Source organism: Nipponia nippon, unplaced genomic scaffold (genome assembly GCF_047370975.1).
Source record: "Nipponia nippon isolate SJK-2023a ecotype South Korea unplaced genomic scaffold, ASM4737097v1 scaffold_1, whole genome shotgun sequence".
Taxonomy (NCBI): Eukaryota; Metazoa; Chordata; class Aves; order Pelecaniformes; family Threskiornithidae; genus Nipponia; species Nipponia nippon.
This window is the reverse complement of record NW_028262290.1, coordinates 158,459,980-159,613,412: the sequence shown is the minus strand read 5'-3', so window position 1 is coordinate 159,613,412 and position 1,153,433 is coordinate 158,459,980. Positions and strand designations below refer to the sequence as shown.

Genomic DNA, 1,153,433 nt, shown 5'->3' with positions numbered 1-1,153,433 from the left:
TTGAGTTTTCCTGTGTGGTTCTGGAGCTCAGCATGTGCTGTAGTGTGTATTGCAGGGAAATAAGCCTGTGCAATATCAATACCCCTGTGTCCAGAGAGTCCATGGTAGGTGCAAGGTTCTCTCTACCTCTAAGAATCTGCAAGAAGCAGATAGATGAAGCAAGAAGTCATCAGATGTTTAAATTTGTAAAGAAAATAGGCATTTGACAAGAAAGGCTTTTGGATGCTCACCATAAAAGTGGGAAACAGTTGCTCTGGAGGATAACTTGCTACCTCTGCCAGCCATTGCTTCATAGCTCATGTGAAGAAGGAGTCTGCCTGGCCTGAGGCCCATCTGTGGATATTTATCCTGAGGTTCATCCCAGCAGCCCATATTCAAGGCCTTGTTAAGAATGTTTTTTCCACTGGGGGGAGAGCTGATGACTTGAGCAGATATTTCTGCCCCGTTCATTTACAAGAAACGTTCAAAAACAAGTCCTGCTGCCCTAAAGTTTATAGAAGTATGCAACAGTGGAGGGTTTTACTACTAGCAGTTTCTTATTCTGCAGCAGCCCATCCGCAATATGGTCTCTTTCTTCACTCAAGCTTATAGGAAAAATATTTGGCTTATTTCCAGTAAATCTGAAGGCTCTTAAGTAGCAAGGGATTAGGTTTATGTGGGGATTTATGTGTCATCACAAAATGAGGGGAGGAGGAGAATTTGTCTTGTGCATACCTAAGTCCTACAGTGAGAATATTTTTCTGTGAGAGCAGAAATACAAAAATCAATGCTCCATTCGAAATCTGGCAGAAGGGATATTTCATCAGGTCCTCCCCTATGCAGGGGAGAACCCTACCTACTAAGCTGTCAGAACTGAAGGGTCACCTGGAATGCACCAAACCTGCCACAACATCTCTCTTCTGACATGTGCAACTGTAGTCCACTCAAACACCCTTTCTCATGTTTCTACAATGAATATTCTTGTTGGTCTTCCTGCTCCTTGCTCAGGCCTTCAGGAAGAACAGTGCTGTGCATGGTGGCTTCTGCAGTTTTGAACTTCAGGGCTCCATGCATGAACAATGTAATACCAGGGTCAGAGGTACTGAAAGTCTGGATCTCAGTGAGAATTATGAATGGCCTTCACATTAGAAACACTCATATTTACCACCAACCATACCTTGTGTATTGGTATTGATGTTGAGAGCTTTCGGGGATGTAGAAAGCATTATTTTTTTTTTTGGGGGGGGGGCGGGGGTGGTGGAACCAAGACAAAAAAAACCCCATAACATTCAAAAACCCCCAACAACATCTTCTTGACAATGGATATATTGCATTGCTAGGATTTACTTATAGCACCTCCAGCCAAGACTAACCAGATAAGCTGCTGCTTGATATGACCTTACACTGTCACAGCCCAAGAAGATCTGCCTGCAGACCATTCATGGGCAAAAGCATCCTTGCATGCTCCTGCTTGCCTCTGAAGGCACAAGAACAGCCTCAGGTGAAGCTGAGGCTTCCTGAGCGGTGACCTAGAAGACAGGAAAATCTGGACGTGTTCACTGTGGAGCTAACAGGGCCATAGCATCCTCACAGCTGCTGCATGCTATGTGTTGTGCAATGGGAAGGGGCAACACAGGCCCACTCCACCTCCAAGGGAGTGTCTACAGCCTAAAGGACACCCTGGTCAAAGGCACTTTGAAATTCCTGTGTAGGCTGCCACATAGCCAAAGTCCATGTACAATCAAACATAGATTCCCAAAGATATGGAGAAGGATGCATGACTGTCTGGAGGGCACTTCCATATGTGGACTGGCTCAGCTTGCCAGGAGCAAACTGGTGTGGGAAAAGTGGCAGGAGGCCTGCAGAGAGGGCAGAAGGCACAGCTCTGGTTATGGCTTTGTGTGCTTGTTGTGTGAGACAAAGCATTTGCCAAATTCCCCCATATTTTTTATATTTCCAAATATTTAAGATAATGTATGCTTTTCTTCTCATTTTCTTTATTATAGCTTCTGTTGTTTAGATGAAATTAATCTTCCGTTGGCCTCTCTAGCACTATTCTTGCAGTACATTTGTACATTGGCAGGAACAGCTTGCATGAAAGGAGGTTAAATAGCTTTTCTTTGTTTATGAACATACTACTGACATAAATATTTTAATATCATTAAGTGCTGCTCCTCTTCATGAGAGTGCTAAATATCATGCAAAACTGAAATAAATGTTATATCAGGGAACTCTAGGGAACAGTAAGAGAAATAGTCTTTAAAAAAGGAGCAGAACAGAAATTTATGTTTTTACTTAATTCTGTTTCCCAGGAAATTATCCAGTTTTATAGTATAAAAAAAGTGATCTTGCCCAAAGGGGAGATAATTTTTACTAAATGTTGTATAACCTTAAATCAGGATTTACTGTTTCTTGAACAAAGTAGAACAGATGTTAGAACAGCATAAAAGAAAACAAAGCATCTTTGACAGTCCCCTGAAGTTAAGCAAATGGCAAGCAATTGTTAAATGGAAGGTAGGAAATGGGATGTAATTCTCAAGTAGGGTTTCTTCAGGGGAAGAAAAAAAAAAAACCCAATAATTTCAAGAGGTTTGGGAAGGGCAAAAGCTACAATCCAAAGAGCTATAGTTGTCTTAATCAGAAGCGTTTGCTATGCAAGGCAAATAATAAAGTAGACAGAGATGCAGGCAGTGATATCATCTTGTCCTTGCATGTCAGAGCCGGTGCCTTCTTCTGTAACTTTAGGGAGCACATAGCCATTTCAGGTGAGGTTTCTTTGAATGCATGAAACTTTGGAGTCTCCCTGTGATCCCTTTATAGTCAGTAGAAGTTCAGTACTCAGTAGTAAAGACTGGATCACTGTCATAGAGTAAGTATCTATAGCGAGCCAGAGAGATTGTGTTCTTAAGGTCCTTTCACAGGAAGGAAAGGGATTTTGGGCTGACCACTCAGCTGCAGCAAGTTCCAGTGGGCCCAGCCATGCCACAGCAGGGATGGAAAGTTTTTGGGCCATGCTGTTCACTGCGTGCCATCTCCCATACTTTGCTGTTGAGCTTTAGCAGCCAAGCATGAGCACCGCTCGAGAGAGTGGCAACTGCATGAAGGTGTGCGGGCAGGGCACAAGGATGTCTCCATGCCCTCCTCACCCCGCAAAGCCACCCAGGCCCTTTGTTTGAAGAAGTATTGCATCTATCAGTAGGAGCACACAAGATTAATAGAAGGCATCTAAATTTAATGAAGGGTGTACTGCAAACAAAGTAGGAGGCATATTAATTTAATGATAGTTAAGGAGCTAATAGAGAATCACAAAACTTCTGGGAATAGACAGCGATGAGGATTAAAGTTGTGAATTATTAAATTCTTGCCATCAGATGAGAGAGACAGTGCAACTGATCCTCTCCACTGCTTCTTCCCTGCTATGTGTGACTTACATCCACCTTAGATTACAGAATCTGCCATAAAAATTAAACTGCGTTACTAAGAACATTTCAAGGGCAAAGACAAAACATTGAAGGATGGTCCCACCTCTGCAGATGCTGGTGCTCTGCAAACAGTGAGAATTCACCCAGCAGTTCAGATTTGCACCCCAGGGATTTCTGCTGCAGGTTGGTGACAGTCTCGCTGTTCCTTCAGTCCCTGCGTCTCCTTTGCAGGAGTGTCCCTTCTGATACACTCCTGCAAAGACAAAAAGTCTGTGTAAATGAGCATAGCTCCATCAGTCAGAGATGCACTCTGTTGTAGCCATTCCATGTGAGATATTCCCAGATCCTTGCCAATCCTCTGGCTGTATGTCCCCAGTTGTCTCCCATTAAAATTACCCCTCCTCAAGTACCTGGATGCTGCTCCCCTCTTCTTGCCAGGCAGATGGAATGCTTTTGCCCAGCTTTGCCATGAGAGGGGATCTGAGTGCTGTTGAACAGATTCATCCCCTGTCTTAGCTGCATGCACCTAGAGGTACCAGAGAGCGAGCACCTGGACCCCTCTCTTCCCTGCATCCCGGCTATCTGCTTTGTTTGCAGAAGGAGAGTTGAATCAATGAATGACATAAGACCCTTTTATTTTCACCTGAATTTTCAGCTGTCAATACAGCCTGATGTAGCCTGAAAGAACAGCTTGAACTGCTACTGCCCAGCCTGGCACTGAAATGCCCAGGCAGATGCTGCAACCCAACGCTCGCTTATGAGGCGTGATTTTTGAGCTTGCATGAGTTTGACTCTCTGCTGCCTCCCGTGCAATATCATCTCCTTCATGTTGCTGTTACCAGAGTCCAGGGTTTGCTCTTGCAGCAGATTTCAGGCTGATAACAGCCCATTGACAAATGGTGCTAGGTCATACAGAGCTTGTTTATGTTCTGCTTTGCTCAGCTCTGCTATCAACAACCAGTTGGTTCTGGTTTCATTATTATCAGGCTGCTACAGAGACCTTAGTGTGAGGTGCAATGTAAATTAAAAACAAAGAGGTGTACTCAATAATTCATTGCCTTTCTCACTTCTAATTTGGCATTAGGAGAATATCACTTTCTAATACAATATTTGGTGCCTGGCCAAATACTAAATTTAGATAGTCGTTGTCCCCTGTTTACCATACGTGGGCAAAGATAAATATTGCTCATTGAGTCACTGTTATTACCTTAGAAATAGTTCAGCTGCCCTAAAAACTTACTCCTTAATTGAAATGGGCAAAAGGTGTGTCAAGTACAGAAAGCAGAACAGCTAGCAGAGGCGATGCCATGCCCTTTCCTTGTATACAACTTGATTAATTCTTATTGTTTACTGCTTGGAGGGGTACGTTGCACATCACTTCTAAGTAAATATCGTAGGGCATGACTTCATTTTTAATACTGGAGGCTATGACACTGCATTTATTATCACATTCTTAGCTATTGTAATTTGTTTTTCCTGACAGGCACAGATCCCAGCGCAGTTTATCTCACAAGGGCATTGATAATGGGGAAGCGGTTTCTCCAGAATAGGAACTCTTTGTGGGAAGATTAACAAAAAAGCTTCTCCTTACCACTGTTCCCTTCCCTCACCAGCTCCGCTAAGCAAATAGCAGGGGCTGACCACAGCTTGCGCACAAGAACTTGTGCGTCTGCAAAGTTGTAGGGAAGTGTGGGGGCAATGAGCGCCTATAATTACGGGTATAATGTAACCAGTGCATGAGGGTTTTATAGGAGATACAGGAAGATTTGTATGTGATGTTGCATTCTGAATATACTCATGCACAAACCTATAGAGAGAGATGTCCACAGCCAATGCTTTGTGACTAACGATGCAACATTTAAATAACAAGTAAATTGGAGACTGGCCCAAGAAGTCAACACAGTCATGACTGTGGTTTATGGTGAGCAGCCACTATCCATCTTGCTGAATCACATCAGTTCATCTATATCTGGTACTCCTGCATCCTTATGCACAGTGCCAACTCCTCTTCCACTCGGTGCACTGCTCAGAAAGGGCTCCTGTACCCCATTGCCAGTGCTGTGTTTTGGTTGTCTCCTTGGTTTTGCTTCAACGTTTTTGCCTGCTTCTCGTTCCCACATTAGCTGCCAGACACACGTTCCTCCAGCAAACAACACACAGCTTTCCCCGACACCCATATTCACAAGATTTACCTCCTGACTGCCTGGTCACAGCTGGGGACTCCTGGCTTCCTCGCACATCAGCTGTCCTACATGTAGGCTGTGTCCTAATTGATCTGGAGGGAGGATGGTCACCTACCCATTGGCTTTGCTGAATTTTCTCCAGTTTCCTGTTTTTTTTGGCTTCTTTTTTTTTTTTTTCTTCTCCTTTTTTTCTTGTCTTCGGCATAAGGGTTATCTTTGCTCTGTGTTTTTGCAGAGCAACCCACAAGGGAGGTTTGTTTCCATGGGTGCCCTGGGTGCTCCTGCATGCGGGTGAGCCACGAGTGGTCCTTCCTGGTGCCAGAGTAGGTGTCAAAGCCGCAAGCTAACGTAAATGCACAGCTCGGGCTGCGGCTGTATCCCTGCCATTTCTTTTCTTAGCTGCAAATGTGCAGAAACAATGCTACGAAGATGATGTAGCGTTAAGGTGCGGGCTCAGCTTTGCAATGGTTTGTACTACTAAGAGCTTTTCAGAAGCTGGAAAGTGAATTTTGTTTGCAAACCACACCTGCCTCTCGCTCTCTCGTTCAGCTGGCAGGCGCAGGGAAAATGCAGGCCACTTGTTTGCTTCCTAATTTCTATGAGAGAGCATGGTGACATCTGTTCTGCTTGACATTGTCTGTGCTGTGCGCAGGATGCTGAAGCACACATTTTATGACTGCTGCCTCTTTGGGAACTCCAAGAAAATTAGATATTTGTCTCATGAGGCTCTTCCAGGGGAGAAAAATATTTAAATAACTGCACAAGGCTGGAGCGATGCCATTCTTTTCCCTTAATGTGAGCAAGCAGATTGGTTTGCTTTTGGCCCTCCACCTCTGCTGCGTGTATTTTTTGTCTCGTACCCAGGCTGGTGGTTATTTCTGACAAAGAGGGAACAGGCTGATTTCCACAGTGCTTTGGGCAGCGTTTACACCAGTTTGTATGTACCAGTTTTAACACTGAATGAAAGCAGTGCATGGCGATACTTAGGCTTATAGGAGCATCACGGAGCACTGAGAATGGCTTCTTCAGCATACGCTCGTGCTACTACATATATGCCTGTTAATTATTGGCCTGAATGAATTAAATTTGACAATAACCATCTATGTCTGCATTAGGAAAGACAACTCAGAGGAGCTGATGCTGAGCCCCCTTATAGCTACATACTATGATGGATTTTATTTCAGACCAAATGTAACCTGGTGCTCTGGAGTGAGAATTTCTACCTTACGCGTGGCTTGAAGCTGTCCAAAGGACCAGCCCTTGGTTTGGATCCCTATACCCCATTTGGGAGTGGGATTTGGAGTGCGTTTGGTGAACACCTGGGGGAGAGCTTCTGCTGAAATCTTCTCAGAGGAAAGTTATTTCTCCTGTGCCAGCACTGTGCTGCAGACTAAACCAATGCATTGGAAGTCAGGACCATTTGAGGATTCACTTAAAACTCATTGCTGCTTTGAACCAAAAAGCACCTAATGCAGACACAACCATCATGTATTAGACGTGACTGGGAGTTTTTTCACATGTGCTGGTTTTGGCTGGGATAGAGTTAATTTTCTTCACAGTAGCTAGTATGGGGTTATGTTTTGGATTTGTGCTGAAAGCAGTGTTGGTAACACAGGGATGGTTTATTTCCTGCCAAGCGGTGCTCACACAGAGTCGAGGCCTTTTCTGCCTCTCACCCCACCCCACCAGCGAGGAGGCTGGGGGTGCACAAGGAGCTGGGAGGGGACACGGCTGGGACAGCTGACCCCAACTGCCCACAGGGCTATCCCACACCATGTGGCGTCATGCTCAGCGTATAGAACTGGGGGAAGAAGGAAAGAAGGGGGGGACGTTTGGAGTGATGGCGTTTGTCTTCCCAAGTAATGATTACGCGTGATGGAGCCCTGCTTTCCTGGGGATGGCTGAACACCTGCCTGCCGATTGGGAAGGAGTGAATGAATGCCTTGTTTTGCTTTGCTTGCGTGCATGGCTTTTGCTTTACCTATTAAACTGTCTTTATCTTAACCCGTGGGTTTTCTCACTTTTACCCTTCCAGTTTCCTCCCCCATCCCACCGGGGGGAGCGAGCGAGCGGCTGTGTGGGGCTTAGTTGCTGGCTGGGGTTAAACCACAACAGCTCTGTCCACATTAACTAGAACAAATCTTCCTGCTCCCACCCTCTTTGTGTTTTGGCTGCAAATGGGAAAAAAATCCAGTAAAAAATGCTGCTGCGATGGCACAGAGGAACTGGACTGGAGATGTGTTGTAATCCCTTTCTTTATGGCTGGGCTAAGTGAGCCACCGTCTTGAGTTGAGGCGCCTTGAAGCTGTATGAGGTTCGTCAGCTGCAGCCCATGATGGGATGGGCAGCCCAGCCTGGGGTCTGGCCCAAGTGCCAGGACAGAAACAGCAGCAGCAAAGCCCCCACGAGAGACTGCTGAACCCCACTAGAACCTGTAGTTTGGGGGAGATTTTGTGTTCTTTCTCTCTCTCTGTTTTTTCCCATTTAATTCACATTGGTTTGAGCTTTTCATTTTAAGTTTGAAATTATCCTAAAGAGAACACTTTGAATGAGCACAATTTTCCAGTAAAGACCGTTATTAAACATTTTTGATCGGCCCTGTTGATTGTTGAATTCTTAAAGATTGCCTCTTGGCATGGTAATTCAGACTTTAGAAAGGAAATTTCTTATGAAAGGACTCAGTGGTTGGTTATAAAAAAATGCAAACAGATGTGGTTAGCAATAAAATCACACCATGATGCCTTTTAATTTCATATTAATACATAATTGAGTAATAAAGTAGTAGCCTAATGTTTTGCATACTGCAGTTTTACATACCCATAATTTAGCCCGTAAAGTTACCTGGCTTTCTTAATTCCATCAGAGTATAAAATTGGAATTGCATTATTGGAATGAAATTCTATTTCTGCTACACTTTTTGTCTGAGTTTGCCAGGCAGTACTGAGAACCTTCAGGACAATTTACTAGAAGCTAAAAGTGCTGTTTATCTTTCAGCATAAGACCCATATTAGACAAAATGACATCTTCCAGTAATGTGGATAATATACAAAAGCTGAGCTGTATTAAAAAAAAAGGAGGTTTATTTATAATTAAGAGTAGGATAATCACTAAGCTTATAAAGCTTGCATCCCGAGTTGATACTGAGATGTTTATGCTGCAGATATTCTGTTTTTTTTAGGAATCTGTAATCTTTCGAAAAACATACAAAGCCCTGGAAGCTCTCTCAGAGAATTACTCACCAACCTATTTTGAATGCAACTGAAACAGGTTTCATTTATAGCGATTTTTTGGCAAAGCTTCTCTGTCACCTGTAGATTCAGTTCCCTCTGGCTCACCCTTATGTCTAAACGTTTCTTATAGAACAGTCTTTCTGGCTTTAATGATATAAAATAAATATATAATTGTGCTTATTCCTATAAGTCGCAACCATTTTTACGTGACAGAAACAATCATGTGATTTGTTTGCAAGTGGTGTTAACACAGTGACTGCTGCTGCTTCAAGTGCTCTGCTTTTGGCTTTGGCAAGAAAATTAAATTAAATCCACAAAATGGAGACCATCAGATAATTTAGAGGCTCTTTCATTATCTGTTAGCTGGGTTTTTTACAGATGCCTTAGCTAGGTGCACGGTTTCTAAACTGTAGAAGATTTTACCCATTTTCAATAGCACATTAAGAAAAAAATAGAGCAAGTGTTACATGGATAATTAATTTGTGGAGCTACCAAACCATAAAAGTTGCATTTAGAAGCAGAGGTAGATTTGATTTTAACAGGAGCTGGTGTTATCTGAAATGCCTTGCTGAAAAATGAGGTTTTCTTTTGAAAATGCTCATTCAGCAAAGCCATGTCGCCACAGGCAATGGCTTCGGGAAGCACCTTGGGCTCTGCGTGCAGCACTGGAGGATGGAGCCTGGTCTGGTGTGTGCTCTGAAACACAGCCTGCCACCTTTTGGGACTAGCTGGCTTTTTGCCACCAGATCACATCTATGGGGAAAAGGTCAGAGCTAGGACAGAAACATGGAAAAGTGCAGAAAAAGGCCTTATTTTAGACAATTTTCTAGGAAAATAACATTTCCCTTGGTATGTTGTGTGGTTTTTATCTCAAATGTATATTTCTATTGCCTTCAAATGTACTGTCGGTCATCACAAGCCTCAATTTATTGGTGAAAATGCTACATGTTATCACTTTTCATACACTTTCTTTTCATAAACCAACTCATAAAAATCCATACCTGCTCCACCCACAATTTTAATAGAAGTTCAGACTTAGCAGAATCCATATTCAGCAAGCTGCTGCATCTGTCCAAATCCATTTATAGAGAAAAATATTTTTTCTGTTGCTGCATTAGAGATATGAAAGGATGTAATAAATTCCATGTTTTAAATAAAGTTGAGAAAACCAATGTCGAAGGTTCTGGAAGTTTGTACTCACTGTTCCAAGTCACTAGGTACAAGGTAGTTACAGCACAAAAAGTTCAGATCCAGCCTTTTATTAAGGTTTGGCCCATCAGTGGTTGGGATAACCTTAAAAGTCAACATTTTTTTTCCCCAAGAAAATAACTGATTCAGGGTAAGATTATCTTACTTGCTGTGAAATTGGGTATCCAAGAGCCACCATATAACACTGAATGAAATTATTTTCCATATTTTCTTTTTTGATCTGAGATGTTTTTAGATAAGTTACACTTCTGACTAAAAAATTTGTTCTGTTTTTTTTTTTTTTTTTTGTTGCTATATCTTTCTCTTCGGTTACTCTGTTATGTCATAAACTTGAGTACATCCCAGATAAGACTATTGTACTTCTAAGACAGCACCTTGAAATTTTTAGCATGCAATTTTAGCACATAATTAGTATTCAGTCACCAGAAGTGTCTTTCCATTATCTTCATCTTTGCCGTTGTGAAGAGAAGGTAACTCTCACCTTTTCTCTAAAGAAAGTGATAATTATTGGAAAATATTTAAGATCCTTCCAATATACATGTAATTATCTGTGTGGGTGTGCCTCAACATTTTGTTGTGCTGAAGGCTAACAGATTTCCTATAATTTTGAAATTCCCTTGGCAGATGACAAATGACTAAAAACTTACGTTACATAAACTTCCAGATCAAAGGATGACTTTCTGATTGCGCTCTGCTGCGTTACACGATACGAGAGTGAAGCACCTGGCTGGAAGCAAATATTTATTCTTGTTTTCCTTTGAATAGTAGACGTATTAAAATTAAAATTAGCAGCTCCAAATGAGGTTGCATTTTCAAAGTCCCAGCCATTTATTTGATTGCAGTAACCTTTTTACATCTGCTAGTATTCTAAATTAAGTTTCACTGCTGCCTGGCAGATAATCAGACGATGGATTGTTTCCCTTTGAAGCACAAACTAACAAAGAGTTTTTGGAGACATTTTTCTATATACATGATTACAAGTATTAGTGGCTACAGAGAAAAATAAAAAAGCTATCTTCAACCATTTAATGTATTTTTTTTTTTCAATTGGAAAAGGTGTGTGTGTGTGTGTATATATATATATGTATAAGGTATACGGAGGAAAAGCTGATATATTTTTGGCCATGATACTGAGATGCATCCTGTTATCGCTGAGTTTTGTTTTCCAAGATTCACTCTTACCTTTGCAGTTACTCTTGAGGTGTCCATATGAGTGATTGTAGGTAATATTAAAGGACCCTTCTGTCCCTTCTGTAACTTTGATTTTCTGTCTCCTCCCAGGTTCTTGGCATCAAAGTGTTTAAAAATTTTTGTTCTTAAAAGCTATAGAAAATTATCATGATCTGCTGCATTTGCATGCTGCCTTCTGATGGTCCACTGTGAGCAACTGAGAAGCTCTGCCTGCATAAACTGCAATAAGCCTTAAGGGAATTATTGCTTTCCTCAGTGATCCATGGAGAATCATATCTTCATTTATTTAAGAAAATGTAAAGCTTTTCCTTCTTCAGGGCTTATGTCTTGTCTTGCTGATGGGATGTTAACATTTCCATCACTGTAGTGGTCATATGCTTTTTAATGCTGTAACACAACCGACTGTAAATACATAAATAATCCACTGATTTGAGTTTAGCTCAAGTTCACTTAAGTCTGCTTGCACTCCCTCTCTGTTGGGTTATAGCTTCCCAGACACTGTCTAAGTATGATCAGTACTCACCATGGACAGTTCGTCCGTGGTTGAAATAATTTTTTGAAAGTAAAAGAGCATGTGCATATGGAAATCTTTACGCACTAATCTTTTTTCTGGCCAGGCTGAGACTATTCTAAGAAATTGTTTCACAGTTGATTTTTTTTTTTTTCATTCTCTTATAAATTAATGAATTACCTGTACTATTACCTGTACTATTCTACAGAATATAGCCTTTGGAAATCAGGATTTGTTTCAGAACAAGATGTTGTGTTTACAAGAAACATTAATCTTGTGTGTTTGCTGCTCTAGCTTGGAGCAACATAGATAGAGGGGAGAAGTGGGTGAGTGTAGGTGTCTGCTTTAGACTGAGATGGATAACTCTGTTGGTTGACTTTTTTTACCTGATCACTGCTGGCTATAATGGGAGCTTAGATTCATGTAGACACATTAATTTAGATGCCTGCTTCTTGAGCTGAATCCCACATGCAGAGATAGTAAAGGCTCAGTTCAACTGCTCACAGACATCTACCACCATTTGGTATGTCCTCAGGTATCCTGCTGAGCTACCAGTGCATTGCATGATATGCCTGGAGCTGGTATTTACTTTTCATTCATTGACCTGAAATCCAGAAAATGGCTGTTATTGCTGGAAAGAGTAAGCAGAGAAAAGTCAACATCACAACACTGTGTCTGCAAAACAGTATTAGAGAAATGTTTTTGAATTTCTGCTTTACAGATGCTGGAAGAGACTGCAAAACCCGAGACTGAGCATACAAGAAGAATCCTTATGCTCACATGTATCCCCAAATAATCCCATTTGTTGGCTATGGGTCTGTACTACTAGTAGAGAGAGCGTGGTTGAAACAATGAGCGGTTTTAACAAGACATTAGCCGAATGGGATATTTCTAATCATTAGAGCTTTGTGAAGAAGCAGAAAGTCATAGAATTAATGTAGTGTTCATCATTTACAAGGAGATATCAATTAAAAAAATCTGAGAAATGAAACGGGATTAAACACTAACATGTATTTCAAGAACACGGGTGCATGTTACAAAATCCAATCTATAGTCTCATCAGCAAGTCAAGCCTTACCACGTTCTCGCTAGAAAAATGGGGGTAGAAAAGGTTACAAAGATGTGGTGTGCAAGTTGTCTATAGTACTTGTGAGTCCCTCTGATTCCAGTTAACTTAGGGCACTGAAAGGAAGGAGAACTTCTGCAGTTGTCTCCGGAGGGCTTCTGCTCCAGTGGTTTTCTGCATGCACTGTTCATGTCCGGTAATGGGTACAGAACAGTCAATCAGAGCTGAAGGAACAGGCAGTCTTGGGCTCTCTGCCTTGTTTTCAGCAATGGTAATCACTGCCTGGTGTATAAAAAGTTGGAAAAGACTTGGACGTGGTTTATTGACATTAATGGATTAGCATTCTCCTTTGAAATCATTGCATGGAAAACACTGTTTTTTCCTGCTTGACTTTTCAGGAGACCGTGGTAAGTGGGACCTTATTATAGATTTTGCTGGTAAGACAAAGCTGATAAAGTAAAAACTTTTTGCAAAGTCAATGTCAGTGAATGCCTTTACGAACCCTCCTGTGCCAAAAGGAATGAACTGACCATAATCACCCTATTCCTGCATGTGTGATGTGCAGACCATTAACAAGCAATCGGGACAGGCTTCTGACAGTGGAAACATGGTGGTGCGCATGACAACTATGCTGTTGATGCCAATGGAGCTAGTTTGGGTAGGTCATAGCAGCCAGACACAAAGCTGCCTAGGAGACTATGAAATGCATCTGTCTCCGTTTTTGACGAAGCAGGGAATGCAGGTGCATTAGTAATGTACTTGAGTGTGCAGTGATGCACAAGTATTACCAATCAAAAGGCTGAAGAGGAAAAGAGGGTATTAGATCATTTCAACTAAGATAAGAAGGAGGAAGAGAATTACCATAGTGTTTGAAGTATATATCAAGTGTCTTACAAGTGCCTTACCATATGTCTGATGTTCTTTTATCAGAAGAAAATATTGGGTTATTTATGTCACTTTTAAAAAGGAATATATTTTTAGTTCCTTGTATGTATTTTTTTCAGTAATAAATAGCAAGATTTAAGTACAAAACTAAATTTATTGCAAGATTAAAGATAATCACAGTTCAGATTACCATACTGCTTCTGAGCTATCCTTCAGGGAAAGATATCATACCTAAACCATGTCTGTGTCCATAGATATCTTCAAAGAGCATTCTCAGTGTTTGCCTTAACATGTAAGTGCTAACAACTATCTTTTCTGAAGTTGGTTCATTGATGACTGCCAGAGATTTTTTTGTTGCGTGACATTTGCTTACTGAATGCAGGAGTACTTACTGGGAGTAATTTTCAGAAGTCTTAAAATAAGGGTTTAGCTTCCTGTTTGTAGCTTGACAATTCAATGTAGAATTGTCTGATTCTAAAAACTGGACAATTTTGTATAAAAAGAGCTTTCCCCTCTTTTCTTCCCATCACCTTCTGTTGGAGTATGGGGTAGGTAGCCCCCTCTTCTACGCTCCAGCCTCTGACCTAGCTGTACTCATTGCTAGCTTGGCCAGCAAACACTGGGTTGTCATGCTGCACATGTGGTACATGGACAATTCTCTCTTAGGAGCTGACCAGAAGCTACATTGCTATAAGTAAGTGAATAACTTCTTAACATGTTTATCGGACATATGTCAATTGTTCGGTGACCTCTGACTTCTGTTTTCAGAGGACTACTGGGACCATTTTAAAAAGGCAGATTGTAAATGTGTTTGAAATACCATGAAGTCATTTATCTGACTTTTTTTTTTTTTTTTTTTAACGTTGTTGGACTTAAGGGCAAACTCCCAGACTTTGAAGGTCTATTTCTGTCTCACTGAATTTAGTGGGTGTTTTGTTATTGATTCCCACAGAGGGAAGGCTGAATTGTGCAGCATGCAGCTTTGGTTCTGTTGCTTCATTTTCACAGTACTGGCGGAGGGATGATGTGGATAAGAGCAGAGTGGGTGGTTTGAAAGTGCCAATTAAGACATTGATCTTAGTTTTAGGTCAAAAGCAACTGTGCCCCAGGTACCTAATGAGAAATCCTTATATGAGGCCAAGCACTTAGGCCAGAGTTTAACAGGCCATCCTCACTGAGGAAAATACACTGCCCTGCGTGAGTCCCATGGAGTTCAATGGGACTAAAGAAAATAATTGATGTTTCTGTAGAGTGGGATCCTCTTTGTAGCATTTTTTCACCCTGCCCAATGTATTTGGTGGCTACTAAAAGATCATTTTTTTAGCATATGGTGCTAGCAGGTACAACAAACTTTCTTCTCCTTGCAGTTGTTTTGACAGCAGCTTTTTCCCAGCATACTTCAGATGTGTGTGGGGAATCCCTCTTTAATTCGGTAAGAGTAAATAGCTGCAGAGCTATTTTAATCATTTTAAGATGAGTTGTTATTAGGGCTTTCTTCCAGTCTCCTTAGGATTCCTGTTCAGTTTTCTTATCACTGAGAGGACATTGGTCTTTTGCCTTTAGACGGAGAACAGAAAGTTTAGGACAGAAATAATTTAGTGGTTTGGTTTTGTTTGTTTGTTTAATTTTTAGTTTTTTTTTTTTAACCTTAAATGTTGTTGTAGTGGATATTTTCCATGACACTGATAATAACAAAGAAAGATCATCCATAGATCATAGAATATTATGATGTAATAGATAATGAATTAAATGCAACTGCATTTTCTTTTATTCTGAGTCAAGTTTCAATTAAATGTGACATTCAGATCAATGAGGTGATTTTTATATCAAATATCCTATTACCCTCTAATGGAGCAATAAATACTACGTAGGTGTTCCTAGATAGTAACTCTCCTTGTAAGATGGTCTATCTGACTGTAGAATGCTTTAGCTCTTAGTTCATAATAGCATTTAATATGCTTGTGTGTTAACACAATATTTTAAGATGATTTGCTGCACCCTTAGGGAAAAGAAAATGACAGATGCAGATCTCTACATGAACTTGATTATCACTCCTACTTTACTTAGTCTCTAAGTTTTTTTTCCAAAAAGGTAACAAAATCAGTATGGAGTTAGACTTGCTAAATGAACAGCAGAACAAGATGTAAATTAAGTGGCTCACAATAATGAAAAATAGACAGCAGAATTAGGGTATAAACCACAATGTATTTAAACAAGAAAACAATGCCACATCTTCATACCTCCACCCCTTGGTTCTCTTTATGTACACAAGAGCAGAAGGCATTACATTCAAAGTGGAAATACTAAATGTGCAAGATTTGAGTGTGCATTAGGTGTCCTGTCTACACAGGGGTGGACTAGGGCCTTAGAAAAAATTGGAGAACAGTGGGAGCTCCATTAGCACCATCCAATTTGCTGCAGAGCGACAGCTGGGGATACAGGGCTCTCAAGGAAAGATGATCTCCAAGGAAAGGAAGCCAGTCACTTTCTGGGCACTCACAAGGCTGAGAAGATCAGTAAGATTGTAGCCTACAACAGGACCATCCCTGCAAGAGGTACCCTGAAGGCAAAGCATTTTTCTTCAGGACTGGTGTGGCTAGGTGGCTAGAACAAGTCTTGAGAAGGACTTCCGACAAGATAAAGAAAATTCAACGCACCAAATAGTAACAATGGATTATCCTTTAACTTGTGTCTCTTCAAATATTACTGGGTCCAGTTCTTAGGTGGTGTGAATTATCATGCATTCCTTTTTCCTTGGGGGAGTGGGGTTTTTTTTGGTTGTATTATGTTTTTAACTTCCAAATTCCAGACAATGGCAATCTACTCTGGGGAGAGCACAGCAGTATCATTAGCCTAATAGACACGCAGTGCTATGGGAAAAGAATTGTCTGTGTAACTGTGGGGTTACACAGGCTCCGTATACCAGGGACTTAGTGGAACCAGGGACACACCATTCAGCATAAACCTCTCCTGTGAGTCACTTCTGAGGTCTTTTAACTCATAGAGTTATGGGCAACGCTTAGTTGGTCATGTATTTTCTATTGAGGCAAACCATTTGTTGAAGTAAAAGTGAGAAAGCTGTACTTGCTTGGGTCTGATCCTATTAAAAATCTTCTGAATGTTACAGTTATCCATTGCCTGCAAACTTCAAAGTCAGGCTGACTTCAAAGACAGAGTGGATGTGAAGAAGTATCTGACCCAGCTTCACAAAGAAAATAAATGTGACTGGCTTGTACCGTGATCTCCTTTCCCTGAGGTTCCTCCTGCAGTTCCTCCAGGGATGACTCTGCTGCACAAAAATGTGTCAGGTGGTAAACTCTGAAGGTAAGATTAGTGACAGAGGTCAGAAGTCACATCATGCTGAGTGCAGTCTGGGAAGTCCATTCAGCAGCAGCAGGAATCCCCCTACCTTGGAAGCAACTGAAGCTTGAGCTTAGAGAGCACTCATGTTTTAACAACTTGTAAGGCACAGGTCTGCAGATGCATTGTCTTAAAATTATTTCCCTCTACTCATCTGTTTTGAGTACAGTGGAGGAACACGTTTTAGACAGAATTCATGATCACTACAGCGTTTTCAATAGGCAAATATGGTAAATAATATATAACAGCAGTGGTGTCTCAACTCTGCTGCATGTGCTGCTGCTAAGCGGGGTGTGCCACAGTGTTTCACTTTCTGTATAGTCCGATATTTTTAGATTTTTGATCACATTTTCTCCTTCTTAAGTGTCCAGTTTGTTTTTCTATTGAATAGAATAGGAAAGCAAGAAGGTTTTCTATGGGTTTGGATTCTCAGCTTCCGTTAGTTTTACTTTGGGGTTTTTGGATACAACACCAACAAAAACAAAGGTTGAGCAATCCAAGCCTGATCTTGACGTCTGGGTTTAGCCTAGTGTTAACCTAGTCCTCATTTCTTGAACGAGAAGGATGGAACCAGGCTCTTGTCAATCCAGTTAGGTATGAAGGGTTTTATCTGTGAGCATTGTATCATGACAACTGGTTTAGTCAACTAAAAAGAACGTATGGGAAACCATATACAGGCATGCACAAGACTGCTTCCCTGAATGTATGTATCCTCTGCTGTTGCTTGTTACATTATATTAAGCAAATGGCCAGCGTCACATCTCCTGCCCAAACTTTGCTGAGTAATTTAATATGCTCAGACCTTTGCTTCCATTATGTATTGAATGTGGCTAGCCTGATCTTAAACTCTTGTCACATTTTGGTTAATGAGTGTATTAAACTCTGATCTTGTGATGCAGCAAGAAGGAATAATAGGACGAACAAGTGAATTTCTGTCAAAATATGTGAAGCATAGCTTAAGAAGTCTTGTATCTGACTCTGAAGCCTTAAAGGTTTAAAGAAATAGGTGCATATCTTTTGTTTATAATCAGCGGGCAAAGTCCCAATTCCAGTTACGCATGTGTGGATCTAAATAACTTCTTTTAAAAAAATAAATCAAGGGCTTGGCTTCTCTGAAGTGATCCCAAGTTTACCAGAGTGAAGTAAAGAACAGCATCTCACCTAATGAAGGTGTCTAAAGGACCAAAGTAAACAGTCAGTGGGACTCTGCTTAAGTAAATGAAAGAAGTTTGACTGAAAAGCTAACTATGCACCAAGACATATAGTTATAGAAGATGAGTTAATATTATTCACCTTTCCTTGCTTTATTTCAGTTTACTTATGGCCAGTGAAGCAGGGGAAATCAAATGTTTTTTGAGAAAATAGAAATGTTCCTGCTGAAGCTTTTGATTCTATGGAAACTGTTATTTTCCACTAGAACCAACATTTTGACTGACTCTGGTCATTCCTCTGGCTGGCAGTTTATACTGCAGCTCTGTATATTTGCTTTTGGTGTGAGCCTGGTGTATAATGTTGTGGTCTTGTTTCCTCACTGAGTAGCTGTGAGTGTGTCAACACTGACTCTAATCCACTGTGCTAAATCAACGGCCATCTTAATCCCCTTTGTACTCAAGTTGTGGCCAATGTATGCTGAAATGAAGAAATCAATAGATAACTGACATCTTGGAGGACATGAAAAATGAGATGCGAGACGTGGAAAAGCACTACAAGATATACATAAATATGATGGTGAAAATATCCTTAGGCAAAATAGCTTCACCTAATTTGCTACATTTTTTCCTAGAGAACGAGTGTTTGTTGCCTTGTTGCTAGATCAAGCAGAATTTTCTGATAGTTATGCATCATTTCTTATACTTAAAGCAATATCGCTCACGTTACTGTCTTTGCTGGTCTGTCTTGCCTCCTTTTCTCAATTTGATGTGTTTTAGTAGTTCTTTATCATCTGCCTGCTATTCAGAGACTGCGCATTGTTCTGAGCCTGCCAACATCTCCTCCTACCTCACAACTTTCTCTTTTTATCTTTCTCTTGCTTCTGGCATCATTCTTCCTTTCATGCAGCATTCCACACTTTTCAAATCGTTATCTTGTGTGCTAATTGTGATCCTTATCCTTCCTTAAATCTAATTTATTTTCTAAGGCTCTAATAAAAATCCCCTAGGCTCTAACAAAACTTTTTGAAACTGTCCGGTGCTTCTTGCATTGACATCAGCAACCTCTGGATGAATCTAGGCTACTTTTCCTTAATATCTTAATTCATTAAACTGCAAGACCTGGCTGGTGAATACCCTTCTTGTGTTCTAGCCTGCAAACACTAAATATTAATAAAGTTGGCTTATGAGTGAGCGAGTAAGAGTTAACTCACTAGTTTTGAGCCTGCGAGCATTGAGAAGAGTTGCAGAAGTGAGATCTGGGCAGGTTTAAAAATACAACAGTTTGCTCTGTGACCAAGGGAACTGAAATCTTGGTTTCCTATGGCTTTATACTGTGCAGTTGGATTATCCTCCATCAAATTAAGTGCAGGCTCTGACTGAAACTTTTCCTGAATTTGTAACAGCATTTATAACAGTCTGCACTCAGGGGAATTCTCCAATGTCTAACTCTATAATTAAACTCATGCTGAACTAATTTAATTTTCTCTCCTCCACATTGGAACTTCTTTTCACAAAACTTTTAGGGACTAAATGCATTTAAGACTTCAGTTCCTCTCTTCAAATTTTCACTGAAACTGGCTGAGTGGTTCAGATGTTAAGAGGACGCACAAAGGCAGTGTGATTGCCCAACCCCTTTTTGTCTCCAACCAACCTTAGAAAAATGATTGGAGCAGGACTCATGATCCAAATCTTTTGAAAACTGATGGCAGTTTCCTAGTTATAGGAATGGATGGAGGATTGTCTACAAAATTCTCTGCTTGTCTTTCAGTGTAAAGCGTCAGTAACACTCCACTCTCTGAATCACAAATATACTGTCAGTATTCGTCATCCATGGGCATGCATTAAAAACCATCTTTGCGTGTCAGAAGATGTAGAGAACAAGGTTTATTCTTGTTTTACATATAATTTGTTAAGACAGTTTTATTCTAAGCAAACAATGGGAAATAGAACTTTGTAGCAATATTAAAACATCTACTCTTTTCACAGAGACTTATTTTTGAAGTGTGTTCCTATAGAATTGGGAAGCACAGACAATTTAGTGTATAAATGATGGAAATAGCAAGAATGTAATTTGCTTTTTGGAAATTATTCAAGAGAGAAATCCAGACTTAAGCACCCGGAGGGCAATTGTGTGCTTGTCTTTTGAAAGAGATTCTGCCTATGTGGGTAGCGTACGCATCTGGCATTTATAGTTATTGGACAGCTCTGAGGGGCATGCTCACTTTGATTTATGTACTTGTTCTGAACAGGGGAATTGCAAAAGGGGTTTGGCAGTGTTTGTGTACTGGTAGAGAGTGGGAAGGAGTGTGTAGGTATTGTGTGTAGGCAGAAAATAAAATACTGATGTCTATCTTTCCAAGAATGCTGTTCATGAAAACAGAAGGGACTGGCTCCTCCCTCAGTTTTTCACTCTCTGATGAACCTAGGTGGTGGCACAGAGTTAAATTTGCCCCCATTCACTGTGCTGCCTTGCTGTGTGTTGGACTTGAATGTTTTGGAAGCAGGTATCATCTTCCTGCATTGAAATCCCAGCTGATGGCTAATGCCTATCTGCCTTGTAGAAATGCCAAGTGAAAAAACAAAGATGAGTGCAAAACCAAAGAAGACATGGTTCTTGATGTGAGGAACCACTTGGAAACCAATTCCTGTAGTGCTTTCTGAACACAGCATTATTTTCCTCTGCAGAAACACAGAGGGAGGGAGTGCCTGTAAAAGTATACTGGGATTTAGTCAAACCTGTGTTGCATTAAGTCTCCCTGAATAAATATTATTTTTCCAAAACATGTATTTTAGGAAGTTTTTTTAATTGCAGGGGATGGACAGTGCCTTCTAGTCATTTGTAAGCATCCTGTAATGATTCATTATTCTCTTCTAAAAATCTGGTTTTATTTCTTGCTGGAATTAGTTTCACTTCAGACTTTGGACCATGTTATGCCTTTATCTTCTAACATAAAGATCCTGTTAAGTCAGAAAAATCTCTTTCTTTGAGTAGGTTTTTATAGACTAATTCATCACTTAAGCCAAATTGAGCGTTTTTAAATCTCATGGTGCAAAGCTGATTTTACAGACCTTGAATTATTTTTCTTTATCCTTTGTGAACCCTTTCCTGACCTCCGCACTCTGAGAATGATGATGACAAAAGTATAATGGGCTGATCTCCAGATATGATGTCTCCATGGTCCTGTGAACAGGCAATCCTATATTTCCATGGGATATTTCTATTTACGGATTTAACAGTTCCACAGCTATCCCAGACAGAGTATTGTTAAGACTTTACCTGAGTTATAGAGAGGAGATGTATATTTATTCATTTTGGCTTAATAATTTAATGCTTTGCCTCTTGAGCTTCTCTAGTACTTTAAGATAAACTGTAGCATTTTTCTGTTCACCCTCTCTTCTTCAACTTGCCAGTTTATCTGAAAATTTCACAGAAAATACTTTTTGAAGTAAGAAGCACAGGCTTAGGGATAGAAAAGTCTCCCAAAAGGTCTTGCTTTCCACTCTTCACTGCATTGCAGCCAAGTCCTAAGAGAGTAGGGCTGGTGAAATAAATAATGCAATCACAGATGATTCAGAGAAAGCTAGTAGGTAACTAATCTGTGTTCTTCATGCCTTCATTGTGTGTTCCTTATTCTGGTATTATCAGGCAGCAGAGTAAAAGCATTTTTTCCACCCACCAAATATATGATTAAGCCATGGAACTTGTTGCAACAGAAAACTCTGAAAACCAAGTGGGATAGGACAATTTCACACAGAGTTGCTCCACTCTTGGCTATTAAACACAATGATCCAGCTGCAACCCTCAATTCAGAAAATTGCTAGTCATCTTCTTACTAGGAGTATATGTCATGTCTTCTTGTGAAGGAGATTTCTGCAGAATTGTCAAAGCCAGCTCAGTGGGCATCAATACCCTGAAGGTAAGTTTCTACAGCATGTGATTCCTGCCACTGTCAGCTTGTATCACCACTGCTAATGAGAGAGAGAGGTACCCCTGCCAAAAGGTGGTGTAAGCTTCAGAGCTTCAGGAATGAAAGGATTTAAAATGAAATCAAATGAGAAAAATGGGTTTGTAATGACTGCAAGACATTGGTTTCTCTGTGTTGCTTGAGAATCAACAAGTGATATTGATCTGTGATCTCTGCTCTGTAGCAAGCAGTGTCTCTGTTGCTTCAGCCTTTCATAGAATCATAGAATGTCCTGAGTTGGAAGGGACCCACAAGGATCATCGAGTCCAACTTCAGTCCCTGCACAGGACAACCCCAAAATTCACACCATATGTCTGAGGGCGTTGTCCAAATGCTTCTTGAATATTGTCAGGCTTGGTGCTGTGACTGCCTCCCAGGGGAGCCTGTTCCAGTGGTCCACCACCCTCTGGGTGAAGAACCTTTTTCCTAATGTCCAACCTAAACCTCCCCTGGCATATCTTCCTGCCGTTCCCTCGGGTCCTATCATTGGGCATCAGGGAGAAGAGATCAGCACCTGCCCCTCCTCTTTCCCATGTGAGGAAGCTGTAGACCGTGATGAGGTCTCCCCTCACAGTCTCCTCTTCTCCAGGCTGAACAGACCAAGTTACTTCAGCCACTCCTCATACTGCTTCCCCTGTTTGCTGGGATATACCATGGTGAAACAAGCTTCTCCAGAGAGAAGTAACCTGAGGTTTACTTCAGGGTTTGGGCCTATTAGTCTTCCCATTTTTAGAAGGACTCCAGCACAACACACTCCAAGAAAGTATTTCAGTAATAGGAACAGAGTTCAGGGAGCTATCAAGTTCCTTCCTCTCTCTGGGCAATAAGCAGATGTCTTTCTCATTATGGAGCTTTGTTGTTGGCACATTAATCTGAAACCAGGAAGAAAAGACCAACCAGTATTAAGGTTGATATGGGATTTGCTGATGTTTCGTGAAGGCAGCTAGATTGCTGCAGTACAGCTGGGAAATAGGAATATTAAAGTCTACTCTAAACTCTATTTTACAGTAATGATTCATAAAATATTAGTTCTTTGCTTTAAGAGACTGTGGCTGTATAGTGACTATGCATTTCTGGAGAAAGTATCTCTAAGTAGGGTACTAAAACTAACCCGTCACATTGAGAGGAAATGAGTGAAAGAGATTATTTTTTTAAGCCCAAATGTGATTTTTCTGGCCAAAGATTTTTGAGTAAAAATTGAAGATAAATCTTAAGGAAAGAAAAAAATAGACTGTAAATGTAGTAACTTGCTAGAGCACTTTATGAACCCTCAGTACAAACAGTATTTCTTGTGATAGCTTTGAAGGTGGAATTTGGGTCATATTTCATGTGCTGATGCGTACAATAGTAGCTGTAGTATGTGACAAACATCAGATTTTTCTTGAGAAAGCCTACATCCCATCAGTACAAAGACCTACCACCTAGAACTAATATTGTACTTTGTTAATCTTGTTCACTATAAGTCTGCAAGTGTTTTGTTGAGGGGAAACAAAGAACAGCAAAAAGCTGGATTATAATCTCTTTCATTTTAATTGAGTTCTTTGTTGCACTCATCAGACTCCAAGTTAAAGTGGGCTCTAGAAATGCTGTTTGCAATGAAACCATGTCAACGAGCCAGGTCTTTAATTCGTGAAAGTAATGACGCTCCGCAGTGCAGCTCCACAGAAGTCAGCAGAATTGCTTCAGATAACCCCAGCGGAGGGTCTGCTCCATCTGTTCAGTGGCAGGACAACTTAATGCAGGGTTGATATAATTCTTCCTAGGTTCAGTTTACTGTACAGTTGTTAAGGGTGACCTCATCCTGTTCAGCTCTAGATGTCTGTAATCTAGTCATTTGCAGCTGAACCTAGCCAGCCTGCGCTCCTTTTAGTCAATAGGTCAGGTGAATTGGACCCTACAAGTGTCTGTTCCAGGGAGCTAGAAGAAATATGAAGTAGGGATCTAACCTTTGCAAAAGGAGGCCGAATACAGATATGTTAAGTCTTTTGTAGGTGGATATGAGCTTGCTTTGCTCTTGATTTGCATCTGAAAGCAAGGTACCTATATTAATGTGAACGTACCCTGCATTTGAGCAGGATATACGCCAGGTTTGAGCAAGTTATACACCTGGGCTGTACACCAGGTACCCATAGTTACTTGGATTTGAGTTTGGAGCAAGAGAAGAGCAAGCATATCTGCCAGTGCAGTGCCTCTGTGGCTGCATCCTAGCTATCGCCAATCCTATCCTGTGTAAGGACCCGGCATTATTTACATGCGCTATTACAGCAAGCTGGGTGAGCAGCCGAGCCAGCACTACCCAGAGTCCCCCTGAGCTGTGTGAATCCACGGCTAAGTAGTATGGGATATGAGAAAAGCTGTTGCAAAAGTGCCTTCTGGCTATTTTCACTCTGCAGACCTCTCTTGTGTTTCACAGGTACCATCATGCACATCTCTCTTGAAGCAGGTATCCAAATGGGGGAAGATGCTCAATGCAGAGTGCATAGCCCCCTGGACTAATCTGCTGATAAGGAGACAGTACACAGCTAGATATCATGGAAGTACACTTATTTACCCTGCATGTTTTCCTCTCCCTTGTTTTGCTGCTATGATACTCCAGTTTAAGGAGGCTGCCTATGTCTTCTGTTGCCATAGAGCTTGCACCAGCCAGGCAGTGAAAATGGAGTTGGGTCAGAATAATAATTTTTGGCCTCTTGTGATTATTTCAGCCTAATGAAAGCTAAAGAAGCCTGAAATTTGTTGTAAATGTGAGGGGAATATGAAGGAAGCCTGCCAGCCATCTTTGCACATTTCTGTGTCATTTGTGCTGTTTTCTTTTTCTGCACCTTGTAATCCAGCTCACAGTAGCTGCCCAGTGAACAAGCTCAAATACAGCTTAGAGCTTTCAAGCAAGGGAAGGAATACCAAGACTGACCTTGAGCTGAAACAAGGACCACGGTGCTGTGCGCCTTGCAATATTGTGGTCACGCACAACATCAGTGTCCTTAAATTTGAGTTTACCCTCAGAAGAAGACCCTAGACAGCAGTTATTGCAGGAAGCTTTGAAGGGAATGGTCAGGGTGGAAAATACTCTCCCAGACAGTGATTTCTGCATGGTTCTCCCATGACACCTTCTCTGTTTTTGCCAGCACAGCTCAGGAAAGGTGTGAGGGAGAAGAAGCAGCTGCCTCATGGGGACCTGCGTGTCCCTGCCAGGGCTGTGAGCTGGGACAGTGGTTCCACGGCTGGAGGAGCAACATGAGGATTGTAGCTGGTCCTGCCTGTGCCCTGAGCCACTTCTAGTCCTGAAATCAGAAGCGCAGTGCAGTGGTGCAGCTAACACAGCCTGTCTCCTCCTGTCAGCTTCCACCCAATACAGACTGTTTTTCTGGAGTTAGTTACTTGGAGAAAAAAAAATTCGCCTAAAAAAAAAATCCTTAAATCTGTGTCCAGAAATAGAAATTATATTAGTGCACAGGTTAGTCTGCCTCAGGAACTGGGCAATAATCTAAATCAATCCAACATACAGCAGCAAAGTCTGTAACGAAAACAAAAAATGAATAGATTGGTTTTTTCTCCAAGATATCTCCAAGATACTGATAACATTTAACCTTCTCTCCTCTTCTGTAAATATCTGTCCCTTGAGAACCCAGACAGTGTTTTAAATCCAACTGTTCAGTCCAGCAGAGCTCCAGAGACATCTTGCTGTTCTAAAATGGTGACTGTGAAACAGGATGGCAATATGTCTTCTTATAAAAATTCCCTCTGATACCATTTGGGAGTCAATTTAGTATGCCAGAAGTGTCTTGGAGCAGGATAGAGGCTGTCCTATTTTTCATTCTCCTCTGTGATATTGTCTATGTGGGAGGCAGCTGTTGGAAGGCCTGCAGGAACTTGAGAATTTGACTGAAAGCCATGAAGTTGCACAAATATATTCAAAGCTTTGTACAGTTTCCATTGGAATCTGGGCTGCAAGTTTATGATGAAAAGAGAAAACTTTGCCTATTATCTTTTTTGATATGAATGTTTTGATGTGAATGTTTTGGAACATCTAATTTGAGATATTAAGATATATCTGGAATGAGGAAGACACATACATTCCAGGAATCAACCCCCATGCAAGAAATAAATTACAAAAAAGAATTCTCTGCAACAGCTATCCATACATCTGTTTGCATCTAGGGCTGCTGTTCGTTGCCATTCAGAAGCACTTTCAAACTGTTTTGCACTATCTTGTTAATTAAGATGATGTTTTCATTAGTTTCAGTTCACATATTATTTTAATCTAGATTTTTGAAGAAAGGGATTTTAGCAGATAATGGAACGTGGGCAGCACGGTGGAGGCTACAGGGAGCTCATTACCCTTTTCTCAATTCATTGTAGTTTCATCAGTCATTAATTCCACTTTAAGCTTCCCTGTTGTTAGAATGTACATTGCGAGTCACTTTATTTTTCATATTCAACAATGTGCCACTTTCCATACATAATACAAAGGTAGAATACAATTATTGGCAGCATTAGAATACTTCAAAAGCTTTAAAGATGTGGAAGAAGGCTCCCTGAGGAGGGTGCGTTTGAGACAGCAACACAAATAACCTTGTAAGGCTGAAGAAAAAGGCAGAGGAGAAAAGGGATGATGTTGAACTTGTTCTTTCTTACAGCACAAAGTCATGAAGTGAGTTAGGTTGGAAGAGGCCTCTTTGGTTCAAGTCCCTGCTTAAAGCAGGGCTAACTTCAGTGTTAGGTCAGGTTGCTCAGGGCCTTTTCCAATTGGGTTGGGAATATCTCCAAGGATAGAGATTCCCAGCCTCTGAGGACACTGATTCCAGGCTTTGACTAGCCTCATGGTGATAAGGTTTTACTTATATCTAACAGGGATTTTGCTTGTGGCAACTAGCACCAATTGCTGTTCACTTCTGAGAAAAGTTTTGGTGTGTCTTCTCTCTATAATCTCCCCATTAGGTAGTTAAAGGCAGTAATAAGATCCTCCCTTAGATCCTCTCTCTTTTCCAGGTTGAACCAACCCAGCTTTTTCAGCTTCTGGTGGTACTTTATGTGCTCCAGGCCCTGGAGCGTTATGGTGACCATCTGCTGTACTCACTCTGGTATGCCTGTGTCCCTCTTGTATATGGGAGCCCCAAGTGAGATGCAGTACTCCATATGCTGTCTTACAAGTGCCAAATAGACAGGAAAAAATCACTTCCCTTGACTTGCTGTCTGTGTTTTTGCTCAACATTTGGTTCCTTTTATTTGCTGCAGGGGGGCACTGCTTACTTGTGCTCAACTTGTCCACCAGGACCCATGGGTCATTAGCTGTGGAGCTGCTTTCTAGCTGGTTGGCCTCTCGCCTGTGCCACCGTGCAGGTTGTTCCTTCCCATGTACAGAGCTTTGCATTTGCTGAACTCTGGGAAATTTCTGGCATCTCATTTCTCCAGTCTGGTAAGTCATCCCAAATGGTAGCCCAGTGCATATTGACAACTTCTCTCCTGTTTGGTATCATCTGCAAAATTGCTGATCGGAGTCCATAGTTTTGCCCAGGTAGTTAATATAAATGTTAAACACTATTTGCCCGAGTATCAGCCCTTAAGTAATATTATGAGCAACTATCCCTCCGTTGTACTTTTAACCTCTTACTACTCCTGCCTGTGTCTAACAACTTGGACAGTCATCCACTCACCTTTTGGATAACCCATTTGGTCCATATCTCACCAACGCAGCTGTAAGGATATCATGGGATACCCTGCCAAAATCTTTGTTAAATCAACATCCACTGCTCTCTTCTTGTCCTCTTATTGTACAATGCAGTCAGGTTTGTCAGGTATGATTTGCTCCTGGTAAATCTGTGCTGGCTGATCCCAAACATGCATGTAATTGGAACTTGCTTCAAGCAGGATATGCTCCATAGCCTTCCCAGGACTGGGGTGAGGCTGGCCTGTCATTTCCCAAGCTCTTCTTTCTTGCTGTCCTTGAAGATGTCCTTGAAGATGATGTTTGCCTTTTTCAAGTTATCAGAAGCCTCCCCAGTCACCATGAGCTTTCAGAGATTTAGAGAGCATATTCTTAATGACATTAGCCAACACCCTTGGATGCATCCTGCCTGGTCTCATATACTTTGGTACAGGCTTATGTAGTCCCTAACTTGATGGTCTTCTACCATGAGTAGTACTTCACTGCCCCTGACTCTGCCCTAAGCACAGGGACATGGGAGGACTGAGAAAAGACTTTTCTAGTAAGGACTAAGGCAATGAAAGCACCAAATACCTCAGACATTTCCATGTGGAGAATTAATGTCAACACCCACATAAATTTACACATATGTGCCCACTCCACCCCTCCCTGATGCACACACGAGAACCAAAGGGCACACACAGGCAACGCTTTGTGCCCTGACATCCCTGTCTCCTTGTAACCCTGCAAATGGACTATACGCATACTGAGGCCCTCACCTAGGACCTGGAAGCAAGCTGTGCAAAATGGATTAAGCTGATAACAGATTTACTGCTGGGCTATGTTTTATTAATAGATCTACTATCCTCTTTTGGTTGCTTATGAGGTGTCACAGCTTGGTCAGATCCAGAAGAGAAGGATCCCCCTAGAAAAGTGAAGTGATGGCTGGTTGTAAGTCAGCCTTCAAGCAGATGTATGCAGAGAAAGGCAGGACAGACAACTACCAACTATCAGAAAAGCTGAAGTATAATCCTGGCACAGTCCTATAACTCACAGAGCATATTAGGCACTGAAATTCTTATTCCTCATTTTCTTGACAAATGATGCAACAAGAGCAGAAAATGGCTAATATGAATCTTGTCTCAAGACTATGATTGCAGCAGTAATAAGAAATGATGTAAACTTAACTCATTCTTGTTACAGAGTACTAAAGGGAGTGATTTGGACTACAGGAGCAGTGTGCAGCCAGTGCAGAATTTTACTATGAACTAGCTCTTTAATCACCCTTCTTCATATTTTTTGCATGCTGTTTAGCAAGCTCAGTTCTTATATAATAATCAAAGTGACAGAAAACAAATGCTTCTTGGTTGTACCTTTTGACCATCAAAGAAAATATCATTTAAAGAAAGGACATTTTGTAAAGATATAAGGCCATGAAACACTTGTTCACAGGCAACATGTTCTGGCCAGCCCAGTGCTGGTTTGCTTTATTTAAACACAGAATCTTGCAGAATACACAATATATGATATAGAAATCGCAGGAAAAGGAGGCTTCTGTTCCTAGAGAACTCTCTTTGCAGCTCTGACTTTTGATCCCTTTCTATATTTTCTAAGTAAAATGTTACTAAACTAGTAAGCTCTAATGAATCCAATAACTGACATAGCCCTTTAGTTTGCTTTCATGCAGCTTTAATGTGTCTCAGTGTCTTAGGAGGGAGCACAGTCTTTCTAAGCCATGGTTTTGCAGTCCTCTGAGGTGACAGGCTGCTGAGCTGTCAATACAGGGATTATCTTGGGCATTATTTTTGACCCAGGTGCCTGCCCCTTTCACCTGCTTCTGTCAAATTCTGAGGATTCTCAAAAGCCCGATTCCCTTGAAGGTCTTGCCTTCATCTCTCATTAGTGACTGTGATTGAAATGATTCTTTCTGGAACATGATAGCTTGGCTTAGCACTGTTCATTTTGCCAAATTCTTGCTTTTTTTTTTTTTTTTAACTATGGAAACACTTTTCTTCTTTTTTTTTTTTTTTTTTTAAATGCTTTGTTTTCAACACCTCTGTTCTTTTGGTATGCTAGTGTTTCTTTAATGCCTCTATTTATCTGTGGCCAAATGAGAGTTATCTTGCTTTATTGGGATTTTCTGATTCTAGTATTCATTCTGATATTTTCCATTCCATCACTGTAGGATTTGGTTTGTTGAGCCCTGAAAAACATCTCAGACAACAGTGTTAGTATTTTGATAGTGGAAATATGCACATAGACTGATTCTCTTCTATTTGCAATGTTTCTTCTTGAGTGATTTATTTCTGGTTCATCTTGCGGACTTGCAGATTCAATGCAAAGCTTTTCATCATGTTTGCATGCAGGTTTACTGCTTGTTTCAGATCATTAGCTGCTCTTGAAAGTGTTTGTGCCATTACTAATGGCACCCAAGCTGAACCTCAGTTGTGATGAAGTACTTCCATATTTGCAAAATCCTCTTTGGTGATATCAGTTAGAATTTCTCTTTTGGGTCTTGTAGCTAGTGCTCATTGATTAGTTTCTGCTTTGAAACTGCAACTCCAGAGGAAACTTGGAAATGTTATTCATAGATCCTTGCTTAGGTCAATATGGCAAATGTACCATCTATTTCAGTTTGTGTACACATCTTCAAGTAGCTCTCAAACCTGTGGGTGTGTAAGAGGGTAATAAACAACCTGCTCTATGCTTCTGCAGCAGTACTGCTCCTGACCCTCCCTGCGGCTACTGTGAAGAGAGTTTGATATCTTTCAACACGTCAAAAGTTGGTGTTTGCTGCTGATGCCAAAAGGTTCTTCTTTTGTTGGGCTCTTCTTGTGCTGTAGCATCAATGTCTGTTTGCTAATCTAGCATGGGTTCTATGAGCTTTGCAGAGAGCTTACATTTGCCCCTCTGATTTTTAAGTAATTTTATCTTCCAGTCTTGGCACATGCAATATTACTTGAAAATGAGATTCATGGGACAAGGTTTTTTGTACCTGAGAATAACACGGCTCTTGCTTGAAAGTAAGGTTTGGTCTTCTATGCCTCAAGACCCTTTGCTTCAGTCATTCCTAATGTTTGCTGCAGCTCAAACCCCTATGCCATCAGCATGCCCTTTCACATTTCTCAGATGCACAACATCTGGCTTGTTGTCCGGTTAAATTTCTTTGGAGACAAACATGTTCCTACAGAATGCTTAAGTTCCGCTTTACAATGGTGAGGTGGGCACAGATGCAAGGGCTTCTGCTCTCTGCATAGATTTAGCATCCTGCTTTCCCAGTTTCCTCTATCTCATGGCACAGAAGATGCAAAAGTGTCATTTTGGATTCTTTGGTGTATCCCATGGCCTTGTCATGAGGAAAGGAGAATGCTCAGGTCCTTCTCTTATTAATCTTGATGCTTCTGCATCGTTTTGACCAGTGGTATGTCAAAATTGAAAACTGTGCAGTCCAAGTTAATAGCCCAGAATCCTTCCAAGGTGAAGAAAATGGTGCCTACTGCAATAGAAGTTTTTGTGCAAGGGAAATGTGCTAGAGGGCTACCTCCCTCTGATGGAGTTGTGTAGGTACACCTAGGCTATCTATATATGACACTTGTCATATACATACTTGTATAGAAAACATACTTGTTTTCTAAAACTCCTATATGAGGAAGATTCAGCAGCTTCTCTAGGTGGTATGGAAAAGGTTTTGTTAATTTTAATATAACATTGCCTTCTTCCTTGCTTCACTGGTAACCAAGGAGAAATCAGATCTGTTGATTTGGCTCTTCTCTAAATGATGTTTCCTGCTTTTGTGTAGCAGGGGCCACAGACTCCACATCTTTTCTGAACTGCTGTGATTTTACTGATATACTGTGTTTAGTCACATTTGTATTCTGGGCTCTGTACAGGATACTCTTTTGGTGAAACTTAGCAGTTCCCAACGTGTTTAATTTGGTTGCTTTCTTTAGCTATGTATACTTGTCCCTCTGTGTCCATCTTGTATGTTTTATGTGTGTTATTGGAATACTATTTAATTAACAAGATCTCTTAAGAACAGTGCTTAAAAATTCCTTTCTGTGTTTAAAACATACATCTCACTGACTTTTCGGTGCACTGGAACATAAGAGTTGCACAACACCACAGCCTTTTTTCCCCACTGTCTGTGCAGTTGCCTGAACAGGGACATTTCCTGTAGTCGTGCTGGTTGCTGTGCTACTGGCATTGCTTCCTGCTTTCCACCCTTTGCAAAATACATCAAATACATCTTTGTTGTATTTGCTTCCCAATTTTGCTTACAGATGCTTATCGATATATCTTCTTGGCCTTTCTCTAGGATTCTGTGTAACTGTTTCATTTGCTGCTTGATATATGCATATCTGTATATATTTTGACTTCAGTAGTGTCAAATCCATCCCAATAGAGCTCACAGACTTGTTTTTTAATAGTTATAACCTGTCTGGTTTTTAATAAGAAAGTCTTTTATGACCCCATCTTCAGAGGAAAGGGTCCTTAAATTTGCCTGTTGATTTCGCCTCCTCCTGATTGCATTTTTTTAATAAGTAATGCAGAGTGCTCTAGACTTGCTATGGATCTGTAAATGCATTTCTGGCTTTGCTGTGTTTTTATATTCATTTTCACAGAATACATTGCAGTCATAGGATTAAGAAAAAGTAAATGAGACTTTCTTCAAACAATGTTCACAAGCCCCAAGCCTCATGGTGGACTTATGCCACCATGCTATCTGCTGGAAGGGCCATACGTCAGGGCACAAGCAATCCAGCAGGTTTCTAGAAGGCACTGATGACAGCTTCTTGACACAGGTGATTGAGAAGCTGATGTGTGGGGAGACACTCTGTTGAACCTCATGTTTACAAGCAGGGAGATAGTGCTGGGGGATGTGAAGTATGGCAGAAACCTTGATGACACTGGCTATGTGATGGATTGTGAAAGGAGGGAACAAGGCAAAAAGGAGGATCACAGCCCCAGACTTCAGTAAAACAGACTTTGGCCTCTTCAGGGACCAGGGCCTTGTCCTGTTCAGTTTGAAAATCTCCAAAGCTGGAGATTCTCTGAGCATCACTCTCCCTGTGAATGTCTTTTCCCCTCTTCCATTGTCCTATCTTCTGTCCTTTTATGGTCCAGCTGCTGGATCATCCTGTCTCTCTTCAGCACCTAAGCACTTTTACTGAACTGTTGAAGTCAATTAATCTTCTGTGGTCAGCCGTGTTCAGGCACAGCTTTCAATTTCAGTGATGTGTTCAGGTTTCCTGTTTTGTGGGGCTTTTATTATCTCCAGTGAACATTTCAATACTGCAGGTCAAAGTGGTCATAAGGCTGCTGGAGAGAAGCAAGCATGAGAGAAACAAGGGCACAGCTGGTGTTATTGTCAGCCCATTCAGTCTGGGATCAGTGTACAGGGTGTGCCAATATGCATCTTGAGAGTAAATGCATGGCTACATACCAGGAGGCATTTGTTTTCCTCACCCAAGAATGATCTACGTGGTGATGAGCAAAAATGGAGACCAGTGAAGATCTTTGACTTGGAATTAATCAGTCCCAGAAGTAGCATAAACAATGATGAATTAGACGGACATAAAAACCAGGATGGATTTTTCTTCATAAAGTCAGAGGACTGGACAGCAATCATTGTAATGCAAGAAGGATGAAGAATAAGCAGGAGATGAAAGTCTTAATGCAGGTTGTTAGTCACCCACATATCTGTTGGGTAACTAACTGTTGCAAAGAAAATGTATTTCAGAGACAGTCTGTTTAGCAAGTTCTTTGAACATGCTTCTGATGTACTTTGGTAAAGATTATTAATATAACTAAAGTAGGGTGAACTTTGATTAGATACTGACCAATAGGAAGCAACAGTTTGTTTAAGAATGTCTAGGCAAAGGCCAGGCTAGGTGAGAATGATCATCAAATGACATACTTATGATTCATAGGACTTGAAGGAAGAAAAGTAGCAAAACAGTAGCAATGGATTTCAAGCAGGAAGACTTCAACACTCTGAAAATTGGTAACTGTTGCCTGGGAGGCAAGCCTGATGGAATAGGGAATTTAAGAAGGCTGGCAGCTCCTTAAAGAAGAATATTAATAAAGCTCTCTCCTTGTGGAGGAGAGATAAGAAGTCAGTAAGAGATCAACTTGGCTAAATTATGAGCTTTTCATTGACTTCAAACACAGGAGGAAAAGATACAGAAAGTAGAAACTAGGTGAGGCTACCAAGAAGGAGAATAAAGGCATTGCATGAGCTCTCAGTGACCTAATCAAAAAGGTCAAGACAAGTGAGGTGAAACAGCAAGGTGCATTAGTTATGAGAAGTTCAAACATTGGCACTTAATAGACAGAAGATTTGGGGAAGCCTAAAGCGATGAATGCTTTATTCTGTATTGATCTTCACTTGCAATCAGGTGGATAGCACTATTAATACCAGTGCCTAAAGGAGTGAGATGTCAGCCTAGAGCAGGAGAGGAACACAGCAGAGGGAGTTTTCAAAGTGATCATGCAAAGATTTTGTCAAAACAATTTTAGCAGCCCTTAGCATTTTTTTCTGAGAGTGCTTAGAGACAGGTAAGATACCCAGTGGGTGTAGAAAGTGTATGGATGCTAGAGAAGTACTGTCTAGAGGAAATGACTGTAGACTGATTAGTACTCTGAGAACACCGTAGCACACAAGCATTTCTTGTCAAAATGAAGGATATTGCCAGTGATGTTCTTCAAGGGCCTCCTCTGAGTTTGGCTCTGCCCAGTGTTTTTGTTAGTGACCTGTACAATGGAGAGGATACTGAGATGAGAATCTGTATCAGTACACTGCGATACAGATCATAATTAAAAATGATCTTGACAGAATGGATGAGAATATTATTTAATAGGGAATGACTACATGTTTATGTAGGAATAATCAAGTATGTGAATGTAGGACGAGCAGATCTATCTATCTGCACATTCAGAGATGGGTGAAGAGGATGGGTTATGGAGGCCTGCAAACTAGACACAAGTGAATGATGGTAAGCTTTTGCAAAACAGTTAGTGTCACAGGGAGAGTGTGAACAGGAGCACAGTCTGCAATGTAATGTAATTAATTCTTCCACGTAGCGAAAGGATGGCCTTAGACAGAGAATTTTGCCATATTCTGTGCTGCCCTTCAAGAAAGAGATGACCTATTTCTAGCTGAGAACAGCTAGAAATATGACCTACAAGGAAATATTGAAAGAATTGAGCTTGTTCAAGATAAAGAAAGAATGCTGAAGAGAGCATAGCCTCTTCCTTATTTAATTTTCTTATTATTTTTTCCCTCTTCCCCCCCCCCCCCCCTTTTCCCTATTTAAAGGAAAAAGAGAATATCTTCTGTAAATGCATTTTGAAAACAGAAAAAGGAAAGGACTTGACCTGCAGCAAGGAATATTCAAGTTGAGCTGTGGAGACTCTATCATTAGAGCTGGTTTGACAAATACTTACCAGGAATGCCAATAGGGATCCTGCCTTAGGCAGGGAGATGGGTGGATCAGTTAATGCCCTCTTGGATTTCTTCCAGCCTAATTTTCTACAGTGTGAGTGAATGAGATTTTTATTTGCATGACTATTTGGAGGCAGTGACCCTTCTTCTTACTAATGCCATACCAGCTTGTGAACAGAACGACATGAGGATGAATAGGAATAATGCTGACAATAATCACTTGTTGTTGCCCTATCTTTAATTTCGGACACCTAGTCACTGAAAAGAGGAATAATATCACACGGCATAGCTGACTGCTCACATTATACAGACAACTAGTGAAATTCATATACAAGCCGTTGACTGAAAACTGTTTAACTTTGGAGAATACTTATGGGTAAATACTACATTCTCACTTCACAATTGACGAGTGAGCAGAAAAATAAAAATCTTTGTGATCATTTGTTCGTAATACAGATAAATCTGTTCACAGTATGAAATGAAATCAGTTTTACCAGCTTCTGAGAATTTTTTTCTGTGTTCAGAACTGATTAAATCTGAAAAAGCATCTTTAACAGGCAAAACATAATTGCTGAAGATGGAAGTTGGCCAGTGAGTTAGGATTAACTTGCCTATCATCTGTCATCTACCAGTTGTAGAGGGAGCATAGATGGCTCTTGTTAGACTCTGAGATGCATTATGTTAAGACAGAGTTTGGTGCATTCAATGGCACTAAAACTGTCTGTGAGGCAATATGTTTCAGCCTTGTGTACTCTCAGTTCTCTAAACTATTTGTAGATAGAATTTCCTAGAAATAAATGCTGCTGTGGGTTGTTTAATACATACGATCTCAAAGCCCCCAAAGACTGTTTGGCAACCAAAAAACTTCTTAGTAAACAAGGACAAGAGAGAGACTTTTCTTCCTAATAAATCTGTTCTCATAAGTAGTGAATACTTCTGATATCTGGGACAATTTTTTCAGGACAAAGAGCATCACATTTCGGTGTTTGATATGATTACACTTATGTCATTTGTTCCTGTGTACAGAAAATAGCTGTATTCTGTTGAGGAAGCTAGTTTGAGTACAATCAGAATGTGTAATCAAATTTTTTTTTGTTTGAGTATTTGTTACTATTTGTGGGAAGTTATGCATAATGCAACATGTGAGAATACCTTGAACACTGCTGCTAAAGAAAATCCATTTTTTGAAAATCTCAGGATTTAATGAATGCAGGAATGTGTTATTCCTTGCAGTCATTATTTTGAAGATTATCCCAAGTTATTAGATTTGATTAAAGGATTTTACGCTTGGCTTGCTTGAGAGCTGAGGATTAAGCAATAAGGAGCTTTCTCCTATGCTGTATCTTTGAGCTTATCATTTCAGTACTACGGGGCTCTGATTACTTACCCATTTTTGTAAAACATACAGATTTTGTTAATTTACAGCTTTTTAGATCAGTCAGAGCTATTAAGCCTGCTAGGTGATATCCTGGCTGACAAGTCCTATTACATGCTAGGTTTGCTTCTGTCGGCTTGACCAATGTATGTCCTTTGTCAGTACAGAGCACTCAGCTCATGTGGCATCTACAGGGACTTCAGTGACAGTGGGGATTGAACTTGCCTCCCTGTTAGCAAATACACAGAAAGTTCTGGAATCGGAAGCTTTTTTGTTTAGCTAATATGAAGGACTTGATGTTCTTCAGCTTCACCCAGAGATAAGGACAGATGCTAGGATGGTTCAGGGGATGCTTGTCTACCTTACTATAGAACTACTCCTGATCTGCCTTTGCACAAGACCAGGCTTCATCTGGTGCTTTCTTCTAAAGAGTGTTTGGAGGCAAAGGTGAGGAATCCAGACAGTCACTTCACTGTTGCAGTGGTTTCCAGGCAAGAGAACAAATGCATTTCCACTATACGGAGGCTGGGGACAGGGGCTATAAGTGCATGTCTGTATGTCCCCTTTCTGAGGCAGTACAGCAGCGGTCAGAAGCGCATGAACAGGGTCAGAAGATCACAGTGAATTACCCTCCTGAGGAGGAAAAAAACATCCTGCACACAGTCCTGCCTCTCATGTACCAGCAGTTAGGGCTGTAAGAGGTCTTCTCCAGGCCAATGGATATGCCGGGCTGTTGTGATACCTTTGTTCTCATCCACAGCAGTCTGCGTACTGGGGGTGTTCAGGTGGGAATGCTGTCACTCACACCCTTCCCAGCTAAAGCTGCAGTGGTTTCAGCCGATGCTCTGCTGAAGGCGTCTCTGCAGCCCAGTCTTCCCAGATACTCTGTTAAAGATCAGGTCAAAATCAAGGATGTGGGTTTGTGTTTTGTGTTGATCTTCAATGCCACTGGATGCATTTCATGTAAATATGGTCTTTGCCCATGGGAAATGACTTCCCTTGTCCCTAGACAACTGCCTCAAGGTTAGAGCTTGTGTTTCCTGGACACTTTCTTGCAGTGGATCTTCAGCTTATTTCCAGTGTGGTTTGAAGGACGTTGGAGCTTAAAGCAAAACAAAACCTTTGTTTCTTTAACCTAACCTTCCACAGACAGATTGCCAACAGAAGTAGCCCAGAAAATTGCCCAGGCTGCTTTTTGATATTTCAAGACTCTGCATAGTTATAGATTCCTTGGGATGTTCTTTTAAGTATGTGGGTTGGGGGTCACTTTAGTGTTAAACTTAATTGTACAGAAGCCAATAAATACAGTTGCTGAGCTTTCACAATTGCTAATGCACTTAATTGTTACTGTCCCATCTGACTTGATGTTCCCACTTTGGTCTTTGATTTTTTTTTCCAGCTTTGACCTCTTTTCTATATCAAAGAGCTGAAAAACAGACACCATTCTTTTACTTTTTATTCCCTAAGGTTAGTTCATAAGTTATTCAGCCTATTAATTGTGTGCTGCATCATGCTTGGCTTATCTTTCTTTAAACAATTCATTTGCAGAGTTGCAGTGCAATCTTGTTGCTAGAGTTCTGGTGCTAGTTCTCATTTAAAAGGACTTAAACCTAGATGCAGCAGAAAATAGTGCCTGTAGTTAATAACCCATGGGAGTGCAGGGAAAGCTCTGGACTGCACAGCTAGAGTCAACTTCTAATATGTAAGGTGGTCCAGGTGGCAGAGGGGGTGTAGGAGTAAGTTATAGCAATGCCAGAGGAGAGGTGTGAAAGGGGGCCAAGACATTTCTGATGCTGTTCATCATGTATCTCCCTTTGCTTTTCTTACTTGCTGTTCCTTGCCAGGACTCTCCTTCTTCTTCACATACTACACTTGGTAGAGGCATTTTGATAGGTTAGATGGTACCAGGGTGCATGTTTCAACATGAGCAAAATGTTCTGCTCAGCTGCTATCCGCTCAGTTGTCCCTTTGTAAGTTTGGGAGGGACGGACTTGGGTAACCTGAGGGAATGGTGAACAAATTACAGTGACTAATAATTCAGAAACCCTTCCTGGCTGAAACACATCACATTTGTTTTTGTTGTGGTATTGTTTTAATCAACCAATTAAACTTACTAAAATATGAACCATATTCACAGATTAAATGCCTTTCACCTAAAATAACTTTAGATAGAACCATTTTATTAGTGTTCTTAGACCTCCAATGAAGAGTAATGATGGTAAATCATTAATATATATTCTGTCATTTTAAAAATTAAATCTGTGCCATGATGTGTTTTACTGTTTTATAGCTATTATAGGAAGCCCCTTGGGATGTTCTCATAAAAGGTGCCCCATAAATTTTATACAGCCTTGTACTGCATTATATTTTATTGCAATATTCCAGCTTTTCAAAAAACCTCCAAGGCATCATTTTTTTTTTTCTGAAGGCCTCCATGGGAGAAAGACATCAAAATTTGTGTTGGCAATTTCTAGTGAAAACACCTACCGTTTGCAATTGTCATCTCTGTTCTCAGTGACATATTGCCTTCTGTCATTTTCAATGGAAAAAGCTTTGGTGAAAAAGATACGAAGGGAGACAAAGCTGCAAGAATAAGGGGGATCTCTTTTTGTATGTATTTCTTCTGTCTCTGATTACACATCAGTTGGTTTCTCTCTGCTTGTTTTACCCTCCCGCTGAGTTTTAGCATGCTTTCCTGCAGTTTAGCTACTTTCTATAAAGACAAACAATGCCACAATCTACAGGGGAGGACAGAGGCAGATGCTGGGTGTGGTTCACACGCTCCCAACCCCAAATGATTGCCCCTGGGGGTAGGCAAGGCGACCGTGGGGCAGCATTCAAGCTTGGGGACATTGCCCCATAACCCCTCTTCGTAGGAACAAGCAGAGAGATGCTGATTTTGTCAAGACTCTGAAGGCTTGTAGACCTTATAGAGGAGAGCAAGAAAGGTCTCATGGATGCTAGGCTGCAATTTAGTGCATGAGCTTAATTCCCATATCTGCCACAATGGACTATCTGTATATTGGCGTAATATTGGAAGAGGGCAGGTTTTTAAGGTTATTTTGGAGGCCTAAAGATGCAGATCCTCTGTGTGCTTTCAGTATGGGGATGCTGCAACATTATGGGGTGCTTAAATGACGAAAAATGGAGTTGGGTGTGTGGAGGAGTCTCTGGGACAGATGTCATCTCACTCTGCGTGTGCAGCACCCAAGGCAGCGGTGCCTAAAGGGAAGGGAGTCCTTCAGGAAAGCAATACTGCCTGCATCTGCGATTCTTGGGTTCCAGAAACAGCAGCTGCTCTGGTTGCAAACTCCTATGAGGAGGGATTGCAGAAACCTGGTGGCTCAAAATAGACTTTTGCAGACACTGGGGAATACAGAGGAACTTCCTCTACACTGTGCATACTCTTCAGCATCACATTAGTTGTTTCTTGATGTGGTAATGAGTTTGCCACTACCACTCTGCTTAAGGATTGAAATTAGTCTTTGCTTGAATGACTTTGGGGCATGCAGGAAGGAGATGTTTTCCAGGTCTTTCAATTTCTTCAAGAGCCATCAATGATTTTCCTTAAAGCCTTACTTGCAATGATTCTCAGTTATCAATTAAAATGCTCCCCTAGTTTCCAAGTTAAGATCAGAAAACATTACAAATCACAATTCTTAAAGCAAAAGATACTTTCAGAAGCGTCTCATGAGTTTTCAAGCTCCTGATGTTTCTGAGCACTTGTCAGTCTCTTCAGTTATTTTTGGCAGAACCAGTGATGTGCCAGCTAACTCTCCCCATCGACAGATCTCAGGCAGTACAGGACATATCAGAGTTGCTGCCTCTGATCGAATAGCTTGAGAAGTAATATCTCTTAAGTTGTGCTTTTGAACGGTGCATGTATCTTCTACCCCCTTTGACACCTGCTTCCGCTATGATCTAATTCAAAGAGTGAACTAAAATCGGAAAAAGAAAGAGGACTTCGAGACACGCTCACTTCTTGTAATTTTGCCTCCTGAATTTTTCCCTTGTGATCTGGTTTTGCTGTTGTATTAGGTGTGCCACTGGTCCTAATGCCTCTGTAAGGCCATTTACAGTCTCACTATTTGCTGTACTCGATTCTGTTCATCATTCTTTTCCATCCTTGTCAGCAATTTTAATCACAGTGATGAAACCAGATTAAAACTATTTAAATATGCTAATATGGTGACAGGCAATTGAATGGCTCCTTATAAATGATTCAAAATCAGACATAGCTTCCTGTGCCTAGTGCAGCTGCACCTTATTAGCTTTGATATTTCTGCTTGTCAAATACATTATATTGCCACTTACTTTCTTTGTGGTCTGACTTACTCTTTTGATTGCTCTTGGTTTATTTCATATTCTTCCCAAATTGCATTCCTGCGTTTCTCTCATCACAAAGCTGGCTTTGTAAAACTGCACCACAAATTGCACCTAATTGCATTTCTTATGCATCATAACCTACCAGAAAAAGAGATGATCGGCCATGAACAGTTAAACAATCATTGAAGGGCTTAAAAGGTGTCATGGTTTAACCCCAGTTGACAACTAAACACCACACAGCTGCTTGCTCACCCTCTCTCCTGGCAGGGGGACGGGGGAGAGAATTGGAAAAAAAAGTGAAACCTGTGGGTTGAGATAAAGACAGTTTAATAGGACAGCAGAGGAAGAGAAAATATTAATATTAATATTATTAATAATAATAATAATAAAGGATAATAATGCTAAAAGAATATACAAAACAAGTGATGCACACTGCCATTGCTCACCACCCACTGACTGATGCCCAGCCCGTCCCGAAGCAGCAATCGCTGCCCCCCGGCCAGCTCCCCCCAGCTTTACATGCTGAGCATGATGCCATACGGTATGGCATAGCCCTTTGGCCAGTCTGGGTCAGCTGTCCTGGCTGTGCCCCCTCCCAGCTTCTTGTGCACCACGCCGAGCATGGGAAGCTGAAAAGTCCTTGCCTAGCGTAAGCACTCCTTAGCAACAACTAAAACAGCAGTGTGTTATCAACATTTATTTTCATCCTAAATCCAAACCACAGCACTGTACCAGCTACTAAGAAGAAAATTAACTCTGTCCCAGCTGATACCAGGACAAAAGGCTAAATCAGGAATTTTTGGCATCCATTTTGCAACTAGCAAGACTGGAGGTTTAAATTCAAACTTTAGAAACCACTGACTACCAAGACATAGGAATACAATGGTAGTACAGAGTTGCCAGATCTCCTGGTGAGGGGTTTCAGCGCTACGACAAGATAGTTACAGGGCTTATTTTATTGCTAAGCTTAATTTGGTCAGCTAGAAGTATGACTTCATTTCATGCTCCTGACTAACCTAATTATGGTAGCAAAACATTGTGCATTAGCAGTCTCCAGTGTAACCCTAAATGAAAAAGACAGCCCAGATCCCAACAGAGAACCTGTCCTGTTTTATAATTTTGGCAGAGTTAGAGGGAGTTGGAATAGAAAAGCAGTGTGTCTGTTTTGTGATTGCAGAAGTGCTTGTCCTACATGGAGTTACATGGGGGACGCGGAGTTTGCCAGAGGACGGGGCCTCTAGACAGCTTTCCTCAAGAAGATGTTATTTCCTTCCGTGTTTACCAACCAAGCTAGTAAAGCAACTGTTTGGAAATTCATGACAGAAAAATTGAAAACACTGTATTCTTTTGGGTCTAAATTGCAACGTTTAGAGAAAACTAATTTGTGAAATCCTGGAAGGAAAGTTTTTCAAGATATTAACATTTCAGAAAAAGTAGGAAAGACTAATTTTATGTTTTTTTTTTTTTTTTGTGACATCTTTGTGACCCTTGGTGTACTGTGCTGTGCTATTGCAAACCTATATGTAGGGGTGGGAGATGTATATACAAATGCTTATTTTCAAGGCACTTTAAGTCCATGCATGTTGTAGTCAGCAGTGGTTAGATCTCAGCTGCAGTGTTATATACACATATTGGTAAGACATTTAAAGAAAATACTGAGCTATTGTAGAGACCCTGGAGGATGAATTCCAGAAGAAGAGGCCTAGAAAATATGACCTAAGTCTTCAATTTGCTGAAAATAGAGAGCATGAATTTTGCAGTGCTCTTGGAGCTGGAGAAGAAGGAGTTAGCCTAACCCACAAAAAGGGAGATTCAAATAAAAAATACATTCAGGTTAGGAAAAAGTCTTCTTGGAGAAGCTTGAGAGTTGTGTAGGAGATGTGCAATATCCATCACTGGAGGTCTCTGAGAAACACTCAGCTGAGCATTCTTGAGATGGTTAAAGTGCAGCAGATCTTCAGCTTGGACATAGCCTATATGTCTTCCAGAGTCCCTTGTTTTCTAACTACTGTATCAAATGTGGTAATAATGAAGTGTAAAACAACAAAAAAATTACAATGAGTTATAATTTTAAATAAAAAACTATCATCAACAACAACAAGAAGATATCTGGAAGGCCAGAAAATCTTCTTCCAAATGAATTCCTGATTCTAGACTCTGGATAAATGAATGGTAGATGAATTCCATCAGAAATGTGGGAAGCATTGGAGAGAATAACATGCATGTCATTCTTTTCTGAGCAGGATGTCATTTGCATGCTTTGCATCAAAACTAATATTATAAAACTGCAATGGTTTGCACCTCCTGAAAATCTTAAGTCTGTCTTCACTCAAGCAAAAAGTCTCTTACTGTCATGTACACCCAATGCAGTCTCCTTGAAAGTGAACTGGGACAGAATGGGTGACCTTCAGCAGAAGAAGGAGGTCATGTGTCAAAGAAACCTTGGGATGCCTTGTCTGGTTACATCACCATTGCATCTACTGAGAGAGTTTTTTAAGAGGTAACCAAAATTCAGCTCTTACATGGATTTACAGTCCAACACAATGAATCATATTTGCTATCCAAGCATGAGAATAATCCTAATGCCATTCCTACTACTCATAAAATCAGGAGCTTGCTTAATATAGGAGCAGGCATCAAAGCTGGGCAAATAATTTTAGTAATTTTCTGCCCTGGTATGCATAAATATAGCAAATGAATCTACATGTGCAAGAATGCAAGATTTGCCTCTGAGTTTAAAAAGCTAATGGAAATAAATCAGTGTACATAAAACCAAGAGACAAATGTAAGTAGTGCCTCTTAGTGCACTCTTCTCCAAACAAGAAACCTCTGGCAAAAACTACACCTGCAAGCAACTGGGTAATGCAAAGTGTCACTTCCAGCCTTCGCTAATGGAGCTCTCAGTAGACAAAATGATGATCTCCTAGCCATAGGTTTTATTGAATATGTTAAATAGTTCAAGACACAGGAAGACAAGCTGAGCTGAATTTGCTACTCAGCTTTGCCAAGGGATCAGCAAAAGGGATTTAAATGAGATGGCAGGAAGCTTTTGCCCTGCACCCTCTCACCTTCCCCAGCCAGTGTTTGTCCATATATAAGCTGTGATTGAGAGGGACAGACATGAAGATAATTACACATTGTTTTAAACATAGCTTTGAATCAATACAAAATTAGCGTTGGGCGCTGAAGTGCTTTTATTTCTTGTTTTGAATTATTATTGTCTCACTGAGTTGGACCAGTCAGGAGATGTTTGTTCTTTTTGTTACGTAGATTTATTCTGCAGTATTCTGTGATGAGAGCAGCAGGAAAGCTGCATTTCAAAATCTGCCAGAAATCTTAATGTAAATGGAGTTAAAAATCATCATCCCTTTTGTCATCTTTTCACTGAAAAAAACCTCCTGAAATTCGGAGCTTCAGCTTTGAATTTTCTACTTTATTTTCACCTATTTATATTCCAACCTGTAGCCTCAACAACACAAAATAGTGATATTTTATTTGTTTCCTGTTCTTTCCCTTTTGTATGTCCTAAAGATTCAATGCAAGGGCCCAGCTATGAAATGTGGCACTGGTTTAAATTCAGTTCACTGAAAGATATAATTCGGTTCTGGTCTGTACAAGATCTGCTTTCCTGAGGTTTTGTTTCATAGAATGTACTGTTGGAGGACACTCTTCCATCTCTATGAATGAGCAGCACTAGGCACAAGTCTCAGTCTTGACTCCAGTCTTCAGGATTTTTTTAGTAAAAATAAATAATAATTAAAAATTAGTAAGAACATAGTTACAAAGCTATTACAGAGCATCCACAATCAAGTACTTTCCCTGGCATCATTGTTAATAGTGTTCAGCTAATCCTTTGGAAGAGTTTTTACTGCTTATACTCAATTCAATTTATTTCCCATTTTCACTTCTATTTATCTGTATTTATGATAATGAAAGCTTGATCCACCATTCATCATTCCTGGTCTTAGTATGATCCATTTTTGAACATGTTAATCTGATTATACTAGCTATGTATCTCAGGGAATTAGCATGGCAAAGTGTGAGCAGCAGGACACTGTCTGGCTTTTCTTTTGGGTGGTAATTTTTTTCAGGTGGTATTTCTATGTTTTTAATGAAAACAAATGAAATGATAATGCTGAAGGGGAATGTAGGAGAAGCGAGGATTAAGCACAAGGTTGAAATTAATAACAGCCAGGCAGAATAGTTGTGTGAGAGCTTATCAGCATTGCTCCCTCACTGGATGTAGGAAGGAGCCTGGGTGCTGTAACTGTTCCGGTGGGGATGACTCCCCAGTGCTCTGGCGATTAATTTTTACTGGCGTTGTATAAAACCATAGAACTAGGCGAAACTTTAGAAAAGAAGATATGAGTAATGCTGTCAAAAGTGACAAGCGACAGAAGAGACCAGACCTGTTTTTGATGTTACATAGACAATCCGAAGCCAATGGCTTGTTGACTTTCAAGAATAGTAAGACCTCAAGGGTGGTGGTTGTTGGCCAAGGTAGTTGTATTGATGCCTGCCAAAATGCAGGCAACTTATATTGGGGAAGAGAAGTTTCTGCTGCCACAGCTATTCCTTTCCTTTCAGCAGCACAGTGGCAAAATTACATGTCTAACACAACCACACTGCACAGCTTTTGTCAGCACAGCTGTTGGTCACAAATCACAGCTTACCCAGCAGCTGGGTGAAATAAGTGTTGTAGCAGCAGCTGGTGACAAAGATCTCTGCTACAGGCCTTGTCCCTCCAAAAAAACTTTCCTGCTTTAGCAATTCTGGCAATACAAGCAACCCAGACCTTGCTTTGCTTATGCCAGTGTAGATGCTATTAAAAGTTAATGTTAGTTAATTATAGAGCTATTTCATTATAAAGCTGCTCCACTAGGCTGTTTTGGGAACTAGTTTACAAAGCCTGAGCAGAGACAAGGTTGAGGCAGTTCTTCCTTCGGACATAGTTGGGTCAGTTCCCACCAGAACTTTTTAAACCTTGTCAAAATCTTTCTTTGCAGTTCTGTCTTAATAGTGACATGCTATAGATGCACCAAGCTATAGATGTTTATGAGAACAATATTGTGCAATACAAGACCAATACAGGCTATTCGTTACCCAGATAATACTGACAAGGTGAGAATAATTAGTTGTTACTATTCAAAAAACACGTGGATGTGGTGCTTAGGGACATGGTTTAGAGGTGGACCAGGCAGTTAGGTTAACAGGTTGGACGCAATGATCTCAGAGGTCCTTTCGAACCTTAACGATTCTATGACTCTGTGATTCTATTCCTGCTGCACAGCCATATCCCGGTCAGCTCAAATTGCCAATTTTCTCTGTGATGCAATAAGTTCCAGATGTGACAAACTGTTTCCATAAGATCAGATTTTTTTATTCATGTTTGCACTTATTGCAGAGTTCTTGTGCATTTGCGTGCCCATGCAGCAGATGTCAGGGGGCATTTTGCTGACAATCCCCAAACTGCCAGAGCAAGGTGTGTGGCAAATCTCCCTTGTGTAAACACATGTGCACACACACAGGTCTACTACCACCAGCTTTCCATCAGGTAAGATGCATTAAAGGCATTATCGGATAAGGCTTTAAGATTCTCTTTGCCTCATGTCTTTTATGGTATTGAGGCTTTAAACTCACTAACAATTTTTCATGATCATCATCCCCAAGTCTACCCTAAAACCCTTGCCCTGCAACACATGGACTTGGAAAACATACAAATTACCTGGATGACAGTGATAACCTATCTCAAGGTCAGCTAACATGTTCCTAGCCTGCATAAAATGTGAGGGTAGAATGATTTATCTTCACTTCCCCCTCCACGGATCAGGTTATCTTGAATTGCACCATATTTGTCGCGGGCTGTGAGTTGCCTCTTCAGAGCTGGGAAGTGTGGGACCGTGTCCGTGTGTTCAAATTCTCCTGTTAAAATCAGAACCAAGATCAGTTCAGACATGGAAAAGGTGGAAATCTAGGTAAGCTCCATGTAAAGAAGACAAAGGAGGGAGAAAAGAAAGAGGGAGTAAGTTAGCAGGCATATCTGCGAGGGAAAGAAGCTACTCTGAACAGCAAGGCAGGGGATCTGCTTTGACAGGGTCAGTGCAGAGAAGCTGCAGACATTAAGTAGAAATCTGGGGAGGATGCAAGTTGGGTGGAGCCTAGGGGTGTGAAAGAAACAGCAGGAAGAGAGATCAAATTGTAGGCAGATTTATGTAGGAACTTTAAAGAAAAAGGTAGGAGATCTGGACTTGATCTGTTAGAAAAGAATATCTGGATTCAGTTAGACAAACAGGAGAAAGGAGATTTATGGACCTTTCTGGGCAATGTTTAAGACTGTGGCTTGTATGTCACTCCAGCCAGTCCTATTTCCCCTGACCATCATATACTGAAATATGGACCTGCTAGGAAGGAAATGGAGAGAGGCCAGAGCACAGAGGAGGTGGCAGACAGCTGGGGTAAGGCTGATGTAAGTGTGGATAATGGAAAAGGCAATAATAGAGATGCTGAGATTCCTGAGCTAGCTAATCAACATCTTTTTTGTAAAGCTAAAAGCTCTTAAAGAACAGTCTCCATTTGATGGGCAAGAGGAGGGAATCCTGCAAACTGATTGTCTTTCTAAAAGAGGACTAAAAGCTCATACAAAGTCAGAATTATGTCCCAGCTCTTCTGCCATGAGCTATTCAACTTACAGTGAAACATGAAAGTGCCATTTTTGGCCAGATTGGATTAGTAAAACAACTGCAGCTATTAGCAAAACTTAAGGCACTGTGAGATACAGTTATTCTATGGAAAATGTGCTGCAATATAAAAGGTAGGTTCACTTGCCATGCTTGATACCTAATGACTTTAAAACTGCTTTTGTTAGAACAGTGCGGGGGGCTTATGAATAGGAACAAAAATGCTTTTGTGTATAGATTAACTGTGAAGTGACTTAGGGATCATAAAGAAAACAGTATTCTCTTGGTAGGAAGTTCTTTCTGTCCTTCTGTGTTGGCTTCTTCCTCTATTGTCATGTTGTCATAAATAAGATGGAAAACATATAGGTGAATGGGCAACTTGCATTCCAGCTCTGTCACATTTCATTTTTCAGTGGCGATGTCCCACGTGGGACATGACAGAGGACACAGGTACCTCAACCCAAATTTTCAGTGTCATTTTGTTCCAATGAAAAAAAAGTTTTCCAAAAGGACATCATTACAATCTCACATTATTTCCATAAAAAGGGAAAAAAGCATTTTCATCCATGTATTAGAGATGTGTACCCATCTCTGCCTCTGAATTTGCCGCAGCAGATGGCTTGTTGGGGTAGGGCAGGAAAAGCTGCCTTGGGCAGGTAGGGAGGCTGGGTCTGCCTTGGAAAGCTACGTGGGGAGTCGCAGCAACAGCTTGTAGGGAAATGTCGTGATTATCATGTCTGGCCCAGGGACTGTCCAGTAGTTCCTCTACTGCAAATAACATTTCCATTCCAGGTTTCAAGTCCTGGCCTACTGACTCCTTTGATTATTAAAGTAGTGGGGTTTTTATCCTGCATTTACATTTCACAGCTATGCCACTGTTCCCCATAAGCAGACTTCACAGCATGGACAATGTAAAAAGTTTGATTAGTTTTTCTTTTGTTTCTGCTGCGTTTTTTGTCAGATCCTCTTCCTGAATGGCTGTAATGTGCAGCTGGGAACACTGTAGTGGGATATTAATTGAATAGTAAAGACTGTTTCCACTGGATTAAAAAAGTAATAGAAACAATAGACTCACGTTCTGCCTAAAAATAAAATTCACTGTAAATGTTAAATTTTAATGGATAGTTTCTGTGATGCTTGGGGGGAAAGAGTCAGCAAAGCTCACAACATACCTGAAGCCCATTGCATTTGCTCATCCTGCTTACAATGCAATACGATTGCTATGAAAAAACAGGTTAACTAACCAGCGCAAAGGAAGCATGGAAGTATCCAATCTTGTAAGTGAACAGAAATCTCAACATCTCAAATTAAATGAACCGGAGATGATAGGCATCTTCTAGACTATGGGTATACGGAAATATTAGCAGTTGCCAGTGCTTAATGGTATTGCAGCATCCCAGTCTGTGTCAATATATCAAAATGAATTCCGAGATCAATACTTACTTGTTTTGCATACTTGCAAGGCTGAATGATTAATTTAGCAGACAAATATAACAGAATGACAATTCCCTACTGGAGACCGTTAGAGGAGCAGCATGATTCCCTTTTCAGCAGAGTAGGAGGCCCATGTGTTTTGTTATGTCTGGTTTCCAGATAGGGCTGCTTAGGTTCCTGCTTGATCGGTCGAACAAGAGGTGATGCATGAGGGACTGACAGTGCTCGCAGGTGAGGGACTGTGCAAGCTCTCCCTTCTGCTATTTTCACTGAAATTATGCTTCATTCTGCATTATGGATCTCATTCTACTTTCAGAAATCCTTTTTCTCTGAGGCACGAGGCTGACACAGCCACTCTTTATGAACCAAATTACAACCACATCAGAATCCCTGAACTAAGTAATTTCAGCTGTGCCCACTGAACTCCTCACAACCAGCCTTGTGTCTGCTGTTGAGCTCGTGTATACAACACACCTTCAAGTGCTTAGCTCACCTTGGTTCTCAGAGCTGGCTGCCTTGACTTTCAGTAGCTTGCAGTAGGTGACAAGGTTGAGTATTCCCGCAGAAACCCCTTTACAGTCCTTTTCCCTTCTCAGTCTTTTACATGGGCCTTTGCTCTCCCATAACATCACCTTCTTGGAGACGCTGTCTGTGCCAAGCTGTCAGATGTTGCTATCGTTCCTTCTGCACCACCTCTTCCCCTGGGCTGTTTCTCAGCATCTCTGCTGTCAAACTCAGATGCCCTGGACCTTGTTATGGACTTTTAAGGACAGGCTGAATGCTATCACGTGGAAGCTGTTTGACACTGAGGTACATAATGAAATGATGATGGGGAAGTTGTGTTTGTTGTTGCTTTCATCCCCTGCTCAGGGTGACTGTAACCCCTAGTAAAATGTACTGCTCGGTATTCTAAGTACTTAAGCGGCATTCAGTTTCCAAGAGGAGAAATGAAAGTGGTGGTATTTGAGCCACTTGTTATGATAAGTTCTGCACTCTGCATAGAAATGAGGACGCAGCAGTGTGCATGTATATGCATTACCTCTGGAGTCTGGGTGGAGGATGTCAACTTGCGCTTTGGCAGAAACGTGTTCAAATCCCAGCCTTGCCTAGCTGATAACAGTGCTTTCCTGTCCTTGTCATCCTGAATCTGGTAGAATGAGAGCTGAGTTTATCTCTTCAGGCATCCAGCTCCACTAATAACTGTGTTTTCCACTCCCAGCCTCTGGTGTGAGTTGCAGGAAACTGCAGAACCCTTGCCAAATTTTCTTTCTGATCAGTTCTGTACAGAGGAGATATTACAAACAGTTCATTTCCCAGACATGTGGAGTAGTGGAACCAGTACTTTCTAATTAAAGATGGAATTGCCACTTAGGTAGCCAGACAGACATTAAGCCACCTTCTGAGAAGAAGGAAATGGCTCCATGTCAGAAAACAGGCATAAATCAGCTGGAAATATAAGCTTGAAGTGGTTTGGTGGGTTGATAATGTGAAGAACAGCTCTTAGAGCTTTTCTAAATAGCCTGTATTTAGTTAAGAAATAACATGAAATACTGAAGGGATATGCTTTAGACAAATGCTAATTATTCAGCTTGATGCAGGATTATCTTCAGTAAATGCAAGAAAATCTGTGGCCAGGTGATACAGGAGATAAGAGCTGATGTTATAATTGATCTCTTCTGATGTTACAATCCACAAATACTGCAGGGACAGGGAGAAGAATCTGATATGAAATTTGCTTTGGGAGACAGCTGAACCCCTGAATGTCAAAACTTAAGGAAAATAATCAAGAGTTTAATTCAAAATGGGAAAAACATTTGCATTTAAAACATTGGTCATTTTCACGCTTCTCTCTCTCCAGTTAGTTGCCGTAACTTTGTTGAAAGATTTAGAAATACAAAATACTTACAACAGGTCACATCTCTCTCATTTTGTTAGTAAAAGATTATTTCTTCAAGAAATGCCACTGTTGTGAGCCGCTGCCCTAGGGCTCTGCTCCATGGATAAGTCCCAGTGAAATCAGAATATGTCAGTGGAGGAAGGTAGGAACAGGAATATCGATGGAATTGGTCCCAAATACCTGAGGATTAAAATAGATTTCTAATTGGAGGGATTATATCACTCATGACCATAATTCCTTCACTGTTATCCATGGTGGGTAGCGCCTCCTGCATGTGTCTTCCCAGTGAAAGCAAAGGTGGTGTGGATTTTTTTTTGTGTGTGTAGGCTTCATTTAGTGCAGTGTGGAGGACATCAGTGTCTAAGGGTTGAAACAGCTCACAGGCTCTCCTGTGAGTCATCTGAGACAGAAAAGAGTTGCTCTGTCTTTTTTCAGTGCTCACTGGCAGAAAATACCTTCTTGCAAGTTGTCTAGAACCATTAGCATTTCAATTGTATTAGTATACTTCCTTCATGCATGTAATCACAACCTTCGTCACCACTGCTCCTCTTAGACTTAGCGAAAGGAAATAATTATCAAAGGGGGAAAGGAGACCTCAAGGTCAGGTTTCTGTCTGAGTGCTTCATATTTCAGACACCAGCAGTGACACAAGCCCTGGGACCTCCCCATGAGCCTCACCTGCCTAAAAATAGGTGTCTCAGTGGTGGAGAGCAGCATGTCCACACGTGTCCTCCATATAAGTAGAGGAAGTTCAGACATCTGCCTTGACCTTGTCACTTCCAGATGGTTCCTTTGGGGTGGAATGAACCCTTCTTTTACGGATTAAAAGGAATTTTCTCTACTCTCCAAAAAAATGTGGCTTTCAAAGGATTGGCGAGTTGGTTGCCAATGGAACCTCTCTATGCCCAACAGAAGTCAGTCAGACTAGAACTTGCAGTTTTATGTATTTATGTATTTAAAAAGAAATTTACAGGTAAGTAAAACAGTATGACACTGGGCTTGATTTTCCTGCTTGGGGCTTTGCCCAGTTTTTTAAGTCTGTGGAAAGTGGGAGCAAACTTTGTTATTCTAAAACACGCTCAGCTCTCGCCTTTCAATGTGTAAAAAAATGACATACAGAGCAAAGGAAAATTCAGTCCCTTAAACCTGTTGTATGGATATGAAGTAGTCTCAGTTCCATGTATGACTGCAGCTCGTTAGCTCTGCTGCACAAAAGGGCATGATTGCCTGTTTTTCTGATACCATTAAAACCTCCTCCTTTTTCCGTAGTACTTCAAGCTGCACCTTCCCCGGATTGTTGCCTGTCACCTGCTGTGCCTATTGGCTTGTAGTAAATATTTTTCTCTTTATACATCAAGCAGAGGGGAGAGAATTTTCAGGAGAAGCAAATGCCAAATGGAATTTTTGGTAGATTTTGTGGACTTTTCCAAGCCAACATCTTTCTCCTTTCCCTTCACCTGAGAATCGCTGAAAGTTGCCTTGAAGATCTAGTGTTGTTTATGCTTACCCATGTGGAATAGCAGGGGTCAAAACTTCACTGGTTTTACTATCATCGTGCTCTGAGAGATGTGCTGTGAGGATAGGGACTCAACATAACATTTCTTTTCCTGTCATCTCTGATGATGCTGATGCACAAACGAGGTTCTAGCTGTTTACTTGCATGTTAATTTTAAGCTTAATTAGTAACACAAGGGGTGTGGGGAATTAGTGTTTGACAAATGGAAAAAGACATGTTTGGTAGGAAAATGAAGCAGCATTTGTTTTTAAACTCCTAAGAGGCTGTTGCAAACTATGAAGAGAAAAGGAGAACAGAGTTGAACTACAGGAAAAGTACTTGAGAGTGTGTCCTTTCAAGTACTCCTTCCTCTAATTTAAAAGGATAATGACTGCAAATGTAGAGAATGCAGCATAGAGAGAATGACTGTGTCTTTGTCCCAAGGCTTTCTTGTCTTCTTCTCTTGGTGCTCTTCAGACATACAAGACTGCTGCAAGTTAAATGGATTTCATAAAATTCATGTTTAACTTCTACTTAAGAGATCTGTAGCTCTACTAGGCTGAATCTGCCCGTCCTACTTTTATTTTGCTTTCTCTTATACCGACCTATTTGTTCCCTTTTGTTAGCTACGTTCAACCCAAAGCTAGTCTTTGGCAATTAAGAAAAGTGCATTTCTACTGAAAGATGTGCTTGGTCTCCCTGTGGCCAGCAGATAAGTCAAGAGCTACAGGGAGGCACTAGTTCAGGATCCAGCCTTTCCTTTCACACGGCTGACAGCCATTCCACCCCACTACCCTGTACATATCGAGGGTGTAGAAATGGATCAGAGGAGCCTGAGAGCTGGGCTAGGAAACCCTGGGCTGGGATTTAAGTCAAGAATTAACAGAAAAGGGCATCCCATATAATTTTATCCACTGGCCCCTCTGGCCTCTCTATGATTCCTGTAACTCATTAACGGCTTTATTCCAGCCTTGTGTTGGTTAAACAGTCAACAGAAGAGATTGTTTCCTCATCCCTATCTCTCCACTGGTGGGGCACAGGGAGGATGGCTTTAAGGATCCCTGCCAATCTGCTTTACCCCTAATCTTTCCCCTTCCCAACTGAAAAGCAGCCTTTGTGAAGAATCTCACCTGCCGTTACTTCTGAACTCTTTCTTAGACTGCAAAATGGCACCAAAGGTCATGCAAAAACTGATGGAGAGTCAAAACCTGGTCTGAGGGGTAAGATGTGTGTATGCACACTAAGCAACTCCATCAGTTGTTCAGAGGACAGGATTTAACACTGGCTCATGTCATACTGTTGTTCCCAGTGTGTTTAGAGGCAATATCTCACCCCTTCCTGCTGTACATGCCACTCTCTCACCTGGAAACAGAGCAGCAAGATCAAAGCGTGTGAAGCGGCTACATTGCACTTGCAAGGTACTTTAAAGTTTTGCACCTCTGTTCTTGGGAAGACTGCAAGCTGTCAGTTGTACAACCTCAGCAAAACATGATGGCTTTGCTCCACAGCTTGCTTTTGATTTCTAGAGACTCTGGAGGGCAAGCACTTGATTTAGAGTTTGAGGAAAAGATTGCAAAAGTTCAGTAGGAGCAGGTGAAGGGTGGGAATTACTGTGCAGCTCATGCATGAAAGCTAAGAGGTCACAGTTCCTGCAGCATTTAAGCTTTGAATGATTATCTCTTCAGAACAGTACTTTGCACAAGAAGCTTGTCTCAGGTCCTCTCAGCAGCTGGAGATCCTTCTGGTTTTGTTTTGTTTAAAATGTCATTCAGCAACTCTGATGAGCAAGGGCATGTGGAGAGGGCACACTCAGTCACCCATGCTGAAGTTCATGAGAAGCAGCTCAGTGCTTCTCATCACCAGAAAGGGCTCCTTCCACCTCTGCCCTCCAACAGCACTCTCTTGGTGCTTTTGTGCTGTGGTGGGAGCACCATGCAGAGTTGATCTATGAGGCCTGTTCTGCTTCATATTGCCTGGTTTACTCCTGGGTGTTCCCCTCACCTGTGCTGACTCTGCAGGGAGCAGGAAGTAAAACAGCACCGTCTGGTTTTGCTGGTCCCTGGGAGACCTCTCACAGAGACATCGGGGACCTCTTCCATTTGCCCTGCTCTACAGGTCTCATTGAAACTACAATGGCCAATTATTGTTAACATTATAAGCATTGATGTTCTGCCTGTTTCTTCCTGCATGTACAAAGAGTTGAAGAGTAAATAGTGTGTCTCTGCCAGGTATCTATTTCTGTATCAATCTGCAGTCCAGGTTTGAAGTCATGTGGGCTGTAAGTCCTCTTGATGTGGTTTGGGTTTTGGTTTTGGTTGGTTGGTTGTTTTGGTTCCTGCTCCCCACTCTGCCCTTAGAAAAATACAACTCTGGTACTTGGCATTGGGGTCTCTTCTGTTCCTTGCTACCTTGGTGAGCACTTAGAGACATTTCAGCGTGGCTGATAGTGAATTGAATTTACCCTGGGGTTTCTGAGCAGAGCAGCTCACCCTGCATAGATCTATCTTCATTGCCCTGGATAAGATAGTCTATACAATTTTAATTCTGCTGCTTTACGCCTCCCCTGAGAAACCATTTGCTTTTCCCTGAAATATTGGGGGGTGCAATGGAAATTGGATTGGTTCCCAAATGCCATAAGTCTTTTTCTTGTTTTTGGGAGGGACTTTCAATATCATTGACTAAACTAGAAGCAGAGTTAAATACATATTATACACCTACAAGCAATCTACCTCTAATGTTTACACTATGTTAGCTGTCTTTATTTCTCTTTTTTTAAAACGTGTTACAACTTTTCTTAGAGTTTCAAGCTGCTAGTTCATTCTGTAGTTATTTATGGATAAGTGTAGTATATGGCATGTGTGGGGAAACGGTAACCTTCGGCAGCCCTCTGCTGAGTTGCTTAAAAGGAAAAAACCCATTCCAAGTTTTAAATTTACCAGCTTTAATAAAAGTAAAAGCATAGAGATATTTCTGCTTCCTCCTTCAGACTGAGTTGAAGCCAAATATTTTCCGTCTTCCACCAGGGACTAAGTGAAGGATGCTCAGAGCTTCCTCAGCAAGGTTTCCTGAAATCGCAGGGGAGGCTCTCCTTCTCAGGAATTCAAAAGGCATCAGCACAAGCCCTGGTTCTCAAACCAGCACTCATTAATACTTTTCTCTCTTTATGAAGTCAGCTTTCTCTAGATTGAAGGGGCACTTTTCTACATCTAAGAGGAATGTAAGGATACGTGTTCTGGTTACATTCTCTATGCATAGGTTATCTGATGTTGTTGCAAAAGTTTTCTGGACTATTGTTGCAATATTTTTATTGCAGTCTTTTATTTTTCCATTTCTTAACATTATTAATTGACCTTGCAATTTTAATGAAATGTTAGGATGAAAATTATAACCCTATTTTCTTCTCCTGCAAAGAGAATGGTGGTTGGTTTTTTCTGTTTTTGTTTTATTGATTTATTCTTTTTTAAACCTTAGGATATAACTTCTTTTTTGCTGGAAAAGTTTTGGGTCACAATCATCTTTTGAGTCCATGGCTATCATAACTGAGTTGAACCTGACAACTTTTTGTCAGTCTTCTGCAGCTGGATAATAATTCTATTGAGGTTCATGTAACAATTCAATCCCACTTCACCTGCTTTTGCCAGTCACTCATGCTGAAGTAAATCTTATTAATAAGACATAATTCTACAGACCTGTGCTGACTTTGATCCTGTTCTTCTTTAAGGATAACTCCCACTCTTTTCCCTGTGATATGTTTCCTGTTCTTTGTGCTCCTCTCTTAAGCTGTGCATTAAGATTTTTGTTCTGTTCCATCTATTTTAATTTGGAGAATGAGAAAAGATGATTCAACTTGATCCAGGTGGAGAAAGACAAAGTTTTTCAAATCCAGAGGACATGTCTGTACAGCTTGTTACTGAAACCCATCCTTATTAATGATATTCTACTATCTGGGAGCCCATTTAGGGACTAAGTTACTCCCCATATTTTATAACATATGTGGAAACAACTATTAGTTTCCCTGCTGGTGAATGCAGTGCTATTTTCAATTTTGTGCATTCATGCCTTTTCTTCAGCATCTTTCTGAGTTATTTATGGAATAGGATTTCTACCTACTTTAGAAAAAGAAAAGTGATATTTTCTTCTTCTTTCTTTCACAGATGGCTTCCTCCCTTGGTGAAAACCTAGCTGTTTGTACTACTTCTCTTCATGCAGGAACTTGCCTCCTTACTCCAGTTCTTATTTTAAGGGAGATTTGCTGGTTCTGTGTTGACTAACCCAATAGTTCAGGTGCCTCTTGTTAGGCTGGTTGGCTGCATTCCCATCTCCATATGTGATGGTATAGCATTGCTTATGAAGATGATAGATGAATACCCTGGCTCTGTGGTATCTGAACAAAAATAATAATACGTGGAAGGGAGGATTCACAAATTAAATTAAATTAATGAAATAACTTCTAGAATAATGATGTTTCCTGGTCTGCATTCTGTGTAATATTTCCCTAATAGAGAAGATATTACCGTTATGTATCTCCCTGTTATCCCCAGATATCCCTCCTTTTCTTCTTCCCACTGGGGTACTGTGTGTCTTATTCCTGTGCGGCTCCACAGAGGAAGTCTGCATGGACCAGGAGCAAGAGCAGTGGACGATTCAGACTACATGAGGTTTTGCCTAGTAGAAGGTTGTGAGGCTCCCTGTGATGAGTGGGCTGGATTTCTCTGACTCTCTGGAGAGCCAGTGTGTGTTTATATATGTGTGGGGGTGTGTGAGAAAGGGCTGTCAATAGAGCAGGATACCAAAGCCTTCTGTTAGTGTATGTTCTTTTGGGAGGGAATAACCGAAACAGCAGAGCATTGGAGCTGGAATTTTAATTTTGGCAGTGTAGGAAATGGTCAGAAAGAATCATCAGTTTAATGCTAAACACTCCATAGACCAATGTTAGAGCAGGCTGGTCTTTCTGATTACACCTTCCCCTGAGCCATTACAACAGACCCACTGTCTTCTGACAGTACTTCTGGACCTACACAGTCCTTCGTATAAGCTCAGCAAAGCTGCTTTATCCTTTGATATCTTGCCTTCCCTGGGGCAAAGTTAATTTGCATTCACTTTTGCTTTCCTGTACTGCTGTCTTGCCTTACCATGGAGGAGCCCTGGTACTTTTCCAGTGTCTCTTATCTAGGTGTGTTGAGGAGACCTAAACAACACATCTTCTTCTTAAATCTTCTGCTGTCACTGGTAGTACTCCAGAGGTAGACATAAATCAGGCCTAATGACTTTTCTTTCTCTGTTGTAATACACCTGGCTCCATTAACTTCAGAGCATGAGGCCCCATCTTTCAAAAAGCATCACTAGTTTGATGTGTTCAGGGCCTGATGTGAAGAGCCTAGTGGTGAGGGAGGAGGAGAGCCACATCCCACCCAACCTTCACACACTGTTTCTTCCCTGAAAATGCTTGTGTTTACTGATGTTGATCATGAGTGCAGGGCAACTCCAAACAAGGAGCTCAGCATAAGCTGGAAAACAGCAGTTTTAAATGGGAAACAATTTCCAGCACTCAGCAGCAGCTGTAACAGATAACTGAAGGAGGCACCGCTCCCTTCCCAGGCCATTAGCATCAAGGGCTAACAGCATGTGGTGAGAGCCACAATGCAAACAAAAGAGTCAAACTGTCCCTCCCATGGACTCGGCTCCTACCTCCCTAGAGGCACAACTAGCCTCAAGCCCCACTTTGCCTTCCAGTCTCCCAATGTGGATGAGGGCTTTTTCCTGCTTCTCCCCATTTTATAGGCAGGACCAGTCCCAAAAAGCTTGGGAGATGCACGTAAGCCTCCTGGTTCAAAAGTTGCTACTGATTTTGCTGGGCTGTTGCCCTTTGCTTGTCTTTGTCCAGACATTGGGTTTGATTTCTTTTTAGGAGGTGCTGAGGAAGCAAACATTAAAAAATGAAAAATGTATAAATAAGTGTCTTGATCTGTAGTGATAGGAAGAAATAACTTAGCACAGTACTTCTTTCCCCTCCTGTCCCACCTCTTTTATCAGAGGAGATCATTATAAGACAGTTCAGAGTCTGGCCCATGCTTTGCAAAATATAGATTGTCTTTCCCTGCAGCGGTGCTGTGAACTGGGTTTTTGGGAGGAATCTCTTGGATTCCCCTGGGATCTCCCATTTTAATCTTCCCACTCTTCAGGTCTTATTAACACTACCTCTAAGCTTAGGGAAGGACTGAAAGGCCATACGAGTCACCTTCTCACAGACTCTGAAGTCTTCGGACAGACCTTAGAAAACATATTCATCCCCCTCAGATAAAAGCCTGTTTGTATTTCTATGCTTTCTTTCATGACTTGTCTGGTATTGAGAAGCAAATAAATATTTTTACCTGTTTGAGGACTTTTAACAAGCACTTACTGGTGAACACATCTATGAATAATAGCAGTAGGGCACTTGTCTCTGTGCCTCCTTCACTGTATTTCTGTACCTGAGCTATAGCAGCTGGAATGAGTAGTGAAAGAGCACAGATGGAGCAGCTTGATTAGGGCATACTGGAAGCATGGCTGTCCCTAGCGCAGCATGGAGCACTTGTGTGATGGGGTTGATGTTATGTGGTGTTGTGCAAGGGCTAAGAAGTGTCTGATAATACCCGGACTGCCTCTTGTGAACTAAAATGCTTCCAGTTCATCAGCCCTGGAAGCAGCGTCTCCAAGTCTGTCCAAACTCACCGATGACAGAATCATGTCATTACAGGAGACTACCAGAAGCACGTCTCCAGCAATACTGAGTGCTGAGACCACTTATGTCAGCAAAATGGCAGCAGTTTCACAATGTGAATTATTTCCTAACTCAAAAAATTTAATAATAAAATTAGTGGGTAAAAATAATAGCTTAAAAAAGTGAATCTCATAAAAGTAAATTGAGTTCAGTAAAGTCAAATGAGATATGATGGTCTTTTATTTTTTGGCTACCCAAAATCTTGTTAATTTTAGGTCCTGGTCACTGAAGTGTTTTACATAATGAGATCACTAAAAATAATTAGGTATGTGTTGCTGATGTAAAGGAAATTCCAGCAGCAATTGTATATAAACTGATAAAGAATTGCCGCTGGTGGAGTTCTTGGAAATTGGAGTTGGAAAGAGGATAATTATTGTAGAAATCTTGTTGACATTAGTCAGTGGTTACATAAAACTGTCCTGGTCTGTTAAAGGCAAACCTGTTTCCTCAGAAATAAGGCAATATTTTCCTAACAAGGATATTGCTTGGCATTGCTGATGGCGTTCATCTAAGAAGAACCACATTCCCTTCATAGAAGGAGAAATATAATGACTGTGTCTGTACACATGGAGCTATAATTTGGATAGGACTGTTTCAGATGAGAAGACAAAAGGCACCTAAATAATCAAAGCTGGGCTCATGGTTTTGGGTAAATTCTTATCTTTTCCTGCAATTATCAATTATTACGGAAGGTGCATCTCACTTCCCACTCATTTCCATCTACAAGATCACAAGGGGCTGGTGGCTTGCAATTACCACTGAGGATTTGGGGAACTGGGGGCAAAGGAGGTACTTGGGGATACAAGTGTCATTACAGAAGCCTGTGGGGCCATGACCTGTCTCTGGTACCAGCCATCAACTCCTGCAGGATTTGGAGGCCGAGCCAGAGCTATGAGCGGCCCTAGGGCATGGCCCTGAATAGTCCAAGGGCCAGCTCTCCATGGTGCCCAGCCTGGGAGCAGCCATGGGGACAAGTCCAAAAAACCCCGGAAGAAGTCAGACTGGATTTTCCCTGCTACTTGTTTTCAGAACAGCCGTCCCAGAGTGTGATTTGACAATAGCCTGCTTTTTTTGGAGCCAAGGGCGACCTGGACTCCTGGGTCAGTGCTCCTTCTGCGCAGAGGCTGGTATCTGTCAGGTGAGCATCTCCATTTCTCCCCATGCTGAGATGCCAGGAAAGCTGCAGGCTTGGGGCTGTCCTGCCAAGATGCACAATGAACTGAGAGGTTTTCCTTGGATTTTGGTGACATTTTTAAAGGTATAGTGGTTCTGGTGGGCAATAACAACTCTGTGAAGGAGGTATTTCATTTTGATGCTTTTCTGCCAGAGGAAATGAAGGTTGGAGAACACTTGCACAAAATCCTGCACTCAAAGGCAAGGTTCACGATGAAAACATGGAGAATCTGTGGGGGCAGGAATATCCTTATTGCAAACGCTGCCTGCTTGCAAGCGAATTCCTTCTCTTTGCATCTCTGCTGTAGGATGCCACTAACCCCTGATCTTGGTGTGACTCAGTTCTCAGCCCTCAGAGGTGGACAAAGTGCTTTGAATCCTACTGTCTGTCTGCACAACAACTGTTTTCTTTTGCTGTCGGCTTTCATACAGACTGATAACATCTTGTTGTTTTGGAAGCGGGAGTGCTCTATACCTTTGGAGGCTTAGGTTCAACTCTTGGCAGATAATTGAGTCTGAGTGTCATTGAACTCAGCTTCTTAAAATGATTCAGTCTGATTCAGCGCTCTTCCATGAATCAAAACTATTCTTTTGTTTGCTTCGCCTTTCCCCTAAAAGCTTGCGTGCCTTTAAAAGCAAACTCCAGGTAAAAGGCTATTGTTAGAGTGCCAAAATGTTGTGTTCAGCGTGGGTGTTAAAAAGACACTGCAAGCAATTATGCTAGCGCTAATAAGGGTAATTGGAATTGATAGGCTTAGAAGGAGCATAGTGGTTTTAAAAGCCTAAAAGCTACTGGGTTTTGCAAAGAGAGAGATCATCCTCTACAGGGAATGATTTCATTTATTATATGGATGTGAGCTCCCACCCTGGTGTCCTGGTTTTGGCTGGGATAAAGTTAATTTTCTTCCTAGTAGCTGGTATAGTGCCGTGTTTTGGATTTAGGATGAGAATAATGTTGATAACACACTGCTGTTTTAGTTGTTGCTGAGCAGTGCTTACACTAAGCCAAGGACTTTTCAGCTTCTCATACTGCCCTGCCAGTGAGGAGGCTGGAGGTGCACAAGAAGCTGGGAGGGGACACAGCCAGGAGAGCTGACCCAAACTGGCCAAAGGGATATCCCATAGCATATGACATCATGCTGAACAAAAAACTGAGGAGGTTGGCTGGGGGCGTGCGGTTGCTGCTTGGGAACTGGCTGGGCATTGGTCAGCAGGTGGTGAGCAAGTGCATTGTGAATCACTTGTTTTGTCTATTCTTTTATCATTATTATTTTTTTCTCTTCCTTTTCTGTCCCCTTAAGTTGTCTTTATCTCAACCCATGAGTTTTACCCTTTTTCCGATTCTCTCCCTCATCCCACTGGGTTGGGAGTGAGCAAACGGCCGTGTGGTGTTTAGCTGTCTGCCAGGTTAAACCACGACACCTGACAATAAGTACTGAGAACAACTCGGTTAGGAATGTTTTGACTTTTAGAATAATTGGCCTAGTAATTTCAGTCACAGAAGAGATTTGACTTCTTAAATCCTGGTCTTCAGATAAGCTTTGTGTGAGTCCCACCATTTGAGAGTCATTGGAACAATTTCTATGAAGAGACTGTTTATGCTGAACTCATAATGAAAAGAGAAGCATGAACCAAAATCCTGATTTCAGTAATTGTAAAACTGCTGTTTGCTTAAATGGGAGAAATTGCTTCTGTGACTTATGTTGGGAGAAGGGTGATGTGGTTTACAGTCCCTGTAAAAAGTGATTTCTTGTGTAAAATTAATCCAAACTGTCAAAAATGCCCTCCTAAGAAACAGGGAAAAGGCTGTTGGAAACTGGTCAAAACTTAAGTGCGTAACCGAGGCATAAAATGTTACTCTATGTATCTGAGAAGACAAGAATAGAATAGCAGAAATAACTGTGTTGGGAGCACTCTAAGTCCTGGTAAATGTGAGATAATGAGGCTTAAGCTTCTTCCACTGAGATGAAAATAACTTGTATTACACTGTACTTGCTGTGGGCAGCAGTGTCTCTGGATGGTTATCAAGGCTCAGCTAGCCCATGGTAGCCTTTCCTCAGTAACCTGACTGTACATCTGAACCTAAAGAGAAAAAAAGAAAAATAAAGAAAAGGCTCTGAACACTTCATAAAGTACCAGGGCTAGTGGGACTGGGGTTTTACTTTATCATTATCTGGAAGATCAAAGCTGCTGGCTGTCTAGTTTGTCTTCCTCTCTCATACCATGGCATGCAGCCCATTTACCCCATAAGTATGTAACAGATGATCAAAAGCTTTTGTGCTTTTTCTGACTATAACAGCTAGTCTAATAAAAATAAAGTCATCTTGCCGTATGCACATTGCTTCCCTTGTATCCTTAAAAGGCTGCAGCATTATCGCTGCCATATCCTTAACACATAAAAATATGTGAAAGGAAACAGGTGAAAAATGGAGAATTAACCCTGTATCATTCCTTCCAGACTGAGGATAACACTGTATCATTCCTGCCCACCCAGTTAGGGCAGTCATCTAATGATATGCTATCTATTTTAGTGTTAAGAGTACTCAGGTTTAATTGATAAAATATTGCCTTTTTGAGATCTCTTCCTTGGCCCTGATCTGATTCACTGAAGTCTTGAAGCTTCTCTGTTGACTTGATCAAGCTCCAGTTGAAAACCATTCAGCAGGTGGTAGAGCCTGCTCAGAACCATCTGCAGTTCAGGTAGGAGATGCTCATGTCTGTAAATATTGACTTTCTCCTTCGTACCTTGCTGTGACTGGCATTTGTTGCTCTCTGTTGGCTCTTTAAAGCCCAATTACTAATATCAGGGGAGCTCAACATAATCCTGACTCCTTTTGTATTACTGAGCCAGTGACTCCTTTTGTAATATTGAGCCAGTTAACCTCTGATCTATTAATATTAAACCATAAAATTCAATAAGTAAGGGCAAGGCTTTAAATAATTGAGCACAGGCTAGCAGGGTAATTAGATATTATGAACTGGGGGTGAAGATGATCTAATAATCTGGAGAGAAATGCAAATCCATAGAGAAAATATCTCTAGAGAATTACTCCTTTTTCATTTAGGGGCTGCTAGGCAGACAATGTGTAATATGTATGCCTGCAAACTAGTCTGTCAATACTGTGTAGGTTCAGGGGGAAAATATATATAATGCTGACATGACCAATATGGAATATGTGCCAGAGTCCAAATCATTCGGATGAATGTTTCTTCATTAGCTTAGGAAACGTTGTAATTCAAATATATGAACACTCCTAAGCATCGTCATGATTTATTCATGGCTATTTCTAGCTGCTGTGGAAGTAAACCATGCTGTACTACAAACCTCTTAGCTTCCTGTTGATAACAAAACCAAATCCAGTGGTAATTAACTCCTTATCAAGTTGTTAGTCTTGGTGCCCCAAAAGATTTTTCTCGGGCAGCGCTGCAGGGAAAAGGTCCAGACCCTAAATGTTCCTTTATTTCTGATGGGGTTAAAATACTTATTCAGATCTTACAGGATCATTGCAGCTGGAGACCCCAAAATTTAGGGCAGGGACATAAGGTCCCTTGGTGGTCACCAGAGAGCTCCTGTTGACGCAACTGCATTTGAAATCAAGCTTTTGATTTCATGAAAGCCACTGGTGCTTGGATCTGAACATTTTCAAGGAAATCTTGAGAAGTTTAGTAAGTAAATGTTTCTTGCTATTCCCTCCTGATGTTTGCTTCCAAGAGTTGAGTCAGTTCGCATGTGCTGTTGAAATTGCCTACAATTATCCATCAGTTCACAACAATTGCTCAAACTGTGATAGAGAACAATATTTCAGTGTGATTAAGTCAAGACAGAGTCTTACTGGGCTAATGCATTTTGAACTCAATGGGACTGCTTATGTGGTTAGAATTAAGTGCCCATATCAGCTCCAAAATTAGTAGACAACGTCTCGATTTCACTATCAGTTTATTCACCCTCTTTTTAAGGGCCTATAATGAGATATGCAAATTGTACATCTCAAAAAATGTGGCTTTTAAGGGCACCCTCAAGTAGCTTTGAATCTCTGTCGGCACATTATCTTAAAAAAATGGATTGGAAAAAAGGGGTATTTACTGCTCCTGAAAAGAACAATGCATCTTCCTGGGTGCCCACTGTTCCTAAAGAGGAGAGAAAACCCTCTAGACAGTTGAATTATTGACATCTATAGCTGGACCAGTCATCCCATGCTCCTACCTTACTGTCTGAACTGAGATGCACTGAATTTCTCTGTGATTCAGTCTACTTTGTGTGTTTGAGTTCCTATGTGAACTCATTCCCATAGCCAGCTGTATCCAGGGAAGATATGCTTGAACTGTTTGCAATGAGAAGCAAAGGAGAATTCAGGTTTATATCCTTTCCTGCTCTCCTTCAAACCTCTTTCTATCCAGGGTCCCACATAAAAAATGGGGAACTCATTTCAGCAGGGAAAAGACAGATGGAAGTGCCAATATAGAAGCTATTCTTGTCCACATAGACCATTTGGACAACTGTTCATATTTAATGTGTATTTGTAGTGACCTCAATAAAAATCCTGAGGCCCCTTGGTAGAACACAAGGCAGAATCTCTTTTCTTAAATTAATTCTATTCAGGGCTTCCTCTGGAGTCCCAAGTAAAATCAGAATAGTGTCAATGTCCCTGGAAAGCATGAAGGGACAGCTTTGGAAGTAAACTCAGCATCTCAGCTCAGCTTTGGCATTTATTCATTATGTGGTAATTCCCAGTGAGGCTCTTAAAATGTTCTGCTGGAAATATACACGAATGGAAATTCTCCAAAAGAGGCAACATAGATGCTGTTTATAGATAAAAATTAGGTTATCAGGAAATTAAATTATTTTAGTAAAATTTTGGCTGAAAATCTTTAAGGTCTCTTGGGCTGAGATAAAAATTATTGCACTGAATTATTTCTATCAGTAATTTCTGATGACTTCAGTGGTCTGTAGAATTATGCCCTCTGTGTCAACAACATTGTTATACAGATCCAAACAAAAACACATTCTTCACCTTGAAGAACAGCCATAAATTCTATAAAAAGAGAAACAGCACAAAGCGTAACAGAAATTTTGCTCTTTAATCCACTTTTATATCTACGCTACAAGCCTTGCTGAAAGACCCTTCATACCAATCAGTCTATGCCCACTTTTCACAGCTTAAACAGAAAAATGAATAAGTGATTCAGCTTTTATATCATCTCCAAATACAAAGCTCATCTGCTTGTTTGTGAATCCTTTCTTTGCTCTCTCTTAATTACATCCATGTGTATTAGCAACCACTATGTCTCTAATAATGTGGCAAAACTTGCAAAGGATGAATGCCAGGAGTGGAAATACTGCAGTGTGAGTCTAATTGTGCTGATCATAGAATCATAGAGTGGTTTGGATTGGAAGGGACTTTAAAGATCATCTAGTTCCAAGCCCTCTGCCATGGGCAGGGACACCTTCCACTACACCAGGTTGCTCAAAGCCCCATCCAACCAGGCCTTGAACACTTCCAGGGATGGGGCATTCACAGCTTCTCTGGGCAACCTGATCCAGTGCCTCACCACCCTCATAGTGAAGAATTTCTTCCTTAGATCTAATCTAAATCTACCCTCTTTCAGTTTAAAGCCATTACCCCTTGCCCTATCACTACAGGCCCTTGTAAAAAGTCCCTCTCCAGCTTTCTTGTAGGCCCCCTTCAGGTACTGAAAGGCTGCAGTAAGGTCTCCCCGGAGCCTTCTCTTCTCCAGGCTGAACAACCCCAACTCTCTCAGCCTGTCTTCATAGGAGAGGTGCTCCAGCCCTCTGATCATCTTCGTGGCCCTCCTCTGGACTTGCTCCAACAGGTCCATGGCCTTCTTATGTTGTGTACCCCAGAGCTAGAGGCAGTACTCCAGGTGGGGTCTCACAAGAGCAGAGTAGAGGGAGAAAATAATTTCCCTCGATCTGCTGGTCACACTTCTTGTGATGCAGCCCAGGATACGTTTGGCTTTCTGGGCTGCAAGCGCATATTGCCGGGTCATGTTGAGCTTCTCATCAACCAACACCCCCAAGTACTTCTCCTCAGGGCTGCTCTCAATCCATTCCCCTCCCAGCCTGTATTTGTGCTTGGGATTGCCCTGACCCATGTGCAGGACCTTGCACTTGTCCTTGTTGAACTTCATGAGGTTCGCATGGGCCCACCTCTCCAGCCTGTCAAGGTCCCTCTGCATGGCATCCGTACCCTCCAGTGTGTCAACCACACCACACAGCTTGGTGTTGTTGGCAAACTTGCTGAGGGTGCACTTAATCCCACTGTCCATGTTGCTGACAAAGTTGTTAAACATTGCTGGTCCCAGTACTGATCCCTGAGGAATGCACTTGTCACTGCTCTCCACTTGGACATTGAGCCATTGACTGCAACTCTTTGAGTGTGACCATCCAGCCAATTCCTTGTCCACCTTGTGGTCCATTCATCAAATCCATGTCTCTCCAATTTAGAGACAAGGATGTTGGGCGGGACAGTGTCAAATGCTTTGCACAAGTCCAGGTAGATGACGTCAGTTGCTCTTCCCTTATCCACCAATGCTGTAACTCCGTCGTAGAAGGCTGCCAAATCTGCCAGGCATGATTTGCCCTTAGTGAAGCCATGTTGGCTGTCACCAGTCACCTCCTTATTTTCCATGTGCCTTAGCATAGTTTCCAGGAGGATCTGCTCCATGATCTTGCCGGGCACAGAGGTGAGACTGACTGGCCTGTAGTTCCCCGGATCTTCCTTTTCTCCCTTTTTAAAAATGGGAGTTATATTTCCCCTTTTCCAGTCAGTGGGCACTTCACCAGACTGCCACGACTTTTCAAATATGATGGAGAGCAGCTTAGCAACATCATCCGCCAGTTCCCTCAGGACTCGCGGATGCATCTCATCAGGTCCCATGGACTTGTGCACCTTCAGGTTCCTTAGATGGTCTTGAACCTGATCTTTTCCTGCAGTGGGCTATTCTTCATTCTCCCAGTCCCTGCCTTTGCCTTCTGCAACTTGGGCAGTGTGGCTTGAGCACTTGCCAGTGAAGACTGAGGCAAAAAATTTGAGTACCTCAACATTCTCCATATCCCAGGTAACCAGGTCTCCTGTTTCCTTCTGGAGAGGGCCCACATTTCCCCTAGTCTTCCTTTTATCACCGACATGCCTACAGAAGCTTTTCTTGTTGCCCTTGATGTCCCTGGCCAGATTTAATTCTATCAGGGCTTTAGCTTTCCTAACCTGATCCCTGGCTGCTAGGACAATTTCTTTGTATTCCTCCCAGGCTACCTGTCCTTAACTAACACTGTGTTCTTTTTTGTTATGTGGGGGTGGGATTTTGTTTTTGCAATGTGCTGTGGAAGTGACATCTCTCAGGGATGAAGGGATTGCTTCTTGTAACCCTAGCCAAAAGAAGAATTAGGAGTAAACAAGAGGGTTTTTCCTTTTTTCTTTTTTTTTTTTTAAATCTTTCTAAGGTTGATTTTCTGTGAAGTAAGAAAACTTGCACTTGTAATAAGTGCTTAATGTTATATTTAAGCAGTAACGCACGTCAGGCATTGCATTTTGGGGTGATAATAGTGCATCTCAGGTGACTATTTATTTATTTATTCATTCCCAATTTCTACATGCACATTAACAGAGCACCTTTTCCTGGATCTAGACACCCTACCAGATACTTAAAAATTCAACTAAATTAAGACAAGAAAGAGCACTAGCAAGCTAGGAGAAGCCTTTTTGGGCACTAAAATATTTATCTGCAAAAACCAGATTTGTCCTTCCCACGTTTTATTCAGATCTTCTCAACGCTTATGTGCAAACACACACCCTGGATCTCTGAAGCCCTGTAAACACCATCCCCAATGGGATTTTCATGTGCCCTCAAGAGCAACAGACCTGGGGTACTTTGGAAGCAAAGCGAATGAGGATTACAAGCTGCAGCATTCTCAGAGAGCATATTCCAGTAGTAGCTTCCTTTCTTATGTTCAAAGCAGGGCTCAGCACTTCTGTTGGTCTTATCTGTGGGAACGTAGGAAGAGAGTGCGCCTTGGCTTAGAAAGAAGCTGTGAAGAGAAAATACACAGATCCAGAGATGTAGAAGGGCTGCCAAACGCTGAAACAAAATATTTCAAATTACCAAGAATTATAAAACTTGTACCCAGGCATTTTAAAAAAAACTTGGCCAAAAAGTCCCACTCTGATCTGTCACAAATCTTGGAAAACTGGAAAAATCCTGGCTTCCTGAGCAGGCGTAAAATGTTCGGGATTTATTAGTAGTTTTAGCTTTTCAAAGGAGCTCTTTCAAATCAATTCTTACCCCTCAGTGTGTAAGGAAAAGGAGAAATAAACTGATAACATAAGGTTTTTCAGAAAAATGTTACTTGCAATCTGCCTTTAAAACACTAGCATGAAAACCTGCCTCCCTATCTCATCACTCATTCTTCCTAGGCTGACCAAATTCTCTTGATCTTCCTAAAATCCAGATTTATGTGTAGGTTTCTACTTTGCTTTTATTCGTGTTAGTTTCTAGTGAGAGACTTCATAATCTTCTACTAAAGAAAAATACAGGGTTTATGTCTGACAGATTTTTAGATGATCAGGAGTGGAATTTGTCAGCTTCACTGTATATTTCACAGCTTTCTTAAAAAACATTTAAGTGCAGTTCACTTTTTTGTATTCTTTTTTTCAGACAAAATCAAGTGTCCATATATAGGATTCACTATCCTTTCCCAAATGTATTTTGCAAAGCTATTAAGTATCATGGTTTTTGACAGTGCTTTTGTGTCACCTGTCAGTTAATTCCATTAAACTTCGTGCTTATTTTTTGTCTTATTGTAGACTCTGTAAACATTCATAAAGTATTAAGGTAATCTAAATATAGTGCTGTGTGTGGTAGGAAAATTATAGAAAAACATTGAAGCTGCCATTTCTTGTAACTACCAAGCCAGCTTTTACACTTGGAAGAAATTATGTATCCCATAATGATCTTTGTATAGTCTGAAAACTGCCCTGATTTGTCACATCAGTGTCGATGGAACTGACCCAGTGTCTCTGGGTCCCAGGATTCCAAGGCCATTTAAAAAACTCTTACTTGATGTTACAGTGTCTTAATCTTGTCTTTTTGTTGGTGGGTATAAGTGGATTAATACAAGCAACCTTCTGAAATAAAATCTGAGCTCATGTCTTGATCATGTTCTTGCTGACATTGGTCAGGTTAGGTGGTTCTCTGGATGGGGAGGCAGGATTGTGTTCCCTGGCATGATGCTGGGGTGAATGGTACCCCTTTTTCTTGGAAGTTGATGGTTATTTTCTCTGACTGGTGCTGAAAACAAATAATCCTCCTTGAACAAGGATGACCTGCAATGTTTCACTTGGGAATGGCAGAGGGACTCCTGCTTCGGTGTGTCCTGGTGTGTTCATTCCTACTCATAGGGCAGAGAGGACGGAAGGGTTTTGCTTCCGCTGCTACATGGAGCCGCCTCTGGTGTGAACTAGGTTTGCTGTAAACTGACTCCAGAGATATGCATTTTGGGGAGCGGAGGAGTTCTTAAGGATCAGCCCTTTTATTAGGTGCCCCTTGGGACACTGTGGCTCATAGCGCTGAACGGCGCAAGTGGTACCGAGGGAGCTGTAAAACAGAGAAAGAAGAATCAAACTCTTCTATTTCAATTAAGATAATGGTTAGTAGAAAAGGGGCTGTAGCTGCTAAGTATTGTTATTGCCCTAAATGATCTGCAGAGACTTTGAAAACTCATTTTCCCTTATTACAGAAGACACAGCTATGAAACTCTTTCTCCAAAATAGATGCACATCTTGGGCCATAGCAATGCTACTCACCATTCCAGATCCATGCTGTGGAACATCCAGCTAATTGATTCAGTAGTGCAAAGAGAAAAGGGAATAAGACAGTGAAAAGTAACGTATAGAATTAGTACAGAATGGGGTTTATAAGGTTCCTTTCATAGCCACAGTAACCACATGTCCCATTTGTAGAGAACTAAATACAAGGTGATAACGAGATTCTTCTGTACCTTAGAAGTTAACTATGAATTGAAAAATGTGAGCAGTGTGGCAGATGTTCAGCTGTTGAAGCAGTGTGCAGGTTTAGCAAGTCAGGCAGGAGCTACACAGTTCTATCCTAAAATACACTAAGCTACCCTAAAAGAAATCCTACATGGCTAGCTATAGCCAAAATGCCTTGACTTCTGAAAAAAAACATTTGCTAAAGCTCAGCTAATAGTAACAGAAAGTCAGTATCTAGAGACAGTCCAGAGCCCCTAATCCGTCAAGTAACATCTAGGAATTCAGCATGACAAAACTTGGCTTCTTACTCAAGACGCTTAGTGGCCCTTTTCAGACCTGTTCAATGTGATTTACCTTAGTTGTTGGTGATGCAAAGCTGAGACTGCAAAGAGCAGATGAACTGGATACTGTTTCATTTTAGGCATCATTAATAATCTAGATTAAGAAATTACAGTCATTTACAGCTGTGCAAAGCTGCACCAAGGATAATAAGGGTTTCTTCACCTTGCAGAACCTATATGATGAGAACTGATTTTTTTCAGAAGTCCAGAATCTTTTATTTACAATGTCAGTCTGACTTTTCAGACCTGGTGACTGAAAAGCCCTGTCGCTTCAGGGTGACATTTTACCTGTGCTTTTGGCTGTATATAGCACATGTTAGTGTCATCACATATTCTCATATGAAAGGAGACAAATATGTCCAATGTACCCATGACAATTACAGTTATGTTAATGAGAATACCAGCTAGACATACCCATGGTTGTAAATGTAGGAGATTGATCTGGAAATAATAATAATAAAGCAATAAAAATACATTCCATCATTCTGATTGTAGTACTACTTCTGAAAAACATGTGGTACTTTAAGCAGGGGCCCCTTCATTAAGAAGAAACCTTTAGATTCTCATCCTCCTTGTAGCCACATGTAGAAATGCAGATCCTTAGACCGTGACTCAAAGCAGACTTCTTATTACTGATCTCATCCATTTCCAGCTACAAAATCCAAAGGGAACTCGAGGAATTGAATGAATCGTTGTCCAAAACAGATGGACCGATGGTCAGTTTAAATTTCATATGGGTTGTCTCTCCAGCAGTCATTCAGTAGAGCATAGCAGCTTGACTTATCCCCCAGAAGATGGAAAACAACCTGTCAGGAGGACAAAAATGCAATCCATTCAAACAGCGATCTGTGCTGATAATACTGGTTGAAACTTGACATGATTGAACTGAATGATGCTTGAATAAATGCCCAGTACCTACCAATAGCTCAAAATAGGAGGCAAATTGAAGGGCACATCTCATGTTTGGAGTTTGGTGTGGAAAGAGGCTGAAATTGAGCTTATTATTCACAAAGCTTACCTGAACTACCCAGACCTCCAAGCCCAGGCTGTAAAAGAGATGAAAGTAGTCCTGTAAATTCTTTGGTGCTCTCTGATTAGTGCTGGGTCACAGAAGACAGGACAATTTAACTCCCTTTTCTTTGTACCGTTTGGATGGGACCTGGCGTATTAAAGGCAAGAGAAGAGTCACAACCTTGCTTAGGCCACAGCCAGCCAGGTTTCAAAGTCGCTGCAGGAATAAATACAGCTTTAAAGCTCCAGCACAGTGCATCAGCTGAACTGTGAGCACTGCCTATGTGCGTGCTCTGTGCCTGTGACAAACATATTGCAGTTTAGCTTCATCTTGTTTCACTGCAGGATAAGCTGAATTAAACTACTCTGTAGCTGATAGAGTGGCTAAGCTGGTGTGCTGTATCACTGTGGTCATGCAATCACCTTAACTGAAGGCAGACAAATTACCATTTTCTTTTGACCTGGGAGTGCATTTTTGAAGCTGTCCCACTTGCTGTCCTTGGGCTCACGTTGCAGAAAGCTCTTTGAACATATGAACTGAACTGCTTGACAGTAGAAAATATTCCAGAAGACGAGCTTCAGGAGTGCATCTAATGTGCTCCAGCTGCTAATAGATGGGATCAGACCATGGGAATCAATTTAGAGCTCTTCTGAAATGAAACCAGTAACACATACATAGTGCATGTTAGGTCCATAGTGCTGTTTTTCTCTGCATATCTACTACTATTGGGCCACGTTACTCACTACTGTAACCACTGCCATTATTTCCTTCGGTTTGTATTCTGAAGCCCATCAGATCCTAGAAATCTTCTTTAGGTGTCAAAATTGGCTGTGAGCTCCAGGTAACCTTCCTGCAAAAGAAATTAAATCTGGGTATTGCTCTTATCGCTGCAGTGTTTAAAGAGGTCTCAGCTGCAAGCAGAGCAGGAGCATGACAAGTACTGTGCAAACCCAGAAGACAAGACAGGTCTTATCCTCATCACTTAGTTGGACAGCCCAAGAGTATTGCCAGCCCCAGTGGTTTAAAGGTTATGAATCAAGTTCATATAAGTTTATACTGCTGCTTTAATTTATTTCTTTACTTTTCTAAGTAAAAAAGTAGTTTAGCTTTAGTTTAAGTTTAGCTTAGTTTAGCTCCGGGTAAGCAAACCATTGCTGTTTGTGTTCTCAAATTTTGTTTGTTTTTTTTTTTTTTTTAAGACAGGGGAAGGGAAACTATGTTTTGGTAAATGAAAGAAATGGCAAGAAAAATCAGAGGTGGTGGCACTCAAATAAAGCACAAGATAAAAACACTGTTGTTATGCCATTAATGCTAGAATAAAGTTGGCATGCCTTTGGTCTATGAGTATTAATTTCCTCTAAAAATTCCTTGTTACATTAAAGCCTTGAAGGAAGATTCCTCCTCTCATAAACATGAACAATCTCAAAATTCTTGAGTAACTTGATCACTCTTCAAAGCCTGACTTTCCAAATACTGTGAAATCTCTATGTAGGGGCAAACTTCACTGATCAGAAATCTTTAAAGATGAGATCTACTAAGACAAAGTATTTGAAGACAGACTTTCCGATGGGCTTTGAAGTCATAGGAAGCAGAAATTCCTAACTGCAAGGGAATTTCCCTCTAATCAGACTCTTATCAGATCATTCAGCTGAACTTTTAGTATTACTAAAGCTATTGTGCAAGAAATAAACGTGCATCCTGGTTCTCACAGGGAGCCTCATACAGCGCAAACACAAATTATTACACTATTATGTCTTTGCAAGAATTCTTACAACTCTTTTCCTGGCTCCACACTGGATTTTCATTTAGACTGTCTGTTATAATTTGCTTCCATGCCTGTTGAAGTTCGCTTTGGAGAGTTGGAGAAAAGTGGTTGGGTTTATGTGTTTCTTTTGATCATGTTATGCTGTTGCCTAGAAAAAAAATTACACTTTAGAGAGCATAGCAAAGACAGCCAAAACCATTGGCAAATAGTTTGATATCTTTACCTTTCCTCTAAATATATCACTGTTGTTTTTGACTTCAGCTTGTGGACATACAAACATTTGAGGCATGGCTATTATTTATCTCTGTGTTCTCATAAGGAAAGAATTTATATCAGTATGGATTAAAGCTCTTCAGAGCTGCCTCCCAGATGTGCTTCTGTGCCTTTAATGTAAAAAAACAAAACAAAACAACACAAAAACAAACCACAAAACCTAGCAAAGTTAATTGCTTACAGTATTTCAAAATTGAGTCTGAAACAAATGAGGTGCATGGAGTCCTTGATGTGAATGGTGCTCTCTGTTGTCACTTGCAAGGCAGACCAATTTTTTTTTTATCTTATATGGCAGGACTCCAGCCATAACTGTCTGGCAGAAGAAAACTGTCTCTGAACATACAGCCGAATGCTGTAGATATAGTTCTCTGGGAAACATAGTGGGTGATAAAGGTTTTTAGAGAGTAATAAAAGTAATACCTAGCTCTTGTGTAAAGTTTCCATTTCCAGATAGCTCTGCAAATCTGAGCTAAACCACCATTTCCCTGGGAGTGAGATAACAGCCATTACCCCCATTTACAGATAGGGTAGGTATAAAACCATCATTATGTTTGAAATTACTAGTTTTAGTATTTGTGAAAAACTTACTTATGCAAAAATATAGATGTGTCTGAGGCCTGATGCTGGTCCTGCTCAGATCAATGTAATTTCAAAATTTCATTTTAATGGATCTCAAGGGCTGTGCCCTCTTTTGCAATGGGAAACCACTCATGACTTTATTACCAAACAATTGAAGTTAGATTCGTTGTTGGAGGTGTACAAACATTTGTACACCTATATGTTTGCTCAGCTGAGCTAGGTTTACTCAAGCCTAGCTTTGATGAGCAAATACTATTTGTAAATGGTGTGGCTGTTCCTTAAAATATCCCTGTCTAAGCACTGTGGTAGCTGTTCATGTCTGAATACATGATTTGTGATAAAACTAAAAATTTATGTGTTTTCAATCCAAGTTTTCAATGTTTCAATGTTTTCAAGCTTTTAGTGAAAACTAAAAAAGGAAAGTTTTCAGTTGTAAAGCAGAACAGTCCAACCAAAATTTGCCAAAAAACCTGCCAGCTCCTCAGGCAGTTAGTTAGTTTTTTTCTGTTTTCCTTTCACTGTAACGCCACCACTCTCTTCTGCAAGACAGATTTTCTTATACTCCCCAACCTACTGTTTTCAGAATACTTCTGAGCCAGGGACTTCATACAGGCCACCTTCACTCATATGATGGGACAAACTTCACATTAAATCTAAAGGGCCTAGAGCATCTCATCTCAACTTGAGTTGGGCAGGTGATCTTCAGAAAAATGGTCAATATTTTGGAAAATTATGGTTTGTCAAAACCAAAAACATTTGCTAGAAAAATCTCTATCTCACAGAAGGATTTTTCTGCCAGTTGTATATAAAGAGAAACCTACTTACTGTAGAATAGCCAGCAGATATTCTAAACTGAAATGACCAAAATCTGCTGAAGAAGAAAATTTTCATTTTTCAGTGAAACCAGTGGTGGTTAAAAGTGAGACCCACATAGCTGAAATTGCAGTGTCCCATTCAAGGCCAGTGGCCATGAAGAATTTTGGCATGGTGAACTCCAGACTGGATTGTGCACAATGTGTGCTTTATTTTGAGTGTATGTATCTTATAGCATAAAGATGGATAGGCCTGATATTTTTTCACTAATGGTGACCGTAGATGTTCTTTTCATTCATATAAGTGTCTAATCCTTTAATGATTATAACTAAGTGGTTTGTTAGGTGAGCCAGGATTCCCCAGCTCTTTTGATTTATTAGTTATTTAAAGTAAAATAATTAGCCTCTTCTCTATTGAGCAAAATGCCTTTTTGGTATTCAAGGGAATGCAAATGAATCAAAGTATTAAACACACTATCTCAGCAGCTCCTCAGATGCAATTATGGCCTCCAAGAACTTGTAATACTTGCACCTTTTAATAGGAAATCCAATTCAGCATCTGATAGTGATATGTAGACCATACATGAAAGCAAGTATTCAGGAATGAACATATGATCTGTGATATATACTGGATATACTTAATTTTTTTCTTGTTATAAGAAACCATGCAGAAATCACTCTCTACCTGTATGCATACACATTTAAAGCTGTTCTAGTTGCATAATAAGTATCTCAAAAAGTTAGGAAGTGCCCATGTAAAAGAATCGTGCTCAACCATTTTTTGGTCACTTTGGGCATATGCTGTCATGGTATTAACTTTAGTAACTTGTAAGCATAGTTCATATTTTAATTTCCACAGGATTTCTGTTTCTGTGTTTCAAGACCCATACCTTTATGTGCTATTAGTTCTCACCTGGTTGCAGAAAGAGCAATGAGAGGCAAAGTTTTGCTCAACTCCTGCAATCTCAGTACAAGCAGTGTATTCAGAAATTCAGAAATTAAAGTAGACGCACACACATGGTTGCACACCTGCATGTGTTGTAATCTCAAACCACATCCAACCTCGAAATTTCCTTAATCATCTGAGTGGGAGTGAGGTAAAGGAATTTTGCACTTAGTGACTAAAAGGGGAGGCTGTGGGAAATGTGTGCCATAGATAGATATCCTAGGCTGACACCTGAATTTCCTTTAGGAGTATTTAGTAAAGAAGCAGAAGTGCGTCATGAGATAGCGGTAAGTATACAAGGCCAAGTGCAGTCCTGTATGACTGGTTTCTGAGGCACAGAAATATTTCCATTTCAGGTGTGATTGTTAGTCAGCAGAATGTATGGTGAATGCTTATAATGACATGTATTTTACAGCCTGCTCCTGATTTCTTCCTAATCAATTGCATGAGCTCTGCAATAATGGGTGCAGGTGTGTTCTTATATGGTAAAATAAAAGTAGCAGCTCCATACTCTTCATTTCACTAAAAGCAGGTACGTTTTCTGTGCAGCTCATTAGTCACGGAGTGAGTGAGAAATAGGAACGTGATGTGCAGCCCCATCTGATGGCAATATTTTGCTGTGGGTGCACTGGGCATGCTGGAGGCTGGCCGAGCAGGTATCCGGGTGGCAGATGTGCAAAGAGCAACCTCAGGTTGGAAATCATAGAAATCATAGAATGGTTTGGATTGGAAGGGACTTTAAAGATCATCTAGTTCCAAGCCCTCTGCCATGGGCAGGGACACCTTCCACTACACCAGGTTGCTCAAAGCCCCATCCAACCAGGCCTTGAACACTTCCAGGGATGGGGCATTCACAGCTTCTCTGGGCAACCTGATCCAGTGCCTCACCACCCTCATAGTGAAGAATTTCTTCCTTAGATCTAATCTAAATCTACCCTCTTTCAGTTTAAAGCCATTACCCCTTGCCCTATCACTACAGGCCCTTGTAAAAAGTCCCTCTCCAGCTTTCTTGTAGGCCCCCTTCAGGTACTGAAAGGCTGCAGTAAGGTCTCCCCAGAGCCTTCTCTTCTCCAGGCTGAACAACCCCAACTCTCTCAGCCTGTCTTCATAGGAGAGGTGCTCCAGCCCTCTGATCATCTTCGTGGCCCTCCTCTGGACTTGCTCCAACAGGTCCATGGCCTTCTTATGTTGTGTACCCCAGAGCTAGAGGCAGTACTCCAGGTGGGGTCTCACAAAAGCAGAACAGAGGGAATAAATAAGCGCACATTGCCAGGTCATGTTGAGCTTCTCATCAACCAACACCCCCAAGTCCTTCTCCTCAGGGCTGCTCTCAATTCATTCTCCTCCCAGCCTGTATTTGTGCTTGGGATTGCCCTGACCCATGTGCAGGACCTTGCACTTGTCCTTGTTGAACTTCATGAGGTTCGCATGGGCCCACCTCTCCAGCCTGTCAAGGTCCCTCTGGGTTGCAATGAGCTAACCCCAGCAGAGTCCCATGAGAAGAGACCCGTGAAGTGGCCTGTAAGTTACAAACCTGCTGCTGTCAGCTGATGGTACTATAGGTGTGCTGCTCCTGGTGCTATCTACAACATGCCAGCACACTGCAGAGGTTCAAGACTGGGTGGTTTTTGGGTTATGGACCTTATATTCCTCTTGAGTAACAAGTCACTGAAGCCAACTTTGCATGGGAATTAAGAGGGAAAGAGGGCTTTAAGTAGAACAAGCCCATGTGAAGGGGAAAATCTGGCAGTTGGAACAGGGCATCAAGTGGAAGGAGGTCTGGATGGTACTGTACAGGTAGCTGAAAAACGGACTGGGATGGTAGCAATGTCAACATGAAGAATGTAATGAGGCACTCATAAAAGAAGGAGAAATAAGAATGCACACGTTATCTACCCTGAAATACTCTGAGATTTATGAATAGCAGACTGAGAAAGCTGCCTCCTCACACAACCCAAAGTACTTGACAGACCCACTCTTCTTCAATTGGTGCAGAAACAGTGTGCATTAGAAAGCCCTAATCCAGTTTGGATTCAGCTTGAACCTCCCGTTAAAAAAGTCCTCTTGTTTCCAAGTCTGTGTCCTACTATAACCCAACAACATTCTTCTCACTAGGATCAGCAATTGAATCATGCAGCTGAAAGCCTGTGACACCCACCAGAGACAGAGATGTGACACTGAGACACTTCATAAAATCATAGAATCATAGAATCATAAAACGCTTTGGGATGGAAGGGACCTTTAAAGGTCATCTAGTCCATCCCCCCTGCAATTGGCAGGGACATCTACAACTAGATCAGGTTGCTCAGAGCCCCATCCAGCCTGGCCGTGAATGTTTCCAAGGACGGGGCATCTACCACCTCTCTGGGCAACCTGTTCCAGTATTCCACTACCCTCATTGTAAAAAATTTCTTCCTTATATCCAGTCTGAATCTACCCTCTTTTAGTTTAAAACCATTACCCCTTGTCTTATCGCTACTGGCCCTGCTAAAGTCTGTCCCGATCTTTCTTATAAGCCCTCTTTAAGTATTGAAAGGCTGCAATAAGGTCACCACGCAGCCTTCTCTTCTCCAGGCTGAACAACCCCAGCTCTTTCAGCCTTTCTTCATAAGAGAGGTGCTCCATCCCTCTGATTATTTTTGTGGCCTCCTCTGGACCCTCTCCAACAGGTCCATGTCCATGTACTGAGCACCCCAGAGCTGGAGGCAGTGCTCCAGGTGGGGTCTCATCAGAGCAGAGTAGAGGGCCAGAATCCCCTCCCTTGACCTGCTGGCCATGCTTTTGATGCAGCCCAGGATACGGCTGGCCTTCTGGGCTGCGAGAGCACGTTGCCAGCTCATGTCCAGCTTTTCGTCTATCAGCACCCCGAAGTTCTTCTTGGCAGGGCTGCACACAATCCCTTCATCCCCCAGCCTGTACTGATACCGGGGATTACCCCGACCCAAGTGTAGGACCCTGCACTTGTCCTTGTTGAACCTCATGAGGTTCACACAGGCCCACCTCTCCAGCCTGTCCAGGTCCCTCTGGGTGGCATCCCATCCCTCAGGCATATCGACTGCACCACTCAGCTTTGTGCCATCTGCAAACTTGCTGAGGGTGCACTCGATCCCGCTGTCTATGTCATTGATGAAGATATCGAACAGCACTGGCCCCAGAACGGACCCCTGAGAGACACCACTTGTCACTGTGCTCCATCTGGACATCGAGCCATTGACCACCACCTGGTCATTGCAACCATCCAGCCAATTCCTTATCCACCGAACAGTCCACCCATCAAATCCATATCCTTCTAATTTAGAGAGGAGGATATTGTGGGGGACCGTGTCAAAGGCCTTGCAGAAGTCCAGATAGATGACATCCGTAGCTCTTCCCTAGTCCACTGATGTAGTTACTCCATTATAGAAGGCCACTAGGTTGGTCAGGCAGGACTTGCCCTGCGTGAAGCCATGCTGACTGTCCTGAATCACCTCCCTGTCCTCCATGTGCCTTAGCACAGATTCCAGGAGGATCTGTTCCATGATCTTCCCAGGCACAGAGGTGAGGCTGACAGGTCGGTAGTTCCCAGGATCCTCCTGTTTACCCTTTTTAAAAATGGCTGCAATATTTTCCTTTTTCCAGTCCCCAGGGGCTTCACCTGACTGCCATGACTTTTCAAGTATCATGGTGAGTGGCTTAGCAACTACATCAGCCAATTCCCTCAGGACTCTGGGATGCACGTGCAGGCTATTTCCCTTGTCCTGTAAAAATTTGCATAGAGCAAGAGTAGCTGGATGCTAATGACATGAATGACGCCCTTAACTAGTATGTGCAACAAAAGAGGTGAGTTTTTGCTGTTAGTTCCAGCTATGTGAACCCAAGGAAAATTGCCCTGGATTTCCAGCATGACTCACAAGAGCAGAACTTGATCTACTCTTTGGTTTTGTTCTCACTTGCATTTGTCTTTGTCCTATCTGCTTTCCTCCATGCTCCAGACCCACTTTCATCTTTTAGAACATCTTGAGACATTTCACAAATGTAGGTTAATTAGCAGTCTCAGACCAGCCTTTAGGAATAGGCCAGAAGCCTTTGTTTAAGGCACAAAGGCTAGAGTGGTTTGCCCTGCTTTCTTTGGATCTGAAGGATGATGGCTGTCTGCTGGACAAAATAGGTATGTGCTTATTAAAACTGACACCAGGAATGATTTTTTTTTCTCTGGTGCAGGATGAAGTTTAGCTACCATATTCCTAGAAACCTCTAATGATGACTGTCCACATCCCTCCCTGCTGTCTGTTCCAGCTCTTAAATATCTGTACAGTAAGAGAGTTTTCCCAGTGTCTAAATGTCCATTTATGTAGCTTAAGCCTCTTAGTTCTCCTAGCTATAGCAGACAGGAAGAACAGTTTATTTCTGTCTTTTTTTGTATATATCTTTTATGTTGTTGATGTTTGTTGTCTCGGTCTCCTCTTTCCAAACTGAACTGACCCCATGCTTTAAGTCTTTCCTATAGGTCATATTTTCTAGCTCTTGCTGCTGTTCTCTATTCTCTCTGATCCATGCAATCCTTGAACTGTGGTGCTCAAAGCAGAACATAGTGCTTTCTTAGGGATTTGCTCAGCTTTGAGTTGCAAAAAAGGACTTCTGTTTGTATTTCAAGAGTTATTTTGTGTTTTTTTTTTTTTTTTTTTTTCTATTTTTACAGCAGTTTGACATTTACTTATGTTTATTTTGTGATCCTCTAGAAACTCCAAAACCCTTTTGTAGAAGAGCTGCATAACTGGTTGCTTCCCAGCTTTTATGCAGTTGATTATTCTGTGGAGTTTGCACTTGTGCTCTGCATTATGTTCCTTACAGGCCGCTTTTCCAAGGGGATAGTTTTATCAGTTCTTCACAGTGAAAGGCATAACGTACTAGCCTGAGTTTATAGATTTGTTAACCATATTCACTGCACTTCTGGCTCGTTTAGTGTCCAGGAAGAGTGCACTTGTATCTGCAAGAAATTTGGAAAAATGCATATAATTTTGCTTTAACTTGAGCATCTTTTATCCCATTCATGTGTAATATATGTACACACTATTAAATACTGACATGGAACCATTTTAGAACAGAGCAAAGTTCAGATCCAAAAGGATAAGGAAGAATGTAGATCATTGTAGCACTTTTTCTAGTGGAGTTTTATTGAAATTCATAGAAACATTCAGAATTTGGTGTCCTGGTACTTTCTGAGGCTGAAGTGGTGGACTGCTCTAGATCAGAGCTGAGTTACAGCAGGGCTCTTTTCATATGTCAGGTTATATAGGAGATTTAGGAACTTCCTGCTGTCTCTTCTTTGCATGAGCCTGAGGATGGTAACTACCGGTAATTAGTAACTAATTGAAATTAATACATGACTAATATAGGGAAATAATTTAGGTCCTCCTTATGTTCTTCTATAGTGAACAGCACTTGCACTTTCAGATTGCTATTATCACAGCGTGAGCTTTGATAGAATAAGAGAACTGGGGGTGTAGATCAATTTGCAATCAAAAATAATATTCAGTCTGGAGGAAACCAATTCAGTGATTGAAGTATCCTAAACTTTTTAATCGAAATGCAGTATTGTTCACTCAATGAATACGCCAAGTGTTGATGCTGTATAAGCCAGTGTCACAGCTGTCATTCTTTGCAACTTCCAGTAGGACAAGAATCCTGCAAGTGAAGTCGGTCTTCTGCAATCTGCATGTCTGTGTCTGTCTGAATTTTCATTTGATTGTGTCCTCTTGGTTGGATGTAGTCTTGCGCTATCATGTACTGCAGCTCCCCTGAGCTAGTAGTTTCAGCAGCTCATAGGGTGCTCTGTGCTGTCTGCTGGCTAGAGGTAGCATCAAATCAAATTACTACAGCTCTCTCTCAGGTGCCAATTAAAAATGATCCTAAAATGTGTTGTTGTACATAGCCTGAGAAACCTGACAGCTGTGTTATCATAGGAAGATTAGCCTTCTCCCATAATCACTGAGAAATCCCAGGTAACACAGTATTTGTGAACAATGACTATAAATAATATATGCATTTTTACACATATCTTTTAAAATATACAAACTATTTAGGAGCTGGCATTACATCTCTAAAATCCCTGTGAACTCTTCTTCACTTCTTCCCATATCAGTAACATAAATCTTACCTAGGGGAACTATTTGCAAACTCAAGCAGGGGATTTCAAGCCTATGTGAGCACCTCCTGCCCACCTCGCAGTGGATCAATCAATACCACAGCAGCACGATAATGCTCTGCATCAAAAATTCTGCAGAAGCCTTATCAAGACCTACCAGGGAATGAAGTCATAAAGGGTTATTTTGAGTGCAAAGGCTGGCCACACATTTTGAGAGTGAGGTTGTTAATCTCAGCACTGTCAAAAAGTGTGGTACCTGTGGAAGAAATAAAAAACAATATCAGCTTGCTTTTGTTTTTATATATATGGCTGGGGAATGCAGTATTTCCTTTTCTTAATCCTGCTTCTGCCTTCCTCAACAGATTTCCCACCATCATGGTGCAATAGGTCAAGTTAATAACTGATAGTGCCACTTGGTTTGACTAAAAGAAGGCATATGGGCTTGTTTCCCTTTCTGTGCACTTCTGCATGGCTGTCCAGTCATGGTATTCATATTTTATAGATTACCCTGCAGGACTTGGTTCCTAAGGCAGAAGAAGAAAAACATTGTTATGGAATATTCAAACCAGTTCTGCACATTTTGAAGCTGACTCTTCAGCATCTTGTTGCAACGCAGACACTTTGCCCTTGAAAACTAAGTATAAAGTGCACACTACAAATGCAAATAGTTTTAAAAGCATGCACGGCAACATGCTATCTAGCACTGTGACTCTAAAGTTTTAAGAGGGAGGAAGCAAAATTGTATTCTAACCTACAAAGCATTGCTTTTGCTTGCTCTTGCTTCTGTTGGGGAAGATATTGTCATAATCACTTCCAACGGCATTCTTATTAGTCTCTTATAGTATTTACGTTAATCAGGGCCAAACAGCTGACTTAACATGATTCATGTAGAAATCAAGAACATGCTGTGTCTCTTATCACAGCATCAGTGTGATGGGTAATTAAAAGCTAATCAAGCGGTCTCCCAGCGGTTCTGGGCCATAGCTTACCACTGTAGCCAGCATGATGGATTAAGGCAGTAATTCTGCCTGATAAGATAGACTCCATGCTATTTTTCCTCATTTTAATTCAAATGGTAGAATTACATCCTTTTGGTAAGATAGATGATGCCATTTCAGAGTATTGTATGTTTGTGGATAGATTTAGGAGGGGAGGACATGATAATACGGTACAGGGAAAAAGAGAGAGAGGTTGTTGATAGAGCAATAAAATACAGACAGCACAGCAAGGTGGGCAAAATAGCAATGTTAGAGCTCAACCCCTTTTGAACAAGAGCTGCAGTTTGGTACAGTTCAGCCTGTGCATTCTCATGAATGCTCTGAGAGTGCATGTTGATTTTTTTTTCTGACAGAAGGGTTCCAATACACCTTCTTTTCCCTCCCTCCGAATTTCCTACTTCCTATTTCCTACTTATCTCCTTGGAGAGAATCTCACCCACTTGGAAGGCAAAAGGCCAAAGCTCAGAAACTACAGGCTAGCTAGTGTAAATCATCATAGTACCTCTGGAGAGTTTGTTACCTGTGAATCTGCTCTGTGATGTGTCCATGAATGGTGAAACTGTCTGGATTGATGAGGATGCACATGCAAGTTTGCACTGATTATTGTCTTGACTCAGTATTAACTTGCATTTATAGTTCTAGCAAGAGCTGCCAACTCCAGCTGTTAGGTACCTTGGACCATTCTCTAGTAACACAAATGGAAACACAGGCTGTTACATTCGAGTGTGCTGGTTTTGGCTGGGGTAGAGTTAATTTTCTTCATAGTAGCTACTTTGGGGCTATGTTTTGGATTTGTGTTGAAAACAGTGTTGATAATACAGGGATGTTTTCATTATTGCTGAGCAGTGCTTACACAGAGGCAAGGCCTTTTCTGCTTCTCACCCCACCCCACCAGCGAGGAGGCTGGGGGTGCACAAGAAATTGGGAGAGGACACATCTGGGACAGCTGATCCCAACTGACCAAAGGGCTACCCCACACCATATGGCATCATGCTCAGCATATAAAGCTGGGGAAGAAGAAGGAAGGGGGGGCGTTTGTCTTCCCAAGTAACGATTATGCGTGATGGAGCCCTGCTTTTCTGGAGATGGCTGAACACCTGCCTGCCGATGGGAAGGAGTGAATGAATGCCTTGTTTTGCTTTGCTTGTGCGCATGGCTTTTGCTTTACCTATTAAACTGTCTTTATCTCAACCCACGAGTTTTTTCACTTTTACTCTTCTGATTCTCTCCCCCATCCCACTGGGGGATGTGCTGCTGTATGGGACAGACTGGAACTCCAGTGTGAACTTGAGTTGAAAGGACTGTGACCTGTGGATGAGTCCACCTGGGAGCAGGACACCCCAAAGCACCTGTGGCCATGGATAAGTCCACACCAGAGCAGGTGCATCTCGAAGGATCTGTGGCTGTGGTTATGTGTGTGCTGCAGCAGGTATACCTCTGAAGGGATTGTGGCCCAAGGATAAGTCCACACTGGAGAAGGTACACCTCGAAGCATCTGTGGCTGTGGATAAGTCCATGTTGCAGCAGGTATACCTTGAAACATCTGTGGCTGTGCATGAGGTCACACTGGAGCACCTCAAAGTGTGTGGCCATGGGTAAGCCCACGACAGAGCAGGTACACCCTTGGAGGGATTGCAGCCATGGGTAAGACCATGTTGGAGCAGGTTTACTTCTGAAGGGACTGTGGCTGTGGGTAAGGCCGTGCTGGAGCAGGTGTATCTCTGAAGGCATTGTGGCCCATGGATAAGACCACTCTGGAACAGGCACACCTTGAAGCGACTGTGGCTGTAGATAAGTCTATGCCCCGGCAGGTAGACCTCTGGAGAGACTGTGGCTCATAGATAAGGATCCACTTTGAGCTGGTACACCCCTAAGGCACTGCAGTCTGTGGATAAGTTAAGGTAAAAAACACACAGTGTAGACTAATCACAGGAAAAGTGAATTATTAAGAATCCAAGCCTCTTGAAGGCCTTAGTGAAGTTGTGTAAGATGTATCATCCTACACCTACTAACATTAAAAAGATACTATGTTAAATTAAAATGCATAATACAAGTTGTTATTTAAAGCTAAATGCATACTTCAGAGATGCTGATTTCCACCAAGACCAGGATGAGTTAGGCTGAACAATGATAGGCGCGCTTTCTTGCTTCATCATGACTTCCCAAAGTTGTTAATGGCAATCTATCTCTGGCAAGAACTTGCCTTTACTCTCTGTCCTCAAAGCAGTGTCATTGGACTGCTTGCATCAGTGAAGGAAAACCCACTCTCTTCTCAGCAAACTGACTTGCCCAGACTCAGTATAAATGATGCACAGCACTGACAAGTTCAGCATGGTATCAGTGCTTGTTTTCTGTAAATGGTATGGCCTTGTATTTGATTCTATGACATTCATCATTAGTGATAATTAGGTGTGTGCCGCATCCTATAGCTTGTAACTTTTCTATACCCAGCATTTTCTCTTCATTCTCCTTCACTGCTTAATTTTCCAGAGTTTTTCCTAGAGCATGTTACACTAGAAATGCATGGTTATACTCAAGCTCTTACTTCTACTTGATGAAGTGTATGAAGCACATGGGTAGCTTAGATTAGACCTGAAAATGATCAACTGTTAAGAAACTCCTAGATTTTACTACTTGCAATTAATGTAATTAATACCTTACTGTTTAGAAACACTTTGAACAGCACTCTTGGAGGGATGGTGTCCTAGCTGTAAACCACCAAGTATAAATAACAGGTTACATTTTTGTTGGCCAATGTTATCTCTTTGTTCCTTATGCACTTCTCCTACTAAAGTGAGATGCAGACTACCAACACATATCTATCTTTATAACCAATAACGTCAGTAGTGGATTTGAATTGAGAGAACCGCTAGACTCCTTGAAAGTGCAAATGCAGCACAAAAACTTAACATTGCTGTAAGTCAGAGCAGAGGTCCATCTTGCTCAGTACAGCACAAAAACTTAACATTGCTGTAGGTCAGAGCAGAGGTCCATCTTGCTCAGTACTGTCTCTAAGAGTGGGCAATAGTAGATGCAATATAAGATCAAGCAATGTGGAGTGATATTTTCCACCATATTCTTCCAGCCTCTCATGATATGTGGATCAGTAAATTCCTTTACCAGAAGTGGTAGATCTTTGCATTTAACATCCCTTTCTCCATTGTATTTGCCTGATTGTTTTCAAATGTATTTGTACTAACATTTCGTATAACAATGATTTCCACAAATGCCAGAGGCTAGACAGCTCCAGATAGCGTTGGATGCTGACCTCTGAGCCACGCTTTACACTGGGACGCAGGGCTCTCTTGTATGGAGGGATGTAATCTAGGAGTCAGGACACTGACTATGTTAGATTTTAGTTTTATAGTGAGGGAGTTTGGGATAGGCATTGTCCTCCTCCACAGCAGGGCAACAGCTCTTCTCCAGTGCTGTGACAGCTCTGGGCAGCCTTGCATGGTGGCCTCCAAGGGATCAACTGGTGTCATGTTCCTCCAGGCATTCACCTGTGTGAAGAAAGAGGCTTTTATGGTGGACCTCTATGTTACTCCAAAAAACCGTGCACGCGTTTTTCAAATAATTTATTTTCATCTGATTCAGTGTTGTACTGATTCTGCAATATAGCTGATTTTCTGCCCTTCCATAGCAATGACTCGTCTCTTAACGGGCAGTAATAAAACTTGACTTATAGACAATTTTTTTTCCCAAATAGCAATTATATTTTAATGTGGGAGGAAATATTCTCATGGAAAACATTTCTCAAAAGGAGAAGGAAAAAAAAATAAATAAAGAAGGAGAGAAGAAGGAGTGGAAAGAAAATGGGACTTACTCTGCTTATTGTGCTCCCTGTGACCTGACAATAATTTATATGCAGTATTAAGTAGAAGAAAAGTTGCCATAAAGTTGCATATTGTCTCCCTCTTGAGGGAATAATAATTGTAAAATTGCAAAACCCAGATCCAGTTTACTGTTATAAATGGATTGTATATATGAATAGCTTTTGGAGGTAAGTGGTGAAACTGTTGCTTATGAAGGTGTTTATTTTATATTGCTTTTGCGTGCAGGGCAATCATTCTCCACTTGTTTGTGATTTTTATTAAATATGATGCCCACTCATATTTTATGGGAAATGTTTATGCAAAGTAATCTATTTGATTGAGCAACTCGATATTTACCTAATGAATATATATTGCATCTGATTAATCTTCTTATATTTTACTGTTCCAAGCATTTAAAAAAAGAATATAACCAGAGTGGGCAGCTTCATGTTCTGCAATAAACTGCAAATGAATAGAGGCTTTTAGCAAAGGTGTTTGAACTTACAGCTCATGGCTGGCTTGCAATGTTTTGCTTTCAGACAAACTGAGTTTTTTCAACGAATTCTTTTTTTTTTTCTTCTTCTTCTTCTGAACTAAACTGAACTGAAATGCCTGACATGCAGTTTATATGATTTAAGAATTTGAACTGTGTAATTGGATGGGGTCTGCAATTTGTTTCCATCCTGTGGTTGTGTTTGTCTCTTCTTGTTTCATCAGGTACTGCAGAGGAAAAAGCTAGTTTGCCCTCTTCATAGTGAAACAGAAAACACTGAAAATGTTTACAAGTTTGGGCACCTCTTGCAAAGCCCTTTCATTGTGTAATACGTTCCTATAAATTAAAATGTCCTGGAAGTTGGTTTTTCTGTCTGTTATTGGTATCAGGGAGAAGGGTGGACTTCCTTTAATACACACTGGGATTCTCTCTTAATCACTATATCCCCAGAGGGGGAAGTTTCAGAAGCTCTGCAGACAAATAGCCACAGAGTGATGTGACACTTTTTATGTGATCCTTTTGTCTTGGAATCAAAGTTGTGTAATGGAGCTCTTGGTCTGTTGGTTCCCCTCGTATAGCTTTTGATGCTGTTGGTCATTTTCTCTCAAAACTGATGGAGAATGAAAGATCTTAATGACATCTTTTAAGCTTAAGTAAATAAAGGACAAGAACACCAAAGAAGGAACTCAGTGAGACCAACTGAGAGAGGCATTTATAAGCCCATATATCCTGAGGGGTAAGAGCCACCTAGCCAGCCTCCACCAGCCATGTCACGTATGACCCAAATAGGTCTACTGGAAGAACTGGTTGAGGTGGGTGGGAAGGAAGGGAGAAAACCTGGCTTGTAGGATGTAGGACACAAATCTGCAAGAAAACAGTCTTTTTTAACTTTATCATTCATGGAACAGCCTGTTTATTTTGGGACTGGGTTGAGTTTCTGATACAGTTAAAGGCATGCTGTGAACCTCTACTGACAAGCAGGACACTTTTTGCTCCATGCAAGACAATAGCTTTGAAGAATCAAGTCTGTGGCAAAGTCAGAGTGATGAGGAAGCTGGGATGCTGATTAAGACATGGATATTATCCCAGTAAGTAGGAAAACAAGGGAAATAATCAATTTTCCTATAGACTGGCAATTTAAAAAGTAGTATATCCCATGTTTTTCACACCTCCTGTAGTTTTCATACAAATGTACAGCAGTTTGGTTTAGTGGCTTGCTTTTTTTTTTTTTTCCCCCCAAAAGTGGGTAAGAATAGTGTTATTAAAAATACAAGAACAAGCTTCCTGGGCTAGACAAAAAGCATGTAGTCTCTAATCCTGTCTCTGTTAGTAATCAGTGATTCACATGGATGAGGATTAAGAGGTCATGTATGAAGCTGTCTTTATCTGGTATATCCTACCAGCTCCTGGCAAACAGCGGTTCAAAGAATTTCTGAGCCAGCATTAATATGCAATGATATATTCTCTATCAGTGAATTTAAGCTCTTTTATGAACCAGATTTTGCTTTTGTCTCTACAGTTTCCTGTGGCAATGAGTTCCACAATTTAATTATGAAGTGTATGAAAAAGTAATTTCCATTGGTTTGGTTTTTTTTAAAACCTTCCTTCTGATCATGTTCTTTCAGACCGCCTTTTTCTTGGGCATCATGAATAATTATTTGCAGTTTTTCTTGCCTGCACAGTTCCTAGCTATACAGACTTCTCCTACCCTTTTCTTCCCTCTCTCTAATTCCTACAGCCTATAATTTTGTATTTGTGGTTATGTTTCTTTTTTTTTTCCCCAAATGCATTACTTTGTATTCATCAGTATTGAAATTCAACTGCAATCTTATCACCCTGTCACTCAGCATTGTGAGATCCTTTTGTGAGTCTTTGAAATCAGTACAGAATTGACTATTCTGAATAATTTTGTGTTATTTATTCCCTTTTCCAGACCATTTATGAATATGCTGAGCTGAACAAACTCTGGGACAGATCCTTGAGGGACTTCCTTGGCAACTTTCCTTCACTCTGAAGTTCTCTGTTATTCCTTTTGTTTCTTGCATTTTAAGTTTGTATTAATCTGTAAGGAGATTTGTTTGGTCAGTGTGTCCATGCCTGTGGTTGCACAATGTCGCTTCCCATCCATATTCACATGCTCCTGCTCCAGCTGAATTTTTTTCATAGAGACCAATTCCCTGCAGATTATAATGGAGTGAACTGGGAGCAAGGCTAGTGGAGTTAGGAGCAGCTCAGCAAGCCTAGAAATCCCACTGATACAGGAGGCTGTGATGCCTTTCCCTTTCCGTCATCACCATCAGAAGAGAAGAACAACTACAGCTACCACAATAAATGCAGCCTGTGCTCAGTGCAGCAGCAAGACAAGGGAAGGGGAGAGCAGCAGACCTGGCTGGTCGTTAATTGAACCTGACAAGTGTTTACACAAGGAACCAGACTGACAGTGGCCTAAAAGCACTGATTTATAAGGCTATTGATTAGCAGTGACCCAGTCAGGAAGAGCAATGGCAAACTGCTGCTTGAGCATTGCCCATAAGAGCAAAGTTCAGTGCAAACAGCCCACGCGTGTGTATTTATAGAAGCAGCCGTACGCTCATTACCCTCCCAGACTTCTATTAACATATCCATGTATTACAACACCTATGCATTCACCAGACCAAACCCATACTCTGTTATCCTTCATATTGATTAGGTTTTTACACACATATTGAGACAGATGTACTAGATGTACTGGTTTTTAGATGATACATATTTATAAAGTCAGACAACTAAGTATGCACCGGTGGTCACAGTTTATCTTTTGCTGCCTTGCTTTCCTAGGACTACAGCACAGCTCTCTTCAAGATTACTTCCCTTTTTATTGGTATCTCATCTTCCACACTGAAGCTGCTTCAGTTTCTAAAGTCCTTCACATTATAAATACATCTTAGCAGTCCCTGATGTAACGCATCATATGTATGCATCTCACGCTCCCAGTATGAAATATTCACTTGGTCTACTCAGCTTGCTGTATATGGAATATTTTAATATTGTACAAATCAACTTTTTTCAGGCAAATATTTTTTCATCACCTTAATATTGAAGGATTTTTTTTTCAGATGTATAAATAAATTCAGTGTTTTAAAATCCTCATTTATGCTAATGTTTTTGAACATGAGATGCAAATACAATGCAAAACAAGAGGTTCAGCATTTGCCCTTTACCTGATAGCACAGAGAAATACCCTATTTCAAGTTCAGCTTTCATTTTTTAACCTGAGTTTGCCTCTCTAGATTGAGTAGGTAATGGGTTGAGGATTAGCAATTTGTCAGAATTAAAAAGATTTCAGGATTTTCCTACCACCAAATTAAAATCTGAAATTTTGCAAACCTATAATCTAGAAAAAAACAAATCCCAATCTCAAAAACCTTTCAAATACAAAACCATTAAATTTTTTTCAATCAAGCTGTTTAATTTTTATTTTCATCTTTTAAATATATATACACACATAAATGTGAATATCAATTAATTAGAATTTCCAAACTTGAGGATGCTTTTAAAAAAATAGTTTTCATAATGCTGAAGTCAGGTATTTTTGAAAATTTGGAAGCAGTGGTATAAAAATACTCTGATTAGAAAAGTCAGAGAAGCCGACTGCCTCAAATGCCTTCTGTTCTGATGACCTTCCATCTCCTGAGAGGACAGAAGCCTTTAAACATAAAATTCCCAACCATTTCTACTGACATGCTCTGTGTCTGAAGCTCTGCAATTCTCTTTCTCCATCTGTGCTGTATCTATCTATTTACACACAAAATGATGAGAAATATCATGGATGCAGAACCCAAATGCTTTGGAGCCCTAGGGAGCCTTCTCAGTAATATCACCTCTCCTCATTTACACAGCTCATTCATCACGGTTGGTATTCATATTTATTATTTTCCTTCCTCCCTTTGCACAGCTTGGCAATACTCAACAGCCCCAGGGCTGGTGGCTGGATAAGCTGGAGCAGCCAAGGGGAACACCAAGAGGTGTCATTCACTTCTGCACATCCAGGCTTCCCCTGACCATCCAACAGGCAAGGACTTCTCCCAGCTTCCCATCACTAGGTGAAGGACTCTTTTCTGCTTCTCAGGTGAATCAGATCTGAATTCAGAGTCCTGATTTCCGCATGCCATTTTGTTTCTAAGTCTCTCTGGGAGAGATCTAGCTGTTGGAAGGTGGCTGTTGAGAGATGGTGCTCTGAAATCACAGGATCTTCCTTTCAGAAGCAGCATTGTGGATACCAAAGTCAGCCAGAGCTGGCGGCTAACACAGCAGGGTGATACTCCATGCAGTGTGGACAAGCTTTGCTGCCTGGGCAGCTTTTCGAGGCACCATCAACATCTGGGACTGAAAGCAACTCAGATGTCACCACACTGTCCCTCCAGGTTGGATGCATTGCCATGAATCATTGCTTGAAGCGCTCAGAGGGACCTCCTGGTTCGGTTCGTTATGGCACCAGGGAACTTTTGGGATGGCTGCTGTAAAGTGCAAAATGAACTATGTCCTTTAGTAAAGAGTTGAGAGTGCAAAGTAGGGTGGTCATCAGCAAAGAGAGGGCACAGTGCCATGAGTGCCATCTAGCAAAACAAGCCAAAGTTTAGGTCTGTCTGTTAAACAAATAAATAAATAAATTAGAGCTTTTTACTATCAAAGCTCTCATTTGTACAGCAACTGTTCTAACCATTAGTATGAAGTTTGCCTCGGATGTTACAGAAAGAAAGCATTTAAAAGACAGGGCTGTGCAAATGGGCTTGAGAAGCAATGTTATTTGTATTTATAAAGGCTCGTATTATAGCAATACTCATAGCAATACTTTCATTGGACTGGTCAGAGAGTCCCTGAAGCAAACCCACTGCACTCTCTGCCCCCTCCGTTTTGGTCTGTTGCCACAGCTCTCACAGCTCCAGACAACAACATCCTATTAGCTGGGGTGGTCCCCTACCGTGACCTAGGTAAGACTGACTTGCGAGTGGTTCCTGGGTCCACATCACTAACTCTCTTCTCCTGGAGTACTAAATGAGTTTTCTGGGAGGCAGGCAAGAGCCAGAGTTGCTCACCCATGAGCACAAGGACCCTTTCTAACTGTCTTTCACTCTTCTGGTTCTACAAGAATCTTTGTAGGAAGTTGTGGGCTCTGCAACTCTGTAAATTGTCCTGGTAAGAAATCAATAAAGACTAAAGTCTAATGAATTAGGTTGCCACAACTGATTTCACTAGAGGCCCCAAATCAGCCAGGTGCTTGTGTTTACCTTTAAGCATCTGATCAGTCTTACGTCTAGTCAGCTCTCCACTGTCTTATCTCCAGGCATGCAAGCAGTTCAGGTAAAGATGTCTTGATGGAATAAATTTGTGTTCATAAGTCATGACAAATGAAATATGTGCTTTGTGCTTTCCTGAACATAGACCTAACCAAAAAAAATGCCAATTACTGGTTTGTTTTTGCTTTGAAAGTCCTTTGTATAATAATGTCCCCTATTAACTTTAAGTATGACTAAAATTCACTGGGCCACATGAACAGAAACATAACTAGAAGAATTTCTAATGCACATTAGCTTTAATGCTGAGGAAAGTTCAGAGACAGTAGTCTAGATCTTCAATTATCTGTTCTGAATGCTGGTTTGAACACTTGTTATGAACAAGGCCTGGATTGCACCTTTCTACCCCTCTGCTACCCCTACAGCATGATAGGCTGGCGTGATGGACAGCCATAACTTTTGGTCTTGGAGGCTATCTTACACTTAACATTCTTTCAACCTTTAGTAATCTATGGGAATTACTAATTATATTTCTTATCAGTGCCCTCAGAGAGCCTCGGTTTCTTTAGCTGGGAAAGGGTGTTGGAGAGAGGCAGGATTTAAATGAAGAACGAGAACCGAGCTGGAATACAGAAGCTATCCCAGTTTGCAAAGTACATTCAGCTGTGACTGTTGGTTTGCATATGTCATTCTTGGTTTGCAGATAAATAGCAGCACAAATGGATTCACTTGTAAATTTGTCCCATGATGATTCTATGTAGCAGAAAAGAACATGGCTCTCCAGGGCTTGTCTGCTTCAGTTCAAGGGGTAGCAAGTTCATCTGTAAAGCTTGCTGATGTGCTCAATGTTTGCAGAAGTGAGACCAGAAGAAAGAGTGAGAAATCACATGAATTCTTTTTTTCTACCAATTTTGTGCAATTGTGAGCTAGTCCCTCCAGCAGGTTGACAGCATATGTCAGTGTTGGGCGGGGATAAAGGAGCATGGTTCTGTTAGGGAGCTGATTTTCTTTAGAGCATCTGCACTTGAGAAGTAACACAATCCCCACCACTGTTTAATTGCTGGGGTTCATCCCCCAGAGCACAGAGGGCAGCCACTGCATGGCTAAGGGGAGCCCAAGCAACCCAATATTTGTTAAAAAAATACAGACCCAGCTCTCCTGGCCTGAGTGATGCACACTTCTGTCTGCAGGAACATTTAGTCGACTCCCCTGAAAATTAGCTGTTTGTAATGGAAATGCTGATATCTTATCTCCAGTGACAATAATGGAGGAACCATGAAATATGCCCAGGGAGCCCCTTTATTGGTTTTAAAGTGAAAACAGAGGCACATTCACAACTGTAATCTGCTCAGGACAGAAATTTGCTCCTTGTTATCTGTGGGTCCAAATTAAATGTGTTTTTAATTGCCTATTCAACGCACCTAGCAATTAAGGCAAAATGATATCTCTTCTTTTGAAAAATGTTTGAGCTTTACAATTAGAAGTAATTGTCCTCGTTAATTGAAAGTGCAGCTTTATTTTCTGTTGATTGTATTTTTTTTTTATTAAAGGATTCTAAAGGCTTTTGAAATCCCATTAAAGGGCAAATACTATCATGTGCTTCCACTGCAGTCACAAAGGACAAAGTAGGGGGTCAGCTCAGCACTTGCGGGGCTCTTTAAGCTCTGTGAGTATTCAGCATAAAGTTAGTGATGTTTAAATACACTAAGCGGTGTCAGAGTGTAACTTTCACACTGGACATCTTTTTCTCACAGCAATCAGTAGCACTCAGATTCTCGCCTCTTGGGACAATGGCCATCGCTACATTATGTATATGTGCTTTTCCAAGGAAAATATTGCCAAGCCCTTGTGTGCTGCTGTTTGATGAAGGAAGATTAAATATAACTGCACTGCATGCAGAAGAAGACACTTGGGGAACACCAAGAATGTTGAAAGGCCCAGAATATTGGTCACAGGGTCAGGATCAGGGAACCAGCCAAAACAGAGCGCACTCCACACAGGAACTGCAGCTGGTGCTTCACATCAAGGTTGCAGGAGATTGGTATGATCAAGCTGTTTTTCAAATCATCATCTCATTCAGTGTACAAGGGAGAGTTCCTATCTGCTGCTCTCTTGTCACATGCTGGGAATGATCGAACTGACAGAAGACAGGAAAAACGCTGAGCTCAGTTGAAAATGTTTGACAAAATACATTTTGGAAATAGAAACACCAGGGCATTCCTTGTATGCCCTGAATATCTCACTCCATATACAATGTTATCTATAATATCAGCTGCATCATGGTTTTGATAACAGCATCACTCCTACAGTGGAGGAATTGGGACATCTTCAACATCTGGGCTACTCTACCTGTCAGTGGGTGCCAGAATTAAACCTCAGTGCGTGAAATCAAGCCTCACTGCTGTGCACAGATCCTGCACAAGACCCTCACAGTCCCTCTTCACCCTTCAGCTGAGAGCTGGAGCGTGCAGAGCTGCACTGACTTACACGCAAAATCGTCTTTCATCTTTTCTTGTCCATGCTTTTGCAAATGGAAGCCAATGGACACAGCCAGGCTTTTCTTCTGAAAACTCTCTGCCTTATTCTTCACGTTACCTTTAAATTACTAGATGCTGTGTTTCACAGAGCAGCTCCAAAGAAAGACACAAGGCAACCGCTTCATTTAACACTGCTTGACAAAGTGATCTCTCATGACCTCTCAGCAGCAACCTTCTCACTCATTTGAAGTACAATGTAATTGCTGGATGTCTGACTCACCTCGCTGTCTTTCAAATGCAATTCTATGCCTACATTTTTAGGCATGACTTTAAAATACACTGCTAAATTCTATCTGCTCATATTTCTATATTACTCTGGTGTTCTGGCTGGGATGTCTGTCAATCAAATGGATGCTTAACCTTTTCTTCTGAGGGGAGAAAATAACGTGGGATAATACTCATCGGTCTGTGAGAAATGAGTACTTGAAAACTGCATGCATCTATGTACTTGTTTGAGTGTAATTGGATTTAAGGGGACAATGTTTGGGTTGCTTCTCACCAGAGCTGGCAAACAGCTCAACCATTTGATTTGTGAGTATTTCAGTAGTGGTAGTCAGGGGCCAGTTCAGCTTTTGAGTGCTTTGATGCCCTCTGACAAGGAACTGTGTATTCCCAGCAATATAATGAAGGATCCAGATCCACTAGTAACAGGAAAGATGGAACTATGATTGTACTTCATATTAAAGCACAAGAATATTGTTTGTGCTGTATTCATGTCCAGGGGGTCTCACCAAAATCATCGTCCTACTGAAGCTAACAGGGAGTGAGCAGCATCCCCAGAAGATAATTCATTCTGTCTTAACAGCAGTGTCTGAGCAAGGGGCATGTATTACTCTCAAGGGGTGCCTCTCTTTCCGTTAATTATAGTGGAAGGCTAGACAACTAGCCAAGTCAAATAGTTAGTATTAGCCGAAATTAATTCCCATCATGCTCTCTATATAATCACAGTGTGATTAATGTGTTGGAAAATACCCCATGCAGAAAACCACATTTATTCTGCAAAGGAAATTCATGATGATTCTTCTGACGTACCTTAAGATGGGCTGAACAGCTCTGTCAAGATGCCCCTCTCCTCACCAGCTGTTCAAGGAGCCCAAGAGTGGACTTTCAGATAGCCAGAGTAGTAAGAGCAACCTCAGTCCAGCCGAGGAAGTCATATTTGGCCACCTATTCCTTAGTTGCAGTCTTTATGTATAGTATATTTTTCAAGTTTCAGTGAATATATTTAAAAGCTTAAATATATTAAAGGAACACAATAATATAATATAATGCAATTTAAAAACACATGAATAATATTCCCTTAAAGTTCTTCCAGGGCATTCCAGCTCATGCTACCACTTCTCATTAAAAATAGGTGTCTTTAAAATCCATAGTTACTTCTCATTCCTGTTGGGGAAACTGTGGCCTTAATTTAGATCTTAGGGACAGATTCTTGGCTCCTGTAAATGGGTATCTGATCCTCTGTCTTCAAATGCCAGAAGTTATGTCTTAATCTGGAGATTAAAATGCTTTTCAACCCTGAGGATATGTAGTATAATGCACAGGGCACTCAGGACAAGTCTTTTCTTCTCATTGCTGCTGGTCTGCTGAGGCTAGTTGTATGCTGCAGTTTTCCATCTCAGATTTCCTCCAGGTAAAATATATTTATCAAAGGGTTTGCCCCACAGGGTCCCAAGTGCCTTGTGGAACCACAGAAAGTAGACCCAGCTTCAGTGTTGTCTCATAAGCACTGAGGGTATTGAGTCCCTTCCAGAAGGAAGCCTTTAAAGAGTAGGGCTTGCCTCCTTCCACATGTCATTTTTGATCTTATTTTCCCCAGCCTTCCCTCCTGCTGTAAATGAGACTTGATGCCTAACACCAGAAACCAGCTTTGCAAGAAAGTGATTACTCAAGGTGTTGTTTGCATTAAAAATTGTTAAAGTAAGATGAGAATTCAGGGTGAAGCAATCTTGCTACCTGCTAAGGTTTGAATGGTACCTCAGATGAATTTATAGTAGCTCACTCCTATGTTCTATAATTTATATGGATTTTTAATTCTCCTTCAAGAAACATACTGCCTACAGTGATGTGCATTTTTTGCCTTATTTGTTTCTCCTGCCATTCCCAAGCTGGTAAGTGGGGAGAAGGCATTTTGAGGCATAGAGTAGCAATTACCATGTCTATATGTAATTTAGTCACAAGCAGTAGGATATGTCTGGCTCAATGTAGACACTGCAATGCAGATAAGACAGTTGACTGAAGCTGCCCAGGGTAATGGTGTCAATATAGTACAGGGTAAGATTTGTGTCCTCCTAAAGCAGATATTTAAAGTAAATCAGATACATCACGTCTTTTTCTCTCCATCTACTAAGAAGGGAACTAAAAGAGAGTGGTTCACCTTTACAGTGTCTATGCTTCCAATTTTAGGGCAGCATGACGGAGCTGGAGAAATAAACCGTGACAAAACACCGGTAACCTACATTAGTAGGTTACAAATTTAGGGGTGATTTCTCACCAGAGGGCAGTTTTCTCATAGGACTGAGGGTGGCTGCAGTGGGTTTCATTGTGGAAGGGTGAAAAAAGGAGGTAAACCATTTTTACAGATTGGGATGGAAACATCGCTGTTCTTGGGCCTTTCCCAGAAGGGTTGTGAAGACTAGCCGGGTAGGTCCATTTCTTTTTAAACTATTTGTTAGGCAAATTTTCTTCTTGCCTACATTCTTGCTCATTCCCATTTTCTTTTACATGTTGAACTTCTTCCACACCTCTGACATTTCCTTTCTCTGTGTTTCTTTTCCTTGTGCTACACATCTGTTATTCTGCCTCTTCCTATTTATTTCCTCTTTCTACTTTCTAAAATCACTTAAAATCCTCCCTCTGCCCCCTTTCTTCTCTGTCAGCAACCCTTAGGCTTTCCATCTATTGATTTGTTATCCTGCATTTTGTCTTGTATTATTTTATTGTCTTAAGAGTGAAGCTTAGCTGTGCAGGGAACTTGTCACTCCTGCACTGACAAAGCACAGGACATTTTAAGTGGTGTGGACACATTTTGCAATAATAATCATCTATATTTTTTTATTTGCATGGCAAAATAATAACTGGAGGCAAGTTAGAGGTGTAAATCTTGCAAATTGCGGAGGTTTCTAATTATGTGACTGCAGTAATGACTTAATAATGTCAATGGCAGTTCTATTCTTTTTGTGTGTGATGTGAGAAAAGAAGTAGCAGAGACGTGTTACAGATTTTGCCTTTTACCTTACTCCACCCTTACCAGCAGAAATACCACCACCAATTCAACACGTACTTATTTTTATCACAGATTTCTGAGGTCAGAACTGTGCAGCATTTTACAAAGCATAAGTAGCTTTGTTATAGTATCATATGGCAGAATATCAATAAAAAAAGGGTGGAAGCAAGAATTTTTTTTACATACTCCCCACGTAGTAAAATTAAGCTCTAAAGATTTTAAAGTCGTCTTTTCTTTTATTACAGTTGCACATTGACCAGCAATGGACGGACCCCATACTGTCCAGAGTAGAGGGAAATCTCACTGAGTCCTTTACAGCAGGTTGACCATGTGGTGTGTAAATGGTGACACACCATCGTTACTGAGATTTTTCAACTATATATCTCAGGAATAAATCCTTATGAAAAGCAGACTCTTAAGCATTCAACTTCTGCTAACATCAGGTCCAAATTAAGTTCCTGAGGGCACTCTTGAACGCAAAAGACATCAGATTATAAGAATGTGTTTTTTTTATTGCCACTTGATTTCCTAAACAAATCACTGAGATATTTATGTTAACAAGCTGTTTCAGCACCCCAGCATAAAAAATACTGCTTACATATATGAATGAGTGACGCACGTGTGTGCCCACACTGGCATGGGTACATACAGCCCTACACATACATCGGAGGAGAGAGAGGGAGAGGATTTTTTTGCACCATTACTTTCAAAGATATTTTAGAGCAAATTCAGGGAGAAGTTAAGCTTTGTCTGCCACATTAAGTCAGTGTGTATTAAAGGAGCAATAAAGATGCAAAGACATCAATGAGCACAACAGCCGGTGCAGTCAGAACCGACAGGCTGAGGTCTCTGGAATACATGATTTCTTCCCTTTCCCTTTAAAGTTTTTTTTCAAAAGTAGCAGCGAGCATAATTTACTGTCCTAGCAAGATATAAATTGTTTTCTGAGAAAAACACTGGGCTTTTGCCTTCATATTTCATGCAGCTGTGATTATAGAAAAAGAGGTTTTAGGAAACTGGCCTCCTCTGATTGCGTCCTTGTTATAAATACATTCATTTCCATTTCTTTGTTTTGTTACAACTGCAGAGACATTTTGTGGTTTTTATTTTATTTCAATTAATGTTTATTTTTCAATCAAAACAAATATGTCGTAAGAAAGGTATTCCTTTTAAACAAGGTTCCTTACCCAAGTTTTAGGTATCTTTTAATCATTTGTTTTCTCTCTCAGCAATGAATCTTCCCCCAATGCTCTCAGATGAAGATTGGCTGTCTTTATGGGGAGATAAGGAATCATCACTGCTGGTTGTTTTTAAACAAAAGACAAGGTGGACAAGCTTGTGTCAGGAATGGCAAAGACCCTTCTGTTTCTGCATCTAAGGGTCCCTCCCAGTCTTGTTTTCCATGATTCCATGGTAAAATATCACTTCATCAAAGAAATTACTGGAGTAGTGTTCTGGGAGTGAGAGGAAATGAGGAATGATATACCAGAGAGGCGCTCTGCTCTGTCACACTGTGTGTAAACTATGACATTCTGAATGTTAAAAAAGCCTACAGGGCTGACCCCTGACAACCTGGTTCAAGAGAGAGAGTCTGTGTTCAGAAAAAGGTCTGTGTAAGGACAACCTACTGATCATGCTCCACAGTGTCTTCCATGTGAACTGAGTCCAACCTCATTGTGCTCTTGTTGTAATACACTGCAATGTCTAAGTACAAATATCAGATCCATAAAGACCCCAAAGCCTACCAGAAATATGCAAGAATTCAGGATTTCTCCCTGGTGGAGCAGACTGGAGTGATAACACCTTCACACCTGCCAGTCAAACACCTGACAAACACAATCCTCCCTGCTGGCACATCTATAACAGTGAAAACTCAAGTTATCTAAGTCATGTAGTTATTAAAAAAACAAAAGGTTTGGAGCAGTGCCCATCCTACCCATCTGCTAACCTCACAGCTTTACTGGTCCTCTATCCTGAGGAACCGCTCCTCAGAAGCAGAGCTGGCAGTCGGCATCATAGCAGGACTCATGGCTGGGATGTATGTGTGTCTGCAATATACAGCAAGACAGTGAGTGCCACCGGAGCTTTAAGCTGAGCTATGTTTTCAGATATGGCCAGGTAAGGCTGTATGAAGTCTTTGAGGGCTGTATGTACCTGTCTGAATGTAAAATTATGCCTTTGCTGTGTTCTGCATGGAGCCAAGACTGAAAGTGATGTGTGTGGCAAGATGTACAGAGTTCAGCACTTGAAACACGTGTTTTCAGGTCACAGAGCAAAGATTGCAACTGAAGGCCTGGACTTATTGGATAAATTACTTCTCCTCTGGTCTGTAAAACTATTATAAGAGCCGTTACTAGAAGAGATGCAATGCTGTAAAAAAAACCCAGCCACTCTTACATCTCTGAGTCAGCCGGCATGTTCAGTTTTGCAATTCTCTTCATCTACAGCTGCTTCTTCGGCATGGCTAAAACCCTGCTCAAACCCCTTTTTTGTAACTAATAGGTCTGATATTGCTATCTACCTATATTCTCCATAATTATCGATACTTTTTGTTAGGATATGGTGTGTAATTTACACTTTGTTGCTAATTCTGAAGTTTAAATGAAGACTTATCTTCTACTTAATTAATAACATTTTCATAACGCTGCCCTTGAATGGGTAACTTAGAGCTGAAAACCCATATAGCTCTGTCTGTTTTACTAATGCATTGGGTATTTAGTGACAGTACAGATTCAAGAAACTTTTCTTTTGAGGCAGCCAATGGGGAAATCAAAGACATACTTTTTATTATCCCTAAACAGTGGTAAATCTTGGAGCCTGGAAATCAATTCCTGCTAAAAGAAATATCTATGGCATGGAATCTAGATATTTTCTTAACCTGAGTTCTTAATAAAGTTTATATAATGCATTCATTGTGTAGGGAGATGTTCAGAAAATGCAAATCAAAGTCTCACTCCAGACAACCACAAAACCATTCACAATTCACTCTGCCTGGACAAATTAAATCATAAAATACACTCCCTGCTTGCAAGAGCTTCCTCAGAGGCAAGACATCACCACAATAACAATATGGCCTTTCTTCAACACTCTTGCATCCAGAGAAGTTATAAATACAGATGTAACAGAGTAAGTTACTCATGTCTCTCAGTAAAAACAGAAGGCGGCTGCATCCGTGCTAGGTAGGCAGGCAAATAATTAACCATTGCTTGACAGTTTATGAAAATTAGAACAAACTGAACTTGGGGTTTTTGAGATATTCTTAGCTACTTCTGGATCTATTCATTTGAGAAATAACTCTCTTTCAGCTCTTTAATGGGAAAAGACAAGTCCTTTGGTGGGAATGCTCCACCTTCTCAAGAGTTTTGTTTGGGTTTTCCTACCTAATGAATGGCAGGGAGGAAGGCTGTGTTGAGAAAGGCATGAAGAAAATGATGTTCTGCTTAATTATGGTACTTAAAGAATTTGTTCTTTTTTTAAGCTGGAAATCTGATTCATCACAAAGACAAAGAAAATGTAATTAGAGGGTGTAAGCTTCTGGCATCGTATTTTGTACAGTACACAGCCACACCATGGGGAAATGTTGTAAGGAAGGTCCGTTTGTGTTCCACTTACTGCCTTTTCCTCCTTGGAAAGATTCTTTGATGATAAATGTGTTTAAAAATCCATTACGCTGGTACATTGAGTTGTTTTCAGTTGGAAAGGGGGAAAAAAGCAGCATAAACAATTTTACATTTCAAATGCAATTCATGCTGAAACATTCTGCTGTGGCATAATTTAAACTGTAGACAGATTTGAGCAAATAATGCAGAACTGCTTTGTTTTAAAATATTGGTATAGATAAAAAATTTATTATTCAAGGGAGCTCTTTGGACTAGTTCTGAAATAGAAAATAATGTATGCAGATGGTCTTATATACATATGTAAGTGAGAAATTTGAAGAAGCAGTAGCACACAGGAACCAGCTGTGATCTCATCAGATGCTCTACAGGGATGCTGTCTAGCTTGTAAAGTTTATTTTTCCTTCCTCCTCTTCCAATTCCAAAGGCCTTGGTAAATATTTTCCATCTTTTATCCTCTTCTTTATCCACCTTATTTAATCTTCCCTTGCCTCTTCCTTCTTAGACACCCTTGATAAGAATATGATCACTGGTCAGCTTGCTTATACTTTTATTTCTCCTGTTTAGTGTCACTGCTTTTGAGCTTTTAATCTGCAATTTGTCTTCAGTGGCCACAAGGAAGATATCTTCTCTGGTCCCTACTCTGACCACCTCTATGCCTTGTTAGAATGTTTTTTAGACTGATTGGAAGGTATTCAGGACAGAGGCTGCTCTAAGGCCTGTGCAACACGCTCGTGCTATTGCTTGATCTGGAGGGAGCCAGTGTACAGGTTTCCCTTGTAACACAGTGGACATCATTGCTTCTTACACAAAACCTCTTCCTGCAGCCTCTCCATGAAGTCCTATCATCAAGAAGTTAAAGAATCTTGAGCATCTTGTGTTTGTTCCCAGAGAACAGTCCTGTCCATCAAACAGGTGGAGCAGGTGGATGTTCTCCATTTTCAGAAAGCAATGGTGCCCTACAAAGTTGCGGGGATCACTCTGATTGCTGTAGCACACCTCATAAGTGGAAACTCAACAGCAGTGACATTGTATTTCTACCCTAGGAGCAGCTGGATCTGTTGCACCTTGTTATTTTTAAAGCAGGGATCACCAGCATTTTATTTTGCAGCACAAACTCTTCAAGAGGAAAGCAACAAAGTGCAGTTAGTGCCCACATATAGTAAATCTTCAGCTCATAGCTCATGGAAAATGTGCACTAGTTGTTGATGAGGACTGCATTGTGGTAGATGCTGTATGGTCAGAAAACAAAGAGACAGTGTGTCTGCAGGAGTCTGCAGTGCTATCCTCCTGCTTGAGGGCAACATGCTGCCCGAGAGGCTTTCTGGCATCGCTTCCTGCTGGTGGAAATGGCAGCATCGGGGTTCAGAACTGGCAGAGAGACTGAAGCATGGTGGTGACCGCAGCCTGCTGCTTCCTCCATATGGCTGCTCCTGAGCCAGCAACACCTGAGCCCCCTTACCTAACACCCCTCACCAAGCACATTTCCCTTTCATTCCCAGCACATACACAGTATTGAGAAAGGAGCTGGGATTTATCTTCTCCATCACAAGCATCAGGATCAGTGCTAGCAAACTGTCAGGGCTTATGCATGCTGGTGGCTCCCTGTAGAGAAGAGCCGGGGGTTGCAGGGGGTCCCCGAGCCAGCAGGGCAGATCGGGGGGCAGCTTGGGGCAACCTCAACCCCAGACACCTCCATGGAGACAGGCTGAAGTCACTTTCCAATTCTTCAACAAAAAAACCACTGCATTTTTGCACTCAGTCTTGCTCTGGGAAAGATGGAAGGCATCTACCACAATGATGGCAGGTATTTTTTCAACCTTCTTCATGTCTGGCAGCTGTAGATAGGCAAAGTTATCTCAAGCTCTGCAGCCTTTCTCTGTCTGTGGCCAGCATATTGATCTGGTCATAAGCAAATCAGCAGGAGGACAACCTTCAGCAAGTGCCATCGCTGCCCCCTGGGCAAAAATCATACTCACCTCCTAAGGGAAGTATCAGATGTTGCCCTCTGTGGTGGTCTGAGTTTTAACTTTGTCATCTCCTGTCAATAAATGACAGCGAAAACTTTCTGATCGCTTGAGATGCTCAGGACTAAATGAATCCTCTTGCCATTACAATCAGTTTTGAAGCCAAAAATATAAGGCCAGTGCTTTAGCCAGAGAAGGTATAGAGCGCGCTCTAGGAGTGATTCACATTTATAGCCATGTACTGATGTGGGATGAGGCTTAATTTATTCTGGGCTGGTGAAGATGAGGGGTTAAGATTGTCAAATGTAACTGAGAGACAGCTGTTGCAAGGGACTGCAAACCTTATAGGCAAGGAGGACTCCCTGTCTCCAAAGTCAATATTGCCATATTTGTAGATGACTGAGAATCTTGTGATAGCCTTTCTTTTGATGTTTAAGAGATGATGTGGACTAAAGTACAAGAGAAAAAAAATCAGTAGGCAACACGACAGAAGGCAGAGAGTATATTTAATTTCTGCCCTTGAGAGAATTGGTGATGGGAGGGACATTTCAAACTAAAGACTGAAAAGGGTGTTAAATTATTTCATCTCCCTGACGTGTTTTGCTGTACATCTTTCTTCCACCCTTTCAGCCAAAGAAACTGTATGTCAGGTGACATTTTATATAAAAAGAGATCTCAGTAAATAACCAGATAAGGTTGAGGGATGTCTTTAATATTAGCGAGGTACATAAGTACCTTTAATAGGCATGGCACTAGCTGTAAAAGTGACTGTTCTTTATGAACACCTCAAATTGGCATATTCTATAAGATCCTTTTGATGTGTAGATATAATCTGTCTTTGAGCAGTAATCATGCAGCTCACACAATGGTATTAGCATGTAGACCATGCAGTTCAACTCTGTAAATGCATTCTGCTGCAGCAGATGGAGTAGCAGCTTGTTTTTGAAATTGAGCTAAAATATAAGAAACTAGAAGCAATTTTTTTTTGAGGGGGGTACTGACTGTAATTTTGGAAGTTCTCAAGATAGCAAGATCAAGCACCTGGATGGTCTTTAGCTAAAACTTTTATCATCATGAGATAAAAATGTTGATTCATTCTTCGCAATATCAGCGTTTAGATTTTCAAAAACAACCAGTTATTTCTGGTGTCCCAGTTTCTAGTTTTCTAGTTTTTTTCCACTATACAGAGACTTATTTTTGCAAAGAGACACTTCAGAAATCAAGCCTCTTCAATGAGATTTAAATTGGACATGCAAAATCCCTAGTTATTTCTGAATAATTCAGGCCCAGATAATTCTAATGTAAATATCCATCATTTATCTATATCAGAATCAGTTAATATCAGAGAAACAGTTTAAACTGACATCAATTCATTAATATTTCATGTGTATGTGAAAGGAAGGAATAAACTATTCATCATGCCCCTGTTGAAAAGGACAGAAAGTGATGGGATTAAACCCAATGGTTTAGCTTAAATATGAAGATTAGCTTTCTAGTAGTAAGACAGTTAGCACTTGAATAGTTTATTGGGGAGGTTGGGCAATCTCTGTTGTTTGAGGTTTTTGTGAAAAGCTTAGATACCTGCCAAGAATAATCTGTTAGACCTGGTCCAGCTTTGCCAAAGAAGATTGTCTAGGTGAGCTCACAAGGTCTTTTTCAGCCTCATTTTCTACCATTCTATAGATGTATATATCATGCTATATGATGTGTATCTTCTGAACATCAGCTATATGATTTAATAAGCGTAACTGATTCTATTCCCACATATACGCATATACAGGGCTCACAGACCAACATATACTGATAGTTTACAGACATGGCCTGCTGGATAAGTATTTTCATATTTGGATTTCTGATTTTTGACACTGTGGAATGAAAAGCTAATCAGGCTAATAATAGTGAAGGCCCCTGTGTTTGCCAGGTTGGCAAGAGCAGAGCAGATGCAGAGGTTTTGCTAAAGAACCCATTCTTCAGCTCCAAGAAAAGTCTGCAACGGGACCACAAGGTGGCAGATGAGCTGCAAAGATTACAGATTAATAGCTGCAAAATAAAAAATAGATTGCAAATCACAAGTTAAAAAAAAAAAAAAAGCATTAAGGATAGAGTCATTACTGTGCTTCTGGGTGCTTTCCTAAAAAACCAGCAGTGTTTCCTATCACATAATAAAGTAAATCAAATACCCTCATCCCCAGCGCAACAGGTTTGGGTTCTAATTGTACTCAATGGTAACTAAATAAGCCGCGGCCAGTTTTTGGGTAGGCTCCTTGTCTTGGGCATTATTCCAAAAAATTTACTGTGTTTGGCGTTTCATCAATGTTCAGTCTGAATCTGTTCAAGCATGAATTAATTTTTGTCTGATGCTTTGGAACTGCAGTGAAGAAAAACAAGTTTCCTTGAGACTGGAGTGTAGCGTATGTATTGCGTGTTTGTGCTGGAGCCCACACCTGCTTGTTTAAATGCCTTTATGTATCTGATGCTTGTAGCAGAATAGAGAGGAGTGATAAAAAATTGGCAGCACATATTTTCTGCAGTTCAGAACCAATGATCAGAAACAGTGAGCAGGGGATCCCAGTCCTGGTCTGAGTGGTTCATCCAATGTCTGGTAGACCCATTCTCTTTCTGGTGGCTCAACATTATATTTTTCCTGAACTACAGAAAGTCTGTTCTGCATGACTTACAACCAAGCTCAAACAAATCTTCCTTAACTGCTATTGTTTTCCTTTTGGGATGGACTAAATTATAGGTACTGTCTGAACCACTCCCCACCTCAACAAACATGAAGCAGAGAGGAAACATCCCAAGCAAGCTTTAATTCATTTCATTCTTTCTCAGACTACACAAGCTAAGCCCCATCCTGCACCTTCAACACATTTAAGGGAAATTAATAAGCTTCTGGGATATTTCTTGCTGCTTTAAACTATTGCTTCAATTTTCAGGTGCTATAAAATCCCAAGGCCTTCACAGAGAGAGTCGTTGTTAGCATGTGCGTGGGTGGTGTCCTCTGTCACTGGCCATCCTGGGGATGAGACCAGGAGGCTCCTGCATGCCACAGTGTGTGTATTGCCAAGAGGATGCTCAGATGCTGAATGTTCAAAAGAGGCTGTTTTAGCCCACCCACAGGGATTCAGCATCTTGGAGCTGCCACGGGGGCGAATGTCCAGCACAGCTCTGGGCGTTTTGCCTGAGCGCTAGTCCGTGGCCAGATCAGATCAAACCAGCCTCTGATAGACATGGGAGATCGATGTACCTGAGAGCCTGTGGAGCAGGCAACACTTCAGCTATCCTGGCCCCTTGGCACCATCGGGTTGACCATCTCCCCTCTTTACTTTGCAAGTCCTGTTTTACTTGGTTGATTTAAAGAAGGCTGAGTTCTCCTTTGGATTTTTCTTTGAGGCTGATCTGATCCTGTTCTTGTAAGAGCTTTTTGAAGCACAGAGTAGCTTTCAGACAGTGGCAGCCCCTCGCTAGCAGTAATAAACCTAATCTGAACAAAGACATGTTGCTTGTTAATGGAAACATTAATAACGGTTCCATTGCTTTTGTAGTTTTAAATAATTTTACTGAATAATTAAACTCTAATTTATTCTTTTTGTTTTGAAAGAAGTCCTCTCACTCTTCAGCTTGTTTTTGTTATGTGGTTGTTGATTTTCCTGTGTTTGATCTTATGGTTGCTATAAGAAGGATATATACTGAAGTACTTTTAAAATGTAATAGATAAACAATTTTGCTGCCTGTGGTCTTATGAAAGGCTTTGCAATTATATGAGCGAATGTTTTGTCATAAATAATTCAGTCAGTATTAATTAAAAATTCTTGTTTAGTAATCACTGGGTTCCATATCTTCTGTTTATTAGTTTTCCTTTTATCACAGTAGTCTCTCATAAGTTATTGCCATTAAAGGAACTTTTCAAGTGTATTCCAGAGTGATCCAGTGACAGTCAGAGTAAGTGGCTGAAAAAAGATTTCTGTCAATGTTTTTTTTAAAGGTTCATCCTGTTTCTGTTACTTTTCTTACCTCATTGTCCTAAGAACAAGAATAGCCATATATTCAGAGTGAAAGAGAAATGTTCACAGTGCTTCTTGCTCTATGGTTGGTAATGGTGGTCAATCATAATAAATCAACAATATTTAATGATTAAATTAATCAGAATTCAGCAAAATCAAGAATACTTTTACACTTTCTCTGTTTCAAAGGGTAAGTATCAATTAGTAGCTTATACCTATCTACAAATTCAGCTTATTATAGTCAGAGAAGGAAGGAAAAAAGATGTTATGAGATACAGATTTCTGGAATATCTAAGCTAACACCAAGAATGGTAAGCTCCTAGTCTTGTGGTGATGTGAGCATCCGTAGCTTTGACTGGCTTTGGGGGACTCAAGGGTATTCAGTACATCTCAGGTGTGGGCATAAGTTCTGGAAGCATTAACAGAAGAATCTAATGGCTCCTTGCTGGGGCTGGCACAGCAGAGACTGGAAGTGCTGATCTTCTCTAAGCTGCAGTACTTACACTAATGAGATAATTTAATTCAGGTAGTATTTGTTCACTCTTCTCCTTTGCAGTTCCTGATTTATCTTGGTTAGTTATTTCTGTCCCTAAACAGTGGTTCCAACAAAGCCTCATCACTGCAAAGAATGTGTTTTTCATAGTTATCACAAACCTTATAAAAATCAAGTGCTCTTTTTTAATCAACTCTTTTGATATTACTCTTCAAAAATGAACCCACTAGGATTTGCCATTCAGTGAATTGTTTTCTTAGGGGAGAATGACATATATTATAAGCTTTATTGACCACATCACTTGGAGTATTGAAAAGTTTAAGCAGCTGGCAAATGGCAGTTAAGAATTTACGAGGAGTGCACAGCTTGTTAAGCCTTCTGGACATTTTCAGTCTCTTGAATTGTGTTTCAAATTTTGTCTGACATCCTGAATGAAGTCAGTGTTCTTTTGAAAAGCTCAAATAGCAAGACCCTGTGCACAGGAATTACTTGCATAGATGTCTACATCTGACCTCATCATCCTTGCCTTCTTTTACAGACACCAGAGTCAAAACATGGAACTCGTAGGGTGTTATTCTTCTCATCCTAAAATAATTTAGATGAATCACATCCTTGAAGTGTCTAATTCTTCCTGCTGACCATAAAGAGACACTGAAGTGATTAGTTTGGCAGCTGATATCCTTTCTGTGGATGTTTAAAGTAAGATGAAATCCCACCCACATAGACTCTGTGCGACAAGAGAGGAAGACTTTGTATAATATGGCATCAGGAGAACTTAAATGGTGTAAAGCTAGATTCATTGTATGAGTCAGTAATGCTATTGTCGAGGTTTGTGGAATAGCTAAATCAACCTCATGATTACAGTATCAGACTTTTTGCATATTTCTAGTTACAATACTGTGATTAGCTATAATATTATGCCATAGTTACAATACTAATATTATGACTACGAGTTATTATGCTATGATGTATTTCCTAGGTCAGGAAAAGGAGGAGAAGCTATCTTTAGAAGACTGAACTGAAAACATTACTGACTTAAAAGTCTATATTCTTTCTTTATGGATCAGGTTTAAACGTAGTATTTATAATTTAAAATGGGCATTTATGAATTTTTCCTCAGAGTCCTATCTGGGGGATCTCAGGTATTTCATATACTTGTTAAAAATTGCTAATGTGATACCCCACTTGAGAACTGAAGTGGAGAAGCTCTGGCCTGATAACAGCTGTGGCTGAACATTATCTCCACTTTATAACCTACTGGATGTTAGTTACGCACTGGAGTAAGTGGATATAGTACTTTGAAGGGAAGGGTTTTTTTGCCATTATAAGCCTGCAGTGCACATAAAGACCTGCCTTGCTAATGGGCAATCAAATGAAGGGGAGACAATACCAGAAGATGAGGATGATCATGGTTCTTGGCAATTTTGGTAGAAGACATCTTGAAAATTAGGTTATTGCTAAATCTAGGTAAAACACCTGCATTCCTACACCTACCTACATAGAAATGTAAGCATGAATGCAGGAATCTGTGAAAGGAATGCCATATTATAGCCTTGGAAACTGTTACAAATGAAACTTCAAAGGTGGCAAGGTGAAGGAGATGATGGTTTGGGAATATATTCCCACTGATCCTGGCAACCTGTGTATGTCAGAATCCATCATTAGAGAGCATTTCTTGTCTCAACCTCCCATTTATCTCTCCTGTAAGCAACCTGCAAGAGAATACTCATGGTATATTGTAGCAGATGAAAGATTGCCCAAGTTGATTAGCTGGAGTTAGCCTTCTCTATATAGTTTTTATCAGAGTCCTGAAATTAATTTTATGTCCTCTGGTATTGTTATTTCTGGTTCTTCCAATGACAAGAAATACAACAGATGGAACTTTCACAGATATACGGTATGTATACTTTTCCTTTGCTTTCTTCTCTGTGGATAGTTCCTTTTTGCAGTCAATAATGTTTCATCCAAGTATGAGCTGGAAAAGCTCTACACAAAGACTCTATGAGTCATTGTTGCACAACACTAATGAAGCATTATCGGTTTTTTCTGTATTATCGTTGCAGCCTTTGATCAAAACCTCCTCAGACTAGTTCTTATTATACAGGAAATATAGGCAAGTAATTACAATATTCTTCACTCCAGTGTGGCTGGCCACTCTTCAAAATGCAGTGATACCACTTGCCACTGACTTCTACAACACGACTCTTCCTCTGGGACCATTGCTGGACAAAAACGCCGGGACACAGATTTAGACCCTTTGTCTGCAAGTATTCTAAGGAATTAAATCTGTTTGAGGCTGGCACAATGTTCAAGTGGCACGGAACAGCCCATGTCCATATTGCCAAGTTTTCTCACCCTCCAAAGCAATCTATTGGGAATGGCCAACTGTGCCCAGGAACCGTGTGAGGTTCTGGGAGACTTTGGTCAAATCTGCCCTTGGAAGCACTCTGACAGTGTACCAGGATGGACAACATTTCAAAGTCTGGGAATATTGCCTGGCATTTTTAGTTTAGTAGTAGAGATACAATTTTTGCAATAAGCAGAGTTACATATATTTTGATATCACAAATGCCGGTACTCAAAAGGCTACCTCTACCAACAAAGCTTAAAGAGTTATGTGCCAGTTACATATGCTGCCAGTAAAAAACTAGGTTTTATAGTCTCTAAGGCTGGGGATTAGAGGAAGAATACATCATTCAAGAATTCAGGAACTAAATCGCTCTATTACATATTATTTCTTTTAGACAAATGCCTCTAAAAGCCAAAGAGTTCACATCGTTCCTCAGCTGCCTCCATACACAGATAGGGCAGCATCCTTTCAGACATTGTGGCTATCGGTGGGAATTGAATCCATGACCTTCAATACCAAAAGAGTAAGATCTGAGCCAAAAAAGTAGGCCTTTTATCTGTAAAAAACCAGTGGTCTATTACAGACACTGGGGCTCACTATTAGATGAAGACATGATTATACACTAAGCCAGTGTATTATTACACTTTCATTTCCTCTGCTGAAAGGTCTATTATCCTCTCTGTGAGCATGATCTAATGTCTGTTGAAGTCAGTGTGAGCTTTTCATTGAGCTTAATCGGCTCTCAATCATGATCTAAATGTGTAAGCCTGTTCGTACCAGCTAGAATTAAACAGAGTATAAGAAGCACAAAGAGGTGATCTTTAAATATCTATATCTATATCCATATCCATATCTATATATATCTTCCTCTATAAATACATCTATCTTTCATGCAAACACTGTTTTGGACATAACAGAATAGCTATCTGAAGGTGGTAACACAATGTGTAAAGGAAACCAGTCTAAATTTAATCAAGGGGTTGTAAAGGGCAATGTGAGTAAAACTGATAGAAAGATAAAGGAGATTTGTGGGTGAAAAGAAAAGAGTAGATGGGAGTTCTCAAGAGTAACCTTTACAAAGAAGGGAAACTGAGACACAGTTTCATGGTGGGTGATTTTCCTTTTGTGGCTCTGAATAACTTGGCTATCCTAGTTCTGATAAACACATTCTCTTACAGCTTTTTTTTTATAATCAGCATATATTTGTTTGAGGTTTATTTTCTACTTTTTCTTTCTCTGTTACTACAGTGAATATATGTTTTTTTCTCCCTCTGAGTATTTTTCTCAGATATTTTGGCCACTGATTTCAATACAGTTCTAAACAGAGTCCTCTGTTGTAGGTAAGACATCTAAGCTCACCCTTTAATCAATGGAGAGAGATATCAGCTCCACATAAAAATGTATATGACACACCCTAGTTAGGATGAGATGAAACACTTTTTTGGAAGATGTCCATCAGCTTGCAGAAGGCTCATGGGCCACTTATGCCTGTGAGAGGTCACACGCTGGTTCTCTGCCTCTATACCTGTGAGATCCCAGGTCTTTCCTGTTCTAGCCTCTAAATACCTAATTCATATGTAATTGAACATTTCTTACCTATGAGCCTACCTGAGCAGCTCCATCAGTGGGCTGGTTCATGTTTACCTCTTTACCATTCACTGAGTTTCACCATCAATGCCTTTGACCTGTACAACAGTGAGTGTGACACCTGTCATTAAAGGCTGGTTCTCTGAGAGTAGAGTGGGTCTAATCCAAAAATCCATAGGCAATGAATCATCACTCTGAGGCTATGCAAATAATATGGAAATTTTTCCCATCTTTCTAATCCTGGACCACGTGAAACAGACCCCGAAGTCTGAATATTTAATCATTTGAAATTGTTGCCAGAGGACAATGCTCTTATAAGGACAAGATTGGGGCTTTCAGACAGTTTTATATGACAGGAAAAGGGCTCTCAGCCATTTTCAAGTACTTGACCTGAATCTGTTAGGTCTACTTATAGTACTGTGTATAAAAATGGCCACATGGGTCAAACCAAAGGTTTGTCTAGCACTTTGTCCTGTGGCTGACACTCGATAGGCACTGATAGTCAGGAAACACTTAGGAGATCAACATAAATTGTACATAGAGCTGTCCTGCTGTATGTACCCCTTAGCTTCTGTTAGTCAACAGCTTAGGAAATTTCTGAGCCGTAGGTTTCATAAGTACTGTTATGTTTAACAGCCAGTCTCAGTCCTCCCCTCTGGTGTTCTAGTTGAATTTTCAAGCAGAGTAGGTGATTTTCTAATGTATTTCTTTCTTGACAACTCCAGCTCGTTTGCATATATTCTCATGGCAATTCATTGATGAGCAACTAAGTTAGACTCTAAAAGGAACTGTACATGCTACCTTTCTGCTTACACCTTGGATTTCCCCACTTTCAGCCAGTGGTATAACTGCACAATTACAAATCTTTATTGTGACAGCCAAAACTTCCATTCCCACCAGTGAAAATTACCCCTGTTGGAAAGCAGGTGAAGATATTATCCTGCAAATTGTGGTTGTTTGCCATAAAGAGTCCATCCAAATGGAATGTAGTCATGCAGCTACAGCAGTAGATGGATCAGTTTAAATCTATAGCATAGACAAGTATAGACTATAAATCAGTAAACATTCCCAGCAGACTAGCTATTTCAGCCACAATTATTTATTGTAGTGGACATTAGCATACATTTGATGTGTATATAAAAGGTGACAGAATATACCAACTGAGAGAGCATTACATGGCATACGGCTGTGGGTTGCATACTGCTGGGATCAAATTCTCCTTTGCATCAAACGCATAGAAATACTGACACAACTAAAATCTTCCATACTTTGTCACTGCCAATAGAGAAATCACATGGCCAGTATTATGCTGTCTGGAAACAAAGGAAAACGATCATAAATCAGCCACTCACCTTTTAAATAAAAAAATATGTCTTAGTAATAATGCAGTCCTGACAACTTGGAGCTTGCTGAAGGGCTCACAGAGACTTGCATCCAAAACCCTCTGCAGAGAGTAGAAATAACTTTCAAGGATTTGGGGCCAGATTTTCTGAATTTCCCTATCTTTCCCTACATCTTCCAGTCAGCTGGCATCAACATAAATTGCTGTGCATACTGCAGGAAATGAGAATGCTTTTCATACTGTGTTATTGGTCTGTAAATCATATTTTTATCAACTGAACCTGGAAACTCAAAACAGAGGCCAAATCATGTGTTATGTAGCAAGAACACAGATGGAGAATGGGAAACACTGTGGTTTGCACCTACTCTACTTTCTCCTACCAGAGTAAAGGAGTGGTCATGGCACAAATCCAGAAACCATCTCCCTGAGTGTCCCCATGTTTCCAGAGGCCCTGCCGGAAGACACATGTCTGAGGATGTGGCTCCATGCTGCAACTTCCCTCTTTCCCACCCTTCTCCTATCACATCAGGACTCAATGTGGGTCCTTCTTCATCACTAGGCCTGAAGAAGCAGAGGTGCAGAAGGTAGCGAGAGGACACTGGAAGACACATTGTCTGGAGGTCCAGCCCATGTTTGCATGGCACAAATTGTGTGCCATTTTGGCCCTAACTGTGTGCCATTTTGGCACCCTGAGCTACAGGATGTGCCTATTCTTCTCTGTAGCATCTTCTGCTTGCCCCATATGCAGCTAGAATAGCTTGAATTGTGACATGGCTAACACCAAATCTGTGGATGATCATTGCTTTTTTGAGAATAGCATTAAGTTTTGGCTGTGGAGAACCAGCCTATTAATTAAACTTTCTCCAGTAACAACGTGGCATCCCTAGGGAGCTGGTTTAGACAGAAAATGAGGATAAAAAGGAAGGAAATATAATTTAGGGTAACAGTAATTTTTTTGACTGTACCATTTTGGTGCACTTAGCAGGGGTGGGCAGGCTGTCTGATCAAATTCACATTTGACCTAATGACTTCAGTCTGCCTTAATATCAGTGGAGACAAGTAGGCACTGCTAAGGCATGACTCATCTCCTGAAGTGCTTATTTCTTTCCATTGATCATATAGGTCAGATATAAGTGCTCACATTACAGATATATAAAGATGGGGGGTGTGAAGCCTCCTGTAAAGACATTACACTCAGTGCAGAAAAGCACTTTCTACCTGTCCATCCACCAAGTATAAAAGAAGCCAATCAATTACATCATTAAGTCTTTTGGTCAGGCAATATCTTCCTGACATGCTGGTGCAGGTACAAGTCTTCAAATAGCAGTAAAGGCTCTCAGTAATATCAAAAGAGAAATAATAATAATTTATTATCTTATTCTCTTTGGGCTGATATCTGATTTCTGGTGAGATGCGGATGCTCAGCATTTTACAGCATGGAAACGCAACCTCTACACTGAGATCTGTCACAGAATCTATGAAATACAACTGACATTAAAAGAAAGTTAAAATAAAGAAGGGTAATTTGGTAACCTCTTAACTATTCTGGGTGAAATTAGTTTTTATCAGTTTAGAGGATTATGTTTCCACATAAACTTTTATTGGCTACAACATCTTTATTACTTGAATCAAATAGGGTCTGGTTTTCTGGATCTTCTTTTGGTCTTGCAGAGATACTTAATTTTATTAGATTGTTTGATCTTGTCTAAGTGCAGCTGTTAATCAGACCCTTTTTACATCCTCCTTTCTTCCTCTGTCTTTTCTGGAAAATTATTTCTGTCATTAGGACCAAACTGCTAGTCTTAGTAGAACTCATCTTGCCCATTGTTATCATAGGAAAACTTTACATACTTTCCAGAAACCTAAATGCTTTCCATAGGACTTGCATCTCTCAGGTAGCTGAAGGAAGGTCTTGGTGGTTTTGGGCAGCCTTGTTATACTTGCCTCTGTGCATTGTTTTAGATTCACTGGTCATTAGCCCCATGCATAATTTTTACAGGATTACTGAGGCTTTAGACCTTGCAGCTTTAATTACATATCTAAAATATCAGGCTATCATGATTTTTTTGTACATTACACTTAAACATAGATGAGTGCTGTCAACAAGGACAATTGTGAGATAACTTCCATTTTGTGTTTCTGTTCATAAACAGATTTTTTTTCTGAGTTTAACCTAGTATCAATCTTTCTGAATGTCAAAGATTTTCTAAATGGTTTTTCTGTCTTTGTTTATGCAAACCCAAAAATAACCTGCTGCAAAAAAAGCAGATATTTATTCTTTATAAATAAAAAGTTAGTTTGTTGTTTTCCAGGTTGCTGGAAAACACAGTATAGAAATATATTACCAACTTATGCAGAAAATCAAGAAACATCAAAACACAGTATAGAAATATATTACCAACTCATGCAGAAAATCAAGATTCATCCTCCATGAATCAACAAGGAGGATGAAAAGAAAACTGATGTTGGACTGTTCTGTTCTTTCAGCATCTATAATTAGACATTACAAAAATCTTAATTTATTTTTACACCACCAAGAGTATAACAAAGCTAAAAATAGAGTTAAATTAGCCACTGTGTATCTCTATAATACACTATGTACATGTATAGTTTCTAAGAAAACAGCAATGTTCAACATCTACAAAAACATTGAAAGGTACAGCTGAGAGTCTGCTGTCCTGACCTGGATTAGATTTAAAGGAGATAATGAGGTGATACGAGGGATGCTTCAAAATTGTTCATTTCCTATTTATTGTAGCCCTCTAAGTACCCCCAAAAGGCGTTGTTAGTGGATAGGCAGTCAGTTCACATCATCATCAGGTTATAATTTTGTCCTTTGCACCAATGAACCCCATAAGTGATTGCAACTATGTAAAGGGTTCATGAGCTGCTGGAGTTTGTGGGTTTTTTTGTTGTTTGGGTTGTGGGTTTTTTTGTTTGTTTGACTCATATGATGTAATTTCAGCAGACAGGATAGAAATAGCCAGACTTTCTAGCTTGCCCCTCAAATGAATCAATACTTTTCCCTACCACCTCTGTGTTGGCCTACGTATGGTACTGAAATTCCCGTTATATATTTGGGCATTTTCATGCACTATTCGTGGAGGATTGTGTTAAGCCAAGTGGCATGGATGGAGTAGTGCACTTCAAAAAGGTCAAAACTACAAATGTCATATTACAGACGACACTTTAACCACTTTTGTGATAACATGAGCAGAATAACCGAGACAGTGGAGAAACAATAACCTCAGGAAATCAACTCCCCTTTCCAGGTCCATCCTGTAATTGTTCCATGCCGGAGAGGAGCACAACCTCAGTGCAGTGTATCACTCCCACATGGCGCGAGGTAAAGAGACACACTCTGCACAGCTCAGTGCACGTTAACCCAGATGAAGCGCTGGGCTCACAAAACAACACTAATCCTCTTAATTTGGTCCATTCAGAGCTGTGCACACTTGGGTCCATTTTGTGTCTGGGGCAGCAATTTTTCCCTGATTTCAGTTGTTTGCAGCATGTTGATTTGTAGGATGGAAGAAGTGATGCTCAGCTGCAATGACCCAGCAGTGTGTGCTCTGTCAGCATACTGGCAAATAAATCAATGCATACTGTCCCTCCCTTTCAGGATATCTCTGAATGCTGATCATCAGCCCGTAGGCTCTTGCGGCCCCTGTATCATATGGTTTGTGCACATAATATGCTCTTTGCAGCCAAGAATTAGTTCTAAAATGGGGAATTACTGCACCAGCTCAGTGGCATTACTTCTTCTGTAGCTATATTTTTCTTGTCCTTACCAGTTCGTTCCCCTCCAGAAGCTTAACAGGCTGAGTAGGTCTTTGAGTTTGAAAGTCTCAGTTGTGCAAAATGCAGTTTAACAAACTGTGAAACTCCCAACAGTACAGAAACAATATTAACAGTAGATGATGATTAGAGCTATTGGAGCCCAGTTGTTAATTGGATTGTTACAAATGAAACACATGGACCATTAAAAGGACATCAAACATGGTGGCTTGCAGTAGGGACAGCAGGCTTTGGCAAAGAGAAATCGTTCATTAAGGCCTATGATGACTATAAGTAGAGGTCATTAACACCAAATTTTGCTCTAATGGGGTGCTCTTTGGTGCCTGGCTAATTTTCCTTCTCATCTTCTTGTGCTTCTTTAATAGGCTTTTTCTTTTTCTGTGTTTTCTTTGGATTTGTCATTGTCAGCTGTAAGCACTCCTGCCCTGACAGTCTTCTGACAGGTTTTCTGTTTGCCTGTTTGTTTGTGCAGCCATTTCTTAACTAAGTCTCTGACATACACCACGAGACACATCAGTCCTTTTTAGCCTGGTGGGAACGCTCCAGTGCACATGAGAGCCCCCTACTACTCTTTATTATCCTGCTTGTTTCTCCTTTCTGTTCCACTACATCAGTCCTAGGCTATCTGCAAAGCCACAATGCCAGACCTAGAAATACCTGTTATTCTGCACCAAAAAGGTTTATTTTCTCATTTACCCTGCCCTGATCAGAAGCAATTCCACCAAAATACCAGCATAAGCAAAATCAAGAGCAAGTCCTCAGTGAAGCGATCCTCCACATGTGCCAAGGAGGCATGTTAGTGCTCTAGGACAAAGATGGTCCTGGGGAAACATTTCAGCTTGCATTTCTTAGGTGTTTTTGACTAATTTCAGGATGGACCTTTATTTTTCTAGTATTTAATTCCTGGAGGAGTTCTGCACTAAGCAGCATTTAGCACTAGGCCACTAGTGGCAGCATCTGAGCTGAGCACTGGGTGCACCCCACAGTGTGCCCTCAGGTCCTGCCTCCCTCTTTCCTACATCACTGCTCTAGCTCCAGCGCTGGGGCTCATCTGCAGCTCCTTGTGGAGGCTTTATTCCCTCAAAAAGAGGTACATGTTGCAAACTCAGGCCTTGTCCCAAGACCCTACACTCAGTTTGGGACATAGCTATGATAGGCACTCCCAGAGTTTGCCTGCTTTTTCCAAAGTGTACCGACCATGTACAGACAGCAACAGCCGGTGACTACACTACCTCTTCTTTAGACCAACTCATATAGCCTTGCCTGGCCATGCAGCTCAGTGCAACGCTAGATTTAGCACATTCTATTATTCAGAGCCTCCTGGTACACAGTTTTACTGCTGCTGAGAGAGTACATGGATGGGTCCAAGTCCCCCAGACCCCAAGCTCAAAGATACAGTTTCTCTTTGTGTATATTTGGCCAGTTGTTTATACATTATGTAGCAATGGGAAAATCACCCCAACAGTTCACATCAAGCATCTGTTTTGCTTAGTTTTATTGCTTAATTACTTTATCCATACTCCTAGCACACAAACTAGCTCCAGTCTTTAGCAACACCAAGTATTCAATTCACGCCATGTGTCTTTAAATGCTGTATTTGAACATTTTCCCAGTCTACTCATCCTCCTCCATACAAATAACACGGGTCTTGTGCAGACCTTCATTAGTCCTCTGATGGACGACAGGCGGCCTGCTCATTAGTCCTGTATTTAATTGGTTATCAGTCACACTCTCAAGCCTTCTATCCCTTGGGTTTCACAGCTACTTTTATTGAACTTCACCTTCTTTCAGGCCTTTCCAGCATTTCTTTAGCTCTTGCTTGGGTAGAGGAAGCCTCAAAAGATTTCAAAGGGCATGGTGCTAGTCAAGAAAAGAGTGAAGAGAGGAGGGATGCTCTATTCCAGCTTTGTCCCAAATAGGTGAGGGACTTCTGGGGCTCATGGCAATCTCCTTTTAGCTTGATTCACCCTTCTTTGGTAGCTTATGTTGTATTTTTATATCCAGTGGGATCTGCCTGTATGCAGCCCTGCCTGTATGCAGTCATGTGCAAACCCAGTGTAGGTAGTTTTGTGAATTGACCAAATGCTTATGTGCTTGTGCAATCCATGGGAAGCAAAATGACCAGGTACTGCTCTGGGGGAAGGGGCTGTCAGTTTGGCATGTAGCTTTGCTTGAAAAATTAGACTGAATAAGTTCACACAGATACTCTGTCAATCAGCTGCTGCAGCTGTGTAGTTTTGAGGAGTTTGAGAGTCATCGGTGTCCTTCAGAGACAAGCCTACAGCAGACACGTGCTGTAATAACAGCATCCATCTCCACACAGACCTTGATTCTGCCACTGATATTGTGAGCAGAAGTCTCTTCCTATGAGGAAACCCTCTGACATAGCAATTGCCCAGGCTGGGCAGGGCCAGCTGCAGACAGGTGACAGTATTTGTAACATGGTGGCTGGTGTTTTATATGGATAAAAATTACTTTAATAACAGTCTTACTTTCAGTAAAGACTAAATGATGCTTCCCTCTTGTTAGGAAGATTAATACATCATATGTCTTCTAGACACTGTATCTCAAGCTGTCTGGCTTGAATTTTGGGTAATGGAAATGATATTTTTTCCTCCTTCCTGCTTACAATATTCTTCAGTTGTTGAAGAAATAGCTTTTCACAGGAGAGATCAAACCTTGCAATGCTTCAATCTTTGTAAACTCAGAAATCTGATGTTTATAATTACTTCCAATTATTTCTTATAGCAGGCCTTTCTAACTGTAAGAAGTAATTGATGTCATTGTGTTTGCTCCTTGTTAGGCAAATGATATCCTGTAAAATGTCTTGAGCAAAACTAATTGCTTCATCTTTTATTGATCTGTTTGATTCATGCAATTGATTTACCTTTTATTGCTGATTGGCTGATGATATTCACTATACAAGTTGATAGTTAAATCCTTTTCTTGTGCAACATATAACAAAAGAAATCACCTACCAAAATCTTTTTCTCTGCAATAGGTGTTTAGCTGATATGGAAAGGAGATCTGGCACAATGAATAAAAAGCAAAGGTAATTTTTGCAATGGAGAGACATAATTCCTGAGAATTGAATCTGCTTTCTCTGGTCATGGGTAGACTATTCCCTATGGAAAATACCCTTATCCCTAAAATATCCTTCTCTTGTAAATTTAAGTAATCATCAAGTTCACTAAACCAGTTATGGAGAATGAATGATGGACAATGAATGCAGAATGATACAGGATATGAAGCTTTTCACTTGTCTGTGAAATTACCTTGTTTAATGCCAGTTCTTGAGGATATTCAAATTCATAGCTGGTTGCAAATTACATTATTCTTGAAAGACACTACTGGAAGGTGAAGCCCTTTGACTGCTCTATTGCCCTTAGTCAGTCTTTTCCAAGCCATCTGGGTGAAGTAAATGGGGTGAGGACCGAGTCCATTACCCAGGGTGCGTAAAGGCAGCTTTTGTTTGACCTAAATATGGCATCTGCCAGAGTGTGATGCTATCAGTCTGCTACCTACTATAGGCCTATACAGACATGCCTTGGTGTCTTTCAGCCAGTATGCCACTGAGCTGTAGGAATTACCTCTATGAGCCATGGTCCTTACCCATGAATTGCCTTCTAAATGATCTGTGAACTGTGGCAAAGAGTGAGTTTACCTATGCTGTGTGTCTACCTGTGAAATTTCTGTATGTGAAATCTGTATGTGAAATTTCAAAATCGATCCTTACCCCCACTGAAAGGTGTCAAGGGATCTACCAACCTGGTGAATCAAGGCAGAGCTGCTTTAAGAAGCTGGAGGACCACTAGCTCTTTCCTTTTCTTCTCTAATCTTCAGGATCATCTTTTAAATGAAGAAGATATCAAATGTGTACAGATATGTACAAAGTTTTTCTAAAAGTAAAAGCTTTAAAAAAAAAAAAAGCAAAGCCTGGATTATCATTGTGCAATATGGATTCAGTTGTGAAATGTGCTTGGATCCACTGTCCTGCGCCAGTCCTGTACTGGGGGACAGAAAGGGTTTGGAGACCGTTGGCTTGTGAGCATTTTAACTCACTGCTCATGAGTAGCAGATCTGGATAAGATGTTGACAATTTCTACCACCTCTAAACAAGAACAAATGGTGTTTGTGCTCAGTACTCAAACTGTTAGTAGTTTTCCCATCCATACAGCATTACAGGGAGCTAAGTGCCAAAGTATTAGCTCCCATTTACATGTGATTTTAAGAGAGCTTTGGAAATCAAGAGGGGGTAATGCTGCCCATAAAGACATAGCTTGAGAATTAAGATCCCAAACCAACCTGCTCATACTCAATTTAATAGTAATTTCTGCTTTCTTTTTTGCATGAGCAGGAGCAAGACATGAGAAAGCTGTTCCCGCTGAAGTTACTGAAGGTAGGAAATGCTGAGATAATCAGAATTGGGCCCTTTGATTATTTTCTGCTGCTCTGGTCTAACCTTCTGACCTGCTGTTTCTTTTTGTCAGAAAATGCAGAACAATATTAATTTGTCTTACATAAACCACATGTTCTTAATAAACAGACTCCCGCACCTAGATCATCACTCCTTTGCATATCCTGTTCTCTAATTGCCAGCCACACTGACCTTCAAGCACTTTGTGCAAAATGCTGAAGAATGACCAAGAGCAACATTTTAATAACTTCACTAGCACGTTAAAATACGGGAAAAGAGCTACTTTATTGCGTGGAGCAGCTGGTACTCATTCCAATAGGATTTACCAAAAAACTTTTTTGCTTCTGGCTTTAGGATGAGTCATAATTGATCCCAAGAGGATAGCTCAACTAATCTCTGAACAAAACATAATTATGATAAGTATTTTGGAAAATTTAATTATTCTGCCCCTGGGAACACTACAGCCTTTAGAAGAAATCAGCTTCTTACCAGATTTATTTGGACTAGTGATTTGTAAAGGGACAAATAATGTTTAACTCCCATCATAAAACAACTTCAATTTTACTCTCATTAAAAAAAAATAATCAAGGGACATATTCTTTACTTCAAATGACATTGGTATGTGGGCCAAGACCCAGACCCTCAAACGCACACAATTGTCCAGATAGGAATTAGACATCTAATACTCATTGATTTTGATGGAATTATTTACTGAACTACCTTTGTGGATCTGAGACTAAATCCTAGTGGGGACCTGGGCTTTCAAGAGACACTTGCAAGCACCAGCGGGCATATGTGATGCTGTGTAAATGCTGATGTTACACAGCAGTGACTGAGATACTGAGAGAGCGGCTCTGACATGGTTGTCTGTGACTGATAAACGTGGGAGGCTAGTGGTTTGGGCAGCAGAAGCAGAAAGCAGAGCAATGTCAATGCAGTCAGACAGAGAAGGGTAATGGTTTCACACAAGGGAAGCAAAGACCATACCTTAACTTTTTTAAGTATTAGAAGAAACTGGCCATAATTTACTATTGCTCAAGCATATTCACAAACATCCTCTGAATGGCATCTATATTTTGTGGGTTCAGACATCCTCTAGAGCATCTGACAAAAATATATTGAGGCAAAGATCAGAGCTAGAGAGGTTACATATTACAGTAATAGCAAATCTTGCTCAGTCAGGTAACATTTGGATTTTGGTTTCCAGAACTACTGCTGGAGGTGTGATCCCACAAAAAAGAATTCTTCCAGTGAATGGCGACTGGAACAATATATTCCTGGTTTGTTTAAAGAGGGAGCTCTCAGTGGTAAATCTGGTTTCTCTTCCTAGGCTCCAGGAGAGACAGCGTAGAAATATTTTCAGGAAAAAATATGTTTACAAGGTACAAGAAAAACCTTTAAAATGAAAAAAAAAAACCAACGAAACCACAAAACAAAACAACAACAAGAAGAAATCAAAGATATTTTCTACTGGCTTCCAATGAGCATTCAGTCTTTCTGTCTGTGGTAAAATAGTCAAAAAGATTGAAAGAATCTATCTTGGTGTTCCATGAAAATAATGACTCCTTTAGTTAAACAGTGTAAATATATTTTTGTTAGTAGGAAAAAATATATTATAACTCTAGACTATTTTCTCAGTTCCCTGAGATAGCCTTAATAGGGGACCCTGAATCTAAACAGGTGCTCACACATATCAAATTCATTTTCACTACATACCTGACATAGTAATGCTTAAGAATGGAAACAAGTCAGTGGGCATAAGTTCATCTGGTCTGCTGTGAAGTGTGAATTTAAATGTTGTATCACTAATTTCCATCATACAAAAACTCAGGGGCTTATATCAAGCGATAATGTTGACACCAAAAACGCTGTGGAGTCGGACTCTGATCCATATATAGCACTGTTACTATAGAGTGGTGTGCGTGAACCATCAGCTGTCACCTGTTGATGTTCTGATGTACAGAGTGCTGAAAGGAGGGATGTATCTCTGCTGTATGATAATGTCAGACCCAGTTAGGAGCTGCAGATGGTGGAAGGGACAATTTGGAGCCAGGTGTGGGAATCTAGCTGCTCTCTCTCATGGGCAGAAATTGCACTGGTGCTGCTAGAGATAAACTTTGTAATCACCTGGGGGATGGAGAAGGAAACACCTTTCAGAGTAACAGGCAGCACTTCTGAATCCATAAAAGAAGGAGGCAAGCCTCATGGATTCAGTTACTTGGCCCCAGGTTTGGGGAAAGCAGCAACTGTCTGCAGGTGAAAGGCACTGCAATATCTATAAGCTGTGGTGCCAGCCTTCCCACCGCCTGCTTAATATAGAGCAGGAGTCCCAAGGGGGTTTGCACTGTGAATGCCACTGCTCAGAGCATTTTAAAGATAGTTAGCTAGTAAGATGTGTATGTATAATCGCGTATGCGTGATTTTTCTTTGGTATGACTATGCTTTACTGGGAGGTCTATAGCTTCAAGAGGTTCCCACAAGCACTGCTTGCTGTGTTGTGGACAATATTCACATTATTAGCACTCTGCAGGGCTGGAGAAAGTGGATTGCAAAATAGAAATGTATGGGTTGGTGTTTCACAGATCTCTCAGTGAATTTGTTTGTCTTGCAAGTCAAAGTTATTAATTTCTGCCAAATATTAAGTCCAAATTCAGACTCAAATCTGGAAGTCAAGCTGGAGACCCCTTCCTATTTGTCATCACTGGTAATAGGAGTTCTTTGGGTCAAGCTGCCTTGTGCAGATGCATTAGCTTTCAGCTGGACTGTAGGATTTCTGTAGCTGGGCTCAGTGCCTAATTTGCAGACAATGGAGTTATACAATTGAAAATGTAGTGTACATATGTGTCTGTGACTTCTGCTTCTGATCTGCAAGATGATCTTTATTGGTGAGCCACCTTTTTCCCTTACATTTTTTTCTTCTTCATTGTTTATGAGGATTTCAAACAGCTTTCTTTCTTTCTCCATCTTTTCTGGGGCTTTTTATTGACACTAATGTGTGGCTGTTGTTTAAATGAATAATTGAGTGGATTCAGGGCTAAATATTGATTAGTTGTTAAGGAGTCTGGATTCCAAGTGGGTGGCTATACAAAGGGCTGGCACGTGTGAGAAGGGAAATGCCAGGAAGGAAAAGATCATATTTATTGGCTGATTTTTTCATAAATTACTACCCAGCTTTAAAAAATAACGCTGTAAGCTTTTCAGCTCGAGATCTGATCCTGCTGTAAAAAGAGAATATAATTTTCCCCATTATGCTGCTACAAAGAAAGAATTATGTGACATGCCCATGTCTACTTGCAGAGAGGCAAAGAGAATCCAGCCACCACATCCAGATGTTCTTGTCACACCATCATGTTGCCTGATTATACTTGAAGACTGGTTGGTGTTTGAAATCCAGATCCATTTCCCAAATTATACATTCCTCACCAGTAAGACTCCAGTTCCCCCAAATGCTCAAACTGTGAAGGATTCCTAATATACATCTATATATGGAGGCTTCGAGTCTTTGAATTTATAGTGCAGCTATGTGGTCCTAATGGCAAATCCTTAGATGAAACAAACAGTCTGTGTGCTATTGAAATCAGGCAAGTCACAGTGGTTTAGAATAGAATTGGAGATGATAGCTGCGTGGCAAGGGCAGTTACAATACTGAAAATAGTGGAGTTGGTTTAGATTTACTATGGCAAAGGATCAGAATTTGGTTTCCTCTTTTTATACCTTAGATATGTGTCAGTTCATGTGTTTGTTAGGTCTCCGTGTAGGTGGAGATTGGCCAGGAAGAGCTAGGTTTAATAAACAGGTAAAACCAATTATATCAGTAAGCAGGATAAAAAACCCCCAACTCTTCTGCTTGCTGACCCATATAAAAAAAACCATTTCTCTTTTATAACAAAACCAAGGAAGTGATTTTCATTCTGGAGAAAACTGCAGAAAAGACAAGAAAAGTGCTTCATCTAAGGATTTTTCTCCAAGGTGGATGCACCTCGCATCCCAGTGACGACAGAGAGCTGGTGTTCTGTGCAGTCCCTGTGCTCCGGAGGAGGATGGGGTGTATTAGTCCTGAGTTACAAATGAATGAGCTGTGTCCACCTGCTACATTCAGATCAGGGTGATCAGTCTGTCCATCAGACTCAGCAATTGGTGCTGCTGCCCATCGTTATGATACGTTAGCACTCGCCATTGAAAATTCACGGGCAATAGCAATTTCTGACTCTGTTTCATTATTTCCCTATCAGGCTGCCAAACATGTGCACATGCAAAAGATGTGGCTAAGAGACTTAGAGAGAATTAAAGGAGCCCCTGAACGTGTGAAATTACTAGTAAATCTCTGATGTAGTTGTCTGGTTTGGTGTATCTGATGTGCAAGCCTGGACATACTGTTTCTGGTCACATCAATTTATCAAAGCAAGAGATGTGGGGTCACTATCAGAAGCTCTAAATGTTTCTGTGCCTGTATGTGGAAAGTCAAAACAAGGAGGGGATTCTGGTTTTGGCTCTTTTTGTAACATATTTTTGTTGAAAGTGGTGATCTGAGGCAAGCATGAATTTTAAGGGGAAAGGTAAAATTGCAGAAACCAGTGCTTTAGAGATTTCTGCTTCTCAGCATTGAGTAATACATTTCCACAAGGCAGAGCATTGGCTTCTAAGAGAGGGAACAAAGAGGGCCATGAGGATTAATTTTTCTCCCAGACAACAGTGTTTGCTGCTTTGTGGGCAGGTTTGTAACCCTGCTCAACAGCAGTCTTTATTACTTACTTGGCTACTCCATGACTAGTATCGCTGCCTTCCTTGCTGTACATCGGCTTTTCGTGCTGTGAAAGATCTGCACTGCTGGGGTGATAAAGAGCCAGCAGGCTGGAGGAGACACAGCTTCAAGGAGGATGACCACAAGGAGATGTTCGGTCCTTTCAACAGCCAAACAAAAGACTTTTGTGTTTGTACTTTCAGATGGTGACCCCATGTCTTGTGGTTTGATAAATCAATATCTCCAGAAACAATCTGGCCAGGGCTGGATATCAAACTTGCCTAAACAGTAAACTACTTCAGAGCTCTGCTGCATAGCGGGGGTGAGTGGAGAGGTCATTTATCTACATCTATACGTTCAAGCAGGGCTGCCCTGCAGCGCTGCTGAAGCTCTTAGCACAAATAAACTCTCTACTACCCAGCAGAGAGCTAAAAAACTGGAGTGAAGCTTGCCTGGTTTTAAAGGAAGCAGAATTAGACTAGCACTAAGTGCTTCCTAAAACTTTAGCTTTCATTGAGCCTTTTTGACAATTCAGATCCGTTCTTTGATGTGCTACCTGCAGAAATGCTTATATCTAGCATTAGTCTGAAGAAACAGCAGTTTTACTCTCATGAATTAAAGAAACACCAAAATGCAGGCTTGGACCTTTGCAAACAGCCAGAGCAAAATGCCATAAGAGTGCAAGAACATAAGAGCAGCCATACCAGTTGAGATAAAAAGTCCATTAGTCCCAGCCGTGCATCCCGTTGCTGCTTATCAAGCCTCTGTGCTCAGTTCCTGCAAAACCCTGGAGGGGCTGGCTCTGAAAAACCTGTGTCATGGCTGTATCAACACCACTGGGTTTGTGGTGTTCAGCCAGTTGTGTTGTGTTTTCCAGCCCTTTGCTGCCATACGGACAGCAGCCACCACTGCTGGTGCAATGGCTACAAGAGCAGCAGTGTCTGGACTGACTACCCAACCAATGCTTAAATATGAGGGGAGTCAAATCTGAAAGAAATCACGCTGAATCTAAGATCGCTGTTTGTTTTCCTTATTATAGCTTCTATTAACTTGCCTAGTGCAGCTACCACGTTTTCAGGCTGTGAGTGATCCAGGTCCCTCTGCTGCCCTTTTGTTTTCCACCTTCTACATCCTTCAGTTACCAATGTTGCCATTGGTAATTCAGCTATTTCCTTTCTGGGCTCTGTTAGGAGGAGTGGATTCCCTGATCAGTTGCTGGTGTTCACTTTGCCTATTTGTACCATCACCTCTTCTGTGATTATTTCAGTCTCAGACATTCCTACAGGCTACCAAAGGGTACACAAGACTCTTCCCAGTTTCTTCTACAGCAAACACCAGTACAAAGAATTTATTAGCTGCCTGGCAATGGCCTTGTCTTCCCTGAGTGATCCTTGTCTACTGGGATCATCAGTTGGCCCTACAGACTCTCTGGGCAGGTCTTTTGCTCCTGGTGTATTGGAAGAAGAAATTACTATTTGTTTTAATCTTTTAGTTGATTGCTTCTCAAACTGTTTTTTCATTTGCCTGATTTTATTTTGTGTTTACTAAGAAGAATTTATGATACTTCACTATTATTTTTATTATTATTATTATTTGGTTTGGGTACAGTTTCAGTCTCTTGAATGATGCCTTCTTAATTCTAATAACCCCTTTTTCTTTGCTGTGTCGTCACACTGGTTTCCTTTTTTCCCTTTTCAAGATTTTCTTAATGGGTGGTATTCACTGGTGCTGTGCTTCCAGTTTCACAACCTTCAGTAGTCTCCATGCTGCCTAAAAGATTTTAATTCCCTTAGCTGCCTGTTTTAACTTTTTAACAAGCTTCCTCATTTTTACTGAAGCCATCTATTGAAGCTTATCTCTACTGTACTGGATTTTTGTTGCTCTTGTAAGGATATTGAATCTAAGTGCATTTTAGTCACTGTTAAAACCTAGGACTTCCACTGTGCAAGTTTGAATCAGATCCAGTGCATTGCTCAGTATCAAGTCAAGGGTTGCTTTCATCTCACCATCTGCTCTAATGAACAATTGCAGATAACTGAAATCCGTGATACATTAGAAATATAATTCCTGTTTCACTGAGGTCATTGCAATCACCATTTTATAAGATCCACTCAGGGAAGCTGCAGCATATGAAGTGCTCTCATGCTCCTGAGATTGTCCAGTTACAGCCAACCTTCATCAGTGGGGTGGGGAATAACTTGAGGAATGGGAGCTATTCTTGAATTTTGGAGCATCTCAGTTCATCAGCACCCAGTACTTGGTCTTTGCTGGGAGTGATAACACTGCTCCCTAATTCACCCGCATTGGGCTATTTGCCAGTCTCATACAGACATCCTGTACCTGCAGAGTGGCTACAAAGGAGGAGAGGAGGAGATCTTAACAGTGACACAGAAGGAAAATCCCCTCCAACTGCAAGCCAACCACAGCCTTTGGGCGTGGGTTTGTGCCATATGGCACCGCACAGCTCTGAAAAACAAACCTGACAGAACAGGCTTTGTGCAGACAACCTAACTGTTGTTTCTTGCTGTTATTTCACACTTCTTAGGTACAGCTCCGGGAAATCTTCAGCATATGCCAGCATAACCCAAATATGTATTCTATTTTGTCTTCTTTTTGCTGGGGTCAGTAGTATTAGGAAGAAGCTTTAGAGTGAGGAACTAACTGATATAAAATTTGCCTTATTCTGCACTGAGATAAGCTGATATTTTAATTTCATTTACAAATGTCTATCCCTATTCTGCATGCATTGATATCTACGATAAGTTTTCAAGTGTTTTTAGGAGGAGCAGGATTATGGGACAAGGCTGGAGTATTTTTCGCAAGAGAGAAAATCATATTTCTGAATCATGAATGCAGGGAGTGAATCATCACAGACAGTGGCTCTTACCCTGAGCTATTAAACACTGCTATGAAACTGGCTCCAGATACAGATGAGGTGAAAGGAGACTGATGCCTGCTGAACCTCTGGCATTTTTATTCTTGCACTGTGAATATCCTTAGATGAGATGAAAACTTATCAAGGACTAAAGACATGGCTATGCTATCCTGGCAAAACCCATAGCAAGAGGAAGGTATGCAGGTAAGAGACGCTAACTGAGGGAAAACTTTATTCTTCTCCTGAAAAATATTACTTTTTGTTTGAAAACAAAGAAAAAAAATCCAAGCCCCAAGAGCAACAACAAAAATGATGCATCACAAGTATTTACCTCTCCCTCTTACTATGATTTGGCAAAGATAAGTCCCATCATTGAGTTGTACTCATGCTGGTTTTGGATACAGTTTGGCAATGGTGTCACACTACTGGCAAGAACTCAAGTGAACAGAAACCCATAAAGATAGCTAATGACACATTATAATCTCTGAATGTGTTTGTCTAGTGGCTTGTGCATTCTTAATTATTTATCCTGCTGACCAGCTCTCAACACTGACAGCCCCTGTTGTAGGCTTGGCCACTCAATGGAGCTTAAAGGAGTGCAGACATCTGTGAAACACAAGTAAAACCCACGTTGGAATTCCCACTGTATTTTCCTGGGCTGTCAGATGACAAATATTCAATCAGTCGTAGATCAATAAAGCACATATTCCACCTGCCAAGGTCTTTATTTGGAAACAAAGCCTTGAGAAGTAAGACCATTGCAATGCAACTCTTGTTAAGAAAGCATAGGACCGGGACAACATGGCTGTGGTTGGCAGTCTTATTTGCAGCCTCTTGTAATTTCATTAGGATTTGATTGTTGCTCCTAGACAATTTTATGAGGCTTTTTGTTGCCATAGATTGTTAGAGAAGATGACACTGTTCTGTCAGGTCTTACAACAAGTGCTCTTATGAACTCTGGATGCTATGTACACTATTGGGAGCTTTTCCCTTTTATGGTGAATTGCAAAGCTGAAATGGGAAAAACAAGTTTGTACCCTTTATTGCTTCTTTATGATGCATAAAGGCAGTCTCAGTGCCTATTCTGCCACTGGCGTTTCAACACAAATATCGAGCCCTGAATACCTGGTTTTGCTCACAAGCTCTGAGGAGAATAGATTCAACGGAACAGAAATATCACAACAGACATAAGCAGAACCTGCTTTTTATTCCTCATTCAGCCCCTGAACTGCTGTGTGACTCCCAAACTCTACTCTACTTTCTCTGTGTTAGGGCCTACCTCTTTGCAAAGGTTGATTTCACCTAACTTTAGGTGTCACCCTTTTAAATCAAGGGAGAGAAATAGCTGTGTTTAGGGAGTGGCTCATCTGACCTCTCTCAGATGTCATCTTTAGCTTGAGAAGAATCACACCATTGATCCAGACATTCTTCACCTTGTCATAAAGAAGATGCCCAGAACAGGTCAGATGAATCACTTAAAGTTTTGGAAGAAAAATCACTGAGAAGAGAACTTGGTGCCTCCTTAGTCTTATTTGCACATAAACACTTCAACTGCGCAACAGAGAGAGTCACCAAGGCCTCAGAGGCCTTCATCTGTTTCCTGCGATCACATACTGAGCAGCAATATCTGAGTCCCAGGGCATAGTTCTGCTTTATTTATGAGTCTAGCTATTTTAAGGAAGAAAAACATCAGAGCTTCTTCTGAAGAAATCCTCCAGCTTTTCATCCAAGAGTAAGAAGCTGCTTGTAGGCAAAGAAAAAATCAGCTTGGGAGATGGGGTATGATGGTACCTTCCAACTATATTTAAGCATAAGAAAAGCAATTCCAGGTGTCGTGCAGATGGAGCTGGCTGACAGCACAAGGCATGGTGAACTTGAGCCCTCACCTGAGAAGAGATAGTGAAAAAACTAGAAATAGATGGTGGTTCTCACATTCAACTTGTGGTTCAGTCTGTTTTGATTTCTACCCAATAAACCCCAGGCTAAAAAGATAAAAGCAAACTTGCTTATTCTTCGTAGATAACAGGAAAAAAAAAACACATTTCTGATTAAAGGACTTGAAGGCACATAGTGACAGGCAAGTGAAAGATTAACCTAACACTTGATCAAACACTTCTAATACGTTAGAAAACTTATTCCTGCTGAACACTGGTGCCAATATGCCCTTGGGACACATAACGAGGACCAGACTTGAATATAAATGTGTGCTGAAAAAGTTGTACTCTGAACAGGAGAAACCTGTGCATCGCGATCGCCTCTCACGCAGATCAGAGCAGCTGCTGGTGGCAATCTGTTGTAGATAACATTAATATACCCCCATACCACACTGTTATCCATACCTACATCTCCACCTGTATTTTGTAGTCCCATACTTCTGACACAGAGATAGGGAAGAACAGGGGAGTGAATGGAAGGTTGTATGTCTTCTTTGTCAGGTATCAAGTAGGTGTCCAGGGTGTAGTGGCCAGTTAGGCTCCCGGTGGGTATCTTCTAAAGAGAATTGATTCCACCCACAGATATATCGTGTCTGAATATGAAGGAAGCCTTGAAACTTGTTTAAATTAGACAGGTAGAATGGGATCAATCTGAGTACTTGAGTTCTTCCTTCCAGAGATAGGAATCATTTTATCTTACTTTATCTCCTTTTTCAGTCAATTAAGAGAAAGAAGCAATTTAGAGGATGATGTATGGAATTACTTAGACAACTGCTTTAGGGTGAGATAAATCATAATGCAGATTTCCTTGACTGGGCATGAAGACAAAGGTTGAGTGATGTCTAAGCGAACGTGAGCCAGTCCTTACTGAATCTTTTCTGCCCCAACTCTTCTTTTCTTCCTGCTCTGAATGCATTTCTTCTTGCCATTTCAAGGGCAGTAGTTAATGCAGTACTGAGCGATGTCAGTCTAGCAACACAAGCAGCAAACCCAGCAGTTCTAGGGCATCACCTTCTAATAAAAAATTGGCAGGCAAGTCTGAGGAAAGATACCTATCATACTGCATTTTGGAGGCAGCACTGGAGCATAGTTTTCTTGGAAAAATAAAATAAATGTATTTCAGATTTTAGCTTTGGGTTGAAAAGTCAACATATGTAACTACCTGCAACCTGTGGCTTCAGTTTGCTATGTTCACCTCTGGAAAATTATTGCTCATCCAACCGTGAATATCTGACAGAAAGCCAGACACCCCCGAGGGCACCTCAGGAACAGGCAGTTTCAGTGGATACTGGTATCATCAGCATACACACACCAAACAGAAGTGTGCTGGTGAGACCTATTCCCAAATGACGGCATGTAAATCAGAAATGACATACTAGGCCAAAAGATTGCATCTCTGGAGGTTGTTGTGGTGTAGTTAAATGGACAGAAGGTGAAAGTGAATGACCTTCAGATGCAAGGAAATTGAGGGAGGTATCTGGGTTTAACGAGGTGACTCCTGAGACAGAAAGGCAGGACTCAAAAGGGCCTGTGGGGATTCGGATGGCAGGTAGCACTAACAGGCACCACGGAGATGGGATCAATGTGGTTGGAACAAAATTATACTGGTTTTCATGGCCGGTGCATGAGAAGGGTGTGTCTGGACAGGGGCGAAGCGAATGTCCTGCACCCTGACGAGACAGCAAACAGGTCAAGTGGAAGACGAGAGGGCTAAAAACCCACTTGCAGCATGAACCCTGACAGACTGCAGCAACTGAAAATGGACCTGGGAGAAGGGTGTGGACTACAGGCACTCCGATCCAGAGGCACCTGTGCCTGCCCCAGCAAGGACCACTTTTGTGCTTGCACAAAAAAAGAAAAGCACAACTAGGAGGTGACTGAGTCTCAGGCTGACCCAGCTATCTAGGTGGAGTACCCCATGGGGAATGATGGTTTTCACTTGGTTCAGTGGGGCACTTCCCTTTCTTCACGTGGACAAGGGGCTAGCTAAAGGCTTGTTCCAGCAGGGAAAAGTCTGGAAAAGCCAGAGTATAAACCCAAGACTTGATTTCCCATACTGATAACATATTAGTAAGTATTAGTTGACCCAGACCAGTGAGTGTGTGGGCAGTGCCAGAGGCTGCCAGGCTTTAAGGACAAGCCGCTGTGCTTTTCGGGTGAATAACAGAGTTTAGGTAGACTTAAGCCAGTTAGAGTCAGAGGACATTTTATTTACTAGTACATGCATAGATCAGATGTAGGAGAAAGGAATACAGGGGAATTGTTAATGAGGCTAACTCTGCTGTTGGCATGGTCTGCAAATACCAACAAAACATTTTTCTCTTCCAAATGTTTTAATTTAGCAAAATTCAGATGTTTCCATGGAGATCACGGATTTTGCTGAAGCTCCAGTAAAACAGTGATCACCAAATACTTTTCTGAACCTTCTTGGGAACTTTGTGCCTTGCCACAGGCATGCACCTTCCAGGGGTGTGATTTTGTGACACAACCAGCCTGCTAAAATGAGTGGTGCCGCTTTACCATTTCCCCAGCCCTGGCTGGCTGTTTCCGTCCTCTTCCTTGCATTGCTGCTGCTGTTCATCCTGCAAGGAACTGTTTCTTCTTCCACTTGCTTTCACTGTCATTTAAATATTACTTTTGTTTTTTGCAAGTGCATCATCAGTCCTCTCTTGCAAATGGCCTCTCTGTGGCAGTGTTAGACATGTTGTAAAGACCATCCTAAATTCTTGCTCAGTCACATCTGTTTTTATTTTTGTTATTATGCTTCCAATTTCACTCAGCAGAGGAGTGGTGCTGGAGATAAAGCTTGTAAGAGGCAGTGATTAGCTTTGGCATCTATATGCCAGGCAACAGCAAGAGCAGGACCATGCTGTGAGCAAAGGTGAGATGGTGGTGACAGTGGGGCTGGCATGGGATGTGGATGGAGGGTCTGGAAACTTCTTGTACCTCTTTCTCAAACTTTGCTGATTTCAAAGAAATCCGATCCAAGATTACAGGTGGCATCATGTGGGAGCAGACCTTCAGCGCAGGCAGCCAGACACCTAAGAGGGGAATGGGAGAAGAGGCTGCAGAGGAAGATTTCACAGAAAGATGGTTGCAGGCTGCTCAGGGGAGTTAGAGCCCATTGGTGCACTCAGAGCACGACTCTCCCTGTGTCTCTCACAGACTTTCTATTTAAGCTCTTTTGGGTCATATTTACAAGAAAGATCTAAATGCATCAGGAATCTAACTTACAGTCAGAAAGGTGACCAAAGGCTCGTTAGGTCAAAGTTTTGAAATTTTGTTCTTAGTACTTCTGTGACCCTGTTTCTTCTCTGGAGAACAGGGGCAGTTTTGTTTCCTTACTCCACGGAGGTCTTGGTAGGTGCCTATATCAGGATTAATATGGGAAGCTACATAATTAACAGTTTCCAGTATGACACAACTTGCTTGCAGGAGGGTGTTTTGCAAGCAAAAAGGACATGTCTGTATATTTTAAAGTAGAGTTATGTTTTATAGCATTCTGCATGATGTCTCCCCAAGGCCAGTGCTGATGTGTTGTATCTGCTAGAATCACTTGAACAGAACTGCTTCTGTTGCTCAAGAGAGGGGGGAATTTGCATTGTTTTGTACTTTAGTCAGAGTGAGGATACCACTGTGAAGGTTTAGAGAGTCTCTTTGGGGGAAATGGATGGGGACCTCAGCTATCACTATGTTCCAGCTACAAATCTGATAGCTACTTCTGCTTGAGGAACAGCTTTGAAGGAGTCCATGTATCTGTTTCTTGTCCTTTTCTGCATTGAACTCTTTCATAGTGAAATGATGTGCAAGGTCCTATAAATGGGATTTATTTTAAGCCCGTTGCAGCAGAAAAAGTGACTAATGCTTCCCCATGATGTCTGTACATGTGAGGCAGATATGGGGCTTCCCATGCATCATCCAGACCTATTCTTTTGCTATCGATGAGTCCAAAGTGGTATTAATACCATTTGAGGCACGTGCAGTGATTAATTTACTCCAAAAACAGACCCTGTCTTGCCACTGGGAGGGTATCTGAGAACAGATTGCAGTTTCCTACAGGATTTGCTCTTCAGTCTTAATAAATCTGAGCTTGGTTTTGGGCCCTGTTTTCTGAAATCTGAACTCACTCAGTCATTTGAGAGCATTTCTGTTTCTGCAGCTGAAGCTCTGATTTCTGCATCTGGTGGCTGTTGGAGAGCCAGAGGATGAGGCACTGCCCAGTGATCCCTGCAGGACGCAACTTTCCTCCCCATGCCTAGACAACAATTCTTGCTGCCATGTCCCAGTGTAGACACCATGTCCCATCCCAGTGGAGCCAACGAACTGAGCTTCCCGTCGCTTGCTAGTGCTGTCAACAGCATGTTAGACACCTGATGCTTCTCCAGTCTCCGTCACAGCAGAGGTCCAGGGAAACACAACTGATGCCCTGGTTTTGTCACTCTCTGCCATATCTGAGCAAACTGATCCGTAGTGAAGAAACAGACAAAATCACTTGCATGTGAGGTGAATATCAAAGATTGCTGTGTGCTGGAAAGCTCCACCGAAGGACATGAGCCTGAAGAAGAACAAAGTAGCAGGGCTGCCTTCATACAACCTCACCACATACACTGTAGCCCTTTGTGTCCACAATGAGTTGTGTTCAGCAACTAAAACCAGATATCAAATTCATGTGAATCCAGTAGGCTAAGCTATAAAATTGCTAATATGATATGGAGGTGTTACTCTGATGTAATAGGCCATTTAGAAAAAAATGGATATAGATTTTCTGTCTTTTACCTGATCCATTTCCTTTCTCACAAAGCAATGGCTAAGAAGGAAAGTGCTGCGCTCTTGTTTCATAACTGTTCCTCTGATGCTTATGGTGATGCTTTAATGGAGATGCTTTGAATCATTTGCTTTAAATTGCTGTTACCTATTATTTTCCTATCCGCTTTCCATTATAGTTAAGCAAAGCACCCGTTTAGTAATTCTTACCCAAGGCCACGAGCAAACAATAGCAAGATATTTAGTGTTACTAAGAAGCCTCAAGAACTTAGTGTGTGTGTCCATAAACTGTACAAATATTTCCGTGAACCAAATGAGTTTGCACACATGGCTGGAATTTGTGCTCAGAGTTATAGTGGTTAGTTGTGCAGGATTCTTGGCATCTGTGCTCCAGAAGGAGGCAATTTCAGTAGTTTATTAGAAAATGCTGCATTGTGAAAGGTGTGAGCACTTTTTGAATGCAAAGGATTGAGTGTATGTTGCATATCCTTCTTCAGCACCTTGTCTGCAAGGAGGTTGGGCTCACAGCAACCACAAGCAAAAAAGAATCCCTCGAGGAAGCAGTAAAACTCCTGGATTTGGCCCTGGCGGTCCTTAATACCAGTGTCAGAGCAGATAAGTGATGGGGCTGCTTCCAGAGTTGTTTGCAATTTCCTATTATTATGATTTTCTGTCAAATAATGGTGGGTTTACCCAAATAGAAAAAAAAAAAAAATTCAACAGGAATATATCAGCTTCAACAACATTTTGTTCAAAGCAAATAAAATGCTCTAAGCCACTCTGTCTCTCTCTATCACACATGATCACCCCCTGCAAACCTAAGGAAAGAGTTTGAAGGCAGCAAAACATTCTGCTTTTGACATTTTCTGAATGCATCATTTTTCACTGCGAACTCATCTCATACTTTAGAATTTCCTAAACCTTTGAGAGTTATATTAAAAAAAACACAAACAAAAGCAAATGACAACAAAGCAAAACAACACATACTTCACCGAAACCTTTAAATAAAATTATTTTTCCCATTTTGTCTTACAGGCAACAAGTCCATTGAGTTGATTTGTTCTCCTCTGGGTGCTGAGGAATGCAGAAAGTTTGGGATTTGGAGGAAGAAAGTGCTCTGTTGGAGATACCACATGCAATCCATTACTCTTCAGCCTCTGGTAGAGGCGCCTTTAATTATTTAATTCTTCAGACATGCTATCGTGGGTATATACATAGCATATCGGCACTTATCTGCACCTTACAACCAAGGGGTGTCAGAAATGGGAGCCTGGGGAATAGTGGGAAGCTACATCATAGTATATTGTATAGCATATTACACAAAGCAAGCGACAGGTTCACTGTCTTTCGGCCACTCTGAGGGCAAAATCTATCAGCGGAGTGCTGCGGAAATGAATAGGCTACATCCCCTGACAAAGTGGCTGGTTTATCTGTATGTATCTCTTCACTTACATTAAATTAGGTGCAAAATGCAGGCCTCTTGCCAAATTTAGAAAAGAATTAGCTGGATACAAGCAAATGCAATTAGAACAAGGCCAAGAGAATTAATGATTTGTCAAGTCTGTGTTTGGTAAATAACAAAGCAAAAATTAAGAGACTGTCAAAAAGATTTGCTTCAAAAGGTAAGTAAGAAGGTTTTATTATAAAGTGTAAATCAAACCCTTTATGTTTTGCTAATTTGTACTGTCATGCTTAGTATTTATTATGTATCCTGTGGTTCTCCCACTACCTTACCGTTAATTCAGTGAGACAAACTTAGTAGGTGACACATTCAGTAGTAATGTAATTAAAACCCCATAAATCATATTGTCCCAGTGTTTAGCAGTGTTTGGCTTTCAGTCCTTTTTGAAAACTTGTTCCTGAAGCATTAGGACATGATTTAGTGGAGATGAGGGATTAATCTTTCTTTACTATTCTTGTTTTTACAAGACTGTTTCATAAAACAAAACAAAAAAAGTTGTTTGAGTCACATTATAGTGCTAACACAAAAAAAAACACAAAAGAAATTATTCTTAGAGTAATTATTGCTGAAACTCCAGTGCCTGGTCCCACGCTGTTTACCATATAGTAAGAAAACTGTGCCAGAGTCGTGTGATACAAATTTCTAGTCCCCTTAGCTATACGCAGTGGGGATCACAACGTACTTGCTCCCTAACCACTCCTAAAGGGTATAAGGGGTTCATCAGTCTGATCCTTCAGCAATCCCTGAATTACACCGCCTGGATTTCAGAGAGTCTTCAGACTGCTTCATTTCAGCCAAGATTTCCCCCAGAATTGGGAAATGTGCCTTTCTCATGAGCAGGCTATAGATTGCTCCATGTATCAAACTGGGCACAGATTTGTCCCATGTCAAGAAAGGCTCTTCCCCTGGAAGAGTCTGGTACCAGTGGCAGCTCTGGACTCCCCTGGGCATCCCTGCTCTTGGGGCCTGTGACGGAGGGTGTGCTGGGATGGCTGGTACTCAGTTGCTTGCTCTGAAGGGGCCCTCTCCCTTCACTGCCTTTGAACTAAGCCCAGTCTCTCTGGAGGAGTCTTGTAGATACTACAGTAATGCTGTTCATCTTGCAGCACAAGCATGTGCTCTCCTTGCAACTTCTAAGGTAACTCTAAAGTTAAAAGATTGTAAAAGCACAGAGGTGGATAATTGACAGCCAAGAATTTTAAAGGAACTGGCCAAGGTATTCTGATTCATTAAAACTGATGGTTAGCAAGGCCACGAAACTGCCAATGTTTTTAAAGGATAAATAGAATGACGGGTAATTACAGTTCTTTCAGCGTGACATTGATCCCAGAGAAGATAATGGAACATTCAATCTGGGATTTGACTGATAAAGGATTAAAAGACAGTAATGTAATTAATGCTAATCTACCTAGGATTATTGGAAATAGATCTTGTCAAACTAAAGTGGATAACTTTACTTGATGGTTTTACAAACTGTGTTGATGAGGGGAATAATACCAGTTTGATGGACTTAGGCTTTGCTAAAATATTTGCCTTAGTCCCACACAGAAAAATAGAAAATCAACAAGGATGCATTAAATTGATTAAAAGCTGCTAATGGGAAGAACTCAAACATTCCTGTAAATTGGGGATCGTTACTGGGCAGGTGAACTGCTAGTTAAGACTGCTATTTAACACTTCTGTCAATGCTTTGAAAGAAAGCATAAAATCCTTTCTGATAAGTATGGTGATGACAGTAATATTGGGGGAGTGATAAATAATGAGAGAAGGGGTGATGGACATGTAGTGGTCTGAATCGATTGGTAAACTGAGCTTGGCCAAGCAATGTGCCTTTTACAACAGCAAATATAAAGTCATAAATCGAACAAAGAACAAAGGCATTGATGCTGGACAGAGGCTGCACTTAAGAAGCTGATTCCCTGGAAAGTCTGGTCACAGTGGATAAAACTGACTCAACATGGCCTCCTGACTTGGGATCTCACCAGATGAGCTGAGAGGTTCCTTAGATTATCAAACAGGGGACTATCCAATTGGCTTCATGGGGTTTCAATATCCCACATCCAACTGCTGTGGCCTGTTTTTTTTTTTTTTTTTATTGTATGTCTATACACAACTAAAGCCTTTATTTTGCAAGATACATAGGGCAATGCTAAGTCCTTTCTTCCATTAAGCATATGCTTAAAGAGTTTGCTGAGTTGGGGACCTTCACCACAACATACTCTTCCATTATTTTGTGGTTGCTTTTTTTCTTCTTGGTTTCATAAACTCATTTGGATGCAGTGGTTTTCTGTGGTTTAATTTACTTTCTCTGTGTTATTATTGTCTCCAAACTGTGTATATTTACAAAAGGAATTAAATGAGTACTATTTATTTTACAGCCTGTAATGGCCCTTTTGGAGGGAAGCCATTATGTAGATACTTATAACATACATCTTTTCCTATTAGAGAGCTCTTATGACATAAATACAGCAAAACAAATATCGGGCTCAGCCCTGCGAACAGTTTCTCGCAAAACAGGCTTTATTTCCAAGAACAGCTCTGTAAAAACACTGAAGTGTTCATTCAGCTTAATAGAGGCTAGGAGTGTCTCCTGATTTTATTACATTAAAGCAGATGTTTGGTTGTAGACATCTGGGTAAAAGTGTAATTAAAAAATGAATGTGCTTGTGTGTGAGCAAGTGCATGTGCAAAAATCTCAACGCATTTCAGTAGGGCTGTTTCAGTTTCAGCTCAGTAAGAAAACTTAAGGTGATTTTAAAACCTTCTTGTGCTGCAGAATCAGTACAGAAAACCTAAGCAGAAAACTGAATCTGGACCAATGTATTGAACTTTATATTAAAACGGTGAAAAAGTATTTCTGTTAATGGAGGAGAGGAGAGGAGAGGAGAGGAGAGGAGAGGAGAGGAGAGGAGAGGAGAGGAGAGGAGAGGAGAGGAGAGGAGAGGAGAGGAGAGGAGAGGAGAGGAGAGGAGAGGAGAGAGGGGAGAGGGGAGAGGGGAGAGGGGAGAGGAGAGGAGAGGAGAGGAGAGGAGAGGAGAGGAGAGGAGAGGAGAGGAGAGGAGAGGAGAGGAGAGGAGAGGAGAGGAGAAGAGAAGAGAAGAGAAGAGAAGAGAAGAGAAGAGAAGAGAAGAGAAGAGAAGAGAAGAGAAGAGAAGAGAAGAGAAGAGAAGAGAAGAGAAGAGAAGAGAAGAGAAGAGAAGAGAAGAGAAGAGAAGAGAAGAGAAGAGAAGAGATTGTGGATACAAGAATATCCACAATACAAGATACAAGAATACAAGAATATTGTGGAAGATGGTGTTGAAAGGCTTACTAAAGTTGAGGTAAATGACATCCTTTGCTCTCCTCTTGTCCGCAAATCCATTAGTTTTATCATAGAAGGCAATTGAGTGTATCAGGCATGAATTACTCAGATCCATGTAACTGTTTCCAATCACCTTCTTCTCCTCCATGTACTGTGAAATGGCTCCATAATTTTCCCAGGGACTGGAATGATGCTGATTGGCTTGTTCTTTTGTTTGTTTTTGAGGATGGGTTCAACATTTGCCTTTCTCCAGTCGTTGGTGACCTCCTATGATCTCTGTGACCTTTCAATGATTGTAGAAAGCGGACTCTGTTATGAAGTTGGCCAATTCTTTTTGCACATTCAGACGCAGCCCATCTGGTCCCATGGACTTGTATGTGTTGAGTTTATAAAATCTGGGGTCTGTGGCATAGAATCATAGAATCATAGAATGTCCTGAGTTGGAAGGGACCCACAAGGGTCATCAAGTCCGACTCCTGTCCCTGCATAGGACAACCCCAAAAATCACACCATATGTCTGAGGGTGTTGTCCAAATGCTCCTTAAATATTGTCAGGCTTGGCGCCATGACCACCCCCGTGGGGAGCCTGTTCCAGTGCTCCACCGTCCTCTGGGTGAAGAACCTTTTCCTAATGTCCAACCTAAACTTCCCCTGGCATATCTTCCTGCCGTTCCCTCGGGCACGGTGGCTTCCTGGACTCCTTTGCCCTTCAGAACTACCTCCCAAGGGACTCTGTGAACCAGTGTCCCAAACAGGCTAAACTCTCCCCTACGAAAGTCCAAGGTAGCAGTTCTACTGACCCCCCTCCTTACTTCTCCAAGAATTGAAAAGTCTATCACTGTGATTATATGTCTTCTGGAAGCACCTACACCCTCTCAGGGTTAAGCCAGCATCCCAGAGTGTCAGATGCTGTACAAATGCAGAGCAAAAAGTAGTCCCTGCCTTGAAAGCGCAAGGCAGTCCCTACCCCTGGCTTGTTGGCAGCAGGTTGTTTGGGAGAACTTTGCATGTTCCTTGCAGCCACAGGAACCAGTTTAGCAGAGGGAAAGTATGAAGTTGCCTGCAGTGGGTGCCTTGCTCCACTGCCTGTGTCAGGGGCAGTGATGACTGCTTTTTCAAATTTTAGCTGGGGGAAGTATTAACCCCCTTTATCAAAAATACATATGTCTGCTTCAGCCTGGATGAAATGATGTTATTTTAAAAATGAGTGTACTAGGGAAGTTTTGTGGAGTGAGTATCATATCTTCTGCCTACAGTCAGTTTTGAAAATAATTGGTATAGGCTTAAATGCAATTGGTCTACCACAGATGAAGCCAAAGGGTCTTATATTAAACATAAAAATTGTCTGGATGTATTGACCTTAATGGGGCAACAATGATTTATCCCAGCTGAGAATCTGGCTCTGCATGATTATTTATTTCCTTTGTTTTCCTTCTCTTCCTTACTGCTCCTATACTTTGCCTCTCTCATTCCTCCCTGCTCTTTTTGCACACAGACACATATATACATCTAGACTTGTTTCTCATTCATGGATTTTTCATTTTGCTATCAAGCTTAAGGCTGATTTCTGAACAGAGCCAGGAGTGCTTCAGGTTTTAAGCTCAAGAAAGTTTTGCACTCTTTATGCTACTCAAACCCAACAATTTGTATGGGATAAAGGCAGGCTGTGACTAGCCAGGCTCAAAGACTGTTTCTTGACAGCATTTTAATGCCAGAAATCTTGGTTGTTTTATTCTGGTCATTGCTGCTCTATGGACACAGGAAAATGGTTTTATTCTTTTTGTATGTCCTGGAAAAATCAACTCAATTTTCTTGGAAAGCCTCTCTTGCCAGAATGTGTCCCTCTGATGCAAAGCCTGATATGTTGATATTATGCCTAACTCATAGCTGGGTACCAAAGACCTTGAATAATTTACTTCAGAAGTGAGATGAAACAGATTTATCACCTACTGAACTGATACTTCATGGAGAGCAAACATCTTTGTTTTTTTTAATGATACCCCCCTGGTCTGATCCTGAAAATAGAGCAACTTAGGACTTTTCTTGTCATAGTCACATTGATCAGCTGAGGCACTGGAGCCATCCATAGGACCACTAAGCTTAAGGGTGATAAGTTGGTGAATCTTATAACTTTTTCTGGCCATATCACCTTCCTGTTCCAATCTTGGTGACTTTTTATATTATATATCAGAGCTTTTGGACTCTGCACAGCTTCTTATTTTATCCCAAGCTCCAATGCAAGCATTAAACTTTGCCCAGGTTGCTGCCTATTCTGCTCAAGAAGGCAAAAGCACGTACAAAATTAACTTATGGAAAGTAGGAAATGTGATGTTGTTTCCAAAATGATTTCTTTGTAATGGAAAGTCCCAGAAAGGGATGAAAATGAGAATAGTGGTAATATAAGTATTACAAAGCATTTTGCCTGAATTCTTGCAAATACAAGAAGTTACAGTTAAATGAGCCCCTTTATATTTCCTCCCTCTTGCATGTGTTGGAGTGGCTCTTGCTTCCTCTTGCCAATGTCTTCAGGAGCTCCCCATTTGTTTTGATTTAGCTGTGCAGATCTTTGAGGTTCAATGCAATGAGTAGGTACCAAGAGCATTTTTCTGCTTCTGCCTTAGTTTGAAATTCACTCTGGCAAACACCAACTCTGATAGTTGGTGGAAAGGGAACAGATGAAAGAGTCCAATTCCTTCAGTCCTTGGACGCTAGCTTGGTTCACCCAGGAAAGCCAGCCTGTGCTGGCCCCATGTGACAAAACCAAGCACTTGGCACAGGGGCATGAGGAGCAGAGGCAGATCAAGGCAGGTAGTGCCTCGTACAGTTTAGTTTTGTGGCATTTCCCATTCTAATTCCTAGTTTTATTTGCTGGTAAGTTTGCCAAACTTTAACTGTTCTAAGTCAGTTCTCCAAGCAAGATGCCACCTCAGGTTGATGTCTTTTTCCTTTTTTTTTTTCTTTTCTAATTTCAACTAAAAATATTCAGAGAATGAATCTAGGGATAAAAATGTCATGTTAGCTGTTAAACTTCTTTGCAGTCATGCTATTGAGAAGCTGTAGCCTCCTATGTTTTGAGCCAAAGACTGAAGTCTGCAGCTAGAAGGGCTGTATTTCAGATCTGTGCTTTTGCCCTTCCTCTGAAAAATCTGCCAACACCAATCTAATGTAATAATCTTTGAAAAACTGCAATTTGTACATATTTCTCATCAGATACAGAGATCCAAGGCCAGCAGCAGCAGAAAGAGTAGGGTGGAACAGGGACCACAGTGGGCTGTAGGAGACCAAAGATGGGTCTGGAATAAGAAAGGTCTAGTGATGGGACACCTGAGATGATACTTCATGGGAAACAGCAGAAGACAGTACCATAACCATTGCAGTGCACTTGTCAGCTTGTAACCCAGCTTTCAGAGACTCAATAATCTCTGGTTGATAGCAAACAATTGTCAAATCTAGTACCAAAGTGTGAACCTTAACTGCATTTGATGCTGCTTCTGTATAGGTTGAGGACTGCTGATGTGGGTAATGCCTCTGTCTCATCTGACAAGGTCCCTATGGGGTGAGGATTTCAGGTGAGATTTTACCTGAGATCTAAATACTTTGTCCTTTGCAAGCAGAAAGGAAAAAAGGAACACAAGTTAGCCAGGAAACCAATGATTTCAGAGAGCACAGCTAGGGGAAAATGTTGCTTCAAATTGAAAGAGCGGAAAAAGTTCCATAGAAGAAGGCAATAGAAAAATTCTAGTGACCAAAACATTTAGTCAGTAAAAGGGAAGAGCCTTACTGTCACAGTGGCTAGAAGGCCAGAAGTCCTTGTTGAGAGATAGACAATAATATTTTAGTTGCTGTTCTCTGTTACAAGGCTAGTAAGTATTTGCTGATGAGTTGGCAGAGGTGTAAAGTTCCCATGTTATGCATTGGATCCAAAATATCCCTAAAGGTTTCTTTTAACGATGCCTTTAATTCAAGACTTCTTTGCTTCATGCCCTTCCAGAATGTGGAGAGCAGGCAGATTCAAACCTTGTAAAACCAGGAAATTTGTAGGCAAGCTGTCATCTTGGATTACAGGGATCAGAGCATCTAAAGGACACAGCCTTAAGGGTTTTGCCTTCCTCCACCTGCATAATGTAGAATTCCCTATGTTTGTAGCCATTGCTGGGCTTCATCTTTCTGCGAACAGCACTGACACCTCCAGCTTATAACAAAGGCTACTTTCATGGCCAACTGACAGCCAGACTTGGATCTGGGTAGTGAAGAAAATGAGAAATTTAACAACTTAACTGGGGAACTGGTGGCTTTGCTGTCTCCTGCAGCCTTCAAATCAAGACTGGATGTCTTTCTGGAAGACAGGCTTTAGCCAGACAGTAATTACTGGACATAGTACAAGAGTAACCAGATGGAATGGGATGACTTCTGTTCTTCTGGAGTATCGGGTGGTCCCTGCTGACCTTAAATTCTATGAATCTCTAACAAGCAGGCATAAAGAGACACTCAGGCAATGTGCTGTTGTCAGCCTGCTGCCAGTGTGGAGTGTTTGTGGAGAACAGAAACTCTTCTTGCTCTACTAGACCTAAATTTCACTGTGGCTTTGGCAAAGAGCAGTTCAGCTCTGCTCCATCATGCTTGTCTGGTCAACTCAGTGTCTTCAGTGACGCCTGAAGTGGGACTCCACAGGTACCAGTGTTGTCAGTGTGCTGATAACTGGAGCAGGGCAAAATCAGCATCACATTATAAGCTTTGCATTTTCTTGTTTCAGTTATTTACCTTGAATATTCCAGAAGAGCCCAAGGTATAAACAGGTAGTCTTTCTTCAGCACTTTCTGGAGCTGTAGTAAACAATACTAGTTACATAGCAAGACATTTTAAAGGGGTTAAATTTAACTACTATCAATATTTTTGTGGCTGCAGTAGTAAGAGTTTTGTCCATACTGAAGTTCATGGAAATCTTGAGTTACTGACTTCAGTGGGATTTGGATAAGACCTGATGACCTTCCGCTTCAATTCTTACAGTTAATAATGATGTTTCATTTTCAATAGTGGGGACAGAAGGAAGCCACGAGGAAGGTGTTTACTTCTAAATGATTTGCTTTAAATGATTTCCACCCTACAGGGTACCAGGCCATGCAGCCTTCTTAGAAAAATGTCTTAACACTGCAATTAAATGGGAGCAAGTTTTTTCCCTGTACAATACTCATCAGTCTCATCAATCTAAAGGAAAGAAATGCTCTAAAGTAAACTTATATGGGTCCATGGATTGATCAATGGATTAGTAAATATAAGAGGGTTTAGCATCTCTCACAAACATTTCATTCTGGTAGCTGTTGATCACTTGTCTAGGAAAGGGTTGCAAGACTCCCAAATCCATCTCCTGCATATATCTCACTCTGATCTGAACAGTGGAGGAAAGGGTCTCCAGGATGCGGGGATTAGGCTGTGGACGTAACAGGCAAGCAGAAGGAATGGCCAAATCTAAGGAGAAGGTTTGGCATGAACTTTGTTAAATTATCACCCTTTTTTTTTTTTGTATGTGAAGTCCAAGACCAGGGTATGGTTGCTCTATTGTGCTTTATAGGTTAAAAGATACCTGGCATTTATAAATGCCTGACAGAAATTTGATAGTTACTGTTTATGTTCAAGGTCATGGGCCTGGGAAATTGGAGCCACTCACAGCCAGAACCATGCCCTCTACTGAGGTACATTGGAAAGCTTTCAAAGAGAGGGTGGACTGCCTTTCATATCTTCTGGAGAAATACCTGATCTCTGACCAATTGCAAGGAATGTTTTTGTTGGTTTGTTTTTGTTTTCTTTAATGCATGCATTGCAAATTATTACAGCCTTCAGACTTTTAGGGAAAAAACCCCATTAAGAGGTAACCATTCCACATTTGTAGGATGGCTCGCTGACAGCATTTGCTCTAATTGATCCATTCAGGAGAGTTATGGTGGTAGTGTGAATATAATCGACCCACAGCAGATTATTATTTCTGTCACAGAGCTTCTCTGCAGATGTGATAGAAAGTAACTTTGGCAGGGGCTTACGGGCTTTGGAGAATCTCATCAGCCTTGAGCAGTACACATACTTGTATGCTACTGAGATAAACATGAAATACAACATTCATAAATACCAGACCCTTGGGCTCAGAACACCTAATGAATGTGGAATGTGTTTCTTATATTTAAGTAGATGTGAGGGAATGCTACATACTAACTGAAAATAGAGTACTACTAATGAAAAATCCTTTGTAAAAATGTGTATTTATGTTTATCCTTATTAATACATTGCAATCACATCTCTTCATGTTAACTTAGGAAAATTATTGACTCAAATACAAGTTATGTGATCAATCATAAGTCTTTGACTGACAGCTTGCTAGAAACATTTGCATTTTATACCTGTATCATGACAGGTCTGGCAAATTGTATCTTACTAGCCCATTAATATTCAGCAAAATACCAATAATGTCCTTGTTGGAAGAGATTTATGTATTTTTGCCATCTATCATATAGAAACCAAAACCAAAATTAAGTGAGGTTACCATGAAAACACTGTACCTATAAAGAACAAACTGTAACTGAAATGTACTGAGGAGATTAATTAAGGAATATCTTTGTGTTGGACTTAATAGTTTAACCAAGTCTTTTCTGAAATCATGGCATGCATGTAATCCTACATTTATGGTGGTGGCACTACTAATAGATTTTTATAGAAGCTGTCATTTGGCAACAGCTTCCCAAATACTGAATATATTCTCTTCCTACCCACCATCAGTACATTGCCAGGAGTTTTTTTGTATTTAAATTAAAAATGAAAATACAGCATGTGCAAAATCTGAAGTAAGCCAGTATATAAATCATTTAAACTGCAATGTATACCACTCTAGAAAGTCATTTAGAGTGCATTTCTGAAAAGAAAATTGTTTTAAAAAATGACACATTCTTATCCATAGATTTGTGGCTTCCTATGTTTATTTCAAGAAGATTGCCTGGTTTTGGTGACAAATACACTTTATTACTGTTGTAGCCAAGACAACTGCACAGCAAAGAGGCAATGAACTGTGCATTTGATTCTTTGCATGTGTTATCATCAGAGTCTCTTTCCTGTGCTGTGTCTATGCAAGGCCATTGAAAACAATGACATTGAAAAAAATGCTTCTGAGAACAGTTAAGGCTGCAAAACTTTTGTTTTTGCTGCAAAATTAATTTAAGATTCCCAGCTCTTAGCTCAAGCCTTGCACACACAAAATAATCTATGAGATTGAATGAGATGGTGCTTTTAAGTATACAAAGTAGACTAGCCTTTGTAGGTCACACAAACCAGAATCTAAGTTCATGCAACTCATTAGGTTTTGCAAGGCAATCGTTCTGTTTCCATACAAATCCTACAAGTCTGCCAATGTCTTGCTGAAATCATATCTCCCTTTCTGTTCCACCTGACCAGAGAGACAGGTAAGTTTTCCCTCAAAAGGAGGCATAGAAAGACACAGTTCACCGCAGCACCAAGAGTTTGGCATTGTGGGTCTGGGACCAAAGGCTCTCTCTGTATCATCAGATGACTTCAGGATCAGTCCCTGGCTCCCTGATAATCCACACCGTAGTGCTCATTCAGGCTAAACACCAGCACATCCTGGCTGGCCGTCCTGGCAGGGTGACGGGATCTGAGTGGTACGCAAGCCCTGATATGTTGTATGGATGTTAAAGCATTGAGAAGGTTGGATCTATATTAAACCTGGTCACCTCCTCGGCACCCCATCAGGGTCTGCACCTTCCCATGTTAACCTGTGTCCTCTGTGCACTTTTCATCACAGACCCCTTCTTGTTGACGTTTTGCTGGCAACTCCTTTCAGAAACACCACAGACTGTGAGTACTAAAGTCACGGAAGCTCATGTCTTCATGGAGCAGCATGGACACACCTGAAATTTTGCCATTGGCAAAACTCTTAGGTGCCAAGCTCTGATGTGGGATGTGATCTATGACATATCTCAGGAGAAAAGGGTGAGGAAAGGCAGGGAAGGGAAAAGGGATGGGAAGTAGGATGAAAGCAAGCCACAAAATTTTAAGCATGCATACATGTATGGCTGGAAGTGAGAGACCGGAAGCTTTTGTGTTTGTGTATGAGATAAATATGATACTCCACAGCCAGGCCTCCTGGCTCACTCCTCCTCAGTCCTTCGAGGCTCCAGGTGATTGACCAAATCCATCCTGGGCCATGTGTGTGACAGGCATTTTGTGATGAAGATATTTTGCTATGAGAAATGAACTCTCAGCAAGAGTACAGGGTGTGATGAAGACCCTGGTTAGTTCCAGTCTTGCCCAGAGACAGCCCTGCCCCTTTTGATCTGTGAAGGCTACCCAGGCTGAGATCTTCAGGGCACCTTCATCTCAAAGCATCCTAGGAGAGCGGACGGGTACCTCCTTGACTGGCACCCCTGCACACAAACAGCTGACTCACTATGTTCAGAATGAGTAGGGATGCAGCCTGGAAAGACTAGCAGATATGTTGGGATGTTGGTCTTGGAGCCACCATAACCTCCAGCATTATTTTTGGAGGGCTCAGTTTCTCTTGGATTTGACTCTCCAGCCAGACTGATATTTAAATGTATCTGGACTCCAGAATGTTGTACTGGCTCATGGGAGAACTGTTTTATCTCTGTTGCGTTTGAGGCTCCAAGGTGGAAAGCCTTCATTTAAGTCTGCAGAATGGTTTGTGGCCGCATCAGCTACACACTGTTTTCTGCTTTTCTTTTGTCTCCTTCAGGAGAGTGTTTGAGACTGGAGTAGCCCCATGTGAAAATGACTCAGTTCCTGAGTCCATTTCATTTTGAAACCACTGAGAAGCAATAAACACAGTATCCCACATTGTCATTAATACAAAACCACTTTTTAGAGCAGAAGTTGACATTACCAGGTGCCAACTGATGGCTTTTATGAGCCACTGACAAGTACTATTTGTGGAGAAAATTCAGCATATTAACCGCGTGTAGGGAGCAAGAAACAAGGTTGTCTTGTTTCTATCAGATTATTTAGCATAAAAACATCACTTTTGCTTCTCAAATGTTGACTTATTCCTCTTGCTGCTGCTTTACTTGAACAGATTAAGCCAAATTTGTGTAGGGTGCAATTTTGACTTGAATTAAGATAAAATCCACCTTTAATCAAGTACCTCATGCTCTGTAGCTTCTCAGCCATTCCTTATCTCTTATTCGAGCACATTACCTACCTCTTTATCATTTTAATTTTGCATCAACAATTGCCAAGATCGGTTGTTACTGTCCTCCCTGACCAGCAGATATTTTATCAGAAATGATTTAGGATGGCCAGACTATTAAAAAAAAAAAAGCAAACCTTAATAAATGGAACATTTCCAATTTTGATGTACAGTGTTCAAACTCTATGAGCCCCAACATGTACTTTAAGAGCCTGTTTTGTTCTTGACTGGTTTTCAGTGCATTCAGAACAGGCTCTGAAAATGGGAGGCCATCATATAGATAGTGAGCTACTGACAGTCTGGGCTGGAGAGACACAGAAAAATCTATGCGGTTTGATTTTCAGTCTATGGTCCGTGGTCCCCTGGAGGGAGGATGAGGGCAGGGGGCTAAGAGGGTCTGTGCTTACTTCTTAGGGATCCTAAAAGAGTAATTAGGAAAAAAAAATACTCAGGCTAACTTCACTATCCAGGGGCTCCTGCCTCTGTGGGAAATGTCTGAAGGTCTGCAAGTCAGAAAAAAAAAAAAGAAGAGCTGAAAACCACTAAAATACAGCAACATTGGAACAGCACAATATTTCCAGACTTTGCTATGAATTTGCTTGCTTCCAGGGGATGCTGAGTGACTAATGTGTAACAAATAATTTATTTGACCTGTTTGTTTGGTTTTTTTCTTCTTCTTCTTTTATTCTGTCTGTATATTGATCACAGTTTTCAACTGTGCTTCTGAGCTTGTTTGTAAAATGAGGGCCCTAAGGCTCACCTATCACAGAGGGGTCTTATGAGCATGTCTGGGCAAACTCCGCAGAGTCTGATGGTGCAGCCCAATACTGCAGGCTCTTTGAAAGTGCAGTGAACTTCAATGTTGAAGAGGCCAGGTGGAGTTTGCCTCATAGAGCTATGCAAACAGCCTCACTTTAGGTCTGAAAAGGCTTTTGAGAAGGTTACACTGGGCTCTGTGAATGTAGATCCAGCTTGTATAGATTCAAGGCTCTATGCAAATATTTAGAGCAGCCCTAGTTGCTAGGCTTTGTTCATTCATTCTGTAAAGTCCTCTTGAAGGACTAAAGGTGCTACCAGAGTGCATGGTGAATTATTAATTCATAATAAATGTACCTGATTTTAAGTATATTCTGCACATAAACAGGCCACATCAGCCATAAAAAAAGAAAAAAAAAAGAAAGAATGGTACTTTGAACAATGGCACATGCATAAGGACTGTATGTTATTGTCAAGTCATGTAGAAAACATTCCAAGGCTTTCTTCTGTGTCTCGTATAAGTAGGAGTCCTGGGCTAATAGTAGTCTGCCAGTCCATGGGGTAACAATTATCATGGCCCACAAATCACCTGCATGACTTATTGACAGCTTGAGCATATGCTTATTTGAATAAGCAGAGCTCTTCTTGATGGGAAACCCATGGCAGGAGGTCTAAGCTCTGGATCCTACAGTGGGTTAAGGAGGACATTCCCAGAGGTCTTTGTTCTGTGAGAGTTCATCACTGGGTTGAGCTTGAATGTCTCAAGTTTAACTTCTCTTGACAATCACTCAACTTTGCTCTTAAACAATCTGAAGCAATTTGCCCACAATTCCTGACTGCTGGTGAGCCAGCTCTAGTCAATATGTCTGTCTCTTTGAGGAAAAATGTTGCAGTTTGTTCTCCGTGGAAGAAGTCCTGATACTATTTTCACTGGGGGGAAAAAAAAAAAGTCTTGCATAAAGTAACATGATTTATCTGGCAGAGATATGATGAGGATGTTATTTTTAATGATAGCTCAGCTAAAATAAAATGTGCAATGACTCTAGGAGGTTATCATTTGAGAATGAGAATCTCATGAAGACAGAAAAAGGGCAGCATGAAAAATTGATCATAGGGATACCTATCTTACACAGAAGACATTTTTCAAAGGGGAACACCTTTCATGCTTTCAAAGGGAGCCCTACCACTTGAAAAGGCATTTATCAGAGACAGGCAACAAGAGTACTGTGAAACTTGCAGCCTGAAACTGAAAGCTACAGAGACCCGTTCCTGGTTTTGTTGCAAACTTGAAAATTTGGATACATTCACTGAAAGCTCTGGGTAAATTTGTACTGGTCTTTGAGTGAATCTGGGCAGGTTTACGAGTGTCACTGAAGCCTAGGTAGTTGCAGTAAGAGAACATTTTTGTCTTCCGTATCTTGAAACCTCCTCCTCAATATACAAATCTTCAAAGAAGTCTTCACCTTAGCCCTGATATTTGGAAAGAGTCTATGTGAGGTACCAGAAGTACTGCCTTTTCTCTTTCATGGAATGCTAGGAAGTAACAAAGCGGCCTAATTATTGTGTGAAAGCTATGCCCATTAAAATCAGTAGAAGCAGAAAGCACTTAAGAACCTCAGAAAAACAGGCCACATACCTACATGTTATTTATATATTTAAAAGCCTACTTTTAGTTTGATGCAATAAAAAAAAGCTAAGATGAAACATGGACTGTACCTCAGTCTGTAGCTTGATACACAAGTCTGTGTGTCTTGAGTGCGGTCCTGTTCTACCAACTCAAGTTGGCCAAGCCTTTTGGTTCAAGCTCGAATTTTTAATCTTTAAAACCCAGTTAGATTTTCCTCTCTGAGCATGTTAGCAGTTGTGCCGGTCTGGGCCATAAGACTTCACAGATTTTGTAGCACTGCTGCTAGATCTGCTGTTAGTTCTCCTGGAGATGCTCCCAGACACAGGACATAGCTGTGTCGTATTTTAAAGGCTGTTATCAATAAATTGCTTGAGCTTGCTGTGAACACAGTTTGCTTCTCACACTTGTACACTGTATTTCTATTTTCTGTGTGCCTTTGGTTTGGACTGGTATAACAACATTTGCTGATTCTGGTGAGTTTTTGTGTCAGACTGAAGGTGCTGGAACTTGGGTGTATTTCATGAATATCTGAGACTCTTTTGCATCACAGATAGATCAACACTATCTCAGCAAAAACTCCAGGGATTCATATCTCTATGCAGAGGACAAGCACTTTCCTGAGCCAAGCTCATGTTCTGACAGCCAATGGAATTAATGTTTTTGCTTTGCACACCACTGGCAGAGTAACTGATGCAGTATACAACAGTGACCTGTAACTTGTCTATTCATCAAAACTTGAACTGAACAGTCTCATAGTGTTTTCTGTATGACTGAATAAATGGCTTGATCCAAAAGCCACTGAAATCAGTGGCAAGATTGTGTTAACTTTGCCAGGATTTAGGCTGAACCCACAGAGATCAGGGATTTCTGGAGGACAGATATTTTTGTACGGCGTTTTGAAATGTGTCATTTTAGAGAGATAACCTACATAGAATGTGTGCTGAAGGTTTAACAGTACAAATGATCGCCACTCATTAGGGCCGTCACATAGAGATTCATAAACTTCTATATGGCTTGCTAAGCAGAACAAGATACTTCCTAGTCTCTAGACTCTTAAAGTCTCTTCTAGAAGTAGATGATGTTCTTCTTGTAGTTCACACATGACTTCACAATCCAGGGATCCATGTTCAGCCCACGGCACTTGTGGCCCACAGATGGATTTACTGTTAAAGATCATAGTTTACTTACTATCATACAGAGATGAAACTTTACCCATAATGTATGATTTTATGGAATAAGTAAAACAGGCCAATTGTTGGGCAGCTCCTAACACTTGTACTGGATAGTTAAAAATTGTGTGAAGCTAATGATATCCCATTCAGCCCATGGCAGTCTGCATCCTGCTGTGAATAGAAATGGTTTTCAGTAGTGCCTGTGCCTCATGCTCATTGCCGTGTCAGGAAGCGAATGCATACGGACTCTTATTCGTTGGCAACCAACAATGTGGTTTTGACATAAATTGCAGTTTTGACATGGATCTCCTTTTGTATAGCACTCTGAAGTCAATGAACATTTACATAAGGCCAAATTCACTCCAAGGACAGGGCTGAACTGAATTTAGCACAGGTACAGAGAAAACAGGAGCAAAGATATACCACTCCTATTCCTTTTTTATGGTGTGAAGTCTGTAGACCAATTCAGATCTTCATACAAGCTACAGCATCTTCTTCAGAGTCTTTGAAATCCCAGAATTTGTCATAGGAAAAGTTGGTGTCTTCTCTCTTCGGGGTTCCATCCCATTATTAGAGTTGCTTAGAGGGAAAAACAGCCCTCATGGGTAAAAATTAGGGGGGAAAAAAGCCCTCATTGGTAATGAGTGGCCAAGTGTGACTGCTCCCCTAGCCAGAAGCAACACCCCAGAAGTGGGACTGGACTGCTGAGAACCAGAGTCAGGAAAATCATTGAAGTTTCTTGACAAACAACCAGACAGATGGTCAAGGACCTGGGGTAAGGTGACAGGAAACCAGGACCCCAAAGGTAGGCAGCAGGCAGAGCTTGGCTGGCAGTCAACCTATGATCTGTTGGAGCATCTTCAAAACTAATACATCCCTGCAGAACTTTTCCATTCCAACAAATCAATAAAGGTCAAATAGCAAAGTATCTATTAATACATATAGCATCGATCTCTGTCTGATCAGGCATCAGTTTTCTTCTCACAGTTCAACTATGTCTCAGAGTAAGGTCAATTTTTGATTGCAGACTAGTACTAGACTCATATCCTTCCTGGAGCACAGCTTCAGACTGATGGAAAGTCGTTTTATTTCATAGATTCTCAAAGGATTATATTTTTATTCCACCATTGTTTAACTATTTATTCTTCCAACCTCCATTAGTGCATTTGATATCATATTCAAGTTTATGTGCTTCATTCTAATCTGTAGCGACTTCTTCCTCATGTGTATGACTTGCAGCAAGACTGATGTTTTAGTGTTTTAAATTGTAGGGAAAGGTAAAGAAAAGCATAGAGAGAAGAAGACAGAAGCATCTGACTCACCTCAGCAGCCTTTAATACAAATCTGAGACAATTCTGGTTCATTTTTGAAAGTAAGTTACCCCCTTGGAATTGCAGAACAACAATGCCATTAAACAAGAATTATCTCTCTAGGCTTCTACCAGATGTAACTCCCTGTAATACTAAACTGGAGAAAGGGAGGACCAGTCTTAATCCCCTCTAACAAATATTAGAGAAGAAAAATATTTTGCACTTTAAAATGGTTGGTTTCCAGCTGTGAACTGAACAGAGATGTATAAGGTTAGTTAAGCAGCATTTTTATTTTACAAATGAGGAGACTATGTGTTCATTTCCCCAGGCTGAAAACCAAGATGCTTTCTTCTCCCTTTTTGTCCTTTGGAGAAAAGCTGCCCATGGATGTTGTAGGAAACTTGTTGCCTGAGAGGGGAAAGCACGAGTGAGGAGAAAGAACTGTTTCAACCAAAGGTCAGAGCTGGAACAACACAAGATTACTATAAATTTTCCATGAATAAATTTAGACTGGATTGCTCCAATCAACAAAACTACCTTTCAGTTAATTTAATAAGGGCAAAGCAACTTGTCAACTCTTGAAGCAGAGCTCAGTAAGCTTGCAAGATAAACTACGTAATGTGGCAACAGCAGCGGGAGCTCTGCAGCAGTACCTGCACTTGGCAGCAACTGCAGAGGTCCCCCCGGGAAGGACCTTCTGCCTGGCAGAGGACAGCCTGCAGCATGATGTGACTACTGATGGGCAAACTGCTTTCCCTGGCCGCACATGCAGCCCCAAGCTGTTGCTGCTGCCACCACCACCATGAAAGGTGGTGTGGAGGCCTGACTTGTCTGCAAGTGTCACTCATTTTCTTTTTCTGCATTCAGTTCAGTTGCAAACAGACCTGGGGCCATTTGAGATGTCCAAGGGTCTCCCACCCAACCAGTGTTACTGCAAGAGGCAAGTCTTCTATAGATCCTGTGTCTTGCCTGCAAGACTCATGTCCCAGATACCAAAGGGTATTTTGCATGGCAAGTACACCTATCTTTAGGAAACTAATTATGGCCCCACACAGAGGTTTGTCTGAGTAAATCTAGATATCTACAATGCAGACATCTGGATGGGCTAATCAATATGTGCATTGATTACACCATGACTAAATCAATTCAGATTTAGTCAGTATAAGTCACTGGGATCTATGGTGCAATTCTGCTTATGCTGAAGCAGACATCTAAAATAAGTCATATGACTCCCACCCCAGAAGTGCCAATTTCTTTCTATTGAGTATAAAAGGAGCCCAACGTGAGATGGTCTGATGTAACCCTCCATTTTTCAGATGTCAAAAATTAAGTGAGTTCAATCTCTTTCTTGTTGTACTGGTCATGTGTGAACCCTGATGAAGCTCCCCAAATCCAAGAGTTTCTGGGTGGAAGAAGGAGAGGTACAGTTTTAATAAGTTATGAACCAAAGTTCTGTCCGAGTGACAGGGTCAGCTCTGCCATCCACAATGATGGTAGGCAGCTCAGTGACTCACAGTGCCTAGCTTAGCTCAGGCCAACCAACCTAGTCTGACTGCCAAAACAGCTACTGAAGCTGCCCACTTCAACAACTATGGGTCAGGTGGCATTGTTCAGCTTAGAAATAAGAGTAAAAAAATTGATTTACTAAACTGCACAGCTGCATTATCCTGTCTCTTATTAACATTTGTGGTATTTGCAGTACTTAAAGACTATGCCTTTTTTTCTCCTTAGACCATCAGTGCTTGGTTGCAGTCCAGAGCAGAACAGCTCTGTAGATAGTGCTGTTGCATGTTTTCCCCAATATGTCTGAAGACAGAATTAACTGATATAAGCAATTATAAGACTACAGTATTCATAATCGACCTCCTTTGGAGTGACTGTAGAATATAAATGGGTATGATGCCACTAAACTGCTCTCCGATTATCCTTTAAAATCACAAACACTCTTGCAGGTAACACTTGGGATGTTACATAGGAACATAAATACAAAATTCATTGATAGCATATTGATTTTATACAGTGACTCAAAGCATTTATCTTATCTCTACTTATTACTTATCTTAACTCCAAGGATGACAGCAGAATCAGATTCTCACTAATAGAAAACATTTTTCAGGTTTCTCTGAAGAGAGATACAAATTGTTCGGTAATAGTATTTTGTATAATCACCTGTTTAAATAATTACCAGCATCATCCTCCTGCTGATGTTCTATAATAAACCTAATGATTTCTGAAAACACTGTATAACCTTCTCTAACTGGCCCAGACATGTCAAGGTTTTCTGGTCTAGCAGTCAGCAAGTGAAGAAATCGTGCTTAGCATGCGTAAGCCTTTTTCCTCCAGTGTCAAAGCCAAATGTTTTGCCAAACAGCTTGCTCATGTGTAGTGTTTTCTGCACATATCCAGCTGATACTGCCCTGCATCACAGAGCATTTGGGTTGCTTTTTTGATCAAGAAGAGAGAAAATAATTTTTTCTTTGGGAATAGGCTGGTGATTAATCTTTTAAGTTTTCATTTTGAATTTTTTTTTCAGATACAGTAACTATGGTTACTTGATGTCATTGTTTGAATTTATGATATTTATATAGTCTTTTCCTGTAGGGGTAGTGGGAAATGAACTCCTCAATAGGGTTGAAAGTGTGCTTAAATAAACAGCAATATAAAATGCAAAGCATGTTGTGATTTTATTTTGCTGTTCCTTTCAAAATGAAAGAAAATTTGGAGAATATGTTTCAGTGAAAAACTTACTTTGCTTTAATTATGGTAACATTTAACCCTAATGGAAGCCTGTAAGTTTTCTACAATGACACATTGAATGCTTATGGTAGACAAGGATGGTGGCATGCGAAAATGTTCATAGATGCGTGGCGTTCTTTTGCTGATTCACAAGTATGTGGACCAGGTGGGTACCTTCAGTGCCCCATAGATGCCCAATGTAGAAGAGTCAAATATTTGCCCTTGAAAGAGTGAGACCATCCATCAGAAGGTGAGAAGTCCTCAGTGAAAAAAAATCTGGAAACAGTCAGTCTTAGTCTAGAATGAGCATTGAGATTTGTTTCATGTTTCAAGCAACCCAAAAGAAACCTCCCAGAAAAGGAGGACACTGGTAATGACTTGAGGAGTTTCCAGCCCCCTGAGGACAGGCAGCTTGCTCCCACTCCTGCTCTGGATCACACCTCCTCCAGCTATACAATGCCACCTGCCAAGCTATACAATGGATCAAACAACAGATCTAGGTGAAAAATATCCCCTCTTTTAAATTTTTTTTTGTAATTTTTAGCCTGACTCAGAAGGCCCCATCAGCATTTGTGACACCAGCATTGAGAAAGTGGTGTTTTATAGGAGGGTAATAGAAACCAGCACTGCAGTACCATCACTTGTGGCTTCAATAGCATCAAACCATGGCTCCAGTCTTGACACCTCGTGATGGCAGTGGCACATCCCTTTCTGGCTCTGCTTGCTTGGTGGTTCACTTTACTGGTACTTGCCCTTGAAATTGAACAAAGATGAAATGTTTTAATTATCCTTCTCAGTTTAGTGGAAGTGAGGTCATTATTTAACTGTTTAATATTTTCTGTGTCAGCATCATTATTTTTTCCACTAACGTCCTTATCTTCTGTTGTGCTTTCAAATTCCTGAGAGGATCACAGGTCCTCTATAGGATGAAACTTTAAATATATTGATGTTAAAACCTGCAGGTACAGATGAGCCAGGATTAACACTTAAATCTTAAGGGCTTCCAATGTCAAAGACAACACGGGAGTTGTGCAAGGAACCAATCTGAAAATTTCCACGAAGACTGCCTGTCGGCAAACACTGATTTTCACTTATTCCAGGCATTTAATTTAAAATTCTTGTTCTCAGAAATTAACTCTTTAAAAAAGTCACACACTACTTCAGTTTCTGGGAGGATTTTTTACACCACGGAGTGCAATTATCATTCCCACCTATTGTGAAACAAAGTGCTTAATGCTAAAAGCAGCAGGGATGCTGGGTGTTCAGGCCTCCCTTTTAAAAGCACATTGGTCTGTGTGCACTGGAGTTAATGCAGTCTGTTTTCCTCTAGGTTATATCTTGTGGTTGGCTGTCTAGCGTCTAATGAAGTGTGTGTTCATGTTGCATCTTTTAGTACTTTACAAGCTTTTGTTGGCAGCCAATTTTCATGAAATATCTCTGAGACTTCTCTTGTGTTGAATTTGGTTTTATTATAGCAGGACTGTCACACATTCTCTCTCTCTTGCACACACAGAGATACAGAAAGTAACTGCTTAAATTCTACATCCTTAGAAAAAGAGTTTAAGAACTCTCAGCTGCAAATACTTAAGCTAATTCTGAATTTGCCTACTGGGCTTCCTTGTGTGCAAATCACTGTTGCAATGGCCAACTTCTGTATTCACTGGTTGTTGCACAAGTTCACACCTCAACCTTCCAGGGATATTATTGCAGAAGAAAGTTGCCTTGGAATTGTTTGCATCAGAAAAGTGTGAAGGCTGTGAATGCTATTGAAAAGAACTTACTGGTTTGGAGGGTTTTCTTTTGTCAAATGAATGCTAGGGGGTAACACTTTGTAGTTTGTAACTTAGCCTAGTGATTGCAGTGAAATTACAGCTCATGGCAGAAACAGATGATGGTTGCATCTGCAACACAGAGTCAGAACATTTGAGTGAGGTTTTAATGAGGCAGAATATTGTTACCCAGCCCTAGATCCAATAGCTTGTCATCTAGTTGTGAGCAGAGTAATTACCAGTGATAAGAATTCATTAAAAAGGTAACTTGCTTTTAAAATGAACTGCTGTCTGAAGCTCAGCCTTTGGGCTATCAAACCTCTGTGTGGGACGCAGGGGAAGGCAATTGGAGGATTGGGATGGAGCAAAACGTTTTATAATGTCACCCTCCATTCTCTAAAAAAGCACATTGGACAGAAGTAAGAGGAATACCCAGTTGTAAGAACTGCAATGGGACTTATCACTTCCAGCCTTTTTAACTATAGAAAATATGAAGAGCTCAATAATATCTGGCTCCACAGATGTGCACAGACTAAATAGCAGGGACAAAGGCAGCAAATTGGAACTGAAATGAATCAGAGAGGAAAAGCATTTAGAGTAACAATGACTCTTGGAGCTTCAGAGGTGAAGAGGCTTTTGGGGAGATAGGAAGAAAAAGGAAATCCTTTGTACCTTTTAGGGACGATGACTTCACAACTTTTTTTGCCCTTCGGCTGAGTGAAGGAGTGATTTGGCTGACTGGCAGAATAGATGGACCTTTAGAAGTTTCCTGGCCTCTATGCACTTAGGAGAAAGATTGACATCACTTTTTGCTCTCTCACTGACCTGCTTGGTGACAGACTCATAGCTAAATGCCTTGAGATTAAGTTAGGGCCAAGAATGCTTTTTCTGAGGTTGGGCATGCATCTTCCTTTGTTGCTGGATGGGGCTGATTGGAGGGAGGGGATTGTCATTTGGGGAGAGGGCAGGTTCCCCTCCCTACAGCAGCCTGGGCAAGCAGCAAGTGGGTAATGTTGGAGTATGCTCATGTTCTCACAGTGTGGCTGATTACTGCATTTAGACCATTCGATTTGTAAAGTATTTCCACGTACTCATGAAAACAGCCAAGGGGGTGTGATTTCACTAGTGGTTTGAAGGCTGGGAGATGTGTAACCAGCTCTCCCCACTCCAGTATGGATACAAGTAGGTGCAAAGCCAATTATTTGTCTTGCTGATCTTCAATGTCTAGTTTAGTGCTCTAGGACAACTGCCTTCATTGTGTCCAGGCCTCAGTGCATTGAAGAGGACATTACCCTGCGAGTCTCCCAGCTCAGGTTTTGGGCATGCTTTCCCTGACCTTAATCAACTGAGAACCCTGCTTGGTTCAGAGACCACTAAAAATTATCTGCTGTGGGCTTTTTCTTCCTGTTCTGATCATTCTTTCCCTTTGGAAATCTCATCTAATGACACATTTTTCCTCTGACTGCCAGTATGTCAGTGAAAAGCATGGAGGCTAAATTGAGGAGATGAAGGAGGGAAAGCTTAGGGGCTTTTAGGGACTTTTATCAAAAACTATCAAATTTCTCAAGCCTACATTCACAATAGAAGTGGGGAAAGACTAAAAAACGTAATAGCGTTATTATATAGTATCTATTTTATGTATTGACATAATTTTACTTTATTAGCAGGTTAAGTGTACTGCTTTTTAGTAATTCTCTAGGACACAATCCTCTTCTGAGCTCACCACAGTTATGTTGTTTCCTTGTCTCTACATCTAGGAAGACTTCTGATGTCCCTCATTTAGGGAGAAAGGTGATGGTGCACCCCTGCACTCTCTGGGAGCTTTCCTGCACCCTTCCTCTTGGGGCTGCAAAGTTTCTTCTGCCATCTGTCTGTTTGTCACTTTTACAGCCCTTTTTGTACTCTTCCAGGGCACGGGCTGTGAACCGGAGATCCCCAAGAACAAGGATGGCAGAATGTCACTTGCACTTCCTTGCGTGCCAGGTCTGGGAGAGGTGGCCAAACCAGCCCACCTGAGATTGCTCAATGCGTTTTGGTTCCGTTACTGCAGCAAGCATTTTGCAGTTAAGGTTGAGCAGTAAAGCTGAAATCCTACTCCTTCTCTCCCTTTATTCTTGTGGCACTGCAAAGCACATTTTAAAGTATATTTTTGTGCTCTGCGTTAAGAATACAAGCACTGACCAGGGGCAAATGGTCCCTGTAGCTCTCTTAATGTTAAATGAGGCTTTTCATAAATCATGACTGAATTTTCTGTGTTACATTATGCCAGAAATTCTTATCTTAGTGCTCAGTGAAATTAAACTAGCAAACAAGGATTGATATTTAAGTTGCATATCTACCTAAGAATATATTACAAACTCCATTAAAAAGTTGAAGATAATTTAAACACATTAATATATATTAATGCCATTAAGTAGAAATACAGTATATTTTTAATGCTGAACAATGTTTATCTGGCAGCTTAATTAAATATTTCGAACAAACAGAAACAGTTGAGATCTAATTTTCAAATGCTACTCGGTCATATTTGGAGAAGGGTAAATATACCTGCATCTGTCTACCTTCCCAAACAAAAAGGTTGCTAGCTACAGGGGATGACTATAAGATTTATATGTCTCTCTTTGTTTTTCATTACCTAAAACAAATAAAATTCATGCTGCAGCTATAATGATGGAAGTAATAAGGGAAATGGTAATCAAGCAGAATTTAGCACTCTGAAATTGTCTAGAAAGGAATTACTTCAAATGAATGTTTAAACTGCGTAATAATTTTAGTGGGAGATTGGAAAACAAGGACTCATCAGATGCTGCAGATAGACAGATGGAGAGCTAAGGGTTATCCTTTTCCATGAGTTAAGCCCTTGCTGATGAAAATGGTCCTCCCACTGGTTGCTGTGACTTGCATGCCTCATTCTACAAGACTTAATCCCTATTTAAATCTTTACAGTAGAGGCTTTACCATGTTCTTGCCACTTTGGGACTGATCATCTGCACAAACTTTTCCTATCATTTTGAAGACTGGGTTTACAAGAATTGGTGTAACTATGCTACGCCGTGTAGCTTTTGTCCCCTGTCCCACTCAGTGTGTAGACCCTGGTGCCTCTGCCAAGGGAAGACAGCACACAGATGAATGCTGGGAGTATTTACAGTTTTTATTTGCTTAGCCCAGTTGAAAACATCTCCTAGGGGCAAGGCTGGAGGGTATCTGTGTGGTTGAATGAGCCACAACCATTTGATTGAAGGGGAGAAAGCAGTTCCTTGATTCTCTTTTGCTTGTTACAGTCATTTGAGCACTCATCAGTCAGTATGGGTGTACTTTATACCCATTCAGAGTGGTGAAAATCACAGCAGGAGGTACTGGAGGATCCCAGCTTGGGGCCCTTTAGTGTCTTCAAACTACAAACAGGGCAGGAGTGTGTCACTGTCTCAGTAAACCTTCTTGGGTCACTCCGGCTTGTGCCAGTCTGGTGCAAGCAAGCCTTAGCACTGAGGTGTGAGATGAATAGAGATGTTCCACAAAACTTGGGTCTCTCTGTCCCCTCTGCTGTAACTCCTACTGTAGGAATTCATTTTACTGAAAGACAGCAATGAAACCTCAGAAGAAAGAGTTATTACTAGTGGCAGCCAGCAAAACCGGATCCAATACTGTGGGCCTGGTGCTGTTCTCTGCTGGTTCAAGTTGATGCATGGTTGAAGCTTTGCGCCTCTCCTTTCTTTGTGTTGCCCTTTTCTGAGAGCACAGAAGAGCTTTCCCTGATGGAAAATTCCTCAGGAAAACACAGATTATTTTGGCTGCCCTTTCCTCATGGTAACTACAAACATGGATAAGGGAAAGATGGTAACTGTCAATATCCAGTTCCTGCCACATCCACATGGATCCACAAGACACAATGTGCAGCAGCAGTAGGGCTGCTCTTATTTATGGACTATTCTGAGGGGGCACCTGTTGTCATCTGAGACATCTTTGCTCATCTAAGCCATCCACATGAGGCTGGCAGATATTTTGTAAGGCGTAAGAAGGATCTCATTGTTCCAGATGACAGCCTCCACATATGAACAGGCTCTAATAAAGCATATGATAATATTTTTTCTTGAGTGCTGGCCCCAAAAGGGAAGTTCATCCATATGCTGGAGTCTGCAGACTGTGACAATGCACCTGCTCCCGTGGCAGCATCCCTGGCCATGCAGTGGTGGTGTGTCTCTCTGTTTCAAAGCAGTAGATTACTGTTTGATGAAGTTCAGTGGCCTTATAAAGAAATGTTTCTACTAGGTGAAGTCTCTCTGGCCCTCTCTTATTTTTGTACTCACCAGATTTCCCTGTGGGTGAGTTTTTCCTCCCCTTGTTCAGAGGCTTGACAAAAATCATTAAAATTGCCACAAAGCTGTCTATGAGCAATTCCCGTGTATGAAAGAAAACAGATAAGAAGGTGTTGGAAGAAATGTTTAGTTTTGAAATACTTTTTTCATTCTGCTGATCTCCTTGTCCTCTTCAATCACATGAAATAGAACCAAGCATTTCACTAATAAGACATTTGTGTAAAATTACTTTTTTCTGGCTCTTGTTTTATATTACATGAATCTATCAATTTTCCCTGCATAAACAAACAAGATTAATAATTCCTGGATATCTGAGAATATATCTACCTCATGTCATCAAGCTTATTCCAATGATTAAAAGGAATAATAAGAACAGTATTTCATATTGAATAAAATGCCTTTTATTTGAGTATTAACACACTGTGGTCCTTACTTACCAACACCCTAAGCAACTAAAGTCTCATGAGGTAGATTAGCTTTGAGGGCTAATCAGAAACCCAACAGAAGCACATTTGAAGGGGCACATATTTCAGGAGCTGGCTGAAGGATGGATGTTAAGAGGTAGTTTAGAATGCAAACTGCTCAGAGCAGAAAATAGTTTGTTGTCACCAGAAGTGAGTGTGAATCTATTTTCCTGTCTCATGACAAATGTTGAAGCTTCAAGGGGTTCTTTGTGTCAAACGGATGCGCATTGGAGACCTATCAAAATATTTGTGTTTACTTATTTATTTTTCCTGAGAAATGAGGAAAGGAGGTTGAGGAACAGAGGCAACTTGGAAGAGCAAATAGCTTGGTAGTTGAGTCCCTCCCCTGCATGACCTGTGGATGCTCTGCTTGTTAGGAGGGAAGGGGCTCTTTCAACATCCCCTCCATGTCCAATAACCACTCTGAGTAAGCAACCATGCATGAGCATATATTGGAATAGAGTGGTTTGTGCCTCCTTTCTCTACTCAGCTACTGATTGGAGATTTTGGTTTCTCATCCTCTCCCACAAAAATGACCTGGTCTTGAGGGCAAAAAACTTCAAAAAAAAGAGCAAAAGCTCTTGTTCATCCATCATTTCTTAACAAGGACTATCTTACTGAACATTTTCCAATCAATTAGCTCTGCTTTTTTCTGTGTTCAGCTCAGCACCTAACTTTTCTGCTCTGTGCCAGAAGTGATGGCACTGCTGTGATATGGAGGATAAAAGTACTACTCTGCTTCTTGTGACACAATGAGGAGAGATTGAGGCATGAGTGGCAGCCCTTTGTAAGCTTGAGATGAGTCTTGAGCACTCACTTGGTGTTTCAAGAGAACAACAGCACAGGGAGGCAGAGGACAGACCCTTCAAGTCTTCCAGAGCCGGACTCAGTGAGCTTAGCCTATATCAGCACCATTCCTACTTATGTGAAATACTCAGCTACGCAAACAAGAGTAACAGGGCAAAAGGACAACCACCCTGTCAGCATCAGGAGGAAAGGGAAATGAGGTAGAGTCCCCTCTCCCCTCCCCACCCCGTCCCCTGGCTCCACAGCTTGTAGGTTTGAGTCTCTATCCAGAGGGCAATCCTTCTTGGTGGCAAAGCATCCTTCTGAGTCAGATCAGCTATGAGAGAAGGTAAAAACAAGTTGATACATGGTTGAGCACTGAAATGCACTGAAGAGGACCACAGTGACCATTTGGGAAGTGTACCATTAAATGAGCAAATTTCTACTGTTGCATGAGCATTCAGTGGGGGTCCACCTAGTTTGGGACCATCACCCCAGCCAGGCAGGCACAGAAACATGGTGATGCTTGTCTATTTCCACTTCTCTTTCTCCTTCCATCCCACCCTCCAAGTCCAGTGTTTTAATGCTTCTGGAAACCCGAACTGAAGAAATCACCAGTGGGTGCTGCTGACCTGGTAGATATCAGCAGTGTTCCAGTGGCACTCTACAGCCCACTCTGATACATTCAGAGCTCAAAACATCTTTGTCCTCTGTCATATTCCTACTGGACTTGGCCTAGGTCACAAAGTTTATGCCTCTTTCTCTCTTTTCTTTTTAATTATTTTCTCTGTCTCTTTTGGCCTATGAATATGGGAAAGATTTTATGCTGGGTTCATCTTCAGTTCAGTCTTCATCAATAAATACTATACAAGTCAAAAATTTACCAAAGAAAACTTATTCTGTCAGCACAAACATTCACTCAAGTCAGACCCACTTGGACAGGTGGTTGAGGGGAGCATTACGTGACTGACTTCAGAAAGGTTGCTCCAGCAAGTGTCACGGCTGCTTGAATTTAAAATGTCAGAGACTTGCTCCAGTTATAGCTCCTGCTGGGCACCAAAGCCTGTTGAAAACCCTAAAAGACAGCTGGAAAGGGAATATTGTAGCAAATGTCAGTGTGTTTTAATTGACTGGTCTGAACAAGGAAATCCACAAAATAGAGAGGCCAAATCCTTGCCCTCAGATAGCTGGCTTCAGGAGAACTTGCAGGTGCCTTCAAAGCATACGCCATGCATCCCTGTTGTCTAAGAAGATAAGAGTCTAATGCAGCTGGTGAAGTTCAGCTTTGAGTTTGAGAGGTGTAGATCTGTGTTCAGCTCCACAGGTCAGGGGTTCAAACCTTGCTAACGACTCTTGAAGAAGCAAATCTCACACATCTATGGCAGAAATCAACCCCAGAAGTTTAACACTAGTGAGTTCTCAGTAATCTATTGAAAAGCAATATTATGAAGAAGGGAAGCTTTCTGCCTTTGAAAATGCAATCTCCACACCCTGCTGTATCTGAAAATGTGCTTTAGCAGTGGTGAAAATGTCATGTTAGCACCAGTGCTGAGCTCATTGCATTAGACAGACCTGCTCAAAGCAGATAGGGACCATTTGACATAATTCAGCAATGGGTAGAGATTCTCAGCGTTCAGTGCATTTGAGGACTTTGGCTGAGCTAGACTTGAGCCAACCCATCAGGGAGGGCTGCTTCTCTTTTCCTTAGTCATCTGTCTCTTCACCCTTGTTCATGACTTTCTCCTAAGGAAAGCAGGGAGTCTGGTGAGGTGGCTTCCTCTGCAGGGAGAAGGCAGGAGAGCTAATTCCTGTCTCAGATATGAAGATGTGCTGTTAGGGAGCTCAGGCCACAGGCATGGGCAGGATGGTACAGCTTAAAACATCTTGACTTCCCTTTCAATCAAAGAACTATAAAAGCTTCTGAAAAAAGAAAAAAAATCCCTCAGGTATCACCTTCTGAGCTGCTGCTAAAATGCTTTTTCTATGTAACTAAATAAAAATGAGGCCAGTGTGCAGTGATACTTATTTCTCTCATTTCTCTCATGCTGAGTGTTTGCTCACTTCCAGATATGGAAAAAAAAGTGCATTTGAGCTTTATTTCTAGTAATAGTTTTGTGAAGGACTTTATAATATCTTATAGGGCACCAATGGCTGCTAGAGGATGGGCTAAGAAATAGCAGCATAGATGCAGCTTCCCAGCACCTGGGGCATGTGCAGCGTGTTGTGATGTTCATTGGCAAAGACGGACAATATGGGAGAGGGCAGCAGCAGCCAAAGAAAGTTGGTAGCAGGCAGAAGGGACTTAAGTAATTTAGAAAGAAGATATGAATACCTATTTCTTGTGAAAGTGAGAAAAACCCACTCTACTGTAAATTCTCTGGCATGACGCAGAAACAAATGAGCGCCGTACCTTGCAGCACAGCCCTTTAAAGAGTGAAAAAGATGCTTTTGCTCCCCTGAGGTTCACTTCAAATAAAGTTCCAGTTTGGGCTTGTGAAGAAGCCGGCCGCCTTGCTCCTTTGCAGCCCGGCTCCCACATGTGCACACGCCCTGTGCACAGAGAGGAAAGCTCACACTCCCAAGTGGTGCATCTGCTCATGACAACACTCAGGGTAGGAAGCAAATACCTCAGCTTTCAAGTGGGGGTGGAGGGTTAAACCAGAAAAATAACCTGAGGGGGCTGGTATATTTTTTGTGTTGTGAGAAGCATCAGGCACCAAAAAGAAATGAAAGAAAATCCACTTCTGTCCCCAGAGATCCAGCAGTCTAAACAGACAAGTGAACAAAAGATGAGGAGAGGAAAGTGATGCCTGGAGAGGGGAGCAGTGACCCAAGGCCACAGAGCCAGGGCAGGGTTAGTAGTGGAGTCAAAGCTTTCCTAGTTGCGGCCTGTCCTTCATCTATTTGTTGGACAATCTTGACTTAAGACACCTTTTTCAAAGCCAAGTTAGCAACTATAATTGCACTCCAGTCATCTTTATTGCATTCTTATAGTTTGCTCATACAGCCTCATAGGCACAGCACTTTATGGACCTCTAAAATGGCAGGTATCTGCTGTGAGGAGCTCAGTTTAGACTGCGCTTAGCACTGTAAAGTAATGGCAGACAATAAACTAAAGAAGACAGGTGGGAGGGCTGTAACATTGAATGTGCTGATATATCAAAGAAAAGGTAATGAAATCCTACATGGCCAGATCATCCTTCATCCATAAAACAGGACAGTTCACAGCAAGGGAGGATTACATTTAAATGCAGCTCTGCCTTCCTAACATTTTTTGGCCATCTTCCCTTCTCTCTTGCCTGTGCTGTGATGACCACTAGACTTCCCCTTTGATCTCAAGCTTAGTGGGTGATAAGGAAAGAAGAAGGTTTTTATAACCTTTAAGGATAAAGCAAATATAGGTCAAAACCTGTTTACTTAGCATCAATTTTCAAAAAAGAGAAAGAGGCTGGACCTGGAAGTAAAGGTATGGTCGTCAGTAAGAATGCACATATGGAAAAATACATTGCTAAATGTGAAGGAATAGTGAACACAAAGAGATTAATGTGCTCTCCTTGGGGAGACTGGAGAATCACTGCCCTGCAATACCAAAAGCCAGGAGGGTGAAATTGCATTCACAGTAGCAATTCTATAAATGTATGCTACGACTGTTGAAGAATACAGTGCTGTCTCTGAGGAAAAAAGCAGGAAAAGAGGTAGAGACAACTAAACAGTAATAATCTGATTGTAATTGCACCAAATGTTTTGGAATCACTGTGAAAGCAAGAAGCAACCAAAGACATGGAGGTGAGCAGAAAGTGGACTAAAAAACACCCCAGATTTATCAAAAGGAGAGCATGCCGTGCTGCCTGATACCTTCCTTTGATAAAGAGATTATATCCATGGGATTTCCCTTGTAAAAAAAAAAAAAAAAAAAAAAAAAAATTGAGACAGTGCCACGTGAGAAACTGTCGGTAAAATCAGAAAACATGAGGAACAAGAACATGAGTGCAAGAACTGTATGGTGAATAAGGAAATGACTGAAAAGGAGGCTTTAATAGTTGCAGAGAAGTTACTGAAAATCTTTCTCAAGAATCCTTCCAAGATCATGCGATAGACAATAAAGAAGAAATGGTAAAGAAAGAGAAATACCTTCCTTCACAAGATGGCTATGAGCCACAGATGTGGCAAGGCTATGAAAAGGCAAATACCATGGTAGGCTGCACTGCGAGAAGCACATACAGTAGAGGTAGGTAAGCAGTGACACCACTGTGTAAAGCACTGGTCAGGCATCAGGAATTGTAACATTTTTCTATATAAAATGTAAATGTAAAATTCTGGCTGTTTACATTCAAGTGAGATTAATCACAAGTTGACAGGAGCAGGAAAGTAGAGTGGATCAGAGCAAGAGACTGTCTTTTACAAAAAGAGACTAGAAGAGTGTAACTCTTACAGCCTAGCAAAAGAAGGATGAGTAAGTGTATGACTACTGTTAGCAAATACGTGAGGATGAGCAAATACATAGGATGGGGACTCAGCACCAGAGAAGAGAAGATTAATGCAGGTGAAAGAACAGACACACACAGACTAGCTAGGGATAATCTTGAGCTAGAAATTTCCAGCTATCAGAGAAATATGGCTCTGGTACAGTCTCTGGATGCGGTCAGGGTATAAGACTAAACTATTTTGAAGATGGCACATAATTTGCTACCTGCAACAGCAGGGGCTAGATGCAATGATCTGGGGGATCCCTTCTTGCTCTGAGCTTCTCTACATTAATGAGGAATGGGCAATGTCAGGGGTGCACTTAGGGAACTAATCTCCACATTAATTGTTATTCACTGCCCTCTGCTGAGGTTTTTTTTTTTGGCTGTGTTGACAGTGTTTGAACACTGGCTGACTGTCTTGGATGTGATACCTTTTGGAGTAATCTACTCACCTTTCTCCCCAGCCCTGAAAGCAGGTCAGCCAGCAGGGAGTACATCCCTGAGCATCCAGCCCTCCAAGGATACGTCCAAAAAAGCTGGGTGTCACTGGGAGAAGGCAATGCATCACCGAGGCATAAAGGCAGGTATGCAGTTGTAAGAGATGCTCTGTTTTATGTGTCTGCTGTGGGGAAGAAGTAGTGTGTAAAGTACAGAAAATAAACTGTGGGTCAAGTGCTGCCTTTACGATTACTAAGAGACTTCGCACTCCATAAATTCTAAGAAGACCTCTGGTCTTTAATCCAATGGCTGAGGCTTACAAACATCTTGCTACCATAACTCACTAAATCTTCATGACTCTCTGGGTCAGAAATGCAGCCCTGGTGATTAGAATTCAATAGAACTCCACCTCTTTACACCCAGATTGGGTTTGGCCTTGCAGTCATCCTGGTGGCCTTTGGCTTAGACTATGTATTAATTTAGATACGGCATTTACCTCTGCAGTTCAACAGAGTAAAGTTATCAGTTATCTGAATACAATTTAATTTAGAGATTGGCAGGGATAATTTAGTGTTCCAAATAGCCTCTTGAAAGATACCTGCAAATTAAAGGTTAGTTTCTTCCTCAATTTAATAATAGAGCTCTCCTAGATGAATCCATCTTAGTAAAAAAAAAAAAAAAAAAAAATTTTCAAAATCTAATTTAGCAACTCCCCACATAATACTGAGGTATTTATAAGAAAGTAATATCTTAATTATTTCAGCCTTCAGTAAATCTATAAATATCACTTACAGAAGTAGATAGCAAGACATCTTCTGTGAGATGGAATCAGTGAGCTACCATTCAAAACCTCCTCGAACATGCCCCAGCAGCTGGGTTTCAGATTTCTTGCTCTACAAGGAGCTACTAGAGATTATCAAATCCAGGTTTGTTATTTTTGATTTATATTAGTTGTATACAGTGTCTCAGAGCATATTTACAGACATATCTCAAGATTTTCCTAGTTAAAAAGATTATCATCTTGTGGAAATAGGACTGTCCCTTCTGTGACATATAGAAAAGAGCTGCCAGATCTGTCTGAACCACATCCCAGAAAGATAAGCTTTGCTCTTGCTAGCCCTGCAGGTGTCATTGTTCAGTTCCTGGTTCTTACCCAGGCTGTGGCAAAGATGTGTTCTCCAGAGCTCTCCCTCTCAATTTGCTCCATAAGTACCTGGGGAGACATCGTGACTTCCTGAATTTGGGCAATGGATCCAAACTCTTTGAAGGCCACCACCACATCTGAACTTTTAATGGCCCAGGTTGCACTTTCAGCTGGGCAAAGCACCCTGCAGCCCAGACCAGCTGGGTGAAACCCAGATGCCTGACCCTGTAAAGACTGTAATGCTACTTTGGTCCTTAATTGGGATATTTGTATGGTGCCATAGCTGGAAAAACAACTGGAAAACTTCTATTTTGTAAGGCTATCACATTAAGGTACAGAGACTGAATAGGTCAAGCCTTATTTCCAGTGATTCTCTTAAATGGTGCTGCCAATAGTGGCACAACCTTCATTTGGAAAGATGTGAATATGTCTTGGTCCTTATCTGGAGACAGCACTTAGAGAGAGGAGCATCACTTGAGAAACAGAAGGCGGCAGCTGCTGGAAATGAACAAGCATTTTTTATCATGCCATTGAACACTTATAAATTATGTCCTTGTTTTGACCTGCTGATCTGAGAAGTTTGTACAAACAAAAGTCACTTGCATGAAAGTCTCGGAAGAATTAGAGACACATGTGTCTGAATTTATTTCAATTAAAATGTGAAAGCATAAATTTAAAAGAAAAAAGACAGAGTTCCTTTGCCACTGATAGTCGTTACCCAAGAAAGATAAGGTAACTTCTGAAATAAAGAGTTCTGTTCATTGACATCTAGGCTTCTACACAGTAATTTTTTTGCCAGCATAGTTACTTTGCTGGTCAATGTGATGAGGTTTATTTCATCTTGAACTTGGTGTCCAGGCAAAAGGCCCTAGTTCACTTGCAGTTGCACTGCCTTTTGGTGATACAGTTTATTGCAATAGGAATTGAGATCCAGATTCTTTAAGGATGTCAATCAACTTTTCCTCACTATCTTATTGATGACAATACGAATTTGTCTGTTTTCTGTGTTCAATCAAAAAAAAATTTGCAGTAGCAGCATATAGAACTCAGACAACATGCATCTCTTGATTGTCAAGGCTTAGCATTGTGTCCCTTCCCATCATACCTCTGTCTTCCCATATCTCTGAAAATAACTTGTTTCAGTGGCCTTCTTTAGTGTGCTGAGGGGAGATATTTGATTTCTGCTAGTCTTTTGCATCCTTTTTGGCCCAGCTGTAGGGGACTGCAAGCAAAACAAAGACAAGAAAGAATTATCTTGTGTCTTGAGCTTAGAGCATATTTAAAATAACCCAACCCACTGCTAGAGTCTGAATAGAAGGTCACAGAGATCTCCACCTCAACTAGGAGATGTTTGTTCCTCTCACCAGAAAGCCAATGTGTTTAAATAATAAATTTCTACATGAATAATATGCTAATTTATTATCACTTCTCTGATTTATATGATTGGGACACAGCTCTCTGCATTCAGGAAAATGAGGATGGAAACATAGTGCTGCTTCCTGCCTGTAGCATTTGCTTTTCTCTCTGGGATGTAAACTCCTCTGAGTCACTATCAAACAATATTTCTGCAGTTTTTTGGTTCTCTGCTCAAAGCTGGGTTTCAGACCAGATCCCAGAAAACACTGAACATTTTAAATTCCTGTTGAAAAGGACACGTACAGTGAGAGTCTTAACACCTACTCAGGTCAGGTACTTCTTTGATTCTGCTACAAAAGAGGGAAGCCATGAGCTGCAGTTCCCACAGAGTTATTCAGTGTTTATCTCCAAAGGGGTATGACATTTGAAGCTTAGTAACAAGCACCTATCCTCCTAAGCAGACAAAGCTAAACGCAAATTTCATGGCAATGCAAATGCAGAATTTCCATTTCATGCTTGGAAGAAGGGGGTGGCTTTGTATGACCCGATCCAATTTCAGAGTCTTCCTGAACTGATAGATATGATCTGATCCAAACTAGCTGCTGCTGCCCTTGAGTGCCTGCAGTCCTTGCTTTCTTCTTGCTGCTTCTGTATTTCTTTCCTGGAATCTGATCCTCTGCCCTTCCCTGTCCCCCAGCACCAACTCCATTTCAGTGCTTTGTGAAGTTCCTCCTTCCCTCCCATGGATGTTCATTTAAGAGTCCTCATTGCCAATCTAAACTCCTATCTTTGACCATGCCAGCCCACTCCAGCCTCTCCAAATTCTCATGTCTCCCTATCATCTATGGCATTAACACCTCCATTACCCACCCCATGTCAAAGCATTGAAATCACTTCCCATAGGAGACAGTCCTGCTGGCTGGTAGTGATTACTTGGATAGCAGGTTGTAGGAAAGATAATAGCCATTTAAGCTTATTGATTGATTGATACATTTTTATTGTGGTACCACTTCACTGTGTTCAGCACAAAGGCCTATATGTGGCACCGAGCAGGAGCAGCCTCCCTTGGGAGCCACCAGCAGCTTCCTGCCCTCATGCAGCTGTTATGTGCACCCATCAGGGCTGATCTGTGCAGGTGTAGGGGGAGGTGGTCGTTTTGCCTCTTTGGTTTTGGTGACTTTTTTCCCCCTCAGATAAAATCTTGCCTTGCCTTGCCTTGCCATCCCTTCCCCTCCTCTCCCTTTTCCCACACACAGCTAGGTACTCACACACAGTATCCCTTGGCTGGAGCAGCTCCCAGATGGCATAGGGCAGTTACCCAACGGCATATAGGAAGTCCGTGGTAGAGCCAGAAATCAACTCTCCGCCAAAATGCCAAATCATCATTTTCAGAGACTGAAACAATGACATTTTTACGTTCTTTTAACTCACAGCACAGGCAAAACACCAGGCTCCATGATCACTGCCAAGGGGAATAGAAGTGACTCTTTGCTGACTTTGTACAAGTGTTGATGTCCTTGCAGCAGAGATAAGGCTTGGGCCTCTAACACAGGGATACAAGTGACCCCCTCAAATCTACAAATGCACAGGCTTGGGGCTCCTTCATCCTCTAGCAGGGACATGACATTGCTGGCCTTCATAGAGCTGCTGTGTGAAGCAGTCAAGAGCTTAATATCAGTGATGCGCCCCAAAATTAGGGAGTGAAGCTTGCCAGCCCCTGCTTACAAATCATGAAACAAAACATGGCCACTCCGATCTCAGTTTGTCCACATTCTCAGGAAAAGTGGTGGTGCAGAAACCTCCTCTAAGGCTGCACCCTGTTCTCCAAGGCGTGGGCTAGCGATAAGGAAAGGCAGAGAAAGGGTCTCTCCTGCCCAGAGTAGCTCATGCAGAGCAGTGTGAAACCCTCCCCATCTAACCCACAGCACACTCTTCTAAAGCTCTCCTTTCACTTCAGCCAGGGCAATGCCATGGCCTTTAATCAAATTCCTTCTCCAAGCAGCCATGCATACAGTCTGGGTCCTCTCACTGCAGTGCATTTATTTCCACTAAGTGTGCAGTGTGTGCGTGAGGTACTGTCTTGCTAACTATTCCTCTCTTAATAAATTATTGATAAAGCTTCTTCTTGACAGATTGCAAAGCCAGGGAGCCCTGGGCAATTCTGCTCCTCCCTTAAAATGTTCTAACACTTGTATTTGTCTGAAGAACATATGCATGTTTTTCCTGATGACTTTGCAGCTTGAATTGTCATCTTCTTCAGGAACACAAATGCTTTGGCTTCCTGCAGACAGGAAAACCACTTCCCCCTCCTCAACTTTTCATATTGTTTTTGGGTTTAATAGGGAAATACTCTACTGGAGACGTGACTGCACTGCTTACTGACAGATCATGAAGTATTAACTCTAGGCTGACAGTTGGCTTTGGTATAAATGCTCAATAAAGAACCAAGTTAACACACAAAAACTATTTTACAATTGTAGCTTACTTGTGCGAACATTGCTCTGTGATCTTGTTGGCAAGGGACGAAAGCAGCATTATCTCCAACAGGCTCCTTAAGGAAAGCCCTGTTGGACAATGAGAATGAGCAGAAAGCAATAGGATGACTGCAAAAATATTTAAACTCCATGGTTCTGATGCTGTTTTCCTCCTGTTTGCGCAGGCCATGTAGGTACTCGGTTGTCCACTCTGCAGATCTGTATACAACCTTCAGGCAAACTACAGAAATGATCCATTGGCTATGGCAAAAGTCTGGGAGTTAGGATTATCAGGTTTTATTCAGGTGTGTGATACAGGAAAGTCATTGAGCACTTTCTTGACTCAGCTAATCCATCTAAAAGAGCAAACAGTGTCCAATGCTTTTTAAGTCTTAAAAGCATTATGTATAATTAACAGATGTGTGCAGAATGTGTGGCAATTCTCAAAGGAGAGGCCAATGCCAGAAAGATTGACATTGTTACTGGTTTTATTATTACACTTGGTTCCTACTGGGAGCACACAGTTTTTCACTGGGTTGGGGCAGTATTTCATGGTTGTGTTTCTGTACAGCTGCATATCTGAAGAGCCAAAGAGCTTGGGATTGTTCAGGTTTTATAAATGCAGGAGGTTCTCAGGACAGTATGAAAAGATCATTTTAGTAGAGTTTCCCCAAATACAGGCTCAAATTGACCAAGTGGGAGCCAGCACGGCACATATGAGCTTCTTGACAGTGTGCCTGGGGGGGTGTCTGCCCCCAGTCATCCTTGTATATCTTTGACCATTAAAAACATGAGGCAGAGCCATATCTCTGCTGGAAACTGAGTTCCCCAGGCACGTTCTGACTACAGTAAGTTGCTTTGGAGGTCTCATAGCAGCCCAAACCTGACTTATCTCTAGAAGCAGACAGAGTAGCCTTCAAATGGCAACAGAGAATATATTTTACTGTTAGTAAAGCCATATACAGCACTTACTGTCCCAGTTGAGCTGGGTTCAGGGTACTCTTTGCAGTGCTTGAGCCAAACAGGCAGGCTCAGGGCAGGCAGCTGTGCTGGACCCATGCCCATGCACAGGTCATGTCATGTTTGCAGGGCTTTATCGATAACTGGAAGTTGGTTTGCAGTTTTTAGAAAGTGGGGTAACCATCAAACTTGATATTCTTTCCAAATTTCCCCCAAATCATCTTTCTAAAATTCTGCATCCATTTACTGTGCCAAAAATATTTTCAAATATTCCCTTTTAAGTCAGCAAAATCTCCTGGTATTTCCATATTTAACTTCAGCGTTATTTTTATCTGCTCCGTTTTGTGCTTCTAGAGTCAGGTAGGACTTTTTTGTGCTCTTTGAAAGCTGCAAATGCTCCACCGTCAGTGTGGTTTTGTGCTGGCTCTAACCCTCAAGGAGGAGGGATGGTAAAAAGCAGGTAGAGTTTGGAAGATGGTCAACACTTATCATCTCTGTTTCTCTGAGTGGTTACATATATTTTCATTTGAAGCATTCAGAGCTGTCAATGACAGTCCTTGCATGGTAAGAGCTTGCATCTTTAGGGTTTTCTTTTTTAAATTTGACACAACTTTTATCTCCATAAGTCATCAGATATCATACCCCAATGGCTATTCTTTCGTCGTGCCAGAGAAAAATACACACTAGTTTTCCTTCAGTACCCACGCCCCACTGGGCCAATCCTTGTTTCAGAATATGAAGTATCATAAAGTTTATGTAAGACTGTTGTTTTCCCTCTATTTTTCACTATTACCAATATAGGCTTTCAAGCAAAAGCCACATATACTAACAAACTTTTTTTCCTACTTCTTCTTCCAGACCTGGTGGTCTGGCTCAATTCTTGATTCGTGGATAAAACTTAAGGGTACAAGCTATTAACCCCATTTCATTTTTACATATCTCTTTGCTGCCTGACACCTGCATTTAAAACTTTAATCCTGAGAGAAGTGATAGGAAAAGCATTGACTGCTGGCTAGAATGGATATTTCTAGTCCGTCTTCATCAAAGGTACACCCAGTTCACCCTCCTTAATCCTAAATTACAACCATTTTCTACAAATTTGGGAAAGATGGTTAATATTGAAAATAAACTACCTGTAGTGCCCCAGGGCAACATCTGTGGTACCAATTTCCTTCCCAGTGAGGTAATCCCTCCATTCAGCTTTTAAAGGTTATAGTTTTCAGTGCCAGGGTCTTTAGAGGTCTTCAGTCAGGATTATGAGTTTTCAGGGGTCTTGCACTCTAGTTGGGATCTCTTTATATAACTTTTTTTTTTGCATTACCAGTGAATGCTTTTTAAGACACCATGGAAATGATCATGCACGGGACAGAAATGGGACCTCAGATGCCCCCTGACCTGTTAGAGATATTGCAAAGCACTGTCTCTAGCTATCTCTAACTATGAACACAGTTTCTGGGTCCTGATCTTGGGAATGAGGGGCTTATTTCTGAAGCTAATAATGTAAGATTAATCTGAATTAAATCCCTCAGTCTGAGTATCTCAAAATAAGATCTCTTCTCATTTATTTGACAGGTTTTGGAGAAAAGTTTCTCAACATTTCTGGACCACAGAAAGGTCTTTCAGCCCCAGTTGCACCTCACCATGCATGCCACTTGTGAAAGATTTGCAAAGGCAGCACTGGGACTGAGCCTCATAGGCGTGTGCTGAACAAACTGAATACAAGCAAACACTGAATGACAGTCTTCGTCCCCAAGAATTTGCAACCTGAAACACAGGTATTTCATTCCAGTGACATTTTCAAAACTGGAAGAGTGATTTCACTGCCAGTTTTGTCCCTCAATATCCTAAATTATGGCATGTCAAACTGTGGGTAGAATATAGTACAGAGAAGATAAGGGCCAGCGGTGACAGCACTGTGAGAAGATGCCAGCTGTGGTCTGGCAGCTGTAAAGCTGCTCAGGCTATGGTCCAGCTGACCTATCTTGCATTTCCACAGGACATATTAACTCAGATGCTAACAAACACACCTACACCATTTCTAGTTCTGGTACTACCTTGGTCATCAGTGGCTTGGGGCCTGTGGGGCCACTTGGTGGGCAGCATTCTAGGAACTTTTGAGAATGATGTCCTTGAAGCCTATGCTTCAAGGTATAGAGTGTTATTTTACCAGGATGACACAAAGGATTTCTAGAAACTTCTTAATACAAACAAAACCAGTGCAACTGTGTGTTTTATTTCCACACTGAGCTTGGGAACAACTAGTTCCCCTGCATAAAAAAAATTCAGTTTGTAGGACATAGATAAAGATGTCACAGGGAAAGAGATTTGTTCTAAAAAGGCACAATGTAAAAAGAAATTTTCTTACCTCATGTATACACTAGAAGAGCATAAACAAGGCAGAAGCATCAGGCTTTCACATTTTCTAAGGGATTCTGCTCTGGATTCTGTTGTACTGCAAAGCCATGTCTAATAGCTGCATAACAAAACCAGCAACTGTTCTAGTCTAACCATGCCCAAGAACCATGCAGTTTTGATGGTATAATGGTACACCAGAACCTCTTGCTACCAGAGCTATGACAATCATAGAGTCATAGAATGGTTTGGGTTGTTTGGGTTGAAAGGAACCTTTAAAGATGATCTAGTCCAACCCCTGCCATGGGCAGGGACATCTTTCACTATGTCAGGTTGCTTAAAGCCCCATCCAACCTGACTTTGAACTTTTCCAGTCATGGGGCATCTACAACTTCTCTGGGCAACCTGTTCCAGTGTCTCACCACCCTCATCGTATGACAATATAGGAGTTTGTCTGCCCACACCTCTTAACAATACAACTAGTTGCAGACATCTGTAATATAGACTTGGGCTTATCCATCCAGTCTACTCCCACTGCTGCTTCCTGTGCCTGCAAACTCGCAGAGGCAATGCAACCTAGAGCTAAAGGAGGGGTTGGCTGGGAACCTTCCCAAGGACCATATACCTTTCAAAGGTATCTGGATGACTACGTTATTCCTGAAGGGTGACGAAGGCAGCTGGCAGACTTGGACATGAATAAGGGAAAAAGGAGTGGCTGGTTCTCCCCTGAGTCATGAAGTCCAGACACTTTTCACCATTAGTGACAATGTTGTAAATCGTGTTCTTAATCTGGCCAAGCTCTATGTTGAAATCATCTACATTTCCTTTTCTCCATTACTTTTACTAGCGACGAATTTAAAATCCTCACTCTTCCAATAGAAACTGACATACAATTCTCAGCCCAAACTAACAGACAGCTAAGTCCGTGTTCCAGCACTTCTTTTAATAGTCCTCCCTCTATGGTTTATACCCAACTCTTCATCTCACGTTATACGCAATGATCACCTCTCTTCCATTTGTTAAACCAAGCAAGTGAAACATAAGATAAATGGCTTTATGTTAGAGGAGATCAGACTTCTTGTCTCACAGAGTTGCACAGCAAATCTCAAGCACCTCTTCCAGACTGTGCTTGTTGTTCTAGATCATGGGGGACTAGAGTAGTGAAGTATTAAAGACAGGGATTTGCTGATTCCTGTGGAAAAATATCTGTCCTGCTGTGTCATTACTGGAAATATCTAATCTGAAAAGTCCCTGGCTCACAGTGACTATTTTCATGCTGAATTCCCTCCTCCCCCAGCCATGCTATTTTCCAGTCATGTGGGACTATTCCCAGCAAGCTTTTTATAGTTCCTGCTATCGGGGTTGGATCTTATGTGGTTTTTTTACAGCATTCTGGGTTGGAGATTTTTCAGTCCCCTGAGTGTACTGAGATCTCTGGACTTGGCTTTTACCTTGGATATGACTGTACTCTTCTACATGTGCTCCATTGTCCTGATCGCCTGGGTTTTACAAGCAATCCTGCATCTTCCTCCTTATTAAAACAAGAAACACAATACTCATTTCATGTTTTGTCTAGGGCTTTAGTCCCCTCCCAAGCCATACTGACCCGCCTCTTTTCTTCTTCTTCCTTTTAATAGCTAGACACCTTTCACTACCTCATATTTATTTCTTTTGCCAGAAATAACTCAGTTTGACTTTTGGCATTTCTCATTCTGTTGACAGCATTAACAGATGAATATTTTGCTGATGCTTCTGAGAGGATAGTCCCAATTTGCCTTTCTTATTCACATTGGATTATAGGAGTAATTTGCTAAAAGCGAATAAACAAGAAACCTTTACTTGTAAACAGAATGTAATTGGTAATGGAATATTTTAGAGATAACATCACAGTGCTCTTCTGGCATTGGATGCACCATCACTTTCATGCTCATTGATCCCATTTAATTTCCATGGCACGCAGACTGCAGTTCCCATCAGACCTCTGAAACCCACCATGGAAAGGTCACTATATTTGACACATGCATTTGATTTAACATCCCTCACAAGGGACTGTCCCTTGATTGCGCATTTCCCTGTCTCCCTCCTTATGTGACTTGCAAGCTCTGTTGGGCAGGCGTGACTCATCCATTTGGTGTGTGGACAGCATCCAGCCCAGGAGAAGTGCACCTCGCCACAGGGCTCTTAGATGTCACCATATTCCTAGTGAGAAGAAATGGTGGTGCTTTGCTCCAGTTTAATCATGTCTCTCAATTTTGTAAGCATTAAAACCATCCAAAGTATTTTCATGTAAGTCTAGCTGACAGCTTTTTTTTGTGAATAATGAAAAGAAGTAGGGTGAAATTAAATACCTCTGAAATGTTTTGTCAGTTTTTCCCCTATGTTCCAACTCTGCTTTGCACTGACAGATAAATAAGATGCATATGAAAATAAAATCACCAATGAATAACGCATTTCTTCAGGAGAGCATGTAAAGTCAGGAAGATTGTCTTTCCCATTTATGAGTTTAAAACATGAATAATTTAGCAACATACTGGCACACTAAATATTTATTTTTGGTACTGCTCTGAGCAGAAAGATTAAAAAAGATGCAGAAAACAAATTTTACTTTGACCATAAAGATATAAATAGGGAATTTACAAACTGACTTAAGGGATTTAGGAACATGTACCTCAGTTGCAATAGGATTTATGCTATTAAATCCCTGGGTTTCTTCTGGAAATGTCCTCTAACATCCTGTGTGGTTCCTGGATACTTACGTTGGTTTGTCTTGATGTGTCTTCTGCTTCTGGCACTTTTTGAACACAGTATGTGCTATAACTCTGGAATCAGCACTTGAAAAAAGACACATTGGCTGCATTGGTTTTAATTATAAATAGACTTCATACAATTAAAAATTAAATCCCCCATCCTTGTCTAGATTTTCTGAAATTGGGTTAACAATCTGAGCACTTGTTTTGCTGTGTGCAAAGCAAATCGTGATCAGCCCTTCCTGGAATTAGCCTCTGGAGAAAAGATGGGTGTGGAAAAAGAGGATAGTGGAATCTATTTGCCATAAATAGAGAGGAAGGAACGTGGCGATGTCTTTGCCACCGTGCGGTTTCCGGAGATGAAAAGCAAACAACACCTAAAACCCCTCAGGCAACTCAGTGTCTCTGTTTTCTCTCTCTGTTTTCAGATGTCACCATTTGAAATGGCACTTAGGCTCCTAAATCTCTGAGTTACTTTTCTATATCAGTTTACAGCAGTGCATGAAGGGACAGGACAGAGTGGACAACATGTTCAGACACAGCCCCATTTTTAAGTACTTGGCTTTATAGTTCATACACCATGATTTTAAGATGGGCATGTAGTTTTAGCTAGAGACAAATAGCACAGTAAAGCTGTAAAGAGAGATCATATTTTAAATACAGAAGCACAAGATGCCAGAGCTATAACTGAGCATCCAAGTGTTCGCTTTCTGAGTCATATTAGACGTATCTTTTCAAGAAGCTTTCTCTGTATTGTTCATTTTGCAGCTCCCTTTTTTTAATAAGCCGATCATATTGTTTTCCTCTGCAAAGTGGTAAGATGAACACATTTTCAACCTAGTGAATGAGTTGCCTGTGTCCTGCAACACCACATTTAAAATCAGTTTCTGCCAGATCTCCCATGCAGGAAAAGTACCGTGTGGGCCTAATAGGCTGCCCATAACACAGTCCGGGAAACCCAGGCTTCAAATGCAGTGTTAATTCTTGGGAGAGGTGCAAAAAGTTTAAAGTGTCAATGACATGGCTTTCTGAAAGAAAAGTCCTAGCTAAAAGTTAGGGCATGCACATAGAAACTGTTCCATAGCATTCTCTGTCCTGTGTTATAGCAGATGGTTGGAGTCAGACTAGATAATAACAATGGTCCTTTGTGGACGTATAAGTCATAAATGGCATGAAGATAGCAATGTATATTTATGTTAAACCCATAAAAACTATTTGAAACCATCACTAGGATTACAATATCAGGCACACAGAGGCTAGGGAAAGCCAGAATTAAGGAAAGACTGCTAATTTATGCACAGCCATTAGGATTGCCTTTTAATTTCATAATTAATTATGCACATTGCTCTGTGATGTGAGGGTTCAGGAGGAAAAAGAGCTCTTTTTCGACCTCTCCTGACCAGCTGGTGGCAAGCTGGAGTGAGAAGACCTGTGTCATGGGCCACTGGGAACACCTGCTTTTGGGTTTGGGAATTCTGGGAACAGTGGCCTGGGCACAGGGCTCCCCTCTCGCACTGCCCAGAGCAGTGGGGTATGGGTCTGAACCCCCACACCATCAGGGAGGGCTTGGACTTAGGCTTTCTTCTTGAATGAGTGCTCCAGCTGGCACGACTCTGAGCTTCACCCCTGCAGACAGGCTTATGGTGACATTCATCCCTGCAATGCCCCACTCCATCAGTGGACTAGACCTCAACCCTCAGATCCCAGCTGGAAAACAGAGGCAAGAGCGTTTCCCTGCTGCACAGGAATGCTGTGAGGGCAGAGAAGTCTATTACAGACAGATTGCAACCTGCTCAGATAGCAACGGTTAAATAAATGGAAAATGTCTCACACAAGCCTGTCAGCTCCTCCACTGATCTTCTCCAGAACAAAGGCTGGTAATTATAGTTCTGTACATTAAATTAAATGGTGAGTTTGTCCAACAAAGCATAAGTTAATTAATTTTTACTTGTTCTCTATAAGATTTGAACTGAACTCATTTGTGTTCAAAGGACAATGCCTTAACCCACTGCCGTAAGTGTTTTCTGGTCTCATTGTCTTGGTTTAGCTACAACTCAAATCACATCACTCTGAAGCTTGTACCATTCACTGGCCAAATGCGTTAAAGCTGATTTTTTTTTTTTGCCCGCTTTGCCTTGTAGTAGGTGACCGCATATCTGAAATTAGAATCATGGCCTTTGTTTACTATTCTGAGTATAAATTTTTCCTGCTTGAATTCCCCCTTTATTCTTGACATGGTTTCGGGCTCTTTAATTATTCGACATGATGAATATTTTCATCTTCACTTCACAACTCTGTATATTTTAATTTCTTTTCCCCTTCTAAAAAAAAAAAAAAATCATTATTTGTTTTGCCATTTGGAATAAGCAGTCTTCTGGGAGCTCGAAGGAGCATTCATCTTTCATCTTTCATCTGTAGGTGAAAACAAGTGGCTGCCATGAACTAGTCAGTGGCACACGCTAATGCCAGCAATGTTCACAGTGGGACAGTTTTCCATTCTCTGCCTCTGAAGCCTCCTTACTTCTTGCACAGTCATCTCTTCAGTTTCATAGAATCATAGAATTGTTAAGGTTGGAAAGGATCTCTGAGATCATCGAGTCCAACCTGTTAGCCTAACTGCCTGGTCCACCACACCACTAAACCATGTCCTCAAGCACCACATCCACACGTTTTTTGAATACTTCCAGGGACTGTGATTGCACCACATCCCTGGGTAGTCTGTTCCAATGCCTAACCACTCTCTCCGTGAAGAAATTTTTCCTAATATCTAATCTAAATCTCCCCTGGCACAACTTGAGCCCATTTCCTCTTGTCCTATCACTTGTTACTAGGGAGAACAGACTGACACCCACCTGACTACAACCCCTTTTCAGGTAGTTGTAGAGAGCGATAAGGGCTCCCCTCAGCCTCCTCTTCTCCAGACTAAACAACCCCAGCTCCCTCAGCCGCTCCTCATAAGACTTGTGCTCCAGACCCTTCATCAGCTTTGTTGCCCTTCTCTGGACACGCCCAGCACCTCAATGTCCTTCTTGGAGTGACGGGCCCAAAACTGAACACAGTATTCGAGGTGTGGCCTCACCAGGGCCGAGGGGGATGATCACTTCGCTCGTCCTGATGGCTACACTATTCCTGATATAGGCCAGGATGCTAGTGGCCTTCTTGGCCACCTGGGCACACTGCTGGCTCATATTTAGCCGGCTGTTGACCAAAACCCTTGTCCTTTTCTGCCAGGCAGCTCTCCAGCCACTCTTCCCCAAGCCTGTAACGTTGCATGGGGTTGTTGTGACCCAAGTGCAGGACCCGGCACTGAGCCTTGTTGAACCTCATACAGTTGGCCCCAGCCCAACAATCCAGCCTGTCCAGATCCCTCTGCAGAGCCTTCCTACCCTCCAGCAGATCGACACTCGCGCCCAGCTTGGTGTCGTCTGCAAATTTACTGAGGGTCCACTCAATCCCCTCATCCAGATCATCGATAAAGATGTTAAACAGAACCAGCCCCAACACTGAGCCTTGGGGAACACCACTCGTGACCAGAAGTTTGATGAGCTAAAGGCACTTTCCTCAGCATATCACTGTATTAGCTGGGTGTTGTTTATGGATTTTCTTGACAAGGGATACTGCTGCACACATTGGTGTGGGAAGGTCCATATACTTTCACACACATCACTGCTTTGGGCAGCCAGGCTTGTGGTAGCTTCTGAAGAAGTGGTGGGTGACAACTACCACTGGGGGGAAGAAGTGTTGTCCACCTCCATCGTGAGCAGCACATTGGGCTCCCTAGGACTCTCCTCCCATTTCCAGCCATGACCTTTCTCGGTCTCCTTTTCATGGCAGCAAGGGCCTGGCCCAAGCCTGGCACCTCTGTGTGGGTGGGGTAGCAAATCCATCCCAGGAGAGCCAGGAATCCATGTTCCTCCACTGCTTGTTCAACTGGCACTGTCTTCTGCCCTATAGACATTGCTGAAAAGTCCAGTCCCAAGCTGCTGGTGATTTTACTTATGTATCTGTGTTTTCCAAGCTCCAGGCTTCACAGGTAGGCTCAGAAATTACCCTTTTGAGGGAGGGTCTTCTATTTTGTCACACTCTGGATCTGTCTCTAGAATATGTACTCGGCAACAAAGAAAGAGGCACATAAAAACTGGAATACTTATCTAAGTATACATTTAGAAGTCAGGTTCTACGATACATTGCCCCTGGTGAAAAATCATTTCCTTTGAGAAAGACTTAGTTTTCTTCATTTTGGGTATATTGATCTTTTTTAAGGGCAACCTGGATTTTGTAGGATGACTGACTGCAAACGTATAAAAAATTAATATATACAGCACTGAATGAAGGTCCAATCAAGAATATTCAAAAGTGAACTTAAACAACAGGAAATCAGCTCCTGAGCCACAGTTTGCAATTACTTAAATAAATATATAGAGTTACTCCTGCCTATATAGGTAAATGTATTTTTGCCTTAGTTTACGCTGTCAAAAACTGTATTGCAAATAGCTTATCTACATCAGAGTTATAACTCTTTTTCTGTGGAGGAAGAGAAGTGGTTAATATGCAGCCTTTTATGGCTTTCTGGGAATAAAAGATGAGGAGAATGCTCCAAACTTTTTAGTGAAAGATGAACCAATGACAAAGATGTAAGAGAAACCCACAGCCCACAAGTGTCCTTCATCAAATACTGCCTAATCAATACAACACTAAACAAAATTTAGACTGCTGGGGTAAAAATAACACATTCAAGATCACTTTGGAAATTGGACTAAAAATAAAGATTAGGTTTTGCCTTGGGATTAGATGGTTTAATCCTTCCTCTTTTTGTATTTTTTTTTAAATTGCAGGGTGGTTTGTTTAGCTGGGGTCCTTTGTGGGAGGGGCATGTTAAAAAAAAAGAGTGTTAATAGCAGGGGACTACAGAGGGAAGAAGAGAAAATGCAAGCTGCTTACATCTTTGCAGAGGCAGTTCCCAGCCCTGCAGCCCTCCCCAGCCTACCTGCAGCAGAGCCTTGCTCAAGGCAACAGGATCATGCTTTTGGGAGGAGCTGGAGGCTTGAGCTTTCCAGATGTGACATCTGTTTGGTTTTGTGAAAGTTATAGCTTTCTGGCAGTGTTCAAAAAGCCAAAATATATCTGGCAGTTTAGTCACCAGCTAAAACAGTTGCTGGAGGAGATTGGTGGGAGCAAGGGGATGGACAAAGTTGGCTCATACTCCCTCTGCCATGGACATGGGGGTTATCTCCTGCTGGATTAGCTCATCAGGAGGAATTAGAGCAGCAAAAGGCTCTGGCACTTTTCAGCCACCCCCTGATTGGTTGCATCCCAAGCCTGCCTTGGGATGGAAATAGCTTGGCAGTTGCAATTGATGAAAACGGTTTTACATCATGTATCTTTGAAAAGAGTAACAGAGAGCTATCTGAGCAGGGAAGATCTAGTCTGTAGAAAAGATGCAAACTACCTATTTTAAAATAAGTTAGAAAGGAGGCACCCTAGGCAACATATGTACGGTGGGGTCTCACCTGGAATACTGCATTCGTCTCTGGGGCTTCTAGCACAAGAACACATGGACCTTTTCTAGTGTGCCCAGTGGGGGACCACGAGGTTGATCAGAGGGCTGGAACACCTCTCCCATGAAGAAAGACTGAGAAAGTTGGGGTTGTTCAGCCTGGAGAACAGAAGGCTCTGGGGACACCTTATTGCAGCATTTCAGTACTTAATGGGGGCTTACAAGAAAGATGGAGAGAGGCTTTTTACAAGGGCCTGTAGTGTTAGGACAAGGAGTAATGATTTTAAACTAAAAGAGGGTAGATTTAGATGTGATGAAAGGAAGAAATTGTTTACTATGAGGGTGGTGAGATGGTAGAACACGTTGCCAGAGGAGTTCTGAATGCCTGTGCTGGTTTTGGCTGGGTTAGAGTTAATGTTCTTCATAGTAGCTAGTACAGGGCTATGGTTTGGATTTGTGCTGGAAACAGTGTTGATAATACAGGGATGTTTTCATTATTGCTGAACAGTGCTTACACAGAGGCAAGGCCTTTTCTGCCTCTCACCCCACCCACCAGCGAGGAGGTCGGGGGTGCACAAGAAGTTGGGAGGGGACACAGCTGGGACAGCTGACCCCAACTGGCTAAAGGGATATTCCATACCATATGATGTCATGCTCAGCATATAAAGCTGGGGGAAGAAGTGGTGGATGTCCAGAGTGATGGTGTTTTTCTTCCCAAGTAACCGTTATGTGTGATGGAGCCCTGCTTTCCTGGAGATGGCTGAATGCCTGCCTGCCAATGGGAAGTAGCAAATGAATTCCTTGCTTTGCTTTACTTGTACACGTGGCTTTTGCTTTACCTATTAAACTGCCTTTATCTCAACCCATGAGTTTTCTCACTTTTACTCTTCTGATTCTCTCCCCCATCCCACCGGAGGGGGGCGAGCGAGCAGCTGTGTGAGGCTTAGTTGCCAGCTCGGGTTAAACCACGACAATACCCCATCCCTGGAAGTGTTCAAGGTCAGATTGGATGGGGCTTTGAGCAACCTGATCTAGTGAAAGATGTTCCTGCCCATGGCAGGGGGTTGGAGTTAGATGATCTTTAAAGGTCCCTTCTGGCCCAAACCATTCTATGATTCTATGATTCTACGATTCTATGATTCTATGATTCCATAAATGCAATAACTTAATAACAAAAAGCTGACAAATAATAAGGAAAATAAGAGGGGAGCTGCTGTGAGCATGCATAAGAAGTGAGTGAGGCTTCCACCTCACTGTGGGAATTCAGAGAAAAAACAAATTGAATTTCTGTCCATGATGCTCCCATTAGAAGTAGATTTTAACAGTAAAGCACAACAAACTAATTAAAGAGCGATCTGTCTCACGGTGAGTTGGGAGAGGAGGGAAATGTCTGATCTGCCTTTGAGTAGTACAAGTGAGACTTTTCTGTGATTTTACAAGAAGAATTTCTCCATTAAAAGAATTGATACACAACTAGAAAAATAGTGACCTTAGTGGGATAACCAACAGTTTTTTAAGATCAGAAGAGATTCTACAGAAACATGAAAGTCAGTCTGCTGCTGTTATAGGCATCTGTGTCATACAACCAAATTTGTAGTGTAAACATAAAGATTCTATATTTTGGCATAATTATATTCCTTCTTACCATTGACTAGCCTCAAGGCACTTTTTAACTAATTTTTGCTTACTTTGCTTTAAAAAAATATGCAAAATGTGATGTTTTTATACATCGTAGACATAATTTCTATTGCTTGTTACATGTTCATGAGAAACAGGATCTGTGTGTAAGAAGGACCGATAAATTTATCTGCTCTACCATAGGACTGTATTCAGCCCTACTGTAAGCTCACAGCATTTTGGAGACTTCATTACAGTTGCAGGAAGGTTAAATTCAGTCCATATTGCCAGTCTACTTACTTAAATCCGGAGTGGACTACTTAAACCTTACAGTATATGCAAATGCATTAGGGAATTAAGTAGTTGTAGACATAGTCTGCCAGATAGCACACATACTAATGCAATGTTTCAGCTTCTAAAATATCTTCTATCTGGTACAGTCTGTACTCTATTCTTTTCCATTTGACCAACTTGGTGATATAAGATTGTGATATTTTAAACTTGGTCTTCAATATTCTTTTAAGCTTATTCTTATGTAGTTCTTACCACTGCCCACTTGTTTATCAGTCTTTTATTGAAGTACTACGTATACACACTTGTGTACTAAAATGGGATGTATTAGCTAAATCTGATTCTCTTTCATTCCTGTAAATATAGAGATCCTGCTAGTTGCAATGAATTGGCATGCTTTGAAGAGAGCAGAATTTGATCCTTTGTATGTGGCTCACTACCTTCCTGTGGGTAAATGCTGAAGAAATTTAATTCTTCTCTAAAAGATTCATGTCCTTCCAACCCACATCCACTAATTGATTCTTCCCTATAAATTGTTGTAGTGTTTGAGATAGTTTTACTATCTACTGAGGTTTCTGATTCACTGCTTTGTTTGAAGTGGCACTTTCTATTTCGGGGAACACTGATTCAAACACTTCTGAGCTTGTTGTATGAAAAAGATTATTTTGATCATCATTGCCTCTATGGAAGTCACAATGCCAAGAAGATGCTGCACAGGTTGAGTTTGTGCTGCTCCCCTCATCGCCTGGACTGCGTTCAAACACTCCGAGTTGACAAATGTCTCAGAAGTTTAGAGCATCCAAATGGCCTCATGTTCCCTGCCGTTTCTGGAAGAAAAGCCATCTTTGTTTACATGTGGAGATGGAGACAGGACCTCAGTGGCTTCTGGCTTCTGCCATTAGAATGGAGATGAAGGTATTTGTCTGGAAATACAAGGTGTAGGCAGTGGAGGGTAATGGGCCAGATGGAGGGAGAAATGACACCTGCCTGGTGAAAAGTAGGCCATAGCTAAGCTGAGGATAGATGCTGAAGAACATGGAAAGACAAGTGAAGAGGCTTATATCTGATGGGGTACAGAAGAAAAAGTGACTGAAAAATGCATAGAGTTAAGAGAAACAAAGTGGTGGGAAAAATATATTGTCAAGATCATGTGGAGACTATTACTGGGCAGAATTACATTTGTCAAGATCAGAGCAAAGGGTGTTAGGAGGCCCATAAGAGGAGAGGCAGATATCTGTCTCTCCCCTCTAATCAGCTTCTCGGTTCTATTTGATTGGTTTTTGGTAATGTTACAACTAAATGCTTCTTGCAGCTAAACTCCTCCTTCTCTAGTGATAAATTAGAATAGAAAGGTTGTGATACGATTATGAAATGTGATGTTACTGAGGAGAACAAAGAAGAGGTGAATTGTCATTAGGAATGGCATTAGGGTGGTGAATAAGGTTTCTCAGCAGTAGTGATGTTAAAGGCACTGTGGGAATTGTGTGCTGCAGTTTTAGTGTGTCCGCACTAGAGTGAAAGGAAGACATATGACTTACAATTTACTGCAAGGAAATTGAGTGATAAGGTCTGTCCTAAACTCCTGGGAGGAATCACCAAGAGAAGTAGCTTGATTTCTCAAAGTCATAGCATCATAGTGTTGGAAAGGACCTCCAAAGTTCAGGCAGTACATCCACTGCCCAAGGCAGGAACAACTTTATCTATGTTATTCTTGTCAAACTTGTTCTTGAAGATGTCCAGTGCTAAAGATTCATATGTTCCCCAGACAGCCCATTCTCATGCACTAGACACTACAAAGTGTCTAGAAATTTTTTTTCCTGGTTTACACTCTGTTGGGTATTAGTAAAATATGTTGACCTCCTGTTTTGAAAGTCACTTCGTAGACTTAGTGAGATGGCAGCTTGTCAGGACCACAAGGCAGACCCCTAACTCCTGTTGCAATACATTGCTACAGAGGGTCTACTGGTTTAGTGGCCAGGGTTTAGCAGATGTACCCATCGCACAGAATTATGGTGGAGTCCAACATCTGCATCTGGCATCATGCTGTAGCACGTTGTTATACTGCAGTTTGGGAGCTCAGTAACAACATCTGCCCCCTAGCTGTGATACAAAGACCTGAGATTTTGGGTTTTTTTCCTGAGAAAGACAAAGCTGGAGGCCCCACCCCTGCTTTTTTAATCCAGAAAGTAGGCAATCAAGTGTGGTTTTGCTTGGCCTGCTGTCGGGTTCCCAGGACCTGCCACACTCCTTCTTAAAGAGTCATAGAGCCAGTAATCTGGAGGATGACTCTGCAGCTTGAGTCATCTAAACAGGGAGAAAGGTTGTTTCAAACTTTTGCTGTGTCCACCTGTGAGATTAGAGTTGATTCAGTCCTCATGTTCCTTTTGTTTTTATATGAGCACCACTGTAATACTTTTGAAATCTTTCATCATTTTGTTATTTATGCAGAAACAATGCATTGAATTCAATAGATTCAATAGTTCCAGATACCCCAGAAGAGCATAGAAAGAAGTTAGAGAATTAATCCCTTTGGATTTGTGCAGATATAGGGAGAAATTACTTGTCTGCTTCAGGAAAAAGGGAAAGCAAAACAGGGGATAAATATTAATCTTAAGTTTTCATGTAAGATGTGAGCTTCTTGTGTCAAGAACTTTGATTAAATCCTTAGCTCTAAAGCACCTCGTGCAGTGTAGTGCTGCTTTAGATGTTCTGTCCTGACTATCATATTAATAATATCTAATAGGAATAATAAAACTGTCTTTGTATCCCTCCACCATGATCCAGGGCAGGCACACCAAAGCCAAAGTACCAGCACCATATGCGTATTTAAAAGACGATTACTGTTTCTAAACATTGAAAGGTCCTTCGTAAGCATGAAGAACTTAGCATATGTTTCAAACAACTATTCTCCACAGTTGTAGAGAACAACTGGTCCCCACATACTTGCCTTGAAAAACTGAGATCAGTGGAAATGCTGAAATAGCAAGAACTCCAGGATTGCACTTTGGGTGAATTTTGGCTCAAGAAATGGTACAGGGACCCAAGGTAACAGCCTAAGACACTTATGCATGTGCTGGCACAATTGGGGCTTTCTTCTCTTCCTTTCACCCTCAATACACACTTTTATCAACACTTCAGAGCTTGTGTCTAGTTTCTGCTCTTCCTCTGTCTTCTCACAGTTACTTGGGCAAGTCATAGTCTTTCTTTCTTCCTATCACAACTGTCTTTAAAGTGGGTAACTTTCACCTCATGGGTGAAAGAAATGTGCCCTAGTAGGTGAAACATTTAGTGGGGAGATCTGGTTTCCTCTTTGACTGTGGCCTATTTGGTATCCACAGAGAAGTGTTATCACCTCCCCATGCCTCATTTTCCCCAAGATTAAACAGAGATATTAATGGTTACCTTTCTTTTTGCAAATCATTTTGTTGCTTGCTGATGAAAGATGTACACAACAGCTAGTCATTGTTATTATCAGTGTTAATACTAAGGATTTCATATGTATTTTAGGGAGGAGGAAAATAAATGTAGACCCCAAAAAAACCCCAAGCCCTGTCTTTAGGAGCTGGATTGTTGTGAATTGGAGAATGTGCAGCTATTTGAATCTGGTCCCTGTACATCCCTGGATGGAGCTGCATGTCTTGTGCTGCCCTCCAAGCAATTGACTTCTGTCTGCTGTCTGCGGATGGGACAGAGTTCCTGTTTCAAATAGCCACTGAGCGCTATCAGGATATTTCAGAAGTGTATTGAGACAGTTCATCCTGGAAAATGTGATTTCACAGTTAGTAAAACATTAGACATGGTGATAAAAAGGCTTAATATGTGTTGCTTGTTTTTCTGGCAACAGTGATTTTTTTTTATTGCACTTTTGAAGCTGAGCAAAATGGAGTCTCTACAGGATTTTCTGAGTGATTCGGTTTTGATTTTCATCTGGAAGATTATTGTTTCCTCACAGACAATAAAAAAAAAAAAGACCCACAAAAATAACTGTTTCTTTGGGTTTTTTACAATAACATAAGCAAGCCCTAGACACACCAGCCTTGGCGCTTGTCTGAAATAGCCCAGGAAAACAGCTTCTTCAGATGAAAAGGGGAACTTTGGTCTCTCTTATGTTGGCCTGTAAAACTATCAGATAAAGAAGGTGGTTTAATAGATGGTTTAAGACAGCCTAAATCTGCACTGCTTTCTGCCCCAGCAGCCTGCCATACCCCAAAATCGTTCCTCCTGGCATGGCAGGGAGAGCCAGAGCAGCTTGATCCAGCACGATGCTGATAGAGCCAAATAAATGAGGCTCCATCCACAGCGGGACCCTGGGACCACACAGCCCCAGGCAGGGGGAGGGATGGGACCAGCACTTTCCACAGAAATATCAAATTATGTAACCACATTTTGAGGTTTGCAGGTAATTAAGCCAGGACTACTGAAGCCCAGGGCATTAATATAAACTGTAGCTGGTGGTGATTTACATTAATCCAGGGGCTGTGAATTGTAGCAGTTCAGGAGTAGCTATAAACTCAGCTTGGACACCACTGTGAGGAAGGAGGCAGAGAGCCTAAACTTCAACCACCCTTAAATTAACTGTGAAATGTGAGTCAGAACCTTGATTTAATTCTTTATTACGGCGAGGAAGTTCAAAGTGATGCGTTACATTTTACCTCCGAGCTCTTAGCAGTAAAAGCAACAGGTTGGGAACAGCAAAAGCCAAGCAGAGGGCAGGGGGATTAATACGTGTGCCTCAAGTTTAACATGAAACATTTTGCTCACCTGCAGAGTATCAGGTATCTTCTACTATGCTTCTTATGTTTTCCAGTGTCTCATTATTTTCCCTGAAAATGAAGGTCCAAAACTAAGAAGACTTTTATGCACTGAAACTGTCTGTCAGTACCATGTCTGTGTGGAGGCAGCAGAAGGGTCTGTCAGGAGCTGTGTAACGCTCCTGTTTTAATGTGTAACATTTGGGATCAAATCAGTATCAGCTGAAATGGGGTGGAACAAAAATAAAAGCAGCAAGTGAGGAATAAATTGGCCAGAGAAGCAGAGCTGGGACTCACAACCTGCTTCTTTAAAAGCATTCCTGTTCTTCCTGCATTTCCACCTAGACAGGTAGATACTCTTCATGCAATTCCAAGAGCTTCCCAAAAGTGAGAAGGGAGCAAAACTCTTCAGACCCACTGGGAACCAAAAATGTCAGAGAAAAAAAAAATCTCTTGATTGAGGACATCAGACAAAAGGTAGGTGTAAAGGAATGGGAACAGATGTGTGACTGTACTCCGTCACCAGGAAGATGCTGTGGGTCTGCGGCTCTTGGAAATGCTGTTGCCTGAGAGCAAACTGAAGTCTCACCTGTCCAGCAAATTTCAGGAAATAACAAGAGGCCCTGGAGTCACAAAGGATTTAACCTTTTAACCTTAACCACATTTTAACCTTTGTGTTTAATAGCTGCCAGTTGACCTGCTGCCCATTAATGTGGCTTATGACTTATTTGGTTTTTAATCCATTTATTCTTCTAGTTTGTATATCATACACAGCAATGAGTTCCACAATTTAAATGTGATATGGTGTTCGTACAGACTACTTATTCTTGTGGCTAACTTATCATATTGTTAGAAATAGTCAACGGCTCAGTCTCTAAGTGCAATAAGCCTTTCTAGCTCCTCTTTTACCTGTCACCTTAGGGCAAAGAGAACTCCTGCAGAGTAGGAATTGTGGGACAGTTGGGATCTTTCACCTGTATTTTCTATTCCTTTGAGATTTTTCCTATCCTTCACCTCCCCTTTATTTCTTTTGCTGGCATGCACTGCCTTCAGATACAATAAATCACATTTTGTCTATGTTTCTAGTGGGTTTCAACAGATTTTGGTACTCCAGACTCTCCTTCAGAGTTTTGCTTTTGTTCTCATGTTGTTCATCAGCTACCCCTGCCATAGAGGCTCACAAAGTGAATTCATGCTGATCACCATTTTTTTAACATGAGTCTCTTCTGAATGTAAGCAGTTCCAGCTGGCTTGGTGCACAGCCCCTGAAAAGTCTCAAAGCCAGACATAGTTTCCAGTGGACATGGCAAAATGTGGATGATTTCATTAATTAGCCACTTGTACCTTATCAGCTTCAGATGACTTACCAGTATATAACTTTGCCAGTCTATTTATCTTTCCAGTTACTGCATATAGAGGTGTCTCTTTATCCCTCCCTGCAGAAGATATCTGCACCTTTGCAGAAGATGTCTTTCTCTGGCATCTCATTCTTTAAACCAGTGCAAACCAGTAGATTCTTGAGTCTCATGAGAAACATGCTAGCAATATACATAAGATCAAAATTTTTGTTCAAGGAGGCAAATCTAGTACAAATAAAGGAAGCAAAGCTATTGCTTTTGGTAATAGGTTGGATTTCTAAGGCGACAAAGCTGCTACAAGTGGATACAAACCTTCTTGGACAGTAAGGATACAAACTCAAGCACTATCCAAATGAAGGTATGAGTTATGAACCCAACAGAGTGTACCTCTTCTCTGAATGATGGAAAAATCACTCATTATGTATTGATAGAAAGGTTGGCAGATTATTTAGAAAACATACAATGAAAGAATAAGTGGCAGTATGCTGATTAAGGCTCAGGCCTATTGGTTTATGACAGGTATAAAAATTGAAATGTTATTTACTATTCACAATAATGCTTACCGAACAAGCAGTACTGTAAATTATAATAAAATGTGCATATCCTGATCAGATATACTTCTTATGTAGCTTATACTTCTTATGTGGCTCATTTACACTTCTCTAACTACCAAAGAAAATGCAATAACTTTGAGCTGAAATGAGCTGAGTTATTATTTCTTGTGTCGTAACTTAGGAAGGCCAAACAGGAAGGGATGCAAGGTGAGTCAGACCTATGCTGCTTCTTGCATATGTACCCTCACTGTACACACAGATGGCTAAATAAGCAGATCTCTGACAGCGCTGTTGTGTGTACCGTCATGGCAGCTCGCAGTACAAGCTAAAGTTGCAGATGTGACCATATGCTTGCCATAACTGACAGATCTGTCCTATAGACCATGCTCCTGAATAAACCCTGTTTTAGTGGTGAAGTGGGGAAACGGAACTGGGTTAACTTTTTTATGAAGAAGTCTTGTCTCAGTGTCTGTTGAAGTCAGTAGAAGTTTAGTGTCTTAACTTATTTTTTAGTTGTTACTATGTCAGCTATGGAAATCTGAAATTAGATGTTCACCCAAATAGTCAAGGTTATGCAGTCCTGCAGCCTTTCCAGCCCTGGTATCAAACAGGGGTAAAAATACCTCCAAACAGAAATTTAGTCTTTGAGAAAACAGTGATGATGAAATTGAATGTGCTTAGAACACCACATTGGAAAAATGCTTCAAGTTATTGCAGGGAAAAATAGTTTAGTCTGGGCCACTGGTACATTAATTAGCGTGATAGCTTTGATGTACCTGTACTTCCAAATGTTTAGCAATGGAAAGGTTTTGACATATGAATGCACTACTGGGGAGTAGTAAGTCACTCCATCAGCTGCTTCATGATCATTACGCAGGTACATGCACTTCTCTTAGGGGAGCTGACAGTAAATGTGAGAGATTTTGGGCTAATGCACTCAACAAAAAAGGGACGTGTTAACTTATATTCACTGGGGACTAAAACCATGAGCACAGGTCAGCTGCTGTAGAGTGACTAGTGTACAGTGACTTGTTAGTCTATGGGAGGGATTCATATTTCTATACCAGAGTTTTTAAAACTGGTTTCTGAAAATCGGTGTCCCCTCTGAGAGGAACAGTACTCTGCATTATCTAATAATGCACATCTCCATTCCATGAATATATAGGGTTTTTTTTTTCCTTAATGACCAAATGAAGTCTGATTTTGTCCTTGCTTGCTGGCTGAAATTTCAGAAGGAGAATTGTTACTCTTTGCCTTGAAATGTTTATGGGTCTGTTATGTGGTTGGCTTCATGGCTGCCATGTCAAAGGTATTTGGTGATTGCTATTGACTCAGTATATGGATGCCCAACTGCAAAAGCCTCACAGGCATCTCATCTGCATGGCTGGCACTTCAAGTTTCTTGAAAAAACAGTCCAGTGAAACATTTGGGGCTGATTGCCCAAGCTGTTAGAAAATGGTGGTCTCTGTATGCAGTGGACATAATTTCAGAAAGTTGATAATACAAGTGTGGAAACTTCAGGGAAGATTGTGACTAAATTAGACACATGGAGCTGCCAGGTGCTTAGACGCCTATTTCTTGCCAGCATGAAGGGAATGCCAGAGCAGATGCTTTGCACCCAGGGTGAAGGACTGCGCATCTACCTCGTGTCTCTCCTTCCTGGACAGGGAACGGACCATTGGTGGGAAAAGGGAGAAGGCAGCAGTATTGAGAGTGCTCACACTGTCCAAACTCTGTTAGAAGGAGGTATCTCAGGGGAAATAGTTGCAGTAAATCACGTTTGTCCTGGGAATGGCAGGTGGTTAATCAGATCTCTGCTTACTGAATGTGTTCACCATGATTTCCAAAGGAGAAGAGAAGGCTTTTAGTACCACTCATTGCAAAGCACTCATTTCTGTCACAAGATAAAGGAGGCAGCCACAAATTGGAACAGTTTTTTTCTCTTTCTTCCCTCCATGTTACATCTGCACTGTTTTCTCAAAACCTCTTTTCTGCTGCTGGGCCTTTTGCTGCCTTTCACCATGCCCAGCCTGATAACCCTTTGGTTTACTTCCTAGCATAATATAAGCCTTAAATGTAAAAAGCTTTAAGTACTCAGAAGTCACAAGCTGAATGCTAGATCTAGCTGCTCTGCCTTATGCTTTTATGTGTTGTTCTTTTCTCAGCATCTCTAGGCTGAAGTGTTTTCATTAAGGGCATAGTATCTGCTCTGTTCAAATGTAGGCATCAAATTAATTAGCAACATCTTCAAATGAGGCTAAGGACTTAGATCATGAAGTCTTGATCCAAAGATCACAGGGAAAATCCTCATCTTTTCTCTTTTTCTTCCTATCTTTCTAGCTACACAGCAAAAGGAACAAGGAAAATGCAAGGCAGATACGCTGAAGGGTGATGAGACAAAGTATGTGTTGAAACTTTTCCCTTTAGAAATACGAATTCAAAGCATGGAAGGGGTTGAGACCCTCTGACCTACACAAAGCACCCAAACACTCAAAAGCATTTCCTTGGCTGCTTGCAATATGTGTCTTTTGAAAATATTGCCCCATTTAGAGTTTCTGAGCACCAAGAGTTTCTGAACATTGAGCTCAGTGGAAACAAAGACAAAACATTGCACAGCGTAGTGCTTACAGGGAGACAAACTGCCAAACAGATCCCATTGCCAGATGCTACCTACTTTGCTTCTTTTATCAGTTATCACCTGCTTTTATACACTCAGTGACTAATGTAGGCCGTCCCCAATCCTCAGGCAGAAGTCGTTGCAACTAGATTAATATTAAATACTTCTGGCTTGTTAACATAATAATTTTGGTTTTGCCTAATTAAGATCTTTAAGGGATTATATATAGTTTTTTCCTCTCCATATGATAGCCCTAAGAGCTCAGTAGTTATTGATCAGCGCTTCACCATGAATCCTAATGGAACCGCAACAGCATGTGATACAGCTCTGATCAGTCTCCGCATTGCTGACGAATGCACTTCGAGCAAATGAGATTAGCTTCAGCTTTATGTAGCTCGTACAGAAGCTTTGAAAATATATGAAATAAGAGTCCTTCTGATAATTTTTACATTATTAGAGTTAAGAGTCTTATCATGGTCTGGGGTAGCATCCTAATTCTTTTTTTGAAAGCTGTCAGTGTAAACCTGTGGCTCTCTTCTGGATCAGCACACCAGTTTTGTTGTGTTCTGCAGCACGGAGAGATCAGCAAGAAATAAAGGACCATGATACCACCACAGCACCAGGGGATGGGGCAATAGAAATAACAGCAAATGATGATCAAAACATTTGTGTTAAAGCTCAGCCCTGGAACAGTTTGCATGGTCTGTTCAGTTTCTTCCTTTGTAAAATAAAGCACTGTCCACTTCAAAAGGTTCTCATGAAGCTCAGAAAAGTAACGCATTTTGTTCTGCTTCTGGGTAAGATTAGAAATAGTGGCTTGATTTCTGTTAGCAGAAAAGGAAAGAGGAAAAGCAGAGCTTTGCAACTAGTCTTTCTGAGTCCCTGCAGAAGGACTTCTGGAGTGCTAGGTACTCAAAAGGAGCCTTTAATTACGTTTCCTATTTGACTGTGATGAGATCAAGCCCAGCCGCTCTGCAGACAGAGTGTGGGAGGCAAAGAAGCAAAGTTTGTCTGTAGGTGGTTGGGAGGACACTTCTTGGGATTGACTTCTCTGACAACTAAACCAACTTCCTCATGCCCCAGGTCTGGATATTGAAGTTTGATAAACATTTCTGACAATGAGGGCTGAGTTATGACCTCTAGTGTGGTGACAATTCATAATCCTCTTGAGATTGTACATGATCACAGTGCCCGTGTTAAGAGCTTGCATTGTCCATGCACATTTTCTTCAACCATCAATGGCTCAAGTCTTTCTTTTACACTACTACATCTCTAGGGTGCTACAAGGCCAAAAAATCCTTAATGATTACCAGGTCTTTGGGTACTGTGGTAACAAAGCCATATTACTTGCCAGAAAAAGTGTCAGTAATTGACTGGGGTGATGCAGCAAGAATTGGATGATAGTTTATTTTTAGGTAAGATGTTTTCATCCACTTTAGCAATGTTTCACACTTGTTCTCAGAACCCTGAAACTCTAACGAGGACCATTTTAGAAATTAAAAATGTATGGCATGAGGCTATTTGATGCTACCATTAAGGCACTTCACTGCTGTATTCCTGGATCATCAGGGAAGGAGGAGGAGGGGTGCCCCTCAAATTAGCAGCAAGCTGCACATTGCACAGCTGCATGGAGGGAGCCTGAGTGCATTTTACTTGGGGGAAAAAAGGTAGTGGTGGCTGGCAAGAACTGCCTTATATAACAGAAGTGGCAAACAGCCGTTGGATGTGCAATCAAGAGGGAGAGAAGCCTCAGGACATGACACGTCAAAACACTTAGGCTGTTTTGCCACTGGATCCCAGTCACTCAAAGAGCCTGGTAGCAGTGAAGACACCCCACCACATACCTGTTATTTGCTTTACATGTTTATCCCTTCTTTTAGGAGGGTATCTTTGCCTTTCTGGTCACATCAGTTTGACTGTGTCCTGATATTATAAAACCTCTAGTTGTTTGTGCAGATAGCTTTTCTTCAATTTCTGTGTTGTGCATGAAGAATAGACTCGGAAAGGTCAAGGGCTGGGTTAATAACACACTGCTGTTGTGTAGGTGTGCTCAGCACTTCCTTTAAATTCCTGTTGGCTACAGGGTTCAAAGCCAGGTGGCTGAAACTGGGCTGCTAACTCTGCATTTAAATGCCTTAATGTAAATTGCCTGACTTGTGAAAAATGATGGACACCCACAGAAAGTCCTCATCCTTCTCTGGATACATTTGGGGAATTCTCATTAAAAAAGACTACAATATTAATTCCCACATCTTCCAGTTGGTTAACCATGAGGGCTTGACTAATGCTAAAGGACTGAGCTCTGCAGCTCCTCTGTTTGGTACGTATGTTTACCATAGGTGAGCTGGAACGTGGAGCAAGAGGAGGTCAGGATGAAATTCATGCCCTGAATCAGTAACAGAGCTGGAAGGAAAACACAGCTGTAATCATTCCCAGTTTCTTGCTCTAACCTTCCTTGTGGTAAAGCCTGGTTCATTATGGATTGTTGATGCTCCTTATTGCCATTGTTTTGCTCTCTTCACTTTTGCAAAAGCTACCACATTCATTCTTAGCTTGGTTGTCTAAAGGAAGGGAGATCAGAGATCCCAATATAAGACAGGGTAAATAACCTTTATTTGTCTGCAGGTGCTGCAGCACCTTCCAGACGCATGTGCAGCTCTGAGCCCATGTCCCACCCAATGGAAATGGACCAACTTCTCTCAGGCTTTTGTAAATGTTCCTCAGACTGTACCCAAGGAAATTAAGTTTTGGCAAGTACTTCTTACTGTTAACAACATCTTCTGCTATCGGGGAAACTCACAAATTAGTATCTTAGGGTTTGACTAAAACTATCCAAATGTTTGGTCATTTCCAGGAACAGCTTCAGGTGAAAGTAGATGAAGATCATAATCTTAAAGAGGGACACTAGTAGTCAAGAAAAATATCTCTGCTGTTGACTTCAGTAGGAAGATTCTGATTTCTAGAGGAAAAAAAAAAATCAGGTTTTAAGAACTGACTTACATTCATGTTTAAAAGAGGGATAGCTCACTATGGTATGATATGAAGATCATCTCTTCCCAACTCAGTGTTGCCATATGATGTTTTATCCAAAGCTCCTTAATGGCTCACAATTGTATCACTTGGTGCCCATTTTCACACTCCCTGTTTGGGCTGGCTTAACTCCACAAGAAACTCTTCTCATGTTTGAATTTGGCCCTGAAATTTGAAGCTGAAACAGCTTCAGCGCATTCCCTCTGCATGGCAGGACACAGAAGCTGCATTTGCCATGAAACTTGTGATACAGTACTTCTTAGTCCAGACATGAAGCACTGAATCATGGGAAGGCAGCAGGAAGGGTTGCACTGTGACTGCAAAGTTGTTAGCACTGCTGTGACAGGCAGGTCATAGTTAAGCAACCTGCTCATTTTCCACTCTTCCTGAGCAAGAGGCCAAGAGAAGTTCAGTGTAATTAACAGTTAAGAGATACATGGGATGGAAAAGTATGAGGCAGTGTTTATTTAAAGAGCTATAAAACTGGTAAAAAAATAATTTTCCTACCAGAGAGGGAGCTATTAGAATCGGCTTTCGTTAGGAATGTTTCTGTAATAAAGTGTTGCAACTCCATAAAAGAGTGTAAAACTGTCTGAATAAAACCCAAGGAACAGATTTCTGCAGCCCAGGAGCCACAGGGGACAGGAGCACCAAGTATTTGTCATAGCTCTTTTACGTTGGGCTCCTGTGTGTGTAGGAAGCTGCATTTCTGCAAATGCCCAGTGTGTAACGATCCACTATTGTCCAGTGGCTGAAATGGAAATTTAGCAGTCCCAGTGGGGAGCTAACCCTCCTGCAGCGCCTGTGTGAGAAATGCTGGAGTGTCTTTATAATGCATGTAATGTACCTCGGCAAACTGCTCTGCATCAGTTCGTTCTGGCTGCAGCTGTAACCCGTGGTAATAATGTTAAGAACTGTACTGCCATGACTGATAATGGTCCTTGGCATGGGTTTCCCAAGATGAAAAGTTTTTTTCATACCCTGAGGCTGTCCACTGTTATGGGCTGTTCCTTCCCCTCCTCTCCTGGGAGCAGTCTGACGGGAGAGGAATGAGAAGGGTCAGAGACACAAAGTTCAGAGCAGTTGGGCTGGGCCAACACTGCAAACAAACTGGGCAGGGGGAGGGATGCACAGAGCCTCAGGGCATGTGGGGGTGCTACCAGTGCCTCCCCCCAGACCGGTCAAGAAGGGCAGCAAGCATGCTAGAAAGGACAGCACAGGACACTGACCCAAAAAACTGACCTAACAACTATCTAACTAGTACAATTCCAGCAGTAGCACAGCTGTGCTTGGCTTGTTTGGAGTCTTATTTTTATATTTTAATTCAGAACCAAAATAAATGTTTGAACAAAGGTGGTTGTTTTTTTGTTGGTTTTTTTTTTTTTTTGGAGGCATGCTCTTAAACACCTCTCATGTCCTTGAGCTCTCAAAATGCTAGTGTTTACTGGTGAGCACAGCTCTATTATTCTTGCTTGGAGTTGGTTTAATGTTTAATTCATGATAGGTCTCATTTTTAAATTGTTTCTTTTCCCTCCCATACATTATCAATCATCTCCTAAGGTAGCTTTCCTACTCTTAAGCATCAGAAAATAAAAATAATAATTAAAAAATTGCTCCACTGAAATGATGATTGGACTAATCATATTTCAAAATAACAAAGGTTGAAAAATGGCCCGCCATCATTTAATGTGGACATTAACTCCTATCCATGGATCAAATAATTTTTTTTTAGTTAAAGAATTTGTCCTGCCCTTGCTCCTTTGCAAGCACTCACCACACCTTTTGGTCCTGTGAAAATAATAAATAATAATAACCCTCCCAATCAAATGTCACCAAATGTAGGAAATATATGTTTTCTTTGAAAAAAGACTTTTAAAACTGTAGGTTTTGGCTCGCTGTCAAGGAACATTTTCTACTTCACACCATGATATGAGCTTTTGGATTTGTAAGGAGATACAGATTCTAAGATAACCCCCCTTCTCTCTAAAGGCTTAGATTTCACGCACAGTGCTTTACCATTATTGCTTAGTGGGATAAATTTCTAGCTAAAATTTACACAGAGTTTTATAAACCTCATAAGATTTGTTGTATGTCCCAAAGTCCCCTGATCTTAGGAAAAAAGGCAAATCATGTAGTTCAGGGAACATAGGAACCTTGCCACCCGAAAACAGATCTGAATTCCACGTTGTCTATTAACCTGCCTCTGATACTGATCCGTAGGAAGTGCTTCAGAGGGAAGCCAAAGAGCTTGGCAGGAGACAGCCTAATTTCCTTCCCCGTACTGGCCTCTAATCACAGGAGATGATTGGCTTAAATCTCAATGGGTGAGGTTTCAGTACCCTTGAGCATGAAGCTCTCTCAGGATGAAGGAGGTAGATGGCAAGGAATGGATGAGGTTAACAAAGATCACAGGAGTCCTGTGTAGAGGAACAGATCCCCATGTAGGGAAGCTGCTGGGGAAGCAGATGGGGTGCAGACATCAAGACTTTCCACGTGGACACTGGAGAAGAACCATAAATGAATCAGTTCAGGTGACACTGGGAGCTTTTTGTAGGCCCACAGATCAGACCTTCTGGGATCCACCTCAGGACCTGTCCTCCGTACAAGACAATAATTTCCACCCAGACATCAAACTGAATCGAAGTCATATACTGAATTTGGTATTAATAGTGAAAGTGTTTGCATCTCACAGTCTTTGCTCAGCTGGCTGTACTGATCAGGTTCAGATCACCATCTATTTGTTTCAAAGCTATTTTGAATCCATATATTTCAGGAATACTGAAATGGCAGACAAGTCACAATTTCAAAAAACCCAGGATAAATCCAGGCATTTCATGAGTATATCTTTGAAGAAATTAATACAATGAATTAATTAGGAGGGAGTCTATTTACGTTCAAAGCACATGAAATCATTCTCTGAAACTGTGTTTGAAGTTGATATTTCATACGTTCTTTGTTTTCTTCTCCCTCTCTTTTTTAGTAACTTATCAGCCTCTAGACTTGAAGATACTGGGAACAGCAGTATGCACAGGCTTAACAGCTGCTCCCTGGGAACCATTCATGTTTGCTCCTACCCTTGGAAAACATGATGCTGCTAAACCCTGTTCAATGGGGTCTGAGGTCACGACCACCCCTTTACCACAAGTACATGACTGCATGGTGGCAGGCATGACTCCACAACAGCATCTCACCCTCCCCTCTGTGCCTGTTCTCACCACACAGTAAATGTTGACTAATTTGAAGTACTTTCTGCTCTACAGGTGAGCTAACCCCCAAACATACGAGCACACTGCAGACAGGGAGATGGAGAGAGAGCACCATGTATGGGGGTGACCAGCACACAGTGCTGCTGGGCTTGGTGTTAGCCTGGGCACCATCCATGCTCAGTACAGGAGAGAAAGAAGACACAGGATGATTTTTCCAAAGGTTAGAAATTTCTGGTGGGGACTGATCCACAGACCCCAGGGTAAGAGTGACCAGTGCAAGAAAATTGTTAAAAGGCTGAACAGAGTCCTGTAGTGGGGCTCTAAGGTGATGGGGGCCAGAAGCACGAAGACTAAGCCTCGAAGAGGCCAAGCACTGGAGCAAGGGCTCAGAGAGCTTGCAGACTCTCCATCCTTGGAGGTATTCAAAAGCTACCTGGACGACACCCTAAGCAACCTCATATAACTTTGAAGGAGGCTCCCTTTGTGCAGGGAATTGGACCAGATGAACTTGCAGAGATCCCTTCCAAATCTGAACTTTTCTCTAGACCTCTCTTCTAGACCCTAACAGACAGCTTAAGGACACCTTGGGTTATAAACTGCCAAGAGATATAGAAAGGGTCACAAGGGATTTGGATCTATATGGTATAGTCTAAACCACCTGAATCCTTTTGGGATGCGAATTCCTTATGCTTCCAAGAGGAGATTGCCACGGGGGAACAGGTGTCTGAAAAAATGTATCCCTTAGCTCATACATCTCAGAGCAGTACTTTGTGAAGAAGTTAAGGCCCAACGTCACTTGGGACTTTGCTTTGCTAGATGCTCAGCACTTGATCCTGCTCTGAGAATAACTTCAGCTTGAGCTTTAGTCAGGGAGTATGATTATTGACATGCTTGAATTTATGCATATACTTACGTGTTTTGTCAGATCAGAATGACAGTGCTCAGCACCAGCCAGAATTGAGCCCTTGTATAGGCTTACCTTTGAAGCAGGGATTTCTTAAGCTTAAAACCCAAAGTCTCTCAAAGACAGAGATATTTAGATTTTTTTTATATTGTGGAAGTATTTACAGAGGTTTGTTGTGGGGAATCAGAGTGTCCTGATTTTTTTTTTGTGTGTGTGTTTCTTGTATCTTCTTAAAAAGAAACAGAGTTTGACTTTGAAAATAACATTTGAGAGTGTTCACATCAAATTTGCCTCCATTTGATGTGCCACATGAATGGTTGTCAGGCAGGGGTGCAAAGGATTTGACACAAGTGTGTAAGAAGAAATGTCAAGTGAACTTTTTTTTGAGAGAAAAATGTTTTCCTTTATTGCTTTCTTCTGCTGGGTTTTATCATGAACAGCAATGACAAGAGCAAAAGCTTTCTGTAGCTGAGTTTACGTTTCCATTTGTATTTGCAAGAGTAGAGGAAGAAGGGGCAGAAAAGTTTTAAACCAGAGCTATGAGGAGAAGGGAATTTCCATACTGAGGGATATGTCAATGCCTTAATATTTGTTTGCACCTCAAAGTGAAACAAGCCTGTGTTTTAAAATTGCAGGAGTTCTTCAGAAAGCTGATGCAAAAGTTCTGGAAAGGATTTTTTTTCACAGTTTCTGTGAAAATAAACATGCTGTTTGGAAGTGCCAGTATTGCAAAATATTGATTCACAAAGAGGTACTTCATTGCGAAAGTCCCCATTAGAAAATATAAATTATTCTTGTATTCCCTAGGAAGAAGAACTCGCCTACTTAATTGATTCCTCTGTCATCCTCCCCCTTCCTACTTTTCCTCACTGTGTCATTGAAGAAATAAAGTTAATTGAAAATTAGCCGCCAGCTCGACTTATTATGGATCACACACACGAAATCACTGCAAAAAAAACAACGAGCAGAGATGCTGCGGGACGTATCCCTCTCATATGCTTCTGGGCTCCCTACAGCTGCCATCTCTTGAGTGCACAGACAACTTCCATCCAAACAGTCCCAATAACAGCTTCATGAATGATAGGCATTTTAAAGTTGAGCTCTTATTTACCTTTTATTTTGCTTCCAGTGAGTCAGCGGGGGTCTTGCAATGGATGTAAGTGGGAGCAACTCCAGGTCCTGGAAGCAAAATCAGTGAATTCTTTTTGCAAATGTGTTGAATTTTCCTGGCAGGCTGGAGATTATTCTTCGGTATTTGCCAGCAGCATGCTCAGATTGGGAAGCAAGACAGCTGTACAGCATGGATTGCAACAGGTGAAGGTGAAGATGTGGCTGGCTGTTAACCTGTTTTTAACTCCAGCTCTCAGTTTGACCACATCATTGCTAACCAGGCACTTTCCTGGGCCAGAATTTTGTTACAGTAACTCATTATTTCTTTCATTTTCAAATGTATAAAAGGACATTTTCCCTCCACTTAGCATACTGTTGTGTGCTCCTACAAATAAGAAATAGCTTCTGTGGCTGTGCTTATAGACAGAATAATTGATATTTATGTAGTTCTCAGAAGAATGTGCATTTACTCCTCTATGGCATAAAGGAGTCTATATTGGTCATTATAAAGCACACTGAATTTGTGCTTTCTCTAGGAATCATAACTATTGTGAAACAACTGAGTCACTGTTGCAGTGGATGTATCACTGGTGACAACTTAAATCTGAGAGAGTGATTGATCCACAAACAGTATACTAAAAATTAATTTGATGCCTTGCATAATGTTGGCTCCAGTGCTGCTTTCTCTGAAATCCTGGTTCCTTTGAAGTTTTGTCACTGTCTTCTTCAATATCAAGATCAGATACTTCTTCTGCATAAGTGTTGCCAGTCAGGGCAGTGCTGTGTATGACCTGTTTCTTTGATCAAGATTTTCTGTTGACCTGTGCAATCAATTTGTATCTGTTATACTGTTGGGCATCTATAGCTCAGTCATGCAGCCTGGAAGAATTTCATGGCTTGGTTTTTTTTGCCATTTTGAGTGTGACATTTGTTTTGCTTTTTTAACATCCTGAAATGGTTAGAGATGTTGGGGTCGATAATCTGAATGCAGTTAGAAAGGATTTTATGCTTCACATCCTTTATTCTTACACTATAGCATCATGACTTCCCAAGAAAATCCCCAAGTTTCTCAACGGCACTTGACAAAACATACATCACTTTTATTTATCATTAGACCCATCCAAATGGAATAAGAATTAGAAGTCTGATTTTCTTTATAGCTTTTTCTTCCAGTCACAGAGAGCAAGTTCACATTTATCAGACCCCCACCAAGTCACCAGCATTGCTCTGCTGTTTTGCAATTTCATCAGCTTATGGCAGAACACTTACATTAGCATGATTGTTTCCTTTTTCCAATTTTCCTTGCTCTGAAAGTATTCCTCCTTTGGATACTTCCAATTATTATTATTTACATTGCTCTCCTGATGTATAATAGCACGTACAAGTCTGTGTGTGTGTGCAAAAATTTTTGAACCATTGCCTAGTTTCGGGCAAATTGGTGAGAAGTGACAAGGTAGCAAGAATAATCAAATTCCTAAAGGTTTTGTGGAAATGGACACCGAGCTGAAGTCTGTAATTGCCCCATCTGAGTTAAAGTCTGCAGCCTGAAGTTCCATGGTATTGAGTATCAGAGATCCCAAGCTGAAGAGGTGCCAAACTGAGAGGAAAGGGAGGAGAGAGAATAGACCTTGTCTTTACTCCAACTATAGGAAAATCTGAGTCAGGGTTTGTACTTTCTTTAAGATCAAGCTAGCCACACACAAGACAAGATGGGAAATGAGACTCCAGTGCTCACAGAATTGTGTTATTGCACAGTTAATGCATGCACAGAGTGGGACCACCACCTCATTTTGCTCATCCCTGTTCAATAACCTGCTCTGATGAGAAGACCTCATAGTAAAAGTAGATATGACAGATATATGAGATAGAGCTATAGGTGGTAGTAGGAGACTAAATGTGACAATTCTGCAAATTGCCTAAGTCTAGGAACTTATATACTCTAACTTTTGTTGATGTATTTTTGAAAAGAATTTAGGTATCTCATTCCACTGATTTAAGGACTTTGAGGATCTGAGTGTTGGAAAATTTTATCCCAGGTACTTCATCCAAGGTCACGGCTAAAGAGCCTTCATAAGAGCTGGGACCAAATATCTTGAGAACTGATTAGCCACAGGACTACGTGATTTTTTGTTTATTCCCTCTCCTGTGGTCAGTGCAGCATCGCACACTCCCCTCAGTTAAATTCGGCTAGTGGAAAAGGTGTCATCTAATATGCTGAGGATATTGCTTTGTCTCTCATATTTCAAATATCCGAAACTATGAAGCTAAAGAAAAAAATGTCTTCAGCTCCTCATTTATCATTTCTGCTCTCACAGGATCTGTCACTGCAGAATTTGTTTTCAAAGTGAGTTAAGGAAAAAATCCCTCTTAATTGCTAAACTTTTCTGGTTCTTCTCTTATTAGTTGCAATTAAACACATGAATTACTTAGATGTCTGTAGTTCATCAAAGATCATCATAAAGCATCTTTTTAAAGCACTTCAATTTTTAGTGATACTTTTCCCCTTTTAGGTATAATGTGATGATGACATCAGAGGAACTTGCCAAAAATGCTTTCTAGGGGGGTAATAAATCGATGTAGTAAACATCAGCTCAAGTAATATTGAAGGCAAAAGGCTCTATGGAGATTTGCCATAAGTAGGTGTGTTCTCATCCTCGTGGATGTTTTGTTTATACAGCTATCATATTTCACTGCCAGCACGTTATAATCTGAATCCTTTTGAGACAATAAAAACAGCAGTCATGCTCATTGCTTTCAGATAGTTTTCAAATTGTTCAATCCATTTTGCCATTTCCTTGGAAAATCAGTTCCATGTCCCTATTTTAGCTCTGGTGAGCACAGAGCCAACTGTTTGGAAAAGTCCTGGTGTGCCAGGATATTCTGTGGCCAAGTGGGATCAACACCTGTCAAAACCACAGTGCCTTTCCAGCCTTAAGCTTTATATATGAACACACCTAGTGAAAAATGCACGTATTTCTTCATCTTTGAGGAGAAAGGCATTATGAAAACAAAATGTGGTTACTAGCTTGCAGGTCTATGGTTAAAACAGAAACTAAGGAATGCACCTTCGTGATGTGTTTTCTGTTTTTTTTTTTAATAGCAAGAAACAATTTCCTCTGGGTTAGCGTATAGTGACTCATTGCAGTTCCTACAGCAATGGCACACAGCAAATTACGCAACTGGCATTTGACATCTTTTTGTCATCCGAAGAACCAGGTTACAGATTACTTGACTGGGGTGGTCTTGGCATAATTCCTTATAAATATGCAAACTCATACTTTTTTAGCTTCCACAAGGCATTTAAATTGCTTGCAAAGCTTTAAGACAAATAAAGCAAAAGAGCATTTTCAGAATTGCTTTTTGCATCCTTAGGAATGGTGGGACCTCTGCAAATCTTAGGCAGGTTTCAAAACTATATACAACTTCTTAAATATGAACTGGTTACCACTGGCTTGGGCACTGTAGCTCCAGTGCTTTCATGCTGAAAACCTGCTTTATCCAAGTACAGCTTTTGCTAGGATTTCCAGCTGAAAGAGTCATTTGTTTGTTTTGGTATAACCAACTAAACTCTGATATCAGCTTTCTTTTTATTTAAGTAATCTGGCTTTACAGAGCAGGGAGTAAGGCCCACGTGCCAGACTGAATACCCCAACAAATATTTAGCAACCAGTGATGCTCTGCTCCATCCATCCCTTGAGATATGGCCAGAGCTCAAAATGGGAAACTATGATCCGCAGTTAAATTCCAGCTGCAACAGGAACAATATTTTCTTTATGGATTTGGGGTTGAAAGAGCAAAATATTTAGGCAGTGTGAGATAAAATTGCAGCATGCTATAATGTTCAAAACTGCAAAGCCACAGCAGGAGTAGGGAAGAGTTGTAAAGGACCTTGAGTTTCACAGCAGACTGTCTGTATTTCTGTCCAGGAGAGGACAGCAGCTCACAATGCTACAGCACAGCCGGCTGTGTTGAGCAGTGTGTGGCAAGATCACAGGCACAGGCAGAGATTTAATGGAGCAGAAAGTGGAGATGGGCAAGTAGAAGTATCCAATGGACCAGCCTTAGCTCCATCATCACTGCTCCACTGTCCTTGGCATCACCTCAGACACAGTGAAGGCTCTAGGGCTGGGCAGACCTCTCTCCAGCCCCCACTTTGGTTGTGATGGGGTCTGTTTCTGTGGGCATCTATTTACATTGTAATCATAATATGTGTTTTGAAATGTTTAGTTGCATTTGGGTGGGCTGTAAAAGCCTTCTGTTTTTCCTCTGCTCTTCAAACTTAGATCTGTTTTTGAATGGAAAAGATGGCTTCAAAATGATAACTCGAGAACTTCATTTTGAAAGTTTTTAAAATTAAATGCTTCATCATGGCAGAAAGGAAAGAGTTTATTTGTGAAAACTGGAAACAAAACTTAACTATTTCTAAAATCCTTCCATTTTTTTCAGCAGAAACAAACAAACAAAAATGCTCAGGAGATTAGATATTAATCTGCAGGGATTTTCGCTCACATAAAGCTGCATTTCACTCCCACTGAAACTCCTTTCTTCATTCAATTTGGTGGTTAAAAGGAAAAAAAATCCCCTCCCTGTTTAAGGAAACAAGCAGAAGGGAATGACAACAATGTCACTTGTAGGCTGGGCCAGGGACTTAGGACATGCCAGCACTTCCAGTCTTTTTCCATTTCTCACGGGACTTTGGCAATAAAATTTTAGCCAGTGGGTTGAGGGCGCCAGGGACATCCTTGAAATAAAAGGAGCCTGATTTTCAGAAATACCCAATGCCTGCCACTCTTACTGACTGCAGTGAAACTTCACTAAACTGAAAGTAGGGACATTTTAGTGTAGGTGCTTGGCCCACTAACACTCAGGTTACTTTATACATTGGATGTCAGCTATAAGGCATAATTTTTGTTACGAATACCTAGTATCAGATCTATAAACAGTCACGCAAGCGTATTTTGGAAAAGCGGGCAGTCTCTCAGAAAAGAAAACGACATTTTCACACATGTTAAAAAATGCTACATTATTGCATGTGTGCAGCTCCTGTTGGACTCGGGACTCCCAAAGCAAATACTTGTGGAAATTTGACGCAAAGGCGGTCACGTTAGAATGTTCTTTTTAAAGCTAGATTTAACAGTTATCTCTTGTTTTTCTTAATTTGTATTATCTAATTACTTTTCTAATCAAAATTAATAGAGGCAGAGCTCCTCTGAGACTCTAGGAGTGTGCTGGGAGCATGTTGTGTTACATCTGCTCACTTTACTTTGAATTGCATCAGATTTTGTAGTGTAACAGACTGTTAATGGGTGCTGTCACACACAGTTTGACACAATCATATCTCTACATTCTGAATTTGCAGTCTTGATCTTGCCCCCACTGGAGCCATGAGAAGAGTTTCAGTCCTCTAAAAGTGGTTTCTTTTAAATCTACATCTATGCATTTTGAAAGAGCTTTCTGAGTCTACACTATTGCATATCTGCCATTGGATGACATCGGGTTTTTTCAGCATCATAGGCCTGTCCCAAAGCTATCAAAGTTAACTGTCTATGAATTCATTCATGTCACCACTGCAAATTCCTGAGTACTACTAAAAGAGCCAATTTGCATCACTGAATTCAAGGAGAATATCACTAATAAGCAGCATAACAATGTACATGATCACAGTGTGTAGGAACAACCAAAAGAGTTCATAAGAGGCAAGAGGTTTTGGAAGAAATCTTAGTGAAGAAAAGGGCTAGAACAGTGAGTGTGGAATAAAACTGAGAAGAAGAAACAGGAAAAGTTGGGCGCATAAGGCTGGAGTGAAGATACAAGCAACACAAGGTAAAGTTCAGTCCATTCCACAGGAAAAAGAGAAAGCAAATGGTTCACAGCTATTGCAGCTACTGCAACTGTTCCTGCAAGCTGGAGTCACTTTGGCAAAGCTGCTTCCAAGATCTCAGGTGAGGAGTGGTGGAATGAGGAGGAAGATGGCAGAAGAGGATCACAGGACTCTTGGGTCCTCCAGGTGAGGAAAGGTCTCCTCTGCCCTTAAGGCTGTTAATGATTTAATGCTACTGCTTCCCTTTCTAGCAGTGCCCTGAGAGGTCTTTGCTCTCTGAAGATGTGCACTGGTAAAATAGAATTCAGGCTGAAAACTGGACCCCTTTATTATATTTAAAAAGAGAATGAACTACTTTAAGGAGGTGAAAGCTGTCACTGGATCAGTCCATTCTGGAGAACATTGACCTACACATGTAGATCTCCGGGGTAAGCTATTTGGCTTCAGCAGAGAGATGTTCATTCACCCTGAGAGCCGTGCTAGAAATTTGCAAAGCATTAAACTTGCCTCCGATACTTACGCAGTGAACCAAATACTTGCCTTCAGCAATGTTAATTTCAGACTGGAGTTAGCCAGTGGAGTTGCTCTGAACTACAGCTAATGGAAATGAAAGGCAAATCTGATCTAGAATCTCATGTGGAAACTGGCAATATATATTGATTGAGACATTAATTTAGAAATATTTCATAGTCAATACCATGACTTCAAAGCTCAATGTCATCTCAAGTCTCCTGGCATGGATACATGACATTTATTAATAGAGGTGCTGAAGGACTGGCATCCAGTTGATATCATCAGACAAATTACTTCTCCATTACCTATTGATTACTGTTCTGCCTGGCAAAGAGTACGTGCTTACTTTTCCTACCAATGGGAAATAGAAAAATGTAATAGCTGACCACTTTAAGTAATTATCCAGTTCTTGAAATACTTCATCTATGGCCAGATAGAAACTGCGGCTGTTCCAGCACCCAGTAATCTCTCTTCTCAGCAAGAGTCCCAGAGAACATATTGCTTTTGGGTTCCTCACATTTCCCTGGATCTTTTCCATTAGATAAACCTATTATTCATGCTCCTGTCCTTATTTTACACAGTTCGAGCACAGATAATCAGAGGGTGACTTTATTATGTCTGATCCACAAGATAAGAGAGAATCATTAGTATAGTTTATGAAAAAGTTTGGATCCACCAGGTTTCCACAAAAAATGTGCATTTATTTAAATAGAAATGCTTGCAAGAATGTGTCAGTTTTCACAAAATATGACAGGGAAAAATCAAAGTGATTTTTTTTTTCCTCATTTTGCTTTGTTCAGAAATGCTTAGTTCTACTATATTGTCCAGATTCGTTTTGCCTAGGTTGCTCTATCACATGCAAATATATATTTTTTACAGTGTTGCAAAGGCATCGCATAAGTTGAGATATTATTACCTTATCTCTGCAAAACATTTTGGCACTGCTGAAATTAAATGCTTGCGTAGACTTGAAATTAAGCACTAGATTGCTGTGTATGAAAAGTCTTTTTGTTTCATTTTATTTTTCCACCTTTCAAGAAACCACCTAATATGACCACAGATGTTACAATGTGTTCTTGTGACAAAGTTGTATAGTCTGTTTCCTAGTCACAGTTAAGACTATAGTTAGAAGACCCAGACTGGTTCTTGTTCTCAAAGAACTGATCCTTTCATATGGAAAAAAATAGCACAACTCTCCTTCCCATGAAATAAGTCTGGTGTTGTTGCTTCTATGTAGAGGTGATGTGGAAGTGACAGTTTATAGACCTAATTGAATCTGAGATAGGATAGACACAGCACTGAGATAGGAGCGCATCAGGGTGGGAAGGTGATGGGTAAGTTTTCAGGGTGCAACCCAGTGAAGAAAGGATGGAGAGTGACCAACTGCCCTGAAGAAAACATTCTCTACCAGCATCAACAAAAAGGGGATTTATCTTTTCCAAAGTCTCGTGAGTCACTGTTAAAGATGCAAGAAAATTCACTGGGCAACTATTACTAAATTCAGGCCTTCTGATCCCTCTGTGAAGCTCAAAGAGCTGGGAGTCAGTGGCACTGGGGTGGGGAGAGAAAACTGAAATTCATAGGAAGCATGTGGACAGCCAGCCTCTTGGTACCAGATTTCAGCAGTGGCCCAAGAGTTCATTATTAATATTTTAGTTCTTCCAAACAAATATCTCTTTAAGAGGAAGGATATGAAGAGACATTTGAGCTGGAGCTAAGGAACAGTTGTACAATAAAACACAGAGACTACCACTCATCTCAGCAGTGCTGCAAGCACCCACAGGTGTGCTTTGCAGGTCTGTGCAAGGGCAGGCAAGCTGTTGATTTAAGACGTCTAAAAATTTCATGGAAAGGACTTTGATGAAATCTGCCCTGATTTACATCTTTCACAACTCCAAAATTTCAGCCAACTTCCACAGGGAGTAAATGAGAAAAGGATTTGTCTCACTGATTATTTAGTCTTTGGCTGCTTAGCAGCTCTCTACATTGGCACACAATGGCTAGGAAACTTCAGGAACCATTTTGACTTCTTGCAGAGCATGAAGTAATGAAAAGAAAGTTTTTCTTTAATCTACATTGTTAAGGGCACAGTGGTGACCCACGGGAAAAATGGTCAGTGAGCTAGGTTTCATCAGTAAAAAAAAAAAAAATGCAATGCCCACAGGCTTTGTTTTCAAGACTTTTGTAACTACAGTTGAGGGAAGGTTGAAACTTTGCACTAGTCTGTATGACATCTCAAATAAACAAATTTCAAAAAAACCCCAGCAAGCAAACAACTATTTAAAAACAACTCAAATCGATTGTTAACATTTACTGCACAGAGAAAAGCTCAGTATCTCAGGTTGTCCTACAACATTCCCCTTTCTCAGGCAACAGCGAATCAATAGCCAACTCCTGCTTTCCTGCTTCCCAAACCAGAGAGAAGAAACACCCCACCTGCCTCTCTGAAAACTTCACATGGTTTCATTACTTCATGCGGTTGTCTGAACACTGTGGTTATTTTTTAATGTTATGAATGGGAAAATAGGATCACCCATAAAAAGCTGAATGAGCTCTGAATAAGAGTCAACATTGAGGAGGTATAATTTGTTATCTGTTGACAATAGTGCTTTGTATGGGGGAACTGGGTGCATGGGCAGTTGCAGAGCTATGCAAGGTGTGTGTTTGACAGAGTGATGCCTTCTCCATTCGTGAGTAGGATCAGGCTGTTCTTGATCTACTGCCTCCAGCCCTTTTGACCAGGGTGACTTTTCCTCAGCAGGGCTGAAGTCCCAGCTCTTTCCCATTTGCACAATGAGCTTTGTTGCTCCTGCTGTAGTCACGTACATTTATCAATAACAAGCAATAATATATGTATTTATCTATATCCATAGTTGAGAGTTACCCATACCTCCCAGTGCTGAGTGAGCCAGCACTCAGGCCATCTTTCAGGCCCAGAAGATAAATAAATGAAGAGATATTAGCTTTTTATTACTTCTGCAATGTATGTAACTGTTTTTGGTAAGTGACTACTTTAGTTTTAGCAGCTGAAAGTTAAGCAACCTTAAAAGAGAGTGCAGTTTTGTGTTCACTGAAGTAGAAAGGATAACTTTTCTGGCATGGTGGAGGTTTTTGAATGTTATTACATGCCCTGTGAGCAAGTGGGGTTTTAAGATTACAGTTCCAGAACTGAAACCTATTGAGTGATACATCAGGGACTTGAGACTGGAACATAAGCCATGGGTAGGTCTGTTATCAAGGATGAGGCATGTATGGCATATAATCAGCATCCAAAACATGTGAGCATGTCTCTGAAAAGGAAGTTCGCTGCAAGTTTTAGTAGAAGTGGTGGAGATTTGTTAGTATTTCCAAAGAATTTCCCTCCATGAAAAATTGAAAGCATAGTAAAACTAGGTGAATCAGGCACACATCTCAGGCACACAAGTGTGCCTCACTTTGCCATCACCCTTCCCTGATCTCCTGACATGGGCACGCAGTCGGAAAGAGGAGACTGAATTCCTGCTACTGCTGCAGACTGTAGCAAAGCTTCTACCAGCCTCAGCATGACCAATTTCACCTAGTTATTGCACTTTTTAGGAATAAGAGGCTGTTGTCAAGCGCTAACTACCTGCTTGCCTGGCATAGGGAGCTATGTATCAAAAAAGGCCGTGGCGTGAGTTATTTGAGAGAGATTTGTTGTTATGTGCCTGTGCAAATTACAGAAAATAGCAACTGCCATATGAACGCTAAGGGTGGGACTCACTTCACTTAATCTAACCATGTTAAAGTCAAGTAAATCAGGCAAAGTTCCTTCTACAGTCAACGGACAGAGAAAGGTACCTTCAAAGGATAATTCATCATAGCCATTTCAGTATGGAGAAAGCCACCATGTTGGGGTGGCAGTGGATGGGAAAGAGTGTGTTGCATCTTGGGGAAGAAGTGGATGTTTATTTTGATTTTAGGAAGAGTTTTGACACTGTCTCCCGTAACATCCTCATAGACAAACTGATGAAATATGAGCTAGATAAATGGACAGTGAGGTAGATTGAAAGCTGACTGAACCACCAGGCTCAAAAGGTTGTGATCAGTGTCACGAAGTCTGGCTGGAGGCCAGTCACCCATGGTGTGCCCTAAGGGTTTTTATGGGGACAAATATTTTATGACATCTTTGTTAATGACCTGGACAGAGTATACTCTCAGCAAGTTTGCAGATGATAAAAAACTAGGAGTGGTTGATACGGCAGATGGTTGTGCTGCCATTCAGATGGAATTCAACAGACTTCAAAAATGGGCAAACAGGAACTTCATTAACTTAACCAAAGGCTATACTTCAGGAGATTCCATCAGAGAAAGATTATTCTTCCTCAGGTGACAAGTTCTGGACCCGGGGGCAATAACACCACACACTAATGAAGGTTGGGGGCTGACCCACTGGAAAACAGTTTTCAAAAAGGCCCCTGGAGCATTCTGGTGGCCAAGAAGTTTACCATGAGCCAGCAATGTGCCCTTGCAACAAAAGCAGCTGACAGTCACCTGGGCTGCACTAGGAGGAATGTTGCCAGCCAATTGAGGGAGATATCTTTCCCCTCTGCTAAGCACTAGTGAGACACATCTGAAGTTCTAGGCCCAGGTCTGGGCTCCCTGAGACAAAAGAGGAATGGACATACTGGAGTGAGTCCAGTGCAGGACCAAAGATGATTAAGAGACTGGAGTAGCTGACATGAGAAAAGGCTGTGAGAGCTGGGACTGCTCAGCCTGGAGAAGAGGAGACCCAGGGGGATTTTATCGATGTTTATAAATACCTGAAGGGTGGAAATAAAGAAGATGGAGTCTGGCTTTTCTCAGTGGTGCTCAATGACAGGACAAGAGACAACGGGCATGAACTGAAATAGAGAAAATTCCATTTAAACATATGAAAACCTTTTTCCATGAGAGTGGCCAAACAGTGGGGCAGGTTGCCCAGAGTGTTTGTGGAGTCTCCATCCTTGGAGATACTCAAAGCCTGAGAGGACTCAGCTCTGAGCAACCCACTCTGCCTGGCCCTGCTCTGAGCAGGGGGGGTTGGACTAGATGATCTCCAGGGGTGTCTTCCAACCTCAGCCAGCCTGTGACTGCGTGGGTCCCACTTTGGATTACTAATGTGAGGTGAGAGGATACACACATATACGCACACCATTGCCCAACAGCACAATGACTCTGTGAAATCGAGCAATGTGCAGAAACTTCCCAAACAAGCCCCGATTAGCTTGGCCAGAAGCAGGAGCACACTGGCCGTGTCACTGCGGTGTCATGCCCAAATGTTGCCCTACGTGCTAGCTTCTCGCTCTGCAGTCAGGAGAGTGCACTGGTGCAAGACTGCTGACTAATGAGCAGAAATATCCTTGCTTCATTTTTGCAGAAGGACCCACAGCATTTTGACTGACTTCATCTTTATTGTTCAGAGCCCAAAGTAGAAATTAGATAAAGGTTTCCAAATGGTTGATAAGCAGACAAAGCAACCTACTCCATGACTTCCCAGTGCTGTTGCCTTTGTCAGTGTGATGATATCCACAGACTGATGATTCCCAGTTTTTACTGTACCTCTTTGGGTAGGGTAAATTGCACAGACATTTGTGCTCTTGTTTAATAGCACTTTCTGCAGATTGCTTCCTTGGATTAACATCTTGCCTTTGTTCAGCTGTCAAAAATAATTCATGCAACAGCGCAAAATGTATTTGAGGCAAATAATAGCACAATAATGAATATAAACCATGTAGCATTGCACTGCAGGTGAAACAAATGGGGAAGGAGATGAAAGAATTAATAACTACAAGTATTGGAAATGGATTCTTTTTTTAAAGATAAACACAAAGTGATAAATATCAGCCTAAAAAGCAAAAGTGCATGTAGCCTGGAAACAAGGTGTAGACAAGCAGAACACAGTCTCTCCTTAAAGCAGCAGAAAAATAATTAGAAAATGTCTGGCAAGAGAAACTAAGTCATCTTTAAAGAGTGCCAACAAATAATATATAATGCATTTGATTACATGCCTTGCTCTTTTCATACCCAAAGCTTTTGGTGGTGTCAGAGGGAGATCTGGCAAAGTCAAAGGGGTGAAGTGAAGCCTTGAATAGGAATCCAACACAAATTCTACATCACTTACATCCTTCCCTGCCCTACATAAGATTATAGGATTTTATACCATTGCTCATCACTGTAACACCTGAAAGCTGATCTCAGCAGTACTGATCTACATAATGTTACTTCTCAGTTTATTTATCTGGAACAGCACTGCAAGTTTGGTTGAATCTTCTGGGGGGTTTTGTTTGGGTTTTTTTGTTTGGTTGGTTGGTTGTTTTTTTAATGTACTATTACATTAAATATGTGTAGTGTTTGCTTTGCAAAAGAGAAAAGACAAAGATTTGTCAAACTCCATGAAACAGAATTTCATAAGATGAAGACCTGATTTACGCACATTTATGCAAGTCCTTAAATCCCTTACTGTTTAAAGCACCACTTAAACATGTGCATAATGCAAAGTATGTTCTTTCAGCCCATCGACAACAAGGTCTAGTAAATGTATTTGCCTAGGAATTTTTCCTGGTGGTACAAAAGTACATTTTATTGTACAAGGTTCCTACTTAAAATAATATCCATTTTGTCTGAATAAGAACTTAATACAAGGCAGAAGGAGGAGTAAAGGTGAGGGCCTTCCCAGTGAGGTGTCCTCAGGGTACATACAAGGGAGAGATCTCCCAGGTTGTAGTCATGCTCCAGAACAATATTCTCCTTGTCCACAGCAGCAAAGGACCAAGGAGAGGGGACAGAGCTCAGACCATGTTACATTGCTTTCTAGCAACAGATAGGCACCCTGTCCTTTGCAGTCACACTGGCCATTAGTAGTGGTGGTGAGGACAAGCATGAGAAGGGCAGATCTTATCAGGCTGGTAAAAATCGGTTCCTTTTTTTTCTTAATGATTTTAGCAATGCAAAAAATTTCATTCTCCAAAGGAGGCGGTCCCTTTTGTTTTCAGAGGAATTTTTAATCATTACATTTTAGAGGGACAGAGGTAGTTTTGACCCAAGAGCTCCACTTGGAAAAGCAAACCAAAAACCTGATTTGTTTGCTACCCATGGACATTATGTTTATGCCATATTAACCCCTTGCTTTGGGATTCCTTCTGGTCATCTCAGGGGCCAGGAAAGATTTCTTTTCCCCACTTTTAAGCCATAGTTTGGCTGCTGGGAGAGAAAAACAATAAAGAATTGTTATGGCTAGAAATATGTGATAGGGAGGATGCGCTGGATGCTCCTAGTTGCATCAGTCTTTATGTCTCTTATTATTGTGTTTTGTCTGTGTTGACGTTCCAGAAGGGAATTTCTCCTAGATTTGTCTGTGGGAAAGTAGGAAAGTGGATTGATTTTCTCTGTAGCATGGGGTGCAGTTGCTTTCCTAGGGCGCCTGGGAAAAAGTACCTAGCAAAGGAGAAAAGGTACTTAGCAAGTCCTCTACTAGGGAAGACGTCTAAAGGAGGGAGGCAGCAGCCACACTCCACTGCACGTTACTAATGTGGCACGTTACTTACGTGGGTTTTGGTTTCCTACTCTATGTCTTTGGTCAATGTATGGTGTTGGGAAGAAGGTCTGCAGTGTGAGGACAAATGTTCTCTGAGCCAGCTAAAGGAAAAATCAGAATGTGTCATTAAGAGCATGTGACAATGAAAGGTTTAGGGTTTGCCTTTTTTTCCTCCCCTTTTGTCTTTTGCCAAATCTAACCTGAATTCACAAATTTGGGTAGGGAAGCTCAAAAGGTTGAGCCCCTTTTTCAAAGGGAAGTGTTGTACACCAGTCCATTCGTCTTCTCCTGATCTACAGGGCTGTTCAGAAACAAGCAGCTATGGCTCTTTTTAGAAGGAGGGGAAATAATTTTCTGCTAAGCCGTGCTTTTCTCATTTGGAAAAATTACATATGTTTCGCCTATGTCTAAGGCAAAATGCAGACTGGATATTAAAAAGCATTTTTGCATGTTGGTATTGAATGGGATTTGCAAAGCACCTTGATGACTACTTTTCTTTCATTTCAATGAGTGCCAGGTGATTTAGAAAATGCTGATAAGTACCTCTCTTACCTTTCTATAAATATCTTAAAATATCTGACCTGCATGACCCAAATAAAAGCAGACAATACAGTTGCAATTTGGATGCTTTGCGGATGGTAAATGATCCACACTGATTGTCTGGCTCCTCTCCACACCAGAGTGTCTCCTCCCACAGTCGCCCTGAGAAGGACAGGACTTTCTGAAGGTAACCAAAGTTATATGCATGAGTAAGGGAGTGGAACTGCTCAAACGGGGAGGACAGCCTCATCTGACAGCCAGGAAGATCCTACTAACTGTGTAGTAGTAAATCTGGGAAATGTTCCCACAGGGGACAGAAGTTGACATCATCTGAGACACTTCAATCAAGACTAGAAATAAGCAGGGACAAACTAAGATTTGCTGGAAGAGAAAACACTGTGGGAGTAACTCTGTTTCCCAGCCTGCTCACTTCTTGCCACAGACGCACCTTGAAAATTCAGTCCATGTATTTATTTGTATATGGATTTGCCAATTTGAAGATGTCCAGATGCTCTAGAGGCTTTCACCATGATGTGCTCACATCCTGCTGCGGAGGAAAGACTCTGTGTGCTTCTTCCATGTCCAATTCTGTTCTACTGTTTGAGACTTTCTTAGAAAAAAGAACTTTGGGATGTCTTGGACTTTTGGGAGTTGGGGAATTTGGGAATTCAGATTAAAAAATCCTCCTTGAATTCTTTAAGCCCAGGGGATTCTTTCCTTTGCTATTAGATGTTTTTGAGAACAGTGGTAGGAAACATCCCTTCTCTATCAAAAGATAGGAAATATCCTGTGGAGAGCTGAGGGGAGTAGTTCCATTTAGAAAACATTTCTGAGAAGCATGAATCTCCAGTGAAGAGGCCTCATTCAATTTAAACTTTTTTTTTTATTTTTATTTTTATTTTAATTCTCTCTCTCAAACTCTCTCTCCTTTTTTCTTTTTACCAAACTATAACGCTTAACAGCTACTGCCAGCTGGTGTGTCAGGAGATTGGTGCCAGGCGCTATTAACATTTACATGTCCTTGAATGTGTCAGGGAGTGTTTCCTTGATATTGTGGTAGTTTTTTCTCTTGTTTGATGATCTAGCTTGTAAAACTGGTGAGAGCGAACTGGAAGAGACTGAATACTTCACTTTCTTTTAAATTCCTGTTGCCTGTTGTCAGAAGCCATAATGTAGCAAGCTAAATGCCACAGTACAAAAGTGGAGGTATTTTGCTTCTACAAGATCTTTTTATTCTTCTGCACTGCCGGCTCATGAGTTGGTTTTAGATCACTGTGCCCTTCAGCTTGACTTTTTACAGATCTTCTTTACTTTTGGTTAAAACTTTTCAAAGAATGCCACTACATTTTCACTGAACAGGCACCAGACACTGTACACCAATATAAAATTGTTCCTACCATTCTAGCTGTTTTGGAAAGAAAAATTAAAAAAAAAAAAAAAAAGAAAAATAAAAAGGAAAAAAGAAAGAAGGAAAAAAAAAAAGAAAAAAAAAAGATTGTTCCTAACTCCTGGTAAATCTTTCAGATATCTCCTGACTTTCTGCCCATGGATATGCTGGTTATTAAAGCAAAAGTTACGAGTACTAATTGTGACTTGCAAAGCATCAGCAGGGGGACAGTGAAGCAAAATACAAGTAAGCTAGAGAATGTGGAAGCTTAGTGGAAAAGTGCACCATAGGTATGGCTCAGGATGTTGAATTCAATAAACTTCTGGCCATGCATTTCTGAAAGGAGTCTGCCACTGAGGTCTCCAGGTGGAACCAAGGCCTCCAGAGCACAGGGGACTTTGAGGTCCTACCTAAGTCAGACTTGAGGATTGCTCCTTCCCAGAAATGGCTCAAGGCTCCGTAGCTGTGCAAGACAAATGCTATCTGGCAAGAACACAAGAACAGGCTGTGGAAGGAAGGGTGAGACAACAAGACACTCACATGTGGGGAATATAAAGCCAGGAGTGGGTGGAGTGACCCAAGGAGCTCTTCCCACCTTTGCCAGAGTTGGGGTTGGGCAACTGACAGTGGACATGGGTGGACCCTGATGGTGCTGTCACTGGGGGAAATTATGTCTCAATGGGAGTGGTGGATGTTCCACTGCCTGAGCCTGGTTTAAGCACTGGAGCTATTAGCCTTTATAGCCCAGGATCTGAGAGGCTTATTCACACAGTAAAGTCAGCATGCAAGGGCACATGCTCTGGCCCTAAAGCCAGCTGGTGAAGTGCTGCTTGTGTCCACACAGCCTCAAAAGAGAGTGGCTTCCTCCATACTGCTTTTTGGGACCAGTCACTGACCTATATGATCCCCCAGGAGACTAATACTACTGCCATACTGCCCTGTGGTTGTACGCTGTGAGATGTCACAAGTGAAAACTGTTCCAGGAGTCCACCATGAGTGGCCAGCATGGGCTTGTTCCCAAGCCCTCTGAGGGACCAAGGTCCTGTAGGCTTAGGAACTGATGGAATGTAAAAAAAGTACACTCTTGTCCCAAAGGCTTCATAGCACTTTCAGAATAATTCTAAAAATCATTATGAGATAGATGGGAAAGCATATGGGAAAATAGGAGTGATACCACAGGTAAAGATATGTGCTTCACATGCCAGTCATAAACCTAGTTATCAGACACCTGGCCCTCTCCATCGTCTAGGGATAATGTCTTCATTTGTTGGTATTACTAAACTTCAGTAAACTCTTTGCTAACCCTAGAATGAGCTCTGGGGTACAGCTGCTACAGAAGAAATGGTGACACTGCTGCTTTGAGCCCAAGGTAATTCAGACGGGTTTGCGCCATTCTCCTGGAGCAGAAGGAAATGTGTCCAAGACACTGTAGAGAGCTTCAGGACAGGGCTGAGTTTGGGGGGGAAAAAGGACACGCAAAATGGGTCTTCTTCCTTTTCTCCAAGCTTTGTCAGGCCTGCACTGGCCAAGGCAGAGCTGACTTACAAATAAACCATGCCAATTTACCTATTGGTAAGGAACAGCTGTCAGCAAATTAATTTTTACTTAAGAATCTCCATACAGCCCTCCAAAGTGTAGATCTTCATATGCTCAAAGGGTGGAAAAAATACTAGTAGAGGAGCATCTTACTGCTCTTCACACAAGGGAAAACCAGCTGTGCTGCCTGTGCCTTCTCGGATGAGTCTGCATTTTCTTGTGGTAGAGTTCTCAGTACAGCAGGGCTTTTATTTTAATGCTGTAATAAAATATCCGACAATAAACTCTTGTGTAATTATCAGTGCTCTGTTTCCATCAGAATCTTCCAATACCTGTGACTTCAAAAGATAAGGTTCTTTACCAGGCAGACTAGGGTAGTTATGTCCTGCCAGTAAACACTGCATCTAATACCATATCTATTTTTACTGAAGTCAAAATTATTATTTTAATGCATTAATAGTTGGTATTTTTCACCTGAATGTGTCACATTAAAGCATATCATTTAGTATCCAGGTGTCGCAAAAACCAAAGATATGAAGAAGCACTATGTCACCTGCAAAAATCAAAACAGCTGAACAGGGAGCCAGGCGCTTGCTGATTGCCTTACCGTCAGTGTCATAGCAAAGGGCCACATCCTGTCCTTGGTGTCACCAGTGTAACTTGCAACAGGAGCACAGGCAATGAGCATTTCCATTATATTCTGGTTATAAAGCAGGACAGTGAACGTGATATCTAGGAATAACTCTGTGCTTGAGTGTAGGAACCCAGTGTATGGAGCAAGGTGCTGCCTGAATCAGTGAGAAATGTGGATGGCAAAGGTATAATGTGGTTTCTTAGTTGGCTTAAGCAAAGGAAATTTCAGGCTGCTTGTTGAAAGGGGCAGTACCTCCTTGTCTCTGCTGCCCTCATCTGCAGGGTTCCTCTCCTTTTTTTCATAGTTCACACAAGTTTACTGGGTGAGTGACATTTTCAGCCAGCTCAGTCGATATGGCTTGTGATTCTTACTAGTCCAGTAGAATTAGGGAACTTCTCAACTTCCAGGTCCAGATATGTGCGTTCATGTCTTGACCCAAGACCATGAGAAGATGCAGATACTCAGTGGCCTCTTCTGCCTCATCTTGATTTCCATGGTAAAGAAACCTAGGTCTGTATGCCAGAAAGGAGCACAATACACTGTGGTAGATCCCCATCTGGACATCAGGGTTACAGAACCCTGGGGTGGTCAATGCCTTTGCCCCTCAGGTAGAGACACAGAAAAGAAATGCAAGGATTTGTAAAATGCCATACATGAACTCTGCTGCAGAGCTGGAGATAAATCTCTTAAATACCAGTCAATAGTCTCAGTCACAGGGTCTTGAGGTGTCTTCAGCATTTACCGCTGAACTGAGCTCTGTCTGAACTGGGTGGGATTGATAAGACTGTGATGACTTCTACACCAGTGAGCCAGCCAGGTTGGCTTGAGATCAAACTAGCCAAAGGAATATCACTGTCAATAAGCTATGGTTTCCAGAAGCCAATGTCTTTTAACTATTCTACCACAAGAGTGCTACTGGGATGTGTTTTCTATTATCTAATTTGGTGAAGTCCATCCTTATTTAACATTATTTCAAAGTTTAATATAGTTTGTCTTTTTTTAGGTCACAGGACCCACAAATCAATATGTATTGAGTTAGCCAACCGCAATGAGATAGTTAATTCTCATCCACCACACTTTGAGCACTATCTGCATCGACTAGAGAAGGCGGAACGGGCTTCTTACAGCGAAAAACAAGGGAAAAAAAAACCCACTAACAACATTGCCAAGAACTGACCCCAAGTTATTTAAGTTGGAATTTTCACTGAATTAAACCATTACTTCTTCCATATTGAGCAATGACTTTTTCAAATAAACTCATAGGCATGCATTTGAAGTTTCTAGCTGCACTGCATCGTTTATATTCTATGGCCAATTGCAAACACATTAAAGGCAAGAATGCCACTATCCAACTTATACTGACACAGATTCTTTCTCTGTTGTACAAATTGCATTTTTTTGCATTTCAGTAAGAAGTTTCTATATAAACCTTGGTGCCACAGGTGAAAATAAATTTACTGCAGGATGTTTGGCAACTAGACAACACCATAAGCCCATCTACACAGGTTACTTTTACACGTAGACTTTACCAGTTGGTGGCAAGTGGTTATCCTACCTGTAACAGTGTGAAAGGTTTTAGATCTACAAGCACCAGCTGTCATTGCCAAATTTTTCACAAAGCTCCCAATATTCAGCCTTTTCCTTCAAAAGCTAGTGTTTAGGTCTGTGTGATCACACACAGCTCTTCTCTTCCTCTGATTAAAAGCAAAGACATTAATGGCTTTATGATTAATGAGAAAAGCTTAGAAATGTCATTATTCACAGCTTAAAACTCAGAAGATAAACAGTCATAATCCCAATGCATTTGGCTTAAAATTAGCAGAGTAATATGTAGATAAATATAAGTTGAAAAAACACAAACAAAAAACAAATTTCAGACTGGCAGTTATGAATGGCCTGGAAAGGCAATTTATGGTTCAGTAAGACGGTGGGGGGACCTATTCTTCTCAGCCCCACCATGGCAGGATCCTGAACCCAGGCAATGATTGGTTAGCATTACTACGATACATATAGATAATATGTTTTTTCTAAATGCAGTATTCAGAGTCTTAGCATTGTTTAGTAATGCTGAATATAAAATAATGCCTGAAGCAGCTTTCAATATGTGGGGGATTAAATGGACTACTGCCCAAAGCCCTATCAAATTATTACTTTGAGGATACCTACCAGGTAGTGAGACACTAGAAAGAAGTCATGCCCAGTCTTGGTGTAACATCCTGCAACACCACAGGCAAAACAGTGCCAAGGTGTAACTTGTGTAGCAATGATGGCACCCAAACCATGGCATGGTTGTTCTTGACCTGGCACAGGTCCAGGAGCTGCCTTCCCTGCTTGTGAACCAACTCCCACAACCACCACTGGTGGAGGCATCTGGCAAAAGAAGCGTGTGGGCTTTTGTTTATGCAGAGCTGGGACTGCAGCCATTTTAAAACTCCTTTTCTTCATCAGTTCTTTACAACATTTCTATCCAAATTTTCCATGTTCAGTTTTGCTTCAAGCTGCATTTATAGAATGCTTTTGGTTAAAGTAGTTCTGCTCTTTCAGAAAACGGAGATGAGGATTATCTCAGCCAGATTCTATTGAGGCATCTCAATATTTTTAAGTACTTGGCTTTGCAATCTGATTTTTTTACTGCATTTTTGTTTGACAGCCTACAACCAGGCAAAGGCCATGTACAAAGACAAATACAGGTTCCTTGCCTTTGCCACTTCTCTGGATTTGGGAAGTATGTAGTGGTAGGTTTTTTTTGCACTCTCTTTTGGTTTATGAACACAAAAGCAATGAAAATCATGATGCTCCTGTGACGTGAAACTTTTATTCATAATATCCCCAGGAAACAGCATTTGTAATGGAATCAAGCCAAAACTACTGCTTAGATTTTTTTTTCTCATAACATTGCTCAAGTCAGGGAAGAACGTAAACTTGCTACTAATTTTTTCCAGCATTTCCCTATGTCACTATCTTTCTGTCTTTCTCCATGATTATCATGTTTCCTATTGAACTCTGTGTATCTCTCATATATGACTACAGAGCAGTTTTCTGGAAACTTTTTTCTCTCTCCCTTGTATCAAACTCTGTGAAGAAGGTGCTACACCCACATCTATTCAACTGTCTTCCTACAGAAAGACAGCAAAGAAGGCAGCAAATAAAACCTTGGGAACTCTCTAAATAAATGTCTGAAGGAGTAAGTTGCAGACAACCTGTTGATATAGGTCATTAGGTTATAGAAATGGCATTAACACCATGTGGCTATGGCCATGTATAAATCTCTTAATCACTACCTAACTTTTTCCACCTGCAACATGAACTAGTATCAAGTGCAGATGGTACTGTTGAGGATTAACTTTTAGTTACTTTTTGTGCAGTGTTCTGAATGTGTGCAAAGACCTCTACTAACCGTACATTTCATTAAATATTCCTAATACACTACCTTATGTGAACTGTCAATACCTGCAGAGACACCTTTCCAAGCAGAAGTTTCTCAGTTCCTTTTAGTGCTATCAAAGCAGTTCTAAAAGTTTTCTCCCTTCCCTTGGATCTGGTACTTCACTTAATATCTAGGCTTTTTTTTTTTTTTTTTCAAGCTGCAGTTAAATAAAATTTACAGGGACCAGCAAACTCAAAGGTTTAATGTCTCATGCATGTGCTGGTTCTTGAATGTATTAGCCCCTCTCTCAGAATCTTTGTACAATTTTGTAATTAAATCCTCAAAGTTTAAGGGTGAGTTTATAGAAGGTCTGTCTTGCATTTCTTATTCCACTTCCAACAGAAAGCTGTTTTCTTAAATACATCTGTCTCTGGTTCCAGATAAGATTGCACCCTTGCAGTGCTCTTCATCACTCTGCATCTTCAAAATGTGGACACAAATGGAATCTTTGCTAATGGCTCTCTTTTGTTATGTCTTGTTCTCTGCAGTGTCAAATGTGTACTCTTCCAGGGACACTTAAAAAGGAAGGGTCCACTCGTTGTCCTTGTTCATAAAGAGTAGCTGAGGTGGAAGAAAAATTATCATTAAACAATTTTCCTGGAGATCTTCCAGGGAAAGCCTCAAGACTGAGCAAATGAGAAAGGCAATCTCTATCAGTTACACCTGACTGTTCAGAGAATTAAGCTTGTAACAGGAATGATAGCAAATGCATTTTCTGCCAGTGGGAGGTTTGCTGGCAAGGCTAGAGCCAGAGGAAGAACATTGGGCCGTACCGAAATTACCCAATGCCAAATTTAGTGGTGTTACAGTCCATTCCTGCTGAAGCTTATTTTGAGCTACCATTCATGTTACCTTGCTGGTGCTGGCAGTGCTGTTTTGCACTCTCGTCCTCCCACCAAAACAAGCTAGTGGTGTTTCCAGGAGCCAGACCGAACCTCACCAAGCCCATCCAGCAGTTCTGGTTATGTCACTGATAAACTTGAATAATGCAAATTAAGGCATTGTGCCTGAATGGGACAAAAGCCATTTAGAGACAGGCTTGCCCACACCAGGGAGAAGGGATGGGCAGGTGTGTTGTTCAAGGGACTATAAAAAGAGTGAGAAAAGTAGATTTGTACCTGAACAGCATACAATGATTGCAACCTCTAGTGCTGCAGTAATACAGTGGAATGACAAAAATATTTGAGCATAGTCAATTTTAAACTTCATGGTTATTATCTCTGGTTTGATAAACAATCACAGCCAAAACCTCACAGCAGCCTTGTGTTCCCATGTCCTGTGACTGGATGGATCCTGCTGTATTTTGCACTCAAATACAGTTGCAAATACAGTTGCACATTGTTGTCAGCTAGCAGAGCTATGATGGACCACAGGGTCCCACTGACCAGTGACAGGAGAGATGTTGGGACAGGTTCACACCGGGGCCTAGATAACCAGCATTTACCCTGATGAGGTTCTGATGTTGTGATGTTAGGGATGGGAGAGGAGGGCAAGAGAAGGGAGGTAGTTTGGCTGATCTGACCCTGTGTAGAACCTCTGGTCCCACTATCACTTGAACAGGCAAATAAGCAAAACTCTACATGGATGAAATCAGAAACAAGAGTGCCAGAGAAGGAATTTTTTCCATTTTTTTGATACTTCCCACAACTCTCTGCAATACTGTTTGTGTCTTTTCTCTCCCTGCTAAGTGGGTCACAGACAGACTTTGCTCCTAAAAAGTCATCGCATGCTTTTATCTGCTATCAGGACAAGTCACACTGCTGCAGATCTACCTGCCCCATACCTTGCTGTGAATCATGACTGTTATTTCTTCCAACTCATGAGATGTGCCAAAAACCTGCATTTTCCTACACACTTGCACTGTGTTACAGGTATAAAAGAACTGGAGGGTAGGCTGTGAAAGCTGCACATGGATGGAAAGAAGCAGGCTGTATCTCATTTTCCAACCTCAGCAATTGCTTAAGTTCCCCTAAGGGCAGCTGTCCCAAGCCTGCCTACCTCTTTGCACAGGGCAGGGCTGGTCCCACAGCATGCACAGACTGCTGCCTGCAGCGTGCTGCTTCCCCTGCTGCTCCTGCCTGCAAACCGCTGTGCATAGCTCCTCCCTGCCGCTCTCTCTGTCCAAATTCTGCTCTTGTTGGAGGGTGGTCCTCATAGGAAGAGCGCTCAGATCTGTCTGTAGCAGAATGTGAATTTATCTGCCTGTCCCAGGGCAGCAGTGACTGCTCTCTGCTCAACCTCTCCTTGGCAGCACTAGCTCAGGTCTGGTCACCTGCTTTGCTCCCATTGGGAACATTGTCTTTTTTTTTTTTTTTTTTAATCATCTACTAGAAGGGGAGAGAGTGTAGGACCTGCACTTCTTAGGGGATGGACACCACAAAAGGGTGGGCATGGGTGCTTCCAGTGTGTGTGTGCAGATTACAGTAAGGACCAAGGCTGCCAGAAATGCCTGCAACACTGCTTATTAAATTATTAAATAAGTGCTCTCAACTTTTTAAAATACTTTAATGTGCTTGGAGCAGGAAGATGCTTTATTTGTACTTTAGCTAGAACAAAGAATAGGCTATGAATTGATTAGATGCATTGCAATTGCTCCCATGTATTCCTCCAGGCAAGGACCCAGGATATTTACCGTAATGCATCAACACTGGCCAGCTGGTGGCTGTGCACAAGAGGATGGGAAGAGGGGGGAATTTCCCTGCCTGTCTGTTTGGTTCTTTTGCAGAAGCTGATTCCTGTTCTCAGTCTGGTTCTCTCCAAGCAGGGAGAACACTGGCTAAAGACCTGTGCATTGACGTCCAGTTGGTCTAGATCAGAACCCAGAGGACACAGAAGTCTGCTGAGAAAAGAGAAGGAAGGGCATTGCAGCCTTTCAAAGGTCCTTCATGTCTTCAGGGCTGATCAAAGAGTCTGAGAAGTTGTTTGGGCATGTCACTAACAAACAGGCATCCATTTGCCTAAAATAAAAATGAGCAGTCGGCAGAATGCATCCCTCAGTGTGTCAACTCAGCCGTTCCCACCCTTGGTGCATCAGCTGTCTGTCTTGCCTGCTGGAGGGCAGAGCTGCAAAATATTCTCTTTTTGCATGATCTGTTAAATCCTGCAGCTGAGCTCTTCATCATTAGTAACTATTACTAGCTAACATCTACCCAAAAGCACGGATTTGGCAGTGATATGCAAAGTGAGAGAAGAACAACAGCCTTGGGTGATCCCTTCTGTGCCCAACTATCTCGACAGCAATGTGGGTTTAAGAATAATTTCAGCAGAAATTCCACACTTTGGAAACTCCTCCTCAGTACTCTTTTTACTCCAGCCATCTTTGGAGCACAGCCTGTCAATGGCCTCTGGAGCTGCGCAGAACCATTTTTGTGGATATCAAACTTCTTTTTCTAGTGCTGTCACTTCTTTGTTTCAGTTTGTACACAGGCAGTAAACATATCTGAATCTGCAGGATATTTTTGGAAAATTAAAAAGAAAACCAATGCATTTATTTTGAGAAAACAAAGAAGGCGACACACGTTCTGTAACAGAGCCAAGGTGGCTGTTTAAAATATTGATACTGATACAGAAGGCCTGTTGACAGAATGATAGTTCAGCTTTGCATGTATTTGTCTTTCCCTTTGTTCTCCAATGAGACAAGCCTGTTTATTTATGCTGGGGGCAGATTACATTGTGCAGATAAAGGCACTAAGAATGAATAATGAACACACCGGACAGGCGAGGAGCACGCAGTAGCCCTCCTTGGCCAGAGACTGCTGACTTTAATTCAGCGTGGTGTGCAGGGGATCACGCACTGCTCCAGGTGGGAGGGAAGAGCTGCCCTTTGAGCCCTGTTGTCCTCAGCTTCTTGCATTTAATCTCATGTAGATTTAGACATCCATAGCTTCAACCTGGGCTTCCTTTACAATCAGTAAGAGAAATGGGCACCTACATCAGTGTTATAGATGCCTGTTTTCAGAGGAGGTGACTGCCCCCAGACACTACTGACTCTCTTGCCTGGATCTCCGCTGACTCTGAAGGGAGCCTCTGGGGACTAGTGTGGATCGAGATATTTAAGTGCTGGTAGCTACATTTAGCCAACTGAATGCATCCTTGGTGGGTAGAAGTTTTTTTTTTCTTCTATCTACTAGAACCTGTCTTTGCTCTAAATGTATATATTCCCACTTTTTATCTGCAACTGTTCCCTGGAGGGGAGGATGCATGTGTAGCAAATTTAAGCCTACTGAAGAAAAGCTTGTTTTTCTTATTTACCTTTCTCTGACTCTGTAGAAATAGTCCTCTCACTTGCCAGCCTCCATGGATGACAGGGTATAAACCACTGAGTTTTAGAAAGTGTATTGTCGGTGAAGGTATGAAAATAACCTTAGTAACACTGCTAGTGGCTTGTGGTTTATGAACCAGTGAGGCACCTCCAGAGAAGGTAATAACAAATTATGGAGGATGGAGAAATAAGAAAAAAAATTCTGCTCTCCCTACACTGATAGAACTGTGGAAAACGGTTACCTGGCAATACTCGTGGTGGGTTTTATCGAAGCAGTTGCCGCTGGCCTAATTCTACTCTCCAGTAAGCCAGGTTTTGACCTTCATGACAGAAGAGCTCAGACAGCCTGAATGTGTACTACTTTTTTCCATCATCAAGATGAGTGCCTCTGGCACCAGAAGCGTTGCAGGGGTCCCAATCCATATGAATAATTTTTCTGCCCTTAGACCCAGCTTGACTTTATATTTGGGAACCATTTAATCTCCAGGTGCAGCCTCTAACAGTGGAGAAGAGACATCATAGGTGCTTTTCATGAGGCCTTTCCTTATGTGTTGTACCTACAGTGTAAAGAAAGACTGCCTTGACTGAAAAGTACACAGTTTTTCTGGGAAACTCTGAAATCTCTCCATTGCCTGCTGGAGACAAGGAATAACTGTGCATCTGTTTTACAAAGAGACATAAGCATTCTGCTGTTGCCCTGTTAAAATAATGGCTGGCATAAAGGAAAGATTTTGAAAAATCAAGCAGGGGGAATGAGAGTGCATGTGAGTGTGCGCATGTTGCATAAAAGGCTGAGTGAGGATTAATATTATATTAGAAATTCAACAACTCTGAATCACTGCAGTTTTCATTTAATGTTTCACCAAATGACTATAACCTTAAAAGTCAAATACATGACAGATACACTTAATTACCTCACTGTAAGAAAAATAATGCTCAGGACTGTTAAATAGAAGAAATGAAACATGACTAAGCTGGCATTTGTTACAGTGCCTAGTTTTAGACTTTTCCAAGCCATTTGATGGTAAAGGCAAATACGCAAGCAGGCGGCAGTTACTAATGCCTTTTCATCTTCAGGGCAACGGCAGTCATGGTCAAAGTAACACTTTCTGTGCCACTCTCCATGCTGGGCATGGGGCTGGGCTAGGTCCTTGCCAGGATGTTTTTGCCAGCAGAAAGGGAGATCTGGGATGAAGAGAGGGGTAGAGCCTGAGAGCACCAGTCTGTCCTCACCACTGTCACCACTGGAACTGGGGAACCATCCTCTCCAGACCAAGGCCTAGTGTGAAATAACCAAGAAATTAATAACTTTGGGAGGTTTAAACTAAACAAAGAACAATTTTTTTTTTTTTAAAAATGATTTATTATGGCAAAATGTAATACCCAGTTCCTCACATGCACGGTTCAGCATTGAAGTTGCACCAGCAAACATAACATATAGTTTTTGTGAGCAAACACAGCTGGGTGTCTAATGCAGAGAACATTACCAGCACAGAGAAATGCTTTTTGACATAAGTTGTGCTCATCTTTATCTGTTGAGAATCACTTTAATTTTGCAAAAAACCTTGATATTAATCATAAATCTAGCCATAGGCTGCAAAAAACCACACCTTGCCAATGCCCTTGGCTACTCCTTCAGAATACAAGGCTTCTGATTGGAGTACTTTTTAATGTAGTTTTTCTTTCTTCTTCCTCTCCTTCTTCTTCTTTACTCACATTTTTATTCATTACAAAGTCAAAAACTGTTGAGCTGAAAAATGATCACGTTTAAATTTCTTTTATGTTAAACATGTCAGTGAAGCAGCAAAGTGCTTTTTGTATTTCTCCATTGCCCAAGGCATTTCTTAAAGCCTTTTCTCATGAGCTACTTTTATCCAAATGCCTGGGAAAATGAAAAAAAGAATCTTCTGAATGAACTGATTTATGAACACAGCTATTGGTTTTTAGCACACGTTTCATTTTTTGTCTTTCTCTCCTGGATGAAAGATATTTAGTCTATGAATATTATTGGTTCTAAAAACCCTCTCTCATATATCTCATGTAATCACAGAGATTAGAGATAGAGAAGACTTATTGGATCATTTTATTCATCCTCTTACTATTACAGGACTGTCGTCCAGAGTATATACAGTACCTTGTTTTGTCCACCTCAAAGTAATTCAGTAGATGTGGGCTTTGAAAATGCCCAGAAAACAATTCCAGTGTCTCATCAGTCCCATGGTGACCAGAATCAGTCGAGATAGCCCACCTGGACTAGCATGGTCACAGCACAGCTGTTTTTGTGTACAGTTGTACAAGATCCAGTGATATGACTGCCACCACATGTGGCTGCTTCCCCAGCCCATCCATTGGTACATGGCTCAGGTTGGGGCAGCTTTTGATGCGAGTCTACAGCAATGCTCATACTTGTACCTTTGCACCCTTCCATCTCTTCCAGCTTGAGAGCTGGGGACAGGAGGGAGTGTTATAAAACTTTTATGTCCTAATTCCTAAGGATGCTCTGCATACCAGCTTGTTCCAACAATGACACTTAGAAATTTCAGATATACCTTTCTGGGTGGTGCTTTTAGGTACGTAGCTACTGTGATTTTCGTTTCTGGAGACTGCACCTTTGAATCCTGTGGAGCAGAGTGCAGCAGTAATTTGCTTGTAGCAGATGGAAGATGCATGCCAAGTACTCTCTATATACCAGGGACTTTGCCTCAGTTTCTTGCTTTTGCTCAGAATGTCCTAGGTTAAAACTGCTCTTTGCTGGCTGTATTCTGACTGCAACTGGGTATTGGCATCCTCCTTCCCATGAGCTGGTTTTTGGGGGCAGCTGAGATCCGAGTTGAAACACATAATTGCTCTATTGTATGTGAGTGCCTTTGGCATATTCAGATACATTTATTTTTTAATCAGAAATGAGTATAACATCCTGCAAGGGCCAGGCAAGTAATTTGTATTTGGTCCTGACAAAGTATTTTATTTCTGAGCGGAAAACATTGCACTGCCCAAGCAACATAAATGTTAGCTAAGGTCAGTATTTTTTCAACAATGTTTTATTTTGAGGTTTCCATCATTATTATAGTTTTCCAATAATACAAAACTTGAAGATAAACATTGACTGTCCTATTTCCTTGAAGGGACTGGAGCCAGATCCATTTGCAAAGTCCATCACCAGACTGAGTTTCCTGTTATGCATGGGGCCAGCGTGCAGGTCCTCTGCAGAACTGCCACGGTTGTGTTTGCAGCTGAGAAGAGGGCTCTCTTGCTACAATGTGTGACGCATAGCGCACTTGTTCAAATACCAACTAATTTTTAACATTCGAAGTATCCAAGAATGAGGGTTGAGGTAAAAAGAGCAGAAACAAAGTCTTTCTGACAAGAGGTCCTTTAGGCAACATTGTGTTGAGGGTATGAATGGAGTGTTCAAATTTTCCTACTTCACTGTTTGTTTTTGTTTTTTTGTTTGTCAATATGAAACAAAAGAGTGGCTTCCACATATGTCAAGCATTTCCAGGGGATGCTTTCAAGCAGTAAAGTACCTGCTCCTCTTTTGCAGCTGATGCTTTTCACATCCTTTACTGCTTATTGCAGTAATCAATTTAGGAGATCATGGTGAACATTTTTTTAACTTAGGCTCCTAAATACATACCCGGGAACCAAAGTAAGTGCCTGGATTTCTACATGTCAATGCCCAGGAACTCACATGGACACAAGGGACTGAGAAAAAGAAAAAAAAAACCAAGGACTTTATAAAGGTGACTAATTTCTTATAGTTCATTTTGGAAAAATAATGGCCTAGGAATATCAATATTTACCTACATCCACTCAGGCAGACTTTAAAAGCTCAGACTCACCTATAACACTGAGATGTGTGTACTGGTTATGTGCCCTTCACTATGGAGAGAGCAAGGTCCCAGAAAAGGACCTCCTCAAAGACAGATCCACCTTAAATACTTGATGACCTTGGGCAGAGAGTGCAGGTGCCTGTGCAAATGCAAAGCTGTCTTGCTGGTTCAGGGTGCTTTGCACTGAAAATGGCCGCACCAGTTGGCGTCCAGACAGACTGCCGTTATTCTGCCAGCATGGACCTATCTTCTTTTCCAAAGCCCTCTAGTGCTGCACCGTCCAGAGGCTGGCTCCTGCCTGTCAGCTCCATACAGCAGTCTTGGGAATCACCCCAGCTTAGCTCTTTCCAGCTTTGGGAGTGGCTGCTGTGAGGTGAACACAATGTGTTTCCAGGGGGCTGCTCGTGATCCCTCCAGACTGCTGGCCTCTGCAACAGACTTTGCAGCTTTCTGCACTCTGTTGCATGAATCTTCTATTGACTAGATCACAAAATGGGGCTTTCATGTCACTCTAAAAGAGGCTTTTCTTGTTTGCCAGCTCATGAGATAAAAATGCAATGTATGAGAGTGATATGGTTGGGGCCAAGATTTGAAGCAATGCATGCAGGTTGCTAGCTAGAGGGAGTTTCTCTGAGGACAAAGCCTTACTGTTCTTGGCTGCAACACAGCACCATGGCTTCTCTGCTCACTAGGACCTCAAATACCAGCTGCATCTCACAGGGGAGGTCCTGACAGGGGAACGACCCTGCTGAGCTCCACTGGGTGCCTGCCAGATCAGGCTGTTTGGCAGAGGAGCATGGGGTGAAGACCTTGTTCCAGTACAAAGGTTATGGTGAGATTCAAGAGAAGATGATGGGCCATCTTTTCCCATGGATTTACTCTGGCAGGGCTCCAGAAAGAGGAACTTTCAGAAGGAAGTAGAAATTCTTTATTGTTACTCCTGCAGACATGTCTTTGCTGTGTACATTCTCATCCTGCCCACATCTAAATTCAACCACTCTTCTTAGAATATCCCATAAATTAGGAGGCCTTCCTGCTTGGAAGCTCTTCCTTGGGTTATCCTCTCTTTGGCTTAATTTCTTCTCTCTACTCTGTGTTCTGCTGCTTTTGGCTCTGATTCAGGAGTGGGTAATAAAGCAGTGCATCTCAGTGGGATAAACAAGAAGCCAGTGATGATTTTTGTGAGATACTACAGTCAAAATCCAAAGCTCTGCGCTTGACCCTCCTGTTCATGTACCATGCAGGTGGTGATGGAGGGACAAAAAATTTGCATAGTTTCATTCATATTGTAATGGAAAGAACATCAGTAGAACAGACAGCAAATACTATCATTAAAAAATCCAATTGAAAAAAACAGAAAGCTTAGCTCAATGATGAGCATCTGTAAGCATGAGGTATTTTATTTATTAGGATGTTAATTGATAGAAGAGCTAGGAATACTGGTTCACAATTGGAGACGTTTCTTCTGCAGAGCAATGTTCCACTGAATACCTTTTTTATAACTTGCTCATCACACAGATTATGAAAGGTGGAGGTTGAGAAGAAGGGATCCAGGCAAAAATTCTAAACCTATTATTTCAACAGTTACTTCTATTAATCATGTGAAATAAAAAGCTTTGGGTCCCAAAGACTTATGTTGGGAAATTAAAGTTTGGAGTGTGAATACTTCTGATATATTTTTTTAGACTTGCTGGGGCTTGGTCTTCTTTCAGTATGGATTTTCACCTGTAGCAATCCGTCTGACATTGTCACTGTCAGGGGAGTTTTTCAGGGTAAATGAAATGAGAATCTGGCTTTCAGTGTTATAAAAAGATGGTATTAATTTCAGCTAGCTAAATTTGTCCTCTGTCCAATTGCAGGATTCTGCCCAAGAGCAAAGGGAGGTAGAGAAGAATGAGGGAGTAACTGATGCTTCTTCATGTCTGTTCTTCACTAAGGCATCACTGAACCCTGACCCAAACATTTCTCCTTGACCGTGTAGCAACACAGTCTCCCAATTTTTATTAAAGTCAGTTAACAACTCTTCACTACCCTTGCTGCTCACTGTTTTGACATTTTGGGTCTATATCCACACCACTTGTTTAATTTTTGGCCTAGGAGACAGTGAATGACTGGTAGGTCTCAGCACAAGCTGTGTCAAAGCATAGCGTGTCTGACTGTGTTTGTGCCAAATCTTATTAAAGGAACAACTGCCAGCACCTGCTGGCTAAAGATGGCTTGCTTTGCTTTTAAAGAACAGCCTGCAAGGTGCAACACCCACTCTCCTACTCCAGCAAGTCATGTCTGCTTAAAGATAAACAAATATCTGTGAATAAATTCATTGAAATCTACATTTCCATCTGGATTAATGATGCACTGCTGTACCACTTGGAAACTGCAATCATAAATCAAGGCTCTCAATGTGCTAGGTGTTGTACAATGGCAAGAAAATGAAATTTGGGGTGTTATCAACATTTGCTTGGGTCCTGTATCCTTGTTCACCCATCTATTGGGTAATCTCAGCACTTTCCTAAGCAATTGCTGTTATTTCTTGGGAGGGTAGCCTTGGTTGCAATCCACCCTGGCTGTTTTAGATATTATATTAAAAGATTAGTAAATGGTCTAGCAGTGTAGAGACAGAGGATCTTTGGTATTGTCCTAAAAATACTGCAGTCATTGGCCAGCCTTCTCTAAATAAGGATGGAGTAGGAGGTCACCAAGTAGAAAATCAAAGGCAAAATCAGCAGTAAGCAATATTAATAAGAAGAATGATTGGAAAAACAACTAAGCAGCATAAAGCTAACAGGCTCTGCTGTTAAAAGGGAATGTGCAATACAGGTGTTTCTAGTAATCATTATTTCCTATGAAGTATCAAAGAAGATGAGGAAGGAGGAAGTATTGGAAAAGCAGCGCTCCCAACCCTGCTTGAGGAATAGCTTAAACTTCTGCCTCCCTCATGCAGCTGCTCATCAGTGGAGCACAGGACTCCAAAACCATGTCTGTAATTCAGCCTTTTCAACTTGATTCTAAGCAGGGAGCTGACAATATCTGGGTAATTGCAGATTACTTGCAGACATTCCCTTGTTCCCAGTTTAAGGTCTCTCACAAGAACAGAAACAACAATAAAATTGCTTAGATTGTTACTTGAGAAACACTCAGAAATCACGGGTCTGCTTTCCAAGATGCTCCCTTGAAGCACAATATCACCATTGTTTGTGGGGAAGCACAATGAAAGCCAACAGTAAGTGTTGTGACATAAATCTGTAGTGGAAAAGTTTTGAAGGGAGTATGGAAAATGGGGAGGAAAAAAGAGAGATGCAAGAGTGCTTTCTGTAGCTCTTTGTTGCTGTCATGAATAGCATCACAATATCTCTTAATGAAGCAGATGTTCAGATAAACAATTTCAGGCTACAAATGCTAAAAAATAGAAGCTTCTATGGGGCTTGAGTTCCAGCTCTGTTTCCCTTGTAAACCAGTTGTCATGCTCTGCTTGGCACACCGTAAGCACAAAGGCATCTAGTGGATAGAAAATATTTTAGAAATAGTGCCATTACAGTTTCTTAAACACATCTCGCTGTGGTCTCCTTCATCGTCTTAGATGGAAACTGTTTTTCGCACTTGTGATCCCAGCTGCTATTTCTCCTTTCCTTCTCATGTGGGGCATCATGGCCCTAATGCACTGCTGTTGTGAAATTGGGAAATAGGTTTATGTAAAAACAGATGAGTTTTGGTTTAATTGCTTTTTATTCTAATTATGTGTCAGTGCTTGCTAACTGGGACTGTAATCTCCAAAGCCTCATGAGAAAACTGTTATGTTAACATCTGCATTTGGTAATACTCTAATACAATTTCTTTTGGGACTCTTGCTCATTTTTGGATGTATAGATGACAAATTTGTAAGGTAAAGGGGAGAAGACCTTTTGGAGGAGAGGTCTGGTTTGTACATTAAGTATAGGGTAAGAAAGTCATACCTCGCTTTGGAGAAGTGAGACACACTCTGGACCACCTGTGGGTCTCACCATTCCCAAAGTGAAAAACAAGAGGTGGTTTCGGACACTACTTCAGAGCACACAGCAGCTGCTAAAAAGGCTTGGTGAACCTAGCATTGGGTTCAGGGCAAAGACAATTAGACCACTGAGTCAAAACCAGTGTTTGCACTAGGAACATCTGTTCTAGGTTTGTGTCCAGACTCTGGTGACCTTCTGCAAGATTGAGCGTAAAGTCCAAGCAGCCACCTGAGCAGTGTCCATCAGGTGGTGTCAACCAGAGGTACGGGCAAAGGAAAAAATCAACCCTGTGTACATAGCTTAGAAATATGCATTTATTTTTAAGCTGCCATGGTTGATTTTGAAGTGGCCTGCCTGGCTGATTGACAAGCAGGAATTTGGCAACTGGAAGCATAAAGCTGGCTAACAGGGAAAGGTGCACAAATTTCTGCAAAAACAATAGCTGGCTTTGTGCAGTCTGGAGACAAAGCAAAAATCATCATGTGCACTGAGGTATAAAATGAACAAATAAAAAGAAAAATAGGACCATAAAGGGCAACAGCAGTGACTACAGTGTAGCTGTGCTGCTTACAGCCTCCCACAGCCCATGTTAGGCAGCACAGATGCTGTAATCGCTCCTCTCATGCTTTTGTCTGGGAAGCCAAGTATTTTCCTTGTGATGTGGAAGAGCTGTGTTATGTGGTGCCCAAGACCGTCTGCCAGGACCTTCACAACTGCCTTTATCCAGCACACAGCTAGATAGTGCATGTCCTTGTGAAAGTGATACAGAAAGACACAAGTCCCCTGGTCACCTTAACTAAAATCAAATTATAAAGTAATAAGGCCTTGAGTTACAAAAGCCCTGCAGTGAAACCTCAGTGGAGACAGCTGGAAACAGAGTAAGTCTACTACAATAACAAGCGTTGGGAGTTAAAATTAAAGCTTCTGAATGCAGCAGCATTTGTGCAGACTTCATGAATGTACATATGCTTAACCCACCATGCCTAGCGTCTGCAGCTGAGTGTGGGTTTGTGTTCACACTTTGAGTCCTGGGCAAGCCAGGTGTGGGAATGGCATGTGTCCTACAGGACCTGGAGTGGTAAGTGTTTAGACAAACACAGCTCAATTTAGCAGTCTACAAGACAGAAAAGGTCCTAAATGTACAAGGTGGTATAGAGGATAGAAGTCATGTGGATTATGCCAAATTTTGAATAACTTATGTTAGGTTTTCACGCTTACTAATACATATGGATGCTTAGTGTTCCTATGAAGACAGACTGGATGCTGAGACTCATTATAGACAAGTTTCTTTCCTCAGACACAAGGACATAACTTTCTGAAGTCCACAAATGCAGGAAAGAGCCTGAAAGCAAAATTTTACCTGACAGCTCCTGCGTCTTCAGGCCTTGCGTCTAAAGACCACAGGCTACTCCTGGGCTATGCTAATACACCTCAGGGAGATGGCTTTCCTATGTGAGTCTCTGTCAGGGACTGCAGCACCATATCTCCTTTGTTTATCATTTTAGGTAATGGTTTGAGATGACTCCAGAAAAAGAGGGTGCATGAGTAAAAAGGACTTTGTAAGACCTAAGTATGACCACAGAGGAATCAAAATTACTTTCCCCATTCAGACTTATCAGGAAGATCTGCATCTATGGGATTCCATTTACAATGCAGAGAAAAATGTACTTTAAGAGTGGAGGTCATCTGACCTATTTTAGATGTCTCTTTCAGAACAATGATTTTCCCCCACCTCTGCCCCTATTCACTGGATCTCCATTGACTTTAAAGGGAGCCTACAGTAACTAGCTCAGCTACAGACATCTCCATTTAGTCAGCTAAATCCACAGGCTGATACAGAGAATCTGGGTCAGAGATGTCAAGTGCAAAACTAATAAAGAAATGAACAGACACATTCATCCAAACTCTCCTATTGGATGAAAAGCTGGTGCACTAGCAGCAGTACACAGCTATTTCTTCCCTTTCATTAAAATGTGCTTAACTTGGATTGCTATTCACATAAAGGTCCTCCTTCATATTTCACCTTTTCCCTTAGAATTAGCCTTGGAACTCACAGGATTCTCTGAACATCATGACCTCAACCTGTACTAAGAATAGGTTATTTTTTTTACCAAGATTACTCTTGTCTAAACAATGCTGTATATTAACCAAAATTATTTTAAAATACTAATTCAGCTTCCTTATTATTTGGAGAGGGGAGGGCATTTGGGATGTTTAAATGATGTTGCAAACCTAATTAAACAAATCCAAAGGACTGAGTTTTCCCAGTTGAGAATATTTCCTGTGCTTCTTTCACTGATGCTGCTGGTCCTCCTAGTCACCTCTGCATCCCTTGGGAGATGTGAGGCTTTGCAGAATGAGCCGTTTGCATCAGAGAATTAAATGTACTCAGTGCTTGCGGAAGTCTCCTTATTGATAATACATCCAAAGCACAGCATGTGGACTGCTTTCTCTTCTTTGGCTGGGTGCTGGGTGCCGAGCACTGTCTGGAAGTCTACAGACAGTGATTTATCTGGATGCCTCACTGCATTTGGGGTGATGGAAGGAAGTTGCCAGAGTCTGAGTTGGAAGCGCAGCAAGAGCTGTACTCCAGCACTAAGAGCAGACTACTGTATTTCTGTCAGTGAAGACTCTGTCTGGCAGTGTAAGTTATGACCTTTTCCAGTCGTTTATGAGGAGCGTAGGAGCCAGCAACATGAAGAAATCTGTCAGGGTAAATCCTTAATAGCATGAAATGCAATGCTAAGACAACAGCCTGTAATTTCAGGTCCTCCCAGCCCTAGTACAACGTGACATGACTTCTGTACTTCACTTTTGTCAAAGTGCTACAATTTCCTGAAGGCCAGGAACAGCTCGGGAGGCCAGATGAACCATGCCAGTCACAGGGACAATTGACTACAGTCGGGGACTAAGTCTGTGAGGAGCAGAGTATCCCCCTCAGCTCCTGTTGACCTCCGAGGATTGCTGATGTTCTTCAGAGATGGGCTCCATGCCTTATGGAGGAGAGCATCTGAGAGACAACCTGTCTGCAGTCAGGGATTTTGTAATTCTGTTTGCTGCCTAGTCTCTGGATTTGAGGAGATGGGGCTCTGGCATACAAGGCTGACTGCAGCAGAAGTGGCTTCAGGAGTTCAGTTTCCAACCTGAATGCATTGTCCCTGTTACTGACCCTGTGTGAGACTTCACCTCAGTACTTTTAATATAAGCTGTAATCCCTACAAACACACAGGGTTTAAGCATGTGCCATCCCTTGCTGTTGTGTGCCAGAAAGTTTTTCTGACTACCACTGCTCACTGCAAGTCATTTCTTCATCACTCCATGCCACTCATAAGCAGTCTTGTGTCAGTCCCATGGAAGGTCTTCTGTGGTACTGCCTGGGTACAGGCAGATTGGAAGCTGGGCATTTTAGTATGTTGTTGACAGGACATGTTTGATGAGATATCATCCCAATGTTAAGATTTGCTACCCTTTGGGTAATGAAAGCCTTGTTGTGTGTTATATTAGCCCAGTAGTAGCTCTGTTCAATGTGTAGGAACAGAAGTACTGTATACTTAAAAAATGTACATTTTTAGTTTTGGAACCAAGTTACAAAAGAAGATTAAACTGCAAAATACATCACTGATGCCCTTCTTGGCTACTTCATCATCTCACCTCTCTCCCTCCAGGTTATCTACTTAGTCTCTTTGACTAAAAGGGCTTCTACGCTTCTCCCAGGCTGCCCAAAATGGTGCTATGGCTCAATAGAAGTGTTAAGGTCTTCTGCACTTTGCCCTCTACATCACCTCTGTCTTTCTCACTCCCTGCTAAAGAAAGTCAATGCCTTGTTTCTGGTGTCACTGCAAGATTTTGTGAATACAGCTTAATGTATTCTTTACCGTTCTTCCTCATCCTCATCCAGGTTCTCTAATTAATGTTTCTATTGTAAAATCTATTTGGTACATTGCTAGTCTCAGCTAATTTAGCTTCTTGTCTGCAAGCTGGATATAATCCTAAACATTATATTATGAAACATGTAATCTTAAACATTATATTATGAAACATCTTAAATGCTCTGCATTTTCCCTGGCTTCACACCAATTTTACTTTGCAGATATCATTGATCAAACATTATGCTCCAAATAACAAAATTGATATGGGGTTCTTCATTTTAGTAGCCATCTCAAACCTTTTGAAATCATTGGTTGTATGGGATCTCTGCTCATCAGAGAGTGTCAGTCTGTGCAAGAAAAAAACAGACAAATAACGTACCCAATAGTCCAGTGGTTGTGCCAAACTTGGACCTAACTAATGTTGTGTCCAGACTATAGTTTGTTGCACTGGACCACATTTTTCTTTTCAGTGGTACTTCCAAGAAACTCACTACTGACTGACCTGTGAATTTACCAAACTATTGCCTCTCATGATGATCAGCTTAGGTTCCTTCTGCTGGGCCATAAATCATAAAGTTACCCTGAATGTTTGTACAGTGCATAGCACAGATGGAGCCGTGACCCATGGCTGAGGTCATTAAGCCGCATATAATGCCAGCAATAACAGTAATAACAAGCTTGAAAGAAATCTGTGCCTTCCTAGAGGTGCAGGGAAGGACATCTGCTCTAAGCTGTTCTTTCATACACGATGCAAAGAAATACTGCGAAAGCCATGCTTGTGTTTTGTCACTGATTTCTGTGCCATCATTACCCTTTCTCTAACCCAAATATTTTCATCTTCAGTTGTTCCCATATTGTTAATCTCTTTATTGTCGTTGTTGTTTTCGTGGATACAATTTCTCCTCATAAGTGACTTTTTATTGTTACAAGAATTGTTTCATCACCATATTGTGTTGTACAGCTGCTATTTTTCCTAGAATTGCATTCTTTGTAATTTCCCGCTTAGTACTTAGCACAAAACTCTATTGTCCTTGCCTATAATTTTTGCTTTTTTCCCTCCCCAGTCCAGTTTTGCTCTTGTCTGTGATTCAGCTTCCATAGACATGTTTCCTCTAGTATCGTTTTCCCTCTCTATAATTTCTATCTTTTGCAATAGTCAGTGTGTTCCTTTCCCATTTCAAAGGAAAGTTGCAGCACTGTGTTAATCAGATTCTCTATTTTCCTACATGCTGTTCTGTTCCAGATTCAGCTATCCTTTCCTTTTCTTCCCATTTCCACTATCGTATTACCAGAGAGTTTCTTTCTTCTTTATTATAATGCATTCTTTTCTGTGGTTTTATTCTGTTACTTTCTGCCTGTGCCTTTTTAAGCTGTGGCATGTTTTTCTACTTCCAAGTTTTCGTTCTCTTTCCACTACCACATTCTTGATTTACTTATATTTTTCCCACTCTCTAAAACAATTTCTGATACTGTAATGCTATTACAACTCTGGGTTCACATCATTTCTAAAGTTGATTTTGCCCTTTTGGCTTCATGTCCTGCCAGTCTGCTCTGCGGTTTGGTAGGTGCTGGTGGCTGTGTACTGAGACCAGTGAATCCAGTGCTCAAGGACAGACTCTGAGCCCACGTCTGTCGGTGGGTGAAACGCCACCACTGCCAGCAGCAGGACTGACCTTTTGATGCCCACTTGGATGCTTCAGACCAGCTGCTCTTGAGCCCTGAGGGCTAACGGAGCTGGTGCAGCAGGGTGACCTCAGGCATGAGAGGGCTTTCCCGGCCTGCAGGCGAGTGGTGCGAGTGAGCTTAGCCCTCCCCAGAAGCAGTCGGCAAAGCTGTGGAGATTTGCAAAGGGAAGGACCTGGCTGTGTTTGCAAACTGGTGCTCTCCCGACCCGCTGCATGCTGTAGGGCTCCCTGCAGGCACTGCACTTAACAGTGGGCAGGAGACACAAATCTGCACCGCTTCCTCCCTGCCAGTGCATCAGCTGTGTGAGACTCCCGCATTTCCAAAATACGCCACATCACCCTCTCCTTTCTCACAGAAACCTGATGACTGAGCACTGCCTTTCACCTACCGTCTTATTCCCCGTCATCAGCCTGTTTTTTCCTTTCTTTCTTTGCCCCCACCCCCTGCCTGGCCCTTGTATCTGTTTCATCAAGTCATTACGTGTCTGCCTAAGCACTCTGAATAGCGGGATCTAAATAATTATTTTGCTGTCAAATACTGCATTTTCTTTTCCTTCTCTGGTCTATAATTCTTCTGCGAATGGTGACTGGATAGTTAATTGCAATTTGTTACATGGCTGTCAGAAATCCAAGCCCTTGCTCCTCTTGATATATTTAATCAGTGTCCTTGGCTTGCATGTAGTAATGTGTAGTGGACTTTAGATTAAAGTGTTATTGTTTTTTAACAGCTTATGCATCTTCCAATGCAGTCATTGCAGGACCTCGGGAGAGACAGGGACAAAGTGAGCAGCAGGAGAAACAACAGTTCCCGAGTGTGATCGGAGGAAATGTAACATCAGCAGTGGCTGAACCAGGACCGATGGGAGGAGGCCACTGCCTGGTAGCTGTCTCCTACATTGTGTGGCCAGGCAGGGCTCAGGGATCTTAATCCAGGTTGCAGCTGAAGCAGATGGCACTGCTGCAGACTGTGACAAGGGTTTTCCTTTGAAAAGTCGTGGAAATATTTAGTAAGCTTTGAAGCTTAATGGGACAAGGGTGTAAGTGAAGCAAGTTTTGTAGCGAGACATAAAATAGTTTTCTGGATTGATTGTCATCACTGGCCAAAAGAGGGAAGCTTTTACATAAACAAGCCCTTCTTCCAGGCCAAAGTAAACTCTCTCACCTTCAAAGCTAAATTAAGTTGATGGTACAGCTTAAACTACCTTGTGGCTACCATCTTAGTCACGAAGGACGTATACTGTATTGCATCCTCGGTGGCAGAGCAGCCTGTCTTGCTTGCCTACAGCCTGCACTGAGGACTTGCCAGAATAAGGCCAACCTTTAGGCTAGCCTAAATGTATTGCCAAGTTCATCTTTTTTATAGCCCTCACCAACACAGTTCCTCCAGATTGTATGAACAGCTGTAGGCACTGAAGTGGCTCCACACTGCAACAACTTCATTGTTCAATGCTTAAGACATTTAAAAAACCATAGTTTGAAGCCAACTTTAATCAGCATTTTATCTGAGAAACACACATGGCATCTTTATTGTCTGGGCTGAAAGCTTGGATTCCCTCATTGTTTTCTACAATAAATTTAGTACACCTCAGTCCTCCATCAAACTACCTCTTGAACACTGCTCTAGCAGTATTGAACTCCAGCAAACCATGGTCAGCATAAAAATGGTAACCAAACAATTATGCTATATAAAAATGTGCAAGCCAGCACACCCACCTACACAAACCCAGCAGTCATCCAAAACATATCAAAAAAGATATAATAGGCTGTCAGGTTTTGAACACCACCACATCTGCTCTAAGAGGAACCATACCCCCCTTGATAGTCTAAAGAGGCTGCTTGCCCAGCAAATATTTTCAACAAAGACAGTAAAATACGATGCAACTTTGAAATTTTCTCAGAAACTTGTTTCCCAAACCTTAAACTGCACCAGAGATCATGAAACTCAATTAAAGGGAAAATACCACAGAACAACATGTACCGAGTGGAATCAGATAATTCCTTGAGTAACATGTATGAAAATTGTCAATATATTCCCAATCTTAAAAATATCCCTGAATCCCATGCTTGTTCCTCCCAGAATGTAATATACCTCACCCACTTCATGATGTCCTCATAGAAATTTCTATGTATGAAAAAGCCCCCATGAATCAGAAAGAACTTGCACAGGCAAAGCAAAAGGGCAAAACTGCCCAATTATTAGTAGATGACAAAGTTTTACAACACAGCCACTCAATTTCCGCTCTTTCAGTCTTGATCCTCAAGAGAAAGCTACAAAACACTTTCTAAAGGTGACAGTCAAAAGACATTGCTCATGATAAGAAAAAGTCACAGCATGAACAGAGACAAACATTTACGGCACATTATAATTCTTCCCTTTCACCACCACACTCCAACTCGCTTCCCAGCAAAACTATTCATGTTCCATGAGCTATAAATTCTCCTTCTCTCTTTTCTCTCACCTTGTGTATCTCTTTCCAGTAGAAGATACTGCCATGTCATGTTTCACTTTGTAATATCCTTTCTTCTATACCACAGGTACCAAACTTTTTTATTTTTTTTCCCTAACTGATTAATAGAACCTAGTTAAATTCCACCCTTTGTTCTTGGCTCATACTCACCTTTGAAGTTTGGTGTACCTATTCCTGGCCCAGCAAAGAGCATTTGAGCCTGAAACATGTCTGTTGTTTCAAAGTAAATCAGTTGCTGTAACAAAAGATGGTACCTTCTCCCCACAATCTTTGCCTAGCTTCATGAATAACTTAGATCAGTGCTGAAAAAATATCTAATCTATTTTGTTGCATAAATATTATTCAGACTTGATTTTCATGGCTCAACTTGTAAATTTTAAAATTTTTTTTCTGTTTTTTTTTTTAAACTAGGTGGGAGCTCTAGTGGGCTAATACTGTCTGCCTTGTTAAGAACTATATGAACTGGCTTACTTAATCTTTAAAAAGTGTGTGCAGATTTATGTGTATAAAATCACCTTTGCATCGACCTGAACGGTTTGCTGTAGCAAAACAACTCTTCATTCCGGTTCCTTTGGTAATGCATTAGAAGTCATGTTTAACTGCCTTAGCACCTACATGTGAAATTTCAGGCTTTTAAAGCAATATGTCTGTGTTAAGGTATAAGATCTGTGTTTGCGTATCATCTACCGCAATGAGACTCTGATTCATGACTTGGTCCCCCAGATATTACCACTGAGGAAACTCCATGCAGGCCCTAATTTTGCCGTTCACATTGGAGCGGTGTCTTGAACTTAAAATCAGTGGGGTGCTAGATAGGCTGCTCAGCCTGGGTATTGCAGGCAGGGCTGAGCAAAAGATCTTTCTGAAGCACGAGTACATGAATCAGAGGAGCGCTGGGTTCCTCATAGCAGCTAATCATAGATGGAAAGCCCCTAAGTGATGTACATAGTCTGGTACATCATGGTGAGCAGCCCCTTTGAAATTGGGAAGGTTTTGCCCTTTCTCCCACGGAGCACGGCACGTGATGTGAGTGCAGGAACATGTCTGCTGCTGTTCAGGAGAGTGAAACGGTTTGATAGTAAAGCAGCCAACAGGCATAAACACTTGAATTCAGGCACCTCATTTATGCTACCTCTGAAATTTAAACTGGCTAAGTGACTCCTCCTGATATCATTCCACAAGGATTACATTTTATCTTCTTTTTTGAAATACTTGTTTTCTTTCAATCAGTAAAAGCCCATCAGACTATAAATCACTTCTGTACTTCTTGTGTCCTTAATAATGACGTATTGTCTCCTAATCTCTGTGTACAGGAATGTGTGAGGGAAGCTCTCAGGGACTGAAATTCCAGGGAAACCTTTCTCCAGGTGAACTGAAGCAGATGGAATGGTAGCTTTTACTGAAACATCTACCATGAGTGATGTTGCAGTTCAGGATAATATGTATCCAGGCATCTCTCTGGATTAGGTCTAAGCTGCCTGCATTGCAAACCTGACTAATAACACATTCAGTCCTGCTTTCTTCAATATTAAATCAGTCTGCCACAGATTTCATAGGTGTGACCCTGTGGCAGAGCCAGTGTCATCTGCATGCTCCTGAACTGCAGAAAAGACCTGGAGAAAAAGTAAGTTCTCAAGAATTGATGGCACTTTAACTTTGGTAAATGTCTAATGTCATTTTGGTATGTAATAGCATCAAAATTAAAAAAATTCTTAAAAAATTCTTAAAACCTCTGAATGTGTCTTTGTCAATTGTTTATGCTAAGAACCTGTGTTGGTATGAGATACAAAGGGGATACTACTGGAGATTATTTATTTATAAAAAAGTATTAGATGTAGTAGCTTAGGAAAACAAGTGCCTGGTTCCAGTTGGGTGGAGGCATTCAACTGCACAAAAAACACTGGCTAGGGAGTGCTGGGGTGGGCAGTGGTGCTGCAGAAAAGGATTTGGAGATATGAGTAGGTGCCATGGCAAATGCATCAATGGGGTCATGGAAACAGGCATCACGTTGGGATGCTTAAAAATGGTGGCATGAGTAATCATCCATTCCTTGCAGAAAAAGTACAGATTCAGCTCAATCACTGCATTCAGTCCAGAGCACTCCAGTAATAATGTGGACCACCCACGGAAGATTTGAGGAGTTAACTGGAGTTGTTTAGTCAAAGATGAGGGACAGTAACAGCCTTCAGAGACGCAAAAAATTATTATAAGCAGCAAGAGATAAACTGCTCTCTCTGTTCCTTGTGCGTAGGATGGAAAGAAACAGTGTTAGACTGCAGCAGACTCTTGTTAGGCTTTAGGAAAAACCTTTTAAGGTTACTGAAGCACTAGGAGGGCCCAGCATCTCCATCTCTGCAGGTCCTCATGAAGAAGCTGTGCAGACACCTTTTGGCAATGATACATTGATGATGCTGAGCATAGTTGACCTCTGAAGGTCTTGTCTGCTATGAGTGAGAAGCCAGTGGTTCGTGTAGTGCCTATACATAATTTAGGAAGCTTGCAGCTGCTGCCTATAGGCTTCCAAAACCAGCAATGCTCAAAAGTCCTTGGCAGCCCTTTGCTGTCTTTCTCAGTGGCACGCAGGGGTGTGTGTGGAGGGAATTAATTTTTTTCTGTCTGAACATCAGAGTCCTTCATTCATTTATCCTTAGCAAACCCTATATGTTTATTGGTGGGGTAAGAGGCAATGGCTACGTTTTAGGAAGCCAGACTACTTGCTTTGCCTCAAATACTGGCTTGGCAAAACTGTATTTTTCTTCAAACATGGGTCAAACTTAAAAACAAATGTCCAGAAGTCATTAAAACAAACAACCTTTAAAACAAAGTTTTAGCCCATTAATTGCCTTGACAGTTTTTCAACAAGGCATTTTATTTTACCTTGGTCATCCTGGCTTTCCATTTTTTTTCCCAAGTTCTATATTTTAAAATGAAATATTTAGAGAACAAAAAAGAATTGTATCAAGTCATTTTTCCTATTGATCCACAAGATTTTTTGCAACTGGCTGGATACTGACAAGTCCATGCCTTACTTCCGCTTACTTCCACTTCGGCTACTTTAAGGTGCAAATAAACATCTGAAAATCCCATTCAGAGCCTTCTCTGTAAGTTCAAGTTTATGACTGTCTTAGAAAGTTCATTTCTTGATGATTTTCCCACACAGAAAGTAACTAGTAAAGCAGGGTGCTTAGACCAGGTCCTGAATCACTCTTCCCTATTAAGAAACGATAGGGTTTAGATTTGATTAGAGAAATTCTACTGTGCTTTATTACCAGTTCTAGCAGCCTCATAATATCTTAATCCATCTTTAAATTGACACCACTGGTCTGATGAGCTTGGCCATACTTAGAGAGCAGACAGAGCAATACTACAGGACAAAAAATGCAACAGTTTTCTCTCTGGTGGAGGGCTACGAAAAAAGCTGTTAAAAGATACCTCTAACAAAACATATTTCTAGAGCCACTAGTGCTACCTGAAGAGCAGGGTGTCCTTGTAAAATTATAGATTCCTTTCTTAGCCCAGTAAGTGCAGCATTTACAATCCCATCGAGTAGTTGTTAAATAATATATTTGGTTCCTAATTATTCTTGCAGATGAGAACAGCTATATCACAGCCATCATGTTGTCCACCTCTGCTTTTCTTATGAGCATTAATATTTGTATAGCAGGTTTGCCAGCTGGATGCTACATTTTCCTTGTTTTGTTTGCAATGATCATGAACCTGGAAGATCTTATGATCCTTTTGCAAAGCATCAGATTCTTTGCATCCCACCTCATTTCTGGAGAGAGCAGAGACTGAGCACCTCGCAGGGTTAGATTTACACATGAGTGGAATAATTTAGCATGAAAAATACTGTTGTAGTCAGCAAAATATTTCCCTCTAGGATTAGTGAATGTAACAGGAAAGCAAAGGAAGTTAATGTTTGCCAGAAGGGAAATGAGAAAGCTCCCCAGTATGGGGCTCAACTGAGCAATCAATCTTGAATATGCAGCCCCGCATGCCCAGAGCCAAACACCCTATTCCTTCTCCCCATCAGGAATTTATTAGTTTGAGACACTTTCCACAGCTTTCTCTCTGTACTCTATTTTCATAGCTTAGAAGTGCTCCTGGAGGGCAGGCACTCTAAAAGTGTGATTTGAGTAATTGTTGCATAGCTCCTTGAGAAAAGCAAGTGAGGAGCCACACACATCCCTTTCTCCAGCCAAGATGGTTGATGTACAGTAGCATGTGCTTTCAACTAAATATGGCACCTAGATGCATTTGGTGGAGGTGCCACCCATAGCTCTGAGGCTGGTATCCCCTCCAGGATTTTGCCCCAGGGGCACTGCTGAGTGTGGTGGTGGGCTTTTCACCCACAGCCAAGGAGAGCCTGAACCAGCACTGATGGCTGAGAGCAGATTTTGAGACTGACTCTCCCTCATCCCCCTGGGCATCTCTTGTAGGCCATTCAGGAAATATCTTAATCTTCCAGGACAACATGGCAGAGGGAGCAATTATTTTTAACCATAACCACTGCTTTCTTTACGATCTATAGCAATTGTGAACAAGGGAACTGATCATCTCTGTCTCTGCCATGCTGGGATCACAGCCGATGAGATTTGCATTCATCTCACTGACTCCCTTGGGCTTGACTTGGGATGTCTGCAGGGTAAAACTTTCCATCTGATCCAGTCACCCTTACAGTCAATGGCAATGGACGGGCACAGTCAGAAAGTAACCCACATAGTCTCAGTTAGACCTTTCTTTTAGATGACTCACACTGTAAAAGCACCTATTTCACCAACAACTATAATGGATGTCATGGTCTCTACTCCCACTCCAGGCACCAGCATTTGGTCAGAATGAGCCCCATCTGTGGACTTGTGCCACACGTGGGAGGCCTCTGGGGACAGGACAATGCTTCTGTCTATCATACAATGCCTGACACTGTAAGGAACCATATTTCTTACCAAGGCCACCAGTTCTGACACAAACCCAGCCTGGAGGTTTGATAATTAACATGCTGCTGCTATCAACTTGTGGTCAATAATAAACATGATATTTCTATCATCAACTTGTTTTCAGTTTGTTTTCTGAAGAGGGATTTCCAAGGCAGTAGCAAACTGACCAGAGGTCAGGTCGGAGGCATTGCTGACCTGTTTGCTGGTGCCACGACTAAATCTTAAACAACCATTACAAAAGAGATCATGACATTGCTTCAAACAGCCACTACTTAGTTTGAATGATGCTGTTATTTTTAAACTTCCATTTATAATGAATGCTCTCAGCCTGACAAATCTTTATTTTGTGGACTTGGTTAAAGACTTTGAAGAACGTTTTTCAGGAGGGGATTGCTTTGATGATATACTTTGCAAATAATACTTGAACAATCCCTATCTGAAAGCTGTGTTGTTAAGATATCATTTTACTTCTGGTGGAAGCAGGGAAATGCTGATGGATTGTCTATAAGATGCATGAGCAGAGGAGGCAAATTAAACAGCGGGGTCTGGATGAATAATTATTTTGTGTGCTTACCAGAAGAAATTGATTATCAGACAGTCCTGATCAATTCATTTTCCCTACATCTGCTTTTTCACAAGAATGAATATATTTCAGTTTATTAAAATTTCATGGTCTAAGGGAGCTTTTAATACTGTGAACCAATAATGCCAATAAACTGTTAGTATGAACAGTCCAGCCTAGTAGTGATGTGCAAAAACTTCAAATGTGGAACTAAAGTAGTTAGGAAAGACAGGGTAAACAGGAACAGTTAAATGAAAAGAAAGAAAGGTTTAGTGAGTCGTAAACTTATCCTTTGCCTCTTCCTCCTTGTGTTACTCCTTGATTAGAACTTTCTGGCTATATCTCTGTCTGGAGCTGTCTCCTTGCTCTCTAAAGCATTGTGCACACATAAGGTGAAGAAGAAATACTCTATCTAGAATGTCACAATGATTTTTGAGACTGGTTTTGCAAAATTAATGACATCTATCCAATGCTGATACCAAAACTCTGGGCTTTGAAATTTGTAGCTCAGTGCCTGGAGCCCACAGAAAGCAGCAATACAACATGTCATTAGCCCAGATTTATGTAGAAGGGACAGAAGACACGCACCTTGGGTTGTTCAGTTGAGTCAAGAGTCATGAGTTCCTCTGTCTACCTGGATACCATAGTTTGCTCCATCTGGAGTGGTGATATGACTCTGCACGAACCTGCAGGATTGACTTACCCTCTTACTTTCTTCCTGGCCCTTCTTGCTATCTTGTCAGCTGTGAAAAGGTCCATACAGTCTTTGCAGGGACTATCTATCTGCCATCTTTTCCCTTGCATTTGCCAGCATTACCAGAAGAAGCTGGAAATATGGCCCCAGAGATGATCTTTCACTCCTGCTTGGAAACTCCTGGGGGTGTGAGAGGATTTTCTGTGTAACTATTTAATGTTTATGGTTGATTCAAGATGCTAATGAATATTAAGCAGCCATAATTTCTACCCCCAACTCAATTCTTTTTATTACATGGTATGTTTTGGTTCAACTGTGTCACCATCCAGCATGGGAATGGGAGCCAGAAAGAGTTTGCAAGTTGGCAGAATACCCTACCATGATGTACATGATAACTACTGTGTGTCTGCCTCTGCAGGAGCTGCTGTGCTAAGTGCGGAGAGACCATTCACAGGCGATGAAGGAACTGAAACCTGGATTTACCCAATCTAGCTTTAGTATCCACTCAGAGGACCCAAGTTGGAAGTAAGCTTACTACCTAGTAATTGAAAAGAAGTGGCACTACTAAATAGTGGCTTGAATCCCAGTGGACTCTTCTGGTTCATTCACTGGTCAGGAGGCCTGGGCAGACACCTACGTTTGAGTGAGAGTTATGCAAGTCAATCATTTTTTTCCTGTAGCGATAGCTGTGGTGCAGCAGAAAATCAGGGCTGCGCCTGCGTGCACACCCCATGCCCTTATGTTATGAATTCCTTGTGTGGTCAGGGACTCCCCAGCTGCACAGAGGAGACAGTAGTTGAAGTTCAAGCAATGGACTGACCTGAAACGAGGGTATTGACTGCACTCCTTGCTGCCTTTCACACAAAACACTATTCAGAGTAGGATCTCTCCAGGTGGGAATTTTGGAGTGTCCAGAAGACTTCCCCAGGTGGTCCCTGCTGTGCCTAGACTAATTTTTAAGTTTCAGAGCAATCTGTACATTTTGACATGTTGATTAATACCCTGGATGGAGAATCTGGACTCTGAGGTAGTTCTCACTGCAAAATTGATCGAATTGTACATAGTTAAGAAAATAGACAGTAGAAGCTTCTTTCACAGATACAGAAAGGGTCACAAAGGACAGGCTTTTGTTATTCTGTACTGTTGTACTTTTTTACTAAGACAGGAGATACTTGTCTGTAGTTTAAGATAACCAGTAACTATGGATTGTGCATTTGCTGTAGTGGTCATGTAGGAGCTGGATATAAGAAATGCACTTTGAGGATTTTAATGTAATCCAGATGAAGATGCTCTTGCAAGGCTGCTTGCAACTCAGGCTGCCATCACCATCCAGGGAGCAACCAGACACTGTTCAAGAGTTTTGATTCCCCATGGGAGCATTACCTTTTGCAAAAATGCCAATAAATCAGTTTTTATCAAACACTCTGTTGATGCAACATAGGTGATGGAAGGTAAATGAGACTCATTCATATCTGAACCCATAAAACCAATTTCTACTGTAGCAAATTACCTAATCAAGGAGACAGATATGTCATACAGTATTTAGGAAAATTTATCATGAGTTTGCGAGACGCAGTGCTTTGCTATTGCAAATTCTCCTCTATCAGCTCAGAGTTCTGCTTGTACTAATGTGTTCTCCTCTAGGAAACACTTTCTTCATCAATCTCAAAAGTAGGAATGTTTTCTTAACCAGCTGTAGACCAGTAGGGCAAGAGGGGAATAGCAGCAAGGACGAAAGTGATGTCCTTGAATCCTTCATACAAATAATTTAGATTCAATCTGTTTACAGAGGTTAGATACCAGTACATTATTCAAATCCCATTAGACTGTAACATCAAGGGTGAGATGGTATTTAGATAGATCCTGCAAACACAAATCTCCATTTCTCCATTTTCTTTTCTTAATGTCGTTAACCTAACACATTTCACCTTACAATGCAGAATAAGCACTCTAAAGAAGCAGAAAGGAAATGTAATTTAAAGCAAAATACCAGTTTCTTGATTAATCTTGCAAACAACATTGCTGTTTGCATGGTTAAAACCATATTAATAGGTCAGGACTCAACTGAATTTCCAGGTTAAAATCACAACATGAAAATAAAAGGAAATTCTTTTCACCATGCACTATGAAGGAAAAAAGGGCAATCAAAAGACTTAATTTGAGGGCTCCTTGTTGACTGGAATATTGACTCACTGTGCTCATTACTGTGGAATTAATCTAACAGAATTTAGACACATAAAATGTAGACTTCTGTGTAGGAGTTGGTAGTTACCCTAGGCTCCCTCTGTAGCCATTGGAAACTCAGCCAGGCAATTTTCAGAGAAGTTAAGATCCATTTCACCTCATCCTAAAGACATCTATAATCATAGGTTTAAAATGTTCATTTCTCTCCACAAACTGAAGAAAACACTTTGCCAGACTCACTCACTTGCAGACTGAAGAAGTGTAACATTAGCTTAGGTGGAGCCAACGTTACCCGTTTAGAAGAGAGAAGCTGTAGAAGCACTTGAACATCTTGGCTGAATCTGTGAGTACTAAACTGGCTGCTTTTCTTGTTGGCCTAGTTGTGAAGAGAGGGGTCACACCACCATGAGTCCATGAAATTCCCAAAGAAACACCTGGGAATGAGAGCAGGAACAAATCCCTGTCTCAGGCACATCTTATATAACCTTGCACTTGCCTCACAGTATAGAACTATGGGGAGGGGAAATGTCATGCTCATTTTCAGGATGCTAGAAACAGCATAGCTGTAAAAAATTGTAGGAGAAATTGGAAAACCTCTGAATCCTTGTTAACTGATGGGAGCTAGGGACCAGCCTGACCTTCTGGAAACGATTGCTTGCAAGAACTGATGAGCTGTACTCATTTCTGTGACAGACCTCGGTCAGCAAGTCCCCTTTGCTCAGTTGTAACTTCTGCTGGAGTAAGTAACTAGATTACAATGTTATAGCTACATATGGTCCTTACAACCAGTGAATCAAAACTTCCCTGCCTCTCCACAATTGCTGCTGCTATCAAAACAAAAGTATTTTGCACTAAACTTGAAATCTATGACTTTAAATCCATCTTGCTCCAAGAGTTAGGCTCACTTAAAAAACGATGGTTCAGCCAGTGACCAGCCTGTTAATTTGCTGAAGAGATTATTGAATCTTGCCAAAAATGCAAAAGGAAAAAGAAGAGCTGGGCTTTTCCATCACCACTAATAAAAAAGTGAAAGTGATGAGACAAGCTGTGTGTACGGGAAATTAAATCTCTGGGACAAAACAAGCTGGTTAGCTAGAAAGGGAGCCAAGCAACCAGGAGACAGTGATGCTGCAATCATAAAATATCCCCATTTTGGCTGCCAGGTTCTTAATAAATGCTCCCTTTGCTTCAGTTTTTTACTCTCCGCCTTCTGTCTATTCATTTTCTTACCCTGGAATAAAGCTTCCCACTTCATTTCTGCTTTTCACTTCTGAATTCCATCTTCCTCAGAGTTATTCTGTGTTTTGCTGTGCTATCTGTAGATGCCAAAGTCTCCAACAAACTATTGCACAAATTTAGGAATGGCAACAGCTTCCTCTTCCAAGTGTTTTCCCAGCAACCAGCCCAAAGGCGCTTTGGTCCATGTTCCTAGGTCTTTCTGCAGACAGATCCTGTGTCTTCTCACTGTCAGCCTAATTTATTACAAGATCTTGACCCTACCAGAGTAAGAACTTCCAAATGTTGGTAGCTAACATTAAAAATGTAGAAACAAACTACTGTTTATGAGAAAAGCCATCTTAATCACGAGGACAGTGTTCAATGTAGAGTTGTTGGTCCAATATTTGCTCTTCCTCCTTGAAGACCACCTTCAGGAGGAGGAAGGAGAGCCCTTCAAGCTTCATTTCATGAAGTCTGGCTTAACATTAACATTTTAGTGGATGAGGGAAAGGCTGTGGATGGTGTCTACCTGGACTTTAGTAAAGTTTTTGACAACATTTCCCACAGCATTCTCCTGGACAAACTGCTCATGGCTTTGATGGGTGCATGCTTCGCTGGGTAAAAAAATGGCTAGATGGCTGGGCCCAAAGAGTTGTGGTGAATGGAGTTCAATCCAGTTGGTGGCCGGTCACAAGTGATGTTCCCCAGGGCTCATTATTGGGGCCGGTTCTGTTTAATATCTTTATCAATGATCTGGATGAGAGGAACGAGAGCACCCTCAGTAAGTTTGCAGACACCAAACTGGGCGGGAGTGTTGATCTGTGGGAAGGAAGGAAGTCTCTACAGAGAGATCTGGACAGGCTGGATTGTTGGGCTGGGGCCAAGTGTATGAGATTCAACAACGGTCAGAGCTGGGTCCTGCACTTGGGTCACAACAACCCCATGCAACGCTACAGGCTTGGGGAAGACTGGCTGGAGAGCTGCCTGGCAGAAAAGGACCTGGGGGTTTTGGTCAACAGCTGGCTGAATATGAGCCAGCAGTGTGCCCAGGTGGCCAAGAAGGCCACTAGCATCCTGGCCTATATCAGATATACTGTGGCCAGCAGGACCAGGGAAGTGATCGTCCCCCTGTACTCAGCACTGGTGAGGCTGCATCTCAAATACTGTGTTCAGTTTTGGGCCCCTCACTCCAAGAAGGACATTGAGGTGCTGGAGCATGTCCACAGAAGGGCAACAAAGCTGGTGAAGGGTCTGGAGCACAAGTCTTACGAGGAGCAGCTGAGGGAGCTGGGGTTGTTTAGTCTGGAGAAATGGAGGCTGAGAGGAGCCCTTATCACTCTCTACAACTACCTGAAAGGAAGTTGTAGCGAGGTGGGGTCAGTTTCTCCCAAGTAACAAGTGATAGGACGAGAGGAAATGGGCTCAAGTTGTGCCAGGGGAGGTTTAGGTTGGATATTAGGAAAAATTTCTTCACCGAAAGAGTAGTCAAGCACTGGAAGAGGCTGTCCAGGGAAGTGGTTGAGTCCCCATCCCTGGGGGTATAAGCCAAGTAGTTGTGGTGCTTAGAGACACGGTTTAGTGGTGGACTTGGCAGTGCTGGGTTAACAGTTGGACTTGATGATCTTAAAGGTCTTTTCCAACCTTAACAATTCTATGATTCTATGATTCTATGATTCTATGATTCTATGAACACCGGCAAGCAGATTCTGAGATCTGACAAACTCTTCCGAAGCAGACTGGTGCAGCAGTCCTTCAGCCAACATGATTTTTGGGAAATCCTGTACTACACAACATGCACATATGTAATCATGGACCAAAACCTTCCGGGATGACTGCACATCGACCAAACCTCATCTTCTCAGCATCCAACTAGCATAGCAAAGACTGTGACTGTGACTGTCACAAGATACTATTTCTAAAAACCAAACATTCACAAATAGGTTGAAGACTGGTTCCTACAGAATGCTCATTGTTAGAATTATTTTAATTATAGAGCTTGTCATGGTGAAATGTTTGTGAGGCTCCCAGCTTTCACTGACTGTCAAAGGGAAGAGGAGAGTTTACTCCCATCATGCCTCTGGAAAAACTGGCACAGTATAAACCCTTCAAGTGGAAAGAAGGAATTAAGCACCAGTGGTTTGCCAGGGCTTTGGTGACAGCCTTTTCCTCCCCTCTTTTCATCGCCATGCTAACAGCTGATAGGTGCACAAGGAAAGGCAAAAGAAAAGAATCCCTTCAACAGGAGACAAAAATGAACTTCAGAATAAATACAGTTCCGCATCCATGAAGGGCAATTAAACTTATTTTACTAGTGAAAAGGGGAGCTTAATAAAGTTATGAGTGTTTTAAAACTCATAAAAGCAATTTTTACATTCCCCCTTCACGGATGAGTTCACGCAAGTCACAAGTTTGTGAGCTTGTTATCAGCTGCCATTCAGGGAGTGGCAGGCTGTTAAAGTGCTTTGTCAACTTTCCTGGTTTCCAAGCTTTTAACCAGTAATTCAAGAGTGGGTTTTTTCCCTCCCTTCCAAGGAATTTGAACCCAATAACAATTATGATTAAAACAAGACAAATAATCCATTGAGATGCCTATCTCCTCTCTTTATGCCAGGTCTGTAAAAGGATCCGCCAAATAATTGGTAGATTTTCTTTTTTTTTGTTTCCCCTCCAAGTAGCTGTTGAAAAATAGATAGGTGAAAATACGTTACTTAGGCTCTGAACACATGATGGGAGAAGCAAAGCTCAAGGCAATGTGATGGAGCAAATCCTGAAACATAAGAGTGATAAGCAAATAAGCAGGTTAAAGACAGACATTAAAGAGCCTGGAAGGTTTAACTCTGGTTCATCCATGAGCATAACTGCCACCATCTAGGAAGATCCATATCGCTCTGAATGTCTGCATCATGTCTGGGGTTTTCTGCATTATTTGGATTTTTTTCCCCTAGTCTGGATAACTTGACTTGTGACAGATTGACTTATTTTAGTGGCTCTGGCCTAAAATTGATTTGGATTTACAGATTGAAATTGCCTTCTTTTTCAGTGGTTATACAATGGCACATACAACAGAGGAGAGGTGTGAGCTAGGAGGAGAGTTCTTGATTCGTTTCTGGTTCCTAGGAGCTCACATACAATAGAAATGAACCTTATTTGTGACCTGCTGCATTGATGATTCCTGCATCTGCAAATGCTTCAGAAAGTTAATGCAATTCCTACGATAACAGCAAGTGAAAGCTGTATGCAAAAGTCCTGTCTTTTAACAGCAACTATCTTGTACCTAGCAATATAAAATAAATAGTGAGCTGAGATGCAGTGCTTCAGTCACACCTCCCTTTTCTGCGGTGAACCACATGAAAGGTACGATCTCAGATGAAATTTCAGACACCTAAAACAATAGCACAAAACAGTCACACCCCAGGTGGTATTTCCAGAGAGGTTAGCATACAAGCAGTTGCAAGGAGACTGCAAAAAACTCAGCTTTCATTCAGACACCTCCATAAGAGACCACCTCTTAAAAGCCAGATGCTTGGTTCCTGCCCATAAAATGTTGAAAATGTTGAAACTTTCAGATGTCACTTATCAAGACAACAATATGACAGGAAAATCACATCACCTACAAAGTGCCTTTTGTTCAGTCCCACTCTGCTGCACTTTTTAATGCATTATTTGAAATGCACTGTAATGAAAGGGCAATTAGGCGTCTTCCGTGCAGTTATCTGCAGTTGCTTCTGGAGGCTGGCTCAGCAATGTTTTTGCTGGACCATGCACCATCAGATTTCTTCTCTGAATGTCCTCATCAGAACTCCCCAGGATCCGGGCTTTGTACAAGCACACATGTGTGCACATGTATATTTTAGGAGCAACTTCTCTTTGAACCCTCAGGTGTCAGGATTATGAGTATCATCACATTTGTTCTCTGGGACAATTATACTGTGTGCTTGTGTCTTGCTTAATAAGCCAGAGGCCATATCAGCAAACCTACTGGAGATATTCCCAATGTTAATCTTGTTTGGTTTTAAACCCTAGCACAGGAAAAAAATTCTGAAACAAGGTGAATAAAAAAAAAAAAGGCTATCAATTATATATTTTTACAACCTTAGCTCTGCTGCAAGCATGAAATTACATCTAAGCCTACCCCACCAATAACCTCTGCAAGTTCCACAGGCCAAAGAGGAATCAAATCTCAATATTTAGCCCTCTATGTGGTCATTGCAGAGTAATACATGGATCAGCATCACTTATAGCACCAAAGTCAGAAAGGTTACACTAGCATCAATTGCATGTTAGCAGAATAAACTTCTGAAAATAATACACATTTTTCCCACTTGCAATGGTCATGTTTTTAACAAATGTCCCCTTCAGACACAAATTCAATAAGCCCTTGGTATTCTGTGTGGTGCCCAAATATAATATCGTTATGTGATACACACCGTTTTACTGTTTTCTAATATAACAACTCTCCAGTGTGAAATACTGTTAATGATCAGCATAAAATACCGATCATTTTAGTACAGTTGTAAATCAAAATTTATTTTGTACCTGGGCTGCCATGAGGGTATGATTAACTTTTATAAAATGGGCAGGATTTGGGGAGCCATTTGATTGGTCAATATTAGCTCTAAGCCACAGGTATAAATCTTTATGACTAAACAGGTCGAAATTCATTAGCCCCGTGCCCCTCCTTCATATCACATTGCTATAAAATGGCAAGAAAAAAAGCGCCAGTGAAAAAAACATCTTTGCATTCATTCCCTGATTTATTTTCTCCCAGCAGAATACAAATATACTGCAGGCTTTAGGTCCACATTTGCTGCATGACCATCTTTAAAGGTCTGTTACAGCCATGGGTTGGCTGTCTTTGGCCAGCCCTGTGAAGGCTGCGCAGCTTGGAGGGGCTTGCGAGAGCCAGCATCCTGCAAAAGGTGCTCGCCCCTCTTGGCCAAGGCCCGAAGCCATCACTGCTCCTTTCCTGTGTCCAAGGCCAAGACTGACCAGCACGAAGCCACCTGGTGCTGCTTGGAGAGCCAAAATGAGGAGAAAAACATGGCATGGGTTGAACAGAAGTCTGTGATGTCATCGAGTCTCAGTCATTGCCTCCCCCATGGCCTGGGGCAACCCCCAGGGCAGCACCTATTTAAATTAAAAGCACTTAATTTTGCGCTGCTTGTTTGTTTTGTGCTTTTAGCCCTGCTCCCCAGTGCACAGACATCAAAGTCCATGGGAGATGGGATTTCAGGTCTACAGCGCTTGCATGTAGGTGCTGCTGCCCAGATCCATCAACAGCAGCACGGCTGTGCTGGAATTGAAAAAGGGTCTGCTTCTTGCTTGCTTTTTGATTTTCTATCTCCCTGCACAGGCAGGTGTGGATGCTGAGCTGCCTGCTGCACTGTAATAAGAGTCCTGTGGACAACTCAGCCCATCACCAGGGTGGTGAGGCACTTGCCTGTGCCAGCTACTGCATTTTTCAGAGGTGCTCATGGAGCTGAGTATTTCACATCCATCCTTCCCTTTGGGTAGGCATAGGGAATATCTCTATGCCTCGATGGAGACATTTGCTTTCCTGCCTAAAAAAAAAATTAAGAAACAAGAAGCCTTGCTATCAAGTGTGGGCACTTCCAGAGGTTTAACCGCACTGACCGCCTGCTTTGCAGCTAGGAAACTATCCACCAGCCATCACACTCATAAAGGGACCAAAGGTGGAGCAGCATCACAGGAATGTGTCCCTGAGAAGCTAATGCCTACACCTGTAGCGGTGTACAGGCACTGACCATTGCTTCAGAGCAGCAGCCATCAGGTGCCTCAGCACCCCATGGAGCTCATCTCCAAGTGGTTGTGATAAGGACACACAGAGAGGCTGTGTCACAGCAGGAGCCCAGCCAGGATCTTTGTCACTCCTCCATGCCACCTGTCTGGCAGTAAAACTGTAATAACTGTCTCCAGACAGTTAATGGTGTGTTCATGTACCAGAGTTTCTAACACTCTATAAGCAATTCTTATCATCCCTTTAAATGTCTTCCTTCAGCCATTTTAAACTGCTGTTCCCATGAGATCTATAAATGAATATTATTCATCAGTGAACAATGATGTTAGTGAAGGAATCCAAACAGAATCTGTTGCTTTATATTTGGGAATTAGGCAGGTTTATTATGGAAACTCTTCTGAAACTTGAATTACAGTGAGGGTTACTTTTGACTGCGCTTATTAAAAAAAATATTTATCTCTTGTAAATGCTAAAATATTGGCTCCAAAAATGAGTCCAAGAAAACAACAAAAAGTATGTAGTGAAATATGTGTTATTTTGTTTCCTTAAAGCAGTCAGGGCATGACTAGTGCAGAGTTAGGATTAGGATAATAGTAAAACCCCTATTAGAGGGGAAATAGCTTTCTTTGCTCAAAGGAAACCTAAAGAGATTTCCCCACTCTAAACAACAAATTTAAAAGAAAGTTTAATCAAAACTGGAAGGAGCATGCATGCAAAACCTATTAAGCAAAGAGTACTCATTTCTCATCTGAGTGGTCAGAGATTTATCCTGTCTGTAAAGTAAATATCCTCTGCAGCAGATTTTTAGCACCTTCCTGACCTGGTGGCCAAAAAGCACAGCCAAGCAGGTGAAAATTTGCTCATCCCTTCCCAGACACTCATTGCTTCTTGTTTAGATAAGAAATGAGTCATCTGCAATTTTAACAGGAGGCATTGCTGGCCTCATTGCACGGATTTTTTAACTTCAGAGGGTACTTCTCTGCCGCAGACTGTTCCTTCCAAGGGAGGATGTGCTGTTCTGTGTCTGGAGCAGCATCAAGCACGGCACAGCACTTTGATGCATCGTGGGTTCTTCAGAGTGATTTACTCTGGTTTGATTTGATTGCTTTTAAAAGAAAACAAACAGACAAATAGTTATGCTGAAATAAAAGCTGTTTCCCTTACGGACTACTGTTTCAGGAACAGGAGAGCCTCTTCTTTCCGAGCAGCACGGGATGGGACACATTTAGCTTCTCAGATCCAAGGAGCAGCCCCCTTAACTTGGGCTCGTACACCACCACCATTAAGAATTACTTAATCCCTAGTACTACTTCCGAATGGCATCTCTTCTCCATTAACACAGATGGCTGAGTGCAGGCTGGGCAGACCTTTAAATGTTCTTGTTTGACTTGTGCCCTGCACATCCAGGGTTGATTCACAGTCTTTAGTGCCTTCGCACGGCCATCTGTTCTCCTGGCCGGCTGCCTGGGGACAACCTGCTCCTACCCTTGCCTTCGGACATATGGTATCAGTGCTGAGCGAGGGCAGCCTCCGCCGCAGGGCGAGAGGCAGCAAGGGCAGGGAATTGGGAAATTCAGGGAAATTCTCCTCTGTGATCTCCTCTGCTCTCGGTCTCTGCTCTGGCAGGGAACAGGGGAAAGCCAGGCTGAAAAAATATGGACAGGGAGCCTGGGGGTCCCCAAGATCCCCAGTTGCTCATGCTGCTCCCAGAGGACTCGCAGCCAGGCAGAGGGGACTCAAGGTAGGTGACCCCCTTGGAGCAGTTTAGCCTGAGCTCCCTTGATATTCTACAGAGCTTTTTGAGTTATTAGCCATATGACTCGCTTCAGGCTGTGTTCAGATGAGCACACCCGCCTCTGAAGGGAGCTGGGGAGGGCTGGTTCCCGTTAGACACCCTGCTTGTGGACATCTATCCGCGGGCAGGTAGAGCTCCTGCTTCCTACAGTCTTCACCCAGTAACAGCTCCCAGGGATGCTGTGTGGAAAGAGACATCCTGAGGTGGGGGAGCACAGCCCCAGGGCACCCACCCTTTAAGGCTGGATTTGCATTTTGCATAGACATGTCATTTTAAGGTCTGGATACCACAGCATCAAAAACACGACTGCAATTCCCATGGGTGCAACTCGTGGAAAGCTGATGTTCCCCAAACCTATCCTCCCTTTAACAGCAATTGCCAAAAAATATCCCCCTGAGAGTTTCATTTGCGTACAGGCTGGCAGAAAGCAGCAGGTTTCTCTCACCGCACTATACACGGACAGGGATAATGAGCTCCAGGCTTTCATGCTTAGGGATGATTAGAGCAATAGACTTCTTTGAAGGGAGGAGATAACCCCAGGGGATAGGAGGCAGCAGGTCCAAACCAACAGGGAATTAAGTCAGTACTTCTTCCAGAAGACAGCTGATTTGCCATGATTTGTCACATATGTATAATTAAAAAATTAGTGTGCAGTTCTGTTCCTTCGATAGTGCCTTCTAATGGTTTTTGCAAGGATTTATTTACAAAGGCTTGTTGTGATATTTTATTAATTTTATTTCAACATTTTATTACAGGTGAAAAAAGCTGAGAAAATACTTTGAAATATTGCTACCTCTTATTACTTTCATAAACTACCATTGACTATAGAGTGAAGCACTAGCTATTTTACAAAAAAGTGAAATTAAATTCTTGCTTCACGGTTCACTACAGATTTGGAAGATTCCTACACCCAAACCATGCTTTACAGCTGCAGAGCTGGGAGAAGTGTCTCAAAATGAAGTGTCTATAGAGGAGATTTAAGAGTGAATTAATAGGTTAAACAGGCCCAAATTGCTAGAGACAGATGGTATTAACTCAAGTATTCAAATAGTACTCAAATATGAAATTGAGGGTTCATTAGGTATTGTTTAACTGAGTCTTCCTATTTGAGAAATGCAGGGCAATAAATACAATCTCACTGGCAAATATAATGCTACTCTTTAAAAGAACTTTAGGAGTGGTGTAAGGATCCAGAGATTTGTGATTCTGTCTTTTGCAACAGACAAAAAGTTATAAGATACAATAAAGAAAAGAATTAGAAAATACTGATATGAAAACCTGATATATTGTGAAGAATTAATGGGATTTTTGTGAAAAAGAAATGATGTCTTACAAATCTCTTAGGATCATTTGCAATGAGCCAATGACCACGAAGATAAATAAGGTTTTGTCAGTGCAAAGAAGCTGGAATTTCAAAAAACTTAAATGTCTCACCAAAGACTGTTAAGAAAACTAAATTCTCATGGGATAAGAAGGAAAGTTGTACTCCAGATTAATTACTGAAAGCAATTAACTAGGAATTGCTTAATTAATTAAGCAATAGGGTAGGAATAAACAGCTTGTTTTCACACTAGAGAGTGAGAAAAAGTGGGGTCCTATGTTAAGGATCTCTATTAAAGTCTGTGTGTTTGCATGTTCACAAATGAACCAGGAGAAGGGGAAGATACTTAACCAAATCAGTGCCCGACTGATGAGCTGCAGAAAAGTCTTTTGATATGCTGCAACTTCAAGATAAGAAGACATATTTCATTCTTTTTCAGACCCCTTTCCCAGCTCTCACCAGCAGGTGTGTTATGTGGAAACCCCAGACATGCCTTATCCTTTCTGTCACTGGTACAAGGGAGGTCTGATGGCTGTGGCGTCTTTACTGAGAAGTGCTACATGGCATGTGGACATCTCCTGAAGCCATAGGAGATATTTCTTTGGAAAATCCTCTTCCTTCAACACCAGACCTCTGGCCAGCATGCGATGTGTATGCACATAGTCCAATGTGGTTTCCTTGCATGTCCTGTGCCAGAGCGGTGACAGAGGCAGTGGGAAGGAGGAGTAGAGGAAAACATTTGGGCTCATGAGTGAGATACCCATAAACCCCAAAGCAGCCATAGGATCATGGGCTTTGTGCACATGCAGGAACCCAATACAGACAATGCAAACACCCTTCAAAGGTGATTTGCTGAATTTTAATTTTATCTTGCAGTGCTCACTTAGCTTTACATATAAATACAAACTGATAAACAGAGGCAGACAACACATCACTAGTAAAATAAGTCAAACTAGATGGAAAAGGTAAAGCAATGTCACAGTGGTGAAACTGAAGTCCAATAAAGCAAGATAGCAGTGATATGAATATATTGGAAAGAATATTTATGAAAGTCGATGCTGTAAATCCTTTTAAATCTATCCCAGTTCTTGGCAAAATGGAAACCTGCTCTTTCTGCGGCTCACTGTCCTGGCGCCGCACATAAATCCTCCTAGGCAAAAAACTGATGCTGAATTTTTCTTGGCTTTTTTTTTTCCCTTTACTCTTAAACAAAACACAGTGTTTCCCCGTGCTCAATCTGTAAGCAGTCAGTGTTCAGATTATGAGCTGAAAATTAGACCACTTGACAGAACATACCACGTAAAGCCCAAACAGAGGAACTTTCATCCCACATGAAGGGACGAGGAGGCATCTTCAGTACAGTCCTTCATCACCTCATGCTCAATCAATTTTCCCTCAGTGCTGAACCAGTTCCTTTTACTGTATTTTCTGTCTTTACTTATGTAGGGTGAATCAGTCCCTTCCAGTATTTATGGCAGCCCTTATTTCATATTGATTATTTTTAGCTCTCAGTATTCAGCAGCAGCAGCATTGTCTATTGAAGTTCAATGTGAAATCTAACTAGAGCAGCACTCTTGTGATAATTATTTTATGAATTAATTACAGGTAAGTGGCTGTGCATAAGGGCAATTGTAATTATCTGTATCATACAGTGAACTCCTGCAAACTGTCATGCACTTGGGCTTGTATATTTTCCCCTGCCTCTTGAGAATAAGCCCATTGAAGCTAACAGAACTCCTTGCACCAGAATTTGGCTCACAGGCTGTGTTGACTGAATGCAATATTTCTGTCTTAGGCTTGTGGGTTTTTCCCCTGAAGATCCTATTAGCAGCTTTTTCTTCTCTTCCATATTCTTATTCAGTCGCTATGTGATGCAAGTTTCAAGGTCAGGCAGTATCACCATGGGCCTTCATTCCAACACCCCTTCTTTGGGCAAAAATCTCATCAAAATGAATCAGGAAGGAGTGTGGAAGCATCTTTCTAATATTGCTTGCTTGTTTTGGGGATCTGGCTGAGCCCTGATTAGTTAAGTGGTATCTCATGTCTGCTGCTCCTCTCCATCTTCTGAATCTTTCGAAGGAGAATATTAAGACTGAAGCCAAACAATCATGAAATAATACAGACAATAAATTCAGGGCTAATGCACATCTCTCTTCACACATGCTCGATTGCAGTTTCATGTCTCAGAAACCTTTATGGTTTGCAGAGGTCAAGAGCAGAAGAACTGGGTGTCACTGGTGCATCCCAGTGGGGAGAGGTTATTTCCCATCTGTCTGTGTAGGGCCAGTGTTTGAGCCTGACCAGGATCTGCTTTGCAGGAGTTGAGCTGAATGTGCCTCCAGCCCTGCTTGCTCTACCTGTGGCCTCACACCAAGCCTGGAAATGGTTTGCAACTATTTCTCATTACCACAAGTGCTCCCCATCCCTGGTGATTCCTTTTTTGCTCCCCACATCCCTTGTCCTCCTTCAGCCAGTACTCTTCTGGGCAGGACTCCAGATGCACAGGGGCATTTAGGCACTTAATTCCAGTGTGGAGCAGGGAGATTTAGGCACCATTGCAGATCTGGGTTGAAGGAAACTATCCTTCCCCCGGCTGGCTTGGCTGTGAATGTCTGTAGGAAAGACAACTAAGCTCGTTCAACATAGACTGGGGTAGAACCTGCAAAAGCAGGTCAGGGTTTAATGAGGCACTCATAGGTATTCAGAAACTGTCAGTATCTTGCACAACTACCACAGAGTGTGTGTAGGGGTACTGAAAAATTTCTGCTGATCAGGTAGGTACCATCACAACTCTTGGGAGATGAGCAAGATCATAGCTCAGCCCTGATCTGACGGCTTAAGGGTCCCTTTGCTCTCCCTATCTCCCATGAGGACATCTGCACATGTTCTGTGTAGCCCCCTAAGATCAGCTCCAGCAGGAAAACTAGTTTTTGAAATCAAAGAAGATCGTTTGTGTGGGAAGAAGAAAAGATCAAAGACTAATTAACTTAGTTCTTAGGAAATGAACCACAGCTCAAGCAAGAAAGAAACTAGGAAAATAAGACAGATCTCAGGCTGTAGAATTCAGACCTGGAGAGCTGAAGTACTCTGCACAGTCTGCAGTGAGACCAAGCATTTGTAGCATTTCAATAACAAAGGAGAGACAGGGTGAAAATAGAAACACTTCTCTACAAAACCAGTTACAAAACAGTCAAGGAAAGCTAGAGAAGTTTATAACCTCTGCTAAGTGCTGTCTCAAACATGCAATTTTTTTCAAATGTCAAAATCAATATAAATTATGAGGAATAGAAGTCATTGCCCCAAAAAGTAACTTTGAGAACATTTTGGTTACGGTGCTGGAAGGCACTGCGTGTTAATTTCTCTTCAGTCCTTATTCAAGAAGTTCTGAGTATTTAAAACACCAGTGGAAGTTAAGAGAGCTGTAGCTTTTAAACAACTCCAGAAATCAATCTTTTAATGTTTCCATCTTCTGGCCATTGTAAAACATTTTAATAAAATTTCTGAACATCCACAAGGCAAGTAGCTAGTGTTCTTCTCTCTACAGAGGAAAACCAGTTTGTTAGACTTTGATTCTTCCCTAATCCCCTGAGCAAAGCTAAATAACAGAATCTGGATTAGTAAAATGGGAAAAGGTCAAAACAGAGCAAAGGCTGAAACCTGGCCCTGTTGAAGCGTATCTAAAACTTTCATTGACTTCCATGGGGGCAGAACAACACATCTGCTTTGGAAAGGATGAGTTTAATTTTATAATAGGATTAACACAGCTGCTCTGAAGGAGGCTCATTCAGCCCTAACTGCTTTCTACTTTCTGACAGACTTTTGCAGACCTCATCTTTGATGTTTAAATAGCTAAGAGAGGGTCAAAAACCCAGCGAAGCTTTGGATCCCGACCTCGCTGGGGAAATGAACCTTCATAACTAGGAGCAAAACTGGGAGCTGGATTTGCCAACATCAGGCTCTGAGGGCAGAGCCTTTCCCATCCATTGTGCAGGAGATATTTCAATGGATGCCCCTGCCTGGAATGTGTCTATCAAAGGGAAAGTGTCCTGGAAGTACCAAGCTGACATTTTGCGTGACGCTTCACAATCTCATGATCTTGTCAAGTCACAGGGTTTGGGGAAGTAGCCACAAGTAGGCTAAACACTCAGCAACACCCAAACACCTCAACCTTGCTTCACAGGCCTCTGACATTTAAACAAGTTGGGTGTTTAGGTCTTCTGAAAATCAGGCAATTAGGCTGAACTTCATCTGTAGTGTAGACATCCATATCTGAGTAAGTTGATGGAGGAGGTCATGAATAGAGGTGATAAATCATGCCCCAAAAGTGCCTGTGGTCTCTCCAGTGAGCATGAAGAGTGATTAGCTTGGTTCATAAGCTAGGTGAAATGAATCACAGCCCTAGTTAGCTAAAAAAGTGTACACTGAAAGAAAAAGCTTTGAGACTTTGCTGTTTCGGTCCTCAATAAAGATACAAATTCCCAGACTGTCTCCTGTAACTGCTGTAGACTCAGAACAACTACTGAGCCCAGAAAGGAGGCAGTTCTGCCCTCACTCTCTAAAGATCTGAACTGCTTTACAAGTACTGATGACTGGTGGTCTTCTGAAGAAGTTGAGACAGAAACTAGGGGCCATATCACTTGCCAGTGCCATCAGGAAATCTTGCAATAGTCAGGGAATAAACTGTAGCTGCCCTTGCTCTTCTTCATTGCTGTCTTGTGGCTGCCCATGAAACCATTCTTTCTACTGTGCGAAATAAGTGGCAGGACACAGCCTCCAGAAATGTATTTCAGGCTGCTTTCATGATAAATTGCCTTTCATTTTGAAGGGTGGAGAACGGACAATCCAGTATCTATGCTTCTTAGCCATGTCCTTTAGAAAGAAAATTGCCTCCACCCATTTTGAACTGTTTGTTCAAATATTGGAAATAAGAATGATCTATTTACGTGGAAGTAAATTTCTTTTTCGTCCCTAGATACATCCATAATCTTATCTTCCAGTGTGGTTGAAGCAAAGTTCAAAAGTGATGTGTGGCCAAAGACAGGTTTATGATTATTTCCTTAGAATTACCTATTTATTTATGAGTTAGGTTAGCCTGGCTTAAGTAATGTATTTGGCAGTCCCAGTTCTTTTGTCAGGAATATAAAACACCATGAGTGTTTGAGAAGTTGATTCTTATTAATTCTCAACCCTTTCAAAAGTCAGTTTTACTGCTGTCCTTTCAAGTGTTCCACTCTAAGACCAGATGCTGACTACAGCAGCTCTCCTTGGGAAGTTATCAAAACCACTGAAAGACAATACTTTCTGGGAGTCAGCCTGGGAGAAGGTACAACTTATAGTCAGACTGGCTCAGCTGCTTAGAGATAGACAAAGTGGCATCTATCTCTTCCATCTCCTTATACTCTTGGGTTTGAGTGGCTCCCATACCTCAGCTTAGATCACCCCTTTCCTCAGGGCAGAAGTGTGGGGTTCTGGTTGGTGTCCCAACATGCCCTCGGGGAAGCCATCTAGCCATTTATGTCTATAAAATAGACTGTAAAACTGAATTCTGCAGGGACTAATCAGTATGAGCTGGGGTATCAGAGGAGGCAGAATATGTCTCAAATGTGGGTTTTTATTTTCCCTTTCCAAGATTTTACACCCTCCTGCTAAGTAAATCACTTTACACACCAGAGCTTCTTTAGAGTTGTAAACTATAATGTTTTTCCAAGCTGCCAGTTTCTGTTCTGTTGTTTCACCTTCCCCTCCATACAGGTGAGCTCTGGGGGCTGAAGAATCAGTTCTGATCTTCAAAGATGTTAAAGCAGCTAATAAGATTGATAGGGTTACCTTCATCTCCAGATAATGCTGTCCAACTTTTACTCACTGCTCTGTATGTCAAAAATTTCTACCCCTCCTTTAGAAATATAAAAATAAAGGCTAAAATTAATTCTTGACCCATATCCTATAAACATTTGCAGACACAAAAGAATGTGGGATATGACTGGCAACAGAACTGATTTTCCCATTGGTTTTAGATATTTTATGAAAAGGGCACCAGAATTTATAACTATTGAGGGATTTAAGGCTTCTACATGTCTCTCAGTTACAATAAGTGTTTACAGCAATGAGAGATCTCTGCTGTCAATCTGCATTTCCTAACTTTTGACTGCTTGACTTTGCAGTCTCTGTAATGATCTCCTAATGAAAGTTTTGTTTAACATGAAGGTTCCTCCATCTTTTAAAAACCTAAACAGAACCTCCCCACCACACAGGATAAATCTCAGCATATGGTGTCATGTAGATTAGTCCATCTGCCAAAGCCAGCAGAGTGAAAGTGTGGTCTTTGGTCATGATCACTTGGACCAATAAAGTAGAGCAGTAGTAGGTCACTGTTTCCATTGCAGACTGGCACTGAAAAACAGGGCATTTAGCTTGCCAGAGGGTTTCACACCTTTCCATTGGTGGCAGGAGAGTCTGATAAAGGTCTGAACCTCTTTTTTATCTGTGGTGGTCAGAGCTTTTTCTGCCCACCTTGTAGCACCAATGCACCAGGTGTCTATCCCTTCCCTTTTCTCCTGCTTGGTCCCAGTTTTACTCGCCTTTCCTTGGCTCCTCTTCTACCTCCTAGTGCTAATCTCTTTGTCCAAGCATTTTTTCTAACTTTCTTCCCTTATCTCTACCTAATTTAATTACCTCTTTCACCAGACTCTGTCTAGCCCAGCAATCTCCCTCCCCACATACATACTACAGGTGTACTGGGAGCAAAGAAGAGAAAGCCATGTGAAGCACAGGAGACACAGAAAGACTTTTGTTTCCATGCCTGGCTTCCTCCTGACGTTGAGGAGCTGGAATGTGTTGCAAGAACATCTGAGTCTGCCCTGGAGCTGAGAAGAGCAAATTCAGTCACTGTCTCCATGCAACTGCAGTTCAGGAGGAGTAAGAGCTGAAAGGCTGGAGAACCCTCAGTGAAAACCTGAGTCTGGAAGACATTTGCTGTCAAGCTTTCAGAAGTCTCTCCTGATCTGGAAAAAAAAGTGACTTACAAAAACTTTGGCTCAACAGATTTTCTAGGGATTTGCACAGTTATCCTTGGCATAAAGGTAACTCTCCTGCCATAGTTTGAAATGGGGGAAGGAGTACTGAAGCTGCTAAGAAAACTCTCACGAGTTGCCTGGCATGAGCAGTGCATGTTTTTCTCTATCCTCCCCTCAGAACAGCCGTGGTGCCTCTGCTGAGAGTTTCTGTGTAAGTTCAGCCTGAGGCAAACACATGGTGATGAGTTTTATTCAGATAATCGATGTTTGGCAAAATTATAAACAACTGAAAGCAGGTCATTAAACAAGGACTTTAGTAATCATGCCCCACTCACAGTGTGTGCAGGTATGTGTCTTTTGTGTGTGTGTGTCTGTTCAGAAGGCAAGAAGCATAAAGGAGGTTGTTTTCCATCAAGTGAGTAGTTGTAATACCTTGACAGAGACCTTGAATCAAAAGGTCATGGAAAAGTCAAAGCACACAAAATCCACCTTGCTCTACAGGTCTCAAAGTTGGCTGAATAAGAATTGCTTCAAGGATTAATTCAGGCGAGCATCCTGCTCCAGCCAGGATCCACAAGCCCTTGCTGATGGGATTCAAAAAACGGAGAATGAAAAGCAGTGGAAACAGTCTCATCTTCCAAACATTTGTTCAGAAAAGCAGTTCCACTGAGCAGCCATGCTAATAAAAACAGAGATGGCAATAGCAGCCATCACCAGGACTTTCATGCTCTGCTTAGGCTGCACCTTTGATCCTGCACAAAATCCCCAAAGCTTCATGCCACCTGACAACGATGTCCTGTCTCCTGTGAATGGAACTGGTTTAAAGGAGGCATTTGCTTCTAAAGGACCAAAACTGTGCGATACGGGCTCTACTTCGGAAAACCCATGTGATTTCATAAAAAGAGGGTTATGCTTCACTAGCTTGTTAGAACCTGTTGAGTTTTACTGTCAGTGTAAAGGCTTCTGTAATGAAACTGATCACTACACTAGGTAGGATATTCATGGAGCTTTTAACCCAATTCCTTGGTTTCAAATTAAAATAACATCTAAGATGCAGAGTTATAGAGCCATGAGATATTAATGCAGTGCTTAAATTAGGCTAATTCTAGAAACCATCTCTTTAAAAAAAATTTAATGACCATGAGAGACTCAGCAGAAGCCAGCTGTGGGACGTGAGCTTTGGTATTGTTTATATTAACACTGGGTATAATGACACTGAAATCAAGGTTTTCTGGTTTGTAAATTATGCTAAAGACCAACAAATGATAATGGGCTTTGAAATTGGACTCTGAAGTAATATCAAATAGTGAATGTGATTAAATATAGATAAACAGAGAACAATCAGTCATGGAACAAGAAACCAAAAAAGCAATTGTGAAAATGGAAATTTACTGCTGCAAACTGCCAAGAAAAAAATTTGTCAAAGAAAGAGAAAATGGATCAGAAGATGCTGTGAGTTCAAGCACCAGCTTCACTAATGAATGCAAACAGGACTTTGTCTGCACTGCCGGCGAGTGTAATCATTTGTAAATCAAAGGGAGAGGTAGTGCAGTGCTTCTGTACAATGTATTAGTTAAAGGCCATCTATAGTAACTGTCATTATGTTTTTGAAAGAATCTGATTTTTCTTAATGAGGAAAAATAGAGATGAAGCCTAATATTATACATTTCAAAGATTCAAATGATAAAGAAATTTAATAAAAATTAGAGTTGTTCTTCAGTGCCTGATGAAAAAGAGCATATGTGTAAACATTCTCACATTGAATTAGCAACATTGCTCCTAAGAAAAAATACACACAGGTAGATGTAAGAGAGAAGAAATACAGTCACCTCTGACAACTCTTACCCAAACACCCTCCATCTCATGCCCTCCTCCTGCCATATGAGGGCAGCACTGTTCACTGGGGCAGATGGCAATGAAATACTCGGAAGGTACGTGCTGGGGAAGGTTCCCCTCTGTGAGGTGTCCTTGGTGCAGTCGTGGAGATGCCAGAAATGTGCTGGGGACCCAACGGCTGATGTTACACACCATTTACAAAGAGATGTGCTCTGCTCTAGGGAGCTTTCAATGCCAACAAGGGAAACACAACCAGGGAAAGCAAGATGTTTATAGTGACTTAGATGAGTGGTAGGAGGAGAACCAGCATCCACACACACCATAGTTTTGTGGATTTAGAAATACACCACTGTATTTCTGAGGTGTAGAACATATGTACAGAGAAGATTAATTCTGTTCAAAGCTTTCCCATGGGCTTTTTTGGCAACCATGCCTCTTTTCATTTCTGACCTTCAATTTCCAGATTTGCCGTTTGCCCCTTTCCTTTATTGGTGCTGCTGTAAAGCTGAGCTCTCTAATGCATTTAATACATCCATCCTGTACAGCATAAGCTGTTCAGCATGAATGTATTGCTCTTTGCTCATCTCTCTTGTGTTCCCATGACACTATTGTTGACAGGTTTTGAACACGTCACAAATAGAGAGGAGGGGAACAAGAAATGAATCAAACTAAAATCCCAGGCAATGAGCTTTCTTGCTTCTGAAACCTCTTTTTGCTTTATGTTTGATGAGAAAGTTCATTTATTACCTTGTTTTTAAGTGAGTTGCCTATTCTACCTTCAGGATCCTAATTGCTTTTCAGATTGTGTATATCATTAATACTGTATATCTTCATTTTCTAGCCTAGGTAGTAATCGAGCATTCAGTCATTGTTATACTCGCCATTCTGCCAACATTTATTAAAATGAAGCAATTAACTATTGTCTTAAATGGAGTTTAGAGGTAAGGCTCATTAGTTTTAGACTCATTACAATTAAGTGGGATGATAAATGTAAAATTATGTTATCGCAGCTTTGTACAGAAACCTTGTTTGATTATGCAGTGTCAATGTTCACTTTGTGCTGTGCTTTTGCAGTTCATCTGGCCCCATTTTATGAAAACACAAATCATTACACGGACACTGTTATAACTGGGAAATCTCAATCCATTCACAGACCCTGTGTTTGACACTGGAGTTGTCCTGGCTCACATCCAGTACAAGGCAACACCGCCTGGTGAGAACTGGATCTGCTGCCTTCTGAAAGCAGCCAGACCTTCTAGTCCCAGGAGCCATTTCCTTCTCTATCTTGGCCCCTTAGCATTTGATTTTCCCCCTCACTACTTATGAGTACAGCAGTTAAAAAAGGCCCATGCATTAGCACGAGGAGGTTGTTATTCCTCCATTCCCTCGGTCGGTTTCCCCATGGTACCCTAAGTGCTGCTCTCTCCAGGTTAGCTGTTTGTGATGTACGATGTCCTACCAGGAGGCTTACGAACACTTCAAGCTGTGGCCCTCAAAGGATGTTGGGAAAGATTATTCAGAATGAGCATTTGGGAAGACACTAATGGACTCCCATGGCTGGTAGACAGAAAGCAGCACCCTTCTGGACAAGACCTCCAAATCCAGGTATATCTAAAGCTCAGGTCTGTCACACAGAGTGACTTGATTTCAGAGGCTGATTTCCCCCCTGCACTCAGCTCAGCTATGAACCTTTCAGATGAAGTCCTTTTCTAATTAAGGTCCTTAAGGCAGGTGAACCTAATGTAGCTACATGTTCAAGAACAAGGTCAGAGAGGTGAAGACTCCTGATGAGGTCCAGAAGGAGTACTCAGGGGCATAATGTTAAGGCATGTGATTAAGTACCTTGCTGAGTGAAGGCCTCAAGATCTAAATATACCCAACCAGGCTCACAGATGCTGGCATCGGCCTCCTCAGAGGCCCCATACCACATCAATTCAGACCTGAAGACGATACAGATGCTTCACTCGTTGAAAGTTTCTCCTTTAACACATAACTTCCAGGGTAGTGTTCAACCGTATTCCCCAGTTTGGCTTGTTCTTTCTCTAGTGACACAAGGGGAAGGAATATTATTAATAGGGAACATAGGAGAGTCTGAGGAAAAAATAAACAATAATCACAGACATGAAATGCCCTCTTAGGGCATAACTCTAAACAGTACAGCTTTTCTGTGCCTTTGGCTAGCAGCTGAACACAACGCTTGGAAGGTGTCTGCAGTTCTCAGAAATGGGGTATTCTTGTCTAGATATTCAAGTATACTTGCCCCTGCAGGACATGTCTTCTGTTGCAGCTTTTGTGTCACTCGAGAGGTAAATTGCATCACCACTTTGCTCATATTCATTTTAGTAGATGGAGAAAAGCCATCAGAATAGGGAAGGATCTGGATCTGCCTGGCTCCACACATCACTAGCTTCCTCCCCTCTCTTCACAATGAGATAAAAGGGGCATAGTTAGTAAATAGCTCTTTGAAACCTGACAGGCTTTCCTCTCGGTTCATGATAGCTTTGAAAATCCCTGCGCTGGCTGCAAAAACGCTGCTATTGTAGTCCTTGCTCCGATCTGCTTGTGGTTGTGAAGCTATACTGCTAAAACCAAGGGGAGTCTGGCTTCTATCTGCAGGCAATTCATGATCAAATACCTAAGAAATGCCTAAGAAAATTGCACTGAGTCACAAATGATCTTGCTCATCACAGAAATACCACTGGCAGACAAGGAGGACTCTGTTCACTCACAAATCCATCAGTGAGTCACCAAGATGGACAGGGGAGCTGTATCAGGTCCTCAGTGGATGGCCAGGCTGTGGATATGTGCTCTGGGGCGTTGGGTTAGTCAAGTCAGCTTCTGGAAAGAAGGAACCGTGTGAGTTTCCAGAAATAAATCTCTTTTTGGAGTCTCTTCTGGAGTCACAATTGCTTGTTAGCATAGCTGTGCAAAGACCTGTTTTTTTCAGTTCATTAGCCAAAATGAAAAACGGGGCAGGGAGCAGTGGGAAAGAGGAAAGCATTTATCTCAATTGAAAGTCAAAACCTTTGCAAACGGGAAAGTAACAAATAATTCATGTCACATTGGATAAAATCTTGTGCTTGGTCCAAAACAAAATGCTTATGTGAGGAGTCTTTTTAATGTTTGAATGTTTAATAAAAGCAGTCAAATCAAATTAAATCTGACTTTAAATGAAGGCCTCTTCTTTTTAAAAATGTCAAAGCAAGAAGTGAGAAGGCAAGCCAGAAGCCTGCAAAATGCCAACAGAATCACAGAATAATTTAGCCTGGAAGGGACCTGTTGTGGTTTAACCCCAGCCGGCAACTAAGCCCCACACAGCCGCTCGCTCACTCCCCCCGGTGGGATGGGGGAGAGAATCGGAGGAGTAAAAGTGAGAAAACTCATGGGTTGAGATAAAGACAGTTTAATAGGTAAAGCAAAAGCCGTGCATGCAAGCAAAGCAAAACAAGGAATTCATTCACTCCTTGGCAGGCAGGCAGGCAGGTGTTCAGCCATCCTCAGGAAAGCAGGGGTCCATCATGTGTAATGGTTATTTGGGAAGACAAACGTCGTCACTCTCAATGTCCCCCCCTTCCTTCTTCTTCCCCCAGCTTATATATTGAGCATGACGCCATATGGTATGGAATAGCCCTTTGGCCAGTTTGGGTCAGCTGTCCTAGCTATGCTCCCTCCCAGCTTCTTATGCACCTGGCAGAGCACAAGAAGCTGAAAAGTGCTTGAGTAGCGTAAACTCTACTCAGCAAGAACCAAAACATCAGTGTGTTATCAACATTATTCTCATCCTAAATCCAAAACACAGCACTATACCAGCTACTAAGAAGAAAATTAACTCTATCCCAGCTGAAACCAAGACAGGACCTCTGGAAGTCTCTGGTCCAATCTTCATCTCAGGGCAGGGCCACCTCAGATCTGTTTGCTTGAGGCCATGCTCAGTTGACTTTTGAATGTCTCCAAGGATGGAGATTTTGCTATATGTCTGGCAAACCATTAAGCAAGACTGTCACAGAGTACCACTAGACATGCTTCTGCAGGAGGGGAAATCAGGCATGCACCCGATGTCTGCCACTGCCCAGCAATAGGGCAACAGTCATACTGTCCAGCATCCAGTGTATTTAACATTGTCTGATCTGCTCTATAAATGAGGAATATAAACAGCTTTTTCACACACTCCGAGAAAATCAGATTTCTGTTCCAGCCACCACTCACACTCACAGTTAGTGGGTAAGGCTGAACCTGTATTGTGCACGGGTCACATCACTGTAACACCTGGGCACCACACCAGCTAATGGTGCCAATTCTCAGCACACAAGTTTCATGAGGAGAGACGGTGCCTTTGGAAACCTGCAGAAGGATTTACTATTCTTTCACTGGATCTGCAGACAGAGCTTATAAAATGTCAAATGTGACCCGAAGTAAGGCCAAAAAAGCCAGTTTGGAGCTTGCCAGCAGCTCACTTGAGAAGCAATTATTTGGGGATGATATAAAACTTATATTATCACTTCAGTTTGTAAAAACCCTTCCTTGAGAACCTACCACCTTAACCAGTTTTCAGTGACAATTTTTTCTATAAATACAAGTACTTCACTTCGGTCAGTGGTTTGACCAGTTAATTTTAATGTGTAATACAGCATACAATTTAAAATAACAAAATGAAAGCAAACAATTGCTCATTAATCAAAATGACTTGATCTTTTCAAGAAAAAAATATTTCAGTAAGGACAAGTACATTATTTCAAACTATTTTGTGTTAAGGGAAGAAAAACCTCACAAACCACAAACAAATAACACTGAGCTTGTGTTTTCATCATGGTACCAGATCAAATTTCAAATTGGAGAATGCTTCCTGGGTCAGAAATTTTGTTTTTCAACTTGTTCTCATTTTCTGGGAGAGCTGGTGAGGTAGCAAAGCAGACTCCAGAGGAGCTACAGATATGTCGAAAACCTGTAGGTAATATTCCAGGAAAGGTCCTTTGTGGTTTTGTTTGGGCGGTACCGCTTCGATGTAATCAAGAAGAGAATTTGTGCCTTTCTGGGGAACTTTCACAGAATCAGTCACTGCCATTCTTCAGCGCCAAATCCTCAGGAGCCAGCAGATTCATACTTTCAGCAAATAAATAAGATCAACACTGAATTATTGGCTGCAGCAGTAAACTTCCAGGCAGCAATCCTCATTCCTCTTGTTTGGAAAGGGAATTTAAATGAATGAATTTCAAAGCACCTGACTTACAGTGCCACCCTGCAAATGGCCTATAACTCCTGTAAATCACTTTCAATTGCCAGCTTACCGGAGAGTTTCTGGTCGTGATACCCTCACTCTGATTTAAAAAAATCTGTTAGCCGCACGTGTAGGAAGCCCAGGTCACCTGCCTTCACCCACACGTCCTGTGTTTACCCAGAGAATAACGGCAGTGGATGTACTGATTTACCAGATTAGATATGACCCTGCTTCATATTTCGCTCAGGACAGAGTGCCTGTGATTAGTAGCTATCTGTGAAATGTTCAAAGTGAATTGAGATTTAGCAGTCTCATCTGACTCCCTAATGGTCTATAATCCCTCCGCATGGGGGTTGAGATGAGTTGATGTGACGTAATTTGTAATTAGGCAACATGGATAGCAGAGAGCCTTCAGCTAGCTGGGTAAATCCTGCTTTCTCCAGGGAGCGTGTTTTACACAGCATAAGGAAAAAAGCAGCAAAACAACCACATGGCTTCTAACAAAGCCAAGAAACAGCCACTCACACTGCCCATGGCTCCTCGTTTTGCTTTCGCTCCTTTCTTTGCTTTCGCCTTGCTTGCTGCAAATAGCCTCTTTTCTAGGAGGTTCCCTATACTTGATAATGATGTGGCTTGTTTCCAGAAACAGTGGTTGCTTCCCATATTGGTGATGTAAATATCCCAAGTGTGGCTCTAAAGAAAAGGAAAGCAACACTACATTCATTCAGATCCTCATTTCATGCCTATTTAGATCACCGCTGACTTCAGTAACCCTGAAATACTATTCCTGTTTGTAGCAGATTTAATGGTTGGTTGTCACTCTATTTTAAACATTAATATCACAATTTATTTCTATAAGTGGAAGACCCAGGTGTTTTCTCAGGATTAAAAAGGTCTATTTCTTGTATTCTTGCTCTTTAATTTCCTGCTACAACTCAGAAAGAGCTGGATCCTATGGCTCCTGCCTCTAAATCCTTGCTAGAGTACAGGGGGTCTGTGTCAGGGCTCCTGGGGATCTCAGGCTTGCTCTGGAGAGCACTGTTTCATATTGCAAGTTCATTTTAAGTCACTCCATTGCATTTTCACTGTTCAGCCTCCATTCCAAGATTATCTTTGCCCATCTGTTATTTATCCTACTGGTTACATGACCTGTGAATCACCCAGCTTTTCTTTTAAAATCTCATTCTGTTTTGTGGTTTGTTTTTTTTTTTTTTATGTCCATTCATTACTTGCTGCTTATTTGTCCAAAAAATTGCCAGCATGCAGTTTTACCTGAAATAGTAGTAAGATGTATAATGTGCAACAGAAGTGCTTCTGCACACTTCTGTAGCTATGTGTGTTACTTTAATGTCAGCCCTCTGCCCTGAGTGTGTGATCCCTGTGGTACACAGGGACAGCAGAAGTCAGGAGAAGCACACGAGTATCTGTTGCAGCCCCTGAGGAAGTCCAGATGGCCATGATGTGAGATTTTGCATGTGTGATGCTTCTTGATCAAACACACACCCATCAGTGTGAGCTGAAAATTGATATTAGAAATTTTCACTGATTGTTTTTTCACTGACCTCTGTAATTTGCACTCACAATCACCTAACACTGCCTGTGCATGAGCACACAGCCTTGCAAAAGTCCTCTTTGGAAACCAGTTGACTTAGGGAGCAGTTTTGCTGTCATTCCTGAATTGCTGCACTTCTGCCTTTCTGGACTGCAGAAGGGTTTTGACTATGCCTATTCTTGCTGAGACATATGGTGGATATTCTAGCACTAAAATGCAAACTTTGACCAAAAAGAATATCTGCCCCCTCCTCCCCGTAGTTCTAATCCAGCTACAGCTATTGCACCTGGAATTAATACAAAGCTGTACCCTGGACTCATGTTACACAGGCGTCTAACAAGTTGTTCGCACAAAGTCCCTTCTGGCTTTAAAAACATTCTTCCTGTCTTCTTTCTTACTAGATAATTTCTCAAGAGGGAGATTGAAAATGTGATATTGCTGCTACTGATATGCACTTTGCATCATATTGCATCTTTAAAGCTTTACTCAGGGCTGTGTCCCATTATTCTGGGACCTGTAAAAGTGGAGGGAAAGTCACTGTTGACCACAGGGAAATCAGCATTTAATTTAATAGCATAAAACAAGTGGCTGTGAAAACTTGAGGATGGCAAGGCCGGGGAGCATGATGTACAAATGGAGGGAAGAGGCTAATGGGAATAGCTCAGACAGGAGGAGAATATATGGAAAGTTAAACCCTGATTTTTTCCATTCTAACTTCTCTCCGCTGCAATCCCTTGTTTAGGCTGCTGCAAAAGCAGAATTAGTCCCAACTGCTTTGTTTCCATTCCCATGTAAAATATAATCATCCTTTACTAGGTTTTAAATGCTTTTTAAATTCTTTGTTCTTGTAAAATTGTTGATATTACCTGGTGCTACGCACATCCTTTTGGTCAGAATCTGGATATACAAGACCAGTGACTTACTGTTTGCAGAGGGCTGCTGCAACTAGGAGTTGGAGCAAAGTCTTCTACACCCAAACTCAGCATGGTACCCACCATTTGTACTCCCTGTTGCTCCCTCTTTCGTGTGTGGACAAGGTTTTGCTACCTAAAGGACAACTAATGATAGCCCTGTGGAAAACACAGAGGTGCCTGGAACCAGCTTTATAGAATCATAGAATCATTAAGGTTGGAGAAGACCCTTAAGATCATCAAGTCCATATGTCCAACCGTTAACCTAACACTGCCAAGCCCACCACTAAATCATGTCCCTAAGCACCACGTCTACCCATCTTTTAAATACCTCCAGGGATGGCGACTCAACCACTTCCCTGAGCAGCCTGTTCCAGTGCCTGACTACTCTTTCAGTGAAGAACTTTTTCCTAATATCCAACCTAAATCTGCCCTGGTGCAACTTTATGCTGTTTCCCCTTGTCCTATCGCTTGTTACTTGGGAGAAGAGACGGACTACAACCTCCTTTCAGGTAGTTGTAGAGAGCAATAAGGGCTCCCCTCAGTCTCCTCTTATGCAAACTAAACAACCTCAGCTCCCTCAGCCGCTCCTCATAAGACTTGTGCTCTAGACCCATCACCAGCTTCATTGCCCTTCTGTGGACATGCTCCAGCACCTCAATGTCCTTCCTGTAGCAAGGAGCCCAGAACTGAACACAGGATTTGAGGTGCGGCCTCACCAGTGCTGAGTACAGGGGCACTATCACCTCCCTGGTCCTGCTGGCCTTCAGTGACAAAGGACTGATCAATAGAGGAAGAAAAGCCAGGAAACGGTACTAGGAGATATTACTGATGTTACAGGTGGGCTCTAACTGCTGACCTCATGGGCATATCTTTCTCTATTTTACATGAGGCCAAACATCCTCTTTCAAGCGTGGGAAGGAAGCAGGGGGCCAAGATAGGCTGCTGGCTTTCTACAGACTGGATTTCCTCCATCCCTTCAATCCTGCAATCAAAAATATTGTCCTAAATGCCTGAAAACTGATAAAGTCCAACCAGGTTTTAATGGGCTACCCATGGAAAAGAAAGTGCTGCTGGCTCTGCCTGTTACATGGCGCAAGGAGAACCATTTTCAGAGAAACCTTAGCTTTCTACTGACATAAAAAGAGGAGCCATGACTTGTCTTACAGCTGCAGGAGGATCCAGAGCAAGTGACTGTCCTCATGTTCCCTAAACCCTTATTCTCAGACATGTGCCTCAAAATGCTGACTGTTGCTCGTGGAAAGCAAAGGGATCTCCCATGTCCCCTTGCCCTGCTATTGCCCATGTCTGTGCAGAGGCAGGGGGGTTCTAGCAGCTACGTGCAAAATCACATCTGAGTGGAAGAAAAATATCTTTTCCACAACACCAAACTAAAGGCATTTTTTTTTTCCTAGGGAGAATTTACAAGCCATTACCCATCACATCCAGAGTATTACCGGAGCTGTCAAGAGAAAGGAATCAGCGTAGAAACATCATTCCACTGAGAAATGTAAAATGGCAACAAGTTCGTCCCTCTACAATATGTCCAACACTTAATATAAAATGATGTACAACTAACCTGCAATGAGTTCTGTGCAGGAACTCTCTTCTGGGATGCTTGTTTGTGATTTTCTTGCTTGTTCAGAAAAATAGATTCTTGTAAAAAAAATCCTTTTTTTCCCTTCTTTTCTTCAGCACAGACTAATGAAGAAGCTGAGTGATTCAGCTGCTAACGTGATCGGGGCAGGGAGGGGATATGTTTCATCATTTATGATGATTCTATGGTGATTAAAGATCTCTCTGTTACTTTCCATGCCACGTGCTCTACAACATGAGCAACAAGTGGCTTCAGGCACTTTTCTTCTGTGGAGGACGAAGTGCTGGCTCAGTGACCAAGTCTTCTCCTCTCTGATCTGCTCTCTGTCCTTGATGCTTTGTGCCCTTCTCTCTTCCATGTGCTTTCCCCTCACATGCTCAATTTCTTCCCAAAACTTCATTTTACATTCCAGCTTTGATTAACCTGTGCTGGTGCATGCATCCTCCCAGCAAGGGCTCAGGGACATTGGAGGAATCTCCTGCAAGAATTTGCCCTGTGCTCCTTCAACTCTGATTTCAGCTCCCAGATTGAATCCCACACTAGCAAACCATGACAAAGTGGCTAACAACTGCAGCCTCCTCCATCTTTCCTTCTTCATGATCTTGTCTTTTCTTCCTTCATTCTCCCTTGATTTTCTTGCTCTGACTTTGAGGTCCCTTGCTTGCTTTTTATTCCCAGTTCTTTTCTGCATTGATAAATCCTGCATTCCCAGCTATTAGCTGCCTTTATTTCTTTCATAGCTTCCTTTCCTGAAGTGGTCCACTCCTTCAATACTCAAATACTTCTGAAGGAAAAAGCAGTGTTTGTATCACTTCACTACCTAAGCTAACTTTACAAGCCATTACCCATCACACCCAGCGCATTGCCAGGGCTGTACTCACCTGCTTCCCTGATAACCTTATCATCTCCCTGGTTTCCTTCTCAGCTCACTGGGAATGATGATGACAATGATGAATTCAAGTTTATATTCCCCCAGTCTTTTTTCTGGCTTGCTCTTCACCCAACTTTACTTTCTCCCTGAACACTCGCTGACAACTTTTTTTTGGCCACATCTCTAGGTCTCTATTCCCTCCCTGTCCTCCTTGACGCTTAGGCTGCTTCTGATGCTATTTCTCAGTCTTTTTCAACACTTTATGGCCTATAGACTCCTACAGTAACAACTCTCTTCTAACTATCCTTGTATCCATGTCTTTTTGTTCTGCGTTTTTTATAGTTCTTCTTCTGATCACTTCTGTTCCGTAGTGGTGCCAAACCCATTCCTCCCTTCACAGTCCCAGTAATCACCTATATGTTCAGTCCTGTAATCAGCTCTCTCTGCCACCTTTCCATTATGCTTCTTGGCATCCCAGATGCACCATGGTCACCTCAATTCTCCATACAAAAAAACAAAACAGGATGGTGGCTGAGGGAAAGCTTTCCATGGGAGAGCTTTGGTGTTGAGCAGCTTTCTGTGCATTTTGCACTTCCATGTAAATTCAGAGGAGTTATTTGTAAATAAATATTGCAGAAAAGGCATTTTATGGGTGACCCAAACATTTGTAAAAGTTAGGTCATAGGCAAGCACATCTTTACAGTACAGCAGAAGTTTTACAGCAGGAATTTTCCAGGGCCTGCTAGACACTATGTCCTATTAAGATGATCTGTTGTAACCACTGTTCCTCCCTTAGGATATGGTAAAGAGTCATTCCTTATATATTATTTACACTGAGCTCTAGCCTGGGTAAATATATATGGTAATGCTGAGTGTGTCATTTTGCACCTCGCTGTATTCATGTTATTTTACTTGCTGTGGTAATACACTTATTTGCAGTGGCTGTTTCATCAGGATATCCTTCAGCAGGGCTAGTATCGTCTCTCAGGCTGTGGTGCATACATTTTCTGAGGGATATAGAGAAAATTGAAATAGAAGGGCTTATTTTTTAAACCCCAAGATGTTTGTCACTTCGGCTGTAAATCAGCTGTGCATTATACAGATACATTACTGTTTTTTAAAGTGTTTGTATTTGAAAATCAGCTATGGAGGAAGCCGCAAATTCCCTCTGGACTTCCTGCCATTAGATTATTTTAATCATGCAGCAACTTCATCCTCATTTTGAATACAAAGGGCCTGATTTTCATTAATGTGAGAGACCCCCAGGCACTTCCTAGCCAGAGCAAAGGAGTGTTACCAGGAACAGCTCAGACCTCTTCAGGATGGCGGGGCTCACCTGTGCTCCCACCAAGCTGCCAGCCTCACCCAGGCTCCCACCGTGCCTGGTCCAGGGAACCCCTAGGACTGGGGTGGCACCCATGTAACAGCACTTCATAGATTTTTCTCCCTTGAACTCATACAGTCATTACTTTAAGTCTATGCAAACTTTTAGTATTTAAAACACCTATACCTCTGGCAAAACTCCCACAGCTTAAATATTCATGGCACAAAAAGTACCCACTCTGTTGTTGTTTTTTTTTAAACTTGCCACTTCACATCATCTCTTGATGACCTCTAATTCCTGTATTATGAGGACTATGTGCAATCATCACCTTGCCGCCTCCACCGTGACGCGCACAACTTGTATCTCTGCTCAGTGGTTCTACTCAGTCTAGTCATTTCTTGTATGGAAATCATTTCATACCTCTGTTCACCTTTGCAACCTCCTCTGAGCATTCTGCAATTGTCTGTATCCTTTTCAAGAGGAGGGATTAAAATCGCAAACATTACTTCAGATGTGGGATCGTTCAATGGATTCATATAATGGCATAATGACGTTTTCTGTACTATTCTCTATTCTTTTGCTTTTTATTTTGATTGCCAGTGAGTATCCAGCTAATAGTTGTATGAAGGTGACTTTTCTAACCTCACGATGTTTTTCCTGAGTGGTAAGAACTAGCTCAGAGCCCATGTTAAGATTGTGGGGGGTTTTTTTTGCATTTTTAAATGAAGTGCATTGCTTCACACTTAGGTGTTAAATTTCATCTGCCATTTTATCACAGTCATATAATACTGTAATTCTCCTGCAATTCTTTGCATTTAGCTTGTCTTTTACTACTCTGAATAGTAAAATATCAGCAAACTTCCCCACCTCACTGATAAGACTCTTCTGCACATCCTCTATAATTTGAAAAGTGCACGTGCTGGAACCATCTATAGGACGGCACTGGTGACACCCTCACACATTCCTGCCCTTTTATTCCTACCTTTCAGCTAGCTGCTCATCCATGCAAAGACCTTCTCATTCATATATGAAAACAACTAACTTTTTAAAGAATTTCTGGTAAAACAATTTCTCAAAAGCCTTTAGGAAATGTAAGGAAATCTATCATCTGACTGGAGTCCTTTGTCCACAGATAAGATTCCTTCAAAGTACCCTAACAGACTTGTGCAGCATGTCTTTTTTTCTCCAAAAGTCTTGACTTTTCCTAATATATCCCTGTTTTCATCCATGTGCCTGCTAGTTTTGTTCTACACTACGGCTTCTACCAATTTACCCACTATGAATGTCACCCTTCCTGAAAGCTAAAATTCCCTGATTCTTCTGCCCCCATCTTTTAAATCAGCATCATATTTGGCCATCTTACGGCCATCTACTCCTCTGGTATTAAGACAGTTTTAAACAAATACTAGGTATTACCTAGTAGCTCACCCATTTTATACTTCAGTACCTTCAGGTTTTGGTGAATATCATCTTTTGTTATACTTCACTAGGTTAGTGGTCTTATTTGGCCTTATTCTCTTAAGAGCTCTTCTTATGCCTTGATCATCTTTTGGCACTCCAAGCTTTCTTTACCTTGTTCTCTAATCATTCTTTCTGTTTTTTAAAAAAATATTTTTATAATAATATGCATTTTACCTGTGTTTGAGTATGTTATATTTAAACAATTTAAACATTCTCTAAGCTGCATGCCAGCTTTTTACCTTTTCAGATGAAGTTAAAGCTAAAAGGGTAAAATGCTCCAGGCAGATTGGGGATAAAGTGCTCAGTCACTCAGAAAGGGGATTGATTAGCTAATTCTCTAAGCACAGTGACTTTACAAGGACTGTATAATCTAGACAGGTTATATATACAGTTTAACAGAATGTACTAATCTGTCAACTGAATTCAAAGATCTCTGAGAGAAACTCTTCATCAGTATGAAATTGTTGAGTGGTTCACCCCTCTGCCTTTGCAACCTGTGCTCAAATCTCTGCTCCATCCTAGCCTTCCTGGATAGAAGGCGATCCATTGCAGTGTGTAGAGGTTCTGCTCAAGTGAAATAGCAACAAAGGTCCCTTCCCTCTCATGGGCCACTGTGCGTGGACTGAAAAACAGGTGTTAATCTATGAAAAGTAACATTGGTGAAAAATCCACACATATGTGGGGTCTGTGACTTGATTAAGGAGAGCAAGAAGGTAAGAGATGAGCAGGTAAAGCCAAATGATGGTTCAGGTAACAGTTAATTTGTCCTTCAGACAGATCCAGCTGGTGCTTCTGAAACACCTGGAAGAAAATCCTGTGGCTTGAATGCCAGAGAGCTTTAAAATGGGGGAGCAGAGAGCAGAAAGAGAGCTAAGCAGGTTGATGGTCTGCCTGTCTTCTGTGGAGCAGATGCTCTGTTTTCAGGATTTGACCAAGGCAGCGATGGATTCCTGGGGTCTAATGCACTGTGATTTCCGATAATGTCATTCAGCTGATTAACTAAGCCATACTAATCAGAAAGCTGTAGTGAGTTCAGACTTCTTAACTTGAACAGGGAGATGAAGGTGTGTATGAAATAATCATGCTGGTTTTACATCTGTGGCTTTCCTTATCTGCAGATCTTGTTTCAAATCCTAACTCTAAGCCTGTGGATTATATGCTTTGTGTCTAAAAGATAATGAAACAGGTTACATGGTTTAACAGAGCCTGCTCTAGCAGCTGAATTCCAGCTGCCTCAATAGTATTTCACAATTGAGTTAATGTATTCTCTTTTTTTTTTTTTTTCCCCTCAGAAAAAGTCTAAGCTTGAGATCTCCAGGAGTGATGTTTTTGGGAGAACTAGACAAGAAATACTATTCTGTGATCCCAGAACTTTTACCAGTTCACTGGTCCATTTAGCAATTTTCCTTTGCAAAATCCATGTATTAGAAATGAAGGGTGTGTACAGCTAAACACTGCTGAACCACAAAATTACTGACTGTCTCCTGAAATAGTTATGCCCTACTAAGATAAACACTTAAATGCTTGACAACAAGTAAATGATCATCTGAAAAATACAGCCTTTGCTAAGTAAATCTTTGGAAGATGTAGAAGCTCTGTAGGTAATAGATCAGATAAACTAATGAATGACAGGAAAACTTTACTGTATGATCTCATTGTATATACACAGGCTGCTTAGCAGGCCTTATGGAATGAACTTTTATTATCTAGTATACAGCCTTTACAATAAGGCTACATCTAAAGGTCTCCACTGGTTCAGGGTCGCACTGTGCTGAGGACTCTGAATATAAAACCTGTGTAACAATGGAGCAGCAGGAATTAGTAAGATTATAAAATCAGTTATGAAGTACTTATCTTAAACCTTCTTTGAAGTCAGAAGGATTTTTAATGCAACAGTCCCTTGAGTTGAAATGTAGTCCTTTCAAGACTTACTACTTGCTTCTTAAAGTTGCTACAGACTATTGGGTCAGGTAGTCTTAATTCTTGCATATCAAAGACAAAAAGCTTTCATTTAGCTGTTCACAGGGAGTCTATACAGGGAGTCTAAATTGTAGATAATCTTTAAGCACATATGCAGGAGGAGTGTGTTTCTCCTCTGATCCTGTTGCTGAAGTTCTTCTGAATAAAGCACTTGTAAGCCATAAACTTGCAGCATCAATTTTCATTCTCTTCCTTTTCAGTCAACTCAACAACTCTTTCTCCTGTGAAGAAGCTGAGGGACTAAACTTAAAATTTTCAGAAAGCTAGGATTGAAAACAGTGAGTTCAACTTCTTTCCAGGAGCAAGAATGACTCCATTAATCTAAACTGCAAAGGGATGAGCCATATTGACACACAAGCTACCATAGCATGAACATACAGATGGCAGACACCTATGCATTTGCTGAATTGCAAAGGGCTGAGGTGGCCTCAACCTAAATGGAGAAGCAGGGGCTTCAGCTGCCACATAGACAAGGGTCTGTATTTCCATCCAGGTGATGCTGAACAAATGCTCAACACACATCAGACTCTATGTGCCTGTGCTATAGTACAGTTGATGTGTTACACATCAGACAATATCTGAATGTTTTGGACAAATTTATTTTTCTGCACTAAAGAAATATTTCCTGAAGCAGAAAAGAAAGAAAACAGATGATGACAGGCACCAAATCAGAAAGCTAATGCCCCATCTACAGGGTTTGTTCCTGATAGCTCTTAATCAATATTTCACACTGCATTAATTTGAAAAGATTTGCAAATGAAAGCTACAAAAATCATTTTAGTGTTAGAGAAAGATGTCTTAAACCAGGACACTTAGGTTTGCCCATCCAGCTAATGGAATAGATTAGAATCAACTTGGACTGTTGTTGTGGGAGTAGTGACGTGCAGGAAAAGTCCTGTTTCTGAAAGGGCTCTTTAACCTAGAAAGGGATAAGAAGAACCAATGTCTGGAAGTAAAAACAGAGCTAAATTTGAAAGAAGGACGTGTTTCATATTAGTGTGACAGTATAACTGCTGGAAAAAACTACTAAAGGAACTGACGGATTTTCCATTTGTTTGTCCTTAAAGCCAGCACAGCTTTCTGGTATAAATGTTATAATCACAAATTTCTGGGGTAAACAACAGTATCTGTTCGTGAACTGGAATGGTGAGGGACACCAAAGAGGTCAAAATAAGGGATCTAATGATCCATTTAGTATTTAAAGTCCTCTGAGTTCACGAAGCTGATCTTGCACCTGGTTTCAGTAGGGCTGTAGAGATACATGAGTTACCCCAACTGTACGACCAGGCCTTATTACTTATTTGCAATTAGACAGATGGTCATTGTCACTTCATGTAATACTCAGCAGCCTATCGCATTTTTAGGAAACAGGGCATTACCTTGGAAGGACAATATGTTCTCAGTGCAGTCATGTTTGACCAGGTAATGACATGACCCTGAAACAGGGGTTCCAGCCTAAGCTCTCAAAAGAAAAGGGTATCAGAGAAGAATTTAAACCCAGTTATAACTGAGATTACTTGAGCTCACTTCCAATATGATTTCTTTCTTTTTCTAAAGAACAGAAATCCTCTAACACTAAGGCTGTCTTCTGCATTAAGAGTGAGGGATACTGCCACCACAATTTTGCCAAGACTTTGTCTTCACTTCATCTCCATTTACTTTAATAAGATGCCACAGTGAAATAAGATGCATCTTGGCAATGTAGGATTTTACTATCTAACTCTTTGAATATTGTCCATTCCAAATGCATCTTCTGATTTTCTAAAAGAAAAAGGCATATCTCCCAGAAATCAAACAACTTTAGAGGAGATAAAGAGCACCATTGCCGTTTTTTGCATTTTTAGTCCTACTAGAAAATCAAAGTGGAATTGTTATGAGCTGTTTGCAGATCCTCTAAAATGTTTATTAACAAAAACGTTGTCTTGCTCTTTTCCCCTGGGTTGTAACAGAAAAAAAAAATCACAATCTAGCATCAAGAGGGAAACTTGGCCTTAATTCCACACTGTCTAAACAACTGCTTATGACACATTTGCTGAAAAATTATATATATGCTTAAATGTGTAGTTGAATCAGGACTTTTCCATGTCCTAAGATAGATTCCATTCAGCCTTTTTTCTCAAGCACAACCAGAGTTTGAAACAAGAGGATGTGTAGGCTCACATTTAACCCTTCCCTCTGTTCAAAATAATTAACCAAGATGCCTAAGAGTAGTTGGCTCAGCCACTGGTGGAAATACCTCACTCCTCTTGACATGGGCAGCAGAAGGCTACAAATCTCCATAGACTGCCCCCACCCCACTGTCTTCAGGCTCCTGGGAGTGTAACTGCCTGTTTTCCAGCACTGGGAGACAGAGGTATGAACTGCAGTGGGATCAACTTCTCAAGCACCAGTGAGACCACCTGTCCACGAAGACCAGCAAATATGTACAGTGCTTCTGACCCAAAGGGAGGGTGGAAAGAGCTGCTGCTCCTCCTAGCACTGTCTTTGCCAAGCCGGCACTGCAAACCCTGCCCCCTCCCGAAGGTGGTGTCCTTGGAAACCCCTTATCCCAGTGTTATCCATTATCATCCTGTCTTATTAAGGAAGTTTCTATTTTGCCTGTCTTTTGTTAGGAAGATAAGTGATGATAGAGCTTAGGTTTCCATGTTCTTACCTCTCCATCTATCACCACTAGAATAACAACGATACAAAAGCTTAACGCTGGGAGATGAAAATTATTGAAATGAATAGCAACTGAACCTTCTCCGTCTGATTTTATCTTGCTCTCTCTCCCTCCTCTTTTCCCTGCTTACCCTTGAGAGTGGAGCTCTGTCAATTATCAGGCATCAAAGAATCAGAAAGAAATCATCAAGGCATGTCTATCTGCAGCTTTCCTTATATTGCTTGTTCTCTCCCCTCTATGTGCAAACCACTGGCAATTTTTTTGCCACTCTTGTCTGTCACTGTCTATATTTTTTTTTACCAGCTTCACAATTAATGCATCTGAAAGCCATGCCGGATGTTTCAGGTACCACACAGAGAGCAGTGAGCTCTCAAAAGTGAGGGTAGCAAACACACAACGCAGGAAAATAATAACAAAGTATGATTCCTTCAGTGACAAGCTTTGCTCACACTGTGAAACTGCTTTCTTCAGCTTTGGATAAAATATTTAATTCTGAGAACATCCCCACAGCTCTTTTCTTCCTGGTTCAAAATGTAGATTATGGACATTTTACTTCTGTGGCCTGCAGTTTCCATTTATATCATGTGACTTGACTTCCCTTCTTTAATTGTATTTCAAGTTGGCCACACTGGAACTGCAACTCTAGTACTCGCTCCATAATCAGTCCCAGTGAGTGGATGAGCCATGTACAAGTGACATCTCACCCAGGTGTCCCTAATTCTGGAGACCAGGAGTTAATTTCCCATGAGAATGAAAAGGGGGAATCCATTCCTCTCTCCCCTTCATCATCATCAACATCATAAGAGGAAGGAGGAGAAGGGGTTGCATCCTTTCCCCTTTCTTCTGTTATCCTCCCATGAAGGATATACTCCCCGTTACCTGTTTGGAGAAGCACTGCCCCGCTGTCCTGGCAGAGCACATGGGCAGAGGGCAAGTAGGGGTGCACCTGGTTAGACAGGGTCCATGTGCCTGCAGGAAGGAGGCAGCACACAAATCAACGTACCAGCTGCCACAGGTGTGAGTGGGAAGTGTTGTGCCCCATCTGCATCTTGTTCTGAATTAATCTTATCTAATTTGGGCATTTAGATGTGCTGTGAGTCCAATCATTTCTACAGTTGGTTCAGGAGTCATTAGATCTTACTGCTCTACTAAGCACAGCAGGATCATTGGCTATTAGTTTTATAGCTTAGGGTGCTTTAGGTAAGTGCCTTTAATTTGGGGAGAGGGAAAAGCAAGGACTCTGGACTTCCACTCCTAAAGAGAAGGATTTTATTTCTTTTCTGTAAGGAAAGTGGGCAATATTACTTTAAGACCTAAGTGAGGGAAACTGCCTAAGAAATATTCCTTTAACTTCCTCCTCTAACCTATATATGATAAGGGGAATAAAGTGTGAATACCGACCATACTCCAGGTAAGAGTACAGAGTAAATAAATTTCTTCTAAGTAAGAAAGTCTGAGAGTGGATATGTACTGAAGAAGCTTGGCTAATATTGCTGCTGTAACATGTAGAAGTGGATGGGTCATAAATCAACTTCATTGAAGCTGTAGGAAAACTGCCTGGAAAAACAGATTCTAATGCAACTTCATGATGGTGAAATTGCAGGAGAAACCTCAGGCAGCTCAGCTGTAACTTCATAAGAAAATTAGATGTCTGTTTTCCCTAGACCTTGCCTTTTCTCCAAAACAGAAGTCACTCTACTTAAATTATTCCCTTCAACATGTCTTGCATACAGAAAGTGCATACGTACATTTTGACATAGACTGAACAAGGCCAATTTACTTCAGTGCTGCTGGTATGCGGGTGAAGATCTGTTACTGAAGACATTTTTAGGAGAAAAATAATTAATACACTGTATTTGCAATGAACTTCACTCCTTGATGCACCTCATTGTACTAAAGCAGCTCCAGCAAAATGTATTTAGAAAAATGCAGTAGGCAAAAAGTCCATTGCAAATTTACTTTAGAGACTGTTAAATGTATTCATTTTCCTAAACAGCTTAATCTAGAAGGTGGAAAGAATAAAATGGGTGGTATATTTATCAGAAAAAGCAAATTTTAATCCTCCATCAGATTTACATGTAGCCTACTATAGTAGTATCTATTACATGAATTGCTAAGTGTGAGGTTGAAGAAGCATCTAGTTATTACTCAGCCTATATTATCATTAACAGTGGAGATTTGTGTGGTTATAACTATTACACCTCATTAACTGGAGTGTGACTATGGCACCACAGTCACCACTCCATCATCCGGGGTGTTGGTACGTTGGAATACTCTGGATAACAGCAAATCACAGGTAGCACCAGTATCCTGGGATGGATGGGGTCATTCAAGCTTATTAGTTTTGTTCCCTGCTGACCCCAGGCCCAAGCAGGCTGCTGTGCAGTCACTGAGTTTTCACTGCACTGTGCTCTTCATGCTTTGTGTTCCTGGAGGAATCACTTACAAGCACAGTGCAAATGCATGGGACCAATTCAAATCTGGCCTCATAACTAAGCTAACAAGGCAGAGCCTGTTTGGATTCAGAAGGACTTTTCGGATCCAAACCCAGCAGTTTGGGACCCAGGCTCACTTCTGTAAAGATACTGAGGTTATGCCTGTACCAAGGGATTCAGGAGTACTTTCCCACTCTTAGTCCCACACCCTGACTGTATGGCATCACCCAGCAGAAAGTATCCTTCTCTCCTGTCCCTCATTCCCATGGTCATAGGAGTTAGTGCACTCCAACCAGTCTCCAGGTAACAGCCTGGCTGTCCTGAGACCAGTCATAGCCTCAGTGTCTTGCACAGTTATCTTGAAGGTGATTCTGGCAGAGGGTTTTTTATCTTGGTTGTGATTCCTAGCAGGAGCTAGGAAGATGCATTTGTCTTGATCCATCATGGTCAGAACTAATGATCCCAGCTCAATCTGAGCTGATTTAATGTTGAACCATAAGGTGGGGGTCCAGACCTTGGTCCAACCAATATGCAGGAGGGGTACCTGTGCCAGCTCTAGATAGAGTGACTTTTATTCCAACCAGGTTTTTAATTCGAGTTGGCACAGCCCAAAAATGAATGGCCTTATTTCTGGCCCTGAATATCATACAGCTCTATCTGCATGTGCTTCTGTAAACAGCACAGTTAGAGCTGAGCCAGTTCTGAAGCTCTGGCATGGATAACCCACAGCCCAGGTAGCCAAGAGTCAACTGCACTCAGCAGTGCATTATCTTACACATGCAGTTTTCAGGAGGGCAGGAATTCAGTCAAGTGTTGGCATTGTAGACTACAGTAGAAGAACACCTTTGATGTCAGCTAAGTAGCTAACCAAATGACATCCTCTGGGAGAGCAGACAATGTAGTTAAAAGGAACAAAGACATTATGTGAAACCCAGAACAGTAATCCTCACATTAGCAATACAGATATTTAACAGGTACAGCTTTTCAGCTCTCCACGCACACAACTCCCACTGACCTCACTGCGTGGATGTTTGCACAAGCGTGGTGGGATCAAGCCTGTGGTGATCTGAGAATCTGTAAGTGGCAGCTGACTGCTTTTTTAATGGAAAAAGGATAGTGCACAAGTCAGCTACCATAATTTAAAATGTTCAGCCTCACAGAATACCGGGAAAAAAAGATTTTTTATTAGAAAATGGCTAGTCAAAACCATTTCTCCAGTACAGAAGGGTTGACTCTTAGACAAAAGGGATAAAACATATATCTTTGTTTGGAGCAACCAATATCCCAATGGCCAAAGCTCCTTCATGGCCAGAGGAGAAACCAAGGGAGAATGGTACTTTGACTCAAGTGGGAAGATGGGTCACCAGTGTCTCAGGTTTGGAGCTATTGTGAGGTTTCTCTGTTGAATTTTCCTAAGCGAGATCTCATTTTTTATTCTGATCCTGAACAAAACCTTCAAAACCTCTTTTTGTGTGTGTAAAGTACACTGTTTTGTTTTTCTGGCCAGGCCAGGCTGTTAGCTCCTTTGAGGAGCGGAAAGAGGGAACCCACACAGCATATGGTAATAGTTGGCTGCATTGCTGTTCCCAAAGAAAGCTGTCTGGCTCTCCTAAAATACAGAGAGCCAAAGCATGTGAGGAGAAGTACTGTGGATTAGCACTGATATGCTGTGTTATCTCAGACACCACATTTTATTTTCTCAGAATTAGGTATAAAGACTCAATAGGACAAGATACTTAAACATATACTTAAAATAGTGAGTACTCCTGAGTGAATCACTGAAATTACTCAATCTAGTAACCTCCCAGGTTAGGTTTATATTGGAATACTGAAATTAAAGTCTAACTATGGCCTCTCAGAATTCACAGATACAGCTAAATATAAGGTCCAAAGAATGGGTGCAAGAAATGGACCTCTGATTTTCCACTCCACTTGGTCATTAGCTGGCTCCTTGGCTCAACCATGGGCCTCCCTAACTCTCTCTCTCCAACATAAAATTTGGCATGGTTCTAGGGCTGTACTTTCCAGAGACGGTGCCCTGGAGGCTGCATGGACAAGGCTCCCTTGTTTGCTCCTGTCCCTGAAAACAGTCTTCCAATAAGCCCAGAGCCAGGTCTTATGTAGTGTGGATGTTGTTGGTCTTCTCTAACAGGAGCTAGCCCCAAGCAAGGTGCACACAACCCAGTCTGTGCCGCAGGGACTAGGGACCACAGATTACTGCCTGACCTCTTTTTATTATATATGCTAAATAATACACTTATAGTAGATATGCTGGTACATTCATAGCCCAAAGGCACATGCTAAGCCTGTATCATAACCCTCAGTCTGAGTCCTAACCTGGTTACTGTTTATGAACCGCCTTGAGTAGTGTCTCACCTAGGCCCTAAAACTCACTGCCTCCTTGGGATCATTGCAAGGAGGAGAGATCTTGCATCAGATTTATATGCAGTGTAAATGTACTTGAACAGGATTGCCTCAGGCAATCTTGTTCAGATATGCTCCTTTAAAGGTTGTGCTGAGCTGTATTGATTACAAATGCTCCCTGTCAAGTGTATTTATCAGCAGCACTTGTTCCCAGCCTTGCTGGTGGTCAAATGCCTGCTGAAATACCAAGAAACCAAGAGCTTTGCAATTTTAATTCAAATGCTAGTATGTCATTGAAAATCAGTGGCAGCCTCCATACTCCTGGTTATCAAAAGGCCTTGGGAATAAATACTTTAGTGATAGCCAACAAAAGCTATCTGAAAAGCCCTCCTCCCTGCCCGTTTCCTTTGACATGACTCACCTGGTGACCACTGACACTCTGATTTAAGTGTGCAAGTTGTTAACGTAGCAATTAGTGGAGGAGCTTAGAGCAGCGCAGGGACTTTGCCTAACAGCATGGATAAGGTACTTGAGGATTTTGCTAATCATTTAAGTGGATTTACTACGTGCCTGATTTTCTTGGTTTTCAGGCAACCTTAGCTGCAAGTGCAGTTTTAGATAAGTTGAGGGGAAATACACGTTTTCAGAGATGATTTATCTGATATATTTTAGATGTCTATTCTACAGTGAGATTATCATGTCTCAGAGTCCATTGAGTGATAGATGAGATCTGCATTAACTAGAAAGTGAGCCCTTAGTGTAACTCAGAGGTAGACACTCCACTGTAGCTACCTACTGCTAGGCCGATGAGTCCCATAGTAATTACCTGTCCCAGCAAATTCAGTCACTCTGAGCCCCACGATTTTTGACTGAAGCCACAGGTAAAAGGTGAGTGTTCCTTAAACCAACAATTTGGGATCCCTCTGCTTACATTTCAGTAATATTGCTGTCAATAGAAGTATGGTTGTTTCATTTCATTAAGCAATTGAGTACCTGCTTTGCAGATCTTATTTTGGGGAGAAAAGCAGTTGGGTATCCAAGCACTATAAATCAGTTTAATCACTCTACTTATCTTGCTATATGGAGTGGCTACAACAAAGAATTTAGCTGACCATCTTTCTTCAGCTGTCAGCTTCTCCGGAGCAGTGGAGAGATTTCTGTCCTTTAGAAAGAGCTCTGCAGCTGCCGAATGACTAAAGCAATTCAGGGACCTGTCATAGGCTTTCCTTGTGACAGCCTGAGTGAAGTCTCGCTACAGAGGGGAAGTGAACTTACTTTTCTCTTTTAGTATGGATGTAATCAGCATCATTACCCAAGGGAATTGAGCTGTAAATCTAATGTCAGCTTCAAGGTTAGTATCATCTAGAGGACTTCCTAGGGAGAGACGGGTTCACTGTGATGAAGTATTTTGACTTACTGCTGTTGTGTTACTTTTGATTGTGTAGCCCTGCAACTACACGAGCTGTTACCTCGGTGGCCATTTCCTACCTGTGTCCCCTTATGAAGGTGATTTTGAAGATTAAGACAGTGTGCATTGAAAATCCATACATGAAAGGAGGGGTTGAAGTGAAGAGGTAGGACCAGAGTGTTAAACTGCAGTGTTCCTTGGCCACCATAATCCCAAATCCAAAGAAGAGGGTGGGTTTCATGAGACAGCAATTTCAGGATGAATTTCAGTCCTGGTCCCTTCCTCCCCTGCAATACCACCTTCCCCTTCTCTTTTTTCTCCCTATCTGAATAACTTGAAAGTGAATACTCAACACCTGTGATTTAATATTTTTGTGTCCTAACTCAAATGAATCTGTCCCCAGTGCATTACTTTATAAACTTCATACAGCCTGTGTGCAGGGCCTTTCTGCATGAGGCAATGGGCCTTCCTTTCACACATGCTTATGATGAGATTTAATCAGTAGCATCCAGAGCTGTGACCAATGCCAGAGTAATTTGAGCCAGTGAATTCCTTCATTCTGTCTCCTTTGCTCTGCCTATTCTTCTGGAGAACAGCCTTCTCCTCCTGGGGCTCCTTCAAGTTTCTTGGGGAAGTCTGACATCACAGACATGACTCTCTCCCATCTCCAGGTGTCTGTCCATGAGTGGGTGTTTGTCTTTTCCTCTACTTTTCTTTTTCTGTTCCTACAGTTCTTCAGGGAGAGTTGTGGTCCCTTAGCAACATCAGGGCTACAACAGTCTATTGACACCACTACAACAAAGCAGGTTTCTCTAGAAGACCTTGTGCTTACTGATGTCATGGGAGCTCATGTAGGAAGAGTATGGGGTTTATCTACAAATCAAAATAAACATAAAGCAACCACAGACCCTTAAAGGTATCAGATTTTAATCCTGTATGGCCTCATACTTTCCCATAGCTCCATGCAGTGCTATGACCATACTGAGTTATGTGACCGCAATGCCTAGATGCATATTACTCAATCCTATAGGGTACAGTCTTTCAGATTTTAGAAAGTCTTTAGCAATGCTCTCCCTTCTCTACACTGTGTCCTGCCTCCCAGCATGGTGGGCTGATGACAGATGTCTTGAGCTGACTCTTCATCAAACAGTCTTTAGGATGGGCTCACGCATCGCTCCAAAAAAGGACCTGACTGTTGTCAAAACCTTTAAGCACAAGCTTACTGATGGCAGACAGATAGGGGTACAAACATTTGTTAAAACTAAGTGTACCTCACAGTTCCTTGTTATATGATGACTGATAATGAACTATATTGGAACAGTGGTATTTCTGAAAGAAAACAGAGAGATTTCTCCAGCATTGTTATTTCCAAAAGCTGCAGTCATTTTTTTACTCCCTTTCTTATGAGCCCAAAGCTACGCCTTTCTAAATGTCATTCTGGGGAAGGTAAGAATTTCAACAGACAGAGATGTTACGGTCAGTGGCCTGATATTTATTGTAACAAACACTGAGGCACTCCATTGAGCACAGGCTGTGATTGGCTATAACCATAGATAATACAGGACACTGGTAGGACCCTCCCATGAAACATAGTTTTAAATCACAGATCAAAACACAAGACTGAACAAAATAATCACAGTACAATCAATGGTGCTGTTAACCAGCAAAGTCCCATGAAAGAGACATGAGGGGGTTTTGGCTTTTTTCTCAAGACTGCTGAATGTGCTTAATCTTTAAGAATGAAACCTGGTTTATTTTACTAACACATCTCAATCCCAAATTGGCAAAAATGCTGCAAATATTCTTTCCCCTTCCTATCCCTTTCCCCATCCCCATCCTTCCCCTTCTATTTTTTCTATCTGAATAACTTGAAAGTGAATACTCAACACCTGTGATTTAATATTTTTGTGTCCTAACTCAAATGAATCTGTCCCCAGCGCATTACTTTATAAACTGCCTTCAAATCTGAATACTTGCTGATTTTGGGTGCACGTTACAAAATCCTCTGCTGGAATTTCACTGTACTTTGTAAATTCTCAGAATAAATTATCACAGCAATTCCTTGTAATATGACTGAAATGGTAGCAATGCCCCCAGTAAGAACATTCCAAGAGGACAAATTTCCCTCTTGTTTTATTCCCGTGTAAACCCACAGGCAAAATTTCAGTCAAAATACTTCAAAGCAACATCTAGGTAACAAAAGTTTTCAATTTTTCAGAGCTTAGTAAGACCTCGCAGGATCAGATTTCTTTAATCTGAAGCCCGGCCCTAATGCATATTTATGCACATGGAGGCTCACCACTGTGCAGCCAAACCATGTAAACTTCCATTTGTATATGATAAGATTTACACATGCAAGGGCTATAGTTGTTCTTGTAAATAAACAGCTTGTAAAGGCGCTTGCAATTATGTGCAGGGATAGTAGGCATCTTTTCTGGCCTGCTGGCTTTTGCTACCAAATTTAGGTGAGAAATAGACTTCAGTATGGCTTTTGTATAACCCTTTTTATCATAACCGGATGACTTCTTGCGCTGTCTTCAGCTCAGGTGCTGACTGTGCACCTCAAGATCTTGGACTATTAGCTCTGCTCTCTCTCAAGGAAGTTTAGCATCCTACAGTTGGGCTGAAAAATGGGTAGCGTGCATGTTTCACTGTACCCTCTTAAGTTCAACTTCTGCTATATAAGTTCAAATTCTGCTATATAATGCAGGCTAATAAGATTAGAAACTGCTTTTGTAGAAAACCAGATAATAGCTTCTCCCTAGATTGCTTCTTGGCATAATAACTGTATTTGGTAGCATGTTATCACAAGACTGATGGGGCCATGCCTCTTTGTCGCGAATGGATAATGAAGCACTGCAAAAAGGCCCTGCCATAGTTTAATTAGGAATAAAATACATTATATACTAACTCGTAACATATGGGGCAGGAAAGAGATTTGCAATGTAACACATTTCCCGCTTTCTTTCCTGTTACTTTTTTAGCATACAGACTAATAACCTGTAACATATAATTATAATAATTAGAATTCTAGTAGATAATGGGCATGAATGTCATTTAAACCAAGCAGAGCTGCACAGTGACAGAAAGAAGTCTTAACTTTCATGACAAAGTATAGTTGTTAACAGTCATCGTGCCCATGTTTGTGTGAGTCCTAAGGAAGGATTAAGATCATGTATTACCGGAGTCAGCTCTATCCTGAGAAGGTTCTGTATATTTCTACTAATTATTGATGATATAGTGCCAAACAAATCTGGCCCTATATCAATGTATCTTCCACCGAAATCACTGTCTTGTGAAAGTGCCTATTGCCTCCTATGATGATTCTTTTTCACAGAGCAAATGGTCTAGTGAGGAAAATGCTAACCCAGGTCCAATTTCTTGTTTTGTCAAGGATGTCTTGAGAGGTAGGTGTAGCCTTTTAGTCTCCCTGGTGCACTAGGCCCATGAAGGATTTGAATACTTGGCCCTTGGACTTCTAATTGGCCTGGCATCATCTTGCTGTTCCATGCAACACCTGGGGAAAGCAAGTGCCTCAGAAGGGAGTTCACAACCCACGTAGGAAGGTGTCTGCACCAGCCGACAAGAGATGCAGCAGACAGATATGTTTCTTAAATCCTGCTCTCTCCACAGTTCAAGCACTTCATGCATCACTTTCCTCCATTCAGGATTAAGTCCTAAGCTCTGTTCTTTCTTTGAGATATACAGCAGAGATCAATACTGCCTTACAAAGGATAGACTGCAGTAGTGGCAAGGCTTATGTATCACACATACCCGGTGTTGGATAATTCAGTAGCCATAAGGCACCAATATTGCCTTCAAGCATATTAAAGCCTTTAGTACCCACTGTCTATAGAGGGTAGTGAGCAAGCTAGCAGCCTCCTACTTCTCAACTACTGCAAGCAAGTGCCTAAACCAACAGTCACTCATGCCATGCTTTTGGGTCTGGGGGATCTTTATTCAAAATGCAATGGAGGAGCTGCAACAAGAGCAAATGACAGTGACTTTCTTGCTTCCCAGCCCTCCCTCCCCAAAAAAGAACCCCATACACATCCCAGGTTCACCTTCAGTCTTAAGGTAGGAGATGCACCCATAATCAGCTATGACAAAAGAAAACTGAACCCAGGTCCCCTAGATCCTGGTGGAGTGCTTTAAGAAGCTAGTTATTTCTGAAAGATGGAGACCACACACCCAACTCAAGCCAGGTTTTGAAGGAATGCAACAACTGATGCTTGGTTTTTGCAGGCCAGCCTCAGCAAGATGTCCATCAGCCCAGGGTGTGAGAGGCAGATGGACAAACACAACCTTCTCCATGTTCTCCAGGCAGTACTCCTAACTCTCCCCACACTGAGAACTCGAGACACATTGGGAGTTTTAACATTCAAATTAAAGATGTCCAGTCTTTCACTACCTCTGGGGTGAGGTGAGAGGGCAGCAGTGAGTGTTGAGGCTTTCTTTGGATCTAGTCCTGGGTGTCTCCCTCTCTAACAGGGGAAAAAAAGCATTTCTGAGGGTAAATACACTGAAAATTGCAAGCAGCATAGTTAGATGTGGTGGTAATTGGAGCATTGTCTCAGTTGGGCGGAATCAGATTCCAGGCAAATCTATCTGCCAGGGAAAACCAATCTGAAGGGAAAATCAAATCAAAACCATGAAGAAAAAGAATTACAGTGGAGAAAATTCTTGTCTTCCACTTCCCAGACCTTATAAAGAGAACAAGCCAATTCAACACTCTGCTGAAATGGTATTACCTTCTTACAAAATGAACTGAAAGAGAATGTAAAGCCAGTGCTTTTATATATACAAACTGCATTTGTACCCATTTTTTTTTAAAAAGAGTGCAAGTCCAGCAAGAAAAATCTGTTGAATTTCAACTTTCTGCTGACGCAAATGAGTGACTGAATCCTTGTAATGTCTATTATTTTTTAATTTATTTTTCTGTTCAGAGACCCTTTAAAGTCATAATTTCTGACTACATGAGTTGACCTAAAATCAGATTGCTACATAAGTTTAACTTTATTTTTCTGTACACTAATAAACGTTTACAGTATAATGAACTTCCTCTTCAGTTGACAGCTTCTGCCCTATTCAGTCAAGTTTACTGAGTTCACAGAAATGCTGGACATTGCACTCAAGATGTCACAGATGACAGCTAAAAACTGCTTAACTCTAAAATCTGAATTAAAAATATTTTTTTAACATGAAACTTGAAAACTAGCCAAAGATGAACTGCAGTTTAAATTTCCTACCCACTCCACAACTCCAAAGGTAAGACTGGTAAGAATAAAGGCTTTGGTTACCCTCCAGAGGTCAAAATAGGTTGGACTTTGTCATGCGGAGAACAAGTAGCTCAGTAACAACTTAATAGGCTGCAATTAAGATCACCCACTGCAAGACTCATAATAAATCTATATCGTTATCATCCATCAGGAATTAGCAACTTGAGAAGAAATGAGCTAGATACCGGTAGACACATGGTTGATCCTTCAACTCGGTTTGCTAAAGATATAGATATGATCATACTGTGCACGTCCGGGTGCATGTCTCTGTTTGTACATATACATTGATCTGTTCCTCCCTAAAATCTTTTGCAGGAACTGGCCATTTTTAACCAGATTGGATGGAGAATTAAGAGTCTCAGAGTTATTATAAGATTCATGTAAATAGTTAGCCTGGGAGAGGAGGGATAGAGAGGAAAAGGCTGCAGCATGAAGCTAACTTGTACTAGAGAACCCAAATTGAGGACAGCTGTTATGAACATCCCAGCTGGAACAAATGCTTCAGCTGAGCCTTGTCCTATTTTGGAGACTAGAAAGCTTCCTTCCTAAGGACCTGGTCTTCATTTTCTTAATGTTTGTGTGGCTATTTCCTATGTTTTCCCTCATGTTCTTCTTCCACCAGTAAACCTTTCTGTCTTGGTTGTGCTGCATGGTATGAGAGAAATATAAAGACTTTTAATCAGCCTGGAAGAGGAGAAATGTAATACTCTATTGAAGGATGAAAATGAACTGTGGGAACAAAAAGAAGGGAAGAAAAAAAAAGATAAGCAATCTGGAGGTAGATTCACATACTGTGTTTTTTTTCAGTGAGCTTCACTTCTCTTTTTTTGTTTCAGCATATGTTTGTTTTTCATAGAGGCATTTTTGGGTGTTTTCTAATGTTTAGAGTTTAAGATGTCTGTTTTCAAGAACTTGGTGTGGCCCTCAGTGTCAAATGGGTGTTTTCATTTATTACAGTCAACATTTCAGAACACATAGTAAGAGTAGTTGTGCTGCTGATTGTAACACTAAAGAACTGTATGTGCTGAGTAACTCTTGATAGCCTTTGACCATAAAACTTAGGTAAGATGTGCACACTACTGATTCAGCTGAGTATTCTCAGCATCTGGATATTCTTTGGATCACATCTGCACTGGACACAGCATATGTAGAAATTCTGATCCCTCCTCTACCTTCTTTTACCTTCCCATAGACCCATCCCAAGATGGCCTTACCAGAAGCTATTCCTGAAAAGAAGGTAGGACCAGGCACAGTGACTTTAAAACAACAACTGAAATCTAGTTATTTTGCAACAAATAAGCACGCATTTGCAATGATTGCTAATGCTGGGTGCTGTTTCTCTCTAACTTTTAAAGAAGAAAATAGGAGTTTTATATTTGTAACAACTACCTTAATAACATACCTCCCAATCAGTCCTGCACTGATTAATTCTAAATGTAACCTGTCAGCAAGAGTACCCCAGTGGCTTAATTTATTTGTCAAATTAAAAGTATGCGTGTGTTGCTATAGAACCACGCATGTGTGGTGTGAGGTTAATGTGTAGGCTTGACTCTAATGCTGCAGTTGATTGTTTTTATTTTTTTTTCCACTTTGAATAACTCATCACTAAAAGGATCAACTTAATTTCCCCCTCCCCTTCCCAGACAGACTGTAATTAACAGAGACCATGTTCCTTATGAGGTTCTACAACTTTAAGTACATAAGCTACACTGTGTTTTTGGTTTAAAAGACTGGACAGCATCCTTTTAATATTAATTAGAATTAGGTAGTGTCTGCTTGTATTGCAAGCTTTTTCATCTTATTGATGAATTCTTTTGAATTCCTATAAAGCATCATAGTGCAAATTATTACTCATTGATCTCTTATATGGAGGTGGGGGGAGAGCCTAGACAGAGCCTATGTTTCAAAGTAACTGGCTGTTAAATATTGATCCATTTAAGTTAACAAGAGCCTTCTTGTCAAGTTTTCTCTAAGCTCCTATATGATTTGCACTTTTATTTAGGAGTTCATATAAAATAACTTATTTCTGTAAATGGTTTGATAAAGACACCAGAAACAGCATGCAGGAGGGAAAAAAATTAATAAGAAAAGGCACTTACACCTGCACAGCAACACATGATTAATTCTTCTGGTAACTGCTATAGCAATGATTGCTTCATTTGCTGCCTTTGATGCAGGGAGAATCTGTCATCTTGAAGGTTTTTTCTTGCTGTCTATGAATTCTCCTGAATGTACCTGCTGTGGGATACCCCACTTGTCTTCCCAGGCAACTAAAAGCTATTCCCATGCAGCAATGCCAAAGGTAACTACCCCTAGAGAGATAATATAGCCTGCTTTGAAACAAAACAAAACAAAAAATCGAACCCAAAACAAACAAAAAACAAACCCCAGCTAAACCATAACAGATGGAGAGGCTGAAATGCCCTGTTAAATAGAATACGTTATAATGTGTATTTTCAGGTTTTGCACTACAAGGCTACTTTCAGCTATAATAGTTTCTCTAGATGCCTGATAGCCCTTGGCAGCAGGCTTTATAGAAACTATTAACTTTGAGTTAATTGAGTGTGCCTGAAGATGCCACCTCATTGTGTTGATGGAAGGGTTGACCTAAGGCACAATCTAAGGGCTAATTGCAGCCTCAGGGTTTTGGAGGGCCATAGATCTGATCCAACCACCAGGCCTTTCCCTGAAGTTGGTTGGGTTGGATGTTCTGTCATAACTTTCTGCTCACAGGTGGGAAGCACTGGCATGAGATGGGGACTGCAGCTGAAGGGCAGAGGAAGGGAGGGATCCAGGTAGACAGTCAGGCTAGATGAGTCTGAAGGATGGGCTCTGAGGATAATATGAAGGAGAACATGCTCAGAGCCACATTTAATCTAAGTTCAGACCATAACTAATATGCACCTAAACCCAGGCTTCAGTAGGAAAATATGGACCATTAAGATATACAAGGGTGTTCTGTTCAGTGGATGAAGAGCTAAATTTTGCTACCACAAGCTGTGCTTAAACTCTTCTGAGGCCAGCCCTGAAACTCTGGAGCTGCAGAATATCTTGTGAGAAATTAATCATATAGCACAAAAAGATTTTGGCTGGTGTGAAAGCTGGCTCATCTCCAGCTGCCTTTCAGGGTCTACCTCAAAGCTCAAATTCATCATCGTAATACAGAGCAGGAGCTGCAGTCCTGTCTGTGTTAGAGGCTCCCTGATTCCATCTTCTTGTGCTGCAAAGCCACCTGTCCTGCTCTTCTGACTGCTTCCTCCCTGTGCAGGAGATAAGCAAAACTTGCCCCAAACCATGCATTCAAGGCTAAATCCTGCCCTCTGGTGCACTGCTGCTGAAGGGGGAAGGAAGACTTGATAAAGCTTTATCTTTCTGTATAAAATTAGTGCACCTCACTTACTCCTGATTTTTCTGTCCATCAGGTTGCGGCAGTCATCACTGTCATTCAGCAGATGGACTTGTTTTGCAAAGCAGAACACTGGTATTAGGGAGGTCTGTAGTATTTCAGTTATGGTTGCCAACATGTATCTCTGTCTTTGAGTTCTTCTTGTGTTTGGGTTTTTGTTGTGGTTTTTTTGTTTGTTTGGGGTTTTTTTAAGTCTCAGTGGTAAGCAATAACTTTTCTTGTTGCTGCTTTACAGATAGTGTATGTGTGGATTCAACAACATGTCTTGCAATAATTATAAAGTAAATTATGTCCAAGTCAATGATACTTATACTGAAAGTGCAAGGTAAAATGCTTAAGAAACAGTAGATGGAAGATGGAGTGGATTCCTGGGCAATCACTCCAAACATTATGTGACTTTGATAATTTCAGTGCTGTGTAGCTTCACGTGCCTGTTACAGTGTTCTCTAGAAACAGGTTTTTAGGCTCTTTGACTTCTTCAGAGCTTGTGGTAGCCGTGATGGGGTCCCAGCCCAAGGCTTAGGGACCAGTGGAGTTGGGTTGTTTCACAGTGTTGAAATGAGGTGTGATATTCCAGCCCAGCTCACCTCACATCAGTCACAGCTGTACAAACTGACCTGATCAATCCTCCACCACTGAGAAAAGCTATCACAAAAAGGGAATACAGATTAAATGCTTCTGTGTAATTCTTACTGGCTCATGTCAGCTTCACCAGCTTATTTGTGTTTCTGTACACCTGACTGTGGTTTTCAAATAATGGAGTGTAAAATACTTCAACCTGTAATTGCGCTTTTTTTTTTTTTTTTTTTCTTGTAAAAGTTGGAGGTTTGAGCAGCGGGTCTGGGAAGACAACAGGATACTCACAGGGAGTCTTTACATGGAATTAACAGAGGTTTTGTCATTGACTCTAACAAATGGGTAAATGCACATGTGGCAATATTGTATTGATGTAGTCAAAAGAGAGTATTTTACAGCATATTGTATGGGCTTAGAGATTTGGGTCGAAAAAGTTTTTGAACCATTTCATTTTTGAACTGTCTCTTCCAAGTCAAGAACGGGAGGGTAAAGTCCCTTCAAACCAGAAGGGACTGCCCAGACAGAGGTGTGGGGGACTGACTGTCTGCTGGGGGGCTGTGGTATGGACAACTGCAAAATGGAGGGACCTGCTGCAAGCTGGTGGGTCATATGTTGCTCATCCTCTACCTTGTTTTCCACTGCAAGTTGACCAAATAAAGTTAAAAATGCAATTCAGAATTCAGAAGCTGCTGTTTGATTTCTTCAGGAGTCTAATGCAAGTCATCTTAAAAGCACCTGATTTTAGGGAGTGATAGCTCACGGCTCAGCACTTTGTGAAAATGAGGAAGGTCTTTTCAGGCTGGTTGTCCAATAACTGAAGCATTCAGAATAACTCCTCTGGTTTCAAGAATCTTCGCTTAAAACATCTTTTTGCTATTCCTTTTCCATCTAAGCAAATGCTTTAGTTGCCTCAGGGATACTGAGTGTCTGTGTTGCACATCCTTCATGCTAAAAAGTAGTTCACAGAGAACAAAAGGGAAAACTAAGGCTGCTTGGGAATTTTCCATGAAAATTGACCATTGAAAAATACTGTGTTTTCAACTCTATAAGGGCAGTGTGGATTTCCCCGTCTTCTCAAAGAAAAAAAAAATTTTTTTTTTAAGGAGGTGAGGGAAGACTTTAATATTTTTTGCTGGAAAGTTTTAGTGTTCTGATTTGAAAAAAATTATGTATAATATATACATATAGTTATATTATTAATAAAATTATTTATTATTATATAAATTCTAATTTGGTGGATCCAATCCTCCTTATCCTTCTCTGATGTTCAGGATCCACAGAGGGACTGCAGATCCCATGCTGGATTTCCTGCTGCTTCTCCAAAAGGCAACTGTTTCACAACATGACAGATGAAGACCAACTGAGAAGTCCAGGGAAATGGACTGGAATTACTTGTCCCATGAGCAACACTGCAATAATCTTTCCAACTGCTTTTCATTTTTTTCTGACATATTACAGATCTTGAACTTTTAATGAAAATTATTTTTTTCAGAAAAACTTGATTTGTTTCTCTATTTTTATTTTTCTCTTTCAATAAATCTTCCTTTCTAAGCAAAAAATCACCCTTCAGCTTGCTCTAAAGAGGAACTTTCTCTAAAGTGTCTTGTAAAGCTTTTTTTTTTTCTCCTTTTTTTTTTTTTTTCATTTGTATGGATTTTGTATACTGTTTGACAGCTGTCAAAAGTGACCTGGAGTTTCAAAACATCTAAGTGGTGACCAGTGCAAGGGTCAGCAATGCTCTTGGAACGTGTCACCCAACTCGTGCGTGGCCAAAATGTTGCACCATCTTGTGGTCAGCAGGATTATGGCATCACTGCAGAAATCCCTCTTGCCCATATGAAGAAGGTAGTGCTAGAGCTTTAGCTAGATAGATATCCTTCATTTTCAATACAGATATACCAGTCTTTTATCTGCTTCAAACAGCTTGCTGCTTCTGCAAAGGTGAGATTTGAATAAAATTATTTCTCATTGATTTATTAAATTAAAAGGCCTCATGTAGCCTTAATCTAACCTCAAGGACATCTGATGGCAGAGTTTATTGGATGATTTTTCTTATGTTTACAATTTGTATAAATTATGCAATATTTTTGTAACACATCATATATCATGATGTGATTTAGTATCTCATGTATATTCTTGTGCCGGAAAGTAATGTGGAAAGATGTCTTTGAAAGGCCATTAAGTATAAATAAATTAGAGTGAGAGCTAGAGTGGTACTGATGAATAACATTCCTTGATAAGGAGACCTCGTAGACTAAATTGGATGAGTAAATTATTACTTAATAATGCCATGCTTAAAACATTCCTAATAGTTAGGGCATTCACCTGCGAGTGTTCATGCATCTGGCCAAAGGACTGCTTACCCAGCAGCTGTGTAATGTAAAACACAGTGCAATTCCAGAAGCGGACACAAAACCCAGAAACACTAAGAAAAAGCCCTTGTTACAGGACTGTAGATGATGCTTACCTTGGACATATGCTCTCTGGCCTTAGAAACTTTTTTTGCTGGGCAAGTTCATAGCTGGTTGGCATCAAGGGATGCTGGTTGGATGCCTCAGCTGGAGCTTTCTGGGCATCCCTGGTGCCCAGTGAATTTAAGGGCCTGAGGGACCTACATAATACAAAAGTGAGGTTGGCTGTTTACTAACTTGGGTGTTTCACTTCCACTACATTCCTTTACCAAATCTAGCCTGTAGTCTGTGCTCCAAGGGTCTTAGGGCAGCTGCTTGGCTGATCTACAGCTGGAAGAAAATGTGGATGATCCAAGGAGCTGAATGGACTCAGCAGATCAGCAGCTGAGCCAAAAGCAAAGCTTAGATCCTAGATCTGACACTTGTGCTCAAGTGTTTGAGCTACAACTTCCTCCTGAATTATGACAGTGGGAGGAGGTAAGTAGGCAGGGAAAAGCAGAGGGAGTATTGTGGGCAAGCAGAGAGGTCCACCATCTGTGGTATTAATTGTTGCTTGCTTTTTAGCTCCCTTTTGCCATCACGTCTTGGGGGAACAACGGGCCAAGTAAAAGAAGAGTTGGAAAATGTAGCTGAGGAGACAGGATGGGCTTGATCAAGGTCAGAGCTGCTGTGAGCGCACTAAGAGGAGAATGATATCAAAAAAGTGTGGAGTGTTGTGGCTCTCACACTTCTCACATTATCACTGGGTCAACATCTTTCAGGCATGGTTTTGCCACCTGTCAGCACTGCAGCCTGCAAGGGACTACAGAGATGCTGTGAGCTAGCACTAAATGAATGCACTCACATCAGTACTGAAATTAGTCCTTTTTGGGGGCAGGCTATTAGACCAAGCTAGGCTCTCTGCTGGCAGCATCAGCTTGGGTATTCACCCTAAGTTACAAGCAACAGGGATCTGTCCTGACAGAGTCTGCTGAGGAAAGATTCCTCTTCATGATCAAGGTTTTGGGGGACTCGGAACACCTCTTTTTCCCTGCTTGTTCACAAAGCCTGGAAGTCCACATAGAGGGCTCTGTTCTGGGAAGGCTTAATGTTCATATCAGTGTTACTCTACACTGGCATTTTCCCCATTGTTACATTAGCTTTGATTAACTTCCACTGCTGGTAGCAATAAAAGGAAAGTGAGAGTGGTGGCTGGCTTTTTGCAATTTCACTGCAGAGCCACCAAACATAGTGTAGACAGAACAGGTCCAAGTGCTGCTGGGGTTATTCCTGCTTTCCAGCATTTTGTGGAGTCCACATCAGTCATCCCGGAAGCCCAGCTGCAACCAGAGGTGCTCATCCTTGTTTGCAGGTATCATTTTTCCATAGGGTTAGAGACCCTTCTATGTACTAGTGGGTTTTTACCTATATTGCCATAATAAAGACTAAAGCATACTGTGAACCTCCTCTGTGTTGCTGTCATGGGAAGAACTATAACGATCAAGCCAAACTCTGCATTAACTGTGTCCACTTCAGTGGATTCAAAAAGCTCAGTCAGGCTCCTGGCTATGACTAAATCATCTAATTATAGCCTTCCCGTGCTGTGCTTTTTGCATTCGTTCCTGATCCATCATTGCATTGATTTTTAGAATTGTGTTCTTTAGCACTCCGTGGTCTCAATTTTCACATCCTCCTCGTCTCCTGTGCTCTCAACCTCTCCGTGCTCGCTGCATGTTGACTACTCAGCTTTCTAAGCGTTTTCCTTAAACTAGGCTTTTAATCACATTTCTCTTCTGAGATGGAGAACAAGGTGAACCTTGATGATTTCTGCAACTCTTTGACCTTTGACCAAGTGCAAGTTCGCGTTAGACTTTCTGTGGCCCTATTCTGTGGCTTTTGACCTGTACAAAATAGATGTACCTTTCTGTTTAAGTCACAAGTGATGTAAAAAATTGCAGAGTGGTAAAGCGTTAGACTATCTCAGTCAGCTTTCTACTGAAAATATCGGTGAAGGAAATCAGAAGTGTTGTGTCTTTGCCATATTATTGTGAAAACCTGAAAACCGCTGGAGTTCACAGAGCAGTGATACCATGCCCCAGACAGCTCAAATTTAGATCAAAACAGGTTCCTGGGAAGAACTGGATAAACATGGGGAGATATTTCAAAGGTCCTCATCTAAGTCTGAGCTGGAACTTGAAACTAGCTGAATTTAATAGTGTTGGCAGTCCTGCTGTTTTGAGTTTTGTGACACTGGATGTTTTTCCAAAAGCCTCAACTTTTGGTGTCAGGATAAATATGTAAAGCTCTTGATTTTGATTTTCTCTCAATTTTACAGAGTTCATCTGTGAATTATGAATTTGAAGAACTCAGAAAAGCACTTGACACTTTATTAAATTTTATGACATAATTTTGGCTTTAAAATTTTGTTTTGTTTTTAAATCTTATGTCATGATTGCATGAATTTCCTTGCATCCATTTTGCATAGCTTTAGCTCAGCTCCAAAGACAGATTAGCTCTCTTACTAAATGTTCCCAAAAAGTATGACTGAGATTCCTTTTTAATACTGTTCTCAGCTGAGCTTATGTATAATCCTTTTCAAAGTGTAAAATGCCAAGGGATGTTTATATGCTACAGCTTATATGACAGTATATTGTTGTTCCTTCACACTTCACTGAACAGTCTACGAATACTAATCTATAAATCACTCACTTATCTTACAGGCACTTGAAAACTTTGTGCTGTTTGTACCATTGTCTGTTCTTTTCTAGATATATATAACACTTCAGTTTAAAGAACAACAGACAGTAATGATTTTACAATTGTTTTTCTGCAGTATTTAGGGGTCCTTGCTGAAACAAGAGCCAAAGTATAAAATCACAGAATCATTTAGGTTGGAAAAGACCTTCAAGATCATCAAGTCCAACTGTTAACCCAGCACTGCCAAGTCCACCACTAAACCATGGCCCTAAGCACCACATCTACCTGGCTTTTAAATACCTCCAGGGATGGGGACTCAACCACGTCCCTGGACAGCCTCTTCCAGTGCCTGACTGCCCTTTCAGTGAAGAAATTTTTCCTAATATCCAACCTAAACCTCCCCTGGCACAACTTGAGCCCATTTCCTCTCGTCCTATCACTTGTTACTTGGGAGAAACTGACCCCACCTCGCTACAACTTCCTTTCAGGTAGTTGTAGAGAGTGATAAGGGCTCCTCTCAGCCTCCATTTCTCCAGACTAAACAACCCCAGCTCCCTCAGCTGCTCCTCGTAAGACTTGTGATCTAGACCCTTCACCAGCTTTGTTGCCCTTCTATGGACATGCTCCAGCACCTCAATGTCCTTCTTGGAGTGAGGGGCCCAAAACTGAACACAGTATTTGAGATGCAGCCTCACCAGTGCTGAGTACAGGGGGACGATCACTTCCCTGGTCCTGCTGGCCACAGTATATCTGATATAGGCCAGGATGCTAGTGGCCTTCTTGGCCACCTGGGCACACTGCTGGCTCATATTCAGCCAGCTGTCAATCAACACCCCCAGGTCCTTTTCTGCCAGGCAGCTCTCCAGCCACTCTTCCCCAAGCCTGTAGCGTTGCATGGGGTTGTTGTGACCCAAGTGCAGGACCCAGCTCTGACCCTTGTTGACCCTCATACAGTTGGCCTAGGCCCATAGATCCAGCCTGTCCAGGTCCCTCTGTAGAGCCTTCCTTCCCTCCCACAGATCAACACTCCCGCCCAACTTGGTGTTGTCTGCACTTACTGAGGGTGCACTTGATCCCCTCTTCCAGATCATTGATAAAGATATTCAACAGAACTGGCTCCAATATTGAGCCCTGGGGAACGCCCCTTGTGACTGGCCGCTAACTGGATTTAACTCCATTCACCACAACTCTTTGGGCCTGGCCATCCAGCCAGTTTTCTACCCAGCGCAGTGTACGCCTGTCCAAGCCATGAGCAGCCAGTTTCTCCAGGAGGATGCTGTGGGAAATGGTGTCAAAGGCCTTACTAAAGTCCAGGTAGACAACATCCACAGCCTTTCCCTCATCCACGAAGTGGGTCACCTTGTCATGGAAGGAGATCAGGTTAGTCAAGCAGGACCTCCCTTTCATAAACCCATGCTGAGTGGGCCTGATCCCCTGGTTGTCCCGTACGTGCTGTGTGATGGCACTCAGGATGATCTGCTCCATAACCTTCCCCGGCACCGAGGTCAGGCTGACAGGCCTGTAGTTCCCCGGATCCTCCTTCTGGCCCTTCTTGTAGATGGGCGTCACATTTGCTAACCTCCAGTCAACTGGGACCTCCCCGGTGAGCCAGGACTGCTGATAGATGATGGAAAGTGGCACTTCTGCTAGCTCCCTCAGTACCCTTGGGTGAATCCCATCCGACCCCACAGACTTGTGTGTGTCTAAGTGATGTAGCAGGTCACTGACTATTTCCCTTTGGATTATAAGGGCTTCATTCTGCTCCCTGTCCCTGCCTTCCAGCTCAAGGGGCTGGGTACCCAGGGAAAAACTGGTCTGACTATTAAAGACTGAGGCAAAGAAAGCATTAAGTACCTCAGCCTTTAATTATGCTGGACCCTGTAGGTCTGCATGGGTATGTCCTGCTTTAGGGAATTGTAAGTGCATAGGCAGAGGTGGGATCTTCCCCAGTACAGGAGGGGCAATGAAGGGCAAAGGAAGGTGGTAGTGTTTTTTCCCACAGGATCATGTAGAGAGGCCTGGGCAGAGTTTGGAATTTAATCAATTCCTCCCAAATTTCAAAGGCTGCACTTCCACTATGCATTCAGCAGCCTCCTTCCAAGGGTTAGTAAACATCAACATGCTTACTCATATTTTTGAAAGCCAGTGTCTTCTCCTGTGAACTCTCCCCACTATCCCAGTTGGAAGCTGCCCTTTCCTATATAGAAGGGAGGTCCGACACCATCAGGTTTGTCTTGGTTTTAGGGGAGAATGGAGATTCCCATGAGTGGGACAGGCATTAAGTGGAAAAATGAGAGGCAGCAGGAGACTTTTCCTTGGTCTTTCTTGCCAGAGCATAAGACAAAATGTGCCCTACGGTGAAAATAGACTCCCTGCCTGCTCTAATAGTCTGGCTGCAGAATGAAGAGGAGGTTGCTCCTCAGAAAGGGTAGTGGAGTGGTGTCTTTCACATCCTGCTTTGCTTCAGGACAAAACTGATAAACCAGCATGAGGCAACACTCCCATGATCAGTCTATGCAATGCAAAAAGTTGTGTGAGAAAGAATGTGTAGATAGGAATAAATGTTATTCTTTTTTTCCTGAAGAATTTGCCTTATGAGGTGGGACAAGAGTACAGATTTTTCACCTGCTCCATGTAGTGGCCAGAAGGGTTTGTCATGGATTTAAAAATCTCTTTGGGCGGTTTTGCTTGCCTGTTTCTTTTTTTAAAAATTGTTCTGCATGTTTGTACAACTGCAAATGACTCCATGGACTTCTGCATGTCTCAGCGTAACAAGCCATAGAGAGAATATAATGAAGCCAGGGCCCACCAAATAGGCAACTCAAAGTCTATAATTGGATTTATTAGCAGACATTTTGCTTGGGAAGACATGAAAACCAAACCACTGAACAGAGCATTCGGAGTAGTAAACTTCAAAACTTAATCAGTGCAAAAAAGTAAAAGCCATCAGAGGGCTGTAGCAGGAACAGTAATAATGTGGTATTTGAGGCTGAGCATGCTTGATAGCCCAGCCAGGGTGCCAGCACCCACTGCTCACGGAGGTTGGTGGGATACTCATCCCTGAGAGGGACTTATTGGCAGCACTTCTGAGGTAAACACCTTGTTTTAGCAAAGCAAGGGGAGCAGACACTGCAAGATTAAGGAGCAGAGTGTGGTCATTACTAACATGAGAGTTCCTTGGGGAGGAAAGACTGACCCTGAAGAGATGATTTCTTCCTGGGGAAACCTGTTTCTCTTATCAAACTAGTCATTAGATGTCTGCTCTTCTCTCAAAATCAGTGTGCCCTGCTGACAGGGAGGGACATCTGACAACATACTGTGGTTTTGGAACCCCTCTCCTGCCTCAGAGCTGAAAGGCCAGAGGCTCTAACAGAGTTCACCATTTGACTACACTTTCTTCTGCTATCTGCCTCCACGGTGGTCTCTCTAAATCTATTTTAGCCACAGGGATGGAAGATACAGCCAGTCAAGCATGTGATAGGATATGTACCCTTCAGAAATGAAGGAGCTGGGATTCTCCAAAGCAGCATTGGCTCTGGTCCATGGTGAGCAACCAGAGCATTTTTCTTCTAGAGGCACTGCTGTATGGCCTCACGTACCTGAAAAAAGAGCATCACCCAGAAAGGATTTTATTTATTTAAATTTTTAACGTATACTATAGAAACATAACAAAAATACCTGAAACAATGTATTCTGATAGATTAACCCCTAAGAAGAAAAAAAACAAAACTATTTGATAAGATCTAGTGTGGATGCTTTCAGCCTTGGCTATCCAGATCTTCTTACTCAGACCTAAGGTTTTTGTTTTTGTTTTCTACTCTGGGAACTGAATTTCCACAAAGTTTTTGTTGCAAGAACAGAGGAGGCAGCATCTGGCCTCATGGGCTGAAGTGGAGTGGTTGAACAGGGATAGGAGAAAATACCTGGATAATGACTCATTACACGGGTTTTTTTGTTTGCTTACTTAAACAGCAAATTTTTACCAGCAGAGTCAGCTGTGCAGCCCTTATTTCACCAAAACCAAAAAAAAGCACCCTGAACTCCAGCACACCTGGAAGAGGAATTATGCAAAAAAGTAAGATCCAGATCCTGCAGCTTGGTAGTAAGTAAACATCTGTCAATCAAAACACAACCAAGCATTTATTTCACTGGAAACAGCTGGGCTAACTGACCCACGCACCAGCGGGTCAAAAAACCAACCCCGGTGGAAACCCTGATAGTTTTTAACGCGATTTCCCACTGCTCACGCTGGGGGAGGGAGAGATTAAGACAAAATAATGACGAAAAAGTGAGAGCTCCCTGGGGAGAGTCGGGCTCGCTGCGGCCGCGGGGGAGTTGGGGGCGAGGCCGGGCCGGGCTCCGGGGCCGCCGCGGCGTGGGACAGCGCGTCCCGCGGAGCGGCGCGGAGCCGTGCGAGCCCTCCCCGCTGCCGCGGCGGCCCCGGAGGGCGGGGGGCGGGCAGAAGCGGGCTCGCCTCGCCTCTGCTTTGGAGGGCGGGGGAGGAAAGCGGGGACGGGGAGCGGGGGGGGGTGTGTGTGTGTTTCGGGTTTTGTTTTGGAGCTGGGGAGCCGGGAGCGCCGCCAGCGCGCAGACCCCGGCGGACAGGGGTAAAGTCCCGGTGCGGGGGCAGCCCGCCCTCTCCTTCCTTCCTTTCCCCCGACTCCGCGGGTGCGCAGGCGAGGCTGCGTGGGGTGCCGCGCCCGGAGCCCAACTTTCCTGCCCCAGCATGAACCAGACGGCCGGGGTGACCAACAACGTCCGCTGCTCCACCGGCAAGGGGCCCAAGGTAAGACCGGCCGCGGGGCTCTGCGGGGCGCGCAGCCTGGTGGGAACGGGGCTCGGCGGGGTGCGCAGCGGCGGGGCTCCCCCCTCTCCGCTGCTCCCCGTCCCTAAACCTGTAGCTGCGAGCATCCCCCCCACCCGCCTCGGGCAGCAACCCCCTGCGCTCCCCGCTACCCCATCACTTCGCGAAGTTCAGCATCTCCCCCTGGCTCCCCGCCGAGGAGCCGGTTTTGGAGCCTCCTCCTTGCAGCGGTGCTCGGGGCAGGCAGGTATCGCTCCCCGCGCCCCTCCGATCAGAGGTTACCACGTTCAGGCTGCGGCTCGGGGAGGTGTTGAACCGGGTGCTCAGGGACCGAGGATGGTGAGGCCTTGCAGCCCCAAGTGCTGGAATAGTCCAAACTCGCGCTCCTGCTTCAAATGGGTTAAAATGATTTGAAGGTAAAGATTTGTGCTGGTGTGTAACATGGGATCAGGTATATCTGTATCTGCTGCTTTTGCTGCTTGCCACGGTGTGTTTGCATAGCCAGCATTAACAGAAAATAACGGGGATAAAACACCTTATTGTGTACTCTACTGAATTCAACAGAAATGTAATTGGGTGCTCACACCTGATCCAGATCAAATTTGCATTAACCTTTTTTTGGTAGTAATGAACATAGCCCTTGCATTTGCCTTTACAACACTGATATACTGCAACATAAACTAGTTGGGTAGCTGTATGTGCCCTCTTGTAGACAGTTCTGTTGATGCTCCTTCTGCAACTCTTTGAAGTGTTTTTCAGTGTTTGTCTTTCTGTTGTATGGTGGATTCCCCCCCCCCCCCCAAAAAAAAAAAAAAAAAAGATTTCAAGTGCCTTTTTGAGGCACATGTAAAGTGACATGTTTCCATATTAGCTAATGGGATGCACCTTAAAGAAATGCAAAATTTACCTTTCACCAGAAATGGTACCATGTCAGCTTCTTTTTTTATTTCACCTCTTAATACTGGCGTCGTGTTCAGTCTTCTAGACTTGATGTCGTGGTGTTGTTTGAAATGCTGGTGCTGCTGCTCACATGGTTGAGTACTTCATGCCTAATCAGTGCAGACCTGATTATACAAACTCTTAGGCACGCAGCTTTACCTTATACCTCTCCTTCTGTAAAGTAAATACAGTTATTCCTCCTGTTCTCTTATGATCTTTTTAGGACTAAACCCACTAATAAGGCTATGTGAGTATTAAAAGATGCGACATGATGAGGGCTGTGGACGTACACAAACGGATTAGATGAGTCTGCTGAAATTATTTACTTAGCTCCATGACTAATCATATATTTGAAGTTAAACCCATGCATAAGCTCTTTGCATAATTCGAGAGCCTTAAATTGAAGGTCCTCCATGGATCTTGCCTGTAATTTTAATGTTGGACCTCCTTTCTTTGCACTTTCTGGTTTTCTTTGAGTTTTGGGTTGAACAGCTAAGGTTATTGCATATCAGTAATAATTTATTGTATCAAGCTGCTGACCTAACACTTTAATGCAGAAGGAAGAGATGGGGCTCAAATGCGTATATTCTTAGCACATGATAATTGATACATTTGTATTTGTCTTGAAGGCATCTTCATCTTCTTTTCAAATGCTGTAGGATGTGGATATTTTTTCCATTGGAAATAAATATATTTTTCCAAGTCAGAAGATTGACATGACTGATGGTTTCAGGTTTTTAATTAAAACACAGAAAGCTCCATGCATGACTGATTCAGCTGCAAGGAAACCTTGCAGAGTTCAGAAATGAGTGTATCAAACAGGGATGAAAAAACAAATAACTGATCTGTAACAGGTCTGTGATAGAGTAGACAAGAGGCAGAATAGCAAAGTCTTTTTGTGACACTGACTTCTAAAGCACAGAAATGCTTGTGAGATGCTTAATATCTTTTTTTCCTGAAAAACAAACGAACCAAAACCCCTAACCAAAAACAAAGCCACAAACAGGACTTGTCTGACTTTCCTCATCTCCTAACTTTTGAACTCAGTGGCCAATTTTAATGAAAATTGACAGAAGTGTTGCAAATGTCAACTTTCTACATGTGTCATGGAAATCAATTGCTTAATAGGGAAGAAGGAATATTTTATACCCGAGTAGAGGAAGAAGCGGCGAGAAATCTGGCCATATCTCTTTTACTGGCCTGTCTCAGCAACCCAGTCAGCACAGGGCTGTAGCTACATCATGGGATGTCCTTTGCCCATCACAGGCTGTGTAAAGACTGGGAGGGAAGGGGGGAAAGGAAGGAGCATAGAAGGAACTTCCAGAAGAACTGGAAGTTTATGATGGAAAAGAGGCAGCCATGGGTGAGGGCTGGGGTATCTGCAAGAGGGAGTCGGTTGAGCAAATAATGCAGGGCCAAAATCCATCGTAAATCGAACACTGTTGTTTCCACTGCTTAACTTGCTGTTAGGGTTCCCCCCCCCCCCCGAAAATACGTCGGCACATTGTGTTGACTCAAAGAGCTGCAAATGCCAACTCACTGGGGCAAGGTCACTCTTCTTCCTGGCTTCACTCTGAGTTTTCCTCTCGCTAGGCAATGAGCACTTAGACTTCACATTTACTTTGCAAGATTTACAACTGTGCATGGTTGTGATGAGTAAGGGAGGTAACACTTTAAAGGAGGGATACAATTAAAGTCCTTAAGTAGATAGCTTGATTGTAATTCCAAACTCTAGTAACACGTGCCCGCTAAAAAAATGTATATTTTTTTGACGTTTCTACATAATGCTTTTTAGCCAAGACCTAGCTCTAAGCCACTTGTAAGTGCTATTGAAAGACTGTGATTTATTGGCTAGAGAGAACTATTTTTGAGAAATACTTTGTGTACATACAGCTTCTAATGCTCTTTTTTCCTGCCTGTGACTAATCCCATTGCCTTTCCTAAAACAATTTGTGGGAGGAAGGCGAGAGGATTCACCCCAACGCTGTAATGAAAAGCTTCATCATAGGAACATTTCTGACATGGTTGGGTGGTTGGGGTGGTGAGCCCTACAGCCGCTGAGGGTCTGTACAAAACCAACTACCTCTCTTGTGTGGGCTGGGAGGAGGCTTTCACTCTGATTAAGAAAGTGTGTGTTATTGGAAAGTTATTCAGATCCTGGCATAAGGATTTGGGGTTCAGTTCCCAGCTGTCACATTTTGACAGATTTCTTGAAGGAATTAATGAGGGCTAACTCCATATGGGGACTCAGGCTTTTCAACACTGCACATTGCAGCTCCTGGCTTTTGGGTTTTATTCAGCAGTCCAGAGCCCTGTGCCAGCCAATGCAAGGCACAGAAATTGTGTCTTAAATTTTACTTCTTTTCTTAGATTAGTACCAAGGAAGATGTTGTGAGAAGGCACTCTGTTTCATGTTGGGACTCCCAATTTCATCTATCTTGAGGGAGGAAAATCTATAGAAAACATGGGGAGTCATTTCTTTCTTTAGAAGCAACTCTATTTGGGGTCCTCCATCCGGGTACAGCGAGCAAGGAGGTATCCCATAGAGCAGAATTTGTGGATCTAGTGTCCTTCTAAGTGTTGGTGAGGATTCAGAGACCCACCAGCTCCCATCCTTTGGGGGACTGTCATATCCAGCAGGAGACAGGCTGCTCCACAGCAGGAGCTCTCGTGCCTCTCCTTTTGGAGTGGGGCCAGTGCAGAGCGCAGGGCTGTTACTCGAAGTGGAGAAGACAGAAAGCCACAGTGTCTCCTGGGGAGAGGGGGATGCACTGTCTCTTTGTTTTATATGAAAATGCATTTAGCCAAACCATTGGCTGACATGCACAATCTGGAGGGTATGGTCTAAACCCCCAGCTTTGTACAGCAGCCTCAGCTGTACGTTAGTGCATACTGGTTGGCACAACTCTACTGCTGATTCAGTCTCTTTCGACTTCTCTCTGACCGTATTTTTGAATGATTATAGCTGTTGTAGCTTTTTTGTCTTGGACGTGGTCAGCGTATATCTTCTGGGTCAGGTCTCCTAACTGAGACCCGTTGTGCTGTAAGATGTCGGTACAGCTCCTTCGGCATACACTGATATGCAGCTTATGGCCCCAGTAGCACATCCCTGATGAGTACTCAAATAGCTTATGTGTGTTTTGAGGGTAATGCAGTCATTTTACTACCTAAATTGCACTGATGTTTTATTAGACATTTAAATCTTTCTGTGGATCTAGGCTTTAACCTCTTCCTGATTCCAATCCCGATGTGGGGGTAGGAGACAATTGTCTTCCTGTCCCAACGGGAGTGATGAGAGTCACTCAGGCTGTATGGTAAAATGAAACAACACTGAGTTAAACCTGAGCAAATGGTGCGTCTTTCCATCATGGATTTCCTTGATGTGGCTTACAGGACACATTTTAGGCTGTGGCGGATACTAAGCAACCACGGTTCCTCTCTCAGCTTTAAGTATGTAAGCATTAAGGAAAGCTTGTTGAATCAAAGTCTTGAGGTTAGGACATCTGCCTGAATAACTGTAACCTGATTTTTAATCAGCAATAATGAATGCTCAAGGATAACAGCAAATCACTTGGACAGATTATTTTTTTTTCTTTTAAAGGGGAGACAATTGTAGTAATTAGCAATATTGGTATGTAAGAAAGTGGGTGTGAAAACAACTCAGTGAAGTAATTTAAAGTCTTTGTTAAGTATAGTACACTCAACTAAGCCGAACTGGAAATACAGTTTTGATTGTACCCTTGGTTGCTCTCTCATTGTTTTGAAAAGAACAAAATTAACCTGTAAGAAAAGCAAATTGCTGATGTGGGGTGTTCCTACAGAACCGAATCTCTGCAGGGAGTTGCCCTGATCTAAAGGGGCAGTGCTGTGTGCATACAGCTGTGGTCAACAGGTCAATAATGTCCTTTCAACAGGATATGACAGAATTTATTTTTTATAGTTGTTTATTCTTTAAATGATTAATAAGAGATTATTGCATCTACATTGGGTGAATCTAATTTTCTTCTCTTTTACATGAACTATTCCCCTCATATGGATTCCACTGATTTCAGTTGAATTACCACTTATTTATGTTGGTTTAGTTGCAGAGAGATTCAATACCTCTAAAGTTATGGAAGCAATAGAGCCGCAGCATTTCTAGCACTCTTGGATGCAGAAAATGAAGATAAGGAAGCTATGGTAGCTCCTCTGTATTATTGCTGAAGCGGAAACGAGTTCAGTTTTACTTGCACATTGCATTTTACTGTGTGGTAAGTTACCATGTATGGGCACAGCTAAGCAGTATATTTTCGAGTTGTCCAATTTTAATACTCTAGTGGGAATGCAAGGTTGACTTCCACACCTAATAAGTATTAAACTAGGACTTGATGTAGCTGCCAGGGCTTTAAACATGATCAGTCAGCTATCTTCAAAATCCAGCCTAGCTCAGTGAGCATTCCCTTAGAAATTACACTTGCATCTCAAAACATTAACCCTTCAGAGTGGTCTAATACAGCATTGCATGAGACCCCCAGCCAAGATCAAGGCCCAGTCCTGCTGGATGTTGTAACCCCATAGAGACAGAAATGGCTTTGCGTTCAGGGTGTTTATGGTTTAAGTTGACAATAAGAGGCAAAAAATTGGGAGAAGGGGAGAATTACTCTAGTTTTACAGGCAGTGAAGTGCTGAGTGTAAACCACCAACCTACCAAGCTTAACAGAATAATAATGATCTCAAATTCTGTGAAAATTGCAGGCTAGGTAGAGAGGATAGACTGAAGCTGAGCTTCTCTGCCATGGAAAATGAAGGCAAAACTAGCCATTGGCCATTTAAGAGCCAGCTGGCTCATCAGCATGTGCTCCTGACATCCTGCCAGCATATCCCTCTCTATGAAGCATGTTATCCCTTGCCCAGTGTAGGTGTCAGCAGGAAAAAGCTGTGGACAAAGAAGGGGGAGAAAACTGTAGACTTGGGTCTTCTGTCCATGAGGAAGCCAGGTGTTAGTTTGGCTCCTTGTAGAGCAAGTTTTTCTTTTGCATGTGGGGTGGAACTGTGTAGTGTCAATTTAACTGTTTCCCCTATACTGGTTTTTACAGATCCTCTATCTTCTCTACCCTTTGTGGGGGATCTTTCACAAAGCAGAGAGGAAGGCAAAACCTGTCAAAACTAGGAATGGTGAACTCTAAATCAAGAAAAAATGCCAGGGAACTTCAGGGGAAGTGTTTGAAGTTTTTTATCACATTCTCTTTCTTTCTTGTAAGCTCTAAGTTTTCATTTGACATTATCTGGTGGAAGTGTTGAATTAGTGAGAGAAGTTTTGCTTCTGTTGATGGAAAGATTTTTAGAAATTTCTAAGACCTTAAGCAACCCAGCCTCAAGGATTTTAGAAGTAATGACTGTGGGAAGTTCTTGACCAGACTTGTATTATTTCAGACAGTGAAATCTGCTTTCGCTATAATTCTACCTGTAAACCTGATGGGTTTTGTCAGTTAATTCCAGCTGTATTCCCTTGAGTGCTTCCTGGGACTGTCCTAGTGTCAGCTGTACTGTAAAGTTCCCATTAACGGGAAATTTTGCAAGGAGGATGATGGCAGGTTGAAGACTAGAAATTTCAGTGGAAAGCTCAAACGCCCCTTTGAAGGATGGGAAGACAAAGAGAGATGGCCAATCTGACTTCATAAATGCCATGACGGATCAAACAACTTCTGGCAGGGGTCACGCTGTCCCCGACTGGAGGGAATCCAACTGCCACATGCAACCCGGGGAAGAACAGGCTCCTCTAGTTCTGGTGTTGATGGAGCTGCTCCTCTAGGCTATTTTGGGTGATGGGGAGCAAAAGGAGCCATGGGTTGTGCACTGCACTGTTGTGCAGGTATGCACCAGCAAGGGTGTACTTTGCCTAGAACAGCTGTTATTTTAAGGTTTTAGGGGGTGCATGAGAAAAGGACTGGAGAAAGACCGTTCTCCCTCAGTAAATATTTGTGAGGAGCATTATGGTAGGGCTGTGCGGAGCTCGAGGGGTTTCCAGCGGTGTGTGGGATTTCGCTCTTCTTGTCTCTGCAGTGCCCTTTGGCACAGGGAGCCCCGAGCCCTGAATCTGAATGAGCTCTGGGGATCAGTGATGCCAGAGCCGTCCTGCTCCCTGTTTATTTGTGGGTGCTGCTCTCCGCTGCTGTTTTTCATCTTTAATGAGAGCTGAACACACCATAAAATTTTATTGGGTGTTTATGCTAACAAAATTAACTAACAGTTGGTGCTTTAAAAATGCAGCTGGAGCTTTGAGCACTATAACTGGAGCCTGCAATGGCTTTTTAACTGGTGTAGGACAGAGCAAATGTGTGAGCGCCAATGTCATTTAACAGTAAACCATTTTATATTAACTTTTTATTGACCAGAACTGATTAATTGAAATTTGAAAAAAAAAAATCTTAGCATGATATGTGCTTAAACAAAATCATGTTTTCAGGCATTTTATAGCTAGGAGCTCTGTCAAAATTGTGGGGCTAATTAATAATACCAAGACCAATGGGCTGATAATCGAAATAAATTAGCTTAGCCATTTCAATACTTTAATGCTTAAATCAAATAATAGAAATAAGATTTATTTTAGCATTTTGATTATTGTGTTTCCCAATAAAATAGATATAATATCATGCTGTGAAAGCTGTATGGATCACTTGAGGCCATGACTTCAATGGGAGTACAAAGGACCTCTAGGGTATAGGAAAAAAAAATAAAAAGAAAAGGGATTAACTTCAGACTCAATTTCTTGTTCACTAGAACACATTTGGTTTATTTCTATATTAGTGCTGTTAAGTAAATATAGGAACGTAATTTGCTTTCATTTATTTATTTAATGCTTTTATTTATTTTCATGCAGTTTTCCCACGCCTAATCTGGAAAGAGTTTGATGTTTATGATCTTTACATTATGCTGGGGATTTTTATGCTGGTTTTAAAACAAAATAACCAGATTGACATGCTGGGATTTTTTTTTTTTTGGTGGATGAAATAGTTTGATTATCAGTTAGCACTGATTTACCACATATTTACCTAAGTATAGGTAGGGCTGATGTGCATTTCATGGCATTGCCAGAAATAAAGTTTGGCTAAAAGACTTGTGCTAGCACTCAAGGGGAATGTCCCTATTCCTGGATTAAGCCCCGAGTTACACTGGGATACTGGCCAAGTGGTTTAGGTTTTACATTTTCACATTGTCACATTATCATAGATACCAGCTGATTTTCAAGGCCAGACACTACTGCCATCAAGAAAATGTTCTCCAACCTGCTTTTAACCTCCCAGTGTAGGCATGGTCTTGGGGATCTAATGTGAACTCACAGCAGCCAGTGTTAGTTGCACCTCACCGAAACTGGGGCGAATATTCTGCCCGTGCTTTAGTTTTTTTCTGTTGGTAAAAATAAAAATAACACTTCCTTTGCATGGTCTGCGAGCTCTTTGGTGGAGGATAATAACTTGGTAACCCACTAAGTGGGGTTCCCATCCTTACTATTGGCCTTATGTTATTGTGCTTAAAATTGGAGAATTTAGCAAACTTTAGCGTTGTTACGAACATATTCTCTTTTGAGACAAAGAAGAAAAGATGTAGGAGGGACAGAGATAGGAGGTTGCAGAGTCCCTATACTGTGACATGTAAACCTTGCTCTGGAAGGTGACTTTGGAGGGAAGAATACCCAAAGGGGTGAGTTGTGTTGCAAGCACAGAGCACATGGATGAGAAGAGGGGAGCACATAAATGTTTCAGCTCCCTTGAAAGGAAGGCTGTTAAAATTATAAAACCTTGGGTAATTTCAAAAGAGAGCATGTACAGCACTCCTAGCTGTTGTGCCTTCAAGTAGACAGAATGAAATGCTCTGCAGCAAAGCCAAGGCTTGTCCTCAGTGAGAGTCCCTGGGAGAAGGTGAGAGGCTGACAAACGTTGTGGGTGCTGGGCTCCTGTCATCTCTGCCAGCAAGTTGAAAAGGGGCAGGACATCAATGTTTTGAGGTCAGCTAACTTGTTTATTTGCAGATGGCATCTAAAATTGGAACGCTAGGAAGAGGCTAAAATTATGGCAGACAGATGTGTGCTGCTGGTAATTTACTGCTACTCAGGGCAGCAGATACACCATATGCTTTTTTTTTATTTTTAAATGTATTAATTTATGCTTCTAAGCTTTTGACTTTTCTTGGACTTCCCCTTAGCATCCCAATATCCTAGTGTTTGCAGATTTTTAGTGCAGTTTTTTATTCAAGTCGTATTTTGCTGGATAATGACCTCACACAGAGCCTTTGCCACTGCTTTAACTCTGTTCTCTAAGTGGAGGGTCAGATAGTTTTTCATAAGTAATAAGTCCAGGAAAGGTCCAACAGCAGGGACTCACTTCAGTGTTATTTCTATTGCGGCACTCTATAGGAATGCTCGTTGAATATTGGGATTCATTTGAACAAGAGGCTCTCCAGCCTGAGAGCGTACTACTGCTTCCTATATCAAATAACTTGTATTTTAAATTTGTTCATTGGTTTATGGTCATCCCTCAAACTAAGGATTTTATTCTTTGCTTTATATTCTCGCTGCTTAGCACCGATTTCTGTGTGTGATCCCATTGATTGTCGTGGGGCTTCTCTTATGCTGCTTAACATGAATCAGGGTTATATCTGAGGCCCAATGAAAGCACACAGTATAAAACACTTTCCTTGACATGCTGCATTGCCTCACTGCCAGTCCTCTTGTCCGACCACCCATTGCGCAATTAATCTGCCAGCAGAGAGGCCACCAAAATTGTTCAGTCACCAAGTTTAGCCACTCGTTATTGCTATAGATCTCTTCTCCAGCAGGTCTACCCTTGAATTTCCCAGGTTCTTCTCTCTGCGTGCTCTGTACCTCCATATCTTCTGATTTGTTCCAACTTCAGTCACTTGAGTTATCTTGATATTGCTAAAATTCCCCAAGGCTGCAGCTGTATTACAGAGCATATCTGCACCTTGCCTGTGTCTTTCACTCCTTCATTTAGGGTTCATTCTTGCCTCCTTCCTACACCTGCTCTGCTCCTACTGTTTGTTTTTTTTATGGCAGGGGAGGGCACTGAATATTTCAGTTTACAAAGAAGTTCATTTACTTCTAGTGAATAAAACCAGCTGATTTTCCCTTACTTTAAGTAGTAAGGGAAATTTGCTCATGCCTTTTGTTAATCTGTGTGAATTGTTGCCCATAAGGGGCATTTATAGCATAAAAAATAAACTGTCTGTCTGGTTTATCCAACCCAGGGACACCAAAGGACTGATTCAGATTGAAACACAGATATCTTCACATGGGCCACTGAGAAGGTAGTGGTGGCTGTTGGTCACTGCAATTTGTGCTTTTATGAAGGTATTTCAAGCTGCCACTCAGAAACTGCACCTAGAAATTCTAGCCATATATGATCATAATGGAGGTGATGAAGGTATTAGCCAAGGATGGAAAGAAACTGTTTATGGATCCTCAAACTCTTTATTCATGGCAGTAATTCAAGTGTTTGGGCTTTTTTCTACTGGGCTGCAAAGAAAAGAAAAGGTGGAAAAAAAGAGAAAACTTTGGTGCTTTTTGTATGACTTTAATGGAAAGTAATCAATGCTGTGCATCATCACAGTAATATGATAAAAATACCTCAGTTACAATATTTTGCTGTCAAAGATAGTTTTAAGTGACCTCCAATGGTTAGCCTTCCTCAGGTACTTTGCTGCTGCAGCTTCGTTATATTTTGCAGTATATATTTTGCACCAGAGAAATTCTGATTGGCAGCCGATATGGACCGGCTGAAAGAGAGGGAGATGATTATTCTGTTTTTGCTTTAAGCACAGGAGGGATGTCCATGTCTAACTTCCAGTAGTGTCAGCAGAAGCAACATACCTAAATCTCTTGTGTGCTGATGGAAGAATTGCCTCTAAAGCTTTTTCAGTGTAAAGAATAAAGTTTATTGAAGAACCCAGTAATGAAGAACTATAGTTCCTGGTGCTTAAAATTTTAGTGATTGTACAAAAATGGGGCCTCCAGCACTTTAAATTATAGTTTGTAGAGACATTACAACAAATGACTTATTCTTCCTTGAAAGCTCCTCTCTTAATTCCTTGTAAGCATTTGTTAGATTTGGATTTTGATATGGAGATCATCCATAAAAAAAAAAAAAAAAATTTCTTCAATATAAGCTGTCACATATACTCTTATGCTTTGGAAACAGAAATTGAAAAGAGTTAGGAGAAAGCTAGCAAATTACAATGTGGTCCTACAGCTGTTATTTCCAGACTTAGCAACTTAATTAAGACTGTAATGCCATTCATATCAACGATGACTGTATCCAGCTGAGAGACAGCTGTTCTTTGCAGAGACTGAAGCACACAGATGCACCCAAATACTAAAATAAGATGATAAAATGTAGGTGTTATCAAAGCAGAAGTATATATTTACGTTGTATTGTAGAAAAGGTATCTATTGTCCCATGAGTTGTTTGAAAGCCAGTATGCGTGATCATGCCAGCAGCACTACAGGGTTCAAGTGACAGTGTTTGCCAAAAAAGGGATTGTTTTGATGAGTGGGAAGGGTATACTGGAGCATCTCTGAAAGAAAAGGCACCTTCTTTCTGATGTGTAAATGTGCACGAGTCTTCACATTTTGGCTACATGTCTGTGTGCTGTAACAGCACTCGTGTATTTTCCAAAGTTTCCAATTTCATTTAATAAGGCAAAAAAGAAAAGCAAGAAAAGCTCGAGTTTATAGCCAGTATTGCTGCAGAGGCGTTTTGTTAAAAGGTGAAAAAATACTATCAAAATGATGCTGAGGTGTTGACTTGAGTCCTCAGAAAGACTGAAACTCTCTCTGCACTAACTGGGTAATTAGTGTAAGGTGATCCTTGAAGGATAGGACTCAATTTAAGGATTACAGCACCAATATTTAGGAATCTAGTTTCTGATCGCATGTAGCCTAGGGGCAGGATTTTGCTGTGCTAGTGCTATGTGAGATGTGCCAGGTATTCTTTCAACTGGTGTACCATGAGGATATGAATTTCCTGCAGGTCTTGTCTTGTGTCTGCCAGCACCAGCAGTATCTCTTGGAGATGCTGGGACATCTCTAATGATTCTGGGTATCTTCATTTAGGGAGTGGAATTGGACAGGCAATACCTAAGCTCCCATTATAGTCAAAGGACACAGTCAGTAGAGTCTAGAGAGCGATGAAACACTGTAAGGTCGCTGTGGGCTGGCTGCTCCCTGAATTGCTTCTTATTTTCCATTGATTTTTTTTTTTTTTTACTAGATCCCTGTTGACTATAATAGGAGTTTGGACACCTGGTACTCATATAAGCACCTAAACGTAGACATCCTAATCTCAAATTGCATCCCTCTTGTATCATCAGCCTTGTCTACTGTGTTACTAGTTGTCAGTGTGGGTAAGAAACTGGGAAGAATGATGGTATTAAATTCTTGCCTGCCATTTCCCAAGAGCCAGGACATTTCTTGTGGGTCAGGATGGATGGCTGAACACTAGAGTGTAATCAGCATACCTGAGATTGATTTATCTATAATAATACAAGGCATGGCAGTCAGAGCTTGGGGAAGAATGACTGGTTTTATTTTCCTAAAATTCAGGTTTCAGAAAAGCTTGGGTTATTCTGATCAGGGTAATTGTGGCAGCAGACTTAGGCTGATGTCTGCTTTTCAATCTTGATGAATCCTTGGAGAGGCAGCCTGTTGTCTGGACCAAGAGAAAAAGGATGCTTACGTGAATTGGGAGATATCTTTTTTCCTTTTTTTTTTTTTTTTAAAGGTTAGTCCAGCCAAGCCAATCCTTTTGAAATGGGTGAATAAGGGTTGCAAAAATGCTGATATCAGTGCACAGAAGATTTATGAATCTCTATGTGGAGCGGAAGGCAGATGTAGATAAAGCAGGCAAGGTTAAATCATGCTTTGCCTGTAATTGTGAGTGTGATATCAACGTCGGTGTCTTTGACTGCAAGGTTCTTTGGGAGCCCTGCAGGGCACGATACAAACATTAGCTGCTCAGCTACTACTCAGGCCGTGCCTTATTTTGTAAATGTTGCTCTAAATAAATTTAATCAATAATGAAATCTTGTCTTGAAAAATACACTGCTTTCTGTTTATACCATATATTTTTTGGCACAGCAGATTCCCCTCCCCTTTCTGCTTTAAGAACTAAAGATGGGGTATTTACTTCAGTGTTCAAAATAAGGGCCAAGGCTCATTCTCCGTTCCCCTAACATGGATTTAATGCCAGCATGGCGACATTTTCCTTAGTCCTGTTGTCACGACCTCACTGGACTTAATCTAGCACATGGCTGATGGTAAAGAAGAATCAGGCTGTGTCAGTATTGCTAACAGCTCTCTTGTTATATTAGCGCTCTTAACATCCTACCCTGGTTCTTTCATATTTAGGAAATCAGTTTTAAATGATTTAGACCTTTGAGATGAGCAAATGTTTGCAAGGTTGTTTTGGGGGAAATATGGCTGGTTTTAGTCTCCTTTTCTGGAGGGGAATACTTAGGATTTTTCTATTTAGTTGTGCTTTATAACAAGATATATTTTTCCATTTAGAAATAACTGTATATCTAAGTGACAGTATAATTTGTAAAAATCAGTGGGGAAAACATCAGCTCCTAGGGGAAAATGTGGACATATTAGAAAGTTATTTTCAAAACTCTGCCAGAATTTAGTAAACCATGTTTTAGAGGCATTATCCTCAGAAGGGAGGAGATTAGGAGCGAAGGAAGAGGCAGTTATCAGCTAGGATATTTCTGTGGACTCCATAGCTGCAGTGTTTCAGCTCCTCAAAATCTCTAATGAGATTTTCGTCAGATAACTACTGATTGCTGTTAGATTGGATTGGATTACATTAGATTAGTGTTACTCCAGTTTTACAGACAATGGAACTGAGAAACAAGGACAGCAGGGACTGGATTTTGAAAGATACTTAGTCACTTATGGATTAAAACATGACATTTGGTGGTCTCTGCACGTGTCTGCCATTACATGGGAGGTGGGAGTTTTGTGGGGTTTTTCTTTTTTGTTTGTTTTTGTTTGTTTTTTTTAGCGTCCCAGGGGTGCTTTCCTGAAACTTAAGCCATGCAATTTTGAAGCCCACCTAACTCTCACTGGTTCCTCTGGGCAGTCTGTGGAAGAGCAAAAGAAAGCAGTCCAGGCTTCACTGCTGTCTATCAATAAACCTCTCAATTAATTTTTCCTCTGGCTGGCATGAGGAAGGTGTTTGTATTCAGGTGGTCTAGTGGCATTCCTGGAGACCACTGGCTGTTGCTGGTGGCCTGTATATCTCTGGACATGTTGGTTCCTATCTTACATTGATTTCAGTAGGCTTATGCATATAAATACTTCAAATGCTCTAGCCCTTTAAAACTGCTCCTGGGTGATTTTGACTTAGGAGTATCCACTGCCATCAGGAATAATAGTTTCATGTGCAGTCCCTTGCTTCCATCTTCTAACTGTCAAAAATACAATCCATTTTGTGCAAATGAAACACTTAGACCATGGTTTCAGGTAAATTTAAATTTGGCCTTTGAATTATTTTTAAATTAACACAGATAAATGGATGGCATTTGTGTATATTAATTTTGTGTATATATTAATTTTGTGTATATATATATTTTGACCATATATGATAACAGGAGGATGCTCAATAGTGGTATGGAGGTCAAATTTTGCAAGCTAAGTCCAAAAGTTCCATCAGCTTCACTGCCACTAACACTGGAAATAACTAAGGTGCATCACCAATGAGTTACTTGACTTCAATAGTCCTCAGAGCTTTACAAGCACCAGTTTTAATAGGACTGAGTTACTCAAGGCCTCCTATGTGTCCAAGGGCAGTGGGGATCAAAAAAAAAAAAGTTTCTAAATGTCCACCTAAATCACTGAGGGATTGAACTGGGGAGGAGGTTAAAAGCATGCCTAAAACACAGATGAGATTTGGTTTTTCCCATTAACACCTTTCCAGCCATGCTTTAAAAGAAAGGCAACAGCTTTCTCTGGCTCTCTGGGGAAAAGAAATGTTGATGTGTCCAAGGGAAGACTGGGCAGTGTGAATCCAGAGTGGGTGGGAGTCTCCTGTCAGCCCCAAGGGAGAGAAGGGTGCAGAATTCAATATGTCCCATTTTTTAGCTTTTCCCAGTGGGCTGGTGCTGAGCAGTTTTGGAAGGTTTCAGGCTAGTTTTCAGGAAGTGCCTGTGCAATAAAATGACAAGATCCTATTTTGAGGTGCTTAATTCTCCACAAGGCAGTACATATAATCTAGGATTTTGGATTTTACCAATATTTTTCTCCATTACTAAGTTTTCTATGGACTCTTCACACTAAAAATTCTAAATAGTCTTCCTGTGCTTACTACATATTATAAAATGTTGTATATATCAAACAGGTAAGGAACACTGATGCCCAGAACTCCTATGGGATGAATACAGAATACTACAAATTGTTTATTATTTGTAAGGTCACAGTCCTGCAAAGGGGGTTTTCTGGAATCTCCCGTTTCATCTGGTCAGGTCTGATGGCTTTCTGCATGTCATGCCCATGATACATGAAAAGGCTTAGTTCCTTCACTTGGCTTCTGCTGAGCAAAACTCCTCCATGACATTTAATTAGCTCCAGTTTGCAAAGCTCTGAACAAAAGTCACTGACAATCTCCCTCCTTTGCTTTTTTCCCTGTGTTTGCTGCATGCAGAGAACGGGAGCAGAGGACTGTATAGTGACCTCAGTGTGTTAAGCTACATTTTTTTGCTGAATGTTACTTGGCACCTCTTCACAGAGGACCTCTGTACCCAACACTGCTTATGGGTGGGGAAGCAGAGATGCTTGTCTTGAGTAAAGCTCTGAGGTCTCCTCATTCAAGCCCAGGTTTTTGTTCACTTAGACTCATACATGCTGTGCTAATCACTAGAGTGCTCTGCTGCTCCTTAAAACATTTTATCATGAGATTTGTCATTTTTTTTCTTCTTTGTAGCATCCTGTTTTTCCATTTCCTTCATTATATGGAGGAAGAAGGGCAGTGAAAGTTTTTGGAATACATGCATACTTAATTTTCTGTAAGCTGACTTGTATCCTCCTGCCTTGCTGTGGCTTGAAATGAATTTTAGATTTTTAGAGCAGTGATATACACCATTAAAGAGTCTTGCTGTCTAACCAGGCACAGTGCTTCTGCAAAGCTGCCTCTTCCTTCAAATAAAGATCAGAAGGATAGCAGACTGAGAAAGCTGTGCTGTTTAGGAACAAATAGCATGCTTTATTGAACCAGAACAAGCAGGCTGCAGTGATGTACTATTGGTGTGCATCATCTTCGCTTGTGCATTGGTTGCAGTCATGGATCGATAGCCGGCAGTAGTTGGCTGCTAGTTTAAGATCATAACTATGCCCTGTGCTTGAGGGCAAAGTTTCAGAAGAAAATGTGAGTGTTATATGAGCAGTTACACTGTATTTTGGCCTTGATCTTTGGGTATAGCCAAATACTACAAGGGAAATTCAGGAAAGCACAGGGAACAGACATGGCTCTAAGTCTGCTCAAGCTGGCACTAGCTTTTGGCATCCTAAGAAACTACTGCAGCATCTGGAGGTAAGTGGTGATGGACCAGTTGAGTCTCAACACTGTCATGATGCTGAAATGTTTGACTTAGTACCCTGTGTCCCAACCTAACTCTGGCATGCTGTTCCCAGCAGAAAGCCACCCTTTCTCCTCCCCTCTGGGGTGACCTTTGTGTGTGAAACCTTGAGGCCAATGAGGAGTTGCAGCCCTGTATTTTTGCAGCCAACATGGCTCGTCTCAGCAGAGCCCTTCTTACTCTTTGGGTGGCTGCCAAACATTGCAACCCCCTCCTGCCAGTGTATCATGCAATGCATGTCTGTGCTTTTCCAGCTTAGCAAGCTCCTTGTGCTCTTTGCCCTTCACAGCACCCCAGTGATGGAGATCCTGATCTCCAGGGGGTCAAGTCAAGAAGTCTTCACATGCCAGTGGCAACTAGAGGCTGTTGTATGACATGCAATATTTAGCACTCCATCTACCTCCTGTGCTACTTTTAAGGCTCCTTCTCTTCACCTGCTCTGAGCAGGTCTGTTCTGTCTAATTTAGTTTTATCTTTTGGCAGCAGCAAATTAACTATTTTCTAATAAAACCCAGATGTAATAGTAAGTTGCATACTGAATTCTGTACCTTTCTCTTCAACTTCTTTAGTTTTTGTTGTGTTATGGAGAAGCTACATGATTTTTTTCCCTAAGGAAAGTAAACATTGCTGGTCCTGACTATTCCATTTTTGCCTGCCCTTTGATTTGTAGGCTGTGGTGTAGTTCCAAGTTCCGTTTGTGCTGATGGGTTTAGCACTTGTTGAGAATGAGAGGAGAACTGATGTCAAGCTATCCTTGTTTTTTATTCTCTTCAGCTTTTCAACTCAGATCTTGACCTCTCTTTGGTAGGTCGAATGGCCGATATTTGCACCCGTTGACTGCTGTCTTGGCATCTGTGGGGTTTGGGTTCCCAACCTGAGATTCCCCCTGTGAGAAGGCTGCTTCCAGAAAGGCTTTAGCCTCCCACAGGAGAAGAATCAAGTCATTTATTCAGCAAAGTTAGGTAGCTGCATATCACTTTTTAAAAATCCTATCCAAAGTATACTTTGGATAATTTTTTTTTTCAGTGTGGCATTCATCTATTTAGATATTTAAAAAAAAATAGCTCCCTCTCATAAGAGGAAAGCATTTACTGTGACATCCATTTCATCCTGCCCCTTTCCATCTGAAAAGTTTGAAGTTGCGACCTGTTTGGTTTTCACTTACTTCTGTAATTTGCTTTTAAAGTACCTTTCACGGTGCACTGCAGAAGGAAAAAAAAGAAAAGACACGGAGAGATTTTATATGCTAAGGAGGCTACTTCAGACAGAGGCAATTAACCGGCATTGTACAGCTCATACAAGAAAATTGGAAGATGTGAACTGAAGATCGGTCTTTGAAAATGTGGTTAACAAGCAGAGCTTGAAAGACTCCTGCTGCAGCAGACTGGGCTGAGGGCACGGTGATTTGATCCTCGGTCCTAAGCACTTTCCTTACTGCAAACTGAGATGAGGACTTTGGTTCCCCCCATCCTGAGATTGACAAGTATGGGGTAATTTTGCTCCATGCTGGATGGAGGCAGCCCAGAAGTCTTTTACATAAAGGTAGTCTGTGGGTTTTTGTTTGTTGGTTTGTTTTTAACGTACCAGTACCTACTGAATTATTTTTGGGCCATTTATTACAAAAAAGAATGCAAATGCGTCCCTTCATGATGAAACAAGTTCTCTAAGCTATGTTGAAGGTCCCTGGCTGGTTTTACTCATTATAGCTGTGCAAAGCTGATGAGAAATGCTGCTGAACAGAAATCCTCCACTGCCTGGGAGCAGCCTGTTTGAGAGGGGTGAGCGACTTCCCGCAGAAGCATGGCTACTGAAATCAGCCCTGTGCTCCTGCCGACCACAAGCTTGCGATTTAATTCAGCTCACTGGCTGGTAACTCAAACATAAAGAATAGTACCCATCCATACTATCTTTATTTGTTTCTGCAAGAATCACGTGTGGCCAAATTCTTTGCTGGTGTCAGCACTGCTGGGGTCAGTGGAAATGTGCTTGTTCACACCAGCAGAAATTTTGGCACAGCTTCGTCGTAAACAGACACCCCCACAGAGGGCTCATGCATGTGCTGAGAGCTGCAACTGCTCAGCGCCAAGAGGGAGAACATCCGTGGGGGTGGAGGACTGGTTGGATCTACCCCAAAGTCCAGTCATCCAACAAATGAAATGGTAAGATGGAGGAAAACAGCTAATGCCTCTGCAGATTAAAATACTGGGAAAGGGTCCTACTGCAGGAGTACTAAAGGTGTACAGACCGACTTCACCGTGACTCAGGGGCATAAATCATCTTTGAGCACCTGGGCAGCAGTCCAGAAAAAGCCAGTATTTGTCCTCTACACAACAGATTTTCCTTGGTTCATCCCGAAACACTGCATTTCTGGGGCATATTTTATGCACATGAAACATTGCTAGAAAAGCCAAGATGGAAAAGTCACAGATACCTTCTCAGACAGGAGTTGGGAGGTCTCTGTCTACATGTGATTTTTTTAACATCTTTTTTTCCAGACTCAGACACACAAGTGTAAGCCCAAAAGCTTGGAGTTGTCATGCAAATTTGTGACATACCTTGCAGACCGGCTGGTCTGTAAAGTGATTTACTTTCTTTCATCAGTGCGGTTTTTCACCGGGAGAGGAATTATGTGTGGCCTTTGTATAATACATAAAGTAATTCAGCCTGCTACTCTATGTTAAAAATTAAGGATTAGCTCCGGCTGTAAAATTCATCTTTGCATTCTTAGGTTTTCCTATCTGATGTTTTTTGGGGGCTAGTGATACCCATGGAGTGGGCAGGGTTCAAGCACTAATGGGCAATTGGAGGACATTGTCCTCTTTAGCTTGCCTCAGAGAAGTTTTGGGCTTCTCTGTCATTTGTCCTGTTTTATATCCTCTCTTGAAAATAAATATCTGAATATCTGGTGTTCCAAAGACTCTCTCTTCTTCTTATTTTCCTAATTAGTGTGGTTTTGCAGGTTAATTACAGAGATTTGTGGTGGTTAATTATGTGGATTACTTGCTCAGTTGTTGTTGACTTTTTTTTTTTTTAAACAGCTCCTTCTTAACTTTTAATCTACTCTGTATTAAGTGTGGATTGCTGACAGGTTCAGGTCTGGTGATCTCAAGGGTTACTTCTATTTACCAAACCTGTCCTCTTTGTTTCTAGAGATGGGGTTTGTGCTTTGGGAACTAAAAGCTGTGGGTTCAGTGCCACCTTTTATAGGAGCTTCTCTAGTTTCTAGTGTGTTTTATTCAGGGATTTGGGTAGATGTCACTCAGAAAAATTTCACTACCTGTTGGAAAGCTGCAGAATAAAGTCAGGCATTGTAGCATTTGAACCTGTAATACAGGCTGTCCATGCGTTAATGCGGCTAATGGAAGAACAGAGATTCTGCATCTCTTAGTAATAATGCAGTGCATTAGTCTGTGATTCAGTGTTGAATAAGCTGGCACAGTTTTGCTTGAAATATTTGAAAGCAGAACTCTGTTGACCAGTCCTGAAGTTTTTCTGCAGCACTGCTCTTGCTCTAAGCACACCGATGTACACGGAAGCAACCCATGCCCCTGCTATAGACATACATCTAACGCAGTAGTAACATAGAGATTTTTTTTGCCCTCATAATATTGAGAGAGACCCACTTCAAATCTCCTACCAGGAGACTGCAGAAGTGATTGATGGTGTAATTGAATCTGGCTCTTTTTTCTGCTCATTCAAGTTTTTTACACAAGGAGCCAGAATATGTAAAAATCTATAAAGGATGAGGTTTCAGTTCTGCACTCTTTTTTTGTGCATGAGTCAAATGCTGAGACTGGAGCTGATTAAAAATCAGAATTTCTTTCCTACAAAATTTTGTCAAAATTGGTATGACTGCGTAAACAGAGCTGGTTTTCTCAATCTGGCTTTTCCTGATGGAAATCTGTTCCAGTGGAAATCTTCTGCAAGATCTTGTTGAAGAACATATGGATCCTAAAACTGCTGTGACTGAGGAATGAGGCAGTTGTCTGCTTGTGCATTTAAAAAAAAAATAATAAAAAAAAATCCACAGCAACAACAATAAGAGTAACTGCCGTTTGGGGACTTAACATCTCTCCATCCATCTCCAGTTCTAGCTCTTGGTCTGAGCAGAATTCCTGAGCACTGATCTTCATTTCTGGGAAAACAGTTTTAGCATATATGTAGCCACGCACATCTTTCAGGAGCAAAGAAAGCATTATACAAAACTAGAATCAAGAAAAAATAAAATAAATATATTTATTGCCTGTGATTGAAAGCTGTAGGTGTGTGACAGAGGCATATTCAAACTCAAGATGCAAAGCCTGCTATCAGGGAGCTGAATGTGCTGTCAGATAAACAAAAACCATTGTAGAAGGCAGCATATTCATAGCAACATTCAGAGAGATAATATATTCCAGGTGAAAGACAATATCCTAATGTATATCCTTCAACTGCATGCACCAAATTAAATCACAGAAGTGTGCTTTCTTATGGTGAATATATGTATCTTCTAACAGCAATGCTGAATTTCGTTTATGGGGTCAATTCCATTCTCTTTACTTCTTCATGTGAATAGTATTTCTAACACAGTTAATAAAGCAGGTTAGATTTTGTGGGCTTTTGCCAGCTTCTGTGGCGTTTCTCCCAGCTCAAGTGGTCACCAGCTAAAAATCCTCCAGGGAGGGTCAAGTGTTGGCAGGAAGAACTCACAGTTCCTGCAGGGACTTGGCTGGGGCCTCGAGTTAAAGGGAAATGTCACTGGTTTGCTGCAGTAAAGAAGCAAAGATGCTTCTTTCCCAACACTGACATCCCAGATGTGCTTCCCACATTATTTGAAATTCATGGAAATTAGATATTTATAGCACTGTGCTCATTAATTTGGATCAAAATGGTATCCCAAATAGTAAGCGAATGTTTTCAACTTTCACGTGCTCAGTTGCATCAGCCTATTCTTAGCTTATTCATTCCAGGTTGTGATCAAACTGGATTAAGATGTGCATTCATATGTAGTGACAAGTTTGACGCAGTGCCTTGAAAGGTGGGAGGATAGTTAACTGATTTCCATTGCTATCAAAGTATTTGCTTGTAATTAGCAATCAGAAGCATGAAAGGATTTTGTTGCAGCAGGGATAAATCTTTAAATAATTCTGGCACATTTCCCAAAGCTTGCCTTACTGGCCCCTGTGGTTAAGGCAAATGAACAGAGTTAGAGATGAACCAAAGGAAAAAGTGGCACTGGAGAGAAAGGGGCAAAAATCAAATATCTTTTGAGATGATGTCTATCACAGAATTGCTTTGTATGTGAATCACAGTGAACCTCTTATTAGAGATGTGTGCCAGTTGCTTTTTAAACTGCTCTAAGAGAACATCCCTACTGTTGATCCTCCCCCAAAATAAACAACAAATGTGTGAAACATGGAATCAGAGAAGCAAAGTGTTTTGCTCCCTATATCATTGCAAGTCAGTGGCAGAAGGTGTAGGGAGGCCTGTAGATCCCCAGTTCCCACTGCTTAGACATCTTCTCTGTAGCTACTGCCTGGAAGGGGACAGTCAGAGCCCCAGCTGGCTTTCCTGAGGTAATTTTGATCCTGAGAGCTCTTGCCGATGGATGGCAGGGATGACCAGGGTGCCTCTGGCTGCTGCTGGTGAACTCTGAAATGGCAGGAAGATGTAGCTTGGAGCATTCAGGCCATCTTTGTTTTGGGGGATGCGCATGTGCTTGTACCCTGGAGTACAAGCTTGAAACAGCTTGTTAGGGGAGGTTTTATACAGCTGACTGCTAATCGTGGTAGGAGATTTTTCTGTGCCTGGAGGGGACTGTCTGCAGCTGACCATGAACTGCAGGGGAAAAAGTCCACCTGAGGGTGCTGAAGAGATTTCAGCTGAGCTCTGGAGAAATATGGGTGCTGCTCTCAGCCTTGGTGCAACTGAGGGCTCTGGCATGGACCAGGAAGGTGGAGAGCCCTGCTTCAAGCCTCTGGTGTGTTAGGCAAGACCATGACCATCACCTTAAATGAGTTCTGATCTCTTCTGGACCAAGTCCACTGGTTCTTTGTCAACAGAAGCATGGATTGAATTATCTGGTGTGGCCTGAAGCCTGGATGCCAGGCAGCTGGCTGGAAGTCCTGTGCTACTGTGGTATGACTTTTTCCTTTCCCTGCTGCACTCCTCATGTCAGAGCACTCTTCAGATTGCTAATCTGCCAGCAACAGCTTTTGGATCGAGTGTTAGTGGGATTGAATTCATTGTCCCTGGTATCCCCAGGCATAGCGCTCCCTTCTCTGCTGCTGCTTCCCTATGTGGTCTCTTCTGTAACGCCTGGTCCTTATGGAGAGTCGGCAGGAGAAGGGTACGTGATGTCCCTGTGCAGAACAGCCGTGCAGAACATTTCTGTTCCCTCAGTCTGATGGGCTGCCTTGACTCCAGTAGATTAAATGTGCCTGGGACAGTTCTCAGACACTGAAGCCATCTGGCATAAACTGCCTGCATCTCTATTGCTAACCTCTTGGAGCCTCCCAAAAAGGCTGCAGTTTGCTCTTCGGCAATGGGCTGGCACCAGTGTTAATTCCCAAACTGCACCCAGGAGTTGCTTGGGGGAGCACTAGCTGGCTGCCAAGGGCCAAACCCATGCCTGTGACTGTGTTAACAATTCAACTTTATACAGGCCTCAGTACTAGTGCCCACAAATGGTCCTTGAGGCTGGTTAGGTTATTAGCACAGACACACATAGCCCTTACCCTTTTTTCCTTCGGGGGACCAGTCCCACAGTCATGCCCAGTGCTTCTGGGTGTGCAAGGAGCAGGAAGATGCCAACATTGTGAGGCCTTAGTGAAGAGAACAATCTTTTCGTAAAGTCATGCAATTTCCTGATTTCTCTACATGGCTCCAAGCTAGGACTAAAATCCAGAGGAAAACCTCTCCTGAAGTGTTTTGGTTACTCTCACGATTCAGTAAGTAGTTTCATGGCATCTTTAGAAAATGGCAAAATGAAAGGTCTGAAAATGAACACTGGCATCCCAAAGGCACCTTGGCTTGTTTCGACTGTCTTTTCAAGGTAGCCATTCTGTTACTTAGATATTGGAGACACTTGGGTAGAGCTTCTTCTTTAAAGACCCATGAATGGATAGACTATGTGTCAAAATGCAATTTAAAAATAAAAAAGGCACATAATAAAAACAATATCATTCCATAATTCTTAGTACCATTAAACCAGTCAGCAGGGGATGTAGAAGTCACCCAGGAAAGAAAAAGCATGATAATTTTTTAGAAGAACACAGGCTGCTAAATTACTTTGCTGCTTCCAACCATCTGGGGAGAAAAATAAAGTATGCTCATCGCTGCTTGAACTGATGAATTGAAACTGCAAAAAAAGACTGGGTTTTTGTATTGCTGGTCTGCATGTTAATTCAGAGCCTGGAGCTAGTGGATTCTGCATTGACTAAGCATGGTTAACACAGCGTACGTGTTGAGAACTTGCCTCTGTGATATAGTCTGAATAATTTCATTCTGGTGGAAATGGTGGCTCAATGGCATGTACAGAGAATAAGATCTTTAGTCTGGTTTCCTGGGGAAGTGAGGTGTTACGTGATAACAATGTGTGTGTGAATGCACTCTTGCTTCTCCTGCTCCTCCCTAGTAGTTTTTTGATTCAACTGGCCAACATCAATATTGTCAGATCTGATGAAAGGCCTGGCAAGCTTCATGAAAATCGGTGGATTAATAGAAGAGAGAGACTCTCTTTTTGTGCCTCCACCATATAAAAGGCTGCAGTATGGATTTACTCACTGGGAAACAGGAGGCACTGTACAAAGGAGGATTAATAGGAATGCTCCAGCCAAGGGAGAAGCATCAGTGGGAGTCGATACCTTATTAGACATCAGAGAACCTAGCCATGAGCTACAGAGCCATGGAAGACCAGACTTCAGTAGCTCCATTGCCTAGGTAGCTAATTTTTTTTCCCCTTGTTTTTCTTCTCTCTGCGCTTCCAGGCAGCAATATAATGCGATTTTAAAGGCTATGGGTCACTAACAAATAAAGAAGATATGGCATCCTGCTTAAGACTTCTGGAAAGTGGCCCAGCAAAGAAATTACTAGCAAAGAAACTGCCATCTAGAGCATGCTGCCTTCCTGAGGCAACAATGTAATGGTGAAGCATCAGGTCTCTACGTCTTCCTTTGAACTTGTGGGCATTCCTGCTGTAAGGAAAGGCTGGGCCCTTTGCGGGTGAGGAGCAGCTATTGCTGTGAGGATTGGCTGTGCTGTGATGGGGATACGGACCTTTTGTAACACAGCCTGTGACTTGTGCTCTCAGGACCAGCAGATAAAAGGGAAGTGTAGTTTTTAGCAGGTCTTGCTTATTTTTGGAGTGAACATGTTATTTTTAATGTCTAAGGAGTTGCTACGAGGGGTGGGATTCCTTGGGCAAAGGACTCCTGTACAAAGCCCCAGGTCTATGGGACTCGTGATGACCCAGGGGAGGCTGAGCTAACACCCACTAATGACTCCAGTGACAGCACAAGTGGAAACAGAAGGAAAGCAGTTTCTGTAGGAACAGTTGGGCAGAAAAAAACGTCTGTGTTCAGACTTAGCATCTTTTGGTGCCTTTCAATAGCATGGTTATGTGTGCAAGAATTAAAAGAGAAAAAGGAATGAAAACAGCTAATGAGCAGTTTGAGCCACACTCACGAGATGTGATTGTACATGTGAGTGCCGTTTATGTAGATGCATCTTCAAATAAGGACTTCCATACTTTCTTGCTTTGCATGAGAGGAGCTCTGTGTAAGCATGCATGAAACTATCCCACTATCATCCTTTATCATCCTTCGAATTATTGCTCCTTACCATCCTTCCTTCCCTTCCCTGTTTCTCTCCTGTCTGCCTGTCTATATCTGTGTGCTGTCTCCTCTCTAGAATTTAGCTTGGGATTTCTGGTGCACAAGCTCTCTTTCTGTTCTGATTTATATAGCACATTGCACAATGGGTCAAGGCCCATACCTGATGAAAATATGGTATTACTTTTATAATAGCTATACTTTACACACACACACACACTCACACAGAGACACACACACACAGACACACATATTTACTCCTTTTTTTGGAAATGAAAAGAGAAGTGTGAACTCTCTGGCATTTTGATAAAGAATTTTCCAGGTGCAGTTGCTTTGTGGATTTTTGTTTTATTTTGTGGGCTTTTCTCCCCAACCACAAGGGACTTTTATCCAGAATTTTACAGTGTGTCTCTTTTTCTTTGGGCCTGGTTGGAGTTTGGCTAGTGCTTTATCAGGTCCTGGGTCCTGTTCCTGCCTTACTTCTTGAATCTCTTTTAGCATTTGTATCATTTTTGGTAGTAACCTGCCCAATTCCATCCTCACTGCATCCATATCTCTCCCACTTCCAATAGGCAGCTTGGGTAACAGAGGCAGCATTTTAGTCTTGATGCACAGACCTGATTCTCTTTGCCACAGGGAGTTACGTGCTTGGGTTCATCCAACCTTACTGATAAATTTAAGTGAGAAGGCTGGTCCCCTGCAGGCTCTCTTTATAGTTAGTAGAATTTGATGGACATGTCTAAAAGTAATTTTTCCCACCTGATATATGAAACATTCTCCACAAGCATCTGTCCCAGAGCTTCCAGCCTTGACCTAGGCACTGTTAGTGTTTGGCCATTGCGTTTCTTGTCCTGAAAAAGGTTGCAGAACACTCATATATTAGGAAAATAGACTAGTGCCATTGCTGCTATTTTGATTTCTATTATAATAAACTCATTACCAAATGCCTTATTTCTTTTCTTAGGTAGTGCTTGTGTTTTAAGATGACATTGCTGCAGTTTATATGGCTAACTGTATATTTAACAAACTTAAAAACAAGGTCAATAGATCAACAAACAGATCATTAATGGGGATACATAAGTTACAAATGAAGAAGCACAAACCAAGATCTTTGGAGTCACCTGAAGTGCAGTGAAAAAGGAAGCTTGTGAGAGCTGATCACCCAGGGCAGAGACTGGCTAGCTGACACAAGGTGCTCATGATGGAGTAGCGTGATTATGGTGTTGGACTGAAACTCTGCCTTAGCAGATGGGCTGTAGTTTGACCTCTTTGGGAGAGGCAATAACTGGACTCATTGAGGGAAACCATTCCTGGGCATAAACTGTAGTTAGAGATAGCTGTACTCCCAACTTAGTGCTTTGAGTCAAGAGCCAAAAGTCAGGTGGGATGACTCGGGATCATTCTTTATCTTTTTGTACACATGTGAAAACTAAGGGCCATGTCCTACGACTTTTGCCTGAGGCATCCATTCCGTGTTTTGCATCCCATATTTCTAAAACGTATCAGAGTGCGTCTGAGATGCAATGGAGACAGAATCTGCCAATTTGTCAAAGAGAAGTAAGGTTTCATTTAAGTTATTCCGTTGTTGTTTAATGCATTCATCATCATGTTACTCCTGGAAGGCAAGGAAGTCCTCCTTGCCCCTTTCTGCAATTGGAAACTGTAGCGTGAAGAAGTTCTTTGTCCAAGGTATTTCAGGAGGCTTCTGCTGGAAGGAGGCTTGGATCGACATCCAGGGCTCGCTTCTGAGTCTGTATAAGATGAGATCTCACTTGGGATCTTTACTGATGGGTTGGGACTGGCTACAAAGGTGGGTTGCTTTTGACCAGGACAGATTCAGGACTTTGAAACAGCTTCCATTGTAACCTCAGAGAGGACGGTGGACACAGGGATGGTTAGGAGCTGTTTGTGTAGTTCATTGATTTCAAGAAGGGGCAAGAATTTAATAAATAATCAAACTTAGGGGCTGACAGGCCTCAACAGAATTTTTTTTTTTTTTGATGAATAATACCCAGTGTTCAGATTCACATCTGTCAGCTTTTGTATTTTGGTGGTTGTGAGTTTCCAACCCAAACTCTTATTGTAGTTAATAATTTAAATTTTGCAGGCCTGCTGTTCACTTTGTTTTGCTCTGCACTGCTTGCTTTGAAAAAGCATGGGAGCTTTCCTTGATACGATAGTCAAGACTAGGTATAATATACCCAGAGAGGTCTTATCACTTTCTTACAGTGTATAGCAATTATAGTAGCGCTTTTGATTTATATTATATTCCCTTAGCAACCACACATTTTGTTTGCCACCTTCATTTCAGCTGCATATTGGACTAACAGCTTTGGGATTTTTTCCTCACAGTAAAAATCCTTAATCTCTTAAACAGCTCCAAATCACTTTCCTGTCAGTGTGCTAAAACTTCTCATTTTTATCATGGTTTTTCTTTTATTATTATTACTGGGGTTTTTTTTCCCCCAAGACCTGTTACTTTCTTCATCTTTGCATAAGCTTTAAGCTTGACTGCTTTATTGATTTAAAACCTGGCTGTACATTTTTTTAGATTTGAGAGGTTGATATAGGTAGTCTGTGTCTACTTCAAGTTGGTATTTGCAAACTTACCAACCCTATCCAAGTCTTTTGTGAATCCTGACACCTGGGAAGCACTTACTCCATCTACAATACTTCCACTGTTTGTGCTGCTGTTGAATTTCTGCTGTGAATGCCTTCAAGGGAAAATAGCATTTCCCCCCTCCCGCTATCCACTGGGAAGAGAAGAACCACTCAGAAGAGTTCATTTCTGTTGGGAGGGTGTTAATTTATTATGATGTTCTAAATTTATGTATAAACAAATATTAATTTGAGAGCAGACGGCTTTTATAGTGACAGAGCCATCTGTAGGGGACTGATTCTAATTTCATTTCTTTATTTCTGTTTCTATTTCTAGAACACAGCTATCACTCAGTCCATAGTCAGTGCGAAGGCAGGTGGGGGCAGCCACAGGCAGGACCCAGCCGGTGTTGAGATGCAACCCAGCTACTGCTAACGTGGGAGCAATTTTCTGATGTGAATTGCTCCAAAGACATTTCTCCCAGTCCTGACCTCTCCATGCTGTAGTTAGCGTCCATAGGCTCAAACCCTAAGGCTCCATCCTAACAAGCAATATTTTGGCAGGCACTAGCTCTGCAGAGGCATTAGGAGAGTAATGGCAGCAAGTACCAGTGTGTGAGTTAAACCTGAACTTCATCTTCCTGTCACCTTTAACAATCTAATCCCATGCGACGGAGAGGCCAGCCCAGGACCCTCTCATAACCATACACTAATCATGAACTGGGGGCTTCTCCTTGCTTTTGGTTATGCGGTGGGAGCTGGACTCTTGGAGCCAATTTCAGCATTGAAGCAAGCGGCAGCCTTGGTTTGGGCGGCAGATTTGAGCATCGGTGGCACTGAGGAGAGGCGTGTGTGTATGGGGGGTGTTTAGAAATTGGGGATATGGGAAATGAGCTTTTCTTTCATGATCCATCCAAAACTATTGTGATTTTATCATCTTGGGAAGGTTACAAGCAAACATGATATCAACTCCTTTTGAAAATGCCCATTAAATGTGAGAAGCAGCAATGAACGAAGCGTATGGGTGGAACTGGGTATTTTACCACAGTTTCCAATCCAGGAACTTATGTCCCTGAAGTGAAAGGCTTTGAGAAGGTGTCTTGCTTGTGGGGGGCTTTCAAGGAGTGGGATTTATCCCTTTACAGTGCCATTTGTAGGGCATGCCCCTTGGTGTTTTTTAAAGAACAGTAAAAAGGAGTATGTTCTCTTACTCTGCATGTGTCAAACTGTGACTATTTTGCCTTTTGCAAATGCTTTGGGTGGATTCAAACACAGGATGCAAGAAAACACAAGGAAATCGACAGGTAGAATGTATTGTTAAAGCTATACTAGGAAAACACTGAAAAATGTCTGTGCAGTGTAAGAAAACTAGTTCCTGAACTGTACCACCACATGGGTATGTGCCATGGGGGCTATAAATGGGCTAGGCAGACTGATCCCATTTCCCCCTCTTTGAATGTCTCTGGAAACAAATATTTTCCTTTTCGTACTGCTCATCTGTGCTTATAATTGGTGGCAGTTATGCTATCAGAAATAAGAGGAGTTTTGCAATGATATGCTGAATTTCAATTAAAATCAAATCTACATTACACTAAATTCAAAAGACCAGCCATTGCTTTTATTGTTCATGGGAATACATTTTTTCCTGTGACCTTGGCACCTCAGATAGTGCCCCAGGACATTTTCTCTCATCATCTTGTTCAAGCAAGGTGATTATGGGGATAATTTTCTAATTTATATAACAAGAAAGGAAAATTAAACCTGTATAAAAACTTTGGGCAATCTCTGGCTTAATCCTAAATTATTGCTTAATATAAAAATGTACTAGCAGAGAACATATTTTTGAAAGATGGGCATGTGAGAGTTTTCACCCCAGTGATGGAGCTATGCATCCCAGATAAAAATCTTACAGAAGAAATCTCAGACGCATTGGAAATATATTTGGAAATGTTTCCTGTGCATCTGTCCAGAATAAACTTTGAAACCATGTTGCAGAAAACCTTTGGATCAGGTGGTACAAATCTGAAGTAACCAGCAGTAGCAAGGTCCTTAAGAGACAGTGCAACAACCTGACAGAGTGAATGGTCCTGAAAATCTCACAGCTTTAATTTGCAGATCATTTCCTTGGAGAGATACCCTTTCCAATGGGTGTTTGTGTATTGCAGGAACTCACGTTTGACTTCTTCGTGCCGGCTGATGGCTGCCTTTCAGCCCACAGAATTTCAGCGTAGGTGAGGAGCAAGACCTAGTATCGCTCCAATACCAGCGGACTCCTAAACAAACATCTGTCCCACAATCTTGGTTGTTTCCCACTAACTACTGTCCTGGAAATTCACGTCCCAGATTAGAGAGGTTAAAAACCAGGATGAAGAGGAACAGGAAGCATGTGCGAAGATGCTTTTCCAGCTTTCGCCTCCTTCCATCCCACTCAGCCATTTCTGCTGCCCTTTTCTTCAATCAGCAGGAAAAAATATGGATTTGTAAATTTGTTGTTGTATTCATTCCCAGGGTAATTGCATGTCTTTCAAGGCCCAGATGTCCTCAGGGCTTTTTAACTCATGCTGTGTCCTGGTACATTGGAAGAATGATAACTCAAGGTGACATATTTGCAAGGCAGTGACTATTAGTTAACTGAAGTGAGTTTGCCTTTGGCAAGAGCCAGGTCACGTCAATGGTACTTTTGAAAATCCCACCCTCTGTCTGTACCAGACATAGCCTTCAGGTGTAACTGGTATAGGCAGACAAAAAAAAATCCTGAATATTATAAACCACTGATAATCTGTGGTAGCGTACACTTTTCATTTTCATCTTTATAATTTTGATGTTTGGATGGTTTCATTCAATTTGAAGAGTTTGTGAGAGTTGTGCTTGGTGACTGGAACTGCTGAGTTTCAAGCATATGCTTGAAGAAAACTTGGATTTGGCCACGTTGACTTTATAAATTCACCAGTCTGACTTCAAGCCAGGAGGCAAACTGGAAGGAGCAGTGATGGATGCACCCTCGCTACTTCTCTGGAAAGGAGCAGACTCTTATTCCCATTTCTGGACCTCCTGCAATGCTTAGCATAGCTGACAGTGCTGTTCTGCTCTCCTGCCGAAGGATGGTGGCAGCACTCCAGGAAAATATTTTGTAATGATCGATGCTTTTCTTTGAGGATTGCACACAGAGCCCCCCAGTCCTCTCTGGATTTCCACAGTGCCGTAGTCTCACCCCTCCCCTGCATAACTCAACCTGGTTGTCCCGTGGGCCCTGCTCCGGTGGCAGCCCTGATGTCACCTCTGATCTCTGTCCCTTCAGTTTGGGAGCTAGCTGAACCCAGGTACCAGCTTGAGAAAAGTTGTATCTGTAGGAAACTTTCTGTTTTCTTTGGGAACTCTTCCATGTTGCACTGCTGATGAATTACCTGTCTTCCTCTCCATTTCCCATAGGAGAAACCACCTTATCACCCTGACCTCTGCAAAATATCCCCTTCTGCTTCACAGGTGCATGCTGCCTTTACTCTCAGATGGTCTAACTGATTATGATAATTAGTTAAATTCTGAATAGTTGTTCTTAGCTTGCATTTGGTTTTGAAGATTGGTGTTTCTGTGTCAGACCTGGAGAAGGTCCTTGTGTGTCCAGAAACTTGACAGTTTTTCCAACTTTATCAATTGGTCTACTAAAATATATTTTGTCTCTCCACAAACAGAGAGGCAGAAAGGAACAATCTGGGGGGGGCTTGTCAGTAGAAGGTAGTGTTCTGACCATGACAAACTGTCAACAGAGTCTGCAATTTTGAGTTTCTTCCTAAACATTTCGCCAACTCTGAATGTCACATAGCAATCTCTGACACATATTAAAAAAAAAGAAAAAAAAAAAAAAAACCAAAAAAAAGACATACTTTCCCATCTCTGGGGAAGCTATGTGCCATCTTTGCCAGAAATAATGCAGGCTTGATGGCTTGATCGTACACTAAATGCCTTCAGTACTTCCCACCTCTATTATTGCAACATACTTTATCTGACCTTGAAAAGAATTATGCTTTTATGCCCAGGAAAAAAAAAATCACCTAGTTCAGAATGCGGCTGTAAGCCTCTTCGGCAACATGGATTACTGAAATCACATCGCCTCTGTGCTCTGCTCACTCCACTGACTGCCTATATAGAGCAGCAAAAGGATTATGCAACTCTCTAATAGATTGGCTGTCATAACAAGACCCAAAATCAGGTGATTTTGGTCTAAATTTGGGTTGTTGTGAATGCTTTTCAGATAGCTCTCTGTATACAGCTCCAGGTGTCTCAGTCTGAGAAAAATGGAGATTCATTAAAACTCAACATCAAGCTTTCTGATCTGTTTTTAAGAGTTATTACACATAATTACATTTAGACTTGAAATTCCTAGCAGTCTCTTTTATGGTTTGTCTTAATTAGCATTGATCTGGACATGCTGAGCAAAAGCTAAAATTTTAGCTTTGCCTTGTTCCATTCTTCCCTTTACTAGAGTAGTTTAAAGGATCAACTTGTCAAAAAGAATAAAAGACTCTCTCATGTTCAGAGTTCTCATAAAAGGCCCTAAGAGCTTCTATAGAGGCATTACTGTCTATTGTGCACAGCAGATCTGTATAATACTGACATGGGGCTATATTTAATGCACTGAGCTCTGTTAACATGATTGGGAATCAGCATGTTTTCCTGTGGAATTGGGCACCTTTAGCCCCTGTCTCCAAGAAAACCCTGCTATTGTGTACTTTCCATTACTTACTTTATTGCTTTGAAACAGTGTGTTTTGTGGAGGAAGAAAAACCGTAAAAATATGGGGGAAGACAGGAGACATTGGCATTACAAGTATGAGTAAGCTTTGTGCCGTGACAGTATACATGTTAAAAAGACAGCTTAAGGAAAATTCATTTCTATTAAGAGTGAAAGAACTGAATGTGAAGAGACCTGAATGAGATGCATAAAATTACAAGAGAGGGAGGAAATAGTGGGTGTCACAAAACTGTATCAGACCGAAAAAAAAATGCACAGAAGGGGTTACTGAAACTTTGGAGAAAGATTGATGTGACAACAGCTGCAATTAAATACTGCAGGAAAAAAGTCCTTTCTGTACAAAGTACTGCAACCCTTGACTTTTAAATCAGTTTACAATGGCAGGAACGCATCGGCATGCATAGTGGAGAAAAAGAACAGAGAGGATTTGTGTAAAGGTAACTAAGATAATTAATCATGCTTTTTTGGCAGTCTTGATCACTTAAAACTTTGAGTTTATATGACAAAATTTTCCTTTTGTATTATTTTTGCAGTAGGGTATGTACAGTCTGTGGGACTCAGACTATCTCAAGGAAGACATAACAAGGCCATCTCGTACACTGTGAAATCTTGGCAGTTTTTTCAAACAGCTTCCCCAGCAACCCACCCCATAACTGCAAAAAGAAAAAGGAAATCGATGCCATCTTAAAAAAAAAAAAAAAAGAAAATTTCTGCATCAAAAAGACATTTTGTCAGCAAAGAGAGAAGTGGGTAAAAGGCCACAGAGTCCATTAAGAATTTTGCTATTATTGCCAATTTTTTTGAGTCATGCTCCAATACTGTGTGGAACTAAGAAATGCTAAAATAGCTAAGTGGAACTAGTCAAGCTTAAAACAAAGATTAGCTTTTTGTGTGGCTGACGGAGATGCCCACTGGTTATATATGAAATGCTACAAGCATCTTGTTTTTTCTGAATTTCTTTGCTTGTTTGGGGTGCAATTCATCTGTCCTGCCTGAGGGCCATGAGAGTTAATTTCTGTGGGCAAACGAGTCACTGAAGGGACGATATTCACGAAGTGGGAGACACCTCTCAAGGACTGCTTATCACCAGTTGTGACACTTAGATGAAAACTGCTGGAAATGCCCATTTCTCTGCATTGACAATATCTGACATTGATGCCTGAGGTTAGGGTGTCAGAGGAAATGAGATGAATGCCATCATCAGCCTTCATATTTAATCCATATTTTAGCCATCACAGTGTTACAGTTACAGACTTCAGGCTTTAGTTTATGCTGCTTTCTATGGATTTTATTCAAGCCAGGTTCGTTTTTGCAAGGACACTGGCTAAACGTGAATAACTTAGTGAACTTTGCCATTTATCCCTAAAGCTTTTCTCATACATTTCTGCTTCTTTCTTATTTGCTTTGGATGCCACTGTGCTGCTGTGCTGGTGGTGGAGGACCTCCTTCGAAAGATGTGTTTGCGTTGTGGGAGTGGCACAACACATTGCAGGTGATATATGTGCTTCCTGCCTTGCAGCCAAGCTGCCCAAAGTGGGATCCTGATTTAGCAAGGGCTGAAAAGGTGGAAGCAGTTAGGCAAATAGACTGAACGCAGACACAGAAATCTGGGCAGAGCTGCTGGTGCAGTGCCTGTCCAGTGTCTACAAGCAGGTACAGAATAGGAGAAGAGACTACAGCATGGTCCTAATGAAAAAAATCCCCCAGATTCTTTCATAAAGGTTTCTGTCAAAAAGGGAGGTTCAGTATTGTGCACAGAAAACTCTTCCTTTGAATTGTATTTCAGGATGTTACCTTCCCACTGTGTACCAGGAAAAAAAAAAAAAAAAAAGATTTTGTGATATTTTTTCTGTGAATAAATGGAATTATATCAGGGAAATATCTGTCATTCACCAAAACAAAACATCAAAGATTATCTAAGCACTTGGATTAAAAAGAACTTTTAATTTCTTTGGTTTTGACCTTAAAACTTCTATAATTAGTTTCTGATGTATTTGCTAGTTCTTATCTAAATTTCCATCTTCAGTATTGCTGTCTTTTGTCTCCCAGTATTGTTGAACTTGTAAATCAGGTGATAGCTCCTAGTGTAACAACTCAGCTTCATTCATTTCATGCACCAGTCAGTGTGTTACTTGAAAATGAGTGGAAAAACAGCATATGCTTTTGCATTATCTAAATGTAGCTGTTTCAGAATGCATTCACCTACTGCATCAAGAATTTGTTCCTTATGCCTTTTCTACTATTTGATCAATTTATGTGCCTATAGTTGAAGTAGTTGCTGCCCTGTTCAGAAAACTTTGTCTCTTTAGTTCCTTTGTCCATCTCAAAAGTTGTGTCGTCAGTATAACTTGTCCTTACCTCACAGTGAGAGAGTAGAACCATATCAGTATTTTTATATTCCAATAGCATATGGTCCTCATCCATGCAGATTCAGGAGCTTAATCTATTTGCAGAACCTTTTACATACAGTGCTACCCCACTAATTCATTTTTTTTGGAGATTGAATATACCAATATTGTATGGTTTTTCATAGACAGACTATTGGTAATTCTTCTCCCTGTGGAGCAATCCCGTTTTGTAAGTGCCCATTCATGCTACAGTAATTCGAATTCATCTACGATTGCTTTCAGATTTTTTGGCATTACTGCTGTCACAATGCTGTATCCAAAGTAACCTAAATTAATTTAGGTCTACTGGCTTTAGGAGCAATTTACAGTAATTGATGATCTGTCCTTTATGGTTAATGCTTTTTATATGTGTTTATTTTTACTTGCTGCATTAGCTTGGCACCCAAGTTGAAACAGGCAAAGTTACATAATTTTGTCAAATTTTGCCTCATACATACTGGTCATTTGACAAAATACTAAATTTGATCTCATCATCCTGTCATTTGCCTTGTTAACTTGTAAATACAGTTTCTTTCAGTGCTTCCTAGCCTGACTACCGCTTTTTGTCTTGCTTGCAACTGTTGCTACTTCTGAGAACATATTACCCCCAAAATCTATAAACAGGGATCTTAGCAAGGATAGGAAGAGGTTATTCCTATGTTGAAAAATGCCATGTATTCTTACTGTTTTATTTTTAACTAGCTTCAAATCCATGGTGTTACTTTCTCTCCCATCCTATGAGTCTAGAGCCTAACACAAGCCCACTGAAGCTGTTGTGAGTCTCTTTCTGTTATCCTTAGAGGGCTTTGGATTAAAACCAACGTTCTCTCCATACTGTCTTCTGAGGGATTTTCTAAAAAAAAAAAAAAAAAAAAAAAAAAAAAAAAGCTATGATATCATTGTTAGTCTTATCCATTCAGTTATGAAAGCTCTGTATGACTATAGAGGTCTCACTTCCTCCCTCTGAAATGTCTGATGTATTGAGTCTATCTGTGCTAGTGAACTAAAGAGGGCCAGGGCAGACCCTGACAGCTGCTTGTGGTTGTCCATACTGTTAGTCTGTTAACAGAGTTGCTGGCACAGTTTTCATCTGTTGCTATCCCCAGAAGTGTTTGGGCACAGCTCCAGCCGTAGCAGAGGCTAAAGACCTTTCCCAGTGGGCTGTCAGCATATGCTCCCTGTTTTGGAGAAGCAAGGGACTTCAGCTGGATGGATGCAACTATATTGCTTGGCCTCCAGAGAGGAGACCGTTCAGTGGGTTATTTTATCTTTTTGCATAGACAAAACTATGCAAGTTGGTAATGAAACAAGCAGTTCCAAGCCATGTGTTTTGCATAGCTTTGTGTATCACCATGGGTTGATGCAGAAGACAGTGTTGTGCTTGATGCATGAACTGGACGCCGGGGAGTTGAGTGCCTGAGGAAAGGTTGGCAGGATTGCTACTGACTACTGCACATTAAGAGGAACAGAAGGAAATAGAAATGACTTTTGATGTCCCGTCCTTCAGTCTTTCTCTCCGGACTGCCCTCCTACTTACAGCTCCACAGGCACAAAATGTCCTGGGCCGAGATCATGATGGGGTCATCCTCCAGATGATCCATGCAGGATGTTTAATGGTGCTTTTGAAACTGATGGTTGTCTTTTTAGTTAGTTGGACATTATATGTAGGCAGTTGGCTGAGAGAAAGACGATATCCTTCACGTGTATCCTTTAAGGGAAGAACCTGCTATTTCACAGTTTGACCAGAAACAGTGAAGATCACTGTCAAGTGATCCACATTAAAAAAAAAAAAACACAATCCCAAACAAAAACCACTATATAAAAACTTCAGACAACGCAACATTGCAGGGAGTTTTCAATTATATGATTTTACTTTTCAAAGACAAAAGGAAGTACCAGAGTGACATTTAGACAAGAGACCATCCTTGCCCCAGAATAACCCTGTTTATTAAGTGCAGTTGTCTTCTGCCCTTAAATGCCACATCTGTTGAAAACATTTTTGGTAGTCCCTTAAGTAACACAAGGTGCATTTTCAATTCCTTCTGAGAGAGACTAACCTTTAAAAAAAACCCAAAACACACAACCCCCCCCCCAATAAAAAACAAAAACTCAACAAAAAAAACCCCAACTTTCTCCCCCCAAGCCCTGAAAACAGAGAGAGGCTGCATCCTGAGGGAAGGACTGTGTTGGCATTTCAGAGCATGTAAAAGAGCAGTCCTTCTCTCCAAGATTTCTCGGCCAACCTGCCTGCCTCATAAAATGCTTGGCATTGGAAAACAGTCTGGGAAATGAGTAATTTCAATTCACCGTGCTTACATTTTTGTAAAGTAGTCATTCAAGTGACCAAAGTGTGTTTCCATGCCTTAAAAACAAAAAGTTAGAAGAAAATCTGTTAATAAGTGGGATGAGAAGTTCAGGGAATAGATGTAGTTGTGCTCTTCTAGGTACACTTCCCAAAGGCATCAGCACTCATCAAGGCAAAGGCCAGTGCAGCCAGGGAGCACGACTAGGTATCAAGAAAAGATGTCACCGAAGTGAGAGGCAGGAGGAGAGCTGCCTTCTCAGGTAGCTGGAAGTGATGAACAGCCAGAAACGAGTAATCAAGAACAGCTTCTGTCCTCCAGAGTGCCACTTATCTCCATCTCGTTCACTTGGAAATTTATGAACCACCTTACTTCACAATTTTGCTTAAATCTCATTGAAACACTCAATGCTTGGTATATAAAAACATGAAGTAAGAAGGAAATGTTAAGATTAAGAGTTGTAAGGAAATGCCATGGTTTGCTTCCCTCAAAAAAGGCTGTGCACTTTCACAGGGATGGTGCTCTTGCCTTGGCTTACCTTTGTCTTTCACCTCTGTTTCTTATATTCTAAGCATCTTAGCATCACACTACTTTGCTTGTGCTAATGAGCTCTGTTGTGTGTGTCTTAAAATATAATTCCTCCATGCAGAGACGTTTTCTTGGTGTTTGGAAAGTAACATGCACGTCAGTGGCACTGCATAATGGAATCACTTGGAGAAAAAAAAATAAAATAATTTTGGATTTAGAAGTCATCATGATACACCATTCAATAAGGAACTGAATTAACACCTCAAATTACATAGGAACCTGGGGCTGTAAAGGACGTGTGGGGTTGGGGCCAGCTCCCTGCTATAGCCAGCCTCTTTCAGATAAACCCTTTCATAAACTAATTAACTGATCCATCTTAGAACAAATTAGGTCATTTGCTACCATTACTCCCACTGGGAAATTGTTCAAGAGCCTCACTTCTCTGTTGCTTTGAAATGTTCTTCTAATTTTCAGCCTCAATTTATTCATGGCCAGTTTATATCCATTTGTTCTTGTGCCAATGTTGTCCTTTAGCCTAAATAGCTTTCCTTCCTCTCTTGTTGTATTCCTTGATGTATTTATAGACAACATTCATATCCCCTCTGAGCTTTTGGTTTACTAGGCTGAACGAGACAAGTTTGTCTCTTCTCATAAAACAGGCTTTTGTGTTGACGTGATCGTCCTCATTGTTCTCCTCCGCACCTGGTCTTGTTTAAATTTGTTTCACCTCTATGTGTATGGTGACAAATACAAATAAATGATAATAATAGTAGTCATCTCTATTCAAGGTTCAATAAAGGAAAAATAATCTGCATCAAATATGCATCAAAAATAGGAAATGATACCTGCAGCAGATGAGGTGGCAGTATTTATTATTTTTGGTAGCGTTTATAAAACTCTGAGCCTATTTCAAACACAAGAGAAAACCCATTCTATGCTCTAGAAAGTTTACATGTTGCTTTCCCCCACTATCTGCATCTAATAGTAGGGGTTTTTTTTGCCACTTGTGGCTGATGTTTTCTCCTCCCAGGCATTTTTTCAGGCCATTGGTTTGTTTTTAGTGTCTAGGGTAGATGCAAAGTGGAGAGTGGGGGAACCTGTGCATTTGTGTGGCCACGTGTCTCTTCAGCAGACTCTTTGAAAGGATATTTTCCCTTTCTACTCCTTCTTCATGTGTAATTGTATGCTGGAGAAGGAGCTGCTATGTAGTTTTGCAGCACGCTGTCTCATTACAGCTAACACTGCAGGTTTCCTCCTGTCCTGGTGCACAGGTTGGTGGCCTGAGCACTGCCCTCTGGTGAGAAGGGTTGAGAAGCTGTGAAAAAGATGTGTCCTGTGGCTTGGGACATGTGGCGTGCCAGCAAAGGGTCACATGGGGCACGGAGGTCACTTGAGCAAATCCAAGCCTGGAGACTGGCTTCATCTTTTGTCAGACAGATCTAGTTCTCTTTCATGCTTTCATATACTCCCAAAATCATGTTCTGAAACTTCATTATTTATTATTGTAGTTATCACGCAGTGTTTGTTTTAGGGCAAGAACCAAACATGTTGACAGCAGTGTATGAGATGCATATGAAAACAGTTTCAGGGAGTTTGTATTCTGTTGCTTCACTACTGCATAGATTTAAGTGTCTATTTCACTTTTAAAAATACATGTCTTTTAAAAATACAGTAACGTTCAGAAATATATGTTCATCTGCTTCAGGTTAAGCAACAGTGAAAGCCTTTGAAGAGTCAGAGCCTAGAAGATGCACACAACTGAGTTGCTTTGGGAGATGCAGAAAAGGTGTTAACATGGATTTATTAATTTAGTTACACAAACTCTCCACATGCTCTTCTCTTTATACTAAGAAATGTGACATTTATGTGCCTCAGTGGTGAAGTAGGACTCTAGAAGGGACTTAAAAACCGATGCTTCAGGTGTGGAAGATCATTTAATGTGTAGGAAGGCATACGCAGTATTTAACAAAAAAATCTGAAATCATGTGTTATTCCTTTCTCTCTTCATATGCCTGACACATGCCATAATCAAATGGCCATTCCACATACCCAGCACCAAGTCATGTCTTTGTTTCTCATCTAAAATACTTCCTTTCTGTTTTGAGCAGTTCCTAGATTTTAAGAGGTCTCTCAATTAGACATGATCAAAAACATTTCAAATTTAACAACCATCAGGAAATGCAGCTTAATCAAAGTAGACACATTTGTGGGAAAAAATTGGTTAGAGTTTGATACAATTTTAAATGAAGAATGAATGTAAATAAATCATGTCAGCTTTGTTTCATTTAAATATATGAAATATTTCATTTTTATTTTACTGTTTTGATTCATTTTGTTTCAGCTGTCATACTGTCAGTCAAAACACTGTTCATATTGCTGTTCATTGTGTATCTATTTATATTTAATACTTAATTAAAATGCTTTGGACTTGGAACTTTCCTGTATTGTGATGGGCTTTTGTTTTTTTTTTTCCTTTTAGAGTTTTGTGTTGGTGAGAAATTTACATAGTAAATTTTAATTTCAAATTCAGAATTTCCTACTTCCAGCAATAAACTTGCAGTAAGCCCCTTCTCCATATTTCTTATGTTGCATAGGGAATACATGTTCCCTAGATTTTGATTTGATTAACGTATGATCCAGATCAGTCCTGCTCAGACAGCCTTTGGCACCAGAGGGTTCATCCAGATGTCACTGAGTACCAAAAACTGGCTTGGCAGTTACAGATATGCCTTTCTCCAGGAGATGATTCATTGTGCGGAGGACAGCAGAGGGTTTTGGCAAAGGGAGTTCAAAGATTGTCTCCAAGAAGCAAGGGTACAAAGACTGGGGGAAGGCATGCTGAAGGAGCTTGGATGAGTCACAGGCTATCTGACACTGCCTTTAATAAACAAAAAGAATTATTGTGGCAGCTGAGTTTTGTAGCTGAGACCACAGCAGGGAAGGCTGGAATGGCACTACCCAAGTCTGGGTACTTACAATGTGGATTTAGCTGTCTTTGCCATCTAGTGCCCTGCAAGCAGTTTATTATCTGGAAAGTTTTAGAGCCCTGTATTTCACTGATGGTTATGCATCAAGTGTTGCCTTGGTTCCCAGGCTGTGCTCAGACATCTTTCAAAATTATGGTAAATATTGATTTAGTGCCCCGCTTAAACATGCGTCTCTGGCACAGACTCTTCAGCAAGTGTGCCTGTGTCAAACAGAAGAATTACATTCACAGCCAGAGTTCACTATAATAGCTGTCTTATTAATCTTGTGCTTGCCTTCTTGGAAAGCATCATGCTGTCATGTGTGTCTTTGAAGTACATAAATGAAATAAATGTATTAAAATGTTAAGATCTTTGACAGTGAAATATCCCCAGCCCCTTAATGCTGGAAAAGTCACCTTTGAAGTGTGACTGCAAAAATGGTGTGTTAGGCTGTGTATCTCGCTCATAAGGGACAGAATCCCATCGTCCCTTCCTCTGTTCTCAGGTGGTACTTAGTTTCTAGCATAGTACTTTCAGCTTGAGAAGTTGGTACTGCGATGACCATTTAATCTTACCCAACATCAGAAGTAAAACAGATATCCCTAGGAGAAACTGTTCTTGGGTTCACCAGTGAAACCATGGTGTCCAGAGCAGATGTGATGGAGCAGTTGGATCTTCTTTGGTGTGTGGTGCCTGATGTGGAGCCTCTTCACCGGTGATGGGCCAAGTTAACATCTGTGGGTAGGTAAGCTTTTCTGCTGAGATTGACAGAGAAGTCTGCAGTGATTTATGTGGTCTTCATGGAGAGCTTCCATGCAACTGCCTGAGAAGCGCTCTGATATTACTAAATTGGGATCTTTGCTAACCCAGTCTAATATTAAAAAGAGTTTCTAATTCCTCGGTATTAGCTCCCTTGACCATAGTTTTTACAACAACAAAAATTGCTTATGTATGTAAAATAATACAGCAAAATAGAGAAGGGTTTAGATGGTTGTCTAGAAATGGTTTGAGGCACAAGAAGGATTAAGCACACTCAATTTAAAAAAGAAAAAAAAGCTAACTTCTGCCTCATAAGAAACTATGTTAAGTTGTGCAAACCCTATCCAAGATTTTTTTTTCTGTGCATATATGAAACCAAAAATATTATTCTCTTTGATGTTGCATAAAGCCCAGGCACTAGCAGTGTATAATAGCTAGCATCTCTAGGAATTCATATTCTTAGAGGAATTCAGTTTTCTTCATGAGAAACATATTGTTGGCTGTACTGGATAGGACCATTGGTCCAGTTTCTAGCTATGAGGACTTTTGCTCTTGACCGATGTTGCCTCTGGTCTTAACTGATCAGGTTCAGCTACATCCTACAGAAATGGCATGACCCTCAGCAGACCCATGAGGATGTTTGCCTTATAGTGTCTCCTGCTCTGCTTCCACAGGACCTTTTCTTGGTCCTTTCCTTGGTCCTTTCCTTTCCTGATGCCACCTGCGACCTGCATTCACCAGTGGCTTAGTAGTCAATACAGCTTCTCTCCTAGAGCCACATCTTTTGTAATCTGCCTACACGCAGTGAAACATGAGTGAAGCCTTACTTCTTTTTATTTCTACATGTAAAATATGTAAAAATAAGAGTTTTTGAGGTCCTTTGTTCTGCAGAAAACTCACCCATGGTAAAGGGAGGCACTGGAAAATCCAAAACGCAGGGAAGCATTTGTGGTTATAAGGGGTACACGCAGGAGGGGTCAAACTTGAGGCTTTTTTGTGGAAAAGTGGATTGTAACCTTAACTTGCATATCAACAGAAGCTGTAAGAGGTGATAGATATTACTGTGGGAATAAAATTAAAACCTGGATTACCTTGCTGTTACTGTGTAGCTACTGCTTTGCTGCAGCATTTCTTCTGGGATGGCGAGTTTTAACTCCATTATATGCATTTTCAAAATGGAGAGCATATAGGTAGATATTGGGCCATGTCTGCTTCTAGGTTGTTAACTGGCTCATTTGACATTTCTTCTCATCTAAACTTCACGCTGAAAGGGCAAAAAAGAAAACTGGGATGATTCTGAGCTCTGCAGCAGCTTTTTCCTTCTCTAAAAAGGGAAAAATAGACTTAGCCCAATATTTGTGCTGCTTACATTTCTTTGTCTCTTTTTTCTTTTGTGGCCCTCTTTTTTTAATGCTCATACCAGCCATCGTCAGAGGAAAGCATCTGTTTTTTGGGAGACATGAGGCAAGGCAGCTGCTATAGGCTTTGGGGAAGGAAGAGGATGTAACTCTTAGTGGTGTCAGTTTAAGGTGCTGATGGATTAAATGGCAGATTCAGACAGACAGGTTGGTGTCCCTGACAAGATCAATGATGTGAGAGGTTAATTAACGGCACGTGTCTCATTTAGAGCTGGAGAGGCACCAGCTGGGCAGACCATGAGATGGATTTGCTGAAAGAGCATCACAGCTGAAACTGGATGTGTTGGGTTCGTTCCTGCTGAAATGAGCTCATCAGGTGGACTTTCCTACACCAGCCTCATTGACTGTGCTCTAGCGGGATTTGCTTGAGTTGTAAATAGTGTGTTTGTGAATGTTTATATGTGTGCTTTACTTATGTGTGTGTATCCCATTGCTGGCTCCCTAAAGGTCTTAAAGAAGCTAAGGGTCTTCTGGGAGAGGGTATCATTGATGGCTCCTACTGAGCATGGTGGCTCCAGTCCAGGAGGGTGTTTAATAATATGCTGAACTTCTAGCATGGGAATAATCACAGAAGGTCAAAGTATATGCATAAATGCTTGGCTGGCCTGGGTCAGGTTGCTCAGCTTTTTTCAAGATGGAAGCTGTAGTGAGTAAGACTGCTCACAGTAAAAGTAATATTTCTCAGCATTCAGCCATGATGGTGCTTTTCATCTAAGCGTTTTATACAGGTGGTGGTTTTGCCTCATTTTAGTAATGGGGAAGGTATTTTGCTCAAGGTTACCCATCAGGCCAGTGGCAGATTTGCAAGTAAAAGTCAAGTCTCTTGAGCCATGGGCCTGTTTTGGGAGTACGTTCAGCTGAGTTTCCTTGAGGAGCCACTATCGCATATGGATGGTGCCTACTGCAGTGCAGCTCTCATTCCTTTGGCTCTACCATCATAAAAAGTCACTGTGTAAGGAATTGTTAGTTGTCTTTTGGCTTCCATATTTCATACAGGTAAGCATATTGGGTGATGGAAAGAGTGAGCAGGACCCCTTCTTCCTTCAGTCACTGTGAGTGATGATGTCCCCATACTTTTTCCTGTGATGATAAGCTTGTTGTGGGGGCATGGAGAAGAGGTGTTGCTCATCAGTCTCCTTCAGGTTTCCAATAGGAATAAGCACCACCACTGGGTGCTAATTTTGCTGCTCATCCTATAGGGAGACAGTTGTTTGAGCTGGATTTGAACTTCTTGCACCTCCACCAGTTGGCTGTGAGCCATTAGTTCTGTGAGAGGAACAGAACACACCCGTGAAAGAGTCTTTTAAAAGCAAAAATTGGCCTATTCAATTGATCTGGCTAGGACCATGTAAGGTATTGCTAGGAAGGTTGTGGCTACTGTGCATGGCCAATAACAGCAGCGTGATTTTGTGCTAAAGGCAAGAGGTTCTTCAAGAAAATATTCTCTAAAAACCCTTGCATTCCTTCATATAACCCAGAACCCCACATTTCAAGCAGATGCTTCATTTTTAGACAGTAGCTAAGTGAAAACCAAACTGCTCGAAGCAGGTATGCTGATATGTATTATTCAGAGCAGGGAGGTGAATTCTTCATTTCTCTGTTACATAGGTGGGCAACCTCGAGAAAATAGGTGTGTAATTACTGATTAATCAAATATTGGAATTAATGGGATAAAACAGTCTATTAATGGAAAATATTCAAAATGTATATTGTTCCTTATCAGTTTCTTGATTTTGTAATAAATATTGATTTGGCTGAAGAGCCACTGAATGATAGGTATGATTAATGCTGTTTCATCTTATCAGTTCTGGTGCTGTAGGTTGCTGCATATCTTTATAGGTTATCAAATGAAAGATAAACATGTCTGAACATCTGCCTTTGACTGTCTTAGGAACACTTTCAGAATATATAGGGTAAGTTTGCCCTCTACTGGATTGCAAAATTACATCACTGACTTTATGACCAGCTAGAGAAGTTATGTTCTTGTTATTCCCAAGGAAGTTTTCCACTACATGATATAACACGTACACACTTCATCCCCAAGACTACATAATTTTTTGTGTCATCTTTCCAGTCAGTCACCTTTGCTGCGCAAAATGTTCCCTGAATTATTTTGTTAAGAGTTGTTCCTTTTAAAAAGGACTCGATACAGTGCTACCTCTGAATAGGTTGTTTTTTTTTTTTCTTTGGATGAAAAGTTTCTGCAGTGGGAATAATTCTGAACATCAGGAGTAAACTAACAACTGATTGACAGTAGCCATCTGCATGAACAGATCTGCTCTTTTCCCTCTGACAGCTTGTTTCTAGCAAGGGCTGGGGTCTCCAGCAAGCTGTATTCACAGCCAGGGAATAGCCCCCGAGGGGCTGCAGCTCCTACTCTTTCTCTGCCAGTCAGGCTGCCTGCCACATATTTACTGAATGCTTTTAGCGTGGAAGGCATGAAAATTCAAGGCATGAAATTATGCTGCATCCTATTTCTAAGCATGTAGTGGGATTTTGGGGCTCATTTGGTTTTTTGCTTTTAATGATAGTAACAAACATATACATCTGTGACAGACTGTATTTTGACATTAGCTCTACAAGGGTGATCCCAGAGTTATTAGGTCATACCCATGAAAGCTAATTCTGCCTGTATTGAATCATAAGGAATATGAGGCCAGATGCTCATCTAATGTAAATCAGCATAAGTTCTCTGACCTGAACGGAGTTGTGTTGACTTGTGCTGGCTGAAGATTTGTCTCATTTTTAATGTCATTTCTCATTTGTTGTTCTCCTCTGTTGGATGGACTTGTAATGAAAGTTTATTGGCCTCATCATGCCACTTCAAATTTCTGTCCTTGCTCATCATTTTTTGGTCTGCCAGGTTCTGTTTTACTACCAGAAATGCTATGTCAAACACATATTAGTTCCAAAAAGAAAATCAATGGCTGACTGGACAATGCTTAGTAGATCTTTGTTCTGACCCTGTGTCCAGATTTTATTGGTACTGAAAAAGCACCATCCAGCACAGTGGGGCAATATTGTCACTATCTGTGGCACTGCCAGTAACATGTTACAAGCAGCTGATGACAATTTGTAGGGCTCGTTTTACAGCTCTCCTGTAGTCTTCCTTGGAGCCCCAGCAGGAGTGTGAACCAGAAAGCCATGCTGAGAGCTGTTGTGCTGACAAAGCTCAGGTATTTTTGCTTCCAAGTTGTGTATCCACACCCTAGTGTACTAGAAGGTTATGGTGAAAAGCGCTGAAACTAAAAAAAGCTTTCCATTAGCACTATAGTTTTCCAGAGCCAGCAGGTTGCTTTGTTGTCATGATAGTTTTATATACAGATAACCTGAAAGAGGCATGGAGATTGAATATTATCTGAGCTGCCCTCCAGTCCAGACTAAATTTGGAGATGAGGAGGAAACAAGCATATCTTAGAGCATCAGGTAATAGAAGGGGAGATACTTCTGGCTGGCTGATTTATTTGTCTATTTATTTAACCATCAATTTTGGAGTTAAAGTAAGTCCCTGGGAAAATGGGGTAGGCAACAAATGATCAGTGGTGAGAGGTGTATGATAAATAAATGTGCCTGTGGCTCTACAGTTCATCTCAGGGGCAACACCTCCAATGCAGGCAGAGGAGAGTCAGCTGCTTGCATTTGGAAAGAAATCTTTTTTAAAAAGATCAAAAAAGAAAAAAAGCATTTGGATATTTGAATGCTAGGTAGGTGGAAAAGGAGGACCACTGTACCAGTGAAGAGCCTACTAATTGCTCTGACCAGGGAGGCTTCTCTCAAAGTCTAGGGGCGTCAACATCACCAGCCTTTGATTTCTGAATCTCCTTAGGAGAAGTCAAAAAAAAGAAGACAAAGCATTTGTCCCAGTAATTCATGTCTTGTAGGTCCCAGCCACTCTCTCCATCTCTGTGGGAACTTTGTGCTGTGGTTTCTTAGGCTGGACAAATTCTGGTTGCACTGAGGAATGTGTCTGAAGGCAGAAACTAGATGAAGCTTCTCAAATCAGGAGGTGTAACTGCACAGAGAATAGTTCTGCTGAGTAAGGAGTTTCTGTGATTTAGGGGTTAGGGTTTTTTTTAATCATTCCCAACTAGCCCCACTTTGCTGAAGTAGAACTGCATGAAGGTCCCGTCCTGTATGACCTGAATCCCACGTTTCCTGAAATTTGAGTTTTCAGGACTTGTTCAGTGGTACGGAAGTCCTCCTCAGGGAAGACAATACAGCTCTGCTTTGTAAGCTTTGTGAGCAAGGCTGGTTATGGAAGGCAGCACAGAGGGTATTCACCTGCTGCATGGACCCTGCTCAGTGCCTGGAGGAGCTGGATGGGGTCTGCCGGGTGCAAGCAGACCTGCAAATTCTGCCATTCAATGGAAATTTTTTCCTCTTTGTTAGTGAACATTCAAGAACAGAGTATGTAGGTAAGACCTGAATGGTTGCATTGTTGCTGGGCAAGTTCTTTTCTTGACAGTTATGATTTTACTTTTTGGCCTCTAAGTGATATTGTTAGGACAATTCCTGAACACCAGTACGTGTTTTCTAAGAATAAGCATGAAATAGAGCTAGTAGTGTCCTAATTTTTCCATGGACTGATGCACAGAGAAGTTAAGATCTGGATCCTCAAAGGTTTTGGCACTTAATGTCAGGGTTGTGAGTGCACTAACAGGCCTTGATTGCCCTGAACAGCCTCATTTTGGACCTCTGCCCACACTGTCTGCTCAAGGCCCAGGAGCTCTGTTTAAGCTTGGACTCAGGTGTCCAGGGTTTGCCTGAACTATGTTGTAAGTGTGCCTGCGCCCAGCCTCGTCTCCTGTTGTCCCAGCACTGACAAATTTGGACGTTGGACAAGGGGAAGTGGCCTCAAGCTGCGCCAGGGCAGATTTAGGTTGGATATGAGGAAAAACTTCTTCACCGAAAGGGTAGTCAAGCACTGGAACAGGCTGCCCAGGGACGTGGTTGAGTCCCCATCCCTGGAGGTATTTAAAAGACGGGTAGACGTGGTGCTCGAGGACGTGGTTTAGTGGTGGACTTGGCAGTGATAGGTTAACGGTTGGACTCAATGATCTTAAGGGTCTTTTCCAACCTTTATGGTTCTATGATTCTATGATTCTATGATTAGGATGAATCTGTGGGAGTTATAAAGGAAAGAAAATAATTTCTCTTACATTCCATCATCTCAGCTCACATCTAATTTATTCACTTCATAGATGCATAAATTCACACAACAGTCAGACTCAGCTGAAAACAGAGTAGATGGAGTATTTATTGCATAGTCAAGAGCAGCCTGAGGAACATCAGGGAAAAGAGAACACCAAAATACATATTCTGAACTGTCTCATAAGCACCTTTGATTTCAAATTCTCTTACAGAGAGGGAAATAGTATCAGAACAACTGCTTTAACAGGCTTTATGTTACAGCTGACTGGGGAACAGTTTCATCTCTTGTAACAAAAAGTGCCTACTTTTTATTTAATTAAAAAAAAATGGCAATGATTTTAAGAGGGATTAGGGCATAACAACTCTAATGGCCAATCTCATGCAGCATTTGGAGTTACATCAAATTGCTCCACTCTGACTTTGGCCCAGATTTGTAAGACCTGTTTGCAGTTCAGAAGTTATTTTCTTCGCATTCTGTAAAAACACTGAACACTTGAATTTCAAGGATGTAGCTAGCATTTGTGTGGAAGTGAATGAGAGACAGAAGAAAGAGCGAGTGGCGGCCTCAGGTTAGAATCTCAGTCTGCTTCTAACTACAGTAGCAGACATAGGAAGATAAATTTTGTCCCTCAGACAAAATAATGTCATTTTCTCCCTAAAAACTGCTTCCAAGCTCTTCTTCTCCTCAGCTCTTCAGGATATCTGTATGTGTGTTATAGCTCTTGGCCCTAGAGGACTTCAGGGCCCAGCTCTTCTGGGTGGGAGGGGCTGAGAAGAGGATGCCTTGTCCCAAAGCTGTAGGGTGGTTGCACACAGGATGCCTTGTCCCAAAGCTGTAGGGTGGTTGCACACAGGCAAGATTTGGAGCACCCCAGCTACTCAAAACCGGGACACTTGTGTGTAGGAGCCCAGGTGTATAGGAGCCCAGGCCAACTTTGCAGGTCACAAACCCCAATGCCAATGGAGCTGAAGAGATACCAGAGTGAGGTGAGGGCTGAGCAGAAATTCTCATGATTTCAGCTTTAAACTCAAATATCTGAGTTCCACTTATGTCCTGCTTTAGGCCTCCAAGTCTTCCACTGGCCCTTATTTGTTTTGCTCCATGTGTTTCCATTGAAGAACTACCATGGTAATGTTTTCCTGACTGCCCATTCTGCTGTATGCTTGATCTTTGTGTCCTTTTACAGCATGGATTTGTTAAAATGTGCTGCTTACATTTTGAATTTTCCATTAATTCATCCTTGGAATCAGTGATTCTACTTCTATAATACATTTTGTTTGACTTTATAAATGATGATTGAGATGGGTTTACTTTGTAAAATAGCAGATAGCTATCACAGGAGTCAATAGCTTTTCTTGTATAAAACATGCAACTGTTCATTACAGAAGTATTTTAAAATCTATTTTTAGCTTAGTTTGTCAGAAATGGTAGTCTGAATTTTTTTCAGCGGTCTGTACAATTGCACTTGACGCAACAGTTACTGGGGGCTTACAGGACTCAGCTTTTCTGGAAATTAGAGGCTCAATAAATACTTAATCAAATATTTTCAAACTAAACAATTTTGAGATGCAATTTGCACGTTTTGATAAATAAAAGTTTTCATGGCCATAATTTCCTTTCCACAGAAACATTCATGTTTTGTTTTTGCTTGTGTATTTGGTTGTATTTGGAGGGAGGAAGGGAGAAGTTTTTTCTGTCTTGTAACCACGCTTTGGCTTTTCATGCCCTTGTTGTTTCTGGCTAAGATCCCTTGTGGAAGTCACATTGTCCATATCCAGGGTATGTACAATACACCTGGTAAAGAATACAGTAGTTGAAAGCAAATGTCATTTAACCAAGGATCCAGGCCTATAGAAAGAGTTAATGGCATATGAACTCCCATGATGCAAAACAGCTGCGTTTCAAAACCAAGTTAGTCATGCAGAATATTTTTTTCTTAAAAAAATTCAGCATAAAAATATGTTCTTGTCTATAAGAGAAGGTTTTAATCAGCTCTACTTCAAAACGTTTTCTCTTGCTGTATTCCAAACACTGAACTTCATTGTTCCACTTGTACTGATATTTAATAAATTGGTTTTGTTTTTCAGCCATGACAAGGCAAGATGAATTTTGTGGAAAAGGACTGTCTAGCGGAGATGTGGTGTATAATTTGGATGATGAATTATCGGAGAGCCAGAGTAGCCTGTGCTGTGGTCATTTTATTGTTCAGTGCAGTAATGGAGTTAAGTTATATTTACATTTTCTAATTATATTTTGTTATGCAAAAAAATTATACGTAAATATCCTCTTGCCGAACCAACCACTGAACTCTGTTCCTCTCTCAGAAAAAAAGAAAGAGAACAACTAAGACTGAAATAGAAAACAAAATAGATAATGAAAACCCACTGAAATCACAAAGAGGCTCCGCACTGCATTCCAGACAAGCGTCCTGCTTTTCATCACAGCCATGGCCTTCGCTTGTCCACCGAGTCCACAGCTCAAAGTCTCCTCCTGCCAACAGCTTTGGCCAGGATCCCTTGCTCACTGCTGTTTTGGGAAACACATCTTTAAAACCCCTTGACTTTGGGATCAGCCAGAGATTGTGCTTGCTAGAGGTGGTAGCACCCAAATGGCTGTTTGAAATTATGCTCCCCTGTGCTACATGCAAAGGAGCTATAATGGCAACACAGTGATCAGATCACAGCATATGCCATCTTTTCCCCACAGACTCCAGGCATAAAGTCTTTTGCTCAAGCTTTGGTGCTCCTCCATGCAGGGTGGTCACTTGGGCGCTGGGTGAGCTGCCTGGGCTGTTACTCCTCTGCGGTAATTACAGAGAGGGAGAGAAAAAGCTTTGAGCAAGGGGTATTTTTTCTCATATCTTTCTGTAGAATACTTCAGGAAGGTACTATTCACATCACTGCATTGGAGCAAAACAGTATTGCTGTTATTTATTTATTTAAACATGCTGTATCTGCCTAAGTTAACTGAGAGTCTACAGAAGTGCCACTCACCTCCCCATAATGAGCACCAATAGCTGAATTTCCCAGGACCCATTACAATCAATCGATTTGGTTTATCCATTTATATGTATGTGTCTTTGTAAGAGAAGGATGGCATAATCCTTATTCTTTGTGATGGGACTTCTAGAGCTTGTTCTTTGTTGCTTTCCAGGCATTTGTTGCAATGAACACCATTTTCCTTACTTAGCTGTTTCCCCACATTTAAATGACTGCATCTAAATTAGACACAATAGAATGCATTGGAAAGCAAATTAAGAAGATGTATTAATTTATGATTCCAAGTAAAATAGAGCTTATGACCATATCTGTTAATGAAAATAAAGTCCGAGGCAGGTTTAAACTTTGGTTCTCCTACCCCAAAGCCAGCAACCTAACCTGATATCTAGAAAAATTAATAATAACTTTCCCAAACCTCCTTTTGCTTCCACTAGGAAAAGTGCTGGCCCCATATTAGGCAGCACTGAGTCTTTAATTGAAGGCAAAATGATGATGTAAGTTATCGTTTGCATTCTGAATACCTTGATGTAGAGCTGAAACCTGACAAAAGCAATTAGATCCTTGAGTATTCTCCCTAAATGTTTTAGGCATTCAGAGACAAACTCTTGGTCTGGACTCATCTTACTAACACTGGAAAAACAATTATTTTAGTGTAATATTTTATATTATTGGATAGAAGTCAGCACCCTGTTTGCTCCAGCATTTTATAAATGTGATAAAAAGTAGGCCCTGCTCTAGAGAGTTCACACTTTCATAAACTCAAATAATGAAAGTTAAGTGATTGGCACAACAGATTAACTAAATCCTTGACTTCGGTGAACTCCGTAACACCATCCTAACAACTGGTTCACAACAATAGACAATACAGATTACTTGTAGGCATGATATCCACTTCATCAAAAGGACTTAGGTACCTAATCTCAAATAATTGAGAATTTCAGTTTAACTTACTACATACACCTAGGAAGAATAAACTGTGTGTTACAATGCCTATGTTGCAAGATTTGGTCATCCACTGTAATGAAATTCCACTGAAAGTCCACTGAAAAGTAGACCAAAAAACATCTGCAGCCGTGGTAGGAACATCATCCAACAGCAAGAAGCATTAGCATTGCCCTCAAGGTGGAGAAGAACTCAAAGTGAATTGACAGGCTTATATCAACCTCTCATCATAAAAAAAAGGAGTAATGCAATTAAATGTAGTCTTATTTTGTTGAAATATTTTCGTCAGGCACAGGGTGCTCTGAGGTGATACAGATAATTAGCAGAGAAATTTAATCATCCATATCACAATGAAAGAAAAAAATATTGGCTCTTTAATCAAAACATAGACCAACCTGATCTGAAATTAGAATGTTTCAGTATATCTTCCAGGCTAGAAAGTCTAGTTAAAAATTAATGGAAGTTGGCAAGCATTAAATTATCTACCTAAAAGATCCTATACAATTTCATGAATTAAATAGAAATACATTGATATTCACAAAATAAGCTATCTGCAAGACTACTGCATTGAAATAGTGAAACAGTGAAATAACATATACCAAAAGCAGAATGCCTTCTAAGCAATATGCCATCACTAGGGCATGTATTAAAAAGAAGGTTCATTCGTGGGTCCAGATTTTCTACTTGGCTAAAGTGGGAACTGTACTATTTTGTAGCAATAGTGAGCTTGACTCATGGTGGTGGTGCATGTTGAAGGAAAGTTTATGGCTAGACCCTGGCTGTAGCTGTGGGATTCAGTGGCAGGACTTCTGGTGATTTCAGTGGGATGAGCTTGCTTGGCTCTTAACACTTGGCATTTTCTTGGCAATATGCAAGATTCTTCTTGGTTCTAGGTCTTGTGGGTTTGATATCTTTCCAAATTGGCTGGAATCACTGGCAGGAGTGAACACCTGAGTGAAGGGGACTTTGATGCTTTTTGCCTTCTCAACATAATTGTCATTAAGAAACATAACTGTCAGAGTGGTACTGAAATTAAATTAAAATTGGTCTAGAGGATAAAATCTGTTGCATAACAAACTTTCAGATGTTTAACACAAATCTGTCTATGTTTTCAATTCAGTGTTAATGAAAAAACTTAGCACATATGTTGCTTTTAGCATACTATGTTTTAGTTATGCTTTTGTATATTTTTATGTGTTTGTTTTTTAAAACTCTGCAGTACCCACTTCTGCTGGGAGAAGCTGGGTAGCACAGGATACTCTTCATTTAGCAAAGACAATGTGATCCATTGGTTTGGCACTGGAATTGGTGTAGTCCAGCTAGAAATCCAAAGTACATTTAAGGGTAAGGATACTTGCTAGAAGAGATTAATGAGGTGTGTGTCATTTCTACTACAGGACTTGTAGTTTTTAAAGTATAAAAAATACTAGCTCTGATTAACCGGAAGTGGTACCTGCCTGAAAAGCAAGGTCTTGTAATGCTTCTTATTAGCGTTTTTCCTCTTACCACTAGTGAGTCTAATGATTCTGCCCAGATTTTCCTAGCATTCCCATATGTTTAAATTTCATACACCCAACCATTATGCAGAAATTATATTCTGAATGCTTTTCCTCCTACTCTGAATCCCATAGCAACTTCAACAATTTCATTAATGGAAAAGTAATTATTTGAATTCTGTATATTTTTAGCTTTTATTAATGGAGTTTAGAAGCTGGAAATGTGAAAAAAACAGCAGCCTTAAGGGGGAATCTATACTTCTAGTAGAAATCCTCCAGATCTTGCCCTACTGTCCTAGCCTGCAGCTGTCAACGTTGCCTCGCACCCAGGCTGCACTATGGAGTATATCTGCCACCTGTTAGCAAGAAACCTCACATGCTCAATATGGACAGAGACTCATTTGAGTCCCTGAATTTGAAATATATAGTTGGTACTTCTACCTAACAAAGTAAAAATATAGCACATCCATTAGTGCTATGGGTCTTAGTATGAGATCTCTCATCTGATCTGCTTTTATGAGAGCACAGTGGAAGTTTCTGTCTAGGCTAGTTGAGATGTCAGCATAACAACATGAAGATAGTACCCCATGTGAGCCTGTAAACTCTTGGGTTTATCATGGACTACATGAAAACAAGCTGGGGATCTCTGTACCAGTGTTATTGTCTATTTGCAGCTGAATAATTCACTCACGGATAATGGGGAGTTGACTGCATTCCAGGTAGCTGTCCAGAGGTGATGTGTCTCAAGCCAAATCCCTGATGAATCTAAGAAATTACCATGTTTTCTAAGAACTAAATGTCAAAGCATGTATATGGGCATTTGGTGTCTTAAGTAGTGTCAGGAGAAATCAGATGTGTTGAGCTCCCCGCTGTTTCCTCCAGGATGAAGTTGGTACATGACAAATAAACTGTCCAATTATACCTTTGGGAAAATACGTTCCTATTGGTGTAACAGGAACACATCAGTAAGTCTTTTCTCAAAGGCAACAGTTTTCAGCTATGTCGTTGTAAATTCCCTGAGCATGTAAAGTTGCTTAGTCCTGCATCTCACTGCGAGGGATGAGAAGTGAATGGCCATGCTTGCAAAGAAATAAGGTGGAGAACGTGGGGAGAGGAGGAGAATGGCACCATGCAGTGACAATGTTGGCAGTAGCTCACAAAAATTCAAGTAAGGGTTAAAAAAAGAATAAAAAATTACTAGTCCAAAGACAAACCATTCTAAAATTCTGTAGTTTCTATTGTATTTGTTTTTTCCTCAGAATGTCTGAGATAACATAATTTCCCTTTTTTTCAGACTCTTCTCTCCCATTTGGGTTAACAAAGATGGCTTAAATACTCTCATGCAGTAAGAGCTAGCAAATATTAACTTTTTAAAGGCAGCTGCTCTGTCATTATTCTAATTTCTTGAAGAATTAGGGATCGTCAGAAGTAATTTTTAAATTTATTTAACAGTGGATTTACTTTATCTGACTCTCCAATGTCTTTTTTTTTACTAGAAGAAGCGATCACTGCAGTTGTAAATACACAGGCAAAGTTCTAGCATAGTATGAGTGAAGATTTTTCAGAAGAGACATGTAGCGTGGCTTGAATAACAGAATTCTCAAAATTGGTCCACTTAGGAAGAAAAAAAGGTTGCTTGCTTTAACTCTTTTTTTTTTCTGTGCTGTACTACTAAATACCATTATGGAATACATTCACTATTACTAAAGCTCTGTTCTTGACTTCCATTAGGTTTGCACAGTATTACATGCAACCATTTCAACTGGGATATCCCCAATCCCATTCCTCTTGAATGTTGTAAGTTAATAGCAAAGCCAGTTAATAGCAAAGCCAGTACTACAGATGATCTCTCCCTCAGCAATTATCTCCTTTTCTTGGCACTCGTTAGACAACATCTGCGGTCCAGTTTTGCGCCCTCAGTATAAGACTGATATAAATTGCAGCAAGTTCAGCAGAAAGCCACCAAGGTGGTCAGGGGCTGGAACACTTACCCCTTGCAGAGAAGCTGCGGGAGGTGGACTTGTTCAGCCTGGAGAAGAGATGGGTTTGGGGGGACCTCATAGCAGCTTTCCAGTTTCTTGGGGAGTTGTCAAGAAGATGGAGCCAAGCTCTTCACAGTGAGGTATGGCAGGAGGATGAGAGGCAATGGGCATAAGTTGAAACAAGAGAAGTTCAGACTGAATATAAGGAAAATCTTTTTCCCTGTGAGAACAGTTAACTATCAGAACTGGTTGCCTAGTGAGGCTGTCTGGTCCCTATCCCTGGAGGCTTTCAGGACATGACTTGACAAAGCCTTGAGCAACTTGGTCTGACATCAGAGCTGACCCTGCTTGAGCAGAAGGTTGGGCTAGAGACCTCCTGAGGTCCTTCCAGCCTGAATGATCCTCTGATCTCAAGCATTTGGGTTGGGTTCCTCCTTGGTGTTTCTATTGAAAAGCATTAGCTCTCCTGCTTGCTTGACAGAAAATGCACATCAGACTCCCCTGATGCTCAGTTCAACCTACTGGCCCAGCGAAGGGAAGAAGACGTGGATCTCATGATGGAACACTGTGCTGTGGACCTTGGTCTGATGGGATGAAAGGGATGGGGAGAATTCAGGGGGAAGGTGTAGTATGACTTGGCCTGATCTTAGAGAGCACAGTCTTCAAATCAGGCTGGAGAGAAGCCTGGCTGGAAATAAGCCTGAGCACAGGCTTGTGCGATCAGGCTGACAGGAAGAAGTTGGGATCCTCAGAAAGGGGTCTGACTGAGAAGAAAAAGCCATTTGTTGTATTTTGAAAGCACAAATTCTTTTATTGGGGAGAATAAAAGGTAACCTTAAATTAAGGAGAGGAAGCGAAATCCTGATACTCTTAGAACTGACTTTTTCTACAACAGCTGTGGTATTTGTCTGTGGTCTTACATCCTTAAAATATTTTTCTTTAAAAATACTGAATAAATAAAAGTCTGTGCTGTGCAGCCAGCTAATACTGTGTGAAATTAATTCTTTCCTTCTATTCAGAAGGACTGTTCCCAGACTTGTTTGGCTAGTGAGAAGGAAAGCCAGCATCAAATGCATTGAATGGGTTTTATTTGATAAAATAAATTCTCCCAGTCTCTTATCATCATAGCTTTAAATAAAGTATTGTGAATAGGATGTAAGCATTGTAGCCTGTATTCCCTTTCAGATAAAGAAAGTCAGCCTCAGAGTACTGAAACTCACAAAGAATAGAATATCTATAAGGCTTTTTTTTTTTCCACCCATATATCTCCTTCTGTGATGGATGTGAGAAAAGCACATTTCCTCAAAATGGCCTATAAAAATGTTGGCGGATGAAGATGCCATGTTGGTTTTGTCATAGTACCTGAGATATGGAGGATATCTCTAGATCAGATATAAAACGAAGCCTGTCTGAATTCCCAGGGTTTTCCTCCTGGTATGCACCTTGGATACAAATGGGCAGATTGCAGAAAAAACCCTCCTTATACAGGAGTTTCACTTAAGATCTTGCTGTTAAGATGCAGCTGAGTCTGGGCTGAACTTTCCCATGTTTATATCAAAAGTAACTCTACTGACAAAGGAGGTGCACTGGGACTAAACCAATGAATTCAAAAGTAATGAATTTTGACAATTTTCCTCTGATGAAAAGCCTTATATGATGAAGAAACATTTTCATGTTTTATTGAGGTTTCCTGGGCCAGATCTTTGGCTTTAAATACACAATAACCACCAGCAAGTTTTTTAGCCACTTAAATCATACTACTTTCTTGGGTCCCAGGGTGATTGGCTATCCTTCCACGTCATTCAAAGAAAGTAAAAAACGTTCCCTACAAAAATGTGGAAGAAATTTCAGATCATCTTTCTGCATTCACCATTTCACTTTCTAATCATAAAAAGTTGATTCCTTGTTCAGTGAGAGTAAGTATTCGTTGCAGCTCTAGTGGCTTTCCATTAAAATGATATGGAGAACATCCATCAAGAAGAAAAGCTCAACAGTTGTTTGAATGCTAGATGAAAAGGAGTCCAGTGGGTTAATGTACTCAAGGGAGTAGTCTGGTAATACCACTTGTAGCCATTTTAAACTTCCCAGACCTGAAGGACTGTTTCATTGACCATTTGCAGTGGAATCACTTGGCCACAGCTTGAGGTACAAAGCTGCGGCATGACTTAGTCTCACAGTTCAACATCCAAGAGCAAGTCTTAGCTGTTCCATCAGCCAAATAAAAGCGGTTCAGACATGAAAAATATCAGCCAAAGTAATGATCAGCAGAACCTGAAGTCTTTGGGAACATGAGGGATGCAGTTTTGGAATCATCTTAGGAAGTGACACAACAGTCACTTCTTAACCAGACATTTTAATCATCTGTAACAAAAAAGGTCACTCAGTTTGGAGTGGGTCATAGGATAATTTAGGTTGAAAGGGACCGCAGGAGGTCTCTAGCCCAACCACCTGCTCAGAGCAGGGGGAGCTCTGAGCTGAGACCAGGTTGCTCAGGGCTTCATCTGATTGCCTCTTGGAAACCTCCAAAAGTGAACTCTGGTCATAAAACTTTCAGAGAGAAAGTGTTTTCTCAAAGCGTCAAATGAGTCAAAAAAAAAGAGAACTAAAAGCTGTGAATCAAGAATTTCTCTCTCATAATGGGATTTTTTTGCCCCAACCTCACCAATGTCATCACTTTGCACAGTGTTGCAGAGCACTGGCTTTTGTTTCCTATTTCTTGTGAAATCTCTGGTTTATGATGATGGGAGCATAGTTCATGGCAGAAGTGGAAACACAGTAATGTACAAATGCTGGCCAAATGGACCCTGGTTGGTGTTTAATAATAAGAAAAGCAAGTCAACAACTGGATGTTGTCAGAAGTGAAACTAAGAATTTTTCCAGTAGTCTCAACTTTAAACAAAGCTGTTTTAATCAAGGCAGTTGGTACGGTTATGCCAACAGCACGTAAATTAAATATTAAATAAAAATAAGCAGACAAACCCAGTAGCTGCATTATGACAAAGCTGAGGGAAAAATATCCAAAAAACCACTATTGCTGGAGTTCAATATACGATAAGTAATTCTATTGGTGTATAAAGTAATGCAGGAGGCAAATGGGACTACTAACTGTGAAGTAGATAACAAATACTTTGTGTTCATACATAATTAAAACACCTGAGAGTAAAATACTGAGATGCAACAGGAACTGCCTGATAAAACATCAAAATTGGAGTAAAGAAAGCAAGAGACGAGAGTTTAGGGAACATAATGAAGAACTTCCTGCTCAAGATGCAACATGTATGAGGTGTAAACAGTTCCCAAATAAAGACAAGGGAGAAAATAATCAAGACCCGCAAGAGAGGGGTGATTTTTGTAGAACAAGAGTTCCCACAGGTGATCCTCAGGGGCACCAGCATCATCTGCTGTTGGCATTTCCCATGGGTGTCTTGGGGTTCTCGCTTCCCCATTACTGTTGTTTTCAAGATACATGCTTAACATCTTGGGTGAGAGATTTTATATTTGAATATCTTTCAACAGCTGGGTGGCTTAAGGAAAAATAGAGTGTAACCAACACTAGGAGACTGCACACGTTGTTTCCTATTTCTAGTAACAGCCATTGCCTATGAAATGAAGATGGTGCAAGGTGTGAAGGACCGGAGTTGAAGGTGCTCCAGATGGGAATAAAAAAAGGACCCACGGAAGGGTCTGCAGTTCCCACACTGAGAAAAAAAGAGAGCTTCTGCTCTAGGCATTGGCTTGGTTAAACCTTAGATGACAAGAGTTGCCGCTTTTTCTTCTTTGTTTCCCTTCTCAGCTATTAAGCAAATACCTTCTTCTCAGAGTTTCTTCTCTCCTTCTGAGTGGGCAACATCTGAAGCAGTCCTGTTCATGCCAAATGAAATCAATGGGCACCTAATTCTTCTGGAGATGACTAATTATTTCTGGTGTACCAGGGAGAGACAAAAGAGACAGCTTTCTGGAAGGATTTTTTTCCTGTGTGGAGGCTGAGGTGTAAACCTTTGGGACGGGTGGCAAGGCTGTGTCCCTGGAAAGCTGCACCAAGGCGAGGAGGGGCCATGTTCTCACAAGGGCAGCAGAAGAGGACCATCTTCCAGCAGCTGCTCCAGCCACCTGTGGGGCAGCTCAGCTGGGGGACTGGAGCTCACAGCAGTGGAAGACCTCACAGAAAAAGTGGGGACGCTGCTAGGAAGGAGCAAAGGGCACGGCCGGGGTTCAGCTATGCCCCTGCCTTTGCTTTTCCCCGGGGAGGGGGCCGAGCTCCAGCATCCACCTCCCCGTTCCTGCGGCGTGCGGGAGGGCTTCACCCCGGATCCCAAATCCTGGCGTTGGGGCAGGTCCCTGGAAGCGCCCCCTCCCCCGCGTAGCGCCCAGCGCATCCTGCGGGCAGGAGGAGGGCGGCGGGGCCGGGGGGCTGCGGGCCGGGGAGCAGCCATGGAAACGCGGCGTGCGGTCCCCGCTCACCCGCGGCAGCGTTATTCCTATTCCCCACCCTCCCTGCATCAGCCGTGGCCTGGCTGGGGCCGTGCCGGCTCTAGCCGGTGAACAGTTAACGCCGGGAGAGGCGGCTCCCCTTCCCCCCCACCCTCCCCGCTTCGTGTTTGTAAAACGCGTGTGCACCCCCGAGAGAGCAGCGAGCCGGGCAGAGCCAGAGGAGGAGGGGGCGCACGCCCCTCCGCCCTCTCCAGCTCCCTCTTTTTATTTATTGTTCCCCCACACCCCCTCCTGGCTTTTCTGCAACCGGTCTCCCGGGGTGGCCTCGGCTCGGCGGGACCGCCCGGGCCCGGGGCGGCGGCCGGGCATGGCCGGGGCGGGGGGCGTGTGTGCGGCTCCCTCCTGCCCACCCCACGCCGCCGGTTCCCGCAGGGCAAAAGCTGAATCTGGGTGGTGACTGAGCCTGGCTGCCCCCAGCCGCTCCTGCCTCCCCTCCCCTTTGACAGGGGCTGTTTTATTTTTATTGCCTTTTTTTTTTTTTTTTTTTTGGCAAAAGGAAAAATATATATTGAAACGGTGGGGCAGGAAAAAAAAAAGAAAGCACGCACCCTCCCCTTCTGCTGCTCGTAGTCCCCTCCACTCCACACCAAAAAGAGCCATCGCAAGTGCACGCCAGTTCTTCACTAAAGTGATCCAGCCGCTGGATTAAGTAACTCTCGGAGAACAGCACACGCACGCACACACACGGCAAAAATGAAGGAAAAGGCAATGTTTCAAACGGCTAAAATGCAAGGAAACATGATGGTAAGTAGCTGCTGCGGCGCCTCCAGTGACTGTAAGTAAGTGGCGGGGCTCCCTGCTCGGGCTCGGTGCTGCCCAGACCCCCTCACCGTCCGCACGGTGGGTGCGGAGCCCCCCATGTCTGGGGCTGAGCTGGCCGGGGGGCCAGGCGAGGCTGCATCTTTGCTTAGTGTCGGTCCCCCCCACCCCGAAGAGGGTCGCTGGTGATGCGGAGGCTGCTGGGGCGTCCCCCTCTCCAAGGGGAGCTGGGGCGCAGCGCGGGCGGGGGGCGCCGGGGCCGGGGCTCGGCGGTACCGGGGCGGGCACCGCGCTCCGGCACGGCCAACTTCGCCAAGTTGATGACCACGATGTGTATGTGCGAGCTGGGGGGTGTGGGGCTTACCTTGCCTTTCCTCCGGCATTACTAGTGGAAACATTTGTCTTGATGCCATTTTTTTTTTTTTTTAAACCTACTCGGGATGCCTTTTAAATCATCCCCCACCCTTAAGGATAAAAAAAAAAAATCCAGCTGCTCTCCCGGAAGAAGTGCTGGTTGCCATCTTGTGCTGATGGAAATATATTTATTTGTGTGTTTTGCCTGCTGGCTTGACCCGCTGGGGGCGGCGGGGCTGCCGGGGTGCGGGGGATGCGGGGCGGCCGGGCTGCGGGCTGCTCCGGCGGCCGGGAGGCAGCTGGGGGCTGGAGGAGGGCGGCTGTGCACCGGAGGGGGGGAACGGCATGGCTTCAGGGCGCTTTGCTTTAAAAACAACTTATTTCAATTAGCCTGAAGCTTGTAAAGGGTACCTGTTGGTCTCCTGGCCCCTCCCTCCTTTCAAGGAAAGCACTCGTGTATGTATTTTGCCTCTCCTGTGGGGGGAAATGCTGATATTTAATACAAAGGTAGCATACGTTTCTCTCACGCCTTGCGTTGACGTGTTCAAGAAGCGGCCAAAGTATTCTCCATCCTTTAATTAAGTTCCGTAGTAAAATGCTTCGCTGGCTTTTTAAGGAAATGCCTCCTTTTCCGACTCCAATAATACTGCTTTTTCCAGCAGTAGTTTTTAAGAGGAAGGTGCAATGCTATGTGACCTGTGAATTCAACTAAGGGAACTGAACAGGAACTTCTGCAAACATTTTTCCAGGAGAATTGCACAGCCTGTGTGATTGCATCGTACTCCTTTCATTATGCCTTTTAAATGCCTGGGAAACATCTGGTGCTGGAACTTTTTTAAGATGGGGAAATTTCGAATATTATTTGCTTAAGCTACTGATCCTAGAGGTCATTATAGTCTTTGAGTAGGATGTTCTCTATCATAAGAAAAAATAATTAACCACCTGAGATGACGTTGTTCGATTAAAGTACAGGATTAACCTAATTTACATACACAATGTCACAGAACTGATAAAAACCTCTCGCATATTTTCCTTGCTGGTGTCTGAAATCAGGGAATGATGAGCAGGCAGGGATTCCCCACTGCCACTCAGCAAAGGGCTAGAGCTTCTGCTGGGATTTTTGGCTAGCGCTTCTGAGCGTGGCAAAATGGATCCGCATATCCACACCTCTGCGAGATGTGCAAAGGCTGGAGCGATCAATCTGCACACAGAGCTGTGTAGCAGGGGCTGTCCATGATTCAAAACCTGCCAGAGACAATAGTTTTTGCCTGTGATTCAAACGGGAGCAGGATCCGGCCCCCCAGGCTGCTAAGTCACAGTTATTTCTTGCTGTCGCTCGGGGCAGTCTCCCTGGATCTCAATGCAAGGCTTTCCTTTGAAGAACTCATTTTTGAGACACTGTCAATGATATTTCAAGACAAGGAAACTGTTACAGTGACACAGATGATTTCTTTAATTAATGCCTGTGTTTTTATGGGCCACCTAAACCACACACAGCTGGTTTCTATGTTCATCTGGTCTGTGGTTGCAACTGGATCTGCAGTTTATTTCAGCAAGAATTAAATTTAGGTGAATATTTGAGCTTTAAGATATTTGGACAGATTTTTGTATTTCTCCAAGATAATAATTAGTGGACCTAATCCTGAAATCTCAGATATGGTTTCGATGGAAGTTCTAGCAAGTTAAGACTAGGACTTTCTTTACCCTTTTCCTTAAGCTGTTGTTTAAAAAATAGTATTTTTACTTATTTATCACTTTCGTTACAATTAAAATTACAATCCTGAGCTAGTCATGGCAAAACCTAATGCTGTGAGTGTCCTCTCTCACATACCTGGCGGTCATTAAGAATATAGGGTTGGGTGTGTGTGGAGTCCCAGGAGGTGCATTACAGTCTGTGCTGCATTAATTGCCTAGCAGAATCTGAAAAGTCATTGGAAATTCAAAGCCCACCATGGTTTTCTTTTTTTTGTTTGCTTGTTTTCTGGCAGTTTTGCTGTTGCTTAGAATCTTGACAAGCTTCTAACTATGTATTGATTTTCTTCTCTTCTCTTTAAAAATCTTTCTTAAATTGAGCTATTTCATTCTTAAAATGATGTGACAGCAAGTGATAATACTGTCACACTGGTCCCTGGCCATGCAGTGGGCCCTTTTTAAGTGTGGTGATAGCTCATGGAGTCACTACACCTGTGATTTCTTTATTACCTAATTAGACCAGCAAAAACGAAGCCATTCTTGTGACACTGAGATAAATGTTTTTATCCCTGTGACAGTATTTCACCAGGGCTTTGTTTTGGCTTTTTTAAACAACAACATTTACCTGGAAAGGTGCCTATTTTTATTTTACTGCTCTATTTCCCATTCATCATTTGAGCCAAGGGAATGTAACTTACAGAAATAGTTCAAGCTCTTACAATGGGGTTTCTCTTAATTCTAGATAAATACTGTAAGGAGTGATTAATACACAGTGGTTTCTTCTAGTAAGAACTGTCATACCCCATGAGTTTTCCACAGTCTTTTTCAAGTTAATATGCAACAGTAGGGTGTGCAGATAAACGTTTATCACTTCTGGAGATAAATTTAATGCACTTACATTTGTTCTTAACCTTAGATACAGCTATATAATTTATTTCATTAGAATATTCCTCCCTTTTCCTTTACACATTCAGTTGTCAGGTCAAGGACAGTAATACCAACTACACTTGTTTTATTGTACTCTTGCCTGTGTCTTCCCAGGGACTGATCTGTCATGTACACGGGCTTTTTTTTTTTTTTTTTTTAATGGATTTGTTAGCAAATACATCAAAAAGAGCTGTTTTGAAGAGGACCTTTAGAGCAGTGCTAGGTTCTTCTCTTATGTGCACCCATGCAAATCCTAAGAACCCAATGTGGTAGAGATACAGCTGCAACAAAGATGAAAAGAAGCTACTACCTTTGGATGTAGACAGTTAGGTGAGTGGAAACAATGGGCTTAGTGAGAGTGCATAAGGGTCTTGAAGGCAAAATTTAATGTGCCATATGTGAACATGCTGTTATTTTGGCACATTTAGTTGTCAGTGAAAGGAGTGGGCACTCTGCTGTAGCTAGTGATCTCTATTAGAAGGATGTTGCTGTGAAACTCTTGTTCTGAATTTCAGTCTAGCCAGCAGCTGCTCTAACGTTTGGATACTACCAAGAGAAACTGTGATGGATGTGTCACTTTTCTGCTTTACTCTGATGAAAAATTTATGTATAGGGCAAAAGAGGCGGTTCTGGTTCATTGAGAGGACTTGTAGAAGAGTCTGGAGATCTAGATGTTTAGTTTGACCATTTAAATCCCAACTCTGATAGCTGCAGTTTGGATGTACATATAAAAAAAAAAAATAAAAATAAGCCAAGGCCACTGGCAAGTGTTATCCCCTAGGAACTCTGCTGGTATCTCTGAGGCCTCAGAGACCTCAAGGGTACAAGTGGCATGAAGATTAAGCTACTCTGTTGTCCTTGGAGTGCTCCTGCTCTTGCTGGAGACACACTGGTGCAGCCAAATAGAAAATCCAGCTTTGCTCCTGCCCATTTTGTATTTCTGGTGCCTCTCACGAGCAGTAAATTCATACTAAAAATGTAAATAAAAGACATGGAAGTTCCATTGCAATTTCCCTTATTTGCCATGTTTTACCTACAGGTTTATTGCTTGCAGTGATCAATCACATTGCACTGAAACATGGTGTGATACTTCTCAGCCAAGAATGCAGCTGTCCTACCGTGGGGTAAAGAAGCTGCACAGAGATTCATTTTTCTTGAAACTCCTACACTGAAATAGGTGGTTTCTGATCCAGTGCAGACTCCCTGCTATTTTGTCCTTCCCCTGTCTCAGATTCCCCTTGATTTAGAAGCCAGATGCAGTCCAGATTTTGTATGCTATTCATTAGCTGTCTACTACCTCGGCTGAAACACAGGGACCTCCAGAGCTGAAAGCAGGGGAAGTATGGTAGCAGTTCCCAGATGAGCTATCATGACTCCAACTGAAGTTTAAAGCCAGACAGAAATTCAATTGCCAAACTACAGCAAGAATTGCAGTAAAAAATCTTTGGGGCTGCTGCTGCTGCTTAGTGAGGGGCAAGTTGTGTTTTGAGGATTGTAACAGTCTGATGTCCTTCCTGGGTCAGGCATAAAGGGGAACAAGCATTCCCCTTTGTTAGGATAATATATGCGGTAGGGGGTACAATCCATAGGAGGTACTGGAATTGCTGCATTGTGGCCCAGTGGAAAAGCTGTAAGATGTGCTGGGCCTGTTCTGATGTCATGTTGCTAGTGATAGAAATTAAGAGTCTTTGCACATTTAAGGTGGGATGGCAGAGAGCTCTACAAGGAAATATCCAGTAGGATCCCAATGTTGTCCACTTAATGTAGAGTGTCCCTTTAGATACATCCTTACTTAGGGGATTGAAGTGCAGATTCTGCCCATGGTGTACTGGAACATTATAAGGGATTCACCAAAGTTGCAGGTCCCATGAGAAATACATGGGGCTAGGCTGTCTCAGAATAACTTTGGTAGTCATGTGAAGTAGCCCACATTGCTAGCTCAGTGTTTAGCAATGTGAAAATAAAAGAAGGCTTGTGATCTAACTTTCTCATAATTCTCATAATTGCGAAGGTTCAAAATTTTGAATCTGATGGTGCTCCTCACACCTGCATCTGTCTCTTCAATATTATCCAGCAGCTCCTTTGCTTCCTCTTGCTTGCAATGAAAAAGGAACACTTGTGTTCATTTCTCCCTCCCTCCTCTGAGCTGTCTGACTGTTCACAGGATAGTCTATCCCCTCCCCTCTCTTTCTGGATCTCTTCACTGCTTTCCCAAACAGCAAGAGAGGAGAAATTCAAGGGACTGTTAGGATTTTACTGCTACCCACTCAGCTGTCGTTCAGTAAAGCCCTGAGCAGCAGCAGAGGCCACAGAGCTGTCTGTGCCATCAGGAAGACAGCATTGCAGTCATCCATACTTGAGAGGTTACTTTTGTTCATTAGTGAAATCTGGATTTACTTGGAAGACGAATACCTAAAATATACGGTTTGGAGAGGTTGATGGCCTGAGGCTTTATTTGATGAGGAGACTTGCCCTCTCTGCACTGCGGAATTGAGTCTTTCAACTGCCAGAAGATACTTCATAGCATGTTCCCTTGCACCAGGTGTCACTCCTGTATATCTTGGAGGTCACATTTCTTGGCACAGCTTTGTACTCAGCGTTGGTCTAACTGACTATGCAAAGGGGAAGCCAATAGAGAACCATGCCTAAGCGCACCTCTGGTTGGTACAAAACATCTAATAGCAATAGGCTCTTTAATGTACCTGACAAAAGCAGAACAAGATTCAAAGCTGGAAGTTGGAGTTGAAGCATTTTGGACTAGAGGATAAAGTGCCCAGTTTTTATAGTGAAGGTGATGAGCAGTCTCTGTGGGAGTGCAGTAGTTTCTCTGGCTCTTGAAGTTCTTCATTAGAATAAGGTGGGGATAAGATTCTCCGGACTAAACATTGGTTTCTTCAATATAGACATCTTACATCTGCATCTAAGTTAGTCAGCCTGGGCTGTCTTTATGATTTAGTCAGTGGAGTCTAGGGCGTGATTCATCCCATCTTCATGTAGATGTATAAAATGGGCCAGAGGACCTGCACTCTTAAATGCCAATTTCTCTCCCTTGACTTAAGGAAATACGGGTACTAGCTGAACCATAAACATCTACCCTGCAGATACCTAAGTCTTGAGTCTATTGCTTAAACATAGTCATAGATATTCTAGAGCATCTCAAATGACACTAAGCACCCCATTAGGCCTCTGCCATTACGTGAGACGAGTACTACTCTGCACATCTTTCCAGGGTTTGTCAACCACATCTGCAGTGGTTTGTGGGCATACATGAGCTGCATGTTTGGAGCTTCACTCTTTCCAGGTCCCAGTGTGCTTGTGCAGAAGCAGGTTGGGTCTCCCAGCTCTCAGTCCAGCTGTAGCTGGAGAGGAGCTCCATCTCAGCCAGATGCCATCTTGCTGCAGAGATCGCTTGGTCCATGTCTTGCATGTATACAGAGCTGACCTAGAATATTATAATGCACCTCTGGCTTTAAAATTACTTGATCCAAATAGTTTAATGTCATCACAAGCACACTGCATGCATTTATTCTTCTAGGTCTGTGTATTTGCATGTGTGTTGTCTGTACATTATTGTACTAAACAGTGACTCACGTGAGATTAACAAGTAAAGCCCATTTATGAGATTGTTTTATGTACTGTAAATCTTGTGTAATCCACTAATGCATAATGCTGTCACTGATGAAGCTTGGCATTCCTTCCCAATGGAGCATCACATTTAGCAGATTCCCATACTGATCATTTTGAAAAGGCTGCAGTTGAGAATAAAATTCTAAAAATAAATCTAGTTTGCAGAATAAATCTAAACCATTAGAGCCCAAATGCTGACAATGCATTGGTAACTGCATCCCAGCTGTAGCATGGTTTTACCTGTAGATGCTGTGGATTTTCTACCCTTTTAAGAACGTTGTAGCAAGCAGAGCTTGCGTTGTAGCAGGCAAGGCATTTTAGCCTAGTTGCCTTTGAAGTGATCAAGGTTATGTTAAAATTTTGCTTTTGCAAAAACTGGCTTTGTGCATCTGTGGTGGTATTGGTAAGGTCCTGGGAATTCCTGGAGCACCTGTGTTGTAATGCTTCTGCTGTGCACTGGGAAGAAGAGTGCGTCTTGCACGTGGTTCCAAGCACAAAATGTTCCCTGTGGGATCTGTATGTCCAGTGATATCCTCTTCATTGCTGTAAAAGTAAAGGGTGGGAACAGGAGCAGTGGAATCCCCTGTGGTATTTTGAGCAGGGGGGGAGAATTACTGCATGTGTAGCTGAATCTGAGTTCAACCCTTGATTGTAAATAGGTGGTTCCCAATCTGTACACTTACAAGGCACAATAGAAGAATTGCAAACTTGGTGCATGTCCAGCAACCAGTACAGGATTTTGTTTGTGATAAGGCCTCTTTCATGGTGTGACTCAATGTTTATTGACTTTATTACCAACTATGAAGTATTTCCACCATCTCATCCCTAATTACTATGGAATAATGACTTTAGAGGTTACTCTGAGATGCACCCAAATGTCCAGTCAAAGCAAGTCTGAGAAAACTGACCATTCAAGACAGTGGTATTAGCTGCAGTGGTGAATGTTGCACGCCCAGGGGCAGCACTGGACAGTAAGCAGAGTGGTCAATGCTGTGAAAGATCCCTCTGAAGTTACAGGGAATGCTGGCCAGATTTTGTCAACTCAGGCATGTGCAGAGACAGTTAGACTTGGCATGAATTCTAGTCACATATTAGATGGCCTCATTCTGTAGTCATTATTCAGCACTTACTCAAGCAAAACTTTTGCTGAACTTAATGGGTTTACTACTTCTGCTGAAATGAGTAAGAAATTTGTCTGAGGCTCAGGTGCCTTCAGACCCAATTCTCAACACAAAACCCCACCATGTTCTGCATCACTAAGGATTTTCAGTATTTTTTTAAAAAACAGCAAACAGTGAAATATACTGGAGTTGACAAAAAAAAAGGGTGAAGGGCAGGGTAAGAAAGCAAGCAGAAGAAAAGCAGAGTGAGGTCGTTATCCCAGAGGATGCTGCAGGTTAAGAAAAGTGCTCTGGAGTTTTTAGTTCATCTCATTTTGTAAGTTGTTCCCCATGGAGAACTCCATCAGCTCCTCCATCAGCTGTTTCGCAGGGCATGCTGCATGCCTGCACTTTTGCTTATGTTTGTTTTCACTGATGATGATAAACTGGAAAACATGCTGGAAATGAAACATTTTTATTTGTGTATCATTTGGGACTGAAGTTATTAAAAACAGGGAGAAAAATTGAAATGATAGCTTGGCATGTTTTCTGTAAATACTGAGTAGTTCTTCTGCAGCGTATGATATAACCAAAGTAACCTAGAAATAAGCTTGTATTGCTCTTTTCTTGTGCCTAATTATGAGGATGTGAAAAACATGCTCATATTAATGCCTTCTCATCTGGCTGTGAGGGGGCTGAAAGTACCTCTTATGAAGATCTAGTTTGTAAAGCGAATGATTGTAATGCAGGAGTATTACTATTCATGAGCTCTGAGTTTATTGACTCTGTTAAAAACCGGATCTATGGTCCACATGAAGGATATGTAAAATGCTGTGGGTAGAGCAGTAATTCAGAAATTAATTGTAGTTTATATCGGTGTGACTGAACCTTTCCTAATCTCACTATTTGAGAGTTTTTCTCAGGGAAGGGAAGTTCATGCTATATTCCCGGTTGCTTTTATGTTATTCTCTGTGCATTTTATTTCATTTGCACATGGTTCATTAACCATGTATGTTTACATTTATAATTCATTAAAAACTTTGTTAAGGAAGGTACTATTCAGTTGGATTTGGACATTCTTGTAGGAATCAAAATCTATAAAAGATTCTAGAAATTTTAAAAATAAAATTTACTTATGTCCTTTTTTCTTCCAGTATCTTGGGTTTTACAGATACTTATTTTTTATAAAGAGATCATCTCTCACCATTTTCTTATTCAGATTTTAACAGTAGTGTGGTCTTGCTAGAGTAAGGAGGCTGTTGGCACTATCTAAGGGCAACAAATAAGTAAAACCTGTATGTATGCAATAGCAATTAAAGGAAAAATCACGTACTCCAGAGGCATGCTCCTTGTAATGTTCCCTGTTCAGCAGTGTATTTAAGTACCTGTTTAACATTAATGGTAAGCATATGCTTAAATGTTTCTGCTGACTTGGGAGTTAGGAGTCTGCCTTGCACACATGGTAGTTGAACAGCCCGTTTTCCATCTGTGTGCGAGCCCAGAGCATGGTGCTAGCTGAGCATTTTCCAGGTTAATTAGATTGGCATAACAAGATCCCTAGCGGACTCTGTGCAGTCATCAGCTCTTCTGTGCTCTCCAGCTATCAGGAGCTCTGCTTGAAGTTGTGTATCTCTTGCTAGCAACTGAAACAGAATATTGCACTGTATTTCACCAGTGTGTTCAAATGGAAACAGAATTGAATGGATTGTGAGTACACCATAAATATCAATTTGGCTCCATATTGCTAGCGTGAATATGGTGCATCTTTCAAATGCAAAGTGTCTACCAAGGACTATTTATTCTATAGAGCTACCAATAATGGTTGTGCTTTCATGAATTATGCATGTATTTGTCCCTAAACTTCACCTGACCATGATTTGGAGTGTTTAAGATTTGAAGCTGGCTGTAAGTATAAATTGCAGATATTTTTCATAAAATATAATGTCCTTACAGGTTTCTTAGCAATATTAGTCAGAGTCCCTCAGGCCTGTATCTACAATAAAAAAAAAAAATTGCAATCAAAAGAATTCTAATTCAGTATACGGCAAAAAAAAAGCTTGATGCTCCAAAGTCTTGCAAGAAAAGGCAAAATTACATGAAGTCAAAGGTGATCTATCCATCTGTTCACTAAAGCAAGTGAAATGAGATGGAGTCCCATTGTAGAAATAAGGGGGTTATTATTTACCAAATGAAGAAAGGAAAATGACCCCACAGTATGCCTAGAAGCAACTTGCCAAGGTGTAAAAACGTCGCAGTGAGGATCGTATTAGCCATTCAGGCCTTTAGATGGGTTAAAATGAGGAGAAAAGCACACGCTTTCAGGGAGAGATTAAATAGATGAGGAGGAGTATGATCATTTTAGCTGAATTCAATGGCACGGAATTTAGCTTTCCAGTATTTTCAGGGAGAGGCTGCCTTGGTTTCCTCTGAAGATTCCCTGTTTTCCCTGTGTATACAGTTCTATCACATTTGAATCTCCCATGAGACTTCTCTAGTGTTTAATTTTCACATTCAGGTTTGTTGGGTTTTTTTTAACCTAACCTCTTAAGTTTCTAAGGAGTTATATCCTTGTGAAGCGTTGCATATTAACAGTGACATCATGGAAAACATTGAGACAAAGTGGGCTAATCCACAGAACAGTGACAAATGGCTGTAGCGCTATCCTGAGCTCTCTGCTTCCTGCTATATTAAAGAAGACATATTATGAATAGATGCGACTGAAGAAAGGCAGAACAATGGAAAGACCAGAAGGCTTTGGGCAATTTGCATTTGGGTATGGGGAAGCTTTCAGTCTTCAGTCACAGTTTGAATCTATCCTAAATTGATAGTTATTGATGGTTTCTAACATCCATTGCCTGCTTGCTAATCTTTGTGTGCTGTAAGAGGAAGAGAGCCCCAGCTGCATGAGTAATTGCTGTGAACCAGCTTGTGACCACACTGCTCAGGCACTCTCTGGAGGTGACTGATGGAGTCCATGTTGCACATCACTTGGCATGAACCCCCAAGTGGCCTCATTGCTACGGGAATTAAAATAATTTGTGTGTGTGTTTTCAGTTGGAAGGGCAGGATTCAGTCCTTCTGAATGTTTTTTGTTTCAGAATTCTGAATTAGAATTCTTTTGATTCCAATGTCTTCCTCCTTTTTGTTCTGACATGCAACCGTGTGTGTGTTGCATGCAGGGTATGAGAGTGCAAGGCCTACTGAGACAAGGCTGGAGGAGAGTCACAGGAGGAGGAAATGGGGCTTAAGTGTGGACCCATCTCTGTGGGGCAGGCTCTAGAGTTGACTTTGTGAACTGTGCCTTTTGCAGGGAGCTAGCAGCATTGCTCGGAAAGCAGCTTAGAGGTAAATTGCTATGTAGGAAGCATGGATGCTCAAGTCTCAGTTCCTGGAGTGAAATAAAAAGTGAGCTAAATTTGTAGTCAGGACACACGCAGTCTCCACTTATGGGTAGAGTCCATGTGTCAAGAATGCTGCAGTTGGTGAATTCATGCACAGGCACATCAAGAACTTGCAACGCATAGGTAGTGTTGGATTGGAGGATACAGAGTCTAGTTCCCAGCTATCTAAAGCAATCATAACGTAGTGCCTTTGTCATTGGTGTACATAGGAGAAATTGTGCTTGAGGCTAGTAGAGTCCATTGAATCACATAAGCTGAGCCCAGTAAACACATTTACTATCTGAAAAGTGAATTCAGTTATTTCTCTTGTGCCTTGTAAATGTGTCAGACTGGCACATCCCCTCTGCCAGATTCAGTATCTTGTGCTTTCTCCTTTTGGAGGTTCTCATAGTAAGCCACTTTTCTTCTCACATAACTAAACATGTAGGGACTTGTAACAGAAATATTAAGATCGGTATGAATGAAATACATATGCAAATGTGTTTCTGTAAACACTGGAAAAAATAGCGAAGTAAATGTGAGAAGAATGTCGTGTACTGATAATAAAGAACATTGTTCCCAGCAATAAAACTGAGGAGTGTGTTGTGCTGTCAAGCCCAGAAGGCCTGGGCTTGGATAAAAGTCACAGTGCAGGCATCTCTCCAGCACAAGACTCTGCTTTCTAAGGACACTAAAAGGCCACAAGGTACTAGGACATCATGCAGACTCACACAATTCCTTTTCCTGTTAGGCCAACAAGGAACTACACTGTAGCCAAACAGATGTATATTTTTTTTAGAAATACTCCATGCAAGCAAAACCAGATAATGAGCTGCAATCTTGCTAACGCTTATGAATGCCTAAGTAGGTAAGATTCTGAAGCAAAGGACAACCCCTTCTCAACTGTTGGCTCAAAAAAGATTTAAAAGACCTGCCAAAAAACTAGCTTGTCCTCGCCAGTCAAGAAGAACCCAAGTGTTGCTATGAGAACTTAATAGTTAATATCCCTTTTCCACTGTGCCACATCATCTCAGCCAGACCACCTGAACACACACATCTTGGTGCTTGTGGCAGTGTGATGAATGAACTCTAAGAGAGAATGAGAGTGAGTGGATAAAACCAGCATTTTGTTAATAAATACCATCTTCTTCCGTAAGGTCTTGCACTGGGGCTTGTTACACTAATTTCACATGTAACCAGGAATTGATGTCTTTCATTCACTGCATGCTAACAGCAAGGATCTTTATGTTGTAGTAGGTCACACATGATATGAGAATGGGGGAAGGTCACATCTCCTGACCTCCCCAACCATGTGATGGCAACTGTGCCAGTGAAAGACGTGACTGGAAAAGATGGTAGCAGGGGGGCCGGGGACTGTCAGAGTCCAATGATGGAATGTGTTCAAATAATGAAGCCGCATGCATTTGCAAATGTCTAAGTCTTTTACGCCTATTACACTATTACCTTTATCAATCAAATCTGTAATTTCATCAAGAAATGAAATCAGGTTTATTTGACAAGACCTATTTTCCAGAAACCTGTACAGACTAACATTCATTATACTCCTATCCTTTAGTTCTTTATTAATTGACTCCCGTATCAGCTTTACTACTTTTCCGTTCTTAGAAGGAGTCCTTCTAAAGGGAGACTAGCCAAGCTGTATCATTTCTGTGGGTAAATAGGGCATTAGTTTTGAAAAGGCTGGTTGTAAATGCTGTAAGTCATGAGAGTAAAATCAGAAAGGGTGAAGAGGAGATGCAGGGAGCCGCTTTGTGATACAAGGTGAGACAAAGAACCATCAGCAAGAAGGTCCATTCAAGATTCTGCAGCATCAGTAAAATGATAGAGTGCATGCGTCCATAAGAGGACAGGAAAGTGTGAGGCAGAGCAAATTGGTGTTAGTGAAAGTCCTAAGGCAGCGGTATTGTTTGTTATACATTTTGTTTGCAAGCAGTAGGAATGTATGCTGAAGGTGTGAGGAGAGGAGAAAATTATATTGATGATTCTGTAGAGAAACCACTTTATGATGAGAAGAAAGGCACTAACAATTCTCAGCTATAATGAGGACAGACTGGGGTGAGAAGCAGAAGAATACTGATGCAGTTCTGTGTATGCCATGCTGGAGTGGAAGTATGTGTCACGCAATCTGACTGAAAAGCCTATGCCACCTTGCTATGATATGGAGCAACTTAAGAAGTTGTTAATGCAAATGTGTCCTGCCATGGGGAGAAAAGCAAGTCTTGAGATTTGACTATAAACGAGAGGAAGGACTATGCTATGGTAATGAAATGCAAAGTGTCTGATCAAAATTCAGCATGTTAATCTGAATAGTAAATCTTTTATATGAATGTGTCACTTGAGCCCCATAGTCTACAAGGTTTTTTTCTTACAGCATATGTTGCCCTTGATGTCCATTTTGATTGCAGAATGTGGTAACGTTTCACTGTTGCCACTTGGTTTGCCTGCTGGAGCTGCAGGGAGTCAAATGGCTTCAAAGGTTTCCTGACCACTGGAGGCTCCAGGATGTGTAAAACAGTGGTGATTTGTTAAAATGGAAAGTGTAGGGCCTCTGCATGTGATGGAGACAGTGTGATATTTAACCAGTGGACATTACATCTGATCTAGTCATAAAAAAATGAAATTTAAAACAAACCCCATATTTAAATGTCAATAAGTGTAATGCTCACAGGAACCCATGCTGAGCAGTGGCCATTGTGTATCCTCAGCTTATCTCCTTCATGCAGGCTTTGACATGTTGTATGGTTTCTGAGGAGAAACACTGTCCTGCAGTGAGTACACTTGGATTGGCATGCAACAAATTGGAATTTAGGGGGAGTATGATACTGATTTCTTGCGTGACATTGGGAAAATCTTGCAATGCCGCCATACACAGGATAGCTGTGTCAGTGCAGGGCAGCTCTACCACCTCCTTCTGCAATGACCATGCCCTGCATGAAGCTTCTCACTGGTCTTTACCTCCGTTCCCCATTTGTAAAATAGGGATGATAATTTCTTCCATTCCCTTTCTTTGTAGGTTTTGACTGTGGTATTTAAACTCCCATACTATCCATCTATCCATTTGTTTAGTACATAAACTGTGTCTTATTGTGCAAAGTTTGAGTACTTGTCTATATTTTACATTAAATGATACAAATGTTATTGATCTATTGAAGATATGGCGTTCAGTAAGAGATATAGGAACGTGTAAATCGGTATGATAGTAGCTGAGCTACAGTTGTAGAACAGGTTTATTCTAAATTACAAAGAAAACTGAGGATAATGTCTTCTATTCATGTCCACGTTTGTGTCTGAATCAGGGTTTTATTATGAATCTAAGCAGTATTTTTCATAGTTAGTGCATAGCAATTAACTTTTTTTTTTTTTTAACTGAATCAGACAATATCCAACATATTAATGAATTGGTAGTATTTCAGTTGATAAGAAAATTCTGACTGATAGTGGAATCTAGTATAAAATTTTCAGATCAAATATTTCTTTCTGTATTTGCGCCATTAACCTCATATAAGAATATCATGGTTTTGATAATGCTTTGATTAGAAAAAGAGGAATTAAAGCACTCTACCAAAGTCTGACATCTGGAGAAAGCTTTGAAATGTAATCCTTGATGGTTATTTGCTTTTATGTTATATAAACAATATGTGGAAAATTAATTATTTCAGTTTTAATAAAATGAGACATTTTGATTGATGGGAACTGAAATTTTGTTTACTGGAAAGTTTCAACAGTCCTTGTTTTCATCTTGCTTGGGAAGGAAAACAAATATTGAAATAATTTTTTCTGCTAAATGGAGATTTAATTTCCTTTCCTCACCTCGGTTTTGCTTTTTAGCACATAATTTTCCCATCCGTCTACAATCTATCAATACTATTAAAATGTATTGTAAACTGAACTGACTGAAGAAAGCATATTTAGACACAAGCTATTAGTCAGTGCTTAATTCATCCTTTGCTTATGCAAGACCACAATCTCCACATACAACTCCTTTAATATCTACCATGGTATTTCAAGCATGAATTGACTCCTTTCGGGTTGCTTGTATAAATAAAGTGAGCAGGATTGGATCTAGATCTGTCTACATGTTATACTGAGGGGTATCTTTTTTTTCTGTCTTCATCAGAAAGACAGACGTCTGCTGTTTGCCAGCTGTAATGGGTGTGTGTGGCTTGCTTTGTCTTGATGCCCCATTGGATCTGAGATGATTCCAGAGGAGTCATTACAGCTTTTACAATAAGAATGCAATAGCTCCTTTGCAGCCATGAATATTCCTGTAAAAATGTACTTTCAAAGTCACTCATTACTGAGAGTGCAGTGATGAGTACTGAAGGCATCCTTAAAGTCCATCATGGGTTGGTTTCAAGCAGACCGTTCTAAGATCTCCGTATGGAAAAAACTTTCAAACGTGCCCAGCTGAATATGGCATCCAAATCCCAGATTGGGTATTCACTCCGGTTGCAGTGCCACCCATTTAGGTCTTGGTTCTCCATGCATATCATATGCAGTTGTGCCTTTCAAGAGAAACACAGAGAAGGAAATTATGGCCAGGGTGAAACCACAGCACGTGTAGACACTCTTCATCCTGTTTTCAAGTAGTCAGCCACTGACAGTGAATCTGGGTCAGGCAGTTGCTCTGAGCACCACATTCCAATGACTAGTCTAATATCATCCCAGGCTTGCTTGTACAGATATATCAGAGCTGCTGTCACAGTCCAACTGCATTTAAACTTGCCCCTGATCACAATCCCGCCTCTGTTCATTTATTCCAAGTACAGTTTATTCTGTCCTTGTTTGCCTTGCCAAATTTGCTGAGATGTGTGTGTTGGCTTTAGACAAATAGCTCCTAGAGAAATGCTATCACTTAAGGTAATCCTTATTCTATAGCAGGTTTGTGTGGCTGGTAGATTATGGGGCGTATTCTCAGGAGCGTGGGTTTGTGGTGAGAGATCCCAGTGTCCCAGGGTAGCTGGCAGCTCTCTACAAGAATGGTGCTAACTGACTCAGAAAAGAGTTATGCACAAAACCTGGCCCTGTGGTTTGCTCTTTTTTCCTAAAGCAGACACCTCAAAGTTTACACTATAAGTCGTGTGAGTTTTATTGGAAAGAAGTAAAAGAAAAGAAGAAGACGACAAGATGAAAAGTGCTGAAGCATAGCACTCAAATGAGTTCTTTGAAGCTAATTTGCAAAGGATTATTCATTTAAGTACTGTTTCAGTTCTTACAATGCTGTTATTCCTTGCACGGCCTGCATGTTTCTGGATCATTGTCTAAAATAACTCTGTGAAAGCATCAGTAACAAAGTTTTTAACTGCAGTGCTAACCTGGTTGATTTTCTCCCCAGCATGGATGATCTAGCTTTCACCCTCTCCTTCCTTCAGGCCTTTCCTGTGATCACAGGTGTACTGTGGGATGAAAGTCATGCCCTCCTCACGGTTTATCTCCCTGTACCTTTAAAGGGTTATGGTGTATATCTAGGTCATGGTCTTATTTTGCTGTGATGTACAGGAGAGGCAGACAATCTTTGAACTTCACCAGGAGAGAATTTGGATGTTACACTGCAGTGTTCCTATTTCTTCCTATTTTTTCACTCAGCAATGTGGCAATGAACACTTCTATATATATTTTTTTCAAGGTCTAATTGATAAATATTGAATCCAAAGCACTGGATTTAACTGCTAGCGAGGTAGTTGCATATTTCTGTACACAAAAGCTGTCACAGAGTTTGGGTGCCAACTGGCATTGAGAATGAGGTGATGTGGCTTTTTTAAAGCAAAAACAATACTTCATCTCAAAGCTGCAGTGCATAAGGACCATGTCTTTCTAGCCGTGCTATCTGCAGTCTTCTGTGTTGTAATGAAAAAAATTCATGGCTATTAGCAAACTGACCCAGATAGACCAAAGGATGTTTTTGTTGCAAAGGATGTTTTTGTTCCCTTTTCACTTGGGCTGCCCCAGCACTGCATAGCAGAGACTTGTGGAGCTGTGAGTAGAATGGAGTGATCCTATAAATGACCCTGGTTATCACTTTCATAAATAGCTCTGCATTTTCTAACCAAATGACCAATGAAGCTGAAGTCCTTGAACAAGATTTTTAATTATAACAAATGGAATCTGTGCTCTCTAATCAGATTGTTGTATAGGTGGCTATTGTTCATTGCTAAAAGTTAAAGCAATTAAACTTCAAGCAGTCATTGGACAGATTATATCAAAGAATTGCTTCATTTGAGGGTCTGGGTGGTTTTGGTTTTTTTTTTTTTTTTTTGTCTAATTACTCTCTCTAGTGGAAACTCGCAGTATATTGATCTTTCAAATCTGTCCAAAGGTGAAGTATTAATACGGGTGCCAAAGCAACTGCTGCAGGTGTTACTGTTATAGACTTGCAAGCCTGAACAAATTTAATATTGGGTCTCCATTTTGTGAGACAGCAAAGGGAGTAGAAGGTAATTTAGGGTTTTCTATTCTATTTCTTTTTTTCTTCTTAGCGTGTCTTTCTTTATCTGCATTTTCTATCTGTCTCTGAGCTGACTTTACTACGTCCTTTCCCCTTTTCCTATATATCAAAGCTGACTGCTTGCCTTTTGGACAAGTTTGGAGGGCATATCTATTTTGGCTGTTTTGGAGACTAGGGTATTCTGGAGCAACACTGAGAGTAGATGTGGTCCCTCAGTTCAGCATGCCATTTGTTGCTGATGCAGTATGATCCTGTTTTGAAGAATAAGGCATACTGCTCCTTTATAACACATTTGTGCCAGGGATTTGCACTGATGCAGCTACTTCGGTGCAAAAAATATCTATTTCAGCAAACTCTAATTGACCTCATTGTATCTGTGTTTACTCATTTGTAAAGTGGGCAACTTAATGTTTGTCTATCACATGGGAGTGTTTATATTGTAAGGCTTGCTGAACAGTTGCTTTTAAAGCATTTGGAGATCCTTGGATGACAGACGCTATAGAAAAGCACTGATTCTGTGCACTATTTTACTGCTCTTCTTTTCCATTTTAAGTCCAGCTCAGCACTTACAATAAAAATGTCAGCAGTCTGCTCCTGCACAAAAGCAGGTTTGCTCACTGTTTTTATTGAGAAGTGGTATTTGTATTCCCCATGCATGCACACACAATGCCTTTAGAAATTAGAGTAAGGCCACCTAATTCCAAGTAGATTTAACTCACAGCAGGGCACACCAGGAAGGTGCTTCCACATAAAGGCTGAATGTTGCCAGAGTTCCTCAGCAGGCTTTAGTTAAAGAAGCGAGGAAGAAAACCAAGTCTGTAGTTTGATTACTCTTTCCTTCAGGCCTGGTCATTTGGAATCACAGAATGAACTAGTTACTTAAGTGAGCTTTGAGTGATATTATGAGCATCCTTCTTAAAGGATAAAAGTTGCTGCTTAGTCAGAGGTTTTCCAAAAGCCTTGATGAGACTTGAATGCCTGGTTCTCAGGAAATAGAATACCTGGAAAAGTCCAACCTGGACACTGCACTTTCAGAATGACCTGTGCTTTGTCACCTTACTCTCTGAATCTCGATTCAAAAGCATTTCTTTGGACGGGCCTTTTGCAAGGGTTAAAAATCATGAAAGACGGAGCGGCCGGTGAGGCGGCAGGTGGAGCGGGGCGGAGGGGGGGCTGTCCGTGGTGCTGAACGCCGGGAGAGGGTGAGGGCTGAGGATTGTTCTGCTTAGCGCAGGGATGGATGAGTGCCTGCCCTCCCCCGGGTTTATAGCCCACAGGTCTCAGCCCTCTTCTTGACAGTCAGCACACAGGGGTTCACTGGAAACTAACAAGTGATGGTAATAGAATCCTGTGTGCAAAGAACTGTACAGAGGCTTGCTCCAGAGGTACCATGAGAACGGTGGCTTCTTAAAAGATAGCCACAATTAGCCATTCGGGAGCCAGTCTGAAAACACAGGACTACTATTCCCTGCCTTGTCCCATATCAGTGTGTTGCAGATCAGGGGGAATGTTTATACAAGACCACCTGCCCCTTCTTATTTCTGTTTGGACACTGTCAGAGCTCATAGAACCATAGAATCATTTAGGTTGGAAAAGACCTTTTAAGATTGTTAAGTCCGACCGTTAACCTAACACTGCCAAGTCCACCACTAAACCATGTCCCTAAGCTCCACATCTACCCATCTTTTAAATACCTCCAGGGATGGGGACTCAACCACTTCCCTGGGCAGCCTGTTCCAGTGCTTGACAACCCTTTTGGTGAAGAAATTTTTCCTAATATCATCTACTTGGGGATCCTCAGCAAGGTTCATCTGAATTAACTAAATAATTGTCAATTGGCTATTTAAACCACACTGAACTCTCATTCAGAATTAAAGTAGCCTTCATTTAATGTTATTTATTTTACTCATTAAGTGGATTAAGCTAAATTAAATTAAAGCTATTTTAATTCTATATGGGACTGTCCTGTCAGATATTTAATGTGGCATAACTCATCCATCTACAAAGTAAATTTACATGTATGTTCCTGAGAATCTCAGTGTAAGCAGGTCGTTAGTCCTTATCAAAACCTCCTTTGTTTGCTGTTAGACAATATACTTTGGAAGTGTGTAAAGTTATAATGAACAAGGGCACGAAGTGTTCACCTGGGCATTTGGCATGGAAAGCAAATGGACTATAAATTCACATCCTAGATTAACTTGTAGTACTTTTTCCTCTATATAGACAAAACAGGTTCTGTTGAGGTCTATAAGCATTTTCCTGTGGAATTTATGACCCTAGGCTCTGCTTAGAAACATGATAATCACAGATTCATAAAATGAAGTTGGAATCTGAGGCCTGATTCAGCAGGGAACACCATGCACATGCTTAGCTTTAAATATAGAGGTAGTTTGATTGACTGGTTAAGAATTGTGCTGAATCAGAGCCAAAGTGCCATGGCTTTTTGTCACATTTATATGGCTTCAGGATACGGATGTTCAATGAAAACTTCAGTGACAGTCTTCCTTAATAATTCAGAAGTCCTGATTTTTCTTCAGAATTAATATCAGTCTGGATGATACAATCACTCTGCTCATTTGAGTCCTGGCTGTATAAGGACTTGTTTGCAGGAAGCAGCTTACCAATTGCAGCTTTATTACAGGCAGCAGGAGCACTGGGCTGTAACACCGCCCCCCCCCCCCTTTTTTTTTTTAATTAAAGTTGTTTGTCTTTTATTAAGGCTATTTTTAAGCTATTTTTTAGTTTCCTGGGAAAACAGTGGTGTGCTTTCCAGCAATTTTAATTTAGTTACATTTATATATGTGCAGGTTTTACTACAGGAAGTCTCTCTTCATCATTAGGAGGTGAAAAACATTAATAGCAACACTATCGTGAAGTAAAGCAAAGCTGTTGATGTACTTTATTGCAGTCATAGATTAATATTTCCTAGGGAAATAATGATACAAAAGGAATCATTGGGGAAGGCTATGGGAAATCATGCAGTAATACTAATAACTGGTTTTCTTCAGTGTCATTGGAATAGCACAGAAAACATCAGTTTTGTGCCCCTAGCATTCTTGCAAAATACTGCAAAGCAGTATGAGCAATATTTGTGTGAAGTCCGCAGTTACCTGAGATATGAGCAATCTGTCAGTGGGGCTTTAGGAAACATGAAGTATACTTCAAGAAGGAACAGTTTTGTTTAATGCATATATATTATTCACTACTGATATATACATTCTTTTTTCCATGTGTGTGGACTGAGATTACAGATATATTTGAATATGCTGAAAAACCTTAAATAGCCTAAAGTTAATAACTTAAAATAAACTTATTTTAGTATCTCAGTAAATGGGGAGAAAAAAAAAATCACAAAACCAAGGGTATTTTCCTAAGAGCTTGACAGGAATAAAATTATTTCCATATAAAAATTTATGTCTTGATTGTAATTGCAAACGTGCAATGGGTTTCTACACAGATGTATAAAGAAAATTTTAGAAAGGAGAAATGCATTATATATAAAAAAAATCTATTCCATAAGAAACAATTTGCTTACTGAAAAGTTATATATGAAATTGAAACAGTTTGGCTCTGGCCAGACATTTTTTTCCTCATCGGAGACCTAGGTGAAAGCCAAAGCTTTGAATCTGTAAATGCTTAAGTGCACGGACAACTTGCATCTGTGTTTCCTATTTGGAACTCACTAGAGAGTGTGTCATGTGCAGAGGTGCTCACGTGGGTGAGCGTTTGCAGGCCACCAGAGCAGGTCTTACACAACAGTGATGCAGCGAGTGTTTGGAGTCGCCCTAGTCCAACGCTTCCCCTTTTCCAGCTTCAGGGATTGTGGCTCTGCCACAAGTACTTGTGTTGAAGCTCTTACCCCAAAGCATGTATCAAATCATTTTTGATTGCTTGCAACCCTGTAAAAGAGGAGCTAGTGACTTCACTTATGCATGTCAAGAGGCAGGAAACAAACCAGTAGAGATGGAGGTAAGATAGGACCTCGAGGCGGGGCAGAGACAAATTTAGGAACGATGTGGAGTTGTGCATCTAAATCTTACTCAGGGCCCTGTAAGGTCAACCCTACCCTACAACCTGTTCCAATATTTCATTGTTAAGTAAATTGATGTAACATTCAAGTCCTTCCTATAAAGAAAATTCTACCATGGGAACTATTACAGCTTTTTCCTTTAACTAGTTTATTCTCTGTTTTAGTACAAGACTATTTTAAATTAATTATCCTCTAATTTGTAGTTGAGGCACTCAGTGGCTGTAAGTGATAACATCTCCACAGTGCAGTTAATGTTATGCTTCTTTGTGTATATAAATACTTCACAAATGCATTTTTCTCCAATGTAAATTGAATTTTAATATGTTAAACAGGATCGTTTCTATATAGTGCTTAGCAATGCATTCCAGGTGCTTGAAAGCAATTGTAGAGAGGGTGAAAAAATTTCACAAATCATTCATATCTTAGAATTTCTGTCAATTTCTCCAGTAGACCTAATATTCAGTTAATAGGAAACGTCAGAATGTTTTTGAGTATTAATTTAGCTATTTGCATGCAAAGACAGTGAAGCAACTTGGATTTTTCTGGATTTTTGACTGAGCTTTTTAATGCAGGTTCAGTTGAGAAATTGTGGTGAAAAACATATTCAAAGGTTAAAAGAAAGGGAGGCATGATTCTTTTTATGTTCTAATATAACAAATTTTTTACTATAGTGGTGTGAGAGCAAGAATTACAGGAGCGATTTCTGTGGGAGACGTTTGTTTTTCTTGGTGGAGGATCTCTGCACTTTTGGGAAATAAGACCCAGTAAGGGGTGGGTTGCACTGGAGAAAAAATTATGAGCTGTCTTGGAAGTCTTGGTGTTTGGAATTACAATCTTCCATTAAAAAAAATTGGCAAAAGATCTAGTATTTACTGGGATTCAAGAGAGTTGTGTGATAAATGAATACTAGAGAGTAAACTTCGTATTTGTGCCGTTAATACATTGTTTGTCTTATTAATCCATCCACAAGGAAAAAAAAAAAAAAGACATGGTTACTAGATGGGTTTTTGCTGTTTTAGATAAAGCCCTAAACTTTTAAAGTGCTCTCTGAGACATTTTTATGCATGTCTTGATTGTTATCCCTCCATCATTTATGCTATAATGCATTACTGGAAGATTTGGAGTAAATTTAATTTCCTTACCAGCTGCAGTCCTTTCCTTTTGGCACAGAGTGATTATGTTTGGCTGTGTTTAGAATGAGAATAGAAAAAGCTTTTCACAGGGCTTCTCAGATCTGTGGTGGTGTGCAAAGAACTGAAGTAGGAACTTGTCATGGTAGAGACCCTGCGAGATGGCGAATGAGACATTCTGCCACAGCAGCAGAGTTCCTGTTCTCCAGTGATATTGCAAGAACTCTGAAGGAAATAACTTCTTTTTGCTAATACTCAGAATATAAACCATATTAGTACTGCAGGCAAGATCACTGAAACTCTAACAGTGAGAGAACAATCTGGGATGTTTTTTATCAAGCCTTCATCCAGGGTGATGTAGTTAAAAGACACCAAAAAGCTTGATCAGCAGTTCAGCATCATAGATGCGATTACCAAAAGTGTCAGGCTTAGCAGTGCTCTCGCTGAAGTCAGCGGGCATTTTCTCAATGACATTATGGGTATGGCAAACTTGCATGTTTTAAATAAGCAGTTAGCAAATGCGTGTCCCGGGGGTGCATTTCAAAGAGTCTTAATGCAAGAGCTCCGTCATCTTGCCCTTCTTATAATTTCTTTTGATTATACCATGCTAATGTTGGCTGTTATGATATGTGGGGTAGGTGTACTCCAGTATTGCTACTAAGTCTGTTCTGTTACTAGTAAGCATTTATCTAAGTGCCCAGTATGACTGCATCTTCAGGAGTGGCTTTGCACCAAGAATGTTTGTTCCCCTGACCTTTACATACTGTAAAAAAACCCTTAGAAAACAGAGGAAAAGATAAACGCAGCATGATAACAGCAACAACTCAGCAAGCTTCAGTCTTTCCTAAATGCAAATCAGCACAAACTTAGACTAATTAAATTCTGCAGTTAATGACAGACTATACAAGCCTGATTTAGCAGATCCTCTAATGAGACCCTTGGGACTTGGAAAGCAGAAGCACGCTGCCCTCTGAGGTTACTAAGGCATAGTGTCACCCTCACCTAAGATTATGGAGCTGCCACTGTGAGTAGGAGGCCAGGGCACTCAAGATAGCCAACCCAGGTTTCCTAGAGCAAGTAAGAGCTAAAAGAAAGATTAGAAGGGAAGCACAGCACCCTGTCATTGTTCCCCTAGTTGTTACCTGCTTACTCAGTCTGAGAGAAGGAAAGTTCTCCAAGGAAAAAAAAGCAAAGAATTTGGGCCTCTTTCAGTATGTTATGCAACAAAAAATTCTTTTTTCTTTTTGCCTGTAATCAGAGGGCTAATAACAAATGTGATTTCATTTGCATTTTTGAGCTTTGAACATTATTTGTGCACTGTTCAGAGAAAGATGCTTTTGATTTATTTCATTTCACCATGACAGGATTTGGTGTGATTTGTCAGAGATCTGCAACCAGTGCCATTTTTTGGCACTGTACTTCAAAGTGTGTTCCCAAAGAAGTTAAATGTGGGGAAAGAACTGGTGCCATTTTTTTGCATGTTAGAAAGAGTCCAGTGCACATATAAGCAAAGGTATGAACTTTCATCTGAAGCCAGAGTTGACACTAATATCTGCAAGCTGTGAAATAGCTGTGACATGGAAAAGCATTCTAGGGATTAACATGCAAATAAGGGCACAAGTCTTGTGGCTTGTTTCCAAATTCCCACATTCAGTGCTGCTACAGTAGCCTTTTGAAAGTGGAGCAGAGTTTGGCCACAGGACAGGTTTATAAGATCACTGCAGAAGTTTATTCACTGCTGTTAGGTCTTATCACTCTGATGCACTGATTTGACTGCCGTGCTATGATCCAAATTCTCTTTCAGCACAGCTCCAGTTTCACAGCAAAGCGATGTCAGAACTCTGTGGAGTGAAGTGTAAGATTTGGGAAAAACAAGCTAGCTGGTTTTGTTAGAGCAAGCTGTTTTTATTAGCTGTGTGTACTTAGAAAAACAAAATCAAACAACCCCTCCCTCAGACTTAACAGTTAGTGAATTTGCTTCTAAGCAAAGAAACCATCTTCTGAACACATGGTAGACCACCATGTCATATGATCCTTTCATGAATCTGCACTGACAGCCTAAAAAGTTTATTTTCTGCCACGTTTCCATGATCTGCATCTGGGAGATAAATAGGCATGTGCTGTGATATTCCATTGCTTGACTAGTGCTAAGTGTCCCCAAAGGGTCAAAGTGAGTATTTCCTCATATAGGCAGTTGTTTACTAGTTTGACGATGGTTTGCAGAGCATCTAGCACAGTAGGGCACAGACCTAAGTGAAGCACTCAGATGTCCCAACCCAACAGTGACTGCTGTAACCACCTTCCTGCTGCCACATCTGAGAGAGAAAGAAGATGCCAGGCTGAAGTACACATTCACAGTGGTTCAAAAATACACTTCATTTTCAAAGAATAATAAGTCAAAGAACAAAACATTGAGGGTGGAGGATAAAGCAGATATTTCAGTGTTACTCAACATTATAAATTTTCATCAAGCTTTTTAAATTCAAAAGTAGCTTTGATGGAAAGGAAATGGAGTTGGTGTAAATTTACATGGTGGCAGTTTCTCTTTGAGTGAAGTTTTTTTCCAGGAAAGAGGAGCAGGAATAAGGAGAGGCACTCAAAGATGTTTAAGGGTGAAGACTGGGAAAGTGTTCTTGTGGATAGAGAACTAATCTGTCCTTGTCTGACTTATCCCAGGAACCACGTACTACTACTATTAAAACAAAAGCAAACCTGGGTCTAATTGTTTTCTGGGAAAAGGTATGGGACTGGATGGTACAAATAAATTTCTCATCTTCCCCAAGCCCAATTGTCTGTGAACCTTATTCCCTTGATGGCTGCCCACAAGAATTCCTTGGTCTGTTTCCTCCAATCTGTCCCCAGTGTTATGGATAAAGGTCTTGAGTCCATCTAGTTCCTCACTTGCCCCTTTTGTGTTTTGATTGTGGGATTTGTTCCGTTCTTCAACCACAAGTCCTTACTCATCTCCACTGCTTGTTCTTGAGGAATTGGCATGTTCTCCAGCATGATGGTGAAAGACAAGCTCCACCACACAACACAAAGTGCCAGGGGCTGCAGAGTCCTGAGGAGCTGCCTAGTGTGTTAGACACTGCTGGGAGACCTCTTGTTTTGAGCTCAGTAAAACCAGAGAGCCTGATTGAACACCTAAAGCACAGATGTTGTGAGATGTGGGACATGATATAATCATTGCCTTTAATTATGAATGACTATGTATGACTTTAGTGCCTGTGAGGCCTAAGTTACAGACCAGGACTCCCATGGTGCTCAGAGCAGAATAAAAACATGGTAACTGCCCCAAAAAACTCATAACTTAAGATTTATAATCCAACTGGTAGCAGAAATTGGTCTCCAAAATGACTGTGGTGTCAGAAAAAGAATTCACAAGGAAATGGGAAATCAGCACTCTGAAGGCAGATGACAGCTGAGAAAATTCAGGTCTAACACAAAATTTACTAGTTTGAAAGTAGTCATCTGGATGTAAATTATTGTTTAAAAGTGTTTTTTGTTAATACAGTGGTTAATTAAATATTCCCTGTGGCTGGTCCTAATTTGTTGAAAATGCATTTTTTCTTTTAAAAAGTTCTTTCCAAAGTTAAAATTTATTAAAAATCTTGAAAGTTTAAAAAATAATCATGTTGTTGCAACTATTATCAAAATTAGTAATAATTACTTATTCCAGCATGTTAGAATATAGATCTACTTTCATAAATAGAAAATGTTGAGAATTACAATCTCTTCTCTTAAAAAGTTTAAACATTGATTGCTAAGTGTGTATATATATAAATATATATGTGTGAATATATACATGTATTTTTGAGTCCATTACAAACATTTCAAAATGAAGCTATTTCAGTATTTTAAAAACCAGCTTTTCATTTCTCAGCCAACTGACTGATGAGATTAACTTGTCTGTTGTACATACAATGCTAAAGAAATACATCATTTCTCTACCACAGCATTAATGTCTAATTTTCAGCATTTTCAAGTGACAGTTGAGTTTTTTTCAGAACAATCTGTTTTATGAGGTTGGGCCTCCTGCTGAGGACTAGAGTACTGTATCACTGAAGGTAGATGTCAAAGCGAAGTGCGCTTTTTTTTCTTCCCCTTCCTTTCTGATAAGGTATAAAGCAGCCTTAAGGGCCTAGCCTCCACTGGGAAATCTAAAAGTGCCCCACTCGTTCATCTACAAATGATGAATTATCAGCTGGCACTAGTGTTTTAATCCACAATCCTGAGTAACCCTGCTGAGAGCGGCTCTAATCGGCACAGCAGTAATGGCCCAGAGGTGATGGAATTTCCCAGGTGTAGTCAAAACTAAAGGTTAAGTGCTGTTCTCTCATTGTAGTTTTTAGGACTATCAGAGCTTTAGTTTTTCTTTCTTTGGGCTCAAGGGCTTTGTTTATAGTTTAGGTATTAGCTTTATTCAATGCTGTAATCTAGGTCCTCTAAAGACACTGGCAGCTTTATCCAGCAAAAAGAGGGGAGGATGAAGATCTGATTGTTCCAGTATAATAAATTCCAGCAAACCAGCACTAGCTTTGAAGATGTCTCTGCTAACTGGGAAATGTCAGCATTATTGTTTCTTAATTTACTGAGATTATAAATTGATGTGGTATAACTTGTGAAGGAGTTTGGTGTAAAGGAGACACCTAGAACAACATAACCAATTCTAAAGCCCCAAAGGACTAATTTATTGGGCCCAGTCCTGGCATACCATAGCTGCGTAGGCAATGCTGAGAATTGGCAATGAAGGAGAAAACACAGAGCTTGTTTACAGGGAGGATTTACTGCAGAGTTGCTACAGGGTAGATATAAAGCTTACTCACTGTTCTGCAGTAATGCTCTGTGTGGCCAGTCCTATTCCATAATCAAAATGTCACTGTGTGGTTTTTAGAAACTAGTGCCATGGTCCTCTTGACCTAGTGAGGAAGGGTGTTTCAGTCTGGGAAGACAGGCTGGGACAGATTTGAGTGAACAAAGACTGGCAAATTCATAAGAATGATATAGAGAGGGCATGTTGGAAGCAGGACAGTCTGCTGCTTCAAGCTGGAATTAGAAAAACTGAGGGGAACTTAAAAAAAAGACCAAACAAGGAGAATAAATGTGAGTAAGACAGGAATTTTTTACTACTTTCCTCTTTTGCTCTATGTGCTTTGTTCCTTTTGGGTATCTGATTAAGTAATGCTTTGTGCTGAAGTCCTAGGGTCATTTTAATCAACTCGCTGTTCAGATGTCCCTTGAGTGAAAGGGCTTAGAGATGTCAAATGCAGTTACTCTTCTTGCATTAAGAGTGCTGGAAGATGGAGGAGCACAGAGAGACACTGGCTGATCGCAACGTGGTTGAAGCAGGTGGTTCTGCTCGGAGCGTGGTGCGGAAATCCCAGCCTGTCGTCTCAAGTATAAATTAGAGAAAGATTCCTGGGGCTCTCTGGCACAGGTCTCCTGGGGGCATGACACTGTCTTTGTCTAATAAAAGCCTGTCCCCAGTAGGGTGAGTGACAGCTTATTTCCATTTTTTTTATGAACTAGACTCCTCAAACCTGGTACCCTTGTTCATTAGAAGCTGCAGAGTTTAGGGGAGAAATGTAAATTTGGGTTTTCTTTTTACGTCAGAAGTGACTAAAAGGTCATCAGACTTCCCTTTGTGATTTCAGCAATTCAGATGTCTTTCTGAACTTTGTTCCTTTTTAACAGGAGTTATTCAGTTCTTACAGTGTGCTGATTACATGTTAGAAACAACTTTGAAATGTGCTGTGGGCAAAAGGTGGCCAGACTACCAATTTATGAAAATCGTTTAAATCACTCCTGTGAGGAATTCAGTTTAGATTTCAAGAAATTAATTTCTTTTAACTAGATACAATTAATTTTAGCCCATTTAGTAGAACAGAAAAGATAATTTCTTAAAAGCATTTAACTTCTGTGATACTTCTTGTCCACAGAGATAAAACTGCTTTTCAAAGGAGAATAAATAACTTAATTCCAGTTATTCAACAGGGAAACTAAGTCACCAAACAAAGAGGTGACCTGAGCAAGACACATACCAACATGTCATCTACAGTGTGAATGTCTCCATTTCTATTAGTTATTCAGGGCTTCCTTTGTAGTCAGTGGGGAGAAATTGGCATGTTTAGGGTACAATTCCTCTGACCTGTTTTAAATATCTACATTAGGAAGAGAGGAATCCTGCCTCACAGGATGTTGGCTGTCAAGGAAGCTGAGGAGGGTTAGCTCAGACGTCTGCAGTATCTACATTTGATCAGATAATTCCCATCCATAATAAGCATTTGATTCTCTGGAGTGATTTGTTGCAGTGTCTTAGTTTTCCTTTATGGATAGTGAGCACTTGGCCAAGGCCAGTTAAAATCTTATGTGGAGGAAGGCTGAAAATAAAATGTGGTAAATAGGTATCTTGCCAAGTATCTCTAAGTTGGGGAATGGTTCTCATGTCTCTCTTTGCAACCTTCCACTTTTCAAGGCCCAGAGGTGAAACTGTGATACAGCTGATGGCTACATGAACCTCAGGGTGTCTCTTCACCAGGAGGTCCATACTAGGAGTGTTAGACAGTAGTTGGTTTATCGATTTTCATTTTCCCATGTAGTCATCAATTACTATTTTCATACTCTTCAGAGGTTCCCACTCCCTGCAGAAGAATCTGTCCGCCTTTGTTTCTGATCACTGCTTGAAGTTTTGATTCAGTGTTTGGCACAACACAGGGAATGGGGGGAGGCGTGGGGGGAGGGGAGTGATAGTGACTGACTGAAGCAATCAGCAGCATTCTCCATTTGTGGCACATCTGAGTACTTTCATGCCCTGTCACTTCTTCCGTCCTCCATCCCACGTGAAGTGTCTGACTCCCGAGGACCAGTTTGAATGGCTGCACTCTCAGCGCGGAGTTTTGTAGTCCAAGTCAGTCTAAAAATATCTCTCATGCTCCCTCTCTCTGCTCCCGTGGCTGCGTGGTGCTTTGCCTTCCCTTGCTCAGCAGTAGTGCTCATGTCCAGCAAGATCGGCTCATTGATCCAGCTGAAACTGAATCTTGTTTTCTTTTGCTGGGTCTGACTGGTTGAATGCGCTGATCTGATTCACTGAGCCACAGCATGACATCTAGGCCAACAAGAAGCACGCAGCAAAGAGGCTGGAGAAAGAACCTCTCTGTTTAGTGTTGGTATGGTGTTAGTTGAGCTTAAACATGGCTTAACAAAGGGAGAGGGGAACTTTCTGGGTTTAAAGATGATATTTTTTTTTGTTTGGTTTGTTTTCTTTAACTGTACTTTTTCTTGATTAATGAACTACTAGGTGTGCTTGCAAGGCAAAATTAGCAGTGGTAATATAAACAGACGGAACTGGCTCAGTTTACGGGAACCCACACTGTGTGGTGCAGAGTAGTACAGCGTGGCAACAGCCTGGATAGCTGTGTGTGCACTGCTTGTGCCCACACCTCGGTTTTCTCCCTATTTCTCAGATAAAGGGTGTTCAACAGAGAAGAAAAAATAAGCAGGAGCTGCCAAATTGGTGAGCAGCGTGGCTACCTTGGAACCAACCAGGGTGAATGCTGAGATATGCATTAATGGTTAATGGGTCACTGTAGCAATGCAGGGTAACAATGCTGCAAGAACTTTCATTTTCTGCAAACGAAAAGCAATATAAATATAAAAGATTAATTATACTTCTCTTGCTACATAGGTCTTAATTTCAGAATAAATATTATTTCAGAATAAAAATTATTTCATTCCAGATTGGAGTGCATGCACTGGAACAGTATTAATTTATCTGTAGCCATGTATTTTTTTCTGCTTTGTAGCCACACCAGTTAATTTACCCATGTAGCTGAATACTGAAATGGGTTGGCTTTGAAGCCCAAATGCAGCTGTAAGTGAGATGTGATACAGTGTGAAAATTGATCTGAATGTCACAGCTTGTAATGTAGAGGACATAGGTACCTGTTAATACCTGTAATGTCCTACTCCTCAGCCTCGGGCATGATGGAGTAATCACTTTGAAAATTATCCAGAGTAGAGGGCTATCTCAAACAATTTGCTGAAAATCAGTTCCTGTGTAGGTGTTCCTGCTAAGCAAGTACCTCATTTAAGCTTCATGCTGATAAAGAAGGTCTTTCTGTATACAAGGATATTAAAATGAGGTTGTTCATTTTTTCCTAGTAGATTTAACAGATATTTTGTCTCTGGGGAAGAACTTTATTATTATCAGTTTCATTTGTTAGCAAGTAATAAAGTTGCATTTATTACCAAGTAACCAAGGAGAGAGCCCTGGTATCTTAGACACTATAGACACAGAGAATAGGCAGCTCTTACCCTAGAAGTGTGTGGTCTGTGTGAAACAGATTTGTGGGGAGTAGGTCAGGAGTCCATATTTTAGACTTCATACAAGCATTAAGACTGTCTTACGCACATAGAGCAGGGCAGCGCACTTTCATAATAGCTTCTGGGACATTTTACAGTGGTTCTGCTTGTTCAGCTGGGACTCAGCTAAAAGCAAAACAATGGATCAGGTGTGAAGTCTGGGGACAGAAGATGTGAGAGACAGGTGGAGAGAGCTTGAGCACACAGCATATTAGTACCCAGTGGGGGAAGTCCAGGCAGCACTGCAAGTGTTTCTGTGAACAGTCAAAGCATCTTCATGTATTTGCTTCCACAATTGTTTCTGTTTTCTGGGGTGTCTGGAAGACTGACTGCAGCTTTTCCTGGTGCTCTCTGCTGGAGAGGAGACACCAGGAGACTGCACAGTGGATAAACCATCCTCTGCTCAGATTCTGGATCAAAGGAGAGAAGAGTTGCCCTCACTGGATGTCACATTAATGTCCCACTCTCTCTCTGATCCACCTCCCTGTCTGATAAGAATATGAAAATCTCATTGCTACTGGCTTACTGGTAAAACAGTGGTTCACTTCTTTTTCACTACAGCAGTATTCCCGTCAGTTCAGCTTTCACTGGTTGTTGCAGGGATATTATGGAATGTAAAGATGCTGGTAATGTTGACAATGTTAGTTCTGTGTAATTTCATGGGTAGCATCCTCTTTATAGGGATAGCAGACAAAAGAAGGAGCTTGGAAAATGGACCTGTAGGTGTTAAGTGAAATCAAGGCAATCGCTGAGGTGTCCCAATCAAAAATGACTGCATTCTCCTTTGTTAATTCAGACCAACATGACACCTTCTGCAGTCCTGCTGACAACATGTGCCACGAGACTTGCAGCAGGATCAGAGCTGATTCTAGGGTGCAATTGCAAAGCAAGAAATACTGAGCCTGAATCCCAGTTCTGACAGCTATTCCCAGTGACCTGGAGGACAATTTCTGGCCTGCCACATTTGCTTCATTCTAGGGCAGTGTGTGACTCCCAACAGCCACACACTGCCCCGTGCCCCTGCATGGATCACAGCACTTATTGCTGTGAGCTCTAAATAATAAGCTCATGTACTGCAAGGGAGGGGTTTTAAGCTTGACATTTAGTCACCAGCCCTGAAAAGGTTGGTCCACCCCAATTTAAATCGTCACTTCAGGGAAAAAACAAGACATCATTGTTAACCTCTATATCCCTGTTCCCACGCAATGGCGGAGGAATAAAAATGGAGGTTATTAGACAGGTCTGTAGCAGTAGTATTTATTGCCTCAGGACTTCACATCAATGCAGATAATAAAATGCATATCGATATTGGCCCACATACAGCTGTGCATAAGAAAACTCTCTTCTGGGAGAAGAGACAGTTTCTTATTCTTTTCTATAAAATGCCAATGAAATCATGAGCTTGGTGAGACCTCGTAGGTATGGCTGTGGTAAAAATTATAAATGCTAACAATTAGGGCTGTATTTAATTGAGCAGGGATTCTCTGGTAGCCTAAATGCAAAGATGTTTCATGTCAATGACTGTCACCACAAAGGACCTGTTTGGCGATACGGTTTCGAAATGGTGGATCCCTTAGCAATAAAGAAAACTGTAAATATCACTTTAAATCTTTGAAATGTGAGACAAACCTTAACTGATGTGAGCTTTCATTCTCCCTGCCTGTTGCAACCCAGGGAACAAGTTGATAATATCGCTACTTACATGTCACCTCACTGTTAAAAGGAGCTTCTGATAGGCATCTAGCAGAAGGCTTTTTTATTCTCTGGAGTATATGATATAGAAGAGATGTTCAGTGTTACTCTGTACAGATGATTTTCTGAAGTGTGTTGGTCTGGGGTTGGATTTCAACATTTCTGTGTGAGAAAGAATATCTGAAAAAAATGCAGTGGTCGCATATTTAGTCTTTTTAATTAAATGGATCTCTTGGTGATAAACCTCTTTGCTATTATGAAGGATATCTTTTAGAAGAGTATATTGAGAAAGAAGCAAACATTTAATTAGCACAGTCTTAAACCACTGCCTTAAAATCTCTTATTAAACTGTGTCATTTCTCTAGGCAAATTCAGGGATGATACACATGTAAATTTATTGTTAATTATGGAGTTTGGGGTTTGGATAAACATTAGGTGGTAATTGCAAGGGTTTGTAACTGAATATGTAAACTACTTTTACATCTATATTTTACTCTGAGAGCGTGCTTAAATAAAGTCTGTGCTGAGGAGGCTGCACAAAGAGCGATTCTTCATTTTTATTGGTGATTTTTTTTTAATTAGTACATATTGGCCAAATTATGATTGTCTTGGTTTTACCTCTACAACTACAAAATAATTGTGCCAATGAAAAAGCAGTTGTGACTCTTCGATTCTATGAATTTTCTTAGGCAAGCTGGGAAAAGGGGCTATCTACATATCCCCAAATTAGAACTTTTATAGAGAACTATTCATTTATCTGCTTCCTGATGTAAGCAGATCATCATAGAATCAGAGAATCGTTAAGGTTGGAAAAGACCCTTAAGATCATCCAGTCCAACCATTAACCTATCACTACCAAGTCCACCACTAAACCATGTCCTCAAGCACCACGTCTACCTGTCTTTTAAATACCTCCAGGGATGGAGACTCAACCATTTCCCTGGGCAGCCTCTTCCAATGCCTGACTACCCTTTCGGTGAAGAAGTTTTTCCTAATATCCAACCTAAACTTCCCCTGGTGCAGCTTGAGGCCATTTCCTCTTGTCCTATCGCTTGTTACTTGGGAGAAGAGACTGACCCCCACCTGACTACAGCCTCCTTTCAGGTAGTTATAGAGAGCAATAAGGTCTCCCCTCAGCCTCCTCCTTAACCCAGCGCAGAGTGCACTTATCCAAGCCATGAGCAGCCAGCTTCTCCAGGAGAATGCTGTGGGAGACTGTGTAAAAGGCCTTACTAAAGTCCAAGCAGACAACATCCACAGCCTTCCCCTCCTCCACCGAGCGGGTCACCTTGTCATAGAAGGAGACCAGGTTAGTGAAGCAGGACCTCCCTTTCATAAACCCATGCTGGCTGAGCCTGATCCCCTGGTTGTCCCACACATGCTGCGTAATGGCATTCAAGGTGATCTGTTCCATGACTTTTTCCCGGCACCGAGGTCAGGCTGACAGGCCTGTAGTTCCCCGGATCCTCCTTCCAACCCCTCTTGTAGAGGGGTGTCACATTTGCTAGGTTCCAGTCATCTGGGACCTCCCTGGTTGACCAGGATTGCTGATAAATGATGGAGAGTGGCTTGGCCAGCTCCTCTGCCAGCTCCCTCAGTATCTTCGGGTGGATCCTGTCTGGCCCCATGGACTTGTGGGCATCCAGGTGGAGGAGCAGGTCGGTGACTGCCACCTCTTCGACAACTGGGGCTTCATTGTGCATCCTATCTCCATCTCCCAGCTCAGGGGCCTGAAAACCCCGAGGATGACCAGTCTGACTATTAAAGACTGAGGCAAAGAAGACATTAAGTACCTCAGCCTTCTCCTCATCCTTTGTGGCAATGTTTCCCTCCGCATCCAACAAAGGAGGGAGATTCTCCCTGGCCCTCCTTTTGTTGCTGATATATTTGTAGAAACATTTTTTGTTGTCTTTAACAGCGGTGGCCAGTTTAAGTTCTAGCTGGGCCTTCGCCTTTCTAATCTTCTCCCTGCATAACCTCACAACATCCTTGTAGTCCTCCTGAGTCACCTGCTCCTTCTTCCAAAGGTGGTAGGCTCTCCTTTTTTTCCTGACTTCCAGCCAAAGCTCTCTGTTCAGCCAGGCCGGTCTTCTCCCCCACCTGCTTGACTTGCGGCACATGGGGACGGCCTGCTCCTGTGCCTTTGAGACTTCCTTCTTGAATAACATCCAGCCTTCTTGGACTCCTTTGCCCTTCAGGACTGCCTCCCAAGGGACTCTGCTAACCAGACTCCTAAACAATCCAAAGTCTGCCCTTCTAAAGTTCAGGGTAGTGGTTTTGCTGACCCCCCTCCTTACTTCCCCAAGAATTGAAAACTCTATCATGTCATGGTCGCTGAGCCCAAGACAGCCTCCCATCACCCCATCACCCACCAGGCCTTCTCTGTTCGTAAACAGCAGGTCCAGCGGGGCACCTCCCCTGGTTGGCTCACTTACCAGCTGCATCAGGCAGTTATCTTCCACACACTCCAGGAACCTCTGAGACTGCTTTCTCTCTGCTGTGTTGTATTTCCAGTTGATATCTGGTAAGTTGAAGTCTCCCACGAGAACAAGGGCTAGAGATTGTGAGACAGCAACTTCATCTGTTTCCTCATCTTGATTAGGTGGTCTGTAACAGACTCTCACCAGGATATCTGCCTTATTAGCCTTCCCTCTGATCTTTACCCATAAGAACTCAACCTTATCATTACCTTCATTGAGCTCTAGACAATCAAAACACTCCCTAACGTACAAGGCTACCCCACCACCTCTCCTTCCTTGCCTGTCCCTTCTAAAGAGCTTGTAGCCATCCATTGCAACACTCCAGTTGTGTGAGTCATCTGACCATGTTTCCGTGATGGCGACCACATCGTAGTTTTCCTGCTGCGCCATGGCTTCCAGCTCCTCCTGCTGATTGCCCATTCTGCGTGGATTGGTGTAAATGCACTTCAGTTGGGCTATAGATCTCTATCAGCTATAACTAACAGGGTAAAATTGTGCAAAGTTTCCTGTAACAGAATGCAATGCTTATTAGCACACAGACACACTGGTCTGGCATGTCTGGGGTAGTACAACAAAAATGGTTTGAACTTGTAGAACTCAACAGTTCTACAACCTTATCCTGCCCCTTTGAGTTACATGTGCTGAATGGAATAATTAGGTCAGTAATCAAGAGCTTAAACTTTGCTGATGGATAATAATCCACTTTCTGGTAATGGCTGACCCCTGTGAAGAGTCAGCATGAGTTGCATTGATTAACAAGATGAGAGACTGCAGCTTGATAGGAACTTACTACTGTAAAACAATACACTTATTGTAAATTGCGCAGACTAACAAATTAGACAGCAGGAATAAATTGATGCTTGGGCATTTTGAGATCTCTTGATGGAAACCCCTCTATAGCATGAACAGTAAGCTACACTACTTCACTTTTAACTGTCTCTAAGGGAAAGCAAAACAGACCAGTATGGCAGAGAAAAAGTAATGGATGTTCAAGAAAGGGTTGTCCATGGTACACAGTGGTACCTAAATTATTAGTCTACATAAATAATCTATGGCAAAGATCAAGAGTGGTGACACAAGACATAAATAATGTGCTTGGTAAACAACTGACCTCCTAGAAGCAGATAAGAAAATCAATAAACTGTAGCCGGTAAAATCATATATATGCTTAGCATATGAAAAATATATCCAGGACCTCCTCTGAGTAAGGTCTGAGAAGCTCCATGCTAGGCTTTATGCTTCCACTGTTCTCAGAGGTATGCAGCATATTTGTTACTGTATATTGTAACTACTAGCAAAAAACTGCCAGAAAGTTTGGAACGGACTTAAAGCTGTGAAGTTACTTCCTTGAACCCTCTGTATCACTCAGCTTTTCCTAGGTAGGACTGGGATGACACCTCTGTGTAGATTAAATGCCAGAGGGGACAAGATCACAATGCCTTGGTAGTCTGTTCCAGAGAGAGAGTTCTTTGGTGTGGACTGTGGGGTAGGAACCTCATATTTGTAATGATTTTTAGAAAGAAAAAAAAAAATATATATTTGACAGAGTTTTTACAGGTTCCATTTCATGACTCTGATCATAAAGGAAATACCTGAGACAAAAAATAATTAAATATTGATTATGGGAAAAATATACACATTACCCAAATTTGTACTGTTTTGTAATTGGGACAAACCAATTCTGGGAAGGAAAACTGTATTATAAAAGCAAAACAACAGCAGCAATTATAGATGAAAGCAAATAAGAATAAAAAAAAGTCACAGAAAAATCCCCAGCAAAGCAAAATGTTTGCATTCACGATATGAATTTCCTGCTGACTTCAGGGAAAGAGGGCTAGGAGCAAGGTGCAAAGTTTGACAAAAGATGTTACTTAAACTGTCAAGACAATTCTGATGAGCCTGTCAACACTGTGTGGATACCTAATCTCACATGTGATGCCCGGGCCATAAATTTGAGCTAATTTATTCATGGAGAATTAATCTGCCGGTGTCAAATGTTTATTCTGAGAGCTCATTTACTGATATATGGCCTTAGTACAAAAAACAGAAATCTACTCAGTGAAAATATTTTTAACACATTTTGGCAGTAAATGCCTACATTCAATCATAACCATAAAAGCATCCTCTTGGTGCTGTTGTGAATGTTTGCTATTGATCAGTCATGTTTCTTCAGAGGTTCCAGGTTCTTCAGAAATCCAGGTTCAGTGGGGGTGAGCATTCTTGATGCTTGCCATGTCCTACATAAATCTGTTTCTGAAATGTTCTTGTAACTCCCTGGTCCCATGCACAATAAGCTGCCACAGGCACTTGGTGCAACATGAAGGCTGAAGGACTTCTACACTACATATGGTATATACTATGTTATGTTTTAGATGGGATGAAGTTGTTCAAGTGGCGAGCTTACGCGACAGTGTATTGTCAGGTCAGCCAAAAGTGGTGCATAAATTTGCTCTGAATTTGGCAAGTGACTTTGAACCCCAGAAAAGGAAGACTCGTAAGTCAAAATGCTCTGCTTTAGCATTTTCCAAATGAAATATTTTGACTTTTCCTCTCAGAACAGTGTTTTGCTATGTAGTTAAACCACGTGTACTTACTTTCTCCAAAGCCCAAAGGTGATGTGTGTTTAATGAAAACAAAAGCAATGTTTTCTTATTTATTTATTTAGGAAGATACAACATCCAACTTTTTACCTAAAACCTTCACCTCTGTGCTCTCTACTTCTCTCTAATCAGTCACTAGCAAAAAAATAGGGATTCACACAACTCAGGTTATATTCTTCATGAGCCCTCCTGTTCCCATTGAAGTCAGTGGAAAACATTTCAGGGCAACAGTAAAACAGGGTTAGATACTGTTTGTGTGTGCCTTAGCAAGGTAGAGATTACCTGTCGAGTTCATCAGAACTTCTGGTTCCTTTCAAAGGTGGCTGGGCTGACCTCAATTTTAGATTCAATTTTACCTTCTTAGAGGAGGAGGAAATTGTAATAGCAACAAACTGTTGCTTTTAATAGGGTTATGAGTTCATGTTGGCAATTCCTGAAACTTGAAAGACTCGTAGGTCTCAGTGGGAAGGTTAAAGGGATGAGCTTCATTCAGAGGGTGCTCTTAATGGATGCCAAAAACTTGTATCCATTCAATGACTTTTGCAGGTGGAGGTGGGAGAAACTTAAGATGGTGAAGTGGCTAAATCCATTTCCTGAACTCTCAAAGCATGATGATTCTTGTCATTAATGATATGGTTCACATTGTTTAGGTAACATCTCACGGTCACTTTAAATGTTGAATGAAGAACAGAATATAAACAAAATGAAAAAAAATTGCTTCTGTTTCTAGGAAGTTGTCTTTTTTTTTCTTTTAAAAACATTTTTAGTATTGGGTCTCTCATCTCTCTGACTTAGGGTGTACTTTTCCTTGTCTGCATTCATTTTGTATGTTCTTGTCTAATCTATAATGATTTGCGATTTAACATCTTCTTAAGAGTAGGTAGAGAGTATGTGCATTTTTTATGTTTTGGGGAGATGGCCTTTAATTTGGACTTCACCACTATCACCAGTCTATCATAAAAAGCACCAGAGCGCTATTGCTTTAATCAGTCATGTAGTTTTGCAGAATGCTGATGCTTTTGATATGATTTACTATATAGCACAAAAATAAAGGGGCCTGATTCTATACTATTCCTTCAGACAAAGATCCTGCTGTAACCACAGTTGGCTCCAGGATCTAGCCAGGGAGTGCTGTTGTGTATAGTGGCTTCTATTGCTTTGCAACAGCTAAATCCTTATTTTACTATTTAGCAGTCACAAATATTTCAATCCAACTTGTTCATTACTCCAATGAAGAAGTAAATCTGATATATGATAGGTCTTGTTTAAACTCTTCTGTGTCTCTAGGGTGTGTCTAAACTAGTCTTATAATCCTAACCTTTGATAATCAATAACTATCAATTTACTGCAAATTCCAATAGATAGCATTAGTTTATGGAAAACGGAGCAGCTTAAATCAACTTTTTATTCCTAAATCAGACAATTAAATTCAAATTTGGGCAAAAATCATCTATACCATCCTTCTCCCCTTCTATTTTATTAGTTTTAACACACTGCAAGGATTAATTGGTTCTGTAATAGTACTTGTTTTTCACAGATAAGGATCACGGGCAGTATGTTCAGATGAGTTTTATTCCAGCCCATGAGCATCTTTTCCTCCCACTCCTCCAAATTTGTGTTTTGGCAGCAAAGCTAAAGACTTTTTGGATTTCCCCTGCTCACACACATCCCCTATGTAGTATTGATTTGTTGTCACATTTAAATAGAGTTCAATATTCAGGTGTATAAGTGCAACATAAATAAAATGGCATACTCTGCTGAGCCAAAGGGGCTGTTTTCCTGGGAGCTGCTGTGATTTACAGTGGGCTTGGCACTAGCATAAATATTGTTGCTTCGTTATCACAACTAAACGGTAAACCACTTCAGGCTCATGGAAGACGAGTGGTCTTGAAGAACAGAGAGGAGAAATAAAAGAGCTAAGAGCTGTTGCCGCACTGGTTGGGATGAGAGTTTGAGGCAGCCGTGCCTTGGCATGGCTGTGGCTGGACCAGCCCTGCCCACTACCACACACGGCTGGGGAAGGGAGGATGGTTTCCTTGAATGGGGAAAATGGTGATTTTTATTTTGGTGATTGATTGAACCCTGAGGAAGGCGATGGGAGGCTGATGAGAAAATTGATGAGAGCACCCCAGGGCCTAGGGGCAAGATCCGTCGGAACCTTCAGCTGGAGAAGGGGCCTGGAGCAGGGTGAGCCTTGACCTGACTGGGAAGGGGGATTTTCCTTCCCTCTCCCACCAGCTTTATCACAATGTCAGTGGTGATTTCAGCTCAGCAGAAGGTGACCACCACCTCCTCCTCCTCCGTCTCCATGCCTCTCAGCAAGCTGGTGGGTGTCCTGCCCTCGCACCCCAGCCATGAGCCTCCCTGGCTGCTCGCCCCAGCTACCTGCAGCCCTCCCAGGGGAGGGTGTGCAGAGCCTCCCTCTAGTTTGCCCACCCAGGAGTAAAACCTCCCCGGGCTTTGCATATGGAGGAGCTTTTCCCCCTCCATCTCCATCTCACTGCCCCGGGGCAGCCAAGGCCGCTCGGCTCGGCTGTGAGGAGGCGCCTCAGACGAGGTGAGGGGAGGGGGTGAGTTATGCCAGCTGGAGCCGCCTTTAAATACAGCCGCCAAGAGCGTGCGTTGTAAAACGGAGGGATAAATTAATCTCCACGATGCAGTTTCACTGTTTCAGCGACCTACAAATTACTATGGAAATTGTATTTCTCAGCTCCTCCCACCCCCCCTCCTGGTTCTCCTCAGGCGGGAAAGCAGAGTCAGCGGAAAGAGGCGGCGTCGAGGGGCGAACTGCTGTCTTCAGCGAGTGGCTGGGAGCTGGTGGGACTCTTGCCTCTGCCCATTAAAAAGAGCACAGAGAAAGAAAAACCCCACTGAGGAGGGCAAGTCCCTTTCGGTGTCTGGTGGAGCTGCCCTGTGTCCTCCCACGCCGAGTGCTGAGGGAGAGGGGCCAGTGCCTGTCATGGCCGCAGCATGGTGGGAGGCGGGCATTGGGCTGAGGCACCCCAGGGCCCCTCGCCTCGCCAGGCTGGCAACGTGTGGGGCTGTGCCTGTCTCTGAGGAGAAAAAAGGCTTAAATCTCAGTCAGCGTGCTCCTGTAAGCCCCGAGGAGGAGGGGGAGGCAGTTTTATTCCTGGGCAGTGATCTGGAGCTGTGCACAGTGCCAAACTGGGTGATGCGAGGTCGGCTGGTTATTTATTTGCTTGATGGATCCTCCTCTTGGATCCCCTTCCCCTTCACCCTTCTGATACTGTTGCCAGATTTTGGCTTAGCGCGTTGCAATTAGTATATGTGCATGGTTTTTTTATTATTAAAGGAGGAACTATTATGCAGCATCCGTCATATTACTTGCTGGTGCTCTTCCATGAGAGATGTGAAGACCATTGAACTAAAAGTTAGGACTAAGATTTAATTTATCACATGCACACCTATTAGATCGATCACCTGAATGCCCTTAAGAGAAAGGCAAATCTTTCTTGAAGGTTAAGCTGAAAGTAGGAGGGAAACTGTTCCCCAGGATAATCTCTCAGTGATGCTTCACTGGGGTTAAAATGCTGGTGTTTTTCATCTCTTAAGCACTTGGCTAATAGAAGGCAATAATTGGGTTGATTATAATGTTTAGTTTGTTTTGTTGGTTTATTCTGTTTCCTACTGTGAGAAATATATGTAAGATGGCTTTAAACTGTTTCATTTTGTGGCTTGAAATCAAAATTAATGATAAGGCTCTTTTTTCTTTTTAATATAATGAAGCGTTTCGAGTTGTAAGATTCAGCTTGTGTTGTACACCATCTCATACAAGCTGCATGCTTCACAGAGTTAAATAACAGAGTCAGGGCTTTTAATCATAAGTAATGGCAAAGGCAGAAGCAAATTAAGAGCTGCAGGCAAGAGCAGAATAATGTGTCCTGGTGAGATTTGAGAATTGATGGTTTATGTGATTATATATATATACCAGGAGCACCTGCGGGCTTTGCTCATGGAAGAAGGGCCAGGTGTGGTAGACACAGGTTGTATAGGATGTTCCTGATGGACAACAAGAGGCAAAAGCTGAATGAAATACAGAGATAGAGCAGAGGATGATGCAACAGAAATATGCCTAGTTATGTTTTTTGGAGAGCAGCTGTGAACACAATATAGCTCTGTGGGTGTTACAGACATTTGGCAGCAGAAGGAGTGGAAGAGGTCCAGTCACGGCTCCTTGAGGAAGCTTGGTTAGTCTGTGGAAGCACAAAGAGATAGCATTGCTCACAAAGTGGTTCCAGGGTACAAGAGCTGCAGAGGAAAAGGTGTTTAAACTCGCAGTTTCCAGGGGATGTGAAGAGATGGCAAGTAATTTCATTCTAGGCAAGAAAAACTTGTTGTGGATGTGATGTCATACTTGAAGTTGTATTTAAAAAAAAATAAGTAAAGCTTTTAGTAATATTGCTGAAAATGCCAGCTCTTGCCTGGGAACTGAGCACACAGTTACAAAGCCCCAAGAAGAGACTTGCCAGCTGAACCTTGCTAATATTTTCAGATTTCTGGAAAATCAATGCATGTAAAATGAATGGATAGAATTTCAAATATTAAGAATTTATATTAATATTTATTAATGTACATGTCTATCAAAGTATGCTAATTCGATGCAATTGGATCATCATAGCATTTAATATGTTTGGCTGATCTCTTAACTCGTTATCATTTTCAGCCTGCCTCGCCAATGCTTTTGTGCTTGAGGCAGTCATTAACAGCCTGCGCAAGGAGGAATAACCCTCTGCCACAACAGAATTGTTGTGATTTACTCTCACTTTTGCGTGAGTGGAAATCATTTCACATGCTGGGAGATAACATGAGAGGACTTGAGAGTCCTGAAAAAAAAATGGCTATAGGTTAAGGAACTTTTTTACCCTGATGTGACAGTTTTGGCTGATACTCAGTCCACAGATGAACAGACTAAATTTCTGCAGCTCCTCTAATGTTTTCTTGCTGTTACCTGTGCACTACCCTGCAAGTCCCATGCAGCATCCTATGTAATTCTTGTGTCTTGCGTGGCAGCGTGCAAGACACATGGTTACCAATTTGTAGTACATTTTTGGATGTGGCTGTTAATAACAAACCCTTCGGAGGACCTACACCTGGTAGGTAAACACTGGTCAGTCATTTACTGTTATTATTGGTGTTGTAGAGGACTTTGTTGTTGTCTGGCACTGTAGTGAGCCTTAAGCTTGAGTTCTGCCCCTTCAACAAAAAGCAAGCAGAAGGCTCTCTTTGCTTGCCCTGATCACCCCTTTTGGTCCATTTCTCTGCATTTACTCCATGGTTATCCTCTCCACTGCTTAATTACCTTGTCCACTGCTCTCCCCCCACCTAACCCCCCCAAGCCCATAGCTGTCTAGCACGATGTGTTTTCTACTGCAGTTTAGCTTGTTTCCTTTGTGTGGCTGTTTCAAAGCTGGAAACAGCCCAGATCGTCTATTTGCAATCGCTTTAGGTTCTTGGCTTCTTTGCTTCAGTAGGATGCCTCCTCCCTGGTTTGGACTGCTTTTAGCTGCTTTCCTGGCTTGATGGTCATTTTTCTGCTAGGCTGCAATTGTCTGTTCTGAAAGGACAAAGCTGAATCCTGACTTTGTCCTCTGGAAGGAGGGAATTGCAGTGTTTCAACATTCTTGAGTAGGGAGTCCATATTTTCCCTCTTGCCTCTGCTGTTTAGCCTCTTAGTTTTCTCCACTGCTGCTTCTGCCTTCCTTCATGGATAAACAGGGAAGAACTGACACCACAGCACTTCTATGCTTAACCATGGTTATGGTTGCGTTTACTTTATTTTCTTGTCTGAACTCAACAAAACAGAATTGCTACCTATGTCAAACTTTCCTTTTGTTTCAACAGTCTGTGCTTGAACTTCTCCAGAACTCCCAACTTAGAGAAACTGGAACAGTAACCTGTGATCAGACACTTCCCCATTAAGTTCTGTAAAAGGTGGATTCAAGTCAAAGACAGTCCTCAATGTCCATAAATGATTTTTTTTGCCATTGATCATCAGCTTTGTGGTCATTTCAGTGTGTGCAGAAATGCTCATAATTTCCATGACCTTTTTCAATGACTGCCATGCATTCTGTATTTTAAAAGCTTCCTGGTCTATATGGGATGGTTGTTTCTAGCTCTAGCTTGCCATGTTTTAGTCCCTTACCTCAAAATATGTTTTTTGTTTGTAATACAATGCAGCATGAAGCCTCTGGTGACAGTTCTCCCTCCTGTGTCACATTAGGATTTCCTGATGTTGTACTGCAATTAAATCCATAGCTTGTTCTTCCCAGCAGTGGTTCGTTCTCCTGCATGTCAGATAGTGTGAGCTTTATGCAGTACTTGCTCTTGTTTTTGTGGATCTCTTATTGACATCCTGCATTTGCCCGCTGGCCTCAACATGGCTTTATTGTGTATCATCAGCTCTTGCTCACAAGTATTATGGTCTGCTGTTGCTGCCATGTCAGTGTTGTAGGGATAACTTTGCAGCTGGCTACTCAGTCCTGTTGGAACAGAATTGGTCATTGACCTAATAGCGTAGCTGCCAATGTGGTGATTGAATTGTTGGCAGTTTTTTTCCTATGGTGTGTGCACATTGATAGCACTTGGATTTGCTGAAGTCACATTGTGTAGCTCTGTTTAATTGGAAATCTCTACGTCTTCAATCACTGCATACGTTGCCTTCTTTCTTCTCTGAATCGTTGTTTGTTAAACTTAAAAGATAGTGATTTTCAGCACATGTGACATGCCTGTCTTTCTTTTGCCTTTTCCATCCCCCACCTCCTCCATGTATCCTGGACCTGAATGCCTGTGTATCAGTTCTGCTTCTTGTTTTCTTTTTACCTTGGGCTTCAGTACTTGTTCTGACTGTTACTGTTTTCACCTTTTCCCTGTCAGATCACTTACTTACCTTTGCTGTTTGCAACCATTTCTCTAAGGTCAGATGCAATTCAAGCCTCTCTCTTACATGACAGAATCAAATGTCCCAAACATTTCTCTGATTAGGAATCTCTGATGCTTACAGAGTTACATGCTGATTGCAGAAAGGTTCTACTTACTATAAGAACAAGATGTGACCCCTCAGCACTACGCTGCTCAGCAGTGCTTGGTCAGCAATGGCCAACCATTCTGTTCCATTTCTTGGTTCTGGTTATATGAAGAAAGGTATTTCTCTCCATGCTTCCCCCCGCCCCTTTCTTTCTTTTTTCTTTTTTCCCTTAAATGTTGGTACTTATTAGACACTCTTATTAGCTGTTGATTGGGTTTGAGGCAGTATTCCTGGCAAGTCTATCTCATAGGCCTTTCATTTTTTTCCACAATTACATTGCAAAAATTCTCATCTTTATTCCCGTTAGTTAGCTGTTAATACAAATTGTTATTTCTTTCACTGTCTCCATGTTTGTGCAAAGGTTTTGTGTAGAAAACTGCTTTCCTTCAGTTGCCAACCAGAAAGCTGAATCCCCATCTGTCTGCCTTAGTTTCTAGTAAATGATCTTCTGTCCTGTTACTCTCACTCTGTTCTTTGCTACATTTCTGTGGTTTTTATATCAATTGCTAGGTCATAAGAATTCCCCTTTTTAAAACTGAACTCACATTTTATTCAGACAAATACTTGCAAAAATACTGTATGTAATATGAAAGCCATGTGAAAACATATTGATTGCCTTATATCTTCACCAAACTCTTTTCAAGATCCGTTTTATTCTCTTCTGCTTTCATGGTGTTTGGCCGATGTGGTAGACAAATGATTCAGCAATATATGAGGCAATGGAAAACTTTATTTAATATCTGGAGTGAAAACTAATTCATTAAGATTGTTATCCACCATTACATGTCTGGTTTCTGGGTATTCATCTTTCTAGTCTTTTGCTATTGGCCATCTCGCAGGTTTTCATGTCTTTATTGTTGTCTTTCCACACATGGCTTGATTAATAATTTCATAGTAGTCTGGATCTCTGGTTCTCCTCAGTCCATACCAGTCTTACTTTTTGCACAGACTATGAGTAAAGTTGTGATACAGACATGTTTATTGTAGGGAATGAGAGCTGAATCCAAAACCAGGATTCAGCTGATTAAAGCTGAAGCTATCAAGAATTTAGGCATGGAAAGCTAGAATTACAGTCCTGGGAACCTTGGCTCAGCTACAGCCTAAAACTCAGGATACCAATATGACTTTAATATCTTACTTTTTAATCTTAGTCTGCCAAGTGCCTGGACAGCCTTTCTTTGTATGCTGAGGTTTGTCTCTGCCAAACTGGAACAGCCTCCTGCCTGTGCCATGTCAGGAGGAAGTGTCCAAGTCCCAGCAAGGCTGTTCTAGTGCTGCTGCCACTGTGCACTTACCAGGCGTTCATCAAATCTTAGTGAAAAAAAAATACTTGGAGCTGCTGCTTCAGATGGAATGATGCAGGAGTATAGAGGAGGGATAATTTATCTTTTTTCCGTAGGGCCTTGTGGTTAAAGTTTTCACCTATATGAAGCACAACACCCTTCCTCTGCTTGAGTGGGCTCAAGCCCATATGTCCCTTCATGGATGTAGAAGAGCATTTTCCTTTTCTCCTTTAAAACACTAGGATGAATGCAATTTGGGATTCATGGGACAAGGGACACCGCAAGACCCACTGGCCAGCTGATTAAAGTGTTTGTCTTTGAATGGGGAGTCTTGGGTTCTCATTCTTGCTTCTAGGCCTGTTTATGTATTTTGAATTAAACAGTTATTGGTCATAGCTATAAGTCCTTCAAGCTGACATTGGATGTCTTGTTCTGTTGTATTTTTAAATAGTGTAGCTGTCCTAAAGAGCCAGGTGATAAACTGTGTCTGTCAGATCAAAAACTAAATAAATGTAAATATCCCTTAGGCCAGGGAAATTCTCAGTTTGCCTTGCTATTTTTGCAGTAATAAAAACACTTGGAAAAATCAGCACCTCAACTTCAAGAGGAGTTTTATAGAGGAGAAAAATGAATACAGGAGAAATGTGTGCAAAAGCAATTTACTCCTTTCAGTGGCTCTCTGAAATTCTGCTTTGTTTAACCTTTATCCACAACATATATTTAAAAAGCATTCTCTCCACACCTGATCTAACTAAGAATCCTTAATCAGATTTTTTTTACTTTAGTCTGTTGCAAATAGAAATTGGTGAGAAATCACAAATTCAGCGTTTAATAAACACAGCAAATAACCTCTGGTGAGATTGATTTGGCTGCACCTCTCTGTGACCTTGGGGAAATCCTGGAGGCTTTGTGTATCTCTCCCTACTTGTAAAGCAGTAAGAACCCACTTTGTAAAGGGTGTTGAGAGATACGGAGTAACATACTGAAATACTTCACTCTTTTGCAATTATTAATTTTGTTACATAGTCTCATATATTTCTGAAAAGCAATCCAGGCTCAGTACTGTACCTAAGCTAGAAACTGAAGCAGGTGATACATCTGGCTAGCCACAGACCCTGTCCCTCTTTTTGCTTTTTAGGAACCCGGGGAAGTTATCACATAACTGCACCAAACTTATGCCTGACCATTACCTATGCATAGGCATTGTTAACTCTTCTCCCTCTGGGATCGTGAAATACAGTGCATACCTTTTGTAGCCATTGGCATAGGCATTAGTTGGTGATTAGTGGGACTTGCTCCAGAAACATATATGAGGATTGGCCTGTAACCAGACTTAGGAAGGACCCTCACAAGACCAGCTGTATTTAGCCTCTGTACTTTGGAAGTAGTAGCTCAGCTTGTCATTAGAGTATGGACATGCTTCCTCCCCTATGCTTAGACAGCAATTCCTTGCCCTTAAGACAAAGGAGAAAGATCCATTGTTACCAGGCATTAAAAAACTCTAGAATGCCACTCTTGTTTGTCTGTTATCTGTATACATGCTGGTACAAACATTAGCAACAAGAGGAAATGTAACGGAAAGGTCAGAGCATAATACTGATGCATAGGATGTTCCATCACTGCGTGTGCGCTGCCCAGTCAGTTTGGGCAGACTGACATGGATTGCCTTCCAGCAGACCTCTGCGTTAATTAAATTTATTGGGAGGTGAAAGAAGTTCTGTGCTCTTTACTGACATTTTATATTAATATGTTGCAAAAACACTAGACGAAGCTACTTTTGTGGTTTATGCATAGATGTACTCATTCTGGCTTGAGAAGAAATTAATATTTATTTCAATGCAAATGTATTTTCTATTTACACTATGGTTGTCTTGTTATTAGCTTATGTTGCTCTCCTATCTTTGTTATATTTGGCTATTGTACTCTGATGTTAAGGCAGTAATAGCCTTTGTATTACCAGCTTTCATGTTTTTGAGAGTATGTCAGTGTTGCTTAACATTTTATAGTGAACTTTCTCCCATCTTACAGTCACAATCTTGCAGTCGTGTGTTTATTGGAAAATCTAATATTCAATTACAGTGTTTTTAAAGGCAGTTTCTGTCCATCATGTTTATGAAGGAACTTGCAAATAGAAATCTTAGTCACTAGAAAAGCAAATGGCAAATAAAAGCACTGTAAGTAAATAATTTTTAGACCTCATAATTCTTAGGCTAGTTGCAGTATTTGGGGAAGTATAGCACTGAAATTAATTCATACCTGTTCAAAACTTGCAGTGCTGACTTTTTGGTGTATGTTTTTATCATGTATTCAGTGATGCCTCTGGGTACTGCTTGGAAATATAATGAATAATAATAACTTCATAAATTGGGCAAAGTAAAGTATAAAGAATATACAGGCATGAATACACAGAGGGAAGAAAACACTCTGTTTTATAATTTTTTCTCCAGTGTGAAAATCCCCATATGAAAAACACATTTTATAGAAGCACAATAAATCTTCAGTAGAGTTCTAAAACTTAACTGCAGCAGGTGCTACCAAAAAGATAATAGAACCTCAAATATCTTCTCATTAATTCCAGGTTATTACATACCGTAGTAGACACATGGCACAACATTAGCAGAATTTTAAAAAGTACAGTTAGGCAGAAAGTGATAGTTACTCTACATTTTCCCTTATTTACATGGATGTGTTCACCCAGCTTCAACAGATACTAATTCAGGGTGAGTACTACCTGTCAGCCCCATTCACACACTGGAACTGTGACTTTGTCTGGTGCTGTGCAAACACTGCAGAAAGTCCTAATCCAGGTGCTTTGAATAGAAGTGGTTTAACTTTAACAGGTTAAATACCTTTAACAGGTGTGGTTTTTCTCCCATGTCTCCTGGTTGTCAGATGCCAATTGATGTTTGACTTTAACCTCTTAAAATACGTTCTCAACAGCAGCTCATTTTAAAAGCTACCAATGTCATAAGGAATAGTACTTCAAAAGTGCTTCATAATTGGTGGAGTACCTGGCTGGCTGCTTGTGTTAGTGAGATGTGGTGTTTGTTCCAATATCCAGCTCAATATAGGACTGAGGATCAATTTTAGTTTTAGCTAACTGCCAAGGCCCAAATAGTGAAGACGTTGCATTTTATGTCACATCAGACGACAGAAACCCTTAAAACTGAGTAAAGAGCTACAAATGCTCCTCGGTCTCCTGTTTGTGAAAATACTGTAGGAAAAAAAACCACAATCTGCTACCAAATCATGTCAGATTAAGGACATTTTTATTACAACACATTGGTCTAAATGTGACTGTAGTATAGTGTGTGTGCATGTCTTCTGCTGATGACCGAGTTATTAAATAGTTTATTATGTTTTTAAGTACTTTATTTCCCCTCAAAAAATGAGTGCAGCCAACCAACATTTAGTGCTACGCATCGTCGACCAGGTAGAAATGTTTGAAGTGTGACTGACAACAATTTGATCTGCTTCAGACTATGGAGAGCTTGTTTCAAGCCTGTATTTAACCCCAGTGGGTTTTTTGTTGTTTTTTTTTTTAAACTCTCTATATTTCATGCACTTTCAGGGCATCTTGCAGAAGTGAACAGCAGTGGTCCAAGCCAAGTCTCATTGGTGTCTTGGTAGTAGAGAAGTTGTGCTGGGCCTGCCTTCCAGAAGAGCCCTGCTATTAGACTACATGCAGCCATACCTGTCTTGCACCAGTATTTTTTTGTATGTACTGCCTAGAAGCAATATGATTTTTCAATTGCAAAACTCATCATTCTTACGAAGTTTGCATGTACAAAGAGCGAACAGTGTTTTGGCCCCATTGGAAAATCAGACTCCCAAGATTTTTCACAGGTAGTTACCCTCACCAGAAACAGGTTTTTTGTTTGTACTCTTACACTTTTTAAACCCTCAGCAACTTAGAAAACTAACCAAGGGCTCAGCCATTTGAAAGCCTCCAAAATGGTAAGGTGGATATTATTTCTGCTTTTCCTCTTTGGATTTGTATTTCTGAGCTTCTGTTAGAACTGCTGAATTGCCCAGAATTGCCCAGAATTGCTGAAACACTGTAAACAAAGCTATTTTTGCTATTCTGTGCTGTGTTGTGGTCCAGACTTCCTCTTGACCTGTACTGTTGCTGTTGAAGCTTTTCAAACTATATTAAAGCTTGAGGGCAGTACAGATCTGTGAGAATAGACAAGCCTATCTGCGTTCCCTGGAGAAGACAGAAGCTATGGCTTCAAAATCATTTGTACTCATCTATGGACTACCAGATCACCCAGCAAGATGAACTGGATCTAATTTAGGTTTTGGCACATGCCCACATTTCTGTCAGCTTCCCTAGCATGCATGCTGGTGTTCAGGGCTGCTGTGGAAGACAAAACCGTACCTGATCTCACCAAAAGCCTGCTGATACAGCCTTAACTTGTCCATACTTCTGTAATGAATTCAGACGAGTAGAATGAGTTTCCATTGGACAATGTTTTGTGTCGTATAGCTAGAAAATTTTTGATCTGGTGCCGTGAGCCTTACAGCCAGGTTTGCTCTTTTACTGAATTATGGTCTGAGCAAGGAAATGTGAGGTTTAGAAATTCTTTACTTCTTAGCTCTGCTTGTAAATAGTTAGAGGGCAAGGACACACTTGTGCAGTTTTTGTTGCAACAGAACAACAAGGTCTGTTAAAAACTTGCATGAAAATGGATTTGCATTAATAAATCTAGTTTATATTTTTCATAAAATAAGTTACATATAACACATTTATAGCTTGCTACAGATGCCAGTGGCAGGTGGACCCCTGAACGCAGTGCACTTCCTAATCCCACTGCTCAGGCTGTCAGTATTGTCTTCACGCTTCAAAAGTTGGTAAGACTTCACTTACTATTTTTTCTAGGAGATTGACCACAGAGAGTGTAAAGAACCCTTACAGAGGATAAACAGTTATTTTCTTAAGGCTTTGAGATCTACTCCGTGTTTGACTTTCACAAAGCATTTCACCAGATTGTAATAGTTTAGGTCAGGCCTCTTGCTAAACTCTTTTTTTTTTTTTTTTTTTTTTTAAATAAGAACCAAGAATGTTGGTAATATCCTGTGTTGATGCAGCTTGTCAAAGTAGCAGCAAATAATACATGCTAGGAAAGATGCCTCTTTCCAGCCTGACAACTTGAGTAGGCTTTTGAAACTGAGTAGTTGAGTTGGTAGCAAACCCTGTCTTAATTCTGCCAGCCCGCACTTGAATAATGGATCCATGTAGTAAACATCTGATTATTGAAAATCTACTTTATCACTAGACGAGATTTAATGATAAAAAAATAAAACACATGTGTAGTAAAGAAATAAAGAAGCAAGAGATACAATAGCAAAACATGTCCCTAACATTATGCTTAGCAACAGGGATTTTCCTTATCTGTTCCAAGTCAGCTAGCTAATTAACTTCTACAACCCATCACACCTGATGTTCCCTGGAGACTTCTTAGAGCTACATCTCCTCCTTTCCTTTTGTTTTTAAAAAACAGCCTGCTTGCTTTTTCACATAAGATAGAATGATCTAGCCTCGATCAGTCATCCCTTTACAAGACCTCATTTGTTTGTTACTTGTGATTTGGCACTGGGACATCACAGGTACTATGACAGTATTAAATAGTATCTTTCCCCTGTCCTTCCTAAGGTTTCTTAATAAACACTTTTATGGAATATCTGGATTGGATTATATTCCTGGCTTTAGGCTTTAAGTTGCCTACCCTGTTTTACAGCCTTTTTAGAAGACGGTGATATGACTTTAGAAAATAGATTATGAGAAGTATTAGCAGCATACAGTAATCTTAAAATATGTAGGGTGTAGCTCATCACAGGCTTTTGTCAGGAATATATGTGTAAATGTATATATGCAGATAAAATTTGGTATTTTAATTAATGTGTAAGGCTAGAAAACCAAAACTGCCTAACACTTCACTTCCTTTCACTTATACTTCGTTAGGTTTGAAGGGATTTGGCAGACTTTCCATTGCAGGAGTCTAGTGCTATACTGTATGTTCTGAGACTTATTTTAGGAAATACTAGACTATCTTCTGACACAATACCCGACTTCAAATGCAGCAGCTGTTTGTCTATTGCCTTTTGTTGGCTGCATCTGTCATACCAATTGCTATTACCCAGAAGAGGTACAAGTTTAAGGAGATATTCCTGGTTTGGCTTCCATGTCACCTTAAAACTGATGTCTCTGTCAGATTGGTCCAAAAATCTGTGTTCTAGAGTCCATCAATGAAAAAAATAAAGTAAACATAAATATACACACCTTAAAAAGAACACCTCCATAAATTTTGGAAGCTGTACTTAGGGGTAAAAGAAGGCTCCACATGTTCTCTCTCACCCTCATTTGTCTTGTAGACCCAAAAAGAACTAATTAGACCTTTCCAGGACATTGATTTTTCTTATACATAAAAATTCAGCAGTCAGGATAGAATTCAAAAGAATCAGTGAAAATACTGAGAAGTGCTGATGTGGGGCAAGAAGAAAGCTTGATTCTTGGTGTGTCCGTTTTCCAGTCTTGTTCTTTCCTGTGGAAAAATCTAAAGAAACCCCTCTTTGATATTTTGGGATGGAAAATTGGTGTGCATTAAACCATTTAAAATGCTGTAATTGTTTTGCAGGGCATTTTTCTCCAATGTAAACATCAGTGGGAGAGTTAACCCTGTCAGCTGAGAAGTAGTCTGACTGTGAGGCATTTTCCACTTTGGTGCTCAGTGTGGTTGAGGAGCTATAGATACCAGTTCAGAATTAGAAGCTCATTATGCACTAATCTTACATGTCTCAGGTTACATATTTTTGGGCAAGATAATCAGGCGAATTTGTGGATTTTTTTTTTTTTCTTCCACAGATAATTAAGTTAGCCAAAGGGATCCAGAGCAACATGGGCTATTTTGTAAACCAAGGTTAGTTTTAATGGCTTGTTTTAGAGTAGTTCTTGCTGCTCGTTGGAACCCTGTGCCTGTTGGCCTTTGTCCTTCTTCAGGTGAAGAGCTACTAGGGTTAGGGGCTCCTGCTTGTGCTAGTCTAGGAGAGGGACCTGGGTGCTGTGCCAGTGAAGCGTGCTGAGAGTCGGTTATCAGACTGTGACTAAGTGCCTGAGTTTTACTGCTCCTTGTGTACTGATGAGAAGGGGGAGGAGCTCTAGCTTCTCCTTTTGCCACTGGTATATGTTTGCTTTTCAGTAGGTGGCTCTGCTCTCCTGACTCTTTTCTTGGTGGATACTTTGGCCAAAAAGACAGCACTACGCAGAGCCTCACCCTCATTTCACTTCCAAGCCTGATGCGATGGGGTGAGTCAAAAGAGATTATCTAAGCTGTTTGTCCATGATAAGGGTCCTTATAGACGAATGTCTACATTTAGGATTTTTAAAAGAGAGATGAAAATTAAAATATACCATTAAATCAGCTGATAACAACAATGCGTCAGGGAAAGCTGGTGTCTTGCCAGCTGCAATGTCTACTGATTTGTTTCCAAAGCAGACTTTCTAGTTCTTTGAAAAGCTATTGAAAAAGCTACTGCTGTGTAGGAGGAGGTTAAGGAATGTTGGTCCTATCGATACATCCTAGAGTTTTTTCCTTGGATTTGTTAATAAAAGCAGTAAGGTTTTGTGTGCAACTGTTAGGTAATGTCAGTTAGGCCAGAGAAACTTACCAGGAATTTAGAGTACTCTTGTTGTTTGACTAAGCAAATAGACTTGATACTTTCCCTGAGTTCTGCAAATACTACAGTCTGTTACTGATGCAGTAGATACACATAAGGACTCTTAGGAATTTATTTTAATGCTCGGAGTATTGATTCAATAATAATCTGAGTTTCTCTAATGTTGACATCAGTTTACAAAATTATCTCTGATAATGTGCTAGTTCAGATTATGGAAAGAACCATAGATTTTGTGGCCTCAAAGGGATCATTATGATAATCTAATCAGAGCTTCTATGCAACGCAAGTCCACACGGGACCTAGTAGGGCTTCTGTGCTAGTTTGACTAGCAGGCTTTACCTGCAGAGTGTATCGTCTCTTACTGTATATAAGACTGGAATGGTTTCTGACCATTTTTCTACTCTATGCTTGTACTGGGCCCCAATATATGACAGGCTTCTGGTCCATGCCAGTGGCTCAAAGAATCGGATGAGGAAGGAGAAATCTGAAAGGTTTCTTTTATTTTTGCATGAGCTTGTGCCTGTTTGTTGCTTATACTGGAGAGCTGTTTTGGGCTCCTACAGGAAGTCAAGCTGATAACCCTAGAGAACCCTAAGACAGATAAACAATACAGATAAAGATCTTGAAATTTTATCAAAGTCCTGATTAGAAAAAACTTTAACCAAGGGCTTGGGGTCTGGACTGAGGTTCCTCATTTAGGAAACTTTAAATAAGTAATTTGGCAATGGTAGGAAGAACAGTTTTGATAGAGAGGGGGAAAGAAAAGAAGGTGGAAAAATTTACTTTTGCAGTTGGGGCACTTAGAAGAAGACATTGAGTTCTCTTAAAAGCTCTTGGTAAGAGAGAGCATGTAATCCTTTTTGTGTGATAACCCATAGTTTCCTTGGGTAAGTACTTTGCTTCACAGAAACTGCCTATAGTTACAGCGTCTTTCTGCGGATCTCAAAGAAAAATACTTGTCCAGAACTGAATGCAATAAGGCCTGCTTAGGAAGCACAGAAAGATAATAGAATCATAAAATGGTTTGAGTCAGAAGGGACCTTTAAAGATTGTCTAGTCCAAATCTCCTTCCATGGGCAGGGACATCTTTCCCTAGATCAGGTTGCTCAAAGCCGCATCCAGCCTGGCCTTGAACACTTCCAATGATGGGGGATCTACAGCTTCTCTGGGCAACCTGTTCCAGTGTCTCACCACTCTCATTGTAAAAAAATGTCTTCCTTATGTCCAATCTAAATCTACCTTCTTTCAGTTTAAAACCATTGCCCCTTGTCCTGTCACTACAGGACCTGGAAAAAGTCTCTCTCCATCTAATAAAGCCCCTGTCATGTATTGAAAGGCCGCAATAAGTTCTCTCCGCAGCGTTCTCTTCTTCAGGCTGAACAACCCCAACTCTTTCAGCCTTTCTTCATAGGAGAGGTGCTCCACCCCTCTGACCATTTTCATGGGCGTCCTCTGGAACCACTGTAACATGTCTATGTCTTTCTTGTACTGGGGACCCCAGAGCTGGACGCAGTACTCCAGGTGGGGTCTCACGAGAGCAGAGTAGAAGGGGAGAATCACCTCCCTTGACCTGCTGGCCATGCTTCTTGTGATGCAGTCCAGGATATAATTGGCTTTCTGGGCTGCAAGTGCACATTGCTGGCTCATGTCCAATTTTTCATCCACCAGTGTCCCCAGGTCCTTCTCCACAGGGCTGCTCTCAACCCATTCATCCCCCAGTCTGTACTGGTACTGGGGATTGCCCCAACCCAGGTGCAGGACCCTGCACTTGGCCATGTTAAACTTCATGAGGCCCATTCCTCAAGCCTGTCAAGGTCCTTTGGATGACATCAGAGTTACTAAAGGCTATGTGAGAGCAAGATGCAGTTAAAAAGCTGTATGAATTGTAACCTTTCATCTTAAAATAGGAGCAAACTCCAGGTCTGCTGTTTGGAAAGTTTTAAGTATACCCTGAATCCTGCATTCAGGACACAATTTTATTAATGCTGGTAAATGGTGAACACCTACCTAAAGCAAAGCGTACGGTAATATTAAGGCAAAGTGTAGTTCCCAGACATATGGGCAATTTTAGTTTGTCAGTTGATGTCTTCATAGCTTTGCTCTCCCAATTTCAGTTCTGTGAAGTTTTTCCCAATTTTCCATGCAGTGGAAGAGTTATGAACTTCTGACTGATGCCACCAGACCTGTTTTTTACGTTCTTTTCTGAATAACTTCTTGCAACACTAACTTTGAAAGAGTTTCAAAGATGTAGTTTTGCTGTACACACAGATCCACTTATACTGCTTAAGGCAACGTACTGTTCTTGCATACCCAAACAGCTTTACTCAACTACCATTTGTCAACAGCACTTCTCTTGCTCCAGGCTATTTTGGGTAGGATATGTCATTCAGAAACAGGTCATTCTAGCTATGTGATTATGTGAATATCTTTAGTCATGCATGCACAACACCTCCCCATTAATTAGGTACTTGTTCGTCCAAGGTGATTAACAAACTAATTTATTCTGCTAATTGCCGGAGGATTTGACCCCTGATCTGGAGAATTATCATAGATTTGAAACAGGACAATGCTCAAGATTTCTTCTGTGACTAGCTGATTAGAGATCCTCTCAGCTGTTGACAGTCTGCACAATCAGGGGAACAGTTCTCTCTTGAAATGGCTTCCCATCAATGGTGCACTATGTGAGGAACAGCAGGAGCTCTTTTATAGGGAGGAGAGGCGAAGCATTTCCTTTGGAGTGCTTATCTTGATTGATGATCCACAGAAGTGTTCATGGCGTCCTCAGTTAACCCCAGCTCTGGAGCTGAGATTGGTTTCCAAATGCTGGGGTTTATGGGCTGACATCCATTTTAGGCACTTTTTACTTCTCATCTAGGATTCCAGCATCTTCTGCTTATATCGTGTGCAGAAATCAGAAATTCTGCTTTATAAAAGTCGCCATAATGACTTCTCTTACGAGAAAGGCATTAGAGGTGTGGTTAGGCAGGCAAAATTCCTTTGCCGTGACAGTCATGAAACTCTCTTCCACCTGAAAAACACTTCTGCCTTGTCTATCCATACTTGTAAGGGAAGACAATCTTGGTGATTATCAGCACTGTGGATTTCCTCAGGTTCAACCTTCATGAAAGAGTTTAGCAACCAAAAAAGGGTCATGACATACAATTTGACGTCTCCTGGCTCCCTAAAAACATACGATTTGCCAGTGACAGTTATCTTCCAGTGATGTCCAGTGATCTTCCAGTGACAGTTATCTTATCAAGACAGTTATCTTACTCTTGGAGTGGCTCCAGGAAGGATAGTCGCAGCAATGCTGTCTTTGGCAGTCCAATGGTCTTGATATTGAATAGGTATGCCCCCATTTTGGGTGTAGGCTTCTTCAGAGAGTTTTCTGAGAAGCAAGTTCTCATTAATGAGTTTTCTGTTCAAATCTTATGTAAGAGTTCCAGCTTAACATTTTGAAGCTGGAGAAGCTTTATGTCTGCAAAAATGAAGTTTGCGTGTGGAAGATGCCCACTTGAGCAATGATGTGGCACTGCTGGGGATCTCTAGTATTTTAATATTGAACATAATTTTAGAATATTTAGTAGAATGTAGTTTCAGAGTATTTTCAGTTTAGTTTAACTTGTAGGTTGTTAGACTTATTGTTGGGGTAATTCTTCTATGAGTGTTTCCTCAGATCCAGCCCATGTGTAAAATACTGAAAGTCATTAAGGCTTTTGTTTAGACGTGGACTGAGGTCTAAAAAGAGCCCCAGATTCTCAATATTCCTTGCTTCATGCCGCTGCATTCATGAACTCAGAAGTGCAACTCGCCAGGGGATCCAGTCACAGCAACTAACTGGAAAACCCAGCCTTTTGAGGAAGCTTGTCTTATTCTGTGAGCATTTTTTTGCAATGAGATAAATATACTCAGTCATTTCTTCTATTGTTTTTAAACAGACTGCTGTATTCAGCACCTTGCTGAAGAGCTTTTCATGTTACCTGTATTTAAGAACTGCTGGATTGAGTTACAGATCAATCTAGCCCCAGCTGCAGGGATCTGCAGGGGTTCATCTGTCTTTTTGTGCTTATGGAAGCAAGCGGTGTCTTAAACAAATACATTCATGCCACTGCCATCAAACGGACAATTTATAGGCATAAATGAAACCTGGAGGACAGTAGTAAATTGCAAAAAAGCCCCAGAACATTAAGATCTTGTTATCCCAAATCCCTTTTACTACTTTAGGGCTGGGTCTATTCTCATTTAGTACGGTGTAAAAACAGGAGGAATAATGCTATTGAAGTCAGCAGGAGTGATGCCTGCTAAAATGAGAAAAGAATCAGAGTATAATCAAGTGAGATATGTGTAGTATAATGAAAATCATCTTAAAAATACCTACTCTGACACATGATGGTTTGAAGGCTCTAAAGGTTTTTTGTGAAATTGTATCATTTCAAATGTGCCCAGTTTCCATAGAATAGAAAGATTTTTTTTCCGTACGTTTAAGCCTTGCAATCTCCCATGAGGACCTGAAAGCCAGACTGTGGACATTCTATCTTGTTCATCCACAGGAAAAACAAAACAACCAAGAAACAAAGCTCACCACCACCACCACCAAAAGAACTATAGGGCTAAAAGGGAACATCGGTTTTTATTTAGTTCATTGCCCAGCTGCAAGCCAAGATCAGCTCTGCCTTAGTCACTCTTGGGATGTGTCTGTTTAACTTTTTGAAAATTATAATGGGGTAGGTTTCACAGTCTTCCTGGGAGATACTACAGCATCCTTAGAACGTTTTTCTATCCTTAGAAAGGTTTTCCCTCTCTTAACTTTCCTAACTTGTACTTTCTGTTCTGTCCACCACAGACACAGCAATTTTTGCTACTTCCTTTAGAACTGGCTGTTAAAATGCCGTTGTGCTTTTTTTTTACCCCTCTCAATTAAACAGTTACTTTTCCTTCTGTGTAAGTGTTTCTCCTTGGTTTTCTCCATGCTCTTTTCAAACTGATCTACATTTTGTGTCTCAAAATGGGCACAGAACCCTGAATGCTAAGTCAAGTAAAAATCTTACTGGAAGTGTATTAAAAGCTTTTCTCTCCTTCACTGGTCTCAGCATAGTATTTGCATTTCCCAAAAGCATGATGTTATTATCTCATACTGAGTTTAAGTTTCGTTTTAATAGAAGATCCTTTCCCTCAGAACTGCAACTATCTGGAAATTCCCCAACCCGTATTTGTGTACTTCATTGTTCTCACTGAAATGTAGTTTCTTGTTCTTATCGCATTTTTTTTTATTTCTCCAGTTTAACATCTGTCTGAATTTTGATACTCTAGTATTGACTACTACAATAGTCTGTTGGTCAGCTTATTCCAAAATAATATATACCTGTGCACTGTAACGAGCTGGAGAGAGATATGTTACAGGTGATGCACTCACATTTGGTGACTTTGCAGTGGGCAGGGGCAGGACAGCTGTACCCTTGTCAGGACAAAGTAGATGCTGATTGCCTAATGACTGTAGATCTGTCCGGTCTGTGGTGTTAACATCACCTTTCCAAGCCAAACCTTAGTGGTCCATTAATGTAAACTGCAGAGTAAGACAAGCAATCTGCGCAGATCCTGATATAGAGGTATTAATCTCTTTGCAGAATTATACCCAGTTATATTTTACAAATAATGAGATACTACAACATCTTCCAAACATCTATTAATATCCAGGAGATACAAGTGCTAGTGATAAAAATCACTGCAGCATTACCAGTTTCTTCACAGGGAGAATGTTGCTGTCATTCTCAGGCTCAAGGCAAAGCAGAAGAAATGTATTTTTTTCTGTAATGCTTTTACCCTCTAAAGAAATCAAGGTGAAATTAAACCCATCATAGCTGTGCTGAAAAATAAAATTTATACGAGGAGAATATGAATGCAGTTTGTGAGCAGACTCTCTTTTCTGCCTCTAGGAAATACAATGAAAATACAAACCAGCTGGCTGAGTATTGGTTTGTGAGTGTTTTTGTAAAGCTGTAGGCAGGCCTGATAAGTCTCACACATAAAGTTAAGATCACACATTTGGCTTCCACCTCACACTCCAAAGTCCCTTGGCTTGTGCATCTTGCATTTGAAGTACACGTGGTTTCTCCCCTGTGCTGTGACCCCGTAGGATACATGCTCTCCAACAGCAGCCTGGCTTCATGGTTCTTTTCTTTCATTGGGCTGTGATGCATGGGGACATATCCACATCTGACAGAAGAGAGACTCCACATCTGAGTATCTCTATAGATTTAATCTTGGCTTCTCCATGCACTTGATTCTGAGTATAGCAGACACTGCCAAACAGTGGTTTTTCAGCAGCCTGCCAGTGGGCATTTAAGTACATTGATGCTTGCCTGTGCATGGAGCAGTTTTGGGATAGGTATACAGACACTGTTCTTCACTGCTTTTTGCATATTAGCTTAATCCACTGTGAAAGAGGATTAAACTAGAAAACAGTACTCCTCTTGTGAAATAATTGATTGTGGTATTACCCTGTCCTCCCCATCACCTTTGTGGCTGGGGCCAGCTCTGTTTGTTTTTCCTTTTGCATTCACTGGTGAGTGACTTTACATATAGGTAAAGTCACAGCTATTCTTTAAGGATCCTTGCAGTTTTCACCACCCTCAAGTCAATTGGCCTGTGCATCCCAGTTTCAAAAGTGAGTTAATGGTTGAAAATCAAAGGCATTTGTGCTCTCAAGTCAGATATGGAACTGAGGCCAGGCATCCTAGGTAGCTTGGGGTGTTGCAGAGATTTAAAATGTATACTTGTTCACATTCTTATATGTTTGCAGTGCCTTTATTTATGGTATTTACATGTATACCACAGAAGTGATTATGTATGCAATTAAGAAACCACATGTGGTTTATTTTGATTTTGAAATATTTAAAAATTATGTAATACACATAGAAAAGCTGCAGAGAGAGTGCTGGCTAGATTCAATTCGGGTTAGACCCTAAGCATACCCAGGTTTAACAGCTGTGCTGTCTCCTTTGCTGTGTCCTAAGGCTAGAAAGCTCCCTTTATTTACGTAAATTCTCTCCAAGAAGATGTCAGAATATATGGTTATTGAGGGCCACTCAGTCTCAGCTCTGCCTTGTCCTTCTGTGGCCACATTGCCATAATAGTCACGCATAACAGTCTTTAATACCTTTTTCTTCACAGTATTTTTATGAGAGGACAGTGTTATCGTCCACTTAGAGGACTGACAGACACAGGGCAGGATTAATTCATGATTGATTCAGGATTCCTGATTAAATGTAGACATATGCAGGGTCGGCACATTACATCTGAGCTGGTCATCTCAGTTTCCTACTGAAATTTGTGGGGATCTAGTGAGTGTACTTACTGAGGCTTGCACAGAACTCATCTCTGTATAAAATAGATGCTGAAATAGATTAAACGACTCCTAACCTAAAGTGGTTATTACTTACAAAGGGAGCTTATGTAACTAGAGCTTAGCTATAAATATTTAAATTGTAGGTGCTTAAAGGTGAGAAAAAAAGCTCAGCTCGTACAGTGAGGGTACAGCATGGCCAACAGCCTAGATGTTAAGAAAACAGTGAGTTAACTGTGGACTCCATACTTGGTTTCTAGGGAAAGTCTGTGACACACTGTTGGCTTGAGATTCTTCTCTGTCACTGTTGGGTTTTTCTTGTGTGACCTTGCAGACATAACTGAAGATGCAGGTTGAAAATGGGCAACTGTGATGCATTGGAGCTGTGTAACTGTGCGCTCATCTAAATCTCACAAAAGAGAAGTTTTGCCATGCAGGAGCAAATCCATAGAAGTGAATGCATGTCGAGGTAGCATACTTTACACTGGCCTATCTGCCCTGTTTCCACAACAGAGGACAATCTAGAAGGGGAAAATTTGTGCTGTTGTATTGAAATGCAGGAATTTTGTGCCTGCTGAATGGTTTATTGCATGCTGTTAGTGAAGGTATATGAAGAAGGAAGACTTACCGTGTTGCTATCTGGAAACTCTGAGGCTGGTACTCAGTATTGATTTAGTCATTGTCCACAAGAACACTAAGAATTATGCCTGCTGTGGTTGTTATGCTTTCATCGTAAAGCCTTTATTGAGCAGCCTTGGCCAGTAATACTAATGGATGGAGCACTATTAAGCTCACTGCTCTTGTAGGTCAAATGAAGTCTCAGAATTTAGTAGAACTTCAGTATGTCCTTTGTCAGTGATTCTGCTCGCAGTTTTCCTGGAGCTTGTTGCAACAACTAAATTGTGTGAGAAATCTGCTTCTTCAAATAATGTGGCTTCAAAAACTCTACACACATGAGGAACTTGAACTGACAGTTATTGGAGGCATTAGGAGCTCTCACATACACTGAGGCAGGATCTTAACCTCTTCTCCTAACCCTGAGAAGAGACCTGTATTCCAGCCCTGGATATGATCGAACTAGGTACATGAACAGAGTTTCTGGTATCAGCCCTGTGTTATCAGTTACTGGATTGTAAATACTGTTTTTCACCAAAGTTTTCAGAGTGTGGGAAAACCACTTGCTAGTGGTTGTAAACTGCCAAGCTAATGGGCCAGATAATTGCATAACTGTGTCATCTGGCATTATTAACAAGTGGTTTTAAGAGCTTAAAATTTCCGGTGAATCTAATGAAAACTGCAGGTCAGCAGACCCTGCACTAGTATAGTTGCCTTTGATTTCATTGGAATCGGATCTCAGCATAGCTAGATACCTAATTCATCTTGTAAACTTCATTGTTTTATTTGCACATACAAGCTTTCTTGCTTTGAATGTTTTGTTCTCTGTTTTGTCGAAAGTAAGGAAGCATTGATAAGGAATGCCCAGAAAGCAGGGCTGCTTTTAGTTGAAAAATGTACGCACCTGAGGGAGTGGATAGATGCTGAGGAGTGTAGATGGTATTTCTGGTGATGGTAGAGTCAATGGACTTGTAGGTAATTCCTAGGAAAGATATTGGATCCTAACAATTGTTGATCCTTAGGGAAGTTAGTGGGCTTTTAATGTAAATGAAAATTTGAGGTAGGAACATCTTAAAAGATACAGATTCTTAATGTGTTATTTTCTGCTTTAACTTTCTAAGGAAATCTTCCTATTCAACATAATTTTATTTCTTACATACTGAAACGAGTCTGCTTGTTTCAGAGCAGTTTGGAATATGCAATTATAGAATTAATTTCTTAAGAACATACATTATTAGTGTATTGTCAGAAGCATTTTCCATAAGATTGAAATGTCAGCATTACAGTATATTTATTTAAATGGCCACTTGTGAATCAAGGTCCTCCCTGACTGTTCAACACTCTGTGTTTATCTGCATATGTGAGCATGTATGTGCTGCCTAGTATGTTCATAAATAATCCTGGAATTATAGCATCAGCATCCGTCTCTTGATAAAATAGCCACAAGCTTTTCTTTCACTGCAGACAGCTTGAATGAAAGCAACTCTGCTTTACTCTTCAATCTTGCCTTGTCTTATAGGGAGGAATTTCCTGAGAACAAGCATCTGTTGTGAATAAAATAATTTTTGGTGGTGTGAACTGAGACCTCTGGAATTAGTACAAACAGAAATCAGTAAAAAAAAGATGCAAAATAAGACTACTGAGGGGAAAAAAAAGTGATTGATTTTATTCTGCAAAGACTTTGTATTTTAGGCATGCGCAGGGTTTAAATTTCTGTCAGCTTCACTTGTTGGGGATTTTATTTTCTCAAGAACAACTTATTAAAATGTAATTAAGCGTCATATGTGAAGAATCATTGTGACTGAGAGCCCTTTAAGAGGTTAGCAAAGGACAGTCTGTCATGGTGCTTGTAAATCACAAATTTAATATAAATGTGTATCTAGGAGCAGAGAGAGGTCTGAGACAGAGAGGTTAAAAAAAGCATTAATGACCTTAAGTCTAGCGAATTAAAATTCTCAAATAAAATTAGTCTCTGACCTTTTACCACCTTTGGACCATGCTCAAATGTCTTAGTGGACAACTTAATGGCAAGAGTTCTTCTGTCTTCACTGTAGGTTTCATCCTGCCTGTGTTTGAGATATGCCACAGAAGCATAACAAAGGCATTTGTCTATTCTTGGAAGTCAGTGATGAACCTTGTAGTCATTCCCATACTTCTTTCAGTGGAGAAGATCATGCACACAGAGAGGAATAAATCTTTATGCTTTCATAGTCTTATGGCTTCATACTTCAGGAGATGAGGTGACCTACTTAGGAAAAAAAAAAGAGATGGTAAAAGAGAAGTAAAGGACAAAGGAGCAATAACTTAGTGTGGATTCATGAAAAATTATAGCAGAATAAACTGATCGTTTTGGTTTCTGGAGGTGTGATTCAGCTTGCTTTCTGCTTGGGGCTCCTCATAGCTTAGCTTGCAGAGATCCTGTGGAAAGTGAATTCATTCAAGATGTCAAACTGTTTTGATTACAGGCAGTATGACAGACTGGACAGAGGAGAGGCTTCGATATTTGGAGGGAGACAGAGTTTTACTCTTAGCTTTCTGACTGATTTTGCTGTGTGTATGTTAGTTCTCTGTTTCTTTTCTCACCTTCTGTCTGTCTTGCCTCCAAACACTGTAAGCTCTTCAGAACCAAAATTGGCTTCCCCTGCATGTTTATATGTTGTCTGGCACACTGAGAATCAGATCGCAGTTGGGGTTTCTACATGCTTCTGGAATATAAATAATAAACCTTCTTTTTCTTTCACTAATTCTAACTCTGCATCTCTTGATATTTCCCTAGTTGTGCTCAGCTATTTGACAAGATTACTGAAACATTTCAGGAAATGCACGCAGCCCTTGCTTACCAGTTATCCTACTGATGTCAGAACAGAACCCCAGTGATTGCAGCTGAGCTTGGGATGGAGCATTACCAGAAATAAAGTTGAAGATGTGGTCCCAAATGGCCTTCCAGTAGTGACAGGTGCAGGAATGGTGATGACCTTTCCGTACATGTGATGCAGTTTGTTTTGTGCACATTGAACTAATGTAAGGAGCAATTATTTTGGCCAAAGGCAGTGTCCTTCTCTTGCTGAAACAGTACTCGCATCACACCATATCTTAATATTCACAAATATCCCAGAGGATGTGTCATATCTATGCCAGAACAGTCTCACAAAAGCTCCATACCTTTGAAATCTTGCCACTCCTTGGTTTTGTGCCACCTGTGCTTCAGCATAAATGATCCAGTTGCTTCTTTCCCTAGAAGTCCTTCAGAACGAGCTTCACCACATAGTGCTTGTGGGGCTGCTCATAGACTGTCTAATACCAAGAGACCATTAAAACTTGACAATCATACTTCAAAGGAAACTCCCTGGCTCCATGGAGGGGAATGTTTTGGGGGATCCGCTAGATCCACAGAGCTTTTTCTCTCCAAAATTGCCAACTTAAGGGATATTCATTCTAGGCATGCAGTTCAGGTGCCTTAGGGAGTAACCCGGGCTCTATAGTCAGTGGAGAGGAGGATACCCTTTCAGAGTGTGATTTCAGAGCTCCTAAGTTTTAAGCATGCTTAATTCCATTGACTGAAGACCCCAACTGTAGATAGTAAGTATACTTTTCTAATGCTTTCTCTTTGGTTCTTTTTTTCCCATTTCCAAAGAAGGTGAGGCATTCACAGTCATGCTTGTGTGTTTCTATCTTATGTTTCCTATTTCAGTAATTTTATAATCAACTCTGGCAAAGCTATGTGAGGGTAGAATTTTCTTTGAAAATAGGTAGTCTGGTAAGAAAGGACACAATTCATAGAGCCTTGAAGGGAGACCACAGTGTAATTTTTGGTCTTATCAAGCACTAGAGGCCTTATAAAGGAAATGCCCCACCTGCAGGACAAATTTGTCAGAGCTGATGCCTCATTAGACACTAGAGAATCTAACCATTAGCTATATCTTGATAGAAAAGTTTGCTTTGCTAGTTCTGCTACTCCACAAAAATACATGTTGTTTTTTTATCTCCTGCTTTTATTGGCTGCTTTTAGGCCGGTTGTTTGTTATATGCATGGCAAATCCAAGTACTGCAATCTGTGAGCAGCAGTACAAAATACCATCTGCTGTGAATGACTCTCATTGCTATGTACCCATTAGAACATCACCAAAGACGTATGTTAAGATACAGTGGAAGGCTTCAGGAGACAGAAATGCAACTGAAGCAACATTTTGCTCCATACATGATCCCATTGACACCAGTAGGATTGTCTGAAGTTTACATTAGCATATAACCTGACCTCAGGTGTTTAACATTAAGCAGTAGGGACAAATCTATTCCATTAATCATGGTGATGGTGGATGTAAAATGTCTGCATTAAGTCATTGTGCTAATCTAAGAAAGCAAAGGTTGCTGCTCTGATTTAAGACAGTAAGAAACAGGAAGAAAATCTGCAATAAGGAAACAGGCAAAGTGAGTGGTATCAAAAATTGCTTTCATGCAACCCTTTTTGTTCTGCATTAGTGTTTTTGCGTTGCTTTGCTAAAAGGAAACCAGTGTAATTCCAGCTGGAAAAGAACAGTGCCCACTTAATACAAGTTTGCGCCATTGCTATTATATGAATAGGCCACAGAACTTAAGGATTCTTCTGCCCTTTTGACATATATAGAATAGTATTGCTTTTCCTGTGCATATTTGCTTTTCAAATAGTAGGAAGAAATTTGGTTATTGGAGATGGTCAGTTCATTCAGACTTACAGCATTTCTCACCTTGTAATGTGGGAGCTTGGGCAGGAAAGCTAAGCAATGAAATAGTATTCTGAACTTCTCCCTTTTATGGGTCATCAACAGGAAGCAGGTTTTGGAAAGATTAAAATGTATTTTGTACTTGCAATATGCCATATATTTTACTGCATTGTAGTATACTAGTAAAATGACTGGTGGTGCTTTGAAATGTCTATGGTTCTCATTTGTGCCAGAGTCATGAAAGATGTGTACAGACAAGGACATCACAGGTAAAATTCAGAGTGCAGGAGGAGAGTGAAATATTGCCCCATTGTATAAATAGAAAAGCTTACTGAAATAGCAAAAGACTGCTCATTTAAACAGCATGCTGTGGCTGTACTTTCTGTACAAATAAACAGGAAGCCTAGTTTCTCACATATAAATAATCCCAGGGATGAACATAGTATCTCATAAGCGTTCTACTCCCCTAGCCACTACCTATCTGGGTTTAATTTGCCAGTCTTAGGAGAATTCAATTTTTCTTTCACTACATAGAGGCCTAATGTCTGGAGACTGTGAAAAGACTGCCATTGTCTTTAGTCGACTTTGGATCAAGCCTGGGTTCTAGCTTTAGGCTGTCAAGAGTTTGGAAGCCCTGCATGTCTCCTATCTGGATTGAGGTTCCAAACTTTGCCATGCCAGTGCTTTGTATATATATGTATGTGTGTGTGTCCCCACCTGTGTATATATAAGCACTGACATATTTGCTAGCATTTTCAAAAGTGAATCTGGAATGCTGGAAGTTAGTATCTCTCTCCAGTCATGTCTGGGTGTGGATGAAGGTGAGCTGCCTGAACTTCATCTACCGCAATATGGAGGTCTTGAAGGTAGGATGAGGAAGCAGGTATTATCTGTGCCTTAGAAAGAAGGAATTGCATCTAATCCCCTTTGGACAAGGCCTGCTGACCTTTCGTTTCAGCTGACTTGTCCGTGCCTGGTCATCTATGGCCACATTATTGTCACACTGTCACAGGCCAGCTGTGGAGATGCACAGATTTTCCTTCTGAGGGAAACATTTTGCTTGGTGTGGCCAGCCCAGGATCTCCACTGGGCATTTTTAGGTCATGGCTGGTGCATAAGATGCCAGTTATCATCTATTGTGCCTGGAGCTTGTCCAGCACAAGGATCATGCTTGCATCATCGAGCTGAGATCAGAAGGGTGTCTGACCATTGTCTGCCTATTAAAAGCTAAGACAATTAGCAGAATCTTCTCCAGGACTCTGGAATGTGTTTCTAATCACAGATCTGAAATAGCCCATATTTAAAGAATTAGAGTATGTTGCAAAAGGCAGAGAGGACTTTGGTTTTCTTCCTCCTGCACTGAAGCAGCTGTGAAAGTGGCTGGCTGACTGGGTTTCTGTAAAACTGATTACTTTAAAGCTGTTGAAATTTTATTGAGTGGTTAATGATGTTAGGGCACTGAGACCCATGGAGAGGCAAATTTGTTAATCATTTTAAATCTAAATAAACAAACAAGTTGTCATAGCACATGCAGTATTTCCATTCTGTTCTTTATAAATTACCTTTTCCTCCAGAACTCCCCTTTGCTCAGTGCTGCAGACAGAAAGCGTCTTATTGATTTGGTCTGATGGTTTTAAGAAATGGATGTGAATCATTCTATACTTCCTCAGCTCACCAGTAATCCTAGAAACAGGAAAGCAGCTCTGCATGGGAACACTGTTTCTATACTCCTGCCTTCCTGTGCTGTGCTGCCTTGGATTGCAGAACCCTCTTGCCATCCCGTGTGGAGAGGCAGTCTGGAAGCAAGAGTATATGGTGCTTCTTGTACGAGGGAAGGGAGAGAGGTGTGTCGCATGCTATTAGCTGCATAACCTGCTCATCCACTGCCTAACGACCTAGAGTCCCTGAGAGAAGAAAGGGGAAGCTTACCTCTCCTCTGTCCTTGTACTGGTACAAGTACGGTACATAAGAATTGCTGTGTGTAAGGGTGAAGTACATGTATCCTCCTCGGCTATGCCCTGAAGCTTGGCAGAGCTCTGGAAGAGATATGTAAATGGCAGATGATGATGAGCAGTGCTTTCTTTACACACAGCATCATCAGTGTGTAGCTCTTTGCCCAGCAAACAGCTTTCTCTGACATACCCAAACACAAGCTCAAAACCAAAATGTCTCAAAGTGGAATATAAATAAGCACTCGTGTCTAAACAGGGGAGCATGGGCGAAATCCCTCCAGAGCAAGGAAATATGTCTTCTAAAAAGAAATGAGGTACGGCACTACCTGGGGCAGCAAGAAAGGAAGGATGGGTTAGTTTCAGCTGCTTTTTCTAGGGGTCCTGAATTAAAACACAGGGTTGTTGATAAGTCTTAATTCTACTTTGGATGTTTTTCACTCGCCCTGAGGAGCAAAAGAAGCTATGAAATATAGACAAGTAGTCCAGGTTTATCCTTATCAGGAAAGAGAGTGATACAGCTGGAGAAAGCAAGGCGTGAAAGAAGGATTGTAGCTCTTCACAGAGTAAAGGTGAGGGTGCTGGTTCGTGAGGTGATTATCCAGAGCGTTACCACCATAATATAAAGCTGTAGCCCTGATCTTGCAAAAATTTCTGTGCAGACTGAACCACATTTCTTACAGGACTGGGCCATATGATCATCTTATTAGGGTCACCCATTTCTAAGGATGAGCATTTCCAACTTCAGCTGCAATCCTGCTATCGCCAAAATCAGTGGCGAACTTTGCAGGTGCTTTGCTTCTGCAGGATAGATGCTTGAGTAAAGGATACAATGCACGAACACGCATGTTTTCCTGCAAAAATTGGATAGCAGATTGCAGTTCTGGAGTGTGTTCTAGCTTCTTGCTTCCCCTCCCCTCCAGCTGTTAATTATTCTTCTGGTTTAGATCTTAAGGGAGGAATTATTTATCTTCTGCTATTTGTGTTTCAGTGAAACATTAACAATCTCTTACTAATTGCCTGTGCTAATTATCTCAACAGTAGCAGTATTCCTGCTCATGTAATGAAGCCATGAAGGGAGAATGTGAAGCAGGAGTAATGAAAGCACTTTGTTGTCCCCTTTCTATGCATGCTGCCCAGGAGCAAAAGCATGGTGGATCCTGACCCTGTTATGCACAAAATGCAGTGCTCAAGGCCTGCCTGTAGGAGGGCAGATGTTTTGAAATGCTTCTATGGAGAAGTTTGGGGTGTTTTGCAGGATGCCATAATTCAGTGTTTACACAGCTGTCTCTCTCTCCTGTGTACATTGACACAAAGCAACCACATGCTCCTTTAAATGAAATATTTCAGCCCAAAGATTTGAATGTTTTAAAAATGTTTGTGCATAGGAAACCACAGTGGTTTAATATGAGTGACAAGCATTCCTCATTTGTAATGAGTGCTTACAGGCATTTGCTATGATACCAGTTATTTACAGAAGGAAAATTAGAAATGTTACCCAGCATGTTACTGGTATAATTAAACTGAATGAAATATAAGGTAGGAGTGTGCAATAAATAATAAAATTATTTACTGAAAAAATTAAGTGCTGCTAACACTTATCTAATACAAAAGATTTTGCAATGGCGGACTTAACAAATATGCCTTTTCTGTAGTGCTGTTTTCCACAAAACATAAATCCTTTTTGTTAAATAAGATGACTGAAAGAAAGCACAGAGTTATGGAAATACATGACTGATGAAGAGAAGGCGATATGAGTTATTCTAATGTAAAAGGCTGTCTCACATCTCTAATGCTGACCTTTTCCCAGTGAAATACATTTACAGTGTTAAATGTTACTTGTTAATAATTTCAACTATTCTGGTCTTTGAGTTCACAACTCTTAGCTTGAATATGTATTTTAAAGTAACCGTGACCATTTTCTGAGAGACAAGAGAGTCTGATCATTTTTCATATGTAGACGTAACTAGGACAAATGTCTGTCCTTGGCATCCAGGTGCTTTCCTACCATTAATCTTCACAGCCCCCTCTGGGGCAGGTGGAGGATAATATGCATGCATTTTATTCCTGGGGTAACTTAAACAGAATCAGAGCAGCTTGCCCAAAATTTAATCTTGGTCTGACTGAAGTTAATAGGAGGTAAATGCATCACTTTGCTGGAGGCGTAATTTCCCACATAGTAAAGATGCAAGTCAGTAATGAGGAGTTCCTGTCTGTGCATCCGACAGCCAAATCACTTGGCTGTGGCCTGTTTGCTGACTCTTCTTATACGTGTAGGCCAAGCTGGAGCTCCACATAAACCTGTGTGAGATGTACTCATATTTTAAATGAGGCCAAGATAATATTCTACCTTCTGCTATTTTTGTCTTCAAAAATAGTCCTCACAGCAGTTGTCTAACTTGTAAAAATTATACATATCTTTTATTTTGCTCATTGGAAGTGTTCATCTGGTGTTTGTGACCTTGATATAGGGAAGTGGGTAGGTCTTGCGCTAATGTTAATCATGTGTAAAGGCATTTATAAAGATATTTAAAAGGTTACCATTCTCAGAGGAATAATCAGGGCACTGTCTGCAAAGTAATGAAAATTCAAAAATAACTAGTTAAAAAATGCAATGTAAAAATGAATAGGCTATAGAAAAACCCATATAATGTCAAGATTGTCTGCCTATTTCTAACGCACTTTTTATAAAGAAAGGGAATATTGATATATTGGCTCTAATTTCAGATGCCCTAATAAAACAATGTCTTGCTATATAGGCTCAGGGATTCCTCCTGTCTCTGTAAAGCATCTACAGTAGCTTTTGCTCTCTTTTTCTGATGCTGAGTATTGCAATATAGGGGCCAAATGACACCGGTCTATTAGAGGGCTAAGGCCAAAGAAGTGTGTAGCTAATCATATAATTTGCAGAATGAATTTCTGGCTCTTGCACACCTCTCCTTGATACATTCACCCTCATCTCATGGCTTTCCCTTGGTCTTCCTTTGCTAGGAAAGTGAGGCACAACCATTGATTGAGCTGTGCGTATGTATTGCATAAAGATGTTCACTGGGGTTAAATCAATCTTCTTTCAAAATTGGGTCAGTTCCTTATCTGTGTGAGTACAGCCCTAGGAAATGCATGTTGTGGGTATCAACTTCAGCAGCAGCATGTTGTTGAACAGTCACCTAAGGGAAAGGATATGGAAGGAGGCTGAGACTCTCTCTCATTGCAAAGGACTATTCCTAGTACTTACCTATTCATAGGTTATATTCACCCTTGCACCAGGGCAGGCTTACTTTTCTAGCTGACTGCAGTACTTTGACTTCAAGACCAAGGTCCAAGTAATCATCATCTTTTTCAATAGAAAGCCTTTCAACCTACCATGTTCTAGTGGGCACGCATCAAAGGGATTAGAGCTGAGAAGAACTCAGGTTTCAAGGACTCAAAACCTTTGTTGCTCTGAATTGGAATGGGTAATCAGTCCTGGAAATGTCTGCTCTGTGGCAAGCCAAAGAATAAAATTAGTTTGGGTCAACTGAAATGATTTATTTTCATTTCAGACTTTCTGTTTTTTCATTCTTCATCAGGATTTCAAAATCACTTCATTTTTGGAAATAAATTTGCATTATTTTCAGTCTGAAAGTGGTCCATTTATATCTTCTAACCTTAAGCAATAAATCCCCCTCCACAAATGTCTTTGAACTGGGCATTTTGTTTTAAACCAGCCCTTTTTCCACCAGCAGTTTTAACTTCAATGTATCAGCATTTTCCAAGGGTATCATCAAATAGTTCCTGACCAGCTCTCTTGAGTGCCTGATAAGACTCAGATAAAAGAACTGGAGTTAGACGTGCTTTCCAAACCAGAGCTCATTTTAAGTGCAGCCACTATGCTTTCACATATATAATGATTTTATAACTTTCTTTTAACTTATCATCTGTTCTTTTTTTCATGTTTTTCATATCCTCATGAGCAAATAATGTCTTTTATGATAAAAGGAAGGTTCTACAAAATAGGAGAATCCTAGATAATGTTTGACTCAGACTCTCCATTTAGGTTGCTGTGGCTTTTTTGAACTATATTCTATTGTATTTTGGTATTGCTTTGTGTTTTACTGACTATTCAATATATTTCCCACAGAGACTAGTTCTGTGTGTTTCCTGTAGTGCAGACTATTCAAATGGACTATAATCCTGTAATAGTTTATAGCAAAATCAATTTGATATGCTTTGGAAAACATTCACTTGTGCTACAGTCAGAGGAAATGTGTGTGCAGAACTGAGAATTTATATTTGTCATGAATTTTTTCAAGTTCGCAATGCATGTGTTTGCGTAATTGAGGGTCCTCTTTTGTTCTACTTTTTTTTTTTTTTCCATTTTCCACCTCTTTTTAAGGAGAATCCTATTTTGTCACCTTAGTTAGCTAGGAAGGTTTTAGGATTTAAACTTCTGTTTCAGAAGAAGATCTCCTGTTCAGCTGTATTTTGTGCGAATTTAGCTCCAGATGTTCTAAGTACCTCTATGGAAGTAATTAGGTGAATTATTGCCGGGTAGCTCTGTGTACAGTACCTGCCTGGTAGCACATCTTTGAGTTAGTATTTAAGAACTACTGCAGCACCCTCAAGTGGTGATGTTGATCTGTATTTACAGGTTTTTTCCAAATGTTTATTTCTAGGATTATGAATCATTTTAATGTTTTGGGCTGACCTGCTCAGATATTGCCAGACCCTGCAGTCCTTACTCAGGTAAAGCTCCCACTGAATACAGTTAATCAGATTGGAATCTGAACAACAGACTCGGGAAAGTTTTCCTTGGATTGTCAAATGATTTTATGGAGGCCATAAAGCATTTTCTGTGCCTGCACTAACTCTGGTTTTTCTGTCAGTTATGCTGCAATAAATATCCTGAGGACCCTACAGAAAGAGAAACCATCATGTTAGGGTTTTTCTCAGGACTGCAGTTGCAAACGTAGAACAACTGTGGCGTAACAAACACAATTGCAAACTACACAAATTGCTTGAGCGCGCACACACGCACCCCAGTGACATCTATAGTAATGACTTAGGAAGAATGCTGTTTCTCAGGGATGTTTTACTGTCTCTGTGGTGTAGTTCTCTGACTTCAACTTTTTTTTCCATTAGCTGCCTATTTGAAGCAAGCAGCTGTGTACTGGACCAGATGAATGGCCCTGGTTTGGGGCCCATTACTTCCAAAATTAGCAAGTGGCATTTCTCGTGACGCTCCACCTCCTGCTAAATCTGCTGAGCTTTCTCAGTACTCAACATAAAGAGAGTCGTTACCCTGTGGAATAAATGGCCACAGGATGAAGTCTGTGGACTCTTCTGCCCCCAGTACAGACTTGCATGAGCAAATCACTTAGCTCCACTGGTGTCATCTGTAAAACACCAACAAGGAATTTTATTTCAGGAGTTTACTGTAAGTCCTAATGGATGTTGTCTCCACTTTAAGGGCCTTAAGTGAAAACAGATATCAAAATGCCTACTCTCTTGTCACTTATAATAGTGTGTGCTGGGCAGAGGGCACAGAGTGGTGGGAGTGGAAGTGCTCCCTCGCCACTGGCGCTGCTTTCTGCCGTATGTGCTAATGCCGCAGGTTAGCAGAATGGCACAGCTGCTTGTTTACCACTGCAACTTCTACCAGGTCTGGCGTGTTTTCTGTATCAAACTTGGAGAACAGGCCTGACAAGCACTATAAACAAAACAATTTTATTTCTGAAGGGTAGAAGGTGATCCAGACTCTTATTTATAAAATTGTACTGATCCCAATGAATTATCTTCAGATTATTATGAAGAATTAATTAACAATTATTAAGAAAATTTGAATTTTTTTCTCTTTTTGCCCTCTTTCCCAGTTATTTGACATAGAATAGAAACCACTAGCATTTTAGGCTTTGTCCTCACGTCATTCTATTTTTTTTTGCCTCTCTTTCCATAAAAGACTCATCTAATTTAAAGTGTGCCATCTAGGTTGTCATGTGTATAACAGACTGCATTGTGTTCACGAGAGAAGCATGTCAGTAGAGGGCAGGGTCCAACAGTAGTGAGTTTCCAAAGGGATCTGATAAAGAAATGACAACTATTTTCTAATATGAACTAGATAATAGACAAAAATTATGTGTGATGGAGCATATTTAATATAATGTCTGTGCTCTCATCTTAAAGGCCTGCTGTCAGCTTAGAAATCACACTGTGAACATATCAGTATCTTTTGTATTTTATTTTTTCTATAGAAAGGCATTACCAGTAACACGAAAGAGAGAGAGAGAGATTACTTTGTAAACTTGCCTTAGGCTGCTCCTAAAATAAGCAGAAAGGTGCAATCAGACCTCTCCCACCATGGCTGTGGTACTAAGCTGGGATATGCTGGCAGCCCACACTGCAGCTGACCCACAAACCTACTTCAAAATATTTTGGGGCACATGTGGGGCTTGCGAGGTGGCAGGATGTGCAGCTCCTGCTGTCTCTTAAACTAGGTGGCCTGGCTAGAGATTTGCCCATGGTGGAGAGGGGAGCTGAAGCTCAGTGTGAGAATCCCAGTCAAGAGTCAGCCGTGAGAACAGGGAGCCCCTCAGCCCTGGATCATAAACTCAACACACAGGTACATTACAGATAAAGCAGTGCTTCTCCACAGCTCCCTGGAAAAAACAAGCCAAAGATGAAATCACTGCCAGTGTATTTGTTTAGAAATAGGCCTTGGTGAGAGTTCTGAAAGTAATAAAATTCCAAATTCCAAAGATCTGAGCCCCTTGGAAGTGCCTTCTCTCCTTTTTAATACGAAGAAAGCTCTGAGTGTCACAAGATGAGGAAGATGCCTTTGGTGGGAATATCCCAGGTCATTTAAATTCTTTTAAGTCCAATGGGACATCTCAAGTTCTAGCCAAAACACAGTAGTGCCCCTCTTTGAGGTGACTGTCCCACTTTCTGGTTATGTCATCTCTGTTATCCAGCAAATGTTTCCACCTCTGACAAGTTGTTGCCTGCATTTGTCATAATGTGCTGCAAATGTCAGTACCACATGTGCTTTATCTTGAAGGACCTGTATGTTTCTAGATGACACAACTAGGCCATGCTAATTGGTTTTGAGGTGTCATCCACTTTCAAAAATACCAAGCAATACCAATACAAGGATATGTTCTTTTGAATGGGGATACTCTTTTCTCAGTAAAGGATATTTTCAATAAATTTATTATCCCCAGAATCACTAGTGAATTCTGTTTTACTGAATTACTGGATAGGCAAGGACGTATTTAAATTGGTGAATAACAGCTAGAATAAACAATTCCCGCAGAAAAATGGCAAACTTTGCTCAGTCTCATGAAATTATAGAAGGTTTTAGGGCAGTTATTTATATGAAATCATTGAAGATGTAGTGTTGAGAAACAATTTAATGATTATCAAGAACCTTAAATTCCCGATAAATGGTGGTGCTGTTTCTGTCTGCTCATTGCTGATAGTGTTCCTGGAGGGGAGGCATCAGCTAGTGTAGCAAGCAGTGTTTCATCAGAAATTGTTACTGCCTTAAGTCATGGTGGCTTCATTTTTTCTACAATTGCTTTCAGTGTTGGTGCTTTTACAAAATGCAGCTCTGGCTGTGTTGCTGAAGTCTTGTTGATGTCATCATTGCAGAAACTGTGATGGACTCAATGGCTGTTTTTTGGAGCCCTGTTGTGACATTTTTAGCTGCCTAGTTGCTGCTTGCCTGCTTTGTGGAGAGGAACAAGAGGATCTGAATACTGCTGTGTGCTTGCATAACTTGGAGGGAATTAGATTATTTCTCTCTGGAAGAACAAATCAGACTCCTTTCAGAGGTTTGAAGTTATCAGTTGCAGTCAAAATTTCACAGGATTGCCGTTGTCACGGTTGTATTCAGATCATGATGAAGCAGCTTGTGTTTTCTTGCTTAGCAGAGCCCTGGATTGCTTTTGTCTTTGCGGTGAAATTATTGAACATCCCTAACGTTAGTTTCCACACTTTCTTTAGTTTGGCTCACTTGGCATGCTTTTATGATTCCTTGGCATATGCAAATAAATATACATACAGATCTACCTCTAAGTCAGGAGGGACTACAAATATGCATATCTTGTTTCACAAAGCTTTGGGTTTATTTTTTACAAATATTACTTAGCAAGCCAATAAGATCTATATCGGCTTAACTAGCAACTAGAAATCAAATGCCCCTAAATTTAGGTACATTATACATAGAGATACATGTGAATATCCGCTGGAATTTTCCAAGGCAGCAGCTCATATTGATTACGCCATCACTGATCTGATTTTGATAATTCCAGTGTGTATTCCAGTACCACGCATTGCTAAATACCTTTGCAAAGCTGACCTTAGTGCCTCTGTTTGACATACTTTGAAAGATTGCAGTAAGGTTAAAAGGAAGCACATATGTTGATGAGTTAAATCAAGGCACATCCTAAGAGGTATTTAAAATGAATCTCTGTCTTTCGGTGGCTTGTTTGTGGATCCTAAATAACTGTGGTCATAAACCTCTGTTAAATCGGTAAGGATATAATTTATTAATCTCCTATCAGTATTCCATTCTTGTCCTTGTGTCTCCCACTTCTTGAAAAATGAATACACTGTTTGGATGGCCATTTATAATCCTGTATATTTGCTGTTACATAATGGCAGTTGACCGAAAGCATTAACAGACCTTTAAAATAGCTTCCAAGAGCCTCAGTCATTTTAGACTTTATGTTACTAAGACAAGTGAATTGGACGAATGGGGTTATTTGTACTTAGAAAACTATAAATGAACTGGTAAGCTTTTTTCCTAATCAATTTATAAAGACAAACGGGCAGGAAGGAACATGCATGAGCACTAATAGTGAAGTAGCACAAACATCTACCAATTTAAATTAGTGCCAAATCCAAAAAGGAATTATTTACTTTTAGGTGATTTCAGGAGACTTTAGACAGCTAATCTAGAATTGTGTTCCATAAAGTCCCTGCTTATGGACCACTTAGCTCCAGATGAGTGGAACTCATTAGATGCTTTTCTGTTCAGTCTGAAAACTTGCTGAAGTACCTCTTGTGGCAGTTCTGTACATTGAAAACTACCCTGAGAAGACATCTCAAAACAGCTCCTCACCTGTCTGTAATCCTGATGGGAGATGGAAGCTGGACTGAATTGTACCTACAGCCTTCAAGATTCCCTGATCCAGTATTTATTCCTAGAGAATATCCAACATGCTCTCTCACAGGGTGGGTTTTTTACAAACTTCCATCATTGCTCCTTCCTTTGTAAAAGGCTGCAAGAGAAGAATATTTGAAAGTCCTGAAGCTGTGCCAAACTGGAGGAAGAAATGTACGTCTGGTAGGGCCAGAACGGGAACAAAGGAGTAGAAGGATATTTTGTTAGCCTAATGGTAGCTAGCCTTTTTGACATGTCCATCTCTCTATATATGCTTTTTTCTCTGCATATTCATATTTCTCTCTAGGGTTTTCCTTCAGCTGTGGGGTTCCAAAACCTAAAATTGTGTCATTACATCCCCTGTGTGTTTTATTAAATCTAGATTTTAGTTCCCTTCCAAGCAACAAGAAAGCTGTCAATTTAGAGACAGCTAGTCTGAGGAGTCACAGATCTGTTTAAAGAAAATCTCTGTATTATAAAGAAGAAGTCTTTAAATGGAAGCGTTTTGTCTTGTCTGCTCCCTTTGAAATCTGTGGCATGCATTTGAAATGCTGACTGGTTAAATCTCCTCTGTTTCTCTAACATTCTGCATGCACAAGTTCTTCTCAGCAAGTGGAAATTCAGAATTTCTCCAAGGTATGTTGCTTCTGTGTGCTGCCAATTTTATAGTACTGAATTAGAGAGGAATCGTAGCAGCTTCTCCCAACATTGGCAATTAAGGATGTGCAGATGTGGCTCAGGCACTTAAGATGGAGCAGGAACCTTGTGCATCCCCTTCACATATAGAGCTGAGAATAATCTCTTGCCTCAGGACAGAGTCCATCTGAAGCAGCTGACTGAAGTGCCAGTAGACACTTTTCCAAGATGGCTGCTTTTTTGATAGACCCACAACAGCCTACTTTGCCTTTCTGAAGAAAAATTTCTTTCCTTTTCTTACTGAAAATCCCCTTGAGAGATCATATTAATCAGGCAAACTGGTTGTTGTCATGGCATATCTGACTTGAGCATCGAATACTGGCAAGTTGCAAAGCAGAGAAGAATATGCATAGTGGAGACCAGTTCAGCAACATTAGCTGCGTCTTCCATGGCTGCCAACGGCTCTTGGCATCCAAAGAAAAATGTATTTATCTGTAACTTTAATGCTTAACTTCCTGGCTTGTCTTGAAGACATGGAATTGGGATCTCGTCCTAACTTCTCTCAGATAAAGCTTCCAAAGACAGAGTATTAATTAGGGCAAGAAAGACAGTCTTCAGCACAAATTCCTATTTGCATGTATTGTGATACTAGGTGCAGTCGTAGGCCAGGACCCCAATGTGGTGTACAGCTGTACAAACGCACATGCACCTGTACCTTCTTTTACTTAGGCTTTTCAGTTACCTTTTCTAGCAGCAAACTTGCACAACCGTTGTTCCTGAGCACTCTCTTCTGTGTGTTTTTTTTTTCTGTCTGTCATCACCCCTGCACCAGTTGCAAAATCATAAAAACTAGAGATGGGAAAAACCTTGTTGGTCATGTGGTCTATCCTTTTGCCAATTGGCAGGATTATGCCTTACAGCACATTTTCTAGTGCCTTGTACAGGCTATTTATAAACGTTCTCAGCATTAGGACTTCCACCCATTTCCTCTGGAATCAGTCCTGCTCATTCTGTGGGAAGTACTTGCTGATATTCAGCTACATGTTCTTGATTTCATTTAATTAGGTCCAGGTGTGTATCAATATTCTTTGTGGATAAAATCACCTGTCTGCTGACCACTGAGTGAACATTTATCCAGCAGGTGCCAGAAGTACCCTTCAGAGTAGCTGATCTCCCTGGCTTTGAAAACCTTCCCATTGTGTGGCTCCAATTAACCTTGTAACACTCCAGCCTGTCTCCCCGCTCTCCAGGTGTGTTGGTGCTTTCCATCTCTGCCAGCTTTGGTCCATTTCTTTTCTGCCTCTTTGACCTCACTTGCCTTCATCTCCTTTCTCTCTCAACCCTCCTGGTACTTCACTGTATCCCTGCCTCTTCTATGTGCTTTTTTTTTTTCTTCCTTCACTGCTCCATCTGGGTCCATCTCTTCCCCTGAAGAGCCTTTTCTTCCAGCCTACTTCCTTTTTTTCCCCAAAAATCTTGTATCCTGTAAAGTCATCTTGCCTACTATTCCCAGTACTTGAGTATCAGTGTTTTGTTTTCCCCACAAAGAGCCTTCACTCAACCACTTGTGGAAGATTGAATTATCCTTGCAGTGCCCAGAAAACTAATTTTTCCAGTGCTTCTCTTAGTTCAGCCTGGAAAGGTAGCTTGCTTGTTTGTTTAGGGTTGCTTTTGGGTTTGGGTTTTGGTTTGGGGTTGGTTTTTTTTTTTTTTTTGAATCATTGTAAGGTCTGCAAGATTTTTTTTTTTTTAATAATCTCTGTGATGCCAGAGAAAAATATGCCTTTTTATGTCCCAGGCTCACTCACTGTCCAATGCTGCATTTCTACAAAATTTGCTCTGAGATACTACTAGCACAAATAATAACATAAGAAAGTGAACAGATCGGCATATTAATTCCACTGTCTGTAATACCCCTCAGTCTTCAGCAGCCACAGTGTCACTTATCTTGACACAATTGTATGCTTCCCCCAGCACACACATTAGATCAAAATGAATGATCAAGTGTATCCTCGGGGACTGCTGAATTGACGCATTTGACATAGGAAAGAGAATTTCTGTTCTGTTTTGGTTTGGTTGGGTTTTTAGATGACACCAGACAGCAGATGTGTAGATGGCATAAGCCTGAGGCCATTAGAGATTCACGAGTTGGATGTTTTTATCTTGGCTAACAATAGTAATAGGAGTTAAAACAATGTGTCTTTGTTTCTGTAGTGCCTGGAGAGTTGCTATTATAAAAAATCAGGGGGATGATATTAATAAATACAGTCATTTTAAGAGCAAATATTAATTTGGGGTTTTCTGGAGTGATACAAAAAGATAACCAGGGAATTCTAAAATTCCTTTAAAAGTTGATTGGAAAAGGAAAATATAATATTTTAAATAATAGAAAGTGTACTTGAACTATTGAAAATTTTTTTTTGTTTAAAAATTTTCACTAATAAGCTGCTTATAACTATCACCACATAAAAACTAGAAACATGCTTAGCTCTCTCTGCAACAAACTCTGTATTATTTAGATGACAAGTTCAAAGTTTAAGCAAACATAAATTGCTTAGTCAGAACAGAAGAATGGAACATGAATAACAACGCTTGAATTCCCTGACAGACATAAGTAATATTTTTAAAAAATATCCAAGAGAATGATTGCTGGATTGTTTCTTTACCAGTGTCATTTTGAGAATGCTTGTCCAGAAAGAAGTCTTTTATGTATAGTTTTAAAGGCAGTAGGGCTTGGGTTTGACCTGCTTTTGATAGTGTTACATTAATAGTGCTGAAATGTGGGGATGCTGTTTATTTATACAATGTGGAAAAACCAAGTGCCATTTTTATCTGTATGCTTTAAAAATGTCAGTAAAACATAATTACTTTGCCACTGCAGGGAAAATATCTTAAGCTAACACACTTTATTTTGATGGAAATGTCACTAGTTAGGAATCAAACCTCCTTGCAAAACTTTTGGATACTGAATTAAATATACAACTAAGACACACTTGAGAACACTGTTTGTTTTGAAATGCCTTGATTTTTATCTTGGGATCTGTTTGCAGAATTTAAGGAAAGGATCTTTCTTACATATAAGATGTGTGTTTAAAGACATGAATCTTACGTTTGTACTTCTGAAATATTTTGCCTCTTTAAACATATTTCATAATGCAAGTTGCTTTCTTCTCCTCAAATCTCGCCATAGGCTGAAAAGGTCTTTTGCTGTAATGAAGCCCCGGTTACGGATATAGTGTCTGTTTATTGCCTTTTTGTTATCACGTCTCAATGACTCCTGTGTTTCTTGTTTTGGCTCCATCCTGTTTTCCGTGCACACTGTATGACAGTATCTGGTCATATAACCGGGACATTGTAGAGGATTCTGGGCTCCAAGTCACGCACAGGTGAAGAGCAAATTAACCATGGAATTGCAAGCAGGTAGCAGAGGACTTCCAGCACTGAGCTGTGACTCAGGAGCACTGGGTTGTGTCCCTCCCTGAGAGGCGGACAGGACTACCATAATACATGCTTGTAGGGGACAAGCTACATCCTGAGATAACTTGTGCACAGGCAGACAGAAATGCTCTCCAGAGTCCCTAATGAAATCATCCGGGTCCCCTATGACTCAGAAAAATCCTTCTGCTTTCAATAATGGCATCGACAGACTGGTTCTGGTGAATCTTATTGCAGGGGGTTATTCAAGATATTTCTGCCTCCAGCTACCTGCTCAGCCCTTCTACACAAGGTCACTCTTGCTGTAGCAGGGCTACAGAAATGTGTGCTGCAGGTGCCAACTGGTGCAAACCGTCTTCCTTCACCCACCGCAATACCCAGAGCGTGATGTGACTTTGCTTCTGCTGTCCCTGGTCTGTCATGGAGTAGAGAGCTGGAATCAGGAAGGCCTTTAAATAGCTGTAATTATTTATTTCAGGGCAAATGAATCACAGCCCAAAGCTGCATGGTCAGGATTTTTTGGTGGATGAGGACCATTTGGCTGGTTGTTTTTCAGTGAGCTTTTAAAGTATTTGGCATTGCAATTTTACGTTCCCTTAATATAATTTTTCCATGAATTGTGTACGCACATACATGCACAATTTGTGCGTGCATGACTAGACAAACTCAATTATGGGAAATCATGGTTCTTAAGAATTAAAACCACAAACTGAATGTATTTGGAACTGAATTGGTCCTTACTGGCTCTTTCAGTTTTGAACTGAGCTGTGAGGCAGAATGTTTTCTTTTTTCTGTACTTTCTTTGAGACTTTTTAATTCAGATATTTAATCTTTGGTGTTTTTTCTGCCTCGTGGTTTCGTCTTGCCTTTTTGTGGCTTTCTTTGATTATTCCTTTGTGTCCTAGTTTTCCTAAGTTAAAAATTTATTCTTTCTTTTAATTTGATTCTCTTGTTCCTTTTTTTTTTTTTCAGTGCTAGTTGTCACCAATTCCAAGTAGTCATAAAGTCGCTGTTAATGCAGTTCAAGATGGAATTTAGCTGAGCTAACTGTCCAGATTTTTGGTAGTGTGTTGCCAATTTGTGTCGGAAACATAACTTAGGAGGGGTCCAAGTGGCTTCTGGAAAGTTACCTCTGTTTTTACATGTGTTGCTATGACTTAGAAGCTAGACTTTGCTTCAGAGCATTGTGTGCTCATCTCGTTTTTTAATTAAATGTCAGGATCTCAGTTGTGAAGATCAAAATGATTCCTTCTTTCAAGTTCCATCAGGAAGGAGGCAGAGCGTTTGTTTTTGTTTTCTCTCTTGATGAGATAAGGTTCCCTTTTCATCTAAATGTTAAGACTTTTCATCCCTGGCTTTGAAGACACAAATAAAAAGCAGGGGATGAAACTATTCAGATGTAAAGAGATTTTTGATCAGGCAGTTGTTGAAATCATAGGGGGGGAGGACAGTTGCACTTTAGAATGTTGTATACATGGTCTGCTGAGGTGGGGGATTTATAAGACTGATGAAATCGCATGTATCGAAGATGGTATTTTCTTAACAGCTAAAACTTTAAGAACCATGTTTAGAAATATCTCAGCCCATCAAATCCACTAGCTAAAGTATAATCAAGTTTGTGAGCTCTTCGGCAGCAAGTCTCACAATGGGAATGGGCAAACTCTAGTTTATGCTTTGTGTGTTTCCCACAAGAGGACGCCTGGTAATCCCAATATCTCTGGCAAGCTTCGAGGTCAAAGAGGAGGAGGATTTCGGGGAGGAGAAGAGGGGACAGCAACTCTGCCACTTTCCTTTAAACCTAAGCATCTGTTGCTATGGAAACCCCGGAGCCTGATGCTGGAGCAAGAAGAATTGTCACCCTCTGTCCCGACGCAGCCGTGCTCGGAGCGGCTGGACACCCGCCGCCAGCTCCCCCGCTGCTGCCCGAGCCCACGCCCCTTTCCTCCCCTGGGAGCGGTCATCACCGGCCGCGGTTCTCCGGCCCGAATGAGCGTGGCCCGGCGCCCCCGCGCAGGGGCCACTCGAAGGCGGCCCAAGGGCCGCGGCGGCCGGCGGTCCCCGGCAGCGCTCCCGGTCCGGCTCTGGATCCGGCCCCGGCCCCGGCCCCGGCCCCAGCCCAACCGGGCCCGGCTGCCCCCGGCGCCCGGACCGCGCTTGTTTATCCCCGGCCGGTGCTGCCCGGAGCCACTTCGGGCGGATTTCCACAGAGGGGCGCTGAAGCACGTTTTAATGCAGCAAAAATGAATTAATACAAAAATAGTGAGAGACAGAATTTACCGGATTCTTTTAAAAAGAGACAACAACCACCTCCAAAAACCCTCAACACCCCACCCCCCCCCCCCAGCCTTGGGGAGGCGGGGGAAGGAGGAGGACGGGGTGGAGGGGACGGGGACCGGGCACTTGCCCGCTCACCGCGGCAGAGCCGTGCCCGCGGCCGGCTGGGGCAGGTCAGGGCAGCGGAGGGGCTTCGCCTTCCCTCCCCTCGCCCTTCCCCGGGGCCGAGCCGCTCCGGGCACAGCGGCCTCCCGGCGCCCCTGCGGCTGTCGGTCCCGCCTCCCTCCTCCCCGCCTCGCCTTTCCCCTCCCCACCTCTCTTTCTCTCTCACGGCTGGATATCAGGTGTCTGTTGCTTTTTTTTTTTTTTTTTTTTTAAGTTGTTTCCCCGGGAAAAAAAAAAAAATATTTGGAAGAAGAAGAAGAAGGTGCCGAAAAGGAGATGATTGTAGAAGAGCCCTCCCTCCCCAGAAGAGCAACGTGCTTTGAATGAGGCTTCCCAGCCTCTTCCACTCCGTCTCACACACTCTGTCACTCTGCCTCTCGCTTGTGCACACTGTTGGTATGCGACCTCGGAGGCGACTGCTCCGCCACCTCTGCCTGGGGAGCCGCTGACAGCCAGCGATTGAGCCAGCCCCCCTTCCATTTCTTTTTTTTTCCCCTGCTTTTGCAAACACACACGCACACCCCCAAAGCACATTTAATGCTGATCCACTCAGGCGCCATTATTGGGGGTACGTCTTCGTGGAGTGTTTTGGTTCTTTTGGTTTTTTTCTTCTTGTTTTTTTTTTTTTTTTTTTTTTTTTTTCCTTCCCGACACTGGATGGTGCACCATTCCCGGGGCTTGTGGTGTTACGGCTCGATTGCGTTTTATTATTTATTTATCTATCTTATCTCCTCTCCCCCACATCACTCCCCCCCCTCGCTCTCTCGATCCCCCCCGCTTCTCTCCGGGTGCCGGTGCAGAGGACCGGGGAGCCGGATCCCTCGCCCTCCCCTCCCATCCCCCTGATGTGGGACTGAGCCTCTCCCGCGTGTAGCATGCTGTAGCCAAAAAAGAAGAGAGGAGGGGGAGAAAAAAAAAAAAAAAAAAGAGAGGGAGAAGCGTCTCTCTTTCCCTCCCTCCCCCTCGTTTCCCGCGGCTTGACTTCATGGCTTCACTGTACCAGCGGTTCAGCGGGAAGATCAACACCTCCCGCTCTTTCCCCGTTCCCCCCGAAGCGAGTCACCTCCTGGGCGCCCAGAGCAGCGAGGAGGACGGCGCTGCCGGCAAGACCTCGCGTCCATTGCAACAGGAAAGCAGCCGGCCCCGCTTCCAGTACCAGCCGCGAAGTGACTGCGAGGAGGAGGATGTAAGAGCCGGTGTTGTTCGCGTTGGGTTGGGTTGGGTTTTGGGTGTCCTCCCCCCCGTCCTGCGGGATGCCTGTGTGCCCCTCCTGGCCGGCGGCGATTTCTTGCGGTTTGTCCGATCTTCCGAGCGGGTCTTTGCGCTCCTCTTCTTCCCTTGGAGTGCCGAGGATAGTACGGGACGGAGCCCGCACCGAGCCCAGCCGAGCCGGGGCTCGCCCGCCCCCGCGCTGCCCCCGCACCAAGCCCCGTTCCCTGCCTCCCTGCGCGGCTCTCCGCGGCCGCGGAGCGAGCGGGCTGGGGGGACGCGGGGTCAGCATGTTTGGAAACGGCAAGCGCAAGCTCCGGCCGTCTCCCTCCAAGCGAGGTGACAAGGGTTCCCCCCCGCGCCCCGCTTTATTTTCATTTTTTTAAATTGTTATACCATGTTTTACCCTTTAAGGCTCTCCCGGGGCAGAAGTCTTCACCTTGTCCCTCCCTCCTTGCTTTCCCGTCAGCCTCCCCCCCCAGCTTGGCAGCGGGGAAACTTTTTAACCCCTGAAGAGCCGTTTCTGGGGCCCTCTCTCATCCCTTCCCGCCGCCCCCGGCCGAGCCCCCGCGGGGAAGGCGCAAACTTCGGCCGCGCACCTTCCGCTCCCGCGCTGCCTCCGAGAGTCGCGACTTCAAAGGGAGCATCTGCATATCGCCTTAGTAACGAGTGACTCATCCAGGCCGCCGGCTCGCTGCTGTGCCTGATGGAGTTAAACTAGCTTGGGTCGATCGCGCCTAGTTCTTTCGGGGGGGAAAGAGGGGATTTAGAAAGCGGGGAGACGAAGAAGGGCCGGCGATAGATCAAACCGGGTGGCTCCCCATCGCTAGTGTAGCCTGGGTGGTGTTAGGTTTGCAGAGGGATTTGAGGGTGTTTCGCCTCTGTGGAAGCACACACAAGGGGAAGCAAATGGCCGCGGTTGGGAATAATGTTTGTGTCTGTTAAAAATACTTCTTGCCCGGGTGGGACGCGGTAGCTTTGCAGCAGGGTTCAGCTCTGCCTCTGGGAGCCTTCCCAGGAACGGCACTGCTTCAAGCCGAGACAGTAGGTCTGCCTCACTCGGAGGAGAGAGTTGTGTTCGCAGGGAAACTTCCTCGGGTTGTCTTTTAATTCCCCGTCCCGTTTCCCGTCCCTTCGTAAAAACTTTGGCCGTCGGTAGAGCAAGCGCACTTTTGCCAGCGACGAGGCAAATCGGCCTGAACCCCTCCGAGGGGGCTGCCACGCTGACAGCCCGAGGGACCAGCCGTGACAGGAGCCTGGATTAACTCTTCCCCGTGACCCCCTGACCGGCAGCGATCTTGACGCTGCCGCCCTTTGGTCCCGGCCGACTGCGGGAGGGGACCCGTCCCCATCCCCGGTCACCCACACCCACCCGTGACCCTTCCCGGCGTGGCTGGGGACACGGGGCCCTTGCCGGCGACGTGCTGGGCTCTAGGTGTCGCTGCGAGCCAGCGGAGTGCCGCCGCCGGGCTGGGCTAAGGCACATTTTCCTTATTATTTGACTGTTTTAATTTCGCTTTCCTGGATTTGGAGACGGCAGATGTCTGGAGCCGCATCTCTGATCACCAGAAGCGCTGAGCCGGGAAGCAAAGGACGCAGTTCAGCATGTGCGAGTGATTTGTGCTGACAGGCTCCAAAATAATATTAAGAAGAATAATATTAAACTGCTAAAAGGAGAGTTGGGATATTTCTTTTTTTTTTCCATTTTTTTTTCTTTTCTCCCTTCAGGGTTTGTGCGTGGGTGGAGGGCATTGTTGTGTGGTGCCATCTGTAGAGGGAAAGGTGCCCGCCTAAGTATCTCCCGCAATTAAGTGCAAAAAGCGCGGCCAGAAACAGGGATTTGGGGTGACTTCTAAACGCACGTGGGCACCTCGTGCGAATTATTTTTAAAGGGGGCGAGGTGTCTAAGAAAGTTCAGTGGACCGGGTCGGGCAGTCCAACAGAGACCGGGCTGGCTGGGCTGGGGGTCTCCGGTGGAGGGTCGTTCAAGTCGGAAGGATGAGGTGGTGACAAAGCCAGAGGAAACGGCCTTTCAAGCCTCTGTTGCAGGGAGGAGGGGGCCGGCCCGCGGCGGGGAGCGCGGGCAGAGGGCGGGCACGGGGGCGGACACGGCGGAGCTGTCTGCGGTGCTGAGCCCCGGCGGTCCGGGGCGGGAGGAGCTGTCCGCGGTGCTGAACCCCGCCGGTCCTGGGGCGGGAGGAGCTGTCCGCCGTGCTGAACCTGCCGGTCCGCGGCGGGGGGAGCTGTCCGCCGTGCTGAACCCTCCCGGGACCGGCTCCGAGGCGAGCCGGCGGCGGCCTCTTGCCCTTGGCTGTGGAGAGGTTTCTCTCCCGCCCCGGTAGGCAGCAGGCAGGCTCGTCCAGGACGAGCGAATGCAGCCCCGGTGTGAAATCCCCGAGGCAAAGGGAAAAATGAGGCAGGCAGCAGGCAAGGAGTATGGGAGAATTGCAAGGAGGGTGGTCTGTTTGTGCAGGGTGCCAGGAGGATATGTCGTTGCTTATCATGGCAAAGGGCTCAATGAGACACCATTGGAAACTCCTTTGTAAGGTGATTAGACCTCTGATTTCTGTTTTACACAAATACTACAGTAGCACATTAGTGTTGTCTTTCATCCTTCAACATCGATCTAGTAGGAAAAGCCAGAGCTTAAAAATATAGAAACAAAGTGGGTTTTTTGCCTGGCCACACTTGGAAATACCAAAACAAACCTGAGAATGAGACTGTTCTGTTCCTAACTTTGTCATGTGATTAATAATTGGGAGAGAACTGAGATTTTTTTTATAGGTTGCTGCTGATGACTTCTGTATTGAAATATGTGTGCTGCCTTCAGTAGTATATTTTTAAGTACCGGTACAGACCTCAGTGCAGAACAAAACAGAGGGAAAGACAAGATCTTGCCTTTGAAGGCCACAATATTGTTAGTAAGCATTTTGTCCACTGGAAATATGACTGGTGGAAAAATACTAGACAAAACCTATATGAAGATAGAGAGGAAGCAGCAATTCTGTAATAAACAAAATTTAAAACAAAGATAATCGTGGTTTAATATGACAACTGCTCACTTCACTTTACAGCCACCATTGAGATAGACTTGAGAACATTGTTTTTGTAATACGAAAGTGTAGCAAAGCAGATGTCTCAACATTCTTTAGTATTTTAACAGGTTTTTACAATGTTTCAAGTCATGGTAGGTATATGAGAAAATAGATATTGTAAATCTAACTTGTGAACAAAACCTGGGTTAAATATTGCAAATTTTTCATGTTAATTGTTAGCCTGATGAGACAATCATGTTATTTGTGGGAGGAGTAATGAGGAAACTAGGTTCTATATAAATCACCCCAGAAAACAACTTCCCAATTGGCTCTGTGGCAGTATTGATACTGAACTTAATTATTGCAACAGCTGAAAACAAAATTCTGATGACATTTTTGCTTTGTTATAGGATACTTTTTCACTACATTCATTGAGATATGAGCAAATATCTGTGAAAACTCTTAGTAAAATCTAGTGTGGTGGTATAGCAGATCATGAAGAATTTTGGTAACATATTTCTCCTTTTTAGCTTGGTGATGTTAATTCTTTCTATATTGTACTGTAGAAGGGATTTTCTCCTAGATGTTGACTTGAGAATTTTTTCCCATAAAATAGAGCTTTTTCATTTTTTTTCCCAAGCTTTTTCTTCTTTGGCATCACAGTGATTAATGAGTTTAATTTTTGCAGGCAACTGCCAGGAGGTGCTGAGTAAGATGTATCATGCTGATTGTGTATAACCCTGCTCCTTTTAATTACTGGGATGATAACAATGCATTAATCAGGTGTATAAGAAATTCAGCACTTCTCTGTATCACAGAATATTGATCTATTTTATAAGGCACTGACTATAAAATGATGATCACAGAAGTCCTTTTTAAATTAAATTTTGTATGATAAGTTATGTGTTAAAAATATTGAATCCTCCACTGAAACATCATAAAACTTTTCTGTATAGAGAGCCATATGCTGCATTCTTATAGGTTCATGATTTAGCCACAACTCCTATTGGCTTCAGTGGAAGACTTAACCGTATAAAACCAGCCAGACTCAAAGTACAAAAGCTTTCATTACTGTGAATATTCTTTCCGTACTGAATTCTGAATATTTTTTTCTTTCCTGCATTTGCTTTAAACTACATTTGGCCATATGTTTTACTTTACTAGTTTTGCAATTGATTATTCAGACTGATTTACATTTTGAGAAGTTTTTCATTCAGACATAAATAGTGATAATTTTGAAATGCTTCAGTAAAACTGTTTCTTTCTTGAATAAATAAGGATTAAGTAAATCAAATATCATTTGTTAATAGAATAAGTCTGATAAAGTGGGAATCAAAGCCATTAGTGTAAAAAAATTGTAATTTGGTATGTCAGACTTGCTGTTGCATGTAATTGAAAGTGTTAATTTTCAGTTCATTATTTGTCTAATGGGAAGAGTTATTGTCTCCTAGAAATATGTGTCAAGGACAGTGCTTCAGAAAGGTTGAGGCCTGAGCTGCAGACAACAGGCATTTCAGAAGTGGTGTGGTCTTTTCCCAAAGAGATGAGTGATTTGATTTTACAGAATGGTTTGTAGGACGGCAGGATTCATAACATAAGATACAGTAATTTGAATTGTAACCAGAAATCTATCTACAGATCTGTACTGCTGTGTTTATTGGCAGAAACTACTGTTTAAATCTGTAAGAGTCGCTTCTTCTGCCTCTTCTTGGTGAGTTCTTGGATGCTGAACTCAGTTATCTTACAGCCATTAAGATGTAGAGGGCTGGGACTAGTTCATTCAATGGAAATAGTTAGGACCTACTGACATTCTGTAAGCTCACCTTCTGAAATTAATAAAAGTTACAGCTTACTTCCTTCAAAAGAAATCATTATAAACCTCATAAAAATCATGGGTTTTATTTGCATGGAAGCTCATCATATATTTTGTGATTACTGAATAATCGACACTCTGACCTGGAGGTGATATGCTTTTTATACTTTGCTTTATAGCTAAATTTAGAATTAAACCACCTTGTGATATTTGCTGTCAGTTTAAAGTCAGCCTCTGTTTCTGCAGTCTTTACTAGCCGTGATGATGATGCATGCACTAAAAAGATCTGCCAGAGAGAATGTATTTTTAAGTATTCAGGAATAACTGTGTGAAGAGGCTGAATCATCTCTCTAATAGTAGTGAACTGTGCAATAAGTTGGGATACCTCATGTAGAGTACTCACCTCACATTATTTCTGTTGAACTAGTAGCTAGTAGCTCAAGTGCAGAAAGAAGACGCTGAGCCCAAGGTCAGAGCAGCTTGTGTTGTTTTCCAAGGGGCTTTCAAAGACATAGGGGGTGGGAGAAAACATCTATGAATAAGTGCTGCTCTCCAATCCTCTGTATATTTTTGTTTCAGAAAAGGCAAGAAAGAAGACAGTTCTTAGGGTGTCCATCACAGCTTTGAAAATGCTCTTCGGGAGTCAGAAGATTTTGCCCCTTGAAATCAAAACCTTTACATTAATTTGGGCTAGTATATTTATGCTTGTGATGGTCCAGCAAAATCTCCCATTAAAGTTCATTAACTGCAAGTTGATTTTACTGGGATTTTTGCCTGATGTGCTGGATGATTCCTAGCACGTTGCCGTGATGTACGTGCATTTTCATCCTGTGACCAAGGGGTGGCAGCGTGTCTTGATTCCACTGTTCTATAGAGCGCTTGGCATTTCATTGCTTTTATAGTAAAGCATCAACCAACCATTTGTTTACATACTCATACCTACACGTGAGGGTTATTTTCAATTCCTTATTGCTTTCTCTAGGTTTGATTGACTTGATGACAGTTTCGTAACTCTCTTTTTCACCATCAGGGAGAAATATTTGTTTTCAAAGCTCATAAAACAATGGTTCAACAACAGTTTTAAATAGTCCCAACTTCCAGCATGGGAGAAGGAGGGGAGAAACTAATCTTTCTTCTAAGGGAATGTTTTTCTCTTTTCTCCCAAAGGAAAACAAAAACTCCAGTCTTTTCCCAAAAGCCTCTTGCACTCATACTGGGTGGTGATACAGTGTAAATTTTCAAAAGTACACACAGATAATTTAGGTTTGTAAATTCAGAGTTTTTTGAAAAGAGATATGTGGTCAAATCCGAAAATATATTTTGGAATCTATTTCCTAGTTAGGTGCATAAATACTAATTTTGGATCAGGTTCTTACTCGCTTATGCGCCTTTGAAAATGTTATCTGTATTCATTAAATTGTAGGTGTTTCATAATGATGAGATTCAGTGTGGGTGAGTTAACTGAGTTAAAACATATTTTGAGTCTGTGTGTTAGTCTATATGAAGAGACCTAGTGTGCCATAGTCTTTACTGGCAATATGTAACTAAAACTGAGAGTAAGACACAGGCATTGGGCACATGTACGTTTTGCAGCACAGAGCAGCGTAGAAGGGAGCAGAGGGAGAGTGTAGTGGTACAACCCGGTAAGGTGTTTTGAAGGGTGAATGGGGTGTGATTTTTGTGTAGTGGAAACACAACTCCTTCACAACTTTTCCACCTGTAGAGTGTTTGGGAACCTTCATTTCTCACATTCAACTTGAGTTTTAGTTACTTCTCAGCTTTTAAGCACTTTAATTTAGAGATCTTTCGTACTTCGTATTGTTAAAATAGCACTCAAAAGTGTTCCCAAAGATTACAGCAAAGATTAATGCAGTTTTTAAGCTTCAGGGAACTTCTAATGTGGAGCCAGGGAGAGCAGAAGAGAGGGGTCTGATGATATTCATCCACACTGCAAGCAGTAAGTTTAAGCAAAGCTAATAAAGTGTTTGAGGCAGTGTGAAAAAGGCTGATATTGTGATCTTTGCTGATGAAATCTTACCAGATTTCCATTGAACGTATTTTTTAATTGCTTATCACTTGCAAAGTGTAAATTATTTTCCTCTAAACAAGGTGCTTGTTAGTAGAGCTCTGCTATTACATAGATTCTTCCACGAGTTGCTGTCTCTGTGCCTTTTAAAACTGCATTTAACATTATTATCTTCACTTTGCAGTTGGACAATTGGAGGCTGAGTTGACACATTGTCTTACAGACAGTGCGTCTCAGCTCTACGGCAGTGACAGTTTGCTGTGGATCAGCCCTGTGAGCTGTTGCAATTTCTGGTCCTGGGCCGCAGGGCCTTTAAGACTAAAAATTATTCCAGTTTTCACCAAGGTCATTCTTACAGGTGTAAAACTAATTGTGAAGTCCAGCACATTTAAGTCTTTGCTGTATCTTGCACTTGTTAATGACAGTTTTCATGTGACATTTCAAATGTCTGATGTTTTCCCCTAGCTGTTCAAGGGTTTGGAGCTTGCTTTGAGAGAATGGAGATTTAAAGCATCCAAAAGGAAGGATAGGAGTACCTTAATACTTTCATTTTATATTTGGGGGGGGGGGCGTGGTTTGTTTTGTTTTCTTTTTCTTTTCTGTATTTGTGAATAGCATCTGCTCCAGCATTTCAAGTAGATTTCACTCTAGGCAGACCTCAAAAGCAAATGCAAATTTCTCCCCAGGCTTGCTATCTTGAATGTACAGAGCTATATGAAATGGAAAAGCAGCAGTGGGAAATGCCTGGTAACCTCAGCTCTAGTTATACCGCAGTCATTGATTTTAAAGTGTTTATGACAAATGTATGTGTTCCTTATTTTCCATTAAAATGAGCTCCAGCTCTCTATAAAAGAAAGTAGCTGTGGTATTTTGGCGAGAGGAGAAATGAAACCCATGGAGGCTGAGCAATTACAGATGTTACTGCAGTCTCCAAGCCGTAGATCTGAAGACACTTGGTGAGAAGAGCCAGCAGCAGGTTTACACAGGATCCCCGTGCCTGCTGCTTTCCTCCCATTCTGGCAGAGGCAGAGGGAGAATAATGTCCCGCATCTGGACAGCAGCAGGAGGCTTGTTAGTCCCTGTTGTCCCTTCTCAAGGGTATAAGCAGTGGTTTGCAGAGCCCAGTCATGTAGAGTTTTTGTCTGTGAAGATGAACTGAAGTATCCTGCAGTGCCTCTTGCTAAAGTGGACTAAAAAAGACTTGTATTTATAAGGCCAGCCTTGGCAAAAGAGAAAGTATGAACTGCTGGCAGTAGTGAAACAGACATTTAGGCTTGTGCCAGGATCATAGAAAAGCAATCTGGTGGCAGCTGCTGCTGCTGCTGGCAGGTAGAGTGGGAGGGAGGTAGTTCTGGGGTGGATGGCTCTTCCCATTTGCTCCCCAAAACCTCCCAGTATCTTCTTCTCTCCATTTCCCCAGCCCTGCCTCATGGGAGAAAAACTCAGTTTTGTTTGCACTGCCAGGAAGCCATGAGTCAGTTCTTCCTCCCTATCTAACAGGTGGCTGCTAGCAACCTTATCTCTCTCTGCCCTGGCGCCTAAAGATGGATCTCCCAGCAAAAACCTTGGGTGGCTCCTCTCCAGCCGCTTCACAGTGACGTGCCCTCTGGCATTGCAAAATGCAAGTTTCAGCTGCTGCCTGTCTCCCCTGCTCTCCTCTCAGGACAGGCAGGTCGAGATATCTTGTATTCCAGAGGATCACAAGGAGCCTTGAGCACAGAGGAAAGAGGATGTTGGGATCTGCTTTAAATAGTGCTTGACCTCTTGCATAAGAGACTGATTGTCCCAATATAAGTTTATTGCACATACAGCTCTGAGATTTGAACAGATTGCTCATGGGATTATGTTTCATGTGACTGTAGAATCCTATCTTTATTTGTTTGTCATTTATTGCTAAATCCCTCCTCATGTTTCTGGATAATCTATATTAAATATGGTTTGTCTTTGGCTTTCTTTTTCCTATTTCCTTTAGGTGTCAGAAAAGAAAGGTAATATTTAAAAAACCAAACATCTATTACTTTGTTGTAGGGAAGCTGTAGAAATCAACAATGATATTGCCATAGAGACATAAATGGTTTATAGTGAACCAAAGATTCCACTTTTACTACTCTTCCTGCTAGGCATACTGAATGTAAGCATTTTATTGATACAGTTCCTCTGTCTGTTCTATATTAACTTTTTTTTTTTTTTTTAAATTTGTGCGTTTGTAATCCCAGATACAAGACAAGGCATCTGGAGAAAACACTAAAGGTATTATAGTGCTTCACAATGGTGTCTCTGATAAAGTGGGTGCTGTTGAAACAGCTTCTTTTCTTCTATTGTGAACTGCACCATAAACAACACTTGTCAAAACACATACAATGTTTCATTATAAACAAGAGTAATTAATAAAGACTGACATAGCCAACATCTGGGATCACAGTAATCTGATCTATTGTACTTGCCTTGTTTATACTCTCTGTGTTTGAGTTCTGTGTGCTTGGAAGAGGCTTCTTCAAGGAGTGGGTAATTCTCACTGATTTCTGGGCACATTTCTGTACCTTCTGTTTGAGGTGGCATGGGTCTGTGGTAGAGCATTGGAATGACCATTAGGGGAGGCTTGCTGTTCCTGGGTCTACCACTGATCTGCCTCATGACCTTCAGCTAGCTCTTTATCCCTTTGGGGCAGGACCTGCATCTGTTGAATACCATAAAGGAATCAAGGCTGTGACTTTATTTGTGGCTTCACTGTGGTGGTGCAAAATTAAATTATTTCCACTTCTGGCCTAAAGCTTTGGGCTAAAAAGAACCCATAGAAACATGAGATTATTAATAATTAGCAGTGCGGTCATTAATTCTGACAGTGGCAACATTTGTGGGAGCGTTGCTAATAACCAAAACAGGCCTGATTGTGCTTGTTTATGGTGGGCTAAAGGTCACTCTCATTACAATGTTTCACAGGCAGTGCCAGGAGCTGATAATCACTATAATGCACATTTTTCTTTTAGCTAAGAAAAGCTAATAAGCATTTGTAGTTTTGAAAATGTCAGATTGAGCCAAAGTGCATGCAATTAGATAAGGATAATGTAGCAGATAATAAGAAGATACATGATGCTGGATGAGCAGTTATCAGACTATTGTGCTTTGGCTGCTAAAGTGCTATGTGTCATATAAAAGAAAGTGGTTGTTGGTTGAGGGAAAACATGCCACAAGTTGTCAGAGATGGAAACGTGAACTAATGTGGTAAAGTGACAAGGTTAGTCCTGGGGGAGTATAAACATGCATGTCAGGCTCTTGATAGATGGAAGGGTTGTCTGGGTTAAAAGTCATAAAGTCATGTACTTGGGAAGGTGGGAAAGGCCACTGAGAAAAAAAAGAAAGCAAATGTGGAAAGGAAGATGGGCAGAATGGAGTCATTTGTGGTTGCTGTCTCAAAGGTTTTTTTTTTCTGTTTTCGAAGACTCTCTGTCTTGTGTGTGATGTCTGGGCTATTCTGGCTGCTTTAGTGTGTTAAAACCTTTCTGAGACAACTTCTTTGCCCAAAAGGAGATACAGCTGTGGTGCACTGATTAAGAGGCTGGATGTGAATTTTCAAGCAGTGTCCTCAGTTTAATTTGCCACTGGGGGAAAGAATGAGGCAGGCTCCAAAAGCAAGAGAAAACAGCAAGAGGATGAAAACCAGACAAGGGACAATTAAGGGAAAGAAGGAAGAGGAAAGCTGTGATGCACAGAACTGGATGCCAACTCTGATACTGGAAGCCAAGGAATTTTACTTCTAAAATATTTTTTGCTATAGGGCAAAATATTTCTTGCGGCTGAGACTGAATATTTCACATTTGCATTTTCCTCCTACTTAGCCTAATCCAGGAACTAGCTCTGGGCAGGAGCGCAGGTTCTCCCTAATCTGCGCGAAGAGGATTTTTTGTCTCATACTTTTTTCCTGAAATGTCTTTCCCACCCTTACCCCACCTCTGCTGAAGTTTTCTGATGTCCCCAGAGGGGAGAGGTTGGAAGCCATTTCTCCCGTATTTTGATTCTGTGATAACTTTTACCAATTTTTTTTTCTCTTTAGAATGCACCAAGTATTTCATATCTTTATAAAATACCTGACAGAAAAGCTGATTGTGTATAGTTCTCATCCTCTCCTCTTCTTTAATGTCTTTAGGAAAATATTCTATAAATACTTAATTAGTGACCAATTATGTAGTGTTACAGCTGCAATCTCAGAAAAAAAAATATTATCCTTATGAAATGTTTGCATTGTGGATAACAAATTCAAGGTATATTTTGGCACTTAGGACACATTGTCCCTTTCCATTTCAGTTTACACCAGAATATATCCCTTTTTAGTGTAACTTCAGCCTAGACTAACAGTCTTTGTATTACAGGGTTGTACAGAAGCATGTGTGTGATACACGTGTTTGGAGAGGTCTCAAGGAGAATCTCCTTATATCCTCAGTCCTTCACTTACAGATGGGAGCTGAGAGTTTCCCATGCTATCACCATGCAGTGCAGTCCACGTTCCTGTGTTGCATGACATGATTGCAGTTATGTGGCTTTTCAGGCTGAGTCTTCATCTTTCCTGACCCTTCACCATTATGCGTCGCTGCTCAGGTAGGAGATCTGTAACTGAAAAGCACATTTTCTATACCCCTTTCTTCTTACATTCAGTCATTCTGGGAGGCTCTTGTCCAGGTCTGTCAATGTGGGTTTCAAGGCTTGGATCAGATTTCTGGTAAGAAAGCTTTCAGAAAGCATCACTGAAACATTCACTGTCTTTGAGCATTTAAGCTCAGGCTGGGTTGAAATTCTCTTCCTATGAATGTTCAGGGAAGGTCACTTAGCACATTCCCAGGACGCAAATTCAGAGCATGTGTAAACATGACCAAAAGGAATGCTTTTGTGGGGCTTGCTTTGTTTTGTTTTTACAGTTCAGTCAATAGCAAATTATATGCTCCTCAGTAAGCTGTTCTTCTCCAGGCATTGGGCAAGCTTTGTATTAGAGGAGAGAGAGAAAAGAGAGGAAATCAGCTGTCTTCTCTCATGTTGGGTCATGAGGGAATACTGTCTTTCTCTCACAGATACAAGGATGCTCATAGCAACTGCGCAGCTCTGTAGTGGCTCTCTCCTCTTTGGATGAGCTAGAAAGAAGTGCTTCATGGCACTAGAGAGAGAAGGTGAAGGTGAAGAGCAAGGTTAAAGCCAGTTTAATCCCACTCTGCAGATCTGCATGTGGGATCCCTCAAATTACAACCATGTTCCTTCACTGTTTCTTCCTGTCTGTGCTAAGCTGAAGCTCTTCTGGAAGTGGGCTTTTGGCAGATAGCGCAAAGCTATTGGGCTGGAAAGATACGTGAGAATGCCATAGTCAGCTTTTTAACTGTGCAATTTAGTATAAAATGTAGGGAGCAGCAGTGTGAATCAGAGGATTGAATTTGCTCTAAAAGTTCCACAAAAGGCTCCTCTTTTGCTAAAGACAGATTGTGCCAGTCCAACCTGAAAAACTGTAATTTAATTTGAAAGCACTGTTCTGCATTCCTTTCACCTGATCTCGATTGGTGACGAGCCATAAAATTTCTCTGTGGTCCACTGGAGTTCAATAGATGAGAATTTCCTAACTTCATAAAATGATTAAAAGCACTCCAAATGTATATTATTAGCAAGGCTTCTGTGAGACAACTCAATCAGCAGGCTTCAGGTGCCTTTATGGAAGGTTTGGTGAGCATTGTTTGAATGGCAGATTGCTGAGATAGATATTGAGGGGAAGACTAATAAAATGCAAGTCTTTATCCTTAAAGTAACTTACTTAAAGAACAAGTGATAGCACACATGTGTGACAGAGGTTTTTCCGGTTTGCCACAATGCCGTGTAGATGAATTGTACAAGGATCAATGTCTCTAGCAATGATAAGTGAGATCTGTGTGGCTGATTCTGGCAGGAGCCCACTCCTGTGTTTTTCTTTAACCAAGTGCCTTGGACAGCCCTGGAAAGCAGAAAGATGTAGATTGGTTTTATGTGTGCTGCCTGTATCTCATCTAGAAAACATCTCCTCCAGCACGCTGTATCATAAACCAAAGACTGAATCCACTTTCATCAAATGTTTGTGAGTGATGAACCATTTCAGGACTGTTCTGTTCAAGGCATTTCTACAAACAAAAGAAGAATGATTGATTGACTCATTGCAAAATACATGTTGGGCATTAGGGACTGTCTTTCCTTTCTCGCTCTCCCCCCTTTCATACGGGCTGGCTGTGACTTTCCAAACACAGAAGACGATATGACTATTTCTATTTTATTTTTCTGTTCCATTTGGTTTCATGAATGCCAGGCAGAGGCTTGTTAAGGGGTGAATGGGCAACCAGATTTCTGGAAACTGAGCCTCTTAACATTGGCTTGGATAACCAAAATTTCTAAGATTGGGTGAAGAAATCTGGTGGCTGCTTTTAGTCAAATGGGTTGCTTGAGAGTTTGTCTATCGACATTGCTAAACTTTCTGATGAAAACTTAGAATAAACATCTGCCATAGTTTGTGATTACTTCTCTTTTCTTGCCCTGGAGCTCAGAGCACTCCAGCAAGGAACAGCACCAAAATCTGTTCTTTACTTCACAGTGACATAATCTTCAGAGTTCCTCAATGTAAATTTGTGTGCTTGCTAAGAGGCAAAGAGGCTTTTTGTACTTAGTTTGTCTTCTTAGCAAAGCAGGAGATTAGAATTTTATGTGACTTGGTCTCTCCCCTTTGCTGGTAATGGTGGAAATGGAGAATATGTCCATCCTTAGGATATCTATCTAGGAGAAAGTTTCATTGTCAGACCCAAGCATTCCCAGCATTTTTCTTAGTCAGCTTCAATAATCACTGCTTCTCATTTATTCAGGTCAATGGGCCCTTCTCTGGGGGACAGTAAAGTTTTTTAGATGAAGGATATTGTTGGAATATGAATAGATGGCTGTAATCTGGACATAAATTGGTTTAGGCTGGAAATGATAAGATTTCTAAGATCCTTGAGCACTGAAGTACTGGAAGAGCCTTCCAGTAAGAGTGGGCAAAGATAAAAGTTGTATCTGGTTTTAAGGTGAATCTCAGTAACTCTATTTTTATGGAATTATTAACCTGCCCTTGGAAGCAGAGAAACCACAGGGTCCCCCTTTTACATCTAAAGCCACTGAAATTTTGCATACAGCCAGTTGAAGACGTCTCTGCCTCCAGCTGGGTAACAGGAACTTCAGTTTTAATTACGCAGGATAAACATCTTTTAGAAGAATCTCCTGAAGGGGTAAAGGTTTACAAATACTCAGTGTTTGTAAAAAAAAAATGTAGTAAAATGGGTTATACAGGGCTGAAGCCACCCTTTGCACATATTTTTAAGGTTGTTCAGTGAGATTTAGTCAAGAGTCCCTGGATTGCGGCATTTTAAACAAATTGTGTCAAGCGCACCAGGTATATGATATTTCTCTAAGGATTTCTAGCTAACTCCCCTGTAGGCCAAGCACTTTTCTGTTTCAAGAGGCAAGATGTTAAAAGGTCTGTCACTATAAGGGCAGCAGCATCTACTTGCCTTTTACTTGCAGATGGTCTGTATGGGCAAATCTAATTCAGAGCAGTTCTTTTATTGTTATAGAATTGTATGTTCTCGTTTTGCCAAAGTGCTTTGCTCTAGCTTTTCTACACGGAGTCCCAGAATCCTTTACAGACCGTACCTTTGCCTATCGCAGTAACAAAGACAGAATGCAAAGGAAAGCCTATGGCTGAGAAGCCTTTGGAAGAATATCAGACAGTTTATTTTGTGTTATAGGACCACTATAGTGTAATCTGAATGCAAATTATCTCCAGATTATGTGAATTGCAGATTTGGGTATCTAAAGAAAATTTAGTAGCTCAATATATCCAAATGATCAAGAAAACTAGCTCAGAGTTTGAACAACCTTACTGGATATTTCTCTTTTTTAATATCAGTGATCCCCAGGCCATAAGAGCAGTGCTCTTTGAGTGACAAAAGTGCTCAGCTGGCAGCACCCAAGTCCGTCAAAGTCTCTCTGTGAACCAGAAATAGGCAGAACAAAAGTTCCCTTCATCTAGGAACACACCTGTGCCCTTCAATGGCTCATTGCCTTTTGTGGGTTCAGAGTGGGTTTAACATACATTGGAAGGTTTGAGTCCATTATAAAACACCAATTATTTTAGAAACTTTGCCTGGAGGAGGAGAAACTGCCCACTTGCTACATGATGCTTTAGCAGCTATGGCGTTCATCTAGTCTGGGTTTGGTTCTCAGCCTTGTTCAAAACCCCGTCTCCCAGGGTGAGCTCTTGGCTGTTGCTGCCACTTGGAAGGACTCTTTTCTCTCTTCTCCTTTCTGAACACAGGCAAGATGGGTGAGTTGGAAAGGAAACTGAGGAAAAGTGAGCATGGCTGTGTGGTGGTGGGAAGAGCTCTGAGTTGTAAGGCTCTGATCCTCAGCAGCTGCTGGGTGTAAAAAATGCCCAAGAAGGGGTATCACACATTCCAGGCAATCCCTGTTAGCTTCTTCCCCTCAGTACCCCATATGCTGATTTTTCAAGCTCACAGTGGGCTCAAACTGCTGACAATGTGGGAATGGCAGCGCCTGACTTGTAAGCAGCTATGTCCTTTATTGTGTCTGGTTCTGAGCACTTCTGAAAATTTGACCTATAGCGCAGACTTGTTTAAAACTAATGCAGCCCCTTCTTCAAATATAGAGATGAGAGGCATACATGTGAAGATATTTAGTGTAGCAAGACTACTGTAAGGCAGCAAATTTCTTACCAATTATTCCAACACTGGCAGAGAAGGGCCCTCTGTCTTTTTGGGCCACACCGGAGGGGAACAGCAGAAGTGGTGCTTTCTGAAATGGGTGCTGAGGGAGGTGGTGATACTATATCAATGTGGTTAGAGGCAGGGGATGCAGATGACAGCTTCTCACAAGTGTGAAGAAGTGCTTTGAGTGCACAGGACAGAGGGTGTGTTGATGTGGTGGGAATTGCCAAAGTAATCTCCAGTTATCTCATCCCAGCAGCAGAGGGAAAGCATGCTGCATGTGAGCGGTAAGTCAGCAAACACCATGGCTGTAGCACATTACTGGGAGTTAGACAGCTGGCTTCTGTTCCTGTATGCCATTTAATTTTTCAGGAGCTTTTAAATCCCTCTGTGGTATTGGGCAGATTTTCCAGAAGATTTTGGTTATGCAATAAAAGCCATCTGATATTGTTTCTACACTGCTGTTAAGATCAAGCATTCTTATTATATCCTATAATATTACTCATGCTTTCTGTTCTTGATGGGTTTTCTAAGCCCTGGGCTAAAAGGCATTGTGATAGAAATGATTAACCCAACAAAATGTCCAAACCGTGAAGCACTAAAACTCCAGCCTTTTTTTCTACTTCTCAAGACAGCAAAGATCAAGCGGTACAGCTTATACTGCATGAAAGTACTAATATATGTTGAACACTCAGGATTTTCATGGTTATTTGAGCTGGAATTTCACATGCCACCAAACACACAGTTGATCTAAATCAGTGCCTCCCCAGGGCCATGTCTGCCCAAGGGATGAGCTTCCCTCGCGCCCAGGCTGTATGCGCATGGTCCAATGCGGTATTCTTGTGGAAGAACTGAGGGTACAGCAGGCACTGTGTTGTGCTGATGCAGTGCCAGCTTTCAGCTGCTGCTCATTCATATTAGTCAGAACTAATTTATCTCCTGATTTCTCACATGGCTGTAAACTTTCAGTTGCTGATAGACATTGTTCAGGGCTCCTTTAGATATCTCTGCATGGTATTACAATATACATCAGGGAAATCATCGCCACATCAGGCACTCAAAAAATATAAGCAGTGCTGGACTTAAAGTTGCCAGTGAATCCCTTCATTCAACTCTTTCTTATATTCATTACTCTGGTTTCCTTGTGTGCCTTATGTTAGTCTTTAATTAAATGATTGCATGTCATTGAGGGTTTTTTTGCACAAGACCCCTCTTCCTGTGCACACAGTGATTTCATGAAAAGCTCTTCAACATTTCATTTTCCCCCTGATGTTTAATGTGTGGCCCTAGGCCTTAATCTGCGCTCTCTTCAGATGCTATTTAATTTTCTCATGGGCTGTTCTCTAGCATTTACTGGCACAGTATTTGAATGCATCTCAAATGCTAGTGAATTTGTTTTCACAGGACAGTATCAGCCTTTCAATACTTAAAGGGGGCTTTTAAGAAAGATGGGGACAGACTTTTTAGCAGGGCCTGTAGCGACAGGACAAGGGGTAATGGTTTCAAACTAAAAGAGGGTAGATTCAGACTAGATAGGAGGAAGAAATTTTTTACAATGAGAGTGGTGAAACACTGGCACAGGTTGCCCAGAGAGGTGGTAGATGCCCCATCCATGGAAACATTCAAAGCCAGGCTGGATGGGGCTCTGAGCAACCTGATCTAGTTGTAGATGTCCCTGCCAATTGCAGGGGGGATGGACCAGATGACCTTTAAAGGTCACTTCCATCCCAAAGCATTCTGTGATTCTATGATTCTATGACAGCTGCTGAGCATGAGGAGGGGTTTATTCCCATTCCATAGGTAGTGAATTGAGGAACAATTGTTAATGTATTGAGAATATCTTTATGTATGTATGGGACTATTTTTATGGGAGTCCAAAGACTTGTGTCTGTGACCTCAGTGACAATGCTGACCCTCAGCATTTATGCAAATAGTATCAGAAGTCCCAGAGGTGAACATTTGTGAAGTAAGTAATACTGTAATGCTCACTTAGCAGAGTTCAGCTTAAAAACATTTAACATGACATTGCCCAGCATCACAGAATCTGGTTGTATGAGAGACAGGGAAATAATCTGTGTCTTCAGGGTGTCAGTCCACTTGCTGAATCATGAAACTGTCCTTCCTCTTTCTTTCCAGCTCAGTGCTTCATTTACTGCATGCTGTTTCTTTTCAGCCATGCATGTCACCATGGGCCCTACAGACAGTTTTCTTTTGACTAATTCCTTTACAGGGCAATGGCCTTTGTAGTGGAAGTCCCTCTGTGCTTGAAGACAAGAAGGCTAAGTTAAGGTTACATTAAACTGTATCAGTTCTGTGTAGACCCCCAATATTGTGCCGTACTTAGTTTTAAAGCAAGACTTGTGGGGATAAGTAATGTCTTTTATTAGAGTAACTGATCCTGTGGGTAGACAAACTGTCAAGTGCATGAGCCCTTCAGAATTGAAGCTTTTCCTCTTATATTAGTTAACTTAATGACTCTTCCTCCTAAATCTTAAAAAAGAAAGCAAGAAAACAAGAGAAGACATTACATGACAGCAAATGGAGTCTCCAGTGATTCATCAGTGGGTTAGAAGTGGGAGAGTGGAACCACAGACCGTTGAGTTAAGAGAGTAACAGAGAATAGTTTTGTTCTCATACTCTCTAAGAATCAGCTATTGCGGGGAAATAGGTCCATCTTTTCTCTGTAGTTTCATAGCTGTCAGGACACTGGAAATAAGTAGTGATTTGGGAATGCTGAATTCTTTTCTGATAGCAAAGGGCTTATTTTGGTAATTTCTACCTGACTCATTAGGAAATTAGATCAACTGTCTGTGATACATTTCCACTATCTGTTCCCTTTTTGTATACATCTGTCTGTCTTTAACAATAAATTATTTTTGGTAGAACTTAACTTACCTTTCTGTTGGTGTTCATACAGTGCCTGGCACAGAGATGATGTGGTTTGTGCTGGGGTACTTAGGTAAACTTAGCTGAGCTATTTTCCAAATGAACTGTAATTTTTTTTCCAAACTGTGTAATTTCAGTTTTCATGAAACTGGCAAGGTTGTCCTGACTTTGTGGACAGTTTTGGCAATAAAAATTTAATTGAGGCTAAATTAAAAAAGGAGAAGAAGGGAGTTGTAGCAATCTGTCCAGATGGGTGAAATCATCTTTCAGAAAATTTCCTAATCACTAAGACACAGGATTTTATGGATCTGCCTTATAAAAGCCATACCACCTTATAGAGAGAATTAAACATTCCCAGGAGCAAAGCTTTAAACCCAGTTATCCAATTTCCCAAGAGAGTGTGTTAGACCCCATGGTAGAGAATTGTTATTGTTCTCTGACCTCCACAATAATTTAAGCATTCCATGCAAAGTGGATCAGCTCACGTAGAAAAGAAATAACAGTAACCTCTCCCAGCATATTTCCAAAATCTTTAGCCTGGGATATACAAGGATGAAATTCCAGGAAGTCCAGCAGTGGAACAAAAACAACTAAGCTGAAAGAAGCAGTGTCCACAAAAACATGAAGTACAACTATTTTTTCATGATCCTTCTTGTTTTCATGCATGTTCTTCCCGAATTTTATATTATTCTAGTTGTTACTGCACACAGTTTATTTCTATTGAAGCATTTCAAGAGACGTTCATGTTTTGTATCCTCAGTGTTTTTATTCCTGAGAAAGACTAATTGAAATCTGTCTCCCATTCATCTTCCTGCTCTGTGGGATATCAAGTCTGAGTTAAGGTCAGGCAGAACTTCAGAGCTGATGTAACATACTTAGAGTGTTTTCCTACTTTTAATAAAACAGAGCATCCTTAGGGTTTTAGAACAGTTCCTGGAGGAGTCAATAGGAAGAAATGTTCATCATTGCTTAATGGAAAACAGTAGTCCTCCTGCTAAGAGAGAGATGCAACGCCACAGGATTATTTTTTTTATTGCTTTACATGACAAAAGATATGCTTCCAAATTCTCTGAGTCTGGAGAAACTTCATGTACCTGGAAAACAGAGATTTTCCTGTGTCTTGGGTGGCTCAAAGGACTAAATTTGAGAAGGAAAATTAAAAGAAAGAAATGCAGGTTTATGAATGAATGCAGAAGAAATTATTCCTGTGCGTGCTCTGAGGACATAAATGTCCTTTGGGAAGAATATTTGCATAGAGTTGGCCACAAAGAAGAAAACAAGTTTAAAGTCTGATCTGTTTGGAAGAAAGCTTCTTAAGGGTGAAATTCCTGAGGCTCTTGAGAAGTCTTTCTAGAAAGAAAGTCCAATTTCACTTTGTGGCCTGTAAATATTTAGTAGTTTGCATTCAGGAACAATAAGTTATGGATTTAAGATCAAACAGAGCAGTGTTTGGTGCTGTATCCTATGCTAAAAGGAGTAGTTCTGAACTACCTGGAGAAATAAAGTAGATCTATTCACTGTTTTCCATAATTACATTCAGTATATCTGATCCTCAGGTCCCAAGATTTTGCTGCATTTTAGAACTGTGGTTTTGGGTGTGGATACTGAACCAATAAAGAACTTGTAGCTCTGAGAGCACCAGACAATATTCACTATTCCCCAGTCACCCTGAGCTCCTGTGTTGGAGAGAACAGGAGTTTGCTGCATTGCTGGAAAAGTGCTGGTGTATTTAATGTAGGCAACGGCAGCTTGCATGCCTGATGTATGCAATGAGCTTGCACCTACCTGGTAAAGAAGAAATCACAGAGTTTAGGCACATGAGCTGTGAAGTGGCAGCCCTCAGGCAGTAAGTGCCCTGTACAGGCTAAACTAATCCAAATTACCTTACATTTGCCATGAGCTTAGAGTATGCACAAAGAAAGTTACTGCAAATCAGCTGCCAAGTGATAGTTTTATTGCTTGCTGTAGCTTGCCTGTTTGCAACTGAGCCCCAAGGAACAATCCATCCCTTGGAGACAGCCTGTTTGTGCCTTGTCCAGTGGAGTCTTGATCTGTGAGTGGCACTATGACAATATAGTGATGGACTCATCAATGTGAGAGCTATCTGCTGTACTGCTTCAAATCTCAGACTAAACTTGTGATCTTCACTTGAATTTTTAGTGCACAAAACATCGGTATCCCTGTCCCTGTCTGTCTATCTTATTCCGTGCTTCCTAACTATTGATGAAGTAGTGCTTGATTATGCCACTAATTCGGGAGCTGTATTTCTCATTTTCCCTGAGACTGGTAGGAGTCTTTCATGTCCTCTGCAGATAACCAGCTCATACTCTTTCTACACCTTCCCAGAACAAATGTCTGGATATCCCTGTGCTGACTATATCTGCAAGATTTCTTCTTCACCCAAAACTCATAAGGATACTTTACTGGCATTGCAATTCATTTTGCCAATCTAGACTGGACTGTAGTAAGTTAAGAAATGGTGCACTTAAATACAGATGTGTTTGTCTACTAGAAGGTTAAATTCATTGCAATCATCTAGTCTGTTCTGGTCCTTTTGGTAGCTCACAGGTCAGATGTGGTCCATGGGGTACTTCCATCCATCCATCCATCCATCCATCCATCCATCCATCTCTTTTAGCCTAGAGAAGACAACAGGAAGGTGCTTGCTCAGGAAACGCTTCACTTCCTTTACCTATGGAGTAAGGGGAGCTGCTGCTGCCAGGGCCGTGTGGCAGATGTTGATGGAGCCATAGCCATGTTTCATCCTGTCCAGGCACAGTCCAGCAATGCATGGAGTATTGGTGCTGGTTGTGGCTGAAAGGCATCTTCAAAACTGCAGTGTGTTACATGAGGTGGAATTGTTCTGAAGTTGTGTGACTGACACCTTCCTTCTGCAGGTCATGAGCTTCCGTGAATTATGCCTGCTTTGAGCTGAGGAACTGTTTGAGATAGAGTGTAATCAGAGAAAAATATCCAGTCTGATCTGAGCATGCCCCGGTGACAGAGAATCCATCAAGTTGTTTAAGTCATGCAGTCATTAATCACTTTGCTCTTAACTGCGTGCCTCATTTTTCACCTGAATTTGTCTGAATTTGTCTGGCTTCAGATTTCAAGCATTGATCTCTGCTGGGAGGCTGAAAAACTTTCTATCATTCAAAATATATGGTAGGGGAAGAAACTAGTGCTTGACAAATGTGGGTCTGTGCTAATGTTACTTCCTTTTTTTAACTTCTTTTCCTACCTTTGACATTTATTCTCACAAAAAATCCCTTGTCTTGCTTCTGCAAAGGTTCGTAATGGAATTACTGCAACTGTGGAGGTAGAACTGCAACTCCTGTAGGTGTAGCCATGTCTGATAAAAGGCTATTTTGACTGGGTGCCATTAGGAGTTTAGTCCTGGCAGCACAAAGCCTGTTGTGGGCTCCTTATGGCTGCCAGATACAAGTTTGTGTTTGCATGGTTGACCTTGCAGAACTTGCTGCTGGGGCTTAACTGCTCCAGGACCCGAACTTGCTAGAACAAAGCGAGTGTGGGCTGCAGTCTCCTATCACCGGGTCTGAAGGTACACTGTGTTTCTTAATTTATTTCCCCCTGATCCATATCTCTTGTAATGAAATTCAAATTAATTCTTACCACTTAGGAGTCAGCAAATTGCCTGTTTATTGTGTATGGGACTGATCAGAATGGAAATTCTGCGGAATGATGTTACTGAAGTTTGAATAAACAAGCTCACTTCTGGTAGCGTCTGTCTGTCATAGTTTTAACAGAAAACAAAGGTTTAGAATGTACTGCTCTTTAAAATCATGATAAAGCATGTTATAAATAATAAGAATAATTTGTTTGAACATTACAGTCTGGTTATGTGAGAGAACAGAGATCTGCAGGGCTTTGGCATTTGAGTGTCTCTGTGGACCTGACCTAGAGTCCTGCACCTTGGGCACGAAAATGGTGGATTCATGGCTTCTGTGTGCAGACCCCAAATGAAATTCAAGGATAAAAGAAAGAAAAAGGGGGAGAAGAATGAGTAAGGAGGAGAACAGACAGTTCTCTTGCCCAGAATATACTATAGGTGTATGATGAAACACAGCAGCCTATTGAGAGAAAAAACAGAGGCAAAAGTACAATAATGGTGGCAAAAGGACTAAGAGAATAGGCTGTGCAGAAAAAGATTTGACAGGAGCCATTGCTGTTGCAGAGGGAGAGATTGATTTCTTCTTCCTCTTGAGAAGGTATGAGAGTAGATGTTAAACTAACCTGGATAACTTTGGCTGTGGTTAAATTGAAATTTGTAGCTGCTGGAGAAGCTGATTTGCAGAGATCTGATGCTTCGCCAAATACATCTGCAGGTCCTCAGCACTGGAGCTAATGCTGTTTTTCCTGATATGCTTAGGTCTGCTTTTTAAACAGACACTTCACAGGATGGCCCTAATGTTACTCCACTGGGCAAAACATTTTCCAGCTTAAGTTCTTAACACTGTTGAAGTGATAAGGAGAGAGATGAGACCAAGGAGGTTATCTCCTATCCTTCCAGAGCAGGCTTTTCTCCATAATGTGAGAACACATCATTGTGTTTGTCCGGTTTGACTTTAAATTATTTAAACTATGGGCATCCCTGAAGTAGCCTGTTTCGTAACTAGAATCTCAATGAGCCCCTCAGTTCACAGAACAAACCCTGCTGCATGCCTCTGAGAGCTGTGTGTGCTGATTCGGGATGGGCTGTCGACCATGGAATGTAAATTGGTCATGGCCAGCCGCAGGGGTTGAGCATGACCGTATGATCTAAACTGTGGATCTCAGCTTAAAACAAACCGGCTGACCATGTGTGCATTAATCTCTCTCTGTAGGCATTTTGAAGTACCATTCTGTGAGGGCCACAGGGGGGATTGGTTTCAGTGGAGCCTAGGTTGTAGCTGCTGTATTTAGACACCATTAATGGGATTATGCATGATCTGTGACTTGGCATTACTCTGCTATTCCTCTCAACCGCCAGTTTCCAGATCAGTGTACAGACCAGCGAACTCCTTCCTTTTAAGGAGCTAAGTCAATGGAAATCCCCAAAGAAGAATTGGACTCAACATTGATCAGTGGTGGTAGCAGGTCAGCAGGGCTTGTTTTGCAGCTTCAACTGTGCATGTCTGTTTTGCCATCTGGAACAGTCCTGCACAGCTTGCTTTCCCTCCGGGGAGCGAACATCAAGTGTGGCTGATCTTTGCCAAATCTTTACTTTTCTGCTTCCATGTTGCTGCGGTGAAGGTGCACAGGATATGGAAGCACTGGGAAGATTCACATCATGATCCCTGTTGCATCACAAGACCAGTTGTCACGTGGCAGGACACGCATGTGCCGTTCTATTATACATATCAGAAACACATAGGCTGAGAGGAGGATCCAGAGCAATGCATAGACTAACTCCTCTATTGCTGCTGCCTCCCAGATTCTTCTTAGCATAGGGCAGCAGGAGAAAACATCTTTATGAGTTGAGCAGTGCACTATCATGGAGAAATGGAGCAGGTAAGTACTGAAATGGAAGATATGCAGCATCAATACTGCTGATTTCCAGCATCTGTAAACTTAAGCTTCCACAACTTGAGATCTGCTGAAGATAATCAGGAGATAAAACAATTCTAAATCTCCTTAAGGCCTTTTATGATTTGCTTCTATGATTTCAGACATTGGGATTCTAAAAGAAAGCTGAAGTGACCAAGTAAATTCTAGTACTAAAATATAGCAGAGTGCATACTGGATCACACCAAAGGTCAAAATAGTTTATTTTTTCATCTTTTTGACAATTGTCAATAGCGGTTGCCTAGAGAAAGAATATTAGACTAGAGTAAGCAGACTGTGTATCTCCCCCCGTGTGTCCTCCCAGCAGCCTATGGTTGAGGACATTTCTGTGCCCAAGGCTGTGTCACTGGGTTTTTCATACAAACACATATAAACTTCTGGCATACACAGCATCCCAGGGCAATGAGCTTCACAGCTTACCTATCTGCTGTTGGGAAGGGAAAAGAAAGAAATAAAGAGGCCTTTTGTAAGAAGAAGAGAAAACAATAGTAGCACTGCTGTTCCTGCACACTCAAGCCCTGACAGCCCCTTTCACTGCTTGCCCTACCCCTGCAGTGAAGCCATCCATCAGTTCTGTGTTTCCACATATGACCTGGTCAGCCCCTATCCCCTTTCTTTCTGAGGCATCAGTGGGGTAATCCTTTTTTTTGGGACACAGTGGAATGGTTCCCCTTATGTCCTATCTCGGTATACCAAGGAATCAGGCTCCCCTCTGCAGTCTAAATTACTGCCTAGTGAAGTGAGAGAAACTGGGACTGACAGAGGCTGACCTTGTGTCCAGTTGGAGCAATCCATTGGCACAATGCAATAAATTTGTCAAACTATTTTAAGCGAAAAGTGTATTATTATTTACCAGCAAGGTGAAGAACTTGGCCGGTTTCCCCAAGTAAGGGTGAGCAGCAAACGTCTGGATATTCTGGAAGTCTCTGGATTGCATTAGCAGTATGTTTGAAATACATGGCCTGGGGAGTAGAGATGGGGAGGGCAGATTATATTACTGTGAAGTTAACATGCAGCTTCCCAAGAAGGTGTGTGTGAGCCCAGCTTTGCTGCCTCTCTTGCCCTCATGCTGTGAGTTTGTATTGGAGTAGAGAGAGAAAGCACCAGTCTCCCCTAAGCAGTGTGACGCAGACTTGACTTTGATTTTTTAGCTCCCAGGTGAGAATTGTGTAAAACTCGCATGAGTTTCAAGCTGCTATAGAAGTTCTCCAAATCTCCAGGAAAAGAGGGGAAGATAAAAGGAAGACAAACGGAGAAAGAGAGAGTAAGGGACAATGCACAGAAAAAGGAGAAATGAATAGATGTGTGTCATAGCTTTTCATCCGAGTGGCTTTGCCACCAGGCTGGCATGCTTGTGCATTGTAATGCATTTTTCAAGCTATATGGTGATTTGAAGCCATGTCTGGTATGAGAGACTGGAATGAAAGTAAAAAGCTGTCTGCCTTCTGCCCTGAAATTCACTCCTTGCCTTGGCTGTAAGCCACTAAACCACAATTAAAATAGCATGAACAGGATGTGTCACTGAAATGAAGATCACAGTGTTCCATCAAACCCTCTGGTTGTGCCCTCCGGAGACCCTGCGACAGAAGGTAAGCCCTGCGTACGGCTTGCATCCCTTGGGTGCTGATGTACAGGTAAAAGGCCTTACAAGCACAGCCAGAAATTTATGGCAGGAGCAGATGAGGAGACAAAAACAAGAATATAAAATAAGTGACAGTACTGGAGGCAAGACAATTGCAAGTAAACTGTCTCTTCTTTTTTCTCCCTCCTTTTCCACTACTTCGGTACTAAGAACAGGGCTCAGCACTGTCAGCAGTGAAGAAGTGTTCTCTCTGTCTCCAAGCCATTCAGCATGTCTTCAGTAAATCAGCAATTTGACTATCATTGCAGCAGCAGAAACACTCCTTTGCACTGGCACTGCTGTCCACAGTAGCGGATTACTCAAGCTGGTGAAACAGCTCTGCGTGTACTCTGACTGCAAATTCAGGGCCTAAGCTACTGTCTACATGGGGTGTTTTGGCCCTTCTGCTGTACAATTTTGGTCCTAACAGTTAGGAAACTGGTGCCACACATCGAAGATTTTAGAAAATCATTGTTTTTTAAGTTGCCTGCTGATGTTTAATTATCCTCAAGGCATTTGACAGTGGCAGAGCCCATGTCCCTGGCTAGTAAGATGATTTATCCTCCTGCTGTTGGATCTTTCTGTAGAAAACTGTGCTGAACTCAATTCCCCAAGCTTATAGTAGTGGCTACTTAGATGGCAGGGTGCTCTGGCTTCTCCCACTGCTCCGAGTGCTAGTTGTGCCCTACATTTCCTAGTTCTCTGGCACCTGTTAACTGATGACACCTCTTCAGCTCCATAGCAGATCTGAGCCTCTTCAGTGTCACATTGACTTATTTTGAGTCTGTGCCCACATCTACCTTAAGCATGCATCAATCGTGCCCACGCCCCCAGAGCCCCGTGTGTGGAGGTCAGCTTGCACACACTGCCTCCCAGGCTTGGGGGCAGGAGCTCCAGTCGTTCTTCATGGGGCTGTGGTAGAAGAACAACCTTTGATTTCCAACTCTTCATTTGCCCACCAAAAAAATATCCATCTACTGGATGGGCAAACTATTTGATCCTTCAATTTCTGTGGTGGATGGGGGATCCCCAGAGCAGGAGAGAAATGAGGAAACCAACCATTTAGAGTTGGGCAAATCTAATATCATTCCTTAACCTTTGACATGCAGGTCAAAATCGCTTCTCTTCTGAGAGCTACTGCCAGTGGCCCTTATTCAGAAGAGCACCAAAGGGCATGACTGATTAAGTTCTGAGTATGACGTAAAACCCTCTTGGCTCAGCAGAACACCCATGTTCTCACAACATACTGGTTTGAGCATGTGCTTAAAACTGAGCACATGTAAGAGCTTTGCTGAGTCAGGGTAAGTGAGAGCAAACTGCTGTGCCATGAATAGCAATGAAAGCCGGATAAGATTTTTAAGGACACCATCAACTTGAAAATCACACTCTGCCTGAAAATTGTATCTATTCTAATCAGCAGTAGCCCTGTGACTGAGAGAAAGTAGCAGGGCATAAAATGTCTCTCCTCTTGGGTTGATAATTGTTCTCTTGATTGTGCTTTGTGCTCTGTTGTTCTTACTGCTTTATTTGTTTTTCATGCTTGCTTTGCCTTCACCTCATGCATTAGCAAGATGGCCTTGCTCTTGCATGTGGCACACTTCTTGCCTTAGGCTGTGCAGAAGGGCACATCCATGGAGCAGCAGCAGGAGGACTCCAGCACTTTTGCAGAGTTGGGTCTCCATGGGCGTCTCGCTTTCCCAGTGAATCCTCTGAGGGCAGAGGAACAGCCTTGCTGACTTGCGTGATAGGCCTGAGGAGCGAGCAGGCAGCTTTCACTGCTGAGCAGCAGCACCTTTTTTTCCCTAGCCGATACACTGGATGAGGGTTAAGAGTATTTTTCATTTTTGGGGTCTCTCATGGCAATAGTAAGGAACTGAAATGAATAGAGTTAACTGTCAGCTCCGGTGCTGAGCTGGGATCGGGGGGAGTTGCGGGGCAGGATAAAACTTGTCTGTCTTCCCTTTGCTGGGGCTATTTTTAGCTTCGCAACGGTGTGTCATCCTGTGGCCACACAGACATTTGTGTCGCTGTCAGAGGACGGAGAAGGCAGGACATCTTTTGGCTGTGGTGCCAGCTTAATACCTTCTCAAGCCATCTTTGTAGCTGCAATGTTAGCACCATGGGGCAAATGGGTCCTCCTGTAATGAGAGCAATAGAAATGCAGTTAACCAGTTTTCCCAGCTGTATCCAGTCTTTCAGCTATCGTCCAGTCCCAGCTAAGTGCTCTGTGGGTCACCTGGAGCTTGTATTCAAAACTTCTCTGCAACTTGGCACTCAACTCTTCCTCCACGGTGCAGCTCCCAGCCTGGAACCGGCAGGATGTGGCGTGGAGCCATTGGCCAGGGAAGAAGTCATGATTTATGGGCCTCTCTCCCGCTTTTCTACCTGCCCATCCAGATGTGTCACAGCATGACAAGCCTTGTGCCAGGCCTTGCTGCTGCCTAGCAATCTGCAGGGATAAAAAAAAAAACACTGACAATTCTGGTAACTCCTCAGTTTTGAAGGAGTAAAGCAGTGCGTGCACCTGGCAGCTCTCAACAGTGTTGCCAGCGCAGCAGTGAACTCTGGCCACCTCTCTAAAAATCCAGTGACCTGCTGATCTCTGCCCCTCAAATGCTGTTTAGGTTTTGATGACTGTTCATGTGCTAGGATTTTGGTTTATAGCAATCATAAAGGTATATATGTTACAACCACATAAATTTTTGCACAATGGGAGGGAGGCATATACTGTTTATATGGTTCAGATAGCAACATATTTTTGTGCTAACCTGATACCTGCTTGGACAAATAATTTAGCAAATGACTTTAAATACAGCTGTTAAATATGAAGTCTGAAAAAAGACTTTTGCTAAGGATCATGTACATATCTGGATTTCACAATTTTCCCGTTGTCTGTGGAAGGCTTCAATTCCTGATCGTACAAATGTGATAAGTTTAGGACGATGATTATGCCAATCATTTATTGTCTCTGTAATTTTTTTTTGCCAGTATTGCCTGGTGTTGTGGTGACTTCAAAGAAGCAACGCCCAGCATGTGAAATGTGTGTCTTAGCTTTGCAGGTGTGGGGTCAGTGATGGGTTCAGAGACGTTTGCTCTTTCAATGGCAGAAGGATGAGGCTGGAAGATAATTTTGTAGTACTGTGTGATCAATCTGGGAAGAGTAGTTGTTTTCATAGAAGAGAAGAGGGGTGAATACAACAGAAATTGTTAATGTACATAATCCACAGTGCTCCTGAGGGTAGGTAGCGTGAACATTTCTCTGAAACAGAAGTAGAAAAAAATTAGTAGAAAAAATATTGTTGATGAAGACCTTAAGATGGAATAAATAAAATCCAAAGCATGCCACTGAATGGATTTTTGCTGGCTTTTTTCATTGCAATCTATGTGCAAATAGGCAAAAAACCCAAATGTGCATATATGTATGGCACTAATGGCATTTAGTCAGCAGAGGGCAGGGTTTGCTGAGCAGAAATTCCTTCTGCTAAGAGAAATAAGGCTCAGGAAAGAGTTACAGAAGCCCCGAAGGGGGAATTTTGAAGATGTCAGTGCAGCAATACTTACACATCCCCTATCCCCCCTTTAATTCAGCTCGAAAAAAAAATTATAATTCTTTCAGAGTTTCCACCTACAACATACCACTAACTCTTTGGTTCACTTAAGCTCTTTAGGATCTATTTATGAGCTTTGTAGCTTCAGGGACTATGTTATAATTTTCATAAATACATTTCTGAAAACCATTGCTGGCCATATTCTCTCTTGGGAAATGTTTAAAAATGTAGCAGAGTTCAACAAAGTAAAATTGCAATATAGAAAGAGTCATGGGGAATTTTTTCTGAGCTAAGGTCAGGAAAAAGCCAAAAACTCTTGCAGGAAGGAGTTTCAATTACAGTGAACAAGAATAAATTCTGGACTTTCTTGTCCTAGCATGGTAATAAGTACCAGACAAAAATGTTGGGGAGAATATTAAGTGTGTTGGCGGTCTTTTACCTGAATCAATGATAAAGACATTTAAGGCTTTAAAGCTTTCAGACCGCACGTGGCAAATTATTGAGTTATTTATATTACCTACCTAATATTGATATGTAATATCTGTGAGCTGTGTACTAATAGGAAAGTTTGTTGAACTATGTAAAAAACCCAATGTTTTCCCTTCTTTGTTGAAATTAGAGTAAAAGGCACAGTGCAAGGACTCATAGGCAGTGAATAAAGAAGCTGATTCCCTTTAAAACTCCCAGAAGGAAAAGCTGATTATATACAGGAAGACTTAGATCTGGACCTGCTAGCTTTAAAAGTTTCCCTTTAGCCGCTCTCATCTGCCTGAATTTTGATCAGGTTTACATGTGATTACATATATGAAATGTGTACAAGGTTGTTTAGAGGAAAATGTCACTAGGAAAAAAGAGTCACAGTGACAACCATGAAAATGTTGTTCTTAATCTCTGAAATACTTGAGATAGAGTTGATTTTTGTGTTAGCCCAATTCTGCTTTCATTAAACTTTGGAGTTCCTGTTGCTGTTCAGTGTATATTGTTAGATGAATTTTGTCATTTGTCAAACCAATCATATTCTTCAGTAGTCTAAGGAAGTGCTACCGATGCTTCAGACATGCCTAAAACAGAAGGGATGAGAGAATTAGCTACTGTAGCTCTTTTTGTTTTCTTTCTTGTTCTGAGGAGAGGTGCTCCACTGAGATGCCACTGCTCTGCTTCAAAAAAATAGACATGTGGGAATAGTCAGATCCTTGGAGGGGAATGAATATTTTGGAATAGTCACATCCTCAGGGGGGAATGAATATTTTGTCTGGGAGAGGCTAGTCCTTTTGAGGAGCCTCTTTTAGGCACGAGCTGATATTCTGAAATTGGGACCTTCAAACAACAACATTCTCTCACTTAACCTAATAATATAGAAGGATTTGGGTAGGAAGGAGTTAACTGGTTCATCATTAATAGTTACTTCTTTTGCTTCTTTAAAAAAAAAAAAAAAAAGGAGGGCCAGTATGATGTCTAAGCAGAGAAGTGGTAAGATGTACCACATGGTGACAGTCTGGAGTTCTGGAAAGTCCCATGACTCCCACCCACCAACTGCACTGATGTGGTTTCTTACCTTAATGCTTGAGACGATCACTGGTGAATTTAATCTGTCAAATAGGGAGGGCTCCAAATACCTTTTTATAAGTGGAGAATTGAGGGAAGAAGAGGCCGAGAGCACTGCCTGTGCTGGCCAGGGAAGCCTGTGGCATCGGAAGGAATTAACCCCAAATTCCAGGCTAACCCTTCTGACTATCCTCCCTTCCTGCAGCTTTTGCCATTTATTATGGATAAAGGATATTTTTTCTTGCCCTATCTGGCAGAGGTGTGCTCTTGGCTTTGCTCTTCGTACCTACAGTCTTTTAGAGAAATATAAGCAGGGAAGAGCTGAGCTGAAAAAATATTTTTTTTAGAACCAAACTTTGCTGGGAAGTTGATTTCAGAAGTAAGTTGTGGATTTGTTAGACGTGTTCAGATTAATGCGCACTGCAGTGCAGTGAATATTAAAGGAACTGTCAAGAAGGAAAGTCTGTATACGGGATAAATTAGGACTCTCTAGGGATTAAAAAGATGTAGGATTTTTTTTAAGTAGCTAGCCTACTATTGAAAAATAATGAGTAGTTTCCATGGCAACCTCACTTTCACATGGCGCACACATACCGTAGCAACATAAAAAAGAACAGTATCAAAGAAGGAATAAAACTGAGCTGTGCTATTTGGATTTTTAAAAATATTCCTCCATCCTAAACTCTCTGTTTACAAGGCAAAGATCAGTAAATCACAGAGGATTTTTTTCAGAGAAAGTAATTATTATAACTTTCATCCAAATATTTGGGAAAAGGAAGCAAAGTGAGAAACACTGCTGAAAAGAGGACTGGAAAAGGTTATGGATCTTTCCTGTCCGTACTGTAGCTTGAACAAAGCCAAGAGTATGTCAGGTTGTCAGGATCTTCTCAGGGTATCCCTAGTTGAATTCAGTACAATCAGGAGACTACTGCCATTATTTCCTAAATGCATGTCAAGGTGTTTGACAATGTGTGATACACACATGTTGCTCGTCATTTGACCTGTGAAAAAGGTCAGGGGAAAGTCAGACTCTTCTGGCTGTAAGTTCTCAACATTAAGGCTGAGTTCCTCTGAAGGCTGACTAAGGGTTTCATTTCTTCAAGCAAGGCTGGATTCCTTTATAGTTTCACAGAGAAATCAAGTAGAAATGACATAATCTCAAAAGAGAGAGTCCAACCAACAGCTGACAACTTTGACAGAGGTTTGCTGTGATTTGTGCATGTCAGTTTGAATCCAGAATTCCCAACAACTGCTGAAGGCCATGAACTTCAGGAAACTGAAGCTCAGGAAACTTTCAGACACCCTAACTTTGACAAGAAGATCTCTCACTGTGCACTCTGCTCAGCTATATTCCTCTAAATAACCTGACCCCACAGTCTAGGAAGAAAAATATTATTTCTCTTTTCTAACCTACCTGGTAGATAAAAAGTGAAAGGAGATTTTTAAATGCAAAGAGGAGAGAGGATTATAAATATAAAAATGCTGAATCAGGATGGGAGCAAAGAAAAATTAGTAGTCGTAATCATTATAATAAGTTAGAGTTTCGAGACCTTTGGTAAGGAAAGACAAAGATGATGACATCCTAAAGATCAGGTATCATCAGGTATAACCTTTTTTCCCACAAGAACAGTCTTAGTTGGGTAATGGATGTAACATCTGAGAGTTTCTTGGCTTGGCACCACAGCCCCACACAGCACTCAAGAAATTAGAAGCACACCAGTTCAACGTGTGCAGCCTGGTTAGACTAGCACCTGGCTAATGACTGTATCACAGTATAATTATATATGGAGAATCATCACAGAGCAAATATTCTTCTCAGTCCTGCAAGAGCTGGTTCTTGATCCACCATCTCAAACCTTGTGTAAATCACCCATAAGAATACATGAAGCAATGGCAGACAAAGTTTTCTGATTACACTGTACTGTTCTTTGTCTCAATACTAAAGATAATGGGACAGATCTGGGGCAGCTGGGATCTGTTGGTAAGCTGAAAGAACACAAAACCTGTCTATTTCAAGAAAGTCACATATGAGAACAAAAAATATGGGTCATATTTGAAGGGTGAGGGAAGTAACGTCTGTGAAAAAAAGACTTGGTGTCATTGAGGAATATCAAGTGAAGGACAAGCTCCCTGTGCATTACTCTGTCCAAAAATGTTCATGTGTATTTGACCCTTCAATAATAAGCAGGAAATTACAGTAGATCTTTGACTGACCGTGATGGGATCCTTAATTAAAAATTACACGACTGACTAGTGTCCATGTGTCAAAAAGAGTGTTGAACACGATGGAGAGGATCCAGAGAAGCTCTGATGTTGAATAAGAGAAGGAAAAATATGCCTTGCTGAGTGAGTTGAGTGAGTTTGAAGTGTTTAGTTTGTCAAAGTGGAAGTTCAGGCTCTATCACATCCCTCTGATCTGCTTGAAAAAGAGGTAAACAGAGCATAGTAAAGGAAACTGAAGGTAGGAAAAGATTTCAAAATGAGGCAATTGGGTGTAGCCTGCCAGTTGAAAAACTTGCCAGGAGTTATTTATAATGAACTTTATCTTGGGAAATTTTTTTAGCCAGAACTAATCAATTGTCTACAAAACATTCTAATTCAAACAGAATTCAAATTCAGAGAAGACCTGTAGCCATCAAGATTTCCGGATAAATGACTATAAATGTCCTTTATAGTTGATGAATGTATTACTCTCTCTGATTTGTGAAACCTTTCCTGTGTGAACTAGTTATTGCACTACAGGAATTGCTTCAGGACAGCTGCTTCAGGATTGTTGATATACATCTGTCTTACTTCACCATCAGCTCCTTGAGGTAGCTTGTCCTCCTTTTACTCAAGGTATCATTCAATCAGTCTAGGCTTGATTAACTCAGCTTACCTTACGTTTACTGTTGAGTGCCAAGTCATAAAAGTGGATATGTGCATAGTTATTGCAGAGAAACTGATATCTAGTAATTTCCTGTGCTCAAGTCCTTTAGAAATGCCAGCAGGTAATGTACTATCAACTGTATTCTTTTTTTCTGCTCCCAGCTTTCAAAAATAGAAAGGAATTCTTTATTAATTGCAAACAGGTGAAAAAGCCATAAAGACCATGAGATTTTACTTTTGCAGCAAAAATTCTCACAGATAGTAAAATGTGGTAAAGTCTGTCCTTTAAATTGTAAGAGCAGCTTAGATTCTGAAGCAACAAGTATGGTACCAGAAGGCTTATATCCTTGAAATTAAGAATTTGCTTATGTGATTTCCTGAACTGGGCTATTTATTTACAGGGAAAAGTGGCATTTTCAAGTCAGAATGTTGCAAGTAATTGTTTTTCTTGCTGATATTTTCCATCTGTTTTTCTTCATTCTACAGAACTTTTCATATGGCTTTAGTTTCATTAATATTAAAAAAAAATGACAATAATGAAAAGGTTCTGATTTTAACTCCACAAAGATAATTAATAGGTGAGACCAACTGTCACCTTAACCTTTCATTAATACTGTCCAACACTTCTAGTTGTGCTACTTAGAACTATGGCAGCTTTCTTGATAAAATACTTCTTAATGCCAAATGCTAATTATTCATGGGAATATGCTTTTCTGTAGCCCCAGGTTGTTGCAGAAAATGACAGCTTTTGATATTACTAAATAAAATAATATATTGTTTCTCCCATGGCATTTTAGTGCATACCACATTTAATGAAACGTAGAATTTTAAGGTCATTTCATTAGTAATGAACCCAATCGGGGTTTTTTTTTGGTGTCTGATTGTACTGTAGTAGTTTTAAAAACAAGTTTCTGAGTAATTTTATTTTTTCTACAGAGTTCATTGGAGTTTCTTGAACTTTGAAAGTCTATTTTCTCTACTTACATCAGAAAAAAAGTCTTACATGATTGCTAGGATGAAAGCTGTGATGTGAAAAGCTGAAAAAGATTCCAACTCATTTTGTTTCTGTGAAGATCTGAAGTGCATTTCCCCTTCATCGGTTATATGCCTCTCCATCCCACATCAGTTACTTTTCAATTAATATTTTTTTTCCAATTCCATGCTCTTTGGGGAACAGATTTTTATTACTTCAGGAATCCTCTGCTGCTTTTTACAACTGTTCGGATTATTTTAAATACTTTCCTTGTGAATTATGAAAACCTCTAGCTACAATGGCAAGACCTGGTGTTCACCAGAGACTTGTTTTAACCCATGCCTGCAGGCCTGATCCTGACCTGTATGAATCAGTAGGGAATTTTGCCAGTAGTGCCATGGAGGAGAAGATGTATCCCAGCCACATGGGTGCAGCCTGCTGTGGTTTTGCAGATGAAGACAAGGCAGTGCCTGAGTCGTTGTCCTGGTAGGAATTTCCTCCGTTTGGAGTCACTCAAAGCCACTTGACCTGTGTGGGGCCACAACTGGTGGCATAAGGTCAGCCTTTGCACAGCCTGTCTCCATTCAGCATAGCCTCACAGGATGCCTCTGTCTTGCTTTGCCCATCTGCCATTGCTCCAAGGGGACATTTGCACTCCCAGTAACTTCTAAACCCCACTGTAGCACTGAAATGGTTAAATAACTGCCCCTTTTTAGGTACCACTACTGATAAAAAGCACCTTCTGGTCTTGTTTTAGCTTCATGCCAAGGCACGTCGCTAGCTGCTGGTGGTGTGTCTTCTTCAAACGATGGCTGCCATCCTTGCTTACTTCTCTGCAGAGAGCAAAAAGCCTTTGAAAGTACCTTCTGCCTCATCGGAGTAATAAGCGCTTAAAAAAAAAAAAAAAACAACCCGAGAGTCAGCTCAGTGGTTCAGAATTTTGCTGGATTCTGTGTAATTAATTAAGATTTTTTTAAACGTTGGTTGCTCTGCCAGTCTGTGTATCTAGGTTGTGCCAGTTTCCAGGATTCCCCTCCACCCCCATCCCCGCCCCTCGCCCCGGTTCCTTGCACAGACGTGAGCAGCTGCAGCAATGGAAGACTTCTTTGTAGAGGAGGCAGCTCCAGTGGAACAGGTAGGCGGGCTGGGGTGGGCGCTCAGCGCCCTGAGCGTGCCGTGACGGCTGGCAATATTTAAAGCCAATGGACTTAGGCTCTAACCAGCTTACAAGCTCTTGCTACCTGTGAAGGACCAGGAATGATAGGATTTCTCGGAGACACATCAGGTGTGGCTCCGAGCAGCCTCTGATGCTGGATGAAGATGCCCTCGTGTCTGCCAGGAGAAGATTAAAAACTTCCCCTGGTGACCAGAAAGCTTTGTGTTTTGCTCATGGGGTGGGCATTGCTGTGAGCAGAGAGCTCTCTTCCAGGGAGGAGGGGATTCAGCAGGAATGATGCAGAGCAGAGAAGCTCTGAAGTCTTGCGGGGAGCGGGGAAAGAGAGGAGCAGGCTGCAGGTTTCCCACGCAGGCCTGGGTGCGACGGGTGTTTCACTGATCCCTGCTCAGATGGGTCTGTTGGCACTGTTATTGCTTCTCCGACTTTTCCATTTAACGTTGTGTTGGAGCCGGATATCTGAGGACATCGTTGCAGTACAGGTTACATCAGAACCAGATTTGCCCCTTCTGCCTTATATTGACATGCAATGTTTTCTTCCTATGTGTTTCTTTTTTTCTTTCCCTTTTTTTTTTTTTTTTTGCGTTAGTTACTCTTTAGCTATTTCCACCTCTGCTAACCCTCTTGCTTCAGCCATGCCCTAGATAGGCATATTTCCGGGCGAGCGGTACTCTTGGACAAAATGATTTATAGCGATCACTGCATGGGGAAGAAATTTGAAGCTGGTTAATGCCATAGAGTTTGACCAAAAGGATGCAGTGCGGCAGACGACTTGCTAATGTTGCAGGTCCTTTAAGCCAAACCTGATTTGAGGAGCATTTTCTTCGTTAGGAGAAATGACAACTGCAGAAGTTATCTGTTATACTTCTCTCTTTCCACCATACTGATACTGTAGTGTTTGAGGAGTTGTACATTAGCGTTGATCTGGGTTGCCTAAGATGTAACTGTAGAAACTGAGCTTTTCAAGGTGGAAAATAATGTGAAATAAATGCTAATTACTTGAACTGGCTTTTTAACTGATGGGCATAGTTTGAAATGAGGTATTCTCTTTGACCACATCGGGAATGTGGGCTGAGTTTTGCTGCTGTTTGAATAACTCCTAAAAACATCTGCTGCATTAGCAGTATCAGAACCTGCTGCACTTTTCCAGTGATCCTAATCCAGAGATAGCGTGCAGGAGATAATAGCTGAGAGCACACAATATCCTATGCTGAGAGGTAAACCTGCGAGTGCAGGAGAAATCCGTGCAGTTGAACGGGGGTCACTGGATCCAATGTTCCTGGTGCGTTCCATGGTGGTGCAAGGCCTGGCTGCCAAAGCAGGGTATTGTGTTTGAGTGATGGTTCACCCAAAAATAAATTTCTCATCCTGCTCCTGGGCAGACTCAGGATGCACCAACTTAGGGACTCACTGTTCTGAGCTCTACTGCATGGATGGGGAGTTACTCATCCATTGGGCTTTCAGTCCTTCACTGAGAAAGGGGGATAATAGCATTCCGTACCTCCTGGGGAGGTTGTGAGGACAAATACTTCTTGAGTCTTCCAGATACTATGCGACCGCAGCTACGTAAGAGGGCCTTAAATGGGTAGATTATGTTCACTTCATGCCTGAAATGGTGTTTTGAACCCAGTGAGACCTGTGTCTGATTAGAGAAGTTTAAGAAGAATTCAAGCCTGCTCAGTAGCTTCAGAAGAAATGTGCAGGACATTCATCTGATGATAATCTTCTGAAGTGGAAGATTAATGTTTTGCAAAGTCACATCATGTTTCCTGACTCTTCTTTGAAGTGAAAGCCCATTGTTTCTAAACTAATTTGGCAAGTAAATGTACATTGAGCTCGGCGATTTTTCTTTATGGATAGCTGACAGTATCTGTGAGAAGAGTGTGGAATTATATTCCTGTGTTAAATAATGAAGTAGGCACATCAGTAATAGGCTACCACTTCTTTAAGCAGATTTATTTGAGCGATTCAGATATAAGCTCATAATTCAGTCTATATGGGCAATTCTCTTGTGCTGGATAGCTCATTTTCATCTGCATTGATGCAGATGTTTGGCTACCAAGCAGAACAGGACTCCAGCTTAATGTTAGTGTCAATCTGGAATTTATGACTTTGAAAGTGCCCTGTTTAATTGTCTGTTTCCCCTGGGAGCAGTGTGCCAGAGTGTAAAGAGCTCTGTAGGACCCCTACAAAGGGTTACATTCAGCTATTTCTTTTAGAAGTACTCCTGGAAGGAGGTACTGGGGAAGAGGGGCTTTGAATTGGTAAAATTCTGAACTGGCAAATTTCCTGTGTGCATTTCTTTTAATAGAGAAGCCTTACTTGCAGTGATTATATCTTACTATAGATTTCTACGTGCTTGCACTCTTTTTACAAAGGCTGATATTTTAATATGAGGAGGAGAGAGTGTGCACTATAGCTACCTATTTGTTCTGTAAGCATTTTGGATAATGGAATAATGAATACAATTAAAGTTTGCAAAACTGGTAATTGCAAGCACTCTCAAAGAGGACAGGCATGGAATTTCAAATGATCATGATGAATTTGAGTGACAGTGTGAAATCAGTAAGATAAAATTCAATAAAAACAAACGCTAAGTATTGTAGTTAGGAAGGAAAGTCATATGACACCAGGAGAAATTGGGGAATAATTGGCTTAGCAACTCTCTGCAGAAAAGGGGGTTTGTAGCTTATACATATAGTGGATGACAAGTTAAATATAGATCCAAAATGTGTGCAATTGCAGAAGTGGTAGAGCTCATTCCAGAGTATATTGATGGATATGTTGTATTTAAGTTATGGGAAGTAATTATTCAGCTCTATTTGGTACCGGAGAAGTCTGAAATTGAGTACTGGGCCTAATGCTTGGAGGAAAATTAGGGAAACTGGAAGGAGTCCAGATGAACTCAGAAGGCTTGAGAAACATGACAGAAGTTTGAACAACTGTATTTGTTTAGTTGAAAAAAAGAAAACTGAGAGAAACAATTTTAACAGTCTTAGCTATGCAAAGACTTTTTTTGTAATAAAGGTCTCTTCTGGGAAATCTTAATTTGCAACAATGAGATTTTGGTTAGATTTTAGGAGAAACTTTATAATAATAGATGGCTTTAGGAAAGATTATGGAGTACTTTTTTGTGAAGAGAACAATTCAGAACAGAGAAGACAGACATCTGTCAGTGGTAGTTGGGTAACTGTGCTGGAAGGGACTGGAAATTCTCCCGGGCTTTCTTCAACAGTGTCTTTCTGTAGATTTTATTGCTATGGAAAGTACATACTATGTCCTAGGAAAAAAACGGATTTTGTTGTGTGCTTCAGAGGAGTTTTCTGGTAGCATGGAAGAGATATGCAGAAACATATGTACATGCTATCAATAAGGTCCTGTGGAGTCAGCGCATAGCATCCTTAGCTGTCTTGGCTGTTTCTCTTAAACAGAAAAGTGTTGCTGTTGCTCTCCTTTGGGTTAAGTGTCAAGGAGGCATTCCCATAACTCCTGCAGATGAACAGCTTACTAACATAACATGAGTTTATAAATGTCCATTTTGGAAGAATTGTGATTCTTTAAATGATACAAGTGATTGATCCTACATTGCTTGACACCAGCCTCTATCATCAAATAGCAACCTGTCCCTACTGCAAAATTACCTGCTGAGACATATGCTTGCAGAGGTGATCATTTTAGAACTTTCCCAGCTTTTAACTAAAAGGAGGATATTTCATTGTGTCTTATGTTGAGGTGGGGGACACATGAATAAGAGGGTGAGTCAGAGAAAGCTTTAGCGGTAGCTGCTCTGATTCCTTTGTTGGAAAAGGTCCCATTTTACTGCTTGGCTAGCAGAGGAAGAGGTAAACAGAAAATGTTTTCCCCATGGGTTCCAGTAAACAAAATCAGAGATCGAGAGTTGTCATCTGCCCAGCCAATTCTAGGAGAAGATCTATAGCTCTTGTGTAGCAGGCAAAGGATTTTTCTGGTGCGGCAGTATCTAGCAAAATCCTTAAATGAAAATAAGTAAATGAGGGTGCTGCTGGCAGCTTGATATTCTTGGATTTCTAAGTCTGGTGATATTTACCAAGGTTATAATGCATAACATGAACAACTCTTAATGCTTTCTGCTGAGAAGGGAGGTTGTTACAGCTTAAGCATGATTTAACAGAGCAAACTGACATTTTAAGAAGCACACTGATATGTCATGCGTGTTTTGATCACTTTGATGGAGTTCTTCTGGATTATCTGTTGCTGTGACAATCCAAAACTCTAGTATAAAGCATGAAAAGGGCTAAAGCCATTAGAATACAGCTAGCAAACACTTTTTTCCTGAAGAAAAAAAACAGCCTTACCAACAACTTATTTCCTGGATGATCAAGACAGTATATCAGACTGTTTGAGTTTCCACAATAAAGTAAGAGGAAATAGAGAATGCTGTACTATGGTATCACTGGAGCTGGATCAATGAACAATTAAAATAAATTTATCCAATTAACTTGGCCCTTTCATCTATTCTCAAGCTGTTTGCAGATTGGCCTTGTCTCCTGTGTATTTGTCTTTGCTGTTTGAGTACAAAACACATTTCAGCATCTAGATTCTCTGCAGATTATGATCACAGTGTTTTTCCTGTTCTGTGGCTGAATAACTGATAAATTTTAAAAGGATACTGTAAAACCAATGTGGTCTCTTCTGGTTTGGTTGTTTAGATAACTAATCATCTTGAAATTTGTATATTCTCAGGATTCAGGAACATACTTCTAGATATTTTCAAGAACATCCTTCTAGCCTGCAGCAATTTCATGAGCCAGAGCTGTCTGCATTTAGTAGTCCTAAATGAATTTTTCTTCTTTGAATTTGTCCAATTTGAATCCATTTGAATCCATGTAACCTTTTAGGCCATGTTATGTGATGTTGCATAGTTACTGTACAGGAGGACAGAAAGAACAATCATTCCCTGCTCACCTTCTCCTTTCCACACGTTTATGTAGACCCCTATCCTCTTGTCCCTTTTTAGGCTGAAGAGTCTTAGTTTATACAGCTGTTACACATATGGAAGCCAGTCTCTCTCTTCCGTCATCCCTCTTGCCCTTGTCTATATGTTGTCCATTTCTACTACATGCTTTTAGAGGCAGGGAGCAGCATGGGAACTGCACACCGTCTTCAGGATGTTCCATAGATTTATACAGTGGTAATTTTTTTCTGTTTTGTTCCTTTTTTCTTTCCTAATAATTCTCAGCATTTGGTTTGCATCTTTGACTGCTCCTGATCGCTAAGCTGACATTTTCATAGGTCTGTTTATTATAACCTAAGCTCTCCTCCCTGAGTGCTAATCGCTCAAAACCCATCACTGTCTATGTAAACTTCAGGATTGTTTCTCCTTTGTGCTTCACTTTACATGTATTTACATTGGGATCTTGTTGACTGTTTCATCATTCAGTCACCCATAAGGGTTTGGTCTCAAGATACTTGACAGTCACTTGAGCAAATCTCAATGTCATTCCTTTCCTTTTCCACTTACTGTCTGTGACCGGTTGGCTCTTCTGTCTTACTTGTTATCAGAGCTGGTTATTGGCATTAATCCTAGTTCCACTGAAGCTGGTGGATACACTCCCAGGGATGTCACTGGGAGAGACGTGTGCCCTGCACATGCCATGTTAAATCCCCTTTCCACGTGGTCTCTAACCTGTTAGTTTGATTTAGTAGTTGATAGTATTCATTTTCTTCCTGGCAGCATGATCAGAGATGCAGTCATTTTGTTCAAGAAGATAATAATTTTGTTACAAGTTATATAATAAATCATAAAATAAACTGGCATTTTGGGGTTCTTCTTATAATTCTTGCAGTTTTACCACTAGACCTTGGGAGATTATATTATCTGAAAAATTTAGTCACTCTATGGAGATAATTTGTCAGTGGTTTGAAAATTGGACATGCTAGATTTATGGTTCTGGCAAACTAATGATCTCTTTTTTCAGTGCTTTGTCAAAGCCTGGTATGCTGCCCATAAGCCAGTCTAAGCCTTGGTGTTTGTAAGGGAATGTGTTTTGGTGATTAACAAGGTGTTGTTTTCATCATATATTTATTACATTGAATCTTGTCAGAACAATTCTGATCCAGCACATTTATTAAATTGTATCTCTTCATGCCATTGATGTCACTGTTCTAGTTTCCTGTGTCTGGTTGCAATAAAATAAAAAAAAAAAAACCTACCCAAAGAGCAATGTATATATTTGCATAGATCGCTGGAAAAGGTGTCAGATAAAATATTGCTGTGTTTTTATGTTCTGAGAATGTCTTGAATTGCAGCCTTCTGCCAGCTGATAAATTCCCTAGGTCAGGTATGGTTGAATGAGTTTTTACCTTGGTAAGTCAAAATAAAGATGTGTGAGTGGTTTTTTTGAGAATTCACAAGGTGAAAGGAATATGAAAGTTAATGGCTTTAGGAAATGCAGTGAAGGTGGGAGAGTGCGTATGCTTTCAAAGCCTGGAACCGTTCACACTTGTTTAGGTTGCATCTGTGATGTGATGCAAACGCAGGTTTATTTCTTGATAAGAAGAAAACAAGAAAACTCCCTTTCTTTTAACAGTAGCTCAGTAACTTCAGGGAATATCTGCGTCCCCTTTTCTATGTATTTCATGTGAGTTGCATTAACACTATTGCTCACTAAATCTTGCTGTTAATAAATACTGTAACCCTGTAGAATGCCCTGCTATGATTTAAAAATATTTTAAGGGAGATTTTTCAGAAGCACAGCAGGCATTCAGGTGCCTAATGCTCTTTGAAAGCCAGCAGCAAAAGTAGTAATTTTTGCCCCATATGATCCCAGACCAAAAAAGCTTATGGTGCTGTGCCAGTTTCTGGGTTTGCACCACTGTGCTTTGGGAGTAGCACAGTACCACTCTACAGTGACACGTGACACCAAATTCCTCCTGGCTTCAAATGAAAGGTTCATTTCCTCCTTTGAGCATTAGTGCCCCATATTGTGCTTTATGTGCCAGGACATGGATATGTAAGCACGTGAGACTTCTTTCTAAGTTAGTAGGATAGTATTGTAGTGGGTAAGAAGCTGCAATGAAATAAGGCTACAGAAAGAGAAGAGAGCATGTTATTAGTGGCCAGGGGATGTTTGTTTTGTTTTGTTTTATTTTATTTTATTTTATTTTATTTTATTTTATTTTATTTTATTTTATTTTATTTTATTTTATTTTATTTTATTTTATTTTATTTTTGCTGTAGACAGGAGTTGGAGCTGTTAAAAATTACTGTTAAATTTCTCTCTAAATAAAGTGGTTCACAATTCATATATTAAATACTTTCCAAAGAATCTTTTCTAACATACACTGTACTGTGTCTCTTACTGTCAGTAAAAACAGTTTAAAAACTCTAGTTAGTATATGCATTTTTCTATCATATCCTGATCAGGCTTTTTGCTAGGCAGATTTTTTTGCCATTTTTTGGTTCATCTGATAAATGTGTTGCACATGTTTTGTCCGTCTGCGTCTCCAGTTACTTTCAGACTGCAGGTTTATTTAGCAATTAAACAATGTCACAACATCCACTTGTTAATCAGGGTATGAGAAACCTGGCAGCCATTTCCCAAGTCCTTATTAACAAAGAAGAACAGAGAAACACAGAGTGCATGAAAGGACATTGTTTTCTCTGGCATCTTAGAGCACATCGGTACTCTAAGGGCTTTATGACAAAGGTCTCCTGGAAGAGCCCTCTAGCATAAGACGCATCTTAAAATGCAGCAAGAGCTTTTTGCCAATGTAGCTAGCTGACCTTTCCACTAGCAGAGCATACACCGAGCCCTTACAGAAGGCACGTGGACCTGTTCGTGTAGGTATGCGTCCTGGTTTCAGCTGGGATAGAGTTACTTTTCTTCTTAGTAGCTGGTATAGTGCTGTGTTTTGGATTTAGGATGAGAATAATGTTGATAACACACTGATGTTTTGGTTCTTGCTGAGTAGTGTTTATACTAGCCAAGGATTTTTCAGCTTCCCCTGCTCTGCCAGGTGCACAAGAAGCTGGGAGGGGGCACAGCCAGGGCAGCTGACCCAGACTGGCCAAAGGGCTATTCCATACTGTATGGCGTCATGCTCAGCATATAAAGCTGGGGAAAAAGAAGGAAGGGGGGGCATTCGGAGTGATGGCGTTTGTCTTCCCAAGTAACCGTTACGCATGATGGAGCCCTGCTGTCCTGGAGATGGCTGAACACCTGCCTGCTGATGAGAAGGAGTGAATGAATGCCTTGTTTTGCTTTGCTTGCATGCACGGCTTTTGCTTTACCTATTAAACTGTCTTTATCTCAACCCATGAGTTTTCTCACTTTTACTCTTCCGATTCTCTCCCCCATCCCACTGGGGGGAGTGAGCGAGTGGCTGTGTGGGGCTTAGTTGCCAGCTGGGGTTAAACCATGACAGTATGTCAGCAGGAGGGGTGAGAAAATCAGCGTGGGGGGAAAAGTGTTAACTCCCTCATCCCACCTGGCTGTGCAAAAAAACATTTTCTGGTGTACACCTTTGCCTTAGCAAAGGATTGCAGCGTGACCTCTGATGCACAAGGCACAGATGTAATTGTGTAATTTTTTTAAAGCTTTGTTCCATGCATGTGAATGCTGGTGGAAATGTTGGAGGCTCAAAGCAGACTTCTGCATGGTGGGAGGCTGCAGGAGGATGTGTCTTGGCGAGGGCATGTACACCTGCTGTAATCAAATTCAGACACCTAATGTCAGTTCTCCCAGCTATTTCATGCTGCCCCTGCTGTGACACCCCTTCCCTTTCAAGTCTCAGGGTAATCCTAGGAACTGGTGTTTATTACTATTTCTCAAGCCAAAGGTTTCCTTTGAAGAGACTTTTTCTTAAAGACTTGTGAAGACTAATGCAATCTTCAAATCTTTCTCCTGCAATCAGCTCCTTGCCAATGACCTCTGCTGCCTGTTCTCGGGAAAGGCTTTGTGTCCTCCATCAGCCTTGCACAGGTTCTGCAGCACGTGGCCCGACTCAATCCCGCATCCTCTGAGTGCAGGGATTCAGCTGGGTATTGGGTGCCTGGAGCTGTTAACACTGAACTCAGGAAAAAGAGTAGGAATGATTTGAGAGGCGTTTCAGGAGACAATGTATACTGCATAGACAGCTTAAGGAGGAGTGATTCCTGTAATCATGACTAATATGGGAACGAGGTAAACAGGTGTTTTAGGCACACAGCAAATACTGTCCTGGTGTATGTACTCATGGTACGTTATTCAGCTATTAGATGCTTATGTAGCATTGCAGATAATGTCTGCTCCTTATTAAACAGCAGAGACCAAGCAAGACCTCAGGCTGGGTAGGTGTCAGTGTTTCTGTAGGATTCACACTTGTTGCCTATAGAAGAGGCTCCCTGTCTTGAGTAAGGGTTGTGGCTGTACTTATCAGGACAGACTTTGTGTGTAGTTTTAAAAGTACAGCTACATCTATTTATTCATTCAGCCTTACAAAACTGTCATGGAAATTTATCAGCTCAGCCACAAAGACTAATCTTCCAGCTTTAGCAGGATGGAAATACTAATGACATTTTACTCGTCCATCAAAAATAATTACTCGTCCCAGCTGAGTGGGCAAGTAGAATTTGCAAGACTCAATTAAATACCTACATTTAGGAGAGTTTATATGATGTTCTTATTGTAAAGCACTTTGATTCTTACCAGAGCTGTATAAATTAACCACTTCAGTGCTTTCTAAGAAATCTGTTATGGGTCAGAACTCAGATTCATTGGCATCTTTTGCTCTGTGAAGAGTGGCATACACTGAAAGCAGGTAATAGAAAATGTCTACAGTAGCAAAGTAATTGCCACCAAATGCACTAGTGGTAAATACATAATACTGGATGATACATAATAATAAATGAAGTGACACTGTATAAAAAGGACCAGTATTTTCTCAAATCTTTTTATGAGATTTTATTGCTCACTTAGCCAGTTAGGAGCCACACATCGAACTGAGACCCACTGAAGCAAAATGAAGCACTGAGGACTGGTGTGGAGCCAGTCCAGAGATGCTCGTGAAGAGATTATTTTAATGGAGAAACTGGACTTCTCACATCTTGCTGCTGTGCCTGAAGTGTGCATGTCCTAGTCATGCCCACTGTCTTCCAGCGGACAGCCTTGGGGAAGATGGTGATAGTCCCTTTGCTTTCTGCTCTCACATTGCATATCCCTTGGGGAGAGTTGAAGAGGAGACACTACGCTGTCCTGAGCACTGCAGTGATGAGATGCAGCTGGATTTTAGAGCACCTCTTACCTCAACAGTATGATCTTATCATCATCATCAGGGTTGTGACGAGAGAAGTCCCTGGATTACAAAAAGCCAGTGTTTCTGATGAATAGAGTACAAGTTTATCCACATGACATGAGCCTTCCTTATAGCTACTGTGAGTGATGTTTCTGAGAAACAGGGCACCAGTGGTCAACACCTGCAGGGACACTGCATCAGACTTATTTGTGCCTGCCTTTTTGAGGGAGAAAGATTCCTTGAGCTGTTTCCTAGGTCCTTCCACATACCTTAGCAGCTAAAAGATTTCTTCCAAGTAGCTGGTTTCCACTGCTGCAAAGCCAAGTGTTCTCCAGGTAGGTAGTTCTGGATCTAATATCTGACAAGGAGGAGATTAGTTCAGGATTTATGCAATGAAGTCCTGGATGTAGGATAAATTGAATAGCTCCATTTGTTCTGACATAAATCACAAAGCACCTGCAGTCTGAGTGACTGTCCCTTAAATGTCACAGGGACATGGGTCATTGTGGAAATATTAGAGGTTTGAGTCACACACTTAAATAGAAACATAAAAATCGGAAATCAAAAAGAGCTGTCAACTCATCGAGCTCGTCACCTCAGTTGTACTGAATATGCCCTAGGACCCATCTGGAGCAGTGTCTGTTGGCTGGACTGATACTCCACCATCAAATCAGTTCAGTGCAAATCTTGAAAGATACCAATTAAATACAAATGTAAAAGGCTCTGATGACATAAATTCATTCAAAAATACTTTTTTTTAAGTATGCCTGGCTAGGGCATTGCATGGAACATTTCTGAATAGCTTAAGAAAATAAAAAGAGCTTTAACAAAAAAGACCATGACAGGAAGATTTCAGTGTGTGTTCTGATATGTGTTATAGCCAATACTGAGACAGTATGCAAAAAAAGGACAAATAATAAAACATTTTCTTCTTAATAACCAAAAAAGCTTCCATCTATATTAAAACCTATAGACCACCCACCAGTTAATTAAGCCTACAGCAACATAATGACCATTCAGCATCATTAAGCACTCAGAATTAGGTAACAAATTTGCTCAGCCAGCCAGTGGCATTAAATAACCATACATACATAACCTCAACTAGGCAATAAATCAAAGCTACACAAAATCATTACTCCCTTGCATGTCTTTTCTTCTCTGAGATTTCTGCTTCCTTTCCAACAATTGGGCACATTAAAGGCTTTTCCAGGGTGCCTGCTGGAAGGGCATCCAGTTGAGATGGGCAAGGAGAGGGAACAAGTGCCACGCCTCAAAGGAATGGTCTGCTCAGGACTCCTTCCTGCAAGACGGGGCTTACAGTTCAAATGCCTCTCCTTTGTGTGAATGAATAAAGGTACTCCTGAAGGCTAGGCAACTATTAGTTAAATCTGTTATGAGTAGGTTAGTCCTTCTGCTCAATTTCAGCATTTTTACAGGCAGTTGGTCAAGGCACTTAGTTTCTCAGTGCCTTTAAATAGTAAATAATATAAATTTCTTCCATCACAGAGAGAACAACTATATTGCAAATGGTGAGAGAGTCAAATACCAGAGAACTGGAGCCAAATAACTGCCTTAAATTGTAGGACATACTAGATCATGACCAGTGTGTTAGAATCAACCCAAAGGCCTGTGCACAGGGACCCTCAGCTCATCTGTCATGTTCTCCATGAAATGTTCGATGTTTATTGTGTCACCCATGAGCACATACAAGGTGAATCCTCCTGGAGAGTACATCACATTGAGCTCATCTTTTAGTTACACGGTTTTCTATGTCTGGAAGTCTAGAAGTTGCCTTGTGTTGTCACAGGTTATATAATGTAAACCTGTCTTGTTTGAGCATGGTTGGGTCATCCCATCAGACTGGACAGTGAAGTTCCCACCATGGAAAACTGGGTTACTGGTCAGATAGCTACTGGGAGGCAAGCCGTGACCTTGAGGATTGTCCTTGCCACCAGCTTTTTCATTCTCCTTAAACCAGATATTTATTCCTAAGCCTTCCCTTGAGCAGATGTCACTGGATGTTCTATGTCAATATGTAAGTGGCGGTGACAATGTCTTAGAATTTTCTCAGAAAGAAAATGTCTAAAAATTTCCCAATAGCTCTGTTGAAATGCTGAAATAAATTTCTACAACTTCTACTGCTTTCTATGTGACCCTAAGATGGTAAGAAATACAAAGAGCTCAGTGTTAATGGTTACATCTCAAGAATGAAAGCAATAAAGAAATATAGACAGGATAGAAATGCAGGTAGAGACCAAGTCAGTGGGTAAGGGGACGGATGAAAGAGCTGTAAAAAACATACAGAAAATTATCTATCTGTAGCAGGCAGGAGAACTAACATGAAGTGTAGAAATGTTTAGAGATAAACTCTTTATAAATATTGGTCCTTATTATTCATGCTTTCCAAAAATGTATTGGGAAAAAGTCCCCTCCTTGTGAAACGCACTATTCAAAGGGGCAAATATAGGGCTGAAGAAAAGTGCTTGCTGTATATACGGTTGTGTTTCCTGTATTCTATTATGGAAACTAGTCTCAAATTATTTCTCCTCCTTACAATTGTCAGCGTGTAATCGTGGTGTCTTTTGGTTTAGAGAAATGTGGCATTTCATGAAGAAGAATTCAAAAGCAAAATCAGGTACCTGTAGAACCAAAGACTCCAGAAAGCCAGACTTTATGATCCCTATAAACTCTGTATAGCAGTTTCTGCAAATTAGACAAAATGTAGCAGTTCAAGATTTCCAGTTTATCAGGTCAATCGAAAAGTGCATCACTCACCCAAGCTCCATGCAGCGCCAGCTGGATTTGAGTCTCTGGCAAATCTATTTAGACAGTAGTGGTATGTGAACAAAACCCCAGCTGATCGGGTTTGCAGCACAAACCCAAAATGAGTTTGTCACTCTTTTAAATTCCCACATACTCTGGTGAAAAATTGCTGGAAAATGAAATGAAGAAATGGCAGAAGCAGTTTAGTTTCCCGTCAGCTACGAGGTGCAGACAGCCTTACAAGAATACGCTACATAAGCAAGCTCTTGTCAGTGTAATCTGAGTAGGCATACTGGCATAAAAGAGAAGGTGCTCAGATATTAATGGCCCATGGCTGGCGTTCTGTTCCTGGGTCTCAGTGGCCTCATCACAGCAATGGGCCTGTCTGTTGGACTTCCTACCCTTTGCTTCTCAGGTAGGGTGTTCTTGAGCTGTTCATCCTAGAGCTGATCACGCATATATGAAAACAGTGGGAATCTGCCAGGCACCTGGCAAGGCATATGCGTGCTTGCGGCTGCAGTGCTGGAGCTCCAGGTTTCTCATGCCGCACAGTAGCTGGTAAATCTAATTTTGTTTAAATGTGGGCCCAGCACATTGTGGCACTGACCTTTGCTGGGTCTCACGGCATAGTCCAGATTCTGTTTATGGCTTAAAAATAAAAAGGAAGAGGTGAGTTAAAATCAATGTGTTCTTTTTTCTGTTTATTATAGAGTTAGGTGGTGTTGTTCACTTTCAAAGTGGGTCCAAGAACCTCATCTTGAGACACACTTTATATGTATAAGATTGTGCACATGGTGAGTTATTTGGAATACTGGTCTTGAATAGGCATTTCTGGAGTAATTGCTATTTTAAGAAAACCCTCGTTACTTGATAGTTTTCATTCTGCCAAGCCCAAACCTACCTTTTTTCTTCTAGCTTCCTGCTAGAAGCGAGTTACAATTGGAGAGGTTGCAGAGGATGTAGAGTCCAATGGGCTAGCCCTGCAAATACTCAGTTTTAGATGAGAAATGATTTAATATTAAGCTGGGCTCCAGCTGCTTTCTCTCAGATGTGTGCCCAGGTCTTGTTTACTGGAGAAAAACAGGGCAGCAGAAAGGTACGGTATGTGTTTGTGTATCAGAGGATTTCTCTTGAGAAATGCTGAGTATTTTATTATTTATTATTTAATTCCAGGGGATATATTGAGAGTCGAAGATGCAAAGTCTCTCAAGTGATAGGGCCCTTAATGAGGATAAGTAGCAGTAACCCCAGTGTGACACACAAACTGGAACGGTGTATGGGTGGCTTACATAAGGAAACCCCTGTGATTACAAACAGGTGTCACATCACTTTTTCTATTAAATTGATCAAATGGGTTGAAATCCCCAGAGATGCTGTTATTGAGGTTCATGCTCGGGGCTGTGCAGCCCAATTGACTGCAGTCTCAGGGGAGGGGGAGCTTTGCACAGGAAATGAACTCTGGTCGGCTGAATTTTCTTTAATAATTGCCTCAAAGTCTATTATGTGTGCACCACATCAAATAATTACAGGTCCCCCTCTTTTTTTTAACCTGTTACCTAGGACTGTTTGCCTTGCAAAATCAAACTCAGTTATTTACTCCTTGAACTGTTTCTTCCTCTACCTTTACCACGTTCAGGGATTTATCACTGGGCAGAGTAAAACCCCATGAAGGAACAGTAGTCTTAAAAGTATAGTGATATGTGAATTGGCCAAACAAGGTAAAGAGCACTGAAGTCAGGCCGTTATTTCTTGCAGCGTTGCTGATACATGCAATAAACCAGTTTTTGGTGTTCACAGGTTTTACAAACTGTTCCTCTGAGCCATTTTCAGGTTCATCTTTCATTTTGCATAGGGCAAGAATGTTTACTGAAAACAAAGCATTTTGTTATGAATTAGCAGTCAGTGAGTTATTCCTGTGAACCCACTGGATGTTTGTAATCTCTGTGAACCTTCTTTTACCTCTTCATGCTGCTCCCTCAGACTTCTCAATGAATAGGCTTCCATCTCCCTTCTTGTGAATGAAGGTCCAGGTTATGTGGTTAATTTTTCTTTTTATTGTTTAGAACTACTGGAACCCAGCAGCAGTTTTAAAGGGAGGAGATGCCCTTCCCCCTGCACGATGCCAGTGCCCCTTACTGACCACACCAGGTTGTTCGAGAGCCCAGCTAAAAAGCAAATACCTACCCTTGAAAGCAAACCTAGGCAACAGTTTACATTAAGCGGTGGGTGGTAAATTAGGCACTGACTCACAGCACTTTTTGGTGCTATTGCTCTGATACCAAAGGGTGGAAAAACAGCACACAAGCAGAGGATTTCCCCTTGCAATCAGACTTTTTGACTCTGGCTCTGATGGATACATGCAGGTGCAGTGAAGCACACGGATGCTTGGAGGGAGTTTTGAATTTCAATTTCTGTTTCAGGCTGGGTTTTCTGGTTGCAGTGTGATAGTATGGGTGTAATAGAGTAAAAACCATGACTACATTAAGCAGTCGGAATGATTTCCTTGCATTTGAAGTGGCAGCATTCATCCTTTTGTATCGGGTAGCATCCCATCTTTCTATGAATGCCTAATCCCAATTCCCTTGTAATTAAGCTGTTCCACTTCGGCCATAAATGTGGTCAAAATATGGTATTTTGTAGCACTGCAGCCATTGGACTGCAGTCCTTCTGCAGGTGTGCTGCAGCAAGCCATGGAAATGCAGCTGCCACGAAAGCGTCTGGGAGAGCAAGGCCCAAATTACTCCAGCTGCATAGCAATCAGGCTAAATTGCTGTTGGTTTGATCAAAAGGACAAATAGGTTGACAATAATACACGACCATACTGACAAACAGCCTTTCGCAACAGCTATATAAGCTGAATAGAAAAAAGGTAGGACAGGACTTCAGTGCATAGCCTAACATTTAGATTGCCTGTTTCTGTTTTATTTCTCTACTAAATGCTATTATACTTGACATTTATGTGTGTTCACCGCTATAATTTTAAATTGTATTATTGAAATAAAGACTGGTATGTGAAAGCCACAAATGATAGCTCATTTAGTGCTTTCCTTGTGGCTTTGGCTCATCATGTTTTTGACTTACAAAAGACTTGGCCATTGCACAAGTGGGCACATGGGGAAAAAAATACACACATTTTGGATCAGATTTTTAAATGAGTTGAATCTTTGCAGTGTATGTTTGTGGTCTAGTAGGGCAGGTTCACAGATGGGGCATTTCTTGTGGTCAGAAATTTCTTCATGCAGCCAAGCAGACTGCTAGCAACATACTGTGGGGGAAACTGTGTGACATGATTGTTTTCTGATATTTTCTAGTGTAGGCAACAAGTTACATAAGGTTCAGTGCTCAGATGTCAGACTGTTTCAAAAGGCAACTTAGAAAACCAGACATGAAGGAATAACACAAGAATTTGGAAAGAGAGGAAATTGAGCTGAGGCACAGAATAACTTGCAGCAAGCAAGTCACCTAAAAGACAATGAGAAAAGGTACTATAAATACATTAGGAATATGTGGAAGGCAAAAGAAAGTGAAAGGGAATTACTTACTGTGGAAAGAAAACAAAACAAGATGGTTAAGAAAAGGCTGAAATTTTTATTGTCCTTTGTTTCATTCTTCTAAAAGAAATTTGTGACCCTATAATTAAAGCGTTAATTTTAACAAGGAGAGAGGTGACCACGTGAAAACAGGGGAGGAGAAAAGGCTACCAAATACATAGATAAGTCAAAAGCATTTAGTTCAGGAGTGCCTGGCTAAAATTTACTGTGGGTACTTGGGGAATGAACCACAAGGAGGGAAAAAGAGGCCTGAGAGAATGGTCGACCAGTCAACCTGACTCCTGTAGCCCAAAGGAGAATGGATCTGTCCATTAATAAGCCTATAGAACATAATAAGGAGATAAAAATAGACCATGTGGATTTATCAAGTATAAATTGTCCCTGTAAAAGGGTAAGAACTGCTGAGTGGTAGATATGATATATCATGAATTTAGTAAGGCTTTCAACACCATTCCAAATGACATTTCCCAAGCCAAGCAGAGGAAAATTCATTAGGGTACAATCATCTTGAAGTGGGTGTAGAGCTGCTTGAAAAGGAGTAGAATAACCTATCATCGATGGTTTGCTGTTGAGCTGGGAGAGCATTTCACTGGAATTTAACCAGGTATCTAGTCTTGTTGTCAGTATTTTCAGCAATTCGGGTGATGGAGGATAATCTACCCTTCTAACATTTCCTATTGATGCGAGGCTGGGATGTGTTACAGACACTTTGAAGTATAGGATTAGAGTACAGAGTGACATGGATATGCTTGCCAAATGGGCTAAAATTGTTAAAATGAAGTTAAATAAACACAAATACTAACTACAAGACTGAAGGAAGAGAAATCAAATGCAGAGATATAAAATGGGGAATATTTCACAAGGCAGCAGCAGTACATGTAGGGACCTGCTGTTAGAGTGGACCATAAACTAGATAGGCATTGTTGATGCTGTTGTAAAGATGTAAGGGAATTTCATGTGGGGATATATTAATAGGATTAGCATGAGCAGGATGTGGGAAATACAGTTATTCTGTTATATATACTTTTTTGTGCTTTGAGCCACGCTTTAAGAATGATATGCACGAATCCAAGAGAATCCAGGGGAAAGCAAGAAGAATGACAAGATTTAAAAAAATAAAATAAAATAGCCCGGTTGGAAGGCTGAGTTTGTTTGATTTAAAATGGGAGGATTTCAAGGCATCTCCAGTGCAGAAGAGCTTCTTAGACAATGGAGAGCAGTGAGTCAGAAACAGGGTAAGAGTGAATGGACTTAATTTTCAGTAAAATTTAAGTTTGTTAGCAGGAAAAAACTTTATGATTCTAAGAATAATTAAGTGTTGGAACAAGCTTGAAATGGTTGATAGCAGGCATAGGAAATATGACCTTGTTAGTGAAAACTGACTCTTCAATAGCGCTGGAGAAACTTAATAATTATTTTCACTATCCACCACTCAGGAATTCTCACAGTCATCAGGGCTGTGATGTAAGGGCAAGTCATTGACCAAGGCAGCTTCCATTTTCTGGGACTCACTCTTTGCCCATCCCCAAATCTAGGGCAAGATTGCAATTCATCATCAGGTGCATCCTTACAAAAAGGTCAGGTTTTTCCTTACTCTTTCCTGGCTATTCCCATTCAGTGTCTCAGATTCAACATTTAGGAAACCTACAGTTGTTGATGCCTGATGCTCAATGATTGTTTAAGGACAACTAACTAAAAAAAATCAAAACGCAATACAACTATATGTATTATATTGCATGTAATATTTATATATACTACTATAGCATAATACAAAATATTATGCCCAACACTAAACTTGACTTGAAATAATTTAACAAGGGCAGTTTGCACTGCAGGTTTCCAGATGATAATTAGCTCTGTTCAGTGCCATTTGCCTGTGAGCATTAGGGTGGATGTGCATGAGTAGAACTGCGTGGTGCCAAAGATGGTGAATGAAATCCTGGTCCTAATGATATCGGTGATCATAGTTCTGGTGCCTTCTATGACTGCAAAATTGTACCAAAAGGAGTAGAGAAAAGAAATTAAATGCAGCCAGTTTGAAACTTAGAAATAACAGTAAGTCACAACAACTATGCCTGAAGTCCCAAAAATAGACACCCAATCTGAGCACCCATATTTGTCAAGCCTGGGGATGCAGGCATGTACTGTGTTGAGACAATACAGGTCTTTTTTCCTGGTCACTGTCAGGAGAAGTTAACTGTTCTTCATAATAGGACATGTAAAGGGTGCTGGAGAATGATCAGCACTTGCATTCTTTGCCTGCTGAAATGTGTAGAGGTGACAGGCAATATTTCAGTGAAGCTAAAGATCTAACCTCGCACTCCCACCCAGGGACAGAAGCCTTTCTTTTTCCCCCCCTATATATACAAGGAAGGTATGTGGCTAAATCTAAAGAACTTTATAGTATATTTATGCTCTTCGTAGGTAATACACTATTAATAATTATCAGGGATAAATATCATTTGCATCTTACAGATGTCTTGCAGAGAGAGGTTTTCTGGGAAAGGTTCATCACTAGTCCCTGGTGAGTTCAGCATACACTGAAACAGATATATTGTTTGGGGGAAAAAAAAAAAGCAGGCTGTTCTGATCCAAAATTGGTTTGGATCAAAAATATTTTATTTGATTGGTCAATGAAAAAAAACCCCAACAAATCAGTTCTGTCCTTTTGGTCCTAGCTGCAGGCTACAATATTGACTAAACTTTGAGAAAGTGAGAGGGTTTTATGACATTTTAAAGAAAGAAAACTAATTCCATTTGTAGAATGTCCCTTTTCTAACATTCCTGTTTATGAGGAAACAAATGCATAATGCAACATAGATCTGTGTATGGTGCAAATTCTGTCTGAAATTGAAATACATTCCGTTTCAGAAATTGTATGCTGTTCTGAAAAGTTAAATATGAGCTTGAAAATGTGGAAATAAATTAGATCTTGTCATTCTCTCACTAGTAAACTTTAACAAAGAAAATTTAATACCCTTGAAGGACAAATGATTCAGAGGACTGAAAGCAGAAAGCCTCTATGGATTTGGGTCATGCACTCAATCATTTCTTCTAAACTTAAGCATAGCTATGAGAAACACCCTTAGTTCTTTATACATTAAAGCCTGGATCTGAACTCCATACTTTTGTCACAATTTGATATTGAGATATAAATCACTAAACAGAAATCTCCATAAAGCCTCATTACAGAATGGGCTTCTGTTAGTATCATTGATTGATATGCTGATTTACTGCATGCTCCTCATTGATCAGGTGAAGTTCTCAGCCTGCTGAATATATTCCATAAGCATCAAGTGAAGTTGGTGTTTATGAAATCCAGTACACTGAAACTCACACAGTTGTGCCTTTCCCAAACATAGTTTGAACCTGGTACATCATTAAAATTGTAACATGCATTTGTAATGATAAGCCCAATTAAGAAATTACTTATTTCTGAAAATGGGCTCCTATCCCATTGAAATCCACAGTATTTAAGTTTATGCTTAATTCTGTTAAGCTTGTGCTTTAAATTGCCTGAATGCTAGCCATGGTTTAATATTTATGTTTTGGTGTCTAAAAAAAAGATGTTTGATTGTGCTTAATACATACAGTTAAGCTTTTGGATTCCTATTTCTGAAAAAAAAAAAAAAACAAAAAAAACCAAGAAAACCCAAAACTTTTTATTTTGGTGCTTGTTTCTATTATTGTTGTTGTTGTTGTTGTTGTTGTTATTATTATAACTTTTGAGCCTGACAGATATTTAAACACAAAGTCTGCTTGACACATTAGCACACATGTGGTCTGAAGTATCCAAAACAGACTCTGAGATACAGAGGTCGCAATCTCCTTTCGTTGAACAAGTAATAAAGAACATTATTTCATGGCTACTTCACAGAAGGAAGTTATTCCTCTTTTATTATATTTTCTTCCTTCAAGGTCATGCTCAGATTAAAGAAGGATTTTAGAAGGTTTTTCCATGCTATTGATCAAAATAAATGCAGACATTGGCATTTTTTTCCCATCTGCAAGTAGTCAGAAAAATACACCCATCAAACTGGAAGCACTTGGTCACAGTAATGTATTTATTTCTACTCAGGTTTGACTGTTGTACCTCATATCTTCCAGTAGAAACAAAGTGGAGAAAGCTTAAGAAAAGGTAAAGGAGGAAGAGTGTTTTCTTGGTTCAGACTTGAAAGTCCTTACTTCCAACATGAAATTCTTATTGTGGTTTGGACAAGATGAGTAGTTTGTGCCTCCTCTAAAATAGGGAGGGATTTCTTTTTTTCTGTTTGTAATCACTTTTGTCACTTAAGGTTTGTCACTGTTGTTGTAGAGGACATTCTTAGACCATTTTTGTATAACACTTAATGGTCAAGGTACAGAAGTGGTTGCAGCACTAATATAAATGCATGGATCTGGCTTTTGATATTTGCATTCAGAGTATGAGCTCAATAAAAAATCAAAAGTAACTAAAAACACAGATTATGGCAGATACTTAATTTGGAGAGCCATACTTCATGCCTCATAGCTTAGTGATGAGGAAATATTTTTCATAAAAATCTTAGTGTAGTCTTATTCTGGCAAAAATAAAGAATTCCTTCTGGAAGAAGAAAACAACTGGGAAGACCACAACAAACCACAGTAGGTTCCACTTCAGAGAAGCAGGCATTCAGAAAAGCTTCTAAAACTCATACAGCAGGCACTTATGTGGATAAAATGTGATCAAAACACTGTGTGATAGGCTCATCTTCATGCACTACACACCTATCAGTTCAGTTAGCCTCCCTCTGTCTGATGAAATAATTACATTGAGAGCATGATGATGTGCTGTTTTAAGCCTGCCATTGCTGATGGCTTATTATTTTGTCCACGTCAACTTAAAAAAGGTGCAAAGAATGTGAAACCAGAATGCACAAACCTCTGGTCCCACTGGCAGAAAGTCTGACTTACCAGATTTCCTCTAACAGCATGACTAGAATATCTGAAGAGGAAGAACGAGCGTGTCTTGGAAGCAAAAAATGAACACCTGATTTCGCCCTGTGCAGAAAGCTCATTTGAAGCATGGAGTGCTTTTTTCTGTGTGTGCCAGAGAAACCTGGGCTGTCCCTAGACAGCTGCTCGGAGGAGGATCTGACCCCTCTTGCTCTATACCTGGTCTTCTGACAGATTTGCCGAATACTGGACTTTTCAACATTTGTATCTGCTTCACCTAGGCAGCTCCACTGTTTTGCAGCATGACATACAGAGCTCTGCAGTACACCCTTTGCACTGCTTGGGCAAAGTTCAGTTGTCTTAACTTGACTTGTCTACCAGGCTGGATTTACTCCATTTGGATTAGCTGGCCCTTTCTGTTAGACTTGTTTGTCCTTAAAACTGTAAATCCATTTTAAAAAGTAAGTTTCATGAGAGCACTCTGTATCTTTCAACATAATTATACTGTCTATTCCAGGAACTGCAGTGAGACAAATTCACCCTTGTGTCTTCTGTTAAGATGTTTATAATCCATCTTACATTGTTGGTCAATACATTTTCCATTTTGTGAATTCCAAAGCCTGATGATACTTGATCGTATTCCAAAGATCAAAAAGTTGGCCATTTACAAGAGAAGGATGAACTCTCCATTATTTGGAGATTTTAATTATATTCCAACTCTAATATAGTGCCCATCATTTTTAATGTCTTTGAATGTATTAAGTGATGCTCAGCATCTGTCTCTGAGGGAGGGGAATGAGATAAACTTTAGAGCATTTCTGGCAGTTGCATGTTAAAGAAGATAAATGGGTCTTAAATGCAGATTGGGACAGTGGGAAGTTTTTTCCTTCCTTCCCTCTTCCTTTGGTAATGAATATGTCTCTTATGCTACAGGGCAAATATGGGAACTGCACTGACAAAGTATGTCTTCAGTGAAGGGGATGTTTAAGAAACAAAACCTTCAGTCCCAGTTCACTGTAAATGCTCTAAGCGAGCTCATCAAAGAAGCTGGCAGCTAGATAAAGGCATTTCAGACTATACAACCTTTTAGTTTTTCTTCTATGGTTCATGGATGTCAGATCTTGTTTCTTTGATGATTTTCTTCTAGTTCTCTCCATCCCTGGTAGTAACAGCTGAGAAGGATGAAATCTGCAATTTGTTCCTGGTCAAGCAAGGTACTTAGGCGGTGGTAGTTTAATTAGAATTAGAAAAGACAATAACACCATTGTGCTTTGGATTGTATTATTATAGAGCATTGAAGTCCCAGTAAATGGCATGTCCTTTGGTTAAATGAAGATGTTTCCAGAACAGGAAAATCTTGGCTGCCAGAACCATTAGTCCATGGGCGTGCTAACTTAATGAAGCAATCAAAGTTATTGTTTTCCTATCTATATTCCCAACATACAGCCTCTAAATTCCCTTCAAGTAAGAAGCCAATGTTATTTTTTAAGTTTTTTAACAAAGACACCACCAGGCTTGGTTCTGTACAAACACAGAGCAGACACATGGCCCCTGCCCTGAAGAGTTGGACTCTGAGACCTTGCATTTCTCCTGGTGACTTTCTGTGTTTTCTCTGATTTGGACATAAGCACTGGCAGGCCAGAAGACCTTGTTAGTTCTTCCTTTCCCCAACTTCTTTTATACGTATGCAACATTCAGCAGAATTTGGACTTTCAATTTTTTTTTTCCTGTTCTTTCACAACCCAGTGCTACTTTATAAACTCTTTCAGAGTCTGAATGGTGCCAGGTTGATGCAATCCTTCGTTGTTATTGCATGCCCTAAAAGCTCTATCAATCTGGTAATTGTCTGGTGCATTACTCCTCATCTGCAAGCAAACTGGCCTTGTGGATGGAGGTAGAAACATTCAATATGTAATCCACTATGGAAAATTACTCTTTGATGTCAAGTAAATTGCAAGATCTACAATTGTGCTGCTTCACGTTAATAAAACACAGGTATAATATTAGCAGAGTTGCTATCTTTTATTAATAAATTAAGCCTTATTTTTGTCTCCAAAGAGAATAATGGTTCATACAGGCTGGAAACATATAAAGGAGGTGACTTGCATTTTGTTGTGGAGAAGAAATTTCCTCTCTTTCCTTTACTTTCCCATCCTTTTTACTTGATTTGGCCATAAAGTTTTATGCCTTTTCAAAACTTGCCACAGCATTTTTGCTCCACTCTTCTGGTCTTTTTTCCTTTCTCTCTGCTGTCACCTCTCTAGATGTGAGAAAAGAAAGATGGGTTTGTGCCTTTTTCCTTTTTTTCAGATTTACTGGAAAAGAAGGAAGGAGAGGAAAAAGGGAAGACAGAAGAAACAAGAGAAGATTAGGGAAGAGAGTGGGAAAAAAAGAAAACTTTCTATTTCACTATGATTTTTCTAGATATTTTCTAAAATCTTTTTTTTTCTCTGAAAAACTAACACACGATGTCTTTTCTAAAAAACTCTATTTTTTTTCCTTTAATTTTTCTTTTTATATGTTGAGGTGTTCCAAGATTAGTCTAATATATCTCTTGCCAGCAGATACCACTGTGAGTCCTAGTTCCCTGCTCACTCTTACTAGGCTATAGAGTACCAAACTGCCAAAGGTACTTTCCCTACTCATGTATTTGTGTCTGAATTAAATGCAGATTGTCATTTCATCAGGACAGGGACTGCATCATTTGCTTTCTATGTTTGTACTGCACCCAACATGGTGGGATTTGTTAAAGCTGGGATTGTGCCTGTCAGGCTTTTTGTTTGTCAGCTTGTTGCTCTTAACCTCTGTATCTCGTCTATCTTTCCCTATTTTCTGCCTGTTTCTCCAACACTGCCCAGTTTTCTGAGTGCTTAGTCTTCCCGTGTACCTGCCACGTTCTTCTGCTCAACTTATATCCGTTACCTCCTTTGGCTGATCTGTCCCCAGAAGCCAACTTCCTTCCCTGCTTCACCTTCCCATCTCTCCCTCCAGCCTCTCCAAGTCACAGATCTCCCTGCACCATGGTGGCTTCCCCAGGTAGCAGCGTGATGCATGGTCATGGTGTTCAAGTCATCAGCACTTGTATACACTAATAATTAAAGGGTTAGTAAAATAGTGCAGTGTTAGGTGTAAAGGATGTCAGATTAAAGGTTATGCGATGTATTCGATTAAACTGACAGTAGAGAACTAGGGAGGCAGGGGTTCAATTTCTTGTCCCAACTGGCAGTTATTTTACCTCCTTAGCTATCATTAAAGAGAAAAAACGCTAAACCCTAGAGACATCCCTGACTGCCAGTGCAAATATTCTCATGAAAGTACAATAAAATCCTTAGCACATAGATAGGACTTATACCTGCTAAGCAATGTACTTGACAGTCCTTAATCCTGTTGACTTTAGGCGTTCTCTGAATATTCTTTTTACATTTCTGTAAGAGTGTCTGAAAAGTGGGACAGGAGATTTGCCATCGAAAATGGTACGTAAGCCTCAAATCCATTTTGCAGCTTGCAGATGTAGATTGTCCTGGAAGTGAACGAAGGGTTTTTTGAAGATAAGTGGAAACACCTTAGATACAATTACCTATTACCTATAAGAGAAGTAACCTCAAAGTCAACTGGCTTTGTAAGTCCCAAACAGTATATCAACTTTTGGCCTCCCTATGCTGTAGCTGACCATATGGTTCAGCATGAATATAATCACGTTTATAGATGTTAAGGTCAGAAAGGACTATTCCATCTGAATTCCTGCATGCAGAGGTCATTAAACTTTCCCTCAACATCCCTGTATTCACCCCAACGATTTCCAATAAAGACAGGGATTTTAAAACATACGGGGGAGTACAAAAGCAAGGAAGAAAAATACAGATGCAGTATAGCTCCTTTGCTGTGGTCTAAGTGCTAATATTTTAGATAAAGAAATGCTAAATAGGTATTTCTTGTTTGTAATTGGGCTAAGTATGACCATATATCCTTTCCATGTGATGATGTGGATGGAACAAAAAATAGTCTTTTTATACAGAGGTATTTTAAACAGGCCCCTTTTCTATTTTCTCCCAGAATTTTTACAGGAGTTGGGAAATAGGGTAGTTCTCTGGTCATTGCAGCCTTTCTAGCTGACTGCTCTGAAGAGTCACTGCATGTCGTGTGCATGTCAGCCTGTTCGGTAGTGTTATAAAGTGCTGGAGGTGACTTAAATTCACAGAATAAGACACCCAAATATGAGTGTCTGCATGACTGTGTAAACTCCCATTGCATCCTATGCAGATCTAGCCAATACAGTCAATCGTGCCTAGAGAACTAAAGGCATTTTCAGGCTAATATATGTCCTTAATTTTAGGTACTTTAATTTGCAAGTTGAATCCACCCCGGTCCCACCCCTGAATCCACCCCCGGTCTGCCCAGATGGTGGTCCCACCACCATCTGGTGATACTCCCTAATAACCAGGCACAGATTTCCTGGAGGAGCTGAGGGATTTTTAGCCTTGTTTCCACCCCACTGTACCCACACGTGGCTCTTGGCATTTTCCCTGTCTGTGACCCCAGGTACCACATTTAGGGAGCTACAGAGAAGCTATGGCTCTGGGAACAGCTTCCCAGTCACATCAGGGTTAAGGAAATGGAGAGAGCTAAAGTTTTTCCCCATTTGAAGCGCTGAATCATGTAAGGCCTGCCTTCATCAGCCATAGCGTCATTTCCACCTCTGGTATTCCAGATTATTAATTATCTCTGCCCTCACGAGTGAGTCTGGCCACCTCCTCCAGCCTGTTCCTCTTTAGGAGTGTAGTATTATTAAAAGATACTTTGCTCCCCACCCTAGAAGAGGTACAGCAGCACAAGTGACATTGCCAGGAGATCAAGGACAGCATCATATTAGTAACACAACAACTCCCTGTTCATGGAGGAGAAGAAAGGAAATGAAGAAATGTACTGTCCTTGCAGCAACTTCAATGTTATTTTATAGCTCCTGAGAGCGTGCCAGGCATTTTCCAGATGTGAAATACTCAGTCTTCACTTTCAACAGCTTCCAACATAGTCCTAACTAAACATCATTGCAGCACATAGTTTGGCAGGTCAGAGAACATTTCTCTGTGGTTGAAGACCAGGGAATCAGCTTGTCCTAGTTGTGTCACAGCTGCTGGTCCTCAGCCTGGTGCTCAGCCAGCCTGCCTTCCCACAGTCATCTTGAAGGCCACAAAGAGCTTTTGAGATCACTGTTCATCAGTGCCCAGGTTGGAGGGAAGTAGCTGTTATTTCAGTTGCTCATTCTACGAAGCTGCCAACTCAATTGAACCTGTAGGGAAAAATAATCTCCTATCAAGCTTTTTATTTGTACTTACTGTATTTTGATTCAGTTGTTTTTAGGCTGGAAGACCCTTGGCTTTATTCTTTTCTCATGTGAATTGGGTTTTCTTTATAGAAAAAAAAAATGCCAACATTACAAACAGTATTATTTTTAAAGTATTTTACATATCTGAGAGTTCATTAAAAACTAGTATAGTTTAACAATCACTCTTTCTAGTATAAAAGCCAATACATTTCACATACCATCTGGAACTAGATAGTGACATTTCTCAATTATGTTAGCCATATAATTAAACTGAATGGAGATAATAGGTTTATAAAATATTTTGGTTACAGTTCTGGCACTTTACTAAGCATAAAAATTTCTGAGAGAGTCAAAGTTACTTAGCATGCTTTTGTCTGCTTTCAAGTGATGCCTTTCTTCTTGATGGGCTCTTCTTGATGGGCTTGCTCATTAGGATATACAAACGTGCTACTCTCAAAGTGCTGGCTATGTTCTGATATTTTTTTATTTTATTGACTCCCATAGCACCCTCCTCTAGCTTCTTTTTGAAAGCGATGACTCTGAAACAGACCTAAAAGTAAGCTATATTCTTTGCACTGCTAGAGGTGGGGTATGTTTTTGTGACATTCCTTTATACAGATACTGATGTATGAGATACCAACTTCTTTCATATTCCTAATGCAATGGAATAATGCAGAACACACTGAAGTTAATCTGGACCCTACCAGTTACCAATGGTGCGAGTTTGCTGCCTGCTTCCACCCAGGAGCTGACTTCTCATCCTGGAAGTCCCACAGAAGAAATAAGGCATTGCTCAGGAGAAGAAAATAATGTACAGGCAGCAGCCATTGACAGTAAGACTGTAAACATAAATCAACTCGGTAGGTGGGAAATTTACATTTTCTTTCAGTTTTTCCAGAAGTTTACTTTTTCTCCCTGTGTTATTAGAAAAAGGAGATGTGTCTTTCCATTCGTTAGTGTACTTGATCTCAACACCTCGATTAAGCCAACAGATGAAGGCATAGAGTCACTTGTTCTGTGGCAAGACAAGAACAAGTGGCTTTTAAAATAACCTCTGATTCTGAGGCCCAATGGGGGATACTGAAGGTCGGGGGTTTTTTTTTCAGAAGTAACAAACTCAAGTAAAGCAATGGGATACCCAATAAAAGATGCCTATTTTTCAAAAACTTAGGCATTGACTGTGCTGTTTCTTTCAGGAGTCTTTAATGACTGCATATAGTATTGTAAAGGATAAGCTTCAGGACACTGGAGTTTATGTGACCATGTATCATTGCAAATGATGTAGTGACATTTCTTGGGCACATCTCCAGACAAAGCAGAGAGACAGAGAACAGCAATGTCATTTCAACCAGATAAAATGTATTTTATCTACAGATGTTTCAAGAACAACCACATCTGACCAGAGCATTACCTAGAGAATCCAGTTAAACCAACTAAACTCAGAATAAAGTCACCGTTCTGTAGGTAGATACTGTTCCAGACAGTCTTTCAATAGGTCTTTTGATGAACCTGTCTTTTTCTAGGTGCACAATCAGTGAGCTTTTATTCTATGAATTTTCCCTGACCATTGAGGTTACCATATTACCTAACTCTTTCTTGATGTAGAGCACTATTTATAGAAACCCAGATCTTTAAGAAAGCTCAGTTCTCTTTGTCAGTTGCTGGCCAAACATAGCAAGGAATTTTATTTAGTTTGCTTTTCTATAAGGATTAAGAAAGAGTTTCCAAAGTCAGGGATCACTGACAAACCATACCTCTCTAACAGATCCCTATCAACAAAAATTAGTCTGACACATTCACAGGTATTACGGTGAACCATGTAGCATTACCTGTCAGACCGCTTGCATGTTTCAGGTGATAGTCTGGAATTCACTTACAAAGTGCTTTATATAATAAATAATAATTCTGCAACTCACACAAAGAAAGCAATAGAGATGATACACAAAAGGCAAGCAGTACAACTCAGTGTACAAATACAAAAATGGTGCAACACAAAATAATACTATGACACACTTTTTTTGGTGCCTTGGTCAGTGAATCCTGCCATTGACCTCCCCTGGAATTGGCTTGTGTTTTACAGAGAGGCTAAACTGAAAATTTCAGGGCACAAGTTTGGCATTTACTCCACCCAGTGGAGAACATTTGGCTACAGCTCCAGGAGTGCTGAAAAAAGTCATATATTGTTTTTATTAAATTAAATAGCAAACAGATGAGTTTGATACTAGTGCACCAGGAATGTCATAGGATATTTAAACAGTGTAAGTGAATAGAAAAGTCCACCTTCAGAAAAACAAGCCCTTCACAGGAGACAGCTGGAGTTCTGTTGGTACCTTATGGTTTTTTGGATGGCATCATCACCTGTGTTTAGGCAACTGAAACAAGCCCTGAGAAGGGGATCTAAACGTTAGGCATCTAAACGCGAGCCAGCCCACTAAGCTCCCATGATATGGAGGTTGTTGATTAAATTAGTGGAGTCAGAAGAATTCAGATCACCCTAAGACAGAAATCTATGTCTCATCAATTGAACTGTGCCCGAAACTCCATTAGCTGCATTGACTGGATTTCCATGGTGTGTAGTGGGAACTCAGAGATGTGGCTTGCATGGCCACACTCAGGCATCAGTCTGCAAGCCCAGTCCCACCCTAAATGCTGTGTCACACTCTCTACCATTTTTGATTTTAGCATTGTATGTGACTGCATATGCAGTTCATTATAGCCTTGTGGAGGTTGTCATAGTGGAAGTGGCAAGTTTTCACACAAAATAAAATAGGGCATTTAGTCCAAAAAAATGCCAGGAAGAGATTTAGGTACTGTATGATAATTATACTTGCCATTTTCATGTACAAATCATCAAAAGGGAAACAGTTAATGAAGTGATTGTCCCAGTTCAGGGTTTATTTAAAGTTCATGGCTGAGAATCTATTGAGGAGACCAGAACAGATATTGCTCTTCCCCCTGCATCTCCGTTGTTTCACAGCCATCTATACATTGAGGAGGAATTCAGTGCTTTTGCTTAGCTGACACATTTTAGGTTTTCTTCAAAGCCCTTGCGGCTAGAAACAGCACTTCCAAATGAAAGATGCAATGGTATTTCACGTTAATGAAATGAATGTGACAGAAACCTGAAAACGTCGCTAATCACAACTCTGCCTAGGGATATGAGTCAGAAAAGCATTATTCCTGCCCTGTTTGGTAGAGTATTAAATATTGATTAGACTCCAGTGAAAGTAACAGGTATAAGAGAGAAAATGAGCTATCCCTGTTTCAAGTAGTGCTTCCTTTTGTCGCAGTGGGTAGTTTAACCTGTTTAGGATTCTAGCTATAAAAATGTCTGCAGATGATTGAGAATTACTGACTCCACAGCATGACTTGACACTTTTGGATCTCTTAGCCTCTGTTAGTCACAGTTCTGCTCCTCCTCAGAAACCCTGTTTCCTCATCTTTTTTTTCCCCTTGTACAAGCAAGCAGGCACTGCCATCCCGCTGCTCAGTGCACTGCATCATTACGGCTGCCTCTAAGACTGTTCATTGTGAGGCTTGGAGGGCTTCTAGAGAGAGGGGAAACTTCTGCCCATCTTTAGATTGCCCTGGTAAGTGGCAACTGGCTTTCTGCTGTGTCCTAAACTATCCACCACGTCTCTTGCAAGCTCAGTTCAGCCTGAAGAATAAGCGAATGAGGAACTCAAAGGGGTGGTGCGAGGTGCTTTTCAAGTCATGTTTAATTAAAAAGTGTAAAAACAAAAAAGAATGAACCTTTCTGTCTTTCTCAGATCCTTTATAAGAGTGCAGATAAAATTTAAGTGTAACCTCATTGAACCACAGTCCTCTTTCTCATTTTTACTGACACCTTTAGGCAATCCATTAAGACTACATGGAGTGACAATTAAGGAAAGTTCAGTAGGAACAGATTGTGCTCTGGGCTTATCAACAGTTAACAATAAAGATGTTAGCATGAAAGAACTGCTCAAAATTCAGAATGTGTCTTTACATAGGGTACGAAGAAAGGGTGCAGTGAAGATGAAGGTTTGGGTTGCAGGACACCTGTGATTTGCAGCTATCCTTGGGAGGTCACTTCATTCCTGTCCCTTTGTTCTTATTTAGTCCTCTTTTTTTTTTTTTTAATGGTAGTACCTGATGGCAAGGAGTGCCTCCTGGTCGATGTTTACATGACAACTAGTCCACAGGCTCTAATTTCAGAAAGGGCTGTGGGCAAAATTATAAGGATCATTAATTATTTCTTCTGTAAGTAATTGTATTTTTTTGGATGAGTAGCTTGTTTGCAGAACTGTCAGTCTGCTAAATTATAGCACCTTTGCATATTAAAAAAAATGAAAGAACAAGAAAAGTCTCCACGCTGGAGCATCTGAAAGATACAGTAGCCAATGCAAGACCCTACTAGTTCTGTATGGCTATTTCTACTTTTGTTAGGCACTGTTGACTCAAGGAAAAATACAGTAACATATCCTGAACTCAGTTCAGTTTAAAATCAGCAGCTTTTTCTACGATACGCATGGTGATACTGAGCCCTCTCATCCCAAATTCATTGCAACCCTGCAATGAAATGGACAGTGAGTCTAGCGACATGTAAAGATTTCAGGGACTCTGAGGTGATGTTGAACACGTTTTTAGTATTTCCCACTCAGGGAACTTGAAATCTAATGGCCAAAATGCTTAAGTGAATTTAAGCATCACTATGAGTATCAAAGACTTCTGATTCACATGTGACCATTATGAAAAAGAGTTTGATTTTATACTTTTTAGGTTCTTTGTTGTTCAACTGTTTGGTCTGCTTTCAGGGCTGTAATTGTTCTCTTCAGCCTTTGAGTACTGAGGGCAGTGAGGGACCAAGCTGTTTCTAGTTGTCCTTAAAATGCAGGCGAGAAGAGGTTTTGCGATGTCACATTGGCACGCTCCTTCCTCTGGCATCTATTGTTTCTTTTGAAAGGGGAAATAAAGCAAAATGTTCAGTTTAAATACAACATTTAAACCTGTGGGATTGTTTTCTTTGAATGTGAGGTAGGCAGGTGAATTTCTAAAGCCTCTGAGGTAGTTTTGAAGGCAGGAAACAAATGTAAGTGGTTTTATGACATGCTACCATGTGGCATTTATGTAAACAGCCATTTGAATTGCTAGGTGCTTTGGAAATCTAGAAGTGCACTTTGAGGTACAGAAGCTATTTTTATACCTTGTTAGATAATTTCTGAATCCACCCTGAAGTGGTGCATCCTTTGTTTTAAGCAGAGGGTGGCTGTGGGGTCCTGTTAAAGGGGGTATGTTGGGGAGGAGCCAAAGTGGGTCTTTGCAGCACGGGAAGGCTAGACCAGAGACAGGGAGCCAACGGGGCTGGCAAGGCAGGGCAGAGCAAGGTGAGTAGAGCTGGTCCAGGGATGGTAGCCAGGGCTTGCCAACAGGCCAGGTCTCCAGACATGTCTGTAGGATGAGATAGGTCCACAGTCAAGCCAGAATTCAAATCAGCAGGTCGGGACCAGCAGGGCACATAGCCAGGCTCAGACGTAGCTGCAGCATCGCTCAGACGAGGACACAGGGCGAGGGCTGGAGCAAAGGCAGCTCCCGAGCAAAGGGATCCGCCCCTGACAGAGCCTCTCCCAGCTCATCTCACACAGCTCCTTTCCCAGCAGCCTGCTCCCAGCTTGCAGCTGCACTGCATCCGAGCTGGCCTGGAGCACCAGCAGCCAAACCCTCAGAGGAGGGACAATATTTTGCAGAGCCTGTTGGTGCACTCAGGGTCTGGACCCACAGGCATCTGGTACCAACTGTCCCAGCCCCCAAGACTGGGAAGGGGAACCTGCTTTTCCCTTGCTGCATTTCCCCTGCATGCCTCCCAGTTATCTGCAGGATCTGTGCCTGATGTCCCTGCTGCATGATGCTGGGTTTTACAGACACTCCTGAAGCACCTGCAGTTAGTGCCCCTCGCAGTGTCCTTTCTTAGCTATGACTTTTGAGTGTAGCATAAAACTGATGTCTTGGCTACTGCGACTACATCCTCCAGCCTGTTAAATAAAAGTAGAGATGGTCCCTACTCTTTCCTCACCATGTTTCAGTGTGGAATTTAAGCAGAGACATAAATCACTCCTGTACTTTCTATGCAGAATGTAATCTTTTTGGTATCTTCACCCTGCTGCTGTAATGGATGAGTCAGAGATGATAATGTGTCCTCCTCTGTGGCCAAGCCGGCCACATGAGTTTGTTAAAGGAGGTTTTCAGGTGTGGAGCGGTGCTGTTCAGTCTCTGGTGTCAGTCCAAATGGGCTTTGCTTTCTTGTAGTTATGTGCTGAAGTCACATTCAACTGAAAGTTAGACTTGTGCTTGTGCTGTGCTACTCTGGAAATGCAACCTTTCGCTCCAAATGCAAACACTTGGTAAGACAAGGAAAAAAATAAACTATAAAGTGTAACTATAAGATATAAAATATTCTACCTATTTTTATTAAACACTACACAGTGCTTTTTATATATGTATCAAAAATATTCAGGAGAACTCAGTTTTAGTCCCAACTTCTGCAAAACCACTGCGCAGTTATGAAGGAAAGGTGACACTGTACTACTCCAGTATCTTTGAATGCTTTGCTATATCTTCATGAGACACCCAGAGAACAACCTAGGAGAACAGATGGCACAAAACACCATATAACATCCTTATTCTGATGTAGCAGCAATACAGACATAATCTCTCCCTCCAGGGCTACTCTAGTATCTCATGAGAGCTGAACGGATGGGCTTGCAGTGAGACATGATGTGTCATGATTGGCACTGCTGTGATTCTAGAGATATTCTGGAGAATCTGTCCATGCCATCTGAGATTACTTGATGTTCCCTCTTCTTTGGGAAATCAGACTAATAAGTTTCTACTTATATGAGAATACAGAAAGTTCAGTAACTCCATCCCTATTTGTTTTATATGTTGAGAGCAAGCTGTTGAAAGCAGGTCAGACATTCTATGTTCTCCAAGTAAAGGACTTTAGGAAATCAAGGATATGCAGGACAAAACTATGCTAGAAAAGCAGACTCATTTTCTGATCAGTCCGTTATAAAAACACAATTTGTTCACTGCAAAATGAAAACCTTTTCTTCTTTGCTTTGATAGGGAGAAGTGGGAGGTAACATTAAACGAAGGTTATTCTTAAGAACTTAAATAGGAACTCCTTCCTTGAAGTTTCCAATGTTGCCTTTGGCAAGAGGGACTGAAGTTGAAATATAAGGCCCTTTTTTGAAATGTTTTTGAATTCACAAAGACTCTGTGCTGATCTTATTCAAAACAAAACATTGTGCCTGTGGAGGGGATAAAAGAAAATGGAAGTGGTTAAACACTCAAGAAAAGTTCTAAGCTTCTAAGTAAGCTGTCGAAAATGATAATGAATAGCAGGAGAAAGTTCCTCTTTTGTAACATTGATAAGAAAAAGGAGAAACATGGTGCGACATTGTTTGCGGATGGAGCTGACAGAGCTCCCTTCTTCAGTCTGAAAAAAACAGAGCTTGCAAGAAGTTAGAAATAAACATGAATGAGGTCTTAAACTTTTAGGAAAATGTTACCTGCGAGAAAGACAGATTGCACAGGGAAAGGCAGACAGAGCAGTGCACAAACTCTGCAGGAGGCTTCAAAATGGCGGGAAACTCAAAATTATTGAACTGTTGTTAATAAATGAAGAGATCATGCCGTGCTGTAATGACAAAACAATCCCAATCCATTACTTTTCCCAGCAATTTTAAGAACTTAAATTTGGATTCAGATAATGTGATAGTACGTAGCATAATGAGCCAGGTACCAGACAAGGTAAGCTGGCTGGCCTGAAGGTGTCAGGTTTATGATCAAAGGCTGGAAGTCTTGTCGCTGTGTCTGCAACATGTCACCCTGGAATAGTCTCAGTTACCTTGTAAACCTCATTACAAAAAGCATTGTGAGTTTTTAATCTGCAGGTTATTTGCAGTTCACAGTTTGTGCTTGTTTTGTATGTGTGGCGCTTTTCAAGTTCCTATTTTTTATAGGATTTAAATTCACAAAAAAACATGGGATCATGTAATCTTTTTTAAATTTCACCTACCTCTGGGTCAAACCCTGCAATTTGTGCGATTTGTCATCCAGGAAGATATCCTGTCTTATCTGGAGGTATAAACACCAGAGAATCTTCCAATTCTCCTGGTAGTGATGTACACCTGGTTGGAAAAAGAATCTCTTATATCTCTGATTTGACATGCAAAATACTTTGTTTGGCTGAAGGGAAATATCTCAGGTCCTAAAACCAGTTTTGTTTCAGGTGCTTGAGTGAATTATGACGGCTGCATTGATTTCATTCAAACGTGTTATTGAACATGCTGTTCAGAGGCCATGTGCTCCATCCTGTGCCCAGGCACATTCTTGGTGCATAGAGGACACATGCATGAGTGTGGTGTTAGGTGGGTGTTGTGCTCATATCAACCATAGCCAAGACTGTGGCACCTGAGAACTAGGTCTGTAATAAAAACGGGGCTACCAGACACCTGAGCTATGAGCATTCCAGCAGCTTAGGATGATGACAGAGCAGGGTATAGTTAACCCAGATGAAGATGTCTGCATTAATTTTGACAAATCAGAACGTTGTCTTTCAGTAGTGCAGATATGAAAAACTGTAATATGTGAGCAGAAGTCCTCCATGGCAAATGTTGATTTTTCTGGAAATCGTGTTTCCTACTGCAAAGAAAAAGTTATTTGAGTGGTATATTCCCAACCCACGCTAACACAGAGTCTGTCTGAATCTTAGTATTGCCATCTGGCACCCAGTTGGAGAACCACAACAGCATATGCTTCTTTTATGTTACTATTTGATATTTATGAGTAAGAGAACTTGATAATATATTTGGCTAATTACTTTTTTTAAATTCCATGTCCAGAAAATGCATGGGAAATGTGGTGCAAAACTTTGTTGAACACAAGTGAGCAGGAAACTGTTTTCAACCTGAAATAAAGAGGAAATCTAAAGTAAAGATACAGCACACAGCCACACTGCAAAGGAAACTTCTTCTCTGCAACATGCTGGGTTGATCATGCAAGGCTTCAGTTCCCAGGTGGGAAGTGATGAGCAATCAGGTAGTCAAAATCTTGGGCTCCCAAATCAGAAACATTTATGATAATGTTTAGTTGAAAATCGTTGCTTTTAAATGTAATGGGTATTGCCATCCTTGGGCTGCCCCCCCCCTCTTCCATGCCCCTGAAAAATATATCTGCTTTTTAAAGGACATCCAAATATGAAATTCTGATTGAAAACCGATCAAAATAATTTTGTTTTAGAAATGACACCACAGTGTTTCATGTCATTCAGGCATCTCATTCTCTGCACAGTGTGGCTCCTTGGAAAGACGACAGCTAAAACTAATCAGCAGGTGATGCAGCACAGTAGGAGCAGATCAGTAGAGCAAAGCAGTTGATGTGGAGGATCCTCCACTATGCACATTTCAGAGTTATATCAGTTCAGATTAGAGTTAGTCTGGTCTCCTAGACCAAACATCTCCGCCATGTGTGTGACTTGAAGCTGTCTGGAGAAAAGCTGTCCTACAAACCGTTGCTCCTGTCCTGCTTGCCTCTCAACCTTCCACTCTTGGGAGTAGCACACTACCATGTTTCATACAGATGACTACTATTTCCGTGTTCTTCCATCCTCACCTATATGTGGCCTCACACATGAAACAAGCCTTATTTCTGTTCCTGTCCATTCTGTTCCTGCTTGCTTATGGATGGCACCATGGCACCTGCTCCTGAACCCCATCCCAGCTCCCCATTTGGTCATCAGCAAAACAAACAAACATTATGGGGGAAAATTTCATGCCCAATCCTGCAGCTACAGCAGCTATTTTGTATGAACATTCTGGATAAACTGAAACCATACCCTCCTAGACATCCTCTTGTCTGGGGCCTCCTGGGAGACTTGACTGATGCAGCTGCTTTGCCTCTGGACAACTGGAGGTTTGGAACTGGGAGACAAGCTCAATCTGGTGAAACCACATTGTCCTTGGGATGACAAGAAACAGGTTCAAAATGGTTTTAATTTGGAGGTACACAGTAGAGACCCTCTGCTGTGAGCTGTTGGCAATGTTTCATCATTAGATGAAGTTCTGGGAGCTCCTTTTGTATTCAAGAGAGTGGCTGTTGCACTGTGGAGCCACACAATGCCTGCCACCTTCTGGCTGAGCGCTGAAAAGTTTTGGGTAGGCTAGTCATTTGTGGGCAAAAACATGATTTGAGTTTTCCAAGACCATCCTCCAAACTCTCTACTGGTGGTAAGGTATGTGGGATACATGGCAAAACTATTTGAGCATCTAGTCTGCATGGGATCTCAAACTGTGTAGGGGATATAGAAGCATACTACCAGCTCAGACCAGATCATCCATGATGGTATAAACTGTTTTTCTCAATTGTTGTGCAGGTCATGGTTGACCACCATGCCGATTTATGGCCTTCTCAGAAAGTTTTCCCAGGAAAACTTCAAGAGATCCATGTTTTTCATCATCCCAGTCTCAGATTCAAAAAGGATGTTGGCACCTTTCCAAGCAGGGACAGGATCATCTGTGGTCTTTGCATCCCTACCTTTATTGTCAGAGAAACTGTATTCTCCCCATGCAGATGGGTCATAAGCTTGAATAATGGTGGAGCCTGTCTCCCATTTAATCATGTCCTTACCATATACCGCATACCACATTGACCCAGTCCCTGAGTCATCTCTTTAACCCCACATGAATACACACTCAGAAATATACACTCACAGCCCCTAGTGTGACTTAGTCTACCATCCCCTTTGGGCAAGCATGGTTGCGCCAAATACATCTCCCTGTGTCCTTTTTGTCATTGTCTGTGCCTTGGGATGTGCCTGCAACTGCTGTTTCAACAGTCCTGAGGAGATCTTACAGACCAGGGGCAGAATTGTTTGCAAGAGAAAAATGCATCTGACAAGCAGCAGATTCAGGAGGCAGCATGGGGTCAAGAAGCATTTGGTGCAGAGGCTTTGCTGGTAAATGGCAGAGAGGGGAGAGCACGGAGGAGGGGAAACGAGCTCTGCTAGCTGCTACACCTTGGGTGGGTGAAAGTTGTGGAGTAGTAGGGAGGAAAACCAGATGATCCCTACACCTTGTGGGACAGAGGGGCACGATCTTCACAAGGCAACCCCCCTCCTGCTTCCCTCCCCAGTGAGGAGACAGCTTTTGTCCTGGTCCCTTCTCCTCCCTCCTCTAAGAAGAATGATCCATAAATGATTCATCTCTCCTATCAGTAACTGAAACGCTTAGAGCATCGCCAAGCCTTCCAGGTTTGTGATGGGCCTGCAGAACCCCATGAGGGCTGGTGGATGACAGCAATTATGAACGGGAGGACATTTGGCCCTTTACATTGTGCAAGAAGCTCTTCTGGTCATAGCATGAACTCATAGTGTTTTGAGAGCATAATGTTGTGGAATGAGTGCTCAGTACATGTTGGAGGACGTCACAGTCCATTGGTTTGGACCTGTATGCTCTCCCTAACACTTGGAGTGCATTACGTGCACATCTGGAGTGGGTCTGTCAGCTTGGTTTCATCCAAAAGGAATCTGTTCATTGTGCTAGGCCCACTTCCTAGCCTGCACCAAGATGTGGTAAGTGAGGACTGTCAAGGGATCCACCTCAGAAGTGCCCTACTGCTCTGATCTGAGTGCTGAGATCAGACAGCATTTCTGATGCCCTCTCTGCTTGAAGATCCAAGGCCATGAGAAGTTGTTGCCGTTCTATGTCATAGGGTAGTCCAAAACATCTGGGATGGGAGGCAACTGAAAAACAACTCTCTGTTGGCCCCTTAGCAGTACTGACAAGTATAATTATTTTGGACTCCCCTTAAATCATTTACTGCTGAGCTATCCGGTAATTCAAGAAAAAAGATGGGCATTTACATTTTTGCTACACAAAGTTGCCACCTTTTCTGAAATATTTGCTAAAATAACAGTTGTCCTTTGAAAATCAGTTCTGAATATCCCTAACAATTTTTTAAAAAATCTTCCATACAGATGCTTCTTTTGACTAAGAAAAAGCCTATGATTCTCTTAACGCAACAGAGCAAAGAGCTGTGAAGGGTGTTACAGTGCCATGTGGAAACTCCAACAGAGTTCACTGGGCTGTTACTGGAATCCTGCTATAAGTTGTTATTCATTAATAACTGCAATTTTTTTTTTTATTATTGGTTACAGTCTTAGACACAAAAATATCAAAACCTGATTCTTTAGACCTTAAACTGAATCCATAGGTGTTAAGGAAAGGACAGACATCGACTTTGCTGGAAGTTGGCTCAGATTCTGAGAGACTGCATGAAACTATATATTACTTTAATAGAGCCACATTTCACAGTGCAACACAATTTAACAGATTTAAATTACACAACAAAGAATGTACTATTTTCTAAGAGCCGTATAAAAACTAAAGCTACCTTAGGTAGAGTGTGTGCAGAGAAAATGAGAAAGGAACAGATGGGGAAGCATTTACATAGGAGATGGCAGGCAATTTCATTTTTTCTATTGGCATGCTAATTAATGATCTTTCCAAAGAAGGAATGCTGTATAAATCTCCTAAAGGAAGGATAATAGCAAGGTCAGATGTATCTGCTAAACTATGCAGGAATTTGAATGCACAAGTATTGCAAAATCCTGTGTCAGATTAATAACCTGTTCTAAAGAAAAATTTGAAGTACTTGGTAAATACAATTTGAAATGCAGATACGAGATAGAAGGGCAATGCATTGGAATTTCAAGTTGCAAAACTTGAACTCTTGAGCTGTCCTGGATCCTGCAATTTGTTTAAACCTATTGCACAGGGTGAATGTCAAAAAGCAGAGGGGAAACTCAGAGCTGTCATTTTCTCCCCTTTCCCGAGCCCATGGATGTCTTTGAAGGTCTGCATAGTTTAGCTGAGAAATAGTGATTCAAAGACTTCAAAGGGTTCAGTTTAGCTGAGATAAACATTTGAAATAGCAGAGGCTTTTCTATAGCTTAGAATAATAGTCATAATATTTGCAGTACTTGATATAACTAAAAGCTCTGTAATGCTACTAGCTCTGTAGTGCTAGTAAGTTAGCAATTACTCTGTCTGGTCCTGGAGTGTGGCTCACAACTTCCAGGTACTCCTAATTGCAGTGCCTAGGATCCTGCTCAGCTAAGCAGTGTCACAGTGCCTTATGCACACCAAACCCATGGCAGTGTAGGATTTTTTCCTTTTTCATAAAATATATGGTGAAATTGTCTAAGGTCACCCTAACAAGCTAAGCCAGGGAACAGTAACCCGGGACTCTCCATCCCCATCTTTGTCTGACTGCAAGGCTATACTGCCTACGTGCCTTTCTGCAGTCTCTCCAGCCTCATCTCTCTCCTTATAGTCTCTGACATTTTTGTCTCTCTTCCTCTGTGATCTTTGATGACTTTCTGTCACTGCAGCCAAGTTCCTGAGAATTCAGGGTTTCGGTATCTCTGGCTATGCTGAATTATGTTTTTTAGCACATGGAGATAATAAGCCTAAAATACACTGTGTCTGGAGACCACTTAGAAAACATTTTGACAAGTATAATTGTGAGGAGAGGAGAGTTAAAAGATGTAGTTCAGGGAAAAGACCACAGGCCCATGCTGTGACTAACAGGTTGGCTCAGTACTGCAATTCTGGGAAGAGTTTGATCCGTCATGTCTGTAGGAAATCTCTGCTTGCTCAGCTCCCAAACTGCTGGCTGTTAAACTGAGTGAGGAACTGCTTGTTCAGAGCAGGTATTTGATCCTCACTTTGGATCAATTCCACCTGTAAATAGCTCTGGGCTAAATTCACAAGGAAGATGGAGATAAGCTCCAAAGTCCAAAATGTAGGGCAGGAACCCCCCTCTGACAGGCACCTTGGAAGCCCTGCTGCTGGGCTTGAGCAGAGCGATGGACGCCTTGGCAGTGTGGAGCTGTGTGGTTTATGTATCTCACATTGTAGGACTCGTGCGCTTCATCCATTCCACCCCTTTTCTTCCTATTTTTCCATACTAGCTAAGGCTCTTCTGCACAGGGAATTTTTAATGACTTTTCTCTTCCTCGGCCTTTAGTGAGAAGCTGAGTATGTGAATTTCATACCCAGAAATGAACTTTGCAGCACTAGGGCAAAACTCCATGTATGTCTGCAAGTAAACCTTAGGGAAACAAACAAAAAAAAAAAAGGTAGAGTTCGAAATCAAGACCCTAAACAATAGTAGCACAAATGTGATTGTAGCAGTTGACAAAATAATACAGTAAAGTCTACTAATGAGTATTCACATGTCATCTGGTGGAAAGCAGTCCCCATCCCAACAGTTAAAAAGAAGGAATTTAAATGGAAAAAATTAGCATCATGATTTTGTTCTGCACTTCCAGTAATAGATGGGATTCATTAACAAAATGTGACTTAGAGGACTTGACAAGCAAGTAGGATTCAGACGAGTATGCTTACAGTGAAAAAATGAATGAATACAGCTAGAAATACAACAAGGCAAGCATTGAAAATTAATTTTAACCTTGAGACTGCAGAAAATGTTGTGTATTATGTATTGTTATATTTGTGTGAAAAGGTGCAAATTCTAACCATTGCATGAGCAAAAGAGGCTAAAATCTTTCGCAATAAAGTTTCCAGAAGATTTAAAAAAAAAAAAAAAAATCAGAGGTAAGGGTGTCTGTTAACTCGGCTGGGTTAGCATCTAACTTAATAGAAATTGAGACACTGGCAATAAAATAAATAATGCTGTTTAATTACAGTCATGACCTTTAGTAATTGCTGCATTATTGCTTGGTATTGTAAGAGATTTATTGTATTTACTGAAACAATTGGTTTTTTCCTCTGCCAAAACCATCAAGCATTGGAATTGGAAAATATCTATTAGATTATCTGGTTTGTGTATCCCCTGCTGCGCAATGTCTTGTCCAGTTCTGCTGTAAATATCTTCAAGTGTTGTTTTGTGTGAAATGCACTGGAAAGTTATTCTACAGCCTGAAATACTGGTTATTCTTACCATGGAAATATTTTTGCCTCTGATGAGTTGAGATGCAGGGTTACTTCCATCTCTTTTTTTTCATGCTTCTCTTCATTTACAATGGTTTCACCAACCTATTCTTCTTCACTGCTTTCACTCTTTTCCAAGAGTTAAAGCCATATCAAAAGGAAATAGTTTTTATCTGTTCATATGACTGCTTCTCCAGTACTGAAGAAAATATGAGAATGTGCATATTTCATAAAATCCGTACAACATTTGTGCAATTATTAATGCAAAAAAGGCAAATAATGACCACAGTAGAGCTGGTGTTCTTTGAAAGTGCAAGCTCAAAGAGATTCCCTGCTGCCCCTAATTTCATAGCATCCTAACGGCAATGGAAGAAATTCCTAGGGCAAAAGATGGTAGTTTAAAAGCAAAAAAAATCAAATCAAATAAAAACAGACCCTCTAGTGTCTTTTGCCTGTCCAGGCCTAGTGAGTAATATTGGAAAAGCTTTATAAAAATTGTACTACAAGGGAGGAAAATAAACACAGGGAACTATAGATAATATTTAAGATGTATAACCAGTAGATGATAGTCTGGCATGTGTAATGAGCTCTCACACTCTTCCCTCAGATCAAAATTTAAAGAATTATCAGAAATTTGCAGTGATCTGTCATTGCGCCAACCAATGCCATAGCATTTAGCTTTATTGGGTGGCCAGGTGAAATATATAAGTACCTGACTGTATGGGTCTACTGGGTATATGTACAGAGATTGACATGGGATGCATGTATATACCTCCAAATGTAGAACACAAAAATCACTTACTAAATATATCTAACTCGTGCATCAGTCATATACAGGAAATTAATATCTGAAGTTCAGGGAAAAAAAAAAAAAAAGAGAAGAATAAATCAACAAACTTTGAAAAAATTACCTGGTTTTAGAATAAATAAGTGTGCTCAAAGAGTCAGTGTTGAAAGGACACTGAATGGTTATTCTGCATCCTCTGCTGTCACTCCTCTGCAGTCCCCCATGCCTCAGTTTCCCTTCAGCACTGCCTTGCCACCAGTTTCTTTCTGAGGCATGTGTGAATGACTGAAGACAAGAGTCATTTGTATAGTAGAAGGCAAATCCCAGCCTTGCTGGAAGCTGAACACCATGAAGGGACTTGAAATTAAGTAATTTACCCATATGAATAAAACATCGAGCGTTATTTTTAGAAGGTTGACTGTTCTGACAGACTCAGTAATTTTTCAGCTAATCTCACTGCAGGTCCTCCTGAGCCAAGGGCTATCCCCCATCCTCCAGAATTCAGAAAGTAGCATCATTAATGATAATACTATGATTTTGATGGAATTTGCTACCTTTTAGCCAAGCACATCCCACTGGGGCCTGGAGACTCATTTCAGAGGCAGTCTCCCTTAGATAAGATACCTTGGCCAAACTTTCAAAAACTCATTCAGATTATTTAATTGAACCTCTCACTCTTGCAAGGAGATATTGCTTATACTCAAAGCCTTAATAAGTCTTCTGGTCTAGATAGTTCCCTCTCTGATCATTACAAGAGGCAGGGCCATTAATATCAGCTTATCAAGCTTTGCTGCCCTGTCATATTTCCCCTTCTTTTAAATTTACTGAAAATGTTATATTAGCACAGTGCTTCTGAAGAAATATGATTTTTTCTGGCCTGATTTTCCTCCTGACTGTCTATATTTTCAAGACAGGTTATTTTGTTCATCAGCCTGTTGTAGCGACAAGCCTTTTATTTCCTTCTTAATGGGTGGGAAACACACTTCAGCTGTGGTGGCTGCCAAGGGGGTCCTCACTGGGGACTGACAGATGCAGCCGGACCTAGAAATTCTTCTGACTCCCCATTTTTCAAATCTAGACCTTGCATTGCCTCCTGCCACTGCACTGGGCTGAGCTTGGGAGATCACAGCACCCCATCTCCAGGCTTCATAAAGCCACTTTGCTGCAATACAAATTGCTATATCTCAGCTGTCTGCAAATCTCTGGTGTTGAGCCCTTCTAGGTAGGGAGTCACTCAGCTTATCTGGCTAACATTGCTATCTGATATTACTTCCAGATGTCACAGGCCATGTAAGCCATATTCTTTGCAGGTAGGAAAGCTCTTTGGAGAAGCCCACGTCCACTTTCCCCTACTAGGGTCTAGAACTTACCTAACTGAATCGAATCTGAGCACATATTTGCCTGTCCAGTGGTTTGTATGCAGTATAAATTTGAGGTTTAAATAGATCATAGATGTCCCATGGTTTTTTAAGCCATTCTCAAACTCATCACTTATGGGAGGAGAGCACTGTGGGCTATAGTTTCCAATGACAAAACTGATCTCTCTTGGGATTTTCTTTCTCACTGAAAGTTGCCTGGATTGGTGATACCACTTCAACTTTGTCTCTGATAGACACACAAGAGGCTCCCAAAATGTTGTACTAGCTCACTAAATTCCAGTGGCAACTGAAGAGTGGCAGCTTCAAAGAAAAAAACTGGCCAAGAGATCCAACAAGGAAGCCTTTTTTATTCATCCCACTTACATACTGAATAGATTGCATCCATCTTTTGACACTTGTAAAAATCAACAGAAGTGGTAAAAATTGCCCAGTAATGCTTCTGATGTTGTCTTTCAAGAAAAATGAAATCTATACCCTTTCAGAGAACTCAGCAGGATGTTGCCATTTCTTTGTTCCTGTTATTGTTCATTGTATTCAGGATGGAATTAATGATTTTCTCAAAGGTTTATTCCTTTCAGAAATCAGTTCAGAAAAATCATATGTCTTGGCAAAACAGCTAGAACTCTTCCAAAACAGGCCTTTTAAACTAATGGATTGCTCCTTGAACTTCAGTGACCTTCACAAGCACTTCAGCTCAGAGGAGATAGTTCTCATCCCACAGAAACGTTGGTCCCAGTGAGCTAGTGAAGGCAATGTTACAGATGTGCATTACCCTACACACAAATGATTAATTTTTCCATGTGAATATTAGCATTGTCTTGAACCTGCTTATTGTGACTTCAAACAGTTGAAGGTTTTGATGGAGGCAGCAGAGGCAGAGGGAAAAAAAGGAAAAAAGGTGGAAGTTGTTAAAACATGTCTATAGATAGGAATTGCCATTTCCTACTCTAAGTAGGGGAGAAGATTATGTTCTATTTTGGGAACTACTCTGTCCCAGATAACAACATTTCTTCTGTCTGTCTTCACTTTGTCAGGACCAGGTATCTTTCCTCTTGACACCTCTCTTTGCCTTTCAGCAGCCTCCCCCTCCAGTAACCTTCACTTGTTCATATCCTTCTCACCAGGCTGCTTTGTCACTGTTTCCTTGAGATTCTCTGTTTCTTTCTTCCCTGGCCTTCAATCTCCTCAGATGTGCTCTAAGAGGATCTTTCTTATCCCGTATCTTTCAGCTCCAGGCTTGCCTTCCTGTCCCTCCTCATAAATGCCTTCTCTCTCAGCTTCCTCTCCCTCCCTGCTCTGTGGGAAGGCTCAGGTAGAGGCAACCATACAGTCTATGGTGCTGTGCCTCCCGAGGGTACCCAGCACATCCCAACCTGGGCATTTATTGCTGCAGGAGCAGCACTCCTGGCAGGTTACCTCCTGCCCTCGGGCACAGCAGCCCTGCACTGCTGCCTCAGTTGTCCTTCCCTGTGCAGTGGCAATTTGCTGCTACTGCAAGGGTGGTTTTCGGGAGATATGGGATGGCATGATGAGGCAACCAGAAACTTTATGCCATATTTTGCAGAAAGTCCTAGAACTGAATTTTCCATACCCCTTATTATGAATGTTTCTTCTTGCCAAATACTGTGTGTGTGCATCCTCTGCCCCCTTCCTCATCCCCAGTCACTTCCATTGCTGGAACAGCTGATTTGGGGCCTTGCTATGGAGACTGTAGACTTACTGTATGAGACTGCATTGGTTCAGGCCTTTATTTCATGCTACTTTAATTTGTTGTGTGAAAAAATGCAGTAAAAATATTCAGTTCAGTGCAAATCAAACACTTGGCTATGCAGGTAACACAAAAAAATCTCCAAGTGACATTTCTGAGATAAACAGACTCTTGGATGCCATTCCCCTGCTCAGGGCTGCCTGTGCAGATGCACTCTCACAAGACTGGGTTTAGTCCAACTGGTTTCTATTGTGAAGCAAAAAAACAGTTCTGGCAAATGCTTGTTCTGGACAAGAGGCCACACAGATGTGAGGGGTGAACTAAAAAAGAGGCATTTCAGCAAGATAATATGCTCTGTTTGAGCTCTCTGAGCAATGAGTCCCTCTTTCGTAAGGTGTACAGAGATGGCAGGACCCTCTTGCCCCTAAAGTTTGGCCTCTGTGGGCTCTGGGTGTCAGGTGCAAGGGTGGCATTTGCCCCTGGTTGCTCCAGAGTGCTCTGCTGTACCTCTACAGCATCATATGGGAAGGACAGCTGCATGTCTGATGTCACCGGCAGCGATGCAGCTTTGTGTCCTTTCTACTCAATGTGATGCCTTATTGGTACAAACCCACCCCAGAGTAAGTTCATGCCGCAAACTCCATTTAATCAGTGATGAATATATCATTGCTGGTGCAGCCGTGTGAAACTCTTTGGCAAAGTCACCACTTTGACATTTCATCACAGACAAAAAATGTCCAAAAAATGACATATGAATTTTCTTACCAACGTCTGAGTGCAATCATAGTATATATGTTAAAAGGCCATACAGCAAAAAGGAATCCTTCACAAACTCAAATGGAAAACAACAAATCTATTTCTACTGGGTGTTTTCATGCCTTATTCAGTTTATAACAATTAGCAGGGGAAAATTATCTACTTTCCTGTGTTATTTAAAAAAAAAAAGGAAAACTCATTTAATTTCTCAACTTGTACCAGCCTGTTCTAACAGAAACGGAGGCAGTTTGCCAAAGGCTAATGATTCAGTTTTATATGATTAGTTTCTTTAGCCAGATCCAGATATTTAGAGGAACTAATAATTTGTTATGCTGCTAATCTCTAAAATGCCTGCAAGGACTCAGTCTAACTACAGTACTTCAGTCATGACATTTTTTTGTTCATATTTTTGTTCTATGTTGTTTGGAATTAATATGTTAATGTAAGAACAGAACAATGACAAGATTATATGACCCATATAATTTTTCACAGCTTGGCATCATAAGGATGTATAAGCAAAAACAACATAAGGGAGGTGCACCTAGATAGAGGCTGGAGGTTTAATTAGAGAAAATTATGTGGCTATAAAATTGTCAGTGTTATATATAGCTGACCTTGATCAATCAAACTGTCCTTAAGTGGGGGCACAGCCTAACCTTCTGACTGTATTTCTGCAGTTTGTAGCAGACTTTGGTATTGCAGAGTGGCGTTTCAATGATGCCTGATAGTTTGGGATGCCTTTAATCTTAAGTGCAACATGGAAAGAAGTCTGATATTCAGAAATGTAGTGAAAATAAGTTGCCTTTATGATCACTTGTGCTGGACCTTTTGGACTCTCATATGCTCAGGATTACTGATTATTTCTATAAACGTTGCCTTATTGAATGTTGTAATATAGTCTTTTTTTTCTGTATCCCTCTAAGTACCAGCCAACACAACTAGGGTTCATAAGGGAACCTTCAGACATCTGTAGGATGCTGACTGTAATACTACTAAACACTGCATTTACTGGTACATATCATACAGTACTTAAGCTCGTAAAAAGTTTAAAAGACATCTGCCAAATCTGCAGATAACAACCATGAAAAATGTTCCCCTTTTCACTGTGTGCCTGAAGTAGCAGTGGGAGCCTAGCTCTTTACTTCTGAAATCTACAGTGCTCCTTTCGTCTCTCCAGGTACTGGGCTGTGAAAGGCTCCATTAAAAAAAAATAAGATATTTCTCAGTAGGAAGGGAAGAGGAGGGGAAAGATGTCCTTTTCCTATAATAAAATTGACTCAGATTGGGCTCCATGGCCAATGCCTATCTAAATTGTTGTAAAAATTAACATAGGAATTACTAGATCAGAATGTCACAGACTAATGCTCCATCTGGTCCAGTGTTCTGTTTTCAGAAGTGACTTACACCAGATGCTTCAAGGGAGGAATAAAATATTAAACATTTAGAGAGTGCTATAAGTGCCCTAACCAACCACTAGCCTGGTCGTTGGGCAGCTGCTAGGAAATCTAGTGGCAGAAGGAGCCTGCCAGCATTTCTGCTTTTCTAGTAAATAAAGCAAAGAAATGTACTTCCCTGTGGGATATCAGTATCTGCAATATCCACCCCTGTGTGCATTTATCATTCCTCCTGACCTCACATGCACACGTGCATCCAGATGCACACACAAATCCTGTTCTCTAAGTGCAAAAAATGTGCAAGGGTTGCAACACAATGGATTATATCAGAGGTGAAAAGTTGCTCAGGAGACTCATGGGGCAGAATTAGTTTTAATCAAGCTAAGACATTTCCATCTGATCTAGTCATCCCAGGCTCCCTTTATAATCAAAAGAGCAATACCAGCACTTAGAGGTCATGACTCTTCTAACCAGGTTTAGATGTCTGCTTTAGGAGTCAGTGGCTCTACTGACTTGAGCTCCATCGACTGTTAAAGGAGTCCGGGACCACCAGCTCAGATGGAGACCTCTACAGGGCAGATGTCTGTGTTTTGCCAAATGAGTTCTACCTTTGGTGGCAAAGCTAATATTTTTAAAATTATAAGGGGTTTTAAAGAATTAAGATCCAAAATACTTAAGGCACTTGGGGACCTATTTCAGTCTGCCCCTCTCCTTAGTCTCCCTTATCACCTGGACAGTAATTACATCTATCAGAGTCTAGATGATTATGGGAGTGGGATAAGGAGCTTTTTACTTTTAACTAGCAGCTCAGAATGATCCGTCTTCATAATGATCAAAATGTGTTAGCAGTAGATGGCCATGAAATGGGTTGATTGCATTGCTAATGGTTGATCACACAAAATGCCCTCTGGATTAACATTAATTGGTCACTTTGGTGGAGACTTCAGATGAAAAATCTGTCTGAACAGAGACAGTGATTGGGCTTCTATTTCCCTTGTAGACTTTGTTCTTTAAAGGAGGTGGAAAAACCTTGAGGGGATGGTTGCACAATCGCTAGATGTACAGTTACCTGCCTTCTCCAAGTCTGGTGTCTTCCAAAGTCACTATGTCTGTGTTTGTCCTAACTGCTTTATATTTCTATGTTTTTTATAATTCAATATTTGGTTATCTAAAATGTAGGTTATATTCTTAGGGGTAGAAACTAGCTTGTTTTGTATATTCTTTATGTCTATTTTGTTGAGCCTTCAATTTATAAATCTTTGTCTCCCATGATGGGGGACAAATTGACTTTAGGTGGCTAAGCAGCAATAATGGAAATAATACCAGGGCTGGAAGCCCATTACCATTCCTAACAACCTAGGTCTCTACACAGGATATATAAACAAAAGCAGAAAACTGCAAGGCACAGTATTGTATCACCAATCAATGTCAGGGAGCAACATAATATAGAAAGACAAAATGCACTTCCCCAATGAGCAACACACCATTAAATACTATGTAGAAATCTTTATCTGTATCTAATAAGGGAGAGAAACTGAAACTGCCTTTATAAAAGAACATGTTATCAGGTCTGAGAATGAATATTACACCATGGATGGAAAATTATTTTGTGAAGTGTAAAACCAGGTATTGTTTAATGCCTTCCCTCACAAGGACACACAGTGACAGTTTTTATTTATCTAAAGAGTAATTGCAAAGAGGGAAAAACTATCCCTAGGTCTTGTGTAGGCATGGCATAGAATAACAAGCTTGAAAAATTAGCTTTCTAGCTGTAGAGGCTGGGATAGATTGCCTACAAAGATTGTCAGGTCTCCATCAGTGGAGGTTTCTAAACTAGAATTGGACAAATATCTGACAGGAATGGCTTAACTCTCTACTCCTACTTTGTAAGGGTTTGGCTTTTTTAACTTCATGTGAAGAATCAGGAATTTCTTACAACAAAGTGGAATGTAATTCACTGTATTTTGTTATATGTAAAACAGGTATACAGTGCCCTGATTTCTGAGCTCAGTAGAACTACAGGAATTCGGTGGAGGACAGCCCTGGAGCTGTTTGTCCTGAGAGAACTGGTGCTCATCTGGGCAGCCCCAGCTGCAGGGTACCTGGAAAGCTGAGATGCTCAGAGAGATCTGGTAACTCAGACAAGTGCAACTTCCCACGGACCCCAGATCTCTCATCTATGCATATTTGACAATGCAATAAATTCAGCCTCTTAATTTACTTTCAGGGTAGTTGAGGCTTGCCCTGTCTTTTGTGCTTCTGTCTGTGCTTTTATCTCTCCACTTCTCTCTCCTACTCACTTTCTTAGCCCTCTTGCTCCCAAGCAAGGAGAGTGGTTCACTCAGATGTGTCTCAAACTGGACAGTAAACCCCACAGCCCTCGGTCTCTGTTGCTCCTCCTGGTTCTTTCTGCAGTCCAGAAGTTCCAGGCATGGGATTCCTGAATGCAACAACATGTCACATAACACTGGTGCTGCTGGTGAAGGAGCCAGGACTTCCAGTGAACTCAGTGGTGCAAATCAGGAGTAGCTGTTGCTGTAAAACTGCCACATGGGTGAGAATGGAAGTTTTCAGGTGGTTGATTTAGAAAACAAAATTTTAAAATCTGATTAATTACTGACAGTATTTACCTTAAATATGAGTAACAAGGTTTTACCTCTTGGCACTGAATTTCATGAAGGCATTGGGTATCTTGGATACCATGGTCTAAACATATTGGTGGAGATGTGAGAATGTTGTTGGTTTTTCTTCTCTGAGTTTAACAGCTTTTATATATGCTGAGACCCAGAACACATGCAATGCAGGGAAGGAGACCCTGTTAGACGCCTCATACTGGAACCCTACAATCTGTGTAGCTGAGTTTGATGAAGACACTGCTTGCAAAAAGTATAAAATCTATAACAAATGGGGCATTTTGTGACAGACAGTGGTGACGGCAGGCTGTCTTGGAGTATTTTGTTCCACCCAAAGCACATGCTGCTTTCAAGGCTTCTCTCCCACATCTCCTGCAGACTGGAAATCAGCCACTGAGTGTGGCTTTGAATAACTAAGCAATAGATGCTACTTTTTTGCAAAGGTTCCGTGCTTGCAAGTGTGCACATTCATATACAAGGAAGGACTTTTTTTTCCTTTCATATTTCTCTAGCACAGTGCATGGATGTGGCTGAAGTATTCGAGTTAATATATATGCAAATAGTAGAGACCATTAAATATACATTATCTCCTCCTGCTAACGATCTTCAATACTTTCACACTGCTGTACTGTGACTTCTTCCCAGTGCTTTTCGCTTGCAAATGGCTGATTCTCACCCTGCGAGGGTTGGTGTTTCCAAGGAGCAGGGGGCAGGTTCAGAAGTTCACTGCAGCTCCCAGCGTGAGGGGCTAGAAGGTAATGCCAGCGAAGTGAGTTGCTTGTCCTCAGCTTGCCAACATAACTGTTCGCACAGCCGTGCTGTGAACCAGATCAATGTGCTGATAAGTGAACTGACCTGTCTTGAAAATGACCTGGTGAAAAAGATGAATTTTCTGATCCGCCTCACAGCATGACCTCACAAGCAGTTGCATTGGCACAACGAAGGGGGCCACACACTGCAGTGTGCTTCACATTTAAGGGAGTAATGTCATTAAGTTTCTTCTAGTTTTGTCTGTTAATGTTATTGAAGTAAAGTGAACAGGAGTTCATGTTCAACCATCTTTGTAGCTCACATGGGCACCATCTGACAGGACAACGTGGGGTAGGCAGTGAGCATGTAGTTCATTAATCTCCTGATAGGAGCAGTCAGCAGGAAAACACTGTTTGAGGGTGACTTATCTCACTGCTGCAAACGGGCAAAGGTTGCCATGCAAAGCCCTGCTTCTAAGCATGCAGCAGAATCAGTGCTGTCAGTGGCAAACTGAGTACAACCAGTCCTGGTGGTAAGGGAAGAATGGAGCACTTCAGTTCTCTGGGTTTTGGCCAAAAGCTGCTGTCATCTTTGGGGACAGCAATGAGCAGCTCAGGCTGGAGAGGTAGGGAAAAGGTCTAGGTGTGAAAATTTTTCTCTCCAGGCTTCTGACCATGAGCCACAACTCTCTCTGGGCAGAGCTGGGCACAGCATCTACCTGTCATTGTAGCATTGGGTGTTTGCACCCATTTTCCTTACAGTGCTTCATGTGTACATGCATGTCTAAGCCTCAGCCATTACAGGATTTTCATTAAATAAGATGGAGAGTTGGGTGTTTCAGTTCCCCTCCTTTTACTTCTGGAAGGTGTTGCAATAATACATTTTTTTTGTCCATTTTTCTCCATGGGTTCAGCTTCTCACTTTTCCTGCTCATTGGTTTGGACTGTGGCTTTAGGTACCATACCGATTTCCAGAGACAGTTCATGAGCTCTGACTGGAGTCAGTGTGTGATTCCGCTCCTCTCACTCATGAGAACTTCATGAGCAAACAGGACTGCAGATTGCCATCTTTTCCTCTCTGTGGCTTTTCTTTGTTTTGTTTGGATTTTTTTTAATGTTTGCTTTGGTTTGCTTGTCTGAACATTCTGCATCTCCTACCTTAGGTGTCATCATGGTCTTGTGCAGATATTGGTTCTGTTAGCTGTTAGAGAAATTATGTTGTCCCCCGAATTCTTCCTGTTAATAATGATGGGGTATGTTCAAACAACTAAGTAGCTGCTCCTTGCTGTGCAGTCAGGAATCCAGGAAAAAATACAAAGGCAGATGGAGGCTGTTAAAATAAGAGTGTTCATACGATGATAAACCCGATATAGGGATGACACATTGAGACTTGATAATGGACAAGTTTTGAGTGTTGTCACATTTGTGAACCAAGGGTCCTGTGCCTTCAGCTTGGGAGCCAAAGAGCTGAAATGTGAGCTGAGTTAGCTTTAAAAGCAAAGGTTCAAACTCAGGTGTGATTTGCAGTGTGAATGTACCATGTGCATCTAATTTGCTTGCAAGGAGATATCTAATTCAGGAGGAAGGTAAGGTTTCAGCTATGCTGTCCTTTGGTATTTTCCTGAAATTGGGCAGCTCTGAATTTGAACTTGGCTGTTGTGACTGATCCCCAGCGCAGGGGTATGATCACATCATGACCTGATGGGCGTGCAATGCTCTGGTGGTATATGGACCCATGGGCTTACAGAGGTAGATAGTGAAAGTTAGAGCAGTCCTAGGACCACTTCATGGGGCAATGTATACTCTCCAGGAGAAGAAGAGGGTCATAGCTCATGCTCACAGTGCAGCTGAGCATCAGGTCCAGCATGCAAAGATGTGTGCCTAACTCTCTCATGAGAGTACTGTGGCCAGGATACATCTCTGTCAGGTGAGGGTACAGTGTGGAAGGTCACGAGCTTGCTTGAAATAAGACTTTTGTGGATCCTTCACCTGAGCAGAGAAGGTCCAATTGTACTTTGGCATTCACTTTGCCACCAATATATCTTCCCAGATTTTTCCCCCATGGTAGATATACATATTTTGATATTTTTTTCACCATTGTTTTATGACTTGCTGCATTAGAAAAGCTCTTCTGAAGAAGCTGCCTCAAATTCGTTTTTCGCCCGCTACTCAGAGGAGTAAGAAATTGTTAGCAGCTTTTGAGGGTAGTTTGCTCCCCTCATACTGCAGGCACTCTATCATTCTGTCCCACTCATAAACTACTCAACTGTGATCTTAGAATCATGTAACATTTTTTCCTTTCTATTTTTAGGAAGGTACTCTAAAATTGGATGGTCACAAACCATCTTCTGATTTTTAGCTTATATTTGTCTGTTGTTTATATACATCTGTTCTGTGTTGGTGTTAACCTTGGGTTTAAATAGCTCTTCTTCCCCATTTCTGCTTCCTTTCCCAGTGTAGTTATAGATGGCAGTCATATGCCCTCTTAGCCTTTCTCTAATTAGGCTCCTGTAGTTTCTTTCACATGACAGGTTCTCCATTCCCCCCATCATCTGCCAGACATTACTTGTGTCTGTTCCAGTTTTGCTTTCATTTCTCGTGAGTATGAGTGACCAAAATTGTACCCACTATGCAAATGAGGTGTCAGCAGTATTCTGTGATTTCCTACTAGTATTTCTCAGGCTTTACTGGAAAGTAAAGGCTTTCTCAATAACTCCTTGCATTGCAGATTTCTTGTTCACTGCCACCTACACTGGTGGTTTATAATCCTGTGATCGATTAGTACAATCAAATCTTCTTCCTCTTCTGTTAATTTGAGATCTGCTATAGGAACCTGATTATACTTACAGGAACACACATACAGTGCTATTGCTCTCAGTAAATGCAGCTGAGGTGAGATTTTGAGCTTGCCGTAAATATTCTGGGATGATTTTACTCCATTATGTTTAACTAAATTACTGGGTAAAAGCTGAGCATCTCACCTTCCTGGAAGCAAAGCAGCAAAACCCACAGCAGCAGTTGTTTCTGGATGGCACAAAGAGCACGTTAACATGTAACCCACGAAGACAGCCAAATGGAGAAAATGAATACTGAAGAATGATCTGTAAGAACTTGAGGAGAGTTTGATACTTTTAATGTCCAAAGTGTTCTGTTGCTTTTTTTTACAAAACATCAATATGAGTTTTTTGTACCTGTGTTTATCTCCCTTCCTTCATCTGACTCTGTTTCTTACAAAGCTCATGTAGAAGAAGTTCTACGGTTTAATGAAGAGAGGACAGGAAATAGAGTGACACCTTATACTTACTCTAAGGAGGTTTATTTTGAGGTCAGAGTTTATGGAAAGGAGTTGGAGGACACGAGGGAGTGATTTGGTCATTAACCGCTGGGCTCTACTCCAACCTCCTCCAGCTCCCTCACCTTGGTAGAGATATCCTGAAAATGCCAGTGCTTTGACATTTGTGGGCTTCAGATTTTAATTCTAGGGAGAAGCTATTTTCCTAAAGTGCACCTGTCAGTGTAGTGAGTGTAGTGAATGAACTACACCAGTTTATTTACGAATTAGGATTTTATCCTGAAACCATGCTAAAAATGTGCTGGAAACCACTTTTCAGCAGATGACAATGTCAAAAGCCCATAAATTGGTGAAAGCATCTTGAATTATTCTGAAGTGGGTTTAATTCAGAAGAAACATTTTTCTTGGCTTCTAACCATAACATTCAAACCACAAAGCAAGCCACAAGGTAGAGTCACGTTTGGCTTGACCTTGGCCTGGATGTGCAGTGTTATTTTTAAGCCCTGATCACGCCAAGGGAAAGGAATGTCCTGAACAATTTCACTTATTATAGTATATAAAGCCAGAGGCTCATGTCCATCTTTTAAGGACAAAGAAATATCAAGTAGATTATTCTAGTGCTTAGAGGAACCAGTTCAAGGAATTACTCCATTTCATGTTGGTTATCACTGGAGCTGCATCTTCAGCTGTAGGTGTCTAGTGGTGCACAAGCAAAGATAGGGAAGAGGAGAACAACACTGAGATGCTGACCCAGCTTTACTGGGCAGACAACATGTTAGCATAAAACTGTCAGTCTTGTTTTGGTCAGAGGCACAGTTACATGCAGAAGTCATACAACTGCACCTTAACTGCACCTACAGTTAGTGCATTTACTCCCATAACAGCACTTGTCTGCATTTAGTTTAACTGCAAGTGCCTTGTGCCTCAATACTAATACCACATAGCATCAAGAAGAGTTTCTAGAAATTCTCTGACATCTAGCTAATCATAAACTAATATAACTAATAATAAACACTAAAGAATTTGAAATATTAGTATATGTCTTTTCAATGGCAGGCAAATTAAGACCCTTGTGTCAGACTGACTGAAAATTAAGTCTGAAAAATTAAAGTTTGGAATGCTGTTGTTAGATAATTGAGAAGCTGATTACTAAGGGGGGATGAAGTGCTTGCAGAAAATCTAATGAGGTATAGTTAGTCCTTTTAGATAAAAACAAGACATGAGCCTTTATTAAACAAAGGTCAGATTCTACTGCCATTAAAATAAATGGGAATGCTCCTAGTGGAACGACATTAGGACTCTGACATCAAGTGTGAGCATAAAATTTTCAAATATATCCCTAGGACCAGTCTGTCACTTCTGAAAATAGTACATAACTGGTCTTGGTGTCAACTAAATTTGGTATCCATGTTTGAAATGGAACTTTACATTTAGTGAAACATCTCATGACCATTAGAAAGCATGGGTCAAGTCCTGAATTACTGGTCAATGCACATCCCCATAAGTGTTTTGCTATACTGTATAAGTGATTGCACAAGTAGAACCGTGCAGTTTCAGACCTGTAGTGCTTCTGTTTAGACCTTTCCTTGCAGAGAAAGAGAGAGCAAGTTTCATAAGGGCTGTGTCAGTATTGACTGGTAATATCAAATGTGGCCTTGTATTCAGTGTAATCTGATCAAGTGCACACTGCGCAGCATTTTAAGACAGCAAGAAAATATTTCTGTGATGTAATAACACCAAGATAAAGATCTAGGGTAGCACAATGGGACAAAGAAAGTAGCATAATTCACATGAGAAAGTGGTGGTCACCCCTCCAACTCTTGTGGAGAGAGCCACTCTGTATACCAGATATTCAAAGCAAAACCCTTTTACATATCTCTGCTGAATGACTTCCTTCCTGCCACCTGGGTTGTTACACGACCAGGATTTCAATGAGAGCTGACACTTAAAAAGGGTGTCCTCTACGTAGTCACATCTGTAGAGGTGGCTCATGCGCACCACAGCACCACAGGGGATCAGCTTTGAAGTTGTAGCTGCCCATAATAAATCATAGTGTTTGTCAAACAAATTCATTTTCTCATTCCAGAAATGGACTTGTAATATGGTGGAGGGTTTTATGTTTTACCAGAGATATATTTCACAAACTTTCTAATTTCTTTTCCATTTCCTGACATTATAAAAGGGAACATAAGAAATCAAGATGTATGAACAATAAAACCAAATGAGTCTTCTCTCTTATTGCAACCTGTGAGCTGGATAACATGAACTGTGATCAAATTTTTTTCATGGTTGGTACTTTCCATGGGATCTCCAGCCTGGATAGACTCTCTCACTGCCACCTTTCCCTTAGAGTAAGAATCAGTACAATTTCCCGAGTCATTCATTGATTTTCAGGAAACAAAAAATAGCATCTTTGAGATTTCGATTTTATATGATTTTTTATTTTTTATTTAAAAAGGGACAAAGCGTTAAAAATAATTTGGGTGGAATGACAGGTATGCACACTCCCGCCATCATATAAACCTCACATCCTTAGGAAACCACAAAAATAAAGTAGAAAACACTACATTAAGTATTTCTCAGCATCATTCCATTGCAGCACATTGCAGACATTTTTGGAATATCCTGTGATTTCCATACATCTTAAGTAGCTTTCTTTTTTTTTTTTAATGTAGGATTAAAACAATCCCTTTGTAAAGACTCATCATGACGGTGCTTTAAAGTGCCATGACTGTCAGCTCACAAGTCTTCTTAAAGTTGGACGGCTGACATAATAGCATCTTTCTTTTTTTACTGACCTAAATCAAGTATTGGATGGATCAAGACTTCTCCCTCTGTGATCTCAAAGGAGGGATTTTTTTTTTAATGTCATGTTCGGCTATTGGTTACTTTATGCTGAGCTGTGAACTGTGTGGTTATTGGAAGCAGCATTAAAAGCCAGGGAGTGCCTCTGTTTTCAAGAATATCTATCACTCTACTGTTTTAGGCACCCGACTGGTTGTAGAATATATTTACAGCCATATAGGATACATATTTGACCTGCAGACATCAGAGATGAACAAATCCAAATTGTCCAGAGTGAAGAGATTAAAAAAATTATGGAGGGTGAGTGAAAAATATACATTAGTCTATTAGAAACATTGCAATGGTAACAAATAAATTACAAGCAGATAATTTTGATGTTTGCGGACAAGCTGTCCTGCTGCATGCACGTTATTTGATCAGACTTTTCATTGCAGGGTTTGATTGTATGTTTATTGTTTTGCAGATTAGTTGCCTCTTTGCAAATTTCTAGAGACATTAAGCATTCATGTTAATTTGACTTTTGAGAAAAGTTTTAGAGAATTTGAAAAAACAACATTTATGCAGTAAAAACCCTTGAGGAAACTAAGCTAAACCGATTTCCTCTGTGGCCTTTAAAAATGCCATTTAAGGGTGGATGAATATAAAAAAAGCACTACAAAAAAACCCTCTTTTCCCCTCAGGCTGCATTTTAGAGCCGAGATATATTGTAGAGCTGAACTATATGGAACGTGCTTAAAGCCCACGTAGCATTGCAATCTAGCATGGTGGTCAAATGAATTAAATAATAATAGAAAGGCATATTTACTTTATAAACAGTTGCATATCTTATAGGTTGGAAATAAGACCACAGAGAACTTGAACAGATGATTCTTTGCCAAATGTGAAGTTAATTTGGTGCAACAAGTGAGATCGGCATCTCTCTGATGTCTCATAAACTGTTTTTAATGGGTTTTCCTGAGAAGTTTGGGGTCAGTTTTTCCTGTTGATAAATATGATGCAAACAGTAGTCATTTTAAAAGTAATTTTCAAGTCATTAAATAAATTTGTTTGGATGCTTTCAGGATGTGGGACTCTGATATCAGTTAATGAAGTTACATAAATTATCTTGCATTATTAGTTAAATAATATGTATTTTCCGTGATCTGAAAATCTGTTGACTTGCTTCTTGATAATACTGATTTGAGTATTTAAAAGTAGCTTTGATATGAAATTCCATCAATGATGAGAAATGGTTGATTTTCATGATAGAGCGTAATTTATAGTCAGGACATTGAGCAGTAGAGGATTTCCACACTTTTAAATCTGTCTTGAAATAGAAGTAATGTCTCTATTTACGATTTTGTTTGTTGAAAAGTGTTATTGCCTGAGTGAAAATTATATTTTAATCATTGTACAAGTTTCATTTGTGCAAACAGGCACAGTTTCCTTAGAAATTAAAACATATCCATTAAGCATAAGTAGATATTATATCATATTAAGTGACACGAGATAATTACTGTAGTCAAAGCATGGTACTTAAATGGGCTCAGGGAGCGGTTTAGTTTTAAGAGGCAAAATGTCCTTCTTGGATAGAAATATTTTATTTGCGTATAGCTGTGTATGTTGTTCTGCAGCTGAACACTTTGTCCTTTACCTCCTGTTTGTAAAAGCTATTAAACTGCAGGCTATTAAGCATCCTTTAATTGATGCATTTTCTGCTCTTCTCCCTAAAGCGTTTGTCCCTATTCCATCATTGTGGTACCTGATATTTCAGGGTAATATAGCTCAAAATTAAATTTCTGCAGAAGCAAATGTCAGTTTTAAATGCTACTGTTTCTTTTTTCCTATTTCAAACTATTCTGGATAGAAGTATGTCAAAATCTCGAAGAGGGCTTTTATGGTTAGGATTAAAACAAAAGGGGTAGACCTTTTATTGCGCAGAGTGTGCATTTATAATAAGCCATAATATATTTATGCAGGAGATTATATGTCTATGATATGGCGCACACTCCCTTCCTCCACTTAACTCTCGGCATTAACTTGCTCAGTATTTATGGATATATCAAAATTATGATTTACATTGTACTTATCATTAACATCCTTTGCAATTGCTCTGCATAGTTCTTGCCATCCTTCAGAATACAGTCATAAAATGAAGAGATTAACAGATAATTAAATTAAATCCTTAATTATTTGGGGATGATGAATTCTCTCTGTGATTCCAGAAAGGTATAGAGAGCCTTTTGCACAGGCAGTATAAATTGAAACCAATGGAGCTATGATGATTTATGCCTGCTTGAGGATCTGACTCATACTGTTAATTATCTACTCCCCTTTTAAAAACATATTAATAAAAATTGGATGTAGGAACTGTTTATTAAAATATGAAGCTTTCAAGATATTTTTGAAATATTATATACATTCAAAGATAGCATTTCTTGAAAAGTATCTGTCATTTTTCACACAAAATGGAATGTCCTTCACAAAAGGAAGGAAAACTTCACTTTTGTTTCTCCAGTGGTTTTTGACACCCATGGGAAGCCTCTCATTGTTCTCAATTAATTCTTGATCTGGCCTATGTTTCATGCGGATCTCCAAAATGTTGGCATATATCACTGACAGTTAAATCTTCCAAGGTGTTCAGCAAGTATCCACTTCTGATGGTGAAGTGACTGGTAACTAAACACTCTTAAAAATACGGCCAACTCAGCTAATTAAGGACAGAAAGCCAAACTTATTGGAAAAACAGGAAAATTAATTATAGGGTCAAAACCGGCAGCAACAAAAAGCACTCAGTCTTTCTGAACTCAATTCTGAGTACATTTGCTTAAAAAAAAAAGTCTCTACAGTCATTATAAAGAAGATTACAGATTAGGACATTTAATGGGCATGCTGGGTTATCATGAAGATTATAATATTTAACTTACATACTAAGCTGTCTTGAGAGCTCATTAGTAATGGTTGTTAATGATACAGAGATATTTGGTTAACACTTGCACTGAGCTTGGAAGGAACATTGTGCCAAGTTTTGTTAGTAATAAAAAAGGAAAGCAATCGTCATGGAAAATTGATATGAAAATTGATATGAAAGTATATAATGGCTACTTCAAAGTCTCTTGTGTAAACCTTTATTTAGAAAATGTTTAGAGCACACAATATTACTCAATAGTACATCCTATTGTGATCCATCATACCTATAAGTATTTAAGCTCCATTTTCTTTAATGGATTTTTGACCCAATAGACTGTGATGGCTATAAAACCCTGCTATGGTCTTTCATGCCAAGTATTTGAAGGGATGTTTGGAGTAAATATGCCTTTTTAAAAAATCCCTGTAATTTTCTCTGGAAAGTACTTACAGTGGTGGGCTGAAGAAATTTATTCTCTTCAGGAACAGCTCCTGGAACCGTCACCAATTCCTTCAGGAATCCGTACTTTCCTACTTCATAATTTGTGTATTTTAGGCTATAAATTGGTATAAAAGCACTGATTCTGGAGCAATTTCTCTGTCTTGCTGCTTCTTAAAAACATACCATGATAAATATTATTTTAGGTGGCTTGTGTTAGTATGCACAGGGACTGAGATGTAAGAGGAATGTCTTATTTAAGTAATTTTAAAATACATTATCATTTTAAAGAATTATAGCCTGACCCCCCAACGCTAAAAGCAACAAGGCTAAAATGCTTAAACCTGTTAACAGAATGTATATCCAGTCTTGTAATCCTGACTTTTAGATAAAAAGGCTTTCACCCACTGAAGTGGCAGTGACCTGCAGTTTCATTGCTGAGGCATAGGGTATGAGTGCAAGTTCCAGCTACTGTGGCCTCATATATTCTGTTTGCTCTCCATAACACATCCATCAGGCAGCAATATGGTGTAACTTTAAACCTTTTTGGAAAATGCTATTTCTGCCTTGCAGGATGCAGGACAGATACTTCTGGGCCATGCTGTGTCATAGCAACCTGCAGGGGCTCTGCTTATTCTGCCTGAGAAAGCGTATGCACATAGTAAAAGCTGATGGCACAAGATTTGAACGAGCGAAGATAGATTTAGGAAGGGAGCGTGCATCTCAGGAAATTTCTCGATGACTTCTTTTCTGCCTCTCCCTGTAGTAGCTTTTAGCAGGAGGCTAATGGGTGCGAAAGTCCATCAATTAGCACTCCCCCTTCCATTTTCAAGGGTGCCTCTCATCCTCTGCAGCAGGCACTAATGGGAGAAGGATGACTGGAAGAGTGGGAAAGAGGGAGGAGGCTTCTGAAAGTCTTCAGATGACCCTCAGCGCAGGCAGGCAGGGAAGGGCTTGAGCAGCCTCTGGCCCCTGGCTGAGCACCTCCTCCCTTCCCACAGTGGAGAATGAGCCTGCAGCACCCATGGGTGCCTGCCCGGGCAGAGCTGGAGCAGCCCTCCTACAGCGTGAGCAGCGGGGACCAGCCCAATGCCGATCTGGTTAGTGCTGGCAGGTAGGAATGGGGGTCTGAGAGGCACACGGTGACAGAGACCCCCCCAAATCTGAGGTACAGGGGTGAGAGGTGGATTGGGGGAACTGCTTACTGGATTGGCACAGGGCAACAGAGGCATCAGGATTTCTGGTTTTGTGGTCCTCCCTTTCTCCTCTCCTCCCCTTCCATGTCTTTGTGATCAGCTGTTGGAGGAAAGGAGGAGGAAGGAGGGATTTGGATGCAGCAACTCACAACACCATTGCTTCTGCTGAGACCAACTCCCATCCTCAGGTAAGGAGCAACAGTGACTTATGTGGCTTGCAGTCCCTGTGTTTGGGGAAAGATTTGGCCATGTCCCCTTCAAGTCCCCAACTTTCAAGGACTTCCCACAGCTGAGTCAGGAGGCTCCACCATTCTCCCCTCCAGACCAGTGGTTTGTGCCCTGGCCCAGGACTCAGCCACGTTGAAAGGACTCGCTTGGGAAGTGCTCAAAGTGAACCAGGAAAAGTATTAAACATGAACCAATTGCACATAAATGCAAATCAATCACTTATTACTTTCTGTTTATGAAACTGAAAAATGTCCAGATGTTCATCTTGGGGAGGCCACTTGGCACTGCTGTTCTGTGTGATGCATTTTGCTGCTGAGGATGGCTGAAAACAAACTGCATTGATTTAAAATAATAATGGAAAACATTTTGATATGTTCTTGAGCATGGCAATTAGTGCTACAGAGGTCTTTCCTGCAAAAACAGGTTTGCTTGAACTAGTCTTAGTTATTCGGGGCCTGTCCTTTTGTGTTGTGAAACTAGTGAGACAAACTCTTAATCAATAGAAACGTAGATTACAGATATTGCTGTGTATTGCTCCTTTTATAACTCTTATAGTGTTTCTAATTACACTTAACTATTAATATCTGGCATATTGGTTCAAAATGGGAACTACTTAATTCACTACATATGTAAGTGGTAGATCTATCACTGCTCATTCCCCAAGGTCAGTAAGGGACTCCCAAGTACGGTAAAGCTGTTAAGTATAAACTGGATTAGAGAATTTACACATGCTTACAAACCTCAGTGACCAGGCTTTCAATTACTTGATTTAATTTTTTAAATGGACTTTGTAAAGCAATCTACACATATATCCTATTGCAACTTCAGATTAAAATGTAGAATGAGTGGAATTGCACATGCTATTTTAAAATGCTGCTTCTGCTTTCCATTTGAATTTTGCAAACCCCTATGGCTAAAAAACAATATTGAAACTTAACACACTGATGCTGCAAACCCTTATTCACATAAGTGATTTTGCTCGTCACAACAGTTCTTTTAGTTTCTGTGGGGACTACTCATAAAAGTAAACATATCTATAAATGTTTACTGCACCATCAGACAAAATTAATGAATCTCATTGTTAAAAAGTGAATGAAGTTAGGTGTTGACTGTGCTGGCAATGTTGTGAAGTTTGTGTATAGAGTTGATTATAATGTAGCTAAGCCATAGCTTCACAGATCAGGAACCTAAGGGGTGGTCTTCTTGTGGACTGTGTGTTCATCTCCCTCACCTGTGGGATGGTCAACCCTGGCAATAAGCGGACAAGGAGACCTCCCTGGGGGGAAAGGGCCCCTCCCAACATTTTGGCTGTCTTAGCGAGTTCCTTTCCTTTGGAGGTTATTTTGTCTGAAGGTACAGGAGAGGTTGCTTGTTTATTAACTTTGTTTCAGTTTGAGTTACGGTCATACCAGGGGTGACATCAGAATCCCTTTTGCACAGGGGCAGCATTTTAAACAAAATTTTACAGAAGAAATAATGCTCTCAAAATATCACACTGCAGAACAAGTAATTCATCAATGTAAAGCTAAAATGGAAAATTCAGCAAGCAAATCAAAATGTGCATTTAAAACTTTTCTTACAGTGTTCACTTTTTCTGTAAATCACTTTTCGCCTGTGAGCCTCATTTCATGATAGAACATACTAAGAAGTTGACTGCACATGTATTCGGAAGTCAGTCTTGCTGATGCTGTGCTAATGGCTGTTTATAATCACTGTTAGCAGTGACAGCATGCTGTACAAAATTTACTTTAGCATTTCTAGTCAGCATTTTCACTGTGAATGAAGAGATCTGAGGTTTCTGGCATGAAATCCTGGCCTGCTTGAAGTCATTGGCAGACCTCCATCAGCTTCGATAGGTCAGGAATTAGATGCTGGGGGTCTTCTGGGTGAACGCATCTAATTTAACAAGCCATGTGGCACAGGGGCTTAGCCGCATTGCTTGCACAGTTAGGTAGCTCCAAATATTCTGCTCTTATTTAAATGAGATGCAACATATTCTTAATTGATGTAATTTATTTTTAAATTATAAAGAGAGGGGAAAGAGGAAGGACAGCACTGGAATTCAGCTCTCATATTCAGGGACAACATAAGCATCTTCTCTGATTTTGCATTATTAACCTCCAGGGTGGAGGGATCTCTTACCACGACAGCTCAGTCTCCTTTTGCTCTTTTCTGAAAGTACCCACATGGGCTGCATCAGCATGTGTTTAGCTGCCATGGACTGAGCTTCTCGGCACTAACAAAACAACGATGGGGAGCTGGTACTTGGTCTTTGATTCATTTTATATAGCCACAATGATCTTCTTGGGGTTTATTAAAATGAAGGGTCCCTATGCCAGTATTGGATATAGGAGCTTGAGTCTAGTCCTCCTAATTTAAGTTCCTAAAGAGGATCTAGCCTTTTCCCTCTCTTTCCAAGCAGGAAAAAGGGGGAAAGTTGTGAACAGTTTGTCTTCCCAAAAGTGTTAATGGGGGAGAAGCTGAAATGTAATGTATTTGCATTCAGCAAAAAAGTCTTTTTATGCAAAAAAATATGGACTTTGTATTGCCCATATTTAAAGGACTGACAAAATGCTGATGTAAAATGAAAGGTCCCATCTCACACATTTTTAGTACTACAAATCACTTCCTCTCTAGCAGGATTCGGGGGTTTCTCTGCCTGAGAACAGACTGCCAGTGGGTTGAGTCGCTCTTGACTGGCAGTTTCGTGGTCCTTTGAGGGCCTGTGGAGACAGATGGGTTGTCCTGCTCAGCCCTGTGCCATGGTCCCAGCATGAAGGCAGATCTTATGTGGGACGTGCTACCTCCCCATCACCCGAAGCAGTGAGGGATCCCTGCTGTCCAGCAGGGCTGCGGGAGCCGGGCTGTGTTGTGACAGAGCTCGCCAGTACCACAGCCAGTGACACTGGTCCCCTCTCCAATACAAAACACTGAGCAGGGAGCAGCCTTTTCCCTTTTGCTGGCATCTCTATTGAGAAATGCCTTTCTTACAGAGACTTTCTTACACAACACAGTTACAGTTTGCCTCCTCCAAGCGGAGGGCAGGTGTTTATTACCCAAGGGCTCATGAATCTTTGATACAAGGAATAGTTTACATAAGCAAGGAAGCACGTGAGCCTGGTCCAAGCTGGCACCTGAGGAACACCGCTGCTGTTTAATCTTGCATGCGCCCTGTGTTAAATTGAATATTTAATCTGAACATTTTATAGGTTATACTCATGCAAACTAATGTGCAGAATTTAATGGCAAATAACACAGTCAGTGAAGGCCTACTTATAATCATTTATTATTGTGGGGTTTTTTTGTTGTTTTTTTTTTTTTTTACGAACTGTTGAGATTGTACTGGGACTCCTCTTGACCCTCTCTCCTTAGAGGGCAATGGTGACTTCTTCTCCTTTGCTCAGCAACAGCACTGAAGGGTGGAAGGGTGAAAGTATCCTTGAAGTGTGGCACAGAATATCTGTTTGGTAGATAATTGCTGCATTTAGAGAGGGTACAGAATTCATGGTATGGTGTCCTTCTGGCAAAAAAATTACACATATTAGAGAAACGGTGCTAATAGCTCAGAATGCCTCTGCAAATGCAGAAGTTTGCATAATTACACAAATTTGGTGAGTGTAAAAGCCATGTAAAAGTAATAATTTCTGATGGTAGTAAACAAAATGGCAAGTCTTTCAGTTCATAAAGAATGTATTTATGCAAAATCTGGAGTTTACTGAACTCTAAGGACGTGCTCTCCTTGCTTTTATGTGTTTTACTAGGTGCTCTGGGACAAGACTTTTTTTTTTTGCCTGCAGTTATCAGTTCATGTCTTCGGGCAGGATGACCGGCTTTTGCCCACACCTCCTATCATATGGCAAAAATCAGAGTGGTCTCCATCCTAGGCTGAAGACATCCTAAGATGGACGATTAGTCAGGAAGGCGGTCGCTTCCTTCATCTCTGGTGAATTTTGGACAGTTTTACCACAGGTTAATAATCAGAAGAGTTTTCCTTTCCATTTCACTACCAGAGCAACTCCCAGATCCCTTTTGTCCTTGCTTCAGACATACCATTGTATTTATGGCCATTTTTCTCCCATTATGATTTCCTTTTATTACTATTGGCTTCCAAATAACTCATGTGTGAAGCAAGGGGGAAAAATATTTCTGTGTGTTGACTCTCTTTTCCTCTAATACCTACAAGGGGGAAGAAGGAGGTCTCTTGCACTCTTCTGAGGTCAATCTTAATTTTGTCACTCTTGCTCATTAGTGAAAAGGAAATGCCCTTTCCATTTTCTGCACAAAGAAAAGGACAACATCTGGAGATGAGTGATGCCAGCAGGCACCCTCATGTTGTTAGAAAGCCCAAGAGGGCATATTTAACCAGGAGGGTGGATGGACACCTGCTAAGTGTCACACATCATCCTACTGTCTTTCTTTTGGTGAAGAGCAATCATTCCTGGAGCTGTATCAAGACTGATAGATGGCTGCAACTAAAGGCCACACTAGGGTGGACTGAATTTTTTTGGTACTTCATTCTTCACAGAGGTACTGCAAAGAGATGTGACACAGAGACTTCCAGCTCTCAGCTTCAGTCGTGTTCCCTGTCAGAATCATTTGTTTGCTCAGAAAATGAAGCAGTAATGACATATATTACTTAGAATAAATTCAGCGTATTTTAAAAGCAATAAAATAATAAAGTGAAGTTGAGATCTTTTTTGAAAGACACATGGATGTCTCCCCACAAATCATAGGATTTGTGGTGACTCATAAATCCGTTATGGATTCTTTTTCAACAACTTTTTGCCTTTTAACTGTGAACTAGCTTTTGTTGATTTATAACTAATTGGTTTAGTCGTCCTGATATATGAAAACTGTAGATATTAATTATGGCAAAGGCCTCTGCTTTCCCAGTCCATCCCCCTAAGGCTTGATGATTGCCTCAGAATTTGCATCTTAGGTATGTATGCACATTCATTTTGACCATTGCAGATTATGGACTTGATTTTGCAGTGGGGTTGCCTGCAAGGCATCCATTGAGCACATCCATGATGCTCTCTGTGTTCAAAGTCTGTGCAGTTTGCTCTAGCTGCCCTGTGCATGGAGCTCCTCTGGGTGACAACCTATATTAGATCCTGGTATCTGAACACTAGGTACAACGCTGGCAGAAGCTATGCCCTGCTGACAGAGCTACCCAAAAAGTGGGGATCACGATCCCATTGGCAAGACTCAGCCTACTGCTCAGGTCAGCTATTAGCTTCTGGGGTAAGTCCTCCTCCTGTAGTCATTTCTCCCCTTTACTTCTAATCATGCCTCTGTATAAACTGATAGTATTTTTAATGTTTCTGCTTATAAGCAGTCTGAAACCATTGGTCTGGTCTGAGATCTAGCTCAGGGATTGTGTCTGAGTAGCCAGATGCAGCTCGTGGAGGTTTTGCAGAGAGAGTGAGTTCTATGCAATTCATTATTAAAAACTCTCAGGCTGTTTCTTTCACCACTGGGACTGCTCCTGACAGTGAGTCCGCTTCTGCTTCCCCGTGACTGAGCGCTCAGGGACCCACAGGAGTCCCCCGAGGAGTCCGCTCCTTGCGGCAGGGTGCAGCAGGTCTGGGCGCAGCCTCATGCCCAGGGCTCTCTGCCTCACAGGGGATGCCAGGTCGCTGTGTTGCTGCTGGTACCCTTCAGATATGTGTAAACTGTGCCTATTTGCCTATTTTCCTTCCTCATCCTCTCCTCACCTAATTTCTTGTCTGCCTGTTGTACACCAGGATAATGTAAAGAAGACTCTACCTCCTGATTTGTGATAAAAGTGTTTCTAAGAATATATTGAAGAGATCCCCTTGGCCTCTCTTCCTGCCATATCAAATCCAGAAATCATATTTGCCTTACCCCTGTTTGTTTTGCTTTCTGCTATGAATTCATTTGTCTCCTTCAGCGCTCTTTCATAGGATTACATGCAGAGCGAAAGGAAATGATCAAAGGATTGGAACAATTAGTGTGTGAAAGAACATTAAAATATGTATAAAATGTTTTGATTTAATGACGAGTAATGTGGAGATGGGTTTATAACAGTCTACATATTTATGAAACACGTAAACATGAGGAAAACAAGAAAATATTTGTCATAACAAGTTGGAGTTTAATTTACATTTAAGGAATGGAATTTTAAATGGAATAGTCTATGCTGAATATAAAGCAAAGCTTCCTGCCTGTAACATCTCTTCAGCTACGGAATAGTTCCCAGGGGATGCAGCTAAATCCTTTTGCCATTATATGAAAATTTTCAACTGACCTGGAGGAAACACTAAAATATTGATTTAGGAGAATAGTCTTGCATCACTAAAGAGGTGGTCTGAAAGATCTGATGTTTGAGGTTGTTTTCCCTCACTAATTCCCAGGATCCAACGGTCTTTGAATTTGGCAAGATCTGCAGAGGGTAAACAATCTGAGAGATGTAGTTTCTAGTTTTTGTGCTATGCAGTGAGGATAAACAGGAACTGCTGCAATGAATTCCAGCCTTCATGAGGCTATGCTGGTATTGCATCTAATTGCTTTGCAGACTATATTCTATTTTAACTTGATGCTGCTTAGGGGGGGGAAAAAAGGTTCTTATTTCCTTTTTGCACCAGCAGTGCTTTAATTGAGAAGTGCTAATATTATTCTAGCAGAAACAGTGTCTGTGCGGTGTGGCTGATATGGGTCCAGAGGAAACAATCTGTTCAGACTACCTATAGCAAAAGTTAGTGCCCAGCCCTTCCGCAATATTTAGAAATTTCACAGGACAACACAAGCAGTAATTAATTCTCGAGCAGCCCTCTGAGGTGGGCAAGCATCAGTATCTTCATTTTACAGGCTAGGCTCCTTGGAACAATGTTAAATCTCTCTCGGAGTTAGAGGCATGATGTGAACATCCACTGCTGTATGCACTGGAGTTACTCAGCACCTTTCAAAACCAGCTTACTTGTGAGTGTCTACAAATGCGCTTAGTCTCCTGGATTAGAAAACTGTATCTTTACACACCAGCCCAAAGGAACTGATGGCAAAGACCGAATTATAATGTAAAGTACTAGCTTTTTCCTCTACTCCAACTTTTATGCCTGTCTGCTTTTAAACAGGCATCCCCCATTCTAGTGCTAGCAGTTTCTTCAAAGGTTTGTCAACAGTGTCTGCCTGTCTTGCAGCCTGGGTGAAGCTCTCCCTGCTGAATATGCACCGGGCAGATGAGGGAGATGGACCCAGGCTGCAAGTCCATGGGCCATGATGTTTCCCCAGGCTTGCATGGGTCAAAGTACTGCCGTCCTCCATGGCTTGGCCAGTGCCCACACCAGTGCAGACCTCCTACAACCTCATCACATGGCAGCTCCTGAAAGCTTAAGTGTGTCCCTCCCCAGAGGTCTGGCACTGAGAATAGTCTGGGATAGCATTTCACCTAATGGGAGAAGTGCCATAATGGAAGCAGAGACACGATACCTGTGCAAGGCTTTCAGAAACTAATTGCGTTGTGCATTATCAAAGTACATATACCATTCAAGGTAACACACTAGTGTGCAATTTGCTGTGTAGACTCCAGACATGAGTTGGGAACCATGAGATTCAAAGAGTATTTTCAAAAGAAATGGAGCTCTTCCAGTACTAAATACAAATAATTTTACTTTGAATTTTACATAGTAAAAGGTGATACAGAGGTGATGTGACAGGTTGATGCATTACAGTCACACAGAATATATGAATGCGTGATTATGTGGATAGTAAGTGATAAAGAAAATAAACGTAAAGAAGAAAATAATTCGTTAAAATCAAACCAGAAAGAGAACAGCAATAGGCAGGTAACTTTCAGGGGAGAAAATCTTTCCTGTCTTACCTCAGTTCAGAAGTATACGTTAAGATTCAGCAGAGGTTTCAGGCCATCTGCTAATGTAAAGCAGGTTCAGTGCCAAGGAATGCCATCTTACTACAAAACGAATCTGCCTTTTATTATCCTATAACCTGTATGAATTTAGCTTAATTTCTTTGTGGCAACTAAATATGGTATTATTAAATTATCTTAATACAAGCATGGTAAACAAATATCCATACTGCTAATACAAAGTTATTTTACTCTCTGTAAGGTAATGAATATATTTATTCACTGATTTGGAACTCAGCTGGCTTTCTGACTTCTGCTCCAGGCCACTTCCTTTGAATCTCTTCACTTCTAATGTTTTCTGGAAATCTTTATTTTCTATTAGCATAACTAAACAGAGCAGATGAAACTTACAGTTATTACTTGTCTATGCTAAGCTCCTTCATGTATTGTTACATTATTCTGGATATCTTATTATTGTTCCTTGTATTATCTTTTGCTAAGTAATACATACAGGACTACAGAAAGACTGAAGATTAAATGATAGGACAGCACTTAGCTCAGTCTTTCTGCCATTCTTCAGCGTTACTTGGGATTTAGGTCAGTCATCTAAGGATTCATCTCCTAACTAGCAAATAGGTTTTCTTTGAATCATTAAGTCTCACAGGTCTCTTCTTCCCACATCTCTGAAGTGGTTCATGAGAGGCTTTTTCATTTATAAGCTCTTAGTGTGCTCAGATAACTTTCTTACATGGCTCAACACAGTATCAAAGTCCATTATTTACTTACCAGCCATAAACCCTCCTCTGGCCTCCCTGCAGTGGAATACAGCTGAAGCATCAGCCTGTCTGGGACTCGGCTGAACCCTGGCTGAGGGATGCTTCATGCAAAAGAGCTTTTCATAATGGCAAAATCCCCTCATTTGCAAGCCCAGTGCCAGCAGCAAGAATTGCTCTTATCCTCACAAACTCATTACAGGGGAAAAATAGAAGAAAGGCAAAGAAATTACATATAGTCAAAAACGAAACAGCAGTTTGATATAGATCCGGAGTTCTTGGTAGCAAATATGATTTAAAGGAATTCAGAAGCAGATTCCCTAAATCTTTGTATTCTTTTTTTACATATATACATATATATACTTACATATACACACAAACATACAAACACCATATTTGCCATAGTCCCATTAAGCAGGGGGGTGTGTGTGTGTATGTACCCATACAGTAGTCATTCTCAGGGAGGAGAGCTATATGGCTTCACCAAAAGATGTTTAGAGAGAACTTTGAACACTGTAGTGTAAGGCCATTCCAGCAGTACAAACTTGGGGAAGATGAACCTCTCTTCACTTAAATGAACTCTGTGTAGGTTGAAAAACCTCTTTTCAACACTGCCAAATCTTTGAAGTGGAAATCTGCACGTTGTGAGGGAATGATTGAAGTGTGAAAACCACCTGCCCATGAGAAGCCTATAAAGGATACCCACCTGCACCGATCAGTGCGACTGTATAATATGAGCTATTGCTGTATGCCTGTCTCTCTTTATACTGTGTATTTCTCCAGCCCCAATGTCAGTATATGGCTAATGCCGTAGCAGTGTGGAGATGCCTATCAAATGCAATGTCACAAGACCACCCTGACAACGTAAAGGGCCCAGGGACACAGAACGGGGGCAGCCAGCTTTGCTGGTGGGCTGACACAGGCTAAGAGGACAAAAAGCTTCATAACCCAGGGACACAAAGAGAAGCCTTGCAATGAGCAGAGATCGGATATCCGAGTGGTTTGGATTTAATGAATATGGCAGAATTCATAGGGAAATTAATTGTGAAGAGAAGTTGACCCCGATGAAGTTTTCCTGTTTTTTGCTTAAGGGAGAGAAACCTTCTTGTTCTGGTTTTACAAAACTCCTTGCAATGGCATTGGGTCCCTGTAATCCCTTTGGCCAAGGGACCAGCACCTTCCTGCTCCTGTCTTCACAGGCACAAGGCACTTGCAAGAGTCCCATTCCAAAGCACCGAGACGGTGCTTGAGACCTAAGGCTACGTTTCCCAGTGATGTGCACACACATTCTTGTGACTGGGGTTTGTCTCAGCCTTTATCGGCTGTTCTCCATCACAGTCACAAGCCAGATTTCAGAAAAGTCTAATCAAGATGAAAGGATGGTGGCAGGCTGGTCAGGTTATGTGATGCCTCAGCAGACAGTAAAATAACACATAGGTAAAGGTACTATTAAGCACTTGTGGTAGACATACATTTTTTCTGCAGGGAGAAAATAACCCTTTATTATTTCTTTTTCTTTTTTTTCTACAGTACCCTCATGCTTCAACTGTTACCATAAAGCAACTGCTGCATACATATAAAATGGAAGCCACACTATGATGGCTGTTCAGAGAGTTTGACAATGTGATTGGTTGAATGTCCTATAGCTTGTGAATTCTGAATGTCCTATAAATATTTTAAAACTCCTGCTTCAGCTACAGCCTCACTGAAATCCATACTGAGGCTTCATTCTCCTGGCAGCTGCTTTCGGAGTTGCAATTCTGTCTGGTCTTGCTGTTGCAAAACTTAATCGAGAAAAACAGGTCATTGCTGGTTTGAGCCTACTCTCAAAGTATTTGGTTTAAGCTTGTATTGTAGTCATCACCACCTTCTTGCCTAGTTTTGTAATCTCAGACCGTTTTTCCCAGACCAATGGGCTATAGGTCCCTTTGCAAGTATCTTTACAATATTGTCAGGGATTAGTTGCACTCAACATTTATTCTGAGGCTGTGGGAAGCATCTACCTGGAGTTTGCATCCCTCTGATAAAAACGGTGCTGTTTCTATCCCCTTGTTGCTCTTCAAATATGTTGTGTGCAGTATCCTCCATCCCTGAGACCTAAGGCTCCATGAGAAGTGGGTGAGAAGAACAGTCCCCTGGACAAGACACAACAGCAAAGCCAGGCCCAGTTCCCTCCTTAGTCCCAGATGCTTTGACAAGTATTCGCTTTACCCTGCAAATTGATTATCCCTATTTTTTTAAAAAAAGGTTATAATAACATTTCCACACTGCGCAAGCATGCTGGGAAGATAATATCCACTGAGGAGGGAGAAGTGTTCAGACACAGCAGTGATTAGGACTGGATTTGTGCGTAAATCAAGGACAGTGAAACACCCTTGAATAATCCCTGCCTCAAAGCAAAATTTGACTTGCTTAATGATCTGATTTTTTCTTTTTGGGTGATTAAAGGGTTATGATAATCTCAAGGGATCCTGTAATTCCTCCGCTGAATTGCTGTGTGCAGTAGGGCTACTTTTTCTACACAAACATGAAGGAAATTAGAGTTTCAGGGCTCGGTGGCTGGAGGAATTTCCATAACAGTTTTGGGTACAAAAGGAATACAGCATCTGCCCCACTATCATTTCCACGAGGGTCACTGACAGAACTGTGTAAATTAACTCCAGCCTATGTGTAGCACGTCAATAATAGCAGGACTAACAGAAAGAATAGAGGTGTAGCTTTTAAAAAAACATACCCTCTAGTATTCAGTATAATTTTCTGGTTGGCTTACATATAATATTCGTACCTACCAATTCCTACCAATTATCTATAAATATTCACTAGAATGCTCCTAGACTCACCAAGGATTTAAAAATATGTTTTACTATTAACCAATATCCTGTAATATGTACATGGCTTTTACTTTTGCAGACTTAGAGTCTTGCACCGTCTTCCAAATCCTGCACTTTTCAAAAAAACAAAAGCCCTCGGCTGACTATCTCACTGAAATATTTTAGAGAGTCACTCCAGTTGTGTCTTGTTTTCTGCACTCTATAATAAGTACCAAGCAATTACTCTGTGGTTATGTAATTTGTAAAATTGATCTGCTAACTAAAAGTCTGATTCACTGACAAAGAAAAAGTAAAGGCAAGTGAAGTGTCTTCTGTAAAGGTTAAGTGCATATTTTATTTCCAACAGAGGATTACAGATCTTCCCAGCAAAGTTTTGTGTATCTGAGCAGCCTTGTAAAAATGAAGTTTATGTATTTAAAAGCCATAGCTCTGTAATTAGTGAATTTTCTGAATCCTGACTGCTGTGGATGGTCTCTGGGGTAGATTCCCCAATGCCTACTAGCATGGTTGTGTTCATCATCTACCACTTCGTTCCGTACGAAGATTAACTCTCATCTGTCTTCCCTACTGGGCTGCCTGTTTCCACAAAACTTGTGGGACTTTTGATATATTTGTTTCTTTGTCAAATTTTGTTGAGCAGCCACAAGTCCAAAAATGAGCAGGGCAGACACACGTACAGCACAGTCACATCAGATTTGTTTCCTCAGAAAACCAGATTTAAACAATCAGATTAAAAATAAGCAGCCAGTGAGGAGTTCTGTGAATCTAGTGTTTTTGAGGACATGATGATGCTCTGCAGGGTCTCAGCAGCGTTGGTGTCCACAGTCAGAAGCAAGAGCAGTGAGAGGGAATTTAGGTAACAATTCATAAATTGTTCAGGATCCTCTGTGGCAGATTCTCTGCAAAGAGAGTGGGAGATATGGCAAAGAAAAAAGTAGAGCAAAACTTGTCTGAGCAGAGAGCGACTGCAATGTGAGGTAAAGCTGGAGATGGCACAAAGTGTTCGCCCTCTCGCTCTGCGCTTTCTGCTTTCTGGGGGTCACATGAAGAGAGGACATGCAAAGCTCTTCTTCCTTGTGCTTAGTTTTTCAGGCTTTGCTGGTAACAGAGGTGATTCCCTAGATTATGAATCTGTTGCCTCTGAGGGCAGGTGGGGCAGCATTAGTTCATATTGTGCTCCACTCAGTAAAGCACAGCAAAATTATATCTTGAAAAGAATCCAGACTTGATTGTTGCATATAACAAATCTTGCTCAAATATTTAGTGTAAAAATAATTTGTGTAACTTCTGTAACTGGTGTCATAGTCTTGCAATTTGTTACAACGTTTCTGGAGCACAAATACCCCTTCCAAAAGACCACAGGATGGAAGAGGAGGCATAAATCTCTCATCTTTGCAGTCAAAAGAAAATGTGCTCCATGTCACGTGAGATTCAGCTGAACAGAGATATGGATCCCATTTTAAGCAGCTTTCAACCTGTAAGCCAACCTGTAAACCAATGGCACTAAATTAAGCAGCACACAACCATTTCTAAAGCAAGATGAAATGATGTTTAAGCACCCCACCAGTTAATGGGTGATTAGTGTGTGCGCCTTTGCTCATTACTCTGTCAAGAAACTTGCTCTCAGTCAAATGACAAGCAATGAGAAATGCTTTAATTGTTCCTAAATTATTTTGCGGTAATTAGTCAGCTGCAGTCCTAAGGAAGAGAATAAGTTGAGGATAATGGCAATATTTCCTGAAGAAATATTTGTACCCAGCAGTGATTACCTAAAAGCAAGGTAATGCTTTGCAGTCCTGGATGTGTCTGGGAGGATGTGTGCCTATACCATAGTCCTCAGTCTTTGCTGTATGCTGTCTGAGTACTTATCAGCTGAGCACAAATGCAAAAATTCTGCCCCTTTTTACATCTTGGGTAACCCTTCACAGTTTCTCCAAGAGTTAATAACTACAAAAAGCATAAATAGGGGAACTTTATATATTCTTTAGGCAGTGTGATCTCCATTGTAAGGTTAAATCGTGTAACCACAGTTGTCCACCCCATTGCCCTCTATTTACATTAATGACTTTATATGTATGTTGTTAGTTGTTAACTGTTGCAGGACAGCTCTTGCTTGAAGGTTTCTTGGCAAAATTTGAACCCACAGAAACAATGCTATGAATTGTGGCTGCTGCATCTTAGTCTATCTAATGGTAATGCAGGGATGGGTTTCAGTGTGGAAGTGAAAACTACCTCTGAAATTGAATGTGTACAGTTAATTCTGTGAATGCATGAAATGTTTTGTGTTTTTATATTTGCAGACCTGTACACGTAGTTTGATGTTATTTCATTAATGATAATGAACCAAAAATAGGTAAAGGAATGGCTCAACAAATTGTTTAGAATCAGAGCACTCCATAATTTCCTTGATAACTTTTATACTTCTGGGCATGAAACATACAATTTCTTCTGTAATCATAATTTTGGGATACTCCCCAAATCTTCCATGTTAGTCTAATAGATGTGTGTTTACTTTATCTAGTGCTAAATACTATGTGAGCAAAAAGTAATTTTTTTTCTGAGTACCGTTACCAATAAAACAGTGTCTGTTCTGGACAGGTAATTGAACAGCTGGCACTAGTCCTGTCAATGAGTACAAAAGGTACCACAAAAGGTAGCCCAGCAGCTTTCTTCTGTAGTTATAACTTGCACAGTGCATCCTGTTTTTTTCTCTCTGTCTAAATCAGGCAGCTGTAAGCAATTACTGTCAGCATAAATTGAGCAAGCTTGCAAATTGTCTTCAAAGTCATCCAAGAAAGCAACTTTATCCTTCAAAGTAACTGAAATGTTATGTTGATACTATATAAAATTATTCAGATAATTTATAAGTTTTCTTTGGGACAAGTTAAGTGCACTTTATGTATTTTATCTGGATGACTCCTAATGCATGGAAATGTGAATTATTCATAAGTTGCCTTTTGGTTCTAGGAGTCTTTATATAGCTTTTGTTTGCTAATGCATTTGATAGGCTATTTTGTGCACTTACACATTATATAGATAATGCTGGCAATAAAATAAATGCTAAATTATACATTCTGTAGTTCTGCATTAAGAGCTAGTACAGTGTGCTTCATCATTTTTCCTCTGTTCTGCTTCACAAATCTAAAGATAATTGATACTGTGTAACTATCATCTAACTCATCAAAAATACACTGCCGCTGAACTATTACTGTGTATGTTGATGTAGAGCTGGCATTGTTGACCAATTTGTTAAAGTAGTGAAAACCTAAATATCTAACCTGGAAGCTTCAATATAATACCCAGAGTCCATTTGAGGCTTCTTAAATTTGTAATATGAACAAATAGAATTTATAGTTATCATCCAAAAAAAAAAAACTGATAACAATCTCAGGTGCTTGTGTGTGAATGTTGATCTGTAGCTAAACTGATGACCTAACTCCCCCTTCCACAAAGAAAAAAAAAAAAAGAAAAAAGAAAAGAAAAAAGAGGAGAGAGCAACCTCCTTAATTTTTCACCCAAAAGACACAAGATCTAAAGAACTACAAATAATTTTTGCTTCTTTTTATATCACAAATAGTTTCTTATGGATGAAAACATTGCCAAGGCAACATCCATGAAAAATACTCCATTGCAAAATAGTGAATCTTTCCAGGGAACCTACTTAGTTTGGTCAATATGGTGCCTTGAGACTGCTAAGTGGACCAGAGCTCCATTTTACTAGTGTCTGTTATGAACACAAAAAGTGGTTCCTACTGGGAAGAGCCTGCCCATTGCTTTCCTGAGTATTCACAGTATGAATGAGCCAAGGTGATTTAGGGAGGACTCTGCAAACCCACAGAGCCCTACGTGATGTGAAGGTGGCACAACAGCTGGCTCCAGCTACCTCCTGCCACATCCTCTGAGGCAGCAGCTACCTCACACCTTTCTCCAGTCAAGTATTGGTATGATAATAAAAACCAAGAAGCTTTACTACAATATGGAGTTTCAAGTGCTTCTCATCAATTAGTAACTGAGTTAACAGTATTCACTCATGTGCTGGGGCACTTTGCACTGTTGGATCTCCTCAGAGACATCAGCACCATGGCTGTTAGGCAGGGCTAGGCCCTTTGCTTTGAGTTGTTCATGCTGTCCTTGGAAATAATTGCCAACAAGTTAGCATTGCTCATGGTCATTTTTCATGAGCGGGGTCTTCTTAATAGACTTCTGCAGTCTCTCAAAGTCTTTATTAAAATTTATATCTCCTCTCTACTGGCTATCTTGATGTAGGACTGCTCTCCAACTCTGGGTTTGCACAGCCAGATTGGGTGTATCTTTCCCCTCAAAGGTCGGCATTCAAAGGAACTGTTGAATGACTTAAACCCTACTGCAGTCTTCGTACACACTTGGCAGTGCTAACTCTGCCCCAGGTATATAAAGTGGACCCTTGTGGATTTGAACACTTTGGGACCACAGCATCATTCGTCTTAGTGAAAGCTCCTATTATCAAAATGTGGCTGCTGTGGCAGATATGTATCCCTCAGGTACGCTGAGGAGATTTTTCACTGGAAATGGATATTTCAGCAGAGACAGCAAAAGAAACAGTAACCCTAGAAGGCAAGTACCAGACACAAAAATACCTGAATTAACAACAGAGGCAGGCGCAGGAACAATATGCTAAATTAGTGAGATTACCTTTTATGTGGTATTTATAATTATGACTCTAGCCTAGTGTCTTGGACATTTCCATAGCTGTTTGGATCCTTAGGTCATACTCTTCTCTGCCATATATAAGATACATCTCCTCACAGCTACCTGAGCACCTTTTAGTGCTAGCACTGTATGCTACCTTTACATTATTGTTGAGAGGCACTAGAGTAGACGGATGTCCTGTTGCATGTGTAGTAATTGAACCACAGGGGAAAGCAGTGACCACGTGCAATTTTGCACAGGTTGTGTTCAGCTTGAGCCGGGCACCAAATCCATGTTCCAAGTCCAGCCTGAGTCCTGTTTAGTGTCTGGTTTGCTAGTTCCTGTCAAAAAGGTGTTCATCTATTAGGTTTTTATCTTGCCTCTGGCAATGATCAATATGTAATGTTTCAGGAAAGGGACTAAAGGGAAAAAAAAAAACCAAACATAATGCACTAAACCAGTTGTACAACATTATTAATTCATTCTCAATGCCTTGTAAGCATTTTTGTGAATTCTCCAGCCTAAGCTGAGTCTGGCCTCAGGTTGCATAAATAAGAAATAATTACTGTTAATGAACATCTTTAGCATCTGGATTCAAACTAGCCTATTTTAATTAACTCAGAGCTGCTTTTCCTTAGTTTTTGAAAAAGGAGAAGTCTGAAATACAACTAAAAGCCAAAGAGGATTTGCAGTGCACATTTTTCCAAGTTCATACAGACCACCAGAATTCTTATTCCATTGGCACCGTTCAGATTCATTTATTAAACTTTTCACATTCCTCTTTTATGGAGTCACATACCTCCCACTGATATAAACCAAAAGGATCCTATTAATAGCATTATACCATTCTTAAGGATTGCTGGTTATTCTCACCTGTGAATTAAGCTTTTAAGTAGTTGAAAAACAGTGCGTGTGTTAACATTTCATGAGTTAGATTAACAGTTATTACTTGAAAACAATCTTCCATTGACTTTTTTAATTTGCTAATGGTTTCTCAGTGATATGTGGAAATGTTCTCCCTCCCTGCTGCCTTCTCTTTCCTTGTTACAGATTTTTATTGCTTCTGATAACTTAGCTGATAGTCATTTGAGCATTTTTGTTCAGGGGAGCTATACTTATCAGAAAAAAATTGAAAGAGAGAATTTCTACTTTGGAAAAAGTTATAAAAATGGTGTTTTGTTTTTTAAAGATTGTTTCATTTTTATCTTACAATTTCAGAACTTTTCTGAATTTCCAGGGGAGCCATTGCTTAAAAGTCATCAGAGTGTAGTTATTAAACTCTCTTGAATTAAGAGTGTGGATGGATGAGCAACTTTGGAGGGGATCCAAATCTTCATAAACTTTGTGAATTAGGATATAAGCACTTATTAAAACATATCATTATTCAATGAATCCTTAATATAATGGGAGCCTTGTTTCTATATTACTTAATCTTTATGCTTATTAGTCTACAACATATTTCCAAGTGCAGTAGAATATACTAATAAGGATTACTGCTTAAACTCTAGCTTAGGAACCTGTTTTTCCATTGCCTTGTGACTCAAGTGGTCTTTTCACACTAGAGAAGATTTAGGATTAAATACTCCTAAATTAGAATACCGAGTTTTAGAGGATCTGTAGGAGATCATGTGGTTCAGGACCAGAGGTATGTAGAATATAACCACAGTGGCAGTCCTAATGAAGATTTAACATGTGTTCATAATGCAGAAGGGTCAGCATCGTGTCTCACTGAGAAGCTTTGCCCCTTCTGTTCCCTTTTGGTCCCTGTAGAGCACGTTATAGCTCAGAATGTAACAACAGAAGAGGAGTAGGGAGCTTATTAAGCTTGTCTTGGAGCGTTAGGACTGTCAGCACACCCAGACCTGCTGCAAAGGCACAAGTTTGATGACAGAAAATTTCATTTACCCAGTTGTACTCTGTTAGCTGCCGTCTTCTCATGGAAATGACTACTGTGGACTACTCCTAATCACATAATAGGTGTGAAAAGTCATTTTTCATGGAACAGGGTATAGAATGGAGTGTTGAACACTTTGGAGATCTGATACAGATTTTGCTTGGCTTGATTCCTGATTAAGTAGGCTCACCCAAAAGAAGAGACTTTGTAGAATCAATTGCAACCGGTCATCCACTTAGAAGTAAAATTTCAGGTAGGTCAACTGTAGAATGACAGCAGAAAGATAAATGATGGAGAGAGCTGGGCAGCTCTGAAAAGTCAGGACCAGTAAGCACTACATGGTTAGGAAAGCGATTTCCTAGATATTCCTATTGCTGCAAGTAGTAAGGGTACTGTGTACTTGCCCCCTTGAATCCATCAGCAGAGGCTACTCACTCTCTTCTCATGTGCCACACAGTTATCCAACATTGAAACCAACATGGATTTGTTTTGGGTTTTTTTTCCATTTGCTGCTTCTTTCTTCTGTGCTTTCCTTGTTGGAAAAACAATTTACAGAAGCCAAGAGCCGTGGATTTCAACTCTCCAATTTATTTTAAACATAACACAGTAGCCAGACTTTTCAAAAAGAGCAAATCTAATCTCTTCAGAAGTTCTTTCCTGTCAAGATGTAAATTGCAGAATCTCCCAAATATAGTGTATAGAATCATTGTTAAGGAGATTAGGCCAATTTGTACAATTGGTTCTAGAATCCCCTAATTTAATCAAAACATGAAGTAAGTGTGGTCATCCTGAGGAGAAGAGAGAATATTAATGAGGCAATCATAACATTTGATCTCCAAAAATAATTTGATTAGTTTTTATCTTAACAGGGTAATTAGAAAAAATGATTCATATTTTACTGATTTCATTTCCTATAGTCCATATAAGGACATAAAATTATTAATGACATGTCTATGTGGAATACTAATTTAGGTATATCTTCTTACGTTCCCTACTTAAATTTTGTGTTCGTCATTATTCTTCATGTATTGCAGTGCTTTACAGCTGAGATTTCTGAGATATACACTTCCCACTGACATTAATGGGAATGGTACATCAAAATCCACTAGGTGGCTTTGAAAATTTCAGATATATTTTCAGCGTACTGTGGAAATACTGCTGAATTTATCCTTACACCACCCCTCAGAGACAGGTAAATATCCTTTAAATATATTTTATTGAAGTTGAACTGTGCAGAACTGAAATGTGAGAGACATAATGGGCCTAATCCTATTGACTTAATCTGGCATTGGAGGCATAAACATGAGTCAAAACCATTAAGCATTCATCAGCAAAACTAGTCTGATATCATATTTGCCTAATAGTAGTTAAAAAGATGAGTTAGGAAAAAATCTGTGGCACTCTGATTTCTTATTTTGGTGTGTGGAGGGTGGGGAGTGCATTTTCATATCTTTTGAAGAGAAAACCAAAATATATATCGGCACAGTAATGCTTCATGGGAGACGTAGCTCTTGAGCACCGTATTCCCTTCTCCTCCTTGTCAGAACTACATATTATTTTCTTTCTTGGACTCAAGAGTACCTCTGGTCATGTCCATCGCAAAATAAATTGCCTGGTTACTGTGGGTAGTCTGGGTCACCCATAGATAAAGTGGCCAATCCTCCATTAGTCAAACCAGCATTTTTTTATTACAGTCATTTGGTGTTAAAATTAACATTTGCTGAAAAAAGGAGAAACCTGTTAAGAACATGTTTATTGTGTTGAAAACAGTTTCTCATCAATACAATGCTGACCAGCTGATTATTTTTCTAACAGACTCCTCCAGCTAGACCAGATGCAGATTTTTTCCTCCCACTGTCTTTAATTTCTGTACAATTCCTCTGCATTTTATAACTGGTCTTTCCCCTCTGTTCAGCCTTGTGAGACCTCATCTGGGGTACTGTCTCCAGTCTGGGGATCCCTGGAAAAAGGAAGACACCAATAAACTGGAGTGAGTCCAGGGGAATCCACCAAGATGGTAAAGGGCTGGGGAAGGGGCTGTGTGAGGAGAGGCTGAGGGAGGTGGCTTTGTCCAGCCTGGAGAAGAGCCAGACTCCACATCTCTTGGCAGTGCACAGGTGAAGGGATGACAGGGTAGGGACACAGGTTACAGCAGTGGAAATTAATGAGTTGCTATAGAATTTCATTTAAATCATTGTGCAATAAGTCTTCACATGAAAAATAACACTGTAAGGAGGCCTCAATTAAAAGTGTTGGAAAAAAGTGTTATGAATCATGGGTTTGTTGTGATTATGACAAGAAATTATAGGCTTCAGTAATGTGTGATTGACATCAGATATTAGGAAATAATGGTAACATTAAACAAAAGGGGGATAGGATCAGCTTTCAGTAGTGTGGGATCTCCATTACTGGAGGTGTTTCAGGACATCCTGGATGAACATCTTTCAGGAATGGTCTAGGGGGAGTTTACTTATTTTTTTGGAAGGACAGTTAGACCAGGTAACCTCTCCCAGGCTCTTTCACACCTGTTTTCTATGTTTTTTTGAGAAAAGTGTAGGGCAATACTTTAGGTCAGTGCCTTGGCTCAGTTGCAGTCTTCTTGTGTGACCTTGGGTACATCGGTTAATTTGAGCTGTGTTTCAACTCTCCATCTCCAAAATGGAGATTATTATTAGTGTTTAGCATGAGAGGTGTAGTGAAGGTATAATCCATTAATGCTTTTAAAGCGCTGGCATATTACATTAATGATAAAGATAAAGAAATGTCCTGGCCCTGCAGAATTTATAATCTAAAAAGGTCAGACAAAGAATGTGAGAGGAAGCATCAATATCCTTGCCTTACAGACGAACAACAGAGCTGCAAGGAGAAGTGATTTGTCAAATGTGGTAAAGCAGGACTGAGACAAAACACCCAGATTTGTCGTATATTCTTTAAAGACAAGACCGTGCTTCCTCTCTTAGCCCAAGCGATCACAAATATTGTAAGTGATTTTTCTCTCTTTAAGCTCCTCCATCGGTGTTTCTTTGCAGGAGTCATCTTTCCTGCTAGCTTCAGTAGGAGCAGTACAACCTGCAGCCATTCAATTTGACTTTATTTTAAGACGGCAGCAAGTATTTCAAAATTAACAGAACTAACCTACTGGCATCCTCCCATCTTCTGCCCAGCCACAACCTTGTTCACATTGACGTCTTTCTCAAAGGGTGGCTTGCTTTACGCTGTGTAGGCACTGCTATTAATAATCCATATGTTGCTCATTTTTTATGGCTTCCTGCTATTGCCTGGCATCCCTTTGAGCTTTTTGACTTCAAGATCTTTGCACCAGAAATTCTGCCGGTCAGTTTGATCCAACACTCTCATGCTCAGAGTAGGTGTCCTACAGACTGCCATGAGTGCTGCATCAGTACTGCTCTTTTTGCATAAGTAAAGATGATCTCTACAGCTTTGCTGGGTTTTGCAGAATTTACTGAGGCCTGAGGGAAACCACATTAAATAACTTATTTCTTTAAAAAAAATGAATTCATCTGAGAAAACACATGACAGGGCTGGAGAGCGCTTCACCTTCTGGTGAGAGCTGTTTTCTCTTCACCGAGTGAAGACACACACAACCGGTGACTTAGAAGATTATTGTGCTGTTGGAACAGCCTGTCATAGGCTGATGCATGATGTCACAGCAGGACGCTGTCTCCTAGCAACTGCCCAGAGTTACTGTCTTTACATTTAACACTTCCAAATTTCCAAACACGCCAGGATGCCACCAGGATGTGTTTGCACAGCAGCTTCTGCTGCAATTTAATCAATACTTCTCTGCCACTGTTCTTTGAACAATGCGGAGCAGGTCAGAGGGCTCTGACAAATTGACTCAGCTAAATGGGATGGATCAATCTGCGATGCCAATGTGACGGCATGAAACTTGTTCCCTTCTCTCACCTTTCCATTTCTTTTCTGTGCTTTTTAGAGGTGGGATTGTTTCTGCTTTATCATGTGTCCATTAACTGCTATGCTTTCACTGAAGTCTTCCTTAAAACATTCTTCTCTGCAAGGCTCTGAGTTCATGGTATCCAAACGGAATACTTTAAAATGATCAACTGGTTTAAATAAGTCAGGGGAAGATCCAGCAGCAGTCTGAACTTTAAGACTTTCACTTTTTTATAGACTGGTAGATAGACAATGTATCTCCATGACACAGCAGTTCCTCTCCTGTTCCTAGTTCCTATCCCATGTGATACATGTGCAGTGTGATAGTGGGAAAGATGTTTACATGCAGAGAGGAAAATTGGTAACGGAACTGCCTGCAAAGTCCTTCACTATACTTTTCTAAAAAAAGGATATAGGTGGATTTTATGGAACTAATTCAATCTCAGTAAGCTAAGTAAAGGAAATCATAGTGTCATTGATTTAGAGGTGCATAAGAGTTAACAAGGCAAGAGAAGGTACTTATCAGTTGTGTAATGGTAAAAGGATGGCTCCTGTCCAAGTCACAGTGTTTAGTAAACTGACTTTTGTGTCAGGTCATGGCAGAAATGAGCTTGGGTCTGTTTAACTCTTTTTGTATGTCCGTGCGTTTGCGTTCAAGAGCACTCATCTGAATAAAAAGGAAACATTTCATATTTTGCCTTAGATCTAATTTTTGAATCATTTAGGCATTCATTTAAATGGCATTAGGGAAGTTGGCTCAGTCCAGTTGCTGTCAGAAGTGTGCTGTTTGTACCAGCCGGGTGTATGAACTGACAACGTTATCCCTGTGCTTTGGCCTTAAGAGTTCACATGCTTGTTGGCTGTCCCATCTCAAACCACACATGACATTTAGACCTCTCATTTGTACCCAGAGCCAGTGGAAGCTGAGCAACTGGCACTTGCTGAACACGTGCAACTTGGAAAATTAATTTGAAACTTAAAAATGAAAACTAAATGGAGTCCTCACCCCTCATGGTGTTTTTCCATTCCCAAATCAAGTTGTGAATGACTGAGAGGGGTGGCAAGTATGCAGAGACAGGCACATATGCTGCCTGTCTTCCCAACATAACCTCACAAAGGTCCTGCAATCAAAAGTCCTTCATTTATCTCTACTTACCAGCACTAAAATCCCTATTGCAAATCACTTCAGTAGTAGCTGTCATTAATTTATTTTTGTGAATCACCTCATTGCAACAGCACCGCTGCTGAACAGCTGTGCTTTGCTGTAGTGCAATCTATGTTCATTAAAGAAAAAAGTTTCAGACTCTTCACAGGTTTGTGTAATATTGCAAATCTTTCAACATCTATTAGAGCTGAAGCTTGGGGCTTGAATGCTAATAGTACTGAAACTTAACACTGAGGTGATCTGACAAAGTCGCCTAAGGAGGTTTTCATAAACCTTTTGTACAATATCTCTGCTTCTTTGCCAGTGAAAATTAACCTCTACTTGCACAAAAACGAAACTTCACCTAACTCATTTAGAAATACCAGAGGGAAAGAGAAAATCAATCCATAATGAACAGTATCACATTAAGAAAATCTAATTAGAAATGGCTTCTCTTTTATTGCACTGATAATAGTAAGCTTTAAGAATGACATCATTACAAAATTCAATAGCTTATAACCGAGTGAATTTTTTAAAAAGTGTTTAAACTACCAGATCAATAACTTCACACACTACATAATTAAATTGTACAGAAATTCTCAATAAACACTAATGTTAGAAACGTGGTACTCTGTTTTAAAATAAATTATATGTTACCTTGTGCTGCATGTACTTCTAAAAGTTGCCCTGATATTTCTGAAGAGTGAGAATCTCTCTTTACACATTACACTGAGGACAAAGTCTTCTCTACTTAGTCTTACTTATTTGTCTTCAGCTGGAGTTGGCTGGAATAGTTTTCTGGGTCTATGCACCAACTTCTCCCTAGAAATATTATTTGGATTTGCAGGGGTTTTTTTAAGACTTGGGCTTGAAGAAATAGTAGAAAAATTCAAAACTGTTCAATGTAACTTCCGGTATTTTCTTTTCAAATTATTCTCTTAATTTCTTCAGAGAAACAAAACTAGGAACACTTCTACTAACTGGAAACAGGCTCTAATTGTAAAATTTTATCCAGGGTTCCCTCTATTCCACAGTCTCCAAACCAACTTCAGTTTTACGAAAGTAAAACACCCACTAGTGAGTTTTTATTCAGCCACTGCATGATTTAATACTTGGGATAATCCATCAAGGTTCAGATGCAGCTAAAATACAATAATGTGCTGCATACCCGTTATATCCGATGGCCTAAGGTATAATTTACCAGTGGCAAAATTATTTTTTCTAAATGCACACTGATAATCTGCACTCACATATTGTGCCCACTGAGAGAGCAGCATATCTAATGTGTAATCTTTTTGTAATGAGCCTATTACTCTGGTTTCTAGGTAGAGTTCCACCAGGCATATCTGTGGGCAGTTTCGTTCGTACTCATTAAAAAATGTCTTAGTAAGATTAGCTGCTGTTTGGCAATTTGCACGGCTAGATATATTTGTTTATAACAAGAGAAAGAGATAATTAATACACTTTACACAGAAGGCTTCAGCCATGAAAATAAAGAGGAACAAGATAAAATCATTTCTGTTTTCTTTTTAACCAGTCAAGTGTTGCAGGAATTTCAAAAAGTGTAGGAAAAGGATTCAAGGTTACACAACAAAAGACATTCTCTAGCGTGGAACTTGCAGATAAGAAACAATGTACTGCACATAATGCTTCTGAGATTTGAATTAAAACTGCCAGGGATATTGGCAGTGGAGATGAGCACTGTAATGCACTGTTCTGCAAAAGGAGTTCATCACTGGTAACAGAATTTGAATTATGCTTTACTAGATTTCCTGCATATGTCAAAAATAAGTAATTGCCAATTACCCTGCTCAAAAGAGCTGGTGGGATACAATCATTTCACTTAAGCATAAGTGCAGAGCTGCAGAGCGCTGAGGAAAGAGCTCTGCAGAGGGAAAGCGTCAAGAAATAGTTGCTGATAAATCGAGATAACTTCAACTAAAGCAAAGGCTAATTTTACCTTCATCCTAGCATGCAGATGTTCAATAGTACTTAATAATCTGCAGCAATGCACCAACTAAAGCAATGGGTTAATTCCAACAATATGCTTGCTCAATAAGGTATTACCATTAACTTTATTGCTCAGGAAAGAAACAACCAGAGACTGTGGCTTGCTCAGAATAATTGTGGAAGGCCAAGGATGAACCTGGGTTCAGCTCACCACCCTATCCACTGGAGTCTGCTTTCTCTGGATGACCAGAAGAGAACTAATGAGAAAATACATCTCCTTATATAGCAGGCTTTTTTTTGTCTTTTTCTTTCTTTCTGCAAAGTTTATTGAATCCATATAGGAGACAGAATATTTAATGGTTAGATCAGAGTTCAGAGCCAGAGCTCCAAATTTCTATTCCAGATTCTGCTGCTATTTCATTTTAGGCAGGTCACTTGTTAATTTTCCTAGTGGCTAAAATGGAAATAATTATATGGAGTTTATAGCGGTGTTGAGACATACTTGTTATTTTAGATTGCTTTGGGATCTTTGCAAGAAAGATGATAAAGAAATGTCAAGTGTTGAAGTATTGCAATCTTTTCAATGTCTGAAAAGGTATGCCTAGAAACTGTACACTCAGTTAAAAAAAAAAAAGAGAACAAAAAATGATGTAACCATATTATAATTATATAGGTTTTCCTATAAATATACTCATCTTATACAATGCTTGGTATGACTAAAGTCCCTGTGGCACAGGTAGAACTAAGTTCAGCTCCAAATGTCAAGCAATTCTAGGTTTTGCAGGTTTTTGGGTTTCTGTATATGTTTGTGTGATAAATGTATTTGATTAGGAAGAGATTTTGTAAATAGATTTCTGTGAGTCAGGCTTGATTGCAGTTTAGAAGTGCTGGGAATTCAGTTTTGAAGTGCTGGGAATTCTCTAAAATGTATCCCCCTCATCCTCGGTGCCTACACATAAATTCTTGAGACCTGAGGACTGCAAATGGAGCTCATAAAAATTGGGTGTGGGACAGCCAGAGAATTCCCCAGGAGCAAAGCAAACAGCTGGATAGTCTCCTGCATTAGCAAAGCAAGTGCTCTCAGCTGCATTGAATAGGAGAAACTATCATCTAAACCTCCTCAAGCACAGCCTGCTGTGGGGATAACTAAATTATATATAATTAAATACTGTAACTAGCACACCTGTGCAGAGGACCATGCAGATCTGCCCCAGGTGATGCTATTTGACATCTCATGATCCCGGGGTAGCTCTTTTCCTCCCTGAATGTAGAAGAACAGCTGTCAGCAGGTTATGCTGGTGCCTCCAGGCTCATAAGATATTGCAGTAAGACCTTGTGGAAATCTGTCAGGTTCCTGTAGCCTCTGGGATCTGCTCAGCACAGAGTGTTTTGGGGACTGGAGCTGAAGGGCTAAAAGCACTGAGAGGTGCTTATGCAGGTTGCACATCCTGGAGTTCCAGCTGAGCATTTGATCCTGGGTCTAGGCTTGGGTTCCTGAAACGATGGATTGAAATCGCTAAGAGTAGCGCAGCAAGTGGTGAACTTCACCCCTACAATTGGTCTTGGATTATTTGTGAGTTTTGGCCTGACCCCTTCAAACTGTTTACCTGATCTTGCAGCCAGAAACCAAAGGAGTGCAAGGATTATTTGCTCAGAAATTTAGCAGAGAAGCTATGTAAGGCAGATGTCTTTGAAAAAACTTTATTAGCTTCTTAGTTTGTCTGAATCCTAAATTTAGAGAACGAGAATTGAGGGGGAAGAGACTGGTAAATTTAGATGTCTGTGAAACTCCAGCAAGATCTGAGGTAGTTGCTGTGATTGTGCTGTCCACTTTGGGGTTTTATAGCGTGGCTTGTGGTTTGCAGGGTGATCCGGTGCCTGAACCTGCCACTGGGGTCACGTGGTTTCCTCTGCCAGCTCCAAACCCAAGTCAGCTGAAATAGCCTCATCACATACAGTGAGGTCACTGCAACATCTAATCTCTCGATAGGATTGTGCCCATCTTGGGAAAATAGGGTCAGAAAAAGGTGATCTTTCAGATGAAAGCAAGAATAAATGAGGTAAAATTTTTTTTCAGGGTTTTTTAATTATTTTTTTTTAACTGCAAGTAAATAACAGGCATATAACCTGTCAATCAGCTTGCCTGGAGGCTTGATAACTCATGAGCTAGGTTGACCTCTGCAAGAGAATCCATTCCCTTCTCCTTCCATGGAAGACTGTAGCCTCAGCAATATTCAGCTGTGGAGTGAAAATCCAGCCATGTTCAGAGCACTGCCTTCCATGGGGAAACAGCTGCTGCATTTTAATGTCTGACTGGAGAGAAAAGTAGGTTGGAAGGTTTTGGTGTCCCTCCTGGAGCTTCATCCCTGGCTGAGCAGATAATAATTCACTAGGGAAGCACTCCAGCGGTCTGGTGTTTTCAGTCCTCCCTCCCTGCAAAACCTGCTTGCTGTTCTTCCATAAGGAGGTGAGGAGGGTAAACCTCTGCAATTAGCAGCTGATCCTGCATTGAGGAGCTCGAGAAGATTTGATTCGCGTTTCAGGTATGGGGTACCTTTGAAACAACTTGTCTGTAATCTTCACTTGACATCCCTCAATACTACAGAGCAGCTAACATGCTTCAGGCAGGACTCTGTTTTGCTGTGAATCTGTGTCTGTAACGTTGGCATGTTTTTTACAGGTTTGGTATGTATTTGCAGTGGGGAAAAAAACAAGAATAGTGCCTTAAAAGCAGTGATGCCAGTCTGTATGGGATTTCCCTCTCTGAAGTATAAATGCCAGAAAAGTTCATATCTGGGTATATATTTGAGCTAGTCACTCCAGGCTCTCTTTATAGTTATAGAAGAGAAAATGGCACTTTAAGGGTGTGATTTCTGACCCAGGTTCCCTCAGGCTTTCCATGAAATATATTGGCAGATAGCTGTTGACTAGAAAGCCACCAATTATATGAAGAGCTCAGGTGTGGATATCTTCCTTTTGTCAGATGAAGGCCATGCCCAGGAGCTGGAGCAGCCCTCTGGTTTTAGGACTCTTTGCCATCATCCTGCAGTGTGCTAAGAATAAATGCACATCTAATATTGTGCTTTCTTTCCTAAAGTATGACAGAAGTCTGTCCCCCTCCATCCCTGGGTTATTACCCAAATATCATCCTGAGGACAGTGTTTGGAAGGTCTTTTTGGAAATCTGCTGTTATTCTTCAGCTTTTTTGTTATATCTGTTCTGAGAAAGAGTAACACACTTAGTGGCTTGACCCCAGCTTCTCCTTCTCATCTTATTTGGCTCAATTGCTCTGGCAAATACTACAGTGGTTTGTGGGTTTGGCTATATCTGCCTGTGCTTTATAATAAGCACTGAATTTTTCTTTCTCCTATCCTTTTCTTTCTCATTCGGTGTCCCCTCTGCCTTTGCGCATTACTGAGGCAAGACGGGGTAACATGTAGCTCCTAGCCCTCTCTCACCCTCTAGCATCCTTTTTAATAGACATTGCTTTGGCCACCCCTTCCCACTTTGAAGCTGTGATTCAAATGGTTTAATACTAAAATATATGTTTACATGAGTTGCTCACCTTCATTTCTTCTGCGCTCTTGGAGTGATGCCAACCAGCCTGAGTGATTTATTGCATATTAATTTATTGAACTGTTCTTTCACCTCTTTTCTCAATACGTCTGCCTTTGTGAGTGCCTCAGCTTCATTACCTGTAAAGTGTCACCTTGGGATGGATATTTCCCCTTCACCTTCTGAAGTGAAAGAGAAATGAAAAGAAATCCATTTAGTTTCTCTGCTCTCAGACTGAATCATTTACCTTCTCATTTTCTTTGACCGCCACTTTTATACCACAGTGGTGCTGCTAACGAACTTTCCTGTCGGCTTCCTGCTGCTGGTGAACCAAGAACTGGGTTATTCCTCACCTTCACAGTCTTGGTTAATTCATCTTCGCCTCTCTATCAGCCCCTCTTTAGTAGGAGGTTTGCAGTAGACCCGGAAAGTAAAAGTGTGCATGTCTGAGAGTGACTTTATTGCCTCTCTTTGCCTGAATGTTTCTTCTGGCCCTATGTCATGCATCCTACTGGTTAGTTGTATCTGGGAAAAGGAGAGGAGCACTCTGGTAGTTTTTCTTGTTTGATTTTTGAGGACTTTTCTGGATTCCTACAAGCTGGGCATTGTTAAACTGCACACAGCTTTGGGGTATTTTCCCCCAAGGGTGTCTGGGGGGGAAAAAAAAGGGGATTTTTAAATAATTTACTGTGACGTCCTTTGTTATTTAGAAACTCCTTAAAAGGAAAATCTAAGAGAATAACAAAAAGTGTCTTAAATCAGCATGGCAGTAGGTAAGGAATACCTTGTTGGAGTCCCTGGAGGGTTGTCAAGTCAGTAAACAAAAGGAGACATTGTGCATATGAAGAAATGGCCCATCCCCTGAAGTCCGTGTCTTTAAACCACTTGAAGAGGAAGGGAATTACTGCTGGTACCGCAGGGCTTTCCCTCTTCTGGGTGGTGGGTAGGGGCTCCGATATTCCCCACCTGTCTGTTCTGGGACTGGTTTGTTTTTCCCCATTTACCTAGACACAAGAAAGGATTATATCAAGAGGACTATTTCTGCTGCTTCTAGCAGAATCTAACTTCAAGATTAATCTGTTAAAAATGTGGCTGCTTTGACTTGTTGACTCAGTCACATCTAATTACAGAGACAGTGCTTGTATAATACTGGAATTTATGTAATTTCCTCATTTTTCCTTTACTGAATTTATTTATTCTCATTCTACATTCTGTTCTTGGCATTAAAAATCTCAGCTTTTTCTTTCTTCTTTTTTTCAATTCAGCAAAAATATAAATTTATAGACATGGGACAGTTTCTGATTTAAATTAGACATCTAATTTTTTTCCAAGGTTTAGACATCAGGATTGAGTACATTGTATATAGCAGCACCATGGTTAACTTTTCCTATCAGGCTTCTTGGATTTGTTCTTGTTAGACTATCCTTTCTTAGCCCTGCCTGCCAACAACTAAAGCACTATTGTCTGATCCCTATAAATACATAGTTCTGCTCCTTGTAGGATTAACCATCTGATATGATTCTGCCAAAGCACCTTTTGGCTTCCTTTCCTCCACTTACCAGATCTCTTCTACCAGTTGCTCAGATGTTATTTATTTTCATTACCAACAGTGTGCATCATTTTTTTTTGTCTGCGGTGTAAATCAAGCCTTCTTAATAGGCTCTATCCTCAAAAAGTTCCCTGGTGTCTGTTTAACTCAACCATTAACCACCATTCTTCCACCCTGTCATGCCCTTAACACATGGAAACAATGCAATTATGGTTTGTTGGGGTTTTTTATTTAGCTACATCTGTTTTAAACCTCTGCAAAACACAACAACTGGTAGTTCACCCTGACACTGGAGCAACTGGAATACAGCACCACACTGTTCAATTCCAGAACAGGATTGCAGCCTGGGTCAAGCATCAGCTAAAAGGCATGTTAAAACAGAGTCAGACTTTGTCCTTTGCATTGGACTGAATTAGTTCTTATTGACCAGCACCTCTTTGTATCCTGGGCTGTCTAGAGCAGTTCACCATTCTTCCATCTTCTACTTCAATTTTTGAACAGAGTTCCTGATTCTGTGCCGTGGTTTAACCACAGCTGGCAGCTCAGCCCCACACAGCCACTTGCTCACTCCCCCTCACCAGTGTGGTAGGGGAGAGAATCGGAAGAGTACAAGTTAGAAAACTCATGGGTTGAGATAAAGACAGTTTAATAGGTAGAGCAAAAGCTGTGTGTGCAAGCAAAGCAAAAAAGGCATTCGTTCACCAGTTCCCATCGTCAGGCAGGTGTTAAGCCATCTCCAGGAAAGCAGGGCTCCATCACATGTAATGGTGACTAGGGAAGACAAACACTATCACTCCGAACGTCCCCACCTTCCTTCCTCTTCCCCCAGCTTTATATGCTGAGCATGACGCCATATGGTGTGGGGTATCCCTTTGGTCAGTTGGGGTCAGCTGTCCCAGCCGTGTCCCCTCCCAGCTCCTTGTGCACCCCCAGCCTCCTTGCTGGTGGGGTGGGGTGAGAAGCAGAAAAGGCCTTGACTCTGGGTAAAAAGACCCTGTGTTATCAACACTGTTTTCGGCACAAATCCAAAACACAGACCCATACTAGCTACTATGAAGAAAATTAACTCTATCCCAGCCAAAACCAGCACATTCTGACATGATATATTCAGCAGCTCCAATTTGGTCTTCTGTTGAACTCTCTTATATCCCATAAAATGACTATATGCTTTATACTGAACTTTATATTTCATTATTGCAGGATTTTATTATTTCTTAGATTCTACTGTATTAAAAGTGCCCTTTAGATTATATTCTCCTAAAAAATCTGCATTCATTAGGACTAACCCCTTCTCCTTTATTAGTCCAGAGACTACAATTCCTGTCTTACATGAAAAGACAAGCAGCTATTGCCAGCATTCACTGTCCAGTTTCCAAGCCTTAAAAACATCACCATCTAGTTCCTCCTGTGGAGAAACCAAGAAAATCACCATCAGCAGCCATCCCTAAACTTCTGTGTCATTACCCAAGTCTGTCCAGCACTACTGAAGGAGCACAGAAACCCTTTTTTTTTTTTTTTTTTTTTTTAAGAATCTGGCATTTGAATGAGTGGACCCACTGGGGAGAGGAACTTACAGTAGCTGGCACATGTCCTGTAGATAGTAAATTAAATTGATGGGGCTTACAAGTGTTTTCTTGGTGGTACAAATTTTGCCAAGTTGTGTTGTCTTTGTGAGTGTCTTCCCACCACACACAGGCACCTGATATGGGAGGTGTTCTTGTACAGTTTGTGTGACATTGTAATAGAAATTCAACATCAAGACTCTGGCCTTGTCTAAACACCCAGGTTGTTTCATTTTACTGTTAGGAGCATAGCTAATGCAACACTCCTAGTGTAGAGGCAGTGTGTGTAGCCTGGAGCTGGTGTGCACAGCTCAGGGGTGGTGTAACCCCATCAGCAGGAAAACCCCTCTGGTCAGCATTAGCACGTAGGGGCTCTGCCCAACAGCAACAGAAATTGGGCAGTGTAGATGGGGCTACAAAGAAAGGGCTGTTGAATCTGGGAACCAGAAGCAAGCAGGAAGAAATATTTTTCCTTGCTAACGCAAACATTGAAAGCTCTGCATTCAAAGACTTGTCATTTAGAAGATTCTTGCAAAAGATAAACAGTTTTCAATAGGAAGATTTTTGGTTTTCTCCCACTAGAAATGTCTTACTTTTTGAGCCAATTCTCATTAAGGAAGGAAAAAAAAAAAAAAAGGAAAAAAAAAAGAAAAAAGTATTTCTGAATCACCTAGATGCCCAGAATTCCTTGGTAGTGAAAAGAACATAATGAACAGAACTTGCTTCAGAAAAGTTACTGTTTTAAAAGAGCATGAGAAAGGAAATGTCAGGTCTAGGTTTACACAAAAAAATCTTCTGCAAAGCTGTGATTAATACAAAAAAAATCCTGATTCAACATCTAATGCCTTCTCTTAAGTATGAGTATCTAAATGAGCAGACAAATAAATATCTAGAGCAAAGCCAATTGTTGCAACTCTGAGAAATTCACAACGGAGAATTAAACACCAGGGATGGGGATGAGGGGAGGTAATTAAAACAAATTGGAAATCTTAATAGGTAGAAATGAAAATGGGGAACATTCTATCAGTGAGTAATCTCAATTGCCAGAGTACTTGCAGATGGCTTTCAGCCTAGAGGATTTCAGCTGGGAGGATCTTCAGCAGTACAATGAGCTCCGTGAGTGCTGACCCATAGTAAGTATCTAAACTAATCTTCGTTTAAAATATCTGGGGAATCGGGAAACAACTGACTCTTACCCGAGCTTTTCTCAGGTGCATTTTGCAAAAGTCTCGCAGCAGACAGAATGGAGCTGCGCACAAAGACATCAGTAATCTTCCCAACCTCATCTGTTCTGGTACAGACTTGTATTAAAAATGAAAGAGCCCTGTGAAATTAATGCAAAATACAGTTGGGAACATAATGAAAACTCTTTTCTGACAGTCTTTAGACTGCTGCAAGCATCCCTCACTTCCCTGTTCCAAAAAGGATATAATAGTCCTTTTTAGTGTTTTGTTATATTTGAAAGAGGAACACATAAGTGTTTTCTACTTTTTTTTAACATTTTTTACTAACCTAAAATGCAAATTGGATGAGGACAACATATAATGTCCTCGCTTATGATTTTTTTTTTTCCCTGCAGAAAAGATACGTTCAGTATTTTAATAGCACCATCTGTCACAGTAGCAAGTGCCAGGCTGCAATATTGATCTTGTCACTTTGGGGAATGGTATGATATTTAGGATTATAAATAACATTTTTCTTTGCTCTGTTCATGTGTTTAGTTTTTATATAGAAACCAAACTCAAGAAACCACTCTTATCACCTAATAAGACAAGTACTTTCTTACAATCCACAGTAGAGGTAACATTAAGACCTGAAGCAGTATTTGTATTATTAGCTGTCACACCTTAGTAATGTGAATAACCTAATTGGTCTATGCAATTTATATAGTGACAACTATAGTCACAACTAAGCAAAGATAATGGCTTCTAGTGACCATAAGTCATCATTGGACACTAGTTTTCTCTCTTTAAATGGGAGATGATTATGCTGATGAGATTTTAAATGAAGAACACTCAAGCTGAGATTACAAAGAAAGCAAGTACTGCATTTCTTGTTATTTTATAGATTGAACAGCAGTCTTCGGGTGTTCAAAGGCTCTGTCCCCTTTGTATTGCCTAGATTTTGTTTTTTTCATTTTAATTTTGTAATTTTCATTTAGTCTGCCTTGGAAAAGAGGAGATGCAGTATGTAGCTCATTCTTATCTCCAAGCAGACTCTCTGGAGAAGACAGAATGGTAGGATCAGGTTGAGGTTATCATAAACCTGGAAAGGTTTCAGTGTGTTGAGCTGCTTGATTCAGAAAGAGAATTTTCCTGGTGGGTTGCTGGTGAGGAGGAGGCAGCTCTCCTGTTAATGTAAAAACTTGTGGGTGTTTCCTTCCCCGTTTGCATTTCTGGATGTAGATTTATTTTTCAGTGCACTGGGCAAAACACTGATGCTCATAGATGGTTGAAGACAAAGATGCTGGATATAAGGGGTAATGAAATTTTCCAAGTGATAATGATATTTTCCAGGATTTACAGGGTTGAATACTTCTATCTGTAGTACTCTGCTGGACATGATTAACATTTTAATAATATGCCAGCATTTTTTTCCTGCTCCACAAACTTCTTTTTTTGGGGGTTGAATATTACATGATTTTTATGCCTGCTGTAGTAAGATTTCACCTGGGATTTGTAGTGTTGAAGTGTTAGAATAGAAATACTTCAATACTGTTTCTTCTGTTAGTAGTTCTCCTGCTGCTGAACATATATTTATCCTCTGCATGCAATTTCACTCACAACTTCAAGGCAGCACATGGTGCTCATAAGTACTGCATTTTATAGATTTTCAGCAGTTATCATTAAGCATCTCTCTTGGGGGAAAAAAAAACACACAACAAATGAAAAACATTTACACAAAACATCAAAAGCTTGTACTAAAAAAATCCATTATAATCCCATTCTTCATTTCTGACAGGCTGTGCAAATTGATTTAATCTAAGATATTGCCCAGCTATATTCAAGGTTGAAGTTGGTTCTTTTATTTGTTTCATCTCCTTTAACTGAAAGAGTATTTTTACTGGGGAAAAATAAAATCTAGTAAATAGATTTCTGGATACTGGATGGTGGGGTTGGATAATCCATTCTCTAACTCATTGCTTGGTTTTGCTGCCTGATTGCTCAGACACTTGCTCAGCTGTGTCTGAGTATTAGCATTTCATTAAAGTAATACCTGGTGTACAGGAAGGCCAGGTTTGTAGTCAGGGATGCAAGAGAAATATATACAGATAACACATTGAGCTGCTTAGAGAGGCTGTTGTATATAGATTTACAAGCAGTCTGTAGTAGAAATCAACCAACCACTACAGAAAATTTCACATATAACTGTGTGTGTATATATATCTATATCTATGCATATATAGTATAGGATAAGGACAGTTGCCAAAGTCTCCATAGTGGCCCTAGCATTGCCTTTGGACACCAAATGTGATTCCTTTCCTAGCATTTCCTTTGGATACCAAATATGAGTCCTGGGTAGCTTTTAAACGTGTGAGGCTCTGGCAGGGGCTGATCTGCAGCTTTCAGGAAGTCTGGTCAGGCAGTGTCCAACCTATGCTTTGTGGGAGCTGGTCCTGCTCTCCAGGGACCTTAGCATCGTGGTGGACGGGCAGCAGGGTCCCTGCTTCTCCAGAAGGAAACAATGGATCAGAATTAGGAATGGGCATTATTTTACATATTGTTGGGTGAGAAAAAAAGGAGGGATGGTTTTTTTTTTTTTTTTTTCCCTCAAGCAAAAGGGAATATCTACCTCACCTTCTTCTTGCTCTCTGGCAAAGCTGGCACAGAGTACTCCTGCATCGATTACATTATGTCTGCAATTATTCAATGCTAGTGTTTTCCTATATGTGGGTTGCTGCTCACAGGTGCTAATTGCTCATCCAGCCTCCTTTACTGATGCTTCACTAGTTCTCAGAGCCAGTAATCCCTGGCTGCAGGTGGGAAAGGAGACAGCAAGAGACATTGCTCTGTTTGAGGCTTGACACAGTCAGCTTTTGCATATATACTCCTCTCCTCTGTCTTTTGGTGGTGGAGGGGAGCTATGCAGTCATTATCAGCCAGCGGGGTGTTGTAGGGGATGTATTTTTACAGTGAATTAACTCCCCTGATGCCTTATGTGTCTGTCTGCCTTCCCAGGTGCAGAACGGGGAGGAAGCGATGGGCTGTCTGGGTCGGCAGGAGTCGAGCTGTTGGGGAGAAAGGTGAACTGGCAATAGTCTCCCCTTTTTCTTGAAAATGTGGGGTGACCTGCCTGGCCTGGGGACACTGCGGGGATGAGGTTCAGCAGAGAGCCAGGGCAGGAGGAGAGCTGCAAGGAGCCAAAGGGCTGGTACAGGGAGTGGGAAGATGGGGAGAGAGCATGTTTTGTAGGTAAATGAGCAGAGGGAATGGGGGGGAAGGATTACATGAATCTCTGTGATCAAAGAAAAGATTTTTTTTTTTTTTTTTTTTCTTGTTTCACCAAGAGGTGCATCATCTCCTCTCTGGCTGGATTACATGACTTGCTCTCGAGCTGCGATTTCTAAAGCAAACATAGTTCTTCCCTTTTGATGATCAAACAGGAAAGATGCATAAAATTACCTAAAGTGTCTGATTAAAACCAAATATCCCTCCTCCCAAATGCCTGTGCTGACAATTGTTTCTAAATATGAGAAGTTTTGTCCAGCTGTATGCAGCCCACACAGATGAGGTTATACTTGAGAAAAAGGAGCAATTAATATCCCTGGGGAAGCAGAGGAGGAGATGGCAAGTGCAGCAGGGAGCACAAGCCGGAGCAGAAGCATTGCTATGAGGAAAGGAGAGAGAGATGGACATTCTGAGTGCAAATTAAGCAAGCAGCAGATTTAATCTGAGATTTATGGACATGACTATGAAAGAAAACATGTCAGATGTATTACGGTTAAGGTATTTATATCTGTAAATTGATTGTATGAATTCACAAATCCAAGAGAACATAAAAAGCAGCTGTTTTGGAGATGGGGATAGATGTAGGATGTTAGATATTCCTTCATCAGCATGCTCAGAGTGGCGAGGAAGGGTTTGTGGGGACTAATACCCAGTGTGATAGCTAAGAACAGATGAGTGGAGAATGATGCATGGCCTTGTTTGTTAAGGAAAAAAAAAGGGGGAAAATGTTTCTCTCTAGGTATCAGCAGAAACAAAGACTAGAGACAAGTGCTTTGAGGCAAGTGATCTCTGGTAATAAATTGTGCTGAGTATCGTGACACCTCTTTATTAGAGAGGCCAAGAGGATGGTTAGAAGTGTAAAAAATGCCAATAACATAGCTGCAGCAGGACTTGAGGAATATCCTGCTTCAGTGAAGGGCAGAATGAAGCATGTAACAGACAGCAATGCTGCAAGCAGCTTGGTGGTCCACCAAGATCTACCTTTCCAGAAGTGATTTACTGGCTGTTGGGTGTCTCTGTTCCCTGGTGTGGGTGTCTGAGTGGAGCATCCAGAACTGAGATGCTCTCTGATGCCCAGAGGAGGACTTTCCCCTTGGCCCCAGTGTCCTGAGGTGCAGCGGTTCCAGCACTTGCCCTTATTGCAGCACTTGCTGAATTTCCTGCCCTTGAAATGCAGATTTGGCAGGGGACTGAGCATCGGCAGCCTAAGCCACAGGATCCAAGGGGAAATGCAATCCTGGAGCAGCAGTGGATGCATTTTGGGCTCAGGGCTGCAGGGCTTCTGGCTGTGATGGCTGCTGTCTGTAAGAGAAGTTTGGGCAGGCAACCTATGCAATCAAAGCATCAGAGAAAATAAGAATGGAAAGGATCTCTAGAGGTCATCTAGTTCACCCTTTTGTCCGAAGGCAAGTTTAATTATACCCGCACTGTTCCTGAGAGATGTTACATCTCCTCGGCCTTTGCCTCTCTAAATTAAACCATCTGAATTCTTTCAAGTTTTTCCTTGGATATGATGTATTTTTGGAAATCTGTGAGCCTCTTCTGGACTCCCTCCAATTGATTTGCGTCCTTCAACAGCCCAGGGCTGAGTGCAGCTGGTACCCTACACACGACCTCCCCAACTCCAGAGAGAACCGAGGATCACTAGTTTTGTTTCATGCTGTTGATAACTCCATGTATGTATTCAGTTTTTCTTTGCGATTTGGAGGAAACATCTGCAGAGATCAGTTTAACATCTTGAAGAACTCTTGGGTTTGTGGTATGGGCCTCGTTTGCTAACTTCTGTCAGGGTAAAATAATGGACCACGTCTAAATTTGAAAACTTGTAGAAATTGCCTCAATGTAAACAACTTTGAGTGGGCTGAAAATTAGTACAAAGTTTTTGATAAATGGCAAAGACTCTATTTACAAGGAAATGCTTATTGCAGCTGTCTCTGTTAGGTCAGGTCTCATTTAGCATCTTCATTTAATGATCCTGAAGAGGGAGTAAACAGCCTGTTAATGAATTTGTGTGTGATGCTATATAGGGAGGAACTGTGAGTAATAGGCAAAAAGAAAAAGACTACAAAGGGACATAGAGATGATAAACACTCACAGATAATGGAGTTAATTTCATCTCTGCATAACACAAATTAATGCGTTTGGGTGAAGTGGAGGAAGGGAATATGCTTAAAAAAACGTGGCCTAGTTGAAAGCCTTTTATGAGAAAAGTACACTTAAGTTTGCCATGTGATATTACTCCCAAAAAGCTGAATGCCTGTTTGGACTGTTCAAGGAACAGGTCGCATACATGTAGGACATGGGAATCTCTCTTCTCTGTTTGACCATTAGTGGTCTGTGTGCTTTACTACCAAGGAGATATTTGAATATACACAAAAAAATAGTAGTGAAGATGAAGGGGGAACTGGTCAGTGAGACTGGAGTAAAATAACTTGGATTGGCTGATTAACCCATAGGACAAAACAGCCTGTGGATATAGGTTTCAGCTGAGAAAACAGAGGTAACATTATGGCAAAAGGGAGGAAGTATGAGAAAATGCAGTTAAGAATGGAGAAACTGGTGCCACCAAGAAGGCAGTTGAGCTGATCATGTGTGATGAATAGTTTAGCCTAGTGGTTAGAAAGGTCTGTGTAGTATATGGGGAAAAAACAGTAGGGAAAAGCTGAACTGCTGGGAAAGATGGCATAGAGGATAAGGGGTGTCATCCTCATTCTTATTTTAATTTATTTTAACTCCCCCTCACATTGTTCTGCCAAGAGTAACACTAGAGGAAGCTTAATGTAAATGAGAGTCTGGCTCTAAGAGTCTCTGCTGAGAGCAGGTTCCCTCCAGTGTTTCAGCCCTTCAGTCCCTTCTGCAAACAGAGACAAATACAATGATCATACATATCAGAAACTCAAAGATTTGGTTGTAAGGACTCACAGGTTTTTATTTCAAATTATTTCCTCTCTTCCCCTTGTGAGTGTCCCAGTGTGCTGGAGGTTTGAATAAAGAAAATTACCTATCTAAACTAGAACACATCCAAAACCAATTCCCAAATGAATGTGTGTGTGCATGTGTATAAAGAGAGTGAGGGAATGTTTAATTATGGCTTTCCTTAAAAAAAAAAAAAAAAAAAAAAAAAAATTAGGCCCTTTGTTCAATGCAGCTGTCAGTCTTGTCACAATATTGTTGTGAGAAAATCTTAAAAAATAATAATAAAAAAACATCTGCATAGAGAAAAGAAAAAGGCATCCAAAAATTAAGCTGGGCCAGTTAGACAGTAACTGGATTAAGGATAAACAGCACCAATGTCCTTAAATATCACAGAAACAAAGTAGCAATGCAGAGGTCAATGAGGGCATTAAGAGACATGAGTAGGGAGTGACAGATGAGGTTGTCATTGTAAAGAGCCTCCACGAATTCTTTGCCATCAGTATTAAGAGAAAAAGCTGAAGGTCGTATCAGAGACTAGAATACATTTTCCGGGGGGCAATACAAAATGCTAAAAGGTTTTATGATTATGCCAGAGCAGATAGTTAGGCAATTAGAGCTGTTAAAAACTGACAAGGCACTGAGTCCAGATAAGTTACATCTCAGAACTGAGATGGAAGCAGCAAGTGGAATTGAAAGCTTTGGCAGAGATTTTTTGATCCATCTTCAAGGATGGGGTGGTTCAAGAGGACTGGGGAAAGAGGGGATAATGCAGTTGCTATACATAAGCAATGCTCATGGAAAAAAAAAAACAGTGTCAATGGAATTCTTTGGTAAGAATATAACTGATAAGGTAGAAATAGGTTTCAATTCTGCAAGCACATGACAGAGGATTGTTTGCTTGGACTCAGGAAAAGGAAGTTCTTGGCTTATAAATTTACTTGATTTTCTGAAACACATTATTTCACCAGAAGACAAATGTCAAAGCAAAGTCTGTAATTTATCTGACTTTCTTGAAAGCATAGCATGCAAAATATTGATCTACTTAATAAATGCACATTATCTCCTGAAAATGATTAAAAATTAGCTCAAGAAGAACAAATAGTGTCAGTAACATTGCAGAGGGATAATAGAGAGCTGGAGAGCAAATATGTGTTGTACGCTATCTGCTAGCATTAGGTGGGCTCTTACAGATCCTTATGCAACATTTGCATTGTTTTGCGCTTTAAACTTAAAATGTTGCAGAGGAAAAAGGGGGAAATCTTGTCCTTCCTTGTGCCACAGTTTAGGTTCAGTAAGGGGCAGGACCATGACAAGCCATTCAAGGCTGTGCATGATAACCTTTAATCTGTGTAAAATCTTATGTCCACCATTGGCAGAGGCTTCCCTTGAGGCACAGTTCCATATTTGAAGGAGCTCAGCTCTGTCTGGAGTGATGATTCGCCTCATAAGTATTAATGAAGGCAAACTAGATTGTTTCAAGCACTGCTGAATGTGATGTCAGAAAATATTTAACAGAAGATAAAGAACGCAGTATGATAGTTTCAGTGTTTCTTTCTGCACTGGGCTCCTTCCCCAGGGAGGATTTCCATGTTTTTTGGGAGACGGGAGCCCGCAGAAGCAATGGCAATGGGCAGCTGTCCATCCCCATCCTGTGTGTGATGTTCTGCTTGTCTCCTCATGTTTCAAAGAGATAGAGGTTGGTGTTACATCGACCCTGCTGTGTCCCAAGGCGCCAGACGTGGACTGGCGGGACAATCTTCCCCCCACTCTCCCGCCCTGCTTTTGGCTACATGCATTTCTTTCTTGGGGAATTTTGTCGTCTTTTACAGACAGAAAAAGCTGTAACAGGTTTCTTGCAAGTGAGATTTTTATTCAAAGCAGATGGAACTATAGTCAGACCATGACACTGTAGGATCTGTCCCACAGTGTAAAGGGAGCACACTTCCCATACATGCCTCTGTTGCAATTCTCTGTGTTTTACTCTACCATGCCAAAACAGCCCTCTTGCACTGACCCAGCAGGAATGCAAATGTAAGTACTCGGCATCTTCAGGGATCTGGCATTGTGGTAATCTCCTCCTGTAGCATAATCTTCATAGCTGAACCACTGCTAATGTGTTTGCTATTCAACTGTTCTAGTATTTAAATAGTAATTATTAGTGGCATATTCTTTTGGGTGATCAGCCCAAAGCTGCAGTGGAATAGTGTGACCTTGAGTTTTTCTATAGACAATGGAAATTAGTTGATAATGGACATCAGTAATTGCTTGGATGACAGTGCACCTCTGGAACTACATCACCACAATACATCACTGAGGCCAGGAGCTTAGCAGGATTCAGAAAAAAAGGGAATTAACAAAATGCAAACAGGATGTTAAAATGCATAAAAAATAGGATGGAGGATAATACAGAGGGTAATTATAATGTAATTATATAAATATAATTATATAAGTAAGCACTGTAGCTTCACTGGGAACACTGCATGCAGGGCTGTGCTAAGAGATGGCTGATGAGTACGTTTTGAGGCTTAAGCAAATCTAACACATAAGGAAATGCTTAAATATTTGTGTTATTTCATTTTGGAAAGGAGATCACAAAGAAGATGTCAAATTGCAACACAGGGTTCTTCAGGTGTCAACCTGTGGGCCAGATCTATCCCATGAAAGGCAAGTGTCCTGCCAGGAATCAGCATTCCCAATTTTACCCCATGCATGAAGAGAATTAAAAGTGATGGATGAGGAGCTGAGGGCACTGCGGAGCGGGAAGATGCGTCGTATGGCTGCCTGTCCCTAGGGCGACAAGGAAGCCTGGGGCATGGAGGGTGGTTGCAGAAGAGGGATGCAGTAAATGGACCCGTGGCAAGGCTGAGGGATAGGAAGGTCACGGGATGGGGGATTTGGGTGAGTGTTTGAGAGGTGCTGAGGTCTGGAGAAGTTGGGCAGAAATGAATGGGGTCCTGGAGGAGGAGATAGTAGGCTGGTGAACAAAAAAAACCTAAACATTCAGCACTCAGACAATAAGAAGTATGTTTCTGATTGGGGATGTGCAAAATAACCTTAGGGCAGGAGAAGGAAGGGATGTGTGTGGGGCGTAGGGCCAAGGCACCTGCACGTTTGGAGCCTTTTTCAGTAGGAGAGGACAAGGGAAGGGGATAGGACTAAACAGATTATCAGGACATCTTTTCCCCTTCTTCACATGCAGATAGACCATGGTCATTGTTGAACAGATACACAAGAAGCTCCAGAGAGGAAGAAACCAGGGTAGGTGAAACCAGAGCAGACATTTCCTACCCAGACAGCTGTTAAATAGTTTTCCTTCTTACTCACTTCCCCAAGTATTTACCTGTATCACTTGAAGTTCTGCTGCAAGGCATGATCTGGAGAAGGGAAACCAAAAGCTTCTGAACAAGTGGAAAGCCTGATATTCCCAATGTTTGAGTTCAAATTGAATACAAGGACATTATTTTCACACATGGAGCTTGTTGCCACGAGAAGGTACTAAGAGAAGAACTCTTCCAGGTTTGGGAAGAAAATGGAAATTTGAATCAAAACTAAGAATACTGCTGCTGTTCTGATTAGCAGTAACACACTTTAGAGGGATAGTCAAACTCCATGACTTAAGTCAAATTTTAAGTATTAGGGATGAAGATAAAAGCTCAGCTGGAAGCACAGCATCCTTCATGGTATTTACGCTTTCTGGAGTTAATTATGCTTTCTACACAATTCACCCATTTGTACTTTCTATTCAGGTCTTCTCTGTGATGATGTTTTTACATGAACAAAAAACATTCACAATTGTAAGCATACAGATTAGATATGAATAAAAAGAGCTTTTGGAAGGAATATTAATATTTCTTAACAACAGAAAATTTGTGCCTTTAAGCAGGTTTGTGAAAGTCTTATTGCACTTTGGCTGATTCTGGCTGTCATACTATAAGCTGCGTTAAACTGATCATTGGTTTGATCCAATGTGATGTGTTTTGTGGTTTTTATCTTGCCTGCTGATGCAAAGATATCCTTCATTCAGAAATGGCTTCACCTGTAAGGTGGCTGTACTTACAGGCTCCAATTTTATTACAGTATTTGGCAGATTGATGCACTTATTCAATTTAGGATTGCTGTATCACAGGTAACAATAGCAAAACTAACTACAAAAATAGGAAAAGCCTTTAAATTTTACATATTGAAAACTAGCTTAATTTCGTTTTTGGTCAGGCGTCCTTCTTCAAGCTGAGAGGAAAATCTATAATTTCATTATTCTGTGTTAAACTGTTATCATATTTTTCCTTTAGAGTTTCTGCAGTGAAAGCAGCATGACCAAAATCTTGTTCATTTTTGATTGGTTTTTTTTTCATGAAACTTGAAAATGGGTAATATTTCTGTGATTTTTTTTTTCCATTCCATGGTTTTATTGCTGGGACAATATTGTTTCTGTTACGGCTTGTGAGCAGTGCTTTGTATCTGTTCTTAAACAGATCTGATGCATGAAATGATGTTCCTGTGCTTTCTCAGGCTTTGAAGTTATTAGAGCTAAGTACTGTCAAGTTTGCTAAACGTTTGGGTGGACGAGCTGCTGTACTGTCAGACCTGAATGCTCAAGAAGTAATAATCCACACTAAAAAGAAAAGAAAAAGAGTGTCAGCATTTAAAATAAAGAAAAAGGATTGGCATTTTAAAAAGGAATGTATTTGGGATCCTCTTTCTCTCTCTCTTGTGTGTGTGTGTTTTGCACTTTTTGTGTTAATGAAATCAAGATTTTCCCTTTCTTCAAGAAGGCCAGAAATTGTTTTTTCTTTTTAATGGAATTTAGGCTTCTCACATGTCTGACTGAGTGAGGAGTTTAAAGAAAGCTCTGTACATCATTCTTGCCTTAAGATGTTGTCGCACCTTCTAGCACCTCTCCAAACACGCCTGTCCACACTATCCTTTATCATAAATACTTTCCCTCTCTGCAAATGTATATTAGCCCTGAGTAAAAGGTTGATAACTCAAGGAAATCCTGGAAAAAACTGGCCGGTGCTATTCCTTAGTTTTTGACTAACTTGTCATTAGGGGTTGCTGTGATTTGGGAAGAGCTGCCTCACTTTACCCCAGCACTTACTGTGTTTCCATAGTGGGTAAAGAAATTATTGTTGGTTTGTCTTGTAAATGTTGAAAGGCATCTGCTGTTCCTCTGAGGTGAATGGTGAAATGGAAATTGATGCTGATAATAAACATAATTATAAAGAAGGTTGCTGGAAAGACTGCCGATCTGTAAGGGGAAAGTGACATTTTAAGAGCTGTGCTGTGGATCTGATGAGAATTGGTATTGCCTTTTAAACAGTCATACTGAGGCTGGAATGATATGTCTGATAAAGTCACACCCATTATGTGACATTATATTGCAAAAAGTTCTTTTTACATCAAATGTCCATGATGGCACAATGGTTTAGGTTGGAAATTCTTTCTCCCTATGTCTCATTTTCAGACCTCTGCATTTGGGCTTTCATTGGGTTTTGGGTTGGTTGTTTTTTTAATACAGAAGGGAAAGGAGTCAAAGACATTCCATTTGAAACCTTTCCTGAGTTCAGTAAGGCTTAGACTGGTCAGTCCAGACCCTCATCAGGAACCATAGGGTTGCAAAATGCAAAGAAATATGAATGTCTGTGTTTAGTACAAAGCTTCTGGCTTGACGTGCGAGCAAGATCTAGTCTTGCAAACAGTAATGTCAGAGAGGAAGAGGATGAGAACACATATTATTCTAGAAGATTCATGTTACCTGGTAGCTTACGTGCCAGGTGCCTAGACTGAGGTCACAAAATATCAGCCTTTAAATTAGAGAAGGCTTTGTGCAAATGTCAGTGGCAAAAAAGTCGAGTTGAAAATAACATTAAATAATTACTGTGAAATTAAAGGACTATTTTGAAGTTGTAATTGAGTTTGATGCGTCATGATTATGTTACTGGTAGCAGTTCATGGCTCATCCAACGTTATTATTGTAGAATCGATGTTTTCATTTAATGTTTTCTGGATCATTGTAATCTTCTGTGGTACTTAATTGAATAAAACACAAGATTCACTTGGAATAGATGCAGATACATAGTACTAAATTTCTCAGAGGAAGAATGTTTCCACTTTGTTTAACCCAAAGCATTAGTTTATTTGCAAATGTAATTGATACTGGCTTGAAGAGCATTCCTAGAGTACATTAAATGGGACAGCCATAACAACAGTATTAGATTTATGGCAGATGAGTGTAAATAGTGCAATATTAACTGTAATGGATTCTGGACTGTAAATACGCCATCGTGTCCCAGTATATATGGATCAGGAGTCTTATTCATGAGTGACTCTTTAGATGTGCATTGTACGAGAGCAAAAAAGTCCTGTACTTTGAATTACCTCCTGATTCTTAACACAAAGCTGTACATTCCTATAATGCCGAGCGGCAGGGTAAAGCCCAGGTCCTGGCCCCCAGCAAGGCTGCAGTCTCGGTGTCCAAGCCCAGCGCTGCAAGGAGAAGCACAAAGTTGAGTTCAGTGGAGGGTGCATCAAACCTCAACTGGCAATGGAGGACTGACAGAGGCTGGAAACCTGTGTGGGGAACTGCACTTTGCCTAACCCAAATGGAAATGTAACAGAAAGGAAAAGTATTGAATAATGATGTGAACCATTCAAGCTTTTTATATCTAGGAAGGGTACTTTGAAACAGTTTATGAAAGGATGGGGAGAGCTGCAACGCTGCACACGCAGAAAGAGCCTTTTAATGGAATGCCTCAGAAGTGAGTACTGGAAAAAGAAATGTCTGTCCTATGTGGATAGAAAAACTCACTAATAGTAAAAATGGTCTCTTTAGGAACAGACAGCAGCATGCTGGGCAGTTTACAGGCAGAATATTCTTCTTGGGATTGTAAGTTATTTTCAGCAGAGTCTGTTGTTCTGTTGGAAACATCTCCAGTCCAAAGCACAGGGAACCCTGGGCTGTGCGGCTCCTGGGTGCTGCTCTAATACAAATAACTTTTTTTAGAAAAGTTTTATTTTTCATTTAGTTTCATTACAATGAATTCCTAATATGTTGACTATATAGATTGCACACAACTATACTACAAAACTATTTTATGAATAGATGCTTTTTGGTTTTGACTTGAGCACACAAAAATAGATTTTCATTTATACTGTGTTTGCATTGCACTTCTCTGACTGTGTAAGGAAGCTTTAAAATTGATGTGCGTTGCACTTATAGCCACTTATAGCCACTTTACAGAGCCAGAGTAATGTCAAGGAGCTTTAGTGCCTGGGAGAAGAAGATGCATAGGATTTTGCCAGGATGGAAGCTCTATCAGCCTTTTAAAGCAATCAGGTGTCTTTGATTATAGAACTTTCAACCTTATTTACAGTGCAAAACCTGATGAATATACTTAAGTTTATGTCTCCAGAAAAGGATTTGTCTGAGGTAAATTAACTACCCCTTTTTCTTCATGGAAGGAAAGTCAAAGTGAAGAAGCATTCTGGTACCCTGCTCCGCAACACATTGTGGGCTCCACTCTTTCAGCAAAGGCCTTCATGTATCATAAGGATTTATTCTACCATCTATGTTTGTGTTAACTTCTGTTAACATGCCATACTCTTATTGGGGAGAAAATTAAATCTTTAAAAAAGGTTTCTCTAAGGGAACTGCTCGAATTCTATGTTGCTAAAGAATATATCTGTACCAAAGAAAATGATACTGCAGAGTTTATTTAGCAATGAGATACAAAGGAGTTCATTTTTATTACAATTCATGTCATCCTAATGGACCGGATGATAAGAAAGCATTAAAGTGTAATGCTGGATGGACTATAAATTACTTTATTTGCCTTCTACAACTACCCCATGGGTAAACCAACAATCTCAGGCTACTACCTCACTGGTAAGATAAACTATTGAGTCAGGTGTATGTCATTGTGCTGCCAATACTATCTGAAGTGAAGTCATTTTGAAGAAAAGACTAAATGAAAGCACCCTTTCAAGACTACAGCTGACTATTCTGCTATTTTTGTAACTTTTAATCACATGCAGCCTGTCTCTGGCGTCTATGAAGGGGAAAAAATGTTGAAAACAGATTAATCTGTTTTGGAAAGCTTGTCTCTTGACTTCATTTCTGGACATAATTAAAAGCCTGATCCGTTGGTTAGAATTTTCCCATTTACTTTGACTTTTCTTTGACTACTGGAACGGGCAAAGCAATCAGGCAAAGCACTGCTGTAGAATCCTGTCTGTTAAAGCTTTGTACAATAGTTTGCCTTTCACACTGAGCTCAGATTTACGGGCAAGGATGAATGTGTATACTTTTCCCATCAATCTGTTATGCTTTCTCCTCGTATTAATCCTTTCAGAGTAGCTATCGTTTGTTCTGATATAACCAAACTACAACACAAGGTGAAAAGTAGTTAACCAACTATTCAGTGCTCTGGATTGCTTTATAACCCAGATGGAATTGATTTTTTTTTTTTTCTGCTGGCCAACTTCTATTTCCACTATTCCAGGTTCTTTCAGCTTAAGCCTCTAAATGTCCCATTCTGCAGCCACTTCCCACACCAGCAGAAGTCTTGATCTGTAGAGGAGAACAATAGAAGTGGAAACTCTGCTGATTCCATGAGTAAATCTAAGCCATTAGCTACCATATTATCCCTGGAAAATATATCCAAAAGACTGTCTGTGGGTAATATTTACAATATAATATTTGTGTTGCAACTTCTTTTTTCCAGTGTGAGTTCATGTATGAAGGTGAGACTTCATAAGCTTTCCAAATGCAACACGTTGCAGTTGCAGATATTTCACAGGCAGAGCTGGGCAATGACCCAGGGCTTTGCGGAACACATTGTTTACAGCAAAGCCTGATGCGAGCATGTGGTATTGATCTGCTATTGCCTCCTACTGCTGACATTTAGCCAGCAGGTTTTAAGTCCTTCTGCACCTCTTCTTGTAACTAGGCCATAGGTTGGGATAACAGAAGGCTTGGCTGACAGCTGGAAGCAGGAGTGGGCTCAGCTTTTGTCTCTTTGAGGGCATTGTTGTACTATAGCATATTCAGGCAATCACACGTGCCATTTGTATCTGTGATGTACATGTGATCTGATTTTTATCTGTATACATATGATGGGCACAGTACGTATGTGTAATTATGTACATAGATCTATGAGGTATGTGAATGAGAAGTGCATTACTTATTTGTGACAAGCACCGGTTCTGCCTGGTACGCTTTATCACACTCCAGCTCAAATTTCATACTTGTATGGTTTCCTAAGGGATATATGTTCAGGGGAAAAAAATACACATTCTTGCATAGCTTTTTTTTTAGCTCCTAGGATTTGTAGGAGTTGCATAGCAATGTTATGGAACTTTCTATTAGTCTCCAGATATCTGAAATTCCCATCCTTGTGCTATTTTCTAAACTAAAGGAAAGCAAAGTTGGTTGTTGGGTTTTTTGTTTTTTTTTGTTGTTTTTTTTTATGGAATAATTCAGAGATGTGCTCATTTATTCAGCTGTAGGCTACTTTGAAATGTTTGTGTCATTATTTCTTCTTCGCTGTCTTCAGAATATGGTAAAATGGAAAGGTCACAGATACCATATCAAACAATAATATGGTGAAAACTGTCACCTGTGAGTGGTATAGAAAGGATTGATTTGTTGATTTGGGTTGTGTGGGGGAAGGTATGATTAAGTATATCATGGTAAGTATCTGTGTAATGTTTTGGGGAGGCTGTAATGTATTTTATTCATATTCACAAAAAACAGTGAAGCCCTGCAAAGTGTAGTGGAACAATCTCAAAGTCATACTGAGTCACTCTGTGTTAAGCAGAAATCCTCAGTCCCTTAATGAATGCTGCTCACCACTCCTGGGACCCTACAGCAGTACTTAGACATCCAGAGCAATTACATGTACCCAAATCACTGCCACTTGCTCTTACTGCTTCACCCTTCCTCTACCTGGCTGTTAGACCTCAAAGGAACAAACATTTTGGATGAGAAGACACAGGGAATAGTCTTGAACCCTGGCAAGAGACTTTTTGTGCTCCCTGGACATCCCACTTCTGCTGCTGCTGCTGCTCTTGTGCCGCTGACAGTCGCAACCTTTTAAAGCCTTGTTCTTCCTTCCAGTAGGGACAGGTGGAGGCAAAGTTGAGGCACTCTTTGTCATTTCAAGTAGAGATGTGAGGGCTTTCACACCACCTCTGCTTGCAGCACCTCAGGCGCTGTGCAAGCTGCCCTTGCTCCAGCTCTGCCTGAGCGTCCAAGGTGGCATTGCTGAATACCTGCTATGTCTCTGTAATTAATGAACATTATCAATACTAAGTGAAGGATGTCTTATCCCCTTTTAGAAGTCTTATACTGTGCTCAGAATCCTACTGTTCTCCAGAAGATCTTAGTAAGATGTATAGGATGTATAGATCTTATTCTGCAACCCTTCTGCATCAATTCTGTTGTGTTGCAAGCAGATAAAATAAATGGATGGGAACAGGACCTTGCCGCTACATTACTTGAATTACTTATGCTGTTTAAGTTTGTATTCAGGCAGTTATGTATTGTACGTGTTTGCATATCAGGCAGTAAGATTTCCACTTTCTTTACTGTGTCATCTGGTTTCAAGTGAGTTGGGAATCTAGTTTGGTGCAGTATTCTCAGAGTTGAAGAGTACCCCACTGGGGCAGCTAAAACAAAGTCATAGTGCTAGCTTTTTGAAAAGCACCTCTCATTTGCTGAAAACAAAACCTCTCAAAGGCGCTCCAAGTGGCACACCAAAACTGCTGGTCAATTTTTAAAAATTAGAGCAAGGCATTGTTCTGGTTTCTGTTTGCTTCATCACAAGGAAAGTGGACTATTGAGGTTGTAATAAATCAACTCCGTTTATCCCCTTCTTTCTCTTTTTTAATAAAGACATAGTTTTACCTCTGTGTTAGGTGTGCTGGGTAGGCTTTTCCAGTTGGCCCATTTTCCAGAAATAGCATTTCCACTAGAGGGCATGCAAAATACTGGTAACAAGTTTTAGCTGTCCTCTGCTTTAGAACATGTACTGTGCAAGACCAGCAATCCAGAAAGATGAATGCTGAGTGGGTACTGAGGCACAGAGGGGGAAAGTGAGTGAAGTGACAAAGCTGTGCACCATTTGTTTCATCCAAGTAGGGAAGCAGAGTTATGCCTAAGTGTTGTTTTCTGCCTCCTTCTTATGCCTTCAAAGACTTGAGTACAGGAATCTGAAGATACTTTGGTTTTGCCTTCTCCATAAATAAAGATGTGAAGCAGACAGGAAGGGCCTTGGATCCCTTTGTGCCTCTTTTAAAGAAGACAAGTGTCTGCAGTGTTTTCATTGTTCAGACTCTTGAAAAGGCTATTTTGGGCTGGTGGAAAAGCTTAGCTACCATAGAGCTAGTAGGAATGTAGCAACATACGTTTACCATAACAGATTTCATCCCAAGAGATCTAGAAACGCTTGAGAAAAAACACAATAGTATACAAAGACTTGCAGCCATCACAGCCCCCCACCAGTAACTGAGGGCAGGGAACACAGGTGACCACCACAAGCCATCCAGCTCTGGAGAGCATTTTTGGAAGGCAGTAAACTCCAGTAAAAATACTAGTGCAGGTGGCAGAGCTGACACCTTTGCCCCTCTTGGTGTTGATCGGGAACATTTGTGAGAAGTTATCATGAGGCTATCATGGTGTTCAATGGGTCACCGCTCATCAGGGTCCAAAGGTTACACCCTTTGCTACAAGTGGTAGCAGTCCCAAGGAGATCCTCTCCACTGTGTAAAGCTGGGCTCAGCCCTGCCCAGCCTACAGGATACGATGCAGCCACCCATTAGGTTTTACCTTCAGAAACTGAGGACATTTGGTCCTTATGCCTGCATCACTTGTGAGACCTCATCAGTTGTGGTGGTGTAACTTCCAACTAAATATGACGTCATTAAGATTAATGTATGTTATGTGCATCTAGCTGCTTTAACAGTGTCAGTATTTTGCATAACCTCACTGTTGAAAGTGTACAGATCGTGTTGTAAGTTCAAGTATTTTTTTTCTTTTTTTTTTTGTTAAAGCTGATATAAAAGTAAATGAAAAATAACAACCATTGCAATGAAAAGTGTACTTCATAAAACAAATGCTTAAAAAGCCACTTGCTCCAGCTGTGGCTTTTATGCATGAGGATCTCTCAGGCAATTGTATGTGCTTACATAAGAAGCCTTTCACAACATTTACATTTAAACCGGTCATCATCTTATATGCAGATCATTTATTCATCCTATAAATCACTCTTGCAGCTAAAAATGAAGATGAGGCTCTCTCTTTTCCAAGCAGTAGGCTGCTAAATAGCCTGATATATTTGCAGCTGTTTTGAAGATGGGGATTCTCTGCTTGACAGTAATTTGGGGGGGTTATGTTGTCTCTGTTTTCTCATCACTGGTGGTCTCTCTTACATTTTCAAACCTCGATATTTGAGTTACAAAATATTATTGTGGCTATTCTGTAAAACTTATGTTTAAATAAAGCAGAAAACAAGTAGGGAGCAAAGAAACAAATGCTTCCACTCCTAAAACAACAGTTAAAAAGAGCCTATACTGAATCAATGAGGAAGGGATTCAGCTGCTACCCAGAAATAAGGGGGGGGGGGGGGGGGGGGAAATGTCAGTGAAGATTGATCCCTAAGATCACGGGGAACAGAAATACTAAGCCAGACTGTGAGGAGGCAAACTTTGAAAAACCAATTTGGAGATGATTCACAGCTGGCACTGAAGTTGGGGCCTCAGAAGTCTCTCTCACACAGATAAACAAGCGAGAAAGAGGCATCTGTTGCATTACAGCTGCCAAGGTCACACCAACAGGAACAGGCAGAGGGGAAGAAAAAAGCCAGCGGTACGGTCTGTATTCCTTGCAGCGATAACACAATGCCAAACAACGATGGCACTGCTAATCATGTGCCTTTGAAGCTGGAATGATGTATTAAATATATATGCTGACTCAAAAAATAGCCCCAGAGTGGATTAAAAGTGATGTTTTTGAAAAATATAATCCACTTAAACAGGAAAGTCTGACTATCAGTACACGTGCTTGATCTTTGGAGTAAGGAAACCAAAGTGGATACATAATCCAGAAGTGAGAAGGGCACAAGTACCTGCTGTGTTCCCCAGAGTCACGCTGCAATTTAGGCAGGAAGATGCTATGCAAAACAGCTCTAAGCTACGCACAAGCAAGCAGACTTCTTCACAGCTTGCATTTCAGCATTGTTGTATATGTTTACCATGAACTGTGAGGTCCTGGAACTTGGAGCAGCAGTGAGAAATGGGAAGCGGTAGAATATAGTGCTTCAAGTAAAAGTGTTATAATCGCTTTAAACCACCTTCTCATGCTCAAGTTAAAAAAAAAGAAAAGCAACTTAGTGAGGCTTTAGTAATGCTCAAATAGCAGCAAACTATGGGACTGTTATACAGGTCCACAAATCGTTCTTGCAATGCCCATCGTCTCTGTGTCCTCTGCTGCACAAATCTGCTGTCTCAGATAGCAGGAGTTCTCAAGCTTGTAGGAACATTTTGAAGTGTATCCCCTGTAGGAACTGATATTCATGCAAATAACTAATTAATGGCATTGACTAAATAAACTGGATTTGATCTGTTAAATGAAAATACCACAACAAATTGCTTTCTTAATGATCTTTGTCATGGGTAATGGAAATGTGATATATTTTTATCTGTAACTATATTCATAATCTATTATTGCCTCTAGCATGTTCAGAGAACCTTTGGAATCCAGAAAATCATCCATCTGAGTGGATCCCCAAGTCACAGAGGTCCTCAGTGGAGCCTCTGAAAATTCAGCTGGACATAGAGACTGCCCCATGGCTAACCCTTGGCAGAACCAACATGTTGGAGACAACTGGAGAGGGGTGACAGTAGCAGGGCTGGTGCAAGATAAAGCTAATTAATGCACATCCTTAAAGGCTAAAGCTTTTTCCCCCTTTGTAAAAAAATAATTTTTGGGATGCCCTTTAACAAGCTGAGAAGTCTTACCAAAAGATGGGGATTAATTTGGAAGAAGATTAAGTGTTTTTGTGGTTTTCTAACAGGAATCAGGGTTGAGAAGCAGTACTGGGGATGGTGTGTAAGCAACAGAGATGCTCTGCAGCCTTTGTAGGAGTAGGGCTGATGTCAGCGGATCTGCCATCTAAGTGTTTCCAATTCCCAATTCCAACTGGGGACATTGCTGTGCAATAATGTGATATTACTGTTGTCATATTCTTGGAGAGGGGCAGGGCACAAACTGTGCTTTCAGAACAAAACAAAATTGAATTCTCCCTCTCCAAAGCTTATTCAGATGAGCACAGAACAGAGACCTCCAGAATGAACAGCCAGGATGTCTGGCTGCTTTTGAGGCATCTAAAGGCATAAACTCCCATAAAGAGAGTTTTTAACCATGCAACCCTCATGGTTTTACAGCTCTTTGTTCTGCTTTGGCATCCCCTGTATGAGGAGGGGGATCCAGAAGGACCTGCAGCGGAGGAGCACAGATCCCTCTGACTCACTGCATCTGGGCCATAGAGGCTCAGAATGAAGAGGGGCTGTGCCATTGCTTTTTGTATGGATAAGATGTTGGCACTGGGGCTAGGGAGAGTGAATTGGTCACCAGCATGCCTTGGCACATCTGTAGTACCATGACGATGCCGGGGACAGCTTGCTTTGTACAGACCATTCCCCCTTGTTCCTCAGTCTTTGATGCTCTCTAGGAAAGCTGGAATGGTGGGGCAATAGGGCAGCTGCAAATGTATTAAATCAGCCTTGAAGATTAAATGGATTTAACTCTTTGGGAGTATGCCACTGGTCTTAGAAGAGCATGCATCAGGTAGACCTTATTCTCTGGTAGTTGCTGCAGGAGCTGCCAGGAGCTGCCAACTTTATGTCCCCCCATCCTGCTGTCTGCCCCACTGGAAGGCAGCAGTGATGCATACTGAGCACTGTTCCCCTTGCATCCTGTGGGCCTGTTTTGATCCAAGCTACATCAGTCATCTTTCAAATGACTGAATGCTAAAATCCATGGCTACAACATTTTTACAAGCTCATCTCACCTTTCTTACAGTGGATGTCTGTGCTGGCAGACTGTCTCTCTTCCCGAGTTATCTTACTAACATCTACTACCTCCATAACACTGTATCCTAAAAACTGTAGCCCTTAGGACTTTTCCTTTGTAAGCTACCTGTGAGTAGGTTTTTCTGTTGTCACAGCTTGCCAGAGTACATGCTTTCCTGGGCCACGTGTCCTCCCCGAACTGAAAGCAAACAAGCCAAACCAATGGGAACTGGTAGTGAGTGTGAAGCTCAGAGGGACCGGCTGTACAAAAGCAAATCGTGTGATGTGTTCTGCTGGAGCTATCACATTACCACACTCCAGGTACTAATGGTTTAGACCCCCTAAAAATTTCAGATACATAGCTCTCCTGGTCTTTATCTGGAGAGGGGAGAACATTAGCAGACTGTGCAAAGTTATAGTTAATCAAGTAGAATTCATTTCTACCTGTTCTGCCCACTGGCTTCAACTTCCTTGATGTGGTAATGAAGGGGGAATAAATAGCCCAGTGTGGTACAGCTGGAACCCCAGGTTTCAAAGGAGCAGAAGGGTTCTGCATCCAATAACTATACCTGCTGCTGCTGGAGGCTTATTACTGCCCTTGCTTAGTCTATACTCCCTTGAACAGATGCATGCCGCTGGAGGGCTCCCCACGAGCACAGGCTGCTGTTGGATTTGGCCTCTGTAACATGGGAATGCTCTGCACTGATTCCTGAGATCCCATTGCTACTTCCCATGAAGGGGCTGCTCTGCATCCATGGACAGCAGAGACCTCCACCTGCATGGAGGGGCAGGATCAAGGATGCGCTTAGTGAACTAATCTGCTTAAAAATGTTTGGGAGCAATAACAAACTGCTTCTTTCCCTAGCATGCATAGCTGTAATGCATGGTCATAAACAATGAGTTCCTAAGAGTTCATAGGTCTTCACGGAGATGACTTTTTAAAGTTTTAGTCCACCTTGTCTTCCAGAGCCATTGCAGCATTAGTTTCCATTTGCAACAATCTTTGAGCATGAGAAAGCTTTGAAGTGGTGGTAGAGATGCTCTCCAAGAACTCCTAGGAGCATTTTGAGAATTATCCCAGACAACAATCCTGTTCCTGCCAGTCTCAGGAGAATGGAGCACTTCCCATCTAACAAGAAATGTGCTAGGACGTGTGTGACTAATTTGTTACAAGGTAATTAAAAATTATCTGTCTTACTGCAGCACTGCATGATTTTGTTGAAACAAGCACCCTGGGTGAAGATGAGTTGAGAAGCTGGAAACAGTTCCTTTCGCCTGTCACTGGTTCCTCTCCTGATGGGAGCAAAATGGCTGTCTGTCCTGCCATGGTGCTGGAGGAGCTAATTGATGTTGAGTGTGGGGATGCCATTTACATGGTTGTAGTTGGCATTTTGAACATGCATCTTGGTTAACAAGGAGAGCTGTCTGTGCTCATAGCGGTGCTCCTGAGCTGTCCCAGTGGTGCCATGCTGTGGACTACATGGATTAATGGAGGATGCTCATGGCAGGAGTGCAGCTTGTGTGACAGGGAGCAAGCCTGGAGATAGACCCTGCATGTAGCCCTGGAGGCCAGTGGAGACGAACGTATTGCAAATGATGGGTGGTAGGGGATGAACAGCCTGATGCATCTTCAAACCTGGCAGGAAGGAACAATGTGCTACCTGTATCCCTGTGATCTGCTGGGAAGCTGTGGGGTGGCATGGATGGGAAAAGTCATATTCCCAGGGTCCTTATCTGCCAGTGCCTCCTGCAACACCCTAAATGGGACTGTCTGTATAAATCCTTCTGCCTGGGCAGCTGCTGGGGTTGGCAGATACTGATTCTTGTCCTGTGATAGGGGTGTATTAATCTTTCATAAGTGATGACTCAGCCAAGCAATAAAGTTGGTACCCTAACATAGCACAGAGGTCAGGATGGATGGCCTCAGCCCTGCTAATATGTGAGCAGATTATTCTGTGCCTGTTGGTAACAAGTATTTCTGAATGGCAATGGCCACTGCTTCCTCTGCTAGCATCTCCACAGGAGGTGTTTTGCAACCTCTGAACCCCTTTGATCAAGGGAGGATGGTGGCAGAGAGCTGGGGGACATGGTTGTCCCCTGCTTCCACATCCTCCTGGCAGTGAGCATGAGCTGGTGGCCATCTGAGAGGATGAAACCCTGTGCACAGGTCAGGGGTGACAGAGGGGTACCACCGGGCACTTCGATAACATCAGGATAACTGCCAAAACACTGGGATGTGCAGTGAGAACAGCCAGCATTATAATGTACCTATGTAATGAGGCTAAGCCATATACATTTGCATAGCTAACTGCTGGACTAATTAGCAAAATTAACTTCTTATGTGTCCAACAACAAGCTTATTGGAAAAAATCTACATTGTAAGGAAGAGGGGCCATTTCCAGAAAACTAGTGAAAACTGTGTGTCCTAAATTGTTAACTGTGAAAGAATTGAATATGCATGGGGACAGCATGCAAGGGTAAATAGAGAGGTACAAATATACTTATTTTCAATAACAGTGCAGTTAAGTTCAGTGATTGCCAGCGTAAGTACTAAGGGGTCAGGGACACAGTGAATGGTCTATATTTTGAAAGGGATCTGTTTTGCAGAAATTTCCAGGATATACTGTAAAGAAGTAAAAAAAACCCAAAATACAGTTTTATTTAGTTTGAACTCCTCTTGGAAAGAAAAATAGCAAAAGTGTGGAATAAAGCAAGCCTTCATTACTACCCACAACAGGCAGAAAAATAGACCAAGCCAATTGGAAAATTCAAACTGATCCACTTATACAAGACCTTGAAAGCAATTCTGTTCTGATGGCTGAGGAAAAATGTATGAGCAAGAATAACCTCACTATAAACATCTACAAAATATTGTGACTAAAACTATTGGGACTGAAGAGATGAAATTGCAATGTAAGCTGGGACCATGTCATAGTATAACCCAGCAAGAGGTTGACACAGGCTGTTAGATTTACATGTAAATTATTGCTGCTTCTTGGAGAGGTGCTATTCACTTTTTTTTAATGAGCTCTTGCCTGGATCCTGGTGCCTGAGACCAGGCAAGCTTGTCCAGTTTCCTACCAGCACAATTCCATGTTGCACATCTTTTATGTTGTAGTTTCTATGAACTGATGTGATATGTACTGGTGAAAATGCAGAAATGCTTAGAAGGTCTGAGTGGTGGCTAGTAGATAATCTCTAGGAAAACTTGGCCTGCTATTGATCTGTCCCTGAACAAAGGATCAAATTTATCCCAGGTGTAAGGAGAGATTGCCTCCAGTGGAGTTGCACTCTTGGTGAATGTGACCTTGTATAATAAATCTGTGCTGTAAAATTGAGGATCAAATGGGGCATAATCACTTCCTTGTCAGATAAATACTCTGATACTCCCTTTCCTTAGCGGGTTATCTGCAGAGTCAGCAGAGATCCCACTATAACATGAATGAGAAAACATTTAGCTTTTCTATAGCGCTACAGCACAAAGGCGAGCTCTGGGCTTGATCCAGCCCAGTATGTTGGGTACTCTGCGAAGGAGGTGAGGAGGGCAAAAGCAGCAACATGGCAGTTTCATGTCACCTGATGTTGAGGTGAGCTAGGGCTTGCATCAGTCCCGAGCAAATATTGAACCACCTTCATGCTTCTCTAGGTTTTCTCCAACCGTGTAAAGTCCCCTGGGGATTACTGGAGAGCAGAACTTGCTTTATGCCTCATGCTCAGGAACACCCCGTGTCACCCCATGCTGACAGTAGGGTGGGCGAGCAGGCTAGCAAGGCTTGTTTGACAACTCTGCTGTGTTGGAGAGATCTCTGTTATGGCAGGGAGACCATGGGGAGCGAGCTCCGGCAGCATGGAGCGGAGCAGGCAGCGCTCTCTGGTGTGTCACCCTGCAATGTGACCTACATGGAAGCTGCAAGCACGCAGAAATAACAGAAATGCAAAGTGGTCTCCGTCACATCAGGGACATGCAGAGGGCCAGGGGGAGGCTGGGGGCATATTTTACGCTCATTGAATGTGCCACCTTTTGGCAGTGAGGCAAGCAGCTCCCCAGGGAGTGTTGGTGCTGTCTGCGTCCCATCGGTGGGAACCTGCTTCCCTGGGAGTGCACACTGCATCCTCCAAAACTGTGCTGGCAGTGGGGCAGAGGCTGCCCTTGGCACAGCTTTCCTTCATAGCCGGGGACTGCCAGGGCATTGCAACCTCTGCAAGTTGGGAGAAGATGAGAGCGTGTCTGCCAGAAACTGCATCTGCGGGACTCCCGTCACTGGCATCGTGGGGAATGCGGGATTTAATTCCTGAACGCCGAGTGGCTGCGGCCCCTTCCACCCCAGCTGCGGGAGGGGAGATGACTGCCGAGCTCCGGCTCTGCACATCGCCAGCGAGCGGCACATTGTGCTACAAGGCGGCCGGTGCATGCGCAACGCGCGGGCTGCCGCCGTGGAGGTGGGGAGCGAGGACCACATCGCTGCCTCCCGGCTCTGAGCTGCCAGTTGCTGGTTGCCAAGCAGTTATCATTGTTTCTGTGACGATTGCAGAGGCTGTTGCTAATTGAAGAAGCCCCCACAGCATCATTCTCTCTGCTCCTGCTTCTGCTTTTATTTGAGAGGCTCAAGGGGGAAGACAGCTAGACTAGTGCTTTTTTACATTGCATTTTTATTTATTTCTTTTTGTGGGGGTGGGAAATTTCTCAGCTGGTGATTAAGTGATGGACTAGTTACTCATCCTTATCCCTTTAGTCTTTGTGTGTGTGCGTGTGCGTGTATGTCTGAACACACACAGACAAGCTTACACACACACACACACTCTGTAAAATCCTGTTTGCCACTGCAGTGGGCACAAATAGGTGAGCATGACTACAGCCAAGGAGCAAAATGCATCAGGGAAACAAGCCCAACAACAAGAACAGGTAATGCTTATTTTCCTCAATTTCAAACAAATACAGATTTGCATTGTATAGTATAGCTCTGTGTTTCTTGTATGATTATTATTTTTTCTTTTAATCTTCTTGGTTTGCATTCCTAAAATTGTCAACTGAGTCACCAGTCAGTGGCAGGAGGAAAGTACTGTGTAGCTGGGTTCAAGGTCTGCTTTCTCGGTGTGTGTGGAGGCTGGGGGGGGGGAAGCTGAAATTGTGCTATTTTTAACAGCCTGTACCTCTTGCTGAAGGCTACAGAGGTTTGTTCTGTAACTTGTTCCTTACGTGCATGTTGGGGGGACAGGATGGGGGGATGGAGGCCCCTTCCCACTGGAGGAAGGGGGTAAGGCTTTTAACAGCCCCTCTGCAGATGGATATAAAATTGCAAAAGTGGGTTTCAGCTTCTTACTTTGTCATACACTTTTGGGAATTTTTTTTTTGTCTGACATTTTCTTGGAGGGACACTTCAGAGTACAGTGTATGCTCAGGCTGTGCGTGTGCAAGCAGTGATGGGGGGGAGGAAAAAGCAGCTGTAAGTAGGTATAACTGCCATTGACTTTGGGGAAAATTGCAGTGCTCACACTATAGCTGAACTTGATTAATTTTCTTTCTCTTGGTAGTTGCTGTTTGTGTTTCTGTAGAGGTAGAAAGTTAAAGACTTGATTTTCTCTGCCATGCCTGTTTTTTAGAGGTTATTCCTATCTGACTGCACTTACCAGGACAAAATGAAGTCAAAACTTTCCCTCTCAAAAAGGCAGTGGGTGGCAGAAGAAGGGGACATACCCTCAGCTGTAAAGGATAGGCATAGTTAAGAAGTGGTGGCATAAGGGAAAGCCTGGTTGCGATCTCTGAGCCCCAGCTGAGAATGGCAAAGGTTCATGGGCTCCTGGTGCACCGGCGGATCAGCAGCTCCATCCTCCTTGGCACCGGCTTCCCCTCCCCGCGCTTGGCCCCATGCCTGGGGGACCACGGAGGAGCCCGTACGCTCCAGTTCTTCAGTTCTCGTCGTCTCCTTAAGACGTTGGAAGTTCACCACTTTAATCTTTGGTTAGGACAGCACGGGAGGATAATTTAAACAGATCTCTCAGGGCACAAATTAATTCTTAAAATAGTTCTTCCTGGCTTGATAGGCTGAGAGGCTCGCATGTTGTTTTTCTTTTTTTTTCTTGCTGCTTTATTTTAGGGAATTGGGGAAGGGAAGAGCATGTGAAGGCACCACAAGTAGTATCATATAATCTGCATTTTCAGGGTGACATTTTACTAATGGCCAAAATAGGCTTGATGGTTCAGTTAAAACAAGAAGAAAACAACTTTGATACTGAGGGTAAAGAAACGGTGCCTTCATCTAACCTTCCATCTGTTGGGCTTCTGTGCTTCTCTGTCCATTGCTTTTGGAATATGTATTTTTGTCACTGCTGCAGATTAAAATTAGTCTAGCTGTGTTTCTGGGAGGCAGGGCAAGGGTTTATGTATAAGTGCCTCTTCTGAACAAAGAGAGCTGTGGGGCTGTCCCCTCCTCCTTCTTCGAGCTGTGTACAAGTGTTGGGGTTTGTAAGTCACGAAGTGTAAGTCAGTTGCCTTTTGTAAAGGAGCGTTGTTTTTGTTTCAAGTAGTGTTACCTGCCTAATGCCATTTTGCTACTGGCATGCCATGTCTTTGCTACTTCTCTCTTCCCTTATGAAGTATAAAATGCCCAGAATAGGTCTTTAGTATTATGCAGAGTCTTGACTGAATATATTCTATAACTGATTGAGTTGCAATTATACCCATATGGTACACTTAAATATGCTGAAAGTACATGCTCTCTCAGCTCTGTCCTAGTGTGAGCATGAAATAGAAATATCAGGCATATATAAATATCAATGATCTTGATGAATATTAATGTTTGAGTCTGTAAGCAACTTTGCTCACTCCCATGATTTTTTGTTGTTCTTGTTTTCACAATACATTATTAGTAAAATGGCTTAGCCATGGGGGGTCGAATCCAATCTGTGTCCATTGATTTGAGTGCACTTTTATCTTTTAACATCAAATGCAGATCTAAACCCTTATTTTATTTAAAACAGTTCATAACTGAAGAAAGGCTCTATCCAAATTCTATTTCAAGCTGAAATTCTATTTCCAGGTTAGTGCATATCAAGAATTGCTTAGGTTTTTTCCTTGCTTAAAACTGATCAAGAAACTGAAAATTGTAGCTGGGAGAAAACTGAAGGCAAAGTGCTTGTCTGTCTATAGAGGACTGAGTCTTTTTCAGAAGCAGCTGCTGCTGTCGTAAGAGATTGTGACCGTCCCTTTTCTGTATTCCTTGCTGTGACATCCCCTGGATCCAGAGACAGGCAAGTAACACAGTTGGCTTAAGTCTATGCTGTGTCCTACCATGCTAAGCCAAACAGAAGCTGGGCATGAAAAGACACTGCAGGAACAGGGTGGGGAAAGTTTGAAAACATCTGCAGAAGCTTTACGGGCATAAGTTTAAAAATCTAATTCAGCCCCATGTGTCTATATGCAAATGAAGGCATATTCTGTCTTGAGATTTACAAAAATTAAAATAATTAGAAAACGATTGGGATGTGGAGATAAGCAATGCACTGCCTTACCTGCTTGAAGCCAAGCAATAAGCATCCCTTTCTTCCCTTTGTTAATTAAAAATGTTTCTATACAGTTTCTTTCTGATAAGCAATGTTGCTCACCTCCGTGTCAGTTAAAATACTAAAAATTTTAATCATTTATCTCCTTGCTTATCTGTTTCATGAGTCTGAACTTTAAGTCTTTTGGGCATCATGTACAGAAAACATTCTGTAAGTGATATGTAATACTGTCTCTTACTGTCAAGCTGTGATTGCTTGATCAAGATATAAGTTGAATGCAGTTGCCTCTGTATGCTTAGGTGCTTTTGACACAGCTATGGTTTCTTGTTCAAATGGCTGGAGTTGGATACCATGCAGTATACAATGATTACAATTGGCTTTCTGCTAGACCCAATGCTCAGAAGTCTGTAGAAAAGCCTGCAGACACTAATAGACTTGGGATCTGACTCAGGAGGACTAGTGAATCTTGTTCTCTGTCTTGAGGATTGTTAGCTGGATGTGTGAATATACCATTAAAACCGCTCCTCCATGAAAAAAGGAGAAGAAAATAACAACAACAGGTCAAGTACTGGGTCAACGTTTGGTAATTTACACTGGCTGAACATCCTTGTGTTTTAACATGAGCCTGTAAATTTGTTATCTTAGTTTAGCCCAATTCTTGCTACTTTTAATGGCCTTTGGGAATGCAAATAGCTCTACAGTCATACATAAAAGTAAAAGGAGGCTGTTTTTTTATGAAACTGTGGTAATAGGCATAATGCTAAAATGAGACTTTTAAGTATTTTAAAAAATGAGTCAGCATATCTAGGATAACAGGATCACAGATTCTCAAAGAACACCTTTTATAAAATGTATTTAAAGGGTTGATTGGTTAATTGGGTACTTGAGCACTCAGAATAAATGGTTGTTCCCATTTCTTTTGCTGTATAGAGAAGAACTGTCATGGACTTACAAGGAGTGAGATCCTGCTCCAAAATATGCACGTGTCCTAGACAAGGTTGTTAATGATTATTTGCATGCAGCTCCATGTAAAAGACCAAAAATTAAGTAAGGAGGCAAAATAGCTTGAGGGCTGCCTTTTATTGAAGTAGGCTCCATGGAGGAGTGGAGTCAGATCAATAGAACAGTTCTGCCTATTAGCTGTCATTAAGGTAATCAATTTTGAATTTTATAGAACAGATGGAATTCCAAATAATAGGTGTCTTCAAGTGGAGAGAGAACATTTTTAACTTGGAAAACCTAGGCCAGACTCAGGAATAACATGATGGAAAGATTAATATTTCATGCCCCTAATGTTCCCCTGCCACTCTGTACTTCACAGAAATAGCCTGTAGTAAGTTGAAGAGTGTGTACAGTTGGAGTATCTAATATACTATGCTGAAATTTGCCTCTATTTGAGTAAATTTATCCAAATAATAAAAAAAGGGTACACTTTACGTGCATTATGCAGGCTTTTTCCCTACATAGTTATAATCCAGGTAATTCTGGGATTCCTGTAGCGAGGGGTGTCAATTCCCATGTGCCTGGCTGTCTTCCTTCAAGGTTATAACTATCCTCAAGCATTGTGAGCTGAGTCCTATGCTGTTACTTCATTCCCAGAGTAGTTAAACTAAAAAATATGGGTGTGTTTACATTAGGAAATAGTGTGGGCCCACCCCATGAGGATGAGAGAGATGGTATTGAGGTCCCAAATACACATTTTGGACAGGGGGTTATTTCAAGCTAGATCCAGACTGGTGTGAATGCTCATTAGTGGTTGAACAGCATCTTCTCATTTAGCTTCATCCAAAAGGAAGCCAGTTTGTGTGCTCTGAGGCCACTATAAAATGTGAGTTAGAGCATGGTAGATGGGTACAACTGAGAGATTTGGTCAGTAGTGCAGTTCTGAATTGAACAAAACCACCAGATGTGCCTCACGTCTTTAGCAGGGATGGGAGACAGAGATAAATGTAACTTCATATGAGATATGTTCCTGTACCTGAAGATATCTTTAAATGTTAATTTTTTTTTTTTTTTTTTTCTGTGAGGTGTGACTTGAAATCATTCCAGATCTGCTGTGCTTATCTGAGTGCTGTCCAGCAAATCATCATCCCTGGGTGCCAAATGTCTTGGTTAGTTCAACATGCTTTACCTGAAAGGCTGCAACAGTCCTGATTCTCTGAGACACTACAGCCTCCTTACATCATGTAAGCAATACAAATTGGCTCCAAAGAGTGCAGGATCCCTTCATGTTGTAAACAGGCTGTAGTGTACAGCAGGTTCAAGCACATATTTTAAGTTCTGAATTTTATCTGTTGAAATAGGGAAGGGACTTTGCCCTTTTATTTGTCAATACCATCCCCGGTGTATGCTAGACCACAAAGAGCCACTACCAAATCCTCTATGTTTTCTTAGCAAGGTTCGAGATTACGCATTGTAACTTTATGTTCGGAAGCAGACTGAGCTGTGAATGTGTTACAAGAAAGCCCTGATTTATGGTGCCATTAGCTGGCACAGTCAGACTCCCCACTGCAGCACCCCAGTGGCATAAAATCCACACGAAGGAATACCTCTGCGGTACCCAGATTCAACAGTGGGCTGAAAGGAGCTTGGCCTGCAGCTGTTGAACAGGTGGGAGTGAGTCTCCCAGGAGATGAGCTAATTTAGCATATTATCTCAGTGACTTGTGATAGCAGAGCTCCTATGTTCTTGGCTAGAGTTGAAAACTGTCATATCCCAAAGGTGAGTCCCTGCTTGTGAGAATCCCTCATTCTCACTGACTTGCTGCAACATTCTGGCTCTAATTATTACAGCTGTGCAGAAATCAGGGAGCAATGTCCACTTTTGGAAGGTGTCTACCAAAGAGAAGGGAAAGAGGAGAAACCTGCTTCTGACTTGCATAGAAAACAAAGGGGTTTTTTTTTTAGTTTTAATGGAACTGTTTAGTGTTAGTTGTTCAAGTGCATAATTTTTAAAAAATAAAATTGTTGATATGAGACAATACATTTTTTCTTGATAACAGCTCTGTAAATTACATATCTTAGTGTAGACCCAACACAGGCTTTCTCCAGGAAGTCATAGAGAACATTTGTGTTTCACTCTGTTAATGGCATATCTGATCTATTTCTCAAGAGATTAAATTTCCGTAATAGTGCTCCTGAGAACACTGTATTCAAGAACATGAAATTGCATCAAACTGGCAGTCTTTTCAAGCTGTTAATTTGCCATGAGGAATGGAGGAAGCTAAACAATGGGGAGGGGGAGACAGAAATGGAAAGGAGCACATTTGGTGTAAAACTGAAGTCTCAAAAGGAGAAGGCTATAGAAAAGGTTCTTTGGTGTTCAGTACTAAAATGAACGTGCTTCTGGAAGGCCTCAGATGTGTCAAGACCGCATTATGGTTGGTGATCTTCTAAGCACGCAGCTTCTAAGGGTTGGTATACTTCCACAGGATGCTGCTTGAGATTGTATATGCTTTACACTCTGGCTATACCTTGACAGGTCAAGTAGGATGTGCTCTGCCACTTGTCCTTGGGACAGTGTTGGTTAACTGCTTCTCCCTCCATTCCTGGCAGAGATACCTTGTGTTGCAGTCTTTCTCATTAAGTCTTTCATTTGCTGTTGGATCAAGACAGAATAATTTGTCTCTGAAGTTCATCAGTTATCTGGGGGTCATGAAACTGTGCTTGAACTCCACAAAAAAAAAAAAAATTCTTAGATTATTTTTTTTTTAACTCTTATCTTAAAGCATCTGATGCTTCATTCCAGTTGTGGTCCATTAGCAGTGCTATGCATTGCTACAGCCATTTAATGAACGATGGTTTTACCTGCTTTCAGTTCTTACGCCTTTAATGCTGCTGCTTTGTGATCATTATCATGCATTAAGTTGTGGTGAATCATGGTCACTTTGGACAATGTGAGAGAAGGTAGCACTTTTTAAATGATGTAGAGTACAGTAGTATCTATTATTTATGTAGTTTATTCTGTGTGTTTTGCACTCAAGTCTTTTGTTCTCTTGTCCTTTCTGTTTTCCTTCATTTCATCCTTTCTTTTGTCCTTCCATCCTTCCTTCTCTGATTCTTAAGTGGGATTTAAGTAAGTGAAATAGATTCAGAGAAAGGAGAGGCCAGCAGCAACAGAACAGGAAAGCTGAGCACACTCTTTCTCCGAAGGGCTGCTGCAGATATGGAGAAGAACTAATGGCAGAAGTAAGAGGAGTGCATTGAGCAAGTTTGCAAAACCTTTGTTAAACAGAAATTTGGAGAGGGACCTATATTTGAAGTCAATGAAGGTGATCAAGAATGGAAGGGTGAGTTAGTATCAATTTCTGATTTAAGAGCAAATTTTGAGTGGGATTATCAGGTGGCTTTGCATGATGGTTCAGTGGTTGGAGCATGGAACTTAGTGCTTCTTGTGCTGCAGACTTCTGTTATGGCTTTGAGCAAGAGTGTTAGACATAGGTCCTCGGTGGCAGTCAGCAGCTGCTCTTCTCCTGAGATGGTCCATTGCCACCTTAAGCTGGGAAGAAAAAAAAAGACCTAGGGGTTTCCTGAGGATAAGTACATGAAATATGAGGTTCTGAGATACTGTCATAACTCAGGCTGCACAAGTAAGTGCCTGAGATACCAGAGAGATGTACTCCTTGACATTTAGAGAATGTAGGGAAAGGGTCATAGGAGAAAACCTGAAAGTTAAAACTCCTTCTGAAGACTTAGATATGAATAAGACTTTCAGCAGAAAAAGATCAAGATAAAGGTAAATCCTGGCAGGAATTCAGACAGTTATAAGCAAACTTGCAAATGAGAGAAAGAGAAAATGCATAGAATTTTTGGATTGTATCTGATTCTAAGACTTTGGGAACTAGAAGCAATTTTAGAGTTCGAGCTAAGACAGAGATAGATCTTTCAGCTCTCTGTTGCATAATGCACAAAGACCTGTTCCGAGAAGGAGTAATTAAATTTTTTTTCAATAGGAATACTGCGGTGTAATTAGGAGACATAGAGATGAAATGGAAAAGTAAATGTGGGGATGATGAGCCAGTGATATGTGTGGTGAAGGGTGAAAACAAAACCTTTCAGAAGTGGAAACCAGATGCTGAAGTTTGGGGCCCAGGAGGTTGATGGCAAGCATCTTCCTGCAAGTCAGGATGAGCCCACAAGCCAAAACTGAAGCCCAGAGCCCGGTACTTGTAGAGAGAAAGCCCTGACAAAAGTTGTGGAAGTTGTGGAAAGGATTTTAAGCACGATGGAAGTGGAGAGGACATGGCTACTTCCCACCACCATTGGTGAAAATCCTCCACAGATCAAGGAAAATGAGAGAGGAGAAGACGAGTAGGCTAAAGAGTAGCTATTAACTATCTGGAGGAGTTATGGAAATTACAGCAGAAGTATCACTGGATTTGGTAGTGAAAGAGGCTTGTGGAGGAAGAAGAAGCTGCAGGTAGGCAGCTGGTTCATAAGGAAGCAGGGAGCACATGGCAGCAACCTTCCCTATCCTACAGGGAGGCGGCAGCAGGAGCACTGAGACAATGGAAGGAAGAAAATCAGCTATAATCTTGTTGTACAGGGTTGTGGTTAGGGTGATGGCCCTCTGCACCATAGCCAAGTTGTACAGAGCTGCAATGATGACACTTGTCATTCCCGGGAACACATTTGGTGGAGGATCTCAGCAGGCTTTGCAACCTTCCTGAGGGCTCGCAGTGAGGGACAGTGGCTGCTCTCCATGCAGCATGTGGGTGATGTGGTGGCACCAAAGGAGGAATGACTTGAAAGGTGAGGTCCAGCTGCAAGCCTTGTGTGACAGAGGGAGTTCAGAGCACTGCCTCTTCTCTTGCCTTTGCTGGGCCTTCATGTTGTGGCCTTAGGCAGTGCTTTGTCTCAGCATCTCCATCCTGTAACATGCTGGTAACTCTTTACCTGCCTGCCTTGAGGGAAGAGGTGAAGATGGCTATGTTTTTGCCAGTTCTCAGATACCTTGTGTCTCTTCAGAAGTACCCTGCCTTCAAAATAAGTACTTAAATAACACATTAACTAGAGACACTGATTTCTTTTCTGTTGCATTGGGGGTGCAGTGGGGAAAAAGCAGCAGCTGTCTTTGCCAGGGAAGATTCTCAGAAGAGCAAGAGGAAGAAAAGGGTTAAGGTCCTCTTCTTGTCCAGGGAAAGGGCTCTGCTTCCCTCATTGTCCCTTGTATTACCCATCCCTGAGTGCCCTGATTGCCTGTGCCCTTCCTGCTACTGGAGGAAAGCTTCTTTTTGACAGACAACCTGTGTGCTGTACGCATGATGTATGGTAACTGGCAAACAAGCTATGGCTATTACTCTTATGAGGTATTATTTTGTGATGGAAACTGCAGGTGAAAAGTGTAGATAGACCGTAATTTCTGAGAGTGGGATTTGTCCCAGTCTGCTGGACAACATCTGGTCACAGAGGCGTAACAGGGACTATGTTTTGGGATCTTGTCTTGTTAAATAGCCCTGCATCATGGCTGTGTCACTGGGCTCTGTGGCCTTGGTGGAAGAGGCTAACAAAAGGATGGGGCAATCTCCCTGCATCCATGTGAGTGAGGAGTGCTGTTGGAAGGCATTTTCTTGTCTCCATGACCACCTTAAAAAAGCTGAATTGCAGATGATCACGTGCAGAGGATAGGCTAGTTTCATTAGAATTGCCATGTGCTGGGATGGAGAGAGCTAGTCGCTGGGATCCTGATGAGTCACCAAGGGAGCAGGAGCATCTAGACATCATCTCTCTACTGCTGCCTAAAACTTGGTGTGTCTCTAACAGCTCTTTGGTGGGCATACACACTGCCACCATCCCTGTCTGCGATAGCCTCGTGCCCTCATTGCATCTGCTTTTACAGGTGTGAATACGCAAATCTAAGCTGAGTGGGAAATCATGCCCTGAGTGTGTCTCATGGTAAAGGAGGATGAGACAGGCTGAAGCACTTACTTAAGAAGAGTTGAGCTGAGCTTACACATGAAATGATCATGTGAAAACCCATTAGAAAGGGGAAGAGGAAGAGTTTGAGTGAAATAGTAAAAACACGCAAATTTGAAGGCTGAACTGTTGGTTGGTTGGGTTTTTTTTTTAACCCTTCAGCTTACATCCTTACCTTTGTCAGTCTGAAAATGAATGGCTGTTGCTTTTATTTATGAAAACTAAAAGAGATAAAAATAAAAGTAAATTCAATATAAAGATTCACAATGCTTTGACTAAAGTAGTTTATATTACTGCTTAACTGCTGCTGAGCTTGAAATTGGAGAGATAATAAGCCTTCATCTGAAGCAATTAGTCTGCAGTTTTTGACTTCATTACCTTCACTTATGTCTCTAGCCAAATAGTTACATGCAGATATTTAAGGCTTAGTTGTAGTATATTATTGTCAAAAGTGAAATCACAACTTGGACATTAATGTATTGTTAATTTAGCTTGTCAGAGATACCATAATAAACATGTAATTGACTGGGGGTGAATGTATACAGTAGCATATTATGTGGAATGTATTTTGGGTCTTTAATTTAGCTTAATCACACACTGTGACCAACCTCTCAACTCTTTTTGTGTAGGGTTTAAAGGGGTCTGATACTTAATCTTAATGTGGTTGTAGGAATTAATGAATGGTACATTAAGTTGTTACCAGCCTTAAGTATGCTGACAGCCTTACACTTTTATCTTTCTGTTTCCATGGCCAGGAGCAAACAGGTTATTTTCAAATGCATATGCAGCATTTTGTGACTACTGGTAGAGAGAAACTCAAGGGTGTACAGGGAAAACATATTGCAACTTATCCCGTATTAAAATGAGAGAGAGAAGAGACACGAAGTCATGGGTTTTTAGTTCTACAAAATGGTCTGTGGCAAAGCAGATGATATAGCTTGAAGGACGTAATAAGCAAAAACTTCAGGCTTTTTATTATTCTGAGATACTGTGGTATTAGATAAAATGGAGGAATTGCCCAAGGTGCGGAAGGATAATGAAACTTCTTTTTTTTTAATTTCCTATTTTTCAGATTCTGTAGATGCCATTGCACTGAGTATAATAAGCATTGAGTGCTCCTTGTAGCAGGAAATTTGTATCTAAACTTTGTTTCTTCTATTTAAGAAATCCTGGCACTTCACAGTTTAGTAGAATCTAATCATACTAGCAGCCTTCTTTTTTATAATTTTCATGTCCTAATATCTTTGATGTAAAAGTTAATTTACAAACATTGCTGAGAATGTTGATCCATTGAATCTAACGAGTATTTGAGATTAATCTTTGTGAGCTTAATCATTGGAGGCTTCAGTTGCATTAAATTGAATTCTTTTCCATGGTCTTTTCCTCGTAAGGTATAATCCATGGGTTTACATGGATTATATTCATGCTTGACTTTGCTGTTGCAAGTCGTGTTATAATTAGAAGTTTTATTCCAACACTCCAAGATAAACCAGCTAGGTAAAACAAAGAGCAGTTGTGAATGTATGGGACAGCAAAATCCAAGGAGAAATTGATTGAAATAGCCCTGGAAAGTACTTAGCACATAAGGTTTGTCCATTAGTAAAATGTATATAGATTAGGAAACGTTTTGACTTTCCTTGCTGAAGGCTTTTCAGTCCTCTCTTGTTCAAATAGGTATCTCTTGGGAGGACTAGCTGACTTCAGTTACTGCTCATCTGCTTGAGAAATGTTACCTTTCTTCCCATAATGTCTTTAAGGTTGATAGTAAGTAAATAGATGATGTCTTCATTTGATTTTGTTCCTTGTTTACATCCTGGGCTTTCCAATGCCCTTCTGGGAGATTAAGAGACTGTGCTGTTATCTAGTAGGCACCTTTCACTCAAATGCATTGAGGAATTCAGTGATGATACTGGGCTGCATGTTGACAGAGTACCCCTGTTAAAACAGAGAACTTTAAGAAATTCTGGAAAGTGCATGTATTTGAAATATGATGAAGAGATGTTTGGAGCAAGTGGTCAAATTGAGAATAAACCTATTGACTTCATCAAGCCTTGAGCTGGCCTCTATACTATCTTTCACTAGTCTGAAAACCCTTACATAGAAAACTGAGGCTTTAAATCTACAAGAGCAACAAACTTGTAACAGTTTTATTCCAGCTGGTCCATTCTGTTTTCATGTGGCTTTTATGACAGAAAAAGCTGAATATTGTAATGGCTCTTCTCTGTACAGTTTTGTCACGACAGGGAGAAATGCTTCTTTCAGAAGTCAAATTTCTCTTAGGTCCTCTGATGTGTGAACTCTGATGGAGCTCTGTCTGAGAATGGACTTCAGGATTAGGATCACAGTATAAATCAGGCTGTGTTTACATGCTGGAATAAGCCTGCAAGCCTGGTCTCCTCATCATTTGTTTCAGAAGATTTATTTTAGCACCCATTGGCTCTCATCCTCTTGCTTGTGAGGAAATACTGTTCACACTGGTCTTCTCCTGACCTTGAGGTGGGAGGTGACTAGAATGCACTTGGGGACCAAGTAGGTCCACTGCCAAACCTCCATGCTAGATAGTGTTCTTCCTGTAAATTCCTGTAGGTTCCTATAAATTTTAGAACTTCTTCAGTCAGTTATAATGCTCTTAGCATCTGGGTGGGTCAGTAAATAAATTGTCATCCTGTATGTCATGCCAGAAGGGAGCAATTTTAGTTTGCTCTTCAGCATCCTGGTGTAAATTCCAGAAATACTACAGCTATCAATGGCACACAGCCATTGTCACAGGCTAAGCCCAGATTTTAAGTCAGTGTTCATCCTGCTGTAAATTAGAGCTTTTTGAAACTATGATGCATAGGTTTTTTTCTGTAAAATGAAGTTCATCTGTGCAGCAATAGTCCCACTAGATTGTCTAACTTAAAATATTTTTGGGAGACCTTTCAAATCTCTGTGTTGAACGTGTTTGAACCATAAACCTAGTTTTACTTAAGAATTTATGTGCATCTACATTAAAATGGAAAACCAAGAAAGACTGAAATCGAGATTTGATGGGATGGGGAATTACCAGACCAAAACCTCTCATTGTTCTAAAAATTGTTTTCTACAGCCAAAATATACTATTGGCTTCTAGTTTTATTCTTGAGAGTTTAAAATATCTGAAAACTGAAACTTCTTGTCCCAATTTGTGATACAACTGGAGTTAATTACACCCACCAATTAATATCTCAAAAATTGTGCGACCAGAAAGCTCTTCTCCTTCTTGCTCTAGGAAAGAAAAGAGGGCTTGGCTGGTTGCTACTTCTGTAATAAGACATCCTGGAAATACTGTTTTATGTACACAAAGATATGAAGAAATTGAGCTCAACAGGCCATGTAAAACACACATGAGAAATAACGTATGTACTTGAGGCTAAAAATATAAGCCTAAATGAATCCTAGTGGGATGCTTGGTGCTTATGCTACTTCTAGTCCTCTCACTGAAACTAGAGCTTATTTCACTTTGCTTTTGTTTCCCAAATAGCTTCTTTGTCATCTTTTCCTTGACCCCTATGAAAAAGTTTGAGCAAGAATCAATTCTTTCTTCAGCTAAGTTGCTGCGGCACAGTTTACTGTAATACACAAGTTGTGCATTATCCTGCAGAGAAGAATAATAGATATGCCAGAGGTCTGGGGAAGCAGTTAATGAGAGATTATAACAAAGCTACACGAGTGTGCTCTTTCTCTGGGGAGTCACTGTGTAGGGGGACAGCGATATACATTTTTCAAACCATGTTCCATGTTATGTTTCATTCTGTTCTATCCAGGCTCTTATGTTTTTGGTCACAAACGCCTATGGGTTGCCAGAAACACAGCCTCCAATATCCACTGAACCTATGTTTTGTCTTTCCTTGGCCCATTTCTTGAGTAAATGCTTTGTGTCAAAGAGAAACTGTTTCTGTGAGGAAAAAGGAATTAACTTGTTGCAAGCTATTCACCAAACACTGTTTGTACTTCTACGTGTGGTTGGCTGCTCATCAGGTGTAATGCATAACTTTTATTTATTTTTATTGCTGAAACTTCTGAAAAAACAAGAGATGACAGTTGCTCTAAGGAGACTGAGTTTAGGTGACACTTGGATGTTTATACTTCATTACTTTTCATTGTCTTGACAGTTTCCATAGAGTTTCTTTCCACCATATAAGCCTTCAATTACCAAATGAAGATTAGTCCATGGCCCCAAGCCAAAAAACTGTTGAACAGTAGTTTTTTCCTATTATTCATCAACATTGATAATACGACTAACTCAAGAATAGATCAACTTCAGTTAAGGAATTCTTCAAGACAGGTTGTCTTGGCAATGTGCTAAAGACCTAAGTCTGTCTGTAAAAGCTGTGGTATTGACTTGTCCATTTGTGCTAATTGTCTTTGCAAATGTTAACTATCACTACATTTTCCTTTTGCTTTCATATCCGGGGGGGGAGGAGAGGATGCACAAAAAATATGTATTAAAACAGACTATTAGCTTAAGCAAACAGACCAATAAAGTCATTGACGTCTGCTTTGTGAAATTCCAGTGAGGAAGAGGAGGTTAAGAGCTTTCTTTAAAAAAAGAAAGAAAATCCACCTGTGACTTTTGCATGCAGGAATTATGGATTTAAGGGAAGAAAGATTTTTGCAGAAGTAGCTGCTGCTGCTGCTGGTAGTCTCTCCGATTCCCTCCTCCCTGCCTGGGAGGGGGTTTGTAAAAGGGTTGGGAGCTGGGAAGCAGCCGCTTCCCACTGGCTGGCTGGGGCATTCATCCTCCCGGTGCCGGTGCCTTGGTTGCAGTGCTCTCTGACACCGCAGCAGAGGCAGATGGCTGAGGGTGGCACTGAAGGCTGCCTTCCATTTTTAGCAGCAGATTTCAGTGCCTGCTAGCCATCTACTCTTTTTATCAGCTGGGCAGTGCTTCAAACTTTGGCCACATATTCAGTTTTTAAAAAGCTGGGGTAGCTCGTGATTTTTTTTTTTTTTAGAGTATTTGGGGCAAATATCTTCCGGAGTTTTGTCTCAGTAATGCCACTGAAAGATGTGATCCTGTTTGTTGTGAAATGCACTCTGCATGCATGAAATACAGCTATAACTACTGAACAAGCTGCAGAGTCTTGTTCAGATAGCTGGGATTTGGCAGGAGATGACCAGTTAACATGAAAAGCCAGGAAGAAAATCAAATAGCTGTGGGAGATGTTGAAAGTAACAGATGAGAAGAGGTTGCTTGCAGAATTTTAATTCTACACAGTAAATTATTGCTGGCAAATTGAACTGCTGCCTGCTTTTCAGTGGTATTAGGGAGCTGGAAGTAATGCGTATTTTGGCTGGGCAATCATCTATTGTCTTTTATTTACAGGCAAGTAAAACCTGAGTGGGGAGAAAGACTAATTAATCATTTCTTTATGTAACCTTTACCAGCATGATACAGTTTTGACATTTGAATCCTAGTGTGCAGTGTTCATTTAAATTAAGTCTGGGTTCTTTTGCTGTAAGATCCAGGAAAAAAAAAAATGTGGAAAAACTTGGGGGTGTTTTCAGGGAGCCTAATAGAGTTAGGTGTCCAAATCCAACCGAAAATGACAGTCTCAAATGTTTTAGCTTTCTGTATACCACATAGTTGGTAAATAATGCCCAGGGGGGAAATTGTTGAGTCGTGATAAATTGTTGAGCATCCAAAAGCCATTGTTGGTCTCACTGGGGACCGCTGAAAGCTCAGTGCTCTTGAAAATCCAGCCAATTATGTAGGTGCTTATGCGCAAACTTTGAAGGCTCACTTTTCTTGCGTATGAAAAAGTATGGGTTTTTAAAAGCTTTCTGCTGTTACTGGCCATTTATTTTTCCTCTCTCTTTTCTTTTGAAAACACTTAAAAAGGTAGCACACTTGAAACAAACACATTTGAACTGCTGTGTAGTCAAATTACGGCATTTAATTTTGGGAAACTGAGAGTGGTCTGCTGGTCAGTATTAAGAAGGAAAAGGGAGCAGTTTCTCCGAAATTAGGGCATTAGATAATCCTGTTGAGTTTTGTCTTTTTCTTTGCATCCAAGAGATAATAATGGAACTGAAATGCCATTTTAGTGATAGAATATAGTTAGTTTTCTTTTTTAATTGGAATGTAACAGATTCTGAAAGACCTCAGGACAGGAGATGCTCTAAAACAACTATTTATACTATTAATGATAATAAAATGTAATTATAGGGTTATATTATTTAAATATAGCCTCCTTACAGAAAGGTGTGTGTTGCTAAACTGGTGCTTTCCACATGTAATAATAATACCTAATGCATTTTTTGTGCTTTATGTCTTCAAATTGCTTTCAAAAATGTTCTTCCTGACATCTCAGTGATGTAGGTAAACTGTATTGCCTACACTTGGCAGAAAGGGAAGCTTAATACAAGAATGAAGTGACTTGCCCAGGGCTAAATTGCTCCTGCGTTTCAGCCTCTGAGCCCCTGCGATGCAATGTTGTTCCGTGCTGTGGAGACTACCAGTTTGGGTCAGCGCTGGCTTCAGGCAGTTTGTTGCAAGGTATAGACGTGTCCTACATCACTTAAGCATTTTGAAAATGTTAACAATGATTTATTCATTCATTCATTCATTCAATTACTCAGGTTTCGGTTCTTTTAAATAAGATCAGACACCCGTGAGTCTTTGGATCTTTATGGGCACCTCTAGAGATTTGACAGCCATTTAAATAAAGTCCTCCTAAACCAGACTCTAACAAGGAACTGTGGATATTAACACTCCAGCAGCAGCACTTGTGCACACTATGGTTATAGATGTTAGCGCATACACCCACATATACACAGATGTACTACCCACCATGAAAATCATCAAATGAATCCTTGTGCCTGACAGCACCCATTGAACTCTGAACCTGAGAGCAAGAAATCACTGCCTTAAGGCCAAGATGCTTCCAGAAAGGTGTTGGGCACTATCTCTGCCTTTTGACAGGCAGCGTTTTCCAGCTTCTACTGGATTTCTACTGGTCTAAGTAATAACTGACTTGGGAAAGAAAAAGCAGACTGGTACACCGCTCTCAAAAAATGTGTCATCTCTAGAGTAAAGAATAGTGCCCTTCGCTTGCAGATGGTTTTAAATTTGAAGTGGTTTGTTATTTGTTCCTGAAGGAAGAAGAATTTCATTATATCTGCTGGTCAAAAAAATCAAGAGCTGTGGGTGAATGCTTTACGGTGACAGGAGAAAATGAGCCCCAGAGCTGCCTCTTGGATGCACTGATATAACCTTTTCCCATATTCAAGTGCTTCAAAGCTGTTAATGAATTTAACCTCAGCGGTAGGGATGCTGGCATAGCTTATGAAGCCTGAACAGGCCATTTTGGTTACCTGCTTAGTCTTCCTAACTATCACAGGCCATATACTTACCTTTAATTTGTGCTTCTTTTCACATAGAGAGGACAGAGGCACAGAGATGATCCAGCCCTGTCTCAGACCTAGCGCTTAACCCTTGCGTCCCAAGCCTTCAATGCTTTCGCCACCAAACTAGCCTTTCTCCTAGAAAATTCAGTATCTCTTGTCCTCTCTCGGCAGTGATGGGAGTATTTTATAACGTGCAAACATGTATCCTTCCCTTGAGGGGCAGAATATATGTCATTCCTTAGTGGGCAAATAGGAATGGCATGAGGGACATGTGAGCAATGCTGCTTTTAGCTGTCCTACTAGACAGATAGTTCTGTGGCCATGGGTTGCTGGCCTGGGAGAAAGATACATGAGGAGGCTTTCAGGAAAATCCCTGAAAGTTCTGTCTTTCTGGTTTTCATAGCATGGCAAAGCAAGTGCATTATCAATAAGCTACAACTAATGAGGACAAGGAGGGCCTAGAGAAAGTGTGGAGGCTGGAGGAAAGGGAGCCTTCCCTTGAAAAGTGATGTAGTAGTGTGTTAAAAATATATATGTGTGGAAGAGGAAAAATCACTAGTAAAATAAATCATCATCACCCTCTGTTTCCTGTTCTTTCTGGCAATTCTGCATCTGAAACTATAGACAGTTTCTGTCCCGAAATACTTCCCTGTGGCTCTAGCAGTGTAAGTGATGTAGAGCTGGCTGGACAGTCTTGCATTTTTCAGAAGACAAAGATTCTGGTGCTGGATTTACTGCAATAAATGATGTTTTCAAGAAATACTTGCCAATTAAGTAAGATAGCCCTTTGACTCTAATGATTTCAAATGACTCTCCTTCCTTGGCTTAATAATTCAATTTTAAATGTATTTATAATACATATGCTTTTGGTTGTTTGACTAACTTTGACTCCTTTGTAAAGGTTCACATTATGGAATACTACCCAAAATATTCCTTTTATTTTCATTAGATCTATGTATTATGAAGCAAAACCTACAAATATGCACATATAAGTGGGCATGCTCACCCACCCCAGAACGACCGCTCTTATCCAAAGAAACAACCAAATAAGACTTGAGCCAAATGGGAGGAAACTTGAAAAAAGCCCACATGTCTAATTTAAGGGTTTTCAGTAAAGCGGTCTTTGATATTAGAGTGAATTATGGGTGAGCATGATTTTGCAGTGTAATACTGATGAGTTTACTATCTAGGACTTGAGTTCAGTTGTTGAAGGTATCAGAAGGGGTGTAGGGACTGAGAGAGATGGTCTGCTGGCTGAGGGTAAATGCTGTTTTGGGGCCCCTCACATCCTTGTGCCGTGGTTTCTGTGTGATGCTGAGTGATCGCCTTAGCCAAATTTTTCACAGGTTTCATAGTTCCCATTTGTCCCATTTTTTTTCCAAACCTCAGCTGGATGTAGTTGCTCAGTAAAACTCTGGATTCTAAACTAATATTATTTTTTTTCTGACTTTCAGAAGTGCTAGACATTTCTAGCTGCAATTGAACTAGATAAGAGCTATGCTTAACTATACAAACTTATGATAATTACTCTGAAAAAAATCTGATCTCAGGCACCAGAAATTGGACACCCTAAATTAGCAAAATGTTTGACCTTAATCATTCTCTGATTCAGCTCCCCATCTGTGCAATGGGTTAACTTCTCTTCACCATGTAAAGGTGCTGTGGAAAGAAAGTGGTGAATATTTGAAGCACTCATATTGTAGTGATAAGCTCCATAGAAACCGCTATGAGAAAATTGATAACTCTGCCTTTAAAGCAGGTTGGGATTGTGTGCTGCAAATAAGGCCGCACACACAACAGTGAGGACCAAATGAAATATTGAAGAGGCCTCATTACGTGTGAGCACCAGCCACTTGGTGCAACGTCTGAGGCAATTGAAAGTGTGTAGGATATGTAATTAGACTCTAGCACAATACATACACACAAGTGCCTGAATTACAGCGTGTGGACCTTGAGGCTTAAATCTGACATTTCCCAACTTATCGCTTGTGTGTGAACCTTAACCTTAAGGTAGATTTTGTCTATTATTCTTGAATACAGGTGAGATTTTCAAAAGCACTTGGCTCTCTCCTGTCTCTGTTGCCAGTAAAGATAACAGGACTTTATGGATGACTTTAATGGCAGCAGAGTTAGGCCAGTGTTGAGTACTTTCAAGTCACAAACCATGATTTATGTTGCAAATTGTCTGAAAAATACACTGGGAAAAAATGCAGTACTTAATGCTTGAACTCGGTGAAGCTCTTGTCATTCCTAAGGGCTGTTAGCTTTCTCTATTAAGAATAACCTTGTATGAGAGATGCTAAAATTAGGTATTGGCAGTGTTTATTGTTGTTTGCTAGTGCATAACATGAGTATGCACAATTTCTCTTATTAACCTTGAATGCAGAATTTCATTGACCTGATTCTGAACATCAGAAACCTTGAGGTAACCTACAGAGGTTTTTATCTGACATGTACTGAGTGGTATTTAAATGACCCAGAGTCGAGTTTTAGTATTATTTATATTACAGCAAGCATCAGAGATCAAAACCCTATTGTGTCAGATTCTTATCAGACACTGCCATGAAGATCTGGCAGTATAGATTGACAAATGGAGTTTTCTTATTCCTGTTTTACATGTAGAGGAGGCAGAATCTGGCCTGCAGGGAGCAGAACTCATTTTACACTCACTGAAGAAGAGGAGAGACTTCCTCAAAGTCAGGCACAAAATCTTTAGCAAAGTCACTAGCAGAATCCAGAGCTGTTGGGTCAGAACTGTAATTTTAGTAGCATTAATTTATTTCTCTTCTCCTTTGCAGATACAGTCTTCCAGCCTGCATGCTGAGATTTTGTTGGGTTTTTTTTTCTCCACCCTTTTAAGACTTTTTCTATCCATTTTACATATGCAATGTCTTATGTTAGTACCAAATAATTGTCTTCCTCTGCAAAAAAGAAATTTTTTCATCATAGCTTTACTCGTGGCACCTGCTAGGTCTCTTTTGGACTTTGGAAATCAGGGTGTACTGAAGTCAGTGCTACAGTGCTTTCCTCCCACCCCCAGCATAATTTTCTACCGTACTCTTGGCATAGGTTCCCTGATCCTGCACATTTTCTTAGCGGTAAAGAAGAAACATTTTAACTGCTACAATTTATGGGACCTCACAGGGAAAACATTATTTCCTTAGAAGTTGCAGAAGCAAACAGAAGTATTCCTCACAGTGTGACTTCAAGTGAGCTAGCAATCGAATTTAAATACCTGTCTTAACTCCAGGAAGCTGTCCACTTTCACAGAGTAAGGGAGTGCTGTGGAAAACATCTGTCAGCTCTCTCCCCCATGGAAGCCCACTGGTCTAGCACACTACCTTTTTTCCATTGTTTCATGGGTTCTACCTACCATGTTGAGTTATGATATCAAATAGCAATAATAATCTTTCAGTAGCACAGATATAGCCAGGTACAAACTGAGATGCACATTATGGAAGAATGTTTCTTTACCATGCTAGACAGGGTCTATCATGCTGAGTTCTATTTCAGAGACTACCACATCTAGACGTGGCTAGACTAGATGAAGATACTATTGTTTCTGGGAAATCATTGTCTAAATTTTTGTCTAATTTTTCTAATTCAATTTACTTTCCAACACCCTTTATTCTCTCTTAGCCACCAAATCTAACTCCTGTTTTTAGGGTTATCATGTATGTATTCATCTTGTAGTAATACCTAGTAGCTCTGGTCATTATGATGGTCTCTATTTCCAAAGAAATTAAGATCTAGGTGTAAAACATGAGATCATGTTGATGATGAGCACAAACCATGAAACAGAAAGAAATAGGAAGACATTAGAAAGGCCACTTTCTTCCTAGGATTTGATAACGATCCTAAAGTACAGCGTTATACATTAAGCACATTATAATACCTAGGATCAATGAAGAGAAATTAATAATGTGCTCATCCCAAAAGACCGTGACTTTTTGGAAATCAGTGTTTTCTTCAGTGGAGCTCTGAAAGGGAGGAAAGGTGCACTTGCAAGTGGAATCCCTTGTCCCATTGTATTTAGGAGGAAAGTTCAACCTGAAGCTCAACAAGCCCAGCTGGGTGGTGGCACAAAAAAGAGACTCTGCATTGCTTATTGCCTGCAGTGGTTCTGGCAACACAATTCAGAGGGGAATTCGAACAAAGTAATTTCATTATTCCTTCTCTCCTAGTACCTCATCTCTTTCTGTTTTATGAGTACTGAACTCTCTTGTTTTAAATTTGTTTTAAATCGCATTTCTGTATTGTTTCTTTTTTTTATTGTTTATTATTGGCAAAAAAAAATTCTAACAACCCTGATGAGACAGTAGCAGCCCATATGATGATGAGATTTTAAATGTTAGATATAAATTAGTCCTAGAAATAATAAGGTTTCATTCTCTTACGCAACAGGAATGTATCACTAAATCACTAATATTATGTGTTAAATGTGTTCTTAAGAGCAGTGGGGATTTCACATGGTATGCACTCATGTATCCCATCTGTAAGAGATGAGTCAATTTCTGGAAGTCTCTCTTATTTTGTAGCTTGAAATCTCACTCCTCTATCTACCACACTTCAAGATTTATTCTTACAAGGAGCAAGATTATATTGCTGAAAGACTGAGACCAAACTCTGTGTGCTAGTGCACACGTATGGGTTTTGTGGGCATCTGTGAGATTGCTGTCTGTTCCTCTGAAGGAAAAAAATCAGTCCCTTGTTCCAACTTAGTTGATTTAACAAGAGAGAGTAAAAACTTTGATCCCAGTAAATTTCTATAAGATAAAGAATCATAGAATCATAGAATGTTTTGGGTTGGAAGGGACGTTGAAGATCATCTGGTTCCAACCCCCCTGCCATGGGCAGGGACACCTTCCACTAGACAAGGTTGCTCAAAGCCCCATCCAACCTGGCCTTGAACACTTTCAGGGGTGGGGCATCCACAGCTTCTCTGGGCAACCTGATCCAGTGCCTCACCACCCTCATAGTAATGAATTTCTTCCTTATATCTAATCTAAATATATATATATAAATAATACATATATATATATGTAAAGCAAACATATGAAAATGAGATTTCACCAGAAATTGAATTATGGTGTGCACTACAAAGCTCCATTTAATAGTGAAGTTAATGACTAATGTATTTTCATATTCCATTTCCTCTGAGACTTCAGCTGTTTTTCTAGAGCTGGATGGAGAAGCTATTCCTCAGCTGAATAGGAACAGCATTCATCATTACTGTGGCAGGACGACTCTTGGGAGAAGTTTATAGGAAATAACTTTCATCAGCTGCTAAAAGGTTTCTGCAGCTCTTGAGCTCTTCCATTTCTGCAGGTCGATCCATTGAAGGACCTGGACCATCCCATTCTTTGCAGAGTACCTGTTTGTCTGCATGAGCCATTGCAAATGGGTCCATCATTGGAATTATTTTGTTAAAGTGAACAAGATATGGTCTGACATGTCTATAGAAATCGGTATAAATACTCCAGTTACAACCTTCTGCAAATCGTAACAGAAAACACTTATAACCAAACCATTTAAAAAAACAAACAAATAAATTAATCCAATTTTTAATTCTGGGAACTGGGATTGCTATTTATAAATAGAAAGAGAATGTAGTGTAACCAGCAACTGCACATCAGGCTTCCTGAAATGTTAGGATTATTTAAAAAGTACCTACAAGGCAAGTGATACTTGGAGCCGCTAAACCCTACTACTTGAAACACCATTATCCTTTTAGTTATATTGATTTCTTTTGTGACTCTTGGTTGCTTTCCCAGGAACTTACATGGCTTGCTAAAAGCTCATGTTATTTATCTTACATGAACTCTTGCAGATCTATGATATTTCAGCAAAATTCTATTTCTTAGCAATCTGCTCTAGATGACATATTTTTTGCAAAATTTAGCCACAGGCTAGATTGTTTTTCATCTGATATCCAAATTATTCAAAGACATGATGTCTGAGAAATATTGTGAGCAATAAAAAGGAAGGATTCTGGAATTCCTGGGTGCAAAGCTAGTTGAAATCAGGATTTTTTTAGTATCTCTCTGAACCTTCTTTCAGCATAGATCTGATTTAACGTTATTTCATGCTTTGATCCCTCATTGCTCCTCTCCTGAGCTCAGGGTGCCAGTCATATCAATGTGGAAAATGTCTGCAATCTACTTACAAATGTCTACTAGCAAAGAATTCTGGGCTCAGTTTTGCTTGTATACCTGAATTATAGGAGCTATTCAATAAGTCTTAAATTACACATTTACATCTACTACATTTACTACTGTCTAGTCTGTTGGTACCTGCATTGCCTTCATGCAGTTTCCTCCTTGAACACCTTTTTCATGGTGAATTTGGGTGAGACATCCTCTCTGTGTCTGCTGGGGCAACGTCTGCTCCTGAGAAAAAGGAAATAAACTCTTAGTGCCTGCAGTTTGCATGTCTGCAGTTCTTGTACATATTTATCTATTGGCAAACGTGCACGAATAAGCACCTTGGAAGCATTTTCTCTTGTGTACACATTACGAGCCTTTTCCTGTGTAGTTCTAAGAAAATACTTCTTATTGTCCTGCTTTTAGTTTAAATACATCAAAGGCATTATTGATGTCTCTTGATAAGCAAACTTCTACTTACACTTAGTGGCTGCCTCTTAGTATAACGATATTTTGCAACTTTTTGGGTGTATGACTTATGAATAGTTCACTGCATTTCAATGAGCTATTTCTGTCTGTTCAGTTTTATTACTAATATTAGAAAATGTGTGGTATTTAATATTTTTATTTGATATCTGCAAAGAGAAAAATGGATGCTCAGCACTGCATGAACCTTAATAGGTATTTTTGGCTTAACATTATTGCACAGGAGAAGCCATTGTTACACAAAGCATGAATTTGCTTGAATTAACAATAGAACATTGGAAGTTCCTGTAGGACTAGTCTTGCAGCAACTTGGGCATGTTCTTTGAAGTGTTGTGTTGGAAGAAATGCTCTATTTCTGATAAAGGTATTCTATTTGAAATGGTATGAAACAATCATTACTCACTTCAGCCCCTTTGGCCAATGAACCTGAAAACATCCTCAAGCATTAAACTTGCATTCTTCTTAACATCCCTACTGTACAAGGCAAGGATAATGTTGAGAAATATCATTGCTGGTTATAAGCAGGAATATCATTAGTCATCAGAGTCATTATTAAATTATATGATTTGTTTAATGGATGTACAGAATATTTAAATTGCAGAAAAATCAATTACCTTTTTTTCTACATAGGGAATTAGAAGGGAGGGCCTACAAACACACATAAATAGAAATTTATGTGAGACTGTTCTAGTAGGAACTAGACTGGAGACTGAATTACTGTGATAATTACTAATTGTATAAAGCCTTTCTTACTTCTAAGAGCTAGAACTTGGTCCCATTGAAAAATAGCATTTATGTCAGACATGTTCATACTTTGACCTTAAGTCAAAGCTTGAAGTTAGGCCAAAACGATGTTGCACATAAGCAGTCATTACCTCACAGTTATTCATTGCGTCTGCAAATGACTTCAGATATGATTGTAGGGTTTTTTCCTAGCATTAAGAAAGGCATTCAATTATTTAAGCATAAGTGTCTAGTGCCATTTTCATGCCCTTAGCTGTCCAAGACACTTGCATAGGGTTGACATCTGCAATATACAGAGAACTTAAGACCTGCACCTTTCTGGAGTGGCAGAGGGAAGCCAAGCAGGATGCCCCATGACATCTAAAATAGTACGTGACATCTGTGACTAGGGAACAGAATCCTACTGTTATCCTTTTAGTTACATTCATTTTTTTTAGTGACCTTTCATTTCTTTATGGTTTCCTGCAATGCTCTCTAATAGCTGATGTTATTTGCCTTCCATGCAATCCTGCAGATCCACAATACTTCAGCAGCATTTAGTTTCTTAGGAGACTGTTCCAGCTAATACTCTTTTTAAAGATCTTACATGAGTTGTCTGTTCTGTAGTGTCTTTTGTATCCTATAACTATAGTTTCATATTAAGTTCCATATACCTCATCTCAGGTAATAATTATATATGTTTATGAATGACTTAAAGATAACAAATGTTTGTACAAAATATATACAGACATTATTTCAACTTCCATTGAAATGAAAGAAAGCTGCTTGGCATTTACAGAATATTTCTTGTCTTCCTGAAAGAATTACAACTAGGATTACCTTCTGTATTCAAGTTTCTAGAACGCAAAAGTGATTTTATCTTCCGTATTTATCATGAATTAAACATTGCATATATGAACCACAGAATCTGAGATCTACTGGTTCAAGAAAATGTAGGCAGAATAGACTAAATGGTTATGAACTAAGTTAAAAATATGTGCTATTTATGCAGTCCTCTAGAAAGCAGAATTTTTGCATTTTGCAAGAATGATAGAATAAATTGTTTTGTATGGCTCAGCAAAGGACGGCAATAATTGCCAAAAGATGATGTACCTACTTGCTGTAATTCATACAGAAGAAATGTCTCAGTTGCTTACACTGAAACTAGATGTAAGACAGCATGCAACCAGAGAGGATCATAAAAGTAATTCTAGTGTAACTTCAAAGCACAAAATTCCAGAAATACTTTTTGTTCTGGAAGGTAGCAGGAAACACAGAAAATGGTACAGGGGCTGCTGAGGAATGAGGAAAATTATACCAGAGTCATTCATATAGACAGCTTGGAACGTGACAAAAAAAATGGAATAAAGTTATTTGTGGGATTAGTTCATACCTAAAACTGTACATTCTGGTAGGACAGTCTTTGCATATTGATACCAAAAAATTCTTAATTGAAAAAACACCTCTAGGCTTGATTTGGAAGGATAGGTACAATCTTGCTCTTTGTCCATGCTTTCACCTTTCTGTCCATCTCTGCCAATACCTGTGGAATCCAGCAGCTGATTTCAGCCAAATGTGACAGAGTGGGCGGTGATCTCGAAAGTATTAAGTCCAAATATGAAAAATAGTGGCTGCATAGGAAAAAAGAAGCTCAAATTAATGCCTCCACAGGGGGAAGGGATGGAGGATGAACTTTGCAGTTGCATGGTCTCGTTGTCCTGCCAGCTGGCTGATCAGCACACAGAGTAGTTTCCTTTTCCATAGCCAATTTTCTGACTTGGGCTGTAACTCTGTCCAGATCACAGCTGTAAAGTTCCCTGAGCCTTTTTGTGTGGATTGGAAGAGGTTTGATACTCCCTTTTCAGCAGTAGTAACTTTCAGGTGAAAAAGATAACCAGAATTCATAAACTGTACATAGGCAAATGTTGAGTTAATGTTGAAAAAGTGTCTAGAAGGTGAAGTTTGAGGTTCTGAGCAAAAAAGTGGTGGAAGTTGTTCAGTTTGGCTGCAATCCTCAGGATTCCTGTAGGTTTTAGCACTTGTCCCACAAGTTTTCCTCAAGCAAAGAAATTCAGATTTTGTAGTGCTTAGTGACAGGAGTATTGCAGCTTGGGAAGTGGGCTCTAAATCCTGGGTGGCTGTAGTAATTCCCAAGGGAACAGCATATGTCACCACAAATGAAGTGTGAAGCTGATAGCTTTTCTGTCTCAGATACATCAGAGACAAAACTCATGTAGTAAGGACTCAACAGCTTTGTAAATCTCCACCTGGAAGAATGTAATTTGCTTGAAGGACTCCAGGCAGACTAACGGCTTCCAGCTGGAATTGCATGTATGTGCATTTTTTGTATGTTGAATAACGTTATGTTAGCATAAGCAATAGGTTTCTTTCCTGTGAAGGTCTGACTACAGAAACAGTTTTAAAGCCTGATGAATCAAGAATCCCTAAACAGAATATAACCACTTGAGATTTATAGCTGTAATGTTATCTTTCCTTAATTTCCATTATTTTCTTTGTTTCTTCTCCATCAATCTGCTCATCTCCCCACATTCTTGTGACAGAGATACACTGGCTTTCTTAAGTTGGTTTTTTTTCCCCATCATAAACTCTTCAATGCTCTTTGATTCAGCTTCTTTTCTTTTCTTTTAATAAGTTATAGCCTTTTGTTATTGTTGGGTTTTTTCTCTTAATACATGGTTAGATGTTAGCTTTGCTTGTATCATCCACACAATCAAGTTACAACCTGTGTCCAAGGCTTCCAGCCAAAATGAGGTAGACTAACATTAGCCTTCAAATGAGTGTGCAGAACTCAGTGTGTCATTCCCTTTGCTCCTGAGAATTCAGGACTTCCCTGATGCCCAGAGCCAGCAGGTCGATAATCACTCCTCGGGAGAGTTCATGGCCCCTGACCTTTTTCCTGTAGCTGGCTGCTGTAAGAGTGGATGTTTGTGCCCATGCAGCACCATGTGGTCTTCACTAGGACTCTGCATGGAGGAAAATGTGCCTCTGAGCAAAAACTACTACAAATGGCATGAATCCTCCTCTATGATTCATGTATACCCACAGGATATACTCATGGAGACAAGGCTGCCAAACTAGAATTTGAAGTCATATGCAGTTCAGGGGAGGATCTGTATTTCTGTTGATTTCTGTAAAGCACCCAGGATACTCACATCCTGCACAGATGTTTTGTTATTGTATATTAATATGCATATTGAAATACCACCTGAAGACCAGGAACAATTTAAGCTGTATTGTACTGGGTATAAATAAGAATAACAGTAAGCAACAGTCATGGCCCCCAAAGGGCTGTTGTTTGAAAGACAGCATAGACCATGCAGAGGAGATGGGCAGAAGAGAAGGTACTGAGGGGAAAGAGGAGCAAGTAACTGCTAATGAGATAAATGCAAGCACAATAAAGACTTATGTCAGGTGTGGAATAATTCCAATTAAAGATAGAATTTATTCAATAACAAATATTGTTATCTTGATGAGCTGCTATCTCCAAGAAGACAAGCGTGGTGGAGTGAGGATATTTGTTTTCGTATGCATTATTGTGATTCCGTATGCATGGCAATGCTGCTGATTTCTTCCAAATGCAGTTGAGACGAAGAACATCCAGCTACTTCAGAGCCAGATAAAAGTGTCACCAGGAAGCTTAATTTTTCAAGATGTGTTAAGAATATACATGATTTAAGTTGTAGACCAATGCATTTATTAAATACCAAGCTGCTCTGTGCCCCCTTTTTCACCCATATCTTTTGCACTTCTCTCCATTTCTAGTTACATAAACATATTAATTATGTATCTGTAATGAATAAACTATAAGTTATTATTGCAGTTACTGCTTTCTCAAGCCATTATATTACTGGTTGTGTCGCATTTATGGGCAAATCCTGCACACCTGACTCATGTAAGTAGATCCATTAAGTTTAGAGGAGGTATCTTTTAATTAAAAATTTTTCATATAATAATGACAGATCGAACAATGACATTCAGCTGAGAATTTGTCTGTCAATATTCACTCAATTTGAGAAGTACCCATGAAAACACATCTTGTTTTCTCTGACTCTCCTTCCTGTACGAAATGCTGAAGAGAGAACCATAAAATTCTCAGTAGTGGGGCTTTAAATCCTGCATCGCTATTGGGACATCACGGTCTGCATTCTTTTGTACAAGGTTTCCCTGCTGTCTGCAACCCAAGGGAAACAATCTGCTGCCAGAAAAGCGAACCTTATTTTAAATGGTCATGTAAACTCAGAATAAAAGACCATTTATTTTATGCATAGATATATCTATACTTGCATTTTCTGCATTTTTTAAAAATGTTTGAAACATCAAGAATTCTAGGTTTTGATTTCTTGTTTTGAAGGACTACAGAAAGTCAATTGTGCTGTCTCTTATTTTATTAAAAGGGGGTCCAGGCTATTGGATTTATCCCCAAATCTTCCTTTACTGAAAATTGTAGGTAGTCATTGAAAGACATTATAATACATGTAGCTATATAAAGCATAATATTTTCATGGGCTGTCTATTTATCGTAGCCACCATGCAACAGAAAGACCTGTATCAAACAGAGGATGAGAAAGGATAATGGAATAGGAAGCAACCATTTTAAGTCTTTGTTTTTCAGAAAGAAGCATCATTAAAGTGTGGAGGTAAAATCAGAATGGCTTGGTGTGTGAAAGGGTTCAGGATTGTGTCTGTGTCTATGTATGTGTGTGCATGTATATACATTTATGTATATGTTTTACATACAGCATTATAGAAATATTAGCTCTGATTTCCTATTTCCTATGTATTATACACAAGATTTTTTTCTGCATAGAGAATTTTCAGTCTTATTAATGTAGATTATTATTTAAACTTGTTCTCAGTATTTTGCTATATGCTTGGGACATCTATTTTAAATACTCTACTGCTTATTTACTGCTTGTTTAATAGGTTTGTCCAACTGTAAGACCCCTTTACAAGCTGTATTTTGATTCGAGAGGGAAGTTCTTACTATGGTAGCATGGGTTTCTTTCACCGAGGCAGCAGGTGTTGGCCTCAGGGCACTCATTGAGCTGGCAGTAGCGAACGGGTTGTGATTAGGTGCGTGTGAGAATATTTTGCATCTCTGTGTGCAGAATTTAGTTGGAGATTATTTCTTTGCCCCCAGCACATTTGAGATAAGAGACCTTTTTTTTTTCCTCTCAGTTTTAACTGCTGGCATTTTATTCTTCCCTTCTGCAGAATAGTTATGACTATCCTATGTCATCTCTTAGTAAATCTGTTTTTTTGGTGTCACTATCGGTTGCTGAATTACTTCTTGATCAAGCAAATCAGCATTATGAAGGATGAAATTTTATCCTAGTTTACCAAGAGCAAATAAGGGGACACCTCATATCCTTAAGTGACAGTACGGTTAACCTTAATACACAAAGATAAATACACATAACCTCCCTTCCTAGAAAGCAGATTAGTAAGGACATGTCTCTGACCTGAGATTAGTCCTCAACTTTCATCATAAAATCAGAACTGAAATGATGGAAATGGCCTAAGAACCTAAATATACTTAAATATTCCTTTGGTGAGCCTGCAGTATCTATTTTTATTGAAGTAAATAATGTTACTAAATTATTTGAAGTATTCACTCAATTTGGGAGTTTTAAACTAGCCCATACAGGGCCAGAATTTCTGTTTATCTAATCCTGCCTGCTCTCTAAGGCATAGCTCTTTATACTGAAACGTGCTGTATCAAAGAGTCCTACTGGTTCTGGGTTTCTTGTAGTTGTCTGTGGAGCACATATGCATCTCTCTGAGGTTAAAAGTGTTAGTGACACTTGGAAATAGGGTACCCACTCAGCTAGAGCATCGTTCTGATCCTCAATATAGAATCTAAGGTTCACTTTGTTGTTTTGTTCAGTTTGATTTTACTTGACTGGAGTTTGAAAGTACTAGGGGAATTCTGTCAGTGTCCTATTTCAAGGAAATCTTATTAATCACTTTCAGTCATGCTGCATAGTTTCCTGCTGTGTATTGTTGCTGAAGAAGGAAATTCCAGCTTGATATTTTCATTAATGATTGCAGAAAGTTGGACTGACACTACTTACAAATGTTGAACCAAGAGGGGTTATATGAAGACTTTTCATAATGTGAACTACATCGCAAGAGAAAAGTTGTACCATGGTCATATTCTGTCTCCATTAAGGATTATACTACATGAAAGCAGCAGCTAAAGCAGTTACCTGCAGAGAACAGTAGCCTTAAGAAAGCACTGTAGGTATTTCTAGCTATCTCTTAATATGCTGGAAACGCAAAAATATAGGGAATCAAGCTCTCAGTGGGTTCCTGCAAAGCTTTTTTTTAATGCAGGTTAATGACTGATAAGCCATGTGAGCATCTGTTTCTGTGAATGTTCTGTGCATTTCCATAGACTCATATCTTTGCCCTTTCTTGTTCAAGGATTACATACTCTTAAAGAAAGAATTCCAAACCTTCTTGTGCAGAATTGCATAAGAAAATAAAGTTTTGGCTAAACTTTGAATTTTCATTTTTTGTTGGTATTTCTCTCTGGGTTTTTTTGTGTTCTTGTTTGCCCATGTGGGAATCTGTGTTACCTTTCGGGGGGCTGTTTTGTGAACTGCCTGTTGGTGAGATGTGGTCCAGCAGTAGGCCAAACACTTGATTGAGGTATACTGCCAGGCACCATAGTTTGGGAATCCATGAGCCAAGCTATTATCTCATGAGTCATACCTCATGAAATGCTTGTTTCTCTAAACTTAGAGGATGAGACCCCTCAAAATCTTCTGAAAATGTGGTTCAAAATTAGATGCCTGTAGTTTCTTAGGATAGCTAACTTGCTCTCCTACTCATCTAGTTTACATCAAGGATCAGGATTTTGCTTCTACTTATAGATAGTTACATATTTGCAGACTCCTGATTCATTGCTCATATTGATATATGATGAGTTGGTTGTTAAAATGTATTTCAAATCCCATTGTATTTGCAACATATTCTAAGTATAGAGCTTAATGCAGTGTTTCATAGTGATTCAGGCTAGATGCGGGTGACACAGAATCAAGGAGAAGTGACTAAATTATTTTGACTGCTCCTGAAGGCATTTCTGTTATAAGAAGATGCTGGGAAAGCATGCTAATATTGCATCAGAAGAGTACAAATTAAGTCAGAGAAAGAAAATGGAGTGTGGCAATAGAGAGTATTGATGCTCTGGATTGGAAGGAAGATAAGAAGCCTGTAGAACAGATAAAAGCCAGTGTTGGCGTGCTCCAACATGCTGTTTGGAGAAATATAAACTACAGCCTCCGAGATTTTAGAGAACAAAGAATTGAGAGCGCGTTACTTATGGAGGAATATTGAAAGGGAAAAGAATTAAAAGTTTCTCTGTGAAGACAGATATAACTCATTTGATATAAATTCTTGCCGATTTTAAAGTTTATACAGTACATATTAAGAACTTGTTTGATGTAAATTAGGTTCTGTATCCTTGCTTAGCATTTGAAGTATTGCATACACTGCAACAATACTTTTAAATACTTTATCATATATAAGTACTGAAAGTCATCTCATTTTTTTGTTTCCTCTTGATAAATGATTTGCTTAGCTTGTTGAAGCAGGGCTTTTTTATTGAATTCTGGTGGAAGCCTCCATGAATGATGTATAAGGTCTCACTTAATTGGTCTTTTGGTCTTTCCATTGTCTACTGAATTCACTTCGCTTCCTGACTGAGTTTAATGAACTTGCTGTCTGTAGGGAACATTGATATTAATGCTGCGGTATTGCTCAAAGGCCCCGGGCAGGACTGGTGCAAGGTGCTGTGCAAACACACAGATGTGATCATTAGCCCCAATTTCATTTTGCCAAAATCGTTACTTCAGTTTCACACATGCAGCAACTTCAGCTAAAAAATGTTTTCTTTGAAACCACATTATGGCAGTGTAATTACTGCTTAGCAGCAACAAGGGCAGTCCCTTGAACCCTGCAGAGTAGGATTCAAGGGACTGAATAGCTGGGATGATTAAAAACATTATGTCAGGTCTGTCCATGTCCTCAAGCGGGAATTGTGCAGGAATAAGGGAAACTGCCCTGTATTGGCCTCAACAGTTCAGCTTTCTTGGGTAGGCGTGGTAGGTTTAGTTTTTCTGCATGACCTGGTTCACTCCTATATTACTGCATGGATCACCACGTAGTGTGATGAAGGGGACAGGAAAAATATTCTCCTAATATTAAGCAGATATTAAGGTCTTGCTAGAGCTCTCATTCTGCACTTTAATAAAAGATTAGTGTGGAGCACAAAGTGCTCGAAAGGAAAAGTCATTCTCATACACACATCTACTTTAATAAGAGGAGTTTTATGCATTGATGGACATAGAGCTGTGTAACACTTGTCCTGGGCTCACACTAACTGGGCATGTCTGATCTAGCCTTGTGGGACCCCACCGCCTCGTGTGGTAACACAGTGCTGGGGCACTTGCAGACCTCACAGTCAAATGGTTTTGCAGAGGCCAGTGGACAACTGCTCTGGTGCCAGACGGTGATTATGATATTCTTCCTTTAGTTCTCTAGATGTACAATCAGTAAACAAAAGAGCTTACAGGCTCTAATTAGGAAAATGCAAAGATGGAATTGATGTGCAGGCGAATTCATTTTCATTAATTTAATTTTTTTTTAATTTTAAAATTAATTAATTTTAATAGAATTGTTTCTATTAGGAGATCTGACTGCTGCAGTCAGTCATTATGATCACCTCTGCAACACAGTTGCAGAGAGAGACATACTTTTCCAAGATTAATGTATGAAAATTGAACTGTCAGTGTTCCTGTTCCTGTTTCCAATTTTATCACTAATTATTAGAGTAGCCTTGGTAACATCACTTATTCACCCTGGACCCTCTTTCACTTTTTTCCTTTAAAAGAACTCTGTAGAGTAGCTTTTAGTTCACAGGGGTAATCTAGGTTCAGCTTTGCCAAGTATTTGTAAAGTGTTTTGAAATTACTAGATGAAAACAGGTTATCAGTGCGGGGTATTGTTAAATTATTTCACTGCCAAATGACTCATCTTGAGAAGTTAAAAATAGGGTGCCAATGGGTTTTGTCTTTCAATTGTGTCGTGACTCTAGAATTACATTATTGCAGTCGCATGGTCAACTCAAAGGCCGTGTTGCCCTGCTGTAAGAAAGACTTGATAAGCATTCTCCCCCTGATGCTCTGCAGGCGTTTGAGTTATTTGTATCTGGGACAGATGTTCACAAGTGACTTTCCACTTGAGCAGGGGGGAATTGATATAATGGAAAAGAGTTTTCCATGCTGTTGTGAGGGAGGCCCTACAATTCCTCAGACTCTGGCCTTACACTCAGAAATGCATTTGTGATTTTTGTAACTACAGTTGGAAGCTTTGCAGAGAGCAGACCTTATGTGTGTTTCTGCTTTCCTGCCTCAAGTGAGTTTGATGAAATACTCTCAGTTATTCACCTCTTGATCAGATTTATTTCCTTATTCAGGCTAAGCAGTTTCAGTGTGCTCCAGTCAGATATGTTGAACAGTCACAGTAAATTTATGTCCACTTCTTCATTTTTGATTCATATACTTCTGGTTGTTTCTTGATTTTGTTTTGTTGAGGTAGATGGGAAGAGGGCAATGGGAAAAGAAAAGAGGAAAATGTCTGTGTGACTTTCCACGATGATTTCTGTCAGTTTGTTGTTACTTGTCTGAGGTCAGACTATGACATTTAAGCCTTTTTGGTTTAGAGAGGAATGTTAAAACCCACCAGTGAGTATTTTCTCACTTGACACCAGCACAAAGTTAGCACAAGTTGCATGTGACGGGAGGAGAGATGAGTTCAGCATTTCCCTGCCCCTACCTCCTCCATCTGACTGTGATGCTGAGTCCCCAGATTCACATAGTTTTGGTGTCACCCACATCCTAGAGTTTTCCATGCCTATGAAGACTTAGGGGCAGCCAAAAAAGAAGCACTATGTGTTGGGATCTGAATGCGATCAAGCCTGCGTGAAACTGGGCCAGTGGTACTCCACAGAGGGATCTGCCCTTTTACAGAAATTTCTTACCAGTGAGTTTTGCTCAGGGCCACCCTTTTCATTTGTGCAGAGGCAGTATGGCTCTCCTGGGAACTGTTTATTTATGCTTTCTGTCTTTCAGCTTCTGTCTTTTATTTGATAAACCTTTTCTCAGTTCTGAATAGGTGAGATGCCCAAAATACTGTTTTCAAATGTCCTGCTCCCAGGAAGTGGGATGTTTAGAGTTAAACCCTGATGCCTTCCGAGATGCTGGAGCCCATGAGCCCCCCATAAGCTTTATGTCTGACCTTTACAGCTCACTTTCTGAACAGGTTTTCAGAAGATGTGATTTTCTATACTTTCTGGTTTCAGTAGCAGCTCTGATTGCTGACTATTCTTGATGAGGCCTAAACACTCATTTCCTTTACTTTCCATTTTCACATTCCTGAATGGTGACAGGTCAGGAGGTGCTTTGGTTCTGTATAGAATAACATCTGTAATGCGAGCTCAATTATTTGATGCGGTAGGGCATGAAGTAAGATGGGGACTTCATACATCTCTGTAAAGTGGCCTGGGAGGGGATGGAGACTGATGGATCTATTAATTTGAGAGTGAGCTTTAGTGAATCAGTTTGATTCAGCCAGGGAGGACTAGCTCTTCAGGCAGTGAGTCTCCTGTATGAGACTTCTGAGGAGCTACAGCATGTGGATTGCGATAAGAGAGAGGAAAGCAAACCAGAATGACAGACTTGTCTAAGTAGGAAAAAAGGCAAGAGCGTCTCAGCATGGTGCAACCTGGTTCCATGTCAAGAGTAACAGCCTTCTCAAGGTCTTACCTGGCATTTTTGCAAAGCAATTGTACTCCAAGCTTTCTATGATCTTTCCCAGAGCCTGATTTGGCCATATTTGTACAGGCTTGCTTTGTTATTCTGATGTCTCTATAAGATCCCCAGCCAGCCCTGAAGGCAGTTCCCAGGCAATATCTCTAGGTTTGCCTTGGACAAGTCCTTTTTCTCCATGGTGTGAGACACTTTGGGAGCAGGGGTTGCTTGACTGGAAGGACTGTAACACTAAGCTGCAACTGGAGAGCCCACCAGCTAGCTGAGCTTCTCTGAACCTGTGGCAGATCCTGTCCTCACAGTGCAGTACAGCTCATCAACAGCTGAAGGACTCATCACTGGCTGTATCTGGCACTGGGGGAAGGCGTGTGAGAGAGGCTGCAGAACTGTGTAAATCTAACTGCAGAAGCATGGGGTGGGATAGAAAAGTGTGGTCTCACACTGAATGTACTGAACTTAACAGGTCTGATAACCCTTTTGACTACAGCTGAATAATGCAGAAGGCTGGTTGGGTGGAACATCTTGCAGCTTTACAGGAGTTTTGGATGGCTTGCTGGAGATCTTGTATGCCTCTCTGGAAACTCAACAGGTATCTCATGCAGAAGCATATTTCTAAGACAAGAGGTGTGTGGTGAACTAAAAACATGTTTGTGTAACCTTGATATGTCTATGTAAGAATTAGCTTTTACCTCTGGCAAATAAAATACTGTGTAAACTTTCTGTGACCAAAAGATGATATTAACACAAAATGAATTGTAATTAATCTTAGTTGACTGCTAATTACCTGTAAAATCTGATTAAAGGGAAAACTAAATTTTCCTGCAGTAATTAGTGTTTCAATATGAAGTCTATGTCCATGTAAATATGTCTATTTCTCTGTGCTAATTTATCACCACTGATATTTATGAGCTTTTTTTTCTTTCTGCAAAGGTTACAGAAAATGAAGGTCAAAATTAGAATAATGAATCTTTGCTTATTAACACAGCAACAGAACAAATATTATATAGACATTTTATAGACTCCAACATTATGATATTGTGAGAGAAACATAGTGTTTCAAACATATTAGCATAGAAATAGGTTCATTTCCTATTACTTCAAATAGTTCTGCTTGCATTGGTTTGTCATTCAGCTGTCAGTAGAAAAGCAACAAACATTCAGTGTGAATTGACCTCCAAGAAAGGACTGGGGATTCTGCTATTCATTGACAAATGGATTTTGAAATATTCACATAATGAAATCCCCAGAGCAAATGGACTTTAATAGCTGATAGGGTTTCGTAAAGCAACATAAAATCACAGCTGGACATCCAGAGTGAATTTTCAGTAGGGATAGCAGGCAAGTATATACCCGCTTACTAATGTGATTGAAAGGAGTAGGACACGTAATTCTCCAGTCTGACAAGTAGTAAGTCTTTTCTCTGTCTTTTTAGCACAAATTCATTGACTACCTTGTCCTCCATCAAATTATTTTAAGAATATTCCTATTCCAGGGAAAGTCTGTAGGTATCATGTTCAACAGCAAAAAGAGCAATCTATAAAGTACTCTTCACAGAGAACTCACAAACCTACACTCTTACCGCTACACAACAAGCTATGTTTCAAAACACACCCCATGCTTATGATGTAGTTAGACATCACTGCATCTGCACTGAAGTGAAAATGCACATAGCCCGTCTCAGCCATCTAAGTACAACTTACATGCAGCAAGGTACTTTTCTGTGGAAATAATTACATCTTTGAATAAACCACCTGAACAACACACTTAAGCATGCTACTAGAAAATGTCTAGGGGCCTTATGCTACTACCCCATATGGGAATCTATACCGAAAATCACTCCATGTTTATATCCTGCATTGGAAAAAAAATATATGCTGATACTCTCCCTTCTGTCCTTAAAATAGCTCTCCCAAACCTCACCAAACTGATTACCAGAAGCTTTTATGGGATCAGGTTGTGTGAGAGCAACAAATACAAAAGCAGCCAAAGTATCTCCAAAGCCACCACAAAAACATTGTTCTTGACAATGAAATCACCAATGAGCTCTACACATGGAAGCCTTAGAGTGTGATACACTTTCTCTAATGCACCAGATAGATACCCTCCTGGAGTTATGTGAGTGAAACAGTGACTTTGCACCAAAATACTTCTGGGCTGATAATTGGAAAAGGACACAAAAGCCCGTACTCAGAGAAGAACATTTCTTGCAAACAACTACTTTATCTCTGCCTTGCTGAGCCTGGTTCTCAAGGGAGATGTACAAAATACCTTTGAGGGAGGCAATTTGGGATAAAATGCATAACTTTGCTGGATATTAGAAATACAGATGGAACAGATTCATTTTTATTTTGAATTACAATTTTTTCTAAGCCTTCCTTCTTGATAAACCATTTCTGTTCCACCTTGTGTCCAACCGATAAGGAAATGAGCCTTATCACCTCTCCCCTTGGTTACCCTTCATGATGCTCTTCTCTCAAGTTGTTTAGCTGATTAACATAACTAAATGAAGCTCAGAACAGCGTGTCCCAGTTTGTACTGAGATTGAAGTTTGCTGCCTCTGTTTCAGCCAAACCTGTATTGATTGCTCTATAAAAGATATTCAGATATTCAAATCTTGCCAGTCTTATATGGATAAAACATGGTATTCAGATGCTTACAGCAAGACTACTGGTAGCTCTCTCCTGAAATTGCTCTCCCATGAGAACAAGGGAGCAAAAGTTGAGGTAGGTTTTGTCATTCATATAGGAACTGGAAGGATATCAAAGCAATTTCCTGGATGTGATCCTCTTTCTCTGTTTCTCCGTGAAGTAAAGGTGAATGGATGTTCTGCTAGTAGATATTTACCATCATGTTCTGCTTATACAAAGTCAAAAAAGAAAACTGTAAAAGTTTTCACCAAGATCTCCAAAGAAATGCAGTTCTGAATTAGGCCCTTAACACTGCTCTAATGTGCCCAAAGATTATAGTAATAATGGTTAATTACTAAATGATCTCATGACACAAGCTATTACACCATCTGTGTATGCCTCTGAAAATTTGTACTGCCACATAAATCAAGCTGGAGTGGAATTTGTTGCTGTACAGAGAAATTGATAAAACATTTACGTAATTTAAACTTGATGATATCCTCAATTATTTCTATGCAATCTCATAATTTTCAAGGTCTAACCATTTGTTACAGAGATAGTAAATTTACTCAGAAAGTAATTTACTCAGAAATACAAATAGACAGTACATACAAAAAAGCACAGCAAAAATAGTTTGGTAATTTCTGTGGCCTGTACTTTCTAACATTTAATCTATATTCCACTGTTGTAAGTTTAACTGGACAATCCACAGTGACCAGAGTCTTGCCTGATGACTGTTCAGTGGTTTGTGTAGTTTTTGACTGGGCCAATGTCCTCAAGAAAAATTCACATCTCTGAAACAACTATGCTGTTTGCCACCTTGGGTACTATTTCGGCAGATGTGTCAGAGATCGTGACTATGAAGCCTGAGCTGCCCAGTTAGTCTTTGAGTGGATATTTCCATGTTCAGAGCTTAATCCCAACTAGATATGTGAGAGTGTATGTAGCTAAGTAGTTGTGGTTTTCTGTCCATTAATATTAATTTAGCCAAAAAGAAGGGATATTACAAACTAATGACTTGACTACTTGATTCTGTAATAAAACTGATACTCAATTTGAAGATGGTCAGGTTGTGCATCTGTGGGACTGTGTTATTCTGTTCCTGTTACCTCCATTCTTTCTTCCTTTGTTTTCCATATCCAGTCATTTCACGCAGTTCAAATAAAACTCTATTTGTCTTTAAGCTGGGGTCATGCATCCATTGCATGCAATGCCTGAAACTGTGAAGGCAGTTTTGACTAGAGCCTTCTGCAATAGAAACAATGATGTGGAAACCTGTCTGATATGGACAAAACATCGCAAATTCATTGTAACAGATCCTTTGTGGCAGATTTTCAGGCTACAGTGTTTGTTCTCATTTTGGGATAAGAAGGCATCTCTCGTTCATTTTATCGTGGGGAGCAGGAGGTGACCTCAACATCCTTTTAAAAAAAAAGTTTTGATTTTTTCCCAGCTGTATTTCTCTGCAGCATTTTCCTTTGATATTTGATCATATTTAAAGTCTACCCATTTGGTTGTATTTGTCAGGAACCGTTGGGTCAGTTGCTCATATTCAGCAGACACAAGCCCAAATGCTTTTGGTCGTAAAGTACTGAACAAACTCTTCTGTCCAGTCTTCCCTAACATTTACTTGCATCTTACACAGAAACAATTGTAAAATTGCATCTCTGCTTTATCTGCTCTATAGATAATAATTGCTGTAATTCTGAAAGGCTGAGATACTGATGCTTCCTTTGGCAATTTAGACCAACAGAAAAGCCTACAGAGGTTTTTGCCTATTTAGAGGGCAGGGAGTGTGTCTGTATTTCATTCCTGCAGTGCAATCCAGTTTCTCTCTGGAAATCCATGAAGAAGAATATCTAAATGAATGCTCTCTTGCCAGATTGGTTTTGTCCCAATACTGCTAATACAACCTAGATTCTCTGTAAATAGGACTGGAATTATACAATAGTAGCTTACTAGGAATTGTCACTGATTACTCTTGTAAATGTAGTGAAATCTGTGTAGCGGATCCAAACTTCTTCCAGCCAAAATTGTTTAGAAACCTGAGACCAAGAAAAAGAGTAAAAATCCATTACTTGCATAACACGTTTTTCTTGCTCAGTGTTGCAGAGCTTTTAATCTTTTTGTCCTCAAACCCTCCAGTCTTCCAGGTAGGCAACCGCTAAGTCCTGCAGCAACAAATATTTATTTTGTCAGAAGAGCTAATTCCAGCAGACCTGAGTCAATGGGAGATGGAGGAAACTGCCTGTCTGTTGTCCCAAGCTGAAACACTGGCTTGCTGCAGTCTTTCATGCCTGGCCTTGCTTCCTCATAGTTTGAATTTTGGCTGATTCTCCTGTTATGATAACTGAATGTGTTAAAAACACTTAGAAGACCCCCAGGACAAGAGCAGAACTTAGAACATCTTAATGAATAGCAATAACTTGCCTTGCCAGTAATGACTGAACTTTTCACTTCTGATAGGAAGCCATGGTAACGTCCCTTTCACTAACACTAAGAGCTGGAACCATTATTTTTGAAACAGGCTGCTTTCACGTCTCTTCTTTTCCTAAATGCTGTGTGTAGCAATGATTTCCGAAATTTGTGTCCCAAGTTTCAGAGAATACAAACCTTCATTAAAAACGGCCGTCCCAATGAGCGGATGGTGCTTCTTCTCCAGCACTGGGCTGGGGTTTGTGTCCTTTCCTATGCCCTGTTGCTGAACTTAGGGGTGTCGTAATAGGAAGATATGTAGAAATGTATTTGAGAAATAAGGTCATGAACCTTTCTCTGCTACGGAATATTTTGTACCAGGGTGATACACGCAAACAGACACATCTGTCTGTCATGTGGAAGTGTGCCTCGTAATGCAATGTAATTGAAATGCAGCAGAACTGTCATTTATAGGTAAAACTTTTAATCTGTGTATGGAAAAGGGTAGATTTGAGAGCAAGGCAAACCTGCAGTTTTTTAACAACTTTCAATAATCAGAAAAGGGAGTTTATAGGATCAGATGAAAAAATGTCTTTTGTCTCATGGGAGAACCTGTACCTGAACATTTTTAGATGGTAAAAGGTACAATATGCGAAATGGCTGAAACTGCCAGGTGAATTTTCCTATGGACAATTTAGGAACATTCCATAGTAATTGAATAGGGTGAAGTATGCCTTTCTTCTGATGATCATTATCAAAGAGCTGGTAAAATATCTAACCAGATTAAAAGATCTTTGGTTATTAGGCATTGGCTAAAGGCATTTTAACAGTGCTCTCTTTATGCAGTGGGCATGTGGTTTTTTTGGCACCGGGAAGAAGAGTGGGGTTTTTTTCCTTCTAGTGTTGAGACATAGCTCTGATTACTGAGGCTGATTCTTCTTTTATGTAAGAGACAAAAGCAGCCAATGATTCAGTCTATTAAAGCTGAACTGTATCGAAATGACTGGTGATTCTGTGCTGGAAATCAGCAATGGGCTACTGCTTGCATTAGAATAAAAAACAATCCTGATAACATCATTGATTCAAGGCTATACAGCCTACATCTTTAAAATTCACAAGAAAAACAAAAGGAGACTTAACTGCTGAATTAATCAACACAGGCTGAACTTCTCTGCAGCAACAGATTATCTTCAAAAGAAAAAAGAAAAAAAAAAGAAACAAAAAAAAGAAAAACTGTGCAAACAGATAAGAAAGGTGTATGACAGGACCGTAAAATGGAATCTACAGAAAACAGCAGACCCTAAGCAAGCTTTATACACTTCTGATGCAAGAAGCCAGGTAAGATTAAATCCCTTAGCTTCCTAAGAAGAGAGTAGAACAATCTGCCCCTGGCTATTGCAACAGAAGAAGGAGGTGTGAGGGTCTGAGACAAGCTCACATATCTTTCAGTGCTCATTTCCAAGTGCCTTTTTTGCTCCTAATTCCTCTAGGCTTCTAATTTGCCTGTTACTTTGTCTCAAATAACCTGATGGCTAATCAGGTCCTTGAAACATCCATTAGAAAATAAATGGCATAGCAAGACAACCCAGCAAGGCATGCTGAATGAATGCTGAAGGCAGAAATAACATGCATCTTCACAAATCCTAAAGAGAAGATAGGTGAAACCGGGTAGCCCTTGCAGCAACAGCACACTTCAGTCCATGCCAGCTGGTTCTCTTCCTCTTCCCACTCCCTGCAGGAGCCAGAGCCCTGAAAGGACTGATGCTGGTTTTCGCTGCTGGAGGTTTCTGGAAGTCTATCAGCATAAACTGTTCCTCTCAGCTGTTTTAAGTCTCTAAAGGAGGTGTGATCAATGACAAGTCAGGGTGAATGACAGGTTTCCTAATTCAGATCATGTCCGGCAGTGGATTTTGTATCACTAGGCTACTGCATATAAACTGCGTGGTCTGAGCTAGGTTTTCCTTTCCTTTAAAATACACAGATAATGTTAAAAATTGAACATTTTTAGCTGAAGTTAATAATATTGGGCTAGATTCTCAACAGATGCAAAACAGCTCTGACTTCTGCGGAGATGCTGAGCTATCCCAGCTGAGAGCCAGACCCAGAAGGGACAGCAGATTTCTTGGTGTACTGTCTCACTCTTCTGGTCTAGCTGGGACTATCACATTGCCTAGGGGAATCAGGCAACTTCATTAGTTGCCTAATTTCTTTTTGGTGTTTTGAAAATACCAGATGTTATTAGTGGGTTTTCTTCTACTGTGGACTGCATGGTCTTTTCTTTCCCCATGTTGTCCAGGTGCCTCTGCAGGGTATGGGAGGGCCATAGGACCACGGATCTGCTCCTGCTCCTTCCCCTTCCCCGGGCTGTCACATCCATAGTGCTGTGCTAATGATCATTTTTTTCTATCTACAGCAGTTCCAAAGCAAAAATGAAAAATGTTTCTTCCCCAAGGGCTGGTAAAAAGTTAATAGCTTTGAACCAAATTAAAAATGTCATTGTCTGTCTTGGTTTGTGCCTAGTATACCTTTGAAAAGACACAAGAGCAAACTCATTTTGGAAACATCACAAGGAAAAAAAAATTAACTTTCTATTAATCAAATATTTTTTCAGAAACCCTTTTTGTTGTTGCTGGTATTAATATAGTGTTCTGCCTCTCAAGTTTTGGCTGCCTCTAGGTCTGCTTTGCTCCTGCCCCTTGGGACTGAAGTTCTGGCCCACTCAAGTCAATGTCAAGGCTGCTTTGTAGTCTCAGTGCTTCACTGAGGCCACACAAGGGTTTGTCTGTGCCTGCACCACATAAAAGTGCAGGAGGCTAGGAAAAACTGCCTTATTTATTTTTCCACCACAGCCTACAATTAAAAGGTGTTTAGGCTGTCGTTAGCAATGGTTTCCTGCCGTCCTCCATATCATTTTTCCAGCTGCAGCTTCATAAGCTGATGTTCTAGGTTAGAAGAAGAATTTATTGCAGAGTCAGATATCTGAGATTAAAGCTAAACTGCTGTTTGAATGCTTTTCTGTGGTATCATGAATGTAGATCAGTTGAAACACTACATCTATCTATCTAATCATATACCTACTGCTTGAATCAATAAAGTTAAGCACATGGAGATCTATCTGAAATACAAATCCAGAAAAAAGACACTTACTTTCTTTAATCTTGGACCAATACTTGTATAGAGGCTGATTCATTAATATATTATCTCTGAAAGGTAACTGGGTTTGTCGGAGCTGAAATAAGATTAAATGAATAAGCTATTGTAGTTCATCTGTTAAATCACAGCACTTTGCTCTCAGTTTGTAAAATAATCTTCAGGCTAATGAAGTAGGGTCAATCACATTCATTTTTGCTGGAACCAAATTGCCATTAACTGTGTCACAGCTATGGATAGGTCAATAAACGATGCCGTTGTACATTGACTATTGCAGTGCCAGAAGATAAGCCATTTTTTCATTATGTGGTGCAGATTTAGACTCTGCACAGATCAGTGTCTAATTTCTGCCATGTAGAAGCTCCCCACATAGCTCACGTTTCTTGCAGGAATATCACTGGCTCCTTCATCTGAAAGTGCCCCATTGCTGAAATGGCTGACTTAGCAATGGGCAGCTGGCATTTAGCACTGTGGTAGATATGGGAATCATTCAACTCCCACAGATCCCTTTGTAACTTCAGTGTATTGAACAACTTCTGAAAAGTATATATTATCCACAGTTGTGCTGTTTCGGCTTGTGGTTCACTGGCAGATGAGAATGGCAGGAGAAACATTTGTGATAAGTAACGCATGCAATGTGTTGATTAGCTACTGCAGTGATTTCATCTGGGAACAAATTGAGTATTTAATTTGCAAATAAAAAATAACCAAGAATGGGAGGGAGGAAGGACTGTGTCAGCTGGTAGTATCGCACCTCCTGGTTGATGTTTCAAGGGATATCAGACAATGTAGAGCCATCTGCTTTGATATGCACCTCTGACACTCTGCAGAAGAGGTTTAACCAGGCTGAGAAGACACAGACAATAACAGTGACCTTGGGCAGGATTTCAAAAGGGCAGGTGAGATGAGGTGAAAAGGAGAGGAGAAAACAGCTGCCCCATCTCAAAGGGGATGGGGTAGGAGTGACCTACATAAAAGGCTTGGGTAAAATAGACCTCATCACAGATTTTTTTCTCTGTATTAAAACTTTTTTTTAATTCAGTCTTTATATTTGTTTCTTTTGTTAAGATTTGATAATCTTTGATGAATCTGATCACTTGTACTAACCTTGGGTTGCAATCTTTGGAGAGAAAAGTGTGTCAATGTGAAACCCAGCTGGGCTCTCACTGTAAATGCTACCGGTGCAGAGCCTGCTGTGAAATGTCTTCAAACGGGAGGGAATAACTGGATCTTTTCCTGAAAAGCAGAAATGGGGAGAGTCTCACCAACTCAGAGAGTCTATAGAGGGACAAAAGTTGCATCACACTTTTTATTTGTGGTTATGTGTGGGAAGAAATATTTCTGTCTAACAAAAATGCTCAGTTTTGTGGTTTGTTTAGGGTTTTTTGTTTGTTTGTGTTTGTTGGGTTTTTTTAAGATATGCTTTTTTTTTCCTGTTTTGTGTGGGTGAAAACCCAAGAACTGAGTAAGCTCTTGGTAACAAAATAGAGCTCAGAAGAGCAAACTGCAGATAAATGAAGGTATTTGCCATTCTTCCACCTCCCCAAGGAATGTGCTAACCATTCAGCAGTTAGCTGCTGTGGGCTGGATTTCTCTCAGTCTTTCTTGTTGCAGCTGCATAAACAATTAAATATTAATTGGACTAGAAAAACAGATTGGCCATGTGGAGAAAAAAGACACTCACCTGCAACAGGAGTGGCCAAGTTCAGCTCTCAGCTCTGAAACTGATAAAGTAAATTTTTCTGACTTACTTCTGAGTTGTTGGTCTCGGTCACCCAATTATATTTTCTCTCTCTTTATTGTTTCTGCCCGTGGTGTCTCTCATGTTCAGACCATTCTAAACATAAAACACCTTTTCTAAACACTTAATCAAAATTAGCACATTCCCAGCAGAAGTGTTGGTTTCAGTGACTAGATCATGTCAGGTTCAACACTTTTGTTTCAAAAATTTTGACTAGCTCCAAAGTGTTAGAAATATTTCTTCAAATGGACCTCCTGCCACATTTTTTTTTTCCCCAGATGAACCCTGGAAGCTGAAGCATGAAAATATATGCCTGTTAACTTACTCTGCCCTTTTTACTGGGAGGATGAATATTATGTTACCTTTTGCAACTTGCTAGATGCTTTCTTAGCACAAGACATAGCATATGTTATTTCTCTGTCTAGATATATTATAGTTGCTATTGGGTATCCAAATATGGAGTTTGTTGCCTCAGAAGAGCTCACAAGCCCCTGTATTTTATGAGCACACATAGTGCAAAAAAGCCAAAGAGAGGAATCTGGCATGATGAAAATGTCGTACCTAATTCAGAAAGCAAACAAGAAGGACCAGATATCCAAAAATGACTCCAGGAAGGTTTTCATGGTTAGATATTAGGAAGGAACAAAGCTCTCTTTTTTGGACTTTCAGCATAGAAATTTGTCATATACCAAATCACTATTATGACATAACTTCTTACGTATATTCAGGCTTACCTGTACTTGGCATTCCCACTGGAGTGGAAACTAAATTAAGAATATTGCTCAAAGAGGACTCTTGACTAATATTCTTATCTTTCAGTTGGTTTCAGCTTTGAATTTGATCCCTTTTGGTCTCAGAAAGGTTAATAATCAAATGTGATATTTGGGATGCTGTTCTGTCCCCAGTTTGCTCCGCATAATTCACTCAAAATTTCTGTAACTGAGATTATAAATTAGCCACTGGACAAAATTTAGCAGTGATGGTCTGTATTGAGATGGCATGTTTTAAAAACCGGGCTTAATTGTTCTCTGTTTCCTGTGCATCTTCTTTGAAGTTAGTAGGGCTGGCGTGGGAAGAACAGCATTTGACTACTGCTTTTGCTGCCTGCTGCAGCTCATCTTAAAATTTTAAACTGGGTAAGGCACAAGGGAACTTCTCTGGAGATCTCAGTTGTGAAAAGTGCACAAGATTCCCAGTAACTCTCAGAGAAGAGCTGGGGTTCTCGTGATCATTTTTAACACTGTTATAACAAGTGTGCTCTGCATTTGTCAGTATTGCAACAGCTTAGTATGCTGTTAAATTCAGCTGGGCAGCAACATTTGCCAAAAATTGTTATCCAATGAGGCAAATAAACAAAGTTTGGGGTTTTTTGTTTTGTTTTGTTTTTCTTTCTTATTAAATGAAATTATTAAAAGCCAAGTCACATAGACTCTTCTTTGAGCTATTTTAATCAGTAAACCTTCAGGAGCGAATGTGTTACAGGGTCATCTGTCATGGGAGGATGGAGATGATCACAGTGAGGTTTGAGCTATACAAGTAGGAATTTCAGGGGAAGGGAGAATCTGTTTCTTAATGCAGTCTGGGTTCAGAGTCGCTCCCCAATGCCAGCCCCGCATTCAGCTGCTGTCACTGGAGATACAGTAAAGGGCAATGAGGCAAACTGTATTAATCACAGATCTGTTCTGATTTTGTCAACCCTGCTGGTCTTTTGCATTAGGAGAGTGTGACTTTGCCAGCAGCACAACGTTAAGGATGAAGCCTCCAAAATCTGCAAGTCATTCAGATGCACGCTTGTTTTTCACTTGTCCTACTTGCGCTTATGGGCAGCGCATTACAATTTCCAGAGGGCTCCTGAGAAGTCCAGCTGCTGGGTCAGCAACCAGAGCAGGGATCAGAGAAATGCCTCGTAGTAAGCGATGGGTTGAACATCGTCCCTTGTGCCACATTCAGCACACTGGTAGATTGTAGTAACACTGCTGGGAACTGATATTGCTGCATGCCAGGTTTCTTTTTTATATATTTTTGCTCCACCAACACAGCCCAGCTGCCAGGGCAGTGTTCACTGGTAGTTGCCTTGAGGTACCAATATGTGTTTACTGTGCTGGTCAGCTAAAGCAACAAAGGGTTTTTAATTATTGCAAAGGTGTTGGCCTCAGGGGTTTATAAATCATTATTTGAGTTCTCAAGAAATCAGTGATTGCCCTAGAAATCAGGAAATTTAAACTGTTACGTTGTCTTGAATTAACTTTTGGTTTTCTGAATCTCTAAGATGTCATTCAAATCGTGTTAACAAACTTGCCCTGCACCATAAAAGCCTTTCTTTTTTTTTTTCTCTAAAAAGAAGTGTTTTTTATTAATCACATGGATAAAGGAATAGGAGCATTAAGGAAGTATCAGAAGTTTGCTAATACTGGTGAGTAAATCTGCATGCTCACAGCTCTTATTAAACTAAATAAGAGTCATGGGAATTGGAGGACTCTGAAAAGGAAGTTTTAAATCATTAAACCCTTCTGATATCTCCATGGGGGCATATGTTTTCTAACTATTTTATTTACAGCCTTCTGGCCCCTTTACTCATCACTGATCTTCACTTGCAATGTTGCCTGGCATCACACCAAACCAAGGGACAGGTGCCCTTGGCTGCGCACTGGACCCCCAAAAACTGCTCTCAGGGTAGAAGTGGAAAACAGACTTTTCCAGCCTGTCCTGATTCCTGTTTCACAGCGCAGGTCTCATGGGATAGGAAAGCTATTTTGCTAAGAGAGAGACAGATAACAGAAATGCTTCTTTGGAAAGGGTTTTGAAAAATAATGATCTGTAGCATGTTTGGATTAGACATTACAGGGAATTGAAGGTTTGCAGAGTAGCTCTCCACTGCAGGAGAAAGAATTAACTTCTGTAGCAGTTGGTCTTTTTGCAACGTGGGCTGTGTTTGGGAGCTCTCAGCCACGGCTGTTCCCTCTGGTCATATGTCTGGATGACCGGTAATTAGGAAAAGCTATTAAGTGTGAGCATGATTTCTGATGATTCTTCAGCTTTTCGGTCATTAGCAGACAAGAGAGTGACAGGGTTGGTGACAACCTGTTTTTCTAGTAGGTTTGCTGCCCTTGCTGGCATGTAAAATATGCAGTGTATTATAAATCCAAGAGGTTTTTATTCCTCCATAAGGGTGAGGAAGGCTATGTCTGATGGTTGTGATACTAACTGGAGAACTGGGTGCTGTACTGGGTGACACTGGAGCAGTCTGGCAGGTTGGACTCTTCCTTCACTGGAGTCAATGGGACTGTGATTTTTTTTTCCTTTCAAGGTCTCTGTACCTTGAGCGTCCTTCAAGCACAGTGAGCCCAGGAGTACTTCAGCATTTCACAGGAACACAGGGAGGACAAGTCCTTAAGATTTACCTAAAGTGAAGCTAGAACAGTTCAGCCAGACTAATGATTTAAAAATCAAATCAGACACTAGATCAGATGAATAAAGTTGTGAAACTTTTTTTTTTCCTTTTTGACATGAACTGCTTCTAAAAAGCATTCCTAAAAGCAAGGAACCCTTCTGCTGATTAATCTTACTTAGCAAGGGGAAGCAGGAATACAGCCCCAGTGTTTCGCACAGTCCTACAGGGCTGAACTGACACAAGCTATTTTGTTCCACCACTTCAAAAGACAGATGAAGTAGAGAATTAATTATAATATTGATTCCAAATTAACCAAGTTAGATTAAATGGTTTGTTCAATACCAGGTGATTTTTAAAATGTATTAAACAGTGCATTATTTACAATCTCCACTTAAACAAGAGGATCCAAATATTTTATGTGATTAAAGAAATGGATTCTGAGGCGTAACTCTACAGGCTAAATAAGTAGGCTAGGTGCACTTCTGGAGATTTTTGCTCTACAGAAAAATGTAAGAATGACCTTAGGAGGTCAGACAGAGGATCCATCTAGTCTAGTGCCTTGTCTTGGACAGCAGTCAGTAGCAGATAGCTGCAGAAGAGTATAAAAAAGGGCAAATGCACAGCTGTATTTTCTCAAAACACTTTCCCTGTTCCCAGCTATATGTGGAGAAGGGCTTGCACTGCTAAAGATAGCTGTCTCTAGATGTAACCACATATAAAGTCACTGAAATCAGTGGTATTGCAATAGATTTACGCTGCTGAAACAAGTGTAAGGTCTGGCTTTTAGCTTTCCACCAGGAGAATGCTGTTGAGTCCTTCACTGACTCCAAAAGAAATCAACAGGAAAAGGTGATTTTATTGCATTATACCTCAACAAGGCCAAATGGACACCTTTAACAGGAATCAGAATACAGTAAAAGCCAGGAGTGCAGTAGTATGTCAGTGATAAAAATCACACATCAAGATTATGAAGATGAATTACATGGCGGTTTGCTGTTTCTTTGAGTCTGAAGATTTCTCTAGAGAATTTAAGGGTTAGATATAAAATGTTTCTGGCTGATAGAGCTGCTCATATTGTTGCCATATCTTGCTTATGTTTTCCCCTAAATTGTTATATTTAAATAACATCTAAGATTTGTGTCCTGCAGTCCTATCAGTGCTGACACTCTTTAAGCTACAGAAAATGAAAGGAGATGAGTATCTCTGAGCTGAAAAGACTGGGTTTGACTTTAAAATTTCCAGGGGTAGCCAGCATCTCAAGACTGTCACCATAACTATGCTCAGCATGTTGGTCTCATGATCCTAAACCTTGTCTTTGGCACTGATGAGTCAATGGCCTGGTGCATTGCTAGGACTAGCTAAAATGTTCATGAAGATGGAAAAACAGTAACATCTTGTGTTTTCACCAGTCCCTGTGTGGCCTGTTTCTCATCAGTTCCTTGTTGCTTGAGTTCCTGACCCATCTCATTAAAATCCTGACCACACACAGCTACTACAAATACCTATTTGTATACAATAGGTATACAATACAACACAATAGCCTTCTCTCCTACTATGGAGGACGTTGTATAGCCACCAGTGTCTCCACAAGTTTCAAGTGAGATTTGGAGAGCAACAGATAGAAGGCTTACCTGGCTTCCTCCGGCAAAACATGGGTGGAGGGGGAGGCTTAGCTGGGTTGTAAACCACAGGTTTTTTTGCAGTTCTCACAATATTTGGCATTTCTCTTAATCTCCTTACTCCAGGAGGCAAGTGGCTACATGCAGACCTCAACTTAAAGCAATCAAACAAGTGAACAAAAAAGCCCTTGAAATGAATACGTTGGAATGATCAAATGCAGAAAGCTAGTGGTACATTTTATGTTTTCTGTTTGAAAATATTCATGGCTTTTCAAGTAATCTCATAATTTGGTGTATGTATGAGTCTGACTCATGATCTTTGATTACTGAAGGGTTGGCCAATGCTCAGTTAGCAAAAAAAAGTGGAGAATGATGCTTCTCTGTCTTTTTTGGCCATGGTATCCAGACGTTTGAGTCTCCTGTGCAGAGCAGAGGAGTTCAGTGTATGAGATTTGCAAGGAAGAGCCCTGGCTTGCAGCATATTTTCCTTGGGTCTGGGAGAACTTCCTAATGGAGAAGTGTCAGTAGCATGCTTTAGAGAGGGTTTATGTGCAGCAAGGCATGGAAAATAGCCGCAGTCATATGAGGTAGCTCTATTACAAAGGGAAGGTAGAACTCTGGAGCACAGCAGAGCTTCTCCCATACCTGTATTTTGCTATTTTCTTAGCTGTTTTCTGGATGAAATCCCAGCCAAATCTCTTCTCTGTGGTGGTGAATCAGTAGGGATGCTCTGTGCATACTCATTAGGCTTCAAAATCCTCATGCATAAAGAAGGGCTCACAGTCAGGGCAAGTGACGATGTTCAACCAACTGCATTCTTACTGAATTTCTTTTATGTACAGTGCTGAGAAATGTTGCACTTTAAATTGCAGGGGGTTTTGTTGTTGTTTTTTTTCTCCTCTTAGCATGTTTTTTCCCACATGGGAAATATTGTGCTGTTTGGTAGATGTTAAGCAATTAATAAAATGGCATATTTTGCATCCTATTATGTGGACAGAATGACAGACCTCTTCTTGTCTGTACAGATAAAGGCAGCAACAATTAATTCCCACTGCACTACTAAAACATGTCTGTTCTGTGCTAGACTTGCACTGTACTGCTGTTGCAGGGTTGTTTTTTTTAATGTTATGTATACTAGGATATCTTACATTGTGTGCTATTTGAAGGAATTTTTTGTTTCATTATTCAAAGCTGGCAGCAAAGGATTTTTACATAATTTCTCTTAACCTTCTTTTCAGTATTAGAATTCCTATATGGAGAGTCAGTTTTGTCATTGGCTTGGGTCACAGAAGGTCTGAGTTCATCTTCTTTTGCCAGATATATCCTATGTGACTTTGGGTACTGGGTAGTTTTAATAGCCTTTAGCTATAAACAGGTCAGAAGCAAGCAAAGATTGCTGACAAGCCATCAGCTTGTAATGGCTCTAACACCTTGATTGTCATACAAAATTTGTGTCTGAAATGTGACAATTTCTTTAGAGAACTTTGAAAAAAAAGAAAACCCTAATCCTGTAGTCATTAATTTAGGGCTACATCACCTTCATAGAACTCTCTACAGAACAGTTTGCAAGTCTGGATTGAGAGCATCTATACAGGTCTCGGTAGGAGGCATGGTCAGATCCTCTCGTGAAATCATCTGCCCAGGATGTCTGCTGTACAGTATACCAATAATCAGGGAACCATATGCTGCATTTGATAGTTAAACTGAAATAGCCTTCATTTCCACCGATAAGAGTAGTAGGAATAAGGTCATATTTTGCATTTAATTGGGAAAAATTAGTTGAGAGAGTATGTAATTTTCTTTTATATGACAATTAGAAATGTGCCAAAAAATTCAGTCTGGAATTTGTGTGCAGCTATCCTTTGCAATTAGTCATCTTATTTACTGCCAAATAAATGTGGTTTTAGCAGAATTTCTGTGAAACTGCAATTACATCTAGGGAACAAGATTTATCCCATCTGCATGCGCCGTATGACTCTTTCCACAGATACTCTGCATCCCATCCCCACATGCTCTATTCGTGGGTGACTTTCTGAATCCAATAAGACTGGGAGAAGGAAATTTTCTGCTCTCTTCAAATGAAAAACTGAAGCAATATAACTTAACCTTATTTACCAAAGAAATATTACATTTCCCTATGCTACCTCCTATCATGGCAATTCCAAGCAGGCAGAATGCATCATTTTGCTTTGAGGAGAGTATTGTTTGGAGGTCAGGACCTAATCCCACAGCTCTTCCTCCCTTTGCTAAAAACAGGATGACTTAGAAGAGAAAGGACTACAGGATCAGGCCATGACACAAAGAACAATTGAATTATTGCATGAGATGAAGGGGATAATAAATCACGTCAGGATTAACTTTTTGTTTTTCTCCTTCGGAGGCAGTATGTGCTTCCAGAAGCTTCTCTCCTTTAAAATGAGTAAGGTACAGAGGTCCTATTTTGAGAACTGATTGGGATTATTTGTTGTAAGAGTTGTTAGGTGATGAATTCAGATAATGCTTTGAGAATGTCAAGAATCATGTTTTGTACTTGTATAGAGTACACAAAACCTTGCTACGTATAAGACTATGCACCGGTGAAGTCTATGTTTGTATTGTACAGCAGCAAAATGTGTCTCCCAGACATATTCATATACCTACACATTGCAGCACATATATGAACATGTGAGTTGAAAGCAGGGCTGGGCAGAGGCCTGAGCACTGACCTTACTGCTCCCATTAGCTGCTCCTCGGCACTTTTTTAGCTTATGGCAGTCAGTGCCCTCCCAGGAACACCGGAGGCACAGTTTGGGGAACAAGGTGGCCCATGACCCTTCCAAACATGACCATCCTGTTTTGAGGAGCAAAAACACTGTGGCATTTGGCCTCAGAAACAGAGAACGAGCTCTGGCCTTTTTTATTTAACAAGATGTAACTTTTCGACATCATTTATTGATGCACGTGTTGGTCTTGTGTTTTTCATACCCTGGAAGATCCTCCAGCTGTCTCAAGAAGAGTTGTTTCAAAGTAAGAATCACAGAGTCTGAGCTTGACATATGCATTATTACTAATGGTAAATCAGTTAATTGTGGTCATGTTTAAGTTTTTTGCTAAACTAATTTTTGAAAGTGAAGATTATCTGAAGGACATGTCCTCTGAAATTTTACTGATGTATTTCACTGAATCTACCCAATCAGAAGGCCCCATTCACATCTGCAGGTTGATATTTCTGCAAATATTGCTGTTTTAACATATCTTAGGAGTTAAACTGTACCCATATGATGATTACAGCCATTTGCTAGACCATCTGTCTTTCAGGACTATCAGAAAGTCTAGATGGATGATACTATAATTTGGAACTAGGTATTTTATTCACTTGAATTTACTTATATCAGACAGAATATAGCTCGCTATTGTTTCCAGTAATGACGATCTAATTGCCTCAGCCAAACTGTGGCATCTCACTGGGAGCATGCATTTCTGTGATGCTTACTCAGTCATGGGGAGACCCAGAAGGGATCGTGCATAAATAACCTATCATATATGAGTATGATTGTGCAAATGGTGTCTTCAAAATGAAGTGGATCAGGAATGTGCTCCATTTATTTCCTTCTCACCTGGGACAAAGAACGTGTACATGGTGCAGTGGGGAGAAGTCTCTACACCCCATTATACAGCATAAGCTGTGTGGAGACATCACAGAGGGACAGTCACAAGAAAGCCTAGGTTGGAGGTACTGCCGCAGTAACCTAGCCCAAACCCACTCCAAGCAGGGCTAGATTGCAGTTACATCAGGTTGCTCAGGGCCTCATGCAGTCCAGCTTTGAAACTCTTCGAGGATGGGGATGACACAGCCTCTCTAGCCCTTGTTCCAATGCTTTACCACTTCTATTATGATTTTTTTTAATGTCTGATCGGAATTCCCCATGTTGCAACTTGTGGCCATTGCACTTGCACTTTGCTGTGCATGAAAGAGCTACCAAGAAATCTTTCTCTGTTCACGAGAGGTCTATAAAAAAAAGAAGAATGAAGAGCATGAGAGACACTCCCATTCATTAGCAGTGTTCACTTAGATGTTGCCTGTAGATTGATCAGAAGAGTCAGGCTGCATGCAAATATAAAGTTTCTCTTGCATATACAGATAGGCTGCATGCAAATATAAAGTTTCTCTTGCATATACAGATATCCTTGCACAATCTTTAATTACATGATCACACGCCGGTGGTTTTTTTCACTGAACCCTCTATCCTAGTCTCCAGACTTGATGACTTCAGAGATTATGCTGAGGTTGAGTAGTGAAATAAGTTGTCTTCAAGATTGGTTGCAGAAGTTGAGACGGACATAGTGAATGTTGCATTAGGCATCTCAAATTAGAAGTAAATTTGGACATTCATCAGTCCAGGTGTTGATTCTATATTTATAAAAAGAGGATACTAATTCTCACTTTCTTGAAAAAAAGTGTTAGGAAGAAAAATTCCTTAAGGGAATAACACTCTAGGGTTTTAGACTGATGAATACCATTGACTATGCCCATACTGATAGGTGAAAAGCAGGCTCACAGGTAGGTTATTCACACTTACCTCCACAGCCAATATGTGGCCTGTCAACATTGACACCAGTGGCATAATCTTAACGATTGCATGTCTCAGAAGAGATGGTATCAAGATATTTTCTAGCAGGCTGGGATGTGATACACTCTGATACAGCCATGCCCAGTCCATTCAGAGAGGAACAAGAGCTTGAAGCAATGCTAAAGTGCTGAGCTTTGTCCCAGAGGCTGTCTGCTGCAGAATATGTGCTTGCAAATCCACCATGTGAACAGTGGGAGAGTCTAGACTTCACGAAGTGCTCAGACTTCATCTGAGGGTGTAGAAATGCTAATGGAAAACTTTCAAGGGAGTTAATAATCTTTAAATGTAATGAGATTTGAGTGGTCAGTAGTAAAAAGGTGAGAGATACAAATGGAATAAAAATTATCAATGAAATATTTGCATTGAGCATACCCACAGCGTGAAATAAACTTTGTGAAATAAATGACGTACCGTCTTAGGCAAGGATACTCTATGACCAGGGTATGGTGTTGCATCCAAATGCTTACAGCCTGAAGAGGCAACATAAGTCTTGGCTTTTTCTAGTTCCTGAGACCTGACTTTGCAACCTGGGTCATTTACTATATTTTCTTTCAAGCATTTAATGTTATTAGTATTAAAGCATCCAAAACCGGGCCAGCATTTTTAGAGGCCAAATACATTAGCACTGATCTGTAACAAACATGTTGCATGTTCAGATTATTCATACGGTGCTTTGGAGAATCAGCTGGTAATGAGTATTTTGCTGGACATGTGGAGATTTGTGATTTGTGGTGAAGGACAGACTAGCCATGGATTTGAGCAGATGGCGGTCATTACTTGTGCCAACATGTGACTGCATTTAATTATAGCAGAAGTGCTGAGGCAGATTATTTTGCTGGGCTCTTTACATATATCTTCACAGAAAAGTGAGTAAGTATTCAAGGAAGCATTGCATATAAAAGATCAGAACTGCAACAGATTCATTTTAATCATTGCTATATGACACAATGTCTAATATTTAGAAATTCATGGTCTCACATATGTTTCCAGGTAGATCCTTCACTTGAGAGCAGTAGACTCTGTTCTTCTCAATGTGCATTGACCACTTAATGCAATTCAATTTCATGGAAACTACATTTTTCCTTGAATTCATGAAGCAATAGAGTAAACTGGCTGCACATAATAAATATGTCTGCACACCTTAAAATACAAATACAGCTTGCCATTTGAAATCACATTATATGAAATTATCTGTAATCCAATATGATTCCATCTTGGGGACCACACTGGTTTATGTTTATATGCTCTCACTGGGTCATATTTTCAATTTTTATGGGTTATTTTATTATTGTTTTGCTAATGACACTCAAACCTCTTTCTTTCTCCCTCATAATGCATCTTCAGTGACAGATAGCGTGGTCTCTTGGCTGTGAGTTTGCGGTTGTGGAATAATTTGTAGCAATTAAACACTTTATTGATTAAACTATTCCTTCTATTCCATGATTCATGTCACTAGACAATGCACAAGGAACAAAATACAGCTGCAAAGAGGACAAAATGTAGGGAAGAAGAGGGCTGTGTAGGATTCTTCCTCAGCAACCCCAGCTTTTACAGCTAACTTTCACCCTCAACAACGTCTTGCAGCCAACCACCCGTGCTGAAATGCTCCACTAGAAAACCACATACCACATGCAGAAGTAGTCCATAAAGCGAGTGCTGCTGGAAGCAGTACTGACATTTCCTACATGCTTTGAGGTAGATACTGGAAAAGTGGCAAAAAGCTGGTTAGAGCTTAGCAGCCTGTGGCATTATATTGTCTACCCTGCCTTGTGTGGCTTGGGAATAGGCTTGCAGAAGCAGTTACGGCTGGGATTCGGTGTACTCCTTTTATACTTAGAGAAGGGCCTATCTAGCTTTTTCAGAGATTTCATCTCTCTGCCTATATTCTAGATCCCATATAGTTCACATTATGTCCTATGGCTTGAATTTCCCTGGGCCAGTACGTACTTTTAATGTCAGAGGAATTATGATGAAACCAGATGAAAGCATTTGTACATGTTCCTTTATGAATGTAAAAAGCAGTGAAAATAAAGTTCTTCCTTCAGTAATAAAATTTTATGTTTGTTGCCATATGGCTCATTTTGCTGCCCACAGTTGCTGGACCATCTCCTAAACCCAGCTCCTACCTGCCTGCCAGGGTCACTGGTGCCTACCAATGTTGTAGGTACCATTCTGTGCTTTTCAACTGTTCGCATGTATCTTTTGATGTGCTTCTAAATTAGCAATTCTAAACTTGTCTATCTATCTTATTTGTTATTATATATTTGTTAGTATTCTAGTAATAGGGGTTTCTGCTTTATCCATTGCATGATTCAAAGGCCTTTTGAGAATGGTTCTTGGGCATCCTCAAATGATGCTGTTCCTCTATATTTAGGGAATTTCAGTTGTTTGAGATTAAGGCCTCAGACACTTTTAATGTATGTGGGGTAGATGCAGAGTAAGGCATTTCAGTACTTGGTAGGTCTTGTTTTGTAGCTAGGTGTAGGTAGCTGGGGAAGAGGAGCAGACCAGACATGTCTGTATAGGAGTTCTTGACTCTCTTAAGCAAGGGAGAGCAGGTGAGATGTGTGGGGGCACAACCAGGGCTAGCCCAGGGGTGGGGGGACAATGCTTTCCTGCTGAGAGCACTACTAGAGGCGAGACAAGATCTTGCAATTTATTCTTTGAAGCTTTGTATGCAACTGACCTTCACTTAAGCATTTTGTACTACATAAATATTTCAAGCAAGTCATGAATCAAGATTAATGCATTAGGTGACTACCAAATCATTAGCAGTACAGGATGTAATAAAGTTGATGCCAGGGCTTTATTAAACAGGGCGTGTTAGTCATTAAGATAAAGTAATGGTGTTGTGTAAATGTGAGAGCAGAACCCCATTTCCTCTGAGTGTCTCATCTTAAACAGGTAGTAATGCTAGGAATGGCAAGTAGCAAGGTAGGAAGTCAGGCATGGTTTAAATCGCTATGGTGACTGAATTCTCATTAACTAATTTGCTGCATCTCTTCTCACAAGGAAGATGATGCTATACCTTATTTTCTATTTGGCCTCAAAACCATAATCTGGATAGTACTAAGAGCTGATTTGTCAGAGTCAAAAACAAATACTGAAAAGAACATAGAGCCGGGGAACAAGGCAAAACTCACAGTTTACAGCAAGTACACAAATGTCTAATCTTCTCCCTTTTTATTGGTAGTAACCAAATAAGAACGGGCAATGAAACATTTTCAATCCATTGTCAAAGCAGACTTTTCAAGAATAAATAGGAAAAAACCCAGAATCCACAAATTCTGTTTATGCTTGAACATTCCCTAGTTTCACTGATCATCATCCATTTAATTTATTCATTTTGTTTGGGCCCCCACATAGTCTGAGTTCATGCCATGAATTAGATAAAAAAAAAAAAAACAACACTTGCAAAGAGTTTTTTGGCTAATAGCTGAAAAGTTCACTATGTTGGCATCTTCCTTTGTTTCCATTCCTGTGAATTCCCAATGATGAGAACATCAGCCTGTTTAATAAATGCAAACCATGATTTGTATTCAAACAGGAATTCTTGCACTTCCACCTGTGTTCACACACGGAGGGCTGAGCACTCCTTTCCCATCTCTTGGTGGGCTGTGGTTAGTTACCCAGAGACCAGGCAGATAAAATGACCTTCACCGACACTCAATTGTTATCTCTAGTGTCAGAAGCTTCCTTCCCCCTTCGCCTGCTGTAACTCAGGCTTTCCGTAACTTTTAGGCCATCAGTGTTGATTTCATAACTATTTTGAGCTCCTAATGATGTTTTTTTTACTCTTTGTAAATTAATCCTTTGAGATACTGGTCCTGATTGTCCTGCTTACTTCCATTTTTAGTCTTGTTCTATCTTGTTCTCTTCTATCTCAGGTAGCAACTTTACCACTCCTGCTCTCATGGTTTCTGGTGAAAATGCTGCTTTTATCATCTTTCCATCCCCTTTAGCATTTCATTCGTCACTGGCTTTTCTCATCCCCTCATACCAATGTATTTCAGGGATCCATCCAAACAAATAGCCACAAAAACTTGTCTGCAGTGATCTTCTAGCAGGACGGGAGCCTTCTTTGATATTTTTTTTTTCTTTCATCTCAAAACAAATTTTGGAGATTTAAGATTTTGATCTGCTCCTTGCTAGTGCAGTGTTTTTTGTTTGCAGGTTTCTCATCCTCAGCTTTCCTCTTGAAATATCGTTCATCATCTTCTTCTGACTGTTTCCTTCTTAGCTGTCAGGGAGTCTTTATAAGTGTAGTAGTTAAAGGGTAAAATACCAACATAACATTTTCCAGTGGCCAAATCCTGCAAACCAGTCATCTGCTATTATATAGTTTTGGAAAAAAAAAGCCCATGGTGACTTTAAAAACTGATAGGCAGGACTAAAGTGGATTACTGAACAATTTAAACTTTATGTAGAAATGTGTTTTAGCTGATGGTTCTGCCTTGTAAGCTGCCCTGTCTTTTACAATACATTGTCCTTAGCTGAAGTAAACGTATTTTTTGTATTGCTTATTTCTGTGAGCAGTAACTAACATGTGATTCAAATCATCAATTTATAACTATCTGAGGTTTATACCTTATCTTATGGTGATTTATTTTTGCGTAGAATGTGCTTTTACTACAAGTGACATTTCAATAGCGTATTGCAGTCTCTGGAGTCCTTGAACTATTTCCAAGCAGTGAGCCTGCTGGGGTTTAAGCCAGTTTGGAAATCTGTTGGGTTGATGGATTATAGTCCATGTAGTGAGCACTCAGCCTCCACAAGGTTCATGGCATCTTCACCTTTAAGTATCTAATTTATGTAGAAATGCCAATAAATTATTTAGAAGGGCATGCTTGCTGATATCAGCAGTTCTGGAGCAAGTAAAAATGGTATGACTTTGAAAATCATTGGAAATGCTGGCAGATCTTCAACAATTCTTTATAGGTTCCGGCTGTTAAATATTTGAGAAGAAAAAAGCTTGTTTTTCTTCTTTCCCCCAAGATTTTCTTGTCAGTTCTTTAGGAATTTATCAGATTGTTCTTGGAATAAAGTCCACATTGATTCTGGAAAAGTGTGCATCCCAGAAACGCATGAGACGACAGCGAACGTTCAATACCGTATAAATATAAAAGAGCTTCTTCCTTCCTTCCTGGCTCATTAAAGATTTGTTCCTGAGTTTGCAGAAACCTCACATCTATACCAATAAAATAAACACTGTAATGGCCCATTCAGTGATGGCAGGGCATGCTCTGACACCTCCACACTATTCAGCTCTTTTGCGCTGTGGATCAAGTTGGCCACTTGATGCTCCTGGGCTGAACTCAAAACTTTTTTCTGGGGTTTATTTTTTTTGCTTGTGGCATGAGTCAAAGCCACACCAAGGAGTTGCTATGATATGGAAAACTGAGTCCCACTGCCTGGGCCAGGCCATGTTTACTTACTTCGTATAGCCACGTCTATAGGGGCAAGGCAAGGATCCAGATTAGCACAACATGCAGTGCATTTGACAGTGTAGAAGTTTGCCCTGAAAGCCTAAGTAATCCTGCTGGAGAACTGCAAATGTTGACTCTTCAGGTTAAATACCTAAAAGTATCTGAAGGTGTCTATCCAAAAGGCAGTGTTTTTGCAAGTGCTGAACACCTAAGTTAAATCAACAGGAATTTGAAAATCACCTTGTAGACACAGTGGGATAAAATTAACATTTATTAATGTACTGGCTTACTAGAACCAACTTTAGAAGACAGAGCAAAATCCAGTTGTGCCATTTCTACACTTGGGGTTTGTAAGATACCACTAGTCAGAGGAATGTTTGCAAACTCTAATGCTTTCTCCTTCCTCCAAAACTTCCTCTCTGCCCCTCACAAGACATCCCTACAAGCAAAAAGTGGGGAAAGCGGGAAAGCAAAGATAGCAAGTGAAAAAATAGCTTAACTAATTTTTATTTGATTGTAAATTAAAATTGTTTTTGCACTGCTGTGTTAGATGTCTGTCTTTTCCAGAAAGATGAGGTAGTTCTTTGATTATTAAAAAAAAAAAAAAGGAAAGAAGGGCAAAAAACCCCAACCCTGATACTGGTATTAAGAGACTGGAAACCTGGATTATTTCTTGAATCTGCCATTGGCTGTTTTAGCCATTTTTATTCTGCTTCTCTGAATGCCTGGGGCATGCTTAGCCAGCGTGGGTAATGCAGAGCAGAAATCATTAGCCTGGTACATACGTGCAGGGCTGGCTGTGCTGTGTAGAAATACCCACCAGTTAACGGCCTCGCTTCATTAGCATGGGGCTGTTCCCAAGCTAATAAAAGGCAAGTGCTGCTGTACTGCCTCCCCTTGGGAGGCTGGTCAGACCCAGGGCTTCTGCCTCCTGAGCCACTCCAAAAAGTCAGGGCATTACTTGGCCACCTATTGTAAAAAGAAACACGCTTCTATGGAAGGTGAATATTTTTTTACTCTTTTTATTTAGTGTTTACATCATAATAGCAGTCACTGAAAACTGGACTTAAACTTTAACTTCATGTACAAATGAGAAAACAAGTTATACTGCAGATAATATTTTACAGCAATATGACACAGTGTATTGATTTTCTTTAATCCTGAAATGCACTGGAGTAGTGAAGCAGCTTTGTTCTTAGCTTAGATCTGTTTATCTAAAACTTTAATGACTAATTATTTTTTTTGCGAAGCTTAATTGAATTTTACAAACAGGAATAGATCTTTAAACTGTAAAGCATAGCTGGGAATGATTATGGAGGACCAAACTAAAGCAGGTTTCTGTTATTCGCAGTGACAGCACAGCAAGCTGCTTTCTAAGGGTGTCATGTGCAAACAGCTGTTATCTTAGCATGGATCTGGCTTATAACTTTACGAGTTTCCCAGCAATTTGGAAAGCTGGCGAGTTTTCACCTGAAAGAGTAACTTTGGGCCACAGAGGCTGCTTTCTGTGTGTGAACACGTGCTGCTAAGCTGGGGAGCAGTGTGCATTGCTCGCTATGGCAGGTTGTGCCACCTGCTTGGGCTTTGGTGATGCACTGACTGCTACTAGCTTCTGTGTCCGTGTGGTACCTCATTGCCTGTTTCAAAGGAGATATCCATCACATCTGTACAACAATCTTATTTTAACCAGTAAACATATGGTGAACATAGTTGCTTTTTACTGTGGCCAGCGTACTGCAATTTTAGGTGTGAATTTGCTGCAGGGCATTGTCTTGAGACAGGATTGGGTAGCAGAAGATAGAGCTTCTTGAAATACGTCCTAATTCACATGAATTTGATTCATATTAACAAATTAACTCTCTGACATTGTGTCAATATGTAGAGGTAGAGAGAGGCTCCAAAAGCACTTTCTTATGGACAGGGTTGGGAGAAGCACCTTAACAATTCCAGAGAAAACATGGTTTTCAGCCGCTGGCTGTCTCAGAGGTACTCTAATGATATTAAAACATTTCAGGTTGTCAACAGTGATTTGCTTAACAGGGGCTTTAGGGTCAACACTGCTTCTTTTAATTAAGCTCTTTTCATGTAATGTTAGAACAATTTCTAACACAGGGAGGTCATAGTTTTGATGGGAACTTTTAGCATCCACTGTCAAAGACTGCTGAGAATCTAAAAATCTGGTTATTAGCAGAATGATAGTCACTACTGGTAAATTCTATTTTATTTGTTGTGGATATATGAGTATGTCTATTGCCAGCATTTCACCCTCCCCATGCAATGTCAACCTAAATATTGCCATCTTCTTTAGAAGCTGCAACATTTCTTCTGGTAATTGCCAATTTATTCAATCATCCTGTTACCTCACTGGGAGGCTGGCTGAATTTAGAGGAGTCTGTAAAAGAATGATTAGTCTGAGGAGGAATCATATCTTAGAGAGGAGTAAAGAAGTGGTGTTAGTATATAAAATTTTCTTTTTGAATAGTTATGTCAATTGTGGTCATTACATTTTGTTCCCGCATATGTTTCTTGGCTGCTGCAGGAATGCATTTAGTTTTTCATTTATTTCCAGGCATTTTTCAAATAATTTGATGTGTGCTGGGCTTTCTCTTTTAGCTCTGTCTAGAAACATTCCTCAAAGACAAGTAAGGACCTGTCTGGCTATCTCAGGGACTATGTCTCTTGATAGCTGCTTTGATGAGTAAGTAACCACCTGTCTTGCAGTAGCTGGAGTTCATGTAGGGAGAAAGACAATTTAGAGCTACAAACCAAAATGGAACTAATGGTTGTATCCTACGACATGTTACAGCATTGTCCAGAAGAGACTTGTTAGTTAAATTGAATGAGCTGCCTGTTGAAATGCTTAAACCTCTCAGAGAACTCCCAGTCTAAACAGAGGAAAAAATAAAGGATGTTATCCTCCCTGAATAAGCATACGTTTAAGAAAGCTGTAGGTATATGAAACTATAGGTATATAACATAATTTTGAAATAGGAAAAGTACAGTATGAAATGTGATGAAAAAGGCACTGGAAGTATGAGATTTGTATCTCAGGCTTAATTTTTAATCACTATCAATTCCATTAGAGAAGAGAAAATAGAGTATGATCAATTGATATAAAAGTATTTTTTTCCAAAAATGTTAATGTCTTTATTATGAAATAGCACCTGCTACTGCATTGAAAGTTATTAGATTGTATGTGCATGAAGTAATACCCATAGAAGAAATTAGATGAATAACCCATAATAAATCATATACCACAAGGGTATGCAGTTAATATCAAGATTAATTATGGGCTGATTTATAAGTCATTATATCATAGATAGCAATGTTGAGGTTTAATTTTTCTCTAAAAACTGATGAATTCTGATATAGCTGCTTAACTATTTATAAGCACCCTTGAGATGCAGGCTAAAGCAAGACAAGGAAACATATCACCATTTCATTGGTTTGCCTGGTATATAATGGAGTGGTTAAATCCACAGTATCAATCACACCGAAACTTAATTAGAGTTTCTGTTTTCTGACCCAACCTTGTAAACACCTCTGTGTTTTGTCTTCTGAGATGTGCAGTAGCAGGCTGTTTTTCTTATTTTTACACTCCTGATACTCTTCTTTTGTAATGGTTACATTGAGGCATCATTCTTATCTGATTTATTAAAATGATTAAAAAGCAGGAAAACACAGGATATATTCTGCCATGTTGATGAAGTTTTATGAGATTTTTAATATGTTGTGTCAAATATAATTTATATTCTTGAGTCATTAGCATGTGAAACACCATAATATTTAATTCCCTTTCCTGATTAAGGGCCAGATCCACTTAGAGACAGACACCCACGAGCTGGGCTCAACTCCCCACACTGTGCGCAGAGAGGGCTGGGTGCTGTGGGGAGGCGATGCAGTTTGTGCGCAGGGCTGGCATCCTCCCACCAGGGAAAGGACACCCCTGTTATAGAAACCTACGTTGTATCTTGGGTCTTCCCTGCAGAACAAGTGTTTACTTTGGTAAATTATATACCAAAATACCTAAGAAGTGCTTAAGCACTCATTTCTGCATCCCACTGCAGTCTGTGGGAATTGAACACAAGTTTAAATGGCTTCCCTAATACAGAAAGGTATCCTATTAAATGCTTCCCTGAGTTCATCTGCACCTGAAAAGTCATGTGTGGCATGTGGGGCAAAAGGTAACCATTGCTCTTTCCTGGCAATATTTTCCCTGTGGATGGAGGACAGCATCCTATTGGAAAACAGGCAGAAAAGCCATAGTGTGGTATCATGTGTTAACTGACAGCAGCATTTCTTAATTAGTATCAAAAGGATTTAGTCAAGTATTCAATAAAGATACTTATTTTAGGAGCTGCCCATAATATACAGTGTTTAATTTAGAGTTAGATGAAAAAATCAACAATACTCCAAGGCACACTGTGCAGTTACTTAATGAAACATAGACAGACAAACAGAAAACAGCTATTATAGTGTCATGTTTTACTTTTTTGGAAGTTACTCATTTTCTATTCCTTTGCTTAATTGCCCATATTTCCCTTAAAATAAAAAATATTGCCTGTGTGCACACGTGGATGACACTTGCAGTTCAGAAGAACTGCACACATTACCCCTATACACCACACACCATCCCTCTGAGCTCAGAGCTTAAATGGTGCTCAGAGGGTGATGCATGCCATCTACACTGAAGTAAATCTCATCCCTAATGGACATGGGAAGCATTTTTCCAGAGGCTGATTCCAAGCACAGCCCCATTATCAGGCAGGCCAAGCATCCCCACCTCTTGCTGATCCCACATCCACCCATGGCAGGGGTCTTTGCTGAATCAGTCTCCGTGAAAGATGCTCAGGCAGTTTGCTCTGACTGCTGCGATCATCCCAGCAGCAGCAGAGGGAAACGGGATTCTTCTTCCCTCTGCAACAAATGTTTTAATAATTGATAATGAAACTGGTAAGCTGGAACTATATGTGGTATCTATTCATGCAGCATAGCAGAGCTAATAACAGCAGATAACGAATAGCATGCCCGATGGTATTCTTCAAGCCAAGTTCAAATGCTCCTGTCACGACAAGGTGATGAAGACAGTTGATTAGCTGTAACTGCCTGCTCCTCTTACTTGAAATGATGCCCTTACCCCCGCCTTTCTGCTCACACCACAGATGTGCTGCCTGTGGGCACGGATGCAAGACCAGCTGCAGTGCGGGAGCCTGTGTTTTGTTATCTGGCCACGGCTTCAGAGGAGACATCGCTGGCACACAAGAGCAGAGTGGGGAGGCTGGTGTGCCCTGGGTGAGCTCTGGCCTCTGTTGCCTAGCAGAAATAAGTGGAGCTGCACCCTTCCTCTGTGCCCTGGCCAGCAAATCCCTCATGTGATAGTGCTAACCTTCAAAGACTACTCCTCTGCCCCAAAACCCTCAAGGGAGGTTGTTTTGGTTTTGGTTTTTTGTTTGGTTTTTTTTTTTTTTTCTGTATATGAGCAGGGAACCCACAGGAATGTGGCCCTTAAAGGGTGCTATCTCAAATGTAGAGGTGCTCCAGAAGCGGGGCATCAGTTTTTACAGTTGTTTGGGAGCCTCATCAACAGGGAAACTGAGGGCAATTGGGCATCTAAATGGCTTTTAACAACCTAGCCCTGGTTTTGGTGTAATTACCCAAATATCTTGTATAGATGACCTAGTAAACCCTCTGTTTTTCCCACAAATCTCTGTTCCTAGAGTGAGGGTGTCCCATCTCCTCACACTGTGAAAAGTATGGGGAAAACAGTGGCAGCAAAAGCTACAAAACCAGTGAGGAGCTAGGAAGATGTGGATTAGGGGGTTAGCATCACTACTCAGTGAGGTTAATTAATTGTCAATTACTGGATCAACAACTGGATCCGTACCGTGGGTTCCCACCATGCATGGTTAGTCACTTCTACCATGGAGAACTGGCTGATGAAGAAAAGGATTAGTTCAAAGTCAGAAAATTGAACTAGTACAAGCATGGAAAAGTCTACACAAATTAAACTTTTTCAGCCTTTTCTCTCATTTGGGCTTTTCCACATAGGTTTTTCTGCAACAGGTGCATTTGCTGTTTTAGGAATTTGAATTCTTAATATAAAGCTTGATTTAAGTGGGAAATTGAGTTGTAATTAAGACCTATGTAAAGTGTGGATGGTATAGAATATAAGAGTCTCTTGGGAAGTCCATGCTCAGCATGAATCCAAGCAGAGAGGTTTCATAGACTCGTCTTTTGAGGGCGTCTGGGTTCAGAAGTCTTGTTGTCAAAGGATCAGGATTATATCAAGACATCTTTCATTCCCATGGGGGATAATGACTTCCTGCCTGGATGGCAAATGTTCTCATTTCCCATGAAAAGTTACAGGAAAAAGGTTAAGTACCTCCTGTAATTTCACAAAGAAATTTGATACAAGCCTCTAGCTGTCTTTTCTACGTGTGCCAGACATTTTTTGTTGTTTTAGAAGCTGACTGCATGGTATAGCCTGTAACACAGGGGCTTGTTAGGACCTTGGAAGATTGATTATTTTACACTTCATGTCTTCAGCCTGCAAAGGGGATGTGCTGAGTGACTGTGTAACTCGCACTGAAAGTGCCTCCTCACCTGGCACTTGCATCTGGACTCTCAGCATTGCTGGAATTGTGTTACCATACCCCAGAGAAAAAAGTAGAACTGGGCTTATTCCCTGCAAGGGAATTTTTTTGTTAATGTATTTTTTACAGAAGCACAGCAGAAGCAGACAGATTCCAGCTCTTTGTCCTATTACCCAGAAGAGTTTTTCTGTCTCAGGAGGGGAAAAAAGTACTGAAATCACAAATAAATACTGATGAAGCCATTAAACAAAATGGAAATTAAGGGAAAAGTGGGAATGAGATGCTGTTGATGTGAATTTTAAGAGTCCTTCAAAAGGGTTATGTAAGAGAATGAACTAGATTCTGATTTTTTTTGTTAAATTCATGCCAAGAAAATGAAAAAAAAGAACAATCCGAGGTTTGTAGTGCCCCATTAGTTTGCTGTGAGGTTTCATGAGAATAATATGACTTTTTCATTTTACATTATAACGCTATGATAGCGATGTTTTACAAAGGCAAAATACTATGTACAAAAAAGCAATGCTTTTTCTTTTCTATTTCAAGACTGCAAAAAATAGTTGGGCATTAAGGCACAGCCTTATCATATTTCTTGCTAACAAGGAGAGGTCATAAAACATACAGTTTTTCCTCCTCCATCCTCCTCCTACTAAAAAGTAAATGAGAGCATGTCTGCTTTGCAGTCACTGTCCCAAGTCCTAGCTTTAAATTAGCTTGCTGGGGTCCCAAGAGCATGTGGCTGCAAGAGCTTGAAGCTTAGGCCAGGCTGACTGCCCCAGCATTTATCCCAGCTTCTCGGGCAGGTATTGTAGCACTGGGATCCATCTTTCAAATACAGCAGGGCTCAAGGTGCCCTAATGAGCTACTGGGGACGTAGGGCAGATATATCACACCAACAGCCACCATGCTCTCAGGAGCACGCACGGTGATGGGTGTGCTTTCAGATTTAAGGGTCTGTTTTTCCCTGTAAGCCCAAAGAAGCCCATGGAAAAAAAAAGAAGGAGAAAGAAACAAATAGAAAACCACTAGCTTTTACTTCTGCAATTCCTCTGCTTCTTTTGAACTTCTGATCAGACATATTTTTCATTAATTATTCACTACAGTCATAGTCCCTCACCATATGGGGAGTGGATTAGTTGAAACGGTGAACCTCTGCTACAGTTCACCACTGTTGCTTGCTCCTACCCAACGGGGAAGGGACTGCAGCTATCTACTTGTGAGGTGTTTCTTCAGAGGAGCTAAGGTCCAGGTCCACTCAGCTTACGAAAGCACAGGGTTTTTTCACATTTCAAAGGAAATGAAAACTAATGGGTAAAAAAGAACTGACCTGAGCTAAGTAGATATGTGTGTAGGGGGTGAGTCTCTGCTTTCCCATGCCAAGAAACAGAAAGAAAAAAAGAGGAGTGTGTGTGTGTATATATACGTATACATATATACTTCTGTTCTGTAGCAATATAATGCACTGAATGAATCTGTGCATGTCTAGTTGTTGTTTTTTTGTTTTTTGGGTTTTTTTATCCTGCCTCCCTCATTCCCCTTGTCCAAATGAATGTGACAAAAATGACTGCAAATATTTTAGTACCATGGCTTGCTTGCTTGTTTGCTTTTAGTTTTTAGGTGAAGTGGTAGGCTTTGACATTGTGTTTTATCCTGGCAACTGAAAGACTAGCACTTGACACTCCCTTCATTAATAGCTCAAACCAGCTGTAAGAGGAGGGAATAAATTGTTTATAGCAACCTGGTCAGACATAAAAGACTATAGTCATGTATAGTTTTGACATTATTTGCCAAGAGGTGAAAAATTTCTGGAGAGAGAGGTAGAAAATCCCATGATTCCATGAAAAGACAGGCAGGACAGCCTGGGGACACTGGAGGAGTTAAAAATGCCAAGAGAAGAACAGCATTGACCTCTCTTCTTCAAGGCAGCATTTGGCAATGATTGAAGATTCATCTGTCACCAGTAAATAACTGAGGTTCTTTACGTTGACAATTATCCACTCTCTATAGAGGGAGGTTTCAGTGATGGACCAGATGAAAGCCTGTTGAATACACAAGGGGAACGACACAGGTACTTACGTCAGTGAAGTGGAAGGAAAATAACGTGACTGATTTATCTCGAGTAGCTCATGCAAACTGTCTGTCCCTTCATTGTGCTGCTGATATCTTTTGGCAACCAGTACAGTGGCCAACGTGTGAGCACAGATCAGTTGTGTCATATTCTTTCTTCACTTCGTTGATGCAGAACATGTCACAAAAATCTTGCTGTCCTCAGCACCACTTTTCAATTCCCAAGTTTGGTGACAGCAAATGTCACTTGAGAAAAGCACAGGGGCTATGACTGGTGATAATTTTGGGAAGCATCATATGGAGCTATGCCACCTCGAGGACATGTTCTTATTGTAGCTTTGAGTGTGAATGTCACTGTACTGCTGGGTGTTCTCTTCTCTCCAGGTAAAGAAGATACCCTCTGTATAGTTGTTGTGAGGGGGAGAGGTGTCCATAATTTGCAAGTCAGATAATGGGGAACTGAGAGCCTGTGACAATGCCATGAAGTTATAGGAACTGTTTTAGCCCCCTTGAAAAAGCAGGATTTCAGCTGAGGTTCTCTCTCCTGCCAGTTAAAATTAGTAGAAACCTGAAAACTGGTTCAGATCTCCTGTACAGATACCATGAGTCCAATAGCTTCATTGCTTTTGCCCTTTAATTTCTTCATGTCTTCAGCTGCAGCTAGGGGAATGTAAAGTCTTGCTGAATTGAGAAGTCTGGAGTTGAAAAGCCAAACCCCGCTTTTTCCGAGTATACAGAAGCGTGTGCAACCAGAGGTAAAGGGGTTGCAATCTAGTGAACATGAAGAGAGCTGACAAATAGGATTTCTAACCAAAATGACTTTATATTGCATTACAGAAAATGTTGAGCTTTGCAGGCTGGTGGGAGGGAGAGTCCTGCTTCTAATTGTGATTCAACATTATTTTTCACTGATAATAGCCTTTTTGTAATCAAAGAAGGTAAAAATGAAATGCATGTTGCTGATTTTTTTGTGCGCACCAATGAGCAATACAATCACAACATAGTTATAAATTAAATTCTTTTGTTCCTTTTGTTAATTTGAGCTTGATGATTTTCCCTCATGCCAGAGCCTAATTTATAGCAGAGAAAATTTCCTTAAATTGATTTTTAAAAATGCACTCACATACACTACATTAACCTTTTCATTCCCTTATGGTGTGTGTCAAAGAAAAATGATCCCTATAACTCTGCTTATTGGAGAGATGCGTCTGTAGAGTATATTAATTGGTAGAGTTCCCATTATGCTCTGAACAGATTTTTCACATGGTAAATGAAATCCTGGCTGTGCTAATGCTCTTCTCTCTCATTAAAAATACCGGTGCCTCAGCCCCCAACATTTGCCTTCTCCCAATGCTACATATCTGATCACTTCTGAACTCTTTTATTAGTTCTGAAAGAGTTTTATCTTTTAATTTAGATAGGGAGAAGAGAGGCACCAAGGCCTAGGTCCTCAGGAGTGTTTCTGTGCCTGACTCCTGGTGAAGCCACAGGGAATTAAGGATCTGAACACCCCTGAGTCCGTTGGCCTGTGCATGGTGCAATGTGGTGTTTGCAGCACCACATGAGATGGTTAGACGCGGTACTTGGTAGGGAAGTCTGTACTAGAAGGGTTTTTGCAGCATCACATGAGTTAGGATGTCTTTAAGTCTTGCAAAGTGAGTGAGATGGACAGGGAGATGAAGATAGAGGACCTTTTTAGTTGTGTTTAGGTCAGGAGTTGATCTGAAGCTCCGCTGAGCACTGTAGGGAAATGTGGAGATGGCTCCCTCTGCCTGCTGGGTCTGTTAAGAACCCTTAATTTCAGAAGCCAAACCCTGCTTCTTGAGAGAATAACAGGTTGGTGAGGTGTGGAGAAGAAACTCCTTTCTTGGACACGTGCCTTTTTCCTTCCCATCTCTGGAGCATTTTTTCATGGGATGCAACAAAACTGCCGCACACACGTCATTGTGTCTGCTTGGGTGATTTTTCTCTTTTCAAATCCTACGGCATGTTTAAAACAATATGATATCCCTACATTTAACTTCAGTTTCCAAATACAAAGGGGTCCTTTCTAACCCATACTCTCTCACTTTTGACATCAGAAGTGAGAGAGTCACAAAATTAAAGGAAGAATTTTGATTACAGTGGAAACTTTATGGCTTGAAGACAGTGAAAAGCAGACAGATAGACCAGCAGCATGATTGAGGAGAAGAGGTGCTTTTGTCAGTGCTGCTAATATGCTAACATGAATTGTGCAGGGAGACTAAAAGTGCCCACGATAATGCAGTGGCTTTGCTGCTGGGTGGCAGTGACCCTCATGAAATAGATCTAGTAGAAAAAAATTGCAATTTGTGTGTCAGTTGGTTTTGCTTTTCTTTTTAAGTGGAAACGTGGATTTCTCAGTTCCATTCTGTAATTCACTTGCTGCGTCTCAGGATTGTATTGAATTAAGGATATGTCTTTCAAATGAAAAATGAGCAGGAAAAGTGTTCTTTCGGTACAAGGAGTCATACTCCTGTGGTATTGTGGCACAGTTAGCACAGCCCAGTATGGGAAAGAAAGTTGGCATCTTGCTTTCCCAAGGGAAAATGACTTACTGTTTGTTGGTTGTGTTTACTGCCGCCCAGAAAGTTTTGAAAATGAAAATAAACGACTTTGCAAAGCTCTTTGTAATGTGCTGTGAGAACCCTAGTAAAAATAGAAATCAATTAAAACAGACCAAGCATAAGACTCATAAACCTTTGGAGACCTTGGAGTCACTTTGCCTGACAGCAGCACGCAGTGCTGAGCCAGCCTGCTGGCACCTCACGCCAAAAGCCCAAGTACCCTTCGAAGAGCTGTAATTCTTCAAACTACAGTTTTCCTAAGCTAGAGCTGGACAAGGGCCAGGGGCAATTAAGACTTTTTTTTTTTAAACTTCATGAACATCAAGTCAGGATATCCATGAAGTGATTTCTGGTTCAAGAATATCTGAGAAAAGCCCGAGCAAATCCCATTAGGAGAACTGAGATGTCTCCCAGCTATTTTGAGGACAGTCTCGCAGCCTGTGGACTCTGCTCCCTGCCTCATCATCCAGGCAACACTCACAGAAGGTCAGCACAGGTTTCTGCTAGCCAGAAAGAAATACTTAAAGTTATAAAAATGGAAAAGACATCCATCCTTTCGCTGTTGTGTCCCTTGCTCCTTACTTCTTCATGAGTAACAGTACAAGCTCAAGCAAACGATTTACCTTAAGAGTAAGAATTGCAGAACTGGGGGTGAGTTGGGGACTGTAGCTTAGGTTTAGGATTTGGGATTCAGGTGGAGTTTAGGGCTGCATTTATGTGGTGCAGTAACCTGGAGGGGTGCAGGGGACCAAGCATAGGTGATCACTGGTGTGGTTTGTTAGCATGCTCCCAGGCATGATTTTGACCCATTACTAGCAGGACTGTCCCAGGAATGCCGCAGCAAAGCCTGGGGTTCAGGGTGGGCCAGGGACTGTTTTGGTAAAGAAGTTGTGATACGGTCCTGCTGCACTGCAGCATAAGAGGGTTTGTTTGTTGTGGGTGAGAGGTGTGCCCTTGGGACAAGAGAACAGATTTTGGTTTGCTTTATTTACTGGTTTGTATTTACTTATGAAACCAGGAATGAAAGATTCAGGACATGAGAAGAAGGGGAGAGAGACTAAGCAAAAAGATCTTGGCTGAACAGGCAGGCTGGGGAGAAGGGGACTTGCCTGGGAGGGAAAAGCCTTCATTCTGTGTCCTACTCCAAGAACTGCTAATGTCTTTTCATTTAAAAGCATTGTGTCAAATACAGGCCCACACTTACACATTCTTTTTCCATTGCTCAATATTGTTAAAGTTTGTATCAGAGAAGAATATTCCTTCTATAATTTTCCATTAAAATCTTGGCTAGATACTACAGATGGAAACACAGCATTAGAGACCTACACATCAAACATAAGACTTGAGTATATTGGCCTTTGATCCTAGGAACAACAGGAATATGATTCTCTTGAAGGTAAAATTATAAAATAATTAACATCTTAATATAAATATTGCTACAATATTGAATAATGCAATTGCATTGTCTTTGAAACATCCATACATCAAACAATTTGTATTTTTCAAAACAGTAAATGATTGGTGCTTGAAACAAAAGTTGTGTAAACGATGTATAAAAATAATCTGTGAATTTTAGCATCCAGAATAACTCTGGAGTTTGCATTTTACACACCTCCTACACTATACTTTGATTTTAATAGAATACTCAGATGCTTGAGAAATCCAGCACCATAATCTGATTAATTTATGATATATGGAAAAGATTAAAGGACTTGGGTGTGCTACTAAAAATGTTGTTATTGACCTCAATAAGGGTGGGTTCTGGCTTGAAACGGGGAGGAACTTTTCTCTCTCATGAGATTCTACTGGCTTATTTAAGGGATTTTTTTTTTTTTTTCTGCTGAACTTAACTGTTATGTAAAACCTACATCGCTTGAGTCCTGTGGAGGACAGAAATATGTGATTTTTACTGATTCTTTACTAAATTTGGAGAGTGTTTTAGTGATCACACAAAATAGATTTTGTCATCACATACTTGTTAGTTTGGAGATTTTTTTTTTGTTCAGTAAGTAAAAAGCATTTTACATTGTGTCTTATCATGGAGGGTCAGGTAATTTTCATTACTTCTGAAATACCATTATTATGGGCTCTGATCAAATGTTCTCTCCCCCAGAAAAGCTCTGAATTGTCACTTCAGCCTTCTCCTCCCTGCTGTGCCATCCCATGCCATCCTCTTACCCCTCGGTCTGTCCGTGTCCCTCACCTCCCCATGTAACTCTGGGAGTCAATCCTGTCTCTGACCTGGTTTGCTCAACTGCTCCCATGGCCCTGGGACCTTCAGGAGCCGTCACCTTGCAGCCCTCATGCCAGCCAGGGACCTCATCTGAAATCCCCAATCCACCATCATCCTGTAAGAAGTGATGATGAGAGAAAGGTATTTTGAACGTAAAGCAGCTGATGTATTTCAGATAGTAATGATAGACGGTGGTTGGCATGGTAGGTTGTACGGAGGGTGCTTCTCTTTTTCTTTCTGTTTTTATTTCTCTGTACATGCATGAAGTTTTGCTATGTGTTAATGAGAGTTATGTATGTCGACCAATGGAGGAGCGACCCTCTCCTAGCCCCCAGTTCCTTTAATTCACACATGAATTCATATAATTACTGTATCGCAGAAGTGTTTGCAAGTAACCTGGCAAGGTAATTTTTACTTTCTTAGCACGCAGTGCAATTTCTGCATCCTGAGTTTGATGGACACCTCAGGAGAGTGCAAAATGAAATTGATAAACCAGTTTTCTTCCCCCCTGCTGTACACACTGGTTTTGTATTTCTCTTCCCACTGTCTCTGCAGCACAGCGACCTCAAAATTCGGCTGTCTTCATGGCTGTTTCTCATGTTGTTCCCAAACAAATTATTTAGAAATTAAATTTTGTTCACCTCGTGTTTTCCTTCCTGTACCATTTAGAAACAAATTATTTACAAACTAGATTACAGGAAAAAAAATGCCTAGGAGTTAGTAAAATATAATATTAAACAGAATTTCTAATGCTGTCTTTCTACCGAGGGAGATTAAACACCTCACTACTTCCCTTATCACAAATTCTTTCTTGGTGTTCAGAGTCATAAATTGAATGATATTTTCTTTTTTTCTGAAATATAGTTTCACTAAAAATTGTAATTGCTTTTTTACAAATGTAAGCAGAATGGCATTTTCTTGGAATTAGGAGAGACGACAAAGCTGAGAGGTTGTTTCTTCAGGCTCTCAAATCTTGCACAGAAGCTTCTTTTCCCATTCCTTGACATCATAATTCTTCAAGAAATAGAGTAGAGAGATGTCATCCTGGCATGCCTTGGCAACATCACCTTTTGCAGATGCTTTCTGCTTGGGTAGGAACTGTTTCAAGGCTTGTGTGTGTGTGTGTCGTGTCTTGGTTTGGCAGGAGCCAGGCTGTCAGAGCGTTATAGTGGAAAAACTGGAGCTAAGCAAGTGCTGTGGCGTACAGGGGTCCTGGGATCAGTGATATAATCTGTGGCATTTGGGCTTGCCAAGCCTTTTCACGGACCTGATGATAACACAGACTCTTAACGGAATAAAATTCTAAGTGTCAAACCAAGTTTTACTGGTGCCATGACAGATATTTCACCCGAGGAGATGATTTGGTTCTGTTTTAGTGGATGAATGTGTGTGCTTATATCAAACACTGAAATAAAATCAAAGAAATGCTGTTGATTTTATGGGCTCTGTCACTATTGGGAATGGATCTTTAATTATGCCTTGAATTACAGTAGCATCTAAGGGCCCCTGTGAGGATTCGCAGTCCCACTGCGCCAGGTGCTATAAAAACATCTAGGTGTACAGCAGATGAATGAACCAAACTGATGGTGGGAACGTGAAGAAGATTCATATGACATTAAATCAAGACCATCACAGTTCTCGAGTAAAAGTATCTCTAATCACACGTCATGTGTCGTACACACGTACAATATTGCCATCTCCTTTCTCCTGGCCGTGAATCAGAAGATGGCCATGCCCTTGGCTGGAGCCACGCTTGGTGCAACAGGTCCAGCTGGTGTTCACAGATTGAATTTTTGTCACCTTGAGAATAGGCTCCTGGCAGGATTTGAGAGTCCACGTTCCCAACTTCTAATTTATTTTGGAAATTCTACATAGTCGCTTTGTCCCTAAGCACTAGGAATAATTTGGAAATGCTTCAAATGGCAACGCCGCTTATTTATACGTTGTAAGGGGATAGGAAGATGTTGCAGTGTGATTACTATACTTGGGTACAAAAGTCATGTGAGATGCCAGTTCAAAATATAGAGATGCTAAATTAATCTTTTAGTGCTGCTAGGTCTGGAGGGGATCCAAAACTCTTTCATCATAATGCTCACAAAAATGATGGGCAGTTATTAAATATCCATTTCTGTAATACAGTACAGCTAGGAATCCTAGATATCACTGTATTTAGATCTTTTTACAGATTTTTTTTTTTAATTTAGAAGTACTACTGGGTTTCATTTGTAGCTGACACAGACTGGCTTTGCTCCAGTGGAGCCAATGATCTGTGTCAGTCAATGCTAGCTGAGGATCTAGTGCCTTCTGCTCTAAAACTGTGGAAGACCCATCATCTGTTAAAGCTACCACGTAGGTGTAAGGTGCAGATGGCATTCATTTTCTCCTGTTGGCTTTGTAATAGAAACGTGTAAGACTGAAAGCTCTATCAAAGCGTAAATACATGCAACGTTTATTTTTACAAAGGTCTGAGTGTTATGGATACAGACTTCTTGTTCACTCTCAAGCGCTCCATTAATGCCCAACCTCAAAGCATTTGCGTATGTGCACTTTGCAGAAAACTGTGAGAGGAGATGGAGCTACAGGGCCAAAAGGAGTGGCTTTAGGGCATTCATAAAAGAGCCTCCCAGAAATGCAGGGTGGCATAGTGTTGCATTGTGTACAGGGAAAAATATTTTTCTCACGGTGCTGGGGAGTAGACAGCAAAGATGTTAACTGTTATTGCTCCCTATTAGTAAAAGCATCTATTATCAACAGAAGATGAAGAAAAACCACAGCTCAGGGTGGTCTGCAGCAGCAGGAGGTCTTTCACCACCACAACAGGCAGGATGATTTTATCCCTCTGAATTTTTCTGGGGTTTTGCAGGAAAGCCCACATACATCCCATGCCTTATTTGTAAAAACAGACCAAGTTTCTATTCCTCTCACTCTAAAGTGTCACCCTTAGCATCTGAACAACTGAGTTTACTGTAGCCTCAGGCTCTCCGAGTCTATCTGCAATCTGATTGCTATTCAGCATCACACTCCAGCTGGACCACAGCTCAGGGTGGTCTGCAGCAGCAGGAGGGGAAGGAGGCAAGTGGGGAGGAGAAGGAAAGGACAGAAAATAAATTAAAAAAACGCCAAACAAAAGTAACTCAGTCTGAATTCAGAGATGAGAAGGATGCAGTTACATGCTTATTATTGTTTATCCATATTATGATACTGCCTAAGTTCTTTAGCGATTGAGGTTTCCACTGTGCCAGGCAGGGTACCAAAAATGATTCCTGCCCACGAAGAACCTCCATCCTAAATTTAAGGCAGGAGAGCGGCAGAGGATCCAGACAGGCGGAGGAGTGCGATGAGACAGTAAGGCAATATCGATCAGCAATGTAACCAGAGGTCTCAGCAAACCTCCTGCTGTAACCACTGCAATGCATCTAGTTTACTGCCATTATCGTTGCAATTAATATTTCTTTTTTGCAACACAAGGTTAATATTCTAACTGTATGGGTTACCTACTGTTTATCTCATTTGTTGTACTGTTTAGCAGTTATAATCTGCAGCAATTTTGTATTATAAAGAACTAATTAACAGCAAGATTATTTTTCCACTGAATGTCATAGGAGTTTTTGCCAGGGACAACAGTGTTCCCATACCTTAATTCCTCAGTAAAGTTTTTATTCTGGGCCGTGTTCTGAAACTGGTGAGCTGACTTGCCAGAGACATTGCACTCACTACGTTATGTCATCAGGCACAAGTTTTAATTCAGAACAAGGTAGCCTGAGGTGAAGGTAGAATACATGTGCCTTGATTAACTGTGTGTTGACAAGCTTGCTAGAAGATTTTTCATTTACTGTGCTTGTGAATGTGTAGTATTTCAGGTTATTCAGTTAAAACTTAGACACAAATCAAAAAAACCAAGAAGCAGACCTTGCAAGAATGGCAGGTATGGAAACCATACAAAACCTTGCTGTAAACTGCTGCCACTTCTGAAGCAAGAGATCTTGCACCTGTTTTTGTTTCATACCATTCATTTCTTAGGTTTTTTTTCCTTTTCTTTTTTTTCTTTTTCTTTTCTTTCTGATTTACACTGGTGTAACTGAGAGGACTTACTCCTGTCTGCAGCCGTGGCCCAGTGTCACCTGCTTCAGCAAGGGCCCTCACGTACAGCACATGTCTGGAATGTATATATTCCAGTATAACACACCTAGGTTTTGTTGTTATTGCACAAAAGTGGCGACTCGGTGTTGAAAAGGACTAAGAGGCCCACCATGACCATCCCCCTTTTGATCCTTCAGAGATTTTTGTCCAGGATGTACAGCTTTTATTAAATAATACCAATACTTGACAAGTGATGTCTATATTGCCCTTCTTTCATTTAGCAATATAGACATGGCTATTAAAAAAACCAAGAAGTTGTGCCTGATGAGTTTTTGTTTTAAGAAGCTATTATATTATTCTAATATGGCCACCGTGCTGGCAGACTTTTGGCAGGTTTCAAATAAACATGCCAGAAATAATTTTGTTGACAGCAACTTGGATTGGAGCACATCCAGCCTTCATCTATAACATGTCAGTACGGTGATTCTTTCGTAGGCAGGAAAATATGTCATCACAGATCTGTATTTTAGAGTCTTAAAACACTGTAGATGTCTGGATTTATGGCTTCAAAGTCAACTTCACAGGTGGGTAGCGTTATTTTTCAATCATAAATGAAGATGAAAGTGATAACATTTACAGTTTTTAATATACAGCATCAATGAAGTGTGCTTATGTTAAAACCTGTGGTAACATCTGTTTTACTTTCCTAATCCAAAAACAATTAAGGTTTTATGTAAGAGAAAGAAGAGGGTGGATAACAAACAGGAAAGGAAAAAAGGAGAAAAAACAGACTGAAGGGCTTCAGCTTGCTTGCAGAGGTCACGCAGGCGTGTTAATTCTTCATGAGAAGCAGAGAGCAGGTGACTCCTACCGATGAGTGACTTTGTTTTAATGTTTCCTTTTACGGTGTTTTTAGTAGAATCATTTTGTCAAAGCAGAAATTGTGCCTGCTTGGTTTATTTCCATTTGTGTAATATGCTCAGGTTTCAGTATTAAAACCAAAGTGCTATCTCTAGGATTAACAGGCATGGTTCACGAAGGGTATCTGCTGGCTGTTTGGTTTAGATCTCTGTGTTTACATCTGCAAGCTGGGATCTTTCAGGAATGGGCAAATTATAGCTTTGTGCTGTGCATTGGAAATGAATGCTTTGAGGTGCCACTTCAAGAATGTTATTTATGTGCTTGAATCTGTACCTACCTAGGGCTTAATTAAACACCTTCCTGGCTTTGGTCCCAAGCGCAGAGACTTTCCTGAGCAATGTGAATAGGCAGCTGATGTCCTCCTGTGGGAACTCCTGTTGAAGAGGTGGGAGTTTGCTGCCAAGGGCATGGGGTATCATGGATCAGTGGTGAGACTGTAATCTCCTGGAAGTGAAAGCTGGTCACAGTGACACAGCAACATCCCTCTGGAATTAACAGAAATGCAGACAGGAAAGATCTAAGACGTTGGTGCTAGCATATATATGGTACAATGTGTGTGCAGGAGATTGACTGTAAGTGATTCCATCAAAAGAGACTTCAAATGACTGAGAAGAATAAAAAAGCTACTTTCCAAACCTGTGCTGAATAAAGCTGTTTACCTTTCTTTGAAATGCCATTTATCTCTTGCTTTTTATCAGAGGAAATTTCCTGATGGAATTTTAAAAATAAAGGGGAAAAGGTTCCTTTCTGCTTCCTTGCAGTGTATTAAACCCCAAAGTTTGGTTTATGAATAGCTTTCCTCCTCTTGATACGCTAGAACTTCCCACTCTTTTTTGTTGTGATTTTGCTCAAATATTGAATGGACGACTGAAGAATTAATGGGATTATGATGTGATAATGGATTCAGTGGAAGTATTGATATCCTGAGAGCTTAAGCACGTGTGTGGATTTCTATCACACTGGGACCCATGGATGGGGTAATGCAAGGTTTAATAAAGCTTTTGAACTACATCTGCGTTTGCAGATCTCATTCAAGTCTGTGAACTACTTTTTTCAATTTTAAAACTTCTGACCATTACGGGGGGAGAGGCTTGTTAGATTATTTTCAAGAATGTGACTGTTGCCATCAGTCCTGTAGTGCTGCCTGTGTCTGTCCTTCAGATGCTGTTAGGGCTTGGCTGGGTAGAAACACTGTGGTTTCTCAGCTGCTTCTCCCCAGTTCTCCTGTCATCCCTCTAGGTCCCACTGTACCCTGCTGTGAAAGGAAGAATATTTCTGCCACAAGACCTGGATTCTTTTCCTAGTTTTATTTCTTAATTTTTATGTGACCCTGGGAAAGCCACAGACTCTCTTTTGAGCCTATTTGCATCACCTGAAAAATGGGGACCATAACAGTTTCCTAAAAAAGGTGTTAGAAGACTAAATTAATTAAAATTTGTATTCGTGCTTAGAGTGAAGATGCTATAAAAATGCAAATATTTATATTCTTTCTGTTTGCTTGTTGGCAAAATTGCATTTCTCAAGGCTCCTGACCTACTTTTCAGATTTTTCTCTGGTAAAAATAATAAACTATACATTTGTTCCTTCTAATTATATTTCATTTCAAATAGAAAGCCATGTGCAAATGAGGAGAAGGCTAGGACGGGAGGGGTGCTAAGCTCTACCCCTCTTTGCCAGAAGGAAGAGAACTGTTGTGTCTTTTCTAGCATTAGGATAAATAATGAAATACAGATGCTACCTCAGATGTTTAATGCCTCAAACCTGGCTTTCCATTGCAGATTTATAGCCTTTGTAACGGATAGATCCCCAAACATACAGGAAAAGAGTCTCAACGTTATCTTTTTCTGTGAAATGGATTCTTGATATGGAAAAAACTGAAAAATATTTTCTAGTGTTTTCTGAAATCAAAACTGTGAGGTTTGCCTGACATCCTTGGTCAGGTCATGTTGCTGTGTATAAGAAAAAGTTACAGTAAGTGAAACAAACTCCCTGAATTACAGAAGAACTTAGTCTATTATAAAGCTTTCTGTTTTCCTGAAACAAAATTAAAGAAGAAAGAAAGAAGAATCTTTAAAGAAGTACCAGCAGGTCTGTCTTAGACCCACCATCCCTCATAATAAAGGAAATGAGGCAAAAATTCTAAATGGGTGAGGTCGACAAGGAAGAGGAGCATCCAGAGTTGTTCTGGCTGTGAGGTCAGATCCCTTGAGTGAATTCAGCTTTCCAGGAAAGTGGAGTGCGCTGATATTTCATACAGTTCCTGGGGATGTTTTAATGTGTGCATGAAATCACATTTAATGCACAGTGCTAAGGGGAATCCAGCAAAAAGCATGAAAGGGATAAAGTGCAATAAATATTTAAGACCTTGTGAATGCAAACACAGCACTTCATAAAAACCTCAGTCTCGAGAGCAGGGGTGCTGTATACATCACAGACAGAACATATGGTACAACCGCAGTGAAGTCAAAGCTAATCAGTGAATAGTGATGGAGCTTTTATTCTAAAGTTTTAAGGATGTGATTAAATTTAATGTATATGCTAGACATGAAGCCTGTCTTCATGTCCTTAGACTTACCAGCCTCGGAATGCATGCAAGATGGCCTGAGGAGATGTGATGTTTTCTGGGAAGGCAGAAAAGTTCACCATGGGGATATCCTTATTGATTTTCATCTCCATACGTGCCCCTGTGAATTATTTATCTTCCTGTATTCTTCTCTGGCATCTTATTATAAAAGTCTCTTGAAAGTTACTGTAAAGCTCTTTATTCCCAGAGTTAATGAGGTTTGGTAGGAAATTGGCTTTTGATAAGTGAGTTTGGATGAATGCTGGTGTGGGCGGCTGGTGCCCGTTGTGTGAGGAGGCGGTGGGAAGTGTGGGTTACACTATCGAGCATCCTATGGATGCATTGCATTTATTCATTGTATAGTCTGACTCGGGATGGATTCAATTAATACCGCAATGTATTATAATGGCATGAATTGTATTTGGCTTACAGGCTTCACCCACCATGGTCGCAGGGTGCATGGTGTGGTTCTGCCAACAGACGTTGCTGTTTGGATTCTGCTGTTTGTTTCCTTGTCTAAGTGCCTTTTCTAAATGTTCATTTTCCTTTGATGTTTCTAGGAGCTGGTGGGGAGTAATCCACCTCAAAGAAACTGGAAGGGAATTGCAATTGCCTTACTTGTTATTCTCGTTATCTGCTCCCTGATTGTCACCTCTGTTATACTCCTGACACCAGGTATTTATAACCTTTAACTCACTTCCATTCTGTTTTTCTTCTGTAGTTTTACATTTCCAAGGGTAAAGGGATGGCAAACTGACTGCAAAGTCAACATCAAAGGAATCATCCTTCCTGTTCTTTAGCTTGATGTGAGCTGAGTTCAAGGCCATTCTTAGGTAGATTGTTTTAGAGTTTTACATTTCTATTCAAAGATCAGGGCTACTCAGCTGAAGGTACAAGGGTGAAACTTGGTTGCCTAAACGTAGATGGGGAGTGTCATTTTAGATGTGCCGGGATATGAGAGACAGCTACATAGGGCAGTCAGTTAGGACACAGGACTTCCTGAAGTTCATGTCCACATGAAGCAACCTGGTCTAGTGGAAAGTGTCTCTGCCCATGGCAGGGGGGTTGGAACCAGATGATCTTTAAGGTCCCTTCCAACCCAAACCATTCTGTGATCTATGATTCTACGGAGCAGCAACCACCAGTTGGGTGGTGTATCCTAGAGCATCTAAAATGGCATTAGATGCCTGTGCTTAGGCACCTAAATCCCATCCTGTTCAGCTGTATTGATTTTTAAATCAGACCATAGTGTTCCAGCTTTACAAAGGAATTCCAGATAGCTATGTGCCAGGTAGATAGCACTTAACCACAGCAAATAATTAGTAACTTCCCAATAAGGGACTCTTTAAGTCAATCCCCTTACCAAGTTTCAGCAAAGTTCTGTGCATGTAACCTCTGTAAATTACTTCTCTCACAGTGGCTGCTGAGGTGGTAGGCTTGAATTTTAATGTATATCGTTATGATTATTGATTATTACATATTTATACAGCCCTGTAAATTTCCATGACTACTGATGGAGTAGAAATAATGTGCTTTTGCAGCTCTGAGAAGCTTGTGATCTGGATATGAAAAGACAAACAAATGAGAGAAATGAGAGATGAGACATAGAAAAGAGAATTCAGTGTCAGAAAGGGTGAGCAGCTACAAAACACAGGAGAAGGCAGAAGGTCCCCTGGAGAGGGAGGTAGAGGAGAAGAAAAGGCGCTCCTTGTTGGATAAGTACATGTGAGTGATTCTAGGGGACAGCACGACAGAGAGCACAGAGCTGAGGACGAGAATGGAGGCAAAGGAGAAATGAAACCATAGCAAGTGGAAGAACACAAGATGGTGAAGTGGAAAAATAAGAAGGAAGTTGTGGGGCAGAAATTTCTAGCTCATAGCGTGTGAACTGACATGCAGTTCAGCAGATCTGGGCCATCTTCCCTGACACAATTCTCATCACACAGTGCTACTGTATGGTAGACTGGAGACAGTGATAAATCAAGAAATACAGGACTGCACTGATTCAATTTGAAAATGAGTGAAACAATCACTACATTATCCTTTTGATTATTTATCGTCATGCCATGTTCAGTTTGTTTCATGCTATCCTGAAGTTTTCAATGTAAATGTAAGTAGCTAATTGTCATGCCAGAGTAATTAAGCAATTAATTTAATTAAGGTTAAACTTAATTAAGGATCATTTTTTAAATTAATTTCGCTAGGGTTCAGATTTAACGCCTTTGGACAGTGCAGTTCATCTCTGAGATGTTTTGGGGCGTGGTCTGTGGACTGTACTCATGTCAGGCACCATTTATTTGCAGTGACAAATATTGTCCCTTACCCATTAGGTATGGAAATGTTGCCTTCTATTTTACAGAATTACAGTCCCAGACTTTTCAAAAAATGCACGAATGCATGTTGAAACCTAGATTCCTAAACCCATACTTCTGGGCTTCAAGAAACTGTCAGTGGCTCGTACTGCATAAATGAGACCACGGGTGCCACTTCCACGAAGAGCCGGATTCCATATAGGTGGATACATGGGGAGAAGCATAAACATACCTGTACAGTCCTAAATACAGTCTAAGTCACAAGTCTTTCCTTTTACAAGACCACCTGCAATAATGATCTCTTTATAAGGATGGTCAGAATGATGTCTGGTGAGGACTCAGCAGCTCTGGTTTCAGTTCTGGGCTCTACTGTAGATCTCATTTAGGACTTCTCCTGAACCCTACTCCCACTTCTCCGTAAGAAAATCATACATAAAATCACTGATGACTATTATGACTATAGATACTGCAGTGCTGTTGTCCAGGTAAGTGCTTAGATAGAAAAGGTGTACTGAGCATGTATGTACGCACACATGTATGCATATAAATCACACAGTTATTAGTATGTACTTAGCAGCAACTCCAAGTAGCACCTTTGAGAGAGTCTCTGTGCTTAAAACTTAGGAATATGCAAAGTCATTTTTGATGCTAAAATTTCCATTCATGTGTTTTGAGATTTCTAATTACCTGGTTTGCTAAAACTGGGTTTGGGTTGGTTTTTTTTTCCCTGCTGGTGTTTCAGAACTGTCCCCTACATGCAAATACAAAAACTCTGAGCTCAGTACTGCTTCTGTTTTTATTATGGATCTGGACTGCTTCATGGTGAGACTCTGCCAAGGGTAAAATAGATAGCTTAGGTTGCTGCTGTGGCTTGGCAGCAGCTGAGTTTAGTCTTCCCTTGGGCCGCTGGCCCTGGAGCTTGTTACAAGGATGTGCTATGGTACAGGGTAACAGGACGCTCATTTCACAGGCACCAGCCAGTGCTAAGTGACATTGAGGCTGGCTTGACAAACATGAAAAGTACTACATTGCTAATCCTGACGGGGGAAAGCACATCCTAACAAGGTAGGAGTGGGGAAGATAGAGGAGCCTGTTCAAAAGGAGAAGCAGAGTCTGCATTTACCTGCCATAAAATAGTTCACTGGAAGAAGAAATGATTATCCTTTGGTAGTCAAGCTGAAAAATAACTGATGGCTGTTTGAACAAGAGGCAAGGAAGGGACAGAAGGACCGGGAAAGGAGGAGAAGCAGTTTTGTGGATGTTCATGGGATGGGGAGCTGCTGCCAAATGTGAGAGTGGCATCAGATTAAAAAAAAACCAAACCTCTTCACTGGAAATGTCTCAAGCGAGGTGATGCAGTCTGGCACAGCAGAGCATAGTGCTTGCAAATACCTCAAATTTTTTAAGTCTTCCTTCTGATGATAATATTGGAGTCCAGCCTGTCACTGTCCTGCTAGTACAAATATCCTTATGAATTTTATCTCTGAATTCCTTACTTGTACCTGTCTGTCTGGGCCCTCTCCCTGGCTGGGAAAGCATTCTTCTCTAAGTATTTTGCTGTTGGTTTGAAGGCCTGTTTTGCAGTGCAACACCACGGCATGCAGTGCAGAGATGCCCTAAACCCAGTGCTGAACATCATGCTGTTCTGTTCTACTCTGCTCTATTCTACTCTGCTCTGCTCTGCTCTGCTCTGCTCTGCTCTGCTCTGCTCTATGCTATGCTATGCTATGCTATGCTATGCTATGCTATGCCTACGGAGAGTAATTTGGGGCATGTATGGGATAAAGTGCAATCCAGGCTTGTGGTCCGTGTTCAGACAAAGAGAAGTGGTTAACTGGACCCATAACTTGCATCATGATGGTGGTATTTCCTAATACTGTGAAAGCAGGGGTAGTCTCCTGCAAAACCAAGAATGAGTGGTAGAATGGGGAATGGGGAAGTTTGCTTAGCAGAACAGATCCTGATTAAGGTATTTAATAACTGAGGAAAAAAAAGGATTTATATATCTCTTCAAGATTCTTTTGCAAATCAGCCCAAACCTTTAAAGAAGGTTTTAAGCCTGGATTCAGCTTCAGAAAGGCTGAAATACCTACTGGTTTGGGTTTCTCAGAGGCAGGTCACTCACCCTGCTTTAAGATCAGCTCATAAACTGGGAACAGTGCTCTTTGCATTCAGCAGACATTGTAATTACAATAGCAGTGCTTTATTGCTAGCTAACACTTAGGTCTTATTTTATAAAATCCAAATAAAATTTTGACATTTCTATGATTTGGATATCCTTTGGTATTCTAGAACAACATTCTCAAAAGAAACAGTAACTGGTGAAAGCTTGCATTTTATTACACTATAGTATACCGCATGCATGCAATTGCCTACGCTGAAGAACTCTGTTTTCGTGTGTGTGTGAGTCCTGCCATTCCACCCACCTTTGAGAAATGTGAAGCTATTTATACACATGACAGAAATGTGGGACTGAATCTTTCCTAATTGGCAGTTGCTCACTTCTCGCAGCATATGGCACCTGTATGGGTCCCGTCCGAGCAGTGTTGTGTGTATTTGTATAAACACGTGTGCGCACACACATACACAACAAAGCTGAAGAGACAGCTCAATACTACAGAAATTTTGATTAAAAAAACCTTCCTAAAATTCCATTAGACATTTTGCTAAAGAAAAAGCTACTTTCTAGTCCCCTCTGTTTAGAAATGGAGACAAACAAGGACTTTTTGCAGATCTATTCGTGATATCTAAAGCTTTCTGGAGATATACATCAAGTTTGCTCCTTTCAAATCTGACCTTTAGCTGAAAAAAAGAAAGTACACCCAACTCCACATTAAAATTTTTACAAAATTCATAGGAAATATTTTTCAGAGATGGTACTGGGGTAGTGTAGTCGTTGTATAGCATTAGTTCACTGCATGCTGTCAGACAGCCAAACGTGTCACCTAGTAAGCTTTGTATGACTTTTGCTAGTCAGGAGGAGCAAGGAAATATCCTGTGACCAGCTGTGTAGGAGTGTAGTTTATTTGTTCACAACTATTATATATAAATGTGTATTATATGCCATTAAAAAAATGGGATTTTATGGAAGGGAGAGGGGCTGCCTGTTTGCCTTGTCTGGCCACTGCCTTTTGGATACAGGGAGTTTGTCTGGGGGAAAACGGGGCTCAGGTCTGCCCAGGGATCGAGCAGGTATGCTGAGATGGAAAGGGAGCTCCTGATGTACTGGGTCAGGCTTGCCAAGAGGTGGACATTCATGGACACACATTCACCCATGTGCACAATACCCCAGGAGGTGTATGAGAAAAGCATCTGACACTGACCCGTAGCTGAGTCCAAGGGATGACAGAAGGAAAGATGAGCACCCAAAGGTGACTGAAACCCTCTGACCCATCAAGCAGCCTCTCAGCATTGCTGGACTTATGAGGAAGCTTGAAAGAAAGGATTGGTATTGCAGAGGCAAAACAGGCAGGGAGGTCAGCTCATAGCCCTTTCTGTTTCAGTTTTGTGGGTTTCTGGAGGATCTTTGTTCTGCTTGCATTCAGCTTATCCGTTCAGTCCATGTCTTTTTGGATGCACGGACTTCAAGGACAAGGTGCAGACAGATGAACCCAAAAGGTCTGACCAACGCAGGGTTCCTGTCATGCCTTTAACGTTGAATCAAAAAATAAAGCGGACATGGTTTCCACTTGGTTCTCTTAGCATGTAACTGCTGTTTCATGGTAGATTTCTGACTTGGCACTCAAATCACAAGTCCTTGTGCCACCTGCACTGCTGCCATGCTGCTGTGCTGTCAGGCCCTAGTTGGCAGCTGCCATCTGGGTCTACTGGAGGCAGGGGACATGAGTGCAAAAAAGGTGGTGACACATGCTTGATCCTCTCCTTTCATAAAACCAAGGAGGCCTCAAGGTCTCTGCAGTTGTGTCTGGACAGAATGTGTGTCCGCCAGCTGGCTTAGGCACTCTAAGGCATGCTCAGAGACTGCTGTTCAGGACCTGAGGTCCTGCAATTGCGTTTCTTCCTCTGTAAATGTCTCCATTGGGGCCAGAGGAATGGAGTAGGCATTCTTAATGAGTGCTCTGACTTACCTATGTGTTAGAGGAGAGGTCTGTAAATCTGAATGTTTTTACCAAAATCATTGATTTATTGAGTATTTAGTTATTTGTTTTCTCCTCAGCTCTATGGCTGAGATTAATGTTGTCCATGGTTCATTACAGGACCTTGCACCATGGTGGGAACTAATTGAAACAGTTTTCTGGAGTTCCTCTAACCTATATTTTCCATTTTAATAAATAAAATTATGCAGAAGAACTTTGCCTAATGCTGTCTCACAGAGGGATTTGGCTGAGGACTTTTGTTAAAGAGTCTGGGTATTTGGAAGCCACATTGAGCAGTGTGATTGAAACCTCAATCAGACTTGGAAAAAATATGAAAACTGAAGAATATAATTTAATTTGGTAAAAACGATAGTTTATATTGAAACACCTTTTAGTGGAACAAAACATAGTTCATAGGTAATTTTCAGTGGTCTCAGGTAGTTCAGGGGCTTCAATTTAGTGCAGTGAAGAAGACTTTTTCTCTCTAATGGCTTCAGAGTCTGTTTCCAATGTGTCTAATCACCAGTGTGTCAGCGTAACAAGTTTAGTAATAAAAAATGTTAAAGATAGCTAAGACTGCATGATACCAATAGACCTCAGGCATGAGGATTGCTGTAGTGAGGAAAGATGCTGAAGCACACATACCTGCTGTGGAAATACTCAGAATGTGGCCTCACACGTTCCTTTAAAGAGCAAATGTGTTTATACTGACTGAAAGGTTTCCATGAAAATATTTTTTCAGCAAAAAATTGAATGTTGGAAACAAATTATTCATAGAAGGTGACTGCTTGTCATAACAAAAAAAATTACTGTTGGGAAAAAAAAGAAAGAAAGAAAATGTTAATCAAAATTGTTGGTTTCAGTTTTTTCTCTAAAAAATTCAGCTTTGAGAAAATAAAAATCCTTTTTCATATTAACTAAGCACCTGATATAAGGTTCTGTGATGTAATATATATATATATACTCCTCATCTGTAAGGCCCAAGAATCCATTGATTCAACGTAAACACTTCAGTTACAGGCCCAGGAGCCTCTGTGTTGTGTATGAGAATTGTTACATAGTGGAGAGGTGATGATAGAAATGAGAAGGTATAATTCTGACACAGGATGCTAGCTTTGGCAAACTTCAAGTGGTTAAGTTTGTGCCTTGGTTTTACTTGGTTTGACTCATGCATATTTAGTCTTGGTGGCATCCTAGATGAGACAGATTTCCTTTTAACAATAATATATACGCAGACAGAAATCAGTTCTGCATTTTCTTCAGATTGTGCTTTGCGTCAGAAACCTGTTGGCAATCTCTGAATAACGAGAAATGCAGAGAGGACTGTATGAAGGACAGTGGAGGAAGATGTACAGCGAGTATTTGTGGAAAAAGCGCAGTGCTACAGAGTAGAGTTAGGAAGAATGAACTAAATGAAGGACACTGTTACAAGCTGATCTTACAGCATCTTAAACGGGCAGACTGGTTCTTCAATTTAAAAGCTGTCCAGATTTCCATGTTTGCAAATATCCTTGCACTAAAAATGAAAATTAGTATGGGCCAGCTATGCAACACCTAAGGATTTAGGGTTATGTCTCATAGATTTTTCAAAAATATTTCTGCAGTCAAGTGTCTGATTCCCATGGAAAGTCATCTGTGAATTCCTGAAGTAATCTGACTGAGCCCTTATAAGGCTAAATACCTTTCCAACTGTAGTTCTGCATGACAGTTTTTAAGGAAATAAAAATATAAGCTATAAAAACTTGGTCACTTTTAATTATCTTTTTTTAATTTAACTAATGATTTCAGAATAGTCTTAGTGTTAAGTAGCTTTAATTTTCTTTGGAATAGTCAGCATTATATAGTACTATGACATCTAGAGGTGTGTTTTCATGACTTTTAAAATCTTTTTTGATCAGGTTATGTCCGAAAATGTGTGTTTTGGGCTATATCTTGGTCTTTTTGTAGTTGCTGAGTCCAGGCATAAATAACAAGGAGGTTTCTGTTTGTGAACCACTACATGGTCCTTTTATAACATGGACAATGGGAAGGGGCTTATGTGTGACAGAAAGTTTAATGTGGACCGTTTCCGAATGAGATATGACATGGCACTATTCACAGTTGCTGTAATTTCAGATACATTTCAAAGTAGAAGTAATGGCAGTTTGTTTTTAAATGTTTTACAGCGGAAGATAACAGCTTGTCTCAGAAGAAGAAGATAACAGTGGAAGATCTCTTCAGTGATGATTTCAAAATTCATGACCCAGAGGCTAAATGGATAACTGGTGAGTGAGGCACAAACGTGTTGCAGTGTCTGCTTTGCTTCCCTGCTCTCTGGGCATGTCTTTTTTATTTCCTTCTTTATTCCTCCTGTTCTTTATTTTGCTCCTGAAATTGCACAGTCGATGAGTGGTTGAGGTTGGAAGGGACCTCAAGAGATCATTTTGTCCAACTCCCTGCTCAAGCAAGGGCAGCTAGAGCTGGTTGCCCAGAACCATGCCCAAAAATTCAAGCCTCGAATTCCTATTCCAGCTTTCCTCCTGATAAATATGCAAACACCACTGCTCTGTTATTATAATTTTTTACTTAAGGCTGTCCAGTGGGCTCGTAAGTAGGTGTTGAAAACCACAGCCTTTGTCTCCAAGAGCTTCCAGCATTCAGTAGGTGATGTAGCACGTGGCTGGAAGAAGTGGTTGGAGCACTGTCACAGTCATTAGTTTACCGTAAACAAAACTTCAGGTTTATATTCCCAGCAGAGAGGTGAAGTATTGCTAAGCAACAGGCAAACAGTGGTCCAGCAGCAGCTGGGCTGGTGCTTGCACACAAGCCATGTGCTCTTTTTATCCTCTGCTGCCTTATGTTTTCTAGTCAGGGGAAAACAAAATAATGCTTGAATTAATACATGTAGTATTTGCTGGAGGAAAGCTGTTTTGGGGGATGTAGATTCCAGCTCTCTCTGGAAACTGCTGCAGTCTGAACAAGCTTTGGCGAGAATAAAATGATTTTGTGGTATGCCGTTCATGTAGGTTCCAGTCCAACTTCTATTATCATCAAAGTTATTAGTTTTTCTTTTGAATTTAGTGGGGAACTGGATCGAATCCTTGTTGTGTTTGGCTTTCATTGTCTGTTACGCCCACTGGGAACAATTTTAATACCTGTAATGAAAAGAGAGAGTACTAAAGGGTAGTGCTGAATTAACACGTTCCCCAGCCACCCTCAGCACAGCTGCCTCTGACTTCTCCCACCAATTCAACTAGAGGGGAAAGCAATTGCAGACGATACGCACCTCCACAAACACACCTGCCAATGGGCAGGAGCTCGTTTTCAGGTTGCGTACTCTGGGGCAATGGTGCTTCCCATAACCACTCTTTGGGAATAAGGATGGTGGAAATATTAGCTGCGTTGCAATTCAGAATTATTTGTCTAGCATCCATTTTTAGCACTGATATCCCTAATGGCCCTAATGAAGTACAAGGTGTTTTATGGAGACCTTTACTGCTATTTTCTTTATTTGCTAGAATATGAGGGAATGATGATGAATTAAATAAACTTTTACAGGAACAGGGAATGAAGTATTGCCATGAAGCTGTGTGTAACATCCCCCCTCTGATGAGTACAGTTTTACATGTATGTAAGGCATATTTTCCAAAAATTGCAGTCTTCTGTGAAAAAACAGTATTTCCTATGCTTTTCCAATTACGAGCACATACTGATGCCATATAAACTTTTACTAAGACTCCAATCTTGAATGTTTTAAAATCCATCTCTGTCCTCCCATGTATTCTCACTGACTCCAGTGCAATTTAACTTCAGTCTTGCCTGATCTGGAATTACTAAAATGTTTTTTCTGTAAAGGACAAAGCACAAAGTAGCATTGTGCAAACATGTATAGATATTTTAGAAGGACTTGTTCTGTTGCTGTGCTGCCAACACCACTGATACTGACAGAGAAATTTTATGAAGCAAATAGATATTCTGTATATTTACCCAAGGGTGACTTCGCATGTAAGGGTAAGACGCTAATCTGCAATGTCATTCATCCAAGGATCCAAAGCCATTTTACAACATTAATTACTTTTCTGCATTATAGTTGCTTTTCACAGCTTTCTCTAGTTGGCTGAGTGGTGAAATCTTGATTAAGGTCCCTGATAAGGAAGATGAAAGACCAGTAGCCTGATTGCAAGCACACATTGCTATTGGTCTCTTGTTCTCAGTTTTTAGAACGCAAATGAAAGAGACTGAAAATGCCAAAGCCAAAGTAATAAAACTTAGTATAATAAGAGTGCTGGCATGCCTTAACAGAAAAATTGCATATTTCAAAATTGCGTGTTTAAAATTGCATGTTAACTCACAAAATGAGTTGACATTTGGCAGGGAATCTGCACAACTGTTAAAATATAGGTAGCTGTTGTCTGTCCTTCTTCCCATTCTTCTCCTATTAATTATATAGCAAAATATCACGGTCATTCAGAGATCTGCAAAATTCAGTCCCCTTGGCTCTTCAAAGCTTTATTTCCTTCCTTTCCCTCTTCATTATTGCAGAAGACGGGAGTTTGGTAGTCTTGCCAAAGATGAAACATGTTGCATGTTTAGGAGTATTTGAATCATCTGAGGGATTTGCTTCCAAAAGAATTCAGTCAGTTAAATATCTGTGTTCTTCCCCGTAAGTGAGGGGCTGATTCAAACCCTCTGAAGAAGCAAAGTCTTTCCTTTGACTTGAATGAGTCTTAGAGCAAGTGTTAAAACTAAAAAAAAAAAAAAAAAAAAGTATTTCTATTCAGGTTGGCACTTGAAAATATGCTGAAAGCTCACTGAAACTGATGGAATGAGCTGATGTTTAAGCATTTTCTTGATGCGCAGTGAGTAAGTGGAAAAATAACGTATTTCTGATCGATAGCCCTGTCATTCCATTGATTTCAAAGAAGCTTGGGGGGGGGGAGAAGAGAACCAGTCTCAAAGCTGACACTAACTACACTTTCAGTGCAAAGATTACAGACTTCCTCTAAGCTTTCAATTGCAACTCATGGCTGGTTAGTGGATATGTTTGCATCTTTTTTTATTGGAATTGCAATTAAATTTACTTTCACGAAGTGAGAGATGTGCCAAAGATGGAACTTTGAACCGCTTACAGTTTCTGTGATGCCCCTGTAATTTCAAATTCCAGCTTGCATTTTTATCCAGTGGTTTAGGGAGAGTAAAGAATATTTTGTTTAATTAGCTGCTGTCTTCTACTGCCCTGATCATTGTTGTCGTTGACTCAGTTAAGAGCACTCTGGAGGGGAGCAACGCATTCATAGACCAGAACTGACTGCTCCAGAGTTTATTTCTAGTTCCACTTCCAGGGACTGCTATTGCTTAGATTTCCCCTGTAGTGTAACAAAACACTGGATTTATTGTGAAGGTTTCCTCTTCCGGACAGTATAGTATATAGTAGGGTAGTATAGTACACATGGTGTACTATAGTAGACATAAAGCAGTGTAGTACAGGAAGTTTGAGATTGTGCTGGTGATCAAATGGCACCTCCCTGCCCTGCAATCCAAGTGCAAAGAATCTGAGCTGTGTCTCGTTTCCAGCCCCATCCGTCCTGTGCCTCCTCCTGCACTCTTCTGCTCATCACAGTGCATCGCACCCCGCGCTGTTCTATTACCATCCTCTATTGTGAACTTCCCTTTACTGTACAACTATAATTATGTTGTCCATATGCTAAACATGCATGTGAGCTCCAATTAGCAGCTCATTTCATACTGTGTATCTTAAATATTGTATTTGGACATTTCCTCATTTACATACCCTCCTCCATACACCATCAGGAGTGTCCTGTGCCGGCCTTTCATTAGCCCTCTCGTGGATGACAGATGGCCCACTCATTAGTCTAGTCTCTAACTGCTCAGCAGTTCTGCTCTCAAGCTCCACATTACTTTGTAATTAGGCTTCACAATTACTGGGCTTTTCCTGTAATTCCTCTCACACAGGATTTTAGCTCAGGTTTCTGAAAAGTGCAATGGGATGCTGCAATGTTCCTGTAGTGGTGGACAAAAACATGGATAAAGAAGGGTACCTGCACTTTGTGCTGAAGAGCAGCTCAGTCGACTGATTTATCCTGAAACCAATAATCCATAGTCATTACCTGGACCTGGCCTGAGAGGCCTGTTGGGTTATGAGTGCTCTTTGTGGCCCTACAGAGCTGCAGTGATTCCTATCAGCTGTGAACCTGACCCCCTGTTCGTGGTTCCCTGCCCCTTCACATCTCGGGAGCACTCCACCTTTTTCACAGGGAGGCAGCATCGTGCCCAATGTCAAAGCAAGCAGTAGAGACTGAATCGTAGACACTACTTGTGGAGACTTATGCTTATCTTCTGTCTTTGTACTTAATGGCAAATACATTTTGCTCACACTGAAAGTACTTGGCTGCTGTTGTAGTTAGAAAAACATAATAGCAACCTATAATATACTGCCTGTGGTTATTGCGATTGATTGGATGCAACATGCTATCATTACTTACTTCTTCGAAGATGTTTTTCCAGCCTTGCTGTTGGCATCTTGCAAGACAGAGTGTATGTAGCAGTGGCTGTTGCCAGGATTTTGGGCTGTATGCTAGCGACTGGAGGTTCCAACTAGGAGTGCATCTTTTTTCTGCTAGACACTGGCCAGACACGGCGAGACAGTCCTTGCAGAGAGGTTGTAGCCACATGAAAAGAGTAAAGGTTGAAATGAAGACCACAATATATTCAAGCAGCGAGGAGCATTGAGGCACAGGACACCAGAGGACATGTTTGGGGTCATAGGAAGTTAACTAAAAAAAAAATCTGAAAATGAAGCCCTGCTTTCTGAGGTCCCTGCCCACTTGCTTCACCTGCAACACTGGCAAAATAATATTTATTCTTATCCAAAGAGGAATAGTGGATAAATTAGCAAAAGTCTCTGAATGGCATTTTCAGAAATGGCTCAGTTATTTGGAAACCTGCCACTCAGAGAGCCAGAACCACTGCGTGCCTAGCTCGCACCTGAGAATGGCAGCTAGGCTTTTATCTCAAAAAGTTCTTCTGAAAAATGCACTAATAAAGAATATCTAAGTATAATAGAGTAATTCTTTTTATCTTTAATACTGAAGCACGTATGTTTTACTGCATGTTTTCCTAATAACATCATAGAATCTCTAGGGTCTTTTAAAGTCTAATATTGAATTTAATGACCTAGAACTAATAAGTTTTATTTACCATGCTGAAAAAAATCATCGTGTAGTAACTGAGGTAATTTATTTCAGTTTACCTTTAGTAATAATGCTCAGATCAACAATACTTGCATAGTCTAAATGCCCCCAAGTCTATTCTGTGCAGTGTAAATCCATTCCACTGTATTGATAAAAGCATTGATGCATTTCAAATGATGCAGATGCATGTGGAGTAAATGAATTATTTATAGTTTGCTTTGCATAGATATTAAGAACTTTGTAAGTGCTAATATTTTTCATTGTGAAAAAGGTTTGCGTTAAGGTGCTGCCTTGACAGCCCTTAAGACTAAAATTGCCCTGCTAGAGAGTTATAATACAGTTAGCTGGAGTGCAGGCTTCTCTAGACTGCTTGTCCGTGGACCAAAAGATTGACTGTTCCCAAGTGACCATCTGAATTGTAAGGCAGGAGGAGCCTTTCCCTTGGCAAGGTTGGGCTGTTGGCATGAGAGAAAAACTCATCTTTCTGTTTGTAATCAGAGGAACAAAGTCATCTTCCTTGGGCAGTGCAGTTTGCAGTCTTGTCTTGTGTGTTTGTGATCTGCGTTAAGAAACAGCTACACCTCTGTGCAGGCACCCTTGAACACAGGTGCTGCCAGATGAGGGCCACATCCTTGCCCCAGTTCCTGTCTTATGTTAAAGGAATGTAAGCTAGAAACTGCTCACAGGTGGTTTTGTTAGTGTAAATCTGGTGAAGGCATAAAGAAAATTGGGTTACTCTATTGGGATATTTGCTTCGTTGCCCACCGTGCTAAACAGAGATACTAGTTAATTAATTTCAGTATGTTTTAAGATGTGTTAAAAAGGCTTAAGTGAATGGGTTTACTGGTCTTAATGGTTCAAAGAAAACTTGTCCCACTCCCAATTCTGGTGTGCCAAACCTCATATCCTACCTCATGGCAGCTTGGTTTTGCAGTAGTTTTGTGAGTCCTCTGGCTTTTCAAACATTCTTGAAATATTTTCTAAGACACACAGCAAGTCACCTGGAGTACAGCACATTGGTTTGCAGTGTTTAAGGTTTCAGTGAACTTCCAGCTCCAATTGCAAAGAGCCCCATAGCCCCAAGGAGCTGTAAGGGCGACCTTATGCTGAGGGAAAGACACAGCTCTAAAGGAAAATGCTGTGTGGACCAGAGGAAAATACAGGGGAAGGATTGAAGGAGGCTCTTCTGGTCTAGCACTTCATGGAAGTGTGTGGCAGTGCTGCTCGCACACCCCCATGTGGAGGTTTTGCTGGGGATGGCCTTCAGAAACCCTCTGTTGTGATTCATGAAGACATGGATGCTAGTTAAATAAGCACACAGTGAACTTTTAGGTAGTGTTAGTGTCAGTGGAAGTGTCCATTTGTTTTAGAGACAGTTGATGGCTATTCTTAATCTAAACTCCTTCATGAAGTGACATCCTCTGTTGCCAAAGCAGAATAGATAAGGGCTCATGCTCTGTCATGACTGCCACAATGAGAAAGAAGAGAGGAAAATGTTAAATCATTTGAATCATACTTTTAATTTTAGACCCCATCCTGGATTGTCTTCTTCAGAGATTTCTGTGTATCTGTATTCTGAGAGTACTGAAGAGAAGTTCCCCTGCTCCTGCCTTTCAGCTGCTGGGCAATTGCCTAAGTTCAGTAGTGACAGTAACCTATTCACTAAAGACAGGAAACCTGGGAATTAATGGCTTTTTAACACACTGTAATAGGCTGTGGAGGAGAGCATTTCTGCCATGTGGCTGTTTTGTTCATTACTGCTAGAGAGAATGAAATGAGAAATCAATTTGGCTCTTTCGAAAATTAATACAGTCTGCAGGAGCAAGCTGGGGAGGAGCTCTGTCCCTTGGCTTTAGCAGCACCTCAGTGCCCAGCTTCTCTGCAGTGCTGGGGTGCTGGTGGGGCACACGCACTGCTGTTAGACTGAGAAAATCATCCTTTGGCCTGTCCAGCAACTTCTGAATTTGGAGGGAGATATGTGCTGGAGAAAGTCCTGTTTCTCAAGTATATCACACCCTAGAAAAGCAGAAGTAACACTGTAATGGTCAAATAGGGGGTTTTGTGTGGGGGGTTTTTGAGTAGTTTGATGTCTTGAGGAGGTCAAGATTTTCTTATGTGCCTAACCCTGTATCTAGGACCCTCCATAGGTAACCTAATTTCTCCAAAGCCTGCTGAACTATAACCATTCCCCTGTGTGTCATCGACTGCTGTTGAGCCTCTGAGTCAAATGTCCTCCTGAGGTACCAAAATAAGTGGCCTCAGACGTTCAATGTGATAGATTTATATTTGTTACATCCCTACACTGTGACAGGTTGAGTGAAGAGTCCAGCCCAGGGACAGGGCCTGTGGCATGAAGGTCACCTGGGAAAAGTGACATGAAAGGGAATGAGTGATGAGGAGGTCATTGGCAGCGTGATGCTGCACGGGGACGACAGGCTGCAGAGTCACTTGGGGGAGAAGCCCAGGCAAGCGGGGAGGATCTTGGTGGTATGCAAGGAGGAGCAAGACCTGGAGTTGTGCCAAGGGTGAAAATGAGCCTGGAAGTCAGTACTGTGATATTGCGTGAGAAATGGCTTAATGGCCTAAGATGAAGAGTTGGAAAATACATTCAATTGCTGCGGTAATAACAAAGGGAACAATTAGTGAATCAGAGATGTCTCAAGAGGAAGGAGGTGTCCTTGGACTTCACTTCTCCTTCTTGTCTGGGTTCTGCTAACACTGGCTCCCCATAACTGCCTAATTCTTTTCCCACTGATTTTTTTAAAAAGAACAGGAAAAATAGACTTCCCTGCTGCAGGCAACGTGATGGTCACACTCTCACATGTTGGACCAGCAAGCTAGTTTCCTATATTTTTTATAGCCATTAGCAAAAACAGATTCCCCATTTCCCTTTCAAGCCTGGCTCCACTAAAATTAGTGCTTTTCTCTCAAAGTAATTCAGAAGCAAGACAGTGCCTCCTGCAGTGGCTGTGTCTGCTAGCAAGGAGCAGCTTTGGGGAATAATTTGAAGCTGTAAGAAGTGTGAAAACTAGGACCACTTGGGCTCCTTTGTGTGTTATATTTGTTTGCAGATTTGAGGTATAAAGCCATGGGAATTAGGTAGAAGCTGCTCTCTTTGCTCCTCCCCATCGTCATGCTTTATGTCTCACCAAGGTGCACAGCCACTTTTCCCTGCTCTGTATTGCTGGTGGCTAATGCAAATCTGCTAAATACAGTGCTGGGTCCTTCTACTCTGCCAGCCGGGCAGATGTACTGCAACTGCACCCAGTTCACAGGGGGGAGCCTTTTGATTAAAAAAAAGGAGAACAGCAGGAATGGAAACGAGAAGGAAACAGCACGCTGCCACGGGGAGCAGCTGCATCCATGGGGGACTTTTGAAGATGCAGCTCACATCAGCAGTGTTTCTGCTGCTGGAAGAAAAGAAACACACATGGCTGTTCTGCCTATGTGTTTAACAGTTTGAATCCAGTTAAAAAAGGATCTGGTTTTTTTCATCTTGTTCAAAGCAGTTTGAAATCAAAACCTGCTCTCTCCGAGCTGAAGGAAAGGCACTGGTTTTACAGGGGTTTAACTGGGAGAGGGATTAGGTGTTCTCTCAGTGGGTGTTAGTTAAAAATCCAAGTGAACAACTAGAGGTACAGTGTGACACTTCTACATGTGCTTCCCCGGCTGACACCTGTGAAGCGGGTAACCATGAGTTCCCAGCTGTCCCCAGCCCCTGGGGAAGGGGGAACTGCTGTGACAGAAATTGTCTGCGACAAACCTTTAAAAGGATGGTCATAATTGCAGCCCAGCTGGTTGAATTTGTACTAAAATAAAGTTGGTGTTTTTTTCCTTTGCCTCTTCGGAGGAATATAGCACAGAAAAGAGGAGGAAGAGAAACAAGGAAAGCCATACCTCGCTCCCACGTGATAGAGCAAGCCAGGCGCAGCAGTGGGTGGTGGTCTTCTCCCTTGCCCAGGAGTTTGGCGGTGTCTCACCATGTGGAGGGTTGCTTTGGTAGGGAGTAAGAAATATATTTCATTTATATCCAGCACTGCTAAGAAAATCTGGGCAGATAGGTGAGGAATTCAGTTTTGAACTGTAGGAAAGGAAGATCAAGAATGAGAGTTTGCATGAACTTGCTGAAGGTTTTCCTAACAATCAAGCTGGTGTAAGGGTAGAAAAGTTTTGGGAAAGGAGTATCTAGGAGATGAGCATCTAGGAAAAATCAGAGGGAAGAAATGAGTTGCATAATTGCAGGGTATGCTGGGCAAGAAGCATATTCAAAGACTGTAAAGGGATGATGGAGAAAGGAGAGCTCATCAGGGTGTTTGGGCCTCTTGTTAAATAGCTGATGCTGATTATAACATACTGATACCTTCAACAGAGATTTCCAGAAAGGTTTATGTCTTTTGACACAGTTCATCTTTAGGTGCCCTCTATTCTGTAGGAGGCAACTTGCTTACTTTTTTTTTTTTTTTAAAACCATGGCAATTTTACATTTTTCATACTGCCCTGCCTGACTTTGATTCCTTGTTGAAGATTTTTATTGGTGCAAAGCACATTCTCCTACCTCAGTAGTTTTGCCTGAGCTTGCTCCACTGTTCTTGGACACTTGTTGAACATGGAGGGCTTACCAAGGATAATTAGAACAGTATGTATTCTTCCACTTGTTCCTTTTAATGAACATTAAATAAATATATGCTGAGATACCATAATTGCATAATTTGGAGAATGGAAATACTGTATTTCTGGTGATTAAGCTTTATATCAGATATTTGTAATTGAAAATGTAACAGGAAAAGATTTAGTTATCTAAGAAAGTAAGTCTCTGGTGAGTTTGGATCTCCTGACTGCATTAAGCTGTTGAACATGTAAGAAGCAGTACTTTTCTTTTTCTTGCAAAAAATAGTATCAGACTTACATAATTCATTACAAGAAATTTAGAATGAGATAATTATCACTGATCAGGGGAATATAATTATACTTTAAAATGTAGATATACAAATCTCACTTCAGTGAAAATTCAATTAAGAGCAGAAGAGACCAAAGGTTTGCCCAGCCCAAAATTCTGTTTCTATGAGAAGCGATATGCATGTGCACAAGGACGAGTAAGAGCACAGTAAGCTTCATGCACTTTTTAGGTTAGGGAATTACCAGATCCTCTTGTAGTTTCTCTATTTAGTAATCCCAAATATATTTCTTTTCCAAGGTACTTGCCAAGTGCCTTCTAGAGCCTCATGCATCCACCATGTCCTTCATCAAGTAGTTTCACTGGCCTAAGACCTGTTCCATGAAGAACAACTTCCTTTTGCTTACTTGGGAGCTTGCTCCTATTTGCTTTGCTTCATGGCCCTTAGATTAGTACCTTGGATCATCCTTGTCATTTCTTGAATGTTTTACATGGGATGGGATTGGAACTACACACAAGGACTACATGGAAGTATCAGGGTTGGCTTCTCAAATGTGCTCAAATGATTTGAGTTTTTTTTAAGGCAAGTGCATGCATGTAAGGTAATTTGTCTGACCCCAAAGAAAGCCAAAAGATTTTTCACTGTGTTAGGGTTAAAATCTATAGGTTCGGGTACCAAGTTATACCACTGAGTGATCACAATGCCATAAAATCATGTGATATACTTCTCCAGCAGGACTTTCACAGCTTTAGATGAAACCAGCACTGGCTCTGTACACATGCCCTGAGTTTTAAAACTGATTACTTTGCTGACATCTCTTTCCATTGCCAGTAACGAGAAATAATCTCTGATAGAAAATAAGGTGGTCCTGTAAGTGATCCTGAAACAAAAGTTGCCATGCACCCTGAGAGACAATCCCTGATTATCAGAGTATAACACCTCTTAAAAGCCACTTTTAGTTTCATGCTTAGCAGGAAAAGACCTCGAGGGAAGACAACAGGTGTGAAGAAATGAAAGAAGAAAAGAATGAAAGAAGAATGAATGAAATAAACCTTAAAATTTTTAGTACACAAAGATATTATTAAAATTATATCTAAATGGACCTTCAAAAGCTAAACATATTTGGAAGGTAAATGAAAATAATTGAATGTTTAATTTCATTAGAAAAGATATTTTAGAAATATCAGGATCTTTTGAAGCCTTATACCTGATTTGTCAATGCTTAAGATTCATAATAATTCACAAAATCCAGATAATCAGCTTCAAAGCATTTCTACTTTCCAAGGAAGGCAGATTACAATGGCATGGATGGGAAAAAAATAAACAAAGTCTAGTAAAAAGGCAGTGGGAAATTTCAAAGCTCAAGCCAAGAAGAGAAAAAAAAGTTTCAGCTCAGAAGCAATTTCCCCATAAAGGGCAAAATTTTGGATCTAGTGGATAAATGATGATTATTTTGGCATGCATTGGACCTTTTAAAAAATGAACTGTACATTGCAGGGGTGGTAAATCCAGCAGTTCAAAGAGACTTTGGGTTTATTGCAGTTATGTTCAGTGTGGTCATTTATGCAGAGTAAGACAGTCTAGGTGCTGCTTGGAAGTGTTGGCCTTGCTGTGCATGCACTGTAGGAATATCTGGATACCATGGTACGTTCAGGTGGGCTGACAAGAGCCAGCAAGACTTGGCCAAACATATAAAATCTACCAATTCTGCCTGGACAAAATGTCCAGAAATTTTTCCAATAGTCTAATTTATTATCACCCTAATAAACACTACTTCTGTGCTCAGCAGTCAATTTTCCTATTTTCTAGCGGACAAAAGCCCATACCCAAAATCTGCTCCTGCAGCTGGCGCTGGTTGCTCACCCAGCTGGCAGCACCAGCAGAGAGGAGCCAGCGGATGCTGAGCTGGCCCATCCGCACCGTCATGGGGTTAATGCACATATGTTGGGCCATGTGAAGCTGTTCTCACTTTCACTGCTGTTTATTATTGCTTTGGTTGATGGACTGACTCATTTTACAAGACATATTTCTTGGAAGACTTGTGCATAAGCCAGGACCCTTATTAATAATTTGGAGGTATCTTTTACTTCATTATTCTCCTTCCCAGTGGGAGTGTGGGCTGTGAACTGTGACATAAAAAATGTCTTAAAACCTTTTTCAAAATATCACCAAGAGTATATGTGTACATATATTTGTTCCATGTGTTCCATATTTTCCTTTTTCCAGGTTTTAATTTCAGGGGCAGCATTTGTGAGAGTTTTACCTTTTGCCTTGAAGCATTTAGCTGATACCAAACTTGGTAGCATACATAAGATATGGCCTTAAAACAAATTAACCTTTAATGTTTATTCTTTATTTCTTTTCTATTGTTAATGCCTCACAAAGGAAGATATTTTTATAAGTAGAATTATATAACAATAATTGTCCCGATTTTTTTCCTAATAGACACAGAATGGCTAATATGGCTAAATTATAAAGCCAGAATAGTATGAGTATGAAAAACATGAGAGGGTTTATTAGAATTCCATATTTTGTATTTGCTTTCCTCCTCTTAGGGCAGGAAACTGAGAACATATAATCAATTTCTTGTTGCAATCAACTTTTTTAGGGGAAACAATATTGGACTAAACTCCGGAGAGAACAATACTGAAAATAGCATGGTTTTATCCAGTTTGAGGGACATTATCACCTTGACCACTACAGTGAGTTTGGGTTGCTCCATCCAAAAAAGATAGATTGTAGTGGGAACAGACGTGGTCCAGAGAAGGATAAAGACCATGGCAGAAGCATGGAAATACATGATAAAAAGAAGTGCCCTGAGTAACAAAGAAATTATGTAAGGGTACAGCAAATATGAAAAAGTCAAGTTCTTTTCATTGAAAAAGGGCATTATTTCATTTTAATGCCATCTGCTGAAAGTTGTTAACCCATTGAGAACCCACTGAGAAGACAGAAGACATTTTTGGACAAAAGGTTGACCAGGATTCAAGAAAGGACCAGTCATTATTTTGGTGTAACCATTTTTCACCCATTGCACTTAAACCAGGTGTTAATATTGGCTCTTTTTCTTCAGCACCCGCATCAGCATGTTTGCCCTCTTAGCAGCAAATCGCTACTGAGTCAAGACCAATGTCACACAAGGCAGTGAATGATGCACGATGTCGGTTCCTTGGCAGAGAGAGGAATAAGAACAAGAATAGGGGGAATAAGAAATTCAGCAATAATTTCTGGGATTTGGTATGGAGCTCCCTGCAGAAGCTGGCCTAGTCACTGCAGGCTAACCAATTTGAGATGTTAAGGGAAAATGATATACTTACGTGACACTAATTTTTTCATTCTGTCATCATTTAGTTCAAAAGCGATGGGATTGTATGTATAATTGCAAACTGCTCTTCCCATTAGCGGTTCCCTTGCAGTTAGGTGCAGAGAGTCTCTACTCCCTTCCAGGTGCTGTTCCTTGCCAGGTCCGCTGCCCAGCATCACATTCAATTATTTATTAATGGTACTTTGCAAGTGTTGAAAGTGTTTCCATCGGCTCTGTAATATGGTGCCCTCTTGTGACCAGTCCAAAACTAGTAATCACATACCGGTAACCAAAATGTGTAGAACGTTGGATTTCCTGTCTTATCCGCCTTGATTTTCAAAAGCCTGAAGTCAGGGTGATGGCCATGGCTCTGCCAGACTCCTTTTCCAGTTGGACTGCAGCACAGTCATACTTTACCAGACACATCTGAAATGGTAGAGTAGCATAAAACAGATCGTGAAATATTGCACACAGAGGTAATTAAAACTTTATCCAGAGCGGTATACACAGAAAATTTGCTTCTTAATATACAAAGATCTCATTCAATCTGCACTGAAATTTCTGTACTCTGCCCACAATAATAATAACGAAAAGGAAAAATAACCACTTTATATGTTCTTTCTCTCCATCATGGCCACTAACAAGTGTAATCTGGTTGGGGGCAAAGAGAAGAAGGCAAGGAAATGCACAGAGGAATTAAGAAAGCAAGCTGTGGGATCACATTTTAATGAAAATTTATTCATGGATTACTTTTTTTCTCAGTGTCAAATGGATTATTACATTTACATGTAACACTTTGGGTTATGCACTCCCCTGTGTGAAGCCGAACTAAATGAGACAGATAAGACCTGGTGCATTTGGCAGAGAAGAAGGAGGTCGCCGAGCAATGCTGCTCTGGCCTGGGGGACAACAAGGGAGGGCTTGGAGCAAGTGTACCTGCACGGAGCAGCCAAGGTGGGGATGACCAAGCAGGAATGGTAGCTTAGGCTCTCATATGAGCTACCAACTACCATGGCAAAAGCCCTGGAGGTTTTATACTCCCAATAAAGTCTGTACCACTGTGTATTTGGGGCTGCGCCACCCACACCATCCACATTATGGAGCTGGGATGAGATGATACACACTACCTGTTGTCCGCACTTTGTTTTGCTGTTTAGATGCATGGCGAGACCATGAAAAAATATGTAAGATGTGCATAAAGGCATCAGGGACTGTTTCCTGGGAAATTAGTTTTTTAGGGTTAAATTGCTTTTGGCCTGTGCTGAATGTGGGAAGTTTCTGGCAGGGAATCAAAGGGAGGAGTGTAAGCTGGTATCTCCAGCTGTCTGGACTGGGGTAACCTAGGGGTCATCTGCACTTTTCCTGCTATAACGACTAGGGTTTGAAGAGCACATGGCATGAGCACAACTGAACAGAAGAAGATGGAGGAAAATTTTTGAGGAAGATTTCTCAGCTCTGGAATATGCCAAAGTCAGCTCAGTGTGCTGCAAAGTCCCCACACTGCTGTCAGTCATTACAGAGAGATAAACTGAGGGCAGCAAGCAACAAGATGTATGTTTTTACTGTTGTTGTTAGGATTTTGCAGCAGTTTTGTAATCAGAATGAATTGCCCGGGAGGGAGTCCAAATGCATTTATCCAGAGGATTTCTCATTCTTTTTTTTTCCTAATTGTAGTGTCTCTCTTCCCCCCCCCCCCCGCCATGTGCATTATAAAAGCAGGTAGAAGCAGGGAAGAGGAGTTATTTGAAGTTGAAACGAGTTCTCTGTTTCTCACATGGACTTCAGCTTTTCATGGTTATGCCACTAAGCTGTGATCTGAGCCTACAGAGTTCCCAGATTGGGGCTCTTTGAAGCGGAGTTCAGTCTCACAAATGAGAGGCAGCAGTGGAATTGTACCTGGTTTCAAATTTGGGACTGAAATTTCAAAGGTGTGCTCTGCCTGGATTTCAGGCTTGGTGCTGAGGTTTTCTATCAATGAGATCGAATAAGGTTTTTTTTGAGCTTGGATCATGAAAGATTTGGGATTAGACAAAAAAAAAGAGAAACAGACTGGCATTACTGATTTTTATAGTTTTAAGTTTTCCCAGGACTCAGCCTTCTTCGAGCTTTTGACAAGTTAATTTACAGGCCTGCTAGAGATGCACATTGATATGGGAATTTTCCTGAGCTATAATTGTGTTTTATTTTACTAGTACTACTGTGAAAGCGCTATATTGGTGCACCAAGTGCAACTGCATTGAGGTGATGAGCAATTAAAACCACTTCTTGCATAATAAAGCACATTCTATCATGTTGCACTTAATGTACCAATGCAATGTGTTATACAGCATTTAACTAAATTACGGTAAATCACCTATTTAAAGAAGTTTTCCTTTCAGCCTCTCATGAAAAAAAATGCTGGAAACAGTAAAAGTATAATGACCCATAATGCCAGAAAGATAAAAATGGGATTTCAGTTGTCTACAGGAATTAAAGGCTGTAGCGATGTTGTTAAAGGCAAGCTGTTCTCCATCCCCTGTTGCTCCCTTGCATCAGCATCACAAAGTATAAGACTCTTACTTATTTCTGCACTGCAGAGTAGCAAGGCTAAAGAAAAACGAGTTGCTGGTGGAGGGCAGGCGGATTGAAGACAAAAAGCAGGGGGCTGTGATGAGTTACAAGTGCCAAAGTCTAGGGGGACCAGCTCTCACTGAGGGTGGGGTAAAGCTGTGGGTATGGAAATGGGGTTTTGTTGTCGTTCGCCACTCGTGCTCCTTCCCTCCCTCTCTCTCTGTTACCCCAGAGCCAGCTTACTGCAGCACCAGGGGACAGGGGGTGGGAAGCCTTCCCTGTTTTTTCTCTCTGGGAAGCAGCTCAGTTTCAAAATAGGCTTGGCTTCTGCTTTGGGGAGGGAATTTCATATTCAGTTGTTTATGGGTACATGCTATCAATATCAAATAGATGCACTGCAGCATGTCTTGAAGGAACAACAGATCATAGTATTAAATGCATCATCACAACGGTCTTCCTTTCCACCTGAATTTGGGATTGCATCTGTCTGGACACCTGAATAGGCTTCCATCAGGGACCAATTGTGCTTTTCTTTTGCATTATCTTCTATGTGGTTATGTTTTACAGCAGTTAAGGAGCTTGCATGGTCCTACCATTTGTTGAATATCTATCTATTCCCCGTGCTTTTCTGAGGAGTAAACCATACCTGCCTCAGGGAACACAGGTCCTGAGGGGATCACTCTCCTTGTTGTGCAAAGGTATGTGACTCCAGTTAGGCAGATATTGTCCTAAGTGGGTCAATAATCCTGCAGGCCTACTAAATAAGATACAATATCCCCTTTCATGAAAGCAAAGTAAAATACGTATTTCTCTAAGCCTGTCTGTGCTCATCCTTCTCCCTGCTCATATCATGCTCAACCTTTTTTCTCTTTTGTGGTACTTCTTGTTAATGTTTGCTGTTTTTTTCTGACATTTTTTATTTCCTCTGTGAATTTACCCTGTTCTGTCATTTTCCTCTCTGCTTCCATTATTTCGCAAAACCTCAGGCTCTCTTTCTTAAAACCAGTCTCTGAAGATATCAGGCCTGTGCTTGTGCTGCATCTGGAAGGATTAAAGGTTTTTTTAAGGTCTTGGTCCCACGCACAGCAGCCTGTTAACCTCAACTTGTCCTATTCCCTCCCCTGTGTCACTGAGAAGACACTTTTTTTACAGGAAATCCTAAGTCCCCCACAATTTACTTTCCATGCAAGATGCTCACATGAGCTTTGTGGATGACTGTACTTAACGTATACGCCTGGTGCTTTGCCTGGCTCTGACGGGCCGCTCTCTCCCCTCGGAGCTCTGCTGCGCGTGGGCTCACTTGCGGGTGCGAATGCCGACAGTCACAGCAGTGAACACCCCCTGCTGCCAAGCCCACAGCCTGCCCGGGTACCCGGCTCAGTCGTGATGCTGTTCCCACAGAGACATACTGTATTTCAATGTAAACTGGCAGCCTCCCTTGATCCTGCAAACGTGGGTAATCACTATAAACCAGTATTTTTTTCCCCTGTATGCCACAGGTCTGCTGTGGATAATCTGGGTTTGCTTTCTCCAGCCAGACCCTTCTCTTTGGCCCCGATGTGTGTGTGCTGGGGGTGAGGGCTGTGAGATGCCCAAGCCCACCTGAGGGGCATACCCACTCCTTTCCCCATCTCTGGTCTCCATCTACTGTGCTGGGGCTCACTGTCCCTTCAGGAAACTTGTTGGGATGCTAAACAAGTGGAAGATTTTTTTAAATTTTAATTACACTGCCTCATCCTCATGTATTTTTCCAAATGAATATGACTGTAGTACATGTCGTTGCCAATCTGAAAATACCATCTCTGTCTGAAAAAACATCTGTCCTACTGTTGCAACCTTTCTGCCCAGTATCTTGTTAGATGGTAAGTGCTAACCAGTTTTGTCTGATCGATACCTGCCTGGGAGGACTCCAAGAAACCCTTGGCTGCTTCAGGCACTGCCATTGCATCAGCAAAGGGGGGCTCAGCCTGGCTGACTGCTGAGTGATGCCCTGCACCGCGGCGGGCAGGGCTGCAGGGCTGGTGGAAGGCTCGTCCTTCAGATGTAAGATAAAATTCTAAAATCCTGACTGCTTTGGGTCATTAAAAACCCCACAACAGCTTTTCTTTTTGGGAAAGAGGGTGATAACATCAGGGTTTTGACTGCAGCTGCAGTAATTGGCTTCATCAGGTTGAACAGGATACTGTGTTTTCACTTCTTGCAAAGCTCAGAGGACTCTTTCAGGGTTTCTGACCCCACTGTAAAGCCCATCAGATGCAAACTGCCTGCCAGCTGCCATGGGTCATGCCCAAGGTCAGGTCTAGCAAGGGCCTTCCTACAGCAGCAGGGATGAGAAAGAACAGAAGAGTGCCAGTCCTCTCTTGGTAGCCCCATGACATTCCCTGTGCCAGTGCAGAGCTCCATCCACGTGGCCTGGTGCATTGTGACCTCGGTCCCCGAGGAGTGATGGTGGCTCACTCCCACAGGGCGTGCTGCCATCTGCTCTCTTGACACAGTGTAATTTGTTTGCCAACCTTGCTGGTCATGCCGGTATCTGGAGGCTGATTTATCTGAAACGGTTCAGAACAACTTCAGGACTTAAATTTCCTTTATTCACCAATCTTCCTTAATCTTAGGGTTTAAGAACAATAATTCCCTTGACGCTGACTTTCATCAGACCGAGACTCATTCAATTATCTTTCACATCTGTTGATCTGAAACTACAGAACTTGAGAATTTGCCTTTTCCTCTAAGTCTCTGACTCTAAATGACTGGAGCTGTCCTAACAGTCCTGATACTACCTTCTGCCTTTCACTAACTCGTACTGCTGACTCGCTGCATGTCAGTTTGATAACTTTTTTCTCTGCTTTTCATTCATCAGTTGCTAAACTGATAGAAAATTCCAATTTCATTAAAAATATTTTTTTAGAGCTGGATTTAAATTCTTATTCCTTCTCATATTTTATCACATAGTTCTGCTTTCTGCTTTCCATAATCTCTGACAAATAATGAAAATTCTCCTCAAAAGCATGCAGATCCTGCTATTATCTTATAAACCAGTCTCTCATCTCTGATAGTGTGTACTTTGTCTCATCAGAGAAGGTGTACAGCCATAAATTCGTGAGCACTGACGCTAATGCAAATCTGTGTTCCTGTAGCTGGATGTAATTCTTTCAACTTCTTTGCACTGCCAGCACTCAAACTTACTTCTTCTAGAAGTAAAATTCTCCCAGACCTTCTTGTCCACTGTGATGAGCTGTTTAGTCTGATGCCCAGTCTGACACATAGCAATATAAAAAGAAGTAGTGTTGGCTCAGGCAAGTGCTCCTCTAGCACAGTGTTGGGTCTCTAACCACAGCAATAGCTGATGCTATGTTGGACTTGAGCCTGGCCCCTTTTAGTGGTCCATAATGAGGCAGCCCTGCATTAGGGATGATAGATGGTATATCCTGCCTATTTCCTTTAATATCTGTCAGTTTATCAGTTGTCCGTGAATTTTTGTACTCCCTTGTTTTATATCATTGCAAATGATCCATGCTGTCTTGCTCTCTTGATGATGTTTTGTTGGGTGTTTAGGCTGCCTGTGCATATTGAGCTGATGATTTGGGGTCCTCAAATGATACCAGTGACAGCCTCATGATCTTTCTCCTGAGTTTCAACTGCCAGTTCCAGGTTCAACCTCACAGCAGCACCCATGAGCAGGTTTCCAGAGACCCCGTGCCTTTTCTGATGGTAAAACCTTGGGAAGGGTGGGCCAGGTAGCATGCCTGAAAATACAAAACCTGCATTGGGGCCGTAGTGTGTAATGCATTATTCTCTGAAGAGAAATCCCAATATTTTGTCTTGTTTCTCCCTAAACAAGAGGCCAGTGGGCAGAGCTGCCAGGCTAAGCAAACCCACACGTGTGCTGTTCCTGCTGAGGGCTCAGCGACTGCAAGGGACATGAGCTCCCTGTTGCTAGATCTGTTTTCTCTGTGTGCATATTTCCTGACTGAATTTAAGAAAGATGTGTACAAAGAAGATAGGAAATTCTGACACTGCAAATATGTCATTGGTCTTGGGTATCCTGATTTCACCCATTCTGCTCAGCAGGTTTTTAAAAATTTCTGCCAAGGGTCCCCCATTCCTCTACACTGACTCTTTACAGCACCAAGGCTGCTCTGTTACTTCTAGTAATCATTGCTTTTTGTAATCAGTCACTTTTGTAAGTGTGACTACATATCTGTGTCTGCACTCAGAGACACATAATATATTTTACCAACCAGACAATTTCCTGGAAGTTGAAAGAGGGGAGGAGTTGGCGAAGTGAACTCTGCTGTTGAAGAAATCCATTATATAATGGAATAAATGGCTTTATGCCTGAAAGTTACAATTTTCAGCATCATTTACACTGAACACCAGCCCAAAAGAAAGGCAGGTATAAAAAATGAGATGCAGTGATGACCTTTATCAGCTGCGGTGACAGCTATAAATCAGGCTGCAAATTCTCATCAGCTTGCTGGACAGAATTCATTACAGACAGAGGTTGCTGCATTGCTTTTTGTCTTTGATTGAGGTATGTCCCATTTAAATAAATGCTCTTGCGCTGGAACAAATCACACATTTCAAAATAGAAGTCCAAGAATATTATTCATTGATTCTTTTGAGGACTAAGATAATACGACTTACAGACCAGCTAAACCTCACAGTGTTTTGCTTGGAATATAATGCAGATCAATTTGTTCTTCTCTTAAGCAGACCAATTTTCTGTTCATTAATTCAGACGCTGTGTTGATGGCTTGTATTGAATATAATAGCAAGATTTACAGCCCTAACAAATCAGCGCTGCTTCATTTGTTCTTCCTTATTCGTAGCAGAAGTACATGCAGCAGATTAGCACCCGATTTTAAACTTGTTACACTTCAACAAATAAGGGGAAAGTCTTTCATCTCCTACTTCCAGCTATGGAGCAACTTTTATGTAATCATCTTGAAGTTTCACAGTTTATTAAAGTGTTATGTTTTTTTGGAGCATAGGGAGCAATAAAAGTTTAGTACCAATGTCATTGTGGGCAGTAATGTAACTTCCATCAGTGCATGCATTGCTCAAGAAACAGCTACCAAATATTAACAGCCCCACAGACTCATTAGATTAATAAGCTACTTTACCTGTGTACTGAACTTTGAGCTGAGTTTCATCGCTAGTTTTTTCTGTAATTAGGAAATATCCTGAGAGGCTTACAATTATCCAAATGCTTTGCTGACCATATTTAAAATGTGATTTTTCTGTCTAGAACTTAGTATGTAATTGGAAAACATTCTGTGTTGTTGACATAGGGTGATTATTAAAGCAGTAATCCTTTTCAAAATGTCTGATAATTAGGTAATATTTTGCCTCTCAGCTTAGTTATACTTGTTATTTCTGGAATACCTGAAAATAAAAATTTGGACTGTGTACTTTCCTGATGTAACAAATGATGCTTCAGCCTTAACGGCCTAAGGACATAAATGGGCAAGGTGTGTAGGGAGCACTAATACCTTTTATTGTATCACCTCCTAAATTGTTGTCATAAAGGCACTTCTTCAGTATCTGGACACAGAAGCTGGAAGTTGAAGTTGTAATTAATCGGTGCTGGATCAGACCCCAGAGATCGTCTCTTCTGGTGTCTGGCCCAGGACGAGAGCAAATACTTAGGGAAGATTTTAAAAAGTGAGTGAATTTCTCAAGGTGATAATTCAGGATATGCTTCTAGTCCCTCGCAATCTCAGGTTCAAGGGCTTTCTGAAAAACATCTCCCCTCAAGGCCCATAATCTGGGATGGATTTTTCTTCCATTTTTCAAATTCTTGTTTGGACCCAAATTCAATCCTGGCACCCACTTTACTCTAGGACTGCGACTTCACAGCTTGTTTACCTTCTGCATGAAGAATTATTCCCTTTTGTTTGTTTTGAACCTGTCACTGGCTGGTGTCGTGTAGTGCCTCCTAATATTTATTTTGGAAAAGGCAGGCAATGAGCATTCGTTACTTATCTTCTCCATGCTCCTTATGACTTTTTTGACTTCTGTCTTAGTTCTGTTCAGTCAGTTCTTTTCTAGGTTGAAGAATCTTTATTCAGTCATAAATTGTATGAAGCAATATTTTAAAGCCCTGAATATAATCAGGCATGCTTATGAAAATGCCATGCCCTTGGACAACACTCCAGAACTAATGACAAAATTTTAATACTCTCAAATCCAAACAGGAACTCTCTTCATGATTCAGGTCTCAAATGCAAGTCTTAATCTAATTCAGATCCTGCATTTTTTTATTCAGGACTGAAGGTGTTGGTAAAATTTATTCCATAATTAAAAGAAAGAGATGCTTTGAGAACTTTGAGGGCTGCTGCTGTGATTTGGACACTAAGAATCTTAAGTCTCTAAAATCTTTTTGTTTGGAGAGGATCATCTGTATTGCAGCAACAGTTTGGCCTCACAGAATCTGATTCATCGCAATCTCAGGAAAGATTTTTTCTTCCTACACTTACATGTAAAACTGTGATATGTAGGAGATGACCGTTTTTATTGATAATAAGTAGAGTGTAGCAGCTTTTCGTCTGCACTTTCAGAGCATTTTACAAAGATGGTTAATGACTGTGATGAGGACTGTCATCACCAGTTTAGAAATTAAAAAAGACTGAAACATGGATAAGGAGGGCATATGCTAGGTCTGTACCCCAAAACTTCGAAGAACTTGGTCTCTGGACCCAGCGTTGTCTTCAGCAGGTTACCCCAAGCTGGGCAGTGCACATCTCTTTGTGGTTACAATGAGTTGGGTCCGCGCTTTTATGAATCCGGTAGGATTTAAACTCATCTTTGACTCATCCCAGGACAACCCATGGGTAATGTTTAACGATTCACGTGTCCCTAACACTTGTGGGATGTACCATGGTAGCCACCCTGGGGTAGCCACAGTGAGGGTAGGCAAATGAGGAATTGCTTCCCTGGCTGAAACTGGAGGCAGAAGTTCAGCAGGATCCATCAGTTCTCAACCTCAGTTTAGCCAGGTTACAAAAAAACAGTAACCCTTCTGTGTCAAGAAGGGCTCCTGAAGCTTTTAATGGAAATGTGCTTGGGACTTAAGACTTATGTTTTACGTTTTATCTGTGGGGCAGTACATGTAAGCACTGATCAGACTTGAACTTCGGTTTATGACATCTGACAAGATCACAAGCCTTTATTGTTGTAATGTTTTTTCCTCCTGAACCTTTGATCTGCCACCCAAACCTCATTTAGAGTCTCTTTCATACCTCTACTCCAGTCTTTCTGTCAAGTAGGTTTTGAGCTTTCAGCAGGAGATTATCTCCTGCCTGTGCAGCAGCTACCACGGGGCATTTTTGTCCTTGTCCAGATGTCCTGAGTGCTGGGGTAATCCAGAAGTGCAATAGGAACAAGCTGATCTGTCTTGTTCAATGTGAAAATGGCAATTTCTTCATATGCATCTGCTTCTGGTATTAATTTGCAGGACAAACGGCAGAGCTGGAAGATTGCACAATATTAGGTTCAAGAGTCTGCTTTGTTAGAGGGTGATTTGCCTTTAACTTTCAGAGACTTTCTAGGCATCTGGCTTATTAAACTCCTGCAGAGACTGAGGATCTCAGAAACCTTTAAGCATAAGGGATGTTTTTCGACCTTGTTTTTTTCTACACTAACAATATAGCAAGCTGGGTGTGTACATTCAAAACAGGTCACCCTCTTGCATTCAGGTCTGGGAAAATGTGGCAGAACAAACATTTGGCAGAATGAACATGCAGCAAAACCTAACCGTGTTGTTTAATGACTAACCTGGAAGCCACTTTAACATCACAGCAATGACTGCGTTAAAAAAAATAATCTGTCTTCTTTAGAGGGAAGTTCCCATTGTACTTTTGGTTCAAGCCCATAATTAGGTTCTACACAAACAGACAATCTTGGATTTCCTTAATGTTCTTTTCTTTTCCTCCTTGCAGATAATGAATTCATTTATAGAAACCAGAATGGCACAGTGATTCTGAGGAATGTCGAAACTAACAATTCAACAATATTAATAGAAAACAAAAAAATTGTAAGTATTTTCTATAATGAGTAGGAGAATTTCACCGTTCTCTTGCACTTAGATCAGTAAAGCAGAAAATGACTTGGGTTTCAGCTTCGTGTATTGTCAAGGAGAAGCAATACACCAGTAAACTATGGGCTACGCAATGACTGATAATGTGAAATTGAACTCCAGCTTTTCTTATTATTCTGCAAGCTCAGTTTCTTTCATACTACAGGAAAGTATCATATAGATATTTGAAGCTAGTCTTGCATTTCTGCTGCAGAATTCTTGTTTTTGCATGCTTAATAGAAGAGACAATTGATACAATTTACTGTCTGTTGGTAGCATTCTTCACATTTCTCCATGCAAATACTTATTTTTTAATTTGTGGATTTGCTGATTTTTCTTGCCTAATGGTTGAAATGTAATTTCAGTGTTGTTAATGAATGGTGTTGATGAATGCAAGTGGAGTTGCATATGAGAGAAACCCTAAGAAATTAGTGGGAAAAGAAGTTAGTAGGTGGCTATTAAATTGAATGAAAAGAAAATAAATTCACAGCTGATACAGAGTATTATTTATAATGATGAAAGTGTTTTGTAGCATTGTTTTTTGTAGCAGATGAAGCCAGCATTGTGGCAGAAGTTAGTACATTAAATGTCAGAGTGTTTTCAGTATTTCCTGTAAGAAGTCAATTTCTGAAGTAAGACACCCTTATGTTTGCTCCAACAATGAGATATGAATCACATCGTCCTGGTAAAATTGTCACTTATGCAGTACCTGCCTAAGATTTTGATTAACTTGAGGTGTTTTTGTTGTACAGTATCATTGCAAAACTACAAAAGCAGAGGATGGCTAACAGAGACTTACCTTAACAGCCCAAGATCTGCAGAAAACAGCTCTAGAAACTCAGAAGCTAAAAGTAAATCTACAAGAAAACTATAAAACCACATTCCAGGTTGATTTTATTTTGCACTATGAGTATATGATTCATACAAAGCTCAAGTACAGTATTAATTCTTTTTTAATGAGACAAAGAATTTATCAATGAATTATTATTACAGGACCTAGCCTTAAACTTGACATGCTGCCATTTAACCTTCAACCTTTGCTACATCACATCAGCAATCCTCTTTTACCAGAGTGTAACCCCTTTCTTTACAGTTCTGCTAAGGGTAAAGGAATGAGCTGACTTCCTATAATGTCAAGGTGTGTTGAAGTCAAACTGTTTCCATTTGGCCTCTGTTTATTCCTCTGGTTTGTAATTTTTGCCATTTGTAAGAAAAGCACAGAGTTACAAGATAATCTTACTTTTTTGTGCCATGGCCTCATCACTGCCTGTGCTACCATTGCTCCTCTGCCCTCTTGGTAAATAAATCTTCAGAACATCACCTCCACATTAATCCAAAAAGTCCTGATACAAGAGCCGCTATTACAACTCATCCAGGAATGTTGTCTTTGTCCTCTTCCTTCCCAGCCCTGGGTCAGAAAAACTTTTGCTACCTTGGCATGTTTTCCTTTCTCCATGTTATTACTATAACAGTAAATAAAATCTGCCTTCACACTGACACTGCTGATTCTCATGCTCCCCTGGCACCCTCCATCCTGATCCATGCTAGCTCATCAATGCATTAGGTTGCCCAGAGAGGTGGTAGATGCCCCATCCCTGGAAACATTCAAGGTCAGGTTGGACAGGGGTCTGAGCAACCTGATCTAGTTGAAGATGTCCCTGCTCATTGCAGGGGGAGTGGACTAAAGGTCCCTTCCAACACAAACCATTCTATGATTCTATATGATCATTCCCCACTGCCTTTGGCTGTCCCCTGGGTTCCCCACGCACTGCCTCCAGCCTCGCTGGCCTTGGGGAGGACTCTCCCAATGGGATGCAGTGCATTTCCCTGAAGCCCAAATTCCCCCTTCCCGTTTGGTCCTCAGGAATCTTTCTAGGACTTGCATCTAATTTGTTAGGTGGGAGGATGAGATTTAAAAGGCAGTGGATGAGCAGCGTCTCTCTTCAACCTTGGTGCGCCAGCAATATATTAAATTGAAACACACTGGAAAGAAGGGATGTCTGCACTATACAAATGATGAGTGGAGCAGGGAAAAGGTAATTCCTGACAAGTCTGAGATATTTTGGCATTTCTTCTTGTTAATAAGACCTACAGCGCAGCTTTTTGCAGAACCCAGGTCAGGGTGCACCTGGAAAGCTGTATCACCACAGCATCCCAAAGACTTTTTTAACTGGGGAAAATGGGATAGTTTTGCTCAGTGTTCTCTTAAATGAGATAGGTAGTGGTGTCTCTTTATAATAATTTGACCCAGCAGGTATTTACTGTTTGTTATCTCCAGCACTTTGGCCAGTGACTGCAGGGAATGAGAGGGAATTAATAAATTGACATTTTTCAGGGTTTTTTACTACCTGCTGCCCACAGCTGCCCCACCAACCACTGTGCAGTAGGTTTGTAAGGAAAATTCTGATTTTTTGAGATAGCTGCCTGGTCTGAGTCACAATACAGTTATGCTTTCTCTTATGGGAGCATATATGTGCCCACATAACATTTCCAGTTTTTGAAAAGAGATGTGATATATTGTTTTTCAAGACACTTAGACTGGCAGTATTCTTCATCATTAGAAACATGGTCATAACAATTAGTTCCAGATGTTATTGGCTTGAAAACTGAAAAATACTTATTTCAATGTCTGATTTATTTTCTAGGTCTCCTTAAAGGCTATTCGATATGAAGTGTCACCTGACCGGGAATATGCACTTTTTGCTTTTAATGTTGAACCAGTAAGTAAATAGATTCGATTTCAAAATATACAGCCAGTGGTGGGCTTTTTTTTTTTTTTTCCACTTCTATGCCAGTAAGATGATATTTTAAATTAATTGCTTCCTATGAAACAAAGAAAGAAAACCCCCCACTTAGATGCTCTGAGAGCATGTCATACTGCCATCTAGTAGAGGAGAAAGGTATAAATTACACCGTAGAGGCAACACTGTCATTGCCAGGATTTTATAGTCTTTGGGATGGGGATTGTCTTTGCTACAAGGATTTCTACTCCTCTTCTGTGTAATTTTTTTTCCATGGTGCCTTTTTCAGTCACACTATAAATTTCTTCCCAAGAACAAAAAGCAACTGTCAGTGTCTCCCACAACTGAAATAATGAATTAATTATGGTGTCACTGTTCCCAGCGCTGCAGTTAGGGTTGAGCTATCACTTTCATTATAAATCCTTTTCTTCAGAGGGTTAGGTATAAATCATTCATAAGAAATCACCGTTGGCTTACTACTAAGTTTTAGATTAGGGTGAATTTTCTACGAAACTTCAAAAGAGAAAAGTGTAATGAGTCATTTTTAAATGATGACTAGAGAATCAGACACATGGGAAGCAGTTCTTGGGCATGAATAATATTTATTTTCTTTTTAAATTCTGCTGGTATAAGACCTGAAATGTTTGAATGATAGCTGTGCTTTACTACTTTGATAAACTATAAGCCCCATACATTTTGTTTCCATAATCTAGAATTGCACCAATTCCTCAAAATGAAAATAATTCATTCACCAGCAACTGTAATTCTTCTTCCATAAAATAAATCTCATTTCAGCTGCTAACCGAAGGAAATTTGTTGGTCCTTTAGGTAGTAGAGGTTGTGGCTCTGTTGCTCATCTGATTTCTCTGCTGTCATCTTTGGAGTTATTTCTGACTCACCGTGGTATAAAAGTCAGGAGAACCATGCCTGGTGTTAGAAAAAGTTCAAATAAAACTGTATCAGAAACTTTAGGAGTAATTCATAAAGACTTTTTGCTGGAAAATCATTGTTGTTGCAACTTCACTTACCCAAAGCTTAACAGAGTTCTAGACAGAGATGTATGTGGAAAAGTTAAGTTAAACCTAAATATGGGGAAGATAGTCTAACGGCCACTGAGCAATGAAAGCCTTTGCCTGAAAGCCCCCCTGCCTTGCGTGCCAGAGGTGTTTTGCAAAATTCAGTGCTTTTAGTGGAGATTGGCCTTTGGCTGTAGAAGCCCTGTGCTGACACTGCTCAGATGCATTGTGCAAGCTGGAAGACCCCCGAGTAGAGAGATCTTCCTCAGTTCCTCTGGGAACAAGAGAAAAATTCCTATAACAAGAAAAATTATAACGAGAGAAAAAATTTCATTCCTAAAAAGCAGTAGTAAGAAATTCCCATTTCATTCTCAACCTTTACGCATCAAAAGGGTTGCACATTCAGAATATCTGCAAGAAGCAGAGGCTTTTGCCGCCCAGCTTTGCATTCCACCTACTTGAGGAAGCACCCTGCAAGAGGAACACATAATGCAGGCAATGGAGGAAAAGGAGGATGGGGATGGAAAGGGATGGGCTGGACGCATTTCCTCCACATCCTTGTCTCTACATTTCAGTGCTTGCAGATCTGTGGTTTTGGGCTGTAGGCAAAACACTGGGATTTTGGTGCTTTAGATGCCTGGCTGGAGAAGAGAGAGCAGCACACAACCAGGTGCTCCCTTTCTCACACCATGTCTTCTTTCAGAAAGGAAAACCCAAGGTGGTAAGCTGGAAACATCACCTTTGGGAAGATTTCAGGATGTGACTAGATATATATTTGGTGTAAGAAAGCATTGCAAATTGTTCAAGTATTCATATAGGAGATAATGATAGCAAGAGTTCCTGAAATAGTCTTTTGAAACAAAACAAAACTAAACGCCCTCCTTTTTCCTCTAAGATCCATGCTTATAAAGGATACAAAGATATTATTTTTGAAGAAGCATACTAATAGAGGGGTAGTAAAATTCACTCTTGAATATTGCATCCTTAAGCCATGGTGGGTGGCTCTTTGTTTATTAAAGTTGCAATAACTGTTAAATTACTTATTCAGCTTTCTTCTCATTTGGTATGCAGACTGTGCCTACAAATAATTGCATGTTAGTTAGCTTTTTACATTTTCTGCATTTCAAACTGTATTCTTGGACAAAATTCAAATTACGCTGTTTTCTGTGACACAAGAAATTGATTAGCAAAGCCTTGGGCAGTTGTCCTCGTTGCAAAGTCAAAAGGAAATGTCAGGAAATGTATTGGCAAAGAACATTTGTTTAAAGTTTAATTCTACAAATACTTTCAAAAAAGATACTTCTTGAAACTATTGTGTACTTATTTTATAGGTGTCAGAAAGTGTTGCTTTATTTCTTGCCATTTAAAAGTGTGGTGCTGCCTTTTAATTATTTGTGAGTAGAGATGTTTTCATCATTTTTTTACACAATACAGTTGTGCTGTATTTACATATGTATGTAATATCTTAATATACATCACATGAATTAATCATTTATCTGAATTCTAATATGAATGGATTCAGCCTCTATTTTTAATACCGGCTAGGAATAAACATCAAAATAGAAAAGCATAGTGTGTCACTCCAATGAAGTGAAATACTTTGAAGAAAAATGCTACAAAGTCATTTCCTGCCAGTAATAGCTTCCTTCTAAGGTTTTTCTATTTATTTGCACAGAAGCATCTCTGCTTAATGTTGGGTCTGCATAACGGCAGTGACACCCACATTGGAATAACACAGCCCTGAACTGGCAGACACCTATTTTGCAAAGATATTGAGGCAACTAATATGTGTTTTCCTGTTGTATCACTTCATCGTCTTAGAGGATGATGAATTAAAGCATGTTCCTTAAAATATATTTCTCCCAGGAAGCTTGGCAGGCGGTTGTGAGACTGGCGTGGGTACATTGTGGCTAGTCGGGCTGTTAGGTTTCATTCTAAATGCTTTTTTTGCAGTGCTTATATTTACAGAAGTTTAATCTTTCAGGCAGCAATATTCTGGGTAAGCCTTGTGCTAATAGGGAGCTTTTCTAACCTTGAGCACAGAAGATTTGTTCTTTTTCTGGAAAGGTCATAGGGAAGGCACCAGGCTTCTTTGTCTCTAAAATACTCTTGCAATTTTTCTGTTGTTTGTTTGTTTTTTGTCTCTTTACACTAGAGCAAGGTCCAACCTGAGGTTGAAACCACAGGGTGAAGTTTTGGGAAAGCGCTGGGGAATAAATACTCCCATAGAGAAACTTTGATTTCAAATCATCCTTCCCCAAAACAAGTGTGTGGGGCTGTGGCTATAGAGTTCAGTGACCCCAAAATGCATAGGCAAATCGGGGTTTAGCCACAACACCTCAGCAGAAAGGGTGCAGAGGGTCAAGGCTGTCCCTGGTGGTATCATGTCAAAGCCGCTGTTGCCCAACACATGGCCCCACCAGCATTGCTGGATGAGCCCCATGCTCCCTGCACACCTTCCGGGGAGACACAGAGGTCTCTGGTGTTTGGCCTGGAATCACATTTGTGGGTCCCTGTGGTCTCCAAAAGGGATTTCCTAAATAGCCAAGTGACAAACCACCTCTTAAGTTCAGTAGCATTTCTGCGACTGGGAGAGCGGTGGGGTAAGAATAATGACGAGTACCCAAACCCCACGGGTTTGTGTAGCTTTCTGTGGTTGTCGGAGTTAACCGGTGGAGTTTGTGTAATGGTGATAAAAGAAATAGAGGAAAGCAAATGAGAAGAAACGTGATTTTCTTGGGTGACATGGTGAGACATTAAATAGAGAATATTTAATTGCCTTTATTATGAATAGCTGTCGTAATGCAAGAGAGGAAATAAAGTGGCCGAGATTCTTCTTAAAGCTATTTGTTCTTCCTTTCCAATTTACCAGTCCATTACTGTGTTTGAGCTAGTTACGAGCAATTATACACAGGAAATCCTGGCTGATTAATATGGACCAAACTGCTAAGTCTTCTGAACAACAATTAGGGCTTAGAGACTTTTATAGCTGATAGAACAGACGCTATTACCTATTTTGCAGTTAAAGGAATGCATTTTTATAATGCTGAAAGCTGCAAAGAATTAATCATCGTTGTAATCAGAGCAGGCCCAACTATTTTTCTTAGAGTAGTTTATGTGGTGAGTTTAGTATTTCTTCCCTCCCTGCCTGTTGCCATAGAACTCATGGGAGTGGTGGGCCCAAAAAGACCTCAGAAAGACCCAGTCCAAACCCTGGACTTTGTATTTAGAGCATGAATGAAGTGAAAAAGCATTATTTATAGAAAGCAGCACATTATTATTGGTGGTGTTACTATTTTTTACTATTTGTCCAAGTCTGATTATTATATGGAATGAACAGGTTTTGTGCTTATGGCTCCAATTACAACCTCATACTGCTTTAATTAGTTGTGTAAAAATTAAAATAATATAACGCTTGTTATTTCCAAAACACTAATGGGTATAAATATTAATGAATCCTCACAACATCCCTTTGAGTTAGGTGAGCACTATTATTATGATAAATATGCCTCTGAAAATTAGACACTGTCATAACTATCATCAGGAATACGACTAATATTGTAGCTATGATATTTATTACTTAATTGAAATGAATTTACCAGTGCTCGAAATAGGTTTGCATAAACCTGTTTTCTTTCTGTGGCAATAAATATATTTCAAATTTACTTTTTTCATTCCCACGCAATGTTCTTTTCAGGAATAATGAACATTTCTGGTGGTTACACTATGTAAAGTGTGCACAGTTAGAACATTTGTACCATAACATAATGCTTCCTGGGGTTTAGTGATTTGTTTAATTTTCGGTGTTTGTTTAATTTTTGGTTTTTTGTTGAATTTTTGAGTGGAGCATTTTGAAGGGAAAAGCTTATGTTTATAGTTTTCATATCCTGTTTTTCATATGAATGAAGTTTTGAATCTTTGTTGCTCATAGACCAGGACTCCTATTGTAAAGCTGCACAATATAAGGCCAATGTTGACTGTCATCAAAGGCTAGTGGCTAAAACTGTTTTCCCAACATTTTCAAGCCTAAAGCACTGTAACTTTGTTTACTTATGAGAATTAGTTACCCGTTATTAGGATAAATAACCATAGTTTCACTTCCTACATAGAAAGAAGAAAAAAAAATCTGTCCTAATAATGTAAATTTTATATTACTTAAAATGTTTTCCTGTTATTACATCTGTGCGAGTGTGTATCTTCAAGCAAAATATCTTCTCTTTTCTTGATTCACCAGTTCTTCAGTTCTTCAGTTCTTCTGTAATGAGCAGAAGTCAAGCCATTAGTGAATGAGTGGAAACACATAGACCAGCCACTCATCAGATATGTTATGATTTGCAAAATCTTGGGTCTTTTTCATGAAAACAACTTCAGTTCCTTCCCATAGAATAAATATTACTAATACCATTCAGCTAATATTTAATAATTCAGTGCAATGCTCACAACTTCTGAAAATTGCACCCTTTTTATGAGCATGCCTATGTGGGGTTTTAGCTGGGTGATTCTGAGGCACCAGGGCTGAAAGTGGGGCCTACCTTTTTTGTCCTCCTTCTTACATATTCTTACGTCATGTTTTGAGCCATATTATTTCAACAAGATCAGTAGAGTAAATATTCTCATTTAATAATGTGCTTTTTATCCTGTTTGTAGTGATAAGGAGAACAGAAGTGCTCCAGCTACATTTACATAACAAAAGCTAAGGCTTGTGTGTCCAGAAGTATTGTATTAACAAGAAAGTACCGAGAACATAGGGAAGGTTAATTTTCTGGCTGACAGTTTACTTTGGATTTGAAGCTGAAGCAGCAGCTATTATTTGAAAAAAATTAGAGGCGATAATTTATTTTAAAAGGAGAGTGTTGTGGGTTTTCTTTAATTATGAATCTGGTCGACTTAAAATACCCTTTGTGAAAGACTGCCTATCTTTTCTAATCTCAGAACCACCATGAATAAATTTCCTAATCTGCTGTTTTCAATGCGGGCTGAACAGCAACAAGATAGACAAAAGAGGATTTTCAAAGGCATTAGAGAAGGTTGATTCAAAAACATTTCTACACTTCCATTTGCTTTTCTGTCAGACCTGGAGGTGTGCAGCTCACCCAGGACACCAGCACTTTGCAGTCACCTTGCATTAAATAAACCAAAGCTGCTAATAAAGAAAGTCTGTGCAACTGGGAGATTTTCCTACCAATGAATTTCAGTTCAGGCAGAAGTAGCAATATCTCTGTCAGACATACCAACATACCGAGTTTTTCTGTTGTGTGTTGGTATCAGTAATTGGTTCAGCCTAATTAATATTTGATATCTGCAGTGGCACAGAGAGAGAGGGAAGTTTGCCACACAACTCCAGAGGGATTTATGGGTTTTCAAAACTCTATTACAGTGTTGTGCAAACACTGTCTTCTCAGGTGTCCTCAGCTGTGCCTTTGACAGCAGAGCCCTCTCAACCATCTTTTTTTTTTCTGCTGCGCATGCTTACAAAATTAAAAATTCTTGCAATGGGAGGGTGGATACCCATTTTAATTGAGTAAACATGTTATCAGGTGGTGGGAATATTTGTTCTTACTGCTCAGCAGTCATTGTTCTGTCCAATTTCTTTCACGTTGTGCATTTAGAATGGAAATTTTTGGATGCAGGCACAGGACAGTGGAGCAATAATTGGTGACAAGTTTAATCCTACACCTCCCTTTTGAAGGAGAAACTACAGAAACTGATTTCATGTTGATAACTTTCAGGACCAATTTTGGACTAACACAGGGGAAGAAAAGAGGTTAAACCTATTCTTTATTTTATTTGTTTTGGTGGATCCTCATGGTTCATTTCAAATCCCTACAAAGCTCCAGCAGAAAATGTGTTCCTTTATGTAGCCTTATTCTTTGCTTTTAGCAGCAATCCTTCTAATTTGGCACATCCCAGTTTAATTACAGAAAAATTTCCGGCTTAAACAAAAGGGTAGAGTGGGGTTAGGCACTCAAATACATGAACTGCAGGGACATTTTGGTAGTTAAGTTCCTTGGGCCATGGGGCAAGGGGTTAAAATTAAGGGTCTATCATTGTAACCCTGGGTAGAAGCAGCAACAAAAAATGTGGAGGGAAATGACATATCACAAATCTGCATACTTTTTCTTTGTTTTCCATTCTTAATAAAGGGGAAATGATTGGTACTGAGTCTCAGCAAAGAGGAATGGGTGAGTGGAGCCTTCCTGTGTTTATTGTCCGTGGAAAAAGGTGTTTGCACCCCATAAATGCACCCCATTATTGAGGGATGTTTTCTTCAGGAAGTTGGTGCTTATGAAATGATGATCTAGATACATTCTTAAAACACGCTATGATGTGTTTGCCTGAGCTGAGAGGCAAAGCACTGCCCAGCAGGTCTTCCTGCAGTCCTCAGTCCCCACATTCGAGTTTTGCTAATGCATGCTTCCTCTGTAGCAATGGTTTCAGTAAAACTGCACCAAATATCAATTTCTTGCTGAGTCTCCATTCCAGGGAGTGTTGTTTAGTGTGATTATTGCAACAAAATACTAAATGCGTGAAATGGAGTGCATTAAAAACTGAGTATGCTGACTTCAGCTGCTGTGCCACCTCTGAGCTTTAACTATTTTCGATTAAAAACAAAGGATTAAACTTTTGCAGTTCATCTAATAATGTAGATAAATGGAGTTAGGACTAAACTTTAAGCCTCCTGATTTGAGCTGGGAAACTTCAACACAAATTGCACAGACATGACTGAATGCAAAATAGTATTTCAGGCTAAGTTGGACAGCTTTGCTCATGTAGCAGAGGCCAGGAAACTGTATCCTACCTTTATTCGCAGATACAGATATACATCAGTAAACTGAAAAGCAGTTCCAGGGAAGAGTAATATCAAAAAATCAGAAATAATTAGCCTGTCATGCAAGAGTACGTAGGTATATTACGTATCAGTATCAGCCATCAGCAGTCTTCCTCCGTAAATATTTTCTTTAGCAAATGAGATTTTCATCAAACAGAGAAGGGAAAATAAAACGACTCAAGGCAAAACACAATGATACAAAAATAACCAATTTTTCTTTGCTTGGATAATATTAGATTTTTCATTCTTCTTCCTTTTCTGGGTGTATAGATGATCTAACTTGAACAGACAGACTGGTAGAGATTAATTTTCTAACAAAATTCACAAAACATCTTAAAAATAACCTGCAATTTATTTTTTAATAAAACATAGGTAAGGTAATTCTACAAGGTCTCTTAGATAGTCAAAGTCAGATAGACAGTCAGCAGTAAAATCATTGTAGTTTTCTTTCTTGCACTCCCAAGGGGATTCATCTTAGTGAAACACAGGGGAAGCTTCTGTGCTTTAAGAGGAATGAAATAAATGCAGCTATATAAAAACTATTGAAGAAAAAATAGAACTTACTAAAGAACTAGGTTCCTTGCAACATACAGAAGCTTCAAAATTACATTAGAGGTGAGTTCCTGGTTTTAGCATAATTTTCCTTCCTAAATTTTTAGGGGCAATAAAAATCCCATTTTGTGCTGGATTGTGATAAGCATAGATAGTTTTTTCAAAATGTTAAGGAAATAAATATATTAAGAATAAGATGCAAAATGGGAAGGCATAAGAAAGCAAAATCAGAAAGAATTTAATTCTGGTGTCTATGTAGAAACATAGGAAGCAGTCCCAGCCTGCAGAAGTTTCTAATCTAATTCCTCTGATTTCCAGTCTCTTTATTTATTTATTTTTAATCTCTGAAATAGGAAAAAAAATATACTTAGTGCCCTCTTCTGGAAAACCAGATCTTACTATGCAGAGCACCCCAATGAAATTCGTGCACTCAGAAATGCAAATCTTCTGATGCAAATGTTCTCCTCTTTAGCTGAGTTACATGCCTAAATCCAAGGAGCATGTGGCTCTGTGTTTACCCTGAACAAGTGCCTTTTATCTCTTCAACTGCCCGCAGAACTCTGTTTTTATCAGGGTTATGTTAAAACCAATAATTTATGTTCCTCCTTGGGCAGCTAATGACCCAGATTTGAAAATGAAATCTTCTATTCTCTTTTCTTTTATTCTCTGCTCAAAAAAGCTCTTTCTTGAAAAGAGAAATAAAGTATACGGCTTTAGTCAGGTCCTTAAAAGCATGAGTCCTCAGATTTTTATGTGCAAGAGTGGAAGAGTACTCGTACAGCGATGCTGTTGATGGTGGTGCTGTGAAGGGTTGTGCAGCAGGCAAGGAACAGGGGTCCTCTGTGCTTGTTCCTGTCCTGTTTGCTCTCCCCCCACTTTTTGAAGAGATGCCCATCATCACCACACTCCATTTACCCCTTGGAAGATGTCCACAGCATCACAAGGATGACAGATAAAAAGCCCCGCTGTCTCATATGTAATTTCAGTTTATTTTTCCGTATGTCAGAAAATAGAAATGTCACCTCCAGTGAATTAGATCCACATGTACATCAAGATACAGCTCAGAGTCTTCTGATCTCATATGGAACTAGAAAATGAATCTTTCACAGACCAGAGAGAGCATTTTGGGACCAAGGTCCCTGGCATATATCTGAATGCTTTTATTCTCCTTTCACATCCACTTCGGTGCTGTTAAACTTCTGCTCTCCAATGCTTTTTGAAGGTCTCATCTTTCTTGTCTTGGATTCCTTTCTTTGAGTCTTCTAAGAGTGCCCTGAGCCTATGACCATCATTTCAATGACAGTGCTAACCTCTCTGTATTTTTCACCCTCTCAACTGCTATAGTAGAAAAAGCAATTTTGATATGCTAACAGTAAATTTTAATAGAAAGAACATATGCTGTGGTTCTGTAGTTGCTAATTTCTGCCGCTAAAGTGAATTATTTAAAACTTAATAAATTAATTAGATATACTAAGCATTCAGCCCATTTTCATGGCTTGGTTCTCACGTAATTGCTACAAAGCTGCACCATTTGGATTGTAAACTTCACAAAAAAGAGGTTTTTAGAATCTTTCCACATCCAGTCTACCCAGCTCAAGAAACATTTCATTTAAAGAAGGCATTATCTACCGTTTCATTAAAAGCATTGATTATTAAGCATTGATTTCTCATGCTGTCCTTCAGCCCTCAGACTTGTAACTCCAAAGTCAATGAAGGTGAGCGTCAGTCAAGCAAATGTAGATGTGAACATTGTAAACTCCCCATCTGCGTCAGCTACCCTGGGCTGCCTTTATAATCAGTGTACTCCAGGGTGTAAATCTGAGGCTAAAATAGACACCAACGACTGGTCAGAGGAATCGTACCCCAAACAGGCTTTTGACGCCATTGTCTGGGAAGAGGGTGTTGCTACATGAGGCTGTAGGTGCAAAAAGGGTAAATGCTTGTAAAGAAAGACTGGAGAGGTCAATGGCAGGGACATCCCTCAAGGTAGACAGCTGCAAAGAGAGTGGCTCCAAGCTGCAAACTGCAAGAGCCTGGGAAAGTATTTTGGGGAAAGATGACTACAAATAACCTAACTCTAGTTTTCTTTCTGAAACGGCTTTGGGCTACTGTACAAGCCAGGACAGTGAACTGGATGGACTTGGGGTCTGACCCAATACAGATATTATTATGACCATAGATACTACAAGAGAATCACAGTTGTGTGTTTTGTGTGTGTTTGTATGGATCTGAAGGTTTTCTGTGTTTCCTAGGTTTGGGATAATTGTTGTCTCCTAAAACTTTTATTTGGCCCTAGACTACTTTTGTACTCTTATCCTCATGACAAAGTAATGCAAAGTTTTTTGTTTATCTTTTACTTCTTTTACTTAGATATATTGTATGGTATGTTAGAATCACAACATTAACTTTGTACTAGATAATTTAATTCTCATTTCCAAGTTTCTGAACAGGACTATAAAACAGGCAAGTGCAGTGCTTGGAGAATTTCCATCCAGTCTTACACTACACCTGCTGCAGAGCGGGAGGGGAACCTGGGAGTTTATACCATGTGATGTGAATACCGATAAAAGTTTAAAAACAAGATCAACAACAAAATGAGTTCATTATTCTTAAACCTCACTCGTAATTCATAATAACTTGATTGCAGATGCTTCCCAATAACCTGAGCAACAACAAGTGCACAAAGGCTGGTGCAAAAATCCTACCGAGTGTTTTGCAGCTGCCATTTTATTTACCAGTAAAAAATGGAACAGTCGTCCTTTAAGCCAGTGACTGCCAGTGCTTGCTGGTGCTGCTGATGCCAGTGGAGCACTGTGAGGGACAGGTGGCTCGGGAGCAAAAGGAGGCTTTTGTAATTGCTTGGCAGGGCAGAGCTGTATTAGAGTGCAGCAGCAGTTGGCAGATTGGATTAACGCTCTCCTACGGGTGAGAACTGGCACACGAGCTGTATGTTAATACCTGTAGCCTAAGTTGGTTCTGGAGCTGCATTTGGAACAAAAAGAATATCCACTTTACCTTCACCATGTCACAAAGTCATAAGTCCTAAAGCCAGCCTTGAAATTCCCTTTCGGCATCATCAGCAGGATAAGGCTCTCAAAAGTGTAATTTGGAAACAAATCTTTTAATAAAGAATTATTATCATGAAACAACTGAGATAGATAATCAGTTTGTGGAACATAAAGTAACAACATTATCTTACAACACTGCAGTCCATCTATTACTGTAGTGGATGTTGCCATCAGACTTTATTTATGGTTATTTTGCAAACTAGAGACGACACTATTTGCAAAGGAGTAATTCCTTGGCTTTGCTGGTTCAGAGACCTCTGGTTTGGTGGTAAATCAGCTTCTGGAAAATCAGTTTCTAATCCCAGCACTCCCCTGTATGTTTGTGGGAGAGATTTACATATTAACCATGCTTGTTGCCTGCAGCGCATGACCCAATTACTATTAGCTTGAGCTTGAGTTACAAACACTTCTAAAATGCATGTCCCTGTGGCATGAATGTGCTGTCCCTTCCTGATGTCATCTTGTGAGATTGTTGCTGCTCTGAGGAAGCCTCTCCAGTGTGGGTGGCAGGGCATTCACAGCACTGCATGACTGGAGAGCTGTTCTGGTTGTCCTCTGCGCACCAAGGACATGCTTATAGAGAAAGACTCCTTCGGCTCATATTGCAATGATTCAATTTTCAGTCTTAAAGATTAAATTGTTAAAAGATTTAAAAAACAGAGCCATGCAAAGACTCTTCCTGATGATCCACTGCCTCTTGCATTCTTCCACTCTCCATCCCTTGTACATAGCATTTTATTCCCTTCTTCCAAATCAATTGCTAAAATTTCTTCCTGATTCTGAGGATACCCAATCACTGATCCTTGATTTCCTATGACATTGGGTAGCAGTGGAGCAGCTCCATATTCACACTGGTGTGGCTGAGATAAGGCACTGACCCATTGGGTCTCTCTGACACATTGACAGCTTGGTGTTGGCTGTGTCATTTCACCCAGGCACTGTTATGCTGCTGGGTCAGGATCCTCCCCTCCTCTTTGCAAGAAAAATGGTTTCCTCCCGTAACTCAACTGTAATACATGCATTCCCCAGGTATATATCTTGCTCCTGTTGCCTAAACATTAATTTAAGTTAGTTCCTCTGGAATACAGCGACAATTCTAGCAAAGGAAACCAGTGGCCAAATGCTCCCTATGTCGATTGATCCAGAGACCCCTTCTTATCACCTTTCCTGCTTAAACCTATTTCCCCCATCTCTGCCCTTTCCTGAGCTCCCCAGACCATCCCGGAGTGGCACAGCACTCTCAGTGTGCACTTTCTGTGGCTGTAACCACATTACACATGTGGCTGAGCAGCTGAGTACGGTGCAGTGGGTAAGAGCATCCCAAATCAGGTATTTGATGACAGCTGTGGGATATTAGGCTGCCAGCTGAACCAATGCACAGAAAATGCTCATCAATAGCATTTCATTATGTTTTCCTAATTTATTAGAGGCAGAAAGAGAAAGGGGCAGTGTTCCTTGGGGGGCTGTAGAAACAGTTTTGCACATGGCATGAGACTGTATTAGAGGTACATTACTTGGGAAGTGATAAAGTATAAAGGGATAATTCAATGTAGAGACAAAAGAGAAATTGCTGTCTCAGAAGAAAACAAAATAGGTCAGTATCACAATGAATTTGAAAGGTGAGAATGTTGAAAAGACCTCAGATTATATGGCTTTATTGATTTGTTTGATTCTTGCAAGCAATTGAGCTTCATTGAGTGTAGGGTACAAAATACCAGTATGGATTTTGGTGTGGTTTTTTTTATTACAGTGACACAAAAGGAATAGATAGAATGTGGTTTTTCAGAGAATCTAATTCCAGGCTGGTTACTATGGGGTGCCTATTAGCAATAAAATGGTGGTAATACTTTGCTAAAATAGAATCATAGAATCATAGAATTGTTAAGGTTGGAAAAGACCCTTAAGATCATCGAGTCCAACCGTTAACTTATCACTGCCAAGTCCACGACTAAACCATGTCCTCAAGCACCACCTCTGCCTGTCTTTTAAATACCTCCAGGGATGGAGACTCAACCACTTCCCTGGAACAGCTGGGCTAGGGAGAATACTGCTGACCAGTCTGTCTCCACTGACAGAAAAAAATGAAAAGACGATTACCTAACTACCCACAAACCATGCCTCAGCCAGAGGTAACCCCTTGTGCTCTAAATCACAAATACATGGGAGAATGAAAGATCAGAAATTGAACAAAACATTATGAAGAAGTTGGTGGTCAGTTACAGGAATGGATTTTTTACCCCTTTGGAGAACCAGTTCAACATGTAATGGGAAAAGAAGGATTTCTTCTCAGCAGAACAGAAGGGTTCAAGTTATTCATCAGTTTTCAGGTTGTGCAGCCCCAACAAAACCCATAATATCATAAAGAATTTCTATCAAGGCAAGTGATGTCAACTCATTAAGTGAAAATTTAGTCTTTAATGTTGACTTTCATCCAAAATACAGAAAATTCTGCAAACAGGTACAGTAACCTGCTTTAATTCTCCACAGAATACCATAAAGAAGTATGGCAGTGAGGTATTTTTAGTCAGAGATTATGCTTTTCTCTACTGGAAGATTTGTATGAATGACATAGTTACCCTGTAAAGATAACACAGTATTTGCTTATTGGTGACTGACCAATAGAAAAATCAATGTGACAGTGTGGTAGTGACTTGGGTCATCCTTTACTGTCCACGGTATGTGCATGTAGTAGAAGGAAACACAACCACTGGCTAATGTTTGCTTGTGATTTTCCTTCTGAACTTGTTTTTCCCTCCCTTTCATGCCATCGTTAGATAACAGGGTACCAAATACGTGAGCTGTTTGCCAATGCAGAGCAGCAGCCTTCCTGTATTCTACTTCATTCTCTTTTCCCTCTTAATTTGTCAACTTCAGAGCCTGGTTAAATATCACAGATATTAAAGGCCAAATGGCAAATCATATTTTACCTGCATATTTTGCATCACAGCATGAGTTACCGTTTAAGGGTGCCAGGGCCATTTTGAAAGGTGGAGTATGTAATTATATCAAATGTTTGGGATTATTCAATCGGTTTGACATTCATATGTGCATTTGGGGATTTGTCTGCTCATAGCACAAGTAGGAAAATGGGCTATATAATCTACTTCCAGCAAATGTCTTTTTAGAGACTCTTCATGGGAAACCCTTTTAATGGCTGTGGCAGTTCCTGTTCCACTGGCCTCATGTGCTGTATTTTTACTGTCTTACTATAGAGTATAAAAGGGAATAGATTATAAAGACAATTTGGGTCTGTTAAGAATCCTGAGGGGATCTATTATTTGGAGATATACTTTATTGTTACAGAATAAAAAATGATTTGTTTTACCCAGATAACTACTGAGTGCTTTATGATTAATTACATTAAAATATTTTCTTGCTATTTTCAGACTTTAGCCAACCGTTGTACAGTTTTTTTTCTGACAACTGTTCAGAGTGTTTGTTTTTATTTGGGGGTACTGGGATGACTTGGATGAAATGTGCGATTCCTGAAAAAGAAGAAAGACACTAAATACTAGAAATTTTATATTAAGCCTTGCAAACTGCTTTATAATACAGCTTGCACTTCTCCTCTGCCCTGTATCTGTTCCCTTTCAAACTCTAAGTTTTATTGCATTTTTGTGAGTTTTCTAGATAATTCTTTAATGTAAATAACACTACTTCATGAAGGACCAGGTGGCTCTATGGAGTAATTTAGAAAACAGATGCAAAGGATGTTTTATTCCTGTATTTATCAAGTACGTAAATCATGAGATCATGGCAGCCAGTCCACCTGGGTTTAATCTCAGATCTGCAAGCTGTTTAATATGCTGAGTGGTAAAACCCCAGATTAGCTGTTTTGATAGAACAGCCTGTTGGAAGATGAGAGGATTGGGCTGATTTGGGGAGTCTTCTAAGGGCTTTTTCCTCCCTCCTTTGCTTGTAAACCTCCTTGAAAGAAAGTCTGCATGTGCCTCTTGTTTGTATTGATTCAGCACCTTGTCATACGAACATAAAAGAAAGCCTTTCGATAAATGCTGATTACTGCTGGTGCTAGCATGGTATCAGCCCACAAAGTGTGACAGAAACCGGCACAGAAGATGGAAGTGTAAACTAAACTCTTCCTTTTTTTCTGATGCTAGTGATAAATCCTCAGCAGGTAGTGTAATCTTTCATACCAGCCAAAATATGCTGAAAACACATTTCACAATCTCCTTCTAAAAGTTCCCTAATTTCCATCTAAAACCTTTTCCTAATCCTTTGTGAGTTGCATGGGCAGTACCAAATTGAAAATAATGGTGACAGTTTCAAACTTTTGACAAGAAGTTAATGAAGGCAAAGGCTTCATGTGTCCAGCTTGTGTCCGTGTGACAAATCAGGTGAGATGTAGGGAGGTAACCAGGATCCTGCCTGTCTTTTGGACTTACGTCAAGTATTTGTGCAGTTGGTTTCAGGCCAGAACAAGAGCTATGGATTCTAATTTAAAGTATATGAATAGTCACAATGAATAAATGAGTCGAAATTCATTCTATTCTTAAATAATGTATATTTTCTACTTAAGTAAGCCCTGCTGGACTAGGACCTGTATCCTTGGAGATGAAGCCAGTGCTTTCAAGGAAAACTTACTCTACCATTCACATCATACTTTGCTCTACAGTGAAGTGGCACAGAAGTTGCTTCTTCCATTTTGTTTCTGTAGCTTGTAGGAACCACAGTTTACTTGTTATTTTGGAATCTGGTGGCAGGGGAGAAGCGGATGCTCTTCTCTGCTGCTATATGTGCTTCAGTGTTTGCGTTCCCGCTGTCATCTGGTCAGGTCCAGGTTTCTTTTGTTGATTACACAAAATGAGACCAGTGGCTTCACAACAAAGTGTTGTCATATATAATTAGTCCTGTATTTTTCTGAATTTTAGAGAGATAATTGCCTTTCCAAGACTTAAGTAGAAACAGATAGACCCATCTCTTAGACCCTTTATGATTTCCGCGCATGTTGCTGAGCATAATATAGATTGAAAGTAAGCAAGATCTGTGCAGTGACCTGGGAGGAGAAGCCCAGTGGGAGAGTGTTTCTGGCACAGTGGTTTTAATATAATGACTTTTATAGCACTCATTGGTCACAGCTGGTATGGGAGCTTTTGTGACCTGATTTTGGTAACACCTAGAACCCTTCAGAGCAGTCTCAAACCTGTTCTAACATGTTGGCGGGATGACTTGGCACACAGGATCTACAGAGCAAAATGGTTGCCAAAAACTCTTCTACCTTCAAATATGCTTCTCTGCTGAGAGGAGCTGTGTGCTTCTGGGATCCAGCCAAAAATCAGGGCTGAGAGCATCAAATCAGTGCAATGGCTTTTACCACACCCCTTGGATAGAGAAGGGGAACACAGAGAGTTAATACAGTTATTTTTGTTGGCTAAGCCTCAGAAACAGAGAAGTTAAACTAAATGAATACTAACTTTTAAGCACTGTCCAGTCTCTGAGGCTTAGCTTTGGATTTCAGAAGAATGCTCATCTCTTTCCTGTACTTTTCCCTGGTGTGGGGTTTTCCTATTGGTAAGTGAATAGCCTAATTCAGCTTGACCCCAGCAGAAATTTTAGTTGAGATATTAAGCAGACGGAGTCATCCTCTCGAAAAGTTAAAATAACTTCATTTCGTTTGCATATCTAAGAGGAAAGCAGCCATTTCATTTCTCAGAAAGACATCAAGTGATGTTTCTCTTGGATTCCTGTCTGCTTAGGAAGGTTGCTCACAGTGTGTTTTCCAAACAGGTTTGAAATAGTAGGGATGAGAAGGACTTTTCAGCTGCATGTGCTCTTGACCTTAAGAACTATAATAATAATAAATGTCTGACCCTGGAATCTTTGCTCATACAAGTAGTTGTTGTTTATATGAGCAAACCTATGGATTTTAAGGATTTATTTGAAAAAAGATTTCTCCTGTGAATGAACTCTGCCAGCTGCAAGCCTTTGAAGACTACATGCTACAGGCACAGCTATTGTGAGATATTTTAGTTTGGCCAAAGACCCAAGAGGATGACAAATGTTGTTCAGAAAATAAATGAGGTGTTTGAGAGTCCCACAACTTTTGTTTTCCCCACTCCTAAACTCTTGGCAAAGAAAATATTTTACCTCAGACTCCATTAATGGCTCTAAGACAGCTCTAAACTCTCTAGCATGGCTGTGGGGACTCTGTACCACAAGCAGGGACATTAGCAGATGTCCTGCTCAAAACTTCCCTGCCTGTTTCTTTTCCCTCCAGCCTGCCACATTTCTCTATTTTCCCCTAAAAGCATCTGTTCATACTCATTTTGGGGGCTGGCTTCTGCTTCTGATAGCTGACAACACAGCATGGCTTGTTAGCTTGAACACCAGTCCTTGCCTCAAATCACAATTTATATATCTACATCATTTTCTACATCCTACTGCCAGGATATTTGAAGACAAAAGTTGCTCAGTATTTAATGGCAATGTATTATTATGTTTCAGCTCTGTAGACAAATTTAGTCTTCCAATGCATTTTCTTTAAGGAATTTTAGCAGTTTTAGAATTTCACCAAAACTGGAGTAAAATCTAAGGCCACATGCATCAGCCAGGTCTCCAATGTCAGCATTATAAGATTCAAGAGCTCTTTGGTATGATTGGATCTAGATGAGATAATGGTAATTTATTTGACATCATCTGAAACAGGTGGATCTAAACCAGACAGCTATACTAAAATAAAAGCTAGCTTGCACTGAATTTTCTTGTGTTCCTAGACCTTCCGTGATATCAATACACCAGAGACTCACCTTGCTGGAGGAGTCTGTATCTGAATGCCTAAAAGGAGATATGATTTTGGGACGTAACCTGATGATGTCCTTGTAATGAAGGGAGTGAATTGCACAGGGGAAGAAGGGAATCACAACAATCTGGCATCAGTCTCTGCATTTCATAGGGAGAAATCCAGTGGTTTCACCTCTATACTCTGGTGGTAGCTTTATTTCAGGGGGTTCATGCAGTAGTGTAAGGATTTAGTGTTTGGATTCAGATTGTAATGAAGTTTGTTTTAATAGCTACAGGATTATGTGCCTTGTGTTTATCTGCCTCTCTACTGAGCCCCCAAAAGATGTAAGACTGTTATAGATGCCACTATGCAGGCTTGCCCTCGAGAGTGATGGGTAGTAAGTCACACTTACTTGTCTGTGATGCTAGCGATGTGCTTGGGATGGCCACTGCTGAGGCTGGCAGCACCATCCAGGATATCTCATAGTTTCTTGGCCTAAGTAAAAAAACTTAATTGTGCAAAACCAGAGGTGCCTATGAAAAATAATTTTCATCAGACAAACTTGATTGGTGAAGCAAGTATTCAAGAAGTTCCTCCTTTGTCGTCTGGAACAGGATGCTTTATGAGACCTACTGGAAAGCGAGTGGCTTAAAGATTCAAGTAGAAGTCAGAAAAAATGATTGTTAGGAGACATTTATTTATTTATTTAGTAGCATGCAGTAACAGGACAGAATTGCAAAAGGGAGTGCCTGTATACATGTGTATGAAGTCATTCATATTTAGACCTTTCACACTAATGCCCTGACTCTTGTGTTGCTCAGCATTGCTCACCTTGGGCAACCACAGATCACTGTTAGGGATTGCGTTGTCACTAGTGGAAAATCACCAACTCTTAAATTGCTGACCTTGACTCTAGTATTATTATTTACTACTTAGAAAATAAGTAATAAACTCTCCCTTCTGAGATGACCTGCCGTGCAAGCTGACAAGCTCCTCCCCAAGTCTCAAAGAGTGCAAACTGATATGAAGATGCAACTTAGCAGGTCAAACAAATGTGAGGTTAGCTTTACACCCTAAGTCAATAAGGTTTTATTTGCTGACTGACAGGGGTCTTACAACCCACTCTGAGATCACCCAGCATCACTCCCTGTTTTATTTATGTGGGAATAAAGCAAAAAATATGCATTATATCCGTGTTGTGTCTAGTTATAATGATGGAGAATGTCTCCAGCTGACCAAGGTGTCCTCATTACTGATTGTTCTATATTTAGCCCTTGCAGAGACCATGTGCCCCCAGTTTAATCAAAGACCTGGTAGTCATGGTAACGACACAGAGCATCTGGATGTATACGATTTGCCAAACACTGTAATAAAGTGCAAGATGAAAAGAACACACAACAGCATTAGGTGAATTAATGTATTGTTCTTTTCTACTACAGATTTTGAAGTGTTTATAGGAGCTCCCTAACCATAAATGCTAGATTGTTTTTGCAGAAAAAGAGCCCCATTAACACAGATGACAATTACTAATCTCTTTTTTTGTTTTGTTTTGTTTCTTAATTTCATTTTGCAGGTGTATCAGCATTCATACACGGCATATTATGTCCTCAGCAAAATACCTCATGGGTAAGCAATTTTTCAATGTCTTAATTTTAAAATTCAGCCACTAAGAATTTTGCAAAATAATGTATATCGTGACAAATGGTTTCCTGTGACAGCCCTTTGCAAAGGTCTGGCATTCAGCTGCAGCATCCACTGAGCTGTGTGTTTTACAAAAGATGACATAGTCTGGAAACAGAAGTACTCAGCTTCCCCGGAGAGTCAAACTACATGAATTTCATATTCCAGTTTTCAAGTTTTTGGCTAGAATATAGATGTGTTGGCATCTGGCTGAGAGCGGCAGTTGGCCACTCACCAGAGCACTGTCAGAGGATCCGTCCAGGGGTGTTTAGTCCCTTAAATTTGGTCAGAATTGAGGCATCGCCCTTCAGTTTTGGGTCTCTTGGCAGATTCCCTTGATACAAATACTCCCTCTAGGATCACATCTGAAGGCAGATAGACCAGTAGTCTGTTCCCAGGATCCCAATGCTGCTTAGATACATGCACTCACAAGTATACTGAAGCTACGAGCCTTCGGGTTTATAGTTTATCTTTTCAGAGAGTGTGAGGTAAGTGCAGACAAACAAGAATGCCACATAGGCTTTACACAGCATTTCTAAACTTAGTGAAAGCAAATTGCTTTACCTAAAGCACGTAGCATGAAAGGTTATGTGTCGTTACAAGTAATAAACTTCCATGACACAATGCCTCTTCATTTAGGTCCCCTTATCCACTGGAGGTCCTGAGGTAGGCTCAGTGTTTAACATAGGCACCAATTAGCTTGAGGGGATCCTTCTTTATCTTTGATTAGTTGCAGTTTCTTAAATCACCCTTTCTCAGTTTTGTCTTTGTGGTGCTGCAGGTTACCTGTGGCTCATCTCACCTGTCTTGTTTCTCTAGAGTTTAGCCCATAGTTTCTACCTGCTTTTCCCTTAAAAGATACCCTTTTTTTAATATACTTCAAGGACTGGCCCAACTGGTCAGGAATGGGGCACCACCATACCAATAAGACACATGTAGGTATATGATGATACATGGTGTTTTAGAGTGACGTTTCCATAGCACTAATGGAAATGCATAAGTTGCACAGCAAAATTCCTCAAATCATTGTCCGTAAATACAGAGCCAAAAGCCAGGAAGCTGATGATAGGTTGTGTGTTTTAAATATCATATTGGTGATAACTGTGCTGGAAAGGTAAAAAAAGGGACAATATAGTTCTGCTGTGCCATTTCTGTAGAACATCATTGCACAGGACTTTGGATATAAAACATACAATTTCAGTATTTGCTATGCTTCTTCACTAATATGTCATTTCTATACATTATGGCTAAACAGGTAGTAGATGTTTTGGATCCTTGCAATAGCTGACAAAACCTGCAAAGTTTAAAAAAATCTGCCTGATTTATACAGAGGGTGGTCATAGGATCACCAGATAACTCAAGCTGGAAAGGCTCTTCCAAGGTCCAACCTACTGCTCAAAGCAGCTTACTCAGAGCTTTATCCAGTTGGGTTTTGAAAACCTGCAGGGGTGGGGACTGCACAGCCTTGCTGGGCAACCTGTCCCACTGCGTGACTGTCCTCATGGGGAGAAAGTTTCTCCTTATAACCAGTCTGAACCTCCCCTGTCAGTTTATATCCATTCTCTCTCACCCATACCACCATAGAAAATGGGTTACTGTGTCTCTGACTTAGGAAAACACTGGGGCAGGTCCTAAAGTCCTATTGATTTCTGCATCTCTGGACCAGGTGTCTGCGCCTGAGAGAAGGCAGGATCCTGGCCATGCCTGTGTGCTCAGTGTTTCCTACTGCTCTTTGTAGGCAGCTCCCACTATGCCTGCGTGCAGTGGATCAGCAGCCTTCCCACTGGATGGTCCTTGGGGGACCTCACTGTTTAACACAGGAATGATGTTTTAAGGGCCAATGTCGTAAAAGTCAGGCATTGCAACACCTACATTTTCGAGGCCTGTGCCCTCTTTCCAATCCAGTTTCTTTGGTACAGTAACCAGTGGGTTTAACAATAGAGAAGTACAGATTCAATGTCAAGATATAAACACATCTCAGCATTTTTTCCCCCATAAAAATACTAGTTGCATTCAGGCGTTCCTCAAGGATTTGTCTCAGCACACTTGTTTACACACAAAACACCCAAAACCAGAAAAAAAACCCAAAAAAACCAAGAACCCCCCCCAAACAACAATAAAAAAAAGCTAAAATAACTTTCTTTGATTTCTACCTAGCAACAGAGAAACAATACTTTGTACAAAAAAGTCGGTATTAGAGACATACATGTTTTAAAATCTGTGAGCCCTGGAGCCTGTGAAGCCTGCTTCCCTACAGCTTCTACCTTGTGATTGACTCACCACAAAAAATCATGAGCTTGAGGTTAAGTTGTTTCCATGTGCAGTTGGAACATGGGAATTAGGAGATTTCTCACCGTCATCCATGTCAAAGCTCTGGTGTCCCAGTGTGACACACTCCAGACTTCTTCAGTCTCTTTCCTTCCCTGCCTCAATCTGGTTTTCGTTTTTGCTTTTCCTTTTTTTTTCTTTTTTCCCAGGAACTTACTGGATTTATTTAATTTTTGAGAACTTCATCTTTCTAGAAATGTATTTGAAATTAGCTTGTGGGCTGAAAGGGTGTTGAGCAACAGGATGAACACACAGCATGAGCACATAAGCTTTGTATCTGCAGTAAACCTGGCTAAGAGCAAAAGCATTTGACTGACAGCACAGTTCTGTTCCAGACAAAACAAAGGTGGAAAAAATAGAAGTATCATGCATAGTATGTATTAGAAATGCTAAAAATTAACAATGCAGTGGTCCATGCAGTTTGCTACTACTGCACGATCTTTATTCATCCCTGACAACCAGCTTCTTGTTCCCCCCAGCTTCAACTATATTGCATGCTGAGCTGTGTTTCACCTTGCTCTCCGTGTTTGATTGAGCAGTGGTGCAGGCAGTTGGAGGGTTGGATGTGTCAGAGGAGAAGTATCCAGTATAAAGGGAAGATCTGGAAAGTGAGAGGATGCCAGAAGGCATGCAAGTGTGTCAAGCATTGGTGTCCCCACAGCATGATACAGTGATGGATCAGGCGACCGCTGGCAGGAGGAGGGTTGGAAGGATTGCTGCATTTTGTGTTGGTACAATTATGGTTTACAAAGTGGTTTAAGCTGTAGGTACGTATACAGGCATTGCAAAACATATCGTACAGTAACAATTGCATTGATCTTTCAGGTATCATAGTGCATGTGAGTGGTGGAAAGGGTGGCATGTTACCGTTTCCCTGAAACATGGGCATTTATCATTCCTTTGGAGTTCTGCGTGTATTTTAGGGTGGTGCATGAAGAGAGAGGACAGGTGTAGCAGGTGAACATGATGTAGCAGGTGATGAAATACATCAACTGAAAGTAGAGCCTCTGTTGGATGAAGGGGTAAAAATCTCTTCATCATGTATTTCATATTAAACACAGGAATATTGCTCTGATGGATGTGTATGGGTGAAGATGGTTGAGGGCAGGACCAAGCACACTGACACAGCACAAGGTTCAGCTGGGTTGATGTTCCAGGTCCTTTGGTGATGCCAAAATTTGCAACCCACAGGCAGCACCCTTGCCCTCCACCTGACGATAACACGAGTGACAAAAGATTTGCCACTGAATAGCAACCCCTTTGCCATTTCTACAAACTGTTTTCATGCATTAGTCCTCTTCTGCCAGTAGGCACCAGCTTTACACCCCATCGGCGTGGGCCAGTGGCACCTCGGCATACCTCCAAATCACTGCCGAGGCAGTGACTGATGGTGAACAAACTCACTCCCCTCCTCAATATCCCTCCTGTTCATTAGACACTCGCTCCTGGAAACAGGCTGTGACAGTGTGACTTTCCCTGTGCTCTCTCCACCCTGTTCCTCATCCTCGGCTGTGATCTGCCTCAATAGGAAGGCCAGACAGTTTAGGCTTTGTATCCACCTTGCTACGCCCCTGCTGAGGCTAATTAATTGGATTCCTTATTAGTCTAATCCATGGCATCACTTTTTAAATAATGTGACATTAATCTGCCAGAATAAATTGCTTTTTAAAGGGAAATTTCTAATTATTTTTCCCTTGTTCTGCAGACTCTGCAGATTCAGGCTGTGTCTGAAGTCAAAAGGTGCTCATACCAGCATTTTCCAGATTTCATTCCAAGCTCTCCATAAGTTCAACAAGCCAATTTGGGCACATCCTTAGAACATATGTTCGCAAATGGTATTTTATACAGGGTGCAAGACTGCAACATTTTTCCATGAGAGCTGTCGTGGAAGTAAACTCCCCACGTAAGGAGTAGCAGCGTAATTTGACTCTCTGCAGGACAACTAATGTATGCCAATGACATAGACTTAAAGGATCTTATTTAAAAAAGAAAACAAGCCCGAGGCAGAAGAAAGAGATTTGGTGTTCCAGGTCCTTTGGTGATGCCAAAATTTGCATTAGTCCTCTTCTGCAAGTAAGTACCAGCTTTACACCCCATCAGTGTGGGCCAGCAGTACCTCAGCATACTTCCAAATCACTGCCGAGGCAGTGACTGATGGTGAACAAACTCATAGATTTAATTTCTCCTTTTTTGTTATTGCATCCTTCTCACAGCCTCTTGCTAAACTCAGGGTAGAAACCCCTACCGTTTTTGCCACATTTGCCTTCTGTTTTCAATGGCCCGTGGTTTTCAGTTTTCACAGGGGGAGCCGGCTAAGATCTGCAGTTCTCATTTTCCTGGGCGGAGGTGGGTAGGGAGGTTATGTTCAGTTGAGCTTTTCTGCATGTCACCCATTTTTCTCCTGCTGTTCACCCAAAAATGAGATGCTGGCGCCGGGTGCCATCTAGTGGAGCAAGCCTCTGTGCTTGCTGCTCATGGTCCCTGGTATGAACATTTCCACACTGTCCCATCTGCTTTCCTCCGAACAGTGCTGCCTTTCAGATATATCTGCCGATAACTGCTTACAGCTGTCTGGATTATAAATATTTTTGCAAAGCTCCTCTCATAACCCCACAGTTGCACTTGCCGCATTGTAATTGCCAGCCAGATGTAATTTATAGATACTGTGATAGCATCTGCAGGTCTAGATGTGGAAGAGGGAGCTCTTGTGCAAAGCGCTGGGAAAAAGTGGAACACAAATACCATATATAGTTATTTCCTAATATTATTTTCCTTAACTTTGGAAAATAAAAATTTAGCAACACAATGTAGGCAACAACTTGCTTATGAAATCCAGCCACCGAAAATTGTTTTGTTCTTTTGTGGGTTTTAATAATGTTGCTCCTACTGAGTCCAATATGGATGATCTTAGTCATTCACATCCTTCACTGAAATAAGGAAAAAAGCTTAGTTTGTTCAGGGTTTTCATGGTCAGGCCATGACAGACCAGAATGTTCTCTTAACCTTGTTGCAGGATTTCCCTCACCAGCATTAAGGTCATTTCACACCAGTACGTGCTGCTGGACCACTGGTTTGATCTGGCACTGCAGGTCCTAAGCAAGAGCTAATTTTGGATTGATATCCAAGGGGGTACCTCTGTCTTTAACTTTTTGCTGTGGCTAGCAGAAATGTTACACTTTTTTCTAGTTGTGTGTTGTGTTTGCATTCCCCAAAATAAACCCCAGCATAAACCATACATTTCCTCAGACCTCCTAGAGCTCATCCACTTCTGCATGAACCATTTCGCTCTGAGAACAGCTAAGTGGCAGGGATTAGTGCTGACCCCCTTGTATGAGCTCTCAGCACGGTGTTAGCACATCCAGCTGGGCCATGTCAACGGGAGCTTCCAAATATGCTTATAGGGATCAGTGAGAAAAACAGCAGTTATTCCCACTCCTCATTGATTTTGTGTATGGGAAGGAGGGAAATGTACACAGTTATTCCTAAGCAGAATCTGTATTTCTTTCCAAAATTATATGGTGTAGTCAGAGGAACATGGTAAGTAGATCACAGGAGCAATTGCGGAGCTGAGTTCAGCTCTTCCTGCCTGCGCTGCTGAGGGTCTGTAAAATGCTGCACGCATCCCCATGCTGAACTCCCAGTAACTTCAAGAGCAGTCCCATGTGTGGAGTGAGTGCAAAATATGCATGGGAGATCCACAGAAGTGATAACAGGAGGAGGAACTGAGCCCATGCTTCACTGTGAGTAAATGTTCAAAGTGATGTCTGTAGATGTCTCTGCAGAGCTCTCACTAATGTTGCTGTCTCCTTCTTTTATACAAGCTACTGGCAGGAAAGAGGTTAAAGTTAATTAAAGAAAACTTCGTCAGATTTGTACAAACCCTATTGCATGATATTTTGAAAGACAATGAGGTTTTCCTTGCACATGCTTCCATTTCCATGTTCACAGTAAAAGGAAAACGCGTTTCATTATCTAAAATCATGGTTAAAAAAACTTCAGGGAACTGTCTCTGCTGCAGACATCTGTCCATTTGACCAAGACTGTTCTAGCTGATTTTGTTCTGGCCTGTTATGCCCCTTCTCTGTGGCATTAGAGAAACTTCCCGTGCCTCAGTGTCCCTATCTGCAAAGCAAGGAGAGAAGTACTGCTTACCCGACACAGGCAAGATGTGATAATTACTGCAGAGTGCTGCACAATTTCACTTTTTAACATTTATAAACATGTACTAGAGCCCACATTTTATTTTAAGAGGAAAAAGTACTGTAATTAATAGAGTCTGTTTTCAGCTAACTAAACTTTACTTAGAGGAGCTGAATATTTTCCCCCAACAATGATATATAGAGGTTGAAATAAACCCTTATAAAAAGGTATGTAAAACCAAATAACAATGTGAAATTTGTTAAATAAGTAGAAAAAAGTATTCTGCAGTTCATGAAGAATCTGCAATTGCTACTTCTTCTCTCTCCGTCGTTACCAATTATCATGTCATAGTTTTTATCATCTTTTTGAGATAGTTTATACTGATAATTAAGGCACCTCTGCTGCATAGTGTGGTGGCTTTTATGGCAGACTATAAATAACAACATCTTAATGATGTGATATGCTTTTTTCAGTTGTGTTTTGACAACAGAAGGCTGGCCCTTGGAATAGTTAAACTCGATAGTTTGACTGTGGAGCCTGACCTTAGATCCTCTGAAGTGGAATCTTTCAGTTGAGTTTACTGACATGTGGCTCAAGCCCTGATGGAGCTGTTGGGCTTCTTGCTTTTTCTAATCATCTGAATTAAACACTGTGTAAATCACTGAAACAGTGGTTAAATCGCATACTGGCTTATCGCTTGCGAATACATTTTGTATCTCTTTAAAAAGAAAGAGCCAGCATTTTATTAAGCAAAGCTGTTATTTGAGCATCACTCACTTCCAAGCAGTGGCAGGTTGAAAGCAGCTCAGCCTCGGAAGGCAGTTCAGGCAGGACTCTTGGCTGTGCCAGTGGGAGGAAAGCCACTTCAGCAGCTCAACACCATATCATTTCCCCACGGGATTTGCCATTTGCTTGCCCATGTTGGTCACTGCATAGCATTTTTTTATGTGAAATGTTTCTTTCCTGTGTAGGCAAAGCAATTCTTACCACATGCTTCTCTCTTCCAGAATCAGTTGTGATGTGGGTGGACACCTTAGAAACTATGTATAGCGATAATAATAATGAATAGTCCCCTGATGGGAGGATTTGATATTAAGAATTAGAGTAATGACTGCTGAGACTAAAGAAAAAAAGATCTTGGGTAAATTAATAGTTAGATGCAGATGTTAGTAGTTTAGCAGAGAAAAAGCCCGACAACCAACCTCCTTATGTTACAGAAAAGGTCGATAGCTTATGGCTCATCAGGAAAAAAAAAGGAAAGAAGAAAGGTTTGAAGCAAACTCTCCCATAGTGTTTGTCTAAGGCAGCACCCCTTGAAATGGAGGCAGGGCTTCTATTAAATTCTATTCTTGAATAAAATGTGCTTTGCTGGTGAGAAACTTATCGGGATTTGGAAGTATTTTCATGTCTCAGTGTGAATGAACCCCCTCCAGTCCCCAGGCTGTGGTCAGCCTCCAAACCGTAGACACTGCTGCAGGGTACACGCACATCCCAGCGCTGACCACCGTCAAATCTTGGCATGTCGGCATGGGATTTCCTCCTTATTCATACTCAACAAGGTTAAGTTAGTACATAGAGTTTTGACAAAAAAGGAAAATAAAGGTGGGTGAAAAAGAATGTATAAAGAGGTGGTGCATAGCACCGAATAGGCAACTAACCACAGCCCATATGATTGCTGTTTCCATGCATCACCTTTGCAGAAATAAAATTGTTCTGTAGGTGGATTTTCATAGCAGGGATTGGGATTTTTTTGTTTGTATTTTTGTCCTAATGTTCAAGGTTTGGCAGGGGGGTGGGAGTCCTCTAAAATAGGAAAAAGAAACATGCATTTCCCCAGGGGGCCATTTTTGCTCGGCTGCTATCAGGCTGTGGAGACACCCTGCAGCCTGGGCCTTGATTATTTGTTGCTGTGGTTGGGTGATAAACTCTTTCAGCCTACTTAAACTCTCAGTGCGTTGTTGTTTCATTACACAGCACAAAGAATGTGCACTGCATGTTACAAAACACAGACTCATTTTTTTGTGAGCACCTGAAAAAAAGCCAGTTTTGAGGACACAAACCTGCAAGATTATGGGAATTTCCTCACTGTCATGGGGTTTAATGGGGCCTGGGCTCAGGTTATATAGTGAGGACTATGTAGGGACCTGTGGCCAGTCACTGAGGACTATATAGTGATCTGTGCCCCACCTCTGAGGAATATATAGCGGTCTATGCCACAGCATTTGTGTGCCTCGGCAGTGTCCTGGGGCTCCCTTTCGTCCTTGCTACCTGGTTCTGTGACCCCTTCACAGGTAGGCACTAAGAAAATTTAATAGGCTGAAAATCTCTTGTTATCCCAAAATAGGCATCCTACCCCCTTGGGGAGCTCGAACATATGGGGAAGAAGGGAATGGAGAAATTTAGGAAATGCGAGAAGGGACCTTTAGGTGGAGAAAGGATGCTACAGCAAGGGCTTTCCTTGATACAGTAACCACTGAGAAAGTCTCTTTATGGCAAAGGTGATATAATCCCAGGCTGATAGCCCAGACTGTGTCACATTAGCCGTGATGTCTCTTCACCCCTTACCCTAACCCTCCATTTATTGAATGCTCCACTAAAAATTTGAGGAGATAAGACAGGAATAGAAAAGGTTGCTTTCCCATGTCACATATGAGAAGGAGCTAGAGGAATGAAAGGACTTTCCATGTGCAGAATTGTAAAGGCAAAAGTTACACCCTATTTCAAACGTGAGCATTTCCTCTTGCGTGTGTACTTGGGGTTTATTCATCTCTGTTATGGGGCAGAACTGTAGGGCTAGAGTGGTGTTTTAGTCCTTTAAACCAGGAGAGTATTTTACAATCCACTTTTAAACTGTATCTGAAATCAGGCTAATTGTGGTATTGCTTAAAAGTGGTCATATCACTGTTGATAAGAAATGGAAATAATGGCTCTACTAAGTGTATGCTTTGTTTATTTTAACTGATGAGGACATGGTCTATGTGGGGAGAGGCTGTTTAGAAGAGTAATGTGTTTCAATATTCCTGAGAACCTACACACAAACCTCCAAGATCTCCTTATCCTGTTGACACGAGAAGAAATAAGATTTGCTCAAAGACTCGCAGCTTTCAAAAAGATACGGAGAATATTGAGTCATTCTGGTTTTGTCTGAAACCCAGTAACACAAACTGTTAAATTAGTTTAGAGCACAAGCCCAAGAATCAATCTCTTGCCCCAATTAAAAGTGTGACCTACCGTCCAGTGAAGTCATATTGTAACGAGTCACTTCTGCTGGCCCTGGTAGTAGCAGATCACAGCTGTATCTCATTTTATGTACTAATAATGCCATATTGCTCTCTGCAGGCATCACATCATGGCGCTATATTTTTATTAGGGTTTGGAAGTCAGACAAGGTCAGCTGGATAGAAAATGCTAAGGTTTCATCACAAACATCCTTTCCTGGAGACTGGCAGAGTCGCTCTGAAGAACCATGTACATTCATCCCGGGCTCATTATTGTTGAGATCTTTCCAGTTTATTCTTAAACATCTCAGTGCTTACTGGGTTGTTTCTCTTCAACCTGTATTTTTTTGCCTGTATTTTGGATAGCTGATCTTTGGATAGCTGTAATTTTGACTAGCCTTCTTGATAACATTCAAATATTTAGATTTTCATTTTTCCATGCCTCTGTTGTAGATAAATAGACTTGAAATTCCAATAAATCCAGTGCCTTACCTTATGCCTTGAGTAGCTCTGAGATCAGAGCTAGCTGAGAAACATCTACAGAGTAAGAGAAAATTACATGAGTAAGAGAAAATTACTTTTAAGTGGTTGTGTTTATCACCTGAATGCTATCACCTCTCATTGTCTCTTTAGGGGACAAAATATGACTCCAGGAACAAAAGTTCTTTAAAAAAATGCATTAAAAATTCACTCTGTCATCTATGATTTAGAGGGGTCACATGAGAAACATGATAATGTCATCATTTTAAAAGTACTGCTACCAGTATCTAAGGACCATTTCCACTGCTTGCTTACTCAGGGAAACCTAGAGATCTTGATCAACGTCTTGCAGTCCTCCAGCCTTCATTACCATGACTCCTAGCCACGTACCAGTCTCCAATGCATTTTTAAATCAGTCTTTGTAGACCTTCACTAGAAAGGCAAACCTGTGCAATCATTTTACATGATTCCCAATGGAAGTTGGTGGCTACTTTTCTGACAAGTGATTGATTTTAAAGTGGCATTAGTATTGTGCAAGATTTTGCAGGCCCAGTACCAAATATTACGTTGATGGATGCTTTACAGACACAGGCAGACTATAATCAAAAAGACCTCTGAGCTCATATTGTTGGCTTGAATCTGACTGGATTGCCAAATTAGGGACAAATGTTTTAGATTCCTTTGCTTTTTGCCTTTTATGCTCTAAATCCATAGAATTCACTCATCTTGGACAAAATGGTTGGTAAGCACCATTGTTTTTAAGAACAGCTGAATGATCTGATGCGTATCTGTAGTTGAAATTGATAAGTTCAAATTGCTTTTGTTACCTCCTTCTACTTTTGTTCACTGAAAAGTGCTATAAGGAAAATATATGTATGTGTGCATATGTGCATTAAATATTTAATAGCAGATGAGCCTAGATGAATGGAAGAGCCTTCCCCATCTATTTAAGCACTTTTATTAGAATTCCAGGAGGATTCTTTTAGTTGCATATTCTGACAGTCTGATTCCTTGATTATCTGTTCTGGCAAGTCTTTGATTCCCATTTGTATTATATTTTATTCTGTCTCACTGTGAGTCTCTGCAGGGCTGTGTGTCTCCTGGGAAGCAATTTTCTTAATGGCACCTGTCTCCTCCTTGGTGAATACTGAAGTAAACAAGTCATTTAATTGTTTAAGAATGCATTTTTGCTTCTCAAGAAATGGCATTCCAGTTTCTTGGAAATCTTTCCCTTTCTCCAAGTCCTTATCTATTGCTCTCTGTACATTTATGAACACATATGTTTTACATGCTTTTATTTCTTTTTGCAAATTTTCTCTAGTGCACTTTTTCTCATCAAGCATCAAAAACTCTTAAATATTTTGAAGATTCCAGTTCTTTATAACCCTTCCAGATCTCTTCTCTACATGGTGGTTTATATCTCTTTTTAATTTCCTTCTTTCTAAGGAAGAAGAAATCTGTCTAAGCTGCTGTCTGATTTTATGCTATTAGAAGGAGACATAAAGACACCCAGTTCTGGTGCTGAGACAGATAGTTTAGATAGATAGATAGTTTTTTATAGTTAACCACGGAAAAGCCTTAAAGTTTGTTAGCCAAAGGCTGTTGTCTTTCAAAATATTCAATACTGGCTTGATGTAAACAACAGGAGGGGATATTTCTGCCTTCCCCACACTTTTTTTTGACTATCTTTATTTCTGTAACTTCTTGCATATACTACTGAAATCTTCATATACTTTCTATATTTTCCAAAATTATGGCATAGTTAAGGAAGGGGGTTCAACATTTTTTTTAAGAACTCACTCCAGCTCATATACATAGTTTTGGTTATTTGTTTAGAGGCTGGACTTGTCAGAGCAGCCTTTGGTGCAAATTATTTCATTTTTGCTCACATTGGCAGCATGTGCAAAGATTTTCCATACAAATCCTATTGTTCTGTATTTAAAATTAAAATTAGAAGTTATTAAAACAGGCCCTAGAAGAACAGCCCATACCATACTCCAGACTTTGACTGCATTTTTCAGTTTCAGAATTTTTCAGTCTGGCATAGTAGAATATTTTTCTTGAAGTAAAAAGAGCCTTTCAGTCAATTACACTGGAAAATTTCTATTGTTTTTTTAAGTTTCTTTTGAAGAACTTAATATAGAACAGGTTGTCATGTTTGTGCACAGGGGGATACTCAGTCCTGTGAAGTCTCTGAGGGAAACTGGTCTTCTTTACAACAGGAGAAAATGTCAGAAGAGGAAACACATAGATGTAAAAATTCCAGCAAAAACAATACAATCTCTTTAAAACTAGTTCCTCATTAATCACAGTATTTTTTTAAGGTCAAAACCAAGCAACCTGATATGATTGATTAGTTTGTTTCATTCTACATATATGTTCTGAGGTAAATTACAAGCAAAAATTATTTGGCAGACAGCATGCTAATTGTACTCAGGAATTCAGACTGGATATAAGGAAGAAATTTTTTACAATTAGGGCAGTGAAACACTGGAACAGGTTGCCCAGAGAGATAGTAGATGCCCATCCTTGGAAACATTCAAGGCCAGGCTGGATGGGGCTCTGAGCAACCTGATCTGGTTGTGGATGTCCTTGCCAATTGCAGGGGGGATGGACTAGGTGGCCTTTAAAGGTCCCTTCCATCCCAAAGCATTCTATGATTCTAGAATTCTATGAATTTTCCTTATTCAGAAATTTTGAGGGGAGACTTTTTGGCAGAAATCTGCATCTAAATGAGCAAATTTCACTATTTACTACTTCCATAATGTTTTGTGAACGTTGTGCTGAAATCATGCCCATGTCTGGGGCAATTTAACAGCCTCAGCTCCAGACAATGTCGTCTTAACGTGGAAGAGTTTATGCAGCACCTGCTCCATCTTCTGTCTGGCCTGGGTTTTAAAACCAATCATTTTAAGAGGTGAAAGAAATAACGGCAACCCTTTAATAAGGCCTTGCTATTTCTTTGGCTGGAAATGAAGATTAAGGTTCTTTTCTGTACGGAAATAGTGACAACAGTGTGAGGATGCAGTGAACCTATTTCTTCATGCAAACCAATAACAGGAGATACACAGGCTGCCTTCCGAATAGCCCATTTCCAAGCCAGCATCCTGCACAAATGAGCTCACAAGGGGAAGCCTTGGATCCAAACAAGGCCTAATTATGAGGGTCTGTGAGGAGCCCTGGCTCTTTGGAGAGGCTGGGATGACCCATAATATTGATTGGTTTAAGAAAAAATATAGAAGGATTTTAAGCAGGCTGTTTGGAGGGTGTAGCTATGGAGGACTAGAGCTTATCAGCAATAACATACCTCCCAGAAGGATTTGACCAGCATGAGATCCCATTTATGCAGCACTGAGAAAATGAACAAGTGCTCCTGGGACATCGGTGTGCATTTGGTTTAACTCCCTTAAGGGATTTTTACCAAGGAGAACTAAAGGTCCAGAATGGTATGAGATAATTGGAAATGTGTTTGATAGCTGCTCTTCAAACAGATTTTTCAGTTTAAGGATCACTAAGAGCTTTCCTGGGGAGAGCAGTAGAGGGTTGTGGCCATCCCACCTGGAGCAGCTGTGTAGACAACTCATCCTCCTCCCTCTATAGGTGATATAATGGGTTTGCAACGGTGTTGCTTGGGGCTGCCAGGGAGGGGGTGTCCACATGTATTCCACTGCAGACCATGCACCCAACGCAGCCTGAGTAGGCATCTGGGAATCTGATCTTTCGTGGTAGGGTTCACAAGTAGGTGAACTCCATTTTCATGCCACCTTCAGGCTTGCTGACACCCCAGTATCCCCTGACCTCTGCTATAATAGCCTATCTCCAGCCCATTCCTACAGTTTCTCAGAAGCCTGCTAGATCAGGCTTGGCAAGGAGGGAAGTCTTCTCAGTCCCCTTGCATGTGACACTGAAGTTTCCTGCAGGTGAGGGAATGAATGTTGCTACTCTAGGGAAGAGGTTTGTCTTCAGAAGAGATGAGGAACAAACCAAAATCTACTAAGAGGAAAACGTCCATCTCTCAGGAGTGTTTGTGGGGGGAAACTAGGGTCTTCGACTGCTTTCATAGCTCGTAGTAGAAAAGAATAACTTAGAGCATGAGGATGTACGAATGGCTACTGCCTGCCTTCAGGGGTCTACATCACAACCTGGACGTATGTGCTGTTACATGCTGAATATAGAGGCAGTTTATGGTACCTAGGTTTGTAAATGAGCTGCCTCCAGACAATATGCGATTCCATCAGTCAGCCTTTCTACCTGCATATTTATCAAAAGATTTTAAGGCAAACAAACAAGATTTTGCTAAAAAAGATTTTCCAGGCATTCTGAACAACTTAAGAAGGAACTCAGGAGATGCAATTCTATTTTTCCTCAGCCGTATCAGAGAGAGGGAAGATGACTTTGCTTTTTTGTCTGCAGCAGAGCTCTTTCCTGGTAGACCAAATGGAGGACTTTTCTTTCTGCCTTATCAGGTACCAAAGCCGGTTTATGCAGCATTTCTCATTGCATTAGAGTTTTCCTCTTCTGAAAGATGATGCAGTGAGCAGAGCTGACAGGACTTGTCTGGGGTCTGGTCTGAATTATTAGCTGTAATTGGTATGTCTGTCCCTTAGCTCCACCTGTGTTATCTGAAGCATTACAGGTTTAAATTCTTACAATTGTATAATATGTTTATTTGGGGATGATATTTCCCTTTCTGTTTATAATATCTTGCTCCTCTTCTCACATGAGTAAAAAAACCGAAGAACTAGATAATTCATTTGACAAATAATGAAGTACTTTTTTTTTCTCCCATAAGAGGGTTTGGTTTGATTCACTAGTTTTCTCTCTTCCTCCTGCACTCAGAGGTTACAGTCTGTTGAGATAATCAAGATAACTAACCAAAGAGACAGTCTCAACAGGAATATCTGACTTGAAACTTAAGTAGCTAATGCATACAAGCTTGAAAAGATCCAGAAGAGGTTGTAGGGCTATTCTTTCTGGAACACGAATTTTGTGGCTGCTGTTGGTAGGAGTTCAGTATGACACCCGTTCTCTTATCCATACCTTACAAAAATTACTTTAGGCTAGCCATAAAGACACATTCTGTTTAAAAACCATGAGAAGAAAAGACATAATTTTACTCTACCGGCAGCAGTTGTGGGTGACACTTTGCCTGTAGAGCCAAAAGCTATCTGGGTACCCTTCAGACTTGAGGGGTCAGTGCTCAACAAATCCCTCTTGCCCCTCGACATTCCTAGCGGATCCCATCTTCATCAAACCTGTCATCTTGAGCACTTTACTGTTTAATCAGTTCCATGGACCTCTTCACCAGGGTCTTGCAGACATTATGGGTTATGGTTTATAATGACTGATACATACCTTTTAGCAGGAGAGCAGAAGTTGCTGTTCCAACTGCAGGAGTTATGGAAGGGGGAAACTGTAGGCATCAGTGTCCTCATCTAGAGTTTGCCCTGTATCTAGCTGGTCTTTGAACAGGAGTTCACAGGAAACGCTAGGGTTTTTTCACATTGGAAAGACTGCACAAAATCAATTTCTAAACACTCCTCTTGCTGCTGTCTTTGGACTTGCTACAACAGCCCCAGTACAGCGGGAATGTGCAGTCAAGGGAGTTCTTGCCTGAAAGGGCAGAGCCAGCGTGTAACTGTGGTACAGCAGCAGGTCACAAAACAGGCAATAAAGAGAAATTGGTTACTGTCTAATTATTGCATTCAGTTTTGTTCTGTTTTGAAAATATGGTCTGGAAAACATTGCCTTTAATGAAGAAATAAAGTCTGTACAACTAGAAAAGGCCTTTTGCTTAAAAGCTGGTCAGGCTTTGGCTCTTTTCTCTAGTTTTTGGTAATGTTGGCCTCAAATTGCCTTGTTATTCCTATCTGTAGACCAGTGATGATAATGCCCTTAATTTTTAAAGCAGTTTGAGATCTGCTAATGAGGTATACTGTATACAGGCTTTATTAGTGTTCTTGTTTGTAGAATATTGCTATACACAGAGTCGTAGCAATGTGACTTCAGAATATGTAATGTAATTATTTATGCTGAGTATAAATACCATCAAGGCAATGCTGTCTGTGCTGTGATAAAACGACATTATGCTGCTCTGACATTTACCAAAAAAGCCTCCTTTTTCTATATTACATTTGCTATGTGTCACTGATGTTCTGCTACAAAATGAAGGTAATGGATGAAAGAAGAAGAAAAGCATTTTGATTTTATTTTCTTAAAAAAATGAGATACTTGGTATTAATAGGAGCTTTTCCCTTGAAAGTCAGGCTGCATATCAGTTGTTATACAGTTGTTGAACTCTCCTGCAGTCATGTTCAAAGGAAAATTATTAGGCAGAAAAGCCACAGGGTGAAGATGAGATTATATTCTTCTTGTGGCAGTATGATTCAAAAATACAATTATTGTTTATCTTTTGTGGACATCATCACTGTTGATAAATACAATTACTTTGTTTGCCATCCCTTGACTAATTCTTAAGGCTTAGGCAGTCAGCAGTGGAACTTATGTGTTTAACTTTGTATTAATAAGAAACATAAATTGTCAGTTAAATATTTGATCTTACCAACGCTTGCTAGTGGTGTAGTGCTTACCTTACAGTAAAACAATCTACTGAAATCTGTCACTAAATATTAGATGATTCCAGCTGAAAGATGCCTTACAAGGTCATGGTGGATTTCCAGCTTAAATAAGGACATTCCTGAAGCTGAAATTTTATTTTTCTCTTTTTGCAGGGATCCCCAGAATTTGTATCCCCCTGAGGTCAGCAATGCAAAGCTTCAGTATGCTGGTTGGGGTCCAAAAGGGCAACAGCTGGTAAGAGAAAGAACAAGTGTGCAGATGAATTTAGAGACCATGCTGCTGTTGTTTGGAAGTAAAGGAAGAATAATTCTTTATTAACTAGTTTCTTGAAACCTGTGTCGTATCTTCTAGCATCTTTATTGGGATTGTTTTATCATGTAATTTATTTACGAAATTCCCAAATATATAAATTTACTGCAAAGTAATTGTGTATAAAAATGCAGAGAAAGAACACTTTATGAAAGCTCTTTGAGAGGATGCACCTGCTTCTCCCAATGTTGGACACAGGACAGATTATAGACATAATAGACAGTATGATTTAGTTAGCATATCATTGCTTCACAAGGGTGTCTTCAGACTTGCAAACTTGGATATTTTAATATTAGCAGCCCTGTTTGGAGAATGTATCTCTCTAGACCAGTCACCCTGAATTTGCCCTGTAGTTATTTCCAAAATGGACAAAAGTAGAAGTGTATTCTGGAAAGTTTTCAGAGCAGACTTTAAAAAAAACCACTTGTCAGGGATTTGCTGTTTCATGGAGCCTTTCATACTGCAACAATTCTGAACTCTCCAGTGCTTTGTCCCTCAGCCACTACCATCTTGGATTTGCCCATTTTTTAGAGCACGTATTTCCTGGCCAGATCCCCTGGCTTCATTTCCTGGTGCAAATCCAATATTACGATTTTGCATATGCCAAACGCTCTCTTTCTACTGTAACAAGAAAAGAAAAAGTGGCAACTTCTTTTTTGATATGGAGTTTTTATACCAAAAAATGAGCTTTAAAAGCTCATTATCTGAGAAAATCTGGCATATGTCTCCTGTTCCCAGTGCTCTCTTGGGGATTTTTTGTCTCTGTCCTTAACTAGATTGTTTTCAAATTTTATGATTTAAAAAACAGCAACAGAAGACATTATCATAGCCAGTCTACAAGTCAGGTTGGAGGAAACGTAACAGACACAGGAACAGGAAAGTCTCTCCCCTGCTTCATCAGGAAAATTGGGTTTGAGAGAGTCATCAACCTCAAATCTGATAGGAGCGGAGATGCAGCAGCCTTTGCCTCTATGCAAAATGACTTCTGAGGAGCTCATTTTTTTTCATTGCACACATGTACATGCCCCACTTTCATCCTCTCACGTGTGCCATTTCAGATTCCTTAGCCTGCTGCCCAACAGATCACTGCTGAGCAGTTTGTACCGATTCACAAGAGATTGGGGTTTGATGCTGACCAAACTCTTTCTTTGATATTAATTTTTGAAGACTGATTGCGCTTCTGGTCAGCTGATAATGTACAAACAGTTGATAACACACTATGTTCAACAAATAGAGACTGCCTTTAGGACATGGAAAAGAAAGCAAAAATAGACCGGCACTTTTTTACTTCACTGTTTGCTGGCTTTTTCTATTTTAAGTCTAAGAGACTGAGCTTCACAACATATAGTGTAAAGCTATATCTGCTAATTGAAAGCTAATATCAAGTTGCGTTAGTGATTTTCTCCATTTCACAAGTGAATCTTCCTTTTTTTAATACAGTTTTGCTGTGAACTTGCATACCTTGAGTTACAGCATGTTACTGATTCACATTCATGTTAGTTTTACCAAGCTGAATGTGTGTACTTAACTTCCATCTTAGAAAAAAGATTTATCTTTTTTCTTACCAAAGTGAAGATGACCAATTTAATTCCTCTATTGCCTTCTCTACCAAAGTAACATAACTATACAGAAAGGAAAAATATTCATATCAAAATGACAAATTATATATACAACAGAACAGTATATACAGTCCAGGAGAAGAAAAGTCTTCTTTACTCCCAGCTTTATCCTTTAATGCTGAAATAATTGATACCACTCTTCACCAATTTTTATTAAGAAATACACAGCAAAAACTTAATTCCCTAAGAATTCCTTAAGACATCAAGTTTAGTGCATGTCCCTTCTGTGGGACGCATGGCAGATTTTTTTTTAAGTAACTTCAAATATTCCTGTTACTATTGAATTCCATATGAATCTTGGAAGAATCTTGCACCAGTGGATTTGTTTTGTATGTTTCTGTTTTCTTCCAAATAACTAAATCTATTGGCCTGTAATTCAGCTGTAGTCCCTCTTCCTGGATTGGAATCAGGGGAGGTGAGGAGAACTTGACTGGTAGTTTTAGGTGTTATCTTGCATACCTCTAACGTATGTGCGTTTTTGCTCTTTTCCTTGCCAGTCATTTACCTTAAAATAAAATTATAGCTGTAGTTTATAAAACAAGCAGGCTTTTACATGCATTGATATCATCTATATATAGCTAATGATCAGCAGAGAATTGCCAGAGAAAAAAGAAGCCTTTTTTAAAAAAAATCTACCAGCATTATAAATTAGATAGATAGAGAAAATATACAATGCTCACTGTTCTGTATTTCAGGACTAATTGAGTTACTCAGAATATAATTGCCAGTGAAATTCATGTCTCCTTCTGTGGGGACAACATCAAGTGCAAAGGCAGAGAAAAAGTCTATTTAAACCTGATGGTGTGAATGTGTTTGCTAAATGTAGGCTGGGTTGTGTGGCAGGAGAGGGAGGGAAAAAATGTCAAGTGGGACGGAAAGGAGTAACGTGCTGGGAACTACATATCAGCTCCCCTGGTTCTAGGTGGTTACAGAGCCAAGCGCTTTTTAGAGTATTTTAGGGTGGTCCTACAACTGCACTAAGGTGGGAGCAAAGGGTGGGTGGGTTTTGCATCACCTTGAAGATACCCCAGTTTTCAGGAAATAAAAAGCTTTCCCCTTGAAAACTCCAGGTTTGTTCTTCTTTGGCAACACATACGAGAGGCAGGGCAGGAAAGTAAGAGGTTTTGGTTCCGAAATTTTTTATTCCCTTTGTAGATTCTATTTCATTCTCCCTAGGGGAACTTTTGGTTGCTGTGTCTGACCTCTCTCTCTTTTACATGTCTAATCATTCAAAAAAGAAAAAATTCTGAAACAGAAGCAGCCTGAATGATCTACATTCTTTGCAATTAAAAATAAACAGTGGCACTTTCCCAGGAGCAATTTTCTATTTATCTTGTTTTCTTTTGTCCTTACTCATTAAATTGTATGCCAGTTTTCAGATGATGTACTCCTCAGAGCATGGTTCTTGACTTCTTACTAGCATGCAGAATGCCACACATGCCAACAGAGCTGTATAAATAATGGCAGATATTGGATCTGAGAAAATCTATGTCAGAAGATCAGAATGCAAAAAAGCCCTCACTTCTGGCACCTCAGAAAAATGCTTCAACCTTTCTCAGATCTCAGCCAAAGTCTTAACAAATTAAGTCTTCCAAAGCTCTTGGAAGAACTGGGCCTTTACCAGTGTGAGCTCCTGAGTCAATAGAAAGAGAGCCACTAACTTCAGTGCAAGAGGGAACACATTTCCTAAATGTGGCTGTTATTAAAGGGCTCATTCCTCTCATTTGTCCTATGACCCCAATAAGCCATCATTTATGCTTTTGTAGAATGAGTGAAAAACACTCTTAAACTGGAATAGCAGTGTGATATAGTCACTTTTTGTAGGTGTAAATGACTATGCAAAATGTCTATGAAATAAATCCATCCTTTCCATAGTGCACCCGACAGCCCAAAGTTCCCGTTAGTATTTGATGGCATCAGCCCACTGGCCTTCAGCATGGTGCTTGGTGGTTTTCACTGAGTAGGCTGTATTATCCTCAAACAGTTTGTGTGATACTTTCTAGCAATATGAGGATGTTGGTGGCATGATAGGACTGCAAAAGTGTTAGGCTGTACCTTTGCCCTGTTCTGTGTATGCTTATCTTTGTAAAAATCTTCACTCCGTAGATTTCCTCTCTTTTTCTGATCTTGCCATTTATGACTCAACAGCTACCCACTTCTGGAGTTTCAGTTCTGCCACAAAAAAGCTTCTGCTAATTGATCTTATTAGAATATTTTACCAGTTTCATCATATTGTTACATCTTTTAGAGTGAGGTTCTGCCCACGTGCAGAGGGCTGCTGTGAGGTTTCCGTGGTATATTTGCCCCAATAGTATCTATGCAAAGGTTAATACTATGACCCTGAACTCAGTTTTCGTAAAACTTGAGTGGCTGACAGGCTTGGACGCCTCTGTTTATCAAAAAAAAAGTACAATGTGAAAAGGTTTCCTTTCCTGTTTTGCTTGGCAGCATGGCTGAAGTGAGGGAGTGCTTCAGGAGCAAGAGACTGCCTAGTGCATATCTGTAGGTGAAGTGCTCAAGGAATCAAAAAAAACCTTAAGTTTGCAGGAGGCTTTTATCTAAGTTATCCCAAAATGATCATATCCTCATTCAAAATATTTGCTTTAAGGACAAGCTAGGTATATACATGGGCCCTATTGTCAAAAGGAAGGAGCAAGCAGTAGGACTGCTCTAATAATGTGCAGTGAATATTTGCCTGCATTGACAGCACTAAAGTACAGTTCCCAGGAGCTGTTAAACTCCAATTGCAAAAGCAGAACTTCTGCCATGCTGTTATTTTCCTTTTTTTTTAATCAGAATCTGTAACAGCCCTGACAGATACTAATGATAACAGTGACACATCAGATGCTGGGGGAAGCAGTTCTGCACAACTTTAGAGGCAGCAGCTATAATTCAAAAAATCTCTCTCATAGATCATAGTATTTATTCTTCAGCAAAAAGAAACATTTTTTTGAGGATCTCCTGGCCAGTCAGTCTTTTACTGTTTCCATGGTTTGTTTAAAGTACCAAAAATGTACAGGAAGAGGATTATAGTTGCTGGAAGTTTTGTATGCCCTTGCACTTACTGCAACCCCACAGAATGGTCAAAATGGGTTTCTCCTGCATTCAGAGTCAATAAACCTTTGCCAGTGTCAACTCTTCTGGAGGAGAAACTATGTTTTATTCTTGTAGATTATGCAGCAATCAAGTGTATAATTGGTTCTAAAGTAATATAAGTTATGTTTCACAGCAGGTGCAGAAGTTGCATTAAGAAATCTCTATTTCAGTGAAATGCAAATGCCAGGAAAAAAAGAAGTCTTTCAGCCCCTGCCATGTTAGAGGTTTGCAGATGCCCTCAAACAATGAATGCTAATGCTGGTAAACAGCTTATTGTCATAGATATTACTGTCTAAAAAGTGCAATACAATTTAGAGAAATATTGAAATTCATTCATGTATAAAACATTTCAATGATAGATCCTGCTGCATGGGGCCAGAACCTCTCCATCTCATTTGTTGTTATCAATTTTTTTGTTAACACTGTAGCACAATGACTTGCTAACTAGGATATCTAGATGCAAAAAGCTGGTTAAGTGATGACACCTGGAACTAAACTGGAGTGACTCCTCTAATTAGCAGGTTTTTCCTTGCCTGAATTCATGCCTGTCATACCAGCTTAGTTCCAGGCAGAAGGGCTGCATAGATACCAAGTGAGGAGGACCATTTTCACAGAAGGTACTGAATCATCTGCTGTTGTTCCCAATCCAGCAGGGCTTTTGAACTGCTGTGTGTATAATTGCTGTAGGTCTATTTGTCTCCACCATTATTTCATAGATTTTTACATCATTATTTTCAAGCTGCTGTTCTCTCACCTTTTCTTTTGGCAGTGACATCTGAATCAATATTTAGCTGTGGTCTGCTATATGTAATTATTCTGGCTTGGTTATCATGCTAGTTGCAAGGAAGAAAAGTCGTCCCCCCCCCAGTGTCTATATAAGCCCTATTTAAGCATGGTGGGGGGTATTCAGACAGCTTTTTACATGGTTTCTGCATTCTGGGAAAAGCAAGAGTTTCAGAATAATGATGTGCCCTCTCCCCTTCATCCTCTTTTCCAGTGTCAGAATATGAATTCTTTAAGGAAACCCCAATAAGACATCTTACATGTACACTGAATACCTGGGCAGGTTACTCTGGTTGAGGATTCCCCTCTCCCCCCATTTTATTCAAAGAATTCTGCTGGAAAAGTGTTGTGTTTGTTTTTTCCTTTGATGCTCTGCTCTTTGGTTACAGTGGCCATAGTGTTAGTGTCCTGTTTTTATTTTTGCATATCCTTGTCATTTCCTTTGGTGTCAGTGGGCTTGACGTGTTTGGTCCTCGTTCACCAAAGGGAAGCTTGGGCACAGTCGGTGTTATGAGCTCTGCTGAGAACGGTTGTGCCCCTTCCCATCTCAGCATTCTTGGTACCGCATTTTCATCAGTGGCAAAAGAGCAAGATATTTAAGATAATTGAAGATGCTACTATAAATGTTACTGAAAGAAGATATAGGTGATTTTATTGTAAATAAGATGTTGCTCTTCTTGTGGGCGTGAAAGATTTCAGAGGAAAAAATAAAATTGATTATTTGCCCTAGAAGTTTTACCAATGAATCAGAAAAAAAGTTACTGTTCTTACATCCAAATATGAGAGACATAGGTTGATGTAGTTTTAAGGCATCGCCCCTGGAGGTGAGACACTGCCATAGGCTTCCTCTGTGACTTCATATATGTCACTTGGTTTTCTGCTTAAGTTACAGCAAGATGATGGTAATATATTCCTACCTTACCGTGGACTTACAGATTTAGTATATTAAACATTGCAGAGATTCATACTCTGCATTAAGGAAACTGAGTATGTACCTACAAGAAATGCATATGTCTTAGAGCCATTCACATCTATACTTGCACTATAGGGCAAGTACTGAATTCTCTTCCTTTATATGTTATCACATTTTGTTATATGCTACTGCAGTTGCACAAAGTGCAAAATTCCTAACAGTGCAAGACACTATGGTAGGGTCAGTTCCACTGAAAATAATTCCCTCCTATTACGGACATCTAAAATGTTGATATTCTTTTAATTTCAATTGTGGTTGGTGGATATTGAACATGTATCCTTTGTTAAGGTCATTTCAGAGATCTAACAGCTAGAAGTATCTACTTTAGGTCTGTGCATAAGGGTTTCTGGCATCTTACAAAACCGTGGTTGGTACATGATGTCCATTGAAAGAAGTGGTTATGAAAAGTGTTTTTCTTGCAAAGCTGCTATTTTGTGCCATGAAAATAGTTACCTTTTACTTTAGATAGCAGTAGTCACTGGTGAGTGTATGTTTAAGTGACAGATGTTAGGATGCTGCAAGCAGGACTAAGCAGTGCTAGCTAAGGGGCTGTGGAGTAGCTCACCTTCATTTGTGGTGGTGGTCTCACCTTCCCCAGAAACTGCCATTCGTCAGAACCATGAGAAAGCTTCAGGAACAATTCTGTTAGCTCTACTGTTCAGCTGCTGGAATAGGTATTGATGGTTTCTATTACTAAACTTTGTATTAAAGAGGAATATTACACTGAATAGCTCACTGTCCAAGGTCAGCTGTGTACCTCTAGGAACCCTGAATCCCAGTTGCCAGTTTCTTTACACTGACAAGTAATCTCTGTGCTCTCCTTAGGCAGATATTCATTCTATAACACAATAAAATACTTAAAATGAAACACTGTATCATCTCACATTAAATAATCTAATTTATAGTGATGCCCTACATAACCATCAGTGATATTAGGTTACAGAATACAAGATAATCCATCAAGCAGAACTTAAAAGCAGAATAAGAGTTCCATACTAAATGGTACATTTACTGATACATTCTTTAATATAACAAGGCAGTTATAAATTAAAATAACCCCGTTAGAATCCAGGGCAAGGAAATCCAAGCAGACATGGTTCTCTTTGAGGTGAAATAAACCCTCTTTTCTTCCCTGAAGAACAGAAAATAGGACAGTATATTTTTCTTGAAACATATTTTTAAATCTCCAGAATCATGATAATTGCTTATTTGGCTGGACCCTGGCAGATTCTAGGTGTGATTAGAACCCGTACTTGTTGTGGATTAGCCTCATCACAGAATACAAATGGAAATGCACTGCATTTGTAATGATGCAATGTCAAAAATGTAGAGAAGCTTGTAGAAACCTGAGAAGAATATTAATGCACTTAAGGACTTAAGCTGCAGAAGCAAGACAAAAAATCTCTTCTGTGCCCAGTTTAATAGGAAAAAAGTTTAAGAATGTGTCTCTACATCATGGAATTCAGTCATGAGTCCTATAGCCCATTATATGGGACTTTATCTCAAGTATCGGTTTTGCCAATTTTGGATTGTCTCTAAAGACCTTAAAAACCACAGAATCTTACAAACTCTTCTGCTTTCCAAAGAGAGCCTTAAGATTTCTTGGAGAAAAGGTCTCCAGACTTTACTGAATACTGTAGACACACCACAAATGTGATTTAGTAAGAATGATAATCTTAGAAAAACCTTTACTGTTCCTAACAAGGAGTTGCAATATATAGGCTTTATAGAACATGCTTAATAGCTAAATAATATTACTTGCAGCAGGTCTGTATTTCCCCTAGACTTTCTTCTGCTGCTGATGTACCTATAGAAGCCATTCTTATTACCCTTCATGTCCCTCACTGAATTCAGCTCTAGACAAGCTTTGGTTTTCCTAACCATGTCCATGCATAATCAGACAATGTCTCTATATTCCTCCCAGGTCACGTGTCCCTGCCTCTCCCTCTTGTACAGTCCCTTGTAATGTTTGAGTTGTCAGTTGTGCTTATCCACACAGGGCTCCTGCCTCCTTTGCTTGGTTTCGTACACGTTAGGATGGACCATTCTTAAGCTTGGAGGAGGTGATACTTGAAAATCCAACAACTTTCCTGGACCTCTTCTCTCCAGGGCTGTATCCCATGGGATTCTTCCAAGCAAGTCCATGAACAGGCCAAAGTCTGCTCTCCTGAAGTCCAGGGCTTAATGCTTTTTGCCCTGATCTTTCCTCTCGTGATCCTGAACTTCTCCACCTCATGGTGTGTGCAGCTGAGGCTGCCCCCAGCTTTCACCTTCCCCTGAAGCTTCTCCCTGTTTGAAAGTGTGAGGTCCAGCAGTGCATCTCCCTTCATCAACTCCTTGATCACCTGTGTCAGGACATTGTCATCAATGCCCTCCACAGATTTCCTGGGTTGCTTGTGCCCAAGTTGTTGTCCCTCCAGCAGATAATGGTTAAGATCCCTCATCAGGACTAGGGTATTTGAATGTGAGGTTTCTTCCAGCTGTATGAAGAAGGCCACATTTACTTCTTCCTAACCAGTCAGTCAGTAGCAGACACTTGCCACATCACCACCCACATTGGTCTGCCCACTAATCCTGACCTATGTAAATTCTAATCTGGCTCTTCATGCATCGCTGAGCTCCATGCATCTCTGCTGCTCTCTCACGTAAAGGGAAACTCCCCCTCCTCAGCATCCCAGCCTGTCCTTCCTAAAGAGCCTGTATCCATCCATCACAGCACTACAGTCGTATGAGCTGTCCCACCACATCTCTATGATCCTATTGAGATTGTAGCTCTACAATTGTACACAAACCTTAATTCCTCCTGTTTATTCCCCACACTGCATGTGTTAGTATACAGGCACAGAGAGGCACCCAGCTGTCATGGTTTCCCAGGAAAAGTATGAAAGCTTTCCCCATGGAGTTCTGTGCTCAGCTGCTTATTTTTGTGCATTGAGGTGGCCTCCTTCAGCTCTGTTCTCCAGAGTCTCTCTTGTCCACATCTCCTTTTTCTTGTCAGCCTGGTCTACCACTTCCTTGCCTGACTGTGGGCTGTCATCTCCCTCTTCCGTTGTTCTAGGTTTAAAGCTCTCCTCCCCAGGCAGGACAGAGCTCCCAGCCCCAGCACCTGGGCACCGAACCTGGTCTGTAGCTGCAGATCTGTCAACAGAGCAGGACCCTTCCTCACTGTGCCTGAAGTCACCAGCTTCCAGCCTTCGCCTTCACAGAAGTCTCCCATTTACTGGCAGAGCTTTCTTGCAGGGTCTCAGAGAAGATCCTTCAACAGCCTTTTTGACACCTCTGATGTTGCAGAGTCTTCTGACCTTCATCTACTGCTCCTTTACTTACTCCACCCATGCCCACCTCCTGCAGGCGAGGTGATCATCTATCGTCTCCCCCAGCCCCAGAGAGAAGTCACCCTCAGACCTGGAGAGCCACATCCTCTCTTAGAAGCTCTTAAATGGGACCTAGACACTCTTCATAGAAACAGAAAATATTTTTTTTATTTGAAGACATGAAGGAATGCTTTTCCGTTCTCTCTGACTTCTTAGTCTCTTTGTTGATCACGTGCAATTAAAGCAAATTTAAGTTCTTAATGTTTATTTTACAAGGAATATTAGCAATTTCCAAAACATATGGCTAAAATAAGGAGATTTGCCCAATTCACAAGTGGTGACTCTTCTGCACTTCCTTTCCTAGATATGTAATGAAAGCCACTAAAGACAGCAGATTTTTCATTTGTCTTTTACAGTAACTCTGACGGTTTTCCTTTGCAGAATCAATTACATTTCCTTTCATTGCATTGATTTCCATGCAGTTCATCTCTTATACTACTGATACGAGATGCGTACAAGCCTTCGATCTCCAATGAGAAGTCATGAATACTGGTTTTGATGTGTTTATGGATCAGCATGATTCTTACATGCATCAATCTGTACTACTGTATTCTCTAGTTTTAGTGGTTCCCTGGGGTGGTTTCAAATCCTCTGTCCTGAAAGCCTTCCTGCAGAATCATTTTAAAACTGGTGTAGTCGTCACTTTGGTCTAGACACCACTTTTGCCCATCTCTGAGCAGGGTAAAGTTGAATTAAAGTAAACCTTGTCTATTTGTTCTGTACCTTCAGAAACTGCTATGTCTTCTAAATCCTTGGCTTGGTAAGGAGTTAGCTTCTGACTTTGAATTAAAGCAAAGAGAAACCCTGGTATGAAAAACTGAAACTGTAGCCTTTTCTGTCAATAATTTATCAAGATGTGATTCTCTGAAATGTGTTGATCATGTGGAAGAGTTTCATTGGTTCATCACCGGTTTTAATAACGACATTTTGGTTTTGTTAAGAAAAAAGTTGATTTAAAAATTCTTTATCTCACTCCTCCATCATAATTGTATCTATCTCTTTCCTAAACTGTGAACATGAATCCTTTGATGGGGAGAATGAAAATATTTTGAGGTTTTTTGTCTTATTTCTTTTTTCCCCACCTGCTATCAAGCTATATTTAAATAGCAACAAGAAAAGCCTAATTAAAATACTAGTTCTTATTATGTAAGCTCACTGGTGAGGAGCAGTTTATGGTTTTATTACGCTTTTTGAAGAACTGATAAGAGTTGGCGTAATCATGTCATATACGTTAAGAACAACACTCAGAATGCATCAACGGAAGCTATTTGAACATCAAAGTTTGCATTTTATGAGTTTCAAAGGAAGAAATTGGCAGGGTGTTCATTAAATAATGCATAGTCAATCAGCAACAAGCTTTAGAACTGATTTTTAATTGATGACACATTTTTCTGCTGCAGTTGATGTAAGAATGATAACTGCAAAATGCCAAGACCTTTCCAGTACAATGCTCGTCAGATTTCCTTCATATCCCAAAGTGAAAACACAATTATCATATCTGTTTCAGGATGCTGCATGGACAAGGATGGGCATGCTAATTCTGTGTAGTAAGGACAAGTTTTAACTCGGACAAAACAGCAGGGAATCTTTCTCTCATTGCAGTTTTTCGTTTTCAGAGTCCTCAGCTTCCAGGTTTCATATGCCAGTGGTAAAACAAAACTGGCTTGAGAAGGGCTATCTCCAAAATATTTGGATGGAATTAGAGAGCACTAGAAATGGAGGGGAGAAGGGAGAGGTCTTTCTGTGTGTGTATTTCCAGGAAGAGCTTGATCATGCTCAAAACTATTTGTGTTCGTGATCTGACATTTCCAAACCCTGGTTACATGCTGTGACTCTGTTACAGACCTCAACCAGTTACTTAGCATATAAATAAAGGGGTAATACTTTTCTACTTCCTGGACGTGTTGGGAAGCTAAATCTGTGTATTTTTTTGAGGCTTTCAGACCAATGTGATGTGTAACACCATATAAATATGTAGATAATTAATATACAGTTCAGCACAAAACTTTCCTGTCATTGACACCCCAAAAAATTGAATAGAAGTTAAAAAATTTTAAGAAAGTATCTTACGCTGAAGACTTAAAAAAAAAGTCCTTGATTAAACTGTGGGACTGTTGTGGTGGGTTGACCTTGGCTGGCTACCAGATGCCCACCAAGCCACTCTATCACTCCCCCTCCTCAGTGGGACTGTGGGAGAAAATACTATGAAAAGCTCATGGGTCAAAATAAGGAGAGGGAGATCACTTAGCAATTACCATTATGGGCAAAACAGACTCAACTTGGGGAAATTAATTTAATTTATTACCAGTTAATCGTAACAGAGAAACAAAAAAAAACCCTAAACACCTTCCTGTCCCCCCACTCCTCCCTTCTTCCCAGGTTCAACTTCACTTCCGATTTCTCTACCTCCTCCTCCTGAGCGGCATAGGGGGACAGGGAATGGGGGTTGCAGTCAGTTCATAACGCTTCATCTTTGCTGCTCCTTCCTCCTCACACTCTTTCCCTGCTCCAGCGTGGGGTCCCTCCCACAAGAGACAGTCTTTCATGAACTTCTCCAACATGAGTCCTTCCCATGGGCTACAGTTCTTCACAAACTGCTCCAGCGGGGGTCCCTTCCACAGGGTGCAGTCCTTCAGGAACAGACTGCTCCAGCATGGGTCCCCCACAGGTCCTGCCAGAAATCCTGCTCCTGCATGGGCTCCTCTTTGCAGGGTACAGGTCCTGCCAGGAGCCTGCTCCAGCTTGGACTCTCCACGGAATGCAGCTTCCTTCAATGTGCATCCACCTGCTCCAGCATGGGGACCTCCATGGGCTGCAGGTGGATATCTGCTCCACCGTGGACCTCCATGGGTTGCAGGGGAACAACCTGCATCACCATGCTGATCTCTGCTCTGGTGCCTAGACCACCTCCTCCCCCTCCTTCTTCACTGACCTTGGTGTCTGCAGTGCTGTTTCTCTCACATTTTCTCACTCCTCTCTCACATCTGTTACACAGCGTTTTTAACCCTTTTATAAATATATTGTCACAGAGGCATTACCAACGTTGCTGATGACCAGCAGTGGGTCTGTCTTGGAGCCATCTGGAACTGGCTCTGTCCGACATGGGAGCAGCTCCTGGTGTCTTGTCACAGAAGCCACCCCTGCAACCCTCTTTCCCCTGCTGCTACCAAAACCTTGCCATGTAAACCCAATACAAATGTTCGCATGCACTCTTGATTCAAGAGATAATTGACAGAAAGTAGGTAGGAACCTTAAATTGCATGTAGATTGATTTCCGGCAGTTGAATCCCCATTTATATACGAGTGTGATGCGGTCCTGCACCATTCAAGGACTGCCTAACCTTACAGAAGTCTGGATTTGCCTCAAATGATTAACTTAATTTGCCAGCATATATTCTCATAAGGCTTGTGTGGTGAAATTGGTGGCTGTTGCTTAAGAAATTTGATGTGATTGGGATTTAGGTAGAAGAGCCCAAGGACTTGAACATGGTTAGGACTATAAAGAACAGCATCCAGGCGATAGTCATTGAATGCTACAGTCCTCCTTTTTGGGCTGTGCTGCCCTGCAGCAGGAGAGGGCTTTTGGAGACTTAGAAGGATGTGCACAAGGAAGCCAGAGTCTGGCTTATCAGTAGGAATGGGAGGGAGGATGGTCTCTTCTCCAAGATTGTTTTCACCATGCATTTTATTTTTTTATTCCCATATTAATCTACTGATGATCTAATTTGAATGCGTGCTTGTGTTGCCATTACCCTCAAAGAGCTAATGGACCAGATCTTGAGTGGGTGAAGATATCTGACATTGGCTGTTTGTTGACTGACTGTACTCGGTGGAAGTGGTAGATTCCACTAGAAGTGGTAGGAACTTGTACAGACTGCATTGATTGACTCTATTTGGACTTGGGAGCACCCAGCACACCATAAAAGCTTCTGGAGAATAATCCCTGAAGTTAGGCAGATTTTATCTTCCTTTATGTCTTCATTGGTACCTGCATCTCTCTGCTGAGTCTACTTGACATCTGTCTAAGGCAGACTAGATCATGCCATCTATAAAAGCCACAGAAAGTCCTGCACAAGATGAGGCAGTATTGAATCCTACCAATGTACACTGGCAATATACAACGGGAGATGTACAAACCAAGATACATACAAGAACTGTTTATCCTTATTATCCAGCGGAAGGGATTTTACAGTAGCCTTAGGTCTGCCTTTGCAGAAGGAAGTATGAGTTCAAATAAGTATCATGTTGAAGCCGACCATGACTTTGCCAATAAACAGATCAGTTAGACATGCAGTTCATGGCAGGACAATGCACATTTTGGATCTCTTCCAGTCTTCACAAGCTTATTATAGTCTACCTGATGTGAAATAATTACAGTAAGGATGATTTTATGGTTAAGGCATTGAAATAGAGCTCAAGTTACCCAGGTTTGACTCATGGTTTTCAGTTTTCCTGTGTGACATTTAAAATAGAATTCGCCTATTTAAACTTAAGTTCCTAGAGCACCTAGCTAAGCAGCATTAAATATATGTGGCCTCTAGATGCAACTCTGTGAGAGCAGAATTTTCCCATATGTCCTGTATCATATGTGCCAGTTGTTTTAGATGCATGAAGGGGCTTTGAAAACAGAAAACGGTGAAGTACATTATGTTGGATGAGAGAGAGTAGCATGTTGTTTTGTAGTTATATTTCCCCACTCACTGAGTCTTCGATTTTGTGACTGTTTTTTTCGGACTTCAAGGAACTTTGGGCTGATTTGGAATTTAAAAAGGTGTCAAGGCAAGATTTTGTGCCTGTCTGTACATGAAGGCTGGTTCTTGTTGACCAAAATCTCCATTTTAAATGACCAAACTTTCCATGTTAACTACTCTCTTGTAGTTAAATTCTATGAGCTAACCTTGCAGTGTGGAAGACTGCCTTCTAATGTGTAGGAAACATTCACACTTCTGCAATGTACTAATAATTTAAAGTAATAAGCATCCAGGCATTAACTTTATGCTTGAAGATGCTAAATTTGAGTGATGTCATTCATTCAGTTGACAAGTTATACATGTTAGAAAAGATGGGGTAAAAAGAATATAAATTTAGAATGCCACCCTACGGTTGGAAAGTAAATAGAAACAGTAAAAATGCAGATTAATTCATATTCATTTATTTTCTCTTGGTTTGTGTAGAAATAGGAACTTCACTCACCTCTTTGGCTGGAAGGAAGGTGGGTTGAACAACCATAAAAGGAGTTGTAGTATTCCTCTGCTCAAAATAGTTGGTCACTGTGACTTTTGCAGTGGTCTTAAAGAGATTATTTTCAGTAGATTCCTGAAAAGGATCATAAATTAATCCATTCAAAAGTAACAGTATTTTAATTACTGCAGCATAATTGCTTAATACCACTCTGGGTCAGTTTGGTAGAGAACATTAATTCAGAAGCCTTTAAGCAGTTGCAAAGATGTTTTAAATGAATCCTCCTTAAATCAGTCGGTGTGTTAAGGCTCTTGTATGTTTTAAGTGAATTAAGTTTATTTTTTTGTTAGTTTAAACATTTATCTTACCGTATAAATTCATTTTACTGGATACTTAATCTTTGACTTAAAGTTCTCCTTCTGTCACAGGCTTGTGGTCCAACCAGTCTAGTATTTTTTCTCCAATATTAGTTGTGTCACACAAGAATATCAAATGTATTAGAATTGATTGCTTCAAACCGTGTTGCAAACCAGCAGAGATTTCTTCCCAGCGCACGAGTTAGTGGTGTGTTGATACCTGAGGCTAAAGGGGTTTTATCTTATGCTGAAAGTTTCAGGTGACATCCTGAGCCACACAAAGCCAAAAGCAAAATCCCCATTGATTTTTATTACCCTGGGAGTAAGTGAATTCTTTTTAAAAAAAAAATCTTTATCTTAGTCCCCCAGGACATTCCAGTTATCTCTCTTAAGAAGTATTTCTTCTTTTGAACACTATTATAACATCCAGCAGGAAGAGAGGGAAGCTCTTGCATTATGTCCAGTAGCAAGGAGTTCCACGTGTTAATTCTGATTTCAGATTTATCCACTTTTAAACAGCTTTCCTCTAGGTTTCACTGGTTTCCCTGTTGTTTTGGAAAAATGAAAGTGTGAAAACATCCTTTTACTCTTTTCTGTTTCCTCTCCATTATCTTGTAGAGCTTATGTCTTCCTTGTTCATTCTATAGAGTTAGCAATTTCAATTTCTTCAACCTATGTAGGGATGTTTCCATTCTTCATGCTTCTTTCAGGATATTTTCTCTTTCCTCTGTGTTGAATGTGTCATGATGAAAATAAGCACAGTGTTCAATGTGGGGATATCTGCCTGACATACCAAAGGTTTATCTTCCATGCCATTAGTTGTTCTCAGTGCTGGACTTTATGTGCTGTCCATGATAAAAGGCATATGTATTGCAAGAACGTTGTAGGTAAAGTCTTGATCAAATATGCACACCAAAAGAGAAGACACCAGAAATTTTGGGTCTGGTCTTTGTCTCCTGTACAGAGAGAGACGTAATACTGAGCTTGACCCCTTCTGTTGCCATTTTACGTTAGACTAGAACTGCTATGTAAAGTAGGCATAAAATAATGTGAAAGTGATGTCTGTACATTGTTTTTAATATTTTTCTTTACAAAAATTTCTTATCCTCTAATTAGCTCAAAGGATTCTGATAATTTGATAGAGAGCACTGCTTTGATGTCATAAAACCAAAACAGTAAAAAATATTATGTAGGTATTTCATAATATCATCTAGTATCTTTCTAACCAGAATGTGAAGTAATCCAAAGACATTTCTTTCTGCTGAATAACGGAAGTTCAAAAGCTTTTTCTTAATTTATAAGATACATTACACAGAAATCTTCCTTGTGCTGCTTCAGTTATCTTTTATCTTGATTATGGTTGATGTTTTTAGGGCACAAGGCACTGTAGTTAGGAGGATAATTTTAAATTCTCTATGAGGTGCTGCAGTTTGGCTCTGAATTATATGGGTGACAGTTTGAAGTCGGAGCACTATATTATTTTTCCATTGCAGCTACTGGATACCTCATGCAGCCTGATTACTGCAATGAAGCTTTGAAAGACAAAACAGTGATGACAGAAAGCATTGCAATGCTTTACAAAGAGAAGGGCAGGAACAGGTTGTCAATCCACCTTCTTTATTTTTCCTGTAAATAAATTTAAAATTTAATACAGTACAAAATATTGCAAAACCTTCATTTGCTGGGAGAAGCTGGGCAAGGGAAGGGTTGCATCACTTGAATAACTCTACTTGATTGTGTGCCTGTCACAGAAGAGCCCCCACCCAAGCACCCACAACACGTTTAGCTCTTGGACACAAAGATTTGGATTTGTTTGAGCCCAAAGTATCTTATTCTGCTTGTTCTTCCTGACTTTTATCATAGAATCATTTAGGTTGGAAAAGACCTTTAAGATCATCAAATCTAACCGTTAACCTACCACTGCCAAGTCCACCACTAAACCATGTCCCTAAGCACCACATCTACACATCTTTTAAATACCTCCAGGGATGGGGACTCAACCACTTCCCTGGGCAGCCTCTTCCAGTGCTTGATAGCCCTTTCGGTGAAGAAATTTTTCCTAATATCCAACCTAAACCTGCCCTGGTGCAACTTGAAGCCATTTCTTCTTGTCCTATCGCTTGTTACTTGGGAGAAGAGACTGACCCCCACCTCACTACAACCTCCTGTCAGGTAGGTGTGGAGAGCGACAAGGTCTCCCCTGAGCCTTCTTTTGTCCAGGCTAAACAACCCCAGCTCCCTCAGCTGCTCCTCGTAAGACTTGTGCTCCAGACCCTTCACCAGCTTCGTTGCCCTTCTCTGGCCACGCTCCAGCACCTCAATGTCCTTCTTGTAGTGAGGGGCCCAAAACTGAACACAGTATTCGAGGTGTGGCCTCACCAGGGCCGAGGGGGATGATCACTTCCCTGGTCCTGCTGGCCACACTATTGCTGATACAAGCCAGGATGCTATTGGCCTTTATGTACATTTAAGCTTCAATAACTCTCCTGTATGCAGACTAGTTAACACATAGAATTCTTTACTTGACATCCCTCATCTGGCTCCTCTGCTTACTAAAAATCAAGGTAGGAAAGAGAATGTAGTATCTTCCACAACATATTTTTTACTTTCAAAAAATATTAATTGGATGCAGCTTTTCTTAGTTTAAAAACCCATGCAGGCTAAAAGGAATAAAAGCAAGCTACAGCTTCAGTCGTACTTTTTACCTTTAGGCAAACTCAGTATAACTGCTGCCAAAATTAAATTAGTATCTATACTTCCTTCTGGAGTCTTTCCAGCTCATCTTTAGGTGAAACACATGCCGTAATAGGATGTGAAACACAAGCTGAAAGCAAATATTTTTCCCAATTCTATGTTTTCATGAGTGTAGCATGCGAAATTGCTTTCTAGTAATGTAGTAAAGATATCTAACATTTGTTCCAATATCTTCAAGTGTATAAAACCCCATATGTAAATGTCTACTAAAATATATTAACAGTTGGTCTTTCAGTCTAAATGGCTTTCTTATACCCTGTTCAGTACATCTTTGCAGTCTGAATGGAATTTAAAAATATTTTCAAAACAAGAATGCTACTTTAAGCAGGACGCACTTCACTTTGGGGTGAGGAGGGGACAGGATCTGTGTCATTGATGCCAGCAAAACACAAAAAAATGCATGGACCACTATTTTTTAAATGGTTGGCTAAAGTTTTGCTCACTGATCAGCACTTAAACACCTAAATAAACAGCCTGATTCCCAAAAGCATTCTCATAGCAGCAGATCTAATGACTTGCATGAAATTAGCTTTAAAAAAAAAAACAGGAGGCTTATTTGAGAGTCTTATGGTAGGCTCCTTTCCTGACAATCTCAGATTGAAATTTTTATGATTGATAACAATTTTGTATTTACAAATTCTTCTCCAAGATGGAATTGCTTTCCAACAGACAGCGCGAGCTGTGTGAGCAGGCGTTTGCAGAGGCAGGCTTAGGGACCTGATAGCGATCCTTGGTGTGGGCCTGCCCTTGCCCTCCTGAGGAGCTGCGAGGTCCCATGACATTTTGATCATGAAATCTTTCAGCAACCTGAATCCACTAGATTTTTGAAACAGGAGGGGAGAGGTTGCCAAAGACGGGAGGGGGGTTATGGCCGCTGCATCCATGCTGGCAGGGAGACGACACCCCATGGGTGCCTTTGTCCCATCCACCCTGGTTCCTGTAAGAAGGTGACCTGGGGACCAGGGCAGGGCAGGATGTCTAGCACAGCCCTTTGGGTCCTTGGAGCATGTGTACCTGCTCCCCAGCCAAAGCACCAACCTCCTCGTGCTTTGTTGGCCAACGTGCTGCAGTCACATAGATGACCCCCTACTCAATAGCGCATGTTGTATTGCTGGATCTGCATTAAAAACTGGATTCAGATTTATTTAATAGGTTGCCAGCTGTGTTTTAAGGAAGCAGGAGCAGCTGGAAACAACCAAGAAGCCATTTCCAGGAGCCAGTCACCAGATAGCATCAACATGAGCTCTGCAAACTGCTACTGTGTCCTGGACTACTTTTTCAAAATCCTGAGCGATGGCATTCCTCATTTCATACCCTCTAACTGCACTGTTCAATTTCTGAAATGAAGACAGGAGCGAGAAAAATAAAGCTTGTATCAAAGGACCAAGGCTTCAGTTTGTTGTAAATTAGCATTTTTCTATTAGTTGATGGCATTGGAAGCAAGCTGTGGAAATTCTTTTTTGAAAAAAGACGCTATAAAAATGTGATATGTGATTTTGTACTGCCAATTATTGTAAAAGCAAAATACTCCATTTTATAATGGAGCCACTGCTTAATGCTATTCTCTTTTTCTTTTTCCCTTCAAATCAGATATTTATCTTTGAGAATAACATCTATTACTGTGCCCATGTGGGGAAACAAGCCATCCGAGTGGTCTCCACAGGAAAAGAAGGTGTTATTTTCAATGGGCTCAGCGACTGGCTATACGAAGGTAGGACGTGACATTTAGGGCAACAGTTAGTTATGAGTTTAAGTTACACTCTAGATTTACAGAGCTGGCTGGAATTAGATGTTCAGCATTGCATTTCTGGGGACTGGTGCACCACGGAGCTGAAAATCTGCTATTCTAACAGTTGTCTGAAGTGCTGGACTGGAAATAATGTGAAATGATGTAAGAATTCTGTTTTCAGACTGTTTTTCTTTCCCTTAGTCCAAAGGTAATAAATCACCAAGCTTTAATGAACAGAACTGCTTCATTATTTAATGGCACCTGCAATCACTCATAGACGTACCAGTTTTCAAATCACAGAAAAGGACAGAAATGGGGAGGGAAAGGAGTTTTATTTTAAAGGAAGACGTGAGGAAACAATTTTACTTGATTCGTTGTTCTCTACAGCACTAAGTGGGCTCTGGAAGCTGCCCAGGTCTTGCTACCTAAAAATTTTCTAAGAGCAGACAGATCCTCACAGTAATTGGCTTCTTTCCCTTGAAAACAGGCTGATAGGGTAGAGGATCATTGCTGGAGCACTGCTTTACTTTGGTCCTTTCAGCTGGCAAATGGCCATTTAGGTGTCTGTGGGCAGCTGCTTGCAAAATAATCTCACCTGCTCACTAGATTAGGAAAGGATCCCACCCATCCCTAGTTCTTTTGAGGAATGTTATAGGCTTTTAAGCTAATACTTTATCAGAATTCAAATTCAAATAAATTATTTTGTTTACCACTCCCAGAGAAGCTGGTCCCATAAATCAGTGTACAAACTCATCAAAAACATCAGTGGAAAAATCTGACAGTGGTTTAGATTACTTTTGATATTTAAATGTGTGTTTCCACTGTACCACAGAATATTTGCAAGTGGATGTCCTTCTTGTGAAGCACTATGTAACCAGAGGACTGGCTAAAAAGTTACAAAATGCTAATTTACTTTAATTCTTCTTTATTTATTAATTTGTTGCTGAAGTTGTGTGTAGGCCTGTTTGACTCTGTAGGTCAAACGTGCATATCAGTACCTGTATTTTGCTGATAGACATCATTTAGTACATAAGGTCCTCTCGTAGAGTCTCACCCACAGTACCATGCTGAGAGGAGTTTGTCAAGCCAGTGAACTCCAAGTACGCTGGCAAGCCCGTGATGACACTTGTTTTGCTGACGCATATTTTTATTCAATTACGGGATTGCTCAGGCAATTTCTTGGCTGACATTGACTTTCAGGTTCGTCCTTTATAATGAACTTTCTTGTTAACTTTATGTTAATGTACTGGGATAAGAAATGAATGTATGATCAAGTACAGTCTGGTTATACCAAGCCAGGTTCTGTAACTTCTCTGAGCACCATGTACAGAGTAGGACCACTGAACCTGCTATTCACTGGGAGTACATTTTGCAGAAATTAGGATATAGTTTCCCTTTGGAAATGTCCCTTTGTGTCCAAGGATGGTTTACAGTGAAATAAAAACTTCTCTTACTTCACAAGCAAGGTGTAGAAGGATCCATGGGAAAACCTGAGATATAAACATTCCCAAGTGATGGGGTGCAGAATCCAAAATCAAATCCAGAGCTGGATGGTGTGAGCTGAGCTCCTTCTCTTGCACTACATCACTTGTGCAGTCCTCATGGAGGTAAACCTGGGACCAGAGTCAGGACTGAGGATTTGTGGCAGATGCTTGAACAAGTTGTGGGGCCATGGTATCAGAGGGATCTGCAGTGTTTGGATGTCAGCTCTCTGCATGCATGGATGGCTGGAGTGGGATCCCAGAAGAAATTGGGTATTGCATGGTGGTAAGTGGATAAGCACCACTGGGAAATAGATGGTACCTCCCCACCAGACTCCATGGGAATTCAGGCATTGTTGTCAGTGAGGCTGAATTTTCACCCTAGCAGCAGCTGGGATGCTCTGCTGACACACTGTTACCAGCACCTTTATTTTTCCAAATTCTCTCCTTTTCTTGGGTGCCTCCTCTTCAGTGGGATAAACTGGAACAACATTTTACATTCAAACTTACCTGACTGGAATTGCTTGAAATCTGGGCAAAGATTGACATTTACTACCTCGGGGCTATTCTTCCTCTTCCCCCATTCCCACTGACGTTTGTAGAAGTGTCTTCCCCACCTCCCTAACGGAGCTGGGTTGGGTGCTCAAACACGTGTTTGTTTGCACTGCCGCTGTCTCAGCGAGCTACCGGGATGGATGCTGAGCATATGTAGAAATCTCATTCCATCTGTGCAGCCATCAGCAGCAGATAGTCTGCAAAGGAGCTGTGAGAAATGCTGAAACGGGATCACAGAGAGTTCAGCGTACTCCTCTTCCTTCGCGTGCTCTTTTCGTTGCTGAAGTTCACCACCTCCAGCAGCAGCAGCCAAGCCTCCTTGCAGCGCCCGATGGGTTACTGTGACAGCTCGCGACCTGCTTCTCACTTTCCCTAAACACAGTGCAAAAAAAAAACCAAAAACAACTTGTTGTTTTCTACTTGAGGAAGACAATTTTTAAGGTCTTTTATCATAATCGGCAAGAGCACATCAACAAAAATCCCCCTTCCCCTTTCCAAGAGCTGTTTGCACAGCGTGCTATGCAGATGGCAGTCCCAGCAGTGCCACCGTTCGGGGTAACTCCTGATGCTTCATATGAATGGTAGACCCAGAGGGAATGCTTTTCTTCATAATGTAATTGCTTTTGTCAGAACAGAATAGATGCACTGTACTATTAATCACAGGTTTTTACTAAGTCCGGAAGCAGAGCAGATCTAGAGTAGATTTGACAGGTTTTTTGCCCTGGAAAAATGCAGAAGTTCATTTCAATTCAAGTTAAGCTCTGCTTTTGTAAATCTGCCAAAGGGGGGGAAATTTCTTCGAGGTATTTATGCTGATCTGTAGACTTTTGATAATATAGTGAAAAACATTTCAAATCAATCAGACCTTAATCTACTTAGTGCATTTAGCTGGAAGGTTATAGATTGATACATAGATTACTGTAACATGAAAGCATAGATTAAACATGGTTTTTATTACTAAAATAAGCATTGACAATGTTTTCATAGTCTGACTTAACATTTTCAGAGCTGTGCCTGATAGATGCTTATACTAAAATGGAGTGATATCCTATAAAAGAGAGTTTAAAGTTCTGCAGCTGAAACCAGCTAAGCATTTAAATGCATAGCACCAACAAAGAGTGTTATATTTCAGTTTGCTGTATGATCGTTGTTCATTTGAGGATAATGTTTTAGCAACAATGAGGCTTAAAGATAATTTTAAAACAAGTGGTGGTATAGCACAAGGTACTTTCAAAGCAATAGGATAAGAGTATTCATGTGTTCTTTATATACATAGTACTTTAATAAAAGTAATGTACATTTTAACAAGTGAAGTGCAGGTGAAATTAATTTCATTTAAGCACTTTGTTACAGCACTCCTCAATGGAAATGAGTTCTGTCATGGTGTAATGAAAGTATCTTCATTTGCTACCAGGCACTTCGAGAGACTGTTCAGATGTTGTGAGAAAGGGTGGCAGCAAGGGGCTCTGCCAGAGGTCATCTGTGTGACCCTGCTAAGTTACAAAGACAAGATTGTGGTATCCCTGTGTTGCAGTTTGGAAACTCATTGCGTTTGGGATTGTGTGATACTGAATTCTGGGGAATGGGGCAGGAGGACCTCCCTCCGTGCTGGCATGCTGCTGCCAGACCGGGGACGCCCCAGCAGGGTAATTCAAGGTCCCTTTATGTGGGACATTTATATGGGTCCCTTTATGTCCTGCTCTGCTGAGCAGGACAGGGACCTTTTCTGGGCTGCACTGCTATAAAGTCCTGGTGTGACCTCCTTTGAGCAAGTCCGTGTTCACAGACAGAGGTAGACAACTTCTGGAGTTATGCTCTGCTGCTAAGTGCGTGCTTGGAAATCACAGGGGAGCAGGATGCGACACGGTGGTGTGTGCTCCTGTCACCAGTGGGAGAGGAGGGAAGGATCTTCACCGATAGATGGGCCTGTCCCATCCATTGAGTGTGAAACTGAGAGTTTTCCCTGTGTTTTGCTGCATATGTCGTCAGATGTAAGAGGAGTCCCTTGGAAGCTATTTTGCAACTTGGTCTGCAAGACACATTCTTGGGTTTTAGGGACTTTGGTTGCAAAAGGAAGAACTGCACGTGAGTTACTCCCTCATTTCATGTCCTGTAAGTCTGTAAAGATCATCTCAAAGTGAGCATGCCCCTTCCAGACAGTCCTGACACCACAGCTGTGACATCTTATCTGGACGTCTCCTCATCCTCACGTCAGAGAGAACCACATCTGACAGCCAAGCACCAGCCCCAGCTCACATAGCACACATTTAAAACTCTTCTGCAATATGAGCTATATGTATACATCATTTAAAATTGATACTCTCCTCTGTTGAGCTTAATGCACAGCGGTGTTGCTATGCTTTATTTTTGGCTAGGGAGCAAGAGGAGGAGTGAAAAAAAGACTTTTTCAGCGATGATTGGTATGCCTTATTAATCTTGATTCTGCCCGCGTCTTATGTTATCACCAACAGATCCTCTTCTGTGACTTCGCAGTGACACCTGGTGGGAGAGGCCAGGATGTCATCGTCATTAAGACAATGAAACTGCAGAATTTTTTGCTGCAAGATCTAGTAAAGGCTCCCAATTTCCCCTCACATACATTTCCCTGAAACTTTCTCTGAGCTTACGGGAACTATGTCCAAAGCTACTGCTTGATTCATGCTAATAGTGGTTCTGTTCCTTTTCTAGACTTTATAAAGAGAGGAAAGAGAACACAGTAATAAAGAAAAATCTTTTCCATAATTTAATCAGCATCGCACAAAAATCAGAGGGTATATTTAGAACATGTATGGCTGGTCTCAGAAGTGCAGTGCCTGGTAGCAGCTGCCAAATCAAATAGCAGTTATTTTGAGCAGTATCTTTTATGCTTATACTATTTCAAGCAACTGAAGTAGGTATGTTTCTTAAGTTTAGAAGTATTAATCCTGGGACTCTGGAAATGGTCCTAATATTGGGAAAATGCTCAATTAGTCTGCTGATACAGTGCCTTACCTAATTTGTCCATGTGCACAATTTTTCATTGTATGGTATGAGAATGCTGAACTTCTGCTTGGAAACAGGACCTTTGATGATCAAATTATACCTGAATTTGAAAAGGGATATTCATAATTAGGCTGAAAGCAAGTAACTCCTCAAATTCCTGTTCAGTGTCACCAGAGGAGGAGGTCAGATATCCTAATATTTCAGAGCGTAGGGCTAACCTTTCCCAGTAATTAGTAACTCCAAGACCCGGTGGGGGAGGATGAGATGAAGAATTAGACTGAGTCATCGCTGAATTTTTTAAGATACTCTGGATAAATAAATCTCTTGCCAAAAAAATGCTAAAGCCAGGGCTCCAGACAATAAAAGGGGCCAGCCCTAATGACTCCTTTTTGACAAGATATGTGAAGAATCACTGGGACGGTGACTACAGATTGTAATTTGTTTTTAAGAACTTTCATGTTTTCAATCACAAAGAAAATATTTCATGGACGTGGATAGATTTGCAGTTCTACACATCTGTTATGGGGTAAAGGGAGGGTAGGGAAACACTTGGAACTGTGAAATGGCCTCAGATAAGTGCCACAAATGCACCCCAAGTCTAAAAATCACTAGTTTATCCTCAAGTATATTCTGATGTTCTTCAGGGCTTTTGGGGAAGCGGCGTGGAATTTGTTCCCTCACTTCTGTACTTGTTCAGGTGAGGTAGCAAAGCCAGTGTGGTGCTTCAGTGACATTGTCACTGTATTAAAATAGAAAGCTTTTCTCTGTTTTGCATATTGGACATCATTCAGCATTGCTCATTCAGTACATGCAGCTGTTGTGTAGCACTTGGGGCCATACAATTCCCAGTTAGCCACTGTTTAGCTGCCTGTTGAAAATGTAGGTGACTATTTTTTGGTGCGCCTTTATTTGCATGCTCATTTATACCAAATGTGCATAAAATCTGGCCATTTCAGTTGCTGTCAAAATAAGAATGAAGAGCAGCTCTTGGCCTCAGCCATGTGTTTGAAGTGGATATTTCCACCGTAAAAAATTTTGTTGCAAGGAAGATGAACTAGGTGCACCATTATTTTGCCTTATTCATGTTAAAGCAGAGGAAAAGAGAGCCTTAAATTTCATGAGATCGTGTCATGAAAGGTTTGGTAGAAGTTCCCTCACCTTCTTGCATTGGCGGAGGTTCCGCTGTCATAGAGAAGCTCATGTTATAGATTGCATCACTAGGAACAGGCTTCTGGCCATTCTCAGTTGACTAAGGTCAGGGAAAATTGAACCATTTACAATGCACATTGTGAATGCCTGCTTAGAAATCAGCAAGCTCCTGAAAACTTTAAAATGTGCTGTTATCTGGACTGGCTTCAAAATCCAGCACCACACCACAATAAACCTTGCCAGCTCTAGCCCAGTCTTTAACCTTCCCTTTCTGCAGAAGGTTGTTTGGAAGGGGGCTGCCAGCCAAACCCAACACCTGTCATCCTCTAATTTTTGGATCGCCATCATTCAGGCTTCAGGATGGCTTTTGGAAGGAAAACAGAATATTATTTACTGTGGTCAGTGATCTCCTTGGGGCAGTGGAAAGAAGCCAGATGTCTGTCCTGATGTCACTGATCAGCCAGCAGCTGCCAGTACTCTAAGTCAAGAGGTGTTCAGCGAGTGAAGTCGGTTGTGTTTGCCCTGAAGCTTGCACTCTTCTTTCACAGAGGTCCTATTTAAAAGTGTGTTTCTTCAGGAAGAGCTCTGAGCCTTGATGCTTCTCTTGGCATCATGCACGGAGGCAGGACCTTGATGCTAACTCAGCTCAGGCCCTTAAGGGAGAAGAAAATTCTCCTTTCTAGAATTCGGCACTGTGCTTCCAGATATAATGCCAGCCTGGTCACAGTCAGAAGGAAGACTTTAAATAAGTCTGAACTGTTTTTATAATATTTTAGGTAGCTTCTTACAATTCCATGCAGTCTCTGCAGTTCATTCTTTCCTGGATGAAATTGTTTCTTTGTTGGATGAAATCATCCAGTCATTATTGGATGATTTCTATATACTTGCAGTAATAGTAAAAATAAAAATGTCATACTCTTCTGTTGCCAGTATTTTAATCTTTTCAGATAAGGCAACACTCATCTGCATTGCAACAAATTGTGAGTGACTTGTTCAGGTCTGCTTGGTTACGTGATTAAAGAGATTATTGGAATTTATATGAAGCTTTTTCCTGAAAATAGATTTGCAGTCTATATAGCAAACATGAGAGCACAAATTGTGTTCAGTTACAGCAGTTTAAATCCAGACTAAGTCTTTTGATCTCTGCAGATTTAGTTGAGATGTGCAACTTCCCACAAAATTTAACCAGCTGCTGTGGTAGAATCTCTTCTCTTTGCCACTGTTATTTCACTGCCACTGCTTTGTCAGGGATACAGTTACCTCTTCGATTACCTTATGTGAGAAAAGACGTACCCAGTTTGCAACCAAATTAAACCCAATTTACTATTCTGCTACTGTTCTGCTTAAGCAAGAGTACCTGAATAAAAACCAAAAAAATGACAAATAAAATCTGTAGAATAGTATCAGAGTATGAAAGTAGCACCTGGTAGGTATCTGAAAATAGATATTGTACCACTGAGTCAAATATTTCAAAAAAATGGTATATTAGAAGTTGTATAACAGAGCTATTATGGTTTTCTGCTTGTACATGAGTTCTGCTTCTCTGCACCAAATTCATTACAGTAGCCTTGGGTTAAATACTCTGTTGGAGATCTGTGTCCCCATTTCTGATTATGCTGGTATTTTTAATAGCTAATTAGTATACTAGCACTTTAAATATTGCAGAATAGATTTTGACCTATGCTATGCTAATCTGAAGTCTGGAATAACTCCACAGAAGCTAATAGTGGTGCTCTGGATCTGCACCAGGGTGCTGAATGTGAGGGTCTTGCTGTAATATTCATGCTTTATGTCCATTATCAGGGTTGCAAAGGAAATATCTTAAACTGACATTATTCCCAGAGAAAAGAGTATGAATGTTAGACAGTATTTGCAAATTCACTCAGATTTGAAAGCTGTGTTTGAGAGCTCCATAAAATCATATCTGTGTTTTGATATGATAAAACACAGAGAATACATTTAGGTGATCAGGTTGACTGCAGATAAAACAAGAATGCATCATTTCTGTGCCGGTAGAATTGAGCTTGGGGGCTGTGACACACATAAGAGTCTTCCAGGCTGTAGAATGTTGTAGAAGATTAGAAGAATTGGGTTAATTTGTATGAAAACTATGTACATTAATATTGGGGGAAAATATATCTGTTAGGGCATGTTGCCCAGGGATACTGTAAAGATCTCTGTCCTGGGGGATTTTTAAGAGTGAATTAGACAGATTTTTGTCATAGGTTGTTGAGACAAACATCAATCCTATTTCAGTACAAGGAGGGGGGGTAGAAGATTTCTTTGGACTTGTTCTGGACCTACAATGATACGATTTTATGTATAGTTTTGATGGCTTTTTCTGCCCTCTTTATAGTTTGGACATATTGGCTCTGAGATTACAGTCACTGCAAGAGCTTTTGGAATACCATTTCAAAACTTACAGAATACCTGTTTTTATATACAATAGGGTAAATACACGTAAACTACTTGTACAAGATAGGTATAGGGAATGGAGCTCTCTATCATGAGAAATTTACATTTGCCTCATTTTTCCCCTGAGAGAAATTGGTGGTTTTCTTCTTCTGAGGGTGTCCATGAACTTTTTGTTGAAAAACATGTTTTAAAGAAAAAAAAATAAAATAATAAACCAATTTAACATTTTTAAAGTGTTGCAATCAAGAAGTGATTAAAAGGACAGAAAGAACAACCAAATTGAAAGATAGCCATAGAAAATTTATGATGTTAGTGCCTACTTCCATCAATTTGGCCTGAAAAGTAAATTTCTGTATTTTTTTTCTCGACGCACTGGTTCTTCCTTGGTGAAGCCTTGCTTATGGTAATTCAGGGGCCAGTGCAAAAACTACAGGCTGTTTAAATAGCTATCCTCTTTGTCTCGCTGCTCCTTGGCCTGAATAAAGAGTATCTGCCATAAGAAATAAAAAAGCAAAAATAAATGTACTCTGTGCAAATTAGAACGAGTGACAGCTACATGAAAGGGATGAAAATTCTGCTGAGATATGTGATTCCCACTAGAGAGGTGGCCTCTCCATTGTTGTATAATAGTAGGAAAATAAAAAGAATATCAGAAATAATAACAGAAGTCAGCTCATAATTTGTGTATGTCGGCTCTCCTAATGAAAAAAAAAGACAAAAAACCAAACTGAAGTGCAGTTAAAAAACTACAACTACAAATCGTAATATCCGTTGGAAACAGTCAGAGGTCAGAGCGGGTCTTTGACTGGAAAAGCAGAGGAGGTAGTGACCTGTGAAACGCGAAGGGCGAGTGACTGCCGAGGGCTGGCTGGGGACGAGGGGTGCCCCCGCAGAGCTGAAGTCCACTGTTTCCTCCAGCAGAACAGGCAGGAGGTTAAATCTTTGTATGTGAAAAGTGACCTTCAATATTCCTGTTTGTGCTGTGTGTGCTTGATGTTGCATGAGGAATGATAACCAACATGCTCATGTCCTCGTACCAGGAAAACAACTCTTTTTTTGCACCAGTGTTTAGAGCTGCCAGCTCTCCACTGGACAGTCTGGAGACCTTTAGTACATGAGGAATATGGGTGTTACACTAAAAGGTATTTTTCAAATTGGGGAAAAGAAGCCCAGTAGTGACTGCAGTGTTGATACCAACCAGGACATGGAGGTGACTGTACCTGGATTTTGCTCTGGATCAGGAGAACTGAAGAACTAGGGCAGATCTTTAAAGCAATCAGATTGACATACCAGCAGTTTCTAAAAGATAAAGCATCCAAGGATTATATCACCCTCAACACTCAATTAGTTTATGTTGCTATAAGTAACTACCATATGGCGTAGCTTCTGCACCAGCTGTTTTCCAGTCTTCAATGGGTACAGGTCTACAGGGGAAACTATCCCACAGAGTTAACAGTAATTAGAAAAGTGGAGGAAAATAGCATATTTTAAATGTGATCTTAAAACTTTCAGATGGGTAAGTAGTAAAATACAAGTGGCCAGGTATGCGTTGGCTGTTGCGTGCCAGGCTGAGGATACCAGCTGCCTGCAAACACCACGTGTCTGCAGCAGGGCAGGTTGCAGTGGTTACAGCTGCTCCTGGTCTGCAGTGGTGCAAAGCTGCCAGTGTGGGACAGCAGGAATCGAATCCAGGCGGATGACAGAAACCTTTAATCATGTCCTGGTATCCTGGGATGCAGGCTGAGGACTGCAAGGACTGAGCAACACAGTAATTGGTGGGAGATGTTTTCCTTCAAACCCACAGGAAACAACAGCAGGCGCTGCTCCAACCTGGCACCCTGCTTCTGGCACCCTGCAGCCCTCGCCCACATCCACTCCGATTTCTCGGGGTCTGGAGTTGGGGTGATGCATCAAAAGCCAGGTTTCATTGTCCGAGGCAGAGCCAGACCATAGCTACCGCAACTGGGTAAGGCTGAGGAATAAACCAGTGTTTCTACATCTGCTCAGCTCTGCAGCCTCCAGCAAGAACAGCAGCAACCACTTATGTTTTCCCCAGCCTCTTTGCCTGCTTTCTGCTCTTTCCTTTGCAAACTGGGTCTCCTACTTTGAGAAATATTTCCACGGCAGAGCCGGGCCATGTAGAGCTAGATTCGATTCTGTTCTTCCCAGTGCTTTTCTTCTAAAGGGGTCACGGCCATTTCTGTGTTCGCATGTGTCATCTTGGTGCTGAATGATCACACTTTCAGCCAGCTTGTGCTACCGGCTTGACAAGCTGTTGTTTGAGTACCAGAAAATTATGATTAGACTACTTTTTTTTTTTACCTTTTTTTTTTTTTTTTTTTTTCTGGATAGTGACTGAAAATTGTTGTGCCCTAATCCCCAACCATAAGAAGTTTTAAGACCATGAAAGTCCTTGTATGTCCCTCTGCACTGGAAAATTTTAGTCTATTGTTTTGAGTCACATCAAACAGCAGAGCAACACAAAATGCTGCTAAGAGCTAAATACTGTGATTTATTATTTAAAATTCTTCTTATTAACAAATTCCTTAATTGTGGATTTCAAAGGCATCTGTTTTCACTTCTAAAGGATTTTTGGGATTTTAATGAGTAGAAGCATCATATAGTACCAAAGCAAGCTATCAAGTGCTCTGTGTTTTTATCCACAAAATTTCTTGTGATGTAGCTAGGTCTCCTTAGCTGGTTTTGGAACTGTAGTGGCGGTATGGATGTAAGCTACACCAAGAAAACATTCACTCTTTCTCTCACCTGGTACTAATTATACAGCAAAGAGCATCCACTGCAGTCTGTCAGGCAGAGTATTTGAATTCCAATCTATTAGCAGAAAAATATTTCCCATAATGCACACAAATGTGCCAGAAAAGTAGATGTAAAATTCACAATTACAATGTCACTTAGTATGTAAAATACCTTGGTTTATAGATTAGAACCAGAGCAAGATTATACAACTAAGCAGGAGTTGATACCTGTAACAAATATACATGTTCCTTTAACTTCTCTGAGTTTTGCTTCAAGATTTTGTTTCTTTTTTGGGTGTTTCTACTGACTTATATAGTACTGTATTCTTGAATATAACCAATTAAGTCTTAAATCCGTGATGCCTGGGCTAGGGACTAGCAAATGATACCTTTCTACTGAGACCTGGTAATAGTTATCTTCCAGTCTGAGAAGTATTAACACTTTTTCAAAAATGCAGAAAAAAGGTTTACATTGTACTTTAGATCTAGACTATCTCTACATACTGATTTTAAAATGAAGTAGTAATAGATAGATTTTTTTTTTTATTTTCTCAGTAGCACAGTCGTTTAAAATGAAGACTGCAAGTTTACTCCTTAGTGTAGTTTACAAAGGCCTGATCTCTCATGGATCACCTTTTCTTACGCATCTGTAACTCCTTTTCAGGATTAATCTTTTACTGTTGGGTTTTTTGTTATTATTATTATTGTTGTTGTTGTTATGTACATATTCCTAATTTTTCTTTTTTGTTTTTCTTGTATTATTTTTAGGCTGGTTTTAAATCATCTGAGACTCTATTTTTTTTAATTTTTTTTTTCCTCCAATTCCATTACAGCAACAAAAGCAACATAGACTAAAGGAGAGTTACTGTCTTGGAGTGGAAGAGTTAATACAGAAGGGCATATGAATGTGTGTTGGCAAAAATGAATAATTCCAGAGTGGTCCTCAAAACTTCATTAGAGATCAGAGAAACATGCAATATTGCATTAGCTAAAAGAAAAACTCTTATATATCAGGGATTAATGTCCTTGGAAATGTTGCAGAGTTTATTTGAAAAATAAACCCAACAATACTCTATTAAATTTATAGAGGAAATGGAAAGCAGAAACTCAGAGGACTGTAATTGCCACCTACAAATATAATCATTAGAGTGAGTAAGAAGTAATGAAGGAGGAAATCAGAGGCAACTCACCTCCTTAGCAGGAAGGTGGAAGTTACATTGCCACCATGTGGTAAGACTATGGAGAGCTAGGAGCAGCTAGCTTCACTGTCATGAGTCACACAGAATAGGAGTGCTGCAAACAGTCAGAAATCTGCATGATTTGCTGGAAAAATATAGGATGCAAAAAGCATCCTGGTTAGAAAGAAGCAAAGTGAGATGAAATTCCATTTTGCTTTTGATTAGTGTGTACTGTCAGATCTTCGGTGGTGTGTTTGTGTTTTTTTTTTTTTATTTGAATTTTAATTCAAAACTCTGTTACATAAAATATTCAGTGGAAAAGAAAAGTGAGCAGAGTGCAGAAAAGAATAAAAAAAAGTTCTCTTTTTAAAATGAGGTCATTTATAAGCTTTTATGAGTACAAAAATCCATCATTCTGTTGCATATCTTCTTGAAATCGTCTCCAAAGTTTCTGCAGGAATTTCAATTTTTCTTAAATTCTTCTGATAATCCTGGGACACTTCCCAGTTCTATCACAGTTAGAAATAAGGGCCTTAACGTTTCACAAAGAACTTTTTAGAGCACACTATATAGAAACAGAATTATTTTTCCAACAGGAAGTCTTCCAGTTCTGCCTACAGCAGGATTTGGGATTCACGAAAGTGTGTCAGCTTGTTCTTTCCCCCGCAACTTTAGATCATAATTCTTCGTGACATGACAACTGGTTGCTGTAGAAATTATTAGGATTCAAGAGCATGATTTCACAGCCTGAATCGGATGAGCTTTTCACAATCCCCTTTTTGATCAGATTAACACTGGCCTCTGAGCTGACCTGCGGCCAAGGAGAGCCAGGCGCTCCCAGACCAGGGACTGCTGATGGCTTTGCTTCGGAGAGGTTTAACTGCTCCACTGCAAGGTCCATTTCTTGTACTTCACTGTAGTGTGAACCCTTCTCTCATCTCCAATGTGTAAAACATCACTTGCATGGGGTTTTTCAGGTGTCAGTGTAACAAAGATCTTAAACTTCATGCTAAATACAGCAGTCGCCTTTGTAAGAACAGCTTTCCTCCTTAGCACCCCCACACTTGTAGCTAAAATACAAGAATGAGATTAAATGAGCATCACAGATGACGCTCAGCTGTATCTCTTGGTACATGTCTAATTATGACCTTCACTGAGGCAATTATTCTGTCTTGATCTTAATGCCTTTTGCAACCATCAATTAATAAAACTTCATATAATGTCCTGGTAGAACAGGCATTATTACCATCTTTTTAGAAACGGGCAAACTGAGGCACAATTATTGACCTGGTTTTAGATGAGATGAGAGAAATTAGGACACAAAACTAAGGTGAGAGTCCCACTTGGCCCCTAAACACCAAATAAAATGCAGAGTATTGCACGAAACCCCAGATCTGGCAGTCCTCAGCACATTCCTGGGATCACCTCCAGCACAGACCCCTGGCCAGTCCCCTTCAGGTTTGGTCACAGGGCATGAGGGATGCACGACTGGAGAGATGTGTCTATGTGAGTCACTGTGCAGGAAGGCTGGGCTGGTCCCAAGTGATTTCAACAGGAGCAGGAGCCTCTCCAACCCATAGAGCACCCTACGAGCAGAAGGCAAACATCTGCTGTTAAAGCTGCCCCCAGCTCTGCCAGGCTATTACTTCTGTTCTGCATGGTGGAGGGGCTGATGGACTCTTACCTGACTTGCAAATCCCAGAAAACAGGAGCAAATGCCTTCAGTCCTTCCCTTTTTACACATATGACTCACAAGCATTTGCCTCCTACATTAGTTTTGCTTTTCCTCAAAGTTGAGTCATTGTCTTGTGTTTGATTTAACAACAATAGCAGGGAAAAAAAAAAAAAACCCAGCATCAGTTGCTACTGCGTAAGACTGGATAAAAAGCAATTCTTTAAAGAAGGCTTTCAAGATAGCTAGATTAAAGATTTGGGAAACTGGTAAGAAATAGAACCGAAGAAAAACAGCTCCTAAAAGCAAAACATTATGTTTTCATGCTATTGTGCTTTTAAAATTGAAGGCAGCAGTCTGAAAACAGACATCAAAATAAATCTTACTTGATGCGAATTATCTGTAGATCATTGTATTTATTGCATTTGTTTTGATTTTCCAGTCTCTGCTTCAGACTGTAGGCACACAGAGATGACTTAACAGATTCAATATCTCATTTTTAAAATTAAACTTTATTTGATTATTGAACTGACCCATACTAACCCAGAGACTGTTATGTGTTATTCTGGAGTATCACCAGCAGGCTAGAAATCGTGAGGACAGGAGGTAAGAGCTGTGTCCCCAGTAGCTTAAGGATTTCAGGTGCGATAACTGAGGCTGTGCTGCCCCTCGGAGGCACGGCCCAAAGTTGCAGCACATGAGGTGGGAAAGGATTAATTTAATTCTCTTGGTTTTTTCTCTCCCTCCTCTCTACCGATCTACCCCCAACACCCTGTGTGTCGCCCGAAGATCTGTATGTGTGGAGGCTCTTGATAAGGGTCTAAAAGCCCTGTGATTTAGCACATCTTTCCCAGATTGTATCATGCCTGATGATACCCTGGAGAAATAATTTTCCAGCCAAATGTAGGTATTTTAGAATCCTTTCTTGCTTCTTGGCTCTCTTCTCTAATATTTGGCATCTGGAACAACTGTAGAAGTATCATCAGCTATTGATGATAAAAATAAACTGGTGGGACAGGAGGGTCAGGAGAAGGCTCAGGAAGTTGATGTGGTTATTGCCCAGCACTATGGAGCAGGGAGCACTTTGGGAATTTCCCTGCGGATTTCCCCATTTTAGCCAGGTCTGTCAGTGAAGCTGCTGCTTTGGCTCACGGGTACCACTGATAAACACCAGACTGGGAGCAGCAGTGGGAGAAGTTGGCATCCTTCTGCTTGTACATCTCAAGCGACAAACAAGATGGTCACTTCTGCCCACTCATGAACTCAAGGTTCTTCTAAAAACCCCTTTCTTGGGAACGCTAGACTCAGTTAAAATGCTGTGTTGTTTGAGTAGGAACACCACAAGTCTGCGTATTGGGTATCCCTTGTTTAAGACCCTACCTATGACTTTTGGACATCTGATTTTGACCTTGCTAGTAAGAATTTGAACTGGATGCTGACCTGGCAAATAGCAACTGGGAAAGTCTGGCATGCACCAGAAATGTTTCAGTGCTTTTGTGAGATTTAAAATTATGCAAGACAGAATAATAACCCCTAAAAGGAGAAAAGATAACTTTAAGAGGGTTGTTCTGGCTCTGTTAACAGAGAACATGCAGTGCCAGATGAGAGGTGGGAGTAGTAAGACAGAAATGCAGACGTAACAACAATTTTCTTCTAGTGTGAACTGCCATTCGGAAGTGTTGCAGTACATGATCTACTCATTAGCAAGGCCCAAGATTATCTGTAATGAGCAGATCACACAGCACAATGCTGCTGAATGGTGCCTCAGCCTGAGAGGAAGTTGCAGGAAGAGCGGAGAAGCCAAGAGGTATGCTTTCCTCCATCCCACTGACTCTTCAAAAGGGCCACTGCGGAATCCAGTCCTGGCGCAGCTCCTTTTCCTGGCAGAGGAGGAAAGCAGCAACATGATGGATGTCGCCGTGTTGCTGAAAGCCCAAGCACCATCTCTGACTAAGCATATTAAGGTTAAAACAGCGAACCTTTCTGTGCCCATCCCAGAACTGATGTTCTCCTGTATGAATTATTTGCTTGCAGCGTATAGAAATTACAAATGCAGGTCCACTGAGTGTTTGGTAGTAAACAGATCATTTGTCTTTGGTTCCAGCAAAACAACATTCCTGGGACATCCAGAGACACTTCCTGACCAGCTCTGTCCCATGTTTTACCTGTTCTCCTCTAGGAGAAAGTATGCATTTGAAAGCACAGCTGAGCTATGGTTTAGAGGAGAAACTAGCCCTTTGTCTTTAATGCAGCAGCTAAAATGTGCCTGAAGATCAAGAGTCACTTCTCCTGTCTGACTTTACCTTTTTTTAAGCTTGTAGTTTAGTTTAGTGGAAACAGTGTGCACTTTGCTGACCACTTGAAAAAGGAAAGCAAGCATAAAACAGTTGCTTGACTGCAGTTTTCCTGGGTAAATGCCTATTTTTGGTTTCAAGTTGAAAATAATGAATCATGTAGTGCATTCACAGGTATGAAAGGAATGGATTTGGCTCCTTTGAACATGTAAGTCCTTAGTGGACAAGAATAACAGTGTTATATTTTTTTACACTACATTGAAAAACAAGAACTGGATCCTTAGTTAGTATGTATCACTAGATACATTATTTATACCAGTTATGGATTTGGACTTAAAACTGCACTAAGCCAGCTCTCTGAGTACACAAGGCACAGAAAGATAATTTACAGGCAATTAGTCAACCAGGTGGTTGCATTTATAGCAGTATATCATGGTCCCTTTTTCAGTCAGGGAACACGGATCTGCAAAACAGAAACCAGACATCCTGTTAGCACTTCTTAAAGAAATGCTCTTCACACTGTAAAATAATAAAAATCTGTGTAATCATGATGTAACCATGTTTTGAGTATTTTCACATACTGGTGGAATCCTGCTAAGCCTGATGAAGATGAAACCTCACACCTAACGTGCCAGCAACTTAACTGGGATTTATAGCCACAGACTGGAGCACACAGTCTTCAGGGGTTGGAGGGAATGACAGAGAAGTATCATTCTGAAGAAGCCTGAAGAGTAAATCACAGCCTCCCTCTCTGAGGGACATCCCCACATGCGGGTCTCTGTCCCTGCAGGAGCAGGGCACAGTACCCACCCCGGGGACTGCTGCGGCCCTGTGTCGTCGGTGGGAAGGGACGTTCGGCCAGCCCAGAGCTGCTGTGTTTTCCAGGGGGAAAGTTACCATGAAGAGATGCAAGGCATCCAAGGAAGCCTTAGAAAGAAAGGACAATATATATTAAAATCGGCATTGCTGAGTGTAACTCACATCTGAATACTCCAGGAATGACATGACTTAGAAAATAGCTTTTTTTAGTGATAAACAATAAAAGACAAGGAATACAACTCAGCAATTCTGGTCCTACTCAGCAAGGACGATGGTATTTTCTTTGCAATTTGATAATGTTTGCCATCTGAACATTTTGAGGCATTTCAAAACATACATTTCATAGTCTGGTGGTGCGAAAGTACTTGCCAGCTGGGTACATCCTATGGCCTGGCTGTGCCTAGTGCAGAGCAAACACGCCACAAAACCAGACCCAGTCCCCAGACTGCTGTGGGGAATAATGAGGTATTAGTCAGCTGTGATCTCAACACAGCAGCTCTGCTAATGTCGTGGATGTCAAGGTAAAAATATACCGGCAGAAAAAGGAGCTGCTATAATGAGTCTTTTTTATGTGGGAATTGTCCTCGATACTAAATAGGAAGTGTTTAAGGGTAGAGCAGGCTATGAAGGCCTTGGAAATGAAGATTAGTCTATGTTAGATATTGTGAGCTGTTAGGTAGATAAAAATGGAGCCATCTCCATCCTGCCAATAAATGCAACAGATAAAGAGGGGAAAGGGGGAGGGCATGTTTTTCCAAAGCCACCCTTAATCAGCACAAGACAGCAGACAAAATTATCTTTGGTAGATGGGGATTTGTGGGGTATGGGTTACATTTATTAGCTGGTAGGTTATAAGCTTTATTATAATTTCCGGTATTTGCCTGCTACATCCTAAGGAACAATACGAGCTGGATCTAGTGTGTGTCATTTATAACTCTGTGCATGTCATTTATATGGTAATGGGGGAGTTTCCCCTCATCCCCAGTGATTTCTGCAAAATTTTACATGATGGTTCTCAGTGTATTTAGCTTACTCCAGTGTAAATTAAAATGCACATTCATGATCTTTGAACAAAGTGGGCAAGGATAATTAGTAATTTGATACTGTTCTGTACAACGCAATTCAAAGTAATACTTATAATTTGCAGTTAATTAATCAGGGGTTTTTTCCTTAAAATTCTTAATTGCCTTTCTATGATATTCATTTTTAATAAGTTTTTTCCTACCAGTTTTAGATCCAATTATGCAGACAATTTCTATTTGCTGTTACTGCATGGCTTTGTGTGTATATTTATATGTACATTTCTCTATGTATTTTGGTATATTTTTTCCAGAAATTTTATGTGTTGGTTTATTGGATGGGGTTTTTGTCAGCTGAAATTAGAAAGTTGAAAATAATGGAGTCAGTGTACAACTATGAGAAACAAGACACATCAGGGAATAGAAAACTCAAATCAATACATCAAAATTAAAAAAAAAAATCTAAACCTCTGGAATTCCGTTGCTGGTATGAATAGTTAACCTCATCTGGTATTTAATTCACTATCCAATTAAAACTCTCATTAGAAGGCTCTAATTGTTGTAGCTTTAAAGTAAAACCAGCAGTCATTAGAGACATGAACTTCAGACTCTCCAAGGAAATTAAAATGGTCATAAATTCAAAAATAAAAATGTTAGTAGATATAGACATACATGGAGGTAGTGCCTGTGATGAGAAACGCGTCATGGACCAGACCTTTGCTGGGCAAGGCACTGAGTACTCACCCTGCCAGTGCCCTTTTAGGGCCCTTGAGGGCCTTCATACCATTTGTGCTCTGCAAACGTGAAGGGAAACACTCACAGCATCTTTCTTTCCACCTCTTCCACCTCACCAGAAGAGAAGGTGTTTCCCTAATTTGTCTGTCCTTGTCTGGGCACGTGCTTATTGCCTTAATATCAAGGGCTTTCAAGTGGTTGTTGCAGAAATGTTCTTCACTGCAAACTAAGGTATGCTTTGCCAGCCATTCTGCATACACAAAACGTTGGGGTTTATTTACTATATCGTCTCACTTATTTATGGGAGTTTCTGGGCTGTGGATGTCAATCAGAGTTACAGAGACTTGATGCCCTTGCCCTAGGTGCAGAGTACCATGCGGCTTTCCCTCTTGTCGTAGTGCAGCTGGAGACATCACCTGTACGCAAAGCATCTGTAACTGTCTTCTGGGCATTAGCGGGGTTTAGCCTGAAGTCTGCAGCTCCCTGGAGAGAGGTGAGGTAATTCCAGGTGGTCCAAGGAAGGTGACTATGCAAGCTTTTGTCAGTAGATTTAGAATTACTACGCAGTAGTCCATAGCTCAAAATTATGGAAAAAGAAGTATTTCCTAGTAGTAGAGATAGAAGAGATTTTGATGGGTGGATATTATCATGCAGGTATGTTTGCCTTTTCTGTGTGCTTACTGGAGTTCATAGTAGAGGTCCTTCAAGACTTGCACCTAGGAAGAACAGAATTTCTGTTCAGCATGCAAGTGCCACCACTCTGATAAACAGCCAAACCACACTGGTCCATCAGTGGCATAACCTTATTATATGCCATTACCTTATTATATGCCATTACCTTTATTAATAATAAATGTTTCTGTTATTTAATAAGAGTGTTTTTCTGAAATACTGCTATAAGCTAATTTGGATTCTGTTTTTATCCTGCTCTCTTTTTTATTATTCCTGGGCAACTCTATTGATCTCAGTAGTTCCTCTGATTATTCAGTACTGTAAACTCAGATTCATCCTCTGAGTCATTATTGAGCTAAATCTCTCAGTTAGCCAGATCCTGAATCACTGTTCAGGTTGAAACCTCCGGGAATATTGCCATACTAAGGCAATATAAACTCTGAGTGGATTTTTAATGGCTGTTCCATGACTGCAGCAGTTTAAACTGGGTAAGAAATTTGGAGCTAAGCTAAATTCAGTTGCTGTGCTACAGTTCTCATTTTATAAAGTAGGGCCATGTTTTGAAATATTAACTGACATTTATTAGCACTCGTGCTAGGTGACTAGCAGGTGCTGCTGAGGGTGAATAAATAATGCAAGTAATTCACATGAAAGACAGCTTGCGCAAGTGCTGATAGAAGTCCATGGGGTTGAAGAATCAAGTTCTTTAATAGCAATGTCAGGCTGTTCAGTCTTCTTATCTCTCATATTTCTTTATGAAACATTAAAAGAGATTGCTTTGGGGCACTTGTGTTCTTGAACTATTGCAATCATCTAATGAATTTTTGATAGTCAAATTCAGAGGGTTTGTGATCACTAACTTTCTTGATACGTCTGTAGCTATTGAAATGGATCCCCTGTGTCAAGGTTGGCTGTCCATCTTCCTGCTATCACAAAACCCACAGATTAGTTGGGAAGAATCTGTAACTTTTAATTTAAAGGAAAGGTGAAGTGGAAGCTACTTGAGCAGGTTTGAACAGAGTAATATTCAGCATATAATGAAAGCCTTGATTTGTCTCACTGCATTGTACAGATAAGCAAATTGTATTTCCAGCCGTAGCAACCTGTTAAGTGACAGGGGGGACAAAAAGAAATAAAAAAAAGAATTTGACTATAAGGAGTCCTACTGCATCCAGTCAATTGGGCAACATGAATTCTGTCTTGTCTAGGTCCTTAGCAATTGAAAAGGTATGATACGACCTTGCAATGAGCATTCACTCACAACAATGAGCTGCCGTGCAAATTACTCGGAAGACTTTCGCCAGCAAAAGTTTCTACAGATTTAGTGCCTCTAGCTAACAGGCTTTTATGGAGACCTGACAACAGGCTGTGGGTTTATGTTTATGCCACGTGATGGAAAAATACATTCTTATTATGCATTAGGACGATATAGCAGTGTGCCACTGCAGACAGGTTTTTCTAGACGCATTTGCTCTTTGGAGTGAGAATTAGAAATAGGAATATCTGATTATATGATCTCTAAGTAATATTTCTACTTTCATAATTCAGTCCCATTTTCATTATTACATCTGGACATCCTGACACATCACAGACTTGCCTGTGTTGATGAAATGTCTGTGTGTTGGTCTAGCCAGGATGGTCCAAGAGGTTTTTACTGTGGCTGCAACTGACGCACACCATGAAAACAGAAAACCTGCTAATTGTTAGGAGCTATTGTGAGCATTACTCATTGATGATTTTGAAAGCAAACAGCTAAGGCTTGCTAAGGATGGTGCACAGGGGAGAAAAAGCCAGAAGCACAGAGAAGGGAAACTTCTGAAAAGAGCAGAAGGAGGATGTGGAGGCAACTCAGCTTTGTTCTGCCGTGTTTGTCCAAAGAAGTGTATAACTTCCTTTATGTTTTGCAGCGCTTACTGCAAAACAGGCTCCAAAATTCTGGTGTGCCATCAGGATAATATGGCATTGTGTATGGCACGTGGTAACCTTGCCTGCCTGCCTGCTGTGGTTGCTCTGGAGGGGGTGCCAGACCTCCTGGGCAGCTGCTTACTGCTCCTGGTGAAGACTCAGGGTCCATGTGAGATCTGAGGGACAGCCCCTGTCCATGGCTTTTTGCACCTCAGTTGGGTGAGTGTGTACATGGGTGAGTACAGCTGAATGTGCTCAGTGTGTCAGGACGTGAAGATGGACTGGAGGAGCCCCTCGCCCCACAGGCCAGTTCTGAGTAGCTGAATTCTTCTCTTATTTCTGAGAATCCACCTGTACGTCTCAGATGACATCACACACTCACGTTCCTCTGTTTTATTTCGTGGTTTTTTTTCAACAAATCCATTTGTATGAACAAGGGAGATTTTAAACATCTGTGATTTCTTAGTTATTACAGCCTGAGCCTGGCCTCCTGCATGTATTCTGGCAGGAGCTACAGAGATGTACCTGAGGACAGGATCAGGCCTGTAGTCAATACCACCAGCATTTTGAAGCCCCCAAGCACTCAGATAGCAAAGATGGTCTGGAAGCTACTTGTCAATAACCTTGTAAACAGCACCCCAATGCCCTGACTCATATAAAAACTACAGGATCTTTTAGTGTTGGGAAGAATCAATGGACCAGGAAAAAAAAAACCACAAGCATTAAACCAGCAGTTTTGATGTGGGCAAGATGAATAGCCTCAGAAAGTCTCTTCTATCTATGAGCAGCTTGATGCTATCCTAACACGATCTCAATCTGCTCCTTGGGAAGAGGTGTCCTAAAGATTGTCCTCAGAGAAACAATGGTGGGTATTGCTGGTAGTTGGGACTATGGATAAGGAGCTCAGGTTGGAGTGGTCAGGATTGGGCCAGGCTGGCTGGCAGAGCTGCCTCTGATGTGCGCATCCTGGCTCTGCTGGATGCTGTTTGCTCTTCGTCCCTGTGTCGTTCCCTCAGGGGTCCTTGCCAGGTATCAGAGAGCATCCAAAGGTGACGTCTTCTGCTGGACCACGGCAGCTTGTGGTGTTGTTACACAGAGCCACTTTCATCTCGCAGAAGCAAAGGTGGACCACGGGCCATTTGCCTTCAGATTTTGTGGTGTTTCCCTGTTTGCCGAGCTTGGGCTTGGCTCAGGTCATGCAGCAACTCTTGAGAGATGTGGAGGTAAGACATGACCTTGTTGGCCATGCAGGACACATGAAGAGTCCCATGGGATTGTCCGCAGTGCCCAGCGTGAACCACCCTGCTGAAATGAGCTTCTCTTCAGGCCCTCAGCGTCTGGGCACAGGGAGGCAGAAAGCACTGACCAAACCCTCGCCCGCTGTCTCAACAGAATATCCTGCGGGAGCAAGGGGCTGCAAGGCTAAGCGAGCAGAAAACAACATGTGTTCGAGCAATTAAACTGCATGATTAAGGGGCAACTAATGACACTTGCAGCCCACACCTTCCCTGTGCTTGAGGAGGTGCAAATCTCCTGGCTGGGCTCCTTTCCCTGAGATGATGGGCTGCCACCTTCTCGCAGCTGCTGAACACATGAGAACTCCTTGCCTGTGTCTGTTCAGCTCCACGGCTGCATAATGCTGCTGCCATCGGGTGGTGAGCTTTTTGGATCAAGGATTTGATGTTTAAAATGTGCTCTCTAAAGCCTGTCCGAAAAAATGCCATGAAAGCAAGTAATATTTTATTCTTCCTAAGCTTGTTGCCTGTCAGTGGCAGAGGAAGCTGTGTGTTTTGAGTAGGAATAAAGGGTCACTGGGGTGAGCATTGCAGCTCAGGTTTTCTTAAGTATCTCTTGGATGATGGTATGAACACCTTGAGAATGGTGGTTGTCTGCATAAAGGGACTGTGGGATCGGGCTGAGCCTGGAGTTTGGCCTCAGCCAAACAAAAAATTTTTTTTCTACAAAAGCTTGTTGAATTGTTTACTGGCCCTGCAAAATGACTTTTTTTTTTATCACCTGACTCAGTTAGACAACTGTGAAAGAGGATTAATTGCACTGCAATCAATAGTGCTGCAGGGCTATTGCTGACATCAGCATAAAATAATGTCAACAGAGGAAAATGTAGATTGGCTATAGTAATATAAAACAGTTTTACACTATTTGCATACAGATAACTACTTTTACACCCATTTTATACCTATTACAATGACTTAATGGAAGTCGGTGGATATCTACACTACAGGAACTGAGAGAAAAATTTGTTTGTGTATATATGAAAGATGGCAGGGTGGTCTTCTAAAGCCATCCCTGAAACACATGTCAGTGAAGGCCAATACGAACAATGTGTTTTCCCTAACTGTGTAAAAATACTTGCTTTCAAACTATACAATAGTAATCGATTTTGATGTGTGGTTGGTGGTTCGAGATGATCTAGTAATTGATTTTAAAACAGATGGCAGCTGTCAAATAAGCATTTGTATTTATTTGATGTTTCTATGAGAACCCTTGGGGTTTCGCTGTCTCAGAAGTCTTTGTTTTCCCTTTTCCTAGACCCTCTTTCTGTTCTCTGATCTCCCTTCCTCTTATGTTCTTTTGATGCTTCCTACTGACAAATTCTTTTGAGCTTTCTTTCCTAATGTAAGCCATGGCCTTTATGTCAGGCTTTAATTTCATTTTGTTTAAAATTCCTTTTTATTAACAGTTTTAATAAAACAGGAAAATGTCTTCAGCACACCAAATACTTAATGATCTGAGCATCATCTACAATACATCATACAAACAAAACCATTGATTACGCTTCCCGGAATTGCTGAACTTTACCACCTCAGCAATGAATAACACAGAAAAGGAAGTTCCCTCTGTCAGACAAAATATTGCATAAGTCTTTGTGTAAAAGTTAAAATATTCTGAAATTAATAGGTCTATTGACAGAAAACTAGATATGTTTGTGTGTGTGTGTATGTGCATGTATCTGTACCTACTCAGAGGAGAATCAAACTATTTTCTGTCTTTGTCTTCCGTGGGCACAACATTAATAATATTATTTTTATTTCCTACTGAAGAAGAAAATGCAATGTCTGGAACAAGAAGAGAATTTTAATTGTATAAAAGAAATATTGATTTATTTAATAGGTAAAACCTCCTAAGTGCCTCTACCCATTACACCCTTCTTTTGACCTCTTGAGATGCAGAAAGCCTCTACTTTTCCAGATGCAGTTAAAAAAACCTTTCTGCTCAGTCTCCAAGGACACATCCTCAGCTGTTACAAATGGAAGTTACTTTTTTGAAGTTAATGACACTGCAGTTGTTAACTGCAGCTCATCTGTATAACATGAGGGGCTTCACCAAGGTGGATACACCATTCAGATTTCCAGATCTCTTGTTTAACTGCAGTAGGGATCTATGAGTCATTTTTTCTTGGAAGAGAAAAGGTTAGTTTCTTTGCATTCACTGTAATATTTTTCCTGGGCCTTCCTATTAAAAGGTATTAGCAGTTAAAGATTGAAAAGCTCTTGGGACCAGTCTTTCACTGACTTACTCACTCCTGAAGAAGGGCTTTATGTGCCACCACCAATGGGGCTGTGTTGGTATGATTACCACTGCACTCCCAATGAGGGGTGGCAACGTGGATATGTGGGCACAGGCACATCTGGAGGATGGCTGTGGAGTGATAGAATCCTGCCTTGCACAGAGCAGAAGCACATGGGTGGCCAAAGTGGCTGATCAGGGTAGTGTCTCCAGCTGTTTTCACTGTACATGGGAACTGGGGTGTTGATGCTTGTAATATGCATAGCCTCGGTGAGTAAATTATACAGCTAATACAGCTATATGCCTCTGTTGACTGTGATGACAGAAAAGCAAATATATTTTTTCACTTGAAAATTATTTCTTTATTTGTTTTTCTCAGTTTTCCCTCCTGACATCATATTCATTCTTTTTTTTTTTTTTTTTTTTTGGAAGTGATAGAAAGGTTTTGCAATGGTACCTGTCAGAGGATTGGTCTGTCGAAGCATCCTTATCTTCTTATGCATGTCTCTGCTTCTGTTAACTCACAGCTGAAAATGATGTTATTTGTAGTGACTTCAAAAATTGGAAGCGACCTCTAAGCTACCAATAGATTTCCTAGCCAGTCATTGGTGAAGGCTTCATCCTTTCCCTAAGAGCAAGCCAGAACTTTGCCACCTTCAGCAGAAAGGCATGATTCACAAATATGACTCAGGATGGACAAAGGCTGCAGAGCTAGTTAGAATTTTAGAAATGCATGAAGAAATTCCCATGACCGTGGCATTTACATGTACTTATCAACAAAGAGGAGCTCTGCCAATCTAGAACTCTGCACAAGCCTGGGAAGTGGATTTGTCATAGAAATGTCTGTAGAAATACCACAATGGCAGGTTATGGTTCACAACGTTAAAACCATCTGTGTGGATTTCCGAATGTGATCCATATGACAGGTTTTATCCAGAATCTGGTGGTTGCCACTGAGGTAGCTGAAGATAAAGCCCTGATGCTTTTCCCTGCATTGAGTCTATAAGGAAAGGCAGAGGTCTGGACGCACTTCAGTGGGACTGTTCAGTGCTTAGACAGAGGTGGACATGCAAATTAGAAGTGTTTGATTTCTATAGCCAAACCTCTGCTAAAGGTGCTATACAAGTGTCAAAAGGAATAGCAAAATCCACTTGTGAAGATTCTTACCAGATTGAGGTGGATATTGTCTGTGGAGGAAGAGGCCAGATCATTTTTTAAAATCCCTTCCAGCACTATGATTCCTTGAGAAGTTTGTTACCTAAAGTAAGATACAAGTCCCCATTTCATTGTTCTTGCAAGTACTGATGGCATTAACTCAAAGTTTGAAACAAGCAGATGCTTCCTTTCCTTCTATACCCATGCTGGACTAGTTTTGGATAACACACCTAGTAGAAATGTCCATCCAATCTCTGATCCACTCTGCAGTCCATCCACGGATTGTCCTTATGGTATCACAGCCAAATGCTACATCCAAACTCAAATTCATCATATCTTGTTACTCGGCAGCTGAGAACAACAGCAAGGGACTTCTTTCTTCTTCCTAACGGTGAGCAGGAAAGCATCTATCAGGAAATGCGTTCTTCTGAAGAGATGGCATTCTTGCTGAGGGCAGCCTGATTCTCTCTGGATACTATCCAGGTCTTGATACCAAAGACTACCACCTACATAATGCACTGAATGCAGCAACCTTTAATTCAGCTCAGGGAACATTCCTGTCATCACACCTCTGTTATTGCCTCCAGTTTCTTTTCTCATCCAGTGATATTAAAGTCTCTAAAATGAATATATATCCAGTTGTCACTGAATATACTCCAACCTAGGACTTCAAATGCTCCTCCTGAGGGTCTGGTAACTTAGAAGACTCTTTGTTTCACACAGCTTTGAAATGATCATTCAACTGAGTCTTATTCAGCTAGAAGAGAGCAAAGCTGTGGAGAAAGAAGCAGCACAGAGCCAGCAGCAACTGACTGTGAGGAATCTCTGCAGCTCGCTCACAGCATCCCTGCATCAAGTAGCACCCAGCGAATGCAAGCTTTGAGGAAGAGAGCAAAAGTTTTGATCAATTATCACTTTATACTCTTAGCTAGGAGGTCATGAGGTGTATGTGGAGGGGGACTTTGGTGTTTAAGGAGAACCTGATTTCTTATATATGTGAAGTGGGTTCTGAACTGACTTTCGAAAGACCCAGGAGTATTGAATGCAACTGATTTTCTGAGCATGTGATAAATGCAAGTGCAAAGAATAAAGTGTCTCCAAGAACAAATTGTCTGCAAATTGCATTTTATTTTCAGCTGAAACTTTCTGGTATTAATTCATTTTATATTTCATAAGAATGTTCTCTACTTTGCTGAAACTAACTGATCTCTCTAATAATCTCTCTAATAATAATCTCTCTAATATTAAAGCAAGGTCCTGGCTTTGTTTCAAGACAAAGGTTTGCACAATTAAATCTCATTAACAGAGGACCACAAAACGTGCACTAAAACCTTTCTTGGCATGTGACCTTCAACAGAACTGCTTCATTAAGTCTGAGATCCTGGAGAAAATGTTTGCTGATTAAAGTAATTCCTAATTAATGTTAAAATGTCAAGGATTCATCTGCCATCCATTTTTACTCTGTTTCCTTTATGTTTTTAATTATCTCTCTAATGAGCAACCAATATAAAAGTCAAAAGCAGCATCTTTTAAATGTACACACAACAGGTGGGACAGCGCAGCAAAGCAAATTTGCCAGACATGCTTTCCCGTGTAATATTTGCAACTTCCTAGACATCTTTACAAAACCTCTCTTAGATGTTGCCATTAAGTATTGATTAATTAATGTGTTATTTGTAGAAGGCATAACTATCGAGGGTGATTTTCCCTTGCACTCTTTCTCAAGTTGCCTTGAGTTTTATGTCAAGCCATATGTAAGTCTGGATTAACAAAGGTGTTCATTTACTTTATGATGAATATAATTGTCTGTCTATTCTCCAAGGATCACTCATCCAAGATTTTTTAAAAAGAAATAAAACAGTCTTTGGTGAGTTTCTGCCCTTCAGACCAGAGGGACATTCTGGTTGGATCGAGGGGTCATCATAGGGTGGTACGCAGACATGGTAGGTCTGAACTCTGAAAGTCCTTGTTTGTTTTTGCAATGACCAGTGGTAACAGCAGACATTGGAGCTGCTTAGACTTGTGTAGCAGGACTTCAGTGATGAAGGCTTAGAAACACTCTGCAGCCTCTTTAATTCTTCTTCTCACATTAAAGTAATGAGACCTGTCTTCCTGCCCATCAATCTGTACAGCATATGCAAGTCCTTCTGCTATGGTTTAAATAGGAATGACTCATATGATATTAAGCCTCTTAATGAAAATGGATTACATTATTGCCTTTCGCAAAATGGGAGGTTTAAAAAGCCAGGTTAGTGTCTTCCAAATGTCAGTAACTGGAGACACTTTGGAGAAGGAGTGAATTTTATAGCTTTTCTGGATATCTATAAGCTGAAGTCGTCTTTGCAATGAAGGATAGTAAATGATAAGAAAAAGTATTAGAAATTAGAAGTTCTTTGAATTTCTGTTTAATGAGAATTAGGTTCTGCTAGCCTTCAAAACAATTTCTTATGATGGCAAATTTATTTTCTCCTTACATACTTGAATTCTGACATGTTTTTATTGGCATCTTTCTGAGTACCTTTTCAATAGCAACTACATTATTCAAATCAACAAAAAATCTGTAATGCCAAAATTCAGTGGTAAAAAGGATCAGGCTCTGACCCTGGCTATGTATTGAAAATTGCTTTGCAAAAGTGGTTTAAAAAATGAAATAGGGATAAAAGTCAAGATGGTATCCAAGCCAGAGACTCTAAAGCCTGGTATCTTGTAAAGTGTTAAAAAGTTCCAGCTTTGCATAACCTACAGAAAATTGCTATTTTTGTTTATTCCCAGCTGGCAACAGAGCTTAGGAAGATTTAAATTGTAGTTGAAGCACTTGTATCTAACTATAAATACTGTTTGAACCCATTGATATGTGACTGGTACAACTTCGTGAACTCTTTATGGAGCAGAACTAAATATCAGTCATTGCAGTTCTCTGCTAGCCCCAAGGAAGCCTCAGTTATGTTACCATCAGGCAGGTAGGAACCCAAGCCCTGCCAAGACGTACATGTACATATGTTCACATATCCATGTACAGGACACATAGTAAGAGTAGCAGGGCCTTTTTTGCTGTCATGAATATGTGTACTAATATGAATAATTTGATGTTTCTTGAGCAAGATAATTATGCTTAATAACCTATATATTCAGAGTAATTGTTATCAATTGTGTTCATTTGTGTATATGGCATAATTTAATGAGTATTTTTAATTGATATTCCTGTGGCATCTTCCCTGTGCTCTGATTAGACTGGGATTTTCATATCTATGCTGTTTCATTTATTGCTAACTAGTAATTTACATCTAATAGCCTTTTTTTCTGTTCTTGCCTTTTTTTTTTTTAATTAGAGGAGATCTTGAAGACTCATATTGCTCATTGGTGGTCTCCTGATGGCACCAGGTTAGCATATGCAACAATTAATGCCTCCAGAGTCCCCACCATGGAGATCCCGGTATACACTGGCAGCCTTTACCCTACTGTTAAAACATATCATTATCCAAAGGTAAGGGAAAATAAAACAAACAGTCCTGTTGTTCTATCAAAAAAAAAAAAAATTTCCAGTAGGCTCAGAGAGGAGACCGTATAATAGTGAACATTCACAGGCAATGAAAATAAACAGCTCTAAGGGAATATCAGCGGTTCCCCAGTGAATGTGATCTTCATTACCCTTTAGTTGCATTTGTAGAACTGCAGTTTTCTGATTCGAGTATTAGTCATTCTAAATATAATGAAACTAAAGTTTAAAAATTCTTGCCTTGTACCCACACAAAAGCAATTGTGCTTCATGCTAGATAGGTGTCTCAGAGTTTGGAAGCCAGCATTACTACGTTTAGATACATTTCCTTTTATATAGAAGGAAAACATAGTATTTGGGCTTCCTTAGAATATCCAGGATGGCTTAATGTCAGAGGAGATAGCCTGGTTTTGGAGACATGTTGTGCCTGAGCATTACAAAGAACACAGTGAAAGACAGAAAAGACTTAAAAGCCAATTTCTCCTTGATTGCAGAGACCTGTACAGCAGTCCTGCAGCAGGTACACAGCACCAGAGCAGCTCCCTACCAGTATCGATACACTGTTGCTGTTACTGCTGTAATTTTCTGCTATAAGACAGTGCAGCAGTGTCCTGTGCTGCAGTCATTTCTTCTGGGTGTCTCACGTTATACGCTGATTACCTAAGACCTCACATGTTGGTCCAAATTGAACCATAATTTAACAGGAGATATATCCACATATATGTAGGTTTTGTGGAAGGTAACACTATACTATACCTACCACCATCCTGTTAGACAACCTTTTATCAAAAGATACATAAAATAGCAATATTTCTAGTCGCCATGAAAAGCAGCATTTTTTACCAAGGCTAGAGATGTCCTACGTAAAATTACCCCTTGGTTGTGCCTGCCAACCTCTCCACACCTGTGCCACATCACTACAGTTGCGGTTTTCTTGTGAACAACTGCAGCAGTCCAGTTCGTAACCCCATACAATGGGAATGCATTTTTATAATCCATGGGGATGTAACAAATCAAAACCATTCTGTGTTGTATAAGATATGGTAATTTATTCTTATTTTAAAATCCAGGCTGGAATGGAAAATCCAACTATTTCTTTGCATGTGATTGGTCTGAATGGACCTACCCATGACCTGGAAATGACTCCTCCCGACGATCAGAGAATGAGGTAGGTGCTTTCTTGCCCTGGGATGCTGGACCCTGTTTCTGTCAGGGATTTAAGTCAGTCCCTTACTTTTTCAAGATCATTTTTCAGTGCCTTTCTCTGCCACTATCAAGGAGTTTCATTTTGTGTAAATCTGTTTAAAATTTTTCAAATTCTTTTTCTTCTTACATGTATTTTTATAGAACATAATTAGTTTTTTACTTGAAATTGCTGTGACCCAGACTAACTCCACTGTAAGGTTATTTTTAGAGAACTTGGCAGAATGTCCCCAGATCCATGAGACATTCATTTCACATGTAATCACAGGCATTGTAAAGGGGATATTGTCTGCAACCTGAATGAGAGACCATGAAGCAGAAACACGGCAGCCCTATAAGCAGAAATGTGCACACGCCTGCAGGGTTATGATCTTATTGGCATCACGGAGACATGGTGGGATGGCTGCTATGACTGGAGTGTTGGAATGGAAGGATACGGGCTCTTTAGAAAGGACAGGCAGAAGAGGCGAGGAGGGGGTGTTGCCAGCTGGAGTGCATGGAGCTCCGCCTGGGGATGGATGAGGAGCCGACGGAGAGCTTATGGGTCAGAATTAAAGGGAGGGCAGGGACAGGTGACATTATAGTGGGGGTCTGCTACAGGCCACCTGACCAGGAAGAACGAGTGGATGAGGGCCTCTATAGACAGATAGGAGCAGCTTCATGTTCACAAGCCCTGGTTCTCATGGGGGACTTCAACCACCCCGATATCTGTTGGAGGGACAACACAGGAGGGCATAAGCAATCCAGGAGGTTCCTGGAATGTGTTGACAATAACTTTCTTCTCCAAGTGACAGAAGAGCCAACAAGGAGAGGTGCTATGCTGGACCTTGTTCTCACAACAAGGAGGGGCTGGTGGGGAATGTGAAGTTCAAGGGCAGCCTTGGCTTCAGTGACCATGAAATGGTGGAGTTCAAGATCCTTAGGCCATCAAGGAGGGTGCACAGCAAGCTCCCTACCCTGGACGTCAGGAGAGCAGACTTTGGCCTCTTCAGGGATCTGCTTGGTATAGTACCATGGGATAAAGCCCTGGAGGGAAGAGGGACCCAAGAAAGTTGGGTAATATTCAAGGATCACCTCCTCCAAGCTCAGCAGTGATGCATTCCAACAAAGAGGAAGTCAGGCAAAAACATCAGGAGGACTGCATGGATGAACAAGGATCTCCTGGACAAACTCAAACTCAAAAAGGAAGCCTGCAGAGGGTGGAAGCAAGGACAGGTAGCCTGGGAGGAATAAAGAGAAATTGTCCTAGCAGCCAGGGATCAGGTTAGGAAAGCTAAAGCCCTGATAGAGTTAAATGTGGCCAGGATGTCAAGGGCAACAAGAAAAGTTTCTATAGGTATGTTGGTGATTAAAGGAAGACTAGGGAAAATGTGGGCCCTCTCCAGAGGGAAACGGGAGACCTGGTTACCCGGGATATGGAGAAGGCTGAGGTACTCAATGACTTTTTTGCCTCAGTCTTCACTGGCAAGTGCTCAAGCCACACTGCTCAAGTCACAGAAGGCAAAGGCAGGGACTGGGAGAATGAAGAACCACCCACTGTAGGAGAAGATCAGGTTCGAGACCATCTGAGGAACCTGACGTTGCACAAGTCTATGGGACCTGATGAGATGCATCCGTGGGTCCTGAGGGAACTGGCGGATGATGTTGCTAAGCTGCTCTCCATCATATTTGAAAAGTTGTGGCAGCCTGGTGAAGTTCCCACTGACTGGAAAAGAGGAAACATAACCCCCATTTTTAAAAACGGAAAAAAGGAAGATCCGGGGAACTATGGGCCAGTCAGTCTCACCTCTGTGCCCAGCAAGGTCATGGAGCAGATCCTCCTGGAAACTATGCTAAGGCACATAGAAAATAAGGAGGTGATTGGTGACAGCCAACATGGCTTCACTAAGGGCAAATTGTGCCTGGCAAATTTGGCGGCCTTCTACGACAGGGTTACAGCGTTGGTGGATATGGGAAGAGCAACTGATGTCATCTACCTGGACTTATGCAAAGCATTTGACACTGTCCCGCATGACATGCTTGTCTCTAAATCGGAGACACGGATTTGACAGATGGACAACTCAGTGGATAAGGAATTGGCTGGATGGTTGCACTCCAAATCAATGGTTTGATGTCCAAGTGGAGACCAGTGACAAGTGGCATTCCTCAGGGGTCAGTATTGGGACCGGCAATGTTTAACATCTTTGTTGGCAACCTGGACAGTGGGATTGAGTGCACCCTCAGCAAGTTTGCCGATGACGCCAAGCTGTGTGGTGCGGTCGACATGGTGGAGGGAAGAGATGCCATGCAGAGGGACCTTGACAGGCTGGAGAGGTGGGCCCACGCAAACTTCATGAAGTTCAACAAGGCCAAGTGCAAGGTCCTGCACATGGGTCGGGGCAATCCCAAGCACAAATACAGGCTGGGCAGAGAATGGATTGAGAGCAGCCCTGAGGAGAACGACGTTGGGGTGTTGGTTAATGAGAAGCTCAACATGACCTGGCAATGTGTGCTTGCAGCCCAGAAAGCCAACCATATCCTGGGCTGCATCAAAAGAAGCGTGACCAGCAGGTCAAAGGAGGTGATTCTCCCTCTCTGCTCCGCTCTGGTGAGACCCCACCTGGAGTACTGAGTCCAGCTCTGGGGCCCCCAACAGAAGGACATGGATCTGTTGGACCGAGTTCAGAGGAGGGCCACGAAAATGATGAGTGGGCTGGAGCACCTCTCCTATGAGGACAGGCTGAGAGAGTTGGGGTTGTTCAACCTGGAGAAGAGAAGGCTCTGGGGAGACCTTATAGCAAAGGGGTCCTACAAGAAAGTTGGAGAGGGACTTTTTATAAAGGCATGTAGTGATAGGACAAGGGGTAATGGCTTTGAACTGAAAGAGGGTAGATTTAGATTAGATCTAAGGAAGAAATTCTTCACTGTGAGTGTCATGAGGCACTGAAACTGGTTGCCCAGAGATGTTGTGGATGCCCCATCCCTGGCAGTGTTCAAGGCCAGGTTGGATGGGGCTTTGAGAAACTTGGCCTAGTGGAAGGTGTCCCTGCCCATGGCAGGGGAGTTGAAACCAGATGATTTTTAATGTCCCTGCCAACCCAAACCATTCTATGATTCTATGATTCTACGATTCTATAATACAACAAATAGGAGCTCACTGCATCATGACATGAACACAGGAAGGAAACCAGGTGGACATTCTGCAAATACATTGCCCAGTCTTCATTAAAAATAAAAAGGAAAGCTCTTTGCTGTTTTTAGGGCAAGTGTATTTTAGAAGTTGGCCTGCAATTCAGCCAACTACTTAGACACCCATTTCTAATTAAGTGCTTAAGTCTGCATTCAGCAAGAGTTTAAAAGTTTGGCTTGGACTTCAGCGTGTGGTCAAAGCTTGAGCTAAGTTTATAGGTCTGTGAACACTTGAAAGGAAGATCATGTTGTTCAGGAGAGAAGCAGCTTTAGATAACACATGGCACACCTCCCTGCAAAGCTCGGCGATTAGAATCCAAATCTAGATCTCAGTAACTTTTATTTAAACTTGAAATACCTTTATAGCAGGCCAAGAGAAATCAGACTCTCCTTCTACATCTAAAGTATCCAAAGTGACCCCTCCAAATGTAATGCTGCAAGTTTATCCTTCCCAGGCACATCACTCGTTCTTGTAGGAGCATTGAACCAATATGCGTGCTCACCGTTTTTTACTGGTTGCTAAATTAGATTGCTGGATGTGTAATTCCAGTGCCAATAAAGACAGAGGTACAGCACAGAGCTAATGAAACAGGGCAGCTCAGAGAGCTGGGGAGGGTGCAGGGGTGAATGGTAAATGTATAAGGCCTGTGGATAGGCTGTGCAGTCATCTGATGAGAGGATACTAAACCAGTGGAATTATTTATGGTGGGAGCTACCTTTCTTGCTGTATATAGCAGGCAGCAATTCAGGATCACAGTATCGCAATCACAGTACCAGAACTGCAGCTCCTGGACAGTATCATTTTTCTGTTGCTAGCATACTTGGTAAACAGAGAGGCTCAGAAACATTTTAATTATAGTAATAACTTCATACTGCAAGATCCAAGCGTTGTTAATAAATTTGTCCTATGTGGTTATGGGTGGCTGTAATTTATTTGGCTGCAATCAGTATTGTAAAATGATGCAAAATATATAATAATTAATTAGTCTCTGTATATTTCATCAAAACCATGGCAATTTCCATCCCTAGGGCATGATATAAGTAGTGCTGCTAGAGCAATAGGGGTGCATTTTCATTATGCATATGTTTTCTGAAATGAGAGGATTAGTGTGATAACATTTCATTAAAATAGACAAGAGGGATGTACCGTACAGTTAGTTACAGAAGGGAGTTTCAAGAAGCAGGGGAAGCTGATGATAAGGATCTTCAAGCAGAGCAGTCCTATCATCTGAAGCATTTCAATGTGCTCAATCTGTTCACGCAGATGATATATGGACAGAGCGGTACTTCTTGGTGTTCTTTTTATCTGGAGCAAAGTGGTTTAGTACAATTAATAAAAGCCGAGAATAAAGTGGAGATATGTCAGGGTCTTTTTTCTTTCAGAATTAAAGGAAATCAGAAATTTTCCACAGAATTGGACTATTTTTCAGGAAAAAAAAAAAAGCAAAAAAAGCAAAGCTGATGATAGGAAAACATGTTTTGGGGGAAAATGTACAATTTTGATAATTTTTCCTTTTTAAAAATCTTTCATTCTGAATATTTTTTGCCAGATTTTCTCCAATGCCATGCTTTTCTGTGAGAAAAAGAAAGTGAAGGGAAGGGGTGGAAATTGCAGGGGGGAAAAAAGGTATTATAACATTTAATGCCTGACAGGCATTTTTTATTTTGGTGAAAACCATTGGACCCCAAGAGTTACATCAGCAGGTGGTCAGAATTGGACCATGATGCAACTTATTTCTCATGTCATATTTGCATCCCAGGTGGCAAATTAAAGAAAGATGTTATCTCCCCTGAGTGCAGAAATCGTCACTGGTCCTTGCATAGGTCATGAACAAATAAAGAAGAAACTCAGACAACTCAAGTCTGGATCAGAGGCAGGAGCCGGCTGTGCCCCAGGGACCATGGGCTGGGCAGCTGCCTCTCACTTGGCCACATAATATATCACTGTCTGTTCTTTGTGGTGTTTATGGTTTTATTACTGTTGTCATACTTTAAGTATCCATATTGTAGATTTATACCTCATATTTTAGATTCATACCTCCAGAAAGCAGCCAAGTAAAGTTAGGGTATGAATAAGGGCACTGCACAACAACCAGTCTCAGGTGACTGCAAACTCAGCCACCACTGTCTTTAGTGGGACAGGGAAATGCATTGCAAAGCTCAGCATAACTGCACCCTTCCTGAAGGGGCTCAGACAAGTTATTCCTTTCTTTCGGGAGTGTGTAACCTGCTCTGATGTGGATGTCTACAAACAAAGTGGTCGGGTACCTGCTGTTCTAGATTTCACTCTATGGGAAAAAATAGGTTCTCCTTAAGTCAGCTCCATATAAAATCTGGGAGAGGTCAGGGGAAGAGGGCTTGGGAAATGCACTGACTCCCCATTTCTCTCCACTGGCTGCTCAACCAGTGCAGCTGCTGAAGCTGCAGATGTTTAAAATTAACAGAGATGAATCACACCTTATTGTCTCATTTTCTCCTGAAAATGGGAAACATAAAACTTGGTTGTCCTACAGAAGAGATGTGAAGTAAATTAAAGACTCCACACTACTCTGAGACAAGAATAATAACTACACAAGTATCTGCAGTTGTCTGCTGGCTGAGGTATCTGTGGGCTTGATGGCTGGGAGAGAGTTCAGAGAGAAATTGAGACTCCATGCCCATCTCTGGGGTGGTAGGGAAGATAATGTTTGACCTAAAATAATAATTAAAAGTTCCTGAGAAAGAAATGTGGCTCCTGTGTTCAAACAGCGAGAGTGATGTAAAAATTGAATATATGTCCTTCAAACTTTAAATTGGATTTATGGAAAAAATGCTCCAAGCCACAATATGTACTAAATTCACATTGCTTTTCTGGGGAGGCTGAATCTGCTCAGTTAATTTTGGTGAGAAAGAAGAGGTGGTTATACAGTTTAACTTTGCTTTGTTGTTTTTTTTCCTCTTAGTGCCTATGCTGTTGCTGATAAAGAGTAAAATTACAATTTTATTTCAGGCACTGAATTTTCAGACTGCTGTTGTCTCACCTGGAAGTATCTTTCCTTCCAGTGCAGCGGATGCAATCTTTGAGGTCTTTTGTTATTTTCCCCTAGCCAAATTCAGGCACTAAATATTAGTGAAACTACAAAATCAATTTCCAACTTGTTATTTTGCTAGACAAACGGGCCTTTGTTGCTTTTGCCCTTTCTCTTCAGTATATGCAGGAGCACCTGCCAGAACAAAAAGTACTCTCCAGTGACACAGCACATTAATTCCAATGAGAGCAACAATTCCTTATACATATTTTATAGCAAACAAATGAACTAATAAATTTTTTATAGACTGTATGCTGTGAAAAGTCATATTATAATTTAAGGATGTCTTTGGCCCACATAGCCCAGCAGTATATTATAACATCACCAGCTTTGTCAGCTCAGCCAGAGTTTTACCCTACAGATAAAGTGGTGAAGCCCTGAATTGCTGCAGAGGTGGACATCTCTGAGTACCACCGCAGACTGGCTCTGAGAAGGCGACCATCGGCATATTTATTCATGATCCTGTATTTTCCAGCCCAGCCTAAGTGATTCCATTGCTCGGTGTTGCACAGGACTTTTCCTAAAGATATTGATTACAGGACTGTGCAGCCCACACTGGTGATTTACTCCCAAGTATTATCACAACCTGAATACGTCCAACAATAGAGGATGGTACAGGGAGCGTGGGATGGTGGTTTTGCGATGCAAACTGTCACATCTCTGCTGATGTCCTTAAGGCAACCAGGTGCATCTGCTTTACGGAAACCCTGTGTCTTTCTAAACTATGTCCTTCTTTCTGTTTTCCTTTTAATGCAACACTCGTGGATATTTTGGTGTGTAGTAGGCATATTTAGAGACCATTAACTTTTCATAAGCATAAACAATCCAACCATTGGCAGTGATGGGTCTGAGTCAGCCGGTTAGTGTGCTCAGAATGGAAATTGTTTGCAATTTCTTTTCCACCTGTGCCTAAATTTATAGCTCCAGGCATTTCAGTCTTTCTTGGAAGACTGAATAGCTTGAAAGATTCTTTATCTCTGCATTTGTCTCTTCTTTGAAAATGACTTTCAGAAGTGGCAGATAAAACACCTGCACAGCCCTAAAAATGTCATTTTTAGGGGTTGAAATCCATACATAAGGAAGCCTAGAGACATCAAGACACAGCGTTCTTAATAACCAGAGATGTCTCCTGGACCGTTTGCCTGCAGCAGCCTCTGACTGCTCTGCCATGTGGCACTTCACTAGGATGTCAGTATTGTGATTTGTTTTATGGATGTCTGTGTTTGCAGGGACTACTACATAACCATGGTGAAATGGGCAACCAGCACCAAGGTGGCAGTAAACTGGCTGAACAGGGCCCAGAACGTGTCTATCCTGACGCTGTGCGATGCCACCACGGGAGTCTGCACAAAGGTAGGGGAGACGAGCCAAATGGTCGCTTGCCATCGGTTTTCATAACCCACACAAGGGGAAAGTATTTCAGTTATTTTACCTGGCGACAAGTCAGCTGGCACACATTTAAGTAGGCAGACACAGAATATAAACAATGTTTGCAATATTTACTTGGTTTTTTTTTACACCTTCTAGAAAGCCAGGAACACTCTGTGTGTGTGTGTGTGTGTGTGTAAGAGAGTGATTACTTGTCTTGAAATAACTGTATACGTGCACAAGCATGCACACACAATAGTTTGTAACCTGAATATCTTTGCAACATTCTAGTTTAATGGCATTATATATATTTAATGGCATTAAAAAAGGCTCATGCTTATCTACCCACATTTTAATTGTAGTTAATTAATCTCTTCTATAGACACACTAGTATAAATGGTGTATTGATATAACCTGTGTAATTATTAGCAGATACCATCTTTTAAACTGGCATAGGTGTTTCCACAGTAGAAAATTGTTCTGATGTATCCATCCCTTGAAAAAATGATGCAATACTGTGCATAGAGCACAGTGCAGAGTCATTTCTTAACAACTTTCATTTCAACCCTTATTTATGTCTTAACAAGCTTTATTTCTTTGGGAAATAATACATCTTGTGGATTTATGTGTTTTGTCTGTATGAATAAAATGCTTTCCTGAATGAGTGCATGCTTATTCATCAGAGAGGAAAGATAAGGAGAGCAGCCACTGGATTACACTCCCAAAGCACACATTTAAACAATTTCTTTGTATTTCTGAACAACTTTTCAGATTCAATCCAACTGCTTCCTGCACCAGTAAGCAAAATGTAATACATGTGAAGTATAGTATTAATGATCTTCTTCTGTTTTAGAAACATGAAGATGAAAGTGAAGGCTGGCTGCACAGACAGGTAATAGTGATCTTCTCTTTGCGGTCAAGTTTTTGGTAGGTTTTTTGTTTCATTGTTTTTCCCCCAAAGAGACAAACTGATTTCCAGACCTGAGGAAGATACTTGGAAGATGGCATGGTTTGTATTATAGAAAAGAGTTTCTCAGTAATAAACAAGTTCTTATCGAAGATGCCATCTTCTCTGGTAGGTTCCATAGTTCTTAGCCTGCAATTTACTTGGATTTAAGAGAGGTGAAAAGCTGATGCTGGTGGAAATTCACCCACTGACAGTATCTGTGTAAGACTCATCAACCTCAGAGGTCGTCCTTCATACCCTCCTTTGAGACTGTTGATGATTTTAAGCAGTATGGTGGTTGTTCTCTGGTTTTCTAGACAGCAAAGAAGTCCAATGTTGAAAACAGAAGATCAAAGGTCATTTTATTAAGAGGGCCTATGTCCATTCAGAGCCAAAATCATACAGATATGACTTTTAAGTCACTTAAGCTAAATTTGACAAATTTTTCTGTGTTATTCTGCAGCTATTTGCAGATGTAAGAAAGGTGAAAAATGAAATTAAATTGTCGATGGGCCAGTTAAAACAACGAGGGCTTATGTGGAGCACAGAATGGGGAGAAACTGCCTGATGGAGTTTAATGTCCTGTTTTAACAGACAACCATGTCACATGATTCTGACACTGTAACTTGTGCATAATACCATTACTTTGTATGGCTACATGCTCCCATCCCCCAAATGAAATAAAACAAAGATGAAAATAAATGCTGAAAAAAAAATAGATATAGAGAATAGGATAGACAATTTAAACCCACAAAAAGTTTTGATTGATGGGATTTTTCTACTCTTTTTTCTTTTTCTTTTTCCTTTTTTTTTTTTGGAGAAGGGTTTTTTTTCAACATATGTCTATACAAAACCTGTAGATTTCCAACATGTAAATCTCTGGAAGATCATTTATAACACTTCCCCAGGAGTCAGTTTGTGAAGTGACCTCAGATTTGATTAAGCTGCTCTTTAGAGAGATGCTGCTGATACCAATTCAGCCACAAAACTGAACTGTTTTTCAAGGGATATATGAATGCCAGACAGGGTCTAGCATGTCAGATAAAGATCTTGTACTATATTTTCCAAGTCCAGATTTAAAGCATTTCACATTTTTGTCACAGCTTGTTCAGAGGATCCAAGAACCTGTAGAAACCACAGTACATAAGTTCACAGCAAGAACAATGATCTCCTCTGTTCCAGTGGCTGTCCTACAGCAATGGGCTATGTCTGATCCAGATAAAAATTGATTTTACAGGGGAAATAGATTTTGTGCTCCAAGTGTTTCAAATAATCTTTTGCTGGTATACTCAGGTATAGACTAAAAATGCTGCTGAAGTATTCTCTACATTCATAAGGACAGTGTTGGCTTGAGTAAAAAAAAAAAAGCTTAAAAGATAAGCCAGGTCAAGAGAAAATTAAATTGCACATATTTTGTATCTTTAAAAAAAAAAAAAAGTAGCTCACAAGATTAATTTATTTTACAAATCCAAGGATAGTATTAACCTTTTTACTGCTGTTTACTGGGGCCTCCATTAATGCAGTGTAGTAGAACTTGTGTTTTTCCACTGCTGTGGTTTCTTAGTCATTTACCTACTACCTGGACAGGCATTAAAAGATGGTGCTTTGTCCTGAATAACTGTAGTAAATGATCTGCCAGTCTCTAATGGGCCTGCTCCAGAGAAATATACTTTGGTTTACTGCATCTTCAAACATCATATTCTTAGTTTGAGGTTAGAAAAGGATGTTCATTAGAGCCAAATGAGTCAGACATCTCAGTACTAAACTAAGATAACATTTGCTATGGACTTTGGAGACATTTGATAGTACTCTTCAAAAGCTTTTGTAAGAATCTGAGGAATTATAAAGCTCTTTTGCCTGTATTTCTGACAACAAAATTACTTAAAATTCTAGTTTTGACTGAATATATGATTGCTAGGATAATTGTATTTTATATATTTACCTTTTACTCTATGACACATTAATCTAGATAACTGGAAAGTTATTTTCATGGCATGTGTGTCTGACTATGAGAATGATGTGCAAATGTTAAATGCTAGTGCGAGTCCCCTAACCTCTTTAAGGAAGAGATGAATTGCACATTAGGCAGCTACCAAAGGAACTTAGGAGTATGACTCAGCTCAGGATGAAGACTCCTTGGTTGAGACATTTTAATATAGGTATATGCATATGAGCCAGGTGCCCAATTCCCCTCTGTAGAAAGCCAGTATGGTGAGCAGTGTGGTCAATGGACCTTGAGCATGATTCGGCCCACCCTGAAGAAGAGATCCACTGCCTGGTTGGCCAACTTGTTCTTTATGCTCCAATGACCAGACCTCCTTTCGAGAAGTACCGCAATTTTAAATCAATACGATTGAGGAATCTAACTGCTTGCCTCATTCTTTAAAATACTCCTTCAAAGTACTCCATACACCTAGTTTGAAAAGCATACAAGAGCTTTACCTTTTTCTTGGGAGTTTAAGTATACCTGGTCTTCCTGGAATAGGGGCAAACTTCACAGGAGGCTGGGAGCAGGAGACAAGGAGAGAAAAACATCAGTATCAGAAGATACTCAACAGGGACATGAGGGAGTCTCCAAGGATGACAGGGTTGACTTTCTTCAGCAATTTGTAATATTAGGAGTTCTGAGATAGGGCATATAACCCATGAATTTGAATTTTGTTCGTGTTGTAGTAGTTTGGTAACTCAGTGAGATTCAACAGTCTGTGTATGGAAGGTCATAGTAAATGATCTTGTGTTCCCTTCTGGGCTTAAGTTCATGAATGAATTTTATTCATGTATAAAAACTTTGGAGAGCCTCTCTACAACATAGGCAAAATTTATTAATTAATAAATTACTCCAAGTATAATGAGAAATATACAGTATTTACACACGTTCTGCTAGAAAATATCTGTCATGCCTAGTGAGATTATATGATCAGAATTTCCAAACTTTTTGCACAAATAAGAACAGGCACATGTTCAGCAAAGCTGCCTAGGGATTTTGGAAGTTTTTACTGCTTTTATTTATATATTTGCTTGTACACTTCTGAGCATAAGAGCCAGACTGAACTTTACTCATACTTTCGCTTAAATACACAGATTCTTTGAAACAGTAATTATAGCTGTAAACAATTTTGTTTCAATTTTTGTGAAGAAGCCATTTTCCGATAGTGCCAGTGATGGTCATATACAGACAATGAGTCAGCAAGGGAGAAATAAGACAATTTCTGAGCACCTGCTGAAGATAAACTTTACTGGCAGTTTAATTGGCTTATTTATTTAATTGTGAATGTGGCCTGAACAAATTTAATTATAAACCAGGGTGCAATTCCAACTCCACTAAAGGCTGTGGATTTTGACTTTGACTTTGACTTTGACATTGGCAGGACCAGGAGATTACCAAAAAATTGTTTAGGGACATATAACCTCCAAAACTGCCTGCGTGGGCTGGCTGGCCTCCCCTAATAACAGTTCCTTTGGGTTGAGTTTTCCTTTCCAGTCCTCATATTTCCCTAGTGTTTCATATCACCTCAGTCTGAAAATAAAGACTTTTGCTCTGTCAAAAGGTTGAGATGTTGAAAACCCCATATCATTTTTCTTTTACAACTCCCTTGTCTTAAAACTGACAGCACGATAACCCAGTAATGATTCTTGTAGACATAGTTAATAGGCAGTATGACATGAGATTCTTTTAAATAAAAATACATCTCAGAGAACCTTGCAAACAGGACTGAGTGTTTCACCCTGTAAAGCCCTTTTGTCATGTAACAACCCCATAACTGACCTGAAGTTGCCCTAAAGACAAAGGATGAAGCAGAAATAGGACCCAAAGCCCCATAATTCAAATACCCAAATTCATCTGCCAGCGCTAACAAAGAAACTTCTGGTTACAGCGTCTTTGGCATTTAAATGAAGAATTCTCATGTCATCCAGTGGAGGGGACTGACTGATACCCAGAGGCATGGGCTCCTTTCTTCTCCAGTTGATGACCCTGTGTTTTGATGGCAGGTGCCCCGGCTTCAGAGATGGCCATTGGTGTGGTGCAGCCAACCACAGATGAGCATGGGGACTGGGATGGAGGATGAAGCTCAGCATTGCCCCAGGGGCTGAGTGTGGCAGGGGATGGAAAGAGGTCTTCTCCCTGTGCCCAGAGGAGGAGGTGACTTCATTGTCACAGTAATGCCAATGCACATTTATAGCACTACATTGGATTTCAATGAACTGTTTACCAAAATGCAAAGAGTTAAAAGTGTTTATGTCACACCTACCTGTTTATCAGAGCTATTGCCCTGCGACGCTTGTATTGAGACATTTCCCTGAAAGAATAAATACTTACAGAGCAAAATCATTAATTCTGGTATCTGGGCAAAGGTGGATCAGAGAGTGGCTGCAGATTCAGTGATGCTCAGTAATCCCTCTCCAATACACTGTAATACACTCTACTTTTTTTTATTGTTATTACTTTTTCCAGGACTTTATGCCCTTCTCTAAGACCTACAGAAGCTCAGATTGCCCTTAGCATTGTCCCCTCACACATCCTGATTCTGCCAAACTTGGGATAAGCCTGTGAGCCACTCCTTGGTTTCTTCTTCTCCTGACCATCTGCAGGTACACTGACCTGTGTTGCACAACTCGGAACTTCAGCACTGATCCCTCCAGGAATCATGGTGCCCTCCAGCACCCCATCACCTTATCTCTTCCACCAAAGCTGAAGCCTTCGGTGGGACCATTTTGATACACAGCAATAAACAGGTTGCTGGAAATGGAGTTGCTGCTGCTTTCTTTTACTGATAGCGATGCAGGTTGGTTAGTCCCACCATTTCCTTCTCCAGCCACAGGGTCATCCTTTGTTTAGTGATTATTCCTTCAACTCTGAGGATGACTGGGTAGTCCTCAGCTCCAACCACCTATTTCCTTCCTCCTCTACTCTGGGGACAATTGCCCATCACAGGTGAGCAGCTCTGGGTAGATCTCCTTCCTGAACCAGGACACTGTCTGTTCACACAGGTCTTGGAAAAGCAAATGGGATCAGGGACCCATGCTTACTTAGTCAGATTTAAGCTTCAATTTAAGCTGCTGTGGAATCATACAGGAGTTACCTTACTTTTTTTTTTCCCTTATACCTGTGTCTGAGAGCACTTAGTTATTGCTGCATGTAGCTGACATGAGGACAGCTTTGTCCTTCATCTGCACAAAGCAGAGGATTTCTGGAAATTGGCCTTGACTGTTTGAGTAGAATTCATTTGTCTAAATACTGAGATCTAGCTGAGCACAAAGACAAGAAGAGCCATAAGGACTTAAGAAGTGCCCTACCGAGTCTCACCGCTGGTTCCTCTGCTCCATCATTCTGTCTTTAGCAGGCACAGCAGCTGATGGTATTTAAGGACAGTGTGTGAGCTGACTGCTTTCTGCAGCCCAGTCCTCTCATATTTCACCACCATCTATGATAAAAAGATAACAGACATTTGAGACTATATCTATGTCTATTCCTTTTAGGATCTGCTAATGAATCATGAGTTTCTTCAGTCCCTTTTTGCACCTTCTAATACCAGCTGCTTCCATAAGCCCCTTGGGGCAAAAACTTCCTGCTGCACAGGAAAAGTATTTTCTCTTACCAGCATTAAACTGATCTCCTCTTATTTTCAAGGAGGGCTCTTCTGTTCTAGTGTTTTGGGATTCAGTCAGTAATAGTCAGCCAACAGCTCCAACTGTTTGTGTCACATGAAGAATATTTTAATTATGTGCCCAGTGTAGCTCCCTACAGTATAAAATCCTGTTCAAAAAGCCTTTCAGCCTGACATCCCTGCCATTCAGGATAAGTCACCATCTCTGTCAAGGTTTTAAACAAAGTTCTGGTTGTACTAATGTGTTGTCTTCCCGGCAACAGGAACTTGCAAACAGGCTGTCTCATAACATCAGCCAAGTGCTAAAGCCTTGCATCTGTCACCCGTGCTGTGTACCTCCTTCCCCTGTAACTCTGAATGAACCTCAAACTAATCTGCACAATGCTTGCTCTCCCTGGCAGAGACATACTGCTGGAATATATAATGCAGTAGGCACAGATATAGAAATGTAGGGTGAACTCATTGCTATTTACCTCAGTAAAGGAAAGCCTGTTGAGCAGAAGGTTTGCCCAAGTTATCATAGTTGTTTTTCAATGAGTTTTCTCCTGTTATGAAAGACATTTGGAAATAATACAGAGTTTCATGTTTCAAGTTCCAGAACAATGTCAGAAACAAATGAAACCGTTATTTCATAGAGCTGTCACAGGATGTAAATGGACATATTTTAAAATATACTTGAAAATCTAAGCAAGACAGAATAAAAGGAAAAAACAAACAGTTTGAATACCTAATACAGTGCTGATAAATCTGATAAATAGTGGAAAAGAATTAATCACTAAAGAACTGGAAGCAAAGGAACATACAGTAAGAATAATGTGTTAGCTTATGAGAAATAAAAATGTTTATTTCTTTGCTGTAGGTGTTTGCATTAGCCATAAATGTCCCTGTGCAATCAAGTTCTTGCTGGTTCAGCGTGGTAACTTGACATGAGCCAAGCAGAAAGCTGACGTGTTTGACAAACACTGAACCAGAGGACCTAGAAGAGGCTGAGCAACAGTTTTGCTGTTGGCTGCCCTTGAAGAAGAAGGAGGCACGAAGCTGGGCCAGGGCCAGCAGGGCTCAGCCAGTCCCCAGAAAAGCCTGATATCACAGGAGAGGTTCAGCAGAGGTTCAGCTCTTGTTTTAGTCCCAACTATTCAAGATGCAGAGTAGAGGAGCATCATCTAGCCAGTTCCCTTGGTACGCTGCTACTGTGTCACACCATATGGACCATCCTTCTGCTTTCCCTTGTAATCTGCTGTTCAATCATCTCCTGCAGTGGACACTTCTCATGTGCCTTGGGGTTCCTGTACAAAAAGAAAACAAAGACCCTTCCAGGAAATGCTTGCTTACCATATGTGGTGTTTGATTTCCTTCTGCTGAGTCTCTTCTACCTATGGTTGAAAGTTTTAGTCACCCAATAAAAGTCAATCATCATGTTCACCTGGGAGCTCTGTGTCAAAGACAGTTTTGCAAGATATTCTCCCCTTTGTAAATAATTCAGTGAAATAAGCATTTGTAAGAGAGTAGGAAAAGACAGCAGTTAGATGCTGTTAGTTGTGTTTCCTCGAGGACAGGAATAGATCAGTTCTTCCAGCGGAGTAAACAGTGTTTGTCAGACTTGTGCCAACAAGGTCCAAACCATTTCTAAAGGCTTTCTTCCAACTGCCCCGAGCAGTCAGCTGTATGTGTGCACTTTTTGCTTTGCAAATGGGAATTTACTTTATAGCCAAGGGACTCTCCTTACTGCCTGTCTTCCCACAACTGAAAGGTGTCTGCTTTCCTGAGAGCACAGAAGCAATAATTTTCAAAACTTTCTCCACTTTTCAGTGGGTTTTTTGTTTACCTCAGGTTGCTGTTAAAAAGCACTCTCTATTCCAACATGAATTAATTTCACAGGGTTTTGCAGTGCTGAGTAATTTTAAATACAATAAATTAATGGTAATACAACCCTTAAATTTGCTGCTTACAGAATGAAGAGCCGATTTTTTCCAAGGACGGTCGGAAGTTTTTCTTTGTCCGAGCCATTCCCCAGGGAGGACGCGGGAAGTTCTACCACATTGCCATGTCGTCATCACAGGTGACTCACTCGCTGCCACTGCTTTGGGTCTCACCTGCAGTAGAAAGCGATAAAAAGTAATATCTGTGCTCACACTGGCAAGACTGGATCATGCAAATGTAGAACATAGGTCTTGTGCATAAAAGAAAACCTTCAATGATGGTTTACTAGGCATAAGATAACATGAATTTCCAAATGAGATACTTAAAAGAAAAAGGTCAACCAACTATCTCCTTCCAAACAATATCATTGCTTTGTTTTGGATTTTTAATGCCTTCTTAGTTGTACATAAATAAGTAAATCCCTGCACTGCCATAAAGGATTAATCAGAAGCTCATGGGCACGCTGGATTAGAGGAAGGGGTTTGAAGCAGTTCTGTGCTGAATTCATCCAATTATCTTCAGTGGAGTTATGGTTAAGATGATTCTGACTCTATTATTTCGATGCCTGCAGAGTCACAGAAATAGCAGGGGGAGGGGTGAAAATTGCAGATGCATGGTTTATTTTTAATAGGTAACAGAGTTCAAAAGAGCTCCCTTTTTGCGCACAAAAGCTTTGCTCAGGTATCTTCTTTTAAGAATAAAGAAACCTAATTCTTATTTCTTTCTGGCAGCCCAATAGTAGCAGCGATAACTTACAGTCTATTACATCTGGCGATTGGGATGTGACAAAGATATTGGCATATGATGAAAAGAGGCATAAAATGTAAGTAAACTTTAGTCTGACAAATCAGTCTTCCTTTGTTTAGCCCTGGACTATAGGGTTAGTTATGATGGTATTGTGTATGTGCCTGAAATGTATGAGCATAAGGAGATGGGAATAAGGCAACAGGAGAAGCTGTCTCCATTTTGGCTTAACCTCTCACACCATTCCATATATCTTGTCATATTTTGGTTTTCTCTCTATAGTTCAAACATTTCTTTCTGTGACTATTAAATACATTTGTGTAGGAGTGATTTCTCCTGCTGCAACTTCTGATATTAACCTCTGAAGTCTACTTTCATTGGCCACCTAGATAGTCAGTTTTAGAAAGAATCCTTTATTGACCTGCAAAAATATAGAATCATAGAATCGCGTAGGTTGGAAAAGACCTTTAAGATCATCAAGTCCAACCGTTAACCTACCACTGCCAAGTCCACCATTAAACCATGTCCTCGAGCACCACGTCTACCTGTCTTTTAAATACCTCCAGGGATGGGGACTCAACCACTGCCCTGGGCAGCCTATTCCAATGCCTGACTACCCTTCCGGTGAAGAAATTTTTCCTAATACCCAACCTAAATCTGCCCTGGTGCAACTTGAGCCCATTTCCTCTTGTCCTATCGCTTGTTACTTGGGAAAAGAGACTGACCCCCACCTTGCTACAACCTCCTTTCAGGTAGTTGTAGAGAGTGAGAAGGTCTCCCCTGAGCCTTCTTTTCTCCAGGCTAAACAACCCCAGCTCCCTCAGCCACTCCTTATAAGACTTGTTCTCTAGACCCTTCTCCAGCTTTGTTGCCCTTCTCTGGACATGCTCCAGCATCTCAATGTCCTTCTTGGAGTGAGGGGCCCAAAACTGAACACAGGATTCGAGGTGCAGCCTCACCAGGGCTGAGTACAGGGGGACAATCACTTCCCTAGTCCTGCTGGCCACACTATTGCTGATACAAGTCAGGATGCTAGTGGCCTTCTTCGCCACCTGGGCACGCTGCTGGCTCATATTCAGCCGGCTGTCGACCAGCACCCCCAGGTCTTTTTCTGCCAGGCAGCTCTCCAGCCACTCTTCCCCCAGCCTGTAGCGTTGCATGGGGTTGTTGTGACCCAAGTGCAGGACCCAGCTCTCACCCTTGTTGAACCTCATACAATTGGCCTCAGCCCATCGATCCAGCCTGCCCAGATCCCTCTGTAGAGCCTTCCTTCCCTCCTGCAGATCAACACTCCCGCCCAACTTGGTGTCATCTGCAAACTTACTGAGGATGCTCTCAAACCCCTCGTCCAGATCATTGATAAAGGTATTAAACAGAACTGGTCCCAGTACTGAGCCTGAGGAGCACCCCTTGTGACCGGCTGCCAACTGGATTGAACTCCATTCACCACAACTCTTTGGGCGTGGCCATCCAGCTAGCGAAGAGTACGCCCATCCAAGCCAGTTTCTCCAGGAGAATGCTGTGGGAAATTGTGTCAAAAGCTTTACTGAAGTCCAGGTAGACAACATCCACAGCCTTTCCCTCATCCACTAAGCGGGTCACCTTGTCATAGAAGGAAATCAGGTTAGTCAAGCAGGACCCGCCTTTCATAAACCCGTGCTGACTGGGCCTGATCCCCTGGTTGTCCTGTACATGCCACATGATGACAGTCAGGCTGATCTGCTCCATAACCTTCCCCAGCACCGAGGTCAGGCTGACAGGCCTGTAGTTCCCCAGATCCTCCTTCTGACCCTTCTTGTAGATGGGCGTCACATTTGCTAACCTCCAGTCAACTGGGACCTCCCCAGTGAGCCAGGACTGCTGACAGATGGTGGAAAGTGGCTTGGTGAGCACCTCCACCAGCTCCCTCAATATCAGTGCATTAGACAAAAAGTGCTTAGTTTGAATACCAAAAAAAGCCCACCCTTCTTCACACTTGCCCCTTATGCTTGTAAAATAACACACAACAGGGCTTTCGTTGTTTAGCCAGAGGGTTCACCACAGTCTCAGCAGAAAACAAGGGCAATGAAGTATTCTTCAGCTTCATACTCTGCCTTCCCTGAAAGTCCAATTCCCTTTTTCAAAGAGGATGTTTCAGTGGGTTTTGCATCAGACCCGGGTTTGCTATCTGTCTGGGCAAAGAATAAAAAGTGGGCAAAGAAGTAAAAACTGGTTCTAGAGAAAAAAGAAAGGTGTTTAAAGGACATTCTGAGCCATAAATCTTGAGAAAAAAATGTGAAGGTCTTTCACTTAATCACTTGATCCTTTTTTGATCTGCTGACATGACCACTCTAGGACCCAAACATTTGCATGCTTCTTTTAACTGCAGTGCAGCCTGCAACGTACTTGCTTGAGCCTCTGCAGTGATGTGTCCTTGTGTATGTTTTTCTAACTCAGCTTAAACTTTCCTTGCCTTTACAAGATCAGGAAAATGGTGATGTGAATGAAGATGGTTTTGTATGAGATACTTGTAAACACCCTTCTAATGATATAATTGTTTTTTGATTTTTTTTCCCCCAGTTATTTCCACAGCACAGAAGATTTGCCAAGAAGGCGACATTTATACAGGTATGCGCTTTACTGACTTCACATACAGAATTTCCCATTTTTTTCAATCTTACATGAATTATTGCATAAGCAATTGCAATAGAAACAGTTTCTTATGTGTTTGTTTTTAATGGCATTGCAAGATCTTGCAGTATGTGACTGGAAAAGACAGAACAGCGTAACAATAGTGAACAAAATGCTTGACATTTGGAAATGTTTTACATTTAGCAATTTTCTCATTTTATTGCAAACTTTGAATTGGTCTCAAGATAAATTCTCACAAAACTTTCCAACAGAACTGTTTAACACTTGAAAGAATTCAGAATTACATACACTAATGATATAAACTGTTTTTATACTTCTAGATAGCAGTTTTCATGGAAATTTGATAGCGCCTCACCTCTTCACAAAATCAAAAAGAAATATGTTATGTTTGCAAATATTTCCCTGCAATTCCAGATTACTTTAGTATCATCCGTAACTGTATGATGAGTAAAATGCTGGTTTATAGTAAGTTATTGGTAGTGTAGCTATTGTGAAGTATTGTGGGAGCAGATTACAAAGGGGAGGAAACCCAAACTTTTAAATAATCATTTTGGAATCATTATTCCATTTGTCCTATTTTTTTTCTCAGTCACCCTGCTGTCGTCTCAGCATCTGCAATGAAAGGCAGACCTGGGATAGCATCAGTTGATAAGGGACAGTCAATACGTTTTCCTTCTCTGACATGATGTCATACCTTTTTTTCCTCAGTGGGAAGGAAACCAGAGCAAACTAAATTACCTGTAATTGAATTATTTTTTCCTTTCAAGACTTCTATGCCTGTTCACTGCACTCCACAGTTTTTGACAGTAGATCAGCTCAGTGTTTATTTTCTTGAAGAAAAAAAAATCAAAATTATATTGACTATTCATTTCTATTGAAATGGGAAGAAAATCTCATTTTAAAAGCTGAGTCCAGGCACAGCTGCTCAAGAGCTGCTGGCATGAGTCAAAGTGCTTCCCACTCCTCGCTCATCTTGGCATGCAGCTCACCCTGGTGCCTCATTAACCTCACCACCCCACACAGGCAGCAGGGAAAGAGACGCCCAAAATCTCAATGTCCTTGACCTTACTTTGATTACACAGTGATCTTGGCCTCACTTCAGGTATTTGATTTCCTGCAGTGGGTAGTTTGGCCATCTCTCATCCCAGCCCAAGGGTGTCAGCTCAACAGCATCCTTGGCACATGTTCATTGACAGAACTCCACTGGAGCTCTGACAGCTTATATCAGATGAAGATCTGGGGTTTGGTGTTTTTTTTTTTTTTTTCCTTTTTGTGTCTGATTTAGTGACTTGTAAACAGGATTTAAGCCAGAGACATGACCTGAGCCTAAACAACAACTCAAGACTTACTCTGTTCAGTCTTTGTGGCTCTAAACAGATTGTTCAGCCTCATCTCTTCTATGAAATAGTAGCAAAAACACTCATCTGCTTTACATTAATACTGGAAATATCTATTTAATATTCTTGAAGCATTTTGAAGTTTCAAAATGCTATAGCAATGCAAAATTTTATTTATTATTTGCTAATAATCTGTAATTCATTCTTCAACTTACAGTAGACTCTTACAAAATGCTTCTGAGAATATGGACAGGCCACGTTACCTTCTTCAAAAACATACCCCTAAACACAATCTTTCCTTTCTACTTGGATCTTGTAAAAGCAACTATTTAAACCCCCAAAAAGGGCTTTGACCTCTGAGGCAACTGCTAGCAAATCAGACCAGTGAGGCAACCAGTAAGAAACTTCAAGAAAATATTCCAGCTCTTTATTGTCTGTTATAATGTAAGTAGGTGTAGAAATACTGCTCCATTGTTTCATGTCTTTATTCATCAAATTATGACTTCCTCTTGTGGAATTGCAACCATCATATTCTTTTAAAAACTATACCTTCTTTCACAGCCACCTGACCTTGCAAAAAAAGACACCAGCATCCTTTTATGTGTTCTCCATTCAGGCAAAAAAAAAGCCATTACTGCTATTTAAACTCAACCAAATGGAAATGCGTTGTCTCTTACTAATGTTGGACACATTATATTTATGTTCTTATTCTACAGTACAGTAAGGTTTGAGTAATGTTGCTTCCAGATAACATTTGCTCAGTGACCTTCATGGACTTATATTAACTTTTTCAGCGCAAGCACAAATGGAAACTTCAACAGGCGGTGTCTGTCTTGTGATCTGATTGAAAACTGTACTTATTTCAGTGCATCCTTCAGTCACAATCTGGAATACTTCATACTGACATGTGAAGGTACGTTGGGCTTTGTTATTGCAGTTGTTGTGCCTAAGGATAGGATTTAGAGCCGGCATTGATATCTTTAGATATCCTGTGTACCTGTGGGCAGCTTTGAAATACTGGCCATAAGTATCTGGGTCACTTTGCTTTTAAAGCTTTAGTCTTAACATTTTTTTTCTTTTGTGTATTTTTATTTTTGACTAGAAAGCAGATGTGTGTGACCTTTTTCTGTGCATATCTGACTATTGAAGACAGAGGTACATTCCTTTAGCCACTCCAAGCATCCTGAAGTTAAAGTAACAGCAAAACCTAGAGGAAATGAAACATCAGAAAGTTTGTGAGATATAAACCAGTGATGTGGGATTAACTGTGGGTGACTGGTGCCAAATGCATCCACTCATAGCAGTACTGTAAGCAAGGGAATTCAAAGTAAATAAGTTACCATGAAAAGACAGTTTGCCAAGAAAAGGCAGTTTGCAGAAAGCTACCTAATGGACAATGTGAGTACAGAATATCTAGTGTTTCACTACTTGTTCATCATAAATTTCCCTTAGCTTGGAGAAATCTATAGGTCTGACAGAGATTTCTAGTGTTGAAAAGGCCTTACAGTATCCAAAGGGCTAAGGATAGAGGGCATTTCAGGAGAAGAGCTGTAAAAGTCAGCTTTCTCCAGCTCTGTTAAGAATAAATGCAGAACTCCATAGCATTTAATCCTATGTAATTTAATTCTGCTTAATTATCCTAAATTGCTCATACAATGCATGCACGCAGAAGTGGATTGCAGCCTGCCATGGTAAGCGTTATTCTTACTGGTCATCTGCTGCTATGATAGCAGTTGCTCAGATGGCTGCACGCTCTCTCAAGCAACTATTGCAAAGCAGCAAGCCAACCAGAAATGCCTCATTTTCAGCAGCTCAGGAGAAAACAAAGGTGTGTAACATAAAAAAAGTAGCTGTTGTCGATGCTGTTGTAGAGCAGCTCTAAGCACTCTCTCTGCTGAACGTCAGTAGTCTGTTTGGCAATGCATGGACTGCCCCTTCTCTGACTGGCAAATATTCATTGGTGCCAGTAACTGCCTGTGGTGAACACCAAGGATAAAGAAGTATTTGAGATGGCAAAAGGGAAATAACCAGGATAATCGAGATAAAGTGGAGAAGTAGGATGGTTAACATGATACCAAGCAAAATGTCTGGACATGGACATTTGTAAAAACATGTTCTGCCCCAAGGAGGAAATATAGACTGTATTTTGGGGGCATTTATAGGTATTCTAAAAAAATAGCTTGCGATACAGTGCAGTGAAATAGCATTGACAGTGCAATGGACTAAGTTAATGGACTACGTGTAAATCTCTGAACGTATAATTACGGCAGACATATGCAGAGAAGTGTTATTTCCTACTAAACATTCAGTTCTGTAGTAAATGTTATTAACTTTATGAAGTTTGTCTCTTTACAAGAAAAGCCCTGTATATTTTTCTTCTTGTTTTCATTTCAAGAAAAGCCGTCGATAGCTACTAGAGAGAGTGTCCCTTTCCTTTGCACCAAGATAACAGTTTTAGAAGCATTTGTGAATAACAAGATTAAGGTTCCTAAAGGGTCTTATCAACAATTAACACAAAAGTGTGTGTTTGTAGCAGTAACTGGTGTATGACTTTATGTCAGACCCATACATATCTTCGAAGGAGCTAAACATAAATGATTTTACTCTGATCAAGCCTGTAATAATTTTAAAAATTGTATTTTCTCAGCTGTCCACAGGACAAATGCATGGTCAAATATTTATGGCTTGAAAACAATTTCTGTACTGACACTTAGAGACTAAATTCCACCATACCTCAGTTTATCTATCCCTTTTATTAACTTGCTTCGTGATCTTCAGTTGCAAACTTCTCTGAGTTTAGAGACACAGACACGACTGTGGCTCACCTTAACCTCTCTAAAAAGGATGGCAAGGTTTGTAAGATTTGATTAAGCAACCAATGCTTATAGAGTACTCTGTGATATTTAAATGAAAGGCATTTGAAAGGGAAAACATATATCTTTAAAAAAAACCCAAAACAACAAGAAAGGTCTGGCATTGCTCATTTAAGGTCTGGCATTGCTCATTTGATCCCAAAGGTCAAGAGTTGGAAGTTTTTTACTCACTGCTTTGGTACCTTAGAAGCAGCATATAATTGTCTTAAAGGATGTTTTGCTGTCCTGCTGACTATGCTTAACAGCAGTGCTACCTGGCACAGACTGAAATGAGAGAAGTATGCTATAATAAAAGGTAACCTCTCTTTCAAGAGGACAATGTAATGCTTACTGTCAGGAGGCAACATTTATTGCAATCAGTCAGTCCCAGAAGGGTAGTTACCTTATTTTTCATCTAATTTTATATGCTCATGATTGAATTACTGTACCAGGATCTAAGGAAACATGATGCTTTGCAGACTGCTGTTAGATTATCTCCTCTAGACACTGTCGAAAAAGCAATATGTGCTGAAACAAGGTCACTCCTACTGTCATTTTCATCATAAAATATGGGCTTACCCTTCTCATAAACCAGCACAAGCACTGCCACTGATTCCCTCTAAGATAAACAGAAAGAAGATCTGGATGGAAGGGTTTTGCTACTTTATACATAAATTCAATTGAGAATGGGGTTTTCTCATCTGGAATGGGATGTAAAATTCAATTGCATAGAGAAAAGGGCAAGAAATTACAAGTTTTGGCTGTGGAAGGCAGTTTATTCCTGTTTCTTTGGTGGGGCTCAGACATGTACAGTGCAAGGCTGAATGACACTGAGCCAGTAAAGCACTAAAGCCCATATTAAGATGACAGCTCCTTCTCCTCTGAAGGATGAAGCCTTATCAGCGACTACCACTGTAGTCAGCTGTGTAGTGTTTTAGTATTTCCATTTTAAATACGTGCACCTTGTCTTCAGTGACTCCTTCCCTTGCTCCCCAGTGTAACCTGCCCGCACTATTAAAACTTGAGTGCTGATGAGTTTGTTCATGGGGGAAGAAAGGATGTGCAACCGTTTCTGTTGCAGGCTAACTTGTACTCTGACATTCTGTGTAGCAGGTTTGGTTACACCATCTTCACTCATAAAAAATCTGTGAAGCCACTGAGACTTTTGCTTGAACACACAGGACTGGCAAAGGTTATTCTGGATCCTGGAGTTCAAGTCCCTGCTATTCCAGACAGTGGCATTGTAGCATCCTTTACATTGGTTGGTCAGTCTTCATCAACTGACCTCAGCCATAAGCTGATTTTGGGCAGCTCAATGCACTTGGGGAGGTGTGAGGCTCCCCACAAAGGGTTACTGCCTTCTAGCTTTGAGAGAAGAGGAATATTGAGGAAGACCTCTGGCACATGCATACATTACTGCAATTAATACCACTTAATACATGATGAAAATGATAGGAGGGTGTGTTGTTCATGGAATGCTAATTAAAATTCTCCATAATCATGCATTATCAGAAGGGGATTAATCATTGACACAAAGAAAATTGGTAGTTACACAGAGAGGAGAGGACTGTAATGAGGGCTAAGAGAAAACTATTGTCTCATGCTCGGCATGGTTGCTGGTGGTAGAGAAGTGCCTTTGCCACTGCACTGTGTATTATCCTTTCATTCATTGACCAAGTTGGGAAAAAACAGCTTTCACTTTTAAAAGAGACAACAGTGTAACTTAGAACAGGGAACGCTGTCTTCTTCTATAGGTCTCAAGTCCTTCCTTCTTTTACAAAAACTGTAAGATTGTTTTGATTCAAAATACCATAAAATCACTATAGTCTATGCTAGCTTTTTGAAGATTATCTCTGCTGGAACCTATGTTTGTAGCTGACTGGTAGTCTTTACTGTCAGTATTTTGCAGGTCAAATGACTTTAAAGCTGTCTCTCTCTTTGAAGAAAGGAAAATAGACTCTTCTAACAAAAATGTTAAAGTATTATCACCTGATTTGGATGTCCTCTCTAGCACTGCGGTTATCGGTACCGTAACCTAGATGCTGTAGATCAGTAATCACAGGTAACAGGAATAAAGTCATTTCTGCCTTTCCTAGCAGGCAATTTTGTAGCTGTAGAGCAAAATGATATGTTGCAACTGAGCTGTGCTTGATAAAATACCAAAAGAACCAACAGGAAAGGGATTTATCTGGGTATACATCTGCTTCTCCCCAGGTATGTCCTCTGAGTTAGCAGCCACGATGACAACAGCTCTGTAACTACACTCCTGGCCCTATAGTGCTGAAGGATGCCTCTAGGCCTGGGAAATCATTAAAAACAGGATTTATAGCTCTTAGGTCCTGCCAGATAAAATCCTGGTTCAGTCCCATAAAGAGAAAAAAAGTGGTGCAAAAGCACAGAGTAGGAAAATGTTGCAATTTAAGGATTTTCTTTGAGAGAGATTGATACTAATGAAGAAGCAATGCAACCAAATTACTGATAATCTGAGTCAAGTTCCTCATACCATTGTACATGTAATTCTTTCTGTCTGTGTATTCATGAGTTTTAAAGACAAATGCTGCAAGTTTATTCTTTATAGAGGCAGCATGTAGCTATAAACTTCTTAGCTCCTTAAACTGTTTCTTGAGAATTTAATTATCTTCTTTCCTCCCTTTTGGTGGAATACAGAAACACCATCTGGGCCTGGGAACACTTAGGAGCATTACTTGCTACTTCCACTTCCTAGGTTTATTCTGAGCATTAGAAAGTCCTTTTATTATTCTACATTTCTTTTATTTTCCAGATTTTTGTTGGAGTCAGCAAAGACTTTCACTACCAAGTTTTACCAAATCATCTGGCTCTGCTTTGCAGCAGATTGTCCTGACCTCGCTTTTAATCACATTTTAACACTGCGGAGTCCAGAGCATGATTTAGCAAGGTTCAGCCTTGGAGAGGTCTAAAACCACGTTTTGGAATAATTTTACAAATCTAGATTTTTCTGCCTTGTGATGTGGTCACAGCACAAGCTCCTGCCCACACAGATGATACAAGTCTGAAATGTATGGTTACACTTCTGGAGGGTACCACATACACAGAAATTTTTAGTGTAGGAGAGTCTAAGTTACAAAAGACATTAAGCGAAATCATTAATTTATAATGAGGGCTGCTTTAGGAGAATGCAGCGGCTCAGCATTTATTGTTGGGACCAGGATTCAAAACAAGGCTCATGTCCTTGATCAGTGCAATCTTTCCAAACCCAGTCAGTGATTGCTAACTAGCACCTCTCCTGCATTCTTTTAACAATGTGGAAAGGGATTTTTACTAAAACCCACTAGCCACTCCTGTGCAAAAGAACTTTTAAAGGAGGCTGGACATGGTCAGAAAAGTGGGAAAACTGGGTCACTAATGCTGCCTCTTGTGCTGCATAGCGCAGTGCTGTGTAGCGTGCGATAAGCTCAGCCAACAGCTGTGTGGGTGGGAGCATCCTTTGAAATGGCAGCATCCAGCACCATTACTGTTGGCATCGTTCAGTTCAAGGATTTAAAAACCATGATTTTTAAAATGTGAATAAACATAAAATTCTGGGCATTTTGTCTAGTATTGTGTCTCTGCTTAGATGCCATTACTGCATAAGGACTTTGTCTTTTTTGAGGAGATATATATTTTGGAAAATCTCCTAGTATTTTATTCTCTCATGGGATTACCAACTGATTTAGATAGACATGAATGCGTTCCAAAGAAAAGCTAAATTAAAGCCAATAAAGTGCTTGGATTTGTTGATGAATTTCACTGTAACAAAGTAACATTTTATTTTGCCCATCTTATGGATTCAGTCAGTTTCATCTGCACTTTTTGTAATGCTGAGTTTAGGGAACTTTTTTCCCTGAAAATCCCATAAAATCCTAGAATACGAGTTTTAATCAACAAACACCTTCACAAAAATGTACTAGGTTTAGCATATCACTCATGAGAAATGTTTCTCTGTAATATTCATGACAAAAAAAACCCAGGGGCTTCTACTGCTAGGGACTTACTTTCTGAATGAAAGTGTCTGAATCCTTTCTGCCTCAGTAAAGAAGGTCACGACATTTGTCTTTCACCATGAGTGAATCAAACCATATCTACTTCAGTTTCTCCATTAATATGAGAGGGCCATGACATCATCACAGAGACATTATTGGCAGTAATTTGTACATTTATGTCACTTTGAACAGGAAGAGCTTAATATTATTTAATATCTCAGGATAATTCTATATTGAGATTTATCAGGATACAGGGAAGAGAGAACAGAAGCTTTATTGCTGGTAAAATAAATACTGCACTAAGTGTTTAATTTGTGTTACTGACAGATGTGTAAAGCCCTTTGCAACCTTTCCCAGCTGATCGCTTTCAGGCTTTTACCAAGTGGGGAGCAAAGGTACAGCGAGAATTAGTGGTTTGCCTATGGCCACATCTTGAGTCAAGTATCGTGACCCCCATTTCCTTCCTCATATTGCAAGACAGCACTCCAAGGAAAAGCACCATTGGCTACTGGAACAGACCATCAATGTGTCTAGCTCTCTAATCTGTCTCCATCAGTGGACGGTGCATAATTACCCTCTTCAGGAGCTTTTGCAATAATGTACCCATCAGGGACATGTCTGCCCAGCTCCTGCAATAAGAGGTTGGCTCATGCCTTCAGGCAGAAGAATAATGAACCTCTTTCTACATCTTTCTCAGTTCCTTCATTTAATCAGACCTTTTAACCTGTGCCATTTGGGCCAGACCTACCATCCCTGGAAAGCAATGGAAAACGTGGAGACAAGGATTTTTTATACTAACTATGGACAAACAGATGCCAGGAGCTGTAAATCAATGTAAGATGTCTACCATTCAACAGCACAAGTTCATAAAGCAATGTTTTGTCTACAAAACCTAACTATATTGCTCACAGATTGCCTTACATGTCACATAGAAATCTTGCATATCACAGTCTCATCAACAGCATTCCTGGAACCAGATTGTTCTTAGTAGTCGTTATGCTCAGGTAAACATCAGTGCAAGCAATAATGCAAGTACGCAGCTTAGCTCTTCCCTGGATACCTTTGGCTATTTATGGACTATAAACCAACTTAATATTTAGGTATATATATCTGCAAAAAAAGCAGGATTGCTTTCTTTGTTCCCGTTCTGTAACAAAATAAACATGTTATTTGTAGAGTACTGTTGGATTCTCTAAGTCCTATGTTGAATGTGGACACCTATGATACATATATTTACAAACAGGTTGTTTTTATAATAGTTGTTTTAATTTGTTGGCCCATATCTAGACATGGAGAGTTCAAAGGCACGTTTGGTAATAGTGATCTGAAAAGTCCTAACTAGCTGCAAAATGCTAGTTAGGACACATGGGTTTGATTTTTTTCTCTGTCACAAGCTCCTTTAGAGAACTCAAGCAGGTCTTGTAATTCCAGCTTCCTAGAGGTGTTGTGAAAATAAAATCCATTACTAACTGCAATACTCGGACATGCACTGGCAATAAGGGGCATAGAGGCACCTAGATGGATAAATTACCAGAGTGGTTTTGAAAGATTCAGTGAATCTTCAATCTATTCACTGCAGAGAAATCTTCCTAGCAGAAACCCAGCTATTATTATGCAGGAGAGCACTCCCGTAACAAAACCAGCATGTAAAATGATTAAATCATACAGGAGTGAAGAGTTAACAAGGCATGGCTGCACACATTTGCTGTTAGCTCACAGCACTGCACGATGTTTCATCTCAATAGCAATTCGATAACTAGCCTGTAATTACATCGCAGGCCTTAATAAGTGCGGGGCCAGTCCTCCCAGGTGCTGAATGCTCTTAACTCCTACCAGCCGCAGTGAGAGCTGGAGATACTCCATGCAGCAGAGGAGCCCCTCGGCATGTGGCGGGACAGGACTCCAGCAAGACCAGCCTCCCGTGCCACCGCAGCATCACTCAGTGCCTTTAGAGATAGGCAACGATCTCTTGAATGAGGGATTGAATTCTGAGTTATAGCAGCAATAAAGCAGTTATGAAAAATACAATAACCCATTTTGGCTTAAAGCACGTCATTATGTATTATATGTTTTTATAGCACTGTGAATGTTTTAGGAACTGGGAGACACAGTGCAGCTGCAAGGGGGAATATCATCCTGCAGCTTTTTTGGCTTGGAGGGTCCTTAGTTATGTATGTGTGTGCAATTTGCTCCTTGTGGGTGAGTATGGAAGTACTGACCTTCCAAGAAGGATTTGAACAGGGAAAAAAGCACTTGCTTGTCAAACGCTACAGGGAGAGCGTTTCATTAGGAGTGTTTTCTGTCGATAACACTCAGGTTAAAATGGCAGAAATTCTTTTTCTTGCTTTTGCGAGATGAAGAAGATGAAATTCCTTTTTAACCTCTCCAGGTAACAACTTCATGTGGCTTGGCGCATCTCTGGCAGGTGGCTGGGGAAAGCTTGCTGCTATGGGTACAAGTATCTCACGTCAGGGCCTGAAACAAACATTAAACGCACAGAGGAGAAAGACCTACATTTAATCCCTACGTAAGCTTAGTTACGTAGAAAGCCTGCTACCTGGCCATGCTTCTGAAGCATGTGGGTTTAGTATCAACTAATAATATCATAAAACTACCCATCATGGTAATGGCAAAGCATCTCAGAGAGTCTCCGAAGCACTTCTTACTGAACTCCAAGTAAATGCTTTCTAAGTGCAGCTGGTCCTGCTAAGAGGGCCAGAGCTTGGCAATTCAGGTGACCTTTGGCGAGGGTCATAATAAAGATGTCATTGAGTACTCTAAAAAGACTTAATTAGATGCTGAAGTAACTACTAGAGCTGAAAAGGAGTTTTATTAACCAATTTGAGAGCCTATGGATAGGCATGCCCTGGTTTAAATGTGAAAGGTTGCTTCCCAGATTTTACTAATGGGATATGCATCAGCTACCACCACACTTCAGTATAGCCACGTCAACAGCTCTGAAGACCCCAGCCAAGGCTGAGAGCCAGCTTTAGATGCTTTCCTTACTGCAGGCGCCATAAGCAATAGCTCCCAGGCAGTGACCAGGTGGAGGAAGTTCAGGGGAAGGTGGTTTCTACCAGCTGTTCCAACTGATCATGCCTCTCTCTGCCCCACCTCACCTTGCTGTGAAATGCAATAACCCACTATAAAGCACTGTATAGTATTTTTCATCAGTACATCTTGGAGGACCACAGCACTGTATGTCCACAAGGACTGGAAGACAAAGTTGGTGCTGCCACTGAAAGAGGCAACTCCATCCTCTGTCCACCCTGGGGGTTTTTTCAGCAGTCTGCTACTTGTGCCACAAATAGGCTCACCCTAAGCTGGGTTCAGGAACTGAACTGAATGAAAATTAAATTTATTTTTTTTTTTCTGCTGGGATCAGTTCTAGAAGCTCTTCTGCTGTTTTGCTGGATGATTGTACAAACGTTTGTGATCGTGCAAGGGAGTGGGAAATGCTGGGATGGGACCAAGTGGCTGAGGGGGGGGTAGAAGTGGACAACACTAGTTTAAATTTTTTAGGGAACCACAGAGCAAGGATTTGGGAGTATTTTATGGGCCATCCAATGACTGCAGCTTGTTACTGCTGCACCCCAGTGTAGACTGGTATCTATATTCTCTATTATTCGCAATTAAATCATGGTTTTCATCTGCTAGCCCAGAGTTACATTATTTTCCAGCACATCAAGTGTTATGATATGCATCAACAGAAGGGTTTGCTACTTACTGCCTTATGTGACGCTCATGGGTGTTCAGATTTTCTGAACTATCTATCTGAGCTGCCCTTGGCCTGGATGTGGGATCCACAGCGAGGGGTAGAAAGCCAGTGTTTGACACTCTGTGCTATGGGGGTCTGAACATGGTGTTTTCTTTCTGGGGAGAACAGGACAGGCAGTCCCCAAGAGCATGCTATCCTTGTGCTACTGCGCAAGCCAGGCATCCGAGCCAAAATGTCTGGCTAACAAAATCCAAGATGCATAAGAAACATGGAGGTAACACTGAAATGCATCTTAATGTCCTGCAATGCGATAACGGCCTGCAGGAACCAAGCATGACCCAACAGTGTGGATGCAGGTTCCCACCCAGCTGAATGCTAAATGAGCACAGCAGCCGTGCTTGTGCCTGGAAGGCATTCCCAGTGGCTGCTCACATATTAGGTCACGGGGTGACTGTTATCTGTTGTGACCAGAATGGTTTCCTATACAAGGATGGTCATGACAATGCTTGGGGTTTTGTATACCCAGTAGCGGGAGGCTGTAATTAGTGCTTCCAGGCAAACAGTGACTTTTTGGAACTTTTCCTGAGGCTTATGAAGCTTAAATTAGTTTCTGCTGTTTGAAAGCATGCACAGACTTAATCTCTGGGTCCTATTTATATTATAATTACTATATAATTCGCATTTGCATTCACTTGACTCCCTTTCTTACTTAACAGCCAAGGTTGGCTCTTGCGTCTCAGCTCCTTTGTGTGCAGTTCAACGGTCAGAAATCCCGTGGGTAACGGCAGGATGGGGAGAGCTCACTCTTGCTCCCCCACGTGCTTGTATGACTTCAGAATAGCAGACTGATATGAGAAATCCCTTTTGCATGAACAGAAGGTACCAAAAGAGCTTTTTCTCCAGGAAAAGAGAGTATGCTATTAGTGGTTTGGAATTTGAAAGAAAACTTGTTTTCTATCGGCTGTTAACAACATAGTTATTACTGTAGTCTGAGATTAATTAAAATGGTGGCTTTTGTGGATGTTGCAGTCACATTTCGTCTTCCTTTAAGCAGACGATTCATTTATGTTATAAAATATTTCACTGTATTGTTATACATCTTTAATGCAGTGTAAAGTACCCATAAATACTCAGTGACACAGAACAAGTGGAAAAAATATGCATGCATATTTAATAATAAAATGAATAGAAAACACCTGTACTTTCCAGTGCATGGAAAAAAATAAGATTGTGAAATGAAAGTGAAACTCCTATCCCTTTTAAAATTACCTCATTGTGCAAAGCACTACGTGTTCCTTGGTTTTGCATGCTTTGATTCTGTTTTAATTTTGATTCTGGCTTGTAGATATAAGCTGTCTGGCATTGCCCAGAGGAAGGTGATCTATCATCTGCTTGCAGCCAGGGTTCTTGTCATTCAGTCATTCCATACATATAAAATTTTATCTGAACTCCACTCGTAGGAGATAAATGACCATGACAACAGGCTACCTCCTTTGCTTCAAATAACGAAGCTTCACAAATCAGGCAGTGGCCTCCTGCATGTTGAGACTAGGGTGCATGTGCGTTATTTCCAGCTATATGAGCGACCTTGGTTGAACTCATTATTCTGCAGTGGATAGTACAGATGTTACCATCCCGCAAGATTTAAAGCTTCCTCTAAGGAAAACTGCTTCTTTCACCTTCTTTGCCAGCTGGACCAGCTGTAAGGTTTATTGCTGGCTTTTGTTTTCTGTTTGCATGATACTTGTTTAGTTCTTTATTAATGCAGTCAGTACATTAAGGATATATTAAAACCTGAGAACTCATGAGAGGAAAACAGCTTAATAACTAGACAATGCGAAGCAATGTTTTTGTTTTGGTTTTTTTTGAAGTTAATACCCAGCATCAGTTATTATTTAACTACTAGGATATCATTATTTTGTTGCAAGAGAATTTTACTTATGGAAAAGAATAAATTAAGATTATCTAAATCAATTTATACTAGGCTTGTAATGGAATAAGTACAAAATATGCAATGGGTTTTTATTCTGTGAGTGTTAATGAGTTGTAAATGGCACTGAGAAGAGAGTATTTTCTTTCATGCTGCGATTACAAGGAAATAGCCTTTTCCCTTGACTATATCAGCAGTATGTTTATTAGAGGAGCTGGGAGGAGTAACAGGGACTGCAATGCTTTTCCTCCCCTTCCACAGCTCTACCAGGACATGGCTGCACAGTCTTTCCATCATGACTACACTGCCATTTGTGATACTTTTTAATCATGGAATCACAAGATCATAGGAAAATTCAGGTTGTAAGGAACCTTAGGAGGTCTCTAGTGCAGCCTCCTGCTCCAAGCAGAGTCAGAGAAGAGATCAAACCAGACTGATCAGGGCTGTGTCTAGTCTCTTCTTAAAAGCCTCCAAGGATGGAGAGTGCACAGCCTCCCTGGGCATCCTGAGTTATCCGGAGACTTTCCAAGGTACGCAGGCAATACAGAAAATGTCAGGCATGTTCCTCCACATATGGTATTTCTCTTAGGATTAGGAATCCAATAAGACACAAGTATATTTTAAAAATAGGGACAAATGTTAAACTTTTGCTTTCGTCTCTTTTCAAAGTTTGCAGAAAGCCCGAATTAAAATTGAATTGAAAGAGGTTAAGTTAATGAGGGTCTCAATTAGAAACAGCAGGAAATAGAACAGAAATTGGAAAAAGAAGGAGTTGGGTATGGGGATTTCTCTGTTCAGATTCATTCTTCCAACCATAAATCTGAACCAGCATACTAGAACAAAATACCTTAGCCTTTTGGGAAGTCAGTGATACCCACATGAGCTGGAGTGGTTCCCTCCTAGTTCTGGTACTTACGTCTCCAGGTACACAGTCATGGGGCACTGGCAGGTTCAGGAACTCTGCAAGCAAATTCTCCTACCCTACCTCCTTTTTATGGCTGATCTTAATCATTATGAGGAATGTACCTGCAATGTTTCTTGAAGTTCATGGGTTTTCCATGTTCCTCTTTGGAACCCTCCACATGCATTATTGCATTATGGCTTTTGAAAACCTTAGCCAAAGCCTCATGAAAGGAAGGAAATGCTTTCACTCAGCCCACTCAGTGTGATACCTCATTGGATGATATTAATTAAGAAGAAGAGGATGGGGATTAGTGAAAGAATTGTAAGGGAAGCTTAAGTACCAGCTAAATGAAAGAAGGCAGTAGATTATGATGAAGAGAAATATGAGGCTAATTGGAGATCAACAGCAGGGCTTATTAGGAGCTGGTCTTGGGAATGACCTTACTTAGATTGTTCCCTGGCAGCCTGGGAACCCAAAGCTGGACGCAGCTAATGGAACTTGTTACGGCCACAAAGCTGATAAGCATCATCAGAAGGCAAAGAGAAATACTGGAGAATCTGGCTGTCTTGCAGGCCTGGAGTGGGAGAAATTAATAGTACAAAGAGCAAAATTAAGCACATGGTAACTCAGGGCAAGAATTTGTCTTGTATGCTTGAAGCTCAAGAGTTACAAATGACTCAGAAGAGCAGATGGATGCCTGGGCATGCAATGCTGATCACTGGATGTCTGCAAACCACCTACGGGCTGTGCTCATGGAAAAGGCAAATGCTCTTTTAGGGTGGATCAGGCAAACAATTTTCTGTATAACTGGGCAAGTAGCAGTTTCACTGTATAAGGACCAGTTAAGACAGGGATAGAGTCCTGGTCTTTTCTGTTCAGGAAGAAGGAACTGAATGTGAAACGCTCTTGCATTAAAGAGTAAGAGGAAAAGAAGCTTTGTCGTACAAAAGGGAGCTAAAATAATCTAGTTTATCCTACTGGATGAGAGCTTTGGGGACACATGACTGCTCTAACTGTAATGGGAATACTCATGATTAGTAAAAAACAGCTTGTTGGAACAAACCCAAAAAGGTGTAAATTGGAGTGACAGCCAGTGTAGCTTCAAGTTAGAAGGCAGCTCCTACCAGAAGAGCAAGACACCTGTAGGAATTACATCAGCAAAACCAGAATTATATTTAGAGGGCATTTGTCAATACTGTTACAATACACAATTACCTGAAGAAACACAGAGGTCCCATACCCTTCTGTGTTTCAGTGACCATAGGACAGACAGTGGGTGGAGCCAGTTAGTGTCAGCCCAGCTTCCCACATCGCTGTTCGTAGGCACCTCTCAAAATCCCGTGGAATGGACTGAGGACCTGACCATCCTTATTCACTCAAGCAACCTTTTGAAGAACTCATCAGATCTATTTTGTGTAGTATAATTAAGGACAGATCTCTTGCTCATTTGCCCTCTAGACACTGCCAACTGAAGCCACCACAGAACAACCAGATTTATTTCTGCTCTATATAAAGTAAGCATTAAATTTATTACTAGTATCAGATGGGGCAGAAACAAGCAGTACCATCGGTGTGGTTTGTGCAGTCCTGCGTGTTGCCTGAGAACAGGACAATATCGATTATTTTACAAGACAAGTTACATTTGAGGAAGTAAAGATTAGATTAAAAAATTATATGCCTTGGGGAGGGTGAATAGCAGCACAAATGTGTTTGATGTTTGTGTCAACAAGGTTGCCAAAGCAAACAGCACGAACATCTGTCTGTAGCATAGACTGGAAAATACTGCAAATGGGAAAATATTTTAATTGTGACCAGTGGTTCACAGAACTCCCCATGTCTTTATTTATTAGGATGATAATATCACCCCAACATATGAACTTTATGCAGCACATATAAATAATTCATGGATTAGCAAATAAAGAGATCTGGAATCTGTACACAGAGATGGCTGTTGCCAATTATCTCACTTGTGCAGAGCCAGACCCTCTCAGCTCCCATTGCTTGCAGCTGCTCTTTTAAATCATTCATCAGCGCTTAAGAGATATGCTGGTGGTGCTGGCAGAGAGTATTTGAATTTTCATTGTTTACACACTGTGAATTTAGCTTCTGGTCTGAAATTATCTGCCACATTGAAGCCTTAGAGAATACGGATGAGAAGAATAAGACAATTCCTCTTTTTTTCCTTTTTTAACACTTCTATAACTTTGATTACCTTTTTTGCAATTTTACTTCATATTCTTTTTATAATCACTACTTTCATGTTAAAGTTGTAGCTGATATAATTCCCTGTGCTGTTTAGATCATGAAAACATCAGGAATACTTTGGAATACACTTTTAAAAGTATTAAAAATAAAATGTCTGGTAAATATTTTGTTCAAAGTTGTATGATTTTCCATTTTTATTCTGAAAATCTATACCTTACCACTAAATATCTAGAGTTGCTCCTTTCTGATAGTGTTTAAGGAGAACCCTCTTGGAAATAATAACGAAAGCTGCTTAAAAAATTAATTACAAGTTACGGCTAAGGCTTTTTTTTCTTGTCAAATTACTGAGGCACTGAGTTTCTGTGCACTTTCAGATCACGGCGGGTAGTACTTCCTTGATAATAAATTTGCTGGTGTCATTATAGTGATATGGCTTAATTTACTTCTAGCATGGATAATGACAGTAATGTTTTTAAAGTCAAAGGTCTTATGATAAAGCCAGACTTTTAGCTGTATTAATTGAAAATCTTATTCCTGTAACTAAAGATTTATGCAGCATTATTAACTATGCGTCTATCCGGGAAGGTATAGAGTATGTCTATACACACAGAAGTTCTCCTGTCAATAGTTTTGGTCCTTTCTCTTAAGCTATAAATAAAACAGCAGCATTAAAACTGCTGTCAAGTTACTGGAGTTAGCTGGTGCAATGCTGGAGCGGAGCAAGCCAGATGAAGCGGTTCCAGCTGATAGTGCTCCAGTGCACCCCATCCCGCTCCTGCCAGAGAGATGCAGAGAGGGATGACGGGGTTACAGAGCTCATACGGTGCCAGCCAGCATCCTAAATATGCCCACACCTCCGAGCGTATCACAGCCCTGCTTGTAACTACCCGTCTGCAGCCAGGGCCGGGGGAAGAAATCTGACAGCATCATTACCCCCTTGTCATGCAGGAAAGTGGCCTGCCCGTGAATTTGGGAACAGTCACACAGATTATGGCATACGTGCTGGGCTTCTCTTACCTTTTCACATGAGGAGCAAAACAGCTCAGTATCTGCATTACTTTCTTGAAGTGGAGCACTTTGTGTTTTATTCTGCAAGGAGCACAAGCAAATGCTGGATCCAGTCTGCATCTGATGCTCACATGTGCTCAGGACCTCTCTAAGCAAGAGGCAGAGCGTTTGCAAAGTTTCCAAGGGGGATGGGTAGACACAGGCACTCCTCAGCACTGATTAAAGAGGAGAAGCAGCAGAATGTGCCAGGGCTCAGGAGTCCCAATCAAAGCCCGTTTGGAAGGGCTCTGGAGAGAGGAGCCATGGAGCAGAGGATGTCCTCACTCTGCTTCTGTCAGCTCCCAGCAGTTCCTTGAACAAATTAGGTTTCACTCTCAGATCCACAAATGACAGTGGATGGCATTTACCAGATGGCATGTGTAATGGGACTGTCACACCGTTATAGGTTTAAAAATAAAGTATGGGAGGCAGCTAATGAATATACACTTCCTAATTTCAAGGATTTCCTTCTATCCCTGTCAGGCATTAGGCACTCGACTTGTGAGTACTGAAAGACTTTTGATGTGTGTGTACTAAGAGACATAGTCCAGCATGTAACTAGGCTCTTTTACTTTTAAAATTGGCATTAAAATAAGTAATTTACATCATTCCCCAAAAAAGTGATTTTTCTTCTTAATGACTTTCAGCCCATTCACAAGTGAAATGCATTGTTTAACTGGAATGTCGTCATTGGGAATATTTAATATTGAGAGTAATCTTTCACACAAACCTGATGATTCTTCTCTGTAGATTTCTGTCTTTAGCATTTTTCCTCATTTGTTGAAAAAGAAAAATTGAGAAACTCAAAAGTCTACTTTTTCAAGGATACTGATGCATATTTTAAAATATTTTTATTTAATATTACCTCAAACTGAATATCTTTGTATGGAACCTCAATTTAAAATATTGATTTGGGGAGACGACAGTAAGGTAGTGAGAGACGAAGGAAACATAATATATAATACATGGAATTTTCTAAACTACATATTGGTTTTTTTCTTTATTTATTAGTTTCTCACAGTTTTTCCAGTGCCAACACAGAAAGGAAAAATATATTAGAAAATAAAAGGATTATATGCATTGTATTTCTCTCTTTATCCCTTTCTTTTTGTTAGGCATTTTTGTGTTAATTAAAGGACTGCTCTAGCTCTGATTGAAGTCATTTGGGAAGATTCCTTTTATTTTCAGTGATGATTTTATCATGCCCATGATGAATTGTTTATTAGGTTTGTTGCTTTTCCAGCAGACTGGCTTCTGGGACTGCAGGGAAAAAGCAGGGCAGATTTATAAATAAATATGGTCAGCATATCAATGTATATTGGTAGTAGAAAGGTAAATTCAGCTAAATCCTCGTGAGTAAAACGTGGTTTTCATCTGTGCATTTTACTTACTTACTTTCTGCTGCATTCAAAGAAAATGGTACAAACACAGGAATCGGATTGTTAGTGAAGAAAATTCTCAATCAGTAGGAAACAAAAGTCAGGCTGCCATATCAGTCAGCTTAATTATAAATAAAACCTTTTTTTGCCTCTTCTCTGTATAGGTAAGGTCTCCATGTAACACTCCGAATTTTATGCAATGGGATCTGGTTTGTTGGCAGCACAGGGAAAACCATTGACACAATTATACTGCCCTAAAGTCTTTCTTGCTCTCAAGAACTTATTTCACTTACCAAACCAGTATGGATGGCTCATGATAGCCCATCTTTGTTGCCATTTGTGTGCATACTGTCAGTTACAGCATTTCAGGGGCTTTTTCTCAGCCACCTCTACACAAATTGCTGGTGCACATGACTGGTGATCACGCAGGATTTGCTTGTAGGTTGAAGGACTCAAAACATCTTAAAGGGGCTTGAATCTCATTGAATATCAAGCCTCTTTAAGCTGTCTTAATTTTGAAGCTTAAAAAACATTGGGTTTTTTGATATGCAATGTAGTTCAACGGTAGGTTTCCCCTGCATGCCAGCAGTGTGCCACCAGACTGTTGGAGCCCAAGAAAGTAAGAAACGTGGTTTCTAACAACCTTTCCTCCACGGGTCACTTGTACAGACAGTTCCAAATTTTGCCATTCCCACTGGCTACACACCCTCATCAAATAGTAAGTTTGAACTGGAAATACAATATATACAAAAAAGAAGTCCTGCCATGAAGACTGGTGAGACCGCACCTCGAACACTGCGTTCATTTTGGGCCCCTCACTACAAGAAGTACATTGAGATGCTGGAGTGTGTCCAGAGAAGGGCAACAAAGCAGGAGAAGGGTCTAGAGCACAAGTCTTATGAGGAGCGGCTGAGGGAGCTGGGGTTGTTTAGTCTGGAGAAGAGGAGGCTGAGGGGAGACCTTATTGCTGTCTACACCTACCTGAAAGGAGGTTGTATCGAGGTGGGGATCGGTCTCTTCTTCCAAGTAACAAGCGATAGGACAAGAAGAAATCGCCTGAAGTTGCACCAGGGGAGGTTTATATTAGACATTGGGAAAAATTTCTTCATCAAAAGGGTTGTCAAGCATTGGAAGAGGCTGCCCAGGGAAGTGCTTGAGTCCACATCCCTGGAGGTATTTAACAGATGTGCAGAGGTGGTGCTTAGGGACATGGTTTAGTGGTGGACTTGGCAGTGGTAGGTTAACGGCTGGACTCGATGATCTTAAAGGTCTTTTCCAACCTAAATGATTCTATGAGTCTATGATTCTATGATCTTCACCCACACACGGTGTGGGAGCCCTCTGGCCCTGCTCTTTTGGATCTTTGCCAGGCGTATGGATAGTCTTTCCTCAGCTGCTCACACTTGCTGCTGCTGCATCATATTACATTATGGGGAAACGGCAGGAAAGTAAGATAACCACTATCTCTGAGGTTAAGGATTAACCATGTCATCATTGCAGTGCTTCTTCCATCTTCCTGAGCAGTATTGTCAAACTCATTGGAAAAGCTACGAACAGGTATCGTAGTAACCTATGAGTGGCTGTGCTGGGTCAGACTGAGGCTCCCTTTGGCCCAGCGTCCTGTCTCCAAGAGCAGTCAGCAGTTGATAATTGAAAAACAGAGAGAAAGAAGCTGACAACTATAAAATGAACCTAATCTCAAGTACCATCCTGTTTTTCTATCAATCAGCCACTTGATGACTTTCTGCACAAGAAGTTGAACCCAGACCACTGTGCTAAAGACTATAACACCCTACAGCACCCTGTGCTGAAGACTAGAGCATCCCATGGTAAAGACTACAGCATCCTAAAGACCGTAGCATCCTATGGCAATGAATTCTGTGGTTCACTCATGTGCATCGCATAGTAATGATAATCCTCTTTGTATACTACTGACTGATTTCAATACCCAAATGCTGCAATCTAAGATGGCATGTGTGGTGGTTTTTAGTGTAAAAGCCAAACTGGTGTTTAATTCATTTGGAAAAAAAAAAACCAAAAAAACAAAAAAAACAGAAACAAAACATTTGCAAAACAGCAACAGTTATCCATAGCATATAAAATGTAAATGCTTTGTGCTGTGATGTTTGGGTGTCATTAGAATAATTTTAAAAACAAGTGATTTAATTGTGTTTGTGCTAATTATAATGTTTACAAATTAGGGAAAGATGCATTTAGTGGTCTGTTGGGAAAGGGCTTTGAAACCTCACATGTCTTCGAGTCTACAGTACTGTCATTTATTCATAGACTCTTTCTAATACCAGGGTGATTTGCTTTTTAGATTACTCTTGCATGGAAAGCGAGTCTCAGGAGTCTTCAACTCCGTGGAATTCAAAACCAGGTTCACCTGTGTCTGTGTGTGCTTCGCTAGATATTTAACCGAGTTCTTTTCTTCTTCTTTTCAAGGTCCCCGAGTCCCGATGGTGACTGTTCACAACACAACCGATGCACAAAGTAAGAATGGGCTTGAGCCTTGCAATTCTTCAGAGCAAAGTAGCGAGGCAGGATGCTGAGATTTAACTGCTTTTTAGTAAACTTCTTACACTAGCAGGGATACCAGACTCTTGCCTAGATGCAAGTCTTGGGGTACGAAGACAGTGGTTTGGGCATGATATTTGTTATCAACTTACTCCAAAAAATGCACAGTCCAGATCTCTTTCTCTCTTTTTGTTAGTCTTTCACAAATATTGATTTACATCCTACTCAAAAATAATAAATATTTGATTTAATCTACAATTTTAAAAAATAATCCACTGTGATATAGATTACCACGTTGAAAGAGATAATATAGAGGAATGAGTCGCACAAGTTGTACTCTGCCTGTTTTCCTGATCTGTTCATGGGGATTGCAGCACTTACTGTTCAGTACGGCTTTTCTAGTGTTAGTGATTCACATCTATACCAGTGTGAAGCTGGAATTATTCCAAATACAAGTTTCTTCCCTCAAAATCTTTGATACTGGCTGTAGCCATTGCCAGACTGGTTAGGACTCCCTGTAGAGCCCAGAGAGCCATGAAGTTTCTGGGGTTCCTCCTTTACACCTGTAGCAATACAAATTATCCAGAAAGATCAATTTTTTGCCCCAAGTCAGTGTGGCAGGGAGCCTCAGATAGTCAGCCTTTCTCTGTCCCTTCTCTACAGGGGTCTTAAACCAAGGTGCCCCTTTCTCTCTTTCATGAGTCTCAGGAGACTTAATAGCAGGGTGTGGGAATGAGTCTCACGTGAAACCAAGATTTATCTGCTCCCGTCATTTTGATGGGAGACCCTTCTCTTTCATTTTAATGTAGAGTTTAGCCCAGTCTTATCCTGCAGTTAGGAATTTCAGGCATTGCTGTGATCCAAATAACAAGCAACACCTTTATTCTAACCGCTGTGTAGGTGGCCAGTTTATCAGGTATCAGTTTAGCTTAGCTGGATTTACAGCAACTCATTGCTGTTGTACCTGCAAAGGAACAGAGCAAACCAGGGAACTTGGCTCCCAAACTAAAGGTTTTCTGTGAAATACTGAGCTGCTGAGCTGCTTAACTTCCCTCTGAAGGGGGTAATTGTCAAAGGAAAAACTCCTGTGGCACCAGGACATGTAAGAAAAAAACCACAGGATCCATCTTGCTTTATACAGTCTCTGTGTGTGACTTTTTGTTCCCTGTTCTCTCAGTTTCTGTTGGCAACATGCATTTCAAGCCCTTACCCCACCTAGAAAAGTTTTGCTTGTAAACAGGATGTGTAGAGTGCAATCCTAAATTCTGACTGAAATTTTAAAATCAAATTTAACATCAGATTTATGGCATATTGTATCCTTTACCATTAAAATAAAAAATACTCAGCAGTGTCGAATACCATTAAGGAGATGCATTGTACATTTAACTCTAATTTGTCTTCCCATCCTTTTCAATTGATTTGTTCCAATTAAAAAGTTCCTTTGCAGAGAAAGACATGCATAAAATTTAGCAGCATCCTGGAACAAGCTAGGTTAAAGCAATGTACTGTTGTGTGACTCTCCTGTAAGAGGAGCAAGAAAGGTCTTTGCTGCCAAGGAAAAGCAGCACAACGTACCCTGGACCATGGCTTAGACCGTCTGCGATTATCTTGCTTATGGCATGACTGAGAGATAAATATTTCATTTCCTTGTGCATCAGTTTCCCCACTGGTCTACAATTTCTGGGTAGAAGTGCCATGAGAGCTGACTGATATTGCTGTCCAGAGGAGGGCTCTCGCTTTTTGTTTATGTTCATGTTATTGCTGCTGGCAGTAGTGGGGTAGGGGTATAGCTCCATGTGCCAGCCTGGTCCCTTCTGAAAATACTTCTGCTATAACTAAGCAAAAGTTGGCATTTGTAGTTATTCCAGGCTACAAAAAATACAAGAATTGCTTTTTCAAGTAATACTGAAAGCAAATTGCAAGCTCCTGGTTTTCCAGTCTTTCTGCAGCAGTGACCATTCATGTCTCAGTCTCTGCACAAAGGTGTATCAGCTCTTCTTCTTCCCAGCAGAAGCCTGGGCTTGGCAGTGCCCTTGCTGAGCATTACTCCAGAGCAGCCCTGGTGATGCCCGCAGGGCTCCTCAAACCCCTGAGGATGTTGCCACAGGGCCAGGAGAGTTTCTTAGCTCTGACCTACAGCTCCAAAGTGGCTTTCTTTTATTCCTCCTTAAACACAATACCTTAATTTTACCATAGACATGGAGATGGCTGACTGGCTATAACAGCATGTACAGGATAGTGCTCTCATGAACTGTGTTATAGCCGCCTGTATAGTTTTATAAAATACTTTTAGCTGAATAAAATGAGAGATACTATAAAACAGAAACAGAAAATGAAGGGCTTGAAAAAGTAACATAAAACACACCAAGACTAGTGTTATTTTGACAGATATATATGTGTAGCATTTATTACGTAGAGAACTCGATCTAGTCATGCACAGAACACATCCCCTACTGAAATTCATGATTTTCTGCATATGATTATCATTTCCCCTGGTTCCTTTTTTTTTCCCCTCATTCTTTTGCTTTTGAATAAAAGGCAACTGACAGTTGCACGTTACTGAATTTACTTATTTAATATGAGCCCATTACTCTATAAAGGGAGTTTGCCTCTGTATTCTGCAATAATCTGATAATAGTGAGTTGCACTGAATATTATAGCATGCTTACATTTAATTAAGCAATGACCATTTGTACTCCACAGACTTGGCTCCCTGTGGTCCTAAAGCAGAAAAGAAAGTCCTTTAGGAGATATGCCAATCTTTTTTATTTCCTCCACAGTCTTCCTGGCTTTCTGTGAATGCAATTATATGAACAAATAAAATGGCTTGACTAAATTCCCCTACGTGGCAAGCTCCTTTCTGCTGATAAAGCTACTTGTGTGTGTCATAATTAAATGAGAATCTTAATATTTAACTAAATGTAATAGGCTGTTGCTTTAGCACTTTTGTGGGGGTTGTGGTTTCAACGGAGATGAGCCAGGCTTTTCAGAAGCAGGCTGAATAGTCATTGAACTAATATACTATTGCTGAAAGATCTGTGAAATGTATTAACTGGGAAGGGCATGTTTTTGTGCTGTGCCAGTCTATTCGGCAGAGATGGGCAATGAGAGCATGATAATCAGGTACCGTAAGTATTATTTGAGGAGCTGGGGTTACACATCTATTTACCAATGTGTCTCAAAGGGAAGTTACAGTCAATGAAACACATAATTTGGTGTGAAACCCTCAAACCCTCCTTGGGTTCACATGGCAGAGATGATGCCCTGGATCCTCCTGGTTCAAACCCAGCTTGATGCCATGGAGATGAGCACTGCAATGGGCTCCCCAGGCCAGGATTCACTGCCACCACAGTGAGATCCCCCCAGCCCTTGAATCCCTCCCCCATGGGGCTCAGGAGTCTCACCATCACCAGGAGACATTTCCCAGCACCTAGGACATATAACCTGAAACGTCTCCTAAAGGTGGGCCCTTTCCATACCAGCTGGGAAGGACTTGCTCTTTCTGATGTTGAAGGTGGCCACTTTTTCTAGAAGAGGCTCAGCGGTTAGAGCACATGGCCAGGGTGTGGAGTATAAAGGTTAAATCCTGGGAAGGAGGAAGGAATCCTCTATTTCAGTCCCAGAGAGTCCTTGGATAAGACCCACAAGCAAAAGAAACAATTCTTGAAACACTCTGAAAGCCAGGACTGCTCCAAAACCTGATGTTGCAGGGTTGTATGACCTTTGTCTACTCTACTCTGCCCATAGCTTTCCTTCCCATGGGTTTTCTCTTGTATAGCAGCACAACCTTCCCTCCAAAGTCTCCTTCCTTTCCCTATTTATTATGTGTAACCTGAACACAGACGTTCTTCATTTGATATCTAGCTTTGCATGGTAGGTAGATGTCTGACTGGGACCCATAGTACTGCCTCAACACAGAAGGTCACATTCCCATTTGCTGTAAATCAGCTGAATGTCACTGATTTCAGGAATATAGCTTTTTGCCAACAAAGGACCTGGAAGAGGTTTCAAAGACTTAACTGAATTAGATGTCTGTGAGGACTGAAAGGAAATTCTTTCATAAGGAAACTTGTGTTACAAATACTAAGGTGGACATAAAATGTTAAAATGCTTTTTCACAAACAATGCCAAAAGTTTTTGTGATCTTGTCCTTCTTCTTTCAGAAATTTTTGAGCTAGAGGTAAATGAAAATGTGCAGCTGACTGTAAATGACAGGCAAATGCCTAAGGTAGAATACATGGAAATCAAGATAGATGATTACAGTAAGTAGCACTTTTCCTCTCTCTTATTTTTCTTTTTCTTTTTCACTACTATTGCTGTGAAATGATACAGTCATCTTGGCTAGACCGGCAGGAGGAAAAATGAGTTTGGCTCTCAATAAACTCACACAGTTTGCAAAGCACTCTCTTAGGATGTGCTACATAAGGAGGTTATTACAGAGACAGGATTTGATGAGAATGCAGCTGAAGAAAGGCAAAACGATAGGGTTGGGGATCTTTTCCTTTTAAAATTTTCTTTGTAGAGGAAAAAACACTCTGGGAAATGACACGGTGTGGTGCCCCCATCGTTCGGGGCATTTGCCCTGACTGGACTGGTGTATTATTTGAGATGGGTTTGAAGTGGGATAGTATATGTGCTTGCTGGCTATAGCTGTGGCCACCTTTCAGTATACAATACTGAACTGCAGTGAGTGAAGATGACTCGCCAGCAACTGCCCATAGAAGTCGTTCAAGATTATTTGAAAAAGCCATATCATTTGATAGTGTTGGAAAAAAACAGCTTTATGAGAAAAGGAAAAAGCGATTTCACCTGGAGTAAAAAAGGCAGAAACTTGGAGCAGTTTATATCTGCAGCTGGTGCATTATATATACCACTTGTGTAATCATTCCCCACATATCTATATGCCAAACAGGACAGAGAGACAAAAAAGCCTAATGGCAAACAGCTAAAGTATAAGCATTTTCTGCCTGTCTCTGTAGATGCACCTGAAACAACCTCAAAAACATCTCCTCTGGCTGTAAGCAGATATCTTACCTATATGTGGAAAATCCACATACTCAGAGTTGAGCAATGGCTCCCAAAAATCCCAGTTTGTGTGTATGGTGGAAACTCTAAAAAAAACCTCCAAAGACCCTGGGTTCAAATTATGACCCATAATATTTCCCATGCCAAAAAGGAGCGTACGTCTTAGATCAGATGCAGTGAAATGAAAGCAGTGAGGTGTGATGGATGGCAGGTTACTAATTTTGACCATTGCCAGGTGTTATAAAATGTGAAGCAAAGGCTGAGAGACAGTTGCCATTTGAAAAGGATCACAATGGCCCTAAAATGTTCTGCTTGCCACACGGGCATTAGGAACATAAACCAGTGCATGAAATAACAAGAACAGACGTGCACTTCCAGGCCCTATGGCCAGGAAAAATGGGGAAAGAGCCTGTCATAAAGATCACATCTATCCCTACCGCGAGCCAATTTGCAGTGGCACTGGCAGCTAATTAGGAATAACTCAGCTTGATGCTAAATTTCTTAACTGCAGGTATCATTGAAACACAGTTCTGGTCATTTAACCTAAAGTATATATGTGTGTGTGTAATAAATACAAGCTGGCCCCAGCCGTGTGGCTGTTCTGTGCTTTCCCTGTATTTTCAAAGCTTTGGGCTTAACAGCCTTGGGAACACTGCATGTAGTGCTTAGTTATATTTAAAGTCAAGCGATGGCCTTTTCGGCTGTCCCTGGGCCATTGATCCAATTTGCAGCTATTAACATTCAGATGGAATAACTAATTAGGTGGAGTGTCAGACAATGATTGCAAAGCAAACCACTTAAACCGCATGGTTAATCTGTGTATTAATCTACTGAAAAGGCTCCTAATACCGATTTAATTGCTGGGCCTTTGCTAATCTGGATTGGAGTTAACATTTTAAAAATAAATGTGCTCTCATTAATGCAGAAAGCATTTGTATGGCAGTGTTTTTGGTTATCGATACGAAGCCATGGGAAGCAGTTAAATGAAGCTTTGGTGAGCACATCCCTCACTTAGATTGGTTCAGTACCAGTATAACGATGTGGGCTTCAGGACAGTTACCTCCTGTTTTACAGCAAAATTAAGCCCTCTGGAAGTTAGGATTAAAATGCATGTTTCTCTATCTGTCTTCACACCATTATAGCAAAATAATCCTATTCTCTCCCCCAGCCACCATACTTAATTGGGTTTTAAACTATCATTTTCATCGCCAATTTTCCCCCTCCTCTGCTGCCCTGAAATACTGATTTCTGGCTGCATCACTCATCCAGCTGCCACAAAGGAAAATTATAGCTATTGCCAGATGTTAATTGAATGCTGTAAAAGTGATGCATGACTGAACAGCTCGCGCTGTACTCCTGATTTACATTTCTTGTCACCTCGGCTATCATAACATGGGTCTTTTCTTTGACAACATCTGTGTTTCTAAGGTGTTATTTACTGGTGCCTTTGATGAAATGCCATTTTGTTTCTGCTCATAAGTGGCCAAAACACCAGAAAAATCTATTAGAGTTATGTCAGCATTCCCACACTGAAGACATGTTGTTATTTGGTTTTTTTGCCTAGAATTGCCAATGCAGATCTTAAAGCCAGCAACCTTTTCGGACACTGCGCACTACCCCTTGCTTTTGGTTGTGTAAGTTCTTGCTCATCCTTTCTTTCTGTTCACAATATTAGAACAGTGTGGAAACCTCAGCCATGATCAGAGCCTTTTAAGATATGTTTTGTACAATGAATGCTGGACTGCTTTAGCACCTAAGTCCGGCACGCTGATCCCTACCCCCTGTCTCACCTCGGAGCTGGGAGAGGCTATACATAGGTCCCTTCTCTCCCGTGTTTGAGCCAAGGGTATCAACTCCCAGGAGGGTGCCCTAGTGAAATCCTGCAAAGTAAACTGTAGGATTTTGTAAAGTTGCTCCACTTGCACTTGCAATTCAATAATTTTTGGGGCAGAAACAGGACGGGGAGGAATAAAAGATGGACGTTGACCTTCTGTCCCAGTGCTTAGGGCACTCACCCTGTGCTTAACAGGTAGTTTTAGAGTGGGATGCTCAGTCTTACTGCAGCTTAAAATTTAGACGCCCTCATGCAGCAGTCCTTCTCATGTAAATGCCAGTGTTCCCTGAAGTGACAGTGAAGGCAGAGCCAGAAACCTTTGAAGATCTCCATGATGCATTTATATTAGGTAGGTAGGATTTCCTCCTGGCAGGCATAGAGATAGGTATTTCTTTATGCAACATTTGCTAATAATACCACACATTACGGAGTTTTTTTCTGGCAATTTGGAAAGAAGCTGGGGGAGGGAAGTCACTGACCTTGGAAGAAACTGCTTGGCCCTGGCTGCATCCCACTGCATCGCTTGCTCCCTGGCAGGGAGCACCCCACGAGAGAGAAGCGATGAATGCCTTCTGAATGCCTGAACACCATCCTGCACATCCCTCCATGAAGGACAAAAACACTGCAATAAGTGTGTCGTTACATCACAAAATTACTGCAGAGAAAATATACTTCATTATACAAGTGCTTGAGGAAGATTGGTACTCATCAAGCTAACAGCACTTGATTAGGCTGCCTCTGAAGCTGGATGTGCCTGGGTCTCGCTTGAATAAATGCAAATGAGTGAAGTCACATGCACATTAAAATCCTGCAGTGAGTTGTCTGATGTCTCCAAGAACCCAAAAAGGACAAGAAGTAGATAGAAATGCCAGTGGCTTTACAGTAATCCAAGTCCTAAAATATTACTTATCATCATCATCACCTCTTGATTTTTCCAGGCTGTCTGGCTGAAGTGGGGTCAATATTTCTTGAGATAGTTCCCCTGTAAAGGATCGGGTCCTAAGCAGAAGGGTAAAGAGGGAGTCTTGCCCACCCCTTCCCCTTACCCACCAATTTTGGGCCAACCTGGGCATTTTTAAGCTGTTAGGTTTATCGCTTTAGAAGTGTCCTTTCCCTCTGTACTTGTGTGAAGCAGTGGTGACAGAAGTGATTGACAGCTCCATCTACAGCCACTCTGGAGAACCCCATAGGAGAAGGAAGGTCTGGGCTGGGTGAATGGGGGCAGTGAATGATACCCCTATGCTTGCCAGTAAAGGAAAGGATGATTGATGTCTGCAAGCTTCATCCAACATATTTTGGCAGTGCCAGAGCACCCCAAAGCAAGGCTCCTCACAGAAACCTCTCCACCAGAAAAACACCATGTTTGGGGAACGTAGAAAATAGATATAGATTAGAGCAGGTGTAAAAGGGAAAACTAAGCTGACCTCTGCATCGCTGCCCTGGTTTGCTCACAGGAGGAATCCTGCCCAGTTAGTGATGTGCTTGCTGTGTTTATTCAAAGCTCAGCTTAGTGCAGCGATAGTTGCTGTGCAAAGAGGGAGGCAGAAACCAACCTGCAGCTTCCACCCCAGCCTCAAAACCCATCCCACACAACCAGTCTTCTGCACATCATCATTGCAGAGACTGGTCTCCCCTTCTTGAAATCTGCCCTGCCTTACGATGCATGCCACGGCAAGCTCATGGCCCCAGGGAGGGTGTTTGGCCCATGTTTCATGCTATTGCCTTTGTTTGATGCCTGTTTCTGTTTCAGAGATGGGACGCCTGGCAGCCAGATTGTAACGGAGAGATTTGAGGTGACATGGGAAAGCGTCATGGTCAGCTCTCACAATGCCATCGTGCTGAAGTTCGACGGCCGCGGGAGTGGCTTCCAAGGCACTAAGCTGTTGCACGAGGTTAAGAGGAGGCTGGGTCTTCTGGAAGAGAAGGATCAGTTGGAAGCTGTCCGGTGAATGACACTGTTATTGAAGAAATTAATTCGTTAATGATAATTAACCCAAGACTGTCATTAGTGCTGGTTGCTTTAATGGTGTGTAGGGTAGAGCAAGGAGATGGGAGGGAAGGACAATGTAGTCATACAGCTGTGACCAAGTGATGGCATGCGAGAAAGAGCTCATGCATGCCAGTGCAGAGGAAGAAAAACAAGCCTTAAACAGAGCTAAATCAGAGAACACTTATCTGTATCACGTGTTCAAAGACTGTTTATTTTTAGCTCTGTACAGTCATACAGCTGCAAACAAGTAAGCTTGAATGTCAGCCCCTACATTAATTTTTTGCTGGCCTGCTAGTTGGAAAAAATCCATCTTTAAGCCCTTAAACTTTTTAAAACAGAAAAAACAGTGCAAAACCCTAAATGTCAAGTCCTGTCGTATTGTTAGATTTATTCTGCACATAATCACGCTACAAATACTATCAGAGTAGTGCAATAGCATCAGCTTTATTATGACTTTCAGAGGTAGTGCAGGTTATTTGTTGCCATTGCTTGGTCAAATCCAACACAACAGGTTGCAAGATTAAATCGAACAGAGACTCATGTGAAAGCAGTGTGTACGAGCATGAATTTAGATTGTCTACAACATTTTTCTGCGGCCACCCCAAATTCAAGCTAATAAAAATCACACTATGTTTACTATATCTAAAGGAAAAATATTTTTAACCCATTGTTTCTCCTTTCTCGTGTTCTAGGACAATGCTGAAGGAGCATTACATTGATAAAATGCGAGTCGGTGTGTTTGGGAAGGTAACGTTTTCCCATTCTTCCTCTGTGCTGTTCTAGTTGGCTGATGTGGCTAAGCAGCTGAGCTAAATCCTGATTTATTGAATATGTCAGTGGTGACTTTTTTATTATTATTTATTTTTGAGATAGACTGCTTCTTGCTCAGAGATATTAAAGATGAAAGCTTTCATTTTATCAATGTATTCGTCAATTTTTTTTATATTAATTTCCAAGTGCAGAAAGTGACTATTTGTCAGAAAAACACTGTCAAATAATTATTTTTTTTTCCCCTTGCAAACTTTCATTTCATTTTCATCCTGTCCCTTAAGGCCTATGGGAATGTGGGTAGATCTAGCTCATGTTGTACAAATGTACAACAATATTGATTTCTGAGGCTGATTCACACCACAGAGTGTGCCCAGCTGGGAAACAGCAGTTGCGAAGTACACATGGTTTGAAATGAGAATGGGACTGCGAGTCAAAATTCTTTATTGTGGGAGATACAGGCTTAGAGTGGGCAAAGAGAGCTGCACATACAGCAGCATCTCTGCAGGGAATTGGTAACAGGCGGACAGTAGACACTGAAATTGTGATGTCCATTTTAAATAGTGAAAGACTGGGGTAATGTTTTGGAGAGGTAACATATCTGATTAGACCCACAGCCATAAAGTGCGATGAAAAGAGGCAAGCTCTTGGGCACACAACCCTCCTGCCTTCAGGAGAGTGCAACGAGTATGGAGCTCATCTTCAGCTGCATCTGCCAAAGTTGGGGAGATGTCCCTTGTTTCGTGGTTTTTCAGGGCAAGGTATTAAGGGCTCCGTAATGGCTGAGAGTTTGCTGCAAGGTCTCAGCTGCCCTGTTTCTGTACCCAAAAGCGGCAGTGCCTCATGGCAGGACCACTGATGCCCCTGCCCCATTTGTGTTCCAGGATTATGGAGGCTACCTGAGCACTTACATGCTTCCAGCTGGTGAAGACAACCAGGTGTTTGCCTGTGGAGCTGCTCTTTCCCCACTGACAGACTTCAAACTATATGGTAAACCCCATCCCAGAGCCCACAGACCCTCTTGCTGACCACAAATGATGTTTCTGCCCTAACCTTTCCAAATTATCTTCTCTTTCTTCCCCAAGACCCTGCCTGTTTTGTGTTGTGTGTCTTCTTAGGACTATCTATAAACCCTTTTTTCTACCTCAAGGGCAATTTTGCTGGCACCAGTGCAACCAACCATGGTGGTCAGAGTAATAAAATAACTTTTATTACTTACTCCTTTTAAATAAAGGAGAATTGACTCTAAACCCCTCCAGCCTCTGACACCAACCCGCACCACTTCCTTGAACGTGCTTCTTTCTTGCCTGAACCATCCATCCATGGGACCTGTGTCCAGCCTGCCCACCTCGTCCTCTCTGATGCACATGGTAGTCCTTTCTCTCAGGGACACCAGTTCCCTTTGCACTTAGTGCCAGTGAAAATCAGGGGACTGCCATGAAAGTCAAGGTTGTTAAGTCAGCCTTCAGGTCCCGTACAGTTATCCCTGAGACCAACAGGAGCTTGCAGTAGACTGTTGATGGAGATGGCTCCATGTGAAAGGAGAAAGGGACACGACACAATAGTGCTCTTCTCCTCTCATATCTTGGTTGCATTAAGGAAAAAAAAAAAGGGTCTTCTATGGCTTATTTAGAAACCATAAGTACATGGTGATAATGAAAGACTGTAGTATCATACATGTTAGTGCATTTTCAAAAACTTTTAGAAATGTGTCCTGTGTAACTAAGGCAAGGTTAGAAAAGAAGACCTTTTTTAGCATTTGCAATATTTAACTCAGAGGCACTTATGACTGAAAGAGATGTTTTCTTTTTTTCTTTTCAAGCTTCAGCCTTTTCTGAAAGATACTTGGGCTTGCATGGGATTGATAACAGAGCATACGAGGTAACTGCATGGACACTGCATTTCCCTGATAAAATGTGAACAGGGTTCTAACTCTTCCTCAAAGTGTTCTCTTTTGGGGAGGGAAAAAGGATGTGCAAGATGGACTCACTAGTAAAACTCTATATTAAAAAGGCAGCAAGGTGTCCTTCAGCCTGCTTACTGCTTTTGTTGTCTTAATAGTAATGATGGATACAGTTTTTATTGATTAGCCTTCATGTCTGTCTCTCTAAATTGGGTAAATACAGTTATTCCAGTTTTACAGATTGAAAGAGCTGAGGCTGAGTGACTCAGATGTGCCCAAGTGGGCATGATGTCTTGACCTTTAAAGTTCATCCCAATGGTCTTGCCACTTTGATTCTCTCTGAGCTATAATGTTTGACCCAAAGTCAAGTGAAGCTCAGCTTCTCTTGTCTTTTTCAATGTAAGCACGGATGTGATAGTTCAGGTAGGCAGAACTCTGTGCCAGAGTTGAGCAGGACATGGAAAAGGAGACATAGCACCAGTTAACAAAAATATTGTTAATATGTATGATGGGATCAGTTGGTTCCTTCTTCTTTCCTTCAACTACTTGGAGGAAAAGCCTAATAAAGAATAGTCACTCAAACAAAGTTTGTTATACAGAAAACATTGTTAAGCCTACTAAGCCTTGTCTTCTGCCAGAAGACATGAAGGCAGCAAAGGTTTGAAACTGTTTTCTTACAGAGAAGGCAGGTAGCACCCTGTGCCCCTGCAATGGAAGCTTTTCCTGGCTATCTAAACATTGAGTTCATTTTCTCTCAGATTTTGCACTCGTGATCTCTAGATCATTGCAAACTCTTTTAGTCCTTTGAGAAATTTGAAGGTAGGTCAGTAGAGGTGAAAGCAAGGGAAAATATTCCAGAAATGAGAGCTTTGTATTGCCACGTGCTCTTTCTGCACTGAAAAGCTGGCCTAAGCAAATAGTGGTACTTTTGGTCGACTTGGGATTAGCTGCTGGGAACAGCACCTGAGCTCTCTGCAGAGCATGGTACTGTTCTGGGTACAGACCCTAACTGATACAGATCTCCTACACACCACAGCTGAACCATGAATTGCTTAGGGAGAACTATTCCTAACCCATGAACCAGACATGAAATTTATGAAGGTCGCATAATTCAAGACTTGATGTAGACTCCAAAAAAGCTGTATTGTCATGTAGTAGGTTACAACTGAGGGAGCAGAAAGGAAGAAGCCATATAGGGGGAGAACAGAGTGCAAGATATGTGCATACACCATCACAAGATTTAAGCATCACAGCCAACAATCTGAAGATGAGAGAACTCATTAAGTCCAACAACAGAGGGAAGATCAGAGGGCACACTTGCAAAATTTGCAAACGCTTTCTATGTCCATACAGAGTGTGGAGCTGCAAGAAAGCCAGAACAGGCCTGCATCCACCAAAATTTCCAAAAACTTGCCTCTAGGACCAAGGAAATATGCAGGGCCACTTCTAATGTTCAGGGTTGCTTTAACTTTTAAATGAAGAGATATACACATAATCTGTAATGTAAAATGACAGTGACCATATCATACATGCCAATGTTTTTAGCCAGCTAATTTGACCTTCATAGCCAGGCATGGAAAGTCCTGTTGCTATTGGAGATGCACTTGTCTATCTTCTGTGGAAACCATGTAAGACAGTGGGAAGATGAAAATGGGTAAAAGATAGGATTGATACAAGGGTGTCTTAACAGAAAAATACATTAACTCATGTAAGTGAATGGGAGCTAGGAAATATGCATTTAAACAGTGAAGGAAACATGAATTTAAGTTGAAACAGCTATTCTTCCCTGCCCCCCTATAAAGCAGTAACATCTGTGATTTGAGACGCACATTCCTTTTGCCACTCCAAGATTTTTTTGGAGACTTTTGAAGTCTCCTTGAGACTTGTAGTCTTCTGAACAATGCAGCAAAAAGTGGAGAAGTCCTTTATTTCTCTTACCCAGTACCATTTGCAGTCACTCAGATTTGTATTTCCCCTGTGCATCTGAGAGACAGTTGAGGGCAAAGGCATTCTCAGCAGTGAACACTTGAATTTAGTATCAGATCCTCCCCCAGGCTGTCAAAGCTCATTCAGGTTGGCTTTCAAACCATACCAAAGTCACTCCAGCTCTCTGAAGAGTTCTTAGGCATGGGCACCTGGGCACGCTTTTCATCGGTGTTTTGTATTCACTGGAAATTCACTTCGACATTTTCCATGTGTTCTGCAGTTCAGGCTTTTGGTGAACATTATCAGAACAGATGAGGGTTTCTGACCTCTTCCTGCTGCTGATACTGAGCCTGGAAGGGCAGGGTGGGGGTCTATTTTACCTCCAGACTGATTCAAGTAGGCAAGAGAATATGCTGTGCTGCTGTCTGCTTGTTATCCTTGTGATGAAGTATCAAATGGAATTAAGTGCTTCTATTTTCTCCATATAAATTGCTAATTTCTAGCACAATTTTTAATCTTATTGCAACCTTTACCTCCACAGATCACCAAATTAGCACACAGAGTCTCATTACTGAAGGAACAGACATTTTTGATCATTCATGCTACTGCTGATGGTAAGTTAGCCTATCATTTGAGCTCATTATATGTTTGGGATGGCTTTGATTTTTCTTAATTAAATTTGCCTCTTTAATGATTGTAATCTGTTTTTACAGAAAAAATCCATTTTCAGCATACTGCGGACCTTATCACACACCTAATTAGGGCAAAGGCTAATTACAGCTTGCAGGTATAGTATGTGTTTCCTTTTTTCATGTTTGAACAGTTATTTCCCAGTTTGAACTCAAACTGCTGTTATGAAGCAAGCTTTGAAAAGCCACTTGCAAACTCAGCCTGGCAGTAGAAATAGCACCAGCGTATAATGTGTTCCTATGTACTCCCATGCTTATTTGATACCACTGTTTTGTTTTGGGCAGTTGTTGAACAGTTATTAAATTAAAGAAAATTAGGTTTTGAGAGACATATCTCTAAGGAATTGGTGCCTGTTTACTTTCTTTGGGAACAGGCTAAATTCAGGATGAATTGCAGGGAAACGGGGATCTAAATTAAACCAGCCAGAAAAGTTAAAACAGAGAGAAATGTCTCTTGAATCTGACACCCTGCTGCAAACGACATGCTCTGGTCTGGAAAGCCCCTCTTTCTGCTGAATTACATCTCTGATTTGCTGAATGGCCCATGTCCAAGCCATTAAAGCTTCCAAAATGAACCCATCCACCAGCCATGGGGATGGTCCCTGTCCTCTGCTACATCTCAAGCCATGGCCAGGAGAGTGCAACTAGCCCAGGATCAAACCATGCCAGGGACCATACTACAGCTCAGAGTATAGATGGCTGCGTTGTAGTGCCCAAGTCCTACTAACGCTTGATTTACTGAATACCAGCTCCCTCTGGCTGCATTTCTGCGGAGATTCATGTGATGGGTGTGCTCACTCCATCATGCTCCAAAGGCAGATATGGGAGCTAAGCAATGAGCCCAGCACGGATTAGGTCAGCACTACAGTGACTGAGGCATCCCTGCATATTTCCCAGTGCAGAAGCATTAGTACTTTAGAGCTTGAAGTCACCGATGGGTAGAGGCACCTCAAAGATTATTTGAGGACTGAATAGAGGGCTGAGGGATCTATGGCTTGGATTGAGGTACTCAACAGTGAGACACCTTAGTCCTGCCTGCGAAGATCCAGCCCTATAAACTAGTTTTTCCCCCTTCAGTATCCTGGTCTAGACAACCCATTATGATCCTCTTGCATTCCTTCAAGACATACAGAAGTTATCTGTTTCATTAAAATTGAAAATTGTATAAACTTTCATTTCTAGCTTCCCACATTTTTTTTCTATTTAATTACTTTTTCAGCAAGCTTTATTTCCATTTTTTACTTAATGACATTTTTTCTTTAAAGCCCTCATTTTAGTCAGTAAAACCTAATGCCTTTTCTCTCCCCAGACTTGCACTGGGTTTTTTTTCAGTTTTCACAAGGAGCAAGCACTGTTATTTGTAAGTGTGGTTTGGTTCTGCTTAGCCTGAACTTGTTCAGAATGGAATTAAATGGAAAATGCTCTCCCAAAAAAGTTCCTTTTGAAGGAAGCAAGTCTGCACTCAGAGCACTGTGGGTGCCTGAATTACCCTGGACCTCATGTGCATCCATGGGAACACATGCAGTGCCAAGGTGGAGCAATGGCAGGCCAGCTCGAGTTACAGATACAGGTGGTCAGTCCTGAGGCTTTAAGCTCCTAACGGTGTGTATTTCCTTGTTTCTTTGCAGATTTACCCTGACGAAAGCCATTACTTTAGCAATCCAGCATTGGAGCAGCATTTGTACAACTCCATCGTCAACTTCTTTGTAGCGTGTTTCCAAGTTCAGGACAAACTCCCGATAGCCCCACTGAAAGAGGAGGAGGATGACGATTAACCCTACTTGTCCGTGCTAAGCACAAGGCAGATCTCTCTAACAATATGCAACTGGATCATATTCCTGAAGAAAGAGATGTTACGTTGTTAGCATGTATTTAAAGAAAACTGAAAGCAGCTCATCTGCTTTACTTGACAGCAACTCCTTCCTAAACGGAAGAACATTAAGCATGGTGAACTCAGCAGAAACTGCTGTCTGAAATTAATCCATCACAACCAACATCTTCTTTTTCTTTCTTTCTCTTTCTCTTTTTTTTCTTTCTTTTTTTTGTTTGCCACAAGTGACTTCTAGCGTGAAAGTGGCAAGACATTGAACTTGAAGGAACACCCCAAGAAACCGCTTTGAGGACTGGAAGATTTAACGTCTCTTTGCATTCAAGCAATCAAGCAGTAGCAGTGAAATCCATCATCCATATTATGGTTACAATAGTTAGCATCACACTGTGTCAGAAAAAAAGAGCTAACCTAATACATGGAAAAGATTATAGCACAATTATTTTAAAGGATACTGATTCATGCATACTTGCCTGCTCTTTCCCATGTTCAGAAGGTTTCTCATTGCTATAGGACACACAAAATTCAGTTGTACAAAGTATTGCTATAGTTACACTGATCTTTACCTTCCTGTAATTATTTCTTAGTTTTGTATAGCTTTTACTTCTGTTTTCACTGGGTCTCACGCTTACCTTATTAGCTTCTCAGCTTGTTCTGGATGGGGAAAAAACACTGAATTAACCAACTCACTTTAGACCTTAGGGGTCTAAAGAGGCAACAGGGGTCGAGGCACTCAGACGTTAAAAAATCTATTAGACTAAGGTAAAGGAAATCTCACTCTCATGTGCCCAGCATAGCTTTTGCCTGCAAGATTGAGTATTTTCTTTGGCAGCCTTGAAAAATATGTACATAAATAAGCTAAATCAGCTTAACATTGAGATATTTTTATTGTACTATAGAAAAATATGCGACGGCCACAATTATTTTTTCTTCTTTTAGTGTTGGAACAATTGGTTGGCAACCTGTTGGGGAATGGCTAGACGAGGCTATGGTAGCAGGACTTTGTACCAGATACTTCACAGATCGTCTCATAAAGCCATTTAAACAGAACCAACATGCAGAGATTTGTTGCACATGCTGTTTGTGGCTTAGTTTTATTCCAGGTCAATGATTAGCACATTCCAAACACGTTTAATTATCTCCTGCTCACACTAGAATGAAAGAAAAAAAATGGGAGCATTTTTGCTTTAAAATATCTAACACTTCATTATACTGGTGCAAAGCAACTTTTACAACTTCTTGTGAAAAAACTCAACTCTCAGAAAGAGATCCAACCTTCATTCACTTCCACTTACCGTGTTATAAGAATTTTGACTAGTGTCGCTCCTTGTAAAATATTCTGACCAAATGTACAGCCAGTATTAATACTGTATATTTCATTTTGTTGTATATAAAGGAATGTAAGTCAGTTATTCGTCAGGTCCCCGATCCAATATTAGTCTTGTGTTCAGCATGCATGCGATAACACTTCTTTGCTGATCAGGACTCTTTAGAAGTACTAGCTTGGAAATATAACAATTAATGTAATTTCTTTTCTTGTTTTGACAGCTTGAATGTCAATGCCGGTTTCTACTTTTTACATAGTACTGTGGGTAAACTCACATCCTGACAGCAATGATGATGTTTCCATTGTGTTCTTTAGTGTGTCTTTTTCATTATCATTATTTTAAGCTTTGAATGTTGGTTGTACTTTGACCATCATGAAAAATATATTGATAAACCACAGAAATGACCTAGTTTGGTTTTGATTATCTTCTCTAATTTACAGTGCATCGACATTGTGTGAACAAGAACTACGGTATAAATCTGCTTTATCCGGCAAAATGCCAAATAGACAATAAGAATGCTGCGTGTCCGGATTTTGCTACACCGAACAGGCTCAAAAGCCTGAAATGAACTTGACCCGAGAAATGTAAAATTCTGCTCTGTCCACAATCTTTTGTAGAAAGAACTTTAGGATGTGGCATGGTAGTGTTTGTTCATTCATGGAATAAAACATTATTTTACCACCCTGGTTGCTACTGCTGTTATTTAGTGTTAAGTACTTAAATAAGCATCAAGTTGCTGGAAGTGCTATTCCTGGTTGAACTGAGCCCAAACTCCAGGGTGCAGATCAGAAAAATGAAAACAAGTCTTTATAAATAAATACACATTGCCATTTAGTCTGCCTGTAACCTTGGTAAATGGTGTCTCCATGGTAAATGGTGACTGCTTTTGAGGAAAACATGAAGCAGCACAAAGTGGGTTCAAACCCAAAATAGCAGTTCATGAGAAAACCCCTAGCACCCTCTAGCCTTTGGTGAAAATGCACCTTTCCTCCCCTTCTGCCTGCTGACCCCAGTGCTGGAATAGCCGCTGACCGGCACAGAGGCTTCCTAAGGGCATCAGCCAGGCACGACAGCTTGACCAAAGGGATTTTTGGCATTTCATCCGTTGTCCCTCTTCCCAAAATTTGGTTTTGGGTTATGAAGTGGGAAAAAAGCACTAAAACTTACTGAGTCTGCCATAGCAGATTTTTCTGCAGATGATTCTCCATCAGGAAAGGGGCAAGCAAGAGGAGGGAGTCATCCCACCTGAATTCAGATATTTGTTTCCCTTCAAGCCAAGAGGAGAGCGATATACCTGCCAGGGCCATGCTTAGACACCAACCTTGAACGAGTGACAGCTTTTCCGCATGCCTGTTTTGCTCTGGTGGCTGCGGGGAAGGGAGCAACTACCCCAGACTGAAACAGCTGGGGGACAAGTTGGGGCCATCCCTAGCTGTCCCCTGTAACAGCACTTTGTGGACTGCAAGATCATCTGGATGTTCCTACACCTTCTTTACACCTGAAAAGGAAATCCTTTCATTTCATAGATTTCCTAGGACAAAGGAGATTTTTGCTCAAATTAGAAATTCTGGCTATGACTGTACCCTGCAATACGCTGTCCTCTTCATCTCAAGCAATAATTTCAGGAAAGATTTAAATCTGCAAAGACATCTGTGTCTCTAGGCCTAGTAAAGACATGAAAGATCTTTTAACTTTAAAAGGCTAAATCATGTAGCAAGGCTGTGATGCTAAGCAGCCACTTGGAGGTACAAGGATGACAAGGATGCTTTCCAATGGCACCGTGCTGACTTGCTGCACCTCTTCAGTGTCCAGGATGATGTCCCATCAGCTGATACCAACTTTAATGAACCAAATTCACAGGAAGAGAAATCTAATATTTCATAGCAAAAGCAAGAAATTATTGTGAACACTTCCTCTAATCTTTGTTGCCAGCAAATCAGGGAACAAGAAGCTTTAGCACTGGTACAAGGCAGGCAGATTGCCCTAGCACAAAATAGCTTTGCTGTTATTTTGCTTAATTACCTAAATGTAACTAATATTTTTTTATTGTCCAAACAAATCAAGCTCATACTATCAACTAACTGGCATGTCTGGATGCCATAACATTCAACTGTGGCATAGAATTATAGAATCATAGACTCATAGACTCATAGAATCATAGAACAGTTTGGGTTGGAAGGGACCTTTAAAGGTCACCTAGTCCAACCTCCTGGCAATGAACAGGGACGTCTTCAACTAGATCAGGTTGGTCGAAGCCCCATCCAACCTAACCTTGAGTGTTTCCATGGATAGGGCATCTACCACCTCTCTGGGCAACCTGTTCCAGTGTTTCACCACCCTCATTGTAAAAAATATCTTCCTTATATCTAGTCTAAATCTACCCTCTTTCAGTTTAAAACCATTACCACTTGTCCTATTGAAACAGGCCCTGCTAAAAAGTTTGTCCCCATCTTTCTTATAAGCCCCCTTTAAGCACTGAAAGGCTTCAATAAGGTCTCCCCAGAGCCTTCTCTTCTCCAGGCTGAACAACCCCAACTCTCTCAGCCTTTCTTCATAGGAGAGGTGTTCCATCCCTCTGATCATTTTTGTGGCCCTCCTCTGGACCCGCTCCAACAGGTCCATGTTCTTCTTGTAGTGTGGACCCCAGAGCTGGAGGCAGTACTCACCAGAGCAGAGTAGAGGGGCAGAATCACCTCCCTTGACCTGCTGGCCACGCTTCTTGTGATGCAGCCCAAGCTACGGTTGGCTTTCTGGGCTGTGAGCACACATTGTTGGCTCATGTCCAGCTTTTCATCCACCATTACCCGCAATTCCTTCTCCACAGGGCTGCTCTCAATCCCTTCATCTCCCAGCCTGTATTAATACTGGGGGTTGTCCCAACCCAGGTCCAGGACCCTGCACTTGGCCTTGTTGAACCTCATGAGGTTCACAAGGGCCCACTTCTTGAGCTTGTCCATGTCCCTCTGGATGGCATCCTGTCCCTCAGGCATGTCAACTGCACCACTCAGCTTAGTGTCATCTGCCAACTTGCTGAGGGTGCACTTGATCCCACAGTCTATGTCATTGATGAAGCTATTAAACAGTACTGGTCCCAATACAGACCCCTGAGGGACACCACTTGTCACTGGTCTCCATCTGGACATTGACCTGTTGACCACTGCCCTCTGGAAGCGACCATCCAGCCAATTCCTCATCCACCAAACAGTCCACCCATCAAATCCATATCTGTCCAATTTAGAGAGAAGGATATTGTGACCGTGTCAAAGCCCTTCGGCATCCCAAAGCAGAAGAGAACTAATGAGCAGTGCCCTACTAATTCAGAAGGAAACCACAGAGGGAAAAATGAGGCATTGCTGGTAGCTAATTAACAAAGCCAGGCAGCCAGCCATGTTTCTAATTGCCTGTGGGTTCAGGCATGGAGCATATAAACCCATCCAAGTGCTGCCCATGAGCTCAGGCCAAATAAATGCTGCATCTGTGACAGGTAGGAAGGAAAAAAGATGAGTGAAGGAGAAAGGTTATGTGGGATGCTCACAACAACTTTCCCATGGGAAGACCATTGGAAAGTGCTGTTAGCAATAGGGAGAAATGGGTGTTTAGTGGGGGAGACCAAAGGAACGAGGCTGGTGCTGGTACCCTCAAGGAGCTGTGCCAGTACCTGGAGAGGTGCTCTTGCTTTTGCTCTCGTGCTCATGTTGTCTCTCCAAAGCTCACTCAGGTTGGCAGTGGCAAGGCATTGGATGTTTTAACTTTGCATATTGGGTCATAGGGCACATCTGCCCTGCAGTCCTTCCTGGGGCTGCAGAGAAACTGCCAGACATGCCTCGGTGAGAGCTGGGGTGAGGACACTTTCTTCCTTGCGTGGGGTAAAGGCTGGCTCTCCTCAGTGCTTAGTCTTGCCTGGACTTCTTATCTGATTTCCACTTGCAAAAGAAGAGGAAAAGGCAAAAATGGAAAAGGTAACAGAAAAAGCTCAAGGTCTCAGTTGCCAATTCCTTAATCATTGCCTCTTACTGAGCCAGCTCTTTGCTTATTTCTATTTCGTCCTCCCAACTTAGGTTTCAGGCTGGAGGCTTAGAGCAGAGCTAAGGGCACTTGCTAAGACCCGTCTCCTCTTCCCACTTCATCTTTCTGTCTTCTCCCCATTCAGTGTGGTCACAGTCTGAAAGCAAACCCAGCACCCTCTTTGAAACAAGGAAGAGATAAATATAAAAGCAGGGTGGTGAGCCCTCCCAATAAGCCATAACCAAAATAAATTCTTTATTCTAATAGCTATTTCATGCTTGGCCAGCGTCCTTTGCTTGGTGCTTATTCTTTTTCTGTGAGGGAATAAGGAAGAGAAGATCCCCAAAGATGAATCATTTGTCCTCCCTATTGCACCACGCCACCTGCTTATGAAGACACATGCTGGTCTGGCTCTCCCCACTCCCACCATCCAGCTGGCCCTCTGTCCACCTCACAGCCTCAGCCTTTCCAAACCTGTGGTGGGTGCAGAACCAGGCAGCTCACAGAGGGAAGGGAGGGGGTGTTTGGGAAGGATAGGAGACCATATTGTAATATTCAGGTTTTGACAAAGGACAGGATGAGCATGGAGAGGCCCGTAGACAACCAGTGTGTCCAGTTGTGGCGTTTCAAGTTGTGAAGGGTCCCACATTACCCTCCCGCTGCCCACTGCAGTTGCTGCAGACAGATAGGACACTAAAACCCAGGGGACTCGTGCCTCTTCTGTTGGAAAAATCCAAGTTTCACATAGCCCTGAGCAGGGCATCACCCATTGCCTACGGCAGGTGCCAGGAGCTCACCTCTACAATGACACAAGCCACTGCGCATGTACGTGGAAACAAGACTTTGGTCTTCCCTCCTTTTTGGCATCCTCCACCTAATTCAGCTCCAGAGTCAAGGGGAAAGGAGGCCACGTCTGGTCTGCGTGGCAGGAAAACTGGGTAAGCAATGACCCTGCTCTCTGGGAGTGGCTGCCAACATCTTTGCTAAGCATTAACAGAGGCAAATCTTCGACTATCTCAGTGTTACAATACTGGTGTGACACTGTGTCTTTTCTTAAAACATCGCAGTGTGAGACTCGGGCATTTATATAAGAACTGGATTTTTAATTTCCAAAACAAGCCCCAAAAGCCAACTGCTGTCTGCAGCTTTTTTTGCAATTGTAACTATGTGAAAACACCATCTGGCTTTTCCACCGCAGTTCAAGAAATGAAGGGCTGAGGATACCCTTTTTCTGAGTACCTTCAGCTGGGCTCAGCCTGGCTGACCATCTCTGAAGGGGACAGAGGGAAAGTGAAGGGACCTCTGGGGATAGGGACCGGTGGGAGAGGAGAAACCACCCCTGCTGCTACTCTCACACTGATGTGAGGCAGCTGGGGACAACCCCTTGGCCTCAGATCTGCCCTGGGATGGGGGAACCAGCTTCTCCCCATCCCACGGCCAAATGCAAGACCACCCTCCCAGTGCGGTCTTGGTTCCTTTATTTGGCCACAATAATCAATATCCTTTGTAAGCAACAATTTCTGCTACAGCAGTTGTGTGGCCAGCAGCTGTGAAGAGGAAGATTCAGAAATCCTTTGTAAAATGGATTTTTTCTTCTTTTTTTTTTTTTTTGCTTCAAGACATTCATTAAAAGCCTCATATTAAACGAAACTACATTCTGCCTCCTCACTGGGATAACATCTTTAATCAAAATGTCCATTTCCGTGACCAAGAGAGAAGAGTAAAAAGCAAATTTAGATGTAGTGAGGCACCAGGAAAACAGAAAAGTAAAGCATGCTCCAGTATTCCTGTGGAATAGCAAAGTTTCCCTCCCATTTTTTTTCTTCATTATAAATGTACTTTTTGGGTTATTTTAAAGCAACAAACAACTCTTTCAGTGAGCTGGTGTGAATGCTCTTATCCTTGCTGGAAAATGCATCCAGGCCTTACGTTGTCTTTGCAATAGCTGTTGTCAATGTCCTGAAATGTAGTTCGTGCTGAGCATTTCCAGTAACTCGAACTGACAATTTGTAGTGAGTATCAGTAACCAGCCTGCCCAAGCTCCTGAGTACCTGCTCCCCACCGCCTCGTCTGGGAGCACCTCGAAGTGGGGTAACTCCTTCCCCTGGGAAATCAAACCTGGAGAAAAAACATGAACAAGGCAAATTCTCTGCTCCACATTCTGCTCTGAGACACCACGGAACAAGAGTGTGAAGAATCAGGAGCCCAGCAGGGCAGTCCTCTGCGATAGCTTCTGGCTGACTTTTGTTCCATCTAAATTCACATTTGGATGCACAGAAAGCTGGAAATTCAAGATGCTATTTTACCTGTACTTGGCTCTTTCTTCATCAAAGCAAAGTAGCCATCACAAGAGGAATGGTAGACATGAGGCAATGTAGCCATCACATGGGTCTGGCATGCACCCAAAAGTTTGCCACCTATTAAAAAATGTTGCAGAGGAAGGAGGAGAGACAAAGGAGAGCCCAGAGATGAGACAGCCCATCCTGAGATGCAGTCCCTCCCCTGACATGGTTAGGGTTATGCCCTTGAAAAATACAAAGACCCTCCACCCCAGACATTTTCAGTCTGTTCACTAAGAGAGGTCCACAAAAAGCAGATGAGAAAAGCAAGCTTAACACTAGTAAGCTTAAATTTACTAGCTAGCAAGCCTCAGTAGGAAATCTTTAGGAGTCTAGAAATCAAAGTGAGTTGAAAATGGCTGAGATCTGGCTCAGGGCCATTCCCCTGAGGCAGAAGCTCTGAGATGCTCATCACAGCCTGCACCATCGGAGCTGCCAGGAGCAGTAAGCGGTGCATGCACAGAGATATTGAGACCACCAGGGGGGAACAGAAAGGGACACATTCTCATTCAAAAGCTGCCAGCCGTGCCTGCGATTTTATCCTGCACCTTGCACTCATGAAAGCTCATGGCCACTGAAGAAATCAGCAATGGCAATGCGAGCAGTAACCACGTCAGCGGTGCAAAGAATTGCACTGAAAGCCAGAGAGGGTCTGGTGCACTAACAGGGATGGAAATTCCCTCTTCTGGGCTATCAATACAGCAGCTGGCAATAAGGCGCTTGTCAGCTGGTGATGGTGTTGTCGGGGAAAGGAGCAAACAACATCCCAGCTTTGAGTGGAAACCAGAGCCAGTGCTACATCAGCATTTTTCATCCTTATCAACTCTGCATGATGGGCTGCAGTTCTTGAAGAGGCATTTTCTGAAGGTAGAAGCCCTGAAAACATTAAATTCAAACCTCATTAACTTCATAGGATTTATCTGTGATCCAGTAGACTTTCGTTTTTGCTGTGATGATTCTTATAACTGTATAGTTTACGAGGAAATTAGGATGGGAGAAACTTTTCTCACTTGCCTCTAGTGGCAGACTGCAAACAATTTATCATGCAACACAGTGACAGCAGCCAGAAACTCAGCCCAAACTTCCCTGAAAAAATCTGCAATCTCTGGCTGAATAACTAACAGGTGGAAAAGCACTGCATTTTCCTACATTACCATTTTAAAGGTAAAATATCCTTCATTCCTTCACTCAGCACCTTCAGAAAAGAAATTAAAGAGGAAGAAATTCCTGTCTGAAGCATTTCACTGGATGCAAAGGCTTGCTTTGCCTGCAGACCCTCTGGATTACCTGTTCTGGGAATCTCTGTACCAAGATGTTTTTAAAAAAAAGTTAGAGTGCTGCAGTGTCAGCTGGTTTCATAGAGTGAAATGTAGACATTTACACTGAACTTCTCCACAGATCTAGGCTCTCTTTATAGCTTTTTTTGCAGAAGACTAATAGACACTTTAGGGCACAATTTATCCAGGCAGCTCCAGACTCCTGCTTTGGGAGGGCACATGCTGCGCAGTCTGCATGGACCAGGAGGAACTGGGTGAGCAGATCAGCTGTAGATCTCTCTTCACCCAAGGAGACAGGGAAAGCAAAGAAAGTATTAGATTTATAAAGGAATGGCATTTAAGAAATGAACAAACCCCTCAGTTTTCTACCAAATTTCTTACTGCAGCTATAAGCAGAGCACAGACACTTGCTATTATATATTTATTATACTTTACAGCACCAGGAAAGCTTTTGAGTGGTAGGATGCCATCTGCTGCTCCAAGCGATTATTTCCTCCCTTCCTATCCCTTCCCAGCAGGCAGCTTGTGCGAATGGGGGGAAATTTGGAATTTGTTTGGATCATCTGCAAAGTGAAAATATTTTCACCCATGAAACAAAATTTGCCCAGGTAATAGAAAGCGGAGTGAAGAGTTTAATCTTACAAGCGCTGGCTCAGTTATGAAGAAAAGTTTGTGCAATGAATGAGGCATCCCAGAGAAGACATATAATATTTACCCACAGACCGGCTTGCAAAGAAGATCGGATTTTGTATAATTTCCAGTTTAATGCCAAGACTTGCTGCTAATTCTGCTAGTGCCCATCTCCATTACCACAGAAACAATCTCCACATCTGTAAGTCAATGCGATGCCCTGTGACCCTGAAATATAGTCCCAGCATGTCTTTCTAAAATCTGTGGAGTGAAGAACAAATTAAAACACACTGTCGGCTCTCGGGGACTGGAACTTAAACCTGCGAGCAAGCTCTATTAAGCCCAGTAATAGACACCAGTCATACTCAGCCACACAATCGAAGTCAAACGGGATGAATAGCACATTATCAGCTCCGGCACTCCAGCAGTAATAAGCATCACGCTGGGCTCACTGCACTGACTAATCCATAATTTATTGGGCTTCATAAATATCAAAACATACCACAGCTGTTAGTACTTCAGTGCAAAACCCGCAGATATTGCTTCAATTATTCAGGAGCTTGTCGCAGGAGCCAGTCAACTGCTTCGAAGGTGCAATTTTAGAAGGTATCAATTACTCAGGAGTTTCAGCAGCACCATTGTCAGCCGGGTCCCCAGGGCAGCTGGCATGGGGAGCACTGGGAGCACCAACAACAAGAAGAAAAATTGCCTGTCCCTCAAAAATAGCCTAAAGCCTTGAGCCCCACACAGGGAGGGATTCAGACAGCTTGGTGGCAGCACTCAGAGGGGCTATGTGCAGTCCCCTACAACCCTTGGAGGGGTCTTTGCTTCAGCATCTCACTCTGAGGGTTGCAGAAATTATCATTAAATCAACAATCCCAAAAGCTTGCACTCCATGCAGGACACAAGCTAGACTTGTTTAAACAATGAATCTCCGCAATTCAAGTCACCTCTGCAGCAAGGAACCACCATTTGAAGCCATCCTGGGTTTTCACTCCTGAAGACACTTCCTTTTGCCAATGGCATTTGAATGCTGAAGACAAGATCAGAGGCTGTGGCCAGCTGCTTGGTGGGTTGAGGTCAGGGTTACAGTTATCAGATGGCACAGTGGCTAATCCATGGGCATCAGGTCCCATGCACATCATCCCTGTCCGCGCTCACACTGCAGATCCCCCCCTTCGCTGGGGTTCGTACATCACATCCACTCTGTTTAAAGCCAGGTTTCCAGGTTGGACTGATTCAATCACAACGACCGTGTGCTAGTTTGCCTGTCGTGTTTTATGGGCCAGTACATTTTTCCACTGGAAAAAAAAAAATCAGTTTAATTCTAACTTCTCTCCTGTGCCATCCTCCTGCAAAGAACTGGGAACAGGAAAATAAGATGCTTGAAGGAGCAGATGGCATCAGGCCAGTGCTCCCCATAATAAGATGTATACCCAGTGGTCATTTGCTACAGGAAAAGGAGAATCTTAGGAACAATTAGGTATTCAGGAAAACAGGCATCCAACAGGAGATGATGATGAGATTTCCCATGGAGAAGAAAGGCTGAGCTGACCTATATGAGACAGCAAAGAAGTCACATGGAAAAGCTTGATGGCAAAACACAAGGGAAAGAAAAGCAGGTCTCACTCACTGGGCTCTTTGGGGACTTTTCTTTAGTGTGAGAAGCAGCGTCTGAGCCCCAGGTACAGGGCAGCCTGACCTGGCTCTGTCCCCATGAGAGAAGGGACGGGAGAAAGCATGGAGCAGCCTGAGGAGGGACACAGTGCCTGAGAAGTGCAAAGGGACCTTTGGACAAGAGAGCAGGGGAGTAACATCTCAAATGAGTGGGGGCTCCAGGGGCAAGGGAGGAAATCGAGCCTCAAAAAGTTGAAATACATAAAAATCTAGGGAAGTTTTGACACAGGATGCAGGACCAGTGCCTGTCACTGAAATGTTACAGAAAAATTTTATTCCTGCTGCAGAGGAACATCTGCTCCCATTGAAGGAAATTTCTGGAGCTGTTTTGGATGCAGGCAAGTGCAGCTCCTTCACGCTGGACTGTGCTTCATGGTGGGGAGCACTTGTGGGATATATGCACAACCCACTGCCCAGCTGGTGATGCAACAGAAAAAAGAGGCACAGTCTCACGGGAAGTCACGCTCACAGGGATTATGGCCATCGCTATCACGTAATGATGTAAAAAAACCCTCCCTCCTCTTCTCATTATCACCTCTCCCCTCCAAAAGCAATCCCAAAGGTTGTCTCAGTGCAGAGACACAGCCTGACACAGTGTGTCCAAAGTGTCCTTGTGCTCTGAGACAGTCCTGCTGCCACCCAGGTGCACCATCACAGCAGTGTCACCATCTGCCAGACCCACAGGAGAAGCATGGGAGGGTCCAGCTGCACAGGAGGCATCACTGGGGGCAACAGAGGGGACAAAGTCCTCTATCCAGAGGGTTTAGAGAAGAGTCACATGGCAGCTCACCTCTGGAAGATCCTGAATATGGATTTTGAGAGTCATCTACAAGCATGCCTGTGGTTAGACATCTCAGTGCAACTGGCCCCTTGGCTTCTCTGCAACCAGTGAAAATCTAGTATCTCTTTCAGACTATATGCCTCACTTTCCTCTCTGGAGCAGCCAGGGTATGGAGGGAAAGGGAAGTCCCAGGGGCGAGCAACCATCATGGGCTCAGCCCAGCATGGAGCAGCACAAACCCTGGATGCACGCATGGGTTTCAGGTCCCCACATCATTCACGAAACAAAACAAAGACTATTATCTGGCATAGATGTTAGTGTACCCCAGGAAAGGGATTTAGCCTGGCCAATGCCTGCAATACCTTTAGTCAAGCAGGCAGGACAAAGTCAGATAAAGCACAAGTGTGACCAGACCTCTAGCAAATCCCATTTGAGGATCTGAGCCAAACTTTGTAAATTAAACTCAAATTTATTTTCATGTCCAGACATTAGAGACCTGCTAGCCCAGCTTGGTCCACTCCTTTGCTCCAGAACTGGGAAGCTGCTTTCTTGCATCTCCAAAGCCTGTGGGAGATTTTTTCAATCTTTAATGGGAACAGAACAAAATCCTGGTGTTTCAACATGGCCAGAACTGTCAAAAGGTCTCCTAGGTCTCCGAAGCCCAGCTCTTTTTTTAAACGGATGACACCTTCCTGGTCCCATGACTTTTGCAAAACAAAAAACAAACAAACAAACAAACAAACAAACAAACACCTTTGCATGTTGTATTTCTATTAAAGGGTTTGCTGGAGTAAAGTGGGGCCATTTCCTGCAGTAAGGGAAAGGGCAGCCAGCAGGGAAGGGCACCCGCTGCCAGGCAGGGCTCCTGCAAGCGAACAGCATGAAATTTTCATGCAAATTTCCCACCAGGGCCTCTTGAATAAACCTCCAGATTTCCTTGCCCTTAATGAATAAATCACTCAGCCTCGCTAGTGGAGTCTCCAGCACGAGGGCAGCAAGCATCACCTTTGCTGCTGAGTTGACCAAAGAATTGACGTGACCAGAGAGAAATGTCGCTCTTAAACGTGTGCTGAAGAAGACATGAAAAACGTATTAGCCCATAATCTCATGCACAGCAACGCAACATGGGGATAATTGAGATATAAGTGCTGCTCAGGCACCAACTTCAGAAAGATTTTTTTTCACCCTTAGTAGGCTAACAAACCATTTCCAAAGCAGTGAAGCTCTTTAATGTATTTCTTTTGCTAGGTATAAGTGTTCCCCAAGTCTTTCAGGAAATGGCATTTTCTTCTAGGATGGCATCTGGGGGGAGCTTTTGTACAGCACCAAAAACAAAGGAGGTCTGAAAATGGCCTCTTGAAATACTTCTGATAAATCTAATACCACGGGGCTGTGTGCTTTATGTTTGCACAGTCCAGGGAGCAGCCTGGATCAGCCCCACATGTCCCCAAAGACTGCAGCAACAGTATGGCAGGTCCTCCCCATCCTCCTTGAAACCAGGCGAGCACAGCATGCCCTGCTTCGTGCCCCATCTCCCCTGGGCTGGTTGGCCTCAACCCAAGCACACAGCCACCACCAGTGGCTGATGGGGCTGATGCCGCTCCCTGGTGAGCTGCAGGAGAGGCATCTCAGTCGGTGCCCCACGCCCTGGGGTATCTTGGGGTTTTGTGCAAGGCCAGTAGCTCAAGCATCTCCCATAACATACATCCCATGGCTGTTGTACAGCCCAGTCATGTGAAAACCTTTCTGACTCTGGGCTGTGCTTCGTGAAGCTCCACAAGCAGGACCTGCGATGCGGCACAAGAGTATCGTTCAAAGAGGGATTGTCACATCCACTCTGATGCCCGTTCGCAGTCCCCAAGAGGTGCAGCTCCCTGGCTACACCATCTGGCTCTCCCTGCAGCTCTGCCTTCTCCTTCCTTTCTCATAAATAAAATAAAAAGAGGAATAGAAGTAAATTTTCTGGAGATGACTCACATTTCAGAGCAGCTGAGGGTCTCATTTTCCTAATCAGATACTTTGGATGGAGCAGTGTGGCAGCAAGAGGTCCAGCTCCAAATCCAGGCTTGGCTCTGCGCATACAAAGTGAGCTCAGTCCTTGCACGGAGCTGGTACAGAAAGGGAGGAGCAGCATCAGCAGTGCTGATTCAAGAGCAGAGGTCTCATGTTCCTTGATGTGAATGGTCCTGGTCCTCCTGAAGAGGGGGAAGACATTCAGTGTGTGCAAGAGATCATGTAGCACATGCCCATGCAACAAAAAAGTGCCAGTGTTGAAGTGAAAGGCTTCTTGTACAACCTTCCCTCCCCGCACGCCCTGGTGAATGGGCAGGTCAGCGCTCCAGCATTTCATTTACACGGGACACTGGCCTGCCTTAAGGCATGGCCATTGCCTGGGAAATCCTCACTGGAATTTCAAATCCTCCAAATGCAGGTCTCTATCACTCCAAGGCCAGCTTTAAATTTTCACATATTTTGTACATATGAGTGTTGTCCTTTCTCCAAGTATAAGTCATACACTGGCACGGACATTGCTCGTCTGCTGAGCACTCCCAGGCTACAAGGTTTATGGGTTGGTTTCCACATACAGAAGACACAAAGCAGAGTGTTGGTGTATTTGTGCTGTAACTTATTTAACTTATAGGTAATAATGTTCTTGAAGGAGAGATGGAAAACATGAAGAAAAAAAAAAAACACTTGCCATGTGTCTCCCCAGGACTGACCAATTGCTCACACTTTAAGAAATACATTTGGTGGCACCTGCCACATTCAGTCTCTACCACACACTTCAAATCCCACAATTTGAGCCAGGGATTCTCAGCACCTTCTTCACTGCAAGAGCTTGGTAAATCCAATGCATTGAGTCTAGCTGCAATCAAGGAAAACATAAATATGGAAAGCCTACTACAAGAAATGCAGACTAGCAATTCCCAGGCTTTCAGTCACTATATAAACATATGGAGATCGTCTGCTTTTAAACTTCATAACTTTCTCACTGCGGAGTACTATAAACAGCTGCTTTTCTGTTTTAACTTCACTAGTATATAGAGGGAAAGAGGCAAACACCTCTTCTGTCCCCAGCTGAACGCCTCCCTGCACACAGTCAGCTGGAGCAAATAAACACTCTGCTCTTTAAAAGCATCACAAAACCATCCGTGACTGCTGGATTATGGTTGTTTAACAGTTCAGTTGATCTGGGTTACCTGGGGAGGTGTCCCTGCTGCTGGGATGAACCGTGTTCAACACTTCCAGTCCCACGGGGCTGCTGCCATTTGTGCTGTTATTGTCCTGTTTCCCAACACAGACACAAACGCTGGGAGAAATGAAAAATAATAATACAAATTTGGCCACAATTCTTGCTTTTGGAAAAGCAGCAAGCTAAGTTCCACATTAACTTACCCCGTCATGCTGTGGTGCAGAAGCTCATGATTCAGACTGTGAAACGAGTCATATGAGTACAAAGTCCCTCAAATGGCTAATGGAGCCCTCAGGAGCTGCTGAAGTGGAACGTTGGGTATTTAGCTGGATTTTGAGTTTATTGAGAAGGCAAAGGAATGACAGACCTCAGCTCTGCCTGGTATCATGATGTTTCACCTCTGGAATAACTCCTAATGGGACCTTTCTGCTCCTTAAGCCCTGAGCAGCTTGTGCCTGCATCCCTACAGATGGTAGACCCCCAAAATGTTGCACAGGGACGTCTGGTTCTGCCAGGAGCCAAAGGGGTGCTGAAGTTGTCCCTGCTTGTTGCATCCAAACTTTCCCCCTTTTACACCTCTGCCAGCTTGCAGACATCTCCCCAGGGACAGAAACCGGAGCAAATCCAGCTCAGTTTGAAGCAGGAGCTGGTGCTCTGCCTTTGGGCCATTCTCCCCTCCAAGCAAAACAACTTCATCTTGATTTCCATGAGAGCAATTGAATGAGATGTTCATCCAGAAACTGAGGAACATTTTACAGCTGCAAATCACGATTGTGTGAGACAGATAATCAAGCAATTACAACAATTAAACGTTAAAAAGACACCACGTCTAGAAATGATGGCAAAGAAGAAGAGAAGACAGGAAAATTCTTGCAGGGGTTTTTCTCTGCAAGTTTTTCAAATGGTGGTGATGCAGGAGAAAGCAGCTGAAGAGAAGAGAAGAGAAGAGAAGAGAAGAGAAGAGAAGAGAAGAGAAGAGAAGAGAAGAGAAGAGAAGAGAAGAGAAGAGAAGAGAAGGGAAGGGAAGGGAAGGGAAGGGAAGGGAAGGGAAGGGAAGGGAAGGGAAGGGAAGAGAAGAGAAGAGAAGAGAAGAGAAGAGAAGAGAAGAGAAGAGAAGAGAAGAGAAGAGAAGAGAAGAGAAGAGAAGAGAAGAGAAGAGAAGAGAAGAGAAGAGAAGAGAAGGGAAGGGAAGGGAAGGAAGGAAGGGAAGGGAAGGGAAGGGAAGGGAAGGGAAGGAAGGAAGGGAAGGGAAGGGAAGGGAAGGGAAGGGAAGGGAAGGGAAGGGAAGGAAGGGAAGGGAAGGGAAGGGAAGGAAGGGAAGGGAAGGGAAGGAAGGGAAGGGAAGGGAAGGGAAGGAAGGAAGGGAAGGGAAGGAAGGGAAGGGAAGAGAAGAGAAGAGAAGAGAAGAAGAAGAGAAGAGAAGAGAAGAGAAGAGAAGAGAAGAGAAGAGAAGAGAAGAGAAGAGAAGAGAAGGGAAGGGAAGGGAAGGGAAGGGAAGGGAAGGGAAGGGAAGGGAAGGGAAGGGAAGGGAAGGGAAGGGAAGGGAAGGGAAGGGAAGGGAAGGGAAGGGAAGGGAAGGGAAGGGAAGGGAAGGGAAGGGAAGGGAAGGGAAGGGAAGGGCAGGGCAGGGCAGGGAAGGGAAGGGAAGGGAAGGGAAGGGAAGGGCAGGGAAGGGCAGGGAAGGGAAGGGCAGGGAAGGGCAGGGAAGGGCAGGGAAGGGCAGGGAAGGGAAGGGAAGGGAGAGGAAGGGAAGGGAAGGGAAGGGAAGGGAAGGGAAGGGAAGGGAAGGGAAGGGAAGGGAAGGGAAGGGAAGGGAAGGGAAGGGAAGGGAAGGGCAGGGAAGGGGAGGGAAGGGAAGGGCAGGGAAGGGAAGGGAAGGGCAGGGAAGGGCAGGGAAGGGAAGGGAAGGGCAGGGAAGGGCAGGGAAGGGCAGGGAAGGGCAGGGAAGGGCAGGGAAGGGAAGGGAAGGGAAGGGAAGGGAAGGGAAGGGAAGGGAAGGGAAGGGAAGGGAAGGGAAGGGAAGGGAAGGGAAGGGAAGGGCAGGGAAGGGCAGGGCAGGGAAGGGAAGGGAAGGGAAGGGCAGGGAAGGCCAGGGAAGGGCAGGGAAGGGAAGGGAAGGGAAGGGAAGGGAAGGGAAGGGAAGGGAGGGGAAGGGAAGGGAAGGGAAGGGAAGGGCAGGGAAGGGAAGGGCAGGGAAGGGCAGGGAAGGGCAGGGAAGGGAGGGGAAGGGAAGGGAGGGGACGGGAAGGGAAGGGAAGGGAAGGGAAGGGAAGGGAAGGGCAGGGACGGGAAGGGCAGGGCAGGGCAGGGCAGGGCAGGGCAGGGCAGGGCAGGGCAGGGCAGGGAAGGGCAGGGAAGGGAAGGGCAGGGAAGGGAAGGGCAGGGAAGGGAAGGGCAGGGAAGGGAAGGGAAGGGAAGGAAGGAAGGGAAGGAAGGAAGGAAGGAAGGGAAGGGAAGGGAAGGGAAGGGAAGGGAAGGAAGAGAAGAGAAGAGAAGAGAAGAGAAGAGAAGAGAAGAGAAGAGAAGAGAAGAGAAGAGAAGAGAAGAGAAGAGAAGAGAAGAGAAGAGAAGAGAAGAGAAGAGAAGAGAAGAGAAGAGAAGAGAAGAGAAGAGAAGAGAAGAGAAGAGAAGAGAAGAGAAGAGAAGAGAAGAGAAGAGAAGAGAAGAGAAGAGAAGAAGAAGAAGAAGAGAAGAGAAGAGAAGAGAAGAGAAGAGAAGAGAAGAGAAGAGAAGAAGAAGAGAAGAGAAGAAGAAGAAGAAGAAGAAGAAGAAGAAGAAGAGAAGAGAAGAGAAGAGAAGGGAAGGAAGGGAAGAGAAGGGAAGGGAAGGGAAGGGAAGGGAAGGAAGAGAAGAGAAGAGAAGAGAAGAGAAGAGAAGAGAAGAGAAGAGAAGAAGAAGAAGAAGAGAAGAGAAGAGAAGAGAAGAGAAGAGAAGAGAAGAGAAGAGAAGAGAAGAGAAGAGAAGAGAAGAGAAGAGAAGAGAAGAGAAGGGAAGGGAAGGGAAGGAAGGGAAGGGAAGGGAAGGGAAGGAAGGGAAGGGAAGGGAAGGGAAGGGAAGGAAGGGAAGGGAAGGGAAGGGAAGGGAAGGGAAGGGAAGGGAAGGGAAGGGAAGGGAAGGGAAGGGAAGGGAAGGGAAGGGAAGGGAAGGGAAGGGAAGGGAAGGGAAGGGAAGGGAAGGGAAGGGAAGGAAGGAGGGGAAGGGAAGGGAAGGGAAGGGAAGGGAAGGGAAGGGAAGGGAGGGGGAGGGAAGGGAAAGGAAGGGAAGGGAAGGGCAGGGAAGGGCAGGGAAGGGCAGGGAAGGGCAGGGAAGGGCAGGGAAGGGAAGGGCAGGGAAGGGGAGGGAAGGGCAGGGAAGGGCAGGGAAGGGCAGGGAAGGGAAGGGAAGGGAAGGGAAGGGAAGGGAAGGGAAGGGAAGGGAAGGGAAGGGAAGGGAAGGGAAGGGCAGGGAAGGGAAGGGAAGGGCAGGGAAGGGAAGGGAAGGGAAGGGAAGGGAAGGGAAGGGAAGGGAAGGGAAGGGAAGGGAAGGGAAGGGAAGGGAAGGGAAGGGAAGGGAAGGGAAGGGAAGGGAAGGGAAGGGAAGGGAAGGGAAGGGAAGGGAAGGGAAGGGAAGGGAAGGGCAGGGAAGGGCAGGGAAGGGCAGGGCAGGGAAGGGAAGGGCAGGGAAGGGCAGGGCAGGGAAGGGCAGGGAAGGGCAGGGAAGGGCAGGGAAGGGCAGGGAAGGGAAGGGAAGGGAAGGGAAGGGAAGGGAAGAGAAGAGAAGAGAAGAGAAGAGAAGAGAAGAGAAGAGAAGAGAAGAGAAGAGAAGAGAAGAGAAGAGAAGAGAAGAGAAGAGAAGAAGAGAAGAGAAGGGAAGGGAAGGGAAGGGAAGGGAAGGGAAGGGAAGGGAAGGGAAGGGAAGGGAAGGGAAGGGAAGGGAAGGGAAGGGAAGGGCAGGGCAGGGAAGGGAAGGGCAGGGAAGGGAAGGGCAGGGAAGGGAAGGGCAGGGCAGGGCAGGGAAGGGAAGGGCAGGGAAGGGAAGGGCAGGGAAGGGAAGGGCAGGGAAGGGAAGGGCAGGGAAGGGAAGGGAAGGGAAGGGAAGGGAAGGGAAGGGAAGGGAAGGGAAGGGAAGGGAAGGGAAGGGCAGGGAAGGGAAGGGCAGGGAAGGGAAGGGAAGGGAAGGGCAGGGAAGGGAAGGGAAGGGAAGGGAAGGGAAGGGAAGGGAAGGGAAGGGAAGGGAAGGGAAGGGAAGGGAAGGGAAGGGAAGGGAAGGGAAGGGAAGGGAAGGGAAGGGAAGGGAAGGGAAGGGAAGGGAAGGGAAGGGCAGGGAAGGGAAGGGAAGGGCAGGGAAGGGCAGGGAAGGGAAGGGAAGGGAAGGGAAGGGAAGGGAAGGGAAGGGAAGGGAAGGGAAGGGAAGGGAAGGGAAGGAAGGGAAGGGAAGGGAGGGGCAGGGAAGGGAAGGGAAGGGAAGGGAAGGGAAGGGAAGGGAAGGGAAGGGAAGGGAAGGGAAGGGAAGGGAAGGGCAGGGAGGGGCAGGGCAGGGCAGGGAAGGGCAGGGCAGGGAAGGGCAGGGAAGGGCAGGGAAGGGCAGGGAAGGGCAGGGAAGGGCAGGGAAGGGAAGGGAAGGGAAGGGAAGGGAAGGGAAGGGAAGGGAAGGAAGGAAGGGAAGGGAAGGGAAGGGAAGGAAGGAAGGGAAGGGAAGGGAAGGAAGGGAAGGAAGGAAGGGAAGGAAGGAAGGAAGGAAGGAAGGAAGGAAGGAAGGGAAGGAAGGGAAGGGAAGGAAGGAAGGGAAGGAAGGAAGGGAAGGAAGGGAAGGGAAGGGAAGGAAGGAAGGAAGGAAGGGAAGGGAAGGGAAGGGAAGGGAAGGGAAGAGAAGAGAAGAGAAGAGAGGAGAAGAGAAGAGAAGAGAAGAGAGGAGAAGAGAAGAGAGGAGAAGAGAGGAGAAGAGAAGAGAAGAGAAGAGAAGAGAAGAGAGGAGAAGAGAGGACAAGAGAGGAGAAGAGAGGAGAAGAGAAGAGAAGAGAAGAGAAGAGAAGAGAAGAGAAGAGAAGAGAAGAGAAGAGAAGAGAAGAGAAGAGAAGAGAAGAGAAGAGAAGAGAAGAGAAGAGAAGAGAAGAGAAGAGAAGAGAAGAGAAGAAGAGAAGAGAAGAGAAGAGAGGGAGGAGACAGGCAAGACATTGGGCTGTAAATTTTCTTGGGCAGGGCATCTAAAAATTAGTAGTTGCCCCTCTGACTTTAAGGTGGAATTTCCTAGCTGGTTGATTTCGCTCATCAAAATCATCAATTAAAAACTGACAGAGAAAACCAATTACACATTATTTGGGCTTTGGGGCCATTAAGTGACTTTTTGCAGCCTTAACATTTTGATACTGTGGTAAGCCAGAGCCACTGTTCAGAGCACAATCCTGCCTCTGGGCATCTCCCTGGGTAGCCGTGTTTCCTATCAGCCTGTGACAGCCTCTTCTTCTGAGGGATAAAATTTGCTTTGTTTGCTTGGGGTTTTTGATTCTCTCGTGTCTCATACATGGCTGACCAAACTGCACTTTTATCAGAATTGGATAAAACTGATCACAGAGTCATTTCTGGTCTTTGCTTTTTCTGGGCTGCTAATTTGCTCATTCACACAAGAGCTTCAAGGTGAACCTTGGCTTGGAACAAACCTCAATCTGCCACATCGGGAAAGGAGTTGGCTGCATAAGCTGGGTCTTCTCTTTGCAACACTGCAAGGATTTAACGTTTACATCTATATTTGCAAGGGGCATTGGATGTGTTTCACACATGTGCCCCAAGACCCCTCTTTGATGAGAACCAGTGTGGTAAGTGGAGACAATTGGGATTATGGTTTCAAAAGCGTATTCCTGAGCTGGACTGAGAGGTGAATGGAGACACACCTGGTCAATTGTCTCCACCCATCTGAATGTCTTCCAGCTCTGCATGGGCATACTGGCTGCTCGTGTCCTGCATTTCCTTCTAGCACAAACATGCAGCGCAAGCAGCATTTCCCATGCTCACACAGGCCTTGGTGCTGCAGCTGTGGCTTCATGCCAGTGGTGTCCCTGGGGCAGAGCTCTGGCTGTCCCCAGCTCTGACCACCATACATGGGTGGATGTGGCTATAGCTGGATATGGTGGTATGCTGGTGGGATTTCAGAGAGGTCCTCCGGGAAACAACAAGAAACAACAAGCTTCTCTTACGAAGGAGCCAACATCTTGGGTGCACCAACCGAGAGAAGGTGCATTTGCAGGGCTAAAGAACTCATGAGGCTTAACACAGCAAACGCCACACAGCCAGCTCTTCAACTGCCCTGCCAGTCAGCCTGCCAGGAGCCACTCTGCTTCTCATCGCAAGGACCAGACCTGGTACTGGTACAGAGAAGGGACTGTGGCTCTCCAGACTGCGAGTCTGAGATATGCTCAAAGATCACCCCAGCTCTTTGGCTGGGGACTGGATTTGTCCCCATCAGATCCAGAAATGTGGAGCTAAAGGCTGGTTTTGGTTTTTTGGGCTGGGATTCAGGTAACTGGGTGCAGCTTATAGCTCTGCTCCCAGCTTGCTGGAGATCCTTGACCTCTTTCTGGCTTGTCCAGGCACTGGTCCCCATATATGTGGAAAGCGGTACTGATTCTCCCTGTCAAAGCTCATCAGGTAAAACCACTTTGGCACAGGCAGACATTCCTTTCTTCTTGTAGCAACACTACAGGAAGGCTCAAATTGCTGACACTAATGCTCGAGGCTTTTTTCAGCGTTTATCTCCGCCTCGCACATTGGGCGCTCCAACCTCCCATCACACAGTGCAGAAGAGTGGGCACCTTCTCAGCCTTCTCGCTCTGCACCACATCTCCACTTGTGCCTGCTAAGGCTGCCGCCCCTCCACCTGCCCCTGCCTCCTCATCCTCAGCTCACCTCTCCCCTCTTGCCTTGTCTTGTTAAACCAGCCTTTCCCAGCTCTTTGTACCACTCCTGATGGAAGGAGAAAAAAAGCAGCTTTTACGTCCAAAAGGGCTTTTCTGGTTTTCACTGGCTCTGTTGGGTTTTGCTCTGGAAGATTCCCTGATGTTTGGGAAGGGGCTGGACGCAGCCTTTGTGTCACTGCAGCACATCCTCACCAACAGGACCGCGGTGCAAGGTGCCACAGTGCTCATCTGTCCTGTCGCCACACCAGCCTCCAGGCTGAGCTGAAATAATCCCTTCTTAACCCAGCAGGCATCTAGAAAACCATTATGAAGATTCGCTTCCCACTTTCTGTGTTTGCCAGCAGAGCAAAGGGGATGTGCAGAGCTGCTCTTGCTCCTCTCCCCTCCCGTGTGGGCTCTCCAGCCCCTACTGCAACTGCCATTGGTTTATATTTTACCTTCACTCTCTTGCATTTATCACAGCCAAAACTCACTTTTGATTTTGATTTACAAAAATTCTTCAAAATCTTTTGGTGAGTGCTTTCCAGTATTTCAGGAGTGTAGCATCTTCTAAGCAAATCTGTCCATCCCTTTCTCCCCCTCACACTATTCAAATCCTGCCCATATCTCACCATATGGCATTAGAAACTCCCCTGTATTTGATATATACTTTTTTACTGTTATTACTACATACATGTGCCAGCCATATCTAAGTTTCCTATGGGATTCCTAGTCACAATCAGGTTTTGCAATGATGTTACGCTTTCTCAGGTGCCCACTGACACACATCTTTAAGTGGCTGAGGTACCCGTGCTGCAAACACTTTAAAAAGTATCTTTATCTATTCAAATTAAACGTGTGATGACATTAAAGAAAAAGTGGATGAAATCTTGACCTTATTGAAGCAAATGGGAGTTTTGTCACTGACGTCAATCAAGCCAGGTTTTCACCCAGAATTTGAGCAAGGGAGCTCAGATGAGCCGATAATAGAAACAAGCTAGCTGTGAAAGCTGGATCTGCAATCTCAACCTGAACTCCCCCGTCCTGCAAAGATTACAGCATGGCTCTGCTTTTAATTGCTGTAAGAATAGCCATCTTATTGTCTACATCTTCTGCAATTCCATTACTGGATGAAGGGCACTTCTGATACAAATGAAAGGAAAAAAAAAACCACCACCAAAACCCACACCTATTATCCTGCCTTATGCACTTACAAAATGAGAAGGTTATTACAGCAGAGAGGAATTAAGCTACAATGCTGATGCTCTGTCTCGCTGAGGGTTTACAGAGTGGTAATTAAAAGAAGCACTTTCTGCATAAGAGAGCTCTTCTGCTGCAGAGGAAGAAAAAACATTTCTACTCATTTTAATCAGGCATTGATGGATGGCGTTAATCATTTAGGATAATGTGTCAGCATCTCCCTCGTGCTACGGCTCTGCAGACCTCCCGGAGCTGCCGAATAACCCCAGCACACTCACTTTCAGCCTGGACCACAGCCCACATCACTGGGGAAACACACAGCAGTTTCAGCGGGCACCCTTTTCAGATCTATTAGGACAGGGAAACACCAACCCCACTGTTTATTTATTTAAACATTTCCAGAATGGCTTTGAAACCCTTGCCGCTTCGCAGACATTAAATCCCGGTGTCTCTGTTCACACATGACTGAAGACCGCCCTTCCCCCAGGTGATCTTGCTCCTCCCTGTGGGTATAAATCACTGGAGCAAATTTCAAAGCAAGTCACACAAGCTGGACACATATCTGCAGCAGAGGTGGACTTGAAGGACTTTATATGGTGAGTGCTTCTTTCCCAGATGGTCCTCATCCACCTTCACAAGCAGCCTGGCTTTGGGAGGCTGCAGAGAGGACATCAGGAGCAGCGCAGTCCTTTGAAGGTCTCTTTGCACCCGCACACACCGCAGCGCTGGGGGCATTCATCCCCAGGAGGCTGGGGACTCCCCTTGTCCCCACGCTACAGGCAGGGAAGCAGAGCATGGTGAGGATAAAGTGCTTTGTGCTGTGTTCAAGGCCAGCAATGCCGGTTGCACAAAGCAAGTGACCTGGGAGGACTGGGGGTGAGCAGGATTACCCACCATGCAATGGCAGGACCACATTTAAAACAGTTTCCAGTGCTACACCCCATGATGGACATCAGGGCTCAACCCAAAACCTGCTGAAGGTCATTGAATCCTTCTGAGGTTTCCATCTGCTCGGCATCTTTTGAGGCTGGGTGGAAAAAGAAGTGCAAAAGACACAAAATTGTGACTGATAGGAGTGACCTCCACTGCGCTCAAGTGTAAATAGTGAGAGACCACGGACCTGGGGGCCTGAAACACAGATATCTAATCCTGCTCCTCGTCCATTTATCCACAGGACTATCCTTGCAGGGTTTGAGGGGGTTTGAGCCAAGAAAAGCTGTGAAGGTGTGCAGACAGTAAGAGGAAGCTGAGCCTCTTTGTTCAGAAAATTATTCTTTTGCAGCATGTGCTTCTGGACTTCAGCAAGAATTGGAAATTATTTGCTTGTCCTCCTGCTTGTCCAAAATCAGCAAGGGACTTTCTCCAGGATCTGTCTTCTTGGAGGGGATGGGCAGGTTTCATTTTATTTTGAAGCACGACTTTATAATACAGGGAGAGAGAACAGCCCCTGGACATGCTTCAGTGGAGGGTCAAGCTGGGTGCCAGAGGCAAAGCTGTGGGTCCTGTGCTGGCGGGATGCAACCAGACATGCCCTGCGGTCCCTCTCGGCAGCCCTCGTCCTGCAGATGCCAGAGCTCAGAGCTGTGGCTGTGGGGCAGCAAAATACAGGATAAAATGCTGTTTCTTTGAGTGAAAAAGAGACTTCCAAGGAGACAGATGTTATTTTAAGGAGTGGGGCAGGAAAAGCCACGGGGGTCTTTCTTTAGTGTGCTGCTCATTGCCAAAGGCACCATGGGACCTGGACAGGCTGGATCGTTGGGCCGGGGCCAACTGTATGAGGTTCAACAAGGCTAAGTGCCGGGTCCTGCACTTGGGTCACAGCAACCCCATGCAACGCTACAGGCTGGGGGAGGAGTGGCTGGAGAGCTGCCTGGCGGAAAAGGACCTGGGGATGTTGGTTGACAGCCACCTGAACATGAGCCAGCAGTGTGCCCAGGTGGCCAAGAGGGCCAGTGGCATCCTGGCTGTATCAAGAATAGTGTGGCCAGCAGGACCAGAGAAGTGATAGTGCCCCCGTACTCAGCACTGGTGAGGCCACACCTCGAGTACTGTGTTCAGTTTTGGGCCCCTCACTACAAGAAGGACATCGAGGTGCTGGAGCGTGTCCAGAGGAGGGCAACGAAGCTGGTGAAGGGTCTGGAGCACAAGTCTTATGAGGAGCAGCTGAGGGAGCTGGGGTTGTTTAGCCTGGAGAAAAGGAGGCTGAGGGGAGACCTTATTGCTCTCTACAACTACCTGAAAGGAGGCTGTAGCGAGGTGGAGGTTGGTCTCTTCTCCCTAGTAACGAGTGATAGGATGAGAGGAAACGGCCTCAAGCTGCTCCAGGGGAAGTTTAGGTTAGACATTAGGAAAAACTTCTTCACCGAAAGGGCAGTCAGGCATTGGAACAGGCTGCCCAGGGCAGTGGTTGAGTCTCCATCCCTGGAGGTATTTAAAGAACGGATAGATGTGGTGCTCGAGGACATGGTATAGATGGACTTGGCAGTGTTAGGTTAATGGTTGAACTCGATGATTTTAAGGGTCTTTTCCAACCTTGACGATTCTATGATTCTATGGCTGGTTTGGGGCAATATCTGCCTGCTGCTGGCGACAGGCCCATGTGCCCTGCTCTAAAACAGGGCACTAAGGGAGCTTAAATACTGCAGCAATATGTTTGGACATAAATAAAGGTAGACTAGACTGACAAAAGGAGAGAGGCATCATTCCTGAATCTGGGCACGCCAAATTGCAAAGCTCTTAGTCATGCATTAAGGAAGTACATAAATGTGTGGGCAGCCTGCAGAGCTCATCTGCCTGTTCCTGCAGATACAGTGTCCAGCTGTATGTCCATAATGACAGTATGGCAATTTTGGAAGCCTGCCATGGGGTTTACATCCTGCTGGGTTGTGGGGAAGGTGGTGGACAGAGGCACCACCCAAATGTCTCTGAGCAGAATCAGGCACCTCCAGCACATGGTTACAGCCATGACCTCACCAGCATCGTGACTGTCGCTGGGACTGGAAAAATGCAGATAGAGAGCAGAGCTGGTGTGTCAAAGAGGATGGATTTGTGACTACTTGGTTAAAGTTCCTAAGCAGAAGTAAAGCAGAGAGACACAAGCGTAAGAGAAGAAAAAAACAGTAGAGGAGAAGAGGAGAGTCTGGAGAAGAGGAGGCTGAGGGGAGACCTTATTGCTCTCCACAACTACCTGAAAGGAGGATGTAGCGAGGTGGGGGTTGGTCTCTTCTCCCTAGTAACAAGCGATAGGATGAGAGGAAACGGCCTCAAGCTGCACCAGGGGAAGTTTAGGTTGGATATTAGGAAAAATTTCTTCACCGAAAGGGTAGTCAGGCATTGGAATAGGCTGCCCAGGGCAGTGATTGAGTCCCCATCCCTGGAGGTATTTAAAAGACAGGTAGACGTGGTGCTCGAGGACATGGTTTAGTGGTGGACTTGGCAGTGATAGGTTAATGGTTGGACTCAATGATCTTAAGGGTCTTTTTCAACCTTAACAATTCTATGATTCTATGGTTTAAAAAATGCCAGTGCTCATGCAGGTTGAGTTTTGGTTGGTTTGGACCTGGCTTTTATGGGACAGCTTCTACTTATCATGAAGGAAAAGAAAAAATCACAAACGTCAGTATGGTTTTGACTTTTAACCAGCTCTTAAGGAAACCATGGGTCACACCTTTGTCATGTTGACTTGTACAAGCCCATGAGGACTGCAGATGGCTTCCCCTGCCGGCCTCCCAGGCAGCAGACAGTCCATGTCCTGCCTTTTCCCCCAGCCTGGGACAGAAGATCATCCAAAGTTCTGGGACAGAGAAGGCTGATGCTAAATACATCCACAAAGACTTTCTGTCCAGCCTCTGTTTTGTGCCGGGGCATGACGAAGGAGCCAGCACGCTGTCCCCAACCTGCAGCTGCACAGCAAAATGCAGCTTGATGGAAGGTAACTGAACTATCAGTAGCAAGTGATAACACTGCACATGTGTCCTTCCCAGAGGCAAGGGACGGGGGAGGAAGAGGGACTCACATTTGCGAGATTTTTAAGTCTGCTGCAAAATACTCCAATGCAAGAGCTATAGAGACTACAACCTTGAAGCACGGGAATAGCTGAGAACAACCTTTGCTTTTATGTAAAGTGTAAACAAAAAGAAAAACCTTTAAAAAAGCAGCAGCAAACAAATCCAAGGTTACTGGCCAATGCATGTGATTTCAAAGGCTGAATTTCTGACTCTTTCTGGTTTTTTAAACCAAGGTTGAATCTCTCTCAGAGTTATTGTTTAGATTACAGTCTTGCACTGAAAGAGGATATATCTACCTCTCTGTGCCAGCAACGAAAAATGTTGCTATTCACATCTCATTGGAGGTGCTAGAAGAAAGTAAGCCTGTAAATAAGCTGCCTCAATAATTAATTGCCAGCCCAGACAGCACAATAGAACAGCACAATAGAAAAGCTCCAGAAATAAGTTATTGCAAATACAATTTCAAACTAACAGTGCATGAATAGCTTTTGAAAATGCCTCCAAAAAGCAGACTCTAAGTTTCACAGAGAGGTAAAACACCACCAATCAACTTGTCTCTGCTTTCTGAACGCAAAGTCTCAGCCCATTCCACTTCATGGGAGGCAGCACATAGCCCAGAAATGAACCCTCAGCAGCAGCCTCTGGTTGGCAAAGAAAAAAAAAGGTGTTCAAAGTAGCAAGGATGAGTGAGCAGTGGCATGGTCACAGGGAGCAGAGAAGAGGATGGAGGAAGAAATGTGGTGGGTGGGTGGGCGGGTGGGTGCGTGAGTGGATGGATGGATGGATGGATGGATGGATGGATGGATGGATGGATGTCATCCATGAACATGGTCAGTGAGAAATGCCATCATACAGACAGAGCAGCCACATGACAACCACAAGCATCGTCTGCCCAGGGAAGTTTCATCCAGCAGCAACGGGAAAAAGAGGAGGGTGAGGGAGGCAGGACTTCTTCAGCCCCTGTCAGGGAGCATAGACATTATCTGCACCCTCCCCAAAAAGTGCAAAGTATAAGGCAAATAGAGAAGACAAGTTTTAACGAGGCTGGGCTACCACACGCTTGGCCTCACCAGAGGAACATCTGAACAGTCTATCTATCCCTCAAACCACGCAACCACAGATAGATCACAAGGTGTCAGGCGAGCAGACAGGCAAAGGCTCGGGATACACTTTGGCACAGACTTCATGCAGGGCAGGGCACTGGCATGGTTACATACACAGCTGTGTACATGTACATCCAAAAGGCAGACTCTTTGAAAGGAGGTACAAAAGGGAAGGATATGGCGTGGCTGGTGGCTGGTCCACCATTTGGACAATGCCCTTAATAACATGCTTTAACTTTTGGTCAGCCCTGAAGTGGTCAGGCAGTTGGACTAGATGATCGTTGCACATCCCTTCCAACTGAAATATTCTGTTCTGTTCTGTTCTGTTCTGTTCTGTTCTGTTCTATTCTATTCTATTCTATTCTATTCTATTCTATTCTATTCTATTCTATTCTATTCTATGATTTAGGACAATTCAAAGCTCACTTTAAGATACCATTAGCAAATAGAGGAGGAATGGCAGTGAAAGAAAGCAGGGAGGAGAAATTGTAAATAGAAAAGGAAGAAATAAATACACATCCAAGTGAAATTTATAATTCTCATATATATGAAAGGAGAGGTAATCATGCACATCAAACTAATGAAATTATCCTGCAGACTGACTACTAGCTAATGAAATTGCTTACTTAGCATACATTAACTGAGCTGCAACTGGCATTTCACTGCACTCGCATTAGCCAAAACTCTTCCTGTTAGCAGCGAGAAAAATGCCACAGGAGTAGAGCAAGACAGCTTTGTTTTACACTATACTCACCACAAAGTGCAGCCAGAATCGGAGGTTAGCCGAAGCACAGGGTCAGCTGCAGGGGATGCTGAGGCTCAGCTCTGGTTTTTCAGTGGCTCCAGAACAGACGTGCTCTGATTGTGAACCGAGGAAAATGTTCTTCTGATCTGACAACCCTGCTCATGAGAGCTGGGGCACAGAAGTCAAATCAAATTTCTTCTGGTTCATGGGTAATCAGCAGGACTATTTTGTGGCTGAAGCTTCATTATTTAGCAATTTTGCTGAGGACAGCAAGCTGTATTAGGATACAGCTCTCCAAAACTGTATACTAATAGCTCTAGGACAACAGATCAACATAACTCTCTCTACGCACACATAGCCCTACACACAGGGCACCTTTCTTACCCTTGAAGTGTGATGGACTCCAGACAAGAAGTTAAGGTACTTCAGGTTTTAAACAGTTATAAGTGTTTGTTTTTTTTTTTCTAGAAACACAAAGTCAGAGGTCGGCACCACCTGCAGAGCCCACAAAAGACCTCCTTGTAGTCTGAGACAGGAACAGGAGGTGAACAGCAGCCAACCATGTTGGGAAGCCCAAGAATTAGATGGGGAAACTGTCCTGTTGCCCCTCACATTTTACATCTTGCTAGTGCAGGTCTGGTGTCCCATATCACCATGATAAGGCTAAAAGCAAACGTGCTGAGTGGAGCCATATATTTGTTTTCACCTTTCTAGGGTATTTCATGGTCTCTGTCACTCAGTGTATCCATGGGCACAACTAAATAACACCAACCACAGCTAGACACCATTCAGATGAGCAGAAGGGCCTTCATAAGGCCTCCAGAGAGCAACTCCCCTAATGGCAATTACTGCTTTTTAGAAAAAGGTTAGAGGTTAATGGTAGAAAAGTACCCACAGAGGAGCTGACGGCTGCTGTTATGGAAAACTCTCCCCCCTGGTTTGCTTCAGTTCAGTTTTAAGGAGCCTTTGGGAGCACAATGCTGTCATGATGCTGAAGTTCAGCCATAGATAAGTGCTGAATCACACCAAATGTTTCATTTAAAAGTGAACCTCATTCTAGATTTTAGAGACAGATGGGATTAGATTGTTTTTTCTGAGTTTTAGGCAGATAATATACACATTCCCTTATCAAATGATGTAATTCTGAATCAATACTTAAAGCTTTAAAGTATGTAAATTTGTCATTAATTTTTTGGCATTTTTTCCATCCTTTGCAGCTAAATTGCAAATGACCAGAAAACTTGACTGAAAAGCTCTCCATCATGCATTTTTGTCCCTCTACACTAGGATTCAAGGTAAAACATTCAGCAAAGTTCAGCTGGGTCTGCAACCCAACGAAAAAGCTCAGGCAGCCTGGAAATTCTGATCCCACCACACACCTCCCCCAAAAGAGCAGATATCTTACAGGCCGGGATCATCGCATCAGGGGTCAGAGGGTGTACCTCCAGAACACACACCAGAACAGATCCTACGACGAACCACAGGAAGGAGCATCCCAGTTTCCCAGGCATATTCTTATGTCTGCCTGAATGCACTGCCTAAAAAAATCCTTCTCTTAACAACAAAGTGATTGCTTCTGTGTGACCCTGTCATTGCTGAATAACCACCCCTAAATCTACTGTGCTTTCCTGGTGGGTGAAACAATCCCCATCCATAAAAGCCATAAAAGGTCTTTGGGACAAGAGTCGCAATATCAAACTGAAAGGTCCATGAGTCAAAGCTCTGCTCCAATGATTAGATGAAACATTGCAGAGCAAGAGAAATGGTCTCCACTTCCCACAGATCAATGTTTCTTCAATCCCAACCCTTCAAGGTCAGTTAAAGTTTTCAAAACATACTTGACAAAAGTTGTGCAGCTTTAGCAAGCGGACGCCTCTCCGGGGCCCTGGCTCATCTGAATAGCATGCCGTAACCTTCAGCCTGTCTTGATGTCTGATTCCCTGCTTGGATCCTATTATCATTACTCACTGGGGAGACCAGGTATGTTTGAAGGGAGCCAAGTCTTCCAGCTTGTCAGCTCTGAAATATGTTGCCTCAGGCTGCCCAAGCTCTTGTTATTCCTTATTCAGTATGTGGGCTAAGGCTACCTGCAGCTTTCACCCTCTTTGCTGCGCAGATGGGTTTATCTTTTGACCGCTGCCGTTTACATAGAGGGGAGAGTTGTCTGCAACGTCGGACACATACAGCCTTTAGCCTTACAAAACACAATGTTATTCAGGATTGCAGTGCCTCAGAAGTGACAGAGGGAGCGTTGCCCAGTGAAATCTGGCAATAAAGCCAGCTCAGGCTTACTGCTGGTCTGCAGCTGGACACGCCTCTCTAATTCACCCCAATTTGTTTACTTTTCATCTTCGGTCATCCATTTGTCACTTCGTCCCTATCTCCTCTCATGTCTAAGAAAGGAAGGGCCGCTGTCAGACAAAAGCATTGCCACCCACTCCCTCACCCCATGCCAGCACATGTCCTCCTGATGGTGGGGCACTGGGTTTGGGATTCTGCATCCTTCTGTCTGTGGATCTGCAACAGACCATTTCTGAGATGCACACCGCCTTGCATGAGCACCCGACACTGCAGCGCCTGAAACATATGCACACACCGCAGGATGCCTCTGCGCCTGGACGTGTCAGGACTTCAGAGCTCAAGCCAATATGCGGCTAACAGCAGGGCTAGGAGATGCGGGGGCAGGCTCTCTCAGATTGCCTCTGGCACAGGCAGTTCTGCTGGCACACTCCTCCAGAGCTGTTGGCATTGTCCACCCCAGAAGGGACAATGAGTGAGATGGACCCCAGCAGGGACCCAGCCTGGCACCCCTGACCCGCAGCATGGGGCCAGGCAGGTCAGAGCCACTTGCAATCATTGCACTCTGGCAAACACACATGCGCATTTGGTGGCAGCGAAGCCAGGAAGGGAAGATGTGCCTGATCCAGGCAAGCGGTGCCCCAAGCACCAGCCCTGGGAGCATGTCTGATCTCCTGCATTCAGGTAAATGCCTTGTCTGTGGCTGGGCACCATACTGGAGGGAGATGCAGGTGATGTCACCTTCTCCAACCCCAGTATGGACTCAAGGAAAAGCAGCATTTGGACACCTGAGGTCCAGGCTGCCCTGCCCAGATCCTGCTTGCCACGTGGCCCAGGCTTACCCAGGCTGCCTCTGCAGGAGGGGTAAACCAGTTCATGCTGCAATTTGGGTGAACTCAGACCCTCAAGCTGAAGTGAGAGCTTCCAGCTGGTTGGCAAGAGGTTCTCATGAACATCTAGATGCTGAAAGCCAAGCCAGACCCAGGGAGGCACTATAAGCTGGTGCAGGGCGTTGGCTGCGAGGATGGTTGCAGGAGCAGTACACCAGGATGGGAGTAGAGAGAGGGGGACCCACACATTGCAGTCTCTGAGGAGAGTGCGCAGGCCTAAGGACATGGTCTGAGGATGCCACCATCCTAAGACACAGGGCCACTGGTTCTGCTGACTACTCGTCCCACAGCAGGGGCTGCCAGGACGTCACTTTATTCCAGATTGTAGGAGGAAAGCTGCATTTCCCTACAGGGAAACAGAGCTCTTCCTCACAAATCTCAGCTGGGAAACCTTCCTATTATAAAGAAGTCTAAGGAAAAGAAAAAACTTTTACGTTTGGTGGCTGTTTCCCTTGCACTTGCTTTAAAACCACATCCAAAGCCTTTCCACGGCTTTGCTGAGCACTCAGACACCACTCCATCTAGTGGAAGTCTGCTGCAAAATGGCACCTCCGGAGCAGAAGGACCCCTGCAAGACCAGAGCTGTAAAACACGAGGGGTGTGACACAGAGAAGGCTCCCAGCCATCCCACAGGCTTCACATTGCTGCTGGGGCCAAAGGACGCAAGCAGCCAAGCTCCGACCTTCATTTCTGTTGCAACTCCCGCAGATGCTCTGGGCAGGTGGGGAGGATGCTCACGAGAGCTGGCAAAGGCAAAGCAGGAATTAAGGTCTTACCAGTTGTGTAGCCCTGAATGTCTTCACAAAAAACACTGAACTCAAGGAGCACATGCTCCCGGTCTGTCCTGATGCAGGCAAACCACAAACCATGCCTTGCTTGAGTTCAGGCAAGGATTTGAGCAGAAAGTTCTTCACCTTCCACGAGAGTGCTCCAGTGAGCTGGTCACTACCTGCTCCTTCCCCCCCCTCCCATTTTGGGGATGCACCTCCCTACTAAATTTAGCCCCTAATTTGTAAATTTCCTTTGATTTTTGTTAAAAACGCCTGAAAAACATGTAATCAGATCAGAAAGAAAGTCTTTAAGCCCAGGGTAAAACCAGGGTATTTGCAACTCACTGGCTGCTCTACAACTTCCCCTACCACACTGACAGCCAAACAAACAAGTTAAAGACCACTTCATCCACAGAATCAGAAAATTTGCCTATTCCACTAAAATAAAAAGAACTGGAAGATATCATATGAGAAAGAGAGGGAAACCAGTATGGGGGGGGTTACTCACATTTTTAGCAAAGTAAGGCTTATGCAATTGTTCTTCGCAGGTGCACGTGTTGATTTTCTTGTCTGTCCTCATCCCTTCCCCAGCCCTGCCAGCTCCCTAACCCACTACTCAATGTTAGTAGAGATAGCAGTCCCAAAGATATCAAGCTACGAGTTGTGTGAGAACAGGCGCTTGCATCGAATGATAGCCTTAAATGTCCTCACTGAAAGACTAAACAGTTACTGCACGTCTGTGAAGTTACACATGAGAAAGTCCCTGGAAAGCAGGTGGTGTTTGTTCTGCTCTTCTAGAAACTGTTTTTTTCTCATGGAGTGAGCAGAGAAATGAGATGATTGGCTTTTACCTGGCTAAGTACCATCACTCTAGTTTTAAGTAGGAAGGAAAAAGTCAGACAAGTAAATCAAAGTCATGGATGCAATTTCATGTTGGTGCAGGACTGACATTGCTGGTTTGGTTCATAAACTCCCTCTCTCCACATCCCAGGCCTTGCAAGGGCTGCTAGTTCATGGTCAGCAGTGCGGAATAAAGCTCAGGCTTAGCATAAAAGGTTCAAATTCACTGACACAGCTCGTGCGGTACCCAGCATCCTGGCCTGGAGGTTGGTGTCAGTGTTTTGAAAGAGGTTTCAAACCTCAGGATGCTGCTGTGCTGTTAGAGGGGAACTACATGAGGACAGCAGAAGTGACTCAGCCTGTCATCGCTGTCTGCACTTTGTAATTATAATATATAGCACTTTCCTCCAGGAGCCACACACACAATAATGAAGCGAGTGTCACACCAGCCCTCCGCGGGAAGCATTGGGAGCCCTGTGCGACTGCTGGGAAAACTTGCAGAGAGACACGGGCAGGCAAGAAGTCCCAGCTGAGGTTTGAGCAGGGGTTGTGCAGCAGGGATGGGGATAGGATCCCCTGGCTTCCACTCCATACTCGTATTGCCAAAGGCTGCAGCTGTGCCAGCAGCTCTCAGAAGGCCCTTCAGCCTTCTCAGCTGAAGGCTCAGCAGGTCAGCAGGGACCCTCTTCCAAAACACGGCTACCTCTCTGAGTGCCACTCCGGCAAAATTGTAACTGGAAACAGCATCAGCTGGTGGAGGCAACCGCAGGATTTTTTTTGCAGCCTTAAAAGTGGCCTGAGTTTTTGTGTTTCCTGATGGAGAAACACCTCACACTGTCTAAGTGCCCTTGGGGTGAGCAAAGTTAGGATGCAGCGTCCTTTCTTACAAGATAGATGGGCAGCGGGGGTCCCTCGCTCACACAGGTGGCAGTACCACCCCCTCAGGGTACAGCCCTTGGAAAGGGATTCCCTGGAAATAAACCCCTGGAAGCTGTGGCAGCTGGGATAGGCGGGAATAATAATTTTCCTCATTCTCAGAAGAGGACAAACCCGGGGGAGAAGAGCGCCGTGTGCTGTTGCAGGGCCGGGGCCGGGCGGCGCGGGCGGCAGGTGGCAGCAGAGGCCGCGCTGAGCGGCCGCCCGCCAGCCCCGGTTCCCCGCCGCGCTCCCTGCCCCGCCGCGCTCCCTGCGCCCGGGGTGCTTTTCCTGCTAGGACGTTTAGAACCCGGTAGAAGGTGTCCCCAGAGCAGGTCCAGAGGTCAGCAAACAGCTGGAGAGGACCTTGTCACTGGGTTTTGGTTTTTTCCTTTTTCTAAACCCAATCATTTCTGGGACCAGCCACGCACAGCGGTTTAGGAGATGCACGCCCCGAGCTCCGTGCTGCTCCCCTGCAGCAAGTCTAGAAGGGACAAATATCTCAGACACAGACTGTGTGAGCTGGGAGCAAGGGGGAGGGACACAGACTACTGCAAGTTCCCACTGAAATATATCCCAGTTTCAAGCTTCCCAGCAGTGAAACACATTCTGCCTTTTCACCTCTTCCTTTCTGCATAATAGGGTGTTATGCAGTGAAGGCTCCTTGCTCCAGCCTCCCCTGGCAGCTTCGCAGAGGAGGCTGTTGTCCTTAGTTCAGCAGGCACCCATAAAGACACTGCCCTTTCCAGCCCAGGCCCATAACTTTGAGACTCCGCAGGTCACCCTTGGTGAGAGTTCCAGATATCTGGATCCAGGTACCACCCCTATGTGCTGTGATCTTCTGCCCTTACAGCACAGCATTGTCTTTGTGAGGCCTGAGGTCCAAACAAGTTCCAGCACTTCCTATTTCTGTGGGTCTTTCAATGTCCTATCATAAAATAAAAAAATAAAAAACCCATCTCAGTCAAGGTTGGGGGGATAAAAGAAGAGACTTTTTGCTGGTATTTTTGATCTAAGTTCCAAATGCAGGGGCTGATAAGCAGAAATCCAGGTATCTCATCTCCTCCAATGGCCTTTTCATGGAGTTGACCACAGACCTTAATGACTGATGCAAAGAAAAACAGTTGACCTTATTATTTCTTTTACTGTTACCTTTCTTCCTGACAAGCAGGTTTGAATTATGTTTTGAAGACACTGCTTAATCCATCTCTGTTTGCCTCTTCAGTGCCAATTTTGGAGCACGTCCTTTCCTCTCATGGGGAATCACCTCCAGCAGCCACTGTGCACTTCTCGGTTCATCTGAGAGCGCGATCCCATCTGTACTGCATATACGGCTGCTGTGCTCTATTGCATACACGGCTGCTGTGCTGGGGGTATTACAGTGTATACTTTGAGTACTAAACAAGCAATTACTCCAGTTAATAAAAACAATTCTGGGTGACTCTGAAAACTGAAGAGTCCCCCCTCTCTACAAACAGGAGGACTAATAAGGGACAAGATACTTGACAGACAATATTTTTAATTTTCCTTTTTAGGTTGAGTGAGCACAATGAGCCTTTTAATTTATTTACATAGAAAGAAGTCAGATGGGCCTGGATTCAGATACTCAGAAGTTTTGAGGAACCAAAACTGACTCTGAAACCCAAATAAAAGCAAACAATTGCAGTGACCCAGATGTTGCTGTGCCTCAGAGGTACAGGGTGGGGGCTCACTTAGAGACTCCAGATGTGAAGCGATGCCCTGCAAAGATGTACATAAACAGAATGAATCCTCAGCTTTTTGAAGACACAAGTGCCAGCCATTCCCAACTCCCCTGGAAAGATTACCTCATTGTCACTTCAAAGATGCTCATTCTTCTGAAAGTTGATCTTGTTGTTAGAGGAAGCCTTATTTATGGCATAAGCTATAAATTGCTTTATCTTCATTTTCTTCTCTCCCATTTTCATTTCATCGTTGTATTTTGTTAGGAGATTCTGTCCTTGTGGCTCTCAGCATCCTTACAGTTACAAAACCGCTTCTTGAAGCAGAACTGTTTAAAGTTATGAAAACATAGTTTAAGGAAACCTTAATGTGACCTGCAGCATCTTCATGTAAGACTGGGAGCAATCCGTTAAGCACTGCAGCAGTACATTTGTACGGGTAAAATTGCACATGAGTATGTATTTAATGTTTTTATCATAGCTGCATTGCACTAGTAAATTGCAGGGTACAAAAAGACATAATTAGGAGCGCTATTTATTTTAATTAAGGTGTATTATTAGATATAGTATTCCAGATCCCCAGAGGTGCAGCAATAGGTCTCTCAAGGAATGTATGCAAAACATCCTCTCATCATACGGGAAATCTGCTTCACGTGCTGTACCTCCTGCGCAAAACGTACTCACGGAGGAAAACAATTTAGGAAATACTGCTGTGCTGGTGAACACGAGAAACAGAATTTCAAGGGGAAAATACTGCTGTGACTCAGGGATTGAATACATGGCAGAAGAGTTTCTCAGCTCCTGACTTAATCCGTGTTGATGGTGAACAAGCTTTGCTGCACGGTGACTTGGGGACGTCCCTTGCTGGCCGCAGCTGACCTTCCATTACCTCTGGGCTGGCATCAGGCTGTTGCAAAGGGGCAATGCAGGGAAAGGTGAGCTCTGCCCATGCGAGGGACACATGGACCTGGTCTTGCAGGTGAATGCTCCAGGGCAAAGCCACTCACGTCTGATCTGGCCAGCCGGCGCTCTGTATCAAATGATACTACAAGACCAGCTTAGGTAAAATGTCATTTACAGAGAGAGGCAATAGCTAAAAATGCGGCAGTAGCAGCAAAGTCTGAACTTAGACAATCTTTCACCCCACCACTCAGATGTCTAAATCCATGTCTAGAAATCCTAAACCCACAAAAGAGAGCTCTGAAGCAGGGCTCAGGAGGAGCCTGGTGTCACGGCAAACAGGTTGAAGGACCCTGACAGGCAGCACCCTCCTTCTGCTGTTTCTGCAGAAGAGCTGGATCTCACCATCCTAATTTATGCCCCCGATCAGTAGCCTTGGAGACACCACACTAGGATGATGAGATTTCTCCTGGCATGCCCTAAAACTTGGGGTTTTGAACACTATTTCAGAACCGCTAGCCATTTTAAGCCACTTCAGGAAATTTACAAGAATTAATCACTACCATTTCCATGAGTGGAAAAAAAAAAATGACAAGAACTGTCTCTAGAGAAAGTTTCTGTCCCTGAAGACCAGAAAAACTGATTTCTGTCTCTTTGCAAGCAAGATCAGAAGGAAGAAGATCTCTGAATTTCAGTGCGTGCTTCTGCATATGATTAAGCTCATGCAAGAAGATGGCAGCGGTGCTGCTGCCTGTATGGACAACTGAAGATTCACGCTGGCAGGGGAAGGAGAGGACAGACAAAGGTTACAGCAAGATCCAGGGATGTCCTTTACAATACCTCCTTTGCTCTCAGCGCACATGGAAGCAGCATCGACTGAGCTCCACTCTGGTTATTGGAATGACGCATGGCCAGTGCAATCCCACCCCAGTGCCGCTGCAGCAGCCCATTTGACATGAGCTTTGGTGTTGATTTATGAGTGGGGAAAAAGGAGCTGCCAAGAGCTGCCAGCAAGTTCTCATCTTTGATGCACTTTCATGTCTATAGTTACTGTTTCCTTGCAAACATGGATACTGAGGGGGTCAGGCTACCCAGCCTAGCATGAAGTCTACCCACACCAGACACTTGATCTCATAGTATCTTGACTCCTTCACCTTTAAAAGTTGATCTGATTAATTGGACTCAAAACCCACAGGTGAGTGCCAGCGCCTGGGAGGGAGCTGCGTGCAGGTCAAGGCAAAGGGATCTTCAGAGTCATCCTCGAGTAAAATAAACAGTAAAGCACAGCAGATGAGCTGTTCTCCAGGAGTGCAGCCATAGCCCAGCCTGGGCAGCTTTTGATTGTGTGAGAGGCTGCAAAGGGTCGGCAACAAACACCATCAGGGCACAAGCAGATGGGAGCAGGGATTTGTCCCTGGGACCATCTGAAGGCAGGAATTAAGCCCAAAGAAAAGTGATCTGGTAAACAGGAATTATTTTTCTGTGTTATGCTGATGCCACATTTACCTGCAACTTTCAGCTCATTCCACTTTTATTAACACTAAAACAGGAATAAAAATGCTTAAGTAGCTTTGTTAAATTGCCCCCAAGAATATTAAGAGCAGAGCTGTAAAGCATGAGTATCTGTCCCTGCTATTCCCAGGAGGGTTTCTTTAGGGCAAGGAGAATCCCGCAGATCCCATGAGAGGAGGCTGCTCCTCGGCTCCCTGTCTCCCCCCGCCTCTGGTCTGAGCACACGGCATTCCCTGTCTCCATCTCCTCCTCTAACGGAGGCACCAAAATCAATTGTATTGAAAAAGGAAAGTCAAATGAATGCAGTCCATATTAATGTGCTGCTTATTAAACGGAGAGGAAAGCCTTTTCACAGCAACCTACGCAGACGCACACATCCGCAATTATCTTTTTAAAGTCTAAATCAAAGCAAATTAGCAGTCTAGCACCGAGCAGTAAACATGATTTGATTAGGCATTTCATACCCAGGATGCAACAGGATTTTTTTTAAGAACTCAATTATGATCAAGAATCTGGCTTTCTCTGTGTTATGAAGAGCTCACCACCCAGCACTGACAGCTCAGCGCACAGGGTCAGATTTTCAAAGCTTTCCTTTTGGCCTGGCACACTGAGTAGATCCTAAGATTGCAAGAGCTGGCATCTCTGCAGCTCACTGTGCCTTGGGTGGCACTTTCATTGTCCACTACGTCTACAGCTCCTGGAGTTGCCAAGTGCAAGGTCCTGCACCTGGGCTGGGGCAATCCCCAATATCAATACAGGCTGGGGGATGAAGGGATTGAGAGCAGCCCTGTGGAGAAGAACCTGGGGACACTGGTGGATGAAAAGTTGATGATGAGCTGGCAATGTGCGCTTGCAGTCCAGAAAGTCAATCATATCCTGGGCTGCATCAAAAGAAGCGTGGCCAGCAGGTCGAGGGAGGCGATTTTCCCCCTCTACTCCGCTCTGGTGAGACCCCACCTGGAGTGCTGAGTCCAGCTCTGGGGCCCCCAACAGAAGGACATGGACCTGTTGGAGCTGGTCCAGAGGGGGGCACGAAAATGGTCAGAGGGCTAGAGAACGTCTCCTGTGAAGACGTGCAGAAATTTTTTACACTGAGGGTGGTGAGACACTAGAACAGGTTGCCCAGAGAAGTTGTAGATCCCCCATCACTGGCAGTGTTCAAGGCCAGGTTGGACGGGGCTTTGAGCAACCTGATCTAGTGGAAGATGTCCCTGCCCATGGAAGGGGGGGTGGAACCAGATGATCTTTAAATGTCCCTGCTAACCCAAACCATTCTATGATTCTAAGAATAACACAAAACCCTTAGTTATCTAATTCCCTATTTAAAAGCACGTTTCTAACCCTGTGACTGATGAGAAAAGCTTGAAAATATGCTTAAAGTTTAAAACCTCCAAATTAGATGGCAAATATATGTTTTAAATGCCATAAATCTCAAATCAGCCTCTGGATCTTAAGCCCTCTGGAGTGGCAATACTGAGTGTTGGTGTTCACGTCATTCAAGTGAACCACATAATTTCAGGTGGTCCTTGCACAGACAACCCCTTCTGCATGATGCTGCCAGACCAACAGAGAGGACAGGAGGGTCCAGAGGAACTTTACGACGACTTTGTCCGTCACTAAGGTCCTGTGCTCAAGAGCTATGTCGCAGGTGAACTCAAACATGAGATATAAGGATGTGTGTTTGGGAGACTCAGCATCCAAATGTCTCAGCAGCCCATTAGCTCTAAATATACAGCTTTGGATAAATGTTTAATGTTCACTAGCACTAGATATTAATAAATATGTTCTTACAGGAGGGACATTTGTGTCCAGCAAACACCACACACTTAAAGTTCTTGTGATGGTGGATATATAAACAATAAATCTCAGTTAATAGACCTGTCTGTAAATGGCTTGCTTCTCACCAGCTTTTGATGTACTCTAAAGGCGAAGCAGGAGGCGAACATCAGGAACACAGTGTTCTGCCAGGCTGCAGAGCCCAAGAAAATCAACAAACAAAATAAATCAGCATTAATAGGCTCGCTACAGCCATGCCAGAGCAAACTACACTACTCAATCTGGTCCCTCCAAGCACTTTTTTCCATGCCGTCCTAAAAAAAAACCCTCTTGCATTTGGTGCTGCCTTTAAAGCTGAGGGTTTGGCCATGCTTCTGCATGAGCAGCACCAAGTCAAACATGAAGAGCACAGCTGGAAGGAGAGGTGGGGTGTAGGTGGCAGATTGCAGACAGACAGGCTGCCATTCCCTTTCTCCTTCCAGAAGGGAGCATCCCTGCCCGTGCTGTGACCATGGAGCCCAAACGATCCTCTTTTTCCTGGTACGGGGCCCTGAAACTGCAGTCAGTTTTGCTGAGAAAGCAGCACACTGGTGTGCCTGTAACATCTGCTTTGTGAGACTGTTTTGCCTCTGTCTATTGTCACCTGTTTTTAAAAGGGCCTGGCAGAAACTGTTTGTGTAGGAGGAGCAGCATGTTGAGGAGCTGCAAGTAATAATAACGATGGAAACCTCTTCCACATGCGTTAACTGGTAATTTATCACTCAAAGAGGCCAAAGCTGCGGGTGATGGATGACAATGCAGAACTTTTCAGACACCAGGAATGTGCCTTGACCTACAGTCTGGAGGACAGATGACAAACTCTCAGCGAGGACTGAAGGAACAGCACACAGCAACAGGTCACGCTGTAAAGGCTATCGGTATTTTCTTCTATGCAGACACAATAACTAGTACTGTCACACAGATTCACTGCTGTATCAAAGCAAGTTGCATATTCTGTGTGGTTTGGAGGCGGAAGAAGCGAGGCAGGGATTATTATTCTTTTTTTAATGCTGCTGAGTTATTATTATGAGTTTTCATCCACACTGAAACTGGGATTCACTGCAAACTGACAAAGCACAGACCTGCAAGACACAAGTCAGCAATGCAACCAGAGGTCTGGCTCTGCCTGTGCAGCCACAAAACACATATTTTGGAAGAAAATTGCCATGATGGGTAAAACTAATGGGGAGTATCAAGCAGTGCTAATGCAGGAGAGTGGGAGTAGATGTCTGTGGTTCTGTCCGTGTTGCTCATTGGCAGGCTGTCCAGCTGGCACTTGGTTACCCACAGCCTCGGTGCTTTTGATGTGGGTTTAAATTCAGTGATAATTGCAAGAGGTCAGTACAGCTCCTTCCACGCTTCACGTTAAACACGTGTTTGCATTCCCCAGGGACTGAAGTTACCTGGACTTTCTTCACTGGATTCAGCAGCTAAAGGGCAAAACCCAGTGAGAGCAATACAGTCTTTGCTGACATACTAAATTCTCTATTAATGACACAAATGGGTATATTGCTTTGCTAAAAGTCCAGGGAGCTGTATTCACCACAGCAAAGCAAAACAGACCATCTGCAGAAAGAAGCAAAGCAAAGCGGCACTGAGTGCAACAGCTCCTTAAACCTCCTTTGTCATTTCTGATTTTGATAAGCAGAGAAGCCCAGAAATCATGGAGTTTTTTCCACTATGAAATATAACCCAGTGCAAGGTGCGTTTTGGTAAAGGTGTTTTTCAGAGGGGAAGTGATGGAATTAAATTCTTTATATGTAGAAAAAGAGCTCGGTTTCTGCCATTATATTTCCCACGTTGTGCTTTTTGAGTTTATAGGATGATGCTATCAAAGCTGTAATTTTCCTGGCAGTCTTTCGAAGGACACACCTCTCCTTATACTTCTGCCCCTCTTTTTTCTTAGCCGGCTCAGGCGGAGGATGCTTAAGATGCAAACTTGACCTTCACTCGGTAGGGACTAGCACGGCTGTGTGCAGCTTGTACGTGGAGGGTGGATGATGAATTTCTGTCCGTGTAAGTGAAGGTTAAGCAATTAATAACATCAGTTAGATCACCTAAATAAATGACTGAACTAGCCTGAAGTGCTGTATGATGTGCTGGCAATTTCGTTAAGAGGTGCTACAAGAAGTAGAGGATAGTTAGCCGTTACGCCTAGTGCGGTGCTTGAGGAAAAAATAAACTTGAGAAGTTTCTCTCCTTATTTGTTCAGAGTTTGAGTAAACCGCAAGACTTCTGCTTCATTTCAGCAGTTATCAAGCAATGCTGCTGCAAACTGGAAATGTGAATTCCCATTTTAGTTTCCTCACATTGAGCAGGTTTGATTACAGTGGTATAAAATGTTTTGTTTCTGCTTTGTTTTCTCAATTAGTTTCATTCCAATTACTTTATTAGTTGATACTTTAATAATTCATTTTGCCTTCCTAGTCAAAAAGTCCCAAACTAGTTTCATCAAAATTGACAGTTTCTTGCAAAATACTTCAATTTAAATGGAATTATTTACTAATTTGTCAGCTCCCAGGGGCTCCTAGCCTCACAAAACCCCCTGCACACACCTTCTTGGGGGGCAGGGTACATTTGCCTTCATTGCTCAGAGGCACGAGCATGAAGTTTCCACTCTTGCTTGGTATTATCCCAGCATCTCTTTCAAATCGAGTCCTATGCCTCCATAGGATGCTCAGCTGTTCCAGCTTCAGGCTGACGACCAGTGACTCAGTTCTTCAGAGCCATCCCAGCATGTATCGTTAGATCTCTTGCACTCCCTTGTTCTTGTTGACCCAACCATTAAGCTCAATATTTCATTAAGCCCTTATACCTTTCTTGGTTCTTAGAAAGTCCCTGGGTCTCACATCCATGTGAAAACAGGTTTTACAATGGCTCTGTAAATAGTTTATCATTTGCAATGATCTGCAGAGAGAAGCACCGCAGCTCCAGCCCGTGGGCAGGTTTTGTTTTCTTGCCGTCGTATTGCTCACGAGCGACCGACGCTCCCAGGGGTTCACATAGCCCAGCTCACTGACATAGGTCAGCAAGTGTGTTGGGAGGGATGATGCCTTTCACCTAATCAGATGATATCACCAGATAAAATAGAGGAGTTTTCAATCACAAAAGCCTTTCTCCAGGTGCGCACATGATCCAGAGCTTGGCCACTTTGATCATCCATATCTGCTATCCTAGAAAGAGACACTTGCCCTCCTTCTAAAGATTTTCCTAGTATTTCTGGGTCATCGCAGCTTCCAAGGGTTTGTAAATATTGGCATTTCACCACAAATGTAAACGATTGGATATTTGATGGATCTTGCGTTTGATCAATTTTCATGTCAGGTATTTCGCTACCTTACAGCAAAACAAATCAGAGCAGTTTACGAACCTTTTCTTCTACCTAACTTCAGTCTCCAAGATCAAGAGAGATACTTCTTTTAATAACTAGACTTTATTATATTGCCTGTTCCACAGAAGTAGAAGTGCAGTTTGCAATAAAAAAAAACTTGGTGTGGTAGGAGAGGAAATGAAGCCGTTTTAGTCACTGCTGACCGAGAGGGAAAGGCTCTATAAACCAGACACGTTGGGATGTTCATTGCAAAGAAACTCGGGGGAACTTACTAGGGAGCAAACTGCTTGATTTTGTCTCCGGAGCGGTGCTATGACCCCACGCTCGTGTGAGGAACAGACAAGTCAAAGAGCACAGGAGGAAATGAGAGCTGCTGCTCACGCTGCAGACAGCATCCTGGAGGGTTTAGAGACCGAGGACACAAAATATATTACTTTTAATGCCCTCAGTAGCATTTTTAATATCCTGAATGTTTTATGTACTGCGCTGGGCTCTCTGTGAGAAAGATAGTGGCATTTGGGAGGCCAGATAAAGCAGACTTCAGCCCAACAAGAGTCAGTGAGTCTGGAAAGTTGAATGCATGGCCATTGCTGCCTTCTCTGGACAGAGAGGGAAAAGGAGCCAGGAGGAAAAGCAGCACGAAATGAGGGGGTAAGAAGCACGGACTGAAAAACACGCTGCTATTGCCAGGGCAATGGGAGTCTCGTTCTCGTTCAGTCCAGGCAGAGTCAGAAATAGGAAAGGTGGGTTTGCTGATTTAAATATGCCTCGGACCACAGCTCCTCTGAGTTCTCCCCTTAGGTGATGTGAGCTGCAACCGTCAAGCCTCTTTAGCTAAAGGATGCTGGAAGAGGAAGACTATGCCTGTGTTTGATTCCTCTCTTTCCTGCCAGTGCACTTTGGTCATGTCTGCGGGGTCCCTCCCGCAGGCTCCCCTCCAGCTGGGCTCAGAGCACACAAATGCACTCAGCTGTAGTATTTCTGTAGCTACAGCAACATTCAGGTTTGAATGCTGGAGTGAGGTACCAGAGCAGGGCTCCATGGATGCCCCTTACCCAGGTGAGACAGCAAAACTTCGCTGCAGCCCAAACGAAGCCGGTATACTTCCCATCTGTCCGGGCCTTGGAGCACACACGCCAGCAGCAACCCCAGCCCAGCCAGCGCTCCCTAACTTTTTAACCCTTCCTGACTCATCTGCAATTCAGATCTTTCTCCAAGCTGGCCCAGTCTGCCTCTCTCCACGCGGGGCTAGAAGCCACCATCATCACGTGAAAAATAAACTCTTCTTTCCCTTTTTTTCTCATTTGAAAATATTTTATTTATTGCTTTAACAGAACATAGACGAGTCTGAGCAGGTTTGAAATACTCATGTATTTTTCTTCACAGGGTTCTTCCTGGGAAGGCTAACTGCCTTCGCCTGGTGTATCACTGAGTTCCTCTTGCTTTCTCTGCTCCAGCCTGGCCTCTGGAAGGCTGATGGGCTCCAGTTGTTTTGGGCCCCACGGGTTAACCCTGACTTCCCAAATGTAGCTGAAATGCAGATCTTTTCTGACAAAGTCACTTCTCCATTTTCTCTCACAAAGTCTCTCTGTACAGCAGGCAGGGATTGTAGGACACAGTTGTTGTCCATAAAAAGCTCCGAGTTTATCAAATTTAAATGTCAAATTCCAAAAGCCGTGAAAACAGTGAGGAGGTAGCATTGCTTAGTAAGATATTTTCAGTATCTGGAAAGACAAACAGAAAGGACTGTGCCATTTCCCACAATGCCAACACCCTGAGTTGGACGAAATGAAGCGAGGATCAGTCCTTTAAAGCCACAGAGAGCAGGGAGGGAAACCTCCATTTCATCTCTGTTCTCTTTGACGTAGCTCCTTCATTTAAAAGTGTTTTAGTTGACATGCTAATAAAATTTGACCTCTTAAGCTTAAAATAGGGTTGTTTTTTTCTTTTTGGCATAGCTTGTTATGAGGAAACATCCTAGGCAGGCCCATTCAAAGCCGTGTCCGATCTGTCTGAGCAGGGTAGTTGGGGGCACCCCAGATTTCTCCCTGGCAGACACAGCCTCGTCTCCTTCTGACAAAACGCTGTTTGAGGATCAAAGAAATGTGCCATATTGATAAGGGCGGGAATATTTTTCCTAGCATCACTCAGTCTTCACAATTGTCTGCATATGTACTCTGTAGGTTAAAATTCCCTTAGCAGAGCTCTGAGCATCTCCCGAGGGCTCAGACACTCACTCTCCACTTGGTTTCCTCCAGGGAAAGCTCCTAAATCCCACTGAGAAAGCTTTTCAAGCATGCCTTTCCCTCGAGGGGGGCCTGTTGCATTTCAAAGAGACACTGGATTGCTTTTTTAAGAAAAGGAAGGCACTTTCCTAACCCACCTGCCTAACGCTAGCATAACCTGCTCCACACTGAACAGCTGGACACAGATCACATTCCCTCTTCCAGAGCGTGGATGGGCAGCAAGCTCACGATAGTGCCACTGGGAGCATCATCATTAACATCAGAATGAAACAGGTTGGGGAAGTACTGCTTGTATCAGAAATGCTGGTCTATGGCCCCTACATGCCACGGCACTAGCCAGGACATTTGGGAACTCTAACAACTAGAAAATATTTTTTCTTAAACACTAGCACAGATTCTGAAGTTTAAGAAAGCAACAAGAAAGAAGCGCCTGTAGCCTACAGCGCTTCCTGCAGAATGAATTCTAGTAAAAGGAATCATTTTGGAGATAGTCTCTCTCAATCTCGCAGCCCTGCAGATAAAATGAAACACTTCTGCAACTTCCTTATTAACATTTTTGTATTCATTAGCACTATTCCATAGAAATTCTAGGAAAACTTACCCCTCTTAAACCCTGGAGCCATCTGTAAAAGGTTGCTCTTTGAGGGATCAGCCTGTGAGTCTCTCCTTGTTTCATTAATGTGCGCTCTCTTTCTTCTGTTTCTATTCCTCAGCTCTGCTGCTTTGGTATTTCTTTATTCTTGCTGCGAGCGGCATAGGACAGGCAGAAGAAAGGGGAAAGGGAATGGGCTTTGACTGGCTGTCAAGATGTGAACTTTGAATATAGCTAACCTGGGGTTTATTCCCTGCTTCATCACTGCCAGTGCAAATTTCTCTCAATCTTAATTTCCATCCGTAAAAAGGGTAATTCTTACCTGAGATACATTAGTCTACGTAACCCTCCTAGCACCCTGTAAGGCATCACAATATTTAAACGTAAAATATATAAACATCAACAGAGCTGTCTTCTTGTTTATCCTTTTGCCTTGAGGCAGGGCAAACTAACTAAACTGCGCTTAAAAAACATTTGATGAATTTTTAATAGTAGAGCTGCATAAAGATTAAAGTTGCACAACCTTCCTAAACGCATCTGTTCTGGTGCTTACCTGCTCCCCTCAGATGATCTACATGTCCTGAACTGCGCAGTTCATTTTTTATTCAGGAGTAGCACAGCCCTAGTTGAAACCGGCAAGAGATGTGAAAGGCAGCACGAAAGGCTTCTGTAAATACACCAGCGACAAAAAGGAAAGGAAAAGACAGAAAAAGGCAAGGCTGCTGCTCAACGTGGCAAGGGACCTAGTGATAAAAGACATGAAAAAGGCCAAGGTGCCCAGTACCTCTGTTCTCTTTTCACAGTTTTGGGCTTCCCCATACAGTAAGACAATGACCTACTGGAGCAAGTCCAGCAAAAGGCCATCAAGATGATTAGGGGGTGTTAAGTACGCAATGCACAAGAAGGGGCTGAGAGCTGAGTGTGCTCAGCCTTAAGAACAGAAGGTCTTAATGCTGTCCATGACTACCTACCAGGAGGGTAGAAAGAAGACAAGAGCCAGACTCTTCTTGGAGGTGCACGGGGATGAAATTAGAGTCAATAGCCACTTGTGGAACAATGGACATTCTGATTAGATATAAGGATGGTTATTTAACAGAGGTTGTGGTATCTACATCCTTCGAGATACCGAAAGCTTGACTGGACCTCCAGAGGTCTCTTCCAGCTGCACTTCTACAATTCTCTTCTACAATTCTAGTTCATGACTCATGGCAAAGAAAGCTGCAGGGTAATGAGTGGAGACCATATCTCCTTGACTTCCAACAGATCCCCAATTGATGGAACGTCTCCGCTATTACAGATATGTTCTATATTTAATAACTGCTGTATCAGGACAGATTCTCTACGAAGAACACAAGCTTATCTTACGGACCTAATCCTTCTGCAAGCAACTAAGCAACATGAAACGCATTTATTTTTTCCCCGAGTAGAGGAGACAAGATCAAATAGACACTTAAGTATTATAACCTTCCACTGAAGGAAAAGCATGTTCGTAGCAGCAATCTTTCTCTATCACTAATCACACGCACAGTAACATCTGTGCAAGCCAGTTGGCTCTGGACAGCTCCTGTGGTTCTTGAAAGACTATTTCTTGGCAGGTTCTGTTTTTTACTCTAATTGAAAGGTTAATCAAATCAGTCATACTTGTATGTTGGCTAAATAAACACACTGTCTCCACTGATGATGAAACAGATGCGTTACCACTCACGTTTCCCACGGGGTTCATTTGTTCCATGATTGCATTTGGTTTTCTTCAAGCTTCTCTATGCAATATCTGACAGCATTTTGGATAGTTTTCATAAGGAAATTTACCTTTCAGATGCTATTGCATTCACGGGTCTCTTAACTCTACTAGTCTTTGGCAAAGGTGTTACATATCCCCAACACTGCTTGGTTGCGGAAAATGTGGAAGAAGTTAATCCTAAAAAAAGGTGAGAACTGTTATTGAGGCATAAATGTGTTGTCGAGTCTAGCAGTTGATGTTGCTGAGGCAGAACCTGCTAACACATTCAAACCTGGTTTCTCTCTGCCTCTCCTCCCTCAGTGCTAAGTTTCATTCTGCAGAAAGCTGTTTTCGCAGGTCTTGTCAGCTTTTAGAACCCAGTGCTGCAAATTCATATGCCTTGGGTTTGATTTCACGCACAGTTAAACAGTGCCACCGACTCATTACATTTTTGAAACCAACATTTACATTCGATACGGCAGTTCATCGTTTGTAAGGCATACAGAAGATATACTGAATGCATGACAGGCAGAAAGTATTTATTCAAGTTAAGAAGTTTTGTGTATCACAACATTTTCAGAAGTCCAAAAGCTACAACAGTTGATATTTGTTTTAAAGGAAAAGGCATCCAAAAACTTTCTCCAACCTGGTAACTAGTATAATGAAGAAAGTCTCAATCCATACAGAGATTAACACAGACTAAGCTAATTTCAATATTACACATTTTGAAGTGTATTTGAAGGGGAAAAAAAAAAGCGTACATTTTTTCTCCATTAAAAAAAAATAGTATTTATGCAATGCATTGCTGAAGTTCTTTAGGGTGGGATTCATCTCACCTGTTTTCTGTTCTCAAAGATGTAGATAACTAAACTAGTTTGCTAAACTGTTAAGAGACACACTCTCTGCAAGGGTCTTTAACTAAGTCAGGTTTTAGAGATATTCTCTCCCTCCATTAACAGTAAAGGGAGAGCAGACTTGCCAGGTCTACATGTCTGAACAATTCAAGTCATTTGCATAACAACTCATCAGCCAACAATTAACTCCTATTGCAGTCCCTCCTTCTTTTTCTACTATTTTTAAAAGTTAAAGCATAAAATCATGGCATCAACTTCCAACTTTAAGTCTCCATGTTGAAGACTTTTTCTTAATCTATCTCATAATGAAGAGGAAACTGTATTATGGGGAGCTGAACATCACACTAAGAAAAATCACATAACTGCCATTACAAGTAAATGTCATTTGGGGAAAAAGTACCATTTTCTCCCACCCTGTCCCATACCTTTTTAACCTCCAGTGCACCTAAAACCATCTTGAGCCAAAGTATAACATTCGCACTTACTACATTTTGTCACCTTACCAAAAGTCATGCTGACAGAAATTTTACCATTCTTGTTATCATCATGCAGCCCCTTATTGCTGATGATAGAAATGCCAAATACAGGGGTAAATCAGGACAGCTGAGGAACCCAGAGCCAGCAATAACAGGCAACAGGCACAGTACTGACCTCCGTGGGACTTGACTCATCTTGAAATTTACTCCTGCTGTGTTGTTACTGCTTGAATTTGTCATTTGCTTAAGCACCTTGTTGAACTGAGGCATGGGAAGAAAGGCAACAGAAATAGTGGTCAAGTACCAGGTGGATTTACATTTTAAGCCACAGCACAAAAGAGAGATCTGAAATTAGTAATTTCTCTGTAGAAAGCTTTGCATAAGCTAAAACCAGCTTACCTCAGTTTAATCATACGGTATTTGTAAAAGCTTCTCTGTAAAATGGTTCTGCATAAAAATACAAAATGTTTGGAAAAAAAAAATAGCCTGATAAGCTATTGTTTAAAGTATTTTTTTTTTTATCTTGTATTTTGAATTGTTCTGTGAATGGTTCACAAGGTGCTATAATACACTTGATCCTGTACAGGTAAAGTGAATATCTGTAGTCCCCAACCAGAGTTTAGTGGCTTGCCGATCAAAGAATAAATGCCTTTAGGATGACTTTTTCATCTACTAGAATCTAAACTGATAAAAATGGTCAAGTCAGATTATTAGAACTGTGCATGTATTAGGAAATACAACTGAATATAGATTTGGGAGACTGATTTTTAATATTTATTTAGTAAAACTCACTATACAAACAAAAGTTATCACAACAGCGTAATATGCGGGTTTATAGTTTCTCCTTCCTTCAAGCTATTTCTTTGTTGCAGTAGAAACACATATATACATTTACAACGATTTCCCTTTAAAGCACTGGGATTTCATATATTAAAACATACCTGGTAAAATAAGCTTAAAATAATTTTACATTGCTTGGAAAAAGATTTGAGTAATTTACTCTTACCAGAGTGCCATTGTTGCACAGTATTCAAAAAAATGAACCACCACTAAAATATAGAGTAAAACATTTAAAAGTACATTTATTTAAAATGTGGGCAAAATATCAATATAAAAGAAAATAGAGTATAAGAAATAAAAATAAAGTACAAAACATTTTCATCTTCAACATCCATAATTTAATAGATAGCAAGCCCTTTTATTTTTACATCCAAATTACACTTTTGGCTGAAGTACCATCATTTACCTTAAAATGTTTAAAAACGGGCTAATCATGATAGCTAAAGTGGGCTCTTTTAAAATGGTAGTATAATACAAAACATAGTAAATTATGTTTCAGCATAATAAAATTACACATCCTAAAAAAGATGCAGTTTATTTTTGCTTTCCTGCTTTGAACTGCTCATCATCCCTAGGAAAACAGCTGGAAAACAGCATCCACAGGAAGTTTTAGTTGCTTTGTACAATGGCTGAACAGCTAGATTTAATGCTCCAAGGATTCCGAAGCAGTAAGGCATTTTACTATCCATCAAGTAAATTTATATGTATGTTTGTTAAGAAAGAACAACTTTTAAGAAATGACTGCAAAATAGAACTTATATAAAAAACACGCATAAAGACATAGAACCGTTACTGGTCCCTCCACTTCATTTATCAAACAGGGTTTATAATCTTTTTCAGTACAAAGCTATTTTCCTAATCTGCAAGTAACTTGTTACAAATATTTTCCTTAGTGACAAGTTTTTTCCTGTTGCTTAATATTCTACTACTGTTACTTTCTGACAACCCTGCCTCCCACCTCCACTGAAGTATTTCCTATCAAGAAGTAATGCCACTTGGAATTTAAGCTAGGTTTCTGGGTGTTAAATTACCCTCCTATCAAGTAAACATCGCACATCCTAAAAAATTATAAATAATTAGTGCCTAATTAAGAAAAACTTTCAGTAAACCACACTTCCCAAAGCAGCAGACAGCCTTTACACAAAAAGGATATGATTCATAATCCAGTGTTTGAGTAAGTACCCCAGTCAGGACAAACTCAGCGTTGTGGACATCTGAAAATATCAAAAACATGCATACAGTTTACACCCTACAAGGACATTCTTCCTCCTTCTGCACGTGTGTCACGAGGGGCCATTCTGTACCTTTCTGCTCTTCACGTAAAGGCGTAAGGGAGTATTGCCCCACCACTACCAGGGCCCCACTGTTACCCATCACACACTTCACACCACAAACACTAGACTTTCCCATGCACGTCTTTGTTAATAAAGACAGCCCGTCTTGGGGTTCTACACTGAAGTAAAAACAGCTAAAGTGAAAACCCCCAAATCTTTAACTAACTTGATGAATACTGAGACAGTAATCTTGTCTCACACAGGACTGAAACCCCAAGTTCAAGCCTACCCTTCCAGAGATTTATGGTGACCTGGCTATAAAATACGTCTGTTCGAAACACCTAGCAAGCGGCTGGCTCAGATTTCTCCATGGTTTGCAGGAGAGATCATGTATTCCTCTATTATTATCTGAAAGCTTCAAAAGATGTATTTGTAAAATAATAATAGTAATTTAAAAAAACTCAAACAAAATAACAGCTATACTGTTCAAATTACATTGATAGCTTATACATACCTATGCCTCTTGCAAAATATTCTCGACATAAATGAAGGTCATTTTCACAGGAAATCAAGATGATCTCCGGCAAACTCTAAACAAGAGAAACTAACCGTAAGCTCAGAATAACAGAGTAAGATATTAGCAGTAGATTTTAGAAAGCAACACTATACACACTTTATTCTGCTTATGCTCCATGAGTTTTCGAAAAGAAGGTTGTTTAGATAATACTTTTCCCCCTGCGCATTCCACAATAGCTTTCATGGTGGAAAGACTGGGACAAATTCCAGGTGTAATGTAAAAATATTTTCCCTAAAAAGAGAAAAGAAAGAATAAGAAAAATCATTATTTTGTTAACTGATTTCTGCAACACCTTGAGTTTTATTATCATGTGACTCTCCTCTTACACAATCACGGGGCAGGCTTTGTAAGCTGGTGTTAGATATCACACCTTATGGTAACAAATTCATCAGCTGATGAGTTGTCCTTAATTACCACTGATGTTTTCCCTGGAGGGCCAAACCCACAATTTTGATAAATTTGACACAGCTTAGGTGTGCCTATTTCAACACCTGTATGCAACAATGCTCCTTGATTCTTCAAGCCCAGGGATGTCTCAAGTGATGCAAAAGAACTTTCAGCTTTTAATTAATAGCCAATTTATTACTTCCTGACAAAAATTATCCTACTACTTGACTGAGACTGATACAGGTAATCAGATCACAAAGTAGATTATCTCTGTTTCCCATGTTAGGAATAAAAAACCCTTTGCTATTTAGACTGCAAAACTGAGTGAAATGTACTATTTAGACTTAATAAAAAACATAGATTCTTATTCATTACAGGTTGTAAAAACACCTTCTTTAGGTGGTTTGCCTCAATAAAGAGTCTAAAATTCAGTTAGGCTGAAGAATCTCTAGCAATTTGGATCTTCAGACACCTCTCTGCACTGTAACATAATTTTAACCAGAGGCATGAAAGCCTTCTTGCACCATCCTCACAAACAGCCTGGTGGTAAGTACAGCCTTCAAGGAGAATCGGACCAGAACTCCCTGAAGCTGAAGTGCAAACTCACTCTCAGACTCTCATTTTTACAGGCAAGTGCTTTGAATACCAGGCTGGTGTTAAAAAAAAAAAAAAAAAAAAAAAAAAAAGTCCCTTCCGTAAGTGGCATTTTACAAATAATGGAGTAATGTTCCAAACTTTGTAAGGGAACAAATACTGTTAAGTATATTGAGCATATACTGAGCATGTTTTGTTGACATCTACAGGATCCAGTCACTCAGAGGGCTTAGATCCATCCCAGCAATGCTTACGCAGGAAGTAGGCATAAAGTAAAAAATAAAATTTATAACAAATGCTTCATGTTATAGCTAGTCTGTTTTATTGCCCTTGGCTACAAAAGCTGTGGTCCCAATGCTGAAAAAATTAGGTTGAAAAGCTCCAAGTATTTGAATGTCCTTTTAAACGGCATACCTTGAACAGTGGAGCTACTTGTGCTCTCTTCAGAGACTCCTCTAAACTAAAGCAGAATAGCACCTCAGCTTCAGCATCTCTGAGCACAAAGTTCTGCTCATCTGAAAAAGAAGAGACTGATGATGTAACGCACAAAAGACAAAAACATCCACGTAACCCAGGATCGAATCTGATCAGAAAATGTTGGTGTCAGAGTGACTCTAAATGGTAAACACTCACTAATCTTAACATGATTATAATACTGCCTTTTATTAGGCGCCTTACAAGGATGACCCACGATTACTTGGGGAATAAAACTGTGTGTGTATTTTACATTTGTGTATCTAGCAACAACCACTGTCCTATAAAGTCCCTTTTTCTAACTTACTGGAGGAACTTGCAAACTTTTATTTGTTGATTCTCTACAAAAAATGAGCGGAATGATTAAGTTTAAGTTCAAATCACTGTGACAACCTATGGGAGCCCAGAAACTGTCTTCAACTCCTCATGTGGCCTTAAGGGAGCAAACTTTCCATCTGTTTCCCTTGTCCTGTTATTCAGCTGATTTTTTTGTTTTTTTATTAGCGATGTATTTTCAGTCTTAACTTCCTCTTTCCACAAAAAACTGTGAAACATTTCTAAATCAGATTTAATTCAAAACACCTAAGTTTAAAGAACAAAAAAAATTTAGATTGAGAACAAATTGGTCTTTCCAAGGACAATTTTGACAACCTGCAAGATGGTGTTAATATTCTTCCATAAAACAAAGAAAAGCAGTAGGACGATTTTTCTAAACAACTGCCATATTTTCCATCGTTGTACTACATACAAAAGTGAAGGCAGCCCATTAGCTACAAATCTACTCAATTTCAGTAGACAAGTACTTCAAGTCTTAGACCAAAACATCCATCCTTCTAAATCCCCAGACCTTCTTTACCTTCTAATAGCTTTCAAATGGACTGATTTCTCAGTTCACTGATGCTGAACCAAGCAAGTTGCTTTCTCCAGATTTATAAAAATGTTTGCTGGTTTATTGGTTAATTATCCATAGATTTACGTCTTTGTGATGGTTATGCAGCAATGTTATATATTTGCTCCTTACAAACAAATTACATAAATACAATCATAAAACAAATAATCAGCCTTTAAGAAAATTTTCTTCAGATCCAACATCTTTGTCAAACAGACCAAAACCATCTATTTTGTTATTTTCAGCTCTCAACAGAAAAGCAGCGTAAACACAAAGTTCCTATCTTCCAACATAGTTATGGTACTAGACTAATTAACTTTAGTTATTTAAATGCATTTTTGTATGTATTTCCAACAGTGGGTTAGTGCTTTACAACGTGTATTTTAGGAAAATTATTGAAACCAAAAGCATCTGGGGCTTAAGTAGTAATGTAACCATAGATAAAAATCTGCAAATGTCTATACAAGAAAGAAATACAATGCTTAACAACATCCAACCATTTAATCACCCTAAAGCAAACTTCTTTTCACTTCATTTAATGCAAAGAAACTGTATTAAATCAGATGAAAACTAAATGAAACAAAATGTTCCATTGAAAGAGAGCTTAATAAAAAAATAATATATTTCTTCTTATGACAGCTTTATTTAACGATACCAACATAACCTTCTACCTCAACTGAAATACAAACTAGCTGCTAGCACAACTGTTTAAAAATAACATGAGTTATGAACTATGCTAGTCAGAGTTGTTGTAGACTTAAAACTGAACTCTAGAAAACTGGCAAGAGACATTAAGTCAGAAGTCAAAACAACAAAGTGTATTTAAATATGCATGCCATACTCACACATTTAAATCAACAAATCTTGTTCACTACAGCAGTTGATACTGGTTTAACTTACCAACAAACTTCTGGCATTTGAAACACTCTTCTAACCACTCTGGAGTTACTATGTGCTTTACTACAGAAATTGCTGTCAGGAACTTGACAGTTCGGGTCACTTTACTGGCAATTAGATGGGTGCATTTCTGGGCAGATTCTGCTACTTCACCTCCAAGGATATACAGTTTCTGAAAGTTGTAGAAAACACAAATCAGAGTGGAATAGTCCTTTAAAAATTGGAGAAAAAAATGAAGAATCATAACATCACCATCAAATAAAACTAAGGTCCTAATGAAACAGTAAATATAAGAGATTCTGTACTACAGTCATTCCTAAACCTGATTAATTTTGACAGAATTTACAGCCATTGAAAATTCAGGTATTTCCAGATACAAATTTCATCTGGCAAGACTGAAAGCTGCATTCCACTTCTGCAGTTTTTTGATTTTCGGTTGTGTTTTTTTTAAGCAAGGAAATAACTGTAAGATGCAAATTAACATATTTTTAAGTGAAACATGCTATTAAATTTAAGTAAGCAGAAAATTTATTAATTTTGCTCTTTTCTATGGAAGGTATAATATACACTGTAGCGACGGTAAACTTAACTTTGCTAGTCTTTTCTTCAAAAAGAAAAGCATCTCATGAAAAACATGTATTCTTTAAATGCACTAGTTCCACATGTATTTTTGATGATACTGAGCAACTATCCTTTTTTGCTTGGTTTAAACTACCAAACCCGAACTAACTCATCACAGTTGCTATCTTGTCAGTTAGGATACAAATCATTATCAGAAGGGATTAGTAATACAACTAATCAACTGGTGAGGCATATCAAATTACCATAGGTGTTAGTTACAAATAAAGAGTGCTTCCTCCCATAACAATTCAAAGAATGAAAACATATTTGGACAACTTTAGTATCTATGCGCCATGGATTTCTGATTTTCTTTGACAAGCATTTTGTACAAACAAATAAAAAACCCACCAATATGTTTAAGTATAAATATTGAACATACTAGGGTGATTTTATTACATCAGCCATCAGGACTTACGAATGCAGGAAGGCCTACTGGGTGTATTAGAAACCCTGAAAGATCTCTGGCATCCCTCTGTACTGTACTGCTCTGATAATAAGGAACAAGGATAAACAGGGACAATGTTTTAAACTTTTCTTTACTATGCTGGCTTACTTTGATGGTTTGCATAGAGATGATACACAAAAGTATTCTTCAATGACACTGACCCTCTCTACTATTTATTTCCTTCAGGGTACGTATAAACACATTGTGAATAGTATACTTGTACACCTATGAAAGGCAAAGGCTGTTATTTTCATAGTTAATACATGTTCACCTCAAACACTGTATACCTATGAGTGCAGATCTTGCAAGGTTTCCATTCTGATGTTCAAGGAACCCTTTGGGCATACAAGAAAAAAGACCACCCCTCCATCTCAAGAAGATGAGAAGTATCCAGCCTCAGCTAGGTATCCAAACTCTGAAAGGGCTTGATGGTATCATCGCTGCTAAGTTTAGATTCAACTTCACAAGCCTTGAGGCTGAAGTTCATTTTTTATATTTGAGCCCTAGTTGTTACCAAAACAGATTCTCCATATAATTAAGCCAGTACCAACATGACAGAAAATGAGGAACACTGGAGTGACACTGGAACTTTATGGGATATATTAAAAAATATCTTATGTTCCAAAATATTTAATATCAAGTTTCAAATGCAAACACTGCAAGGGAAAAAAACTCCAAAGTCCAACTACTTTAGAAACAAGTTTAGGTATAATAAAGAAGGTATTAGATATTTTTGAGCACATCAAAGTGATGTGTATTTCTAAGAAATGTAGCAGACTCAAACTAGGCTTCATTTACTTTTGATTATCTGGAGCAGGCATCATCAGCAGGATCTTTCATGCACTACTGAGGTCAGCAGTTAAAAAACCCTGTGCCTCAAACCTCAGCCAACATGTGAAAAATAACATAAATGAAAAGGTCTTTTGGAACAAATATTTAGTAATTATTAAGGTTCAAGGACTGACTGTATTTTTAGACCATTAAAAGAATGTTATAAATTATTTAGAGTTAAGTTTTGGGACAGCTCTATTAGGGAACAGAACAAAATCTCCATAGGAACTTATTATCTCACACCTGCCATAAGCTTTGTCATCAGCTTTCTTTGAAGCATTTGGCATTACGGATAGTAACTACACTAGAAGAATTTGGGTCTTACCCAGTACATCACCACTTTCCTCACCTAAATTTGGTCATAAGGTTTGCGGATTTAAAAACAAAAGTGGAATGGGTTTTCTTGCTTTTTAAAACAATCATATGGAAAGAAAAAACAAGTAGCACAGAACTAGTTAACTAAAGCGGAACAGTTACCACATAAAACTCATTTTACATAAATCTACACTCTCACCTCAGCACCCCTAAGTATAGGTTTTTATCCACTAGATGTATGCTAATCAAGTGTTAGACAGCAAAACTTCATCAAGCAAAAAGTTATCAGATGTTTCAATGTAGTTCACAGGAGGTAAGTATGAAAGTTACCTTAATGTACTGCTGAACTTGCATAGGTTCAAATCCTGTGAAGAGCACCATTGGCGTCAATTCTGGGGTGAGTTTTTTAGTAGGTGGGGGTAGGTCTTCAATCCTACAAAATACATTAAATACAGCAGAATGTGAAGTTTGGGCCCAAAGTTGTATTATTATTATTACTATTTTAAAAATAGACATCACACCCTTGCAACTTTTACCAACGAAAGTACTCAGATGAATGAGAATTAGGCAGGATCAATCTTCTTCTGAAGAAAAAATTTCTATTCTGAGAACAGGACATATTCTCCTGTTTCTGTTCTCTCCCAATTCTCTTACTACTTCACTTTCTAGTTATTGTTTTATTCCTACCAGTTGAGTAGCTGGCAATATGCAAAAAACATTGCTAGTTATTTCACTTCACAGGGCACAGGATGGAACTTTTTCTGTAGAAAAGTAAATTAAGGACTACCGGCACCGATTGCTCTCTATTCTTACCTTGCTCTTTTGGAAGATGGCTGAAGGCTGGATTCATTTTGCTTTGGTTTCAAAGGCAACCTCACACCCTGAAATTAGATCATCTACACATTTATATCTGAATTGAGCAGGGAAACCAACTTCTGCTCTGAAAGATGAAAACTATACACCGATATTCTGAGACTATATTAAAGAAAATTAAACACAAATGAAAAAGACACGCTACTGAATGCATACTGGTGTACCTATTGCGCACACAACTGACTCAAGAGCAAAGCTGAGCGTTAACCAAAGCTTCTCCATAAAGTTACGTAATCATTTCTGTGAACACCAAATAAAATATTGTGGGACTTTTCTTCCTTTAAATAAAGCCGATAATCATCAACAGAAATCCCAAATAATTAAATGAGAGACTGAAAAACCTGTCCATTTGTTAAATACATGAAGACTACAATATTCTGCCAGGTGCTTAAATAGCAACAGAAAATACTGGCACCTGCATTTTAGACACTCAAGTTCCCCGACTACATAAACAGAAGCTCCGGTGGATGCTCAGGTACTCACTGGATAGACACTCCTGCCTCCCCAGTGCAAGATCAGCCACTAGAGCATTTGCCCAGGAGCAGAGAAATGTAGCTTTTAGGCTCTCCCTGGCCTGAGTGACTTGAAACCACAGCTCTCACCTGCAGGAGCATGTGACATCTATTCCTTTTTAACCTTCAAATCTACACCTGAAATTTAATGAGGAATGCTAGAGGCACATGACCAGAAAGACAGGCAGCATTATTCCAGCCTCGCTGTGAGGATGGTCCTTTGGGAGGAACAGGCCACAGGGGTTTGTTCCCTGCTCTCAGGGACGTGCGTTTTTATGCTAGACAATCATTAGTAAGAGCAGCTGGAAAGAAAAGTGCATGCACTCACTTTTTGATAGACGCTTCAACTATGAAAATGCAAAAGGTAGATGGCATCAACACCGTCTGACAGACAGCTGTCCTCAAAAGAGTACCCTATACTTTAAATCCCAAGACAAATATAAATGCCTACTGTGAAGGCAGTGAAGTACCTCGTCTGACACTTCCACATGCCCGGCATTTTCTATTACCAAATCATATTCTTCATACGTGGGCATCCTGAGGGGAGCTGGACGAGATTACCTCCAGAAGTCCCTTTCGATCTAAGTTACAAGATTCTGACTTCACATGGGCAAGAAGCGTGCCCATATAGTAAACACAGAAAGGGAGGTCCTAAATTACGCTTTCTGACCCCTAAGTTCTCTCCATTTGCTACATAAGACAAAACATGGACCATGACCTGCTCTGACTGAGTCACACAAAGAAGGCACATGCTCAATTTTAAGATGAGCTCAACTGCAGTGGGGACACAAAAGGTGGTGGTAACAAACCCAAAACTGAGTTAGTTGAAAGCTACTTTAAATTCTAATAGTGCATACTGAATCTCTTCAAGGACTTTTTACTTTGCCACTAGTAGAAAGCATCCTTCTTCAGGAAAACGTGAAGTACATAAATTTTTAAAGGCAGTTAATTTCCTAAAAATTAGTTTCTTACAGGCCCACAAAACAATTCCGCAGGGGTCTGTAAGCAGAAGAACATTTCCAACTTAAGGCCAGGGATATAGCAGTGGCTATTTCTAAAGCTGAAAGGTATTACAGCAACAAATAGTGCCCAGACCCCATTTAAAGTATTAATACAAATTAAGTTACGACAGTTGCTAAGCTCCTCTTTTCTGAGGAGTATAGAGAACGACTGAGATAAGAAGTGATCCAGAACACAAGACGTATGGCAAAACTTTTTTGGGCAATATAAAATGTTATCTGACAGCCATCTGTTGTACAAAGGAACTGAAAGCTCACTGGCCCAAACTGGGATTTACCTACGTCAAGACAGACACCATGAAAACAGTTATCAAGTATAAATCTGAGATGGGAAGAGAATTTACAATACAAAAACTGAAACAGTTCTCTACATATTCAGAACAAGGAAACAGTTCAGAAGTTGCAGTTTCCACCTCAGCTCTTGCACCTGTCTCATGTTTTGCATGTTGCACAGAATACACGAAGTGACAAAAACTAAATGTTTTGTATCTTTTTTAAGGTACTTTCTTTGTATCCTTACTGTTGTTCATTTACACTGCTGTTATTTCCAGGATTACCAACTACACTTTTTAAAGCAAGATATATTTTTAAATTATAAAACATATGGCATGTATGCCCATGGTTTTATTTCTTATACTAAGCCCTTTCTAAAGGTCTGATGTAAAAATAGAAGAGTGAAGGACCACCCCAAAACATCTCAAAAGTAACTTGACTTTGTATATCACCATGCAGGTTCTTATTTCTGCAAAAGATTATTTCTCAGATTCCTCAAAATAAAATAGACAGAACACTAGCAAGAAGCACAGCCAGGAGGTTCAGTACGGGTCTGTGTTAAGTCCCTCTGGCATGTTGCTCACACCACATACACGTGCTCACACATTAAAAACACTAAAGAGTAATCTTATAAAAATAGCTGTATATAGACCATTCAACATACCATTAGAAGTTCTGGTGATACCTTTAATGGGACTCTCCAAGCATCTAGGAAATGAAGAACAAAATAAAAATGAAACCACTGCAAAGTTATTTATAACAGAAGACACATGCTTCTATCGATTAAACGGGTACATATATAAATGCTACAGAACACAGGATTCGGGGACTGAAACTCTTACCCAAAAGGTTTAGAACTAGATGTTGACTAGGAGAAAGTGGGTCTTGAAGACTGAATACTGTATACCGACTGTGCTGTATCTGCCGTAAAGCTTCAAAATTTCCTAGCAGTATGTCACAGAGCCATTGCGCATTTACACATGGTATTCTCCACTCTTTAGCTTTCTCATACTTCAAGCCACTGGGCCTTATTGTTCAGAGATGAAGAAAAAAAAACTACATGTCAATAAACCAGGTAAAATAGCAATTTCTAATAACAAACCTAAAATACCACTATTTCTGTGTTGGCCTATTATCTACTTTAACTGTGACAAAGTACATACTCTGAAAAAATACTTTTGGTTTACGTGCTAGAATAAGTCAATTAGGGGAGTATTTCTGCCCCAAACGGAATCAAGTTAGACCTGGATTTAACTTAATTTTCCCTCCCTCAACGTTTTAAAACAATTATTTAAAAAAAAAAAAAAAAAAAGATATTTTACTTAGAGATGATGTAACAGTCAGTATCACTTACACAATATTGTAAAACAGTGAAATTAGAAATTACTTTTGCCTGTCTTCAGAAGGCCAAACTTATCATGCAACGGTCTGCGGTAATTTTATTCAAGAAACAGCATCACTAAGTTTATTGCTATCAAATCACTAAATTGATTAAAATAAACATTCTTATTATGAAATGTAATTAGCACCTCACATTAAGGAAAGCACTAACTGGCAACAGGCAACTGAGGACGTTGAGTACCGCAGAGATAAACCACTTACTCTTTACAGATGAGAACTGTATTGCTGCGACACAGATAGCCTGTGTATTTGGCACCTGCTAGGTAGGCCATTAGTTTGAGGTCATCTCTGTCACTATCGACAAATCCTGTCACAGAGATTATCTACAGATAGAAAGAGACAGTTACAAATAACTGAACATAGATGGCACTTACAAAACATTCCTGTTGAAAATATTTTTCTGTTACTAACTTTTTTACATTACAATGATATATACAGTATCATAACTATGGCATACAGGCACTTAATTAAACATGGCTCGTAGGACACAAAGTACAATTTAAAAGTGATTTGTTTATACATAAATATTTCAGGTTTCCAGCACTAGTTCTGACTCGGGAAGAACCATTTTCATTCTGCTGGTCAGCTTTTTCTCATTTACAAAGACTACAGTTTTACTATGAAAGAGCTCGCAGCTAGTTTTTTTCTCGCACATGTCTCACCTCTTTCTTCTGCTGCTCTTTATATTCAGGGAGACAGAGAAACACTTATACTTACTTGCCCTATTCTACTTTTAAAAATCTCCTGAACACTCCACTCTGCCATGAAGCCAAATAAACTGTGCCAGCTGATCATAGGTGGTGAACTGCAATTCCACCTCTCCCATTCGTATCCTTAGTCTTGCCAAGTTTTCATTTTTGCCATTCTCTCCTTTTATTTAGGAAAAGGCAACAGCAATTTTGTTGTTGATAATAAACTACACTTATTACATTACATATTACATTTACTACTAACCACTGTGTTCACATGCATATTGTTATATTCTAATTTTCCCAAATCTATATTTCTTTTTATGTCTTTTAGAACAGGCTATTAGCAAGGCTGTCATGCCATATGTCTGCATCCAGCACAAAGAAATCCAATGCCAGGACATACTTTGACATCTTGTTTTATGTTGCACAGTGTATTTCAAAATGCATCCAAGTTAACTGCAAGTTTATGTTTCAACCCCACAAAATTCAGCTTCCCCAGTGCTCCTCATTGCACAGGCTACTGGAACCATGACCACCTATTCTCTGATTAACAGCACAGGCTTCCTTTTCTGACATTTGTTAGGTATTGACACAGAAACTCTCAAAAAATCCCCTCAAAATATTGGGTTATGATAAAAGAAGCATATACTGTTAGACGTGCTGTTGGTAAAAAAACTACGCAGCTTGGACTCCTGCCATCTTGCTATGTATAACTCATGTAATCTTTACACCCCAGTTTCTATGAGAATAATTCACAAACACAGGTATTACTCCTCACCATTCAGAACTCAGTAAGACTTGCGAAGCACTCTCAATCACCCAGTAGTATGCACCACATCAGCACAGGGCCTTAAGATTAACAGAAGCTTTTCTTCCGAGACAAAAGAAATGTGTATTTTGCTTTGAGTAAGCACTTTCTAGCTATATTTTAATACTGCATTTGTTAGAAGTAAGCTTTTTCTTCTTACATGTTGAGAGCATGGCTTTCCTCCCGGTGGAAATGCCACTGGAAAATGAAGGGCTCGATGAGGTGGTACCATTTTCTTCTTCTTCAAGATTGAGTTCAGCCAGTGTGCTGTAATACATCTCTTCCTTTCTCTTAAAGCCTATGAATACATGCATAAACAGCTTTTAAAAATCAAAATACATCTTTATTTTATTTTAAACTTTTTCTACAATACAAAGCTTTGATTTTAGTCATTTTTTTTTCTCTTCTTTTTCAGGATCCTTCTTCTCATAGCATCCTCTTCAGTGTTCTGTGGAATACATCTACTACATCCATTATGAAAGTTTGTTATACGATAAACCACAAATCATAAAAAAATCACTTCACGAAAAACTTTAATTTTATACTTACAATCTAAGCATGAAGTACATACTGAAAAACCCTACCTTTCCAGTGATAAAATGAGAGCATGCATGAATTCATGTTACTGGCTTGCTTACCTGAGCATACATGTTACTGACTTGGCTTTCACAAAGAAGATGTGTACATCTGCTTGTAAGGGTAGGGTCCACTGTCCCACCATGTGCTTGAATGACCTGGTAAGAGAACAAACCCAAAACTCCTAATATATTTTAAAATTACCCTAAGAAACAAACAGTCTGAAATTAAAGTCTACTCTTTAGGACACTGCCATCATTAGCACCATTTCACTGAAGAGTTACCCCCCAAAAAAGGTTTGTTATCTAGCTTAAAAACATTTTTGAAAAAAAAAAATGGAGAAAACAAAATTACATATGCATCTTTTCACTGAGCTACAAAAGGTCGTTTTTTTAGAATCGATTAAAAAAAAAACAAATAAAGATATATAAACAAAAATAACCTTTCTCACTTTTTTTATTTTTGCAGTATAACTATTAAACAATTTTTCATGAACTATTCAATTCTATCTCAGCAATAAACACAAGTGCTGTTAAAAATGTCAACAGCTTACTTGATTATGCAAAATTGTAGGGAAAATTCAACTATAAAATCCATCAGAGGTTTCTGAAGAACATCAAAGTCCTCTCATTTAGGAAAGGATACAATCAGATTTTTCTGAAAAATAGAAGTTGGCAAAAAATAGAAACACTCTATTCTTCCATCTTATTTATTCAGGCGGATACCTCACAGGCTACTAAATGCCAAAATTAGATGCAAAAAAAGTCTTTTTATACAATCAAGTTAAAGACAGAGAGCAATGCAATATTACATTTGCTGCACTACAGCTGCATGACGAATAGCATAAATAGTCAGGAAATAGTTAAGGCTGTAACTTATTTAGCCAATGTTCCGACTAAAGACCTAATTCAACCAGGCTGCACATCTAAAGCATTTTTATTACTTTTTGTGGTCAGCTGCAGTTGAATAATGGTTTTTAGGTTGTAACACAAACATTACACAAAAGTGAACAGTGATGAAATACTTCCAATCATTGCTTTTAGGATTTAGCTACTATGACATTATGCTATCATAGTTTTTTAAAAATACAGCAGAATCTTACCCGTTTCCAGGTCGCTAACAGCTGTTTGTCAGACATCTGTTCTGGGTAATCAGCAATTGCAAAGACACAGCCCAGTAGGAAATACTCTTCTGGAACTGGAATAGTTTGGCACATAAAAGAACAAAATATTAAATACTTACAAGTCTGACGAGTTCATCGCAGAACATATTTGCTACACTAATCTTTCCTATTACCAGGTTATAAACTTCATTCAGTTTTGAAGTAAATCTTTCTTGGAAAAAGTAGGAACCAAAATTTCAAAGCTGACAGCCACATCTAAAGGCACAGTTCAGCCCAGGGTTTGTTTTTGTTCTGGGTGGTTTTTATCCTGGAGGTAGTGGGGCTAAAGGGGTAAAAGGAAGGAGCACCAAAAGGAAAACACATGACAGCTACTTACTCTTCTATACAGATCAGCTATGAAGAGTCAAAACAATCAAAAAGCTTTAAGTTCTACTAGCATGGACAGAATTCAAAGCAAGGTATGACAACTTTCTATCTGATACTGAATCCTCATTGATTAACTAGTGTTTCTAAAATTTAAGCTGTCTTTCCAGTTGTTACCCAAAACTTCCCCTTTCCCCTCTTCCAAAGGAAAAAAACTTTAAAAAATTATGGTATGCATAGACTAACACTGTTATCATAGCACAATTTATATGCTAGTGGCATAAAGTATATATTTGAAAAGAGAAATTTCTCAGTGCTCTCAGGCTTTTCAGATTTCTGGATCATCCTTAGTTATAATTTAAATCTGTTTGCCTAAAAATTAGTAAAACAGGTCCCGAGCCGTGAATGGCATTTCTAAGTCTTACAACCCCATACTGTAAACACAGCATTATTTTTTGATATTCTAACCCACATTCTGTCATGTCATTAGCCACTTTTTTCCAGGATCAGAAGGCAATCATTACTAACTCTCTGCTGCTGGATCATGTCCAAAAAGCGGCTGCTGTTGCAGTTGTTGCTGTTGCTGCTGGTGGTGTTGTGGCTGCTGGGCTGCAACTTGATGCTGTAGTGCTTGAGATGTCTGAGTTAAGTGTTGCGTTGCCTGATTCTGCATTTGCTGTTGCTGATGCTGTTGGTGTAATCGCTGCAAGTGCTGCTGCTGCAATTGCTGCTGCTGTATTTGCTGCTGCTGATGTTGCAGCTGTTGTTGTTGCAGATTCTGTTGCTGTAGCTGCTGCAATTGTTGCTGCTGTAGCTGCTGCTGCTGCAACTGATGAAGTTGCTGTTGCAAAGCATGCTGCTGTTGGAATTGGAGCTGTTGCTGAGGACGGTGTAGCTGCTGTTGCGCGTGTAACTGCTGCTGTGGAAACTGAAGCTGCTGTTGTGCGAACTGGTGCTGCTGATGAACTTGCTGTTGCTGTTGTGAAAACTGATGAGGCTGCTGCTGTTGGAAAGACTGCTGGGAAATCTGGGGTTGTTGCTGCTGCTGCTGTTGTAGCTGCATAAGTTGTTGAGGTTGAAGGTGTAAAAGAGGATGGTGCTGTTGTTGCTGTGCTTGATGTGACTGCTGTAATAAATGTGTCTCTGGTGTTAGTTTCACTTGACTAAACAGCACCGCATTTGGATGTCCCTGTTGGCTATGATTTACTTGTTGTTCTAAACTTTTTGTAGGTGCTGAAAGTGATTGTAATATCTAGAAAACAAAGATTAGTTTTGTGACCTTTTTGTTGTCATTCAGTTTTAAATATATTTAAAGAACTACTGGGAAAATACAATTCTCAAAAGAAAAGAACCCTATGCTTAAATACATTGTGAGCTAAACAAAAATCTTTAACGGTTAATAGCAAACTGAGAAGACAGGACTTACACATAGAAAAGCATGGAGCTACACATGGCTCCTAATATAAGGTAATGCACATTTTAGCAAAATTTAAGATTCAAACCCATCCCTGTATTATTGATGATATCTCCAATAGCATTATGACTATTAACATTATATTAATAATTACATTGATCAACTCAATCAACTGTAATGTTCATTTTACAATCCTCTTGGCCCATTAAGTTCAAAGTTTAGTTCCATAGTCTTACTTTCTTTAGCTTAGAAATTGCTAATAATGCCTCTACTAATTAGGGCTGTTTGAAACATGGGAACTTAATACGACCTTGCTTTCTTTTGAACCAAGTCAGGAATATTTATCTCTATTTTTTAAACTGAATCCCAAAATACAAAGAAAAACATTGATCTGCTGAGCACTAATAGTTTCTTGGAAAAAAAAAAAACCCTAACCAACCCATACTTAAGAATAATAGATTTTAGATTTAGGCAGAGTGCTGAAGTATTCTGGAGTCAAACTTCATTTTTAGATGTATAACTCACTGTTAAGGGAAAAATCATTTCACACTAAGCAGACACAAGTTAGCAAGTGTGTTTTTAAAGCATCAGAAAAGGGAAAATTAGGCAAATTCCTAATAGATTAGGATGAGTTCTCTATATTTATTAAAATATTTTAATATAAACTACCTATTAAAAATTAGGAGCAATAGGAAACTCTAGACTTGCCGTTCATGAAGTCTTTTAAATATGAAATCAGCTTTGATGAATCCTGCAAAGCTTGTTTCCCTCGCCCACACCATTCATGCCATACAGTGTAAACTTCAGTGATGTGTGTGTGCGAGAGAGAGGAATCTAAGCACATCACTAAAACACAAAGCCAATTAACTGTATCCTCTCAATGAGACTGCCATCAACTCTTCGTCAGAGGTGGCTCAAGTGTTTTTTACAATGCACATCAAAACATCTCAGGTTTCATCCAAGTAATTTTGATGTTGTTGGTATAGCAGACATTTACAACCACGATTATCAATGCATCACCCATCACTAATGTCTAGACAGCACCACAGTATAAACATTTAATAACTAAAAATAACATAAACAAACAGAATGTTTCCGTGGCTCAGTATGCGGAGAGATCTTCATGCCGCTCTCCACAAAAAGTCCCGAAAGTCAAAATTACAGAAGCTTCAGGACATATACTTCAAAATAAAGGCATAAAACTTTCAAAAGTATCCTAAGACTATATTCAGAAAGTAACCTTGTATCTGCAAAATGCCTTATTATTACAGATCTTGCCATTCAGCAGAAATCTGAGGTTCAAATTAAACATTAACTTTCCAAGACTGTGCACCAAGACACGGAATCTACCCAAGACTGGTACCCAAGCAGGATACAAAGTACAATTTAACCTAGCCAGAGAGAAGTTTTAAGGAAAAAGGTAGAATTGGTGTTCCTCCCTCTAGGAAGCAGATTCACAATTCTCAAATGCAAAGCTTTTCTCCACGTGCTGGAGCTAGCACAGCAGCTGACACAGCAGCCTGATATGGTACTTGAGAACAGCCCTTGCACACCACAGTCAAGTCCCTAGTCTAACAGATTTTTGGAGAACAAAGTCTAGCCAAAGCACGATACCGTCAACTGCCCTGTAGCTCTACAAATATTACTTACAGAAGAATACTTCCACCGGGACACGACTAAAGAGTATTTGATAGTACAATGACTGGGTTGTAGATGTGGTGTCCAGACATGAAAGCATCAGCCAACTTACCAGCACTGGCCAACCGACCAGGGCTTTGGCGGTTCTGCTCAGTCTTTACCCAGCAGTCTCAGTCCTTAAACAATTCAAGGCACTGAGAAGAGGAATCCAAGACTCGGTTTTAAAAGGAAGCCTGCATTTCCATTTCATGTTCATAAGTAATATAGACGACAAAGCACCAACAATTCTGAGTGACTCCACTTTTTGTGTTGAAGTACTAGCTGTAAGCTTCTATATTATTCAGGCACCTTTGAAAGTTTTACCTTCAGATTAACACCCAAAAAAATGCACCAGTACAATTATTTACGTAAAAGATACGTCTAACATTTACCAGCACCTACTTTTCTCACATTCCCTTCCCATGAACATCTTAGAATTCAAATGCTGCAAGTTATTTCAGTGCATGCTCACTCACTTTTGATTTTCTACTAAAAATAAATTCAATACAAAAGCTGCAATTATTTCAACTATACGAGTGGCATAAGAACTTGTAAGTTAGGACTTCTGCATCATAATCCTGACTATACTATATAACAACTTAATGATGCCCAGCAGAACACCACAGTATAGAACTGAACCTACTGTGAGAACAATTTCACAATTTTATGTCTTTATAGCACAAATAATTCCTTGCACTGAATAAAAAGCTTGAAGGGTATGAAATCAGGTTTCCTGAACTAGTCAAATCATTCTAAATTAATGAATTTTTTTTGCTCTTACCAAGAAATCAATACTGAAACTCTAAACCACGCTATAGTTAAGCACAACTTTACTCTTCCAAACATTTTTGCCAAATGCATTCTTACTTGTGAACCTGCTAGGAACAAAGTTACTTATTATGGGGAGGTTACTAATTTGGCCACAACTTCTAAGTAATACGGAGAACTTTTAATCCTTTGTACATATGAAGAACAATAAAAGGAAACTGAAGTTCTTGGGTACGACAGTTCCTAAGAAAAAGTCCAATACCTTATAAATTAAAAATCCAACACTTACATGTGCTACATTTGATGGTCTATTAATCTGCTGAATATCAGCACTATTAGTAATATTCCTTAATGTCCGCACGGCTGGACTCCACGTAGCCATCATTTCCTGTCGATCAGAACTTTGGGCGCCTTGTACCGAAGCCATTAGATTGCCTCTCATATCCGGAGGCAAAATATTACCTGGCACTGGTGGGACATTGGCACATAAATTAATTAACCCAGAGTCTTTCCCTTGAGGCAACCTACGCTTTGCTGCAGATGCCTGTGGGACTTCAGCTGGTGTCCAATTCAAATTCCTTTCTTGCTTTTCTGGAGAGGAATCTGAAGAATCATCAAACATCAGTTCCCCTTTTGCCTTATCAGCAGTAGTAGATTTTGGTGAAAAAACTTGATCACCCAAAGGTGATCCTTCTCGAGAAGATGCTGGGCTTGATAATTTTTCATCAGTACTAGCTTCATTTTGAGAATCTTGTTCTTCATTTTCTGCTTCCTCTTCCTCCTCCTCCTCCTCCTCTTCTTCCTCCTCGTATATAATTAAACGAGGATGATAAGGAGTCTCTTCTTTTTTAGTCTTATCAGCTATAGAATCCACTACCCAGTCTGGTGTCACAATTTTAATACTGTCCCGTTTACAAGCACATTCATATTTTTCCTGCGGAGGAAAAAAAAAAGAAAAGATTTTATTTAAAGACAAAATATCCCAAATAAATAACTTTTTTGAGGGCAGGGCTAGAGCATGGAGAGGCAGATCACAAGAGGCTGTCCAATAACAGAAAGTGATCTCTCCCAGAACCAACAAGACAAACTACACTGCTGTACAGTACCACAAGTTCCAAGAGATTAAAACAAAAACCTCCACATTTGCAATATAAAGGACTCAGAAAGCACAACTGCAGAAGATTAGGTCTTCACCTGCAAAAACACCACTACCCAAATTCTTCTCAAACTCAATCACCAACGGATTTGAAAATCATGAAATCTGGTTCTGAAAAAGCCTTCAGAACTCCAGCAGCTAGGAACATCACAGTCAATACTAAGATGCAGCTGATTTTTAGGTGGACATTAAGGTGAGTCTAAATATGGTTTATACTTACATTTTCTCCACTAAAAAAGTGGAAAAAAAAAAAAACACACCATGAAAAAGCATTTAGGGAAAAATCAGAATTTCACAATAAAGTAGAGACAAATATTTACAAGGTGATCACTGAAAAAAATGCATTACAGCAGGAATACAAATCAGAAACCAGTCGGGTATTTCCCATACACCTTCTCAGAAGCTGCAAACTGTAATGTTGCCCTCAACTTGAAAGTTACACTTCTGTCCAAATATTAGCTGAATCCATTTCAATGAGAGGTTACCATGCTGACAAAGTAGAAAACTTTATCCCTCCCTCCTTCCTTATCATTTCACCATTTGAAGACACACACAAATAGTAAAACTTCACTGTTTCCTTTCCTAATAGAAATAGACACAGGATCAGTACTCTATTTATTCAAACATCCTCTTGGATGGAAACACCTCACAAATATCAAGATAGTGAAAAAAAAAAAAAAGAAAACTTTCTTTAGAAGATTTGAAACTAATTTCAGGATCTAATATTTAAAAGTGATTGAACTGGGATTTTCTTTGTATGTCAAACAATATAAATTAACAAGCAGCACATTCAGAGGAAATTAATTTAATTTAATGATTCTCTAGAGTTATTTCCTACAATGAAACTGTCATTCATACACAATAAAGAGATTACAGATGAAACCAAGTTTATTTGCAGATATGAGTTTTCATTCTTTCTTTGTGGTGAGAATTATTAAGAGTCTTGTTTTATCATCTTATGTCTAGTCAAAGCAATCATTTAAGTCTTCACTAGTGTCAAAACTGTTCTTACAAACTGCTGCAGATTCCCCTGTAGTAGTATGTCAGAGCAGCAGGACTAGAAGCATTTTAAGTAATCATCCTATAAAACTGTTCCCATTCAATAATTACATGAATTAAACAAGATATTTGTTTTATCCTACAGATATGAAATGCTAATGTGCTTTTTTCACTTTCTTGACTGGCAAGCTCAAGACAACATCCATTGCTTCAAAAGGTTTACGATTTAAGGCAACACTTCTCTATCATTATCATATATCATCGACTCTTAAAAACACCATTTTAGGTAGCAAAGCTCTTCATCCAAACATTTCTTTTTGTTGTGATGGAGGAGACAACTAGGGTGGTGTTCAGTTCACCCTTCTAACTCTTCCACAGAAGAAAGATCATGTACTTAAAAAACCAAAAAAAAACCCAAAACAACACCCCTTCCCCCCAAAAAAACCCTACAAAGGTTCTTACAGTTTTAAATGAAACAGGGAAGAAAAAGCAAGCACTTCGCATGTCCACACTTTCTCTTCTCCCAATGCCAGCCCATGTTTTATTCTGAAGCACTCTCCTATGTATTGCACGCGTAAGTTTATTGTCATCCTACTAGCCATGTTTTTCTCTGTCTTAGTATTATTTTACATTAACTCCAAAATATTAAAAGGGTTATTGGTGAGGCAATAATATATTCAGTTTGTATAAAACAACATTAGAAAACTTGACAAAGTTTTACAGATTTATGTAAGGAGGTAGTGTATAGAACCTGATCTTAGAGTTACTCACATTCAAGTAACTAACCTGTGTGACCGCTTCCACTCATTGGAAATAAAAAAAAAAAGGTGATGGAAATGTGCTCATGTTATTAAAGGACAAAAAATAAAACACACAAAAACAAAACCAAAAACTTGCTCCATCCACCACATCAACTAAAAGCATCCAGGCAATCATTTTTAAGTGAGCTTCAATTTGCTTTAAGTATTTTCAGTCTCTGAACAAACACACTAAATCAATTACAAATGTATTTCTTCTTCAGGAAGAGGAGTACCTGAACACTTCATGAAGTTTCAGTGAACTATTATAACCAAAGCCTTACTAGCATTATAGTAGAGAAGGCTATTCTGATGTGCTCAATGCTGCCTTCAGCCTGTTACCTAATCTTTTGATTCAGTTTCTCCATTTGCGACAGACAGCGATATTTGACTTCCTACACAGGAATAGGAAGTCAAATGATGATACTAAATTAGGAGGGGCTGTGGACTCACTGGAAGGTAGAGAGGCCTTACAGAGGGATCTGGATAAACTAGAGAGCTGGGCAATCATCAACCGTATAGAATTTAACAAGAGCAAGTGCCCTGTTCTGCACCTGGGATGGGCTAATCTTGGTTATGCATACAAACCGGGGGACGAGAGGCTGGAGAGCAGCCCTGCAGACAGAGTCTGGGGGTCTGGGTTGATGGCAAGTTGACTATGAGTCAACAGTGTGCCCTTGCAGCCAAAAGGGCCAACCATGTCCTGGGGTGCATGAAGCACAGCGTAGCTAGCCAGTCGAGGGAGGTGACTGTCCCGCTCTACACTGCACTGCTGCGACTCAACCTGGAGTACTGTGTGCAGTTTTGGGCACCTCGATTTATATAAGAAGGACATGAAACTATCAGAGTGTGTCCAGAGGAAGGCGACTAAGATGGTGACAGGTCTCGAGGGCAAGACTTATGAGGAGCAGCTGAGGTCACTTGGTTTGTTCAGCTTGGAGAAGAGAAGGCTGAGAGGTGACCTCATGGCAGACTACGACTTCCTCACGGGGGGGCAGCGGATGGGGAGGTGCTGATCATCCTCTCTCTGGTGACCAGCGAGAGGACACGAGGTGATGGAATGAAGCTGCATCAAGGGAGGTTCAGATTGGGCATTAGGAAAAGGTTTTTCACTGAGAGGGTGATCAGTCACTGGAACAGGCTCCCCAGGGAAGTGGTCACGGCACAACCCTCTTAGGCATATGGTTTAGTTTTAGGTAGTCCTGCAAGGAGCAGGGAGTTGCACTCAGTGATCCTTATGGCTCCCTTACAACTTGAGATATTCTATGATGGGACTGATTTGAAGTATGACTACTTTATCAGCAGTTGGACAGGAATGCTGTGTACTGTTTATCCTGCCATCTCTCTTTAAAGGGAATGACTTGAGGGATTTTGAGAGTTCTCTTTTCTCTAAGAAAAAGAAACAACAACAAAAAAGAAAATAACCTGTTCCTCCTCCTGCTCTCTTTATTCCTCTCTCCCTCATAACACTGAAGGGCATTCTATGCAATTTTTCAATTTTGTCCTTCATTTTTCTTCACTGATTCTGTATCTACAGATTTAGAAATTACAATCGCTAATGATTATGACATGTCAAAATCAGGTTAAGACAAACAGAATAAAGAAAAAAATGCTTTATTCAACCAGAAATACAAATACCAATATGAAATTGGACATCTTTTCAATTAATCAGGCTTAAAACCATGCAGAAAATAAATACGAACTGAATAGCTGCAATGCATAATTGTGTTGAATTTAGCTGTTCAAGGCTAATGAACAGTCTTAAGAACCCTAACTTCAGGGAGACGGAAAATTTTTGATTATTCAAAAGCAAATGAGAGCTATAACAAGAAGAATTGTATATGTAATAAACTCTTACCCCCTTTGGCTCAGGCACAATCAAATGAGTACACTTATTATTGAGGCTCAGCTGGCAATTCCCTCCATAAAAAGTAATCAAAGCCCACAGCGTACTTCGGTCTTCAGATGAAACCTAAAAGGAAGGTAAATAAGCTTTTTAATTCTATGCAACCAGCTGCCTTCTTCTTGAAGAATTTTAGTACAATCCATGACATACCACTTACAAGTCTGGCTAATGTATTACCTATCACTTTTAAATACCAAATTTGCATGAAAGTTACAGAGAAAAAAGGGTGACAAAGAGACGCAACAAGAAAAGACATTAAACAATCAATCATTTTTAACCTGCACAGAGAAAAAGAAAACATTCTTCAATCCTGTAAAATTCAACACTAATGTATCACCTTCCACAAGAGAAAAAAGTTAGTGATCAAGGAAACAAGAATTATTTATCATAGACAACCTGTTTAAATTCATTAAACAGAATTTTAACAAGTAGACTAAATTAATAGTGTGTGAACACATGCAGTGTTTATTTCTAACAATTTACATCACAGCGACGTCCCCCTCCCCTGCCAAGAAAGCCACATGTATTTAAGCCATTACCATTCACAATTAGTGACACAATTACAGGAATAATTTGTTAAAAAGTCTAAAGCACATATACGCATATATTCCATTAACACCTAGGGTCTTATCCTGTCCATCTGCGCACACACACACTGGTCACCAACAGGCCACTACTCACAGATTTACAGAGCTGGCTATGAACACAAGCCACTGAAGCACCAGCTTTCCACTTACTTTACTCACTGGCACCCTTGTTAAGGTTTCAGTGCATAAGGTGAAACATGTTGACTGAATATTGTGTTAATGCAGAAATAGAAGAATAGGAGCAAAGACTTTATAGTCTAGTGTACTCTGCCTTTTAGAATCACCATACGGATGAATACAAGATAAATTACCGATTCAATGTTCACAGTTTGAAATGTTCGTGCCCTCATTTTCCATGAAAAACTGTTTTAGTTTAACATACAGAAAAAAAAATTATAGTAGAATAGAAGAACTGGTATCTCTCCTCAAAAAAACAAAGCATCGCACACATATTGTACATTGGAGTAGACTGAAATATGGTTCACTTCTTACCTGAGAGAGACAGGCAGTGACTCCAAAAAAGATCTGACACGATTCTGGAGAAAAGCCATTTACACTGGAAAGCAGGTGTCAAGGATGCAAAATAATTTAAATGAGAGCTTCCTGAGGGACATTAGAACGAAATTAAATAGCGTGCATAGTATTTCTCAGATATTATCAAGTATTTGACTGTTTAAAAACTTTTATCTTTAAAAGCATGTTGTCAGTTCCCAATTCAAGTTGTATGCGTCAGGAAAAAACTGAGGTGCAAACTGGATCAGGACACCTCCAATACTATGACTGATTTGGTAACATTACAAACTTGCCTCTTTCCAGAACATCTCCCTCAGCCCACCTCGGGATGCTAAACACAGGAAGTTTAGCTTATAGGACTCAAGTCATTACCAAGAGCTTCCTTTTATTATCAAGTATTTATCTTCCACGTTTAAAAATACAGGAGAAGCTGATGAAGAAACTTTTGCTACAGTCAGCAACAGACAATATAGAAGGAATATGATGCACAAGAAATTTGATAAAACAAGTCAGACCAAGAAAAGTGTGCTTTTCTAAAATAAAAGCTAATAGCAGACACTTGTAGAAAGTCACAGTGCCTTTTTTGCACACTTATTGAAAAAGATAGCAATCTGGTGGATGACTTCACTTAAAACCAGTAAGAAATAAAAGCACAGTCTTAAAAAAAAAAAAAAAAAAGAAGGTTAGAAAGCAATACAGAAGCCAGAGGTTTCAAAAATGGCTAAGTTTGGTAACCAAATGGCAGAATTTTGGTTGAAGACATCTTTTGGAACCTAACCTGCCCTTTGCAATTTTGCAGAGACTGGAAAAGTAGAACCAGTTTCCTAGCATACAGCAAGGTTACTAAATCCACAAGGCACTGAACAACAAACATATGAAGGGACAAGCTCCTATATAAAGAAAAACAACAAATCAAACAAAGTATTAGACAGATTATCTGCAAACAGTAGTAGGCAAGTCAGTATAAGCAAGTATCAAATCTTCCACAGCCGATTTTTGCCTACTGAGGTGTTACGCTGCATTGGAAGTTGGCTAAGCAACGGGGCGAGGGGGGCGGAATCTAGGAGCTGCTGTGAAACACAAATTGAGAAAGCATCACACCGGGATGTAAAAACAGAAACACAGCCTCAAACTAACATGAAGTTTTCCACTATGCTTTCAAAATTCAGCAAGATCTCTGGTAGCAATGCATATGTGTTTTCAGATGCATGGAAGAGATAGATAAATGAAACAGTATGCAAAAAAGAGCAGTGAGAGTTCTTACAGACCTAGTAAATATGACTTACAAGAGGAAACTGAACGACCAGAATTGATGTGTTTAAGAAGCTAAGACGACGCATCTTCAAACCCTTTAAAGTCTGCCAAATGAAAAGAGAAGTAATTTGTTCTCCCTCTTCAGAGTGGCTCAGATAAATCAAAACAGGGTTAGACTGCAGCATGGTAATGGGGTTAAACTCCAGCAACACCATAGTGAGGCAATGTAAAGTAACTGGGGAGACTATGAAATCTCCACAAATCTTGTGTTCAAGATACATGCACACCTTGCTGCAAAGAAGGACTCCAGAAACAGATGTGCATTGTGTTACAAGTACACACTGAGACTTTTGTAATGAAACACAATTATTTTCCCTGTGCTGTTGACAGATGCACCAGCAATACTTAAATTCTGAGACCCGGAAGAGACAACAAACAGCAAGCTGACAACAAAGCCCAGAGCACTTTAAAACTTAAGAATAGATCACTGCCATTATCCAGAATACTCCAAGAAGTTCAAGTCTGATGGATGTCCTAAATTTCACTGTGTTGCTCAGTATCTCATCTAAGGTAGAAATTCAGTACTGGATCTTTCAAAAGTGTACAGTTGTCTACTCCCTGCCTTAACATCTGCTCCCAGCACATAAAGCAGCAACAGCTCAGCATTTAACTTTTAAGAGGTCCATCAGTTTGACTGCAGCTTGCACTCTCTAAAGAATACGAGTGAAATACACTCTCTTAAAACAGTTACAAGCAGCACAACAATAAGGTTCCAAGTGGTCCTGGAAGACAAAAAACAGCGAATGCAACAAAACTTACTGTTTTTTCCCTCCCAGCCACAAAAATTTAGAAGTGCTCGGACCCTCTTTCATCTGTACAAGACCATGGAAAAATAACCCTTCCTCATTCTTGCTTTTGCTGCTATCAAGAGAATTAAGAAAGAAATCACCAGCCCTCTTTAAGGCATTATAACCGAGGTTTTCATATACGAAACTGTATTTCTTTCTTCAGGAAGGCTGCTTCCAGATTCATTTTTCTGTTACTTCTCTTCAATGGCAAGTTAGTCAGATTTTGCTAACATCAGTTAGCAGTGAACAGGAGAACACTCCGCTTGCTAAAGCTCCCCCTGATGAAAACAGCTTTCACAGTGGAATGTTAAAATGTATTTATAAGAAACAGGCAGAATTATGATGCTTCTATATTGCATTAAATCTTTCTACATTAAACTTCACCTTTAACAACTGACAGGCAAATGCCCATCAAATAAATACCGGAATTGGTAAGCAAACATAAAATATTTAAGGCTCTTATTAGATCCATATATCTAACTGACAAAAGATGTTTCTAGGACTTGCTTCTTCAGTAAATTCAATGACCACTTTTGAGTATTACATCTGCAAATTAAAACATAAACAAAAGACAAAAATGCAGAATCTCAAACCTCTGCCTAAACAGGGTCCAAAACCAATAACCTGGAAAAAGTAAGCTATTCCTATTAACTACATTTTTTTCATTATGGTAGTACCTAAAACCCTAATGAAGGGCCAGATGCCACTGCACTAGAAGTCATAAAGAGACTGAAACAGAACAAAGTTAAGACTTAACAACCCATTTTAGTGAGCACTTAAGGCTCAGAATAAAATCTAAAACCACCAGGTTCTAAGGACATGAAGCGCTAGAAAAAACAAAGTCAAAGGTCCGAGGACTTTTTATTGCTGACAGGTGTACAAAACTTCCTTTTTCCATGCAACCCAAGAACATGATACTGCTGAGACCCGGTCTTTTCATTTGGCCATTCCTATATATCCACAATAAAGACTTCCTGAGCAATATCCATTCAGGGCTACATTCACGCATTTATTGCTACAACTTAGTTATGGACTGCATCACTCAATGGTTTTATCTGTTGATTTCTCTTCTGGGTATGTAATAACGTCAGCTCTTAGAGCATGCTTTTAAAAACCTCTGGTTTCAGACAGAAGACCAATTTTCTAACAGTGCAACTTCTCCATAGGAAAGAACAACACTAATGCAATGCTAGATTAGTTAAGCCTGAAAATGTAGCTAATTCCAAGCTATTTTATTATTTTTTCAGCCAGTCCTCAGGAACAGGGAGAAGCCTTACAGATGTATGACGTTAAGCAACGGTACACTCCCATCCTGATGATGAAAGGATGATACACATTTATTATTTCCAGATGCAAACACAAAAATCACCAGCCTAGATCACATCACAATAGTCACATTATGTTTAATACAGGAGTAGCTCTGCTGATTTGGGTTTTGCCATGTAATGTTTGGTGCATTTTTTCCATTTAGAAGCCAAGTCATTCATGGAAAATTTTCTTCTGCTTAGGTCAGAAGACTATCCATGACTATGGCAAGCGCTTCACACTAACTGATGAATCCTATCCAACATGCTGATTATCGTGATGAAAACAGCTGCAAAGACCTCACTATATCATTTTATCTGATGAATTCAATGCTATCTCTTCCTACAGTTCACTCCCTGAGCTGAATTCTCTTGGGGAAGTAGAGAATATACAGGCTATTTCCAAAATAGTAGAGACACAGCAAGATGCAAAGGCATATACCTTGAAATACTGGGTATAAAACATGAATTCTGAATCACTGAAGCACATTAAGACCGGAATTCCTAATACGAACACCTGGATTCTTACGTCTACCACCTCTTGTTTTCCATTATAGACACGACCACCTGCTAACCTCATTCCAAAATGAGATCTCATGCCTGACAGCACACCTCCCTACTCCTGGCACTGTTTGTTGCAATCATCCACTCCTATCTGTACTGAAATGTATTGCTCTGCTTCAGCTTTTCCATATACAGAATCTTTATCATGAATGGTCTGAGAAAAAGATGCATGAATTTTTTTCTATAATAATAGCCATTGTCACCATTCCTATGATCCAAGGAAAAAATTGAGGGGAACATAAATAAAGATGAAACAGTAATATCTAACAAGAAGAGGAAAGGAACATGCCATCCATATGCAGGAATGTATGCTCCAAACAAGTTAAGAAACATAAATTTAGCCAAAGATGAACAAGGGTCTACCAAAGGCAAGAACAGAATATCCCAAAAATGGGAATACTAACACTATCTGTTAATAAAGTGTTATTTATAATACAGTGTTGATACGAGTTACTGCTCATTTATCCCTTACTTAATTTGGCTTCTAGAAAAGGCAGAATAGGCCATTCTACTCTGAACCATCATTTGCCCACTTACTGCACTCCAGCGTTTTTCCTGGATCCTCACAGTTAATTATCAACTTCCAGCTAAAATGTTTTGAGTGCGTTTCATGACGGTTTCCTTGCAAGTGCCTATTAAGCATCCAAAATAGCCAGCCAGACAGGGAAACTGAAGTAAGACAAAGAACCTCCAAGCACGCTGCGATCTTGGCAAACAAAACACATCCTATCATTTTAAAAATTTAAGCTGTATATACTTGAAGCAGTCTTTAATCCCTCGATGTTATCTATTTTAACGTTTCCTATAGAATTGATTCAAATTTGAACTTAAAGGATACGGCAGAAGAGCTCCACAGCGAACAGACAAGATCACCCAGGAAGGCTGAAAAATAAAAACCACAAGACATTAAAAACCTCGGTCCGCATGTGTGAAATGCAAATTACCTTCCAAGTTCATACTATAGCTAATTTCAATATACATCTCCAAGCTTTGAAAGTCTAAGTGTTTCACGGACATTGTAGTTGGGCGTTTACAAAAAAGACTGTTCTGATTTATTTGTAAGAGTTAATAGAGACTGCTCAAAGGTTGTGCAGCAATATGGGAGCAAGACCCCTTTCTCTTGTCGTTCTATTGTGCCAGGAAAACCATTTACAGTATTTATTCATCCTCTCCCTTTTTTCAGTTTTCTGTGCTCTAAAAAAAAATCCCCTACCTTACACTCATCACCAAGGAGTCAGGAACCATAACCTTATAAAGAAAGAAGTTTCTAAACACACAGCGATGAGGGCTGCTAAGCACACAGGTGGTGACCCCTAACTGATGGTATTCTGGGACAGTATTCCCCTCTCTGGGAGAGATGGAGATGGTGGAGAATGAAGAAATGTGGGACAGTGGTCCCAATGCAGCATATAAGGAAGAAAGGGGAAAGACTGGCATCACACTCAGTATAAAATGACTTTTTCTCAAAAAACAAACAAACAAATATATTGTGGTAACTATGTATATGGTGTTCCAATTCTTGCTATTCTCTCTCCCTTAAGAAACAGGCATAAAAAATGAACTAAAACCACCTAATTCATAACTCCTCAATCCTCTGCAAAAAAATTGGAGATTTTCCTCCCTCAAGTTTTTTTCTTTCTTATTCTCTACGCCTTTTCTCTCAATAACAAGCTACCTTTGCCTCTGACTTCCATTCCCTTAATACTTAGTCTAATCTTCTGGATTACAGATCATGCTGTGATGCTTTCAGGTCAAACTAAGTGACGCTACTGAAAGACTCATTCTCGTTTGACAAATGAAAAAGTTTAGCTAATAGCAGTTATAAAGAAAATTAAATTATTTAAGTAAATGGCATTAGAAAGCAGAAAGCACCGTTATGACGCTGATGTCCTTCCTTCACATGAGAATGGCAGCAGTCGTCTTGTTTATAAGATCAAAATTATGCCACAGAACACTTCAGAAAAACAAACTAAAAATGAATCAGCACATCCACTATAACCATAAAGTCTCTAGCTAAGCACCTTTTATTTTTTGGAATTAATTCATACTTCTACACTGTCAGGTGAACTCTCATGACACAAGCTATCAAAATTCTCTACTGCCACCTGCAACCATATGGAAAAAATAACCCAAAATCATGTACCCAAAGGTACTGGCAGTGAAATACTGTGTTTTTTCTTCTAATCACTCTCATGACTTGCAGAGTGACAAGTTCACATTTTCAAACATGACGCCCAGAATCTTTCACTGGAAAAATAAGCCAGTATTGCAAGATAGTAACAAAATACTGGTAATTCCGGTATGAGTAAGAAATAAAAAAGAAAAATCAAGAGGAAAAAAATCTATTTTTCTACAAGTTCCTATTGTTTAACATTAGCGTAGCACACATATGCATAATCAACAAAATCATTTTGCACCTTGCCAATTATGTGTGTTTGTGTCCTGGTTTCAGCTGGGATAGAGTTCATTTTCTTCCTAGTAGCTGGTAGAGTGCTGTGGTTTGGATTTAGGATGAGAATAATGTTGATAACACACTGATGTTTTAGTTGTTGCTACGTAGTGCTTACACCAGTCAAGGACTTCCCAGCTTCCCCTGCTCTGCCAGGTGCACAAGAAGCTGGGAGGGGGCACAGCCAGGGGGCCTGACCCCGACTGGACAAAGGGCTATGCCATACCGTATGGCGTCATGGCCAGTATAGAAACTGGGGGGAGCTGGCCGGGGGGCAGCAGTCCCTGCTCGGGGCATCGGTTGGCGGGTGGTGAGCAATTATGTAGTGTATCACTTGCTTTGTATATTATTATTGTATTATTATATTATTATTATTATTACTACTACTACTACTCTGTTTCATTTTACTTCAATTATTAAACTGTTCTTATCTCAACCCACGAGTTTTCTCACTTCTGTCCCCCATCCCACCAGGGCAAGCAGAGTGAGCGAGTGGCTGTGTGGTTCTTAGTTGCTGGCTGGAGTTAAACCACGACATTTAAAAAAAACCCTCAGCGGTCTACTGCTTATTCTAAGTTGAGGTTTTCTATTGCCAGAAGCTTGTAAGAACCTTCCCATCAGAAACATTTCTAAAGTACAGCTAAAAGGACACCATCTCGCAGATGACTGAAGGAAGAATCTGGAAAAAAACAAAACGAAACAGAAAAAAAAAAAACCAAACCACTGATAGATACAGAGCAACAAGAGAAAGGAGAGAACAGAATTACAAAAGTCGTCTATCAGTCAGGTTAAAAGTTTGTGTAACAAGAATAAAAGATTTTTAAAGATATGTTTCATTTGGTCACCACCCAAACCTGAATATTTTCTGTTATAATAATGAAGTATCCACATCAGTACTTTGACAATATCACAGATGAGTCATTCACCTTTACCACAGGGAGATCAAAAACTTCACGAGATTCTCCAACTTCTGGATTGTCCCCATCTTCTGAAATAATATGTGAAGCCAGTGCATTGTAAGAAACTTCCTTTGCTTTCCCAGCTTTCAGAAGTTGAATAACCTAAACCCAAAAGAGAACAGGGAGAAGTCAACAATTTTTAGCACCTTTTATTTGAGAAAAACGTTAATGCAAGAACACGCTAACACATGAGAGGAATGAACGTGATGTCCTCTCTTGGATGTCCTCCTGTAAGTGGCTAGCACTCTTTTTGAAGTTGCCAAATGCATCCCATTTAAAACCTGATTGCCAATGGTTTACACCTCTGCCATAGTTTAATCATACAAGTTGAAGATTTACTTTCCAAAATAATTCTGACTAAGGCAGAAATCTGGAAAGTGTCAAAATTTTTCCAAAACATATATTCCTCAAAAAACATCTCATAATAATTTTCTCTCAGGCAGGGTAAGAAAACCGTTCTCCTCAGTGTTTGTTTTTGTATGTGGTAGCTTTGGAGGCATTTGAATATACTTTAAAACAAGAGCATGAAGTTTAAAGAAAGGTAACCCAGCGGTTACCTTAGAAAAGGTAACATTATGACTGTACATTGCAGTCTTGATTGGAATTCTTCCAGATTTGGCCAGTTATTTACTTGGACAGAGAGAAAAAAGATTTCATGCATTTTCTGCAAATGTTCATTTAACAGCTAAGAAAAGAATTCCACCTTCACCAAACGCATTTGGTTCCAATATTTCTAGATCTAATCAATATACCTCATCCAAGAGTCTATGAGTAAGTCTGAAGAAGCTGTCCGGCTGCTTCAAAACAATGCAGCCAGACAGAAGAACCGAGGAGAGAACACGTCCAATACCCCCTTGCAAGCAAAAAAAAATTTGTCACCACTGCCTTGAGAAAGGAAAACATTCTAACAAAAGTTGACATATTGCAAAAAGAAGTGATGGAGGACGAAGAGTGATTTAGAGAAATAAGAAAGAAAAAAAGTAGGACACATGCTCCCTAAGTTACTACTTTAAAGAGGTGGAATTGAAATGTCTCACTCCATCGCTCTGTCCTCAGAAAATGTAAAACATCTCACAACTCACAAAGCACATCTTACACCTATTTTTGCAAGGCCCATATAGAAGATGTTGGTTTAAGAGTTCAGCATTCTCTCAGCTCAACTGGAGAGATCTGTGGGATGAATCCGACCCTGCCGCCCAAAAACGGGACTCACTTTTATTTGAATAAAAGTAACAGAGAGGGTAGTGGGGTGTAGAGGGGAGGAAGAGAAAAATGTTTTAAAACAATAAGGTCTAGAGTTCAACTGTTAAAAATGCCAATTAAAATTATTCTTTCGTTTTTCCTTTTATTATTCAGAAATGAATAGTTCCACTTCATAATGATTTTGCAGAACCAAACTGGTATGAGGTTCACCCTCCAAAACCTGCTAGGGACAGATGTCCATCCCTCAAAACCTGCTAGGGACACTCCCTTCATAACAGGATGCTCTCCCCACAACAGTGAACAGCAGGGAGTAAGGCACCGCATTCCTCAAACAAAATATAGTTATTGGTCCTTAAGCAATTACTACCTACCCGGTACACTGAACAGGACAAAGAAGGCACTGAAAAAGCGACTCTTTCAAAATGTGGTGACACGCTATTATAAAGCATCTATGCTAAGCAGAAAAATAAGGATGGAAAAGTCGCCACTCAGTGAGGAGACAATCTTGGTGTTTCCTGACTGAAGTACTTGACTTTAAAACTTCATTTTTTTAAAAAAATCAGCTTTTTTTCTGCAGCGGATGAATATGTGATATTATGAAATTACAAAAGTACTCTAAAATAACCAAGAATTGATCACAAGCTTGCTGTTCTTGCTGCCACACAGTCAGGAACAGGAGAGAATATTTCCATTTTACATACCAATCTCCTAAATCACGGGATACCTTCTTACATGAAACCCAGTTAACTGCAAGGTAACACAAGATGCCATAATTCCAATGGGAAAAGCTAAATCAAAATAAAGCACTTATGCAAATAGTAGATATTTAAGAGCAGCTCCACCACAGAAGCTCCTTGCCTCACACAGCTCTCCCTGAGTTACCAGGCCCTTTCAACTGTTTCTTTAAGGGAAGGCTAAAACCAGGAGTGACTGTAATGAAAACTGAGCAGCCAAATCTGACAGATAGCGTGAGAAAGAAGTTACAACTAATGAGCTAGAAGTATGATTTTTTTTTTATAGCGAAACAATGATGCATTAAAGAGTCTGTGCAAAGAGCCTGCTTATGCAAAAAGTTACACTAGTTTCAGGTAGCAAGTTTAAACACTATAAATACAATAGATAATAACTTCATACGATTATTTGAAGTGGTATGAAAAAGACTTTTCCTAATTTAGCTCATGTCAACTTCAAAACACCTCTCAGAACACATGACTTCTTCAGTTTAAGTAGTGCCTGGACTGAAAAGTTGTATTGGCACAATTAAAGAACTTCACCTATACTAGTATCAACCATACACCTATAACTAGAAAATAAAATGCTAAAAAGCCATAATATGTTCATTGTAAAAACCCTGCACTTTAGGTGTTAGCTTAAATCCATTAAATGAAATTTCATTTTTTGGGGCATATAAATTTTATCTTTGTTCTCTCCCACTAAAATCTGTGTTGGAAGAAACACAAAGAAAAGTTCAAAACTAACAAGTAAGATGATGGGCATAAAAAAAAATAATAAACCAAGAGATAACCAGAAACAAAATATCCTGCTGAAAGTCCTTATGCTGCACTGCATTATAGAAACATAGAATCATTTAGGTTGGAAAAGACCCTTAAGACCATCGAGTCCAGCCGCTAACCTTTCACTGCCAAGTCCACCACTAAACCATGTCCTCAAGCACCACGTCTACCCGTCTTTTAAATACCTCCAGGGGTGGGGACTCAACCACTTCCCTGGGCAGCCTGTTCCAGTGCCTGACTGCCCTTTCGGTGAAGAAGTTTTTCCTAATATCCAACCTAAACTTCCCCTGGCGCAGCTTGAGGCCATTTCTTCTCATCCTATCGCTTGTTACTGGGGAGAAGAGACCGACCCCCACCTTGCTACAGCCTCCTTTCAGGCAGTTGTAGAGAGCGATAAGGTCTCCCCTCAGCCTCCTCTTCTCCAGACTAAACAACCCCAGCTCCCTCAGCTGCTCCTCATAAGACTTGTGCTCCAGACCCTTCACCAGCTTCGTTGCCCTCCTCTGGCCACGCTCCAGCCCCTCGACGTCCTTCTGGTAGTGAGGGGCCCAACACTGAACGCAGGATTCGAGGTGCGGCCTCACCAGTGCCGAGTACAGGGGTACGATCACTGCCCTGATCCTTCTGGCCACACCATTGCTGATACAAAATATTACTTTTTTAAAAAATTGCTTTTTATCTCTTTCTGTATGAAATACTGATTTTAACTGGTGTTACCAAAGCATGATGGGTTGGGTTTACGTCTTTTAGGAAAGCAGGAAAACCATTTATTAAAAAAAAAAAAATAATAGCTGACATCTACTCCTCACCCCCTGTGAGGTGTGAGCAGCCAAGTGCACATCCCTATGGAATGGATTTAAAGCTGAGAGCCAGCAGCCTAATTCTCCCTCATTTGCCAAACAACATCTAGGCACAATTCCAGACTTTTGCTTCCCTTCTAGTTTATGCTGCATATGTTTTAATAGGTAGTGGGTATGCAGTTATTCACCTGAATATATTACTTTTTTTTTCTTACTCTTGGATTTGGTTTGATTAGAGTGCTCACTTGTGCTAGGCCTGTTTTAATATTTATTAAGATGGCTGGTTTTCCATTAAATCATTTGGAAATTTAAGCTGGTGAAAGTGTGCTCCTCCCCAAAAGATGAAGGGGGAAACTTCTTCTCAAAATCAAGCTAGCATCCATTTGTATATGAAGAAGTAAAAAGCACCAAATATATCTGTCATTTTTATATTAGTAATGGATGTAAGAACTGCTTTTCAAAGCTATTTTTGAAGTTCAATTTAGAATTTCTGTCTCGGTTCAAAACACAACTGGTAAATACTCCTCTTGCTTGGTTGCTCCCAGGGTACCAGAGAGCACCTGCAGAAGGGAGGACAAAGGCACCCATGAAGAACGGGCCCCAAGCTCAGCACAACACACTTCCTCGCTCTGACTCGGCTCTGCCCTCCCCGGTGCCTCGCGCTCCCAAGGGCTCACCAGCGCGGGCACCAGCGCCGAGAAGGGCAAGCCCTGTGCCAGGCCAGCAAGCTGCTTCAGAAACCAGAGCACCGGAGGGAACAGTGTTTACGCAGGCCAGCCGGCCGCAGAAACGGCTCAGATGCACAGGACTTCTCAATTCGGGCATCGCTCATGACGAGAAAGTGGCTCAACAGCTTCCAGCACAACCCAATCTTGGAAGCAGTGTAAGTACTTCTGTGCAGCGCTGTGCCTGACCTCATCAACTCCACCAGAGACACCGGCCGTGTCTGCCTGCAGCCCCGAGGAGCCATCCAGAGAGAGAGGAGAATTTAGTGTACCTAATTTAGAGCCTTAACACAATACCACTAACTGCTAAGAAGAATAAAACTTAACATCAGAAAGAAAACTAGCGGAAGAGAATGCTTGTTTACTCACTCTATGAGAATACCACTGATTGTCTCGCTATGTCAACACAGAACTAACTACATGCCTTTCGGGACTCTATTTATATGATAAATGACATACAAGAGTCCTATTGTTTTTTTGCACTCATCTTCGTACACATAATAATATTGCTGCTATAGGGTTTTTTTAAATACAGGAATTGTTATTCAAGCTCTGACACATGTCAAAAATTTTTTGTCTAAAGACCTTGGAGTTTTTTTCCTGCTCTTTAACTATATTCCTAGACCGTATTTCTTTTAGCATATAATCCTATTCCTACGAATAAAAACCATCTCAACAGGTCAGTGCCTACGTCTCAAGTTCACTTAAAGGCCTACAAGACTCCATGAATGCCAGGGCATGAGATCAAAGGAACCCAATGCCGAACAAAGATTCGACTGCAGCAACTACCAAAGCAGCCAAGACTTACACGTAGGAATCTGTTTGCACGAAGGTGCTGTCCTAAAGCTAGATATGGTACACTTCAAACACTTGTCTAATTGGGCATGCCACAGAAACTTTTTTTTCTAACCGCCTTCCCTCAACATGACTGGGTGTTATTAACTGCAAGGCCAACTTCGTCACCCAGGGTACTGCCCTAGGCCAGAGCAGGCCAGCCCTGTCACCCCGGGTACGGCCCTAGGCCAGGGGGCTGGACGGTCGTTTGCCAGCACCTCCTGCCCCTTGCCCTCTCTGGATGGGGGCAGGGAAGACACGATGATGACAGCTCCGACCACATCAGCCCCTCTGCGCACCCAACGGGTCTGAGAGGCCCTGGGGCGGGCACCGGAGCCGCGGGGGTCCGGGGACGCGCCCATCGCGGGGGGCTCGCACCGAGGCGGGCGGGGAGCGGGCTGGAAGGAAGGAGGGGAGGGGAGGGCAGAGCCAGCCCAGCCCCGCGCCCAGAGCGGCCTGGCACCGTCCTGAATCCGGACAGGGCCGCGGGGCGGGGACGGGCGGGGCTGGGGCTGCCACAGCGGGACGCCGAGGCCGAGCGCGGCCCTGCGGAGCGGCCGGCAGAGCCGCTGCCCTCCCGGGCCGGGCTGTTACAGGAAGTCCCTTCGCCCGCCCCTCCTCCGCTCAGGCGGCTACGGGGCCTGCGCGCCGGGGCCGCCGGCTCCCATGGCGGGTGGCGGCCGCCAGCACCGCCGCCACCGGCCGTTACTCCCCGCTCCCCCCCCGCCCCCCGCCTCAGGCGCGCGGGAGGCGGCGGGGCGCGTGCTGCGAAGCGGCGCGAACCCGCGCGGGAAATGTTGGCGAGGGGTGGGGGGGGAGAGAGGAGCTGGACGATCGCACAGTGCCCCCCCCGGGGGGGGGGGCAGGAGGGAGCTGAGGGAAGGGGCGAGGGGGAGGGCGAGCCGGTACCTTGGGGTCGATGTCTCCCACCACGAAGAACTTGACATCTTTGAACATCTCCTCCGGGACTTTCAGCTCCTCCTCGTCCGCCGACATGGCCCCGGCCGCCAGCACCGCGCCCCCTCCCCGATCTCCCCCGCGCTCACTGTGGAGAACCGCCGGGGCCCGGGTCTCCCGTCCCGTCCCCTCCCCCCGCCGAGCCGCCGAACCGCGCGAGCAAGGCGCGCGCTGCGGGACACACCATCCCCCGCCGGGACGCAGGGGGAGCGAAAGGGGGAGGGGAGAGCCGCCCGGACGAAGCGGCTCCCCCCGCCCGATCAGCCACCCCCGCTGCCGCAGGACAGCGCCCGCTCCTGACCCACGGGCGCTATCGCTGCTCCTCCCTCTCTCTCCGAACCGGACCGGCAGCCAGCATCCGGGTCCGAAGCTTCCCCCCCCCCCCCCCGCCGTTCGGAACGCAATGGACTCGCCCCGAACGACGGAGGCGGGCGGCGGGGATACCCGGCCCCGCCCATTGGCCGGCGGGCGAGGGACGGGGGGAGGGGAGCGCCCCGCCCTCCAGCCCCGCCTCCCGGGGCCGCCCCGGGCCCCGCCCCGCCGCCCCTGGCCCCGCCCCCCGTTCCCGCCGTGGGGGCGACGGCGGCGGCGATGGTGGCCCGTCCTCGCAGCCGCCGCCGCCCGCTCCTGCCCCGGTTCCGCCTCGCCTCCCCCCGCACCCCGCAGGCGGACACCCCGGCGGGCGAAGGGGCCCTCGCAGGGCCGAGGGGAGCCGTGGGTGACGGCCGGCGGCCCTCTCAGGTGGCAGGGTTCAGTCACCCCCCACGTCCTGCTCCCCGAGCTGGGCCTGGCGGGGCCCGGAGGGCCCGAGCCAGGCTGGAGCCGCGCTCCTCGTCCTCAAAACCTCGCTGAAAGCGGGGAGTCCAGGCCTGTGGTGCTCCCGTTTTCTTCGCTATTCCAGGCTTTCGTCAGCATTCATCTGTGGACATCGAGCGAGAGCCAGCGACTTAGCACTGCGAGCAGTGACAGACTGTATCGCTGTACACGTCACAACGTTTTGCACTTTCAAGCCATTTTTTCAATTCATCAAGAATCTTTCAAAATTCAGTCTTTTCCCCCCAAAAAAAACACGTTAGCCCTTCCAGCCTGGGAGTGTCTGCAAATCCAATAGGCATAATATGTATTCCAGCATCCAACTCGTGAATGAGCATACTGACTACTACTGAAATCAGGCGTTTTCCCTCAAAAGCCTACTCAAAGCATCCTTCTGTGTTGACAGTAAGCCATTCAAACCTAGAGGGGGATGTATCTTACCTAAATTTAGATAACCGATCAGAAAACAGAAAACATCACGTTAGCTTTATATAAATTACCTTTATAGTCAACAGAGAGAAAAGAGCACTTTCAGAGCCGGACTCATCTGGCGTATTTTAAACATCCTTGCATTGTCAGATAAATCTTGCCCCTGCACTATGCTTTCCAAAGGAGTTTTGGACCCCTCATAATTCTTTTCCATGGACAATATTTCCCTCCCATACTTAACAGCGATGTTACAAGATGGCATCAAAAGGCTTACTGAAATAAAAATACAGGACACCTATTGTTTGCCTCCTACCTACAGGGCCTGTCACACTTTCCCAGGAGAAAATTAGATTTCTTTAACCTGAGTTATTGTTGAAACATACCTGGTAGAAACTATTAATCTGTTTACAAGCAATTTATTATTTATCCAGTATTTGGGGGGAAGTTGAAGTGAAACTTATAGTATACAGGTTCCTAACTTCTTTCTTGTTCTTTTTCAAGGAAGCTGCTTCATCTGCCTTTCTTCTGGTCTCCTGGATCTCCACATGACATCAACCCCTTTCTACTCCAGCTACGTAAGAAATAGCCAAGATATCACCTGTTCTTTTCCTGCTCCAGAAAGAGATCTTACCCTTTGGTTGCAGCTTTTACTGTATTGCCCCCCCATTACAATTTACTTTTTTAGTGAAAACCAGGGTAAAAAGTCCTTAAACTTTTATATGATACACTTTTCTCATAGTACAGGAAAAAAAGTAGAAATAACGATCTGCTTTTCAATCCGCTTATCCCTTTCATCCAATAATTCATATTCTCTCACTTTCTATCTTTTCTAATAACTCTTGTTTAGGGTCATTTTATTCTGCCCAAAGTATTTCCTGGACTGTCTTTGAAAAACACTTCTCTGAGCCTTGCCTTCCTTTATAGATGCTGTCCAGGGCCCCCAGTCCAGCCCTTGCTTTCTTTGTTCCACAATTTTCACTCCTTCCAACTCCAATTTTGATCCATTTTGACTTCTCCCCAATAAATTAGAACCACTTTGACCAAAATCTTCATTCACCTGCAGCGAAATGTTTTTCTTATTCTTCTTGATCTATCAGATATCATTAACCAACACTATTGCTTCCTGAGTTTCCTTTCCTTTTGGATTTCAGTGCCTCTGTAATCATCTACCTCTTCCAGCACTGGTAATTCTCACCTCTTTTCTTTCATAAATACCAATGTCTCTCAGGTTTCTGTTCCACATTTTTCTCTGAGTTCTTTTCTCTTCGTGATGTCATTCATTACTTGGCTTCATCTTCTTTCTCAGTGTGACTGCTAAATTGCCCCTTCTCACGAGAGTACCTTCCTTATATCTAATCTCATATGCTATTGCATATTCCCACTCCACATAAAGAAAACCAAAGTGATTTGTCCTCTTGATTTCTCTGCTCAGCCTACCATCTTTGTTACTTTAATGAGTTCCCCTGGCCTTCCTATCCTTTGCATTTACCATAGCCACATTATTTTTAGTTCTTCATACAACTCCAAGATTACAAGTATTTCAAATCAGGCACTGTGCTAATACTGACAAAGAAGCATAATGCAAACAACCAGCACACTTTGAATGTGATTGTTAATAATAATGCCCCTTCCCAAACCTTCAGCAGAAATTATGCTATTGCAGCATCATGTGGGGCCACTTTGGATCCTCTGTTTGTTCAGCTAGTCAAATCAGAAGAATATGAGATAAATTTGGTATTTTAAATCCCAACAATTTGAAAATTCTCTACAATATATCATATATGAGCAATACAAGGTCAGATTACCGTGTTAAATCCCTGCGTTAAATTCATTGCCAAAGCTGTTTTCCACAAAAAGATACCCATTAATAAGGTGTCAACCTTAACCAGAACTGTTCTTTTTGACTAATTATGACAAAAATCCAAGAACAAAGTTTAATTCCATCCACAGTATGAAAGTGTAATGCAATGTGACAAAAAAGAGAGGTTAAGAATTAACTGAAATAGCTTTACCAAAAGAAATTTGTGTTATGAATTCAGTCCTGGATAAGATAAAGCTGTTGGAGCCCTGACCTGGGACGTGGGACATGGACATTTGGGTCTGTCCTTCTCTTCCTGAATGGAGTAAAAGCAACTTCACTGGGGCACAAGGTAGGTATGGCCACTGGATGCCTCCATCCTCTGTATGTTCTTTAACCACAGCGCTTTGGATAAAAATGGAAAGAATGAGACCATCGCATCCTCCTTCCACCAAACAAATAAGCCCTGAAAGCAGCTCCTGGACAGAGCCCCGTAGCTGTGCTTGGTGAAAGAAGAAGGACTTGGGAAACCTTGCCTGAGCTCGAGTAGAGGTCAGGCAGGTAACCAGCTGTGCGGCACAGCCAGAGCAAAGGGGTTTCCATATGTGCCATGAAACAACGCGCAGCAACAGGTCTACAGAAAACTTGCCTGGCAGAAGTTTAGCCACCTAACAGTTTTAGTTGCCCCCGAGAAGTAATTTTGTAAATCTCGGTATTGGTCACATAGAGTGGCTGTTGTATTATCAGCAGTGATACTAGTCTTCTCACACAGAGGTTATCTTTTTTTTTATCCACAGTTTTGTTGGCTTTGGGATGACCACTCCCAGGAGAAAAGACTACTCACATGAGTCACAAATTCTTCCTCTTTATTATCTTCTAAATAAGTAGTAGAATTCAGTTAATGAGCATATTTTTTACTTCTTTATGTATTTCATGAGTCACCTGTCAACAAGTTATTTAAATTCTAGTAATTAGACTATTGCTAACAAAAATGAATAGCTCCAATTTCTGCATCGTGTGTGTGATCTAGTTTATGAACCATAAGAACAGAAAGCTAGATTGAAAAAGTAAGTTATTGAACAAGAAAAATATCCCCTGTATTTGCCAGAAATAAACTCTGGGTTCTGCTCACAGGTCAGCACACAGAACTAAGTCAAATCAGCGGGCTGGTCCCACTGCTTAGTCACAGCACAGTGTAGGACAAAGTGTTCGCCTATATCTGGCCTCAGTACGGATTTGTTAGGTTATGAGATAAAGCTCATCTGCACGAGCTCAGAGCAACGATGGCAGGAGGGAGAGCCCAAATAGGGCCCTGCCAGGCTGCTCCCAGGTCTGTCCCAGGGGCCATCGGCCCATCAAAGGCCCATCTGCAGAAGGCAGAGGAGCACAAGGGGCACACTGGAAGGTGGGAAGCAGGAGAAGGCCACTGGTGCTGTCCATGTTGGTGTGAGTGCTCTGAGTGTGTCTGTGATGTGAGTGGCTGGCCACGTATATATGTATGTATGGAGTGTATATGTGTGCCTCTGTGTGTGTGCCAGCTGGGAATACATGCTCAGCCTCGCTACTGGCTGGACCTGGAGACGTGGAGCCGCAGCAGCCTCACAAGGGAAGGAGGGGGGAGCAGGCACTGATCTCTTCTCCCTGGCAACCAGTGATAGGACCTGAGGGAACGGCAGGAAGATATGCCAGGGGAGGGTTAGGTTGGACATTAGGAAAAGGTTCTTCACCCAGAGGGTGGTGGAGCATTGGAACAGGCTCCCCAGGGGGGTGGTCACGGTGCCAAGCCTGACAATATTCAAGAAGTATTTGGACAACGCCCTCAGACATAGGGTGTGATTTTTGGGGTTGTCCTATGCAGGGACAGGAGTTGGACTCGATGATCCTTGTGGGTCCCTTCCAACTCAGGACATTCTATGATTCTATGATCTCTCTTGGGCTGTAGGATCCAGAATGATACATTTTCTTCTGACAGTATTCATTCTCCCCATTCACTTCATTCTCTTTCAGAAGGGTTTGCAGTCTTTCCCTGTCACATCACTGGACTTGTGTCTATCATGTAACACGGGATGCTCAGTCACATGGTGGCATGCTCGTTTGTCAAGCCAAGCAACTGTTGGTAGGTCTGATCACAACACACTGCCATGAGACTAATTCAAAGGAACTTAACTCTTGCAGAAGTGCTGAGCACATGGCAGAACCTTAATCTACCCAAGAAACATCCAAGATCAGACTCTTACTTTAAGTACAGTCTCTGCTCTGATGCAGCCACAACAGCGTAATTGCATGGGAGCAACCACTCGCAGAGATCGATTATGCCTTAATACGAGTTTATTTCTGGGCTTAGTTACTCTAGTGAATAGACTGAACAGAGATTGTGCACATCACCATAGATCTGAACAGCACATTATCTGTACTATAAACACAACAAGCACAGTATCTAATATGTCTTAACTCTGAGAGTTCTGTACATAGAAGTTTATGACCACATTTCCAGAAAATCTGTAAAGCGATCTTTATTTTGCAACAGGAGTTGCTTGCACACAGTGAAAGCCCACTGAGTTGACAAGATTTGTGCAGGCAATTAGTCTTTGCTTACATAAATGCCTTATTTGTGTGCACAAATGATTATATGAAACATTCATATGCACTTACAATATCATATTTAGGCATAATTGCTTGTGAAAAAACAACAGTTTGATTTTTTTTCCTTGCAGTTAATTAAATTCAGAGCTTAAATTAAATTGTATATTTGTTTTACTCGAGTGAGCAGAAGGCTTTCTGAGTCCTTTGTTAATAATACATACGTTTGGTAGCAGCTGGCTCTCTAGATGTTACTTTTCCAATAAAATATATCTTCACAAAGTACCCAATTTTTTACAGAAAGCTGATGTTAGTTTCAATGTATCTGAAAAGTTGTTGAGAAGTCACCGGAGGCTTCCTGCATTGTCACCATACCAATTTCTTAACATGAATCAGAATCTGGTTTTATAATCTGAACCAAAATACGTAAAAAACAGGTACATAGAGGGCTCTGCTTTGGCTTGAACTGTCTATGCATTTTTCCTCTTTCCTTCACTGGGACTACTTGCAATGACAAATATGATTTATAATTAAAAACTTCCTTTTTATCTGTACTGCAACGCTGAATCCTAAAAGGCTCTCTTGGAACTGATAGTTTCATTTTCGATTCTCTTCCAGTTCCAGAACTGCACTGAGAATACCTTGTCATTTGCTTGACAGTTTTCTTTTTTAATATAATAGTTACAAAATGTTTTGCAAGTGCCAAGTAAGAAGGTGTACTTCCACTATAACTGTGCATAGATGAGCAGGGGAGGAGAATGGTTGGACTCGATGATCTTAAGGGTCTTTTCCGACCTTAACAATTCTATGATTCTATGAATGCTCTGATTAGCACATCTAACGTAAGGGCATTTTTTATCAGAAGTGAGATATAGTATTAAATGAGGAGATCTACTCCTTTCTATTACCTGCTAAGCAATGTGTCTGGCATATTAGCCCACAGGGAAAGGTGAATGAGATGTTGTGCATCACATTGCAAGGATAAAAACCCGGCCCTAAACTGCAGCCTTTATCAGCCTATAGCCAGCGGGACAGTACAGTGTAATTGAACTGGTTACACTTGTCTACAGCCAGTCCTGCTCCAAGATCTTCTCCAACAAGTGTAACATAGCACCGCATCGTTACAGGGCTTGCTTGAAGTAGGTCTACTGGGAGGGCTGCATAGTAGTTTCTAGTTAATAAAGGAACTAATTACGCAGACGGGTGCAGGGCTCTTCAAAACTGCAGCATCTCCACACATGCAGCTGAAAGGAGCTGCCAGCATGGCTGAGGGAGAGCAGGAGGAACCCTAGTTAATCCCTCTCCTTTAAAACCTCCAGTGATAACATCTACACAACCTTCCCGATGCCTTGTTCTAGTGTTGTAAACATTCCTTATGGTTAGAAAGTTTTCCCTAATATCTGATCTAAATCTTCTGTTTTGTAAATGAGGCTGATTCTTTCTTTCTATCTTTCCCTCAGACTACCAATAACCCTCTCTATATAAATTTTCTACATACATACCTACATACTTTTATATATATAAATATATATATATATATATATATAAAAAACATTATAATACTTTCTTAATGAGTTCTGGACCTTATTGTAATGTACCAGGAAAGAAGAATGCAAGTCCTCCCAGTGCTCTGGGCAAGAACAAATAATTTGCCACAAATAAAATGTGATACTATAATTTATAGGCTCCATTCTTTGCACGTCAGGAGAAGTCTTTGTTTCTGCTCCTACTAAGGTACCTACCAACTTCTGTATATTTTCTGAGTTTGAGAAAAAATGTTTGTGAAACATGGTGGGTAATTATCCCTGTAGCCCTTCTTTGTAGCTTGTCAAGATTTCCTTCATTTACAGGTTTTCCTTTTGGGTAAATTAGTATCAGCCAAACAATGGAGAATGGAAATTTTCCTTTAAGCCTGGGCTTTCATTCATGCAGGCTTGAAAAAAAGTTAATGAAACCTGGAGTTACTAAAATGAGTTTTTCTAGAAAGGAACAAACTTGGCATTATTTGTGTCAAATCTTTATTATGTGATTCAAAGGATGCTAACGCTTGTATTTATTTTTACATTATTAATGCATAAATGCAGAAAACAGCAACTGAAGTTGGTGGCATTCCAGAGCATGTTACAGAACAGCGTGAGGAGTGAGCCTGGGTACTTCTCTGAGATGATCTCCGTTATTCATCTGTGGCTTTGTGTTTACGAGTAGAGTAAAAACCCTAAATTTGTGCTGACAAAACCTTTACAACCCATCGCTCTCTTTCTGTATGTTGTCCAGAAAGTTAAATGTTTGTTTTACTCATCCGGAAAGAGGAATGGACAGAAGACACTTGCCTGAGGATGTGGCATCACATCCCAGCTGTGCTATTCTGCTGGCCCGCTGCTGCGGCTAAGAGGAGCGGGTTTCCTCCCTCCTTTCCGTGGCAGCCTGGTTGGTTGCTTGGTAGTTTTTTCCCATGCTTCTGTTGATTCTCTCCAACAGGTTGTGGCTGTTATCTGACCAACATGGAGCCAAACTCACTGAAAGCTAATCATCTGGTCTAGTTGCTTGAGCCTGGATTTATGGAAGGCCTGAAGCAGCACGAAGGAGAGGGCCATGCTGCTGAGATGGGAGGAGTTGTCTGCTGCTAACTTAGATCCTCCAACCTGCAGTCTCACTTGAGCTGACTTAAACCACCCCAAAATCTCCGCTGGTTCTGGTCGCTCATTTCTGCCTCTGCACTTTTCTCAGTGCTATGCTCACATGAAAGTTGCAGTGCCTCGGGGGTGACCCATGCTGATCTTGCTGAGAGCAGCCTATTAAAAATGGTTGGGTTTTCCGCAGGTCATTTTCCTGACTCAGTTAAGCCAGTCCTGGGTCGGTGCGGGCAGTGGCTCAGGGTTCACGGAGTGGGAGACGGAGGGCAGCAGCTACACAAGCCTGTCTGACTGCCTGTGCCACCAGAGAAATTCATATGTAGCCACGGGGTCTTAGTGCTAAAACCAATAAAAAATATTTCTGCCAGGAAACTTTCCCTGGCTGATGTAAATACACAGTAACTCCATCATCTTTGGAGCAGTTCCTCCCATTTACAGAGTGCAAGGCCAGACGGTCACTTAAATTAACCTTTCACATGGAGCACAGGGAGCAGAATTAATCTCTCCATTGTTTTTCTCTAAAAACAGCCCCAGTCTGGGAGCACATTCCTGCTTTATGGCCTTCCAAATGCTGAAGCTCAGAGCAGCATTTTCAGGGTAGGCTGTACATCCTTAAACAGAGACATGGAGGTATACATACTGGCCTGCCTAGGATATGGTACCAACAGAGAAGCTGATTGCATTTGTCACACGTCTGTGGCTGCAGCTTTGGGAGGCTCCCAGTACTTACACATGGATGTTACTGTACTATGCAGACGCGTAGTTATCGTTGCCGTGTTGGACTACCACTTTCTTTTTCTGTGGAAGGAACCTGATTTCTATTTCTCACATATTTTCAAATGAAACAAAGAACTTAAACCAACATTCTTGAAAAATATGTTCTGACAGCATTCTGGTAACAGCCTTGAGGCCAGAAGAAACCAGTAGGTCTTCTGGTCAGCCTTTCTTATAATTTGCCCTTAAATTTCATCCAAAATACTCTTGCTCTGAGCTGTGTATCTTGAGTGACTGGTTAGTCAAAGTGGAACTTGCTGAAAGATAGTGAATCTTGATCTGAAGACATCAAGAGATGAAGAATCCACTGCTGCTCTTAGTTGATCAATGATTTTAACATGACCTTGGAGACAGCTTAATTAATTAGAGATTGATATCTAGAACTCTCTGCCTCTTTAGTATGCCAAGCAGAAAACATTATGAAGTAACACATTTGTTACTTAAGTCCCTAATTGTCTGCCACTCTTCAATGCAAAAAAAATGAGAATTATTGATTGGGTACGTAGAGTAAGTCTGTTTTAATGATCTCAACTACTCAGTACTAACCAGGCGTTGGGATTCAAAGAAACAGGTCTCACTATCAAGACTTCTCTCATTAGAGCTAAGCTCAGGACGAATGCCGGCATACTGCTTCAGGCCAGTCCTGGCTCTAACCCTCTTTCTTTGCTTCCAGGAGGCTTTCAGGGAAATAAAGGCTCTATAAGCCCCTCAGTGTTCTGGTTACTTAAAAGATACGCCCTGTGATATGCTCAAGCTCGCTCAATATGAACAAATAGTTCTCTGAACCAAGAAAGCCTACAATCAATTTATGTCTCAAGGTCTAATTCCTCTAATTTTGGCTGAGGCCAAATAAGGTTTAAGTTCACAATGTGGCTCCTTCAGTGCCTTCCTCTTCACTCACCCTACCATATCACTGATGCCTCTACAGCCCGGTCAGATATGGTTGAAACTGCCCAGGAATTGGGGAAAAGAGACAACTGCCGTACCACACGCAAGAAAACATGACCGCATTGAACCTCTCCGGTACACCAGACTACAAAGAAGCTGCCTCTTTTGGTTTTGGTATACTAGAGCCTGAACTTGTTAGCTCTCAAATGTGCTTAAAGGACTGTCCCCCTCCTTCGTCACTGAGGCTTCTGCTATATTCATGGCAATGTTGGTCATTTTTAATCTAGGACACTGCGGTAGACACTCGCAGATACAGGTTTAACCTTCAAAGAAGCCACCAAAAATTTCTCTGAGTTTATTTAGAGCTTGGTGAGTTCCCTATATAAATTAGAGCAGCCTCAGGGTTCCAGGACTTGCCAAGTCTGAATTCTCAGTGTTGCAAATGGAAGAAATTGTAGCACGAGGCAGCAAGCACCAAAGCTGTAATGATCTTCCTCCAGGGTGTCAATTACATTTGCTGTTTGCCTTATGGCACACGTAGGTGATTACAGTGTGAAGGCCAGGATACATTTGTTTAATGTATCCTCGAACTCTATTACATTTTCTACTCATCTTGCTAGAGCCTTATCTTCAATTACACTCCTTTCCGTGTGCCCCAAGCAGCTATTTGTTACAAGACCAACCTGACGCTCTTGTATCCAAAATGTCAGTGAATTAAATCAAATTTTTATACTTTTCAACTCGAACAGTTATCTCACGGTGCACATAACAAACAGATAATGAGATCTGCATTTTATTAGACACAGCGGTGCTTACTGATGTTTAACTATTAGGCAGAACCATTTCGCTGCTCGCAGTTACAATTACATTATTTTTTCTGTGGCTGGATAGCTGTCAATTGATTTAACTCATTCTAAATGTGTAGTATAGTGTTTTCCTTCATGTTGCTTGCACTCAGAGAATTGGATACATTTCTGTTCTTTTTTCTTAAAAGGGAAGGGACATTTCCATAGTTACATTTCTTTACAGTCTAAGCTTTTTGCCTCCTGTGTTTTGTAACAATTTTCCCAAGCTCTGTCTCTGAGTCAGGGATGCTCCCAAATCACATTCTTAGCTTTAAGCATATCCTCAAACCCTGCTCATTTTGATAAGACTAAAGCACATACTTGAAATTAAACACAGTCGTGAATGAGGATGCGTTCCTGAAATAAGTCCATGTAAAAAATGACCCACTGGGCATGTTCCAATGGCTAACATATACACCATCTAGCCATAGTGCTCTACACATTTTATGCTATATATGTACATGCTTATAATTTATGATTCATACAGGGCTCTTAACAATTAAATGATACAAGCACCAAACTGGGATCTAATCAATGCAAATATTTAGGTCCATCACAGGGTACACGCAGATCCGCCCTCCCCAGCAGAGCCGAGCTACCACGTGGCTCTCCTGCATGCCGGGAGGCAACTCACACATTCATAAATAATCCACTTGGTAAATATCAAAAAGTTACATCCCCTCACTGCTTTTGTGTGCATACTCCTGTTCTGGCTCGGGGCAAGGGAAGGAAGAGAGCAATGCGGGGAGGTAAATCTAACTGTCTTTACATTCAGCCGACAAGAACAGAAGCATATATGTCATCATTTACTGTATCTCAATTTGCAGAGGGTAATTTCTCATAATAGACTGACCTGATTGCTTATTGAACATACCTTGGAGACTGTTTGGTCTTGCTTTTGTACAGCAAAAGCTCACCCATGTCTCTCTTCACTCTCAAGGATAAAGGATATAAAAGCTACTATGGGAGTATTATTATTCAGATAAAGAAAAGAAAGCTTGATTCAGATAGGGATGTCTTTTTGAGATTTACTAAGCAGTCCAGACGATTTAGATATCTACATTTTAGACATTTCAGTTTTATAAAAAAATCTTATTACATTTTAAAATAATAAATCTCCTTGAAATGAATGGAAGAGATGAACCCAGAGCCATAGATTGCTTAAGAGAATCTATTTCCTCATATATTTCACTGATGCTCACAGAAAGCAGCTGCCATAAATTTTTATAATAAATGCTAGGCATATTGATGGCTAACTCTGTTTACACAACCCCAGCCCTTGCACTAAACCTCACCCGTGTAAGAGTCCAGCTAGGTGTTTACCAGTAATTGTTTGCAAGATGCACCCTATGAACCCCCTGTGGTTCTCCACGACCCATGGTGCTCTTTTGTAACACTTGTCATTAATCTGAGGCTGTAATGCGGTGTTTAATGGGGCATGCCTCTCACTGGGCAGGAGGGATTATCTGGAACAAGGACATCGGGATTTATGGTTCCTTACAGTCACAGCTGTCATAAAAACAGAAAAGCTGCAAGAAAACCTTCTTGAGACGGAGAACGTGCACTGTCGCAGAGACCATTTGTCTTTGTGCCTCTTCCTCACAATGTATCAAGCCCTGGACTCCACTTTCAGACTCCCATCGAGGTGTGGCCGTGCTGCAGAAGGGATGATGGCAGGAGAAGGATAGAGCACCAGCAGCCAGCCTGGCTGGAGTGCGACCAAAACAGGAGGGATGGGGAGTACATGTGGGTGTGGGCAGCTCGGCAAGACTGAGAATAGCGCTAGGAGTCAAAGCTAAGGGACAGGAGCTGTTGTATGTGTGAATGCTGGATGAAAGGCTTTAAAACACAAAAATGTTAAGTGTTTTTTTCTCATTTTTCTATTGAATTATTGGTCGCAGTTATAAAATTGCATTTATAACCCTACTGCCAAGTCAGTTGCTAGTGGTGATGTTGTAAAAGCTGACCATGTTAACTATTCTAGTGCTCAATAAAGCGTAGAAGAAAGGAGAGGCATTAGCACACAGTGAAGATGGTGAAATGTGTGGAGGAGGAAGGACACTGACAGTCTGCCCAGAAAGCTCTGAAGATGTATCAGGTCAGATGAGGAGTCCTTTTAAAAAACATAGCAACTTCCTTGTTTCCAAAACAAGATTCAGCTTTTAAAGTAATAATACATGAGCCATCTTCTGTGCAGATGGACACCACCTTCTTTAATGAAGAGACCCCATGAACTATGCTCATATGAGACCCTGAATAATTCAGTGGTATCAAAATGGAAGATTTTTACTACATTTACACTGAAATTCTGATAGGCAGGTCACCTTTTTGGTTCCTTTAGCATCTGAGTTCAGACCCACTGTGGTACAGTCAAAACCTGAATGTAGAAAGTAACCACAGAAGAGGATCTGTGGTACTTACAGGTAGAAAAAGGACGTATGGAAAATGGACTTAGAGAAGCCACCAGCTTAACAAGGCCAGCCAGGTCCCTTGCCTTTCAGGCCACATACTAAAATCTTCACAGGGACAAGAATTACAAGACACATTGCATCTACCTGGAGGCACCTGAAGAAAGGTGGAAGGGAGGGCTCCGAAAAGGAAGGAGAAACTCACTGCTGGCAGATGCCAGCAGCTCCCTCCAAGTCTGGTGGCTTCACTGTGGGACAGGGCATGGATGGGCACACAGCTGTACCCCAGGGTAACTCAGAGATGCTGGCCTCAGGCACTCTTGCTGCAGTGGTTTTCCCACCAGCAGCTCTTGCACGAGCATATTCCCACCGTCACACGTCACGTCCCCAGCGTGGGAGCTGAACCTGAACCGCTGGCGAGCTGCTGCGGCTCACAAACCACTGGGCCACCACCTCTGAGTTACAGTCTGCCGGCCTTGACTCACAGACCAGCAGACAGAAAAAAAATCAGCTATTTTATAATAAAATGCATTGTTAGACAATTAAGAAAGGTCTGGCAACATTTTGCTGTCAATCAGTGAATACTGGTTGTCAAAAATAATGATGCTACTAATAAAAACCCTTGTGAAAAGTAGCGACACATTTAGACGTACTTATACAACCGCTTTGATTCCATGGGTTCAGAGAATTTTATAGCTGTAGCAAGAAGTCACTGCCTGCTGTGGTAGAAGGGACCAAAATAAAATATTTGTAACATGATACTGCCGAATTCTATGAGAGAAATGGTGTTTGGGGTCCTTTAAAAACTGCTGTCCCAGTTCAAATAGATGGAAAAGTTTGCTGTCTTGCCTGTGATCAAGAGACAAGCTTTTTGTCAGCCTACAGGAGATGTCTGCAAACACTTTTCTTGCACAGACATGGGAGCAGACTCATTTTAGTTGCAGAAAGAAAGCGTGTGGTCATATCCTACCATTTGACTTTTTCTAACTTGTAAGTAATTTCTCTTGTTTGTATGAGCCTCTCACTCGCTTAAATAGCAACATGGATATGAAATATAAATAAGTAAAATTCCACAGCTTTCCCATTTTCTCTAATGATCTGCCATGTTGCATGGCTTAAAAATACTGGGAATTTATTTTACTTAAATTAACAGCAGTTTTGCTGATCTGCGTGACCTGGGCAGGCAGGGGCAGGGAAACGTACGGGTACGCCGAGTAATCAGGGGGAGGAGAATATTCCACAGCTGGAAGGAAGCAGCATGCGAACATGAATCTGAGATGCTCATCAGCGATGCCCAAGCTGAGAAAGCCGCACAACTATGCCAGTGCTTCCTTTGGCAGGTAGAGATGTGGCTGTGGCTCTTCAGAAATCTCCGGGGAAGAAGGCAGCAACCAACAGCATATAAAGAAATCAGGCTATTGTGGTGGAAGAAGAGAAAAGAATCTCCCACTGAAGACATCATTTGATGACGGGCATCGGTGGTTTCATTTTTGCACATCCTGCCAATTTGTTACAATTAGAAAACCAGTCTTGAATGCTACAGTTAACGGTGGCTTGGGGATAAGGTACTCCAGCCAAGGCAGACGTGGGCATGGGAACACGCTGCCAAGGAGCCAAAGGGAGCAGAATGGGGATGGAAGGAGGTATAAGAAAAAAAGTTGAAGAACCGCTGGCCCGGGAAACTGTTTAGAGTGATTTCTCTCCTTATTATGGTAAATGGATCTTAAAATGTTTTTCCTCTGGAGTTCTGAAAGAACATTTCCAGACTACGGATGGATTTATGTAAATAAAGGTTCAGAAACCTACCACCTGCAAGGAAGCAGAAAGGTAATCTGGAAAACAACACACAACAGAAAAAAAACGTGTTCAGCCTAACACTATCACAGACTTCCCTATAGCTTCACACCTATGCAAATTATCTGCCAAAATGCGTAAAGCTCAAGATAAACAAATCTCTTCCACAACTTGGCATACGGAAAAAGGGTCTGAACTGAAATGATAATTGAGTTTTAGAGACCCATCCATTTGCTGTCATCGTGCCATCTGTCTCCCTGGCAGAGTCCTGATAGTTTGCATTGGCAGCTTTGATTGCCAAAGCTCATATATTAAGTAAGTTAGAGTTACCTAGTCTTCCTACACACAGTTTCTTATTATTTTTCTATAGGCCTGCTATTCCGGATGATTGACAGAACTGCAGGATACCGTGTACTCCCAGAAGCATAATATATTTTGATATTTTTAAACTTTTTTTTTTTTTTTAAATCAGAAATATGGATAATTTTCTATTGTGATTTGTAAGCAACCTGCAAAGACCAAGTCCATCAGAGTCCAGAGAAAGGTTTACTTCTCAGGGACTGACCACAGGTAAAGAAGATCACAGGTGCTAGCGCATACATGTGTTAAGTATTTGCTGTCACCGGAGTAATAAATGAAAACTGTGGATGCCTTGTGAGGGCAGTACCCCCTGAGGCAGGCTCCAAGTTATTGCATTACTGTCATAACTACTCACTGCAAAGCACCTTTGACTAAAAGCCAACATGACACCTAGCATAACTCTGCTGACTCCCCTGAAATTACACAGCTGATTAATGTTGTCCCTTAAGGCATGAAAGAAGTGATAAAATTATTTACATTTCATTTATTTACACAGAGTGCAACTTTAACTGTGGCAGTGAATGATGCGGGAGTTGCCTGTAAGACTTTACAAAGTTACGTTCCATCTGGTCCTTTGGCCATGAACATGTTTTTTGCTATGCAAGAACAAAGGGTTTAATTGCAGCAGGAGTTAATTCACGTTGGGCAGAAGACAGATAAACACTCCTGGCAGTCCATTTACTGAGACGTACACAGCAATGCAAGGTACCGGAGTCCAGCCTCCCTTTAGGCTGGCTGTGTAATAGGTTGTGGCCAAATCCAAGAGACACAAGGACTGAGACACGTACCACGGAGTTTACATATACGAATATGCTCTAGGCAAGATGGATACACAAAGAGGCTGCTCTGTTGAACAGCTTTTGTTCTTGTTCTGCTTTGTTCCTATTGCAGAATTAAACAATCTTTTAGTTATGTCACTGAAGTTATACAATTTGTGACAATTGCTAAAGGAAAGCTTGCATGCCCTAAACCAAATGAGACCTGCCATTAGAGGCTGGATGAGGAATAGTTTTCCAGCCATACAAATAAAAAGACAACAGGATTTCCACTCGTTGTTTTCATTTCTGCCCCAGGACAGAGAGACTTTTCGAAGTTCCTCATAAGCATCTGGAGCAACAGAACCCAGTTTGTCAAACAGGTCAGTCACTGGGGCACTCTGGGGACGTGGGGCACTCGGGTCCTCCTTGTTCCTGCTCCGACATACTCCCACAGTCCTGCTGAGTGTCCTACTAACACACAGCAGGATTAATTTCTGCTTCTCAGTCAATAGGAATTGCTCCACTTTGCAGTAAGTAATTAGATGTTACTGGGAGAGAAAGGCTGACTCCATCTTTCCGTTGCTGTGGCACTTGACTGGGATGTTAGAAAACCTCGGGTAAGACCATGCTCCAGTACATACGTGATCATAGCTTCAGCATAAGAAACCTGGGAGATAGCTACCCAGAGTAGCCAGCCACTTGGCAATTAAAATGCTTACATGGGATATGAGGCATCGTGATTCAAGCCCGTAGCCTGAGCTGGGATGCTTTGAACCTTGGTTGCTTATGCCCCAAGTACATGCTCTGACGGACCACTGGAGAGGGAGGGAATCACTCAGTCTTCCTCCCAACTAGAGCTACTACCCTGCACCTGAGACAGCTTTTATGGGATGAATTACACAAAGAGATGAGTTTCAAAAAAGCTGGCGTGTGTCCATGAAGCGCTCTGGTTCAGCATTCCCCCTCTCCGCTCCCAAAACTACAGTCCTGACACCATGGGACACTTGAGCCAGAGGCAGGGCATCATGAGAGTCCATCACAGTGCTGATATCGGCCATCTCTGAACACCTTGGTTTTGGAAGACTCGAGTGAGACTCAGAAGTGTAGATGGGCTCTGAGGGTGTGAGAGCAACCTCACAGTCTGTGCATTTTAACTGTTCGTATTTGAACATTTTGTTGTTATAGGAGAGGAGTGGGTGGTATGCAAGTGTCTTCAAAAAGCATGTCTGGATGTAAAAAGTGTGAGCTGGAGCTGATGAATGTTAAATGGAGTTTAAGTAATGATTACCTGAGTTTCAGAAATTGCCTTGACAGGATGCACACGTACTGAGCAGTCTGGCTGGCAACTGAGCAGAGCTCTCAGTGTTGGTGTATATATACAGCGAGTAAACCTGTTCCTTTAATCCTTGTTTAGCCTAGCAGCTACCCTGTAGACTGACATTCTCATGTATTCATTAAGTATGCTCAGCAAAAACACCTCCTGAGCCATCTCCTCTCCCTTTTCTGCCAGTTCTAAGTGCAGAGGTTCAGAAGATCTGCATGCAGATTGACAATATAAGTCCATTCACCTTGTCCCCAAGAGCAGATACTACTCGGATGTGCACGTAGGCAGTGGCACTGATTATGTTGGGAATTCCCTCCTAACCTCCAACCATCAGCTACATATTTTGAATTGGAAGGTACCTCCAGTAAATGGTATTTAGCAGCAAGCAGCATTTAATGTCTCTACTGGAGGGAACCCTGCTAAATCTATGGAAGTCCTGACACTTTTAATTCCTCTGGCTCCATCAATGAGGATGTGAGATAACCCTGACTTTGTCGTGTAGATCCTTTTCTCAGAGACTTTCATAGATGTGATCATTCCACAAACATTATCCACTCGCTACAGATCTAGCCTTCCACTCACTCTATAAGTATCAACAGTTCTGAGGAAATCAATGGGCTTACTAATCTGTGTAAAGTAAACAGCATTTTGTCCTTAAAAATAACAACATTCAGTCACCTCCAGAATCTGGTGCATTCAGCCGACGTGCTTAAAGATTGCAGAATCAGAATCGTGGAATGATCTAGGTTGGAAGGGACCTCCGGAGATCACCTAGTCCAACCCTATTAAAGAAGGGCCAACTTCAAAGTTAGATCAGGTCCCTCACAGTGCTGTCCAGTTGAATATTGAACATCACCAAGGATGGAGATTTCACAGCCTCTCTGGACCCATTTCAGTGTTTGACCACTCTCCAGGTGAATATTTATTTCCTAATTTCTAACTGGAATACCTGATGTTGTGACGTGCATTCATTGCATCTTGTCCTAGTGCTCTGCACCTCTAAGAAGAGTTTGCCTCCACCCTCTCTACACCCTCCCCTCAGGTAGCTGGAGACAGCAGTAAGATTTTCCCCCTTAACCTCTTTTTAAGATTTATAAGCTCAGTTCTCCCTCTCTTTATACATCATATACCAGTACGCTCATCATCTTGATGACCTTCCACTGGACTTCCCCCACTATGTCAGTGTCTTGTACTGAGGAAACCCAAATGGGACATAAAATTCCAAGGTTTGTTGGATAGAGGGAAGTAGTTACATCCCTTGACCCTTGCTCATGTAGGCCGGGGTGTTCCAGGACATGCAATGGCATGTTGCAGACTGCAGCTTCTTGCCTGAGAGGCCACCCAGGTCCTCTTCTGCAAAATGCTGTCTCCCCAGTCAGTCCCCAGCCTGGACTGTTGTACAGTGTTCTTCCATCCCAGGTGCAGACCTTTGCATTTCCATATATGCTATATATATATATACGTATTTGTCTACATTTTCTATTTCCAATTAGTACTCAACTGACCCATTCAACTCCACAATCTGCTAATTGTAAAAGTCCAGTAAGTAAGATAATGAAAATATTCATAATTTTTCATTAGAACATAATCTAGTTTTACTTCTTCAGATTTAATACCTTTTATTTCCATTTCCCTTTAAATGTAATTTTTGTCTATTTGTTCCTGAAGCAAAAAATAATATCTTTTCAGGAGCACATATTCCATAATTTGTCATTGATTCTGTTAATTCTGGGCTTCATAGGCTTCTCTGGGAAGGGCCCACGCAACAAAAAGCTCTCAGTCCTAGCAGTTGCTAAGTGTTTTGATCAATTGAATGACAGTCAAGGATGTTTGGCACCTTGCAAACCAGGAATTTTAAATCAGGAGGCTTTATGAAAGCCTGCAAACCCCATTTGTCCTGTGAGTTGTAAATAAAAAACCTACCCATTCCAAAATTGTCAATATTCATGTATATAAAAGATAAAGTAATCATCTCTCCCCAAAAAAGATGGCAGTATATTTCCAAAATTATGTTATAGTCTCTAAGACTACATCTGTTATAGTAACTACAATAGGCCAGGTCCTGTTCTCTGGCTCTGAGGTTGAATATCACAGCACGGCATGAGTCCATATGGGGAAATTCCCGTCCCACCAAAACAAGGTCCTGGGCCTGTTTTGGATGTGGTCCTGGACCTGTTTTGTATACGCTGCCTTGTGTTTCACATGGTAGCATGGAGAAACAAGTAGCAGCACTAGAAAACATCTTGTTTCTTTAGCCCTTGGTATTGTTACTTGGCTGTTTTTCATTAAAAAGTCCAGAGAGATTCAGAAAAGACAGGAGAAAGCACCCATTTGGTTTTACCCTCCGTATACCGTGAGCCCAGTGTGCATCGGGTACTCCCCCCAACACCTCTTTCGTCTGTGTTTTCTCCCCGAACTCTCTGAAAGTGCAGTTCACCAGCAAGTGTCATTGTCACCCATTCTCAACACTGATGCCCTTCCTTCCTTCTCCCCCCCCGGGATGCAGACAGCGAGCCCCATCTTAGTGCTTGCCAGCTTCTCACATCATGTGCCAGCTCCTACCCGAAAGCTCTTTGGGCCCGTTACGCCGGGACCGTCCGGAGAAGCCGGGTGCCAGCGCCAGCACAGCCCTGCCTGAACGCCGTCCAAGGCTTGCAGGCTGGAGCTGGCTGGCGTCCCTGCATGGAGCCACTGCACGGGGAAACCTGCTCAGTGGGTTTGAATCCTGCCTTCTGCTACGAGGCCCAGAATCCCACTTCTCATCGCAAGCACCGTGATAAAAAACAGGTAAAATGTTCAAACATTTCCCTAATGTTTAATGAAATGTTATTAATTTAACGATTAAAAACCATAGCCAAGTGATAGATTATTTCTAATAAAAGGCCCGCCAATTGCTAATAAGTTAGGAAATGTCAGAGCAGAAGTTCTCAAAGAAATAATCCCCTGCCACATGCCCCCCCGACCCGAATAACCGGGATTCCTAACGGGGCTGCTGGACGCAGACTCTAGCATATATGGGAGCTATAAGATTCCCGTGGCACCTCACTGACACATTTTTAGAAGAGCCCAGGCGCAATTTCCCAGGGATGCTAACTTTCTGCGCCCGACACGGAATACGCCCCACGGGGGGAGAAGCCGCCCCACGGGGGGAGAAGCCACCCCGAGAAGAAGCGGCGCAGACAAAGCCGGGGGCTGCAGCCCGCAGGGTGCGGGCAAGGGGCGGCGGGCAGCGGCTGCCGGCTCTGCCTTCGCCCCGCTCCGAGCGGCGCCGGTTGCGAGGGGCGATCCGCGCACTGAAATGACTAAGCACCGGCCGGCTCCCCGCCGAGAGGCTGCCCGCTCCGCACCCGCGCTCGGCGGGGGGGACTCACCTGCCCGCCCCAAGCCCCGCCAGCCGCCGGCGCCGACTCCTCCGCAGGGGCAGCCGCTCCTCCGCGCAGGTTCCGCCGCCGCGGCCGTAGCCAGCACCGCCCAGCTCCGGAGCCGCGCACCCCGCCGCGCCCGCGGAGCCACCGCCTCCCGCCGGCGGGGCCGGCGCGCCGGGGCGGGCCGGGGGCTGCCGTCAGCCGGCGGCTGACGCAGGGCTCTTCCTCCCGGGGATGAAGACCCCGGCGGCGGGCAGCGCGGAGCAGCCGCGCCCGGTGCCGCTCGGGGCGGCTGGGGACCCTCCGCGCCCGCGGTAGGGCCGCGCTTCCCCCCCGCCCCGGCGCGGAGAGTGCCCAGCGCCGGGCACCGCTGCCTCGCCCCGAGGAGCCCGGGTGCCCCGGAGCCCCTGGCATGGAGCACCTGCTGAACCTCAGCTGCTTCGCCGATACGACGCCGGATGCTGGCAACCGGAGCGGGTCCTCCGCCGGCCCGGACAGCGGCCGGACGCACCTCTCCGTCTTCAGCGTGCTGGTCCTCACCCTGTTGGCCATGCTGGTGGTGGCCACGTTCCTCTGGAACGGGCTGGTCCTGGCCACCATCCTCCGGGTGCGGACTTTCCACCGGGTGCCCCACAACCTGGTGGCCTCCATGGCCATCTCCGACGTGATGGTGGCGGCCCTCGTCATGCCCCTCAGCTTGGTGCGCGAGTTGTCCGGGCGGCGGTGGCAGCTGGGCCGGTCGCTCTGCCAGGTGTGGATCTCTTTCGACGTGCTGTGCTGCACCGCCAGCATCTGGAACGTCACAGCCATCGCCCTTGACCGCTACTGGTCCATCACCCGCCACCTGGAGTACACGCTCCGCATCCGGCGCCGCATCTCCAACATCATGATTGCCCTCACCTGGGTGCTCTCTGCCTTCATCTCCTTGGCCCCACTGCTCTTTGGCTGGGGAGAGACTTACTCAGAGGACAGTGAGGAATGCCAAGTCAGCCAGGAGCCTTCCTACACCATCTTCTCCACCTTTGGCGCCTTCTACCTACCCCTCTGTGTGGTGCTCTTTGTGTACTGGAAGATCTACAAGGCTGCCAAGTTTCGAATTGGATCTCGGAAGAGCAACTCTATCACCCCGATTACACCAGAAGCCCTGGAGGTAGGTCAGCTCGGTTGTATTTTGCTCTAGTCAACTGCTGGTAGCAGCCAAACCCTTGCAGCAGTGGGGGAAACTTAGAGCTAAAGCGTGCAAGCAAACAGCATCTCACCAAAGCCCGGTGAATCCTGAAGGCTTTCAAGGGAAAGTTGACTGCACAGCTTGCAAGCCCAGTCTTTTGACTCCTTCCAAGTCCCCAGCTGTGAGCACGCAAGGTGTAGCTAAAGCAACTTTGGGCCAGATTGCGAGCCTGCGCTCCACGTGGGCGTGCGGTGACTCACAGACATCCCCCCGTGGAATGCTGAATCAGTGCTCGCGAGCGTGAGTAAGGGGTCACCGTTCCTCCTGTGGGGAGGTGTGTGGGGGTGTGAATGGATGGGATCCCGTCTCCGCTGGGGCCGATAACCTGGCAAGCAGCTCTGGCTTTGGGGAGGTTGTGAATTTACCCACGGAGAAGACACACGTGCAGAGCGTCCTGGTAAATCCTTCCTAATAGTGGCTGCACCGTGTCAGTTCATTCCAGGCGTGGTGACTGTGCGCTGTAAAGACTTCTTGGGGGGAGGAAGGAAATGGATGCTCATTTTCTTGCCTCTCCTACCAAGGACTTTTAAACTCAATGGGTTCAGAGGAAGCAAGGAGACTTTTGTGCACGGCATGTGGGTGTGTGCCTGTTCTACTCGTCTGATTGTAAATGGGAAAATAATCTTATTGCGATGCTGTGTGAGCAATTCCATGTGCCTATATATTACTACTCTCTTTAGTTTCTAGCTTCACTTAAGAACAGTTTTTGTCACCCAGAAGAGGGTCATACAGTCACTCTCCCCTCCATTAGAGCATGACGTAGATGGCCCGTGTTTCCCCATGAGCTCTGGCCATCAGTTGCATAGTTTGGTTGGGTACCTGCTGGGTGGGATCAGCTGACTGAGGCACATATGGTGCAACTTGTGTTTGTGTTTGGCAGGTAAAAGAAGCTGCCCAGCAGCCACAGATGGTCTTCACTGTCCGTCATGCCACTGTTACCTTCCAGACGGACGGAGACACGTGGAGAGAGCAGAAGGAAAAGAAAGCTGCCCTCATGGTGGGCATCCTTATCGGGGTCTTTGTGCTCTGCTGGATCCCCTTCTTCATCACGGAGCTCATCAACCCCCTCTGCTCGTGCGACATCCCACCCATTTGGAAGAGTATTTTTCTATGGCTAGGTTATTCAAATTCCTTTTTTAATCCACTCATCTACACCGCTTTCAACAAAAACTACAACAATGCCTTCAGGAACCTATTCTTTAGACAGCACTGAGCAGAAAAAGCTTTCCCGCTGCCCCAGGAAGCTGACTTCAGCTCTCGATGAATCCTACCAAACTCTTGAGGAAGTTCAAAGCCACAGATACCAAGGCGATGCTAAAGACGCATCCCGGTGGGTCGTATGTCCCAGCACCGGTCCTGGTTCCTACGCAGACTCTCCATCCCAGCCTCTAAGTCAGTTGCTATTTTTCCTGCAAACAGCATGTGAGGGTTTCTCTGGCCAGCAGCACAGCATTCTTCCTCCAGTGCCCCACTGCTTTCCTCCCGCCTTCCTAGTGACGTTCTCTTTGGTGGCAGTAATGGTGCAGAGGAGTCTTCTGGCAAAGAGAGTCACATTTGAAACTCTGGTTTGGCCACTGCTAGTCTCTCACAGCATTAATCAACTTTGTCCCATGTGCAAAGCTAGGACCCTTTAATGTCGGGAGATTTTGTGATTATATATGAAACTAGATATTTTATGGCTTGCTTGAAAAGGCTGTTTGTCTCGTCTTTTGCCGGTAGAGATTGTTAAGTGTTTGTATTTGGGGAATAAAACCCTCAGTAAGGGTTAAGAGCAGACTCCAAGTACAAAGCCTTTTCTCACATGCTTTATAACAATGAATTGTGCTATTTGCTATTGGATTCCGTGTAGCAAGTTTTAAAAAAATTTATTTATTGTGAAAGCTTAATGCATGGTGTACCCTGGAATGAGAGAGAATGCGCAGGAAATCCACCTCTCGTTCTCTCACTGCTATGTGTGAGCACCTGCCTCAGACCTTTACTTTCAGAAATACCAGCTGTAAATGTTAACCTTTGTGTCTGTGTTTCCCATTCTAAACCATAAATGTATTTTGAGCAGCTGTGGGGCAGGTTTCCTGTAGTTGCAGGGAATGCAAGGAGTGTATTTCAAATTGCCTGTCAATGAGAAGCTGTGTTTTACTATTTCTGACTGTGATTCAGGTCTTCTTGAAACCAAAGCAATGACCCCACTTTGTTTCTGTGAGCACTGGATTGCAGGCAAAGGGCAGTTGATGATGGGTGATGTTTCATTCTGGAAGCATCACCAAACCATAGAGATGCTCTGCTGCGAGGACCAGACTTAAATATTTCTCCTTTTCCCCACCCCTCCTTCTCTTCTTCCCCGCTAAGGCTCCAGTCCTGCCTGGTCATTATTGCTCAGCTGCTTCCCTGCTTTTCCACGTTGCCAACATAATTATAGTAGTTGGCATTTCGCTCCTAGAATTAAAATTATGCACTTTATGCTGCACCGCTGGAAGACTGACAGGGCCTTCAGATAAAGAAAAGCACTAGTTTTAACTATTGGTTCTTACGGGGCAGCCACTGAAATCAGACCAGAACTGAAATGGTGGAGGAAAAGATAAGATGGGAATCAGAATGACATGATTTCATGTCAGATATCTCAAGAAGAAGAGATAAAAGGGAAAAATGTCAATAAATCATAGGAAAGCTCCCTGCGGGTGAATGGGATTAGTTCCTATCCTTAGCAGATCATGAGACATCGGATGTTAGAATTGTCACTGGTCCTTTAAACCAGTCAAAAATCCTCGTAGAGCTCATAAAAAAAAGACCTTTTTCTTTTCATATCTTGGGACAGGTGAAAATGGAAGCTGAGCTATCAAGTGTTGCAGCCCTTTCAGGACCAGTTGGACAAACATCCATCAGGACTGACGTAGATGTAGCTGATCCTGCCTTGCGGCAAGAGGAGCGATAGGATGGCCCTTGAGATCTTTTTCAACACTATTGTATGAAAGTCTGTTAAAAATATTAGGTAAAATCCTGCCCTCATTGAAAGCAATGGACAAATTTTCAGTGACTTCAAGCAAATCAGAATTTTATCCAGCATGTCTTGTCTTGTAAAAGTATAGTTTTAATGTTAGGTAATTTCAGGAGAAGGTGGGTGGGATGGGAGTAATCTTCTAACTCCTCTGAAAGAGTCTCTGATCTGCACTCACCATGGACCAATCTCTCTACAGCTAATAAAGAGCATTTTCTTTCTTTGTTACATATTTTGAAGTATTAGTGATACCTCTGACGTATAAAAAATTGTAATAAACTCTTGAGCTGCTTTTTTTACTGAGCATATAAAGGTTGCATTGCTTTCTCTGGATGGACCATCACCAATGCAGAGTTGTTCTTTTTGGGAACTCTACTACTTTTGTTGTATCAAAGGTTGTCCAGCCAAAAATGATTTGGAAAAAATGCTTCCTTGCCCAAGCCAGACTTCAGCTAAGCTTAGTAGTGCCTGAAAGTAGGAGACTACTTGTTAGGCCACCACGGCAACACTTTAAACACTAAAGCATGGATTAACCAGGAAGTTGGACTTCAGTCCACCATTTTAACACATAACATCATGTCTACACAACCCTGTTTCATTCTGGGCTGTGTGCATCCCCATTTTTATTTGCTCTTTGATGAGTATTGCAGATTCTCTGTCTGTGTTGTGTGAGATCTTTGCACAGGTTGTGCAAATTCAAATTAGTATCATGTGTAAGCAGACAAAAATGAAACTGAAATCAACGGGAAAGATCCCTACTTTTGCTGCAGCTCGGTGCTGGGATGAAGCTCTCTTTTATTATATCCTGTGTTTATTCATGCCTTAAACGGTGACAGAGAGACAGGAGAGAATCTTAAAATGGCACTAAATAATTCTAATTTGTCTATAGTCACGGATAGTCCACTATCCTGGTGTAAGTTACATCCACACTTATTTGACAACACACATCCCATACCATCCATACTGATCTTCTGCAAATAACAGCTTCCACTTGGTGATAAGTTTTGTTCCTTGAATCTAAACATAATTAGGAGCTACGTTATGGACCAATTCCTACTGCTCTTACTTGAGACTTAAGACCATTGGCTTTTCCTCTAAATACCGTTCCTGCAATGTAATATGATCATGCAGGAAAAATATCAGCGTTCTGGAAACAGTGCTGAAGACTCATACCGAAACACGCCATGATGGTCCGAGCACAGTGAAGGGGCACAAAGAAACCTTGACTTCTGATCCTGGCTCCGAGGCTTTTTACAAACCTCTCAGTATTCAAACACAGATGCTGAGTGGGCTCCCAGAGACCCAAATCATGTTTGAAGACATACACAGACCCAGCTTCAAAGGTTGTATCTTGTACCTTCTTGTTCCCATTTATAAAACAGAATCAGTGGTCTGAAGAGATCTGTCTCACCAAGGCTTTGTGAGGATTAATTAGTAAATGTTTATCATGTACCAGGAAGGTGGAACACTCTGGTTTGAATGCCGAGCAGCATTATACATTTGGCTTCTATTTAATTCCTCGGAAGAACACTATTACCCATTATTATTGAGTTTCCTATGCAATCTAATGGCTATGTAATACTTTCAGAAAAGATTTAACTAACCTTCTTCCACTTACAATTAATTTATTTTCTTCTCGTTGCTCTGACAGTTCAATGAACATCTGTATGGGAGCTTGATAGCTAGGGCAGCTACAGCGCGTGCTGAATGCTGTCTGCTGAATGTCTCCTCGCAACGCTGAATACATATTGTCAAGGTTCAAGGAGCAGCAGCTCTCCAGGCAGTCTGCTACCGTGTTTCCTTTATTTTTTAAGGAGAAGAAAAGGTCACAAAAGAATGCCCCTGGATTACATGACAGGTTGGCTGACCACCTTCCTCCTCCAGTCCCATGCCGCTGACCGTTCTTCTGGATGCAGGCAGGTCAGGCAGGTGACTCCAGGACACATACCGATCCTGTACAGAGGTGGGCCACGCATGACTTCACCCCCAGTTAATTTGCCTGGACTTTTCCTAAAAATTACCACTGGGAGACATGGCCTTTAAACTGGCAGTGGCAGATGAAAGTGGGAGTTTCCTGGAAGTAAAGTTGCAGGCAATTAAGGAAATTTCACCTGACAAAGGTAATTAATGACTATTAGTTCCAGCAATTGCTGCCGCAAGGTACGACTGACAAAGTGCCAAAGTGATTTTCGCAATGTAGTGATTTGAGCTGCTTTGTTTGCAAGGGGCACGTCGATCTTTTACTCTTGGATCCCTTATTTTACCTGCATTGGTATAGCAGCAAACTGGGAGACCAGCAGAGTCACGGTGAACACGATACGGGCATCATTAATGCTCCATGTGGGAACAGTGGGGTAAAACATCCATGGCAAAATCTGCATCCCCCTCTGCGATACACCCCGGCTGAACATCACGAAGCTGCCGGCATATTCATCAAATTCAAGAGGTGGCCAAAGAGCTCTTTAAATCATCATTATTTTCAGTAACACTGAAGTGGTGAGGAAGTTGCAGAAGGGAGCTGAAGTTGTCCCAGTATTTTAAAAGGGCAATTTGGGAGAGCCAAGTATAAGGCTAATACTGTTACTGATTTACAGCTTGAAATTGATCCTTGGCAAAAATGTGGAACAGCTGATAAAGGACTCAATGAATAAAAAATTGCAGGAAATAAATATAATTAAAATAAATCACATTGATGTCTTTCTTTGATTGCAGTGCATGGTTCATTGCTGATGGTGATTTAAAGTATTCACTTCACAATAATGAATCTGACTTGACAACACTCAACACTTCCATGAAAAAGTGAAGAAGAAATCAATATGAGGTTCAAACTGTCCAATATTTGCTAATGACTCATGGACTGGAAAAGGTGTAAATACAGAAAATTAAGTCACTTGTACAGAGAAATGAGGATGCAAACCGGCCGGGTGCATTTTAGCCCAGTGTGAGGGAAGGGCACGCACCCAGGAACAGCGGGATGGGACCCTTGTTGCAGGCAGGGAGGCATGGCCACATCAGGGCGCACCAGGAGCTGAACATACGGGACTGTCCAGCATTTTGGGGACCAGCAGACTTATTTCACTTCTGTGCACAGGCTGTGTCCAGCTCTGGATTTTATTCTGGTCACTGGAGGGGAGGCTACAATTTCAGTTCACTGCCTTTTCTCTGTTCCCCCTGCTCCATGCCGCTGCCAGGCAGCCAGCCTCAGCATTGCAATTCTCTCGGCCGTGTAATTTCCCATGCTGGCCAAGTCAAATACTTTCCCTAATCATCCTAAAAAGCAAGACAGATGGGCCCTTTCTCTGGATCCCCCAGTGCATTGCTGTTGTTCCTCTGTCTAACTAACTCTTTCAGTGGTGGGAACAACAGCTTCTGCAACGCTGAACCCTGGCTGCCTGCTTGGTGGATGGGACCATGCAGGGCTGGGTGCAGCTCCAGGGGTTGGTCCATGGAGCAGGCACTGCCCCACCACTGCTCCCTGACAGCGACTAGGATGGGGAAAGAGAAAACAGGAGCTATACCCTCGCCCTGGATTTCTGCTGGAGCCGTTCCTGACAAAACAGTCCCTAATCCTGCTTCTAGCCACCCTCCCCGCTTCTGGTGAGACCAAACCGCAGGCAAGCCAGGCTGCCCCTGCCGTGGGTCTGGTCATCTCTACAGGATGCAAAAGGAAGGCGAAAAAATTACCCCAGCCCTAATTGTAGGAAAAAAAATTCCCAGCCTTGACTGCCTCTTTGGGAGAGGAGACAATTTCTTTATGGGTTAGACTTCCACCTTGCCCAGTTCAATCCCCTTCCTGCTGCCAGCTGCAGAGGGTGGAAATCTCTGTATCATTCAAAACTACCTGCTGCTGGCCAGGTCCCCAAGTTTGGCCTGAAACATTACATTTTTCATCAGTTCAGGGCTGCAACCTGAGGTCAGTTCTTCTTCCTTGTGCCTTTCCGTCACCAAGTCGTGGTTATGCACATGTCCCACCAGCCTTGGCTGCTGGTATAGAAGAGGGCAACGTTTCAAAATTAGCATCTTTATTTGTCAGGAGAATCCCCTTGTCTCTGGGTTCAAGGTGCCAAACCAACAGTTGAGGTGCCACAAAATCCCAAGATCTGCTTGCTCTTGCCTGAGCTACCGTGATTCAACGTTTGAATCACCTGGGTCTTCACGAGACACCTGGTTGGGCAGTCCCAAAGCTTAAACCATGCCTGGTCTGGCTCATTTTGCTAAGGTCCATCACGTGTCCCACCCTTCTACCACTCTCCTGGGATGCTGCGTTGGAGCTCTGGACATCATGAAGCCGTTCACATGTTGGTCAGGGTGCTGCCTCTGCAACATCTCCCTGGCCTGGCACAGCTGGACCAAACAGGGCTGTTCCCAACTCAAAAGAGTCTGTGGCACATAGACCATGGTGAAAATTAATGTGATCACCTTGCGACCCCCTTCAAGATCCACTAACAGTCTTATATCTGGACCCACAGGTTACCTGTGCTCCTGTCAGGCAGACTTCATAGGGGAAAACCAGAGCTCACGGTCACGTAGTTTCACAGTTTAGATGGAGACCTGCTTTCAAGGAGGGGGAAGAAATAATTTTGATGCAATGCCAAACTCGGCTCTTTCAGCAGGCACTGGAGCATATGGAGCCTCTCACACAATTGCACGGGAGTTGCAGGTCTGTGATGTTTTTTCTCTCCTCAGCTGCTTGCCTGGTGCCAAAGTTTCCAGGTGCATTAAGTCAGGATGCCCCCGCCGCGCGTCTTGGACCTTCCACTCGCACATCACGGTGTCGGGGTGAATATTAAACAGACAGAAGGAGTACAGCAGATGCGAAGTGCAAGTACACTTGCTGGCACAAGGGGTTACTCAATATCTGGAATTTGAACAGAAAAAGAAACTGCAAGCCCACGGTATTAAGTAATTAAGCTTTTCCGAGGCTTCTTAAAAGGAGGCAGGTAGCTGCCGAGGTGAGATGATGCGGCAGTCAGCCACGCTCTGCTTCCTGCAGTTTTGCAGCACAGACCTCAGCCTTACCAGGGATTTCAAAGCACATTACCCTGACTAAAGCCCTAGGGCTACTTTATAAGCTGTTAATAGTTGCCAACCAAAATGAGTGTCAGAGCTGTTTCTTATTAAAAAGAGCATTTAAGGCACCTGGAGAAGACTGTAAGTAGCACAAACCCTTTAAATTCCTTCTGAAACCTGGGAAGTGGCCAGTGTTTGCAAGCAGAACACAGCAAATAACTTTTAAACAAAATCTATTTGACAGCAAATCTGCTGCTGCTCCTCAGATCAGCTTCTCCACCACTTTTATTCACAGCATGTACCCACCCGCCGTGTGCGTACGGCAGCGTCTTCCCCGGGTGATTCCTGAATCATTGGCACCTAACTGTCCCGCAAGGAGGTATGTCCTGTTTTCCCCAGCTTTAGGTGCAAGGCAACACCTCTGGCCATGCAGACTCCTGTCCCCAGGTGGCCTGGCCTTCGGGGTACGCTGGATAATTCAGCTGGGTATGGAGCAACTGGGCTGGTTTTCACCCTGCTGTTCCTCATCCCTCCAGCTGTCAGCCTCAGCTCAGCAGCAGCTCCCACCCCACACCGCTTCTCCTGGCTCCCTTCTTGCTCTCAGAGGTGCCTAGAGGAGATCTCTGGTGGCTTGGTGGAGCCTGTTTCCCTACGTGCTGCCATGGTGGTGCACCCAGAGTCAGGGCTGCTCCCCCACTCAAGGGCTCGTAGTGAGGATAATGACTTCATAAACCAAATGAGCCTTGCCCCAGAGCAAGTGAGCTAATATGCTAAAATGAGCTGGTGGGTTGTACCGGCATCCCTCTGAAATGCCTGTTTGCAACAGGCTGTAGGCACTTCAAAACCATAAAGTAGGCATGATCCTCACAGAGGACGACATTTTTCAGGAAAAGAGGGAATTGTCTCAGCCCCAGCCTCTCCAGTGCTGTTAATGGGAAAGCCATTTGTTTCTTTTAGGACACCCTTTCTTACAGAGAGGCTTGCATGCACCCTGTGCAATGCAGCAGGACCCCCGTCCATCGCAGGCACCCAGCATCAGTGCCACCAAGCAGATGAAGAGCGTTGTGCCTTTACCCCAGCTCGTACATGATGATGTGGACCTGCAGGCGGCCTGGAGCCTGCCGGAAAGAAAAGAGGTGGCTCTGAAGGCACGGCAGAAGGGTAAGGAGAGAGTGGCTGGCTCCTCACGGGCTCTGTGGCTTGACTCTGCCCCGCAGGAGCAGGCGGCCGCTGGGGCAGCAGGAGCTGCAGGTGACAGACAGCACGCTCTGCCCGGCTCTGCTGCCACGGATTTTGGCAGCAGGCAGACGGCGAGATGACTCTGCTAGCTTGCAGGGAAGGAGATGAGATCAAAAGCACCATCTGGCCCACTCACCTTTCTGCTCCTCTGTGGCAAGATAAGAGTCTGTTTGGCAAGACGTGAGGTCAAGGGCTGAGTGTGCTCTTATCTGCTCGAGGGCGGCAGCACAGGGCAGAAAGAGACTGATTATTTTTCATTTCCTTCTGCCAGCTGCCATGCAGGGGGGAAAAAGGAGCAATATCCCTTTTACTGTTCCCAGATGTGGTCCTTAGAGATGGCAAGATGCTTCGACTTTTTTTTTTATTTGAATGGTAATGAAGCACCTAAATAACCTGGATAACCCAAACCTTAGTGCAGGTGGTGGAGGGAAAGGAAAAGTGCACTCTCTGCCACTGAGTAAGTATCCTCCAGCTTTGCGAGACGTCTCAATAGTGTGCAAAATGAGCAGCGTGTACATGTTGTTCAGCACTTGGATGCTCAGCTTCGTACAGCCCTTTGTAAGCGGAAAACACCTTTCTCGCTTACCCTCTGCAGCTGTTATAATAGCCCTCTGAACCAGATCAAATCCACTGTCCTCCTTCCCCTTTGAGTGCTCTGAATTTTGAGATGCTTCAGAGTAGGATTAGCCTTGTACGTTTCCAGACTCCTTTATCCAGCTTTACACTCTCTAACATTTCTATTCCATGCAAAGGCGAAGCGGCCCAGCCTGGCTCTTGCCGGCTGGAGTCTGGCATCTTGCTCAGAGCCATGGGCTTCGGGACATCTGCGCAGCATCAGGGAAGAGGCAGCTCTGAATTAACTCAAGCCTTGCTGCCCCAGATACTACATAAACATCCCACAGCACTCAGTAGGCAAGAAAACCAGAATTACCCAGATTATAAGGTGATATTGTTTCTGAAGAAAGGCTGATTTATTTTACGGGGCCAGGATGCAACTTTTTTATGCACAAATGTCCTTCGAAGACTTCAAAGAGATGGGTGAGAGCAGGAACCTCTTTTGTCCTCTTTTGTCTTTTTGAGCAGCGCAGCATAGGAGACGTGAACACATCCACACATCAGGTTCCCAGATTCATTGCTCTGAGTGCTCCCGCCAAGCAAACAGCACTGCATACCTAAATATACCCAGGAAAATATGTTCTCCTTGGGCACAATGATCAGCCCACACACACACGAAAATGTCAACACAGATGCATAATTTTCCTACAAAACACACACATACACGAACACACACACTTCTTTTTCACGCTGCATCAACCATTTTAGCTGTTTTTTGGTTATTTTGCTCTTGACTAGAAAGACTGTGAAAATGTATGAAGGACAAAAATCTCTCTCAGCAAAAACTTAATTACTAACGCCTCTCTCTGATCAAGGATAAAAGGAAAGGCGAATCAAAGGTAAACTGATTTTCACCAAGGAAAATTCTGTTAGCTTGTTGAATTTTTCTGTTGCATAAATTATATGTGATTTGAGGAGATAAAACATTTCAAGAACTCTTTCTGGAGGATATTAGCAAAATGTTTTGGAAATCACTCTGATCGCTCAGGATTGAGTGCTATTTTATTAATCATTATGCATGAAGGGTTGATGTCATAGACAGAGGCTGTTACAGACAGGGCTAAGAAATGGGACCAGGAGTTCACAGAATCACAGAATGGTTGAGGTTGGCGGGGATCTCTGGAGGTCACCTGGTCCAGCTCCCCTGCTCAAACAGGGCCACCTAGAGCCGATTGCCCAGGAGAGCCAAAATGGCTTTTGAGTATCTCCAAGGATGGAGACTCCACAACCACCCTGGGCAACGTGTGCCAGCGCTTAGTCACCCTCACAACAAAAAAGTGTTTCCTGATGTTCAGAGTGAACCTCCTGTGTTTCAGTTTGTGCCCGTTCCCTCTGGTCCTGTCACTGGGCACCTCTGGAAAGAGCCTGGCTCCGTCCTCTTTGCACCCTTCCATGAGGCATTTATATACAAGGCTCCCTGAGCCTTCTCTTCTCTACGCTGAACAGTCCCAGCTCTCTCAGCCCTTCCTGATAGGGGAGAGTCTCCAGTCCCTTCATCATCCTTGTAGCCCTTCATTGGACTCTCTTCAGTATGTCAGTGTCTCTCTTGTACTGGGCAGCCCAGAACTGGACACAGCATTCCAGGTGTGGCCTCACCAGTGCTGAGTAGAGGAGAAGGATAACGATCACTGCCCTCGACCTGCTGGCAATGCTTTGTCTAATGCAGCCCAGGACAGCATTCGCCCTCTTTGCTGCAAGGGCACATTGCTGGCTCATGTTCAACATGGTGTCCACCAGGACTCGCAGGTCCTTTTCTGCCAAGGTGCTTTCCAGCTGGGTGTCCCCCAGCATATATCGGTGCACGGGGTTGTTCCTCCCCAGGTACAGGTCTTTGCACTTCTCCTTGTTGAACTTCATGAGGTTCCTGTTGGCCCACTTCTCCAGCCAGTGAAGGTCCCTCTGGGTGGCACCACGACCCTCCGGTGTACCAGCCATTCCTCTCAGCTTGGTGTCATCTGCAAACTTGCTGAGGGTACACTCTGCCCCATCATCCAGATCATTAATGAAGATGTTAAAAAGGGCGGGACCCAGTGGTGTACCGCTGGGGTACACCACTATTCACTGGCCTATAATTACAGTTTGCACCTCTGATCACCCCTCTCTGGGCCCAGCCATTCAGCCAGTTTTCAATCCACCTCACCATCTGCTCATCCAGCCTGTGCATCAACAGCTTCTCAATGAGGAACCTATGGGAGACTGAAGTCTGTACTGAAGTACAGGTAGACAATAGTTGATGAACCTAGTCATCACCAAGTGGTATTTTCTGGAGCATCTTGATGCCTAACTTCCTGTTCAAAAAAAGTGAGGTATTGTTAAAAATACACATTTTTCCACTGAGTATGAAAAAAGCCTACGGAGACTAGCTCGCACTCAAGCATTAAACTTGAAGACTCTTCTAGGTAGGTGAGATGAATCTTACTTGGGCTACGAATTTAATTTAAAACCAGAAGAAGTACAGAAAATTAGTTTACATATTTTTCCTCTCTGATGACTGGATAAATCTAGGAGGCTGGCAGAGCTTTTTTTCCCTCTTCCCTCTTTTGATTCTCCTCTCACACATAAAAAAAGGAGATACATGGAGGGTCAGTTTTGGTCCTGTGGGCCTAGGGCATCTGGTATGTGAGAACCAGTTTTTACCACTGTATCATGATTGCTGCTGTGCTGTCCATTTACCAAGCTTTTTTTGCTTTCTCTGAGGCCCCTCAGACTCCAGCTAACCTAAAGAATCTTGTCATCTTCAAATTTTGCCGTGTCTCCAAATCATTGCAGGTGGCAATGTATATTACTGCTGCAATGCCATGGAAGCACTAAAACGGCAGCCGCTACTGAAAGTTGTGGTACCCACAGCTATCCTTTGTACCCACAGCTTATCCATTATAAACCTCCATGATTTAATTCTTTTTGCTTCCATGCATGGTTGCATTCTATGAAAATATTTTGACTCATGTGCTTTGAGTCTTACGCTCTCTAGTTACACCTTTGAACAGATCCAAGTATTCTTGATGCTCCTGTTTGAGCAACTGGCTAAAAACAAAAGCATCTTGGATCATGGATGTTTCAAATTCTATTCTGAGCTTAGAAACTGATATTAGCAAAAACATTGCATTTGCAAAGCTGGTTTCTCCATCCCCTCTTTTGTAACCTGTGTAATTCACTTTTACTTTTAGTGGCTCGTGACTTCAGAGCTAGAATTGACTGTTACTCTAAACCTATTGAAATGACCTGAGTGAGGTTTGAGGTTTTTTTGAAAGGTCTTTAGCTTTAGACTGACAGGACAGAAAAACTTGCAGGGGCTAGCATGTCATTTGGACTGCAACATGACGGATAACTTTATCTCTTCACATTCATATCCTCTATTGCAATTAAATCTAGTGTACTGTTCCAATGTCTGATTGCATGTGGGAAGCAGGGATATAGCCTGTACTCTGACTTACAGTATTCTAGGAATTAATGAAAACTATTTTTTTTAATAGAGAAAAAATTTTTATTGTCTCCTTTTTGTTACTGCCTTCAGGGATCATCTGGAGAATTCTTGTAGCTACATGTCTCACAAGTATTTAAAGTAGAAAAACATATAATAGCCTCTTTTTTTATTTCTTTTTCTTCCTTTAGAAAAAAAATAGTGTGAGTTGCATGGAAATTGTTTGGTGGTGTGTGGGTGTATTATGTGTATGTCAAACTCACCGCGGGGAAGCTAAGGAAGAGCGAGGGGTTTTGCCCACAGCTTAAACATCTCTTCCAATCATTCATTTGACTGGCATTTCTGGGAAAAGCCAATGGTTTGAGGATTAAAGAAAAGCCAGAAATGTGGAGGTGACAGACAGTAACGTTCAACTGTGACTGATGCTGCAACGCATCTCTGCAATTTCTGCCGTAAGGCTGATCTGTCTGGGAAGATGCCAACCTGCCATTTTGCCATCAGATTGCTCTGTATTCAGACTCTTCTTGCTCTACATGCCTTGTGGAGCTCAAAAATGCTCAGCCACCCCTGTGCACCACCGAGGAGGCAGCCCCACGTGCCTGGCAGCTGTGTGGCATCTTTGCCCACAGTTGCTTGGGTCTTGTGGCACTTCAGTGCTGGCTCATGGAAATGAAGGTTAATCCAGTCAGAGGGGAAGAGTTTTTGGGAGCCCTTTGCTGTTCTTGTTTTGCGGTGCTTCTGCTCGAGACGGTTAAAATGGACTTTGCAATGAGGCAGAGCTCAGGTGTTTGAACAGGGGTTATCGCTTGATGATAACCTGGCACATCTCAGGCATGGGAAAGTACTCCATAAATCTGTTAGCAAGAGGATCTGGGAAATACAAGCATCTCTTCATCCAAGATGAGACTTAGATGATATAAACTATTGTTCTGAGAACAGCTCAAGCATTAATTACGTGGGGTTTTTTCCTTGATGGGATGGGAGGGAGCACAGTGGGACTTTCTTCTTTAGCCCAAGATCCTACTAGTCAAATACCTCCTTGAAGTGAGTTCATAAAATCCATGTAGAATAGGAGATTTACTACAGTTACATCACCAGACAACAGGGAAATGTATGTTTTTTAAAAGGTGACACACCAGTTCTTTAGCTACTGGCCATTCTTTGTAAATAAGAACATGAATGTCCAAAGGCAAAAATATTGATGCTGTTTCAAGCGATGGCTCCTGTGGTCTCAGCAGGAAACCACTCTTTTGCAGTTGAGTATTACAGTAAATACAAAAAGCCTTACCACTGGCAACTGTAAGTGTTACATGTATTTTTGAGCCTGGAGCCAAATGGCAGGCTGAACTTCAAACCCACAGTTTTGTTTCAAAAGCACCCATCCTAAAGATGCCAAAGCTTATGCTTTTTTGCTCTTCAATAGTCAGTGGAAATGGATGTTGGATTTACCAGCTGGATTTTTGAGTACGTGCTCAAGAAGTGAGACATGGATGCACCCTGCTCATGGATGGGAACCGTGCTTCAAAACATGCCTGCTATTGACTAGTATTAAATAGATCATATGTGGTTCTTATGTGTTTTTTGAAAAGCCATCAGGCAAATAGCAGGAATTTACCACCTAATAATTGAAAAATGTAAAGTGTTACCAATAGACACTTATCTAAGTGTTGTCTATTGGTAACACTTTTCATTTCTTAATTATTGTCAGGTTATTCCCTAGCAATTCCGCACTGCAAAACGGTAGAAGGTGCCTGGCTGAAGCAATGATCACCTTATTGCCTATATTATGGTCCGAAAGCATGAAAATGTCCATTGGGTTGGTGCTATTCTTGGGTTGCAGCCCTGCCTTTGCCTGGCTATGGGCACCATATGGGCCCCCACTTCAACCCTGACCCACCTGGCCTTGGCTCATCCCTGTCCCCATTCCCACGGAGGTGCCCAACATCACTGGGCTGACGCTGAAAGCACTTGCTTGGGAAATGCTGTTGAATGAGGGGAGAGTTTAGAACCAGGTTTCTCACTTCCCATGAAGTTAATATTCAATATAGATTATATATTTTTATATATAGCTTCAAGTGCCAAGGTCCTGGCCAAGGCTTGCACTTCAGAAGCTTCATGAAGGCTCTGCTGTTCCCCACTGCCCATTGACATGGGCTGCTCCTCTGAGCTCCCTTTCCATCGCTGCTGAACCAACCATAGATACCCAGGACAATCCTAGACACCAGCCCTATGTTTTAAGTATTGCAGTTAGATGCCTAAAGTATGCAGATAGGCAGTGTTGATCTTGCCTTTGATCTGTGCACATGCACCGTCTCCTTATTCTTTTATTACCTGCTGTAAAATCCTTCCCTCAGAGGGGCTGTGGTCCCAGCTAGGGCTTCTTGCAGCTTCCCTGCTGCAGATGCCAAGGATTTATTTGGGAGGTGCAAGCTGAAAAAAGGCTCAAAGGAGGAGCTCTCAGTGCAGACAGTTTTCAGTGAGCAGTGCTGGACTGGCAGCACTGGAGAACAAAACACCCTTTGCATTTGCAGTTCAGGTTTCCACAAAGTGAGAACCAGTGAGCATGGCTGGTTCCACCCTCTTGCTCCATGGGCTGTTCTGGGGTCGTCATTCTACATTTTATTACATACATTCTTTTTAAAGCCACTCATCCAAAAAGCCTTTAAAAGTGGGGAAAAGGACAAAGGGAGGGGAGGGGTGGAAGAAAGAGGGAAGCTGTAAATGTTGACAAGGACTTGCTCCTCCAAGCAGAGTGGAGGGCAGTGAACCCATCCCAGGACAGGGAAGTGGTGGGTTTGTGGAATGGAAATAACCTGTGAGTGGGTGATCCCAGCTTGGGCACTCATCCACCCATAGACCTGGTGGAGTGTGGTCCTACTCATAATTCAGAAATAAATACTGGACACAGAGAAAGCGAGTCCTAATGCCAGAGGACTTATGCTTAAAGTAGGAGCTTCTCATCCAGGCTTGAAAATGTTTGTTTTAGACCCACATATACATTGTGAGGGGGCACAGCTCCATAGGTAGCCCTGCAACGTGGTCATAGCAAATGGTGGAGGAGAGGCAAGAGTATTGGTCAGGTGCTGTGTCGGTCTTCCTTTGAATCAGCTCTTGGCTGCAAACCTCAAAGGGCTCTGACATGAGAAGCCAAAGAGAAAATGTAGTCAGAGCTGCTTGAATGGTCCACTGGTTTCTGAGGCTAAATCAGCAGAAAAAAAAAATGTAGGCAGCAGTGACAGGAGCACTAGCAAGTTGTTCTGAGCCCAGTATTTAGATTTTCATAAAGCAGCAAAGGATGAAGCAGCACATACAGGATTTGGAGGGACTTGAACAATTGTGCTTATATTTTCAAAGCATCCTAAAAAGGAAACACCCAATTGAATTGCTTTAATTTCTCTGAAATCTCAAAACATTCTACAGATTTCAGAGAAATGGGAGCAAAAAACCTCTTCTGCCATTCTGTGAGTCCAACTGAAAAAGTGCTGGGACAAGAAAACAGCCCCGTGTGGCTGGTCTGAGCAGAGCAGCATGCAGCAAGTAAAGTAACTGTGGATATTTCTCATGCAAGGACCTTCAGGCTGAACTGAAAAGCAAGTCACCACAGCTTAGTAGGCTCTCAAGAAGAGATTTTCTTAGGAGAAAATTTTGAGAGGTTAAGAGAGTTTGTAGCGGTTTTAGTTAAGGATCCGAGTTCAGTGTTCAGTGCTGAATTTATCCGTGTTGCTGCTCTGGGCTGAAACTGGGTTTCAGAGTGAAACAAGCTGAAGTCTTGGTACGGAGGCATATCGCAGCACATGCTCTGTTGCAGTTGTGTTGAGGTGTTTATATCTCCTCGAATTATACTGAGTGGAATTACTTAATTCACAGTTTCATCTCAGCAAGTAATGGTGAAGTGTAGTACCATGGAGCAACACATTCCCTGCCTCCTCCAGTTTCTGTATTGCCCTCCCTTGAGTATCTGTATTGCCCTCCCTTTTGTGTCACTCATGGTTGTTTGCAAGCCAGAAGATCTGGGTTTGAACAGCCAGTTCACTGCTGTCCTGCAATTTGGAAGCCCTGTTTGCATGTCAAGATATGAGATTGGTAGAGGAAAAAAACCACCTTCTCTCAGTACAAGGTCCCTGAGGATCACTGTGGAGCTTCATGAGGCTCTTGCCATCACTTTCATGTAGCAAACCACAGATCAGAGCTTCTCCCACTGCCTGCTTCACATCCTCCTGTTTCCTCTCTCACACGGAGACTCCGACAATAGGCACTGTCCTCAATAGGTACTGAAGTGAAATTCAACCACATGCGAAGAAGCCAAATTTTGCCAGGGCAGTTAACTGTGGGAAGAGCTAACCAAGCAGTTTACCCTCACTTGGAAGCAAATAACTGTTTTTTCTAAAAGATTCAGAGCAGGAGAGGCAGAAGGGCTGAGGCTGGTGAAGGAAACACAGTGTGGAAACCTATAAGAATTATAATAAGAGGGGGTCTTGTGGGATGATCCCAGTAGTCACTCAGAGATCTGGGATTATTTCTTCAGCTTCTGCTTGAGTTCTGATTTTAGTTCCCTCAAATACTAATGGCTTTGATAGTCACTCTTCCTCATGTTTAAAAATTACTGCCCTGAAGACTGAATCTGAGAGATGCTCACATTAACATTAATGCAGCCTTGGATTCCTAGCCTGCTAATCCAAAACAACCAGCAATAAACCACTCGCTGATCCAAATGGTCGATGATCTGCACTGACAAAACTCCAGTGAGACATCCCAGGGTGAACAAGTGCCCAGAGGCGTGTTAATGGTAGGAGGAGAAACCCGCGTTGCACCGATGTTTGGATTTGGGCAGTGCCTGAGGCTGTTACAGGGAGATGGAGTATTAAAGACCTGAGGACTGCTAGGATCTTACCTGCCCCCAAAACATATCTTCAAGGCCCAGAGCAAATGCTCAACGGTCCATGAACTGTTCATCGTCCCAGTATGAAAGCTACGGAGGTGATACTAATCTAAATCCAAATGTCAGAATTCAGATTGCTGCTAAAATTTAGCTATAGTTAAGAAAATTACCAAAAAAATCCAACTCAAAAATTTGGGAATGCTCATTGCTGAGCAGGAGCCAAGAAAACTTGTTTACAGCTCGCTCTCCATTTAGAACAATTAATCACTAAGCCTTGGCTGCACTTCCCACAAATCACCCGAAAGGACACCTGTCGAGTTGTGTTAAGCTGAAGCACCGTGATAGAGTCAGCTACTGCCCAGGACACGGATGAAAACTGGCATGTTAGCTCACTGCTAATAGGTGATTTACCAAAAAAAAAAGAAGACAAACTATCCGTTGAGGTAACAGGGACCACCTTTTTTGCCCTTAATTACTTCCTGATACCTGGACTGAATCCATGATCAAGGGGATGTATCTGAGATGGTCCTGGAGCTCCACAGTCATGGGCTCTTCTCTGGCTGTGAAGGAATAAAATGCACTCAGAAGTGCCCTAAAGATAAAACTAATGAGAGAGGAAAAAAAGTTTGGAAGAAAGGAAAAATTTCTTCCACTGTTCTTTGGAAGAGCTACTGTCCTGATGGAGCAGCAGCAGAAGTGGACTTAACAGTAGATACAAATCTGGAAAACATCAGAAAATGTGAGTTTGTGTGGGAAGACCCATCCACAAGGTCAGTCTTTGCATTTGGAAACTCTGAGCTTTTCCCTGCCCATGGGCCGGGTGAGGGACACGAGCTCTGCAGCTTCATCTCCAACCACGGGTATCCTCCACTGTTGACCCCCATCTTCCGAGCTTGGTTGTGGACCTGCCTGGTCACTGGGGACATGCCTGGAGACCTAGCTGGTGGCCATCATTTTATCTGCATGGGGAATCTAGATGGCTGATTTAGACTGTCAGAGGTTGTTACCCCAGTTAGAAAAGAGAGAAAAATGATAAATATCTCTCATTCATCAGCATATTAGATGTTACACACACTGTAAAAGGAACCAGAATCTGTGTTTAGAATTTTATGTGAGAGCAAGAGAGTACCTTGAGCTGAAATAGTTATTTTTGTTTAAATGAGAAATAAAGGCAAGATGAATGTGTGCTATGTTCCCAAATCTTCCCTGAAGAAGCATGAACTTTACAGATTTATAGGCCTGTCTGGAAATATTCAGCAGCATTCACTTAGGTCATTATCACACATAAGCTGGTCCAGGTACAGACTTCTAATTACCTTTAAAAACAATAAAGTGTCTAGAACATAATTTCTTGGCATTTTCAGTTGCCTTTTTTCCCTATACTGCAGCCATAAAGTGATCACTGTGGCTCTCAGCTGATGCCTAAGAAGCACCAATGAAAATTGAGACATCAAATATTGAGAAGTCTCTTATTTATACATTATCTCTGCGAAAGAATGGCTTTCTTCAGTTAAGCAATGAGTTGCTGCTTTGATCTGTCTTTCCATGTCTCCTTTCCTGTTCCAGTGTAAAGTCTTCAGCAAGAAGAGAGTTTTCCATTTAGGAGATCCATCAGCCTGTCTACACTATCTTTCTGAATACACTTACAATTATTTTGCCTCCAAATGAACACATTTGCATTTTGCCATGCATTCTGGTTCCAAAACACATTTCAGAAAAATTACATACCAAAGAGATATTGTAGAGTACATTTCAGTTGACTTTTCCTTCAAGTAATAGTTATTAGTGATAAAAGTTTCTTCTTTCTTGAATATCATCGTCTAAAATTAAATAAGCAACAATTTGAGGCATAGAATGTTGCTAATTGGATTGAAATTAAAACACCAAGTCATTTAATTAAATACTCAAGCAAGTCACCTTAGACAGAAAGTCAGTCTGGACCGCCCAAAGACAGCTGGGTTGACACCAGCTGCAGACCTGCTCCTCAGCCCTCTGAACAAGGCTCAGTAGCATTTGGTAACAATATTGGAGGTAAGGAACATTTCAAAAGCTCCATGTTTTCTTTTCTTAATATGACCTTTCTGACCACCACTGAAATGTTTTAGATAAATGGCAAGGCTATGTCCTGGTCCCTGTGAAGAAACCAGCATCCTTGCAGTTATGCAAGTGCATTAATTAGGGCTGTCTGTCTCCAGAGTAAAAGGTCTGCAGAGCACAAAGAGGAACAAGGGGCAGAGTACTGATGCAGGAGAGGGGACATGGGTTCATAACTTACACTCCTGTGAAATGTATGACTTTTTGCTGTGGATACTGAGAAGTACAGTAGACTGGACATTAGGAAACATTTCTTTACAGAGAGAGTGGTCAAACACTGGAACAGGCTTCCTAGAGAGGTGGTCAATGCCCCAAGCCTGTCAGTGTTTAAGAGACGTTTGGACAATGCCCTTAATAACATGCTTTAACTTTTGGTCAGCCCTCAAGTTGGACTAGATGATTGTTATAGGTCCCTTCCAACTGAAATTATTCTGTTCCGTTCCGTTCCGTTCCGTTCCGTTCCGTTCTATTCTATTCTATTCTATTCTATTCTATTCTATTCTATTCTATTCTATTCCATTCCATTCCATTCCATTCCATTCCATTCCATTCCATTCTATTCTACAGGGAGTTGAAGGACTTTATGCACTAAAATTTTCTTCATCAAACTTGCCTACAGATTGGTCCTGCTGGGTCAGACGGCTTCTCTCTTGGACACGTGTCCTGGCTGTTGGATGGGGCAGTTGGCTTCTCAACCTGAGCCAGGACACAAACTGGTTTTTCTCTGCTGCATCAGACTGCACCCAGGGCTGGGCAGAGCTTGTCCGCGGAGGCTTAGCCCGAGGCAGCATGCCTCACGTCCTTGGTGCTGTCTTTAGGACTGGCACAACGGCAAAACATAGCACGCGTTTTGTTTTCACCCGCCTGCTTCCTTACAGGACTGCCTGGGAACAGGAATCCCTCCTGCATGTAAAGCGTACTGAGACCCGCACCCAGCTGCTCCCACCCCACCGCTTTTTATAGCAGCAATTCCCAACATCACACACCAGCAATTCCGGGGCCATAACATTTACTGTGATTTTATCAGATTAATGTAAAAAATATAAAAAAAAAAAAAAAAGGTAAACAAATCAGTTTTAATACTGATTAATAAACATGACCAAGCCATCCAAACTGGAGCAGAGTTCTTGCCAGTGCTGGGGTTTTCAGTCCAAATCCCAATGCCCTTCAGAGAAATCTGTTGCCTTTCAATTTGTTTGATGTTTCTCAGCTGCTCTCTGCTTTTACAAAACAGACTTTCTCACATCAACAATCAAATTTGTCGTGTGAGGAGGCAGAGAAGCAATTCCCACTTCCCATTCTCCTAAACACTCATCTTTTTTTAAACAGGTTTATTATGTCTCCTTTCGCGATGAGAAATGTGCAGAGTAAGAACAGCGCGAAGCAATTTATAGCACATTGGCGGAGCTCTTTTCTCAGATCAAGGCAGCAGTATGTTCCCCTCGCCTCCCTCCCCGGAGGGAAACCGGCTTCTGTGCTCGCAGCGGGAAAGGGCTGATTTCACACGAGGTTGCATGACACGCGCTTGCGTGTTACAAACACGATCGAGGCCAGGGGCGTTTGGTTCTCACGTCTGCAGAAGATGTGCCAGACAGCCTGACCTCCTGCTCTGCAGGGTAATTCTCCAGGGGAAACCCCAGAATACAGCAGCTCTTGCTACACCAACAGGAAGGCAGAAGAGCAGCCAGTTTAGCTGGAAGGAGCCTTGCAGACTGAGGTTGTGGCCCTACGGGCTTATGGCCTGGCTCTAATGGCTATGAAATCTGCACACACCCACAATTTCTGAGTTTTCATACTGGCTTGCTCATATATTCTCAGTCCACATGCAGTCGCTTGTACACAAGGCCTAGGCCAGTGAAGCATATGGACACTTAGGTGGCACTATCAGTTTTCTTACGTGCTTTTGTTTTGGTACCTAAGCTCTGTTCATGTTTACAAATAGCATGCAACATAGAAAAGGTACATATTGCTTACACTCTTCTAACCTACCTGGTGAATGAGAAAGAGTCACATCATTGCAGGAAGAGGCTGCCTGAGCCCACCTCCCCAGGCACGTGAAATAGCCCACGTACACCTGTGGCAACCCCTTTAACAAGTTCAGTTGGTCCTCATAAAATATTTTGGAGAGGTTGGATAAATAGCACAAAGTGAGATCACTCTACATGTTTCACTCAACTTGTCCTCGTATCCCACTGCTTGCTTCAGGGCTGTAAATTCTTGTCCAGAAGTGCTCATAGTAGCAGCTATCTTTCGATAGAAAAGGACCGAAATCCTCTGTAGTAAGGAGTGTGGGGGTTTTTGCATGCTGTATCCAGTTTGTTCACAGTTTGCAGGCAATTTAATATCAGCTATTGAAGATACTGAGGCAGGCTCTGCCTATTATGTGAAAAGCTTTTACGAAAAACACTTGGATCAAATTTGCTGGGGGGTGTTTCATAGCACTGAATATCCATAATTTTAACCAAATACATTTTAAATAATACTTTTTAAGCCTGTCATATGAAGTACTGCCTCAGAATAATCCCACCAGTTTGGAAACCCAGTGCAGCATTTAACTCGTCTCTTCTAAATTGCTCTTTTAGCACATATTCATTCCCCAAATCCTTTTGTAACAGGAGGGCTGCCTTGAAAGCCATGGAAAGTACATAAACCTCAGAACAAGATATATAGTAATGCCCATTACTGCTTCCATACAACATTGACCAACTGGTGAGTGAGCTTTTCACAGCAAGAGCACTATGCTGTTTAGAAAGCACTCCCATGTTATTGACATTTATAAATAATATAAACCAGCCATATGTATGCCTGCCTGGCGATGTGCAGGTGGGTGTTTGTCTGAACCTTGGGATTCCGAATTCAACTGTTTTCAGACAACTGAAGGATTCATTAAAAAGGAGCAAAATTTAATTTTGGAAAACAAGCCAAATTTCAAGCTTATAGCCAGTGAAGAGGTGGAGGATGCTTTCAGCTGTGAATGTTTGCATATGTCCAGTTGCAAGAATCAAGTCCACTCAAAGAAAGCATGGACACATGGCTTTTTAAGAACTAGGGACACAATATATGGATTGAGAAGGATGAAAAATGCTCATTACAGCTGAAATCAATCAAGGGACTAAGAGTCTCATTTGTTAAACCAAGCAGATAGTGGTCATTTAGAAAATAGCTGACCTTTAAGCTCAAATCTCCACTTTTGGGAACACTTTTGGATTTTACCCATTGTATCTGTGACTCTCCTGGTGTCACTGTTATCTCTCTATCAGAATTTCTATTTGCATTGCTTCTCAGTTTATTCTGTCAGGTATATCTGTGCTGCTTTTGCATGTTGAGACACTTACTCAATCCCCTCCAAAGTGTTCAAATCCTGCACATCAAAACATCCAACAGGCAAATCCAGTTACTTCCAACCAGCATTTATATAACTAGATTTTGTAGTGGGTTCAATATGCAGAAAAGGTAGAAGATATTTTCAAGGAATAAACTGAGAGGGATTTGGGTGCTTTACTTATTTGAAATTCAATAGGCATGCTGTGTAATGCTTTCTCCATGAGCTTCCCAAATGTGCCAGGAACAATGCAGAGGCTGAAAGCCATCATTTCGAGGTGCCACAGGCTTTGTTCTGCTCTGAAGGCAGATTTCCCCCGTCCTCTGGATTCACTCCTATTTGCAATGTTTAAAATCTAATACAGAAAAACCAAAACCGAACTTGCTACAGTCGCCAGGGAGCCATATGTCTGTGCTAACAGATAAGAATCATAAAAGTGACTTAATTTTGTTTTCTGCCATCTGTTTCTCCCCAGTATCATTTTTTGGCTGAACCAGTGCAGTACAACTGGTATCGAACAAAGTTGTTGCATTAGAGTAGGAGAGCATCTCCCAATTCCGATTGAAATGCTTCTAGGACCATCTACTGAGGATCCTTAACAAGTGCTGGATGGCACTTCAGCAGTGCTTAATGGTAACGCTGGGAGCTCAGCTTCATCCTCACCCCATTTCTTCTCCCATCTGCCTGATTCCACCTGCTAGCCAACATTCAGGGCTCACGGTCAGGGCTCTCCCACCTGCCGTTTGCCATGGACATTCAGCCCACGCAGAAGCCTCTGCCCTACCTCATGTATGGACAGATTCAAACACATCTTCCCTTCCCCAAAACGCAGCTTCAGGCTGGTGCAGCTTCTTCTGCGGAAAACTTCTTCCCTGCAAACCAGCCAGGCCACATCTCAAAATGCAAATGCCACAGACAAACCTGGAGGGCATCTCTCAGATCCCCCTGTATCTGCCTGAATAAAATCCCCCCCAAAGACTTGCTCAGCCATTCAGCAGAGCCAGGCTCCTCGCTGGAATTCCCCCAGCCCCTGTCCCCTCTCCTTACCTGTGGACACCACGGAGGTGGCTGCCCATTGGATCCAGATGCTGACCTCCACAGCTCAGCTCATCTCAGAGTTGGCTCATCTGGGATCCAGCACGCCATTCCCATCACACATCTGATTATGAAAGGAGCCAAATTCATGTTGTTGTTGTTAACCCGCCCAGATGGAAACCAGATGTGGAGAGGTGATATTTCTAACTCCAACATTAGCTTCTTCAGTTTGGTGTCCCTGTTTCACAGAATGGAGGAGTAATTTCAATTTTAAACTAATTTATCCTGAGTAGTCTTATATTTGTGGTAGCCCTTTTTCTTGCCAATTTTTCCACTGTGCCTGCAGTTAACTGAACTGCTTCCCTTATTTTTTCCATAATTGCTAATTTCCCTGGTATTGCAGACTGGATTTATGACTTTTTCTAAGCATTCAGTAATGTCATGAGCCAGCTGAGGATCACTTTTGTCCTCACGCATATTAAACCCAGCTGTACAGGGACTTCATGCTCTACCAACCACTTGCTTTCTAACAAAAGGCAGAATAAGAAAATGGAAAGAAGCTCCTCTTGCTGTGTTTTCCCCAAACTCTGTGAGATCCTGTGTTGTCGGAATGGGAATGTGGAGAGGTTGCAGGAAACCTGACCTGACTTCTGATTGCCGGAGGTCCTTTCTGACCCAAAGTCTTCTCCAGCTCCACAGAACTGCTGTAAATGTCACATCTCTACCAATTACACCAACTGGCCCAACTGCATTGCCAGACCTCTGGCTTACACTGAGTCCTTTCTGGTGACGAATTTTTGCCTTCTGCGCTGCCCTTCACATCTGTCAGCAAATCCCAGGTCAGCCAATATTTCTCTGCTTTCCACTATTTCATGGGAAAATTTCTGTAGCAAGTTGTGGGCCATTTTTTGAGCTGGTTTGCTGTTCCAAAAAGGGAGATTTGCAGATGGGCTCCCAACATGTGCAGATGTTCAGCAGTTGCTGTTCGTGGAAGGACACTGTCTAGCTGTTTAGTGTTTCCAGGAAAACTGACACCTCTTGACAGAGATCCGGTTTTATCTCCTTTGGCAAAGTCTCTGGGCTTTAAATCCTTTTTGCCATGTTCACAATTCTCCTTAAAAAGCTGGCTACCTCTGCTGTCTTACCCATCACCTCTTTTTATTTTAGTGATATATAAATTAGAGGTCCTGCAAGGTGTTCCAGTTGCAAGGCAGAAGGAGAGGCTCAACCATCTATCCTTGATGCCACTGTGTTTATGCACAGAGACATCCAGAGCGCTGCTTTGCTGAGCATAGAAGTGAACCAGCACCACAATGAATATCATTGCTTCCAGTTCAGCCAGCACTTGGTCCCAAACCTCAGTCTCAAAGGCACACGGGATTGCAGGGGACATTAAAGCTTTCTTTGTTACCTGCAATTCTTCTCATCACCCACTCATGCTCCTTCCAATACCACGCTCTGCAAATCTCCTCCCAAATTGCTGGCACTCCTGAGTAATTTCACATTTGCTTTCATGAGTACAAGCTCCTGCTTAATCATCTGTAACACTGCCTCGCATTAAAGGTGCTGATTAAACATCTCACTTCCAATGAGGTTTATTCCACCTTAGAAAAAATCGCCCCCAAGCACGTGCCGTACCACTGCCACAGTCGGTGCACAGCACCGCACCGGCGACCTTGACTTTCCTCCCTGGAGAAGCCAATCTTCAGTCATCCCTGTAACAACCTTCCTGGATTTATTCCTTCATTCAGCAGCCTTCTTCCACTGAACCCCTTCAGCTACTCTGACACCGGGGGAAAAATAACAATGATGTGAGCAGAAATGGGCAAGGGACAGAGTTGGGGTAAAGTTGCATTATTTTATGGTGTAACATATGTAACAGTTGTAGCAACCCTAACTTCTCATGGTGATTCTTTTGATGTTAAGAGTCCTGCAAGGGAATATCTGACAAAAAAAATTAAATACTTGAACAAGTTCTGATTGCTTTCCTCCTAAGAAAAATCACAAACATGACAGTGAAGTTCCCAACCCCCTCTGCAGGGATTCTTCCCAACATACCTCCACAGCAAAGGAGGAAGATCTGTCTGCCATCTCTACACAGCTCACAGGATGCCTAAGTTTGACTTCACTTCCACCTACAGCCCAGTTCACAATACCTGGGTCACTTATGCAATGAGTTTTCTTTTCTGTCCCGGCCTAGGCTGAAAGCACTACTGCAACATAAAATACAGAGTTTGGGAGTCTCAGAGCCATAGTATCATGCCACTTTTCCACCACAGCTGCTCACTTGGATCTCACTTCTGTGGCAGCAATCCCCAAAACAGAGGTTCAAAGGATAAAAAGCTTTATTTTCTGCCCTTCACAGAACAACCTTCCCACTTAAGGTTGTGAAAAAGTTCACCAGATAGAACTGGTAAGTCTTTTTTCTTCTGGCTGATCTTCCTGTTAGCATCAACTCTTGCTGAAGTAGTTGACCAGTTGACCTCCCACACTGCTGTGATGAAGAAGAGCCCTTCCCTTTCCAGCAGTGCCGTGGCAGGCACCATGCAGCCTCTGCTCACATTGGCTATGTCCAAGATATGTTTTGTATGCACAGGCTGCTTTTAAAGGGTTTTCTTTCTCTCTCTTTTAGGTTGGAAAAGCAGGTCCACCCAACACGTATTGATGAAGGAAGCAAGGTCTGGGCAGTCAACAGAGAAAAGAAACTTCTGGAGGAAAGAGTTGGAGGATTTGACTGGCATTTTACACTATGCAACCCCAAACGAACCCTGAACCCATAAATATTTCTTGTGAAGGCCTGTGCACATCAGAGATGGCTGCTGGTTGCTCGTCAAGGCTGACATTGCCACTGCAGCAGGCACCTGGACGAGTCCCCTCCTGCTCACTCACAGGTGAGGTGGTTTTGCACGTGATGGGGTGAAGGGGAAGGCCAGGTAATTGTAGGTTTTCTGTTTCATGTGACCACACCGAGGGTCCTTGCCTGTGTGGGCAGAACTATTACTCACCACCGCATCCCGCAACACCAGGACTGGCCACAACGTCCTGGTTCCAAACAGTGTCAGGGTTTGCGATCGACCGATGAAGCTGGAGAGTGAATTGATAGGGAAAACCTCCACAAAATTACATTTTTAAAGGAATAAGTGAAAATGCTTTGTTTTGCAGCGTTCAAAATGTCGCATTTCTATTTTGCAGTTCTAAATGACATTTCTAAATTTTACTTCAACTTCATTACAAAAACCTCAAGAAATTCATGGAGTTGTTATTTCTCTTCTCTCTCTAGACATTTTCCAGTGTTTTTGTTCAACTTTAAATGATCTTTCCTTCAAACCCTTGGTGCATCTAATGAACTAGCACACCAAATATGTGTATGAAGCTGTTCACTACCTTGTCTTTTGGCTTTTATCACGGCGGACCTCAGCATGAGATCACAGGATATCAAGCTCGGGACTTTCAGGTGTCAGCAGCAGCCCAGTTCCACTGTGGGTATGAGCATCACCATTCATAACTACCTCAAGCAGCCAAAAATCATAGCACTGACTTAAAATGAGTTTTAAAATAAAAATGAGTACATAAATGTTTTGAATCAAGGACCACCTTTATATTCGGCACATGGTTCATGATGGGCCACTTAGCCCAGTGTAGTGCTCTACACAGGTACTTCAGTTTACAGAACTGCAACATGTATACACTAACCAATTTTTATCAATTTTGTCTGTAGGTGGTTTCTCCTTTTTGAATTTTAGTCTGTATTTTGGCCTGTGAAGCTTTCCTTTATGTCTGTTAAGGTGAGGTTTTTCCAGGAGGGAAAGAAAAGTTGTTCATACACTCCCACTACTCCGAGATCCAGAGCTCCAGAAACACTGAATGTTATGGGACTTGAAGAAAAAATGCTAGATCTGGACACTGGCTGTGATCTCCTCGTGCAAATAACTAACACTGCATCGAGATGTACTGACTGAGAGCCAAGCATTTTGTAGCTCTGTCAGAAAGTACACAGTGTGTTCAATTGTGCAGAAAACTCATTCAGCTGAAATATATGCAGCCATTAGTACAAATTTCATCAACATGGAAATTTTTAACCACTAAAATCCCTTCTGATATGTTTTAGCAAACTGAAAAACATATTGCAATAATGAGCTGTCTATATGGAGATAACACCTTGCAGAAACAAGGCACGTGTCTCCAGTATCCAGACAACCTGTGGAAGAGCAAATACAAGCACTCACTGAAACTCATCAGGAACTGTAGTTCTTGCCTTCACAGGTAGAGATTAAACTCTCAACAACACTGACAACTGGGAAATTCAGAATAACCCAGGCCAGCCTCCCCCTCTATAAACTGTGGAAGCCACACCATGTTTATGACCGCAATGTCCCAGGGATGCTCTTAATCGGTACCCTAACTACATGCATCACATAGACTGGGTAATATGAACCACAGCCCCGCAAAGGCCTGATGCAGCACAGCCAACGCTACAGACAGTCAGCCACCCAGACAACTCTCAGAGCTGAAGAAGTTCCCTGGGTTACAGCTCAAAAGCACACAAGTGCAAAAAAAAAAGCATAGAAAAGGACTCACCAGGTCAAAAAGCTCCCAGGACTGGGAAGAAGTGGGAATCAAATGCCACAAGTGTGGGGTGAAAAAGCAGTGTTTCAGTTTACTCCTGTAGAAACCAAGAAATGAGTGATGACTACTTTCACTGTTCTGGCCATAGAAATTCAACAGTTTCATTTCACTAGGACACCAATACTAACTGCTGTTCACCTTGAGCTAAAGAAGAAGAGTGGGCAGGTGAAAGGAAGATACTCAGTGACTTGATGAAAGTGTCTGAGAAGGAGAGTAACGCCTCGGTAATGGGAAGTACCTGTGAGGACCCACCTTGCAGTTGGTGTGGAGCTGGTGGAGGAAGCTTGTGTGGAAGGCAGGCATAGCGCAGCCTTGCTCTGGCCAAGCAGATTGTGACGAAGGAATGGAAACAGCCAGGCAGGTGGTGGCGGTCACAGATTCATGTTACTGCTAGAGAGGACAGTCCATCAAAACGGTAGCTTACATCCTCCTCCCTTTTGGCCAACAACATGGAGAGTAAGTGGGTTCACCCACCCCACGTCCCCTGACCATGGGACTTACTCCACTGAGAGTGCTGCATTTGCCACTAAGGAAAACACCTCCCTGTGGGAGCTCATAGGGAGCTAAGGCTGGTCCATCCCAGCTCCTGAGGTTTCTCTGCAGCCACCAAGAGGAATGCTGGGTCACAATGACCCTGAGGCTTCCTGCAGAGAGAACAAAATAAGTTTCAAATTTTGCAAGATGAAATGCCTCTTACTATTTAAATATTTATTCACATTTTAGAAAAAAATAAAATTGGAGTCTTACATTTGAGTTGAAGCGCTCCTCCTGTCCATTGACAGACCCTTACTTCATTGATTGCAAAACTGCAAGCGCTCTTCAAACCTCAGACTCAGAGAGGGGCAGCTTGGCCCATGCAGGCCAGGGGGCTGAGCAGTCAGACAGGCTGTGTATCGAAGGTGAAAAAGCTGCACAAGCCTGGAAGACATTAGTACTTAATTCTCCTGTTAATCAACACCTGCTGTTCTACTAACATATAAAATGCAAGTGGAAATAACATGAGAGCTACACCTCACAAAAAGCACCCCATGCTATTCACTGAACCATGGCTCTGTACCATGCTGGTGTGTGCTACCTGCCTGGGAAAAAAAAACCAAAACAAACAAACAAAAACCAACAATAACCTAAGCAAACCATAAAAATATATCCAGTCTCCAAAGTAAGTGCCCAAGTGAAGCCTTGTCGAAGACTGTCATTTACATGTGCATCTCTCAGTTTCCCACAAATCTCTGACCTTCTTGCCCCCTGCCTTTGGTTGTGCACTTGGTTGCACACAACAGAAGGGAGATGTGTAAATGTTGTGCAGGTGTTGTGCAGAAATCAATACAGCTGAAACCAGAGAAGGGCATTGCTCAGCAGCATCAGGCCTTACAGACAGTGGCCATCAGTGTCTGGAGGGCACTATCGCTCTGACCTTTCAGCCTGCTGCACAGCACTTAGTCACTTCCTCTCCGTGACCCAAACACCTGGTAAGACTGTCATAGGACCAGAAGATGCCAAAAAAATCCCTTCCAGACTAAGAACTCTCACTGTCTTAATTCAGAAAAACAGGCAAGAGACCCTAAAGTTTTTATGAGTGAACTCCAGGCCATAACATGTGATTTAATATTAAACGCATGGTGCCATCAACCATACCGCTGCAAATAAGTGTAAAGGCAAAGTTATCAGCAACCTAACTGACTGGCCAAGGTTGGCCAACTGTATTACACTGGTGGTGCGTTTGAGGAGCAGTTTGTGCATCCATCACAAAGCCCTGCTCAGGACCATGAGCTTCCAGACAGCAGTAGCACATGTACAATGACCAGGAAAGTTTTCCTTTGGAGATGCAGTCCCTTCAGCTCCAGGGTCAGCTCTGCACAGATCTTCACGTGAAAGCCACCTTGTTTTTCTGGAGTTCACCTACACATTGTCCCAAATACACAGCATCACTCCTTCCTGCTCCCATCAGTGTCTTGAGTTCAGGAGTGAAGCTATGGACAGTGAAATTTGCTTTGGAAAGAGCTTTTCTTCTGAGAGCTCCTTCTCAGTCTAGCACCCTTCTTGTTCCTCCTACCAGCCCCATCGGGGAGGAGCTGCAGGTCTGGAGGGTGAAGTTACAGCTGCTACTTCTAAAATGGCAAACAAAATTGCATGCCATTGAATGTCATGCAGATCCAAGTATGTCATTATGTGTATCCAGCTACTAGCTCTGCACAAAAAAAGGGCTGTGAAAAGGCTTTGTAGCTCTAAACTGAAAGAAATGAGGAATCTCATCACCAAGTAAATCCTTCGGTCCCCTTCTGCGTTCAGCAGATGGTACTAGATCTCTTCCCATGACATCGATCCTAAAGAAAAGAAAAGGAAAAGAAAAAAGCTTGTCATCTGCACATCATTCTGCTAATTCCAGCCCACATGCTGCTCCAAATGGGGAGGGGTACAAGGTCTTTGCTCAGAAATCCAGCTCCTGTTGCTAAATTTGTGCTGGCATCTAATGGGTGCCATAAATAAGTATGCCTGATAGTACCTAACTGACTTTGGATGCAGGGTTGGTATTTGCATTACAATTCTTATCAGTTGTTCCAAAGACTGGTTCATTCATTAACTGATGCTCTTGCCTGATAATTACTGCATAGCAGTACCTGTGAAACAGCGATCCTGTTTGGTGGATGACTTAATGCAGAAACTTCACTGCATAAAGAAAACAGGAGAGGTGTCATGTTTATTAATGTTCAGTGGCTGCTACAGTAAGTGCTTTTGCAGACAATACCCACACTTGCTCTGCAAGAATGTATAACTAATGCACTTCTGGAAATGATCTCGTGAAGCAGAAACCATGAAGGCAAGAACAGATGGGAACCGAACTTCCACTCACTGCTGCATTTTGAAATTAGAAATAATTTCCAAATAACAACTCAAATGAACAAAGAGATTGCAGAAGCAGAAATGCTCAGGATATGGTACTTCCAGCCTTTACTTTGGAACATTCAAGTCTTCTCAGAAATGCATTTGCTTTCAGTGATTATCTGCCTTTTTAAAAAAAAAAAAGCGTGTAATTGTGAGAAAATAATTACAGTAGAGTTAATGTGATGTGCTCAGTGAATGCTTCTGTGTATCATTAAACATCCTCAAGGAAATTCTGGATGTGTATCAACTGCAAACTTGGGGGTTTTTTAGCTACAGCACACTAGTACAGACAGCTCAAGGAGTGAGAGGAAGAAGAGTTTACTACTGGGAAGCAAGGAACATCTTCTCTGTCCCACATCTTATTAGGCTCAATCTAAGATGGAAAAGATGAAAGGAAATTCATCACACCCAGGACAGGAGGTAAAGGTGGGTGGAAGGACTGACAAGTAAATGGAGAAGCATTCTGGAGAAATAATGAATAAGAAAGAAGCACGGCGAGAGGACCAAGGGAAACAGTTGTCAGTTTGATGAATTTGTAGAAAGCAGGCACGCATGGTTTATTGTGTATTTTTTGCCATCTGGGAAAAAACTTTTGTGGTCAGATTAGTTCCCTTCTCACCTTGCAACTTTTTTTTGCTTGTAGAACAAGAAGCAAAGTAAAAAACATGAGATTCATGGCTTTGAATTTCACCCTACAGACATGCAATGAGCATGCTCAGCAAGCAGTGGTTCACACAGATGACGCCCAACCACGAATTTCAGGGCTAGAGATTGCCTTTGCACCAGTCCCTCCCCCATATGCTACTTGAGGGGCATGAAAGCACTCTGGAAGAGAGGTAAAGCCCATGGACATGCCTAGGGCTGAAACAGGATGGATTGTCCTGCTGATGAGAATCAGATCTTAAATTGCAATTTCTAATAGCTTAAGCAAAGAGCTGTTGAAGAGTGTTGGTTCTGCCCTCCATACAACAAATCCCTGGGGCAGCTTTGCACTGCCTGAGCTGGGGGTAACCTGGACTTCAGCATGGATCGTACAAGCACTCTGGCTTCTGCACCGACAGTGGTGAGCTCCTGCTAAAACCATGAGCAAGTCGGAGAAAACTGGTAGTGGAAATGCTGGGAACAGTCACATTGGTGGAAAATCACCACCTGAGCGAGCAGGAGCCTGCTCCTTAGGCAAACCCAGAGATGAAAAGGCCATTTCAGTACATCTCATATGCACTACAGAGGGCTAAAGCTGCCTGGACTGTAAGAGGAGATTAGGGCTCATCTTCTGGCTTGTCATTGAATGATTTTAGACTGATACAGGGAAAATAACGGTAAAGGAATCAAAGAGAATGTGGGTTAAGTACTCAGGTAACACATCTAATGGAGATAAAAATTATGGAGACTAAAAGGGTTCGTTGGCTGGGTTTTTTTCATTTGGTTTTTATTAAAAATACAAAGACGAAAGGCATGCAATACCTTTGAGAAATAAATGTGGCTGAAGTGCAAGAGTCACATGAATTACCCATCATCTTCTCTAAAGAGAAGAGACTTCTCTGCAGAGCAACATCTGTACTTCATCTTCCTGAGTCCTCTGAGCATTTGCCTGCACCTTGCAAATGTCCCTGTTAGAGGCACCGAAAGCAGACCCTGGTACAAGACTCCTGCCTGCTGTTAACACTTTTAAACAGATTAAGAAAGACCAAGGTGCTTGGCCTTGGTCTGGACCTGTAGCTCTTCAGAAAGGCTAGGCAGAAGCCAGTATTATCCTCTTCTATATCTCTGGTCTCTAATTCTTCTTCTCGCTTTATTTGCAGGATCTTTTGAAGTCCCTGGCAGCAGGTCCCTGGAGCAACTCCGTTTTCTAGAGTAACTTCTGCTACATCAGAAGATTTTTATCTTTCACAGACTGCAACCAAAACACCACTTCACTGAAAAGAAAGAGGTCCTGATGGTTGAGAGGCTCAGCTCTAGCCCACTTCTGATCCATATGTTTGTTGTCCAAATATTTGTCTAATGATCTCACACTGGCACAAACTTCTCCTAACATCCAAATCTTTCAGTCTGCAACATCAGATATACGTTAAAAAGACCTGCTCTTGCTTCTCTTCCTCATTGCAAGCAGAAATTGTGAAGCCACTTCTGATTAAAAAAATAAATTGAACAAAATGCACTGTGGTGGGTTGGCCTCGGCACCAGGTGCCCACCAAGCTGCTCTATTGCTTCTCCTCCTCAGCTGGACATGGGGAGAAAAAATACAATGAAAGGCTCATGAGCTGAGATAAGGGCAGGGAGAGATCACTCACAATTACTGTCACAGGCAAAACAGACTCAACTTGGGGAAATTAGTTAATCACCAATCAAATCGGAGTAGGATCATGAGAAATAAAACCAAATCTTAAAAAGACCTTCCCCCACCCTTCCCTTCTTCCTGGGCTCAACTTCACTCCTGAGTTCTCTACCTCCTCTCCCCCAGTAGAGCAGGGGGATGGGGAATGGGGGTCGCAGTCAGTTCATTACACATTGTCTCTGCCGCTCCTTCCTCCTCAGGGGAGGGCTCCTCACACTCTTCCCCTGCTCCAGCGTGGGGGTCCCTCCCATGGCAGACAGTCCTCCACAAACTGCTCCAGCGTGAGTCCTTCCCAGGGGCTGCAGTTCTTCACAAACTGCCCCAGCGTGGGTGCCTTCCATGGGGTGCAGTCCTTCAGGAACAGACTGCTCCAGCATGGGTCCCCCACGGGGTGACAAGCCCTGCCAGCAATCCTGCTCCAGCCTGGGCTCCTCTCTCCATGGGTCCACAGGTCCTGCCAGGAGCCTGCTCCAGCATGGGCTTCCCACGGGATCACAGCCTTCTTCGGGCATCCACCTGCTCCGGCGTGGGGTGCTCCACCACTAACCTCCATGGGCTGCAGGGGGACAGCCTGCCTCACCATGGTCTTCCCCAGGGGCTGCAGGGGAATCTCTGCTCCTGCGCCTGGAGCACCTCCTGCCCCTCCTTCTTCACTCACCTTGGTGTCTGCAGGGTTGTTCCGCTCCCATATTCTCACTCCTCTCCCAGCTGATGTTGCACAGCAGTTTTTACTCTTTCTTAAATATGTTATCCCAGAGGTGCTGCCACCATCGCTGATGGGCTCAGCCTTGGCTGTGGGCCATCAGGGGTGAGAAAGGGCAGGCATGAGAGAGGAGGGCTGAAAAAGTGAAGGAAAATGAGAGGCTCCAGCTCAATGCAAATGAACAGAGGGACATGAAGATGGGCAAAGGTGACCAGACCCATGGGCCAGACTGGGGGAGGGCAGAGCACAACAGCATTTGCCATGGCCAGAGACAACAAAGCAGATGCAAGGAGGATGCTCTGAGCGTATCGCCAGCGCTGAGCCACTGAATTATCCTGTTGCAGGCAATGGCTAAATCCCAATTGACTCCAGCAGAAGATGAATCAGGTCCCAGAGCTACAGGTCGTTTCTGTATGACTCTAAACAAAACATGCCCCAGATACACCATGTATTTTCCCCACTGTTTTCACTGCTATGCTTTTTGATGCTGTCTTCCTTTTCTTCCACCTAGTTTCCAGAGAGGGAAAACTGTTCACATAAAAGTTGATTTCTTTTAGGAATGTTTGAGAGCAATAACGGGAGGCAGTGTCTTTGCTCATGTTGCTGTGAGCACATCATGTACCAAAGAATGGTTCTTCTCTATATTTACTGTGGAGCATCACATCTTTTGCCAATTTTTTTGGCCTGGTAAACAACAAAAAAATAGGAAGTTCAAAATAACTTGTAAGATCTTAAATTCTGGTTTGCAGGAACACCTTGAAATGCTGCATTTGAAAATCTAAAAGGTTAATACATTTTTTTGGCTATGAGAAGCAAATCATGAATACCTGAGTGGGCTTAGCAGCAAGGGAAAAACACCTTTGATATGGAATAGGGAATAGTATACACAATATGAGGAGAGGCAAAATACTACCTGTTACTTTAATACATGGATTTGTTTGCTTTCTGCTTTGCATTGATTTTGTACCATGTGAATTCGCTGACTTTAATATAGTAACTATTGATTTGTACTGGTGAAAGAGAGTGGAGAATCTAGCCCCATCTGTTATAAACAAACAAGGCTCTTTTGGGATTTATAGCAAAGATTTTTCTTCAGTGCAAGTATAAATGAAACTACAAGTTCCAACTGAAACACAATTTTTGTCCAGGTTCAGACTGCAGGATTTCCTTACAGGGGGTGGCAGATGCTGTTCAGCCACCGGACAGTGGTGCTTCTAGCATCGAGGGAACTGGAAAATCTCTTCCAAGCTGCAGAGGAGTTGTTTGTGGCATGGCTGCATCTTATATTCCTTGGGTTTTTTTGCAGTAGTCACAAGATGAACTCCAAACAAGGCTCTTGAGCTCTGTTTTTTCCTTCAAACCACAAACTCAGCCCGCAGCACTCAGACCCCAGTTGCTGCAGTGGCTCAGCCTCTGTTGCCCTGTCCCTGCACCGCTGCTGAGTCTGCTTGGCCCCATTTCTGCCTCCTGGGTGCCCTCCATATCTCCAATGCCCAACCTGGGAAGCAACACAGTAATTTCTGCAGATGAAGAGAAGGCAGGTATGCACCACTAGCCAGGAGCCAACTGCACCCTGCTCTGCCCAATCAATACCAGCAACTAACATCTACCTTCAAACACTTCATTAACCTTCTCCATCTAATCTCCATCTAAACCCTGATTCGCTGCCAATCAATCAGTAATTCGGTTTGTTGACAATCACAAAGGCAGAAATGCACATCTCCATGCTTCAGCCACCATGTCTGCTTGTTCCTTCCTCCTGGCTGCTTTTGTTTTTCATTTGTCCTTGTGCAATTTGGAGGTGGTAAAACATTCCCTAGGTAATAAGACCTGGGACTGGCACCATCAAAAACGAGCCAATAAACGCCCCTTGGTCTGGCAGGGGAATGTGAGTCATTTGGAGGGTTGAGGTTGCAAGTGACCCAGCCAGTCTGTCCTCAGTTGACATTGCTTAATGAGCTTCTCAATGAACACCAAGCCCACGGCAGCACTCAGGAGAGCCCATTATCTTTCCATGATCCTTGATTCACTCAAAAATGAGCGAGGTTTGTGGAGCCTGGGCCCATTACGGGCATCTGTGAAGATCTCCACCTGGAGCTGTGTTCTCCTAAATAGCTGCAATACCCAAACTAATCCCCAGGTAAAGAACAAGATTACAGCATTCCTCTTGGCTTTGTGGAGAGAAGGCTGAGCAAGCAACAGCTGCCTGAGTGCTGCAGGCATCCCTCATTGAGAGACCACTTGTGTTAAGATGAGGTTGCTCTCTTGTAACTAAGCAGCGTGCATGAGCAGACCCAAGCTACTGGAACTGCACTGAAGTTTCCAGGTGTAACACCAAAAATAAAACCTGGCTACGTCTTTATAGCAATCCCTGCTGGCAGCTGTGTCAGCCCACGATGGCACCTCTCTATGGCCCCATCAACAGCGCTCTGCCAGGGAAATGTGGCAGTGAATGCGTCATCCTGGCAAAACTGCACTCCCAGTGATGTGGCTCCTTTCCCCGGTGAAGGAAGGTTTTCCTATGCTTGCATAAAATATAGCCCTGTTGAATGGCTGTGTTCACAGTACATGCACTTTGCAGGTATAATACTCCACACGCCCAGACCAGGAGCAGGCATAGCCTCAGTGTTAAGCAGCAGGAGGGATAGTTTTCTAAATTATGCACGGCCGAGGTAATTTATCACACTGAAAGTGCCATGCAAATAGGAGCAAATGAGATGGCTTGTTCAGTCTCTAATGAAAAAGAGAAACCATTTCCAAACAGAGCAGCCGTGAACCATTGTGGTCTCCAGAAAGCTCCAGAAAGTTCACAGTGGAACGTAAATATCACTGTAAATGATGAGATGGTGCATGGTTACTGGGGTGAAGGAGAACACAGAGTTCCTGCAAAACAAGATCTCAAGGTAATCCTGAATAGAGAGGCTAAGCACAAGGAATGATTTGGAGCCTTGAAGCAAGGAGGGAATGACAGACCCCATCTCTCACCTGCCTTCTCAGGTGGATGGTGCTGAACAACTCAACTGCCTGCACATCCCCAAAGCTCAAGCTGATGTTAGAGAATGGGCCACCGTATAGCTGTCCACATGTGCTGACATGTTATAGGGATATAACAGGGTAGATAAATAAATAGGAAAGAAGAAAATGGGTTTATTCTCAATGTAGGATAGCTGAAATGTGCTTTAGTAAGACATTGACTCAGCTACATCCAGGAATACAGCTCACAGACTGAAACATTACGTACTAGTGCTAGCTGCTGACCAGGAGTTACCTTCTGTATTGATGTCTGAAAAAACATTAGTCCATTTATGTCCCATGGTGCTGGTAGACTTCTGATTTATTGAGTAGATTAAATATTCTGTTTAATAAATCATTAAATAATAATTCATTAAATAATTTATTTATTTGAAGAATTGCTGTCCTGTTTTGTTTGCAGATTGGAGTGTGGCACAAACAGTATCACAGTGATTTGACATTATTTCTCAGCTACTTCCTACCCATAATTGTAGTTCAGTCAAAGATGCTGACAGCTTGTTCCAGTGCTCGATAGCTGCAGTGCTGTTGGCGGGGAGCAGTTCTGGCTGCTTACTGACAGTCTCAGCCCCGATGGAAGCAGGGCTGGAGTTTCACCAAAGCCAAGGTCAATGTGGTGCTATAAGGAGCAGAGCAGAGGGTTAAGAACAGCAGAGTACCAGGTCCCCCATTGTCTGGAGGGTGAAGAAGCCCTGTGGCAGCTGCATCCTTTGGAGCAAGGTTTTTCAGGGTGTTGGCTGTACTATGGAAAGCCACCCTGGGCTTCTAAACCCAAATATCTTGTTCATTGAGAGGACAGCCTGTAAAGCACTCATAAAGCCCTCTTGCCATGTCTCCATAGAACAGATTCATGGGTCACTGTCTGGAGAGCTCAGGCCTAAAGCCATTACCCATCCACTGCCCTTCCTGCCCTGACTCGTTTGCAGGTGGAAAACCATCCTTCTCACCCTAATCCTTGAGTAGCAGTGAAGCCACTCTCGTCATGGCCAAGTAGAAATTGTGTTTCCCATGGAAATTGTTACACATTCATTTAAGCCAACTATTTACAAATATTTTCGTGTTTATTCTGAAATACTCCGCACTCATGAGCATTCCTGTGGGTTAAGTCACTGCCTGGAATACCCATGCAAAAAGGTAATAACACAACCTGTTTTATAACCATGCACATGTGCTCATGTCATTGCCTCTGGAGCATTTTTCTAGCTTTGGAATTATGATGGGAAGGGAATGAGCCAGGTGGAAACAGGAAAAAACCCATCCCCAAATTCAGCATGTGTCCTGACTTCTGGTCCCTCCTGTTCCTTTGCTTCTTTGTAAAAAGACTAAAAAGCAAATTAAATGTCCACTTAAATAACATTTCTTTGCCTTTCTATCTGAAAAGGACCATGATTTTTAAACTATGTGATACATGTTGAGTAAATGTACCATCATTTGTGTACCATCTCTTAGAGGTTATACATATCTGGAACATCCAAATTGCACAGAAATAAAGGTCAGGATCCTCTCAGTGCGGTGTTCCCAAAGGCACACAGCAAAATCTTCAGTTCATCAGTGTTTTTAACTTCCTTTGTGTACTTAGTGTTATATCTTGTTATTTTAACAGAAGAAAAAGCCACTTTTAAAACAAGATTTCAATATTGATAGCACTCCAGGCACAGCTTTCTTGAGCTGGCTTCTGCCTAGGAATATTCAGTGCATTTTTTCAAGAATTATCTTGATGGATTTTTTCTTCCCTTGCCTTAGCAGTCTTGAAATCAATGGCATCACACAAGTGGAAGGCAAAACTTCAAGATAATACAGAATCTTTCGGCACCTTTATTATGAGCAAAGACATGGCAGCCACAAAGGACTCATTCTGAAATTCAGAGCATTTGGGTTTGCTGAGTAGCAGTGTAAGGAATGTTGACTCTTTTTACTTATATATGAAGATCATCTCCACTGCAAGGATAAAGGACAGAAGATAGGATGAGACCTAGTCTCCAAAATTACCCAGGTTCTTTTGAAAATTGTAGTTAGACTCTCCCACTATGGAGTTACTCAGAGTGAGACTGAATTTTGACTGGTAAGAACACATTAAGGCTAAAATATAATCCTATGCTTTGGAGGAAAACAATCTTAGATTGAGTGTAGCTCTGAAGGAGATGAAAGCCCATCCAAACCTTGGTCTGTGCTAGCAAATAAAACAGGGTCCAAGTGTGCAGTTTTCCAGTCACCTTGGGCTGGGGCCAGGGTGCACCAGGACCCACTCCCAGGAGGTGCGGGGACAAGGTTGGGCTCCCTCCTCCCTACGTGACAACTCCTCTGCTTTATTTAAAAATGATGTTATTTACCCATCCCTGTGCATGTTTTTAGGCCATTTCCTCCCATGTCCATTCCCATGTCCATTCCTATGTATTTAGTGATGCTGAATTTCACCAGCTCTTTCACTGCCTGGGTACTCAGGAAGACATGGTGAGACATGCTCTGCAATGCCAGTGGTTTGGCATCAGCCATCACTGTCACTGTCAGTTCACCCTGTGTTCCCTTTTTCCCAATCATTTATGCTATTTTGAACAGCACAAGGCCCAGCACAGATCCCACAGATCCCTAGCACAAGATCCCACAAGTAGCGTCCCTCTACTGTGAAAATTCAGCATTTCTTCCTATCATCTCTTTCCCACTGCTAAGACAGTCATTACACCCAAGGACAGTATGTCCAGAACATTATTATGCCAAGGTCCAAGGTTGTGCAGGTAGCCAGAGTCCTTACACACAGTGTAACATCCACTTTTACTGTGCTTGCATGTAAAATCAAGACCTACTGCACTTGTGACATCGAGGTGGCACCAGATGCATCCAGATTCTTCTAACAGCCCTGTCCAGGGGACCTTCCCTTTTGACTAGTGTACCTTCCTTAAAAACCTAAGGGGAAAAGTTCCGCTAAAATCTTCCTGAAATACAGAGATCATCTATTATCCATCTTGCCCTACACTCTTTCACTCTTTTTGGAGAACTCAGACTCCTGAGGCATGGCTTTCCTCTAAATATATGAAATGGGCATTCCCAGGAATCTAACTAAGCACTAATCAATCCTTCAGTGGGACAGATGTGTTTTCTAATAATAATAGTAATTATCTCTAAATGGCCTTGAAAGTTTGACTATTGTTTACCAGAAATAAATAGAAATAGAAGAGGAGCTATTTCAAGTTATAAAGCCAGGCTGCTGCTGCTGTGCTCAGACAAACAGTTCTGTTCTGCAAAGATCTTTTAATGATCACAGTTCCCAAAAAGATTACTTTATTAAGGATATTTCTACAAGACACAGGAAAGGAGAAGGATTACAGGTGGAGAAGTATAAGCCAGCCTTGGAAAAGTGGGGCAATTGGTAATGAATCACAACTAAATAACTTACAGCTGTAGATATGGCATGGCAAGTCTTTCCACATAGATCCTTGGCATCGCTGAAATCTCAGAGAAGCTCAAATTTACAGCCAAAAAGGGTTATTAATGCTCCAGGTTCAGAAAAATGTGTTGAAGAAAGCCAACTTTTGTTTTATCTGAGTCTTACTCATTTCCACGGTCATTAGGATTCCAAGGGCAAAATAGGAATAAACTTTGTAGCCCCATGGCTGTGCTGGTCCTGTAAGGCATCTGTCACAGACAGCGCTCATCATGAAACTGAGACCTGTTCCTATGCAGAGGACACAGGGAGCATCCCTAAACCTTAAATCCCAAATCCAGCCTTCACTTTCTTCCTTATATTACCTGTTTCTCAGTCACTATAGTCCCTCCAATCATCACTGTCAACTGTCCCAGGCAGCATCAACCAAGTGCTTTATACCCACAAAGAGGAATGAGGGAAAGAAATACCATCTTGGGTTAAAAAAAAAAAAAAAACAAACAAAAAAACCACAACAAACAAAACCCAATAAGAAAAGCAATTATGAAGAACAATAAAAAAGAAATTATTATGTGAGTAGACATTGTTAAGACCCACAATATAAAAATCTACAGTCTAACCCAGGTCACTCCAAAGTCAATGGAACTTTTTTCATTGGTATGCAATGGACCCAAGGCTCCTGTTTCTGGCTTGGTTCTGCTGCCCTGAAGTCTATGGTAAAATTTTCATTAAACTCTGGTGGGAGCTCCATTTGTTTGTAGTGATGGCTGTAAGTAATTCCTCTTATAGATGCTAAAAAAAAAAAAAAAGTTAAAGCCTTTTTGTGCAAGTCTTATGGATATCTGAAAACTATAATCATTGTTTACAATCTCCTGCAATAGGCGGCAGAAGGAAAATAGACACGAGTCTGAGTAACAGTATCCTCCTTTACTGCTCTGCCACTTGGACCAATTCCATTTCCAGAAAGAAGAGAAAACAGAAGAGAAAACGGGAGCTCCAGACTGGGGCTTTGCAGCGCCTGGAGTTCAGGTCCGCTTGAAAATTTGCCTTGGCTTGTTGTGCGAAACTTCCTCCTACTACCCAATTATTTTTCATTTTATTCAGAGCTGCACGCAATTGCGATAATTCCTTCCACGGGGAGAAAAACGAAAGACACAAATTTTAAAAATACAGCCCTCGTGCCGTGACTTTGTTTGAAAACTCGTCTAAATTAATTGCCCTTTGGCTTGGCAATGCTGCCCAGCTTAGTGCCTTTCCTGCCAAAGACGGACTTCATTTAGGAAATGTCATGATGTCAGATGGAGGGATATTAAGGGGAGATTTGCACTTTACTGTGAATTTGCACATTTCTCAGCTTGCAGGCACCTTGCAGACACTTTCAGGTGGCTGTAGGAGGAATTTTTCCAGCGAGAGGTAAACACGAAGGTGTTGGCCTCTCTGGGAGATGGAAAGCAGTTAACTTTGGAGCTAATTACAGGGAGGCTGAGAGAGGCTGACAGATGTATTATCCTGATGAAGGACCTGTCGCTGGTTCTGTCACAAGAGAGGGAGTAAAGCCTCTCTCCTTCTCTCTGCAGGTCCGTGACACCAGGGAGCAAGAAGACAAGGATGTCAGGACTTCTAATTATACATCAGAAATCTACGAAATTGAAGCATTAAAAGCATTAGTTAAAAATAATGCCCCGAGGTGATGAAGTCAAGGAAGAGTGCAGTGGTGGGAGTGGGGTTGGAGAGGAGGTCTTCTGCTTGTCCTCTTGCTGATGGGGTCCGGTGGGGCTCCTCACCAGGGATTCACAAAGCACGCATATGGTTTTATATCTCCTAAAACCTTGCCTGCATTTTAATTTGAGGTGTGTTTCCAAAAGCAGTTTTAAACTCAGTTTAAAGCCACTTCTGTTGAAAATATTGCCAGTATGATCTAGCCAGCCAGTCATCCTCCAGCCCATAGGAAAGCTGCTTTCCTGTAAAAAGAGGAATGGACATTTACTGGTTAGCCTCAGGTTTCAAAGACCTGTGCTTAGTTCCCAGCTCTGCCACAGGCAGACCAAGGTCAGACACACAGGCACCTCTTGAGTTAAAATTTATTGCAGGTACACTTGAAATCTTCTGCATAAAAAGGAACTTGTGTGCATTGAGCTTTTGTCTGAAAATCATCTGGCATGTAAACATAGGTCACTAAAACCACCTTGGAGGAGTGTTTACTGAAAATGCCTGCATCCTCACTAAGGGATGATCCACTAAGGGGGATACAGCTATGACAGATGCTGAACTACTCCTTGTCCCTGGAGCAAGACTAGATGGTAGCTCAGTACAAGGGAAAATGTCGGCCAGGATCCTGCTGTTGCTGCAGTCCATCTGGGCTGTACCAGTGCCGTATACAGCAAGACCTAGGGGAGAAATTGCACGGTGCTGAGATGTTTTGAAGAGCTGGGCTATAGTACATGTACCTGCATTTTGTGGATTCCCTCATGCATCTTCAGATCCAAATTTTCATTGATCTGGTGGCCTGTGAGGCATGCATCCTTAAATCATTGGATATTAATTGGATAGAAGAGTTGCTGTCCAGAGGGATGACCTAACCAGCAGACAGCAGACTCATTCTCATGTCTCGTTCAATAGATAAAGTACTCCAACATTTAAAATAGCTAACAGCAGTGGGAAGGACAGAGAAACTCTACCTACCAAAATGTTCAGTTGGTGGCCCTCAGGTGGGACCCCCCTTTCCAGGACATTGTCCATCTCTCAAGCAGCGCTAGGTCCATCCGAGCATCTCTGTGCACACCGGGTACCTTGCCTCACCATCACCACTGCCATAGAGGTGATGGCGAGGCAAGGTATCTGGTGGGGTTTTGAACCCACTCTAGACCAGCCCTAAACTCCAAAACTGAACAATTAATAAACTTGTGGGTCCATTGCTTCATACCTGGCATGGCTGATCACCTTGCAAACTGGTGGCATCACAAAGGTTAAAACTTGGCTGCCTGCATGCAGGAAAGGCACTTTTATTAGAGCAGCACATCCCGAAATGAAAAAGTGCTGCCATCATATATCTGGCTCCTGGTTTTATCAGTGCCTATAGCTCCAAGCCAAAATGAAGTATTAGGAGGTAAATCACCTCCGTGCCTTTCTCATGGGCACTTAGGAAGAGAAAGCAATTTTAGGGAGGACCACAAGGAATTCCTCTCCCTCAATGGCGGAATTCTATCATCTCTTCCTGTGCTCTAGCATAGTCCATCAATATTAAACCAAATAAATAAGAGAGATGGGGACAGAAAACCAGACAGAAGCAGTCAGGACGCTGCAATGGCACAGGAGTGCAGCTCTCTGCCTTGGCCCTGCAGCTCACAGCACCTTTAGCCTCTCCAGCAGTGTGGCTGTTGCCCCCATGGAGACAACAGCACAACTTGTTGTCTCTGCTGGGTGTTGGGCTTTCTGAAGAGAACTCTCCTCTTTTTTTTTTTTTTTTTTTTTTGAGGGATTTGCCACAGTTTAGCATCTTCCAAGGGTACGAATGCAGCCTGAGGTGCACAGACATACCAACTCGATGCCCCCTGAAGAAATGCATAGGCAGTTACTGATGCCCTCATTCTCTTTGGTTTGGGGTTGTTACACTTCATCAGCCTACTCATAGTCATCACTCGAAGGACCACAGAATTTGCCCAATTCTCGCATGAGTTTCCAGAGACAACTTTAAAAAGGCACCAAAGCCCCTGGCAAGCTGGGATGAAAGGAGAGGAAAGAAAACTTTTGCTTGAATCTGAGTCCCTGAACTGTGCAGGCTGGACAGCTGGAAGCTTGCAGAGTAGGAGCTCCTGGAAGAAGAAAAAGTCCACCCAGAGTACTGAGCGCTGCCTTCAGTACTTCTGTGCCGTGAAGTGACCTGAAATACCTCGATCATGGGAAAGCGAGGCAGTGTGCACATCAGCCAGTGCCCATCACTTTACAGAGAGGCACTGGCAAGGCATTAGCTGGAAAATGCACAAAACTGTACAACTGTACAAAACCAGCAACAATTTTCAAGTGCAACTTGAAATGCCAAGAGGGAATAATAACCAGCTCTATGCGTCTCTGGAAGAACAAACAAGTGGCAAGGGCAAAGCTACAGGGCGATGCCTGCCTGGAGGCAGTGGAGCCTCCCCCTTTGGAGGGCTTTAGGAACAGCTGCCAGGATTTTATATATAGTTGATCCATTTTCAGGGCAGTGGGAAAGACACTGTACTCTCTTGAGGACTCTTCCAGCCCTATGATCCATATTTCTGTATTGCACACAGCCTTTACACGTGCTATGCCTCAAATATCTTTGTTCTTTCCAGGGAAGGATCGCTCATCCCCACTGCAGAAGGGCTTTGAGGATGCAAAATCAAGACTATTTTCAAAGGACTGAGCCACTACTTTATTGAGAGGTACTGATAGCATTGCGTAGGTGATACACACCTGCATTCCTTTTGCTAGTTATAAGAGGTTACAGTCACTCTAGACATTTGTTGCCCAACTCAGCACAGACCCTATGTCCATACAGAGTCAAGAGTAATCACCAGGACGTGCCAGGCTTCAGGCAAATGAAATACAGCACATGATCATGCTCTGACCATGCAGGAGAAGGGAGTTGTTCCAGCAATCTCAAAAGCAGGAGACAAGCTGCTGGAGTGAGCAGGGTGAAATAGGGCCTTGTAATAAAATTGTCATTATGCAAGGAAGGAGGGTGGATGAGAAATTATAATAGAATTTGTCTATTCTAGTGAGAAAAGGGATGAATGGTGGTGAGTAAAGAAAGGCATTTCAAAGGAAGGAAAATAATACCTTGTGGAAATTGCATGAGGTTGCTGTTTTCTTAGAGGTAGCAGAGGCTAAGACCTGACAGTTTCATCAGGGAAATTGTTTAGGAAATGACCAAGGGAACATACTTCATTGATCAAATGTCAAACTGCTCATATCTAGAGGGGAGAGCATGCATTTATCAGCAGCAGTAGTACACACCCCACAAAGGAAAGCAGAGAAACCAAAAATTTTATCATGGATCTGCTATGTCTCAGATATCCCTGGTGCTCTGGCTGAAGATACTACACAGGAGAGGAAGATTCATATTACATTTCCTAGAATAGAGGAGTGATGGGCAAATACTGAGCATGATATAAGCCCTGACAGAAGAGAAAACAAAGCTTTTCCCAACCATTAGGTGGAAAAAAAAAAAGGCTGTGCATGATCTCAGTGCAACAATAAGCAAGAGAGATGCATCTGGAGTAACTGACAGGTATTGAATTGGGGCAGCCGTGAACAGACAGGAGTATTTAATCTAAGAGGTCAGGAGAGTACTGCTAAAGTAGTTTATTTTGTGGACAACAATAGATTAAGACAGATTTGCAAGAAAAAAATTCTACTGAAAGCAATTTTTCTTTAAAGGAACAACAACCATTTTTTAGGTAGAAAATGAACACATCCAAGGGAATAGGAGGAGGAGATGTGCTGTGTCAAGAATAAACATGTTTGTCGTGATGTATCTGGAGAAAAGTGGAAAAGGAATGGTTCTCTGCTGGAGGTGAATCGCACACAGGGTTTGTTAGAATAATTTTGATGTAAGAAAAAATTTCTTGCACGACATGCCTTTTGGTTCAAGCCTCTTGTTCTTTTGTATTATTGTCTAAAAGCCACATGTTGATCGCAAAAATCTTGTTCACATCATGAGATACTGAAGCTGAAGGACAAAACTAGAGTGTCAGAGGTGAGGTACAGGTCTTAGAGTTTGAGGTTTTTCATTTTGCCTTTGGATCAGTGTAAGTGATGAACGGACCCATCTATGTTCTGCCTTATCAGACCTGCTGCCTCCAGACTAAACTGCTTTGGATGTTTGTGAATCAAACCTTAGGAAGTCAATCTAGGTCAATAACTAGGATGAAAAATTTAGGCTGGTAGATATAAGAGTTAACTCTGAAAAACTGCAAAAGCACTTTGTGCCACTAGGTGTCCAAACAATAAAATGACACATGAAATTCTGTGTATATAAATGTAAAGTGATGTAAATGGAAAAATAATTCTAATTTTGTTTGTATAAGGATGGACTGTGAGCTATTACTAACCAGGAGAAAAATCTTGGGTTTATAATACGTGGTTATATGCAAACATCAGCTTGGTGCACAAGGTACATTGGGAATGGGTTAGAAAAGGAACAGAGAACACAAAGAAAACGTGCTACGCTAGCACATCGAATGCAGATCCGATCCTCTAGCTGAAAAATAGTATCACATAAAATTAATATTGTAGAAATGGAAGAATTACAGAGAAGGGTGATGGGATGATCAAAATATGTGGTAAGGTTTCTGCATAAAGAATTTCTGAATAGACAAGGACTCTTCAGCCAGGGAGAGAAACAACTAAGAGGATCTATGACAGTCATCTCAAAAATAACGAGCAATATTCATTAAGGTCATCATGTCTGGCCCAGCAGCTCCACAAGCCACAAGTAACTGTGTGGCAAGCCGCAAGTAACAAGCCACAAGTAACTAGGTCAGCATTCTAGGGAAGCCTATGGTTCTTTTGCCTTTCCTGAGGCGTACGCTGTCGGCCTCTGTTGGAGGTACATTGCTGGGCTGAGTGGTCTAACCTGACTTAGCTTCTCTTCTATTTTTTGGATACTTAGACCATGAATACAGCTATTCATATCCCTCACAACATAATGCAGCATTAGTACTTCTTGTCTCCCCTAATCCCTCCTACAGAAACCATACAGCTACTCTCCCTCCTATTTGTTAGGATCAGCACTCTGACAGGGCTCCCAAATATGCTCATTTTTATATTGCTGCCAGGTGGAAGTTATTGCCCTGGGTGTCATAATGTGAACAAACTCCAGCAAATGCATCTGTCACAGAACATTGCGAGCCACGTCTCTTCTTGGTCCTTCTCATATGCTACCCCCTAACTTTCTTAAAAAGGTCCATCCCCAGTGGGAAACACTGACATACCCCAGCCAATTCTGTAATATATACATATACATGGTACAGAATGACTGGCTGGACCCATACAGCTCAGCACTCTGGTCTTGTTTGACCCAGAGGCTACAATAATGAGCTGTTCTGCTTGCAGATGGTAATTTTGTTTGCATCCTGAAAACCAAGGCACATGAAGAACTGGAGTTTGCAGTTCAGCCTGCAGTGAAAAGGCAGCAAGTCTCCCCCTGCTATTCTCAGAAGCTACTCGCATATTCGACACACTGCTCTGATTACTTATCAGCCTTTCTTACATGCATGCAGATATTCAGTCATCTCTTGGCTCTTCAAGCTTCTATGTCAATGGGAAAAAAGTCAATGAGTCAACAAATGAATTAAATTTATGCACCCTACAGATGAAGAATAGAGGAGTACAGCAGGTTCTGAGCAGGAAAGAAGATGCAGAGAGGAAAATGACAGCAAAGCATTTGAGATGTATACAGCTTTGTATTTATGGTCAACCAAGATACAATCAGGTAAGTAATTTCTGAATAGGACTCTGTCAGCTGGTGGAAACTGCTCCATGCAGTTTCTGATAGGCTGGTAATGTGGTGACAGGATTCACATGAGACAATCTCTCATGCATAAAACCCAGTACACTGTCACCTCAATTGCCTCAACACAGGCACCGTTTGCAACGCCCCCAGTGTCCTGCCTGACCTCCCATCTGGAAGGGATTCCTGTAGGGCCTGTGCTATATCTGTCATGCCATGGAGCCATTGGTTTCCATGGGAAAGCTTCAGATGATTAAGTGATTTCAATCCAGCTGTGTTTAGGCCACTGTCCTGGTTTCAGCTGGGATAGAGTTAATTTTCTTCTTAGTAGCTGGTATAGTGCTGTGTTTTGGATTTAGTATGAGAATAATGTTGATAACACACTGATGTTTTAGTTGTTGCTAAGTAGTGCTTACACCAGTCAAGGACTTTTCAGCTTCCCATGCTCTGCATGGCGTACAAGAAGCTGGGAGGGGGCACAGCCAGGGGGCCTGACCCAGATTGGCCACAGGGCTATTCCACACCATATGACGTCATGCTCAGTATATAACTGGGGCGAGTTGGCCGGGGGGGGAAGGGATTGCTGCTCGGGAACAGGGTGGGCATCAGTCAGGGGGTGGTGAGCAATTGTGTCGTATATCACTTGCTTTGTACATTATTATTGTATTATATTATTATTATTATTATTACTACCACTACTACTATCATTCTATTTTATTTTACTTCAATTATTAAACTGTTCTTATCTCAACCCAGGAGTTGTCTGACTTTCACCCTTCCAATTCTCTCCCCCACCCCACTGGGGGGGGAGTGAGTGAGCGGCTGTGTGGTTCATAGTTGCTGGCTGGGGTTAAACCACAACAGCCACTGAATCAAGCCACAGGCTTCATGCTTCCCTGTAAAATGGGCAGGCATGGCTAATGTCAATTTTCAAAGAAACGAGGCACAGAATAAGTGATAGTCAAGGCTTACACAGCAAATGAATGGTGAAGCTAGAAAGGGCTCTCAGCCTTCCCGTCATGCATTCCCTTCCTTACGTACAGGCATCGTCCTGCACCATGCATGCCACAACGGCTTGCTTTGGGTCTGAGGATGCAGCAGCTGTAACAAGGATGCTCTATTAGGCTGTAAGGACTCTGTAAACCTGTGTCTTCGGGTTGAAAGCAAACTTAGTGATCTGTTTACTTGAAAGTGGACTATGTGCCCAAGCGTACTTCTTGTCTTCAACTGTAAACAAAGAATTATTAAAAGGTTCTCAAGGATTTGAGATAGTAATTAAAAGAAGATGATTGATCTTCACAAACTACAGCATGGCTGCTTACCAAATTAATGTTGCGGAGCTCCTTGGCTGGGATGTTACTGTGATTGCAAATTATCATCTCTAAGGTTAAAGGTATAACAGGATTCCCATGCATCTCTCTCTAAGGCAGCTGTACCTTGCCATGCACAGGGTACAGAGCTGCTACGTGACAGACGTGGTACTTGGAGCCATGTGGAGGGGAATGCAGCAAACTTGTAATCAGAGTGAAAAAAGGGTGTAGATAGACCTGTCAAACCAAATATGGTGGGAACAGGGTGCCTTTCCCATGCCCTTCCTGCAGATCCCACTGGTGAAATGTAAAATTCCCCACCACTAAAATGGAGATAAAGTTTTTCTTAGGGAGAAAAGAGTTGTGGGGAGCAGCCAGGTTTGTGCAGTTCCAGGAAATTGCTCATTGGGAACAGCCAAGTTAACAAGAAAGACCATTTTTAAGACACTGAAAACCTCCTCGGCTCCTTCTTGAATGAAATTTGATGTGTCCTTAGTCTGCTTAGTGCAAGCTAATCCCTCGGCTCATTTGTAAAAAAAATAGTGATATAAATGGATAAAGCTCTAAAGATAGCTGCTAACAATCACATTCCAAGCCAATTTTCTGCTTCACTAATACTCTGAAGCTAATCAGCATTTTTCTAAATGATCTCTGTATAATACTTCATTTTTCTGCCCCCAAAATATTTACTTGGAAATATTTATGCTGGTCACACACCCTGCCACTTACATATACTTACCAATTAAAATATGTTTTGCAGAAATATTTCTGCTAGCTGCAGCTCCCAAAACTGAGTGGCCTTCTCCCAGGCTTGGTGTTTCCCTGGCATCCAAAGCTGAAGGTGTCTGCATGCGAGGCAAAGGACAGCGGGATGGCAGACGGGTGCCAGGGCGGATGCTGTCGCAGCAGGGAGCAGTAGGGCAGCAGATGGCCATGAGCTGGGCGAGTGGAGGCTTCGCCGAGCCCCTGATATTGCAGAGAAATTGAAGGGCTTGAGCTGGTTTTGCCTGGAATCCAGACTGGGATCTACAGGTGGCTCTGAAGAAGACACGCAGGTGAGGTACCTGCCTTTCAGGGCACATCAAGAATGGAGCTACCAGAACCTGAGTTTCTGTTAAGTTTCACCACACAGATTTAAACTTACTATTGCATTACTCTCCCCAGCAATCTTTGTAACAACTGGTATTAAATTCACCAGCTCTAAGTTTTCTGATAAAGAGGCATATTTAAGGAGGGAAATACACCGTTGGTGGCGGTTTGGCTGTTTCATCCTTGGCTTCCCGCCAAGGTCCTGGATGAATATCACCCAGTCCTGAGTGTTACTGTTCATTTTTCAGATTTATTCCATAACCTTTTCTACCAACACTTCAGTTTGGGATGAAGCCTCTGATGAGTCCCAAGTAAAGGAGCTCCCCAAGATACATTAAGATGAACCCAGATAAAAAAATTAATCCAGTTTTTCTGCAATGGCCTTATCTAAGTTCTCCTTCTATACCTCAGTCTTCTATGGATTTTACCACTCCTGGGCAGGCCTCCTGCCCTGAATTATTTAGAAAAATGTTACCATATATTGTTATTTTGATGCCTTTTGCAAGCTGTTCCTCAAACATTTTTTAGCCTGTCTTCTTTCATTTTTAAACTAGCAGAGTTTAAACTAGCCATCACGTGGAGAGCACTGGGGCTTCAAGGTCCTTGTGGGATGCCCAGCATAAGTCATCTCTAAACATACACCTACTATTACTTCCAAAAGGGTCTCAGGTCTTCAGGAGAGTAAGACTGAGCCATGAAGACTACAGAAATAGTAGAGAGTTTCTGAAAAAAACAGAGAAAGTTAGAGATATGGGGCCCCTGCTTTTTCTTAGATGTTGATAATTTTTAGCTGAATTTGTGTTTGACCACCTGAATTTTTGTTCAGTATCTCCAAATCAAAAAGTATTTAACCCATTTCTACATTCAATGCAGGACTACTGGTTATCTGGAGTCTTTCTGAAGGCAATGACTCCATTAAACAGCACCCTTTGCTACTAAATTTTATTGAAATACCAGGTGACTGGTACTGCAAAAGGGCCAGAGAAAGTATTGACGGCTACCTCTTAAGAGCCTTGCAAGGAAGAAAATTATGTGGGCTGTGATAATGCCACAGGAATAAGACAGGAATGGGTTCAAAAAGATCTATAATGGGCAAGATGTGGAAAGAATATTGAAATTTGCAGTTAACTCCATTTAAGAAAAATTTTATTGAAGATAACTGAAGCATTTGCTATTTATATCTTTCCATTGACACTAGAATTCATAATTTCCATAGAATCTGTTCAATAGCATAATTTCCTTTTTTTCAGCTTCAATTCCATTCTCATCTGAATGAGATGTACTCCCAGAAACTGAAATCAAAGAAAGCTTGTACAACCCCTTGCAAATGGCATCCCTCAAAAGGTTCTTTCCACTACCTTCACTTCAAGCAAATCCTTCTCAAGGATTTCTGAGACACCATGGAAGACTCACAAGTTCTGTGAGCTACAAAAATAACATTTAATTTGTGCATTTTTAATATTTAATAGTATGTTTTACTCATTGGAGCAGAGAAGTATCAAGTAGATATAAGAACAAGTCAAACTATTGCTTTGTCAGCAAGTTCCACTGAATGCAGAGAAAGCATCAGCCCTTGGACTATTACCCATTACTGCTCTTCCATGTGGGTGGTGATGAAGCTGCAACATGTAGTCTAAGGGTGATCAAAAGACACTTCAGGGCCTTGGGATGGCTGGTAAGGGAATCTGGAGCACCGGTTATTTTTTCCTCTGTCCTTCCAGTTGCGGGCAGCGACATTGGAAGAAACAGATAGTCCCAGTCTATTAATACATGGCTCCGTGGCTGCTGTCACCACCACAATTTTGGGTTTTTCGGTAATGGGGTGGCCTACATGGCACCAGGCTTGCCGGTGTCAGATGGGATTCACCTTTCTCAAAGGGGGAAGAGGATCTTTGCTTATGAGCTAGCGGGGCTCATCAACAGAGCTTTAAACTAGACTTGAAGAGGGAAGAGGATAATATCAGGCTTTCCCGTGACAAGCTGTGGGATGACACACCAAGGTTAGAGGGATGGGGTTCTAGTGAGGGCCCTCAGCCTGTTGCTCTGAGATGTGCTGGGTACACTGCAGCACACTGGAAGTCTTAGGAAGATGAGCCAGGGGCTCCTGAGGCAATAAGAACCAACAGAGAAACACCAGTGAAATACTTCAAAGGAACTAAGGGGTGTTCCTCTAAGAAGGTGACATGGCCGACAGCCCAGCTGAAGTGCCTCTACACCAATGCACACAGCATGGGCAGCAAACAGGAGGAGCTGAAAGCCACCATGCTGCTAGAAAGCTACGACCTAGTTGCCATTACTGAAATTTGGTGGGACGAATACCATGACTGGAGTGTAGCTATCCATGGCTACAGGCTGTTCAGAAGGCACAGGAGAGGAAGAAGGGGCAGAGGGCTTACCCTCTACATCAAGAAATGGATAGTGTGTGAAGAGCTGTCTCTGAAGAATAGCCAAGAGCAGGTTGAAAGCTTATGGGTAAGAATTAGAGACCGAGGCAACAAAGGGAACCTTGTGGTTCATGTCTACTACAGGCTCCCTGATCAAGGGGAGCCTATCAACAAAGCCTTCTTACTCCAGCTACAGGAGGCATCACACTCACAGACTCTCATCCTGCTGAGGCACTTCAGTCACCCCGACATCTGCTAGAAAAGTAGCACAGCGAGCTATAGGCAATCCAGGAGACTCTTCGAATGCACTGAGGATAACTTCTTAAGCCAGGTAATACACAGCCCTACCAGAGGGGATGCGATACTGGATCTGTTGGTCACCAATGCAAGTAAGCTAATCGGTGATGTCAAGATTGGAGCCAGCTTGAGCTGCAGTGGTCATGCACTCGTGGAGTTTGCAGTCCTGAGGGATATGGGTCAAGCAAAGAGTAAAGTCAGGACCTTAAATTTTAGGAAAGCAAATTCCAGTTCTTCAAGGAGTTAGTCAGTAGGACCCCCTGGGAATCTGCCCTCAGGGACAAGGGAGAAGAACAGAGCTGGCAGATCTTTAGGGACACTTCCCATAGAGCGCAAGAGCTCTTGATACCCAGGTGTAAGAAATCAGGAAAGGAAAGCAAGAGACCAGCATGGCTGAGTCAAGACCTGCTGGTCAAACTAAAGGGCAAGGAGGAAATGCACAGGCAATGGAAGCAAGGACAGGTATCCTGGGAAGAGCATAGGGATGCTGTCCAGTTGTGTAGGGATGGGGTCAGGAAGGCCAAGGCACAGCTGGAGCTGAACTTGGCAAGGCATGCAGAGAATAATAAGAAGGGCTTCTACAGGTTTGTCAGCCAGAAAAAGAAGGTCAAAGAAAGTGTACCCTCCCTGACAAGCAAGACTGGCAAACTGGTAACAACAGACAAGGAGGAGGCTGAGGTACTCAACAACTTTTTTCCCTGTCTTCACTGGCAACCTCTCCTCCCATGCCTCTCAAGTGGATGGACTGCAAGACGGGGACTGGGGGAGCAAAGTGAACCTCATAAAGTTCAACAACACCAAGTGCGAGGTCCTGCACATGTGTTGGGGCAACCCCTGGTATCAATACAGGCTGGGGGACGAAGGGGTTGAGAGCAGCCCTGTGGAGAAGAACCTGGGGACACTGGTGGATGAAAAGTTGATGATGAGCTGGCAATGTGCACTTGCAGTCTGCAAAGTCAATCATATCCTGGGCTGCATCAAAAGAAGGGTGGCCAGCAGGTCGAGGGAGGCGATTCTCCCCCTCTACTCCTCTCTGGTGAGACCCCACCTGGAGTACTGCCTCCAGCTCTGGGGTCCTTAGCACAGGAAGGACATGGACCTGTTGGAGAGGGTCCAGAGGAGGGCCACAAAAATGATCAGAGGGCTGGAGCACCTCTCCTATGAAGAAAGGCTGAGAGAGTTGGGGTTGTTCAGCCTAGAGAAGAGAAGGCTGTGGGGAGACCTTATTGCAGCCTTTCAATACTTAAAGGGGACTTATAAGAAAAATGGGGACAGGCTTTTTAGCAGGGCCAGTAGCGATAGGACAAGGGGTAATGGTTTTAAACTGAAAGAGGGTAGATTCAGACTGGATATAAGAAAGAAATTTTTTACGATGAGGGTGATGAAACACTGGAATGGGTTGCCCAGAGAGGTGGTAGATGCCCCATCCATGGAAACATCCAAGGTCAGGTTGGACAGGGCTCTGAGCATCTAGTTGAAGATGTCCCTGCTCATTGCCAGGGGGTTGGACTAGGTGACCTTTAAAGGTCCCTTCCAACCCAAACTATTCTACGATTCTATGAGTCTATGAAAGTGCAGCAATACCACAGCCTTTCTTAATGTGCGGCTGCAGCTAGAATGAGTTAAATGTTGGAGTTTCTGCTACATGAGACCAGTGTCACCTCTGATAATTTTTTCCTTTGATTCATAAAGCAGATAATTTTTTAAAATTTCCACCTAAGAAGAAATTACTAAACAAAATTAATTTCACAAAAAAAAAAAAAAAAGAAACCAAAGAATGCCAAACCATTTTTGCCATTTTGAAGGGAACAAATGACTTTGACCCTGCAACTCACAAAACTGCCCTGTAAAATGCCTATAAGTCCTGTGTATCCCAATTTGCAGAGACATTAAAGAGGCTTCCCACATCATGAAACTCCTTCCTCTAGTATCATAGCAACCTTGTCTTCAGCTCAGTTTAATAAACTGATCTATCTTGAAAGCATTTGGCACTGCTCCGGTGGGAACGCTGTGGGAACATTACAGTTCTGATAATTAGAAACTTCCGATTAATTTCCGGTTTAAATGTATTTGCAGTCACCTTATACCCATTTGTTCCTCTGCCAACATTGCCTGCAACTGAGAGCTGGGAACCCTGAGAACTCCAGGACTCCAGAGGAGCAGCACTGCCATTGTTTTGTCACCTGCATTTCAGCCAAAGCACACCAAAATCAACATGTGCCATCAGAAACTTCCCAGTTAGCTCCAGTTGCAATCATCTGCTGATCCACTGATAATGCAAACCAAAGGTCTTCATATCTGGGAGATTTTCAGGGGTATTCAGCTGAACAAGAGTACAGAAGGGATTCAGTTGCCTAGATGTAAGCATCTACTGCCATTTCAGGCTTCTGTGAGGTCTGGATGGTACAGATCAACATGGCACAGCACCTGAAAGGGTCTCACCGCTCTCTGGAAGCCAGGCAGGGTATGTTAGAGCACTCCCAAAACCTTTAGATAACTCTGTTAGGGACCTGAACCCCACCTGGGTGTCCACCATAGTGTAAGCTGGGTAGCTCTCTAGGATCTGTTGACTCAATTTCCATTGACTATGATGGGAGCTTAGCCACGGTGATCACAAAGAAATACAGACACGTAGACACTTGAATATAGGTGCCTTAATTTCTGACCTGAATCCCACCTGATCTTCCAATATTAACTGGAGAACCACTATTTTTCTGGACATCCTTATGGACAGTTTTCTGGACTCTCCTATCAACAGTCTACCACGTATTTGGGACACCGTTAGACAATTCAGCATATTAACAGAAGAAGGGGGCTAAACAAAATGTAAAGCATAGGCACGCATTTTCTTCTTGCTTTCCTCCAAGGGGTCACGGTGGCACAAGAGTACTCCTAAATTTATTGTGGACATATAGAGCGTTTTTTCAGCCTAGGTTTCCAATATCAGAGTTTGAGAATTGAACGTTTTATAGTTGGATTTTATGCTCTACCAAGGTGAATGCATAAAAATTATGAGAAGTCTATTAGAAAATCTGGGCTGACCTAGTTTCAATTATCCTTAGAAGGCATTAGTTCGAAAAGATGACATTGTAAGAAAGATTTTGTCCTCTAGAAGTGAGATTTCTTATGGCATTAGGCTACTGTTACCTGAGGCTCTTACACTAGAATCAGAAGGTGTCTCAAACATGGCAGGAAAATAGGGGAGAGCACTGTAATGGAGAAGAGAAGGAAGAGTGCAGCCAGCATTGATAAGATGGAAATTTAATTAACATATTGGACACCTCTAAATATAGGTCAATAAAATTAAATGAAGGGATAAGGCAAAAGAAGATTGCAACTGAATTTCATTATTTCAAGAACACATCTCTGATATGTTAGGATGGGTTGTTTCTTCAGAGAGGTGGAAGGAATATCTGAGAGGACTTGAATATGGTGAAGGCTTCAGATGTCCTTGCCCCATATGGCAGGACAATTGGCAATCTGTCCCACCAGCCAGGGGAAATGTCTGTAGGAAAGTGTTCCAGATACCTCAAGAACAGTAATGGAAACATGCAGAGAGACAACAAGGAGTGATATAAAGGAGTAGCCAGAGAAGAAAGCTGTATCTTTAAAGTGAAGAGCTGTAGTGATTAAAGCAAAAATTGCCACCATATTTAGCCAAGTCTTGTTACAAACATTAAAGCCAGCAGAAAAACATTCTGCTGGCACATACATGCATATAAACACAGAGAAACAGGCAACAAGAGGCATGGAAGCATCACTGCACAACAGAGGCTTGTTTTCAGCCCTGTTTTCAGCCAGGTAGTACTGATGCTACCCATGGGCCAGAAGGAGGAGGATGGAAACAAGAGCAGGAGCATGGCAGAGGCAGGCTGACCCTAAACTCCAGGAATTTCACATCCAGAAGCCAGAAGGACCCATTCCCCTTCCTGAGTCCCATGTGGCACCTCTGGGCAGCAACAAGCATTTTAAGCTAATCTGTCTAGCCAGGAATGGCATCATATGACTGCAGAATAGCAAGTTTAAAAGGGAGACAAGAAAAGGAAGGAGTAAAATGCTCTTATGTCTGACCTCAAAAACATGTAAGATTTAAGATCAGATTTTGAATAAAAGTATAATGGAGATAAATGATATAACAAGCAGTATGGTCTTATCGAAGTTAGCTCAGGAACATAATTGGCTTTCTAGATGCAGAGAGTGCAGTAGAGCTCATCCATGCTGGCTTGAAGAAAGCATTTGATTAAATACCATCTGGGAGATTAGCTCAGATGGGGAGGGTGGAAACTAAACGAACTGCAAACTGGGCGTGCTGCTGGCTTGAGGGGAGATGGAAACATACTGCTGAAAAGGTAAGGATCAGGCTAAAGGGAAATTATTAATAGAGTTCCTTAAGAAACAGTCTTGAGACCAGTATTTTATTAATTTCTTGGGAACAGAAAATGCTTGACAAAATCTGCTAAAGACAAAATTTAGAGGCAGTTTCCATATGGAAGTGGAGAGAGGCATTCACACAAAAAGAAATTAAAAGAGCCCGGCTTGATCAGCCTGGAAAAACAGAGGCTACTGGAGCAGCTCGCTACAAATGCACATGGGGTAAATAGACGGGAAAAAGGAAAGGTGTTTAACTGGCAAGGTAATGTTGGCAGAAGAATGAACTGACACAAACTATCACGAATAATTATATGTTGGAGCACAGAAGAAAGTTTCTGACTACATATTAAGAGGAATACTGGGGAGAAAATAGTGGGGAGAAACCTGCAAAAAAACTTGCAAGTCTGCAAGAGGAAGCTTGACCACTTTCTGGAAAGCATAGCATGCCTTTGCTCATGACCAAGTTAACAAATTCAAAGACATTGGCAGGTCCTTTCTGGCCCTTTACTCTTGAAAAGGGATCGCCACTGCATGTTCATATTCCACAGTTACAACAGAGCACAGTGTTTCCTTTTAGTTCCTGCCCTAAACTGCTGCACAGAAAGACAATGAGTAGCTGAAGTGTTAAATTATAACTTTCCTCTGTGAATTTTTATTTAACCTCCTCTTAAAGCAGAGTTCCCACAGCAGCCTGGAGCCAGGGATTTTCCCCAGCAGTTCAGTCCTGGGCAGGGCAGTGCAGCAGCACTCACAGCTCCCACCAGCCTTACTGCACAGATAATTCAGCATTTACCATGACTGGCCAGCATCTACACTGGCCTTCCCTACAGTACTCAGATTTTTGCACCCCAAATTGCCCAGGAGACCTCGGAGCAGGTCTCCTTCCTCAGTGGCCAGTGTCTTATTTATTAGGCCATGGTAGTTTGCATGGGGGCTGTTGCCGTCATGCCAAGATGAGCAGCTGTTGCCTCCTTCCCAGCAGGAAAACCAAGGTAAGAGGGCGTTCAGGGGGATGTGCTGCTGTGCCAGAAGAAAGCAGAAGGAACAATGTCATTATCACGCCTACAGAGGCCGGTGTGACCCCAAGAGACAGTGACAGTAATGGTGTTTTGTAGTAATTCAATAACTGTTTGTGCCAGGAGGATGAGTTACTCTGACTGGCCTTATTTGCTAAGTTAGTAGATCACAAAAATAAGAGGATTTTCATATCTGGCACAGAGAGGCCACTTTGGCTGCCTTTCTTTTAATATAGGGGAAAATCAGAAGTTGGCCTAAGTGGACAATTAACTGAATCCTTTGACATGTTGAACACTCTCCAGCCTCAGGGAGGCAGTGGGTGCTCTGCAGAGGATGCAGAGCTGGGAGATGCTGAGCTGGACCTGAGCATCCCAGGGCCAGGGAGAAGCAGTGGCTGAGCACCAGGAGCAAAGGCAAGAGATGCAGGAGTCTGATCCTGTCTCCAGAGCAGCTCTGCTGCCTGCAAAGTATCTCCACCATCAGTGTCCTCCCACATGGAAATTGCGTTACTGTCCATTTGTGGTCCAACAACTCTGTCCTCATCTCCCCAGAAGCATAAAAATAGGGAGATGGGTGAAAACCTCCATTCCTGACCGCATGTCTTTCCTCTCCTGCTTCAGGAGGCACAGCCCCCTGGCACCATGCTCAGGAACACAACTGGTCCAGAGAAACAGGCACAGACAGCAGAAATGCATTAGCCACAGTGTGATTAGCTGGAGGTGGGACGCACATGAGGTTATAAAGGTGTTTGCAGTGGAACTGAGAGGAATCCAGCATGCTTTTGGCATAAATGAAACTTGAAGGGGAATGGGGTGAGAAAGCACAAACACTGTCTAAAACCCTCCCCAAACTCACTGAGGATAAAGAAAATTCTTGGAAAAACATGTTGGAAACAGGATCTCTGTTTGGCTTGAAGACTCAAAGGTGAGAATTACGTTTCCTACAAAATAGCCTTTGATTTGTGAGTAGTACCAGGTGGGACAAATCCTGGGAAACTCATGGGTCCTGTCCTGGCTGGGCACTGCACCAAGGTACACACAGTGCATGGTTCCCTCTGCCAGACCCAGCCCTAAAAATGCCTCTTCTTCAGGCTTCTTTTGAGGACACTCATCAAATGCAAGGCGTGCAGAGACACTTGATGGCCCAGTGGCCTTGGAGGTCCCAGAGCTGGGTGCTAGGCACTGTGGTCCCAGGGTCCCAAGCCTCAGTCATGCTTGAAGGTCCTTCCCTGGCAAGCCTGGCCGGGTCTGCACTGCTTCACCTCCTCCTCTGGCTCTTGGCAAGCAGCTTCATCTGCTGCTCGTGAGCCAAGAGGTGCTCAGGAGAGTCCAAATCTGCACTTCTCCTTTTGACTGGAAAGGAGAAGTGGCCCTCCTCTGGGCAATGGGGTCTTATTAGAGGGCAGTGGCCTCCAGGGGCACTGTTATTTGGGGGGGATTTAACACCCAGGATCCACCAAGAGTGTCTTTTTCTCTCCTCAGCAGGAAGAAGAAAGCAAAGTTACACAAAGTCTGTGGAGGAGCCAGGAGCCAGCCCTAGCTCTCAAGAGAAGTACACAAATGCTCCATCTGTAAGGCTCTCCTTCCTTGGGAAAAAAAACAAAAACACACCAAAAAATCACACTCACAAGCATTTGTAACATTCGTTATCCAGATTTGCTGAAAGCCACTGAAACTAATCAAAATTCTGCATCTCATGCCGTAAACTGAACAGAGATGTATTAAGCAAGTGAAAAAAAATACACACTCTGTTTGGATGTGCTGACACATGCCCCTGTCAGGTATAATTAAGACTCCCATTCTTCTTCTTTCCTATCACTAGTTCTATATATTAAGTTCCACTCTAATTTAATTACCCTTATGGCAGTGTTTCTTCATTCAAAACAAATAGCTCCTAGGAATGGTGCTTTCAGGGGAACACGGTGGGCTTTTTTTTTTTGGCACTGGTAATTGGCATTTGTGGTAAGCATGGGGAAATCCCAATTCCCAGTGCCTTGGGGAAGATAATGAAGTTTGTACAGTTCTGAGAAATTAGGGGGAACTGGAGGTTTAAAACAGCTTTTACAAAAGAAAACACGAAACTTATGTTAGTTTTTGTTACAGGCAGCAAACAGGAGGCTCACAGACAAGCTAAACCCTTGTAAAGTAATTAATTCCCCATTTTAATGTTATTTATGTAGAACACAGCAGCATCCAAAGGCTCTATCCAAGCCTGGGACCCCCTTGTTCTAGTACTGTCCCAACAGGTTACAGTAAATCATCCATACCACCTAGAATCCACAGCAAGAGCTTGATGAAAATTTCCCTTAGGACCAATTTTTCTGATGGAAATTGAAATGCCTGCAAAATCATCTGTTTTAACCCAGCTCTGATTATTTCAAATGGGGGAATGAGACCAGACAGCTTGTGCCCTGTACCCAGGTCCCTACAGATACCTGCCCTCCTGCTGCCAGGGAATGTCCTCTGGTTTGGATTTAAGGGCTCTGTGCATTTCCCTGGAGATCGTGAATGTGTTTTCTGTGCAAGGACAGTGTCTGCTGCCTCTGAAACATGCTGGACCTGCTGCAGCCTACAAGGAGGCTGTCTACATACATCCAAAAACTCCTGTGTCCAGAGCTCCTGGGTACCACATGAACATAGACATTTATTTCTGCTAGGGAAAGCCTTTTTCTTATCGGTGTGGCACATCATGGAGTACATGTCCCTTTCTCAAGCATTTTACCAAAGAAAGCTAAAATACAGAGCAAGAGAAACTGGAGTTTCCAAAAGGGGACAAAAAGAAATGTGCCCGAAGTGCACCAGAAGTAACTAAGTCATGATTGCAGAGATGACAACAAAACCAAGAAACATCATCTAACTGAAAGGTCAGCCTTGCTTTTTTTTATTCTGTAAGAATAAAAATTTTTGCAGATTCTGTATATGCCATTAACTTTTGATCTAAAGAGGTACATGGATAAGATGAGCAAACTGGGAGAAAAATGACAAAAGGACAGTGTTCTCAGGAGACTCAAGCCCAAGCACCTTTTGTTCTCAATCCTAAGATTCAGAGCCACTAATTATTTTGGGTGTTTCCTTTTCAAACACCCATGCAGCCTACTCATTGGAAAATTGATGTTTGCCACTTCCTGTCAAACAACTTCTTTTGGGAGCTTTTATAACAGCCAAAAATTAAGGCACGCAGGTCTCCAGTTGCTTTTGGAAACTGAGCATCTTGTATAGTTAAAGAAGAAAAACATCCCACAAAATCCATTCTCTCCTTCCCACATCTTTTTCAAAAGTGGGTGTGGTGAACGCTCTGTTTTGGTACAACTTTTGCGGTGTCTTTAATGCTTTGTGTTAACCAAGGAAGCTGGGGAAGAGAGCTGATGGCACAGTCCTCTGTGCACGCACCTTCTGGGGCATTCAGGTTTGAGATTGGATTACACAAACACCTTCCAGAGAGACAACCGGAGCTGCTTTTACCTACTGAAATAACTGCAGAGAGCAACAATCCACTCAGGGAGCAGGAAAAAGTCATTCCTCAAGCTCCATCCCTGACTGTTGCTTAAATCCCCCCAGTTAGCATCACCCAGCCGTGAACTTCATCAGCACGCTGCTAAGCCGTATTGCTGGCATTTAAAGCACAGCAACACAACCAGTTATTGATATTTCCTTGAATATTATACAACCTCTTGACAATGTAATCCATCATGAGAGTGAAAGCAGATAATTTCCTGGGAGCACATTGAATTCCTGTATTTCGTTTCCTTTCTGGTTAAGCCCACTTGCTGGTCCCATTGTATTGCTGCCTGTTCTTTAAATTGCCATTTATAAATTGCTCTGAGTACAACCAACTCTTGTGTAAAAGGCTTCAACAATAGCGATATACAGTCAAATGCACATAATTGCTTTTACAAAAGGAAAAGAAATCACATCAAGGAACATAAACCTCAGTCCCTGTGTACTGCAGTTTAAAATAGATTATGCCCTATGGCTGATAATGTACTTCAGTTATAATCATTATGAGTCTACTAAATAAGAAGCCAATTATTGTTCTAACAAGGCATTCATTAGTAATCTGGACAGAGATCATATAGATGGTATATAACAGCTGGAAGTGGCAAAGAAAAGCAGAAGAGTGACAGGATGAAGGCACAGGTATAATAAGTAGAGCTGAAGCCCTTTTCAAAGACCTGGCTTTGATTAGGAAGAACAGCAACCCGCCACCAGTGATACACACTCCATCTTGCTGGGCTTCTGATGAGTGCTCTGCTTTCCCAAGCCTTTAACGCGGGAGAAAACCAAACAGCACAGCTGCAGAAAAGCCACCGCTGCAGCCAGCACAACCCAGGCTCTGCTCTCTGGTCCAGGCACACTCCAGCTGATGGCATTTGTGCAAGTGTAGCACAAAGGCGCCAGGTCATGCTAGGAAATTAGCACCATATCTATATAGGACAGGCCATCTGAGAATCATTTAAGCTAAGCAGTTCTGTCATTTGTTCAGGTAACACCAGGCTGAGGTATAAATTTCCTGAGCTCAGAGTGGAGCTTGAATGGCAGATGAGTCACAGCCCTGTGGAGCTATGTGGTGGCCACCACGTGGTTCAGACTGATTCCCGCTGCTAAGAGATTTCAAACTGATCTTGCAAACAGCAGGTCTATAAACCATTCTGCAAACTAATAGCAACTCAGACCGTAAGGGTCTGGGTGCCACCATCACTGAGCAACACTACAGGCCGAGGTGAAGGTGGCAGCCAGTTTGGTGGGATGTGCCCTCTGTGGCATGGATGCATCCAGGGAGCTTGACAGAAGAAGTTCTCTCATTAGGGCTTTTTTCTGTTGCTCCTACCCAGGTCAGGAGCATAAGGATTGGCCCTGGGAGCTCTGTGGGAGAAGACTCCTCTTTCTGGAGATAGCTGTGTTAGATCAGTGCAGAAAGCTCTCTGGCAAGCAGGTGTTGCTTTTAAGCTGCCTTCAAGTAGACAAGAGAAATCTCCATCTTCACTGACATGTGGGTGAGCATGGAGATGACACCCTGAGATCGCATGGAAGTCATCATCGGTCACACGGGGAAGGCTGAAAGTGGACAGAAAATGTGTCTAGTGAGGCTGTTGGAGGGGAATGAATTGAAAGTCCTCACCATGGTCAGGAGGAGAAATGCCCATGTGGTGTTTGCCTTGGCTGGGAATGACCCCTGGCAAACCACTGAGGCCAACACCCAGAGCACCATGTGCTCGTGGTGACCAACTCCAGGGGGCAGAGGGAGGTTTGCAGTGATAGAGCCAGCTCTTCTTGCTCTCTCCACCAAGCACAGGATGCATGTCCCAGGCTGTCCCAAGGCTTGCTTCCTCATGCTCTTGCCACAAAGTCAGGTAGAACCCAGCTCCCCTCAGGTCTGGTGAAGATGTGAGTATGGCTGGGACAAATTGAGGTTCCCTGGTGAAAGCTGTGGATAGCAGAGGACTATCTAGCATGTGTTTCCTGATCTCAGTAATGCCTGTCTGCCTGAAGATCCTGCTTCTCTCCCCGTGCTAGTGCAATGGGCATCAGGCTGCCACGCCAGCAGTGAAACCCATGTCCCTGGAGATGACGGCCAGCGCCCTTGATTTTGGTTGGGAACAGCAGGTTTTGCTAGCAGAAGCTGGAAAGGTAAATAAGTGCACTGATCACCAGTGCCCTTTCCTTTGTAGGAGAGAGAAGGAACAGAAATTTGCTGTCCTGTTTGCCTTGCAGCATGGCAGTGAAGGGATGGCTCCATCATCCCTCCACGGGCACTTCTGAAGGTGAAGGGAGCAGAGTTTCCCCTCCAGGAAGATTTACTTTTGGCATCACTAGTGCAGGGCTGACCACCACAGCAGCCCTTGTTCTCCCCTCACCATTCCCACCCAGCAGCTGTAACCACCCTGTTACTGTTGGAGAAGGGGCTGGAGGGCAGTGTCCACGCCCCATGAGCCCACCTGCATGGGGTGTCTCCAGGAGGCGACGCCACTAAGGCACCACAGCAGAGGGACCTTCTCCCACCTCCGCATTGCAAAGGGAAAAAACGTTGGTAACTGGTTATAAACTGAATATATTTTATAGTGCACAGTCCAACAGCTGTGGCTATCATTAAACTGGTTGAAGACATAACAATAACTCTACTGGTGCATGTTCAGATACATCTGAGTGAATTACCCACAAATTTGGGACAGACTTGCAAATTTTTAGGGGACAAAAAAGGGGAAGGAGAAAGGGATGGTGCCAGTTACCAGCTGCTCATAGGTTCTCAAGCTGGGAATGAGACCTGTAATGGACGCACCAAGGCAACCTTCCAGTCTGATTAAAGGGGGAAAGTCTCCTGTTCTTTTTGCAATAGTTGGCACACCAACATATCAGTGCAAATGCCAAACACCCTTTGTCTTTTTTTTTTTTTTTTGCCTTGCACACTGCTTTACTTGGAGTGGAAAATGCTGCTAAGGCAAGGGAATGCATGGCTTTCTCCAGAATAAACACTTCCACAGAGTACAGAATGAACCTGGACTGGTGGAAAAAGTGAAACTCAGCTAAGAACCAAAGACTTTGCTATTTAACCTGTGCAGGTGTGGTAGGAGGTTGTCAGTCAGGTGGATTCCCAATGGGAAACAGCCTAACATAGGGCCTCTGCCCATCTGAGAGGGCAGGTGATTTCAGCCTCCCCTTTTTTGTTGGGTTTGCCAGTATCCTGCAAAGGGTTTGTTTTCTGTGTCTTCGGGAAGCCAGAGAACTCTCTGCTTATTTATATATGCAGAATAAAAAAGCACACAAATGCTGAATTTTTAAACAGTGTCTTACGAAAATCTGTGCAAGACAATGCACACGTTGTCTTGTTAAAACACTGTCCTGTGGACCTTACTAGCGAGTGCTGATATACAGACTCTAAATTTTCTCCACTGCCAAATTACCCATTTACAGGAAGAGGTTTCTGACACTAACTGAAGAATTCAGTTGCATTTATTGCCTCTGGTTTTGTTTTGTGGTTGTTTTTTTTTCATTTTCTACAATGATTGGTCTCTTTGGGAGGATTTCATCTTTCTTTATTTTAAGGGACTGATTCAGTTAGGCACACCGACGTTGCACTTGAGATGCCCTCACTGGACTGACCGATCCCTGCAGAACCCACAGAGGCCCACACCTCTGGGACTGGCAGCTGTGGGACACCCCACTACAGATCAAGCCAGCCTGGAGTCCTCTCCATGTAGTCAGTCTTTCCCTGGCTCTCTCATTTAACCAATGCAGCATGTTGCAGCACAGCATCTAATGGACTTCTTGACCCACCAGCATTCGGAGAGTGATGGAGAAGCAGACAGGGGTGTATGAGGATCTTATAACAGCCTCCATTTAAAAATAAGGGAGGGTGCTAACCCTGTTCTCCCAGCATCTTTTTTTATGTTTGTTTGTTTGGGGTTCTTTTTTATGGTTAATCCTGCCCTTTTTTCTACCAGTAAAAGTATAGCGGGCTGCAAGAGCTTAAAGAGGTGGGAATGACTGTGATTAACTACCATTGCATGCAAACCCTGCTCCTTTCTTCTGGTTTCAGCTCTTCAGGAAAAGCTAGGTAGGGCATGGGAAAGTGCAGAGGGTGGGAGCCCAGAAATGCAGTGCAGAAGATGTTCTGCTGGGCTCCAGTATGGTCCTTAGCCCTCCCGTGCCTCAGTTTCCCCACACGTGTGACCCAGAGCTCAGCACCCCCCTTTGCCAGTGCTCTTAGAACAGATTTGGTATTTGCAGATTCACCTGGGAGAGGAGATGAAGGGTTCTACATCAGTGCAGAGTAAATCGTTATTAAATGAGAGCTAATGAATGATCACATGAATCCCAAACTGGAGCAATTAGCCTCTCTGCTGCTGCCAGAGGGTGTTTTCCCTGCTGCCACAGTTGCCTCTAGGTGGCTGATTTTTAAATTACTCTTTCCTCATCGCTTCAAGACATTGCCTTGGGAGCTAATCAAGCCTTTTTTTTTTTTTTTTCCCAAGGATGCCTAAGCACTCATTTACATCCAAGAGCCGTGCTCCTGCTGCAGCTCAGGTGGGGCTGACCCTTCAGTCTGGATGCAGTTTATTCCTGTTGAAAAAGCTGATTTGCTTGAAGGGAGGATAAATTCTGGGTGGTTACAAAGCACCTTTGCACACACACACCTGCATGAGGAGCTGCAGGACCTGTGGCTACAGCACACACCGGGTCGTAGGTGCATCGGCAACTGTTGGCTCTGTGCAGGAAAATATCCACTTCTTGCAGCAGAGCCCACACCGAAGTGGTGACTCACCACCAAGATTTCCACAGGTACCCCAGCCACATGCAGGAACAGGAGTCAGTATCTCCGGCCAGGTTGTTATTATTAACCCTGGGTGCAGGGAAACTGAGGCAGGACAGGCAAGGGAGTCTCCAAAGTCCCTTGAGAAGCAGCAACAGGGACCCTGGATTCTTGCCATGAGTTGGGATCACGCAGCTACCAGCAATGACTACTTCAAAATGTGAACAAAATTCAGGCAAGGAGCATGGCTTGTCAGGAGATTGGCTTGAAAAAGTCATAGGCTTAAAAAATTTCTTGCACAAAATGCAGTCACCGGTGCTGGCAGCTCTGGGCCTTTTGCCTGAATATTTGTATTTCAGCGACTTTGGGTCCACTTTGGATGTATAAGAGCTCAGCGCATGTCCCAGCTGGCAAACGAGTGCAGCAGAAGATATTCAGGCAACTGGCTTTTTTTCATCACAAACTTGGCAAACGGCAGCTGGAGGGTAAAAAATGTTCGCTGCTGCATCCCTCCTGAAGGCATGTCTCATAAACTTCTTTATGGGTTGTGTAATTATTTCACTCACCCATAATTAATGCCCTTTTGCTCTCCACAATCTGGGTAAGACAGCTTTTCCCACCCACAGCAATGTGCCCGTGGCACATATCTATGGCTCTGCAGAGCCACTGCTCCAGTTGGAAGGGGTACGAGCAGCTCCCACCAGCAAACTGAGCACCACTGGTGGGATCTCAGCCATGAACCAGTGGTAACCATCTCACTTCAGCCCATTTTTCTTGATTAACTGCACCTTTTTAAGCACTTAGCTCAGTCTCTCATCATCAGCACAAGTGCTGAGACCTTGCTGTGCTCAGACATCTCCTGGTACGGAGGTTTGCTGGGAGGGGAGACGAGGGCAGAATTTGGCGGAGCGCTGCCGGAGCTGTAGCCAGCCCTCACATTTTTTCCTTAGGTTATAGCTAGTTCAGCTGGGCACATCCAGCTATGTTTGTAATTCATCAACACAAAAAAGTGACTTCATCGCCATGGAGACAGCTATGATTTGCATCTTAATTAAGCAATGACAGATGCCCTACTGATAAAGGCAATCTTTAAGCTATGGGTCCCCATTGACTTCAAGTTCTGGCATTCCCATTTATTATTAGGTGCTTCTGAAACCAAAATTTTGCCAGACAACTGGCAGGGAGTTACGTCTTAATGTTTTTGCTGTGTTGATGTTCTAATGTGAATAAATATTTCTCGCTGATGAGACAGTCAAATACACTGGGCTGAAGCAGAGTGGCAGAACACTGGCTGGTTCTGCATGGCATAAACCCCACCACCCAAAGTGGGGGCGAATTGGGGCTGCACAAAGTGATCAGCAAGAGAATGGCCATGGACATGTGTATGGTGCTGGCAGTGCAACACCAAGCTACCCAAAAGGTCTCCAAAGGCTGGAGAGTCGGGCACTCACAGGCCAGGCAATGCCCATGCTGGATTTCCAAGTCTGGCGACTCTTGCCCAGTCGTTGGACACTGAAATCTTGTTTCCACCTCCTCTGTGCTGAAGGGACATTGCAGAAATAGTGTTTTCCTGCTGGCCTGTGCACATAGTATCACACAGGGTGCAAGGAGTCAGTTGCAAGGGTGCAAGGAGCAAACAGGGTGCAAGGAGCTGGTGGGGCCATTGTGCAGGGAGAAGGGGAGTGACAAGGAGTGAGATGGAGGGAACTCAGGTACAGTGTGTTTCCCAGGCATTTGGCACAGCCCATGCTGTTGCACAATCCCTGCTCCCACTACAAACTGCTCCCGTGCTCAGGGATGTGTCCACAACCCTCTCGTGTGTCTCAGAGCTTCACTGCCATTAGTGGATCCAACACCACAGCACTTACCACCTTCGGCAGCTTTATCATTCTTTTGCTGTGCACAGGGCACTGGAGCAGAGAGAGACAGGCTATAACTGCCAGCAGTACCCACTAATTTGGGGTGCCCAAGGAGTAAAGATGGGAAATCCAGTGGACCTGGCAAAAACATGATCCAAACCTGTTCTTGTTCAATGACCACATACTGGTCTCAAAGAGTGCATGGTTCAGGTGCTAAGCCAGACAGATCAGATCCTTAGAAATTAGGCTTGTGCTTCACTTCCTCCTGGTGTATAGCATCAACTAAACACTTAGGAACACACAAACCTTCAAAACAGGAGGTAACTTGGCCACAAAGAGGGCAGAAGTGGGTGCCTGCCCCTTAGGTAAGGGCGAACTTCTTGAGACGTGTAAAGGTGAGCACCAGATCTTCCAGAGCCTGGTGCCTTTTGCGTTTTATCCCATGGTTGATTTAGAGAAAGTGTGAGCTTAAATCAAAGCTCTTTGCATTTTGGTGGGTTTTATTCACGTTTCATTCACATTTCATTCACATTTACAAGGGCTTTTTGCCATCTGAATTTGCTGGCACTTGATATGGTCTGAGCACACATTGCACTCTCCCTTTGGCAAAGGCCCACAATGCATCTTTCTCCTCTGTCTGGCCACCCATTTTCCCCAAATTCAAACAAAATCACTTATCTTTGCAACTTCTTCTCACCTGCAGAATTTGCTGAAACCTGGCCAAGGGGTCGGGAGGAATGGTGAAAGTGAGGACAGGCAGGCAGCGGACTGATGTCTGTGTATGTTATAGGAAACCAATATAGGTCAGTTGTCACAAATTATTTATGGGATTTCAGTCCAAATGGATATGCCTCTGCAGGCTTATTTTGGAAACATTGAATGCAGTGCTCTGTCCTACAAAAGATGGTGACTCCTACATCAGAGGCATGGATTAGGCCAAGCAGATAGCAAACTTGGAGGGATGTAACTGAAGCTGATAACAGAAAACCTCCGTTTACCCACAGAGCTGCTTCACTGCAGCACTACCTCTGCCTTTATGGCAGAAAGTGGAGAGGACATTTCTTGTTCTGCCAAGTAAAACCAGAGTTAGCAGTCAGGTCACGTGCCTCCCAGGAGGATCGTTCAGCCCCCTGCGCTCCTTCGAGCTTTATGGCATGCTGAGCAACCCCCGCACTTGAAGGGCAGTAGACCCGTGCCTGAGTACACCAAAAAGTTAATTGGAAAGAGCAGCCGTGAAAAAGGCCTGACCTTTTCCTGAATCACAGCCCAATGCTGAGTAGCAGAGGTCATCCAATTAACGGGGAAAATGATGCTGGAAGAGAACATTCCGCCTTGAAGGAGTGATGTTGAGACTTGTTACCGGGGCCCCATCACAGCATGCTCGGTTTCAAGGTGAGATCGTCTTCGCAATGAGAAAGCGGACATTCCAGCCATCAGACATGGACGGTCATCACCAACATTGCGATGGCTTCTTGAGCTCCAGCAGCATTACCAGAGATTGGACATGGTCCCCACCGCCTGCCAAAATGATGCTCCTGGTTTCCGAGGCTTTACTGTCAGTAAAGTTGAACTTTGTTCCAACGGAAATGGCCAGGTAGGATGAAGTTTTTAGACCTAGCAATTGCCCATGCCAACAGGAAAGAGAGAAGACCATTTCTGTATCTCATACTTTTAGCATATCCAAGCCCTAACAAGTTTCCTGCTCTCCATAGGCTCAATTCAATTTAAAAAGAAACTCCTCCCTTGACACTTCTTAAAACATTCCCAAGGTTGTTCTCCAAGCTCCAGCAGACTGAATCAACGGGACTCCTCAGGCTGGTTCAATGGACCACATCACTAAAGCATATCCATCGGGGTGTTTCTCATTTCACCAGTTAACGAAGATGTTCCTCATCTATTTTCTGATGAAGGAAAGCAAACAATCACTGCTTGGTATCACGGGATATCAGCTAACAGTGTAACTGGCTTACGCAGATAAACTTAACTCCTTTGTGGTTCAAAACGTTGAGAAATCATGTGAGTATTTTTACAAGGTGTGTATTAAAAGCAGTTGAATCAGGATACTGATCTTTCCTCCATGTTGACTTTCTGTATATAGCATAAAAATTTATAAGCAGCCTGATCCCCAGGCCTGGGATTGTCTGTCTTTGGGTGTGATGAGATATCCCGTACTCAGATCATTCTCCATGCTATACTCACCAGAGAGTCTTAAAAAGCCATGAGAAGTGCAAGGGAGAACCACAATTCACCCATTTCACCTTCTACAATCCCATACAAGCGGCAAAGCTAAGGCTAATACAAGAAAATCGGTCAGGGTGGATCTAATTACATTTTCTCTGAATCAGAACAGCCTTTTGCTCAGTCAGAGGTTCAAAAGAAAGCAGTCAGGGAATGCATAAAGTCAAAAAAGTGAAGAGACCTGTTCACTTGTCAATGATTTCCCTACCAGCCATTACCAGCCACTCCAGTCATACAGAAAACAAGAAACCTGGTGTGAGATCCTCCACAATTCATTGGTGCTGACTGACGGAGCTTAAGAGGAGCACCAGAAAAAGTGGGTAGGAAAAAAGAAGAGAAGTATTAGATGAACTAAGAGATGGAAATAAATGCTGACAAGTGAAGGGATGGCTGTTTAGGGGACCATGGGAAAACCAAGCAGCTGCAATCTCAGATCGCAGCCGGCTTCTAAAAAGCAGAAACATAATTCAGATAATACTTCTTAGAGTGCTTTCTCCAAAGAGGTCTGCTATTCTCTCACCAATTTTGCTTATTGTGGTCATAAAGAGAACAAGCAACACACGTGGAAATAAAAAGCAAACAGGTATTACCAGAGCAGTATATTGGAGACATGCCAGATTTACTACAGCACCTGTTTAGCAAGCTTGAAATCACTTTAAAAAAAAAAATCTAATTTTCTCATTTTTTAAATAGGTCATTGATTACAGCTATTTGCTTTGAGAAGAAACATAAGCAGGTGTTACTAAGAGATTTACTCCCTTTGGCAAGAATTATACCTGTTTCTCTAAGAGAAGCATATGAGCCCTGTGTGATGGGGGGGGGGGGGTTGTCTGTCTCCCAGTTTAAAGCAGGAGAGATATGTGTAAATAAATGCTGTAATTAAAACTGACATTTTTTTGCTTGACTGCTAACAGTGACCACAAGGATGAAAAATGACATTAGTTCCACCAGGGGCAGAGACGCCGCTCGCTGTAAGAGATTAGGGGAGAGCATTAAGGCGGTAATGAACTGACTTGCGAGCTCTCGCCCGGGGATGCTGGACTGCTCCTGTGATCCACGGTGCCATTTCCAGCACGATGACTGGCACCGGCACTGACGGGGAGGAGAGGTGCCAGCTTTCATGAGATCTGTTATTTGCAAATGTATTCCATGGCTGAGATGTAGTGAGAAAAACTCTGTACTCAGTGAAGGCACAGTGCCGAGAGCTTCAAGGCATAAAGAGGGGTGTTGTGACATTGAGAGGGTTGTGGGTAGCGTCAGTTGCTTTAAAGGGGACAAACAGATCAGTGATTCAAATACTGATGGGCTGGCATGGAAACTCCACCACCAAATATTCCCAAGGCTGCAGTCGTCTTCTGCATCTTCTGTGTTTGTTGTAGACTTAGGGACAGGCCAACTGCAGAGAAGTCAGAGGCTGCAGTTGGGTTACACACCCAGATGTTTCAGGAGCAACTTTTGGCAATCTGGCATGCCAAGTTCCCAAGGGCTGCACAAACTTCACCCAGGTCAGGTTCCTGGGGCCAAGGGGGTGATGTGGTGCTGGAGAGGAGTGCAGTGGATGGGGAGCTCTGGAGAAGTAGGAACTTCAAAGAAGGTGACACCAAAACGTGACTGCTGCTCTGGGTACCTGGGACATTCACACAGAGTCTTCTGTCCATTGGTCTGCTCTCTGGGGATGGGTCCTGCCAGGGGAGGCAGGGGAGAGACGTGTTGTCCAGGTGCATCCCCCCGCCATGGTGCTCAGTAGCTCCTCTCAGTGTCCAAAGAGGGAGCCTGAGACACCGTCCTTGGCAGTCACGTTGGTGCTCATTTGCAGGGGAATTAAAAAAAAGATGTAGCAATTTCACAATGCCGTGACATCAATCAGAATTCATAAGCAGCTTCCCGAAATTATCACATATGGTAACTACACTGCATCTTGCTGGTAATTAGATGTCAATGTTTAAGAAAGTGTGGCTGATTTGGCATCTCTGGCTTTGTGCTTTCTTTTCTGCTCTTGTTGCCTCTTGAAGTGGAAATTTAGCTAATTTATTCTGGGCAACAAGGCAGCGTATGAGCTCGGGTGTGAGTGTTGCATTTGTGCCTGAAAGGAGGCTCAGGTGGCCCCAGTCCAATACCACCTGTTGAACAACCAGGTCAATAATACCTTTTCTCTAATCTTTGCATGAAATTTGTGAGTGCTACCTATCACTTGATATATAATTAGGTGTTTTTCTCTTCCTCAGAAATGAAACACAGAGTTTAAATTATGCGTGTATATGGTCAGCTCTGTGAATTGCACCCAAGGAACTGGTGTGGGCCACCCCATGAGGAGCAAAACAGCATGAATGCAGTCAGCACCAGCCCATGGCTTGTAAAAATCACATTTTATTATCTTTAAAAAAATAAGATAGAAGTGTCTTAAAATAAATGCTCAGTAGAAGATTGATCAAAACAACTTTAATTAGAGACATGAGGCTATTTACATTGGCTTTTGCTTTTCTAATTTAGCTTTAATTTTCGTGCTTGAGAGTAACCAAGCAAACCAAAACTCATGTGGCTTAGTAGAAACTTGTGCTGTTAATGAAAGCATCTCTCACCCTGTGCAGCAAAATAGCCAATGAGATGACTAGGAAACAGCAATCCAGATGCTGATGTTTTTTGAAATGACACAGGTTTGTCGACATGATCAGGTGTCCCTTGCTCTGCAAAGCAGTGTCTGATCCTTGCTCCAGCCTGGTGATCTTCTGTCCAGGCATGACCCCTTCCTGGAGATGCTCAGAGCTGGTCCCAGAGCAAGTGAGTCAATGTGTCCCCAGCTCCTGTGTGAGCCCCGGAGACTTCCCACAGCCTCTGCACTCCCTGTCCACTATCTGTGCACCCAGCAGCAAAGGGGGCCTCTGCCACCATGCGCCCAAATGGAGCTACACGCTGAAGAGGGGCCTGCACCTCCGTCCAGACCTCACGTGTGTTTCAAGTTTGGATTTGACCTAATTCCTTATGGAAACACTGTCTGCATACCTCCCAAAGCACCTGGTGGTGCTGGGCGAGAATTGTCTCTATGTTACAGAAAAATGGTTTCACCCCTATAAACCAAACATCTCCTCCTGCACTAGTAGGTTCCTCTGTCATGTGGAAAGGATGTACAGCACAGAAACTTGTATAGGAATTATGCCGTTTGGAAGAGGGGAAACCACTTCTGGTAGTATGAACATGTCCAGAAAGCATTAAAAGTTCCACAAAGATGTAAAACTTCCAAAAAGATTTTAAAACATTATGAGTCAGTTTGATACAACCAGAAACACAGTCCACAGTGGAAGAAGCTCCATCCATCAATGGCATATATGCCATGGGCTATCCTGTTGCTTTCATTGCCCACGCAGCAGCAGGCTGGCACCTCTGGTGATTACAGCCATAGGGAGAGCTTTTCATCAAAAATTGTTTCTCAGATGGATTTTCTTGCAGTGGGGATTCCCTGACTGACATAGCACACATCACAGCACGCTGACCAGAGCACCTGTACCTGTCTGTGTAACGAGGTGGGTATCAGAGTTCAGCATGAGATGAAGGCAGCAGAGTCCCCTGACCACCTGGTTGAACTTGCATGCTGCGTCCCATCTCTCCTCACCATGCAGCTCTGAGACAACTTGGGATGCAAGACAGAAATTCAAAACCCCAGAGGTTTCCTTCTGCCTGTAGAAAAAAGCAGAGATAAAAAATGGGTCAGGACCATTCCCCTAGGTGACCAGTCCTTTTAAGATAAATTCAGTAAGAATGAAACTGCACTGCCTGTTCAGAAAGAAGATAGAGAAGGAAACAAGCTGGTGAGCTAGTCAGGATTCCAACTACCTGGTGTTCAAAAGTCCTAGACATATAAACAAGATGCATAATCTAGTCCTGTTGGCTCAACTTTGAGTGTTACAATTTTTAAACTATCTGAGCTTTTTTGAAGAATGGCCAGAATGCTAAAACTGGAACTGGGTAAGGGCCACTCTCTCCCATTTACTTGGGGGAGTTCTTGGTTTTTCCTGGCAGAACCAGCAGCTTGGGTCCCTTGCCTTACCTGTGTGGATGGAAGATAATGCTTTTTAGGCATCTTCTTTCTTTCTTTCTTTCCTTCTTTCTTTCTTTCTTTCTTTCTTTCTTTCTCTCTTTCTTTCTTTCTTTCTTTCTTTCTTTCTTTCTCTCTTTCTTTCCTTTTCTTTCTTTCTTTCTTTCTTTCTTTCTTTCTTTCTTTCTTTCTTTCTTTCTCTCTTTCTTTCTTTCTTTCTTTCTTTCTTTCTTTCTTTTTTTCTTTCTTTTCTTCCCTTCCTTCCTCCCTTTTCTCCATTCACCCCAAAACAGTAGAAGCTGTAGGATGGAGGAGATGCACAAAGTCCACGCTGGCTCTGCACTCCTTCTGCACCTCATCTCTGTCCACCACCCCATGGGAGACTGCTCTGCCTGGGTTTAATCGACCAACTGCCAAACACCCTCAGCTCCTGGGGTCAGGGAGTGCTGAGGACACCGAAGCTGGGTGGGCTCAGGCTCTTGCTAACAAGGTTGGTGCATGGCAGCTACTGTGCTCCAGCAGATTGAGTCAAACCATGCCGAATCCCAGAGACGGGGTGTTCCTCATCTTCCCACAAGTGGCTTTGACCCCCGTGTGCTTCCTCTCCACCTCATGGGAGAGCACAGGTCAGACCCCCCTTTGCTGGGGAACGGTGTTTGCTGAGGCGGCGATAGCCTCCACTCACAGCTAATGGCTTCTGTGATTGATTATACATTCGTGCTGGCATTTAATCAACTCCAGCAGCTGTTTATTCTTACATACCTTGCACAGTAATAGAAACTCTGCCTTAATCCTTCCCGGTGAATTGAGGCTTGCCGCTGTTGCGCTTCTCAGGATTCCTCTGGGTGCTGGCATTGCCATCGGCGCGTTCGTCAGCTCCGTCTCCAGCCAGACGGCGGCTGCAAAAGGGCGATGGTAACCAGCAGAGGAGATGTCTTAAAGGTCAAATGGCAAAGCTACGTGTATTGCCGGGGGACTGAACAGCGAGGCAGCCGGTTCCCCGAGTGGTGTCTATGCTCTTGTGAGGCGGAAGGGAAGGAGAGGAAATTCTAATGAATGAAATGTGAGCGAGATATCTGAAAACATTTAGTGTGAGAAAAGGAACGTAACCATGCAGAAATGGGAGATGTATCAGAATTGGGGTAGACGGACAAAGGCCATGGACTTCAGGGGAGTCCAGGTGCTTTGCAGCTGCTGAAAAGAGATCCCAAGCACATCCCTCCATGGCACACCTCACCCATCTCTGTCTGAGCACCTCCACGGGAATACAAAAACCTTGCTCTGGAAATAATATTGCTAGTTTCAGAAATGGTAAAAAACCACATTCAGACAGCAGCTCCATTCCACCTCAAAGGCTGATGCATTTCTGCCCACCCTCTGGCATGCAGGGTAGGGTTCAGGTGCCCCATGGAAGCACCTAAACCCAAGATAACCTCTTCCTAAGCCAGCCTCCCTTATGGTCTGTGGAGAGAGGTGAGTACCTACCGTAGCCCACGATAGCGTCAGAGTACTCACACAAAGTTTCTCTCTGGAAGCATCGCCTCCTTTCTGCTGGCTATACAGGGAAATGAGAGTCGCTGTCTGAGATTACCACATCTCAGCCTGCTCCTCCAGGTCTTCTCAGAAATTCCTGCTTGGCCACAGAAGAGCCAACCACTGGTCCACCAGGAGACTGATTCTGACCAAGCAGAGGTGGGTCACCCCACGAGGACAGTCCCTCACGGATGGTGTGGGAATCCAGCCTGGGAAGCCACAGCTACTCTGCTCTTTTCCCTTTCCTTCTTCAGCTGCTTCTTCTTCTTATCCCACTTGAATGCTCTTAAGTTTTACTCTGGCCATGCTTTAAGTGGGGGAAGAAAATCTTCAGCAGACAAGCAAGGCATTTAATAATTTTTCATATTTCTCCGCCACACCAAATCTAATGACACTTACAAGACCAAATTAATAGCATGACGGATGCTGCCTGTGATTTCAGTTTCAAGCAGAAGCAGTGATAAGAACCAGGTGAGAACAAGTAAATAAAACTTGATTTGATCAAATACCCCTAAGTGATGCATGCACTTTCTGAGCACAGCTCTTGCGACATCTGCATGAAGGATGGCATTCCTGCCTGCTTGCACTGCGTATCACAGCCCATGTGTGCACAAGCTAAGCCTCTTACTTCAAGTGATAAAGCTTGATTAATAAATCATTGCAGACCAAATGGTTGGTAACCACTTAAACATTACGGTATTTATCAGCTGGGCTGCAAAAATGGAATTAGAAATGAGCTTATACAGTAAGATTAGTGCAAGTGACGCTCTCTGCAGCAGGAGGGAGGAGAGGGGCTTCCAGCGCAAGAGCACAACTGCATGGGAGATGGGTGAAATGTGACCTGTAGGAAAGGCTCATAAAGCTCTGAAGGAGACCAAAAACCACACTGTCCTCTCAAAAACTTAGAACAGGCATAAATATCACTCCTTAAACCCTGTAGCACCTGGCTTGAGTGATCACCTGTGTGAAACAGGAGGTATGCTAATGCGGTGACTTTAATTTTGGAAAGAAGGATCATTTTGAAGGAGATGCTTCCTGTCCGAGCAACAGCCACTGTGCCTTACCGACAAATGACAGCAGAGGAGGTGAACAGAGACAATGAAGACCTGGCCAGGACACGCACCGCTTTACTGTCTGATCTACCAGCTGCCCAAGTGGCCGACCCCTCTCTGGGAATCAGTGGCAGGGAGGTGACATTCAGACTTTTCCATAAACATTCCCATAACCATCAGTGGAGATGTCTTGGCATGCAGTTCAAGAGGACACAAGCCTCTGGCTCCAAGGAAGGACTGAGAGGACGAATAGTCCTTTAGCAAGCTCCAAACCATAAAACTCAGCTTAGTTTTTCTATTGTAAGAAAGAGGAGGTTTATTGCTTTGATGTCACTAATGCTTTGAGCCTGGAGGACAAATTGGAAAACCTACCTCTACTGTACACAATAAAGATGTCTGAGAGAATTTTAGGCTGATACAAAGCAGTAGAGGAAGGCAGAAATGCAATGCTACATCAGCATGAACATGGCACAAGTGAGCAGAGAGGGACTAATAAACTGGAGACTGGAAAACAAAACCTTATCAGATATGTAACTTGGAGCCAGAAAAAGTCTTTGTCAATGAAATAAAAAGCACTCACTTTTCCTTGCTTCAAGCGTTACCCATAAAAGGCTGCACCTATATTGGCTCTAGTTCTGGTGTGTTATCAAGTCTACATGTTCATTTATTTTTCATTTCCCCCCAACTTATTCATTAATCTTCTTGTTTCTAAGGATGAAAAACATATGTAATCAGCTCCTGAATTCTGCTTGCCTTTTACGGAAGATGTACTTTGTCAGAAATATCAAATAAATTAGAAGAAAATGTTTTGGAAGCAATTTTTTCAAGACTCTTCTGTTCTGGGTCTGATTAACACTTGGCAATCAGACTACCAATGTTTGCAAAGACCTGGCTCATGACCTGCTGTTAAAAGGAAAATGCAAAAATCATAATAGCTTGTTGCAAATACTTCCAGCTCTCCCAGGGCAGGCGGCCACCTCTCCCTGCCCCTTCATCCCACCTCCCGTTCCCAGGCTGGATGAGGAGAGGCAAGCCGGCCAGGATGCGGTGGAGATCAGAGCCTGCTTTTGTGGGGCTATCTGAAGTCACCTCATCTGGCCCCACGAGGACACCTCCACAGGGATTTGGGCCTCTCTGAGACTCCTTGTGCAACCGGCAGCTGAGCCCAAATACTCTTTCCCACTCCTGCTTCTTCAGCAGTTGCATCCTTTCTTATGGATTCCCCCTCCTGCAGAATAACTATTATTCACGCTATCTGCACCTGGAGACAGTTTTTTAGATACGTGCCTGAATGTGGCGCTTCAGCCCAAGGGCAGGCTTGAGCCAGTGCAGCATGTTTATCCACAACTGGGTGCTGAGCTGCAGCGCACCCTGGTGCTTTTCAGGGCTGTGCTGTAACACTCCATTGACTGTCCAGGTCCAACAATCCCCCAAATTCTTTTGCAAATGCCTCCTACTCACTTCCCTTAACTCTAACGGTCTCACAAATATTTAATTTAGCTCCTTGGAGTTTCATTTTAATTTCCCCAAGGTTCTCTTACCTTTTTTGTACTGCTTCTATTTCAACATCTGCAATCAACCCTAATTGAAGTTCTTTCTTGGCTGAGCCGTGAGATGTGTAGCTGGTGAACATTGGTCTAAATCATCCCTCTGATTTTTTAGTTCTGCAATTCAAGACATTGTATTATTTGAAGAGATTGTTTGAAGGCAGAAATTCCTGTTACTTGAACGCTCTGCTTGGATGGGGAGGCTTCTCGATGAAAGAGGTTAAAGCATGAAGACAAACGTGTGTTGCGTAGCCACTGACCGCAAGTTCACAAGGGGTCATATGCATATCCGTGTAACTATTTGCATTAAGTTTCACAAGATCCCAGCTGCTCACCCCTGGCTGATTTTACTGTCAGAGAGTTTGAAAGAAAAAGAGCAAAGGGTTATGACTCAAAACATGCGGTCAGTGACTCGGACCAGAAGTATCTCCTGGGTACCACAGGACAAACTCTAGAAAACTTGGTGGATCTGAAACATTTTATCTCTGAAAATTATTAAGCCCCAGAGAACCAAGATCATTCTAAAGCAAAACATGATCTTTGAAGCGTTGTTTCTAATTTAATTTTAATGATGCTTATGAGAAATGTGACGCCTGTGTGTCTGCTTTATAATTGCAGCATATTCTATCTCCGAGGCTCTAATGTCATTTTATGGAGGGACTGTTGATTTCCTGTTTTATCTATTGCAATGCAACTTCAGACTATTTGGTAGATATTTGGGAAATTACATATTATATTATAACTTCCCTCCTCAGACGTGGGTTATGTGGCAAAACTAGTTTATTAGCTCTGTCGTAAAAGGCAACAGCTTTGTCTATTCTAGCTGAGGCTGAATTATGGATCTGAAAGTATTAGAGTCTGTTATGGAAGTGTATAAGGAAGTGTTATATTAATAAGATATTCAAAATTATTGGAAAAAATGGAGCTCTTGAGATGTTCTGACTTTCTCACATTCATTGTCCCAGCAGTCATATTATCTGTATTTAATTTGAGATTGCTGGATTAATTCAACTTTTTTTTCCGGTGGGGTTGCCAGACAATCTAAGATCTCTCCGCTCTCCCCGTTTCATTCTGTCTTGCTCTGCAAAGGAATGCCCTTTAGGATCCAGCAGCACATTTTAAGAGATTATTACTGTCTTCTGTTTCTCTCTGGACAAGAGAACACTCTGATTTTAGTTTTCATTTCTCCACCTCCTTGGGACACACTAAGAATTTTATTGCAACACTTTTTTCAAGTACCAGAAGTGTTCATTAAAAACATTTTTAGGTGGTTTTGGAGGCACTTCCAACAACTACTGCATCTGCTAAATTCAGGTGCTCTTCTCGACCTTGACCACTGATCCCTCTCCTTACCTATGCATAGCAGTAAAGCTACAGAAGAACCAAAGCAATACGTGAGAAGTTTGCATTCAAGCTCAGATCTGAGTTTTTTGGCAGCCTGGTGTTCACCTTGAAATAAAATGGGAATAGATCTTCTACATCATCTGAAATGGTCGCCCCTCACTTATCCCCCCCAGTATTCCTCCATGCAAACCCTTGGTGCCAGCAGGCTGGAAAGCAGCTCTGCAGAAAAGGATGCAGATGCCCTGGTGGACACCAAGTTGAGGAGGGGTCAGCAATATGTCCTTGCAGCAAAGAGGGCCTCTTGCATACTGGGTTGCATTCTCAAGAGTGCAGTCAGCAGGTCCAGGCGGTAATTTTCTTGTTGCACTCTGTTACAGCTCCTGGGTCACTCAGAGCCCTGCCAGAAGAAAAGATGAAGCCAAACTCTTCTCAGAGGTGCACAGGAATAGGGCAAGATACAGCAGACATAAGCTGGAGTGGGGGAAATCTCAGTTAGATGCAAGGAAAAGATTGCTAATGAAGGTGTGAAGGGGCCCAGAGGTACTGGGGAGTCTCCACCCTTGCAGACAAGCAAAGCTTGACTGTACAAGGCAAGCCACCTGATCTAGGTGTGTCCTGGGACTAGACAACATCCAGAGGTCCCTTCCAGCTGAAATCTCTTCATCAGCTGGTGATCCCACACCTTCCCTGTCTTTCCTGACCAAAAAATCTGGAACAACAAATGTGCATGAGTGACAAAGCCAGCAAATCTAAAGCAACTGTTGTGAAGTCAATAGAGTGCTGCTAGTATAAAAGAAACCTAACCCCTCTTTGTACTGGAAATAAACTGACAAGCAGTTTTATGCCCATCAAATACCAGAAAAACCCTCACTGACTCCATTTCTCACTGCTCTGTACACACCAATATTTTAAGCTATTAGCGCTGTAATACATAAATAATGCTTTCTTATTTAGCAGCCTTATTAAACCCTGGAGACTGACTTAAGCTCCTAGTTTGTTACATTATTAAGCTTGTCATTCATTATTAGATCAGTCTGAGTTTATTGTAGCTCTGAGCTACAGACTACTAAATGCCAAAATCGGCATTTACATAACATTAAGACGGCACAGGCCAACAGAAAGTTGGAGGAGTCAACGTTTAAGCTGGCACTTGATCATTAAAGTTTGTTGAAGAGGAGGAAGCTGGCTAGCAAGAATTACAGAGACAGAGCCTGGTTCTTCATGGCCTTCCACCCACGAGGAAGGGCCATATCACAGCATCCACTTTCAACGGTGATGGATGAGGTTGTGTTTGTTGGCCAGGGGGACTCCAGGTCCTGGAGAAGGCAATGGCCACAGAGCAGCTGGGCTGTCCAGAGGGAAGCTGGAGCAGTTTCTGTCCTCTTGGCAGAAGCAGTTTCAACCCATTTTTCTTAGGGACTTCCCTGTCTGGCTCTTGTCTGATGCTGTTTCAGATCCCAACCTTGCAATATGAAGCAAATTATGGCAATCAAGACAAATTACATTTTTAAGGTGAAGTTTAACCAGTCCTTCAGTCTCATCAGGGTGGTGGTATGTCTTGGTTTCAGCTGGGATAGAGTTAATTTTCTTCTTAGTAGCTGGTATAGTGCTGTGTTTTGGATTTAGGATGAGAATAATGTTGATAACACACTGCTGTTTTAGTTGTTGCTGAGCAGTGCTTACACTAGCCAAGGACTTTCCAGCTTCCCCTGCTCTGCCAGGTGCACAAGAAGCTGGGAGGAGGCACAGCCAGGGCAGCTGACCCAGACTGGCCAAAGGGCTATGCCATACCGTATGGCATCATGCTCAGTATAGAAACTGGGGGAACTTGGCTGGGGGGCAGCGATTGCTGCCTGGGGACGGGCTGGGCATCGGTCAGCAGGTGGTGAGCAATTGCATTGTGCATCACGTGTTTTGTATATTCTATTATTATTATTGTTGTTGTTATTTTTATTATTTTTATTATTTTTATTATTATTATTTTCTCTTCCTCTGCTGCCCTATTAAACTGTCTTTATCTCAACCCATGGGTTTTACTTTTTTTTGTCCGGTTCTCTCCCCCATCCCACTGGCAGCAGGGAGGGTGAGCGAGTGGCTGTGTGCTGCTCAGTTACCAACTGGGGTTAAACCACAACATGGTGTCTTCTGACAAACAGACAGGAGGTGTCCATACCAACAGCCAGCATTTATTTTGTGCTTTGCAGGGCCTGGCATGCAGATGCTGTGGGTGCACAGCACCCGTTTGCCCGGGCCCCCCATCCAGCTGTGAGCGGGGCTGCAGGGCTGCGCATCTCTGGGCTCATAGCCTGTGAGCCAGCCCCTGCCTGGAAACGAGAGTGGCTCTAACCCCGTGCATCGTGGCAGTGCAGCTCACCTGCTGGCAACACTCAGGTGTGCAAAGTCTGTGCGCCTCTTTTTCTCTATAGAAGTGAATAAATGGGGTCTTGGGATAAATTCAGGTCAGCTGTGCTGCTGCTGGAGGCAAGCCTTGGCATATGCCGGGAAGGAAAGCAAAATACAGAACTGCTGTTGTTGGAGGTGCTTAGAAGGAGAAGTCTTACACGGCCTCTTTGCTGATGGACTTTACCTCATTTCTAACAGGTTACTTGGTTTGCAGGCCAATGTTCAGTATTTTAATTTTTATTATATAACTTCAAGTTTCTATAGAAGGAAAAGCAATTTCTGCCCATCTCTTGAAATACTGCCTTTCCAGGGTGTACCCTTCTGTATTTTTATTTTCAGATCTTACTAGTTTCTCCCCCTACCCAAGTTCTCTGACGCTTTCTCAAAAGGGCCCAGCAAAAACTGAAATTCCCAGTTTTAAAAGAGCAGAGATTTACATAAATCAATTTTTTTCCTACAGAATACACCTTTGATCTGTCATCCACATTTCATTTCCTTGCCATGACAAGGGTCTCCTATTTGATGTTAATAGGGGATATTCTTCCATTCTTTTCCTAAACTGTTTTTCTTTGCAGTTTATCAGGATCAAAGAGCAAACATTATACCTTCTGATCAAACACGGACGGATGTTGTGGCTCTCATCTTCTCCTTTAATTATCTGGCCATTAAGAGAACATGTCTAATGTGCTGCTGGCGGGGTTATCAGCTGCTTCATCCTCCTGTTCAGTCCTTCTGGTCATGTTATCGTCCTTCTCTTTAATTCCTCTAACGAACTGAGAAAGAGAAAAAGTATGTGAACAAATTAATGTGCGAGGGAAGGTTTCATATATTGTTTAGGACGTCAAGGAAGCTCAAAATCTGGTAAGCATATATGGCAGTGGATCAGCATCTGAATGAGCACATGAGCATCAAAAACACCTTTTGCTCAGCCATTCAGCAGCTCAACCACAGTCTCATCAGCTTTTCCTGGCAGAAGGTCCCAACAGCATCTTGTTGGCTGCTGACAGCATCTAAAGGTCAAATCCCTGTTTATGAGCACTGCTCCGTCCATATCTCAGGGGATGGGACCTGGGCCTTCATTCGTCCTACCCCTCCCTACTGTGGTACTGACAGTGATGAGGTGGTGGCCACACGGTTTTTACCTATATTTTATCAACAGGTGGCATTGAAGGTTCCAGCATTTGTATTCAGAAACTCTCTCATCAGCCCTCGTGCTCAGCACCATCAGGTTAGCACTGAATCAACCCCCCAAGGTCTTATTTGGTGTCTTCTCAATCTTTATTCCCAGATTGGTCTGAAGATTGACAAGGCTGTACCAGAAAGAATGAGCCAGGCTCACTTTTCCTTTTCATTAGGTACCAGGAGATTTGGACGGAGAACAAATCAATGATGTAAAGTTGAGATACTTTTGAGAAGAGTGACTTTAATTATAAAATCAAAGCTGGGTCCATGTGGAGCTTCTCAAAACCAAAGCTGTGTATGTATGGAGAAACACCCTGTGTTTCAACAAGAGAGTTGCTAAAGGGCTTTCTCAGGTTTCAAACCACATCCCAAAGACACTAGAAATTTTGCCAACACCCAAATGACCCATGTCCAAATCCATCATGTGTCTCAACACATACAACAGTGGCATTGCCGTAGCTGTCAGCTTTGGAGGTTGCTGCTTTATTTCATTGTTGAAGTACAGTCTGCATACCTGAGAGCTTTTCTGTTTTTCACCATCTTTTTCACTTGGTCTAAACTTAATGTGCCTTATCATGAAGGATTTTGAAAGGCCTTAGTTTCACTCTGATGGAGAACAGCTCGACCCTGTTGCGAAACATCATACTCCTCTTCCAGCTTTCTTTGTCAAAAACAGGAGTCCTTAAAAACACCCACAAGCAGTTTATTGGCATAACTGCAGCTAAGGTGGCTTGGTAATGAAGACACCATCCTCTATGTAACTCTCTGACATAAGACACTTTCCTCTTTTAATATTTCAGCCCACAGGGGAATGGTCTCAACAAGTAATTCTGGGTATTGAACACCCCTTTGCACATCTTCTCTTCGGTAGAAAGGTACCACAGAAAAAATGTGATAGACCATGAGGCAAAGAGGAGTGTTCAAAAAATATAAGCCCCTTAAATATGTCCTTACTTGGAGTAACTTTAATTTTGTTAATGAGGAGTTTAAACCTTAGTGTGTATAAATTTTTACTGTCAGTACCTTTAGCAACTCCTGCCACTAGAGCTGATTTAAAAATTTAGCATTTGAGGTCTATTCAGAGCTATGCTTAGAGTTTGAACATTCAAAATCTCAGTACATAAAAACTAGGAGAATTACAGAATTGTTAACTTTCAAATGCCCTCTCATTTGGCAGTATGACTGCAAGAAAGACAATAAAGAAAAATCAGTGTTATTGCCATGGCAAATCAGTTGTGTGGCAGGAGGACAGCAGGTCCAGGCCACAAAATCTTCATCGTTTATTTTCTGAATTTTCCAAATGATAAAATCTCTTCTAATTTTACAGCATTCTGCATGTTCCTGGCTTGAAGCTGTTTAGGTGCAAGATCGTATCCACCTCAGCTCTTGTTTCAAGGTGGGCATCCAATTATTTTTACCAACTGATACTTTTCTACTAGGAAACTCTTTAGGCAAAAGCATTAAAAATTAAAAGATATATATAGAAAAGAAGAAAGGCTGAAAATATGTCGCAGATAATTAAACAATGTTATTCATTTATTTTCCCAACTGGTTTTCCAGATTGTACTGACACATTGCTCAGGGCATCTTCTCCTTGCCTGTTCCTCTCAAGAGCATGACTTTCAGAGACTTCCTAATTTTAATCACGTCCTGCAACAAAGCTCCGAATAGAAAATTAAAAGCACTACAAGAGACAATGTCACTGAAAAGTGACAGGCTTGAAAGACCTTGCTGTGAAATTCAGGAGACATTATGGCCGATGTCAACAAGCCCATGGAGTCCTTGCACGTCCAGCTCGTGGTTACCAATGAAACCGGCCTGCAACACATGGTCCAAAATCTTCATGTGCATCCTTATTGACTTCACAGAGCACTGAGCTACTTCATAACCCAACACCAGAGACTGTGGGTACTCTGAGCGTCCCAGGATGCCCCATGTCACTTCCACAGGACCACTGCATAAGTGGGCTCCTACCTCAAGTGACTTCAGACCAGCTGCTTTAGCACCTGCAGTTTCTCCAACATTCAGCGTCAGAGGTGGATACTCCCACAGAGCAGATATGCTGGCAGTGTGGATATGTCCCCGTGTTTTCTTGAAAGACATTACAACTCTACATGTGTCATGGTGATAAGCACCGTGGGGCTGCAGGGGTGGGTTTCCTCCATGACATGTCTCCAGTAATGAAAGGCAGACGCCCATGTCTCTTGTTTCTGCATGATGCAGCAATCTGCACATGAAATATTAGCACGGCTGTAAACCAGAACGCATTGAGAGGAGGCTCCATGTTGCAGGTTACCCCATGAGCCAAGCACTGGGAATTATGCACACTGGTGTGTGGTGGAAAGATGTCAAGAACTATTTTTGGGAGGAGACCTTGGCTGTGCTGGGTGAAGGGCTAGAGCCATCCTGGGCCACCACGGCATGAGGCCAGAGGTGGAGGCGAAGGATGGAAGGGTGAGGTTAGGGCTAGGTTTTTCATTGCTGTTGGTAGGTCCATCACTAGAGGGAGACCAAGATCTACCCTATGGTAGGCATTCATATTGGAAAGATAAGCTTTGACTTAGCATTTTCCTGCTTATTTTCCGAAAAATGTTTGGGGTCCAGGTCAGGGAGATAGTTTGACATGATTACTACCGTCATACAGCACAGTCCGCATGGATGGTGCATCATACCCTCAAGATTTCCTCCCAGTTTAATGCCATGGACTTGGTTCAAATTTACTAAGCACTAGCATTTGCCTAGTTTTATTATATGGCTTAGAGAGGAGGATTTGGTCTGGTCTTGGGGGTCTACATCTGAAGTACATCCATGAGGCTTCCAATACTAGCTGGGACTTTGCCACTGCGAAAACTGTGTTGTTGCTACACTTTTGTGCTTTAAACAAAGTGGAATTCAAAATTCTATACAGTGAGCTTGGAGTTTTCCTCTGTTTCTCATGATGGTCAAGATGACATTTGCTCTGAAGTTTAATCTTGCTTTTGTCCCAGTGTGTGCCAGCAGCATGCTGGAGAGAAGACTCTGCTGAAACACGCTGGAGGTGTGGGCCAGGGTAAGGGGCACAGCCAATGCTCTGCACCTCTGCACCTTCAGCCGGTGCCCTGGAGGACACTGGAGAGGGCCTGTGCCAGGGCTGTTCCCCCATCATAACCCCAACGATCACACCCAAAGAAGAGGTGGCCATGCAATGACTAAAGTCCATTTTAACCGCAGCAAGATAACCATACCTGTAGAACAGGTAACACAAGCTCTTTGCTTCATGAGCAAATGGGGAAGGATCTCAGACAAAATCTCATGCCAGCTGGTCGGTTCCCTCTCCAAAGTGAGGTGCTATTTTTGTAAGAGAACAGGTAGATACGCTGCCTAGTTTGAAATCTATATGCCTATTCTAATTTCAAAGATATTCTGGTGGTTGAAGTTTCTTGCCAAAATCTTCAAGCTTCTTTGTCTAATTCCTGGCACACTCCTATTTTCTGGCTCCTTCCTGGAGCATGTGTGAAGTGAAATTTGTTTGCAGCTTGTGTTTGCTGGGTACTCTCCACCACATCACTCCTCTGGGAGCAGCTGCTGCAGAAATATTTGCATTGCAACCTGATGAGGCTCATAGAATGCTGTTAGTGTAAACACGATCAGATTTACAAAATGGTATGTGTCCGACAGCTACCTATCTGCTATCAATGGAGGCAGTGACAGCCACCATTCGCCATTTGAGAAAGGGCATAGCTCATATCTCAGTCCAGCCCTCGTTCTTATGCAGCCAGTGGGATGTCTGTCCTGCTGGGATGCAGTCAAGGCTTCAAGGGACAGAGACTGCTGAAGAGATGCCACCAAGCTTTGGTCCTCTTGATGTAGGCAGGCGAGCAGCAGAGGATGGTACGGGGCTGGGGACAGGAAAGCACTGCCTTGGCCTTGTCTCCACTACAGTGTGCCAGTCACTAGTGGAGAAAGTTATTGATTTATTAGCTTTTGCATCAGATTTCAGTGCTGCAGTTGGTCTCTGCTCCTATGTTCCCTAAGGTCCGTCCTCCCATGCACTCAACTCCCTGGCAGAGAGCTGCTGAATGTTCGTGTCCCTCACTTTTTCACACTTTGGCTGTTTTGTAATTTTTTTTCTAGTGCTGCTGATGCTGCAATATGTTACCTGTCAGATGAGATTGTTGTGGTTTAACCCCAGCCAGTGACTAAGCCCCACACAGCCACTCGCTCACTCCCCCCAGTGGGATGGGGGAGATAATTGGAACAGTAAAAGTGAGAAAACTCGTGGGTTGAGATAAAGACAGTTGAATAGGTAAAGCAAAAGCCATGCATGCAAGCAAAGCGAAACAGGGAATTCATTCACTCCTTCCCACGGTCAGGCAGGTGTTCAGCCATCTCCAGGAAAGCAGGGCTCCATCACGCAAAACAGGGACTTGGGAAGACAAATGCCATCACTCCGAACGTCCCCTCATTCCTTCTTCTTCCCCCAGCTTTATATGCTGAGCATGAAGCCATATGGTATGGGATAGCCCTTTGGTCAGTTGGGGTCAGCTGTCCCAGCCGTGTCCTCTCCTAACTTCTTGTGCACCCCCAGCCTCCTCGCTGGTGGGGTGGGGTGAGAGGCAGAAAAGGCCTTGACTCTTGGTAAGCGCTGCTCAGCAATAACGAAAACATCCCTGTATTATCAACAGTTTCCAGCACAAATCCAAAACATAGCCCCGTACTAGCTACCGTGAAGAAAATTAACTCTGCCCCAGCCAAAACCAGCACAGAGATTTACAGGCACATGACTCTGCCTGGCAGGTAGAGCGTGCCCACAGACTTCTGCACATACGCTGCACTGATGCAGTTGTCTCCTGCGTAATGTAACTGGGAAACCAAACCAATGCTACCCTTTCTATGATCACTACATAAAAATAAAGTGCTGGCCTGTTAATCAATTCACTGTGCAGTCCTTAGGACAGATTTTCAAGGGAAAGAGTAGAGAATTAAGGGTTTAAAACAATATCAGGATTCCTGCACATAATTCCTTGCACAGTGTTTTTAAAATGCACCCTACAAATTACACTTTTTCCAGGTCCTGACAAAATCTAATCAGTAGTTAATCTTGTCACAAGATAACTTCATCAGCCAAAGCGACTTATCCTGGATTCATTTAGCCACAGTATTAGTTCATTAAAACACAGCATCGCTGCAGGCTGATCTCCTCCCTAGCCCCAGAAGGAGTCATGGAGGCAATAACCCATCTCCTTCCAGCTACAGCGCGGCTGTGGAAATACCTGTCTGTCCATGAAAGATTCAATGTGACACCAACCATCCTGTCCAGCCATCTACCTGCCTCACCTGTATGCCCTGGGCTGAACCGCCCCACTGGGAGAAGAGCAGATAACACTGGGAAGGTTTATTTAAAATAGCTGCTTCATTTAATCTGCTTCTTTCATGTGCAGGGCACCTGAGCACCCCTGCAGTCTTGTTGCGTGCTGCCAAATACGTCAGTCATCGCTGCTGATCTGGACTTTGCAAGCTAGAGGTGCTCCTGAGGCATCGCTTCAACATCAGCCACGTCTCTGCTCCCAGCACTGCTCCTGGCCCCTTGGCTGGTCCCCGAGGGCTGTGATCTCCACAGAGGTCTTCACAAGCCGTGCAGAAAGCCAAGGCACTTCCACACATGCCCTGCCACGACAGAGCACACTGTAAATGACTGGCTTCTTTCAGGGCTGTGGGGATCTTTTAGGTCCCTCACTTCAGGACCAGTAACACCAAAGCCATGTCTATGAATCTGGAGGAAGCGTGGGGTTTTCCTTGGTCTCAGCTTGAGACTCATCTGCTGAATGAGGGAGAGGTTTCCTTGGTATGAAAAGCTCCTAAACCAAAGCACTGGATCTTGTATCAGGGAGGTATGACAGCTAGAGATAGTTTTGTACAAATAGAAAGGCTTATGAAAGACCTTAGTGAAGAAAAAACACCATGAGGAACAAGTAACGGTGAGACAGGAGCCAGTTCACAGGTCAGCTCAGCTGCTGTAACACACAGCATGGCAGCTCACCGCACAAAGTTTGTTTCTTGTCTCCATCTGCTGTCAGGTCAGGTAACCCACATCACGGCCTGGGTTTTCTGCAGGTTTAAAGATGCCCACGTGTCATGTCACTTGTTTCAGAGGGACACTTGCTAGCTCAGCATTAGTCTAGATCAAGCTGCTGGCATGTACAGACAAAACTTTCCTTGGAAATGTAACGTATTGCTTAAAATAAATGACAGTTTATTTTATTATTACTTAAAATAAATGAGAGTCAGGGGGTTTTCTTCAGATTTTTGCTTAGCAGTAATTCCCATGGAAGTTCAACTACAGAAGGCTTCAGCTGGGAATACTTTCAATTTAAGCTGGCATGTCATTACTGCAGCAAAATTGCAGGAGCTGCTGATGGAGCAGTTCTGTACTGCTGTCAACCGAAGCGAGAGCTCTGAACATGCCACTCACTGCCTGATTTGTAACAATCAAACTTATATATCAAAGCTACCTAAACACTGCAGTGGTCTGCCACGAGAATGGTCCAAAAGGATAAATTTCTTGTCTGCTTTGAAATAAAAATATACTGCACTAGCATTACTTACTGCAATTTTAAATCTGCGAGGACACTGCTGCTTTCTCCAGTAGACAGGTAAGGATGCAGAATGATGTCCAGAACTAGCACAGCAGCAATGCTGTTTGTTTCCTTCCCATGTATGCTTGAGAAGAAGCTGTTGACTGCAGTCAATTGCCCTTGAATGTCATCCTAGAGAAATGAAGTCCTTTAACAAGGTCTTCTTACCAGAAAGCCATTCTGCAAGGTCTTCTCAGGAACATTTACTCATGTTTGGGGTCCACTTCCAGTTCATCCTCAGCCTGGTCAACCACAAGTGCCATCTTTGCCCTGCTTTCACACCATGGTGCTCACAGCAAAACCACCCTCACTGCTATTGAAGGTGCTACTAGCACTCATCCCAACTCCCTTTTGGCCATGCTAAGCAGAAACCCTCGAGGAATCCCCCTCTGGTGTGATTATCTCTCTCTGTGGGCATCATGGAGGGTTTACAAGGTCAGGGTAGGACTCAGATTGCAGAGTAAGCCACTGAAGTTTATGTGTTAGTATTGCCTCAAGTGAGTACAGTTTATGTGTCAGTACTGCCTTCGACTCTTTAATCACTCTCCTTGACTCTGAAGAGCTTTTCAATCAACCCTGGAGCAAATAAACACCTACATTTGGTCTGCTGACTTATTCCATGGAAGGAAATGGGAGCTGAGACACCTAACTCTCATGGAAACACCTACGTAGTGACACCTCAGCATAGGTGTGTTATCTGGCACGTTGAGTCCCTCCCTGGAGGGAGAAGCAGGGATCTATGGGATTGCAACTGTTGGACTTCCCATCAAGGAAGGAAGCAGTGTAAGGGTCAGTTCCCAACGTCCCACAGGAGATCTGATCTCAGAACCATGCAGAGATCACAGTCACAATGGATAGCAGCCAAGGAGATTGGGCATTGACATTTTCAGGATGGATGTCTATGGAGTTTGGGCTTGAGGATGGCATGAAGACCAACCCAAAATTCAGCTGGGATGGAAAAAAAGACAGGACTTTGCTATAAGTGACCACCATAAGAAAATTCAGTGTTTCTGGATCTGTGGTTTTAGATTCTTGCCTGGCCGTAGTCTCATGTGTCTACCATCAAGTTATAACCTCAGATCAGAGGCAGCAGGGTTTGAAGACAAAGTTTAATGACCAGAGAGGTTGGCGAGGGGGAAGGCTGATCCAGCCAGGCATTGCGTGGAGGTCAGCAGCTCATCGTCAGAAGCAACCCCATGGCAAACAGGTCATGACAAACCCCAGCTTGCCAAAGAAGTTGGTGCTTTGGGAAGGAGTCAGGGTGGAGCCCGTAGATGATGCCTGTGGGAAGGAATGTGAGGAGTTGCAGTTTTGCTTGGAAGAAGCAGAGGATTTGAAAGGCAACAGGGAAATGGAGGTGGATGTAGAGGAACCTGATGTTTTGTCCTGCCATTTGGGAAAGGTTGCAGTGTTGCAAGTGGGGGTTGTGGCCATTGCAGCAGCACGGTGGAGTGGGATGGGGAAGCAGAATTGAGCACAGCATCTTCCCAGGTGCCTCTGGGCTATGGGCTAGCCAAGCTTCATCCCAGCACAGTGAGTTACAGCGTCTTCTGGGAAAAGGCTGCACTTCTGTACCACAGCTGCAAACATTGCGTGTCAAAGCCATCATCACCTTGTCTTCAGCCATGGTGTTTGGAGCAAGTCATGTGCTGGCTCAGAGCATTGTTACTTAGCAACTTCAGCCATCTTTGCAAATGAAGTGGCATGGAGGACTCTTCCGCAAAAGGAGGAGAACAGTATTTGTAAGTAGGCTCTGGCTCTCTGCTTTTACCTAGGCATTTGCTAAAACTGTTTCTTCTTATTTTCTCATCTGCATGTCAGTTTTTCTTAGTCTTAGACCACAAGCTGTTGGCAAATTCCACCAACTCTGTGTATTCAGCAGCAAGAACTACAAAGTCCATGTGTTTCACAGAGGCTCCCAGGTACTTTGATAATGATAAGAGTAAATAACAATAAGATCATTAATTAATCTCTGTGTATTTTATATGTGAATACACAGCTATCTGTAAAACAACAGTTATGGGCTCAAAAGAACAAAAACCATGAAATTAATGTCTTGTTGGTATGTTAAATAATTTAATTTAATATTGTTGGTAAGACCAGGCAGGCCCCAGAGTCATGGTTTCAAAAAAGAGGAGTTACCCTAAATGATGTTTTTAACTCTATCAATATTTATGTCATCATTTCAAATTGAAAAATTAACCTTCAGTGTACAAAGGTTACTCATACAAAGATTCCACTTTCCCCTGCTCAGTGCAGGGCAAGGAACTGCTCTCTCTTTCTTATTTTAGGAGATGAGCGCCTGTGCATCAAGAAGAGCTATGGAGGTAGTGCTATGGGGCATGAGAGCCCTCTTGCAGCCTTGAGTCTGAATGTGGGAAGGCATCAATTCACCACCAGTGAACGAACAGCCTGTTGATCTGTCTGCATGAGACAGGAAGAGCTACAGTCCAAAATCATAAAGTTTGGCAAACCTGATACCTTATGAAGTCATTCCAGCAATGCCAAACTGCACGTTGCATCAAGCCAATGATCTTCATTTCAGCACCTAAAGGTTATCAGAAGCACTACATGCACTTAAGCCTGTCCGTATAGAGGACAGTCCCTTTCCCTTGCTTCCAACACCTGATGCAAGGCCCACAGGACTCAACTCAAGGTCCGCAGCCCTGAGCATCATCCCTAAGGTAAGTGTGTTTGGCCTTCAAGAAGCAAGCAGGTTGTCCCTTCTCATAAACCACAACAGGATACAGTGAGGCAACACCCCATATAATATAAATGCTTGGAGGACTTTGTCAAAGGGCTGGGATAGGAACTAAATTAGGCTGCTCCATATTCTGCTCTGCTGACCAAGCAGCAAGATGTTGCACAATTGCTACTTTGTCCAGCCACAGAATCATAGAATCATAAAATGGTTTGGGCTGGAAGGGACCTTAAACATCATCTGGTTCCAAACCCCCTGCCATGGGCAGAGACACCTTCCACTAGACCAGGTTGCTCAAAGCCCCATCCAGCTTGGCCTTGGCTGTGTTTCAAAAGAAATCGGTTACTGCTGATTTTGTAGAGAGCCCCATCCTGTTAGAGTTAGGTGTTCCCTGAGGGTTAGGGATGCTTGGGGAGCACTGTGTGGGGGAGCTCCTTGTAAAGGAGCTTGTCTCAATCTCAGCATAAGGATTGCAGAAGACACCAGGGAAGAGGGAAGGCAGCAGTCTGTATGACTGGCACATGGAGCAAGACCAACCCTTCCCATGCAAGAACTGTGACCGGTTGAACAAAACAAGCAGACAGCAGGTTACAAGGAGGTTATTATTTATGCAGCAAGTCATTAAGCTGTGGTTGGCCACAGGATGTGGTAGGTACCAGAAGTTTCCAACAGCAAGCAGACATGAGCATGGCAGAAGAACCTGTATGGGTCATTTAACACAAAGACATTCCTTCTGGCTTAGGAAGGTCCTGAATCACAGATCACTGCACAGTGGGGAGTATTTTGGGGAAGTATCACTGGAAATACCTCTGCTGGAGATGAGATACAGGCCTGGGTGATGCTTTGCCTGGCACGGTCATTCTTCTATTCTCACCCCACGAGAGTCATATTTTAAGTAAAAAAGTAAAGAATTTTACAAGTTACCAAAATACTGTTTACCTGCTGAGGAGAGCAGTCAGAATCACAATTTTGAACTCAGGCACCTAAATTCTGTGTCTCACCTGAAACACTTACACTGCCTATTGATTGACTAAGGACTTCACTAAATCTCTTACATTTTTGGGAACCCATCTTTTCCAGGATTCAGTCCCTTGTTTTGTCACCATGGTATACATACTTTAATCCTAAAATTACAAGTTTACTTTTACTGCCTTAAAATATCTTTTAAATTATGTTCAAGCTATTGAGTGATCAAGGTCATGCTATATCAATTATATGTCTGCCCTATCATCATGCCAACAATCACTGTGTCATCTCACTACTTCTCACCAATCAATCACTTATATTTTCTCCTCAATTTATGATAGCTGTATGATCCTATGATAAATATATAGATACGTCTTGGGCAGAGGTATAATGCCAAATGAAAAAATTGGCTGATAATTCCTAACTAAAAATATTAACTTACTTTCTGAGATTAGCCAGATAGTTTTTAATCTATTTAATGTGCTCTACCATTTTTATGCAAAGTTTTAACAAAGTTAGAGCATTCCATGTGATAATAACACTTTAAAAAGCATAACTACACTGCATTCAATGGACCTCTAAACTTGTTAGCTCACCAAAGAACACTATCGAAGTAATTCAAGAAAGAACTATTCTCTCTGAAAGTATCTGGATTGTTGCCAGTATTTTTCAGCTCATAAATTCAAATGATCATCTCATTTTCAGGAGAGGCATGAAGGGTGGCTGCTGCAGGAGAAATCAGGGAGGAACTCAACAGCAGCAGCACTTGCAATAGCTTACAGAGGTGTCAGGATTTCTTGGCAAGCTGTATCTATTTATATAAAACCTGTTTTATCTAAATGCAAATAAATAAAATAAAACTAAATGCATAAAGGTTGGAACACAGCTATCAGGGCAAATCTAAAGAATAGGTGATTGTATCCTGTAAAACTGCAACTCTGACAAGAACTTATAACTTGCAATGAATAAATAGCTCAGCATTATATTTCTTAAGCAATGTGGAAAAAAAGGCTCACAAAACAATGGAAAAATATGAGACCAGAGAGGTAATTTTTACCTGTATATGTATACCATTGGTGAGATTAGGTAGTGAAACTAAAATACTGAATGCAGTTCTCACTAGCAACATTTTTGAATGGACGTTTAATGATGGGAGAGGTTTTAGTAAGAAACTACAGAAACGTGTGAGAAATGAAAAAGATGCCTAACTAGTATGGAACCGCAAAGCTCCCTCTGTTTGACTTCATCAAAAAGATCAAAAACTGGTTTGGTCACAGAGCATAAATACCTTTAAAGGAAGGAAATCCTTAGAAGAAAGGGGACATGAAACCAGAACCAGTGGCTGGAATTTAAAGCCAGACAATTACCAATCAACTCCAGAACACAATTTTTTCACGGGAAAGGTGATTAGCCATGAAGGCAAACTAAGGAAGAGTTCATACCTTGGTGGTTTTCTGAGGACTGATAAGCAATGCCACCATTTCCTGCAGTCAACATGATAACCAGCAAGTGGATTCCAGCCAGAAACTGGTTTCTTCCACCCTTTAACTATTCTGAATCTGGGACCCATCTGTGCCTTCTCTCTAGAAAGCAATGGAGGAACAACATCTTAACTTCCTAGCCATAGCTGACCCTGTTAAAGCAAATCCAACTCTTCTGGCACCCTCTTATAAAGGAGCTGGCGTTTGCAGCCATTGACCGCACAGCAATGCCAACACTGGGTTGCTGCAGGCAATGCTGCAGAAGCCCTGCAGAAGCTGTGCAAGGTGGCCCAGCAGCAAATGAGGCTCTGGGAGATGCTTACCAGGAATCCAGGCAGGACCCTGTCTGCAGCCTGCATTAAGATTCAACAAAAACTTCCCCACAGAGAAAAATGAAACACTTCAGGCTCAGCAAACCAATGCTGCATTTTGCAACATTATTTTGGATCTCGCCGAGCAGCACAAGTGTCAGATCACTGGACCCGTGCACAACATAAGAAATGAGTGATGTACCTTCAAGTGATAGGCATGGCTGATGGTTTTTATTAGTTCCACTGAGCTGTAATCCCCCATCACGCTCTTCCCCTTGTACCTAGGAATTCACATCTCATCCTGCCTTTTCTCCATCAGGTGTACAAAGCAAAAATGTATCATGCTTTTGGAGATGCCTACACTATATCTTCACAGCTGTCAAATCCACTGTCTGCAAAGCAGGTGTTGTTTTTACCACATGCACTCAAGGAAACAGCTTACCCTAGCTATGGTTTTCAAGAACGCAGCCATAATATTTCAAATATGTGTACTATCATCATGACAAGTCTGTCAGTCAGTCTGTCTTGGGAGCAGCTTTATTTTTCCTGCATTAGCTGTACTGTGATCAGACCTAAGAGCCTCAACGTGGCAGACGCTGCATAAAAAAAGCAGTGAAAACCCAGTTCCTGCCAAGGTTCCTTGCATTCATTGCAGATCCTTTGGAAAGGCTGCTGGAGAAGAGGAGCTCTCACAAAAAGTCTGTTGTGGTGGTTAGAGAGGCTTCATCGCTCTGGTACCCGCTGCCTAAGATCTCCTTCAATGGATAACTGAGGGAACAAAAGGCTTTTTGCATGGATGGGATGGGATGGGATGGGATGTGCATGCAGGGGAAGGAAATGTGTAGGGATAAAACACCAGCTTCCCTGGTGAAGTAATCTATGTCCATGCAAAGAAAATACAAGCTGCTCCTGAATGAAAGCACTAATATTTTACACCTCTTTATTCATGTGACAATTCAAAGCCTGACACAGGGGACAGCAAGACCCATTTCCCATTGGAGTGTGACCTGAGAGCCTGCAGCAGTCAGGGCTTTCCTCCCCACTGCAATGCCACGAGGGAAAACATCTAGCCTGCACACTGATGGAAAACTAGCAAGAAAGTCTTTAGCTACCTTCCAGCCTGCCCCCCATTAATCAGGAGTCCATATCATACGGCAGGAGGGAAAACCTAGCAGACATTAATAGATTTCTTTTCCATGCAGGCACTTTTAAGGAAAGATGCTTCTTGAAAATCCCTAAAAAATAGGTTTTGACTTGTTTCAAATTCTGGGAGATTGGTGCAGACTCTGTTCAGAATTGAAACGCACAATAAGCTTGTTGCTGTTCCCATCTCTCCCCTGATAAGTGTAGGATGTAGTACTCCATTAATTCTGCTCATCTCCAGCATTTGTATCTGGAATTAGTAATCCTTACCGTTCTCTGCCCAGCATCACTCCAGTATAACCTTAATAGAGCCATTCATCATTTACAGCACTGTAACCAGCCAGGCAAGGATGCACAAGTGGTATAGCCATAGTTCATAGCATGAATATATTCGTATTGACACGAGGAAAAGCTATGCTTGCGCTACATGGTCTCTATGTGGGACTGGGGCAACATTGAGAGTGCACTCAACTCTGGCTGTATGGAGAAGGACACTGTTCATAACTGATCTCACAGCCCTGACAGCACACAGATTAGTGCAAAGCAGAACTCAATTACGGACCGCAGTAGCCCTTGTCATTCTCAAGAGTACGAGCCATAACTCTGCTCAAAACCCCGTGCACACAGTGACCTGGCTATATGGAAAGCTAACTGTCCTTGGCAATACCAAGCAATCACCTCAGCTTGCCATGGAGGCTGTCAGGTGTGTCAGATGACTCCCTCCGGGATGGCCAAAGGGACAGAGGAGCGGTGTTGCCTCTTCGGCAAACCACTTTTTTATCCCCTTAAACTCTCCCGCAGAGGCATCGGCTCAACAGACACAGCAGCTGTAAGGGATGCATAGCAGCAAACGCTGCACCTATGAGCTGAGCTCAGATGTCTTCAGGGGAAAAAAAGCATCTTTGGTCCTTGCATGTAGAACACATGTTATATTACACCATGAGCAGCCGATCCGTCACAAATGATGACATTCATTGGTACAGAACTGTGTGGCTGATAAAAATGGCATCATCAAACCCTGGTGTATCAAAAAGCAGAATGGTGACCCAGCTCACCTTCTCATTTTTGGGACACACAACCAAGCCAAAGGCGTGGGGGCCAAATGCCAAGCCACCTGATTTGGCTCCCACCAGGATTCTTTTCTCTTGACTCCAAGTAGATGAGCACAAAACCCAGATGCAAATGCTGCCATCACCTCAAACTAATATTTTTATCTATGCAGAAGCAAAACGCAGTTAGTGCAGGGATCCCTGGTCTCCTATCAGGGTCACACATTCCTTAAAGCTTGCGGTGGAGAATCTCTCCTAGTCCTCATGGTCATACTCACACAACCCAGAGACCAGATGGGCTCCAGCCCCAGGCAGCAGCTCCAAGCTGGTGGCTTTTGCTGCCCAAGTGATAACTGTAGACACATGTATGTGGAGAAGACAACAGGTTTTTTAGGACACACAAAGGGCTCAATGTACATCAGCAGAGCTTCAGAGATACACATAAGTATAAAACTGTATTTATGTTCTTTTTCTTTCCTTAGCACTAACACTCTTTATTTAGTAGTTTCAAATTCACAATGGCTTGGATCTGTGAGGAGACCCTTAAATTTCTTTTAAAGTGTTCCCTGCTCCAATTTATTTTTTTCCTCTTTCATAGATTTTATTTCCCTCTCTCTCCTTCACCATTTCCCCCAACAATGTCTGGCTTTAAGCAAGACCTGGACTAATCTGTGAGAGGGATTACGTGATGAGCTGTTGACCCAGGCAGCCCCTTCCAGCGTGTCCCATGCTTTTATGGCAGCTGTGCAATCAGCAGGGCTTAACCTACCTGCCCACAAGGAGAGAAGGCTGTTTACTTCCCCAACACTTCTTGGTTAACATCTCCAGTTAAACTTCTCCCTTCTTTTTAATGTTGGTGCACCTCCTTCCAGATTAAAAAAAATAATAAATCACGGCAGTAGGTGGTTATTACCATCTCATTAGTCCACCAAACCTACAGATTGCTTTCCCCTACTTCTTGCCCAGGTCTCTCTGGCTGGTGGCAATGTTACACGTTGGTGTAAAGGGTGTTTTGACACCAAGCAGAGCTGGCCACAAGCAGTAAATAGAGACAAAATACAAAATATGACCCTAGACTGTAAAGACACATACAATTCTGGACAAAGACCATCAAGCAGAATACGACAACATGATATCAGAAGAAATGAAGAGCTACGGCATGTTTGCAAATGAGCGATGGCGAGGACAGAGGGAGGAGGTTGCTAAGAGTAATCACATGTTTTTATTCTTTCCGCGGAGATCCAGTTTGTCACGTAATAATACAAACAGTCAATAGCTTTATCTACCTTTTGCAGCTGGCAGGCAGAGTGTGTGTAGCAACATTACCCCCTACAGTTCAACACTAGGTTCCCACTTTCTTTAAGCTTTCAGTACGGCTCTGGGTTTTGCTTATCCTAAGCCGCTGAGGAAACTTCTTATTCTAGTTTGAATCTATTAAACCTGTGCGTGTGTGGAAAACACTTGGAGGAGGAAAAAGGAATAGGTAAGTTGGCAGCCTGTAAAGACTAATTAATGCAAATAAATCTTGCAGAAACACAATACATTAAGTTAGCCTAAGTAACTTTGCGTTTGCACTTTCTCCTTATCTGCAGCTTTTTGGTCACAAGTTGTCATTTGACCAAGAAAAATGGTGATTTTTCCACCTTCCCTAATGTTTTCAGCTACTATTTGAGAAGGACATAAAATGTGTTACAAGATGGAAAAAAGTCTTAAAATTTCAGATTTGGGTACTTTACTGGGAAAAATGGTACATTCTTACACAAAAAGTTGTCTTACACAATTTTTTTCTTAGGCACAGTGTTTAAAAGTTAAACCGCAGCTGCCATAGTGTTGCTGGCTGCCTGACGGGGTGTCCCATGGGCTCCTCCTCTGAGTCTCAGGGATCCTGTTCCTGTGGCCCTTGCAGGGCTTGAGGTACTCCAGTCTGGCCTCAGTGGCTCTTCCCTTGTCCTATTTTCTTTTTTTCTTCATTTTCTTAAACATGAAATGAAGAAGAAACATAATAGAACTTTCTTTAAAATACTATAAGCCTCATGAAAACCAAAGCGCCTTCAAGGGGGGCTGGAAATATCCTTAGAGTTTAAATGAGTATTAAATTTAAGGCAACGCTTCAGGGAGCAGTGCCTTAAAATGCGGCTGGTGCAGCACAGCCACCTGACTCTGTAAAAGCTGAAATTGGCTTTTTGGAGCTCATTTGCACTCCTGTGTGGAATTACAGCGAGGCAATGATAGCCGGGACACACGCAGTTACCTTTGCGTTTCCTGTGGTGTAACACTTACGGCTGTAAAACGCCTGAACTTATTTATTGTCTGAGAAAAATTACAGGGGATTTTGAAAGGTTCGGTGTCCAGGCACAGGTCTGGGAGTGACACGAAGGCGCAGAGGAGGAGGATGCTAAGGTCCCCATTCCCAAAAGCCCACACTCGTGGTGCACAGCACAGCGCGTCCCTGCCCTGCCCTCACGGAAACCTGCACTGGCAAAGCCGCTTTCCTTCCCTTCCTAAGCAGGCAAGCGACTTCATCACCTCACCCATGGGGATGGAGAGGGGAAGCCACCTCTGCCTGAATACACCCAGTGGGCTGTAGCATCATCAGAGAGGAGCCAGCGTTGCATTTTGCAGCGTATCACGCAAATTGCAGCTCACACAAATAGCAGGCGAGCGATTTCCTCAGCCAAGTGTGACAACTTCATATGTCTCGCATGAAAACAGCAGTACGGAAAACTATTAAAACAGAAGCCCTGACATTGCAATCACAAATCTGAATGGATTCTGGCTTAAGGGTAATAAATCTAGCACTAATCAGTCTGTGGCTTTGCCTTTGCTATCATTAAAAGCACATTTAAGAATCCAGAAGAATTCAGTTTCCAAAATCATTCCTTGTCTCCTGCCCCCGTTATATACTTAGATTTTATCAGTATAGACCAGATGACATGTGCGAGCATTTTCTTGCTGGGAGAGGAAAGCAAAAGTCTCTGCAGACACAGCTTTTAATGGATCTTGTTAGATCACGGCAACCCTCTGCTCGAGGCTATCTGTTTTTTGGTTTAAAAGCACCTTATCTTGTCTTAGCAATGAGGAATTAATTTTGACTGCAGGTTGCTTTCAGCCACGGGGTCAAACTCTGTGATATTTTCTTTGGAGGGAAGGGCATATTCTTTGTCCAAAATAGGAACCTATTTTCTACAAGATGCTGCATTTGGGGGCTCCCAGGGCAGGTAACAGCAGTCACAAACAGCATTGCATAAACCAAGTGCAGCTTTTTCCCCAGAAAATTCAGGGAATAGATGAGAATTCAAAAAATCGTTCAAACTCACCTTTAAAGAATCTGTAATAGCAATGCCCAGTTGCAATCAATTAATCTGAACATATGGTTGCAAGGAATCCCTCAGTTCTCCATCACGCTTTTAACTTCCTTGGAGAGCGGAGCGTGAAGGAGAAGTGCAGAGTTAAGACCTCTATAGGCACATCTGTGCATCCATAGATTAATCCTTTAAGAAAAGCTCAGGGCCCAGTGAGCCAAACACTGCATCAGAAACCAGGATTTCCAGTCCCAGCACCAGCTCTGCGACTCAGGCTGCAACTGTCCCACTGCCTGACTTGGGACAACTGTCAAGATACTCAGATCCCAGGAACAGCAAAAAGAGACCTGTGAACACTTTTAAATTGAGCTTGTTTTTTCCTGGGTTTGTTATTATTATTGTTATTGTTTACACTTCCCTTTCTACCTAAATCACCCTTATTCTGATTTTTGCCATGATGAAGTGAAGGTTGAAATGCCAGCATCCCCCAGGGCCGACACCGAGCTTTTCAAGCAGCTGTTGCGAGGCTGGATACCTGCACCCAGCTCTTCTGGCACAGCACTAAGGACCAGCACTCAAAGAGGTTTAGATTTAGCTTAGGGTGGGTCCACACCTTCCCAACAGACCAGGGGGGAGCGAGCTGTTCCTCGGTGTGCAGCTGATCCTCAGGTTACTCCAGTTTCCAACCCACTTGCTTCCCTGTGCGGAGGGTGTAAGCATGAGGTAGAGCAATGGTTTCTGAGCAGTGCTAAAGCACCCCGAACACCTAAGATACTTGCTACATATCAGCACTAACATTAATGCTAAAAAATGAGGTCTCAGGGCAGCAATGACAGTGAGAAATGTGTCTTGCCACAAACCCTCACCAAAGGAATTTGAAACTCTGTGTTTTAAAGAAAGCGAAACCTCGAAGCTCTTAACTCCTGTGCAGCTTCACAACAAGACCTGCACAAAAAAAGCAATCAGAGCTCTCATCAAAACCAATTTCATATGCTACAGTGATGCCAATTATTGCAAGACACTGCGGTACAGCTGCCTCAAGTTCCTGTGTGATCAGCATATTTTAAGAAGAGTTTTGCAGCGCAGTTTCTGGATGTTGCAATCGCACAAGAGCCCTGGGGAACCACGGCAGATTGGCTGCCACGGCTGGGCTCCACCACCTCCTTCTCAAGGTGGGAGCCCACATTAGCAGCAGCCTCTGGGACCCTGCAGGATCTGTTCCCTGCCTATTCTCACTCTACCTTACACCAAGCACCCCACAGTGGGAGTTCTTCTGTGGGATATGGGCAAATAGGGTCATACCCTTCTCCTGCTTGTGCTGGGGTAGGCACTGCAACCACGGGACCGCCCAAATCTAGCGCTGCAGTCATGTGGATCAACCCCTTGGCCATAAACAAATTTCAGTGGAGCCTGAAGGCATCTGCTCAGATGTGCAGAGCCAGAGTCAGACGCCAAAATGTAGGGCTGTAGACCCCTTTGAGAGACCCTAGGGTATCCAAGACATTTTCCTAGAGCTTTATCATGGGACCCTATAGGAGACCTGCAACTTTCTGGGTCAACATCTGGAAGCCAGGCAAGATACCTTAGGGCCTCTCAAACGGCACTGAATATGCAGATTTAGGTGACTGAATCCTGCCCAAAGGATGGGAGTCAGCTTGAAGATTAAGACACCTAAGTCAAAGAGTCTTCATCGTAGGTGTCAAGGTGAGCAAGGTGTCTAGATCCCATTACAGTCAGAGGAGACCAGAGACTTGATTCAATTGCCCAAATACAGGAATCTGGAATGTTGCAGGGTATCCAATCTGGACTCCAGCTGACACTCCAGGAGCTCATGGCTCTCACATAGATTATACGTGAATGTCTCTGATATCCTAGGATATATTGGATGGCAGCAAATGTCTACATGTGGACATCGAATTGAGCCCTGGATCCCCATCATCTGTAATGGCAACTCAGCATTTTCTTCATAGGCATATACATACCCACACATAGACACCAAGGTATGTGTGCCTTAATCTGTGAGCCAAACCCTACCCATAGCTTTTTTGTTGTTCTGTAGATCACAAGAAATTCACCTTCGCTGCTCATGTTACTGCTTGTGATATTATTTCGCCGTACAGTACTTACAAGCATATGACAGGCTGGATCCCAGCCTGGTGGAGATTTCACATTGATGTTAATAGGATCAGAAACACGGCCTACATCAAATATAAGCCTCTTACCTCAGCACCTAGAGTCAAAATAGTATTAGGCACTTTAGAAATGCAGACAAATTCTATACTGATACAATGATGTCAAGAAAACAATAGGAAAAAAGATAGTTTTGTTGGCTGTTGTTTTGAATTTATAGGAGACATTGCACAGATCACCAGAAAATATTAACAACTAATCACGTCTAAAATATGTGCTTAGAATTTTTTCAGAATCTACCTAAACAAAAGAACAAAAGGCTTTTCTTCCTCAAAACAAACATAAAATGCTATCTAGTGTTGGCTCTTCGCTACTGCAGTCTCGCATAACTATTTCAGAATTAAACAAAATGAGCTGTGAAGCATTAAGGTGCACAGGGCAGCATGCACGGCCGCATCACACATTCAGGATATGGGAGCCTTGTCCAGTTTTAAAGTCTATTCTGAATTTCAAAGAGCATACAGAGCTCCCACTTGATGTATTCCCACCCTGCAGAGGAAAACTGGAGCAGGGAAGAAAGACCAGGAAGAGAAGATGGGGAACGAAAGGTCTAACCGGCTGCTGACCCAGGCACCAGTATGACTTAGCTGTGCTCTCGCTTTTGGCTTAACACAGCACAAGATTCCCTCTAGCTAGAAAATATATATTATTTTTAATATATTTTAACTTCGTGCACTATAACATTGAATTGCATAAACTGTTAATATTAAACATATAAAATATTTATTTAATAATAAATACCTGGATTTAAAGCTCAAGGGAAGGAATGGCGATGGACTGAAGATCCCCAGGGTTTCAGATCAATCCTTAATATTTGTCTTATGTGTTAATTAAAACAAAACCAAACTCTTGCACATAAGTATTTGTGGTTTCCACTCTGATGGCTGAGTTAAAGATCAGACTCTGCCTCCACAGCCAGTCTTGCAGGAGAACTCCTATAAAACACTGCTTTTCCACCAGCAGCTTTTCTGTCCATCAGCCAGGCGCTATGACATCTCAGCACGTACAAAAACATCTTCTTTAAATTGCCATCAGCCCTGCCTAAGACAGATCAAAACATCTCAGCTTCCCCTGTGTGATGTGTCTCAGAAATGTCACTTTTATCCTCAGCAGGTGACGCCCCAACTAACAGTTTTCTTGTCCTTCCAGGAGGAGAGAGTGGAGCAAGGGAAGGGGGAGAGGAGACAGCAGCAGCCATTAGCATCACTGCTTACATGCTGATTTTGCTTTCCGAGGCCAAATTTTCCATTGCTGACTCTATGAGACACATCATATACCTCTGCTTGTGGCACATATAGCTGGCACCGCTCTGACTGTGAAGAGTCCACACGAGGGCTCACAAGATTTGGGGTTCTTGCCATAAAGACCATCAGCTCAAGCTTTGGCCATAATATTTTTTTCTATATGGTTTTAATCTGTCCCATGGAAGCATATTTATTTTTAGTCAGACCACTGCAAGTAAAGGCTCAGAAACACTTTTCTTCTGAAATCCACACACGGTTTTCTTCCTGATGTAAAGGCAGGATGAACTGTGCACACCAGACATTGGTCGTGTTGCTATTGTCAGACTGGAAAATGATTACATACTTGGAAAATTATTAGACATCTGGAAAATTATTATCAGAAGAATATGATCAACTAATGAAAAATGTATTCTTGTAAGATTTTAATTCAGGTCTCGTATAAGCTCACCGAGCCAAACCTGTGCTGTTTTCAGCACTACACAGCCCTTGATCAGGCAGATTCCTACTGACATCCCTGGAAGTTTTGTCTGGGTTAATCACAGCGCTCAGAGTGGAAACCTAAAACTTTTCACTTCTCAGCATCCCTCCAAGGCTGGTGACGGGGTCTGCAAGAACAGGACACCCTTCGTGCCCAGGCTCCCCGGCTCCCACCGGAGATGCTGATCCCGCTGACGGGGCTGCACACTATGCAGTTATGTTTCCTACATGCCATCTCCAAAGGTTCCCAAAAATCAATTCACAACATGGCAATAAATTCCCAGCGACTCACACAGTAGAAAACAAGCCATCACATCCCAGTAGGAGCAGCAGCCCAGCACGGCCATTTGCCAGGCGACAGAAGCACAGGCCAGCAGGGCCCCCCCGAGCATCACGTCGCTCCGGGGCCATGCAGCAGCATTCACACTTCTCACCAGCCCCAGATTTTAGGTGCACAAAAATGCTTCATTTCTCAGAAAACACAAATGTGTGTGGAGAAGGGAAAAGATGAGACCTCCAGAGCCAGGGCCCCTCTCCCATCCCAGAAACTGACTGGTGAAAGACAACCAGTTGATCCCAACAGAGAAAATGTCCCATTCTGCAGCTGCAGGGGAGACATCTTCAACATTTCTGGAGAAGCCCAAAGGGTTTGGGGAGAGTCCCTGGCCAAGAGGAGAGGACACAGAAACAGGCGGCAGTAGCCTGCCAGGGCACACGCCAGCCAGCCTTGGCACACCAACAGCAAACGGTGTCCAGCATCTCGCACTGCAGAGAATTAATTCTTCACGAGAACTTGGTATTCTGCGAGCGTTGAGTACTGACGCCACACCACACACAGCAGGCAAGGACAACCTACACACCGGGCTGCGGCCGTGATACCGGCACAGGAGCATAAGGGAAAGAAAGAAGATTTAACTGGGACAACCAGGATATATTTTATTCCTGTGTCCAACTGGTAAAGAGGCAGTTGCCAGTTCTCATAATGTGATTTCACTGGTACTTGTTCCAGCTCCCAGGGTCATGCGGTTATGGACAAATGTCAGCTATCACTGCAAAAATGAGCTCCAAGACTTTGTCCCTGCAGGCAACAATCTTTTAAAATGTAACCCCAAAAGGCTGGAAAACCAAAGGCAAATAAAAATTGTTGTGCAAGCCACAGCACTCATCCTCTTTTTTTATCTCGGTCTCCAAAGGTGAGATCCATGACATTTCAACAACGGGGGTTGGCACTATGAGACAAGAAGCCACACGGGGTGCGAGGGCTGGCTGGGAAAGAACAGAAGCACATTACAAACCCTCATGCTGGGACCCCATTTTACAGCTCTGGTTGAAGGCATGCTCCAGTGTCAGATAAAAAGACATATCACACCGAATGGTTGTTATCTAATAAAAATGCATATGATAGTCATCCCTGAATGAAGAACCAGAAAGGCATAGTAACACTTTAAAGGGTCCTTCACTGCAACTGCATGTTCCAGGCTCTTGGAAGCTGAAGCAAGGCAACAAACTGTCTTGTCACACAGGAGGGATGTGATCTCCCACTGAGGCACAAGGCTCCCTGGGGTGAATATGAGAAAGGAACTATCCTGAGCAGCAATAATGCAGGCTTCACACCCCGGAGGCGGGCATCACTTCGATATGCGTGAACCGATCCCCTGGCCCGTGATTCTGAGCTGTTATAGTACAGAAAGGCATCACTGAAAAAGTGTTTTTGAGCTGCAGGCTTGCACATCTTCTAAGGGGAAGGAGGCAGTGAAAATGAATGTCTGTGCTGAATGACAAAGTCTTTCTGATATTTCCCTTTCACAAAAAAAGCATCTGCTAAAAGTAAGATTAACAATGTATGGAAGCATGTGGACTGAGCTGACCACATGAGGCTGCAGAGGTAGCTGCTGGCAGCTTGGGAACGATGAGCCACAAATGTGGCAGGCACTCGAGACGGCGAAAGTGCCGCACTACATGGCATGGGTACGGCCGCGATGTGCTCTCCCCGTTCCTGCTTCTCCTTGCTCCTGCCTCCTCCCTGCCAGCCCCTTGCCTGGCTGGCCGTCCCAGCATCTGTTCCCAGTGCCCAACGTCATTCCCCAGACGTCAGTCTCACTTTCTAATGGTCTTTTCCAGCCCATGCTGCCTTTCCCATGACCCAGCAGCCCTTCAGCTCCAGGTCCTTCTCCCACCCTCCCCCCCATCAGTGTGATCCCAATTTCTGGTGGGTCAGTGCAGCACACGGACACTCATTCTGGTCCCCAGGGATAGAGATGTTTTGCAAAGAAAAAGCTCCTGGGGCATGCCCAGCATGGGCAAGCACTGATGTAATTCCACAGAGCTTTTATTGAGCCTGTACCATGCACAGTGACTGCTGCTGGTGCAGATACAGGTTTTACCTGTTTGATGCAGCTCCAGTACTCCATCTACACCAGGACTTTTCCAGCTTAGATAGGTCAATTAAATACATCATGTCATCAATCAGTGTAGGTATGGTAGCAATCATGGGCCAAAGTGATGTGAGAAGAGCTTCTAAATCGCCCACCGACAAGCTGAAGCTCCCCTGCCAATATCCTCCAGTCTTTTCCCTGCTTTTGTGCTTTTTCTCCCTTCATTTACTGTTCTCCTCCTCCTCTTTTAATCCTGAGAAATCCCCAAGGTCTGGCAGCAAACCTGCAGTTCCTGAAAGCGTTGTTCTCAGCAGCCGAGCTTTGCTTTTCCTGCATTTCTGTCACCAGGGAAACTCATCCCATTTGGGTAAAAACGAAAGACTGAGGCTGACATTATTGACACGTGCAATGTTGTAAAGGAGCAACCTCAAGGGCCTGTGGGAAGTGCCCTGAGCTCAAGAGCAAGAGCTCTGTTTTGAGAGATGCTTTCAAACACCTTTAAACCCTCCCTTGATAGCATGAAGGTTAAAACGCAACCCTAAAACACCTTTCCGCAGAGGTAACACAACCTGAGGGTGGTTCAGATCACCTTGAGACCAGAGCGTTTTTCCCAACCCCCTTCACTCTGGGGGATTAAGGTCATCTTTACCCGCACCTTGGGCACCTCACTCACAGCATCTCAAAGAGAAAGAGGAGAATGAAGGCATTGGGTCTGAAACAGCTATTCCTCATCCCAGGCTGCTGCTGTACCATGGTTCTGTAGCATCCTGACACCTCAGTTTCACAAGTCACTTATTTACTTCTAATTTCAGAGCATTTTAGCACCCTTCCCCCTTAGGAAGCCCTTTCTTCTGACTGTTTTTTGGCTATATAACTGTTTTTTTAAGCTTGTCACTGATACACTGCATTAGGGAAGAACTGAAAAATGAAGCATGTTGTGGAAGAACGAGTGCTACAAGGGTATGGTCCTCCCCAGGTATTTTAACTCCTTATTGCCTACCAAATCCGTAATGGTCCGGGGGCAGAAACTGACTCAGTAGCTGCTCATAGCTCACATCCCGCTGCTCCTTGGGTGCAGATTTTTTAACGGAAAAATCCTGCAAATAACAAAACCTTGGGAAAGCAGCTATTTACTGAAAGAGAATGAGTCACCGTGTTTACTCTGCAGACTGTGATGTGAAAGACAAGAAGCCACAAAAGGTCACAGAGGAGTTGTCTCCTTGCCACTTATTTTGTCTGTTCCTCCGACAAAGGCAAAGCCATCTGCGGTACAAGCAATGAAGCAGTGATGACCAAAAGATGTCAAAAGGACATATGAAGAGTGCCAAACGCTCTTGATAAAAAAGCGAGTGAACAAGAGGAGTCATAGAGCTCTTTGTGTAACCTTTACTCCACCGTTAAGTGCACCAGTTTATAGTAATTACGGAAAAGCCACTGATTGTATTATAAATGTAATGACATTAGCAGGACTGTCACTGTGTTTGTAGCAACAGTTGTGAAATTAATTTTTTTCTTCATTAAGGAGATCCTTATTTGCATGATTAAAATGTCAGCCCAGATAAATGCATGTGCCGGAGAATGAATCACTGAGCAAAAATGCCACCTGCCAAGCCCGGAGAATAGGACAAATAAACAAGCAGCGAGGAGCCGCTCAAAACTTGATCCAGCTCCCAGTGGGAGCCATTCCATCATCCTCAGGAGCTGCAACAGGCTCCAAGCGAGCACCAAGGCGAGGAGGCTCAGCCAAGCAATAGCCCAAATGCTTGGGATTTTTGCTTTGGCCACACTCAACCATTTCAGAAGGGAAATCTACAGCCTAATAAAAACAGAGTGTTTCCATTGCGGTTTAGAGGGTACAAAAACCTACTCCTATGAAAGAGAGAAAAATGCATGCAATCCAAACCTACTCCTTTTCTACTATTTGGTAAATCAAAAGCCCAACTACAACCCCTCTAACGTGGCTGAAGCTCATCAACTCTGCCTGCTACTACGAATCAACAATATTTCCTATTTACTTTCAAGCTAAAGCAGACAAATCCACACCAAAAAAATGTGCCCTTGTATGAAGTTCCAGGCTCAGAGGCTGACTTACAGCTGTCTCCAAAAGTGCTGGATCCCAAATGACAAAATTGAGAATAATGGAGTGAAGAGAGCTCAGCTTTTTTCTTTTTGACCAAAGTCAAGAAGGGAGGCTGAAAAGATAATATGGTGTCAAGGAGATGGCAGCTTTTATCTGTTTTTAATAGGTCCTGATCCTGCAAGAGTATTTTCACTGATAATTAAAGCAAAGAGAGAAAAAAAAGGGTAGAAAAAAATACTATTTTAAACTGAGTTACTCCTTTTAAAACACATAGAGACTCTTATTATCTGTTTTTCATGGGAAATTTCATGATTTGGACTTTTTTCCGTTTTAGAAAATGCAATGAAGCAAGGAATTTTTGTATTTCCTGCAAACTCCAGGGAAATGTGTTTGTTATTCAAAATGTTGGATTTTGACACAATGAAAAATTCTAATTTGATTTTATATTTTGTTTTATATCACTTGAAAGCATTAGGAGCTGAAATGAAAAATCATCCAGAAAAACATAACACCTCTAAAAAGGTAAAAACAAGAGACTTCAGATGTGGTGGAAGGCTGTTTCCCTGAGGAGCCATGGGGACAGTCCAAAAGAAAATTTCTTCAACCAGTGTGTTTCAGTGAAAATCTATTTGATAATTAGCATTTTCTAGAAAATTACTTGTCAGACCACTTCTGACCAGCCTAGCACCACGCCATCACACCTCTCCTGGGGAGCAGAACTGCCCGGCTCCCAGGCAGGCAGCAGCCACACGGAAGGAGGGCTCCTGCGCATCAGATCGCTCTGCTGAGTGACTCGGTGGCAGGACAGGCAGGACAGGCAGCTGCCAGCTCAAAATGAGCTGCCAGTTTATCACAGCTGAAGAGGCACAAGCATGCTGGAAAGCTGCATTAGCCCCCTCCAGCCTCCTCATCTTCCTGAGCAGATCAGCACTGATGGCATAAGATCTTTCTTCTGACCTTCATCAGAGCAGAATATTCTCATCAATACTAGTCTATATTATATTTGCCTTAAAAGAGAATATGCTTCAGAGGTATTTTAGCACAGAGACTTTTCTTCCCATTACTCCAGTGAATCAAGTCTCTGTATGTTAGAAAAATGCTAAGGTTATTTCTAATATAGCTACACTCAGTGTAGTATGAAGCATGCCAGACAAGTCATCTGAATCAGGTATTTCTCAAGATTTCAAAAATAAACTGGCTATTTTTGTAAAAGTTAGGAAAGAATTGGCAATTTCAGTTTCTGAATTCTAATTTGCATGTACCAATTTGTTTATAAAGAGGTATACTTCAGACCACCATCATGAAGCACCGCTGGTGGGATGGAATAAAAATAAGGCAGAAGGCTCTAACCAGGGGACGCAGACCACAGTATATACCTCAGATCTTCCAGGAGGTGTTTTAATGCAGTTATGGCCAGCGCACTAAAGGGTTTGGTCACTGAACTGAGGGTGAAACCCCTTTTCCAAAGGGGATTGTTTGTAGCTGTTGCCTGGGTGGACACAGCGCTCTTCCCTTCCATCCCACCTTCCAACCATGGGGCCTGGTGGCTGTGTCCCTCTGCACTGTGGGAGCCTGGCTACCACAAAGCCATATATAAACCTTCCAGGGAGGCTGATCTATAAGGAGAAAATGCAGAAGACACAGCAGAACTGCTGCAAATGGCTCAGCAGCACAGCGAGAGCATGCTGGGATGCAGCGCTGTCCTGCACCGCACAAAGCCCAGGCTGCAGGAGCAGCACGCTGCAGGGACCAAGTGGACCAAACAACAGGCAAGGATGACACCCTACATGCAGGTTGTCGCAAGGATGACAAGCAATAGCTTGACTGGGAGGAGTCAAGCATTTTGCTGGCCACGTAGCTCAGTCTTGCAGGCAACAAGATGATTCAGGGTCAGAACCAAGATAATGGTTTCCAAGATAATGGAGAGACTCCTGTTGGCCTCATCAGGCTTTTATGGCTTGCAGAAGGAGGAATGAACAGAAAACACAAAGCAGTTGTAAAACTAAGATTAACATGGCTTTATCCAAGGCTTTTATCCTGGATGACTTCTGCTGTCACCCTTGCCTTCCATGAGAACTGGGTGGAGAAGGCCCAGCTTTCATAAACACAGCTCCCATTGACTTGGTGCCCAGCAGCTGTACAGAGCAAACATGGCCCAACTCAACACCCTTGTGGGTCATGGAGAATCTTTCCTGTGATTTCAAGAAGCCTTTAGATAGGACCTTGTGCTTAGGCAGGTGTAGTAGACGCAAAGCAAAGTAAGAAAGTGCATGGAAAAGGGGAAAGCAGCAATTCTTTTCTCTAGACCTTTGGGGTTTTATATTGAATCGGACATACATGCAGTTGGTGGTGCACCCTGCAGCCCTGCTCCCCTGTCATCCAGATCAGGTCCAGGCTGCACTGCAGCAGAGCTCCCAGCTGCTGCACCGAGGGCCTCTTCCATGGGACCTAGGGCATGGGGTTGGCATGGGGTCAGCACTGGGAGGGAGAGGAGGTGGGACAGAAGGTGCGTGTCAAGGTCTCATCTCCTGATGGAGTCACCACATCACTAAGGAGCTGGGGAAAGCCTTTTTGGCCCAAGCATTTGATACAGAGCAAAGCTCTGCCTCACACAAGGGCAAAGCAGACAGGCTCTTGCTCTGGACCAGTTCCTTACATATAGGCAAGATCTTGGCTGTGGAGCTAAACAGCGTCTTCCACGAAGCCTCCAGGGATTCAGGGCAGCTGTTGCCTCACCAAGAACATTAACTCTGTGTTGCCTCTGCAAGGCAGTGGCTCTCACTGAGTTTTTGCTGGGGTTTTGACCAAAGCTCTGCAGTGGTGCTGTCAGAGCTAAAGTGGAAAATACAAGAACCAGCCCATCTTGTTACATGGCAAATGCTGAACAAGAGGGCTTTGCCGCCTCTCTTCTGTCATCTCCTGCAATACCACGGCTTTGCACTCTGAACTCCTACTGGGTTCAGATCTCAGCCTCTGCTTCTCCCTCTGCTTCAAGCCCTGCTGCTGCTGCTGAACAGACTGCTGCTGCAGCCCGGATCTCACTGCATGACAAAGAGAAGCTTCTTCCTCCGCAGGAAATAAAAACAGCTCCAGATGTGGACTTCAGCAGCGCTGGACTCAGTGTTACTCAACGTCAGCACAGGGCCTCGGGAAGAGTCTACCCTTCACCTACCAAAGTGAGCTTCTCCCAGCAAAATCAGATTGCAAAACTCACCACGGAGTACAAGAGGGAAAGTTCCCAAGTCTGATGAGAGCCTACTGATAATACGAGCTCCACAAAAGGCTTGCTCTCCCTTCCCTCAGTTTTTCCTAGCAGAATTTGATTCCTGGCCTTGGATCTAGACTCTGGTGTTCCCTGCCAGTGATAACATCTGAATCCTCTGAGCCATGCCCCATGGCTCCACTTGGCATCCCGGATCACGGGCTTGCCTGCTGGAGACAGACATGAGCTCATCCTCCTCTTCCGCATTCACAATGAGTTTCTGATAGCCGCAGACTGGTTTGCATCATCTTCCACCACGACATCCCTCACCAACATCCAGGTAACTGCTCTGCACTGGCAGGGGTTCCCAGCCCAGACCCAAGCCTGCAGGATCCTGGATGTACCTTTAACCACCACCAGTTACTTTTGCTCTGGATGTCATTTTCAACGGAGTGTTTCAGTTTGTGAGTTTTGATACTATCTTCTACTGCTGTCATACAAAGAGGCAGGAAAGCCACCAAATCCTTATTACTTATTGGTTTTCAGCTAGGTTCAAATCAATTTGTATTACAGTACACCAGACGTATATTTAATTCTTGCATCCTTCCTGACACCAGGGAGATGGAGTTTTTTTATTATTATTGTGGCATTTATGCTGAAAAGTGTTGTGGCAACTGTGCAAAGAAAAGGAGAATGATGGAGTGATATGCAGAAAGTTAGATGATGCAAAAGAAAGCAGCAATGAAGAATAAAAAACAACTGGTTGAACTGCACAACATAAGATATCATGCAGGAGAAAGGCATAATTAAAACACTCTTAATTTGCAAGTTATTACCACTGCCAGCCCTAGGTCTCTGGGAGGATGGGCCCAAGCTGTGAGATTATCTGCAAAAGCCCAGTGAAGTCAGTAAGAATTCATAAAGCAATAGCAGCATCTCTCCTGGGTGTACCTCTGCTGCCTGGGCTCCCTGGGAAGCCCCTATTTCATCTGCATCCCCTGGCTCTCTGGGTTCCCAGTAAATGCCTTTTCTGCATTTTAAACTGTGAATTTTGCAATCAGAGTTCTTCCTCCACTGTTGCCAGAACACAAGGCACATAAGCATGTTCTCTAAAACTGGCTATATTAGGGAAAAAAAAAAAAACCTGTAACAACATAAAAGCTTTTCTTGACCTTGTGTATAGTTGGATCACCACCTAATTGCTAAATGTTGCATGTTTCCCTAAAGACAAAACAAATGTGAAGAAAAGCCACTGGATTGTGAAGGCTGGTAAAGCTATCTACCATCTGCAGAAATTCAGCTGGGCCTCCAGCAAATACCGGCAGACAATACCTTAATTTTCCTCATTTTTCTCTCCCCTTACACAGTGGAATATCTTCTTCCCTTAGAACTTGGGTCTCCATTAGTCTGACTGAGGAAATGTTTTCCTGGGACCCTGCTATTGTGAAATGCTGGAACTAATCTCTTCTGTGTATTTGTGGCAAAAGTCAACATCATCTTGAAATTCCAGACCAGAATAATTGCCTCTGATCCTAAAAATGATCCTCCTGCTACTTCAAAGAGAAGAAGTGCTTGCAAAGCTTGCACTGCAAGCACGTGCAGTTGTAGAGATCAGGTGTAGGTTGGCTGCCTATTTTTTTGTAAAATCTCTTGATTTCAGACTCTTTAAATGCATTGATCTCAGAGTGCAATGCAAGGCCATCTGTCGCCTGGCCCATGTGTGAGGGCTGCGAGGAACAGGAGGAAGGAGATCTCTACAGGAATGACTTTTCGCTTTTGCATTTTAAGAACAAGCTGGGAGCGCTTTCTGTGCCTCATGTCGGGATCGATTCAGGCAGCTCTGCTCTGGAAATAAATGTCACAGCTAGGAGCATGTCCACATGCCCCAGGGACCTCGGTGGGGACTCAGCACGGCACTGCACTGTCTGCCTCTCACAGGCAGAGCTGTCTCCTCCCACTCATCCTTTTTTTTTTTTTTTACTGTGAATTTCAGGGTTTTTAGACCACTTAGATATTTCTGCTTAGGTACAAAAGAAAACCCCTGCCAAAAGATTACGCTGGCCCTTGAGCTCCCAGATTGCCACCTTCTCCGTAAGTAAATGAACGGCCTCATCTCATCCACATAGACGATGCTGCTATAACATGATGCTCATTTAGCTGGCTGCAGCACCCAGCATCCCTAGTCATGGAGCAGAGCTCACTGACGTTCGCCATATTACACCAAGGGTAGCTACTTTCAAAGTAACTTGCTTTTCTTTTTTAATTTATGCCTCTAATTTGCTATCTAAATGAAAGATTCTCCTGTGAGTATTTCTTTTCTACAGCCAAAGGCCAATATTTAGGGGCTATTGTTTCCAAACCAAGTGGCTAAAGTTGGGTTGGTACTGTTATAACTACATGAGTTTGTATTACGCAGACTTGATTCCCTTTGTGTCCTTCTCTAGACTGTGGCAGACGATGGTAATGGAGAACATGCTGCTGTATTACATCCTAAAATTTCAGTTTCTTGTTTTGGAAACTCACATGTCTCATATATTCCCTTTTGGTAAACGTCCATGCTCTGGGGAACTGCTCCTTTGCCCATGTGCTAATGAGTACTTCCTATCATTAGAGCCAGGAATCATTACTGTCCAATCATAACTGGTTACAAAGCAATTAACAGGCAAAAAAGCTCTTCAGAAGAATGCTGATGGTGTTCGGGAGCAGGTCCCACTTTCCAGCTGCCACCTGACATGGGACTTACAGGGGAAAACATCCGAAGGCTGCCCTGCTCCCACGCCTGTCCCCCAGCCTGGGCAAGGCACAGGGACTCACCTGAGCCCCCACGCACACTTGATGGCCAACGCACAACCCAGGCTGGCTCCTCACGTTAACTAACCACACGCTGGGCAGAATTGCCCGTGTTTGTCCCATTATTTCCCTGTCTCTATTTCCCCTGCTCAGAGACATATGACCATACTTAGGTTGTTTTCTCCTTTTGCTGGAGAACTGTGATGAGACACCTTCGGGTCCTTAGGGCTGCAAGCACATCCATGTGGGACTCACCTGGCAAAGGGCAGCCACTGACGCCAGAGGCACTTACCCCAGATTCCCTTAAACCAAAGGAGCTCAGCAATACAGTGAGGAGATGCAATGGCACAAAGTAAAACCTCAATCCGGACAGCTGTGCTCAAAAGGGAGCCTAAGGTGGGTGGCTCAGCGCTAGGTCTCTATTGCAGACAGCGAACGTTAGCTGAGATTTTATCCTCTCTTTTGAGTTTCAAAGTTGTTTGGAGGATAATGGCAGAACTGAGGATTTTATTCTTTTTTGTTTTCTTGCGTTCCTGACTGAGCCTGTGTTTTAGTGGTAAAGCTGCCACTACGCCCAGGAAAGAAAATCAATAAACACGTTAGCTAAACTCTATATCCCAGAGATAAAGGGAACGAGTGGTCCCCGTGAGGCCTCACTGTACTATCAAGTACTTTATATCAGCCATGCATTTATTCTTACAAAAATGCCCTCAAATTAGGGTGTTTGTTTACACGCATCTGAGTAATAAGGCACAAAGACAACGAGAATGATACTTCATTTAGGGTCCCAGTTCACTGCTAACCTGCACCAGCATCACTGGGAGCAGGCTGTGGTTCAGTTCAGACCAGGAGCAGTGCTCAGGTCTTCTCTGGGCAGAAATCAGCAGACGTGGGTTAAGTACAGCCAGAGAAACAGGATTTCAAGTGACTTGCTCTAGGTCAGAAAAAAGAAGTTATGAGAAAATTAGGACCGAAAACTGGACTAGCTCAGTTCTGCACATACATGTCCACCCGGCAACCATCTTTCTTCACCCTCGACCAGGGTGAATGCATAAAACCAGTATCGGATTCAAGCTACACTGTGGTTCAAGCAAGTTCTGTGCACTCAGCTGGAAACCATCTCTGTCTGAGCCCCAGCCCCTGGTAGCTCTCACCAGGAAACTGCATGTGACTCTACACAAAGAACGCGGTTTTAATATGTACAGGACACATGGCATGAGTCATCCTTCCTCACTGAGCTACATAGTCATTTATACCAGAGCAGGATGGAAACAAAGCTCTCTTGGTCCTAATTTGGGAGCACGGTGCTGCCTCCTTGCCCAGCTCTAACCCACGCTACATGCCACAAGGTAGGGCAAGGCCAGACGCACGTGGGTATCCAGAAGCACCGTCCTTCCCCACATCTGTTGATCTAAACTGCGGTAGAATTTTCCTGGGTTTGAAGTCAAAACGCCAGTGTTTTAAAGAGAAAAGCAAAGGAGCAGCTTAAAGCCATAAAATCATACATCACAGCAAAAGACTGGCTAGCAGAGGGCCCTGTGCTGGAAGAACAGCAGGGCTGGAAGGCAGGACTGAAAGCCATTAGCAGAGCTTTGTGAGGACACTGGCACAAGTGCTCACTCATGACATCGTCAAGGCTTTCAGCCCGTCTGTTTAAAGAAGGTCAAATTGCTCCCATGGGCTATATCTACATGGAGGATTTTCTGAAATCTCAGTAGCCTCACTGAAGTGAAGCTCCACCAGCACCAGCAATACTGGTACTTTGTTACTAATCCTGCTTGAGCAAGGTTATACAAAAATATGATAAAAACGCCAGTCATAGCAACATTGATGCTGCCGTGAGGCTACGGTGATCAGAGGAACCAAGGCTTGTAGGAAGACATAATGTCTTTTATTAAACCAATGCTTTTTATTAGCTATTCCTGGAAAAAACAAGCAAGGATAAAAGGTGTAGGAGACAAAAAGCTGGCAATGAAACCTAATAGACTAAAAAGTCCAAGCTTAGCCTCTGTATAAACAGGCTGAAGTGAAGAGTATCACTCTCTGTCTACTCTAGGCAGCCAAGTAGAAGAAAAAACCCTTGGAAAGAGGTAAGAGAAGATGAGAACTTGTTGAAGAAAGCAGTCACTATGCCAAACAGAGGTAGTGTGGGGTGACATTATGAATGGAGACGCTGCTCCCGCAAGGTACCGAACATCCCTCAAGTCCTGCTCTAATGAGTTAAGCCCAGCATCTCACAGTCAGATCCTGAGAAACTAGTGGAAAGCTTCCTGATTTATTGATATGCTGGAAGACAGGGCACAGAGCCAACTGATGGAAAGCAGACAGTCCTGCGGCAACTGCCAAGATGCTAAATCACAGCCAGAATCCAAACAGGTTGTATACAGGGAGAGGAGATTTATCATTGCCAATAGCTGGCAGCATTCTTTATTGATCCAGTCCTCTAAGAGTATTGGACGCTGCCACATTGCACAAGTGCAATGCTAATAGAGCAACACGTCGCTCGGCACTCCCATGGTGCTGCTGTTTCAGGGGCGAGGCAGCTCTGCAAAGCAGGGCACCACGCTCCACACGAAGCGCGGCAGTGGTTCCTAGCAGCAGCAGGGGCGGTATGAAAGCCTCACGGTTGGGACCTTGCTCCCATTGAAAGCTGAAAAGGTGGAAGATCAGTAGCTAAGGGTTCTCTGGCCATCAGGTTATCTGTAAGGTGATAGTTTAACTTACTCTCTGTCTTTTTAGCTGATTGCTGCTGGCTTTTAAATGTACGTGCTAAGAAAATGCATCCCATTCAGTCTTCAGCTATTCCCCAAATTGAAAAGGTGCTCTGTAAAATTCTTGTTCTGCATCCTTGCTCTGAATATGCCTTAGAATGACTAAATGTTGTAGGTTGACTAGAGAAGGAGTAAAATTAATGCAAGTAACGGCTTCTTGGCAATGCCGAATGTGCTGCAGCATTGGCAGCACTACTCTGGTGAAGCATGGCACAGGGCTCTGAATGACTACGCTGGAGTACAAGGTACCACTACACTAAAACGAGAATTAAATGGGGTTGTTCTAGAAAATGTGATGCCAAGTAATTTGATGTTGGAAAATATGCTCTAACTGATATCCCGACCCCTCCTCTCTACATCTGAGATCCTCTTTCTAACATATTTTTCACCCAGGTTGAACAGAGGCAGAGACCGCACCTCCCTGGGGTGAGCAGCACCCTGCCTCCCGGTGCAAACCCTGCTGCCACAGGCCCGGACATGGGATCGCTTTCACCCGTACATGATGCCAAGAGGAGGAGGTTTAGTGGGATTTTGCTGAAAATGTCACATTTCCTGTCAAAAGATCCACTTCCTCAGTGATTTTCACTTCTCATCAACCTTTCCATAACTTGCTTTTTCTAAAGTTGGCAAGGGAGCTTGCCCTGCAGATTAACTCTTTCCACCCGCTAACCAAATGTATAAGCTAAAGGTTTATGATTTAACATCAGTCCAAACGCAAGGGCACTCATGTTGTTTTGACAGCTGAGCTGCAATGAATTCTAACAAATTACATAGGATACTTCTTCTTAAAAGTAGATTGCAAGAAATAAAATAATCTTAGAGCTAACAAATCAACAACAAATAATTGAAACAATACCAGGTCTCAGCCTGCATATGCAGACACTGGCAACTTTTGCCTGCATCCATGCGACTGAAAGAAGCTGTGTCGCTGACTTCAGGGTTTTGCACTTTTAAATGCCTGTGATAAATGGAGCCAGGATGCCAATGGTTCCTTCCAGTGCAAGGAACTGTGGTGAACCCTGAGATGTGTCGGGAATACAGGCATGTCTGCAGTCTTCTGACTGGTTTAAAAAAGCTTAAGCAGCACAGACAACAATTACAGCTGTGCTAGAAACTTGACTCTGATCCCACCAGAAATCTGCTGTACCAATAACATTTTTGAAAGCTTGTCAAAGCATTTTCTTAGTTTTTAATTAGCTTCTGCAAGAGGTCATGGCTTACAGCTTGGAACAGAGAGCTGGGAGTGAAGACATCCAGGGTCTATTCCTAGCCAGGGAAGTGACAGGACAGGTGGCTGCAGCCCCTCTGCCCAACTTCCATAACTGTGAAATGGGTAAAATAATACTTGCTGCCCAGGGATGATGCGAGACCTCATTAGATGTTTGCAAGGAGCCCGCTGCCCCTCCGATGAATTGTGCAAGAGAAATGAATAGTATTATCATCTGGGTAATGAGCTCTCACAAGACAGGGACTCCTTTGTTCAGACAGACAGGCTATTTCAGCAGTAGCCAGGTTCCAGCAGAAGTTTATTAGAGAAAAGTGAGTGTTGTTCATCTCTGTGAAACTGAGAATACATTGCTTTATATTAGGAGGATTTATCTGCAACATATTGCATTCCTCGGAGTCTTTACCTTTAGGGAAAGCCTTAGGAATAACTCCTTAATGCCTAGTTTTGTTATGAAAATGAACTTTAGCTATCTTATGAATTGTTTATCTTAAGGCTGCACAATTACTTTGGTTATAAAAGTCTAGTGTTATTCAAAAGACTGCATAATCTCAAGTGAGTAGATGAATATTGAAAAGATATGAGGGACATTCTGCTTTTCTGATTCTGTTCCACTCATGCACCCATTTCTCATATGAAGAACAAGAGTGTAATTGTATTGCAACCTATTATTGTGATACAGAAGAAGTAATTACTATATGTATACAAAAAGATCATTAAATATTTCCACCAGTAACCACGAATCATGCCAGAAACTTATTACTATCATCCTGTATTTTCATTATATTCCCCACAAGAAACTTAGTTAACAATTAATTCCAGCAACAGCATAAGGAAATCGAAGCAGAAGATAATTTTTCAGCCATCCTTATAAGCAGACTGAAATGAAAATCAGACTGACAAAAAGTAACTGAAACTCTGTAAGTTGTTAGCTGGTAGAATAATACACACGGACTTGAGTGACTATAGGGTTTGCAGCCACATGAGTGAAAGGTGGAGCTGTGTCGGTGCAGCAATGACTCCCTGCATGCTGAAGAGGTGAAGCAATCAGCCCAACCCTCTGTTTTTCACTGCTGAGAAAAAAATAAACACTGACATCCCTTCTCCCACCCGCACACTGCCACCTGCACCGGCAGTTCAAGGCAAAAGCTCCAACAGCTCCAGCACCTTGGGTTAGAGCCCCGTGTGCTCGCAGTCCAGGCCAGGAGACATCTGCCCTTGAAGCATTCCTGTGTGGTGGCCAATGGTTCAGAGTCACTCACTGCTCTGTTTCTCTCACTTAAAGTGTATTTTCCTTTTTTTGGTGCCTTCACCAATGACGTTACGAAATACCAACGGGTTTTCTGTTGCTATATCATGTTTCCATGTATGAACTAACAAGATGCTACCTGCAGCATCCCTACAGTATCACAGCCATAAGTGTAAATGGCACAAACAGTGCTGATGTATGACATTTATGAATTATGTATGAACTTTATATTGCCACAGTGCCACGGTATCCACCAGACCAGCAATATTAGTCTTGCGCCTTTCCCGCACCACCTTGCATCACCACACAGTACTGAACTGCCCTGTCTTTCCCACTCCCTCCCGGCCGGCAGTTGCTGCTGGCGCAGCTCCACTGCTGTGGCCATGGAAAGGAGGAGGGCTGGGAAGCAGCCACACTCTGTCTCACCCCTTTTCCCCAACGGGAAGAGTGCCTGTCTCCCCAGAAAAGTGCTAGTTCAGAGCAGAGCGTTTGTGGGGTCAGTGGCTGCACCAGATGGGAGTGGGAATGGGAGTGGGAGCGAATCACAGAATCATAGAATCATAGAATCGTTAAGGTTGGAAAAGACCCTTAAGATCATTGAGTCCAACCGTTAACCCAGCACTGCCAAGTCCACCACTAAACCATGTCCTCAAGCACCACATCTACCCGTCTTTTAAATACCTCCAGGGATGGAGACTCAACCACTTCCCTGGGCAGCCTCTTCCAGTGCCTGACTACCCTTTCGGTGAAGAAGTTTTTCCTAATATCCAGCCTAAACTTCCCCTGGCGCAGCTTGAGGCCATTTCTTCTCGTCCTATCGCTTGTTACTAGGGAGAAGAGACCAACCCCCACCTCGCTACAGCCTCCTTTCAGGTAGTTGTAGAGAGCGATAAGGTCTCCCCTCAGCCTTCTCTTCTCCAGGCTAAACAACCCCAGCTCCCTCAGCCGCTCCTCATTAACACTTGTTCTCTAGACCCTTCACCAACTTCGTTGCCCTTCTCTGGACACGCTCCAGCACCTCGATGTCCTTCTTGTAGTGAGGGGCCCAAAACTGAACACAGCACTCGAGGTGCGGCCTCACCAGTGCCGAGTACAGGGTCACTATCACCTCCCTGGTCCTGCTTGCCACACTATTCCTGATACAAGCCAGGATGCCATCGGCCCTCTTGGCCACCTGGGCACACTGCTGGCTCATGTTCAGGAAGCTGTCAACCAACACCACCAGGTCTTTTTCTGCCAGGCAGCTCTCCAGCCACTCCTCCCCCAGCCTGTAGCATTGCATGGGGTTGTTGTGACCCAAGTGCAGGACCCGGCACTGAGCCTTGTTGAATCTCATACCGTTGGCCCCCGCCCAATGATCCAGTCTGTCCAGGTCCCTCTGTAGGGCCTTCCTACCCTCCAGCAGATCAACACTCCCACCCAACTTGGTGTTGACTGCAAACTTACTGAGGGTGCACTCGATCCCCTCATCCAGATCATCAATGAAGATGTTGAACAGGACCGGCCCCAGTACTGAGCCCTGGGGAACACCACTCGTGACCGGCCACCAACCGGATTTGAATCCATTCACCACCACTCTCTGGGCTCGGCCGTCCAGCCAGCTTTTAACCCAGAGCAGAGTGCACTTATCCAAGCTGTGAGCAGCCAGCTTCTCCAGGAGAAAGAATGCTGTGGGAGACTGTGTCAAAGGCCTTACTAAAGTCCAAGCAGACAACATCCACAGCCTTCCCCTCATCCACCGAGCGGGTCACCTTGTCATAGAAGGAGATCAGGTTAGTGAAGCAGGACCTCCCTTTCATAAACCCATGCTGGCTGGGCCTGATCCCCCAGTTGTCCCACATGTGCCGCGTAATGGCACTCAAGATGATCTGTTCCATGACTTTTCCCAGCACCGAGGTCAGGCTGACAGGCCTGTAGTTCCCCGGATCCTCCTTCCAACCCTTCTTGTAGAGGAGCATCACATTTGCTAACTTCCAGTCATCTGGGACCTCCCCAGTTGACCAGGACTGCTGATAAATGATGGAGAGTGGCTTGGCAAGCTCCTCTGCCAGCTCCCTCATCATCCTCGGGTGGATCCCGTCTGGCCCCATGGACTTGTGGGCATCCAGGTGGAGGAGCAGGTCAGTGACTGCCACCTCTTCGACAACTGGGGCTTCATTCTGCATCCTATCTCCATCTCCCAGCTCAGGGGCCTGAAAACCCCGAGGATGACCAGTCTGACTATTAAAGACTGAGGCAAAGAAGGCATTAAGTACCTCAGCCTTCTCCTCATCCTTCGTGGCAACATTTCCCTCCTCATCCAACAAAGGAGGGAGATTCTCCCTGGCCCTCCTTTTGTCGCTGATATATTTGTAGAAACATTTTTTGTTGTCTTTAACGGCGGTGGCCAGTTTAAGTTCTAGCTGCGCCTTCGCCTTTCTAATCTTCTCCCTGCATAACCTCACAACATCCTTGTAGTCCTCCTGAGTCACCTGCCCCTTCTTCCAAAGGCGGTAGGCTCTCCTTTTTTTCCTGACTTCCAGCCAAAGCTCTCTGTTCAGCCAGGCCGGTCTTCTCCCCCACCTGCTCGACTTACGGCACATGGGGACAGCCTGCTCCTGTGCCTTTGAGACTTCCTTCTTGAATAACATCCAGCCTTCCTGGACTCCTTTGCCCTTCAGGACTGCCTCCCAAGGGACTCTGCTAACCAGACTCCTAAACAATCCAAAGTCTGCCCTTCTAAAGTTCAGGGTAGCGGTTTTGATGACCCCCCCCCTCCTTACTTCCCCAAGAATTGAAAACTCTATCATGTCATGGTCGCTGAGCCCAAGACAGCCTCCGACCACCCCATCACCCACCAGGCCCTCTCTGTTCGTAAACAGCAGGTCCAGCGGGGCACCTCCCCTGGCTGGCTCGCTTACCAGCTGCGTCAGGCAGTTATCTTCCACACACTCCAGGAACCTCTGAGACTGCTTTCTCTCTGCTGTGTTGTATTTCTAGCAGATATCTGGTAAGTTGAAGTCTCCCACGAGAACAAGGGCTAGAGATCATGAGACTTCAGCCAACCGCTTGTAGAATACTTTGTTTGTTTCCTCATCTTGGTTGGGTGATCTATAACAGACTCCCACCAGGAGTCCCCGACTCCAAGGTGGGTCATGGAGGTAGAGGCTTTCCAAAAAGGAGAGCTCAGTGCCAGAGGAGAAACTCCTGAGCCTTAGGAGGGGAGGAGGATCACGAGCAGACCCATAACAACATCTTTGTGCTGCAGCATCCAAAAGGCAGTGAAGTCTCCCAGGCACAGGTCCCAGCCTGCTGGTGAGGTCTGCTGCGGCTCAGGGGAGAGGCAGAGGGAAGGAGAGGCACTCAGGACATTTAAAAGAGAAGCTGTTGTGGTTGTCAGTGGATATTTTTAATTCTTGCACCCTGTGACAATGCCCAGTCAACAGGTAGGGTGCAAGACATACGCCTCTGCCACTGTTATAGTGCAGAATGGGAAAATGCTAAATGCTTTCTCCTCTGAAATGTTAAGAGAAGCCGAACAGCTTTGTAGCTGCTCACAGCCAGATTACTTAACAAGGAACTCCAGGCAGTTATGAAATAGGTATAGCACCGTGTTCCCGGCCTCCTGAGGTTCCACATGCATTAATCAAGGACAAGTCAGAACGACGACAGCACCAGAGCCATCAAGGGAGCTTCGCTTGCAATTGAAGACAGACATTGCAACAAAGTGTTTCCCTTTCCACTGTTTATTTCCAGCTGTTTTGTAATTTCTCATAACTATAAAGTTTATGGCCTTTCTCAGATCTTCCAAGCTATGTAATCACTCCAGCAAAAAGATTAACAGGAGGTCAGTTTTGAATTAGTGTTTTAGCAGAGTTCAGCTGTGATCTTCCTTATTTTTTGTGTATATGTAACTAAATTCAGCACCTGCGGTGTGACTGCAGTCCTCTAGCCACGTCATATGCACACCAGAAAGAAAGCCTGCCTGGATTGCTTCTTTAGTCTTCTTCTGGAAGGAGTCACCAACTGGAAGGAGGGGTAAGTCAGCTTGATGCCACTGTGATGGTAAAAGCTGCCACTTCAATGTGGATAACACTTACCATTAGCAAGTCAATGGAACATCTTTCTTGGCGAGCTTTATAACTTGGAGGTGAAACGTTCTGGATCCAGCTCCTATTTTCCTATATTCATCCACTGGAAAGTGTTCTGATCCACCAAAATTAAGACAGCAATATCCATTTAGTATAGCAGAGAATATAGCACAACCCTCTATTACATCCAATACTTAAATTTCAGGTAAACTTGTTTAAAATTAGACCAATGTAAAGGGATCTACTCCAGATCAACATAAGCGTAAGCGTAGAACTGGAGCTTAAGCTGAAGGCCTCCAGGTCCTTCTTTCTGGATTGCTATAGCTGTTCTACAGCTCTACACCTACTCTCAATCTGGCAGACATGATTGAAGTAGCCTACATAGACAAAAAAAGTGTTTCCCCTTTGCCAGCAGTTACTGCCAACATTTAAGCAGGCAAATATTGGGTAATCCCTATGACTCTGCTGATGTTCTGGCACATCTCTGCTTGGAAAACAGACCGGTCAGCATGTGAGCAGAACGATTTCTGCTGTAACAAAAAACCAAGTTATTTGCAAAGCACTTCTTATAACAGATGTTGTAAAGAAAAGGTTAGTAGGTCAACAGATGAAAATGTGAAAGCATTTCTTGTACAGCGTTTTCCAACCTCCTACACAGTCTACTTTTGAAACTAAATGGCATTTATCCCTGGGGAACTTTCTTACTACATTCTAGAGCTTGAGAAATACATATTTTCTGTTACTAATCATTTTTGCCTTTCCTTGAATTTCCACCCTCTGTTCTTCTTGCATTAGTCATGTCCTCATACAATGTTTACCTGGCGATTTTTGTATTAAATATTTTTGGGACAGTCTGGGACACCCACTGTCTATTCTAATCTGATGCAACTGCTTGTGGTGTTCAGAGAAGATGAGCACCATGCTGAGTGCAGAAGACAGCCATCCTAGATCAAATCAAAGATCTAGCTAGCCCAGCATCTGCTCTCCAGAATATTTTCCCAGCTTCTAGCAACTTCTAGTTTAGGAACTTTATGAACAGAAATGTTGTCTTCATATTTCGTATAGTTATTTTATACATACATTTCTTCTAGTTATTTGTTTTATCCCTTTCTCTGTCCTTGTAAACAACATACGGTTGTAGGTTGCAGATTTTAGATTCTGTAGTAGAAAACCAAAACAAGTAATTTTTTTACTGTTATGCAAGTGGAGTCTCATCATCTGTAGTTATTTCACGCCTAATGAAAAGAACAAGGCTATGCTTAATTATATTCAGATTTCCAAAAAACATTTAGGTTCTTCAGGTTTGGATATTGGTGATTCAGTAGACAGCTTCTTTCCCTAAGTCATTAAAAACATTGCCTCAGCATGTGGATATTGCTGGAGGCATCAGCCTTAATATTGAATAAAAACACACAGTTCTCAGCACTTTGAGACTTTAAAAAAGAATGAATCCAGCCCGAGTATTGCTACTTCTGCTTTCCTCAACCTGCATGGCTGAAATGATCTTATTGATGGTCACTTAAATGCTCATTTTTTGTCCTCAGCTGCCACAAATACTTGCTTTATTTGACGATTGCCCTGTTCCATCCAATAGGAAGCCGTACATGAGGACACTGCACAGAGCCGTACTTGGAGCCAAATTACTACATCTATTAAGACCTCACCCCACACTCAATTTTATGACTTCGGCACTGGCTCTAATTACTGAATGGATTGAACAAGCTAAGCACTCTAGCAACCTGTTATTAAGAGTACCTGAAAACACAGCTGAGTCTAGCTATTAGAGGTGTGACCAACTTTGTTTTGGAAAAAAAAATCTAAATGAGAGCAACTCCTCCCCTTCCATCCAGTCTCACCTGACCTCTGCTGATCTGTCACACCCTTAATCTTTGTAGATGAGTAAGATGAAACTACAGAGGAAACCATGAGTTATATGTGATTCAGTACCAGGTTAATAGGAGAACAGGAGGGTGTCGGTGTTCCTTTGCTAGTGTGCACTGCACAGCAGCTCCTCTCTTCCGTCACTACACTGGCCGTGCTTGCTAGTTAGCCTTGGAGCTGGTTCTGGTAATAGAAAACACACCTGTACGAGCCCATCCTCTCGAGCACACGCTGCTGGTAAGTGGTTGATACAGGAGCTTCTGCAGAGTGGGCAGGAAATGAGTTTCCTTAGCCAGGGCTTGCACTGCCATTGACTGTGGGGGCTCTCGTTGCAGTGGTGTCAGCACATCAGCCCAGCACGGGCCAATAAAACCCTCCTGCTCTCCTAAGTATTTGATTCTTGCAAAAATAGGTCATCTAGGAATACAGACTGCCAAAGGCACACACGGAAAAATAAACAACTTTTGGATGTGCGTGGCAGAATGGGGAAATATCCTAAAAACCAGGACCCGTAATTCAGTGGGAGAAATAATCCTGCTACCCCAGGATTCCAATTGCCGCACTGAAGTCAGTGTGAATACGGCCAATGACTTCAATGTGTACAGGATTGAACTCCTGGGACTTAGTTCTGCAAGGCATCCAGCACTCCCGTACGGTGCGGAGAGCACTGGCTTTCCTGTAGAAGCTCAAGAGTTTTGAAGAGTCTGAAACGAAAACAAAACTGCTAGTGCAGATATGTCCTGAAAATGAAAGACCTGCAAAGACATGGATGCAATACATGAGTTAATTACTTCTCACCTGCTTTCAACAGATACATAAATTACTGGTTTCACTGATTACAAGATTGCAAGAGCACAGTTAAAGGTGAGATAGCACCTCTATCCAGAATCTCTTTGGACTAATAAAAGATAAAGATAACAAGGGAAGTACAAATCTATAACTTTTTTCAATTAAACAAAACAAACTTGATCCTTTTTGTTGATATCATTTTAATATGGAGTCTATTGTTTAAACACCTAAACATTTGAAATTGAACTGATGACCTGCATTAAGGCCTAAACTCACCATTTTCTATTAATTTAAAGTAAATACAAATTATGGTCAAGCAGTCCATGTTTGCCGCTGAAGGCGAAAAGGAAAACCATTTTGCTGGGGCCACCAGCAGGGAAACCCATGGAAGTAGAGCTTGCTGTAGCCATGACCAGTTTTTGGAAATGGCAGCATTGCCTACAAGCACAGTGTATTCAGTCTGCTCCAATTTAGTACTAACTAAATTAAACTAACTAGTAATGAACTAGTTTATTTAAAGTTGGAAATCTCTCCTGTGCTGGTAGTTTAAGGAGCAAAGATTGTTTTCTCAGCTTCAGACAGCTGAGGGGCTGCCACCATAGGTCCCGGAGCATAAATAAGCCCAGCTTGATTCAAGGTAAGAGTGCAAACAAGTGTTATATGTCTACCTTGCTCTCTCCAGGGCTCCTTTAGGAGCCTGATCATGACAGCTGACCCTGCACACCGTCATCAGAGCCTGTAGAGGCTATTGGAGCGGCCTTCACACAGCCGTGACGCAGATAATCTGCTGCTGAACTGGAGGGAGCCATGGATTTGACAGATGTTCATGCAACACTCTGCTTGAATCAATACAGCGTACTGGTCCAAAGTCAACTTTTCACGTAGTAAATAAACTGAGGTCAGTGCATCCCCAGCCTGGTTAATCCGCAATCCAGACAAGCCATGCGTAGATAACTGAGAATTGATTTCCACATTGAAATGGTAGACAAATGACTACAAACTGGCCATTCAATTTATGATCTACAAGAATAAAAAAAACACGTTTTAATTATTATCAGTGATAAACAATTTTTTTTTTTTTTACAAAAAAATCACAAAAAGATCCAAAACAAAAGATAATGAAGTGGCTTATTTAAGGCATGGCTTCTTGTTTGCTGATTTGAAAAGCGAAGCAGTGCTACTAAGACAGATAAAGAAGCCTGAGCTGTCTCTCGGAACAGCACATCCAGCATAACTTGACACAGATTAAGGGGTGAGCAGAGAAAAGTGCATTTAAACCAGCTTTGGATCCCCCCCTTTTCAGTCTTCTCAGGAGACGAAATAATGTCTGGTGGCATTATCAGAGGGACTAAATGGGGAAAGGAAACAGTAAATCAGTTTGAAAAAGCTATGGCTCAGGCAGTTTGGAGAAAAAAAAGAAAAAATTGTGGTTACCAGCAGAAGAGGTCACTAGCAACACTGATACAGTAGCTAATCCGGTCACAGATATTAAGGTTTGCTGTATTTTCTCTTCTTCTTTAGTTAAGTGTTGATATCTACTCCATGGGACTGTGGGCCTAGGAAGGAGAGAAGTTTTATGTGTGTTAGTTTGGAATAACGAACCAAATTTTGGTTTTTGTCCTCTTGAGCAGTTGAGTCAGTGGACCTGTTCCTAATAGCTGTCCAGAGGAGGATAAAGCTGTGTTTGCTTTCTTGATGTACTACGCAATAAACTATAAAGGAACTGCAACAGGCGAGTCAATCAGGATTTTAGCTACTGGAAACAAATCTTTGTAAGAGACCTGAACCAAAAATTTCATACCTCAGTACAAATTCAATTGTTCCCAAAAAGTAGGATTGATCAACCATGCAGCTGCGGGCTGGCGCACAAGACTTCGTAGAGCATTCATTCAGTTCAGTATTACTCTGGGCAGTAAAAAAGCCTTTGCGGCGGTTTTGCTAAACATCATTAACTCAAGCCTAGGTCCAAATTATTTTACTAATGCTTGGTTTAAGCAGAAGATCTTCTCATCCAGCCATTTCTCTAGGGCAAAAGGCCAACCGTGCTTCCACTGATCACAAATAGTCTCTGTTCTCCTTGCACTTCTGCAAGTCTTTTTTTCATGCTGAAGAGTAGCCTTTCAAAAAGACTGAGTAAAGTTGTTTGATGGACACTATTACATAAAATTACGGTTTTAATTGTTTTTCAGTTGGTTTGTATCCGTTCCTGAAGAACAGTTTATTGCAAAAGCAATGACACACCCCACTGCTTGGGAAGAGTTGAAGACAAGCTACTATGCAAGACAAGCTACTATGTTTGCTCCTCACGAGGAGTGTGTTTGCTGAACCACCTTCTCCCAGTCCTTGTTCTCTCTATCCCCTGGGAAAGATATTGATGGACATACTTCATCTTCAACATGAAATAGCAGCGGGCTTTATTTCTACGGAGAATACAGGTATGTTATGCAGACAGGAACATTAAAGACATGCCAATAATTCTTACAGTATTTATCATACTGTTCTCTCAAACATCAGTTGAATTAATAGTTATCTGTAAAATGTACAGCTAGTCTAGACTAAAACAGTTATACCAGATACGGTAAGTCTTTAAAAAAATTGTAAATTTCCTTTTTCATTCAACAGAGTTTTTCATGAATGAATCTTTTGGAACAAACCCAGGTTTTTGCTTTTCCCATTGAAATTTATTGGTAAAGGGTATTTCCTAATACAAAGAAAAATGTTAATGACCTCCCTCAGCAAATTAGGTTGTGGACTTTAAACATGCGTTTAAAAATTTCAAGTGCATATTTAACTTTTGCTTGTGGGGAAAGTCATTGGACAGTTAGGCATTTCTGCTTGGCTGCCAATCCAAATACCAGATATCCATGACAAAATTTCTCTTGTGAATGGACAAGACTTGGCTTTAGCAGATCCAGGTAGGTCAGTAGAAGCATGAAAGGACCATTCCTTCCCCAACCTCATGAAAGCTTCTCTGCTACTTAAATGAGTCTTCAGTAATACCCCAAGACCAAGCACCAGGACAAATTCTGCTTGCCCAACTCAGATAAGCAGTAAAGTCAATGAAATACATATATAATCCAGGTTAGAAAGCTTTGTCCAAATCTTTAGGCAAAACCAGATGGAAGTATTCAGAAAACACGGTGATGGTGGGATAAAGGTCTGATGGAGAGTGAGAAATGTCCTAGGCTACTCACACACATATCACCAGCGTCACTAAATGCTTCACCCAGAGAAAAGGCAGGACTTGAAGGAGGAACTAATTTCCATGGGTGGCTGCCAGATGAGGATTAGGTGCCGCTGTACTATTACTACAGATTGTTTACACACAAGAAGCAGGAAAAACGCTGTAGAGAAATAGGATTGGTAATACTAATCTCAAAATCACAAGGAAGACTGTCTGTATATATTTAGCATGTTAACCACTACCAAGTTGGGGAAGGGAAGTGGTACCATTTTTAGCCTGCTTTCTTAATGAAAAAAGGTTTATCCAGCCTTGCTGCCTTGTCTAGTATTCGCTTTCCTACTTATCCTATATCTTTAAAACCATGGAACAATTTTAACCTGATTTTACAACTGCATAAATGTCACTAAGCAAATAAAGTTCAAGCTGTTTTCAGAATGAAGGTAGCAAGGAAAAACACAGAATCATATGTGCTTTTTTATAAAGTCCAGTTACGTGTGACTGAGGGAAATACTGGACATGAGCTTACAAGAATCTGAAAAGGAGCTTACAAAGACCCCAACAACAAGAAAATTTACAGTCAGTTTGCCATCAGTTGACAGGCGTGAGCTCATAGGAAACTATTCAGCACAACCCTTGTGAAATGGCTTGGTGGTGAACTGAAGTGAGACGCTTTCCAAGCAGGGGAGGCAAAACAGGCGGTGGTACGACTGACCTCAGCAGGCTCCATCCCTCTGGAGCTGCTTGTTCACACTCACCACGCCATTTGTAGGGATGGATGAAAAGTGGATTAGATCGAAGAAGGGATACAGCCTAAAACAGCAAGGCAAACTGTGTTACCTGGCTCACGGCCCCGTTCTGCTTCACAGAATGATTACACAGGGAGATCCGCAAGCACGCTGCGGGGACTGGCAGCAGGAATAACTATGCAGGAGCAGAGAGAGGGCTGACTATGCGGTCAACGAATGCTTGCTCGGAGACAATCTGAGCTTCAATACACATGTTGTAAAGGCAGACAAAATTCTGAGACCTGCCTTAAAGGACGAGGAGGAGTGGAGCAGTGGATGGCTACGCTGTGGTAATAAAAGGCTTAAAACAGAATGGGAAATTTTACTCAGTCTGAGGGATGCTTTGCACCACAATTAGTATCAATGAACCCAGTGGAACTAATGATGAAGTAAGATACCAGACAGTGTAAGAGCATCAGAGTTTGGCCCTACAGAAGTGAAACTCTAAATTATTCCTATTTATTTTTTGAAGACAAGAATAAATAGCTGAACGCTGAAGAAATATAGTGAGAATTTCAAACAAGACAAATAATCATTCATAAAGTAAAAGTCTCATATATTAAAGTGTTTTCTTAGGCTTACAGACAGACACTTGTTCCCATAAGGCATGTGTGAAGCAATGGCACTTTGAGACTATGCAATTCTTTCAAGACTAGGCAGGATAAATCAGTTCACGATAAGCTCCGGGCTTTCATAGCTACAGCTACACAGAAGCTGAACTAGGGTCAGGTCTACACAACAGCTCAACAGTGGAGTTCAATTTCACTTTTCCTTATGTCACAATCATTTTTATCAACCTCTGTACAAAGAAAGGCTGAATTACCTCCTAACAGCCTCTTCCGTTCTAAGTCTTCGTTACAATCTGTTCATATGTGTGTAGATCTTTATAGTGTGCTTTGTAGCTTAGCTAATGATAATGCATGCAATAGTCACCTGGTAAGGTTTATACAAGGTATTTATTACATATACAAACACACCTTCCATGAGCACCACAAGCTTGAAATTTTCAAAACAGTGTCAGGAATTTGGACCTCTTAATGTTCACTTAGGAAATCTCTACGTCTGTGGAAAACTCACCCTTGATGTCCAAAGACAGGCTGGTAAATAAATGCCTTGTTTTTCCCAGTGGAAGATAAGCACTTTTGAACATGAAGTCAGTGAATAAGGCAGCTTCCCCCTTCATGGCTGTAATCACAAGACCTCCCAACTGGAAAATATAGTCCATCTGTAATTAGAAATAGGGACATGACAGTTATTTATACTAAATCCACTTTATACAGTCTGACCATAGGGAGTGGCCTTGCAGTTATAATTTTTATTTAAGCCTTTACATTGCTGGGCTGGTGTAAAAGGCCATTTATGTCAATAGGAATCCGGCCCTCTTTGTCTTCTGTGCGTTGAAGGATAATATTGCAAATATTTACCCAATTAGACAGCTCCACCCGAGTATGAACAAACAAAAACAACTGCTCATAGCATTCCAGAGAAAAAACACAGCACAAGAACAAAGATTTCCACATGCAAACACAGGCAACCAGCTAACCACAAAGCAGCAAAACCAGCAGATTCTTACATGTTAAAAAATACAGGCAAGTTCTCTTTGATATCCACAAATCTTTCTGCTGCTGATTCAGAAGCAGGGGATAGATGCCTGCCTGATTTTTCCAGCTGAGATTCCTCCAGTGAATGTGAGAAAATTAAATACATATTCAGTTGAATAGATGCCAAGGCTGGCTGATGAGAAGACTGATAGCTTCTCAGATGGGATGCAGAGACTTTTTAGCTTCTCAGATGGGGAACACAAAGCCATTACATCTTGAGGCATTTTGTATTTGTTTCTTCTGTTTCCTCCGACGGGGTTATCATTCTTTATTCCTTGTGTTTGTTTCTCACTTGCTGGATGTGAGACATAAGAAACTAGTAATACCCAAGAGGTTAATGCCTCTTTGCCATGAGGTCTTTTTGCAATCACAGTTTCTGAGCCTCTGCAATAGACACAAAGGCACCAATCTCATCTTTACAAATGTCACGAACGCCTGACCTTGTGAGGCAATACACAAACCAGCCTGACCAAACAGTGAAACCTGGGTGAGTTCTGCACCTATAAACCATTCTGTGTGATAACAGAGTAGAAACATATCATTGCCTTCTGACCTCAAAGCTTGGCTCTATCTTACTTTGCTTACTTCTGAATGAAGAAAGCAGAAGCTTTCGCTGCAGTCAGAGGAGAGGAACGGGCACGTCCCAAGGCCAGTCCAGACAAACTGGGATCTCAGCAGCCCTCTGGAGGTACTATTTCCCCCTGCTCTCTCCAAGGGCAACTGAAAGCAACGGCTACTGGCTTTGGCACCTCCATTACGTGTGTTAATCTGAGCAAACTGAGCGGGGACAGTGCATGTTCCTAAACCGTGCACATTGTTCCCCTATGTGTTTTGAACTCCTTCGGCACTGTGCATAAGCAACATCCCAAAATAAGCCTGAATAAGCAAGCGAAGATGGCAGCGTGCAGCTCAGATCATTAACAAGATGAAATTTGCAGAATCCTAACCTAGTATTTGATTTAAAACTAATCTGTTAGCAGCATCTGTAAAAATAGTAAAATTTACTGTGGCATATTTAAAGCTGTTGTATAAGGTCTAATCCTGCATTACAGTGATAGCAAGAGTTAGCTTTATACATATTTTACGTTAGCATATAACTCGTACAATTTAGCACATAATGACATCCTTTGGGTTTGCATGCAAGTGGCCTGATCTCATTATTACAAGTGTGTCCTTTTATGAATAAAAGCTGAAGGGTTTGGCTTTAAGTAAATACAGTTTTCAGAATAACCTAGCCTCAGCAGCTTCTAAAGTATCGCACCAGGCAAAGTTGTAGGCTTCCCATACGCTGCATGTCTTTAACTTAAAGTTCAGCTTGGCGATCTTAAAACACACCTAACAGCAATTCTTACCACCTAGGTATAGTGAACTGCATTTAAGAATACTGATGTAATCACTGAAATGGGAATCTTAAGATTTTGCCTGAAAAGTGGCCACATTTACACTGCTAATCAAGATGCAACATGGGAGCCACACTTTGATGCCACATCACACCCTCGTACACGCGCACATTCTCTCTCCGATGTTGTTTTTCCTCTGCGTTGGTCTTCCTGCTTGCGTTGGGAGCGTTGCACTGGAAAGCTTTTCCCAATGTCCTGTTCAAAACCAAGACTGTTCTCTGAATATAGGACTCTACAGCACGATGGAAGAAAAAATCATTATGAGATTAGCTCTACATATTCACCGCTCTCAAGATGGCAGCCTGGTAGAGGCAGTGGCAGTACTCAGGCACCTCCTCTGACCTCTTTCATGCAGTCATAACATTGTCCTGGAAGATGAGCAATAGATGTCTTAAAGTACTTGCTTTTAAAAAGCAATTTGAATTGGGCAGAATCATCCTATGTCACAAGCTCTGGAAGAAAGTGTTTCCCATATGATAGCAACAGCTCTATAGCTCCCGGCCACTGTGCTCCAGAGTTTAATGGACATGAAGACGTACAGATATAACCGGAGTGTGTGACATTGAGTCTGTTCTCGGTAGCCACAGCTCTGCTATTTATAGGTATTACCGCAGTAAGGACAGGGAAGGAAGGGGCAGAGCAGAGAATTGCTCATCTGATTTAGGCCTTGGCTATGTCATCAGACATCGAGGCTGCAGCTAGCTCTCCTAGACGGGAACAGTCCTGCTACCTGACATAGTGAGAAGAGTTTGGAAAACGAGGATGCTGTGAAGTTCCTTCCTCTCCTGTGTAACTACTCGTTCCGAGCTGAATAGCTACAGGAGAGTGTCACTACACACCTCCCGCACTGTAGCATGATGAAGTCTAAAGCTTTAAGCATGTACTGGGGGAGTAACTCCTTTGCGGTGGCTTCATGGTTAACCCTACAAACTGGCACATGAATTCCAGAAGCATCTTCCTCAGGCACATATGACAAGCGTGAGGGGGAAGGTTGCCATCATGAGCGGTCAAAAAGTGCTGGAACTGTGTACCACGAGAAGAGGGCTGTAAGGGGAACTTAGTTCACATTGCAATCCTTGAGGAAATTTCCTTTTTATCCTACATGGGAATGACCAAGTCCCAGGTTGCCAAACAAGCGAAAAACATTTGAGCTTACAATCAGCTATGGACGTGCTTGCACATACACCCTGGAGGAACCCTTTTACGAAACCTGATGTTGTGTAAGGATCGGCGATAGAAATGTACTTAGTTTTCTTCTTCATGCAAGTAGTGTTTCCATCAAGAAATAAATGCATATAAAAGACAATGTTCCTTATGGGCTTTTTTTATGACGATACGTCTGTTTATTTCACCTATTCTTTAGACTACCATGACTTCGACTACTATTATAAGAAACTGGCCACCCCCTCATATGACAATTGACTAGCTACTCATTTACAAAGGCATTATAGCCAATAATTTCACTTTCAAGGAAACCCACTCCTTAAAGTGCCCTGCTTTTTATGTCACAGCTAATGTAAAAAAAAAAAAAAAAGGATCGAAACACCACTTCTAATTAGTATCTTCAAAGATCTGGAGGTATTATAAATAAATGTATAAATGTAAATATAGCAAGACCAGAATTCCAACAGGTTTTAATCATACCTGGATAGAACAGCTTGCCTCAGTAACACTGCTCATATCAGCCTCAAAAACCTACTAATATCAAAGAAGTAATTTTTTCAACAACAATGTAACCAGCAAACAGTATTTTTTCACAATGAAGTTTAAAGCAAATCACCATCTTGGATATGAAGTATGAACTCATTGAGGTCGCTGCTACATAAATATGCAGAACGATGGCGATGAATGAAGTCGAAACCGAGACAAAGACGCTGTCTTTGTGTCAGGACAGAGGTTCATTGACAGTGACACAGTACCCACAGCTGCATGTGGGATGTCAATTAACTAATTACCTGATAGTTGTTACATGAATTTATAGACACTTGAAGACTGCAGCCTACATATAATTGTTCTTTCTGTTTTGTTCCGGTAAAAAAAGCAGCTAGAGAAATGTTGGCAACTAAACAAAAAAACTTCAATTAACATTTGTCATATACCCACTATGATATTATTAGCTACACAAAGATAGAGCTTTCTTAGGATATTTTAGGGTTTAATTTCCGTGCTCAGACTCCAGCTATAGTTTCTCACCCTCAGATTATGTAAAAACAGCCGAGTTTTTAGGTTCTGCTCACTGTGGATGACTCACATTGTTATATACTAATCACCAACACATTCTGTTTTACCCCTTTGTTTTACACGCCTGAAGTGTTCCAGCTAGGGTTTGTCTTGTTCAGAGTCTGTACATTTTGCGTACTGCTTATTGTACCATGTAATCACTCCCCGTCCTTCTCCTTTTAGCTTTTAATGAGATCCTGCACTGGGACTCGGGCAATTTCACAACACTACGCTACAGAACTCAGCATACTCCATTTATTACCGAGGTACGCTGACCTCCGAGAAGGCACCACGCGATCTGCGGGCTTCGCTGCAGATTCCTGAGAATTCACACAACTACACTGGAGACCGCTGATAAAGGAAAGAACTCAGTCTGATAAACTGCTGCTGATGTCAAAAGATTATTTGAACTCTTGTACACAAGGTCGGCATCAGGAATCAAACAACGCATGTCACTAAATCCTTTTGCAGAGACACAGGAGATTAAGGCTTAGCTTATGACTGGGGAGGTTTCTATTCTCTGTATCAACAGGAGAAACTCTTGAAGGTGAATAAATTCCAAAAAGTCTCCAGTAAAGCAGAAGGAGAGCAACTTTAGGCATAATACAGGTCTTGCTCTGTGATCCCTTACCACTGCCTTCTGAGACTGTACCGGCAGCCAGCTCATTTTTTTGATCTAGTTTAAGTAGGGAGAAAAATAAAATGTCCAAGTATCCTCAGTTTCCTGCCCAAGAGGCCCATGAAACAGCCTTTGTGAGACAAGCACGTTGTCAGATTCCAGAACGTCACAGAGTTTAATACAGAAAGCATGAAAGAACAGGTGAAATTATTTATTTATGTAATGAGTAGTGATGCTGTGAGTGCTTTCAGATTCTGCTCCTTGCTAAGGTATGAGATAAAAATAACGATGTCATTAATCTTACAAAGACACATGAGCACTTCTTTCCAGAAATAACTGTTAAGCACAAAATTTCAGGCATTAATCAAAGCACGCAGAGGCCTAACCCTTTTTAGGATTCTAAAAGGAAACGTAAAGCGATATGACTGTAAAGCGACACGAACATAAAGGGGCGTCTAGCCTTTATTCTAAGCAGGTAACTTCAAGAGAAACAAGCTTAGGGCCAATTTCTCAACTAGTGCACGGTCATATTGCTTCCACTGGTTTTAGCAAAGCTGCAGCAAGTTTTACCATCTCAGAAGTTGGTCTTTGCTGTCTGAAAGAAGCCTGGAAGAAAGTAGGGCATCACCACATGATATTATGAATATGAAAAAAAAAAAAGTAATAAAAAGATGCTGCAGGACGTAGCAAAGGAGACATACCCATGAGGAAAGGAAAAACACGGGATAAAAAAAATGCTTAAGAGGTTCTTTCAGGAAAGAAAACAAGCAGACATAGCACAAGGGAATGTGAACTCTGCCCAGACACTGAGAATATGGGTAAGACTCAGAGAAAAAATTTTAATACAGAAAGATATCTTTTCAAATAAAGCAGTGATGTAGCACAAGCAAGGATGAATTATATTTGTTTCCCACAGGTCAATTCCAGAAAGAGATTTCTTACAAAGATGGGTCATTTTATCTCAGATCCGCAGTCCTGTTGATAAATCTCAAAGTGATTCAACAAGAAAGAAAATTTCCCAGGGAATGAGTTCTAGCCCGTATTTAGAGCTGCCGAAGGTATTGCTTAGCGGTCCAGGGATACAGACAAATTGCCTGTGTCAATTCAAAACTCGTACACCGTTGCCATGAAGGGAAGTGTTATGTCTGCATGTGATTTCCTGGAACAAATCAAATGTTTCTGCAGAGGAACCCATAAAATGCTGACAATATATTAGGATTGTTTTCTCTGAAACTCAAAACTTATAGTGCAGGTCCGCTGGGTCAGGAAAAAAAATGAAGAAAGGGAAATAAATCATGTCTTAAAAAATCTGACAGAAGAATCCAAACCATTTTAGCACGTGAGACTAAAACCAAAAGCTGTTTCAGAACACGACTGAGACAAAACAGCAATGGAAACTGAATATGTACAATTCTGCGTACCGAGGACACGTATATGGTGGTCAAGCAGTGAAGCCTGCGAGGCAGGACTGGGCTGATCCCAAGCCAGTCAGTATTAAGAGAAAAATATTGGGCTCTTCTGTCACTTCCAACAGTGTCACTAACAATGTGGCCATCACCAAGACAGTCGAGTACCTTGTCCAAAGGCACATTGCTCAGCAGGCTCAGCTATCCAAACTCCTTGCATCCCAGCTAGAACTGAGCAAAGATCAGAAGGGAAAACCACATCCCAGATGAATTTTACCCATGTACAGAGGACCTGCCTCTTTCCATATCTTTAATTGATTCCATATTTTTTATTTGTTACACTTAACACACCGATGAAAGACAACTGGAACCGTCACTGAACCATCACTGAACTTTGATGGTCCAAAAACTTGGACCATCATTCTGCCCGTCAGGCATGGCTAGCAACTATTCTTAAACCCTCAGCGCTTGGGAAGCCACTGGGTCCTATATTCTTTCCAACTGTAAAGAGGGCATACCTCGTGAAAAAGAAGATCTGCTGGCTCCAGCGAGGCCAGCTAAATAAACAAGAAATCCAGTTATTCCTACTATCAACACACTAGTGTCCAGTGTGTCCTGAAGAACCGGCATCTTAAAAAAGAAGCCTAGCAGGTGAGTCGTCCTCTGTAGACAGCTGTTGGTGCTAAACTCTGACCTGATGTACAGGACACACAGTTAACCATCTCTGCTAGGCCAATTTCCACACCCTTGCAGAACCCAGAGGGTGAACTTGCATTTAACTGTATTTTTATGACGCTAGACGAGGCTGGGCGCATCGAGAGCCAGGCTTTGGGGGTGCTGGCAGAGTAGCTGCTCAGGTGGTCAGCACCGCGGGTAACAGGCAGGAGCCTGGGGCCTGCCGGGCACCCCGCGGCTGGCTGCTGACGCAGTGCCTGGGTTCGGCACCGCCTCCTTACGCAGCCCTGTGTCTGCAGGATCTCCTTACACCATCATTCTAGAACTACAGCAGCGGGCATCACTGATCCCGTCATCTTCAGGAGATGCCACCGCAGAGGCCTTCAACCTTCCCTGTGACGAACTGCCACCTCCTAAGGGGACAAAATGGGCCACAGAAATGATCAGAGGGACGGAACACCTCTGCTATGAGGAAAGGCTGAGAGAGCTGGGGTTGTTCAGCCTGGAGAAGACAAGACCTTACTGTGGCCTTTCAATGCTTAAAGGGGGCTGATAAGATGGGGACAGACTTTTTAGCAGGGTCTGATGCGACAGGACAAGGGGTAATGGTTTTAAACTAAAAGAGGGTAGATTCAGGCTAGATATAAGGAAGAAATTTTTTACAATGAGGGTGATGAAACACTGGAATGGGTTGCCCAGAGAGGTGGTAGATGCCCCATCCCTGGAAACATTCAAGGCCAGGCTGGATGGGGCTCTGAGCACCCTGATCTGGTTGTGGATGTCCCTGCCCACTGCAGGGGGGATGGACTGGATGGCCTGTAAAGGTCCCTTCTACAACTCTGTGACAACCCACCCATGGCGGGCCGGGCGAGCAGGCGAGGGCTGGACTGGGGAAGTCACCACCACCGTTGCTGTCACCACCACCACCAATATCATCTCCACCACCGCCACCGCCCCGGGGAGGGCGGGCGGCCGCGGCCGGCCCCCGGGTTCTCCTCAGGGCGGCCCGCCCCGCCCCGCCCCGGCCCCAGCCGTTGGCCGCGGAGCGCCGAGGCCGCCTCGCCTGACCCCCCCTCACCCCGCCCCGAGGCGGCGCGCGCCCTCCGCGCGCTCCCGCCCCGCCCGCCTTTGGCCGGCGGCGCCGCGGGAAGGCGGGTGGTGTGTCCTGCACGTCATATCAGCCGCCCGGCCCGGATTGGCTGCGCCGCCTCACCCGACTGGACGCCGGCTCCCGCGCTCGGCGCTCGCGCCCGGCCCCGCCCCGCCCGGCGCGGCCCGTCCCGTCCCGAGGGGAGGGGTGGCGGAGCGGAGCGGCGGGGCCCTCGCTGCCTCCGGCCGCCGGTAGGTCGGCGGCGGGTAACGTGACACCCGCGGCCGGGGGCTTATAAACCTTACGCGGGGCGGCGGCGGCCGTTCGCCCTCCCTCCCTCCCTCCCGGGCCGAGGCGGCGGGAGCAGCGGGCGCAGCCCCCTGAGGTGAGAGGGCGGGGGGTGGTGGTGGAGGGCGGCGGCGGTTTGGCGAGAAGCGAGCGCCGTCCCTGAGGGAGAGCGGGCAGCGCGGGTCCCTGCCCGCGTCCTCCCCCGGGGCTGAGCCGCTCGGGTCGCTGGGGCCGGGGGCCCGGCCGCCGGCGGGGTGAGGCAGCACAGCCCCCCGGCCCTGCGGCTGCTCGGGCGGGTCCGGTCACCCCGCTCCTGCAGGGCTCCCGCCTGCCCCCCAGCCCCTTCCGAGCCCTTCGGGAGCGCGGCTGGTGCTGGAGGCGGCGGCGGTGGGCGTCCGTGGCGCGTACGGGGGCGACCTGAGCCGGTGGCGGGGGCTGTAACGGGCCGTGCCTCTGCCCGCCTTTCAGGACTCGGCCGAAGCCAATGCCCAGGTTGGAGAACTGCGCCTGGAGCCGTTCCTGCGCTGCCAGGGGAAGGCACAAAACGCAGCTGGGGGACACGGCCGCGGGGCTGGCCGCCAAGGTGGGCGAGATGCTGAGCTCCTCCGTCTCCAGCCCCTCGCTGCCGCTGGTGGGCCACGGAGCGCGCAGCCCCGGCGCCGCCGGCACCGCCGGCACCTTGAACTTGAGCCAGCACCTGGTGCAGCGTAGCCTGGTCCTCTTCGTGGTCGGGGCGTTCATGGCCCTGGTGCTGAACTTGCTGCAGATCCAGAGAAACGTCACGCTCTTCCCTGACGAAGTCATTTCCACGCTCTTCTCCTCCGCCTGGTGGGTGCCGCCGTGCTGCGGGACAGCGGCAGGTGAGTTCCTGACATCCACGAGTGGGCTGGGTTTATTTTTGCCCCGTGGGGAGGAAAGGTGGCGGTGGGGCCGCATTCTGACCCGCACGCGTGGGAGCTCAGCGCTTCCATCACCCGGCGTAACTGACGTGAACTCTGGCTTTCGGAAGGATGCGTGCCCACTCCGGCTTTAGCCCCACGCCAGAGCCACCCACGCACTTCCCGCGTGTCGGAAGCCTTTTCTTTTTGAGCCGGTGCACTCTCCGTGCGGGCAAAGCGCATTTTTCCCGCGGCGGTGGGCGTGGGAACACCCGCGATTCCCCAGCGAGGGGCGAGCTCGGTGCGGGATTTCCCGCTCCCCGCTGCCCCACGGCGGGGCACGAGTGGGCGCGGCGGGGCGTTGCCGCCCCGCGTCACCGCCCCTCGGCGCCCATTGGCTGCCGGCGAACTGGTGAGTGGCGGGCGGCGCTCGCCATTGGCTGCCGGCGCGAACTGGCCGTGGGCTGGGCTGAAAAACAAGGAAGTCACGTGCGGGGGCGCGCGCTGCCCCTGCCCCTGCCCGCCCCTGCCCCTGCCCGCCCCTGCCCACCCCTGCCCCTGCCCGCCCTCAGCTCTGCAGCGCAAAATACCGCAAAAAAACCGCGAGCCGCGGCGCGGTTGACGTCGCAGCCGGCGCTTACCCGGTGCTCTGGCGTTAACAACGCCCTCCTGTCCTTGTCAAAACAAAACGAAGGGTTTGGGGGTTAAAAAGGCGTTACATCTTAGGAAATAAACCCACTGTAATCTCTTTTTAATTTGCATTGAAAATACTCCAAACAGCTGTTCCGTGCTTTTTTTTAACACAGTGCTATTGTCATGTGCTATTTGTACCTCATAGTAACGGAGTATGAATGATAAGCCATAAACTTGAATGAATGATAAACTGCATAGTAAAAAGACTGCCCCGAGGTATGCTCCGATGAGAGTTCTTATAGTCCTGTCATGGTTGGATTAAGCGTTGGCATTTAGCTCTTATCATAAGGTAAAAGTCCAGGTAACTGGCATCAGAATAATGAAACTGCTTCGGCATCAGATCACGTGTTTTTCTTAGAATGGTATGTCTTGTAGCCTTCTTAAGGTAGAAGTTATTCCTCTTAGGAGTTTAAGGAGGAGAAAAAAAAGGGGTAGGAAAGGCAACAAACATACATGTTACATACAGTTAAAGCAGCACGTCTGAGCCTGGAGTTGGTGGCAACACATGGAATTGCAAGGCTTAGAAGAATGAAACTCATCTAGTGTTTGTGCTAGCAACTGAGCTAACACTAGCCTATGTTTTTCTTCTGCAACCAATTTGCAGGCTGATAAGGCTGAGAAAATGCTATATGAGGATAAAACCTTTGTCTGGTTAATAGTATGAGTAGTTATTTTGCCCTGACATAAATATGACTGATGGCAGGACCTTCTTTAAGTTCAGCTCTGCTTCTATTTGGTATCGAAATTCATCTGATTTGGATGGCGGCATAGGCTGACGTACGGCCCAGGAGGAGAGAAAGCAGCTCTGCCAAGAAACTTTTGAGTCGAGGTGAATATTTAATTCAGGGCCTGATGCACAGCTAATGAGTCAGGTTCATAAAACTGTCCGCCCTGCACGTGAGCAATAAATGCATATTCCATTCCTCAGTGTAATTAAGCTTTTTGTTATGCTTTGTTGTTTGTTGGTGCAAAACAAGCATCTGTTCAGGATGTCAAATGAGAGATGCTCATGGGAGAAAAGGAGCTTGAAGTCAGATACCTTAACGTAGCAATATATATCTCTGCTTTAAAGGTTCCAACAGAATATTGCTTGTCAGAGTGGGGTTTTTTCTTTTCTAAAGAGGGAAGGGGGATAATAATTGTCTTTTCTTCATCAGGCGTGCAGTATTGTGATAAGCACTTCACTACTTTTGTCAAGCAATTATTTGCCAAACAAATATTTAGTAATATTGAAGTAATTGTTGTGTATCGGTTAGTACAAATAGTGTTACTTCTCTTGCAGCTGTCGTTGGCCTGCTGTATCCCTGCATTGACAGCCACCTTGGGGAACCACACAAATTCAAGAGAGAGTGGGCCAGTGTAATGCGATGTATAGCTGTTTTCGTTGGCATTAATCATGCAAGTGCTGTATCCTTGAACTAGTTTACATTGTTGCTCGATGTGCTTAGTCTGTTGTCATGAAACAGTCTCGCCTGTTCACATCTGGGAGAATTACAAAGGTAAGGGTGGTGCTGCTGGCAGAGACAAACTTCTGTGAGACCTGCAGTACACTGCAGTAGTTACTTTAAGATAGATAACACAGTTCACTTAAAAGTAGCTGGGGGGGGGAGGGATAGGCATCATAGTATGTCTGGTTTAACTGCAAGTATAACAGTATAAGTCGTGTTATTTTAATCTGTAAGTTGTCTACATCTAATATTTAACACAATGAACTATCAAGGTACACTGAACTCTTCAGTAAGAGTGTTCTTTGTGTTGAATAATGATGTTTTGAGCAGAAAACCTAAATCAGCGGGGATAACTGGGTTACTTGAGACAAAAATCCACAAAAGATAAATATATTACGATACAGCATATTCTTTAGATGCTCAGTGGGACAAAAAATGATGGTGCCTTTGCACTCACACTGCTGTCAAAGTCTGCAAGAGCTATGATTGCTCGGCAGGTCTGAAAACCAGATCCTTAATATGTTGTATTTAGAGATACGGAATCATGCTCGCTCGCTTTCAATTTGAGTTCTCCCTTGTTCAGTTTCAGCAGCAGGATGTCTGCAGACTTAAAAGGATTGTCCTTAACATCTTTTTCCAGAAACTAGATTTTGCAAACAACGTCCAGCTGTCCCTGACTCTAGCAGCTTTATCACTGGGTCTTTGGTGGACATTTGACCGTTCAAGAAGTGGTCTTGGACTTGGAATTACAATAGCCTTTGTAGCAACTCTGATAACCCAGTTTCTTGTATATAATGGTGTTTATCAGTAAGTTGTGCTTTTAAAATACTATTTCAACTCTTGTCTTAACTAAAATCAGGGAAGTTAGTTATTAACATATTGAGCATGTTCTTATAATAAGACATTTTGTCTGTCTAAGGCACCTAATTGTCCATTTGTTCCAAGTGATGAAATTGAGAACTGAGGGTGGAGGGTGGGGAGCAGACAAATTGGGATGTATGTGGAAAAGGTAACAGCTCAGCAAACTGAACTTCTCCTGGCTTGGTATATCATTAACTGGCTCTTAGGAGAGAGAATTTCTAAACTTTGCTGGCTCGGACATCGGGTTTTAGAAGCTTATTAAGTTAACAGACTTAATTTGGTCTCCCTATTTCTTCTCCTATGTTACTGGTTTTTTTGTTTGGGCCCAGGAAGCGAATTCTATAGCATCTTGTTAACAGTATGTAAGGTGGTGGTAATAACCTGTCTCTAACTTATTTCCTTTTGTTTACTAGGTATACATCCCCAGATTTCCTTTACATCCGTTCTTGGCTTCCATGTATATTTTTCTCAGGAGGTGTGACTGTAGGAAACATAGGACGCCAACTGGCTATGGTAATTACCATATAATTAGCGTTTCCTTTAACAATCCAAATACCTTCCATTGTTGTTAGTCCAAGAACAAAGTATGCCTTTAAGGGTATGACTCACAAATTGACAGAGATAAACAGATATCTTCCCAAGAGTTGAAACGTAAGTGTACAACCTGTGTTGCCAGTAGAGTGGGAATTGTCTTAGTCAGTGTTTGAGTATCTTCTGTATATAACTTTTCCCAGGAACAGCCTAAATAAGACTGGAATCAGTATGCCATTTCTGGTGAAAATCTTAATCACTCCTGCTCTGTCAGTACTTTGAATTAGCATCTAGGGTAGCTAGAAAACTGAGACACAGATGGGCCTTCTCTAATTATTTATCCAGTAAAACCTGTTTGTTATGTGATGAAAGGAAATGTCGCTATATAGCATTAAATTCCACCACTCTAGAATCAAATATCTTCTTTCTGGTCACTTAAGATGTAGTTCAAGTATCACTCCATGTTTGGGATAATGTAGTAAAAATTACTCTCTCATTTGCTAGGTTCTTAAGTAATTATTTCCTTTTAGTGTACTTACGAGTAAACCTGGCTGGATGCTTGCATGTCAGCCTAAGGCTTGGTTGTGAGAAGTGTTCTGACGCTGATGAATAGTAATAATTAATACTGTATTGATTTAACTTCTGTCGTCTTTGCTACAGAAGTCCTTTATCTTGGAAAACATCTTTCAAGTATTCAACTTCTCTAAGGCTGCTGTGGTTTAGGGGCCTTTAATTTTTACTGAAGGAAAGGCATTTGTAGACTTGGGAGTTCCTGAAATATTAGTCTTCGAACTGTTTAGCAAGGGGGAGAGCTGCTTTTTGGGACTGAACCATGAACGAGTAAAAAGACGAGTGTAAAGCTAGCTGTCTTTCCTGGAACAGGCTCTGTCTCTTCTGCCTAGCCTTGCTAACCCAGTGGGTGGATGCTAATGTTCTTCTAATGTGGATAGTCTGAACTTGATGCTGCAGATGGGTAGACTTGGAGACAAGCTGGGGAAGAGAGCCATGTTGCTTGACCACTACTGGCTAACATTAAAGATCAATTTCTTTAGTATTGATTCTCAGTTACAGTAAATTAACAGAAACGTCTTGTAGAAACAGCTGTTAAAAAAATGAAAAGCATGGGGCAGATCTACTCCTGTTCTTGAGGTTTTTCTTTCATGCTGACTTCATACCAACTTACAGATCTCCCGGGACCATGGTCACAATCTTACCTTTACAGCCAATCCTGGTTTGCTCTCAGGTCCTTTAAAATACAAGCTCACTCCTCCGCCTTCAAATCCCAGTGGTGCATACTATCTGCGTGTGTTTTTTCTTAGGACTACCTGTGGGGGGGAAGAGAGAGTATAATTTCTCTTTTTAAATTTGCCATTCACATCAAGTGAAAAAGATGTATTAATATAGTTTTACTGAAGCTTTGCTATTGCAAGCAGAGTCTCGGAATAAAATTATAGTCAGTTATTTACTAAAGTTCTATATTTCACATTGACATATGCAGTACTTCCAGTTGCTATGCTGCTTACGTGAGAAAGCAAAGGAAGGGAGCATTAAAGAAGAAAGAGCTAAAATAAATGTAGGCACATAGGACTTTTTCTTTTTCCCTTTGACTCCTTTTCCCCTGGCATATCACCTGAATGTAGTTAAGATCAGAATGGCTCCTGCCTGCAACTTTCCTGTCAGTCTTGTCATCTTCCTTACAAAGAAAGAGGGAAGTTGGCAAGGCAAAGCATTCTATGCTGGTTATCTAGAAGTATCTTCTCATGTGTTTTACATTACCATTACTTAGTCTGGAAAAACTTGGAGAAGCCCAATGTTTTCATAGGAACACTTCCATAAGTCACTGAAGCATTCAGTGCTGGAAATGCAAATAATTCCACTTCTAAAACAGAATGGTAGCATTCAGCCTACTAGGTCTTTCTTCTATAGAGATGACCCAAAAGCATCCGTCTGTTTTGTCAGCCATTGCGAATGTGGCAAGAAGATGGAATGCTGCATTTTTTTAAACTTAACCTGAATAAAACAGTTATTTTTGTAGCTATATTCTCCTGTAGTCCCTGAGCTGTTTGGCTGCATGTGACAGCTGCAGATCAAACAGTAGATATTTTCTGGGCGTGTCTAGAGGAGAAGGCAGCACCTGTGGGAAATACTTTAGTGGAGTAAAGTTGCCTTGCTTCTTCCTCAGCCCCTGCCTAGCTTTTTCAGTTAGAAAAGAAATTTGAAGAAGTAGAATGAGAAGCGTCCCTGAGACATCCCCTCCCATCCTGAGAAATGTTAGCTGGGAGGTGCTTGCTGCTTTTCAGTCCTTGGATTTCAAGTGAGCTTACATGCAGTAACCAAGTACAGTGTTACCTTGAAGCAAACCTGCTGTTAGCAGAGGGGTTTGGGTTTTGTTTGTTTGTTGGGTTGTTTTGGGGTTTTTTTGCTATCAGCTTGAGGATAAAATCCAACATTTTCTTTAATAGCTTGATTTCAAGAGAAAAGGTGAAGGTGCTGCTGCTGCCATCAGCCCTCGCTGCTCATTGTGACACCTAAAGTTACTCAGTCAGTTGCTCATCATCTGGGTTAAATGGATGGCAACACTCCTGAGTTGTAACCATCATTCTCAACATCTGGCAAACTAGGGTGGTATTCAGAACTTGGACCTCACAAATATCTATTGTTTGCTACAGGCTGCAGAACTGTGAACGCATTCATTACTTGCAAATACGTTGGCATTTTGGCTCTAGACTGAGAAGAACATGTTACAAGCTTTCTTTTAAAGAAAAGTTGGTTACATTTCTTACACTGACATACTATAGGGTTTCATACTAGAAAAGGGCCTTAGGAGGAAATGAGTAAGTCTATGTGATACCAGGCTTTGTTTGGAAAATAAAGTAACTTATGCTTGAAGACAGTTTGAAAGAGGGCTGTGAGAAACCTGAATTAATGCCCGTTAAGTGAAGCACTGCGTTCCTTCTGCTAAGAAATAAACTGAGATAGGGAGGAAAGCTAACAAAGTCTTATAAATCCATCTACCAATCACGCTGCTTTTTATCAGATGCGCTAACTGAGGCAGCACAGACCCATAGTGACTTTTTTGTCTGCAGTTAAGGAGCATGTCCCTGTTGAGATTTTATAAGAAGCCATGACTGCTAGGTCATTGTCAGTCTAACTGAAGCTAGTTGACTATTTAATCATTGAAAATACTGCATAATGTAGTCACTGATCAGATGGTATTAAAATATAACGTGTTTGTTTTTTATCCATAGGGTATTCCAGAGAAACCACACAATGACTAAACCTTTGAAGAAGAGAGCACAGTGCCAGTGTGAAAGCAACATTACGAAGATGTGTTCCTGTTTTAAATTGAAGATTATTTAGAAAAAATAATCTCTTTATGGGCTCACTGCACAAATGACTTGTGGAAAAAAATATTAATCCACTCTTAGAATAGCCAAGTGAAATTAACTGCTTATCTTGAAATCTTACCCTGATTTACCGCATAAGCATTTGCGTATGGCTGTTCTCTGGAAGAGTTTAACACCAAGTTGCATACAACTGTTCAGGCTAAGTGGCAGTTTTCCAAGTATTAGATTCCAAAGTAAGTTATTGAAGCAGCTGCCGTATTTTAAAGCCTTGAAACTGAAATTTAATTACAAGCTCTTGTATCAGTGCCCAAAGGAAGTAGATCGATGGTGCTTAACAATGATGAAGTATGGTTTAATAGGAATAGTATTTATCCAAATCTTTAAAAAATAGGGTTATTTAAAAATAAGAGTGATCGAAACAGATTAAAGGCATTGCACTAATGCTTTTAGGAGTCTTATGAAGGAGTTATGCCCTTACTTGTAATGCTGCATTAAGTTTCTGTCTTTGACAGTAGAGAGGGTTGGAGGGATGAAAGGTTGGAAGTCACTTAGTTTGGAATTTCTAAATTACTTCAGTACAATAGGTGAACACTGGAGACAATCTTGTTCTAACGTGAACTTTATCAGGAAATTCTGACTGGAAATTTCATTACTTCTGAAGCTTGCAGTCAGATTTGCAAGAATCAAATTCTGGCCCCAATTCAGTAAGAAATTTAAGCGTATGTGAGTACTCCTGCTTAATATTAGATGTATGCTTCAGTGTCTTGCTGAAGAAGGTCTTGGATATCTTGAATGTCTGGTGTCACTGAAAGAACATGCATTGCAGGCCATTGCTTGGCCATTGAGTATGTGCCCCCAACTCCTTAGATCTGCAGTTTCCTCCTAGAGGTGTCCTTGATCTTGCTTCTGTTTGAGCCAGGGTTTTGATTGAAATGATTGAAAACAGAAGCGAGCCAAAAATGTGATTTAAACTGTATGTGAAGAACAGCGAACAGCTTGTTTTCTCAGTTCAGTTTCTGAAGGAGATCACTACTTGTTTTTTCACGACCCTATAGAACTTGCAATCTGTGATTGCCTTCTTAAAAAAGAAAAAAAGTGCTTATGTCACTACATTAAACATTTGGTGTTTCTTAATACTTAGTTCTGGTGAGCACAACGTATTCATTGGATAGCTTAGACCACAGGAGACCTAAATAGCAAGTATTAGGTCTTAAAGTTGAAGTGCAATGTACAGTAAATCTGAGCCTCGCGTTCTCTTCAATATCGATCATTTCTTATGAGAGATTAAAGAGAAAAGGGTTCTGAGTTCATTTCAATGCTGCATGGAGTCAAATGGAGCAATAATTTATTTAACTAGTAAAGCTAGTTTTGTTGTATCTTTCATTGAACCCAAATTTTTAGAAATACTCCAATTTTGTGGTTATGGTGTACTTGTAAACTTTTATGAATTTGCCTTTTTGTATTATGCAGGGTTTTTTTGTGTTCATTTCCAATTTTACATGGCTTCAGATATAGTTAGAGGCATCGGTTAAAGACTGACCCGTCAAAAAAGATGCTGAGGCAAGGTAGCAGTGTTCTGGCTGTTTTCACTCTTCTAAGGGAATGCTATAACTGCTGCTTGTGCTTTTTTGTAGCAGGAAAAGTTTAGCACAAAGTCTGTATTACAGAGCGGACCCCAATTCTAATCTTGCTTTGGTGTAAATCAAGAGTAATTTCATTGGTATAAGATCCTTCCTCAAATGTTTAAAATCTAAATAATCACATTTTATAGGACTGCTTGAAGAAATTATGTCCTCAGATGAGGACTGGATCGGCTCAGCTGTTTCAAGAAGTATGCTACCTGCTGGGGAGACAGTTTTGTAATCATCTTGAAACTAATTTCAAAACGTTATAAAACCAGATGTAAGTAAAGGTGACCGTGATCTCTACAGCTGTATGATTGATAGAGACGTATTTAAGATTTATTTGTAAAGACTGAAACTAAATTTGTATGTGTTAGAAATAATGCAGCCAAAAATGTACGTCAAAAGTTCATTTTTTGCCAATACTTCTGAGTATCTTAACCAAAGTGATTTAAGTTTGGAAGAAGCTGGAGGGGAGTGAAGAAAATTTGCACTATTCTGAATTTGAACACTTAAATTCTCATTCTTACTGATAAGTTTTCAGCAGTGTGTTTGGTTTTACACTTTTTTTACTATTAAAGTTTTAAGATCAAGTCATGTTTGCCTTGGATTCTCTGTATTCGCATTATGCAGGAATCTTTCTTGAAAAGGACAGTTGTTATGGTTGCATAACAAATATTCAGTCATGCATACTCCGTGGTTTAAAAGAAAATCCTAAACTGAATTTATAGATCAGCTTTTAGAGGCATTTCCAGCTTGGGTTATACAATTGAGGAGAAAGTCTTGCTACTGCACCAAGAAAGCGGCATAAATGTATGTTATGGTTACGTGATTTAAGGTACAGAATCTTATTACCATTGTCTTCCAAGGTGCTGAAATTCATCCTTTAAAAGAAAATACGGAGTGGGCAGGGTAAACATGCACATTCCTGTTGAGGCTTGGTTATCTGCAGTAATGACTACTGAACTCTGAAGCATCATAAAGAGTGCAAACAGCAAGAATGAGTAAGCACAGCTGATAAGGCTAAGCCATTCTAAAACTTGCATCATCTGATTTAGGGAAGATAGCATCTTGCAAATTTAGACCAAAAGTCTTGGATTTTACTGCACTTTGTTTATTTCAGACTTCGAGAAGCTGCTGTGTTTGTGGTGGAAACAGCAGAATGGCTTTTTGATCAGTCTTCATCCATATCAGTGCAGAGTCTGTTGGTGTAGGTGAAGAAGGCTTCTTTAGGAACTTCTTAACTATTTTAGCTTAAATAGCGTGTTCTTGCTTAACTTCAGTGGGTCCTCCATGGCAGCTGAGGAGGTAACTGCTAACAGCTCCAATCTGAGGGTGGCCCAGATCCTCCAGGTACATTGCTTTCCCTCAAACTGTTCAGATTTTGTCAAAAGGAATTAAAAATATATATATTATAATATAAAAAAAAAAGTGGGATACAGCCAGGTCTTGGGGAGCTAGGACATGATGGTCTCCTTTTGAGACAGGAAAGTGTGCACAAAGTTTCTAAAGGGAAAAAGAAAAAGTCTTCCCAGCCAGAATGATGATTTGACCTGTGCGTAGTTCCTGCAAATTCATTCAGTAGGTTATTCAGCCGTTGGCTTTAAGCATAGGGATTTGCAGGTGCTAAATTAGCCACAGGAGGGCCCAGAGTCTGTTCTCTGAATACAACAGGAACATATTGAGATGAATAATGAAATTAAGTCTCAATTGCCTTACTGCACATCAGAGTAGCTCCAAAATTCATGAGAACAAAGCATTACGTGCTGGACTAATTGAACAAAGCATGCTTTATATAAGAGATCGAGGGCCCTGTCTTGGAAACCTGCGAGAGGTATGAGTGATCACAGGTTCTTGAGCCAAAGGGTCAAGAAAGGTACCTATAGGTGATGGTGATTTCTCTGGGCAATGAAACACCACACGAGTTGCCCCATACCTGGTTTGGAGTCCTTCCCCCGCATTGAAAGTCCTCCTGTTGTGCAGTGATGAGGTTCTGTCTGTGGGCTACAGCTGGGGACAGGTGAATTATATATGCCATAAACCCACAGTCCTCGTGCCTATCTGTGTGATAAGAAGGTTTGTAGGTTGGGATAGTGCTACTGGCCTGATCTGGTTAATTTGCAAAGACAGAACGCAAAGTACATATGATAATTTCTATAAATAATGCATTACTGCCCAAAAAGTCCTAAAGGGTCAGAGCTCACGTGAGTTTTACTCAGTAAAGTTTTTCCCCAGCTGAAAATCATGTTTTCTCTATTACAGTAAGTCACGCCTATGTATTAAGTACTTTGAGTGCCTTTATATTGTTATATTAAATATCAGACAAGGGCTACAGAGATTACACCCACTCACTATGTTTCCTAGGGATTAAAATACCAGTTACAAATCAGCGTTTTTACACAGAAATCAAACGCGGCCACATCATTTTCTGCCGGGTCAGTAGCTGCTCAGTGGCTCCAGCACTGCCCTGCGGTGGCCAGGTGAGGATTTCTCGGGCCAGTCTGGTGTGGCTTGGAGCTGGGAAGGGGCGGCCAGCTCCTGTAACTGCTCCAGGGATCCTCCAAGCTTCCTCTTCCCAAAAACAATACATGTTCAGTATTGTTTGTGCTGATGTTTATTATTTGTTTTCTAACTGGTCAAACTGTATGAGATTCAACAAGGCTCAGGGCCGGGTCCTGCACTTGGGTCACAACAACCCCATGCAACGCTACAGGCTGGGGGAGGAGTGGCTGGAGAGCTGCCTGGCTGAAAGGGCCTGGTGGTGTTGGTTGACAGCTGCCTGAACATGAGCCAGCAGTGTGCTCAGGTGGCCAAGAAGGCCAATGGCATCCTGGCTTGTATCAGGAATAGTGTGGCCAGCAGGACCAGGGCAGGGATCGTCCCCCTGTACTCGGCACTGGTGAGGCCGCACCTCGAATACTGTGTTCAGTGTTGGGCCCCTCACTACAAGAAGGACATCGAGGTGCTGGAGCGTGTCCAAAGAAGGGCAATGAAGCTGGTGAAGGGTCTGGAGCACAAGTCTTATGAGGAGCGGCTGAGGGAGCTGGGGTTGTTCAGTCTGGAGAAGAGGAGGCTGAGGGGAGACCTTATCGCTCTCTACAACTACCTGAAAGGAGGCTGTAGCGAGGTGGGGGTCGGTCTCTTCTCCCTAATAACAAGCAATAGGATGAGTGGAAGTTTAGGTTGGATATTAGAAAAAACTTCTTCACCGAAAGGGCAGTCAGGCACTGGAAGAGGCTGCCCAGGGAAGTGGTTGAGTCCCCATCCCTGGAGGTATTTAAAAGACGGGTAGATGTGGTGCTTGAGGACATGGTTTAGTGGTGGACTTGGCAGTGCTGGGTTAACGGTTGGACTCAATGATCTTAAGGGTCTTTTCCAACCTTAACGATTCTATGATTCTATGAAAAGCAGCTGAGTAGCTCAAAGAGCAAGAACTGTAATAGTCACAGAACAAATTCCAGCTGGCCTGCATTTTGCTGGGGAGGACGGAAGAGAGGAAAGTTTTTTCCACCCTCTCTCCAGTTTACCACCAGACAGAAAATCACATGCTCCTGCATTGCTGAATCTGACTTGGGACAACCACAGCTTGGAGGGGACTTTATCCTGCAGTGCAGAAAGGCCCACAGCCAACTGGGAACATGCCCAGCAGGACCTACAGCCTTCCCTACCCATCACCAAAGAAGTGCTGTGACATACAGGATTGAACAAGGGGGTCGTGATCCCTTTTCAGGGGTGGGGAGGCTCCTAAACCTTGGACTTGGACACAAAGGAGATGTTATGTTACAAACTGAGGTCATTTAGGAGCAGGAGATGGTGAGATCACTGAGAGAGGTCACTGAGGTTCGGGTTTTCCGGGACACGTTAGGGTGTTCCTCAGCTCATCGCTTGAAATCCATTGATCTGGCCCGTGGTGTGGGGTTTTGTGCGGTCGCGTTGCTTCTTGTTGCTACAGGCTGGCATGTATGTGAGGGCAACTGCCCAAACATGGCACTATCTCTTCACGTCTTCCAATGACGACAAAAGTCTTCCATCAGAGGTGGCTGTGGGCAATCTGCTACCGACAGCAGTAAAAACAAGACCAGACCCTTATTTTTCTTTGCACGAAGACAAGACCTCCAAGCACAAAGTTTGGGTCAATTGAAACGCTTGTTACCATCTTGAAATGCGTTGCTTTGATTCTGACCTTTGAAAAGTGGTCCAGGTTGTTTAACAGTACAATGTTTTACCAATTCAAAAATCTAAACCACGCTTTTTTATAAAAATGGGATAAGCAGTTTCAATTTCCAAACTTTTTCCCCAGTTATTTTTCATGTTACAGAAATTCATAAGAATGCGTTGGTTTAGGAATTATCTTTTGTTTTGATAAATCAGCATTTCTGAGGAAAAAAAAAAAAAGGTTTTTCAAAGAATTCCTGATCACTACTAAGTACCTCTTTGCTCACTTGGCACCCTCATCAATCTTTTCTTTCCTACCCCAGCATTAACCACTTTCTTCTTCCTTCACACCCCTTCTCGGTTAAACAGCCTCCTCCAGCCTCAACACTGGCTCCATCACCTTTTGGACTTCATCCTTCTCCGTGCCACCCCAATGCTGGCTTGAAAGGCGGCAGAGACCTGTGCTGGATCTGCAGTCTGCACGCTGCGCTGCCTGGACCTTTTCATTCTCAGACTTTACTCTCAGCTTGTTCAAGGCTTTTTTTTTCTCCTCTTTTCCTGCCTGTCTCTGAACCTCTTTGCACAATAAAAAAGTCAGCTTGCTGGAAGGACCCGCATCGCCCACCTCGGGGCCTGGGGGAGCAAGCAGGGAGCCGGGTTGTTCTGCACCATCTCTGCCTTGTTCTGACAATTGCATTTCAGAAGATGAACTGAAGGGTTTTTTTAAAAACAAAACAAAACAAAAAAACAGAAAAAATCCCCAAACTTTTCTCACCTGTTCTGCCCTGGCTCAGAAGAGCAGCTTTGCAGTGCCAGCTACGTAGCTGTCGTGTTGTACTGGAGACTGCCGTGATTTCAAACAGCAGCTCTTGGAGATGGGACACCTCAGGCTGTGTGTTAACTCTGAAACCTACAAGCCACCATTCGGTTTTTAATACCAGTACCTATTGCACTGTTGCTGCTTTATAAAAAACAAGCTACTGTTGAATTTAATGCTAGGTATAATTTGAAACTGATGTCATCCAAAAGCAAGAAAACTTGTCTGTGATCCCTGATCACTCCTGGTGTGCAGCTCGCAAAGGGTCCTTCTGGTGGGGCTCTGTGTTGCTGAGCTCTTGCACCAGGACCCCGCAGCGTAGGAGCCTGGGCACTGCATGGAGCCGTGCTGGTACGCTGAGCAACGGGCTCTGATTTCTTCAGGAGATTTGCTGCTGCTGGGATGGTGGCAGAGGTGAAGCAAACCAGTGTAGGGAGGAGGTGCAACACATCCCAGCCAGCATCGCGCAAGCCCACTCCAAATTTTGCCCTGCGAGGATCAGACAGTGTAGCCCAGAAATCTCTGTGAAGCTAAGAGAGATGCAGAGCTTGAGCTAAGGAAGGCTCGCCAGGAATACACACCCTGCTGACTTACCCAGCATTGGCAAAGCAAACAGGGCAGAAATCAAAACTTGAAGGGTTCTCTCGTGCAACACGGATCTTGTCCAGACCAGCTGAGCTCATTCATTTCCATGCAGGGCTCTGCAGCAATGAACGTCTTTGCAAGCTCTGGTTGTAAACATTTTTCCTTGCTTTACTGAAGCACCCAGACAGCACAGTCAGTGAAGTCCTGATCCCAGAAAGGATTCAAACCCAGGGGATGTGAGGTGTATCGTAGGTGAAGTCAGTGGAACTGGAGATGCACTGAGCATCGCACATGGCTTCAGGTCTGGAGTTCTGCTCGCAGAAGGGAGCAACAGCCATAGCAGAGCAGCAGTGACCATCATGGCTCAGGGCTGGAGGCCAGCCGTTGAGTAATCCTCCGACCAAACCTCCCATAGGTCACCTCCCAAGCACCCCACCTAAGGCTGTCTTGGAACAAGTTGAGTAAAAGTGAATAAAAACATCAGGAAAAGAGCCACACAGAAGTAAGAGTTAAGAGTGGTGAAACACTGGGACCGGTTCCCCAGAGAGGTGGTAGATGCCCCATCCTTGGAAACATTCAAGGCCAGGCTGGATGAGGCTCTGAGCAACCTGATCTAGTTGAAGATGTCCCTGCCAATTGCAGGGAGGATGGACTAGAAGGCCTTTAAAGGTCTCTTCCATCCCAAAGCCTTCTATGTTTCTATGATCCTATGATTCTATGATTCTATAGTAATAGTATCTAACAGGATAATCAGTCCTGATGATTTTACTTAGGTTTTTACCAGATGTTTTCTTTTCATGCAAAGAAAGCACTTGGTATCACCAGGGCAGATCCTGACATCATTGCTTAGTTTCCATTTCATCTTTACTCAAACAGCTTGCAGTGCTGCTGGGATGAGAGTCCTACCATGGTACAAATGAGTCCTTACTGAATACAGACTTGAATATATGACCTGGGAACCAGTGATTCTCTCCATGGGACCCATTTGCAAAACATAAACATCTACCGTAGTTTTAGACACCCCAGGGTATTCAAGGCATCCCTATGGGGCTGACAGATTGGGCACAGGAGACCCATAGCCAAGAGCAGCAGCTGAAGGCCACACAGACGATGTGGCACATCTCAGATGGCACTAGGCTCACATTTTGAACCCCACTCTCAATGTCCACTAATATGTGAACCAAAGATGTCAATCAGTGTTTAAGCTGAGAAATATCAGGGGGTTGGGGATTTTGCCCAACAATTAAACATTGGAAGTAGACCCTGAAGCCAACAATGCACAGATACTTCAGTGTCATCACACCCACAGCTCGTGGTCATGAGGAGGAGCAGTCTCCTGGAAGGTGCAGCCGGGTGACGGAAGTTTGAACGCAAAGTTACGAGGTTGATAGAACAAGTAGCCTCACACATCAGATCTGCAGTGGGACTTGGGGAAAGAACAGCTGCATTTGCCTGCCTGCTCCTTGGGCGTGTTCCACCTGCTTAATTGAAGGCAGGTCCAAATGAGCCATCTGTTGACCTGGTTGAGGAATCAGAGCTTCCCATTAATTTAAAGATATTTTTACACATTATTAAAGGCCTAGAAGGAAAGGAGAGATGGATAAAAAACAACGGTAAGAAGCTTTGCCTTAGAGGCACAGGTAATATCTGTAACAGCTGCTACACCCTATGCCTAAGCTAATTGTTAAATGAGTCACCCTGGCAAAAGAAGCATTAATAAAGGGAAGCGAAGACTGAACATCTGGAAAATAATATGAAAGGGAAGAATTTTCATATTTTGGAACTCCTTGCTGGGTGGGAACTGCTTGGGGAGACGGCTCTAATTGCTTGTCTGAGAGAATGAAAAGTGAATCTATTCCCAGTCTGAAATCAGCACAGTCATTGCGTATTCCTCTCTGCTCTCCCATCCCAGTGCCACAACTCTTATGTGGGGCCCTGACCTGCAAAGACCCAGACACGCTCTTCATCTTCTGCACCTTGGTCGGACAGCGATGCGGGTCCATAAAGCCAACGGTGTGCACCAGCCTCCTCAGGACCTGGCTACGAGCTCAGGAGAAGTCAGTTTGAGAAGCTGGGTGCAAGATGCGCTGTCAAAACAAGATTATTCTGGTGGCACCTGTGTCTTGGTGCTGATGAGTGTTTACCAGGATTCATTTCAATATATCTCTCTCTGCCTGGGGCTGTCTGACCTCCTTGGCAATGGCCATGGGGTAGGAGAGGAGAACATCAGGCCTGCCTGTTCCTGCTGTGCATGGCCCTGTGCATTGTGGCTCTTTGCTGGGTATGGGGAGCTCAAGACATGGTCAAGTTTCTCCCCCTACAGAAAAATGGCACAGCCAACGTACAGAAAACTCCTCCATGCACATCTCTGGGGAGACCTGGGCCACCTTGGCAAGGAGCTCTGCTGAAAGTGTCTGCATCTCAGTCTGAGCTAGACTCTCTCCCCACTTTGACACTTGAAACTGGGCTGGATGAAACTCAGGAACGTTCTTGGGTCTCGTTCAGCTTCGTCAAGAAGAGCCAAACCGGGATGCGATGGATCCCTCTGATGGTGGGATGCTGAGATTTTAGCACATACCTGGAAAAAGGGTCATGCTGCAATGCCTGTGCTCTATGTCTGACTGAGGTTAGCTTTTCTGCTCACCATTTCTTTGGAGAAGCAGCTAATGATTCTTCCACCTTCCCTCCATTTCGTCTTCTCGGTCTTCTGTCATTTTGCACTTTCCCTCAGACTCCTCTTTCCTATCTTGCAGAAAAAGCTCCTTCACTAAATGCCTTCAAACAGCACTGTACAGCCGGGAGATCTCCATCCAGTCCTGGTACCTACCAGCCTGGGGTTGGTCTCTGCATAGATGAGTACCCGACCAGGCGGTTCCTGGGCAGGGGCTTCCCAGGACATGTCCAGG

At 41.8% G+C, this 1,153,433-nt stretch overlaps 4 protein-coding genes across 9 annotated transcripts; 3 read left to right on the top strand and 1 right to left on the bottom strand.

The window, feature by feature from the left end:
• The first annotated feature begins 317,759 nt into the window (after positions 1-317,759).
• Positions 317,760-884,460, top strand: DPP6 (dipeptidyl peptidase like 6). 4 transcript variants are annotated; one of them, XM_087730211.1, is made up of 26 exons: positions 317,760-317,966; positions 702,722-702,836; positions 710,736-710,834; positions 734,453-734,547; positions 737,235-737,309; positions 757,108-757,160; positions 774,112-774,193; positions 793,995-794,115; positions 823,778-823,932; positions 825,015-825,112; positions 832,613-832,736; positions 833,605-833,643; positions 841,255-841,362; positions 841,955-842,046; positions 844,527-844,574; positions 846,730-846,848; positions 866,417-866,464; positions 870,652-870,750; positions 873,078-873,147; positions 875,098-875,292; positions 876,030-876,084; positions 876,990-877,095; positions 877,928-877,986; positions 880,476-880,548; positions 880,648-880,721; positions 882,252-884,460. In XM_087730211.1, exons 1-26 carry the CDS (start codon positions 317,907-317,909, stop codon positions 882,396-882,398), a joined length of 2,409 nt encoding a protein of 802 aa, XP_087586337.1. In that variant the 5' UTR covers positions 317,760-317,906; the 3' UTR covers positions 882,399-884,460. The 4 variants fall into 4 exon arrangements, with proteins under 4 accessions (XP_087586337.1, XP_009465861.2, XP_087586346.1 ...); XM_009467586.2 differs by lacking the exon at positions 317,760-317,966 and adding an exon at positions 463,773-464,174; XM_087730220.1 differs by lacking the exon at positions 317,760-317,966 and adding an exon at positions 620,607-621,056.
• Positions 884,461-932,409: 47,949 nt separating this feature from the next.
• Positions 932,410-971,871, bottom strand: PAXIP1 (PAX interacting protein 1). Of its 3 annotated transcripts, XM_087730179.1 has the most exons (21): positions 971,428-971,868; positions 965,410-965,544; positions 962,873-962,916; positions 958,044-958,107; positions 956,917-957,030; positions 952,396-953,040; positions 948,776-949,499; positions 947,864-947,958; positions 946,824-946,919; positions 946,346-946,483; positions 944,887-945,008; positions 944,127-944,311; positions 943,949-943,992; positions 941,421-941,488; positions 940,938-941,040; positions 938,399-938,567; positions 936,550-936,650; positions 935,251-935,385; positions 935,092-935,167; positions 934,458-934,517; positions 932,410-934,008 (listed from the first exon to the last, which is right to left on the bottom strand). In XM_087730179.1, the coding sequence occupies exons 1-21, from the start codon at positions 971,512-971,514 to the stop codon at positions 933,992-933,994; spliced, it is 3,222 nt and encodes a 1,073-aa protein (XP_087586305.1). In that variant the 5' UTR covers positions 971,515-971,868; the 3' UTR covers positions 932,410-933,991. The 3 variants fall into 3 exon arrangements, with proteins under 3 accessions (XP_087586305.1, XP_087586316.1, XP_087586297.1); XM_087730190.1 differs by having other exon boundaries at positions 932,410-934,517; positions 948,776-949,373; positions 971,428-971,871; XM_087730171.1 differs by having other exon boundaries at positions 932,410-934,517; positions 971,428-971,869.
• A 20,785-nt stretch (positions 971,872-992,656) lies between these two features.
• HTR5A (5-hydroxytryptamine receptor 5A) lies at positions 992,657-994,685 on the top strand. Its single transcript, XM_087763363.1, has 2 exons — positions 992,657-993,394; positions 994,353-994,685. The coding sequence occupies exons 1-2, from the start codon at positions 992,657-992,659 to the stop codon at positions 994,683-994,685; spliced, it is 1,071 nt and encodes a 356-aa protein (XP_087619489.1).
• Positions 994,686-1,135,483: 140,798 nt separating this feature from the next.
• On the top strand, positions 1,135,484-1,145,567 carry INSIG1 (insulin induced gene 1). The gene is made up of 6 exons (XM_087730157.1): positions 1,135,484-1,135,687; positions 1,136,059-1,136,450; positions 1,138,444-1,138,568; positions 1,139,250-1,139,416; positions 1,139,884-1,139,983; positions 1,143,250-1,145,567. The coding sequence occupies exons 2-6, from the start codon at positions 1,136,075-1,136,077 to the stop codon at positions 1,143,277-1,143,279; spliced, it is 798 nt and encodes a 265-aa protein (XP_087586283.1). The 5' UTR covers positions 1,135,484-1,135,687; positions 1,136,059-1,136,074; the 3' UTR covers positions 1,143,280-1,145,567.
• The last annotated feature ends 7,866 nt before the right edge of the window (positions 1,145,568-1,153,433 follow it).

What these genes read in the sequence shown, in the direction of transcription:
- HTR5A (XM_087763363.1), top strand. Translation starts at nt 992,657, where the DNA reads ATGGAGCACCTGCTGAACCTCAGCTGCTTCGCCGATACGACGCCGGAT. An exon ending in TTACACCAGAAGCCCTGGAG is followed by an intron (nt 993,395 to 994,352) that starts GTAGGTCAGCTC and finishes TGTGTTTGGCAG; the next exon opens with GTAAAAGAAGCTGCCCAGCA.
- INSIG1 (XM_087730157.1), top strand. Translation starts at nt 1,136,075, where the DNA reads ATGCCCAGGTTGGAGAACTGCGCCTGGAGCCGTTCCTGCGCTGCCAGG. An exon ending in GTGCTGCGGGACAGCGGCAG is followed by an intron (nt 1,136,451 to 1,138,443) that starts GTGAGTTCCTGA and finishes CTTCTCTTGCAG; the next exon opens with CTGTCGTTGGCCTGCTGTAT. An exon ending in GCATTAATCATGCAAGTGCT is followed by an intron (nt 1,138,569 to 1,139,249) that starts GTATCCTTGAAC and finishes ATCTTTTTCCAG; the next exon opens with AAACTAGATTTTGCAAACAA.
- PAXIP1 (XM_087730171.1), bottom strand. Translation starts at nt 971,514, where the DNA reads ATGTCGGCGGACGAGGAGGAGCTGAAAGTCCCGGAGGAGATGTTCAAA. An exon ending in GAAAGCCATGCTCTCAACAT is followed by an intron (nt 945,009 to 946,345) that starts GTAAGAAGAAAA and finishes TTCTATCTGTAG; the next exon opens with ATAATCTCTGTGACAGGATT. An exon ending in TCTAGTTCTAAACCTTTTGG is followed by an intron (nt 943,993 to 944,126) that starts GTAAGAGTTTCA and finishes TTCATTTCCTAG; the next exon opens with ATGCTTGGAGAGTCCCATTA.
- DPP6 (XM_009467586.2), top strand. Translation starts at nt 463,974, where the DNA reads ATGGCTTCACTGTACCAGCGGTTCAGCGGGAAGATCAACACCTCCCGC. An exon ending in CAGCGACTGGCTATACGAAG is followed by an intron (nt 794,116 to 823,777) that starts GTAGGACGTGAC and finishes TTTTTTAATTAG; the next exon opens with AGGAGATCTTGAAGACTCAT. An exon ending in CCACGGGAGTCTGCACAAAG is followed by an intron (nt 832,737 to 833,604) that starts GTAGGGGAGACG and finishes CTTCTGTTTTAG; the next exon opens with AAACATGAAGATGAAAGTGA.